At 36.7% G+C, this 842,500-nt stretch overlaps 1 long non-coding RNA gene and 1 pseudogene across 1 annotated transcript; one reads left to right on the top strand and one right to left on the bottom strand.

Moving 5' to 3' along the window:
• Positions 1–134,269: 134,269 nt before the first annotated feature.
• Positions 134,270–724,007, bottom strand: LOC142050161 (uncharacterized). Its single transcript, XR_012657935.1, has 7 exons — positions 723,971–724,007; positions 723,612–723,719; positions 445,644–445,716; positions 388,863–388,970; positions 290,577–290,620; positions 181,001–181,049; positions 134,270–134,306 (listed from the first exon to the last, which is right to left on the bottom strand). It is a non-coding gene; the product is annotated as an uncharacterized LOC142050161 (long non-coding RNA).
• On the top strand, positions 303,396–308,012 carry LOC142050029 (E3 ubiquitin-protein ligase Topors-like; annotated as a pseudogene).
• Positions 724,008–842,500: the final 118,493 nt, after the last annotated feature.

Genomic DNA, 842,500 nt, shown 5'->3' with positions numbered 1-842,500 from the left:
ACCATATTTGCTGAGCACTGTGAGCATGTTAATGATGCTGTCTAGTCCTCAGAGCATTGGTGTACAAGGAAGAGATGTCTGTTTATTCTCTCATACGAGGTACAGATTTCCCTATAGCTGTGCTGATAGCCACAATTCCATTTCTCTACCTGTACTGAAATGTGTCTACCCACCTATTTATCTACCTTAATATATGTAGTAGGCCATCTGCCTGATTTTTGCATACATTGAGAGTAGATATCCTGATTTCATCTGGGATAGAGTTAATTTTCTTCCTAGTAGCTGGTACAGTGCTGTGTTTTGGATTTAGTATGAGAATAATGTTGATAACACACTGATGTTTCAGTTGTTGCTAAGTAGTGCTTACACTAAGTCAAGAAATTTTCAGCTTCTCATGATCTACCAATTGAGAAGGCTGGAGGTGCACAAGAAGCTGGGAGGGAGCACAGCCAGGACAGCTGACCCAAACTGGCCAAAGGGATAGTTCATCTCATTTACTGTCATGCTCAGTATATAAACTAGGTGAGAGCTGGCCGGTGGGCCGCTGCTCAGGAACTGGCTGGGCATTGGTCAGTGGGTGGTGAGGAATTGCATTATGCATCACTTATTTTGTAGATTCTATTGTTATTATTACTACTACTACTACTACTACTAGTTTGTCTTCCTTTTCTGTCCTATTAAACCACCTTTATCTCAAACCATGAATCTTACTTTTTTTCCCCCGATTTTCTCCCCATCCTGCTGTGAGGGGGGAGTGAGTGAATGGCTCTGTGGTATTTAGCTGCCTGCTGGGCTAAACCACAAGAGATGTGAAACACAGAACAGGTCATGTCACAAATTATGAAGTTTAATAAATGCATTGCTTATCTAACCTTAGACAAATGTATAGACAGAATGTCCCAAGTAATAATTAAGCTATAAAGTTGAATGGAAGATATTGGATATTGCCGTACACTCATATCCTTAGGGAGCTGTGTAATACAAGACAAAATGTCTAGTATTTCAAAGTGCAAACACTTAATGATAAACATTCCCCACAGAGATGGCTTATTGCTATTACAAAAAGTCTTTATTATAGGAAGTTCTTTTGTACAAGGAGAAGATGAATTTGGCACTTTAGCATGTTAAACAGCAGTTTCATCAGAGCTGTATGGTTCACAATAGATTAATCTATCCCCTCGGAATATTCATGAATCAATAAGAATGTTCCCTAAGTCCAAGCAATATTACTGCTGTCGACTAAACGAGGTGCTCTACATTCTGATGAACCAGAACTTACTCCTCAGAAATCACTTTTTGCAGGCTTTTTTAAAAAAAAAAAAAAAGGAGGAGTGGGATCTCCATGTTTCATTCATACTATGCTGTATCAGATACTCTGTGTTGTATTATTATTCAAGGGACGCAACACTACTGAAACAAAGTCAGGTATAACATTTGCTTCTACTGTAAAGAAGATCAGGATAAACACTAGGTGTCAGCTTCCAGAGGAGGTTGCCACTAATGCTAATCATATGTAATTCTTTAATTATAGTGGCATATTGAAAAAATAAAGGGTATTATAAATTCTGTCTCTCTGGTGTAGAGTTAGGCTGAGTAGTTTTGTAAATTGTTCATTGATCCCCTACTTTTGTTCTCTAGAAGTCCAGTTTCCTTAAAATTGGCTTTATGCCTACACGACTGAAAGTAATGTATCACATTAACTTTAGCATGTTAATACAATGAAAACTAATTAGAAATACAGCAAATACATGCTAATCCAGATAGCAGCATCTCATTAACAGGGCAAGATACTTCAGTTGTTTGTTGTCCTATGTTCATTTCAGTTCACAATTTTTAATAAGTGTACTTCACTCAGCTCTCCCTTCAGAAATTTATTCTAGTCTGGGTGGAAGCACTGTGATTTATTCCTCCTCTCCCTGACCAGATGAGGAATGAAAACAGGAGCAATACATCAAAAGATCTCCTCTCCTCATACTCAGGGTAAGTCATGATTGCTTCACAATGTGATGAAAATTTCTACTGAACTTTATTGTTACAGCAACATTTCTCTAGTTACACTGCAGTGCTCTAGGTCTATAGAAGGAAAGCTTTGCAAGGTCATAAAAGGTCATTATATTAAGGGGCAGGAATCTTGATTACAGAACCACTTAATGTTGAACATCCAGTGGAGCTGTATTATTCCTTTCACATTGGAACTACATGAAGGAGCACAAATGGCCAAAACTATGCTGAAGTGTTTTGGCAATTTAATTCTACCAAAGGTACTACACGGTTTAAGTGTTTGGCAGGGACCAAGGCAACTCAGTCACATGAACTGCTGAGAACCATGGGAAAAGGGAGGCTGCAGTCAAGGGGAAAGGAGTCTTGCCTTCATTGATGCACCTCTGGCATCTGCAGAATGGTACAGAATATATGGGGAAAGAGATAGCAGATTCTGGTAGGTGAGCTTTCTGGGTAGTCATTCCCATCTGAATTTCAAAACACTCTGCAACAGCAACATAAAGTTCCGGGGAAGGGATTCCAGATAAATGAGTGCTAATTGGAGTGGCCTTCTAGTAGATATTTTACAGAGTTAACCATGGGATTGCCAAGGGACAATGTGAAAGGCAGCTGTTTTTTGACACCATCTGCAAAAATGCCCATCCTACCCAATCCCTGTGCTGCTATTACAGAAGAGTTACAGATTTACAGAGAATAAAACAGTGAAAAACACTGAAATGGAAGTCTCTCCTTCCTGAATCCTGCCTGAAGTGGTTACCCCCTGCTCATGTAAGTGGAGGGGACAATCTGGGTATAAGTGTCTTGATTTGCTATTACTGATCTGCTAAAAGGAAAAGGCAAGCTGAGCAGGAGGTGGAGCTGTTCTGAAGGCTTTCATCTTGTTTCCAGGGAAACCCATTTTTCAGTTATTTGCACGTTCAGCACATCTGGTTCATTTGGACTCTGGCTTTTTGAAAGTGATGAATGTGTCATGGGAAAAATGAATGGAAAAATAATTTAAGGAATTAATGGGATGGAAGGAACATAGAATTCTTTATAAAATGCAGCTATGTTTTCGCTCTCCTCTTTCTCCCTCCTCTTCTTTTTCAAACACAAACTTCTGGATAATATTTGTTCTGCATTTTGCAAGACCTCTGGACAGTCAAAGTAGTCCAGCCCCTTAAATGAAATAATAGATTTTAAAAGTATGTATATCTGTATATTAGTATTAATAACACAAACAATGACGACGGACTGAAGTGGCTACTGCAAAAGGAAATACAGGCTGAAGAGAAATGGAAATTTGAACAATATAAGAATATACTTGTGTATATGTTGACAGAAAATATCCTATTGTTCTCAAAATAAAAACATTTTTATTTTCAGGAGAACAGCTACTCTAAAAGATTGCTGGTAATCTAGATATAAACATCTGAGAAATACAAAATCATCATCTAGTCAAATGGTCTCATATAAGGACTACACAGTTAAGCCAGGTTTGCATTACACAAATTCTGAAGTACCTAGTCTTTTTGTTGTCAATACTGACTTCACTTGACCCAAATCCCATTGAAGTCAATGGGAATTTTCTATTCTACTACAACAGCTTTTGGCTCAGGTGCTTAATGACCTTGTTTCACAGCATAGTACTGAATGCTTTATGCAGTTCTGTTGCTGTGTGTACAGAGCACTGCACAAAGCAAGAGGTACAAAAGACACAGAATTTGAGAATGTTATTTTCCTGTTATGGAAAATGATAAAATAGTTTATGACAAAGGAGGACTGCTAAAGCCTACTATTATTTGATAAAAAGAAAACTTCAATAAAAAGCCTATGGCTATATAGACAGCACAAAGGTTTCAGTAATTCACATATTTAGGACCTTTTTATGGATGCTAAGCCCTCAAATGCATGTTTAGTCTGTTTTTGAAAACCCTGACCTACATGCAGGTGACTAATTCTGAACTCTATTTACATAGTATGACATAAAAAACACAGATATGAAATGCAGACGTCATATGCCTTCTTGTCTAGGAACATTTAAAATCTGAAACCCATAACATTAAGATTCCAGTTATTGTCTGCTATTTGTTTGAAGGATGATGCAGAGTAAAGGAAAGATAAAGCTCCCTATCCTAAAACGTCTGCAGTCTGTAGCAGATTTATCAGCCACAGGGATACAGGCCAATGATAGATGTATGTAAAACCTGCATAAAACTGTGCAGTTATACTCATGCCTGGATTTTCTGATTTTCTTTAATTGGTTTTCATGACTTACCAGGCCTTGAGGAGCATGAACTATACCAGAAAATGCAATAGGAAGAGCTTGAAAGGGATTATTCTATAGAGTACTCTATCAAAATTTTGAAATGTTTGCAAATGAATTAAAAAATCTTATAAGAATAACATTTATTCAGGAAATGAAACTATGGCTTAGTATGTCAAAATATAAATATTAATTTAGTACTCCTTCCTGAAAGTGGTGCAATATTTGGCTGGGTGAAAGGTTTGTTACTCCTTATGCTTCAGCTGAGTAGTGTTTTTTTCAACTGGGTAGTATAACTCTCAATCAATGTATATTGTTCTTTTAATTATAATATATTAATTACTCAAGAGGCTTAGTACTTCACTGATCTCACCCAAGTGTCAGTCAGAGTCTTTCTATTGCCTTAACTGTGTAGCTCACTTTCTTTTTTTATTCAACAGGACCTAAGATCCTTAAATAAAAACGTGGTAGATTTGTACTACTAACCCACAAACAGCATAATGCTGTTAAAATAATGCTTAAGGTGATAGCAAAAAGTTATTTAATACATAAGAGAAGGCGGCCATCTAGGGAATAAGTAACACTACTTGATGAAAAATCTGGAAAAGGAGTACTGGAGAATGATAATACAGTAGAAAAGAAGTTCAGGGAGTTCCTTTTACCAGTCTTTACTTCTGAAAACTTTTTAAAGAATTTTATATTTGCCCAAATCTTTGGGGGGAAAATTATAGACGGATTAGATGAAATAATGGAGTTGGATGCTGGGATCAGATAGCATTCACTTAAGAAACCAGAAGGAACTCAAGCATGAAATTGTCAAGTTCCTGCCTAAGGTCTGCAACCTACATGTGGCAAAAGCCATGATGTCAGAGGATGCTAGATTGTTAAACTCACTTGCATCTGCCAGAATAGCTCTAGAGAGCACCCTGGAAGCTAGAGACAAATGACTCTGACTTCAGCCATTCAAAAGGTCTACAGTAAATAAAAAGGTCATTGAGCATGTGGGTGAATGCAGTCTGCTGGTAAGGAGTCAGCACAATTTCTAAAAAGGGAAAGGCTGCCACATTGACTTGCTGGAGCTCTGGAAAGTTGTTAACAAACACATGGATAAAGGCAACCCAGTGATCATAATACACTTGGATTTTTAAAACCCTTGATTTTTTTGTCACTAATCAAATGTTTTCAGAGAAACTGAATTGTTGCAAGATTGGAGGTACTCTCCCTTTTATAGACTGAAAGCAGTTATGGGATAAGACTCAAAGGGGAGGATTTAGTGGTCACTGCTCAGGGAGGAGAAAAGCCATATGGCAGTCCCTAAGTGTTTGTAGTGGGAATAGTTTTGCTCAGTGTCTTTCAGTGACCTGTAAGCTCCTGGAGGTCATTAGAACTGAGCTGACTTGGGTAGCCAAGTGCCATATTGCCGGTGAGAAAGTCCTCAAGGACCTCACAACATCGAGCGAGAAAGCAAAAAGGTGATAGAATTCAGTGTAGGTATATGTAAAGTTTATAGGGGAAAAATAATCAAATTGTTTTAACTCAGTAGAGATATCTTGGAATTATCATTGACAGCCCTCTGAAATCAATAATTTACTGCATAGTGGCATTCACAAAAGCAAAAAATTGCTCATCACAATTAGAAGGTCAAGACAGAAAAACACAGAGGGTGTCATTTTGATGCTATATAAAATCTTGGTATGCTCTTATTGTAAATACTTTATGCAGCTGTCTTCTCTGCATCTCATGATGGTAAAGTGGACTTTAAAAAGGTACAACACATTAAAATAAGAGAGAGAACAGAGCTTAATAGGAGATGCTAAAAAGGCTGCAGCTCTTCCACTGAATAGGCAAAGGCAGAGACTGGTTATGATTGAACCAAGAGGGTGAAGCATGAGGTAAAGACAGCACTGTTATTTACTAAATACTAGAATCAGGGGGCAAGAAGAGGGGGATATCAGTTGGAAAGAGGAAGAGATCAGTTTTAAACAGATTACTTATGTCTTTATAAAACCAGTAATGAACTTCAGGAATTAGATGCCACAGAAAGTGGCAACATCAGCAGATTCGCAAAATAATAAGACACATTTAAGGCAAATTAGTAAATGGATACTAAAGAGAATAGGCAGGGACATGCCCTCTAACAGCACTAATCCTGTGAGTATAAATGCTGGGGAAGTATGCAAGGCATACATCCTAGGGTGAGAAGCATCCCAGGGTCCTGAGGGAACTAGCAGACAAAGTTGCTAAGCTGCTCTCCATCATAATTGAAAAGTAGTGGCAGTCAGGCAAAGTCCCCAGTGACTGGAAAAAAGGAAACATCACACCCATTTTTAAAAAGGATAAAAAGGAGGACCCTGGGAACTACTGACCAGTCAGCCTCACCTCTGTGCCCAGTAAGATCATGGAACGGATCCTCTTGGAAGAGATGTCAAAACATATGGAAGATAGGGAGGTGATTAGAGACAGCCAGTATGGCTTGACAGACGGCAAATCATGCCTGACTAAGCTGGTTGCCTTCTACAATGGAGTGTCAGTGGACAAAGGAAGAGCAACTGATGTAATCTACCTAGACTTCTGTAAGGCTTTTGACATGGTTCCACACAATATTGCGGTTGCTACATCGGGGACATATGGGTTTGACAGGTGGACTGTTAGATGGATAAGGAACTGGTTGGAAGGACATGTTCAAATAGTTGTAGTCAATGCCTCAATGTCCAAGTGGAAACTGGAAATGAGTGCTGTCCCTCAAGAGTCTAAATGTGGACTACTGCTATTTAGTATCTTCATGAATGACATAGACTGGGATTGAGTGCAGCTTCAGTAACTTTGCGGATGACACCAAGATAGTGGTGCAGTTGATTTAACTGGGGGAAGGGACAATATTCAGAGGGACCTTGACAGGCTTGATCAGTCAGCAATTGAGAACTTTGTGAAGTTCAACAGGCCAAGTGCAAAGTGCTGCACCAAGTTCGGAGTGGGCCTAGAGGAGGGCCAAAAAAATGGCCAGAGGGCTGGACCACCTCTCCTATGAAGAAAGACTGTTAGAGCCAGGGTTGTTCATCCTGGAGAAGAAAAGGTTCCAGGGAGATCTTATTGTGGCTTTTCAGTATATAAAGGGAACTTGTAAGAAAGATGGAGAGGTATTTTTTACCAAGGCCTGTACTGACATTGCAAGGGGCAACAGTTTTAAATGGAAAGAGGATAGGTTTGGATTGGACATAAGGAATACAGTTTTTACAATGAAGGCAGTGAGGCATGGAACAGGTTGTCCAGGGAAGTTGTGGATGCCCCATCATTGGAAGTGTTCAAGGCCAGGTTGGATGGGACTTTGAGCAACCTGAACTAGTGGAAGATGTCCCTGCCCATGGCAGGAGGGCTGGACTAGATGATCTTCAGAGGTCTCTTCCAACCCAAAACATTCTATGATTCTATGATTCTGTGGTTCTATGATTCTATCATTCTATGAATGGAAGGAAGCATCTTCTATTGTCACTACCAGAGAAAAAGTATTGTGCTGGACAGAGCATAGTTCTGTCTGAGTACGGCATTTCTAATGCCTTTATGTAAACTAAGGAGTACTAGCAGACTGACATAAAAGCATGTCCAAAATGGCCAGAATTGGTACAAGAAACAGAAGGAATCAGTTCTGTTGCTAACATATGATTTCATTCTTTGTTATTTTTGAAAAATAAAAAATGAAGAAAACATTAAATATTATCGCGCACAGTATAAATTATTTAATTTTCTATAAGCATAATGGAAATATTTAACACTTTTATTGCCTCAATTTACATTAATTACAAAAGAAAAAGAAACATTATTTTGGCAACTGTTAATTCCCTTAATTTCCTTGGGCCATGGATAGATTTAATAAAAAAGCCTTGCTCATTTTGTGGTTCTTTAATAATTTCCTGTGGAAAACTTATGAATATTTTTGATATGAAGAGCGACTTTTTTGGGGATGCTCTTCTACAGTAGCAAAGAAAAATATTTTCTGATGGATTTATCATACTTTCACAAAACTCTTCAGAAGAAAAAGTTGTCTTAAAAAAAAGAAAGCAAACTGGTCTGAGTAAAAAAAGAATTAGTCTACTAATTTGTATTATGAAAGCTATGAAATAAAGATAAAATAACATCTGTAATAAATTTCTAAAGAGCTTTAGCTTCACTCGTCTTTTAGAATTGTTATATTTATGTAGTGCTATACATGTGATATTGAATAAAACATTAGGCTCAAATGAGACATTGACAAAATGCAATATGATACTGAAATAGCCTAAAAAAATGTGCAAAATTCCAGAATTTTCAATAAGATGAAGATAAATTAGCAATGCAAACACAAAATATAGGGCTTGTGATTGGGCTTATGCTTGCAAAGGTTGGGGTTTTTTTTAATCCTTTTTATAAAGAAGTCTCTTTGATTTTCATTTTCCAAATAATAACAAATTTGAGCATATTTTCCAAAACTCCAGCTAAGCAAAGTATCTTGAATGTGAAAGGATGCATTTTAGGCATAAGAAATTAAAGGTAAATTTAAGTCCATGTTTCCATATGTATATTAATCATACCTAAATATAACTTCGTGGAATACAAAAAGCTAAACAGCATTTCTGCATCTGAAATATGCACTGAAATATGGAACTGTGAAGTAAACGACTCATTTAATTGATAGTGGTTTACTATTATAATCTATTATCTAACTATAATTTTGATGTCAGGGTTTTAAGTATATTTAAGTATATTTCAAGATGTACGAATGTAATATTGATGCAGGGTCAGTTACAGTTTGGATATCTTGCCTTTAGTGAAAAACAAGATAAAATCTCTTGACAAAATCCATTAATGCAGCTTTGAGCTGGGGAATAATGTAGGGTTAGATATCATACAATTTTTTTGGTGGACTTTGCATGTCAACCCTGCAACTCAGGGAAACAGAAACCAGAAGGGTTTGGAATTTAGGCATAGTCCACATGATTCTCATTTCAGAGCAGAAGGTTCCAGTACATGGATGTGGGTTGCTGCTTTATGCTGTCATGGTTGCTCACTTTTTATTCCTTTGGAGTTTGTGTTCTGAGATCAGATTTCAGGAGACAGGATACAGATGAGTATTGGGAAAAGTACCATACAATTATCAGTGAAGTGGAAAAATATATGCTTGCTGTGTGATGATTATTTTTTTTGTTAAATTCATTCTTAAGAGAGAAAAAGCTACTGCAACTGAGCATTTCACAATAAGTTACCTGCCTTTCAAGGAAGGCCATGGCTTTAATACATGATCAAATCCAACTGACAGCAACAAAAATTAACACATTTCTGTAAATCTGAGTCACTGGAACATTATCTTTACTTTTAAGTTTTCAAGATAAAGATAAAATTATTTTTAATTGTATGTGTTTTACAGTTGACAGCAGTTATTGTTGATTTATTTTATGTCATCTGAATCAATTTTTTTATTAGCAAAACTTGCTGTTAGAAGTTAATCTAAAGTCTCCACCAATTTCCCATGTATGCATAAGCCTGCCAAGAATCAATTATGTTGTCAAAATCATGGAACTGGCAAGCAGTATAGATAGGCAAAAGATCCACCCACAGAAAAGTGCAGAGAGAGAAATATACAGATGTGCAAGAGTAAGATGTTTTTAACTAACAGACATTTGAAAAGAAAAGCAATAACCTCCCCACAGCATTTTCATTGCCATGTATCACAGCATTTGCAATATGTTGCCAAGAAATCACTGATATTAAACCTCATGATTAGAAGCTAACCGCCAATTACTCTATTAGATTTTAATGATAGAAAATATGGTCTACTACTTTAAAGATACCTCTATTATGTTTTATGCATGGTCAGTTAGGCCATTTTCCTATGCAATTCAGCTGGAAATTTCAGATAACAGAAGTGTTGATGTACTTATTGGGAGCAAATTTTATCTATATTTTTCTGGTGAAAGTTAGGTGATAATACAGAATGTGTCCTTAAATTTCATGCTTGCAATTACTATAAAAGATGGAATATAAGCACCCAATCTGGCTATTTTTGTATAAGAAGAGCGTTTCCTTTTTGGCTTAAAGGCTCACTAAAACCAAATGTGATAACCAGAGAAAAGTCATTCTCAAGTAATATTGCTCTTTTCTTCAAGGACCAAATATTTATTGATATATTTCAAAGAATCAACCTATTATTCTGTTAATATTGCTGGAAAAGAGATGAGTGCAAAGATGAGAAGAAGTGGTAACAAAGAAGGGAAAGATAAAATACTTGTTTTTAAGAAAGTCTGTAAAAGCTTAAGATTTCCAGCTAAACAAAATCCCCATAAACATTAGAATTCCTGACAGATGCAAAACAAGAATCTACAGTGGCAGTAGCCAGTACTATACAACACTGAACCATGTAATTTACATCTTAGTGAAATTAAACATAGTATAATGGCTTAGCTTCCAGGCAACAATACTATTAAATTTGCTGTAGCAGATTATGACATCATCTGAAACCCCAGGATACACTTTCAAGCCAGCTATTATGCTTGTAATATGTACTGCTTTTCTGGTTAGTTTTTCATTTAATTCATTGCAAGGATTATATTTTTCAATGGCTAAAAATGCCATCCAACAGAATGGCTCTAGAATATCTGTAAGCCAAAGTAATGTCACTTAGGGGACAGAAGTGATGTTATTGCAGGGGGAAACACACAAAGGTCAGTAAATGACTTGATAGGACTTAAACAGTCCTTGTTATACTGGTAATAAGCCTTCTCCTAACTTTTCTTAGCCAAGATATTGTTTATTTCGTATGTTACACATTTTGCCAACACAAGCTTCTCAAATGTCTGTGTTTTTAAATTCCTACTAGTATAAAACTGCTTATTGGTTCTTACTGGAATTAGCAGGAAGGAACAAGATAAATAAGGAGCTCCTGTGCACCAAAGATCTGGTGAGGACCCTAGATGGAAGTGAAAGCATGGCTTTTCCTTCTTGACAGCAACACCACGGTCCCACCTAGGAGGCTTTTCTGTGATCAGGGCACTACCAGTGATTGTCTCAGCTGCTCACTGCTCTGGCCTCTGCTTCTCTGATGATCTGTCAAAAGTAGTTCCACAACATGAATAATATCAAGATGGGTGGGGCAAACTGCTGTAAACTATATAGTCTTGCAGTGACAAGAATAGCTATTAACATTATGTGCCAGGAAAAATTTATATACATGCTTGACTGTACTTATCCAAGAATTCAGTGAACCTACACAAGGATTAATGTGTGTATGTAGAAATTTGAGACAGATTCTCCTCTTAAGGGCAATATTCAGAAATGTCTAAAATCAGCAACATCTAACTCACTGAATTTGGCAGCCCCACCCGCTGGTTTTCTTGACATAAACTGGAAAAAGAAAACATATGTGAAACAAAATGTATACGAAGCACCACAATGTTTCAAAGTTATATAGCTCTCTAGCTCTACAAACAACTGTTTGTATGTCATACGTTTATGTGATCATACTTATATAACTTGTAATATTTATGTGAATCACATAAAATTGATTAAAGTTTTTCTTTATTTTTATGTTTAAAAGTTTAAACTAAACATTGAGCTGATTTATTTTTTATGCATTCATAAAAACTATTCACTTCTGGAAAAGATCAGCTGCCATTAAACCTTAAGTGCTGGGACTTTAAAGTAGCAGTTTTATGCATATTCTAGTAAAGCGGAACAGCAAAAAGGGAGTATGTTGAGACTTCTGATTCACACCTTACAGAAGTAACAAAGTAAACAGTTTAACAAATTTCTATCAGAAAGAGCAATTAAGGTATTTCCTGAGTTCTTTATATTTTTTGGGGGAGACAGGAAAATTAATAAAACAAATATTACTATCTTTGAAATATTACATTACAGTAAATTTATACATATCAAATCCAAGAATTCAAATAATAATTTCTCTTCTGTATTCCTAATTTTATGTGATAAAAGGGATATTTTTGCTTTCAAGAACAGCAAGTTGCAATTGTGTGGTGTGGCTCAGCAGAAACAAAACAACAGTTACAAGCAAGGCTTTCCTTTTATAAAGTAAAGGCTATACTTCCTACATTTAATCATTTTTGCATGTTGATTTCAGTAGCATGCCAGCTGCCACAACGCTTTCCTGAGAGGACTGTTTTTTTGTGAAGTCTGTCAGGGTTACTGGATAGAAAAAGTGGAAAAATTTCTTCATTGATGGCTACGTTAAGGAGGATTGTGTTTCTTAATTTCTAGTGAAAACAAGACATTTCAGCAAGGCCTGTTTTTTTTAAATAATTGCAGTTCACTAATAAGCTGTATAGGTTTATAGTGCATGTCTTTTGTCATAATCATCACTAAATTATTAAAAATATCATGTGAATACTCCACATATGTTAGACACATGAATGTTGCTTACGTATCATGGAGACCAAAGAAGAGCATGCAGCTCTGTTACTCAAAAAAGGTGGAGACTTTCTATTCTCTTTTATTTAATGCAAAAGGTATTTGACAGTGGCCCTTGACAGATCTCAGTGTTGTGCCTAAATAGGCGTCAACCTAGAGGCTAGACATAGATTATAATTTTGGGAATACATAGGTTTTTATTTTGCGTTAACTTTAATAGAAACTATGCTGTCTGTTTTCTCTCCTGAGTATTACCCTGAATCACTGCTTTCTCCAACTGACTGTCTAACTTGACTGTTTGGGATCCAGAGCTTTTTCTATATAGCAACTCTTGATTTGACCTAGGTAGAGTGACTGAGGAAAAAACAAACTTCCTGGACATGGCTTAAAGATCGGCTACAAACTTTCCATGTAATTTCTGACTGGCTGAGCTGTTCCCCAGTAACAGATTAGTATTGATTTTAATGCCAGGAATCTAAAGACCTAGTCTTTATTGCCACTGAACAAGTTTATCAAAAGTTACTTCCTTGTCCTTCCATGCCCTTGGCCAATCCCAGTGCCTTAATTAGTTAGTTAGCTAAATATGGATATACTTTTCCTCCTCAGTGTTCACCTGCCAGAAAAGTATTTTATTGAAATGTGCCCTCTCTTTCACCACTGAGTAAAAAGTATCAGTCATTCAGTCAATAGTCTGCCTTTTGCACGCATAGTATTGTGAAAACAAACATTTAAATTCAGTCATAGATTGATGGCAATTGGTAATCAAACTCGTTAATATGTCTGTGTGTTTTTTTCAAAGTTTCTTGTGACATAAACAAAATATTTTTCTAAGGAACAGAAGTAATTGAGATGCAACCTCTTGTTTTCACATCCTTGCATGCCTGTAATTATGTTACTAATCCATTGGCTTCTAAGGAAAGTAATAATTAAAAGTGAGTTTTCAACTACAATTATCTTCATTTGATATCTCATAGTGATGCTTTTACATCTTGGACTAAGAAAAGTGGCGGAATTCAAGTCCTCTTACTAGAAATAACCAGAAGATGTGCTTTAAGAATGTACTTAACGCAAGAACAGACCAGAGGTGGTCTGAAGTCATTCCCCCTTCAGTGCCTACAGAGTCTTCAGTACCAGTTGTCTCCCTTTGCCAAACCAGTCCTATTGACATGCACTACTGGATTAAAAGATGTAAGCTAAATTGGCCTACTAGAATAAGAAAGGTAATTTGGTCACTCAGTTGAACTGCCTATTTGAAACTGCTCTTAAGGTGTAAGCAATGCAAAGGGGCTGTATGTGTAGTCTCTGAGAAAAGGTCAATGCAGTGCATATTTCCTACAGCTCCTAAGAGCAGCAAGGTATCTTACAGCTCTTGCAGCTGCCACCATTATCTAAGTAGCTGCAGCTGATGCATCCACTCTTGTTCTATGAATTCTTTTACCAGCTAAGTACAGCTTCTGCATAGACAGGAATGTTTATAGATAGAAACAGTGCATGACTCAGAAGAGACGAGCCTTCCTATGAGATTTTTATCTATCATCTGAATAAAAAACAAAGTTAAGCAGATGTAACACAAATAAATCCAGGGATGAATCTGGATTTTACCACTGTTCCATCCTTGTTATTGGTTCTTTTGTGTTTCTGTGATAGTACCGAAGTCCTAGTTCCAAAAGCATATAACAATAAATAAATAGATACAAACACGCCCTCCAACAATAATTATAGATAAATCTAAAACTGTACATGAAGGAGAAAAAATATTTACATTATCTCAGTGTACTGTAGGACACGTAATGCCTTTGCAGCCTTTTGCATAAACAAAGACATAGTCACTGAAAAATGTGTTGAGCAGAGGAGAAACAAATCCATCTAAGAGAGACTGATGGGCAGCTGATTCTTCCTGTTATTGTCTGCAAAGTTGCTTTTAAGCAGGCTTATGAGAGAGGCATTACAGACATCCAAAAGCAGAGAAGTATAAACAGTGAAACCAAAGGCCATAAGCTAAGCCAAATTTTCACCTGACTCTGCCTCCTTTTCTACCTCCCTCACTGCAAGCGATACAATACACCGCTGTCATTTTGCTAATTCTCTGATACTTTTCCTCTTATCCCATTTATTATTTGATAGCCATTGGTATTGAAAGTGATGTTTGCAAAAGCGAGTGAGTTGATTAATAGGTATTTTATACATCTGGTATTTCCTCATAAAAGACTGGTAAACTTATTTCAATTATCATACCACCAACAAGGATGCAATCTGTTCACAATGGCTGTTTACGAATGACTGCTTTGGGTAATGGCTGTTTTCTTAGCATGGGAAATGAAATATAATATTATTAAATGGAGATATGCAGAATGGTGTGTCAACTTATCCATCTTCCTGATGTTTATAGGCTTAATTTTTTATAATGTTTATTTTATTTTATGGGACCAAACGTTAAAGTATCACTTATTTGAAAGGATCTAATTTCTTTTATTTTTGTTTTAATGTCCTTGAATATTACCATCCACAAATTCATGTGCAATCCGTGCAGAAAACCTGTGGTAGGTACTCTATTAATTCTATTTGGACAAACATGTTATAATGAGAGAGATAATGAAGCAAGGTTTTTTTTTTTTAGGAGAGGTATGAAAGTTTTTACCCACAAGGTTAAGTTTGTCTTGTTTGGTGGTTTTCTTTTAACAAACTACCTGTAGAATGTCTTAAAATAATGCTTGATAATCTCAAAACTGCCATGAAAATTCAGTGTAGGTGGGAAAGTGGGAAGTACATGCGTAAGACTGTATGGGTGAAGGGGAAAACATAAATATTGCAAAGATTTTACACTTAAAAATAATTAAAAGTATGTTAGATTAATATCTCAAATAGTGGCAGAAAGTATTGCGTACAAATTCAGCCTCTCACAATTTATTAAAGAACAACTATTTATTTTTGGACATAGGAACAGTTTTCAAACCTACCTATCACACAATATCTTTTTAGGTTTCAGTAAATAATATTTTAAATGCTAAATATATCAGAACACTTTCATAAACCACTTATATGTTTTTCTGTTTCAGATACTCAGCTATTTAAGTCTGTCATATACAGACTTGAATTTCTCTTTGTGGGAAAATGAGAGAAAATCATACCTCTTCAAATCATAAATGGGTACTGAAAATATAATGTCTTATAAAATTTTTAAGAGCTTTAAAAATTAAAGTTTTTAACAGATGACAACTTAGAAGGAAGACAGACATAGAGTTTCCAAGAGTTACCGCATAGGTGCTCCTGCTGAGTGAAAATTCCTTGCTGCCTGCCAATAGAAACGTCAGTACCGCTAAGCCAACAATTTAACAGGGAATGTTTCCTTTATTGCCTTCCCTCATATCCAGAAGACATAGGTTGAGTTGTTCAGTGTCTACTACAATGTATTTTCACCAGCTTAGTATGTAAATCTTGTGTACTACTACTGATATCTCCTTAGATCGGTTGGCAGCTTTGACCTGCACTGTGAAGCAGCTACAGCTCTTTATGGTAAATGTGGCTGTGGTTCTGCCGCTGTTTAGATACCATCTTCTTCCCCCTTGCATAATTGTTCTTGTATTACTTTGTTCTTGTTAGACTTCAGCTTCTCAAAGCAGCTTAATACAGAGCAATGGCTGAGGATTTTTAGTAAGGGACTATAATTCTGGTTACCTAAGATTAAAGAGGTAAATATTTTTTCACAATCTCTGAAGTTACCTCCTCTAAAATTAGGCTACTCTGAAAATCTCACATTGCTCTGAATTTTGCCTCTGAAAACCTAAGTTTTAGTTCTAGTCCTGCAAATGACTGTTTATAGTTGTAACACAGCAGTTTTATGAAGCCTCACAGCCTTCACTAATCCTTACCTGAACTCCAATGACTTCAGCTACAAAGGCTACCTAAAATTATGTATCTTTGCTTATTGGATGAGGCTGAGTCCTTTTGACTGTGGTTTTTGATATTAATTTAATGAGATTTTTAATCTCTACTGCATAGCCAAAGATGCTGGAAGGGCAAAGGGAGGTAAATAGGACCATTTAAAAACAAGCAATGAATAGAATTCATTAAATTTATTGGGTGAAACAATTTAATGAAGAAAAATACTAATTAAATTATTAAAATTTAGATTGCAAGTAGTAATTAAAAAGACAGTTGCTATGCAACCAAAAGGATTTTTGTGACGGAGTGCAAAAATATATTTGTTAAGTATGCTGGTATTTTGCTTTGACCTTTTACAGTCACACACCTGCCCAGACTGTCTGTAAATGTATTTTTGAGAATGATAACATTAAAGATACCTGCAGAATTAAGAAAAAAAATGGCTATTTGAATCAGTTAATGACTTTTATTATGTTTAAAACGTTAAGGGTAAGGAATTAATGAGATAAAAATAAATACATATATATAATTATGTATATAATTCATATGCTGATGTTTCATCAGCTCTAATGGATTAATTTCTATTCCAAACACAGGTCCTGATCCTATAAGACATGGGTACATTAATTTTCGTAATGTAGTGTATGGCCTAACCCTGCCCTGTCCTGAAGGTCTTAAATAACAATTAAATCTCTTACTTGTATCAGAAAACTAAGCAACTGTTGCTCATAATAACTATGGGCAACTTTTACTTATCCTGGAGTACCTGGCGGGAACTTTTGCTTCTCCTGGAATACCTAGACTAAGATGCAGGTTGGTTTCTGCTGGAATTTCCACTGTGTGAAGATCTCTGATGTGGTTATCTGATACTGATATATGGGACAGAGAACGCCAATATGCAGCTAAACAGTGACAGACAAAGAAGTTTGTTAGGGCACATATATATTCTCTGAAGAGACAAAAATTTTGTCCCTTATACTTGTATAGTGCTCCCACATTTTGATAGTCAGAAAATACCGAAATCTTTTGGTCTGCTTTGGACTGTGCTGTGTAAATGGGAGGGAGAACTGGTTTGCTGGACCTGAAGGTCTCTGCCCAGTGGTAAAGACTTTTATTTCTTGAGGTTGTCTACTGTCCATATGACCAAGAAGAACTGAATATTCTTTAATTCCCATTAGTCCTTTATTTAACTATCATGAAACATTGAATACTTTCTTTTGTCAGTAGTTTACTTACTCTGATATCATGACAGGAAAACAAAATGAAACACCAACTGGATCTAACCGATTGACCTCTGACCAATGCTGGACCAATGCTGGACCACCACCACCACCCTGCATCCAGAAGCAAAGGGCTTGCTCTCTGGTAAACCCTGCTCTCTGCATTGCTGCTTACTTCCTATTTTTTGAATTTCCAGTAACAGAGGGAACAACAGTTATTCTTAACCAGAATGGAAGTTTTTCAGATATGAGGTCCTACAGACATTTAATTTGTCATTTTCTTCCTATTTCTTATGACTTTTTTCATTGCCAGACATGAATTTATTTAACTTATGTTTTCCAGCTAGCTGCTCTTCATACAACCACTCAACATAGGTCCTAAAGCCTCATTTCAACTACTGGAGCAGAGGAACTATGCGGTCTAGTGCCAAAGTCTATCAATAAGGTGGAGAGCTTCCTAAAAGGAACTCTGGGAGGTTTATTTGTCATTGGACACACCACTCTGTAATGAGCTGCAAACAGAAAGGCTTGTAAGCATCTATGCACAGTTAGCCTTTTAAGGAGGAAATCTAGCTGGAAGTGCTATTAAAAATAGGTTTCTTCTATTTCTTTCCAGAGATAAACACTGTTACAAGGATTTCATTTTTCAGTAGTACCTTGTAAAGATCTCACCTTTGATTTAAAATTAGTCTTGCTTGGGACCTTCTGAATGAAGTGCAGAATTCATGTTTACGAGATAATACGGAAATAATTTCCTGGATAACAGACTATGCTCTAAAAATATACTGTAGGTTCTATATATATACTAAATACTATTAAGGATACATTACTAAACTAGATGCAGAAAGTGTTTTAAGGGATCAGTCCCATGCTAGAGGAAATTCTATCTGTTGGTATCAAGACAAGTGGTGGTATATAATTTTTTTCAAGAAAGAAACTATGGTAGTGCAGAAATAAATCCTTGGGTTATAAAATAGTAAAAATGTAAAATATGCATGTTTCCTATTTAAAAAAAAAAAAGTAAGAACCAGGGCTTGAGGGTAGACATAAGACTAAAATTACACTAAGTACATAAATTTTACAGAATAACGAAAAAATAATCTTTAGTCCACAGGGATGTAAAATTATAGCTTATCTAAGTGTCCCTGGTTGTCTTCTGGTTAGTGTTTACATCAAAAATAAAGTTTTTTTCAGTATACTAAATCTGTCCCAAACATTTGTCATATTACAGATTGTATATAGATTGTATTTTTTCTGCAAAGATATATACTCACCCTGAAGATGTTGAGCTCCACCACTGAAGTTAAATATTATGAATATTCTTTACCTTTTAATTGAGTTATTGGTAGAGTAAGATTTACTGTAGTCAAATACAGAACTACAAATTATTGCCAAAATACTGAATTTAAAAATTTACTTTTGAAAGGATATATTTAAAAATATATTCTTTTTTCTCCAATGTCACTGCAACAACTGAGCTACCTTACACTAAAATATGGCAGTTAATGGGTGTTTCCAGTTCTGAAAATGAGACATAAACAAAACACAACAAAACACGCTGATTTTTGTTTGTGTGCCCTGATAAACTCAGCTTTATCACAAATCCATGTAGATAAACCAGGTTCAGAACTATCATTAGTCAGAAGTACATTCTTCCCTCTACTTTGGCTTACAGAAAATTATAGAGTTCTGGAAAGACAAGAGTGTGTTCTACTGTCCAGTGAAGTTACAAGTCCCTAAAAACTTACTGTTACCATAAGCCCCAGATCAGACTCGAATATAAATTATAGGAAATATTCAGCATTAGTGGAAAGATAAGCCTTGGACTATGGCATTATGCTTCAGAATTATTTGTAAGCTTAGAAACATAGTTGATTATTTTACATAACATTTTATCCAACACACCACTGACAAAAAGAATGCACAATAGTTTACTATATTGTGGAAAACAGATTTTGTTCTGACTGTAAACCTTCATTGTAAATTGCCATAGTGATTAACTGCTGGATACAAATCATAAGAAGAATCACATTATCAAGCTTTAATACTCTTGGTTTTGTGTAAAATAGTTGGATTATTGGGTAATATAATGAGTTTCCTACCTCAACTTTGTGAATTCCAACTCCTGTTAGAAAAGAGAGAGAGAAAACGATTTTCAGAGAAGGAAGCAGAAAGAAAGACATTTGACTTTGTTTAGCCAATATTTCACAGAAAACAAGTCAACAACTTTGATAAAAACACAAATTATATAAACTAAAAAGTTCCCCTCTTACAAACAGAAAGTAAATAAATTTTTTTTCTACATGTAGTGTCCAGCTCTAAGAAGACTTTGCAATTTATTAAGACATTTCCGATGACACCTTACTATAGAAAGTGAGTTTTTCCCATAGTTGAGAATGAGAGCCAGGGGAATCTGTGATCCAATTTGCAGATAAACAAAGATATTAAAAGATACATGAAAACTGCTGTTCAAACATAGTTCTAAAAAGTCAGTTGCCTGAAGTGTTATCCCCATCTTTAAAATAATTAAAAAATAAAACCAAGCAACATTTTTCCATTAATATGTAGTTCTCTAAGTTTCCTTTACAGTCTTTTTGTCAGCCATCCTGATATCCAGTTCAAAGTTGCTATAAGTTCTGGTATTGTTTTGTACCCTATTGTTGCTGTTACAGTCACTGCACATTAGACACTTTCCAAGCCCTATCAGAAGTCTGGAAAAGTGGTGAGCAAAGGTCAGTAAAGAGAAATTATAAAAGATAATTTTTGATAAATATGCATACAGGTGAAATTTATGTACTATAAACCAGAAACAATTTCAAGAGGTTTCCAGAAGTGTTTAAGTTTGGTTAGCGTTTTTAAATTTCATGAGCTGTGTAGCACAGAAACCACAATCTTGACTTTTGCCATAAGAAAATTATTCTCTCATCTTTAGCTACTTCCTTTAAGAGGAATGAGGGTGAATTCTGGACAGAACAAAAAAAAGTAGGATAGAAAGTAGGATTTAAACTCTTCTCCACTTTTTGATGGTCTCAGACACTACCAATACCAGAATATCCATATCCAGTTACATCTTTAAAACATTCTAAATTAGTTTGTTAACCAAACTGCATTCTTCGGGGATGTTACAGTTTTCTAAAGATTAAGAGTTGATTTAACTCTTTTCATAATGTTTATTTTCAGATGATAAAACTTCAGCAACTGGAATGCTTGATTTGCACATTTTAGGAGGCATTTAGAATATAAAGAAAAAGGAATTGCCTAATATATAACCACAGCTGTTAGTAAATGGCCAGATAAAATCTTTAATCAGAATAAAAACACATCTCATCCGGATTATAGGTTTGGGTTTTTTTGTTTGTTTGTTTGTTTTTGGTTTTTTTTAAATTTTTTGTAATAAATCAACATCTTATACTTGGCAACTCCTTCAAATCTGTATTTTGGACTCTAATCTGCATATATTATCATAATTTTATTTTCTGTAAGATTGTGCCCTGCAGAAATAGTCCTCAGAAGGTTCAGACTTCTGCAGAAAGCCACTTCATATTTAAATTTAAGCAAACCAGATTAAAATTATTTTCTTTCCTATTAATACCACTGCAGATACCAATTAAAAAAAGAACCCTTCTTTTGTATCCTCTTGACAACTCAATCTAACTAGAGGTGCAATAATGTCACAAAAATTCCCAAGAGCTCAAGAAAAGGAGCAAGTTTGTGGAATTAGACTTTGATATTTTTGATGAAACCTGAACTAATCTTGTCATCTTTAAAACTTAGTCTTACCACTTTTATTCAAATTGCTGTTTAGCCTCGATATCATGTTTCCCCTCCAAATAATAGCTCTCCAGAGTATTTTACTGAGTCTTTAGGATTTTTATGCATTTAATTAACTTTTCTATAAATACATCTCATAGTTTGAAAAGCATTCCTTCCCATGAGCCTGAGAAGGTAGGCTTGTTTGAATAGCAAGGCAAACAAGTGATGTAAAATCCTGAAGATGATTTTACTAATTTTGGAATAACTTGCTTTGCAGTGCTCCTCCAGTCTATTTCAAATTCTAATTATAGGATTTGTAGTTTTTTCTTTTTATGGCTGGTAAGATTTTTCTTGTTACTTTGGACTTCAGAATGTGTCAGTTTATGGTTTTTTTTTTTGTCTTTATATCCATAGCCAGTGGGAGTCAGTATCGCAAAATTAATTTGGTAGAATATAGCAGGCACCTCATGCAGATTATAATTCAGTGATGAGTCTGGAGCATAATATGACAGAGTTAGAAACAGTTTAGGAGAAATTACCACCAAAGAAGGAAAGATATTATTTTGTTTGGTATCATCCTGCGTCCTGACACCACTAACCCCTGTATAACAGAAAAATGACACGGTTCCAGAAATATTGCAGATAAGGGGGAAAAAACCCTAAAACCCCCACCCCCCCCCAAGCTAAAGTCAATATGGGTAGGGTGACCTATATTAAAGAAGGTGTCGGTGGAGAGCTCTTGGCAGTGACACTTAACAGGTGTCATACTAGATGCTGTAGGAAGGCACAATCATTATCTGCATATTGCTACACAGCAAGAATTATGGTCACTGGAATATCAAGCAGAGAGTGAAGTACCACATTGAAAAGTTTCCCCTGTAATGTAAGCATATTAAGTATTAAGCTACCATGAGTTAGTATAACTCTTCCCAGTAAGTGAGTGTTCTTTCCTCCCTCCCTCCTCTCTCCAGCACACATTTCAGTCTTGACTTAGCTTGATGCAGACCAGGCCTCACACCTATTTTTTTTCGCTTTGTGTAGAACGCCACTTCAAGCTTACTCAGATCAGACAGAAAACCACAGAAAGAAAAGTACTGAAGTAAGGCTTAATTTCAAGTGAACGTTTGTTTCTTTGCATTTGTCTTCCATATAATGTCTATCTGTTCTCCAATGTTGTGCCATTCTAGCTATTCACAGAACTTTTGTTCTGGTTCATTAAGTTAGTGAAATAACTTCAGAAGAAAACCTGCCTTTCCAAAGCTTTCCAGGCACAATTTTAATATCATACTCGCTCTGTTATTGGAATATTGACTGTCAGAGCTTCATTGCCTACGAGATTCGATTAAGATTCTGGAAATTATTTTTTAAAAAAGGTCGAAATTATATGGGGTTTTAAGTTTTCTACATAGTGGGGTTGTGGATGATCTTATCTTTTATGCTGCCTGCCTTCAGTTCAATCCTAGGATTGCAAAACGAGCAATCTACTCTGGTAATGGACTTCGGAGTTATGAAACAATGTAAAAACTGTGATTAACTAAGGAGCTATAAAAACCTTTGGGCTACCAGTTCTGAATCTTGTACCATCATCTTGTACTCATATTTGACTCCAAGTCTATAGTCTCAGTTTGCTTTCCTGACTTTATGCCTTCAGAGTATATAAGTTCGTGTGACCTTTAATTATCACAATTCCATTGAAATTTAAATAAGTGGATGTCTTTAGCCATATTTGTTCTACACAAGAAATATTGTAGGGTAATTACTCCATCATTATTTCTCTTTATGTAAAGACAATTATATTCTACAAGTAATTGCAATTACCTTTTGTTCCAATTTCTTCTCACCTGGTGCAACTTTTTCATTCCTAAATATTTTTTTCATTATTTTTATTTTTTATATTTATTAATAAATAAATTTCAGTGAGTTGGGGATAGATTGGATTGCAGATTTTAAGACTTTATTCTGATTTTTTTGGCAAGTTAAACATTAAACACTTTTTTGTATTACCCAACTCATAATCTCCATTCATGGAGGCATATCAATAAGGTAATGCAGTGAGTTTAAATCAAATTCTATACTGTGGTTTTTTTATCCAGGTGGGATTCATTAAAGAGGTAATGGAATACATTGGGAGATTTTTAAATATGTTCTAAAAAAATGTGTCACGTGTTATATGTTGCATATTTTATGTTACATGTTTTTAGTTGGTCTTTCTTGCATTATGCCCTTTCAGTCACAGCTCCTAATGGACAGAAGAAATACCACACAACAGATATTAGTATAATGTCAGCACCATACTTTCAGTAGTATGGCAGCTGAACTGTCTTATTTCATTCAAGTGGCTGATAGTCATGCTTGGTTCAGCCTCTCACTTACAAATCTACTTTTCTCTGCAGAAAACGCTATTCTTGATCATAATACCAGTTGTCTTGTCCAGCCTTACTGACTTCATGGGACTAGCATGGATATTTTCTGAGATTGAATGGCTGTTCATTGCATCACAGACAGCAATAACATTCCTTGCTATTAGAGATTCTGAAGAAAGTAATGCTTGTTTAGAAAAAAATAGCTTTTTATTTAAAATTTCACTCTGAAAAAAATATTATATTTTCTAATTTTTAACTCCTGTTTACAAATACATGTGAACATCATTAGCATAAATAAATAAGATTGAAAATAAGCCAATGTTGCTGAGAACTTTAACATAAGAAATGAACGATCAGTATATGGTTAATTAATTTAAAATTAATAATTCCTGATTGTTTTTCCTTTGGTTTTGTGTTTTCTATTCAACTGTAAGAATTATTGGAAAAGTTCAATTTGGTTAACTAAGGAGGTTTCATGTGTAGTCTGACCTTTTTATAACAGGGGAGAATTTCATAATCAGTGATTAAAAAAAGTGAGCTAGAATCCCAATGGTTTTAGTAATATCAACCTGCTATTTTAATATTTAAAAAATCAGATATAAACAACTTCTACATTTGGAGTACTGCCAATATATGAATTATAATATCTAGGTCATTGCATGTTTAAAAGATTATTATCTTCTAACTAGTGTTAAAGCCTTAAACAGACCTTTAAGCTACCAGAGAATCTATGCTGAGACATTTTTGGAATACCATATGTACGTATATTTTGGCTACAGGAAAACAGACAAGGAAAAAATCATAAAGGAATACTTCCAGCAGAAAAGTATAAAGCTTACCTGTTGGTAAGCCATTAAAACTTGATTTTTTCAAGACATTTATTTTCCTTTACTAAATTTAGTACAACTGTTCGTTTTATCTGAGTTTCAGTTACACACTTGCATATTTTTTTTTTAAAGCTAATGACTATTTTAACAGGTTATGTTTCTAAAAGCACTGTTTTAAATCTCAAGACAAATTTGTAAGAGACAAAACATTTGGGGTTAACAACTCAGTCAGTTCAGTTAGCAAAAAAGAACAAGGTACTCTCAGGAACTGAAATGCCAAAGTGGTATCAGGATTCAGAAGGATGCTTGGTTCTCTTATGAAAAGGAGCTAGTGCTCTAAGCAGACCCTGTTTTCCTTGGTGTTTGTAGCAAAGTTCACTGCTTTAAAATTCTAACTGATGCCTTGTACTTTGTGCACAATATGGCAAAGTAGAAAAGAATAGAAAAAAGTTATGATAAGCATTCATTCATCATGCCTTTCTAAAATTCATACCTTTACCTCTCCACAGTAGAAAGCTGTGGTCATCTGTATTAAAAATTTGCTAAAGTTACACAGATGAGATGTATGCACTGAAAAGAGTTATTATGATGGTTGGAATAGCTCTCAGCTGCTTAAGAAGCAGATCTTACCCAGCTTGTTTCATCTAGAAAAGGAAAGCTACAAGGAAATACCACAGCTCCACATAGATTCATCAGGAAGGTAAACAGGAAGACAGAGAAATCATTGAAGATCATGGAGTTTATATGAAAGCACAGATATAAACTAGCCAGTAATAAGCTGCTTCTGGTAAGTGTGACCCTCTGAGCATGGAGTAACTAGAATAACCAGAACAAATGTCTGGAATTTAGCTGGGACAAAACAGTAAGTATACGTTGTTGTAAGGTTGTAATCTTTCCATGGAGTTAGACTACCCATTTATTTTCCTGTACAAATATATAAATAGCTAACTATACTTTGCAATTAAATGAAAGTTAATATAATTTAAAGTAAATAAGTTAAAATAAAGTTAATACAAACATTAGAAGACTTTTACTGCTTATGCTATTCACTGTCTAGCAACAAATGAACCTGTAATAAAGGACAGAGAGACAATATCTGCAGGATTTTTTAGAAAACAGGAATATTTCCAGAGACTTGGATATTGCTTGCATCAAAACTTTGCAAAAACCAGTATGAAGTTTCATTTTAAGAAAGTTTTATTTTTAAAAAATTAAAACTGCTTTTCATAACCCCAGCTGCATTTCATATGATTTTTTTTAATAATAGAGAATTATAACTGAGTTACACATACTGCCATAAAGAAGATAAGAGGTTGACAGTTACATCTGTAAAAATCAGTCATCCAAAATCAGGACAACACAAATTTATGAAAATATGCCTTAAAAAAGGCCTTAAAAAAACTTGCAATAGGAAAATAGAGAGGAGGGGGTTTATTTCTCACAAAACAGGCATGTAGTGCACATACGGCCAGGTACTGGACACAGCTGAAACAACAGCTTATGCACTGGAATATCTTAAAGAATGGGAAAGCAAAATATCAAAAAGAGGAAAATGACATGCTGTCACAGTGTGACAGTAAGTTGAAAACATGTTTGTACATCTGAAAAGGCATCTGAAATACGCATCAGTGAAGAAATAAAAGATTACTATTTTATCTTAATTTCTTCCACTTTTTTAGAAGTATAATGTTGTTGGTATCCCTTAATGGGATCCATGTGGCTCAGTATGTTTGATAAAAATGTAACTAAGAAAAATGTGCTGTGGTTGGTGAAAGTAATTTTCACCTATTTCATGATGGAAATAAAAGGTTAATATAAAGGTGTTGCTTAATAAATGGTCTTGCTTAAAGAGGGTGAAGTTGTAATTTAGAAAAGCCAGCGTATTCCACAGAAAGACAGAAATCTAGTATTTTTTTAAAAATTGGAATCTTCCTTAATGCATTGTAGTAAGTTCTAAGTCCTTTATAAAGCATCCATTTGTACCTTGTCAAGTTGCAAATATATACATTAAAGAGAAAATAGCGAAACATCTTTTTTTTTTTAATTGTATGGACTGTAAGAGTAACTTTTGCTCAGGAAAGCAAAAAATATCAATGAATGAACTCTAAAGACAGGTGTGTATGCATCACATACAAAAGTAGAATGGGCACGTTCTCTTTCTGCAGTATTTGTCAACATATACTTTGTCATTTAACACTTATTAGCCATGTATAAATTCTGGATGGAATCATGGATGAATGCTGTTCACAGCTGAAATTTTGATGCAAAGTTTTGCTGAAAAATCTTCATTATCCTCCATCTTCCATGAGTGACTGAAGTGCAATTTTTGAATGGATCATTTTGCATATTGATGTTATCTTTAAGACATGTCAAAAGGTTCTCATGGAAAGTTCTCTGAGCTACCTAAGAAGCCAGTACCAGGGGGTACTCAGATGAGTGACTGTATAGCAGATGAACAACTCAGAGTTACATTCTTTGCTGGATGATGTAGAGGTTTACTTCTTATGCACAAGTCTCCTAAAAGCAAGAGGATTTATTCAGTCTGTCCAGAGAAGGAGCAGACAAAACCGCTTCTGTGGAAAGAGAAGGACTTCTAGACTTACTGTTGGCCAAGCTTCATTAGCTTCAGTAAGAAGTTGGTGATTATCACTTTAATTTACTTGAACTCAAAAGTTTTGTAGTTTATGAAGCAGGCTGTAATAATTAGCGTTAACTAGGGATCAGAAAAGTAATTTCACTCTATTAAATATATTAACATAATATGATTTTTAGAAAACATTTTTGATGGAATTTGTGCACTACCAGCTTTTATGACATTTTCTATTGGTTTATTACATAATCATAGATTAAAAAGTAAAGTGAATGCAATGCTAATAATTAAGTAAAGATATAATAAACACTTTGCATAAAGTGTAAAGATAACTACAAAGGCACCACTTAATTTTAAATAATAGATAAATAATAAGCATGGGATGTCAGATCTCTATGTATCTCTTTCTTCCTTACTAAGCAATGCATATTTTTGAACATACACTTCATCTTAAGGCATCTAAAATTTCATAGCAAACTACAGTCTCACATTGTTTATTTAGGGATAAATGACTTTATATTCAAGCTAATTTTTTCTTGGCCCTTTGTATGAAAAATACCATTAAAACATCTACGTAACATTTTGCAGAAGATATAGAAAGTGGCATAGAATGTTTTTGCTTTGACTCTCAGAGTGTTATTCAATTACTCAAAACCTGGTCAACAAAGGGGATTATAATTTTAGATGCAGTTTCAGAGAGACCCAGATATATTAAACGGAGTGATGATCCACTCACATGTCTCAGCTGGAGAAGGACAGCCTTCCAAAACTTGTAAATGTCATTTCACGATGTCTATCCATTCTACATCACCTCATTTTGTTGGCTTGAATTGTGACTTATAATGCTTAGGCACATATTGGTAATGCAGAAATAGGTATGGCAGAACAACGTCTGAATTTAACACTGAACTAAAACACACCTAGATGTTTATTTGGGCTCCTCTCATTGATAGTCATCATTTTGATATTCCTGAAAATTGTTCTGAGACGGGTAAACTAAAATTGGAAGGGTTGAAGAGTTTATTCCATAAAACCATTTCTATTTGATCTACACAGATTTTCTTGCTTACACGAGTACACATGATTTTAGAAGTTCAAGTGAGCAATGAAGAAATCACTGCATAGACAAAAGCATCAATAACAAGAAGTTCATTGAATGACACAATGGACAGCATGCCTCCTCTTTTTGAGCTGCTGTGTTTCATCCATAGTGCTTAAAGTCACTGTCATCCTGAGAAGTACTGCTAAGGAAGACAAGAATATTGTGTTACTACTGGATGCCGATACTGATATCTGCCAGCAATCAGTATTTAAAGTTTTATTTTCGTTACTTTTTTCCATGCTTGTATGAGAAATTACTTCATTTTAAGAAAAATAAATGCTTCCTCCTTGATAGCTGTTAACATGGAAAGTTTATCTTAATCACTGTCATAACTAATTCATAACGGAGGTGATGTGAAAAATATAAAGAAAATTTCTGTCATAGAACAATTTTCACTTGTTTTTATGATTTTCAAGATTTCAGGAGTAAAACTCTCTGGCTGAATCTCTTGTGTCATCAAAATTCAGGCTAGAAATATCACAGATGCATTTCCTTCAGAAGACTAAATCTATAGAATTCCTGAAAAACATGAACTTTTACATCAAAAGATGTAAAATCTATTCAGCCTACCACTTTGAAACATCTGGTTTACTAATGCCTTTAAGAACTATGAAATTTTTCAGTTTGAGATCTTACATAAAAGTTGCACATATTAATTCTTTAGAGGTGCAGGACAGAATACAAATGATGATCAACTTTGGCAGTAGCTCTGGTTATTATGTAGTAATATGGTGTCATACTCTTAGTAAGGTGTTTTAAGTAGTACTGCTAAAGAACAATTTGTCAAGATGCCACCAAAACAAAAATCCAGCATAATTTTTCAGCAAATAGGGCATAAAGGACTCTCTTTAAAAGCTTTATTTGTGGTGATAGTTTGCAGTTTTGTACAATAAAAGAAAGCTTTTAAAAGTCTTCAACTATTTTAGAGATAGCAATAACATTTCACTGAAGGCTATGTATCAGAGTGTGGTATTTCTTTCTTATAATCCTCTGAAAGAAGTGTAAAGAACACATCTTTGAAAAAATAATAAGAATTAAAATACTATCTAGTACCTATTAATATTTTTTTTCTTACTATATTGTATAACAAATGAACTCAATGCCCTCTACTCCAAAAGAGGTAGAATTAACCAAAAGAGGAGAGGAAGCACAGATGTGTAGTCAAAGAACATAAGAATATATTATTTGTGTGGAAATGAAATAAAATATATTAAGAAAGAAATAAACGGAGAATTGGAAACTTGTATTTATGAAAGATTATGTAAGTAGTACATAGTGCTCTGTTTTTACCCTGCAAATACAGACATGTTTTATATATTGGCATTAGACTGGTATAGGGTATGAAGGAGAGAAATAATATAAAAGAAACATATCTAGTTTAGTATATTTTGATTAAAAATGGGTTCCAAGTGGATCACAGAAATACAAAACTGGAGAAAAATTGATCAAGTTCTACAGTGCAAGATTTGTCTCACTTGTAAAACCTGACAGGTTTTGAAAGTGCTTAAAGTCTGGCCTGGAAGTGAAGAAAAAACATGTAGAAATATTTTCTAGTCTTTACACCATGTATGTCGGTATTACATAATATCATACATCAATAATAAAAATACTATGCAATGAAAAAGAGATTTTAATCAAGAACTTGATCCAATGTCCATTAAAATAAATGGGATGTTTTCTTCAGTGAATTCAATGTCCATTTGTTTAGGTACTTAAATGTTCGGAAACTATATGCATTTTTTTATTTTGCCCAAGTGTTCCTGTGTCTCTCACTTCTGATGCTGTGAAAATTAATTGTAACTGGAAAGGATAAATCAGCTCACAGGCTGAAGTAACTTGTAAATGTCATTTCAGGATGTCTATCCATTCTACATCACCTCATTTTGTTGGCTTGAATTGTGACTTAAAATGCTTAGTCGCATATTGGTATGCATAGGCTCTAGCGAGCATAACCAAAACACTCTTCCTAGACACTCTGTGTGCTATGCAAATAAGAAACTCTAAGATCTGCCACTTAAGGAGTTCAATATCTGACAGTATTACAAATAATCAGATCAGGAAATGTGTCTCTCTCCAAAAGTTTTTCATTCCCTTCAAAAGAGCTTGGATAGTATCCTAAGGGGGGAAAATTAGTCTTTTTCATGTTTGCGATTTGCTACTTATTTTTTTACAAAGTCATGACACCATGGTGGCAACATTCTTATTTTTGATCATCTATAGCAAGCAGGGTAAGGATTTCAGAGGAAATATATTTTAGCTAAGCCTAGATGAGTTATGGATGCTTAAAAATATGCTAGCTGGCTACAGATTCTTTATGGCTTCTTGAAGTCCAGGAAATGACACTGCAGTATTGAAGTTTTGAAATAAACAAAGAATCCAGGAAAAGGGGTACAGTAAAGATTTTAAAATATTGAATTATTATTAAATATTATATATGAAAATAAATATGAAATGAAATGTGGAATTAAATATTACGTATTAAGTTATTATTAAATTATGGTGTTAAAATATTTGGGTTTATTTTAAAAAGTATGAGGTAAATCAGAATATTGCAGACTAATCCTTTTGACCTTCAAGGAGACTGCAGCGTGTGGCATTCAGGATTGCTGACTGTTGTAGCACAATCTTAAGAGAGCATAGTCTTAGCTCTATTGAAGCAAATGGGAACTTTGCCACTGAATTCAGTGAGGACATGCTTTTACTACAAGTCTATGTAGTTTGGTAATATTTTAGACTAAGAGTTGCAATGTTAAGAAAGTATCTTATAAAATTTATATCTTAATGACATAATATGTCTCTGAGATTATTGTGGTACTTCATGTAACACTGAAATCTTGCTGATGGGGAGATAATAGTGAAGCCTGGATGTACTTCTGGATATCATTTCCTCTCCCCTCCCTCCCTTTTTAAAAATTTTTAAGTGAGAAGATACTTTGAGCATTTAGATAAACTAATCATCTCGTTGTTAAATTTCAGAAAGGATAGTTATTTTGCATATTAATGAAAAATGAGTTTTATAAACTTCTGGGGGACAGGCAATTTTTCTGCTGTTTTTGTTTGGTTCTCTTTCTGGTCATTATCCTTTCAGCAAAGTTCAGTACAACATTTGAACCTCTGAGGAAGATCTTGCATCAGAATTGATCATGCAGTATTTTAAGACTTAAAAGTAAGCTCCTTTCCCTTTCCCTTTCCCTTTCCCTTTCCCTTTCCCTTTCCCTTTCCTTTTCTGGGAAAACCTTACAAGATGATTCCACACATCCTAACTAAAGGCACAAGACTAAAGAAACAATCGTGGCACAGCTGCAGTTTTGGAAGCACTGCTGAGTATTTTTTTTTTTTCTCTTAGGCTATTGTTTCTGCCTGCCTATAAATAAAGATAGAAAACAGACCTTGGGATATGCAGCATTTTTTATCCAGAAGCGTGAAAGTTTACAATGTAGTTCAGTTCAACAACTGATACATACAAAATATCTGTTCTCGAGTATTAGATTAATTCCTGCACATGTGAACTATTGTACTGGGTGATCTGCAAACATCAAGACTGAAAAGGCTGTATCTGACCCAGAGCCATTACAATAGTATAAGACAAAAGACAATGTAGGCAGCCAGATGGAGGGCTCACAAGAATCTGACTATACCGGTAAGCACAGTCATACAGAAATAATAGGACAGTAACTTCTGTCTGCTTTTTTTTGGACAGAATGACAACAAAGAGTTTTCTGTCACTCTAGTAGTTTTCATATTAGTAATATTGCATTTTACATTCTGCTAATTATTATTACTTTCATATTGCAAACAATGCTTACCAGGAACAATTAATTCCCCGAGGAAACATGGGCAACACCATGACAAATGGTGACAATCAAAAGATAGTTTATATAGGCATTAACACAAAATCTAGGACAAGGAATTAAAGACAATATTACCATATCAAAAACAGAAAGGTAATTTATCTAGGCTGTAATTATTCCAGCTAGAATTTGGCCAGATTACTGAAGCTAATTCTTCTGTTCATTAAATTGCCCAGCAAAATTGATAGGGCAAATTAACTGTCAGAAAACTTCTCCAGAAAAAAATGTAAGAAAGAAAAAGACTCTTATGGCAAGGTTGAGAAATGTTCTAGTAGTCCTGGACCTCATGCTCAGAATCAGCTGGCATCCTGATTCATAAATATCCTTCACAGCAGCAACAGCTTCAATGTTCCTTCAGCTTCTCATTAGCAAACTGCCTTGTACTGACAATGATCTACTTTATATCATTCACATTACACAACACATCTTATTCTAATTTTTTCATTTTTTCCTAATGAAAATTAAATTTCAGTGTGCAGGAAAGGGAAACAAAATAACTGGACACCATTTTTCTTCATATTCATTTTTTCATATGATGCATAAGTAAGATGCTTATAAATTTGATAATTTTTATTCAGAATAATTATGGTGTGCTTTTGGAATGAATAATTCAATTTGCTGTGTTAACATAATCCTACAATAACATTGTTCATATACAAAGGTATTATCTTAGTATACTATATGTTAAGAGTCCTTAAGTGTAGGGGTTTATTAGCACTGAGCTGTAAGAAAGATACGTTTTTCTTAATAAAAGGCAAGATCTGTTTCCAGATTTATCTGACAAAGACTGAAGCTTGCCCTTTTATCTACCTGTGCATAAAGTATCAAACTGGACTGTGAGACAGGAGTCATCACAGAGTATATTTCTTTCTCATATTTATGCACTTAGACACATTAATGATGAGCATAGCAAATATAAAATGTGTGTGTGTTGGTATTTTTTTTATTTAATCTTGCATCTGTAATGAAGTACCCCATGCAACGCAACAGGCTTGGGGAGGAGTGGCTGGAGAGCTGCCTGGAAGAAAAAGACCTGGGGGTCCTGGCTTGTACCAGGAATAGCGAGGCCAGCAGGAGCAGGGAGGTGATCGTGCCCCTGTACTCGGCACTGGTGAGGCCGCACCTCGAGTACTGTGTTCAGTTTTGGGCCCCTCACTACAAGAAGGACATTGAGGTGCTGGAGCGTGTCCAGAGAAGGGCAACGAAGCTGGTGAAGGGCCTGGAGAACAAGTCTTATGAGGAGCGGCTGAGGGTACTGGGGTTGTTTAGTCTGGAGAAGAGGAGGCTGAGGGGAGACCTTATCGCTCTCTACAACCACCTGAAAGGAGGTTGTAGCGAGGTGGGAGTCGGTCTCTTCTCCCTAGCAACAAGCGCTAGGATGAGAGGAAACGGCTTCAAGCTGTGCCAGGGGAAGTTTAGGCTGGACATCAGAAGAAAACTTCTTCACTGAAAGGGTAGTCAACATTGGAACAGGCTGGCCAGGGAAGTGGTTGAGTCTCTGTCCCTGGAGGTATTTAAAAGAAGGGTAGATGTGGTGCTTGAGGATATGGTTTAGTGGTGGACTTGGCAGTGGTAGGTTAGTGGTTGGACTTGATGATCTTAAGGTTCTTTTCCAAACTTAACAATTCTATGAGTCTATGAAAGTGTTTCAAATAAATGAAAATCAGACATCCAAGACTTCTAATCTGTGAAGCCTATATTGGAGTTGAACTGACATTTGATTTCTGTAAAGCTATATAAAAAGTGGCCAATCTTCTGGAAACGCCCTTCAGTAAAACTGATTTCCAATTCCAGAAGCACTACCCTTCTTTTTAATGCAATGTAATCTGGGATACTTTTATTTCCTCTCATCTACAATGGCTAATTTAAATCAAGGAGAATTTTGAATTAGTCTCATATAGTGTTGGTCCTTCCTTGTCCTTTCTGCCTTGTGTTGACTCCTTTTCTCCAGCTGAAGATTCCTGAGAAGAGTGAATTAACAAATCCCTAACTGCTTCTAAGTTGCTTGTCTCTGGTGTAATCTAGATAGGGAGAGAAAAAACACAGGTTGTTTTTTTTTTTTTACTTAGGATATTATGTGATCTGTTTATCTAGACTGCATATTGATAGCCAAACTTACTCTAGGCTGCATATAGTTTCTTAAATTCATAGATATTTTATTCCTGGCTCCCCCATTGTTCAATTCATGGAATCTGCTGGAATACACACTTTTTATCTCCCACACTGAACACCCATGTTTTCTTAAATTACAGTACAGAGACACACTCCTTTCACTTGGGTATGCACTAGAATGCCTTGTACAGATCGCCAGAACTCATATATTAGGAAGTTTATAATTCATAAATTTGGATCTCCCAGCTTACATTTAGCTTTTGGCTTGAAATTTGTGCTTAAGTTTCCAATGTTTAAGGACACAGCACTTCAAATAATAATAAAAAAATACCAAAAAACTAACAAGGGTTCCTCTGTAATGTACAAGGTGAAATAGAAATCTCTGAAGGCCTCCAAGGTAAATCTTATTAAGTTTTGGAGTGGGAAAAAAGAAGAAGTAAAAAAAAAAAAAATTAAAACACTTCCATCAGATTCTCATTAAAAATATAAAGGAAGAGTAGTATATAAAATCAACATTCCACTCATATCAAAGTGACCTGTAGTGTATACTGTAGTTAAGAACTCATGGGTACATAAATTAGGTTTATTTACTAAAAAGTAAAGAACAGTAAAAAAAGAACCTATTTGAGTAAACCATGGAAACAGAGAATTTTATACTAGATAACTTGCACCAATGAGAAGCAACTCAGCTCTCCACTAGGTACTGCCAAAGGATACTGTATTTGCTATCATATATCTCTGCCCTGCAACGTAGAAGCCCCTTTGTTTTATGTAACTTCAAGGAATGGAATGTGTGAAATATTAAATGTGGCTGAGTTATTTGGATTAATAAGGAAGCTATGACCATAGCACATGGACAAAAATGCACAGCCCTTGGGAAACAGGAGGTCACTGTTGAATTGTGGGTTTGTTTATCTGCTTAAATAAAATCAATGATTAGAAAATGAGACGAGTTCTCTTCTACAAGTAACATGGAAAACTATTTCTTAGTCCCACTCCCTGATTATTGTCACAATTGGTCCCACTTTCAGTACTGCTTTTTGTTTGAAGGGTTGTAGAGAGAGTGGCATGTATGTTAATAAAATAATCTGAATGTATTAATTTTACTTATATTTATAGTACACTTTCCACCAAAACAAAAACAGGACTGCATAATTCCAGTACACTTAAATGACTATGAAATGATAAGATACTATTGTTTTTATGGCACTGAATTTGCATTCTGGATTTAGTGTGTTCTTAAAATTTTGAAGGAGCAAATTCAACCCTACATTTTCAGTAAATGGCAGCAGAAAGGTGAAAGGCTAATATAAAGGAAATGCAAAGAAGACAATCAGCTTGAGAATCTGTAGCAAATGTAAGGCTGTCCTGTTTTCATTTTCTTTTAGCCGTCTTGCAATGATATCATGCCAATGTGAAAAAAGAGGCATTGTATTATAAAACATGTCAAATTTTGCAAGGACAATGCATCGTATGATGAATGCCTCCACTATATGGTATGCGTGATGAATTTTCTAGCTTATCTACTAATATACTCAAGATACATATGTGGGAGAGTGGCAGAGAGAGGTTTTGTGGTTTGGGGTTGTTTTTTTTTTCCCACTTGTTTTTTTCTGAGTCAGATCTCTGGATTTTCTTTATTCTACGCTAATTATTGTCAAATGCCAAAATATGTTTATATTTGCAACTATGTCTTTCCACAGAATCACCCAGTGCCAAAACTTGTGCACATCCATATTAAAAAACTGATGAAATCTCTACAGCACAAAAATGAAGGCAACTTGGTACAAAAAAGGTTATTATGTGTTTCAAAATGGTGAAGAAAATGAGATACCAAAAATTCATTTAAAGAACAGAAAACCTTTTAATTTAAGACAGTAAAACTTTCATAATCTTCCTGGGAGGAGATAAAGATGATGCTGAATACTGCTGGATGCCTTTTCAGAGGCTAAATGAGCTGGCACATGGCAGCAGACCACGTATGTAGTGGTCACAGCAGTGACTGAAGAAGGACAGAGGTACAGAATGTTTAAAGTCCTAAGGAATACCACCCTATAATTAAGATAACTAGACTGCATTTTTTTATTAGCAAATGAAAATCATGCAAATGCAGGAAAAGTGTTTGAATCATACTTTAAAGATTCTCCCATTCCAGAATTTCAGAAACATGTTATCCAATGGAAGTAAAACTGTACTACTGCTTGTTTACAGTTTCTTAATACTTAGGCTCACTATAGACCAGCGAGATTATGTGATATAAGAGCAATCAGAGGACTAAGTTTCCTTATGCCACGAAGAACTTCAGTCCCTCTAGTAAATATTCAGCTGACAGCGCTATTGTGACAGCATTTGTTCTGGACTGTCTCTGAAACAGTACCGCATGAGCAGATGATGGAATTCACTCTCATGATTCATTGTGAGTCAGAAAAGAGATGGCTGTCCATTTCAGGAGCTGCATTCAAAACAGAAACTTCTTGTGGTTCCTCCAGTCCTTCACAGATTTTTACAGCAAACACTCATGGAGGATTTAGGGGGTGACAGCTCCAAATGATTTAGGAGAGGCCCAAATCTATACAGTGCTTCTAGTGAAGTCTGTTATTATTCCACAGACAGATGTGAAAAGGCTTTCCTTCAGGGGTAGTCTCAAATGGCCAGATAAACTTTTTGAAAGTGAGAATGAGGCACCAGAGATCAAATATTTATTCCCACTGAATTTAATACAAGAAATGCCCACAATATAGATAGCTAAAAGCTGCACTCTGAAAACATCAAGGAAATAAACACATCAGTGCCTTTTTCCTCACTAAAGTGATCATTTTACAAGGACACTTCTTTTCCTCTGAAACATGGAATAATTACACTGACAACCCCCCACCCTCAACCTTGCAAGAGGTATTGTTCATTTTGTGTCTATCAAAGACATGCAAAGGGTTGCCAAAATCGGCAAATTCAGCCAAGAACAATCTCTCAGAGATAATTTAAAGAAAAGGATTACAGAGAATTATTACAATAAAAAGGTGGTGGGATGCTGTTAATAACTGTTCATGTAAACTAAAGATAAAAATATGGTTGCACTTCAATGTATCAAATACACTCAATCTACATTGCTCTTATTTGTTGAACAGAAAAAAGGTAATAAAGATGGAGGAAAAGAGAAGCAGACATAATTTAGAATTTTCTAACTGAGGAACTCTTGTCTTTGACTTTCAAATATGATGAGCTTTGATAGACTTTCTGCACTTCATCCCACCTGCAGTTTCTTGGATTCATGCCTTGATTTGTGTCAACTGACTCACTGACTTTTTATCAAGGTGTTCAAATATACAATGGCTTCATCAACTACCCAAGTTTTCTGTCTTATTATGTGAGGCAGAAAAGCCCACTAACCTGTCACTGAACAGCAGTCACTACTTCTGAGCTCCTGTACTTCTGTGGATGAGGGCGAGGGTGGTGATTGATTTACCACTATTTTAATAGATACTTGACCTGTGAGTCAATACAAATGTTTCTCGCAGTGGTGGCAGAGGGCAAATGATCCCATTCCGTGAACACAATGCACTAATACAGGTGCTCTATTTTTTTCTGATTTCCTGAGAGAGTTGTTAAAATTTTCTGTTGCTCAACATTTACTAATCTTACTAGTAAAGAAATCCCTGGTATTTCAAGTTTAATTTAATATCAGTGAAAAAAATATAATAGCTTAACATCACTCTGTTATTCCTTAAGTAGTATACAGATGAATTTACAACTAAGGAAAACAAAACCATAAACATTACCTGTACATATATATTTCCGGGGGGGTTATTTTTTAGCAAGAAGATGTTAAGTTCATTCAGGAGTATTTTTCACTTTTCAAATGCTTTCTGTTCAAACAACTTAACCTGATTTTAAAAAAATTATAGGTTAAAGCACACAGGTTAAATAAAAATTTAAAAGTATATTGTGTCATTAAAAAAAAGAACAGAAGTAACCAACTTTCTGAAAGAAAAAGATGAACTCTCATGAACCAAGGTGAGGCTGACTGGCCTGTAGTTCCCCAGATACTTCTGCTTGCTGTCTTGGAGACAGGAGGTACTTGTGCTTTCTTCCACTTCTCTGCCAGGTCCAGCAGTTCGTCTGCCCTTGCTGGTTCCTTGATTATCTGTGTCAAGAACCAGTTGGCAATGCACTTCAGAAATCTCCTGGATTAGTTGTACACTGCTCTTTTGCCCCTCCAGCATACATTGGAGTGTGTCAATTATCCCAAGAAGACAAGGGCCTACGAGTAAGGATTCTTCCAGTTGTCTGAAGAAGGCTTCATCTGCTTGTTCTTCCTCATGAAGACAGTTTGTAGCAGACACCTATCACGTTTCCCACTTTGGTCTCCACACCAACTTGGCTGGCCCATCACCCAACCAAAGAAAGACCTCCATAAATCCTGCTGCTTTCCTACATGAAGGGCAATTCTCCCTTCTTACCCTCCCAGTCACTTCTTCCTAAAGAAATTGCATCTATTCATGGCAGCACTTCAGCTGTTGCTTACAAAGTGTTTACATGAGCCCTCACACTTTGCTTGTTAACTCAGTCCACTGTTTCCTCATTGGATTGTTGACCATTCTCTCCCTCCTGTCTTTGTAGTTTGTAGTTTAATGCTCTTTTCCTGATGTTACCCAGCCTGATTACACAGATGCTTTTCCCTGCTTGGTCAGGTGGATCCCTTCTCTTCCAAGCAATCCTCAAAAATGGCCACCTGGTCATAAAAATTAAAACTCTGTTGCCAATACCAAATGTGCAACCAACTTATGACCTCCAAGATCCATTCACTCCTCCCCAAGCCCTTTCCATTCACCAGCAAGACAAGGAGAAACAACTAAGCACCTAGTCCTTCATCCTCATTTCCCGGAGACGTGCAGTCACTCTTTACTAGCTCCTAATATTGCTAGTGTCCACATGGAGAAGAAATGTGGAATAATATTCTATCCAGCTGCCAAGCTGGACAAACCTTTCCAGCCTAACTATGATGTGCTGGACCAAAGCCCTCAGCATGGAGTAGATGTCCCCTGCTAGAAGGCTGAGTCAGCAAAGCAACTTCCATCCCTGCAGCAGGGACTCTTCCACCATCATTTTTTGCCTTATCTTGCCAGTGCTGCCACAGGTGTCAGGCACAGGCAGCTGAGAGGCTTTGTTGTGCAGAAGTCCCTGCCCTTGTATATGTTGGGGCTCCTGCTCTGCATGTCATAGATGCAGGTGGAGCAGGCACCATCACCCTGGTGCCAGAGTTCACAAGCTCCCAGACTTTACTAACCTGGTCACCTCCATTTCCAAGCCTGACAACCACAGGTGCTGCCTGCCCTTCCTTGGCACAGCTGGAGGTTCAGGCATTTGTAGTGCAATGTCTTGAGAGACATTAAATTAATCTCTTTTTTGTTATCCCTTTTGTTGTATAGTCCACTGTCCTCCTCCCACAGCTCCATTAGTCATGTTGCAGATCCTCTACCAATACATGCCTCCTCCTAGTGCCAAGACCATTGCCTGTGGTCCCAGCAAGAGGTCTCAGAGGTCACTGCAGCCCTCACCTGCAGAACTACACCATCCCATGGGAGCTCATGCTGGGTAAAGGCTGGGGACTTTACCTGGCTGGGGACTGCCAGGGACCCTGTACCATGGTACATGCCTACCTTTGCAAAGCACACAAACTCAGTCCTCAGAAGAATTTCTGCCTCCACTTCTGCACAAAATGCTGTCTCTGGGGGCTGCCTCTGTTAGCTGAAGTATTAAACAGTGTAACTTATAGAAGAATTCACTGTTACAAAGCTACATGATGTTGATTAAAGACTCTCCAAAGCTCTCAAAATTTAACTTTACAGAAGTCTGATGTTGTGACTGGAGAGATATTTGGATTCAGGGACAAATCACTGGTGCTAGAAACCACAGGTCTTTAATTTTTCCTTGATTTATAGAAGGACAGTCTTACAGAACGTTGTTGTATTTATCTCTGTATTCAGGTGTTTTGTTGAAAATGCATTTTATTTGGCCTTCTGGAAATTTTGAAAATGTGTTGTGATAGAAAACAGAAAATTAAATTAATGATAAATTAATGTAACTTAATACATTTCAATTCCTGGAAAATGTAGACATCAAAACTATTAATAAACTTGCTTTGCTTTGAAACTTTAGGCTTGTGATTGAAGAAACCAGAAACAAAGACTGCCTAGAAAATATGATTTTAAGGAAAATCAGAAAACAGAAATGAAGCCTTAGAGTAGTCACTGCAGTGATTCATGTAGTCAGGACAACAAATGTCTTACAATGAATACAGAGTCAGTTCCTTCCCACAGGGGTCTTGCTGAAATTAAACTTTAGCCAATCAACAGATCAGTAAGATTTTCTGAAGGTAAATGTATAAAAGTAGGAATTTCATTAAATGCTGAAAGACCTATAAAACCATAGAGGGGAAAACATTCAAATGATGAACTAATTTTGAAAAATACATTCCCAGAAGGTCAAAAACTTTGAAGAAAGGAGCTAAAATAGTCATTATGATTGAATATAAACATATTTGCAACAACAAATTCTAAGGTAGCTATGTATATGCTGTCAGGGACATTCATTAACAGTTGTTGTCTAGTCCTCTGTGCCTAATAGTAAGCAGCCATCATCAACACACCCTTGCTGTTGTCTACAGATCTTGTTTTTCTATGAACATATATCACTATGTAGAAGAAATTCAGTCACAGACAAAAAAAATTTTCAGCTTACATGAACCCAGAGTAAGTAAAGAAATTTTCACAATTTGGCTGGTAACATTTTGCTTGTAGAGCTTCAGAACTGGAAATATACAGAGTTTGTTGAATACTTGGGAGATTACTCAACTCTTGGAAAAATATTCAGTTGCAATAAATGGAAAAGAATAGATGCAAACAACCGAACATTCAAATAGCAAAACTCATATTAAATGTACCTGTAGAAGCGTTACTTTATGCTGATACTTCTTTGGAATACACTACATATTTGTCCTATATAATTAAAAACCAAAACATAACAAACCTCCAAAGATGGAGGCGTGTTTATCAGAAGTAATTTGACTCTACCTGTTTTGGTTTGCATTTCCATTGTTAAAAGAGAGAAAGGAGCTCACATTCCACAAAAAATGAAAGACATGGTAGGGTAAAAAAATGGGTTCTTTCAGAGTGTTTTTATGAAAAATGCTGTGAAAAGAACTGTACAGAACAGTTAGCTGTAAATCAAAATGTGACCAGATTGTGTTAGAAGAACAGATGATGCAACTGGCTTTTAATTTCTGGGGTCTCAGATTTAGTATCCTAAATCATAAATATAGATAAGTTATTTAGTCATATTCTATTATTCACTGTTTTGCCCAAAGTTTATCTGAAGCTATTTAAACCTAAGCGTTGAGATGAGGTATGTGAGCTTGACATTAATAATCACGTGCCATTATTTTTGTGAAGCTATCTAAAACCCTTGAAATCCTGGCCTTAATTTGGGAATGAGTCAGTCTTTCAATTGTTTTAGAACTTCAGTCATAGGTATGTAACTTTTAAGTTCTGGGTACTGTGGTATTGCCAGGTTAAAGATATTACTCCTCCAGCCTTCTGTTGAAGGTATGTTTAAAGATGGAACAGGATACATCTGATAACAATACAATGAGTTTTGTCTGAAGCCTAAAATACTGCCATAACATAGCCATTTTGAGTTTCAGTTGTGTATTGTTTACCTTAATTTAATTTAGTCTTGCTCCGTATTAAGTAGGAGCAAGCTAAATGTTTTTAGTAAAACAACTGCTAGAATTGCATCATTACTGCCAAATAACGCATTTTCAAAGTCTTTTAAGCCAGCATTTATTGAATTTGGTCGTGATACTTAATGTTTATACATATTTCCACTAAGGCATTATTGGCATATTTATGACTTAGGATATCTGAGACTTGTTTTCACTGATCTTACTGTTAGAATTCCCTATTAAGGTCTCCTTATTAAGAAATGGTTGTAACAACTAAGATAAAATGTGAAGACACTGTCTTGAAAGTATTTTACTGCATTTGCAGATTCATCATGTTGCTCTTTTCTAAGATTTGCAACTGAAAAATAGAGTTTATAGTCTAGCCCATAGTCTGTAAACCACATTAACATTCAGGGAAAATATCTTATTTTTCAAATCTAGAAAAGAGCACTTTTGAATTGATGATTTAATTACTTCATCCTCCCACAAATGAAGATATTACTCTTCAGTACAGCTGGTCACAAATGCAACGCAAACCAGCCCTTCCCATGGTACTCCAAGACAAGAATTATGTTTTCACTGAATGTCTCCCTAGCATATCAATGAAATCAAATTTCTTCCTGTGTGTACAATAAACATATTACAAGAAGTAACACAGTATACATAGAACATTTTCTGTGAATATGTTTTTTTTAAAATTCAGTGGAAAATATCTGCTCACAAGCTGCAGTATTAGGGGCATCTGCTGTTATCAAATTTAAACTTGCATTCCATAAGAAACTTAAAAAAACATAGACCGACTTTATAGCAAAGTAACACTGTTTAAACGAATGGTTGGAATCAGAGGGACTGAACCTTAGACAGAGGCAAGACACTACTAAGCAAACTGATTCAAAGAAGGAAAACATTCTGGCTTTGCAAAGAAACAAAAATCTTTCCTGGCTCCTCCTCTGAGTCCCTCCTGAGAAATCACTGCTCTTACCTCTAATCTGGCAAAACAAAATACTAGGTATCATGTTTCCTTTGAGAGGTTGTTGACCTCTGTGTAGGCCACCTGTTTTTAATACTGGTGTAAACATGGCAGGGTTAAGCTTCTCTGAAAAGCAAAATTCCTTCTTACCGAAGAATCTGGGTAAATACCAAAGCAACAAATACAGGCAAAGTGCTGTATCAGGCAGATAAACAAATATCGGCTGAAAATTAAGGTTAGTGCAGTAGCCTAATAGGAAACAAATGTGTCAGTGTTTGGTTAAAGAATTATTGTTATCAATCAGAGCAGACGGTCCTAATTACATATACATCAGTAAAGTGGCTGTTGTTATTCCTTTGACAGCATCTTCCTGTATATTAAATATAGAAAGCACATATGAAACTCAAAGATGAAATAATAAATAAGTCATTTAAAGAAAGTTTTCCATAGAGTAGAATTGTTTACACAATCTATCACAACTCTCCCATTCACTGCAAAGGGAAGAGCTACTATAACAAGTCCCATGCTTTTTTATAGACTGCTTAGCATGCCTTCACTAACACAATCTTCAGCCTTACTGTCTTAGTAATTGTTTGAAGGAGTATCATGCAGGCAGTCAATTAATCTGGAAAAAGTGACAATATTGCACGTTTTCCTTTTTCCATATTAATTAAAAAATCCAAATAATTGGAGTCAAAATTATATGTATATAGAATAAAAAATAATAACACCAAAACTGACAAGAACTTAGCAACCTTTGGTTTTTGAGGTGGAATCTGGAACCTATATAAATTGCTATAAGAGGTATTTCAAACAGAGAAATGGGTTAGACCTCACTAGAGACTGGTGGTTTCAGACGAAGACTGAAGTCTTCTGGGATACATGTCTTACTTGACTAGAGGAGAAAGAGGAGGGGGGAACCTCCAAAGGGGCAAAAAAAAATCTGAATTAAGAAACAAGTAAAAATGAACATGGAGTACAAAAGACAGGTGTTTTCTCTGACACTTCAGAGAAGAAAACTTTCTGCATAACATTTCTAAAAATTATGTTCAAAAGCAAACAAAACAAAGGGTTTGCTTTCAGCTACTAGCTTCAGTTGGACTCACAACTTTTGAATAGAAAGTTATTACTTTATATACTGTCATTGGATCAACTTGAACACCTATTTAAAGACAAAAATCCTCTTAAATCCTGAAATTGATAATTTTTGTTGTGATCCAGTGCTTCATTATATGTGAATCTAGGGTTCTCCGTACTTGGAAAAAAAAAGCAAAGAAAAACCCACCTCAAAATAAAGAAACAACAAAATGTAGACATTACATGCAACCATTATTTAATTTATTTTAAACCCAAGAGTAGTATTTCAGAGAGGGAATTAACACCTACTTGCCAGATGATTACTATTTCTTAGAAAGGACCTGGACAGGCTGGACTGTTGGGCCAAAACCAATGGTATGAGATTCAAGAAGGCCAAGTGCCTGGTCCTGCACTTGGGTCACAACATCATGCAATGCTACAGGCTTGGGGAGGAGTGGCTGGAGAGCTGCCTGGAAGAAAAAGACCTGGGGGTCCTGGCTTGTACCAGGAATAGCGAGGCCAGCAGGAGCAGGGAGGTGATCGTGCCCCTGTACTCGGCACTGGTGAGGCCGCACCTCGAGTACTGTGTTCAGTTTTGGGCCCCTCACTACAAGAAGGACATTGAGGTGCTGGAGCGTGTCCAGAGAAGGGCAACGAAGCTGGTGAAGGGCCTGGAGAACAAGTCTTATGAGGAGCGGCTGAGGGTACTGGGGTTGTTTAGTCTGGAGAAGAGGAGGCTGAGGGGAGACCTTATCGCTCTCTACAACCACCTGAAAGGAGGTTGTAGCGAGGTGGGAGTCGGTCTCTTCTCCCTAGCAACAAGCGCTAGGATGAGAGGAAACGGCTTCAAGCTGTGCCAGGGGAAGTTTAGGCTGGACATCAGAAGAAAACTTCTTCACTGAAAGGGTAGTCAACATTGGAACAGGCTGGCCAGGGAAGTGGTTGAGTCTCTGTCCCTGGAGGTATTTAAAAGAAGGGTAGATGTGGTGCTTGAGGATATGGTTTAGTGGTGGACTTGGCAGTGGTAGGTTAGTGGTTGGACTTGATGATCTTAAGGTTCTTTTCCAAACTTAACAATTCTATGAGTCTATGATTTCTTAGAACCGAATAACTATGCAGCTATTTGCAACTCTTAGTTTTCACAAACCAGAGATTAAACCCCAGCAATTTTTCCTAGGAGAAAAGTCAGGAGAGACACAAGATGATCTAAGATTACTGCTCAAAGGTAATTGCCAATATTATATTCTAGAGTCTTTATTCAGGTCTAGATTCATGAAAGGGTACTGCAACATAGAGAGTAGAATGCCTTTTTGTGTTGTACTAGAAATAGGAAATCTCAGCCAACTAGATTATTTGCCATTTCTTTAATTAATTTAAGACTAAATTAACATTCTTGTAAATAATTTAGTAGTATGACTTTGGTTTACTTTTAAAAGTACTAAAACCATGTCAAGTTATTAGAAATTGCCTGTAGAAATTCTGGTGCAAGTACTAAAGTGCTACTTTACTACTGTAACTACCACTATTTTTACAGATGGGTGTTTTTTTGAACACCAAGTGGCAGGCAAGGGAATACCACAAACCTGAGTATGCCAGAAAATTCTTTGCTGGAGAGCAAATGATGCACCTACATCTAACCATGGGAAAAGACCCCCTGACTCTCTGAAGTATGCCTTCAGGGCAAGAGAGAACCTCTCTCTGACACTTCTTCACAGATATCCTAATTAAGGACAATATCTCTTATCCGCAGAACATTTATGATCATGTTTTGCTACATATTTGGCATAGGTCTCACCATGTAGCAGGCTTACAAATGATGGTGAATTATTTTGGACAATAATGTGCGTTAGTTCTAGAGATTATTGGTTAAAAGTGTATTTCCCTTTACAGAAAAACCAAAGCGTTAGGAAGAACAGTGTGGTCTTGGCTGGCCAACTGAGGTGAACTAATTTGTTATAGAAGTGGTAGAAGATTTCACTTATTAGGAACTCGGCACTGTACTTCTTTGTGTTGAGGAAGTGCAGGTGCTATTTGCTTATATTCTGAAAAGAAGAGAAAGAGAAGGAGAGGAAGAAGAAATGAAGGGAGGACGAAAGGGAGGACAAAAGGGAGGCAGGCAGAAAGTCAGGAAGATTAGTGACCAGAAAACTATTGTAATACACATGTATAAAGGGGATGAATTAAACTGAGGGAGATTTGACTGTATTTTTAACAGATAATATCCTCTGGAATAACCTGTTAGATTTTCAGTCTGACTAGACATCATTAATTGTTTGTTTCCCTTGGTTCTTTTCCTCCATGTTCTGCTCCTACCCCTTTTATTGCTGATGAGAAAACAGATATCCTTCTCATTTTTCAGCCTTTGTACCTACACCACTTTCACTTTCATTCAGGCTGTTGTTCTTCTTCTCTACCTGAATAAAGCTCCTACCTCTTTTCCTATTCCATACATGTACAGCATATCACTGAAGGGAACTGAATAACTGTCACTGAATGACAGGGTCCTGCTATTACAGTCAACTGTGCTATATAAAAACCTCTTAAAAATATCACTGTCTGTTTTACAATCCATTAAATTATTACTTCTACAGAATGCTGTTCTTAAACCACTGATGATTAGAAACCTTCATATTTTCTAGCTTACACATTCTCCATGGAAGACTCATGTCTATGTACTTGCACACTAGCAACTTTTCTGTTGCTATATATATGCATTCTGAATTCAAAATATATATTCTGAAACCAATATTTCTACAGAAACCATCAAGGTTTTTTCCTCAAAGCTAAAGGAGTTAAGTTCTTTGAGTCTCTTTCCTTCAATAAACAGTTTTCCTACATCTTTTAAATTCATCTCTCAACAGCCCTTTCTCTAAAACTGCAACTCTGCCCAGACTTCTAGCTGAACTTCCTACCAGCACCAATGGAATTGCAATTCTCTCCTACTCCTTCCAGTGTAATTTGTGTTTGCCTGTTATTTAGTTGCAACAATCTTGTTGAGATGTTTAACTAATAAGGATGTCTTTTTCTCTTCTATCATTTCTAGTTGATGACACTCTAAAAAGGAAATTCCTGCACCTTTCTTCCCCACAGCTTGTCCAGCATATTACTGTTAGGCAGCTTCTTTTTTTTTTTTTTTTTTTGAATAAGATCATGAGTCCACTCTATACATGACTTAGAACACCAAACAACATCAATCAAGATTTCTCTGCAATTTATATCAGTTAACTGTTTAACCATGACATAATGAACCCTGTTATGTCGTGGCAACCTCTAGCATGGAGATACTAGGGCTTCTCAAGAGAGTATTTCTACTATTGCTGTTGTTTTCTTAAAAAAACAAACCAGCATATTTTCTTCAAGCCACAATATTATTAGTGTCTTCACCTTCCTTCTATCTCAACCTCCAGTACCAGGGACAAAAACATCCTCTGAAGAAAAGCATAGGTTTACAGCCTGAGACAGACACACACAACAGGGGAAAAAAAAATCTATCTGAAGGTTAAAGTCTGGAAAACAGTTGAGCAGAACACAGTATAATAATACAGGCATAAAACCAGGCATCAGGATACTGTAGCAATCACTACAGAATTCTGTACAGATACAGAATTCTGTACAGATACAGAAGCAATCACTCACATATGGCTTTAGACTTCACAGTTCCCTAAAATAAGTTCTGTTCAAGTTGCAAAGAAGATACTTGCAAGTTTGGTACTTAAGTCTGTCCTACTTAGTAAGATGCACTGTTTACAGTTTATTAGTATCTGTTGCTTACAATTTAAAAGTGAACAGTTTGAAAGTGCATGACTTCACATTTCGATTATTTCATTCTTACAAAGCCAGTGAGAAGGACGTTGTATTAGGTTCATAAGGGAGTAATGATCAAAGTGTGATGAAAAATGAAAGCATGTATGGTACTGTGGAAGTACAGGGAACAGTACACCTTTGTGGGGTGTGGGGACCCCATTGCTGTCTTGGGAGGTTTTTTGCTCATGGGAGGTTTTTGTCTGGGGTGGTGTGGAGAAAATGTTGAAGATGAGCAAGCCTTTGTGCTGTTAGCCCTTTCTGATCATGAGTATGGGCACTAGTGATATTCTTGGGTTAACCCTTGGCATGGTAAGAGTCACTGAAGAACTCTAAGGGTGACATAAAGCATAACATACATAGGCACAGGTGGTATCTCCTTGTGTTTTTCAGTGCAAAGAATCCATCTCAAGGCACTTATGCAAATGTTTGTGACTTGGGAGACAGGAAGAATTACAAGCCTGTGTACAGCTGTAGACCTATGATTTCCCTTAGATTACAGAGCTATGGTAAAGACAGATCACATGGCTGGAGTGTGGTGATGGGTGGAAGAGGGCTTTCTAGGAGGGACAGGCAGGAAGAAGAGGACAAGTGGTGCACTAGCCTAGGGACAGAGCTAAATGCTAAGACCAGGGGATGGGTGGTGAATCCATTGAGTGCTTAAGGGTAAGGATCAGAGGACAAATGGTCATGAGAGACACTATAATGGGTGTCTGCTACAGGTCACCTGATGAAGAAGATGTCTTCAGACAACTGAAGGAAGCTGTGTAAAACTATGGCCTTAGCTACTCTAACATCTGTGAGAAGGGCAATGTGACAGGCACAAGTAATACAGATGATTCTGAGCTGACTAGACCAGTCACTCTTATAGATTGTTGTCTATTATCCCATTGTCCCAAGAGCCTCTGTTAAGCTCAATTGTGGGCCTTCAGTTTCTGCCTAAGCCAATGCCTTAGGTATAGAACTGCCAGCTCTTTCTTCTTCTCCATATCCATCTCCATCTTGGATAGGCCTTGAAACCATGCTTTAGAGGTGTTTCCAGCCCTGTCTCTGCCATTCCTTCTTCCTTGACTCCCTGGATGGGTTCTGGACCTGGTTCATCCCTTGCCTCAGGCTGTGAAGGGACCCATTGCCATGACCACCCTACTCAGCTCACTCTGCTGGGGGTGATGTGGGGCTGTGGCTCAAAAGGAGTGCCCTGTTTTGCCTGGGACCATCTCCAACCATTGCCTCATCCTCTACAGAGGGCATCCCTGCTCTTATGGCTGATGGCTCCTGTCATTCATTAACAAAGTGGATTTGTCTAAAAAGAACAAGAGGTGCTAAAGTTTAATATCCTGAGTGAGCCGGAACAGTTAGCATGCACACAGCAAAAGGCTGGTAAGGGTGGGTTTATTCAGCCTGGGGAAAAGAAGACTTTTGGGGGAGCCTTGTTGCTATCCACGAGTACCTGTTGGGAAAGTGTAGAGAAGACAGAGTCAGTCTCTTCTCCAAGATGCACAAAGAAACAGCTAATGAGCAGAAGTTGCAACATGGGATGCTTTGGTAAGATGTTAGGAAAAAAATTTTGCCATCAGAGCAGTTGAACACTGGAAAAAGCTGCACTGAGAGGTTGTAGGGTCTCCATTCTTGGAGGTACTCTACCAAGTGATCCTGAGCTGGGCCTGACAGGGCCTGATATATGCAGACCATCTTTGAGTCAGGGGGTGATCAGATGATCTCCAGAGATATTTCCCAAAATGCATTATTCTATAATTCTTTGATAAAACACATTGAAATTAAACAGTAATTTCTGAATGTCATTATGTCAGAAAATTATTTACCAGCAAAGTATAGTTAAATAAACCTTTCCAAAGTTTAGTGCTGCCTTATTTGAGACTTTTCACTAGCAACTGTACCATTTGGAGTAGTTTTAATATTCATAGTGTTACTTTTCTTACATTGAAAGCTGCAGGTATATATTATAGAATACGATAATAGCTATTTCCCTTTAGAACTAAATTACAGCATCTTATACTGCATTTATACCAAAGATGATTTAGGCCAAGATAAGCACTGTTCAATGAAAATGAAACATTTTTGTTACAAAGTAGGACTATATTTCTATTAGAGGTAAAAGAGATGCATTCAGGTCCTTAATGTCCTGTTTATTTAGTGTTCAGCAACAGTTTTAGTGTATGTCAAGCAATGGTTTTAGAATATGTAAGGTGCTAACACAAAAGTTACCACAAACGCTACTCTTATTTGTATGTAGGGAAAAGCGAGTCTTCTTTAAATGGAACATGCTTGCATGAATGCTGCCTTCCTAACCCCAACTGTAGAACAGACCATTGCATGAAAACTGCCTGCAATAACTAGAAACAGGTAGGCAACCAGATAAATTAAGAAAAAAAAAAAAGGAAATTGCAAGACTCATGTTTTGTGGAGAAGCCAGTGCTGAAGCAAAAACCTAAATTTCAATTAGTTTCCACATGGGTTTTCTTGGCCTAAGAGTTGCCTAGATGAGTGGCTAACATTGACAATTTATATTTACATCCCATTGTAAACCAGTTCAAGATTCATCTGTCATGAATAGAAACCCCAAGTCTAATCTCTTTGCATGTTGTAATAAACATAATTCCATTTAGACAGAATGATTTTATCAGCCTACTATATATATCTTATACCAAACTTATTAGTTGAATTGCATGTTTCTCAGCCTCAGGTCTTACAGTTTTCAGCACAGTTCTGCTGAAACTGTCTGTCTCTGAGCTAATGAAACTTACATGTGTTTACTGTTACTCTATGTGAACCATACAAAAAGAAGAACTGTTATGCGATGAGGTAGTTTTGGTAGGACATATATTTGGCTTCTTGGCAAAGAGTGCAAAGTATTTTTCTTGGCAATGTAGGATGTTGAGTAACTTCAGGATAACACACATCTAATTTAGATCTAAAGAAATTGATTTTGTAAGTCTACCTCATTGATAAATATTAACAAAGGAGGGTTTCATTTAAAAAGTGAAAAATCGGAAATATAAAAATTCAAGAATAAAATAATGTAATTTGACTTAAGACCTGGAAATTTGTATGTGTTAAAGTAAGATTTATATAGGATGTTACAACTTTATTTGCAGTTTCATAAGCTGGTGTTTCTATAGATATTCAACCAAAAGAGTAAACATTAACACCTTACATAATGAACAGGATAATTGTTCACATTCCTCAGTCTGGGAATACTAAAAACATTTGAGGCATTATCTGTTTTTCCCTCATGAGAACCAAAGTCCTGGTTCACTTCTTCTAAACCACAAAATTTCCTAACTTACTTCCCAATTTTAACTACTTCTACACGGAATAAGCCACAGCTTTGAAGGCACTGGCTTGCTTCAGGATCTTTCATCTCAAAGGAATGACCTCTATATATCTCTCAGATAGAGGTTGATCCTTAGGTATAACTAAGTTATGAAAATTTATGTATTCAGTTCTTCAGTCATGTCTTTGTTCTGCTGGTGCTAAGAAGATGCTTATCTTTAAGGAGTCTTTTTCCTGAGACAGATTTGTTTTCACCAAAAAGGTCTTCTTAATTTCTACTGATGAATGTAAGAGAATGCATTCTATGGCATAACTTCAGAGTCTTGTAAATCAAATTAAGGAGAGCATTGGTAGTTGCTGCCTGAGTCCTTCAAATGTCCAAATTCAAAACAAATACAGACATTGAAACCTTATCAGCTCCCAGGCTGAAGTTTTTTGCTTGGTGGCTGCTCTACAAATAGTCCCTCAGTTTTCCTTCCTGGTTGGCCTGATTGGGTCTACATTTGGATACCAGCTGACCTCATTCTGTAGAGGAGTTATAGTCATAATTATGCAGGACAAAGCAGAAGAGAAGTGAGGAAATGAGTAACTGATTTCCCAATATGTTGAATAGTGAGATATCTTATTGCTCTGAAGTTGTCTTTCCAAGAGAACGCTTAACTTTACCTCTACCTTTTCCCCACTTATAAAGCAGTTTCAGACAACAACATAGAAATATTAATTGCATTAAACAAGATAGCAAAGCAATACTTTTATTTAAATGGAGATTTGTTTCAGCCTCCAATTTGCAAGGATTTCTTCCTTACATTGTCTTATTAGTTTGTGGTTAGTTTAAAATAAAGGGTGAAAAAGGCCTTAAGGATGGACGTTCACAGAATGAATTAATTTTCCTTTGAAAGAAAGAAAAAGAAATTATTAGCTATTTACAGTCTCAGATGCTTAAAATTTAGAGATCGATTAGAAAGAAATGAGTAAATAAAAGTCAGACACAAGACCTGTAGATTAAGACTATAACAGAAAAGAAAGATCAATTACAGGTTTTTTTTCTTTTTTTTAACTAACTTTAATAACTATTTGTATTATGCCTGTAGGACACCATTAAATGCTCATAAAGACACAGAAAATCTAAAGCATCTGGAATGTAATATTCTGCTTTGTGAACCACCTCTAGAATATGTGTTCCATTAGCCTTCCACAAGTTATTCTGCACTTAAAAATGAGGTTCCACCTAGGATGTGTGGCATGCCATGAAGGTCACATTATAAAACCAGTGAGAATCAGGTTCTCAGACTTCATGCTCTGGTGCAAAATCTACAGTCTGTGACAAACTGTCTCCTGATCACTCATAAAGGATATTAACATAGATGTCTTGACTTTCCTAGGTACAATTCTAATGATGGATTACAATTCTGCTTGAAAAATATGCATAGTCTGGGATCTCAACTATGCAAAGGTAAGAAGAACAAGCAAAGAAGTTTAACACACATACAAAATATAAAGGTACATGTAAAAGAACTCTCTTGAAATAGCAGGCAGCACGTTCATATTTTTTTATTTGTGAAATATTCTACCTCATACAAAATGTGGGGTTTAATATATCTTAAATTCTGGACAGATATAAGTACTAATTTTGGACAAGCTATTTGTGTTATTGATAAATGAAAAAGGAAATATTACCAACAATATTAGAAGCTTTATATGATTTTGAAAGAAAAATGTCTAAACTGATTTGACTGTATGTAAATCGGTTACCACAAGGGGGTAACTGCTAGAAGTCCTTAGCAATATGAAGTATCAGTATGAAAGCACAGAAATTGTACTGCAGGACTGATAAATAAGTCCTATCTAAGCCTTGAAAGTCTGTTAAGGAGTATTTTTGCCACAAGAAATGCAAAGAAAGAGCCACCACCCAACAGATTAAACTGAAACTGATAAAGCCTGCTATACTCTTGGGAGAAGTAAAACAGGCAAAGCTAATAACCAACAGTTGGCCTAGTAACAAAAGCTTTAAAATAAGGCAGTTATCTATTACAATGAGGACAAAGTAACATAGTGAAGAAATGAGAAATCTGTAAAGGGGAAAAAATATCCCAATACAGAGGAAAAAAGAAATATTCAACATTTTACCAAACAGATTGTAGATGTGGGTAAGAAGGAGTAGGGCTGAGGTAAAACCTTACTAATTCCATGGACAGGGAGGCACTAGTTGACTTCAGTAGCCTTTGAATTATTCTATTATAGAGTGACACCTTGATTACAAATACATTTTTATATTTGCTTTAAAGAGAACTTAGCTGTATATATGTCATGTAGCCTATAATATTTATGTAATTAATTCTTTGAGAAAATATGTTTTCAGAATTACCTGTTCCAAATACTCCTAAACAAGGCACGAACCTAGAAATTCAGTCACAAGGAATTTGAAATTGGTAGCTGTTCTTTTTTTCAGATGTTGTTAACAATTACTGAACGAATCATCAGACCCTGGCTGCTGAAAGATATGGAAACTATTACAATGATGCTTGTTTAATAGAGACACATTGAGTAAGAAATATGATGTGTAAATATGGTGACCATGGTATCAAATCTCATTATTGGTGCATAATCACATACAGATAAAACTTGCTGAAGAATAGTGTCACACATATCCAGATATTTGAGGGGTTTATTAATTCTCTTTTCAACATTGGAACTAATTTATCAGAGAGTGTTAGCTTTTAACTTTAAAAGCAAGTTTTTCTGGTGACTACCTTCCTCCAGGAAGTCTATTTTTAGGAAAAATTGCCAAAAATTATGAAAGGAAGAACTGCCAATGTTTAATAAGCTCATTGTAGGACTTGAAGGCAGGACTTGTAATCTCAGCATCTAAAGTAGTTCCTTTTGTATTGCTGACTGGCCAGCATAACCTGATCAACTGTATATTAAAATTTGGTAATCCCATTTCCTGGATTAAGTTGTATATTAATTTGCCAGTTTAAAAAACAGCTATCACAATGTTTTCAGTGAATGTTAGTATTGTCTGAATCCTTCCCAAGATCTTCTGTTACTCACAGCATACTTTATTTTAGGTCTTTTTATTTAAATATATGTGGAGATTTTCAAGAAAATTGCAATGATGGGTAAATGTATTCAGATTGTGAAAACATCACAATAAAAGAAAATCAAATCACAGAATCACAGAATCACAGGTTGGAAGGCACCTCAGGGATCATCTAGTCCAACCTTTCTGGGAAGAGCACAGTCTAGACAAGATGGCCCAGCACCCTGTCCAGACGACTCTTGAAGTTGTCCAACGTGGCCGAGTCAACCACACAAACCAAAAATATTTCAGAGAAAAAAAAAAAAAAGGTCACTAGAGAGAAACAAAAAGAAAAAAACCAATCAAACAGGAAAAGATGAAGTAGGAAAGTCTGTATGTACAGCACTCAAACACAAAAACCATTATTTTCTTATTTTCTGTAAAGTAGTTTCATGGGTTTTTTTTCTTTATTTTTTCTGTCTCTCCCATAGCCAGCATGCAATTAACCTAAGTCTTTCCTTTATCCTGGCAGTTTTTCCAGGACATTGAAAGCTGTCTTCACTTTAGTCTGTTTGGATTCTTATTTCATTCTCAGTTTACATATGTATGTTCTTCACTATTTCCCCTAATTTCAGTGGTGGAAAGGTTGTTTAACTGAAATGGGCTAGCTTCATATCAGAATTCTCTAAATAAGGTAGAGACTTATAAATATATGGTTGATGGAAAGACAGCGAGAAGAAAGGAGATGTGAGAGGCAGGAGTAGAAGAGGGTAGATATCTAGTTCTTCTTTACAAAGGTGGACAAAAATCAATAGTTGGAATGTCTTTGGTTCTTCCACCTCAAACGTTTGAATTAGGAGAACTATGGTGCCAGAAGGGGCAATAGATGTTATGTTCAGTCACTTCTTCACTGATAAGTCCTACCAGAGAAGTAGCTTTCTCCTTCTTGAATTACGCTTTGTAAGTTCCACGACTTTTCATTTTTTGACTAGCACCTTTTTTTTTTTTTGGTAGAAGAAAACAAAAATATTTCCATAAAGAATGCACTGTAATCACAAGAGTTAGAGGTTCGCTAAAATTCTGCATATGGTCCTGTGAGATCATTTGGAACTAGAAGTTCACGAAGTTTCAGGCTAAAGAGAATTTTGGAGGATCAGAGACTACTTCATCCAGCAACATTTACTGTATAAAGAAAGTAAGGGTGAGCCCACACTGTAAATTTGAGATCACAAGCCAGAATTTGGGAAATTTTGCATCAAAGCATATAATTCTACAGCCTCTGTGAATGTGAGAGGAGAATGCAAAAGAACTTTCATGTATGTATTCTTCCCATAAAATTTTTGGTTATTTTAAAACAAATGCAGGATGAGAAAAAATTGGTTCTACTGTGGAACCACTTTGGTTTAGAGGATCAAAAGTAGCTTTGTACAATACCACCTGTGCAACAGAGAAGAGATATGAGCTAGTTAGGAAGGTAGAATTGCATATATTATCAATTATTAAATTATTTTGTAGCTATTAAATCCACACAGAAAAAAAGTGGAATCAAAACACATTGCTAGTATCTGTATTTTAATTCAAAAAGGACACTGAGTAGATAATGAATAAAGACATGAAAACTTGAATTTGAAAGATAGCCAGAAACTGGATAATGTAATTTCCAGAAGAACTCAAGAAGCATGTAGCTCTTCTAGATCTACTCTGAGCTTATAGTTCCATATTGACTCAGAGGCAAAAGCAGTTCCTGCTAAACTGCTAATACCATTCTCTCTGGCACATTATGTTCCTTGGAGGTCACTGAATGAAGTAATCAGTCTGAAACTGTTTAGCTTCTTAGATTTAACAAGATTAGAACCCATGGTAGTCTGACTGCAGGCCATTAGAGGAGCTAATATAACACACACTGGAGACTTGAGATTAATTTTATACCTGTCATGAGATCTCACCAAAAGTATTCTAAGCATTACTGCAAATAGCTGTACTACAGCTGATTGTTTCCACGAAAGGAAATACAGTTTTGAGATGCTGTGATTCACTGCGCGACCTCTGTTGGTGTGAAATAAAGAAGCATCACCATTGTATATTTACAGAGGAGACATCAAAGAGCAAGTAAAACCACTCCTTTCCTCCTGGACTGCTGGTCAAGGCTTCAGTGAAAATGAAAATTAGTATGTGTAAGAAACATAACCAGAAAATATAAACACATTTTTTAAAGAACTAATATATTAGGTACCCAAACAGCAAAGGTATGTGGGCAGCACATCATCCTACATTTGTTAATTACATGTTCTCTGCATCCTTAATTTACTGATGGAAAGACTTCAGACAGGCATGGGATCAAAATAAAATACTTTTTTTTTCATAATGAAGCCTTCATTTAGCCACATTTTAGAAGAAGTGTGGACAACTGATAAGATATTAAATCACAGAGTCACAGAATCACAGGTTGGAAGGGACCTCAGGGAGCATCTAGTCCAACCTTTCTAGAAAGAGCACAGTCTAGACAAGATAGCTCAGCACCCTGTCTAGTCAAATCTTAAAAAGGTCCAACATGGCAGAGTCAACCACTTCCCTGGGGAGATTATTCCAATGGTTGACCGTCCTCACTGTAAAAAATTTTCCTCTCATGTCCAATGGGAATCTCCCCAAGAGCAACTTGTGTCCATTCCCCCTTGTCCTCTCTGTGTGACTCCATGTAAAAAGGGAATCTCCATCTTCTTTATAGCTACCCCTTAAGTACTGGTACAAGGTGATGAGATCCTTTCTAAGCCTCCTTTTCTCAAGGCTGAACAAACCTCATTGTCCCAGCCTTTCCTCATATGGCAGCTTCCCAGTCCCCTGATCATCTTGGTGGCCCTTCTCTGGACCCCTTCCAGCCTGTCCACATCATTTTTATATAGCGGGGACCAGAACTATACACAGTACTCCAGGTGTGGCCTGACAAGCGCTGAGTAGAGTGGGATAATGACTTCTTTCTCTCTGCTGGTGATGCCCTTTTTGATGCAACCCAGTGTCCTGTTGGCCTTCTTGGCTGCAGCAGCACACTGTTTGCTCATGTTGAGCTTCCTGTCCACCAGGACCCCCAGGTCCCTTTCCACAGAGCTGCTCTCCAGCCAGGTGCATCCCAGTCTGTGCTGTACTCCCGGATTATGTTTTCCCAGGTGGGAAAATGAAAAATAATGACAGTGGACTTAAAGTTATGAGCACAAAAGATTATTTGATTTCACATATCTTTAAAATTTACAATGTAGTCATTTGTACAATGTATACATTAGTTATTTATTAATAAATTTGAAGTTGCTTGCTCTTTTATATAATTATTTAACTTTCAATTAAAATTCATTCTGAAGACTTAGCTAACAACATGCTGTTTTTCTGGCATTTCAAGGATTGTATGATATTACATTTTCTTTGCCCGTTTGGTAGAAAAATTACTTCTTCCCTAAGGTCTGGAAAGTTTCACCATTCATAGGAGCTCAAAATTATTTCATTGAGCTATGTAGATTACAACTTTTGTTTCTGTTCCTTGATATATGCTTTCTATTATGTGTCAACATTTTTAAAGATACAATGGACTATTAATACCACATCAAAAAGTAAGGGGCTGCAAAACTTTTTTTAGACACTCAAAATGCAGATGGAAATAATAATCTCTCTGATGACCTTGCTTTCCAAACACAGAGAAAAGAAGAGCTGAAAACCACATAGAAGCCTGGCATAGAAGAAAAGGAATGATCTACTGAAGTCGTATACCTCATTTACTTCCAAACCTTTGTTTTATACAATGTTTCTATATAGAAGGGAGAGGGTCAACTTCACAGCCAATATGTTAATGGAGAAAATTAATGAAGGCATTGCAAAGCTAGACTGGCCAAGTAGGACTTTACGAAGAACTGTAAAAGCAGATGAAAGAAATTTTTAAAAATATGGTAAAGACATTTTAAAGAGAGGCAAGAAGAAAAGCATAGCAAAATTTTTCTCACACCGAAGAGAATTTCAAGGAGGGAAAGAAGTCAAATGTTAATAAAGGTATAGAATGAAGAAAGGGTAGAATCAATAGAGACAAAGAACAAGAGAATTAACTGGTGAAGAGACTAAAGGTGGAGGTAATAAAATAACATGACAAGAAGAAAAGCTGATTGCAAGAAAGACATAGTGAGAACTTGTGAAAACTATAGTGGACTAATACAACATCAGGAAGAATTCAAAATGGCAAGACTGAAGGGACCAAGTCTGAGGTTGGAATTGGAGGAGAAAAATGGATGAAAAATGAAGGAATTTGTAACAAAACCTGATAGGACAGAAGTTTATAATTTAAAGGCAGAATAGGAAATGTGTCTGGTTTTATATTATTTGATAAAGTCCTCATTATATTTAATTTAGAACAAGTGATTATTCCCAGGCAGATATCCCAGTATTGGACATGACCATGTGGAGGATTTAACATGATGACTCACTGAGCCAGATCTTGCACGCTTTGTTTGTGTAGATGATGGTAATTAAATTTGTTGAATCATTTCACTGATTTAGCTAGTTTCTGGTTTGGGGGATTTTTTCTTTTCAATGGTACAGTGACTCCAATGTTAGAGAAATGCTCCAGCATTGGACATTCTTGAAATAACCCAGTAAAATACAGAAACATACATACAAAATGCATGCCAGCCACTGTACACGGTGTCGGTCTGTGACTTAGTGTATAAAAGGCTCTGTAGTAAGCTATGAACAATGACGTTATCCTTTGAAGCATTTTGTTAGCTGTATATTTCACCTTTTGCATGTGTTTTATGCTTTATCTCGAAAGGAGATACCAATCATGAGTCATTCAAGGATCATTCAATTGTAGTTATTTGTCATAGTAACCGCTCTGATGCAAAAATCAGTCATCAGTTAACTTCTGGTCCTGCTTAAGATATTTGTGCTTAATATATCCTTTAATCTACAGATACACAGATACAGTAGTCTATCAGCATAGATAACATTGGAATCCTACAAAGTTGCATTACATGTTTAATTAGGTAATCATGCTTTTGATTTTCTCTTTAAACATAGCCTGTATTAAAACTCTTAGAAAAAAGTTTCAAACATGTAAGCTGGTATTAATTTTAAGAACATCTATGAATATTAATTTTCCTCTGTTACTGATCTTCTCATCTATCAGCTGTCAGGTGGGCTCAGATCTTGTAAATTTCATATTCAGGAAAAGAATCAGCCTGACAGCAGAGGTATGTGCATTAAAACCAATGCTTATGAGTGCCTGTAAAAAGCTTTGAAATCAAAATTCCTTAGCTCCCTACATACTATCTCAATAAATTTTTAATCTGGTAAAAACTGTAGTAGATTAAGTAGGGATTAATAAATTCAGAAACAAGATCTTATTTTTAATGAGGCATCCAAAAATAGATTGAGAGCATATTAGAAATTCTACTCCATTACCAACAATAAACTGGTCAAAAGGAACTTCATAAAACTTCAAAACCCTGATATATGGCAGTTTGAGGACTGGCTTCTGAAATGAACTAGCAATATGTAAGGTCCAGAGACAGTTGCTAGATGTCGTATCTAAGTAATGGTTATGCTGATAATCTTTGAGGACTATTAAACCCAGAAACATTCAGACAGACTTATTTCATGTTTAAGTGCTGCATTGATGTCAGTGTTCCGTTGGACTCTACAACTCATTCACATATAAAGGGTTTTTTTATGTTTTGTAATAGAATGGTTTCATGAAGGAATCATCTTTTGTGTAGCAACATTGGTGCCTGCTTCCCAGTATTTCTTCTTGAAGCCATTGTTCACAATATATACAAACAGCAAATAAACAAATAATATATAAATAGAAAAACCAGATTAATCCAAATTTTGGAAGCAAACCCAGAAACTGTAAAGTTTGGCTGTTGTTTAATAAGAATTTTTCTCCTGGGATAACTAACATGTATTTTTAAAAGACAAGTAAAGAAAAATAGGAAATATAACTTGTAACGCTTCTAAGCTTACAATTCAAACTGATGATACTGTGTAAACTACAGCCTAACTATGGCTTTTGCTCAACCTATAGAAGAAACAGACAGATATATTAAAAAAATCTGGGTAATTTTTTTGTTTTTTTCTTTGACAAGATGGTGAATAAGAAAGGTGCATAATATAACATGATTAATGGGATGGAATTAAGAGCAAGATAAATATCAGGATAGTAGGCTTTGTTAAATTCTGTTACCAAACAATCTTCTTTTTTTTTTGAGGAGTAAAATAGTTCTGGAATATGAACATCCACATGTATAATTAAGAAAGTATTTATGCAAAACATAACCTGAGTCACAAGGTGTATGCTAGGAAGGATCTCAATCCTGATGTTAAAGCAGTGGACATTTTGACACATCATGTGTCACTTACGTTTTCATTTCTAAATGAAATACAGGAAAGTGAGCCTTTCATTGGCATGTTTATCATGATGATTGCCACATAAAAAATCAAAATTAAAGTTTCAACTCTGATAAATATCTAACTGCTATTTAGGGCAACTCCAATAGAAGAATCAGAACAAGTCATAGCAGGATAGTGTATAGTGTGCTAAGGCCAGCAAGGTTTGAAAGAACCAAAACAGGGTGCAAATTCACTTAAACAAGTGGGATACTGGCAACTCTAAAACAGACCTTTAAAATCTTTTGATGTTGAAGCTTTACTGATTTTTATTTTCTCTGATTTTTGATTGAAATATCCCCCTCTAAGATTATATGAGTGTTTCAAATATCCTTATGAAATTACAAGAAATTTTTGTGCAACAAAATAATGTTTTTCTTGTTTGTTAGGAATGTTCCATGCCTTGGGAAATCATGGTAGAGAGAACTACTATGGAAACGAAAATATATGTTGAAAGTGGTGTAATCAGGAAAGAGAGAGTAAAGTTACAAAAAAAAAATTACCAGCGAGTTGGAGGAAAGGGGAAAATGTTTAAATAGTTCCTATTAATGATGTCAAAGGCCTGGATTCATCAAACATAACTTCAGGTGCTTAAGATTGTAGACTTAAACTACACAATGCAAATCTGGACCACAATTATGAGGAAAGCTCAGAGTTTCAAAACTAGCACTGCTGTGGTCCTTGTAATGTGTAGGAGATAACTGAAAAGATATGAAAATATGCAGGTGACAAACAACTACTTGGGTTCTTCAGTCTTCACTAAGATTTTCAGAAACTCCAGTGATGCAGCTGGGCAACAATGTGACAAATTCTGATCTTGAAGATAATTTTGTGGACACATATTTTATTGTTATGGAAGAAAAATTCTTTCCCAAGTGGAAAGATTGATGAGCTGTGTCACATATAATCAGTCGAATGCTGTATTTTTTATCCTTAAATGCTCTCCAGGAATTTAAATACATTTTTATCATCTTTCTTCCATCCTGAAAAAATTAAGTTGTTAGTTAGAAGGATAACATTAGGATAGCCATAAAAGCTTGTCTATACACTAAAACTGTGCATTACAAAGAAATAAGCATTATAGCACCCTTTCACATTATTTTTGAGCTGTGAGGAAGGTTAATTTGCACACATGAAATGTGCTGTGTTAAAAATCATGATACACTGCATGGGAGAACAGGACTTAATTTTATGTAACAGCTTTTACAATTAAGGCATTCAACATAATAAAAAAGTGAGCTGCTATCTACCAACTACATAGAAAGAGCCATTAGAAATTTTTTCTAGAATCTTAAACTAGCAAGGTTTGTACTGCTTTTTTTTCCCCCCTCAGATATTATTACAAATGGCTTCACACAAAATTAACAAAATTTCCTATATTCATTCTCCATTTGGAGAGTTACAGTTCAGTCCTTTAGTGAAGTATAAGACTTCTCTCATATCGTATTATAAGATTAAGATTAAGCCTGAGTTTATAACATGATAGAAAATTTGAATTTGTAAGTAGGCAGTACAGAAAAAAAGGTCAATCTTTACTGCATCTTGATTGAAAAAGTGTCTTCTTATAACCAGTATTAAACTGGTGTGCTTACCAGGTATGATCAATATTTTTGCCAAAAATGTGTAATTAAGTTTGAATTTCTGTAAGACATCATTTCCCTACAGAGGGAAATAGCATATTTTTATTTTGCAGCTTTCTGTTATCTAAAAATCGTAACATTTGTTCAGGATTTGCGTATGAATTTCCCTTTCTGTTTGGTTCTGGAATGACAACATCTGGTCTTATTCAAAGGGGATTTCCAGACAGACAAGGAATTTAATAGAATATCCCTTATTTTGCACCATATTACTTGCAGGACAGACAAAAACAAAAGAATGGGATAGAAAGCAAATTTACAGTAAATTACAAATTCACAGGAAATATGTTCAAGCTATTGCTCTAAGGGCCCTAGTGTGGACTGCAAGCCTTCCTGCACCTCTTTTTGTGGACCCATCTCCAACACAGACCCTGTCTTAGAACTCAGTGGCTTTAGACATCCAATTTAGGGCAGCTATCCTGAGTATTTGCAGTGCCTTACATCACCTACTGAATTTCAAAATCTGGAGTGGCATTTTCTCCATCAAGGGTATATTGTGTTGAAAAATAAACTGCAGAAATCATAATGACTTTTACGTTACCCTTAACCTGAGACATCATTCTTGGAAACAGAGAATCAACCTAAGTGGAGCTAATATGATGTCAGGAGTCCATGTTATGGTATGATGGCTCCCCAGAGAGATTCCACCATTGCCCAAGTAACACTTTAAAGACAAGGGAGATTGTCAGGGTTTAGCAGAAATAATGACCTATTTTGTATACTTTCTGCAATACTTTCAGTAAAAGAAATCCCAAGAATATAAGGGGAGATATGTGGACTCAGAGGAAGATGGAATTCCAATGAGAAAAAGAAATATGAAGTAATCTATGTAATGAAGTCAATAACTATATGACTTACTGTAATAAACTTGAGACTTCAGAAGAAATAAATTACACTAAAGCAATCACATAATAATTAATAGAAGAGAATTGTATGAGTCATAGGCAGTGTATTACCATAATAATTATAAAAAAGCACTAATCTCATTAAACCAACCTGTAACATGATTATCAGCTCACATGAATTAGTGATATCTGCTTCTCATACAGTAGAAGAAACCACATATGAAAACACTAATTATAAGCAATGCAATGCAAAAAGCATGGGTATTATTATTTTTTCACTGTTTTCAGGTGAAGGGTTTTCCTTTCTTTTAACAAAAGAGTAGGAAAACATCTTTGATTAGTATCTGCAAAGGTATCATCTTAATCGCGTCTACTTGGATCGCCTTAACTTTTTTTAATGTTGCATTCTTTTATTTACATTGAATACCAAACACTTTATCCAATTTTTTTTTGTTTCCTAAAGCCATGTTGCTTAAGCTACTTCTCCGGGGAGCCTTTCTATTGACTATACTACTCACGGCACTGTAGACACCAGACATCTCAGTAATACTCTGTCAAAACAACAAAGTGGAATATACAGGAAGGAAACTCATTTATTAAGTGCTCCAACTAGAAACTGGAGAGGCAGCTATAACCATGGCTAGTTAGCTTCTGTTTTCATCTGTGTTTTCGAGTTATTTATCATTTAGGGCAGCTCAGCGAGATAGATAAAATTTAACATTAGTTGCAACAAAGTGGAAGTCTATGTCCCTAGTGCTGGGAAGAGTCCTTCTGCTGTAAACACCAGATCAAGTACCTATGGGAAAATCTGTATTTGACCTGGAATATTTCAGTACTTTTTGAACTACAAGCTACTCTAGTGTCAAAACTCACAGCTATCACTTTTCAGCAGAATGATTTTGGCAGGAGTAAGATAAAAGTAATCATGGGGTTCCTAATACTGCCTGCTTTATTACCTGTTAAGTAATTAAAAAAAAAAAAAAAGAAGAAAGAAAAAAAGGCTGCTTAGGATCAGATTTTATTCACATTTTCTTAATATTGCCAAAAGTTGATCATTTTTTTTCTCCTTAGTTACAAAAAAGCTTAAGATCTCTGCAAACACAGAGCCAATGGCAATAATGTTAATATTTAAGTTTTGCCTTGTTATTTATAAAGTTAAACCATAAAACATTACGTATATATATGTATCAGATAAAATAATACTCATACTTTCTAGCTTTATTTATTTTTGTGTCTTTTTTTTATAACTCTGAAATGATGCATTTGTATGCAACTGCTGTACAGTAAAAATGATAATAAAAGAAAAAATATTTATGGAAAATATTTATGGAAAATATTTTGTTACTTTTTTACATTCTTGCTTATACCAGGAAAATTATTTTTAATCGTATCTTTAAGATACTACGAAATTGAACTTTTATAATGAATGTCAAGTGGGAAAGCTGCTAGTCTATTTGTGACTCTCATCTGTTTCACTTTTTCAAAACAGTCTGGATGGACAGAAATCCTGTGACCAGCACTGAATATTTTGACAGAAAAATGCTTTCCTGCTTTGAAATACATGTGTCTGTTTCATGTGATCCTTTATTTTTCATAAATATCTTGACATTCATCCTGCAGCGGGATAGCATTATCCAGTGACAACGTTCAATTCCTTTTATCATTAACTCTTAAGTAAAATAATAACTAGGAGTATAAACGTGTAAGAGATTGCAAAAATGCTCTCCTGTATTATATAAATGAACAAATACAAGAGCTGGGATTCATTTTGTCTGTTATCTTTTGCTGTGAAAATATTACACAAAATAAAAAATTAGCTAAAATAAACAAAAACATCACAAATAAGATAAATCTTGTAATATGGCTTTGGGAAAAAAATTAAAATATCTAAGTGAATAAAAAGAAAATCAATTAACTATTTAACTAGACATTGCTTTTATAAGCTCACCTACTATAAAGGCTTGTGACTTTTTAAAATCACATGTTTTTAGAATTATAAGGAAGCCCTTTTTAAAAATGTTCAGTATTATTCAATGTCATTAAGCTAACTTTCTCCAAGTGACCTGCCAAATTCTCCATATTTGTTTGTTCTTTTGTGTAATCAATATCACTAATACTCTCTGTCGGTTAGCTTATGAAACATGCTTCTTAGTGTTTTAGAGATGCACAAAAAGACTGGTTTTATTTCCTGTTAATATTTTCTATTTCTTGTATTTACCCATGAGAAAAAGGATGCAGTGAACATGAACATATCAAAAGGTAATGTTTTATCACTATACACTTAGAGGGTAGAACTTCAAAGCTGAAGTTTTCTATCCTCTTTCAGTGATGATAAAAACCCTAAAGATGAAAAACAACAACAGTAACAAAAACTCAACCAAGCAAATAAACAAAAATAGAAACTGAGAAAAAGGAGCACAACTTTTGTGTGCTCCAAGGCTGAATGAGGTAGATATGCCATAGGAGATGCATGAAACCAACTGATACCACTAGGTGCTAGAGGTAAGGCCTTAAAAAGGACTGTCAAGAAACTACCATCCACATAGCTGCCAATCATTATGAAAACTATTGCTAATTTATCAAGAAGCCTGGGCTCCCTCTTCCTCACATCAACTCAGTAAAGTTCAACATATTATATAAAGTATTTGGAGATTTGCTCAGACGGCCCTTAGCATTCCAATTACTTCATATTTTGTAGTCTTGGACAGGCTGTCTGTTTCATATGCTAGACAAATATAAATTCTGGTATGGTTATGCTTTTGTTAACATTTCTTGCCTTCTCATCAGGTACTCTGACAAAGATCTAACAAAAGATTTAAAATTGTCTCTTGAAAATCTGGCTTATTTGCTCTTTATGCTCTTCATGACATAAGGTCTTTTTCTTGGATTCAGCTGTAGCAAAAAGTCAGAGTTCAAATGGAATAAGAGAGTTGTATGTATAAAGCATATGAAGGTGCTAGAAAATAATTCTCTCTAGAAGGCATTTTAAACTCATTTGAAGCTAAAGGAGTATCAAGAGAATGTATGTAGGGAGAAATTCTGAAGAAAGTTTCCCAGAAGTTGCTTACCCTACAACTGAACTAAATGCAAATAAAAATTCTTAGGTTTGTACTGAAGAAACAGTGAAGAACGTACTAATATTACTAATAAGTTAAAAATATTTTTTTTCTTGTAACTTATTGGCTCTCTAGACTAAGGATTATATACTCATAATATTTTTAATGAATATTGCTTCAAGTGCTTAGTCATCACATCTATATTTTTGGTACCTTACTGAGTGTAAGTATCCACTTCTGCAGGATTTTAGTATTACGTTAAGAAGGGGAGGTGATTTCCCTCATCCAAAACCTTTGTTAGTAAATATTTGTATCTCTACAAGCTTGTATTTGATTAAGATGACACTATTTATAAGTTGTAAAGCAAAACATAGAAAACAGTGCAATTGTATATGACCTTCTTAGTTACTACCCTGAAATGTATATATTATTAAACTGAGATTCATAAAAGAACTAATTGGTTTCTGGGTGTTCTGGTTTCATCTGGGATAGAGTTAATTTTCTTCATAGTAGCTGGTACAGTGCTGTGTTTGGATTTAGTATGAGAATAATGTTGATAACACTGATGTTTCAGTTGTTGCTAAGTAGTGCTTACACTAAGTCAAGAAATTTTCAGCTTCTCATGATCTACCAACTGAGAAGGCCAGAGGTGCACGAGAAGCTGGGAGGGAGCACAGCCAGGACAGCTGACCCAAACTGGCCAAAGGGATAGTTCATCTCATTTACTGTCATGCTCAGTATATAAACTAGGTGAGAGCTGGCCATTGGTCAGTGGATGGTGAGGAATTGCATTGTGCATTGCTTATTTTGTATATTCTATTATTATTATTGTTGTAGTTGTTGTTATTTCCTTTTCTGTCCTATTAAACTGCCTTTATCTCAACCTGTGAATCCTCCTTTTCTTTTCCCTCATTCTCTCCCCCATCCCAATAGGGCAGGGGAGTGAGCAAACATCTGTGTGATGTTTAGCTGCCTGCTGTGTTAATCGAGACACTGGGCAGAAAAGGTGTGTGTGTTTTTTCTTTCTATATCTAACCAGTGTTCCAGCTAAGGAATTGTTGAACAGTCTGTGGAGCAGGAGAAATTAGAACATATTGAAGAGGACTTGTGCATTAAATCACATTCAGTGTTTCTGATTAAACCAGCACCTTTTGAGTCTGGAGTACCAATCATTAATGTCATTAAGCTTTTTGTTCCTTAATTGCATTCTTGTACAGAAGAATCATGGCAAAAAAACCTGAATCAACCCAGAAAAACCCACAATCAAATGTGACTGTGTCCAGGTTCACGATTGCACCTCTGTTAACCTACATGCTGCATGGGCTGGACATACGTAATGCATATCAGAATGTAAAAAAAAAAATCTCCTTCAGCTTTGGTTATGCTTTCATTTGTTATGAGTTTTCTGGAAATTATGAGTTAGTTTTTAATTAACCCGACTAGAAGCAGCTATGATTTCAAATGCTGAATTATGCTTTCTCATTTCCAAGTCAACAGATGTTGACCTTGTAGTGGCAAAATTTCCCTCAGTGATATATAACCTAATCAGCATTACACCTTTCACTTGCATGAAAAGAGCACTATCTAATTAGAGAATATGCTTTTCGAAAATGAAGGTTGAAGGTTAAGATTTCATTTAGGATGCATTAACTTAAATATGCCTTTGGGCTATTCCTATCAGCTGGGCTTTTCATGGATTCTCTTAAAAAGATGTGGAAAGGACACTCGTAAACTAAAACAAAATTGATTCAATGGTATGCATGAATTCATATTCCATTTTTGTAAAAGTGGTGCCTGATTATTTGAAGGTTCAGACTACATCTCCTTTTGAATGTCAGTATTCATCTTCGCAGAACTACTGTATGAACTACTGTATGAATACTGGTTTTGAGATAAACACATTTGTAAAAAGACAGGTATTTCAGGCTTGATCTTGTACAGGGGAAACAGGCATATAGGACTAACCAGTCTGTACCTTTACTCCAGCTAACCCCTGATACACTGCACCTGTATTTTCCAGCATCTCTGTGGCAGCACATCTTCCTCCGATATTCACTGCCACTGGAATCACTCTGTCTCAAAACGAGTTCCAGATATTGTTACAGCTACCACTTTATTTTTTTTTATTTTCACTTTGTATTTTACTTTGTGGAGGAAGACTGCTGCAAGGAAAGACTAGCAATCTTTCTACCTGCAACCAGCTGGAACTCTTCTATGATTAACTTCAAAATCTCCATGACGTCAAGAAGAAAGTAGAATATGTCCTTGTAAACCTACCATGTGAATTAGGAAATCAGGGAGGAGAAGTAAAAGAGTCAATGTGATTGGTCCAGGAAACAAGTATCTGCATTTTATAGAGGGGAAAACTGAGATGTTTGACTGCTAGCTTGCAGCAAATAGACAGAGGTAGAAACAGGAATTTGATTCCATGTGAAATCCTTCATCTTAAACTACTAGCCAACATTTTCTTTTCCTTGCTACCATATAGATTTAAGATTTAGTGAAGCCACTTTAAAGATTCTAATATTAGTGGGATATAGTAATTAAAAAATCGTTAAAATAACAAGCAAAACCACAGCACATTAGAAGAAAGAAAGGTAAACTCTTTTCACAAGTAGAGGCAAGTATATGCTAAAAGTGCCTTGTAAAAATGAAAAAAATCCACTATGTTCCTCTACTGATAAATGTTTTAGATCTCTGCAATTTTCTTTCCTTGAAACAGAACACTTTTAAAAAGAAAATTTATTTCAGCTTTTTAATAGCCAATTTTCTACATGCAGGACTCAGAAAACTATAGAAAAAAAATCAACCGCTATTTTCTAACTGCATCTCAACTCCTTCTGTCTCAAAGCAACGGGGTAAGTTGCAATAGAAGCATCATATGGTGGAAAAGAAAAAAAAAGAATGAGAAAAAAAAAAAAGATGACATGCTTTCTTTTATTTTCTTCAACACAATGAAGATATTTTGAGATTTGTAGTACCAGTTAAAAGATGATTTAAACCAGAGCACTATCCAATGCAGAAACCGAGGTTAGCTTTCTTCCATTTGGTAATAACTGCAGAGAAGAAAAGCTTTTTTTCAGTTTTTGTAAGGTTCTTCTGTATCATCTTTTCCTCTTTAGGTAAGAGTTTTCCTTTAGTCTAGCTGCTATCACAGCATATGTTTCTCGAATGTCAGGATAATGATTCAATCTCTTTACAAATGGGTTGTGTCTCAAGGGGTTGAGTTATTACTATGACTAAAAGAATATGACTACTTTCCTCATAAATTCATAGCAAACTCTATTTTTGAGTCATTAAATAACTGTGATCAGTTTACCACTGAACTTTAGTTTATGTTTGGCAAGAACAGGAGGTCATCTTAACTGAGATTAATATACATCTGAAACAGATTCCTACAAGCCTCTTTGCACAATTTGTGACATTATTCTTGTTTGCTTGAGAACTCTGAGACCAGAAGGCTCCCAGCAGCTGGTCAGAAATTTATTCCATGTCATAAGTGTAACATATCTATAGAACAGTGACATTTATGAACAAAAAGAAAATATGGTCTGGTCTGGTTTGAAACTATAGTATCATTTTAAATTAATACTGTGGTTCTTTCACCTACATAGCTAACATTGACTTCTCTGAGGACAATTTTCAAAAGGCAGTTTGTATGTATCTGGAAGCTTGTATGCCTCATTGGATAGAAAAAACCTGAACTTTTTGGCACTTATTTAAATGATCTGCCAGCTCAGGACTTCTGAGGTGAATAAATACATCTATATGGTATAATGCACTGTTGTGCAGGATATTTCAGGTAACTGAACAAGTCAGCTGTGTGTATGTGTGAATGTATTTAATGTTTGTACATTAATCACATTATGTTTATAAAATAGTTTGAGAAATGATTGCATAAAATTGGCATTGCAAGGTTCCAGGCAGGTTTTACTGACAACATTCTAGATCAAGTTTGCCCAGAAGTGCAAACCTGCATTTTTAATGGGACTATTACCACTGTCACAACTCTGCAGATAGAATTCAGCCTCAAATTTATGGTGTTCATTGCACTCACTTCGGTCCCATAAATGTAAATGAAAATAGAATCAGCTATGGAACTCATCTAGGACAATATTCTATTTTGGTTACAGAAGCATACTTGCTGAAGAGGTACAGGTTCTACAGTGATGAGAAACATCACCCCCCCACCACCCCCAACAACAACAAAAACCCCACAAAACGAAAAAAATAAACAAAACCAAAAGCCAAACACCAAAAAACAACTATGAATACAGGTAGCAAAAAGCTACGCATGCATGATGAAGACAGGCCTCTTTAGGGAACATCCAGAACTGACTTTAGAAACACAAACCCTCTATCAGTTCAATTTTTTCTCTTTCAGAGAAGGAAAAAGCTATCTGCATACAGATCTGACACAGGCACGAAGCATTATGTGTTATTTACATAAAAAATATGGATGTACTCTAGGGGTCAACCATGACATTTTTACATGGAAGAAAATGGATCTTACAAGGATGTGTTGTGTGTCAGCATGTGTCAACATTCTCAGAAAATCATCAACTAACATGCTTTGCTGAATTTCATATTTAAAGGATGTAACTGTCTCTGATGAGATTTGCCTAACATTCTTCATCCTTGCAACTACCTTGCCTTAGAGGAATCACACCTGGCTTCACCTAACACATCAAAATACTCTTGAACAAGCTTTCAGAATGTTCTCTACTAGATAGCGATGAGATGTTCTTACATTTCTCATTAGCCCTCTAGGGTAAGAAAAGTAGTTACTGACGCAACTCATTGTTTTTGCCTAATCAATAATACTCAATGGTAAAAACAAAGCACGATTTCCCCCCTCCCCACCCCCAGAAAAAAAAGCCAGAAAAAAAATTTCTTCCTCCAGTTTTTGAATGTCTTTTCATTTCATATTTCAAAGGTCAAGTAAAATCAATGTCAGGAATATGAGATCCAAAATAAGATTTTATTATTTCATATAATAATTTTCACTAAAGACATTGTATGATTTAAAAATTAATCCTAGCAAGTAAATGAATAAATAACCAAATTAATGTTACATACCATCTTTAACAGTATGATAATACAGTGCTAGTATGAAGGAACCACTGTGTTCCATAGGTCTTCATTAAGCTTAAATTGCTTTAACTCCATTAAAGTTGTAGGACTGAACTTCTGGCTCACAGATTGTTAGGATTGGCAGCACATAGAAGATTTACTGAACTATTCTTCTTGATAACATTCTACAGATAAGAGTTAAGTTCTGCAAAGGATTAGTTCATTCTTATACTACTGTATTAATATATCTTCAGCAAAATTAGAGTGGATCAGACATCAAAAAGCACTCCATTGCCTGCATGGACTGTCAGTAGAGGATGATCCTAACACTGATCTAGAAGAATGTACTATATTCTTTCAGCTAACTAGATCCACTTACTAGAGGATTGAGATAGAAATGTTTTAAGCAGAAAAAGACTATACAGTCAAGCATTTATTAACAATGGATGCATTTTACCAGTGAGGGATTTCACTGAATATTTGATTAACATTAAGCAACATAAAATCTGCTTGGTAGGGATATAAGTCTTCTACATTATAGGGTTACAAATTCTGGCACAAAGCGCAAAAAGAGTACATGAGAAATATTTGCCCAATGACAGCTGCATTTTATGTGTTTCACAAGAAGAATGACAAATTTTAGTTAATACTACTGCTGTACAAATATTTCAGAATTTTAAAGTACTTTTTTACAAATGTACATATTTGAGGCAATTTTTCATGTCAAAATTGCATATTGAAGAAAGTTTTTAAGTGGGAGGTGGGAGCTGTCCTTGACAACGTAACACAAGCTGAAAATGTAAAAGAATAAAACTATTCACAGCAAACATTAACAATTCTATCCAACATTACCAGTAATAGTAATAACAAAGCAGATTTGGAAAGAAAGAAGTCACAATGTTGAAAAGCATTTAGAATGAAACAAACATTAATATTACTATGAAAATCTGGACAAAATAATGTTGGCTCCCTGAACAACTTAATAGTCTGCAGACAGCACTGTCACTAGGCTGCCAAGGGCTTAGAAAGAAATGCTATAATGTCTCAGGTACACTGACTAAAAGAGAGATTATTGCCTATAATGCTACCTAAATAATTTGCAAAGCAATACAAGAGCACAGAGCCAAAGTAATAAGGAATGTTAAGTTTTCACTTTTTCACAACAGTAGGAGAATATAGGATCATACCCCATTACTTCCAGTCTGAATCATATTAATGACTTGAAGAATAAATTGCATCCACCATGGAATAAAACACTTAGTGGTCTATAATAAGGCATCAAGTAGTATTCTTAAATTAGCAGAAAATTCCAGCTGATTATGCAGACTGGGTAAGCTCCCCAGAGAGAGGACAATAGTTGACTTTCAACAATTTTGAGAAGGGAAAGACTTACAGCCCTATGTATCCCAAGGTGTATCATATTTGGTCATCTAAGAATGAATCATCTGTGTCTCAATCATTACATTGGAACTACAAAAAAAACCCAAATGTTCAGATTAGGCAAAAAAAAAAGAAAAATTAGCTGTCAGGCTCTACAAATAACCACTGAGCATGTACAAATTTATTTTTCAGAACTGTAAAAATATTTCTGAAATATTTCAGCAAACAATGAGTAATATCCAGAAACCAGCACGATCCTTCTGTCATATTCCATGCCCCTAATTCCAGGTAATATGTAGTTAGAAAGAGCAAGGTGAGAAACTTGTCCAAAGGTCAAAATTGACCTCTTAAAAATGTTATTTCTTGTGAAATGTTTTTTTTCAGATTATGCTGATTGAAAATCATAGCAGTATAAATATGAAAGAGAATGGCCTAAAGTATGCAAAACAAAAAATAAATTTCTGGTTTTGAAAAGATATCAAAAAGCACAAAGCTGACTGACACAGTGTTTTCAAAATAAATTGTAAATCCAGTGCAACAGCTACTTCTTCAAGACTTAAATTTTCTTGCCAGATATATTTTTTTCTTGCCTGCGTCTTATGCCATTAAATGGTAATAAATTAAATCAGTATTTTTCACGTGGGGAAATTGGAAAAAAAAACAACCAAATCCTTTGTTGATCCTACTCTTTTGAATTTCCATTTAGGAAACATGACATGACTTGCTACTGTAAGCTTACCCCAGCAATAACTAATCATCTGACAGATCTATCATATTTTGAAATTAATATCAATTATTCTCTGTGTACTTCTCACATGGAAGGTCTTGGAAGGTTACTCTAGACACACCTTTCACAACCTTTTGACAAAAGATTTTTACTGTTAATTCTCAATGACATGAGTCTCTGTAGTCAGCATATTTTGGGGTTTTTGTTGTTTATTCTGTTAAATATTGGAGTGAAAATGTATCAGAGTAATATTTGTCTGTTGAGCGTATTCAGCCTCTCACACACATTCATCTTCATCAACCATTTGTTGCAGCAACAGAAGGCCAGATTTAGACCTTTTCTTTTGTTATCCAGATAGATGAACACTTGAGTCCAAACTAACCATGTAACCAAGGCAGGAGAAAGAAGGGAAGGGAAGGGAAGGGAAGGGAAGGGAAGGGAAGGGAAGGGAAGGGAAGGGAAGGGAAGGGAAGGGAAGGGAAGGGAAGGGAAGGGAAGGGAAGGGAAGGGAAGGGAAGGGAAGGGAAGGGAAGGGAAGGGAAGGGAAGGGAAGGGAAGGGAAGGGAAGGGAAGGGAAGGGAAGGGAAGGGAAGGGAAGGGAAGGGAAGGGAAGGGAAGGGAAGGGAAGGGAAGGGAAGGGAAGGGAAGGGAAGGGAAGGGAAGGGAAGGGAAGGGAAGAAGAAAAAACCCTTGCACTAACATTCATGTATACTGCGTTCTTACTAGTGCTTTAGATATTAATTTTCCACCACAAATATGATCTTCTATTCTTTGAAAAAGGACTGAAATTCAACTGCTTATTTGGAGGTGACAATCTTTATTTGAGGTAGAGTAAGATATCATTCCAGTCATGGAATTCATCGATTCATCAGACATCCTTTTTTTTTTCTTTTGTGTGTATGAATAAATTCATTTTCAAATAAGAGTAATTAGTAATTTGTAAGAGACTGCTGGCACCTAATGAATTTTACAATGAAGTTGAAATGCCAGATGTCTTTGGCTGCAGAGGTGGCTTAGATTACTTCTGTGTGCACAGCCACCTAAGTAGCATTGGTACTATGCTGCCAACATAAAAAGCTACAGTATAGTAATTTGCATACGTTATCTGAAGTCAGGGTAAGGTTGGAGCTAACTTTGGAAGAGGCTAGTACACCTTCAGAGGTCAATACCTCACCATAGCTTAGACAAATGGGGAGACAGATGGCTCCTGTGAATGGCCTTAAAGAATACCATTCAGCATTCTGCTGTATTATTATGATTCTCTGCCCTTCTTGCAAAGATCAGACTGTCTCTCAGAATAATAAATGTATAACTGAGGGTGTTTGGAAAGCCATTCTTCCAGCTAGGAAGAATTCACATTTTCATGAATTCTAGGTAATTCTATTATTTTTTATGCATAAAACTGGAAACTAATGCACATCCTTGTTTTTTCTCTAGTTTGTCTTCATTAAAGTGGGGGGAATTTCTTTACTGTTAAAATCACCAATATTTTTTTTTGGTAAATCAATATTTTGGCTCTGGAACATTTATATATTACAGTTAATTAATTCTACCGTAATTAAAATACATGTACAACCTCATATTGTGATCTTAAATATACCAGTCAGATAACTATACACTAAAGTGTTATGAAAAAAAGGACAAATTTGTTAAACATAAAATTCAATCTCTTAGAGATTGAATGAAGTGGTAACTTAGACTCTCATATATTTTATATATAAATCCTGAAAGAAAATTTATTTGTTTCAGATATTTCTATTTAACATAAAAAACATACCTTTCAGACAAATTAATTGTTTGAATGCTTTCTATGTCCAGAATAATCAGCTAAGGACATTGGTCTCTTTACTATTTCATATACAACTTTAGTTTGAAGAGATAAGATATTAGACTTTATTAAATGAGTGACTGCAACATAATATACTTTTAATATCTGTATCACTCACCATCACAGTCTTAAAAATCTATAAAGATTAGGTTCCTGTTACTGTTCAGGCAAAGTGCTTTCAGTTGTACCATTAACATTATGTGCACTTAAAGCTCCATCTTTAAATTAAAAACCTATTTCAGTATTAAGTGTACTAACACTGCACTGTTTTAGTTTAAGTATCATAGTCTCATGTACTACTTAAGAATTGAAAATATATGTATTTTAAAGTACCAGTAAATCCAACAGCATTTTGCAAAACAATTATTTTTTTACTTAGTATATGTTCAGATTTCCCTGATGTTCATGGTTCTTGGTGATACTCAAAATGATCCTTTATTATACTGAAATAACACATAGTGTAACATAACAGCAGAATATTTATAATCTTATTTAATCACAACGTAATAAAATAGCTTTGAACTTTTTGGTTTCACCTTTCAGTAGGACAACTCCATGTACTTTAACAGAAATAGTAATGTTTTATATAGGTGAATTGAACCCATTATTTTGTAACTAAGATTACTATAAAATTGGAAATAGGAGGAAGCCTATATTCAATATAGTAATTTACATATAGGGCTAGATAATAACAGTAGATCAAGAGGTTTCAGGACAGAATAGTGCTGTAAACATTATCTGAATGTATTGAACCACAGGATTGATGTGAAATGGTCTGCTTGTCAAATGGAAGATGAAGCGGCTTGAGATCTGTTCTGTCTGATACCACCTGCCAACTGCCTCAAGGTTTGTTACAGTGAACAGAAATCACAAGAGTACAACAAACCACAGACAAAATCTCTGAGCATTTGTATTCCCAAGTATTATGGTGGTTATTGCACTAGAGTCCTGATACAGGGTGGCAATATGCCATTTGACAATCTCCATATACTGAACAGAAAACAACTGGAATCAGCAGCATGTAGACTGTAACCTGTACACCCAGCTTTTGTGCAATAACACAAAGAGTGCTGCCCAGCGTTAGGTCCATATGCCTGTGGTTCCCTTTAATGTTATTGTCAGGTATGGCAAAGAGAACTGTAAGGACTTCCTTTCGAACATTTTCTGCAATCTTACAACTATCTGCATATTTACAATATGTGGACACTTGAGATTCCCAGAATGTTCAGAAATCACTTGCTGTAGCTGCCCCAGCAACTGCCCTTTAATAATGAAAATCTCCACTGAAATGAAGTTATTGCAGATATTTTACTAGAAGCTTAATTCCTATCTGCCAAATTTCACAAGCATAGACCTAGGAAAACATATCTTAGACCAGTCAAAGTCAGAACAACAAATTCAAAAGTTGACAAGAACCTAGCTATTAAAATTCTTAGATTCTAAAAAAGTACCTTCTAGACTGAAACACAATGCACTAAATACCCTCATGGTAACTGTGGAGAAGATTAAAAAATCCAACATGAGCTAGAATTAATTCAAGCAGGCAGTGGATAAAAGACACGGTTATGAAAGAAAAACTTTCACGACTCTTTCTTAAGTTCTGTCTTGGATTTGTTTCTCAAGGAAGATCAAAGTCAAGACGTAGAAGTAAAATTCACGGTCCCCATGGACAGGACCCACAAATACACTGATTTTATGGGTCACTAGAATTACCTTCCACCCAGTCCTAACAAAAGCTCCAAAGGTCCAGAAGCAGTAATTTCTGGAATCTGTCTTTGAAGTACAGGACCAATCATATTACTGAGTCTCCTTTTTCTAACTCTACTTCCTTCTCCTCAGCAAGTACTTGTTTGAGATGCAGCTAACAGTTGTCAAAATCTGCTTGACAATGAATTCAGTCCCACTCTATCAGATATTATGGGATTATGTGATCAAAAAATACTTCTCAAAGTGTATCTGTTGATCTAACAAAAGATCTTACCTCTGCCAGTAAATCTTACCTCAGAATTATTAACCTGGGCAGACCTTGTTGAAATGTGTTATAACGTAACCTCTGCTCCTTTCAACAACCTGATGCACTGTTTACCTATAGGTCTAATCAACTAGATGTAAGTTACAGAGAAAAGATACGTTATTAGTTTGTGTAATATTTCCATATGTGCAGTTACCAAGTAGAAAATCCTCCCTTAAAAATTGTTTAAGCAGATTATGAGTTTGATTCCTTTTCAGAAGGGAAAAAATGTTTAAACAAAAATTTGATGTTTTACTGCTACATGCTGTTACCCACAATTCAGCAGACAAGGTTTGCAGTAAAGAAAAAACATTTTTTTTCCTAAGAAGATAAGTTACAGTACATATGAAATAAGAAACAAATGTAAGAAAATAAGATACATATGTATGACTTGAAAATATTAGTAGTTGACTCAGAATTTGTTACAGGTATGGCAGATAAGAAGCACCACTTGCCTGTAACTCTACAGCTTCACATCAGATGTTACATAAAACAAAAGAAAAGTTCAGAAACCTGGTGTATGAACCAGTTTTGGTACCCTGTGTCTTTTGCTATGTTGTTTATGTTTATGTATGGGAAATGATGGCACCAGTTTGGAAGCAGAGAACAAGAATGATAAACAGTTTTTTGATGGTCTATTAGTGGCCAGTGAAAAATAGAAACCTTGAAAGCTGGGAAAAGACCTGTTTTTGCTCTAAGAAAAGAAGCAGGGGATAAGCAAGGCAGGAAGACAGTCAAGCACAAAGATAAGGCACCTGCTGTGGCTTTGGAGAATTACATCCCTCCTGTATAACACAGGATCAGGGGCCAGGGGCTGGGGATCATCTAGAAACTCAAATGTCTAATAAAAGGATAAGATTCAAAATTTAGCAGGTGGAAGATGCCTGTACCCAACCCGACTTTCTGACTAACTGATTTGGGCATCTAAGACTATAAAGCAAAGATGGGCAAGGAAGGGCAGGGCAGGGCAGGGCAGGGCAAGGAAGTGAAGGGCAGGGCAAGGAAGGGCAGGGCAGGGCAAGGAAGGACAAGGAAGGACAAGGAAGGACAAGGAAGGGCAAGGAAGGGCAAGGAAGGGAAAGGAAGGGAAAGGAAAAAAGGCGGGATAACAGAAAGCATAAATAGCACAATGTCTTGAGGATGCAATGTGAAGTGTAAAGCAGAAGGACCTGGCAAATCTCAGTTGTGAAACTGAGTTGTGAAACTCAATATTGATGTCGATAACTTCAGCAAATATCTATTTACTGACACAGCTGATGGTAATGAAGAAGAGGAGTTTAAAAGCAAGGTAAGCTGTTCAGTGTGTGGTGCGTTGAACCTATCACTAAAAAATTTCCATGAAAATTCTGGATAGGAAGACACAGGTGTAGAACTGGATGCACAATAAGAAGACAAGATGGACTTCAGAGTCAGTAAGTAAAAGTTAATAGTTGAAACTGTAGGAGGAAATTATATCCTCAAAGGATGCAATGAAGGTCCATAGAAAAAACAATTGGGGAAGAAGAAATGGGCAATCTAAAGATGAAAGATTTGCAGAAGCTGGAAGAATGGTAACTGGAAAACTACAGTAAGTATATTCAGAAAACAACAGTAATTGATAAGTTTAAGGAAGTGAGGCACATGGTATTGACAATGGAGGTAGATTAAGAATGATGAATACATGAAGAAAAAATTAGAAGGAGGCAAATTAACTTTACTCAGAAGAAGCCATCAGGGAATTCTTCCTGACAGTTTCTTTGGGCAAGCAAAAGTCACATTATGCATTGAAGTTCTTGGTTAAGATTTTGTTATCACATATTTATATGGGAGAAAGAAAAAAAGAAAAAATAAAAGGAAGCACCTTTCCGAGTTTCATATGTTTCTTCTATATTCTTGTCTGAATTAGGAGCAGAGCTAGGCAAGCTGGCATGTATCGTCCCCCCATCTTTTATTTTTAATAAACAGTGGGAGAGGAAGATGGATATTATTATTTTCCACGCAATACAAATTATGGGATATTTCAGGTACCTGCATAAAGACTTTCTCCATTGGTTACAGACAGAATTTTTAGGTTTCCATTCCCCTAATTTTTCTTCAAGGACTCTAAAGTACTCATTATCCATTAACTATTCCAAACCTGTGAGAGCTGAAGACAAATTGCAGATAATATTATTGCACACTCTGGAAAAAGTAATACTTTTGAAATGAACTCTTACAAAGGCATCTTAATAAATGAAATTATTTCTTTTCAAAGATGAAAACATTCTCCTCAAAGAAGTATACTGTACCTGAATAAATACAATTTTTGCTCTATGTTGGCCTGGCAGTGCGGGGTCTCAGGGCCTGGCTGGGCTGACCTTGGTTCCTGTCACATTTCAACTTGCCTAACCAGTGTCTAGTGGCCAAGTGATCATTGTTGAACATGTTTGAGCTGCAGCTCTCTGAGTGCTGTACCTGGACAAGGTCTAAGGCTCTCAAAGAGTCCCAGTGTGACCAGCAATGGACCCTTATGTTCATGGAGGCTGGCGAAGATGATCATACACCTTCCAGGATTTAGATGGGAAGCAAAAAGAAGGAATCATGCTGTGACACTGAAATGTATAGAAAGAGATCTGCCCTGTCGGCTTCAAACCTCTCCCAGTGAAGACGTCGAGAGACTTAACAGCTATCCAAAATAACATACTACCCCTCTGTTCACAAGAGTCCGAAGTCTCAACCTTAGGACCTGGGGTGGAATCGAAGGAGTGAGGATAGTGGAGAAAAGGTGACAGGTACTAGCAAGTTTTCTTGAATAACAAGCTTCATTATATTTATGAAGCTTCACTGTATTAATCTGGACTGCAAAGTGTGAGCATTGTTGTAACTGAACTAATAAATACCTATTTTATTTTGATTAGGTTGTTAAGAGCTTAATTGTGCTAGCAATTATTTCCTAGTTCTATATATAGAATACTCTTCTTTTTGGCTGTTATGATACTTCTAATAAAAAAAAAAATTAATGCATTCTTTCTGTGTACTTGCACAAATTAATATCCACTTGGATTCAGACGTATAAGTTTTTTTTGACTGGTGAATAAATATATATAAACTGGTTAAGTTTATTGTATTTTTGGTAGAGTAATTAATCATAATGTTAATGGAATTCAACATTGTTATATGTTAGGCAGCCACCATTATCTCTGTTATCTCTGTTGAAAGTTAAACAGTCATAATAAAATAATCTCAAGGGAAAGTATACTTTTAAACACAGTTTTTCTGCATTAGTTGCACAAACGTGGATTTTGTAATTTAAAGATTTCTAGAAAAGAAGGCTATAATTACAAAATATTACAGGTGATTAGCTTCAAAAAAAATTAAGGAGCATCTTGTATGTTCTTTTCTATTAACTAGAATAATTATCCACCAATACATCATAGAGAAAAATAATTTGGGGAATATACTTGAAGAAATATTGTGAGAATCTAATGGTCTAATTTGAATTTTAAGTACTGAAATTAAGACATAGGTTATCAGAAATATCAGCATACCTGGAAAAATTAACTATTGGTTTGCAGACAGGGAATGAAAGACTAATAGTCTTTCAGTGACATTATTTCATTAAAATAGGTTTAACCCATTAAGTTTCAAAATATTTTTATCCTCTATTGTAGGACTAATTCTACATACGGAATTCTCAGAATATTTACTTTTGCTTTTAAACCACTACTTCAAAATTCTGCCAGCCTCATCAGTTCCTGGCACATGGCTCAATATATTGCTTCAATATGCATTTCAAATCGGGTAAATACAAAAGGCAAATAGTATTCTTTTGCCCAGTTTCTCCTCACAGTAGGCACAATGTACCATCAAATGACCAGCAAATAACTGGAAAAATCTAAATAAAAAATAAAAAAAGCAATACCATATCTATTATGCCTTAAAGCCTGCAGGAATCAGTTTGTTCAACAGCTGATTTCTTCCAAAGAGGTTTTTAGTGCCTTCCCACAAACCAGCATGACCATAGAGCTATACCAGGGTCTTGTACTTTAATTCGTCAGTTCATCCCTCACATCTTACCATGTGGAAAGTGCTTGAAATAAAGCCAAATCGTGTGAAGAAATTATTTTTAAATTATAGTTTGTACAAATTCTCAGATTAAAAATAAAAACTACAAAAATAGCTAAAATCTAAATAACTAGTAAGTATAGCCCCCCCAAATCTAGACAAACCTTCTCACTAAAACACCTGAATTGTCCCTGTATAGGGCTACCTTCTTCAGTGTGGTTATAGCTTGACATTTCAGTATGCTCCTATCCATATGGTATAGTCAAAAGACACTCACTGTGTTGAAACAGGCTTGTCGCACTTCCAGGCTTTTTTGTTGGTGACTCTAACCAACACTGAACTTCAAGGAATTCTGCTTTTTCCTTTGTATCAATTTAAAACAGGAACATAGGACTGGTGGAGAAATTCCTGGATAAATGAGTTTGATCACTTTCTATAGTTGCAACTGTTGTGAACTCTTCTTAACAAACTGCAATCTGTAAATTATTCTGTCTGAAGTCTGCTGGTAAATGTTTTTCTTCTTTCCTGGCTGAATGTGTTCAAGGCCAACGTACATACGTTTGTACTTGGGCAGATGCTGCCCTTTCACTCCTTGTGTGTATTTACTTCCCAGCTTTATTTCTAAGCAGCAGTAATTTAATTTCTCTGACTTAGTTTTGTAAGAATAAATTATTCAGATCTGTTTATTTAAATACATTTTCTAGTCTGAGCTTATTCAAATATAGTTGTTTCCAAATTTATTTTATATTTCTTAAAAAGAACTGAATTTACATGTGAGATTAGTTGGATTCTTGTCAGTGTTTTGAGCATGGCATTAGTATTTCTCTCTCTCTCTACTAAAAATAGTGTCTCATCTGATTAATTATTTCAGGTACTTTGTTTGTTTTCTTCTCAGTCTAGCTTACAAAACCCAAACAGGTAACAACAGTGGCTGCTAGCTCTAAAATGCAAGATCCTGCCCTTTGAACTATTAAATATCACCCATTTGTGTTACTCTGATCCTTATGAGGGTCACATCCTCTAGACAATGTTGTGGACTTCTGGTAGTGTCTCTCAACTCTTAATCAGAAGGGTACTATGTCTTTTGCCAGAGGAACTAATGAGAGTATTAAAGGAGATCATAAACACATCTTTAAATGTCTCTGCTGGATACTTACTTCCAGCTCAATTATTTTGTATTTTAAAACAAACATGTCATTTTCACTGAGAAGTTCCTCAATTGCCTTAGAATTCTTGGATTACTGTCCATCTATTCTGATGTAGCTATCAAAAATGATGCAGTGAAATCAAAATTTCAGTTTAAACTAGTCTTAGGAGAAAGAAGAAAATTAAATTTATGCTATCCAAGAATTAGCAGTCTGGGTTCCCTCAATAAAGACTATCTCTACTTGAAATAAATTTTGGAATACCAGATATTAAAATAAATAAACTAAACTAAACTAAACTAAACTAAAATAAAATAAAATAAAATAAAATACAATAAGCAGCACAGCAATTGGACACAGTGCACAGAGATATGCTTTCTCAGTAAACAGCTTCTGAAGCACTCATCATTCTTGTGCATTGTACTTAATTTCTGTCAAATTGAGTTCTAGCAAAAAATATTGGATTGAAGGGATTTTTTTACACAGGAAATTCTGAGAGTTCAGTGAGCCTACTTCTATTATTTGTATTCTATATTACATTTCTTAACAGTGAACATATATCTAAGGAAGGAACATTTTTCAACCAAATAAATAGATACAGCTCTAGTTGGTGCATTATTTTACAAAGCAAAAAAATGATACTTTAGCTGTGGAAATGGATGGTACCACACACTTTGAGAATGTGTGTAATATGGTCAATGAAAATTTTGTAAAAGGCAACAGAAACCTACTTTTTTTTTTTTAAATTCAGAACAATGACCAAAGTTCCTGTGGGAACAGCTTTTACTAATGATAACTGTACCACATATTCTTACTGGTTAAGAAGTTGTTAATAAATTCTAGTGAAAAATATGGATGGGGAAACTCTAAGATGAAAACATGAAGTATCACAGTGCAGTTGTGCACCAGTAGTAAACCCCACATATATACCCACCACCAATATAATGTACTCAAATACTGAACTAATACACTTACTACTAATAAAAATCAATGACATCTACACTTTATTCTAAGGTTTAAGTGAATAGTTTCTGAATAAATACACACACTCATGTTTTTCTAGTTCTTCCGCATGTGGGATACTCACTCAAAACTCTAGTATTGTGAAGGTAGCACCTGGCTTCTGCAAGCCTTTAGTTGTGGGGATGGGGGGTTGTTTTGCTTGATTGTATAATGGGTTTTTGTTTGTTTGTTTGTTTTTTAATTTAAAAGAAAGTAAAATGTAAAACCAAAGAGGTCAGACTGATCTTTCATGTCTGGGCATTGCCACAAGTGCGTGAGAACCATATGGAAGGTAATAAAGAAATTGGAAAGACTCCTTCCTGTTAAAAAGGAGCATTGACAACACTGTTTGAAAAATACTTTAAACTCAGAAAGGGTTCATATTCTAAAGCAAATTTTATAAGCTATGAGAAAATGATGTATTTTCAACAGTTGTTTCAAAATACGAGAGTGCAAACAATGCTATAAAACCTTACATAGTAGTGGCTTGACCCTACAGAAGTTTTGAAGTATGAAAGCTACTTGTTTGAAAAGACAGTTGCCTACCTTTTGAAGGCATAATGAAAGAGGTTCAAGAAACACACAGGCTTTCTGAGCCATATTTCCGTGAAAACTTGTGAATCCTGTGCACCCAATTTTGTTACCAGAAAAGCTAGAGACAATTGGCATGGACAAGCATACAGGCAAGCATAAGGAAAACTATGAACTGAAAGTGAAATTTCTGAATGGTAATAGAACAATGTGTTATTGTTGCCTATCAGATAAATAGTTGAGCAGTTGCCTAAGTTTCTGTTTGAATGATTTATAAGAAAAACTATTAATCCATTATTAAGCAAAATTGTGCAATATTTCAATACATCCCAACACGTGATGCTTAAGACTACAGTTAGAACAAAAAACCAAAAGAGTTATGGCATGAAAGGTATAGCTACTAATTACTTTCCTTTGCTTTTTAGTTAATGTTGTCCATTAAAAAAAGTATCATAAAAATTCTGGTTCTTACATGGCTTTATACAAGCAGTAAACAACACTCTATCTACTAAGCAATCTTTGAGATATTTGTGTTCTTTAATGCACTTTTCCTCTTTAAAAGCATTTCAGAAACAGAAAGATACATTGTTCAAAACGAAAATTCGGATCCTGCATCATGGAAGAAGACTTGGAAAGTTGTTGTCTTTCTCTGTCTCTAAATAAAATGCTAGTTGGTACATACTCCAAAACTTACCAATTTGGACCATTTCCAACACATAGGCACCAGGGCTAAAGTGGTCCAAGAGCACAGAAAATAAAGGGAACAATATGAAAAAAACTTGGAAAAGACTTGAGAATTTTGCTAATCATTTAAACAATATGACAGTTGTGTTAAATTAGAATGCTTGTACTAGCCAGAACACTGAAGACCTCAACTTCTATAACAACATATGTGGATATTGCTCCATCAAGGAGAGTAAGAGAGTTCTTTGGTTTAATAGTAGTCTTCTGTTGTTAGTACTGTATTTAGTTATCATTTAGGCAAACATTGTTCTCACAACTCTTTAAAAACAAGATGTTATTTTATTATTTTTATAAAACAACATGAGGCAAGCTAGTTGTAGGGCTTATTATAATTTCCTTTTTAAGGGGAGAGATGTCCATTAACAGAGTGCACTACAATATATTAGTGAATGATATATAATCTAATCATATATGCTCTAATAAAACACAAAGATTTTTAATTAAGGAAGCACTTACAAAATGCAAAAATGCATAGTAATAAAGACTGAGGAGGAGATCCAAGCAGCCCTTCTGACAAATACAACTGTTGTACATTTTTAGTGGGAGAAGAAATCTCAATTTACATTATATTTTCCTTCTCAATAGACTAACATTTGTGAAAACAGATTTTAAAAGTGTTTGTCTTGCCTGAAAATTCCAAACGGGGCAGAATCTTTATTTCTCTAGTACAAAAAAGAATGTAGTCCTAGCTTTTCACTTTTTTCCCCCTCCAAGGAGTAGGCAGACAAAAATGAAACGTGGTTTTCACTAATGGCCGATGCTAGCAATCATACCAACAAACAATTCCACGTAGTAATTTCTTATCCAGTCTTATATTTCAAACTAATTATAACAGCATTATGTTGTGTTTTGTTTTCTTTTCTTTTGTTCTAAAATATGCTCTCCATTAATAGGAACAATACTGACAATACTGTCATTGTAATGGGCAAATCTTTAAGAGCACTGATCCATGTCCTACCCAAATGTGCAACATTTATAACAGATCACATAGCTAATGTGAGAAAACCACAATGGTGTTCTTAAAGGAGTTCAAGATGTTAGACCATATGTTCATAGACATGTGATGTGCCTTGTCATGTAGGTCATTCTGTTGCCAGGAATATCGTCATAGCCCAAAGACAATATGAACCAGAACACCTGTGATTGACTAAAAAATATTGAGAGAGACAGAAATATTTTCTAAATCTCTGGCATTTACTAGCAGTTGAAACTCCAAGGATTTTGAACAATGATAAAAATGATCTAGTAGTTGACTTCAGAGAATTGCTTGGAAAGGAATTTAACAGTAGATAACTCTGTATCGGCTGCCTATTTTTATGAACACAAACCTGTCATCTCTGTTCACACTGCTGTTGTCTAAAAATCTATTGCTTATTTTCAGGCTTCCTCATTCAGCTGTGCATGAACAAGCGAGAACATGTGCATAAACATAAGAGAAAAAAATCCATGTCCTGTTTCAGAGTTCCCATTAAGGGTTTTCAATACAAGATTAACAAAAACATTCAACAGAGAATGGAAATTGTAAGAAGTTTCTGTGAAACATTGATCTACATATGTTCCTTCCTCAAAACAAATTTTCTTTTCGCTCTCTTTTTTTCCTCTTTCACTTTAAGATTTAATTCACTTCAGTGAGGAAACATATCCCAAATCTCTTTGAATGTATAACCTTAAAATACTGTAGCATATGTTTTGGGAAAAAAAAGACACAAAAAAGCAAAACCTTAAAACCCACAAAAAACTCTACAGTTGCTGTTGTGAAAGTATATCTAGGAACTGTAGGGATAAAATGAGAACTGAGTTAATTTGGTTAGTGAAACCACTGAATTTCTGTTTTACTTTATTTTATTTACTTTTACCATATTTCTAGGAGAACAAGAATTGTACTAATAAGAAAAATTTTGTCTTGTACTAAGGAAAGAAAGAGATTAGAAACAGATTATCCTAACAGCTTTTACAACAAATACCACAATCCAGTGTAACTAATTAATATTAAAAAAAAAAAAAGGAGAGGAACATAGCCAAATAAAACCAGTTTTAACAGTGTTGTTAGACTGCTCTTTTCAGCTTTTTTGACAGAATTATCACAAACTTTTCTGGGTACGTGCTTTCTTCTCCATGAGGCTACAATTATTCTGTACATATTTACATGTATACACATTTTACTTCTGACTCTGTTGTGAATATTAAGCTAGAACTACCTGTAAAAGGAGAATGCATAGTAACAATGGAATACTGGAAATATACAAGAGTATCTGTGTATCATTTCCAGGAGATTCATCACATTTTTTAAATGCACATTTATGAAGAGAAACTGTTCTGAGAACATTCGGTACCTGTAGCACTATTCCTGATAGTTCCTTTTGCAGATGTCTATCTTTATTTACTTAATATGAGAATATTTATTATTTTTTCATAAATACCTTAAATATGATGGCTTGATATAGTTAAATAATTTTTATAACTTCTGCAAGATACAATGCATAATGAGAGGAAAAGGAAAAATAAAAATATCAGCTTATAAAAAGTAAGCCCAATTTTAATTATTTACTACTATTGTCAGGATGAAGAATATCTCAGTTAGAATAATATTAGGAATCATTATTATAATAAATGAAAATCACATAAAAGCCATTACATATTATTTAAAAACGTACTTTCATTATCACTGAAACATACAGCTGCTTTATACAAATTACTTGATTTTTGAGCCTGCTGTTGTCAGTTCTAATAAATACACTTTTGTCCTAGGAAATAGTCCACCTGTATTTTTAATTGGACCTATGTGAGAATGAGCCAGCTGACAAGGTCACAATGAAAGAAAATCTATGCAGGGAAAGAATATACGTATATGCATAGTACATAGAACAGAAAGTCTGGGAATTTCTAATTCCCACAAAATCAAGATAAAATATTATTTTAAAATAATGGAACAACCATATACATAAGATTTTTTCAAAACTGAATAAAACTTTCTAAAAACTACTGCAGCATGAGTAATCTTCTGTATGTACAAATGAAGATGTTTCTAGTCATTTGCACATTGCCACCTCAGAGAAATATATTCCTGATGCACAGTCACAGTTCAGAAATCTGTTCTTTTTCTCTCAAACAACCTCATGAAGATTATAATTTTTATTGAAAAGGCCAGAGTTTATGCATAAATTAATGACAGAATTGTGGGAAGTTTCATCTACTTAGAGGACAAGAATGACAACAGAATTTGTGACAGTAACTTAACTAGTTATCAATTCACGAGAGGGTTAGATGACTTTACATAGTGATTTTTGACTTCAGGGTCATTTTCTCTGTCATAATGGTTGAACAAGCTGTCTTACTACTCTGACCAATGACTTCTGAGGCTGCTGGTCAAAGTTTGGATTTTGAAGCTTGGATAAGGAACAGTTGCAGTTCCCCCTTTTTCATACATTTGACCTGGCAGAGAGAGCTTTGTGATGTTCAAAAAGGCTCCCCAGGAATCTAGAGGTATTATTTGTATTCAGCAAGAGATATTGTTAGCTACTCAATGTGACAAACCATGGAATTTAATATCTATTGATAATTAAATAAGGCCTTTAAGGCTGTGGGACAGAGATGACTATCTAAGACTATACAAAGGGGACTGTGTTAAACACAGAATTTCTATATTGTCAATGACAGATGAATTTAAAGCTAGCAGTCGTGGTAATACAATGCTTAATAAAATCAAACTTTAACAGTTCTTGGCTGTAAAATAAGTATGAGATCATTAATGTCCATTGGAAAGCCTTGTTTAGATCTAAAAGAAAATTTCTTATAGAAAGAATCTAAGAAGGAGGAAAGCAGTAAACCTGGTAGTCTCTTCTAGAATCATAGAACCACAGAGTCATAGAATGTCCTGAGTTGGAAGGGACCCACAAGGATCATTGAGTCCAACTCCTGTCCCTGCACAGGACAACCCCAGAATTCACACCACATATCTGAGGGTGTTGACCAAATGCTTCTTGGATAGCATCAGGCTTGGTGCTGTGACTGTCTCCCTGAGGAGCCTATTCCAGTGCTCCACCACCCTCTGGGTAAAGAACCATTTCCTAACATCCATCCCAAACCTCCCCTGGCACATCTCCTTGCCATTCCCTCAGGTCCTATCATTGGTCACCAAAGAGAAGAGATCAACACCTGCCCCTCCTCTTCCCCTTTGAGGAAGCTGTAGACTGTGATGAGGTCTCCCCTCAGTCTCCTCTTCTCCAGGCTAAATAAACTAAGGAACTTTAGCCTCTCTTCCTCTCTTCCCCTCTAAACCCTTCAGCTGCTTTGTGGCCCTCCTCTGCACACTGTCCTGTAGCTTTGTGTCCTTAATATACTGTGGCACCCATAACTGCACACAGTACTCGAGGTGAGGCTGCACCAGTGCAGAGTAGAGTAGGACAATCCCCTCTCTCAACCGGCAGCAATACAGTGCTGGATGCACCCCAGGACATGGTTGGCCCTCTTGGCTCCCAAGGCACACTGTTGGCTCATGTTCAACTTGCTGTCAACCAGAACCCCCAGGTCCCTCTCTGCTGAGTTGCTCTCTAGCCTCTCATTCCCTAGTCTGTGTGTACATCCAGGGTTGCCGTGCCCCAGGTGCAAAATCCAGCACTTGTGCTTGTTGGAATTCATACAGCTGGTGATTGCCCAGCTCTGTAATTTTTCTAGATGTCTCTGCAGGCCCTCTCTGCCCTCAAGAGTGTCAACAGCTCCTCCCAATTTTGTGTTATCAGCAACCTTAATTATTATTCCTTCCAGCCCTGCATCCAAATAATTTATGAAGACATTAGAGTACTGGCCTTAAGATGGATCCCTGCAGAACCCCGCTAGTGACTGGCCACCAGCTCAATATAACTTCATTTACTATGACCCTTTAAGCCCGACCCGTCAGCCGATTGCTCACCCACCGCATTATGTGTTTATCCAGCTGTATGCTGGACATTTTGCCCAGGAGGATACTGTGAGAGACAGTATTGAAAGCTTCACTGAAATCCAAAATTATTACATCGACTGGCTTCCCTTAGTCAACTAGATGGGTAACCTTGTCATAGGAAGAAATTAAGATTGTTAGGCAGGACCTTCCCCTCATGAACCTGTGCTGGCTGGGACCAAGGACTCCATTGTCTTTCAGGTGTTTTTCAGTATCTCCCAGAATAATCTTCTCCATAATTTTGCCAGGCACAGAAGTGAGATGGACAGGCCTGTACTTACTGGAGACATCCTGTTGCCCTTCTTGAAGATCAGGACATTTGCTAGTTTCCAGTCAACTGGGACCTCTCCAGATTCCCAAAAGCATTAACAAATCATTGAAAGAGGTCTCGTTATGACATCAGCCAGCTCTTTAAGTACCGTCAGATGAATCTCATCAGGCCCCATCAACTTACAGGGATCCAGCTGGAGGACTAAGTCCTGCACAAGTTCAGTGTTGGTTGGGAGTTTATCACTGTCACAGTCATGGTTCTGTAGCCCAGGGCTCTGTGGGTCCTAGAGTCCATCATCAGTGCTGAAGACTGAGGCAAAGAAAGCGTTAAATGTCTCTGCTTTGTCTATGTCCATGTTTGTGAGGTGACCATGCACATCAAGTAATGGGCTGTTGTTATTTCTGGCCTGCCTTTTGCCATTAATATATTTTAAAAAGCGCTTTTTACTGTCCCTCACAGTACCGGCCAGCTTCTAGTCCAAATGAGCTTTGTCTGCAAAAATTTCCTCCCTGCAGTGGTGAACAGCATGTCTCTAGTTCTCTTATATCTCCTGACCTTGATTCCACTGGCATATACTTTCTTTTTTCACCTTATTTCTAGAAGAAGATCCCTGCTCTGCCAAGCCAGCCTTCTGCCTTGACTGCTTGACTTTCTACATTTTGGACTTGCCTGCTCCTGTGCTCTTAGGAGGTAGTACTCAAAAAGTGACCAGCGCTAATGGACCCCAGCACCTTCAAAATCTTTTTCCCAGGGAACCTTGCTAAGTAGTTCTCTGAGAACCTGAAGCCTGCTCTTCTCATATCCAGAGTTGAGGTCTTACTGGCAATTTTCCTTCTGTTACCATAGATATTAAACTTTTCTGCTTCATGGTCACTGTGACCAAGGCAGTCACCAACTGCAACTTCACCCAAGAGACAGTCTCTGTCACTAAGGAACAAATCAAGGAAGGCACCTTTCCTGTTTGGTTCCCTTAGTACCTGTACCAATAAGTTATTGTCCAGATGGTTTAGGAATCTTCTGGACCTGTTTGTACCAGCTGTGTGATATTCCCAGCTAACATTTGGCAAGTTGAAGTCCCCCATGAGGACAAGGGCAGATGACTTAGAGGCATTCCTAGTTCCTTAAAGAATAACTGATCAGTGTCATCATTCTGGCTGGGTGGCATGTAGTAGACTCCCATGACAACATCCACTTTATTTGTCTGTCCCTTAATCCTTACCCAGAGGTTCTCAATCATACCATTGCCAGCTGCAAGCTCCATGCATTCCAGCTCCTCCATTATATACAATGCCACCCACACCACCTCGCCTGCCCAGCCTATCCCTCCTGAAAAGCCAGTAACCATCCATCATGGCACACTAGTTACAAGACTCATCCCACCAAGTTTCACTTATACCAGTTACATCACATCTCTGGGACTGGGCAAGACTTCCGTCTCCTCTTGCTTGTTCCTCATGCTGTACATATTGGTGTAGAAATGCTTCAAGTGTAGTTCATTGTGCCCATTGCCACTTGGAGAATCTGAAGAATGTCCCTAGCACACAGCTCCTTGAACGTTGGTGTGCCATCCTGTTGCTCACACTGACTAGCCTTGTATTGTTCCTTTCCCCCTTCCAATCTAGTTTAAATCTCTATCCATCAGCCCTGCTAGCTCCTGAGCTAAAACACCTTTCCCCTTCTGAGAAAGTTGCATCCCATTGGATGTCAGTAGACCAGGTGATGAAAAGACCATCCCATGATCAGAAAGAACGAAGTTCTGCCAATGATAATGCATGGTGGGTACAGCCTTTTAGTCCAAGCAGACATTACATTTATTACTTCTACAGGAAAAGTAAAATCTGATTTCCTAGATACAAATGACACTATGAAATAATTGTGACTTCACTCCCCACTTTGCTCCGTTATACTGTGTCGTAGCATAGAGCATCAGAAGCTGGCAACTTAATGACACTTCTCCACTTGGTATTGGCTTTGAAAAAGAATACCACATATCCTAATACATGAAAAAGTGTTTCTGGGTTCCAATGTCCCTTGTTTGCTGGCTCATCACCATGTATATGAGTAATCCAGGTAAAGGTGGCCAAATTTCAGCTCAACGTGGGAATCTGAAATAAAAGTCTAGGAAAGAGACTGAGGCACTGCACACTGTATTGCAGTACTTGCAACTCCCAGTTCATATCAGTTGGCCCTGTGTCTCCAGGCCAGCACTGAAAAGAGGCAAGGCCATTAACAGGCAATGGAAACACCTAGAGAGTGCAACAGACAGAGTGGGAATACTGGTGAACAAAAATCTGGTGTCTGGTAAACTACCAGCTTTAAAAAAATGTCAGACCGCATTCCTGAACCCATGGAGAGGAAGATTTCCCCAAGATATGTGTATGTTGTTTAACCTATTTTGCCCAGTACAGGTAACGAAAATTAATATAAGCAGTCAAGCATGTTAGCATTCTTTTCCATCCATTTTTAGAAGTCCGATATACACCCACAGAACAACTAATTCAGATCAGCCATTTTGTGGGAACAAATAGACGCCATTTTCTCAGAAAGCCAACACTTCCTATCTTTTACCAAGTACATGAGTTTGTGGATGGATGTACAGTATGACCTGAAGGTGAACAGATTGAAGCTGCCAAAGAGTGAGTTATCAAGTCAAGAAGAACTCTGCTAGAAAATCACTCTCCTGTCAAGTCACATGCACTCCCTGCAACTGAATGAAAGAAAGAGCATCAGTTACTCATTTACATAAATCTCGGTCCACGGTTCTACACATAAAGACACCAAAATTTTCTGGACAACTTACAGAGAGCAAGTCAGATCCAGAAATTGCTGCATGTCATTACTGTGAGATTTCAAGCTTTAGAAGCATGTTGTTTTACATAGCCTTAGTTGTGAGGGTCAGAGAAGAAGTTTTAATGAAATATGTTTTTCTTAGAAAAATCTGTCTCCAGTTTTCAGCTATTTTTAGTCTTTATTACAAGTGGTGGTCAATATTCTTCTGCACTGAACATACTTCTCTCTTTCTTATGGTGAATAAGCAGAAAATACTAAAGTGATATTCACACTTTCCAAAAGGCATTAGCTCATATATTGATATGGCCATAGGAACAACATTTCAATTCCTTCATGAAAAAATGAGTGATACTATGAGATTGTATTTTGTCTTCAAGACAAAGGAAAGCAAACAACTCCTTAAAGACAAGGACTAAGGAGAATCTTCATCCTCTATCGGATGTGGGGGGAAGACACAGTGACAATATATGAGGAAAAGGCTGAGGTACTTAACTCATTCTTTCCCTCAGTTTTTAATAGTTCTCAGGGTACCCAGCCCCCTGAACTGGAATACAGGGATGGGGAGCAGAATGAAGCCCCCATAATCCATGGGGAAACAGTTAGCGACCTGCGACACCACTTAGACACTCACAAGTCTATGGGGTTGGATGAAATACACCCGAGGGTACTGAAGGAGCTGGCAGAGGTGTTTACTGAGCCACTTTCAAGCATTTTGTCAGCAGTCCGGGCTGACTGGGTAAGCTCCAGTTAACTGGAGGTTAGCAAATAAGACGTCCATCTACAAGAAGAGCTGAAGGAGGATGTGGAGAACTACAGGCCTGTCAGTCTGGCCTGGGTGCTGGGGAAGGTTATGGAGCAGATCATTTTGAGTGCCATCACAAAGCATGTACAGGACAAGCAGGTGATCAGGCCCAGTCCACATGGGTTTATGAAAGGCAGGTCCTGCTTGACTAACCTGATCTCCTTCTGTGACAAGATGACCTGCTTAGTGGATGAGGGAAAGACTGTGGATGTTGTTTACCTGGACTTTAGTAAAGCCTTTGACACTGCATCCCACAGCATTCTCCTGGAGACACTGGCTGCTGATGGCTTGGATATGCATACTCTTTGCTTGGTAAAAAACTGGCTGGATGGTTGGGCCCAAAGAGTTGTGGTGAATGGAGTTAAATCCAGCTGGCAGCCGGTCACAAGTAGTGTTCCCCAGGGCTCAGTTTTGGGGCCAGTTCTGTTTAATAAGTCTAACAATGATCTGGATGGGAGGACTGAGTGCACTTACAGTAAGTATCCAGACAACAAGTTGGGTGGGAATGTTGGTCTGCTTGGGAAGGTTGAAGACTCTGCAGAAGAACCTGGAACAGGCTGAATAGATGGGCCAAGGTCAGTTTTATGAGATTCAACAAGGCCAGGTGCTCAGTCCTGCAGTTGGGTCATAACAACCCATGTAATTTCTAGGCTTCGGGAAGAATGGTTGCAAACATGCTCAGCAGAAAAGGACCTGTGGGCGCTGGTTGACAGCCACCTGAACATGAGCCAGCAGTGTGCCCAGGTGGTCAACAGCATCCTGGCTTGTATCAGGAATAGTGTGGCCAGCAAGAGTAGGGAGGTGATAGTGCCCCTGCACTCGGCACTGGTGAGGCTGCACCTCAAATACTGTGTTCAGTTTTGGGCCCCTCACTACAAGAAAGACACTGAGGTGCTGTAGCGTGTCCAGAGAAGGGTAACAAAGCTGGTGAAGGGTCTGGGTAACAAGTCGTGTGAGGAGCACCTGAGAGAAGTGGGGCTGTTTAGTCTGGAGAAGAGGAGGCTGAGGGGAGACCTTATTGTTCTCTACAGCCACCTGAAATGAGATTGTAGTGAGGTGGGTGTCAGTCTCTTCTCCCAAGTAACTAGTGATTGGACATGAAGAAATGGCCTCAAGTTGTATCAGGAGAGGTTTAGATGGAGTATAAGGAAAAACTTCTTCACAGAAAGGGTTGTCAAGCATTGGAACAGGGTGCCCAGGGAAGTGGTTGACTCATCACCCCTCAAGGTATTTAAAGTCATGTGGATGTGGCACTTAAAGATATGGTTCAGTGGTAGACTTGGAAATGTTAGGTAAATAGTTCTCAATGATCTTAAGCGTCTTTTCCAAATCAAATAATTATGTTTTTCTATGATTCCGTATCTCTAGGATGTATTTGTAGTGTACCAAAGATGATTAAGTTATTTTTTTATTAGTTAACGAAAATTGTAATTATTATCTTATTTACAGCAGGAGAAAATATTTTGGAAATAAATACCATCTTTATGTGATGTGTATAGTTTATATATAGCTTCAGAACATGCTATATGGGTGTTTGCACTATGGAATACTTTCTATGTAAACATATGAAGGCAATACTTTAGCTTCCTTTTCACTGGAGTGGTTGTGTTGTTTGGGTTTTTGTTTGTTGTTGGTTTTTTTGGTTTTGTTTTTTTTTATTGTGCTTGCTAGTGTGTATTCTCTTCTATTTTCATCATTCTCTGAGTCTATCAAAATATTTGTAGGAGGATCTCTATTCTGAACACACTTTGGTGTTGACTTTGATGTTTGTCCTATGGGTTATTTATTCCTAAGAGCATAGTTATAATTTGCCAATGCAATGGAAGCATTGTCAAGTTTCCTGTTCCCTTGTTTTTGTTCTTTGCTGTGTTGGTGCTGACAGGTTTTTTTTAAGACTTGCTTCAAACCAAGACAGTAGGGGAAAATCCCAGAGAGCTGTGTATGTGTCAGATTGTACAGACTTGGTCCGGCAAAATTAGTTATTTGTGATAATATGTAAGAAGTATAACTGTCTCCCAGCTTGATATAGAGCAAAAGAGTATCTTTTAGAACCAGGAACACAAGTTAAGTTTCAGAAAAGATCACAGTTAGGTTTTTTTAAGGAATAGAACAAACACAGTTTCCATGTGTTCTACTTAAGAAATACAGAAATAAGACAAAATATTATATATATGATATTCATAATATATGAGACCTAATATATACAGTACAATCTTTATATTAATATATTATACCAATACAATTTAATTTTTATATAATCTTTATACTTTATATGCAGCTATGACAAATACATTTCAGTGCTTCTACATTGCTTCTTGTTGTTATCACTCTAACTTTTTAAAAAAATTATGCAAACACAAAATAATCCAACAAAGCTAAAAATAAAAACACCATAATATAATGAAGTTATGAAGTTGTCTAATCCAAGAGATACAAAACATATTAAGAGCTGATTAGAGCAGTAGTTCTGCAATTAAAAAAAAAAAAAGAAGGAAAAAAGTGCCTGGTAGCTAAATTAAAATATTAGATTCTTACAGTTTTACAGTATCTTAACAGATGCACTGTGTTACATGTTCCATTACGTGATATTATAATTTCATCTATTAAAACCAAATAATCATATCTTTTAGGAAGCCTGTAGCTTATAGATTTCAAGTGGAAAATAAAGTTCTAGTTCATTTGTGTAGATAAAACATTAGTTATATAAGAAAGATATTGGCATAATGTGGTGAATATATAGAAGACAAGTTTTTCATGACCAGCATTGAAAACGGCTTTATTGCAGTTAATAAATGGTATGGTAGCATGTTATGTATTCTACATATTTAGACAGCCTCTCCACATTTGGTAGGAAAAAAGTGAAACATGACTGACAGTCTATCATTGTAGGATTACTCAGATTTTAAAAATAGCAAGTGTCTTCAAAAAGCTTCACTGCCCTCAGAGCAATCCCCTGACAGCATACTCATTGAGGAATAAACTTAATTTACAATTTGTCCAGCAGGAATGCTATTGAGGCGGAAAAAATCACATCAACTGGAGTCCCATCAAAATAAAACAAGGTTCTGTTAAACTACAAATATAGTTATGTTTTCCCCTTCTTTACACTCTTCCCACCCACCCTGCATGTATACCCGTGCTATATTTTAACAACGTTACTGTCAAATAACTTCATAAGATTAGGTAAAAAGGAAAAAGTAACAAGGTTCAGTGAGTTTCTTCACTCAAATTCAATAAATACTGGATGTCTTGAAGAAACAGTCAGTTGCTCAGGTAAATTAAGAATTCTCCTAAAGTAGAGGTTAGTGGCACAAATCAATAAATAGAAACATGCATTCTGTCTGTGTGTCAGTAATACAAAATCTATAATTCAGGGAGTATTTGCCTCACAGATTGTAAACCAACAGTAAAGCCACAGAAAAAGGACAATCTGAACACATAAGAATGTTTAACGTGGGATTTTCAGTAGTGGAAAAGTCAGACTACTACATTTTTCTCTTGAAGAGTCCTGAAGGCCCACTAGGTTCAATGAAAATGAGTCTATTTATTCAGATATCTATTTAGTTACCTGAAGTTTAACTTGGCAAAATCTTATCATTACTTTACAAAATGATCAGGGTATAAATGCTTCTTAGCTTCTTAATACTTTCCTTCAGCTTTTCAAATTTGGAAGATGAAACAAAAAATATGCAAAAAACTAATCATGTGCAACTCAGATTTTAATCTATACTAGTGACCAGTAAACCTTTTGTAGATACCACAGTAGTAGGTACATCTACAGCTGAGTAATTTCTGTGAACAAATAAATTATGTACATACATACACATGGTTAAAATGCATGTACACAACTGTATGTATCTTACTGACCCAGTGAGCAAACAAGCAAAACATGGGCTTATATTAACTTGTAAAGAAAACTGGAGACTCCACTTTGAAAATAATAAAAAATAGTTTTAGATAGAAAAGGTTATTGGTCAAGGTCTATGAATGTCATCAGTGCATTAGTCAACAAACTGCTTTCTCTGTCATGTGTACTTTGGGAATTTCTGAATAATGGTTACGGTGCACTAACAACAGTACAGCTCCACTGAACTGCTGATTTACTTTCTCAGAAAGATATTTAAAAAATTATGAATTTTAATAGTAATAATAGTAATAATAATAACTATAACAATAACAACAACCACCACAAAACCAGGTCTGTAATCAGTCCTGTTTCTGAAACAAAGTATTCCCAGAGATTAAGAACATGAACAAAAAAAAAAAATCCACACTTAGTTTGAAAGGCAACAGTAGTGTTATCAGGCACAGTCCATTTGGCAGAGAGTTGCTTGTATTATCTCTTCCACTGGGTTGTCTAATATTACTTTTAAGCTAAATTTCTCTTTCTTTCTAAAATTTCTAATATTTTGGTCTTAGTGTGATCCTCGATTTTTTTTACTTCCATAGTCACTGTGTTTTGCTGTAATATTTTCCTTTAAATTTGAAGTGTTATTTTATCTCCTTGAGTATGATACTATGTCTGCAAAGAATGTAGAAAGACAATCTATCTGTTCTTTAGACTTTCCTTTGGTATTCAGGATAAACTCGACTCTACACAGATTCTGGCATTAGAATTAAAAATCAGCTTGTATAAAATTAAGGAAATAAACTCTCACAGATAAATCACTGTTTGTGCAGAAGGAAAAAGATAACAAAAAATGTTTGTGAAAGAAAAGTAAGGAAAACAAAGATATAATTATTTCTAAGAAACTCTTGATTATTTTTAGAAAAACACAAAGAAAAGTTTGTGACTGAAACAGCGTTTAGTTGTAGGTGTCAAGGTTTTGGTGTTGGGGAATCAAGGAGGTGGCCTCTGTGAGAAGAGAGCAAAGGCTGCTCTGTACCAAACACAGCTAGTTCCAGTCATTTCCAGCCAGAACCACAAAGGATGTGCTACAGGGTGTAGCTGGTCCCATCAGCCACATGTGGCACCTCTTTGAAAATATACTTGAGAAAGGGGGAAAAAAACACTGGACAGACAGAGAAAGGAACAAAAAAACAGAGTGACAAACAACAGAGGAAACACCAAGGCCGGAGGGGAGGGAGGTGTTCCTGGCAGAGCAAGTGGTCCCCTCAAGGGACTGCACCATGTGGAAGACTCAAGCCACCATATAGGAAAAGACAGAGAAGGAAGAGGCAGCAGAGAGAAATTGCTAAATCCTGGCCTTAACCTCTCCTGCACTGCCCAACTAACTGTAAGCAGGTGGGGAAGAGGGGTGCTTGGAGTGAAGCTGGGCCTGCGAGTGAAAATGAGCCTGAAGAGTAGGAAAAGAGTTTTCACTCTGTGTGTGAATGTTTCTTTTTAATTTTGTTCAGGTTTTTTTTTCCCCACAATCCAAATTAGTAACTAAATATTCCCTCACAGCACTCTTCTGAACAAGTTGTCCAGCTGTGAGATAAGCAGATACATGGTGTGCTGTGTGAAGAACTGGCTGAAGGGCAGGAGTCAAAGGGTTGTACTGAAGGAGGCTACATATGCCTGGCAGCCAGCCACTAGTGGTCTTCCTCAGGGATCAATTCTAGGGCCAGTTCTGTTCAATACTTTTATCAATGACCTTGATGCAGGACTTGAATGCACCATTAATGAAGCTGCTGATACCAAGCCGGGTTGTTGTCCCTCTTGAGGACCAAGAGGGCTTGGAGAGGGACCTAGACAGATTGGAGCATTGGACAATCATCAATGGCATGAAATTTAAGAGGAACAAATGCCAGATGATGCACTTGGGATGGAGTAACACTGGACATATAAAGTATAAATTGGGAGGGGAGTGTCTGGAAACTACAGTTCATGTTTTTTTTCCAGATCTGCAAATAACAGTACTCTTCAGTTTCTAGTTAGACACAGTCATCTCCATAGCAGATATACTTGTATTCAGTGGGTCTGCAGAAAGGGATCTGGGGGTGCTCGTTGACAGCAGGCTCCATATGAGCCAGCAGTGTGCTCTGGCAACCAAGAGGGCAAACCACATCCTGGGGTGCATCAAACACAGCATAACCAGCCAGAGAAATGACGTTATTAACCTGCTGTATTTCATGTTGGTACAGCCTCACCTTAAGTCGTATATGCACTTCTGGGACCTACAATTTAAAAAGGATGTGAAGGTCCTTGAATGCATTCAGAGGAGGGTAACAAACCTGGTGAAAGGGTATGTCCTATGAGAAGTGGCTAAGGACCTTGGGTTTGTTTAGTTTGGAGAAAAGGAGGCTGAGGGGTGACCTCATTGCTCTCTACAGCTTCCTGAGGAGGGGAAGTGGAAAAGGAGGTGCTGATCTCTTTTCTCTGGTATCCAGTGACAGGATTTGTGGGAATGGTTCAAAGCTGCATCAGGGGAGGTTTAGGCTGGACATTAAGAAACATTTCCTTACTGAGAGGGTGGTCAAGTACTGGACCAGGCTTCCTAGAGTGGTGGTTGATGCCCAAGCCCGTCAGTGATTAAGAGGTATTTGTACAATGACCTTAATAATTAGCTTTATCTTTTGGTCAGTCCTGACGTGGTCACGCAGTTGGACTAGATGATTGTTGTAGGTTCCTTCCAGCTGGAACTATTATATTTTATTCTGTCTTTATTTTAATTGACAATGAATTAATTTTTCCAAGACAAGTCTGTTTTGTCCATGACAGTAATTGGCAAACAATCTCCCTGTCTTTATATTGACCCACAAGATTTCTCATTTCTTTTCTTTCAGTTTCCTCCCACATCCTGCTGGTGGGGGTGGTAGGGGTGATTGGGTGTGTGGGTGAGAGTTTGGCTGCTAGCTGGGACCAACCCACCACACTGACATTTTGCCTTGTGAACTTGTTTTTTTCCCAGCATAACCAGTAGTTTCACACAACACTTGTAAGGATCACCTCTCACATGTAATAAATGTGCATTATCTGCTAAGGTTTGTGAACTCCCTACAGAGGAAAATGTAAGCTCTTCTTTGTTTGCTTTTTTTTTTGTTGTTGTTCTGTTTTGCTTTGCTTTTTCTCCAAGAAAGTAATGAAAATAAAGTAATGAAAAGCTTTTGTATGCTCAGGAAAACAACAATCCCCTTACTCACCAAACTGTATACATATGTCATAATTTTCCTCTCCATAAGTTTTTAATTCTGCTTGATGAAATATGAAATATTGCTCATTGTAATTATACTATAACATACACACTTGATGAACTATCAGGGCATTACAGAAACAGGGGGACAAAATTGGCCAGACTTCAGCAATTAACTTGTCTCTCTACTTTCACGTCTCTCCTTCCTCTTAGAAAGCAACTTCATATCACCAGTATACAGCAAAAGAAAACTAAAATTTCCACTCACAAAGGTGGCAGCGATGATAAGCACCAGAAGGTAAAAATCCATTTGAAATTCTACTTATGTACTGTTGCTGGACTTTAAAACATTGTAAAGTTATACAGTGTGCAAGGAGATTTTGAATAAAACTTGCGGAGTTTACCGCAATAGAGGGACCTCAAAGACTAAACTCAACCTTTTCAGTTGTTCTCTTTCTTCCTGGGATTTCTAGCAATTAATCTGTATTGTGATCCAAAATTATTACTGAAAGAAAAACAAATCAACACAAAATCCAATTTAAAAATTCAGGGCAAGAGTGAACTGATGCAATATTACAGTTACATTCTAAACTATAACCTCAAAATTATTATTGTAGGTTCAGTCCTGATCTATAAGAGTTTTAAAATACATGTTGTTTACAAGTATACATAATCTTTCATTTTAGAGCTTGATTTTTAAAACAAGCCATAATATACTTCCTGTATGAGCTGGAGCAAACATCTAGGTTGGTCTTTTTGTCCCAACACATCATAGAGAAAAACAAAAATGTTCTTATTAACACTGTGTTACCTTCATGATCTCCAGTTTATTTAAAGCTGCCTGCATGAGTTTAGTGGTGTATTGTCACCTGTTTTCATTTATCCCTATCCTGAGCTCTGGGTCATTATAACTTTGCATTTTAAAGAAAGTAATACAGGAACCATCAAGGCCTTTCCATAGTTTGTTTCCTGTTTTTCACAAACTTATTTTTTCCCTTCAATCAATCCACTTTAAGAAATTCCAAACACACAGGAAATAATCTTGCTGAGGGGAACTATTTAAGAAGGGAAATTTCTGAAAAAAAGAGGTTACCACATAGAAAACAACTATACCTGAAGCTAAAACGCTGCTTAAGGACTGTGTCCTTTCAAAAGCAGCTAGGTACTCTATAGAAGGAAATATGCTTGTCTGGATTTGGATATCATATACATAAATCAACTTTCACTATAGTTGGATCATGTCTATTAGCTCCATCATAGGCCATATACAAGCAAAATGCAGGGTAGATTCTGAAAATACTTACTGATAATTCTGGAAAAAGTGAAAACAGGCAATAGGACAAGTATTAAGACAACTGGAACATTAGAAACTTAATTTGTAAATGCATATAATTTTGAATATCTTATTTTCAAGTACAATCCTAATTTCAACTAGAATATGAAAAATTACAGATATTCTGTTTTTTGCATCATTGATGTCTGACTACTGTGAACTGCAGTGAATGAATACAATCACATATCCATAAATACATTTTTCTTTAAAATATTCATCTATTTTGACAGCTTGGTGTGTTATGAGACCAATAAAGGAATGATGAATAAATATTGATTCGAGTTCCAATAAAAGTTGCAATTTTGAATTTTTTGAGTGGGGAAAAATTTGAAATATTGACAATTTTCAGAATAGCTACTGCTTTCTGCTAATTTCTTCATCTAATAGATCTGAAAGAAACTGCATACATTCTTCTCTTTAAGAAGTCTCGATAGGATATATACACACAATGTTAATTGCTCGTGGAATTACTGAGTTTAATCTTGAAGTCTGACTTTGTGGACTCAGAATGGTATTGATGTTTACTAAATCAATCCATAATTTTCCATTATGTAAAAATCAATCTCAATTTTCCGTGACAACAACAAATTTGTATAAAAGCTAGAGACTTTCCTATAGTGATCAAAGCTTTCATTTTATTGGCTAAAACAAACTAAAATGAGAGGCAGAGGAAGAAATAAAGACCTAAGCAATGATAGATTTCAAGTCTTAAAATGAACAAGAAAATCTTAGTTTCCGGAGAAGAAAGAGTGGTACAAACAAGCTACATTCACAAAGAGATCAAGCCTTTCTCTGGCTTTTAATCACATTTTAGCTTCCTACAGTGAACAAAAAATTAATTTATGAAGGTAAGATATTTTCTCGAAAAAGCTTTAGTTTAACAGCTAGAGCCAGTGTGTTTGGTTAAGTACAATATACTTCATACTTTGTTTTCTCTAAAGCTCATTGTCTTTTATGTTAAAGAAACAGAAGTGAGTCATTTGTGTACATTAATGAGAAGTACCTGGATGCTGCATTGTTTATTCCTTTTATCCCCAAATCTTTTATAGATGTATGTAGGTGTGGCAGTGCAGGCAAACATCAGTTCACAACACTTTGGAGAATATTAATAAATATTTCACTTTGAGTGTATGTGTTAGGAGGAGCTTGAAAGAACACAGGAAAATGTTCTAGAGTTGAAAGCAAGGTTTCTTTGTGTCAGAGGCCATAGATTTTTTTGTAGCATAAGAATCTTACAATCCTAACAGACTACAGCCAAGTAACATAATTCTGTTAGAAAATGTCACTTTTGGTGTATCTTCTAGTGATTTACCTAAAATAACTCACAATTTTTCTGGGGGATTCTTCATTTCCATGAGGCTCCAAATGGTGGTTTGTACTTAACATTTCCTGCTTGCTGCCATGGGGGACTAAATACATTAGTTCAAAACACTATGCATTATCAAGGCAGACACATGTTGGATGAAGTCTATTTTTCAGTGGGCAGAGTTGAAGTTTGGAATTTATACAGCACAACTACATGAGTGGGACAGATTCTGGCATGTCTGTGTTGGTATCAAAAGGATGACACAAGAGCATATGGTTATCAGGATGATTCTCTAAGAGAATTATTACCAAATTCTGTCATTGTGCTGTGTCAATCTCCTGTAATGGATATTTTTTTTCTCTCAGTTTTACCTACCATGATTTTTTTAGCTTTTTCTAGTCTTACTGAAAAATAAGAGTTTCTAATCCTGATGGGTGCAAAAGGAATTTTGATAATGGATCTTGAGGTCATGTAATGGCTGGAAATCTGAAGTACTATGAAAGAATCCTGTATTTTATTAAAAAACGTAGTGCTCTTTCAGTGTTCAGCCTTCTTTTTCATCCTGAGAGTAGGCAACATTATTGAATGACCAGAGATCAAAAACTCTGTGGTGGGCACTTACACCACACAAGGCAAAATCCTAGATTGTTTTCTCCTTCAAAGAATGCTTCTAAGGGCCCTAGATGACTAAGTAGGCCATGAAGGTGTCATAACTTGTTTCTTTTTTTAAAGGGAAAAGTACAGCAGATAATGGGGAACTAAGACATATATCCTGTCTAAAGTTAACTTCAGCTGGAACTAGGGCAGCTATGGGTGACCATGAATGTCACTGTACCAACCTAAAGGAGTGGGGAGATGGTCGTCTAGTAGCTGATTTTCATTGGAAGAGGCTTGGCATTTTATAGCCTCACGCATTTGGTGTGGCTACCTTTCCTTACAATGGAAATGAACACTGAATTAAGAATGGCGAGAGATACAGATCTGCCTTTTTCCCAGGGAATCCAATCTGAGACAGGGAAAGCATTCTCTCAGTAGTGTTTCATATGGCCATGGACTGCCATTACAACTTACATTATGAGAGTTAAGATTGTAGGAGAGTTTATATTGACCCTGAAATGAATAGCATAACCTGAAAATTTGCTGACTGGTCTTTTCCCCCAGTATGTTTTACAGATCCCTTTGTAGATCTTGTCTTCTACTGAATGACTTTTTAAAAGTTCTCACAGCACATTCCCATGGCTCAGCCTAATGGTTGAAAAAGTATTAAGTGCATTTTTGGGTTTGTATTGTTAGGTGTTCTACATAAATTTTATACCATGTGCCCTAGTAAAGAACAGAGATGCTTTAAACCTGAAAAAAAGAGACAGACTTAAAATCCATTTCAGAAGGTGAATTTAACTTGATCTTTTATATTTTCTGTGACCTCGTACTAAAAGAGTACAACCAAAATCACACAGATCAAGTTTAGTTTCAACTTGATTGTTGCTATTCACCCTGAAATCATAGCAGAATTCTTGTCTTCTCAGCCTCATAAACTGTATTCTTGTGTACCAAAACTGTAATATGCATATCTGATGGGAGTGACACCTATCAGGAACAAAACATAAAAAATAGCTACTTTGTCCTTTGATTTTTGTCCCAGAATTCTTATCTGAGTTTTAGTTTATGTCATGCAGATCACAATTAAGTGGATGGTTAATGGAAGATTTGTTTATTAACAAAAACTTAAAGCGAAAGCAAAAGCATAATGAGAACACCAAATCCAATTTATTACTGACCATAGTTAAATGTTAAGTAACTCCCTACAATGATATTTAGATCAATACAACTTAAGAACCTAAAAAATATATGTATTGGGTCAAAATCAGCCAAGTACCCAGACACCCTCTAACCCGTCGGCACAAGAATGTTGTTTTTGAGATCCTTCTCAGATTTCAGTGCTAGAAATCACATGAAAAAGGTAAGAGCCATTTTGCACAGATTGTCAGCAGCACTCTGTGGGTGTTGCTGAATATTTCGTATTTTGCTCTACTCACTGGGAGAGGACTTTTCTTTGTTTCTATATGTTTCTTATTTTACCAGTTTTAATCTCTGTGGAGCTGCAAATGCAACTAGTTCTCAGCACCCAGCTCAGCCTCAGGGTGTCAGGAAACTTTCAGAACTGTGCATGGATGCAGCCTCACTGTGTGTTTTGTGGACTGGAGTATAAGAAGAATGATGTTAATTTCTACTGGGAAGAAAACAGGCTTGCCTTCTTTCTGACAGCCACTGAGGAACTTGGCTACTGAAGAGAACAAGCAGGAGGGGCAAGATTTTACATCTTGGTTGGAGATGTGTAAATCTGACTGAACCTGCAGTATTCCTGAGAGTTGTGAAAGTAAAGATTCTTAGTCTGTGAATTTCCTGAGTGGAATTTGTTACTAAACTGCATTCATAAAAGATATGGTTTTAATTACCATAGCTTTAAATCATCCTTTGTTGTTGAGTCAAAGATGAATACATTGACAACTCAGAGATGCTAAATCTGCTGAACTGTCTTACACATAAATCTGCATTCATATTCCAACCATTTTTTTTAAGCAACTCTGAAGTTTTAAGGAATATCTTATGAAAAGAGAAACGATCTGAAAATGCATTAATGAAAGATTTCAAAATGTTTTCCAAGAAGGGGGGTGGTGATATATAAAGTCATCTGGGAACAGCAACACTCGCATCTCCATTTGTTTATTCTTTTCCAAAGCTCACTTGATTTAGATGCAGCATCCATGCTTATGCTGCTTTTTGCTCATTCACTTGTTCATTCATTATCAACAAGGGGCAGATTCTCCAAAACTGAATATGTAGGACAAGTGCTGAAATTTCTATTGCATGCATTCACTTGGCTGGAAATGTATGCATATGTGCAATATAAAGTTTAATGATCATGCTAAATATTTAAGTGTTAGCAAAGTACACCAACACCTGCCTCCTCCCGTACAGTACTTCATGGCTTACATATTGCAATTCTTGTGTTTCCTAAAGCACTTTTTATAAATACTTTTTGATGACAAAATAAAATTGAGCAATAATCACTTGAGCATCTGAAGTACTTGGCCTTGTTTTTCTTTCATTGGCTTTATGTAATCATTCCTGGTTTACTCTAATGTGACACTAGTAGCAGACCAATTATGTTTCATGATTTTCTCTTTTCAGAGCTACAAGTGTCTTACAATAACGTAACTTTCTTTATATTAGATGAAATATATACACAATACAGAGCACTTCAAACAAGAATTACTAAATGCAAATGTTAATGTATGGATGTAAATTGCAATCAATGACACTACTGTGAATCATGTGCTCTCCCAAACAAGTCCTTTTAATGAAGCTTGATTAAAATATAGTGTTTGCCTGTCTAATCATCTTCAGTTTCTATTCAACACAAGTAGTGTGAAAAATATTGATGATAATATACATTACATCTCTTGCAACATTAATTTGCCATGAGAAGCATTTGTCAAATATCTGCCTAGGTCCATGGAATCGTGGAATAATAAAATAGTTTGGGTTGAAAGGTCACCCAGTCCAACCCCCACGGCAATGAGCAGAGATTTTCTCCAGTCCCTGGAAAAAAAGGTTTTCTTTTTGTTGGAAATCCCCAGGACAACCAGGGTTCAGGCCTAGCCAGCATGGGTTCATGAAAGGCAGGTCCTGCCTGAGCAACTTGATCTCCTTCTATGACCAGGTGACCAACCTAGCGGATGAAGGAAAGACTGTGGATGTTTTCTACCTGGACTTTAGCAAAGCCTTTGACAGTGTCTCCCACAGCATTCTCCTAGAGAAGCTCTCTCTGCTCATGGCTTTGACTATCCTCTGGGTAAAAAACTGGCTGGATGGCTGGTCTCAAAGACTTTTAGTGAACAGAGCTAAATCCAGTTGGCAGCTGGTCACAAGTGGTGGCCCTCAGTAAGTTTGCAGGTGACACCAAACTGACATCTGTAGCTCTTTTCTTGTCCACTTATGTAGTCACGTCATCACAGAAGGCCAATAGGTTGGTCAGGCAAGACCAACTTCGTGAAGCTATGTTGGCTGTCTTGAATCACTTCCCTTTTCTCCATATGCCTTAGCATAGCTTCTAGGAGGATCTGTTCCATAATCTTCCGAGGCACAGAGGTGAGGCTGACAGGTTGGTAGTTCCCAGGGCCTTTCTTTCTACTTGTTTTAAAAATAAGTGCAAAGTTCCCCTTTTACCAGTCAGTAGGGACTTCACCATGACTTTTCAAATATCATGGAGAGTGGCTTGGCAACTACATAAGCCAGTTCCCTCAGGACTCTGGGATGCATCTCATTAGGTCATTCAGATTCTCTTGTCCCTAAGGTCAGTTTCCCAGGGGACCCTAGTGACTAACTCCTTGAGCAGCTGGAATTTTTCAAGCCTTAGCACTTTAAACATTTCTCACATAGGTTGTATCTGAAGGAATCAATATGAAATTTACATCTATGCTAGTGACCTTTCATTCAAGGTAGAAAGAATTATAATAGTTTAAATATATTGATAACAAGGAAATTTATTTGACAGTGATGCATAAGCTATCAAAAGGAGAAATGATTTTTTAAAATCTTTACATTTAAACATATGAACAATAAATATATTATTTAAATAGTTTCAATATGGAGAAAACAATCACATGGAAAAATACAAAAGGCTTGGGAAAATACTATCATCTTTGGAGACCAACATGGCATGCTCATTATTCATTCTTGTTTTGTAGAAGAGGTGTGCACAGTGAGAAGATGGGAAGCTTGAAGCGTGGTAGCCCTAGGCATTAGTGATATACAGCTTAGGTCTTACTAGTTTCTGTGGTGTTACAGAGATGGTCTTTCCTACTACTTTAACTCCTTCCCCATTCCCTGCTCTATTCATTTCACAGTGCCTGGATGTTGTCTAGAAAGGCATGCACTTCTACCATATCCTTTTGTCAGAACTTGTATTGGCTTCTACTTCTGTCTCTCAATCACTTGCACTGTGCACACACATGATGCAAATTAAGTGGTGGGTAAGGACACAGTTATTTAGGAAGATGCTTCTTGAAGCTGCTTACTAAAGGTGGAATTCTAACCCCAGAAAGTCACCCCCTAAATTTTTCTGTCCTGTGATTAATTAATTTTGCAGTGGTAATCTGTTTGTGAGCCCTGTGTTCTAAAAAAAGATCATACTGCTATATTGTCATGCCCTTTCAAAGGCAAACTGTTACTCAAAGAAGTTTATCTGGCAGCCTTAGAATATGAAAAAATATCCTGGGGAAATAGTTAAATGTTGAAATTGTATTATACTAATATGAGTAGGGTTTAAATACATAAATACCTCTGTACAGGTCATCACTGTATATGTTTAACATTAGCAAGTTATGGAAATCTTAAGATGTAAAAACAAGACAGTAAAGTCAGTTAAGAAGAAAAACCATGGTGAAGGATCCTACTTTAATAAAATTTGTCACTGTGCAATAAAAAAAAAGTAGCTGCACACCGTCATTTTTACCTTAGTTGTAATTTGGGGCAGCCATACAGATATTTAAGAAGTTAATTTGACAATGCGAGATCATATCCCTTTATTTCACATTCATAAAATATTTTAAAAGAATTGGACACTGTACCAATGTTAAAATAAAAACACATGTAAATGTTTCTTTTTATCCTCAAGATAGATAAAAGAAATTAGAGCAGCATTGATATGAATGTTTAGGAACCGTATGAGTTTCCTACATTGACCTTCTACACACCTGTAGCAATGCTGGGTTGTAGTTCAAAACTTTATGTTAATGAAACTCTTTCTGTACTCCACAGCTGTCTTGTGCAATAAGGAAAATGAATGTTTTCTAACATGTTTAGAATTCTGCTGTGCTGCTGCTGGTAGCTCCTAATTTTACTAGAGGCACAGCTCCTGAATGCCTCAGCTCATTACAGAGACAAATATCAGTCAGTGACAGGTAACTTTTCATTCTAACATGCTTACGCCACTGATGTCTGTGCTTCAGAGATATTCCATTTTGCACCTGAAATTAGTTTCTGTGTTACAGCTATGAAGTGTGATAAAAAAAAGATACTGTAATTTAGATAAACCCCACTAAATGGCTCAACTGAAACAAAGCTGAAAATGAAGGTATAAATGGCTGAAGTGATTAAGACTGTCAAGTTCTCCTGGGTCCTGTTAGAGAATGAAATAGCTGATGGATTATTATTTATCCCTGAATGTGAGTTTTAGGGATTTAATTAAAGATGTTCTATTATATTTTTCAAAGCCTATTTGAGGCTGTAAATCAAAAACTGCAATAACAGAATGTGCTATTGTTAATGGAGAGATGGATAACTACACACTCCAGAGATGTCCATCTTTTAAACTCTTTAATTTTTCTGTTTGGATTTTTTTTCCTTTATAGAAGTGAAAGAAATGGGCGATTTTAAGAATGTCAGACTTTTCATTAAAATATATATCTTTTCTAGCTTTTTTGAATATAGCTTTCTCACTGACCACTATTGTTACCGTAAAAAACTAAAGTATATAAATGTATCTTAAAATAAAGAGACCCTTATAATACACACATGTTCAATGGTTGCAAATAGGATCACAAAACAGCTATTAATAAAAAAGGATATTTCCTGAAAAACATGAAGTGGTCCCATTAGTGAAGATCTTCAACATAAGTGGAGAATATAAATACATGTGCATCTATGGAACACTTTTCCAAAAGACAGGACCACACTTTCCAGTGGAGTAGAAATAGAAATAAAAGTTCTGACTAAGTTTGCAGATCACAAACAATATTTTTCACAGTGTTTATACATAAAATATTCAGAAAATATAAGGTGGAAGGTAGTTGAAATTCAGTGGCAAACCCTTGCTTTTTAGCTTAGCTAAACTAGGCTAAAAAAAAGACAAACCAACCAGCACCCAGTGCAAATTCTGATGACCTGATTAGAGTCCAGGGGACACCAGGTTTATAACTGCTGTATCAGACATAAAGTTAAACCTTGAAGTGCAGCTCATTCAGTCATCAAAGTGAGAGGAGATGGGGCAGTTTGTCTTTTGTGAGAGGCCTGTAACTAGAAATAAAGGAATAAGACAACACTCTTACCTTTAGGGAATTAGTGTGACAGTGTTCTTTTGTACCAAAGAGAGAGAATAGATTGACTGAGAAAAAATAAACATTATATAGAAGTGTCCCTGAGACCCGCAATGAGGGAGCCTAGTTGAGCCAAGCAGATTTCTGGTGGAAACCAGATAGGTCTATGTCTCCTCCTACAAGTTTTAAGGAGCAAGGAAAGATAGTCCACCCTATGACCTGCAGAATCTTCTTCACTGGCACACACTTTCTTTAATTCCACTAGGACAGTAGTCAAAAGTTGCTTTCCTTTATACATAACAAGAACTTTGGTGGTGGGGTCATTGACTTGGCGGCAAAATGGCTGGAGTATCTCATGAGGCGTAGGGAGATGATCAGGAATTATTCTCCGCCTAATACTTGTTTCTGTTGAACAACTGTCACACCTCCCAAAAGACACAGCAGTGTACAGTGTAGTTGTGCCAAGCCTTTTCAGAAAAATTTAAAGAAGTGTCTATAATACCTGCAAATCTTCCTTTCTTCTTGTCAAGTTGAAGATTAAGTCAGCTACAGTGAATCCCACCTTACATTCTGAGCTGAGAATCTGGTACTAAAAAAAAAAGTTGATGTATTTATTAATTTATTTATTAAAAAGTAGACAGCTTTAAAGAAATGACTGCAGCTGACTGTGGCTTGGCAAAAATGAATTCTGGAAAGAATATATATGGAAATTCCCATGTTTGACACAACCCAAGTATTCCTAAATACTTTGGGCTGAGGAATATGGTGATATAAAGCTTACCAAAGTGAAGGTGTAGAGTAACCCCCACAAAAGAGTTATATTCTGTATTTTACACACCTTTTAAATCCTTAGTTTTCGCTAGAAACAATTTTTTTTTACTTCTGTTTTCTAACCTGTAGAAAACTTTAACCAAGATTCATGTATCTTTGCAATTTAAAAAGCACAGGGGGGAAACTCTGTATGTATCATAAGATGTAAAAAAATATAACCTATGTAGGAATACTTATTTGCCTAAAAGCACAGACTATTTAACAACATACATTGTATTTTACTTTTGCTACCAGTTTTCATAACAAAAACTAACTACGTTGACAAGCTAATGAATAAGACAAAACACAAAGAAACCGCATGAATGTCTTTATCCACCAAAATATCTCAATATGCAAGTAGTGAAGCTTCAATCAGGGACTAATGGCACACTTCAAATTTAAACTCTTCTATGATAGGAACATAATTTTTGTTATTTTGAAGACAAGCTGAGATATACTTGATATAAATCTAATATCATTTTGATTGGAAATCATTTTGATTGGAAAGGTACTCTGTGATGATGACACCATCTGGTTTCTCATTGTAGTTTTAGTACTCATATTTGGTAGAAATTCTAATTGTCCACTCATGTAATAGAAAACAGCATAAAAAATAAAAATAGAAGCTTCCAGATCACCTGAAATATATAAAACTCTATTTAATGTGGATGACTAGTATTACTAGTGCTTGCTGGAAAAAGACACCTATTGGAAAACATTTTGTTTGGGTATTAAAGCAAATACCTGTGTTATTTTATGACAATTACATATGTCCCTCGAGTATTTTTACATAAATATCGTAAGCCCCTTAGTATTACCTTGACTGCTGCAAGGAGCCAAATCTATGAGGAAGTTCAGGTGATGTAAAAAGTAAGCAGCCCCTCAATGAAGCACTGTCCCAGTGATGTGGGGTCCCAGGGCATGGCTGGGATTGCTGTGGCCAGGCTGGTTTACACTGCTTTTGCAAGGATCCAGGGGCCAAGTGGCCATTGATAAAATCGTTGGAGCTCCAGCTACATGAGTGCTGTGTCTGGACAAGTTCTGAGGAACACTGGAAATAAACTACAAAGGCTACTTACATAGCAACTTATATTGTATTATTAATGAGACTCTTCTATGTTAATTTGAACAACAAAATTTGAATAACAAAATTTGAACAGTAACTTAGTGTGAAAATTCTGTTGGTATTCTGTAACTGAACCAATAATAACTGAGTTTTAATTATACTGTTAAAATTTGTTGTTACTTGGTGTTAGTTCAACTCACAGTAAGTTCTTGTCTCATAATATGTGGTGAATTCCCTTCTGCTGGTGACAAGGTTTTGAGTGTAACAGGATGTAGGCATAAGGAGCAGATGGAACTGGAAAGCATGGACACCTGCTGTCTTGAAAAAAGGTGCTGATAAATACTTACCATCGTGGCTCTAAGTGCATTTCTTCTTGCTCCAGGGCTTTGGCTGCCTGGGCCAAGGCCAACTTAAATAATAGTCCAGGCATCTGGCCTTGAAAACAGTTCTTCCAAAACATCACTGCTAACTAGCTGCACTGAGCCCTTGGTCTCCTGGTCCTTTGCTTGGGAATTGCTTTCAAGGGGAGGCTCCTGTCCTTGATACAAGCTAGAAGGAGGTCTTCCATTGCAGCTGTGGCCATGTCTGGCCTTGTCACTGCTCACCCAGAACCTGATGCTGATCCAGGGACTTGACCTCCCATCTGGGGCCTTGACCTACTTTGGCACTGTGGACATGCCTCATGGTTATGGGGCTGGCAGTGACACTGGCCACTGTCTTGGACCAGCTCACCTGGCCTTGACTAGATGTATGGGAGCTCTGCCCTGCCTGCCTCACATCTTGCTGTTCCCTGACACTTAGGTGAAAAAGCAAAACCAGCCAGCAGGAAACTGCTTGCCTTTCCTAATGTAAGTAATAAGAAGCATAGAGCTTGTCAGGCTTTCTGAAAAAATTAGGGTTAATTAAGAGTAAACATGTATATGGACCTTGAATTTGTCTTGACACTGCCTCTGGTTTCTAATTAACTTTGGAATAAATTAATCACCAATTTGTTTTTAGGAAGTTAGGTTAAGCCCTTTGGTAGCCTGGAAGGAAAGCATTTACAGATGCCAAACCCTTGTGATTTTAAAGGCCTGAATGACCTCTGCCACTCTGACATTCATTCTAGCAGCTAAAAAACCATGAAGGGCACTGATTTTGTCCCCCAAAGTGATACTGCTGTGTCGGACAAAATATTCTGAAGTCCAGTGCATACTGTTTATTGAGAATGAGATTATTAGAATTGTTTCCATAACGTGTTATTAGGCCTTCCCTGGGTTTGGCAAACTGATTTACATAGCATGAGCAATGAAACAATGCTGAATGCAGACTACAGTTTAATAAATAAATAAAAAAATCAAGATGTAGTAGTTGCTGTGCAGATGAAATCATTAAACTTTTCCATTTACACTCTCATGAACATCTGGATAAAACCTTGCAATAAATATGAAGAGCAGAAGAGGAAGATTCAGGATATTTTCAGCTAAATTTTGTTGAACTTTCATGAGTATATATTCTGAATACTCCTAAAATGCCCAATAAACTGAAACAAGGTTACTCAAATACTTGATAATATTATTATGAGCAAATAGCTTTAATTCAAACTGAAGCAAGAACAGTTCCAGGGAAGTTTAGCCATTCTATTATGTATGGACCCGCCATGTAGTCACATTAATGCATAGGAGGTTAATGCACAGAGTTGATGGCTTCTAACTTCTCAGAAGACTTTTTGCCTTTCTGGGATTAGGGGACTATGTATCAGGAATTTATGACACATTAATAAACACAGCAAACAAACAAAACACCAAAGACACAGAAAACACTGTGTGCTAGCAAAGAAATACACAGCATGTAGCCAGTATTTCACAACTGGTTATTCATTATCTAGCATAGTGTGAGGCATGTGTCAATGGAAAAAGTAAGTCTGCACAATATTAGGGACTTTATATGCAATCCTACCTTTTTACTTTTCTTTTAAAATTGTGGTGAAGCCAACGTTTTACAAAAAGAGGTCTTAGAGTTGGTAAAAAGAAGATATTGTTGACAGAAAGGGGCACATAACAATCAAAGACATATCAAATCAGATAAAAATCCAAATTGTTTATGCATATAACATTATTTTGTAGGTATATTCCTTTGATCTTCTTTTGAACTTTTATCCTAGAAGTCTGTGTGATACATTCCTAGTCTAAAAAATTTGGTATTTGTTGTTGTTGCTATTGTTCTGGTCATTCTAAAGGGATTGATTTAGTAAAACACTGTTATTTTGATTAGGAAGAAAAACCATAATTAAACATTGGTAAACTTACATGATCACTGATTTCTTCCTATTCATGTTTATCCCTCTATTAATCATCAGTTTCTAGCAGTCATATTAGAACACTAAGATGTGTTTATAAGGAAGGTCTCGCTAACACGAAATTTTTTTTTTTATTTTTTATAATACCATCAAACAAATGTAATTTACGTCACTCAAAACCAGCTTAGCAGTAAGTTGTATCAGGAGCATAAAAACGGCAACTAACTTCTCAAATTAACTATTTAAATGTGCATTATTCTCCTTCAGGTAGAACTCTTGGGAGCACTTAGTACTGACTTAATGCTGTTTCACTGAGCATGAGGGTGCCTCCATGGGAGCAGTGTTAAGGCAGACTTAAGCACTTTTGCAAAGTCTAACCTATAGCTTATTAGAAAATATCTTTCTGAAGCATACAGCAAACCCAATGCTCTATGTAATAGAGAAATGGTTCAAAGACTTTTCAGCCCTAGGGAACTTTTATAATCATCTCATCTGACCTTCTACATACCACCAAAGAATTCAATTTATTACGTCTTGTATCAAGCCATTGTCTTCCAATTAAAGTACAGAAATTTCTTTTGTAGAAGTCCCCCTAGACTAGATGATCCCTGACATCCCGTCCAACCTGTGATTCTGTGATTCTGTGGTCTTGGTTGAAAGGCTAGTTTCTGATACAGTATGCCCCATTCCTTAGTAATCTGTGTCAGGGTACAATTTTGCAACAGGTCTGTTGGTAAGTAAACAGTTTTGATGCAAGTCTTTCTCTGTCAGTTTGGTTCTTTAAACCACAAATTGTGGAACTTTTTTCTGAACATTTTCCATATAAGGTCCCTTTACTAAAGGTAATACTACAAAACTGCTTCCAAAAAATCATATTAGTATTTTGTTTGTTTATAACACACCTTCCATAATATGTAAATAAAACAGTTAGGTATTGTTACATCATTTCAGATAACACTGTTTTAGAAATCTTGGTTGTTTCGAGTGTTACGTAGTTTTACTCCAGATAAAGCATGAGCCAAAAGCCATTATGAAAAAAAATATGAAAAAAGCTGCAAAATTAAATAGAGCTGCTTTTCCTCTCACTGATGAGTAGAGACACTTCTTAAGATGATAGCTAAGTCCTCACTTCTGTTTAAAAACAAATACTAATGATTATCTTTTTTTAAGTCCTAGTATGCATGTGTATATGAAGCATGCATTATTGGAGAATGGAATTTGTACACAGAAATTAAAAAAAAATATATTAAAAATCAGAGTCATTCAAAAGTTACTAGTTCAAAGTCCTTTTCTAAAAATGCCGAGTTTTTCACAATGGCAGCTGCATGAAATTTTGAAATGATGGAAGAGAAATTTGGGTACATCATTAAAAAGCAGAGAGGTGGATGTGTGTTGTATAAGATACAACTCTTTATATGAATATTTAATGCAAATATTGCATGCAGAAATACACTACATAAAACAAGACAGTTGCAAAGTCAGGGAATTGAATTTAAGATTGCCAGTACGTTTCTACTTCAAAGTAAGTTTTGCATGAGAAAGAGTATCCTTTCTTAAACTAACTATAAAATTGGAGAAAAGATAAGGATATAATTTTTATCCAGATATACAAAGGCTTGTTTATTTTTCTAAAAACGTATCAGGCATGAAAAGAGATTGCATGCTTTAAAGGTTTTCTGTTCATTTTCAACTGTTATCGGTCGAGCCTAAGAAAGCTAATATTCAGTATTTTCCAGTATTATTCACTGGCCCTTGTTACTGATAATTATTCAGATTTTGCTCTGAAGGCAGAATTATAACTATACTATGGAATTTTCTGTGGTGTTTTTGTCATAATATCTTAGACCTTTTCTAATATTAAGTAATAGACATTTAGAGTAATCAATGTCACTTTACACAAGGAAAACAGAGGCAGAGAGATTGCAGGCAAAATTATAAAGTATCAGCTTATTTTGTGTGACCAGTTTTTGATGCCCAGGGGTTTATTTTTCATCATAATTAGAGCTGTATAGCTCTTTATAGGCTCAAAGCAGAGCTCTCACCAAACACTGTTGTAGGTGAGATGGCTCACATTTCTGCAGATTATACTGTGTCTTACATTGTCAGCCAAAAGCCAGAGAACACAGAATCAGTGACCCTTTGTGAAAAGTGTAATTAAAAGACATGAGTATGTCACCAAGTGTTATTCAGGACAGATGCATATACATGTGCTGTACCAATGCCAAATTTGGGTTTCACAGGAAACCTTAACTGACTTTTATCAAGTTTTGGGGCTTAATTTTACATGAATGATATATTATAAGTAATACATTTTAGAATGTATTGAACATACCTAAATCTGGGAGAAAACATCTGTGCCTGCCTTGCTTGCCTTTTAATCATGGATATTTTTCCTCTCAAGGCTTTCTAACCCTGAAACATTTTCAGAAGTTTTAGACAGCTGTTCCATGTTTAAATTCAATCTGGTGATAAAAAACCACTTCCTCTTCTTCCAACACAGAGATAATTTTCTTCAGATTTACTCTCAGTTAAGGTCAAGACTCAGCCCTGCATTTTAATATGTACAGATGCTCTTGTTTTGCTCTAGGAAATCAAGAAATCGAACTTTTCTCCCCTAAAGTCCCTGCAAGGCTCTTAGATCATACTGTGTCTGAATTAAAAACTAATAAAATTTATATACATTTTAATTCATGTAGAACTATTTTAAATCATCATTGAAGCTCTTATGTTGCACTCAAATTCCTGTGTAATTGGATCCAAAATAGTCCATTCTTTGCCAAAGTTAGCAATAGTAGTTCCATTCTTGAATTTTTCAGGAAGGTAAGATTCCATGGTAACTAAGGCAAAAAAGAAATCGAGTTTACTGTTTTAAATTTTATTTAAAGATGATATATGATATTTGTACACACTAGATTAGATGAATACTTTGTATAGAAGATTAATAGATTTGATGAGGTGTCACTTCATTGGACAATTTAACTTTTGTGAATTTGGATTGATGTATGTATTTTATTTGCTGAATAACATTCATGAACAATACATGATTGCTATGTTGGTACCTTTGAAACTTCTATTAATTTTCTAGGTATGTAAAAAACCTTGGATATTCTGAAGATAAAACATACTTTAGCTGAGTAAACAAGCATTTCCTAGTGTAAGACAAAAAAAGAAGGAAGTGATGAGATTTCTTTTTTTATTTCTGAGCTTTCTTCCTGATTAAAAAGATACAACTAATTTGTGAATTCTGAATATATCATTACAGAGAAAAAGAGAGGGGATAAAAGAGACAGTAGGGGTATACATGCAGTCACACTGTATCTTCAATAGGCATGCCTTTTACAGGTTGTAGAATAAACATAAATCCATGATTTCACTTCATGCTACCCTGTCTTCCACTGTTTTAAAGTTTTTACTATTTTCTCTTTCATATCCTAGGTATCATTGTCCTACACCATTTTATTTTCAAAAAGCCATAACTATTGAAAAATTACATACATGTCTACAAAATCTCTTCCTATAACACATTTGGTGTATAAATTTTATAGACATAAAGATATATAGGCCAATTAAAAGCAGGAGACACAAGAAAGGTAGGATAGAAGCTGCAAAGTTAGGACACTAAGAGGCAAGAATATCTGCAGAAAACTTGATTAAAAAAAAATATTTGTCCTGCAGATAGTTTTCCTTCCTGTGAACCACCTTATGTTCAAAAGCTCAAGACTCAGGCTTAGAGAACCTTTGTTTATAGCTGAGCATGTCTAAGTTCTCTAAGATATTGAAATATAAGGAAGCCTATCTGATTTGTCAAGTTTCTTATATACAACTCATAATACTAGAAAAAATTGATACTGTCTACATCGTATAAAATAGTAGCAGAAAATCTGGTATGTTGAAATATATCAGGGGAATATATTTAACACGTATTTTTTATATGACAAATTTCAACACAAATAAAATAACTAGTGACAGTTTTCAGAAATTAAATATATGCATATTAATAAACTTCAAAAGCTTATTTTTATATAATTTACAAATAAATCAATTGTCAGCTTTCTAACTTCCTGCTGATATATTGGGAACCAATGGGGAAACACCTGTGAAATGCCTCAAATGAATTAGGGTATGTTTCTCCAAAGAAAGTCAGTAGACCAACTGAAAGCCTTTATAACAATGCATGCAGCATAGGTAACAATCAGGAGGAGCTGGAAGCCATTGTGCAGCTAGAAAGCTATGATCTAATTGTTATCACTGAAATGTGCTGGGAAGAATCGCATAACTGGAACATTGCAATTGATGGCTATAAACTGTTCAGAAAGTACAAGCAAGGAAGAGGGGTGGAAGGGTTGCCCTCTGTGTAAAGGAATGGACTGACTGCACAGAGCTGCAAAACAGAAATGAGCAGGTTCAGATCTTATGGGTAAAAACTGGGGGCCAAGTCAACAAAGGAAACCTCATGGTTGGTGTTTATAACAGGCCACTGACCAAGGGGAGCTCGTTGATGAAGAACTTCATCTACAGCAATTATCATGTTCGTAGGCTCTGATCCTTCTGGGGCACGCCAAACACCCTGACCTCTGCTGGACAGAGCAAGCTGCAAGTAATTGAAGAAGAGTCCTGGAGTGTGTTGAGTATAATTTCTTAATCCAGGTGATAGGCAGCCCAACCAGAGGAAAAGCGTTACAGGACCTGTTGCTCACTAAAACAGAACAACTAACTAGAGATGTCAAGACTAGTGGAATTCAGAGTCTTAAGGGTTACAGGCCTGGCAAAGGTAGAGTCAGGACACCAAATTTTAGGACAGTGAACTTTCAGTGTTTTAAGGAATTACTGAATAGGATTGCCTGGGAAACTGCCCTCAGGGACAAAGGAGCTGAACAGAGCTGGCAGCTTTTTAAGGACATTATCCTTAGAGCACAAGAGCTCTCAGTTCCCACATTTAAGAAATCATGCAAGGAAGGCAGGTGATCATCATGGCTTCAAAAGGACCTCCTGGCCAAACTAAAGTGTAAGAAGGGAATGCACAGGCAGTGGAACCAGGGACAAGTGAAATGGGAAAAACATAGGGATATTGACCAGATGTGTAGGGCTGGAATCAGGAGTGGAATCAGCTAAAGCACAGCTGGAGCTGAATTTGGTAAGAGGTGCAAATAGTAATAAGTAGGGCTTTTCTGGGTATATTGGCCAGAAAAGGAAGGTTAAAGAAAATGTACCACCCTTGGTAAATAAGACACAAAAGCTGGTGACAACCAACATGGAGTTGACTGAGGAGCTCAACAACCTTTTTTCCTCATTTTTCGTCAGTAAACTCTCTTCCCACATCTCCTGAGTCCATGAACCTCAAAGGGGAATGAAGTCCCTCCCATTATAAAAGAAGACCAGGCTCAAGACCACCTGAGGAATCTGAACATGCATAAAGCCACAGGACTCAATGAGATACATCCCAGGGTCCTGAGGGAACTAGCAGACAAAGTTGCTAAGCTGCTCTCCATCATAATTGAAAAGTAGTGGCAGTCAGGCAAAGTCCCCAGTGACTGGAAAAAAGGAAACATCACACCCATTTTTAAAAAGGATAAAAAGGAGGACCCTGGGAACTACTGACCGGTCAGCCTCACCTCTGTGCCCGGTAAGATCATGGAACAGATCCTCTTGGAAGAGATGTCAAAACATATGGAAGATAGGGAGGTGGTCAGAGACAGCCAATATGGCTTCACCAAGGGAAAATCATGCATGACTAATCTAATGGCCTTCTGTGATGGAATGACTGCATCAATGGACAAAGGAAAAGCTACAGATGACAACTACCTTGATTTCTTTAGGACTTTGACAAGGTCCTGCACAACATACCTGTAAATAAATTGGAGATATATGTGTTTGATGAATGGACTGTTAGGTGGGTAAGGAACTGGCTGGATCCAAAGGGTTACAGTTAAGAGCTCAATGTCTAAGTGGAAACCAGTAATGAGTGGTGTCACTCAAGAGTTCATACTGGGATAGAACTCTTTAATATCTTCATCAGTGATGTAGACAGTAGGATTGAGTGCACCCTCAGCAAGTTTGGGGATGACACCAACATGAATGTTACAGCTGATTCACTAGAGAGAGGGGATATCGTCCAGAGGGACCTTAACAGGCTTGAGGAATGAGCCTGTGTGAAACTCATGCGATTCAACAAGGCCAAGTGCCCGGTCCTGCGCCTGGGTTGCAGCAATCCCCAATAGCAATACAGACTGGGTGCTTAATGTTTGAGAACTGTCCTGTGGAGAAGGATTAGGGATACCGGTGGATGGAAAATTGGACACAAACAGATGGCGTGCACTTGCAGACCAGAAAGTAATCATGCCCTGGGCTACATCAAAAGAAGCGTGGCCAGCAGGTCAAGGGAGGTGATTCTGACCCTCTACTCTGCTCTGGTGAGACCCCACCTGCAGTGTTGCATCCAGCTCTGGGGGTCCCAGCACAGGAAAGACATGGACCTGTTGGAGCAGGTCCAGAGGAGTGCCACAAAAATGATCCAAGGGATGGAACACCTCTCCTGCTAAGAAGGGCTGAGATGGTTCGGGTTGTTCAGCCTGTAGAAGAGAAGGTTCCAGGGAAACCTTATTGTGGCCTTACAATACCAGGCTTTGAGTAGCTGCAGCATCTGTTGTGGGGCTTTGAGTGGTCACAGTGTTTGTCACTTTCGTTGTCTTCGTCTTTTTAGATCCAGAGGTCTTCTCTTCCCCTTGGGGGTATTGAATAGCGTTAAACAGAGCTCGATAGGCATGGACCAGGCCCCAGCACATTGAAGAGATTTGTATCTCTCTGGAATTACCTGGGTGACAACATACTCCCTCCAAAAATTCTACTAATTTTTCAGGATTCTGCACTTGTTCAGGGGTGAAGTCCCACAACACTGGCGGTGCCCACCATCTTAGGCATTTGCCCATACTATCCTATATACCCTTCTACCCATAGCTATCGAGCCTTGGGGCAGATCTCTGGATGATATTTTAAAATTCCTTATTAATCTGAGACAGGGCTGAAATGGTCTGCCAAAGCAATATCAAAAGATATATCTTGACTACCGAAGGATGTTCAAGATACTGAAAAATTGTTGCACTGAAGGAGGAGGCATTACAGAAGGCAGTAGCTAAGGTGCCATTCTGTATTTCCTCCACAAAAAACCTCCCAGAGGAGGAGGTATAATTGTTAATTGTCTCCATGAGGTGGTACCCAAAGCACAGCAAAGGCTTCCATGCAAGACCCAAATAACCGATAACACTCAGGGCCAGTGTTGTAATAACAAATCTCCTAGGCAAAACATCTCTAATCACTGCAAAGCACAGCAAACTACAAAAACCAACAGTAATTTTTAACCTGTACTTTACAATCAGCATGGTATAGACTGGACAAACTAATATTGAGAACAGATGAATCAATGCTGTGACCAGCAACTGTTATTATCTCAAACCCTTCACCTTGGGTGCCAAAAAGGACTGTCATTGTTCAGCCTCAGTTGGCAACTAAATCCCCCCACCCCTGTGGGACGGGGGAGAGAATTGGAAGAGCAAAAGCACAAAAAAAACCCAACCTCAAACTACCTGCTGATCAACACTGCCCATCCCCAAGCTGCAATTGCTGCCTCCCTCCTCCAGCCAGCTCTTCCCAGTTGACATACTGGGCATAGTGTTACATGATATGGAATATCCCTTTTGCCATTTTGAATCTGCTCTCTTAGCTGTGCCCCTTCCCCTCCCGGCTTCTTGTGCACCTGGCAGAGCATCAGAAGCTATAAAAATCCTTGACTAATATAAGCACTACCCAGCAACAACCAAAACATCGGTGTGTGTCAACATTGTTTTCATACTGAGTCCAAAGCACAGCACTATGGCAGCTGCAGTGAAGAAAATTAGCTCTATCCCAGCTAAAACCATGACAGGGGCTTATAAGAAAGATGGGGACAAACTTTTTAGCAGGCCAGACAGAAGACAAGACAATGGTTTTAAACTGAAAGAGAGAAGGCTTAGATTGTACATAAGATATTTTTTATGATAAGGGTGGTGAGACACAGGGAACAGGTTGTCCAGAGAAGTTGTAGATGTCCCATCTCTGGATGTGTTCAAGATGAGGTTGGATGGGGCATTGAGGAACCTGGTCTGGTGGAAGATGTCCCTACCCATGGTGGGGGAATTGGACTAGATGATCTTTAATGGTCCCTTCCAACACAAAACATTCTATGATTCTAAATAACCATCATCCCAGATCTAGACCTTTATGTTGTTTTAGAATGCAATCAGTGTGTGTGGAAAACAGACTTAAATGACTTCTGTGACCCAGGAAGATTCAACTATATTGTTATTAGCTAATAAGTAATACTTACTGCTATTTGACCATAGCATTTCAATAGAATTTCACATCTGTCATTTCTTTACACATACCTATATTCATATCTTCCCTCTGTGTTGATGAAAAAACATAATGAATACTTTGAGAAAGATCAATAAACTACAGAATTTTAGAAACAATTTAAATGTGATACTCATGGGGGCCTACAGCTTTTCAGAAAGTATTCAGTTAAATCTCTAATCAGTTTTATAGACACCATCTTCTCTTTTCCTCAAGTTCTGCCAAAATACCATTTCTACTATTCTCTACTTTTCTATTACCTTTCTTTTTCTTTCTACTTTTCTTCTACCTTTCTGTGACTATCAGACTACTCCATTGAGAACTAGGTATTCTGGGTCATAGGATGCCTAAGCCTTGTCCTGCTCCTGGTAGATCAGCACCCACTCTTGAAATTCTGATTGTTTAGTTGTCCAGATAAGAAGATCCTCTAGAAGACATTGTGGCTTCCCTGAACACGTGTCTGGGTTTTCTAACAAAGCAAAAACAACACCCAGAGGAATGTGTATCCACAGAATGCAATTAAGAGATATGGCAGGAACTTATTCTTTCCCACAGTATAGATGTCACAGTTGCTCATGTCTATGTTCCATGAACTTTAACGGTTAGACAAAAAACATCTTTTTTATTAGTCCTATTTTGCAAATACAGAGAAAATTAATATGGGACCAGAACAAACAATTCTTATTAACACGGTGAACTCTCTCACATAATGTCGTTTCAAAGAAAAACTTAATACAAGAAAATAAAAATAAATTCCTAAAGTCTAAACTTAAAAATGGTAATTCATGCACTGATTTTGAACATGTAGGGAATAGACAGGGATCAGCGACCAGAAGATCACGGGATGTGATGGAAAGATAGACTCCTCCCCACAGGAGTGGCAGGAACAGGAAGCACAAGAGCTATATAAGCGTGTGACGCAGCTAAATAAACGGACATTTTGTATCCATCATATTGATGTCTGTGCATCACTGTCCCCAGGGTGGGTAGAGCCCTGTGTCCCGGAGATATGCGGCCCAAGATAAGTTCTCCCGTAGAAGCGTACAGCAACAGAACAGAAGAGCCAAAAAATATTTTCTTATATTGTAAACTTGAAATTCAAATTACAAAGGAGATATCATCACTTTGGTGAGGATGAAATCTCAGGCTGAAGAAAATTACAGTAGAAATTTTGTGGTTTAATTCCAGTAGCATTTCAGGATTCTTTTCATGTCATAGCAATATGGCTACACTGTGAGAACATTATGCTTAGATTAAAAAAAATAAATCAGAGAATTTAACTGCTTAAGGTGGAAAAACTTTGACATTTACATAGTAGAGATGAACATTTTAGAAGGTACATTGAACTTTCTGCTTAGTGTCAAAAGCATGCCTACTTTGTAAGTTTGCTACATGTCTACAATACATTCCAGGTATAATAACCTAATATTTAGATATCGATAGATAAGTATTGAAATTTCAATATTTTTTTTTAGAGAACAGATTTCTAACAGAGTTTTTTAAAAAAAATGGTTTCATATACCCACATATTTAACATTTGTAAAATCTTGCTTGGATCTAATGAAAATGTATTTATAGCAATGTTTATTTAATCCTACCTGTGAACCAATTAATCAGGTTTCCACCCATTTCTTTTACAGGATCTTTTGTGACTACATTGGCACATGTTTTAAGGAAGAAATTTATCATATAGGTATGTATACTGTGATTCATTTGTTTATATGAGGATGACAGTGTTCTTGTCAGAAGTGATTTCACAGGATATTCAGGCAATGGATATTCACAATTAGCATGAATTACATGATAAAACTGCATGTTAGATTACTGGTAACTAAAGTCGTTCAAGTCTTTCTAAACATAGTTCCGATTAGCAAATGCTAAATATGTAGTTAGAAAATAAATTCTGTGTCACATGAAATATCTGAACTATTGCACATAAAGTGCACATACAATTGCACTAGTAATGTAGAAATCTGGCACAGATGGCAGACCACAAAAACATAACATCTCTTTGGAAAGGCTCTCACTAGGATCAGTTACAAGGAAAGATAAGCCAGTAACTCCCTTGCAGTTCTTTAAAGAAAAACAGTAAAGCAAACAAATTGTTTTAATGCATGAACATTCTTCCTTACGAAGTTTCAGTGCAGAGCAAACGTGTTAACTTCCTAAAATAGCAATGCCGTGTTTAAGTGTTCCTTAACTTGTGATAATGGTAATTTGTTATATCAGGTTTGTGTTTTCACTATGGAAAATAATATGTAATGCTACAGCTTACCATCATAGGAAATTCAATAAAGTAAGCTTGCTGTGTGATACATTATACAGTGACCAAAGGACATACTGAACCTATGATGTTACTGAATGTATAGATTAGTGACTAAAATTGATTTTGCTGCTTGTTTGACAGAATATTAAAAAATCAGGATGCATGCATTGCTGTGGATTGAAGTAAATGTGCACAGTATTATTAGGACAACTAACCACAACATACTTTTGGGGATTGTTAATGAAGCAGCGACTCATTTTCCACTATTAAGACTAGATGCAGGAAAAGGATTTCTCCATTTAAACTTTTTGTATTTCCCTGCCTACCTGAAACAAAACTGAAGTAGATGCTTCCTGTAGTGTTATGCTTCACAGTTTTGCTTTTGATCCTTTTCTACCTGCTGCTAGATATGTCTCACAGCTACTGGACACTTAATATCACATACAGCAAATTCAATTTCAAGAACATTGTTGCAGCAACAATGGCTAGCAGAAGAGCAAATGAGAATAGGAAATGCACTTGTTAAACATTTTCGCGCCTTCAAGAGAAAATTTGCTGGTTTCCTTACTGAATTACCCACAAGCCTGCCCCATTATTTATAATATAAATACTATGGCTGTTATTTTTAACTTGGGTCTATGTAATCTACCAAAATTTTAAGGGTCATTGTTATATTTAATATAGGGTCATAACTGAGCCTTAAGTATGAGCCAAAACACTAAGCTGCAGCTCCTGAAACTTATGACCCATAAAAGAGACTAGTTGGATACTAAGGAATATCAGTATAGTGCAGAAAAGAACACCGATTCTATAGTAACAATGCTCCAAAGAAGTCAGAAGTTTCTTCTAAGACAATGAGGCTGTAATTTGTCTTATTGCTGTCATTAATTGGAAGGGCACAATAAGCATAAGGTCAACATGATGAAGAAAATGATGGCAGAAAATTTGTGTAGAACACCTAACTATGTAAACCCAAATATACACTTAAAATTTTCTTAACCATTATGCTGAGCCATAAGACTGTACTTTGATTACTTGTTAATGTCTTTCAGTAGAAGACAAGACCCACAGAGGGATCTGTGCATGGCAGTGAGGAAGACTAGTGCAAATTTCTTGTTTTAGGTTAATGAAAAGGGTTTGGAGGCAGGACAGGGAAAAGATGAACAGAGCACTCTTTAGTATTGGAGAGAAGAAACAGCTAAGACAAGTGTCAGGTTTTAGCACTGAGGACAAAAAAAAAAAAAGAATATATTTAATTTATTAGGAACTCAGAAATAGATTAGAAAGAAAGGCATAAGAAACAACGTTAAGCTACCAGCTCATGATTTTTAGGAGATAAGGCAGAATAGTGAAAAGAATTAGAGAAAAAGGTGAAACAGCTTAACTTAAGGCAGATCTTGTACGTACTCCCAAGATGAAAGATTGTATGTCCTGAAAGAAACTGCAAAGGGCTTCTGTAATGGAAAGCAAAGCAGGAAATAAGACATCAGAGGTGGAAATGATCAGCACAGAAATGATTGCTCAAGATTCAGGGAGGAGAGGTGTGAGAGATAAGACCTGAACAGCAAGGAGAGACCCTACATCATTAAATTGAAAAGACATGAAAGGGAAGCAGCATATCCCAGAAGGAAAATCTCATTGAATATTCAGTGTTGTAATAGGTACACACATGCACTGATAGCTTTTCAGGCCTAGGACAAGTGCAGAGAAGAGAAGAAGGAAGAGGTAAGAATAGTCAAGAAATGCAGACATAATCAGAAAATTATTGAAATGGGTCAAGAGTGAGTAATTTCCAGAGAGATTCAGAGAAGCAGCATAACTTCCAGTGTGTTGAGTGTCATCCTGGAGGACCATTTCATTTATTCTGTTCATGTAAAATAACATTGAAAAATTAACCTGCTGACTTAAATGTTTGTGCAGGCAACTTAATTACCCATTTACTAACTGAACACAGTTAAAAGTTTGACTGTGGAAGGTCAAAACCAGGCCTGTGGAAAAAAAATTCCATTTTTATTTATTTGCACTTAATGTGAAATATCAAAGACACTCTTCCAAAAGAAGGTTTAGGCTTTCTAATATTGGTATGCTACAGGGTGAGTTAATGTTTTATGCAAAGTTAAGGATAACAAGACTACATTGATACCATAATACCATTAATACCTGATAGTAGACCACAAAACTGTAAGAAATCCCCCAGGTCACTGAACCTAATTCACTGCTACTGTAAGGACTTATTTTACATGTTAGTCCTTAATTAATTAGTACACATAATGTACTATGAAATCAAAATTACCAGGTTGCTCACACAGTTCTTATGAATGCACCTCTTTTCTTACAGCACTGTAAAATAATTAAGAATTTCAGCTCTAAGGATCTATGACAGGACCTACACTTAAGAAATTATTTCTGCTGTATTCCTCTATGTAAGTGTATATTTAGGCAAGTTGCCTGTAGAATTTATTTCATTTTTCAGATAAATTCTTGTATAAAGTCTACAAGTCAACCCCTTCACCTAGTCCACCAGGAGGGATAGGGGCAGGAAATAATTGAGACACATGGGCATTACCTGTTTTGTTGATGTAAAATCAGTCAGGTGGCTGAGCTGATGTCTCAAAACATGTTATATTCATAAACTCTAAGTATAAACTATTAGGAAGTACTAAATCTTACAAGTTAAATAATGCAAATGCAAATGCCATCTCTCTGTAAACTCATCAGCAAGTTTAGAACAAACAGAAAGGAACATCATATTTCCATACTTGCAGGATGACTTCAACTACAATTAAATTAGTGGAAGAAATAAGAATGAAGTTTTTAAAAAAATGTCTTTTAGTTATGAAAGTGGATGGACAGATAGATACTTTCTCAGCAGTCATTAATCTAAAAGTTAAAAAGTGAATTTTTACTATCCTAAACTGAGCTAAGGCAAGAAACTGGAAAAACTAAGCATATATTTTGAAAGATTCTGAAATAATATTAAAATAAAGGGTGATTTTTATTTGATAAAAATCATAGAAGTGATAAAAAAATCATAGAAGGTCTGGAAATAAGAAATAATCTTTGAATCAAATTTATTAAAATATTGACAAATAAAAAAAGAAAAGCAGTAGCTAGTCTTTGATTTCAAAGGAGCATAATATTAAAAATTAGGGAAATAGCAAAAAGATGAACAAAGCAGAGGTACAGGTCTCTTTAAATCAAATTCCTAAATCCAAATTACATTGGATGTCAAACTTCTGTGTCTGAAAAAGATGCACCAGGTTCACTATCAATCTAATGAGAGTCGATTATGCCTTTTTTTTTCTATAATGCATAAATTCTTAAAGAAAAGCATTTTTGTCTATTTATATTAATCATCAAAAAAACTTTCCATCATCACTTGCCTATTCTTTGCCCCATGACTTGAGTATGCTTAGTGAAAACTTGTTCCCTATTGAATCAAGTGAATCTAAGTCCTGATTTTTTTCATAGCCGTTATCCACTATCCTATTTTATCTTTCTCCTTGTAGATTTAGATTCTTCCTTATGATCTTATTAGGTGTTAGGTTTTGTCCTGCACTGAATTTCTCAAACATGCTCAAACAAGCTTTGGCATTTGTCTAATTTTGATCCAAGAGATTCAACACCATGTTCATGATAAAAACATGTGAGTTTGAGTGATGCACACATTTTCATCAAGGATAAAGTTTAAAGTTTTCTTATATAGTCACATTAAAATTTTATATTCTCATGGTTGAGCCATCAAAATTTAATTATTTTGAGAAAAATTAATAATAGTAACTGAGATGTGTGAGTTTTATAAAGTATTATTTATTCCCTGTGGTTTTATAAATACAGAGGACAAAAGATTGGTCTTCAGTCATGTGTTTTCTTCAGTAACTGTGAAATCATTCATTGCTTTTAGGTGGACTTCAATTTTCAGAATTTAATGTTGTTAAGCCCTCTTATCATTATACTTTACAGAATTAGGTATTAAATACTAATTTCAAATAAATAACTTCCAACTCAGAAAAATATTAATAATTAAATAAGGTTCTTCTAGAGTAAGATGGAGTTTACAGTCTTATAAAACTGTGATATTTGGAGGCTATAACATTTTCTTATAGAGCTACTTGACATTTGTAGAAAGAGGAGGAAAGGTTAATGGAAAAAAATTTTTAAAGGGAAGCCTAATGGTAGTGAAACATGTTTTGGCCAGGAATTCTTATTATAAAATATTATCACTTTTACAGCTTTGTCTTTATAAAAAAAAAAATCTCCAAGAAAAGCATTAAAGTAACTAACAACCTTGTCTTGTAAGTGGTGAAATGCCCATAGATTAAAGAGTTTGCATGCTGAGCAGATGGGCATAATGATAAGTGAACCGTTAAAATTCAGATTCATATGTGAATTTGACTCTTTTTCTCAAACCTTATAGCACAGCTACAGAGACTGTCCTCAAAGAAATGTGGATCTGTTATATAAGAACCCCATTAAATATCATATTCAGTTGTACTACAAGACTATGTGTGTTTGCATGTATGAAGAATATTTTTCTTTTCTTATTTTTTCAGCATCAAACATTGTGACAATTTTAACTGGTTTGAAGACTCAGGCATAAGGAATAAAGTGTTTAATAAACTAAGTAGAAGGATAATGTTATCAACATAATTTAATAAATAAAAAAGTATGTATCATGAAGTACTAGATATTTTAAAAATACAGCCGTCTTACTAACTTCTAAAAAAATATTATTTTGACAAAGAACATTTAAATTGCATGGTCCTTAAAAATATATTACTATATAGAATTGAAGTTTAGCAATGAATGTATTATATTAAATAAACTTTTCATATTATCCCATTATTTATCAATTAATCCACTAAGTCTTTCAAAGAAACTTTGACTATGCTGACATCTACAACATTTAATCAATAGCTTTGTGACAGAGCTATAAATACCTGTCTAGCAAAAGGGGGAAGGGAGAAGCTATTTGCAGAAACCAAGGATTATGGCACATCTGCAATCACCTACAACGTCAGCATTCATACAGTAAAATGGATGATGATAAAAAACATACACCTGAGGGGAATACATTATCTGAAGCTAACATGAGTGGCATAAAAGCTTCATTACCATGGAAATGGTGCAGAGTACATGACAGCAAAGAAAGTCAATTGAGACAGGTCATTTTAATTTTTATTGATAATATGATCACAGGTGTGCTTTTAATCATTTCACCACTTCAGGTTTCTCATCAACTGTCACTAATAATTTCATATGACAAGCACGGTGCTCTTGTGACATTACAAATACAACCTAGAGTTACTTGCAATGCCTGCTGACTAGCAAGCTGCTCTCTCTATTGTCAGGGCAAAAATCCAGAAAGCCTATTTATTTAGAAAACCAGAGGTCACTCAACCTCTCTATGATGTCCTGGAGCATTTACTTTTTATGCAAAGTTTGGCTGATGTAATCAATGTAGGCAAAAGTTTTGAGTGTTCTCGCAAAGAAACAGCGCCTTTTGGGTGAAAATGAGATGGTAAAGAGGAAAGGCAGGATTCAGAAGGACCACGAAAGATACAGGATTAAAAAGCTCAGATAATTTAGTATCATCAAACTGAAAACCAGGACAATCCTAATCCACAAGACTTCCTGGCTCCCAGAATCTTTGGGCTTTAAATTTCAGAAAATCTTAATTGAAGCTGTTGTATTGGATGCCCCAGTTTAGCTCTAGCAACACTGCAGTGTCTGAGGTCAGTTGGAGGCAAGAATGTATGATTCAGGAAGAAGTATTCACAATAGTGGATAAATACTATATTGTGAGAACACAAGCAAAAAATATTGGTACTGCAAAAGCAATGCATGCTCAGATTCACATACTATTTAGATATTAAATCATACATATGTATGCATAATGATTTTAATCAGAAACTTTACATCTCCATCTTCACCCTGCATACTTGAGTCCTAGAATGAGTTCTACAAAACACTAGTGTAAAAAAGTGTTACTTTGTTGTAATTTTTTTTTCCCAAAATTCATGCTACCATTAAGATACGTATGGATATTTTGAAAACAGATACTATTGGCATCAACAAAATATGAATTTTGTCTGAGCCTACTGATAAAGTCTATCAAACAAGCCATTCCACTATAACATATGTATTAAAATTCAGACCTCATCTAGTGTTAAATTGTTCACTTTAAGGTAGATTTCCAATATAAGATTTTTGACCTTTTTAACTAATTTAATGAGGACTGTATAAACATTAATATTATCATTAATAATAATATTGCAATATTAATCTAGACTATGTTTTTTGCATTAATATGAGTACATTTTTTTGACTAAGGATGGAAGGAAATTTTTTTAAAGCAATTTTGTAAGAAGGAAGGGAAGAGAAGCGAAGGGACTAATTTGGGAAATTTTACAGCCTTATCCAGTCTATATTAAATAGTAATTCTTCATTCAATAAACATACAGAAAACATGATCAAAATTATATTCCTTTCAGCAGATCTTGCCTTGTTGCAAATCTTTAGAGGTTAAGAACCTGGCTTAACATAGAAAAATGCATTTTTGTCTTACGAGAGATTGTCATACTAAAATTTCATGATGAATTTATAATACTGTTTTAGCATGTGAATTACAAGGAAAATTGCAAAAGAGCTCTTAGAAGCCTCAAAAGAATTTCTAATATGAAATGGAGGTCTGCTAGATGAGTGACAATTAGAATAAAATAACTAGTACTCTATTATATAGTAATAAATATAATACCATTTACATTAATAATGTCGCATCGGAGCCACTAATAACCAGGCATAAAATATAGCTTATATTGATAAAAAGAGCTTTGACATGTTAATAATATGCATTCAACTCTGCTTTCCTTAATTCCCTTTATTGTTTTGTCTCATTTGTTTAGAAGTTGCTTTTTGTTGTAAATGCATGTAATCTTCATATTAGCATAGTATAAATCTGATAATTAAATGTAAATGCCATTGTAGTAATCTAAGAAATCCAGAAAGAAAATGACCAGCTTTCCTACTAGTTGCAACTGTTCCTCAGTAACAGATATAATGACGTCAGAGATAACATGTTAGTATAATTTTCCTTTATAATATTTTACTTTAAGATGACAGTTATAAAAATGGGAGCAGTGGGATTTAAACAGTTCCATTTCAGAATATTCAAATATTTTTGATGTGCTGAAAATTATTTCCCATGAGAGAAGGGTGAACAGAAGGAACCTATTCTCTTCTGCTTCCTATTTGCTTAGCACAGGTGTCAACGAAAATAACAACACAGCGAACAGAAGGGATAAAATCTTGGCTTCACTGAAGTAAATGGCAAATCTCCCATTGACTTTAATGGGTCAGGGGTTTTCTAAAACTGTTTTTAAATCACAGTTGCCAGAGTGTGAGACACCACTGAAGATTCTGCTTTCTCCTCTGGTGTGAGATGGCAGATTGGATGTACAAGGTAGTCAGAGCAGAACATTGAACACTGCCGCTTCATGGCAAACTTAATATGCTGTAGAGTGAAGAGTTCTTCCAACCAAAAACAATGCACAATTTGCTTCTTTCATCTGACATTGTCTCATAAATAAAAGATAAGAGGATGATGAATTATAGTTTGTAAACACTAGAGCCATATAATCATCGTTGATTGCTAATAAACTACAGTGAAAACTGATTCATACAAACCAGAAGTTGTACTGCAGCAATAAATATCTAGGAGGGCATTGTACATTAATAACAATTGTTATGCTGGTTCTTTGAATATTAATTCCTATTTGCATAGCTGTTTGCTAGAAACCAATGGGAAAATATTTCTTCAATAGGTTGAAACAGATCAGCCTGTCAACAACTCACTTTTTTGCCATATTTCAAGTTCAAATCACTCCACTTTGCCATGACAAATCACCCTGCTTGACAAATGTAGGCTAAAAGTTAAAATTAAATATATTGTTATAAAATTTTAAAAGCATATGGTATTATCAATTTAAAATAGGTATTACATTAACACTGAGAAACTCTGCCTTTTTCCTTAATATTAATTGCTTTTAGAAAGCTATTTCTCGATTTTAACAAGGTAATTCTAGTGATACTGGTATTAGAAGTTCCATAGAATGGTATAGTTTCTGCCCGGACTGGCAGGTGGATTACGAGTCGTACACGTGGCGGAAGCTCGACAGCGAGAGCCCCGAGTGCAAGACGCTGGTGAAGGAATATTTCTAGTGGGAGGGAGAATTCAAACACGTCGGAAAACCCTTCAACCAGGGCAAGATCTTTAAGTAAAGGTAATATATGAAGGGTAGACAATGAAGGGTAGACAATCTGTAGTGAATGCTATTGTCAAAACTGTTGCAGCACACTTTGCACACCCATAATTACTACAGCTGATCCAAATTCTACAGCAATTACTGTATTAGAATAAATGGGAACATGGAAGCACATCACCTAAGAATCCTCTGGCAGTACAAAGATAAGTACTATTGCTGTGTACAGCTTTGTCTAAACCTTTAAGACAGTCTCCAAGATTCCGTTATGTAAGTAGCAAAAGATCAGCTTTCAGACTCTTTTTTCAATTCCCAACACAATAGTTGCACATTTTTGTGTCTGACTGGAGTTATTTGTGTTTGCCAATATCTTCAAGGCATGGGCAGAAGTAAGGAGATAGGACACAAGACAAGCACAAAAGATGTCCCTCTTCCATACTTGAAGAAAAGATATCCAGCTGATGAAATTAAAAGCTAGAGGGTTGTTATATTTCTCTTACATTTTAAAAAAATTACAAATCCCTGAATACCTTCCCTTTCTCAACTCCAACATTTCATCTTTTCCAGGACCTACCAGTCCAGTGCAATTTACAATGGGTGATGAAAAACCCCAGAGGCACATGTTCCCTTTCTCTTGTATTTGGAACTTTCTTTTTTCCTTGGAGTCTACCCTTGTAGGTTGGCCAGGATGTATAAGTGTAAATCACAGACTATCAAGAATACATGAGACTCAGCTTAAATTCTAGCAATTTTCCATTTGTATATATTAGCCTAAAATTTAATATGACATGTCACAATCAAGCCTATTAGGACCATATGCTTTTCCAAAATCTTGAATGTTACACTTCAATAAAAAAAACAGCTCCCGACTCACCCCCAACCAAGAGACCCCCAAAGGAATGGAGGTTCATTTAACATCTATAATCAGTGTGACTGTTATAGCAAAATAATACCTTGTATTCCCCAGTTTACTTGCAGACCAACAGAACCTGTAATGTAAGAAAAAAAAAAGTCTGCACAATCAGTCATTTAATACAAATATACACACACACACATACAAACAGAATATTCTTCCAGAATTATGTGTGTGTTTCTGATAGTGTAAACATAGGTACAAAAGCAACTGAGCAGTTAAGTATTTCTATCTTCATGTCCTGAAAAACATTCACAACATATAGCAAGTAACATGCTGACATTAAACATATATTGTCAGATTCGGCTAATTACCCAGTCTTTTTAGGCTGGCAGTAAACAGCTTCTGTTTCTGAGAGCTGGTGAATATTTTAGCAGTCAAACTGCTTTGGTTTTCATTTTGTAATATGTTTGAAAATATGACTGTATAATGTAAATATCTTGCGTTGCCCCTATCTTAAAAGGAAAAATAAAAGAATGCCCTCCCCCTAAAAAGGGTAACAACAAAACTTCATGGCTATGAAGCTTATATTTTTTCCTGGCCTAGACAAGCCCTATTCACATACAAAAACCACTCTGCACTAAGTCCTGGGGCACTACAGAAGGAAAAAAGAAGTGAAGATCTTAAAAACCACAGAAAGCCTACCTTTCCTACCCCAAAGAGCTCATGTTCCACTTACATCTTTCAGAAAGTGGGCTTATTTTAATGTTTCTTGATTTGTTGGTTTTTTTTTTCAGATAAAACCATGTGTGAGTTCAGCCTTGTGCTGGTTTTGGCTGAGAAGGGGTTAATTCTCCTCACTGTGGGGGTCGGCTACCTTTCCAGCTTCCCGTGCTCTGCCGCGTGGCGTGGGAGGGGGGGCTGGGAGGGGCAGGGCCATGGTGGGGGCGGCTGACCCCGACTGGCCAATGGCAGGTTCATTCCGTACCACGTGACACCATGACCAGTATATGGAGGGGGGGCAGTGGCAGCGCGGGGGCGTCGCGGCGTCGGGTCGGCGGGCGGCGAGCGGCTGCGGCGCGTGCGGTTTGTTTCGGCGGTTTGTTCCCCCTCTCCCCTCCCTTCCCCGCTCCCCCGGGGCTTTGCGCCTCTCGTTGTTCTCCTTTACATTGCATTTCTACTGTTGTTTCTTTTAATTTTAATTATTAAACTGTTCTTATCCCAACCCACGAGCGTTACCCTTCTGATTCTCTCCCCCATCTACTGGTGGGGGAGTGAGCGAGCGGCTGTGTGGGGCTGAGCTGCCGCTAAACCACGACAGTCATTTTGGCGCCCAACGTGGGGCTCGAGGGTTGGAGATAACAACAGCTGCTGGTCACAGCACCATGTTGTCCTTTTTGCAGTTGGTGTTAAAAATCGGTGTTGGTTGTTTGAGTCTGCTGTGTTCTGCTGTGATTAGTAATGTTTTGCCTACAAGATTTGTTATACAAACACTCGTTTTCAGCTTTATCTGGTATTTGGGGGTTTTGCTGAAACCGTTACTGTACTTCGGATACCACCTTGTTGAGGCAATTAGCAATTATACCTCCTCCTCTGAGAGATTTTATATGGAGGAAATACAGAATACTACCTTTGCAACTTTGTTCTATGATGTCTGTGCCTTCGTTACAACAACGTTTTTGTATCTTGAACATCCTTGGGTGGTTAAGGTGCACTTATTGTTAGTTTTTGGGCATGTTGTTTTGGTTTTGACTAAGCAACTTAAGAATATCACCCAGAAATCTGCCCCGAGGTTTGATAGTTACGAGTGGCAGGGCATGTGGGATAGCATGGGCAAATACCTAGGGCAGTGGGCACCCCCAGTGTTTTGGAGTTTCACCCCCGAACAAGTGCAGAACCCTGAAAAACTAGTAGAATATTTGGAGAAAGTATGTTGTCACGCTGGGAACTCCAGAGAGACACAGATAACTGCAACATGCTGGGGCCTGGCCCATGCATACCGAGCCCTGCTCAACAGTATTCAGTGCCCCCAGGGGGAAAGAGAATGTCTCTGGATTGAAATGCAAAGTGACTGGCACTGTAGACAATCCAGCCCTGACAACAGGCACTGCAGCCACTCAAACCCCCACAACAAGTACCAGAGCTAGCTCAGAAAATAAACCCGTACCAGTATCAGTTGCCCCCATACACAAGACGAAATATTGGAAGCGGACATCAACTCGTTTAGAACAGGATGATGAAGAACCAGGGCCATCGCGGGGAGAGGAGGGAGAAATAATAAATGAAATAGAGACCACCCGATCCCTGTCCTTAAGCGAGTTGCGAGATATGCGAAAAGATTATAGCCGTCGTTCAGGTGAGCACATTGTCACCTGGCTGCTCCGATGCTGGGATAATGGGGCCAGTAGCCTGGAACTAGAGGGAAAAGAAGCCAAACAATTGGGATCCCTTTCTGGGGAAGGGGGCGTTGACAAAGCAATTGGAAAAAAACCACAAGCCCTCAGCCTCTGGAGGCGACTCCTGTCTGGAGTGAAGGAAAGGTATCCCTTTAAAGAAGATGTTACATATCGCCCAGGAAAATGGACAACTATGGAGAAAGGCATCCAGTATCTCAGGGAATTAGCTGTGTTTGAGGTGATTTATGGTGACCTGGATGATCAACGGTCATCCAAAGATCCAGATGAAGCCGAGTGCACACGACCCATGTGGCGAAAGTTTGTACGGAGCGCACCATCTTCGCATGCAAACTCATTGGCAGTGATGTCCTGGAAAGATGACGAGACACCAACGGTGGCAGAGGTGATAGATAGACTCCGGGATTACGACACAAATATCTCTTCCTCGCTTGTCTCTGCTGTGGAGAAACTATCCCAAGAGGTCCAGCAACTCAAAGAAGATCTGTCCTACTCCCCACCTCGACAGAGCAGTGTCTCAGCTGTTAGGAATAAGTGTCCTTTGGCTCAAAGAAGGGGATACACACCACGGGCCACCCTATGGTTCTACCTGCGTGACCACGGAGAGGACATGATGAGGTGGGATGGCAAGCCTACTTCGACCCTACAGGCACGAGTACATGAACTGCAAGGAAGAACAGTCACTCAGGGAGGCTCTTCCAGGAAAGCTGCTGCTGCAGTTTCCAGCGAGCAAGTCCCCAGACAGAGGAGTAGAAGCGCAGATTTTATTTCTAAGTGTAATAGAGGAACTCCTGATTCACATTTACAGGAAGTGAGTTGTGACTGCCATGATCAGGACTAGAGGGGCCCTGCCTCCAGCCGGGTGGAGGAAAGGGATAACCGGGCTTACTGGACTGTGTGGATCCGATGGCCTGGCACGTGCGACCCACAGGAGTATAAAGCTTTAGTGGACACCGGCGCACAGTGCACCTTAATGCCATCAAACTATATAGGGGCAGAACCCATCAGCATTGCTGGAGTGACAGGGGGATCCCAAGAGCTAACTGTATTGGAGGCCGAAGTGAGCCTAACTGGCAATGAGTGGCAGAAGCACCCCATTGTGACTGGCCCAGAGGCTCCGTGTATCCTTGGCATAGACTGCCTCAGGAGAGGGTATTTCAAGGACCCAAAAGGTTACAAGTGGGCTTTTGGTGTAGCTGCCTTGGAGACAGAGGAAACTGAACAGCTGTCTACCTTGCCCGGTCTCTCAAAGGACCCTTCTGTGGTGGGGTTGCTGAAGGTCAAAGAACAACAGGTGCCAATCGCCACCACAACAGTGCACCGGCGGCAATATCGCACCGACAGAGACTCTCTGATCCCCATCCATAAACTCATTCACCAACTGAGGAGCCAAGGAGTCATCAGTAAGACCCACTCACCCTTTAACAGTCCCATATGGCCAGTCTGGAAGTCTAATGGAGAGTGGAGACTAACAGTAGACTATCGTGGCCTGAATGAAGTCACTCCACCGTTGAGTGCTGCTGTGCCAGACATGCTAGAACTTCAATACGAACTGGAGTCAAAGGCGGCCAAGTGGTATGCCACAATTGATATTGCTAATGCATTCTTCTCAATCCCTCTGGCAGCAGAGTGCAGGCCACAGTTTGCTTTCACATGGAGGGGCGTCCAGTACACCTGGAATCGACTGCCCCAGGGGTGGAAACACAGTCCTACCATTTGCCATGGACTGATTCAGACTGTACTGGAACAGGGAGAAGCTCCAGAACACCTTCAATACATTGATGACATCATTGTGTGGGGCAACACAGCAGAAGAAGTTTTTGAGAAAGGTGAGAAAATAGTCCAAATCCTTCTGAAGGCTGGTTTTGCCATAAAACAAAGTAAGGTGAAGGGACCTGCACGAGAAATCCAGTTCTTAGGAATCAAATGGCAAGATGGTCGTCGTCAGATTCCAATGGATGTGATCAACAAAATAGCAGCCATGTCTCCACCAACTAGCAAAAAGGAAACACAAGCTTTCTTGGGCGTTGTGGGTTTTTGGAGAATGCATATTCCAAATTACAGTCTGATCGTGAGCCCTCTCTATCAAGTGACCCGGAAAAAGAATGATTTCAAATGGGGCCCTGAGCAACGACACGCCTTTGAACAGATTAAACGAGAAATAGTCCATGCAGTAGCTCTTGGGCCAGCCCGGGCAGGACAAGATGTAAAAAATGTGCTCTACACCGCAGCCGGGGAGAATGGCCCGACCTGGAGCCTCTGGCAGAGAGCACGTGGGGAGACCTGAGGTCGACCCCTAGGGTTTTGGAGTCGGGGATACAGAGGGTCCGAAGCCCGCTATACTCCAACTGAAAAAGAGATATTGGCAGCATATGAAGGGGTTTGAGCTGCTTCAGAAGTGGTTGGTACTGAAGCACAGTTGCTCCTGGCACCCCGACTGCCAGTGCTGGGCTGGATGTTCAAAGGAAACATCCCCTCTACACACCATGCAACTGATGCTACGTGGAGTAAATGGGTTGCACTGATCACCCAGCAGGCTCGAGTAGGAAACCCCTGTCGCCCAGGAATCTTGGAAGTGATTATGGACTGGCCAGAAGGCAAAGATTTTGGATTATCACCAGAGGAGGAGGTGACACGTGCTGAAGAAGCCCCACTGTATAACAAACTGCCAGAAGATGAGAAGCAATATGCCCTGTTTACTGATGGGTCCTGTCGCCTTGTGGGAAAGCACCGGAGATGGAAGGCTGCTGTATGGAGTCCTACACGACAAGTAGCAGAAACTGCTGAAGGAGAAGGTGAATCGAGCCAGTTTGCAGAGGTAAAGGCCATCCAGCTGGCCTTAGACATTGCTGAACGGGAAAAGTGGCCAGTGCTCTATCTCTATACTGACTCCTGGATGGTGGCAAATGCCTTGTGGGGCTGGCTGCATCAATGGAAGCAAAGCAATTGGCAGCGCAGAGGCAAACCCATCTGGGCTGCCACAGTGTGGCAAGATATTGCTGCCCGGGTAGAGAAACTGGTTGTAAAGGTACGGCATGTGGATGCTCACGTCCCCAAGAGTCGGGCCACTGAAGAACATCGAAACAACCAGCAGGTAGATCAAGCTGCCAAGATTGAAGTGGCTGAGGTGGATCTGGACTGGCAACATAAGGGTGAACTATTTCTAGCTCGGTGGGCCCATGACACCTCAGGCCATCAAGGGAGAGATGCAACATACAGGTGGGCTCGTGATCGAGGGGTGGACTTGACCATGGATATTATTGCACAGGTTATCCACAAACGTGACACACGCGCTGCAATCAAGCAAGCGAAGAGGGTAAAGCCTCTGTGGTATGGGGGACGATGGCTGAAATATAAATATGGGGAGGCCTGGCAAATTGACTATATCACACTCCCACAAACCCGCCAAGGCAAGCGCCATGTGCTTACAATGGTAGAAACAACGACTGGCTGGCTGGAAACATATCCTGTCCCCCACGCCACTGCCCGGAACACTATCCTGGGTCTTGAGAAACAAGTCCTGTGGCGACACGGCACCCCAGAAAGAATTGAGTCAGACAACGGGACTCATTTCCGAAATAGCCTCATAGACACCTGGGCCAAAGAGCACGGCATTGAGTGGGTGTATCACATCCCCTATCACGCACCAGCCTCTGGGAAAATTGAACGGTACAATGGACTGTTAAAAACTACACTGAGAGCAATGGGGGGTGGGACATTCAAGCACTGGGATACACATTTAGCAAAAGCCACGTGGTTAGTCAACACGAGGGGATCTGCCAACCGAGCTGGCCCTGCCCAGTCAGAAATCCTACATACTGTGGAAGGGGATAGAGTCCCTGTAGTGCACACAAAAAGTATGCTGGGCAAAACAGTCTGGGTTCTTCCTGTCTCCGGCAAAGGCAAACCCATTCGTGGGATTGCTTTTGCTCGAGGACCTGGGTGCACTTGGTGGGTGATGCGGGAGGATGGAGAAATCCGATGTGTGCCTCAAGGGGATTTGATTTTGGGTGAAAACAGTCAATGAACTGAATGGCACAATGTGAACTGCTATATAATACTGTGTGTCACCTCTGTGTTGTATCAATGATATCAGAGTACGAGCCTCCCAACCCATGGAAGATCAACTATGAAACAAGCCATGCAGCAGCGATGGAACGATGACTGACTCAGTATGCAGCAACCCAACGCCACACACCATCTCTCCCACCCGGAAAGACTGATACAACAGATGGAGCCCAGAGTCATGGACTGGGTGAACTCAATGGACATTTTAATGGACATTTTACAGGGAAGGTCCATGAACTAAGGGAATGATGTCTGTGTATTATGTTAAAGGATGGGAAGGGGAGGGGTGGTGGTTGGTACGGTTGTATTGCATCATATGGGACCTGGCCATGGTGTAAATGGTATGGAATAAGGGGTGGAGAATGTGCTGGTTTTGGCTGAGAAGGGGTTAATTCTCCTCACTGTGGGGGTCGGCTATCTTTCCAGCTTCCCACGCTCTGCCGCGTGGCGTGGCGGGGGGGCTGGGAGGGGCAGGGCCATGGTGGGGGCGGCTGACCCCGACTGGCCAGTGGCAGGTTCATTCCATACCATGTGACACCATGACCAGTATATGGAGGGGGGGCAGTGGCAGCGCGGAGGCGTCGCGGCGTCGGGTCGGCGGGCGGCGAGCGGCTGCGGCGCGTGCGGTTTGTTTCGGCGGTTTGTTCCCCCTCTCCCCTCCGTTCCCCCCTCCCCCGGGGCTTTGCGCCTCTCGTTGTTCTCCTTTACATTGCATTTCTACTGTTGTTTCTTTTAATTTTAATTATTAAACTGTTCTTATCCCAACCCACGAGCGTTACCCTTCTGATTCTCTCCCCCATCTACCGGTGGGGGAGTGAGCGAGCGGCTGTGTGGGGCTGAGCTGCTGCTAAACCACAACAAGCCTGTGTGTTTATAAATCAAGCTTTCCAAATTTCAGATAAATATGATGATCATAAGAATTCTAAACATAACATTCAAAACTATGTCTTCATATCAGTCCCTTGAAAAGGACTACAGTATTAAATTTCTATTTTTTAATTTTAACAATAATATTTATATAAAAACAAACAAACAAACAAGCAAACAAAAACCCCAACTTTTCTGAACGTGAAATAATAGCACCAGAAATAACGCTCTCACTAATCATGGAAATTGTATTGCCTACAACACAACTCATTATGACCTCAGATTAGTGTTCACATATTTCCTATACAGAAGACCGATTATCATAACCTAAAACCATAAGATGGACCCTGATTTTTTTCTCATTACGAAACATACATAGAATGGATAAAGGCTTTTCAAGATATACAGTGAAATTCAGCAAGAAACTAAAACTGCTATAAAACAAAGTATATGACTTCTACTGATATAAAAATATAAGTGCCGGGGTCTGTCTTAGTACAGTAAATTCAATATATGTGATCCGACATTTGTTTTCCACCTCCCTGTGAAGATGAGGGAAATGTTTCCTAAAACGTATTGTTGTTTAACAAATATACTACAGATACCACATGCACATATACCAAAAAAAAAAAACCAACCACATCTATGAGTTAGACATTGGAAAAGAGAACTATTCTCTAGAACCTTCATTGCAAAAACAGAGCAGTAAATTGAGAGTGTTTAACACTTAATAAATAACATTACCTTGGGAAAAATAATATCTAACCATTGTGAATTTTCAGGCCATTTTAACCTAACAGTATAGTTAGCATCTTTACCAGACTTGCAAGTTTCAAGCAAGAAGACCAAAGAACAAAGAGAAAATGTAAAGACCTTAACGGTGTCACAGGGCCAGGATTCTAGATAAAAACAAGGTTTACAGAGTTAATTATGACTTTCCCATGGACTATGTCCATTGTGTAATTTAGATCTCTTATTCTCCACCTAGACAATAAAAAGACACTTTGTATATAAGGCAAGTCAAATGATTAACAGCAATACAGACAAAATGAACTGCAAAGGTCTATAGCCCTCACAAGCCCTTTGTCCATGGATTGTGTTGGGTGGTTTTGACTCTCAGTTCAGAATTATTTCACTCCTTTAGAGAGCAGGACAGTAAACAAAGTGTTGACTAATCATTAAGAAAGGAAAAACTTCATATAGATAATGATGGGAGAGGTCAACATAGAGAATGCTTGTTTTCAGTGTTGCTTTGTACATTATTTTAAGAATAGTCACATCTCAGTCCTCTAAATTATTAGCTGATACACACTATTTTCATGTGATCGCACATACCTACAATGCATCATCCAAGGAAACTGTGATTTACTGCTCAGAGTCAGTATTTGAATGCATCTTGTCGTGGTTTAACCCCAGCTGGCATGTAAGTACCACACAGCTGCTCACTCAGTCCCCACCATGGTGGAATGGGGGGAGAGTATGTAAAATGTATGCATATGGACAGAGCCAGAAAGATTTTCAATGAGTTTAGTAACCATTTACAGTACACATCCAATAGAGAGAGAATGAGCCATAAATCTCATAATGTGTACTTGTGTTAGTTAATGAAAGTCATTTTCTCATGCAGTTCTGATCAGAAACATACAGGCAGAGAAAATGAAAGTTTCTGGAAAGAAAAAGCCTCATGTAAATGACACTTCACTGAACAGTTGGTGGGAAATCACAACTCCACAACATCTGCTTTAACCCTACAAATAAAATTAATTTAAATTAAGCACATAAATAACTTGCTATTCACATATCAATGAAATCAATAAGAAACAGACTCCTAATCACAACTGCCACTAAGATTTGTTGTGAAAGATAAGAATAAAGAGATAATTGCAATCAGAAAACATGCTGAGTATAAATAAATTACAGTGGACTTTAAAAAGTGTTGAAGTGTTCAGCCAGTTTCCTGTAGCATATAAAAATTTCCCAGAACATAAGGCCACACTATAACTTCCTCTCCTTATCCCTTATCAATGTTCTTCTGAAGTGTGAAACTCAATTCCTTTTTCCTTGCTGACTTTGTTTATAGCTTGAAACAAATGTAGACTTAAACCTACCATCAGCTTCAGATAGAGCCTCTGAAAAAGAAAGCAAACTCTAAAGACTTGTAAGTCTTCTTTTATTCCAAGCTACCATATCATCACTGGTAGTTCTGTCCTAGAGTATGTGTTTTCTTGCAACTTTTCATATTTCTTTGTCTTGCACAGAACTTCCATTTCACTCTTTTGCTCTATTTTTGCTTTTGAAAGAGCTTTCTGCACTTCATAACATCCCTGTTTCTTGTTTCATTTTGTCTTCTTTCCACCCAAAGTCCTCAGTATCAATTCCTTTTAGGTTTTGATACCCCTTTTCTATCTCCCCTCCCCACACTCCTCTCAGTTTTACGCTTCTAGCCTCTAGTTGAAAAAGTTAACACATGTTCTTTTCCTTCCCCAGAGTCACTTTTCCCTTCATTTCCTCTTCTGGTATTTCTCTTTCACTTCTGTGACAGAGTGTGGACTTGTGGTATTCTTAAAGGGTATTGTGTAGTAGAAAGCCATCATGTGTGGAAAAAAAATGGGCAAGATAATAAAATTTCAGGAGATACAACATTATTCTTAACTGATTTCCAGTTTTTCCTTGTCTTCCTCTTGTTCACTACCCTGATTTCATCTTTGGTGAGTAAATGAGTTGCCACTTTTCATCCTGTCGGTCTCTCATCTTACTGCCTATTTTTTTCTCTCTGTGGCCCTTTATCTCCTTCCTGCTCTAGGCAACGTTATCTTTCTTCTGTATTAACCCTCATTTTCCTCTCTTCCACCAAATTATAATCCACATCTTTAGTTTCCTGTATCTCAGAAATTACAAGGCTGTCACTGGTGTTGATTCACTGTTTTACTTAATGGTCATGACTGTCTTTTCTTGAATTTCTTCTCTACCCTGTCCTTCACTAGGATAGCAGTTGAGGGTAACAGAGGAAAGGCAATGACAGAAATTAACCTTTGCCAGTAGTCATCCTTTATTAACAACAGGGAAAGTGAGCAGCCTTCCACTTCCTCCCCAACCCAGCCCAAATTCAGGTTTCCTCAGTTTTCTGTTCTTGTGTGACAGTGATACAGGAGGCTATTTTAAGTATACGGCTTATTCAGAATTGACTATGTCTCAATACCAAGATGACGTTGCACACAGATTGTTCTTTACGCAGCTGAGTACCTTCCCAAAATTATAGGACTCATGGAAATGGTAAACCTTCATTTCAACAAAGTACTTCAGCTGTCCAGAAATTACCTCAAATGTAAATGGTATGTTCTTTATGTACCTTAAATTCTTAAAGCGGTTCAAGGAATTCCGATTCAAAGATAAAACAAGTTAGGTTCCTGTAATCATTTCTGCTTGAAAAGATAGTTACTTGTGACACGAACTACTGGGGTGAAATTCTTCCCTTGATGACTTATTGCTCAGGGACAAAAATTACTTCAGTAGAAAACATGGCTGAGCATCCTAGGGTAAATTTGCTTCCTATTATTTTTGTATTAACTGAAACTGAAGATTACTCTAGGAAAAATACAGTATGTGCAGCACAGAAACTAATTATGTCTGAAAAAGGTGTGAATGGATCAAGAATAAATAAGCAAAGAATTGCACACATATTCAAATAAAGAGCTTAAGCTAACATAAATGTATACATACACAGTTCAACAGTGTAAAACCTATAGCATGTATGCTAGAATAAACCCATACGCTATCATCACCAACAGGGCATCTGCTAAAATCTGTGATGTTCCCAGCAGCTTGCAACATGTTTGCAGATCCTGAAGACCCAATCTCAGATTTAGGAAAGAGACAAGCTGTGACACTGAGTCAAGAAGTGTGAGACAGAGGTAATGAAGAGAAGGAAACACTTTTAGCAGGCTGACTATGCCTCCACAGTTTTGGTGTGAGGGCATGGCCCCTAAATATCACTTAACGCAAATGAACATCTTTCACGATACGACATCATGGACATAAAAATTACCAAAATGTTTTGATTTTCTTTTTCCTCAGAGGAAAAGGTTTGTATTGCAAATTAGAAAAAAATTGTTTATTTATGAATAAAGCCAATACCCTCACGGAGTTCTGTCAACATAAAATGTAAGTATTTGTAAATTGTACCCATATAACTTCTCTAAGCATATGCATAAATGAAGGTACATTACATGTGTTTAACAACTATAGATAGATTCTCTGTTAGCTAAAACATTTCATAATAGGAAAACTCAAACACAATAGGCAGTTCCTCATTAAAAAAACAAAAATGAAACCAACCCCCCAACCCACTCCATTCCCTAACCAAGAACAAATGTGCCCACAAAGTGTAATAAGAGGCTTTCTCAGTGCAGTAAAGAGCAAGTGTATTCCAAAGTTCCTAATATGTTCTGACTCACCACAACTATGTATATATAAAAAACCCTACAGGTGACTTCACTATTGAAAAGAACAAGAGAAGAGAGAGGGAGACAGAGAAATGGAGCAAAATGTAAAATGTGAATGCCACAATAATTTGCTTCATTACATCATCCGAGACAAATTCAGACTCTTACGTGGTACATGTTATCGAAGTAGATGTGATTACCTTTAAATATTGTATTAGCTTGAAAAGTCAAGAAATGTACTAGTAAATTCTTATTTCTGTAGGTCAAAAATTTAAAATTTTACACAAATTCTGTGTTCAGACTTTTCTGGTTAGCTTCAAATACCTTGATTTAACAAATTATTGTTTTTTTAAATAAAGATTCAAGGTAATATGCATAAATATATTGCACAAAGATAGAATACGCATATGTAATATGCTCCAAACATATATTATATATAGATAATGTGCACAACTAAATAACACAGCCTCATTGTCATTTTCTTTTGTTTTACCTTAGTTAAGCTTCAATCAGTGGGAAATGATAGTAAATCACAACTTTTTCTCACTTGGTCCAGAATTTTGATTCCAAGCTCTGCACACCATCACCCTTGAAATAAATTGTTAAAGGAATTGTTTGCAATCAGTTTTAAAGTAAGAAATATCCAGTGATGTGTAAGGAGAGAGACTTTTTCTGCAGAAGTCTCAAAGCACATTCCAGAGAGATGCAGCATTAACAGCAGCATCAGAAGAGATTTTGTTTTGTGGAATTGACAGATCACACATTAAGGAAGCAGGCAAATACATAACAGATAACCATGGGGATTCAAAATTGTCATGAGGTAACATATAATTATGAGATAAATATAAGGTACTACACTCTTTTCTTCAATCAGGAAAGTCTGGCCTACCAAGGGAACTCTCTTTAGGAACCATATATAATCTCTTTATACTAGTATTATTTTGTTGTATACACATGCCCCAAATAGTAGGTCTTAGCATCTACATGGGCCATTATTAGTGTGAGAGGGAGAGTCTTTTCAGACAAGCGTGTCAGTGTAACCCTGCTCTACCAGGCTCCTATGCACAGTGCCCTTCTGATTTGACACTGCAATAGCATTATAAATATCCTTCTGCTGCTGGTGCTCACTAGTAATGAAAAGTCAAATCACTGAGGAATAAAGTTTTTACATCAATTTTCCCATGCTGTATGTCAGTAAACACAAAAGCTTAGTACATTGTGTTGGGTGCAGGTGCCCAGATGTTGGCAGTGAGGGGCTGCAAGGAAGTAGAAGTTCTCCAGCAGCCAGCAGAGAGGAATCCACACAGAAGCAGATTTTCTGGTGTGTGAGGGACCAGTCCTGGAGCAGGGGGAAAGTGTGGGGAGGAAAGACTGTCAGAGAAGAACTGTTATGAACTGACTGCAGCATCCATTCCCCATCCTCCTGTGTTGCTCAGGGGTAGTAGGTAGAGGAGACAAGATTTAGGTTGAGTCTGGGAAGAAGGAGGGAGTGAGGGGGAAGGTGTGTTTAGTTTTGTCTTTGTTCCTCAACATCCCACTCTTTTTTTTAATTGACTATAAGTTAGATTCATTTTCCCCAAGTTTAGTCTGTGCTGCCCTTGTAAGTGACCTCTATTGCCTTTGTCCCAACACATAAGCTTTTCCATCTTAATTTCTCCCCCTGCCCTATTAGGAAGGGGGAATGACAGAGCAGTTGGGTGGGAGTCTGGCAACTGGCCAAGGTGAACCCACCACATACATGTTCAGTGCATGTGGGTGCATGATATGGATTTCACCAATACATTTTCCATAAGAAACAACATATATCAGAACCAGGAGAGCCTGTAAGTTTGAGCTGCCCTCCAAAACTTAAGTTTCCTAAAAGGTCTCATTTCATGCTTAAAATAGCTGTCAGAAAGTGAAAAAGGGATGACACCAGGTTGCAGCTTTCAGTCAGACCATATTTGTGTAAAAACAAAACTATGTCCTTTATAAGACAAAAGCATGTAATTCAAGCTGTAATGAATAAACCATTACCTACTAAAGAAGAGTTATTGAAGAACATCTGCACATATAACTTGCTTTTTGATCCAAAAGGGAATTTTCTCTTACTCCCACACTCCCAAGTCACACACCTTGTGGATGATATTAATATTTTATTCAGGAAACTTAAGAAAGAAAAAGACTAACTGATCATCACTTGGCAGCAAGGTAAGATTAACTTTTTGTGAAGACTAACGTGATTAACCAAGAAGACATTTGCAATTATTTCTGTATTTAATTTGGCCATAGCCACTTTTGAAATCTTTACTGCCAGAAGACTTCCAAAACTTAATGTTGCTTGGGGTCTTGTGTAAAGAAGACACCTCAGGCTTTATATTTGTTGGAAAGCTCACAAAACCGTTAAGAACAAAGCAGACATATAGTGTCTTTTTATGTTGCTTTTTAAATAAAAAATAATAATGATTTTAATATTACTATAGACATAGCTACTTTATTTTCTTCTTGTTCTCACCATCTTATTGCTGAACTGGGTGCGAACACTCTTGTGTAATTACAATGAATGATTACATCCCTAACTATTTACAGGCTTTCTATTTAGGTAGTGGGAAGAAGTACTTACATTAAAAAAAAGAAATCTATAGACCAAGGTACCATTTACCTATAAAAGCAAATCTAAGAAAAAATTAACACTGAATCGTCCTTTATTCATGCTTCATTTTTAATAACATGCTAACACTTTTTTGTGGTGGGAATGCTTTAATCCTCTAACAAAGCTTCTTACACACAAGATGTGTTACAGGTTTACTGTGCTATAGTTTCTAAGACATTTGCTTTTAGATGATCTATTCAACAGATCAGTACTGGTTCCTGACTAAAGCATGGATAATCATATGCTGTGTTTCAGCAAGAAAAATATAGGTCTTACTGACTGGGTTTTTTTTCCTAATGAGCCTAATCATTAACTCAAAATAGAATTCTTTGTTACGTGGGTGTTGTAGAAGTATATGGGAAATTTAATGGGAAATTTGAAGAGAAATTTAAAGCAATGCATGTTTTCTAATGTAAATTAATTGGAGGAAATAAGAAAAAGATCCAGTCACACTGAAGCAGAAATAAAAATAAAAAAGGTATAATGAATTAGTGCCTACCCTATACCCATGTAGGATTACTTCCCCATCAACTTACAGTAAAAGGGAAACCTCTACAATTACTCCTCAGACAATTACTTTGCTAAGTATAAACGTGATCAATGCATAATAGTATTGGTCAAGTAATTTGATCGTTCAAGGCACTACTATAACTGTATTAAATGCTCATTGAAGAGAATCAGGTGCAAATTTTGGGTCTACCTGCCTAAAAATTCAAATGAGGGGATTCTGAGGACAATTTATTTCAAAGCATAGTGAATTTTAGAACAAAAACTGGAGTTTTGAAAAACACATAAGACAATATAGTGATTAAAAATGTTTGAGTGTGATTGTCACTTTAGCAGTATTATACTTTCTTGGAGAAATTCTACTAAGCACTTTGTAGAACTGCCCTTGCAAATGTGCTTTTTAAGGTTGTTGACATAGTCTAGGGCATATGAAATGATAAATTACTATAGATCTGATTGTATTCTCATTATATTGCTTCTTTTAAAAATGGAAATCTAATGATCAGTTTTCTGTATTGTGAAATCTTACAGCATGAAATTACAATTCATTTCTTGCAGAGAGGGTTAGATGTGCATTCATATTAAATACAACGGTATAATTTGACAGATTTTACGCAGTTGCCAGTTGTTATTCAGTCTGTGATATTATAAATTGTAAATCATTATGCCTTAGGATCCTATAGGAAATAATATTGCATATATATCCATAAAATGAGAATTATATTCTAGGATCTGTTTAAGTTATGAACATTCTTTTAAACAGAGTTAAGTTCTGAGACAAACAGCTTAACTTTCAGTGCATGCCAAACATTTACAACAACATTCATTCATGTATGATCACGCAAGCCATAGCTGGGCGCCAAAATTTTTAATGAAAGATATCCATGATTTAAATTTTACTTATTTTACTGTGGACACATCTGGTTATTGTTTTTAAATGTACATAGCCCTTTGGACATCCAGAAGGTTAAAATCACTTTGGTGGGACAGGAATATTAAATCACTAAGGAAACTGGTTTGATACTATTATTCCTTGTTACTTCAGTTATTTGCTTGGTTACTAGCACTACGAACAGGGAATGTAAAACCCCAGAAACTTATTCCTAGATGCAAGGTAACATCATTTTATTTTGTACACCACCCCTCATCAGAAAAATACAGAAGTGTAATGGATGAGGTACAAGTGTAAACCAGCAACTTCCATGGGAGAGAAGCAGAAACTGTGTTTAGAAAAATGCAAGTTCAAAGTAAGCTTACCGACAGTACCTCAGTCACATCTTGGAATTGTGTTTTCCAGTGCTAGTTACGATATCTTCAGTATAATCCTGGATTCACTAAAGCACTTTTGGCAAATAATGTGAAAATTTATATTACAGGTAACATTAAAGAATTTTACCATATGTTGATTATGCACATTCTGGGTGTCCTGGTAGACAGTAAGCTGAACATGAATCCACAGTGCACCCTTGCAGCCATGGTGGGAAACTGTGCCCTGAGTTGCACCAGCAAGATTACAGACAGCATGTTAAGGGATGTGATAATGTTGCTTTCTTAAACACTTCACAGAACTGCAGAGTGGCTGAGGCTAGTTGGCACCTATAGAAATCATCTAGTGCAACTCCCTGTTCAGGACAGGGTTAGTTAAAACAAGTTGTTCAGGGTGTGTTTCAGGCATGTTTTAATACCTATAAAGATCAAGACTCCACAGCCTGTCTGGGCAACGTGTGCCAGTTTTTGACCATCTTCACAGGAAAATATATTTTTCTTTTGTTCAGGTGGAATTTTAAATCTTTCAGGTTTTGCCCGTTGCCTCTCATCGTCTTCACTGGGCACCACTGAGAAAAGTCGGGTGCCATCTTATTTACACACTGCCACTCAGGTATTCATACACATGGATAAGATCTCCCTTGAGATTTCTCTTGTGCAGACTGAATAGTTCTAGCTCTTTCAGCCTCTCTTCATATGTTGAATGGTCCCACCCGTTACTGACTTACTTGTCCACAGGTGGAATATTCCACGCAGTTTTTGTCCTACAGTTTAAGATACTTTGAAAAACCTAGGAGTCCAGCAGCTAATGAAGTGTCTCAGGGATTGGAGAACATGACATCTGAAGACATAGGGTTTGTTCAGCCTGGAGAAGAGGCGTTCCTGATGGGAATCTAACTACAGTCATCCAGGACCTAGAAGGTAGTTACAAAGAAAAAGAAGGTAGTTTCTTCACATAGCTACATGGTGGCAAGGGTTAACAAAGACAAGAAAAATCTCTAAATTGGGAAAGATCTATTACAAAAAGAGTTTTTTAGCTTTGCTGTTGAGAATTATCCTGTGACTTGCATTGTTTTCAAAGTACAGTTATTGCTCTAGTTATTGTATCAGGCATTTTTCCATACAAAATGATCTGAAGATTTACAATCTCAAATAGTGATCTGTTGTTAAGAATAAACCTCAGAAAAGACAGTAGAAGAGTGGAAGGAGATTGGGAAACTTTTCTGGTATGGAACACCAATGAAGTGAGTATTTTTATTGGTTTACATAGATTTTCTTTTGTTTTTATTCATTATTATATGATGGATATATGGACATATCTTTTTTGTGCAACTAAGTCAGCAAACAACTGTTGACATCTACTTTACATTTTTCAGTACTATTCAGAAATACTAACTTGGGTCTTGAAATCAGCAAGATTGCGTTAAGTGGTGCCACGCAAGTTAATAAGTCCTTTTTGTCCATTTTTTGCAAAGTTTGCACAATAAGTCAAAATTTGGTAAAAGTTGTTATACACAGCATATTTAGAGAAAATTATGATTCTATAGATGGGTTTTGATGTCATTAATTTTGGAGAGGATGAAGGCTTTTTTCAGAAGCTGAATTCTTCATATGAAGTTCAGGGGTCTTTTGAATAGACTAGACTAGACTAGACTAGACTAGAATAGAATAGACTAGACTAGACTAGACTAGAATAGAATAGAATAGAATAGAATAGAATAGAATAGAATAGAATGGAGTAGGGCTAATTCAGTTGGCAGAGACCTACAGCAATCATGTAGTCCAACTGCTTGACCAATCCAGGGCTGATCAAAAGTTTAAGCATGCTAAAAGGGACGTTGTCCAAATGCCTTTTAAACACGTAGAGACATGGGACATTCTTGCAGCTTGTAGGAGATAACTTCTTGTCACAAGTACTCAGTGAGCCAACTAGGAAAGCTGCCCTCCTGAACTTGCTATATTTTATGAAGTAAACATATTAATTAATTTACAGTGTCTACAGACTGATTAGCACTTTTAAAGTTTACCCTTCTGCTGACGCTCAGTAAGCCCCATAAAGTGTCAAGATGTGACAAAACTGATACAATTGCAGAAATTTTCAGATTCCAAACTGGGCTAAGATTTAAAGGAGAATTATCTGTATTTTAGAGCTATGGTTTCCACTCATCTGAAAGCCATCACCAGAAAGAATGTGGTGACTCAGATGGAGCCCACACACAGACATGCAGCTGTCCAGGTCTCTGTCTGCAGGGAGTGCCTGGGCCTGCCTCTCATACCAGAGATGACAGCTGGTTTTGGTGGGACCAGCTGGATGATCTACTCTGTCTGGTGGCAGAGCTGAAGGAGGAACTGGAAATATTTTAAGGAGTATCAGGGAGTGTGAGAGGTAGATAGATTGGTGGAGATGTACCCCACCACCCCTGAGGCCAAGGCAGCAGATGGAGGCTCCACAAGAAGCAGAGGGTCCCCTACCCTCTTGCCACCAAGCAGAAGAAGGAAACCTAAGAGATGGAATGGAATGGAAACAGGTCCCTGCTCAGGATGGCAGGCGAATACCCTCCCAGCCTCCCTCACCTTCCCAGCTGCCTGTACACAAAGATATGGGTCTCTGGAACTTGAGGGCCAGGCAAATGAGGATGTAGGTAAAGGTCCATCCAGGAGGCTGCCTAGGGTGAGTTGGTCAGCCCCACGCATTATGTCTGCCTCTGTTAAGAAGAAAAGGAGGGTAATCGTTATAGGCAATTCCCTTGTGAGAGGAACAGAGGGCACAATACGCCGACCAGACCCATTCTGCAGGGAAGTCTGCTGCCTCCCTGGGGACCGGGTCAAAGATGTCACTAGGAAACTCCCTGGTCTGGTACAGCCCTCTGATTACTACCCGCTATTGGTTATGCAAGTGGGCAGAGATGAGGTTGTGGAGAGAAGCCCAAAAATGATCAAAAGGGACTTCAGGGCACTGGAGCGACTGGTTGAAGGATCAGGAGCACAGGTAGTGTTTTCCTCAATCCCATCAGTGGCAGGGAAGAATACTGAATAGAGTGGGAAAACTCATGTGATTAACACATGGCTCAGAGGCTGGTGCCCTCAGTGCAATTTTGTTTTTTTTTGATCATGGGGAGGTTTGCAAGGCACCAGGCCTGCTGGCAGCAGATGGAGTTCACCTATCTCTTGCACATGAGTTGGCAGGGATCATCAAAAGGGATTTAAACTAGGTGCAAAGAGGGAAGGGGATATAACCAGGCTTACTAGAGAGAAGCCTAGGGGTGGCATGCCAAGGTTGGGGGTGAAATCTGTAGCTGAGCTCAAGTGCATCTACACCAATGCACACAGCATGGGCAACAAATAGGAGGAGCCAGAAGCCATTGTGCAGCAGGATAGCTATGACTTAGTTGCCATCACAGAGACGTGGTGGGATGACTCCTATGAATGGAGTGTTGCAATGGATGGCTAGAAGCTCTTCAGAAGGGATAGGCAAGGAAGAAGAGGTAGTGGGACAGCTTTATATGTTAGGGAGTGTTTCAGTTGCGTAGAGCTCAACAATTGTGATGATAAGGTTGAGTGCGTATGGGTAAGGATGAGGGGGAAGACCAACAAGGCAGAAATCCTGCTGGGGGTCTGTTATAAACCACCCCACCTGGATGAAGAGGTAGATGAAACATTCTGCAAGAGGCTGGCGGAAGTCTAACAATCAGTTGCCCTTGTTCTAGTGGGGGACTTAAATTTTCCAGATGTTTGCAGGAAATACAACACAGCAGAGAAGAAACAGTCTAGGAGGTTCCTGGAGTGTGTGGAAGATAACTTCCCGACACAGCTGGTAAATGACCCTACCAGGGGAGGTACCTCGCTTGACCTGCTATTTACAAAAAGAGAAGGACTGGTGGGAGATGTGGTGATTGGAGGCCATCTTAGGCTTAATAACCATGAAATGATTGAGTTCTCAATTCTTGGTGAAGTAAGGAGGGGGGTCAGCAGAACCACTACCATGGACTTCTGGGGGGCAGACTTTGGCCCGTTCAGAGCACTCGTTGGGAGAGTCCCTTGGGAGGAAGTCCTGAAGGGCAAAGGAGTCCAAGAAGGTTGGGCACTCTTCAGGAAGGAATTCTTAAAGGCAGAGGAGCAGCCTGTCCCCAACTGCCATAATACAAACTGGTGGGAAAGATGGCCAGCCTGGCTCAACAGGGATCTTTTGCTGGCACTCAGGAAAAAAAGGAGAGTCTACCGCTTTTGGAAGAAGGGGCAGACAACTCAAGAAGAGTATAGGGATATCATTAGGTCATGCAGAGAGAAAATTAGACAGGCAAAGCCCAGCTAGAACTCAATCTGGCCACTGTTGTAAGAGATAATAAATGTTTTCACTGATACATTAACAACAAAAAGAGAGACAAGGAGAATCTCCATTCTGTTTTGGATGCAGAGGCAACATTGCCACCAAGGATGAGGAAAAGGCTGAGGTACTTAATGCCTTCTTTGCCTCAGTCTTTAACAGTCAGACCAGTTATCCCCAGGGTATTCAGCCCCCTGAGCTGGAAGACAGGGACGGAGAGCAGAACCCCCATATTCCAAGAGCAAGTAGATTATGATCTGCTGAGCCACCTGGACACTCACAGGCCTATGACTTCTGGGCCTGTATGGGATCCACCTGAGAGTACTGAGGGAGCTGGCAGAGGAGGTTGCCAGACATTCTTCATCATTTATCAGCAGTCCTGGTTAACAGGAGAGGTCCCAGTTGAGTAGATGTTTTCCAATGAGACACCTATCTACAAGAAGGTCTAGAAGGAGGATCCAGGGAACTACAGACCTGCTAGCCTAATCTTGGTAGGCGGGGAAGATTGTGAAGTGGTTCATCTTGAGTGAGCTCACCAGATGTACAGGACAACCGGGGGATCAGGCGCAACCAGCACAGCTTCATGAAAGGCAAGTCCTCCTGACCAACCTGATCACATTCTATGACCAGGTGACACATGTAGTGGATGAGAGATGATGTTATCTACCTGGGCTTTAGCAAAGCCTTTGACACTGTTTCCCACAGCATTCTCCTAGAGAAGCTGGTGGCTCATGGCTTAGACAGGTGTACTCTTCATTGGCTAAAACTGGCTGGATGGCTGGACTCAAAGAGTTGTGGTGAATGGAGTTAAATCCAGTTGGTGGACTGTCACAAGCTGTGTTCCCCAGGGTTCAGTTTTGGGGCCAGTCTTGTTTAATATCTTTATCAATGATCTGGACAAGGGGTTCGAGTGCACCCTCAGTAAGTTTCTAGACAACACCAAGTTGGGTGGGAATGTTGATCTGCTTGAAGGTAAGAAGGTTTTACAAAGGGATCTGGACAGGCTGGATCAATGGGCCAAGGCCAATAGTATGAGGTTTAGCAAGGCCAAGTACCAGGTCCTGCACTTGGGTCATAACAACATCATGCAATGCTCTAGGCTTGGGGAAGAGTGGCTGCAAACATGCTCAGCAGAAAAGGACCTGTGGGCGCTGGTTGACAGCTGCCTGAACATGAGCCAGCAGTGTGCCCAGGTGGCCAAGAAGGCCAACAGCATCCTGGCTTGTATCAGGAATAATGTGGCCAGCAAGAGTAGGGAGGTGATAGTGCCCCTGTACTCGGCACTGGTGAGGCTGCACCTCAAATACTGTGTTCAGTTTTGGGCCCCTCACAAGAAAGACACTGAGGTGCTGTAGCATGTCCAGAGAAGGGTAACAAAGCTGGTGAAGGGTCTGGGTAACAAGTCCTGTGAGGAGCACCTGAGAGAAGTGGGGCTGTTTAGTCTGGAGAAGAGGAGGCTGAGGGGAGACCTTCTTGCTCTCTACAGCCACCTGAAATGAGGTGGTAACGAGGTGGGTGTCAGTCTCTTCTTCCAAGTAACTAGCCATAGGACAAGAGGAAATGGTCTCAAATTGCATCAGGGGAGCTTTAGACTGGATACTAGGAAAAATTTATTTACTGAAAGAGTGGTCAGGCATTGGAACAGGCTGCTTAGAGAGGTAATGGAGGCACCATCCCTGCAGGTGTTCAAAAAACACATAGATGTGGCACTTTGGGACATGGTTTAGGAGGCATGGTGGTGTTGGGCTGACAGATGGACTTCATGATCCTAGAGGTCTCTTCCAACCTTAATGATTTTATGATTCATACACAGGAGCCTGATAAATGGATATTCCATTTCTAAGGTTATTATTCATTAGGAAAGAAAATTCCTAAACCAAAACAGGAATTCTAAAAAATAAATTCAGATTTAAATTCAGTTTTTTAGTAATAGACAGAATAAGTAAAAAATATTGTAAACAAATCTGCCCTCTCTGTTTGGTCCTTCCTGAATCAGTCTTTTCATTTGGTCTCTGTTTCCAGGTTATTGGTTTACATTTCCTTCCTAGACTGAACAAATACCAGAAAATCCATTTTGTGTCTGTAGGAATCTCTACTTATTATCAGCTCAATAGCATGACTTCAATCACTGTTCCTCTCAGAGGATGCTAATATTGCTGTTATGGATTCCACCTTTGCTGGATCTTAACACATTTTGCATGCCCTATGCTATTTTCCAGGACATTTTTTCCCTCCTTCCCACAAAATACACATCATTTTGTGAAAGGCACAATCTTCCATACATGCACATGGAGATCCTGAGGAAACTCAGACTAGAAAACACAACATACTAGTGGAAGCAGGGACTGGTGATCCAGTAAGAACACAGAGAAACTGTTCAAGAAACTGCACACAGCAGCAGCCAGCTGGAGGCCAGCTGTCTGGAAAGCAGCTTAACAGAAAAGCCCCCTCTCATCCTGGTGGACAGTAAGTTGACCATGACCCAGCAATACACCTTTGCAGCAAAGAAGCCCAACAGCTTCCTGGCTGTGTTAGGAAGAACATAATGGGCAGGTCAAGGGAGGTGACCCTTCCTCTCTGCTTAGTACAGGTAAGACACATAGCCTGATGTGCGAAGTCCAGAAGATGGACCTAGATACTTCTAGTGGTGCCCAGTGACGGAACAAGAGGCAACAGACCCAAACAGAAAGAAAGGAAATTCAGTTAAATATAAAACATTTTTACTGTGATGGTATCATATCCTGCAATATCACATGTTTCTGAACATCAGGAAACACGTTTTTACAGTGAGGGTGACCAACCACTAGCTCAGGTTGCCCAGAGAGGTTGTGGAGTCTCCATCCCTAGAAATATTCAAACCTGCCTGGACGCAGCCCTAAGCAACCTGTTGTAGCTAACCCTGCGTGAGCAAAGGGTTGGACTAGATGGTCTACAGAGGTGCCAAGCAGCCTCAGACACCCTGTGGTTCTTCTAGGTATTTCCATACATCCCTGAATAAATAACCAGAACAAGACAAATCTGCAGCCTTCCTCCCTGACACTCACTTAATTCCCTTTTACTAAACTATATAATGACCATACATGCCCAGAAAACTGCAATAAAATAAATATACTCTGAATTACAGGTTATATTTACTAAAATAGTTAGATAACTGAGATATTCTGCAAGACAGACATTTAATATTTTACATGTTGTTCATGTTAAAGCTAGAAAGTACTTCAACTGTAATTCCACTTTTAAAATGTTGTAAAAATGATTGTATAAAAATGTTAAGCATAGAGAAAAAGCATTTAAAGTCTAAAGGAAATTGAAAAAAAAACCACCAACACCCCCAAAACCACCCAACCCTCTACCAATAAAAACAAGCTATTGTTCTTTGTATATTCCATCTTCCACCAGCTCCAAGCAAGAAAATACATTTCAATTATAGCCTCTGGATTCTTTTATAGTCTCTTTCTCAATTAGTAAGAATGCAAACAAACAAGGATTCAAATCACTTCTGTTCAGCTGCAGATGTTTATTTCCTGCTACTCTTCCCACAGTCCTCTATTCTGTTTTTCAGTGTATTGTAGAATTTCAGTATTACCTCCCCTTATTTGATCTAATAGCTACTTCGAGCATCCTGAGTGACTGACAACGCGTGCAATGACCTTCAGAGAGAAAAAATACTTTTTTAAAACAAGATTTAATTCAATGCAATTTGTCATGCCCCACTCAGTTTCATTTAGTTTATATATACTTGCAAAGCCTTTGCAGTGTTAATGACTTTATCTGTCTTAGTGCATTCATTGACAATAGGAGCTGCTGTATGCTTTGTGGATCTGCTTTGAGAGAGTCCAGGTGGGATGAGTGACATATATTTAGCAGAAAGTGAGGAAAGGAGAAAGAAAATGTGTATCTTCTATGATTTCTGCCTCTGAAAAAAAACCCTGAAATCTGTCAATTTAGTGAAGACCTTAAATCACGTACAACGACAGTATCTTCAATCTCTCAGTTTTAACAAGGTTTAAACTATTAAAAAAAAAAAGAAGAAAAAGTAAAAATTTTTATTCCAGTTGTGGTACTCTCTGCTTTAACTACTGTTCTAGCCCGAAGTAAAAATGAAACTAGAAACATTCCTTATGTATGCAACTAACTGTAATAATAAGTTTCAATTTCACATGCTTTAACTTGAAGAAATTGTATCTAAAAATTAATTTAATATACCTGTAATCTATGGAGATAAAGGGTTTGCAGATGAATATTTAAAAAATCTTGTAATGTTTCATAAATTCAGCACAGCTACTTGATTCTTTTTGATATCTTTGCTAACACTGTTTTCCAAGAAACAAGAAACAAAAGCCATTCAGTAAGCAAAAAGCAAAGCATATATCTCTAAAAAACAGTAGGGCTATTTACTCATTAGCCAGAAAAGCAAATTTTAGTAACAGAATATGCTTTTCAATAACATAACATCATCAAAATAAAAGGAAGAACAGATATAAATAATACATTGAAACTTACATGTATTAGCTTCACACAGAAACAAAACCTATGCAGCCTAAAACACTACAAGCCTGTGATTTTGTTAACTTCAACTCTATCCAACAACCAGTTCACTGTAACATAAACTCCAAGGTGAGTTTTCCCAGTGCCAGGGCATCTCATGGATCTCTTTCTTCTTGAAAGACAGTCAATCCATACCACTATATACTTCTCATCTATGGCTATTTTTGCATGGCACACTACCCAAAAACAAAGATTTCATCAAGAATTGAGAAATCAACTTCAATGCCATGTGAAGTAACACACATAATACAAGTACTTGTTATTGGTATAAGGCTTGTGGTAGTGGCATATTATTAATAATTGGATGTGTACTGTCTAAGATAAATTCATTCATATTCCACACCTTTTATCCCAGATTTTCTGGATTAGGTGGCTTTTCAATTAACACTATGTTGCAGCAGCAAAGCTTATGAGACAAATTGAATAGCTTGAAATAAAAATTTTAATAACTTAAACCTTATTTATTTTATATTTTTGCTTAATCTTAAAAAGGTCTACAAATGCAAAAGAGGAAAATGAAAAAAAAAAAAGATTAGGTCCTCTGTTCCAAATATGCAGATATTTGAAGCCCATGAAAATAGAAGTAAAATTTTATTTTATACAAAAAGAGGCAGCTAAGCAAATAACCAGAGAGGGAGAACCCATGCCTGCCATAAAATTGCTGTGCAGCTATGAAGTATTTACTTCCAATATGCCTCAGTTTTGGCTGACAAGGAAGGTAGAAAATGACAGGTTAAGTGTCTTCCCTCTGTCATGCTGACTAGAAAACACGTGAGGTTTTTTGTTGCAACAGTTAAGATAGGTGTTTGAGAAGATTAGACAGAAAAAGAACATCAAATGGGTGATATTTAGATTGCCGTGGCAGGCCCAAGGAGACACTAATAGTTGGGAACAGCAGAAGGAAAAAAGTAATCAAACCCATTTTCTGTCAGAGCAGTACAGGCTGGAATTATATAAAAAGTGACTTTAAATATTAAAAGAATTATACTAATTCTTAATCATGGAAGCTGAGAATAACATTCATATACCCATTTTGCATCTAAAACCTCAGTATAAGATACGAACATCCCTCAAATCTTCTAGCTTCTGTGCATACAAGACTCTCAACAATGACTAATCCCACAAAGCCTTTTCCTGCCAAAAGGGATGATAAGCAAACATACAAGGAATCATTTATTAATGAGAAATGCTACTGTAGGCTCTGAATCCTTTTATACTCCTTGAGATGAACAAGGATGAATGTTTGTGCCATCAGTTTGTTGTTTTTTTTTTTTGTTAAATGTCAGGAAACTAGGCCCTGGGAGATGATCAGCCTGTTTGTCTGAGCAGAGTGGTGTGTCAGCACCGCCCCTCCACATCTCCCTGCACAGGAGGGTGCAACATGTGCATGGTGCCTTCATCACCTTGGCAGCCTATTTTAGTCTGCCTCTATATCAGGAGGCTGCCTGCACTCAGTGCTGATAACAAAGCACTATCGCTTTTCAAAGTGACAGGGCACAGTGACATATCAACACCGGAACTTAAATGAAAAGCCCCTTCTAATTTAACCGCTGATCTGCCAAAGCTGTGTCCAAACCTGGCACTCTTGTTTTCAATTAAAACTTTCTTGTAGCTAGAAAAAAAGTTTGGTGTATGCCTTGGCCTTTTTGGGTAACAGTCAAGTCAGGAAGGGGCTGAAAGGCTAGGAAAGAGAGTGGAGTATTTTTCACACTGCTAAATGTTGCATATTTGTTTGTCAGATAGAAATAGCAGAGGATACATTTTCTGAAACCTGTTTTGTAGAGACTGATGGGATTTTTCCTATCAAAATGGGAATTTTCCTCTGAAGTAAGATACACAGTGATTAACATGCTTATGTTGGCAAAAAATCCACTACTCAGTGTTAATTTAAAGCTTGCATCTACAATTATTAATAGCATAATGGAAAAGGGTTAATAAAAATCCTGGTGCATTTGGCACAAGAACAACTGTTTCAGTAGATTTTTAAGTCCATACTGGCAAGTAATCAGTCTGCTTCTAAGTATTTTCTTTCACTTTCACTGATGTCTCAAAGAACTAGACTACAGCACTAGGTTTTTAAACCGTCATTTGCAAAAGAAGAGCATACTGTGCTTCAGAGGATAAAAAGTTGGTATTGCTGTTTTAGAGAACATTTGAAGCAATACCCACATGAAGCTGTTAAAAATTTTGGAAGTAACGTTTCCCTTTGGGCAGACAGCAAATTTTCTGGCAATCTGTCTCTTGGACAACTAATAAGTACAAAGACTGATTTTTTTTTTCTTCTTTTTTTTCAAAGCTGCTTCTACTTCCCTGGTTCTCTTCAACACATTTTTATTTGGAAAGCTGCTTCAGTGGATTGGCTAAATACCAAAATACTGTCTTCCATCTAATCACAAGAGTCATCTTGCCTTTAGTTGATTGATCAAGACTTGGACCTATGAAAAATAAAACATATGGCCTATATCCCAACAAAACTATGTGGATAAATATCAGCTTAGAATTAACAGTGGCTAAGACCAGAGGTTTGGTTTGGTTTTGTTTGTTTGGGTGTGGGATTATTTTTTTTGTTTGGGTTTTTTTTGTTTTAATTTAGGTGACTGTAATGCAGATAAAAATGCAAATATTTTGAAGTTTATAGTTATGCATTTTTAAGTAGCATCAATGTTTCCTAATGAACAAAATAATTCCTACAATGTTTACAAACAAAAGGTAAATAAAAAGAAACTAAAGGTGTATATCTGTGTTTAATAGCTAACTTAATGCAAAAAATATCTCGAGCTCTTAAAACAGCTGAGTAGCTATAAGAGTATGTACAACACACTGTGTACTTTTTCCTCCGAAAATGTTCTTACTTACATCTAATTTTAAAATACAGAAGTAAAAATTATGCAGTTAGTAATTCATGAATTATTTAGAACTCTGTTTCTAATATTCTATGCTAATCCCAATATTATACTTTCATTTCCTTAAAATTCTGTTTGAATATGTAAATTCATGGGTCTTAGCAACAAGATACAATAAAGTTTCATTAATGAATTATTTTGCCCCAACTTTTCAGACAGAAGTTGTATAGGGTTGAGTAGAGACTGCCAATTTTTGAATAATATTTTCATGGTGGATCTATGGTCTTGAGGCAAGTTTTATCAGGCAAGTGTCAAATTCTATGCTCAGCACAACAAGAGGTTCCATATTTGTTAAATCAATTTTAATCTGTTCTCTGGAAGGAAATTTATCTCAGCTATTGTTCTACCTACATGACATAATATAATGTTCTTTGCTTAGGATTATGTCAGAGAGGAAACTGTGGACATATGTAAAAACCTTCATAGACAATATTTTATAAAGTTCTCGCTCCTGGATTCTACTAAATGTTTCTCTTCCCTGTCTTCCCAAGATGTGGTTTAATATTCCTCTGTTTTCTTAGAAAATTAATACAAGTTTATTTAGCAGTGCTTGGAAGTGGCTGTGTTTACTATCAATTTATTAACTATACATATTATTTTTATGTGTGTGCTGGTAAAGTGCAGCTGGTAAAGTGTCGATGGCACATTGATGCTTTAGTTGTTGTTAAGTAGAGGCTCAGTGTCACTAATTAGTGCCTGTACTAGTCAGGGACCTTTCCAGCTTCCCACACTCTGTCATGTGGGCAAGAGGCCAGGATGGGCGGGGCCACAGCCAAGACAGCTGACCCCAACTGGCAAATGGGATATTCCACACCATGTGATGCCATGACCAGTATATTAACTGGGGCAGTTTGTGCACTGGGAGTGGCTGTGGCCTGGGGATTGGAGGTGTTGGGTGGTGACCAGCTGTGTTATGTGCTTTTGGTTTTGGTTGTTCATTTCAAAGTCTGGGCCACCTTGTCTAGACTGTGCTCTTCCTAGAAAGGTTGGACTAGATGATCCCTGAGGTCCCTTCCAACCTGTGATTCTATGATTTCCCCTTCCCCCTCTGCTCCAGGTTTCACCTCTCTCATTATTTTCCTTTTCATTGCATTATTGATGGTGTAGTTGTTATTATGATTATATTTTAATTATTAAACTGTTCTTATCTCAACCCATGAGCTTTCTCACTTTTACCCTTCCGATTCTCTCTCCTATCCCACCAGTGGGGGAGCAAGTGAGTGGCTGTGTGGGGCTGAGTTGCCAGCTGGGACTAAACCTCAACAATGTGTATAAACACATTCACATCCATACATAACTTAGTATAAATAAAGGAAATTTGTTTAAAAACCATTGTTTTAGTATTATATGTGTCAGTTATGTCTATGTAATAATTTTATATGTGATGACAAGGTACATAAGGAAATATCCTAAACTACACTCTATGTTGGCAGAAGGAAAGGAATGTACAAATGACGTTTGAAATTAAACCAGATTCCCCAGATCCTGTGTGTTCTTAGAAGAGGAAACCCTTTGCAATGTGTAAGGAAAGTCATTGAGTTTTCTGACACAAAATCAGTTTATTCAGGTGTATACAGAACTGATAGGGCACTGGAAGATTAGCTCATGTGTGGCTTCACCACATGTACCCTAGCCACCATATTTTTTTAAATCTATGTTGCACAGTGATGAGGACCATAACTGCCCTGTAACAACTTGTCTGGACAGGGTGCTGGGCCATCTTGTCTAGATTGTGGTCTTCCCAGAGAGGTTGGACTAGATGATCCCTGAGGTCCCTTCCAACCTGTGATTCTGTGAACTCTGTTCTAATTAAAAACTGCCCTTAAGCTGTTTTTCTGTGAGCCAGTTAAACTGCCAATGTGGCTAGACCACACTGAGTTGTAGAACAGGAAGAAGCCATGATGATAGAAGTATTAGCTCTACATAATCTTTTGTACTTGGTGTGATGTTAAGCTGAATGTTTTTAGACAGATGGAGGGCCACCTCACTTGGCCTTAGCCATAATAGGCACAGTTTGTAAATTGTGTCTGAGAAGCTGTCTAGGTTTTGTGATCCATTACAGCTTCTGTATTCTGGGAGGGGCAAACTTCTGTGAAAAATCCTAATGACCAGCTGGAGGATAAGCTTCCTAAAAGGGAATATTATTTTTGCTCTCGGCTCTTCAGTGTTAAAAGACAATTTGCCTGATAACTTAAAACTCAATCTTTCCTATATTAAGACAAAAGTCTCTTTAATGCATAGTTTGCCTTGGCTAGTAACTGAATTTTCCATAATCAGTTATAATCAAGCAAAGTGAACCTGTCTGCAACCAGAGTACTCTGCTGTTTCTATTACATCTTCTTATAAAGAAGGAGCTTCAGATATTCGCAAATATGTAAACATGGAGGTGGTGTCTCAAGAGGAAAGTCAATGAGCTCTCTGCAAATCAGATGTTCAGATATTCCATCAGGAGTTATGCCAGATAGTCCTTTCTCAGTGTACAGTTCTTTTCACATACAAGCACAGACAATTTCACTCACATAATTCAAAATCTCTGTGGTAAGTCAGTAGAAAGCAGGAATGGGAAAATATGACGAATGAAATAAGCACTTAAACCAAATATACCTAGAAAAGGGCTAAACCTTTTGAGCTGTCATGGCAATATTCAATTACAGTATAGTGTTTTAGAAGTAGTATCTCAAATGCATGTTTATTGCATAGTTTTAAAAATTATTTCATAACATTAAAAAAGAAAAAATTTCCAAAAAGCAGAAGGGGAAAATACCCACCCTGCGAAATGTTTTTTATTTTAGAAGATAAAAGCATCACGTGGCTTGTTCATTGTGCAATCTTATAAAACTGACAAATGCAGTTTAAAACCATAAAGCCTCCAGCAAGGTGGTACAGCAGATAAAGGTCTAATCAGTCATTTGTGAGATTACAGTTCAAGTCTTATAACTTGTGATCCTATATAAAATGTGCTATTCCTCAGATCCTTCTCAGAATCTTAAGTAACAAAAATTATGTTATACGGTTTAGAGATTAAATTCTCTATAGAGGGTATTGGCTAAGAACCTTGCACCAGAAGCCATAACTCATATGAGGCAAAGAGTGAAAGAATATATATAAAGTCAATGCTTTCATTGTTGAATGTATTTTGGCATACATAAATGGACCTCCCCTGAGAACTTCAGTCTATTGACTGATTCAAAATCCAATACACATATCCATCCTAATTTGAATGATAATGACCCATGGATTTCTTTTGTTTCCAGAACTATTTGTGGTAAAGTGAAAAATTGTTTATTTGGAAGCAGTAAGAATCAACCTGCCTGAAAGGAGGTTATAGCGAGGTGGGTTTCTGTTTCTTTGCCACGGTAACAAGTGACAGAACAAGAGGAAATGGCCTCATGTTGTGCCGGGGAAGATTTAGGTTGGATATTAGGAAAAATGTATTCACTGAAAGGGTTGTGAAGCACTGGAACAGGCTGCCAGGGAAGTGGTGGAGTTACCATCCCTGGCAGTATTTGAAAGATGTGTAGATATGGCTCTTAGGGACATGGTTTAGTGGTGGACTTGGCTGTGTTACGTTAATGATTGAACTAATCTTAAGGGTCTTTTCTAACATAAATGATTCTATTCTATTCTATTCTATTCTATTCTATTCTATTCTATTCTATTCTATTCTATCCTATACCCCTTTTTCAGTTACACACTCTACATGTACAGTCTCAACAGCCAGTAGGTGACTTGCAAAATTCTTAGCAGCTTGTGTTCTACTGAACAACATTCTGAAGATATCCATAATAGTATTTTGAGGCAAAACTCTTTAGGATGTGATTTCTCAGACTCAAGGTTATTTTCATGTAAAATTCCTTAAACCTGTTGATTTATGGATTGTGAATTTGGAATATGACATAAGGTTCAATATGAAACCACAGGTTGTTCTGGAAATTTACTGCACTTCCTAATAAAATTGAAAAATAATTTTTTTACAGCAATCTGGTGGCAGGTGTGCTTTAGTGTTGACAGCTGCATTTCTGACATGGATCACAGAGGAACTGTAGTGTTCTAGCAAGAACATCTGGAACATTTGATCAGATTTCAAGATCTTATTCAGATGGGTTGTCTATTATAATTTCACAGAATAAAGGACAACAATATTATGGTGCAGGGTTCATATTAGAACAAGAATAATTCTTTAAAACACTATCTGTAAAATCCTGTACATGTCTAAGTACAAAAAATATCAGTTAGAACTATTCAGTGAAGTACCACTGGACAAAGATATTTATTTACACTTGTGTAGTGCCCAGAAGTACGTCGCAAGACAGACATTAAGGAAATGTAGAACAACAAAAAACCTTAAAAAATAATCTGTGGCATATGGTATATAATATAGAATGTATATCTTATAGTAGGTAGTTTTCTGAACTGCAGATTTTTATGAAGGCTGGAAGCATCTCTCATCAGAACAGTCACTAAAGTGGTAGGACCTGAATTCCTTGGGGCATCTTTTGTTTTATTTCAGAACAAATTAAATGCCAGATTACACTGAAAGAAATAAATATCAAAAGCATAATCAAATGGTAACATTTGTTACATGATGTGCATTTCACTATCCTTTTTTTAATAAGACCAGGCTTCCCCAGGTGTAGAATTACTATCCACATACACATCGATTTATGCAGATATGTCTAGTTTTTGTGAAATGGATAAGAATAAAACTGGTCATGTGGCAAAGTTGTAACAGCCTGTACTTGAGCAAGGATGAAATCTTTGGCTTACTACCTTAACTGGCCCCAAAGTATCTATCCAGTCAAGCTACTGTCAAGCTTTGAAAGAGTTTTCCTGCTTCACATCAGTAGTCTACAGAAGTTTTTGCTTTGTTTGATTGTATTTCACAAATGAATCAGAGGTAGAAATATGCCCCCACCCCTGACACAGGCAGTCCCTAATGGAGTTCAAATTGTAGCAAGAGTTTATAAGTATCACAGCGTGTCTGCCTTCCTCTCCCTCCTCCTACAGACACAATCTCTTTTGAGCTGCTGCCATCTGTTATTGACCCTACTGCTGTGGAATTACAATGGCACCACTCTCAATGGTAGAAGCATTTATCAGGGTTTCAGCATATTTGCCTTCATTATGCACCTCTCACTTGCCTTACTCATGTTCCAGCTCTGCAAAGCAAAGTCCGATGGTAGTGCTTTCACCTATCTATGAGAGTTAGTCTCAGATTTCAGCCAATTTTGGCACTATATAGCCACCACAGTGGTCTGCACTCCAGAAAACAGAGAATCAGTCTGGAAAAATATCTGCTAAGAAGAAATTATTCATGAAACGATGCCTACAGAAAGTATTGTCTTATCCAATGATAACAACTTCTTCCTGGGCTGCCTCAAAAGAAGCATGGCCAGCAGGTTGAGGGAGGTTATTCTCCCCCTCTGCTCTTGTGAGACCCCATCTGGAGTACTGCATTCAACTCTGGGACTCCCATCATAAGAAGGACCTGTTGGATTGAATCTGCAGGAGGGACATGAAGATGATCCAAGGGCTGGAGCACCTCTCCTGTGAAAACAGACTGAGGGAGATTGTTCAGCCTGGAGAAAGGAAGGCCCTGGGTGGACCTTATGGCAGTCTTCCAGTACCTGAAGGGGGCATACAAAAAAGCTGGAAAAGGACTTTTTACAAGGGCATGAAGTGATAGGACAAGCTTTAAACTGAGAAAGGATAGATTTAGATTAGATCTAAGAAATTCTTTACTATGAGTGTCATGGGGAACGGAACAGGTTGTCCAGGGAAGCTGTGGGTGCTTCATCTCTGGAAGTGTTCAAGGTCATGTTGGATGGGGCTTTGAGTAACCTGGTCTAGTAGAAGGTGTCCCTACCCATGGCAGGGTGGTTGGATTAGATGATCATTAAGGTCCCTTCCAACCCAAACTGCCTTATGATTGATTCTGTGATCACTAACATTCAACAGCATTACACAGAGGGCAAGAAAAGACACTCATAAACATAAGGCAGGAGGGAACATGAAAGAACATTGATGTAAAAATAATGCTGTCTAAATGCATTGTGAATTCTCTCTTTAATGGTGTCCCTTTGAATGAGCCAGGTGTATTCTAGCACCTACGTGGCACCATGAGTCAACAGGGTACTTATGTATAAGACTTGAAATACATGCAAAACTGATGTATATAGTTCTTTTTAAAATGAATTTGATTTAGTACATATTTAAAATAAGTAAAACATTAACAGAGTGAATTAGAACTCTGCCTGAGAAATGTTTACACTTCAGGAATGTATATCTAGAAAACAACAGATTACTGAATGACATGGGATTGCTGAGACTGCTAGGCAAGGGAAGCACCAGCCTGCTAATTCATGGCAATTTCAGTATTACCCTCACTGCAATTTAGCCAGAAATATATAAAATTTTGTAAGCCTTCTGTGGTTATAAAAGTAGCAGAACTCTTCAGTTTATCTCAAATATTTTCTCATCATTGTGGCTCAGCACCTTCTTTTTCTCTGCATGGTGCATGGCATTCTTTCTAAATCATACTTCAGTTCTTGACAGATATTCCTAAAACTTACAAGCAAAAAACCACCAAATGACACAAAAGTCAGAAAACTGGGAAAGGAATACTCTGTTAGATCAAAGTCTTAATTCTCTCCTTTACAGAACTAACTTGTACTGAAATTTAAAATTTAAATGTACAAAAATTATCTGACATTTACTGTACCCTCTACTGTTTCAGCACTACAGATACAGCCAAGAACTGCCTAAACACTGATTTGCCATTCATAGCTAAATGCTGCTGTTTGGACCATTTTCAGCTGTTCCCCACAACAACATTCCTTTTTAATTCGTTATGTCAGTTATACCAGTATTTTTAAGAAAGAAAAAGACACTTTACACATATAAGCAAAAGGGAGTGGAAGAAACATGCTGCTGCATTTACTACATTTCTGCTGTATATGCTTAAAGAACCGAGGAAAGCTAGAGGAGTGAGAAAGGATTACTATTGTTTCTTGGAAAGTGAATGGTAAAAACTACCATGTGTCTTTATGAAGAAATATGTATATTTTGATGTACATATGACAAATATTCAATGATGGTTCACACATCTCAGCAAAGTCCTCATGGTCTGTAACAAGAATGCTGTTTCCGAGCTGAAGGGGTTGTTTTATCATCTTTCACTCTCTGCATGGTCACTTGTACCCAACATGCTTTGTGCACAAGGCACCATGCCAAATCCTGTGCTATCACTCTTCTCTGATCAATACCTGCAGCCTTGTGGCACTTTAGTTGTGACAGAATCAGACAGTAATGCTCAAGAGCTTACTTAATAAGACTTAGATTATTGTGTTGCCTCACCAGTGAATTGCCTCCCAAATCTGCACTTAATATATCTACTAGTATTGCCTTATAAAGCTAGAGTGTCACTCCTGCATCCATATATTGTAATCTGGGCATTATTTTCTCTTCACATTGGCTTGCTAGGCTGAAACAAAGTGAGAGAGTAGTTTCTACTCCAACTAGGAAGGTACAGCGCCAATGTGGCAATCCTTTCATAAGGAAGAGAGCTGCCTGAGAGCAGTAATAATTGATCATCACAGACTGAGCCAGAACACAACTCAAAGTGGTTCATTATCAGTGTCTGTTCTACTTTCTCTACAAATGACTAGATTTCTTTGATTGGAAAGGAAGATGGAAATGGCATGACATAACAGCATCATGGTTTGATATATTTTTGCACAAAGAATTTTTACACAAAGCATTTCTTGGGCATTGCTTTTATTTTGACATTATTATCAAATGGAATACTGGCTCACCTGACCCAAAGAAGAAGAAAAGAAAGTTGCCATAACAGAAACAAGGGGAAAAGTGTACGTTTAGGGTTAGAATGTGGACGGGAGTAGTCTTCTGTTTTATTACTGGGGAAACTTCCGTTCTAGAGAAATGCCACATACTACATTTGTCACAATCTCTATTTACATTTTACTAGTTTTTTCAACACTAATTGGTTCAGAAGTAACTAGGAAAATAAGTCTTATGTCTAATTAAATCTAATAATAATAGGTAAACCTGAACAAATACTCATCCTGGTGATGGTGAAGGAACTCGTTAAGAAGTCGTCTTTGTAGCACACCTGTACTTTCATGTAGGTTCAGTTTCATGGCTTTGGCGGATGGGGAAGGAATATTGAGGCTGAAGGCTCTAGTACCCTCCAGAAACAGCTTCTTGTCTGGGACGTGTCATACCAATGTATGTTTTTTTCAGTTTAAACTCTTTTGTGTTCAGGCAGCAGAAAGGAGGGAAACAGAGGCACAGTAACTTACTACCTTGTCCCAAATTTATTTCAGGTTTTTTTAGTCTTTTTCAGGTTACATGTCCTTCCCAGATGACACAAGTCACAGAGGCTAGCTAAGATCTGCCTTGAATCTCTTCCATGGACAGTTCAGAGTCCTCTACAAACATTAAGAACTGCATGCTTAAATATGTGTTCTTCATCTAGTAGTATTTAGGCACATTTGCCCCACTGTTTCTCTGCCCACAATAAAAACTACAAGATAGTTCCACAAAAACAGAAACACATATTGTGCTCTTCCGAGTTTTGCACATCAAACCGTGAAGAAAAAAGAAATTACTTAAAACATTTCCTAATATTATTTCTGTAAATTTACCAGAAAATTTAATTCAACTGGATGAATACAATTATAATTATTCTTTTTAAATGTAGATGAAAAAGTGTGTCCAACTGTATCTGGAGAAGATGATATTTGTATTCCAAGGTAAAATTCTCCCAGTACAGAATTCTATTTGCCATATTAAATCAACCAGAGGAAAACAGAAATATAAAATACAGTGATGTTAGTGCATAGGTCTTTAAGAGACTAGAAGTAGATTCTATGTTTAAAGTGTCTAGAAATGCAGTGTGGCAGTCAAAAAGAGAGAAAAAAGGGAAAAATATTTAATATTTTAAAGTGGCTTTTCTCTAGAAACTAGGCATAGTTTCAGATATATGGGAAAAGAGAATATAAACCTGAGATTGATGCCTATGGCAAACTATGAAGAAATGTAATTTGGAGGAATGACAAAAAGGAAACATGATAGAAATCAGAAAGGCATGACAAAAATTTATCTAAAGAACTTAGAAGATTAATTAACAAATGACATTGGACATAAGGAAGAAATTTTTTATTATAAAGATGGTGAGGCACTGGAACAGATTGCCCAGAGAAGCTGTCAATGTCCCATCCCTGGAACTGTTGAAGATCACATTGGATGGAGCTTTGAGCAACCTGATCTGGTGAAAGATATCCCTCCCCATGGCAGGGGAGTTGGACTAGATGATCTTTAAAGCTCCCTTCCAACACAAACTATTCTATGATTCTATAGCTGTTTTTTTTTTCCAAAAGATTAAAAAACCTCTGGCAGATTTTGTCAAAGAATTATATCCCAGGATGAAAACCAACATTTTGAACTCAGCCATCAAACTCTGTAGGTGTTTTCTGCAGGTTACTGTAGACAATGTACATCATTGTAACTTTTAGTGTTGTGAACAAGGGAGTGCTATGTACTTTAGACTCAAATTTTCAATCCAAAATTATAGTTTCTGTGCCCAGAAGAGCAATGAAGAAATCATTTCAAGTGGGAAAGTGTCACAGTACTGCCAATTATTCTGTGTCAGTTATGGGTTAGCAGTGGCTGATACTGACAGTAGGCAGATAAAGCCGAAGTATCAGATGGGAATATTGCTGTAGTCCCAAACATATCCCAAAAGCAGTGGCTATGGGAGACTAAGTGATGTGAGAGCCTCACATTGCCTTGGAGCTCTTCCTAGTCTCTCTCTTCTAAACTTCTTTTAAAAGGCAGCAGTACAAACATCAAACTTCCTCCCTAAAGAATATCTGCCTCCACCCAACTCCTGCCAATGATATGAATTTCAGCAAACATTCCCAGATTACTCCAGTCCTCAGTCTTTATGCATTTAGAAAAGTGGTATAGATGGAGGAAGTTATTGCAGCATATCTCCTTATATGGCAGCAGAGTTGATATGAACTGGTACCCTGAAAATAAAGAGAAATCTATTTTTCATGCAGAATTAATGGAAGTACAAATAATGCTCTGAGAATGTTCTAATCTTGTTCTTTTGCAGATATGCCATATCATCCTGAGCCTGAAATTGAAAAAAAAAGGAAAAAACAAGGTAAAGGATAAGTTCATTTTCCTCTATGGTTTTGTCTTAGTTTAAGATTAATTCATTAATAATGAGACTTTACAACCTGAGTTTCATCTGGGGAGGAAGCTTTGGTAAGCTTTCTTCCAAGACATAGTCCCTCACAGAAGTTTCTCTTGAATATGTTAACCACTGCATGTTTTTCATACTATTTAACTCTAAATATTTCAAGAACTGAAGAGAGAAGAGATATATCCAACACAAGAATATCTTCCCAAAGTCCATAAACATACAACAAACTAGGCCTCAAACCCACAAAATTTTGTTCCTATTATGCAATAGCTTTACTTTTTTCTTCATAAAGAACTATTTTGCACAAAGGGATTACCTGATATTTCATTATACAGAGTATAACACCTATGTATAAATTTATTACAATTGTTAGTTTTTTGTATCACTGGGACTGCTCTGCAAAGGAATTAAGTGTTTTTGGAAGAAAGAAAAAAGAGCTAAAGTATGAAACAATATGTTCCTTGTAAAAAATATGTGCTTGTGTCTCTCTGTTTAGAGAAGGCTCAGCTCTACCACCCACTGGAATATTTCCCATGACCTTTCACATATTTCCAGGTACAAAAATAGCCCTATCTGCTCTGGTCTTCATTGTCTGCACTACAACCTGAGTAGAGTTGATGTGTGTTCTACTATTCTGCTGGTTTTCAGAAATACGTTAATTTTATAAACTGAATGCCATCAACTATATAGCTCAACAACCACATATATTTTCTGTGTAGAAAAAAGAATGGCTTGTACTGAAGGAAAGGAAGTGGATCAGAGAACAAGGATACTTAAAATAAAATTCTAGTTTCAAATTCAGAAATGGCAGTTACTGCAGTTTGATATCTACTGATGAGAGAGGCAGTTTATTAATAATCTGTCGTGTAAAGCTGAGATATAGGGTGCTGAATTCCACTCAGCTACACAATGAAATCTCATCTATTTTATTACCTCTAGAATTACCTACTTTCTGTCGGAAGATTTTTGGAGATGCAAATGTGCTTCAAAGTTGTTACTTTGAACCTTACTTGTTCAAGGTTACTTTTTTTCCCCCCCTAACTCCTCACTATCAATAAGATGATCCACCAAAAGCCTAATCTTGATCTCCCAGTATACTCATAGTTCAAGTTCAACAAGTTTCAGTTCAGATACAAACTTTTATAAAGACTGATAGGGTTATCAACAGTCAAAAGGACAAGACACACTACATAAATTACTTTCTTTTGATTTGGCAGGGGGGAAAAAAAAAAAAGAAAATTATATCTTAGAAGTTGCATACACCGGTTCAGATTGTGCATTCAGATGTATTGCAGGAAAAGCCCAATGTAATTTATCAATACACAAACATGACTGAAATGGGAGGAGATGGAAGGAAGAGATTGTACTTGAATTCTAAGAGTATGGAAATCATACAGTTTTCATTTCACATATACATAGAAATATGTTCTAGCAGATATGTGCTTGCTTTCTCTCTAGTTCAGTTTAATATTTAAATAAGGAATTTTATTCAGAACTGCTGGTTGTATTTGACACTTAGCAAAACATGAGAAACTTTACTCGGCCTGTTTAGTAATAAGTCTAAAACTATAAGAATTTAGAGTATTTTCAGATACCTTCATTATACTTTCTCACTTTTCCATTTTAGTGTAATACAGCGAGCTGAGTGGAACCAACAATCTGACTGACTGAAGCTGCAGGTTATTTCAGAAGAAAAATTACCAAAACCTTTACAGCCCAACCACCACTGGGGAAATCACACTGAGCCAGTTGGATCTTTGTCCTGACTTAGAGTCCCAGAGTTTATGTTGTGTTCTTTGATGTGTTTATTAAAATAATTAATTATTTTTAACTGGAGTTGTGGATTAAAATCATTTGACAACTTCCTGTTTGAGACCAACATTGCATGTAGTTATATATTTATTTACACAGTATGTAAGTGATTTTCTCCTAAAAATTCTGAAGTACTCAGCTGGGATCAGATTTTACTGGACTTACTGCCGACATGAATGTAGATTAATGTATTGGCTACATCTTCTTTGAAAATGAGGCTCTAAATATTTTTTCTTACCTCTGTCTATGCAGAAAATCCTGTTTTTGTGGGACCCACCACCCCAGGTGGACTGGAAGAAAGATTGGTTTTCACTACGCCATTTTTCTGTTTCTATTTCTACAGTTTCTTACTGAACATAAAAATTCAGAAAAACTTCCATGGAACATGCACACACAAAAGAACACAACTTTTCCCTGAAGGGCAATGGGATTTTTATCCTGATATTGGACCACAGTTACAAAATATTGAGAAAAAATCCATGCTGGTGACATATTTTCCTATGACAACACCTAAAATAACTTTTGGAGGGCAACATAATTGCATTTGAAATGAAAAAAATAGTTTGCTTCTTATGCTATTTCAGCAACCAGTATTAATCAACTTTGATCTGAACTCTTTACAGTTCCACACATGTTGACAACTCAGGTGACACTTTTCAACCAGAATATTCTTTGACAATGTTTGTTTCCTTCAGAAGCAGAAGCTGCATGAAGATGAAAAGGCAGGACATTATCCTTTGAAGCAGGTGTCCAATAACCTGGCAACAGTCTAAATAACCAGTTTATTTTTTCTTCTATATTTTCAATGTGAATTTTAAATGATCAGATCTCTGATAAACTTGTGCTTTAACAGCTTTTCACTCCTGCAGTGAGTAATGTAACTATTTTCTCTGCTTTCAAGCTGAATATAGAATAATGAGAAAAGAGACAACAAAGAGTGTTTCCGTTATGGTTTCTAATGTCTTAAGCAATAAATTTGATGCTGCATACAGCATTTATAAAGTTCTCCAGAATTTTATTAGGCAAATATCTTCTTCCCCTCCATTTTGCAGGGGAGATGCATAAGCTAATGACTGACTCATTTATTTTATGTTCTTTACAAACACAGTGAAAATAATTCATATAGAAGATATAGATATAAATACCTACATACTTAGAAGCTATAGAATGTGGATCTGGCTGACAAGGACTTCTATGTAAGATCAAGCTCACGAGAATTATATGGAACAGGAGTTCATTTACAGGCCACTGACGTTAATAACAGTCTTTTCACTAGGCTTTGGGAAAGAATTCAAAAGAATAATTCTCAGTTCTTTAAAAACTGAAAAATAGTTCAAATACATGGTTACTATTTTTTTATATATATAAGAACAGGAAAGTAAATAGTTAGCTTTAATAAAAGAGTTCTCAAATTTATCCCTGATGTAATTTTATCAATGACTTCAGTGAGCTTATATGAGTCACTAAATTTCTCTTGCAGCATTACAAAATGGTAGTACAATATCTTTTGGTCCTGGGGAAAAATTCCTTCCTTCAGAGAGCTAACTGACCTCTGCTGAAGCAAATGGAAAACATTTTGCTATGTTGTATTTTAAATAATTCCTGTTTCAGATATTCAGTAATAATATTGGAGGCTGGATGAAAGAAACAGTTTTACTTTTAACTTACAATTTACATTTCCAATTCCACACCCTTTGTAAATGGGAGTAACTCTAAGCTTACATATGCAGATACTGATGTGGCCTTTGAATATAAGGTAATAGCTTCAAACTATTTTTCCCCCTTTCCTATACCCTGACAACAATCAACAATAATTTTGTTTGGTGGCACATCTGTGAATTGTCAACAAAGTTCAAAGATATGTCAGAAAATCAGTCTAAGAACAGTTGCTAATAATCCATTGAGAGTGGTAGCCAGTGTGTCCATTACTAGTATTTCTAGTGTGTCAGGAGAGGCATGTCTGTCATCCATTCAATAGTTTAAATAATGAAGCTGGAGAAATTTATTCCAAAATTAATGCCTGTTTAACAGTATTGCAACATCTTTTCTTCCTTGATTGATTTAATTTATTTTCTAACAAATGTTATGTTCTAGAATTTGCAATTCTGCATGATAGCTCTGCCTTCTGGTTCACAAACCCTGTTTCTTGGTCTGTAAGCAAGTTTCAAGGTGCAATTATTGCTGGCTAAAAAATAGTGAAGTTCCTTATACAGAACAGAATATAATCACCATTGCAAAATCCTGAGGATTGGAATGTGGGTCTCTGGTTTATGTGAGAAGAGATTTACCTCCACTGTATGTTTATCTCCATCCACCCAAAAAATGAGATTCAAGCTGCCTTTTCTTTTAAAGCTGATTTTAACTTCAGGAATAATCATACTCCCAAGAGATACAATGACATTATCAGAGGTACAAAATGCAGAATATCATCAAGATTGTATAGCATCATTCTAATGATAATTTGCCCTAGGCTGTGGCTGTGGTGTAGGACTTTTTAGTCAATACTTTCAGAGTATGCTTACTAAAAAATGATAGTTGTCTTCAGTATAAAAGCAATTTTTTCCAATTCACATTTTATGCAAGTTGATTAACTTTTATTGGGGCTATTGCTTAATAATAAAATTAATTTGGTGAATATATTGTGTTTCAAATAAAAGAAATATTTTTTTTAGGTGACACATTTTAATCTTTCAGAAGGATAGAATATGCTTCAGCAAACGTAACTTTTTTGTGAATGTCACAAAAGTAAAAATAAATAACTAAAAGAACCCCAGATGTCCTTCCTAATTTACATACACCTTTTGTTTTTACTGTGGCATGACCTGCAAAATCTCTAGCCATACTATTTTACATGCTACTGAATCTCCTACGAAGAGTATTATAAGATATTTTTGCTGGATTGGCTTTTTCTGAATTGTTACAGTTATCATGCTTGAAATTTACATCAAAAGAACAAATGGCTAAGCACTTTTGCAGTCCTTTTAAGAAAATATTACCTGTCATGTTGGAAATATAAATATACAGGAGCTTGTATGCCTATCTATAAAGCACATACACACACATAAGGACAGAACAGGATCAAATCTAGAATGCGTTCAGGAAGGTTAATATGCTTTTAAACGCACATACCCACATGTGTTTGCATTTATATCCATCTATCCATATGTAAAAAAATAATTAGAAGTAAAGTTTTCCAAATAGTGTTAAATATAGGTTATAACAGCAAACTTCTGCCAGTGAACATACAAGCATATCCGTAGTCACATACCTGATAATTTGTGCCACAACATTCAGAGGGATTTAGGGAAAATGGCATTTTAAGTTTACTTCCACAAATCCTGTCTTTAAAAATACCCTTCATTATTTTTAAATGGAAAGTGTTTTTTGTTAGTTTGTTTGTTTGTTTGGGTTTTTATTGGTTTTCTAGATCACATCATTTAATACCACAAAAGCTTTAAGAATCATGTCACTTTTGGGATGATGAATTCTGATGGCCCCCCTACAGATTCATGGACAAGAAAATTATTTTCTTGTCAGCTAGTGGAAAAAGGAGTCACAATCTGAACACCAAATAAAACTGATGCCCACACTCCATGTCAAATTCCTTCCTTGACACTGATTTCACTGACAAAACTATCAAAAATGTGAGCAAGGCAACTATGGACAGTTATCAGAATCCATTCATTTGCTTAACATCCTAGGAGTAAAGACACATCCTTCTAACCTGCTGAGGTTGCCTATTACCTTTTACAGACTCATCTTAGATCATCCATAAGATGTCCAGGAAACATTACATTTTTTTTTTTTTTAATTTAACAATTATTTTTAAGGGAATATATTGCACATTTGATTATCTTGTTGGCCTTTTTTTGAGAAATTTGGCCAAGGTCCATCACATGATGCAACAGCTAAATAAAGTATATGTGTGAAACGTTTTAAAAAAATAAAGATCGGAAGTAGGAGAGGACTAGAAAAAATCATAAGAAGAAATGGGTAAGAGAGTAAGAAGGTTAGGGGTTTTTTTCTTGTTAGGAGTGTTTTGGTGGTTTTGTTATTTTTTTTAATTTTTTTATTTTATAGACATACATAAATATTGGATATTAGGGAATGGCATGGACATGACTTTGACATAACATTAGATCAGTTGCTGGTATCAGTTTTTCAATTAAAGATTTATTTTCATACATCAGTTCTGTATCAGTTTGTGAGTTTTTCTTCTGATAAAACCTTCATAAGAATGATTAAATCATTTTTAAGTGAAAGGGGGAGTTGAAAGCATTAATTTATTAAGTACTATTTTTAAAATACATTCATAATTTAATGCAATCTCTTTAAAAAGCATAATAAGATGCTTAAAATTTGTACTACTGTTTTAACAGTGCCAAAGCTGCTTAGATTTGTTAGTGCTCCCTTTTTAAAGTATTCATTACAAATTACTAAATTGGGCACACCACAGGCCTTTGCTTAAACTTCTGTCTCAGCAAAACAGTCCTGTTTATAGTATAGGACCAGATTCCACCCCTGATTCAAATTTTCCAAGGGTTCTTTGATACTTCAGTATCTGCGTGTATCATTCTAAGTCCTGCTTCAGTCATCTGCACCACTTTTATGGAAAGAAATTGCAGGCCAGTAAGACAATGTGAGAGAGTTCACTGACTGATCAGCTACACCTAAAGTATACAAACACCACTGGGGAAAATCCCATGTCCAATTTATATTATTTGCATTTTGTAAATTTATGCAAGGAATTAATTAGACTATTCATCTGTCTACTTTGACTATATTGGAAAGATTATGTTATTGGAAATGAGCCCCCTACCCCAGTAAACCCCTAACAGCTGTAACTTTTAAGTGCTTCAAGTATGCTGCACCTAAGTGATCTAACTTAGGTGGCTAGAGCTTCTTGTTTTTGCTGGATATTCCCATAAAAGTAATTTATTTCTGTCATGTAACATTTGATTTTTTTCTTAACTTACAGAAAAACTTGCTTTACCATAATTTTATTATAATTGTCAATCATTTAATGTGGTTATCTCAGTTGCATCCTATATTTATTAGGAAAAAAAAAGTGCTTTAACATGTTGTTCAAACCCTGGTTCCTCAAACCATGAGATATTAGTTTTGTATACTTCTTTCTTCAAAGCAAAGCTTTATCATACATGATACACAAACACACATACACATCTATGTTTCTGTGTATTTTAGAGACCATCAGTTTGGCAAAACATAATAAAAGAATTAATCACCAGGAATCTTATATTCAGTAATATACCAGTATTATAATGAGAATTCTCTGTCACTTCAGTGTGTTGTTACTAAACACTTTTAGTGTCTCCTCAACCACCAGATAGTAAGAAACTTAACAAGGCAGATATCTATGCAGTTAAGAGTTTTGACAATATTAGGTTGCTTACTACTACAGAATTTCTATGAGTACAGGACCTTTACAGGAATCTGAATAAACCCTGTGTTCCTGTATACACTCCAATATCTAAAAAAAACCAAGATTTTTGAGGTTTTTGGAATTTAAAGCATATTATAGACTTACAATAGATACCTTTATATTACCCACTGCAGGGAAGATTCTACAATGTGAGCCTTTTAAATTGATATTACAAAATTCTGAATTTCAGGCTTTTGCAAGAAACTTCTGAAACAGAAATATGCTTTAAAGCTCAAAGTGTATAACTCATTACAAAAAAAGTGTCCCGGTAAAAGATATCATAATTTTTGCCATGGTGCTTTTTGAACTAGTGCCTTCACACAACGAGTGGGATTACAAAACAAAGCTGACAGATCTGTTCTCTTGGGTTTAGGTTTCCACTGTCTAGGAGCATTGTTTGCTGCCCATGTATGCAGAGTATGACAGCTATTTGTATTATACAAATGAAGTTTCCTCATGAGCTTGATCTCAATTGCATGCTAATCGTATTGTCCCTTCTTATAAAACAAGCACTCGACATTATTGTATTTAATGTTATGAAACAAGCTTAAAACACAGGAGAATACTTTGGTAACCTGTTTAAGCTTGTTTGTCTCAATAGCTTTATTACATTACTTATTAAATTATTTCAGCGACATGCTAAATGTCAACATACTTCATTCAAATGACTTCACATTAAACATAAAATTTCCCCAAAAACTTAGTATATGTAAAAGAGGAAAACTACAGCAAGCACAAGTTTCTATCAATTGTAGTTTTTATTATAACAGCTATTTTTCTTGTATCTCACTCCCCCAAACTGTAACATCAAACTTCTCTTTGTAGGAAACCTTGTTGCTAAAACTCATAACATGATAGTGTTACTGTTAACTGCTGCTTAGCCCTTTTTCATTCCTAAAAGATGGTTTCTCACAAGGGATTTAACATAAAAAAAATGCAGTTTATGTCTGGAGAACCTCTGTCATTTTTACAGATCATTGCCTCTCTGGTTCACATTATCTTTTTCACTTTGAAATTATGTCAGCTGCTGTGTTTGATGACTGTTAACATTAGTCTTAAAATGCAACACAGTCAAGTTACATATATAACATTGAAGTACAGTTATCTCACGGTCTCCTTAGTCAAACTATGCTAAAGCAGACAAACAAACAAACCATGAACAGACTAATTTCTGGTTACACAGTAAGGAAAAAAATCCCTTTTCCTCTACAATCTCTTGAAACAAAAAAAGATTAATTACCAAGTGACATTATCACAGACTGGGTAGGATTTTTTTTTATGCTCCAGGAAACATAGTCATATGCTGGAATACAGTTATTCACAGAACCATCCAAATTCAAGCTAAAGAAATAACAAAAATTATTACTCACCCTGAGCTTGCAGGTTTGGAACTCAGTCAAAAATTCTCTATCCTGAGATCTGAAGAAGACAAAACAAAAGCTTTCTATCACCCCTGACAATAAATAGACATTAGATATACAGCAAAATGAGTAAATGATAGTTCAGCACTGCAAATAATGAACATATGTGTATGGTATAAGAAAATCAATTGGCTTAAACCTTGAATAGTACACTTTAAAGGAAGCATGTTTTATGTCCAAAAAGCAGTGCAATAAAAGCCTAAGCCTTCAAGAGTGTTCAGTCTTCCTCTCCCTACCACCCAACAGCTTTCTGAGGAAAAATTAATTTTAAGCTCTCTCCTGGAACTGAGAATTTGTGAATTTCCATGGAGACAAATAAACTCCAGGGATATCTGGATAGCAGAGGTTCAGACAGTGCACCAGAGCAGTTCAAACTATGACTTGAGAAGTTTATTTGAACATAAATCACTTCTTCAGAAAACAAATTACTTTAATGCTCAGAAGATATTAAAAAAAAAAAACCATCAAACTACATTCTAAGATTTTGGCTGTAAGAGTAGGTAATCAATATGATCAAAATAATAATAAAGGATATACAGTCATGTTTGAAAGGGATCTGAATGCTCTGTGACAGCTGATGAAAGTACATCAGAGTAAAAGCAATAGAGAATCTGGAGGTGGATATTTGTAAATCTGGGGATGCAAAAATAGTATTTCTTCTGTAAAAGCAGAGGAAGAAAATAGATTAGTACAGCAAATCCTCTTTATGAGCATCAAATACAAATGATTCATCATCAAATTAACATTCATTTCATGGACCTGGATGCATTTCTTTATAACTGCTAAGTTGTGTTAAATTTATCAATAGTATAACCATGGTTATTTCATTAATAAGGCTTGAGGTTACATATTAGCTTAATAAGAACAATTTAAAATTGATTTTCCTGCAGCAAATTAGTTTCCAACTCTTTGTCTATGGGCATTTTTCTCTCTCCAGTACAACATTAATGAAGATTAATGCTCAAAATTTTAGATATGGCAAATAAATATTAGAAAATACACAAAATAAAACCATGTCTGAATAAGAGAAAAGAAGGAGGCATAGAAAAAATTATGCATAAACGTTATATTAAATTTATTTTACTTTTATGCTAATGGTAATTAACATATAAAAGAGGAAGATTAAATGCTATAGTGGTAATCTGCATACTTCGGAGGAAGTATGTATGTCTCTGTAATCTTAAGATTATTCAAGACATACTATTAACAGATTATCCTTTCAGTGCTTGCAGTGTTGCCAAATTCTAACAATTTTCCATGGTGTTTGGGTTCGATAAATTAGTTTTGTATTTTGGTTTTTATGGGATTTAGTTTATTTTTTTTTGTTTTCTTTTTTGTTTTTTTGCCTCTTTTTTTCCTTCATGACTCAAGGAATGGCAGATCTTTTTCCAAGGTATTTTAGACATGTTAAAAAAAGAACCTGAAGACAAAAATGTATTTATATTTGGCCTTCCTTCATCTTAAAAATAAAAGTCAAGTTAGTTTTATTTTTAGTTTCTAACAAAGTTTTGAGCTGGAGGTTTAAAAATGAAAATCACATGGGTCCAACAGAACCTTGTCAATGTTTCCTAGTTAAAGACCTCAGAATTTCCACCACAACAATACATTTGGTCTTAGGTGTCTTAAGCTGCTGAGCAGCCTGTTCTGTTACTGCAGAAGTCAACATGCAATATTGCCATTATATTGCAGGGGAAAAAATAAACAAAACCCAAATAAAAACAAAACCCTAAACCCAACAAAGCTTCTACCTTAAGAGTTTAACTTAATCCTATCTGTTGAAATATTTTTTCCCAGGACATTCTTTTGTATTTTGTAATTTTCTTCCCTTTCCTTTTCTTCCTTTAAGAAAGCAGCAATATATGACCACTAAAAGGAGTACCACAGCACAAGTGAAAAAATGCCTCTTAAGCCAAATATACTTTGCAAACCATCTAAATTAATCTATGGTTTACAACACCTTTTTTCTATTTTATTATTTTGAATATTTGTGGGGAAATTATCACAGAATCACAGGTTAGAAGGGACTTCAGGGATCATCTAGTCCAACCATTCTAGGAAGGGCACAGTCTAGACAAGATGGCCCAGCACCCTGTCCAGGCGACTCTTGAAGGTGTCCAACGTGGCCGAGTCAACCACTTCCCCGGGGAGATTATTCCAGTCGTTGACCGTCCTCACTGTGAAAAATTTTCCTCTCATGTCCAATCGGAATCTCCCCAAGAGCAACTTGTGTCCATTCCCCCTTGTCCTCTCTGTGTGACTCCTTGTAAAAAGGGAGTCTCCATCTTCTTTGTGGCTACCCCTTAAGTCCTGGTACAAGGTGATGAGATCCCTTCTAAGCCTCCTTTTCTCAAGGCTGAACAAACCTCATTGTCCCAGCCTTTCCTTGTATGGCAGGCTTCCCAGTCCCCTGATCATCTTGGTGGCCCTTCTCTGGACCCCTTCCAGCCTGTCCACATCCTTTTTGTATAGCGGGGACCAGAACTATACACAGTACTCCAGGTGTGGCCTGACAAGCGCTGAGTAGAGTGGGATAATGACTTCTTTCTCTCTGCTGGCGATGCCCTTTTTGATGCAACCCAGTGTCCTGTTGGCCTTCTTGGCCGCAGCAGCACACTGTTTGCTCATGTTGAGCTTCCCGTCCACCAGGACCCCCGGGTCCCTTTCCACAGAGCTGCTCTCCAGCCAGGTGCATCCCAGTCTGTGCTGCACTCCCGCGTTATGTTTTCCCAGGTGCATGACCTTACTCTTCTCCTTGTGTAACTTCATAAGGTTCTTGCTGGCCCACTCTTCCAGCCTATCCAGATCTTCCCGCAGAGCAGCTCTCCCTTCTGGGGTGTCTACTTCCCTGTGCAATTTGGTGTCACCTGCAAACTTCATCAGGCTACACTTGATCCCGTTATCCAGATCACTTATGACGTTGTTGAATAACATTGGGCCCAATATTGATCCCTGGGGGACCCCACTTGTACACAGGTTGCTGCCTGGAAAAGGAGCTATTTACCACCACCCTTTGGGTGCGGCCTGGCAGCCAGTTCCCCACCCACTGCACCGACCACTTGTCTAGGCCAAAATGCATCAGTTGCTCCGGGAGAAGACTGTGGGGGACTGTATCAAAGGCCTTGGAGAGATCCAGGTAGAAAACGCCTACCACCCACCCCATGTCTACCAGGCAAGTCACTTTGTTGTAGAAGGCCACCAGGTTTGTCAAGCACGATCTGCCTTTAGTGAAGCCATGTTGCCTTTTCCCAGTCACGTGCTTCATTTGACTTGTGATAGCCCTCAGGAGGATTCGTTCCATCTGAATCCTAGGGATTCAGATAAGGCTGATGGGCCTATAGTTACCCGGATCCTCCCTCGAGCTTTTCTTGTAGATGGGGGTAACATTTGCCTTCCTCCAATCCTCTGGGACATCCCCTGTTTTCCACGACTTCTTGAAGATTATGGAGAGTGGCCTCGTAATGATGTCAGCCAGCTCTCTCAACACCCTCGGGTGGATATGCTAGAATATTTTGCTATAGTTTTAATCCATTGAGAAAAAAAAGTTATATAAAATTGAAATTGGGTGCAAGAATTTAAATCTTATTACCTTCCCATCAGAGAGTCAGTCCATTATAGCACCAGTCTAATCCTTACACAGAAAACATCAAGGTGCTTTAAACCAGGATATTGTAGGTTAATAATCCTCAAGCATAATCCTAGTTCTGTTGTGAACAAAAATATTGATCTAGAAAAGTCACAAATTCTTTCTCTGCACAAACTTTCCTGCTCTGCAAAATCATCTTGGGAGTTTCAATTAATCTTTCTCATGTACTTTGAGAGGCTTAGATGAAAAGTTGTATTTTTTAATACTAAGGATTATTTCTATGCATATAAAAATAAAATATCAATAAGATAGTTCATTATATTGTATTGCCAACAAATTAATCATACTTTGGTAGAGAATAGGAACTCTCCATCCTGAAATTAATTTGGTTTTATTTTAAGTAAAAAGTGATTTATTTTAGATATTTGCAAACTCACAGAACTCAGGGTGTTATTCTACATTTAAATGCTTAACCAGTTCCCACATTTGTAGGATGTTTCTTCAACAATTGTCAATTTTTTTAAGGTTTCTTTTCCGTGAGTTTCTTTAAATTTCACAAGACTGTTTTATGCAAACATCACAATTTTAGAAAACAAGCAGGAGGCTATTATCCTGTGAAAATGCTTTATTCTATTGACATCGCTTAATTAGAAATCACTGATAAGAATGATCATTAATTGAATAGGCTACGGATTTTTTGAGCTCCTTTTACAACACCCCATATTTACAGACACCATGGGAACTACGAGGTAGTAAAAACTGCTCTATGATGACTCAGTACTGGACAATATTACTGTACCTTTCCTTCAACAGGTCGGAAAAAAAAGAAGGGATGAAAACTCTGCTCTCAATGGTCTTTTTGCACTTTGACTTTAAATCACTGGTAATAAATCAACATAGGGAACAAGCCCCACTACTATTGTTATGGTAATTACAAAGACAAATTCCAGTATTATCACCTTACTTCTATTAATTCATATTTCCTTGTGCAGAGGTTACACCAATTATCAACAAAAAAGATGTTTGTTTACTCACTGACACTTAAATTCAGTTTGATCAAAAACATTGTCCAAAATCTAATTTCATTCCCATTAGATAGTATCCTTAAATATCCACACCAAAATGAGCATATAATTAAAAATTAAGATATTTCCAAATAGACTGTGAATGGGTTAGGAATTTTTAAAATTTCATTCAAGTGTAATGCATATTTTGGCAGCAATTTCTAGTAAATTTTTCTATGTCTAAAATATTTTGCTACTTTTGGAGAATACAAGATCCTTTCTCAGAGTTTTAGAGAACAAACATAACGTAAAAGAGGTAGGGATAAATTCATAGATTATTCTGTTATCTAGTTCTTCCACAACTGGAAACAGATTCAAGCAAAGCCTACAATAAAAGCAGTAGACGTGCATTTTGTTTAGGACTGCCCTGTCTTTCTAGCTGATAACTGTGCCCCCTTCACTTAAAAATCCCCAGACAGTCCCTGCTTATTCCCAAATGTATATTTGATAGGTTTGATGGCTTTCAGCATTGCACTAATTTTCAAAAAATAGGCATTTCACAACCTTTTTCTGTTCTTGCTGAATCAAAATCATTGTCAATCTGATAAAATTTATTGAAAAGACACAAAAATACCTGCTGAAGAAAACAAAATATTCCATTAAATTTTAGAATCCCTTTTTCGTAATCTCTTGAGGGAATACTCTGGTTTACAGCAGAACACAGTGTTAAGCATTTCAAAACCTAAAAATTCAAAAAGATATCCAATTCAATTATTTTATGGAGATTATCTTCATAATAACCTTCATGAAATTCTTGGCAGGTATTCTATACTTGCATAAAATACCTCTCCTTTTTCTTCTTCATATTAACCTCAATGGAAAAACCCAGCTTTGTTGACAAAACATTACAGTTTGGGCTTCCCTAACAAGGCATAGAGCCCATATTTTACATGACAATACTATAACATGTTTTCTATTAAAGGGTAAATTTTTCTTGCTGTATCCCTTTGGTAATTCCTTTCATTTATGCAGACTGGAAGGACTATATCTGGACCTCAGTGCAGATGCTGTTCATCTAAACTCCAGTTGTCAAGATGCCCGGATACACACCCTAGAGTATGTTCTTATTAACCAGGGTGTGAAACCTCAGTATGCACTTTCCCCTTACATACTTGCTATTAAAAGTAATCTCCAGCGTACAGGGCAGGCAAGGAAGAAACTATGTTACGCTTAAATAAGTCCTGGAATTTGGATGGTTTGTGAAGCAGTAGTGTGGGATCTATTAAAGAATTTATCTGTGCTGTACTGGAACTTGCAGTATTAGGTTGTATTAAATTTTTGTCTTTCTGCACTCTATCCAGTTATTTCTGTTTTGTTTCTGTGCATTTTGTGGTAGTATCCTTGCATTTTTATTGCATAATGTTTATTTTGGATAAACTCTCTAATTTCAAGATCTTTGTAAATTCTAATCCTATCCTCTGGGGAATTTACAATCCTGCCCAGCTGTCTGTCAGCCACAGATTTTCAAAGCTTATGTTTCTTTGCATCATTCAAATATTTTTTTTTTTTTATTTTAAACCCTGAAAAACAACATGGCTTAAACAGACCCATGCAGGACCCCCTAGCTGAAATTATTAATAATAATTCCTTGTTAACTGAAAGCAATTTTTCAAACAGTTGGTGGTTACATCTGATTCATATTTTGGTAGTCTGCTTAAAAGAATGTAATAGCGCACACACCCTACATCCCCCTTAATAAAAATGTAATTAAGTAACTTTTTTTTTCCTTCATGGAAAAAATCACGCTTTAGAAATTCATAAATAAATGTGCCTTATGAAGAAAAAGGCATAAAAAATTTTCAGAAAAAGTAATTCTTCTTTCGTAATTCTTCTCTTCAGCACAATATTGGTAATTTTAAAGTCAAAGTTGGAGGTGGCTTGCCACTTTAGTTATATACCCCTTCATAAATGGTCATCTCTAAAACCTCTACCGTGGGTTAAGAGTATATGTACAGGTACCAGAGTATACATATGTATATATGTATGTACACATATGTAAATATACACTCCTTAATAACGATAGCTTCTTTAAATGCCTATGCTCATGGAATTGATTTTAAATAGAGGACAAATCTAAGTAAACCTGATACAAACCCTTCTGGAGATATTCTATTTCATTTTCAAGGTAAGAATGGTTTATGTCATTTTAGCCTAACATTTTTCATGTTTGACTTAGTTCTTACTGACAATCTGAAATCAGAGGAGCCAGACAGGTTTTCACATGAAAGGGCTGAAGTCCAACAGTATTCAGACAAAAATCTGTTTTGTTTTATACCTCATACTATTGTAGGGGTCATAACATAACAGTTATGTTACCATTTTTCTAACAAGCAGATAAAGCTGAGATTATAAATTTATTAATGTAACATGCAAATTACCTTTACAGGGACTGCACATAAATTCTGATTGACTCATTCATAAACATATTAAATGAAATGACTGTGGGGAGTTGCTTTCTCTCTTTAAAAATTTTGGATATAATTTTATTAGTTAACAAACTACTCACAAATTAAAAACCTGTAGCTGAGAAAGAACTGCTGACACATCCTGAATGGAAAAACTGAACACAACGGTATTATGAACTGGAAGGGAGCTAACATCTGTTACTGAGAGATGCATGCCATGTACTATCACCAACACTTATAAGAGGTTATTATCATGCTATCATTAACACTTATTAGAGAAAAAGCAGCTCTGAAACCACAGAAATGTCTATTATAAGATAAAAGATTAAAATGTTATTAGCAACATTGTCATGTAACATGACTTATTTATGAATCAGGATCTCTCTATCCACTGAGTCATAAAATCAATTACATTTTTGAAAATAAAAATATGCAATTTGAATATTTGATCTAAGCCTTCAGTTTACACGCTAGTCAGATTTTGAAGCTCTTCTTTAGAGTTTCTACCACCCAATTCAAATAAAGGTATTTATTTCAATGTATTTAATGTTTTTGAAGCAAATTTAAAACTTTATTGCCTCTGGGACTGTTTTCTCCTTTCTTTTAATGTCTGAATAACATTTCTGATCTGGTACATTTGCAGGCATAGGTCTGTCTTCTATTTAATCAATTTGTCCACAAAGCAGAAACAAGAATTAATATCAGCATAATGTAGTGAATCTAATAATTGACCATATAAGAAGGCCAGTCTCACATCCTTGACTCTTCAAATCGTGGGCTTTTTCTGTGACTACATTCATATCACAGAAATTTGCATTCATGGCTACTCTGTCTCACAAGTTGTTGCAACAACTAGGAAGTCAATATCTATAAGGAATTTAAAAATCAAAAAATATTCTCCTTAAAACAAGCCTCCAAGACCCCTAGCAAAATGACTTACAGTGTTTGAAAAATCAGTATCTAAAGAAACGTTTAATCAAGTCCTGACAAAACCATCCCACGACATAAACAAGGAGCTAGGCTTCGCATTGATTATGTTCATCTGCCAAATTGACTGATGTCTGCAATATTATGTGTACTCTGATGTTCAGAGTTGCTATCTTATTCATACATCCTAAGGTATGCACAATTTTAGAACTGTAAAACGTGAAAGGGTCAGACAAACATCACCTTCAAAACATCCTCTACAAATCTTAATCAATTTAAAAATAAAAAAAAGACGTTGTCAGAAGACACACCACGAAGACTTGGAAAGATCAACAAAAGAATGAGAGTCTGACTTTTATATCCAAGGCACAAACCAGTGCTGAATAAGTAATATAAACTTATTGGTGAAAATTGTGAAGAACTAGTATAAAACCGAATTGACTCCACAGTTTACAGAGCCCAGTAACACACCATATTTTTACTTCATACTAATAAATGAATAAGACTGCATTCTTCTAAAACAAACAAACAAACAAAAAAAGATTAAAGAAAATTAGCTATGTACACAAAAATATAGAATTTAAAATTTTCAGGAAAACACCTTATTTGCAGTTTCACAGGAGGATGAAGTCATTTGATGGGATGAATCAGGTGTAAGATGCTTAGCCTTTTAAAAGTATTAGTTCACATCATAATGGCTATTTATAAAAGTATATTAATATTGTTTATATCAATAACCCAACTTTGGTGTTTGCACATTACTTTAAGAATAGAACTGAGAATATTCAGGAGTCTCCATTACCTCCTCTGGGGCCTAGTCCAATATGGCACTATAATCCTAGTTAGCCCAGTACGCAACAATGCAATTAGTTGTTTTAGTGGCTTTCAGTGAAAACTGTTCCTACTAAGAAGAAGTGGAAAGAGAGACAACCACAAAAATACTGGAAAATCACATGGTGAAAAGGAGAGTGTCCTTTTTAAAAAATTTAAATTAAAATAACTCAAATTAAACAATGTAGAGCTATGATTTATTCTAAAGATAATGCAATGATGTTCTTTTACACAATACATAACTTTTCAATAGACACTATAACCATCCTATGTTTTGTTGTCATTTGGGTAAGAAAACAAACCACTAATAACAGTGCAAATTCTAAGACTGTGAAAAAAATCAGAATTAATTGCAGGTGTACAAAGCAGATCACTCTTGGAGTGCAGAATTGACAAGATACATCTATTTTATGTTCCCTTTTATTGTACTCTAGGTTACGTCAAGAAACATTTCTTCTGTTAGTTCAGTTTATGGGGGTGTGCTACTGAGTATGAAATAATGTATTTATAAAAATGTTTTTACTGTGAAGTCTTGAAAGTCAATTTGACCAGCTGGAAATTATATTAGAGTCAACATGATTTCAGATTTTAGATACACTAGAATTATTAGAATACAGCATAGCTCTGTTACCAAATATTGACAGGTGCTATGCAGTATTCTTAAAGCAACAATTGAAAATATCTAGCATTACTGCAGGACAGATTTCTTCTTTATTTAACTTTCTAAAGTGTTGTTTGTTTGGTTTTGTTTTAGTGAATGAGACAATTTCTGAAATCACATCATAAAAATGTTAGTTAAAAGGAAAAGAAAAATGGTTCAGAGCCATGGAGTATAATGGTAACTGCTGCCCATTATTCACAGCTGCCAACTTCATTCTTTTTTGGTGCAACTTCCAGTTAAACCAATGTTTCAGAGCTCCCAATGGAAAATAAAAATGCACTTCTAATACAAAGAGGTTAATGATTTGTCTCCTACAATATTCCTTTACAGAATATGTATGTCAAAGGCTAAGGTCCTGGTTCACTTCAAACATGCAAGTATGTGAGAAAACAATTTTGAAGAACTCAGAGTTTACGAACAAGCAGGTCTGTTGTCATTTCACGACTTGCTTTGTTTCAGTTAACAGGGAAAAGTTGCAAATTAAAAATGAGTTAGTTATAAATATGTCTTAGCCTATAATTTTTACTGAAGAGTTACAAATACTGAAAAAACCCAAAGTTTAAGAAGTATTTTGTCTGAAATTTCTTTTTATTTTGGGTTTTTTTTGCATTTTTGTTTTATTGTATTCTTATTTCTTTTGGTGATAATCTACAACATTTGAATAACTACAAAATATTACAGTCAGACAAAAGAAAATGCGCTCTTAAAGTAAAAGCATTTTTTAATACTATGTACTATCCTGGGTACTCTTCCATTGTGATCACCTCAAACACTGATGAGTGCTGAGGAGCTGGTCTTCAGGACTGATGGCTCATAACATTAAGACAACTTCTTGGCATTCTTTTGTCTCAAATCATGGAAGGAGATAAACAATGGTGCACTGTGCCATAAAATGGGGACATACCCTGTAAATGTGACTAACAACAATAACATGTTGGGCATTGCTGTAGATTACGTAACATGTAACATATCACTTTGTTCATTTATGATGATCGCAGAACAGTCTAGATGATTGAAAGTATTTTATCACATGTCCATTAGGACAACTAGAAACTAAAAAAGGTATTTTACGGAGTTGCTGTCAGCAGGGACTTTGAGATTATTCTGTTGATTTGGCGTTTAGAAAATGATTTGGGGTTGTCTAAGTTGCAACATTTCAAAACATGTTTTCATTCAGGAGTGTAGAAACATACCTTTTAGTGGGGTGGCTGGTTTGTGGGAAAAGCATGCAAGAAGCAAGTTCATGACATTATTGTGTTTAACAGAGAAGTGAATGGGTCTTTTGCATTTGTTTGTCAAACAGAACCAGAATGAACAGGCTCACATCTCTGCTGTCTCCAGTTCATAGTTACTTGCTATGAAGTATAACTATAAATCTTACTGGGAAGGACTGGAATTTGGATGTCAGTCATCCCTGATGTATCCCTGTGCCTTTTGATGAGCAAATAAATATTTCACACTCTCTCTGAACAAACATATGTTTCAAAACCCCACAAACTGTTGTGCAGCAGAACTCCTGTCTCATGGATGTCTCTTTCATTTATAATTCATTATTTTTCACAGTGGAAAATTAAACATATCACTATTTGTATCAATAATATATTTCAAGTATGTTATGACAAGAAAGTTTTTTTCCTTTTATCAGGGTCAAAGCCCTAGGTGTTTGTCATCACATGATGAAGCATATTTGGCAACACTGTTAGGTGAAGGAGATTGACTATATCCACCTGGCACTAACTGATTAGATAAATGATATTTGAGTTGGAAAAGAAAGAATCAATAGACAAATTTTTTTTCACATAACCACTGTGAACTTCACACTATTTTAAGACATCTGGGGCAGGAGACCCGTAGATGACAGAAACCCTGGTGAGAGCTGCTAACCAGCCTTTGATGGAAAAAGTCACAGAGACTGGCCCAGAGCCACATGATCAGTGTATGCTGACTACCTAACATGCAAAGTAATAGATAGTAAAACCAATAGTTCTTTAGTGAGGGACACACATCCACAGGTGTCCAACGCTGAGTCAATGTGGAGCCACAGAGCACAGGGCTTGGGCACCCAGCTAGATTAGATGCACCAGTCATTAGTGTGAGTGTCCTGCTCCTGGGACCCTGGTGCTAGGCCTGGCTGGGCCACAACCAATGGGCCCTGGTTTACATGAAGTGTGTGAACTGGCTGTGTAATGGAAATATTAGAAAAGAAACTGGAGTCCTCCAAATGTATGCATCCTGCTTTGGAAATTCACCTCTGATCATGTCACTAACCAGTGCCATTCTGCTCCCACAGCTGAACCACCAACACTCTCCATGACAATATTAGAGACAGATAAAGCAAATAGTAGATTTTTCAGATATGAGTAGTCAGGGTTTTTAATATCTCCAGGGAGGGAGGTTCCACAGCCTCTTTAGGTTACTTGTGCTCAAGTTCAATCACCCTTACGATGAAAAGTCTTTTCTAATATCTAGCTAGAATTTCTTGTGTTACACTTTTTTTTTTTTTTTTTTAATACTATCACTGTGCAGTATTGGGTAGAGACTGACTCTGTCTTTGTGCCCTCCCACCAGGTACATGTACACAGCAATAAGCTGCTCCCCTGCCCCGGCTGTTTCTTCCCAGGATTAACAGACCCAGCTCTGCAGCTTCTTATCAGACTCCCTGTGCTCCAATCCACAACCAATTTGGTGACCTCCCTCAGAGTCTATCCAGTAGGTCAGCTTCTGTCCTGCATGTAAGAACCTCAGGCTGGGGACAGCACACGTATTCTGGATAGCAGAACAGGATCCTTCCCCAAATCTGCTGTCTGCACTCTTGCTCATGCAGGTGCACAAGTAGCTTCTTTGCTGCCTGGGGATGCTGCTGCCTGATGGAAAACCTGGCATCCCTGGGGGCTTGGCACTCCTACTGCTCCAAGCCAGTTGTCCCTGACCTGTTTACTGGAGGGTTTTGTCTATCCCAGGGGCCAGGCTTTATATTTGCTTTTGTTGAATATGTTCTTTAATGCTTTGAGAAATTAAAAAATCAGTACTTAATTTACATAGCAGAATGCACATAAAGAATCATAGAATCATTTAGGTTGGAAAAGACCTTTAATTCCAAACATTAACCTAACATTGCCAAGTTCACTACTAAACCATGTCCCTAAGCACCACATCCAAACATCTTTTAGATACTTTCAGGGATGGTGATTCCATAACCTCTCTGGGAAGCCTGTTCCAATGCCTGACCACTCTTTCAGTAAATAAATTTTTCCTAATATCCAGTCTAAACCTCCCCTGATGCAACTTGAGACCATTTCATCTTGTCCTATGGCTAGTTACTTGGAAGAAGAGACCAACCCCCACCTCATTACAACCTCCTTTCAGACAGATGTAGAGAGCGATAACGTCTCCCCTCAGCCTCTGCTTCTCCAGACTAAATAATCCCAGTTCCCTCAGTTGCTCCTCATAAGACTTGTGCTGTAGACTGTTCACCAGCTTTACTTCCCTTCTTTGTACACATTCCAGTACCTTGATGTCCTTCTTGCAGTGAGGGGCCCAAAAAACCCACAATATTCAAGGTGTAACCTCACCAGTGCCGAGTACAGGGGGACGATCTCTTCCCTTGTCCTGCTGTCCACACTATTCCTGATACAAGTGGCCTTCTTGGCCACCTGGGCACGCTGCTGGCTCATATTTGGCCAGCTGTTGACCAACATTCCCAGGTCCTTTTCTGTTGGGCAGCTTTCTAAACACACTTCTCCAAGTCTGTAGTGCTGCATGGGGTTTTTATGACGTAAATGCAGGACCGAGCACTTGGCCTTGTTGTATCTCATGCAATTGACCTCAGCCCATTGATCCAGCCTGTCTGATCCCTCTGCGGAGCCTTCCTACGCTCAAGAAGATCAACACTCCCACCCAACTTGGTGTTGTCTACAGACTTACTGAGGGCACACTCAATCCCCTCGTCCAGATCATTGATGAAGATATTAAACAGAACTGGCTCTGATAGTGAGCCCTAGGGAACACAGCTGGTGACCGGCTGCCAAGTGGATTTAAATCCATTCACCACAACTCTTTGGGCACAAACATCCAGCCAGTTTTTTACCCAGCAAATGGTGTACCCATTGTTATATTCTTTTAAATAATTATTTAATAATTATTTTATTATTTTTAATAATACTGTAACAGTACTTTCTTCTTTAGGTGTATATGCATATTTATATCTGATCACAAGCCTTATTATTTAAGTAATGTACATTACACCACATAACAATGAGTATTTTATGGGTTGTTAGCTTTTCATAAAATTTACTGACTACCCAACAAAAAGTGATGCCTCTTGGTTTTATGTAATTCACATAATTTACTAACTTTCCACTTTAGAAATCCTTAAATAACAACTTGGATATTTTCCTTTATTGCTTTTGGATGTAACAAGAATAAATGTTAAATTTTTGGCAACAGATAAAGAAAAACAATTGTTATTTTACATATAATTTTTTATGCAGGCCTTCAACTCCTCTGTGGGTCCTGAGAATAGACACTCTGATTTTAATATCTGTATATATTTTACCAGCCTGGGTCTTAAAATTTCAAATTTAGATGCAACCTTTTTTCCAGATAATATGTTCCAAGAGAATGTAAATCTGAAAGCAAGTAGTAGTTGTCACAGAATTAATTCTGCAGTGTTATATCATAAGTGTAAATTAGAAAATCATGGAAAATAAATTTAGATAAAATAAATTTAGATAAAAATAAATTTAGATAAAAAAGTATCATGCACTTTTTTGAGATGTATTCAATACCGACAGCAATTTACATAACAAGTGGCAAATGCTGTGCTTTAGTTTTTTAATGACAAAACACACATAGAAACTAGTGAAATAAATGTCTCTACACTTCACTTACATGATTTAATAATACCTTGACCTGCACTAGAAACTAACAACAAATGCCTGAAAAGTATTTTCCACTATCAATCCCCAAGTTCTGTTGTACCTGTCAATAAAGTAGATGGTAAGAAAGCTTTTATGTGTGTGTGAGGGATTATGTGATTCCTGAGTCACAAAACAAAGACAGAATTCAGAGTTCTTGGGTGCAAGAGGAAGAGAAAGCTACTCTGCAGTTCTTTCTGTAAACTGTATATACAACCTTTTGCTTCCCAGAAAACTTAAAACACTGTTAAAATGCATTTAGGGAAAATTCCCGGAAAGATGGTTCATTGTGTTTTAACCACACCCCTCTTACACACATTCTGCGTCAACTTTGTAGTTATTTTTGGTAGAGATTACATTAAAGAAAGCAAGCTGCTAATGTGAACCATGCTGCTCTAAATCTGATTCTGGTTCACTGTGTGATCTGTCCAGATTACTTAAAATTTGTATGTATCCTACCACAAGCTCAAGAGGAGTTTGCTGTCACTGGGAAAAAGTGTTGTTTTCATTAATACCTCCTATGAAGTCAAGTAATTAAATATCAGTGGGGGACAATCATGCTGGAATCTGACCATGCTTGGAGTTAGCAGTATGTTCTATTTTGAAATGAACATATTTAGTTTTAATTACGATAATAATTTTATTTCTTTGCTGAAGAATAAATCTCCAATTCATTTACTAAATGCTATTGTGATAAGAGGCAATATGGTTCCATGGTTACAGTATTGGAAAGCTGGATTCCTTACTTTGCCACTGATTTATTGTTCAGTATTAGACAAATCATATTTTTGTCTTGAAGTGTCTTCAGTGTTAAACTGGGAATAACACCTGTTCAATGGCTTCCAAGATGAATAGTTGTGAAAAGTTTTCTGTTTATAAACATACAAGAGTTTTTAAATATTACAACTATATTTTGTCCAAGCAGAGAATTTTTTCTTTCCAAGTTCTTTTCATTAGCAGAGAAATCTCAAAAAACAGAGAAAGTTTAAAGAATACTTTTAAATACTTCTATTATTGTAAGCTTTGCAGAGAAAGCACTTACTGAACAGGAAATTACATTTATGTCTATGGAAGACTGTGGAATAATCACTGGAGGGGATTACACCAATCATAATAAAGGTATGTATGACTAGAGTCACTCAAGCTCCACCTGAAAGATAAAAAATAGTATAGAATACGTGAAACGAAAGAGGGTGTTAGGGAAGATACCATTGCATAGCACTCTGACTTCTGGGCCCAGTAGAAGGGCTGAGCCTCTTCCCCAGCCCCCCCAGGATGCCTTTGGATAAGACTGGAAACCTCTATAGAGTCGCTTTAAATCCCTGATGTATCAGAGTTGCTTTGCTTCATATTAGAGTCGCTTCATATTTGTTTAGCATACTTGTAGCCTAGCCCTGTACTCATATCTTTGGTATTTATTTGTGCCTTGTAACCAGCAATCTTATCACCAGTAATCCAAAGAACCTGTGTATCTGTTGCTTTAATAAATTGTACTATTTGCCGTGATTGTTCTCATTGAATGTGACTGGCCTGGGCATCTGCCAAATTAGTTACTAACAACAAATACTCTGATGAGTGGTTACTTCTACAGCCCTTAGAAAATAAACTGTTGACCAAATCTGAGACTAAGACTTAGCTGCACCTAGACTCCTCTTGGAGAAGGAGTTTAGAAAGCAAGGAGGTCCTGTCTGAACCTCATGAATCAACAGTAGGATACCTCCCTAGCCTCTCTTCAGACTCCTACCATTAATGCAACAAAGACTCAGTAGCATTTTTACAAGGGAAAAGTAGACTTTACAGGCTGATACAGATTAGAAATTTGACATCAGAAGTAACACAGTCCTTAGAAAGATGTAACCGTAAGAAGAGGGTGTAGAGTGTGATAGCTTTTTTGTGCAGTTCCTTGTTAATCCACTGTAGTATTTTCATGTTACTGAATGAAAACAAACTCAATCACACAAATTTAGGATGCTTTGTGTCTTCTTAATTAGAGTCAGGTCAGTAAAACCATGTAAAATGACTGAAGAGACTATTGCATGGAGATGACTCAGTGTTACATCAAGCCACAAACATTTATAAAAATAATTAAGTATGTAAGTGATCCAAGTAGAGGAAAGAAAAGATCAAAAATGTAAACATTACATTATACCATCATCCAGGTCAAAAAGTTTCTGCAATACATAGTGTCTAAGCATGCACATTGGTCTTCATGCAAATAGTACGTGTGCAAGTCAAAATAAAAGTAGTTTTCTTATTCTATTTTCATCTACTTGAGTTTAAAAAGTTACCACCTCAAAATTTCTTGTCATAAATATTCTTCATCTTTACATCAATCAGCTGTTTCTCCTGAGTTCACTCCTCAAGGATTCCTTCATGCAACATGTTTTTGGACATTTTAGTTATATACCTGTGGGCTAGCCTATGCTTATTTTAAATCTCAAATTAATATATCTGATCTTTAAACATAACTGTTGTTTCATCATGTTTGTACAACTGATGGGGGTTTCACAGAGTTGTTCTGATTTATTAGTTCTGCTATATATCCTCAGGAATTGCCACAATTGTTACAGATAGCCACCTTCTTTCAAATGCTCTATCAAAGATTCTCTTAACATGGAAGATTTCAGCTGTCTCTTTCTCAAAATCTTAAATTAATCATTTGGCAATTACTGGTTCCAAACTGAAAACTGTATGATTTAAGGCTGTCATTACATGAGGAGATTTTAGTTGCTAGCGTTTAAATACATAGTACGTGTACCTAATGGTTAAATTTCTTACATGGTCTGCCACAGGTTTTTTGTAGGTTTTTTACTACTTTCTTCTGTCTGTTGTGGAGCTCTTGTAGTAAGCCCTCGTTTGAGCTTGTACAACCTAAGTTTATCCTATCTGTCACTTTCCAATTTTCCAGAGTAACTTGTTTGGATTTTAATTTTGATTTTTTTTTCTCTTTTTATTTTTTTTACGAAGGACCTTCATTGTTAGTGTAATTCTGAAAATTGTTATAGACTAACTGATACAAGATGCCTGAAAAGAGAAGCTGAAATACTACATTTTCAGGTTTTTTTCAGGTCTTGCTTATTCCCCTTCCCAATGATGTACCAGCCAAGACTTCTTTTCCTCTCCTATTTTACATGTTGTGAACCAGTCTTTCTTGAGTAGTTGAGAAAACTGCTGGAAAGTTAGTGCTAAGTCTTAGCACCTCTGAAGTAAACCTCAGAACAGCTGAACAAATTTCCAAGGAAAGTAGTCCCAGTGAACTTAAACTTGTCTGGTACTAGAATCGTATAAATATAAATCAGCTATTATAACTCAGCAGTTAAAACTGTAGGTATACGTAGAATCAGTGTCAGGCATGAAAGATAGCTATCTAAGCACTTCTGTTAGGAACATGAAGAATTAGCTGCTTCGTAGTCTTAAACATATATTTTGTGCTTTATTTTAAATAATTTTAGGCACTAGATACATGGAGATATAATAGTTTTAATATATCTTCAGAATGTAGAACAAAACACTCCCCTTTTTTAGTGTACTTCAGATACAGAGCAGTAATATAAATATCAGCACAACATTAAACAATAGTTTCTCTCCTAAAGGTTTCTGTGACTCTCTCTTTGTTCACATTTTGTCTGCAAAACACACAAACAGGCAAGACTGTAAGGTATGTAACAACCACAAAGGAGGGATGAATAAAAGAACAGCAATCACTCTGCTGCTGCCCCCTACCTCACTTTTTCCCTGGAAGTCTTGTCATGGTTTTAGCTGGGATAGAGTTAATTTTCTTCACTGCAGCTGCCATAGTGCTGTGCTTTGGACTCAGTACGAAAACAATGTTGATACACACCAATATTTTGGTGGTTGCTGGGTAGTGCTTGTACTAGTCAAGGACTTTCCCAGTTTCCCATGCTCTGCCGGGTGCACAAGAGCCGGAAGGGGAGGGGGCACAGCTAAGAGAGTGGATTCAAACTGGCCAAAGGGGTATTCCATATCATGTAATGTCTTGCCCAGTGTGCTCACTGGGAGGAGCTGGCCGGGGGAGGGAGGCAGCAATCACAGCTCAGGGATGGGCAGCATCCATTCGTGGGTGGTGAGCGGTTTTATCGTTTCTGTTTCTGTATTTGTCCCCTTTCCCTTTTCCTTTCAATTATATTATCATTATTGTTATTATTATAATCATTATTATTTTAATAATTATTTTATTGCAATCATTAAACTGTTCTTATATCAACCCTCAAGTTTGGGTTTGGTTTCTTTGTGCTTTTGCTCTTCTGATTCTCTCCCACATCCCACAGGGGTGGGGGGAGTGATTTAGTTGCCAACTGAGGCTGAACCACAACAAACTTCTATCTGAATTTCCTCAGTCAGCTTCCTTCTGTCTTACACCCTCCTTCTAAATATTTGTCTCTGGTGTCACATGTATTCCTTACTCACTCAGTCCCAGAGAGGTAGCATGACTCCTGAAGGTGATGTCAAATACAGTTGGTAGGTACTTTATGAATAAAAAATTATGACTAGGAATCACAGGATTGTGTTTTAAATAAAAATTACCTGTAGGTAGGCTCTCACCCAAAAAGTAACACACTCTCTCCCTCTCCTTTGTCTTAGTCTGCTTTAGGAAGTAGAGCTTAAGATGTGAAAATTCAGTGTTTTCCTCATGTAGCTGTTTCACTGTGATCTCTTCCACAATACGAAAGACACTTAGATTTCAACCAAGTGTCCCCATTGTTCCCTGTGATCCAGTGCTTATATCACATGAAACAAATAAAACTATAACTAGATAAACACCCAAACAGAATTATGAAAACACACTGAGGCAGTGGAACTGAGAAGCATGTGTGTGGCACTAGATTGTGTTTTCAGTAGTAAAAAATACTTTCACTAGAAGATCATTTTGCTATGAAGTTTTACAATTATGGTCTACTTCTGTCTTCCATGCAGTATTCTATAAAAAGAGTACTCATTTTTAATGCATTATTTCAGAGATCCCTCATATTTCTTCAGATGTTTGCTATATATTCTGTTTGTATAAAAAGAGGTATGTTATTAGAAAATGATTTATTTTTTTTTGCTGAAGGGAGTCAAAGGTTATAGTTAATACACAGGAATTGTTGCTCTTCTCACCTCATCACATTCATCTCATATATCACTAGTGACTTTTGGCACATTTTTCTCAAAACAGAAAAATGCATCGTGTATGATTGATTTCCAATTCTTTCAGATGATACAGTGACAAATAAGAAACCAAAACAATTTAGTCTGAGGTGTCTGTTAAAGATCATAGGATATAACTTGTTAGAGAACCAGCCCGTTTCCACCCATCTAATACCTAAATTTGTCTTCACACAGTGTTTGTATGAATAGCAAACAATATGGCATAAATGTGCATTAGCAATTAACAAACTAGGGTTCTTCATATTTTTAGTATCATAGCAAACCAATATTGTGCTGTAATTGCAATGTTTATTATTATATGAATGCTCATTATATATGAGCATTCTTTTAATTTGATAAAGTAGAACATGGCTAAAATTTTCAAAAACACCTTGCTGGGAATAATATGGTACAATAAAAGAGTTATTAATTGTTTTCAATATTTTCTAATGTCTTCTCCTTTCTTAAGACACTGTGACTAGCAGCATTTAAATTAATAAGTATCTCATTGCTAATAAGTAAGCATAAAGCACTTTTTACACAACAAAACATATGCAAGGTCTTTCTCCAAGGAGTTGTAATGCTTCTTCACGCTGTAAAAATATATGAATGCATATAAAAATATATGTAAAAATATATGAACTGTCTTCATAGATGCAAAACATGAGTCAGACTGAAATATGTAATGTACATACATTAAACAATGCTTCAAAATATTGGCAGAATCTTCATGTTCATGACATTCAGAATACAGCCTTTTAATAAGCAAAACTAAATTATGAGAGTTCTTAGTTTGACTAACATACACGTCTTAAGTATTCCTAATAAAGTTTCATGGGAAAAAAAATTGAGGGCTTGGCAAGAGGAAGAAGCTACTGCCAGCTCTATCAGATGAGAATTCAAACCCATCCACAAAAGAGCACTTTTGCACATGCGCTAATTATAAAACACTGCCTCTCTGTTTCAGACATTCACAATAGTGAAGAGTGTTATAAACTGGAAAACATCTTCACGAAAGTGTTTGCAAAACAAAAATACAGTTCATAAGAGGAAGCACCTCAGACATCTGGAGCATAAACCCCTTGTCATTATTTGGAAAATTTCACAAATATTTTATGCGATCCAGTTTCTTGCTGAGCTGGCCACAAACATATACTTCATGTCAGTTTAGTAAGGGTGCGTGCAGATGAGTGAAATTGAGTGTATTTCAGTGGAGAGGAAGTGGAGGGAAGAACTAAGGGGAGACAGCTCTTTCCTGTTAGTTCCCTACCCCTTTCATTTCTGAAGGCAGAGCAAAGGAGGACTTACCCAAACAAAACACTGAAGAGCTGAATGGAGGTCATTTATGTAGCTAGCACCCATGGGATCAAAGTGACATGGGGGCCAATGTTCAGCTGTGGACATTACACGTTTTATTTTTATCTAACCATTAATTTGATTAGCCTGATCTAGGTAGGTATTTCCCCTTTCCTTACACCATTGTGTGGATTAAACAATCAGTTCAGCTACCTGTTTTGTGCAGATCCAATTGTCTGATTAATGAAGTTCCAAGTGAATGAATGCAAGACTCAGGAAACTGGAGGAATACCTTCTTCTAAAACGCTTCTTTTAACATTAAGTCTTTTTAAGAGATCAATGTCATACATAGAAAAGGATTGCACATACATACATATATCTTACCCAAACTAAGATTAGAGCTCTAAGTTTGTTTTGAGAAAACCTCTCTTCAGCAATCAAGATACTTTAAAAAATGAAACTTCTGAAATGCTTCCAAATTCATCCACCATGACCTCCAGGAATCTAATCTGGGAATATTCCGAATGCATATATAAGAGCTTAAATTTTGCTTTCTTTATTATTTTTCCACATATAATTTATTTCATATATTTAAGTAGCTTTTCATTTTATAAATGTAAGCTCATATAATGCAAATTATGCTTAAGTTCCACATTCAAACCTTAGAAACTGCAATCATTACTTTTTTGTTCATTGAACTTCAAGTGCAGAGAGTTAAAGAACTCACACACAGAACTCACACTTTTATACTTGCAGCAGATTGTCTCTGGAAGCAGATATTGTGTTTGTGATAGCTTTCCCACTTTCCCCATTTTAACATTTTTGATAAGTGAACATAAAATCTAGTCTTAAGGACTTAGTGCTCACAAGCCATTTCTTAACAACGTCACATACACAAGAGGATAAAACATGACAAATGTCTCAAGCTATTCTTTTTCTTTTTCCCCTGCATGAAACTCCTAGAAACGTGGTTCTTAAAGACTCGGGGCAGGGGGTGAAAATCTAGCTTGTTAGAAAAACGCAGGCAAAGTAAAGAACAAACAGGTGCTATGAAAATATTTTTATGTCAAAAATGTTTAGGAAAGGTTAGACTGTACTTATGTGGTTGTTTTTTTTTTTGTTACTGGACTATATATTCATTAAAATGTATTGAATGCACTATAGATTAAGAGCTCTATGTACTTGATTATGCACAGTCCATCAAGTGATACTTCGACATATGTAATTCAACTTCACAGATATTTATGTGAAGCATCCAGTATTCTCTCATTTGTTAACATCTTCCATTTAATCACGTGTAATTAGGACATGTTGAATTCAGAAATGAACTTACTAATTTACTGTGCACAATAGAGGATGTTCTTCACCACTAGTGGTTCAGTTGTCCCTCCCTCTGATCTTGTGTCCTCTAGCCAATGCAAACCTGTAAAAGCAGCCTTGCAGGGGTTGTGCAGACACAGCTTGTGTGGCAGTCTGCCGCACACACATGCCTTGTCAATTATTTCCAAGAAAAGTAAGGTCCCTGCAGTCCCACCATCACTCTGTGTCTTCATTTGAGATGAAAAGAAATAGATGAAAATGTGGCATAATTCCCCCTTACAGCTTGCACAACTATTTTTGACAGCCAAACACATGATGAGTTAACACCTTCCACCCTCTTCAGAGCTAATACAAGCTACAATTTTTATAAACATACTGAGCTCCCTAAGGATCTTCATATTAAAGTCACATGAGCACAGTATGTGTCACACTCAACTATTTCTTTCTGTGTTTTTAATTCTCAGAGCATTAAATGCAGAAGTAGCTAAACGCATCATCCACTAAAATGAAGTTTATGGAGTTTTTCTGCTATGGAAAGAATCAAGTGATATAGAGATCATGTCTTCACTCTGTGTAACCTATAAATACAGCTCTGTGCAGAAACAGTGTAGAAATAGGTTAGTCTAACTGGATAATCACATAACACCCCAGACAGCCTTACTTTTTTTCCATTTTGTAACCATCTTCTGATACAGGAAAGAATAAAATTTAAAAAACTAAACAAAAAAAAAAAACAACAGAAAGGTCTTGAGTTATACTGTGTTTACTCATAAAGAATTGAAAGTAACACTTTGCATACAAATAGACTGCTGTGAAAGATTAGAGATTTTCTATAGATTATCTGCTTTCCTAGTTACCATATAAAACAAAAAGTTACGAGAAATTTTTTTTTCACAATCAATACGTACACAATATCATTTAAATAATTTTAAAAATATGCTGTGTTAAAAGGAGACCATCATGTGTTCTTAAACTGATATAGCTAAATACACTTGCCTTTTTTTCCAACCTTCCTCCCCTATTTAAAAGTCTCAAAAGAAAGTGATGTCAAATAGCTGAGTTTTGAGAGATTAAAAAATCAGATCAAAATGGATCCTTCAGAGCTCTTGAAGTGCATCTTTCTAACTGAAGACAAGTTTCTATACGATGCATTACAGAATAATGCCCATTACTGAAGGCCAGTTACGCTTCTGGGTGGAAAACCCATTCTAAGAAAAAAAAAAAGTTGTTTAACAGTCCAGAACATTCTTCTGTATTGTAGTCATGCATGGTAAACGACATCAATGATGGAACTATTAAAGTAGATGCTTCTAGCCAGTCAAGTGTCAACATTGTCACCTACACATTTCTCAATTAAGCAGCTACTCTCCTTCGTAAGTTCGCAGTTTTTCAAATAAGAATTGTGAAGTGACTTAGCCAGCTGCCCTATTAAATGCTGCAAGTGATTGCTCTCACATTGTGTTTTAGGTGATTTTCTGATAGTAGCAATTGCTACCTCATAGTAAAAATAGAATGAAAACATGCTTTTAGGTTTTCCACTGTAATACAATCTGATAAATGAGACTATGTCCAAAATTTGAATACAAACCCTCTGCCAGTAACATTATGTCATGGTTTAACCCTAGGAGGCAGCTAAGCCCCACACAGCTGCTCGCTTACTCCCCCACAGTGGGATAAAGAAGACAATGAAAAGTGTAAAAGTAAGAAAACTAATGGGTTGAGGTGAAGACAGTTTAAGAGGTAAAGCTAAAGCTGTGCTTGCAACCAAAGCAAAACAAGGAATTCATTCACTGCTTCCCATGGGCAGGCAGGTGTTCAGCCATCTCCAGGAAAGCAGGCCTCCATCGCACGTGACAGTGACTTGGGAGGACAAAAGACATAATTCTGAATGTCCCCTTCCTTCTTCTTTTCCCCAGGTCTTATTGCTGAGCATGATGTCATGTAGTATGGGATATCCCTTTGGCCAGCTGGGATTAGCTGTCCCAGCTGTGTTATCTCCCAAAATCTTATGCACCCCATTGCTGGCAGGGCAGAGTTGGAAACAGGGAAGGCCTTAATACTGTGTAAGCACCACTCAGCAGTAACTAAAACAAGTGTGTAATCAATCTGTTGTTGATCATACTTGATGCATGTAGATGATATATGTATATGGTGTATACACATGTATACCACATACATGATTCATACATGCAGTCATACTGTTTTCATCACAAATCCAAAACATAGTCACATATGACTGACTATGAAGAAATTTAAATATATCCCAGCCCAAACCAGAACAACTATTAATAAACCTGGAAGATTTTTGGACTGTATAAATAATCAGTAAAGTAGTTATTAAGAATAAGTTATACTACAGTGATACCTTTCATTTATGGCTGTGAATTAGTCTTATAATTAACTTCTATCCAATCAAGTCTTACACCATTTAATTCGAAAGGATTCGAAAAGGATGTTAAGGTACACAAAGGATCTTAATGGAGGAGTTAGCAGGGCTCATTGAAAGAGTTTTAAACTAGATTTGAAGGGGGACATGGATAAAACCAGGCTCACTAGAGTTAAGCCTGGGGGCAGCATACCAATATTTGAGGGACAGCGTGTTAGCAATATCCTTTGGTTTGCCATCTCATTGGAGGTAGGGGATGGAGATCCACACAGCAGTAAGATGCAAGAGTTATTGATGTGTTAGAAACCATCGAAGTGCCTGAGAACAGTCACATAAGAATTAGGGCTTCTCCTCCAAAAAGGGTGGCAGGACCAATAACCCAACTGAAGCGCATCAACGCCAATGCACACAGCATGAGCAACAAACAGGAGGTGTTGGAAACCATTCTGCAGCTTAAAAACTATGATGTAGTTACTATCATGGAAATATAGTGGAATGATTCACACAACTGGAGTGCTGCAATGGATGGGTATATACTTTTCAGAAGAGATAGGCAAGGGAGGAGAGGCGGCGGGAGTTGTGTGTTAAGGAGTGTTTTGACTGTCTAGAGCTTGATGACGGTGACAGTAGCACCAAGTGTTTATGGGTAATAATCAGGAGAAAGACCAACAAGTCAGACATCATGGTGGGAGTCTGTTACAGACCACCCAACCAGGATGAAGAGACAGATGAAATTTTCTATAAGCATCTGGGAGAAGCCTAATGATCGCTAGCCCTTGTTCTCACTGGGGACGTGAACTTACCAGATATCTGCTGGAAATACAATACAGCAGAGAGGAAAGAGCCTGGGAGGTTCCTAGAATATGTGGAAGATAAATTCCTGACATGGTTGGTGAGTGAGCTAACTAGGGAAGGCACCCAGCAACACCTGTTGTTTGTGCACAGAGAAGGACTTGTGGATGATGTGGTGGCTGAGGCTGCCTTGAGCATAGGGATCATGAAATGATAGAGTTTTCTATTCTTGGAGAAGAAAGGAGCCGAGCTAGCAGAACTGCTCCCTTGGACCTCTGGAATGCAGATTTTGGCCTGCTTAGGAGTCTGGTTGATAGAGTCCCTTGGGAGGTGGTGTAGACTAGATAGTCTAGCCAGCTGGACGTTATTCTAGAACATAACTTTAAAGGCACAGGAGCAGGCCATCCCCATGTGCTGAAGGATGAGCCACTGGGGTAGAAGACCAGCCTGGCTGAACAGTGAGCTTTGGTTGGAACTCAGGAAAAAAAAAGAGAGTTTATGAACTGTGGAAGAAGGGGCAGGCAACTCAGGAGAACTACAACGATGTTGTGAGGTTATACAGGGAGAAAACTAGGAGGGCCAAAGCCCAGCTACAAATTAATCTGGCTACTACCATAAAAGACAATAAAAAGTGTTTCCATAAATACATTAGCAACAAAAGGAGGGCTAAGGAGAATCTCCATACTTTATTGGGTGTGAGGGGAAACATGGTGACAAAGGATGAGAAAAAGACTGAGGTACTTAACGCATTCCTTCCCACAATTTTTAATAGTAAGACCAGGTTTTGTCAGGGTACCCAGCTCCCTGCACTGGAAGGCAGAGCTGGGTAGCAGAATGAAGTCCCCATAATCCGTGGGGAAATGGTTAGCGACCTGCGACACCACTTAGACACTCACAAGTCTATGGGGTTGGATGAAATACACCCGAGGGTACTGAAGGAGCTGGTAGAGGTGTTTACTGAGCCACTTTCAAACATTTTGTCAGCAGTCCGGGCTGACTGGGTAAGCTCCAGTTAACTGGAGGTTAGCAAATATGACGTCCATCTACAAGAAGGGCTGAAGGAGGATGTGGAGAACTACAGGCCTGTCAGTCTGGCTTGGGTGCTGGGGAAGGTTATAGAGCAGATCATTTTGAGTGCCATCACAAAACATGTACAGGACAAGCAGGTGATCAGGCCCAGTCCACATGGGTTTATGAAAGGCAGGTCCTGCTTGACTAACCTGATCTCCTTCTGTGACAAGATGACCTGCTTAGTGGATGAGGGAAAGACTGTGGATGTTGTTTACCTGGACTTTAGTAAAGCCTTTGACACTGCATCCCACAGCATTCTCCTGGAGACACTGGCTGCTGATGGCTTGGATATACATACTCTTTGCTTGGTAAAAAACTGGCTGGATGGTTGGGCCCAAAGAGTTGTGGTGAATGGAGTTAGTTAGGTTTAGGATTGGACTTGATGGTCTTCTGGGTATTTACCAACTTAAAGTTCTATGAATGTATCCAGAGAAGGGCAACAAACCTGGTGAAAAGGCTGGAAGGCATGTCCTATGAGGAGTGGCTAAGTACTTTGCATTTGACTAGTTTGGAGAAACGGAGGCTGAGGGGTGACGTCATTACACTCTACAGCTTCCTGAGGAGGGGAAGTGGAGAGGGAGGTGCTGATCTCTTCTTCTTGGTGTCCAGTGACAAGATGCATGGAAATGGTTCAAAGCGGCAGCAGGGGAGATTCAGACTGGATTTTAGAAAGCATTTCTTTACTGAGAGGGTGGTCAAGTACTGGACTAGGCTTCCTAGAGAGGTGGTCAATTCCCCAAACTTGAGAGCATTTAAGAGGTATCTAATAATTAGTTTTATATGTTTAAGAATTAGCTTTAATTCTTGGTCAGTCCTGAAGTGATCAGGCATTTGGAATAGATGAGCATTGCAAGTCCCTTCTATAGTATTCTATTCTGTTGTGAAGAGAAAGCTGAGCTGTTCAGCTCTTGGTTAGTCGTCCTGTTCAGAAAATGCTTCATGTGTCTTGACAGTGTTGCTGGAGTTTTCTAGTTTACGTTTTTCATCTTTTGCTGTGGTGCAGGCATCAGACTGTCACTCAGTGGCCACTGTTGCACATTTTGTCTTGAAGTACCTAACCTGTTCTGTGATTTGATGTCCATAGATCTGTTAAGATTCTTAGTTTTGGTTTTGCCCCACATGCCTTTTTCTTGTATGTTATCAAGTTATCAAGTATTTGTTGTTTTGTGGAGAAAATGACTAGTATTTGTTCTCCCTCCTCACTTTCTCAATTTTTGGGCAAAGTTACTGCACACTTCAAAACAAAATGTGTGGAAGTCTGTTTGGATAGGGTATTTCAGATTCGTGTATTTATTATTCACTCCATTTGATTTGAATATTGAATTACATATCTAAGACTTAACATCACTGTAAGCCATCCTTACCATAAAAAAGTACTTTATCGTGTTCAGATGGAATTCCAATGTCTTTTAACTTGTTAACTTTGCCTTTTGACCTGTCACTGAGCACCACTTAGAAGAGTGTTTCACCTAACCCCTCATCAATGTGTATAAATACTTGAGTTATCTCTCCTCTAGGCTAAACATTCCAGGCTCTCCCAGCCTTTCCTCATATGACAGATACTCCAGTATCTTAATTATCTTTGTGGCCCTTCACTGGACTTTCTCCAATAAGTTCATGTGTCTTTTGTACTGGGGAACCCAGCACTGGACACAGCACTTAGATGTGTCTCACCAGGGCTGAGTGGAGAGGAAAAATCACCTTCTTTGATCTGCAGGCAATACTTTTCCTAGTGCAGCAAAAAAGGTCATCTTTGCCCCAACAGCCCGTATCTGGCTCATGGTGAACTTGGTGTCCACTAGAGCCCCCACATCCTTCTCTACAGAGCTGCTTTCCTGTGGGTGAACCTCCAGCTTATACTGATGCCTAGAGGGCTGGGCTTGGCATTTACCTTAGCTGAACTTTAAAGGTTGCTGTTGGCCTATTTCTCCAGCCTGTCCATGTACCTCTGAATGCCACTCCCATCTGATTTATCAGCCACTCCTCCCCTTTTTGGTATCCTCTACAAACGTTATGAGGGTAGGCTCTGTCCCATAATAAAGGTCATTAATGAAGAAGTTAAATGTCTCAATTTTTGATCGAAGGTAATGAAGATCTCAGAACAAAAGGGGTGAAAGTCTGTTTAGGTAGGGCATTTCAGATTCATGTGTTTATTACGTGTGCTACTTGATTTAGATATTAGAGTGCACATCTACTACAATAACTTTAATATAAATTCAGGTTAAATGTCTAAATATCTGAAAGTATGCATGCAAAAATTCTGTGGTACCTCAAACTCCACTCTACTGTTCTGAAGGTTAATAGATTAATAAATATCTTAGTTATCAAATATGAAAAAGAGATAAATTTTATGAATTAATGTACTCTTGAAAGAGACACCCAAATACAAACAATTTTCATAAAAGTGGTTGTCTCAATAGAAAAATATGAAAATCTAGACTTAGATGATACAGTGTTCTATGACTCAAAACAAATAAAACAAATAGACCAAGCAATCATATTCCAGTTACAGCATCTTTTAGGTTTGTAGAAATCACTATCATACAGCAGAAGCAAGAGCAATTTGTAAAGCTAAACACAGAATAAACCAAGAAATAATTAAAAACATGAAAACTGGTAGGTAAAGTTTGCCCTCCTTACTAATTTAAAAACCTTTAAATTTACAGTATTTTTTCCTTTGAAGTGTTAAATGCATGAACATCTTTTTTTTCTCTCTCTCTCCATATTTTGGGGTCAGAAAAGATCAGAATTATCCAAAACCATGAACGCTTGTTCTGGGAGTATTTCCAAGCAAGTAGACAGCAGAAGTGCTGTTAATCTTACAAGTAGACCATTTTTCATTATAGAAAGTTTTCCTTTCCTATTTTGCTGACTAAAAGTGTTCTCATTAGATAAAAAAATCAAGCTAAATTTTACACCTCTCCCAAAATTATGCAACATTTTTGATGATGGGCTGAGATGTCTTTGTTGTGAGTACTGGCTTTTATTTACTCAATTTATCTACATTACTATACCAATAGTAAATATGTTTAAGTATGGTAGGCTTTTTATCCTGCTGAAAATAAGAGAAAACTTGTTTCTGCTCTATTATCTTAATAGGGAGGCAATAGAATCACACTCTCCATCTTTAAATTATCATCATAACACCATCCTGTGAAGTACATATATCCTTAACGTGCAAAGGCAGTCCTGCAATACAGAGAAATTAAAATAATTTTTTTCCACAGTGGCACTGTCAGAAACTGAACCCAGGCTCCTGGGAATGTGGCAGAGCCTATGCCGACCATCTTTTATATACGTGATCTGAAAGAAAGAGGAAGGAAAGGAGTGTATCTTAGAAAGAGACTTGCAAGCTGTCATCCTAGATGTGTATCTGCCTCACAATAACGAGAGAAAAATTTCCCCACCATCAGCTTGACAGTGATGTTAAAACAAAGCTAGCCCAATATTAATGTTTAATGAGCAACTCTTACATGAAATTTACCTCTTAATAATATTAATGGAAATTAGGAACTCCAGGAACATCAGGTTTAGGGCTTCTTTGTGTTACCAGGTTTTTCTTGTTTTCCTGTATACATATGCTGGAGTGTACTTGCATTTTTGTTTTGATTTGAGGAGGCACACCGTGCTTTGAGAAAATGACAACTCATTAAAAATAAGAAATATTTCACTCTGCAGTAGTCTGATAACTTCTCTGTCATTTCACAGCTCTTTCTCTGAGCTCTATACTCTGATTATGCTGATCCAGAATGACTGTCAACAGGGGAAGGGAATAAGTATTTTGGGATTTGAGCTACCAGCCTTTCTGTTTGAACTTAAATCTGTTGGCAAGGCAACTGGAGGAAAGTTGGAAATTATTTTTGTAAAGAAAACAACAATCATAAGATGGTGGCATATATTTGAATCATATCCATTTCTTTTTGGGTTTTAGCAGGTTGTTGAACCCACAAAGGAAATCACTGCTATAATAGCCTTCATCATGCTGCAGAACAGCAGACTTGTACAACCCAAATGCCCCCATAATTCTTTTTTATCCTTTCCAGCTGTGAGAAGCAGCTTCCCTTAGTCCTTGGCCTGGAGGTCTCTCAGCAGCCATTCACATCCTACAAATCAGAAAGTTAAAGAGATGGCAAAACTTACACTGTTAACCAACTGGCCCAGGAGGTTGAAACAGCATTTAAAACAAGAAGCATCTTCTTGTCCTCCAGGTGCTTTTGTTGTTTTTCAAGCTTTGTGTTGCACAGTTTACCCCATAGATCATAGATCTGCTGGTTGTTTGCTATACACACATGTGTTATCTCAGGTACTCTCAAAAAAAAGTGTTACATTGCTAAGAAGAAATTACAATGGTTTTGGGCTGAAAAGCTAGAGTTTCTTACATGTTTTATGATTTCTTATTTTATGAATAGCGAGGTAACTCTTCTCCCATCCCTACTTTCATCTTCATTCTTAGCACCTCTTATTCCATTCAGGTTTCTGCACAAGGAAAACAATGCGGATTGTTACACTAAATATGACCCCTCTTTCTTAGGCATTTCACAGTCCAGGAGAAACATGAAAGAAAGTTTTGCTGTTCATTCCTGCACATATCATTTTGAAGATTGATAGTTTCCACATCCCTGAAGAGAATGGCTTTTGCATGAGGTTAAAAGAGAAAAATTATCTCTGTAAAGATTACTGTAAACTCACGGACATCCTTGGAAATTGAAATAAAGCCATTGGATTACATCTAGAAGCTCAAGTGGAATAAACAGAGGGCACGGGCCATATTCTGAGAGGTAAAACTGTTAATGGGAAAGGAGATCACTTATGACGTAGATATTTGAAATAGACACTATCAAGGGAAAAAGAATAAAGAATAGTCTATTTTACCACCAATAATAAATGCAATCAGCCAGAGGGTGGCAGGAAATAAAAAACATTTTCTTACTTTAATAAGTAGTCCTTTCAACTGTCCTGAAAGCTTGACTGCTTGCTTTAAGTTTATTCTAATCTTTCTGCCATTGTCATGGCTTTCTAACTCTTCTCACCAGATTAAACCAAAGGAATCTTCCTTAGTAGGAGCAACATCAGATAATTTGGGCATACAATAGATAAGCTTCATTTAAATAATTAATAAAATGAAGGCTTTTCTTCATTTAATTTCACTGGTCAGGTAAGACAATGGTACAAATTATATGTATCTACCTTCACATTTCATTAATCTTAAATTAGGCTACAACATGCCAGTCCACCTGTTGATCTGTGGATAAGGGGAGAACGTTAGATATTTTACAGCTTAAATTTGGCAAGATGTTTGTCACAGTCTCCTATAATATGCTTACAGTCAAGTAGTTGCAATATGGATTAAAAAGGGAAATAAGGGTAGCTGGAAAATTGTCTGGACAGCCAGGCCAAAATAGCTGTGATGAACTCAACTGGAGGTCAGTTAACAATGTTGTATCTCAGTTTTTGATTCTAGAGCAAATATTGTTTAATGTCTTCATCAGCTACATGGATGATGGGAGAGAGTGCACTCTCAGCCAGTTCATGGTGGCAGACTGCACGGAACAGTCAATGCACTGAAGCTATTTATGCATTCAGCTATTCAGAATCATAGGACAGGCTGGAGAAGCAGGCAAACCAGAACTTCGTGAACCTTATCACAAGTGAACACAAAGCATAGACCCTGGGAAGGACAAAGCCATGCACGAGAACATGCTGGGGCCAGCTGCTTAAGACCAGCTCAGTTCAAAGATCTCAGGGCCCTGGAGGATACCAGGTTGACCATGAGGTAGCAGGGCCCCGGACAGCAAAGCCACCCTAGGCTGCACAAGGAAAAGTGCAGACAGCAGGTCTGGGGAAGGACCCTAACTCATTACCTAGGACCTGTGAGATGCACCTGAGTGCTGTCCCCACCCTGACGTTCCCACACGCAGGACAGACACTGATGTACTGGAGCAAGTCCTAGGGAAGCCATGAGGTGGTTGGAGGTTGAAGCAAGGGACATCTGATGAGAGCCTGCTGCAGCTGTGTCTTTTCAGTCTGGGAAGGGACAGCTTTGGTCCTTTTTGGTCCCTTTGGTCTTACTGGTGTCCAGAGATACCTAAAGGCCAAATTGTTCTCAGAGGAGCACAATGGAAAGATGAGAGGAAAGGAACATGGTTTGAACAAAAGTTAGCCTGTCTTGATGGAACGAAAAACTTTTTCACCTTAAAGATGGTTAAATATTGGCTCCAATGTCATGCTTGGAGATATTTAAAAATTTACTGGATGGGCCTTGAAGAACTGCATTCACTGTATCTGCTTTAAGCATATCATTGGACTAGATGACCTCCAGAGGACCCTTTGCTTCTATGTATATGTACTGGTTTCAGCTGAGATGGTTTTAATTTCTTTCATAGCCACTCATATAGTGCTATGTTTTCGATTTGTGACCAAATCAATGCTGATATCATACTGATGTATTGAAGTCAACTATGACAATTGTGACTGCTCTATCGAATGCCTCTGGGTTAAAGTCAAAGGGCTTGTCTCCAAGCAGGACGTCACAGTGGGCAGCTGCTACCGACCTCCTAACCATGATGACAATGCCAACAAAGCAAGCTTCTGTCCAACAGAACCTTGTCATTATGGGTGACTTTAACTACCCAGACATCTGCTGGAAGAACAATATGGCAGCTTGCATGTCATCCACCAAGTTCCTGGAATGCAGAGGGCTGTTTCCTGATACAAATGTTAGATGTGCCAACCAGGAAGGATGCGCTGCTAGACTTGCTATTCACAAACTGAGGAAGCCTGCTTTGTAATATCTCGGTTAGTGATAGCCTTGGCTGCAGTGACCACATTATTGTGGATTTCTGGATCCTGCTGAGTGTGCTGAAGGTCAGCTCTAAGACAAGGATTCTGGATTTTAGAAGAGCAACTTCAGTTCACTCAGGGGTCAGGTGGGGGGAATTCGATGGGATGCTTCCATGGAAGACAAAGGAGCTAGTGAGTGTTGGGAGTTCTTCAAGAACTCTCTATTGGAAGCACAAAACCAATTTATCCTCTACAAAGGAAAGGGAAGTAAGTGGAGCAAGAGGCCCCCATGGCTCAACCATGACCTCATGGGTCCACTCAAATCCAAAAGGGAAGCATACCAGAGATAGAGAATTGGAGGATTATCCATCGAGAACTACAAGGGCATTGCCAGAGTGTGTAGAGACACAGTTAGAAAAGCAAAAGCACAGCTTGAATTGAAACTGGCTGTAGACGTCAAAAATAACAAGAAAGGTTTCTTCAGGTATGTCAACCATAAGCAAAAAAAGAAGGAAAACATAGGCCCACTGTTAAACAGAAAATGAGAGTCAATCACCAACCATGCTGAAAAGGCAGAGGCCCTCAACACTTTCTTCACCTCTGTCTTTACCAGCACTGTTGGGTCCTAGGATTTGGGAACAAAATTGCCGATTGATCCAAACACTGACCCACCATCAGTGAAGGAAGAGTTAGTACATGAATTACTCAGGAGCTTGACCCCTACAGATCGATGGGCCCTGACGCCATCCACCCGCGGGTGTTGAGAGAGCTGGCTGACATCATTACAAGGCCACTCTCCATAATCTTCAAGAAGTCGTGGAAAACAGGGGATGTCCCAGAGGATTGGAGGAAGGCAAATGTTACCCCCATCTACAAGAAAAGCTCGAGGGAGGATCCGGGTAACTATAGGCCCATCAGCCTTATCTGAATCCCTAGGATTCAGATGGAACGAATCCTCCTGAGGGCTACCACAAGTCAAATGAAGCACGTGACTGGGAAAAGGCAACATGGCTTCACTAAAGGCAGATCATGCTTGACAAACCTGGTGGCCTTCTATGACAAAGTGACTTGCCTGGTTGACATGGGGTGGGTGGTAGGCGTTTTCTACCTGGATCTCTCCAAGGCCTTTGATACAGTCCCCCACAGTCTTCTCCCGGAGCAATTGATGCATTTTGGCCTAGACAAGTGGTCAGTGCAGTGGGTGGGTGGTGGTAAATAGCTCCTTTTCCAGGCAGCAACCTGTGTACAAGTGGGGTCCCCCAGGGATCAATATTGGGCCCAATGTTATTCAACATCGTCATAAGTGATCTGGATAACGGGATCAAGTGTAGCCTGATGAAGTTTGCAGGTGACACCAAATTGCACAGGGAAGTAGACACCCCAGAAGGGAGAGCTGCTCTGCGGGAAGATCTGGATAGGCTGGAAGAGTGGGCCAGCAAGAACCTTATGAAGTTACACAAGGAGAAGAGTAAGGTCATGCACCTGGGAAAACATAACGCGGGAGTGCAGCACAGACTGGGATGCACCTGGCTGGAGAGCAGCTCTGTGGAAAGGGACCCGGGGGTCCTGGTGGACGGGAAGCTCAACATGAGCAAACAGTGTGCTGCTGCGGCCAAGAAGGCCAACAGGACACTGGGTTGCATCAAAAAGGGCATCGCCAGCAGAGAGAAAGAAGTCATTATCCCACTCTACTCAGCGCTTGTCAGGCCACACCTGGAGTACTGTGTATAGTTCTGGTCCCCGCTATACAAAAAGGATGTGGACAGGCTGGAAGGGGTCCAGAGAAGGGCCACCAAGATGATCAGGGGACTGGGAAGCCTGCCATACAAGGAAAGGCTGGGACAATGAGGTTTGTTCAGCCTTGAGAAAAGGAGGCTTAGAAGGGATCTCATCACCTTGTACCAGGACTTAAGGGGTAGCCACAAAGAAGATGGAGACTCCCTTTTTACAAGGAGTCACACAGAGAGGACAAGGGGGAATGGACACAAGTTGCTCTTGGGGAGATTCCGATTGGACATGAGAGGAAAATTTTTCACAGTGAGGACGGTCAACGACTGGAATAATCTCCCCAGGGAAGTGGTTGACTCGGCCACGTTGGACACCCTCAAGAGTCGCCTGGACAGGGTGCTGGGCCATCTTGTCTAGACTGTGCCCTTCCTAGAAAGGTTGGACTAGATGATCCCTGAAGTCCCTTCTAACCTGTGGTTCTGGGATTCTGTGATTCTGTGAAATTACCAAAGGGATTTCCTAGAGCATATGATATCGTGCTAAGCAATAAGTGCTAAGGAAAAAAGTGGGTAGAGAAACATTCAGAATTATGGAATTTGTCTTCCCAAGTAACAGCTGCATGTGACGGAACCATGCTTTCCTGGACAATGGCTAAATAGCTGCCTGCTGATGGGAAACAGTGAACAATTCCTTATTTTACTTTGCTTGCAAGCACAGCTTTTGCTTTACCTCTTAAACCGTCTTTACCTAAACCCACGAGTTTTCTCACTTTTATCGTTTTGATTGTTTTCCCCTTCCCACTGTGAGGGAGTGAGTGAGTGACTGTGTGGGGCTTAGCTGCCTACTGGGGTTTGGACACAACAGTATATCATGTTTTGACAATTTTACGATCAGCAAAGTTTCTGCATTTTTAAGGTCTTTTTTCATTTTACAAAATAAAATACATTTTAAAAGACTGAAACTTTTAATCTTTTTTTTACTTTTACAAAAATTAAATTTCACGTAGTTTACATTTTTTGAATGATACACCTTCAGTTTTTAGTCTTTTTAATTCTGAACTATCATTTTGCTCTCACATTCCACCTTCTTTACATTTACAAACTTCTGTACTTTTCTAATGCTCTAATCAGTTTCCCAACTGATTAATATTCAATTTTTAATTTTGTGAAATGTTACCAATACATCAAATAAACTGCAATTTTCATACATTGTAATTATGTTCATTCTCAGAGATTCATAGAATAATTCAGGCTGATGGGAACCTGGTGAGGGATCCAGCCCCAGCCCTTTGCCAGAATAGTCTCAGGTGCGTTGTCAGATAACGCTGCTCAGTGTTTCTGACAGTCAAGGCATAACAGCTCCCAGGCCAGAGACAGCCCAAACTTCCTGGGCCTTGGCTCCATAGCTAGGCTGTCCTTGTAGGAAAAAGGTTTCTCCTTTCCTCCAGCCTAAGCCTCTCATGTTTCAGCTTGTGTCACTGCCTCTCACCTTCCCACTATGCACTACTATGAAGAGCCCATCTGTGTCTCCTCCATTCCTCCTGTTGGTGATGGGGATACTGCTGGTTGCTCTCAAAGCCATCGCTTCTCCCAGTGGAACCAGTCCCAGCACTGCAGCCTCTCCTCAGAGGGCAAGGGCTTCAGCCCCCTCTTGGTGGCTTCTGATGATTTCATTCCAGTTGATCTACACCCAAATCTGGACAACATATCTAGAAATGGTACAGCAAGCGCTGAATAAAGGGTGGTGCCTTGATGCTATATACCAGCTTGCCCTGCCTCAGGTGCTGCTGGCTGCAGAACAGCTGGATCCTGGCTCAGGTCGCTGCCCAGCAAGCCCCAGGGCCATCTCTACAGAACTGCTCCTCGGCCCTGCCAGCCTCAGAGTGCCATTGCTGCAAGGCTCTGGTTTTAGGGCTCAGCCTCTGTCTTTGCTGAATTTCTCAGGGTTACTTGCAGCCCCTTCTTTCTGCCTATCCAGGTCCCCAGAACACAGCCTGGCCCTCAAGCATGTCAGCTGGTCCCCCCTCGGTGTCATGAGGAAACTTAATGAGCATGCTTTCCACCCTCTGCTCCACGTCACTGATAGAGATGTTGAACAGGACAAGTCCCAGGATACACCCTGCACTACAGCACTTGTTTTCAGCCTCCTGGCAGAATACAACCCAGTTAATCATGGCCCTCTGAGCCTGACTGTCCAACTGGTTGTTTACTGGTTGTCCTCACATCCAGACTGTCATCTCCTAACTTGGATACAAGAACGTTGCAGCAGACAGTGTCAGAAGCCTTGGTATAGTTAAAGTAAATGTCATCTGTGTCCACAGATCCAGTCATTTTATCACCAGGGTCAGTCTGGTTAAAAGTCAGAAAAAACCATGTTGACTGTTTCCAATCACTTTCTCCTTCCTGGTTCCAGAAATATGTTCCCAGAGGAATCACTTTGTCATTTTCCTTGGCACCAAAGTGAAGCCAACACCCACCTGTAGTTTCTGCAGTTGTTCCTTTTGAACTTCATAGAAGATGCATGCAACATTTGCCTTCCTGCAGTGGTTGGAGAGCTCCCCCAGTCTCCCTGACTTCTCAAAGATGTCAGAGAATGGCCTTCCAAAGGCACCACCTCAGCTGCAGCTCAACAGATCGAACAGAGCAGTCAAATTGTCTCAAGTAATCCCCAACTCAACCTCATCCACTGCTGGCCATTCTCCTCCTTGAATACCTCTAATTAAGCACAGAGGCTTGGGAGACCTTGCTGGTGAAGACTGAGCAAAGAGAGGAAGAAGGCACAGAGTGCCTCAGCCTTGTCTGTGTGTCCTGTCACTAAATCACCTGTCCCATTCATAATTTTCTTGTTCAGTCCTCTACTGCTTGTGTAGAAACACCTGTTGCCCTTGATGTTTCCATGTCATTTCTGAACCTACTCAGACTTTGATTTTCCTAGCACCAATCCTGCATGCCAGTGTAGTGTTTCTAAACTCCTCTTTTCTAGCCTGTCCCTGCTTCCAGCTCCTGTACGCTGCCTTTTTGCATTGGAGCTCTGGCATGAGTTCCCTGCTCAGCCAAGCTAGCTTCCAGTATGTCTGTGTCTCCCTGTGTACCATGGTGGACTGTTCTCACACTTGGAGATGCTGTCCTTAAAGGTCTGCCTGCTTTCCTGAGCAACTTTGCCTTTCAGTGCAGTCCACCGTGCATGCCCATCCACCAAACCTCTGGATAAGCCAAAATCTGCTCATCTCAGGCCCTACTTTCTTTCCTCTCTTCGCTCAGGATCTTGAACTTTCTGATAATTTGATCGCTACAGCCAATATACCATTGGTTGTCACATCTCCAGCCTGTTCCTCCCTGTGAGGAATAGCAGATCCATCTGCTTGTCATCCCTGTTTGACATATCCAGTGTCTCTTCACAAGGTTATGCCCAATACCCTCCAGAAATCTTGACTGCTTGTGCCCTGTTACTTTGCCCTCTAAGCAGAGGCCAAGGAGCATAAATCCCCCCTAAGAACTAGTGCTTGTGACACAGTCATTTAAAGGAAACTTTGCCCACTTTGCCACCCTGGTGAGTGGTCTATAACACACTCCTGCCACAGCATCATGCTTAGTGGCCTGTCCTTTGGCACTGAAACACAAGCTCATAGCCTGCCTGTTCTCAATCCCATAGATGGGTCTCCACATCCAAGCTGATCCTTCACACCATGGGCAGTCCCTGTTCCTGCCTTCACTGCCCGTTTTTTCTGAAGACATTGTATCTACCCATTATTCACTCCACTTGTGCAGACTGTCCCACCACATCTGCCATTGCAGTATAGCTGTAGTGCTGTTGCTGCATGTGGAGCTCTAGTCTGTCCTTCTTTTTGTCCCAGCCTGAGAGTTTTTTTGTATGAGCACCTGCAGCAGATGTTCCTTTGTCCTTTTTCATCACTCCTGAGGTCTTTGTTCCCACCATCCTGCACTCTTCACCATTCAACTTACCTGAACTTTCCCCAGCTGACTTTGGGTCATAATCTCCCTCCCTGGTCTCAATAGTTTAAAGCTCTTCTCACCACTTCAGCCAGTTTCTTCGCAAATATGCCCTTGCCACATTTTTTCAGGTGAATCCCATCTCACCTCTGCAGTCTTTGATCCTCAGCATGGCTCCCATGGTTGTAAAAGCTTCATCACTACCATCAGCACCTGCTGTCCAAGCAACTATTTACCCACAAGATCTGTGCACTGCTCACCCAACCCTTTCCCCCTCATTGGCAGAACAAAGGGGACACTATCTTTTTTTCACACCCTGTGGCATAAACTGGGTTCTGGTTACAGCAACAGGCCTTGCTCATGTGCAAGTCCCTTCCTGGCACCAGCCAAAAGTCATTGTGCCCCTCTCTTGGAAAGAGCAGGACATAGACAAAACATCAAACACGCTTTTGTTGGGAACAGCTGAAAAGGGTTGTCAGAAATAAATGCTAGAGCTTGCGAGGAGCAACAGCATGCTGTGGTGACTCTTTCTGTTCAGCTGCAGGAAGCCCAAGGTGCCTGGAGGAGTTCCTAGTTGATCCCAGAAGCAGAGCCCAGAGACTGCTGCACAGCTGCTGCATGATTGCATGTGCTAGCTGCACAACAGGAACTGCCTGGTGGCCACACTCCTTGTGGCTACCCAAAACAAAATCATGACGTATGCAGGAAGACTGCTGTCTACCTAAAACACCTCCACTGTGAAATGTAGCCAGCTTCTATGTCTGGAATACTTGTTAGGCGGTAGGTCTTTTTGGATTTTACTAAAACAAGAAAATACTGTAAAGTACAGATGTGATGGAAGTGACTCATGGAACAGAATGACTGTATACTTGCTATTACCAGTAATTTTTTGGGTAGATTGAAGAACAACCAAAAATTCTTCTAATCTCTTCTGCATACAACAATATTAAACATCTAAAATATTAGAAGTTGAAATGTTGCACAAATAAATAGGTACCTTACATTTACAATTCCTTTTTCACTATTAGATATAGTCACATTTTTTCCCATCAAAATTGCTTTCACTGGAAGAAAAACTTACAGAAAAGCACTTCTCACAGGAAATTATTTGTTTAAAGATGATGGCAAATATTTTGAAAGGAAAACCATGTCTATTTTTCCCTGAAAGTTTCATGGTAATTATTTACCTTGATAGAATTGATTTATGAAATCTTTATGTAGTTACATGTAATAAATTAAAACCAAAACAAAAGTAATTAAAACCAGGTGAAACTAACATTTTGAGGGGGAAGAAGTAACTATGAAACTAGCCCTTTGGAATGGCAACAATATTTCATACCAAACACATTATCAAGTTTAATAAGTGATTAACTAGTATAGCTTGAATTCCTGTACTGGCAACCACAACAAACATAGTTTTGCATTCCACCTGCAGTGGTAGTAACCAAAACTGTGCTTGAATGTTCTTTTTTTTAAAAGACAAAAGTATACCTTATCTGTCCAATTTCTTTTTGTGTTTTGGTAACTTTGAAAACAGAGTGTTTTTCTCATATAAGCATAGAGAAAAGTAAAATAATTCATAGTGAGCAACTGTGATTTTTAAAAGCTTGCTAGTAGAACATGATTTGCTGCAGTATTGTAGCTGATACATAAATATGATGGAGCACTCTTTTTGGAATGCTTCTCTTCTCTCCTCATGCATCCCTACCTTCCTTATTTTGTATGTGTGTATACAACTATATATATATATACACACACAAATACATATATATATGTATGTATATAGGGGGAGCAGAGAGGCTAGAGGACAGAGACACATGTAACATCGAAAACAATTAATCACTAACATACTGTAAAGAAACACCAGAGGATGAGCTGGTAATTTTGGTAATTTTAGATGAGAAAAATTTCATCTCAGTGTAAAGAAAATCTGCTTTAGATTGTTGGATTGTTTTAGTAATTTAAAAAATAAATTATGACTTTAGCTTGCTAGAAACAAAGTTGAAATACTTTTTGTGTACTTAAATTTGTGACTGTTCTTTTTTATTATCTATTCTCACCTTCTTTTGCTCTATGAAAACTGAAATATACTTAACAAAGTAGTGACAGCACCATAAAAAGCAATCAATAGAGTAAAATGGTATGACTTTTCCAAAGAGAGGCTAGATTAACAATTTTGTCTGGGATTAGAAAAACAGACATTACATAGGCTTAGATTTGCAAAGAGATGCAACCTGGACAATTTTAGGACAATTTCTGAAGAGGAAATAAAAGGATTAGTATCTCCTTCACTTGGATATTACCAGTAATCATCCCCTTTGAGTTAATTCTAAATGTTTCTGGTATAGGACACCTTGTAACCTGTTGCTGCATTAGTCCACCTGCAGGTACTCTAAACAGCACAGTACCCTGGCTAGTCCAGTCTCTTTCTATTTGCTGAGTGGCAGGACAGAAACTGAAATCCTGACCAGGATGGCAGCACTAGAAGTAAGAAGGTATAAACTTAATTGAAACAACTATTTGAATCCATCACTTCCTCTAAGTTACTTGAGCAGATTAGAACTTCTTTTACTACGTACCCTTCAAACATGTAGTTCTGATGTTCTATAAACTGGAAAAAGTAATTCTTATGCATGTTAAAATGCAGAGATAAATAAGCAATGCATTATCCAGATTTATCTATATAAAGAAACACTTCTTAGATTTAATATTTAATAGCTGTTGTGTAATTATTTCTGCAGACAAACATATCAAAAAGGCTAAGAGGAATGGTCTGTGTGATACTGGCTTTCTGGTTTTGGCTGGGAAAGAGTTAATTTTCTTCACTGTAGCTTGTATAATGTGTTTTGGATTTGGTGTCAGAATAGCGTTGATGGCACATTGATGTTTTAGTTGTTCTTAAGTAGGTGCTAAGTGTTGCTAAACAGTGCTTACACTAGTCAAGGACTTTTCCTGCTTCCCATGCTCTACAACGGGCACAAGAAGCCAGGAGGGGTGTGGGCACAGCCGGGACAGTTGATCCAAACTGGCCAAAGGGGTATTCCACACCATATGATGTCATGTTCAGTATATACAGCTGGGGGAACAAGAAGGAAGGGGGGGACATTCAGAGTGATGGCCTTTGTTTTGCCAAGTAACTGTTGGATTGGACCAACGAAGCACTTGATAGAGCCCTGCTTTCCTGGGGATGGCCGAACACCTGCCTGCTGATGGGAGGTAGCGAATGAATTCCTTGTTTTGCTTTGCTTGTGTGTGCAGCTTTTGCTTTTCCTTTTTATTATATTAGTGTTGTTGTATTATTACTATTACTGTTTTGCTTTACCTAGTCAAATGTTCTTATCTCAACCCACTAGTTTTCTTACTTTTGCTCTTCCAGTTCTTTCCCCCATCCCAGTGGGATGGGGGGAGTGAGTGAGAGGCTGTATGGTGCTCAGTTACTGACTGACTGGGGCTGAACCGTGACAACTGGTACATCTGAATAACATTTTATTTGCTTTTAGAGATAACTAATGCCAGAGGACTGGAAAGCTTAAAAGACTGGCACTTGGATGCACTTTCATTAATGGGTCAATGGTTCAAACAATTTCTTGGCCAAAAAAGTGTGAAATGTATTAGTTGTCAGTCAAGCCAATGAAGAGGTTTCAAGACTTAAAAATAAAAGTTAGTGTGTAAAGTTACAATCACTTCGAAATCTGGGCATTATAAAAGTAACCAAAGTTTTACTATCTTCAAAGATTTTTCCATTGATCCTCCCACTGAAGATGACTGACAGATAATCTGTATGTCACCTTGCACTAATATTTTGAAGGTATCCTTATATGCTTAAGAGATAACAACTGGCTCATTTTCAGATATTCGAAAGTCTTTTAACCAGTCCAGGTTTTAAACATTTTGGGGCAGAGATGTTTATTTGCTTCTGTAATATATGTCACTGAATGCAAAGAATTTATAGTCCATGCCTAGATTAGATTCTGGGAGCTGTGAGAGCACAAATACTCTCCAGTAAATAATAATAGCATTATCATCATCATCATCATCATCATCATCATCATCATCATCATCATCATCATTATTATTATTATTATTCCTTCGGAAATCTAAAATACAGCAGTTTTATGAAACTGTGAGATTCAACATTTTTGTTGAATCCCCAAGAGTATAAATAAATATTATAGATATTTAGGGGGTGACTGAGGTTTTCGCCTGATTTCACTTGTGAGTGAGCCGGATTAACACAGGCAAGTGGACACCTCATCAGAAAAATATGCTAGTATTGTCAAAACAATTAGTTTGATTCTTATCCTGTTTATGCTTAATAATTCAGGTGGAATAATATTGAAGTTGCTAGAGCTATGTGTGGAAATGGAAGAATTCATTTCAGGTAAGTCTCATCATTTATCACTAGAAATGTGAAAAATACAGAATTCTGTAGCAAGACACTTATGAAAAACAGACAGGCAAGAGTAAAGTGCGTGATACTCCATACCTTTAAGAGAATTTAAGTGTAATGTGAAGCGTATCTTACAAGTGATGTAATTTTTTATATAGCAGACACTATTGACAGCCCAGGGTGGCCTGTCATGACATGATGGAAATGCTGTGTGTATAGCCAAGAGTTTTCGGGATAGTACTGTTTTTAAAAAACACTGTTTCTCTCGAGGGCATCGTTAAAATGAGGTTTCAAAAGCCTTTCAGATGTATGTCTCAAAACCATGATCTCACTTGCATGCAGCAATGCTATAAGCAAAATACGGTATGACTTTCTAGAGGGAAGAGAGAGTGGGTGCTGGGGCAGAGCTTCATATTTTTGAATTATTACTGTAATGTCTGCTGTACTCAAGTTTAATTTCACCTGTTTAGTTCTCATTAAACCCATCATTCAGAGCTACTATCTGCCAAGATAAATACATTAATTTTCTGCTTTCCATATTTTGTCACAAGAAGATATATATACTATGAAATGAAATAGTAATTTCAGAGTATGTCTTTGCAGGTAGGTTACTGCAGTCTGCATATATGTCCACAAGCCTAGTCTAGATCAGTTTTTAGAAAGACTATAGAAGTATAAAGAACTTACCCACACCATTGTTTCCTTTTGTCAAGGAAACTTTGTTTATCAATAAATAATTGTATTAGAGGTAAATTTAAAAAAAAAAAATTACTGTAAGCATTTTTAGAATAGTAATGAATTTTACAGGTGACCACTTCTGCTTCCTTGGTTGAGCCTCTAAATTACTATTGCATAAAGACTATTCTGACAAACTGGCTTCCTGTTATATGCTAAGGTTGGGGTTTCTGAAAGGGGATGATCATGTTTTGACTTTCCAGGTGCTAATATCCTCAAGACAAATGTAAGTGGAAATACTTCCCTTACTCTGCAACACAGTGTATATGAAAAACAACAGACTGTTTAAGAGAACATCATTTGCAAAGTACATGCTGTCAGAGATGATAATCTGTCTAAAATATGAAGAAAAGTTTCATAGTTAAAATTTTTGCTTGCACATTCCATGTTGTGAATTAAATAGCATTTATGAAATTACACTAAAGGACATAGCATGAACAGGGTGTGCTATCAGGTGGATCTTTGGAAGAAAACTGAAGGGGTTATTTTGTGGGGTTTTTTTTTCCTCTTTTATTCTTATGCGTTACTACATGATCTAAAAAAGATAAAAAATTTGTTTTTTGTGTTTACATCATCACAGCCGTAATATATGATATTAATAATATATGATCAGATTAAATATCATAATTTGATTTCCACACAGTATAGCTGACTGTGGTCAATATGTACATACACACATTTATTTTTAGTAGACAGAATATTGGAAGTGTTAATAGAACTGCTTATTAGGTTTTGAGGAGACTGAGGGAGAATGGGTTAAACTCTACACTTCCATATCATGGCCTCTGTTTTTCCTGAAAATAGCATATCCTCAGACAGTTGTCTATTCAACCATCTTTTCTGGATACACTTAATAAACGTAACAGAAAGTAGTAGATGAATGAAAATAATTAATAATAATAATAATAATACTTAATAATATTGTGGCTTTGAAACCTCCATCTTTGGAGCTACTCAGAAGTCATCTGCTCTGGCTGACCCTGCTTGAGCAGGGTGGTTGGACAGGATGACCTCCAGAGGTCCCTTTCAACCTCAACCATTCTATGGTCCTGTGAAAAAGTAATAAAAAATTGCCAGTGTAAGGACAGTTGCACAGTCTTATTCACTCGTACATTTACTCTAACTCACAAAAGAGAAATTGTGAGGAAAAAGAGAAGAGGAAGCTAGGTCAGGGGAAAATAATAGAAAATCAGTTAGCAGAATATGTACATTTTTATATTCAATGGACCCTCACAGGTCTTTCATGTGTGAATGTATCCAATATTTTTAAAAAATCTCTCTGTATTTCTGAAATCCACAGTCTGCTGTGGTGATGAACTGATGACATACCACAGGTTACCCTGCAAAACATCTGTGCAATACTGCTAGGCCTTTCTGAAGCACAGTAGTACGAAATGTCCTGAATGTTCACACCCTACAAGAGGTGGTAACTCCTGAAGAAATTTACAAATATGACATTTGATTTACCTCAGATTCCCAAGTGCTTCAGGAAAATGGACTACCATGCTAACTGTCACTAAAGAAGCATTTTTAAAGCTAAGTGTTTTAAGGTGTTGCCATGTGCACTGTCAAAAAGCTGAAAGATTTGTTTGCCTCAGGTCCTTAGAAAAGGTTTAGGCCACAGGAGTTTTGAATATGATTCTATCTGAGACTCAGTGAGGGTTCAGTGATGATGGTGTAGATACATAACTTTTTCCAGGTTGTTAAGATGGCATCAGGAGAGGGGGAGAAGCCAAATGATTTTAATCTATGATTCACATTTCACAAATGTGTCTACAGGACACCTAGTAAGCAGCTGGACAGCTGCCAGATCCCTTTATCAACTGAAAAGTATGAATGGTTATGGCAAAGGTTTTAAGAAACCCATCAAAATTGTATTTGGTAATTCAATCATGATCATCATTCATGATATTTTAATTTTAAATATTTAATGTAAAAAAGTTTGCTTTCATGTTTTGATACAGAAAATGGTTTCATTTCTTTCAGACACATCCTCTCCTTCTTAATTCTAAACTAATATTGTTTTCTTTTTCCAGATGTACCCTTTTTCCTTTTCTGGATACTGTCTCCCCTTCCTCTTTTTCAGACACTGCCTTAAAACACAGGTCTGCAGCTTCATTCTTTTTCTGTATTATCAGTAACTCTGGTAGTCTCTTTCTGAGGGTTTAAACTGTTGAGTTCTCAACAGCTCCATTTGTTTTATTCAGGTCGAAGCTTTTGAAAGGGAAGACAGCTAGTTATGTGTTTTAGTTGATGTAAAAAAAATGTCCATATAGGGTTGTTTCAGCCACCAGGATGTACATGGGAGTCAAAGAGCTCCTACAGACATGGATAATTTCTCAGAAGTCACTTGCTAAAGACTGATAATGTTGTTTGTAAAATATAAAGAATGTTACTCAAGATCCAGAGAAGTTTTTAATAAAATGTGTAAGATCAAGATAACAACATGAGATGACTTCTGATAGTAGTAATGACATATCTTCTGATACTAGTAATGACAGAAGCTATCAACACACAACCTTTTGATTTACTGTATTTTAATGACTCTCTATTTTCATGCTCATGTTCCATTACTTTAGAGATAGTTTCATTTCAGTGATGATTAGAGTTCAAGTTTCAGAGGCACTAAGCAATGACATTTCATACTTGAATTCTGAGGGAAAGAGTGCATCAGAAAAGTCAAACCAGAAAAAAAGGAAAAAAAACTATACACACACACATATATGAAAACTCAGCTGAACTGAATATTTGATCACCAGGATGCTAATTTTAAAAAGATAATTTCAGAGATTATGGCAGCTATTTGCGGAGACTGCCAAATTCTATTGACATTAATAATTCTGTCACTTTTTCTTCCACTTCTTTTTTTTCCAGAGGGGAAAAAAACCCAACAGTTGTTTACACAGACTTACCTCTTCCTCCTTCAGATGTTAAAATTTAAGGACATATGACAACAATTAATTTACAAAATATTACTGTATAAATGCCTTCATAGTCAAAATGAGGAAAGCCCTGCAAACTTAATTTCAGCCAGTTAGATTCTGTCTTCTTCTTTTCTCTCTAATATACATACAGACAATAATAAATGAGGATAAAATATTAACTTTTAGTCATGTGTTCCACAAGATTAATTATTAGTGTGTCTAATGTAGTTTTATTTTCTAGCTCTGTCACAGTCTTGCTATATAAATTTGAACAAGTCCTTTACTTTCCATATCCAAACTTCCTTTTCTGTGGAAAACAGCCAATGCTATCTATCTTAGGTGGACATTAAAATTATTATATTTATGATTGTCACATATCTGACACTCTTCTATATATATTTCCTGATGTTTAGTCCTCCTAGGATCAGTGTGTCTAAAAAATCATAACTTTATAGTTTTTTCCATTAAACTTGTTACTGATGTGTCAAACTAAGTTCTGTAGATCACTACGTACTTTAAAATATTTATTTCCATTTTGTTTGCTTGAATGCCGCCATATGAATTACACCAGCAGGTTGATAGGCAGTATGAATTTCTGTGAGGAAAACTTATCTTTTAGGTTAATATTTTAGTGAGACACTGAATTTGTAAATCTGTTTTTTAAAAGTGTAAGGTTTGTTTGCACAGAATTCTTGTGTTATGAAGAAAATTCTACTTAAAATTTTGGTCAGCTTAGACTCTAAATTAACGCTTTATTTAATTAATTTCATAATTTTTTAAAGTCATTTACTCTCCCCCATTAGCAGAAAAAAAAAAAGCCCAGGTAAAAATAAAAACTAAAAACAGTAGAATCCTACTTGTGAGTATTTTATACATCACTAAATTACATCACTTTCATAAAAGAACTGGGATGAAAGTAACAGGTTTCTAAGCCTATGCTTGAATAGCATACTGAAGTCAACAGAAAACTTTTTAATACATTTAATTCAGTCAGAAGGATACACTCAAGCAATTTTATTTTAGCCATGTGGTTTTTTTTAGTAAGCTTAATATTCTATGCTATATCCAAAAATGATCAAAAAAAAACCCCAAACTTGACAGGAAAGCCATATTCTACTATAATACTTCCCCGTTTATACTTTTCCCAAACATTTTCTGCCCACTCATCTTTCAAAAGCAATTCTAAAAACTTTGTATTTATACCATCTATTTATTTTCAGTAGACCAGCCAGTCTCCTTGGTTCTGTGTAATTACTGAACACCCATTTTTCTACAGCATTTTGCAGACCATCCTTTCTGTGCTCATACACACACACCCACACCCACATTTGCTCAGGTCTCCCTAAGGGCTCTGCTTTCTTTACTTTTTGTGTGCTGTGCCTTTCTTAGCCACCCTATTTTCTCTCCTTTCTCTCTCCAAGCAAATTCAGGAGTAATGTTACAGCAAAGGCAGACAGAAGGAGAGGTCGGAAAGCATGAGGAAGGCGATATACAGCACTCAAGCCAGCCACTGTGGTGACTCTGTGCTGCCAGGACATCATTTGTAAGAATTCCCCACAAACTGTGCAGCTTTTTTGCATATGAGTTTACAAAACAGCTACAGACCTACACATGGATTTCAGTTTTGAAACAATTTTTGAACAGACACCCTTTCTTCTAATCTGACAAGGCTTGGGTATTATATTGAACTGTATTCTTCCTTTTTTGCTTACACTACAAGCTGATACTAAGACAGTGTTTGTTCAGTTTGAGAAGGGTAAGGGGCTAAAGAAATGGGAGGAGAAGCTAAAGGAGGCTTAGCTGGAATTTTGAATATCCAATGTTTTCAGTATAGCTTCAGTAAGTGGTTGAAGTTCAGGCTGACTTAGACCTAAATAGAAAATCTGACTTCATAACAATATAGATCTGCTCAGGGGAGGTTCCAAAATTAATTCACTTTTCTTGTCCGTTGAGGACTTTTTGCTGGCAAGATGTACAGTAACAGCTTGATACCATTCACACCTCATTAACAACAATAGTCACATGGGCTTTTCATCTTCTTATTCTCTGTCCATATACCTGACCCACCCCCTATGAAATAATGAAAAATACATGTGTCATTATGTGTATACAGAATTAAAGCTCTGGATTTGCATCTCAGAAAATGTCAGCATACGGTTTCTCTTTCATTAGTGCTCCCTTAATCAGGTTTCTTCTGCAGAAAATTGTCTCTGCTTCAGCTGTTTGTATTACATATTGTCTAATTAAATTAAGTCAGACAACAGCCCTGGATATAAGGAAGGATGTAATGGTAACTTGATTTTGACACATTAAAATTATGCTGAAGAACCACTCAGAATAGAATCATAGAATCATAGCATGGTTTAGGTTGGAAGGGACCTTTAAATGTCATCCAGTCCAACCCCCCTGCAGTGATCAGGGACATCTTCAACTAGATCAAGTTGCTCAGAGCCCCATCCAACCTGACCTTGAATGCTTCTAGGGATGGGATATCTACCACCTCTCTGGGAAACCTGTTCCAGTGATCTAACAAACATCACATAGAAATGAGAGGTTTCTTGGGAACAAGGTTATAAGCAAAAACATATCTGAAATTTTCAAAGTGATCTAATATTGGTAACACCCACTTGTTCTCAGTTCAGTAGAATGTATAAGTCTAACTTCCTTAATCTCTTCTGTAGACATATAACCTGTATTTAAGTATTGGAGAGATATCTGTATTGTGGCAAGAGTCACATTTCTAACTTTGTACAATATTAAATTAGAGCTACTCCAAAGAAACTTAAATATTAAAACCCCAGGTACTACAAATGTCTTCCAACACTAGTCTGTTGGTGAAAGCAAACGCTGAATTTCTTATAAATTGGTCTCTATTAAGTAGGGTTTGAATACAGAAACTGTTAATACCTAGAATATTAATAAGACAACATAAAAAAAGGTGTTGATTGTGTCCAGCAACATAATTTTGACTTTACACCTGACAAAGTCTGATAAAAAGATTAAGTATTCATGACTTTCAATGTAAAACTGTCTATTAGTAAAGGTAAGGTTAAATATCTTTCACTTCCTAATGAAAGATGGTAGTATTTTTAATTTGGTTTATATATTTTTTTTAAATGCAGTTTTAATTTTTGCCCTACTATTGCCTCCTAAATTGACTGCAATCTTTATTTTTTATCTTGTAAATCTATACATTCAGTGTAATTATTAATGTGGAGAATCTTTGAGAACAACACTGTTCAGTATGAGTTAGGACTATGTAATGAAGCCACTCACAAAAATTTTAGGGAATTAAGAAAAGCTGCAAAGACACCGGATCCAAGATACAGAGCTATCATTTGCAGTCTTGGTAATTTGTATGAATCCTCTACTTTCATGCATCTCAAAAGTCAAAACAGGAAATTCGTAAAAAGTCACCAACTAAGGAGATACTACAGGATTCTGAACAGCTATAAGATACATTTTGCAATGAAAGCTTTAGAGCAAAAGTATCCTCATTATAAGGAAAGAAAAGGCATGAAAATACTATAAAAATGAAGGCTACAAAACAAGGACTTGAATTAAGTTTAGATTGGTTTAAGGTAAAATATTTTTTCTGGAAGAATCAACTGAAACATTTTATGGATATCTTCTTCATTTGTCTATTCATCCTATCAGCCTATTGTGATAAATGTCATAGCAAATTCCACATGCAAAAGGAACCTTTACAATCCAATTCAAAACTTGTGTAGGAATATCTGAAAAATATCTTCTGCATAAGCCTTTTAGACATGCACTTTATTTAGTAGCAGTCATACTTAACATTTTTTTATACCACCAAATCACTGCAACAACATATTTTGTCCTCTTCCCTAGCTAAATGATTTGCAATTTTCTTTACTTCCTCTCACAGAACAATTACCTTACATATAAAATATATTAGTTTTGCGCACCTTTCGGCTCCATCTGCATAAAGAATCAAACTCACACCCTGCACCTAAACTTCAGTCAACTCATCTGTGGCTCATTTCAAGAACAACAGGTGCTGCAATAAGCACTCAACAGGAACTGACAGACTGTGGCTAATTTTGTAGTGTGAAGCACCTGAAGCACTTTAATATGCTTTTCTTCTGTGGGCAGCTGCATTCATAGAAGAATGTCAGTATATAAAAAGATTTCAATAAAACTTAAGTAATGCACTTCTTCAGAAAATCAAACCCATAAATTCTTGGTTTTGTGAATGTCTGCTTTTGTTTGGAGCGCCACTAATGCATCACATCTGACAAAATTATTTTGTTGATGATTCACGAATGCAGATATTATCTTCAATATCAGCATTTAAGGAAATAAATGGAATAATTAATAATTCTTGTAACAATATCTTTCTCTTCAGCACTCCTATTAAGGACTTAGATCAGCAGCAGTCACTCTAGTTTTAGGTGTCCTAAAACCAGAAAGGGGGATTTTTTTAGCTTCTAGTACAAGTTCAAAAATGCCCTGTGGCCCACAATTTATTTTTGGTGAAAACTTACTCTGTCAGTTCAGATTTTCTATAAAAAAAGACAAAAAGTAACACTTTCACTCAAGTGAAAATTATACTGAGCCACTTCAACTTTATGCAGTGTATTGTGTTCTTCTGCAGATAGCGTAAGTTCCATATTCTTTGTTCTGGATGCTCCTTATAATTTGGTTTGGCTAATTCAGTCAAAATGTGGTTCTGCCATTTGGTTCATATCATGTTTGTGATTGCACAGGTCAGACACTAATACTGAGGAAAACAGTATTGCATAGTACAAGAAATTAGCAAAACAAAATTAGCGATCTGATGTGAATATGGTCGGCACTTCTTGACATTTCACACATAATTTGTGGTTTAAGAGGAAATCTCTTATCTGGAACTTTCTCCTCCTAGTAAACATCTCTAACACATCTTGCTGAGCAATGAGCAGACATTTAGCTCTTTGAAATTTGCCTGGAAAAAAGGGTGGGTTGCATGTCATCAACACTTTGCAGTAGTTAAAATGTTTGAGGAAAATAAGTGAGTCCAAGGTTTTATTCCTCCTTTGTAAGCAGTCAGTAGATGAAATCTATGAAAAATATTTCGAGAAGAATGAAACTCTGACTTAAGCAGAGGATTGAACATTATGGCTTTCCTTTTATTTTTATTCTGAACTCCAGGAATATTCAAGTGGTTGGTTTGTATGTTTGCTTGGTGTTTTTTCACACAGAAGTGCTGTTTCCACACAAAGATACTTCCACTTGACATTCCAGCTATAATTGGAACTTGGAGCATCTCTTACAACAGCAATTTGCAAATTAGTTTCTTACATCACAGGTGAATGGTCTAATCACTTGGCTGTATGTAAAAGAGATTGGCAATGATTTATTCTCTAACAGAAAAATATATGAAAGTGGTTATCATTATTATTGCACTTAATGACTGTTTAAACTTTAAATAAATCTGTCACTCTATTGTCATACATGGTAGTGACATCCTCTTCCTAAGTAAAAAGGTTTTGTAATGTTTTAAAATCCCTAAATAGTAGAACTTTAGAAACAAATAATGCAGACTATAAAATATATTGGAATCCTTGTCCCACACAATTTGGAATAAGTTTTAAACTTAATAAGGCTTAAACAATGCCTTTCTGAAACATGAGTTACCTTCATCAGTTTGCATATAAGACAGTCCTGACTGAAGAAATAGATTAAAAATAAGATCTTAAGTTTGAAATATAAAATACTGAGATCAAAGGACTCACATGTTCAAAGGATCCTTTCATGAGTACTAACAGAGTTAGTACTATATAAAGTTCTTTTCCTTCTAGTAAATGTGTTCCCAGGAGAGGCAATTTAAGTCTGTAAAGGTGTTAACATAGAGCCCACGTGTAACACATTGTTCAGCGGTAATGAAGAGGTGGCATAGTCCCTTCACAGGCTTGAGTGGAAGTAAAGGTAACCAGAACATAGAACTGGTCAGGGATGGCCAGACAGAACTGAAGATAAAACATGTAAGGAAACAAACAGACAAAAAAAAGTGATCCTTGTTACATTTTCATTTGGTAGCATATTTATCTTGGATTTTAACAAACTTAATGAAATCTCCCCAGAAATATATCTTGAGTTGTATTTCTGCAACAGCCATACTTCCACCCTTTTGAGTGGCAAAGGTGTTATTTGGCTGCAGCGATATATCTGATATTGGGATTTTTCACCTTTATTAACGAGTGAAGTTTTGTTTCATACCCATCTTCAAATGATGCAAAAGAGAGTTATTTCTCCTGCTATCAGCTCAACAAAAATTTTCTTTGACTGAGCTACAATATTTTAATTACCAGCTTAAAAAATATTGACACTGGGGCAAAAGGAAACCAGATAAGTAACTTAATCTGAATATTAAGGGTTTACATAATCTTTCTCCTTTTGTTATTTTTCTTTGAAATTCAGGTATGGAGTCACATCTCAGCTGCTTCTACTCAAAACAGAAGAAATAATGTAGTGTTTATAAAAACATCATTCTGTTGCTATGAAAATGATTGTGAAACCAGAAATTAAGAATGATAGTGTCAGATAAAAATATTTTTCACACACATAGTTATTATCTGGAGCAGGAATTGGATGGAATATTAGAAAATGTGAAATGTGAATAATATTAGATTTAGTGTCTCTTAAGGCTGAGTTCTTTTCCTAACAATAGTAAAGCCAATATTAAGCATCAGGCATCCAAACTAATTCTAATTTTTATAACTAATACTGTCATAACGTACACAATATCATAGTCTATGCAGCATACTTTATTCTTCTGTGCAATTTAATGAATAATATGGGAAGATAAGGAATTTTCAAAATATAGTAAGACAAGTATATTACTTTCCCAGACTATTTGCAAATCTGGGACTTCCTAAATATTAATTTTGAAACAGATCCAATGTCTAGATAGCCTTCAAAACACTTATTTCCTGAATTTTCCCAATGCATTTTTACTTATTCTAGGACTCCATATACTGGTCCAAAGTTAATTACCAAATGGACTGATACACGCTTGAGAGGAATATAATATTCTTCCCTCTCTGGTAAACCGGCATTGTTTGATTCTGTTCTTTATCATCATAAAAAATAATTCTATTTATCACTTATGAAAACACCACCCCATTTTTGGCATGATTTAATTCTAAGGGGACTTTTTCAATTCTCAACTAAGTTTGAGAGAAGCCAATTTGCTTAAATCCAAGAAAGCAGCGTAAACTCTCTTAAAAGTTGCTTACTTGAAAAATAACGGCAGCATGGTAATGAATGCCTGACTTTTTTGAAAAGACCAGTTTAAACAAAATACCTGCAGCACAAAGGATAGATGTTACTCCTTCAAATAACATGGTTAATATATAATGGGAAGGAGTTGCAGCGCGGTCCCTAAACTAGTCTGTTGATGTTACTGAGAAAGTATAGCTTCTCGAGTTGTTTTTGTTTTATCAAAATCTTGATACTCTTGAGTGTTGGCAAGGAAATATGAGGTAATGAGAATGCTGTGAACATGCCTTTCATCAGCTGAAAATCTTTAATTGTAATTGCAGCATGTAATGGTGTAATTAGTTGTCTAAGTGACAGGATAGTCTTGAATCTTTCCTACTGTTTTGCAAAAAGACCATTTAGTTCCCAGAAACCTTTCTTTAGACTACTTGAGTGGCAGTGAAAGACTACAGGGGTTTTTTAACCCCTAAGTGTCTGAAGTAAAGGAGGGACTTCAACGTACAGATTCTCCAGAAAAACCCTGCGAAGACATGGTGAATTATGTAGATACTTTGTTACCAAAATCTTTCAAAAATTTTGTGAGAAACATTAATTTGAATCAAGAGAGCAACACTGAAAAAGAATATGTAAGGATGTGCACAGGAAGATGGAAAGAGTTGTTTGGAAACCATTCTCTGATACTTAGCAGCAGTCAAGACTGATTAGTCCTGTCATGAACACATGTTCACAAATAAGATCAACACAGAACAGGCTAAAGGAGTATATATTTTTTCTCTTTAAAGAAGCAGTTGAACAGCACAGATTCATTTTACAATGTAGTTTTCTAGTGGGCCCAGTAGCCTCAGTTCATATTTAATTGTAACTGGTTTTCTGCCTCTTGAATTTAAATTTAGGATTCTACTATGGTGGATTTTGGTGTGTTTTAAAAAAAGGATTTATTCTGTATTCCCTAGTTCTCTATTATATTGAACAATAAGCCATCCAGGTGGGACACTCATCAGAACTTCCACCTCCTCATTACTTTGTAATTCCATTGCCCTCTTTCAATGGCTTCTGGGAGGAACTGAAGAGAAGGACGGGGAGCAAACCATGATTTGCAAAAACAAGATCTGTGTCTAATTTGTAGTTGCTGCTGTCTGGTGGCCTCTTTAGGAAACCTCCTGAGAAATCTTCCCTGAGAGCCTGAGAAACATATCTCTGGGGTATCATTCACATGCACGAAATGATGGGCTTTAGAGCAGATATTATAATGATACTTCCATAAACATAGGTTGTTAACATTTACACTTAACAAAAAAAAAAAAAAAAAAAAAAAAAAACAACCCCAAACCTCTGCAAAGAATTAAAAACCTTGAGAAAAAGGAGTCAAGCTCCTGTAAGTAATTTACTGAATGCAGTTTAACATATGAAGCTATGCATGTTACAGCTGTAGAAAAATGTTTAAATAGAACATTTGCTTAATCTTAATTTACTGCAATGTTAAATCAAAGGCAGAATTTTAATGACTGAATAAAAGTTTAACTGGTAGCTCTAGTGCTGTGTTGATACATCTTTCCATTCAGTACCAAATAACTCAGAGCTAATCTTTCACTTGGTATTATAGGTTATAGCAGAGGTAAAAAAAATATTCTTACAGACAAACAAACTGTGAAATATCCAAGTTATGCTAAATTCAGAATGTGTCTTCTTCCTCTAGCCCTCTTTCTCTGTATAAGCAGAATATCAGTACCCATGTCAACATATCTGGGCAGGTACCCGTTTGAAAAACAGCTCTGGAAACAAAGTCTCTTCAACAATGAAGAGCTCAAAAATCTTAGGAAACCATTTTTATTTATTTTAAAGTTTTGTACTTCACACATAGACAAAACTTCCTCCATATTTCGATAGTTTTCTGTTATCTCAATTGGATTAGAAATTAAGAAATAGGTATTCTTAAGATTTGTATTTTTTTAAATAAACATTTTAATCTAACATATTTTTATTTATTTTTTCATTAAATAAATTATGTCTAGAGGATCATACAGTTCAATATTCAAAAAAGTAATTATCATATTTGTGTGTGTGCTGCTAGAAGGGTTTTCTATCAATTGTGCGAAGTCATTAATTTTAACAGATATAGTTGTATATTACAAAGAAATGATTTTTAAGTCTTTCCTTTCAGAGTTTTTTTTCACTTCTTCTAATATAGACTTAGCTTTAAATACTTATTTTTAAGCTACTATTTTGGTTATTGAATATCATAAGGGATAATTACACTTTTTCTCTCTCTCTGGGAAGATTTACTGTAATATTTTGAAATCTTTCACCTCACTAGTTAAGTGCTAATTTTTTCATAGCTTTATAGTGGTACATGGGAAAGGATTTAAGTCTAAATCTCTGCTAAATATTCTGTTTCACCACTCATTCCTGGAAACGTCAGAGTGACAATAGAATTTAGATATTTTAAGGAAGATAAGGCAATTTCTGTGTCAAAGGCTTTTGATACAGAAAGAAGGTACCCTTGGATGACTGCTGTTCTGTTTTAAACATGCAGGCTAGCTGTAAGTCACAATCTCCGATAAATAACAAAAAATTAGTCTTTTGTGTTATAAGTTCAGAAGCTGGCATTTACATATCACTTTTCCAAAACTTGTGATATAGGGACATTTCTTTAAATCTTTAAAAAATCCAGGCCCTTAAGTTGCATAAAACAGAGTACAGAGTAGCTCTGCCTGTTGACTTACCTGTTTCGTCAAAAATATTCAGACCATCATTATATACCTTAGAATTAAGAGGCAAATAAAAAAGTCCAAATTTCCCATGTTTCCCTAATTTCTTTCCCTGATCCTTTACTCATTTTTCTTGTCCTTAAAGAGTTTTTCTTTGGGCATAAGATAAATTGATACCAGGTTATCATTGGTATCACCTAAAAGTCTTAAATACATGCAGCTTCCACTGCATTTCAGGAAATTCTGTAGAAGTTTAGGGAATTGCTATAGCTGGTTTCATACAAAACTGGGAGCTAAACTGTTTTCTAAAACCTGCTCCAGAAAAACCATGTCTCAATCAGCTGCTAGTGCTTCTGTATGGGGTTTGAATGGCAAGGTTTTGGTAGCAGGGGGGTTACAGGGGTGGTTTCTGTGAGAAGATGCCAACAGCTTCCCCTGTGTCCAATAAAGCCAATGCCAGCCAGCCTCAAGACTGGCCTGCCGCTGGCCAAGGCCAAGTCCGTGAGCAAAGGTGGTAGTACCTCTGGGACAATATATTCTCTGACCTTCCTTTTCTGGCTTACACACCTGTAGAAGCCCTTAGTATTCTTTACTTCCTTTGCCAAGTTCCGTTCCAGATGCATCCTGGCCTTCCTGATCCCATCCCTACACAACTGGGCAGCGTCCCTATACTTTTCTCAGGATACCTGCTCCTACTTATAGTGCCTGTGCCTTTTCTTCTTGCCCTTTAGTTTGACTAGCAGGTCTCAACTCATCCACGCCAGTCTCCTACCTTCTTTTCCTGACTTCTCACACCTGGGGATTGAGAGCTTTCACAATCTGTGGAAAGTGTCCTTAAAGATCAGTCAGCTCTGGTCTGCTCCCTTGTCCCTGAGAGCAGTTTCCCAGGGAGTCCTATTGACTAACTCCTTGAACAGCTGGAAGTTTGCTTTCCTAAAATTTGGGGTCCTGACTTTACTCTCCACCTGACCCATGTCCCTCAGGACTGCGAACTCAACCAGTGCATGATCGCTGCATCCCAGGCTGCCTCCAATCCTGACATCACCGATTAGCTCACTTTTGTTGCTACAGGTCCAGTATTGTATCCCCTTCGGTAGGGCTGTCTATTACCTGGCTTAAGAAGCTATCCCCAGTCCTTCTGGAATCTCCATGGATTGCCTACAGCTCACCATACTACTTTCCAGAAGATGTCGGGGTGGTTGAAGTCCCCCAGCAGGACGAGAACCTGCGAGGACAATGCCTCCTGTAGCTGGAGTAAGAAGGCTTTCTCAATAGGGTCCCCTTGATCAGGTGGCCTGTACTAAACACCAGCCACAAAGTTCCCTTTGTTGCCTCTGTCTCTGATTCTTACCCATAAATCTGATGAGCACTCCCTGTTCTCATTTTCACATTGGTTTGGCAAAAAATAAAAAGAAAAAAAATCTAAAAAAGACTCTAAAACATGTCAAATCAATGTCATTTTGACAATTTCTACCAGAAAATATATACTGAATAAAATATTTCCTGTAACAGAAACATCTTCAATAGAAGAGCTGAAGCTGGCAGCCATGTCTTGAGGTTGCTTAGCCTCACTCCTGCTCAAGCAGGGTTGATTACAGCAGGTTGTCCACAGCTGTGCCCAATTGGGTTTTTAGTGTTTCCAAGGATGGAGACTCCACAATCTCTCTGGAAACCTGTTTTATTGCCAAGGGTCAGTAACTCCAAAAAAAGAGGGTGGAGAATCCTTTACAGGTCAAAGAAAAACCTTATCAAATATTTTCCTTGTATGATTTTAAAATTATTTTTTTTTTTGTTCTTCTAATGGTCATTAATTACTGCGCTGTCCTGCACTAAAGCTAGAGTAAAAGTCCATTTATCACAAAACTGGGCTTGATATATCTGAGTGATCAAGTGTTCTGGGCGGGAATAGTTTAGGCGAAAGAACCACAGCTACAACTGTGCATTGGATTACTTTTTCTCTTCCATATTATTGAAAGGATCAAAGGCATTCATGTTATAGATGTTGTAACTTGTTTATTTTTTCCCATGGTCTTGAGAGGACTGTGTTCTGTTTGAATATGAGGAATTTAGGCATTGAATTGAGTGACCTTTTCACATTTCTATATATGGACCAGCCACCTCACCTCCACATGTCATTTTGTACCTTATGTCATACCTGCCAGGTCCATGAAGGTATCTTAGATATCCCAAGAAGACTAAAGAAGTACAAAAGATTTATGACTGAGCAAATGAATTCACATCTCTCCCATATTTTAATTAATTTATGATTCAAGCATAGCTCTAAATCAGATATAGAGAGATATGGACAGTAATGACTTTTGAAAGTTCAAAGCCGCAGCTTTATTGATTTCTGTAGCATAACGTCTACCTGGCAGGCCAGCACAAGCTACTCTCATTTTAGTGGACTTGAGGATTTGAGATGAGGAAAAAAGCTGCATGTTTCTTGTTAGAGAAAGGTAACGTTTAAAAAGATAAACAGCTGTTTTAATTTCAAGCCTTGCTGTTAAATATTTGGGAACTGTTTGAACTTTGAATACTATTTGTATGTAACAAGAAAAGTTTGTTACACAAACAGAAGAAATAAAGCTTTTTTTTTTTAAGGTACAAATCAAAAAGCATATGTGTGGTGGTTGGCTGATTAATGGGCATACGGCTGGCCAGCTAGGTACTGGTTAGAGGTTCTTTGGGAAGATTACCTAACTATAGAACAAGGTACTGTAAATACATGGACAAAAGTGCCTTCCTACAGCCTGGAATTCAGTGTTTGAGTGGATCTATTTAGGATTTACTTTTGCCACCTGTATATTCTTTTCTCTAGCTCTAGGAATCTTCTGATGAAAATACTGAATATCGTTATCTTCCTGATCAACATATCAAATGGCAGCTGTTTGTGCGAGATGCTGACCTTTCCTCATACATTGTGCAGGAAGGAAGGTTAGGTGACCCACCTCCAAACTGTGGATTTTGGAAGGTTTCTGAAGACTAAAACTAAAAATGTAGGTTATTTATTCTGATCTGTCCTTTGGTGCTAAAAAACTTTGTAAATAGTTTATTCTCTGCAGGAAAATTCTGTATTTCCTCATGATTTCTGTAACAGCACTTTTAAAACTCAAATATAAACATGCTACTACTTTTAGCCTTACACTGTTCATATTATCAATATTGAAGTCAGAAACGAAAACTACTTACTTTTATTAAAAATACATAGTGAATTGTGTGTGACTTTCAATTTTCTTTATGCAAAAGAAAAATATAAAATCAGGACACTTATTGAATTACTATCTCAACTACAATTAATTACATTTTATGATGAACTAATCCTGCACATCTGTCTTTGTTACACTTCATAATCACAGCTGAGATTTCATAATGCAATAGAGTATTTATGCCTTTCCAATCTCACAGTGAAGTAGGATGCTTATTATTGCTAATGATTATTCATTTTCTCCCATGTAAAATTACATGGATTAGGATAAAAGATTATATTTAAAAATGGTTTTTTTATCTGTCTGCAGGAAAGATGGATCTACATCTACATCTTATGCCACTGCATTTGTATAATTAGAGAACAGTAACAGTTCAGTCATGGAGCTGATGAAGTACCGTAAACACCCACATAAAAGATGCTATCTATGTTCAGTGTAATTCTTTTTATTGCATTAGTTGATGGTGTAAATTATCTAAACAGGGAGAAAGACTAGCATAACCCATTTCTTTTATGAAGTCCTGATTGAGGAAATCATCATTCTTCAGGAAAAAAAAAGCCTTCTTTCAAAAAAAAGCTAAAGTACTTTCTTAAGACTACAGTCTAGTCTGAGTGAGTTTAAATCTGTATTCTTCTTTGGCATTTACACGTTTCAGCTTCCCAAAACAACTCCTGAGCTACACAAGGTGTTACAACACAAGCCTTGCTAATAAGCTTCTTTTCTCAGGTTCTTTCTGATTCTTTGGTAACATAGTTCATATACTTCCTTCCTCTGGCACCAAAACACAATATACTAACTTCTGCATAGATTATTGGTGGTAAATAACTTGGGTCAAATCATATCTGAGTAACCTGACTGCTGTCTATAATAAAGTGACAGGCTCAATGGGCAGTGGAGGGTGGTGGATACTGTTTGCCTTGACTGTAAAAAGGCCTTTGACATGGACTCCCAGAGAATCCTTATAGTCAGGTTGGTGAGACATGTACTGAATAAATGGACTATGAGGTGGATAGAAAATTGGTTGGATGACTAATTTCAACACAGTATGATAAGCGGTACAAAAGCTAGTTATGAGTGGCATTCTTCTGGGGTCAATACTGGAGCCAAAAGTCTTTATTGATGGCCTGGCAATGGGGCAGAGGGCACCCTCTGCAAGTCTGGAGTTGATAGCTAGCTGAGATGAGTGGTAAATAAACTGGAGTACAAGGTTCCCATTTCAGATGCACAGGATAAACTAGAGGAGCAGGCAGACAGGAAACCCATGATGTTCATCAAAAGCAAACACAAAGCCTGGCATTTGGGACAGGCAAAGCACATTTCTTCCCAGCTCTATTACTTCTTCACTTATCTTTCCACTTCTTCCTTTCACAACAGGTACAAACAAGAACTCAGCTGTCTGACTGTTTTGTAGTTTCCAGGCCAGATATATTATTTTCTCTGTTCTTGTCCTATCTCTTTTTAGCCCTTCTACCATTTTTTTTTCATTTCCCCCCTTTTCTTTCTTTCTTTTGTTTGTTTGTTTATTTATTTTATTCTTTATTTCTCTTTGTTTCTTTCTTTTCCAGCCATGGCTCTTTCTGGCTTCTGCCCAGAAGGCTGACTCCTTCCATCCACTTCCTTCTTCCTTCTCCCTTCTCCGGTATTGCAGAATGCATCAAGTGGATGAGGAATTTTGCTTATGCAATGGTTTTATTTTCCTGTTTCAGTTGTGACATGTTCCTTGCTGAGCAATTCCAGTTTTCTAAATGAATGCAAGCCATCACTTTTCCTTCTTGATTCTGTCCTTATTCTCCTTTTACTTCCATTTCTTCTTCATAAAATACCTGCTTAACTTCTTCCAGGAAGACAAAGGACAAAATATGAAACTACTTTGTTCTTTTCTCAGTGTGGTTTCTTTTTTCCATAAATCTCTCCTTCTTTTCTCATTCCTGTCAAGCCCTTTCTGAGTGATCTCCTTTGATACTATTTATTTTCTCTGCTATCATCTTCTTCTTCTTTTTTTTAAACTAGTTTCTCCATTTCTTTTTGCTCTGTCCTTGCACATGCCTAGTGTTCTCAGACTAAAAAATATCTATCCTTGAACACCTTTTTGCTTTCCACCTAGCATAATCTTTCTTTCAATTTTTTTTCTCTAGTCACTGACAACATGTGAAAATATTCTTAAAGAATCTCTCGTAATATCTTTTAACAGATTTGTATCCAAACCTGAGCAACAGGGTGCCACTCTCATCTTCTTTGACTAATACCATCAGAATAGTCAGACAAATTGTTTTTTCTTTTCTTCCATGACTTTTCTCTTAGTTAATACTTATTTTTGGAAAACTTTATACCCTCAGAGAATTCTCCCCTGTCTCTCTATCCACAGCAGTCCCAAAGTGCTCTCCAACCCTAGTTAAATTATTTTTTTCTATTTGAATTCTAAACTAGATAATTTTACCCAAAAATTTAACTGCCATGTTTAGGTAAAAAGCATATCTTTATTTCCCTATTCCAGCCATCTCTAATCAGGTCCAATTAAATCTTCTAGCCCATAGATACTAATCCTCCCATTATGTTAATCATGGTTAATAGAAACATCTTGACTTTTTGCCTGTATTTGAGCCCTGCAGTTACATATTTTCTCAGGCATTGTGAATACCAGTATTATGCCTATTGATCTTTCCTTGCTCTACATATTCAGGCCATGTCTAATCTTTAAGGTATATGTTCTCCTTTCTATTCATATGCAAATATTTTGATTCAGGCTTTTATCATCTCATATGCTGTACCCTTTATCTTGAGTACTTCCAATGGTTTTTCTTCTCTCTTTTCATCATATCAAATATTAACCTCTTGCCTTCATTTTCAAAATTCCTGACTTCTGATCGTCTCTATGCAGTATCAAGAGTATATTTTCTGCTTCTCACTAGCTCATGATGTTAATCCTCACCATCACGATATTAAATTTTCAAATAAACATCCTCCATATTGTCATTCAAACTTGGGAAGAATTCCTTGTAAACATCTTCAAAGCTATTTCTTTACCTTCTTTTAAATTCCTCATTAAAGCACTACATTTCTCTGATGACTAAATCGACCCATAGAAGTGTTTGTGTTCTTGAAGGCCTGTACTCCATCTAGCATGATGACCACTGTTGTCTGATTGTTTTCATGTGATTTCCAACATGCGTTTATCTATAAGTTGTCCTTTTTGTTTTAGCGTACGTTCTGAAAAACAGTGCCTAACTTTTGGTTCTGTGCTTGCACAAGTCCTACTATCATGGGATTTTAAATCAGTGCTTTCTTTATGATGATCGACAAATATTTGCTAAGCATTCACTGAACAACAGCAAGAAAACACGAGAAGCAGAAAAGTACCAGAGAGTTAATCTTCACTTACTTGTCTATGAGGGACATGATGGAACCCTGCACTGATTCCAAGTATCTAAAGATGTGCAGGTACAGTAAGTGCAGATAAACTGAACTGATTTATATTGGCTCCTTCTAAAATAACTGCTGCAGAGATTTTAAGTTTCAGAGAACATGAGAACTTCTCCTTTGGTGTAGGAAAAGAGCTTAATCAATGTTTTGATAAAGCTTCCTGATTTTATCAGACACTTTTGTGGGATGTTTATCCCTTTGAAAATAGTTTAATAATGTATATTTTTAAAAAACAAGACATCCAGAGTCAACTGATAATGTTTAATCAGCTAAGATTTGGTTTCTTTGGTTTGGGTGGGAAAATTTTGTATTTTCCAACTCATGTATTTCTCTTCCCTATTAAGAAGTGTCTTATTTCAAGAGTCTCAGGGTCAGAGGCATCCATTTCTTATGTTTTTGTATGACTGAACATAATATTAAGTTGTGAATTTAGACTTATGCCATTGTATGTTTATAATGAAAATGCAATTTTAAGGTTGTTGAAGAGTGAAGACTGCAGTCCAAACCTTTTGGCTTTTTTAGGTTCCTGAATTTGAGCAACCAATATAAAACTTAAATGTTCTACTGGAATAATTTCCTCCTTCTCAAAGAAATAAGTATTCCACTTCTCTGTACTTAGGATGTATTGTTCAGAGAACTCTTTGACAAAAAAAGGTCTCACTCTATAAAACCAGCATAACTTAAAATGTAAATAAGAAACTACACACAATGATATCTTTTCTTCTTGAAATAACAATGTATTGTAATTATAAAGGGAAAATTATTATAATGAGCACAAGCACTCATGTAACTTGTCATATTGCTCACTTGATGAATTTGAAATGAAGTGTTTTATTTTCTTCTGATGCATGTATATAGCTTCAACCATACATCAATAGAAGAATAAGCCTTTAGATGTAATGAAACACAAACCAAATTTTATGCAGTGTGTGGGGTGCAGATACGGAATCCTTAAAATGGACTCTGGAATATGATATTTTTTCACCAGACTTTCTTTCTTATAATCAAGCTTTCATCTAATGGAAACTACTTGCTTCCGTAACAGCTGTAAAATTAACTCTGAGGGTGTCATTTTTTTATTGGCTGTCTTGCTCAACTTAGATTCCATTTTGTCTTGCCTTGTCCCTGATCATGCAGAGTGCGCCCATTTATACCCTGTTTTCAAAAAAACATATTTCTCATTAAATTATTCCTCTTTTCTACTCTACTTTTTACTCCCATATTTAAAACCCAAGTATTTTAAAGTACTTCAATTTATTTAGTGTAAAGATAGTCTATTTAAAAGAAATAAAAATAAGATTTTATCTTCCTTGAGAAGACAACTGGTCCCATAGTCTTCCCTCAATGCATGGAAAGCTATATAATATTTTTTTCTTTACAAATATCTGGAGTGCATGAGCTCATGCAGAAAAGTGTATATAATTCAACATGGAGCTGCATATAATTGCTGTTAGCACAGTGCTCTAACTACAGAATCATACATTAAATTACCACTGTCTTGTAGACTCCAAGGCTGAACATAGTTACATTAGCCCCACACTACATTAAAATTTTTCTAAGAATTGTTATCTTAAAAAGCCAGAATAGATTAAAAAAAAATCAACATACGAGAGTGGTATAAAAAGCAAAATGAAGTTAACTCCTTAAATAAAACACACTTTTGTGCACCATATACCCGTACTATAACCCGCATTCCAAGGAGAGCTAAATTAGAAATGGTCATGCCTGTCATTCCATAGTTAGCACTTAATGTCACCAGAGATTTCACTCTTTTAAAGTGTCATAATTTTGTGGAAAAAACCTATGGCTGTTCTGGTATAAAACCTTCCTGTGACCATCAAGTGACTCGGTTTTTTTTCAGTTAAAGAAGTAACTTAACAGAGAAGACAACTCTTGAAGCTATTCTTTCTCCTAATAGATGTCTCATTATTTCAGCAGATTAAGACAGAAATCTGATGCAGTGATGTTAAGAATATTCTTTCTTTTTAGTATCCTGTGTATTGCTGGTTTTTAATTTTAGTGTTTCAGTGATCTTTCTATCATAACAATATTTTCAAAGAGCTATAGTAGTCATAGGTCATCTTGGATTCCTCAGTTTGCGGCAAAGTTCAACAACTAACTACTCTCGGTAGAGCCAAAGGACTAACTAAGATATGTCTTTAACTCCCTCTTCTGACCAGATTTAACTTATTTTAGAAGTGCTAAATAAGGCAAATGAGGTATTTTGTAAATATTTTAGAGATTTACAAAATGTCCTTGGTCTTCAAGGATGCTAAACAGATTATCTTAAATTCCTATGATTGTTTACAACCTTTCCTGACATAGAAGATAAAGTCTTTTTTTTAGCCCTGGAAGAGTTTTAATCTAGTGAGCATGGCAACAGGCTCTTTGAAGCCTCATTTATTAAAGATATAGGGAAAGATATGCTATTTCAGAGGACCAGCAATCAGAATATTCAGAGCTTTTAGAATTAATAACCCCAATGGCATGCAAAAATGAAAAGGGGATGGAAAAAGAGATGTTCCTCTGTGTTATGTGCTTGTAGCATTCTACCCTATTCACGGAGAAGAGGCTCCCGTTACAACATTTACAGTCTTTAAAAGAAGTTCTTCGTAAGCAATTAATATGTCAATATTGATTTTGGAAACTTCCTAGTTTCTTGTCTGGATGTGCTGTGACAGGTTTTTTTTTCTAATCAAAACATCTATGTTACTAATTTTTCAACTGTCAACTGGTTTTATGGACTACTTTTGTAGTATTTCCCAATGCTAGGCTTGGAGTTGCTACTTCTAATACAAAATTTATTTATTCTTTTTCAGAATTATTGTTTAGAATTAGCTTTTTATGTTCAAATATAGCAATCTTTTCACAATGTAGATTTTGAGTGCAATAACTTTTTACACATCTTTCTCAGTTATAAGCATATATACATAGTACAGTCTCTTTTTTTCCTGGCTCTGGAACAGAGGAGATATTTGAGAAATTAATTGGCCAACTCTTTTGTGGTTTTTTTTGTTACTAAGAAGCAAACGTGTCAGATTCTACTTAAAAATAAGCTATAAAACACTTTCAATGACAGTGTTAAATATAATGTATATCGGGTCTATGAATCAAAACAACAGTGTAGGTAACTAATAAATAAGTTGCACCATAGAAAGGAAAAAGAATCAAAAATATAAATATTGTATCTGAATTAATCTAAGCTAAGTAAACAATATTGTGGTAGCATATTTCACCAAATTCCGAGCCCATCCTCCTTCTTCTTCTCTCTGTGTCTTGTTTAAAATAGGCAACAGACCAGCATGAACTGTCAGGGTGTCTTGCCCATAGTGACAGCTCACTATAAGAACTGTACTCTTTTCACTGTCTATCTCCATGAACGTATTGCTGCCTTTTCTATCAACATCCCTTGCAACCTGTACAAGAATATTGCCTGCCCTCTGGGACGAAGAGAGCTTTTTAACTTCACAGGAGTGCAGCACTGAGCACAAGCAATCCATATTTCCCGGCAGGAACCTTTGACTAAGTGATCTTAAGCTTCATATTGCAAGCTTTTAAGGAGATTGCAGATTACCTATTGATGTGCATAGTACCTTGAACTCTGCATATTCAGACAGAGATTGCATAACAAAAGTTAGAGAAGCACATGTGACTGTCCCACTGTATTAAGCTCTCTTAACTAAACTATTAATTAATACAGTTGTGCTACAGAGTTTTGGTGTCCAAGAAAGGAAGAAGTACCTACAAAGGTGGTATATAAGGCTTCCAGCAAAAGACATTAAATTAAAAAAAAAAAAAAAGCGCTTAAATAATTCCCTAGAATTTTTGCTGAATGGAAATTAAGATCTTACTCTGCTAGATTACTACCTTTTCTTCACAAAATCACACTTTCCTCATTGATGCCTGGACTTCAAAATCTCCAACTAATTTTTTGCCTTGTTCCTGATTTTGTTTTTATTCTGTTTCCTCTCTTTAGCCTACTGTCTGTACTAGTTTTGGTGGGACATTATGTAGGGACCGTTAGTGCTAAAGATGAAAACTTCTACCTAATTTTACAACCTGTTTTCAATTGCTATGAAATCAAACAGCATTTTGAATAGAAGGTTTATTTGACTGGTGTCTAGCTAATTGATATTATATGCAAACTTTTTAATTTGCCTCTAATGTAGCCAGAATATTATGAACTTATTACTTCACTTAGAAGTAATGATGAATATGATGAAAATCAAACTAGGGATATAAACTGATATCTCACAAGGCCATTGCCTTGGATAAAACACTTCTTCAGAAAATAATCTCCCAATAACTCATTGTCAGGAGGGAACAGATTTTATGCAACTACAGGCTACAGTATGACTGATTAATTGGTAATACTGTCATGTAGACAGGTAGGTTACAATCCTGAACTTTTTGAAGTATTTTCTTCTCTCTGGCTTTGCCAGTATTGCAGATAACGTAGTACAGATCTATACAGAAATATCTGTCAGTGTCTTACTGTTCAATTTAATCTAACAAGGATTATTAGATAATATGTTGTGGGATTTTTTTCTTGAGTAAATTTTGCTTACAGCAACGAAACAACAAAATATTACATTGCTAAATCATCTTGTGCTGGGGGAGAAAGCAGCTACCCTCCTTCAGACCAAAATAAGAAGGAAGAGATGACTGAAACCAATCAAAGTAAGTATCATAGGTGGAACTGACCAACAGCTCCTTTATCCAAGCTTTGACAGTTTTCAATTTTATAGTATTCATCAGAGAACTGCAGCCTTAACTCCTCCCATAAAGTACCTAATAGAACATTTTTAGTATAAATAAAAGTGATTGATTTCAATAACACTCAACATACTACACATTAAATGGTTTTTTTCTATCTCTTCTCTTCCACATGTTCCTTTTAGAAACAACTCAACCTTTCTAATCTCTTCATTTATGGAAGCATCTCTACACCTAATGTTTAATTCTTTTAAAAGAGAAACTATTATCAAAATTGAATATGAAATAGATATAGATTTCTTTCTCAAAATGATATACATATGGATTAAAGGTATCTGACAAAAATGTTGACATCAGGCAGAGATCTCACAGTCATCAGCCTAGAATTTGTTAAACTGAGGATTCTTTCAATACTTGGATCTCTATCAATTGACTTAAGCAATCCTTGTCAATGTTTTGGAAATTGTGTACATTATAGTATTCCTCAAAACAGATTTTTAATCTTAATCAACATATTGCTTTACTTTCGAACATGACTGTACTGTATTAATTGAAAATCTGTTAACAGGCAAAATAAAATTAATAAACTCTTTCCAAATGCCATCACCTTCCATTTTCCCATGCTGAATTTAATCTGCTGTCATGCTACTAAGCATGCGATGGGCTAATCATTTTGCAATGGCTCTTTCCTCTCTCATCCTTTGTTTAGAAGCATTTTTCAGCTAAGTCACCTCTATTTAAGCATAGTAATTAACTTTTTTTTTTAAGTAAGAATTTTAATGTGCTTTAATCTGAAAACCATTTTTGATGGATTTGCTTCTTTATTTTGGTTTGCATCTGAAAATCAGACCTGCACCCACAGTTTCATACCGATAGGCATAATTCTGTTTTATGTTAGTTCATCTCTAGAAAGTCTGCATGAAAGCAGAACTGCAAATCAACAAAAAACAATAATTCTGATGTGTATTTGTAATAGTACATGGAATTATATTTAACAGTCATTAACACTTCTTGCCCCTGTACACACTTTAAATATTTATTGAAAGTGCAGATACAAGTATTTTGGGTTTTATTTACTAGCCAGTAATCAATGCTTTACTTCACAACACCAAAAAATTTTCCAGCCCTCAAAATCTCTAATGTAAAAATTTTGTTCCAATCCTATATTAACAAAAGAGAAATTAAAGAAGAGTGATGGTCTCAAAATCAAGTTCAGTTAAACCATTTTATATTCTCTCTAAGAAAGCCACAAATTTATTTAAGCAAATACATATTTTCGGACAAAAATATTTACTAAAATATATTAATTGTTTTTAAAGAAGCATATATATTTCATTGGGCAATCTATAATAATTAATAAATTATATAAATTGAAGTGGATAATTTTTCATACCCAACTTTTTTTTTTTTTCAGACAGTATTATAATTTACAGTACTTTCCTTCAAACCAAAAGTTTAGTGGCAATGATGTAATTTCATGATTCATCGATTACCACTGACCACTTTTCTGTAGGTGGTAATAATCAGTCATGATACGATTTGCACAAAACTAGAATTCAAGACATATTTACATAACTATTAAGAAAAATCAAAGCAGACTTTCCTTCATGGTATTTGTAAAACAATTAGTAGAACTGTGTAGTGTGTTAATCCAGTAAAGGAGTTATACATACAAGGCGTTGCAATGACTCCTGTGGGACGTAATCAACCTTTTGGGAGAAAACTACATACTTGTAGGAGCATGTTTTGTTTTGGTTGTTTTTGTTTTTTGTGTTTGGTTTGTTGTTTTTTTTTCCCAGAGAAGACAGGTTTGTAACATTCATCTAAATATAACCCAGTATTATAATCTCTGACAGTTTACTTCAGGAAACAATTTTATTGACCAATTTCATCAAAATTTAGGCAAAATTTAGGCAATTTATTTTACTGGGGAGAGAACTAATCAGTAAAAGACAAAAATGTATTCATAAGGCATAGCCAGGTCACTGGATTACTCGCACATTTTTACTGATAAAACAGAATGTCTTTTTCAAAAAGTCTTGCAGTTCATGTCATGAACTGATTAAAAATAAGAAAAGAAGAAATTTTTAAATTTTCTTTTGTCAGTACTCTGATTAATATGATTAGCTACATGTTTATTTCTGTTAGAACTGGTTTAATATTATCCTGTACTTAAATTACCAATTAGGTTTTCTGGGCTTCTTTTATTTCTTTGGTCTTTTTCTAAAATGTTTTATATATAGTTAGGCAGAAATATAAGTTCTCTTGCTAGAATATTTTATCTTCATAAATATATAAAATACTACTTGTCTTCTGGAAATTTCCAAGTAGGATTTTAAAGGAAATAAGCTGTTTCAATTCTTCTGACTTCATCTAATTATTTGGTAACTCAGCGAAACCTAGGTGGCATGTAAAACTTTGCCACTTGGAAAATATTATAAATTATTAGTGACAGTTTATTCTTTAATGGAGATTTTCTCTTTGTGAGTAGTTGTATTTACAGTATTATTTAGTATGAAAACATGTTTTAGTCCTTTTTTTAATGAGAAACTACAGTTAACAGCTGCAATGCAGTGTTTATCAAAAACAATGACAGTAATGTCTCCATACACTTTCCACTGAGAAGGTGACTGACCACTGTTACAGACCAGTAGTATAAAGGCAGCAAAGAAGTAACTTGTCTTCACCTCAGCTCCTTGGCAATGGTACGTAGCATTGGACCCTGATTATGTGAACTCATAGCTGTGCATAGTATTAAGTGCAAAATGTCCATTAGAGTGAAGATTACTGCCCACTACCCGTGCTTCAAGCCATTGCCTTGCTAAGAAAATGCAAATTTTACCTCTCCTTTCTGCTGTCTATTCATTGTTGTAAATGAGGCTGGAATATTTGAAATAATTTTTGTGTGAAAATAAGATTAAAAATTCTGGATACTGGAGTGAAAAATTATGTAGAATATTACAATTTTGTATCTTACCAAGTAGTAAATTACTTAAATTCTAATAATATTCTGGCAGACTTACAGAATGATAATGCAACCAAAGATGATCTGAATACATTCAATAAGGTGAAAGAGAAACCTACCAAAACCAGTAATATGTACAACTGGAGCTTCCAAAGACCTAATAACTTAAAGTGGAGAAAAAGTGTGAGTGAAGTGATTGGCAAAAATAATTTGTGTAAGAACATATAAGATATAACTGAGGTTGTTTAAGAAAAGTTTACTAGACGGCCTGGTTAGGTATGTCCTCAAAAAGAGAGCACTCCTGATAGTAAACTAGCTCTGTTTGAGAGTATCCTGGAGGTTGTTTGCAAATATACCAGTAACTTAAACTTAGCATAGGGTCTGCAGTTTGTTCATTCTCAGAAATGATGATAGAACTAACAAGTTATCAGCCAGTCTTCATAAAGTACCACATTTTACAAGCAATAAGCACTACCTGAAAAACACTTTTTTTTAAAATTTAAAAAAGGTAGTTTACACATACTTTAATTTAGTGATACTAGCTACATCTCAGCCAGGTTTGTGAAATCAATTATATTTATATTTACCATTTCTTTTTCCAGAGGAAATAAAAACAGATTAAAATCATTTAGTGGCAAGAAGAAAAAAAAAGAGAATAATAACCATAATCATAATCTTAATGATAATAATAGAAGAAAAATACGAAGATGAGAAAGAGGAAGAGCAATAGAACTAGGTAAAATCAATAATTTTAGTTCATTTCCCCATAGACCAAAGAATCAAGGGCTCAAGTATCTACACAGTCAACACTGGGAATTCTCATTAACTGTTTCCCTAAGGATTTCCCACCTAACCCACCTTCTGATGTAATAATACAAAAAGTCTTTACAGCTTTTGTTCCATTACTTTGCAGTAGTCTTTGAAATCTCTTTGCTTCAGAATATCAGTTTGATCACTCAGGGAATGCCATGGACATTGGCTGTATATACAATGAAGATGACATGTAAGTTGTCTTTTAAGCAACTGCTTCTTCTGCACAAAAGAATTGCTTAGAAATTCATATTAAATCTCTAGCTAGTGAACTGGTGATTTGAAAGGCTGAAGTTCTGTAAAGAAAGGAAGAAAACCTCTGCATAATACACAATTTTCTGTATGAAAATTTCAAGTGCAGATTCTCAGCAATAGATGAAAAATTTTTGCTGAAACTTTGGAAGAGGTATAAGGAGATATGAAAAGAGATTTATCCTATTTCAACTTGGATAAAAAATTAGTAAAACTATAATAAATTTTAAAAGTGAGAAACTTAAGGAGAAACTTCTACTAATAGAGCTTAGCTATAGGGTCTGTTACTAACTCTCCCATATACTTTTCAGTTAACAGTACATTTGCATGCACTTGGACAGAAAAGTTTATATTACATTCCCTTTCAAGACTTTCAGGAAGAAAACATGAAAAAAATCCTATATGAACAAATAATTTTCTTCTGAAATATTAATTAATATTTCAATGCTTAAAATCTATGCTAAGGACAGGAAAGAGCTGTCAAGTATATAGGTACTTCTGGGACATTGTCAGTTTTGTTCTATCACCTATAAATATCATTGGTATTTCATAGGTATCTGAACGCAAATTATAATAACTCTCTCCCCAGAACTCATTGAGACACATGTGTTCCATCAGTCTTCCTTAACATGTAATCATGTTATTTCCAATAGAACTTATTCTACAGCAACATAGTTCAAAAGTACCAAAAAAATACTAACACTTTTTCCAGCATAACATCTACTAAAGCAGAAAGGCATAGTCACCTAGACAGTCAGTAAAACAAAAGGGATGAGATGACTAATGCAGATATGGTCTTCTCTATAATATAGTGCACAGAATCAGAAAGTCACAAAGCCACTTCTGAAATGCAGCATGTTAACTTCAAAGTCAGCTCTTGAATATGAGGTTACTGCTTTTGTAAAAGTCAATAAACATTTTTTTTTTAAATTCCAAACAGTACAAAATGTATTCAATCTTTGGACAGACTTTAAACCAGGGAAAATATAGTAAAATCCTGGGAAATAGCAAACGCCACCAGATCCTTGTCTCATTTAAAGAGAGGGAGTCTTCTGGTATGTTAAGAATTCTTCAATTTTATTAATTTGGGCAATCTTTCATCAGAACTACTTTCCTAGTTTAAATGTTGGAAAGCCTGTAAATTTAGTGCCATACAAAATTAAATAGACCAGCTTGTAACATATATCCTACATAGATTTTTTTTAATCTTTTCTCTCCTCTCCTAAGCCATACTAACCATCTGGTCCAAAGTTTTCAGTGGTGTTAAGTGATAAAATCCATGGAGCTTCAAAAGCTCCAATATGGTGTTTTATTCATCAACATAAAAAATCTCTTAAGTACATGGTCATCATATTGAATTCAGGATCAATAAGAAGATTTTTACATCATTTCAACAAGTCTCTAGAAATGCATTGTACTTTGTCCCCTAGAAGCTATCTTTATATCTTCGTGCATTTGGGTGGAATAAAGAACATTAATTTATAAAATATTCTAAGTTACTACAGATAAAATAATTTTGAATAGTAAAACTAGATTAAATTTAACAACATAAGTTTTTTACGTTGCCAAGCTATGTTTATATTCCTGCATCTAAATTTTAGTGCTTCGTAATGTCCTCTTTTTCAGTTCAAGGATGATATAATACTAAGCAATGTTTAGGAGAAGTTGTAGATGTCCGTGAGATCTGTTCTTCATTTCCCTAGGTCTTTACTGCCTGTGCAACCTACCTCTTAAATCGGGTGATTCTGATGAATCTAGGCTTTTACTCTTGGTATTTTACTGCATGTCCTGGAGCCGTACTTACAGGTGTACTGTGCAGTGCCTTTCAAAATATAATAGGTATTTTGTTTCTTGTGGAAAATGTAACTTAAAAAGGCAAAATTTTAAAACTCTCTTTTCTTGTTTTGCTTGTGAAGTAACTCTTGATCATAGCAGTACAATTTGTTTCAATGGAGCAGTGTACTGGAAAAAAGAATCAAAATGTTTTGTGTTAATCTGCATTGTTTTGTACATGAGAGCTTCTCTCGGTGTGCCTTTTTTTACAGAGGTTGAACACCTCAGTCTATTTGATTTTAATAATCCTTTAAATAACAGCTACAAAAATCAGTTCAGAAATAAGTCAGCTTCCATTAAGACAATTTTAGGCAATGGTTCCACAGCTGGTTTGAGGTTTATTTCCTTACAGTTAGGAGGTCTGTTACTGCCATGACTATTTGGTGACTAGGAGCTTACTTGAGTCAAGTTATAATAAAGCTACTAATTTTCAAGTGGAAAGAACATATCCTCAGATGGACATCTATAAATCGTAAGTTCTGTTTTCTTCTCTGCAAAGCAAGATAAATTTTCCTACCATTAGGATCAAGAATCAGACCTCCCTAACTCTGCAAAAAGAGAAATCAATTTCTATACGAAGCCATTTATAAATTACTTAGGAAATCATAGTCTGTGTGAAAATCCTATTCATACGATAGCTACAAATAGTCACACTATGTAATCCTTAATGAATAATGATAGTAATAATAATAATAAAACAATATGGAGTGAGTTGACCACGAGGAAGTAAGGGATACCTGTAGCTTTAATTTCTCCTTTGTACATGTGGTAAGCTTCAAAGCCCAGCTGCCTTTTCCAGCCTCGGTCAAAATTTCCTGTAATTTCAAAAGAGTGTATCTGAAATCTGAACTTGGCTTCTAGTCACTCATGAGATCAGTGACCTTGTCAGGTAGATCAATCTACATTGTTTGTGCTGCACAAATGTATGTGTACACCTGTACATATAAACATGTGTATGTACTTGCAAACATAAAAAAATATATGGAAGTATTATGCATCTGTGTGTACATGCAAACCTCAAAGACCAAATCCTTGTGAATGCTGAACTTCTGCAAAATTTCTTGAATTGTATGGGAACTGTGCAGTTCCTCAGAAGGTAAACAAAACATAATGACTTATATAAGGTTGCATGTTTAAGCAAAATAAGCTAAAAACATGATAATTTACACTATGCATATTTTCACGGAGAGTGAAAAAGAGATAACTGTGAAGCTAGAAATTAGCTTCATCACACCACCTGAAACTACCTGAAATGTAAGAAAGACTAACCTCTGTTTCCTCTGCAGTTGTAACAATACTATTTACTTTTGTGTTCTGATTGGTACAATCAGAGGGCTTAAATTTGTAACATTTATATTTCCTTTTGTTATGCTGCTATTTTCAAATGGTATATGCAGTGGGAATGAGAAGGCAAGGAAGAAACAAATGAAAATTCTCACATAACTTTAACTGCCATGCTGGATAAAAAGAATAAAAAGAAGAATAACTATTTAAAAAGTGTGAGAGGTCATTTGACTTTAAGGGAAGCATGTCATCTTGTACCAAAAGACAATCAGATCTGATCATTACTGTTCTATATTGTCTTTGATTTCACAGGCTATTCCAGTGCTTTACAAACTACCAAATTATATTTTTGCTGTAAAATATGAAAGAATGTTAAGATTTTCATTTTCTACTGACAATAAGTAGAATGCTTGAAAAAGAAGAAAGGTCTCTTCGTAGGTAATTATTGCATAATTAAGCAAAAGCCAGTAAAAGTTGATCTAATATCTTTCTTTTCATACATCAAGAAAATGTGTACATCATGCATAAACAAAGCAGTCTGAATTGTCATAATATTCACTATAATGAACCTAATAAAATAGAAAGATTGCAATATTTATTTTGATAGTATTCCCCTTCATCAGACATATTTGTTCTCAAAGAACTCACAATATCAGTCAAAAGTTACTTAGTACTATATGAACAATTATCCATCCAAGTTAATTAAACCTCATCAAAATAGGTAGAAGCGGTTTTATTTTAAGGAGACCTGATTTCATTCAGAAGTTTTAATCAGATAGAAGGCAGAGCCCCGATAAAAAAAGACTCATTTCCATGGAAAGCAAGAAGTGCTTTTACAATTTATCAACAAAACTAGTTATTAATTATTAAATGTTGAACAATTATCTAGTAAAAGTGATAAAAATCTATTCTATATAAAAATTCTGGTAAAAAAAAGAATAAAGATGATTAGCTGAATTCTGACTGAATTCTGTGTAAAGTCAATAATAATTTGCTGTATAGTTTTCTTTGTTGAGTATCTAAACTTCCATGTAGCAGATCTGTCCACATCATACTTTTTATAGTTACAAAGTAAAGGAGTTAAACAAGTCAGCTGCTGAAATAATTCATACTATGATGGATAAACTTAAACAAGGTTTGGTTTTACTATAATTTTCTCTGTTCACTTTATTTCACAATGTTTAAATATTGTAGATGTCATTGTAGATGTCTCTAGATTGCAAACAAAATAATGATAAGGTGAAAAGTGCCTACTAGTTGAAGTTACAAGAGGGCAAGAACTACACTAGTAAAAATTTTGGTTATCACATATCCTGTAACAAAGGCTACCCAGGAAAGAAATAGACTCTGTTCTGATAGCTTTTAAAATAATTTTATCTGAGAGAAGGTCGTCTTATGAGGTAGTGAGAGACTGCTTCTTCCTCCTTTTCCGTCTTTAACCGCCTTGATGAAATTGATCTTTTCAGTGTTATGCTTTTGCAAGAGAAAGTAACCTTAACAATAAGAAGCTGTATGTCAAGTTTAACAGTTAACAGTTATTTAAAAAGGTGATCATAAGAAGGTTGGCTTCTTTTAGCTGTACTGGCTTTAATGCTGAAAATAATTGGCACACAATAACCAGCAGAGGGAAGCCACTTGGAGGGTGTTAGCTGTACTATAAGGCACAGAGATACTACGACTAGGTTTATAATTTTCAGGTCGAGGTTGCTCATATTCATGTTTATTTGCAGTTATTAGCGTTCTGCACCTTAGGAAAGACGTCACCTTGAACTTTCTTCCTGATGATTACCCATTTTCTCTCCCTGACAATTGACAAGCTTGACAGACTCGTTAAACTACCGAATTTGTAATTTGCAGACCTTCCTCAATAGCACTTGGATAACAGCAAAGAGGTGCTATAATGTGAACCTGGCATGCATTTTAATGCAGTTGTTATCTTAAGCCAACTGCTGGCACAGCAACTAAGTTGTTTTCACCAGTCATGGAGAAAAAAAATGTAACAAGGAGTACCTAGGCTGTGATTCCCATCTCTGTTAAAACTTTTAGCTCCATTTAACTAATAGGTTTATTCTTAGTTTCTCCTATTAAAAAGAGGCAAAATAAAATCTTCAGCCTTATCTTGAAGACTAGCCCCTGGCCTCCATATCTGCAGGTACTTGGTACTTAAAGTAACATGTATGTCATTTCAATAAACAGTTTAAATTAAAATTCATACACCATTCAATCTAATCTTTTTTTCAGCTTACTTGCTATAATCTTCTATAGATTTCAGATAGAAGAAAAGCACTCTGCCTTGAAAATACCATAAGTAATTGCAGCATCTCTATAAAATCCACACTGTGAAGTTTCCTCTGATGCAGCAGTGCTGTAAAGGTTCAGATTTTGAGGGAAAGAGCATTCGTAGTCCAAAGAGAAAACAAGCCATATTGATGGATTGCTTTCTTCTTGTACTATTTTATTTAATATATTATTGAAATACTCTACAGTATACATTTTAATATTGTGATGATCCTAGGATTTTTGATTTCTGAAAAGGAAAAAATGGGTAAAACATGAGGTCCAGTATTAACGCTTTGATATGATCCATATAACACGGCATGTAATTGGACTTTTTCCACCAAAACTGAGAATAACCAACATTCTAAGCAAATTGCAATGTGTAACAGACATGCAGGTGTTGTCTCTGGAACTTATCCACCAGACAGTACTTGGCATGAAAAAGCAAACAAAACAACTAGAAAACTACTAAAAGTAGAGTCAAAGTAACTTCCTACACCCAAGTTTCAGGCAAAGCTCTATCCACGAACACAAATACATGGTATATTTGCTAGCCAACCGTATGCATTCACATATATACTTGGAAGACAGAGGTTAAAAAGTAATAAAAATAACTATTGAAACAAAACAGATGTAGATAAATGAAAAATATCCTTCAGGATCATTAAGTTTTTCCAGTGACCCTCTTTATGTATGTTTTTTATTTGTTTTTATAAGGCACCCTCTAGTTAACTTGAGGCCACAGCTTTTTTTCTTGCCAGAGTTATAGGCTGGAGAACCTGAATGCAGCCTTGACCAGAAGGCCATGTCCGTGTCTGTTTAGTGACAGAAAGGATACAATTATGAAATACCAAACAAATGTTGAAGTTCAAAATGGAAAGAAGGGGATAAAGGGGCATAACTATTCACAAAGATTACCATTTAAAAGCATTAATATTCATATCCATAAGGACAAGTTTCCCATGAATACAAGCCTAGCCTGATCTGCAAGATACAGATGGAGTACTCCAGCTTTTTAGTAATTTCCTTTGGTTATAATGACATATGTTAGTAAGGGCAGAGGTGGTTGACTTTAATGCTGCTGAATCCAGAATATGAACACTTAAAATGACAGAAAGTGTCTCTGCTTTTTAGGTTAATGGGAACATAATAGACCTCAATAAACCTGTTTTCCCCTCCTTCCCATCAGCAAAGGCCAAGCTCCCTAATGCAGCACACGAACAGAGTATTTACCAAGTTAGCAGGAGCTTGACATAACCAAGGTCGGACAGGCTAAAGCTGTCTCTGTTGTGCCAAAAGGCAGCTAGAATATTTATATTTTTAAATTTTTTAAGATTTTGGTTTTTTTTCTGAAATGCTTTACTTTCTCTGTAGGCAAATCTACAGGTAGTTAACCATTGAAATACGATCTATTTTGGTAGTTCTAAAATTCACACAATTTAAAACTGTATCTCACCAGGCAATTCTTAAAAATAATTACTACATTTTTTGTGCAGCTTTATAGCCCTAGTCCCTATAATATGTCTATTTAACAAAAGAAATGTGTGACTGCAACCTTCAGTTCTTGTGTGAGCTCCATCTACCTAACCAAGGCAGATTACGTACATGGTAAGAGGAACTCTAGCACAAAGTAGGACCACAGCCCGCTTTGGCTGGTGAGGATTTTTTCCTTTTGATGGCTGGAACATAATAATGATTTTGTCAGTGTAATTTTCCTGCTGCTTTTATCCATTCCAGGAGGGAAGCAATAAGCATAGTGATGTTGCAGTAACGTCTCTGGTTTGCATTGAAAGCTCACACCTAGGCAACAGCTGTCTGATTGAAGACTAAAGCACAGAATGTACATGTGGGGATTTAGTGCCAATGTAAAGTACTAACAATTGCCTGCCAAAGAATGGCAGTTAGCCTACCTAGCTACAGAAACAGATGACAGTATGTGCAAAAGGTGTATGACTAGCCAATGACTAGTATAGTCCTACAGCAATTTTCAGCTGAGATGCTGGTGGTGAAATTTTAAAATTACTGTTTTCAGAAAACTAACCCTTTCTTAGTATCCCAACCTTCTTTAATTACCATTCTTTCACTGGTAGTAGAGCCATTTGTACATAGTTATGAGTGTTGTTGGAGATCATTTGTTGCAATTCATTTGCCTCAGAGGAAAAATGAACAGCCCTATAAAGATACAGACAGGCTAAGGGTGAGAACTTAATCTGAAAACTAGATGACAATTTTAACTGGTAGGTGAAATAGTTTTACCAGAGTCAATAATTACTTCTCTGAAAATTGATACTTGGTTTTATGGAATGGAAAGGGAAAGGGGAAGGGGAAGAGAGATTTGTTTCATTACTGAGAGGTTTAAAATTTCAGTTTTGTTCTGGATTGGAAGAAAACATTGATATTTTAAAATAAAAAGTGAATAGGCACTCATACTCAGGATAGTGTTTACACAGTTATTATAATACAGAAACATATAAATCCTCTATCATACTTGACTAATGTGCACTTTGGAACTATTATTTCTTTTGGAAAAAATGTAATTCATAAAAAATTGTCAAACCTTTCTGCAGTTCACAGATGAAATTGATAAAAAATTTTGGGCTACCAAAACATGTAATCCCCTTCTTACATTCATATTAATTTTGATTTTATATTTGTATGTATTGGCCGCATCTCTCAATCTCATTTCTACTCCACCTTTGAAAAATAGATTATAATTTTATTATTGGATAGAATACTCTATTTTAAGGAGAATTCATGGATATAACAGACTTTAAGCTTTCTGGTGAAAGATAAATCGAGGTCTCTAATCTTTTTTTTCAAAATTGTAAAGGAATTGTGATACAATGAAACCAGGCATAGAAAAGTCTTAAAGCTAGGTATTTTTTCATCATATCCTAGTGCAGGCCTTTTTGACCAGGCTTTAGAGAGAATTTCTGCTCTTAAACACTCTAGTCCAAAGACAGTGAAAGACTACTCAGATGAATATGGTACTGAATCTGCAACTTTTTCACAAAACTTTTCATTTCAAAAGAAAGAGGCTAAGGTTTTGTTGGTTTTTTTGGTTTTTATTTTAATGAAACCTATGCCTATGTATATATACATGTATGAACTACTTAAAAAGCTTCTGAAATAATCTTGAACCTTTCCAGAGTATTCTAGTTTACTCCACAGAGTGCATCTGGATATATTTTTAATTATTCAATTTTTCTAATCAATTTATTTCACATATTTTTGGAGACTATTGAAGGGGAAGCTTAAATACTGCATGACCAAGTACACATTCTCTGTACGATCCCAGTGTAATTTCCCCCCTTTTAGTTATGTTCTGAGATTTATACCTTTTTATTCTCATGTTCTCATAACACCGTTTCATTATGCTCTGTAACCAGCAAATCAGAATGAAAATCTGAGGAATTAATCTGAAAACATTTATGGAAAGTCTGCAAGATTCAGAGAAGGTACCAGTAACAACAGCTGTAAAAATTTGCTCAGATGTGGAAATCTTTGTGACAGGGATGACTCATGAATTGTCAAAGGTGAGATATTAGAAAACTCTAAAATTTTGAGGGGAAATGCAGGTTTATATAACCAGTGGATTGAAAGAAAGCCATCATGAAATGTTAGAAACTTTTCTAGTTGTAATTTTAGTAACAGTTTAAAGAAGGCCCCATCTACAAGAATGCTGTTTTGACTGAATTTTATTTTCTGTATTTTCTCTTGTGAGCATGTATGAAGTTTGGATTACTTTATTAAAAACTACTTCAATATTCATTAACTTCTCCTCTCTAACTGTAACCTCAGCACAGTATCTGACTTCTTATATCCTATGCATTCTATTTTATGTACTATAAAATCCTGTTGTCATTTTGCAATTTAAAGAAATCCTTTCTTTTAATTCGTATTTGTGCACTGCTGTTCCTCTTGTAATAGTACTGACTTTTATAATCCATGTTCTGTTGTTATCTAGTCTTTCTTCATTATTCATATTATGACTAGAAGAGCTTCTATTAAAAAATAGCATAACTGTATTTTATTGTTCACAAAATCACAGAAGTGACATAACAAAGGGAAGTGAGGCATTTTCCATGTCTTTAAATCTTTGGACCAATATTTTATATATCTTTGGAAGGAATTAATTAATCAAAAAAGGTTACTAAGAGTTAAATAAACTGCATTGTTGTGTTATATAGGGACCAGAATTAAATTAACAAATTATGTAAAAGACCTGTTATTCCCAAAATAATGTCAAACAACCTTATACTAGGAAGTTTTAACAAAATCTTTCTTTTACAGTGAAGAGTAATTTTGTATACTTTTAATCATAGTCATCACTATATGCATAGCATAGTATACTTATTTCATAGATGGTGTAAAATTCTGTATCTCAAAAAACCCCAACTGCAAACAATTATAATTTCTATTTCTAACAAAAAAGGTCATAGAAGCAAGACCTCTATTAGCTAACAGCCATATTTCCTCTACGCTTTGAAATCCAAGGAACAATTAAAGTTGCAGCAGTTACAAACTATCCATTAATTAGAGCTGGAAGCAAGCACCCATGAAATACAGGTGATAACCATAAATCAGAACAATTAGTCTGTCTAAAAAAGCAACATGATCAAATCAGAAGCTCTCTACCAGCTGCTCATTTAATCTTAGGTTGCAGTGTTTTTCTGTTCTGAGGAGACAAATCTGTATGCAATGACGTTGAAATTTTACAGCTATGCACCCCTCAAGGTCATTCCTTGGAAGAAAGTACAGTCTGAGTTCCCACTCCTGCTAAGATTTTTTCATATAATCAGCTTTAAAACTGTCAGTTGTTTCAAAGAAGCATGAATAAAATTAAGAAGAAACACGAATAAAATCAAGACATAGGTAGGGTTTTGTATGTTAGAGTGAACTAAGTTGATACAGTCCACTTTCTGAAATCATTTAAATAGATATCAGTATTCAATGCTATGTTGAAATATAATACAATCATTAGAAAGAATCACAAGTGAGTGCTACAGGTGATACCACATTAATACAAAAGTGGAAGAAAAAAAAAAGAAATCTTATATAGAACTTCGACTCCTATAGTGACATGGAGAGAAATATAAATAGGAAAGGACAAAAACAGAGAGGCAAAGCGACATATGCCGTTTATCTCTTTACCCTAAGTGCTGTGCCTACCATGGAAGGACAATTAGTGGTGTGACTCAGATTCTATTAGCCCATAAATTTTATTAAACATCAGCTCACCCTTATTTCAAAGTGATTCTTTTTTTTTTTCAGGTCTCATAAATAATACAAAATCTTCAAAGAATATATAAATACCTCTCTACTTTCCAGAAAAAAATTCAGGGACAAATAGGAATTTCTTACAAAAAATGACTTGGTCATAGGGACCTTTGGGAAACACATCTATTATTTCAAGACTAAATAAAACGAGGCGTATTTGGATAATGGTTTTGCTAATTATTACTACGTCTAATTCTCTTGCTCCAGTCTCACTGATATCTGTGGATTTCAGAGCAGTTCAGAGAGACAGATGACGAGCAAGCCCCCAGACTATTGCTGTTACAACTCACTCTGATTAATGCTTTCTGTTGCCTCTCATCCTTTGCAAAAGAAAGATGACAGAAGAGAAAAAATTCTGTTACATGGAAGAAACTGGCAGGTTATAAGAAGTTGCTATCCATTAGAGGTGCTCTGAAATAAAACAATAAAAACATAATACTAAGTAATTATTTTTCCCTCTCAGCAGGACTCCATGGAAACAATACTGCAGAATAGCCACTGGCCAGCACACTGCTAAGAGATTATTAGCCAGGGTGACTAGGACCTCTTCCTGAAAGGAGTAAAATCCTAGATGGTGAAATGACCAACTGTAGGTTACTTAAATTATTTAAGCTCAGCAAAGATGTAAATATGTGAAAAGTTCAGTACTGTTTGGAAATAAACAGAAAGAAAATTATTGAGAAAAACTGTGGTCTAATAAACTTTATCGTCTTTGCCCTCTGTCAAAAATGGGATATAATTGCAGCTAAACATGCACCCTTCTACAATCATATTGCAGTCTTCAAATATTAAGCTACGAACAAAATAATCTTCCTTGTTAGTTTCATGAGGTTAACTGTTTCTTTCAGTTATTCTGTTCAAACATTCCAGAATGCCAAATTATTGCTAGTAATGAGATTAGCTTCTGACCCTAAATGAGTAAAACCTGGCAATCATTTTTCAGAAGATGGCAAATACTCAGCTGTGCTTCAGCTAGAAACCACAAATATAAATACAGTCAATACAGTCAAACCAAGAGCAAAATTATACCAACATATGCATTGTTTCAGGTTTGCTGTTTTAATATATCATTTACTAGTATACCATTTGATGTTGCATGCTTTACAAGTATGTCAAAAACAAAAGCTTTTCAATGGAGGCACTTCAAAACCACAGTAATGAAAAGGGGCCTATAAATACAGAAGAGCTATGATGGAGGTGGCAGGAGTGAGAGAATTCTAAATAACAGGTTTCCGTTGCTTCTTTGTTTTGTTTTTTTTTCCTTCTGGGAATCAGCCTGAACATTTAGGTTTTATGCTACAGGGAGCCCTTTATAAAGAGCTGGAAATCCATCTTACATACTCAGCTGTATCTTAGGTCAAGTACTGCTCAGTAAACATTCATAGAATTTTATATGACAGGTAATATTTCATAATGACTCCTTCAGTCCTAAGCTGTCCATTCTTTAGTGCTGAACTACCATAAATGAATTAATATTCAGCTGAAATTTGAAATGTATAATTATCTATTTTATACCAAAATTAATTTAATTATGTGAGGAACTGAGCAGAGAAGCCAAGGTTTGGAATTTCATACTTTAAACTGAACACAAAAATATTATTAGAGTTTACTTCAGAAAAAGAGAAAAATCACTATCCTCGCCCCCCTCCCCCCGTACTAGAATGTACTTCCGTATTAGTATTAATAATCATAGAGATAAATAATGTCATCAGTATGCGTAATGCTATTCAGTAGCTGATTGCTTGTTGTGCCATATAAGTAATAGCTCTCTACACATAGCAATCAGAGGCACAAAGTGATATAATTTGGTACAGTAAACCTCACAATATGTTTTACTTTTCAGGAGGAGGGAACACAATGCAATCTGAGTGCTGTTGCTTGCATAGCACATAGTAACACAATACACTTGATTCTATTAGAACCGCACCTTGTACAGCCATTTACCCCTGAGAAAACTGAAGTAAAAAATGTTGCCAAGACCATAAGTGTAGCTTTTTACACCTACTTTGTAAGATAAATGACTACATCAGATGCAATTGCAGAAAATCAGGTTCATGATTACTTTTCTTTGCAGGACAGTATTGTCAGACGTGAACAGTTACTTAGGGTGTAGTTCCCGGATAGGTTTTATTCCGAGGAGAAACCAGTTTAAGAAGCTCCTTATTGATCCTCTGAAACAGAGCTAGCCTTCTAAATTGAACAAAATCTATTGTTTGTAGGGGAAGGCTTCATTGCTAGCACCATTACATAAATGTAAGAAGGGTTAGAAAAAGGAACTGGTTTTTACTCCAGTCATTTCAACTGTCTGGTTTACAACACAGTCCCACATAAAGCTGTTAGAACAACTGAGGGAGAAGCAAACAAGTGCGAAGACAGCAACTACTAAACAGGAGCAGAAGGAGAAATATTTATACTGACTCCTTAACCAAAATTTATTCTTTGCTTAGCTGCACCATCACTGAAATTGTCCTACTAGAGTCAGCAGAAAAACTCAAGTGTGAAAATGCCCTTGTGAATTAGGAACTAGTATTTTTCCTTGCAGAATCTGTCTAGTCCTTCAAGACATTTGCCTGAGCAAAATGATACTGTGTAAAGTTAGAATCTATTTCTAATGTAATATTTTTGCAAAACAAAGGAGATGTGTCAGACACCCTAAAACAGGATAGTAACAGTCTGTCAGGCTCACCAGGAAATGTAAGGGACATCATTATATAACATTTACAAATAAGGGAACTAGTGGAAAAACATTGATTTTTAATGTTCATAAATGTTATTGTTTTTCTAGCATGCCTCAAACAAAAGGGGAGCACGATTTTTATTATTTATAAGTTTTCACTATAATCTGGGCTAGGAATATAAAACACAGCTGACAAATTCCATGATTAAAAATAAATGCAATTAACATATTTGTTTTAGTATATAAACCAGTGAACAGAATACAGATAAAGTTTTAATCAAATCATTTCTTATATTCTGATCTGAAGGCTTCTAGCTGGGGACATATATCACCTGGAAAAAAAAAAAACAACAAACCAACAAAGCCTACTACTCTAGGGAACACTAAATGAGAGGAGATATTTAAAAAACAGAGAAGTCTTGCAAAAAATCATTTTTCCCCTCTTTCTCCATACATTTTAGTCATTTTTCTAGCACAGATCTTGACTCCATTAATGTAAATTCTGTAATCTTGAAAAATAGGACAGCCTCCATAAAGTTTATTCACTTACAAATGTCCTAATTCAGATAGTCTGTCAAACAGTCAAAACAAAAAGCCCAAACTTTTTCTTATGTACTTCAAAATTTTATGGCTTAATACAATTTAAAATAAAGGTTCTACTCTGACCATTCTCTTTCTTTCCATGATCTGGATCTCTGAATCTCCATGTGAACATGCTCAGTTTTCCAATCCAGTAGAAAACTATTTTAGATAATCTTGAACTGTCTGATTAATGGATCTGATGAATACTAAATCATAGTTCCCATGCAGGGCTCATTTTTCATACTTTTTACACAAAAATATGCATCTACCATAGTTGTAAGAATGGGAAGAGTTAGGCAGAAAAAGATGACCTTGAGAAAGATTTCCAAAGAAATTTCATAACAAAAGGATTTATTTGGTGAATAGTTTTTTCTCCCAGTGGTGAACATACAGTTATTTTTAGACTAATCTCTAATTAACACACAATACTGATTTTAATTTCATTTTTTTAAAATCCAAAACCTCTTTGTACAAGTGAAAAAATTGAAACCCAGCACTATGGCACATACCTCAGAGAAATAATATGGAAATATTTCCAGACTAAGCTCTCTCTGTTTTATTTAAGAATCACATAGTGATGCATTCAAAGAATAAATCTAAAGTTGCAAGGCATTACTGTAAAGATAAGAATGCCATTAGTCACTGTACTGTACTCCATGGGTAATCACTTTCTCTTCAAAGATACAGAGAGTCCAAATCTAGAAAATTATTTCTAAATTAATTATTTCTAAGATCATCATGCAAAATTAACTTCCTGTCCATTTTTTTTCCTACTGCAAAATCTTACAAAATATCAGAAGATTTAATGTTCCTTGGCTTCTCTCACAGTTAACTTCTGTTTCTTAAAAAAGGAGCTAACACTTTCTGTTTCAGTGTTTAAGCCACTTTGCCCTGCTGGGTCATTAAGATGAGGCAACTCAGGTCAATTTTATTGTTCTTTTCTTTTTTCTTTTTTTTTTGAATGAAATTGCTATAGTGAGAAACTCTTTAATAGGATAGTGTTATAAAGTAAATTTTTAAGAGGAGTATCCTTGTCATTTAAATTGTAACAAGCATTTCAAACAAATTCAGTAGTCTTAGGCAATCTCAGAACACTTGCTTCAAAAAATAGATGTCTCAATATTATGCTTTTGTACATGGTTTTCACATACATAAGTACAGGAACGAGCATAAATTAAACACATAGTGGCATGTATATCAAGCCTGACTGACTGACTAAAACACAGTGAAACTGTATTCCAAGTCTTTGATAAAGAACTGAGTCTCCCTGAAGAAAATAGTATATATTGCCACGTATTATTTGTTATTGTATGAATGAAGCTCATTCCTGTGTGGAAATCTGACACAAGACCAACTGTGTGTTACGTGTATTATTAAAATCATTAAAAGACAGAGCAAATGAGAATTAAAACACATAAATATATGTGCCTATACATCTATATATATGGTGTCAGGACATAAATATATATATTAAAAAAAGGCAAAAATAGATTTTGAATTCTTATTTTCTCTTTGGCAAATGGTGCTGCTTGTAATGCAGAAATTTGTCTGCAACACACCCCAACATTAATGTTTTTGAAGAATTTGTGAATCCTTCTTCACCTATCTTTTCCTAGAGGATTTTAGAAGACTTTTTTTTTCCAGGTTTTGTTTTTTTTCTTTCTTATTAAAAATACTGAGAAAATTAAGTTACTATTTAAATAATTTTCTGGTGACAGCATGCTCACTAGAGGTCCTAGGGAATGCCTTTGCCTTTTTATGCCTACTGTCACAGAGGAGAGAAGGAAATAAGTTAATTTAGAATTAGTTTTTTGACTTGTACAAAATGGAGCATCATATACCAAAAGTTCAGAAATTAAGTAAAAGGATAAGTGATATAAGATAGATATAGAACAGTAAAAAACAGGAACAAAACTGGTAAATTACTGTAAAACAAGGAACTTGTAATGAGAAATTTTGATTTATGATCTTCATTTTCCTTTCACATAAGTAAGCTATATTAATACAAACACAAGCTTTGCCTCTGCTTTATTAAGTGATGCATTTCACATTTCATGCCTTTAAAAGATGGGAAAAATGCAACAGGTCATTTACTTAAGGTTAGCACAATGTGAAATTTAAGGAACTTTCAAATAGGTAGAGATAGTGTTATTGCTTCTTCATGATGTTTGACTTTGGCTAGAGTGTTAGATCTGATGTTGAAGATTCTAGCAGAGAAATATAACTATTAGTATTATAAACATGCTGTAATATAGCTTTTACTTTCTGACATTGAGGTAGTCAAATTGATAATTTCAAATCGATTCTATCAGAATAAGTTTCAAACAGATTCTGTCAGAATAAATCCATGTGACTTTTCATTGACTAAGGTCTTGTCTTTGTGCTGACTCTACATAGCCATTCAATTTTTACTTCAAGAATTCAGTTTTATTTGATTGTGCAAAGTATATGCTACATGCATAAAGTGCTCTTTCCAGTAAGAAAGACTGGCTGAAAATTATTTTTTCACTAAGGCACACTAAGCCACTTTTATTCCAGAAAGTGCTGATCTCTTAATACAGTTGGCTGAATAAATTTCCTAAAAGGGTGAAATTAGGCTTGTCTTTGTGCCTATACACTGAGGAGAGCAAGGCAGAGGAGGTCTCTGGCCTTAGATATAAGAGATGCTGGCTGGTGTTAGCCTGGAGAAAACAAGAGAAGAATGAAGATGCTCTCTCACAAACATGCATACAAGTATGCCAAGTTAGCACAATGCAAAGGTTTGTGGCTTTATAGTCTCTTTTTCTTTCTAGGGTAAAAAGGAATGGAAAAAATAAAGCTGTATAAAAGAGGGAAGACACTTAGTCAGGAACCCTGTAAGCAGTCTTACTGTCACTGATCCCCATCAAAATTCAATCAATACCTGAATTCAAAATGTTATTTGTGATGAATGCTGTATAACCATATGTTATTTAAAGACTATTACATTTTGGGGATGTGAGGAAGAGCATGGAATCACCAACTGCCATGTACTAGTGTAGTACGTTCACAAATGTAATGTATGTCTTTATGAAGTTTGTGGTGGTTGTATTTTTGATCAGATATGATGTTTTCTGAAGGAATTATACTCAACTAGTACTGAATGCACTTCCCAGCTGGTAAAAATATCATCCCACTCCAGAAATGAAAGGCATACAGCTTTGACTGAGTTAAAAAAACTTAGTTTTTCAAACTATGTAAAAATAACAAATCTTGCACTGGAAAGGGGAGATATTTTACAAATTCTAACAGATATGTGTTGAGAAAGTAGTTCTGAAATTTTCCATTTGTTCAGTTTCTTATTGTTGAAAAATGTTGATTGTAGACTGAAGTGTTTTCATTTATGTATTCTTCATTTTCTAACTAAGGAGTAAAAAGAAAAATCTTCAGTTGAAAAATGGTGAAATAATAAAGCATTGTTTTTTAAAAATAAAAACTAAGGCAAATTTTGGAACAAAAAGAAATGTTTACAAAAAAATAAATTTAAATGAACCAAAATTGGAATTGGAAATTTATTTACTGCTAAATGATCTTTTTTTGGTGAAACTGACATTCCTATTGACCTCAGTGGTAGTGCTAAGCAGTCAGGAGTCTACATTTCATTGAGATCTTATAGTTATTTACAATTTTAATGTTTTTCACTAATAAAAAGTTTATTTCTGCAAGGTAATTTGAAGCAATATTTGTGAAAGTTCACTTCCACTGGTCAATTCCTCTGTAGTAACATAGAATTGAGTAGCTGACATTTAACTGGCTGCTGAAGTGACCAACTATAAATTTGAGTAAAATACTTTTAAAAGACTAATTTTTTCCCCTTTTATCAGACAAACCTAATTCATAACTGGAAATAGGATTAATTAATGAGCCTATTGTTTTATTTCTGGATTGGAATAGTAAATATATGAAATTGCACTTACAACAACACTTACAGAGACCACAGGGAAACTTTTTTCTAAGAATAAAAAATACGGGTGTAATTTTGTCTCCTCTCTAGTTAATAGAGTAAATGTTTTCATTTCAGCATGACTATTTGATAGAGATTGGAAAAAGTTATAACAAACTATTACTAGGACAGTGTTCTTCCATTTGGGACATAAAGTGGCCATTTTCTTGTGTTAAAGTATCCTTTAGAATCTGCATTTTTATTTTGCAGATTTTATTTTCTTACACTGAAGTCTAATTCCACAATCAGTAGCTCTGTAAGAAAAGAAAATAGTTTCAAGACACTTTATTAGAAAGTGTAAGGACACTGCCTATTAGTAACTCTCTCAGCACTCACAATCTTACCAACAATCAGAAGCCAAAACCACGTCATTCTTTTAGCCTAGATACTTATCAACAGAGCTTGTTGACAAATATATATAACAAGGCCACTAGATTCCTTAAAATATCTTACACCTACTGGGGAATGACTGTGGAACATAGCTAAAAACAACTATGCATTTTATGTCAGCTCTTTGCCCAGACTTTCAACAGTAGTTGCACTGTCTCTAAAGCATCTGGAAATGGTATTTTAATAAGCTAGAAAAAGTAATCTTACCAAATGAGATAATATATTAGAAGAATGGAATTAATAAATCAATGAATGTCTTTTCAGCAGCTGTCACAAACATGACTAATTTTTCAGCTAAGACTGAAGTACCCAAGAATAGCTCTAGAAGACTAAATCCATAGATAAATTTCTCTTTTGAACATGTGACACTGCAATTTTTCTACATTTTTTTCTGTTAACTATAACCAGAATTCATGGAATAACTGCTGTTTTGGGTTTGCAGCAATAATTTAAAGATACACACTCTTGGTGCTGCTGCTGCTGCTGTTGTTATTCTTGTTGACTTTCCTTCCTGTATCAGAATATTAGGTATTTCACCTAAACAGAAACACCTGAATTAGTATTTAAGGAAGTGAATCAACTTTATTCTTTTTCCAGCTCTTTATTATTGTACTGGAAGCTGGCCTTGTCAGTGAATCAGCTTTAGAAACCTTTCATTTGGAGACAAACAAAATCTCAAGTCACCATTCAGCAAATTGAAAAATCTCATAATGTCATTCACTTCTGCTCAATAATAGATGTGTGCCACATGTGGAAATGGACAGTTTCTCAGAATCCTAATTCTTAAGAAGTACATTATAGATGAAATCATGTTCGTACGGATGCATAAACTATTGGAAGCTAATCCTGGCTCTTACCTCATTATTTTGTTGTAGCATCAAAGTTTCTTATATAGAAAGATGTCCCAAGACTTATTTAAACTTTTCTAAATTCTCCTAATATTTTTTTTTAAAATAAAGTTTGGAAGTCTCAAAAAAATCAAACCTTTACAACTACCTTTTTTTTGTAGACCAAAATAAAATATATATCATTGCTCTATTCTTGGCTTATCCTTCTCACACTTAGATTACTTTTCCCTCTCTAAAGGCCAGTCGTCATTGCTGGCGAGACTGAGTAAGAGTCTAAGAAACATGAGGTCACCCAGACATACATCTTTTTCCTGTCTGAAAGAGGCAAAACCCACACACAGATCCCAGAGACTGATGTGCATCTGAATGTCACCTTAAATAATTTCCTGTGAAACAGTGCATGAGGAAGAAGGAACTCGTCTTGATGCTGAATTTTTACTTGCCAGGAACTGCCCTTTGATTGCTCTCTTCTTCAGTTTGAGTTCCTAACTGTCCATATTTTGAACCTAAATATGACAGATTTTATCATAAGATTTGTCAGTTTTATTTTGTTCTGGAAATTTATCGAAAAGCATGAGAATACTTCATTTATGGTTTTACACTGGTTTCAGAAGCAGCAAGGACAGGGGCCAGATGTTTAGTGTGATAGAAAAATGTAGGACAAGAAAAGATATAGGAGAGGGATGAGAAGAGGGATGGGAAGAAAGGGCAAAATATTCCTCATTTTTTTTAATCTGTGAAGTTTTTGCTAAAACTATATTTCTTTAAATATAAATATGCAGTAGGTGGGACTATCCTTTGGAAGTAGAACATCACATTGGCCCTTCATTTGTAGAAGCAATGGTCCTCAGGCTAGGGGTTCTTCAATGACTAAATTCAATGAGAATATTATTTCAGGCCAAAGATCTTCAGGCAAAAAGTGACCATGCATGGTACTTATTATTGCAAAAGAACACCCAAAAAAGGTAGAATCAAAATGGAAAACTCAGAAATCATTGACTAAGATTTGCATGACACACTGTGATGTGGGGATCAGGAATTAGATCATGAGGTCATAGTCCAGGGAGTTACTCTGTGGCCGATAGTCACAGAATCACAGAGTCACAGAATTGTTTATGTTGGAAAAGACCTTTAAGATCACAAAGTCCAACCATAAACCTAACACTGCCAAGTCCACCACTAAATCATGTCCATAAGCACCACATCTACACGTTACATCTACACATTACCTCTTCTCCAGACTAAACAGCCCCAGTTCCCTCAGACACTCCTCACAGGACTTCTTCTCTAGACCCTTCACCAGCTTTGCTGCTTTTCTTTGGACATGCTCCAGAAACTCAATGACACTCTTGTACTGAGTGGCCCAGAACCGAACACAATATTCAAATGTGTGGCCTCACCAGTGCCAAACACAGGGAGACAATCGCTGCCCTACTCCTGCTGGCCACACTATTCCTGATACAAGCCAGGATGCTTTTGGCCACCTGGGCACACTCTTGGCTCATGTTCAGGTGGCTGTCAACCAACGCCCCCAGGTCCTTCTCTGCCAGGCAGCTTTCCAGCCACTTTTACCCAAGCCCAATGTATTGTATGAGGTTGTTATGACCCAAGTGCAGGACCGAGCACTTGGCCTTGTTGAACCCTGTACAATTGTATAAATCCATTGATCCAGCCTGTCCAGATCACTTTGAAGAGCCTTCCTACCCTCAAGCAGATGAACACTCCTGCCCAGCTTGGTGTCTTCTGCAAACTTAGTGTGAGTGCTCTCGATCCCTCCATCCACATAATTGTTAAAAATACTAAACAAGACTGGCCCCCAAAGTGAGGCCTGGGGAACACCACCTGTGACCAGCCACCAAATAGATTTACCTCCATTCACCACAACGTTTTGGACCCAGCCGTCCAGCCAGTTTTTTACCAAGCAAAGAGTATGTATATCCAAGCCATCAGCAGCCAGTGTCTCCAGGAGAATGCTGTGGGATGCAGTGTCAAAGGCTTTACTAAAGTCCAGGTAAACAACATCCACAGTCTTTCCCTCATCCACTAAGCAGGTCATCTTGTCACAGAAGGAGATCAGGTTAGTCAAATAGGACCTGCCTTTCATAAACCCATGTGGACTGGGCCTGATCACCTGCTTGTCCTGTACATGCTTTGTGATGGCACTCAAAATGATCTGCTCCATAACCTTCCCCAGCACCCAGGCCAGACTGACAGGCCTGTAGTTCTCCACATCCTCCTTCAGCTCTTCTTGTAGATGGACGTCATATTTGCTAACCTCCAGTTAACTGGAGCTTACCCAGTCAGCCCGGACTGCTGACAAAATGTTTGAAAGTGGCTCAGTAAACACCTCTGCCAGCTCCTTCAGTACCCTCGGGTGTATTTCATCCAACCCCATAGACTTGTGAGTGTCTAAGTGGTGTCGCAGGTCGCTAACCATTTCCCCACGGATTATGGGGACTTCATTCTGCTACCCAGCTCTGCCTTCCAGTGCAGGGAGCTGGGTACCCTGACAAAACCTGGTCTTACTATTAAAAATTGTGGGAAGGAATGCGTTAAGTACCTCAGTCTTTTTCTCATCCTTTGTCACCATGTTTCCCCTCACACCCAATAAAGTATGGAGATTCTCCTTAGCCCTCCTTTTGTTGCTAATGTATTTATGGAAACATTTTTTATTGTCTTTTATGGTAGTAGCAAGATTAATTTGTAGCTGGGCTTTGGCCCTCCTAGTTTTCTCCCTGTATAACCTCACATCGTCGTTGTAGTTCTCCTGAGTTGCCTGCCCCTTCTTTCACAGTTCATAAACTCTCTTTTTTTTTCCTGAGTTCCAGCCAAAGCTCACTGTTCAGCCAGGCTGGTCTTCTACCCCAGTGGCTCATCTTTCAGCACATGGGGATGGCCTTCCTGATGGCCACTCCCCCTTCCTGAAGAATGTCCAGCCTGGTTAGAACCCTTTGCCCTTCAGGACTGCCTCACAGGGGACTCTGCCCTGCAGACATCCAAGGTAGCAGCAGGCTATACGCATGCCCCCTGTCATGCTATCTATATTGAATTATACAAGAAGAAACAGTGTGTAGCCAGTTAAGACAGTTCTTTGTAATATTCAAGATCTTCCTTACACTGGAATTTCTGCTGACTTGAGATTTCATTATCGTTTGCATCAATCTGACTCAGGCTACTTCTATGTAAGAAAAAGAAAGAAAAATCTACTGCTTGACTAGTGCAAATTGAGGTGCTTAGCAAAAAGCAATTTGATACTCTGCAGCATTTGAAAAAGGCAAGAGTGCACCATGCATCCACAGTAAAGAAAGAACCTCCCATAATAATATTTCTGTAAGTATTTTTATCCATAAAGCATCCCCTCTGAGATTCATAGTGTATGGGAGGTAAGACTTAAAATACATGTCTAAAAATATTTCCTATATTTTATTTTCGAAAGGCTGCATTCCACTGCCACCTGGTAACTAAAACAATCAAAGTGGATATTCTGTGCCAACAGCAATATCATATTAATAGAAATTAAAATGTTAAAATATATTATTTCTAAAGTTTTTACAGAGCATATAATTATTTTAGAATTATCTAGTAACGTCTGTATTGGGGATAACAAAATGCATTGTTATTTTGCTGATTATATATATATTCTTAGATATATATATAATTATGCCAACATATGTATAGTTAGTTTTCCGATTGCTATTTTGCGTGTTATATGTATTATGTATATATAAAATAATATTTCCACTTCTATTGTATAGATACTTATTTATATAAATAGAACTGTATTTTATATAACAACTGTCGGAATAGGAATACATTTTGCATGTGTATGTTCATATATATTTTTATGTGCGTGTATATGTATATATATATTTGGCCAATGCTATTAGTTGAAGAAGGAATGGGGGGCACTATAAGAGTGTACAGCCCAGACAAACAACCAGGTACAGTAGCAAAGTTTCCCTTTAGTTACATGGAAGTAGGCATGAATTATTCAATAATACGTTGGCTTTGCAAGCAACAGATGGGAGAATAAGACTGTTTGCTTTACAAACTCTTACAATGATAAACCATTTCTTTTGGATTGTCAGACACTTCATTTATAAAAGAGGTGGGAACATAGGAAGTGCTTGATATTGTCATCTGTAACACTCCCACAGAAGAGAATATATACTCCCGGGGACCACCAAAAAAAAAAAAAAGAAGGAAAAAAAAAGAAAAAAAAAAGAAAAAAGCTAATGACAAGAGCATCTATTTGTTGAAAAGAAGTTTTGGGTTTAGCTTTTATCTTTTTTCCCTGCAAATAAATCTTCCATTGTCATGGAGGCCACAACTTGTAGCTTCATGAGGACAAAATGAGAAAAAAACTGTTGTGTATTCTGAATTTTTGTACTCCTGTCAGTCTATGCACTTCTATGAAATGAATATCTGCAACAAACATTAATTTAAAGCCTTGTGTAAAAGTTAGATAATGATAAGGCACAGATAGCTATGAAAATTAATTAACTACACTTTGAAAAACCGTTCTGAGACAAAAGAATAGACTCACTGGGCTATAGGACAGTTGTTATAATCCAGATTCCACACAGGGTAAATTCAGTGAAAGGTACAAAAAATCCCAAACCTCTTGTTTATTTCCTATTTCCTGTGACTTATGGCATTTTCCTATTTTTGACCTAGAAAATACAGGACACACAGAAGAGACATAGAAAACTTCATGGTACTATAAATTAATGTACAAAGTAAACTCAAGCTGAGTAAAATATGAGAAATATTACTATTGCATTTAGCTATGTTATTCATCTAGTGAAATTTAACATGCTAATAAATAGAAATGCAAGCCTAGGCAATGCTTCAGTGCCTTAAGCTGCTTTATGCTACATGGATGTCTCCCTTGGAGTGTTATATTCATACTCGAATCTAACTTTCGTATCTGGGCATTCCTGAACTTCAGTATCTTTATCTCCATTTGTCAGCTTAGAGACCAACAAGGCACAAAATCAGAAATAAACACAGACTTTTTCATCACAACACAAACAGGATAGCTGATATTCTGAACTTTATGCACCATGAGTTAAGAATTGGCAGTGCAGCAACATCACTATAATCCTGTTGTGACAGAAGAGCTGAGTCTCAGATCCTCTCTCCTGCTAGATCTGCAAATACAGATGTGTGAAACAGAGGTCAAAATACAACCTAAATTCTATTTCCCTTTACTGAAGATCTAAAACCACTTTTTATTCAAAGGGCAGGATTGGGATCCTTACTGTGTAATTAAGTAGTGTATTATAGATCTACACTTCTTTTCAAAATAGAACAAAGTGAGGATATTCCACATTTCTGTGCTGTGAAATTTCAGAGAGTTTTGAAGCACAGAAGCAGCAGGTGGCAGACATTGAAGCTCTGAAGTGAGGGAGTACGTGAGGCCACAGGCTTCCACTCTGACTCTGATAGAGATCTTGAGAATGATGGAAAAATAAAATTAGCACAACCTTTGAATGACCCAGACTCACAGTGATACCTTTCACCTGCTTTTAATCCATACATTGCTCGACATCTTCACTAGCCTCCTACTGTGTTATTCCTCCAAAGAATCATACTATCTTCAGTCATTAACTTGAACAGAGTTAGACATTTGTTTTTTGGGCTACTTAGGACTGATTGTAATCAACTGAGTAACTGCATTAAGATATGCCCTTTTAAGGCATATCCTCTGGTAATAAAACTAATTTAACAAATTTCTTTTTACCCCTATCTAGAGGTAATTATACCTACCTCTATGACATGATAAATGCCTCCCATCTACTGTGCTGACCCAACTACTCTTGAGACATTGGGTAAACAGGATCACAGAAATTATCCTATTCAGAAGAATGGGGATGTTCCCGCTGTCAGAGCTTTCCCTGCCCTGAACAGCTGCATTAACCATGAACTGAGGGACTTATTCTCACCACAATCTTGGCAGAATCAGGAGACTTTCTGACATTCGAGCAACAAATGTTTTGAGGTGCAAAACCAAATGGCTTCTTCAGGGAAGGAGTGGGGAGATGATACAAGTGTTAATGGGAAAGGCAGAGATAGTTATGTGACAGAAAGAAAGGACAAATAGCAGGGGCTAACAACTTTGCAGTTTCCTTCATTGCAGCTTTTTTGACTTGTTAGTCTGTTAAGTCTTCACTTTCTAACCCATGATGGAAGTAGATACCTGGGTTACACCTGAAATATATCTGGAATCATAACAGTTAACCTGCTGTAGACCTGTTTGTCATTTATAAATACATATACTTATCTGGACCTACTTGGGTGTTGTGCAAGTCACAAGTGAGCTGAGGACTTCATGGGCCCTGACTGTTTTGTATAGGCTCCTATGCATATATAAAGGCATATATAAAAGGTTAACTGCAGTCACATATTTAGGAATTTTACATGCATAAATGAAGTAAAGTCTTTGCCAAAAGCCCAGCAGTTCAGCCGCTGTTCAGGAAGCTGACTGCACTGCAGTTTTCTGCAGTTCCTAGGGCTACTTATTTCAGCTTGAAAATGGGAATAAAACCAAAGAGGAACAAAAATGATGTTTGACATTATAAATGCCTTTGGTATTCAGAGTTTAAGATTTACTCTGATGTTCATTTCCACATCATCCATCACAAACAGACCTCAGAGAGACAGAAGTTAAAAAATCCCAACCCTCTTTGTTGCTTGAGGCTTGGCTCAGTTGGGTTTTTTTTCCTGTTGTTCTTTTTTGTTATTTTCTTTCTCTCAGGTTACTGCAATGCTTCATTCTTAATATTTCACTTACTGAATTTCAGATGAAACAAACTCAATAAAAAAAATCAAAACCCCAAAACCTGGCAGTAAAAATTTCTTCAGGCTCCAACTAGCTAGAAGCAGGAATACCCTGCAGCAACTTCTATGACTGCATGGTGTGTGTAAAACAGGGTTTATATTTCTGTATAAGGAAGGGGAGATCAGAAAGATGCAAGCACTTGTTGCTTATGTTCAGAACTTTTGCATTTGATTTTAGTATGACTTTAAAGTTCTCCTCCTTCCTTCTGTGATTACTGCTTGCTTACAATCACATAAATACAAAGCTACACATTTCTGATTATTTTATTCTGGTAAAAAAACAGAGTCCCAGGAGAGCTAGCCTTCAGTTGTCATAGTATTGGCTGGGGTATAAGAACCCAACAGAAGATGAGACTGAAGTAGATAACACAACACAGTGAACAACACTGTCTCTTTTATCAAGACAATGGAAAATTATTTTAAATATATGATTGTCTTGTGTTTTCCTTGAGAAGGCTTCCTTAAACATAATAGGGACACCTTCTGCAAGAATTTCTGTAATTAAGGTAGTGTACGACCATATTTGCGTGTCCTTTCCTACAGGAAGTAGATCCAATATGAGAGATGAATGACTCATTTTTGGTTTTAGCAGCTTTTTTCCAGCTCCCTTCCAGCTGGTTACTTTATCTTCACTTGTGTCAACTCAATAGCTTTTGTGATTCTTTTTGTGTGTGTGTTTTTGGTTTGGCAGGGGTTTTACCTTTTTGTTTTTTAACTCACCGCAAGATGACTTTAATTTTTTTAAATGCCTAATTAAAAACAAAGACAAAGGAGAGAGGGTGTTTTTTGTGCTCTAAAGATGGGTCATTACAGACTGATACACAAGCAACTGAATCTTTACAGCTGAGGCACAGGAGCTGCTGGTGAGATGAAAGTGGAACACTGGGAAGATTGTATTTTAAAAAATTTATTGTTATCATTTCTCATGTAGAATATCACCATGTAGCTTCCTAATCCAAAAGGTAAGAGTATGCCAAACAGGCTAACAACTGGTGAATTATACAGCTGTCTTGATAGTTCAACTGCAGCAGGTGATTGTTTCTCATCCTCTTTCCTTTTCCCTTTAGATTAATTCTTTACTATGTCTGATGAATACAGGCTGTGTAGGCATTGTAGGAACTTAAATAACTGGTCACCTGTCAAAACAACCAAAATACCACCTCTGCTTTATATACTTTAGGAAAACAGTTACAAAACGTCATTATAATAGCTACCTGGGACAGGAACAAGCTGTTTGTGTCAAACTCCCTATGTGATTGAGGAAATGTGTATTTTACTGCATTATAAACAACTAGAAATATCAGGGTTTTGCTGTGGTTTGGTGTCAAGATTTCTTTTCAGTAAGTGAATATTCTTGCCCCACAGGTAGAAGAGGCTACACCACAGTAGTGCCTCAATAAGCAAGGGCAAATGTATGTGATAAGATCAGTTTGATTGGGGGACAAATAAAAGAAACCTCAGCCCCTTGTGATAGTAGGTGAAGATATGTCAAAACTGATCACATGCTGAACTTCAATAGCAGTGGTTAATGGGATAGCTTCTGACGGCATGCATATTCTTTTTCCATCACCAATGCTTAATACATAAGCACTAACTAGACACATTAACTCTAACTCTGGCATTGCCTCCATGCCAGTACGTGTGTTTGCATGCACAACTGATAGAAAAGAATCTAGGTGGAATAGATCTTTGTAGTTTATTGTTCTTGACTAACATCAAGCTGGAAGTAAGCTGCTGCTTTACATGTAAATGGTCTTTGGACAATTGACCCTCCTCATCTTCCTTCCAGGAGTGTTATTCCGAAGGAGGAAGCAAGGGTTAATCAAAGATACGTCTCCTCTTAGCTTCTGAGTGGCTACTTCTGTGTGTTGGCATAAATGGTTCTAACCCTATAGTGTCTTTGAAGTGAGTCTTCAAACTGACTGATGGGTAAAAAGGGCTCCTGCCTGCTTCCTTCTTAACAGTGTTATTTCTTAGTCACTGAAGTGTCTATCTATTAATTTTGAGTAGGCTTCCTACAAGAAAACTGGGCTAAAAGATTTGGACTACTATCTTCACTACCAAAGAACTTGACCAACAATATGTATGTACTCAAGCTGGGCTAATAAATTATAACCACTAAAATTTATTAAAATTTGTAAAGACAATTGCAAAGCAATTACAAGAATAGGTAATTTTTTAGTTTATTTTTTTATTATTATTATTTTAAAGTGGAACAGCAAGGCTTTTCTCATATCAAAGAAACCTATGAAAATGAAATGGTCTAAACCAAGGTCAATTCTAAAAGTATGTCTGAAAGGCAAGCCACAGGAAGCTCATGACTCCTCCATCTTGCATCTTGTTCTGCTACCCTGACTAAGACTTTTAGATTTAGACTGGATATCTCTCCACTACAATAGGTTGTCCAGTATGAGTGTAAATTAATAACAAACCAGAGAATAAAGAAGTCTAATTTCTAATTCCAAATCAGAGTCAAAAAACTAAGGGAAAAAATGTAAAATATTTAACCTAAGGAAGTAAATTTCTTAGAATCTATGCAACCTATAAGAAACAGAGGTCCTAAATGGTTTAGTACAGGAAGAAATCTAAACTACTGACAATTGTTTGATACATTAGCAGCATTCTGTATGTATTATATATTTTCTGGGAGAACAACTACTTCTGATTTTTTCAGTGTTCACTGCACATAACTTAAGAAACAGGACAAACTGGTACAGCAGCATAGCGACAGAACACAACATATGAAAATAAGACATCAGAAATCTTAGAACACTATTAGAGGTAATATTGTATACAAGTATGATATTTAAGAATAAAATATGTATCTTTTAAGGCAATATTTAAATCCAGACCATACTTTCCATTCTAGACACTCCAGAAAACTTTCTGTCTTCTTGCCTGCTCATGTTTTTAACTTTTGTAGAAACAAAAGGCTTTAATAACTTCTGACAGTCATGTGCAAACACCAAAATGATTAATTGCTCATTTCAATAAAACAGAAGGTTTAAACTTTGTAGTATAAACTATGCAAACATAAAAAGATACAATCTGTCATTTATTTCCTTTGAAACAAATTTATAAAATTGTATTGTAAAAATACTAATGCTGTGTATTTTTTCCTAAATAATATTTAGTCAAATTTGTTTTGTTTTGTTCTTCTGCACAGGCTTAGATAAATATGGTGCTTTGTACTGAAATATTCAACAAAAAATTTGATACATCATGATAAAACTTATTCCTAATACTACAAATTTAATGCAAGTATCTCTTTTTTGTGAAAACTGCCCAGTGTGTTATATTGTCCTTGATATTCAATTCTACTGTATTTTTACCATTAGATCCATTATGAATAAGAAGCAAAATGCTGTGTAGTTTAATGCTACCTCTAACACTTTTCTTTTTATCCCCAGAGTTATTCACATAGTTTGCTTATTATTGTCCTATGAAAATTCTTTATATTCAGACTTTTTGAGAAAATATCACATATTACATCAACTAAAAGATTTCCTTCATTGCTTTGGGAAATCTAATGTTTCAGCTCTTGGGCCTTTGAGTCATTAAGGGAATTTTCATGTTCGATACCCTGCAACAGGTTCAGCCTTGCATAATTCAAAACAATTTCACACCGCTTATGGTAAATGGACATTTTTTGTTCAGAAGTGTTCACTGAGTGAATAATATAATCAACAAAGTCCATTTTCACCTTTTTTATTTTTCATTTTGGCTTAGAACTCTAAAAATTGAATTCTTTTGGATATAAATTTTATGTACTATCCTTCACTCAAACTTAAAGAGCTAAATCAGAAAACATGTAAGAAAGTGTAAATTTCAGGTTAATGTATTGCTGACCTTATAGACAATTCTGCAGAAAAACAGTGGAAAAGAACCCTCTAATGTTCATGTTGAAATAAGTGGACTTATTAAATCTTTCCCAATTTTCCTCTGAATTTGGCCCTGTCTCAGGTTTGTACACCTGAATTCCACCATTATATTTAGCATAAACTTCTGAAAAGTAAATCTGCTAGAACACAGCTATCATTAGAAGAAAAAGAAAAATAAAAGATGAAGACCAGTAAACACCAGACGAGTCAGTGCAATATTAGTTGTAAGAGGGTACGCTTGGAAATATTCTAAAGTGTTTGGAGAAACACCTGGAAAAACACAATTTGATTTAGGATTGCTGCTCAGGCAGGGGAGTTCATGCTTAATTACACAGCATCCTTTGAAAACATTTCTGTTATGACAGATAAGAGAAATTCCCTGGATTCTGTAAAATTACTCTTTTAAAATGCATCTGAAAAGGTTTCATGCAGGAGATGAGTGGTTAACGTAATAATACTGCATGTAGGAAAATGATCAGAAAGAGTATATATTCTAGTATATGTTATATACCCTCTTTCTCTTTGAATTTCCTCACCAATATAAGATTATGTAACATGGGAAAGAGAAAGAAATAAACTATGGATTCTCTTCTACTTAGTCACTTTCACTGTTCTTCATTGTTGAACAGATCAAAAGGGAAGATAATATTTCAGGAGGAACTTACACTCTAAATTGGTGTCAGAAATGGGAAAACTCTCTCTTTGAGTTAAAGAAGAATGTATACCCAAACTGAAGAATATCTTCCATTACATTAGCAGTTTCTATAAGGAAGAGATTTCAATGTTCACATTTCATTACACCATCTCTTATTTACGTATTTTCTAGTGAGCTTCCAGGCAAAAACTCTCTCCTGTATTTATATCTTCAAAGTTTTCTAAGCATCTGTAGACTATAAAAGGAGTAAACCAACACTGTAATAACCGTAATTTCACGTGGGCTTTTGTAGTATAGAGGGAACTGCAGAACTGGGGTTGCCCTATAACGCTGTTCTGAATTAGTACTTAAAATCATGACAATGCAAATTAGGAGTTATTGCTTTTCTAAATTTGTATAATATCTAGCACAATAGCAGTTTATTCTTTAAATATGGGTGTCAATTAGTTTTGGTAGAGAAAACCTCAAAATATGTACCTTTGCATTTGGCCTTATGTTGGTTTTTCTCTCCTCCTTACTTTTAAAGACCTCCACCTTGTCCTTGATGACAGTAAAAATTATAAATTTTTAACAAGATGGCAAGTTTTTTGGGTGAGGTGGGTATTAGTACAACCCTTTAAAATGCAGGAAAGTCATGATGCATCGTTAGTATAGCTAGAATGACAAAACATATTTCATAAAAGTTGAATAGAAATTTAAAAGGAAAACCAAAGCACTTCATGAGAGGCAAATAATGCATTTACATTAAAAATACACTGATTTTTCAATAAAATCAGGTTCTACTAGTAAGTCTGTGAGGAAGTTTTTCAGTTAGGGGTTTTTACTTCCTCTTAGTTCTTTTCAAACTACAGCTCCCTATCTTCACTGTCAGACAACTAGTTCCAGCTGTAGAGCACTGATTAACAATCCACAGTTACCTCTGTGAAAGTGCACTGAGATAAAGCAATGAAAAAACCATTCTGTTTTTCGTACAACTGTATGAAATAGTATCCATCAGGTTAGAAACTCTGGTATCTGTCTACATTTGGAAAAGGATTAAAGAGAGAAATATAAAACAAAAATATACTTTTCTTCCAGTTCTTCTAGATAGTCTTTCAGATTTGTTTTTGGAGAAAGCTAAACAAAACTTGTTAAACTAAAAAAGAATTTGTTTTAAAATTATTATTTACATTGGTAAGAAGTCATTGTGTTGAGTGATCACATAATAATCATATCTGCAGAATGTTTGTTAATATCTGGTTTTTGTTATAATAAGTCAAAAATTCAAAGTTGAAACAACCACTCCACCTTGCTTTGGGAAGAAAGCATCTGAAATATTAAACAACTTTACAGAGGTATAAAAAAGTTTTAGGTTACTTATAAAATTCTTAAATAAGAGTCACCTTTCTTTTTAGTAACCTTTTCTTTTTCTTTTTTTTTTTTCTTTTGTTCATTTGTTTTTGTTTAAAGGTGCCACATAGAGAAACTGTTAACTTTCTGTCTGGCTGTTATCCAAGAGTTTTTAGAATTCTAGGTCACATAACATTTTTTACACAACAATAAAATAAATATTGCTAAGTTGCACATTTCACAACCAACAAAATTTAAAACACACATAGCAAAATGTTGATTAAACCTCAGTTACTCAGTCTAAAAACACATTTCTCTGTATCAGGAAAGATCTAAGAATGAGCTGGAAACCTGTGGGGACCAACTTAAGACATAAATATTTTGACAAAAGTCAAATTTCCAAAAATTTCTTGGAAAACTTTCCAGGTGTTGAATATACGCAAATGTGACAAGTGTTTGTGGAATTTTGCATCTGTGGGTGGTGTGAATCTGATAGTACAAGTTTCTTCACGATTTCCTCACTTTTCTGGTTCTTTCTTATTTCACTTTTCTCCTTTTTCAGAGTCTGCCTCCTTTTTTGTTTTCTTATTCTCCACTAACATGGCTGTATGTGCCAGCAAGCCCTGAGGTTATTTTACCATTTCTTCAGAAATCCCAGCATAACTGCTCACACCCTTTTTCCACCCTTTCCCTCCACTATGCCCAATAAAGGCAAACAAAACTTATAGCCCAGTGCTATCCCTAAGCAACCAAAAATGCTATTGTGAAAACAGATTTTATCACACTGTTTATTTTTCACCTTGGAGTTGTACTCCAGTTTCTTTGGCAGCAATGCTTGCAATCAATGATAACAGTGTTCTTAGGACCCTGAACCAGAAGCAGTCAGAACCTGCACTAGCACAGAGAAATCCACAAGGCACAGTGTTATAGTGGGCTGCTTGGTGAGACTGAGGTAGCTGGAAACTTTAGCAGTGTGGATATTTATGGGACTGAACTGGAGGCCTATAGCTCAGCAGAAAACACATAAAAACCTTGCTGAAAGGACAGGAGTTTTGTTTACTGAGCATTTCTAGTGTAAAAGGCAAACAAGCAAAAAGGTGGACACACTTCCATTCAGCTCTTACAGAAGTCTGAGGAGATTCTTATCAGTTCCAGGAAAACAAAAGTAGGACTCTTTGATGGCCTTCTCTTCATTCATCCCCCAAGAGAGATATAGTAAACCAGAGAGGATGGAAGGAAGATCCTTGGAAACCTTTCCTTTTAGAAACTAGGAAAAAAAGTAAAACGATATATCATCCTGTTTCCCAAAACAGTAGGTATCTTTTGGCAGCCTGAATTCTGTTACTGATGTTTTAAAGATATTTATTTCCATTTTAATTTTACATTGAGCTTACTTTAAGGTATACTATGGAATTAAACATATTCTCTAAATACAAAAAGCACAAAATGAAAGAGAATTTGTAAGCAACTGTCTAATCATCTTCTTTCTGAGCACCATTTTGTTTTAGTTCCTAAATTACCTGTGTTTTGCCCAAATTTACCTACACTAGAAATCTAGACTCCAGAAAGCTGGAACCTACATTTTTCGTCTACATGTGAGGGTTTAAAGAAGCAAAATCTGTTAAGGTCCTCTTCTTCAGATCTTATTTTTCACATTAAAAATTGAATTCTTAACCAATTTTTGTTGCTAAGACTAAATCTTACTAAACACAATATTTTGTCTCCTTATAACACAATAAAGTCTCTGTGGGACTAGATATTGAAAGATGGAAATACTGGGACTAGATATTGAAAGATGGAAATACTGGGAAATACCTGTCTCTGCTTTATTCATTAAAAAAAAAAAAAAAGGAAGAAGAACATATCACAGGTCATGCTTTAGTTTTTTGAATGATTCAAACTACATTTATACCTCTTCCCCTCTTTTTTTCCCTCTTAAAAATTGCAATAGCTTTTAGCTTTATTGGCATTTATCTCCCAAGCGTAAATTCGTAGTGGGTATTATAATGACACAAATAAAAAGGTTTTAATTTCCAAATCCTATTAAAAAGCTGTCTCTAAAAAAAGGAAAAGGGTTTGAAGTTCAAATGAAAGACAATATCTGAATAACACTAATCCCCAGGAGAATGCATGGCACCTGCCAGACATTGTAAAGGTTTAATAAATGTTGTCTTCTGCAAAGTCGACTGCAAACATCATAAGGCCTTTGGTAAATATGTCTACCAGGCTTTTTGTTTGAGCAGAAATATTGAACTTCCTGACATTATGATTATAAGGTAGAGAAGATTATTTCAGATTTTTTTTAAATATTTGATTAGTGGCCTCTCTCTTTTTCCTTGAGATCAAGTTTCAAATCACACACAGAGTTAAGTGTTTGAAAAAAGTCTTCCCTAGAATACAAGGCTGGCGAAGTAATCTACTTAGAAGTAATTTATGAGTGAACATATAGAAACACTGAGGCTGGAAAAGAAGAAAACTAATTTGGCTGCCTGATACACAATATCAGAATGAGCAGGCAAAATCTGCACTGCAGGAAAATAATATTGTTATTTGTATTGCATAATGCAAAATGTTTATCTCTGACAGAGGCAAAATACCACTTTTTGTTTGTTTACAATTATCTGTTGATAATTGTATTAGTACTAATTTGGCTGTAATAAATAAAAAGGATTAAAAATGTTAACAAATTCTATTTAATTAAAGAACACACAATATATGAAATAATAAAAGAATCCAGAAATTTATTAACAGAATATTAGAAAACCTTCTGCTGTGTGCAGAAAGACAGAACTGAAAAATATTTTTAGAGATCTAGATTGGTTTTGTTATAACAAAGAATACCTTTTGTCATTATCATAAGGGGGATAAGCTTTTGAATAGACCAACACTTAGAAAATGTCCTGTGTCCAAAAAATTTGAAACCTGAAGCCATTTAAAACAATCAACAAAATAATTTTAAAATTAAAACTCTTCCTGCTTCCAGACACTATTGCTTAGAAATTTTTCAGTTATATATATTATCTGTTGATCAAGTTTTAATGGAGTTTCATATTAGCCTGACTGATACAGCAAATGTTCAAAGTAGGCGTTAAATATTTGTCATTTGACAGGACAGAGCAGGATCAGTTAAAAACTAAATTTCAGCTCCCCCATTCTTATACTTTTTCAGAAAAAACACATGGTTTTGTTTTTTAAAGAATGTACCATCCTGTTCTCCCGTATTCTAAAGCTGATATTTTTTTTCTTTTTAACCATCCTTGCTAAGTTTAAAGACTGTTTAAAGACTCTTAATTAAAACATTTTTGTTTTGTTAAGGTGCTTTGCATTTAAGCAAGTGCAGTCCAGGATTAACCTGATGGACAACACTTTTGCAAAGATTATCATATGACTTCTGTTGACATAACTTTAGATTAACTCTGTAATCTGAATTTTGTGTTAAAACATGTTCCTTCTTAATAACACCTCTTCTAGCATTAAAGAGTAATCTGCAAATTAATGAACCTATTTTTACCTGCCAGTAGCAGTAGACATGATGCTTAGGGACATGGTTTGGTGGTGGACTTGACACTGTTAGGTTTACAGTTGGACTCTATCATCTTAAGGGTCTTTTCCAACCTAAATGATTCTATAGTTTTATTCTATGATTCTGTGAATGCAACTGTAGAATATATCTGTAATGGGTAAAATGTAGTAAGGCATAGGTATTTTGAATCAAAATATTGGTTTTAGCACATAACACTCACATATCCTTCTAAAACCTAAATGTGTGGTTCAGACTTTGCTTATGAATTATCTCATGTTTGCAACATATTAACTTTAAGGAAAGAAAACTGCATTTTGCCTTCCTCGGCTTGCGTCCTGCCATTAGAACTCTATCTCTGCCTGCCTAGTGAAAATATCTTGAGGCATTATCAGGACAAAACTGTGAATAGTAAAGAATAGCTTCAGAGCAAAAAGGCGTTCCTGAATTGAGTATGATATCAATTTCTCAGTAGGCCTGAAAGCAGCATAACTCCAAAACGGAAGGGTTTATGCCAAATGTCTCTTAGAGTGCCCTGCAAATGTGACTGGAATAATAGTATATTCTCACAAAGCACATCAAAGGAAGGGAAAAATGAAACTCATTAATTGAGGTAATAAAGATTTATGTTCAAGCAGTGAGGTGATGAAAATTAATACCACTCTGCTGAATGGAATGGAACTGTGACAATTGAAATGGATTGAAGATATACCTCAAGTGATTTCAGTGGCTGTAAGAGATTGCTTTTATATTTGGGGAAAGGAAACATGAAATATTCTCCCAGGAGCCAGGCACAGATGATCTACTCCCAGTATTGCTCCTATCTTCCAACCACTGCATCTTTTTTTTGTGTGCAGTGAAACAAGATTAATTTTCCTGGCTAGAGAACCTCCGTTTCTTTAGGGACTGGTGTTAGTCTTTGGTCTAAAATCCAAGTCCTAAAATCACCAAACCAAAGGTAACATTCCAAGTGTGCTTGTGTTCTCTTTCATAACTGCAGGTTAATAGTAACTTTACATTTTCCACTCAAACACACTTTGCAGTATCTTTAACAAATAGAAATTAAGGTTAACATCCGGCATTGTAATGTAACATCATACCACTTGGAAATCAATATTACTTACATTGCACTAATTTTGCTGCTGAAAAACAGGATGACAACTTCTTGACTCAGCAGAGACTTGACATAGCAAAAACTTTGCTAGTCATTCCCTCAGTACCAAGCAGTTAACAGATATTCATTACTGCACAAGCTATGTCATTGAGTCACTGGCATTTGAACCTGCTGCTATTGGGATAAAGTAAAACAATACATAATGTGGATGTGAAAAATGCTTCAGTTTTAAAGCTTATCAAGTACACTATTTGAGAGACATGAACTGTATATTAGCCTTATGTGATTTTTTTTACAATAAAAAGTAACTTTCCAAGCGCTACAGAGAAGATAGACATTCCAGGCACAGATAAAGGAGAAAGCTCAGTGATTAATAGGTATCTAAGCACATAAAAATAATTTTACGTGTGTTCTTTACATTTGGAAGATGTACATCAAAGAAAAGACATCACGGTCTTTATTACTTTGTTTGTAAGAATAGATCATCTTCCTTGGGGTATCTTTTCTAGAGGAACGTTACCTAAAGCAACAAAATCACCTAGGATGTTTCTCTATTCATAAAATTGTAGGATTTCATAAGAAACAGGTGCTTAAATATGTGATACTAATTCCCTAAAACTGTTAATGTTTAAATTCATGTTACTCAGAAGAATGTTACTCAGGCAAAGCTCCTGCTGAAATCAAGGTCAAGTCTGAATAAACAGTGTAGGACTCAGTGGAAGTGGCCTACTATTTTTAAAATTAATGGATAATGGGCTAATTTCATTGAAATTTTAGATACAGTATCCAGGTATTATTATAATTTAAAAAATATCAAGGACAAGGAATTTTTTAACTTACTCTTCTCCAAGGCACATCCTGTTGTTTTGCCTCAGGATAGAGATCTGAAAAGAAAAAGAAAAAAACTTTTAAGCATTTGATATTACTGGTGGTAACAGTCATTGTCAAATAACATGGTTTTATGCATACACAGATTTATGTTTGTTGATAGGAATAGTCAGAAAGAATTGCGACTTAAATGTTGTGATGCTAGGCACATACCCAAAATAAACAATTAGCAATAAAAGTAGAAATGCATTTCTGCAGTTCTCTCTTTCCTCTTTCTAAATGTATCTGATGTTTCTGAATTTTCTTCAAGTCTTACTATGAATTTCAAATCATATCAGAGAACATTTTAAATTTATTTAATTTTAAATTTTCATAATTGAATTTTTAAATTATGTCATAAGTGAAACTCTAAAATAATGCAGAATTCAATATTTGTACTATTGGTCACCATTACCAAATATATACTTTTGCAATTCTTGAAACATTTTTTCAGACTTGAATCAGTTTGCATTTAAATGTCATTTTAATGACATTTAAAGATCAGCTCAGATAAAAACTCTATAATGTAAAGCACTTAAATACACTGTTTGCAAGGCTGCAAAACCCATTCTATTAAATATTATAAGGTGTCTCAGGTTTTATGTGCTTATTTTTGGGAAAGTAAGGCGCAAGTAATAATAATTATGTAATAATAACCAGGGTAGACTACCAACATTCACTTCAATGTTCCTACATCTAAGCCCTTGACATTGTTGCAACAAACCTAGTCGTATGTAGAATTTTGATATGCCATTGCAGACTTCTGCAATATTTCATAACAAAGGATGAAAGCTTGAAAAGATTTATTTGAGAATTGGCACTTTGTTCACAAGTGATTTGACCACGTGTAATATCTATACTAACATTTCTAATGTGCACAACTTAAGATCTCCGTACATTGAAGAAAGAAATGTTCAAAAGCTCTATTCATCAATTTTCCTCACCACTTTTTCTGTTAGTACAGGTATATACACCCCCCTAACATGAAACCTATATATGCAATGTTTGCATAAGTGTTCCAAATGCTTCTATTCAGAAGAAAAGAAGGTTGTTATAAGTGTGAAATTTTAAGGACTGTAAGTCTAAGAATAACAACAGATATTATTACGAGGCCAAATTTACCATACCAGTGCATAAAGATCTTAGGTTTAGCCCTGTAATAATTAGAAATGCTGAATCTTAAATGTCCAAACAGGAAAAGATTGACTGCTTCCAGGAAAGGTATTTCACTTTATGGGTACAGAAGAAGAAACCTTTCTTAAACAATTTGACTGTATAAATAATGAATACTTGAAACTGATCTGGGAGCAGGATTTTTCAAAAGTATTATTGGTAATATGGACAAGAGGGCAGAAAACAGATAAAAGTAAATATTGCAATTAGGACTTATATCAGTAATAACGTATGGTCAGTTCATGACATGACTGACTACACTGCTTGTTACTGCTCTACACATGCAGCTGTTGGCCTAAAGAGTTACTGACCATTCCAGTTCCTCCACCAAAACTCCCAACAAAAGCTAGCAAGAAAACAAACAAACAAAAAATAATGAGATCTAACCAAAGGCTCAAAATGCAAAAATTTATTTCAGTCTATGTTCATGTTAGTTAGGTTTTGAATTAATTTACTTGAGAAGCTGATTTATACTCTTATGAGTTATTCACACTTCTAAACTTTGCAAGGTTAAAGTTCTAACTAGCAGTGACCTTAAAGTAAATTATTACTTTCCTCCTTTTGAACTACAGCTCACCCTTAAGAGCAGTGACTGATCTTGTCACTTGTCAGATTTTGCTGAAATGTTTTAAGAGGGGTTTACGGAACAATATCTATATGGAGGGCATGAGAAAGAATACATCATATTCTGTATGAATTCTTTAACTGAGGTTGGGGGGGGTCGGCATATCTTTGAAGTGAAAGGAAAGGCTACTGAATTTTTTAGGTTCAATGACCCATGCACTTCTTTTAAGTTAAGACTCTAAGGATCAGTGAAACCACACAGGACTATTTCAAAGTGTCTAATTCGTAGCATCTTAAAAAAACAAATTAGGACAAGGGAGGAGTTTCTTTCACCTGACAAGTACCTAACTTCTGGATGCCATTCTCAGGGTAATAAATGTGTAATAGAGTACCAATCACTTATTTTTTAATGCAGACAAACTGGTAACATCCTAGGGTCGCACCTTTCCAAGGTGATGTCTATTTGGCAGCTAAATGACATGTTTCCTCATTAAACTTTTACTCCCTTCTGCCACCCTTCCTAACACATTCCTCAGAATACCAACTTTTTTATTGTGTTGCTTTATCATTTAAAATCAGAGCTATTGGACAATAGTCCTTCCAGATACTAATCGGCCTCCAATAACAGTCCAACCTCCTCTCCTCCACATCAGTTTTCCTAGACCTGAAGATGAATTATGTTTTACTTGAAGGACTAATGTCTACAAGAATTCCAGAAATAGTATCAAGAACAGTGACAGAAACAAACAAATGAAAAGACCTATGCACTGAACCTACACAGAGATCAAAGATGTGTTTTGAGATTTTATTGATAATAATAAGAAAGCAAACAGGTTTTTTGGCAGTAACTGAATGACCTGTGTGATATTTGATCTGTGTGAATTAATTCCTTCTTACCTTTTTTACGTTAGTATCAAATGAAAGCAAGGTCACTGAAGTTGATGTGTTACAAGGATAAAAGTAAGCACAGAAATTACAAGATTTCACACAGAAATGGTAAAGTGACATGGTTTGCTCATAAAAGTCTGATATTTTAAGACAATACCTATTTCAGCAGAGAAATATACATTTCCATTAATATAGTCTCTACCAATGGACAAAAATATTTTAACCTTTTACAGTGCTTTCAAATGGTTTATGGCAACCTCTGATTCATTAATTTAAACCTCACCTGCTTGACTTTTGGGGAGCTTTGTGAATGAAGGCTGAGGGTTACTGTTCACCCACTTCACACCTGAACAGAAGATAATATTTCCATCTGCTTCATTTGCTCAAGCATGGAACTGTGATCGAGCTAATTCATACTTCTGCTGCTTTCATGATGTATGGAATCAGAAAAAAAGGCATAGCAGCTTTGTTCTTCAAAGCTCTCAGTATTTTGGACGATCATTGTATTTGTGGTAAGGAAAAATATTTTCTTTAAATAGCAGACTTGACATGCTCTGAACTCTGAGGCCTAGTCCTCACTTATTGTATGCTCATGATGTTTATAGCAGAAAAGGAAAAAGCTATTCTGGACAGTGTATTGTTGTCCCCAGGCATAGTTTTGTCTGGGTCTGTCTTATGCCTTTTCTTGATCATGCTGTTAAAGCTGCCTAAGCCCTAAGATTTTCGAAAGGTATTTCAATATGTTAAAGATAGATATAGATTTGCCAAAACACTTAATCATCTAACTCTCATCAATGTGATTTCTAAAAGCACCTGTGTAGGTTAGGTGTTCAGGTGCTTTTCCAAGTATGCTAATTCTTTTGAAAATACGGTCTGCAAGCCTTATCTCAGAGTTCAAAATTAAGGCAGTGTTGCCATGGCTATACAGATGTTAATGACATCAACAGCTATTCTGAGATTTATTATGGAGGCATCTTAATCAAGAGCATCTGATCCTTCTTTTGGGACTAGGACTGATGGCAGACTTATGGTCTTAGCTACTGCAGTTCTGATGATGTGTGTGTGAATATTGCTTCCATGGATATAAAGCCACTGAATAAACATTAGCTTTATTTATGGAATGATATTTCTTAATAAATTTGCAGCTGGAGGCCTCTAAACTAGATCTGAGTGTTGTATACTTAGTTGTTCCAACTGTGAAGTGTCAGTCAGTAGTATGAAATATTTACTATCTGAGACAAACAGTGATGAAATGGAAAGAAAAAAATTAATACCAAAATTAAACCTCTCTTGAAAATACACTGAATTACTGTCAAAAGACTTAAAGTATTTAACTTTTAATGTATGAATATTTGCCTCATATTGATTTATTAGGAATTCTAAGCTAAGACAACGTGCAGTGTTTCCATTTGTTAATTGCCTTCAGGGATCTTCTTTGCAAAGGCCAGCTAGCTAGGGGATACCTAATTTGTTGCAACGGCTTGTCAATTATAGGTAAATACACACATTGAAAAAGCAAGAAGTGGTATCAACAGATAAAATAAACACCATATAAAAAAAAATAAACAGAAAAGCATTCTCCAAGACATGGGTCCATAAACACATTATTAATTCACAACAGGGGAAAAAAGGAGGAAAATATATTCAAAATGCTTTCTTGGGATACCATCCAGAAAACCTCATTGTATCACAGTTAACTTTAAATCTGTGTAAGTGACTTTTCTTACATAACACATAACACAGTACACAGGAGACCAAATTTGATTTCTTAAATATTGTCTAGCTGGATGTAGAATTAGGACTGAAATGAATCGCTTCTAGTCACAGCATGTTAATCTCCAAAATCCTCTTCATATGTTACCACTAAATGATAATTTTTAAATATTAATAGATCTTTGGTAGCACAGAAGATGCATGATCTTTTTCTTCCTACTTAACTACCTATTATCTAACACAAATAATTAACATTCAGTCAAAGGTATTACAACTTCAGTTTTGTATCAGAATAAGAAAGGTGGATAAAATACTGGCTGTTCTCCATTTTTACTCTTATAAAAAGAGGAAACCTCTGGGAAGTCTTTGCAATACGCTGAAATAAGTTTATAGGCACAAAAAAATAGCCATGATAGTCTTGATTTTAACTCCAAGGACAGTTTTAATTCCTTGTCTTCTATTTCAGCAACATTGAACAATTGTTCATTGTCTAATTGCAGCATTTCCCATTATTGTCAGGTCCATAAAAAAGTTATTAGTATTTCTATTCACTATGTTCCTTAGTAGAATTTTCCAGAAATTTAATCCTGTTTTGCTATTTCAGCATAACTTTGAGCACATAGGCCTCAAATTTGAGAGTCCAGAGGTGAGTAAGGCCACCGGAACATGCAGATTTGGCCAAAATCACTGAGGTTATTTACTCTTCTTACAGCTTGTGAAGAGTTTCTTAACGATAAAGAGGCAGAAAATGTAAGCAACAGTGAATGTTTCAAGTCCAGAAAAGTTATTCTTAAAGAAATTGTAATTTTTCTTTTTGCATGATCATGCTATACGTGACTCCCATTCTGCTCTTATACATGTGATATAGAAGTATTCTTAATAATTAAACTGATAATGACCTAATAAATGCAATAGCTCTTCATCATATGCACATTACATCATATTCCTAAAAGCATGCCTTAACATTATCCTTTCAAAATCACTGCAGGACTCTGCTACTGCCAAAGAGAGTAGTTATATTAATGCACAGTGACAACAGTGTCAGAATTATGCCCAGACTGATTCATATTAGTTCGTAGAAGAGTATCAGAACCTCTGATACGGGAAGGGGGTCAAAATCTGTGTAAATGGCCTGTATTAGTCACATTTACTAATTAACATTAGTTTTTATTAGTTAGAATTACACCTGTGAGTGATAAAATGGAAAATGTACCATACTATCAGCCTGCAACACTGACATTAATGTGATAGACCACTATGGCATTACATGGATGGAAAGGTAATACTTGTCTTTGATTTCTTTTTAATTTTTACCAAAGAAGGTGTTTTCTGTGTGAGACAAGTAACATAGAATACTAAAGGAGGAATTTTCTACAGATATCATACTAATATATATGCAACTGCTTTATTATTTTTTTTGCTATTAAGTTTATTTTATGTTTTTCCTTTATGTAAACCTACTGTATAGTCTCAGCAAGAACATACACAACACTCTTAGAGAGACCACTGTCCATCCACTCAATAAATTCAAGTTATGTGATTTGTCCTCTACCTTTTGCCATGGTAAACTCATTTATAACTTCTGATATATTGACTCAGCCACCTTCACAGCATCACTTCAAACCTTTAAGCACCTCTGTTTTCAAGTCTTGACCTCAGGTCATCACATGTCTCCAAGAAGATCTGCACAACACACTGACTTTTAGCATAGGACTAGCATCAATATCCCCAGGTACTACCTATTTTAATCTCAGGTTCCATCTCACTTTTAGATCTTCTGGAAGGTGTCCCCAATAAATAGTCAACTCTACCTAAGGGAAGGTTGTTTATTAGTACTAAAACTTAACAGAAAAAAGAATGTGATGGCAATGACCAGTGTGTAAACATTCTAATCTTCCTTTAAGTTTTACCATTTTCTGTACATTTAGAGATATGCCAACTACCTCAAACATTTCTGTTAGTCATGTCCTTTTGTTTATGTCACTGTGTTCTCTCAAAAAAAGCTCACTGAAAGCTTTAATTTCATCCTCCTCTCCTCTGCGCCTTCTTTCCAGAGTCTTAATCATTTAGGTTTTCTGTGTCTCTGCAGTCTCTCAGCTTTAGTAGAACAGCTATGTAACTATTTAATGTCTTAATCTAAATCTTAATCTGAAAGCATGGCCATTTTTTGTAATTGTGTTTGTTATAATGTGGCTTATTTACATTACTGTTTTTCCATTAACCCTGAATAACTTGACAGGAATTATCTCATCAACTAGTTTGGACTTTCTATTTGTAACTCTTCTGGGAAGCTTTTCCCACTCCACAGTTATCTTTCTTGTTCCTAGTTTTAGTGTTATTTCATTCTGAGGAAGCAGCAGTCTCAGTCCTCTAAAGGAAATGGAATTTTCTAGACCATATCTTAGCTGAAAATGCTTTACTTGCTGCTGAACTGCAGATTGAAGGTGATAAGTTTCAAGGGATGCCTTTTCTCAGCCTGAATGAATCTTGACCTATTGTTAATATCAGTGCGATAGGAAGTTTGTATTGTTTGACACAGCATAAATGAAGGTCAGGGAAGAACCCCTTGCAGCTGAAATAAAGGTAATTCTTTAAGTTAATGAATTAAAAAAGAAAATCCATTAAGAAACTTTTTTACTTGAAGGAGCATGCAGCAAAGGACTGACCAAAAAGCTTGCTTCAGCAAGCATACAAGTGACGACACGAGTAAATGGCAAGGGGATAAAAGTGCAGCCAAAATACCCAAACACCACCATGTAATAACATCATGCTGCAAGGAAAGGAGTACTTTCTTACCAATGCTTGCTTTTCACGTTACATCGTTCTGTAAAGCCACTCTTTAAGAGATGTTGTGCTTCTGAACCAGCACACTGACTTTAAGTTCAGGGCTCGTGCAGAACACAACTTATAAGACCCAGAAGGACAACTGCCAAAGGAGGTAAATGATGACACTTCCTGCTGAGTTAGCTTTATTCTGATCCTATAATGTAGTAGACTTTCTTCCAAAGAGGATTTTCTTTTGGTTTGAAACAAATAAGTGGAATTCTAATGATTTACACATTAATGTAGTGCAGTAACAGTCTCATTTTCCCTCTCCCACAACATTAAGAAACAGGAAAAGGCATGTACATTAATCCTAGTGTTTTGGACACTTTCCAGTTTGGATAATTGCATTCTGTCTACTAACAATTCTCCTGCAGTTTCAATTAGATACAACGTTCTTTTTCACTGTCCTGAGCTCTTGTGCAGTACTGCTGTTCACTGTTTAACAGCTGCCACATTTCACTCGGGAGGGGCTTCCATTTCAGTATTTAATGAGATGAACCTTATAACTTTGAGACTTTTAAACTACAATCTGTATCAGAAAAAATAGATGCTGTGGGAAGGTAGAACTTTTCAGAAAAAATTTCAGCTAGATTAGGAAAGAGCCAGATGCCCTGTGTGACAGAAAGATTCAGAGAGTTCCTGAAAATCAGGGTTTCTATCCACCAACATAAGCAGTAGGCTAGGGAATCACAACCACTCCACCTTTCTGCTTTGAGTGTATAGAACTGGGGGTTTTTTTTGTTTGTTTGTTTGTTTTTTTAATTCTGTGCAAAATTGAACACTTCGTGTAGGGAACGCTGGGCATAATTTTAGTCCACAGCTGTCAACATCTCCTACTTTTCTCCTCCTACTGAAAACAAACCAGATGTGCTTTTGAATTCCATTAGAAGAAATAAAGAACTGGGGCAGCTTTATCATATCACAAGTGAATATTCTCTACCTAGATGTAGCTGGAGTGTGACTGTCATAGTTATGTGTTGGTATAAAGGAATCACCCTAGCTAGGAGAAAGGTCTCAGGAGTTTTTGGAAGAGAGTTCAGAGCAAAGAATTGAAAAAGTGCTCGTGTACATTAGTTGGAAACATATTGAAACACTTCAGAAAATCTGGTGTAAAAAATCCATTTGTCCTTATCATTATTTATAGTCCAGCTACGGATAGTTTCTCAGTATGGTGTTTGTAAATTTCACTGCTTAGCTCTCCACACAAATATATGTGGGACCTGAAGCAAGACTTAAGAGTCAGATTCAGTATTCAAAATTTAAATTCAGTCACTGAAAACTGGTAAAACACCCGCGTATTAAAAGCCACTGAGGTAGTCTCCAGTCCACGCTGGGACCCAACTGTCAAACTATATGGGATTCAAGGTTTTCAAATGAGATTAACTCCTGCCTATTGCTCAACAGTGAATGCCCACTAACAGTTGGGACATATTGTGTGCACTCCTGAAGCAGATTTTCCACTTCAGTTTTATCTGGAAGTCATCCAGCTTGCAGACCGAGGACACAAAGTAAACCAAAGCCTGGTAAGTGGAGAGAGTCAGAAGATTCACTTCAAAAGCTTGGTCCAAACCCAAACGCTAACGTTAACACTGTGTTTGTAAAATGCTATTGTAACCCAGTTTACTTGTAAATCTTAAAGTAAACAAAGCCAACTTTACATTTGCAGATAATGAAAATAAAAATGAAACACAAAGGGATGGGATATTCACTTCAAGATCTCATTGCTTGGACAGCTCTGGAAATAACATTTCCAGAATGATGCTGTTTCTCAAATGCTCTGTTGTATATACTCTAAGAACATCTGCAGATGAAGCAAACCATAAAAGTAACTGTGAGTTACTTGTGATGTCAACACATGACACGATGTAGAAAATGCTTATAATACAGCAAAACCCCAATAGCAGATGGAATTTAGAGATACCTACGCGAATTTTGTAGCGAGATAAGGAAAGAATAGGTGTGGTTTTTCTAAAAACCAAATTGTGTTAAAAGAAGCATGACTATATTCAAATCTCTTCTTAGTTTTAATCAGCTACATATCAATACATTTCTCCAGTTTGGTTGATTCTTTTCCCTTTTTTACTTTTTTAGCTCTATACAAAGGAATTATGTGGTACTAACAACATAAACTATCTAAACATAGAATCATAGAATCACAGAATCATTAAGGTTGGAAAAGACCCTGAAGATCATTGAGTCCAACTGCTAACCTATCACTGCCAATATATACATGCAGATATACAGGTAGACATTTCTTGGAGGAGTTTGAGATACACACAGTTTCTGAGTTTATCCATTTGTCTGGCCGGGTCTACCTTGGGTCTTCATAATCAGTATGTAATAAAATCACAAAATCTACTTGTCGTACAACACTAACCACGACTGCTGAAGTAAAATCTTTCTAACAAGGAATTAAATGTTTTGTTATTTTTTTCTCCTTTTCAGATGAAGAAACAGAAAAAATTATATGTGATACAGAAAAACATGTGTCAGAAGAACTGTCTTTCCTGTATTCTTATGTGATACAAGTACTCTTGCATACAAAATATATTTCATAATATGTTCCATAATGTTGAAATCTTATTTCTTTTTGCTAACCACTTCACCTCTCAACAAGATTTGTTAGATCACTGAGTCATGATGAATGATTTTTTACATATTAGGATACTCAGTTCACACTGATGAGCTAACAAATTAAAATGTAATATGAAATTATGACACTGAGAATATTGGGCAGAGCCCTTTTGATGTGGGGAAATAAGTAATAATTAGACCAAGATTTGCCCCTTAATTAAAACATTATCACACTGATAATGCTGAATAAAATGCAGTTTTGAGGAATTCAGAGAAATAACACTAAAAAGACAGAAGCTATTACACATTTTTTGTCCCAAAGCAGCCATATTTCATTACACAGTACTGAAGGTTAGAAAGCAATCAAGCGTGTTTTGCCATCCCTATCTCAGGCTAAGGTAATTATTAGTCTGAGAGTTTCTCTCCCTCTCTCCCCCCACCCCCCCACCCCCCCTTATTTTTTTTAACTGTGCTTACCCAAGAGGAAAATGAACCACAGTACTTATCAGCACAATGCATACATCAATGATACTGAAGGCAACTGACCATGGCTGGAGCCATAGGTTAGCTGCAAATCTATTAGCGATTAAAAAAATATATATATATCTGTGAATCTAGGCTATAGCTGAGTGATAAGTGTGGAAAAGTCACAAAACATGACAATGTAATTTGCATTAATATTGGATCAAAAAGGCTCTTAAAAGGCCAAGTAACAGAGGTGAATATTTATCTGTAAGGGGACCGAAAACAAACTTTCTAAAATAATAATAATGTAAAAAATGCTTCAGCCATGTAGTTATTTGCCGTCAGTCTGAAAAAATATTAATTTTAACAAAAAGCACTTTTTTTTGCACAATAAGGTGATAACTACCAGAAGATTATAAAAAGAATAAAATCGTTAAATTACCCTTAAGATCTCAAGTGGGACAATGATCTTAGACTAAAGCAACAATAACCTTTCAGATTAAAAGTTGAAGACAACACATTAATATTTTAAAAATTTATATTATATTTTTGGATTTTAGTCTTTTTCATTCTGTTTTAAGTTCAATTTGTGCAAACTGGGTTTTAGTGGTTCTAATTTAATTTCCCATCTTCCACAGAAGTCTCCACATATTAAAGGGTATTTTTATTTATTTTATTTTTTACCATTAGCTATTAATACTTTGAAATCTCCTTAAAGTTTCATGAAATTTCATGAATGGTCTATTTCTACACTTACTACAAGATAGTTCTTTTACATATTACATAAAAATTTTCCATCATAAATTTGACTAACTCCCTCTTCTGGTCAAAATAAACTTGAAGAAGGAAGAAGCATCATTTTTTCTGTGGTTATACTTGAAAAAAAAAAACATTTGTTTACCTAGCATTCATGTTTCCAGATGGTCTTTATATTATCCAATATTTTGATTTCAGTCAATGCATGTTTGTGATCTGTATCTTCTATCAAGTCTTCATTTTATCAGTAAAGTTACCTTAAATCATAGTATCCAAGGATTAATACGACAGGTAGAACTGAGACTGACACATTCAACACTTTATTGAGTTCATTGAGGGATCAACTATAAATTCCTGCAAGATAGAAAACACTTGTTTGTATAAAAGCACCTAGGTAAAAGCTGGGTTTCACAAAAAGATTTTGTTTTTGTTAACATGCATATGCACATAGAATGTCATGAGTTGGAAGGGACCCACAAGGATCATTGAGTCCAACCCCTGTCCCTGCACAGGACAACCCCAGAATTCACATCATAAATCTGAGGGTGTTGCTTCTTGGATAGCATCAGGCTTGGTGCTGTGACTGCCTCCCTGGGGAGCCTGTTCCAGTGCTCCACTATCCTCTGGGTAAAGAACCTTTTCCTAATACTCAACCTAAACGTCCCCTGGCCCATGTTCCTGCCGTTCCCTTGGGTCTTGTCACTGGCCACCAGAGAGAAGAGACCAGCACCTGCCCCTTCAATAAGGATATGAAGCTACTGGACAGGGTTTAGAAGAAGCCCACAATCAGGTGAAGAGTTTAGAGGAGAAACTATACGAGGAGTGGCTAAAGTCCTTTGGTTTATTCAGGCTCAAGAAGAGAAGACTGAGTGGAGACCTCATCATGGTCTGCAACTTCCTCACAAGGGGAGAAGGAGGGGCAGGTTTGAGGAGAAATTGCACAAAAACAGAATACACCCTTTTAGATGCACTCATTGCTGAGCACAAATCCATTACTTTTCTGTCCACTCGTGTGTGCCTGTGCCTGTGTGCCTGTGTATGTGTCTAGTGTGTCTGCACAGCACACTTTTTGTCCAGCATTCAGCATGGGGTTTCAAAATGTTTCTGGGCTTCCTGCAAAAGATGGCATAATGACTTCTGTGTAAGTAACTTGGTCGCTTATTTGAAGTGACTTATAATTCCTGTACATAATCTTGATACCTAAAATACCTTTAAAATAGATAGATTTATGGCTAAGCACAGTTGACAGTCTGACTAGATACAACAGCACTGCATACCTGAGGACAGGTGTAGGTATGCCATCCGGCTGTTTCTGCTATAAAACCATTGACTAATTTAGGGTTGAAAGCATCTCTGGAGGTCATTAGGCCAACAATCTCTATGCATGATCCATCAACAGTAGCCAGCACTGTTGGCCCAGTAAAGCAGAGTCAGAGGGTATAAGAACAGTATAGGCCCAGCAGAACTTTGAGACTGGTACTTTAGGTTAAATACTTGTTTTTGTTTTATTCTTAAAGGATGGAACTAACTGTTTTGTATTTTTAATACACGAAGGTTGGTCTGTTTTGGAAACGTGCCTCAGATGACGTTAATCAGAACGTTACTGAACCACTTCAAAACAGTCATTTGAGAATGGGAAGACAGAGCAAGTCCTGCCTGTAGTCTTCGCATATGCCAGCATGATTCAAGTTCCACTTAAAACTTGTAACAATTCAGAGCCTGATTTTAATGTGAAACAGAGATCTGGAATTGCTTGAATAGTTTAGAAATTTGTCATTGTAAGTACAGATCAGGTAAATGTAAGTACACATTATGTACTAGTAACAATTGACCATGGAGCCAGCAGAACTCATAGCTTCCTGTGATGTGACAGGGTAATAAGCTTGGTGTAGGAGCACCCCTAGCATTGTCACGTGTTTGATTCTGACAGTGCTTCCAAAGTCACTAGACTGGACTTTTGTCTGTCCTCTGACCATAATGTGATCATGGATGTGCATGGAAATTACTATGATGTCCCTCTGTTACTTTTCTTCTTCATTTCAAATACAGCTTATTCTGTGGAGATACATGCTGATTCTGTGATACTGTTCAAGCAGTACGGAAGCACCACTGAGCAGTATAGAAACACCACTGAGCAGATGCTACAGCATGCTGACTGCCAGGAGAACTGCCCAGAAGACCCAGTTCTAGCTAGTTTCTCATGTGCCTTATCCCTGAAGAGCTTTGCAGAAAGACTGCAGCAAGGGAACTGCTGCTGAACCTTGAGAGAAAAAGAGGAGAGTGGATAAACAGCATCAGTAGGAAAAGAGGAATGTAGAATTCAAAAGCAAAAAAGGGGTCATTTAGAAGGCAGAAAGAACAAACACGACTGTCAAGGCTGGGCTTCTAAGGGTGGAAAGGGTGTCACTGCTTTGGGGGGCACGAGTTGTCAGATGTTATATTTCTGGCATGTCTACATTTGTAAGGGAAAGGCTGGTTTAAGACTCTTGTGAATACATGATCCTACAGACTCTTACGTACTCCTGAAAAAAGTGGTGCTACAAATGAGGACCTCCACTTAAAAATGGAGGAGAAAAGACAGTTTTGCTCTTGTTAGTGAAGACAGATTAATTACTTCTTTGGATAGAACAGGTTTTCTAGAAACGTAGTTCCTAAGCTGGAGAGTTTTCAGTCCTTCCTTTTCGTGTTAGGATGAAAGCTACACATGACACCTACACTTCTCAAGTGTTCTGCAGAGAAACCAAGCAAAATAATTAGTGTTGTGTTGTCTCTTTCATATTCTTTCAGTGCTGGCTAATGCTGGATTTTTTAACCTTAAAGATGATGGTTATGGGTTTCTTTGTCTAGACTTCAACATTTTTTTCTCTCTAGAAAAGTAATGATCTTTCTTTTTCTTTTGTAGAACATGACTTCATCAGCTAAGGAGTTTGCAGCTGATAGCAACATTTTGCCCTAAGCTAGTACAAGTAAGTTGCACTAGATGCCAGCGAATTGGAGGAGGGCCTCCCAGAGGAGGGCCATGAAGATCATCAGAGGGCTGGAGCACCTCACCTATGATGACAAGCTGGGAGAGTTGGGGTTGTTTAGCCTAGAGAGGAGAAGGCTCTGGGGGACCTTATAGCAGTATTTCAGTACTTAAAGGGGGCCTAAAGGAAAGATGGAGAGGAACTCTTTATCAGGAAATGTAGTGACAGGAAAAGGGGTAATGGTTTTACATTGAAAGATGGTAGATTTAGATTAGCTATTATGAAGAAATTCTTTACTGAACTACACAGGAATGAGTTGCCCAGACAAGTTGTGGATGCCCACTCCCTGGAAGTGTTCAAGGCCAGGTTGGATGGGGCTTTGAGCAACCTGGCCTAGTGGAAGGTATCCCTGCCCATGGCAGGGGATGTTACAGCTAGATGATCTTTAAAGTCCCTTCCCACCTAAACGATCCTATGATTCTATGATTGTTGCGGTTTAACCCTGGCTGGCACTAAGTACCATGCAGCTATTTGCTCAATGCCCTCCAGTGGGATGGGGGAGACAATTGGAAAGGTAGAAGTGATAAAACTTGTGGGTTGAGATAAAGAAAGTTTTAAAAAATAAAGCAAAATCTGCACACACAAGCAAAGCAGAACAAGGAATTCATTCACTAATTCCTATCAAGGTAAGTGTTCAGCCATCTCCAGGAAAGCTCCTCCCTTCCGTATTCTCACAGCTTTTATTGTTGAACATGGTGTCATATGGTATGGGGAATCCCTTTGGTTAGTTGGGGTCACTGTCCCAGCTGTGTCCCCTCCTAACTTCTGCACCCCCAGCCTACTCACTGGCAGGGTTTTCTGAGATGCAGAAAAGGCCTTGAGGCTGTGTAAGCTCTGTTCAGCAATAACTAAAACGTCTTGGTGTTGTTAACACTGTTTTCATCACAAACCCAAAACATAGCATCGTACAAGCTACCATGAAGGAATTTAACTCTCTCTAAGCCAAAACCAGTACTTCTGATGACTCTACACAAGCGTCTCCTGATTCTAAAGCCCCATCTGCTTGGACAGATTTGACAATGTTGGTTATCTCAGCCACTGCTTCCACAGGTTCTGTTTCTGTTTTGTCCAGGAGTGGTCAAAAACCAAAGCAGAATGCCTGCTCTGTAAGCAGTCTTTCTATTCTATTTTCTGCAGAATTTGTCATGAAAATGACTTTAAGGGGTACATATTCAGACCATCAGAAAATGGCTCTTTTGCCAGACCCGATGGCTGGAGATTTCCTCAACATAACAGCCTAACGTGGGAACACCATACTTCACGTGAATTCATCTGTCTTGCTGTATCTCCTTTTAACTTAGAAGCAAATGATCAGCATGACAAATAGAATTCTCCTGCTTCATTGTATGATGAAGACAGCTGTTCTGACTCATCAATTATTACAATGTCTCCATATGAGGCAGATTCTCGAGAACTAGATCACAGTTCATCTGTGATGAAATCCAGGGCCGTCATCTTATACTTCAGGAGAGAAAGCCTGATGCAACAATCAGTTCTCCTCTAGATGTGTCAGAAAGTTCTGGTGAGGACTTTGCTGTGAAAAGAACTGAACAGTAAACTCAGTACAGGCTAATGCTGCCTTAAATGACATTGACTGTTCTTTGGACAATTGTGTTATTATTGGGTATGTTAAGCCATTAGCTGAGAGAACATGAGAACCAGCTGAGCTGTCTTTGGACACTGAAAAGTCAGTCAAAGAAAAGGGAAGACATGAAGAAAGAGCAGCCAACTCAATTTCACAGTTGTAGTGACAGTGAACCAAGCAGAAGTTCTTTGCCATTTTTTTCCCCTATATTCAGAGAACATAGGTAGGTGTAAATGATGCTCATCCCTTGCAGTGAAGAAGAAAGATTATAATAAATGTTAAGTAAAAGATCTGTCTCTGCAGAACTTGATCTGGAGCCCCTCTTCAGGAAGGGACACTATATGCACTCCTTGTAGCCACATACATTTGCAGGAAAGGAAAGTCCACAAGTCCACATTCCTATTCACAGCACAGTCAAGGCAGTAATAGCTGTAGGATAAGGAAGGACCATCGTGGCAAAGGTCAACTTAAAAGGAGATGATCAAGAAACAGAGATAGCACAGACAGGAGCAAAAGAAACAGGATGATGTTGAGAACTCATGACACCAGCACCTCTCAAGACAACCAGAGAGGCTCTATAAGTCATGAAAGCACTAAATCCAGAGAAGTAAGTAGATCATGAGCACATAGCAAGGGCCCTGGCAAAAGAAGATCAAGGAGCATAGGCAGTCATTATTACTATGTGAGAGACAATTGCCAAAGTAAATACCAGGATGGTTCTGCTTTATATAGTTAAAACATGGTTTAAGATGTCTATAAATCCTCATGGAGGAGGAGGACTCAGTCTAATGCTCACAATTCAAGGCAAGCTACTAGTCCAGGATACCGTATACAGTCTTTTACTGGAAAGATAGATCTGCATAGCTGTAGGGGACTCTTATGACAGACCCTATTGTTATTGTGAAAGCTGCAGATCAAGGAGTCAATCAAGCAATAGGTCAAGGACACCCTCTGGAAGTACTGATGGAATTAAAAGTGAAAAGCCTGTTGGAAAAAAAAGTACAGAACTCACCACTTGGACAATGCAGTCAAGGACAGCACAATTCTAGACAAAGGAAATGACCACAAGAAAACTTTATCAAAATTCAGTGACTGCTACAGAAATGACGATAGCCTTTCAGACAATCAAGCAAGTAATGAGACAAAGAGTAAGGAAATGAAAAGAAGAGATTAGAAGTCCGAGTGTGGAGTCATTGTATGAAGGAAAAGTGATACAATGAGGCATTGTAAAAAGAAAAAGGAAAAGATTATGAATAAACAGCAGAAAGATCACACAAGTAACTCAGCACATTCTTTTCCAGTTGTGATTAAAATTGATAATGATAGTGACAAGGAGCTAGAAAGTATTGATGTTGACAGCAGCATTACTTGGACAGGCACAGCTCAGATAAATAAGAAGGAAAATAAGCTCCCTCTTCTTTTCTGGGAACAACAGAATGTGAAGATATTATGAGAGTCAGCAAGGAAACTGGAGTAGCTGCCAAAAATTATGCTTTTACTACCACAAGAAGGGTCTTAGATGGTGACATTACCAATGCTGAAGTTGAGTTTTGAAAAACAGCAGCTGATCAAATTCATGTCATAACAGATACCAGTACTAGCACTCCTCACACAGAAATTATAACTAGCTATGTTCAAGGCACACAGGCTGCGTTCTCCAATCAACAGTCTTCTCTCAAAATTTCCTTTCTAGAGGATCCAGAGGAACCACCGTTGATACTAAGACTGCTAAAGAGATTTGTCAACAGATCCTGTTGGTTTGATTCCCCAGAAGAAAAAGAAAAAAGTATGTTTTCAACAGAGAAATTCTTAAAATTGAAGAGGATAGAGTATTGCTAGCATATAACTTCTAAAGTTTCTCAGAATAGGGTTTGAAAGTTGTGATTTCATAAAGCAATTCTATATTCTCACAGTTCATCCACAGAATATTTCAAAGTTGTGTTTAAAAAAACCCAAAAGAAACAAGAACACAGAAATTGGTCACTTGCTTTCTTTGAGATATGGTTCTCTTCTCCCTTCACTTGTACTTGGGACAACCTTAGAGAGCCAAAATTGTCTCTTTTCCCCAAATGTACAGAACAATGTCGGCTCTAGAACTGACCTGCATTCTTGAGCCTGCTTGCAGCTACACGAGTGTTACCCCTGGCAGCACTTCTCTTTGGTTTACCTGGGGACAGATTTGAATGTTAATTTGTTGGTTTTAATTAGGGCACTCACTAGGGCAATGATTTGGAGCTCACATCCCATTAGCACATTTTGCACCCCATTACTATTCAGGGTGAGAGCACAGACACTTGAGCACAAGGAGGAGGGATCACACACACTCAAGGTCCAGAGGGGAGGGGAGTGCAAACGGAATAACAATCTGCCCATCTTCCTGCAGTTGTCACCCAAGGGGGATAACTAGTCTGGTACAAACCACTTTCACTTTAGTTTGTCTAAGAGTTTTGCTTCTGATTGAAACAGAGGAGCAAAGTTTGCAAAATGCAAGGCAAAATGCTCAAGCAACCCACAACCACATGTACAGCCAGCCTGGTGTGTCAATCCTCAGGTGGCCAGAACGGAGCCCCTGGAGGGCTGGGCTTGCTGAAGCAGGCAATGTCAACATGAGAGATGCTGCCAGTAGTGCTGGGATTTTGTCTTTGGACCACCAGACTGAGCTCCTGCTGGAAGCTCCTGGGCCACCTGGCAAGTTCTCCCCTCTGCTGCAGACGGGCTGTAGTTGTGTGCCCAACTGTCTCAGGCTGAGGCTGTATTTCTGCCAGGGATGTGCAAATCCCTTTTTGGGGGCTGGGGAAGGTGGCAGGACTTTGGCCAGGTCTCACTCATCCCTCCTCCCTGGGGAACTACAAAGACTGCCTCAGGCCATGCAGCAGCACAGACAGCAGTGGTCTAGGAGAACACTACCTCCTTGACAACACTGGCTAGGTATCCACTGCTGAAAGTTTGAGCCTGGGTACCAGAACAGTATTACTCCCCTCTGGGGCTTTCAGTTTTCTGAACAGTTGTTGGTAATCCTGGAGATTCAGCAGCTGTAGAAGGAAAGAAGGTGGCCACAGGAGAGATGTCTGGACAATGGCCACCTTCAGGAATTTTTTTGTGGACACCAAAACAGCCATGGTCATGGAAAGCATATGATGAATGCAATAGGAGAAACCATGATGCTCTGCTTATCAGTGAACAATAACTCCTAGCAGGGACTCATGAAGTGGTGTCTTGGATTGCAATTTCATGTATCAGAGGATGGTTATGAAAGCATGCCACAGGGAAATTTTTTTCAATTGAAGCATTTCATTTCATTATCACTGCTAATGTATACTCCATGTACAAATCTAATCTGAAGGATTACAATCTATTCTGTAGTGCCAGTAGGCACTTCCCAGTTCCTGGATCTAGGGGCACATCTTGCTACTGAATACTGTGAAGGGCCACAAATACTTGTTTCCTCTCTCCTCCCATATCCCTGTTTCCTTTGCTTGGAGAGAACCAGACAGGCAAAAAGGGAGCACACAATACCGACCAATAGGTCCCGCTGCACTAACAACGGTACAGGCTTTGTCTCCTATAAAAAAGGTGAGCTTACTCCTCTAGAGAAATTGTTTTTTTCTTAATTTAATGGGGATGAGATTGGCCAATAATAATAAATGACTGCATATTTTGGAAAATCTGGTATGTTGACCAAGCTGATTCATAGACAATTGCACAGCTTTCTCTGAACATTTAAAGGAATGACCCTAAGAGATAGAAACATGCGGACAAATGTTGTAAAGACTTAATTCCAGGAACTCCACATATTTCTTGTAGATTATGAAACCACTTATCTCTGTTTTTTTGTTTCTGAGGTAATTTTAAATGGAATAGCAACAGACTTGATTTCCTCTAATTTAGGTCTGAGATCTTTGCATATTTGTCTGTTTTCAGGTAAGAGTTTGCTGTTTTCTTTTGGAGGGTGTGTTCAGCCTCTACTCCAGATAGATGGGATGATGAATGCTGAAAATGGCTAAATAGCATCTGAACACCTACACATGTGAGCATAGTCCTTGGTCATCAGTGTTTGGGAGATGAGCTTTAAAATTCACTGGCTTCAATAATAGATGCTATCTTCTCCTTTTGTATATTGAAATTGTGGTCTAAACACATGACGCCTGTAAGCAAGACCTCTTTACTTCCCTCCTGGGGTGGTCATGGACCCCTAGGGCAGTAGATGAGCATACACTTATGAATTTGGAGAGCTAAATAAGGCATTTCATTTACTCTTGATCCCATGAGGAAGAGATCTTTCTCCAGAATCTGAACAAGGGATATTTTTTCACTAACTTTCTCTCAGTGTTGAAAAAAATGGTATCACAAATGTACAAACCTGGGCAGAGCTAGGAAAGTGTTTATTACTGTACTACCTATTGGTATTGTAGTGCAGTGGAAACAGGAAATAACAATAAATACTTTTCTTTTTTAATACCATTCTTCTGAGACTATACTTCTTGGTATCTATTTGCTATTAGAGAAGCCCTATCATGTCAGACCAGAAGCACATCTAGCTAAATACTCTGATTTCAACAGTTGGCAACAGCTGTGACAAAGTTTAGAATATAAAAGCTAAGCATGGAGTATTTCCCTAGTATACTTGCTTAGATTCCAGTCTGCAATATTTAAATATGTGTCAAGCACCTATGTGCAGTAATGAAGTAGAGGTGACAGACATCCCATGGATGAATAAATATTTTAGTGTTTTTTCTGAAGTTGCATTGTAGTACACTAAAATTTAATAAATATTACTGTAAGTACTTGGTATTCTCTCCTAATCCTCTTGGATTGCAGAAATGTATATAAAAACCAATATAGAATAAGGCTTTGAGCTGTATGACAAATATGAGCTCACAGCTAGATATGTAAACTTTTCAAATTAGAAATATGGCCTGACCTTTGAATTAAAACATCTGTTATTGTTGTTTAATTGTTAAACCAGAAAATATTTTCACCATCAGATTATCTGTCCATCAAGCTATTGAACAGGTTGTTTTTCTTTCTGTTTACAATAAAGTACAATATAGCAAGGCTTGTTTACCTATCTGTTTTCATATTACTAATAGTTTTCTGTCCAACAGAGAGTTTGAAAAATTGGGGTGCTAAAAGAAAAACTAACATTATGCAGAAGGATAGACAAATGTAGGGATTGTACGCAATCAATGAGTTTGGTGTTAAAGAACATAGACTTGTTTACTCTAGAGAACGAAAACCAAATTCACCATTGGTTCTTGGCTCACACTACTTCTAGGAGCAGAATGTGGAGAATACACATAATTCATAATAACACAACCCACAACTTCAATAAATTACAATAATTTTTAATTTACTGAAGGTTTCTTATATTTGATACTCACAGTTTTGCCATGTTAGCCATTTATCAAATAATTGTAATACTATGAGGCCCAGAAAGAAACAACTAGTTCGTGGTTCAAAGTTCACATGAAAAATAACTATTGGTTTTTCCTTCCTCCCTGCTTGCCCCCATTTCCTTCCCCACATAACTCAGTAATGGATTTAGGAATTAGTGAGCAGCCAAATAGTATTTTCCATTAAATCAGAACTGTTCCTAACAAATCACATTTTGACACTATTTTTTTTCCCCACTATCCTCTTTTTAAAATATTGTGAAAGATATCCATACTGCAAAATGAATTTAATATATCCAATCCAAAAGGTTCAGAAATGCATTTTGGAGTATTGTGATATTACAATACCAAGACTGCCACAAGAACAAAGAGTTTTGTTTTGTGATATTTCTGTTCTCATTGTTCTGAGATTGTCATGAAGATGGATTCTATACAGTTTCCTGCTTTATTTTTGCAGCCTTTGTTATGAATATGGCCTGATTTTTTGCCAACCTTTGTCACTAGAATGAAAATCAGAATACATTATGAAAACTAAAATGTACTAAGCATTAAAATTCTGTGATAGCTCATTCTTGTGACAGAGAGATCACTGGGAAAGAATGGCACAAAATTAATCAATTATAGTGACAGTCTCACGATTGTAATAAGAATAGAAAGTGGCACTACATTTTGTGCATTTACATAACTGAGGAATGGTTTAAAATTAACTCATTCATATCTGGATATTCAAATCTTTTCCTGGAAATCAAGAACTGCTCTACTTTGACTAATTACCATGAATAGTGAATATACTCTGATATTAAAAAATCTAAAATTTCTACTTATTTTTGAGCCATTCCCCAACATATTAATAGCATCTTTATAATACGTATTTTTCTTTTGTCCCAGAAAGAAAAAAGTTTCACCATCAGCTCCTAATACTTATATAAACACTCCGGAAGTGCAGTAACAAGGAAGGCAAAAATGTTCTTTTGGAATTTCAAGAGATGAGAAGCCCCTGAAATTCTCCTCTTTCCATTCTTTTACCTTACGCTTATTTGTTTTTCAGATTCATTTATTGCTTGTTATTCTGATTAAAAAGAATACATTAAAAAAAAGATTTTTTTTCAGGAATATCAGAAAAAAACCATAAATATAATGGTATTTAGAAAAATTCTCTGTCTAGCTACTGGTTATGAGGTAGAATTATCAAACTCTATCAAAAGCCCAGGCATATAGATCAAGGGCTGAGGTCTCACTGGAGGTTAACTTGATTGCATACCCCACGTAGGCAAGTCTTATGAGGACAAGTTGAGGCAATTGGGGCTGTTTAGTCTGGAGAAGAGACGGCTGAAGGGAGACCTTATTGCTCTCTACAACTACCTGAAAGGAGGTTGTAGTGAGCTGGGTGTTGGTCTCTTTGCCCATATTACTGGCGATAGAACGAGAGGGAACAGCTTCAAGCTGCATCAGGGGAGGTTTAGATTGGATATTGGGAAAAATTTCATTACTGAAAGAGCGGTCAGTCATTGGAACAGGCTGCACAGAGGGGTGGTGGAGTCACCACCCCTGGAGGTATTTAAAAGGTGTTTAGACGTGGCACTTCAGGGCATGGTTTAGGAGACATTGTATTGTTGGTTTGATGGTTGGACTTGATGATCCTAGAGGTCTTTTCCAACCTTAATGATTCCGTGATTCTATGATTTCTGTTGACAGAAAACAACTACAGCATCCTTCAAAAGTCAATGGGAGCTCTAGAAAGCTTAATTCATCGGTGAAACAGTGAAGAGTAGTACCTGGAGTGGTTTTTGCTGTGACTGGCTCCTGGCAAACCCAATACAACTCTGATCATGGGAAATAAAAAAAAAACAAAACAAAAAAAAATTCTGAGAAGCATACAAACTTACAAACTTACTCAGTAATAGATGGAAGCAACATCCAGCTAAGAAGAAACTATCCTGTATGGAGATCGAAAGTCTGTTGGTGTGAGATTTGAAGTTTGTGCAAGGATTTTTTTTTTTGGTAATTTTCTCAGTATCTTGCAATTAGCACTTGCCACAGACAAAATGCAGAAGATGGACCAGCTGATTTGATTCAGATTAGCATGCTTTTCACATCCTTGTAAGCACTATCTTTACTCATACATGTATTAATTTACAGATTATTTTGGACTGGTGATTAAAATGATACACTGTTCTTTTCCCTACCTTTATGTTTATGAAAATCAAAGTAAATAAAATGTTCCTTGATTCCAGTGATCCTGCTGTTTCATTAGATTTGTGACTATGCCACTGGAAAACATTACAGAGCTTTGCTTGTTAGCTGAATATCTAACAAAAAAAACAGTTCTGGAGACTTCTCTCCTACTCTTTGAGTTCTTCCGTCATAGTAGAGTTTCATAGAGCTGAAGGTGGGATTTGTTAAGAAACTAACCTTCTTTATGGGTAAATGTGGTTGTCAGGTTATTACAGTGGTCCATTTTCTCTTCATTAGAGTTGTCTTACAGGGAGGAAATTATATGAAGTAGGGTTTCTAATATAATAAAGCATTCATAACCATTGGGAAATAGATTCCTTTCCTCCTTCCTGCCAGAGTTCACTGCAGAGATACACAAGTAAGGATACAACACTGTTAACAGAAATGTTGGGTCTCAAGGAAATGGGCATAAGGTTATACTTGGGTCATTTTTTTTATAGTTTTGAATTAAGATACAAAAATGAAAAAGGATTTATTGAAATTAGTTTTTTACTGCTGATGATCTTCCATTTGCTATGTGACTTATTAAAAATGTACTAAAAATGATTGATTATAGAGTTTATACAGTTGCCATATAATCATCAAAATGAATCTGAGTTTAATTATTTTAACTTAAGTATTTTTGGCATGCAATTTTCATGTTAGTACTGTTGTTAAATCTATTTTTAATAAATATTGTAGTGACAGTGTCTAAAAAAGACTTTTTCTGTCATTGAAAGAGTGGAATAAAACCAAACGGATCAGGCAAGAATAACCTTCCTCAGTTTGGAACCTGAAAATATTTTGACAGAATGATATCCAACCAAACTGGTAGAATAGCAGAAAAATGTGTTTCAAACTACAAATGGAAGCCAACACCATATACTATGTTTTTCTTCTTTAATATTTTTTATTGTTTTGATATTTAGGAAGTAGGAGAGGGGACTTATTAAAAGGTGTGGTAAATAAGGTGATGGTTCTTAGGCTATATCATTAAAATCTAATTTCAGACAGTGAGAGAAATCCTTCATAATGTAAAATACCAGTAATCATTTAAAGAAATAAATATAGATAATTTCTAACTAGTAAATCTACAATTGTGACAAATCTTGATTTTTTCCAAATTCATTAATTCATTTGATATGCTGGTGTGCTTTCTTTGTGGCTTGGTTACAGATTATTTGATTCCTATGTCTTTATTTTCCTCTACATCTTAGGAAGAAAAATAAAGAAGTTGCGGAAAATGACCTTGTCCTTGACAATGAAAGACTAATGAGAGGTGGTGGGTAATCAGTGTGTTCATCCCAGTAAGACACTATCTTGATAATTCATAATATTAGGAATCAGTCTTGGAAAAGCTTCTTTCTTGGTTTGGTGAGTGAACTTAAATACAAAAGTCACTTACCTACTAACAGGTAAAAATTACGCCAGGTGAATTATTTCGTTGGGGTTTTTAAATCTTTCAGATTTTCATGTCTTCATACATATATCTCATAGCTGATGGCTTCAGGGGGGAATTATCTTCCTTTGACAAATAAAGTTTCCACAAAATCACAGAAGTAATCTTTCATAAACTTGCTTGAAAGAGAAAATTTTTGCCAAAGCAGAAAATGATAGCATTTTAATTTTTTAAAATGTGGTATTTGAATTGTCAGAGGAATAGAGCTAAAGGCTGCACAAATGCCATTGTTGTACCTCAAAAGGAGATAGAGCAATATATTCCATTTGCTTTCTACTTCAAATTAACATAGTGCTAAGCCCTGTACAAGTATGCTTGCATAAACACTTAATTGATTTAGTGTCAAACTTAAAATAGAAAACATATCTAATATTTTTCCATAAATACCAAAACTTATTTATTTGTTTGAAAAATTAAAATGTGATTTGCTATATATCACTGTGTATGAACTGTTGCCTTGTGTGTGATCCCAGGGTAGTTCATTAGATTCTTAAGGATCCACAGAGCTAAACACTTGAGCTTAATTTGCCCATGGGAAATAATATGCTAAACAATAGTATCATCTGATTAAGCCTTCTCAGGCAAAACATGTGCTTGGTGGCCATAACATTTCAAATTAACATCCCACACCAAAATTAAAATTCAGTGTGATTACCTCAGATGATGATAATATGCTCATGATGTTTAGTCCACTCAAGCATAATATGGTATCCTGATCATAAAAGTGAACTACTTGTCAAAACTTCTATTAGATTCAAGATAAGATGTTTTTCACTGTTTTTCACATTTTACACACTTTCAACATACATTAAAGAAAACATAAAAATACCAAAATAATAGAAATCTTCTAAACTTTTAATGCACCTCTTTTAATTCCTTTATTGAGGCTGAGAGCTCTCACTCTGACAGATTAGTAGTTTGTAGAGTTAGATTAATTCCTTGCTAATAACATTCATAATCCTCAAATTTTGGACAGTGAGGAATGGTTCACATATTTGGGACTAATATGATTCAGGTTCACTAAGGATTTTTTGCTGCACAACAGCCTCTGGATCTGCTATTAATTATTCTAAGGCATCTCTCTTTCCTTTTTCCTTGCAGCTAAGTAATGTTTTTTCCCTATTGATGTTGCTGGGAGAAATTTGTGCCACTCTTGATCTTTGGATTTCACTCTCTAGAACACTAATAAAGAACTCATAGTTACTCCACCAGAAATCTGGCTGAATTCATCCCTCAAGGGAGAGGTACCTTTGTGTCCCCCATCCTGAAGCAATGAAACTAGGGCCTAGCAAATATGCGTTACTAATTCGCAACTAGGAAGGCTCCTTAAAGGTTGCCTTAGACAAAAATGTGCATGCTGTTAGACTGTTTCCTTGAATCCAGTCTGGGATTGAAAGTAGAATAGAAGACCTTCACTGCAAAAACCAGTAACAGACCACTGTTACAATACTGGAAATGGTATAGTAGTTCTTGGGAATGTAGAGGCCTCCCTTGCAGACGATTCAAAAATTGTTTCATGACAGGTGGTGTCAGGAAGACCCTGAGTGGGCAATGGAAATTGTCTATTCCCTTATACATAGTTGAAAGTTAAGGATCACTGAGGTTTCTTAAAAATGTATTCTGCAGAAACTAGGACTTAAAAGTAGAGGGTAGAGAATTAAAAAAAAAATGTAAATTAGCTACTGATCACTGAATAGCCTGGGAATATCTTAACTTTGCCATACTAAGAAGATAAGAATAAAAACCCAAATGATTACACAGTCTTATTGGTGGCTGGCAGGCAGGGTACTCAGGACTGAAGAATATGAATATGAATATGAAGAATATGAAGAATATCTAAGAAATTTATTGGATTTGCACAGGGCTAGTTCTATGTTGAAATACTGTATTTTGGTAGATGAACACAGATTCACTGTTAACAGATTACTAAATTATTCAGTATAAGTTTGTTTCTGTCTTCTTAATTGCGGAGGCATGCAGAAAAGACAGCAGAGTCTGAAAGTAAGCATCCTTTTTCTGAAAAGGACGGAAATAACCTGAGATCATTAATCAAACAAACGCACACTTCTTATCCCTGTACCTCTCTTTACCACAGTGATTCTCTTGTTTCTTTTTTTTTGTGTTTGTTTGTTTTGATTTGTTTTGTTTCATTTTGTTTTAAACAAGACTCCCTGACAGTGTGATAACAAGAACAGATATGGTTCAGTTCATGACCTTGTGCTTCACCAATTTCTTACACAGTCTAAGGACAACCAATGGCATGAAATCCAGGCTGGAAAGGCTGAAGAGGCTCCCTACAACAGAATTCTGCTTGTCCAAATCACATTACCCAAGAAAAGGGATTTCTTTCATCACCACTGTGCTGAGGAGACAAGAGAAGAAAGTGAAAGATCCTGGGAACCTTTCTGCTACATTACTTTTGTCAAGGCACACCTGCCACCTAATATCACCCCTGTTTTCCCAGATATGCTTGCATCCAAAACATGTGGTGCTGGAAAACAAGTCTTCTGCAGTTTACTTATATACTTGTAAGTATGGGGAAAGGAAGAATCCACTTCCAAACATTGTTTTCATTTAAATTTTGCTGACTTTGGAGAGGACAATGTCAACAGAGTACCTAGGAGTGCACAGAGAGAGAACTGAGCTTATAAAGTTGAGTTTCCAAGAGACTAAGCCCCAAAGATCCCCAAAACCAGGCAAAAGAAAACAGCATTATTCACTGCACTTCAATTGTCTTGTGAACCCTCTCAAGAAAACTCAGTTTTCTTTTTCCTTCTTTTTTTCCTATACATTTCTTTTTCATAATGACACTTGTCTCATCCTTTATTCTAGAGGTAGTACAGTTTCTCAGTGGGAAAAATGAGCTTCTACAAAATGTGTTAAAAAGATCAGACAGAAAATAGTAGTCCCAAAAGAAACAGAGCAGAGAAATGAGGAAAGACAAAACATGGTGCAAAAGATATAGGAGAAGGTAGCAAGAAATGAGAAGTAAAATCTAAAGGAACATGAACAAAAAATGACTGAGACATATCTATGTTTGGGTTTTTTCCCCTCATTTCCTTTTCATATTATTATCATCATCATCATCATCATCATCATTATAATTATCATTATTATCATTATTACTATTTTAATTATTAAACTCTTATTCTCTCAACCCAATAGTTTTCTTGCTTTTGCTCTTTCGATTCTGCCCCCATCCTACATGGGTGGGGGGAGTGAGTGAGCGGCTGCGTGGTGTTTAGTTCCGAATGGGGCTGGATAGATGGGCCTAGGTTTAACAAGGCCAAGTGCCAAGTCATGCATTTTGGTCACAACAACCCCATGCAACACTACAGGTTTGAGGAAGAGTGGCTGGAAAGCTGCCCAGAGGAGAAGGACCTGGGGGTGCTGGTTGACAGCCAGCTGAAGGTAGAATTATCAAACTCTATCAAAAGCCCAGGCATATAGATCAAGGGCTGAGGTCTCACTGGAGGTTAACTTGATTGCATACCCCACGTAGGCAAGTCTTATGAGGACAAGTTGAGGCAATTGGGGCTGTTTAGTCTGGAGAAGAGACGGCTGAAGGGAGACCTTATTGCTCTCTACAACTACCTGAAAGGAGGTTGTAGTGAGCTGGGTGTTGGTCTCTTTGCCCATATTACTGGCGATAGAACGAGAGGGAACAGCTTCAAGCTGCATCAGGGGAGGTTTAGATTGGATATTGGGAAAAATTTCATTACTGAAAGAGTGGTCAGTCATTGGAACAGGCTGCACAGAGGGGTGGTGGAGTCACCACCCCTGGAGGTATTTAAAAGGTGTTTAGACGTGGCACTTCAGGGCATGGTTTAGGAGACATTGTATTGTTGGTTTGATGGTTGGACTTGATGATCCTAGAGGTCTTTTCCAACCTTAATGATTCCATGATTCTATGAAGAAAATAAAATGAGTCAAGATAGAGGCAGGGAGACCACTTGTCAATAACTGTTATGGACAAAACAGGCTTTATTTGGCAAAACAAATTTTATTTATTGACCATTAAAATAGATCCAGGTACTGAGAAACAAAGACAAACTTAAAAAAAAACCACCTTTCCCCTTCTCTCAGGCTCAATTTCACCCTTCATTCCTGACTCCTCCAGTTGCCCCAGGCAACATGTCCGGGGTAGGGTGTGTGGGGCATGTGGTCAGGACACAGCCATTCTCTCTGCTGCAGCTTCCTCCTCACTCTTTTCCCCTCTTCCAGTGTGTGCTTCAATCCATGGCTGCAGGGAAATATCTGCTACAGCACCAGGAGCACCTCCTCCCTCTCCTTGTCTTCACTCTCATATATCCCATTATTTTTCCCTCCTCTGACTGTCCAGAATCTTTGCCCTTTTTTGAACATGTTTTTCTTGAGACACCACGATCTTTTTTGAGCGGCTCAGCTGTGTCCTTTTGTGGGTCTATTGGAGGTAGCTGGAACCAGCTGTGTCCAGCACAGGACAGCCCCCAGCCTCTTTTCACAGAGACCACCCCTGCAGCATCCACTGCCAGCACCTGGGCACCTGTGTGGGGTGTACAGCTGTTCATCACTGAGCAAAGTGGAGGTTGCAAGTGGTCTTGCAGAACGAGGAGCAGCTTAAGGGCTGCAGGAGGCAGATTCATTCCAGCTTTGGGTTGACAAGGTTCAGGGCCATAGGCTATTTATGGCCTGGCAACGCAGACCTCCAGGACCTCTTCCTTCAGGGATGCTAACCAGGGAGGCTGCCACCTGCTTCTACTTGTAATTCGTAGGGATCAAGACGTAACTGCCCTTGTGAAGTGGCAAAAAACTCAGTACAAACCTAACAGCAGCATCGTCTGCTTTTAAACATTTAATTCAGACACCTAAAGCACTGAGTAGCTTATGCACCACTACATTGCTGGTGAATTATAGACCTCTTCTTCTTTCTATTGAATTTATTTTGCATCAGTTCTATCTAACCCTAAGCGGCCAAAAGGGCAGGTTTTTTGGGTTTTTGTTGTTTGGTTGGGTTTTTAAATCTGATTTTTACAAAATTTTTTTGTTGTTTGCTGGTTGTTTTACTGATACCTAAATACTTCCTGAAATGTTATGCTTACCACTTAGTGTGTGAAACAAATAATTATTATTTATGAAGAAAACACCAGTATTCTATAGGTGAAACTTATGATTAACCATTTCTAACTCTTTTTCATTTAATACTTGTCAGAAAGATGAAAATTTATCACTGATACCTCTAAGAGCTTAAGGCAACCTTTATACAGCCTTGGGAAAATGCAATTTTAACAATTTTTTCACTGGAAGCATACATAATTTTTTGTTTCTGTGGGGTTTTTTTTGTTTGTTTGTTTGTTCTTGTTTTTTTTTTTTTAAGGAAACCACACAGTTACTTTGCTTGCAAACAGCTATAGCTTTATATTACCAATCAGAAAAAAGACACGAATAGAAATTCTGAGGAAGATACATATTAATTTTAAAACTTTTGTGGCTTGCTATTCTGCAGGCCTTTATGTATAACTTTAGATAACATATATAGTTATATAAATTATATATAATATAAATTTATCAAATGCACAGAAAAGTGCTTAAATTCAGAAAACTGTCATTATGAATGTAGGTCATTTTTATTTGCTTTTTGTAGCTTTGTGATTTTTATAAATCAATTGTGCAAGAAAAGTGCTAATCCAAAGGATTAAATGCAAAAATTTGCCGCAAATCTGAGACTGGAACTAGGCTTTAAGCATGACAATTTGACTTAAAATAGCAAAGCCAGTGATTATCAGCAATGTGTTGTAAAGAATGGGAAACAACGCTTTTAATTCTGAACATTGACTGGTCCTCTTTATGTTTTTCTCTTCACTTATTTTAATTTTCTAGGAATTGGCCCTCTAGTTACAACTCAAAACCAACAGATTTGTTTGTGTTGAAATTCTCTGCACTTTGCAGGATGTGCCTTTATAGTAAATATTTTTAGAAGGAAAATTAGCTCTGAAAAGTCTTCATACGAACACGTGATCTGTATGAAAATCGCACATTTGGTATTGATCCAAATTTTTCACTATCCATCTGCACATTCAGAATTGAGTCAGAATGTCCAACTGCTTTCTATATGTGTACTTTCACTGCAGAAATGAGATCAAACCTATTGAAAACATCTGAGAACAGCCATTGATCTCTCATCCATCTGCATTTTGGTGATACACTTCATATCTTTTGAGGATTCTTTCTGAGAAGCTTTTGGGATGATTCACACTTGAAGCCAGTGAAGAATCCACCAAACATTCCCACATCTGTTTTGTCTAACCTTTAGTGTTTTACAGAGAAAGATGCTAAGGGGACATAGGAGGAGGGAAGCAGAGGGAGGCTATGAATTTACAACTTCATTTTGTTTGAAAGTGGTTATTTTTTGAATTGTTTTCATTTATGGGTGTATATATGTAGGTATATGCACATAAACATAATTGCTCTCCTAATGCTTTAAAGAAATGGTATTTCTCTAAGAAAAGAATAAACTTCCCTTAAGGCATGTGTATAAGCCAGGTAACATATTCATAACTAAGCATCTCATCCTGCCTCTGATTTATATTTTGTAGACTGCATATTTAACATATTTTTACATATTTCCTGTGTAGCTTGCCAGAATCTTTCTTTGCTTGAAGTCAGGTATTAGCAAAAAGATTTAACTCCTAGGAATTTCTGTCTTCTTATTTTAGGTATATATATTTAAAGAAAAAAAGAAAAAAAAAAAAAAAACAAAAAGAGAAAAAAAAAACCCTGAACACCAAAACTGTTACTCTGTTACTTTTCTGATACCTTGGAAATGAGCCTAGGAATTACAATTCCCTTTTTTCCACTTCGATTAAAAATAGTTGCCACACTGCCACCTTATGGCTAATATAGATTTTAAAAGTAAAAACATGTCTCCCACCAAGCTTGTTTTTTGATACTTTGGCCTTTCATGTGGTTTCTGCTTGTAAATAAAGAATTAAACTTTAAACCCTCCTGAGAAACAACTTAACCTTCAGTTTAAGCTGAAACTTTGCTACATGACTGGTTTTGCCTCTCAAATTGTAAGAACACAATACAAGGCAGTGCACACAGGAGGCTTAACGTTGCGCAGGGAACACCTAATGTCATTGTTACAATGATGTGAAACTGTATGAAGGACTTTAATCAACATGTGCTTTCCATGTGTGGTTCAAGTCTATACACATTACATTATGCAAATAATGAAAAAGCTAAATGGAATACAAAGCCATTGAATATGCTACACTTTTTTCTTTCCAGTACATCACTGTAGCAGTGAGAAATGAAACTGTGGCACACACTTAACAATTGCATATGCAGGACAGAAAATTCTTTTAATTAAATTAAATACAAAGACAATGGTGATACAATATACTTTGTAGTAGAATGTGTGGTTCTAAATACAGTCAAATTTCTCAAATGTGTGCAAAATGTCTCAAGGTAAAATTATGCATCACTCTCCTTATTTAAACAATCCAAAATGACAAAATGCCTGGTAAAGTCAAAAAGGGGAAGTAAATACTTTACCTTTATCAAATGTATTAAGAAATACATCAGATCATCCCTAAGCAAAATAATAATAAACTCACCCTGATTATCCAATCTTTTTGTTCTTTAAATCTTACAAACAAAGTTCTTGTAAATAAGTTCTCAGAAATAAAAAGATTCCTTCTGAAAGAGCAAGAATTGACAAGTGACAGAAGCAGACACTGAACAAGGAGAGTATTTATAGGAATTATTTTGCCACAAATATCATGTTTGATAAAAAAAAGCACCTAAGTGTTGCCTATTTATTTTTTTTGTAGTTGCTATTTTTATGTGGAAAAGTTTTGTTTTTAAGAGCCTACGAAAATAGAATCCAAGAATATGTCGGTGGCCTTCATGAATCACAGTATTACAATTAATTTAAAAAAAAAAAAAAAAACCAAAACCAAAAAGTAATTCTTATTTTCAAATAGTATCAAAGTATGCTTGATCATTAAATCAGTATAACTGAACTGGATGACTTCATCCTACTGTTTATGTGACTGAAAACCTTTTTATCAGGCATCATATGTGATTTTTCACAATTGCTTATCTGAAATTCATTGTCATACAATATTATCCAACATTTGCTTAACTTGTATTCTTTTGGAAGCATCTGTGCCAGCAAATGCACTTGCTGAAATAGTGTTTAAGAATGTTCAAAACGATTTTTAATAGACTTCAGATCATGTAGTAGTTAATTTGGTTTGCTGGTTTTTTTTTTTTCCTTTTTCCTTCAGTATTCATCCAGATGTAGTCAAAAGTGCATAAGCATGCAGAAAAATGGTAGTAGCAAAAAGATCCTTTTCCTCTGATTGTTATTAAAAAAACAAACAAACAAACAAACAAAAAACCCACATGAAGATAAAAGATGGGATTCTTTGTGAAGAAAGTCAGTTCAAGATACTACTAAGGGAGAAAACAGAGGAAACATCCTCCAAGCAAATCGGTACTAGACAAAACAGTATGAATACAACTGTATGAGAGAAAATTCCCCTGGCAACAAGATGAATCTTATACCCCCCCAATCTGATTGATATAATAAATGGAGTCTAGCTGAGAAAACCTACTTTAAATAGTTGTATAGAGCTAGAAAATTCACTCACATGGATTATGTCTGGAATGTTTAAATCAAATGGTTTTTTTTCTAAAAGGGAATTATGAATATATTTCCTACCAGAGGATTGTCTAAACCATGCATAAAGCATAATCCTATAGTAGCACTGAATAATCTAGTGTGTTTATATTCTAAAGATAAGGACTATTATTGTTTTGTTTGCATAATATCAGAAACAATAAATAACACAGCTATTTAATTCTAAAGAAAAGTCAATGAATTTAATCAAACTGCTTTTTTGTGCTAAGTTCAATTGAAGTGATAATTTGAGTGTTTATTTTGATTTTCGCATATTTATGGGACATCAGATTATATTTATATAGCTGAAAGAAAACTCAGTTAATGAACTAAATCTCTTAAGAAAAATTGGTGGAAAACAGTCCATGACAAAACCAAACAGGCTATATTTGTAGTCCAAGCAAACTCAGCTCTTTTTTGGCAGTCTGTACAAAATTACCTCCAAACACCATAGTTACTACTCGCAGTTGCTCTCCAAGACCCAAAATGTATCTTGCTGTGTGTTTATATAGCATAGTTTGTTCTTTTGCATAAAACCTGCTTATTTCAAGTGCCCAAACTATTGTGTACTTTGTGTAGAAGTGTATTAACTATTTCTTTTGGAATTAGTCTTCAGTATGCAGACCTCTGTGTTCTTCTATGTGTCCCATTCAGTTCTTGGAATAAGCTGAAAATTATTAATTTACCTGATTATCCCATTATTTTACATTGATGATCTTATATCATATCAGCTTCTCACCAAAAATTAATCTATGTTTCTCAAACTGCAATATGGTTAAATACTACTGCCTTTCACACTTTGCAAATGGAGAACAAATTCTAACAGGTTTCAATGCAAGAATATTTACTAGTTTGGAAAATTCAGCATAAAAGGTGGAGAACATGATTTTTTAAGTGCATGTAGAAATGCATACATGATTTCCTTTGCAGTAAAATACCTCTAGGTCTTTAGTGTATCAATACAGATGTCAAGACACAATAAAAAATGAAAAGGGGCAAGACTTTTCTCTGTGCTGTGTGAAGCTTCAAATCACTCACCAGGAGTTTTAGGTGAGGTACCCAGAAAACAAATGACGTGTACTACACATCCCCACTAACACAGCAAAACAGAGTATCATTTCACTATTATGGTATATAAACTGTATAGATGGTTTATAAAAAATGTAGTCAAAAATATAGATCTCAAGAGAAAGGAGCTTGTACAATGATGTGCCTAATACTGAAGTTCAAACCAACAGTGAAGTGGTACTCTTGTATGCAGCTTACATGGACAGAACCTGAGAAAATTTTGGTCTAGTTTCCCTACAGTGCATTGGCTTATGTGGCAAAAAAGTCTGTTTCCCACTAAAGTGTTCCACAATCTAATTTTTTGATTTTGACCTAATAAATATATACTTTCAAGGTGGAACTTTATTATGAGAAGTACCCTGGAAAAATGTGATCAAATGATTCAATGTTTCTACTGTCAATTATTAATAGACGACACTTTCTCAGTGCTCCAAAGGATAACTTTCCAGATAGTTAAACTCTGAAGCTCAGCATGGCCTCAGAAGAAAACCAAACCAAACCAAACCAAACCAAACCAAACCAAACCAAACCAAACCAAACCAAACCAAACCAAACCAAACCAAACATATATACACACACACACACAAATAAATACCAAACATCACTTTTGCTTATTTGTAAGAATCCTGCCTTTTGCAGTTTGGTTGCATTCACCACTGTTGTATGTTACACTAAATCCATTGCCTTCACCCAACCAATTAATCCACCATTTATTGGGTTATTTTAGGTTCCTTTCATTTTACTAGATTTTTAAAAGGATGTAGCAATTTTCTCTATTAATATGTACCACATTAATTAACAAGCACAAAAAAATTAATTACTTTGTCTTCTATCAGTTTTAATGGGTTTGGACTAAAGTACTCCTGTCCTGGAAAAATGATTCAGTAATATTATTTCACTAAATTAATTGCTAGACAAACAGATGAATGGACCTCCACACAAATATGGTCAATAAATTCAAAGATCTATGCAGTGAGTGGGTTAAATTTAAGAGTTACTCTTAAAGTACCACTGCATTTTGGAAAATATCATGACATTTGCATGGAGGAATGTATTTGTGGAAGCCTAATCTCAGTAGTACAAGTTAAAATAATAGTGAAACAGAGGTGTCACTAAACACAGCAATGCCTTCCTTGAATCCTCAGGCTTCTGACACATCCTGTTACTATTCCATTGTTACTGCTGCTACACCTGTTATTCAGCTTAATGTGCGTATGTTAACAACTGTACACCTTTACTATCTTTTCTTTGTAGCCACTGAAACTATTTCAGCTGTTCGTAGGAGTTTTTGATTTGTTAAGGAGTAGGGTTTTAAAAGTTGCACTTCAGAATGAACCAGGAGTCAGCAAAGACTGCAAGAGCTCTGATTTCACATTTCCCCTGAGAAAGGTCGGTATATAGGCAGGCAGTTTCTCAAAGAAAGGCCCCACATATAAGGAAATCAGTAAAGTAATTAATTTAGAAAATGGTATAAAGCATGGAACACAGAAAAAAAAGATTACATTAAAAAGGAAAAATCTAAATGACATCAAAACAACATGTCTTTCTTAGTAACAGGACTTCTTAACTGTTTTTTAATCTCCATATGTACTTTTAAGTGTTTGCAATAATCCAATTACTTTATTTTTGCTTTATGCCTGTACTATGAAATGAAAGTTGCATGACAGAGATCACTCTTGGAAGAAAAAAGAAAGAAATCCAGTGTACAATGGTTTCAATGCTACAGCTAGGTAATTGAGAGATTTACAACTGGCCTCATAACTAATTATTTCCACTTTATAGCAACATATCTGAACTTGATGTGGAAGAGAGAAAATAGGATCGTGAGTCACAAGATGATAATTAGAAACAGAAAAAGCAATAGGAAGTTTCATTTCTCTGCATCCGGAACAATCAAAAGGGAACAAGGGCCCTTCAGCTGAGGGTTATTAATTTGTATGTACTATATTTGAAGTTTTAATATGGAAGCTGTAAATAAGCAAATTACCAGCTGTCAGAAAAATTTTCGCTATTAATTTAAAACAATGTCCTTTAGGCAAGCTAGCACTTTGTTAGCCTGCAGGCTAGTTTTACAATAGAAAATTGCATAAATAAACAGTTAATTTATTTCAAAGTTCATTTTCCATGATTGTGCTAATATGAAAATAAACTTTTATATCCCAAGTGCTGTGTTTATGAGAATGAACAACATGATGATTGACCTCCCTGTATGATACATGATTAAACAGATTCTTGTTATTCTGTTTGTCCCCTTTCTTTCTTTAAAGGTGACTTTTATATTGTAAAATTTGGTTAGAACACATGTGCCTTGCAAAGGTCAAACTCTAAAGCTTTTTATCATGAATCTGAGGGAGATAAAAGCTGCTCTGTGATTTATGTTTGTGTACTGTACAAGATGTCAACTATGAGAAGTAACCTTGGTCAATTCCTCAAACAAAACTGTCTCAGAGATACCTTTAGTGGCTGAAACCACAGTTTGTCCTCTGTAACTCATAAAAGCTTCTGCTAAATATGTTTTACCTAACACTGCCCAGAAAAGAAACACACTGTAAATGCACCTGCTTACATTATACCCTTTTGACCATGTCTACAGGTGCAAAGGAGAGCAGAGAGAAGCCACCGCTGCTAGCAGCTATTAAGGTCCTACATCTATGTAGGGAAATGCTGCACTGCACAGAGACCTAAGGCAGGTCATAAAAAGCAGGATTTTGTGCACTATTAATTATTACTATACTGTCACATTTTGTCTAGAATTCAGATAACATCCAGGAGAATAAAAAAGTCTTGTATTTCCGCCAAGTACAAGCTTATAAAAATGAATCTTTATACAATAATGCAAAAGCTACAATTCACATATTATTTTTTCCTTGTTCACATCATCCCATGACCTGTCTGGGAAAAATGAAAATAAGAGAAAAAATATATATAAAAGAATAAACGTTGTATGAACAGAAATGCCATAAGCTTATCATGTTAATGATCTATAATTCTAATGAACCAGCACTGCCATACCTTAAAAGACAGCCAGAAAATATAAATAAGAAAGAGTTAAAGTAGTCCAAAGAAGTTTCTTTTAAACCCAAATGCAGGTCTTTGACTTTACATTCATAATGTGAGGGTTTTTAATATGACAACAATTATATTCCTTATTTACGTGACAGTGGATATTTTCATTTTCCAGAAAAAAAAAAAAATCATTTAATGTATCTCTTTTGGCTCCTTTTACAAACATTAATATTCCAGTATTGGTCAAGGTGTTAGCAATATAATGATTACTGTTTTAATGAGGGTGTACCAGGTGCTTCAAGACTGTAGACTCATCCAGGACATACTAGACATCTCTGGAATCTGCAGCCATTGCTCAGCTTCCAGACAGTCAGTAAAATACTGAGCTTTTCTTTACCAAAAGCCCAGCTACTTCTAAGTGTGGGAAGGGTGTTTGGCTGAGATGCAGATAACCTAAAAGTTACAGGTCTGAGAATGGGTAATTAACTGAAAGACCACAGCTTAAGCAGAAAGCAAGTTGGAAGGGGTGCAGGAAGACAAAGTTTGACAAAGCTTAAAGCAATCTCCACTTTCATACTTCTCTTCAACCAAACTTCATGAGCCATAACTTCACTGGAATTGTATTTTCTGGGAGGTTGTACTCATACTGGTCATTGGGCTTACACTGTGTATCCTTGCTCTTTTGGAGAAGCAGTAGTACAAAGGGGAAAACGCTGATTTGTACTCTGAATTTTTTCATCAATCCTTCTATGAAGTCAGTTATCAGCAAATAAATAGTTTGCACATAAAGCACTGTAATTACAATCTCCCCAAAACAAATTTGCACTGTATATAAAGGTCAGTACATGAAATAGAAATGCTTGTTCCTCTGCCACATGTTGTTTGTAGTACAGTGTCATATTTTGACAAATATAATATTTATTTCAGTATTAATGCAATAAAATACACCCACCAATGTTTATCTGTCCTTTTAAGTAATTTTCACACCATTTCTTATCTGAACAATGTTTGGAAATATATATGGCTCTGGAGAGTTTATGAACTGCTGTTTATAAAAAAAGTTATATATGCATATTTTCTACTGATGCAAAAAACAACAAAGAAACTAAAAGAGCTTTATGAAAAAGAGTTTTAGGCAAACTGATTTCTACAACATATCTCTCAGTAAAACAAACATTAATAACATTTTATTTCTGGTGCTTTTACCTGATTATAGTATTTATTTACAGTACAAAAATCATAAATCTTACTGATCTCTGCATATAAAATTGTGGTAAACAAAAACATGCAGCCAAATAAGTTAAGTCAGGGCTTATCCAGAGGCTATTAAGCATTTATAATAAACTATGTGAAAGATTTACAAAGCCACAGGCTTATCTGGGACTAATGTGAAATGCAGCTCTCTCCACTGGGTTTAATGCAGAATCATGTGATGTTCTCAAAGGGTAAACTCAAAGCTTGCTTGTAAACCATATCTTAAAAACACATAGTTTTACATTTTGGGAGAAGGACCATGGAATAATGCTTCACATTAACTGTAACTGTCTCTCACTACTCCAACTAAATTACACAGAATTATTTAACCCTTACTCCATTAGTAATATGAAATTCACAAGACCTAAAAAGCTTTCAGAATTGCAATTACTGTATAATTATATATCTACGTATATAAAATCTGAATTAATTTCCTGCATTTTGATGAACCCACAAATATTACCCGTTTCAGTTATTTTACAGCATGTTTTGCGTTGCTATCTCACTTACAGACAACATACAGTAACAAGGATTTAATTTTTACATTAATTATTCTTTTAAAAGAAATTCAGTAGTAGAAGATTAAAACGCAACCCTTCAAAATCACACCAGATTGACATAAATAATTACTTACAGGACAGTACCATAATCAAACCATATCAACCAATTGGCACACATAGATTCCAATAGATTTCTGTCTCCACTAGTGGATCATAGATTTAAAAAAAATTTACTACTTCTTTGACAAAGTTAGGTATATTGGAAAAAAAAACAAATAAGGATTATGGGGGAAAATTTCCTCACTGGTATCTACAATTAGAGTTTAAACAGAGCAGTCTTTCAAATTTTATTTTTATTTTTCCTCTCCCTCTAGAAAGATGTTTACATGCAAAGAAAGATAGGGAGCAGGAACCCTTTTCACAAATCATCCAGAAAAATTTCTTCAGGGAGAAATTATACAATGTTGCTGTTCCTCATGCAAAAGCCTTTGAGTGTTCTAATTCCTATCAGAAAAGCAAAGCTAATATAGTAAAGAAAAAAAGTAAAAATTTTTGTTACATGAGAAAGATGTAATTTCCAATACACATAAGGAACTAGCCTTTTTGAAGAACTATGCATAAGCCTCCCACAAAATCTACATTTTTATTTGAAGATTTATTTAGTGTCTTGTGGAGATGTATTGTGGTCATTTGTGGAGATGGATTTTTATCAACATGTTTTAGTATTGATTTACAAGCATTGGGAGAAGAATATTGAGAAAGGCTACTTCAGAGAGTGATGTCATGCAGAATTAAAACACAGGGAAAAGATTTTAGAGAAAAATTGCTGAAAGTTCACAGGAACAGAGTGCTGTTTAAATGTAGCACTGCAATGGTAAACCCAGCATTGCCCACCTGAGAAAATCAGCTTTCACTGGAGCCCAAATCAACAAAAACACCACCAGGACTCAGTGGTGAGGATCTCATCAGTGATTCTAGAGGCACAGTTCAGACCAGCTCTTCAACTTTAATTTCAGGTGGTAACAACAGCAGAAGCAAACAACATCAAAGGCAAGATAAAAGACATACATTGGTTGTACTGATCAGGTGATTTATACATTGGTTGTGTTAACTGGCAAGTTTCTGTGGAAAAATACCAGACTATTCCATGTATTTCGTTGCTACAGCAATAGCATTGCTTCAGAAATTCCACAGTGTAGTATAACAATAGCCATTTTATGAGGACAATTCACTTTTATTCCTTGGATAATCATTATTGGGTGAAGCTTTGTAATGCCAACATAAACTAACCATTCCACATTGGGTATCTAAGAAATTGAATAGAAACTTCTATGTGTAGAATACCTTTGTCCTTGGCAGAGAAGGCAACTTAGTCTACAAATGAGAAAAAGAGGATTCTAGCATTTTCAGCCAATGCCTAAAAAGTTCAGAGGTTTTCATCTGAAATGGTATGTTATGTTATGTTATGTTAATTAAAGTTTTGAAAAAAATCCTAAACAAACAGCTATGTTATAGCACAGTAAAGCACAAATATACCAGGTACAGAGGACAGACATAGCAGTGATAGGACAGTACTGACCAAGATTAATATTCACCATAAGAGAGAATAGAATTCAGCTGAAAGGCAAAACTAGATAAAAAAAGCCAGGAAGATCCAACTAGATAGATTGTAAATGCCTAGGTATTATTACTACATTCATTACTTATGTAATGAATGATTACTTATTTACTGATTTTACTTATTTATGGATTTATATTACTTATGTAATGATAGCTGTTATACATATCATTACTACAATTACATGCAAATTGAGACAATGGTTATCAACATTGCACTGTCTTGAACAGCTGAATCAGCTGTTACCATGAAATACTGAACAACCTGACCTTAAATTAAAAGAAAATTTTCCTAAGCATCGAAAACCTGAGAAGGAATTAAAATTCTTTCCAGTATGAAGACAAAACTGTAGAAGACAGAATCTGAGAATTCATAAACAAAAGTCTGTATTTTGACAGCTCTGTATATGAGATGCATGTCGTTAATGCTTTTTTTTGTCATCTGTCTATTGATAAATAAGAAGAATGTGAATGGCACTTCTTCTACTAAACCTGTAGAGAAGCTGAGACAATAAAAATAGCATAGCTATACACCAGCATGCATATAGCTAGAAAAATAATGGTAAGTATGGCAGGCAGGGGACAAATAAGTCATACCAATCACAGCAACTTACACCTCTTAAGTTAAGAAGCCCCTAAAGGTAAATGCCCTAGCTGAGGTTCAGCCTGATGGGGGAGCAGAAGCAAGAGGTTAACATAATGTTACAACCACTTCAAGGGTGGTCAGGTGTCCTGGAGGTGACTTTTAGTTAGAGTTTTTTGGACTGCATGCTGAATGTATCCCCATGGGAGTTCCCCAGTAGTTGATTAACATGAATGCTTTATCAGTGTCCTTGGTGTAGATGGTACAATTTGCCTGCTAAGGGGAAGGGGGAATTCTGCAGATATAGTCAGAAGGAAAATTGATGTCATGACAGTGCTGTGATGTGTGAAAATAGCAAAGAGCATAACATAATAAAACTAATAAAAATAAAATATGTTTAATACAGTGCATGCTGGAATTCAGAAGGAGCATGAACACACCAGTAATTACAATAGCCATTCTTCAAAACTCATTCTTCAAGATTTAGCTTTTCAAATACTTGACTATTTTCTTTTTGCAAGCTATGCGCTCCAGGCTCCTTTATGCTTCTCAATCCTGATATAAAACAAACTGAACACATTATAAGCATACATAGAAATGTATACTACAGTTCTGTTTCAAGTATTTTTTTTTCTGTGAAGCTGGTGCATAATCTTATTTTCCTTTTCTATACTTACTTTATAAATCACATTTTTAGTGATTTTTCAGGAAGGGGTCACTTAGTACAGCTTTGCTGCTGTTGGTCTAAACATGCAAAAAGAAAAGATCAACCAACCGAACAAACATCATCAACATGCATTCTTCTTAATTTGCAAAATTATACAGTTTATTTAGGGTTTTTTTTTTTCCTTCTTGAACACCATCTGCAGTATTTCAACCATGTAAAATGCTTTTTAGTGCCATAGGGGGACTTACATAGTTTGCGTTGAGGTTTCCTGAGAGTAGTACAAATGGTTTGTTATGACATGTTTGACCAAGTTAACTCTTACTATATCATAAGACTACCATCAAACACAAAAAATCTCTAATATTACTGTAGTTTGGGTGAAGTTGAAGGAAAAAAAAAACCCTGAGTTTAAAAAAAACCCAACCCACACATTTGGACTAATACACCTATCAAAAAAACCTTAATACCAAATAAATCAGTGCACATTGAGACCTTGTCTACCTGTAGGAGTTACTGTACAATAAGATAGGATATGAATTTATTGGACACAGGTTAACCTCCCAGGCAGAATTGTCCTCAGAGCAGAGTTAATCAGACTAATTATGGTAAAATTAAGCATCTACCTGAATTTCTCTGTAGTCAGCATGCTTACTTGTCTTTCATGATAAGCTTTTGTGAATTATCTTACACTTTTTAAAGGACAAGCACAATCTTTTGGAGTATTCATAGGAATTAGCTGGCAGACACTGATGTGCTACATGCTACTAAGGGAATTTTTTTCATCTGGCAAAGACATTACTTTCCATGAATTTCTTCTTATCTCTTGAGGGATGCCAACTTTCAAGAAAATATTCCTATCTATTTAAACAAGATAGCCTGATATTCTGACAACAGCTTTGGACTATCATAGCAGGCTAAGAGGTTACATGTTAAACAGACATTGTCCTGTATCATAATATGGTGAAAAATAGAGATAAATGTGTATCATCATCTTGAAATGGAAGGGATTAAACTATGAGTTAAACAGAGAATAGGGATAATAATTAATTACAAAAAATCTCCTGTGACTAAACTGAGTGATTAGTATGACGCGTCTCTCAAAGGCAAGCAAGGGTGATCCTGTACCAAAAAAAGAGCCTTTTATTGGCTATCCAAAAGTTCTGCATCATGCTCATCAGGATTACGCTTAATTATCAAGAGTTTTTAATGCTTTTTAAAATATTAGTGCTTGTTACATATGTCAAGTAGAACTATTTGTTGGTAGTGGCAACAGTTCTGTTACTGTCTTTGGTATTGATACTTTGGTATTGAAACATGACTAGAACAGGACATACAGAGAAGTTGTTCAATATGAAAACTTCATATTTCTTAGTTGTTTTGCTTTCTTTTTTCCAGGATTTTGTTGAAGTATATCCTTCAGCTGAACCTAGGAGAACTAAAACCAATCTCTTGCCTTAATAAAATACTACCCTCCACTTACAAGATCAGAATTTTCTTAACCCAAATCTTAAAAAGTAAGTTTTTCATTGAGGGCTAGAGTCAATGTAAGCTGCTGTTTACATTTGTATTGTTTGATGATATCCATGGTGTAGGAGGTGTTTCTCAAAGCACACAGAAGATATTAAAGAATCTCACTGAATTTGCTAAGAAACAATCTAAAGATTGATCAATAACCCTGGTTTTCTGGGTTAAGAAAAACTCGTATACAACATAGTTTTAGGATTTTGTCATGGAAAACACCTGACCTTTCTTTTTCTTTAATCCTACCTTCTCCCTTCCTTCTTACAGACTTAATCATCAAGTAATTAAATTATGTAAAAGTAAGCTGGGCAACAAATCATTTTCTTTATAACCTAACTATATTCACATTGATCAAAAGTGAGACTTTTCAAAGTTTTAGTGCAAATTCTTAGAAAATGAGCAAGAGATACAAGAGCTGGTATTAGACACTTAGGGCTGGCCTTAAAAATAGGTTCTTCAGTTTCAACCCAAGCAGGAACATTTATCCTCACCTTCTTCAGTTCAGTAAACATCCTATATTGAGATATACGTGCATGTCCCTCTTCCTCCATCAGATAACCTGTTCTGGAAAGAAAGTTCTTTCCCAACATGTACTATTAAATATCATGTGCTCCCACAGAAGGTTTCAGATTTCATAATTACAAAATTCACTCTGCAATCCATCAAGACCCTAGATGATAATGATACATAGTTTGTATTTTCTGAAAGTTCTAGATGTAAAATTCTACATTAAGTTAAGCACTGGCCAAATCAGCTGGCATATTCTTTTCTGAGAATTAGGTAAATGCTTTCCAGTTTATCTCCGATGGCTTTCTTCCACTGTCTGCAGCTATGAATGCACAGAGAATTTCCAAGCTGCTGTCTCACAGGATGCATGTGTTCTGATAAAAATACCATCTTGAAATTAATATTATAGGCAGAGACTGATGATGAACTGCATTTATAAAACAAAAAATTATTTCTGCCTACTTTATATTTCTGAAAATTCAGTAAGGCAGCAATTAAAGTTTTATTTGTTTATTTACTCAAAATCAAAACTTCCTGAGAAGATTTATTTCAAGGCAAATATTCATGCTACCACAAGGGCATCAAAGAATACACCTGGCTGCATGCAGTGCAATTGTATTCATGCTGTACACAGTCACTAACACAAAGTCTAATACATGGAAATTGTTTTATGTAATCCAGTTTTAACTTTAACCAAGAATTTATGACTTAAATCTGTCCCAAAGCTGAATGAACTGGCCCAACACTACATAATTTTTTCAGTCATCTTTAATCAAAGTCATTGATAGGCTGTAAGTAAGATGAGAAGATCGCAACCATTAAAATGGGTTGAAGAAGGACATAGGGAACTGCGTGTGTCATTTTGAGCACACAACAAAGTCTTTGGAGAAAAAAAATGTTTTAGAGTTTTCTCTTCTAAATAAATACTTTGGTATTTAATCTGTATGCTCTGCATGGTCATTCTGAAATTCATAGATATTACTAATCTTTTAGTTATAGTTTCTTTTCTTTTTTTCCATTGCCTTTGAACAGCACAAATCAATCAGGTTTGAGGTCCTAAGACAAAAATATTAGAGGCACAGTTCTGTAATATTACCCATAATGGATTGTTTCAGAAAACATATTTCTAGTATCACAAACTTAGCCACAATTTTTCTAATTTTTGTGTTTAAAGCACCAGATCTTCCAACTGATCTGAGTAATAGAGGATGAATTTTCACTGGTCACCTTTGCTTCTAGCTGCATATTAAATGATACAATATTTCTTACTGCTTTTCAATTAAACTTGTTCTGTAAAGGCATGAAGAATGCTCCTGTGACAATATGTTGCAGTTAGAGATCATCTGTGTGTCTGCTTTGTTGGAATCCATAGCACAGGCTGTAACATCAATCGAGAAAGATGAGCTTTTGTCCAAGAGGGAGCGACAAGAAAATTAAATATGTCCTAATTATCACATTTTAAATAAAAAATACAGGCAGAGGTCTAAAAACTCTGTAACTTAAACTGTCAAAAGACACAGGACAGACTTTCAGGAGCCTGGTTTTATACCAGACTGCAGTATTTCATCAAAATCATTATTATCATGATCCCTAATGACCACCTTCAAGGAAAATGTGAAAGGCATGCCTTCTCAATTCTTATTCCTTTCCAGTTGAGCAGAACTTTTCACTGTTACATCTGTTGGTTTTCTTTTTTTTTTTTTTCTACAGAGGCTTTGCTTTAAAGAAATGCTTTCATTCTTAGGTCTAATACTAGAGTCAATGCCATCTATTCCATTCCATGTTATTCTAGAAATTATGCTTCTCTTATTTTGTGGGCACATATTTTCTCCAATTTTTTTTTCCAATTATTATGTTCTTAATTTTTCATTTATTTACTTAAGTCAGCTCAGAATTACCCATACATGTTCACAGAAATGTGATAGAATATTATTTATAACAGAAACACAAAATTTGGAAATTCATTTTACTAGACAGAGTTACCAGCACAAGTTTTTTCTTTTTCATTTTTCACGTTTCACCTCTGTGTCTTACAATGAGTGTGAGCCACATTTGGACTGCTGTAGATTTTTGTGAGGAATCTTGAGTTATAGGGGAGGGGAGCTGAGTAAGGTATATGAAATTCAAGTTTCCATTCAGGTCTGTCTGTGGCAATAGGTTTGGAAGGAATTAAGTAGCTAAACCAACTTATACACTCTTAGGAGTAAGAAACTATATATTTATTCTAGCAGTTATTTTGATTATACTGGATTTCTTAAATGAGTTTACCTTTCCTCTCACTTATTTTTAGTATTAGTGCCCATTAAGAACACGTTCAAGTACAATTACTGCCACTTGTCCTATTTTAGCAACATCACCATCATTTTACATTCATTAACTGTGACATTTACTATCTAACAAATCAAGGACGGCCAGGACAACAGAAAGGCCAGTAACATAGCTGTGGCACCACAGAACTAATTGTGGACTTCAAAACCTTTGAAATTGAGGAAATATTCAGTGGAGAGCCAATGACAATCCCTTTGCTGCATCAGCTCTGCTGTTAGAAGTGTTCAAGACCAATTTTGAAATGACTGTGCGATAGCTGTAATGGTTGACCAGACATAAAAAGGATAAAATTGCTGACCTGCAGACCGGCTGTCTAAATGACTTCAGACTGGTTTTGGCTGAGGTAGAGTTAATTTTCTTCACTAGTGTAGTGCTATGTTTTGTATTTAGGATGAGAACAATCTTGATAATGCACTCATGTTTTAGTTCTTGCTGAGCAGTGCTTATACTAAGTCAAGGACTTTTCAGCTTCTTACACTGCCCTGCCAGTGAGAAGGCTGGAGGTGCACAAGAAGCTGGGAGGGGACACAACCAGGACATCTGACCCAAACTGGCCAGAGGGATATTGCACACCATATGACATCATGCTGAGCAAAAAAAATTAGGAGGAATTGGCTGGGTGTGGCATGGCTGCTGCTTGGGAACTAGCTGGACATTGGTCAGTGGGTGGTGAGCAATTGCATTGCATATCATTTATTTTGTATACTCTTGTGTTGTTATTATTATTTTCCCTTCCTTTTCTGCCTGATTAAATTGTCTTTATCTCAGCCCAAGAGTTTTCCCTTTTTTTCAAATTCTTTCCCCCATGCCACTGTGTGGAGAATGAGCAAAAGGCTGTGTGGTGTTTAGCTGCCTGTCAGGTTAAATGACAACAATCAGTTATTTGCTTTTGTGTTTAAAGGGTAGGGACAAAGCTATACTGTTAAACATTTGTTGGCGATTTAATCAGGGTATCTGAGATCCCTCCCATCATGTGACAGTTAAGGCCATAACCCTGAAAGTGCTTGGAATACAGTCTTTCCACCAACACAGCAAACTACTGTCCAGACAGTTAAGATGATGTTACCTTAGTAGGAACATAACCCTGGCAGCCCTGCTATCCTTAGTTGGTTCTAGCTGAATGCAGATGACCTGATACAAGTATTTATGTGGTTATTAAACACTACTGTGCTCTCTATTGTAAGTGTTCTAGCTCCAGAAACACTGCATTGCATGCAAAATTGTAGCAAACCAAACATGATGTGTTTGTGTTACAAAGTTAACTATACAAAAGTTAGCAAATACTCAAAGTTGTTCTCTTCATTATACAGATTGTAGAGAGAGATCTAAGGATAAATTATATTTTCTGACACATCAGGTCAAGCTGATAGTAATTGGGTATCAGGCTGAAGTATGAAAAGACCACAGAAAAAAATATATGTAAAATTTGAGGCTGTGGAACATATCTTCAGACAAATTAAATTCAATAGGAAATGAAATTCAGCATCTCTCAGTCAATGCTACACAGAACACAGTGTCAATCCCATATTATCACATTGAATGAATTGACCCAGTTCTTCAAAAATTAACTCTTACTTCAGCTGGAACAAAACATATTTAATTACCTTGTGATATGGATTATAAAGGTAACCACATAATGTTCTTTCAGTACTGTATTATCTGTGTCACCAGTGACCGCAATTATTGAGAAATAGAGGAACTCACAGGGAATGAGTGACCATAAGAAGTGAATAGTTTGTGCTGACAGGACACACAAATATCTTCAAAATTTTCTGAGAAATCAACGTAGTGTCATAGTAAGAACAATAAAAAACCCCAAAACATAAATGAGCTATTAAGAGTAGACAAAGAAAGAAAAAGGAAGGAAAAAAGAAAGCAAAAAACCACATCTATTTTTAATTCTTCTATATTAAAACTTTTATTAATTTAATACTTCTGTATTAAAAGTGGGGTATTTTTGTAACATGCTATCTTTTACATGTAAATGTTCTATACTTTTTCTTTAAGAAAAAATATTTTATTTTCTTTAAAAGCTTGGAGTTTTTCTGTGACATTTATCTTGCAAGGTAAGAGCATATGAATACTAAAATCCAGGAATCTGTAAGTTGTCATTAGTTATAGCAATCATAGTCATATTTGTTAGTCAGATGTAATTACTAGCTTGTCTCAGCTGAAAAGATAGACATGGACTGAGAAGCAGTGCTCAGTGTTGGTAGATATCCTAAGGTCTGCCTCCCTGGGCACAAGCCTTACCTAGAAACTTGTGCAGCCTTGCTCCAGGCAGGTTTTGGGGTGTCAGTCAAAAAAAGGTCAACCCCCAGAACAAGTGTGCATGGTCCATTTGTGTGGACACACAAAGGTGGGCCAAAGCCTAAAAAACAGGGGCACAAGTGCTGGACTTTGTATTATATTGCAGTGTTACACTCTCAGAAGCTTAAGTGTTTGCCTTGAGTATACTTCACTGCGTGTAAGGTTTTCAGATCGAGTCAAAAGGACAATAGAGGTGAAGTATGAAAGTTACCAGCTTTATTACTCAGTGGGAAAGGCTTGTGGCCACCATTGCTTTCTTCCAGATACCAAACACCCTGACTATTTCTGGCTGGATATAGTGTAAAGGGCACCAGTTAATTTCCTAAGACAAATTTTTTTTCCATGGCTCAGTGTCCCTGGTGACATCAAAGGTTGTTTCTTACATTTGTTCCCGCAATTAGGTGTCTTTTGTCGCTGTTATCCTTTCATGTGAATTCAAAGTCAATGAAATCTTCTCCCCTTTATGAAAGTGTGCTAAGAAGTTCCATTACAGACACTAAATAAATGTACAGAGACTATCTAGCACTCAATACCATTTCACCTTAAACTCTGTGTTGCCTGTAATATAGCTTTCTGTTAATGGACTATTTGAAAAAGCAAGTTTTGTTAAGAACACTGTATATGGAAATACAGGACTTAGAAAGTGATGATCCTTCTACTTTGTGAAGAAAAAAGTAAGGAGAAATTTAAACTGTTTACAAGCACTTTAGGTATTATTGCCCTAAATCCTGCAGCTGTTTTCTGCTATGCAGTCTGATGCAAGGCAGAGCTAGAGAATTCCGAGTAAGCTCCCCAACCCATTAATTTATTAGTATGAGATCTAGCTCCCCAGAAAAATCTCTACTAATGCTAACATGGAGACAGCTAGCTCAGTTCAAAAATAAATTACAATAAATGCAACACAGAAAAAAATGCATTACAATAGAAGGAAGAACCTCATGTATGTATTTCCTCAGTGTTTTCTTCATTTTTTCTTGTCATTCTTACTTTCTCACATAGTTTAGATGAGGGATAGAGATGTTATCTGTAACATTCGTGGCTGAGAAAACCAATGATATTTGTTAAAACCTTAGCAACAGTGCAAACACTTTTACAGTTTTTACTACTGATAGCTCAACATTACTGAATTTTCTTCTAGTACCCTGTTTCTTAATTCTCTGATGAATATGGACATCACTCCCTTTTTAAAAAAATTATAGGCATTTTGCAATAAATGTTAGGCCCTTACAAGTTCTCATTGAATTATCAGTTTTTCATAAAAATAGAGCAATGCTAATACTTTCCAAAAATTTCAAGACCAATATTTTTTTGAGGTTACACAAGTCCTAAATCCAAATGTTCAAAAACATAGTCAATCTTGGAAACTCCGAATTATTTCTATAAGGTTTGGCTTGCATTGCAGTAATGATCTTAGAACCATAGAATCATAGAATCATTTAGGTTGGAAAAGACCCTTAAGATCACCAAGTCCAAGGAAACATAACACTGCAAGTCCACCACTAAACCATATCCCTAAGCACCACATGTACTCATCTTTCAAATACCTCCAGGGAATGTGACTCAGCCACTTCCCTGGGCAGCCTGGTTCTGTGCTTGACAACCCTTTTGGTGAAGACATTTTTCCTAATACCCAATCTAAACCTCCCCTGGCACAACTTGAGGTATTTGCTTTTGTCTTATGGCTTGTTACTTGGAAGAAGAAACCAACACCTACCTCACTACAACTTCCTTTCAGGTAGTTGTAGAGAGTGATATGGTCTCCCTTCAGCATCCTTTTCACTAAGAGGACACTACAATTCTATTTTAAGCTTTTAAAAATTATTGAAGTAAATGCGATATCATAAATCACTCCTGATGTGAAAATACTTCTTAAACCACCCACATGTCTTCAGCAGCAGGGTAAATATGAGATCACTGCATTTCATATAACTTATTGCAATATATATTCTATCTTCTAAGCATAGTTATTAGTTTTGGGGGAAAAATCTTAAATCTCTTTATAGATGTCATATTCATAGTCATGCCTAATATTCCTTACATAAGTATCATGTATTTACAAATATAACAAGAAAATAAAATGCACAAAAATAACATAAGGATGTTACAGAAATCAACCAAATGCAAGACTCCTAAGCATTACTATTCACAGATTTCTGAAAGAAACCCACTGAGAAACAAAAGTAAAGTTAGTTGTTTCTAGGAATACTTGCTCGAAGAGTAATTAAAAAAAAAACAACACATTGTGTTGTGTTAATTAGGAAATAAATTGAAGCTTCAAGCATGGATTTACTAGTTAGCTGAAAGAACAGAGTTTCCTTTGCCTTCCTTTCACTGTCAACTGCAGTATAAACCCCAGCACCAGACAAGGCAACTGTGAAGACACAGTGCAAACCCTATTCCCCTTGACAAACAGCAAATAACTTCATGCACAAATACTGATGGAAGCATTTTAAAATGTTCAGCTAATTGTAGATTGTATTTAATTCAGTGATTCAGGAAATGAGAAAGATCAATAATGAGGGTGAAGGCTGATGATATTGAATAATACTTTGCTTGTTTTGTGTTTTTTTTTCTCAGAACATAGCTGAGCTGACTATGTTTTAAATTTGTAATACTTGCTTACAAATATGAAGAATTCTCTGTAATCCATTAAATAAACAAATATAAAAGTAATGCCTAATCAGAAGTGACTTTGTTTTGTCTGAAAAAAAAGTATTATCAGGTATAACAAACTACATCATCTGAACCAGCTTTAAAGAAGAAACTTATGTGCTCTGATAGTATCCAAAAGTGTCCCCAGCCGAAAAGGATGTGCCAACAAACAGGCACAAACTTCTCTACAAAGAAGCAGTCAAACAACCATAAAACCAGTCAAATGGAGGATGCTATCTGCAGTATGTAAAACTCATATTGTTCTGAAAGTTGTGGAAAACCTCTGATCACCACTAACATATGGCAAGTACCCGCAAGCACTGAGCATCAGTGATTCTCTTCAATGTTTTTTCAAGTATGGAAACAGTATAAAACATTCATGGATTTTCATACATATTTATAAACAGGTTATCTACTTTTCACAGTAGTAAGTTAGACTACAAAGGTAAAAATAAACTTCACAGTACTTTCCTCTCTTCTGCAGTCTTTTCCAAATGAAAATACGACTGAAAACTCTACTGTCAAGCTCACTGATGTGCACCAATATGTAAAAAGCATGTTATTGCTTAAGTATACTAAGCTTTTTCATTAATTGTAGAATGCACATTTCAGTGTCCTGACTTTACACATGTCCAAGATGCTGAAGTCATGCAAGAAAAAAAAAAAAACAAAAAGGAAGTAAAGGTCAGGGAGAGAAAGATAGGTATACTGCAGGGAGAAACAGTGCCATAGCTGATGCCAACCCCTTCTCTTTGGGATTGCTGTGCTTCCTTGATATGCTATAAAATAGTGTAATCACAAAAATAATATTACCAAATATTTGTAGGTATCTGCTCATTTCAAATCTGTAAATGAAAGCTATTATTTACATTACTTTTCTGGGTCCTTTCTCATGACAGACATTATTTCATGCACATAAGAACAATGGTTATTATTATTGCAGTCCATTTCTGTGGTTGGGTATCATTTTAAGCAGATGCTATTTAGTGCTGAAACAGCTATTAAAGGCAGCCATGCATGTAAGTGTTTCTGTGGATCGATTAGTGAAAACTGCTCACTCTACTGATGACTCTGTGACCTTTACCGTGAACTTTTTCTCTTTCGCCTGTCACACTAGTGTTTCAGTCACTTTCTAGACCATGCTGAGATCCTAGATTTCACCAGTCAGCTGAACTTGATCTCTGGTACCTCACCTTTGCTGCTGCTGTTTAACTGGCACCTACACAGGGTAGTGTTTCTAGAAAAATAAAAACCAAAAACCAACAGACAGTACATTTACATCTCGACCTATTGCCAAATTGCAATACACAGAAAGGTGATATAAGCTACCTGGACAAAAAATTTTTGGCTGAATAGATTACAGAGTCACTAATTATCACATCTGATTTCTTATAGGTTTTCAAAATGTACCCATAATACCTAACAGCATTTTATTTAAAGAAGCATGAGGTCAGCGCAGAGCTGTTTGCTTCTAGGAGAGGCACAACACCATTTTTTCAGTAGCAGAGGAACAGATTACAGATTTTTTCCTATGTAAATTGAGTGAATATAACTATCAAAGTTATAAAGTGCTTTTTAAGGTTCCAGAATGCACACATAGAAACATAGAAATGTAGAATCCAGAATGGAATATTCTCCAGACTAAACAACCCCTGTTCCCTCAGACACTCCTCCTAAGACTTGTGCTCTAGACCCTTCACCAGCTTCATTGCCCTTCTTCGGACATGCTCATCTTTCTTGTACTGAGGGGCCCAAAACTAAACATAATATTCAAGGTGTAGCCTCACCAGTGATGAGTAGAGGGGGACCATCTTTTCCCTTGTCCTGCTGGCCACACTATTCCTGATACAAGCCAGGATGCTGTTGGCCTTCTTGGCCACCTGAGCACACTGCTGGTTCGTGTTCAGCTGGCTGTCAGCCAACACTCCCAGGTCCTTTTCTGCTGGGTAGCTTTATAGTCATCCTTCCCCAAGCCTGTAGTGTTGTGTTAAAGGAAAAGCTGGTGCCTGAGCATTTGTACATCATTGGGGAGTCCCACACAAACCACCTGAGACTTTAACTGCTAGGACCCAAGTCCCTTTGTAGTGGACAACACCACTGAGCTGACAGGTATTCCTTTTTGACTCATTTACACACACACACTCACTCTTGGGCACTTCATCTCCCTTCAGGCTTAACCCTAGGTTTCCCTGAAGCAGAGTGTGCCACACAATATATGCCAGATGAATATATTGAGTGGTACAGCAGAAAAATCAGCTTGAGCTGGACGATTCTGGAGAGGGACCTCAAACAAAGAAATCCCATGACAATTATACTCTTACAATCTAAGTTCCCCTGCCCTAGCATGATGGTTTGATCCAATAGTAATATTTGGGACTGGAGTCTTCTTGTTCCTTATTGGATCTTTTCTCTGTCACCAGATGGGACATTCTTTTTTCTTACCTTAATGGATACAGCTTCTGCTGATGGTTGTGGCTAACTTCTCTTTCTGGTTTGCATCAGTTTCAGGGCCTTCCTTCATGTAGCTAAGTAAAAGTTCAGTATACAGTCAGCTACCTAGGTGAAAGTTCACAGCTTGCAGCCTAAGGCTTTAGCAAGCCTTGCTACTAATGCTATATATTGGATTCCATTTGAGCTAGACTTCTGAAACAGTTGCATGGGGTTGTTGTGACCCAAATGCGGGACTTGGCACTTGGCATGTTGAACCTCATACAATTGGCCTCGGACCATCAATCCAGCCTGTCCAGATCCCTCTGCAGAGCCTTCCTACCCTGTCATGGATTTAGTGGGATAAAGTTAATTTTCTTCACTGCAGCTGGTATAGTGCTTGCTTTGGACTTAGTATAAAAACAATGTTGATAACACACCGATGTTTTGGTTGTTGCTGGGTAGCGCTTGTACTAGTCCATGACTTTTCTAGCTTCTGATGCTCTGCCAGGTGCACAAGAAGCCAGGAGGGGAGGGGGCACAGAAAAGAGAGCTGATTCAAACTGGCTAAAGGGATATTCCATATCATGTAATGTCATGCCCAGTATGTTCACTGGGAGGAGCTGGACAGGGGAGGGAGGCAGCAACCGTGGCTCAGGGACCGGCAGTGTCAGTCGCCGGGTGGTGAGCAGTTGTATCGTTTGTGGTTTCGGGTTTTAATTGGTTTTCCTTTTTCTTTTTTATTATATTATCATTACTGTTATTATTATGATAATCAATACTTTTATATTTATTATTTTATTTTAATTATTAAGCTGTTCTTATCTCAACCCACAAATTTGGAGTTTTTTGTGCTTTGCTCTTTCGATTCTCTCCCCCATCCCACAGGGGCGGGGGCAGTGAGCAAGCAGCTGTGTGGTGTTTAGTTGCCGACTGGGGCTGAATCATGACAGTCCTTTTTGGCGCTCAACATGGGGCTCGAAGGGTTGAGGTAATAACAGTTGCTTGTCACAGTATAGAGTCTGTTCTCAGTATTTATCCAATCTGCACCGTGTTCTTGCTGTGTCTGTTAAAGATAGTGTTGGTTTTTGTGGAGTGCTGTGCTCTGCAGTGATTAGTGATGTTTTGCCTGGGAGAGCTGTTTTTAAAACATAGGCCTTGAGTTTTATTTGGTATTTGAAGTTTATATTGAAGCCGTTACTGTACGTTGGGTACCACCTCATGGAGACAATTAGCAATTATACCTCCTCCTCTGAGAGGATTTTCATGGAGGAAATACAGAATGGCACCTTAGCTACCACCTTCTATAATGCCTCCTTCAGTGTAACAACTTTTCAGTATCTTGAACATCCTTCGGTATTCAAGGTGTATCTTTTGATATTGCTTTGGCAGACCATTTCAGCCCTGTCTAAGATTAATAAGGAATTTAAAAATATCATCCAGAGATCTTCCCCAAGGCTTGATAGCTATGGGTGGCAGGGTATGTGGATAGTACGGGCAAATGCCTAAGAAGGTGGGCACCCCTAGTGTTGTGGGACTTCACCCCTGAAAAAGTGCAGAATCCTGAAAAATTAGTAGAATTTTTGGAGGGAGTATGTTGTCACCCTAGCAATGCCAAAGAGATACAAATTACTGTAATGTGCTGGGGCCTGGCCCATGCCTTTCGAGCCCTGTTTAAAACTATTCAGTACCCCCAAGGGAAAGAGGAGGCTTCTGGATCTAAAAAGACAAAGAAAAGGAAAGTGAGAAACACTGCAGCTACAGAGACGATGGAGAAGCAGGGCCATCACAAGGAGAGAAGGAGGAAGAGGAAGAACTCGTAAAAGAAAAGGAAACTACCCAATCCCTATTCTTGAGTGAGCTGCGAGAGATGCGAAAAGATTTCGGCCATCATTCAGGCGAGCACATTGTAACTTTGTTGCTCTGATGCTGGGATAATGGGGCCAGTAGCCTGGAAGGAAGTCAAACAACTGGGATCTCTTTCTAGGGAAGGGGGCATTGACAAAGCAATTGGAAAAGGAACACAAGCCCTCAGCCTCTGGAGGTGACTCCTTTCTGGTGTGAGAGAAAAGCATCCCTTCAAGGAAGATATTGTATATCGCCTAGGAAAATGGATGACCATGGAGAAAGGTATCCAGTACCTGAGGGAACTATCTGTGCTTGAGGTGATTTATAAAGACCTAGATGATCAACAGTCATCCGAAGATCCAGACAAAGCCCAGCGCACACGACTTGTGGCGGAAGTTTGTACGGAGCACACCATTGATACATGGAAACTCATTGGAAGTAATGTCCTGGAAAGATGACAAGGCACCAGTGCTGGTGGAGGTGATTGATGGACTCCGGGATTATGAAGCAAATCTCTCTTCCTCCCTTGTCTTGGCTGTGAAGAAACTGTTCCAGGAGTTCCAGTGATTCAGAGAAGATATGTCCTACTCCTCACCAGTATGGACCAGTACCTCAGCCATTAAGAGTAAGCGTCCCTTTGCTCAAGAGAGCGGATACACACCACGGGGCACCCTGTGGTTTTGCCTGTGTGACCATGGAGAGGACATGAGCAAGTGGGATGGAAAACCTACCTCGACCCTAGAGGCACAGGTACATGAGCTGCAAAGGAAAACAATCACTCAGGGAGGTTCTTCCAGGAAAGTTGCTGCTCCAGTTTCCAGTGAGCAATTCCCCAGATAGAGGAATAGAAGCACTGATTGTGTTTCTGATCCTAATAGAGACGCTTGTGATTAGTATTTACGAGAAGTGAGTAGTGAATACAATGATCAGGAATAGAGGGGTCCTGCTTCCAGACAGGTGGACGAAAGGGACAACTGGGTTTACTGGACTGTGGATTAGATGACCTGGCACATCTGACCCACAGGAGAATAAAGCTTTAGTGGACACTGGTGCACAGTGCACCCTAATGCCATCAAGATATATAAGGGCAGAACCCATCAGTATTGCTGGAGTGACAGGGGGATCCCAAGAGCTAACTGTATTGGAGGCCGAAGTGAGCCTAACTGGCAATGAGTGGCAGAAGCACCCCATTGTGACTGGCCCAGAGGCTCCGTGCATCCTTGGCATAGACTGCCTCAGGAGAGGGTATTTCAAAGACCCAAAAGGGTACAGGTGGGCTTTTGGTGTAGCTGCCTTGGAGGTGGAGGAAATTAAACAGCTGTCTACCTTGCCTGGCCTCTGAAGCACCCTTCTGTGGTGGGGTTGTTGAAGGTCAAAGAACAACAGGTGCCAATCACCACCACAATAGTGCACCAGCAGCAATATCATACCAACTGAGACTCCCTGATTCCCATCCATGAGCTTACTCGTTGACTGGAGAGACAAGGAGTGATGAGTAAGACCCGCTCACCCTTTAACAGTCCCATATGGCCAGTCCGGAAGTCTAATGGAGAGTGGAGACTAACAGAAGACTATCGTGGCGTGAACGAAGACACTCCACCACTGAGTGCTGCAGTGCCGGACATGCTAGAAATTCAATACGAACTGGAGTCAAAGGCAGCCAAGTGGTATGCCACAACTTAAATTGCCAATATATTTTTCTCCATCACTTTGGCAGCAGAGTGCAGGCCACAGTTTGCTTTTACCTGGAGGGGCATCCAGTACACCTAGAATCAACTGCCCCAGGGGTGGAAACACAGTCCTACCATTTGCCATGGACTGATTCATAATGCATTGGAACAAGGTGGAGCTCCCGAACACCTGCAATACATTGATGACATCATTGTGTGGGGCAATACAGCAGAAGAGGTTTTTGAGAAGGGGAAGAAAATAGTCCAAATCCTTCTGAAAGCTGGTTTTGCCATAAAATTAAGTGAAGGGACCTGCACAGGAGATCCAGTTCTTAGGAATAAAATGGCAAGATGGAACGTCGTAAGATCCTAGTGGAGGTAATGAACAAAATAACAACCATGTCTCCACCAACTAGCAAAAAGGAAACACAAGCATTTTTAGGGGTTGTGGGTTTTGGGAGAATGCATATTCCAGATTACAGTCTGCTTATATGCCCTCTCTGTCAAATGACCCAGAAGAGGAATGATTTCAAATGGGGTCCTGAGCAAGAACAGGCCTTTGACCAGATTAAACAGGAGATAGTTCATGCAGTAGCTCTTGGGCCAGTCCAGACAGGACAATATGTAAAAAATGTGCTCTACACCACAGCTGGGGAGAATGGCCCTACCTGGAGCCTCTGGCAGAAAGTGCCAGGGGAGACTCGAGGTCGACCCCTAGGGTTTTGGAGTGGTGGATACAGAGGGTCCGAAGCCTGTTATACTCCAACTGAAAAAGAGATATTGGCAGCATATGAAGGGGTTTGAGCTGCTTCAGAAGTGGTTGGTACTGAGGCACAGTTGCTCCTGGCACCCCAACTGCCAGTGCTGGGCTGGATGTTCAAAGGAAACGGCCCCTCTACACATCACACAACTGATGCTACATGGAGTAAATGGGCTGCACTGATCACCTAATGGGCTTGAGTAGGAAATCCCAGTTGCCCAGGAATCTTGGAAGTGATCATGGTCTGGCCAGAAGGCAAAGACTTTGGAATATCACCAGAGGAGGAGGTGACACGTGCTGAAGAAGCCCCACTCTATAACAAACTGTCAGAAAATGAGAAGCAATATGCCCTGTTCACTGATGGGTCCTGTCGCCTTCTGGGAAAGCACCGGAGATGGAAGGCTGCTGTATGGAGTCCTACACGACAAGTGGCAGAAACTGCTGAAGGAGAAGGTGAATCGAGTCAATTTGCAGAGGTAAAGTCCATCCAGCTGGCCTTAGACATCACTGAATGGGAAAAGTGGCCAGTGCTCTATCTCTATACTGACTCCTGGATGGTGGCAAATGCCCTGTGGGGCTGGTTACAGCAGTGGAAGCAGAGAAACTGGCAGCGCAGAGGCAAATCCATCTGGGCTGCCACATTGTGGCAAGATATTGGTGCCCAGGTAGAGAACCTGGTTGTGAAAGTCCGTCATGTGGATGCTCACGTCCCCAAGAGTTGGGCCACTGAAGAACATCAAAACAACCAGCAGGTGGATCAGGCTGCTAAGACTGAAGTGGCTGAGGTGGATCTGGACTGGCAGCATAAGGGTGAATTATTTCTAGCTCGGTGGGCCCATGACACCTCAGGCCACCAAGGGAGAGATGCAACATACAGATGGGCTTGTGATCGAGGGGGGGACTTGACCATGGATGCTATTGCACAGGTTATCCATGAATGTGAAACATGCACTGCAATCAATCAAGCGAAGCAGTTAAAGCCTGTGTGGTATGGGGGACGATGGCTGAAATATAAATACGGGGAGGCCTGGAAAATTGACTATATCACACTCCCACAAACCCGCCAAGGCAAGGGCTGTGTGCTTACAATGGTGGAAGGAATGACCAGCTGGCTGGAAACATATCTTGTGCCTTATGCCACCACCCAGAACACTATCCTGGGCCTGGAAAAACAACTCTTTTGGTGACATGGCACCCCAGAGAGAATTGAGTCAGACAATGGGACTCATTTCTGAAACAACCTCATAGACACCTGGGCCAAAGAGCATGGCATTGAGTGCGTGTATCACATCCCTGTCATACACCAGCCTCTGGGAAAATGAACGGTACAATAGACTATTAAAGACTACACTGAGAGCAATGAGGGGTGGAACATTCAAACACTGGGATACACATTTAGCAAAAGCCACCTGGTTAGTCAACACGAGGGGATCTGCCAACCGAGTTGGCCCTGCCCAGTCAGAACCCTTACGTACTGTGGAAGGGGATAGAGTCCCTGTAGTGCACATAAAAAATATGTTGGAGAAAACAGTCAACAGTCTGGGTTATTCCTGCCTCAGGCAAAGGTAAACCCATTCATGGGATTACTTTTGCTCGAGGACCTGGGTGCATTTGGTGGGTGATGCAGGAGGATGGAGGGAGTCTGGTGTGTACCTCAAGTGGATTTGTTTTTGGGTGAAAAGAGCCAATGAACTGAATGGTATGCTGTTAATTGCTATATAATGTTGTATGTCATCACTACTACGGTTGCTATATGCTGTATCAATGGTATGATGGTGGGAATCTCCCAAATTAATAAAAAAAAGAACTCTAATTGAACCAAGCAAAGTGCAGCGGTGATGGAACAAGGACTGACTTCAGCATGCAACAATCCAACACTGTCTCTCTGAAAGACTTGTATAATAGGTGGAACCCAAAGTCATGGACTAAATGACCTCAATGGACATTTCACAGACATTTTACAGGGGTGGTCCATAGACCAGGGGAATGACAAATAAAATCTGTATATTCTATTAAAGGATGAGAAGGCAGGTAGGGATTATTGAAATTGTATCGGATAGTGTTGGACCCGAGCATGACATAAATGATATGGAATAAGGGGTGGATACAAAACCCATGACATCAAAATGGCTGGAACAGATCAACTCTCCCACACAACTTGCTGTCATCTGCAAACTTACTGAGGGTGCACTCAATCCCCTCATCATATTGGCTTTTGCTCTCATCCCTTCCTTTAATAAAACAAGATAAGTGTTATAATATAAAATATCCTGCATGTTGAAATGCTGTTTTTTTCCAAGCAAAAGGAAGAATAGATGTGTCATTTATATACTGAGATGTATAATTTAAGCTCTGATTCTGCATACTGACTTTGTCTGATAACTTTCCTGTGTTAAAGAATCCTATTGCTGGACTGGGTTGTATAGTAAGAATTTAAAGAAGGCCTTTTCCTTTGTATACACACTATTCTCAACAAAATCAGAGATGCTATGTGAGAAACACAGAATTAGGTTGTACTGTTTCTCACTCCTAGTTACAAGAAGCGGGAATTGTTATCCGAGGTGACTGCTGGATCAGTCCTCAACGAACACAAGAAAACAATGTATAACATAACATAAAATAACACAAAATAACATGAAATAACAAAATAAAAAGGTTTTGTTTTTAGTACTTAACCTCTTCCAGTAAAAACTCTGTCTAGGTAGAAACTCTGTCTGGGTTGTCTTGAAGAAAAACTTGCAGAAGATAGGTCACAGACAAAATTAAGCAGAATAATTCAGGTAGTAATGGGGAAGCCATGTTGAAATCTATTATGTTTTAAATACTGTGTGAGGTCTTCATTATCGTTTTACTCTGATGTCTGTTCTCTTTCTTTGGTCAAAACAATATTTATAATGTGACTATTATCCTGCATTTAAAAGAAAATTAAATTAACACACTTTGTCAAGTAGATGAAATGCAAAACCAGGATGAAAACAAGTCACTCCTATATATATTTATAGTTTTTCCTTTCTCCAAGAACTTTATTCTTCTATTGATGTGTGTTAGTTCACTAGTCCTGTTAATGTGTCTGTGTAAAACACCAGAAAGTTTAAATGTATGCTATCACATATCATAGTACCACTAAGATGGGACCTCTGACCTTGATTTTGAGATTAGATTTAATTAAGTAGGTTTTAACTCTATATTTTCCTTTTCCACATGTCTATTTTGATTCTTATGGAAGTAATACTGCTATTGTCTTGATACTACACTTAAAAGTTCCATTGACAGTCATCATTGGATGTAGCAATTAAAAACTGTCCTTGGCTTTGCTAAGTTTTACTTCTCTGAAAACTAGCATCTGCCTTCTGAAGCAGTCCAGTAACATAAATGCCTGCAATAAGTCCTCTAATCATCTAAGGATCAAGTGTAATCCACAAGCTCCTTTGTTTCAACCCTCTACAGACTGGTTATTTTTTCAATCCTACAATTTGACCAGTCTGTTTTAGTGTAATTTCACTGGCATTGCTGTGGAAGTCTGTGGCTGTCTGTCATTTGGAACTGCCTGCCTGCAAGATGCCATATCACCTCTTTTGAAATCTCTTCAGAAAAAGTGTTTTCTGCCTCAGATATATCTTTGAATCCCTTTAGCCTTCAGTTAGCGTTGAGCACTCATAGAATTTCTGAAGATGCAGTTTGTAAGTAAAAGCTTATGTAAAATAAAGTAGAATTGAACCTGTTACAATTATGCATCTCATGTTGGATTTTTTTACTTATTTCCAATCCATAACACTTTGGAAAAATTATTTAATATCACAGCAATAACTCTAATAAATAAAGGAATAGGAAGACTGAAAGTCTGTATCAAAGCAGGATGACTGTACTATTATATGCAGTGTCAACCTCTGCTTTCTAGTAGAAACAGAAGCTAATTGGTCATACTTGAAAGGTGCTTTCCATCATCAATACAGAGGTAATAATTTTGCTATTTTCTAAAATTCTTTCAGTAGCAGTATAAATAATTTTACATAATTATTTAAAGCAAAGTGTAGTGTCAGAAATTTCTAAATTGTCAAGATATAAGAGCAGTTATGAATAAGTGTTATTAATTTCACACTACTGACACTCTCTCAAAACTACTATACACATGGAAAATGTTCTTGCACATAACATTGGATCCTCAAAAAATAACTGTACAAAAAGATTGATATTTTTCTGCTTCTTAGTGAATAGAAACATTTGCCACTTCTTGATATTTTATGAAATGTATAAAAAAATTCTAAATTTTAAACAGTTAAAATTTTTCTCAGTTTTTTCTTTTCTCCCAGTGCTATGTAGTAGCTTTGTATAGTAGCTATTGCAGAGCCCTGTGACACCTGTGAAGTTTAAATGCAATAATCAGAATAAAATAAATTAACTTGCCTTGAAGTGAAGTGTAAGTTTCCTCAGGTGGCACAACTAAAACCAGTACAGTATTTCATAATACAGTTATGACACAGGCAGACCCAATTTTCCATTAGGACCAGATCAGCAAAGGAGAAAATAAATAGTATTAAATGGATTTCAGTGGTAATAAATTTTATATTGTAGGACTCTGTCCTTGAAATGAGGTCTTATCGGTGACTGAAGAATCTCAAAATCTCTCTCACTGTACTTTGATGGGATTTATGTACTGCACCTGATTTGAGACCTTGGGAATCGAGAACCCAAGTGGTTAATGGGGCAGAGTGGGGAAGGGCAGGAGTGAAGAAAGTGGAAGTTTTCCATTTGCAGGTCTAGTGTATTTTATAAATATTGCAGTTTTTATTGAATTGCTCAGGGATTCTTATCCTCCACTCTCCTTACACCACTAACATTAGTAAATGAAAACTAAAAAATGAGTGGTATTATTTCAGCTTTCAACTCGCTTCCACAGTACTGCAAGCTACACCTTTAAAGAAGGGTGGATTCCACACACTTGCCTTTTTACTAATATGGAAAAAAATAAAAGAAACATTATAGCACTCCAAACTGGCTGATGGATGTGGTAGTTTTCTATGTAATGGAATACTTATTTGTCATCTGGCTGTGTGGTAAGTGAGTATAAGTAGTACCTCACTCCTAAAATGACTGATGGGAACCTAAAAGGTCTGTTTGTCACACTTTGTCTGCTACAGATGAAATAGATAAGAGGCTTATGGCTCAGTCGTTTGCCTACAAAGACAGGTTCATGTTTCCATCAGAATATGTGTACTCTAAGAAAAAAGAAAAGAATCCACAGCTGCTCATTTTCTTTTTAAAGAACATTGAAGAATTACATAAAAGTAGCTAGATGATGTTATTGGCAAAAGCAAGAACTACTTTATTTTCCATTTCTTTTTTTGTGTTGAGAGCTGCAAGAAAAACTGAAACAGAATAAGAGTATATTATATCAAACTATGTCTTAACTTGAAATTATTCCACAGATGATACATCTTGCAATTAAGGCAACATTCCAACATTTTGAAGTTGTTAATTTGGTTGTGCTTTTTTTTTCTTTTCTTTTTTTTTTTTTTAACATGGTAATTGCAAAGTAGCACAAAGTTTGTCACATAGTGCTGAACATGAAATAGAAAGGTCATCCATGTATCTATGGAAAAATGAAAGAAACAAAGAAACAACAATACAAGAAAATACAGTAATATAAGCTAGATTTTTAAAAAAATGTAATTGCATGATCACTGTCTTGAACATTTGTTCTAATTTCACTCTCCTTAAGATCAGAGAAACTGGTCATCTTTTTCTGTATTATATAGAATTTTGAAACTGCATATTAGATTTTAAGTCATTTAGCATAGAGAAGATATATATACACTTCTTCAATTTCATGTTTTCAAAAAATGAAATTTAAAGCATAATTTATTTCTGTTTTTAAATCAAAAGGGTATATTGAAGTTCAGCAACTATAGGCTTTTTCTGTGTTCAGATGGTGAGATCCTGATCTTTGAATGCTACTCATCTCTTACTTTTTACCTTATGCAGGAAAACAAAACTAACAATTCCACCCCTCTGTAGATCACTAATAGTTAAATTTCCTTTTTGCTTACTGAAAGTGATAAATTTTATGTTAAATAAAAGCAAGGTATGTGGGTCTACAATATTAACTTTAAAGAAGTATTTTTATTTTCCACATTTTTCCAGTGCCTTCCAAAAAGCAAAAACATATTTCTGTTTTTAATAATTCAAACAGTGAATCAAATGAAATCTCTACAACTGAGTTTTGCAATACATATATATAGAATAAAATCTGATATCTCCTGATTGTGGGTATTTTGCTACCTCTGAGTTTCTTCTGAGGATAAAGGTGAAGCTATACATTTGCTGCTTTCCACACTGTTTTCCACATTTCTGCTTCAAAATAGCCAATGAGTAAAAATTATAAGAACAAGGATGAGGAAAAACTTTCATTAATAGTAGGACAGCACTCAGACCCTCCAAAAAGTCACCCATGAAAGGGATGCTCTGAAGGCAGAGCATAATTTTTCTAAGAAAAATACGGTACATGTAAGACAATCATATGCTTCTTTTAATCAGAGCAATAAGAGCTTTCAGTCTAGGACTTAATATTTTAGGAACTTTTTCAGAATACCTACATTAATGTAAATATTTGTTCCATAAATTTAATCAATAGGAAGTCCAGGTTAGCTTTGTGTTTTGGTTTAGATTCAGGGGTGGTTTTAACACTCATATCTGCAAAAAGTTTGTTCACAATGAGGATCAGCTCATGCCTTTACCAAACTGAACAATCGGTTCAGCTGAATCAGTGTGCAGTGAGTGTAGACAGCACTCCAATGATTTTACAGTAAAGGCAAACATTATGACAGGTTGTTGAAAAAAAATGTCCTGCTTCGAGAAGTATGCATGTTTACCATCATATCACAAGAAACATCCTTCATTAATTTAAAGGTAAACTTTTGCCCTTTCCATAATTCTTTCATGATATTAAAATCTCATCACAAGAGTGTCCATACTCTGTGTTTAATTTATCACAGTGACATCTGGCACAGAGCTTCCTGATAACATCTCCCCACCTGGCACAAAGAGTTCAATAACAGCACACAATTATCAATACTTTTATTCTTTATTCTTCTTCCACCTGTTCACCTGTGAGGGAGCAAAAGAAATTTATTTGGCTGCATGAATTGCACATACATGCTTGTACGCATAACCCTATTTTCTAAGAAGCACCATCTGAAATAGAGTACTTCCTTTCTCCTTTGTCTCTGACTAGTAATAGTCTGCACAGGGTGGGAAATAGGAAGGGGGAGTATGTAGGCAGGCTATGAGAAGAAAGAAAATTACCATTTCTTCCATATGTATGTACAAATAGATTGGTTTGGGAAAAGCACAGTCTACATCTCTAGCTTGTATTATCTTTCTGTACCACTATTCTGTGATGGACATCTTCATTTAGGGCCACTCAATGACAGCTGACAGTGGGTCAATACAACAGTGTGATTTAAGCCCTAAGAATGACATCACATGTGCATGTATGTGACAGACAGTGTTATCAGGGGAAAAAAAAAAATGTACGTGCCAGGATCTAAGCAGATCCACAGGCTTCTTTGTCTCTTTCTGCTACTGTCCTGTTCCAGCGGTTCTGGACCTAAAATCAAAACAGAAACTCTTGAATTTGCAATTGAAAAAAAATATATATTTATTTCACAGAATCACAGAGTGACAGGGGATGGAAGGGACCTCTGGAGATCATCTTGTCCAACTCCCCTGCTTGAGCAGGCACACCTAGAGCAAGGGGCACAGGAAGACTTTTGATTTCTGAAAACATTCATTAGTTAAAGAATAAAAAATAAAAATATTTTTTGTTTGGAAAGTTCATTTCTGATCTTTCCTACTACAACCAGAATGGGTTTTATTAAAAATAAAAAGCACCTTAAAAGAGGCATGATTGGTCAATATTTGAAGACAAAATTCCTAAATTTTTACAGCTTTCATGACGTGATTTATTTCTAGTGTCTAAATTTAACCTCCACTAGAATTTGTTCTTTATCTAGCTAGTATTTAATCTCCAAAGCTTAATGATGAGGCTGTATTCAAAAGCAACCACAACAAGGGATAGTTAAAACCAGTTATTATTTCCTTTTGATTCTCATTGAGACAAAAGAAAAAAAAAAAGTGTGCCCCAATGCTGTGCATCAGACTTCATAGGACAGCCTGATGCTTTATGATATTTTATGTAATCAGTGAAGAAAAACATTACCCAAAACCAACAATGTTATTTGGCTAAGTTTGTTCCTCTGCTTTGTGTTATAGAAACTGACAGATGTACTGCATTCAGCATGAAGCTGCATTGTACACTGATATCCATTATATTTTCAAATTGTAATAAAACAAGTTGTAGCAACAACTGTGAGCATACAAATTTTGGTTGTCTCCCTGGAATCGAATAATACAAAATATTATTAGCTAACAGTACATATGAATATCCCTTAAGAAGATTTAATGATAGAAATATACTAGAACATAGAAAAAATAAATTGTAGTAAGACAAAGGCATTTTTTTAAATATTGTAGGACACAAATGGAGTACTGTAGGCATATGCAGATAATACAGTTGATTAACTTTAGCTGCTTTACCAGTGTTGATGAAAAAACTAAAAATCACAGAAACTATCTGAATTTTTCCATTAATTTTATATCTATCATGATTAAGATCTTCAAAAGTCACTAGTTCAGAGCTTCAAGGTGATGAATATCCAATAACCTTTGAGAAGAGTTTCTTTACAGCATTCAAGTTTGGTCAAAGTCTTTGAATATTGATTAGGGTTTTTTTAAGGTTTTTTTTCATTGAACTGGAAGAATTATTTCTGTTAATGCAGTTTCCTAATGTATAGCCAGGTTTCAAAGAAAGAACCTATCCCTTACCCTTTTACATTACCAAAATATTTTAGTTTTCCTCTTCCAGAAGATAGTTTTCCTTAGAGGGTGCTATTTTATAGTTTAAAGTCTGTTTGCTCACTTTTTCTTCCTGCATATAGCACAACAAAAGTTTAGAGACTAGCTTAGCACTACTGCCTGCACAGTTTTGAACATTATACCATTTTCTTTAAGACCAACAGCTGATAATTATTCTCAACAGTCTACCTGCAATTTTGGACAGCCAAAATACAGCAAATTCTAACAAAAAAATACCGCAGACTCCACACTAGCCTTTAATGTATTCATAGCTCTGGGTTTCCATACCACCACTTTTAAACCTCTCAGATATGTTGTCCTGGTTTCAGCTGGAATAGAGTTTAATTTCTTCATAGCAGCTAGTACGGGGCTGTGTTTTGGATTTGTGCTGAAAACAGTGGTGATAACACATAACACACAGATGTTTTAGTTGTTGCTAAGAAGCGCTTACACTGGTCATGGACTTTTTCAGCTCCCCATGCTCTGCTGGGTGCACAAGAAACTGGGAGGGGACACAGCCGGGACAGCTGACCCCAACTGACCAAAGGGATATTCCATACCATATGACCTCATGTTCAGCATATAGAGCTGGGGGAAGAAGAAAAAAGTGGGGGACGTTTGGAGTGATGGCATTTTTCTTTCCAAGTAACTGTTACGTGTGATGGAGCCCTGCTTTCTGGGGGATGGCTGAACACCTGCCTAACCATGGGAATTAGCAAATAAATTCCTTTTTTTTTGCTTTGCTTCTTCACACAGCTTTTGCTTTACCTGTTAAATTGCCTTTGCCTCAACCCATGAGTTGCCTCACTTTTACTCTTCCAATTCTCTCCCTTGTCCCACCAGGGGAGAGTAAGTGAGCGTCTGCGTGGTCCTTGGTTGTAGACTGGGGCTAAACCATGACATATGTTTGTACAGTCTGCCTGACATACCCATCATTTCCTTAAGTGCTTATTGTCCGGCAGCCAAACAGGAAGAAGGCTGGATATATTTTGACTTTGGCAGACTATTGTTTAAGTAGAGCCTACATCACTTGCTTATTACATTGGGTCACTCACTAGTCTGTCCAAGACAGCAAAGGCTATATCTGATCTTCTACGACACCTTCTCTCTTGATTAGGGTCAGAGACAAGATAATTTCTGACCTCTCTTTGTCACTAAGCTATCTGAGCTACCTGAGATTAACTTCCAGACTAGGCTGAACAGAATCCAGCTGATCTTCCTCCAATTAACTCAAGCACACAGATGAAAATACCTTTATGAGTTGATGTGAGCAACAACGAAGATGGTCTGGTTAGAAAGGGGAAATTACTGAATAGAATAAATTATCTGCTGAAAAACACTGACAGAGGAAGGCCTGCCAGACTTAAACTGCAAGGCTGGGGACTAGGCCTGTGAACCAGAAACATCCTTGAAAAGTGCAGCTGCCCTCTTTGAAATGCAGGGTACCTAGAAGCTGAGACACCACCAATGAGCACAAAACCAAGGGACTGTAATGGCAACTTAATGTCTGGGAAGGTGGAAAACTACCTGGAAAAATATATATATATAAAATTGCTCTGAAAAAACAGAAAACATCATCATCTATTGGATGATACAGGTGAAAAATAGAAATTAACAGTATCTATTTTTTGCTCGAAGTAGAATATCCTACACTGTCTTATATCTCTGTTATAAAAAGAAGTTATTTTTCACTCAGACTGGAGCCTCTCTCTCTCTCTGAGAACTTCCTGGTCTAATTCCATAGGAACCTTCTACAAGATCTTGGACTTTGACTTGATATTCTGTTTCACGTATCATTTTTGAACTGATACTCTGCCTCTTATTGGTTTGGTCCCCCTCTGGGGTTGGTTTGTCCTTCCCCTTTTTTAGATTGTTTGGCTTCTTCTGAAATCTGTCTAATTCACTTCATATTTATATTATATAAATAATATCTATTTGCTATATAAAACTAGTGAAAATGGGTTTAGGAACAAGAACTTGATACGGCACCCACTGTCATGTAAAAGCCTATGTCAGACTTTTGAAATTTCTTGTTTTCAAGAAGAGGCTAGACACATCCAGGGTATCTACTCAGAGTGACGCTTTTGTTTGTGCTAAATTCTGAACCTGCTCTGGCAATTTGAAGTGTCCGTACATGAATAAAAGTAGTGATTAATAGTACCTTATTCAACTTTTCCTTGCCGCATGTATTTATGTGAATGTCTATCATGGTTCCCTCTGTTATCTTTTTTTTAGCTTGAATGGTGTAATGTTTTATTCTCTCATTGGTTCCTATAGAAACGCCTTTGATCACCCTCTCTCCTTTTTCTAGATTTTTCATACATAGAGCAGGGAAGGGACAGAATTACATGCAATATGATAGTGACCAGATACAACATCAGGTATTTAAATTGCAAAACTGTATTTTCCTTCTGTCCTTTTTTACTTCCAAATAAAGGACAATGTTTGATTTGTCTTTGTCTCTTTGCCTGTGATTGGAAGCACTGGAACAGACAAAGCTGATTCCAAGTGCTCTCTTGTGTGTAGCTACAGCTAGCTGTCTTCTCAGTAATCATAATCCTAATATATAATTCAACCAGGTGGTCTGATCTGGCAAGCTAACTTTCAATTCGACTACATTTGAATATTTATTTTATTAAAACCTGTTTTCAGCAGGACTGAACAGACAATACATTAATTTAAGCATTTTTTATTTATTCACAAATTTACCAGACTATAAATAATTTGAGCATTCTCAATGTTGAGTGTTGTAGATGTTCTTATTTTTGCTAATAACTTTCCAAAAGCCCACTGAGAGCTCCATTAGAACTTGGTGTCATTCAATATGGCCTTTTCAGCTACATATCTCACAGCTATCACACTGACAAAACATGCTGTTCAGGGGCTTTAATTCTGTGAGACACTGAATACCCTTCATTTAGCACCTGCCAGGTTCAAGTGGCTGTGTATGTAAGAGGGAGACTGCTTAACTACCAAACCTTTCAGATGTATTCTGTTGTGAGATGCTTTGATTTTCATTTTCTGAGAAGAATAATACTATGTTAAAATACTGGTTTAATTAAAACAGAACCACCACATTTTCAGAAACCTGGCAATACAGTGGAATCCGATTATTCCACTGAATATGCTGCTGCATTCACTTGAAGTCTATTAATGATTATCTTCTAAATGGCTGAAGACTCTAACCAACAGTCAGTAAATGCATCTTAAAAAAAAAAAAAAGTGGATATGCATGCAGCATGAAGAAGAAAAAACAATGAATTCAAGATTCGTGTGAGTTAGCAGGAATGACACTACTTTATAGTTATATTTTTACTGAAACTTTGTTCGTTTGTAACATCTGCCTGGAACAGATTGGTTCTCTAAAGGACAGAGGGAGGAAAGTATCTTTTCTTTATTTTGTTCTATTTAATTAGAGATTTTTCTGTGGCCACCATGAATTCTGAAAAACAGTAATTTTGTATGTTGTTAAATGATTCCGCAGTTCACCCCAGTGGAGGAAAAATATACACATAGGCCAGACACTATAATAAACTTTTGGAAAAAAGAAAACAGATATAAAACAATGTTTCCAATGTTTCCATTTTAACGTAGCAAAAGAATGTATTGTATTTTGAGTATTCTGTGTCAAACTTTCAGTAGTATGATCAAAGTACTAAGTTCTGTATAGCCTTCCCATCCATAATCAACCTCTTGCTCCTATATTTACAAAGGTGAAGATAAAGTTTACATGGGCTCTGTTTGAATACACGTTATGCCTCTCCAACAACTTAGATAAAAGAAATGTGTGCTCCAGAAAAGAAAGTGCTCTACCTAAACATATTCCTCAAGTTTAGTGTCTTCATAAGGAGGAGTTCTTTGAAAAGATGCTTCTATTTCCAGACGTCTTTGTCCTTTTCACATTATAGCTGAACCTACATGCAGTGATCTACCTCTATCTTCACATATTCAAGCACCTGAGAATATATTGGTAAGGGAGGATTAGTCCAGACATCTTTTTATAGGAACCTCAATACTGTTTTTTTAAGACACAGAATAATGATAGGAAAAGAAGCTGAATCCACAGGTGATTTAGGTCATTATTAAACAGGTTTCAAAAACCCTGTCCTAATCACATTTTAAGGATGGATGATCTTGAAGCTGTTAGCTGAACACACTGATACATTTACCAAATCTACTACTCTTATCTTTTTAAGTCAGTCTTTATTGTGCTCAGATACCCAGTACTATTATCTACAAATGGGTAATAATAAAAATAATGTATTCCACTACACATTTAATAGAAATCACAGTTAAGAAATTATAAAGACAATTGCTATTATTTTGTTTTCTTCTGTCAGAATCCACAATGGGGCTTTCTTTTTAATGTACAATAAAATTCTTTTAATAGGACCATCATGGAATTTTTCAAATAATATAAATTTTTATTATCATTTCTATGATAATTTTGAAATTCAGGATTGATACCTCCCTGCTTCAATGTATCCTGTATATTTGTTTTATTAGTGTTTGAGTACTCATACAGTCCACAGAAATGTCTTGAAGAAGAATTAAGGTATTTTAAGTTAGCAAGACACTGAACATTTAGCTTGTCCCTCAGAAACAGCTGTAGAATGCCTGTCATCAGCTTAATTTACCACAATTTTCCATTTTCAACACAAAGACAAGGGAAATAGTGATTACTCAAAACTGTTCTGAAGTTTGGAAAGTTGATGTAATTCCTAAATCATAGTTTAGGGCAAAGTTACACAACAAATGCAGTTCAACACATTGTTCTGCAATTTGTCATTAGGATATTAACACATAAATCCAGACCATATATCAATATAGTTCTGAGCAGACATTCTTGTTTGAGTCCACCAAATCCATTTTATATACAACTTAAGTTGGCCCCTGCAGCACTTAATGAAGCAGTGATCTTAGTCACACCATGCTATGTCATGTAAGATGGCTGCTGAACCTTTTTCAAGATGACAGAAAGAGTCTACACCAACCTAAAAGTTTTCTTTCTGTTTGTTGGCTTTTCAGTGCTGCAAAAATGTGTAACGCTGTAAGACATAATAAATAATAATATGCTAAAGCACGAGGAATTTGCCAAAGTCAAAGATAACTAACTCCTAATCCTTTAAAAGTCTTTTATTATAGTCAACCTTACTGGATATGTATTTAGAAAAAAAAAATTACAAAACCTTATGGATTGAATAAAAAGTCTATGGTTTAAAATCCACATTTGTAAGGAGAATTTGAAGAAACAAACATAAAAACAAATCATACAGTGGTGTATGTTTGGAATAATAAAGTAAGTGCAGCAACATGCTATGACAAAGATCAACAGTATTAATCCAAAACAGTTTTGACATAATTTTTTCTAACAGAATATTCAAGTCATTACAGATGGGTTTCAGCATCTTATTAACTACAGTCTAGTGTATGCACAAACAAAAACAGTGACTAAGTGTATGCAATCAAGTTCCATTTTTAAAAGTGGCAAAGAAACAGTGGACAGATTGTAAAATGTGCTTGGGTACCTAACAATGCAGTTTTCGTACAGACTTTTAAAATGTCTCAATACCTAACCAAAAGGGTTCATACTGTGATAGAGATTTATTAACCATTGTGGTATCTGCTTGTGCCATGATGATCTGGAGGAAGTCTAAACCCTAGGCACATGTGAAAAATACAACCATATAAGTAAATAGAAACAATTTTTTAAATTACTACTTTCTTTTCTCTTTCCTTCCTGTTCCCTCTAAAATATTTTTTTAATTTCTTTTGGTAACATAGATAAAGCAATGTGTCATTTAACACAGTAAATCACATCTGATTGGCAGAATCCAATGCAAGGAATGAATTAACACAGCTACACTGAAGAAAAATTGCTTATGAATTTGGACACTAAATTAATGAAATTTTAAAATAAAAATGATATCTGAATATAAATGTTCAGTAAATAATTCAATAGAGTCAGTTAAAGTGTCTGCTGACTGACTCACAGACATAATCACAGCTGCAAGGCTGGTCACAGGATGATTTCTTTACAAATCATAATTCACAAATATTTTCCAACAGTCTGCATACTGTACCTAACTTTTCAAAATAAAATTCTGTGGGCTGCCTTTAGAAAAAAAATACCACCACGTATAAATTTGATATATAAATACCTAAATAAGTATATTCTGTATATCCAATCTAAGCATTTAGTAGCTGTGTTTCAGCCCAGTTCAGCTTTTTCGTTTTGATTTTCCCTAAGCAATATTAAGCAAAATCTTTCTGACAGCACAATGTATTTGCTACTATATTACAAGATGTAACTGTTGCAACATAGATAGAAAAGAAATACTAAGTCAGCAATGCAGTCTGAAATGTGGAGATTATGAAATCAAAAATTTCACGCTAACAGTGACATTTCCTAGTAGTGTGTGCAGGAAAATAGTACAAATGAGGGAAAAGATTAACTGAACATCAAACCTGCATATGTATTCTGGCTTTATACAATTGAATTATAATTCAATTTTATTAATAACATACCATGTTTAAGTCTCTTATCTTTGTTTTTTTCTTCCTGAAACATTTTGAAACTTCAAAGATATTTAGTGTCCAAATAAATAAGAATAATTAGCACTGAATCCTGTGTAATTATCTACACTTTTTTGTGTTTTCAGAAGACAATGCAATTGTAGAAGGTCTCCCCCCTCAGAAAATGACAAATTCTGCTGTTCTCTATGCCACAGCTGGGGAAAAAAAGGAAGGAGTGGCAGAGAGAAACAGCTACGTACTGACCATGTGTTGGCTTTTAGACATACGGCTTATTGTTAATATTGGTTTGCCTCCCCCTTCCTCACTCCCCACCTGACCCCCGCCGCCCAAAGATAGGCACACTGACTTCATTTTAAGACCTTCAGTGCTCTGAATGTCTAAAATTCAGGCCATGTTATTTAGCTAAGTAGAGATTCAGTGAAGTATTTTATTGTAAACATCCAAAATAGAATACAGACTTAATACCTTTGAAATATAATATCTTGTATCCAAAATGTAAAATTTGTGGGTTTTTTTTATATCAGGAAGGTCTGGGCAGGACAGATTTGTCAATATTAGGATCTGTTTAGTAGATATAGGTTAAAGAATATTCTTCCACAGCTTAAAAGCTATGAAACTAACATGGATGTGCACAGGAAAATTATGCCAGCTTAAAAACAATATTCTGGATTTCTACACAAATTTACTCCTGTGGAAAGTAATTCAGTTTAGGTTTATTCCCTGTAGTTCTTTAAAGTCACAATTAAAATTTAAAAGTTAAAATTTAAAATATTCAGTGCTTCCAAAAGTAACAAAATTTAAATCCTCCTGAATTAAGTATTGTTCTTGATTTATTTTTTTTCTGAACGTCTCAAGGTTTTTGCTTCCTGGAACCGATTCTTGTGTTTTCATCTTACAGTATGTACAATCACATGACAGTTTCGCATCAGTACACGCATTATAAAGGGACTTCGATATATGCCTAATGCTTTACCAATTTTCAGTCACACTTTTGCATGTATTCTCTAACTATTATTATAAATTGGAAATAATATCTATCAAAATTTCACTTTTCATTATCATTTATCATATACAATTACAATTTTTCAAATTATTTAGATACCGAGGTGAAAATAAGTCAGTTTTCAAAATCCAGCTATCTTCCAATTCAGACACTAAATAGGATCAGTTCAAGGAAGAGCTTTGAGATGGATAAAGGTGGAAATAGAAAATAAGTAATTTCTCTTGGTGTTATTATATACAAATCATAAGAAACGGGGCTAATAGTAAATCAAATTAGTCTCAAAATTACTGCAAACCCATTGTTCAGCTGATGTCAAGATAAAACAATTTGTAAGCATGATAACATTTCAGAATCATAGAAAGTGCTGAGTTGGAAGGGACCCATGCGGTTCATCGAGTCCAACTCCTGTCCCTGCACAGGACAACCCCAAATTCACACCATGAATCTGAGGGCATTGACCAAGTGCTTCTTGAATAGCATCATCCTTGGTGCCATGACTACCTTCCTGGTGAACCTGTTCTAGCTCTCCACCACTCTCTGGGTGAAGAACCTTTTCCTAATACCCAACTTAAACCTCCCCCAGCACATCTTCCTGTCATTCCCTTGGGTCCTGTCATTGGCCACCAGAGAGAAGAGATCAGCACCTGCCCCTCCTCTTCCCTTTTATAAGGAACCTGTAGACCATGATGAGGTCTCCCCTCAGTCTTCTCTTTTCCAGGCTGAATAAACCAAGTGACTTCAGCGGCTCCTCATACAGCTTCCCCACTAAACCCTTCACCCACTTCGTGGCCCTTCTCTGGACACTCTCTAGTAGCTTTGTATCCTTAATATACTGTGGCACCTAAAAATGCACATAGTACTCAAGGTGAGGCCACACCAGTGCAGAGTAGAGCAGGACAATCCCCTCCCCAGTGCTGCAATGCAGGGCTTGATGCACCCCAGGACACAGTTGGCCCTATTGGTTGCCAGGGCACACTGTTGGCTTATGTTCAACTTGCCATCAACCAGAACCCCCAGGTCCCTTTCTGTGGAGCTGCTCTCAAGCCTGTCACTCCCCAGTCTTTATGTACAGCTTGTCTAACTGGCTGCCCATCAAATTAACAAGGTATTAACCTAGTGGTCAGTATTATATTTACATCTAATCTGGTAAATATCAAAATGAAAGTACAGATGCTTTGGAACTGTAAATAATTGGAAAGGAAAATTATTACCTGCATTTAATAGATGGAGACTCCCTTTGAAAGAGATGGAAAATAACTTGCCTATGTCAGTTGGCAGTCCAGTCTCCATAACAGGAATTAAAACCTGTCTCAGGTAAGTTGCTATTCTGTAAATTACACAGTCAACACAATACTGAACTACTAGAGGAGAAAGGCCTATTCTGACAGCAATTTTTACATAGTGGTAACAATATTTTTCCTCTTTAGCTTTCTTTCAGAAATAAACAGCAGACCCAAATGCAAAGTTCAGCTTCTGCTTTTACAGACTTTAATAGTTTTTGATTGCTGATGCACGTACTTTATTCATTATAAATTGAAAAAGGGAGACAGATTTCTACCTGAAGAAGCATGTCTGTCAAATGTGTGGTTAGCATGGTGTTTTTCATAAAATTCTGCTATGGATGGCTAACATGCTGATTAATGGATTTTAAGGACGAGTTTGCAGTTTTGAAGGATAAATAGTCTTTCCAATTTAGCAACCAAAAAATTGTAGATTTTTTTCCTCCTGCAAATGTATGCACATTTATTTAGACTTGGTATATTAATAAATGACAACTGCTACAGAAAGTAGTCTAGCATTAAATTAAATACATTTCATGACCTGCTCACTCAAAATGCATTATCTATCAATATATTATGCATGCAAATATAATGACACTACGTAAATGGCAGTCTGAAAGTCCCATGCAAAAACGAAAAGCCTGTTTGATAAATTAAAATAACCTTGAATTATTCATCTAAAAATTACAGTTTGATAATATCATAGTATTATGTAATTGTTGTAGCACTTAAAAGTCTTTTATTTAAAGAAAAAAAAGAACAAGGGGTGCCTGACTATCCATCAGAAATTATCAACAAAAGATAATTAGGATATTTTAGTGCAGGTTATAGGACCAATAACCGAAAATAAGTCTGGAAGGGACTCTTTAAGACACTTCTTGCCCTAGGACAGTTATAATTATGTAATCCCTGCTTTGAAAATCTTTTTGCTACAGGTCTTAAATTATGAAGTTTCTGCAACCTGTACAATATATGCTTACCATTGAAGCTATATTTATTTTCTAACTGAAACCTCACATATGATCTCATTACTTCTTCTAGTCACCATTTTTAGTAAAAATCAGCTTATTCTTTTCGGAGCGGGCTACCAGGTTTTTGGAGAGTCTTATCAGTTCTTATCCAGCACTTCTCTAGGATAACATAACTCCAGGTATTTCAATCTGTTCTCATTGATTAAGTTTTCAGGAGTTTTGTGGAGTTCTAAACTTCTTACTTGTGTTTTTCTAGGCTTTCCAAACATCTCTACCTTTCCCTAGAGTTCAGTTTCCAGAGGTTATGTCAGTACTTCATCTATGAAGAGAACTATTCCTTACTATGTATTTCTGGAACTCTTTATTCCTAAATCTAATTTTCTAAAAATGTATTTTTGCTAAAGGACAACATTATATAGGTTAAGTCCAACATTTGCTACGGTACTTGAATCCTGTGTTAAAAGTTACTAAAGCTACTAAAACCTCTCCAAGTATGGTGAAACACATGAAAGCACTTTTTTTTTCCCCCTAATTGTTGGTTAATTGTAGAAGATTTTTTGATCTATGGCAAGAAACTTCACAGTGAATACTACCTCATATCTGTTTCGACAGTAAGCCATCATAAAGAGGTTTCTTTCAGTAAGGTTACCCAAAAATTTTTTTATCTTTGTAACGAAACTTTCACTTAGACCACCATGCTTCCCAGTTTAGCTTATGAAATACCATACAGGAAAATAACAAAATCCTTAGTACAGTGATGATACTGACATATACCTTTTTCTTCCTCTAAAAGTTTTGTTAGTCTACTTTAGAACTGTTTGACATGTTATGCTTACAATAAATTCAAGTTGGCTGTTTTTCTTCTACTTGTTTTCCTCCAGGTGTGCTAATACCGTGTATTCTATTTTCTGTCCCAGTGTTTTTCTGAAAACTGAAGTTACTGTGGCATGTCTATAATTCTTCAACTGATCCTTCTAAAAGCCTGAAAATATATTCATCAATTTTCAGTCTTCTGGAACATCATCTGTTCTCTACATGTTCTCAAAGATAAGTGTTAATGGATGCACGAATGTGACAGATATTTGAAAATGCCTATTTTTTCCAAGTAGTCTCCAACTGTCCCCTTCCCATTGTACCCTGAGGTCTTATACATGCTTATTTCATGCAGCTATCCCTGTGGAGGACTTTTAGGAGCACAAAGGTAGTGAATGATTCTACTCTCTCATCATTGTGTGTTAACAGCTTTGCTCTTCCATTGACTATTAATTAATATTGTTCTTACTTTTCCTCTTACTATAAATGCATTTACAGTTTATTTAATTGCTTTTAAATTATTAATATAAATTTAAGCCTGATTAATCTGATACCTAGTTTTGATTTACCAAATCCCACAAATGAAGAGCCTGAAAACTTTGAATAACTGTATTGACAGAAAATAATTTTTAAAAATCTAATAATAAATTATGTCTTATTAAGAGAACATTTCAAGACTGAGGAAGCAATGGCAGCTTGAAAGGTATTTTAATTTCAAGGAACTCCGCATCAGGCACTGAAAATAAGCCTGCTGAGAGACCATAGTAGATGCGTTGCAAACAATTACTTTCCAGAATTTACTGCCTTACTGCTGGAAAATACTTTCTTCTTGCACACTTCCCCTAAACTGGAAATCACCTCTCCTCACCACTAAGAACAATTCAGTACTTTGTTCTCTTTTAGACTAGGAACAAACAAAGTGTTTGGGAACACAAAGTAGGAAGCTTGCAGATATAGAAAATCATCATTCTTACTGGGAGAGCATAGGTAATTCTTAAGCATAACAGATGATACTTCATACTTTTCCATAGATGGAAAAACATCATCATTTGAAAATATTAGCCAATACAATAAAACGCACATGCACTGACAAAACCTTACATTTTCCTGGAAAAGAAGTAGTAGCTCAAATTTCATTTTCATGCCAGTTACACACTTTACTACAATAAACATCAAATAATCTTCTTCTTTCCCTCCCCCCAATACAACAAAAAAAATCATAAGGAAATTAATTTTAATAATATTTTATAATATTATATTCCTATATATTTAGGTATTTTTCTAGTAATGTAAATATAGAAATTTGTTTATTTTCATGTTAAAAAAGTATGCAGAGTCATAATAATGCTTTTATTAAATAGTTGGGATCTTTTTTTAACACAAATAAACACAAAAGTTACTGTTTTGCATCTTTTCTGTAACTACAATTCTGTATTCGGTGCTATGTAGAAAATGAGGCAATCAGGTTTCAGTTAATTAAAAGTGTGTTAAAAAACAATAACAATTTTTTTCTAGTATTATCATGAAGAAAAAGTGAATTTTTTTCTATATAAACCTTTTATAAACATGTTCCAAGCTACATGTCGACTTCATTATTTCCTAGGGTATTAACATCTTACAATAATGTCATTACAAATCAAATTTAAATGAATTTTTAAGTATCCTAGATAGGAGTTAGAATACATTCTGTTCTATGCATCTGTACTTTTGGTCATGCATCAAGTCAACTTTATTGAACTAGCACACACTGATTATTTCAACACAGAAAATAAAATCACTTGATGTTTTCTAGGACATTTAATAATAGAGTGTGTAAAAAGAGGACCAAGACAAATGACCAGTTAATGACCTGAGGCCTCAGCAATGTATCTTCAATGTTGTGGACAAAGCTAATAAAACAATATGCTAATGCAAATCAATCATGATGTATGTAGGCTTCAAACTAGAACCCAAAGGTAGAGGTTGAATGACAGTCTTTAGCACTAGCTCAATATAAACAGGCCAGTTTTTCAGTTGAAAATATGATACTTCACACTGAAGTGACACAGGCTTTAACAGTGTGTACAGTAGTAGCTCAACATTTACAGAAGTAAATAGAAACATGAATGGAAAAAATCTGGATGTGATTTTGTATTTCTATGTTAATTGATGTGTCTAACACTTCTTATCAAAGGAGGAGCAAGGATCAGCTAGAGTTTGTAAAGTCAGAACTGCTTAGAATCATTTGGTCATCGTTCAGAACTGTCAGGTACCACTATCCTTGTAACTTTTTTAACATTCAGGTTTTTCTTCCTTCCTCTGTAATGTATTAATATTTTTAGTATTTTGATATTACAGGATAAAAAATCCTATCAGTCTACATTCTTATTACTACACTAATGAACTAGGCTTTAAAGTCCTAAAATATGCACATAAGTGACTTTTAAAGTACTGTTTCTTCCCCAGACACTTCAAATTAATTTGGAAATACAGGAATATTTTTTTTTCCTGATACTTCAGTATATCATTTTTAAAAAAATAACATTTGAGTGGGAAAATGTCAAATAAAAATCCCATTAATATGCTAAACCTTAGACCCAGTCATATCTTTTAATTAAATCACATAGAAAAAGCTGATCTGAACTTAGTTAACTTTGAGGTACCACAGAAGTGCTCCCCTTGATTAAGCAGAAGATCAAAGAAAGAATGAAACTATACTGGCTGGTAAGTTACTTAAAAGCTGTTTTGATTAAAGAATGTTAGGTAATATTCAATTTAATTCTGTTAGAGGCAGCACCCTACTGATAATAAAGCTGGGAGACACAGTTAGCATGTCTTCTATAAGTTGCACCTACATGCAATTAATTTTATGCAGCTCTGGACACAGATTTACACTACAGAGACTTTGGGGAAAAAGCTAACCTTAATTTTAAATTTATGCATAACAAGAAGCTTTTATTTAAAGAAGAAAAGCAAAGAGGGACAGGAAAAACACATAAGAAACAAAAGGCCTTCAAATTATAAATACTTCCCACAGGTATGTTATTAGAAAGCAGATCTCCATTATCTTTAACTTGGTTTTATCCCCAAGGTTATCTGGTTGTTGACTATTTTCTCTGAAGCAAAAACCAGGTCCCCACTCAAGACTGAAATTCATTTAACAAGACAAAATACTTGCACCAGGCACTGACCACTAAGATTTTCTATAGTGAATAGATGTTTAAATGTAAGCATCATATTTTTATTCAGATTTCACTTCAAAAGTATTTTAAGACTTCTGTAAGGAGAAACTGTTTCTTTAGAACTACTGACAGAGCTAAAAAAATAAAAAGCTTTCTTGAATGGTAGATGTAAACCTGTTTTATCCTTTCATGTCCTTGCTTGTACCATCTGAAAAGGCATTTGCATGATCACTCCAGGCCAAAGGATACCAGTTAATATTTAGGATTCCACTCCATAGAGAGGTGAGGGACCCTTCAATTCTCTTTTTTTCATTCTGTTGTCCAGGTTGAACATCACTACATCTCTGTGTCACAGCCTGGCTCTACATTCCTAGAAATAAATGACTTTTGATAAGAGCAGGGACTTCACAACAGTCTGAAAAGTGACACCAGTCACTCCTCTTAAACCATTTCCTGATAACCTTCTAGAAACAGAGCAGACATTGACGCAGCTGAGTCTGCTTCATTTAGTCATGGCTCAAGAGAGTTTCTCCACCTATCCTTACTTCACTGGTGTACACAAGAGAAAGGCAAGATGACATCCTCTTTAAGGATGTAGTCAAAAAATGTGTACTGCTGGTGGATTGGAGATGCTCAGATCCTCCTGGCTGTGAAAACACTGATTATTGGCATATTGAACGCATGCTTTAGAACTTCTTGCTTTAGAACTCAAGTCTCTTGACTTAGGTGGCTGACATATGGGACACTCATATCCTCCCTGGCTTGTTTCACAGGTGGGAATGCAAAGACTATTATACACCTTGGCACATGCTTGCTTCAGATTCAGTTCAGACATCATATTGGCTAGCTCTTCAGTCAGAGTACCTCATATGATAAATGCTCTTCAGACTGAGTGAAGTTATCATAATGTGTTACCGGTACACTTTTGATTATCCTACCATCTGATTGCACCGTAGCAATCACAAATCTGTCCACGTCTGTCTGTTAGAGCACTGGGCACACCCTAGTCTCATTGTGAAGAATCCCTTCAACGTTTGGAGACCAAGTCATCCTTTCCACACACTTGTTTAGAATCTACCATGTGGCCCCATGCATTTCCTGACTATCTACGAACCATGCAAAAATCACTCTAAAAAAATTGAAGTTTATATCTATTAACATAGTGCAGGTCTTGCGTGTATCAGTGGTACAATGAATTATACTGTGAGTATTATCTTTTATTGCTTTGCTCAATATCCAAGCAAATTTGCCTACATAGCACGTAAACTAAGATTCTTAATATAAGCAAGGGTAGCTGTTGTGGTTTAGCCCCAGTCAGCAACTAAGCACCATGTAGCCGCTCGCTCACTCCCCCCACTCTTGTACAATGGAGGAGAGAATTGGAAAGGCAAAAGCAAGAAAACTCAAGGGTTTGGATAAGAACAGTTTAATAATTAAAATAAAGCAGTAATAGTATAGTAATAGTAATAATAATATAATGAAGAGGAAAATGACATGAGGGAGAGGTGAAAAATGTTTCATGACTGAGACCACTTCTCTTAATTTCATAAGGATTGATTCTTTACCAAAGAATAAATTAATAATCATTCATATTGCTATAAATTTTATTTAGTCTTTCAACACCATACTTCCTATTTACTTCACCTTGTTTTACAAAAGAATATCAGTTGTCCTAGAACATCTACTAGAGTGGAAATTTCCACCTTGGGAAACTACTGTATCTTTAATAACTGCTATAAGAACTGTACTGTGGTACATTGACATGAAAATTGTTTACTTTTTTTCAACTGGTTTATTTCTCAGAATCTACTTGGCTTTTGCCTTTTTTATTTCTGTATTGACCACTAAAATATAATTGATCTTCTGCCTCAAAATTCCTGCTGTTTCATGAGCTCTGTTACGATTCAACATAATCTATTTCCTACTGATGTTGGAAAACATAATAAGGTCACAGCAGGGAAGCTTTAGCTTCATTAAAGCACATTATTATAAAAAATAAAATGATCTAGGGTAAATTGGTTTTGTCCTTGTGGTACAGTTTGCCTATATCCACATTAATCTGAGCATATAAAGCAGCACTAAGTTTTTTAGCCCTATTACAGTGCAAATGAGTCTCCTTATCTTTCATTTCACCATGGGAACCTCTAGTGGCAGATGGAGATGTCAATACTTCATGCTCCAGGTGATATCTAACTTTGTTGGGTAAAAAAATGTTAAATGTTCCTGCAAGAACCTAAAAAACCACCAACCAATAAAAATGTTTGTTTCTGTCTCTAAATTGTTTTGAAGAGTTTGCCTGTGTCCAGCAAATGTACATGCTAGAATTATTTAAATGAAATGAGCAAGTAAGGAAAGGAATTTAAATTTTGACCCTCTCAGACTTTCATTTATCATGGAAACCCATAATAGAAGGACTGTGCATAAAGATTTAAGATAGAGAATCAGTGATTGTTCTATTAATCAAGTTTAACTGATACTAAAATCTGACAGAACAAATTACAAGTTGCAGGCAGGAAGGCTTATCAATTCATTACTACTTTCAAGGTTCTCCCTTCTCTCTTTCTCTTTGCCTTCAGCTGCTGGCAAAGGATAGGCTTTTGCAGTTCAATTTTTCAGTTTATTTTAGACTGCTTTTAATTAAATTTGATGGCCTGCTTCTGCACCAGTGAAGTTATTGGAGTTGCAAAGCACTTTGCTGTTATAATGATGGCTCCCTTGATGTCTGTTCATTACTAACTGCTTTTCAAAAGTGCTTCTCTCAACTCTCATTTTATAAATATTTAAGTAACTGTGAATTTCTATAACTTAAATATCTGGGCTCTAGCGATATGAATTCTATTGCCTATTTAATAGGTTTTACATAGTAATATGATTTTTAAATAAAGTTATAGATTATAATGTTAATTGGGAAATTGTTGTCCCTAAATCATGCTACTTCTAAGTGTCAGCACAAATTGTAGTCATATTTCAAAGCAGCAGTAATCAATGAATTAGTCAGTAGTTTGTGAACTATTGCTTATGTGGCTATATTTTTCACACATCTTAATTATGCAGAGCAACAGACAAATAAGTAAATAATACCAAACAAAACTGAGCACTTCTGATCTTTGCACTACAAGCGATATTACTTGGATTAACCCTAATGCCTTCTGAAACAAATTTCCATTTTTAACACAAAGCTACCAGGAAAAACAAGGTCCAGCAAAAGAAAGGAAAGAGTTTTTTAATTACTAGCACTTTGACTAATGTGAGAAAAGACAGTGCTTGCAGTTAAGTCTGGAGAAGAATTTAAGAGCCCTAAAATGTTTCAACAGGCAAGACTTAGTTTGTAAAAGCTTTCTCTTTGCTGTGTAATTGGTCAGCTACTTGCCCCATCTCCCAGAGGCAGGGAGCCTTAAAGGAATATAATATTCCTCTAAACATTAAAGAAGAGAACTTGCACATCCTTTCTCATGTTGACAAGTGCTTTGTTCTGCAATGAGTCACACTGGCTTCAGTGAAAATTCTCAGAGGAGGGTTGCATTTAGTATGAGTAATACATGTAAAATGTGGCACAGCACTACTCAGTAGTGAATGTATTTTGCCTTTTGAATACAGAAGAAATGAGAATAAGAGGTAGTTTGCCATGTGGATCTGGAAGCTTAGAATTATTTTAGAACATTCTGTTCTTAGAAAACAGTAATTTTAAATTGTAAACTGGCTAACTCTTTGGCAGAAGGTGTACCTTCCTAATTACTTTTGCATTGCATAGGATTACAGGTTCCAAAGCTTATGCAAGGAATTAGAACCTCTTTTTTTTCTTCCATATGGGCTGCTCTCTGCTCATATTTATACCATCTCCCATTTAAGGGATTACCTGCTGCTGCAAGTTCCTCACCTAACTTTATTACTCATTTAAAATAACACCTTATTTTCTGTGCCTTTAATAAAACAAAACAGTAAATACACCTGAAAGGAGGAAACTCTTATTAGTTAGACCTATGCTTTACATGATCAAAGTATGTGTGTATACTCTTTTGCCTTCGACAATAATTTTGATGGAGCCTTTCTATATAAACACACTTAAAAATAATTTAAAATTCTTAAATAATAATAAAAAAGGTGCATTTAATTCCTCTACAGACATTCAAAAATCAAATGGCCAAAGTTTGGTAAAGATTAATAAGATTAGTTGTTTGTTACCTGAAGGAAGTCTACACTGGATGTGTTCACATAACAACTGAAAATGAAAGACACAGTGATTCTCCTGCATGACAATTGAAAAAGGTAGTAATATCGTTACCCACTGCCAAGTGCAGCAAAGAAACCACTCTTCTATGAATGCTATGAATGTAACACAGCCAGATATATCCATATTAGATTTAATAGTGACAGCTATGGTAAATGTGGCCTTAAAGACCTTTGTCCAGTTTAATAATCCACGTATACCTCTAATGTCCTTTTCTTTCTACATATTCAGGACTATGGAATAAGTTTCAAATGAGTCTGTTGTCCTCTGTTCTTTCACCTTTTCCTAAATCTTAATATTCGCTGACATATTACATAGGCAAAAGCTGTGACACCCTTAATTTACTCATGTTTCATAGTTTCGTATTTTCAATAATGGTAACAAAGCCCCTTCGTTTTCTCAGCAGGTGGTATCCCATCTGTCACACACAAATCCTCCAGAAATGTCATACTGTTGCAGGAAATCTGTCCATTATGATCCAGCTGTCCATTACCACAGGAAGAGTGCCAGTTTTCTGTCCCCAGTGATTCTCCCAACTTCTACAAGAACTACCCTAAACATTTCAAAGAAAATATAAACAAACTGGGGAAATTCCTGTACATTAGTTACAGCTGGCTAGGACTGCTTCTCTTCTAAGCTCAATCATATTTTAGAGGAAGAATAATCTTGTCTAGCTGTCCCCTATTAAAAAGGCAAATTTACATTTGAAGTAACAATTGCAAAGTTTCCAAAGAATCAGTGAATCTTCTTAATTATTTCATTAATTTTTTTGTGTGAAGAGCTGCTATCTTTCCAGCTAACAGTGCACAAGGTTTCTGGTCAGACAGGAGAGGGACATTCTTAGTAGATAGAGTTTAAGCTGAACCTCCATGCTCGGTGGTTCCAGGCAATGTGTCCTTTGCAGCCCTGAGGAGCATAAGGTAGTAGCTTTAGTGAACAGAGAAAACTGTAATTTCAGTCTGAAGGGTTGGTTACAGACAGTGGAACCAAAATGTATGAATGAAGATGTAATCTATGAATCTATTATGCAATCACCACCCCTCAATTTCCTCTTTGCTGGACAATGTGAGTCCCCACATTTGGAATTTGAAGTAAATACCTGTATATCCATTTAAGAACTATACTGCTGTCTGCCACAAACTAAAAGTTCAGTTTGCATGAGACCTCTCAGTGGTGATGGCATAGGTCAACACTGAACTGATCTGTCCTAAAAGACCTGAGTTTCATGGTGAAACCTGAAAGCGATCAGGTCTAAATGGTTTCATACAGACTTCAGAAAGGACATCCAAAGACAGACAAAACAAAACAGATGCATTAGCTGCCCTCTTAGAATATTGCTGAGCTTTTAACAACCTGACTAAATGTGTTGAGACTTGAGAGGGATCAGGTGTTATATTTACTGTTAATATGCTTTGAAGCAGTGAATGTTTAAATGTGATTTTTGCTGTAGTAAGCAACGATGTGTTTGTGTGCATGTAGGCTGCTTGCCAATCTAACTGACACTATTTGAATACTAATGATTTATTAGAGAACAATAAGTCAGATTAAAATTGCTTTAAAAAATAAATAGAATATCAAACTACAATGGTTTGGGAGTTTTTAAGACCAGCCTGAGATAAAACATAGGGAGAGTTGTCCTTGTACAATGTTTACTTGCTTGTTTGATTTGTAATATTAACAATGAACTCAGAAGTTCTTTCCTATGAAGTACTGCAATGACTCCTCAGGAAAGGAAGCTAAGTATACTTTTCTTCAGAAGGAATTCAACCAGCAGGTAGGCTTCTATGGATAATATATTTATTTATATATGAAAATAAGAATCAATACCAAAAAGGAAAGAAAGAATAAATCTCAAAGTCTTAAGAGAGTGTCAATTTTAGGTTTCATTATTTATTTATTTAAATTGTGGGGTCAAAAGTAGCTGTAGAAAGATGAGGTACAGAGACAAGAATGTTTTATCTTATTTTCTGTTCAAAAAAATTCAAGTCATTTTATTACAAGTGACATGTATTCTATTCCAGCATATTTACATGAAAGCAATTTTTGTGACTGCAGTTACATTCAAAGTAAATTAATTAGCAACTGCTTCTGATTAAATATTTGCCTCTGATTTGGGATAACACCCATTACAGAAATGTTACAGGAGTGTATGTAAAATATAAAACACAATCACAGATTCAGGGTTCTTCAGAGATAAAAGTCACTCCCTTCCACAGTAAATATGGGTAAGTTGACAAAGCAAAGCTTTAAAAAATTCTTTAAATGAGTTCATTTTGTTATTTGTAACAGTTCTGATATTTTTAAGGCTCACATGTAAGCAACTAATGGAAGAAATAGTACTCATTTAATGAATAGCTAACATTTTATGATTGATAGAATTTTGTTACTAACTCCTCCTCTACATTATCTACAAACCAGACAGAGAACACTGGCAGCATAAAGACCATTTCTTTCTCAGTTCTGATATTAATGCTGTATTAGTCTTTAGTAACTAGGACAAGACTTACTCCTCTCGACACTGTGGTAAATAAGAGTTCTGCTATTGCTAGTAGCAGGTCACAGGCTTTCTGCTCATTTTGCAGGCTTTCTGAACTGGTTTGTCAGTCTTACTTTGAAACTGCCTTGACCTGCCTGAAGCTGTATTTTAACTTGTTTAGATATAATTTTTCCTCATGACTACCTGGATATGCCTGACTTGTTCTAATTTGAGGTTTTTCTTTTGGGTATTTTTTTTTTGTTTGGGTTTTTGCCATGTTTAATTATAATTTTAAATAGGTAGTGGTAACAAGCAGGTGTTCTGTATAGAAATGTCTATGGCTTTAAAGTAATGATTTGCTCAAGAAGACTTTCTGGGTACGAAAGCAGAGGCCTTAGCAATGGGTACGTGATGGAGTATAGAGGAGCACAGGCAGTAAATGACAAGAAAAGAGGCCCGGTGTGGTACTGGAGACCCTACAGTTATGAACAACTCACCAATGTTCAGTTAAAGAAGTGCAGATGTGTACAAATCATGAGTTGCAAAGACCCTAAAGAACATATGCTCAACATACGGATAGCACACTCTGTATAGTCAGTTCAGACGTAATATGGACTAGCAGGCCAATGAAGAAATAGCGAAGTCTAAATTGTTTTAGAAAATGCAAAAATGATGACAAGTAACTCCTAGATTGAGTAGGAAGAAACCTTCAACCACTGCATCATATTTATTCCACCAAGGGAGTCAAGATGCTGGCTGCTCACCATACTTTTCTGCCTACTCCTGACCGAAATCACCAATCTTAGAACTTACAGGAACAGTGAATAAGAAAAGGGGTAGATATTACAAGTGTGTGCATAGCAGTGTTAACTGATTTATCATTATGGAGGACTCTCCTCTAAAGATCTTTTTTTATTTACTCTCTGTGCTGGTTTTGGCTGAGAAGGGGTTAATTCTCTTCACTGCAGTGCCAGTGGTGGTCAGGGACCTTTCCAGCTTCCCATGCTCTGCCATGTGGGCAAGGCTGGGAGGGGCAGGGCCACAGCCAGGGCAGCTGGCCCCAACTGGCCAATGGGATGTTCATTCTGTACAATGTGACGCCGTGACCAGTATATTAATGGGGCCAGTTAGTGCACCGGGGGGAGTTACAGCTCGGTGACTGGTGGTGTCAGGTTGGCGGGCAGTGAGTGGCTGCGTCATGTGCAGTTTCTTTTGGTGGTTCATTCCCCTTCCCCCACCCCCACCCCACCCTGGGTTTTGCACCTCTCATTGTTTTCCTTTCCATTGCATTTTTGTTCTTGTTGTTTTATTTTAATTATTAAACTTTTCTTATCTCAACACATGAGATTCTCTCCCCTGTCTCACTGGTGGGGGAGTGAGCAAGCGGCTGTGTGGGGCTGAGTTGCTGGCTAAACCACAAGACTCTCTAAGATAGGATAGGATAGCATAGCATAGCATAGACTATTTCAGTTGGAAGGGCCCTACAATGATCACCTAGTCCAATTGCCTGATCAGTTCAGGGCTGAATAAAAGTTAAAGCATATTGTTAGGGGCATTGTCCAAATATGTCTTAATCACTGACAGGCTTGGGGCATCAACCACCTCTCTAGGAAGCCTGTTCCAGGGTTTGACCACTCTCTCACTAAAGAAATGCCTTCCTAAAGCCCAGTCTAAATCTCCATGGTACAGCTCTTAACCATTCCCATGCCATGTGTCCTACCACAGGATACCAGGGAGAAGAGATCAGCACCTCCCTCTCCACTTCCCCTCCTCAGGAAGCTGTAGAGAACAATGAGGTCACCCCTCAGCCTCCTCTTCTCCAAACTAGACAAGCCCAAAGACCTTTGCCACTCCACATAGCACATGCCTTCCAGCCCTTTCACCAGGTTTGTTACCCTCCTCTGGACACATCTGAGGACCTTAACATCCTTCTTAGAGTGTGGGGCCCAAAACTGTACACAGTTATCAAGGTGAGGCCGCATTGACACTAAATCATTTGGCTGGTTTGAGGTACCCCAAGATGCAGTTTGCTTTCTTGGCTGCCAGAGCACACGGCTGACTTGTCTTGAGCCTGCTGCCAATGAGCACCCTCAGATCCCTTTCTGCAGGGCTGCTCTCCAGCCACTCTCCCCGATTTAGACTTGTGCCCAGGGTTTCTCTGTCCCAGGTGCTCAATCTGGCTTTTTGACTTGTTAAATTTCATCCCATTAATTAGTACCCAATGCTCCAGTCTTTTCAGATCCCTCTGCAAGGCCTCTTGGCCCTCCAGAGAGTCAACAGCACCTCCCACTTTGGTATCATCAGTAAACTTGCTTTCTTTCTTTCTGTGTAATAATTAGTTCTGGACTAATGATATTATTTTGTTTAGACTGTCAGTATTTCAGTTATACTAACTCTAAGTTATTGGCTTTACATATGAACTGTGTTACCTTTTCATCCTTAATATTTTTAGTGTGTATCGTTGTCACCTTAGAACACAGGCATAAAGACTGCATAGTCACACATAGTAGCAGTTGGATATCAGGGTATCCTTCATTCAGATAACTCTAAGAAGTTTTTACAGAGAACTTGTTACATATATATAACATGTATGTGTTATATACATAATTATGCCAGTCTGTACAATATTGCAAAGAAAGTATATCACATTTCAATAAATCATTTCTAAAGGTTTTTTCTTTTTCTCTTTATAAATACAGAAGTTGATATGTGAATAGAAAGTAGTGATCTTGGACTATTTGTTTTCTGTATTACAGACAGCCCTTCACAGTAGACTGCTTCATTTTTGAGACTCTAACCTAGGATTTGGGAAAGCATCTCGCTATCTTCCCATATATTCGCTCTATAACATTGGGGAAAATAATTGCTCTTTCTGTGCCTCAATTTTGCATTTGCATAAAAAGAATAGTAGTCCCATACCACAGGACTTATGAAAATAGATGTTGTCGTGCTCATATATGTTTGGTAATGATACCAGTATGCTAGAAAATATTATTATATTAACATACCATTGCTCTTTGGTCTGCTTTTAGATTGACTCATTTATTTAGTAGTTTGTACGTCTGTCACACTTACAGTATAGTTACTATTAACTTCTCAACTTATAAATACACAGAAGTACTTAAAATTCTATCTATATAGATGTTCTGGCTTCAAACACTTTCAAGAATATGTTATTTACATAAACAGGCTACTATTCAGAAGATTCTTTAAAAGTTATTTAACATGCTGTCAAGCCTCAATTTTAATATATTAACAGAACTTAGTTTAAGAGCTGCAGACAGGATTTTCATAATGCTTAATCGCAGTCAGTTTGCTGTTTTGTCTATATATAACTTTAAAACTTGTTACTGATGACCAGAGTAGTGCCCTGCAGAGAACATAAGTTACAGATCTAAAACCAGCAACAGCAGCTATTGCCCATACTCACTACCTGCCTATTCAAAGGGTTAGAACATCCAGAGACAGAAGGGTTAAGTTTCTTTCTTGCCCTTGTTTACAACCTTAATCAATCCAGAGAGAAGTCGTCAGTGCACACATGGTTTCTCTTTTCCTGTCTAAGGGAACTGTCAGATCAGTGTGTCTCTAAATTCTGATATCTTATCTGACACACATAAATGGAATAATTATAAAGGATTATAAGATTAAGAGACAAATCATAACCACTTCTACCTTGTTGAATTTTGCCATCACACAGGACTTCAGGAAAGCTGCAAAAATATTAACCTTGACCTTCAGTATGTACTAAAATCAGGGATAATCAGCTGATAATCAGATAAGTGCTCTCTGGGGAAAGAAGACCTCATCCAATGGGGCTACTAAAAGCTTGAGAAAATCTGATCCTGATGTTACCCAGACACAAAGCTTTCTTAGAGATGAAAGCTGAAGCTGTGGAGCAGGGATCAAGATAAACGGGTTCCATTCCTGGCTTAACACTAGACTTCTAGTGTTGAATGTTCACTTAGCTGTGGCTTTGTTCCAAAATTTATAATAAATACAGTAGTGTTTCCTTCCCTTGCCTTTTACTTGCTATCACTTGACAAAGATGGCCAGGAAAGACACCAGCACACAAACATTGTGGTGTCAGGGTATTCTAAACTGCTGTAACAGTAATCGTTCTTGGGTTTATATCATTAATTTTACTGGGATTTATTTGTTGTCATTGAGATTTCAAGTGTTAACCTAAATTGACTAATATCCACAGATTTTATTTTTAATCTAAAATAATCTTTTGTTTCAACTCTTTGCTCACTGGAAGCACTTGTGAAATATATAACTTAACACACTCACTGTTCATCTGATTTTTTGTATCGCAGGGGATATGAATGGTTTCCAAATATTAAACAATTTACCCCACCCTCTCTATTTGTTCTGTAAAAGTTTTACACCACATGCCACGGAAATACCTGGGAACCATAAGGTATGTACTTAATATATACCAATGTAAAGATGAATCTGGGGTGCATTTAGCTTCAGCGTGTAACATTATACAGCATGTCCACATTCCAGTCTAAATTTCTGACCCTTTCGCTTACTTTTCATACTTTTCCTCAATAAGGTAACCGTGACATTCAGAATAAAAAGAGGTCAATATGTTACAGTCAAGAGCTGACTCTAAACAAATTAACTCACTCTATTCCTCTTTCAGTGGGTAAATTCCATAATAATAATCTGGGCTGAATCTCTGAAAAGCACAGGGAACAGACACTGGTAGACAGATTCTCATGGACATGCACTTCTTGAATAAAGGTCAAGCCTCTGAACATATATTCTTTTGGTGTTTTATTTAGTGTTCAGTGTCACAAAACTAGAGAATTATTGAATCTATAGAGAAAACCTCTGAATGTCATCTAGCCCAACCCCTCTCTGCAAAGCACATCCAATTACAGCATGTTGCTCCGGACAATGTCTGGTCAGGTTTTGAGTATTTTCAAGAATGGAGGTTCCACAATCTCTCTGGGCAACCTGCCTACCATCACAGTAATCTTTTTTCATTATTTCTAATAAAAATTTTCTGGTTTCCATCCTGTGTTTGTTGCCTCTTGTCTCCTTCCTCTGTGCACCTCTGGGAAGAGTCTGGCTCTGCTTCTTCTACGTCCTATGATCAAGTAGCTGTATGTACCAGTAAGTCCTCTCCTCCCCCACAAAACTGTCCCTTTTCCAGGCTTAGTAAGCCCAGCCCCGAAAGCCTATCCTTGGATGCCCTGTCCTCCATCCTTATACCACAATGGTCAGGACTATCTCCATTACGTTGACATCTGTTCTTATACTGGGGTGCTCAAAGCTGTGCACAGCATGCCAGATCTCTCATGTACCTATCTCACAGGTACTGAACAGGAGTGCAGGATCATTTCCCCAGACCTGCTGGCTGCACCCTTGCTAATGCAGTCCAGGATGTGGGAGTGCTATGCCTGGGTATACTGCTGCCTTGGGGCCAGCCTAGTGTCCCCCAGAACTCCCTGGGCCATTAGCACAGAGCTGTTCCCCAGCTCGTCAGCCTCAGTTTCTACTGTTACCTCCCAGATGAAGGACTTTGCATTCACCTTCATGGAGTTCCTGTCAGATAATTTCTCTAAGCAGCAGCCCTGCCCTCTAGCAGACTGACTGCTCCATGAACATTTTGTGTCATCTGCAAGCATGATGAGAATGAAATCTGTACCATCATTCAGGCCATTAATGAAGAATGTTAAACAGTACTGGTCCTGGTATTGGTCCCTGAAAGAAACTGCTGCTTTCTGGTCACTGGTGGAGCTTTGTACTATAGATCACAACACAGTAAACCCAGAAGTCCAAGCATTTTCAAGCCACATTGTTGACTACTTATCTGGTTCATATATCACCAACCTGGCAATAAAGATACTATGAAGACTGTGTCAAAGGATTTTCTGAAGTCAGGGTGATCAAGTATACACAACTTTGCCTTCTTCTAATTATGGCTATCACATTGCATAGGCATGATTTGCATCGACCTAGGTTTTCCTGAACTTGTTAAATATTGTGCCTGTGATCTAGACCAACCTCTGTATTACTGTTTACACAGCAGCTATTTAAAAAACAAGATGCTACTTACCTGCCTTACATAATTACTGTAATATTTCTAAATTTACAATTTCACTTTGAAATAAACAATAAAACTATTGTGACTATGACCTCAAAGGGATGTGCACACCACTCACATTCCACACCACAACGCTGAAGTCTGGTTTCTTCCATCACTATGCTTATTAACTCTGATAATTTCATATTATCTTTTCCCACTTCAGAAATATTGGTCATCTGATATGCCACATAAATACACCTCTTTGATTGGAAGTAATTTCTCAATTTGTAAAGTGCTAAACAAGTGTCAATCAGCTAATCATTTTGAACATGCCCACTGCCTATGACTCTCTCCTTCTAATGTGAAACTTTTTGACAAAGGATTCTTCCTTTTTCAGACATTACTGGGATATTTCTTTAGCTTAGCACATTGCATAGAACATAGCAAAGTGTTCAGCACTGTTGAGCAGAAGCTTGAAATTGCTTGTATGCCACTAGCTTAGGTAGCTTCTTTGACCTTGAGATGAGTTTATGAGACACAAAATGTTAACATGATGTTTTAAACAGAATGGATGAAACATCCATTAAAATTTAGTGTTGATACAGAAATACTGGTGCTAGCTTCATCTTGCATGTGATTGAGAAAATAGGCAACCTCCAATATATCCCCACATTGTTTCTGCTTAATATCCAAGTAGAACCTCTTTTCTACTTGAGAATTAGAACCACTCTTGATTTCTTTGTCAGACCTCATAACATTGAGATAGCAGGTAAACAACTATAAAAAGTGTTTTGCTTTAAATAGACCATAAGACCATGAATTTAAAAGAATATTCTTCCACAAACTGTTGCCAGTAGCAAACCTTTCCAGGTTTAGTAATTTAGGGTTGCCTTGTAAAACTGTAAAGACTGTTAATTTGGGCCAGAAAACAGGAGAAAATTAATTGTCTCTAGTAGTTCACTTTTAACATAAACCACCCCTGACGTATTCACATGCAGCCACAAAAGGTTAACAAAACTGAGTAAGTTGGCAACTGGAAAATCTATGTGTATTAAGCAAGCCTACGATTGTCCAGGATACCTAGGCAATAGTCACAGACATCCTTTTGAATCTCAGGAGGGCTAACAAGGTAATTATTTTCCAGCCTGAGACGTCCTGGCTGAGATTTCCGCTCTCTAGGTACATATCCCATTCATGATTGGCTGCTGGCGAAGATATTAAAAAAATAAAATAAATTGGGAGGTTTATTGTTAACACTTAGGAGCTATTCTAGACTTCATGAAGAAATCAAGACACCTTTACTGCATCCTGTGTATAAACAGGATCTTCTGGAACAAGATGGTTCTCGCTACCCCTGTGTTTTAGGATACTACTTCCTGTCAGTTCATCCCAAGAAACCTGATAACTTTTATCCATTTTTTAGCTGTTTCTGTCTCCTAAAGGTTGCTTATCTCAAAAGCCTTTCATTAAACATCAGGAGTGGTGGCAAATGGAGCATTTAACTGTAGAAGCACTACTGTTAGAAGATAATTCAAAGACCTTTTCCCTTCCTAATTTCTCCTAGGATGCCATAGAAAGTCATATCAAAATTAAGATTTGGTAAGACTCAAGGTATCACAGAATCACAGAATGGTAGGGGTTGGGACATCTCAAGATCATCTTGTCCAACCCCCATGCTTGAGCAGGTACACCTAGAGCAGGGGGCACAAGGCCGCGTCCAGGTGGGTTTTGAATGTCTCCAGGGAAGGAGACTCCACAACATCCCTGGGCAGCCTGTGCCACTGCTCTGTCACCTGCACAGTAAAGAAGTTTTTCCTCATATTCAGGTGGAACTTCCTGTGTTCCAGCTTGTGCCCAGTGCCCGTTGTGCTGTCTTTGGGCACCACAAAACAGAGTCTGGTCCCATCCTCTTGACACCCACCCTATTTATAAGTATTGACAAGATCCCCCCTCAGTCTTCTTTTCTCCAGGCTAAACAAACCCACAAACCCAGGTCTCTCAGCATTCCCTCATAAAGGAGATACTCCTGTCCCCTGACCATCTTGGTAGCTCTCCACTGGACTTGCTCAAGCAGTTCCCTGTTTTTCTTGAACTGGGGAGCCCAAAACTGGACACAGCACTCCAAATGTGGTCTCACTAGGGCAGAGTAGATGGGGAGGATAACCTCCCTTGACCTGCTGGCCACACTCCTTTTAATGCAACCCAGGATACCGTTGGCCTTCTTGGCCACAAGGGCACGGTGCTGGCTCATGGTCAGTTTGCTGTCCACCAGCACTCCCAAGGTCCTTCTCAACAGAGCCCCTTTCCAGTAGTTCAGCCCCCAGCCTGTACTGGTGCATGGGATTGTTCCTTCCCAGGTGCAGGACCCTACACTTGTTTTTGTTGAATTTCATGAAGTTCCCCTCAGCTCAGCTCTCCTGCCTGTCCCGGTCTCACTGAATGGCAGCACAGCCTTCCGGTGCGCCAGCCGCTCCTCCCAGCCTGGTATCATCAGTGAACTTGTTGTGGGGACACTCTGTCCCTTTGTCCAGGTCATTGATGGATATGTTGAACAGGACTGGACCCAGCACAGACCCCTGGGGAACACCGTTAGTTATAGGCCTCCAACTAGGAGGACTCTGCGCCATTGATCACGACCCTCTGAGCTCTGCTGATCAGCCAGTTCTCAATCCACCTCACTGTCCACTCATCCAACCCACAGTTTTGTTAGCTTACCTATGAGGGTGTTGTGGGAGACAGCATGAAAAGCCTTACTGAAGTCAAGGTAAACAACATCCCCTGCTCTCCCTTCATCAACCCAGCCAGTCAGTAGAAGTAGAAGGCTATCAGGTTGGTCAAGCATGATCTTCCCTTTGTGAATCCTTGTTGACTACTCTTTTTATTGTATATTCTCTTTATTGCACCCAAACTTTACAGTTACTCCTGTTTTGTCTAAAATGTCACAAGTCTCTCTATAGAAGATGGGATCTTGCTTATATTCCTTCCTTCACCAGCAATTGGATAATAACAAAGAACACTTCTTCTCAAAGTCTTGGGTTTTTTTTTTAGTTAGAGGCTTCTTCTTTATCAATAACCACTAACAAACTCCCTTTAGGCCACAGGCTTTTTTACTTACGAAAAGTAATAGCGTTTTGGAGAAAATAAGCTGCCTATAATTAATAGATGGGTTTCCTAAATGCAGCTGTCAATCACTGAATTGCTGAAGGAGAGGTCTCATTCTTCCATAAATTTTTGAGTCACACATCACTCATAGAAAGTAAAATTGCTAGTTGAAAGCTTTAAGAGAGAAATAACTGTTCACATAAACATTTTTCTCAGTTTGAATCAAGAATATGCTACATTAAGTTCCTTTCCCCTCTATGCCTGATCTAAATATAGCTCTTAAAGTAGATTAACACATTTTATTCAATACATTTGAGAACCTGTGAAGAGTCCTAGTTCTTTTATTTTATGTAGCAAATATGGTATATGAGTCATACCCTAACTTAATTTGGCTAGCTGTGGGCATAGAAGACAAAGCATCCATACAACTTTATGAGCATTTCTAATAATCAGTAAAGCAATTGGTGATCCAAGACTAACACAGCTACTGAGAGGGATTTGGCAGCTCTATTAAACCGTGTCTATGTCAATAGCTCTAAAAATAAACATTTTTAGCAATTTCCAAACTGTCAAGTATTTTAATAATGTAAGCTAAGTGTTTATTTTGCAGTGACATTAGCATGTTTTCGGAGAGGAATATTTTTACAATATTATATCTTGTCTGTCTTTTTGATACATGAATGCCTTTTATTGATACTCCACCCTTACTGCCTCTTTTTCTTTCTTCTTTTTCTTCCTCTCTCACTTTTCTCCTCTTCCCAGGCTAGTATCCTCCAGGTCTCTTAGCAGGTGTTCTGAGAGGAAAATAGACTTTCACTGAGAAATTATACTGTGTCATATACTGTGAGTAAAAAGCAGATCTGACAAACTGAAAACCACTCTACCTTTACCTTCTTCATGAGCTCCTATTAGCTATAGAAAAGGAGACATTTTTGACATTTACCAGGAAAAAATAGCAGGGAAAATAGAATATTCTAAGTTGAACTGAGATACCAGAGTCCATGAATAATTAAAAACTAAGATTACAAGGATGAGAGGTATGCTTTAATACATCTGGTGCCTTCCATGTGTTTCCATTAAGACATTATCTGCAGATTTTTTTTATATGTGTATATAATTCCTGTACTTTGTGGCTTTAGCACTGCTGTCACCTTAGCCTCTAGCATGTGAAGGATAATTGTAGAACTCCCTCAGAGAACATCTTTGGACAGCCAAGGCTTCTGACTGTCTTCATCCAAAATCGTCTCCCATGTTTTCTTCCAAGAGAAATGCAATAAGAAGGAAGGTCCATTTAATTAGCACCCAAATAATATTCCTCACATTTTTTTTCACTGGTTTATCTTTTACATCAGATTGCTATTTATCTATATTTTGATCATTTAATATATGCATATATATTAATTTTTTATATTTATGTTTTATAATAATTTGTCATTGAGTGAGTGCTTTCAACTGTCTAGAAAGGAAGAGGAATCAGAAAGTGATGCCATTAATTTTGCAAAATAACATTATGTGTGAATGTGTGAAGAGACGAAGTTACATACTGATTTAAAGATGTGTTTAAATGAAAAATTGAATTCCACAACATGGGAAACCAAAGTGCTCTACAGTGTCTTAGAAACTGCATTTTTAATTTATATTTGTTGATAGAAATCAGCAGGCTTTGTAAATTTAGTGTGAAATGAACTTCTGAATGCATGAAACTTCACTTACTTGGAGTTGAGGCTGATCAGCTCTTCCACAGCTGGTGCCAACATTCTGTCAGTCAAATTCTTAAATAGGTTGTAAAGGGCCAGGAAAGCAGTTGCTTTTTACTCCCACCTGGAACAAAATATTGTGTCAATTACTTTTTTTCCACAGTCTTCCAAGTGCAATAAGACATTCATTACATTATCTTTGCCTGTCGCATTAAGGGTTCATCAGAACCCTCATATAAAGGATGGAAGCATAAACTATTACACTTTCTGAATTTCTCCTTGAATGTGTGATACAACATGTGTATAAATAAATTCTCTAAATAATACTTTATTTTGCTATAAAAAATTCTTATAAAATTTACTGTTATATTAATTTGTAACTGTTAAATTTAAATAAAATATTTATTCATAGAAGGCAGGCATTTCTAAGTATTGGTACTGAAGAAAGTAAAATCAGAATGTCTGGCAGTAGAAAATAAAAGTGTTTTAGAGGAAAGTAATTCAATATAGGTATACAACTAACAAAGATTCACATTTATTTTTATCTTAGAGTACTATTTACTTTTTCCAAATTTCTTCACCTTATAATGGACTATAGTCATCAAAATTATGCAAACTATCTTTAAAACAGAATGTTAATGAAAATATGTCTCAATTTTGAATTGCTTTCTATGACTTTTGAAATGTCATGAAGATAAAAAGAAGTCCCAACTGACTAAAAGAGTGACAAATATTTTATTCATCTACAAAAACAGACAAAAGGGAAGATTCAGAATCCCATGGTCTAATAAATTTCACTTTAGCACCTGGGAAAAATTAAAGAACAGGACCTAGTGAAAGCTATTTGAGGCACAATTATGGCAAGCAGTGGCAGTGTGGCAGCAGGCAGGTGTGTGGCAGCAGGCAGGTGTGTGGAAGCATGGAGGACTACCTGGTAAAAATCAGTGTCCTCTGCCTTTCTTGAGCTTCTAGCACCTTGTAGAACCAATGCAGCCACACCAACAGAACTCCTTTCCAAGCATGTGACCACCCAGATTTCCAGCTGCGTGAAGTGGGAACAAATGTTACTGGAGGTGGAGAGTGATTGCAAGCAAGCCTGTGGGACATGTGACCAGATAGATGAGCTGCTCTGTTTGGTGGCTGAGCTGCAAGAGAAGGTGGGCAGACTGAGTAGTATTCAAGAGTCTGAGAAAGAGATTGATCAATGGAGCTGTACTCTGCTATCTCTGATGCGTGCAAGCCAACTCAGCATGACCACTATGGAAGCAGGTCCAGGATCCATTCTGGGCCAGGAAGAAGGCAGTGTTAAAAGGGATCAGGAGGGATGGAAGAATGTTACAGCCCAGACCCATATAATAAACCCCGCCTTATTCTCTAAGATACTCTTACAGAATAGGTACAGTGGATGAAACACATAATGAGATAGAGGGGGAACATATGCAAGCAGTCTTGCCAAGGTCAGACAGACCAACCCCTCACAACAAAACCTGCATTAAGACCAGCGCCGAGAAGAAACAATAGCAAGTCATGGTCATTGGTCATTCACTCTTCTACACACTGGAAGTGCCTGTTTGCAGACTAGACCTTCTCTAAAGGGAATTTTGCTGCATTTCTGAGTCTCAGTTTAGGGATGTCACCACAAGACTGAAAATCTTAGTACAACCTTCAGACTATTATACATTCCTGCTCTTTCACGTGGGTACTAATGATGTTACAACAAAAAGCCTGAGGTCAATCAAAAGAGATTTCAGAGCCCTGGGAAGAATGCTAAAAATTTCAGGAGCACAGGCAGTGTTTTCCTTGATTGTCCCAGTAATGGAGGGAGACTTTAGCAGAAATAGGCAATCCCAGTATATAAATACCCTGCTCCAAGACTGGTGTCTCCACCAAAACTTTTGAGCTTTTTAACCATGGAAGAAGACAGAAGGTATGCCGGGGCCTGACGGGATCCACCTGTCCCAATAGGGAAAATGCATCTTTGGGTGTAAGCTGGTGGGACTCTTTGAGAGACCTTTAAACTAGAATTGATTGGGAAGGGGATACCGATAGGATTGCAGTAAGTAAGACAAAGCTTGGCATTGGCATCACCTGAGGGTGGCAAAGCAAGTAGGAACACTTACACTGCTCCTGGGGACATGGAGGGCTCAGGAGCATATCTGAAATGCTTGTAAACCAATGCACACAGGATGGGAAAAAAACAGGATGAACTGGAAGCATTGGTTAGTACCCAGAACTATGATATCATTGGTATTAGTGAGACTTGGTGGAATGAGTCCCACAGTTGGAGTGCTGGGCTGGAGAGCTACAGGCTGTTTAGGAGGGATAGGCAGGGCAGGTGAGGTGGAGGTGTCACACTATATATAACAGAAAGGTTGGATTGTACAGCCCTTACAGTTAGTGATGATGTGGTTAAGAGACTCTGAGAAGTAATGGGATGGAAAACAAAGGAGATATTGTAGTAGGCGTCTACTACCAATCACCCAGCCAGGACATAAGCAGTGATGAATTATTCTACAGACCATTAGGAGAAATTTCTGGATCAGTAGCCCTTGTCCTTATATGAGATTTCAACTTACCAGACATTAACTGAGAATATCATACTGCTGTGATGATCAGGTCCTGGAAATTCTTGAAGTTTGTAGGAGATAACTTCTTGTCACAAGAGTTCAGTGAGCCAACTAGGAAAGATGGTCTCTTAGACTTGGTATTTGTGAATAGAGAAGGACTTGTGAGAGGCGGTAGGTGGCTGTCTTGGCCACAGTGATCATGAAATGTTTGAGTTCAAAATTCTCAGTGTAATGAGAAAAAAGGACAGCAGAGTTGTTACCTTGAATTTCAGGAAAGCAAACTTTCAAATATTCAGGCAGCTATTTATCAGAGTACCCTGGGAATCTGCTTCTGAGGGCTTAGGACTCCATGAGTGCTAGTCAGTCTTTAAGAACCACCTTTTAGAAGCACAGAAGGAGGAAATTTCACTGTGTTTTAAGTCAAGCAAGCAGGGCAGAAGACCATCTTGGCTGAACAGAAAAATCCTTGTGGAGCTCAAAGAAAAAAGAAATTTTATGATCTCTGGAAGCAAGGTCAGACTGCACAGGAAGAATAGAGCTGTGGTTCATATATGCAGGGAGAGAACAAGATAGGCCAAAGATCAATCAGTGTTGAAATTGGCCAATGTTGTGTCAGTACACAAGGAGGGCTTTTTAAGGTACTTTAGTAGCAAGAGGAGGTCTAAAGGAAACATTGGACTAATGCTTGTTGAAGATGGTTATCTGACTAAGAGAGTCAAAGGAAAAGCAGAGGCATCCAATTGGTTTTTTTGCCTCAGTGTCATGGTTTTAGCTGGGATAGAGTTAATTTTCTTCACTGTAGCTGGTATAGTGCTGTGTTTTGGACTTAGTATGAAAATAATGATGATAACACACTGACGTTTTAGTTGTTGCTGAGTAGTGCTTGTCCTAGTCAAGGACTTTTCTAGCTCCCCATTCCCTGTCAGGTGCACAAGAAGCCGGGAGGGGAGGGGACAGAGCCAAGAGAGCTGATCCAAACTGGCCAAAGGGATATTCCGTATCATATGACATCATGCCCAGTACATTAACTGGGGGGAGTTGGCCAGGGAAGGCAGCGATTGCAGCTCAGGGACCAGCAGTGTCTGTCGACAGGTGTGAGTGGTTGTATCAATTGTGGGGGGTTTCACCTCTTTTTCCAGGCTTCATTTCTCTCTCTCATTAGTTTCCTTTGTATTAGATTATTATTATTATTATTATTATTAGTAGTAGTAGTAGTAGTAGTAGTAGTAGTATCATCAATACCATTATTACTATTACTATTTCATTTTGATTATTAAACTGTTCTTATCTCAGCCCATGAGTTTTCTTGCTTTTGCCCTTCTGATTCTGTTCCCCATCCCACAGGGGTGGGGGGATTGACTGAGTGGCTGTGTGGTGTTTAGTTGCCAACTGGGGCTGAACCATGACACTCAGTCTTTAATAATACTGACAAACCTTTGGCTCTCAAGTCCTCTAAGTCAGAGGACCATAGGTGTGGAACAGTGACTTTCCACTTGTGGACATGAAGTTGTAAGGGACCAGCTGTATCAGCTGAATGTTCACAAGTACATAGGGCTGATGGGATTAATCCCAGAGTAGTGAAGGAGCTAGCAGATGTTATGGCAGATCTACGAAAGATCTTGGGATTCTGGGGAGGTCCCTGCTATCTGGAAGCTAGTCAATGTTATCCAATATACAAGAAAGGTGTGAAGGAAGATAGGGAACTACAGATCTGTTAGTCTAACCTCAGTCCCTGGGAAAACTAATGAGAAGATCAAACTGGGTACTCTTGAAAAACATTTAAAGTAAACACAATCATCACGTGCAGTCAACATAGGTTCACAAAGGTAAAGTCCTCTTTAACTAATACGGTATCCTTCTATGGTAAGGTCACCTGCCTAGTGGATGAAGGGAAGGTGGTGGATATAGTTTTGCTGGATTTCAGTAGGGCTTTGGATACTGTCCTTTAAAGCATCCTTCTGGACAAGGTGAGATGAGTGGGTACATGATGTGCTGGATGAAGAAGTGGCTGAAGGGCAGAACTCAGAGGGATGTAGTGAATGGGGCTACATCTGGCTGGTGACCCATCACCAGTGGAATTCCGTAGGGTTCAATTCTAGGGCCAGATCTCTTAAATATATTTGTCAATAATCTGGATGCAGGTGTTGAATGCGCCATTAACAAGTTTACTGATGATACCAAAGTGGGAGGTGCTGTTGACTCTCTGGAGGGCCAAGAGGCCTTGCAGAGGGATCTGAAAAGACTGGAGCATTGGGTACTAATTAATGGGATGAAATTTAACAAGTCAAAAAGCCAGATTGAGCACCTGGGACAGAGAAACCCTGGGCACAAGTCTAAATCGGGGAGAGTGGCTGGAGAGCAGCCCTGCAGAAAGGGATCTGAGGGTGCTCATTGGCAGCAGGCTCAAGACAAGTCAGCCGTGTGCTCTGGCAGCCAAGAAAGCAAACTGCATCTTGGGGTACCTCAAACCAGCCAAACGATTTAGTGTCAATGCGGCCTCACCTTGATAACTGTGTACAGTTTTGGGCCCCACACTCTAAGAAGGATGTTAAGGTCCTCAGATGTGTCCAGAGGAGGGTAACAAACCTGGTGAAAGGGCTGGAAGGCATGTGCTATGTGGAGTGGCAAAGGTCTTTGGGCTTGTCTAGTTTGGAGAAGAGGAGGCTGAGGGGTGACCTCATTGTTCTCTACAGCTTCCTGAGGAGGGGAAGTGGAGAGGGAGGTGCTGATCTCTTCTCCCTGGTATCCTGTGGTAGGACACATGGCATGGGAATGGTTAAGAGCTGTACCATGGAGATTTAGACTGGGCTTTAGGAAGGCATTTCTTTAGTGAGAGAGTGGTCAAACCCTGGAACAGGCTTCCTAGAGAGGTGGTTGATGCCCCAAGCCTGTCAGTGATTAAGACATATTTGGACAATGCCCCTAACAATATGCTTTAACTTTTATTCAGCCCTGAACTGATCAGGCAATTGGACTAGGTGATCATTGTAGGGCCCTTCCAACTGAAATAGTCTATGCTATGCTACTATAGAAGTAGAATACCAATACTTTACCAACTGTAAACTGCTCTTGACTAAACTGATCGCTTTCCACTATAACAATACATTTTATGGATGAAGTGAAAGTTATGAAATCCATGTATTTTCTCAAGCATCACAATAAAAGTTAATAACATTAAAAATGGAATACCAAACTGTCAATTTCTTAATTATCTGTTCCTGTTATATATACTGAGATTCACAGCCTCCATACCATTGTATATGGAGAGTGTCAGAAAGGATAGAGACATGTATCAAGATATGCATACATGGAAGAGACAGTGGGAAAAAATAGTCTTTCATCATTTCTATAACATTAAAATATTCAATAATTTTATTATGTCTTCTTGGCCACAAGATACATCTGTTGTTCAAACTAAAAGAACACCAAACAAACATGATGAGAAATCATCATCATATTACAGCTCTCAGCTGTATTACAACACAAGGAATGGATTTCTATAGAGAGCAAAATTTTTCACAAACTCTCTGCCTTCTGCCTTAAAACAACTTTAAAGTGAGCTTGTATGCTATGCTAGCACTGTGGACAGGACACAGCTGACTTATAAAAGTTTCAGACCTTTATCCATCAACATTCCATGCCATATAGGGTATACAGGTTATGAATCAATGATCAGTTATAGTAAGGCCAGACAAGAAGAAAGACTTATAGTAGATAGTTAGTCCCTTAATGCTGTATACAAATATTGGTTAGAGAGGCACTGCGCATCTGATAAATTTGTGACCTTTCATTTACAGCATAACTATCTAGGAGAACTAAACTATGTTTCGTACTAATGTTATTTTATGTATTGATGTTATTTCCCTGAAGTTAAATGGCATATCTTTTTTTCCTCAGAAAAAAATAAATGTGATCTAAACACTGAGAAGCTTCAATAACATGTCTCCTGTCCTCTAGCTGGTCAAAGAATTCTGTCATTATAAAGTTAAAGTAATTCTTTAAAATTAATATGATGTAATATCCTAACAACTGAAAGCTCTTTCTACTTTGTTCTAATTCTAACATAAAGAACCAAATTCCTTATCTTAGACACAGGAACTTTATATAATTCCCTGGAATACAAAGTCTGCATTATTCCATGAACACTCTGTAGACGCAGATTTGCACAATTAGCAAATTTGCTCTCTCAGAAGCCATTTTGTACTCTTTCCTTCACTACAAGCTTTAGTGGAAGTTACTTGTACACCTAAATCCCCTTACAGACAGACAAATTTAATTTGACCATGAATAGCTATCTAGAACAGAACTGATATAGAACTTTTTTCCCACTGTTGCAACATTTTTAAGTTTAAAAACTTCTTTTCCATGGGGTGCATTCTGAAAGTATCTGAAGACTTTATCAGAAACCCAACAATATTTCCAAAAGAAGAGAAGAGGCAAATCTAAGCGTGTCTTGCTGATATATTTAGATTGGAAAGACAAATAGGTGGAATGTAGAGAGAGAATTAAATCTCTCCAAAGTGCTTCAACCATAAACTCCCTTTGTTGCATATGCCCTCACAAGCTGCATTTTGCAACTAATTAATATTTTCTTATGAGAAATTATTCTAATGGTAAATTTCCAAGCAGATCTAGCCTGGAATTCCCCAAGGCAGAGGTGCACAGGAGACATATGACAATTAACTAAATACTGAATCATCAGCAGAGGCTAAGGGGCAGAAATGTCTTCTCTGTTATTACTTCTAACTTGAAATTGGAAAACAAATATGTGCAGCAGCTACACCATGACATTTTTCTCCCATGCTAAGATTGCTGTAGAGAAACAAACTGGGTGCACATTTTCCATTCCAGTGAAGCAAGTAACCCCCTTCTCTCAGCATCTCTTTTTCTTTGTAAATTCTTATGTTTTCCTTCAGTGTATTTTATCTTTTCCTATGCCCTTTCTTGGCTTCTGTCCTCTTGTTTCCTAGAACTTAGTTGCCCTTTCCCTTAGCCTTCAACTCTGCACATTTCTGTCTCAGCAAATGTATGAACACTTTCACTGCCTTCTTGCCAATCAGACCAGCAATTTGTTTTTCTCTTTTCTGATAGGGATGCAGTTGGCCCAAAGTTATTTTTGCCTCTATTTTGCACTTGTTATCAGTTGGGAACAGAAGGAAACATCACTTTGGCTCCTGAATGAAAGCAGCAGATAAGCATGAAGCTTTGGGCTGTCTGCTACTTCTGTTAGCCACTACAGGAGCACTGTGCATTATTGTCTCTCTCTTCTATTATGTATGCTGAAATTCCCTGCCAGGAGGGCTAAAACATTTACATTTTCTCAGAAAACAGGCCAAGAAAGCCAAATGCCAATATATAGTTGACAATATTAGAAAAAGGTTAAGCTTCAGCATTGACATTTACATATATGCTTCTAGTCACAATGAATTCCAATGTATTAAATTCAGACTTATGATACTGCTGCACAAAGGCACAAGTTAGACACTAAAGGAAGGCTTGTGGGGAGAAGTAATATCTCTTATTAGATCTGCTGATAGAACCGGAAAAAATTACAAGATGTTGGCACAGAAGTCCTTGTTCAGGTCAAAAGAATATAGGGAAGAAAAATTCAGGTATGCTAGATGTCACATAGGACACTGATATTCATGGAATCACAGAATGGTAGGGGTTGGGACATCTCAAGATCATCTTGTCCAACCCCCATGCTTGAGCAGGTACACCTAGAGCAGGGGGCACAAGGCCGCGTCCAGGTGGGTTTTGAATGTCTCCAGGGAAGGAGACTCCACAACATCCCTGGGCAGCCTGTGCCACTGCTCTGTCACCTGCACAGTAAAGAAGTTTTTCCTCATATTCAGGTGGAACTTCCTGTGTTCCAGCTTGTGCCCAGTGCCCGTTGTGCTGTCTTTGGGCACCACAAAACAGAGTCTGGTCCCATCCTCTTGACACCCACCCTATTTATAAGTATTGACAAGATCCCCCCTCAGTCTTCTTTTCTCCAGGCTAAACAAACCCACAAACCCAGGTCTCTCAGCATTCCCTCATAAAGGAGATACTCCTGTCCCCTGACCATCTTGGTAGCTCTCCACTGGACTTGCTCAAGCAGTTCCCTGTTTTTCTTGAACTGGGGAGCCCAAAACTGGACACAGCACTCCAAATGTGGTCTCACTAGGGCAGAGTAGATGGGGAGGATAACCTCCCTTGACCTGCTGGCCACACTCCTTTTAATGCAACCCAGGATACCGTTGGCCTTCTTGGCCACAAGGGCACGGTGCTGGCTCATGGTCAGTTTGCTGTCCACCAGCACTCCCAAGGTCCTTCTCAACAGAGCCCCTTTCCAGTAGTTCAGCCCCCAGCCTGTACTGGTGCATGGGATTGTTCCTTCCCAGGTGCAGGACCCTACACTTGTTTTTGTTGAATTTCATGAAGTTCCCCTCAGCTCAGCTCTCCTGCCTGTCCCGGTCTCACTGAATGGCAGCACAGCCTTCCGGTGCGCCAGCCGCTCCTCCCAGCCTGGTATCATCAGTGAACTTGTTGTGGGGACACTCTGTCCCTTTGTCCAGGTCATTGATGGATATGTTGAACAGGACTGGACCCAGCACAGACCCCTGGGGAACACCGCTAGTTATAGGCCTCCAACTAGGAGGACTCTGCGCCATTGATCACAACCCTCTGAGCTCTGCTGATCAGCCAGTTCTCAATCCACCTCACTGTCCACTCATCCAACCCACAGTTTTGTTAGCTTACCTATGAGGGTGTTGTGGGAGACAGCATGAAAAGCCTTACTGAAGTCAAGGTAAACAACATCCCCTGCTCTCCCTTCATCAACCCAGTCAGTAGTCCCATCCTAGAAGGCTGTCAGGTTGATCAAGCATGATCTCCCCTTGGTTGACCGATGTTGACTACTTCTGATAGCCTTCTTGTCCTCTACATGCCTGGAGATGACCTCCAGAATGAACTGCTCCATCACCTCTCCAAGGATGGAGGTGAGGGTGACTGGCCTATAATTTCACTGGTTGTCTTCTTACCCTTTTTGAAGACTGGAGTGACATTTACTGTCCTCCAGTCTTTGGACACCTCTCCTGTCCTCCACGACATTTCAAAGCTGATGGAACTGGCTTAGTGAGAGCATCCGGCAGCGCCCTCAGCACTCGCAGGTGCATCCCATCAGGGCCCATGGATTTGCATGGATCCAGTTTGCCTAAATGATCTTTAACCCAATCCTCCTCAACGAAGGGGAAGTCTTCCTTTCTCCAGATTTTCTCTCTCACCTCTGGGGGCTGGGGTGCCGTCAGGCCATCCTTAGCAGTAAATACCAAAGCAAAGAAGGCATTCAGTAACTGCCTTCTCTGCATCCTGCATCACCAGGGCCCCTTCATTTTTCAGCAGTGGGCTTGCTGTATCCCCAGTCTTCCTTTTACTGCTGAGGTATTTAAAGAAGCCCTTCTTGTTATCTTTGACATGCATTGCCAGGTTAAGTTCCAAGTGGGCCTTGGCTTTCCTCGTTGCATCTCTGCATACCCTGACAAGGTTCTGATATTCCTCTCAAGTGACCAGTCCCTTTTTCCACATACTATAAATGTCCTTCTTCATGTGAGTTTCTCTAGAAGCTCTTTGCTCATCTAGGCAGGTGTCCTGGCTCCTCTGCCTCACTTCTTCCTCCTGGAGATGCACCGATCTTGAGCTTGGAGGAAGTGGTCCTTGAATACTGCCAGCTGTCTTGAAACGCCCTGCCTTCTAGAGCCCTAGCTCATGGGATTCCTCCAAGCAGGTCTTTGAAGAGGCCATAGTTCTGAAGTCCAGAGTTGTAATCCTACTTGCTGCCCTGCTTCTACCACGCAGGATCCTGAACTCCGTCATCTCATGGTCCCTCAGCAAAGGCTACCCCCAACCCTCACATCCTCAACCATACCTTCTTTGTTTGTTAATATAAGGTCCAGCAGCACATCTTGCCTCATTGGCTCCTCCACCACCTGTGTGGTATTATAGCTTGTTTGAAAATTACTTACTAAAATCATAAGAGAGAATCTGAAATCCTGCCCCAGCCATCACAAATGTTTTTTGTACACCTGTGATCATTTCCAACTAAGGAATATTTACATGATACTCATGACTTCTGAGGATGGGTAAATACTTCCCAAGTTCTTCTTAGTAGTATAAATTAAATTAAAAAGAAATTTATTTGTAAAAATGACATTATTCTTTCAGCTTCTATAAATAGTGGCAATAACACAGAGTTCAATAAGCCTTTGCTGAATTCTTTGGACAAAAAGGGGAGCTATATGTGGTGCTGATGTCCTCCCTTCAAAAACATGAAATCTGTTTTCTACTTCCCTCCGTTCACACATGTGGAATACGATCCTACATTATAGAGTTTGTCTGTTTTAACAACTCTTTCACATTTACAGTTACAAGACTTCATTTACTCTGCATCTTTTACCTGTGTTTGTTATCTCCAGATATGTTTATGTGGAGGCATTTTCTCTTCTCTTTTATTACACAAAGGCAAACAATATCAAATTAATAGAACAAATATTGTCAAATTAATAAAACAAATAATATGAACACACATCTAATCTGTAGTTACTATCACTGAAAGTGATGCCCTTTAAGAGCAATTTTTTCTTTCCCAGTGGCAGAATATTTATTACTTTTTATGTATTTGAGAGCTTCATTTCTCTCTTTAGTTAAAAGTATCAAAACATTTGCCATTGGAACATTTCCTACAGATGCAGTAATACAAATTAAAAACAAAAGAAGACACAAAAAAACTAGGAGAGAAGATAAAAAGGAAAAGCATGCTCTCAGATGAAGCTTTTTAGTTCTTACAGTTTTGTGTAGATTAAGTTTACAAGTTTTTATCAATAAAGTAACTCACCACAAGCACGGCACTGAATAATTACAGAAGTAAGAAAAATATTAAAATACACTTCATTTCTGTCAAGACTTGAGCATCATGGTCCTGTTCCTAAGTGTACAAAATACCTTTTTAGCTGACAATGAAAAAAAAAGAAAAGAGAACTTCACACATATAAACGTCTCTTATTATCTTTATATGTAACATGAATTTTAAAATTTTTTTGATAACATCGGCATAAGATATTTGCATTACAGAACATGGTAATCTATGACAGGCTTTTCTATTGCTTCTTTTTATTACCATCCACTGTCCCTTTATAAAAATTTGTTTTATCAGCAAAAAGTCATATATCATGTTCTCTGTTCTCTTTGTGGAAAAATATCATAAGGAATCTCTTTTGCTGTAACATGTCTTCAAGACAACGTGAGATTATTAGACTCCTGCTGCCCCCAAAGATGTAAGCCCTGTATGCTACTGCCTATTTTATTGACCTCTCAAAACAAATTTTCCAAGCTTTCCTGATCTAACAAGAAGGTTCTCATCAACAGCAATAGCTTTTAGATAAGATCACAAGTCCTCAGCCCAAAGGAAATGCCATGCTTAAAATTGGAAGAAACTTGACAAAAAGATGAGATTTCTGCCAGGGCAATGTGGAGAGAGCAAATGTCTCACTCATCCTCACAGACAGCAAAATGTTAATATAGATATTGATATTGTCTTCAGAACTTAAAGTGACTAAGATCCTCACATTCTGCTTCATGCCAGAAAAAAAATGGCTTTCTTAAATAAAAATAAAAGCAAAGGTAACTTTTAAAGCCATTTGTGGAATTGTAAGAGCTGATTTTTGAGCACATCTTATTTCTCTGCCCATTCTCAAGTTTTAATAGTTTATTTACTGCTTGAAATCATAATCAACTAGTATTTTATAAAGATGTTGATAATGTTTTCAACGTTTTTGTCACAGCAGTGCAAAAAAGGTCGTAATTACAAAATTTCTCTGCCTGGTTTATTTTTTAAGGTCCTGTTTGCATAATCCATTTAAGTTCTTTCAAACTCTATGGAGTAACTTTACTTTGGATATAGTTTATCTAATTCAAATTTAGTCAGTGTGATTGTTTGTTTTACTTTGTTTAGTTTTTCTGAGTAGATGGAAGATGAATTAAAGTTTATAATGGGAATCTGGTAAATTTTTGCAGTGAAGAAACCCTTCATTCTATAAACTAGTATGGGGAACTATTTTGGGTTTATGTGGCAAGACTAGAGGAGGAAGGGAGCTTCAGGGATGGTTTCTGTGAGAACAGGGTCTTCCACCACATGAGACAGAGGCAGTTCCTGCCAGGTCCAAAACAGAGCCACCACAGGACACAGCTGAGATCATCAGTGAAGATGATGGTGCTTCTGTGATAACATATTTAAGAAATGGCAAAATATATTGTGTATCAGCTGTGAGAGAGAGGATTGAGATAAACATGGAAGAAACACAGACACCAAGGTCAGTGGAGAAGGAGGAGGAGGAGGAGAAGCTGGAGCTGCTCCAGGCACTGCTGCAGAGGTGCCTCTGCAGCCCAGGGAGAAGACCATGGTGAAGCAAGCTGTCCCCCTGCAGTCCATGAAGGACCACATTGGAGCAGGTATTCATACTGTAGGCCATGGGGGACCCCATACCACAATAGGAAGACATGCCCTAAAGGAAGCTGCAGGTTGTGGACAGCCCACACAGGAGCCTGTGGAGAGAAGCCCATATGGGAGCAGGATTTCTGGCAGGACCTGCAGCCCATGGGGGACTCATGCTGTAGCAGCCTGTTCCTGAAGGGCTGTACCCTGTAGAAAGGACCCATGTTGGCACAGTTCTGGAAGGACTGCAGCCATGGAAAGGACCCACACTGGAGCATTTCATGAAGGACTGTATACCATGGGAAGGATCTCATGCAGGAGCAGGGGAAAAGTGTGGGAAGGAAGGAGAGGCAGAGATTAAGTTTTATAAACTGACCATAACCCTCATTTCCCATGAAGGTGGTAGAAGACACAAGAATGAACTAAAGCCTGGGAAGAAGGCTGGGGTGGTTTTTTTTTCTCACTATCCTACTTTATTTTTATTTGGCAATAAATGAAATTATTTTTCTCCAAGTCAAGTCTGTTTTGCTTGTTGACAGTAATTGGTGAGTGATCTCCCTGTCTTCATCTCAACACATGAGCTTTTCCATTGTATTTTTCCCCCTGTTCTGTTAGGAGGGAGGGTGAAAGAGTGGCTTGGTGGGCATCTGGAAGTCAGCCAAGGTTAACTCGCCAGAGAAACATCTAATTTTTACAACAGAAAATATGACAGTTACCTTGTTCTTTAAGAAAAAGAGGTAAATGGGGAACATTAGGAAAAGTGAAGTACTTAGATTTCCTTGAGGTTCATTATGTTCTTATATAACTACAGCTGTAAATTAATTTATTTATTCAACCTCACATTTACAGTGTCCTTTAAGAAGGTACAGGTTTTCCACATTGTTTCTTTTTATCCTAAATGGATAATCATAGTCAGGACATTGTTGGGTTATTTCTTTTACATCATTTTAACCAGGTGCTTTTCCAATGTGGTATAGTTCTGTCCCCATAAATAGTGTAGAGACATTAACAGATGGCAAGTTTTCCACCTTATTTTCTCCCCCTCTCCTGTTAAGGAGCAGGAGTGAGAAAGCAGCTGGGTGGGCAGCTGGCAGCTCTCCAAGGTCAAACACCACAGCTGCCAGCCTTCTGACCTGAGTGCTGCAACAGTTGAAAACTTCACTTTCTTAGAGGCCATAGGTATAATGATTGTATGCATTTTTCCTTGATAGGTCATGGTATCAAGGGAGGACTGCATTTGCTCCCCTACTTCAGGTTTTTAATAGTGGTAGGATTTTATTATCTGAAATATACCCAGATAATCCAAACAAAGCTCAGCTCAGTTTTGACACTTCTTGTCAAGAAGTGACTTATTCTGCCTATGAAATTTAGATGCTGAAAAATAATTTTTACATTATGACACTTCAGGAGCTCCATCCACTCATTTTGCTGAAGAGAAAATTAAGAAGTTGGCAAAAATCTTCCAAACTACCCATCAGACTGAGCAGAGAGACTTTCCTACTTGAATAAAAATCTGGTGATGAGCATAACCTTGAACTTGTCAGCAGATACACTTTTTAATAGTCTTTGTATCTATCTTTTCTTTCAGTCTAAAGTTACAGCTAGCTTCTGATTCTTCAGAGGAAAGGATAAAAAATATATCTAACCAATTGCTCATCAAGACAATGTACTCCTTCACTTTGCTGATGACTGGCTAAAGCTCTGAAGCATGAAATTTGATTTTGTTACTAGTTTAATGTATAGATGCAAGTACAAAGAACATTAAAATATCAATGCATTAAATTTTGTTTCCCCCAGTAGTCTTGAAAGATGATGATGAAAATGGGGAATCAGAGATTAAAAGATTTCAAGGTCCAAATGAACAAAAGCAGTCCTATATCCATTAGAACCATGCACACAGGATATAAAATTTTCAGGGGTGAAGTATACCTTTGAAATAGTTGTGTTATCAAATAATTGCAAGTTGCACTACCCTGACAATATTTAGATATCTCACAACTAGAACATTTATTTCTAATTCCAATACTATACTGTCTAAAAGTGGGCTCTCAATAACTGGATTTTTGTCACCATTTTTGTCTTCAAAGTTAAACAGCTGTCCTCTCCATTCTGTTATGGTTGTGTACATACACATATATATTCATGTAGAATTGATCCCTCAATATTCTCTCTGATTAAACTAGACAACTTAATCTTCAGAGGTCTTGCATTTTAAGGCTGGCTTGATTCTATTTTCAGAATGAAAGCTCTTTTTCCATCCCTGGCAAACATTTCCATCCTTAAACCTCATGGCTGAGTGAATAATCATCATTCATGTATGCTGCAGTTTGGTACAGAGTCATTTCTTAAATAAATTGTCCTAATTTTTAATATATAGACATGTAAAAGTTAAAGTATATGGCAGAAAAATCTCTGAAAAGAGTGGAAACGACTTGGGCAGCTATTAAAAGAAAATACAATTTTACTTCATTTTGGTTCTACAGACCCTTATTGCTGTGATCATTATGGTGACTAAATTGCTTATAATTACTTCTGAGGGTAAGAAAAAGCAAATCCAGCAATTTCTTTAGCAGTTTTATGCTGTAACCCAAGGGCCAACTACATGGTTTATAAGCAACAAACTCTACAAAGGGTACAGTAGGTAAGATAGCTACAGAGATCACAGGTCCTTTCAAATGAAAGGGGGGAAAAAAGGAAAAAAAAAGATAAATATTACTGCATATATAGTCTCAGCATACTGCCAAATTCCTATTTAGATGACACTTATTTACTAATGTGAGAAAGCTTTTTTAAAGATGATGTTCATTACATATAAACAAAATACATGTCAGTTCATTACAGAAGTGGAAAATAAATGATAATGCACCTGGAGGAACTGGCTATCCAAATTGTCTTCTTATATGTTGGCATGTAATATCATGACATCAGGCAAGGGTAGCTGGCAAGGAATTCTCAGATAAAATGGACTGTCACTGTAAAACTTTTTCTATCACAGAGCCATAGTATCATAAATAATTTAGGTTTGAAGGGAATCTGGGAGTCGTTCTTCCAGTCCAGTTCTCTAGTCAAAGCAGAGACAGTTTAGATTGGAGTGCATGTTGTTTGTCTAGTCAAGTTCTGAATGGAGACGATTCAAACAAGGAACTCCAGAGATACCAGAAAAGCCTTGGATTTAGTAAGGTTCCCTTAGTAAGGATCTTACTAGAAGCCATTACCTACCCTGTAAATCCTAGCAACCACAGCTTAACAAGGGAGACCGAGACACTACCAAACTTCAATTCGTTGATTTCAAATTTTGAAATCAGAATTTTCCTCTGTTTAAAGTAGAGAGTTTCTACATCTTCGCCTTTGATTTTACAATGGAATTATCTGCCATCCCTCCAAATTCCCTGTGCAACCCATGCTGCTTGTTGGAAAGAGAATCACAATGTTGTCTGTTTTTTCTGCTGCCAAATACAACACATACAGATATGTTATTCTTTTTCTTCTGCATCCTCATGTATCTGAAAAAAAGTATATATGAGTACATGGTTCTTTTGAGCGATATGTACATTCCAATCAGGAAGGAATGGAAATTAAGGAGTAATAAGATTTAAAAAAAAAAAAAAAGGCTATATGTTGCCACATGGGAATACTGTTATTTAAAAGTTTTGGCCTAAGAAGGCAGCCAGATATTGACAGAGAAGGATGCAATAACTGTAAGCCAAGTAAGATGATTAAAAAATTCATCTCAGTAAAAATCTCTGCTGACTCTTTGTGACATCTTTTTTCCTACTTAATGATTTGGTTTAGTCTCAAAATGCAGTCAGCAGATGCACATACCCAAATATTCTAACAGATAATATTATCTCAAGTTTGGCTAGATGAGTTTAAGCTGGATGCTTTAGACGATCAATATTTTTTGATATTTTATGACCTAAATGAAGAGGTAGTATATCAAATATGGCAAAATTTTGGAAATTTAAGTTATGATGGTGATATAAAACATCAGGGCTTGACCTGATGGAACTCACAGAGCTGCAGCTGCAGCATGTTTGGCAATCATCACTTGATCTCTAGATATTTGTTAAAACAAGGTAAAATCAGCCTGGGTTAAGGCAAGTCCAGCCAGGTCCTGAAACTCTGTACTGTCAGGTTGTTGTAAAACATTCTGTCAACCAACAGCAGCAAAAATGGTATTTACTAGGCTTTGGGATCTGAAGAAACATGCTTCAGGCTTTAGAAGTTCTAAACTTTTCATTTATGTGTTTTGGTTTATTTGGCCTCAAACAGTTAATGTGTTTGGATTTTCTGGGCTTTCTCATGGATTGTGCTTAAAATTTTATGTGAAATTCAGGAACTGTGCTTCTGAAAACGTATGCTGAGATAATCTTAATGACTAACCTTAGTGAATGTCAGGGTGAGAACCCCAGGTTTTTTTTCAGCAAGGATAACACTTATTCAAAACTTTTCTCACACTTCTGAATGTATTGTTCATCATCCACATACTATTCATCCTAGCCAATTCGGTACAGTCTGCTTGCTGTTATCTTCAGTTCACGAAGTGTACTCCTGAAATACGCCAGTGAAATCTGGCCAGATGTATCAGGTGTGCTTTAACTTCTCATTTGTTTGGCCAAATATTATGATAGGTCTACTCAGAAGAAAAGGAAGATATGTTACCAGGAAAGAAATTTATTACCGATACATTCAGATTTGATTTCAGGAATCCTTAAATGTGCATAAATAGTACCTGGTTAAAGAATGATTGTGCTATTAAAACAACTTGTTGAATCCCCGCATAAAGAGTTGCATAAATCAGTTTTCAAAAATCATGTAGGTGGAACTAATTTTTAAGTTTCATACATCACTGGTTATTTTTTTACAGCTCCAACAACAATACATAAAACCAAATAAAAGGTCTGAATTTTAAAAATTTAAGGTTGTCTTCCTTATCTTTCCCTCTGAAGCAGATCTATTTTAACAACAGGTATGGCTGGAAAAATTCTAATTTATCCAGTCTTAGGCATAATGGCCTCTGGCTGATTTCTTGCATTCTTTGGTATCAAATATCCTACTGCCACTGGCTTTGTGAACGAATCCAGGAATCTACAGTGGCTATTGGCAACACATACAAAGACTGTCAAAAGCTACAGTTCTATGTATTAGGAATCAGTATAGCTGCTGTCTGTTTTCAAGAACCAGGAAATGGTGAATGGATTACCCATGCACAAGCCACATAGAAACTGTGATCTGGTGTAATACCTGTTCAAATAAATTTTATTTGCTCTCTTATCAGGGAACTGAAAAATATACTTATGTTTCATGTAGCCCTTGATAATTATGCTAATATGTCAAGTTTTGCCTGGAATATAAAAGATACGCTGGAAAGGACAAGAAAAGAGCATTTCCTTCTAAACCAAAAAGTATTAATATAATACATGAAGAGCAGCTTTACTCAAGTGCCACTATTGTCCTTGTCAATAACAAATTTTTGATAAAGTTGTTTCAGTCATCCTGGGCTGTGTTTCACCCTGGGCCCACTCACAAGGCCCAGTCCTGACATCCACCTGCAGGTTGCCATCACATCCTGGCTCAGCCTGTCCTCATCCCCACAGAAGTGCCTGATGTCCTACTCTGAGGCTACCCCTGACTGTCCCCCCAGCCTGCTATGGTCCCTGGCTGGGGCAGCAGGATCACCTCTGGCTGAGGTCCTGCCCTACCAGCCCCTAGGGAGTCGCCACCACTTCTGGCCCCAAGGGACCTCCTATCCCACAAGGCACACTGAAAGTTATAATGGAACTTTAGGTCACAGGAACATGAGATAGATCACATTCAACATCTTTCTTATCTGGATGATAAAGTGAAGTTGTTTAGCGTAGTGGAGAGAAGGCTCAGGGCAGATCCCATCAATGTATATAAATATCTGAAGGGAGGGTGAAAAGAAGATGGATGGGCTTTTTTCAGTGGTGCCCACTGACAACACCAGAGGCAATGGGCACAAACTGTAACACAGGAGGGTCATCTAGAATGTAAGAAAAACCTTTTTCAGTGTGGGGATGACCAAACACTGGAAAAGGTTGTCCAGAGTGGTTGTAGGATCTCCATTCTTGGAGATTATCAAAAGCCATCTGACATAGGCCTTGTCAACCTGCTCTAGGTGTCTCTACTGGAACAAGGGGTTTGGACTAGATGACCTCCAGAAGTCCCTTCCAACTTCAACCTTTCTGTATGGCTGCCTGCTGAATCTTGACTATGCAGCAACAGTTTTGGATGTCATACCTCCCCTTCATTGTTTTGCTTTCTTCTGTCCTAAAGGAAGAATTCGTTTTCAACTTTATGGTTCTCCTAATACGACAGATGTAACAGACCATTTTCAAAATCTTCTTTGTGGCTTCAGTTTGGAATAAGCCAATAAAAAGTAGTTGAAACCATTTACGTAGCAAGGGCAGAACTTGCTCTGATGCAGACTGAATTCCCTACACTAGATGAAGAGCCACAAACACCACATGCTTCATATTGTTTTCAGGTGCTGCTCCCTGTTCAGGAGCATACAATAAGAAGCCTGGAGATATTTTCTAGGTTTGGTCTGGAAGATGGGAGATTAGCTTCTTAGAACACATGGAGTCTTCATAATCTGCTTTGTGTGAGACTGACATTTCCTAAGTGAGACTGAACAAAAAAGAGATAGAAACCTGTTGTTGGCCATAATACATTTTAGTCAACAGATAATATAGTATTAGATTTTATAAGCTTGCAGGCACTTGGCTATTAGTATTCTGCACTAAATCTAGTTTTCTATCAAAAGCAATTCTTCAGAAGTATTTTCAATGCATAATCCCATTATTAGTGTTATCATGGCTATGCTATCACAGATATTTGCATTTGAACTTGCAGCAAAAAGAATATAAGAAGTCAAATAACTCCACTAAATGAAGAAAATATAACAGAAACAGTTTAAAGATATGCAATATTTCTCCTCATCCATTTTGCCTCTGGTAATTTAATTAATAAAAAAGCTGAATGTTGTTTCAATGAATTCAGGCACTTCTCACTTACAATAATATATTCTTAGTAATCTAGGTAGCAGATATATAAATTTATAATCTTTTTATTCCATTTCCTTAATGTAGAATGTTGGTGTAAATCCAGTATCAAGTTGTAATGTATTTGAACATCATGCTTATCTATTGCAGATTCTTTCTGCTTTCATAATCATAAACCAAAAAAGTAAGTGCACTGTTATGACTATACTCAGATTTTCAGCAAAGCCTGGACTGTGTTGCAGCAAATCAGATCTTAGAAAGCACACTTACCCTAGGCTTTCCTACAATGTATAAAACCTATGACTTACACAATCCAAAACTCAGTGTTCTGTGTTGTACATAAAGTTCTTAAACTGTTTCATTTCTGAACACATTAAATTACAAGTAATAAAGAGATCAAACATGATTTTTTTTTCCTAAAGCAATTCAAATGCAATTCTTCTTGTTAGGTACAGTTCAAATCTGCTTCACTACATAAAATTAAAGAATCAAATATTCCTCAAGGTCTTAGTGTCAAAGCAATTTATACTCAACAAATAAGGGATTTGCTCAAAATTTCATCATAAATCAGAATTCCCATGCAATTTCCTTCTTCTCACTGTTATAAAGCTATTGTCAGATCGCTGCAACATACCTACAGAATTGTACCATTGAAATGAAAGCAGAGTTAGCTGGGACTTTTCAAACCTAATCATATAGTTATATTTTCAGAATCTCACTTACAGCATTCAGAATGCCGGCATGCAAAATGATTAAACTAAGGGACGGTAGGGAGGGCAGAAGGGAAGAAAACCAAAGGAAACCAAACAAAATAAAACCCACCACACCTCAGCCAACATATTTCTCAGTATTTTCTCATTTCTTACTTCAGTTCCATTCATCTCATCAATGAGGCTATTTATTTATATAACTTTTCCAGACTTTCTTACAGCTTTTAATCATCTGTCACCAAACCACAGTTTTACTTTTGCACTTCTGTTTTGCCAAAATAAACATATTTGTGATTTCTTTCTAAATCTAGTATTTTATTTCCTCATGAGGCAAGAAAATGTCTGCACATGTCAAACAGGTTATAGGGGAATACTGTCAACAGGTCTTTTATTCCAGCTGTCATAGGAAAACAGTGCAATGATCGTAATCAATAGTATTTCTTAGCTTTTTGTTGTTATTATTATTGTTTCCAAGACACATGTTTTTTTTAAGAAACTACTACATGTGCAATAACCTTTTTTTTTCCTTGGAGGTTTCATTATGACAGCTAGGTCAAGTTGAAACTGTAGTCCAGTATACATGAATTCTGCCAGGTTTAGTATATGGCCACAGGCTCTATACTGACTTTACAGTGCAGGGTCTTGGGACCTTGCTGTACCTCCCGGAGCCTGTACTCGTTTTAGCTTGCTTTAACAAGTGTCTAGTGCCCAAGTGACCTTTGTCAGAAACCTGTATTTCCAAGAGCTGATGAAGTTTACAAAAGTAACTGGTTGGTCCAAGCACAATGCAGTGCTGACTGTGAGCTAGTATTGCTACAAAGCACTGTGGAAAGCCACACAAGCATACCAGAGAGCTAGTTCGGGTGCCTCACATGATTCAATTTTGTCTTATTTGAGTTTTGACCATCTTTAATAACGTGATGCACATTTACAGTAGATTTCCTTCATTTGAGTCTCAAGTTATCTCCAGCTCCAACAGTATAATACTGTTTCAGTCACATACCTACACTTATTTTGTTCTAGAATACTTGCCTTCAAAAAGGATCAGTGAGGAAATCTTTTATAGTGCAAGTCTTTATTTAAGACTGATATGATTAAGTTTCATTTAATGAGTGATGTTTCCTTGAGACATATTTGGGCCTGTGCTCTCAAATTCTTGGTAAAATAAGTCACTAAAAGTCTCAAAAAACAAGCCCCTCCAGATAAACACTCCCTTCTGAAACAGAATTTCAAAGACGGGTTAAAATACAGGACTGAACCAGAACCTAAATTACAGAAACTTATGTGGTAACAGGATCAATATAGCAGTTTCTAAAGGAATACAGTAACACATTGCAAAACACCATAGCAACAATAGTCCATGTTTAAGAAGTAATTCATCAACAGAATGAAAATATGAAGATAATTACCCAGTCCTTGGGGCAGACAGATGTCAAGCAAAAAAACAATGTTCCCTGTTGTTTCCCCTACTACCAATTCTAACTGGACTTCAGCTATTTGAGATCAGAAACTACTGTCATCCACTGAAATTAGGCCAAGAAGGATGGAAAATCATCCGTTTCCACCAGCTTGAAGGAACGAATTAAGTTGTTCTTGTGAATTCTACTTACCTGTAAGAAACTGCAATTGTACTACCTTCCTCACAGCACTGTTAAATTCCCAGTATGAAGCCAAGTTCATTGCATGTTTTGTATGCAAATAGGTTTGCTAAATGTTAACCTAGACTTTGAATTAAGATGTTAGAGAGGAGCAAGGTCTGGCTGCTCACCACGGGGACAGTGCCAGGAACCAAGGGTGAATGCAGAGGAATCAGGGTAATGCCATCTGCTGACAAGGAGCCAGGACACTGAGACAGCAAGTCAGGATCAGGTTCAGGCCCAGAGACAGTGGCCAGGGACAGTCTCGTTGCAGTGATAGCTCATAAGGGTACTGGAGCAAGGTAGGTGAGACCAGGCCAGAAAGCTCTGTCCATGGGTCCAGGCTGGGTCAGGAATGGAGCAGTCTTAGTCTTGGCATAGATGCAGCTTCTGAGCAGTGGCAACATGGCTCAGGCAGGGGCTGCAGGGGCAGCCTTTGCTAAGAAGCAGCTCCACAGGGAAGGAGGGCAGCCCAAGCTTCTGGATTCTCATCCAAGGTGAAGGTAACCTTTGACTAAATGCCTTCACTCAGCCCACTGAAACTGTAGGAAGGGGGCTGTGGTCAGGATCCTGACAGAAGGGGCAAGAAGAAAATGCCATGTGTCAGTTATTTCCAGTAAAAACCGTGGATTTTTTGATTTCTCCTAGCTTAGGAGAAATCTCAATGGAATGTTGTTAACTAGTTACTGTTCAAGATTATTTTAAGAACTGAGTTTATCTATGGGATTGTGACTCTTGAAATTGAAAAATGTGTAATACATAGATTAATAATTATTAAGAATTCTTTGTATAGATAAATATATTAAAATATTTTCTCTTCACTAATGCACATAATTATAAATAATTATTAATATTATAAAAATAATTAATAATATGATACTTATATTAATTATTTTTATATATGATTATATATACTATTAATTATATAAATGATTATAGAATTAAATTATATATTATATATTTAATATACAAACTATTATTTATATTAATAATAATAAAAAACTAAGGAATGTAATTTGTGCCAATGGATTATTAATACTTATTCCTGGTATTTTAAACCAACAGCTCCCTCTGTCATCTTGAGAAGTACTGTATAGTTTTTCCATGCTTATCCATGCAGTATTATCCTGATTCTGCAAAAATTCATTGACATGTTCAGTTTCCCAGTGTAGAAGGTGATGTCCATGATTTTAATCTATAAAATTTAATTTAAGATACAAAATTAAAAAGAACTACATACAAATACATATCTATATGTTTATAGGAAAAGTACATTTGAAATCTGGCCATTTGTTTATTAGTTTTCATATCCTTTAAATACTTTTTCCTGTATCCACTATTAGCCTAACTTATGATATCAGGAATATTTTGCTCTTTTTTCCTTCTATTGCCCTATTTCAAAATTCTGTTTATGCCAGTGGGATTTTTTTTTTGACACAGAGTCAAAATTAAGAGCATTGTTTTAAGCTTATTTTAAGATTTTCAGCAACGTCTTCAAAATATTAAGAACTTGCAGATGATTTTGACCAGTAGATTTCATTTTTTTACTGTGTTGCCTATGTTATAGGTTTATATTTCATACTGAGGTTCTGTATAAAGACCTATATTAGGTGCTTCTATTATATGAGACAGGATGCCTTAAAATCCACAAAAAGGTGCTTTAGAATGACCTGAGATTTTTTTCTTTCCAAAACTTATTTGGATATACTGTTGTAAAATGTTATGCCATTTCTAAATATTGCCTAAACAAATGAGAGCTGTATCTGTAGCTGACATCTATGGTCCTGTCATGACATTCTAGAAACTAGTTTATGTGCTTTAGTATACGGATAGTTGAGTGCTCTGTGGAATACCATAATAATGTAAAGAAACTGGATTCAAAGATCATCCTACACTCTAGAAAAGGTGGTTATAGGTTGGAAAAGACCGAGCACAGATGGATGTAAGGCTATAAGTCTACAGTGCCACAGACTTTAAATAAGTTAGTAGCTGAGTAATTGCCTTGTGATAACTGCAGAAAACTGTAAATGACCACAGGGTGCAAGTATGGAATCACATTCATTATGTGATTAGTATTTTTCCACAAGCAACATTTTTAGCTGAATTATTAAAGGGCAGTCAAAGATAAAATGTAGGAAGAGTCTGAAGGGACTGATATATGGGGAGGCTGCAAGGAGAATTTATCACTGCTAGTGATATACAAAGCTGGTGCACGAACAAATAGGAGACTCAGTAATAACGGCTGTCAATACAACATTTTCTCCCAATAATAAATTCAATAGGGGAAAAAAAAGTTAAACTCTGACAGTACAAACTGATTTTGCATCTTTCAGCCTCAAGAAGATCCATGTCTCTCTTAGGAGGCACAGCCGAAATCTATTTCTAGGCATTTTGGGAATGTTACCATTCTATAAGCTCGTGATCTATAAGAAAACCTTAGTGCTGGGAAAAGCAGATAATCTTCTGGGTTAGAGAAAGGATATTTTTCTCTGAAACAGGTAAACAAAATGATAAGCTAGAACGGCCAAAAGAAGTAGATGGGAAAATACAAAGAACTAGTATTATATTTAGTAATTAAAGTAGTATGCCAGCCAATCTCTGTACGGAAATAACTTTATCTTTGCCACTAATTCACACTGTTACGAATGAAAAGTATGTTACTAACTGACAAATTTCAGTCCAGGAAGAGAACTGTTCTACTCCACCCTGTCATGTAATCACAGGCCAGTTTAGGACACTCATACTTCATTTCTGTTTTCCACAGCTTGCTTAGATATCTGAGGAATGTCATTGACCCTTCCCAGCATGGACTGCCATAACAAATAGCATTGGCTCAGCGAGCTCTTTTGATCTCTAAAGCACAAATTTTGATCCAAATTGCACTAGTGATTTGGGGCTTGGGTTCAGTATAATAAAATATATAACAACAAAGTTAGGAGTTTGACTCTTGGTATAAATTACCCCGCAATTATAGATCTTTTCTAACACGTTCACTCTTATCAGTGGTGCCCATCACGTTCTGTAGGAAACAAATGGTCAGAGTTCACTAGGTTTGCCTTTTTGTTTGAATGAATTAGGTATCAGCATGTTCTTATCTAGGATTAGGAGAAAAAATAAAACCCCAAACAAATTCCTATATACTGAGACCATGATTATTTATTACATGTATTGGAAAATGTCATCTTCACTGGGAGCTACTGTAATCTATGGAAATTTATTGTTACCTATATTAAGATAATTTTCTTGGTTAGAATCATGATGTGCTTTACTGATTCAAATAACTTTCAGTTGATTTTAAAATGAATCAGTTTCATATGTAAATATTTTTTAATCTCTTGCTTCTCTTCTGAGGTCTGCAAGTAACTAAATATTCAATAAAATCCTCTAGCTGATTAGGATTTCAATTTTTTAAAACATAGTAGTCTTATTTCTCAGTTTCCTAAATAGAGTAAACACTAAACTCTTTTTCTAAGGAATATGAAAGGAGCACAACAGCATGCTGCAGCAAAACTTAAATCGTCTTCCATAACCCAGACATTTTGGAATGAAAAAAACTTGGATACACACGAATCTCTACGAAGTGCAGAGCCCTCAAGTGTAATGCCCCTGTAACAGTAATGCTGCTAGAAGAAGAAATGGACTGGAGTATAAATTCTAAGGAAATAAAACTGGAAAAATGTAGGAGTGACTAACAAGGAGGTATCGGAAATAAAAGAAGTAGGAACTGTTTGAAGATGGTGACATTAGAGTTTAAACGAACCTTGGCTGCCATACAAGCTTGTGTATGTACTCTTAAAAGTGAAGACACAGCTTTTTCTGTATGCAGTGTGACAACTTCCTTTCACTGGGAAAAAAATGGGGGAGAGAAAATAAAAACCAGTAGCCAACAAAGTGGAGACTTGGAACAACATTCCTGAAAGTTTGTTTGGCCTGGCTTTGTTCTGTCTTGGAAGATGATGAAAATAAGTAAGTGCCTAAAACCTCAAATTAGACTTGAATGGCCTGGAGAACATTGTATTTACCTTGTAAGTGAAAGAGATTAACTTGTGTTGTGGTTTAGCCGGCAACTCAGCCCCACAGAGCCGCTTGCTCACTTCCTCACTGGCAGCATATGGGAGAGAATCAGAAGGTAAAGCTCACGAGTTGAGATAAAACAGTTTAATAATTAAAATAAAACAATAATAAAAACAACAACAATAATAATGCAATGAAAAGGAGAATAATGACAGAGGGACCAAAGCTGAGGTGGTGGGGGAAGGGGGAATGAATAACTAAAACAAACCGCACATGATGCAGCCGCTCACCACCCACTAACCCGAACCCACCAGTCCCTGAGCCACAACCACCGCGACACACCAACTGCCCCTGTTAATGTACTGGTCATGGCATCACATGGTACGGAATGAACATCCCATTGGCCAGTTGGGGTCAGCTGTCTCGTCTGTGGCCTCTTGCCCTCATGGCAGGCGGCAGAGCATGGGAAGCTGGAAAGGTCCCTGACTAGTACAGGCTACAGTGATGAGAATTAAATCTTTCCCAGCCAAAACCAGCACAACTTGAAATAACAAAAAAGAAGTACTCATTTATAAATTAAAAATATATATCTTCTCTTCAAGAAGAGCTGTGTATGATGACATTCAGCATCATCACAGTACTCTGAATGATGCCAAGCAGGACACTACTTTTTCCCAGGTTTTGATGAAAAGCTGAATTCCTAATAATGGTTTGCAAACAAAAAATCAAATTTTGGGTAAGGTTTAAATGAACCATTTTAATGTCAGTTCTTGAAAAAAGATTTATAAGAAACTTCATTATTTTGAAAATGGCACATAAATAGCTTAAGCATGAAATGTAGTCTTCAGAAGCCAAAAAGTTAGAACTAGACTTTAATTTATGAAAAAATTAATTTAAATCATTTGATATTTCTCATTTTCCCAAAGAATACTCTTAAAGAAACACACTGAAATAGCCATTCTTGTAAAGTATCAGCTTTGGCAATAGGGGATTTTTTATCAGAATAATTCATTGGAAGAGACTGTAGCTAATGTAGCGCCACAGCCATATTTTCTTATGAAAGGGGCTGACTTCTCAGCATGATAGTTGCCTATCTTGGAGTCCACAACATTCTTTCTATGTAGCAGAAATACCTGAAGCAGAATAACTTTACATACTGTAATTCCTCTTGAGAATTGGATAGTTGTTTAAATAAATCTCATTATTTAACTGGGGTGGGGGTTGGGTAACTTCTTGGACAAGATGGAAGATCAAAATCAGAAACTTTCAAGGAAAAGTCTATTAAAAAATTATATGAAATGACTTGTTATCATGCCCAAAAACTACATAAGCAAGGAAGATGCAGAGTACATATTAAACAAAGGAAAAAATACTCATCTGCACACTTTCCTGTTGGAGAATCCTTGGAGACAGCTATGATACATTTCAGTGTTTCCTACAAACATGCTCAGTTGCCTAGTCTGCCATCATCTGTGTGGGCTGCCTTCCAGATAAGAACATGTGGGAAAGCACAGTGTCTAAGCTTTGTGTTAGTCAGGGAGGTTAGCCAGAAGTCTGAAACTGATAACTGGGAGCAGGACCAACAAATTCTTGGCATTTGAAATGTGGTTAGGTTTTGGGGGAACTAAGCCAAGGGAATCTTCATAGGACTCCTAGGAAAAATCTACTGAATGTGTTCTAAATAATGCTCTCACTGTACTATTGAGATATGGTAAGCACTGGTGAATTCAGCAGTCCTTATCTTGGTGCAACCCCTATGGACTTCTATGAAAGTTTTATCCAATGAAAAATGTAGATTAATTTCTTACTTCTATTCTGAATGTAACATACAGGGTGAGGATGTCTTCCTGTAAAGGTTTGTTGATAATGCCTTTCTCTTTTTTAGAAAGAATTTTGAATGTCATAGTTATTGCAGTGAAAAGAATGCAGGCAGAATTTCCTTTTTAAAATTACAAGGACACTATTGTCTAAAACATAAACTCTTTTACCTTCTGTACCACATAGTTTCTGTACTTTACTTAAGTATTACTGTTACCATAAACCCAGTCTCAGAATTGACTTGAAAATGTAGAATTAGGAAAAAAGTTATGTTAGCACAAATAGACCTCCTTATTTCCAGCTTTTATTGTTGTTTTTTTCCATAATATACTATACTATGAAGACAGTCCTATTAACATCAAAAAGGTACTAGCAGTACTGCGGAATTTTCACAGCAAAGAAAAACGTGAAGGATTTAGTGCTGTACTGTTACACACAAAAAAGAGAAGATAATTGAGAGAAGCCTAAAATAATAAGCAACAGTTGCTAAAATATAAATTTTAAATATTTCTGGGAATATTAAAGCAAAAATATTAAAGTGTTAAAAGTAGTGTTCTTATTTCAAAAAAATGATACATTTTTCTCATCAGTAGTAGAAGACATAGTGTGGTATTCTGAACAGTCAAAACAAGGGGTATCATTCAACTGACTGTGTGAAAGAAAAATAGGTCTTTCCTATAAGAATCCTGCCCTTCAGTCTACTTACTCAAAAGCTTTTGCCTCTTTCACTCTCTGTCATCTTTATTTATGCTCTTTCAGAAGATATTTTCCTTTACAGGAAGTCCAGCTTCACCAGCAACCTCCTCAGGGATATCCTCTGATACAGAGGACACTGTATGTGTTGTCATTGCTTTATGTCATTCACTTCTATATCTCTAAAAGAGGTCCAGTAGCTATATGGCCAGAATAACCTGCTTTTGCTAAAGGGCTTAATATCTAAGAAACTACTCTGTTGCTCTGTTACTGACTCAGAAGCTGCAGCAGAACCCACCTGAACTTTTCATAGACATATACAGGAGAAGATGGTACAGCCTCCTTATATCTCTTCATATCCCTTAATAAACACTGATTGTCCAGGATAGGAACAGTTAATATAGACAAAAACTTGTCTATTCAAACTGTAAATCTTAGTGAACCTGCATAATTCTAAATTTACACAACATTCCCAGATCCTGAGATAAAAATTGCTTTTTTATTAATTTTATTAATAATTTTTCATATGCTATAAAAAAACTACTACCAATAAAGTAAAAAGAATGGTCTTACAAGATAGCATAGAGTTCGGAGGAAATTACTTTTAACATGTATTTCTGGTTCAGCCAAAATGCCTGACATGTGACAGTTCCTGAAGAAATTATTACTCCATAAAATTTATTACTACAAATTAATTACATTTTCCAGATTACTTTTTAATACTGATAATGATAAATCAATTTCTACCTACTTTGCGAAGAGGCTTAAAAGTCAAAATTTCTTTTTAACAAAATTTCTAAAAATATTTTTTATAATCTTAATTTTATGTTATTACTTTTTTAATCTATATATGACAGTAGATTTTAGAGTCAAAAAGCAAGCATGGAAAACTAAATGAGACATTTTATTTTAAATTAAAATGGTCTATTAAACCCAAAGCACAGCATGGGACAGAAAATAAGAAAAATGTTTTTAAATTCTTTCAAATCATGTGGAAATTAAAGTTTACTACTTTCATTTAATCCAGTGAATGATGAAATAAATTAATTATACAACTCCCTATATATCATACTGTCAAGGGTAAATTCTACAATGACTGGGAAAGAGAAGGAGAAGTAAAGATATAGGGAATCCCCTCCCTTAAAGCTTAGAAATAGTGCAGGAAATAACCCTGATTTTACTGTGTGTGCCAGAAGCTGGAAGGAAATAAAATATGATGTAACATTTACTCTGATAGGAGAAACAGAGATGAGTATTCTTGCTTTCTAACCCTTCCACACAGAACAGAGCAATGCTGCAGAAAGGCACTAAAATCCAGTTACACCTATTTAGCATGGTGTTAAATAAATTATCACCAAAAAAAACCCCAAACCCCAATCCCTTATCAGTATCTTTTCCCAATAGAGTTGCTAATGTACAGTTCATGATCTTGCCAGTAGTCACAATGATCACCTGGCATAAGAAAGAATTTTCCCATCAGCTTGGGGTGCTGCAATAATGGAACTGCTGCAGTAAAGGAAAGCACCTTTTTCTCTTTAAAATACTCAGATGTTTCCCCCATCAAAACAAAAAAAAGAAAAAGAAGAAAGAAAGTGGACACTAGTTACTCCAAGAACAAAAGCAGCTATGCTTTTCTTTTTTTTTTTCCTTTCTTTCTTTGTGTTTGGTTTTGTTGTTGTTTTTTTTAATAATTATTAGTGCTGTAAAACTGGTGATTCAGCTCATCAATGCTGTAAATGGGCCAACGATCATGTAGTTTTAAGACATTTTTAAGGGTGAACTGATTAATTTTTGATCCTTCCCAACAGGAAGGGAGGAAATGCAAGGAGAACATCATCCTTTAAGAAGACTTGACACTGTTTATCCTGCTTGCCTAGTACTAACTCAAGCTTTTTGAACTTGAGTTCATGTCCTGAATCCTTCATACGTTCCAGTTCAAATCCCTTTTTAGGCAACAGCTTCCAACAAGCAAACTTACAGGTAGACCTAGCAGTAGCAATAGAAACCCCTACCACATGAATCCAAGGTTATCTCTAGAAGAGGTTCTACTGGCAATTTGCTTCCGCTGCAAAACACCTCCCTAAGCAGAAGTAACAGTAATAAGTTTCTTCAGTGACATCTTCAGCAACAGTCTTGACAACCACCCGGTCATTACAGTTGGCTTATCAACAGAAATGATGACGAGAAAGATCTATTCGTTCACTCATCACTGACATGAAGGTATGTTGAAATTACAGCAAAACATCTTGAAGGGAGGAGAATAAACCTGAATGTTTCCAGTTAACTACAGGAATTAAAGTAGACACTTTCATTTGGAAAGATTGTAGTGGCAAAGAGAATAAAGGAATGTACCTGTACGGACTTACTGGATGTCAAACAAGAGTCATCACTAAATTGAACATGTCCCTTAGCTTGTCTCCTGAAGCAATATAGTATGATGTGTGGTAGTGCATTCAAGGTCAGCTGTATGTTGTAATCTTTATCAACTGAAAACAGCAGGTTGAGGTGATTATCAGTGTATGCTAATTCATGTATCTTTAAATATGACTGGTATGGGTGATCTATAGAAAATAGATTTATTTTAAATGCGTAAGATGCCAAACGTTGCCAAAGTCTTCATGTATAAAAGTACTTCACGTGCAGTGGAGCTACCAAGTTCAAACATATTCAGAATACACAAAAAAGAACTATCAGTTTTGTAGCTTGCTGTCTTAAATTAGTCTTGACATTTTACTCTAAACAGCTCTAACTTCCCGTATCAAACACTACACTGCTTTAATCATACCACTACTATAAACAATTTAGTAAATCTTTAACATTTGGTTCCATGTCCTTTTTCATGCATGTATTATTTAGATCTGTACCAGTTCATGAAATAAATCTTGTCTTCCCTGTAGAATCTTTCTTTAATGTACTGATTACTAAGTGGTAGATAACTGCTCCACTGGAATTCATTTTTCAGTTTTTCACAGTAAATGTTATTTACTATAATATGTAATGAAATCCAGCAATGCAGCTCTGGGGTACCATTACACTGACAGATATGCACTAACAGCATTTTCATTATAGAAGCGTCAACACTTCATTTCTTGCAAGAAACATCAACAGCAAAAAACAATCACCTACTTTCACCAGCTTTTCTTTGAATTTTGAAAATATCTCTCCTTATAATATATTTGCTGTTCTTAATAACATTTTTTATATTTTTACAAATAAAGCTTGACTGGTTTTTTCAGTAGCTACAGATAACTTCTACAGTGTGCTCTAGGGAGAAGAAACAATTAGATTTCACTTTATGTGTTTAAAACAACATGAAAATATAGGCTGCAGAATGAATAATGGATCATGAAACATTTATGAAGTTATTTAACATTGATCTTCCTGCAAAATCTTTTTAATGCAAATATGTTTAATCTTTTTTTCCACTAACAATGTCAGAAAGTAAATCTTAGGTGAGTACTGCTATTACACATTCCTACTCTATAATCTTTATTCAATCACTAAGTTCAAAAATCACTGACCCTGCAAAGATGCAGGTCAGCTTCTTTCCTGAGAGCAGTTGATAAAAAAATTCAATTATGTTAGAGATAAGAGTCTACATTTTTCAAGCTACATTAATAGGGCCATGAAGAACACATTTCTAAGGGTTAGAAAATGTAATTTCTGAGTCTGACAGTCATAAATATGGAACTGTTTGTGCCTATATCCTAAAAAGGTTCATCTGTTTTCTAGGAACACTGATCTTCATTTGAACAATGAGCAATTGGAATCTAGAAACAACCACACAGCAAAGTAGTTTGCAAAAGTAGACATTTGCTTTTCCAAAGTTGCCTCATCAAGGTTTAGAGCTTATATATTTTTTCTGTGAGAGGACACTTGCAGTTATTAGCAAATGCACATATGCTTTCACTGCATCCCCTGGCCACTCAAGCAGAAAAAAGCCCATAAGAGGTACATATGGAGATTAACTTTGTGAAAAGCTATTATATTTCTATAGAACTTATTATGTACAATTACTTTAGGAATCATACTTTTTTAATATTTACTTCATGCAGAAAGAAATGCAGCCAACTCTGGGGTGACGGCTAGCAATTGCCTTTACCATTAGGAAGTAGTACTACATAGTATTAGGGATAGGAAAAAAATTTTAAAAACCCTCATTATATTGAAAATACTGTGGGAATTCACAGAGGAAAAACATGTAAGTGGTTTCTTGAGATTTAAACAAAATCCTTTATTAATTCATTCTTAATTAATTTCTTTTACCTTAAAAAGTAACCCAAGAGATTACATTTTTTCCTTTTTGTTTGGTTTTGGTTTGGTCTGGGTTGAGTTTTTTCTGAGGTAAAAGAATGCTTAGGTGGAACTTCCTGTGTTCCAGCTTGTGCCCAGTGCCCCTTGTCCTGTCATTGGACACCACTGAAATGAGTCTGTAAAGAATCATCCTCTTGACAACCAGTCTTCGGATATATAAAAGCATTGATAAGATCCCCCCTCAGTCTTCTCTTCTCCAGGCTGAACAAATCCAGGTCTCCCAGCCTTTCCTCATAAGGGATATGCTCCAGCCCCCTGATCATCTTGGCAGCTCTCTGCTGGACTTGCTCTAGCTGTTCCCTGTCCTTCTTATGCCGGGGGGCCCAGAACTGGACACAGTACTCCAGATGTGGCCTCACTAGGGCAGAGTAGAGCTTCCCACCAAGGAATCAAGGAAAGTATTTTTTGAACTTTCAATAGGTAGGTGAACAGTTGTGTAATGCACAAATTGACTTCTTTTTGGAAGGAAATTTCTCCTAGTCCTACAAAAGTGTAACTTCAGAAATGCTCTGCATTGTACCTGAAGTTGGTACCTCATTTTTCTTTTAGCATTGTACAATGATATTTTAATTCTTTCTAGCCAGTGTATCCAATGAAGCAAGTAATTTTTTCTTTTTAGTCTGTCAGTTTAGTCTCTTAAGCAGAATTTGTGATTATCAGAGAGAGATTCGCCTTTGCCTGCTTGCTTTTTGTTCTTCCTTTACCACTACACTGAAAATCAAGAAAAACATATGTATATACAAGATACGAAGACAAAATGTCTGACAGGGTAGAAAAGATGGGAAAAGAATAAAAATTTTTGGTGAATCTGTGCCTCCAGCTTTCAGGGAAAAAGTATATTATGTGACCTCAGTGTAAAACAATTCTGCGCCAATGAAGATGACAGGAAAGGCATCACTCCGGAATTACTGAGTCATATTCTCCCTTATTTCAGACAGGATCATGTCTCCTGTGTCTTTTTCATTTCTGTTTCCCATTCTCACTCCTGATAAGAGCTGACAATGTTTCACCCCTCTCTTTTCTATTTTATACTCTATGCTGTGGAGAAATTCTCTGTCATACAGAGGTACATGCTTAATATTTTCTCCTATTCTGTTATATTTAGATCTCTCCTTCCTCAGTATTTCTCTGCTTGAAGAAGAAATTTATTTCCTTCCCTTCCTTCCAGCCCTTTTGGTATGAATTTGATAACCGGGAATCAAGTAGACAGTTTACCTGAACTAAAAGAATAAGAGAAGGAAGAATACATGGGAATTCTGAAAATATTTGTACGTTGTTTGAGTCACAATATTTATTCTGACATATATTGTTATATTTCTATATGTGGAATTGTAGATGTAGCTGTCAATCAAAGTCTTCAAATGGCAAATAGAAATTACTGTTGATACTAGAAAGCACAGATATCTTAAACCAGTCTTTTTACAGTAGTATACATTCTTATGTACGACACTGACATTTCTGCAACTATTGGGCATTGAGGAGTTGCATCTTGTCAAGCTAAAGTTCATATCTTGTTGAAAAGTAAGTATTTCTGTTCTGCTGTTCCCTTAAGACTAGATTCCAGTAACTCCATGGAAGTGCTTTAGTTATAGATATATATTTTTAAATCTTGTCCTTAATATCTACATTATTTGTTCATAAACTGGCCCCAAATATCAGATGAGTCAATTCTTTCTAGTGTAATCTGATCATTTAGTGATGTTATCTTATGCAACCTAATTTTTTAAGAAATCAGATACTTATTTGAAAATAACCAAACTAAGCAACCTTACCTATGATTTTATTGCATAATATTTCTATATTTTTGTGAGGAAAAACCACAGATTTGATAAGGGATCTGTGGAGAAAAATGAGCTTCTACCCATGTTTCAGAAGTGTTCCTCCAGGTGTTAGTGATTATGTAAAATATGTTCATACCCAAGCAGACTGCTTTTTACAATAAAGATCATTACCTGTGTTTACTGTGTTACAACTTCTGGAAGGTTTGAAGACAGCTAATGAACCTTTAAAGTTTCATAAAGTCTGTCTCAATAGTAAGGAAGAGATAGAATATTAATTTATGCACCTGAATTCCCATCTTTGAAAAATTAAACCAGAAAACTAGTGGGAAGAGCGTACTATGAGATTTTTGCACTGGATGTTTCTGGATATTTCTTTTTTGAAGGTTCTTCTCTTCTCAGACTTAGCTATGATAGAAAGCTAAGTTGAACCTAAAAATTGAATATCACAAAAGCTTTTCTAGCACAAAGAAATAAAATAATAATAATAATAGTAAAAAAACCCACCCTATACAGTTTTAAAATAAAAGTCAAAGGCACATTCATATATTATATGAGCAGGCGTACACACAGATTATTAAAGGCATTATTGTATTATTATATTGAAGGCAGATTTCAGACCTAAAGTTTTGTAATTAACCAGGTTCAGTTTTAGACTTTGTGTTCAGAATGTCCTCCATCAGTTGCAGGTGTTCATTTAAAGCAATTTACTTTATGCTTGAAAAAATAGTTAGAACAATATTCCCTTCCCTTCCCTTCCCCCTTCCCTTCCCTGCCCTCTGCCCTCTGCCCTCTTCCCTCGTCCCTCTTCCCTTTTCCCTTTTCCCTTTTCCCTTTTCCCTTTTCCCTTTTCCCTCTTGCCTTTTTCCTTTCCTTTCTCAACAGAAGCAGTTACATAAAATATAATATTGGTAAATTCAATCAGTGTACTAGTCATAGGAGAATTCACAGAAAATTTACCTATCACAGATTCACTAGATCTGTGTGAATTTGTTTTCAGAAAGAACATCTTTCAGGCACTATTGAAGGCTTGCGAACTGTTACTATTCTTACCACACTTATATGTGTAAAAAAAGAAAATGGCCCTGTTGTACTTCATACTTTGTTACAGTTTGCCTGTCCTCTTAAACTAAGCAGCAAATATTTCAAAGAAGTTAATTTGAAGGAAACTGCAAGTCCTTTATTAAATTATTTGTGGATACATTACAAGAAAATATTGGTCATATTCTTTTAATCTTCTAACTCGGTTGTCCTATGGGACATAAATTGCTTTCAGAGATACTTGTTCTGCAAAACATTAACTCAATTTTTAGGCTTATGTTAGCACTTTTTAAAGAATACAGGTAATTAAGAAAATTATTTGTATGTTTCCCCTTGAAGCTCAGAAAAAAACAGTGTTAAAAAGTTGACTAATTGTTAAATTTTCTTTTGTGATATTGTATGAATGAAAAAACATAGTTTTATTGTTGAACGCAACTTAATAATCAATTATATATCACTGACACAGACTTATTTTGTAAAACTACACAAGGTTCTGGCCTGTACATTGTTCTGAAACTCTGGCATGGAAGCAGCCTTTCCAAAATCAGTGTCTTTTCTAAAGCAATGGAAACTTATTTTGCATTTTAACTGAACTTGCTATAAATTGACATCAAAGCATGCAAAAATAAATCCAAGCAAATCCAAGTAATCTTAAAATGCAATTCACTAAAGATCTATTAAATGTTCTGTAACTTAAATATTTACAAGGCTTACAAATATAATTACAAACTTAAATATTATACATTGTTTGATAATTTGAGAATTTTCTGATTCCAATTTTTCATATTCTGAAATTGATTTGTGTGAAAGCCTAGTTTGATTTTGACAAGAATATCAGCCACCAGAGGAGCAACTACAGTTTTTATCCTGCACAAAATGGAACATACGTATATTCAGATTTAGCTATCTTGCTTTCCTGCAAGAAACTAAAACAAGAGGATGAGATGCTCAGAATAAGATTTTTGGGTTGTTGTTTTTTTGTTTGGTTAGTTGGTTTTTGGTTTGTTTTTGTTTTTTAATATGGCTACTTGCTTGCAACAACACCATGCATCTCATTTTGAAGCCCTTTTGCACCACAGAGTGGCGATCACTTAAATAATGGCACCCTACAATTTTCTAAAAGTTACGTATTCATACTTGTGTCGCTGTGCACGCAAACTGAGAACTCCTGTTAAGGAAAAAAAGAAAAAAAAGGGCAAAGTTTATTGACATAGAGCTACATCAGGATCTGACCAAGAACCTGTTCAGTGCACTGCATTGTACAGTCACAGCACATTGGCCCATACAAATTTCACAGTATAAACAGGCACAGTTCACAGTATAAACTCTCCTCTCTGCTCCTGACTATATTACTATAATGTCCTCTCAAACCCAATCAATATGATGTTTTGTCATTGCTAGTGCATGTTATGCAGAATTCATGCATCAAGGTTATTATTGTTATACAGAGCTGTATCATCAAGATGGACAAATAAAGGCTTGAAAATGTCTCATCTTCTATTGGACTACTATATTCTCTATAACCAAAACTGATTTCTACTAATTGTTCATAATTATTGATGTCCCACGTGGGGTGACAATACCTTTTAACACCAGCTAGGAATCAGAAGTTTAATTTTGTGGAAAAATAAACAGGTTTGACTTCAAATTTTTCTATGTGAGTATTAAAAAGTTAAAAAGCAAAAAAAAGAGATAAGTAATTCTGTTCATGCACAAGGAAGAAAGAAATATCCAACAAAACAAATAAAAAGCCCAATCTTAGGGGAGTACCATCCTTTTCAAGAATAACAGTTTGCCCAGTTGTTAGAATAGTCATATAAGGCACCAGAGACATCTTTTGCTTACATAGAGTATGCCCAGCATTTGCCCTAACCACAGATTGATGAGGGAAAAAAAACCCACAGACCAATCACTCATGTATTGTTGGAGTAGTTCTGTTTCATATTCTAACACATTAGGACAGAGAGAAATTGGCACTAGGCCTTGTATTAGTAACAGTGGAGTTTTGAATCTATATCCCTTGGGAGGAGGGACTGTGAGAACCCCAGTGCTTTGCAATTTCAGGCATCTCTCAGTCTGAAAAGCATTTTTATAAAAAATTTTGTTGCCACCCAACACAGGAAAATGTTTCATGTTTTTAATTTTTATTAATTTCATCTTTTATTTTTATTTTTATTTTTATGGTTTTGTTTGGTTGGGTTTTTTTAAATAAAAATAAATACTGCAGAAGGTTTTGCCCCTACGTCTTAGAATTTTATCTGGTACACAGCATCAAGATCGACAACATTAAGATCCAAGAAGTACAGAAGTAAAAATAAATGGCATTCTACATTTTGTTACAGGATCAACAGAGACCTGCTGATATTTCAGCTAGAGAACTTATAGACATAATGACCTCAATTAATTTTAACCAATCAGAAGCTGGAAACATTAATATGAAGAACTCCAGCTTCTACAGAATAAATGCATCTCTGTACTTGAGCTATACTAATTATTGCTACTTTTTTTGAGTTGAAAAATCCTGAAGCCCTAGGATCCACCACTTCTTAGCATCCCTACTGCTTTGATAATTTTTGCTTTCCCTTTCATATCTTCTGTCCTTCTCAACTGCAAAAAGGAAATGTGTCATTACCAGTTTTCCTGCATATGTACGGAAATCACAGTAACTGTTGGAGAGGCACATATGCAAAAAGAAGATACAGCAAATAACTAGGATGGTATTTACACACATAGCAGCAGCATAATTCATTTTTAAAAATGCCGATTAGCTGAGAGAAATTTAATCAATACCTTCTGCTCATTCGTGATAGTCAAAGACACAGTCTGCATTAGCGTGTAATTCAAAAGAACTGGATAATTTCATAGTACAGTGAGGAAAACTGACTTGGCATAGTTGACTTATTAACACCAGCTATGCTCCTGCTGTCACTTTTAATTCTCTGTAAACACTTGTGTCTAACATCCACTACTTCCAGAGACAATTCACACTGTGTGAATGATGGGGGTCATTCAGGAACTTAGCATACAATTTCTTGTTTAGTATCTGAAAACTTAAAGGATGAAACCTATTGAGCAAAATGACAACTTTGAATATGGGTTTGTAAAATAAAGATTTATCTCCAGCTATAATATAGACAGCTATGTTTCTATGAAATAAAAATACATGTATAACTACTTTTTTTTCCAGCTTAAGCATATTTGAATTGTACTTACTTGTCTTCCCTGCACACAATATATATAGCTAAGCAGTGCCCAATACTTCTTATCAGAAACATTTTGTGGCATTTTCCTTATTTTTTTTTATAAAATAAATAAAATTAAATAACATTCTTCCTGGCAACGATGTGTTTTTTTTAAAAAAATATACATTCTTAAATTGGGTTTTATACATCAGGTAAGGCCCAGAAAAAAGTAAACCAGCCATACAGTGAAAAAGAAGTTACTTTTTCTTAATGGTGTTTATTGATGTCAGTAATGATATCTGTTTAATAGCAAAACAAAACATGCTTTTATGATTATGACCTCGTTCTCCAACATAATTCATCAGTTTACATCACAGTAAACCTGTTCAAATCAATGGATTTTTTCCAGGATAGAAATAAAGATGAACATTGAAAAACAAAGCCTACCATAGCAGGATTTATAACTTCTCTGTGTCTGTCTGTGTGTCAGAGAGGGAGAGAGAGGGTAAGATTTTGATAGATATCATCAGTTAAGTTTTACAATTCATCATTTTTCTGGTCTCAACCTGATTTCATTAAGTGAAAATATAAAATCTGTAAGAAACTATGAAAGTAAATTACTCTAAACCAGCCATATTGCACTGGGTTAGTCTGTTATACATTCCTGTAACTATCTGTAAGAGCTGAAAAATGGAACACATACACACAAACACACAAACACACACACACACACAATCATCAGTGATAAAAAAAAGCAGCTGTAACTTTGGATATATGATGCTTGTTTCAGATACAGTTCAAGTCACAACAGGGGGATAGTTCTTAGGCAAAGAATAAAGGGGACTCTCTGGGGAAAGAGTTTTAATGCAAGATGAACAACTGTTCTTAAGCTATAAATTAGGGCACTCCCAGCACATACTCTCTACAAACTTACAGCTTACTTGGTGTATCTGACAAGGGTAACATCTTCAGCTAGAACAAACGGTATGTACCACTTCTTCAGATATCTTTGGATATTGTTATGTGTTAATATGTCCCCGAAACTTTATTCTAATCTGAATATTGACTGAGATATTTGCCAAAAGAAAAGTTTAAGGGGACACAATGTCTGAAAAGATGGTGTGGCTTTCTCTTTAGGAACAATTGCAAAATATAACTGTAGCACTAAAGAGAAGGATCCCTTCAAACAACCAGTCTCTGTTCTGAGGAGACACATGTGACATGTTCTCAGAAAGCACTCCACTACTCCTAAGATATAATTATCAACAACAAGCTGAGACCAACAATCATCGCTTCTGAAACTGAGTTTACTAGAGTGAAACAATCCACACAGCCCAGAAGCTGTCAGTAACAGACCTTACTAATACTAGGAGAAACCTTACCTGGACAGATTTCAGTGAAATTAATTATTTGCTTCTATGCAACACATATATGAAATGTGCTGTGTTAAAAGTGATAGAAGTCATGCATACAATATGGACATATGGAGGGATTTAAATGTCTTTGGTCCACCCCATATTTTAATGTCTGGGAGTTTAGCCAAATGTAATTTTGAGGCAGCTGCCAAATCAGTGGGAAAATATAACAATCAAACCTAGATAATTAGCAGTGCCCATCTTTGAGCAAGTCAAGATTTACCAACTACTGCAATCAATTTAAGGGTCAGGAGCTTCTTGTCCCGAAGGTAGCATCTTTTCACTGGACTGAGAACAGGTGCTGTTCTAAGCAATTTTAATTTGATTCATTTCTTACAGTACATTATGTTGTACTGTGCTTAGGCTTTGTTGTCTGTGCCTTGTACATTACCTGGCAAGCTTATGTATATGGATGTCAGATTTAAGTGTTCTATAAATATGAGATATTTATCATTTAGTTCTTTATATTCAACTATAAGACTGTATTATACCTTGGTTTGTTTTTCCTGGTAAGTAGCAGAAGAAAAAAGGATACTAGGAAGGCGGTTGGCACTTTACACCTATGAAAAACTCAAGCATCATTCAACTTTCTTTTAACACTAATGTTATGATGATGTCTATTTTCTTTTCCACTTCCCCTGTACATTAGTGCCTCTTCTTTCATGACATTTAGCATTTGGAACTTCTTATTAAATTAAGGGGATTTTTTTTCCTTTAGTTGTAAGGTGTCTCAATCTCTCCCTTTAAATTCTTAAGGAAATCCTGTTCTGATCTTGATCAACCTTTCAAAAATATTATCTGATCACTAGTATGAAAGACCTAAAAATCTTCTCATGATATTTCACATGGTAATTTTGTATGTGTGTCCCACTTGAGAATAAACTCTCCCCCACCTAAGATCAGCCCAGAAAAGAATATAAAAGGATGAAAGTAGATTACTGGTTTCCATAAAGAATATGACTCTCTCTTATATTGTTCACTGTGTCTTTCCAAGCAAAGAACCTTCTAGGCAGTTAGCTCAACTTACTGTGTCTTTTTAAAAATCATTCTTTTTAAACGATTGTTGCCTCAACAGCTTACTTCTGTGCAGGTCCATATACTTGAGAAAGAGGCAAACTTCTCAAAAATTTCCAAATTTCTTTTTGATTGTGGTATCCTTGACACTAATCAATTTTTAAATGTCTATTACAGTTTACTTTCAAGTGAAGTGTCCAGGACAGCTGACCCTGACCCATGCAGGAACACTAAAAGGAAACAAGTGATAGTAGTTGGTCACGCCCTGATGTGGGAGATGGAGGCATTCAGTGCTGACCTGACCTGTTGTCTGGGGAAGGTAGCTCCTTGATGGGGGCTTAGATCTAGGATGTTGTGGAGAGAGAGTCAAAGCTTGCCTGACCATCTGACTATTAGCCCCTGCTGTTCTTCCATGTTGGAACCAATAGTACTACAAGGGACAACCTGGAGGATAACAGACGTGAGTACAAGGCTCTGGGAGCAATAGTCAGGGCACTGGGACCCAGGTGTTGTTATCCTGGGTCCTGTGGGTGAGAGGAATAGGGTATAAGAGGAAGGCATATAGTAAGGAATATGATAAATGTGCTTCCAATTTAAAAAGCTCCAGTTCAAAATGTTTTTATCTTGAAGTTCAGAAAACATAGTTTTTATACAACACTGATGAGTGGGCAAAAATAAGTTACAAATTACTATTCTGAAGTTGGCTTTCTATGGTTAATGTGCATTCTCAGGGAAAAAAAATAGTGGTAACAAAGACGGATGATATATTGCTTGAAAACAGTCTGTTAAAAATGAAATCTAGATAATACTACATAGGAGAAACAATACAGACTAGGTTTAGTTTCATTTCTGGTTTGGTTTGGTTTGGTTTGGTTTGGTTGAGGACAAACTGATCAGTGATAGTATTTCAAGTTGTTAGCTTTGATTTTACATCCTGAAGGCAAGAAGTTAACTTCACTAAGAGGCATGTAATTGCAAAAAATTTCTTGTTTGAGTTAAGTATTCTTAACTTGTTTCCAAATTTCTTGTTCTTGGGAGTGAAAGAATTATTATATGCCATGTGTTTCATGTACTAAAACTGTGGTGAACTTCGTGTTTCCCAGTTTGCCCTTCTGGAACTATTTTACATGAGATAGGAGGTTAATTTATAACATCATACAAATGTCTATTATAATATACATCGTAATTTACATCAAGCAGAAAACTAAAGTGAGAACAACACACGCAAATTGGGCTCAAGGTAGCACACCTTTTTATGTAACTTCATCAAAAACCAGAACTCCCACAACTTTAAAGAAGATTTCCTAATTGAGCTTTATAAACTTTTTCCCTTCCCAAGCATGAACATATTAAGTGTGCTGCAAATGCTGGATATAAACCAGTCTTTTCTCCCCATAGATCTTTTGCTCCCCCAATAAATGATCTAAAACTAGGGTAACATTGGGATAGGGCTGAGATTTATATGGAATGATGGTAGCACTGTCTGAATGAAATAGGGTTGTTCTAGTTTCAGCTGGGATAGAGTTAATTTTTTCTAGTAGCTGGTATCGTGCTGTGTTTTGGGTTTAGTGTGAGAATAATATTGACAACACACTAATGATTTAGTTGTTGCTGGGTAGTGCTTATAAGAGTCAAGGACTTTTCTAGCTTCCCATGCTCTGCCAGGTGCACAAGAAGCTGGGAGGGGAGGGGACAGAGCCAAGGCAGCTGATCCAAACTGGCCAAAGGTATATTCCATATCATATGACATCACGCCCAGTATATTAACTGGGGGAAGTTTGCTGGGGGAGCAGAAATCGCGGCTTGGGGACTGGTGGTGTTGGTCGGCAGGTGGTGAGCTGTTGCATCCCTTGTTTGGTTTTGATATTTTTTTTCTTCCCCCCTCCCTGGGTTTCACCTCTTTCTCTCTCTCTCATCATTTTCCTTTACATTATATTATCAGTATTAGCATTAGTACTAGTATTAGTAAAAATAGTAATTTTAATTACTATTTTAAATTTAGTAAATTTAGTAATTAAAATTATTAAACTGTTCTTATCTTATCCCATAAGTTTTCTTATTTTTGCCCTTCTGATTCTCTCCCCCATCCCACAGGGGTAGGGGGAGTGAGCAAGCGGCTGCGTGGTGCTTAGTTGCTGACCGGGGCTAAACCACAACAGAGCTTTTATGCCACCCAACGTGGGGCACAAAGGGTTTGAGATAACAGTTGCTGGTCACAGCACTGGCTCATCTATTTTCTATATTAGTTTATCTGATCTGCATCATGCTCTTTTCTTTTGCTATACATATTAAAGATTCTTGTTGGTTTTTGTAGTTTGCTGGGATCTGCAGTGTTTAGAGATATTTTGCCTGAGAGATTTGTTATTAAAACTCTGGCCTTGAGCTTTATTGGTTATTTGGTTTTGCCTGGAAGCCATTACTGTACTTCTGTTACCACCTCATGGAGACAATTAGGAATTATACCTCCTCCTCTGAGAGGTTTTTTATAGAGAAAATAGAGAATGGCACCTTTGCTATGTTCTTCTATGTGTCCTCCTTCATTACAATAATTTTTCAGTATCTTGAACATCCTTGGGTAGTTAAGATACATCTGTTGGTATTTCTTTGGCAGATTGCTTCAGTTTTGTCTAAGGTTAATAAGCAATTTAAGAACATCATCTAGAGATCTGTCCTAAGGCTCGATAGTTATGAGTGGCAGGGTATATGGGAGAGTATGGGCAAATACCTAAGATGGTGGGCACTCCCAGTGTCTTGGGACTTCACCACAAACAAGTGCAGAATCATGAAAAACTAGGAGAATATTTGGAGAAAGTATGTTGTTACCCTGGGAACTCCAGAAAGACACAGATAACTGCAATGTGCTGGGGCCTGGCCCATACATACCGAGCCCTTTTCAACACTTTTCAGCACTCTCAAGGGGAAGAGAAGGTCTCTGGATCTAACAACAAAATGACAGGCACTGCAGCTACTCAAACCCCCGTGACAGGCACTGCAGAGAACCAACCCGTGCTGGTATCAGTCACCCCATAGACAAGAAGAAATCTTGGAAGTGAAAGTCAACTAATTTAAATAGAGATGATGGAAGAACAGGGCCATCACAAGGAGAGGAGGACGAAGAGGAAGAACTCATAAACGAGATGGAAACCACTTGATCGTTATCCTTGAGTGACCTGCAAGATATCTGACAAGATTTCAGCCATCATCTAGGTGAAACCATTGTCACCTTGCTGCTCTGATGCTGGGATAACAGGGCCAGTAGCCTGCAGTTAGAGGGGAAGGAAGCCAAACAACTGGAGTCCCTTTCTAGGGAAGGGGACATTGACAAAGTGATTAGAAAAAGAGCACAAGCCCTCAGCCTCTAGACGTGACTCCTTTCTAGTGTGACAGAAAGGTATCCCTTCAAGGAAGATGTTATATATCGCCCAGAAATATGGACCACCATAGAGAAAGGTATCTAGCACCTGCAGGAATTAGCTTTGCTGGAGGTCATTTGTGGTGACCTGGACAATGAACAGCCATCCAAACATCCTGATGATGCCCACTGCACATGAACCACGTGGCAGAAGTTTGTACAGAGCATACCATCATCGCAGGTAGACTCATTGGCAGTACTGGCCTGGAAAGATGAAGAAGCACCAATGGTGCAGGATGCAATTGACAGATTCCGGGACTGTGAAGCAAGTATCTCTTCCTGCCTCATCATGCTGTGGAGAAACTGTCCCAGGAGGTCCAGCAATTCAAAGAAGATATGTCCTGCTCACCACCTCTATGGACCAGTATCTCAGCCATTAGCAATAAGCGTTCCTTTGCTCAAGAGAGATGATACACACCACAGGTCACCTTATGGTTTTACCTGCATGACCATGGAGCGGACATGAGGAATTGGGATGGAAAATCTACCTCGACCCTAGAGGCATGTGTTGCAAGGAAAATCAGTCACTCAGGGGTGTTCTTCCAGGAAAGTTGCTGCTCTGGTTTCCAGTGAGCAGATCCCCAGACGGGATCTTGCTGCATTGTGGCAAGATATTGCTGCCCGGGTAGAGAACCTGGTTGTAAAGGTATGTCATGTGGATGCTCACATCCCTAAGAGTTGAGCCACTGAGAAACATCAAAACTATCAGCAGGTGGATCAGGCTTCTAAGACTGAAGTGGCTCAGGTGGGTCTGGACTGGCAATGAACTGAATGGTATGATAATTAATGTTTTTTTTCCCAGTAGAGAGAAAAATGAGTCAGAAACATGAACAATGATCACTTACATATGTGAAAGACGGATATATGTAGAGAGAGATATAGTCACAGAAATGTCCAAGTGAAAAAATCAAGCAAAATGCATGATAACCTTCACTATAGCAATTGGATATATACTTAAGAAGAAGATATAAAATTAATGTAATTATTTTAACCTTCCAGTGTGTTTCTGGCAGGAAAAATAAATCACTGATTTTGAAAGACACAATTTATTCCCATCCTGACAATCTCAGTTCAGCTACGTAGATTTAAAATTCCATATGTCCCTTTTGCGTCACTTAATTGTCTCATGGGAGTATAAGTAATATCTTTGTGGTTGTTTTAACAATATTCCTCTCTTGAACCAATTCTAAGACATCACAATTCAGCTAAGAGTTTCCAGTTTCCAAAGCATGTGAAAGATGCTTCAGCTCATGAATACGCTCATTAGCAAAATAAAAGGTATTCTAAGAAGTGTTTCCCCTTTCTTTATCTTCCTCTACAACTCCACGGTTTGTAGTAGAAAGTATACACTTCAGTAGTAATCCTTTTGTAATGTGGATTTGGGGCACAGATATTTCTATCAATGGTGATTTTTTAAACACTCAGATCCATTTATCATTAATTAATCACATGTAACAATCAAACTAAGTTGTTTCAGTTTTACACAACTCAAGATACCATTTTGATCCCTTTTTCGTTTCTGAGCTAGCTGCATTCTGAACGCTGATGATTGATCCACAGATACACAGCCAGCATATTTTCACTATCTCCTGATACATGCGCATTAGCTGGAACAACAGCTATAGCTCTGAATAGGCTTCTGGTCTACTGCTGGATGTTGGGAGATCATGTACAAATTTGCCAAGTCTCGCACCAGCAACTCTTTTAGTCGAAGGAACAGAGCAGAAAAATAGCTGTAATCGCTATTGCTCTAAATATTTCTATTTTCTATAGCTGTATACCTAAAGGAAACAGAAGATTCTATTACCCTGGTATGAAGTATGAAGGTGTGAAGTATAAAGATTGTCACTGAGAATTTATTTTCTTCCTTTCAAGTTATTTATGCTTTTATTTAAAGCTGAAGAGACTTTTATATTATGAACACCAACACTTATAAGAATAATGCTATTAATGCATCATATATTGCTTTAGTTTATTTCTTTTGCAAATTAATGTTTTTAAGGTTTTTCTGCAAAAAAATTCAAAGTATGTCATAAATATTAATTTTTTGTAATATTTCTTCTTGTAGGAAATAGTACATTCGAATATTTTTCACATTGAAAATTGGAGTAAATAGCTGCTCAAGACTATCTTGGCAGGTGTCATCATCCATTCCCACTGAAATTAAAAGGCTTCCCATCAAAGTCTGTGTGGAATCAGTCACAGAAAAATAAGCTGCTTATCTACTTTATACAAACTCCATTGGTCTAAGTAAAAGCATTCTTCAAAAGGATCTACTTCCATTTAGAAACTTGCGTATATCAAATAAACTCAAATGTTTTATCCCTGTCCACAGTTTACTTAAATTTTGAATTCTGAGTTTCATTCAAAACCCACGCTTATTTTAATTCATATAATACCAGACAAAACCCACAAATGTGTCCATTGCAATGAGTCTGAATGTGAGAGTGCAGATTCTCAACTTTGTACAAGATTAAAACTTACTTTTGAATTGTGCTTCTCTCACATAAACTAAATCAAGTTAGAAACCCACAGCTGCTTATTTATATTTTCAAAAGAAGCCTTGAACATCTATCCACTAGTAAAGATTAACAAGAAGGGATAAAATTTTCTTTTTTTCAATCCCAAATCAAAATGTTTCTAGCTTTCTATAAGAAAAAGAATTGCAAGCAATCACTTTCCTAAGTAAGCCTAATTTGCAGCTACAATATGGGAAAGAACAACGCTTACAGAATAGGAAAAAAGCAACCTGAACACTTGCACTTAAGAGTTTGGCAGCGCTAGTGCTGCAGATAGGTGAAGATATCATTTCTGTCTAAAATGGAAATAAAATAAATTACAACTACTCAGAATAAGAATTAAAACTAAAATTCCAGTTATATAATGGAATAATACATATATCATATTCAAATTCAAGTCCTGTGATCTCTCAGTGTTGTATTATGTAAGTACATGGTGGCATTAATGTGCCAGTTACTTCTATTCCCTTTCAGATACCTATTAATCAAACAAATGTTGCATTTTATACAAGAAAATCTGAATAAGCATTTTCTTCTACTAAAAGGAAGGTTTTATAATGGAAAATGTGGCCAAGGGTAAGCAAAATAGACAGGAACACGTATGCCTGTTAAAGCAATATGAATGCCTGCCTTCCTTAAAAATGCCACAGAATTACACTGTTCTTCACTTTAATAAACATCTGTAGTGGACTCTGAAGCTGTTTTTGCTAATATGAGTTAAACTACTGTCCTGGAGTAATTAGAAAACAAATATTTCCCTATTTGTGAAGAAGCAGGGGAGGTGAAAATTGTTTTGGCAGCACTTGTTGATTCCACAGCACTCTTTTTCTTTCTTCTCTAACAGCTATTCATAAGAGTTGAATAAGATATGATTTTTTTTTTAGAGCATATGAGTTTTCCATGAAGTATTTTAGTAGACATATGATCAATTTCTCATGTGCAATACAGTGAAGTAAAGAAAGCATTTTAACTGCAGATGAATGATCATAACAACCATGTATGATATGTACCAGCCTAACCTCTGGTGCTTAGTTTTTTCCCTTATAATCTCTGGATGGGTATTGGTTTCTCCCTCTTTTTCACTATTTTTTACTATTTTTTACCAACTTTTGTTGTTTTCATTAAAAACCTCATTCCCTCTTAAAGCAGTACTCTCTGACAAAATACTTCATTTAAAAAGCAACTGTGACAACATTAAATTACCTACTTCTGCAGCTACTCAGTTTAGGCCCCTTTCTGACTTCCATAACAGTTGTTATTCCATTACAGTTGTTAGAAGAGCTGAATTAGGGACCATGAACAGCCGAGTTTTGTGGAATTGTTGGCAAATATTATTTTCAACAGGCATTGATCATAGATCAACTAAAAGCTTAATGTAGCTGTATAAATTACTGCTTCATCCTACCTTAGTCTTAAGATCTCTTGGGTTTGGGTTTTTTTAATCATTTGCACTTTAATTCATTACAAAGTTCATACACACACTGTAATTTTGGAAATATAATTCCCTTTTAAATGACTGAACTTCAAAAGCTACTGCTGTTATTATGATAAATTTACTTATTACTGTGCATCAAGCCTTATCTCCTGTAGTTCATGAACATCCCAATATACAGCTCACAAAAAAAAAAATTGGGTTTGTACTCACAGAGGAAAAAGAAAAACTTTCTGACTGTAGTTAGCATGCCTGGAAATAGGCATTTATAATGAAAATACTTCTAGAGCCTATCTGTAGTTGTGCTGCAACCTGGACAATGTTAGCAGGAGCATTATGCATGGGAGACACACACCCTTATGCTCTAGAATACCCACAAACTAGCAAGGCATTTTCTATAATTTACGTTTATGAGCTTCAATTTCAAATTAATTTTACGGACTTAATGGTTTGGGAAATTATTATGGGAAACAATAATTCAGAGTTGACCTTTTCTGATCTACCTGTTATTTGATTGGTTTAGCTAGCAATGTCTTTAATTGAATTTGTCAGTAACAAAAATATGTGTGCTAACAGCTGCTGACTTACATTTTACAATTATTGTTATTACCTCAGAGAAATATTTAAGCAGGCAAAGAAAGAGTGGGAGTAAAACAAAGTCACCTACAATAGCACAAAGTGAATACCTCAGTTGAGAAGTTGTAATATTCACTGTTTCTTTAAAAATACATTTCTGATTTAGCAGAAGTTGCAACACATTTTTTTCATTTCAATGATGTGGGTAAATAATGACTAAATACTGAGTTATTTCCTTAGCCAGAGCCCCACAGTATCATCAGAAAAATTGCTTGAAAATTCAGGTTCAAATTCTGTAAAGACTGGCTGCTATTCACCAGCCCAAAAAAGCTCCAGACAAATACAGTCATGTTCTTTGTGCACAGGCTCATTCTTTGTGCAATGCACTGTAGGAATAATGTCTATTTTTTTTTTTTTAAAGAGATACTCTAAAACTCTCTAACTGAAATAGCATTAAACAACCAGAGTGCTGAATTTATGTAGAAAAACATTATATAAAAAATGAAATTCAGTGCCAAATGATTCTGTTCTCATTTCTTAATATTAAAAAAAAAAGAAACAAAATAGTTTTGCACTGATTTTGTGAGGAGGGAATTCTTGGGTTTTGTTTGCTTGTTTGTTTATTTTTAAAGTACCTTAGTATCATTAATTCATATGGCAAAGAGAGGAATCAAAATGTGTCACTTTTCTAGTCTTAAATAATTTTTTGAGAATAAGCAGCTGTTTTTTTTCAAACATACTATTTCTTTCACCTTATCTCACAAAACTTTTTGTAGTTCTTTTAATGGTGATCTGCCTAATTTCTTGTCATAGAACTAAAGGAAAAAGTTCACATGTTCTACATAATTAAAAAAAAACAACTCCAAAAACCTCTTTGAGGAAAGCTTGTCGCTTCTTATTAACCTAGTTATCCCATGTGAAATGATCTCTAATTCCAATTTACACACCAAAATGAATTCAGGATCAGGCCTTCTGATTTTCTAGATATGATACTTTTTCCTGTTGTCATTACTAGAGCTCTTAAATTTGGAACTTAATTAATAATTTAAATCTGGTTATTGAGACATAAAAGCACTGTATAGTATTAGGAACATCAAATGCTGATTATGTTTGGATAATGTGGGATTTATCAGAGGCACAAAAAAATCTAAGTACCAGCCAGACTACTTTCAAGGAAGTATCTTAATGGTTATACTAGTCTATAGGAATGAATTATACAAAGTGAGAAGGAATTAACAACAAAGATTTTAGAGCAGAAATAGAGATCCAAAGTATTGATCTTCTCTAATGTTTCTGAAATTACAAATCTTGTATTTTGCTTAATACTTGCAATAAATTAGATAAACAAATTTCAGCGGGGTGGGGGAGGAGGAAGCGATTGTATTCCAGTTTTAGAACTGTCATCAGCCTTGCTAACACTTCTGATATGCAATTTCTTCTAATTTAAGTAGAAAACATTCTAATACAGGGACATAGGATTATATGCTAGTGCCTATAAAAAAAAATGTTTATGTATCAAAAAGAGATTTTGCTGTAAGTATCCAAGACATTTGCTTTTTTCCTCTTTCTAACTAGTGGACAAATAAGTGTGAAGATAAACACTTTCAATAAATTACTTTTGCCAAGTACTTGATATTATTCTTCACCTAAGAAGCGGTAAACCCAGACAAATCCCCTATTCACCTTTTATGCTATCTAGTAGAATGCCAGGATGGTATCCTCAGGGGTTTCAGATGTATTTTAGCAGCTCTGTAACAGTTACTTGACTAGTTTTAAGCATGGAAAAAGGCTTTTCATACTTAGAAGCTGTCATCCATATTACTGTAAGAGATCAAAAATGCAAACATGAATCAGCCAAAATAAAGAAACTAAATATAGTTATTTATAACGTCAAAGGATATTGAAAGCATAAAACAAGCAGACAAAGAAAAGTAAAGGATTTTTGCCTTTTTGGAATGTTGACTGTTAAATCAATGGTTAAAATATTAAGTATGGCTTTTTCAAATGGGACTTCAGAAAAAGGTCAAACCTGAGGTAACCTTTTAATCCATACTTGCTAAGTCACTCAACATTAGCGCTCACTTTAATGAAAGAATAAATAAAATATATGGTAGCCTTAGATGTGTTTTGTGTGGTTTATAAAACAGAAAGTTGGTTAAATTTATCAGACTCCCTAATACAAAGAGAGAAGAAATAATACACAGTATTCTGCATTATAAAATTTCAGAACTGTATATGCTACAGTACTCTAATACTTAAATCTATAAAACAAAGTCCAAGCTTAAGAACTGCGGTAACACTGAACATAGTTTTCATATTTTTCTGTTATGGAACAGCTGCCTCTAAAGTCCATATATGCATGTAGAACACAATCAGTCTAAATGATTATTTAGTAACATTTTTCTTTTGAAATTATGTTAATTGTCTTCCATTATCTGACCAGGAAATAATAAAAAAGGAACATGAGTTAAAGTAACTGCATGGCCTTGGTCACTAGCCAAGAGTGGGTACCTCAAGAGTTGCAGTCCTTTGAAGAATGAAGAGAACAATATTGAGCATTTCAGAAGTAGTGGAAGTGCAGTTGAATTCAAAAAGGAAACAATAAATGAAAAAAAATCACTCTGGATGCCCAGTCTTCAGAAGTCTTATATCGTATATCATAACTTGCATAATGTACAACAGATCGTCAATCCCTGCCTGTCTATTCTGGAGAAACTATCATCATCCTAGGTCACATGGTAATGAAATAGTCTTAGTTTTACACATAAAGTCTACTTTTACCAAGGTCAACTGTACTATTCTGTAAAAAGGTAATACATTATCAGTTATTAAAATTATATATACACATATATATCCATGGTAATTGTCTTGATTTAGAAGGTTGCTAATTCTACACCTAGTTACATGTAATCAATCCTACTTTCAGACAATTGAATAAATATTGCTGAGATAAGAATTAGACTACAGATATGAAAACACTGAAACCAGAATAAAAACCATTCAAATTTACCAAGAAAAATTATTTTTGCAGGTTATTATTTCATTTTCAAATATTTCTAAAGTATGCTTTTCTCTACCAAGAATGAGCTGAGGAAAAATAGGTATTTTGCAATAAAGTTTTGGTCAATTCTGCACAACACATCACGACTCAGATAAAAAGGTGCTCTCTGTGAATAATGAATTACTTTTTACCCCTCACCAGTCAATAAGGTCTCTCAAAACTGTACAAGGTCTTAAAATGGCCTCTGTGAAATAAAAAATAATTTTCTTTAAATGATCCCAACACTTAGGAAAACTGGTGAATACATTAACTTATTTTTGAACATGTGATTATAAGATACACGTAAGATATTTATAGGAGAACATTGACATGTATGTATAACAACAGGTTACACTAAAAGTGTTCCTTAAAAAGTTGTCGTTCTCAACACCTTCATTTACAATAAGAGAGAAAATACTACAAATATGCCTCAATTAGCTTATAGAACCTGTGTTGCATGAGTTCAGAATTACCTGGTTATGAAAGGTAAAATATACTTGTAGAGAAGCAACATTTTCTTTCTTTCAGATTATATTATAACCTTCTTGGTTTTGTAACTCTACAGATTACCTTTTGTGACTCATGGTCACCACACGGTTACTGAGAAATACTGAATTGTATTACATACTTCCTTCCAATTCTATTTGTTTTGTGCTGAATATTTGGGAGAAATACCCATATTTATTTAGAAAAAAAATACAGATTAAGAATGATTTCCATTTTATTTTACTGAAAATCATTTGTAATAGATCATTAAGAAGGATAACCTCTGATTCTCTAAACAGATGTGTTTTCAAAATACCTAACTGTTCCATGAAGATTTGCTTGATTCAGGTTTCTATCCACAAAATGACAGCACTCCAGAAGAATTAAGTTACCTGAAACATCTTTAATTTTGGGGACAAAAATCACCAAAATTTTCTGCAGTTCCATTAAGGCTGCTTTTCTAATCACTATTGCTTTAGTAGGAATGACTTGACTTATGCTATTCTCATTTTCAGTAAGAATATTTTTAAGAACAATATAGATTTTATCAAAACAAGGAGGTTCTTTTTCTCCCTAATTTTAAGCTTGATTAAGTGGTAAAGTGAGTTTTGTGCTGATGGTAAATGGCTGGAATTTTTTATACACAACTGCAGTGCTGTGTGGGTGGGGGCAGGGGGAAAGAAGTTGACTTTTTAACAGGGTGCCTCATCAATTTTAAGCCAAAAGACCTGCTTTTTGACTTGAGGTACAGTTGACTCTGCATAGACATCTGGGCTTTGACCCTTCTGTTGTGACTGCAAGAAGTGAAATATTGTCATAACATGCAATTGTTTTGTAAACTAGTTCTTTATCCTCGGCATTTGAACTCTCTCCACCATCACATTTCAGGGTGCCAAATAACTGTCAAGTTGAAAGAATGTTCAAGCTCAACCAGTCTAAACTGGCTTCAAAAATATGACCTAGAGGTTAAATCTTTAATATTCTAATTTTAGCTTGCCAAGCTATTGAACTGACAGTCACTGCTAAGAATTTTAATACATTAAATACTCATGTATTGTTATTAATAACGTGAAGTTGATAAAAAAACTCCAATATTTTCCTCTTTAATCTCTATGATCACAAAAAATAAAATATTGCATCGTATTTGCCTATATCTACATTTTCTGTCTTTTTCATAAAACAAAATAAATTAATTCTAAATAATGAAAACCTATACTCTCCTCTTGGATGTATCTTAGTTATCATTGAATGTGCTGCAGGCATATCCCTGTTCATCCAAGTTTACACATGGAATCTCAGACATAGTGGAGTCTGATGGATACGCTTTATATTTCTGCAGTATCAAAATTTCACCCTTAAGAACTGCACGTTGATATTTTCAGGGCTGAAACCGTGCTTACCAAGCAGAGAAAAACAAAGCACTGAATTTCTGGTTAAAAGAAATTGATACAAAACAGAAGCAACCTCTATTCAACTTTGAATGGGCTTTTAAAATTATTTTCATTGTATATCTGACATAGATCCAGAATTACAAAAATTATATAAATCTTAAATAATTCAAACTTTGGTATAAATTGGGCCTTATTTTTTTTTCTTTCATTCTTTATTTCCCATTGGTTTTTCATTGCTATTGATTCCTTCAAGGAAACTTTTTACATTTGGTAAAATGATAGAATTTCAGCCTAGGAAAAGAAAATACCTTTATTCAAGATCTGCAGTCTTAAAAGATTAGCAACAATCTAAGTGTAGTGAATCAGGTCTTCTTTAACAGTGAAATATCAATATAAATACTGGCTTCATATTTAATTAAAAAAAAAGGCACTACTGCAAGAGAAGGCAGAAATAAATTAGATTTGTATTTATTAGATTTTACTTTAAGAATGTGAATTTATTCTGGGAACATGTTTATTAATTTGGGTAAAATATATTACTGCATGGAAACTACTTCTACTTTTACAATAAAAATAACCAAGGCAAGGAGATAATTTGATTACTTCCAATAAAAGTATTTTATATTTTAGCTAACTAAATTAAGTAAAAGGAAGACCAAATGACATGACTTAGATTGCACTTTAATCTGTTACTGATTGCAAAGGCAAGGAAAAAAATCCTTCAAAAGGAAACTTTGTATTGAAATGAAATTTTGTTGTTAGTATTCACTCCAATAGACACTGCTTGTGTGAAATCACTTCTGTTTTTAGACCAATATGTAGTAGGTGACATTATACTTCAGTGATATTACAAAAAAAAAAAGCCCCTCAGAAGACTGATCAGAACAAATAGCTGCCTGGTTTAAAAAGTAACAGACTCTGGACTGGGTGATCTTTATATATTAAAGTCAGAAATAATTTATCCTGTATACTTTGTAAATCCTTCCTTTATCAACAAGAATAGAACAAAGCAAAGAATAAGAATCTATGCTATGTCAGTGGTCCTAACTCTGCAACTGATGTACATCATATAATGACCATTTCTGTGTCCATAGAAAATGAAATAGCATACAACTTTATTCTTCCCAGTACCTAGTACTTTGAAAGGTTTTCTTGTACTCATTAGATTCTGGAACATTAATCTTTTCCATAGAACTAGGATGTATAACTGTAGTTGTAAAACCATTCTTCTAGTTTTATTAATGGATGGATAGAAATATGGGAAAATACCACAAAATGGTGTCTAGCTTAACAAAAGTCACATGATTTCTTACTGAAAGATGAAGATTTGTATTTCTTAGCACTCAAGCTCCAGCAGTAATGTAAACTTTCAGTTTATAACAAAGAAAAAGAAAAAGAAAAAAAACACGAGCATCACGTATTAAGGCAGACTGGACAAGCAGCTGGAGGTCAGAAATACTGAGAGCCACCAGTCATGATTCTGTGAACTGTGACTTACAGTCATCGGACCCTTCCTTATTTAGAACTGTTCTAACACCTAGAAATATGTGACTATCACTTCCATTTTCTCCACTCAGGATCTAAAAGTTAAAATTAAAACTAAACTTATTTAAGATACAAATTCCTAGCAGGGACTTTTTTAATATAACAGTTACCAGAGTGTTGCTAAGATCAACAGAAGTCATGATGTAATTTATTAGAGCTTTGTAAAAGTTGCTCATCCAGGGAACATTGACAGGACACAGTGACCTCTTAAATCTATCAGCTCTCCTTGTAGTCAGGAAAAGAAAACCCTTTACAGATTTGTCATACTGAGGTGGGTAGGGGGAAGCAAAATTCTTAAAAGACTGTCAAATAGTCGACAAACAGATCACTGGAATTTGAAAGCTGACAGTATCAAACGTTGCTGCGTGACTCATGCTCTACCAAAAAACCTAGAATATTCACCCAGATTTCTAGATATATACAAACCTAGAATTTCTGGAAAATAGGGACTGAACATGTATGAATCAACTGGTCTATTCATATGATAAAAAGTTGATCTGTAAATACAGAACAAATCTGATACTGCTGTGATTCAGACTTCCTACATATTAAATTAATCATAGACTTACAATTTTGGGAATTTGCCAAGAGCAAGAGAGACAGGAAGACATTTCTCAAGTTTTGTCACACAGACACAGCACTGAAGGATATTGTTTTAGCAGTTAAATCTGAAATGACAGTTTAGCTGATCAAAGCAACAGAGCTACACCAACTTACCACCTCGCCACAATGTCCTCACAGCACAGGCAATGACTGGAGGATTGAAAGCGTAAGACTCTCCCAGATTTCCCTGAAAGAGAAAATAAACCATGTTTTATTTGCATTTCTACAGTAACACCAATAAATTCTGAATGGTTCAAGAAAAAGAAAATATTACTGCACTGATGATAAATTCTGCAAACTGCTATCATTGAAAGGCAGCAAAACAAAGTGGAATTTCTAGAGTAACTCTGATGTAAAACATTCTAGATCATAAAAAAGCATTTATTAAATTATTTGAATCAGATATTTTCTGATTAAAGTGTTCATGAAACAACAATTGTATTTTCAACCATATTGTCTTAATTATAAACAGTTTCTTGCTGTGTCACTTTGCTAGATGAAATCTTTTTCAATGTACTATATTTAGTGCAAAAATGTAGTTTCAAAACTGAACTTATGCTATTAGCTCATTAAGTGCACCAGAGGTATTACCAAACCTGCAGTACTTGCACAGGCAGTACGTTAATCAGTTAATTACCTTAACAGTTTGTAAAAACAGAACTGTAGCCTTACCAATCTGTTCATGTATCACAAACGAGTATCAATTTCTACCATATCGATGTCTGCTCTAACTCACTTGTTTAACTCTTTCTCACTAGAAGTCAGGCTTACAGAGGTTCTATAAACTACCCAGGTCAAAACTGATGAGTGTCAAGTACACACAGAATGCAGTAATCATCTTTACAGCATATATTTGAATGTCATGCTAGGAAGATACAATTAAAAAGCACTTTTCCTTTCAGTTGTCTAGATCTTCATACGTTGCTTTTGGATGGGTTTAGTTATCCCCTAGCTCTACCCTGGTCTGATTTCATAGCATTTGTGGCTTGGGAGGAAAATATAATTGCTTTTGTAACAATAACATTTCTATCATTCAAAGATACTCCTTTCTAAACTGACTTTTTTCTTTCGTTTCTTCATCTTATTCACACCTCCTTTTTCTGCTTTTGTGGAATGCATCGGCCTGTTGACCCTTCAGGCAAAGAGCCTGTTTTGCCTGCCAAACACTCTTAAGTTATTTCATATAATGGTCTACCTTTTCTTCCATATTAAAAGATTGTTTGTAGGGGAAAACAAACAAACAAACAAACAAACAAACAAACAAACAAACAAACAAACCCAAACCCCAACTCTTTTCTCATTATTGTATTAAGGAGGAAATTTCTCCTTTCTGGTGGGGCTGAGGTTGGTATTTTCATGCTGTATTAATTTGTTTATTGCTTCACCTGTGCTATTATCATAGGACCTCTTCTCTACAATACAGTGCTTTTGTCCTTTCCCCCTTCTTGTTTTCTAGCTCTAAGTTACCTCATCTTTTCAAGTATCCATCTTTCCCTTCTTGAATATATGTACCTTAATACTTGTCATATACCCCCCTTGCCACTGTCTTCCATAAATATCTAATTGTTCAAGTTTTTCACTCTTCTGACTTTTATTGAATAATAGCAGGCTTATCCTGACCAGAGATACTCTACTTCCCTACTCATTCTTCTTGTAATATCCTCTATGGGCCTTGATATCGTTTCCACTTTCAGTACTTCCTTTTCCATTCTTTTGTGTCTGGAATACATGGTCCACTTAAAAAAAAGCAACAACAAAAGCAACAGGTTTTGGTCTTTATGCTTCTAGTCTGCAGGTCTTTTAGACTTTATCCTTCCAGACTCCTCTCATTGTTCTTAAAATACCCTCCCAATAATATAACTGGAATATATATTGTGACAGTAAGAATGAGGTAATAACGCAGATGCACCATCAGCTTTTTAGTCTTTTGATCCCCTTTTCTGTGCAGTGGACATTCAGCACACTTTCTAACTGTAAATAGTGTCCAAGAAGAAGTTAATTTCTCACTACTGAAAAATTAACCTTGAACTAACAAACAATAACAAAAAAAAGAAACATTTTCTGTTACCCCAAAATACAGTAAGCATAACTGCCACTGCCAAGTATTTTCTACTCTCAGTAGAAGTACTTTCTGTCATTTGACTATGTTTGTTCTCTGCAATGCTTTTCATATTCAAGGATGATACCCTGCAAGCTCAAGAACAGTCCATCCCAACAAGCAGGAAGACAGGCAAAAAACGTCAGGGGGCCTGCATGGATGAACAAGATGTTGTTGGCAAAGCTCAAGATGTGAAAAGGGAGCATATGAAAGGTGGAAACAGGGACAGGTAACCTGGGAGGAACACAGAGACACTGTCTAAACATGGAAAGATGCAGGAAAGAAAATCAAAGCCCAGGAACAGAATCTAGTTAGGGATGACAAAGGCAACAAGAAAGGCCTCTGTAAGTATATCAGCCTGTAAAGGATGACTAGGGAAAATGTGGACCCACTGCTGAATGTGACAGAGGCCCTGGTGAAATAAGACATGGAATAGGCTGAGATGCTGAATGCTTTATTTGCCTTGGCCTTAACTAGTAAGGAAACCCTTCAGCAGTCCCAGAGACCAGGGGTGACGTTTGGTGCTACAGGCCCATCCGGCCTTGCCTCCATACCTGGGAAGGTGGTGGAACAGCTAAACCTGGAAACCATTTCCAGGCAATTGACTGGTGGACTCACCAAGGGGAACTCATGCTTGACCAACCTGGTAATCGTCTGTGGTGAAATAACAGGATTGGTAGATGAGGGGAGAGCAATGTATATTGCCTACCTAGACTTCCATGTGGCTTTTGATACTGTCTAGAGTAACACCCTTACAGAGATGATGATGAAGTATGGGCTGGATGTGCAGACAGTGAGGTCAATTGGAAACAGGCTAAATGGCTGAGTTCAGAGCATTTTGATCAGCAATACAAAGTCTCCTTGGAGGTCAGTAACTAGCTGTGTGCCCTGGGAGTCAATACTAGGTAATACTATGTTCAGTGCTCCCATTAATGATCTAGAGGATGGTGTAGAGTGTAGCCCACTGACACATTTTGTGGATGACACAGAACTGGGAGGAGTAGCTGATACACCAGAGAGTTGTGCTGCCACCCAGAGGGACCTCAGTACACCGAAGAAATGGGTTGATGGGAACCCCATGAAGTTTAACATGCAGAAGTGGAAAGCAGCTTTGCACAAATGGCCCTGGGGTTCCTCATAGACACCAAGCTGAACATGAACCAGCAATGTACATTTGTCACAAAGGCCAAAATCTTCCTGGGCAGTAGGAAAAGTGTTGCCAGCAGGTCAAAGGAGGCAAGCCTTCCTTTTTATTCAGCACTGGCCACACCTGGAGTAGTGTCCAATTCTGGGCTCCCCAGTACAAAAGATATATGGACATGCTGGAAAGAAACAATAAAGTGCTATGAAGATATTGAAGGGACTGGACTCTCTCTCCAACAAGAAAAGGCTGAGAGAGCTCAGACTATTCAGCCTGCAGAAGAGAAGGCTCAAGGGGAAACTCATCAAGGTATATAAATACCTTAAGGGATGTTGCAAAGAAGATGGAGCTAAACTCCTTTGGTGTCCAATGACAGGACAGGAGGCAATGGGAACAAGGAAACACAGAAGGGTCTGTCTGAACATCAGGAAACAGCTTTTTACTGTGAGGGCGACTGAACACTGGAGCAGTTTGCCCAGAAAAGGCTGTAGCATCTCCATCCTTAGAAATATTAAAAAGCCATCTGGACATGGTCATGGGCAACCTGCTCTAAGTAGCCCTGCTTGAGCAGGGAGGTCGGTCCAGATCCAACCTCAATGATTCTGTGATTCTGTGATATTTTATTCATGGCACTTAGCATTTCTGTTTTTTCCATCCACCTAGGCAGTCTGTGATTCATAACCTTCCACCTTTTTCTGTATCTCATTGGTGACATTCAGAAGCCACAATATTCCTAATGATTCACGAAAAAATAAAAGGGAAGTAAATAGCAGTAAATGGCAAATAATGATCAAGAGTGTTTTGCCCTAAAAGCTCTCTTCCCTTAAATTTTAGGGGAACTATTTTTGTCATAATACAATAGCAGTTTCAGAGAAAATGTTTTTTGAAATGCACTGCACATGCACCACACAGAAAGCTGTTGAAAATAAGCAGATAGACATTTTTTTTCCTTAAAAATCATAATTGTATTGAGACTTACTGACATTAAAGGAAATTATGAAGTTGGAGCAAAGCTGTTTGGTTCTTGAGATTCTTTTTTTATGAGGGAAAGCACAGCTAAGAGATACCGAAGAAAGGCTATTTCCTGAAATAGGAAATAGTTCAAGAAAATGTCATCAAGTGTGAATGGAATGTCTTTAAAATGGTCTTTTTTTGTTGGATTTAAATTTAGGCATGATCATGGATTTAGGCATTTGTGATCTCTAAGTACCCAAGCATGTAGAGACATAAGAATCTCATCACCAAGATTTCTGAATATTCATGGAAAGTACAATATATCCTTAATCCAAACCCCACTGAAATCAACAGGAATATTCCAATGACCTGATTAGGCTCTGGCTTGGCATTCCAGACTAAAAACTTAATGAAGTCCATGAAAGACGACCCAGAGTATCACTATAAACTATGAACTCTCAATTATATCCAAGCTAATCACAACTTAATGAAACAAAAAATATTTTTGCTAATTTGGGGGTTTTAAAATCTGATTTATCTCCTTTCCCAACATCAAAATAAATTATGAGGTCAAACTAAATCTGGATTTTTCAGTGGAAAATCTCACCCAGATCTACTACAAAACAGAAAATAAATGAGACTACACAGAAATTCTACATGTGCAAAGTAGAAGTACTAGTACTCTAAAGGAATATGGACTGGAAAGCTTCTGAACATGTACAACTTCTTTTGCAAAGTATATAAAAGAATATAAAGGTCCCTTTTCTACTGTTTACAGTCTAAGGAAGTGAAAGTGGCAAAGTAGAAATATACAGCTGCCTAATAGTCAATTTTCCAGCTACTCTTCAAAGTTAACATTTGCTACCAAATATTAATTTCTTACTATCATATACCCTCAGATCAAATCAAAACAAATCCAGGCAGAGAGATTTGCAGAAGGACCATGGACATAAAGGTAAGGATTCTATAGCATCTGGCTGGTGCTATTTTCAAGCCATCAGCTCCCGGCACCACTGTAGAGATGTAGCAGCCATGTCACATCAGCAGCAGCTGGTGGTCGCCTATGTCACCACGCAGTTGGTGACATGGCCAGCTCAGGATGGGTGTCTCCTGGTTGCCAGGAAGACCTGGGACTTCCTGAGGCTGGCAGAACCCTAGGCAGGGGTGACTTATGGTGACCAAAGGTGGCTGCTCCCATTGTTTGTTGATACTGTCCTGTTTTTCACAGCCTCAGGCCCAGACAGGGACACAACTAGAACATGATGCACTACCATCCCCTCCTTCCTCAGCCAGAGATTTCTGCAGCTTTCTACAAAGCCATTGACTTAAGGACAAGTACACAAAGCCCCAGTCTGCACCATACCACTGTCATACAGACAGATGGAAGCTACTGACAGCCATGCACAAGGGGAGCTCTGTGACACCCGCCTTCTCTGTCTGAAACCTACCTTGAAATAAAGTTTCTGTTTTATGAACCCATTGGCTGGTTCTTCTGGTTTGTATGAGGCTTTTTTGGGAAAACTTTTGGCCTTTCCTTATGTAACAAGAGTGTACATCTTTATTTCCTGTTCTTACAGGAAATAGTATTGTGCATAAGTCTTGATTAATCCTATTTATTGATTTTTCTCTTACAAGTTTAATACTTTTTCCAGTGAACTACAATTTGGAAAAAAAATTTATGAAGATTTTAATTTTAAGACACATGCTTAGTTATGCTAACTTTCTATAAAAGTAGGAAAAGCTAAAACACCAGTGTTTCTATATGGAATTCTAAAACACTTATGTTTATGCAAAACATTTGAACTTCATAACATGTACCTATTCATACATAGCTTCCTCATAAAAAATTTTATTCACTTTTATTTTGCACAGGAATAACAGGTATATGAACTCCTTCTCCTTATGCTGTAACAAAATGAAATGCATATGAATATGCATTTGGTGGTTCATTTCCAAAATTAATATTTTTTTCAAAGCAGCCAAATTATTTTTCTTTTAACAAATAATTAATTTTTGTTTTAATATTTAAAGATAGTTCTATATAAAATTGAATTTGCTTTCAGTATGGTAATTTTCTACATGAAGACACATTTTCTGCGTTTTCTGTATGAAGACACAATTCTTCATCAGAACTGTATTGTCTTAACTCTAATAGCATGGGTCAGATTTCTCCCTAATTCTGATTTTAAAAGTTTACAGTCATCAGAAATTACAGTGTTAGTTACGGATTACAAATAAGAAACCAAGTACTTCCAAATATCAAAAGAATGAAGTTCTGAACCTTCTCCAGGACACGAAAAGAGGTGTTAAAAGCCATTATTTTTCAACTAGTTGTTGGTTTTTTTTAAACTGGAGAGTCTAAAGGTAAAGAGATAGACTCAGCATCAAGGACTTTCAGTGTATTTGTTGCAGTGTGGTTACATTTAAGAATATGAAGTACCTTGAGGTATGAAAAATTTATTACATTTTCCAAAGATGACTCCAGTCTTATTCTGTGGTCCTAAATGTAGCTAACAATTTCATAGTAGTGCCAAGTGTCTTATAAGTCTATATGGATCCAGGAAAGATACTTTTCTGATCTTAGGTGACTAGAGTGCATTGCAATCCAAACCCAGACAAAACAAAATCCAACCTCTTAAGCCTTTCTTGAAAGCTACAGATACTTCATTTTTGAAACTTTACCATCTCCTACTTTAAGCTTTTAAGAAACAACCAAAATATTTCAGATTTTTTATTACTAGTGGAGACCAAAAAAGTAAACTGGAAATATCTCAACTTCAGCTCTGAAAGGTGCCAAGTATTTCTGAAGTACTGATTCTCTGTGCTGCTGCCTCTCACCTCCTGAGGAAGAACCCATCATTCTGAACTGGTATCTGAGTTTGCAGATATTTTTTTCCTTGTTAAAAGTAAAGAAATATAAAATAGTATAAACTGCAAGGGAAGCATATTGGTGCATTTGGAACATTTATTTAATATGAACTTGCAATGCCTGCAAATGTGGTGAAACAAGGTTGTATATGACAATGGACTGAGTCAATCATTTTGAAGTCAGAAGCATTTCAATATCTGCTATATTTTCTATAGTTGCACTGGGAGCAGAATGATAATATGGGAAATAATATGGGATATATGTTGTCAGTGCTGGAGGCTGAATGACAATGTTCAAATGACTGCCTTGAACACATTTTTTGTTACATTTTAATGTTGCTGTGTGTATGGCAGATTTCTTAGACTGACACTATACACCAGTTAATATTTCCTTAATGTATATAAAAACATCAATTAACTTTCTTTTACTTAAGTTGCTTAATTAGTCATCACATCATAGAAATGCTGATGTAGCAATAGGAACTTACAATGTATGTCCTGAAAAACTGGTGCACTGCCCTTTGTTCCTTTTTATAAACACATGCAAATTTAACATTTTTTGTGAATTAATCCACTCTTTTACCAGTACCCTTTGTTACTCTGCTCTATGTATTTTAGCTGTTTGTATTGAGTTTGCGTGCTCCAAGTACATGGGCTTTCATCACTTGAAAATCATTAACCTGTCCTGTTCACCACTACTGAAGGACTTTCATCATGTTCAGTATAATTTTCCTTTCTGTTATTATTGCTATTTTTCTTCAAGTATTCTTAAAAAAACCCAGTATTTCCAACCAAAAGAAGTAAAACTAATACGTAAAATATATTCTAAATGTTCTGTTTACTAAGCATAAGTACTGCCTACTTTAAATAATTTATTGTCATTTTCTTGAGAAGTAATGAACTTGTTCTGTGTACATTTAAAAGATAGAGGAAAAATAAAAAAAAAAACTGAGAGAAAAGAGTGTTATAGGGCTGAGTCCTAAAAAGAGAAATCGGAAGGAATAAGATAAGGATGAACCATTGCAAAGTTGTGGTAGTGGGACAGAAGTTTGGTAAGACTAATTTTTTCCCATTTTGGAAGCTTGTGTGCCTTTCACCTCACTCCCCACCCCCCACACTCTGGTTTTATCTACCTACCTTTCCATGGCTCTTTTCTATTCTTTCTCAATTTCTTTTAATAATTTCACTGTTAGGGCTCATTTAATTCTCAATTCAGTATCATTAAGGATATCAGCATATCAGCATAGCTATGAGTCTAAATCACAGATGACAAAGCCTCAAGAATCACACAGCTGAATATCATAGGGTAGCTCTGGAAAGTCCTCTATTTGTTTCCCTAAACTTGCAGACACAGAAAAAGCTCCACTACTTATTAAGTGGCCACTGTTTATTTAAAAGAAAAAGAAAATTAAAAAAAAAAAAAAAGAAAATCCTTCCCAGGAAGAGAATGGAGGATTACAGTGCTATAAATATGAAGAGGACGATATTGCAACATACCCCCAAAGGATCAAGAGGCTGGTTCTTGCTTCAGAAGAAAATGACTTACAAAATGCTTGTGTTATTTTTTACAAAAACACTCTCTCCCCCAAAAAACCTCTTGTGTCTCTAGAATATATTTTTCATGCCTCTCAGTATAAAATATATAAAACAGAATGTCACAGCCACCAGACTTTGTTTCTAAGTCCGTGTAACACAGTGTTACAGGATCTGGAGAGAAAAGACATGACCATGCCAAATAGCTGCCAGCAGATTTTGGAGACAGACTCTGTGTGTGACCATGGCCAGGCCTCTTTCAGGTTTGTCACTGGTAAATGGGGATGACAGTCTTCTGCTACGTCACTGACATGCTATGTAAATAAATGAATTGAAGAATACTGTGAAAGCATCTGAATCTATATGAATGAATGTCACTCATTTCAATTTGACCTCATTAGGCTAATTCTCTTGCAGTGGTCCTTTAGTCTTCTTCATAATGACTCTTGTAATGAAATTATGGAAATTGACATTTACTGTATTTCATGCTTTAGGTATGCAAAACTAAGAGTTACCAGAGAAAAGAGAGTATGCCCTCCTGTCATGTTATTTTGTCCTCTCCACTGTCACTCCCCTGACACACAACCAATGAGTCTGGAGAACTCAGCACTGATACTTAAAAAACAAGGGTCTCATTTTCTGCAAGTTTACCTCTTTGATGGTAATGATAGTCTGATGAATGTCACCTCAGCAAAGGGAAAAGGGTAGAAGCACATGATTTGGGACTTTTCTTTGTATGGTAACTAGACTATGGATTGTTTTTTCCACAGTGCCAAAAAGCATTCTTGGGTATTTGGAAGTCATGGCAAGGGACAAACAAGAGAGCTCTTTAACAACTGAACAGCCCATCAGGACAAATGAGATTGTAGCCAAGCCAAATTTCTTCCAAGGGAATCTCTTTAAATAGTGTGGTTGTGCACATGGATATGGCACAGGATAGCGGATGAAGTCCTAGATGGACTCAGGATTCATGAACAAGTAACCACTTGCATGTTACAGAAAAGGAAGACACACCTACACCCCCTCTAAAAAGTAGTGACAAGAAAAGACATCAAGTAAATCTGACTCATAGCCAACATAGTACAAACAACCATCATGCTGAGATATCCTAGATCTGAGTGACTTAATTTAGATGCTGGAAACTGTTTAACTGCATCAACGTAACACTGTCCGTAACATTAGCTATCTTCAGATTTAGACTATAAAAAGTACGTAAAAAACCTCTAAAGATGGAAGCACGGAAAAAAATGAGAATACTGGTTTCATTACAAGCAGGGTAAGGGAACCAGGAGTTCTTCTCCAGCGTGGAGGTGCTTAGTCTGAATTAGAATAAGTGTCAGAGGGAAGGTTGAACACTTCTATCATTTCAATCAAAAAAATGATTAAAGGTAAGAAAGACTGTCTAAAAAGTTCATATATGTAACTAGAATTCTCCCTTCATAGTGATTTTTTTCCCCCCATAGAAGTGAACAATATCATTATTATTCAGAAAATTTATTTGACAAAGAGATTGTAATGTCAAAAGTTGCCTGCTTATCAAGAGCGATTTTTTTATAGCTGATACAATGCTGGCCATCAACAATATCTCATAATCATTCTCAAGATGTGTGTGAGTACACAGAGGGTGTTTACTGGCGTCTTTAGAAAGATTCTGAACTTCAAAAAGTGAGATGCAAAATAAAGAGTGTGAAAAATATCTATTTCCCAAATTAAGTTTACAGGGCAATATTCCTTACCTAATCATTTGCTTTTATTCAAGGAAAAACAGCAGGAGATGTGTCTTTGGCTCTAAAAAGTAAGGTCCAAGAGGAGGAAAAATATCCATCCCTCAAATTAAAGCATGTATGTGTGAATAGTTATATAAAAATCAGGAATTTTAACATAGGGCAAATCTGAGGCCTAATTTAGCTTAATCTGTTTTCGCAGAAAACAAGAATGCAAAGTTCTGCAGAAACACTAGATAAGCCATGGAGCAAGAAATTTGGTCTAAAGTGGCTAGAGAGTATTTCCCAATTCTAGAAAGGAGATCATAATGTACATGTGCCAGGATACTGAAACAGGATGATTTATGGTTTTGTATCTAATGTGTTTTATATGAATAAAAGATATTTTGCCCTGAAGTATGTTCCTCTGAATACCTTCCTGGTCCAACATTCATGGTCAATCCAGGCCATTCAAGGTCACCGGTGTAATAGTCCAGAAAGCTGGCCGCAGATGTTGAAGCTAAGAGTTGTATTTGCATTTGAAGATGTAGGGTCAGCGTATTAGGACCTCTCACTTGCCTAATCTCATTTTCATTAACAGATTGAAACACAGTCTATCTGCTAGGGTATGACACAAGCAGGCATCCTTCCAGGAATGACTTTACAGCCAAGTAAATCAGTGTTTCTCCTCCTCATTATCAATAGTCATTCTCAGTAGTATTGCTATTTAGAGGCAGCACGATGAAGAATAATATCAAGAAACATGGCATTGTCCCAGTGGGAATGTAGTAGCACAGGAAGCAAAATAGAGGGGTTTCAGTCTGCTGTTTGGTACATTTAAGCTCTGGTAAACAGGTCTCTGTGGAGAGATAAAGTGAAAATGTGTTTAACCCTTTTTCACCTATTAGAATGGCATCAGAGTTGTTTTACCTTGCATTTGACTAAGTTTGCCTATTTCTATACCAGTGCTGTAAAAAGAACTCATAAATCATGAGAAGAAAAAGTAGTAGGGCAGAGTGTTCTGCCCTCCTATATTAATATAAGTGTATTAGTATTAATATATAAGTTAGTATTTGTTTTTCACGAGATAGAAGTTCCTGGCAGACTTATCATGGGCTGCTGTTAAAGCAGCAGCCAGGGCTGACCCAGCATGTCAAAGCCTGGGACAGCCCCCAAAGCCTGGCCAGGTGAGAGCCCCTGCCCCTGCTCAGGGCCACTGAGGTCCAGGCAGAGCCTTCCCCACCTCCTGCTGCCCCTGACAGGCCCAGGCCACACTGTCCTGCCCATCCCCTTGCTGCACTGCTGCGGGATGGGCTCAGCTCCCCTAGTCCCTTGGCTCATTCCCCTCTGGGTAGCTGCACCCCACAGGGAGGGCTCTGCCCAGCCTGGTGTGTCCCCAGCTCCCAGCTTGTCCACTCGGGGTTGGCTCTACTCCTACAGCACCTTCCTGAGCCCCAAGCTGCAGGTAGAGGCCAGGCCCTAGGGCCAAGCCATGGTGGATAGGCCTCACGGCTGTGCCTGAGGCTGCCCCCCACCCCCTGCAGCTGCGTGCCATGCCATGGGAATCCTGCCATGGGGCCAGGACTCATAGCAGTGCTAGTGGCCACAGTTAGACCCCACGGGGCCTTGCCCCACAGCTGTGCCAGTGTTTTTCCCCTGTGACTACCCAGGTGCAGTGAGGCCTGGCTGAGGGTCTGGGGCTGTGCCCACAGATACCACTGAGCTGAAAGTCATGAGTCTCATCTTTCTCCCTGGTCCCTGCCAGCAAGAAGCTCTGGGCTGACCTTTCTGCCTCTACCTGGCCATGTCTGGGCCTCCTCTTGCCCCTGTGCTTCACCTTAGCCCCATATCCCTGCCCTGACTTTGTGACTTTGTCACAGCCCCCTGCTCCTTCCCAGGCCCTAGACCCTGATCCAAAACAGAACAAATCAAATCTGAAAGTGTTGTTCATTCTTTGTTGAGATGAAAGAAGTATTTCCTCCTTGCCAAAGATTTTAGTTGCTAGATCCCTTAGAAAATGTTGAATTTTCTGAGGTGTTAGAAGTTTGATTGTGGCCTTGCCTTTGCAGTAGATAATCTACCATAGGTTTTTTGTTCAGCTATTTCTGGTATTTGGAAAAATATAATGTTGCAGAGGGAGAGGTTTTTTTGTCAACTTGTGTCTTAATTGTTCTATTATCAAAGCACTATGGAATTAATTCTCATATTAACTTCACATTTTTACAGAGCCTCTAGATTAATATACTGTCTAATCTGTAAATTTCTGTTGACACATTTTTTTCTTACAGTAGCAGGCACAGAAGACATCACAGCAAAACCATCTTTTTAATGTGAGCTAACTCGTGCCTTGGAGGTGACTGCAGGAGTGAAAATACCCTATATTTGCAACAAAGCTAAAAGCTATTCTTTTATAAAACCCACCAATCCTCTTAGTTTAATTAAGAATTCGGTAAGTGAAATTCACATACAAATTGCCTTCTGTTACTCCCCTGCTTTTTTTTTTTATTTTAAAGTAATTTGTTTCTATGGCTTTCTAATTCTGCTCTCTTATTGGCTTCTTTGTAAATCTAAAGAATGCAAATAATATTCAACAGCATTTGGCATTTATGAAAATAGCATATTACCAGATAGTAATTGTTCAACAGTTCCTATTAAAAAAATAAGGAAAATCATTTACTAATGGATCAAATGCTACAAAACAGGCATTGTTATGCTGAAAAGTAATAAAAAAAGATGGTGGAGGACAGGAACTGCAAACCAAACCCTGAAAATTTTGCAATTATTTCTTCTGGTCATACATCAAGAATGAGTTACAAAATGCACCCTGGAGCAGGACTGCAGTAAACCTTTCCCTTTGTACTATGATTCTACTTTTTCTGAAAGCCAAGAACTATGGTCTAAATAAAACATCTGACATATTATGGAAAATGTCAAATATGTATATATCCAGAAAGATATGTTTTGTAGAAAAAGTGTATATATATTGAATGAACTACTGTTATAAAATACAGTGCATTTTTCAATAATTCAAATATATGAATGGAACACTCTTGATGAGTGTTAGAAAACGGCGATCCCCGCTTTTAGTCCTTTGAAGCCATCATGTAGTCCAGTACTGCCTGAGTGAAGCCGAAGTTCCCAAGAACAGGCTTACAAATGAAAAGCCAAAGTGTTCTTCTAATTATTCCCATCTTCTCACATCATCTTAAAACAGAATCATGTCTCTTTAACACTTTTGGAATATAACACATTTCTACAGGCAGTGGATACAGGTGACCTTAGCTATAAGCAAAAGAGCCAGGAATCTTCCAAAGTCTTCTGAACAGATATGGCAAGAAAAACATTATTTTCTTTATGGAAATAAAAAATAATTAATAATAACAACAATGATAATAATAAACCACAAAAAAACAGCTAGCAATTAAGCAGTAAGGTTCATGTCACAGAAAGACATAAAGTTAGAAAAGATTATTCTGTGATTTCCAGTACCCTTTTAGTGATTTATTTCCCCTGGTGCATCCATTCTGCATACAACATAGATAAGAAATTGTCTGTCATCAAGTAACTGAAAGCTCTTTCATCGCACTTTTATACAAACCTGTGTTTTGCAGTGTAAGTCCCTTAATCATATTTGGTAAAAAGATACAATGCCCTTTCACACCGGAAGCAAGATAAAAAGCCTTCAGCAGATAAAATACTTTTTAGTATTAACTGTCGTGTTGAAATCTGGATTAGAGTTGCATTGCTTTAAAGTAAGCACAACTTCTATCTCTCATATTTGTCACTAAAGAAACTCAGAATAAGTTAGGATTCTCTTAGATTTCTGTTTCATTTACTTACAAGTTCTTTAAATATCAAGTAACTAGGAAATTGGTGGCAGTGACAGCATTATATATATAACCCCTTGATTATATATATATTTTTGATCATTCTTCTTATGTATGACATTAATTTAATTGTGGTCAGCTGTATCTGGATCCTAAAAAGGCTTATTCATGTATTAGGATATAGTTGGACAAGGAGTTTCACTGCAGAGGGATTATTTGCATGATGAAGTTAAGTCTATGCATAGTTGAATAAGCTGTAGAATAGAGCCATAGGCAATTGCTATCTCAGTAGCTGCACTGATTTTTAAACAGGAAGAGAAACGAAGTCACTATAAAACTTTTATTTTAAGGCAGACTTAAAATAAAATCAGTCCATTATTTTTAGGAAGCTGCAGCATACACTGAATTTGAGTTAATGGGTATCTTTCTGTATATTCTACTTGACAGTATCCCTTGAACAGGAAGATATTGTGATTGTGATCTTTTGTGACTAGAAAAGAATGTCTGAGCAAGACTCTCCTTTAGGGAGACTGTCTGTATCCTGTCCAATGCCACTTATACTACAAATGTGTCAAATAAGCAGAATAGCTAGGAATGACAAGTCTACTGCAAGGAAATCCTTACAGTTACTGAGTAAAAGCCAGACCAGTTTCAGGTTCCCGCAGCTGCAAAGTTAACTGAAGCAGTGCAGTCCTGTCACCTAAATGCAGATTTAACTACAACTTCAACCCACATTCTTTTATCTGAATTATCAATATGGAGAACTAATTATGATGTAGGAGTTAGGTGCTTCTTGTCTTGGCTAGTTTCAAATGACCTAGTGACAACTGTTGTGCTTGGTCTTCTTCAAAATTAAAACTAAAAAAAGAATAGCCTGTCTAAGGAATTCAGCCATCAGTTGGAAAAAAAAAAAAAATTCTGCTTAGGATGATTACAAATTTTTAGCCATAGCTGGGGTAGGTGGAGAGTTACTGCCATCTGCTGGAACGATTAATTTCCTGATTCAATTTTAGAGTAAACAAAAGTGGTTTGTTTGGGGTTTTTTTTATGAGTAAAGTAATGGACGACTAAAACCCTTACCATTGCTGAAATTCAGGGCGTAACATTGTGTAAGAATCTAGATGCTCATTCTAATGGAATCAAGATCATAAAATTATGAAAAATATGGACCTAAATCCTCATGCAATCCAATCTCTGGGGGACTAGGTAACAAAATCAGGTTGATAAATATGAACTAGAGGGCATAAAACCTCCCAAAAGTGGGAGACGAGAAGGTACAAAGGGAGCAGGAGCTTAAAGGCAAAGACATCCCTGTGGAAAACCATTTTTAAATCAATATTAAAAAATCATAAAGTTCAAAACTAGTGTTTCACTCATGAATAAATGTAAAAATATTATTTTAGGAAAAAAACCCAAATATTTTAAAAAGGCATATGTTATAGACAGGTAGCAGGCACCTCACAGCAAACACCCAGCTTTTGGTAAGAGTTGGTAGCTCCAGAAAAGAAAAACAACCAAACAACAACAACAACAAATAATCCAGAACACACACTAATTTTGTCCTCCTGCTAGGAAACCTCTGTTTAGGTCACAAAGTACACATCAGTAATTAGCACTGCAAAGTTATGTTGATGCTGAATATAGAGTAAGCAGTAATATGTAGCTTACACAGCTTTGGACATTTTTTAAGAGTTTTTCTGTCTTCATTCTCTGTTTCAATGATGTCTTCATTCTCTGTTTCAGCTATGTATAGTCCCAAATCCAGATAACACTGAGTACTCCTTTCCAGCTAGAGGCCTTTAAATGTCAGTTTTATATTAGCCTGCTGAAGATTTCAAGACAGCCAAGTCAGATGTTGAACGGTTCAGACTGAACTGTGATGTGGACATCAGTACTCAGTCTCACACTTTTGCAAGTCTAAACCAGAATGCCTATAGGCATATATATTCTACCAAGAAAGAGAATTTGTCATGGTTATTCTCTATTTGCTGTCCTGAAGCCTGCAGAACTCTATTGTCATTACATTAACCTATTTTCAGTTGCTTAGAAATTAATGAAGCTGGGAAGAAATTGCAGGGAAGGAGTGGAAATGGGACCAGCTAGGATGAGGAAATCAAGCCAGCTGAACCACTTAGAAATATTAAGATGGCATAAAGAGGTGCAGTGAGTGTAATGGTTGGCTAGCTAAAGAAGGAAGAATATAAATACACAGTTGAGGGGTGTGGTGAGAAGGAACTATGATTACATAGTGAAACGATTGATTGGTTTCAGGTCTCATGCCTGAAATATTTGATGTACAAGAAAACTTGCACCAAATTGTATCATAATTCAAACTGCATGGTGAAGCATTTATTTCCTCCTGGGCTGGGGTTTACATTTCGTGCCATTTATATCTCATCACATTGACCATTTTTAAGCTGCAAATAGCAGTTTTTAAATTCAGCACACTGGAATTTCAATCTCAGTGATTATTTATGGATCCCTAGCTTTAACATTGTCTTTAGATCCAGTGTTCATTACCCTGGTGCCAACAGCTTTAAAGTGACCAACACAGATGAGGTGTGCTAGAAGATCTCTTTTTAAATGCACACAGAGGCACACCTCCTCCCATTTTGTCAATTTATTCTGATGAACAAGAGCAATATGTTTTCCTTCTGCATGATCTGGGTTCTGGAAAGTAAAAAATTTGCAATTATTTTTTGATGCTTGGCAGCTTCTAGTGTACTGAACATATATATAGCATATTCTTATGCCTCTACAAGGCCACACTAGCTTTTTCTAGGTGTTGTTTGGATAATTGCAGAAAAAAGCTTTTCTCAAAAAGTGAGATGCAACTTAATGGGAAGAAATGTAGGATGATACTGCTCAAGGAGTTTACAAGCTACATGAAGCAACTACACTGATGTCAGTGTGATGCTGTGCTTGGGCTAGCTGGAGAGAAAGACATGAAAAGCAGAGATAACCTGTATCAAGGGATCATAAGAAGTTGTGTGAGAAATGAGGCAAAGAAACCTGTGTGTAACCTTTAAGATCAAAATTCCGACATTCAAGATAAGTCATTAACCTTAATTGTAACCAGATTTTTCTGAAGTCTCGAAGACCTAAGAAGTCAGAGTTGCACTCAGATTCAAAACATCCACAGCCAAATCTTATACAGACCTTTTCTCTAGAAATGTTAAATGATCAACAGCATTTGAAAAACAACTTCTCTGTAATTTTATGTAACATTGAAGTGAACCTGTGACACATTTTGCAAGAAATTGAGAAGCTCACAGAATCAGTCCTGACAAAGTCAGTTCTTGTAAATAAGCATGAAGGCAGGTTCAACCTATTATAGTACAAATAACTTGTCACTTTGTAAAATAATTTTCAAGTCCTGTGTTCAATCTATTCTGCAAAATGCCCAGACCTGTTAGAAGCCATACATGCATTAGAAAAAGAAACAAACAAACAAAAAAATAGCATTCCTGTCTGCTAATGAAATGGATGTGTTTTTCTTAAATAAATTAAAAAAAATAAGAAAAAAATATTTTACTCTCATGACCTGTTTCTTCCCCTAAAGGAGATGCACCTCTAAACAGCATATCTTTCACTGTCCCTTGTTTCTTAATAAAGTAGAAGCAGTGTTTTGTAATACTTGCCTCTGTAAAGTACTTCCCTCAGCTTACACTCAGATTTTCTATACACTCTGATCTTAACCATCTTCTTTCAATACTTACTGACGAGAACAAGGCAAACTTGTTGACTTGCTAAAGCCACTAGTCTGTGCTGTTGCATAGGAAATCTGTATTATAGGCAGTTTCTTAAAAATACAGTTATATTCCTTTTTATATGTTTTGTACTGTTAAATAATACCTAATAAATATTTTGGGTCTCAATTAAGTTTTAGCTTTTATTTTCCCAGCATGTGGTATATCATGACAATCTTGAATTAGAAAGTGTATGATATTCAAAGTATCAAATATGGCTTAGTTCTACTTTGATCTTTTACTAGAAATAAAAAATTGTATTAGGCTAACTGAAGTACTAAATCTTAATCTTTAAAGACCTACAATTAAAATAACAATTAAAATATGCAATGGGAAGAATAATTTTTTTCTAATATAGATGTTAATATAGAAGAAAGGAAAAAAAAGTGAGCAACCTCTAAAAGAATGAATTTGTTTGAGAATATTATATGCAGTCTACACTTAAATAGTCTTTGTAGACTACTTAATGATGATGGATAAGGATTAAGCTAAAGCTTCAAAGGGTTTTAATGTTATTTGGAAATTACCTTCCACTATAATACCAATGTTTTCAGGGGCAGGGGAAAAAGAAGTCCCTAAAGGACATGCCTAGTACATTTTAATGGGATGAACCTTACCCCAGAGGTAAAAACATTATTGATAACCTTATAATACTAATATATGGGTAAGAGATTTTTTTCCTTGCCTTTTCAAAAACTTTAAACTGATTCTTGCTGCATTATAACAACAGATTTATATTGGAGACTATAGAATATTTTTGTTACTGTGACTTTTGGCTTTACTCTCTTTTTTTCTCCATATGGACTTATATTATCTGTACTAGAAAATAAGGTCCATTAAAACATTATAAATGTGGAATAAAGTTTCTTCTTCCCATTTAAAAACATGAAATTTACATTCTACCATAAGGTAAAACCTTTGCTAATGTCACCTGTAAGCAACTTCACAGAAGGGATGGCCTGCAGCTGTTTTCCATTATTATCTTCTCCACTCAATCAGCAGATAAAGGTAATTGTTTCTTGATGCAATGGATTTTATGTCTCCAATATTTATACTTTATAAACATTTCCACTTCCCCTGTAAGCTACCTTTGCCTGTGAATAATATAATTTTTAGAGTATAGGAGAAACATTTTTTATGTTTTAATGTTTAGTTTTAAAAGGATCAAACGTAAACTAGCCTTTAAGATATTAAACCCAGCAAATATGTGTGCTGATCCGATACATGCTAATACACCAAGACAATTAGACTTTTATGTCACATTAACATTTTGATTCCTGTGACACAGAAGCATAATATCATAGGAAGTCTATAATCCTGGACTGTCTATCTGGTTAGATTTTATACACTGTACAATTCTAATATTTTTTTCCAGAACTAGAGCCCTTCTTGGCACACAGAAACTTGCCTCTAGCACTTTAATAAGATCAAATTACAGGCAACCAATCTGAAGCATTTTACAGGTAATATGCAGATCAAATATTCATGAATATGTGTAATTCAGTTTTAAATATCCATGGACAGTTTGTTTCCATGGATGTTTTGCTACCCATACATTGTTGAATGTGTCATGAGCCAGAGAAGTGTTTAATCATTGTATAGCAGCAATGTGATTTTTGAGTGTCAGTGCAAACTCAACTTGTGTGTACTTTAGATACTACCAGCTATTTATCAACCTTACTGACACACTACATATACAGGAAGTACATATCAATTCCAAAAAATCTAAAATTAAGCCATCTATAAATTTTATTATGTGCTTAATTCTGCATGATAATTACAGTTACCATTCACAGGACTGAATTTCAAACATATTTTTTATAAAAAACAAGCATTATACGCTTTAAGGTTTTGACTGATACAGAGAGTCTAATGGAGAAGTCAAAAGCACAACTCCCAACCGATCACTTGCCCTGCATAAATTTTATGGCAGGAATTCCCACAGTCTCTGTATATCCCATTTCCAATTCTGGACATCAAAAAGGAATGTTAATGCATGGGGAGGTTTAGCTACATGAGTCCCATTAACTTTAAATGTGTCATGCTGGAAATATTCTCTCTCTGCTTTGAATTCACTCATATATGCTCTAGTCACACCCATGTGGAAGACTCAACTCCCAGGTTTGCAAGGCAGCATTCAGAGCCCTTTATCACTACAAATTCTATTGAAATAAATTGGATTTCTGATCCGTAATCCTGGCATAGTGATGTGAACACAGGTGTGTTATTAAAAATTTAGAGTATATTTCTCTACTTTTAAAAAAGTATTCTCAGAATTAAAGAGTTAAAAGTGGATATTGCATTGATTAGAATGCTATTTGGTCTCATTTAGATAATTTAATTGTTAACTTTTTCAAGATTTAGTCGTAAGCATGACAAGGAATAAACATGTTGTAGTTCCCTATGAGGAAAGTCAAGTCCACCACTGGCGTGAACCTGTAATGGGGCAAAAAGGTAAAAAAAAAGTTTCAGATTATGAAGGGAGAAGGCCAGGTCTGCACACTGCAGTCTAAAAAAGCTAATACATTTTGATGTCTTGGATCAAGCATTCTGACTTGCTTAGTATCAAAATTAAACTGTCTACATTAATGAAGTTAGTCCTGGGGAGAGTCTATTTACCTTCACTTTCATGTGCACATGATCATTCGCTTACAGAAATATGTACTCTGGGGTTATGGAAAAATGGCAAATTCATGGTAAGAAGATGTCCGTTAATTCTTCATCACCAAGGAACCAATTTTATTTTATTTTTGTCAAATATGCAAACTCTACCATATGGGTTTTGCATGCCAAGGTTTTGGTAGTGGGAGGGCTACAGGGGTGGCTTCTGTGAGAAGCTGCTAGAAGTTTCCCCTGTGTCCGCCAGAGCCAATGCCAACCAACTCCAAGACCAACCCTATGCTGGACAAGGCTGAGCCCATCAGTGATGGTGGTAGCGCCTCTGGGATAACATATTCAAGAAGGGGAAAAAAATGCTGTGTGAAAGCAGTTGGAGAGACAGGAGTGAGAATGGGTGAGAGAGAAAACTCTGCAGACACCAAGGTCAGTGAAGAAGGATAGGGAAGAGGTGCTCCAGGCACCAGAGGAGAGATGCCCTTACAGCCCCTGGTGAAGACCATGGTGAGGCAGGCTGTCCCCCTGCAGCCCATGGAGGTCCATGGTGGAGCAGATATCCACCTGCAGCCCAGGGAGGACTCCACGTGGGAGCAGGTGGCGGTCCCCTGAAGAAAGCTGTGACTCTGTGGGGGACCGTGCACAGGAGCAGGTTCCTGGTAAGACCTGTGACCCCACAAAGAGAGGAGCCAACGCTGGAGCACGTTTGGTGACAGAACTTGTGACCCCCGTGGGGGACCCACGCTGGAGCAGTCTGTTCCTGAAGGACTGCACCCTGTGTGAGGGACCCAGGCTGGAGCAGTTAATGAAGATCTGCAGCCTATGGGAAGGACTCATGTTGGAGAATTTCAGGGAGAACTGCCTCCTGTGGGAGGGATCCCATGCTGGAGCAGGGGAAGAGCGTGAGGACTCCCTTCCCTGAGGAAGAAGGAGCAGCAGAGGCAACTTGTGATGAACTGACCACAACCTCCATTCCTGTCCTCCTGCACCGCTCCGGGGGAGTAGGTAGAGAATTCGGGAGTAAAGTTAAGCCCCGCGGAAGAAGGGAGGGGTGGGTGGAAGGTGTTTTAAAGATTTGGTTTTATTTCTCATTATCCTACTCTGATTTGATTGTTAAGAAATCAAACTAATTTCCCCAAGCTGAGTCTGTTTTGCCTGTGACAGTAGCTGTTGCATGTTCTCTCCCTGTCCTTATCTCAGTCCCTGAGCTGTCATTCTATATTCTCCTGCTGTCCTGCTGAGAAGGTGGAGTGATAGAGTGGCTTGGTGGGCATCTGGCATCCAGCCAAGGTCAATCCACCACACTATACATACAGCCACCCTTTTTAAAGGGCTTAGATGTTAGTTTAATACCCTTTTAGAAGGGCTTAAACACTGGAGTTTTAACAACTGTAATTTAATAGGAAACTCATAAGGTGTGAAGTTACTGGATTTCTAAGGACTCAGCACACTGAGGGTTTAGACCCCTCAGTTTCATCTGAATTAAATGACAGGATAAGGCTTTTAACTCTGTAGGAGGTCAGGACCTACAGTGTTGTAGTGGAGCAAAGTAAGAACTGGTTATAAGAACACCAATATTGTTTGCCTTGTTAATCTCTGTAATCCTAAACAAGACTAAATACAGATGTGTGCTTCTAAGTAATCTACTGTATGATAATGAAGTATCACATGCTAAATATGCCAAAAACACAGACAGTTTTTACCCAAGCAGGTTTTACCAGTTACAGGTTTGCTAAATGCTGGTCATGCTTTAAGTCATGTGACAGTTATGTACATGTCAGCTATATGAGGCAGTAGAATCTATTATTTTAAGACAATAGTCTTAATTTAAGATATATGTCTGTGACAAAGGTCAAAATTCATGTAGAGGCAGCCTACAACATTGTCCATGGTATAATTATATGAATCAAAATGTAACAGAGAGAATATGAATATATATATACTGCATTAATTTTCATGAATTTTCTCAACATTATAACAAATTAGTTTCCTGCACTCTGTTCATGTAAGAGTGAGACTGACAGGCATTTGGCATACTCCTTGAATGAAGATTAGCAACGTTACATTTTAATTGCACTTCTTAGCCATCATACTGTTTAGAAACCAAAAAGCATATTCAGAGGGCCAGTAAGCAACCCTGCATCAGCTGAATTTCCCCGATTCAAGCAATCAAGAATCATGAAATTCAAGTAATTTCTCTGTCTGTCCATGGCCTCTCTCCCACTGCACAGACAGAGGCACGGTCTTAAGAAATTTACATTGTATTTTATTGAAAGAGACCATAATATTACTTTTAACAAGTTCTTTGCTTCTGACTTTTGACCTTCAAGGCTCATGACTAGCAATGAGAAGTAATAAAATCCATAATGCAGTGGCATAATAAGATGACCTGACACTATCCCGATTTTTCTATCACCAGGTACCACACCGTGTAAGCTGCTGCCTTTGAGAATTGAATTTTTCAGTCTAAAACTAACCTGCTTATTTTCCTAGGTATCATATTTTGTTATTACTGAACTGCTCCTTTTGGATCAAATCCATCATAGGTAGCCCTGCACACATGTATGCTTTGTGTATCCCACTGCTATTTTCCAGCTCTTGACGGCTACTTGCTAAGGTTTAGCAGTTTTTTTCAATATATTCATAATTTGTTGTGCATCTTTCACAATGCTCCAAGAGCAGGGAACAGAAAAAAAAAATTCTGGCCATGAGTCTGAACATGTGTAGTTTATTATGGTACTCTGTCCTCAAGTCTCATTAAGCGAAAAGAAATCCTCCATCTCCACTGAACCTCCCACTCCACTAACCTTAGTTTTATCTCCTTGTTTCTTTAAAAAAATTAAGATGAGAGAGTAGTTTTTTAGTTATTATTCAGATATGAGAGAGGCATTAAAATTGTTTCTGCAAAGTAACAGATTTTACATGGTTTCTCAAACACCATAGGTGTAATATTTGTTTAAACAGCAATCACAGTATAACCCAGAAAAGAAAACAAAAGCTATAGGGAGAACCACTGCGATAGGTAATTGATGAAAAAAAATCAAATTGGTAAAAGACAGAAATGGCGATAAGATACTGGCCTCAGTGACAAAAGGCAAAACTACTATATGTTTTGCTAAGACCAAGATTCCAACTTTTGCCTTTTGCTGCTAGGAAGGTTTCCCCAAAGGAGGATTGGCGTAACCCTGTTATCAGGAGTTAGAATGGACAAACCCAGTTTTATGACTAAAGTCCTAGAGCTAGGAGACTTTTGTGTCATTGCAGTTGTTCAGCATGTCAGTTTATCTTGGGTATATCAGGAGATGAGGAAAATGCATCCTTCCAACTGTGGCTGTGTCTGTACAGGGAAACAGCTCCCTGCCCAGCCCCTGGAACAGGTGCAAAACAGCAGTTGCACAGTTGGCAGTAATATAATATCTACATCTTGTTTGTTATTTCAGCTCTGTGCAGCATAATAAATTATGTCAATGTTACAATGTGCTATACTTTTTTCTTTTTGCTTTTTTCTTTTTTTATTTTTTTTTTTTTTAATGAAACATTGCTCTCAATTTTCTGCACAGGTTAAGTAAAATTTGGACTAAGAAAGATCCTCAGCAGATAGAAACTGACCTTGCACTTGCAGCAATTAAACTCTGCTGTGGATTGGGTTCCTACAGGGTAGATCAAGATTAAAATCTTCCTTTATCATTAGTGTTCTTTTCTGTTATAGTTGTGTGCACAGTGTAGGCCTGATACAGCACTGAATGCTGAAGGCTTGGTAACAGAATTGGAGTCTGGTGGTTAATAACTTCTAAATCTCCTGCAATATCAATTCCTTTTCCTCTCCGTGACTCCTTTTTATCCATTTGTTCTAGCTTCTTAAGCTATTGTTTTAACTGATTTCCTTCTTTTAATCAGGAGGTAGTGAAGAATACTTGCCCTTTCTTACTAATATGTGTGATGTGCCCAGAATACGCAAGACCTGGTAAGAAATCTACAAAGATTACTTTGTTGATAGAGTGAATATCCAGCACATACACCACGGCCAAAGAATGCTTAATATAAAATCATATGCTTTGTGAAGGGAACAATGGAAGAACACAAACAGCCATGATCATTTATTTTCCTACTTAACAGTCTCAGAATTATAAAATACTTTTGGCTGGATGGGACTTTGGGAGGTCTCTAGCCCTACTCCTGTTCATAGCAAGGTCGATCCTTAATTCAGGCAAGGTTGTTCAGGGCTTTGTCCAGTTGGGTCTTGAAAACCTCCAAGGCTGGAAATAGTACACCACCTCTGGGAAACCTGGTCTACTCTTGGGCTGTCCTCCTGGAGAAAAGGCTTCTCCTTATCTCCAGCCTGCACCTCTCATGTTTCAGGTTCTGCCACTGCCTTTCAACCTCCCACCATACACGGCTGTGAAGAGCCCAGCTGCACCTCCTCCATCCCCTCCCAGTGGTGCTGGGGATGCTGTTGCATGTCCCTGAAGCCATGCTTTCTCCCAGCTGAATGAGCCCCAGTCCCATAGGCTCTCCTTGGAGAGCAAGGGCTCTATGCCCCATTATCCCAGTGGCATCCCCTAAACCCACTCCAGTTTGTCTGTGTCCTTCCCATATTTGAAGGTCAAAACTACATGCAGTATCCAGATGTGGTCTAATGAATGAGTAGAAGAAGATAATCCCTCCCCATGAAATCTTAGCTCTGCCCCCATTCATAAAGCCCAGTATGCAGTTGTTCTTTGCTGCTGGGGTACACTGCTGACTTCATATTATTGTATTAAGCCATAATTTCAAAATATGCACAGATGTGTTAATCGAACTTTTCTATTGCATTCTTTTTTTCCTGAAAACATGTAAGTCAGTCTTTGTGTTACACTGAGGAATTTTATTCACTTTTCTGCACTGTCAATGACACTGCAATTTTCTTTCCCTATGTCAAGGGACACCATATTACTTCTGCATCACAAACTCCATAATCCTTCACTACATGTTAAGTCATAGTGATTTTTACTCTTCTATATCAGTTGTAGTATTTCACTTTTATCTACTTCACTGTTACAAAATCATCCCCTTTTCCCACGTAAGAACATTACGGGTACCCTGAACTATTTTCCAGTTACTTGCAAATTACAAAGTCATGCCATGATAACTACTTCACTTCCTTTGTTATTTTTAATATCAGTAGTGATTATCGTACAAAACCCCAATCTTTTCACGTTAAGGTCATATGCCTCTCAATAAAATGATCAAAATCTATAGCAATCTTGAGGAGAACAGCATGCAAACTAAAAAAATGTAAAAATACCCCAAAACATTGCTGTATAAATGTGAAGATTCACTATAACAATGTGTAAGGTCATTGTGTTATGTTATAAGTTGTAAAAAACACAACAAAATTTAAATAAATTCTGGAGAAGAGTTAGCATGTACTTTATATTTGTCCACAGGAGAAATGTAGCCAATGTCTACTTTTCACAGAAATCAGATATAACTATATTTTTTAAAAATCATATAAAAATGGAAACTTTGATTATTTAGGATCTGGCATTTATTTCAGCGAAGGTTCTGCCTAAACATTTATGAATTTTACAAGGATATTCACATAACTGGCACAGTATCCAAGTTACATCACAGAGATAATACTAATATTTACCATACCATCCTTAATTCTGATAGCTGAAACACTGGTTCCTAAGCACACTTTGAACAATCACTGTAGAGCAAAATGTTTCACCACATCATAGGTTCCAATGCTTTTTGTTCTCTTTTGAAGAAAGACATGAAAACATGACCGTATATCAGATGTATCATAAACTTCTCTTTAGCTGTCACTTACAAAGTTTGATAATATTGCTTTAAATTCACATATAATCTTTGAAACTAGTACAGGATCTTTGTCAAGAGAATTTGCACAGTTCTATTCTTCTTTCCCTTCTATTTGGTTTACTCAAAAAGTTGGTTTACCTTAAAATTTATATAGATTCATCATTGTGGAACACAATGCTATATCTCAAAGAACTTCTCAATTACCCCATAGATTCTCCTGAAAATGACACTGAAATGTAAGCAAGCTGGCACCACAGACATCCTGAAATGGAGATGTATGAGTGAAAGCATTCTCATTAAATACTGGACAGACTCTGTGCATTTCAGAACTATCAGAGGACATTCATGACTTTATTAAGTACAAGGGAAGAAAAACCCCAAACATTAGACTGACACTCATGCTGTGAAAGTGTTTCAAGTGTGAGTAGACAAGACATCAGCACTGAACATGAACATGCTTATTGCTTTATTACATAGTACTGTCTCTCCTATTTTTAGCACTCATAACATTTTCATTTATACATCAAATCATCTGTATCTGCTATGAAGCTACTCTGAGCTGTATGTGTGAAAATATTCTGTCTATTTTTCTTAGGCTTATGGACTCTGTGTGTGAAGAAAATTCTTTGGGGAATGCCTATTTTCAGAAAATTGTCTAGCTGTTTGAAAGATACAAGTGCACTGAGCCTTGGGACAATAAGATAAGTAGAAAAATGTGATTCCATCAAAAAGTTATTGAAGAAAAGGTTAGTTCTTATGTCCTTAGTTGTTTAACAATCCCTTTGATCCAGTACGTTGCTATGAGGGCACAAGAGTCTGTCCATGCAGATTATATTTTAGAAGTCCTAAAAAACTGTCAAGAAGCTTTAAGAAGTTCATTTCTACAGTCTTCACTTAAGCAAAACCAGCACTGAAATTGACTACAGGATGTGGATCTAAGAATTTAGTGGTTTTACTATTATTCTTGTTTAGCCCAAAATTTTTTTAAAAAATAATTTGGATTAACAAATATTTACTAATGGTAGAGATACTTAAAGGAAAAGTAATTAAAACATGTGTGATACTGCAAAATACCATTAATTTCAGAAGAAGCAGGGAAAAGTCCTTCTTCATTCAAGATTTATGAGTCATAGAATCATAGCACAATAGAATCATTAAAGTTGGAAAAGACCTCTAAAGTCATCAAGTCCAACCATTAACCCAGCACCACCATGCCTCCTAAACCATGTCCTGAGTGCCATGTCTATATACTTTTGGAACACCTCCAGGGATGTTGACTCAAAAAAAGCACATTTTACCATCAAGAGAGTTAGAGTTTTAAAAAAATAATGGAAATTATTAATGAAACATGCAATGTTCTTGCAATATTAGAGGTGGTCTGGAGAAGTTTTTCCAGGCAGAACTAGCTGTTAATTTCTCAGTGTGTTGTCAAGTGTTCATAAAGTGACGTACAGAATTTCACAAGAGAATAAAACAACACGTAAGGTCAAATTGTGCCACTTTGTGGATCCACTCTCATAAGTGCGAAATTTTTGCATGTGTCTTCAGTACATGAGAGCAGTGTAAATGACATAAGCTTTTTTTTTTTGTCTTCGAGAATATATACAGACATGTTGACTGATTTGCTTATGGATGAACTTTTATTTTGGCACATTCTACAACCTAAAAGCGTTTGATGGTTTAGGAACCTGTATCATCATTTCTTCAGTGATCACATAGATTTCTGATATTTTTCATTGATTTAATCATGCTGTTGTTCACTATATTAAAAAAAAATCCTGGTAATTTATTTCTACTGTTAAACTATTAAAATGGGTGGAAGAAGGAAAGCTCACCCAGACAGTCATAATTTCATTTAGAATAATAAAAGAGTGGAGATATTTTCTGTTTTGCTTTAACTAGGTATCAGAAGAGGAGGTGATGGCATACTCAGCAGCTAACCTACTCACTAATATTCCAGATGTTTCAACTCAAAAATAAAGTGTCATTACAGTATCACACCTTTAAAAAGAACAGTCATCCCCATCATCATAAAGGACAGGTATTGCAGGAATAGAAAATCCCATCTGGGGTCCCAGAGAAAGTAGAATGAGAAAGGAGACCCAACTTCATACTTCCAGCATTACTTCAGGAACTGACTGACATTGAAATGCCAGAGTTAATTATTCAAGAATGGAAAATTTGAAGGTGTACCATCTGTGTGAACACTTAACCCTTTAGCTACCAAATAAATAAATCTTTTCTAAATAGCCAGAAGACTTACAATTTTCCTTTCTGTCTTGTTAAATCTTGATGTTTATCAGACTGGCTGATGTTACCAGGCATTCACAGAAAACAGTAAAAAACTATAGGCATGCTGCCTCATTATAGACTCTCCTCCTTTGTCCTGAACCACCTAAGCATTTTGTTACCACCAGCAGATTTTAGATAAATATCTTGTGGGCTACCACTTTAAAAAAAATATCAGTTTTACTAGTAGTTAGGTTTTTGACATCTGTCTAACAACAGATAAAATGCCCAAATCTATTCTCACGTACCTGCTGTTGTGCAGTATTCTAATAACCTAAATCTTCACAACCCTTACTAAGGTCTGCCTGGATTTTTAATGTATTTTTCCCAATGATTCCTATCAAAACATAGATATCATTGAGCGAATATTGTTTAATTTCTACAGTTCATGGGAAAATATTAGTACATTTACTAGAAAGGTTGTTAAAAAGGGATACAAAAATCCCAACACTCTAATCAGATGTAACAGATCATTTGACAGGTCAGTTTTGGATTAGAATAAAGTTATTCTTATTTGTTCTTTTCAAGGTTTCTGACCTTTTTTGATTTTTATATGGTAAATAGGATTGTGCTTCCTCTCAGCATGACTCTATGCATTTGAGTGGACAGACCTTTCTTGGTTTTACTTGCACAAGTAGTTAAGAATAGCAGCTACTTTGTTTATAGCCCACTGACATCTTTGTACCTAAAGTGAGAACACTTGGGTCAGAAACCTTCAGTAAAACCTCTATGAATCAGTGGTTGAAGACTCCCATAGAAGAATTTCCAAATGAGCTAATTCCTCTTTCCAGGGCATCAGTGGAAAGTTATTGCTTTTGAAGATTTCATAACTGTTTATTTCCTTTTCTTCTCTTATCTGAACATCAGATGTTTCCTGAACTTGAAACAACCCAAGCTGCTCAATCTCCCTAGCAAGTCACTGAAGAGATTCAAAGCTTTCCATGTTGAAAGGCTTACTTTCTGTCTTTCCTGTATCCCAGGAAAAAGAGCCTGTAGATCAACACATTGTCTAAAATGTCTAACAGAATTTTCACAATGCGTAGATATATTTGCTGAATTTCCTGGGAGTTTTTGGGTTGGGATTTTTCCCTACTATGCTTTGTGGTACTCAGTACAAGAGAATCTTCTTCTGCTACCATTTATAATCCAGACTGCACACACAATAGTATAGGTAACATGCCTTTAGTTCAAATCACAGCACTCAGCAGTCCTACTGTTCCTACAGAAACAGGCAGATATACAGAATGTTTTCTATATATATTCATCCAATACTCATTTAATGCTTTGCAAAGATGCACACCTTCAGCAGCTCTATGATTAGAGTATTTCCATAACTGTTAAACCCCACTATACTTACTGTACTTTAGGCAATTATGGTGGCACAAGACAATTTGTGGCAATTTTCTATAGGTCGCCCCTCCCATATCTTTAGTTGATTCAGGATTATATTGGAATATACAAGACAAAATATTGATAATCCCTTGGGTGGACACATTTCACACATTCTTAATAAGACTGTATAACTTCTATGAGTGTACTCTTTCATGAGACCTTGAAATGAAAAAAAACATTTCACAGCAGAAGCTCCTCCATTTTTCCACGTTCATCAGGACCTCATCTCCCTATATGCCTCCTTTGCAAGGTAACAAAAGGCAGCCACACCAAGTTAACAGAGTTGCTAAGGAGTATCCGGTTTGGGAGGAGTGAAGGAGGAGGTGGGGAACGGAGTTATAAAACCATTTGTGCCTGCCCCTGGCCTCTGACCCGATAAATCCAGGAGAGACACAACTAATGTGTAGAAACATTAGGTTTGGAAAAGCTTATTTGCTTTCTTGGTTTGCTCCATATCTATAGGATTTCCTGATTTAGCAGACATGCTCAGGGAACTTTGATGAACAGAATTAGAAAAGATATCTGTTCCTGCTAAGACCATTAGAACAGACTGTATGCATCTAGGAAGAGCTGAATAGATTTAAAAGCTGAGAATAACTTTAGCAACATTTTGACACATTACTTTCAGCAATAAAAACAGTGAAGTGAAAATTAACCTATTTATAATTCTATTCAGGTATAATAGTCTTATTTCATTTAAATCAGAGGAAACTACATAAAATCAGATAATATAGGAAGTCAGGTACAATGTTAACTGCAGAATCTAATGTGACTCCATATCACTTAATAGGATTTGATTCACCTTTATTTGCATAAAAGACCACTCACTTGAGTTCTGCTTATAAAAACTTATGCACTGGTAAAGACTGGTAAGTAACAATAAATTCCTTTGTGATAAAAAAAAAAAAAAAAAAAGGCAAAATTGCTCAACAACTAGTAGTCTGAATGCAGAGGTGGAAACAAAAGTCATAGTATGCATCACATTCTCCAGGCTTACATGACAGTTTTGATTTAGTTTGAAATTCTGACTTCACTGAACTGTTATCAAAAGTCTCCCTTGATCTAATTCTGAAAAAAAATATTGTATTTCTGTTAGTTTACAACAACAGTCACATTTTAAAAATGTACAGCTATAACTAAGCGGAGAATCAATCCTGCTGTCTGCATGAACATGTACAAATGATTCAACAAAAACATATAATGCCAACAGGAACAGTGGGACACTTTTCCCACCTTTAGTGCATAGGTATTTGGAGAGCAATTCTATACCCTTTAATTTATGCAGGGTGACTAGCTGAAATCAAAAGAATTTATAGGGAGCAAATAATTTACAGCAGTAAACCTCATTTATTGATAAATGTTTCACTGAGTTTAAAATTAGATTATAAAGTACTACCACTTTCAAACCTAAACTTCTTGCAAAATTAGATGCTTGAGTGGCAGCAACTTTATTTTTTATATCATGCTATAATATGAAAACAAAAAAAAATCAAAAACTCAAAGGAGAGTAATTCACAGAAAATGCAAATGTATTTCTACTATCCTTAAACAAAAACCTTTGGAAAAAGGTTGAGCTGAAATTCTGCATACCAGTCTTTTTATGTGCCTATGTAAAAAAATATAATTTAAAACTCCATCTACTATGCAAAGAAAAAAAGTAACTTTTTCCCTTGAAGCTTCTTTGAAACAAGAGACTAAGATAACTAAATTAAATTCTGTCCCTATTCCTAAGACGTTTTTTTCCACTAAGAACTACTCAGCTTCATCCTAGATCTTTCTTGTCTCTCTTTCTCTCTGGAGAGTCATAAGCATCTAATTTATGGCTAGGTGAGGTAACAAGATGTTGGACCTATGTCTACCTGGAATCGACTCATGCATTTCTCCCCAGAATCTGAAGTGTAGATAAATCTCATAAACACTGACAAACTTAGTTCTTCATAATAATGGAGCAAAGTAATTTCAGGGAAATGTATCTAATTTCCCTGAAGACTATTGACCTAGCAGTCATGAAAACAATATACTGGGAACATCAAGATCCAATTTAACATCTCTTCAACAGGCTGAGTATTGGTGCATAATTTTAATGTGAACAAAAGAACAGGGTTAAATGGATACAGTTGGTGGGGGGTGTTTTCATCTGAGTTAGTGTTTAAATATGATCTGGGTAATCAAAGATTTCTCTACCTGGAAGACTCCATAATCTAATTCATGATAAAATGAGATGTAACATTGTACCTCATATAGAATTACTAGCTTGACTGAATAGGAAGCAAGCACCAATCTAAAAATGCATTATCTTTAGTACTTTACAGCATGGTGAATTCCTTCACTGTGTTGATATAAAAAACATCTATAGCTAGACAAAAAAAAAAAAACCCCAAACCAAAGAAATCCCCAAATTTTTTTCATAGTTTCTTTTTTCTTAATATAACATGTTCTGCTTTTTTAACTTGTTTATGCTACTGATAGTTTCACAAAATAATTTATTTGTGAATGATCAGCTTATCATACCTTATGTTTCCATAGCTTGATGCTGACAATGTTTTATTCTGCTAATGAGCAGCAAAGCCAGAAGAACCTATGTCTGATCTCTAGGCCGATTTGAAAACCGTTGATGCAGCTAGCATTGATATAACCAAATTTGTACCCTGTATTTTTTAAGTTCAGCACTCCTTTTAACACTAGTTAAAACTAAATTAACATCAGATAAATCATTCTAGGTTATAATAACTACAGTTCTGTTCCCTGAACCAAAATAAGTTTCTCTTTTCAAGATTTTTAATGTTTTTATGACTGATTTTAAAATTGAAATTCTCTAGACCTCTGGGTATATGAAGAGAATAATCAAATGTCCTAATTCAACTAATAGTTAATGAACTTATATGTAACCTGCTGTTGTTAAAAAAAAAAAATTTAATCATTATAACACAAAAATACTTCCAAATAATTGTAATTTTAGAAACATAAATGGAATCCTTTATGTTCTTGAATAAAAAATATTCAAAGACTAACAGGTAGGCATTCCATTTGGACATAAATGAGTTTCATTGGAAGAGGAGGTCAAAGATTATACTAATGTTTAGCAGTTAAGTTCTGGGGACTTAAAATTCAAATGTTATTCACTTATCTTCCATAAGAAATTATATAAAATCCTTCCACTTCAATTTTAACTCCTTGTCCCATGCGTTGAGATGTTTTCAAAAGGGGTTATCCCATATTGGATGAATAGTTTCTTAATTAAATATTTGTTTAGCTGCCAGCTGTCAGCTGTGGTTACCCACCTTCAGGATTTATACTGAGGTTACTGTCCATACAAGAAACATTCTGTCTGGTAATGTTATAACACTACCAACATTAAAGATATCACACTCATAAAGCATGGAATCACAGAACAGTTAAGGCTGGAAGAGAGCTCTGGAGTTATCTTGTGTAACCTCCCTGCTCAAGCACGGTCATCTACAAAAAGTTGCCAAGGACGTTTTGCCCCATCCTCCAGGTCATTCATGGAGGTATTGAACAGGGTCAGACCCAGTATTGCCCCCTGGTGTACACCACTAGTTACCAGCCTCCAAGCAGATTTCATTCCACTCACCACCATCCTCTGGTCTTGTCGATTCAGACGATTTTCAATCCACCTCACTGCCCACCTCCAGCCCACTTATCAACAGGTTGTCTATGGGGATGTCATAGAAGAGTGTGACCACTACTCCCTGCTCCTGACTCCTGGTAATAGTGCTGTCATCATTCTGCCAAGGATTCCTAAAAGAACCTGTTTGTCCCCTTAGGGTTGGGTGACAGAGACCGTGTCAAAAGCCATACTGAAGCCTATGTAGACAATATCCACTGCTCCACCCTCATCTACCAAGGCTATCATTTCACTGTAGGGGTTTATCAGGTTGGTCAAGCATAAGCACACCTTGGTGAATCCATGCTGACTGCTCCTGGTGATATTCCTGTTGGTAAATTGCCTGGAAATTGCTTCCAGGATTAGATGCTTTGTCACCTTCTGAGGGATGGAGGTGAGGCCTGACAGGCCTCCTATAGTTCCCTGGGTCCTCCTTTTAGCCTTCCTTGAACATGGGATTGCCATTTGCTTTCCTACAATCCTTAGGCACCTGTCCTAGTCACCATGATCTTCTGAAGATAATCAAGAGTGGCTTTGCATTGATGTCAGGCAGCTCCTTCAGCACTCATGGGTGCAACTCACCAAGGCTCATGGGCTTATGCATGTTCAGGTTGCTTAAGTATTCCCTAGCCTGATTCTTTTCCACCAGTGGTACGCCTTCCCTACTCCAGATGTTGTCCAGGTTTCAGATATCTGGGATTTCTGAAGGCCAATTTTCCTAGTCAAGACAAAAGGAAAAGAAGGCTTTCAGTACCTCAGCCTATTCCATGTCCTGTTTCACCAAGGTCCCCACTTCATTCAGCAGTGGGACCATGTTTTCCCTGGTCATCCTTTGCTGTTGATGTACTTATAGCCCTTCTTCTTTCCTTTGACATCCCTCACTAGATTCTATTCCTGGGCTTTGATTTTCCTTCCTGAACCTCTCCATGCTTAGGCAATGTGTCTTGTCTGTATTCCTCCCAGGTTACCTGTCCCTTTTTCTACCTTTCATATACTCCCTTTTTACATCTTGAGCTTTGCCAACAACATCTTGTTCATCCATGCAGGCTCCCTGACATTTTTTGCCTGTCTTCCTGCTTGTTGGGATGACTGTTCTTGAGCTTGCAGGACATGTCCCTTGAACATCAACCATTTTTCTTGGGGTATTCTTCTAACTAAAGCTTTATTCAATGTGATTATTTCAAGCACAGTCTTGAAGAAGCCAATGCCTGCTTTATTGAAGTCCAGGGTTGTTATCTTGCTTTTTCCCCTATGTTTTCATCTCAGGATCCTGAACTCCACTATCTCATGGTAATGGCAACCAAGGCTGCCTTTGGCCTTCACATTCCCAACACGACCTTCCTTGTGCATGATTATGAGGCCCAGCAGAGCACCTCCTCACTTTGGTCACTTGGTCACTTGGATCAGGAAGTTGTCACTGAAGCTTTTTAGGAACATCATGGGTTGTTCATGTCCTGCTGTACTGTCCCTGTTCCAGCAGATATTGGGGTGGTTCAAGTCCTGCATAAGGACCAGGGCCTGTGAATGTGAGGCTGCTTTCAACTGCATGAAGAAGGCATCATCTACTTGTTCTTCCTGATCAACTGGTCTACAGTAGACACACACTATTATGTAACCCGCACTGGTCTGCTCTTCAATCCTTACCCAAAATCTCTCAGCTGGTTGACCATCCATCCCCAAGCAGAGCTCCATACATTTCAGTTGCTCTCTCACATAAAGGGTAACTCTACCTCCTTGTCTGCCTTCTCTGTCCTTCCTAAAAAACCTGTATCCATCCACTGCAGCACTCCAATCATGTGAGCCATTCCACTGAATCACCATGATTCCAGCCAGATCAAAGTCCTGCAACTCTACACAGATGGCTAATTTCCCATGTTTTTTTCCCATGCTGCATGCATTGATGTACAGGCACCTCAGAGAGGCACCCCAGCATGCTGATTTCCCAGAAAGTGCTTAGTGGGGTAAAATATATTATGGGATTTTGTACAGTGTTTTAAAAGTAAGTCATGACATACACATTATGTTTCAGACAATTTTGCAAAGTTCTTTTGAAATAAACAGAATTTTAATTGGATTTACATAAAACATAGGAACTGATTATCATTATTTCCAGATCACTTCAAAATTTCCTATTGTATTCGTATTTAACTTTCAGAAAGAATACAAATTCTATATGTGAGCCAAAAAGAGCTGCCTTTTACCAGCAAAGTTCTAGTATTTACTAAATCAACATATTAGTGGTCCCAATTTACGTTCAAATAGATAAACTTCATTACTTATTTTTAATAAACATTGATTCCAACTTTTCTTTTTGATCCCCATGAGTCAGACAGCAATGTTATTTGTATAATGAACATTATATTCCAAATTACTTTTGTCTTATGAACTTACGTCTTTCCACTTTCTGTGAAAAACATACATTAGTTACTCCTCATTAAACAGCAACAATGAAGCCTAAGCTCTGGATACAAGCTACCTATAGTTCTTATACGAGCAAAACTTCCACTTAGGCTAGGAGAGTTTTGCTTACAGACTGAAGGTCAAAATCTTATAAGCAGCAGAAGGAATGATTTCTGTCCGCTTGGATCTTGGAGGTAACAATTATACCTGCCAACACTTCTTGGATTTTTTTGCAGAGCAAGCTGTGAGTGTGTTCTGGAAGTAATAAGACACTCCTGTCTCAAATTGTGAGTACTGAACTGGAGGCATAGCTGAAGTGAGATAAAACGTAACTTTAATAAGTTTTTGTCAAATGTAAATACTTCTGTGAAACAGCAACAGTCAGATTTTCATAGTCAGTTTCACATGAAATGTACTAGGGCAACATTAATTTGGACCAACTTTTATCTTCAGCAAAAGGTACTTCACCACATAGAGGCCTATCCTATGGTTTGATATTTATTTTTCTGCTATCTTGTCAGACTAACTAGTTCAAACTCTTTCTAGAATTTAAACAAGCGAGCAGCAGAGTGATTAAGAATTGAGAGCTGATTACAATAAACCGGGTGGTGAGGTGAACACATCAGAAAGGAGAGCGATATGCAGAGACCTGGAAAGGCTAGCAAGAACTGTGTGAAGTTTAACAAAGACAAATGCAAAGTCCTGGGATGACAGAACCAAAGTATCCTGTACAGACTAGGAAATCTGTGGCTGGGGAGACGCGTTATTGAAAGGGAGCTGGGAGCCTTGGTGGACAACGAGTTGAACAGTAATCAGCAGTGAACCACAATGAAGGCAAACTGGATCCTGGGCTACATCTCCTGGAGCATTACTATAGAGATAGACATATGATCATCCCACTCTACTCAGCACTTGTCAGGCTGTGCCTGGAGTACTCTGTCCAGTTGTGGTGCCCACAGTTCAAGAAAGATGCAGGCAGACTGCAGAGGGTCCAAAGGAGAGCCACAGAAATGATCTGGAGAATCTGCCCTGTGAGGAAGCCTGAAGGAGTTAGGTCTTTTCTCCCTGGAGAAAAGAAGGCTCGGGGGGTCCTCGTCACTGTATTCCAATACATAAAAGGCAGCAACAAAAAGGACAGAGACTCCTTCTTCATGAGGAGTCACATGGAGAAGAAAAGGGGCAACAGGTTCAAGTTGGACTGTGAGAAGTTTTATTGCAACACAATAAAGACATTTTTTTACAATGAGAACAATCAGTTACTGGAACCACCTCCCCAGGGATGTGGTAGAGTCCCTATCACTGGTGGTTTTCAACATGCAACTGGACAAGATGTTAGATTATCTCTCTTTCCCATAAAAGGTTGGACCAGACAAACTTTTGAGGTCCCTTCCAAACTGGGCTGTTCTGTGATTCTGTGAATTTCTTAAAAATTAGAATTATGTAAAATCTAGCATCTAATAGATTATGATATTTACCACTTGTTAGGGAACAAATGAAAAAAGGATATTTATTCTCCAGTTTAAGTTACCATTTGCAAATCAGTTTACTGTGTAACATATGGTGTACTCCATTGCAAGTGGAATGTACATAAAACAGGACTGTTTAATTCCCAGTTACCTGCAGTGAAGTGATATATGTTGCAGGCTAACTGTGCTGTGTAACTGACTCAGTGCATTGGTCAGATAAAGCTTATTGGTTCAGCTACAGCTTAGTACTCAGGCTTAGTGTTAAGCAAACATGCAGAGCATGAACATCCCAACATGGAGTCCAAGCTAATAGTTCCTCTATGATTCAGAACCCTGCAGGCAAGAAGATACCCAAATGGATCGGAAAAAGCCAGAAGAATATGTCAGTTCTATCACTGAAATGACCTGATAATTCCTGAGCTGACTCTTGTACCGTACTCCACACATTTGCTATAATATCAGGATTCTCCTCTCCCCTCTTTATTTTTTTCTCCATTATTCAGGCCATGAGATTCTGTTTGACTTCAGTGAAAGGAGTTTACAATATTTCATACTAAATCAGAAACAAATCAATCAATTCAGAGAAAATCTTAATTTGTCTTCTATGATAGGTTGAATGTTCCAAGATACAAAGATACCTTAATCTAATTTTCAGTTTCTGATATTAGTCACTCTTGTCCCATTATAAGAGATACAACCTATGATCATGTTCGGTTTATAAAAAAAAACAGTTTTCATAGCTGATTTCTCAACAGGAACTGCAGTAGGAAATTAAAATAATGGCTCTTACAGCAGCAGACTGCTGTGATGATAGTAAGCTAATTTCCAAGGCTTAGGATTTAAAAAAAAAAATACATTTGGCAACTAGCAGTGAAAGCTTTTAAGCCAGTTCCACTTCACTGAAAAGTGTTGCAATTTTTACCATGGATTCATAATCATGGACTTCTTCATACAAAGGAGAATTAGCAATCCTGACCGATTTTTCATTACAAAAAACTGTCAGGTTTTTTAAATGCTATGCTTTAGTTCTGTATTCATTTCAGTGCTGAACACAGAACAGTTTATACATTCAAATATTCCCATAATAAATAACAAGAAGGACTAGTAACATTTTTGAGCAAATTGCTACATAGTTTATTTGGTGTGTGCACAGGCATCCGCATATCATATATAATCTGAGATACTGTAATTATCATCAGGCAGATAGTCGAATTGATTTCAAGGCTTACACCAAAAGTTAAGGATGATCTTAAGGTTATAGTAAAGATCAGACTTACTAAAGATCCCTGGTATTAAGTTCTGCCGCTCAGCTCCTTGCAGCAATCCAGAACATTACTGAGCAGTCAGCCCACATTTCACACATTAAGTCAACCTCATACCTGCAGTAAGACTTCCTATGACACCATTACCTGCATATATTTGGAACTCTGGTGCACATAAAATGCTTATTGATGGGAAGTCAGCTCCCATTTCCTATTTCCTGACTTTCAACTCATTTCCCCCCTTAGTGGTAGCTGAAGGAAATTCCTTAAAATTGGACATTCAGTTCTGGTTAGGAATATCTAAGATTAACCCTAAATTTCAGTATATTGCTCAGCTGCAGTCAATGGTTTTGAGGGTTTGCTTTTAGCAACTGCCTGCACTTATAAATACATTTGGTGCTAGAATGTGTCAAGCCAGATCTTCTGTATATTGTAAGTTTCAGACCTTCTATTAAAATTTCCTTAATGTGGAGAAACATTATGTTCTGTTACGCTTCTGCAGTTGAATTGCAGTTCTGATGTCTGAAGTACTGATTCACCCCACACTTAACGCCACAAAAAAAGTACTCCAAATATGAAACATGTTTTATTAAAACCCTGCAGAAATGTGCTGGTGTCTTAAATTGACTCCTCTTCCCCTCAAGCTGAGGATCAAAAAATACTGGTCTATCTTCAGTTACCAATGTTCACCCCAAATTTTTATAATTTTCAATTTATTAAAATTGATTAGCGGTTTCTCATTCTTACTTGTATGCTGAAATCATAGTATACCTCAGACATAACTGTAATTCATATATAAATAAGGGATGTAGTTGACAATAGATTAGCTTGATTTTGGATATTGGGCCACAGGTGTTATGCAACTTGACTACTAAGAAGCATATTTGAATGAAACTTTTATTTTTAAACAGGATATGCATTAGTTTATTAATGGCATACACAATGATGGCACCCAACATAGAAATTAGATTATGATTTAGTTCCTTCTGGTTAAGGCTACGGTAATGGGAACAGAATCAATAGAAACTGGTTAGTAGGAGATCATGTTTCCCCACTAATAGATGTCTAAGTAAGTGCTTGCATACAAAAGTGAAAATTGTGACGATTAATCTGAAATTCTTATTGGCACCTTTTCCAGTCATTTACAACAAATTACCTACATGTCTAAACTACCCCTTCATATCAAATGATGCAAACCTGTAGAACAATATAAGCCAATGTTAAATATAACCACTTGAAGTCTTTATGTACCTCACAGCTACTATTCATGAAAATATTTCCAGAGGATATAAAAAATTGTGTTATCTTCCCCAATTTATGTGACTAGTTTGCTCTCAGAAAAAGGATATTCAGGTATTCTTCTGAAAACTTGCTATAATCTGTCAATAGATGCTGCAGCCTCAGGTTTCCTTTGATGAGATACTCTTTGTAAGGGGAAAATAAACTGTTAACAAAAATAAAATTCAGAAAGCATTGGTACAGATAAGTAAAGAAGGGGTCATTGTGTAAAATTTGAAGAATTTAGTAATAAGTACCATGGAAATTATATCAGTTTTATTATCTTCACTATTAAATTTGAATTTGAAAAACAAAAAAAAAAAAGGAAGAAAGGGGAGAGTCAATACTCTGGTAGGTCTTGCTGAAAAGCTGGTTGAAGTGGAATATGTACGAACTCCTACTGACTATGATTGCTAATGTCAAAGCCAATTGAACATTCTGGAACAATACCAAAACCAAATGGAGAAATAAATTAGGAGAAAAAAACCCCAAGAACTGGAACAAAACGGCTTAGGCCTGCAATGATCTTTGGGTCATAGATTCAGTCCCCTAGAATCAAAAGCAACCACAAAATAAAATAACTCAGAAAATGATTGTCATCTTAGCACAAAGCTGGGTTTTAGATTGTACTACATTTTATTAGAATGCTGTTCTAGAATTTTATCAAGCTTCTTTTTGTTTCTAGGCAAAATCTACTAATGGACAATATTTTTGTTCTTCACTAACAATATCCTATTGTTTAAATACCTTCCTTCTCCATTTAATATCTATCTGCACCTCACTCTTTCTTTCTAGTCCTCCACTTTCTCTCCTCCAATCCTAGGAAGAAATTGTCCCCTTTCAGTTTTCATTTTATACTGCTAACTAGGTAAGACTTTCTGTTTTCTCTTTTTAAATAAGCAAAGCTAACAGTCTTTGTCTGTATCCATTCTATTTTGAAATCTTAATTTTTAGTAGCATGTACATTTAATTTTCATAGAAATTTTCCTAACAGACTGTGGTTTCCTAGGGAGGGATACTACGGATTCCTAGGGATACTCAGTAATTCAGCAGCCAATATGAAGTATTTTATCAATTATTTTATCTGGTTTATTTTATAAGATACCAGAATATTCTTATATTGATATGATTATTTACTATTCTGTCGATGAGTTTTTAGTTTAGAGTAAAGAGTAATTACCTCGTAAACTACTTTTTATGCAATGTCTGATTTAAATTACTATTTTTCATTATTATTTCGATAAATATATTTTACATTTCAATGCTGTTATTAGGCATAATTGATATTAATGCTTTCTTGGAGGCATTTTCACAGAACATAAATATTATTTGACACAGTTATTTTTTTATGAACCAAGCACTAAGGAATAGAAAGTGTAAAAATCAATCTACCCGCCTACCAAACACAGCTACCACTGAACAGAGCTATTAGTGGCTTGACTTAATGAAAGCAAATTGCCAAAGACAGTCTGAAAGTCTGTTTTTCATGCAGAGTTCCCTTTCATGCTATGCACCATGCTGAAACATAACTGAAGATGACAAAATTATTTGAATTTGGAATGAGAGATTTAGAACAGAACAGAATAGAATTGGAAGGGACTTCCAACAATCATCAGTTGAACTGCCTGACCACTTCAGGGCTGACCAAAAGTTAAAGCAAATTATTAAGGGCATTGTACAAATACCTCTTAAACATCAACAGGCTTGGGGCACCAATCACCTCTCTAGGAAGCCTGTTCCAGGGTTTGACCACCTTTTTGCTAAAGAAATGCCTTCTCATATTCAGCCTGAACCTCCCCTGATGCAGCTTTGAACCACTCCCATCCGTCCTGTCACAGGATACCAGGGAGAAGAGCTCAGCACCTCCCTCTCCACTTCCCCTCCTCAGGAAGCTGTAGAGAAAAATGAGGTCACCCCTCAGCCTCCTCTTCTCCAAACTAGGCAAACCCAAAGTAGTCATTGTGAAATGCATGAGAGTTGCTATACTTGACTTTGTTGCACTGCATATTTTTTCCTCCATAACCTCTTTGATATGGTTTATTTCAAAGAGTGTAGAAGTTGAATAACTTCAATGGGAGAATCTTAGCCACTGGCTTGCTGAAAGTATTTCTTTAAACTCAGTATTCGGTATCTTTTTCATTAGTATATTCGGAAATAAACATTTTAAATAATGTGTTATTCTAAAATGTCTCTTTCTAGTACCTTAGGTGAGAAGTGAAAGTACAAAAAGGCATAATTCAGTAGAACTGCTTGACAAAATTACTACCATTCTGGTCATATGGACAAGAATAGCTTTATAATTACTTTAAAAGGAAAAGAAAAGCTTTGTAATAAGACCATAGACCAACCTCCTGCCCCGACAAAGACAGCCAGAGCAAGCGCCTGACATTCAATCAAATGGCATCAGGCAGAGCGAGGTTCTGCCTTTAGATCTCCTATTTTGCTAATCACTAGGCTTTATTAGAGACTTGACCTCAATGCTGTTTCTTTTTTTTCTGCCCAATATACTTGAGTTTCAACAGAATTAAACTTAAAAATATTCAAGCTGGATTTATTGGGCAATATTGTTCTGTTAAGCAATACAAAAGTTAGCCTCATTCTCTTCACAATTTGGTCTCCCAAAAATGCTCGAAGAGTCTTGCTTATGTGGCAAAAGTCCTGAAAACTCAAAAGTTTCCTTCACGAAGGAAACTCACCCTCCAGAGAGCTCTTTTTATAGGATACAGGAACCATAAAATCAGACCCAACATTGAAATGTGCGTTTAAAGCAGAAAAAATTAATCCTGTTAAGAACAGCTCATAATTAGGTTAAAAACACCACATGCTTTGAAGACCCTTATAACTGATTTAACCTTTAAAAAACAGCACTGATTTATCTCTCCACCATCACATTTTAATAATGAATCTCTCCCATAAAGATGCATCTTTTTAAAATGACACAAAGGGCCATACTGTGCTTACCTTACATGACTACCACCATTGATTTAATGACATTACTTACAGAAATAAAATGAATAGGACTGCTGTTTCCATATATAAATGCTGAGTATTTATTTTTTAGAACTAGAACTGGCTTAAGATGCACTAAATGATGGAAAAAATATATATATATTCAAAGGAACAGTACTGACCTACTATCTGCACTGTTCTCAAGCTATTTTCAGCACCTTCTGCACATTTACGTTTTATAAGCAGGAAAGGAACATTTCTCCACATTGCTTTATACAAAATAGGGGCTGACTTTGGTTTCTGTCTGTCTAGAAGCATGCTTCACTGAATAAAACTTCAAAGTCCAAACATTCACAGCCTATCTTTTGGCTTGTGGCAAGGACATGACTTAGGTCAAACTCTTATACTATCAGTGCTTTTTGGGGGGGCTTGTTAGTAAGGAACTATCAAGAACATATTTTTCAAAAAACAAGGTTAGAGGCATTTCATCCACTTGTAAAACTCAGAAATCCACACACAAGCCTTACACACACACATATACATCAGCTATGTGCAAATCTGTACTCAGCAGAAGCAGCAGGTTATTTTTTTCTGAGTAATAATATTTAGATATTCCTTCTGAAATTTTGCATAAATTCAAATTAATTCCTATGAAAAAATTGTTGTAGTGAAGAATGTATCTTTCAGACAGCAATGTGAATGGACTAAAATTCACTCTGATAATCACTGTAATCAGAGAAGTCCTAATGAAGTCAAAGATAACCCCACACAGCACAGCAAAGGAATAGAAGAAGCTACGAAGTATCACAGCAGCACGTGATTACCTTCAATCGAGGTGTTGATGAATTTTTTATCAACTAACACAAATCCTAGATCTAAATAGCATGATACAAAGAATAGCCCTAGAGCTGATCCAGGATGAAATTCTGAATAATATTTAAAACAAAAGCAAACTAGCAACATAAATCCAAGAAATGAAACAATGAAGTGTACAAAGAAAGCAAAGAAAACTGACTTATCCAGTCATTGAAAACCCACAGTAATAAAGACTCCAATGTATTTAAAAGTAGGTCATAATACACAAAAAGAGAAAAAGAAAATGAAAAACCCAGTACTAGAAAACTTAGACATAGATAATTAAGAAAAGTGCAAACCCTCCTTCACTTGATAATCATATTTGTAACTGTGACACCAGTCAAAGATAGCTAAAATACATTATGGAGCTTAGTTGAATATTAGAATGTAACTAATTAAAGTAAAATCAAAAGACTAAAAAGAGCTAAGAAAGATAAAATAATATTAATTTTCATACCATATATATAAAGCAAGTGGAATGATGATACAAAACTTGGGTAGACATTGTATCAGAATGAAAAATACAACCAGACTTCTGTACACTGCTTTAAAGTCAGATTGGTATGGTGAAGAAGAAAATGAACCTTGAAATATGTTCATTGCAAGATGACCTCACTTTATTATACTTTTTACATCTGAAGTATGTTTAAGTTTCTTTTGCAATCCTGAGGAGTCAAAACATAATTTAAATAAAGGTATTAATTAAGCATCATTCTCACCTACTTATTTCCAAAGTCAGGTGTGACATTCAGAATCTTACAGGGCCTATCCATAAGCTTCTCCTACCCCTATTTATCTCTGACCCTCAAATTGCAATCACACGGACAAAATATTTGCCAAAGGTCTGTACACCTGATATGATTCCATGTAGCCAAAGCTTTGTGTTCTGGAATGATGACACAAAATCTGAGAGAAGGGATGCATGAGTAGCCATTTTCCTGGTAAAAATCTTTCAATATCTCAAAGCCAGTTCAACAGTACAACAAATCAGTGATTCCTTGACAGAACTATTGGATGCAGGAAAAAGGAACTATTTATATATATTCAGCTTATTATGCACAGTTCACATAATGTTATAAAAGGTAAAGGAAATAAAATGTGTATTTCAGAAGAAAATTAATTTCTAATGGTGGTAACATAAAATCAACATCAATAAAGACCTGCAGTGAGTCTCCAGTTATTGGTGTCCTATCTTCCCCCTTTGGACACTGAACTATTACAAGACAACAAATCAGCTGAAATAATTTTACTTGCCTCTACAAGCAAAGGATTGATATCTTCTAAATCAGGCAACAATGCGAGACGAAGTGGTCTGAACAATTACCACTGAGAAGAAATGCATTTACGTTGCAAATCTTACATGAAACACAATATTCCTATCGATTATACAATTCTGAAATACAAGGTGTACACACTTTCTCTCCCTTAACAAGGAAAGGAGATATCTGTAGATTTTCCAAAGATGAAAGAGAACTCAGGAAGATGCAGACAGTTCAAAAAGAAAAAGATAAGATAGGTATTTAAAGAATACTTGACATAGTGTCAAAATAAAGACAGATATGAAATAAGGAGGTACAAAATAAGATTATGGAATTGTTACCAAAGCAATAAAAAATTAAGATGAGAGGTTATTAAAAAAAGCACACAGGCTGTTCATAGAAAAAGGAAAAAAGGTGCTGCATTCTGCCTCTAAACTCAAAATGCAGAGAAAAAGTGATGGGCAATTTGTCCTCATACTGCAGCCCAGTTTGAAATCTCTGTGGGAAAAGACCATTTCATAGAGACCTCCTACTCATTCAGGATTTTCGATCTGTTATTTTAGTCTTAGTTTTTAAATTTTCTTAATCCAAATAATTATCATCTGGAATATTATTTTTTAAAATTTATCTTTGTATTTAGAATTATTCCCTTTTTGTCATACTTGTCGCAGATACATCAGTCTTTATTTTTCTCCAAAATTACTATAAGTATTCATATTGCACAGTTTTAAGAATGTCTAATATCCTGCCAATTGCAGCTGGGGAATGACAGTGACATGCACTTTTTTTTTTAAATTAAAAAGGAAACCTTGTCAGGTTATTATTCTAGTGACATGGAAAACCCAGTCTTGTTAAAGCCATCTTTCATACCAGAGATAATGCTGGAAAACCATATGCATCTTTTTTTAGTTAAAAGGTAATACAAATGCAGAAACAGATCTTTTTTCAGATCTGTACTTTTCACAATTTTGTATGTGTTTTCCTTACTGCCCACCATAAGCGCAAGTTATTACAGAAAAGTAGATGGATATGAGGAAAACCTTTATTTACAAGTAATTGCTAGTGAAAATCCTGCAAAAAAAGGGCGCTTTTTTTTTTTTTAATATCCTGTTCTGCTCCCTCAGAGCTGTGAAGAGAGGCTGTAATTTGGCAGCAAATAACCTGCAAAGAGCTGCATTTTTCAGTGAGGAGTTCCATGTTAAAGTGCATGTCACAGTCAGGTCTTCCATATATGGCTGGGTGTACAACAGAAGCAAAAGTCTGTCAGGCACTGGGAGACAGGTTAGCAAAGTAAATCCAATCTATCCAAACTTGTAGCAACAGAAGATGTGTTAAACATACCCCAAGACGCATGACTTTGAGGACTTTTGCAGTAGGTAGAACAGGTTGAACTTGGAATAACTGTAAGAACAGTCAGCTAAAATTAGGTCTGTAGCACCTATTAGGTAACTTCTCATCAGTCAGTGCTATTCATATGATAATCTGTAGGTGCAGAGAAATTATACTCAGAAATAAAGGAGGAGGAGGAAAACATATACGTTCCTTCCGTGTTTAAACCAGAACTGAAGAATGGTGGGGAGGAAAATTTCTGGATGCCAGAAAATTAAGCTCAAATTATTGTGCAAAAATATTGTACTGTTCTATGTCAGCAGTCCAATGGTCATCTAATAAGGACAAGGGTAATTGGCCACCACCTGGTTCACATGAATAATCCTATTCATTTCAGTAGAATGACGTGCATGAATAAGCCAATTATAATTTTGCTTTTACTAAGCATTCACATATCTTCCCTTTTGAGTCTTGTAATATTTTTTGAAGCTTTTAAAAATTTGTCCACAATTACTCCTTTTCTATATTATCTCACAGTCCATATTCTCTGCCTTCAGAATACCTGTATCTTTTTCTTTAAGCTATGTTAATAATCGCTGATAAAAGGAATGCCATACCCTGAATAATGCATGCATGAATAACATGACAGTAAAGTTATTAATCTAGAATAACTAAAAATGTGATATTACTGCTTAGGATAACACACTTTTGTTGTTAAATACGTCAGTTTTGTGTCCTACCATTATGACTCAGTCAGTTTAAAATACATAAAATCTTGCTGTTATTTTACTTATATAGATTCTGTAATTTTCTTCTTATTGATTCTAGCAATGCTTATTCAAGTTGTAACAGAAATTATTTCTTTTGTTTAAAAATATTAATGTAGTACATAATTTATTCAAAAACATCATCTTTCTTCAGTCTCCAGATGACTTTCCCCAAATTTTTTAAAAATGTCCTGTAAGGCATATAATATAAAAATAGGACTCTCATGGTGTTCTACATTACATATACAGTTATGCCAAATGATTTTATCGGAAATATTATTACAATAACTACCAAAGAGAAAATATTACCCACTTACAGTAAAGTGTTACCAACTCTTCATTTAATATTACAAAATTGCATTGTTATATCTGCAATTTAAAATTTACCTTATTACATTCTTGAACTAGATTGACAACACTGTGAAGATGAAGATATGTGCGGTGCTTCACAGTGAAGGAAGAAGATCACTGCAATTGTCTCATTTTTAAAGCTTGATATCTCTGCTCTTGTTTGCAGGCTTGTTAGCCCCGGTATGCAGGAAACCAGAAAATTCTGAATCAGGGCAAAGAAAGACTGTGCTTGGTGAAAAAGGTGGGAAGGTTTCTCATATGCCAAACCTCTCCTATTATGTGAAGACTTTGCTAGGCACACAGACTAACTGCCACAATCCTACATTGTTACTAATTTTATTCAGAGACTATTATACAGTACTAAATTACATTAACATGATTGCAAGCTTAAAGCCTGATTTATTATAAACATATTATTAAGATTACATTGCCTTTTCTTTTTTTTTTTTGCAGTGTATCAGCATTTATTTTGTGTGAGTGGGGGCATTCATTTGTAGGCATTAGGAATAATTTACTGGAAGTCAGAACTTCACAGCAGAACCTTCTTCTTTTACAATTCTTCTCTGAAAAGAACAGAAAAAGTATTCATAATGAAGTGCTGTGCCGGCTAGTGTTTTGGGCTCTGGAATTAAAAATCTAAACCAGTCCTCCATAGCAGAGGTATCTTATGATCTTGCGTGGACAGGTAACAAATAGCTAAGTACCCAGGACACGGAAGATTCTTAAACAGTTAGGTTTAAGACAGGTTGCACCTGTCCTTAAGGTAAAACAAGACTATCACTTCACTGTTGTATTTTCTAAACAGTGCTTAGCATCATTCAATCCATTTGTGTTCATATGAACACATACATAGCTAATCACTAACTGAAAATGAAAATCCTGAGTCCACTGAAGTTAACAGGCATTTCTGACATCAGCTTTAGCAGACCTAGGGTTTTACCTAAAAAGAACAAGTCCTTTAGCTGAAAAGAGAAAAAACAAGGGTGGGAAAGACTGTGTTAGGGTATTCCAGAGGCTTTTGCTTACACAACATGAACTTCCCAAGTGATGTGTTAATATTCTGAGATACCTTGTAAACTTTGCATAGTAATTGTATTGTTCAGTTTAGGTTATACATTAGGTATGAATAAGAAATCAAGCAGTAAATATTTTTATCCCTTTTTCCTTACACAATTTTGAAAATGACAAAGGGACAAGAAACTTTTCCAAATAACTAAGAATAAATAACAGAATCTATAGTACAAAAAGAAGCCTGAAGATATCCTTTCTGTTTCAAAATGTAATACAACGTATATGGCCTCAGAGATGGAATTTGGCCATCATAATATTAGTGTATATTAAAAACATATGATAGCACAGAAAAATAGTTGCTATTTTTATGCTTATTTTATTAAAGGCTCACTATGGGATTTTCTTTAGAAATATGCCCAGCAGTCCTGTGTATGCTAAACAGAGGTGAGTTGTCAAACAGACAAAGAATCAGAAGCAATAGACTTACTGTTACACAATTTGTTAATGAGATTTATGAATCTCAAATACACATTATACCCTTCCCCTTCAATGTCTAAATGAACCAGTATAAGAAAATTATATTCTGAACTTATTCTAGATAGCTCTCACAATTCACATCTTTCTTCACATTTGTACTACATTTAATTATGTTACAAGTGTGTCACACCACACACGATGTTTTAAAAAGAAAGTCAGGAAAACCTTAAAATAAAGGTTTACATGGGATATGTTTTATAAACTACCACATAGAAACCAAACAGCCATATTTGCTTTTAGAAAACAAAGCCTTTTTCCTGTCATTATTCTTCCTCCTTTCCAGTAGCCCAAGACAGCTTCTCTCTTTTTCATTTATCCTTCCTACCAGTTTCACTTCCCTCTACACTGAAAAATCTGCAAAGGAAATTAGCAAATCACTACCAGTACTGCAACTAATCACAGGAAATAATATTAATAATGTTGTATATTTCCCCCTACTTTTAAAAAATAAATTAAGATAACAAAGTTTTAACTACTACTTAAAAATACAGAAACATTGTATAAGCCCTATATATATCATTTTATTATCTATATTTTATATATTATAGCCATATTATGACCCATAATACTTAAAACTATGCCTGTGAAAGCACTATTCTCCTTTAAAAGTCTTCTGCACCACTGACCTTCCTGGGATTAGTTATTTATATAGAAATATAAAAATTCTGTCTATATATAGAACAAAATATGAGATCTTTATATAGTCAGTTGAGACTTCAGAAGGTGATTGAAAGCACTTTAATTCCCAAACAGCCTGTCTCTATTGACTATATAGGAAGCATGGATTCATAAACTGGCTGCCTGGATTACTGCCAGAAGAAGCAGTCCTCAGTTCATTTTACTGACACCTGTTTGTGTGACCGTGGGTCAAATGAATCCACCTGGAGAACAAATCCAGCCAGGAAACTAAAACAGTTAAAAACAAAGGGTCCTTCAGTGGCAATGTCTCCTTAGCCACCTGTCTACTGGCAGGGTTAAATGCCTATGTTAGATGCTAACACTGGACCACTGAGACCACATACACATTACCAACTAGGCCAAAAAGCTCTGATCTGTAGAGAGAAACACTTGGTATGGAAGTTCTAGGATTCACACTAGATGCATTTCAGGTATTTCGTTTGTCTGTTTTCACTCTGGATTAAGTACAGTTCTGGTGTCTGCCTTCTAGCATAGTATCATGTGGAAAGAATCCAGTTTGTGCTTTCTAGTGCAGCCTAATTCAAAGTGACCTAAACTGATTGGGAGATTTGGTCAGAAAGTGTGATCAGAAGAAAAATGCTAACATTGACATAATCTTAACTCCTTTAATCTGTAATTGAGCCGATTACCTGTATTTGCCAAAAAGCTAAGAACTACTAGTGTTCCTACTAGCTAGTTACTAGTGTTACTAACTACTGGTTAAGTACTATCACTATTAACAGTGTAAAGACTTTTTGGACACACCCACTGAATATATTCAGTCTTAAGATGATTTAACACAGATGTAATTTTCAAATATTTTAAAATTGAAGGCCCAAAGGTAATAGAAAAGTAAATTAAAGCATCCTTTTTCTAGATAAAGAATCACAGTAGCATGTCCATAAGATAAGAATTTTTGTGGTTTACTGTAAGTTTTTCCATTAAATCAAAAAGTTAAAGTATTATTTCAGCTCATTTTATTAACCACAAAAGATTTTGAGTGTTTTCACTACTAAAGGAAAAACAAATAATTTTAAAATGGAAAGTAATTTTGACTGAAATACACAAATCATTCATTTTTGTGTCAAAACAAAATATTTCACTTGATTATTAGACTTGTGTTTGCACAAACTGGGAAATGAATTCAGGAGATGTTTTATTCAGACACCTTTTTTTTTTCAGCAGAAATAGAATACAGTTTCAAGACCCATAAAAGGTTAAAAAAAACAATCAAACAAACATATATACACTAATTAACACGTTAACAGATTACAATAATCCTGGAACATGATAAAGTAAAAACAGTCATATGAAAAGCCTCTTGTTTACATAAAGAATGAGTTAGGTAGAAATCTATTTGGAAAATGAAACAACATAAAGAATGAGGCACTATACCTGTCTATTCTTTTGTTTCTTAGATTCCTCTCAATCCATGTTATTAATGCAGTTTGCTGGCTAAACTGCTTATTGGCCTAACTTGGGCAGTCAGCAAATAAAAAAGCAAAAAAGGCTTAGAATAAAATTGCTTCCTCAGCTGCTTATTCTGAAGATCCTTTATGTCTTTAACAATAGCAATATTCCATGCAATAATATGAAAACCAACACATTTCATCTTAAAAAGCCAACAGATTTCATCTTAAAAAGAGGTAGTCATCTCTGAGAATAATTCTTTTAATGACTTAGGGCATCAGTCACCCATTGATTGTAGTGTAAAATAGTAAGAAAAAGGAGTGGCTCACGTCACCAATAAACAGCTATGCAATAGTTTTGGCACATGCCAAAGAAACACCAACACTACTGAAAAGCTGTTATTTGGTATGTGAGGCACTAAAAACAGATCATTAAGGAATGAATAATCTGACAGGCCTTGTATAAATAACTAAAACCATCTGTAAGCTGGAAAATACATACACAGCCTGAAATTTTCAAAGTTGTCTGTGAGATTTTAGCAGGAGCTAGGTATCCAGCCTTCATAGGCAGCTTTGAAAAATTTCACTTCTTGCTTTTCCTGGCTTTTCTATTTTTTTAAGGAGGGAGAAATAACAACTGTCTTACCATACCTGTTTTGTACCTTTGATACAAATGGGGATAAGGTAGCTTTCTTGTACAAATGTTTTAACTCCCATACAGTTATCTTCAGCAGGAAAGGGAGACTGTTGATGTCTGCTTTATGAAACAGAATGTATGTGATGTAAAAAGAAAATGTACAATGTGGTAAATACAATTCTCTTATAGGAAGCAATGTTGTGTACTACTGCTCATTTGGTCAAAATACCAATAAAAGCACTTCTATTTCCTGTGTGCTGTGGAGGTGTTCTCAAGTCATGCATAGTTTTAAAATCCAATAAGTAAATCAAAAAGCAAAGCACAGGAAATTAATACAGAGTACAGTTCAGTCAAAGGACAGCTTTGGACAGCAGTTTTTATATGAACTGACCAAGGCCAGATTCTTAGATCCAATAAATTAAATTATCTTAGTCTTTATCACATTTGCCATCAAGGAAATTTTCCTTTACTAATATCAGTCAAGTCAGTCTTAACACTGTTTGTGGTCTATGCCAACAGATCAAAGACACTTTTTTAACAGTTCTGTTCTCACTCATTACATGCAAATCAAGGAACTAATTTGATCCTATCTAACCGTATCTTATCTAATTATCAGTTTAACCTGGCAATCACATGGCAGACTTGGATTCCCTAGGAAGCAGGGAAGAATATAACCTGCCAAAAAGATCTGAGAATAAAAAAAGCAGACTCTAAATTCTGAAGGAAAAGTTCTGTGCCAGGAAGACAGTAACTGGCATAAGTCATGCTTTTCAGCAGATGACCTTCTTAACTCTGGGGTGAGAAACAGAAGAAAGAATCTATCTACAGGGAAAGGCACAGGCTTCTCCCATCTCAGGGAAGAACCTTAGAAGTCTTGGAAGACTGTGAATAAACCTAAAATATCTTATTTTTCCTGAGGAAATGGACACTAAAAACATGAAAACAATCATTTAATTCTGTCAATATCTGTTCATTTTTTGAAATCTCATTTAAACTGAGAAGGTATCCTTTTTTATAATCCTTTGTGAGCCTCATTATTTCCACACTCAACTTTCCCAAAATAGCTGAGGTATCAGCCCAGAGTGCCTTGCAGATTTAAGCACTAGTGAAGAATTTGTTAAAGCTATTTAATAAAGCTTTAGATATCTAGATCTAGATACAGATAGAGAAGAAGATGTTTTTGTCATCGGGCACAACAGCTATTGAGTGAAAATTCCCACTGGACTAACAAAAGACTTGCCTTGAGCAAAAGCAGCAACAGAATCAGAAAAAACTGTTGTCCATCTCAGTCAAGAAAAACTTAAGATCATTAGATACAGTTTTCAAACACGGCAAACTTAGTTACTTCTGAAAATCTTACTGGGATCGTGTTCAAATTCTAGAATAATAGAACTAATTTATATTAGGAGGTATTAAAAGTTTGTGTGGAAGATTTTGGTAGTGGGAGGGCTACAGGGGTGGCTTCTGTGAGAAGCTGCTAGAAGTTTCCCCTGTGTCCGCCAGAGCCAATGCCAACCAACTCCAAGACCAACCCTATGCTGGACAAGGCTGAGCCCATCAGTGATGGTGGTAGCGCCTCTGGGATAACATATTCAAGAAGGGGAAAAAAATGCTGTGTGAAAGCAGTTGGAGAGACAGGAGTGAGAATGGGTGAGAGAGAAAACTCTGCAGACACCAAGGTCAGTGAAGAAGGATAGGGAAGAGGTGCTCCAGGCACCAGAGGAGAGATGCCCTTACAGCCCCTGGTGAAGACCATGGTGAGGCAGGCTGTCCCCCTGCAGCCCATGGAGGTCCATGGTGGAGCAGATATCCACCTGCAGCCCAGGGAGGACTCCACGTGGGAGCAGGTGGCGGTCCCCTGAAGAAAGCTGTGACTCTGTGGGGGACCGTGCACAGGAGCAGGTTCCTGGTAAGACCTGTGACCCCACAAAGAGAGGAGCCAACGCTGGAGCACGTTTGGTGACAGAACTTGTGACCCCCGTGGGGGACCCACGCTGGAGCAGTCTGTTCCTGAAGGACTGCACCCTGTGTGAGGGACCCAGGCTGGAGCAGTTAATGAAGATCTGCAGCCTGTGGGAAGGACTCATGTTGGAGAATTTCAGGGAGAACTGCCTCCTGTGGGAGGGATCCCATGCTAGAGCAGGGGAAGAGCGTGAGGACTCCCTTCCCTGAGGAAGAAGGAGCAGCAGAGGCAACTTGTGATGAACTGACCACAACCTCCATTCCTGTCCTCCTGCACCGCTCCGGGGGAGTAGGTAGAGAATTCGGGAGTAAAGTTAAGCCCCGCGGAAGAAGGGAGGGGTGGGTGGAAGGTGTTTTAAAGATTTGGTTTTATTTCTCATTATCCTACTCTGATTTGATTGTTAAGAAATCAAACTAATTTCCCCAAGCTGAGTCTGTTTTGCTCATTACAGTAATTTCTGAGTGATCTCCCTGTCCTCATCTTGACCCACGAGCCTTTTGTTATATTTTCTCTCCTCTGTTCGGCTGAGGAGGGGAGTGACAAAGCAGCCTTGGTGGGCATCTGGCATCTAGGAATGGACAACCCACCTCAGGTGTGTGTACACTGAAAACATGCACAGAATTGTGCATACTAATAATGGAAACACCAAAGGTACAATGGAGTAACCACCATTAGACAAAACGACTGTCCTCAAAATCCAAGGCATATAGTAGGGTAGCAGACAGTAGTAGAACTGTGAACTAATAAAATGGTACAATATGCTTACGTCACTAACATGAACTGTCCTGTGTTAGAGGGAATGTGTGGGTGGGGTGTGCTACCACTCATGCACTGCTTAGTTATTACATTCAAAGTAATTTCTTGTTAGTTATGTCTGTTAACCAAGAATCCCATTTGACTCCAATTATTTGAAGTTTATGGAAGTAGTGCATTCTTCTAAGCTCCAGAATCACTAAGCACACTCCTTCACAGGCATATATTTTAAGGAGTGTGACCAGAAAATTATTCTGTTTTTTATTTCTAAATTAAATATTTAGCTCTCTACCCAGACCAGAGATTTGTATCATTTTAACATACTGAAATGCTGTCTTAAGTAGAAAGAATTTGTGAATAAAGTTCATATTCACAAAATGAAAAAAAAATCTTTAATGGTAGTGAAGTAGAAAGATACTAAGTAAATTGGGTATGTAGCTACTACCATGTGCTGAAAAATAAAGAAAATTAAATCAGTACAGGAAAATGTTTCTTTCACAGACCAAGCATAATAAAATTTCAAAACACAGCTATAACTTCATTATTTAACGTATCATACGGTGCAGTTATACATTTAATTAATGTAATATTTTTGTAATTAACTATTTTTCAATTTGTATTGAAATCACGTGTATCTTTAATTCAGTGTATCACACAAGTATACACTTATTTATCCCACATAACCTACCAACAAAAACATATGAAATCCAACTCTAATTAAAGAAATTTTTCAAAAGTACCAGCTCACATAAAACATCTTGCTAATACCACAAGATTCTTTCCTGTTATGGTTTCTAACAAATTAAGTTTGTACATCATGTGTGTTTAGTGTGTGTGTTAATTACAGAAATAATTGTATCCTATTAATAAAGGATGGGTAATCTCTGTTTTAATGCAACATTTGCTCATCAATGATTGCTTTTCATTGTAGTTTTTAGATGTCTTTGATGTCATGGCTGCTATCTCTTATTACAATGCATTGTGTATAAATGCATGCTCACTGCTGCTGTGGTTTTCTGTTTTAACCATTTTCAGTATTACGTGAATATGCACTTGTATAATACATTTTGCTCACAATTAACCTATGCTGGGAAAGAGACAGAAGTTCCAATATGACACTATCGTATTTCTTAGTGCAAGATTTCCTTCATCATGTAATTAAGATTCTTTTTCCTGTTCAATACTATTCAAAGTTTTCCATGAGTAAATTGAAATGCCAATTTTTCCTGCATCTAGGAGCACAAAACAGAAATATGAAAATAAGTTGGGTTATGTATTTATTTAAATTTCAACCACACTTTTCTGAACTGAGTCTTTAGTCAAACAGCTTGTAAACAACGTCATTGCACCAAATTGTTTATATTTGTTGATAACATGAAACTAATCCAAACCTGCTTCAAAACAGCTGTGTAACACTCCAGAATAATCCTAGCTCTTGATAATTTTGTAGTTTCATTGCAAGAGTATTTTCCAAATCACATTATCACACTATCATCCAGCAAATAGTGATCCACACATGCATTCTGTCCATTTTGGGACCACTACATTCCAAACAGATGTTCCACTTTGTTTTTAAAGGAACAAAGAAGGTAAAGCAAGTGTACTTAGAAATAGCTAAGTGACTCATCTTCAACTTTAGCACCAGTTTTAAGGTACCAAACTCCCATTCTCTCAATCTGATGTGGGAATAACTTTAGAATCAGACCAGTGTACTAGGTTTGTAAATTAATTCATTTGCATGTAATCCTTGTAAATGAAAATGTGCCTATCATACTGCTTAGCTGTGCACTGAGACGTTGAAAGATTAGTGTCCTAAATGAACGTATAAACCCAAGTGTTTTTCAATTAATTTTTGTAATATTTTACTACTAACTACCAAATAATAAGAAACGACTAGAATTTATAAATACATTAACTAAACAGACAACAGATGGTATTATTTGTCAGAGGGCTGCAGTTATCTCTTGGGTTTACAAAGCTCCTGTGATTGTTTTCCAGATGTTTTTCATCATTTTAAGATTTGTCCAACTTCTGGGAAATAATTTTATATGTAAAATAAAGACATGATAAAAGCATGTAACTTATATAACATTTATGATAGACAGCACTGATATACAAAATAGGTAATTATTAAGTACCAAGTTACTTAATGTTCATAAGAATTCGATACAAACAATTACATAGGGAACTCTGCTCAGGAATACACCCTCCTCTGGTAAGTTGCTATTATCTGAAATTTGTAAATTATTAAGATAAAATTTTTCCAGATATATTTTTTTTAGTGTTACTGAGTAATTTTCTTATATTAAACAAACACACAGACACACCCCTGCCCCACTTCTTAATCTTTAAATGAACCAATATAATATCAGCCTATTCTGTTTTGTGAAGGCTCATTCTAATGGTATATCACCAATTCTCCAAAAGCCAAAATAAGAGCACTAATGGGGTCTAACCAGTTTCCACTGAATATAAGGGGATTCATTCCAATATTTCCTCTCTTGGTTAGTCCTTTCCTTCTCTGTCTAGACAGTGGACTCACACAATTTGTCATTCTTATAGGGAAATGTCACTGCTATCTAGATGCCTCAGCAGAATAAAATAATAATATGTAGCTTTTGTTATCTTTTGGTCTCAAAGCATTTTCCAAATAAGCACAAACAAATACTTACATACATATATAGAAAATCCACACAAAAACTTTTCTGCAGGAATAGAATAATGCTTATTACTTTGTCAGGAGAAAAAAGACATAACTGAAACTGTGTGTTTAATTATGTATTTGTCTTACTAGTGAACAGAGAGTTAGATTCTGATTTTCTCATGCTTAGATAATGCTACTTGACTCCAGAAAGGATTGCTAGGATTACCTTCTTTTTTGTGAGAACAGGTTTCAGATTCTGAAGTTGAACTGAGTGCTGAGACAGTGTTCAATATTGTCTAGTTCTCAAAAGACCATTTAGCCAGCTGAAATTCTTCTGGTTTTATACATGACCAAAATTTTTGTTACAAGGTATTCAATCTGTGAGGAAGATCTGATATGTATGTTTACAAGCAGGAATCTACCTTTCTGTATTGGTGTGCATATTGGTTGATTCGTGCATTCACTGGTTTTTATCTTTGATGGCAGTTGTTCTCCCTTTGTTTTGTACAAATTCTTTTTCATAAGAACACTAATACTGAAAATACCTATAACAGCATTAAATTAATTAATGATTTTATTAATTCAGCTAGTCATCAGGTACAATTGATCAATTGTGCTTACCATTCTGCTCTATTTTTGCTAAATGCAGCTTCTCCGGAATTTAAATTATGAGGAAAAAGTGGCTGACTAATCTGAATTTCTCAATTTATTCATGTTCAATAAAAAGCTATTCATCAGCTTAAACTCAGCTGTGAGTTCAAATCAAATTTAAACCACCTGGGAATAAACAAAATTGCTCTTCTTCCCTAGCACGTCAGCAGTGGATAAAAATAACAAGCACATTTCCTAGGAGCTCAAGATTCTGAAACCTTTGTTTCCACCAACAGATTTTACTGAAATGGTTTAACGATTAGAAAGAAGCACCCTGGGTGCATTTTAAATACAATATTTTGATCCATGATTAAAGAGAACAGAAAGAAAAAATAGTGGTAAAATCTTATTTGGATGTTATAAATAGGCTTTTTCTTTTCACTAGTGTCGGTATTAATCAAACATTGATTGTAAGCAAATTTTAGATTATATTGTCACACTTGCTTCAATCTTTTTCAGTATCTTCATCATCTTATATCTTTGCATTTACAGACCATATCCAAAAACTTTCTACTGGAGAAACAAGACTATTGAAGTTATTGAAGAAGCCAGTTGGAGCGTGAGGCCTTGGCTATAACATATACATTTAAAAATAATGTTTAGCTAGCTAGCTAAATTAAATACTGTTTTGCCTGAGTTCTGTTTAAAACCTCAGGAAAATGTTCCAGTTAATCTTAAGGGCTCTGCAATTGGGATAGCCAACTGTCAGGACCCTTTCAGGAGTTAAGCGGTTTATGCTCAAAGTCACCTCTGACATAGTGCAATGCTCTAAAGTGGATTCTGGCTGCTGGGAAATTGCTATGTGTGAAGGAGGTTGGAGGCTCTCCTCCACCACTTGGGAGCTGCTTTCAAGCTCAGACACTTATTCTTGGGCCTTGCCTAAGCAACACTGCAGCTGTGCCTGATCATGTGCTCTGTGAATCTGGATGCTGACCTGCTGACTTGCCTTTGAGGTTTGACCTAATCCATCATTACAGAATTGATTGGCAACCCCTGGTCTCTGCTACTGCCATCAGACCTGCTTTGCTCTTCTTGTTTGGATGTCATGGGACTCTGCCCTTGGCCTTACAGGCATTGTCCTTCTGTCACCAGTTGCTCCTGGCTTGCCTTCCTTTCCGTAGCAGCCATTCTTGCTGCTCACTCACAACAGCTTATATATTGTAGATCATTAAATTATGATTAATGTATTTTGAAATGAAGTATGGTAATTATGAGATTTCTTTCTGGCACAGAGGGGGAATGTGTGCAGTGAGTCATTCCATCTCATCTGTTATAAATAACTGATTTTGTATCCTTCACAATAGGCAATGGGTCATAACTAGTAGCCTCCACCTAAGCTGTTAGCACATGAACTGCTACTAAACATGGATGAACTGCAGGAGACTCTCCTATGTGACCACACTCCTCCTTACATGACCATGGTGTCATGTAATATCTTTTCTTATCTGGAAGGCTGTATCTGGCTCAGAGTTCTAGTTAAATAGCATTTTTCTTTGCTGTGTAGTCATACTCTTTTATCAGAAATACAATACGCTGCACTGTATAGCAAAAGATGAACCAACAATTGTGGCAGCTGTAGCCCCTGTCTCAAACAGAGCAATGATTTAAGAAAGGAGCAGGCTGTAATAGCATGTACCACTAAGAAGATTATACAAAAGATGGTATGAAATGAAGACAACTTCCTTTATATTTTTACATTTTATAAAATTCTCCTGCTTGGAAACTCTTTGAACAAAAGATGACACCTGTGATATTAGTGAGATAAAGAGAGATTTCTGATGGTGTTCATATTACTGCAGCTCTTAAGGATCCTAGTGAAGATCTCAAATCAATAATCACTAAGTAAATGCTCAGAGATACAGACTCTTATACCGGAAGAATGAAAGACAGGAAGGGAAAGAGCAGCAGAGAAAAATGCAGCAACCTGTCATTTAACTATCAGGTAAATGGCAGAGCTAGGATCAGAATCCATGTGATGTTAAGTATAGCTCATCAACAATTTAGATAAAACATTTTCTTTCATCCAGAAATGCTCAGTGTCACTGAAAATGAAATCTTTTTCAGAGACAGAAGTTTCACAGATAGTGAACTGGAAAAAATCTCTGACAGATTCATGGTACTATTGTAGTCAAAGAAAGAGAGCCATATACCGATTGTGGACGTGAGATAGTTTAGTCACTAATGCCCTGCTCACTTCTAAGATAGGTTCTTGCATTTGCTCCAGGTTTACGAGCAACCTGAATTTTGCTTTCCTGTATTTCAGTCGTTGTTTAAAGTCTCCTGTAAGCAAAGATTTTCTGAAATATCGCAGTGAATTATGTTTATGAGAAATTGCATAGGGAGATATGGTATATTTTGCTAATTAAAAATGTAACACCAAATGACAGTAACACTTATTCAAGTTAGTAGTAAGTACTTCTACTTGAGTAAATAGCAGGAACTTTGGAATAGAATCACATCAGTTTTGTCAATGTAAGAAATCAAGTAACAAAAACATGCATAGCATTAATAATGTCTGCATATGCATATATATAGATGCATCAGTGTCATTTTAATGACTGAACTTGGAAGAATTTTTAGCATCTAATTTATGCTACACTATTTATTCTGCTTATTTACTTGAGTGTTTTTATGACAAATTTAAATAGAAACCTAAATATTTATTAACCTCTGTAAATTATCTCAATCATAATCTTAAAAGGAGCTAATTCTTTATGATATTTAACTGTCCTAAGCTCAGGAATTTAGAAAAAAATAATTTTAGAAATGGGGTTTTTTTTAAGCTGACGAATAACCATTTTTTTCATCTATCTGCAAAGGAATAGCTAACACCTGTGTGGTTTTTCATTGGAGTTTTACATAATTTTGAAGTTAAACCTGCTACTTTTATATCTGACTTTGATGTAAATTAAATCAACAATAAAAAACCTCTTAGGTTTCTCCTGAATTACTGAAGTTATGGTCATATGTGCATTTAATATTGAAAAGTGGATTTACTAGACAGTACACACTGGATCAGCACCAACCTTCTTCCCAGTGAAAACCAAATTGAAGAATCACTGTATCATCTATCAGCTATTTTCTCCTCTCCTCTTTGGCTAAGAAGGAGAAATAAAAGGCAAGAAGGTAACACATTTAGGAACATTTACAGAGAGGTTTGGTGATTCACTGGAAGGTATGATTTATTTCCTAGTAGAAAGGAACTGAGGGAGCTTCACTGCAAGGAGACTTTTCAAGGACAATATTAAGATACTTCTGGTGGCATTCAATCTATTTGATCAAATGGTTACTCCCATGTGACTGCTTGATCTTGAAAATGCTTTTGCTTTGGTCAAATGGTGAGAAGTATTCTCAGTTATACAGGTAATTTCCTTATGGAGGTTATTTTCTGTTATGTTTCCGCAGTATATCTGTCTTGATAAGTAATGGAGTACTGGAGTTACAAGAGTTAATGAATGAAATACTGAGTTACCTTCTGACTACATTTTTTATACATACTAAAAATCGTTTTGGTTTTCTTAATAAGTAGCTAGCATGCAATAAGCATGACTTCAAAGGCTTTCAAATTGGGTCTCCTTCTTGCCCTGCTCTTTACTCTTTTGTGGAAAAATACTGCCAACTCATATTTGACTTACAGCCTGGTTTATTTTTCCTTTGAATACATCTGTTTATAGGTTAAGACATGCCTTGAGAGAACCACTGGGCTGCACAGCATTTTCCTAGTTTCACAGGCAGCTCTATCCTGTCTCTATCTTCAACAGGTATGACTAAAAATCATTCCATTTACAGTTTTGGATTTTATAAATACACCATACTTCAGCAGGTGAGCAGATATATTTCCCTCAAATCCATCATTCTGAAAATACATCTACCAATTACGTCAAAACCTAATATTCAACTGCATTACATCATGTCCCCTAAATGAGATGTCATAAAGCAGAAATAGCCTGAAACAGAAATGTGGAATTCAGCCATCTTAGTAATAGATGCATTAAAAATATAGAATTCATTAAAAATGTATAGTAGTGAGAGCTTAAATATTTACAATAATAAATTTGTCTTGCTCCAATTTTTATATAATTATCTATGTGTTTGCTGCTTCTGTGGATGAGTATTCATAAAGAACACCAAGTGCAACCATATAGTTTTTCTCTCTAACGATAATAGTTATGTATTGATCTCTTTGTAAAAGCAACTTAATACTTTAAGCAAAAGTTTATTTATTTGTTTAAATCACAAATGCACATCAATGTTTCAGTTTATGAACTTCTTAATAGAAATTAATGAGAATATTGTTGTTTAAAAAAGTGAAAAAAAATGCTTCTACTTCAATTATCTCTTCCATTATTTAATGGAAATATGTTACTGTCAGGGAGGAGCAAGCATGGCTGCTCCCTGAAGACAGACAATGGAATAGGTATTTCTGATCCCCAATCACCTAATCTGAACAAGTCAAGGTAATCGGCTATGTCATTCTGACTCTGCCTCAGAGCAGCAAGGTGCCCTGTGTATGTTCTTCTTTTGGAGTAAAAGGTGGGTGTAGACTAAAGTTCTTTTCTGTTACGTGCTGCACTGCAGAGATAGGGGTCCCTTAATTTCCTTTTCTCCAAAACCTCTGTAGCTGACTTAGAGCCATGAAAGAGCCAAGAGGATGGCGTTCCTTTGGCACACATGAAAGAAAGGAATTTGGAGGAAGATGCTGAAAGAATCAAGTGAACTGTGGATGTTCACTCTAGACGCTGTCAGTTAGGAAACCTTCCTAGCACAACCTTTAAAGGAATACATATTTTTAAGCAGGTGGATTGCTTCCTAATCCTGGCTGTAACATGTACACTATATGCTTTCTGTCTATACAGTGACAGAGAAAATAAAAACAAAAAATTCTACAAATCAATGTGTTGTTAAAGAAAATTTGATTGGGATCGATATTATATCCAGATGGAGAAATTTCCTTCCACCCCACCCACAGGGAATATATGACATCATTTGCTGGTTCCAGAAATCTTAAAATCAAAATAGGGCTTTAGATCAGGGAATTTATTAGTTAGGGAAAGTTTTATCTTGCTACCTACTGTCAGTTTTAGTGTAGTTGTTTGGAAAAGACAGGGGAATGAAGTATTCTACATATATTGTAATGTCTGTTACTGGTACTATCACATGCTGTTCTGTTTATATCCTGTTGTACAAGTCTACTGTGACCTACTGATAAGTAATTATATTTGCTTTTTACCTGCAGTGCATTTGATTACTAAGCTTCTTTTTAGCATCTTTTGTAGATTAAAACATGAATTTTCATCTGAATTTTGTGTTTTGTGTAACTATAAATAGCAGCATGTAAAACCTTCATGCCAGAAAGTGGGAGCTAAAGAATAAAAAAAAATTACTACTGAATATCACTCCAATGGATACTTCTAAACTAAGAATAAAAATGTCTACTTTCAATAAAATAGGTGTATTTCAACTTAACTTTAAAGGGTAAACTCCCTTAAGCTTCACCAATCTACATTCATAATATATTCAACAGAATATACCCATATAGTTGATCCAATGTTCATTACACAGGCAAAGCATACGCTTAATGAAATGACTGGGCTATTTTATAACACTGCTCACACAGGAAGATTACTTAATTTATTATTTAGCACAGCTCCTGCTGTGATATATTTTAAATATAAGATTGCAATGATCATTCACTGCTGCCTCTGAGGATGCTTCTCTGTTAACTACAATGCATTCTAGTAAGGAGACAGAGTTGATAAAAAGAAAATAAAAGACCTGATCATTTTTCCCTGACTGATATGTCTCCAAAAACCTTGAAGCCTTATGTGTGCTTCCATATTCATTCTCCTTTCATTGAATATTCTACACTTTAGATTCTAAGCCATGCACACAATGTAGTACAGAAGTATATTTGTTGCATGTTTTTAATCATATACTTGACTATGACTTGTAAAATACAGTGTCTTTCAAAATAAAGCAGAATACTACCTTTAAGGTATAATGGGCTTTCACACTTAACATGGGTTTACTGTGTATTTACTAATAGATACACACATTTGTCTTTTGTACTCTGACTACCTCAATCAGTCCCAGCAGACCTTCCTACTTTTCTCTGCCTGTTGGAAGCTTCCTTGCTGTAGTAATAATCCTTTGGTTATTTTGTTTGTTGGGCTGTGTGGTGAACGAATCAAGGCATTGATTTGGATTAAGAACAATCTCACAAAAAGAAGGGAGGAAAGGCTAAGCTGCTTCATCTGATGCTGCTACTGAAAGAAATGCTTTACATGCCTAAATTAATTAACCTGGTTAGTGTCAATCTGATGCACATTTTCTTTTTTCAGTTGAGGACAGCTGAATAAAACACCTGTTGATTCCTGGAATAGCAGAAAACAGTGAAGCCTAGCAGAGCTAATGAACCATGGACAGATAAGCCACTGTAAACAGCTTCATTCAGAGGTGAAATGGAAATAAATGTACAAATGAAAAAGAAAGAAAACATCTTCTGCACAGTAATGTAAAGCATAAAAAGCACATTATTTTTAATACAGCTTTATGATGCCTTTTTATGCTGACTACCAAATCTGTCAAAAGGACCCATAAAACTAAAGTACAAACTGCTTGTTATTTTTCCAACTGTTTCTTGGAAATTAAACTTGTTGCAAACTGCAGTTTCATTGGATATTCCTGCACTGGTGTAAAATAACATTAAACAAAGATTTTTATCTCTGAAGAAAATAAGGAATGGTAATATTTTTCAATGGTGTGTCTCCTGGTAATTTTTGCTATTGTTCCTTTCCCTGGGACGATGGCTTCATGGTTTGTTTAAACCCCGCTATGAGTAGTTTGCTGCTGAAAGAAGTGGTCTTAGCCTATGTTGCCCTGTGCACTACTTATTTGTTACCATTTCTGCCTTAGTTTCTGAGCAGCAAGTTTATCTGACTGAAACCTTCTTTTGCTGTTGTTACTATTACCAGGAGCAGGGCCATAGTTGGAATGTAGAGTGGAACTGTAAATATAGAGTAGTAGCTTCAACTGTTGTTTATGATAGCTTCCAGAACAAGAACAGCTAAAACTCAAAACAAAAATTTGCATGAAATTAGACTTCATATATATACACACACACAAATACATATATATTTTCTATGCAGATGTTTACATACATGTATGTTTGTAGAAGTATACCTATTCAGCTTAGACTACATTAACTGGATTTAAGCTTTTGTCAATATTTACCAAATTTTATCGTAAAAATAATACAGATGCACAACCTTCAAAACATCAAAACTTCATGACTAGCAGATCTAAAGGAAAAGTTTAATTACAGCATGATTATATATAGCTCTGACCAATATGAAATTCCATCAAACAAACAAAAGCTAAAAAAGATTAAAAGCTTCAAGGGTTCAAAGCTTCAGAAGTGTTTAATTTAGCATAAGTAACATTTTTTACACATTGCCCTAAATCTTAAAAACCAGTGAGAAGATCTTAATCTGTGGACAATCAGGGAGGTTGAAACCAACTAATCTGAGAGTCATCTTCTGTATATTTAATCTGAGGTCATGGAGAACAGGGGATGTCCCAGAGGACTGGACGAAGGCAAATGTTATCCCTATCAACAAGAAGGGCTCGAGGGAGGATCTGGGTAACTATAGGCCCATCAGCCTTACCTCAATCCCTGGGAAAGTTATGGAATGAATCCTCCTGGGGGCCATCGCAAGTCAAATGAAGCATGTGATTGGTAAAAGCCAACATGCTTTCACTAAAGGCAGATCGTGCTTGACAAACCTGGTGGCCTTCTATGACAAAGTGACTTGCCTGGTTGACATGGGGTGGGCCTTGGACATTGTCTATCTGGACTTCTCCAAGGCCTTTGATACCATCCCCCACAGTCTCCTTCTGGAGAAATTAATGCGTTATGGCCTAGACAAGTGGTCTGTGCAGTGAGTGCGGAACTGGCAGACAGGCTGCAACCCAAAGTGGGGTGATAAATAGCTCCTTTTCCAAGTGGCAACCTGTCACTAGTGGAGTCCCCCAGGGATCGATATTGGGCCCAATGTTATTCAATATCTTTATAAGTGATCTGGATAACGGCATCAAGTGTAGCCTGATGAAGTTTGCTGATGACACCAAATTGCACAGGGAAGTAGACACTCCAGAAGGGAGAGCTGCTTTGCAGGAATTTCTGGATAGGCTGGAAGAGTGGGTTAACAAGAACCTTCTGAAGTTCAACAAGGAGAAGAGTAAGGTCATGCACCTGGGAAAACATAATGCGGGAGTGCAGCACAGACTGGGATGCACCTGGCTGGAGAGCAGCTCTGTGGAAAGGGACCCGGGGGTCCTGGTGGACGGGAAGCTCAACATGAGCAAACAGTGTGCTGCTGTGGCCAAGAAGGCCAACAGGATGCTTGGTTGCATCAAAAAGGGCATCATCAGCAGAGATAATGAAGTCATTATCCCGCTCTACTCAGCACTTGTCAGGCCACACCTGGAGTACTGTGTGCAGTTCTGGTCCCCTCTGTACAAAAAGGATGTGGACAGGCTGGAAGGGGTCCAGAGAAGGGCCACCAAGATGATCAGGGGACTGGGAAGCCTGCCATATGAGGAAAGGTTGGGACAATGAGGTTTGTTTAGCCTTGAGAAAAGGGGGCTTAGAGGGGATCTCATCACCATGTACCAGTACTTAAGGGGTAGCTACAAAGAAGACTCCCTTTTTACAAGGAGTCACATGGAGAGGACCAGGGGGAATGGACACGAGTTGCTCTTGGGGAGATTCTGATTGGACACCAGAGGGAAATTTTTCACAGTGAGGACGGTCAACGACTGGAATAATCTCCCCAGGGAAGTGGTTGACTCGGCCACGTTGGACACCTTCAAGAGTCGTCTGGACAGAGTGTTGGGCCATCTTGTCTAGACTGTGGTCTTCCTGGAAAGGTTGGACTAGATGCTCCCTGAGGTGCCTTCCAACATGCGATTCTGTGATTCTGTGACATACTTTGAGATTTCCAGTTTATTTCTTTTTCCTAAAAGATTCCTCATTTTAGTTTCTGCTTGTATTTACCTTTGGTATTCCCCATTCTGCTCAAGACGGAATTCTAAATGACTGAACATACTCCTGGAATATTCTTAATTAAAACTTAAGACAGGTTAATACATTGGTTTACTCTTCCACACCTCAGCTGATACATAAAAAAACCCTTTATTTGCTTTGTAATTTTTTCAAATTATCACATCAGGTAATCTATACTGCTTGTGTCTCACCATCTCAAAAATCTCCAGCTATTTTCTTAACTTTACAAGTGTGGTACAATAGTCAACCAACACTCTTGAAGCATCTATCATTTTAAGTCTTACTTTTGTGTATTTCAGAAACAGAGTGATGAAGTCACATTTAGTATTTTAGGTCTTGTTACTGAGGTACAAAAGATACAATGTAAATTCAGCAGAGTAGTCAAAGAAAAACTACCAGTGAATCCATATTTATGAAATACAATATTAATCGGGGTCACAAAGTTGTAGATGAGTAGTTGGGATTTTACTCCATTTATAGCAGGCACCTATATTATTGTTGGGCATTATTTCTTTGATGTCTGTTGTAAATTGTTGTTTCCTGGACATTCATACTTCCACCACCTCAAGCTAGATTAATCATTATTATTCTAACTAACCAACTTATTAACTTAACTAACCAAGTGATTCAAACTAAAAATCACTACCCCTACGTATGCACCATTTCAGAAATGTCATACAAGCTTTTCCACAGTTTTTCAGATGTAACAGCTGCTGCTGAACAACTTATCAAGCAGTGTTTAACAGGGAATTATTAGATTCTTAATAGAGTCAAATTGAAAAATAATAATTAATGTATAAATATGAAAGAGAATTTGCAATGGCCACATATTGTATAGAATCTGTGACTTTCTTAAGCAAAATAGAATGCATTAGTGTCAGTCAGACAATTTCAATTTCAGATTCAAATCTGGAATTCTAAAAAAGAAAATTTAACCAGACCTATATGTATATGTGTATGCACTCGTGCATATGTATGCCTAAGTATTCACATATATATTCATACAACGGGATTGTAAAATGTATTTTTGTATCTATAACTAATCATTAAAAATTACTTTGAAATAGTATGTCAACCTAAACTACATTCTGTAATGACATCCTTGATTTTGTCTTCTCTGATGAAAAGCAGAATGAATATTTACATTATAACAAAAAAGCTATTTACAAGTATTTCCAACATACCAGAAACTTATAAGCAGCATTATTATACACAAGTGATTTCAGAATATATATCTACCAACCTCCGCTTTATGGCATTATGTCATCAAAATAAAGTGTAATTATTTTATCTTTCTTATGAGAAAAGCTAATTCGGAGTTAAACATTTCCATACAAATGTGGCAACTAGTGGTCTTTGATGGTCTGGGAGATAATAATGGGTAGGTTTGAACAATAGTAATGAACTAGGGTTTGGTTTCCTTTACCTTAAAAGCAACAGTAAACCATAACTTACTTGTGAAAGGTAGTCGTGCATATAAACTGGCTTTGTAAGAGAGCAGAAATCACTTAACTACAGCTGTAAATGACACTAAATTATAGCTGGACACACCAACCATGGTTTCTGCTTGATATATTGAGTAGGTAGAGTTGAAAGGAGATTCTAATCATTCAGTATCATTAACGACATGCAAAATAATACAACAGAGCAAATGTGGAGTGATATCCTCTCTAGCACTGATAGTTATGACAATCAGGTGTCTGTTACCAGTCTGTAATTCACTCAGAGGACTTTTAACTTTCATTTTCAGGTTAATGCATTACTACTGTCTTTTATGCTTGGTCAGGTCAGCTCAGGAAAATACTGCTGAGGGAAGACCTTACCACTCTACAACTACCTGAACGGAGGGTGTAGTGAAATGGATGTCAGTCTCTTTCCCATGTAACAAGCGATAGGACAAGAGGAAATGGCCTCAAGTTGTGCCAGGGGAGGTTTAGATTGGATATTAGAAAAACTTTATCCACCAAAAGGGTTGTCAAGCACCGGAACAGGCTGCCAGTCGAGTGCTTGAGTCACCATCCCTGGAGGTGTTTAAAAGATGTATAGATGCGGTGCTTAGGGACATGGTTTAGTGGTGGGCTTGGCAGTGCTAGGTTAACAGCTGGACTTGTTGATCTTAAGGATCTCTTCCAACTTAAATGATTCTATGATTCTATGATCCTTGAAAAATAGGAAGGTTCATACTTACACAGGAAAAATATTAAAATGATAAATACAGAGAAAATTTGGGTAAAATACCTGGGTAGTTGAGACAGGTAGATATAAGAAGAGATAACGTTTCTGAGGAGAAATAAATTAGACAACAATGGTATGCTACAAGATATATATACCTAGAAAACTTGTCTTCTGAAACCTCTCAGCAGTTAAGGAATCTAGCTAGGTTACTTCTTGAAAGAGCGGTATTTTTCATGAACAGTGATGAGGTTATCTCAAAATTCCATTTACTTTTTGCTCTGCTTTATAACTGAACATCAGAAAAAGTGAGTTAGGTGGTTAGTTATTGCATTACTTTATGCTTAATTGTGCAGTGTGTAATTAGAACACTTTAAGGATACTTTCTGTGTATTTTAAATAATGAAAGCTTCTTAACTGTATTTTTATTATTTTTCTGTTAATTTGCATACATAGACCAGATTTTGACACTTCTGTTCAAACTTAGCAGTGACCAACTGATATTCTTACAGAATACAGTATAATAAACAAAAGAAAGAATGCTTCAATAAAGTTTGCAGTATATATTTAAGATTCTTCCTGAGCTCCAATTGCTTTATCCTATTCAGATTCTTCAGAAAGTTTTAATAAAATGTCAAAAGAATTTCTAAGGAAGCACAGAAAACACCTGATCACATTACTATAATACTTGTAATTTGGTTTAACAGGAAGTAAACTGTGCGATAGATGAAAATCAAGGTAATTCTTACACAGAACATCTATCTTCTAACAGCTTACGCTGGTAAACCAAGTTAATGCTAACACAAATTTCTTTATTCTTTATTCTTTATTCTTTATTCTTTATTCTTTATTCTTTATTCTTTATTCTTTATTCTTTGTTCTTTATTCTTTTTTAATGTCATTTCTCCAGAAAAGCAGATTTTCTGTTCATAAATAACACCTTAGTTCAAAATCATCAAGTGCCATAAAAGCACAAATAGGAACTGCTGAACTGCAAGATCATTAATTATTCTACAAAAATGTGATTTCTTTAAATATAAGATAATCTGTCTTCCAGACAATAAGCATTGCCACAAGGTACACAGAACTGATTTATCAGGAAAATTTGTTTTCTGGGGAAGGTGATGGGTGTAATGAGGGATAAGATTTAAAGAAGACTTCAATTAATGCAATTAAATAATTACCCCTTAACCATCAGCCATGTAAATTAAAACTCATACGTATTAGCATCCTTCATAAACTAAGAAGATAAGACGGGACAAGGGAAATAAGAAATACTAATACAATTTCATAATAGGTAACCTTATCAAGTTTACATACCTGTTCAAAAAGGAGTACTCTTCTTGCAGTGTATATTTTCAGAAGACACAGTGACCATGCAACAGGTTCCCAGAACTATTAACCAGATCTTGCAATGTTGACAGGCATTCTGAAGATTTTTTCAGGCTACCTCACAATTTTCCTCCTGATAAGTCTCTGTACAAGGTTTGACTAGCAGTTAAGGAGCTGTTGCAGCATCAGCTGCCACAAGATACCATAGGTTTATGTAGTTTTGTGAATACCCATGAAAACTGATCAATGCTATTGCAACTAGGTCAATTTCTGGTACAATGTGGGACATGAAGTGTGGGTTTAAAATTCTCTAAGGCAAAAACAGGTATCACAGCCCAACTCTTATTTCTTCCAAGACAATATGTCAATCATGAGACTATCAGGTAGAGGTATTTTAACGTTATTCTCAACCAAATTCTTCACAGGGACTGTCTCAGATTATGTTCCTGGAAGGCAGCTGGCAGATTAAGCTCTAGCAGTGGAACAGATGAGGAAATATTTACTTGGACAGTTTTTATGAGATCTTGGGTATAGAGTAAATGTCCATGTGCTCGGTGCAGATGCAGATACAGTATTTTGCAGAAACACTTGAGCACTTGCTTAGCATGAAACATGTAGGAAACTTATGGAGTCCATTTGCAAAACTCAGGTGCTATGGCCTTTAAAAATATGCAGGTCTCATTTGCAGCTCAGTAGGACTTTTGAGGATTTACATTTTGGATTTGGGCTTCTGTTGTGGTCAGTGGGACTGAATTTCTGTATATCTAGCACAGAAAGTCAGATTCTCATGTATCCAAGATAACAAGTTGCATCTTGTTAGGTGAATCAGAAGCAATCCATCTGAATGTGTACAGAATTTATCAATGTTTGACAATGACAAAATCCTCTATATTAAAGTAACATTTCTTCTGACCATCTCTCAAATGAAAGGAAAATAACTTTTACCAGAATATTATGTACTTCTATAGGGACCTGATGTCATATGCCTAAACCAATGTTAAGAGATTTGCCATGAATTTCCAGACCATGTACATGTACATTACAGATGACAAAGCACTATTTTTATAAAGTTTTATAAATAATACTAAAAAAAGCAAAAAAAAAGGCCCGTTCTACCAAGAAAATAGAACACAGAGATAAAATACTTTTGTCCAGGATTTCACAGCAGGTATATAGTTAAATTATCATATTATTTAGAACACTGAAACCTTTTTTCTAACATGACAAATGAGCTCTGATTTCTGAGTTATTAAAATGAACAAAACGAACAAAAATAATGTTTCATATTTGTAAAGATTAAAAAGATTAAAACAGATGCATATTAAATACCACTCACACATAAAGCCAGTCCAGTGGGAAAGACTCTCCAGTGCATGTAGTAGGCTAAATTTGTCATGAACCCTAAACTGGTTTCTCTGCTGTAGAACAGCCCATTCCCAGTTGAGCTGAAACATGATTTCTCAGTTGAACTGGCATTTCTTCTTTATTACTTGATTAATTTCACAAATAATTTATCAAGCTTTATTTTCATTACATTTAATATGAATTTTATTGAAAAAATGTGGGTTTGTTTCCTTTATAAAAGAACACAACAGCATTTACTTGACCTTTTACTTGCTAACTGCAGTATGTATAATGATTATCTGTTGGAGACAAATGGCATCTATTGGGTGGTATATTTTATTCCTCACTAGTTTACTAGTTCATAAGTCAAAACTGTAACACTACAGGGTTTACCCTAGAAGTTAGTGGCATTTTGGTTACAAGAAAGAAACTTAGCAGTGAGTATTTCAGGTATCTCAGACTTGGAGTATGCAGTGTGATAATTGCTATTCATTGTAAAGTATTTTTAGAAATATTGTTTCATTGTGGAACAGAAAATACCTTATTCCACAGCATAGTAGTGTGTAGCTATGTCAGGTTTCTTGATGCTGGCCTTTATCAAACACATTTTTACAGTACAGGTAATTTTATATATATATATATATTTTAATAACCTAAGTTCTGGAACAGTGGCCCGCTTAAAGGCCCACACTTCAGAGAACAATGGGCCACAACAGTGCAACTCCCAGCTCTCTTATAGCAGAATAAACTACCCCTGTTCTGAAATGTGATGAAATTGAAGATCTGCAATATTCCTGGATTAATTTAAACAAATCTTCAAAACAGCCTGTAATTGATCTCCTTCTCTTTTTAGACTGGAGTTCAAAACTATGTAAAGATATTCTGTGGACAGTGTATTTCCCATAAAGTATCAAAAAGGCTTATAAAAATTTATTTCATGAAGGTGACAAATGTACATTATACAATGGACATTTGTAGAGGTAATATTTCAATTAGGTTAAATTGCCATGAAATGAGTAACTCACTGCTGTTTTCATCTCTTTTGAATATGAGGGTACCAATTCTGCAGTCAATCTGACATATTACGCTTTACCTGTACATCATCTAGGTCCAACAATTCCTGTTCATGGGACAGGCTTCGGAGAGAATTTCACTCGATTTTAAACCCAAAGGGTCCAGTGTTTTAAAAGTAGTCAGAAGGCTATAAATTTTTGTCAGAAGGAATTTCAGTTTCAGTAAAAAAAATGAAGTCAGCTCTCTTATTTTAATGAAGAAGAACTGTGCCTAGTTTAACCCATACCAGAATGCAAGTCTGTGATTTGCACTGCAAAAAGAGGGGAGGGAAATTATACTTTAGTTTCAGTTATGTTAGTGATTTCTGGATTTTGTTTGATGCTTAAAAATGGCAAACATTTCTGCTTCATGTGAAACTCATCTTCCAAAGTACAGGCAGTCAAATGAAATCAGATTTCAAAATCAGCAGTGATCCATAATTAACTACTACCTGTTGTAAGTTTCCAAAAATCAGCATAAACTTAAAGGGAATTTAGCCTGTAGTGGATAATTGATTTTTTTTTTATGGCTAAAGGAGCTTTCTAGTTTGTACAGGTGGAGTTGAATTACTTAGGAAAATTTAAAGGAAGCTATGAAAGATGTATTATAAGAACATGCTTAGGCCAAAACAGAATTTATATTTTGTTCCTACCTCTTATGGGTTTTGTATGTACCTCTTAATGCAACAATAATCTAATTTCTCTTCCTTTATGCTCAGAGGCTAAGGTTTTTCACCAGTTAGACAAAAAATATACTAGAAGTGAACTCTGCCAAAAGAAAAAGAAGTATTGTGGTACCATTTTTCCTTCTTCCTTTTACTTGCCTTTAATAATTAAAAGTATTGAAAATCGCTAGTCTTGCAGGCATTTCTACTGAAGTCAACAGAAATGCTCACGTTTGCAAACTATTTTGAGAGGATTTTTGATTGTTTTACAAAAAAAGAAAAAGATGATGCATATCTGAAATGTGAATCTGTCAATGTTTGTTTGACATATTGATACTAAAAAGGATGAAAAACTGCAACTTTTCAATCAGGATTTTATTTAGGAATATAAATTTGTTGAGCTTTTACCTCTATCACTAGCTTTTGTAATTGGTATAGGTTCACAGATGGTCTTTAGCTGAATACAATACTTGGGAACATTTTGGTAGTCCAAATATTATCTAATAAGCATATCTCATTAGTTAAAACTCTTGTTTCAGTAGCTGGCATTCAAACAAAACACATTTTGAATGGATCTTTTAATTGGATTTTAAATTCATTGATTAAGCTGGAGGGCATAATCTGATCTAACATTTTAATCATACATTATTTCAATTAAAAAGAAACAAGAGACAGAATTTATAACATTATAACATTATGAATTATAAAGTGTGGGGTGGGGGTGAGTTGGAGGATCCAGAGAGCAAATAAGACCTTTACAGGAGTCTAAGTATAGACTTATACATATGTATATATGTCACATACATACATACATACATACATACATACATACATACTTTTATATATATGTATAAACAAATATAGACGGACCAATACAAGGAGTCAAAAAATTCAACAGGAGCTAAGAAAAGGCAGGTATTTCCAAGAAAGGTAAGAGTTTTAACTGTGAGAATCAACAAGGCTATAGAGGACGGTTAAAAAAGATATTTAGTAGGTATTTCAGACTAATGGTACCTGAGAGAGAGAGAGTTGCAGCAACAACACAGCAGCAGACTGAAAAGCATGAGGAGTTCAAGAGGGAGTTAAGGTAATACAGGATGAAAGGAACAATGATTGCTTGAGGAGGTGGGTTGGAAGGAGTTCAGAGAACAACTGATACCTGAAGGATTAGCATTACAAGCATCGTGGTGAGGTGAGAGTGGCAGGATACCATTGAGGAGATTAGAAAGAAGGATGAGAAATTACTTCGCATAGGAAATACATTGGAAATTCAGGCATACAGGCTACAGAACAAACAAAACCTCAGCTACAATTAAATGATCTTTTTGGACATTTTGTTTACTTTATTGGTTTTTTGTTTGTTTGCTTTTAACAAGACAACTGTTCTCAAAAGTGGCCATGTCCCTTTTGTCAGGCTACCTGGATAGAGGCTAATCTCCACAGACATATAGGAGTGGATGAGCAATGTTGTCAGCAGAGGGAGGACTGGACAAAATACAGGATCCCTAGTCATACACCCAGAGCCAGAGCAGCCTCTGGCCTGGGTGTCCCAGGTGATCCCAGGAGGCTGGGCAGCTAATTGGACAGCTGGGACACCCCACCCCCCCCCGGGACCATGCCCCTGCACTGGCAGGACTGTGGCCAAGGATGTTGCATATATATATACGTACACCATCCAATATATATATACACACTATATATATATTTATGTGTTTATACATTTTCCACTAATGGCCTTTCATTCTAACAGTGCTTACTGTCTGATCCAAATAATGTAAATTGCTTCATAGTAAGTGTCTAGGACTCTTGTCTGGAGTGATAACTTAGGAACTAAACAGCAACTAACAACTGTTTTCATCAGAATAGCATCAATCTAACAGCTCAAGAGGCTTTTTATACTAAAAAGATGCTGAGACAGTTGATGCTGATTTCACATTACATTCTCAAAGTGTTAGCAGCAACATTTCACAGGGTTTTCTCTGAAATGTGAAAGACTCAGCAAGCCCACTGAAGAGCTTTCCTTCTGCTTGCCCACCACATGAGGACTGCCAAAATTCTTCATGCTGGAGTGAGCCACCTAACTAACCACAGACAATTCTCTACCAAACAAATGGAAAATATCTCACAGATTAAACTATTGAATTGGTTTTGCAAAGGAACAAGGGCTGGGCTTGTGAACTTGCTAAATTTCTGAGACAAATAACCAAGGATAAGCCAATACTGAGAAGAATAACATTAAATTACATTTCTATGACCATGAAAAAACCCAACCAATTCTATATATCTTCTTTGTATCTATTGTGTACATACATGTATACACACATATTTTAGTTTTACTTTTGTATCTACCTATATTTATCATATGCTATATATTATAAATATTACATGTAAAATACATATATTTAAATATACATATGATTATCTATGTATGTAAACAAATATTCTTAGCTAGTCAAACTCGTGTTTTGCCCTCCTTACACTCACCTGTCACAGAGCTTCTTAACAGTAAGGTGTTAAATGAAGAGAATTGTAAAAAAGAGGATGATTGGAAAGCTGAGAGATCAATACTTTCAATACTTGGCATCAAGGGATAACTCTAGTGTCTCAGTAAATCTACCAAGAAGTAGCTTTGCAGGTGGACAGGATTCTACCATAAAAATGTCTTATTCATTCATCAGCTTACTTAAAGTCAGGGAAAAAGAACACTAGTCCACTGCTGAAAAGAGTTATTTGTGAAAATAATGATGTCAATTATCATTTTAAAGTCACACCTGAAATACTTAAGGTAGGTGGAGATTTAGTGACATAAGCTTTTAACATAAATACTTTAAAAAAATCTTCAGAAAAGAAAAAGGCCTTTCGGAGTGCAATATGGACACAGAGAAATGAGAAAACACAATGCATTATTTTTTCAAGTAAATTAACATTCCTGAATTTCACTTCCAATATGAGGATCAGAAATTGTTTCCATACGTTTCTATTAATTTTCAATCTGAATACTCAAATCTTGATGAAATACTAGGATCCTGATCTATCAAAGTTTGAAAATTCCAGTTCTTTTTTTAATCTTTTTTCAATAAACAATCAGACTGCCTTTATCAAACTGAATCTTTACCTTCTCGATTTAAACCAGAACCTGTGTTATTCTAATCCCTTGCTGAAATATTGTAACAGGGTGATACAGACACATTTATTCTATATGGATTTTTAAAAAAATCTAGACACTCTAGAAAAAAATAGACATGAAAAATATTTAAAAACAAGTGGCCAAAATCCACTGCCTCTGGAGTGCTTTTTCCTGTTCATGCTAACAGAGTGGTGAAATAAAATATAAAGCTGGTTAATTTGGTTGCTGGGTGATTTTCCTAACTTCAGGGAATTATTGTAATTTGGAAAAAGAAATAGCAAAGAATTCTAAGTGGAGGGAGATAATAGATGTAGCAAGGAAGACAAGTTGGTATCAGAACGTAACATAATGTGGAATGTAGTTGTCATTTCTATAATACATAAATGAAGTGTGACTGGAAACCAGAGTCAGGATGGTAAAAACAAACAAGCCAACCAATCCTGAGAGACTTGAGCTATGTTGGATGAAGGAAATTGATTGACATAGTACAATTCAGTATGTAACATAGCTACATGATTACATTAAAAATTCCATGTTGTGTGGTCCACAGGAACTGACAGAGCACTTGTACAGGAGTCTTTTTTATATTAGTTGTCAGTGTAGTCTTGTCCAATAGGTTTTTGGTATAATTTTAGTGGACTGCAGTACCTTCTGCAATCTCAGTAGCTGACTGGTTTTCAATCATTAAAAGCTAAGCACTTGCTTTAACTGTGTATACTACAAATCACTGCTGTATAACAATACTGAAAAGAAAAGCCAAAAGCATCAAATATAATTTTAAAAACCTGATACAGTTTGCTTCCTAGATACACCATCTTAGCTTCCAAATGAAAGATAAAATAAAATCCATAGCATTTAAAAAGAAAAAAGTATGCTTATGTTGCAATGTAAACATAAATTTTGGATGAGTTAATTTTACATCTAGGTTATTTATTAAGACACAAAAACTTGGTTCCATTTTAAGAAATAGATGCTTGCAACTGGAACTTTTAAAACAGCATGTTATTAATTTGACTGACAGTTCACTCAGGTGCTTCAGGATTTTTTGTATTATACATATTCAACTTACTATGGAGTAGTTCATACTTGTTCAAAGGCCTTAAGAAGGGCAAAAAGCCCTGTCAATTTTATTCCCTTCATGTCTAAAGAAATTGTGATCAGCATAAAAATAAAACTAATTCCCATCATTTCTGAAAAATATCTGTTAGTGAGATCTTCATCTTTTTCCAAAGCACAACAGCTTTCTGTACCCAAAGTTTGTATAAACTGAACTCAATTGTAATTTTACCTCTCAGGGGAACCTGCTTGCTATTTGGCAGGTCTTTGATTTGCGATTCTTTGATTTGTTATCCTCTTATCTGTTTCATAATTCACACTACCTTTCCCTTCCTTAGCAACAAATATTTTATCTCAATGGCAGGCCATGCTGAAAATGAAAATAACTGAAAAAGTGTACTTTTTGTTCCTCCTAATTTTTCTCCCTAGCACTTTTATGCTCATTTCAATTCTGGATGGCTAGTACTCAGGTAACGTCAGTCTATATGCCTTTGGCACATCACAGTATTATAAAATTTGGTACTTAGAGTTGTCCCACTATAGATAATTTTGAACTTTCCATGTGATTTCCACATTGTTTCCTAAGGGTATGTAAATAGCAGGATTGCGTGTTACATCTTGGAAGCTTGGCAAGGTTATTGAAGTTTGCTGGATATTTTGTAAAACGTGCTCAGGTATCAGACGGGATGCAAATAAACCACCTAATTTTCTTTTTCTCTCTCTCTCTCAGTTGAAAACTTTAGGAAAGTGCTAACATTCATACACACTTTTTACTATCTTCTCATGTGAATCAGAACAAAAAGCCTGTTTAAACATAAATATATTTTTCCAAAATGTTCCTTTATCATAGCAGCAAGAACAATTAATGCAACTGAATAATTTAGTCCTTGCTGTCATGGAATGGGGAGGGCAATAGGTGGTCCTTGCAGAAATGCCAGACTTTTTTTACTATTTTCTGCTTATGCTTTTTTTTTTTTTTTTTTACAGCAATGCAGCCTGCTAAAGCCAAAAATCCTCAACTCATTGCATGGAAGTTAGTAAGAAGCTTGTCCACATGAGCTATTCCAAAACCAATAACAGACCTGGAAAAGAATTTAACAAGGAAACATAAAAGTGAAGATTGTTACATTCTGCTGTCCATCCTAGGAGCCATCTAATTCTCAACAATTCATTTGACAGAATTTCTTCAACAGAATTTCTTCAACACGGATGCACATATTTTCTTTTCTCCTCCTTTCACTCCCTAAATAACAATATACAAGCCTAAACCTAGATGCAAGCTTAAATTAATTTTTAAGTAAGATAAGAATAAGCTTTTTATGTTTGAACTCATTGTTCCCCAACTACTTACCTTGTTATGCACATCATGCAAATTATTATTCTCATTTTCCCTAACAATGTGGTAAGAATTGCCTTTGACACCTAGTGAATCAGTATGATATTCCTAGCAATGGCTCCAGAAGCAAAAACAATGCTTCTGGTATAGTACTATAACAGAATGGTTTTGTTAATTCATTTAGGAAACAAGAAAGATCAGGAAATAGATGAGTTCTGTGACATTTTGAAAACAAGTGTTCTACCTATTGCTGCTTCAAACCGGATTCCATAAATCTCAGGAAAAAATCCCTGAATCTTACATGATATTACAGCTTCAAGGCAAAAAAAACAAAAAAAACAACCCACTAAAAAAAAAGAACGCCCAGATTTCTAAAGGCCAAGCTTTCAACAATATTAAAAATAGTTTTGTATGTGTTAATATGTTATAGTTCCATCTTTAATTAGTTAAGTATGGATTAACGCTAGGGTAATAACACACTCAATTGCTAGAGAAGTTTTAAAATCACAAATTCTGTAATTTCTTCCAGGGGGGAAACCATGAGAAATACAGTACAATATATTGTTACTGAACGTTATGATTCTTGGTAACATGGATAAATTTAAACTAATAAGAGAAAGCTATCAAGATTGAACTTGTGCTGGAAAATACCATATATGTGTGGGTGAAATCTATATGGCATGGCACAGGCACCCATGCATTAAAGCTTTAGCATTATGATAAGAAAGAAATGGAGACTATCACAAGGATCTGTATAATCACCAGGGTGAGGTACTGGTTACTGACCCTTTTCCTTCATAAACGTTATATTATTAATGTTCTTTGCTTGTATCCACACATCTACAGAGCAAATACATGCATAAATAGACCCTCAGTAGTTACTAATCATTAGCTTATATATAAATCCTCTTGCTCCTCGATAGCCAGAAACCAAATATATATACATTATGTTCCTTGTTTCTGAAGAGAAATAAATTAGCTTGTAAAATGTTATGAATTATGTCAGAATAGTTAGAAAGGTAACATGCACATATTTTTATTTTTTGATCTGCTGGAATACCATAAAATACCTAAATAACAGTACAGCTTTCTGTTAACACAGCTGATCTGTCTGCATATTTAAAACATGAAACCATATCTTTTATTTCTTGAACAGAGCTCTACATTTCAATGTATCTGTGTTTTTCATATTCACAGTAATAATTTTTCAAGTGAGGGAGGAAGCATCATGTCAAAAATGGAAAAAATGAAATTTAGGCATTTTATTCTGTATCCTGTGTAGATACAAGAATTTAACAGATGCTTATTAATTAAGTGTAGGAAGGTGACGACAAGGCACAATGGCCCATTGCACCAGCTGTGAAGACTGCACATGGCTTTCCCCCTGCCATAAGTCCATTTTCATATTACCGAGCAAACATTCCAAGTGTCAGAAAAGGTGTAAAAAGATAATGATAGTGAGAAATGAGAGTCATTTCATCATTGCTGAAACTTCAAAAACTTTTACATGTTTTATATTGCAATCACACTTCTAGGTGAGAGAGAAAAAAAGAAAGAAATTTAAGAAGTTTTATAGCTATTCCAGTAACCTTATATCAGTCCTCCTTTTGTAGACACTGAATAACTAAGATTTTTATGGACTTGCATTGCAAACAGTATGCCACCATGATAGACCACACAGTTTTAAGTTTGAAGGACACATGTACTGTCTCCACAAGACAGCCATAGTAGAAGTGAGCATTTGAAAATTTAGATAGGGTGAAAACCAAAAATATTAAAAAAGAAAACATCTCCATCAGCTTGAGTAGGTTTGTTTCCTTCTCTCCTCCAGTACAAAGTGAATGTACACTTTGGTCAAACATACTGTGATTTTAGGAAATCATGAAAGTATTATGATCCAGGTGCAGTCATTAAAGAGAGAAAATAAAAGGAAAAAAAGGTAATTATCTCTAAAACTTGAAGTAGAACAATAGTTACTGTTAACCAAGCAGTTACAGGCAAGGTTACACTTCAAGATTTTGAAGCCTGGCATATGCAAAACCTTTTGACAAGTCTAGTCTTATCATTCTATTGACTATAACTGTTACAGAAATAAAAAGAAGGTGAGACAACACTTGACCACTACAGGAAAATATGATATGTATCATCAGAGTCAGGTACTCACAAAAATTTTTTTAAGACTATTCCTATTATAATCTGATTATTTTTGTGAAGTCAGTATGCTATATAGGGTTTGACACTTCTCCTTCCAGAATTTTCAGACATTAAATATTCTTCATTAGAAAGTTGGCTTTATTTAAACATTTCCATTAACTGCAGTTAAAATTAAGGTTGCATAGCAGAGCAAAAGTAGATTGAATGACTTCTAAAAATTCCTTCTGCATCCAGTACTACCACAAAATACCCTATTATGTAAGAAAACTTTGAATAAAAGTACATGAATAATATCACAAAATGTCTTATGTGGTGTTACCTAATTTACTACTTAGCTCAGTTGCTTAGCTATTTTTTCTTCAGAAATTTTAAAAGGCTCATTAAGCTAGCTTTGTGTAATTTTATTGGGTTTGGACATTTAACCAAATGAGCTTGAATTCCACTTTACATGACCAATGGAATTTGCTTTAACTGCCACTCTCTGAAGAAAATAAAAATTCCAATTAAGTAATCATTTGGACTATTAGAGACTCCTAAATGTATATAGGGTTTTGGTAAGCAATTATTATTTATGCAATTTCTTAGAAGTAAGCACAACATATATTAATTAGAAAAGGCTAACATTTTCTTTCTAAGTAAAAGGTCAATTAACACACCTCCAAACATGCATTTTCAGCTTCTCTGAAACAGTATTTGCAAATTCAGATCAAATCGGCCAAACAAGTGTATTAAAAGTAGATTTGGTAAGAAGTGGTCGAGGGGTAGCCTCGACTTTTTTAGCTTGCTACTTGATATGTACAAATTTTGTACATGGCAGACTTAGATTCAGTTATCTTCCTTGACTATTGTAACCACACCTACAATGTCTAATAGGAAGTATTTACCCTTCAGGTATCTTTAAGGCTCACTGTTATGAACTGATCACACCAATTTAAAAAAGGGATCTAGTGTTAGCTTGTATGGGGACTAAGACTAAGGTTTTCCAAGTTAATCATCTCAGGTAAATAATTTACTAACCATGTTACTGAACGATACAAAATCATTAAAGAAAATATATATCCAGTGCAAACAACTGCAACAGTTGTATGGAGTGAGACTGTGGTCAAAATGCCCAGGTTGATGTCACACTGAAGCGATGAAATCCGATTTTCCCAACCCTGTGCTACAAAGCTTTGACATATTTTGTGATGGAGTACTTTTAGTCTTTTCAGTTCAGTAAGCTTCATTTTGCATAAAATGTTTATTGATATAAACTAGAAAACATCAAATCATAAGTTTAAGAGTATGGTTTCTCAGAATATCCAGTAAGATGTTCGCCTTAGTTGTAGGTTCAAACCACCTGAAGTAGAGGAATATCACACTGTTTTCTTTGGGAAAGAGGTGGAGGAGCATAAAACATCCACAAAGAGACAGGAAAAAACAGGGAAAAAATTTCTATTCCTGCTCCCCTTGTTGAAGGACTTTCAGCCCTCACCACCATGACTTCCATGGCTAAGAACATCCCAGGCACTCTAGCCTTCCCTGCAAGAGGAATCACATCAGATCTGTGGCACTATCTATGCACAGCTAATTCAGAATAAAATTCTTAAGAGATGATTGTTTTACATATGTAGTGCTAAGGATTGGAACTGGCCTGAAACTGGTCAGTGCTAACCACTCCCCTCACAGTAACTTCTCATTGCTAGATATACATATATGGATACATATACTTAAATTCACTAACATATGCAGAAGTATACGTACACATTTACATATACACACATATACACATATATGTATGTGACTGTACATATATGTATATATATTCAGTTCCAATGAGAGATAAATCAAATTTTTTTCCCAGTTCATCTCTTCGGATGGACTTTTAAATATATTGACATAGGTTAGCAACAAAGAATATGGTAATATTCTGTCCACATCTTTGCTCATATAGAAACTTTTGCATAACACCAAGCACAGGGATCCTGACATTGCACAGTGAGCTTTTTTACTTTCTATTCCCCCTGCATCCCAATTAGGTTTTGTTGTTTTTTACAGAGAAGTTGACAACTTGACAACTTGGGGATTAATATTTGAACAAAAATACAGTGCCAACCTCAATATTTTTTTCCACTCTTTTCCCTCTCAGAGAAAGACTGAAATAAAAGGAATCGTTTGAGTAATTTGACAACATAGCTCCTTCAGGAGTCATAAAGTCAGTGACTAACCTAATAATGTGGAGTACAAGAATTATGAAATTAATTCATTTTTGTTCTTTCTGATTCTGATAAACAAAGTTAATTACTTTTTTTTTTATATATAGTGTTGAGAAGATCAGTAATCAAAAAGAAACTTCGACGATTCTCCAAAGAGAGAAAGGAAAAGAGTAGCTTAATTTTGCTGAAAATCAGTGAGTAAAAACTTAATAGTAAGGTCACTCAAATGTGAAAAAGCACTATGATACCCCACTTAAGTATCCTACAGTTCTACTGTTATGATATGAAATACTTTATATTGTCTGCTTTTTAAGTCAGTCCTTTTTATGAAAGTCTATCCATTAAATTGCCAATCTCACATTTTTGGTAGCTTACTTTATCTGCCTTACAAAGAGTGAATGATTGGATGACACAGATGATTAAGGTATACCATCAGATGTGAATGATAAAGCTATTTATCTCCACTGTTCTCTTAGGAACACAATAAGGTTATTATTTAAATTTAAAATGAAACATAAGCCTCCCAAACCCTTTTCTAATAATACTCTCCACAAGACTATTTTGAAACCTCTTGATAAAATGTTTAGCTGAAAAAAAAATATTTGCTGAAGTGACAGTGATATCAAAGACAAACATTTAGAACTGTACTTGCCATAACACCTTGTGAATTTATTAGAAAGGCAGGATAGAAAAAATTCTAGTACCTCATTTTGTAGTTGCGTACACTAGATGGCACTGATAAAGTATTGTTCAATTCACTGATCATCTTGAAGTGTTTTTCTATTATTGATGAATGCTTTATTTCAGGATTTAAAAAAGAAATTAAATAAGATAACAACATTGTTTTGTCACAAATAAAAGTAAAAAGGAAAAGTAAAGGAGGAAAAGGAAATAATTTGGAATTGTCCCAGCATATTTTATACAGCTAGTAGTCCCTGAAGATTGATTCCAGCTTCCACTGGCACTTCCACAGTCACACTACACACACTGTGAGAGACTTGGCACTGCCTGTTCTGAACAGGAGTAGCCTAAATTAACACAAAACTATGAAAACTAAGGAGTTTTTGCCTCAGCAGTGTGTGGTTTACCTTAGGAGAGGGTGGTGTTTAGGAGGAGTGATTTCCCTTCCAGTCCATTAGCTTGATCAACTCAGCAAAGCTTTGTGCCATTCTCAGACACACTGGATCCAGGAAGCAGCTGTTACCCACATGCAAGGAGTGCATATCTCACTTTGTGCTCCCTCCTAGGGTTTCACAAAGGTTATCCATAAGTACAGATAACATATCTGTAAGTCTTATCTCTGCTAATGCTGGGAGAGAGACAGGTTCTTCTGGAGGGTGGTATCAGAGGAGGAACCCCAGCTGAGTGCTCTGAGCTGCCCTGCAGTGGAGCTTTGCAGCCCCATGTTCAGCAGAAAGAGTCTGGAAAGGCTAATCTCATACACCTAAAATTGGTCTCTGTGACTACTCCCCAAAGTACTCATTTTTGTATATACTCAACATAACCGTCACAAATAATTCCATTTAAAGAAGATGATCTGCAAGAATCTGTAAGAGTGCTGCTAACTATATACATAACTGTTTGAAAGTCATTCCTTGTTGCATGTGGTTATCATCTTATTTACTAAGCACAATACGATGCATTGATATATTTTTTTGTAGGACATTGTGGTAATCAATGTTTTCTTTAGAAATGTATATTTTATACAGTAACAGAAAATATGACCTGATCCCTAATCCTTGAGGGGAAAAAAGGTAATGACATATTTGTGGTCTGCTGTCCCGTATGCTTGTTTGTACTCATTTTATCATAAATAATGAGTCATATTTCAGAAACTGTGGGGCAAGCAAGCAGTTATGCTATGGTTTATCTATATAGCTTTTAATTAAAGAAGAAAAAAATCAGCTGAGCTGTAACTTTCAAAGATGCATCTATAAACGCTATTTTCAGAAAGAACCTGATTAAATATTCTCTCTAGCTACACAGAACCTGTTTTACACGTACAGCACCTCTCTTAAGGTCAGGTTGATATGTAATGATAACTAATTGTATTTGAAATGATGAAATATATTGGCTAAGTGTCATTCTTGAAATTATACGATCAAAATGTGTTTGTGACAAAATATGGGCTATATTGGATCAGTAGTTGCACTAAAGGAAGGCTGGTCTAAAATTCTCACTCGTGAAACCTAATTCAAGAACAGAATGCTCTAACACACACTTTGAAGCCTTCACCCTGTCCTTTGTTCTTTTTAGCTTTCAGTACTGGCTAACTGTAACCCTTGTGGTTGAAGAACACCAAAAGACAAAAAAAAAAAAAAAAAAGAAATATATATATTATTAAAGAAAACAAAGTGATTGTTGTGATGTCTCCTCTTTTTAACTCACACACCAGCCTATATCTCTGTTTATATAGACTTTTGGGATACAAAACACATTCTGTCAGAAGCTTTGGTATAAGCTAAGAATAGTATTTCAAAGTTTTCATTTTTAATCCCTTGGCCTTCTGTAACTTAAGCAGATGCTTTAATATTATCTGGTTAAATACACAAAACAGAAGAATTCTTGTACTCAGTGCTGCACTTGAGAAAGTTTGTACAATGAATTAGACTCGTTTCTTTTTCAGCTTTGGGCATCTGGGCTCATTCACGTCCTGGTTTAAGTCACTAGTTAAAATAAATGTCATGTTCCCATTCTCCTTCTCAACCCTCTACTGGAAAATGATTGACAGCACCTGCTCTGGGAAGCACAGAAGAGCAATATGGAATTATGTAAAGATAGCTATACTCACAGTAAAATAATAATAATAAAAAAAATTTATATATTTATTATTATATGCAATGTGCAAAATTTCTAGGGATGTATCTAGGAAATCCATTTCCACAGAAGCACACAGATGGAATATATCCGAGGGAAGACAATTATTCTTTGAATTCCTTTACAAGGGGCAATAGCATTCATTTCATATAGTAGCCCTGCCCTATGTGCTTAAAAGAACAGTTATTCTACGCCAAACTAGAACATAAAAAAAGAGTAGTTCTTGTATGTACATGCTTAAAATGTAAAAAGAAAAATAAATCAATAAAATAAAATGCATTTCAATACTAGAGCCCTTTGCAGATTTTCACCTATTATTCTTTTGGTCTGATCCAATACTACAGACCTGACAAGCCTCCATCAGTTTTGGCTAGCTGATATACAAATCAGCTTGGTGAAATGCTTCGGCAATTGCAGGCTTATCCCATGACTATAATATAGCCTGGAAAAAATTACCTTGTCCTAAAACATGGGATGTTTTAAAAATGTTAGTTGCTTTGTTGAAACGCATTTAAACTAAAGAGAAAAGAATTAGAATTATTTAGCATTCTGAGGAAAATATTCTGTCATACTGCAGGCTCTCGTACTTTATTTTCTAATCAAGTTAAGAGTGCTAAAATTGGTTCAGTTTTAGTTGTCTTCTTTTTTTTTCTTTCTTCACTGCCTTCTACCTGAAGTATACACTCAAGCCTCATAACATATTTGCACTTACAGCTTGTTTATGACATTAACAGGTTTATGATTTTGCTTTACTGGTCATAAATTGACCCAGGAGTGAAAAAATGACTGAAAAATTAAGCCATTCTCCTTGGTCCGATGCCTTGAGCTTCTCTGATATCTTTGTACACAGTACCGAAACAAACTTATCAGTCCTTCAAGCACTTCAAATAGTGCATCAGAAACTAGGTCACTTTGAGATGAGCAGCACAAAGAAAATATGGCCATCGGGAAGTGTTTTATATATTTTGTTCATGAGTCAGAGTGCTAATTTGTCCTGTCATATTTCTAGGACAACCACAGAAGCAAATATATGTACCACCCAAGGACATGAGAGATTGGAAAGAAGGACGGCTGAACTGGCAATGAATAGAAAAATAATAAAATTAAAAACATAAGCAAGCAGTAAAAGAAACAAATTATTTAGCATTATATAATGTCACATCTTGTAATATGTCTATTTCAGTGTGAATAATGAATGCTTCAATAACTAGTACAGGCAGATATTCCATTACTATGAGAGTCATTTTACCACTTGCAAAAATGAAGCAAAGAGATTGAATCCACAAAAGGAGTCACCACCAGGGCTACAACTAAAACAAAGGAAACTTCTGAGAGAACCCATGAAAGACCACTTCTCCCTATTCAGTTTTAATTACTGGTTTTACATACTGTTTGCGGTATTTTTCTTTTGTCTGCTGAGGTTTGGGACTCTGCTCACAAACAAACTTCAGCATTCAGACCTCATTCTGATGTACTATATGAAGGTTTAACATTCAGTCATACAAACTGCAAGTATTATCCTCTGTCCCACATTCTGTAAGAAAGAACTGATTAATAGTCTAGTATTGACTGGAATGGATAAAATTGAAGGTGACAGGATATCCCAGATTCAAAGCAGTTCATGTTCATTACAGTTGTGCATATTTTTTGTGGAAGGATACACCAACTAGTGTAAGCATATTTTATATTAGGCAGCCAAAAAACTCCTGAAATTGGTAAGGAAAAAATATTAGAAATATTTAGACTTTTTGCATATTATTCAAAGATGAAAGAGAAAAGTTGATCCACAGAGCTATCTGATGTTTTTTCAGTGATCTTAATATGTCATATGCTATATCTTAGTATGCTAAGATATATTTCTTCTCCCACTTTGGACACTACTATCATTATTTCAGCCAACTGATAGTAAATTTTATTGCAAAATATATTCAGCTCTATTTACTAATTTTAAGGCATTCATTTATTTATGGGAAGTCTAATTTTTAATAAGCACATAGGTAAGAGGACTTCAGTAATATCCTTTTTAGAGACATCAAACTCTGGGCAGTAATATTGCATCTTCATATCTTTTATAGTTCTAGGGTCAAAGAAACAAACCCTGTGTGGATTCATAAGAAAAGCAAATGCAAATTCAAAGATATGGAAACTATAAAGCTTGTACAACTTTCAAAAGCATACAAATAATTTGATGACACATTTTACATTGCCTTTAAACAAAATAGCAAGTAACCAGAACTACACAATAAACCAGCATGTTTATGCTCTGTTAAGAATTCATTCATCACTGCAAAGTGATTTTTTTAAAAAGAAAATATATTATATTAGTTTTGTTCAATTAAGCTTATAATTGTATTAAATTCTAGTGCATTGTACGATGCCATCACATTTGATGTCTGTTCTGCACCTAGGGTAAAAGGGTTAGGTGAGCAAGAGAGAGAAGTGATGCAGGGTTCTCTCTGGATCTCAGCAAGAAAGGCCCAACAACAAATTGCTAATAAAATATGTGCTTTAACAAGACTGAATAAAAGGAATATAGATAAGAGAGTAAGTCTTATGTCTCCTTAAATTTTGGGAGCCCTGTATTGGTGCAGCATCGGATGGATGCCGGATAGGCTTCTCTGGATCCATCTGTGTATGATGCTGTACCAATGTAGGGTCCATTTTGCTGCACCAAATATAAGTTAATTAAATGTTTTAAGTAATCAGTCGTCACAAATTGGAAAATAACTCTAAGAACTCAACTGAACTTAGTGAAAATTACATTAATTCTTTAAGATAAAACTACTGACCTCTGAAGTATTTTTCATAATTCGGTTTTATGGAAGGAAAAGAAACTGAGGATTTGTTCTTAAGGTTTAGCTGCTAGTTAGCACAGCAATGGTTATCAATAGCTCTTCCTGGAGAAATGGACATAACAAATGTCATAATCTGGTTAAACATGGGTCTTTCATACTGTTCACTTGAGCCTTTGGTGTTCCTCGAATACTTACAACAATATCATCAAGCATCAAATGCTGATTAATTCCAAGGCAGGTTTACAGTTTGTAAAACTAATTTGATACCTTTGATAATTGATAAAGATTTTCACGAGAAACGCGAAGTTTCATACTGATATCCATTTTTTTCCCTCAGAAGAGGATCGCATAACTTTAACTCTGTATGATAAAAATTAGACTTAATGTGATCTAGTGTATTTAGTCTTCATGCATTTTTACATTCTGCTATTAAATTTATTCTATCGTTTGCCAAAGATTTATAAAAATAAGAAAAGAAGGAAATAAAATCTTACTCAGAAAAGGTTGTATATACATAAGAAGTAGAAAAGTTACTTAAACATAGTATAGTTTATTTCAGTTATATTCCATCTCATACTGGCAGTAATTTTGAGACAAAGAATGGTTAAGAATTCTGTAACTGGAATGTTAAGTTTAGCACAGCTCTACTTGCATTTAGGCATAAGTGCTTAAAAAACTCCTGCATGTCTAGAACACTAGTTTTGAGATTCTCAGAAGACAGGAGCCAATAACTTGAATTAATAAATTATGAACTAGAAACAGAATTGATTTTTCAAAGTCTTAAGTGCTTAAGGAACTTAAGACATTTTTCAGTACAGTATATAGGCACACAAAGGTACATTTTCAGAAATGTCTAGAAATGCAGATATATTTCAAAATATTGTCCTGCTTATTTGCTACTGTTAACTCAATTATTTTGGGAAATTTAACCTCAAAGATATATATGAAAATTCAAAAATTTTATTAAACTGAGATGGTATGCAAACATGGCATTTTATAGATAACTAAGAACATCCACCCCCCACCCCTGAGAAGCTGTTTTGAATCATTACTGCATACATACAAACAGAAAAAGAGCTATCTACAAATTATTATTTTGGAAAACAATCTAAAAACCTGCCATTGAAATAGCACTATTTAAATGCAGTAATACGTAATGAGATCTTTAACTAACAAAGTTTAATTGAAAAAATTCATAAGGATTTGCATTAAAACCACAAAGTTGCATATTGATGTCCACTTTTTCCCCTCAGAATAGGATAGCATAGCTTTAACCCTGCATGATAAAAATTGGATTTACCATGATATATACTTATTCTTCATGCATTTTTACATTCTCCAATTGAATTAATTCTATCAATTTTCTTATCTAACTTAAATTTTGTTTTGATTAATGAAAGCTGCGAATTAATAGCAATTTCTGCTTTCATTTAAGTAGTTGAAAATTCAGTGAAGTTGAAATATGCCGGTGAAGCCTGGCATAGCTATCTGATTGAACTACTTAACTAACATATTTTATAGCACATCTATTATGTTATTTCCATGCCCCTCTTGTGGATTTTTTTAAATTTTAACATGTTAATAAACTTAAATTTTAAAGACCATGAAATATTAAATATTCCAGGTTATTTTAAGACACAAAAGTCACATGCATTTTGCTTTAACTGGAGGTTATTAGCTTGGAGTGAAAGACTACCAAATTACAGAGCTCATCAGTTTAAACTGTTATTCACAAAACCAGAATTGTTATTTACAGCTGAGACTGAAACTGTGAGAAATGTCTCATGGCTTTCAGGTTGTAAAGGTGTAAATTACTTACCCTAGCAGTACACAAAACAGAAAAGAAGGGTTTTAATTTTACTAAGACTTACGTCAGTAAGATCCTTTGAAACTGGCAACAAAGCTTGAAAATAAGGGAGGCAGAGAACTTTTTTTGCCCTCTCTGTTTTTAAAAATATTTATGTTCTTCACACTTTTTTATTCTTTAAAAATTATGTCAATCCAAGGCATTTTAAATTTAGTTTGTATTATTTTCATATTTGATTTACAAGAGACTGTACTCGTCATAGATAAGAAACATTAATACATTTTGTTGTTATTGATAAAGCAGCAAAACAATCTGAAAAAACACCAGATTAAAACAGGCTGAGATACTGAACACCAGTCTTTACCAGACCTTGACACCAGGTGAAAAGCGTGGATCAAGGCTGACTTACACTTGAGAACTGAAGGAAAGCAAATACCTCTAACTTCAAAAGGGGCAGAAAGGGATCCAGGGGACTACAGGCCCATCAGGCCTCACCTCCACCCCTGGGAAGATGATAGAACAACTAATCCTGGGAACCATTTCCAGGCATGAGAACAACAAAAAAGGTGACCAGGAGTAGTAGATATGGATTGACAAAGACAAAGTCATGCTTGACAACCCTGATAACCTCATACAATGAAATGACAAGTTCCATAGATGAGGGGAGAGAAGTAGATATTGTTTACCTTGACTTAAGTAAGGATTCTGATGCCTTCTCCCGTAAGATCCTCATAGAGGAGATGATGCAGTATGGACTGGATGAGCAGACAGTGATATGGACTGAGAACTAGCTGAACCAGGCTCAGACAACAACAAAGTGTAGGACAGTAAACAGCAGCATACCCAGGCATCAATATTGCGTCCAATCATGTTCAATATCTTTATTAATGACTTGGATAATGAGGCAGAGTGTAGCCTTAAAATGTTTGCTGATGATACAAGACTGGGAGGAGTGGCTGATATGCCAGGGGGTTGTGCAGCCCCATCCAGAGGGACCTCAGGAGACTGTCAAATTGTGTTGACAGCAACCTCACACAGTTCAGCAAAGGAATTGCAAAGTCCCAGACCTAAGGAAGAATAACGTCAGGCATATGGGGTCTAGGCTGGGCATTACTTATCTTGGAAACAGCTTTGCAGAGAAGGCTATGGGGGTGTTCAAGTTGCACATGGAACCAGCAATGTGTCCACGCCACAAAGAAGGCCAACAGCCTCCTAGATTGCATTAGGTGGAGCGTTGCCAGCAGGTCAAGGCAGGTTGTCCTTCCCTTCTACTCAGCACTGGTGAGGACACACCTGGAGTAGTGTGTCGCATTTTGGGGCTCCCCAGTACAAGAAAGAGATGGAACTACTGGAGTGAGTTAAACAAAGGGTCACAAATATAATCTAGGGACTGTAGAAACTCCCCTATGGGGAAAGGCTGAGACAACAGGGACTGTTCAGCCTCAAGAAGGGAAGACTCAGGGTGATGTCTTCAATGTGTGCAAATATCTGAAGGGATGGTGTAAAGAAAATAGAGCCAGTCCCTTTCCAGCAGTTCCCAGTGACAGGACAAGAGGCAATGGGCACAAACTGAAACACAAGAACTTCCATCTGGACATCAGAAAATACTTTTTCACTGTGAAGGTGACCAGGCACTTGCACAGGTTGCCCAGAGGGTTGTGAATTCCTCCTCCTTGGAGATATTCGGAAGCTGTTTGCACATGGTCCTGGCCACCTTCTTGTAGGTTGACCCTGCTTAAGCAAGGAAGTTGTACAAGATGAACTCCGAAGACCCCTCCAACCTTTTGTTTCTGTGATTCTGTGGTTCTGTGATTTTGTGAAATGCTATTTAAGATTTTAATAGTTACAATAAATTGGTCGTCAACATTTGCTCTATATGCCATGAGAACCTTGACCAATTTTCCCATGTTGAAGCTCAGTATATTACTAAGTAGCTAATACAAGGGATACAAATAATATATATTAGTATCAAAATATATCTCAGTTCTCCCAGTCACTAAAGGGTTGTATTTGTTGTTACTTCTATCAGATATTAGTGGTTAATAAAGTGTGTTTAGCACTGTGTAATTTTCTGATTATTTTCTTTTACTTTGAAGTATTTGTGGCAGGTTCAGTGCTAACTGTTGAAATCATAAGAATGAAACAGGGTTTGCTATCATGCAAAATAAGAGCCATTATCACCTATCAACATTAAAATCCTTTTGCTGCCACCTCCCAAATCTCTTTTCCATACATTGCCTCCATATCAGTCTTAAAAAGATCCTGTTTCTAACTCAGTGTATCTTTAAGAGAAATCTCAACATTTGATATCATGACAAAACACTCTTGTAGTGTCAAGGTAATTGGCAATTCTTCAAACAAGGGGTTACTGTTTCTGGACAAAAGCTAGTTTGAACATGTAATATTAGAATAGGCTTTCTTGGGGAAAACATGAGTAAGACATACAATGAATAAGGGCAGGAAACAATATAGAGTAAGAAAAAATTTATTTGTTCTGTAAACCTCTAAAAATGTTAGATGTTGGTAGTTGTATTATATGTACTTTTCTTTTTTACTATATTTCCATCCATGTACACAGAAATTGTTATTAAAAAGTGTATAAAGTAGTTTATTTCAGCATTCAAGTTACAGAATTTACTTTAACACAATCAGTTAAACAATATCAGGGTAGATGATTAAAAAATAAACAAGATTTAAATTGCACCCTGCTGACCAATAAATACGCTTGTTCGGATGAAATTATTAGAAAAAAATGAAGTTAATTTCAAAGTTGGAACTATTATCCAGAATTCAGTCCTGAAGATTAAAAATTAAAAAAAAAAGATTACCTGATTTCAGCTCTCAGGATAATTCACTGTGAGAAATGTCTGACCAGTTATTGTAAAGAGGTGGCAAGTCATAACTAGATAAATGCCACAGAGGATGTCTATGTTTGCCGATGATGTCAAATGTCTCTGATGGAAGAGAAAAGAAACTTTAGACTACAATTTAAACTAATAAAAATATTTTAATGACTAAACCCATTTAAAACTGCATATTTTTTAGGTTAAAATCATAGAATCTTCTGGAGAGATTCTAAGAACATCTTGTCATCTTCCAAACATCATTTTAAAAATATTATTTTTCTAAAAGAACAATCATTCTGAAATACTGTTTTGAAACAATGAGCTTTAATCATCAAACTCAGGGCCACTGTAAAAGGTATTTTAGACCAGAACAAAATATACTTTGTGCCTCTTTTGTCCAGTTCAAGACCTGCAGTAATTCTGAGCATTTTGTTCCCAAAAAATTATGCCCTTAAAACCTATTATCAGAAAGGACTTAAGCTATATGCTAAGGGAAAAGTACTTTTCCTGAAAGTCCCTTGTGGGCTTTTTTTGTTTCAGCCTGCAAAACCAGAATTTTGTTAATAGGTGACAAAACCAGGAAAACATTCCATTCATTCAAAATTACACTAAGTTTTTATAAAGTGTTAAAGAAGTCAGCCTTGTACTTAAAGTCATCTTTTTACTTCTGAATTTTGCAAAAAAAAGATTTGATTCTTCCACCTTAGCTTATCTGGTGTTTCCCACAATAAATGCTTACGTGTATTTCTGCATAAATCAGAAAAAAGAGATGGATATGTCACTTATGTTTACAGGAACATAGAACTACGCAAAACCAGCTTGCTGCCTCATTAGGGCGTTACAGACTATCAAAAATGTTATGGAAATGGAGCTCTGCACATAGTTTTGGAGAAAGAGCAGTGGCTTCTAACATACTTTACACCCTTAAATCAAGAAAAAGAAATATTGATTGATTTTGCTGCTATTATGCATGGCCCAGTATCTCATAAATCCCCTTAAACTAGAGGGCAAGCAGAAGAGCAAATGAGACAGTTCATATTTATGAAAACTATTTCATACTCTAAGGTGACTTGAGCAACATACTTCAGGTATTGCCCAGAGTTTAAAAAGAAAAAAAAAAGGCACCAAAAAACCCTAACATGATTGTTCAAACCTTTACCTGAGTTTTCACTAGTGTCTTGGCTATTTTGAAAATCCTTTGAAGGATACTCTGTTAAGAATATGTATCTGGCCGACAATTTATTCAAAGAACAAGTAAAGCACAATATTCTGTAAAAGATTTTCACAAACTGCTAATAATACAAAAGATTTTATCAGATCTTTGAACAGTACATTGACATATAAAAAGATTTTTGTCAAGTAGGGACAAACTCGGTGTTTTCTAGGCATTGTAGGTGAGACACATTTTGAAAGAGAAATATTCAGTCACCACTTCTTAAAAAGTGTTTCCATCCAGGATTCTATCCTTCTAAATATGCATTTATACTGAACCGCTAAACAAAAGAACAGTGGAAGTCTACTATAAATAGAGCAATAAAGGCTTTAACTTTGAATTTGTCTTATTTCTTATGTAACACCTAAAGCACTTCTAAACAACATTTGTTTTATACACCATTATAAATTTTCTAAAATTTGTTTAACTGTTAGTTGGTTAAACAGTAGATCAACTTACTTTCAATTTACTTTTTGGATCAAGATCAGGCCCAGTGGAGAGTGGCATGAATACTAATTATTCCTCTATCAGCAATTACAACAGTAAAAAGGAAATACATTTTAACAGCCTCAGCAGATTTCTTACCACAGTTTCTGTGATAAAATAATACCCATAGACAATTTGAAAGTTTTATACAAAGGCCCGAGTGCCTTTTTCAAATAAAAAAAAAAAAAAGCAATCTTATAATGGTTCTTTTGAGATCATTAAAAATGATACATTATTATGTATATTCATTTACCATGTATACCTACCACGTAATTTATAAGCCCTGCAGCCAGATTAGCCCTGTCCTGACCACTGATAAGCACATATCAGTTTAAAGAAATGGGTGTGAATTTCTCTCTTCCAAGAAAATTTCTCTGTATGAATCAAACTGCTTTAAAAAGCTTGTTGATTGCACTTAATTCAGGTGTTTTGCATATGGATAATGTAGGACTAATTAGAACTAATGCTCAAAAATGCATACCCCCAAAAAAGCAGTTAGATATGCCGATATTGGTTGCTGTAAAAATAATAATCACACATTTTTAGTTGGATTTATAAACCAACATATGTATTGGCTATCACAAACATTCTTGTAATTAGGAAACAGTGACAACAAAGACAAAACCAAAGACAGGTTACTTTCAATAGTTCTGTATCCCTGTAATTCATCACATACTTATGCATTTTAGGAATGTAATGTTCATACTTTTTAACAACAAGTCTTACTCTTTTACCACAGAAGTACACATAAAGAACTCTTAATATGATATAATACTGGCTATATTGCAAACACATCAATATTATATTACTTACTACCTGGTTAAAATTAATCTTTCTTGTCTTTCAGAAGCTTTATTTGTGGATTATTTCTAATTGCATTAGCTTCAACAGACAATGGATCATATCCATACAGGTTCACACAAAGATTTATTTCCAGGTTCATGCTCTCACGTTCTCATAAACCCACTGTGATGTAAAAAAGACATACAATAAAGAAAAATCATTCACTGATATTCTCTAACAAGCCCACATACAAATAAGACATTTACCATACTACAAGGAAAGGCTTCAGATAAATTTCAGAAACTGTATTTTCTCATTTTACAGGAAATGAACATTAAGATGCCCAAAATATCAGATCATCTTTAGCAATTGAAGAATGTTAAGGAAGTTGCCCTGCACCATTTCACCGATATCTCCCAAGTTACAAGCTCAAAGAAGAAAAAAAAGAAAAAACCCAGCTGATTTCCAGCTCATGTTTATTTGGATAACTATATTTTCAAGACAGAAAAATTTTTTACAATCATTATAAAGAAAAGGGAAGCAGTGATGAAGGTGCCGCAGCGGCCTCATGCGATGACAACCAGGAGACCCATCACCTCAAGGGTTTGCATGGCTATAGTGAGTCCTCGTGCACCCCTCCAGGGAAACCTGTTTGCTCAAGTACCTTTCTGAAATGCCTGTACACCAATGCACGCAGCATGGGGAATAAACAGGAGGAACTAGAGGTCTGTGTGCAGTCACAGGGCCATGATATCATTGCAGTCACTGAGACATGGTGGGGTAGCTCGAATGACTGGAATGTGGTCATGGATGGCTACAGGATTTCAGGAAAGACAGACCAGCAAGGCGAGGTGGGGGAGTTGCTCTTTATGTGAGGGAGCAACTGGAATGCGTCGAGCTCTGCCCAGGAGCGGAAGGAGAACAAATTGAGAGCTTGTGGGTAAAAATTAAGGGACAACCAAATATGGGCGATACTGTTGTGGACATTTGCTATAGGCCACCTGATCAAGAAGAGGAAGATGATGAAGCCTTCTACAGACAGCTGGAAGTAGCCTCACAATCGCAGGCCCTGGTCCTCATGGGGGACTTCAACCACCCTGCTATTTGCTGGAAAAGCAACACGGTGAGGCACACATAATCCAGGTGGTTCCTACAGAGCATTAAGGACAATATTTTGTTGCAAATGGTAGAGCAGCCAGCAAGGCAAGATGTGCTGCTGGACCTTATATTAACAAACAAAGAAGGCATGGTTGAGGATGTGAGAGTTGGGGGTAGCCTTTGCTGAGGGACCATGAGATGACGGAGTTCAGGATCCTGTGTGGTAGAAGCAGGGCAACAAGTAGGATTACAACTCTGGACTTCAGAACTATGGCCTCTTCAAAGACCTGCTTGGAGGAATCCCATGAGCTAGGGCTCTAGAAGGCAGGGCGTTTCAAGACAGCTGGCAGTATTCAAGGACCACTTCCTCCAAGCTCAAGACCGGTGCATCTCCAGGAGGAAGAAGTGAGGCAGAGGAGCCAGGACACCTGCCTAGATGAGCAAAGAGCTTCTAGAGAAACTCACATGAAGAAGGACATTTATAGTATGAGCAAAAAGGAAGTGACCACTTGGGAGGAATATAGGAATGTTGTCAGGGTGTGCAGAGATGCAACGAGGAAGGCCAAGGCCCACTTGGAACTTAACCTGGCAAGGGATGTCAAGGATAACAAGAAGGGCTTCTTTAAATACATCAGCAGTAAAAGGAAGATTGGGGATACAGTGAGCCTGCTGCTGAAAAATGAAGAGGCCCTGGTGATGCAGGATGCAGGGAAGGCAGAGTTACTGAAGCCTTCTTTGCTTTGGTATTTACTGCTAAGGATGGCCTGACGGCACCCCAGCCCCCAGAGGTGAGAGAGAAAATCTGGAGAAAGGAAGACTTCCCCTTTGTTGAGAAGGATTGGGTCAGAGATCATCTAGGCAAACTGGATCCTTGCAAATCCATGGGCCCTGATGGGATGCACCTGCGAGTGCTGAAGGAGCTGGCGGATGCTCTAAGCCAGTTCCATCATCCTTGAAAGGTCGTGGAGGACAGGAGAGGTGTCCAAGGCCTGGAGGACAGTAAATGTCACTCCAGTCTTCAAAAAGGGCAAGAAGACAACCAGTGAAACTATAGGCCAGTCAGCCTCACCTCCATCCCTGGAGAGGTGATGGAACAGTTCATTCTGGAGGTCATCTCCAGGCATTTAGAGGAAAAGAAGGTTATCAGAAACAGTCAGCATGGATTCATGGATTCACCAAGGGGAGATCATGCTTGACCAACCTGATAGCCTTCTGTGATGGTGTGACTGGCTGGGTCGATGAAGGGAGAGCAGGGGATGTTGTTTATCTTGACTTCAGTAAGGCATTCGACACTGTCTCCCATAGCATCCTCACAGGCATGCTAAGGAAGTGTGGGTTGGATGAGTGGACAGTGAGGTGGATAGACAACTGGCTCAACAACAGAACTCAGAGGGTCATGATCAATGGGGCAGAGTCTGGTTGGAGGCCCGTAACTAGTGGTGTTCCCCAGGGTTCTGTGCTGAGTCCAGTCCTGTTCAACATATAGGTCAATGACCTGGACAAAGGGACAGAGTGTAACCTCAGCAAGCTCGCTGATGATACCAAGCTGGGAGGAGTGGCTGATATGCCAGAAAGCTGTGCTGCCATCCAATGAGACCTGGACAGGCAGGAGAGCTGGGCTGAGGGGAACTTAATGAAATTCAACAAAAACAAGTGTAGGGTCCTGCACCTGGGGAGGAACAACCCCATGCACCAGTACAGGCTGGGGGCTGAACTACTGGAAAGGGGCTCTGTTGAGAAGGACCTTGGAGTGCTGGCGGACAGCAAGCTGACCCTGACCCAGCACTGTGCCCTTGTGGCCAAGAAGGCCAACTGTATCCTGGGCTGCATTAAAAGGAGTGTGGCCAGCAGGTCAAGGGAGGTTATCCTCCCCCTCTGCTCTGCCCTAGTGAGGCCACATCTGGAGTAGTGGGCAGAGTTCTGGGCCCCCCAGTTCAAGAAAGACAGGGAAATACTGGAGAGAATCCAGCAGAGAGCTACCAAGATGGTCAGGAAAGGCTGAGAGACTTGGGTTTGTTCAGCCTGGAGAAGAGAAGACTGAAGGAGGATTTTATCAATGCTTACAAATATCTGAAAGGTGAGTGTCAAGAGGATGGGGCCAGACTCTTTTCAGTGGTGTCCAATGACAGGACAAGGGGCAATGGGCACAAGTTGGAACACAGGAAGTTCCACCTCAATATGAGGAAAAACTTCTTTACTGTGAGGGTGAATGAGCACTGAAACAGGCTGCCCAGAGAGGTTGGGCAGTGTCCTCCTCTGGAAATATGCACAACCTGTCTGGGCTCAGTCCTGTGCCCCCTGCTCTAGCTGTACCTACTCAAGCAGGGGGGTTGGACGAGATGATCTCCAGAGGTCCCTTCCAACCCTACCATTCTGTGATTCTGTGATTCTGTGAAATAAGTTAGGAATTTCTACTGCAGTGGAGGATATGATGAGTATTGTAGCAATAGCCTAAAGTTAGTCTTTCAGTCAGAAGTTCATTACTGTTTAATGGTATTCCCTAGACTAGAAACATGGAAAAGCCTATAAACAGACACAGTAATGATATACAATGGGCTTACAATTGGATGATTTAAACATTTTAGCACTTGAAGAAAGATTAAGAGCTACATAATTTTCACTGCTGAAACTAAACAGTAAAACTAATACACTTTGGTTTTTAAACAACCTCTTTCAACAAGTCTTGACATATCTCAGAAAGATAGATGTTAAATGTAAAGCTAGTCAATATACTAACCTTTGTTGAGAAAACAACAGAATTTTATGCACTGCACCATTTTATCCAAAGTGATTGTTATGTATCTCATTCCATTAGCTGGGTTTGCTTATTCGGGGACTAACGTTGTTACTTTTAAGTAACAAAATAATCATTGTAGAAGCTCAGATACTTAAGGTCCCCCTGGCCGTATGCCTACTGGCAGTATTGACGAGAGATCCAAAAGTTTTAATAATAAGGTAACTTCCTACCTCAGTAGAGCTATAAAATTTGTAATAATTGCTATTTGTCTAATTTGGTAAAGAAAGATTGGAACATTAAATATTATTCTGGGTAAATACACAGAGCTTATATTTCTGGGGAGGAAAGAAAAGTAAACAAACATGAAGGAATCAAAATCTGCAAAACTTATAAATGCCTTTAACTCTCCGGAGCAATAATTTTGAATTGCTCATTAATATAGCCAATCAACCATATTTATATTTTTCCCTTAAACAAAAGAGAAACCTATCTAGTCAAGAACCAAAGGAATGCAAGAAAGAATAAACCGTTTTCTGTTTTCACTAAAATGTTTTACCAAATGGCTGCAATTTTCTTTCTCCTGGTGTCTATATTGTGAATGCAGGACCACAAACTGACATGAATAAGTTGACTAGTATAAAATTAGCATAAAATGCTCTCTTATTTATACGTTTAGACCATGTTTTATGTCAGCATTGTAAAGTCTCATTGTACAGACAATCCATTTTGGAGAAAGGGTGATAGGATTAGTAGCACAGAAACTGGGCAGACAATTCCCAGTGATTAATCCTCTCCCTTCTATCTTACATTATTTTAACCTCTTTATTTTTAGTCTAGCAACCAGTGGATCTGCATCAAATTTTTCTGTGTGTTTACTCAGTACTACTTCTGCTTGAAGATAAGCAAAATTCATGATAAGTGTTTGTAGAGTTTACTGGATTCTTTATTCTCTTAAGGAAAAGTGTAGAAATTAAAGAGGCATAAGATTAAGAATTTTAAGAAAGTGTTGCAGGTTTCCATCTTGTCAGAGGCGTAATTTCTAACTGACAAAGACACTGGCTAGTTTTCAATCACAATTTATTTTTTGTGAAATTCTTATGTGTTTACAGTTTCAGAAGGCTTTTTTGTCTTTTAATTCCCTCTATCCAAAGCCACAGAGAAACAGTCATATTAGGTATAAAGCTGTCACACATTAATATGTTTTTACACTCTGCCTCTTAGCCTATGAGTTTGGACTTCCCAGCCCATAGGGAAAAACAGGGTTTTGGGCATAGTGAGAATTTCTTGTTGCTAGATTGCAAGCCAAGTTTGAGAAAAGGTTTTAAATAGCTTCAAGGAATCAGAAAAGCATTTAAAATTAAAATAAAAAAAAATCTGAGTGAAACTAATAGCATCTGCACTAAAAAACATAACCCTCAAATCAAAGATGTCAACATATTTCAGCATTTGAAATCTTTAAGTCTTACGTACTGTGGCAATAGCTAGAATCCATCACCAGAGTAGATGGATCTGATGTTGTAGAAATTAAACTTACATAGTATATTTCCTTTTACTCCACCCTGGGAATTGCTATTAACATTAATCGGAGCTGTGTGCACAGATCAGAGTGAGAAGAGACCCCATCCTGCAGATAATAGCATGTTCAGACATGAAGGGGAGGAGAAGGAAATCCCTTCTAATAACGTTAGGAGCTCCTCATTACAAATTGGAAATTACAGACCAGATGTTTTTAATTGATTTTCCAGACTGGGTGTAAACTCAGAACAGGAGCAGCATTCACACTAGGAAGGACACAGATTTTAAAAGGTTATCACTCATATTTCAAGCAATGGTCTGAATGCCATTTTAGAAAAGAACAAAGATGACAATGTTTATATAGGTCCTTTAATTCCAGATAATGTCTCTCCAGGATTTTTTTTTGGTTTGGTGATGGTTTTTGAGGGGAGAATGAAGACAGGTTTTTTAAATCACTTTTCTCCTCCTTCCTTGCCTTGTTAACACAGGATAGGGATATGCTAGAGCTCTCCTAAGTGCCTGTTGCTTTGCTTTTCTGTTTCGTTTCTGCATAGCTACGTCCTTTTCCTTTCTTTATGTTACATACTTCAGTTTCAGAAGTTCAGCCAACATCTTCTAATTACTTATATCCTCAGTTACTTTTTCACGTGTTTCCTTCCTAAAAGCAGACATGTATGTCAATGAGGAAGCCGTATTAAGTTCATCTCTGTTTTCTTAGCAACAGTTAGTGGGTATAAGGTAAGGATGATCATGTAGTCAACTTTTGCCTTAGTAAACTTTTCCTTTCTGTCCTCCAGAGGCCATTATGGATTCACTTTCCTCTCTTTCCCTGAGTAGTCTGAGAACCAGTCCTTCATAACTCTTTCCTTCCAAAAAGCAAAATCTGCAAATGGGCTGACAACAAAACACAACAGAAACACAGGCTTTGATTGAGCAGTATGATATAGTGTAACACTAATTGCTTTGCACTGACAGAAACTATTAAAGCATATGGTCCCTTCAAAGAATTGAAGTATATTATTGTATATGTTTGTAATGAAACGGAGGCTTTCTATCAATACCTGAGAGAAGAAGTAGCACTGTAATGCTCCAAAATTAAATGCCTTGTCTCTGAACTCATAATTTCAACTTGCTTCTACCCTGGTCTAATGTCTACCCCAGGAAGTTGTCAGAAGAAAGGAGAACCAATGTGGTTTGTAAACAATTAGGGCTCCCCAAACAGATATACAATTTTGTTTCGGGTTTTGGTTTGGGTTTTTTTTTTGGGGGGGGGGTGGTGGTACTGTTTGTTTGGTTTTTGTTTGTCTGTTGGTTGTTGATGTGTTTTTTTTTTTTCCTTTCTGTTCTTTTCAATTTTATTTTCTATAAAGCTATAAACCGTTCTTCATCTGTATGCAGGGAAAGAGAGATCATAAACATATAGAGAATAGGTTCACTGATCCTCTGCATACATGGCAGATATGCTATTTTTCTCTGGTATGGTAAAATATAGAAGAAAAAAAGACAAGTTCCCAAGTATTAGCATATTTTTTCTTGTTTACTGGATCATGGCTTGTTGAATAAGCATGAAATCACCTCTGGTTTTGCAGTGCTCTTCACTAAATCTAAACTCTAATCTGCTGTACTGTCGACACTGACACACATGTACTGTAAGAAAGTCTGTAAACTATTTAACAATCTATAATAAATGTTATACCATACATATATATATATGTATATACCATATATACCATACATATATATATATATGGACTTCCACAGTGACAAAAGGACTACTTGAGGTAATGTATATTACTGTACGTTTCACCAGAAAGGTGAATAGTGCACTCTGGAGAGGCCCGTGTCAGTCTTTGCCATCCAAAGTTAGATAAAAGCAACAAGAAACTGAAAGTATTTTTTTTTTAAATTGCTGTGCAGCTCCTGAGCATGGTACATATCAACAAAGGGTAATATTACATAAATCGTCTGTGCAGATGAACTAGGAACAAAGTCCTCTAGTAAAGAAAGCTCCCTATTTTTTTTATTTATATATTTACCCTAGAAGAAGCTTTATTGGTATTGACTAAAAATCTTCAATCATGCATACCTTAAAAAAGCAAAAAGTTATGAATTGTTCCTGTTTTGTTCCAGCACAACCTAAATCAGTGGAATAATACAGCTACATAGTGAATTCTAAACATGTTTTTTCTCTTTCCTTTATTTTACTTGTCCCTGTCATTTTATCAGAATGACAGTCAAATTGCAACATATTTTTTAACAGACTTTATTTCCCTATAAGTCTAAAAATGGATGGTTTATTGAAAAGCGCTATCCAAGATATGTGCAACACAATGCATCAATAGCTATTCAAAATGCATATAAAATGTGGAAGTTAATTTACATTAGTAAGGATACAGATAAAGTATTCTTTGGACACAAACATATTGAAAGTTTCAATCCCTGTGTAGTATTAAGTAAAACTATGAAAGAAAAAAGTATTTTCCTTGGTCCTCAAAATCACGATTGAGAAAATGAAATGGTTGGTTAGAAACAAAGTTATACTTTCAGTAATTTTTTCTATTTAAACCTAAAAATCCTAAACCTTTATTACTTAATCCACATGATGTTCCTACATGTAACTGATCTCAGAGCATAAAGATTTTCTGTACTTGTATGAGTGTGTGGAAATACTATGACAAAGAGAGGTTACTTTCAAAATTTCTTCTTTAACAAAGGTCCTTGAGAGAACAGCAAATTCATCCAAGTTCTATGAGAAGAAACTAAGATATTTAAAATAATAATTTTTTAATTATTCTAGGACTTTAAGAAAAAAAAATGATCTTTATAGAACATTAAAGATATAGTCAGTATAAATAAATGGAAAAAAAAATCTTTTATCTCAGTTAATGAGGTCTACAAATTTCAAACCTTCTTTCACTGCTTCCCTAAAGGTGCACGAAAAACTTTTTATGGGAAACACACTAAACCAAAACAGTTGGCCTGATATCCCATAAGTATTCTAGCACAGAAAAGAAGTCTACTTTTAAAGGATTAGATGAGAAGTTACACAGTCAGTACATAGCAAATGTAATCTCTTTTATACGTAAATCCTGACTAGATTTTTTTTTAGATCTGAGAAAATCATGTGTGCTGAGAAATCTTTATACTGTGGTATATTTTCACATTGCATATATCATGCTAGGTGTTTGAAAATAGTAGCTGATATAGTGAAAACATTGAGCATGCCTGTCTCAATATCAAAGCAATTCTTAACTCTACATCGAGAATGTGCTGCATGATATCTGCTTTTTCTTTCAGTCTTTCAGAGACAAATGTTTTCACCCTTGTTCCCCAGTGATTTTTTTTTATTACTATTTTAGAGTAACCCTAAAATATAATTTTCTCAACATATTCTACATATATGGACTTCAGGAGAAATTATTTGACTCTCAAAAAAACTAACAGTAAAGAACAAAATGAAGTGGTAGCATTCAGAACATATTTTTGTAGGAAAAAAATAAGAATGGCTGTATTAGGACAGTGGCTTACAAGTGAAAAACAGAGACGGGATTAATCTCTTGGAAGAGTTCTAACTGCTTCTTCTGTTCTATATAGATTACCTTTGAAAACAAGACTAGACCTAGCAAAATGCTTAAGTTTCCAAAAGTCACTGATAATTTCACAAAATAAACACAGAAACCATTTCTAGTCACTCATACTCAGCCTTCCTCTGCAGATGTTCTGTAGGACAAATAGTCTTTGTCATACGGAAAAGAAACAAAGTTAAAACATTTAGCTTCTTGCCAAATACTGTGAATGCTTCTATGCAGGGACATGAGCTGATCTTGGCATGCTCATTTAGGTCAGGTTAAAAACAAAGCGAATGGTAACATCAGAGGAGTGGACCTAGTCATGAGGAAGAATTACAGTGTTTACCTTCCTGGATGTTTTTCTTTGACTGTTAAGCTCTCCTCCAGCTTTTAGCTTTGTTTATTTACTAAATTGCAATCCTAGAAGTTGCTGACTTGTTTGTTTGTTTTCTTTTTACAGAAGTTTCTCCTACCTGAATGCAGTGCTTCACCTGAAGGTATCTCAGTAGCTGAATAAAATTCCTAATACAACTCAGCCAGGGAGTAAGTTAGAGTGACAGAAGTATGAGGCAGAGTATCTCCATTTTCTACTTTGTGCTGAATAATGTTAAAATTATATAAACACAACAGCTACAAGTTTTCCTAAATAAATATAGAACAAATAAGTAATACTTAAAACAGAACTAGCATTTATGAAAACATTTTTAACATAAATGAATATATTGAAGAACATATTGAAATATATGCTTTTATGGAGAAAGTGCTGAAGATTACATTAAAAAACCTAAAAGATTTGTTCATGATAACTAGGAAATTAAAGAATTTAGTCAAGATAAGGGAAGTTTGACTCACTAGTTATAATTTGTTATAAAAAATAATATAATTGATCTGTTCATTTGGTATTTGGCTGCTCTGAGTCTAGATTATTTTGAAGGTCTGACCTGAATTTAGATAAAAGGAGGAAAAGGTTTGTGCTAAATTTATTTTCAGTAGATCTGTTTTTAGGATTTATCCTTCTCATAGACCACCCTACTTTCAGGACACCTTAGCTTTAATTTGAGGAGAAAATGGGGGAAAAAAATGCCTGAAAGGAGTTAAAAGTATAAAAATTTTGTTTGTCTCGAGTATCCTGTTCTTGCCACCCCTAGACAAATTACTTTACTAGACAATTCTGTATTCTAGAATAAGATGAAGTATGAAAAAGTAAATGTATCTGAAGATCCTGTAAACTCAACCACAGAGCATGTAGTGGTTAAAATTTGACTGGACTTTAAAAAACAAAACTATTCACTCATTGTCTGTCATTATGCTATCATTTTGCCCCTACTATTACTATTTAAACTGTTACATTAAATAGCAGAGGAAGTATGCTTTTCCTGCTACACACACAAAAAACCTAGACTTCATGCTTCAAGTAAAACCATGCATTCTGTCATAACAGTGGAAGAGAAGAGATGTGTTCATAGATTGCACCTTGCAGAGAAAGACAGACAAAGGTCAATTACTTGTTGACGTATGTACAATCTCTAAATCAGGTATACTTGCCTTTTTCTCTACTTTTTTTTTTTTCCAGTGACAAGTACTCAGATGAAATACTATAACTAATAACCAATCGTGTGAATGCTATCTGGCTTGATTCTGGCACCTACGTTGATCTGATTATTATATACTACAAAAACATAAGGGATAATCAGTCTGTGATAATCACCATACAGAGAATGAGATAGTGTAACATCAGTTACTACAGAGGGTATCACATAACAGAAGGCTTATACTTCCTGCAAAATTAGAAGGTTGTCTGACTGCCAAGCATTGTTGCAGGTGCATTGCCTGGCACAGGGATTGCTTTCATGACTCAGCAATGCACAAAGATGATTTTTAATGAAAAACTGTCAACTTGCTCTGACCACAACTGCACAATGGAAATTTATCCACACCCTGAACTTTAGTAGATACTACATGGTATAGGCATAGGAGCAATGGATCTCCATATTGTAAAACATACAGAATGCCTTACAGGCATCCTGTCAAAGTTGCTTTTTTTTTTTTCTATTTGCAATTAAATTAAGTAACAACTGTATCATGTAGCATTTATCAGTATCTCGACACCAGAATTCTGAATGGTGAAAAAGTTGATTACCAATCTATTAGAAGTATAGCCACAAAGCACTGTATCATTTGAAGTAGAAATGAAAATGTAATTTAAAAAATTTGCAAAACACAAACTCAAAAAAACCAACATAAACACTGATATTCTCTAATTTCTAATCTCTTGAACAATCTGTTCAAAATTGGAGTAAAAATATTATGATTACTATATTACTAATGTTTAGAGTGGGTGTTATTCTACCGGGTCTACTGATTTCATTTTATGACATTATAAATAATGCTTACACTAACGTTTGTAAGAACATTTTTTCAATAACTTCCACATATTCCTTCAGGACCCACAGTGGCACACAAACCATTGCCTCCTACAAAGTTACATGGTCTGTGGTTCTGAATAAATGCTATTTTTCTTTTACCTGTGCATAAACGTCTAATTCCTTGTTCTCTCACAGGGCTGTTAGCCAAACATGAAATTAGGTCAGCCTAAAATAATTCTGTGTGGTAAGGTAGGGGTGGAGATTATTTGATATTTTTGACAAAAGCAAAAATTATGTTTCTTATAGTTAATAAACTGCTGGCATTTGTGTGCAGCTCAACTGTTCAAAGGACTTAATTATGCAGTCTTCACTGACTCTGATGCTGGCAAATATTTCAAGGCAGAATGGCAGGTAGAAATGGAAATTAAAACAGGGGCATATATCTACAGTCTTTGCTTGTGGCAATACCAAAAATGCTGATGTTCTGCAAGAACTGATTACCCCAGTTTGCTCCAATAACCACTGCTAAACTGTTAAAGAGCACATTGCCTATCAGTAAGTATTTGTACATACTAATTGTAAAGACATCTAGCTTATTCTGATATTTCTGACAGAAAGTTTAGGGATACCACCAGTGTCATACTGTTGGCTATTGGATCACTGTCCAAACAAGAATCAAAACTGAAAATGTTACAGTGGTTAATCCTTGCCACGTAATAAGAGGACGTCAGCTTTATATACCTGACCCCAATGCTGCATTCTGTATATATATCATACTATCTTCAAATAAATATTAACAACTTTGGACTCTTGTTGACTGTCTGGGTATTTGTAAGCAACAAATACTATTTCATTAATTTAGTATTTCTTTAGCTAAAATATTAACTAAGGGAAATTGCACTTAATAAAAAACATTATTAATGGTCACTATGAATTGTATTCTAGTTGCCCTTTTATGTATTTCAGTATCTATTTAGAATCAAATGTATTTCTGTAAGTATTTAAAATCAAATCGTGCAAAGATAGTTCTGTAGTATCACTTGTCATTCAGCATTAGAATTAAAAGCCCTTGAAATGTGAAAATGAAGATCCATGGAAAATGCAAAATGTAATTTCACAGCTTCTAAGGGTTTGGAAAATTTGAAAAAAATCCCATGCGCAGGACCCTTGACTGTTTTTCCTAATTTAATCTAAAGCCTAAATTTTTTATTCTTTCTCTGTTTCAGTCTGAATATTGTTTGAAATGAAGAACATTCAAAGAAATGTAAAAGTATATATGTCCTTTTGATGAGTCTTAGCTGTGTTCAGCCACAAAGTTACAGTATCAGCAGTATCAAAATAATAAGCACACATATGATGGTTTCTGCGCATAGCCGTATCCCATGATAACTGTTTTCATGAAACAGTTGAGTAAATGGGTGGAGGGGAGGGTGGGTGAAGATAACACACAATACGGATTAATAGAAGAATACACAAACACACACGCATATACTCTAAACAAATCTTATTTCAAACTGTAGTTAATATATACTGCCTTTGGATAAGGGAACACAAAGATATGTAGGTTTTGGAATCAAGTGGAAATCCTAGAATCAAAATTAAGGAGAAGAAAAAAGTGATGGACTGGAATTTGTTTTGTACTGGAAAGTCTTGACACCTAAGGATGAACGTTAAAATAACTACCTGCCTAAAAATACAAAGAACAGTAAGAGAGATTAAGAAAAACAAGTAAGTAAAAATCACATAAATCATTCAAAGCAAACAGCACTCTTTTGTGGTGAGGGGAAAAAGGTGAAGATTTGAAAATTATAATTATTAAAATCCTTCTTCTGCAAACATGATTTATTTTAAAACTCTAAATCCGCTGAGTGAATTGGAAGTGGACATTTATCTAAAACACAAAATTAGTATAGATGTACCTACTTTTTCCACTGACTGCTACTTCTATAAAAGCAAATTAGTCACCCTAAATATGTGTATATTTTCCTTAGCTTCAAGAGCACAGTAAAATTGAAAACTATAACTAGAATAAATTAATTTATATGTTGTAGATGTTACATTAAAAGTCCCCCCAAAAGGATGCTGAGATCGCAGTGTCAAGCACTTTGAAAATAATGCTGAATAAGAAATGGATCTCTGCTGCTCATCAAGCTTTAATGATGAGTTATCAATTAATTTGGTGCAAACAACAGACCCTTAAGACTATACTAAAATAAACAACTAGGGAAATTCATCAGGAGTACAGAAACTGAAATGAAAGTCTTAATCACTCTTTTAAAACCTACAATACCTCATCTACTGATCTTGGGATAATTTGATTACAGGGGCATCCCACCTCTGCTCAGTTCATGTAATAAATTTAAGCCTGACTCTGACATCTTGAGTTTTCATCTACTATGGTATTACATGTGGTGTCCTTGCATGCTTGCACACAGCTCCTTACTCTTTGACACTCAGTCTCTACTGTTTCTCCTGCTCTGTGAATGACGGGAAGGAGCCAACAGAATACAAATGACAGTCTGCTGAATATCTCGGTTGAAATACACTTGTTCTGGACAGGCTGTTCATAAATTTCTTGCTAAATAGCAAAAAATTTCTATTAAGAATTTTTAGTTTTATTTTTATTAAGAATTTCTAATTTTTATTCAGCAAAAAGCATTAGAGCACTATAAGAACATTCTTTGTTTTTTTACTTAGCTAATAATATTAAGTAACTGACCTACTTTTTGTCATGAACTTGAAAAAACAGCTCTGTCCAGGTTGTTTAAATCTCATGAAGCTTTAGCATAGCTATAAATAACAGAAAGTATCATCCATAGTCTTATCAATATAAGCCAGAACTGCCGAATGAAACCAAGTTGGTAGATAAAAGCTGCCTTTGGTAAAACAAACCAAAACACAACAACCAAACCAAACCAAAACCAGAAAAAAGTGGGAAAATAGAACACAGGAAAAAAATATTGTAGAGGAGTTAAAATAACAGAAAGGGTAGAAAAGAGGTGAATAAGACTGAAATACACAAATAATTACTTTAATTACAGTTACAGAAAATGACTTCTTGCAGTGTAAAGAATGCAGTTCTCACCATGAAAGAAATCTCATAATGTACAGAAAAGATGTCTCAAAAGTTTCCTCCCTCTAAAATGCTCTGCATATTATCAAAGAAATAAAGATAGGATTTCTGCAGTAACTATAATCAGAGCACTTATCTCCTAGTATCTTCTTTCTTTATATAGCTTTTCTAACTGGGACCCTCATGAGACAAGAGTCATTCATTGTATAAATTATACAGTATCTGCAATTTTAGATGTTAGTAAGAGGAAAAGCTCTTGAGAAGGTTCTTAAGATAATTCTTAAGTTCAACAGAAGTGGTAAAAGGTGGTAGAGTGGTAAAATATGTTCAAATAATTATCACAGAAAGCATCCTTAAGGCTAATCACTTTTTATATGGCTAAGACATTTGTAAGCCATCTGTTAAGTGCAAGAGTAATAGCCTGCTTTCCCAGTTTGTAGCAGCAGTAACTCTATGAGCCTGAATACAAAAAACATAGGGAAACCTCACAAAATGCTAAAGCTAAATAAACTGCATGAAATATCAGTGCTTGTAATATAGCAGTGTCCCTCATACTATGCTAGCCACAGTTCTAGTAGAAAACATTTCATTCCATCATCTACTGCTGAAAATGGGCAAATGAAATATGAAATCTATAATACCTTGACTTTCATTGTTAAGACATACACAGTTCATAAGATGAGCCCAGCAGGAATAGCACATATCAAAATATTTCCACAGAAATTTGGGCAAAAAGAATAAAGAATCTGAACTAAGTTTAGCAAACACATTATGTTCTCACTGAAAGAAACAACAATAAGTTAAATTGTGATTGACTCGTTTGGGAATGCAAAACTGGGTTGGAGAGCAGTAAGCAAAAATAACCCGTCTACAGCCGAATTCTACATTTCCTTTCTCTTAGGAAAAAAAATCAAAACAAAAAATATGGGCACTGAATCAGTTGTGTTGTGTACATTTAAATCTCAGCAGTCCCTCATGCTTTGGGAGCAGGAAATGTACTCTTCTAGTGACTGGCAGCGAAAGGATTTAAGTGGCTCTTCCAATGTTGCATGTACATTCATCTTTAGAAGAAAGACAAAAGTGATCTGATGAAGGTACATAATAAACATATCCCAGTCATTGTTCCATGGCTGCACAGTGTGACCACCTCACAGCTCTGCTATTGATTAGCCACAATTGGTTAAATTTTGTTGTCTAGGATAGGTAAAGTAAATTAATGCCTTTATTTTATACGATCGAAAAACAAGTGTTCTTGGACTATGTGTGACACCTGTGATGGCACAAAATCAGTCAAAAGAAAAAGCAGCATAAAGCAGAGCAAAGTATTTCTTTGTGCTCTTCTGATAGCTGAAATCTCATAGGTCTTTGTATTACAGCTTGCATGGTAATATTATTCACCCCTTTACAGATCTTGAATTCAGGGATGCACTTACCTGACTGCACAAGAAAAGATCGGAAGCACTTTCTTCCTATCTGTTCCAAATATCCGCTTGATTGTCAAGACTTCTACAGTAAAGTGTCTGGCTTTTTCTGCCTCTCTTTCTCCAGCAGAGTAATAGACAAGGAAAATCAGAGATCTGAATCCTGTTAAGTGCCCTAACCTTTATGCGGGTTCTTTTAGAACTGGGCTGTTAAGAACCATTTTGAGGAGCAAAAATATGCACTGTTATCCAAACGAATTAGTTCAGTTGTGCTAGTTCTCACTTGGTTGTAGTGCAACCAGATGACAAGGTTGTAAATGTGTTAACTTGTGTCATACAAAGTGTTGAAGAGCTTTTCAGTCCCAAATGAGCTAACAAAACAGATTTTTGCCAAAATTTTACCCAAAGTATGGAACATAACAATAGAAAAATTCCCAGTACATTAATATTTGCCTGAACAAGGGCTCACTGTTCAAATATATACATGTAGACTACCCTAGGAAAATTATCTGCAAGTGACAACAAACTGAGTGGGGAAGTAGACACTCCAGAAGGGAGAGCTGCTTTGCAGGAATTTCTGGATAGGCTGGAAGAGTGGGTTAACAAGAACCTTCTGAAGTTCAGCAAGGAGAAGAGTAAGGTCATGCACCTGGGAAAACATAATGCGGGAGTGCAGCACAGACTGGGATGCACCTGGCTGGAGAGCAGCTCTGTGGAAAGGGACCCGGGGGTCCTGGTGGACGGGAAGCTCAACATGAGCAAACAGTGGGCTGCTGCGGCCAAGAAGGCCAACAGGATGCTTGGTTGCATCAAAAAGGGCATCACCAGCAGAGAGAAAGAAGTCATTATCCTGCTCTACTCAGCGCTTGTCAGGCCACACCTGGAGTACTGTGTGCAGTTCTGGTCCCCTCTGTACAAAAAGGATGTGGACAGGCTGGAAGGGGTCCAGAGAAGGGCCACCAAGATGATCAGGGGACTGGGAAGCCTGCCATATGAGGAAAGGTTGGGACAATGAGGTTTGTTTAGCCTTGAGAAAAGGGGGCTTAGAGGGGATCTCATCACCATGTACCAGTACTTAAGGGGTAGCTACAAAGAAGACTCCCTTTTTACAAGGAGTCACATGGAGAGGACCAGGGGGAATGGACACAAGTTGCTCTTGGGGAGATTCTGATTGGACACCAGAGGGAAATTTTTCACAGTGAGGACAGTCAACCATTGGAATAATCTCCCCAAGGAAGTGGTTGACTCGGCCACATTGGACACCTTCAAGAGTCATCTGGACAGGGTGCTGCGCCATCTCGTCTAGACTGTGGTCTTCCTGGAAAGGTTGGACTAGATGATCCCTGAGGTGCCTTCCAACCTGGGATTCTGGGATTCTGTGATATTCAATGTATAATGTATAATAATTGGCTGCAGTGACCATGAGAGGGTGGAGTTCGGGATCCTGTGTGGTAGAAGCAGGGCAAAAAGTAGGATTACAACCCTGAACTTCAGGAGAGCTAACTCTGGCCTCTTCAAAGACCTGCTTGGAGGAATCCCCTGGGCTAGGGGTTTAGAAGGCAGGGGGACTCAAGACAGCTGGCAGTATTCAAGGACCACTTCCTCCAAGCTCCATCTGGAGTAGTGGGCCCAGTTCTGGGCCCCCCAGTTCAAGAAAGACAGGGAAATACTGGAGAGAATCCAGCAGAGAGCTACCAAGATTATCAGGGGGCTGCATCATCGCCCTTATGAGAAAAGGCTGAGAGACTTGGGTTTGTTCAGCCTGGAGAAGAGAAGACTGAAGGAGGATTTTATCAGTGCTTACAAATACCTGAAAGGTGAGTGTCAAGAGGATGGGGCCAGACTCTTTTCAGTGGTGTCCAATGACAGGACAAGGGGCAGTGGGCACAAGTTGGAACACAGGAAGTTCCACCTCAATATGAGGAAAAACTTCTTTACTGTGAGGGTGAATGAGCACTGAAACAGGCTGCCCAGAGAGGTTGGGCAGTGTCCTCCTCTGGAAATATGCACAACCTGTCTGGGCTCAGTCCTGTGCCCCCTGCTCTAGCTGTACCTACTCAAGCAGGGGGGTTGGACGAGATGATCTCCAGAGGTCCCTTCCAACCACTACCATTCTGTGATTCTTTGAGAATAAGAACCTAAACATGTAGGCAGCTTTCAGAATTGCTCACAGATTTCTCAGTGGGAAAAGACTGGCTAAGATTCTAGCACTCACTAAGAAATGCTGACATCAGGGTGTAAAAGCCTATGTTTATGAGCTACATTCCCACTTTTCATCTTTTATAAAATAAATAAGCATATCGCAATGTTATTTCATAAAGTGATGAGTAAAATACAACAGGTAATGTAAGGGACAATTTAAGCCATAAATTCTTGTATGCCTGTGTATGCAAAATCTCAGCATCAATAAAGAAATGCAGAATCAGTATTAAAATATGTTCAGGGAAGGTAGCAGGTAGAACCTAAACCAGTTATATTGAAAGGTGAAACAATGACAAATAAATTACTAACCCAATTTCCTTTGTTTCAGAAACAACAGCTTTGACTCTTCTCAAGGGAAATAATCTGGTACTTATTGTTTATAACAATATATTTAGCAGGCTGTTTGTTTTATCCTCCATATTTCAGTTAATGTCAAGAGTTGTTTGCGAAAGAAAAAAAGTTGTTGTCAAATTTGCAGATACACATCAAGATTTAGTAAAGACGCCCTGCCTGAAATAAGTAAATGAGGTCTTTAATCTCAAATACCCTCTTCATGCTATGCCTCCAGTCATGAAAGTGCCTGAATGCATGATTATAGAAGAGACAGTCTATTGCTCACTATTCATAGTAATCCCATTCATTAGATAATTTAGGGTCCTAATTTTTCACTATTAAATTTTGAACAATTATTTTGGATGAAGAGCAATAAATAAAGAGGAACTATTTTTTGAGTAAATTGTTAGAAAAGACTCAAACCAAAAGAATGATCACCAGTGGCCACACTTGCATTATTCTTCTGAATAGAGGATCTAAAGAAACCTGGTCTTGTATCTGTTTATTTCTCAACAAGTATGCATCTGTTGTGACCTCCATCTCAGAAGCATGCTGTAATATTTTCTGGTACTCAATCTTACAACACCTGTCACAATTGTAGCCTCCTGTCACACTTCCGAGACCATACAAGGAGGGAGGTGGATAGCAGGAGGCTGTGGAGAGTCTGGGCAAGAAGCATCCAGGACTGTGCCAGGTTGCTTTGTTGGCCAGATGTACTGCTCTTCTTGTATCCACCAAATAGACGGCTGCAGAAATTTCTGAAGGAGCTAGCATTGCAAACCTCTCCCCTGCTCATTCCACCACACCTTAGGAACCTGTCGTAAACTAATACTGGAGGAATCTAATTTTCTGCTGTATTTGGTTGAAATCGTCATAGCTTGAAACTTATTGGTGGCCAGGGGGATCGGGAGAACAAAATAAATATGTAAGATTCCTTTCTTCCGCAAATTGAGTCAAAGAGTCTCAAGGAATGATAAGAAACTCTTTAAAGCTATCGAAGTAATGGCTCTCCCAAGTGAAATACATGTCACTCTATAAGGTCACGTATGGCTATTGAACTACTTTAACTGTACTGTTATGGTAATTAAGTGCTGAACATGTGAGACAACTGCCCCTTGAGCATGGTCAGTTTCACACCTTAAAGAGAAGACCTGCTATATATAAAGACATGTAAAATAAACCAGTTAATTATTGAAACATATAGGGTCCATGAATCTTTTCTTCTTGTCATGACCACAGTTATCTGATACAAATAATATAAAATTATACTTTATTTCATAACAATATTATTGAATTTAATAGGTTTGCCTTTAATTACTTGGATAAATGAATCTTTTTCCTTTTTTTACAGTACTGGCCAGAGAAATACTAATATATATTAATCTAAACCAAAAATAATTGGTTGAGATACCTTTCAAAGATAGAAATAGATTGTGGTGCATTACATTTCCATTAAAGACAGAATGGGAACAATGTGATGTATTTTAAGTTCTGAACATATATAGCTGAGTTAAAGTTGTGAGTTGTAATTGAGGCAAATACAATTCCTGAGGTTGTATTTCAAAACAGAATTTTAAGGAGAATGAAACGAATTTCAATATATGTATTTAGTTTTCTATTATTTTGCTGGTGAGTTTAGGAGACAGTGCAGCACAGGTGGTGTAACTTCTTTCCTTCTGATACAACATGTGAAAATTGAACAAGGAAATTCACTTACATGAGACACAGCCTATTGTTTGATCTTAAATTCATTGGGGAATAGCTATCATATACTTTAAACTGACTGTTCATATATTTTCACATAAACATAAAAAAACTGACTTTTCATAATAAAATGCTTCTCTTTGAAGAAAAGAAATGAAAATAAAAAGGTGGTTTAAAAATTGTTTTCTCTATACTAAAGTCTAGTGGAACCAGCTCGTTTCTGTGCAGTCAGACAGGATCACCCCACTAGTTTTTATCCTAAAATTCCTAACTAAACTAATGTATGATATAGGGAGTGAATTTCTGTAGTACTTTTATGAAGCAGTACAAACCAACTATAGAATAAGTAAGAATTAGGCCAACCTCTATTTATAGACAGTTTTCTTTGGGAGTCTGCTTTTTACCCTTTCAGCATCTCCTTCACACCATTCCAATTTCAGCTGAACAGCTAAAGATCTGTGATTTTTTTTCTTCAAGTTTATATATTTTATTCTTGTGACATTTGCAAGAATTAATTACTGATGACAGCTTTCTCATCTCTTGGCATAATAAAACTATCAGGAAAGAATGTTTCAACTTACAGGTACTATAACTTTAGCAAAATGAGGAGAAAACAGACTTGTCCTCATCACTAGTTACCAAAATATATTTTTGTTTATCTCTATATCTTTAGAAAACAGAAAGTAGTTTTTCATTTGACAGCTGAATAGCAATAAAGGCTAAGAATTACATTCCAAACATGACTTCTCCTACCTCTGCATACTAATCTCCGTGAAATTTACCTTTGCTATGTTGGCTAAACAAAAGATTACATTTTGTAAAGATATTCACAAATCAGACTTATATATCTGTTCTGTGGAAATAAATATTATTTCACTGTCTTCGTAAAAAAAATAATCAAACAGTACAAAATAAAACAAAACAAAAAAAACCCAGACATTCATAGAACTTGAGACAAATTTGATGAAAATTTGGTAAATGTATATTACAAAAAGGAAAAAAAAAAGGGGGTGAGGAATAAAGAGGAAAAAAGCAGTTCTAGAAAGCCTGTGACAACTGTTTATGGCTAAATTTCAGAAAGTTTTCTCTAGAGTTTACATCAGTTTTAGAAGAATTTCAGCCATAAATGATCCTCCCAGAACTACAGATCAATGCGGAATGCAACCTGCAAATTTTAGTGAGGGTCCTATAAAGGAGTTCTAAATCCAGACTTCTTCAAGGGAGCACGGCACCTTATGGGAAAGCTTTCTCCTCAATTTGTTCATTCTCAGAGGTAAAGTTCTATAGTTGATTTATCAAAAAATCTAGGTGGAAATATTCACATGCTACAAAGGTGGTCCTGTGTTCTGCCAGTGCTGGGTCATTGATTTGACAGGCAGAAGACCAAAATTATGAATTTTACATATAAAGGATAACTAAAACCTACAAAAAATGGCCCAAAAGCAAAAAGCAATTAGGCTATGCATTAACATGGATATTCTGTCTACATTTGAAATGTTCCCTTTAAGGTCAAAATAAAGCTATTTATATGAATGTAAAAAGTGAAATAATATAACTGTTCTATACAAACCCTCAAACAGAAATCTTTGCTTATCATTTTTACTGCTTTGGCTGTTACAGATTTTTAGAGCCTAAGGTAAAAAAAAAACCAAACATTTGTCTGGATTATAACAAGACAAAAAAGAGAAAGCAAATTTTCTCAAGAGTAAACACTGCAACTGCTGGAAATTATAGCTAATTTTACCAGTCTGGAATAAAACAAACTAAAAAAGAAAAAGGGAAATGACAGGAATTCAGTCGAAAAAGAACGCTGGCAAATTAAGCAAAGTAATCTGCTTCCCATTCCAATAATTATTCGATACTCTCTTGATTAACAATTGCATGCTGATGTATGTAATTTTAGAACCTAATATGAAGCTCATACACTCTGGAAGACATTCCACAGCAAAATTTATATGGCTTCCACTATGTGCAATTTCACCATTACTTTATACATTGAAAACATAACAAAAGCTGATTAAATAGGTTTACTCCTAAGGAGGAGCTTTTACATGTCACTGATGAAAAGATATGTACTGTAAAAAGTGCTTGAATCAACAGGACATGTGATACTAACTGCTACTTAAGATCCTGAAGAATATAGCTCCTAATTTCCAGGCTTTTGTAATGACTCTTACACCATTATTTCTATATAAAATTCAAAACTTATCTTAAGATACATCAACACTTCAAAACATTACATGTCAATGAATAGACCTCTAGAAATTTAAAAAATTTTGTCCAAAAATTTACCCAAATTTGTCAGTGCAACCTTCCCATTCCTCAAGAAAATAAAACATTAATTTTTTTCATTATTTCATCGAAGATAGATCTCTAGAGACATGTTTTGGGATGCTTTACTAATTAAGTTTTGCGCCTGGAAATTCAAGATATGGAGAAGGGGGATGAGAATAAATATTTTGCAGATGCCTTGAAAAAAAACCCTCAGACCGTATTTTGTTTTTGTGCAATTTCTTTTGGACAAGCCTGATGGATTGTCTCATACCAAGTCAGGCATGCCAATATTTGCCTTGTCATATAGAGTTTACTGCTGCAGATCAGATTATAGCTTTTAAAGGATCAAATGCTGTCAGATGGTATAGATGAACATTTCATCAAAAGCAGTTGTTTAGGAAATCCTGATAGAGGCAGAGTGATTTGAAATTTAAAAGATGCACATTGCTCCAACTACCATGCTCTAGTGGTGCAGAATGTAACATAACTATAACGTCAGAAAACATTTCTTCTTCAGGTTTTCACTACTTTGATTCACATGGAATATCAATGGATAAACTTATCATTGCTGAATCCTTTCACCCTGCACAGCAGCCCTGCCACTGCAGGCAGTGAAATTCTGTAATCTGTTGCCATAAGAAGTTGTGTACGCAGATAGGATCAGCAGGTTTAACAAGATGGGAAATTCATGGACAATCTGTAAGTAGATGCTAAACAGAATAGGCAGAGATATTCCTCTAACAACTCTCATGAAATCCTGTGGCTGTTACGGCAGTAACAAGGTGTATGGACTGCAGATATTATCAGGCGTTATCTTCCTCAGATCTTCTTTTGCCACAGTCAGAGACTGAGCTTGGTCAGATAGAGGTGGGTCAGACAAAGTAGAAACTTTATTGAGTTTATAATAATTAAGTTTATAATGTAAAGCCAAGATCTGTCCCAAAATGTCAAATGAAATATTTAATAGTGATCATACCTCTTCCACTACTAAGAGACTCAGAGCGGATGGCAAGTAACATCAGAGCCCACTTTTGTACAAGGAAAAAATAAGTATGGGCGGAAGGACTGAGTGAGGGAGGGAAGAATATGTAAGAAAGCACTTGCAAAAGTGGAGACATATCCATTTCTTCTCTTTTCTGGGCTGGGGCTGACTGACCCAGCTCATTAGCTCTGTCCACCGTGTCACCACCTTGCATATGTTTGTGATTGTGTCTTTCCCTTTTCAGCTGTCCTGCATTCCTACCTTCTATTGTACTTAGTGGATCTAACAAAGTGGGTTTCACTAGTTACTTATAAGGCATTGGTAAGTTTTCCTTTTGGACTAAATGAGTCCTGTGGATATATTACTTCGCTTACAATTTAAGCTTTGTAAAGTTATTTCCATTATACTGAAGTTTAGCACTGCCCTATCAGATTAGAAATGGCATTGTTGCAGCTTATGGCTAGATTTCAACGCAGATGAAAGAATAAAAAGATCAGCTCCCAGAGAGATACAGACTCTTCTGAACCATTGGCTTATGTAGAAGGGGAGAGCAAAGATAACTCCTTTTTTGCTTTTATCCCTTTCCCTCACCAATTCACAGAGGAAAAGAAATAGTCAGGGATGAAGGACTAAGTCAAAAAATTCAGGTGTAAATTGTAAACCTTTATAACTGTTACTGGAGCAAGTTCAAAAGCCTGTTGTAAATGAATGCTGATGATGTCTAGTATTTCCATAAGTGAAGTTGCTGCCTCCCTTTGAAAACTGACTTTGGACTAGATAGCAACATATATAACAAGCACCCACATATGTCCAGATCTTACTGTGGGATGTGAGCTCTATGCACTGATATTTAACAAAGCAATATTCTCAGTGTTGCAGATCATTTCCATATGCTATTTTTGTTTGCTGACCTTCCATTGATTTTTTTTTTAATGTGCTAGCTTTTTTTTCTTTGCTTTCTAACTGAATTAGGACAAGCAGCAAATAGAGGTTTCTGCTTGATTTTGTTTTCCAAGTTGTATTTATGTATTAAAAACTATTGCAATAAAACAATTTGTAACACTTTTCACATTTAAGGCTAATGCAACTAATTTAAAATAAAGTGTACAAAATAATTTTATGTATGCCAAAAGAATGGCATTTACTGAAAAATACAGTTTTAGTCTAGATTACACTGCTTAGCTGTTGCCAAATTAAATATCAGAAAATAAAAGGGAACAGAGACTGGTTTTTAATTAGATGAAATTTTCCAATACAGGAAGAAGCTTTCTTCCTTGCACAAAGATTTTATGCTCAGACATAACTAGCAAATTTCACATAGTCAAAAAAATCTCCAAAATGTTTAATTTTTGAGAGACTAATAAAACAATGCTGATTCAATCTACCAGGGTCACATAGGCACAACTGAATCCACTGGTTCAAATCAATGCCAGCATTTTTGTCGAAGTTAACGAATGACAATATTTGCGACATTTTATAGGAATTAAATACCATGGCTCAGTTACTGTAAACTGCAGCTAAGAAGTAGGCCACTGAGAAAAAAATAGCTTTAAAGGGGGAGTGTAGAGATGAAGTCTCTTAAAGAGTGTTTCATTTAACATGTATTTCTCTTTCCTTACAATAGTTGAAGGGTAAATCTGATGTAATCCCAACTGGATTTTAGACTTCACAAATTGACAAAATTTAGTTTCAGCTACTCACAAGCCATACATATGCAACAAGCTTGGCTTTTTATATTTTCATTGTGCTGTCCTTTCATGACATTGTGCATTAAAATGAGTGCAGCTGTCACAGCAAAACCAAGCTCCCTTAAATCTTAAAAACCACATTCAGCAATAGAGTAAACCACAGTGACAATTTCAGGAAAATTCAGATAGAAAAATAATGAAGTTTTTTTTCTGTTAACATGATTAATGGACTAAATCTTTTAATCAAGAAAAATGGTGTTTGAATAGCTTGGCCTGTATTTTCATAAGGTGACCATTTTATTTTGTGGTCAGAATAAAAATACTAAGATTTATTAGATGCTTACACCCTCTTTCTCTACATATTTCCAAGCATTTCATCAAGTGTAACATCAAATGAATCAAATGAAGGTATTTCCACATCTTCAATGAGGGGATTTTCCCACCGCTAATAGATTTTGCCAACAGAAAAGTATTACCAATGTTGAGCTTAAATTTGTAATTTGCAGTGTCGAATCATATTACCGGTAATTAAAATTTAAGTAATTGCAAAGCTCTCCTCACTACTCTCCTCATTCTTTAATCATCACACCTTGAAATGCTTGAAAAATGACACCACCATTCATTCAGATGCCTTCCAGCTAAATCACATTAATTTTCAATCTTACCAGAAAGAAGTTTTTCCCTCCCCCCCATACTTTGTCATTATATTAATTTATTATTCTATTTTGACATAATTCTGGTGTTGCTTCAGATTAAAAAACAAACAAAAAAGCAAACTACCCTCTGAAAAAATTTGCGGGGCCCTCTTGTAGGGCCCTCTTTGCTTGTAAGTTACTCTCACAGTAAGAAAGAGTTCTTTATGCAGTTTTTGGCACTTCTCCTTCCATTTTATCTTCTCCCCATCTTAATCTAGTAACATGATTTTAAAAGTGTTGTAATCTATCTTGAACTGTCCACATAGGTTTCTATACACAGACCTGCCTAAGAGAATTTGTAGCTCTGTAGCTTCTGAGGTATATTAAAATATATTTTGTTAGTCATTAGGTCAACATCTGAAAAAAAAAATCCAGAAATATATGGAAGCCATCTTTACTCATTCTTAAAACCCTTTTCTTCTGTCAGTTGTTTCATTTCACTATTATGGTACAAATAATTCCCTTTACTATGTATGTCATGTGAGCTTAACTTAGTCTTTGATAAAGTGACTGATACAAATATAAAAACATACAAACAGTGAAATTTAAAAAAACTAAATCTGTAGAGATAACCATAATTTTTTTCTTGGCAGAGGAAAAACAAAAACAAACAAACCTAAATCTGCAATTGTCAAATACTCAAACACAAGTAACAATGATTCTACAAAACCTACACTGAAAATTCAGAACATCCATTCTCACAAAAACTTAATTTCAGTTTTCTCCATAGTCAAACTGCTAATATGCAAGTCCAGAAGGCAACAGAAAGATGTTACCAAAGTAGTTGATCTGTTTCTTTAACAAAAAATTCCAGGGGAGTTTTTAATGTGGTAAAGCAATAGGTTCAGAGAATAGGAAACTCATAAACAACAGCTAGAAAATACTTGAATATTTTTTACTGTATAGATGTGCAGGTTGAATAATAAAGACACTTTTGTAAATCACAAGGGAGAATTGTAGGGATTAATGGATTAATCTCCCATCTGTACCAAAATGTAGATGAAAGACATTAGTCTGATAAAACACCAAACACACACATTCCCCTTCCCCCAAATCACACTAAAACAATTTAATAGCATCTTAGATTAAAGTAATTTTCAGTAATTAATAAAACACACAAAATAACTTGCATACAGAACAACTGATATGAAGGCAAGCATCCAACCGTTGGCTATGTAAAACAATCCAAGTGACCATTTTATGGTTGTGTTTTCCATTTACTTAACTATAGTCAGTTTTGTTATATCTAGTTTTAGTCTGGATAATGGGACCATAATTATACTTTTGTAGTTTTCTTCTATTCCTTCTTCACCCCCAACCTAAATCTAACAACAAAGAAACTTTAATACCAGACTGAAAATACAAGGATGACAAGTGCTAAAATAAGATGTTAATAATGAACTAATGTTAGTAAGACACTTCAGATGACACAATCTCTAGAAGGCTGTTAAATCACTCCTCTTCCTCATGTTGCTTAACCATAAGAATAAGAGATGCACTGGGAAATATTTAAGAAAACATAAATTTTCCTCATCTAAGAAAAGACACTAAAACCAAAACTGTACATTGTCTGATTCTTTCTGTAATATTTAACCAGATAACAGTCATCTCATCTGTCTTTTTTTTTTCATTTTTATATCATTTCCATTATAAACATGCAAGCATTAGCAAACTGCAACATTTTAAACATTATGAAACCTGAGGTCACAAATATGACAAGATATAAACAGAAAATATCTATATATAAGAAGCAAGCAGACATTAATTCACTTGATAGAAGCTTGCAAAAAGTATCACAAAGCTAGATCCCAGGCATAAAAATAGGATGACAGTGAACAAAACTCTCATTACAACACAACTCTTTGAGTCTTGCAAGCTAATAATGCTTATGACCCTTTGCCATCTATCTCATTCTTTGCAATTCAATAACTACTATGTCAAGCTTTTTTTCTTCATTTTAAATATTTTATTACTTAAGAGATATTGTATCACAAGTGGGAGATGTGATTGAATATACGCTAAGATTTAAATCAGTTTTTGCCTTATGAAATGTACAATTTAATATTTTGAAGCTCACAGGGGTTGATGGTGAAAGACCTGTTACTTAGTAGAGAAGTTTATTTGCCACACACATTTTGGTGAGGTCTCCCTGACAACAGAACAGACAGTATGTTCACTGAATTTCTTTGTTACCATTGTTGAGAAATGATGAAACAACACAGCTACATTTGTAAATTCATTTAAATTGCATGCATGTTTGAAATACCCGTTAGTCAAGGATAAACACTTTTTTTTTAAAACCACAAAACTGTATGGGGCCTTAAGGCTCTACAGACTCACTTGTTCTGTAGGAAATCAGAGTAAATTAGGAATGAATCTGCAAAGAATGTCTCCCTCATGAATAATGTAAGAATTTAAATGAAAATTTGGTACATGGCAAAAAAATAAATACATAGATGGACATACATACAATACAAGTGTCAGTTTTAGAGGTTCCCTAGGGAAGTGAGATGAACAACATTTAAACAGAGGAAATAGGAAGCAACAGATAGTGAAAAACTGGATGAAAAGCTGCAGAAAGAGTGAGTAATCCCACAATGCAACTGCTTTTCATGACACTTCAGTTCCCTATAATAAATATTCTCATGGATGACTGCATGGCCCATCAGTGAAGACAACTAGACTGGCACTGCAAAATTTCATCTGGTCCTTCAGTTCCCTGTGTTCAGCACACTGTGTTCCCTCATTACGTACTTCACTACCATAGAAAGAAGCATCCTATTGGAAAACTCTGCTATGAAGCCAATTTTCCCTTTGCCAATAAGAATTATGAACAGTACTCTGCTGTTCAGGGGATTTGGTAGCCACAGAGTAAAAAGGTACACTGGGGGAAAGTGATGAAAATGAGAACAATTAACAAGTGATAGCTAGTAAGAGTGAAAAAAAAAGCACACCTTGAAGAAACAATAATGTGCAAATGAAGGAATTGAGAAAAGAGAGGGAAAGAAGAAAAAAAATCATTGAAATTTCTCTTGAATGATCTTCCAAATGAGCTGCCTTGATATCTCCAAGTCTAAGGCAGACCTTCTTTCTCTTTTGGGGTGAACAGAAAATTTTCAGATATTCTTCCGTGGCATTTCTTCTGCGAATTATATGAGCAGCACCTTGTACATACAGTATCACAGTTACTAAGATAGCCTAGGTCACTGAGTCTTCTAGAATTAATTCAATAGAATTCTTTGCTTTATTTTTGTTGATAACATCCATGCCCTACAAACGAATGGCTTCTAGATGCAACGTCTGACTACATAGTCATCCATCTGTATGAGCTAATTATATGATACAAATTACTGACAGCATTCTTTGATTTACTGTACAGACATACAGAACCCAAATGGTTAATGTTCATTATGACATGTTAATTTAATGCTACAGAAGTAGTCCAGAGACTGTCCTTTAGCAAGCTCTGAATACCACTGGAGAAGACACTTAAAAAAAATAAATGACCTTGCATGTACTGCAAGGTAAAGATGACCATGGAAGAGAATGAATAATGTTTCCTGGCACCAATAATTCCACCTCCTGAGAGTTTACTCATACTTGTTGTGAAAGTAACTATCTGATTTACAGTCAGACTGTCACAACATTTGCAAATTTCATTTTTATCTCCATTCCTTTCTAACACACCATAGATATCCTTGGACATATCAGAACATTTAATCGTTCTGTTAGATAACCATTTTGTGATAGTTTTATGCAGCTGTGTGTTTATATGACTACATTTTTACATAACATGACAGTAAATGTATTGAAAGAAAATGTGTAACACACAAACTTAAGGTCAAAAGACAAGTGCCTGAAACAAGCAATTGAGTAAGTTCATGTTCCACTCATCATCCTTAGTATTTCATGGTAGTATCATAGCAGTGAAGATTTTTTTTATTAACTGCTGAGTTTATATTCCTGATGTGGTAAATATTTAATACCATTATAATTCACAACAGTGACAAGTATTTGTTTCAACTGAAGTACTATATAAAATGCCAGTTTAAACCATCAAATTATATGTTTTCATTTTTCCCAATCAATTATCTTTTTAGCCCTAAAAAATAAGTGAAATATGTACCACACTGAAGCAAAATATTTAAATTTTCTTCAGTATACAAAAGCCATTTTAGGGATACAGATGGAATATATCCTTTGTTGTCAAAATAACGCTCTCTAGCAAAGGAATTTTTGTACTGTAGATTAGTAGGGAGAGATTCCCTTTAATTCCCCACCCCTTCTCACTGATTGAAATTCCCCATCAATACATTCCTTTAATGTCTCCTTGAACATATTCTCTCTGAACACTAGATGTGTGCGCTCTTCTGTGGAAAATCTCAGGTTTAAACCTGTTTTTTCTAGGGGAATATATGTACCCTTACTCAAATAATTTGGAAAAAAAAATCCATGTCTAATGGATCTCTTTTTCAGGTGAAATTATAGAAGAGTTTTACATCTTTATATATAAAGGGAACTATTCAAATGAGTTGGTGATAAAAAGACATCTTAGTTTGTTATAAAACTTAGCATACAGCATATAACCAGCAGTGTCATTCATTACAAATACTTTCTGGTTAATAACTTTTGGAAATAAGTTGAAAGAGATTATGCATAAAAGCCCCATTCTAAGGCTTACTGTGTTGGATGCTGGTCTAATATTTAATTATAGAAAAAAATCCACTTAAAATTTCAGCAGGACACATATAGCATTGCATTTATCATATTAGAAAGGATGTTTGCCATATAAAGGAGTCAGTTATTTTGGGTAACGCAGAAAAGGAGCATTAAGTTCCTTGAATATTAATGATTGATAAAAAAATCTTAGAATTAAGCTACAGTGAAGTAGTGCATTATACAATCACTATATATGAAAATCTGAAGTATTAAAGAGTGTTATGGTAGCATTCAAACATTCACAAATTAGAATGCCACTATTGCCTATCAGATAGCATACACATTCAATATAATAGAGTCATAGAATCATTAGGGTTGGATAAAACCTCTAAGATTATTAAGTCCACCTGTCAATCCAGCAATACCATGCCTCCTAAACGATATCCTAAAGTGCCACTTCTACATATGTTTTTGAACACGTCCAGGGACGGTGAGTCCACCACCTCTCCGGGCAGCCTGTTCCAGTGACTGACCACTCTTTCGGTAAAGAATTTCTTCCTAATCTCCAATCTAAACCTCCCCTGATGCAACTTGAGGCCATTTTCTCTTGTCCTATCACTAGTTACCTGGGAGAAGAGACTGACCTCCACCTCACTATAACCTCCTTTCAGGTAGTTGTAGAGAGCAATAATGTCTCCCCTCAGCCTCCTTTTCTTCAGACTAAACAATCCCAGTTCCCTCAGCTGCTCCTCATAAGACTTGTTCTCCTGACCCTTCACCAGCTTTGTTGCCCTTCTCTGGACACGCTCCAGCAACTCGATGTCCCTCTTGTAGTGAGGGGCCCAAAACTGAACACAGTCTTTGAGGTGCAGCCTCGCTAGTGTCCAGTACAGGGGCGTCGAGCCTACTCCTGCTGGCCACACTATTCCTGATACAAGCCAGGCTGCCATTGGCCTTCTTGACCACCTGGTCACACTGCTGGCTCACGTTCAGCCGGCTGTCAACCAGCACCCCCAGGTCCTTTTCTGCTGGGCAGCTTTGTAGCCACTCTTCCCCAAGCCTAGAGCATTGCATGGGGTTGTTGTGACTGAAGTGCACGACCCGGCACTTGGCCTTGTTAAACCTCATACAGTTGACCCCGGCCCATTGATCCAGCCTGTCCAGGTCCCTCTGCAGAGCCTTCCTACCCTTGAGCAGATCATACTGCTGCCCAACTTGGTGTTATCTGCAAACTTACTGAGGGTGCACTCAATCCCCTCACCCAGGTCATTGATAAAGATATTAAACAAGACGGGCTCCAAAACTGAGCCCTGGGGAACATCGCTTGTGACCAGCCACCAACTCTTGGTCATGATTTAGCTCTGTTCTGTGTCTTGATTTAGCTCCGTTCACCACAACTCTCTGGGCTCGGCCATCCAGCAAGTTTTTACCCAGCAAAGAGTACACCTGTCTCAGCCATGAGCCGCCAGCTTCTCTAGGAGGATGCTGTGTGAGATAGTGTCAAAGGCTTTGCTAAAGTCCAGGTAGGCAACATCCATAGCCTGTCCCTTGTCCACTAGGTGGGTCACCTGGTCATAGAAGGAGATCAGGTTGGTCAGGCAGGACCTGCCTTTCATGAAGCCATGCTGGCTGGGCCTGATCTCCTAGTTGCCATGCACGTGCCTGGTGAGTGCACTGAAGACGAACCGCTCCGTATTCTTCCCCCGTACTGAGGTCAGGCTGACTGGCCTGTATTTCCCTGGATCCTCCTTCCAGCCCTTCTTGTAAATGGGCATCACATTGGCAAGCCTCCAGTCATCTGGGACCTTTCCTGTTAAGCAGAATTGTTGATAAATGACAGAGAGTGGCTTGGCGAGCTCCTCCGCCAGCTCTCTTAGTACCTTCAGGTGGATTCCACCCAGCCCCATAGGCTTGTGTGTGTCCAGGTGGCTCAGCAGGTCAGAACCTGCTTTCTCCTGGATTATGTGGGGATTATTCTGCTTTCTGTCCCTTCCTGTAGCTAAGGATGCTGAATGCCCTCTGGATAACTTGTCTCTGGCTTACTGTTAAATACTGAGGCAAAGAAGGCATTAAGTACCTCATCCTTTTCCTCATCCATGGTGACAATGTTCCCTTTCGTGACCAATACAGGATGGAGAGTCTCCTTGGTTCTCTTTTTGCTGCTGATGTTTTTGTAGAAATAATTTTATATACATATATTATACACTATGTATTTGTACCGCTCCCTTGTCTTCAGCTCCATGTCCTGGTTTTCTTAACCCTGTCCTCTCCTTGTCTTCTGTTCCTGCAAAATAATTTCTTTCCCAAATCCACAACTTTTTTAATTAGCTGGGTGAAAGAAAAGGGAATAAGCAAGAAAGATGGCTCCCAGCTTTTCCTTACAATTTTTACAGAAGGTTTTGCCTTGGTACTAGGCTTGGTGGCTGGGGTCCACTTTACTCTCCAAGACTACAGTTTTCAGTTCAGGTACCTAGTAATTTCACTGACTTCTGGTTCATTCTCAAAGGCACAGCAAAAAAATGCATGCTGCCAGTATTACTTTGCCTTTAAAGTATCATTGCTCAGTGGAATAGCTATTTGAACATGTTAGCATCAGAAAAAGTCTGAATTATTGTGGAGGGAAGGTTGGGAAGGTTCATATAAATTTAGTAACAATTTTGGAAGGCAGTGGGGGGAAACACTGAGTTTCCACCTTCAATGATGCTACACAACATACTGAATAATACAAGTACAGATGGGAAAACTTGCCAGACTTACAAGCTTGCTAAGGCAGAAATATAGCCTAGAAACAATTTTCCGGAAAGGGTTACAGAGTTTGGCAAGAATGTGAATACATCATGGAAGGAAAGGGATACTTGCAAGTTTGGTACAATGGACCTACAGAGATAGTTTTAAAGTAGAAGCAACTTTGAATGAGCAATTTCCCTGGTGTGTCCAGCTATCTGGCAATGAGAAAGCTGCTGAATATCAGTATCAATAAAAAGAAAAGTGCTTCAAATCACACACTTTCCTCTCCAGTTGATTCATTTCTCCAACTCCTAAACTGTCATTAGAGAGTAGGCAACCTCTGCCACATTTACACTCTCTTTCATGTGTTGTGAAACAGAAATAGCAACATTTCTTCACTGGGGAACCCAAGCCATTAGTAGCTGCACATATAGTGATATCTGCTAATGGAATGTAGTATGGCAATACAAAGTGTTGTTATAATGGCAAACACATTACAGTCTTCACACTTAAGAGCACTTTTGTATGTGTACTTTAGACAGACAATTTTGAAAACTGGTCCTTTGTGTCTACTAGTGAACTGTGTTTATGATTTAACAAAACTGGCAGAGCAAAATCTACCTAAGTTTAATAAGTCACAAAATGCACTTATGAAACTGGAGTCAAATATTTGCTACAACTTTGTCTCGTCTTCCAAATACTTTATTCCATTTCCTACTTTGTTCCAGTTTTCTAATAGAGCTTTAAGTGTCATAGACAAAATCACCAATTTTTATAATCATATAGAATAACTGGTTCTGTGGCAGTAAATATATGTTATGCATTTCTATGAGTCAACATTTCAGGGAAGGGAGGAGTCAATTCCACAGACAAATTTGGCATGCTTTATCTTGCCAACAAGAACTAAATTTGTTTGCTCAGTAACGGGGAAGAAGAAAGAAAAAAAAGCTTGGTTAAAAAAAAAAATAAAATTGGTAAAAGTTACATGTGCAATCCATAGTAAAAATATGTCAGGAAAAGGACTAAGACCAAAGTAAAATAACGCTTTTTCAAAGGAGGTAAGCCCAAAAATGATTTCACCTAAGTAAGAAAACAATCATCACTGTGCAATTTGGATGCAAGGGCATCTTCACCGTTAACTTAAAGATGAAGATGTAATTAAAAGTTCAGGTGTTTTTCTCGTATTGGGAAACAGAGCTTTCTATTCAAAAGGTGGCAAGAAACGGTTACTGAAATTTTTGTCATAGCAATATTACCACCTGAAACCCCTCTACAGGTGAGCACAGTAATAACAAACAATTTTCAAACAATAAATTGGTTTGAAGACAACATTATCTTGGAATGATTTATGGCCACATATTACCTGAGCTACTATATAGTTAATAGCTGTGGACACTTACTGTATTTTGCACTTATCACTGACTTAGACTATTTATAGCTGAAGATGTAATAGTAATTTTGCTCAACAAATGTTATTTCCTAGGTGGTTCAGCCTAACCTGATGAATCAAGTTGTCGTCTTCTCAAAACACTACACAGTTAAACTTCTGGGACACAGTGCACTGCATATTGTTGGTTCCACTTCATGCATGTTTCTTCTGGATATTCAGATTCTTTCTGGGGTAGTATTAAATTCACCGCCATAATCATCCCTAAGTGCACTGAAGTAAGTAGCAAAAAAGGCATGATAAAAGAGTATTGGCATATCCCTATCTTGCAAGTAATTGCTTCTTTGGACAAAAGGTATCTATGTTCATGCATGATTACTTAGGTTTGTAGAAAGATTACTCAGTAAGTTCTTAATTATCTTACCTGAAACAATGAAAAGGACATACAGGAAACTTTTGTAAACCCTAATTATGCATTCTTGTTCAACGGGAAACAAAAGACAAAAACCTCCAAATAGCACTGATTAAAAATTTACTTCAACAATCTATTTTGAATTTCCAACTTCCATCTAATCTCAAAAAAAAAAAACAAACCAAAAAACAAACCATTAAAGGACTGGAATCACAGATCACAGGTTGGAAGGCATCTCAGGGATCATCTAGTCCAACCTTTCCAGGAAGACCACAGTCTAGACAAGATGGCCTAGCACCCTGTCCAGACGACACTTGAAGGTATCCAACATGGCCGAGTCAACCACTTCCCTGGGAAGATTATTCCAATGGTTGACTGTCCTCACTGTGAAAAATTTCCCTCTGGTGTCCAATCAGAATCTCCCCAAGAGCAACTTGTGTCCATTCCCCCTGGTCCTCTCCATGTGACTCCTTGTAAAAAGGGAGTCTCCACCTTCTTTGTAGCTACCCCTTAAGTACTGGTACATGGTGATGAGATCCCCTCTAAGCCCCCTTTTCTCAAGGCTAAACAAACCTCATTGTCCCAACCTTTCCTCATATGGCAGGCTTCCCAGTCCCCTGATAATCTTGGTGGCCCTTCTCTGGACCCCTTCCAGCCTGTCCACATCCTTTTTGTACAGAGGGGACCAGAACTGTACACAGAAACAAAACCAGAAAAAAATCCCAGTCCTCTGGCATGGACTTAACAGTATAACAAGACAACAGGACAAGAGAAAAAAGTTTTGCAGTTTTCATGGTAATATCCTGGTATATTTTATTATCAAAAACTGTTTTCCCGCTCCTTCGGACACGTATTTCTGCATCACTTTATTCTTAAGTTTTGGTTCCAGCTCTTTCATTGCTGCACTCTGAAAATTTAGAAATTACTTAATCTTTAAACCATTTACTTTTCTGTCAAGTGTTCCCTGCATTACAGTATCTATCTAAACTTTTTAAGATTGTACCCAATTTATATGTAACATTTTCATGAAAATTATAGCAAATATTCCAAGTACAGTAATAGAAGTCTGTAGTTCATGTCTTTGAATACTTTATGCCACATTTGTCCTTCAGATGTTGGTAAGTGTTCTCCAAATCACAAATAAATAATTTGATGAATTTCTAAGCTGAAGAAACATAGTTTTGGAGAGTTGAATTTTCTATACGATATTGAATGTGGGCACTACCACACCTAGTATTTTCACCCTCAGAGCTACTGTAATCATGATGTAGCTTCACAGACTACAGGCACACTTCAGTCCAAGTATCTTCTATAAAAATGTTATCCAGCTTTGAGACCCCACCTTGGCTGCTTGACTTTACCAGAAATTTTCACCATCTATATAAATTTCACAACTGTATAAAACAATCTATCAAAACCATAGAATATTCATATTAAATTAAGTATTTCAAAGTGTTCCACAGTCTGATATGGCTTGTATTGATTTAGTGTGTAAAACTAATCCCTGATTAAAAGAAAAAAGGTGTACAGATATACTTGTACATTGGGTAAAAAAAATATATTTGTAAATATTTACCCCATTGCATTTTCTCTAGCAATGATGTTTTGATGCCATTGCTTTGCCTGCTGCATAACAGCATTTTAAACATATTAGTCAAGAGCCATTTACATTGGAGGAACCAGTTTCTGGCACATAATTAAAATCCAGATCAGGAAAAAGATAATGTTCAATGTATAGCTTAGGGACATGGGTTAGTGGTGGACTTGGTAGTGTTAGGGTAACAGTTGGACTCAAAGATCGTAAGGGTCTTTTCCAATCTACATAATTCTATGATTCTGTGTTTCTAACAGTTCAGTGCCACCCTATTGCATTTGTAGCATATGGATTATTTCTGGAAATATCCTACTGAAGGTTAAGAAGTGTTTGTGTTTAAATTTTTTTTTACTTTTTGGTAAAGCATGCTATTTTTCCCAAGAAATCCTACTCACTCAATTTCTCCTGGAACACTACGTAAAAGAAATAATATAAGATTATTTAATATAGATATTTTTCAGAATCTCTCCAAGATTCAAAGACTATATAAATAACCATTATATCACATTAGAGTGGGGTAGCATGTGAACAGGATTATTTTAATATAGATAATTAGGTCTCACTCACTATTGCTTAACTCAACAGCACCTACTACTAAAAAGTCCACTGCAGCTAGCTCAGGGGACTCTGAAAAATCCCACCCTCTATTTGTGGCTTAACCTTGCTCATTTATTAATTGCTTTTCCAGCTGTTTCCTCCTCCAAAAACTTATTCTTTCATTAAGGATCTAAGTTCCAAGCATCTAGCTTTGTATAGTAACAGAATCTAGAAAAATGATTATATAGTTTTTGCCAGTGTCTCAGGTCTGTAGAAGGTCCCTGGTTTAGAATCAGCAAAGGAAATCTGGAGCACCAAGAAGAAACATTCACACTACGTAAGACTTTTTGTATAAAAAGAGATGTGACAGAGTGAAAAGGCCACACTTTTTAACTAAATGAGCTGGAGTACACAGTTCATTTCCACAGAATAGCCAGCAGCTTCCAGCGAAAAATAAAACCAACTAGTGTATATGAAAGCAAAGCAGGGCTATGTAACACCACCAATATCTATAAAAATTCCATATTTGGAGTAAATTCAGTTCCCACCTACAGTATTATGAAAAATAATTGCATTTGAAATCCAGCCTTCAAAGCAACATTGGAGCCAGGTTAAAGTTCCCAGCACAAGCAAAATAGCTAAAAATAAGGAATTTAACATCCTAGTTTTCAGGCAAGAGTAAAGTTCTAGAGTCAAAAACTGTTTTTAAAAAAGTCATGACATTCTCATAAATAGTATACTATCAGAGTCAACACTTAAGTTAAAGTTGAAAAATAAAGCAAAGCTGAGTGAAGTCCCTGAATTGAATTAAAATACTGCACATAATTCTGTCTTTAAAATGATGACTCCTTTAAAATAATATACTATACCAATGCTTTGTGTACCTCCTTACTTGGGCTTAGCTTGAAGATTCTAACCAGCACAGTGGTGACTGTCCACTTAAAATATGTCAACAAAAGCAGGGCTGAAATAAAGGGTAAAAATCAGTCCATTCAGCTTGTTTGGAAGACAAAAAAGAATACATATTCCTGTAAGTACAGTATGCAAACTTGAGAACACAACAGAAGTCTTAGAGGAATTCCATAGAAAAATGATACTATTCTGAACTGCCCTGCTAGTAATAGCCATTTCAGTCCAGACATAATTGTCAAAATTGGACATTGTAAATGAAAGGAAATTATTTGGAAAGCAGATATTAGGTTTAAAAAATCAATTTTTATTCCTTAAATTTAATATTTTGCTGATCACCACACAAAAGCTGCCAGATCTCTGTGGAATTACAAACAGGTTCAAAATTCACTTGTCTAGACATTCAGAGAGAACAGATTGGTAAGCACACTCTAAGAAAATAGTTACAGGACTTTTGGTGGGCCTGTAAATCTCTCCTCATTAGCTTTCAGAGCACCGTGCTACTGTAAAGAATGTGCATATGTGCTATCCATTAATTTAATCTTTTGGTTATTTCCTTCAGAAAGCAACTCTTTCAAGCCATATACGTTTCTGATACTTCTCTTTGTTGGAGTCTTGCTCTTTTAGAGAAGGGCAAACATGACAGCTCATGAAAGAACTAGATATATTTACAGTCTTTTCCAGCCCTCCTACTAAGATAGTGAAATATCTACTTATAAGATTAAAATAGCCCCAAAAAAAGACATTTTGGAATAGGGAAGAATTGAGTTCAGGTATATTCATATCCTGAAATACAGCCAAGCAAAATAACCCTACAGCCAGCCACAACTCCACTGAGAATGCAGAATTGATAAAGATACTATGCTTTCAGACAACGTTTTCTGCACTTTGCACACTGAAGCTGACAAAGCCCTGGAATGTTTCAGTATGAGTAGTGCCATAACTTCTAGACATGAACTATATTTTAGAAATTTAAGTCCCAAATTAATTTTCTTGGTACAAAAGCTATTGGTTAGTTTAATCTCACCCGCACTGCTGTATTCTGAACATGACTGAGGAACAGGAGTTATTATTATAGCACTCAGACTACATGCTGGAATTCCATTTCCTTACTACCTAATTAAATGTGAACCTATTTGACAGTACTTTTGAAATTAATATCAGAGTCTGTGGATTTTACAGAACTGACAAATATTGCTGTTGGATCAGAGATGTCAGTCTCAGGGGAAAAAAAAAATATAAAAACCCCAAACCAACCACACAAAACCTTTTCCAAGCTTCTGAAATCAAGCATAAACACAACACACATCCACCGAGAACTGCCGGTGATGAACTTCACTGATGGAATGGTCTTGGAAAACTAAGAATACTGATGACAGTGGAGTCTAGATAACTGTAGAAGAATTTCACTGCAAAGAGAACTTGCCCGCTGAGATAATTGGTCCTCTAGACAGGATTCGTAGGACTACCAGGTATCTGTTTATAACCAAATAGCTGTTTTGAAAAGGTCTTTGAAACCATGTTTCTACCCTAAGAGGGCTGAAAGCAAACAAATGAGCCAGGAACTGCAGTGGAAAGAATCCTAAATGAGCTTAAACAAACACACACCCCTATGTTTTCTGTTAGCAAATCGCATATACAGGCCAGATTAACCTATTTTAAGATTTTTTTAATGAGAATATTGTCTTACAGTGAACTTCTAATATTTTCAGTTTGCAACTTTACATTTCAAAGACTGGTGAGTCACACTAATAGTCACACTGTATCACATTCTTGCTTGAGACCAAAAAAAACCCAACCCAAAACCTGTTACTTTTTAGTAGAACATCATGTATTTCTAAAAGTACAGCTGAAATGTATACTCTATAATTTACAATATATGACAGTAATAACTGAAGGATGTTTGCTAGTCATGGTGTCCATTGGTCAGTTATATGCTATGTATTTCATACCCTTATTGGAAAGATACCTTATCAAAGGCAAAAAGCACTTCTTTTCACTCAGAATTTGCTGCTCAAGTAATTCCTGCACCTTAAATTACTGCTGAAAGTACTTGTCCCTATTTATGAAGTGATCATTAACACCTACTGGGACACAGAAGATTTTTTAATTACCGTAAACATTATTATCAAAATTCCTACAGGAATTAATGTTTTTGGTTATCTGGTCACTGCAAACAGTAGTACAATTAAGTAAGATGCCATCAGTCCAACTTAATTGCTGAAGTCTCTCCACTCCCATCTACTAGTTTCCTGGAATCAATATACCTTAATGAGTCTCTCATTATTCTTTGATAGCTTTTTTATTTTCTTTTACAACTCTTTAGAAAGCCTGTTGCCTTACCCTGGTAGCACATGGCTTGTGAAAATAGATTCTTCCAGCAATTAAGTATTTTAGCATCTAGCGTCCCATTTAGCATCCCAGTTTCTGAATTTATGCTCTTTCTAACTTCAGGTTGGAGGGGAATGTAACAGATTTCCATCCTGAAGAACACAAACTAGAAATGTGTATCATTAAAATATGAACCATGAAATAATAATACAAGACAGACATAATTTTAATATCTGCCTATTAACTGCCTCCAGCTTACCTCTGTACCCTCATTTCTTACACACACAATCAGTTGTACCTCATTTGTGTTACCTCATTCAGATCAGAATAAGAAAATTTTTCTGAATCCACAGTACAAAATTATCATAATTTCTGCAATTTGTGCCCCAAAAATATTTCCACCTTCTGGAATACTCTAAACATGCTTCACAGAAACCTAAAGGGAACACGACAAATTAAAGATACTGTTTGCCTGATAGATTCAATGGCTCTGTTTCATTGTAATTTAATCCTGAATTCATGATGGATTAATTAAATTCTAGAGCACAGAGTTAGCAGACTCTTAGTGCATTACAGATGAATTTTATTTTTTAAATGCTGTCTTGTGCACTGTTTGGTACATTCGGATGCAAAAATCCATCCTCAGAATGCTTAGGAAAATACATTTCACTTGAACCAACTCAGTGTCTTAAATTAATTTCTCAACATAATAGTGGCTCTGCTTTTCAGCTGGAGTGTGGTATATATCCTCTTATGACAGCACTAAAAGGTTATTCCATCTCTTCCCCAGTCAGAACTGTATTCATCAGTAGTCCCAAAATACAGGAATTAGCTGAAAAGTAGTACGTGCAAGTATGCTTTTGTTAGGCCAAAGTCTGCATTTTGTGTGGGCATGGACTTGGTCAGTTCCAGAAGAGGTAGGAGATTACACAGAGAAAGTGTTTGTACTGTGATTTAACTTGTCCTGTGGTATTTTTAAAGGATTAGGGAAAGGAAGTGGAAAGAAGCCGTCCAAGAGTGCTGGTGATACAAATAGAGGGTAAAAAAAAAAAAAAGAAACAATTAAGAAGACTCTCACAATGACCCAATATTGTACTAGTAATGGAGTGAAAAAATGCTAAATGGAATTCACTGTCAGTACACAGCAAAAAAGTATATGGGAAAAGACAGTGCAAGAATACATACACAGTCATGGATTTTATGTGGTGTACGTAATCACACAAGGATGATTTGAGCAACAGTTTCTTAAAGTGTGTTCAGGGTTCAGCGATGGCAGACCAAATGGAAGACAATTTTATAGTATCCTCTACCTTGAATACTGCAATAGTTCTGGTGTGTCCCGCTACTGAACACAAAACTACAGATAAAAAGGTGGCAAATGTAATCAGAGGTACAAAACAACTTCTGAGTAAGCAGAGATTCTTTGTCACAGCCATCATACAAAATTCCCTTTGAGATTTCTGCTATTATTCATTTTCGAAAATAGAAAATAGAAGGGTGATGTGACAAAATGGAATTAACTTATGAGTAGCAAGGAGAGGTAAAAAAGGAAATAATTACTGACTATGGTTTGTTACTCAAGAGTGGAAGGTGCTCAATAAAGTTATGAACCAGTACAGCAACAAAAGGAAGGACCTTTTCCATAGTATGAGTAATGCAATTGTGGACTTCTTTGCCTTAGGATACTGGAAAAGCATAAAACAATTCAGGTAAGGAATATATAGATGTAGGTGCTGCAACAACCATTAAATATGATGCTGTAGATGAAACTGATCTTTACGAAGTCCTCACATTGCTTACTATCTGGAACAGTGTATCACTCCATACTTGTCTTATTTCTTGTATTCTTTTACCTAAGTATCTTTTACTTCCAAAAGTGAAAGATAGGGTCCTAGCATAAATGTACTTAAGACCTGTTGAGGATTCACCATTTCCATGCTCACTACTATTGGCCCTACACAGAATAAAGGAATTTGAAATAGGAAGCTGAGAGAATCTGATTTAGGCCTTAGACAAATGTGTGTGCTCATATAACCTAGAAAATGTGAGAAAGGAGTTATTAACCTAAGCAAAATGAGGATTTTAGGGCTGTTACACTATGTTAAGTTTGCTGGAAAAAAAAAAAAATCATACCGTCAGGTGTTTCAAATATCCAAACAGAGCCAACTCCTGCTGTGCTCCAGTCATCTGGAAATGGAACAGAATAACTACTGTTTCACTATATTTTTGTGAGACTTTCTACTCTTCATAAATTCTCTCAAGAGAATTTAAGGGGGTCTAATTTAATTTTTTAAAAAAATATTAAAAGCAAACAGTTGAGTAACAGTAAAAAAATGGCACCGGACTTCTCAGACAACTTAGACGGGCCTTCCTAAATCTTGGGTTTTTCTGACAAATTATCTTCCATTTCTTCCTTGCAGTAAAAAAAAAAACAATGCTGTCCAAGACATATCACAATGAGGACAAAAACTACCTAATGGCTCTACGCTTTGTAATGCTTTGTATGCTATTGTTCTATTTCCTGCCGACACTGCACTTTAAATGCTCTAATGATACAATTGTTCTTGAAAACTGCAGAGAAACAGACACCACAAACAGCTAATTGGTGCCTCTGATGAAGCTAGAAACACATCTTGAACTTTGCTGTTGTTGTTGTTAAAAAGTGAGTAAGAAGGATTTGTTGCTATTAGGCCATATCAAATGCTCAGTAGCTGGCAAGATTTAACTCCTGCTCATTTAATTAATGTATGTAATATACCTGTCACTTATCAAGTATCCTGCATAGTTATTGCACTATAGTTACTGTTACATATCACCCATTTTTGTATGCCCTGAGGGCATCTTGGTTTAGGGATTCTGCACAATTTTTTGCCAAGTTTATTCTCAGGTTCATTGCCATTCAAAATGTATCACAAGAAAATACAGCTCTGTTATCAAAGTCCTTTTCCTCTTTGCTAGTTTTGTGTTTTCCCAGCTGCTTGCTTCCACATGAAAATGGGTATATAATCACCTTCTGCAGCTGTGCAGCCTGTTTGATTCTTGCCACCTCTCCCAGGTTTCTTTCATAAATGTAATGAAAATAATTCAATTTGTGTTATCACTGTGGTACTATCATCCCACTCATTTACTGTCCACTATATATTTATACATAACTATAAACCTAACTTTTCTCCTTTCCTTTCTCTTAGTAGCTTTACTAAAAATAAATGCATGTAGTCACTTAATACTGAGCTCTTATTTCCAGCTGTGAGCCTGTAGAATTTAATACAATATTTTTCCTTTATTTCATTATATTATGTATAATTTCTCCAAGGTTCAGCCAATCCTTGCTATTGTCTATCTGTACTCCTCCATTCTCTCTACCCCTCATAAGTTTCCCATGCATAAAAAGAGGGGACTATTTCCACTTTTACAAGTTTCCTAGTTCTGTATGTGCTCTCTTACTGTTACAGCCCCCTTCAAAATAACGTTCTGATTTTTGAACAAAGAACTAGCATTTTGACACCTTGGTTAAAGAGTTACTGGTATAGCCCAAAAGTTTCAATTTCCATTAGGAGATTACAGAGAGATGAAGCTGTGCAAATATCCTATTGCTACCTTGATGTAGCCTATTATCATATAAAGCATAAGAGAATATACAACACGTAGATGATCTGAGTAAGTTTGATTCCAGACAGATAAATTTTTTTTAATCTAATCTTTTTTTAGAAATTACTTGAAAACCCTATTATGTCTTTTCATTAAAAATGCATGCTTTTAAATCACAGGTGATTTAATTAACTCTACATTTGCTTAAGAATGCATAACATTGCTTTAAGTATCTGGAGGTATATCAAAAAAAAGTATGCAAGCAAGGATTCAGTTTTTAAAGTACTTAAAAAAAAATTCTAACAGAATATGCTATTGTGTATCTTGATGTCAAAATATCCACTTCGCACAGAACAGTTCTATTTAGAGTCTTCAAAATTTATCAAATGAGGCCAGAATTCTTTCTGCCCTAATATTACGACTTTTGTAGAGTGAACAGGAATGCACCCCAGGGAAGAAAGATGTTAGATACAATGTCTGGTTCTTTGATGGTCGTCCTGACCTATCAGGGAGAAAGTAGTCTTCCACATCTTTATTTTATTACTTTTTTTTATGGACTTAATAAAGAACAAGTATTCTGTCCTGGGGAGATATTTAATGGCCTATCTCACTTCAAGAAATGTACCTGATACCTCCTTGGGATGAAGAAGATTCGAGAGATAAAAGACAAAAAACTAGCATTAACTGGAACCTGGAGTTATTCCTGGGACTAATGGAAATGTTTCATGACAACTTTTTGAAGGTAAGTGATAGAAAGGGCTGTACACATGAAAGATGCACCCATGGGGGGAAATTAGGGTGACATTCCCCCATTATGAAGCTGCCTAAAGAGGTCAGTAACATTGTTTTATCACTCAAGAATGGCTGCTTTACATAGTTTGAAAATTTGTGCTTTCACCTACCTTCTGATCTTTTTATCACAAGCAAAGCATGACACAAGGATCTCTCTTTTCCTCAGAGGGTTTATGCAAACCTTTCACATTTTGGCAAGTGCAAGTGCAGGAAAGTGTATGAGAAAGCCCAACTCTAAATATGACATGTTAAAAGAAAATTACAGAGTTTAGATATGCAACTTTTCTGTCATGGGTGCATTTTTAAGTAATCATTATTTGTGAGTTTCAGGTAGGAAACATTATTTCTACTTTAAAAAGCAAGTGAAATCTCCTTCCTATAATATGTAAATGAAATTTCCTGCACAGGAAAAGTGGAACAGATATTAGAATCAAGGTATGAGGAAAAACAATATAGCTAAAGCATATCAGAATTCATGCGTTTTGGTCCTGTCATTATTTCCGTTTCTTCAGGATTTTTGTGATGCAGTTAAAAGATTTATTTTCAGAAGGGAGTCCATAATGCTAGAAACTATACTTGATGCTAACAACAGATTTTCCCATTTCAGTAATGCCATCTATTGCATCAAAGAGAAATCCTTAGTAAAATAAAAGTAGCCATGTCTCAGATAAATATACACAGCTGCTTACATACACATACATTCGTACAGATATATATGAATGTATATATATGTACATAAACAGAAATACATCACAAGAAAAAACATATATTGCTGCTGAAGAAAAAATAATTTTTCTCATAAACACCTTGAACAATGTTAAAAGTCTTTCAGTACAAACTCAAAAAAAGGGTGTTTTACCTGGCTAGATAGTCAGGTGCTTAGGTTGCTAACCACACTAACACTGGGAAACATTCACACTTTTTAATCTACAGAAGATATACAGAATTCTCAGTTTTTCAAATTTTCAGTACAGGCAAAATGTTTAGGGCAGCACAGCAACATCCTTCCAACTATTGTAATTATCTTTCGTATTAAAATCTCATGGAGTCCAACACAATACAATAGTGTTACACAGAGGCAAATGACGATACCTTCCTTTATCTCACTGAATGTCATATACATTTTCATGCTTCTGTTAAGAATTATATTTCATTTGACTGCTACTAAGTTTGTACAATATCTTCCACAGAAAGTTGAAATTTTACATCACCTATGGAGACAAAACAGGCAAACCTATCTTTGTAAAACAGACATTTATTTTGCAAGAAGACATATTTCACTAGTGAAATATGCAACCTCTGTCACTCTAAAAATATTTCAGTATTTGACTTCTACTTTTATGACATTTAAATATGAAATTTAAAATATCACTTGTTGACCTCAACATAATAAAGACACGAGCATTAACCATTTCAACACAAAATGCTAATATGAAGATCATCATTGCTTATTGTATAGTATTGTGTTATATTGCATTCAATTTTATGACATGATATGATTATGTTTATGATACTGTTGGAGAGATAAATGCTGCCATAATTACCTATCCAGTCACTGTAAAGCCAGTTTCTACATTATCTTCTGAAAATCTGTTTGGGAAACAATCAGTGTCATAAGACTACCAGGTACCAGTAGTTCATTCTCCACATAAGAAAAAAAGGATAGTACTGAGGAAATTAGCATATTCAACAGTAACTACTGTCTATGTATTATCAGTCTCTCTAATGGGTTTAAAGGAAGATCTTAAGAAAAACAGCTATTAAAAAGGCACTAGCAAATCATCCTAATTACTTTTTGAAGCCATAAATACAGAAACAGATTTAGATATTTCATATAAACCTATAAAATTTATATTGACATATATTTTATAATTTAAAATATTTATATTTCTATTTTATAGATATTATACATTTATGAAATTACAAGATAATAATGCCAGCTTACAGTGATTAAATTGTCTGAAATATTGAATCTTGGACTGAAGAAAGCAGTATGTTTTTCATTTTATGTCTGACTGTATGTATGTACTAGTCTAAAATATATGGTATATACAAAATGCAGATACAGTAAATTGTGGTTGGATCAATTCATTAATTAATTTTTGGAGATTAAAAACTTTGAGAAAAATATAAATTTCATGCCTAAGTTTTGTGTTTATAAATTTCCATTCAGTTATCCATCATACGTTGAAAAACATATAGGATAAAACAACTCCAGCACTTTCACTCCTTTGCAGGGCTAAAATCCAAGCAGGTCCAGAAATGATCAGCTGTAAATTTTTCTAGATATTTTAACTCATTATGTACAAATTTTTACTAAAATAATACATTTTTTCTAAGGTTTTTTGTGTTAGTGTTTTATTTGTTGGTTTGTTTTTTGTGTATGTGTGTTTTGGGTGTTGTGTTTTGTTTTGTTTTGTTTTGTTTTTTCAATAATATGATGCCTTTTGGTCAACACAAATGCATAGGATATGGATCACACAATAAGTTTTTGTTGCAGTGTCCCATAAAATTAATCCTGCAAACATAAATGACTGTCTGAAAAATAAATGAGGCAGCAACCCTTAGCAGGGCATCAGCGATAGAATAGACTTTTTAGTTGGAAGTGACTTACAACAATCATCTAGTCCAACTGCCTGACTGCTTCCTGAGTAGCAATATATGTTTTTTTCTTGTGATGTATTTCTGTTTATGTAGATATATATGCAGTCACAGTGCATCACAGACTACACAGAACCCCAACCTATGAGCTCAATTCACATGGGAGAAGAGAAAATATCCGGAGTTGCCAACACCCTAACAGACCTGCCCTGTTTTTCTTCCAACAGAAAAAAGCAGATGTTGGCAAAGTGGAGAAAGGTTTTGCAGAAAACAATACCTCTTCTACCTCCCTACAACCACTGAAGAAAATTACATAGACTCTGTGTTTTGGTCCTGTCATTATTTCCGTTTCTTCAGGATTTTTAAGATGCAATTAAAAGATTTATTTTCAGAAGGGAGTCCATAATGCTAGAAACTATACTTGATGCTAACAATAGATTTTCCCATTTCAGTAATGCTGTTACACAGACTTATAATGCTGACTCTGTCTTTCACGGTGTTTACCATGACACCATACCTTTTGCATAGCTGCAAAGGTCTGAATGATCTTTTAGGAACACTTCCAAAGCAAGAAAAAGCTATTTTTCCCACATACCATTAAATGTTCATGACAATTTTCAATCTTTTCTTGAAAGCATCCTTACTTGGTCATGGGTGAATTTGCCAGTGGAATTAACAGGGTTCCATCACTAATATAACCCCTTGTGTGTGAAGCATACATGTAACAATGTAAAGGTGGGATAACTGTGGTATAAAAGCAATCTGGCAGCAGAGAACACCTAAGTTTGATTACTTGATTACATATCCCAGAAAAAGTTCATAGATATCCCAAATATAAGCAAATAAAAAACTTTTCAAGAGAATGACCTTCTTAAGCCATAATAAAGTGCGTGCCTGTCCTTCACCAAAGACCATGAAAAGAAACCCCTACATAACCATGTCCTTTGGACCATCTCAAAATATGCAAGGCAAAAATATTCCTTACTCTTGACCATTAAGTGTTAGTTACTAGGAATTTGTTTAGTTACTTGAAGAAATTAGTATCTCTTCTTTCTAAATTGCAAAATTATCCTTAACCAGTCTTTGGTAATTTTACAGTTCATAACTTTATTGTCACCAATGAAAATTATTTAACATCTGACTGAAAAATTTGGTTGACATCACATTTGCTTTTTCATGAATTATGTGTTCAGAAAATGGCCTTCTCAATCATAATTCTTCTTAAAAAAACCAAGCAAGCAAACAAACAAACAAACAAAACCTCCACCAGCATACCTTCTGTAAAATAAAAGGAGTGGCACACAAAAAAAGAATAATGAAAGCCTATGACCAATCTCACAGAGAACTTAAGTTGCTCTAGCAGATCAGGCAGTTGGCTGATCGAAAGTTATGTGTGGTGGTAGCTGACTTCACGTCTTGATTCCAACAAAGAAACTGTAGAGCACTGAGAGGAAAAAATATCTTCAAAACAAAATATTTTCTCTGAGCAACAAGTTCCATGAAAAATACAGTTTAAAAAGTAAATTACAAACACTTGGTGTCCATATTTAGTATATGTAAGTACTCCTTCCCTTTCCTCCCAAGTGAGGGGGACTTTCTCATGTCTTCCTCGTCATCAGACAGGCCCTCCAAAAGGCCTTTCATAGGACATAAGCAAAAAAACTACACTAGCAGATAATAATAAACAGCAGAGCATCAGCAAAACTTTTAAAACACTTTCAAAATAAAATTTACACTCTCACATGTAATAAAATAGTTGTATGAATATAAGGGTGCATCACTCCTATTTGCCTTCTACTCCCTTCTTGTCTCAAATAAGATATTAAACACTTTCTAAATTGATTTAACTTTTTAACCAAACGCTAATGGGGAGATGACCCAAATGCTCGGAAATGCTTTAAAAGTTCTACAGTCATCAAGGTCTTTTTTCAGTAAGTAAACCAAGAAAAAAACAATTAACCAATCAACCAAAAATAATAACAAAGCAAAAGCTGAATATCAGGTAGAGCATAATCTGGAAAAAAAAAACCAAAATCAGAGGACCCCCTCCCAAATTTTCACAGCAAGTTGGATATTTTAGACTCATGTAACTATCTTAGCCAGACTTGAGCATCCATGTGGAGAAACACAAGACCTGACATGCAGGAAGAAAGCCAGAGGTCTGGAGGAGAGGAAAGAAAGGACTCTCATCTTCCACCGGAGAAATGACAGAGCAATATCAAAATTCTTGGTGTCAGTTTGCCACCAATAATGAATGAAATAAACAATGGTGCTAAATGAATGACACAATAGATGCTAGAAGTAAGTTTCAAATAAAACTTTACACAGTCTGTAGAAATGTATATGAAGGAAGTAGATGGCAGAATTTAGAAGCTGAAATAAAAGTGAATAATGTTGCATAAGCAATAAGGAATTGGTTCATCCAAGCAAAACTTCTGCTGATATAAAAGAGTTAGAAAAAAATGAGTACATTACATTTATATCTAGTTTATATTTCAGCTGTAGAACTGCAGAAGATGCCACAGAACTGAACACACAGATTAACTGCACCTTGTTTCCTTAAATTCACTCGTTGTTAAGGACTATTAACTATTGCACTATGCCTAGACTTCCTAATGGATGAAATTACTCTTATGACTAGTTTTTTTCATGCTTTACTGTTTGCAAATTTTAACGTAACAAAACTTAACAAAACTTCTTAAAGCACAGATTTTGCCTGTGAAATGCTGTGCTTGCTTTAGGTACTCCGTAAACAAATGTATAATGACCCATGACATATAGTAAATTCTTGTACCTTTAATTTACTACAGAGGACTGGCATCACTTTTACTGCTCTGATTCAGTGACACTAAAACGGCTTTATTATAAGATAGTGCCTAACGACGCAACAAGTGTTTTATATGAATTTAGCAAATATCTTAAGAAGATTTGTTCTGTTTCTCCCCTTTATCAATTAGTCTTACCAAGATTCCTATATTAGTTTTTACTGTCTTCATTGTGATTACATTTTCCTGTAAAAAGATTATTCAAAGAAAAAAAAAAAAGCTCTATTTCACCATACTTTTATTTATGTTCCTGAAGTGTTCTTTTTATAAAAATCAATTAATCTGAATACATTCACAATAAAACATGCATTTTGTTTTATGGCCACCTTATTGATAGGATTCTATTGCACAACACTCTGCCCTTTAAAAAAGGAGCTATGATGAAAGAGATATGGTCAGCCTAAGCAGGGAGATAAAAGGAAGGTGAATTCTCTTTATAGCATCTTTGAAATATGTACCTTTTCTAAATCAGAAAATTACACAAAAATCTTCACCCACCTCTTAAAATATATGAATTAGAACTGATCAAAAACATTTATAGAAGTTTTCTGCCAAATATTGTCAAAATCCACCTCTTTTAGAGGAATATATTGAGTGTAATTACCTTTTCCCTTAAGTATGATGATCCTAAATATTTCACTGATTTGTATTTTTTTTTACTTGATTAACATTATTTTATCAACTCTAACAAACATATTTTTACCTACCAGCAAATGAATAGTATATTAAAATATACAACTGCTACAGTTATTAAGTGATGGAAGATTTCATGTATCTAGCATATAACAGTATTTTTGGGTTTTTTTATGTTTTATAATATTTATGTTTTGATTCAGAAAAATGCTGTGCCAAATTCACATCCAGTCCAGTCTATCATGCTTTTTAATAGAATTCTCATTATTTGAATGTTCTTGATTCTGTAGAAAAAAAATCCTAAGCAAAAGTTAAAAAGGGAAGTGCCAGATGACTGGAGGCTTGCCAATGTGATGCCCATTTACAAGAAGGGCTGGAAGGAGGATCCAGGGAAATACAGGCCAGTCAGCCTGACCTCAGTACGGGGGAAGAATACGGAGCGGTTCGTCTTCAGTGCACTCACCAGGCACGTGCATGGCAACTAGGAGATCAGGCCCAGCCAGCATGGCTTCATGAAAGGCAGGTCCTGCCTGACCAACCTGATCTCCTTCTATGACCAGGTGACCCACCTAGTGGACAAGGGACAGGCTATGGATGTTGCCTACCTGGACTTTAGCAAAGCCTTTGACACTATCTCACACAGCATCCTCCTAGAGAAGCTGGCGGCTCATGGCTGAGACAGGTGTACTCTTTGCTGGGTAAAAACTTGCTGGATGGCCGAGCCCAGAGAGTTGTGGTGAACGGAGCTAAATCAAGACACAGAACAGAGCTAAATCATGACCAAGAGTTGGTGGCTGGTCACAAGCGATGTTCCCCAGGGCTCAGTTTTGGAGCCCGTCTTGTTTAATATCTTTATCAATGACCTGGGTGAGGGGATTGAGTGCACCCTCAGTAAGTTTGCAGATAACACCAAGTTGGGCAGCAGTATGATCTGCTCAAGGGTAGGAAGGCTCTGCAGAGGGACCTGGACAGGCTGGATCAATGGGCCGGGGTCAACTGTATGAGGTTTAACAAGGCCAAGTGCCGGGTCGTGCACTTCAGTCACAACAACCCCATGCAATGCTCTAGGCTTGGGGAAGAGTGGCTACAAAGCTGCCCAGCAGAAAAGGACCTGGGGGTGCTGGTTGACAGCCGGCTGAACGTGAGCCAGCAGTGTGACCAGGTGGTCAAGAAGGCCAATGGCAGCCTGGCTTGTATCAGGAATAGTGTGGCCAGCAGGAGTAGGCTTGACGCCCATGTACTGGACACTAGCGAGGCTGCACCTCAAAGACTGTGTTCAGTTTTGGGCCCCTCACTACAAGAGGGACATCGAGTTGCTGGAGCGTGTCCAGAGAAGGGCAACAAAGCTGGTGAAGGGTCAGGAGAACAAGTCTTATGAGGAGCAGCTGAGGGAACTGGGATTGTTTAGTCTGAAGAAAAGGAGGCTGAGGGGAGACATTATTGCTCTCTACAACTACCTGAAAGGAGGTTATAGTGAGGTGGAGGTCTGTCTCTTCTCCCAGGTAACTAGTGATAGGACAAGAGAAAATGGCCTCAAGTTGCATCAGGGGAGGTTTAGATTGGAGATTAGGAAGAAATTCTTTACCGAAAGAGTGGTCAGTCACTGGAACAGGCTGCCCGGAGAGGTGGTGGACTCACCGTCCCTGGACGTGTTCAAAAACATATGTAGAAGTGGCACTTTAGGATATCGTTTAGGAGGCATGGTATTGCTGGGTTGACAGGTGGACTTAATAATCTTAGAGGTTTTATCCAACCTTAATGATTCTATGATTCTATGATTTTGTGAAAGACTTTGTTCCACAAAAGACCAGGAACAACTGTAATATTTCAGAATTGATATATATAGAATACAGAATTACACAATTTACAAATAAGAAAAAAGAAAAATAGCACTGAACACTGCATCAACTGGAGAACTTAGAGGATCATTTCAAAAAAGTAAGAAAAGACCTAGAATTCATTCTACAAAAAGTGCCTGCTAAAGATGTGATGCCTTAAAACTATCAATGAAAATATAAAGGAGAATCACATTAATCTGCAGTCCTATTTTCATGTTAATAATTACATTCAAATGTAAGTAAAATACAGGATTAAAATGCGATTAAGATTACCATAAGCAAATTTCATATGCACAGATATCATTGAAACTACTCTGAGAAGCAACCCTTGAAAACCTAGAGATAAACACTGTCTATTCTTCCCCCTGTCAGAAAACAACTCAGGTCACCCAGTGATGAATGTAAATATAGCCTTTAACAAACTTTTCAAATGTTTAATACTCAGCAGAAAGTCAGAATTTCTGTGTAGGACATGGGACCTAGTCTATAGTTTTGTGTGCTTTCTAAACTACTCCAGTAAAGCAAAAAGTCATTATGAGTATTTCAATTCTTTGAAGAGGTGGAATTAAAGCAATTAAAAAAAAAGAAAAAAAAAAGTGAAATATACTCAGTCCCAGAGATCAAATATATTTTTTTCACCTAGAAATGCTGAGATAGTTGGATTTGGATTTTGTTTTTCATACAAGCATACAAGTGTAAGCATTTTGTCCCAAAAATGATTCCATATAGTTTTGGTACAATAAAAGACAATAGCAGATACACTGTTCTCAAGGACCACTGGTGCACAAACTTTGGGACTTTTTCTTCTAAAATCAGTATTAGCTCTTTATCAGCCATGGGGTATTTGAATTACACTGTTGGAGGTTCTTTTAGCCTTATATCCATCACCAAAAAGAAATGAAGTGCAGAAGGTTTGACATCAGGTTTTTATCTTTTTATCTTTTTTTTTTTTTTTTAACAATTATTTATTATGGGATTTGCACCTTCCATATGCACTTTCAGAGATTTCAGAGGTTTCAGAAAGAAACTGGTCTTCAGAGATGCTCCAGTCAATCCTATGGATTTCATTATGATCATTTCACTGCAAAGGACAAAGACATCCTTTAATATGCATGGCACTTACATCTGTGATGAAGCCTTATTTTTACCATTCATTTTTCTTCCAAAGGTCTAACACTTCGTTGCAAAGTATTAAATTGCTTCTGCTAATAAACAAAGGTTTCTTGCTGAGTCCAGGGAGAAGATCCTGAAGTCTACCCTGGTTTGACTGGTGGTGCTAAATTAATCTTCACTATAAATAATTTCTGACAGATAATTTCATTGATTTTATGTGAACATTTCATGGACACTGAATTTGGAATTTTTACACTTGCATATGAATGCCTTGCATCATTTAATCAGGGAATATAGCATCATGTGATTTGCATGACTAATCAAAACAGTATGAATATCCATGACTAGTTCATGTACTATTTAATATTTTGAGTTTTATGCACTTGATGCTTGGTCTTCTCATACATAATATAACAGGCAAGGAAGTTCATCACGTAAGTGATACAAAGGTAAGCGAATAACACATTTTAAATTAATAATTTTAAAGTAACTCCATAAAGCTTATGGGAACATTAACACTATGTTGTGGACCTCAAAGACCTTGCACTATATTAAACATATAATGAAGTAAATTTATAGGAAGTGATTGCTGTGTCTTTTCCTATTCCTTCCAGACAATTTCACTTTTGCTATGAGCATCTGGATACAATGAAGGCAAGATACTACATGAGTTAACAGCCAGTATACATACTTTTTGCTGACAGATATGCAAAATTAATGTTATAGCAGGTTTTTTTGTCCTCTAGTTATGTATGCTTCTCCCATTCCAAAACAAACAAACAAAAAACCAAGTACAGTTGGTCTATTTCATGCACGGTAATAAAGCTCAATCTGCCTGTTCAAGAGTCTGCTTTCTTTTTTACCTGGTCACACATCCAGCAAAACTAGAAATCCTTTATTTTTCAGAAATCTATTTTCTCATTTTGATGCTTTACCAAACTCTACTCTACTGCCTTTGCTGCCATTCATTTCACCTTTACTCTCCTGGGATATCTTAAAGTATTGACTTCAGATGAAATAATAAGGACTGCAACCTGCACAACATATGTGTATGGACCACCAGTATTTGAGTTTCTGTAGATTGTTCTAATTTTTTGACACATATTTCTACAATACCACTCAAATTCAAATTTAGCTACAGTCTCAAGATAAAAATATTTACAATTAATATTATTGTTTGCTGCTATTAATTAATGAAGGCAGAAGGAACATGACAGTAGTTGGGTATCGGCAATTCTAATATCAGCTTAACTATAAATTTTACCAGATTTTAAATGCAAAAGAATTAAATGAAAATAAATTATAACTTGCAGAAACTAAGATATGTGCCTTAGAGCATGAAACAGTGACAAAGTTTACAGTCATGTAAAGAGGCCATTCAACACCTTAAATTTACATGCTCACACAGGTTTTCAACTACATAAACTTTTACATAAATTGCACATAACCATACAAAACAGTCAGTAATTTTTACCTCTCGTAACCTAAGAAAACCTTGGAACTGAAAAATTGTCCATTTGTCTGTTTTATTAAACAAGTTATTTTTAAAAACTTGTACCAAAAGAAAATATCTTTCTTCCTAACTGCTGTCAAAGAAATCTCAAAAATCTCTGTCTTATAATTTAAAATAAATGGGCATATTATATTGAAGTAGTTTTGTAGAGTAATTAAATGTCTTTAACATAAATTAACTGTATAACTTATTTGCATAAACGGTGCTGTTAAGCAATTTCAGTGTACTCCAGGGACAGACACATGGTTATTTCATAAAAATCTTAATGTGCTCAATACACACGGATAAGGCTTGTAATATTAATGCTATTATCATGCCCCAGACTATGATATAGCTGAGACTAATTCAGTTGAGGGTAGCTCTACAAATTGTACCAAGTCTTAAGTGTAATATAAATGTGACATGATAATAGCGGTTCAGAGAATAAGTATCAAAATGGAAGCCCTGATTCCTTGCTCCAAATTCTCCCTTTATCTTTAAAATGTGTGAAAAATATTTCACCTTCTTTCCTAGAATTAAGAACTTATTTTTGTCTATAAAAGGGCTTTCCATTCATTTTACGCCACCTACATGCTCAAAAGAACCATCACTAAGTCTCTGGCATTGTTCTGTCATCTTCAAGGCTAAATGGAGAGTAAGTGTGGCTTAAAAATAAACCACGTTCTCAATACTCTGACTCAAAAAGCATATAATTCTTGGCTAAAAAAGTATGAATTTTAGAATGTGCTACTTGGGATAACTGAGTATATTTTCAAATACTAGAAGCTTTCAGCCTACCAACGGTACCACTGGAAATAAAATTAACATTAGTTGATTCCAATTCAGTTGATTCTTGATCCGTAGCAAAACATTTCTCTGGTAATTCATGGACAGGCAGGAGTTTGTTCCATTGTTTTTGGAACAAATATTAATTTCTCATATACTAGCACACTGTAAATTTTTTTCCTTTCAATATTTTCAAAATAAGCTGTTCAATCTAAACAAGAACTAGTTAGATAACTACATCTGCTTCTTCTCACTCAGTATCCCTTGACATTTTTTACCCATCCAGATTCTTACCCATCTTTGTATACCTACATGAATTTCTTTTTCAAGATGGCTTTAGTTTATACTTCCCAACTCCAATTCACATTATAATAAGATTAGCTCAGAGAGTATTCGATGTTGGTTGGAAATATTCATTACATTTGTATTTGTGCGATTAGAAAGTCCTGTGAATAAACAGACTATTAGTCTTAATTATGGACTACTAATCTGTGTCAAAACCAAATTACTGACTCATGAACAAATAAGGTTCTCTTTTGGGAAAAAAAAATTTGCAGTACTGTTCTTGTAGGTCTAGGCTGTCTCTGTCATCAGCACTGAAATAATAATGTCATTTCTGTTCATCTTAATAGTGTTAAAATCTTGAATTAGGTTTATTAGATTTAAAAACCCCAACCTTTTGAAATTATTACCACAACAGGGGTAGTAACAATAAAAACATAGTTCTTTAGTGTAAGAACAGATGGAAGAAGATTATTATGGCATAGTAAGCTTTCAGAAATGTACTTGAGATAAATTCACTAACAGCACACAGCAACTTTTATTTAAATTGTCACAAAAACTGCAAGATGAGTGTAGCAGAAAACTTCATATATATTGGTTTTATCTAATTAATGTGTAGTGTCTTAGAACCAGAAAACTGTTTTTCTGATGAACAAATTCTATCTTTAAATTGCAACCACCCAGAATACCCAGTGCATTCCTGCTGACTGGGACCATCCTGTTGGACCTTTAGCAAGAAGCAGTCCAGGTGTAATGTTCCTCTTTTTCTCTCATGGCTCATGGCTCATTAATATTTTCTCTGTGCTAACCAATGGACAGTTATGATGTCTACAGAATTGAGGAAGTGTGGTAGAGAGGAAGAATTTTCCAAATTAATCAAATAATAATCCTGTTTAGTGAACACTTCATAGTACCATCCATTAAAAACTGCAGTTCTGTCCCCGCATTTTGCAGCTTTTCTGTTTCTCGGTTAAAATTGTGCATGGCTATGGTCTTCTGTGGTGGGGCCTACTGTTCCAGGAACATAAATTATCTGTTTCAGGAGGTGATAAAGAATCAAAGTTTTTCTTGGGATTCTGGGTGGCTTTTAGGAATGATCTAGTGGTACGTTTCATTTTCCTAGCATTTTATCCTTACCACACACACACACACAAAAAAAAAAAAAATTCTGATTCCACAATGTAATGCTTATTTATATTTTTCAAACTGTTAACAGCAGCCACACAAGATAAGAAAACTTCAGCAAGGGAAAAATGCCTAGGCACATGCTGAAGGCATATATAACAGCAAAAAAAAACCCAACAAAAAACAACAAACCCAAAACAATAGTTACAAAGGAAATTATATTTTCCACTGTTCATTTTGTTTATTCTTTCCAAGTTTTGTTTAAGCCTGTAACTGTCACAATTTCATAACCGCATAGGCCTACTGAATCTATTGCAACTCACTCTAGATGTACCATATAACATAAGCAAATGCAGACAAATAAATTGCAAATTATCCGTCCAGCGTTGAATGAAAATAAAAGGGGCAATGTTAATGTATAAATGCCAGATATTTCTCAATGATTTATTCAACCTGTGTCCAAGTACAGAAAAAAATGCTTATTGAACTCAAGATATGAAAACCTTGGATATCTCAATTTCATTCAAAAAGTTTCAAATAACTATTCAGTTCTAACTTTTTTTTCTCTATGTTTATTTAATATTAGGCCAGATGCTTGCATGATTTGAAGACAACAAAATTCTTAAGTTTGCTTTAAGTTTAGTCTGTTCCACTTATACTCCTCTGTGTCTCCTCTTCTATGAAATTCAATTGTTTTCTATTGCAGCCTATAGTTAAATATTCTAGCATCATCCTTAATCTACCTGAAAGATCCATTTCTTCAGTTCAGTTTAGAAAATATGTGGTTACCTACAAGTAATAAGTTAATACTGTAGTGTGACTAATTATCGATTAATAAAAATAAGTCTCAACTGTAGTTTGCTATGAAAGGTCTACAAAGATGAATTAAGTAGCTGGCAGGACTGTAAGAAATTGTCTAAACAAAACATGATCAAAGTCTGTACAAAACTTGATTTAGAAATTAAAAGAAAGCTTGAACAATTTTCTTCTCATCCTCCTTCCTGCTTGCACACTTTTCTCTTTTTCATATGACAGAAATGCTTCAAAAGATGTACTTCAGCTTTGGAGTTAATTCTGAAGAGTCTACCTCAAAGTATACAAGTGGAAACTTCACTCATGTAAGTGATTACCCTGTTAGTCTGAAGTTGTGAGTTGTTACTACTCTGTCTATTCAAACATATGTCTGGATGATGACATTTCCCCATTGTTTTATATTAAATTTTTTAGCAATTGATTTTTTCAGGATTGAACATCAACTCAATCCAGAACAATACGAAAGAATAATTTTTCCTTAGTTGATGGAAATCAGCAGTGGTAGTAACCCATTATCTATGGAGTCATGTGCAATTACAATGTTCCTTTCTCCAGCAAAGGGACAGTTTGGTTATTTGATGCAATGATAAGAAAAATCTCATGTATGAAAGCTAGATTATGTGTCTTATAAGTAATTTGTGTTTTGAAGATGAAAAGTCCATAATAAGTTTGTCTTAATATGTTTGTTCAGTGTCTGTGCACAGGCTAGCCAAAACTGTCCTATACAATATCACACACATTCACTCGCTATGCAAAAACTTGTATCAAGGAAAAATTCTGTTCTAAAATTTAGTTATTCTTTAAGCCTTTCTGGTTTACCATGTAAGAATATAATTTGTATTTGCTCTGATCTCGCTTTACCATTTTCATCATCTGCCCATCTATGTATCAATAGTGGCCCCCTTTCTCTCACTGATGCAAATGCTGAACATTTGAGCGTTCTCACAGAGGAAGCAAAATACAAGGCCAGCAGTTCCTACTGTGCATCACCTTCACTTCCTAAGATAACATACAGTGATAGTCATTAAGGTAACATAGACTATATTACTATCTGAGAAATACTGACACAAGATGCAGCAATACATAGAAAGCCCTTTTACTTTTTCATTAATGTATCAAATTAATCAGTCCTTGAGGAAAAATGACAATTTTATCTTTATGAAGTGTAAATTAGTTTTAAGGAAATTTTTTGAAGGATGTTGAAATAGCTTAAACATAAAAGGCAGATTAGAGGCTATTAAAAAAAAGTAAATACTGTAAATTATATAGTCGTGAATAGGCAGGTAGCACTGTTACTGAGTACTACTTAAACACAGCCTTCATAAGAACAATTTTGTGATCACTGGTTATCAATGTATGTCTACCAGGAGATTTAAAAAGCCATGACTGTTTCAGATATTTCTAACCTTTATACATAGGCATGACAATAAACCTCAGTGGGGCGGGTATCTTATCCTTAAAGTAAGCTTAATGTTATGTTGTACTGCATCTGTCACAGGAAAATAGGTCTTTCTATACCTCTTAGAGAAACATGAAACTCAGTATTTTAGAATGCTTAACAGTGGTTTCACATCAGCTGTTCAGCTGACAAGTGTACAGACACTATCTTCTTCAAAATTCGGTATCATGCTAGAATAGCTACTCCACTGGCAGCTTGTTAGGCTTAGTAGGATACTATCTTAAATATGAAATGTCTTGCAAATAAATATGCTAACAATGGTTGGCATATTACAGCCAATGATAAAATCAACTGCCTTGAAAAAACCCAGCCAAACAAAACAGCACACTTCTGCAAAGCCCACAAACTTCCAGTTCACCCTCTCAAGGACATCCAGTAAGCTATAAAGCAATCTAAAGCATTCCACCCTACAGATTTCACAGTTGTCTTCATTCTCTGCTTTTCAAAGATTAAAAATCTTTATGTCATGTGTAACACAGAACCCTGACTCTGTATAAAATAGATTTAATTAAAAACAGCTGTTTTCGGTTTCCATGCAAATCTGAAACTTCATCTTATTCACTGTTTTTCCCATACCTTAATTGTCAGAAATATTCAATGCCTTGTAATGATATGGGCTAGTTTTGCCCTTACCATTTCTCCCGTATGAAGGTTATATTGAATTCTAGCTCTCCCTTTACTAGCATAGACTTCAAAATTCCTCTGGTACCCCTGTTCCCTCAATGTGCTCTATCCTTAGGGGTTAAAATCAACATAAAATACTCAGTAACAGGACTCTTAGAGAAACACGGTACAAAAATTAACCAGTCATGCATCACTGACAAATTTTCCTTTGACAATCTCACCTGGTTGAGAAGGTATCTTTAACACAGAAAGGCCCTCACACCAGTGAAACTACCTGTAGCTGTAACTGTAGCTAAGTATAGCTGTAGCTATGGGCTTTTTGGTGGATGAGGAATTGGCTGGGTGGCCATATGAAGAGCATAGTCGTCAATAGCTCAATGTCCAGATAGAGATCGGTGATGAGTGGTGTCCCTCAGTGGTCTGCATTGGGACCAAAACTGTTTAATATCTTCATCAATGACACAGGCAGTGGGATTGAGTGCATCCTCAGCAGGTTTGCAAGTGACACTATGCTGAGTGGTGCAGTTAACATGCTTGAGGGATAGGATGCCATTCAGAGGGACCTGGACAAGCTTCAGAAGTGGGCCCAAGTGAACTTCATGAGGTTCAACAAGGCCAAGTACAAGGTCCTGCATCTGGCTCAGGGCAACCTCCAGTATCTATACAGGCTGGGGGATGAAGGGGTCGAAAGCAGCCGTGCAAAGAAGGCCTTGGGGGTGCTGGTGGATGAAAACCTGGCCATTGAGCCAGACATGTGAGCTCACAGCCCAGAAAGCCAACTGTATCCTGGGTTGCATCAAAAGAAGTGTGGCCAGCAGGTCAAGGGAGGTGATTCTGCTCCTCTACTCCACTCTAGTGAGACCCCACCTGGAATACTGTGTCCAGCTCTGGAGTCCTTAGCCCAGGAAAGACCTGTTGGATCGGGTCCAGAGGAGTGTCACAGAAATGATCCAAGGGATGGAACACCTCTCCAAGCTGTTTCCTTATTCCAGCTATGAGGAAAGGCTGAGAGAGTTGGGGCTGTTCAGCCTCAAGAAAGGAAGGCCCCAGGGACACCTACTGTCGTCTTTGAACACTGAAAGGGCATAGAAGAAAGATGGGGACAAATTTTTTAGTAGGGCCTGTAGAGACAGGAGAAGGGGTAATGGTTTTAAATTGAAACAGGATAGATTCAGACAACATACAAGGAAGAAATTTTTTACAATGAGGATGGTGAAACACTAGAACAGGTTGCCCAGAGAAGTGGTACATGGACCAACCCTGGAAACATTCAAGATCAGGTAAGACGGAGCTCTGAGCATCCTGATCTAGTTGAAGATGACCCTGCTCATTGCAGGGCTGTTGAACAAGATGACCTTTAAAGCTCCCTTCCAACTGAAACTACTCTATGATTCTATGATAATGCAACACCCTTTTGAAGCTCTGCAGTAGCATCTCAACTTGCACAGGTTTTTATGGAGCCTGTATTAAGCTGAGCTCTACTCCTCTGAAGACAGTAGGAACTGAAAGACCACACACATATTGCTCTTCCTTTTTTGTTAAATATTCTGCTTGAATAACCAACCTCTCCTCATTCTCCATGGTGTAGAAGGAACTCTCTACAAGTTCCTGTGGTCAAAGTAGAAGAGCAAATAGTAGGACAGCACAAAATTCAACACCAACCAGTCCAAAGAGAACTGAGGCAGGACAAAGTTAGCTGGTTTTATTTCTTTAAAAAGAACCTAGGAATTTTAGGCCTGAAAGGCTGATTTGGATATCCAGATACTAAATCCAATTATTAATAAGCAGAATTATTACTAACAGTTCAAGGAATATAATGAGATATACAAGAATTAATAACATCACATTTATCACCTTCTTGATAGGCTATCTGGCCTATTGCATAACTAAAAATAAAAAAATAAATTCATTATTCGGATGATAAAGTTTGACTTCAGCAAGACTTTATGAATTGTTCCATATGGCAACTACTTCAATAACAGATAAATTAAATCCCTATGAAGGAAAGTGAAAAACAAGCTAAAAAGCAAAATCCTAGGTTTTGTTCACTTCTATGGACATCTTAACTTTAGTTAAAAAATGTAGGAGGTACTGAAATCAGATATTTGAGTACAGTCTCTGAAAATATCATGACCATAATATACTGGGGGAAAGGTTGTAATCCCACCAAAATGAGTGCAAAGACACGAATCAAAAGTACTATATTTAGCAAGAAGTCAGAAGCAAATTGGAAGATCAACAATTACATTGCAGCTCTATGAAAAAATTTGTTATAGTGGATCACAGTCTGAATGCCTCACTACTCAAAATGTCAAATTACTTTCTGACAGTGTCCTCCAGCAAGTGTCCTTTATGTGAAAAACAGACAATATCTATTCGACGTTGTTCTGTACTGGAAAAAAAATCATACAAAATTTTTCCTGTATCATTTTTTAAGAAAGAGTTTTCAAATAAAAACAGAGCAGGGCTGAATGATAGGGGGTATGGAATATCTAGCCTCTTAGTATAGGCTAAAGGAACTGATTTTGTGTAATCTGGAAGCTAAAGGACCAGGCAGTGCTCGGTAGTTCATTGTCCTTCACACACAGATCAGTTAATGCCATTCTACTTCTGAAAGACAAAATAAGAAGAAAATTTCTTACATTTTCAATAAAATTATTATTTTGCCTTAGAACTAGGAAGTTTATTTCATAAAGACTATGAAGCACCTGAGTAGACTTTCAAAAGACATTTTTAAAATATAGATAAGCAATACATGTCTGAATTAGAATCCTAGTACAATTACATTGCTACCCTGCAGAAGCATGGATTCAAGGAAATACTCTCTAAAAAGCAATACACTTTTATGGTCATGACATAGCATTTGGGTGTTCTTTTAATTTATCCTCCAATAAGCCAGCATCTTCTAGGAAAAGAAACCAGTGGATTTTTTTCCCCACAGTTTTCCAGCAATTAGAAAGCAATGAAGAACGTTGTTGTAGGATTATGTATAAGCTTACATAATTTACATACAAAGTTCTGAATTAATAAACTAATTTAATGAACTTTTGATTTCTAAGGAGAAAGACATTTAGTTCTATGTATTTATCTGAGAACAGTTTGTGTGCAAGATGTGAAAAATCCAGCAATTCCATCACTGTGGAAAAATTTCTCCAAAGTATTTTCCCTGCCAATAATTGCAGTTAGAGCCAGCAGAATTCCATTTAACAAGGCACTAAGCCTAATTCAGTCACTGAAATATCACAGGTTTTGCCCATTCTAAGAAAAGGCAAGGATCTCTTCTCAAGTGCTATGGTTCTGAAAATAGAAGCAGATTCTGAATAATGATGAACATTAGCATTCTCAATTATGTTTGAGAAGTAAAACGAGAACCTCTAGAAATCCATTCTATGCAAAACAGTTTAGAGATATCAAAAGATACTACTCCAGCCAGAAAGAATTTATTTGCAATTACATTCTGTGCTAGTTCTGAGACAGAACAACAACAAAAAGGTATGCAGGTATTATATATGCAAACATATTAATAACCATGAATATCTTCTCCTATTCTGGAAGTTATAAATCATAAGTTAGTAGACTATGTCTATAGCGTACCCAAATTTTACAGCATAGTATGCAATATTGCAGTATGGTATACTACAACATAATACCCATTTACCTAGTTAACTGAAAAAGAAACTTCTAATTCATTCCTAGGTGGAGGAATACAAAATTCCAATTTATGAACTAACATCTTCTCCTTGCAATTGTAGCCTTAACCAGTAATGATGCTACCAGAAAGCTACAGAGAAATTAATCATTAATGAAGTTTGCAAAGAAATAATTTCTTCCTTATCCTTCTGACAATAAAACATCAACTGTATTGCTTACACTAGAGTAAATTTAAAATTTAAATAAGAACATGAAGATGTAAATTCTCACTTTCTGATATTGGCCATTTAATCACAGAGCTGTTTTAAAATAATTTATTAGAAATGGTATGAATTGTAAGGCTTGCTTCCTGTTGCTGTGCCTTAAAGACTATGGGCTCGATATGTCCGAATTTCAGTCAGACTAACCTTATCTTCTACAGGTACACGTTTGAGATTTGTAAACAATGTAAGGAGCATAGCCTCAAAAGTTAGTTCTTGGAGGAGACAATGAAGTCCATGTAGGATTTCTCTCTTGAAGAGATAGTCTGACAAATAATACGTACAACTCAGAATTTCACAAAACAGCACTAAGCATGTAATACATTAACGAAATGGTTGTAGTTACAATGCAGATAAGATCATTACTATTCAGCCTAAAGCACTGGTATTTATGATTAGTTTGGAAGTTCCACTTAGCAGGCAAATCTCAAATGAAGGAAACCAGTAGCACTTGTTTGACAGAGTTAATGAAAAGTAATAAAGCAAGATTCTTAAAATCCTGTCAACCTACCCCTGAAAATAAAAAATGCTGCATTTCAGTTGCTGCAGGTTTAGTGTTAAAACAGCTGAGCAAGAAGGGGTTCTTTACTCTGATCTTAGTGAATACAGAAAATAAAATATTTAAGATTCACAAAGAAGTACATTAATATGCTAATTTTCTTCTTTGTCTTTAGCTCCTTAGAGTACATGAAAAAATAGCAACTATCTTGGGTGTATCACCTTTGAATCCCAGGAAAAGATATATAGCAGAGTTGAATTAACTGTACTGGGGCCGAAAAGAAAGTCCAACAATTACATTGTTAAAAAACAGAATGAAAAATTCTCCTCAGCTACTCTCACTTGAAACCTCTTGTTGCTGAGAAAAGAACATTCCTTTCCTATTCAAACCTTCGCTACTTCTGGATCTGCTCATTGTAGGGATTTCATTTTTCCTGTGTGGTGTACAAACAAGTTGTTTTTTCATGGTACTAAATGAACAGAGTTAGTGAACTTATCTGGATGTTAATTTCTGTAATACTTTAAAGGTTGCTTTCTTTTCAAACACTTTTACTTCCCTCCCCCCCAAAAAGGTTTTTGTAGTTTACCTGAAAAGAGAGATTCCATTTAAATAAAAAAGTTTTAAAAAACAAATTCAACTGAAATTAAAATAATTTTAAGCTAAAAATAAGCTTTTGATTATACAAGCATTTATTATGACACAAAAAAGTCTTATACAGATATGCATTGAAGAAATCTGGTCAGGTCAAACCCATAGAAATACTTCTGTAATTAAGAAAATAGTGTTTTAGTAGGGTTTGATATAGACAAAAATTTTGAAAGTTGCCATTAAGTTGGAGTTCATACATCATTTCCCCTTTCTTTGGTATCAGGCAATTGGTACAAAGACACGTTAAAGCTAAACAGCATCTCATAGCAACAGTACAGTTTACATGTACATTGCAGTGCGCTTCAGAAAAAAATCAAACAGGTGAACTTTTACTGTACACATTAAACACACTACATCTTGCAATGTGAAAGAGTAGATCACAAACTAAGCTGAACTCTAGCTATATAATTTATAAGATAACTTTGTAGGTCTTGAAGGTTTGCATTCATGAACAGGAATTTTTTGTAAACACCACTGAAGTTCAAAACTAGCAATTATATACGACCCTTTCAGAAAGGATAGATTTAAAAAAAAAAAAAAAGGATAAATTAAATCACACACACACACTTCTCTTTGTTACTACCAGGAGTAGAAACAGCCTGCTAACACCCTGGGGTACAAATTGTTTACTAATTGTTGGTATTGTTACATTCAAATGTAATATTATGTTTTGGTACATAAGTAAGTTATAAACAATTTGAAGTACTAAAAGGCTCATTCCACACTGCTTTTTAAAGTAATTTATTATCTCCCTTGTGCAACTCAGCCTGTTAAAGAGAAGCTTTTAGAAATACAAGTTTTTTTCCTTTGTCTTTATTCTAGCTCTTGTGACATGAATAGTTTATTCAGCAAAATATTGCTTGACCTATGTCACTGTTACTTGATAACTTAAGAACATGATGTAAGATAAACTTCTTGGAAAGTCAGACAATTAAGTTAATTAGATTCACAAGGATCACTGTTCTTTATCAATTACCCCAGAATATGGTATATAAATAGACTTTTCTATTCACTAATCCCTGATGTCATGTTTGATTCCTCTTATTCTTAAGAAATAACAAAATAAAATAAATAAAATAAAATAAATCCAGTTATGCACTAAATTTGAATTCAGGGAGTTACATTTAAGCTCATATTTTAGAGTCAGCTAAGTGTACACCAGTATATATTTCTAAAATATTTAAGGAACTTTTTATACAAATAATATAAGACATACATGGAAATTAGAGAACTTCAACAACATTTGCATACTACATGTTTGTTCTGTAGTCAACAGGACAAAAGAACCTTTCTGGAAAGCTTTTTATAATCACATGACTAAGGCAAAAACAACTTACTCTTGATGTTCTCGGTTATCTTAATTGCTTCAAGAGTTACTACACTTGCACCTTGTTCTCCTTTTACTGTACACATTCAGTTATCACTATCCTTTCATCTCACTATTTCAGGATAATAACAGAGTAAAGAAGCTGTGCTACACTTAACACCATCTTCTTCATCCTTCACAACTCAATGCCAAAGAGCAAATGCCAATGTTCTTTGACCTTCATACTAGTAGTTCAGTCTTTGGGGCACTAAAAGCAATTTTATTCATGTTGGCATAGTAAAATATGACATAATCCTTTGTGCCATTCCCCAAAAACCTGCTCAACACCAACAGCAGACAATGAAGAGGTTTTCCATAAGAAGTTTTCCAGTTTACTTGTGTCTCAGGGTAAAGTTCTGTTTAACCACTGCAATGCACATATATATTTCAAACATTCCTCGTGAGAGGTTTTACTTGTCAAGGCCATGCCTTTACAATTACTTCAAACAGATCCCATTTATAGCAAATCTACTGCTCTACAAATGCATTCTTTTATGTACATTAGCATTAACAAAAAAAGAAAAAAAAAAAAAGAGCGGTCTCAAAGAAATGCAGTTACAGAAATGCAATCCTGCCTTTCTACAGATTACATTCTCTGAAATACACCTGGACATCTGTAAAACAAAAGGTTATTCTAATATTCTACAGAAATGATATTCTGACATCTTAAAAGGTCAGTATAAGAACTTGTTGAGCATACATAAGCTATTTTATTTGTGTTTAAATTGTACAACACTGGGATACATTTGCATTTATTTGTAATTGTGCATTGTTTGAGCAGCTCCAGTTACACTGTGAGAACTAAGAAGTACTGTGTAGCTCTACATAATAACTGAAATTTAGTCTAGATTCTTAAGGTATTAAAAGTCTTTTCAGAAACATATACAGTGTATGATTAACATCTGAGTTTGTTCCTCCTATAACTAAAAGTTTCTATAGGAACTAACTCATGAGTTTACTTTGCCTGTTAACATAGCACGTTAAGTGCTATATAAAGGTGATCTCATAATATTGGCCCTTTTCCCCCCATTTAGTCATATAGCTGTTATTTCAAACCCCATTTTTCGAAGTCACATCCAAATATCATGAGCATTTCTGGCAGCCATTGACTCATGAGACAAGAGAAAACAGTTTGAAAAATAAAAGAGTAGTTGATTTCTTATAAATATCTTGAATACTAATTAGTATGACATAATCTTCTACAGAATATAAGCCTGCCAGCTAATTTTCCTTTTTAACAGTTTTCCTGTTAAATTTATGTAGATATGTTTAACAGAGGAACACATTTGAGATCTGTAATAAAATGGGAATATAAGGTGACCTAATTTGATAACAATAAAATAAACATTAATTCTTCCCATATCCTTTCCAGCAGTACAGTACAAAAATATAAGTTAACATACTTTAGAAATATTTGGTGATATTTACTTTACAAGCACAGCTCTTACATCATTGCTATTTATTTTCTTGGGAGTCATGAAAGAAAAATGTACAGTTATAGGTCTGGAACAGAATAATTTAAAAAATTTTAAAAATTGTAACCAAAACAGCATTTCATGAGTCTTCTTTTTCAGCATTAAGAATAAATATTTTTCCTGGTACTCTTACAAGCATAAATATAAAAAATCTCAGCAACAATTCTTATGTTTTTCTCAACAGAGTTTCTTTTTTATCATATGTGCGACACTTAGCCCCAAGTCTTCACTAGTGAGGACACATTGAAAGTTTTCTGGAGCTAAATTCACTGTATTTTAAATTGTTTAAGCTAAAACTTATAGGACGCATTGCATAACAATATTTATCATCTCCCCAAAACAACTTATCACATATTTCAAATAAATAAACCAAACCAATGAAAGATAAGATTGGTATCTAGAATTTTGTTACTGCATTTTGACTATTAGATACATTTGTGAGAAAGGCGAGTCTAGCTGTAATGTACTGTCATAGCACAAGACAGTGCTTCTGCATTTCTTTGGATTGTACCTTAGGATTGTAGATTTTTGGTTGGTTTTATTTTTCTCCAGTTTTAGACTCTGTTATATACCAAAAGTCAGATGGAATAATGAACAGCTACAAGCAATAATAATGTTAGAAAAGTTACACATTAAGCTTTCCCCCTCTTAAGGATGCCAAAAGAAATATTATCATAGAATAGGATATGAGAGAGAGAATCTGTTAGATATAACTGATTATTATTCATTTTTCTCAGACGGCACAAAGCTGTATCTCATTTTCCGCTATACTACCCTAAAGGCCTCCTTCTAATCAATTCACACTAAAAGCAGAAGCAAAAAGATTTTTTCAAAGGAAATTGAAATTAAGGCCTAATTTATGAGTCTTATCAAAAGAAGTAGAAACTAACCCTCAGTAAATAGAGACTATGGTCCATACTTATAAACACAAAGATTAATTTTATTTATCATAAAAGGAAGGAATACTGAAAACTTATACTTAAGACCTTGATCTGATGCTTTTAATCTCCTATGGATTAGTTCTCACACCTACTCTAACAAGTGTCTGTCTGCAAACAGGACATGCATTGAGATGAATAGCTGCAACATGTTCAATCTGTCTTCATATCCTAGAAACCCCTGGAAAGAGCACTGCACTCTGTAAAGAGCAAAAAGTAACTGCAGTGGAAGTCCACTCAAAAAAACTTTTCGAGACAAGAATATAAGCTCTTTTTATTACCTAGGCAATGACAGCGTCTGTAACAACTAGAAAAAAAAGAAGGCTTATATTCAGCACAGGCTGTGTCCTCTTATATGTAAATTCTGAACCAGTGGAACCAATGCTCAAGTCCTTACTTAACTTAAAGGGTAAAAGACTTAGTTTTGCTCCTCCATCCCTTTTATTGTTTTTTGAATAAAGTATATTAAAAAATGACATGCGCACAGTATGCGTTTGCAACGTATTTTAAAAATAATTGTTCTTTGGCCATCTTGGGCATGTGATAAACTAGACACCTCTTACTGTTTGAAGGTATGCATATTGCAGCTGGGGAATAGGGGTGAGGAAGAAAGGAGAGAGATTTACTTTGAGTTGTAATTTCAAATAATTCTAAAGCATACGCTACAAACATAACAATAAAATAAACTGGTTTTTATATTTAAGATGTAAAAGTTCTGAGTTTAACATAAAATTGTATTTCAGCGACATTTATCAGAGTTCCATTAAACACAGCAAATTTGTAGGTAAATTCAGTATCAATGGGTGCATACATAGTCTGTCGAAACTGTATTATCAGGCCACTCCAGCATACAGGGGAGTAAAGCTGAAATCTGGCAAGTGAAATGCCATTTTATGAAGAGATTAGTCTGATAAATACAAGTGGCAGACAAGAGCCATTTGGGTGGTTTCTGGTTTGATGCATATGTATGTCTTACTTTTCTTTAAGGAATTTAGGTTAAAAAAGCAAATTATTTTCCTTACTGAACATGTGTTTTTCCTGAAGTGAAAGGGTTCACATCAGCCTCCTTCACACAACTAAAAATTTTAGTTTACTATAGTATACAGAAGATTTATGAATATCATCTTTCTCCACGTATCCTAAAACATATATGAAATGCACAGCAATGCACTGCTTTCCTATATACTCCTCTAATGGGACAGATATGCCCTTCCATATTTAGGGACAAATATTGACCTGTTAAATTTATTAATCTTCTGTGGTAGAATGCTTAGCGTTAACTGACTTTCAAAGAAGCATTTATATATCGCCTGAGAAGGGATTCCATGACTCCTTGGAGAAATCTAAGAGTAAAATTTCCGTTAGTATCTCACACTTCCCAAAAATCATACTACAACACACACTGAACTGCAAAGTCACTAGGGGAAGAGAGTGTTTAAGAAATTATTTCTGTCCTTCAGGGCGGATAACACACAGTATTTTTGTATAGTATCTGTCTTGACAATTGAAATAAATTGACACTATATATTATTTTTCAGTGTAATTTATTCCATCAAACAAAGTAGATTTGGCTCAAAATGTTCATCTCCAGAGTGCCTAAAGGGGACAGTTACAACTTTTCCGCCAAACCAGTTTATGCCGTGCTCAAATATTAACAAATTTCCAATGACAGCATATGCTTAAAAACTCCAAATTAAAACACTGTATGCATTACTTCTAAAGAGATTTATCAAGTAATTGATTTTGACTGCCTGCATTCTTTTCCTTTTTTATTCTGCTTCCTTGATTATCCTCTTATTAAGTTTTCTGCAGATGTGCTTTGTGCCAAAAGGGTGAACCGTAATTACAGTAAAGTTTTCTAAAAACATAATTTCATAAGCTGTCAGAGAAATAACTTTGATGTGATGAACAGATTCATATCATTTCAAACAGTTTTGAAGAGCTGTTCTCATTTAGGCCATCTTAGATAGCATTGCTAAAAAATAAAGTGTGTTTCTAGAAATCAAATTCAAAGTTAGGTGTTATTGCTTATTAACTACCAGAAAAAAAAGAATTTGAGTAATAATTTACAGAATCCCATGAGATGTGTCACTTGGCTGCCTATTTATAGACTAACAGGAGCCTTACACATGCGTTCAACATAACCGTATATAGTGCTTAGCATTATGAATTTGCACTTGGAGAAGGTGCAAAGTTCATGTCCTCTAAGATTATGGGTGCTCATAAAAATAACCAAGAATGTGTTCCTCTGCCCTGCTTCTTCCATCAATAACTTTATAAATTAACCACTTCCTACCAGTTTTCCATCCTAATGGTACTTAGTTTTTCTGGAACAGTATATTTTTTCTCTAACAATAAGAGAGAGGTCATGCACTGTTCCCCTGTTCACTGTCAATATCTCCTTCAACAGAGGCTATACAAGGCATGGCAGTAACAATACTTTTTCATAAACAATTGCTGAGTACTAGGAAAAGATGTCAAGTACTTTTCCATGAAAACTTAATCCCAGATTGTTATGGCAACAGAAATTCAGGAGCTAAACATATTACCTTTTTTAAGAAGATGTGGGTTTTAGGCATCCTCAAATTGGTGAGTTGATGATATCACCTTTGGATGCCATTATTGTAAAAAAGAGAACTAGAAGGCCTTCATTTAATATGCACCAGTTCTGGTAATATGGCTTGTACACACTTCCTTCTTCATCTTTTTTAGAATCATAGAATCATTTGGGTTTGAAAAGACCTCTAGGATCATCAAGTCCAACTGTCAACCCAACACCATTATGCTTCCTAAACCATATCACTAAGTGCCACGTCTACACATATTCTGAATGCCTAAGGGATGGTGACTCTACCACCTCTCTGGGCAGCCTGTTCCAATGCCTGACCGCTCTTTCAGTAAAGAAATTTTTCCTAATCTCCATTCTAAACCTCCCCTGATACATCTTAAAGCCATTATTTCATAGGAAGAGGAATTTGTTTTCATTCCTTTAAGCACCTCTGTGCAATTTTGACTGCAGATACAAGATAAACAGGTATATGATTGCATTTAAAGATTATAAAATACTTCACACACTCGCATGTCTTCTGTGAGAAGGTATGTTGTTTCTAGAAAAGCTATTGTTACTTCTATTATGTGACCATAAAATGCTAACTTTTTCATACACTTAAGAGCCTGTGGTACTAAAAGCCTTTGATATCTTAGACTTAGCTTCTGGAAGACAACAAGGGAAAAAGCCTGACCGATTTGTATCAGTGAACTGCAACAGATGAGGAGAAGACTGAGGTACTCAACAACTTTTTTGCCTCAGTCTTCACTAGTAACATTTTTCCTCAACCATTCTGAGTCGATGGCCCACAAGATGGGGACCAGGTGGGGTAAAGCCCCTCCTGCTGTAAGGGAAGATCAGGTTCATGACTACCTGAGGAACATGGATATACACAAGTCTATGAGACCTGATGAGCTGCATCCCATAGTCCTGAGGCAATTGGCTGATGTAGTCACTAAGCCACTCTCCCTGATACTTGAAAAGTCTTGGCAGTCAGGTGAAGTCCCCAGTGACTGGAAAAAGGGAAACATTGTGCCCATCTTTAAAAAGGGTAGAAAGGAGGGCCCAGGGAACTACCATCCTGTCAGCCTCACCTCTGTGCCTGGGAAGATCATGGAACAGGACCTCCTAGAAACTATGCTAAGGCACATGGAGAACAGGGAGGTTATCCGAGGCAGCCAGCATGGCTTCACTAAGGACAAGTCCTCCCTGATCAACCTAGTGGCCTTCTATGATGGAGTGACTACACCAGTGGACAAGAGAAGAGCTATGGATGTCATATGTCTGGGCTTCTGTAAGGCCTTTGACATGGTCCCCCACACCATCCTTCTCCCTAAACTGGAGAGATACATATTTGATGGTGGGCTGCTCGGTGGATAAGGAACTGCCTGGATAGTCATATCCAGAGGGTAGCGGTCAATGGCTTGATGTCCAGATGAAGACCTGTGACAAGTGGTGTCCCTCAGCAGTCCGTACTGGGACCAGTACTATTTAATATCTTCACCAATGACATAGGCAGTGGGATCAAGCGCACCCTCAGCAAGCCTGCAGATGACACCAAGCTGAGTGGTGCAGTTGGCACACCAGAAGGATGGGATGTCATCCAGAGAGACCTAGACAAGCTGGAGAGGTGGGCCTGTGAGAACCTCATGAGGTTCAACAAGGCCAAGTACAAGGTCCTGCATCTGGGTCAGGGCAACCCCCAATATCAATACAGGCTGGGGGATGAAGAGATTGAGAGCGGCCCTGCAGAGAAGGACTTAGGGGTACTGGTGGATGAAAAGCTGGACATGAGCCAACAATGTCCACTTGCAGCCGAGAACGCCAACTGTATCCTGGGCTGCAACAAAGGAAGCATGGCCAGCAGGTCAAGGGAGGTGATTCTGCCCCTGTTCTCTGTTCTGGTGAGACCCCACCTGGAATATTTTGTCCAGCTCTGGAGCCCCCAATATAGAAAGGAAATGGACTTCTAGGAGCAGGTCCAGAGGAGGGGCACAAAAATGATCCAAGGGCTGGAGCACCTCTTCTACAAGGACAGGCTGAAAGAGTAGGGGCTGTTCAACCTGGAGAAGAGAAGGCTGTGGGGAGACCTTATTGTGGCCTTCCAGTACTTAAAGGGAGACTATAGGAAAGATGGGGGCAACCTCTTTGGCAAGGTCTGTTGTGACAGAACAAGGGGTGATGGTTTTAAACTAAAGTAGGGTAGATTGGGACTGGATATAGGTCAAAAAACGTTTGCTATGAGGGTGGTAAAACACTGGAACAGGTTTCCCAGAGAGGTGGTAGATGCCCTATCCCTGGAAACATTCAATATCAGGTTGGACAGGGCTCTGAGCAACCTGATCCTGTTGAAGATGTCCCTGCTCACTGCAGGGGGGTTGGACTAGATGAACCTCTAAAGGTGTCTTCCAACTTAAACCATTCTATGATTCTATGATTCATTCTATGATTCTATGAACTATGATGTCTTTTTTTTATTTGGTCTCTTCAGGAAATTGTTATCTCTTTCAGACTCTACAGAACAGAAAAGTAGGACAACATGTTACCAATAAAAGTTGCCGTGTAAGAGTATCCAAGACTTCCCCAAATAAAAGTCAGCTACCAGTATGCTAATTGCACCACAGCATTTTATCATGTTTAGATGAACTTCTGTGACAGAAGAGGATCGCTGGTGAAACTAACTTCCTGACTTTCAAAAGACCTGGTTCCCATTTAAACCTTTGTGCATTATCTCTGGACCATTAATCTCTCCGTCTAGTCCATCACCTCTTTATCACCAATGTGGTGTAACTAAAGAGGAAACTTTTTTGGAGGAGTCGCTGTTCATGACAGTCTCAGTAAGTCACTGAGAGTGAGTGATGAAACCATGGCATCATACATGGTGACTAATGAAGCTATTAACAAGTGTATCAAAACCAATATATAAACCATAAAAAAGTGGCAGACTGGGAGACATGAGTGTGGAATCTCCTATCTAAACGAACTGAAAGTGTTTTCTATTTACTACCTACGCTGTGTCAGTGAATTCACAGGAAGGTATATTGGTTTTGGTTTTGGTAAAGAACTAGGACCTTTACTTACCCTAATAAACTGGAAGACTTTTTTTGATGCCTTTTTTTCTCAATACTAATCTTAGACCAGATCCCATTCTTTCTTATAAAAATGCTGCAGATTGTAGCACAGGATTATCAGACAAATGGAAATGCACAAAAAGAATGATTTTTCATCTAATAGGCAGCAACTGAATTAATTCAGCTTAGTATTTTGAGGATATATACCATACCTCTTGGAAAACTTACAGTCTCTCTCTACACCACACAAAGTTTCCTTAAAAAGGAAAAGATACCTACAGACATTAAATATCTTAATAACTGAAAAATGTTCTAATTTTTCTAAATAAATAATTCTACAGAATGTGGAACATTAGAAAGTCACAGACCATTCTGTAAATATAAAAATGTATGGTTGTGCTATATAATACCCAGAAACTGTACTGTGTTACAACCTGTGAATAGATATGTTGGCATAGGTCATCATCATCTAATGAGTACCTTTTGCATCTCACTTTCAACTTTATCTGGCACCTCACTGTAACCTAGAACTCTAGTTTTTGCTGTTGGTTGTCTTCTATGATTCATTACCATCACTAAAATGAATCATATATTTTTCAGGTGTGCCTAGAATTTTCCAGCTTCTTTCCTGGTCCCCAAGAAATCCCAGACAAGTATTACACAGCCCATTATAGTTTCTCAATGCTATATTTTGATTCCTTCACTCTGAGTTACACCCTTCTCCCTCGGGTTGCTCAGTAGCAATCCCTTCAAGAGAACTACAAATAAACCAGATATAACTGACATCTGCAAATCCAGGCATACAATTTCAGTCCCTCTTAAACTACACTTCAGGAATGTTAGGTAGGAAAAATCACTCCCCTGGGCCCAGTACAAAGAGAGGGGCAGTCTATCATCTTTTCCATCTTTGCTCTTTCCAGTACAGAACTTGAGCCAGAACTTTCCTAACTCTGAGCAGAGAATCCATGATACTCCCTGAGGCCAACCTGATAATTACAGTCATTCAGTAAACATCAGGTGTACTCAGGAATTCAAATTCCACTCGATGGTCCCTATTAGGCCTCTCTCTCTGACAGAATAAATTCCATGCATTCGATGAGTAAATTTTGTTTCAAAACTGCTACTGTGAAACATATTGCTTACAATGAACTGGATCTTCTTTAAAAAGGTCAAGTCTGCATTGGCAAAACTTAAGTTTATCTACAAAACCATAAGTGATTGTTTTCCCTAAAACACCACTTGACAAGTAAAACACATATTCCATTATCTAGGATAATCCCTGCCAACTGTTTGAGGCTGTGTGCGTATTTCACATCAGGGAAAATGAAAAAAAACCAAACCAAACCAAACCCAAAACAAAAACAAAAACAAACCAGAAAACAGAAAACAAGAAAAACAAAACAAAGCAAAAAAAAAAAGAAAACCACAACCCCCCACCCTGTCAAACCCAGTCCCCCCCAAATCCTCTATCAATTCTTTCAAAAAGTCTATTTGTGAAATATAGCATGGGTCCTGAATATTGAAATTGAAGTTCACTACATAATGAACAGATCCTGTGAAAAATCATGAACAGAAGAAAAGAAAGCTTGTGTTGAATATTTTTACTAGCATTTCAAATACAGAATAAACCAGCCCAGTTAGGCATGTGAAATCTTAGTACGTCTTCACAACCTGCTAAGAAGACTCAGTCTTTTAAACACCTACACTCACTTGCAATTGTAATATGCAGTGTTTTCCACTGTATTCAGAAGTTAGCTATTTCTCTGTACAGTTCCAAAATTAATGCTATCCTAGTATTGCAGTCAAGCTACCTAAGCTTGCGTGGACTGCTAATGGCATGGATTCTCATTAACATCAGTGGAACTATGAACTAGTGAAAAAGGCTGACCATCCAGAGTTGATGCTGCCAAAATTACTTTTTTTTTAAAATAATGAAGACCTCCAAACTCAACATCATATTTTTAAGTAATGCCCTGATTTCTTTTCAAAGCCAAAAATATTAGCCTTATTTCTAATAGATTTTCATTAAAATATTTTCAGCAAAACTTCATTTCAACAAACTAAACCATATTTGCTCTTTTTTTTTTTCCATAGCTGTGATTACAGCTAAGAAATGGAGCAGCACCAAATAAAGTGTTTGCTATTGTATTAACTTTTTCCAAATACATAAATTAATTTAATAATGAATATTCCATGAAAGTCAATATTCTGATATTGAGGCAGAATTAAAAATTATTGATGATAAGTTTAAATGGAATTCCCTACCTTTCCCTCATGAGTATATGAAACAAAACAAAAAAGAGTGATTTAGGTTGAGAAGGTAATGAGATACCATTGTGTTGAAAAACCAACATTCTCAGGAGGTTGAAAAAATATTCAAAAACAGGTTGACTAATTAATTTCATATTAACTCAATAATTTAAATTTTCCGTAACAGTTAGATGCAGATCACTAAGAGTGTTTTAATAAGATCAACGTCTTCAGCAGTTTCAGTTTCAGTGGCACAAAAGCTATTTTTGAGAACCCATGCGTGACAGAATATCATGAGCATTTTGTTTGATTTAAAAGAAAATAGTATGTATATCAAATTATGCCAAATATGGCTGACATTCTCCAAGTAGCTATCACCAAAAAGGCTAAATAAAAAGCAGTATTTTATAAATCAAATATTCCTGCTTTTTACAATAATAATTATCTGACATATGAAATAAAAATAAGATATTATTGCCCTTTATTTTTGTAAATAACAGAATGCCAGAGAGCTGTTTTCTTCCTGGGTACCAGTGGATATAAAGTTACATTTCATATGTAGTACCTAAACCAATTGAGGCTAAGAGGGTTACACAACTCCTGAGCACTTGCTGGTTTTTGAGCTATTACAAATCATAGAAGGTAATGTACAAGATAAAAAACAAAAACACTGTTTGATTTAGCTGTGGCCCTAGTTGTTAAACATCATTATAATTTTTTGAGAGAGTGCAGAGATTTTGACAGCACTGATAGAGTAACATATATCATCTTTATTTAAAATTTTATAATTAAATTAAAACTGCACTTAACTTGATTATTCTGGGATACCCAAAACAATATTAATCAGCCTAGTTAAGACCAATCATCCCATATCTCTTATCTTTTTTAACATTTTAATTACGAGGCATGTGACTAAGATAGAAATCCACTTTTTCCTCTTGAAAATCAGTGGTCTGACTGGCTTATTTTAACTTTGCTTGACATACACTTCAGTTAACACAGCTAAGTAAGTTATGGTGGATTTGAAATCACACAAAATAAAAGTAATGTATAGCAGAGCCTCTAGCAGATACTCTGTGAGACTGTTGGCATAGTCAAAATTTCAGTTTTCATCTGTAACTTAAGGAAAACAGTAGCTTTCTAAAACTTGCAGATCTGTATTAGGAAATGAAACCTTGACAGTAATACATAGTTGTTTCATTTATTCCTTAAATGTTAAATTGGTAGAATCATAGCATAGTTCAGGATAGAAGAGACCTCTGGTGGTCATGTAGTCTGACTCCCTCCTTGCAGCACAGTAAATTAGACCTGGTAGCTCAGGTTCTGTCAAGTCAAATAATTAGTAGATATTCTTATATCTCCACCAACAGTTCCACAACTTCTTGACTACCTGCCCCTATGTTTGTTCAGTACATCGCAAAAGCTTCTTCCCTACACACAGCGAGAACTTTCTTGGTTGCAACTTGTGACTATTTCCCTTGGCCTTTTGCTGTATAGCTGTAAGAAGCTGGCTGTGTCTTCTCTACACTTTCCCATTATGAAGACCGCAATAAGATCTTCCCAAAACCTTCTCCTCCCCAGGAACTAAGTTCCCTCAGCCTTTGTTTGTACACCATATGCTCCAGTCCCTTATCATCTTTGTAATACTTAACTGGACCCACTCAAGTATGTCCACATGTGTCTTGCACTGGGGAGCCCAGAACTGGACACAGCACTCCAGGTAGAGTCTCACTCACTCACTCATACAGAGTCTCACTGCCCGAAGGGTGCAGTGCTGGCTCTTGTTTAGCTTTTGTCCACCAGGACCCCAGCATTTACTCTGCCAAGTTGCCTTCCAGCTGGTGAGCCCCAAGTCCGTACCTGTGTGGGAGCTTTACTAATCTACAGGTGCAGGGCTTGGCATTTTCCTTTGTTGAATTTCATGAGGAACCTGTTTTCCCATTTCTCTGGCTTTTCCACATTCCTCTAAATTGTTATTTAGCTCTGCCTTTGAGCATATTAACCACTTTCCCCAAACTGGTGTTGACACCAAATTTGAGGTTGACCACAAACTTGTTTAGAGTCCATTTACTTCATGTCATTCCAGTTGTTAATGAAAACATTGAACATTACTTATAGTCCTCTATCCACTCTAGTTTTCACCAATTTGACCATAAGAGACCACGCAAAAAGTCTTGTGTGTAAATGAGATCCACCTCTCTCCCCTTAAAGATTCAAACCAGTCATCTCACCCCAGCAGGCAACGCATTCAGATGGGTATATTTTGCCCTTAGTAAATCCCTACCAGCTTCTTCCAATTCATCTTGTTCTTCATGTGCTTGGAAATGTTTTCCAGGAGGATTTGCTCCACAGCTTTCTTGGGGCTTGATGTGAGGCTGAATTCCCTGTAGCTCCATGGGTCTTCCTCCTTGTTTCTGAAGATGGCTATGACATTAGGTTTTGTCCAATTACCAGGAACCAACAGGAAATCAGCTCATCCACCAAAAAAAGCTGAGTATTAAAACTTAAGTGTAATTAGAAAATCTCTGTTACCAATAATCTGATCCATTTAAACATTTGGTCATAACTCTAATCAGAACAAGTTTTGACTGTTTATTCTATATATGAAAACCTATCTGAATAGTAATGTTCAAGTTTTCCTCTGCTTCAGATAGCACCTTTGCTCACTCTGAAGGAAAATGAAGGGACAAATATCTTTGATAAACCACACCCTTACCTACTGTTTTTACTATTAATATGATCTCATTGGATGAATTCTTGGCATCTGCGCATGACACTTTCAGCAGCTTTAAAATGGCAATAGCATGGGGCAACACAGAAGCAGATTCTTGGGAAAAAAGGTGTATTCTGTTAAAACAAATAGAAAGCATATAATCAAAATGCTTCCAAATAGACATTTAAGCATTGCTTTACTTGCATGTCAATGAACCAGTTCACAAACTTGTTCTTCTCATCTGTTGACACTGTATTTCCATGAGAAAACAATCAGAAGGAAAAAAAAAAAGTGTAGTTGCCTTGGATCCTTCACTAAGAAAACATAAAGAAACCTAATTCCAGCATAAAGGAAGTAACAGGCTGAAGTTTTGCTCCCTGAAAACTATGCCTTCTTGCCACTACTTTCTTCACCACCTAGACTTAAAGCTATAGCAGTTTTTCAGTATTGGATCTGAGACCTGTTGCTCATTAGCATAAGGGAACTGAAAAGATGCTTCAGTTTATCTTCAGCTCTTGTGTCTATATGGAGTTTTCCATATAGTGCTTGTCAATATTTAGACCAGATGAATGTCTTCTTTGTCTCCTTTTGTGGTCTTTTCTGTTCAACTCTTCTATTTACAGGCCATTCACCACCTTCTTTTCCTCTTGCTGAAATTGTTCAGCAGATGCCAGATTTCTCAGAAGTACCACCCAGACATTTCAAATGGTCTTCACTGTCACACTATAATACTATCACACTATAATATAATAATCATTAGCATATCTAGTACGCCAAAGTGGTATAATTTGTTGATAGTTTGAAATGTACCAGAAAACCCTAACATTTCTGGACTAGAAAATATTTCTCTGAAGAACTTCCTCAGTGAGTCAAACAATGTTTCTCTTTATGTTCAGTGCACAGTCTCATTTAATGAAGGATAGCTATTGCTGAAATTAAACTTCTAGAAAGGTGAATGCGACAACAATATGAGCTAAGTAAACAAGGCTTAGCAACTGCTAACATGTCATGGTTATCTAACATATTACTTTAAGATGAACTTCATTTCCCATCTCATTCACGAGGTTTCATTACAACTGTGGTTTGCTTCATGTACAATGGAGGATAGAGATTAAATGAATACATTGGTAAAGGTAATTAAAACTTGCTGTCATAATGCTCAAAAGTAATAATTAAAGGACAAGAGTTTAACTAATAATAGTCTGCAAAAGAACTATAAAATAGTTATAATAGAAAAAAATGAAAGAGCAGAATGTCTTTTTTAATCTTTCGTTTCTGGCTAATGAAGATTCCTTCTAAGTTGTGCCTAACTGATACAGTTAAGAGCAAATATACTAGAAAATCATAACCTAAAATTTATCTTCTGCTTCCTTTCTTTAAATAACCAAATGCTTCCATCTCCCTGTCTTCAACAATGACATGATCCCAAAAGGACTTTCCCAGTTCCAAGTGAGAACTACATCCTAAATCTGGATGCATTTGTTCATGAAATACCTTCTTGCCACCCTTAGTTTGCAGTAATGCAGATCTGTCACCTTTCAGGACATGAGGCAAAGCCTGCATTTTAGAAAGGATGCTGAGGAAAACGATATCACCTAAGGGGGGTTGGTTCATGGGAAGTGTGATTTTTTTGTTATTGCTATTGTTGCACTTGCCCTGTATGGTTTTAAGTTACTCTTTTTTGTTGGGTTGTTAAAGGCTATTTTTTTCATTATTTAAACAGGTGTTTAAGCATATGCAAATAAATTATCAAAAATAATCAGAATTTAAATATCACATTTGTTTATAACCTTAATACATGCTCCATGAATACAATTATTCTTAGAGTAATTAGAGAACTTGCAATATAAAACAGAAGAGCATTTTGGGAACCATGAACATGTGTAAATATAAGGTAGAAGAGACTGAAGTTATTTGTTCTGTTTATCGGAGAAGAATCAATACCTTATCATAAAGAAAGTCTCATTAAAATATTACACATATAGAAAGAACTATTGGTTCAAAATTACCTGTGTTTCCCATGAACAAAAAACAAGCAAACATCATGAAGTTCAACAAGGAGACATACAAAGTCTTTCACCTGGGGAGGAACAAGCCCAGGAACCAACACATTCTCAGGTTCACCCAGCTGGGAAGCAACTTCACAGAAAACGCCCTGGGGGTTTTGGTGGCTAGCAAGTTGAATATGAGCCAGCAATGTGCCCTTGCTGCAAAGAAGGCTGATGGGACCCTAGGATGCATTAGGCAAAGTATTGTCATTAAGTTGACAGGCATGATCCTTCCCCTCTACTCAGCACTGATGAGGTCACACCTAGAGTACTGTGTCCTGTTCTGGGCTTGCCAGTACAAGAGAGATATGAAGCTACTGAAGCAAGTCAAGCAAAGGGCCACTAAGATGGTGAAGGGACTGGACCATCTCTCCCCTGAGGAAAGGCTGAGAAAGCTGGCGCTGTTTAGCCTGGAGAATAGAAGGCTCAGAGGGTGATCTTATCAACGTATATAAATACTTAGAGGGAAGTTGTAAAGAAAACAGAGCCAGGCTGTTTTCAGTGGTGCCCAGTGACAGGACAAGAGGCAATGGGCACAGGCTGAAACACAGCAGGTTCCCTTTGGACATCAGAAAACTCTTATGGTGACGGAGCACTACCACAGGTTGTGCAGAGATGTTGTGGAGTCTCTATCCTTGGAGATATTCAAAAGCTGCCTGGACACGGTACTGGGCAATCGGCTATAGGTGACCCTGCTTGAGCAAGGGACCAAAGACCTCCAGAGGTCTCTTCCAGGCTCAGCCATTCTGCAATTCTATGAAAGAAACAAAAGTTCCTTCTGCCTTCCCTGATTTGAATTGCTGCCTGATGGATTTTCATATTCTCTGGACAGAGATTTTAAGAGAACAACAGTAAAGTTTTCAATACATTTTTGGAAATTCTCGCCCTGTTTTACAGTGAATTTTAATTTAAATCATTAGAAAGTCTTAAGTGAAAGCTGGCTTTCAAATCCCATAGTGTTGCTATGGGAGAAAGCAAATGCATTTCCCCCGATAATGCAAAAATTCTCAGAGCCCAGTGCTAACAGTACAATATGGACAAAACCTCAGTTTCTGAAGCACAGTCAGGCCTCTTGCCAGTTGAAATTCACAAATCCATAGATGCTTATATATGAGAGAGGGGGCGGGGGAGGGAGGGACAGAGAAAGACAGAGAGACACAGAGACAGAGAGAGTTACAAAGAGAGACAGAGAGATGGTGACAGAGAGGCATACAGAGGGAGAGAAAAGGGTTAGGTATTAGAATTAACACATAACAGGAAATAGAGTATATTAGACTATAAAGAATTAAATTTGGGCTACCTCTTGAATGTGGTTGGGGTATGACAAGTTACGATCAAGGTTGCCTGAAAGATAACGAATTTGCCAGGAATGCGTTTTTATGCATTTATCTCCTCTACTTCAATGAATAAGCTTTTTATATAACACTTATTATTATTTTCAATGTTTTCCTTAGAAATTAAAATAATATTCTACTAAAAATAAATATATTTCTTAGAGACCTAAATTCATTCAACACCTATAAAAAACTAAAACAAACCCCCTATATCTCAACGATTTATTTTTAAAGAAAAAAGAATAAGGGAAAAAGATCTATTACTGCTTGAAGTGGAGATCTGTTTTTGTAAATATTCTTGACAGTTCACTATATTATAAGCTACCTTAAATGATGAACATCATTGAGAAACAAAGCGTGAATTAAACACAGATTTCCAGTGTGTACAATCCCAGTGTTACAGAAAGACAAAGACATTTCAACTTGTCCTTTTCTGCATTGTAAAAATGATAGTTTTAGCACAGCAACATGATCTGAAAACTATGATTAAGTCTTTCAGGATATGCAATAGATATGTCATTATTATATATTACTGTTTTTAAGAACTAACAGACAGACTTATTTAGACAGCTACATCAGCAAATGCACCCAAACCCACTACTAAAGTATTAATATCACTTAAAACAGTAAAAAGAAAATTCTATTAGCATTTTCTTTTGGAATACTAATAATGGCTGCTGTTTTTTGAATAACCTTAAACAGGAATTTACCCCATTCTATACTGAATGTTGCAGTTTTTCATTTGATTATTGAAAGCCCTGTGAATCCTACACTGTCCTAGCTGAATATAATTCATATTAGTTTAATAACTTGTTTTATAGTGTTGACAAAATATAATTTACTAGTTGTATCTTCTGTGCAGTGCTTTCACTGTTAATGCACTTCAGAAAAAAAAAAACCATACTCTTTAAAGACCTGTGTTAGTTCATATGGCTGCAGCTACTTCTATGCTCAATAACAGAAAATAAGCAAAAACTCAGAAAAGAAAAAGAACTGTGGCTGATAAAGCATGCATTTTTAAACTAGATTTTTAAGATACCATTTCTGCATAGTTACTATCAATCTTAATGTTAGGAGAAAGTATTCTTTGAATTAACAGGCACAGCATCACTCATTCATTAGAAAAATACAATAAGAACACAGCACCATGCTCCTAAAAGAAATATCACAAAAAGCTAAGAATAACAGCTATAAATGCAGCTTACATTCATTTAATCCTAATTATAACAGCACTTTCCTCTCTTTGCTATTTGAATATTCAGAGCTACTGTTAATTTGCCAGGAGCAGTTTTCATTTTCCACATATCTTCAGGACTCAATTAAATTATTCTAGATACATTCTTAGAGTTTTAAAACATTTACACTCTGAATATATAGTTTTACTTATTCATGCAGTTTGAGACATTCATTAACGACATATTCTAAAGGAGAAAAGAAGAGATGATTAAGTAATAGGGTTGTTTTTCACTCAAATTAGGAGACAACGTAGAATATGGTGCATTAGCTATTTTACACAGCTTTTATTACAGAATATGTGAAAAGAGCATAATAATGGTATGTTTGCAAGCTTTCAAGTCTTTTACCAGCCGAAGCATTATAACTAGTATTACCAACTCACATTCAAAAGCAAATAGTATATAATTAGCACTTACATCTTCAGAACCCTGTATAATCATTAAATAATTAATACCTACAATATATGTCAGCAAACCTCTGCTGTACTGTAGGTACAATGTGTTCACTCAATACAAAACCAATCTCAGGTTTAGGAATTTATAACATGTCTTGTATTTCCCTCCCATACTGACGTGCATTTCACCTTTCTTGAAAGACAAATTACCCAATCACAGCTAGCCCACACCTCTGGAGATCGCCCAGTCAACCCTAGTGCAGAGGAGGGTCAGACACAGAAGATTGCCCAGAAGGGTTTGGATAATTCCTGAGGCTGCTAGCCCCATTACTGAGTAACAATTCAAGTTTCTGGCTCCATCTTCTTTACTGCACCCCATCACTTTACTGTACCCAGGTATTCAAACACATAGATAAGATCCCCCTGAGCCTTCCATTCTCCAAGCTAAACATCCCCAGGTCTCTCAGACTCCACCCAGATGTCAGATGATCTAGTCCCTTGATCATCCTTGTGGCCCTTCACTATAATTACTTCAGGGTATCTGTGTTTCTCGTTTCTACTGGGGAGCGCAGTGCTGGATCCAGCACTCCAGATGTGTCTCATCAGTGCTGAAAAGAGAAGAAAGATGACCTGTTGCAGGTGGTGCTCTGCCTAACTCTGCCCAGGAAGCTGTCGGTTGCCTTTGCCACAACGGTGTACTGCTGGCTTATGGTTAACCTGGTGTCCATTAGAACCCTCAAGACCCTCAAGATCTTTTCTGCAAAGCTGCTTTCCAGCTTGTCATCTCCCAGCCTGTGCTGCTGCATGGGGTTATTTGTCCCCAGGAGAAGGACTTGGTACTTCCTCTTCTTGAACATCACTACATTATTGTCAGCCTGTTTCTCCAGTTCACCAAGGTCACTCTGAAGGGTAATATACTCATATGGCATACAAGCCTCTCCTATCAGTTTGGCAGGTACTGCAAACTTGCTGAGTGTCATGTTTTAGCTGGGATAGAGTTACTTTTCTTCACTGTGGCTGGTATAGTGCTGTGTTTTGGACTTAGTATGAGAATAATGTTGATAACACAATGATGTTTTAATTGTTGCTAGGTAGTGCTTACACTAGTCAAGGACTTTTCCAGCTCCCCATGCTCTGCTGGGTGCACAAGTAGCTGGGAGGGGAGGTGACACAGCCAAGACAGCTGATCCAAAGCGGTCAAAGGGATATTCCATAGCATATAATGTCATGCTTAGTATAATAATGGGGGGAAGTTGGCCAGAGGAAGCAGAGACTGCGGCTCAGGGACTGGCGTTGTCAGTTGGTGGATGGTGAGTAGTTGCATCACTTCTTGTTTAGTTTTCTCCCTCCTCACAAAGTTTCACCTCTCTCTTTCTCTCTTGTTATTTTAATTTTCATTATATTATTATTACTGTTATTAATAATACTATTACTGTTTACTTATTATACTGTTTTTATCTCAACCCACTAGTTTTCTTACTTTTGCTCTTCTGATTCCCTCCCCCATCCCACAGGGGTGGGGACAGTGAGCGAGCAGCTGCGTGGTATTTAGTTGCTGACTGGAGCTAAACCACAACAGTCCTTTTTGACACCCAACATGGGGCACAAAGGGTTTGAGATAATAACTGTTCCTGGTCACAGCATTGATTCATCTGTTCTCAATATTAGTTTGTCCAATCTCACCATGCTGATTGTAAAGTACATGTTAAAAATTGCTGTTGGGTTTTGTAGTTTGCTGTGCTCTGCAGTGATTAGAGATGTTTTGCCTAAGAGATTTGTTATTAAAACATTGGACTTGAGCTTTATCGGTTATTTGAGTTTTGCATGGAAACCATTACTGTACTTTGAGTACCACCTCATGGAGACAATTAGCAATTATACCTCCCCCTCTGAGAGGTTTTTTATAGAGGAAATACAGAATGGCACCTTAGCTTCCATCTTATATAATGTCTCCTCCTTCATTACAACTTTTCAGTATATTGAACATCCTTGGGCAGTTAAGATACATCTGTTGGCATCTCTTTGGCAGACTGTTTTGGTTTTGTCTAAGGTTAATAAGCAACTTAACAATATTACTCAGAGAGCTGCCCCAAGGCTCAATAGCTATGTGTGGAAGGGTATGTGGCACAGTATGGGCAAATGCCTAAGACGGTGGGCACCCTCAATGTTTTGGGACTTCACCCCTGAACAAGTGCAGAATTCTGAAAAATTAGTAGAATATTTGGGGGAAGTATGTTGTCACCCAGGCAATTCCAGAGAGATAAAAGTCATTGCAATGTGCTGGGGCCTGGCCCATGCCTACCAAACCCTGTTTAACACTATTCAGTACCCCCAAGGGGAATAGAAGGCCTCTGGATCTAAAAGACAAAGAAAAGGAACGCAAAAAGCACTGTAGCCACTCAAACCCCACTGACAGGAGCTGAAGCTGAATCAAAGAATCAAACCATGCCAGTATCCATCACCCCTATACACAAGAAGAAATCCTGGCAGTGAAAGCCAACTAGTTTAGAAAGAGATGATGGAAGAACAGGACCAGCAAGAGGATAGGAGGAGGAAGAGGAAGAACTCATAAACAAGATGAAGACCACCTGACCACTATCGTTGAGAGAGTTGCAAGATATGCGAAAAGATTTTGGCTGTCATTCAGGTGAGCCCATTGTCACCTGGCTGCTCCAATGCTGGGATAACAGGGCCAGTAGCCTGCAGTTAGAGGGTAAAGAAGCCAAACAACTGGGGTCCCTTTCTAGGGAAGGGGGCATTGACAAAGCAATTGGAAAAGGGGCACAAGCCCTCAGCCTCTGGATGTGACTCCTGTCCAGTGAGAAAGAAAGGTATCCCTTCAAGGAAGATGTTATATATTACCCAGGAAAATGGACGACCATGGAGAATGGTATACAGTATTTGAGGGAATTAGCCACGCTTGAGGTGATTTATGGATAGGCAACAGTCACACAAAGGTCCAGATGAAGTCCAGTGCACACGACCCATGTCCAGAATGTTGTACAGAGTACACCATCGTTGCATGCAAACTCTTTGGCAGTACTTGCCTGGAAAGATGAAGAGGCATCAACAGTGGGGGATGTGATTGATAAACTCTGGGATTACAAAGCAAGTATTTCTTCCTCCCTCATCTCAGCTGTGGAGAAACTGTCCCAGGAGGTCCAGCAATTCAAAGAAGATATGTCCTACTCCCCACCTCTACAGACCAGTATCTCAGCCATTAGGAGTAAGCATCCCTTTGCTCAAGAGAGATGATACACACCACAGTTCACCCTATGGTTTTTCCTGCATGACCATGGAAAGGGCATGAGAAAATGGGATGGAAAATCTACCTTAGCCCTAGAGGCATGGGTACATGAATTGCAAGGAAAAACAAATCATGCAAAGGGGTTCTTCCAAGAAAGCCGCTGCTCCAATTTCCAGTGAGCAGGTCCCCAGACAGAGGAGTAGAAGCGCTGGTTTTATTTCTGATCTTAATAGAGAGACTCTTGATTCACATTTACAGGAAGTGAGTTGCGAATGCCATGCTCAAGACAAGAGGGGCCCTGCCTCCAGACAGGTGGAGGAAAGGGATATTCTGGTTTACTGGACTGTGTGGATCTGATGGCCTGGTGCATCTGACCCACAGGAGTATAAAGCTTTAGTGGACACTGGTGCACAGTGCACCCTAATGCCATCAAGATATATAAGGGCAGAACCCATCAGCATTGCTGGAGTGACAGGGGGATCCCAAGAGCTAACTGTATTGGAGGCCGAAGTGAGCCTAACCAGGAATGAGTGGCAAAAGCACCCCATTGTGACTGGCCCAGAGGCTCCGTGCATCCTTGGCATAGACTGCCTCAGGAGAGGGTACTTCAAGGACCGAAAAGGGTACAGGTGGGCTTTTGGTATAGATGCCTTGGAGACGGAGGAAATTAAACAGCTGTCTACCTTTCCCAGTCTCCTGAAGGACCCTTCTGTTGTGGGGTTGCCGAAGGTCAAAGAACAACAGGTGCTGATCACCACCACAACAGTGCACCGGTGGCAATATCGCACCAACAAAGACTCCCTGATTCCCACCCATGAGCTCATTCATCGACTGGAGAGCCAACGAGTGACGAGTAAGAACTGCTCAACTGTTAACTCTTTTAGTTGTTGCTAGGTAGTGCTTACACTAGTCAAGGAGTTTTCCAGCTTCCCATGCTCTGCTGGGTGCACAGGAAGCCATGAGAGGAGGGGGCATAGCTAAGAGAGGTGATCCAAACCGGCCAAAGGAATATTCAATATCATATGATGTCATGCCCAGTATATTAACTAGCTGAGTTGGCTGGGGGAAGCGGCAATTGCAGGTCAGGGAATGGCAGTGTTGGTCGGTGTGTGGTGACCAGCTGCATCCCTTGTTGTTTGGGGTATTTTTTCCTCCTTCTGAGGTTTCACAGCTCAGGCTTCCTAGAGAGGTGGTGGCTGCCTCAAACCTGTCAGTGTTTAAGAGGCATTTGAACAATGCCCTTAATAATTTGCTTTAACTTTTGGTCAGCCCTGAATTTTAAATCACAGAATCACAGAATCACAGGTTGGAAGGCACCTCAGGGATCATCTAGTCCAACCTTTCCAGGAAGAGCAGAGTCTAAACAAGATGGCCCAGCACCCTGTCCAGGCGACTCTTGAAGGTGTCCAACATGGCCGAGTCAACCACTTCCCTGGGGAGATTATTCCAATGGTTGACTGTCCTCGCTGTGAAAAATTTCCCTCTGGTGTCCAATCAGAATCTCCCCAAGAGCAACTTGTGTCCATTCCCCCTGGTCCTCTCCATGTGACTCCTTGTAAAAAGGGAGTCTCTATCTTCTTTGTAGCTACCCCTTAAGTACTGGTACATGGTGATGAGATCCCCTCTAAGCCCCCTTTTCTCAAGGCTGAACAAACCTAGTTCTCCCAGCCTATCCTCATACGGCAGGCTTCCCAATCCTTTGATCATCTTGGTGACCCTTCTCTGGGCCCCTTCCAGCCTGTCCACATCCTTTTTGTATAGCGGGGACCAGAACTGTACACAGTACTCCAGGTGTGGCCTGACAAGCGCTGAGTAGAGTGGGATAATTACTTCTTTCTCTCTGCTGGCGATGCCCTTTTTGATGCAACCCAGCATCCTGTTGGCCTTCTTGGCTGCAGAATTGATTGCCTGAATTGATCAGGCAATTGTTTTGTTTTGTTTGATTGTTGTATAGGTGACACTTTGCTCAGCACCTTGCAGAGCTTATCCTTAGCAAGGCAATAATAACAACTTACTGATGCCATCATTTCGAAGTATTGAAGCACAAGACTATATTTTTGAGGATTAAAACTCCTTGTAGCTGGGATTCATTCAAGTACAGGAATTCATAGCAAAGCCCTTTGAGTACTTCATTGAATCATTGAATCATAGAATGGTTTGGGTTGGAAGAGACCTTAAAGATCATCTAGTTGCAATCCCTCTGCCATTGGCAGCAACATCTTCCACTAGACGAGGGTGCTCAAAGCCCCATCCATCCTGGCCTTGAATATTTCCAGTGATGGGACATCCACAGCTTCTCTGGGCAACCTGTTCTAGTCTCTCGCAACCCTCATTGTAAATTTCTTTATATCTAATCTAAATCTACACTCTTTCAGTTTAAAGTCATTACCCTTTGTCCTACCACTACATGCCTTTGTAAAAAGTCCCTCTCCAGCTTTTTTGTAGGCCCCCTTCAGATACCAGAAGGCTTCTATAAGGTCTCCTGAAGCCTTCTCCAGGCTGAACAACCCCAACTCTCTCAGCCTGCCTTCACAGGAGAGGTCCTCCTGCCCCTGACCATTCTCATGGCCCTTAATTTTCGTGTTCAGAATATGCTTGAGAATCTTGGCAGCTCACTGAAGAACAGGCTCCAGTTACAATTATAACATCTCCACCTACTTACAGCTCTCTGGGCCATTTGTGCCAAGGGGCGGTACTTGGCATAGGTCTGAATTTTGCTTTCCCAAAAACATAATGGTTTGTCAATTTAAAGTCCTGGTGATTATTTTCCATTTAAGGAGTTTTGTTGTGCATTTTTTTTCTGAAATACTGTCATTTATTTATTTGTTTGTTTGTTTATTTATTCATATTAATTTATATATATTAATTCTGACCAAAAGATACCCATATCAGACTAAAATACAGCCTAGCAGCAGCATGTTCACAGCTAAACAGCTAGATTTCAAATATAATGTTTCATATAGCATATGTTAATATTTCATGCTTCCCCATTTGTATCCTTTTTTATGGATAGAAAATACAAAGTAGGTCTACAACTAATTAAATACCATAATAGTTGATTATCTCTAATTAATAATAACAAGGAATGAATGATACCTCTAGAGCCTTGGATGCTTTTCTGTGACTGTTACAATTGATTTTAATTGTTCCATTTAAAAATTAATTTCCTGTCCTCATGATTATCTTCTTTGAAATACTTATGAATAGGACCCAGCTAACAGCTATTTTGAATTATTTCTCTGAAGATGGTGTGAAATTTTTTGTATCACTAAATTGCCTCTGAAGAACTTTCCCTTGTTTTTAATAAAACGTCATTTTTACATTTACTTTCTGACATATTTAATATCCATTTATCGTGTTTTCAAGTAATACAGACAGTATGTAGGTAGTTGTTTATTCTAATCTATGTAGGCTACAATGACTGTTAATGCACTCTTACAAAATGACTCTTTGCAACATCCACATTCTGTTTAAAGGGCTGAACAGGATGCAGCCAAGCCAGTTACGACGTGGCTGTCTCAGCCACATTACAGCAGTTTGAAAGATGCTCTAATTTATATCAGCTGGTGTAGCCTCTGAGTAGTTGTGTGCCTGCTGCAATAAAAACACTCCAACCACTTTTTATTGCCCTTTGCTTCAGCATCTTATTTCACCGGGCTTCTTAGGAAGGAGATAAAGGAGACAATTCTTTACACTTCGTGTTGCCAGGTATCTTTTCTTTGCCGTAACAACCACTCATCCCTAGGTAGGACATCAGAAAATCAGTAGCAAGAAAAAGCTGCTATTTGTGTAAAAGTCGTACATTGCAGGGGCAGGGCTGGGGAGCAGACAATCTACCTTTAATTCTATCAAAAAACAAAACCCACCACACCCCAGCCCCCCAAAAAGAGAAAACAAACAAACAAATGAGCAACAGAAACCCAGATTAATTACAGAGAGTTTAAAGTAGATTGCACCAGATCCTCAACAGCAGAGGAGAGAGAAGCTGAGAGAAAACATTGCGATATACCCTTTTTAACTGAGTGTGACTTGCAGTGCTACCTGAATTTAGGACATATTTCAGCTTCATCAAGTTCGCAACTCAGTGTGAAATGCTAACAGTAACACTGTACCAACAGATCAGCCCATACATCCTACACATAACTCAGGCATTTGGGGCATATTCTGACTTGAACACTTCATAGATGTAACAAAATTTGTTTTCTTGAATTTGAAAGACAGTTTCTCTTTGTTTCAGCATTTTCTTTCACTGGCCTTCAAAGGAAGCAACTGAAAGAGACAGCTCCTTTTACTATACTGATGCTGCTGGAAAGTTAGTTTGTTTACTCACATGTGAGGATAAATGCCACTTGATAAACATGTTCTTACATTTGTAACTGGGAACCATGTTTAATACTTTTGTTTTCTACAATGTGAAAAAAAATTATTGAAAACTAGGAAATGTGTATTAAAAATTAAAATATTTTATTTATTGTTGTTAGAATAAGTAAGGTTTATTAAACCGATATTGGAGGTATTTTTCTCCAGTTATTTCCAGAGGAATACCACAAGAATTAGAGTAAGACAAAGAAGTTGATTATGGGGTTTGGTTTGGTTTGTTTTTTTTTCAAATAAATGAAAAGGTCTCTGTAAGTGTGTATTACGGAGTATGAAAATGTGTTTATATTCACACACTTAACATGATAAGAAGAAAAACAAAAACTTAAACGTGTCTTACATTTTAAAGATATTTAAAATGCACTGCCCAATTAATAGCATGTAGTGACTATTTAAGCCCATTCTTTTATTTTCATTTACTTCTGATTTTTATCTGTTTTGTGGTTCCAATATACGGGAAGGATGAATGTATAAAAGATTAATTTTTGTTCCAGGAATATAAAAGATTATAGATTATAAAGACATAGAAAGATAAAACTGATACTTCATAACTGCACAAGTCTAAGGAAAAATACAAATATGTTTTGTTTTCCTTTACTTCCACAGAAGTCTCTGCGAGCAGTTTTCTTTGGGAATGAAAAGTAAGACTGGGGGCTTTGGGGACTTTGCGCACACAGAACCAGATTTGTTTGTGACCGTAGTTGCAAAAGAGACACGATTTGCATGTAATCCAGTCACCCTTTTGTCTAGGGCCGAAGCTGGAAGTATAGTGTTAATCCATAAAGTACTGGATTTTACCCTCCAAGTTATATGTCTATACAGTCTTTTTCCAAAATACATTACTTTATTCTCCTTGCATTCCATCACTCCAAAGCAGAAGTTATTTCCCATCCAGAAGAAGTATGACTGTTAGGATGATAGTATGCTCAGACTAAAATACCTTGCTGAGAAATTGGGCTTATTAACGTTAACAGAGTACAACACTAAAATGGTCAGCTTTTGCATCCATGAAATCTCTACGCTTCTCAGGTACTGAACTGCTTGCTTACTAGAGTACTCACCCCCACTTATCTAAATTACTTTATTACAGATGGTTTCAGACTACTTCCCAATCTTGAATAAATTCATTTTAACACACTTCTATGACATAAAGCAATGCTATGTGATATAACCCAAGTTATATACTGTGGTGCAGTGGTACTCAAGCTCACTGTGTCCAAGCCAGCCTTTGAACTAGAAGTAGTGAGCTGCCTCACTACAGCTCTAAGCTTGATTGAATTAGTCGTGGCTATTACTTCTCAAATGCAGCTATACTGCGTTTGGGACCCAGGCGTGTATTGCTATATGGTTTTCTGTTGAGTCACGTAGACATTAAAACCCTATCAGACCTTGACAGAACTCCTTTATTTGTGCTCTATTAGCGCTCTGGAGCTGCCCCAAGACACACATGTAAGAAAGGAAGTTAAGCACAGAAACATTGTGTTGTCACAACTAGTCTCTAAGCACTCTTGAGAGGACAAAAATGAAACAAAACCCATATACCTACATTAAGCATTTATAAGTGCCACTGATAGTGGTACCCCTCAGTATGAATAAGAAAAAAATATCAGATTCGTAGATAAAATTAATAACAAAATGGAGGTACCTAACTTAAGTTTCCCTTAGGTATATAAGCATTTGGGAGGAGTTATGAAGCTGATGGAGAAGGAAAAAGGTATTAAATGCTGAACTCCTGAACTTGGATTTCTTCCTCCAATGAGCAAATGTTACGACTTTTTCACTGTTCATTTTAGTCTCTGCCTTCACTGCATTAAACCAAAAGATGTCAGTGAAGAAGCCTGAGTATCAGTACTGTAGCCAAGTGAATTATCTTCTTTTTTGTTCTCCCAGTTTATGAAAGCTGACTCCAAAACTGAAGCCACAAACTAAGATGACTATTTTATTCTTCATTCTGCCTCCAGATGTGTTTGCACTTTGGCTGTTTTCCGCTTGTAGATAAACTCTTATTGTTGCTTTATTGCTTATTAGTCAGCTCAATCAATATCAATGGTAATTAGAGAAAAAAAAAGGCATTAAAAAGCAAGTGCATCACTTAGATTGTCCCTCTTGGTGAGGTCCATATGCCTCACTTTGGAACGCCAGCTCTGGAATTTCATCCATATTGTATACTTTCCATGATGTAAGAATTAATGCCTGTTGTACGGCTTATGCATTGGAGTAGTCATATCAATATAACGATGAATATACCATGTCATCCACTTCTGGGGCTAGTGTAAGAGAGAACTCTGTGGTCTTACATTAAGTATTGCTACTATATACAGAAAATATAACTTTCTTTTATGTGTTGACCATTTCAGTGTCACAGGTGATACAATGTATTTCACTTATTCATAGGTCATAATTAATTACAGCCAAATTTACTGATAGACCTAATTACTGATAGCATTATTTCATACCGACATTGCTATAGCATTCGTTTCCAAGCATGTAGAAATCCAGAGAAGTTTCAAAGCTAACAAATTCAAGTAAGGCTTTCCTAATTTTTCAAATACATGTCCTTAGAATAATGCAAACAAATAGCTACGTAATATTGTTTTCATGACATATTAACCATGACAACACAGACTTTTACTTTTTAAAAATAGAGAGGTAAATGTGCATGAATACACCACCAGCACCATGGAAGCAGGTTCCTCTCCCTAACCCTCTTCCCAAAATTCATCATAGATACCTGATAAATTGGATGACTAGAGCAAATAGGACTCAGTGTTCGTTAAGTGTAAAAGAATTCCAAACTATGGATGATCTTTGTGTCTGATAAGGAGAATTAATTCCATGCTATACCTAACATTTTTACTCTCTTACTGAAATGACAGCTAAAAAATCAAAAATCTCATAATTTTCTAATTATAAGATGGCTTTTAAATAAACATTTGTCATGAGCAATTTTTAATTTTTTATTTTTAAAGGAAAGGTTATTCTTCTTATATTTAGTTCATATTCTTCAATATATATCCATATAAAATAAGGAATGCAGCATGGTCTGTTATGCAAGAAAAAGTTAGTATAGGCAAAATTTACTTGGCTGTACTGTACATGTAACTTGATTAATAATATTTTTAAGTGAAAATTCACTAAAAGTGCGTATTCATCTGAAAAAGACCCCATATGTTAGTTCTTTATTATAACAAAAGTGTAATGGATGAGCATAACAAAACATTTATGAGGCTATACAGAGTCACATTGTGCTTAAGGGTAGACAGAAAGTGATTTTCCTGTCCTGGGGAGTTTTTGATTTTGAAACTTCCATACTCCTTTAGAAGAAGAGAAAAACAACACTTCAATAACTTTTGTTATCCAAAATTCTTAAAATTAATAAATTCTGTGGATACATCTTTCTCAATTTATTTTCATTTTTTAAATTGAATATTTTATTTTATTTTTTTTAAAGGAAGGAATTTACATTACCAACTCCACAAAATATGTTGAAAGGGACACATGCATTTTTAAAGAAAATAATGAACTGAAATAGAAAAAAGCTTCAGAAGAAGGCACACCTAAACATATAGGCTGCATTATGATATTTCAGGCCTTTAACTATTAGCAACATAGTTTAGTGAAATGGCACTGAATTTGATTACAAAATGACATCAAGTACTTTGACATCAAAATCACACAAGCCCACTTACTACTTCAGCAGCAATATCATATGGACCAGAGAATTTTTCAGCATCATATTTATTTAATTATAAGAAATCTTTTAGATGAGAAACTATCTGTTTCAGGAGACAGAGACACTGCTGAAAGACACACAGATGTGCTGTACAGTTATGAGAGTGCATTTTAGTCACTGAAAAAAACAGTTTTCAGAAATGACTCACAACAGGGTAATCCAGCAAAACTTCAAGTAATTTAAAATATACATTACCCTAACTAATAATAAAACAGGGTCAAATCTTGATGACAGGTTTGCCATTTCTCTTTTACGCAGCTTTTATATACTGCAGCAAAACATTTTTAAAAGCTTCATGATATTTCAAAGATACCTAAAATAGACACAACAGCTAAACTGTGAGCATTACCGTAACATTTTATGCAAGGTTACTATTCATGTGTGAATATACTACATAACTCAAAAAAACCTTTAGTCTTAGAGCTTGAACACGGTATGAATTTGCTCATGTATCATATAAAAATAACTATTTAATGTAGTTGAATGTCATCATTAGAAGGAGATTACTGAATTTGAAACATTTTATAACTGGAATATTCTGCTAATATATTTTCATTCTTATTCAAGACATAGCTGAAAAAAGATGCTACCTGAACATGTAATTCCCAGATTGATTAGGATAGCATTTTTGTTGAAAGTAATTAGGACCAAATTAAGTGGTTTTTACGTCTACAAAGCTGTATAGCTAATAACTTCATTTGTTATTTTACCTCATATGATGCTGCATTCCTGATTTAAAAATTTCCTATTTTGACTAGATTTCTATGTGGTAAAAATCAACAGACTTACTTAAGTAAAGCACATTCAAAAAGTAACTTCAGAAATATCAGTGGACTTAAGTTATTTGCACATCTTGTCAAAACTGCATTTATATCATTATTTGTCACTGGAATGGAATTCATCAAAATCAACTTATAATTTTTACTTTCTGTACATACAGTAGGAGATTCATTTGCCTCCTCTGAACAATTATGCTGTGTAGTTTTCTACATGTCTAAGTGTATGTTCAGTATATTTCCTTGCAAATCCCGTATGTCTCTTTTGAAAAAGTGACAACTAGCCTATAAATACATATTTCCATCAAGTCATTCACATCAAATATTAACAGATTACTGATGGTAGTATGTTAACCTTCGCTGTCTGTATTGCTTGGGCATTTTCCCTATTGCATATACAAACTTCCTATGTTCTCGTATTTAATCACTGTTGCCAGTAAGATACAGCTCCCTTTAGGTGACAATTTACAGTTCATACACTTTGTTAAAATGGAATCACAACCTTCACAGCAATGTAGTTTGCAACAGTCTTGAAAGTAAGACTAACAAAATAAGTTATTCTTTGGTTTGGATGGCCTTAATAAAAGCAGAAAGCATTACAAACTAACTCTGAAGAGAAACTTCTTTGTTTCTAAATTTTTGGGGTTTTTGTTTTGGTCTCTTTCGTGGTGTTCTTTCTTTTTTTTCTTTTTCACACTTCTCTGTGTTTACATATAAAATGGGGTAATATACAATAAATACAATCCAGTAAAGAACTCGCATACGTTCAATAAGGCCTGTAATTCTGGGCTTGTTCTGTTTGTTCTTATTAATGAAGTTTTGAAATATTTGGCTTACTTGTGTAGGAATAAAGGTTCAAAATTGAAAGGTGCAGAAGACACACTGGGAAGACACAACAGGAGCAGGAGACAGTCAGCATCTTCCAGGCTTACACTTCTAACATAATTGTTGTTGATTACAGCATATAAAAACAAATCTGTTGTTGGCTTTCCCAAAGCAATTAATTATTATCAGCATTCTCAATAAATCATTCATGGCAACACTAGCAAGAAAATACGGTGCAGAACCAAAGGAACAAATCAATTCACAAACTTCCCTTCCATCATTAAGCGGAGCTAATTGCTAGGAAATTAAACTTTTAACTTCTTGTGTAAATCAAAAGTCTCCCACTGTAACTTTGTGGCCTGGAAAGGCTCCTGCGTATTAGTGCAAGTCTCTGTCTTCCCTGCAGAGGCAGGTAACTCCCCCCTCCAATTTGCCTGAATATCTGTCCCCCTGTGTCTTCCCTGCATCAGTCAATATGGATGAAGGTCCACACTGATGCTGTCAAAACTAACGCTTCTCATTTTTTATTAAGGTGGATCACCAGATCTTCTGCACTATTGGGCATTAATAATTCATTTATTTCACCACTGTGTTTCTGACACTGTCCAGGAAGAAACACTTTGGGAGAAGATGAATACAGTAGCTGACAATGTTAGCTCTTAGTAGTTATCTCATGTCTTAAGGCCTCAGATAACTTTTTACTTAACTCCTTCCCATCCTCCAAAAAGCAGCAGTCTATAGCAATTGTATAAGATTAAAATAGCTGCTCAGTCTGTGCTAACTTGTCGGTCTTTCAGTAATCAGTCCCATGGATTAATTACTTCCTCTTTTAAAAACAGTATTTCACTTAACTATTTTGCATGCCCTCTTTCAAGTCTGCTAGCATGAAAAAGCCTGAACAGTAAGCGCCGACCTACCTTCTCTTTACTATTAATTGGTTTCTAAACTTAAAGCTTTCATTTCTTTCTGAGCCAGCTGTCTTTTAAACCTTTCTATACTTCTGTTAATTTCTTGTCAACTCGAACATCCAATTATTGCTAATTTTCATCTCTGGTTACCAGAAAAGGACACAAGTATTTCAGCCCATTCACCTTTGATATCCCAACAGGAAATGTAATGTGATTCTGATTTTTGCCTTCTGCATTTTCTCAATAGCAAGATTATTTACTAAAGCACTGAAATTTCAATTTTAATTTAAAGTTCATGCTTAGAAAATCCATTATTCAGCTTAGTTTTGTTAATTACCTTTGCTTATTCTGTTGCTTTAATCCAAATTTGCAAGGAATATACAACTGAAAAATAAATTTTATGCTTCACCCCAAAACTATGCCAATGTGTACTTCAGTCGTACTTTACATAATATCTTTGGAACGACCCATCTCTTCCTATGTGCTTTCCTCTATGATTAACGATGCTGTCACTGAAGCGGGTTTAGAAGAACAACACTTCTCCGTCTGTTTCAAGACAAAAGTTACACAACCTCCATGCCAGCACAATATTTGTAGTAGCTTTAACTATTTACAGCCAAAATCTCTACTTATCATTCTTTATTAACAAGCATTTCTATATTCTCAGCAGTAGGTCACAGTGAGGACAAACATACAGGAGTCAAACCCTAAATAAGAATTTGAATGTGACAAAGAAATGAGAAGCATATTTAACAGATGTCTGCTTTATAAATCCTAAACAAAAATATACAGGAAACTTCTTAGTAAGAGCTTAAGGCCATAATGAATCAATCATAGCAGTTTTAATTATCAGTTGCTATTTTCATTTATACCTATATCAAACAAATATTCATGAAACAGCAAGTGGGGTTAAGTGCTCAAGAGGACTGAGAGTGAAAAGATTTCTCAAAGAAGGTCAAACCATTTCTCCTTCAGAAAGTCATTACGATGAAATTTAATTTAATTTGGTAATATTAAACTATATATAAAATCACATAGGAGAAAATTTGGGAAATTCTGAGATGCAACAAGAATTTAGGACATATATTTGAAGGAAATTTTCTATTACTGTAGGAGAAATTTATCCATCCAGCTTTTTCATTATGAACTGTTTGTGACCCCATTTAAGGAAGATTTTGCAAGAGATACTATCTTAGTCATGATGAATTTGATTCAAGTGACAGTTGGTATACACTGCAGTGACTTTAGCTTCGCTGTTGAAAGAAGCTAGCTTTCGAGATTTACAGCCAAAGATTGAATCTAGCAGTTCACCATAAACTCAATTTATCATCAGACATTACCTTATCAGATAGTTCCACACGGTACAAAAAATACATGGAAGGTTGCATTAATTCTTTGGTGTATGCAGCTCGATTTTAATGATATATGGCTTCAACATGAACATTTCACCATGGACTGATTTTATTACCTACAGTTCATATGAAGATATGCCTGTAACTCTTACAAAAGACAGAAACAGCATCCTAAAGCAGTTTTAACTATGATGTTTCTTGCCTAATACAGCAACTTTATTTCCCTGTCTCATTAATTCAAAGACAAGTTTGCATTATAATAAAAAGTGATGGAATATTACATATGATTAAAAAATTTTCATGGAACTTTATTGATTTAGCTAGATTACTAATCAAACACAGTACCAGAAATCTCTGATATTTGAATAGTCTAGACAGGAGACATCTATGGTGCAAGGATGGCCCGTCTCATTAACACACCCCTTGTATTTGGGTAAAGCCATAAGTAAAACTGTAGACCAGCCTTTCAAGCTCTTTCAGTATTCTAAGTCTCTGTGATTTGTTTCAATTTCACAGGTTGCTCCTAACAAATGAGCTAAGCTGTTTCCATTGTATACAGCAAATAAGGAACTTACAGAAACAGCAAAGATGTGTGGGTCTGGGATCCCATCTGATAGTACTATAAGGTACTTTGACCTGTCAAGTCCCAACAAGTCCACACTCAGATTTCAGATCACATAACAGGTCTTGAAAGAAAACTCATTCAGATATTTACTTATACTATAAAAATTCAGTAAAATATTTTTTTCTAGAATATTTACAGACTGATCTATTAAAATAGATACGAAATTTGCTTTTCTTACTATTATAAATTTACCTGTTGATTATAAAGGGTGTCCACAGCTAATAAATGTTGGAGATTCTTCATAGTTTAATATGCCACTGTATATATTTAGTTTTTTACAGTCTCCAATTCCCAATGAAAACTTGGTGGCAGGAACTGAGTATTCAGGAATCTTTCATGAACACCAGGGACACCTCCAAGTGTTCTGAAGCAAGAATCCATGCTAGGTGTTTTTGTTTGGTTGGTTTTGTTTTTTTTTGTTTTAATGGCAGCTGTAAGACAGAAACAAAAAGGGTATTGACCTAAAATCTAAGAAAAGAGATTCTTTAGTTTATGCATATTGAAAGGTTAAAGAACAAGTACCCCACAAGCCTTTCCAAAGCTTAGGATACAAACTGATAATGAAAACTTAAATAAATATTCAGGCAAAACCCTTGCTGTGTATAATGATTTAAAATAAACAAACAGAAAAACTAAGATATTATTTTTTTATTTTGATTTCAATGTCTTAAGCTTCAGGATTGAACTAAAGAAATCAAGATTCAGAAATTATGTGATGCATTCATAGCATTCTCATTTAAATTAAACAATTTCAAACTTTAAAAATTTTTCAGGTTTTGTTTTATAGACATGCATCAAAACTAAAATACTACAGTAATTTCATAATCAGTAACTTTGTGGCAAAATATGTTCTATCAAAAAACTATGATTGGTATCACCTACTTAAAGGAATTTAAATCAAGCAGGAGAAGGATATAATAAAACCTGCACTTCAGAAATTATGTACAAGAGTGAGATTATGCTATTTTCTGGAATACAAACAAACAAAATACCTACTAGAAAAGCAGACGGGCTGGTAAATTGCTGATATGCAAAATGGCTCTAAGTTTTAGAGAAACCTCAAATCATTAGGCATTAAAATGTCACTGATCTTCAATGGAATTTGGGTGCTTCTATAAAAATGCCATCCCAAACTCTCTGGCCATTAAGCTTCTATTTCAAGCCATCTTCTTCAATATAAAATATTTTTGATTACCCTCATATTTTCCATAAATCTTTTCTGCCTAAGTGTTAAAAAACTTGCAAATCTCATCTGATTGTTTGCTAGGAAAGAGCATGACTGAAGACTATTGCTCCAGTTATAAACTTTTACTGAACTAGGTAATAGCACTATTTTTCCTAATTTTAAAAAGTTCTCAACAGTAAAGCCTACCATGTAAGAGTATTCATCCAAGCAGAAAGAACATACATGTTGGGTTTTTTTCTCCAGGTACTACATAAAATTTTCCCTAATGATCAAAATGGCAATATTGCCACAAAGCACTCTGTTTCCAAAATATGTATGTATCCTCTGTGATATTGAGACCATACGGTGTTTCATAGATCATAATTATCTGTGAACAATGGAACTCACAGATACTACAGACCATTATTTCACTCAGTACTAAAAATATATTTGACATACAGTGCTCACGTTAAGTGTGCCTATTATGTCTCTGTTAATATACTCAGAATTAGGGCCCTGTAACCACGTAAAGTGTTTCACAATATAGATAAATGAGGTGCCTGCACCAAAGGGATTTTAGAAGGAAGAAGAGTGAAATAAATATGATGAAAATTAAAAGCCAATACTTGCAGGCAAATATATTTTGCAAAATATGTTGTGTTTGAATCACACCAGAGATGTTTAGCAATTTTCTCTCTTCTAAGAATGAAAGTGTGAAAATGAAAGGACAATTTTCAGAAGACTTTAATGTTGAGCAACATAATTTGAATGAAGGTTATTTTCTCTTTCCCCTCACTCCCGCAAGCTTCTTACGATCAGAAAAAACTGTCTACCACTGTACTACTTTTTGACTGTTCAGGTAAGTGTAGTATGCAGAAGCTATCTCTATATCTATATTACAGCATGCTTATTTCAAGAAATCCCATTGTATCAGTTGCTAAAACACTAATCATTAGAGTAGTCTATTATTTGTGTTACGAGATCAGTTGGTTAAAAGCAGAAGTACATTGATTATTAAGAAAAAGAGTCTGATTTGTTTATCTATCAATTATTTCCTATCCTCTCTCCTTGCTTATGACTCCCTAAATAATACCTTTTCAGGCCTTCATATAACCTTCCTGCTCTAGAACTACTAATGCAAATATCCAAAAGTATAATTATACAGCACTGAGATTGTAAAATAATATGAAAGAACACAAGTAAGATACTGAGAGTAGTTTTAGGAACCAGAGCACAGGAAAGGAACTCACCATTTCACATCCTTTATGTTGCTTTTAGGACACAAGTCATAGCAAAGCAGGGCAAATATTAGTTTTCCCAAATTGGCAATTAAATGATTTGATGGATGGTCCTATGGCTGAAGAATTACACTGGGATTCATGATCATGAGTTCAATTCCTGTTTGTGTCACATTTTACTTTGATAGGAAAATTAAACCTATTTGTAAAAAATTCCTCCTATGGATTCTATTTGGAATATTTAGGTTGTTATTTCTTCAGGCACTGACAGATACTGAATTGGAACCCATCTTTCCTCTCACATAAAATAATAAAAAACCCCAGTAATTTTGTTTAGTTTGTAGACTTACAAGCTCAAAATAATAATAGTTGGTTAAAACACACTAATATTCACTACTACTTTCTCTCATATATAGCAGTATGCACTGGCCAGGATAGCAGCATTAAAGCACAATGCAAATCTAAGTATATAAACAAAACCCCCCATTAAATATCAGCTTTACAATAAATAAATCAAGCATGCTCAGACTCCTTATACAGAGGTTATAAAAAAGCATGGACATTCTCCCCACAACATTGCCAATATGAAGAGACAATATAAATCATGTGAGAATTACAGAGTTACGGTTTAGAATAAACTTAGAATCTTTGCACAATACACTTCATTTCTGTTGGCTCCAGAAAACCTCTGAGCTCCACTTATTGTTATCTTCAGAGAATACGGACAGACTGCAAGATCTGTCAAAGAAATTTCCTTTCCTTTCTTACATGAAAAAGTGTTGTCTGATTTTTTTATTTTATTTCTTTACTTTCAGCCCTCCCAAGGCTGCAAATTGCTCACCTCTAGGTTACATTCAAATTCTTCCACCATCAAGGGAAAAATGAGAAGCATGAAGCTTTCTCCTACTCCTTGTCTTGAGTCAAGGAAAGGCAGTATCTCATCTTCCTCCATATGGGTGAGAGAAACCAGGGGCAAAGTTACACTTTAGTAATGGCTTTTAAAGGGCAACAGGGGAGACCAGAGGGAAAGCAGCTTATCTGTCCCTGCTTCTCTTGGATCACCAAAATAAGAATATCTCTCATGGTTGCTTTGACTCTCAGCAATGAGGCAAAGGGAAATGGAGGAATTTTACACATTTCTCAGGTACCTTCTTACCTTCTATTTTGTGAACTGGAAATGTGGTATAGGTTTCTCTAGTTATTGGTGACTACCAGAACAACTTACAAAGTGCAACTGATATTAGAACAATTAATTCTTCTTTGCACACATACAAGTTTTTCTGGGGTCTTATTTGGTTTTGTGCCCAAGTCTTACCTCACTGTTTTTCATGAAACCTATGATGTGGAGACATTTACTAGGCTTAGTTAACCTAAATCTCAAAATGGTTTAACTGTGTGTCTGTAATATATAATAGTACAACACCACAGTACTTTCAGATTTCAGAATCTAGTTAATCCACCCATAATGTCACTTCCTCTGCTGGCAATATTATCTTTTTAATAGTAGTCAGCTGTTTTAAAATCATATCATCAATGAAGAAGTGTTCCCAGGAAAATTTGATTGGTTTAATAGGATTTATTTGCAGTAGATGAAGACAACTTTTGAAGGCACAAAGCCCTACATAGATCACTGATGATTTCAGAGGGCAAGTATACAGGGATGCCATCAGCAATAGAGGAAACACTTTTCTTAGACTAGTATATCTAATTTCAAGCACTGACAAGACTATTTTCTTCCCAAGCCAGATGAGTGCATGAGAAGTAAAGGGCAGAATATATACAAGCCTGTAATACTATCTGTCTAAGGTCTGCAGCTACTGTATTTTTCTTTCACATGAAGCCCATAAATTTCCAAAGCTGTCTACAGTAATAGCTGTCTTACACTTTAAAGATGCAATGGATGTCTCAAACTTTGGATGACAGACCATTTACAAAAATTGCTCTTAGTGATATAATACAACTACTCTGGAAACTTAGAGGCATTTGTCTGGAAAAGCCAATCCATTTCTGACGATTTTTGACACTCTAATATGTAAAAGTTTTTTAAAAAAAAAGTGGGGGGAGGGAAGAAATAAAGAAATCAGGTGAAAAGTAAAGGTTTCAAGGTTCCATTTAAGGAAGGAAACCAGGGCCATATACTCCCAGATAAAGTTTTTCAATTTCACAGGAGGGCTAGAATGTGAAAGTTGCTTGTTTAGCCAACAAAAGATTATCATCCAGTTTGAACAGTTACATTTGCTTAGAACAATGTCCTAATGAAAATATAACTTTCTTAGGAACCCACAAAACTTTGAAAAAAATCTCTAAATTTTCAGCTTACTTCTCAATTTGAAGCTTGCAGAGTACTAGCATGAAAGTGTACAGTTGCCAAACACATTCTTCATGCTATTGAATTAAACTAACACTTCTGTAACGAGTTTATGAATTAAATACACTCACATGTAAAGAAGATTCAAGTAGGTTTCAACTCTTTACATGACCTTCATTGTCATAATGGGACCATTGACTATTTTGTTTCATCTGCAATGAATAGAACTTAGTGTTGCCATTCCCAAGGCAAGTAATCAAATATTTTGGCCTTTTAAAATATACAGATATTTCATAATTCTGTCTCTTTTAAGTTTATGTTTCTCATAAAAAACTGGTAAGGACATATTTGGATTTCTAAAAAGGCAAAAAAAAAATAATTGTAACAGCATGAATTCTCAGGATCAATAGCATTATCTCTGTGGAAATGAAACAGGCATTTCAAACTACTGGTGGAAACTTTCCCAGTTCTATGAAACATAGTGACAAGATAATAATTCAGTGAAATAGCCACTGTTGTAGTTGCAATGGGATGTACAATATTCACCACCTGAAATATCTTGTAATGAATCTTAGCCTGTCAATCTCATTTTCCTGCTTCCAATGAATGACAGTTAACTAACATTTCTTTCCCAAATTAAATATTTTCATTTCCAGAAGAAAGATTTAAAAAAAAAAAAAAATTAAAATTGTGAAGAAGGAAAATTTTGTGAGAGTTATTACATGACTGTTACATTGTCAACGATTTCTAGGAAGACATTTATATTTATGACTGTACTGGTTTTGGCTGGGATGGTTACATTTCTCCATAGTAGCTTGTATGGGACTGTGATTTGGATTTGTGCTTAAAATGGTGTTGATAAGACAGGCGAGTTTTCATTACGGCTGAGCAGTGCTTACACCGTCATGGTCTTTTGTGCCTCTTACACTGCCCTGCCAGCAAGTAGGTTCAAGGTGCACAAAAAGCTGAGAAGGGACTCACCTGGGACAGCTGATCCCAACAGACCAAAGGCATATCCCAAAACATATGACAACATGCTTGCAGTAAAACTGAGGAGGAGTTGGTGGGGGGTCCACTGCTCAGGGACTGACTGGCTGTTGGTCAGCTGGTGGTGAGCAATTGTTTTCATTTGCATCACTTGCCTTTCTTGGTGTTTGTTTTCCACCCCCCACCCCCACCCCTTCCTGGCATTTAAAAAAAAAATTATTATTTCTTTTTAATTGCCAAACTGCTTTTATCTCAACCCAGAAGTTTCTTTCTCACTTTTACCATTCCAATTCTTCCACCATCCCACTGCACAGTGGGGACTGAGCGAGTGGCCGTGTGTTGCTTGGTTGCTGGAGAGGGTTAAACCATGACAATGCCCTAGTTTAAAAGTGAGAAGCAGGAACGTTTCACACCTACAAAAATTAAAGAACTTCAATGTTTTCTAGGATTTGAAGATGTAATATATAAAACCTAAGAAACTATTTTCCAGTCTGCAGAGTAGAAAGCTCTCTAGGTTCCAGATAACAATATATAAGAGTTCCCAGTGCATTCTGAAAGTTTATCAATGGAAGTAATTATAAAAGCAAATCAGTAACAACATCCTTATGTTTGTTCCAAGGGTATCTTCAAAAACAAATGTGATAACTAGGGTTTAAACTGTTGCAGTTTTGCCAGACCATCCAGAAAGAGATTGATGACCCACCGAGAGTTTCACAGAATTGAAAGTATGACATACATGCCAGCCTGTCACATCTACTGAAAAACTCCTGCAGAGGTTTTAAATGGATACTTTTGATTCTTTTTATAAATTTTATACCTCTTATTAATTGCATATTCAAGATAAGAGTGAAAAAGAAGCATTTGGTTTAGCTTCAAGAGAGCCTTAGCATTTTTACATTACTTTGACGAAGTAGTTTGCAACCAGGATTCATGAAGAGTATTTTTTGTTGTTGAAAAAAAAAATCCTTTTATGTTATATAATGAAATAGTGGAGTAAGTGGGAGGTGACAGATAGTGATTTCAATTGATAATGTCATGTGGAAGCCCAAGAGAATAGAAATTTCAATAAATTACTGTGGGACATTTAATACTAATTTGCTTCATAAATATTAAAAGTAAGTTTAGCTCCAATACAACCTATTAACATGAATGCACTCCTTCTATGACTAAAAATGTTCATATGAAAGATTCTCAATTTAATAGCTGCTTAAAATAATTTCCATTAAGACTGTAACCAAAACCTACTCTAACTGTTTAATTAACTACAGAAGCAGTCAATTAAAAACATGAAATTAAAGAGTTACCCTCTCCTATAACTGTGATCCTGTTTTTATAAGCTACATTATGTAGTTAATGATTTTAATCTGCTCTTGCTCTAGCCATGACATTTATAAAGTATACTTGAGATCACATGCAATGCATATTAATTAGTAGTACTCAGTTATTGTTTGATCTTAGTTGTCCAAATTAACTTAAAAATATAACTTTTTAATTATAATGGACTTATTTTCCATGGTTTATCATTTATTGTACAGAAACAAGTTTTGCTAAGCAGGCACATAATTTATTTGTAATTCTGTTTGTTGTACTTTATTCTCTGGCCTCAAAAACAGTGTTTAAAAAAAAAACAACAACTATCAACAAACCTGAATTTCTTGCTAGGATATGCTGTCATAGCAAAAAATAAATACACTTCCTGAAAAGTGTCTTTTTAGAAAATTAAGTTTTTGTTCAAATTACTGAACTTCTTAAAAAAATAATTCATGTGTGGGTCTGTCTTTTAGCCAGAAGCAAAAGAACAGAAGAAAAGTTTAATCACTTATTGTTTTTCAGATACAATGGTGGCAAAGAAATCTACAAAAATCAAGATCTTTTTAAACTAAATCATAGCATTGGAATGGTATGCCTAATAAATCTGTGAGAAGTGTTGTCTGGAGGCTTATTATTGGGAAAGGACTAGAAGTACATATCACTATTGGTCAGCAATGTGCTTTAACCCCTCTATAAACACTGGACCTAAAATTTAAATTTTTAAATCCTTAAATGTTTTAATTACTTTTCAGTACTTTAAATCTTTAAGATCAAGTACTACTGTTGATCTTTAATTCTTTAATCCTTAATTGACTAGCTCTGTCATGTCTCTTGGACAGTTTCACTTCAGTGAGGATGGCAAAATTCCCAGGAGCCAACCTTTTTCCAACGAAGAATTAACAGCAGGGCAATTTCTCAGCACCAGAGAGCCTCAGCAGCTCATGCCACTTTCCCAGAAAGCATAACCTGGGACTAGTCCATGAAGCTCTCAGTTAAAAGAGGCTTATTCCATATTTTCCCAAAAGCCAAGCATTAGCTGAAACGAGGATTTTTTTTGATGGATCACTTCTTATATTAGGCAGAGGTCAAAGGAAATATATCAAATACAAAAGTAAATAATGTAAACATAAACAGGTCAGCTGCTGGACTTATGAAGACACTATAAATGAAAAATATAAATTACAGGCATTTGCAGTAAGAAGTTCTGAGTAGTGACTCATTAATGGCCTTCAACAATAGTTTTGTGGGAATATGATAACATAATCAGCTCTGTCTGCGCACACAAAATGACAACTAATGACCCAGATATATTATTCTATTTTACACGTTTATTTTTAATATAAAACACCTAAACAATGGAACACAGGGAGTTCTATCTTGCTGACAAAGCTTTCAATAGCATGGTTGAATGACAGATTTTTTTTTTAAGTGAAAACCAAGATATTTGGGATTTAAACTGGATTTAGGTTCACCACCAGTCAATTAAAGTTCTTGTATCCTGTTGTAAGAGTCCTGAACAATTCTGTCTTGCTTTGGGGAGTTCAAAAAGCATTGGTTTTCACAGGAGACACAGAGGGGCTCCTCACATAATGTCAGGAAAATGACAGTGGCTCACAATACAGTATCAGTGCTTTCACGTAGTTGTAGCTTCCACATCAATATTCTATGTGTAAACTATAAAAATGCTTAGTGATGATGCTATTTCTATGGCTATGAATCAAATATTAACTTAAAATAGTGCAAAAGTCTTATATGGAATAGAAGATTGCAAGCACAGGTACTACATGTGCTTTAATATATTTTTAATAAGTAAGTCAGTCTTCCATTAGTTTAATTACAATTTTACACCCTCCTGATTAGAAAGCTAGTTTAATGACTTTTTCCACATTTTGAGCTGTGAATTGTGGTCATATTAAGATTCTGTAAAGACAAATAAAGCATAAACCTGAAGAACGTCTTTTAGGCAGAGTAAAGGAAGAGTTGCCAGGTTTAACCTGTAAAGCCAAAACAAAACAAAAAGCCAGACAGCAAACAATTGTACTTTTGCATAAATCATACTTAGCATAAGAGTAATGTTATCATTATTAAACTGTGCAATTCCACAATGAAAAAAAAATCAAAGAGATATTGTATAAATCAGTCTACAGTTATATTTAAAACAATAGATTAAGTATGTCTGTCTTTTGTATAGGTTATTAACACTGTTATGTTAAAATGATGCAGCCCACTGAAGTGATTACCTGATGTGTGTGAAGAAGATGATCTTTTAATTGTTATCGGGAATCTAATTTACCACTGGGTATAAAATGAACACCTTAGCAGAGCAGTTATTATAATGAAACAGCATGTCAGATACCCCTCTAGAAAACAATGTTTTGATATCATAAATGACAGCTACAAATATTCTCAACAGACGGAAAAAAAAGACACAGGCCCAGTTTCACCAGAAGTGGCAACTTCGAACACCCTATTGAAGTTATAAATGATAAAATGAGGTGAAGACAAGATTGCTTCTGTAAATAAAATACATGCCTCACAAATTTGATAGACTTCTCTGAAAAGTTCAATAAAAACATAGATAAGAGAGAGATCCAGTCAATACAGCCTGTTTGGGTTTCTGAGAATTATTCAGCAAGGCCTTTAACAAGTCTTGGAGAAAGAAAGATGTCATTTAAAAGGATGGAATTCCCTTATATAAATAACCAACCAGTTAAGGAAGAGGAGACATAAAAAAAGAATATATTATAATTGTTAACAGTTGCCATGGATGACTCTGCTGGTGCTGTTCTGTTTAATAATATCACAAATGACTTACAAAAATGGGTGAACTGCCCAGTAATGACATTTAATGATTGTATTCAAATATACAAGTACTAAATTTGAAGCATAAGTTGCACACGAGCCTTAAGTGACTGACTGATAAAAAAAGCCAGGAAATGGAATTCAACATACATAAATATAAAGCCACACACATGGGGAAAAAAAAAATACATTTGTACAATGAACTAACTACTAACACACAGAAAATTTCTATTAAAATACCAGCTCATTGTTCCGTAGTCATCAAGAATGCAGACTGAATGGTAAGAATTACTAGGGAAGGAAGACTGAACAAATTACACAACATACATAAGTTACCATATACACCCTTCTGAACTAATGTTCAATTTCCATTGCATCCATCTCAAGGAGAGTGTAATTGGTCTCAAAAAGGTACAAAGATTGATAACAAAGATACATAGTGAAGTGAAATGGATTCTGTACAAGAAACAAGTAGAACAGGACTTGAAAAGTAAGACCACCTAGCAGGGAGGGATATTATGCAGATTAAACGCTACATGTAACACTGAAAATTAAGAAGGAAAAAGTTCTCTGTCTAGAAGAAGAAGGCTTCAGATAAAGAGATCTGTTAGGTGAAGAAACTGAGCTACAGATAGAAAAAAGGTCAGTGGATATTGTCAAGAAGTGCCAGTAAAAGCCTAGATTTTCCTCATGGTCTTTCCCAGATAACAATACCGGATACTGTCTTCACTGATTTTACTGGAAGTAAGGTCCCAGCCTGATCATACCAAAACCTCACAGCTCTCCATCAAAAGGGAGTAAGACACTAAGGGAAATAAAACTGGATAAATTAAATTAGTCTGGGAACTACTAACGAAGGGAGGAAGTATAACAGAGTGAAGAAACGAGCCTGGGTCTGAGGGCTTTTCTATGGTTGACCAGATATGGTTTTGTTAGCAAAGCAATTCTATCGTATCTTCAACATTCTACAGAATTTGAGTTCATGTCTGTTTTGTGTATTTGTTATAACTGAGGGGTGAATGGCTACTTTGTGGACAGAACTACCCAGTCAAGCAGTATGCACTATCTTCCAACATGAACAGCAGGACCTTAGTTAAAAAAAAACAGCAATGGAAACCTGAAAATCTTAAAGCTCTTTTTGAAAGAGCAGAACTCCCAGAAACGTTATAAAAAAGTTCTCTCATTTTCAAAGAAGAAGAAAAAAAATCTTATATAACTGCTCTTATTTTTCAGAAAACACTCCAAAAACAATGTTCCTGCTACCCATTCCAACAGTCTTTCCCCAGTGACAAAAGAAATTAGCTAATTTGGGCATGGACATTTTTCTTAATTTCTTTCATGACACTTCTGTTTTTCTTCTTCCTTTTTGTTCAGTGTTTTTAATATTTAGAAGAATGAACAAATGTGCTCCATACTATTACTATCTGAGTGAATATATACAGGACACTTAGATAAGTAGTCGGGTAGCTTCACCTCTGCTAAATGGCAGTGCTGTAGCTCTGTCTGTGCTCTTATCTTTCTCAGCAAAACCTTTCACCAGCTCTTTTACATTCTGTCAAGTGCCTTTGGATTCAATAACTCTGTATTTTATGATGAAAAAAAAAAACAACATCACCAAAAAAGACCTTCAGATTCTACTTGCAGAGAACACAAGAACAACTGCAATGACCATCAACTGTGCAGTCAAAGAAAAAGCTAATAATTCTGTCTTCAGAATAGGGTTTAACAAGCTTGCAGAAAATACAGCAGGGGGTGCATTCTTTGAATAACAAATTAAAAGCATATCAAACAACTGCTCATTAAGGAAGTACTGCCAATTCCATGAATCAAATGAGGCAGGATCTTACAGAAAAAAACATGTATAATTAGACAATTAAATGACAACATAGTGCACACAAGCAAGACCAAATTAAAATATTGCAGGGAGTCCCTTGTTTTGTTTTGTTTTTAATTTTCTGAATTGCCTGCTTAATCTTTTGATCCTAACAGTATTGTCTAAAGATAGACTTGCTTGTTCTTTTTAGCATACTATAATCTTTGCACCATTTTCTATTAACCAGCATTTACAAGTTAGCTCAACTACACTAGAGAAAAATGCAGAGAAAAACACATTTACCATAGGTAGCTTTAGCAACCAAGAAAGTCCTGAATTAGTGGGACCTCTAACCCTCAACCAACTGAATCTATGGGCAGGACAGAACAGAGTTATGTACTGCCATGCTGCACGCTGTGGAACACCTGAGAGACCTACACTGGTCTCAGAGCTATGACATAGACCTGTGGGAGACCCAGGTCTTTCTGCTGTGGCAGCACATTCTTAAGTCCTCTACAACAACCTATTTACTTACATTCAAACAATAAAATTCAGCTGTGCCTGTACAAAGCTAAATCCCTGTATCCATATTCCCGCTTAACAATCAGGAATGCACTGTGTTGGTCAGTAGACACCATAAGCATCTGCTATTTAAGTCTGTTGATGTGCTATCTTTCTTTATGGCAAACTCACAATCATTAGTCCCTCCTTCATACTTCCTTCTGCATATGTTTTTCTTACATTGCAGTTTGGCCTCTCAAAGGTGGTATATGTAGCAAGTACTGTTCTGGAAAGGGACAACACTTACTGTTTGCTGAATAGCATAACATTGTCATAAAACCTGATAAAAGCACCACAGGCAAAGAAAAGAAAACCAGCTGTCCAGTGGAAATAAAGTGCATTTATTTTTTATTTTGAAAATCTAATTTTCAGCTCAAGATCTTGCCTACACTTCATTTTCTACAAAGCATATACACAGGGACTGGAAATGCCTATCTGGTTACTTTCTTCTCTTGGATTAATAGCTACCAGCTCAACATCTGTAAGCAGAACCAAGTGTTTAAGAAAAAGCAGCATATCCATCTGGTTTTACATTTGGATCTACCACTAACTTAAAATTCCTAAGCAAAATTAAATAATCTATGAACTGCTGTCGCTAGGGACATAAAACAAAACCAAAACCAAACAAAACCTTGAGAACAATAGTACTTCTAAAATTTACTGTGAGATCTATGAATCAAAGTTGTCATTAATACCAGTGCAAAATGCATTAATATTCAAGATAATCTCTTTCTATACTTTTCTAAATTATGGCTATTTTGGTATTCACTAGAGACACCACTATACAGATATACAGTCTACTCCAAACCCACTGTAAACAGCGTCATTGAAGGTGGGACAAGTTTTCCATGAAAAGCCACAATTGTGGATTCATATTCTTTCAGGAAACTTAACTCACACCTGTGTCATGAGAGCGTTCTGAAACTTTGAAACATCCAGATGATCTTCACTATATAGCCTTAAGAAACTTCCCAAACTGTCTTTTAAGTTTTTTACTGGTTTTGTGCCACAGCCACTTGGACAAGGTCTCTCACATTATTAGTTCAGTGCCTGTATACTTTGAATCATCACAGCGAGCAGTCTTCTTCCCCTACAACAGTATAATCCTCTCCTAGTGCCTGCAGGATGTCATATGCAATATTTGGGTTCAGTTTTAATGCTACAGCATGCACTGCACTCCTCTCTCTCCTTTACATATTTATTCTCAGTCCCTCAGGAATGCTGAATACATCTAGTTTGAGACTGAACTGACAGTTTCCCACTACCCTCTGCAAACCAGCCATGTCTCCAAACAGAAGAAGTGCATGAAGGCAGACAGCAGAGAGGCTCTGAATCTAAGGCAGTGCTCAGGACAGAAACTGGAGTTACTGCAGTTTCCCAGGCTGAGGAAACAGACTGCCAACTATTTCTCTGAAAGATTGCTAAGCTCAGCATCACTAAATATATACAGGTTATGTAGCTTTCTGGTCGTTTCTATGCGTGGATGTGTTTAAATATTGAATTACAACTTCTGTGATCAGAAAGCTGTAATATTATGAACTTTTTGTGTTAAACAAAATTAGGTTAATATGATCTTCTCATTCTATTCTACTTTTTTTTCCCCCCAATTATATATGATTTCAAGGATAAAAATCTGCACATTTGCAGTGAGAAATTAAATTTTAAATCCAGGGCAGGTTCATGAAGAGTACTCTAAATAGGAACATGTAGGGACCAGCATTATCTTTATCTGACAGTTGAGAGTCATCTGAAGTCAAAATTATGGAGTATTACTTTTCACTGATTGTTCATCAGCATAAGGTCTGGAGTTTATACAATGACTCCCCCTGCCTGAAATAGTACAGTATGAATGATCTGCCAGGCTTTCTAAGTCAAGCCATTTTCTTATGCTGATTTCTGTCACAGAGATGACACAGTTGGTCTGAAGTACCAACATTATAATTTTGTTCCTCAGGTGGAGAAATACCAGTAATCTCTTTCTCCCTAGTTACTAATTCATGCACATCCTCCGACAGGTAAAAAATGGGAATTTACTACATCATGGGAGCCTTCATTCACTCTCTATAGGTAACCTAAAGCAGAACTGGACACTGAATGGCTATTTAGGATATCTCAGTTTTAAAAATGTAAGTGCCCATGATTTAACCAAACTTTTTTTTTTTTATTGCATAGTATCTCTCCTTAAATTCTGACAGGGCAATTAATTAGATAACTTTGTTTGATTTACCTCATTTTCAAATACAACCACATTGTTCAAAAACTGTGTTACAGAGTAATACAGTCTTCTGTAACCACAGAGCATCCAACACAAATTACTGGCTCCACTGTTTATACTTTTAACACAAAAACCACTGAAAAAAATGTGTACTTCATTAGTATTAAAGGTCACAGAGATTATATGCTATCAAGGTAATGAATTTCTGATTTTTCTACCCAGTCTACCTGTAAGTACATTCATTATACAGAAGGGAAACAAAACTTGCTCCAGGTGCACATGACTAGCTCATTTAGCCTTTCTCAACTGTCTTTACCCACCTTCCCCTTCAGCTTACATCACTTTTCTAGCTGCAGACAGTTTAGATCACAGACACTTCACAGTCACATGATTTTAAGTTTCCCTATGATGACTGTAGGTTTTAGACACTAAGCCCACTTAGGCATACTCTATTTTAGTCTGAACATTTCGTAGCTCGGCATAAATTTGTATACCAGCTGCCGCCTTATAATTAACACATTGGGATTTGGGAGCTGTAGATTTTTCTGGTTACAAACTTTCCATCAAACCGACATCTGTGATTTATGCTTCCAACTTGCTTTCAATACATTTACATAATCTGTTCAATATAAGGAGAGATCATAAACTCTCCATACATATTTAGAAATAGATTCCACAGAGAGAGTTAAAACCAAATCAAGGAATGGTTTCAGCTTCTCTTTTACAGTGATAGTTATAACATCTATAATCAAACCTTCACAGAACAAAAATAAATTTTAGAATCATAGATTCATTCAGGTTGAAAAAGACCCTTAAAACCACTAGGTCCAACCAGAAACCTAGGACTGCCAAGTCCACCACTAAACCATGTCCCTAAGCACCACATCTATGTCTCTTAAACACCTCCAGGGATGGTGACTCAACCACTCCCTGGGCAGCCTGTTACAATGCTTGACAACCCTTTTGGTGAAGAAATCATTCTTAATATCCAATCTAAACTTGCCCTGACACAACTTAAGGACATTTCCTCTCATCCTACCACCTGCTACTTGGGAGAAGAGACCAACACTCACCTCACTACAACCTCCTTTCAGGTAGTTGTAGAGAGCAATAGAGTCTCCCCTCAGTCTCCTTTTCTCCAGATTAAACAGCCCCAGCTCCCTCAGCTGCTCCTCATCAGACTTGTTCTCTAGTTTTGTTGTTATTCTTCAGACATGCTCCAGCACATCAATGCCTTTCTTGCAGTGAGAGGCCCAAAACTGAACACAGTCTTTGTATTCGGCAGTGGTGAGGCTGCACCTCAAAGGGGCTCGATCACTTCCCTACTCCTGCTGGCCACACTATTCCTGATTCAAGCCAGGATGCTGTTGGCCTTCTTGACCACCTGGCCACACTGCTGGCTCATGTTCAGCTGGCTGTCAACCAAGATCCCTCTGGTCCTTTTCTGCTGGGCAGCTTTGCAGCCACTCTTCCCCAAGCCTGTAGCGTTGCATGAGGTTGTTCTCTGACCAAAGTGCATAACTTAGTCTTATTGAATCTCATACAGTTGGCCTTGGCCTTTCGATCCAGTCTGTCCAGATCCCTCTGTAGAGCTTTCCTACCCTCAAGCAGATCAACACTCCTGCCCAACTTGGTGTCATCTGCAAGCTTACTGAGGGTGCACTTAATCCCCTTATCCAGATCATTGATAAAAATACTAAACAGAACTGGCCCCAGTACTAAGCCCTGGAGAAAGTTTTGTTTCCTCCCTAGGAAGAAGGAGAAAAAAACCCTTACTATTTGCTTGGGAAATACTGTACATGAAAAAGGAGCTTCAGAAACTGAAATTTATAACCTTTCTCTGACACTTGAACATTGCTTGTTATTTTGGAACTCCCCATTTTGGTTAGCAGCATTTCAGGAGCTAGGCTCCATTTCAAGAAGACTGGTAAAGCAGAGCACACCTGTGCATGGATCTGCAGTATGAACTTCATACTGACCTCAGAGTCGTGGTTCTTTCCTCTAGCCCACACAACTGCTGTTGGCATTTGGGCAGTTTCAGTGTCTTCTGCCTGGAGGATACACGTACTACTTTCCCAAAACACTTGCCAGGGCCATCCAGTAAATCAAACTGATCATGTTAAGGGGAAAGGTTGTTTGGTGCTCTGAAGCATTTCAGGAAGTAGAGAAGAGCAGGAATTGCTCAGGAAGGTAAGATAGCCTGAGGCTCTTTCCCTTCTCTCTTTCCCCTTCTTTCTCTCCTGGTATATGCAGGAACAGCAGCAGACTTACTGCCCCTGAGCCCCACATGGGACTCCTCAAAAAAAGTCGGTTTCTTCCTATGCTCCCCGAATCACTGCTAATTAATCAGCACTCCACTTTCTGCCCTGGACTCAACTGATTAAATCTGAACAGCCACAACATATTTGTCTGAGTACCTTAAAGTATATGTTACAATATTAGGGTTTATTCTATCTGGTGAACATTTCCATTAAGGGATGAACCCCACTGGCTACTGACGAGGTGCCTTTACATCTTAACTCTGTACTACCTGCAATACCTTAGAAATTTTCTCTAGATGTTTTAGGAAAGAATCAAATATTAGAATAACATTACTGTATTAATGGGGACTGCAGACTATTAAAAATTAACACTGTTGTAGGCAATATGAGAAAATTTTAAATATTATGATGAAAAGTGTGCATACATGGCTATCGAATTATTGGAAATTAATACTTTCACAATCATAAGCAGATTGCCTTTAATTAAAATAAAATAATTTATTAAAAAACCACACAGAAAAAAAGGGAAAGGAAGAATATTGAAGATGCTTTTAGGTTCTGCTCCAAGCCAAATAATTCAGTAAAAAACACAAATAAACTGAATCAGTTACATGAGATAAGAAATATGAAGGAATAACATTGGTTTTCACTCTGAACACCATTGTAAAATCACCCTTCAATATGCCTTTTCAAAATATATTTTGATTAAAGTTTCCCAGCTACCTAACAGAATACTTTACTCTGAGCATTACGTATGCACCTAAAATCCCCATAACTACAAGTTATTTTTATTTTTTTCTGGAGAAGCTGGGCAGTGAATTATTAAAAAAATGAAAAAGAAAACCCAGAATAACTCTTTTTCTAATGTCTTTGTTTATTAATTTTGTATCTAGCAGTTTCATCAGGAAAATAAGTCATGGAGTGTATATATAGATGCATACATTAAAAAGTGTATATGTATTTGCCCCACTCAAACATGTACCTAGTTTCTAACTTGACATGGAAAGCAGAAAGATACTTTTCTCTTTTTGTAACACCAGAGGTCAATATTTATTTACATTTGTAATAGCAGGTTGCTATCCTAATGTAATGACAGGTGAACTACAAACCAGATTTATATTTTTGGATAACCTTAATTCACAGGGAGTATTCTGACTAATACCATAAAGGAAAACAACATTAATGTGAAGACAAGTCACTTCTAATAGGAAAATTACAAACCACTTGCTACAGCTAAAATCCAATACCTTTAAGAAAGACTGGTTACACAGATATTAATATACATTTTTATTCATTAAAAGTCAAAGGTAGTATCCTGCTACAATCTCCTTAGAAAAATATTGTGGCAGATCAGGACCTTACTGTTCATAACCACCACCATGAATAGAGCCTTTAAGAAATTCTGTTACAGAGTCACAGCATGGTGTTCACTTGGAGAACTGAAATTCAGAAGACATACAAAGGGAGAGAGAGGCATGGCTCTTTGGGAGGTGTGTTGCTAGGGCAAAGCTACTGACACCCCCCAGAACCTTCTCTCCATGAGAAGGACAGAGAAAGGCGGGGGTTGCTGTGTCAGAGCTTGAGATATAAACCCGTGGAGAAAGGAAAAAGGACACCAATATAAAATGCTCTGTACTCCAGGCCCTGTTGTGCTTGTTATCTTTAAGCTCCAATACTTTCCATCTATGACAATTACCTAGCACTTGCAGTTTTTTCTTTCCCTCTGACTGATGTAAAACAGAATTCTGAGAAGTCAGCAGAAGTTTGATCAGCAACCTTTCTGAGTTTGTTCTCCAGTGCTCAGAATCCATATTGTCTGATGGCTCATGCATAGTTTTTCTTAATTTAACACTATCTAGTGAAGTCTCCGGCCAAAGTAACAGCTAGTTTAAGAACACTGGAATTCTGTGTAGCTTTTTTTTGACATTTAGACTTTTTTTTGGACTTGGCAGTGTTAGGTTTATGGTTGGACTCGATAATCTTAAGAGTCTCTCCCAACCTAAATGATTCTGTGATTCTATGATCTTTTGCTACAATCAACATAGACTAAAAATATACTAAGAATCAGCAAGCAATACAGGCCAGCTACTTTCCTTGCTCCATTAGTTAATATCTAGGCTTTTTTTAATAATAGCTTCACATTAAAGGATTATTTGAAAGCATGTCCATGACCTCAGTTATTGGAAATGTGGCAAGTGTGGTGCCTTGCTACCTAAATCCTTTGTAATTTAGGCTACCCAGCTGAGATTCACTGCATTGCTGCAATTACTGTATAACTGCTTTGTGAATTTCATCTTCTTTGGTACTGCTGAAGATAACATTTTGCAACAACTGATTTTTCCATTATGGAAAATTTTGCCGTTACAAATACAGAAAAATAAAGTGCATAAAACATGGAAATATGTGCTTCATTTCCTTTTTGATGCAGAAAAAATAGCTAAGCAATACAGTCCAATATATGATCTATTCTACTAAAATAGAACAAAAAAAAGAAGTTACACCAGTATTAAAAATGTTTTCTTAGAGTGAAATAAATTCTGAAAATAAAAGCAGTGAGTGAAGTGAAAGGAAATGAGAAATGACTGCATGGTTGTTTAAAGCTCTTTCAACAAATAATTACCTCTTCTCCCAATTAAAGCAAGTAGTACAGCATAAAGCCAGATAAAATATCCAGAATATCTACGTAAGGTTCAAAATAAGCATAGGGGGATTCAGAAAAATAGTAGCCTGCAGTCTATGAAACTAAAAATGAAGCAGAATTTTAACTTACTCTCATCAGACATCAGAAATGTCATACTGTTAATGAAATATTACTAAACTGATATTAAATTTAAGATTAAGGAGGGGAAAAAAGGCAACAAAACAACCACTCAAACAACAAAAAAACCCAAACAAGAAAAGTCATCTTGATATTTTTGATACGTTTGAATAAGTCTTGGGTAGCACAGTGTCCCTGTTTCTGGGGCATTATACAGACTTCTGTGGACAATTCTACTGCCTAGAATTCTACAAGACTGAGATTATGAAGAAGAGAAGACACAGGTTAGGAAAAGTCAACATTCCTTATTCAGATGTTTGCTTGGGTAGCAAGGTGGTGAGGGTTGGCTGACATTACACACTTCAGATATTCGATCTTCAGCTGCAACATTATTTATTTGTATTTTATCTGTTTCTAGGAACTCTGAAGGAGTCATGTCTATGTTCTCGTGTTTATTGCTTTGGTTTCAGTTGTATGGGGTTAAAAGCTGTGTGGCCAAAAAGCCTTTTGAAAACTCAATACAATTAAAGCGAACCAGCTAGCTCTGATTTTGAAAGTGCTAAATGTGTTTGGGGAAGCATCTTCATAAATATGTGTCAAAGCTGTTTGCCCACTTTCAGATGTCGCCAGTTTCCACATTTCTATGCCATACTGCCTGCAGACCTGGAAAATCCTCCCACACTGAAATCCACGCATGTACATCTAAAGCTGTAGACATGGAAATTTTGCCTTGCCCTGGTTTTCAGAACCTAATGTTGCTCAGAGACCACTGAGATCACTCATGAAAGCACCATGGCTTGCTGTTATAACCACCAGTAAAAAAGGATATACTTCAGATTATTCATCTCCAATTTACAGTTAAAACAAATACAGGAAGGATTAGCTCTGAGTTTGCTTCTGAAAAAGCACAGTGACGTGACTGGTGAAGGCAGCTTATTATTTTTTCATGGGAAGGCACTGTAATCCAGGGGAAAAAAAGAAGGATAAAAGCATTTATGTCATGTTTTCACAGAATCACAGAATCACAGAATCACAGAATGGTAGGGGTTGGAAGGGATCTCTGGAGATCATCTTGTCCAACACCACTGTTTGAGCAGGTACACCTAGAGCAAGGGGGCACAGGAACGCGTCCAGGCGGGTTTTAAATGTCTCCAGGGAAGCAGACTCCACAATCTCCCTGGGCAGCCTGTTCCACTGCGATGTCACCCTCAGAGTAAAGAAGTTTTTCCTCATATTGAGGTGGAACTTCCTGTGTTCCAGCTTGTGCCCATTGCCCCTTGTCCTGTCATTGGACACCACTGAAAAGAGTCTGGCCCCATCCTCTTGACACTCACCCTTCAGATATTTATAAGCATTGATAAGATCCTCCTTCAGTCTTCTTTTCTCCAGGCTGAACAAACCCAGGTCTCTCAGCCTTTCCCCATATGGCAGATACTCCTGTCCCCATAACATCTTGGTAGCTCTCCACTGGATTCTCTCCAGTAGTTCCCTGTCTTTCTTGAACTGGGGGGCCCAGAACTCTGCCCACTACTCCAAATGTGGCCTCACTAGGGCAGAGTAGAGGGGGAGGATAACCTCCCTCGATCTGCTGACCACACTCCTTTTAGTGCACCCCAGGATACTGTTGGCCTTCTTGGCCACAGGGGCACGGTGCTGGCTCAGGGTCAGCTTGCTGTCCACCAGCACTCCAAGGTCCTTCTCAACAGAGCTGCTGTCCAGTAGTTGAGCCCCCAACCTGGTGCATGGGGTTATTCCTCCCCAGGTGCAGGACCCTACACTTGTTTTTGTTGAATTTCAGGAGGTTCCCCTTGGCCCAGCTCTCCAGTCTGTCCAGGTCTCGTTGGATGGCAGCACAGCCTTCTGGCATATCAGCTACTCCTCTCAGCTTGGTATCATCAGTGAACTTGCTGAGGCTACACTCTGTCCCACCATCCAGGTCATTGATGAATATATTAAACAGACTGGACCAAGCACAGAACCCTGGGGAACACCACTAGTTACCAGCCTCCATCCAGACTCTGCCCCATTGATCACGACCCTCTGAGTTGAGCCAGTTGTCTATCCACCTCACTGTCCACTCATCCAACCCACACTTCCTTAGCATGCCTGTGAGGATGCTATGGGAGACAGTGTCGAATGCCTTACCGAAGTCAAGATAAACAACATCCCCTGCTCTCTCTTCGTCGACCCAGCCAGTCATACCATCATAGAAGGCTATCAGGTTGGTCAAACATGATCTCTCCTTGGTGAATCCATGTTGACTATTTCTGATAACCTTCTTTTCCTGTAAATGCCTGGAGATGACCTCCAGGATGAACTGCTCCATCACCTTTCCATGGATGGAGGTGAGGCTGACTGGCCTATAGTTCCCCAGGTCCACCTTCTTGCGCTTTTTGAAGACTGGAGTGACATTTACTGTACTCCAGGCCTTGGACACCTCTCCTGTCCTCCATGACCTTCCAAAGATTATGGAGAGTGGCTCAGCAAGAACATCTGCCAGCTCCCTCAGCACTCGCAGGTGCATCCCACCAGGGCCCATGGATTTGCAAGGATCCAGTTTGCCTAAATGATCTCTGACCCAATCCTTCTCAACAAAGGGGAAGTTTTCCTTTGTCCCAATTTGTCCTCTCTTCTCTGGGGGCTGAGATGCTTGAGGGCCATCCTTAGCAGTAAAGACAAAAGCAAAGAAGGCATTCAGTAACTGCCTTCTCTGCATCCTGCATCACCAGGGCCTCTTCATTTTCCAGCAACGGTCTCACTGTATCCCCAGTCTTCCTTTTACTGCTGATGTATTTAAAGAAGCCCTTCTTGTTATCTTTGACATGCATTGCCAGATTTAGTTCCAAGTGGGTCTTGGCCTTCCTCGTCGCATCTCTGCACACCCTGACAACATTCCTATATTCCTCCCAAGTGGCCACTCCCTTTTTCCTCATACTGTGAACCTCCTTCTTCCATTTGAGTTTCTCTAGAAGCTCTTTGCTCATCTATGCAGGTGTCCTGGCTCCTCTGCCTCACTTCTTCCTCCTGGAGATGCACCGATCTTGAGCTTGGAGGAAGTGGTCCTTGAATACTGTCCAGCTCTCTTGGACCTCCCTGCCTTCTAGAGCCCTAGCCCATGGGATTCCTCCAAGCAGGTCTTTGAAGAGACCAAAGTTGACCCTCTTGAAGTCCAAGGTTGTAACCCGACTCATAGCCCTGCTTCTACCTCACAGTATCCTAAACTCGACCATCTCATGGTCAGTGCAGCCAAGGCTACCCCCAACTCTCACATCCTCAACACATCCCTCCCTTGTTTCTTAGGATAAGGTCACGCAGTACATCTCACCTCATTCTCCTCCACCAGTTGCATCAAAATATTGTCCTTAATGCTCTGTAGGAACCACCTGGATTATGTGTGCCTCACCGTGTTGCTTTTCCAGCAAATAGCAGGGTGGTTGAAGTCCCCCATGAGGACCAGGGCCTGCAATTGTGAGGCTACTTCCAGCTGTCTGTAGAGGGCTTCATCATCTTCCTCTTCCTGATCAGGTGGCCTATAGCAAATGTCCACAACAGTATCGCCCATATGTGGCTGTCCCTTAATTTTTACCCACAAGCTCTCAATTTGTTCTCCTTCCACTCCTGGGCAGAGCTCGATGCATTCCAGTTGCTCCCTCACATAAAGAACAACTCCCCCACCTCGCCTTGCTGGTCTGTCTTTCCTGAAAAGCCTGTAGCCATCCATGACCACATTCCAGTCATTTGAGCTGTCCCACCATGTCTCTGTGACTGCAATCAGATCATGGCCCTGCACACAGACCTCTAGTTTCTCCTGTTTATTCCCCATGCTGTGTGCATTGGTGTACAGGCATTTCAGAAAGGTGCTTGAGCAAACCTCTCGTGACTCCCTGTCAGGTTGGCAGATGGGTGCCTCAGTGCCTTTTAACAGGGAGTCACCCACTACGAGCACTCATCTCTTCTTTTTGCAGTACCTACTCTGTGCTGCTGGTACAGCTGCACCTTGCAGACCTTGCTCGTGGGTGTCTGCAGTAGCTAAAGCTACAAATCTGTTACTGGTGGTGATACTGGGAGGTGGGGGTTGAGGCAGAGCCCTGCTTTTGCGGGTCACCAGGGTCCAAGGTACCTCCTCCTTCTCAATGTTGTCTGCTATAGGGGCGTGGTTCTGTGGCTGCCTATCTATCTCTGCCTCAGTTATACTAATATTAATATTAATCAGCCTTCTAACTGCCTCCTGCAACTCAGCCACCTGGCGCAGCAGATCATCAACCTGTGCACACCTTGTGTAGGTACTTACCTTCTCACCAGGCGAGGGGTTGAGGCACACGTTGCAACCTACCGTCTGTACTGAAGCCTCCAGATCCGTCTGGGTGGATGCATCAGACCTCTCTGGGGTTTTCACCATAACAACACTGGTATTCGCTCCGCGGCGAGTGCTCACCATCCCGGCAGAGAACTAGATCTAGAGAGCTTCCCAGGCTGTGGGGCTACAAGTGGGATGCAGCACCCTCCCTGCTTGCCCTGCCTGTGCAAACTGCTGCGCAATGCCCTGTTTGCTGCGCTCCTGGTCACTCGCGCTCTGAGGGGCCATTTAAATCTCCCGCGGTTGCTCGTTGCAACACCCAGGCTGCATCAGCCTCGCTCGTGAGAGCTGCCAGGCCGCTCTGTGCTCCCTCAGGCTTCCCTGGCTCTGGGAACCCCCTTGTCTGCCCCAATCTAGCACCCGGCTGCGGAACTCACCATTGTTCCTGCTGCATTTCTTGCCGACGAACGATCTGGGTTTGATATAATTCACATTTCTCTTTTTTTTTAAACTGATTTTTACAGTGATTATTCTTTTGCAAGTAAGTACAAAGTAAAGCCTTAAATAGCTAACAAACCCGACAGATTAAGCTATGCACACTCACACAAACAGGTGCTCACAAACACAGATCCTACACAGCTCAGTGTCCCTTACCACACCTGTCAATTCACACCTTAAAGAACTGAGAGTTGACTAAATAAGGGCTGATTACTCCCAGACTTCAAGAAAAAATGATTGCTCCAGAGTAAAGCTTCTGATGTTACAGAAAAAAACGGTTGCCTGATTGGGTGTAATCACACATACTTTTGGAGGGGCTACACAAGTAGTATTAACTACTAACTGGTGTTTGTAGAGGCCACCAAGAATAATTTTGTATCTTTATTTGATTTTGTAGTACAATTAATAAGGATTTCTTTAGCTGTGAATACAGGACTATATAAAGGGGCTTGTAAGAAAGATGGAGGGAGATTTTTTACCGGGATCTGTAGTGACAGGACAAGGGGCAATGGTTTTATACTGAGAAAGGGTAGGTTTAGATTGGACGTAAGGAAGAAATTCTTTACATTGAGGGTGGTGAGACACTGGAACAGGTTTTCCAGAGAAGTTCTGGATGCCCCATCCCTCGAAATGTTCAAGGCCAGGGTCACTGGACTTTGGGTAACCTGATCTGGTGAAAAGTCTCGCTGCCCACAGCAGGTGGGGTGGACTAGATGATCTCCCGAGGTCCCTTCCAACCCAAACCATTCCATGATTCTAAGATAATACACCCACATACAGCTATAGAATATTTAGAATTACACAAAATAATTTTGAACTTTTGTAGTTATCTAAGCTGGATTGACTCCTTAAGAATCCAGGAGTACTCTATGCAATAAATCCACATAATACGTTTTTCTCACATAACGGCCTGAATACACAAGGATCTAAACTGATACAGAGCTGCCTTATATGTGGAGAAAAAGAAAATACACACAAAATGCACCTTCTGAGAGCAGCATTAATAGCGTTCGGATGCAGTGAGTCGCAAATGTGTTTTCAACTTTCGTAGAATTTACTACTTAGGCAATGACCAAAGATAAAGTTATTTTACTCTGTAAAAATAAATGTCAACACAGAACAAAAATTTCTTGGGGAAAAATGTGGAAACTAGGAAGATGAAAATTAGGTCAGCCAGCACAATGTTTTTCAGACATTCTTTCTATTGAGATACATCCTATTGGGCCACACAATTCCTACAGTGATGTAACCATTTCAACTGGTAAAATATAGTAAGAGATAACTAAAAAATATATCTTACATACAGTTGTGATCACATCTGTGGATGCTTGGCAGGGAATAAAATGAGTAAAACATAAGTAGTGCTCATATCTGAAACAACTACTTACAAGAGAGAAGAAATTAATCACTTGTAAAAATGAGGATTTCCTTTCAAGTTTTCTGAAGAAGGAAGGTCGATGGCCTAGTGACCATGTGTCACACGGTGAAATTGACTTCAATGACTGCTTCCTTACAAGTTCCGCTGGTCTGTGGACTGACACCAAATCAAGGTATGATTAGGAAACCAGCGTGTGTCTCTCCGTTAATTGATTGTGAATAGACACATATGTGTTTATGTATGCACAGGAGTAGCACAGATTTTTTCTAGTATGCTGGAGATGAAGCAGAAAATTTCTCCTCTAATTAAATAAGTGATTTTCCCAGCAGTTTGCAGAACAACTATAGCCAACTAATAGTTTCTTACATGAGTGCCTGACAAGATTGAAAGGTCACATACTCCAGACCAAGGATCTCTTCACTTTTAAAATTACCCTTTTGCCCTAGGACATGGTTTTCTGTGGTATGTACAAAAGGTTTAAGACTTCCATGCTCAAAATGCAGTATTTTAATTAAATAGTTAGATAAAAAACTTGCAAGAAACATAAATCTGTATGAGCCTGCTCAGAATTTTGGATCTTTATTTTGGAATTCTGTTGCTGCTTGGACTCCGATACCATGGCCGGCTCTTTGTTCCTGGTTCATTTTTTGTGTACTAGGCCTTACTCATTGTGTATAGAAAAAGCAATATCTGCAATCATGGGATACTTCTCTAACTAGTTCCATTAGAACAAAAAATAGATTTGTAAGCATTTATTCCAGACTATGCACCATTAGGGTTTTTTGTTTGCTTGGTTTTTGTTTGTTTGTTTGTTTGTTTGTTTTCTCTGGGGGAGAGAAGAAACAGAAACTGTGAAACAATGTCCTTTTGGACACCTGATATAAGCACGACACTGCAGACTGTGCTTTAAAGTGGAACATACATCCTGCCCTTCTGTTAGCAATGTGAAATTAATTTATATGGAATTCCAAAGTATATCTTAGTTGCTAAACCTTTTGAATTGTTTGCACTGTTTTTTTCTCTTTTACCTTTGAAAGTGTTGAAGTTAGTATTTCATCTATGTTCTAAAATATTTTCCCTCTTTAGTGTCTCAACCATTCATTCATTGACAAATCTTATTGATAATCAGCACAAAACTGGATTGCATTTTTTCCACACAAGTGCAGCTTGTAAAAACCAAGATAAAAAGAAAAAAATTCAAACATCCTTCCAATCCAACTGAAAAGCAGAGTTTTTGACTGAAGGTCCAAAATGCAATGTGCAGTCCCAAGCAACAATGCAGCTTGGACAGTGACTGGTGAGTTAACATCTCGGCAGACATCAGGGGACGCCAGGTTGGCCATGAGGCAATGGGTGGCCCCTGGGCAGCAATGAAGCCTCCTGTGTCTGGGGCTACATGAGCAGAGTGCAACCAGAAGGTCCAGAGAGGGTTCCTGCCCCACTACCGGGGACCCATGAGATGCACTTCAGTGTTGTGCCCAAACTGGGGCTCTCCCAAACTGGGACAGACACTGATGTACTAGTGCAAGTCCCATAGAGGTGACCGAGGTGATTGGAAATTGGAGCACTGATTATCCAAGGAGAGGCTCTGGGAGCTGGGTCTGTTCAGCCTGGGAAGGGATGGCTTTGGGGGATCTTACTGGCATCCACAGATACCTGATAGAAAAGAAAATATGGAGGCAGACTTTTGTCAGAGATTCACAGTTACAGGATGACAGGCAACAGTTAAAAGTTAAAATAAAACAGTTCTGATTAAAGTTTCATATTTTTTTTACTGTGAGGGTGGTGAAGCACTGGGCAGGCTCCCCAAAGAGGTTGAGAACCCCATACTTGGAGATACTCAAAACTTTACCAACGAAGTAATGTGCAACCCAGCCTAACTGAGCTACTTTGGCCTAGATGACTTCCAGAGGTCACTGCCAACCTAAATTATTGTATATATTTCCTATGTACACATTTTTCAGCATTAAGAGCAGTTCTTATGTTCCTTACTGTACAAGTAATTTCCAACCTTTTGTTATAGGTCATGATCAAGAACACGTGTTAATTCCTCTGTATCCATAATGCTATTTATTAGTTGCGTTGTATTTTAAAGGTACATCTGTTTACCCATAAATAGAAACAAAATTATTTATATACTGATATAATGTAGAATTTATACCCAGTGAAGCAAATTAAATAGTTCCGTGACAGTCCTGATTATGCATGAATGAATGAAGTAATCCAATTAAATTATTTATCAAGTGTTTGCAAAGTGAATGATTTAGTTTGACTACATAGCCTTCATTTTTTTAAAATTTGTAACCAAGTAATGAAAACATGAAAAACTCTATTTAGAATTGATAAAGAAATAGTCTACATTTTAGACTACTAATGTTCTCCATAGCATTGACAGAGATAACCAGCTACAGAAAAGCAACTGGGAGATCTGTCAGTATTCAGAAAAAACACCCAGGAATCTCAACTGAGTTCAAGTTAAAGAGGACCACAGGTGATATCATAATCTAATTTTCCATTGTACTGTGCATTTTTACACCTGCTGAATAGAATAATAATGATTCTCTGCCAAATCAAAATGGCAATGTTTTATATCTGCTTTGCATGAGGATGAAAAGATTCAAGAGAATGGAAGAGGTACAGAAGAGATTTAGGGACAATTTAAAAAGTTGTATGATGTAGGCCAAAATAGCCCAGTTAAATAAGATGAGAGTTAATGGTTGTAAAGGAAAAATACATAATAAAGAAGCAACTTAGTGAAATGCCATTCATCCATAGTATACTAGTTTATGCAGACAGAAATTGAATCTATACTTTTAAAATATTTTTTTATGCTTTAAGTTATGACCATAAATTACATCACATCATGAACAACAAGTCTAGGGTCTTCTTTTTTCAGTAAATATTCCCTCCCAGTGAGAAACACCTTATCATGAACAATTAACAAAATCCAATGTAGTTCATCAAAATCTTGCTGTAAGGTAAAGAAAGAGGGAAAAAATGGTTTGTTACTTAATGAAATAGAGATAGAATTAGTATTGGTAGTGTTATATACAATATATAAACTTGTATTCCTCACTGAATGAGGCATTACAACGAAACAACTGTATCACCTCTCATGGATCATGCTGTAATTGCTAGTTTACCACTGCGCATTAACAACTGGGTTTACTTCATTAACACCTGCCTTTCCTGCCAGGGTTTTCCAGAAATCATGGATGTTTTCTGCTTGCTATAATGTATTAGGTATCAATGACAAATCAGCTGTCCCAAGCACCACTTAGCCTCTTAGCTCAGCAACTCTGTGACTGTTCCTACTTCAACCCTTCTTTTTCTCAGTCATGCACTGCAGTCATAATGAAGTCATCCATCCTCCTGACAACAGAGACGACCTTAACCCTTTGATACAAGTGTCAACTACACAGTCTTTAAATCCAGGAAAGGTAGAATTGCTAAGAAAAACATTTAATGCTACAAAAGGCATATTTTTTGTCAGGTAGACAGACTTGCATGCATGTACGAGCACGCGCCATACATACAAACACTTGTATATCTACTATAATTTGTTTGTAAACAGCATCTGATAACACTACATAATAAAGGGCAGGGAGGGGGGACAGGCGGTTTAAGCATAAGTCAGGCACAGCTGCCTTCAGAAGGCCATCATATAAGGGCTCCAGCAAGACCTTTCAGTCGTGCTTCTAAGTACATACTGTGCAATGCCAAGAGAAAAAGGATGGTAAAATGTTAGCATTTAAAATGGACAAAAGCTCCCATTTTTCCACCCAGAGGGCAGGTACTTTAGTTTTTCCAAGTAAAATAACTCAGGGCTCAGTCGATTACAAAAATAAGCATACATTTTTTTCTTCCATTACTGCATGCATTCTACAAGAAGACAGCAAGATGACCAAAGTCAGGGTCCATTTTCCCTCTGAGGTACTATTATAACAAACTTTCTTTGGGGTTAGTATGTGTACGTGGATATAGTGGAAATATCTTTCATAAGTTTTTCTTATGAACCAGAAAGTAGATGAAAAAGCAGTTGTAAAATGTGTTAAATTGAGAAAGTTAGTGACAGAGCTGGACAACAGAAGACAATCCTGGAATACTTTTTTTTGGTCTGAAGCTCGAACAAGATTTTAATGTGCATTTACATTACACAAGCAATAAGAATGGTGTCTCATTTTACCGGATACCATACAAGTATGGCATGAGATTGAATGTTTCCCCACCATTGCCACAATCTTACAATGCTAACAGACAATCTAACACCACAGATTCAAGGGGTGTTTGATTTCATTGCAAGGCAGTGTTTCCACATCTGAGTTTAAGTACCTTACATCACAGAAATTTATGTGAAATTGGCAGCTGAAGCAAGGTCTCCTGATTGCCCATCCAGTGCCTCAGCAACATGACAATTGTTTTCTTTGTCTAACTAATTGCCAACATTTTCCTGGTCTCACTGCAAAACAAACTGTTTAGATTTACATTTATGCTATCTTCATTTAATCTAAATAACCAGCTTCCACTCTGAGTATTGTGACCCCTCCTTTTTTATGTACTGGTGTGTTCTTGGAGGATTTTAGCACAGCTTTTGATTTCATTTAATTTTACCTCAATCTCCCTAGGGAGAAAGAAGTAGTACTGTTAATCTCAATTTCTTGAAGACAGCAATCCCCTTATTCCTACGTTCTTTATTCCTGAGAAGAGGCATATCCTTTGTTTACAATTGATTTAACAGTGAAAATATTTAAGTATCATTTCTTTGTAGTAGCTAGTAAATAATAGTTATTACTAACAAATGTGTATTACCTTTCTAGGCACCTTTTCCAATTTATTTAAACCCATAAAGGTAATCTACTTCATAGTAACTACTGAAAAGTGTATTCATTACTTTCATCTACACTTAAAAAAAACCATGTCAAAATTCCATGCCTGGAAAAGAGGAACAAATTTCAGTCTACAATGTTTTCATGGCAGATTAAAATTCTTGGGTCTGGTCCCTAAAGGTTTTTATTAAGCAAGACCTTTAATGTGCTCAACAAAAGTTCAGGTTTTGTAACAGCTCTTCATTAAAGTTGAGTTCAAAGCAGCCAGCCTCATGCCTTATTACCAGAAAATGCTGGTCAGGGAGCTTTGGGTTTAACACCATGTTATCAAAAACAGTCAGGATTAAGCCATGGGATATCCCCATAATTACTTTACCTACAATAAACCTAGGCTTAATTGGAGAAATAGCCTGTCAGGCTTCCAATTTTTATAATGTAGCTACTCAAGTATCAGGAAAAGTTGATCCCATTCTCCATTTTCTCCCCATTGTCCTTTAACAAGGACCACCATTTGTAGCTAAGGACTTCATACTGATGCTAAAGGTAGATTCTGAACTGATCAATTAAAAAAGCTTATTTCCAGGCGTCCATTAGATTCCCATGTGATTTGCTGCTTCCCCAGTGGTGTGAGAACCTGGTATTATTTAAAATAAATTAAGCATACTTTTTTATGTGAAAGTGCTGAGTGACTTGAGACGTAATCAGCAAAGTAAGGAATAATCATTTCGGGAAACTCCTTCAAGATTTTGACATAATATCGCAGGACTGTAAGGCATATTGAGCTGATTAAAAGATCGGAGATTATGTATAGAAAATCACAATAGCTTTTAGATTTGGGGTACACATATAATACTTTTGTTTGTTTTAAATTGTAGATGTCATACCTCACTTATTTGGCTTTTCATTTATTAACATGATGGATTTTCAAAGGAAAGGTCAACTTCAAGAAAAAAAAAGGTCAGTGTGTATTTTCCTAATAATCAAAAAACCTTCTGAGCCTTATGAAGAGAGGAGAAAACACCGTGACTGCAACAGTGAATTTTGTGGGAAATGAATGGTACACACACTTCAAAATTTCATAGTTCTGTTCTAAACTGAAAACTCAGTGTTATGGAGACATAGCAAAAATGTCCTATCCCTCTTAAGTAGCAAACCTTTATTTTCTTACTGTAATAACATAACGTGAATTATAACAATAGTGCAGACCAAAGAAATGAAAAAGCATTAATATAATCAAAACCTCTCTAGGGGCTACTGTCATTACCCATTAAAAGGTAACTGACAAGTTCTTCTTAATTTGCTATTAATCTTCCACATGTCCCCCACAGTTTAACACGGCAACATTTTATTTAATTAGTATGCTCATTATAACTGTTTGTCATAGTGGTTTGTTTAGTTGACACAAGTTGTCTAACACTGAATGTACAGATGGCAGAGTACCAGTGTCTAGTCTCAGAGGAACTATTTGACCACTGCAGTAAAAGAGCAATAAACAAAATAACAACATTGCAGCCCACTCCAGTTTATGTAGGCAGTCAGCCTTTTATCGCTGTAAAACCTTGAAATGGATGTATGAGTGCTGCTGCTATAAACAAAGAGTTGTTTACAGCTTTGGGATGGCAGATACCAGTGGCCTAGAAGCTTCAGCAGCCTGAATGTCAGAAACTGACTAATGTGGAGAAACATACTGTGGCTGGTTTTATAGAGAATATGTTTTATAAACCTCAAGGGACAATTTATCACAAATTCATCCACTCTGCTGCAGATTGCTGCCTTAATGTAGAGCGCTGGATTTCAGTCCACATATCAGCTCAGGAAAAGAAGGGAGGGGAATCAAAGGGTACTAGTTTCTCTTCACTTAATCATGATAATTCTTGAATTTCTTCATAGAAAACGTATTTTAAATGCCTATTTTGTCATTTGTACATAGAAAATATCCTGTGATTTATGGGTAGTTTATAAGAAAAAGTCAAACCTAGTTGCTGTTATATCCTTTTTCAATCCATCCTATTTATTTGCATGTGGTTGTTGAAACTGCATGTATGACATTTAAGAACAACAGAAAAAACATGCGACTAATAGGCTGACAAAAATGCATCTGTACTCTCATATCAGAAAAAAGTATTTCAAGAGCAGAGAAAGAAAAGGGATTCTGCACACACAGGCTTTTTTATTGCCTTGTTAAATCTCAGTGTCAGAGGCCAATAAGTAGTCACCGTTTTCCTCCCTCCCTTGACAATAATGAGATGGGTGGCAACTATTACATTTACCATTAAGTTTCCTTTACCTTTTCTCTTTGCACAATATGTGACACATAATTCAGATTGGCAATGTGAAGTCAGGTGCTAAGCATTGCATGGAAACTTTACAGTTACATTTGGGACTAAAACCTGGTTTCTTTCCACTAATACATATTTCATACCAATGTAACTCCACAGAATTACACAAAAATTATATGACGGAAAACATAAGACAAGAAAAAAGATCTAACACTAATGTCACTTAAGTCTTGCTTCCAAAGTAACATTTTCAAAAGCCCTTAGGGCAAGATCCAAATCTGCAAAACATTTCTTTCATTACTATATTGATACTCTAAACCTTGAATTTTATGTGGAAAGTTACTCCAGCTCTTGGTTTTTTGTTTTTTTTTTTTTTTTTTTGAAAGCTTCTGTTAAAATATTTTGTACAAGTGGCACAAATTCAATAGCATAACTTCCTAACTTCCTTCACTTTACATACTTTGCTGGAAAAGTTACACAGCTGTTTGCACTCTTCCAAATTTGTAGCTGAGGGATTATTTCAGCATTGCTTCCAAGGGAATTTGAATTTTCAGTCATGGTTTAGGCTGGTAAACCATGTATAGGCTCACTGTATCCACATGCTTGCCCAGCACTTCTCAAGCCTTTGCCTATTTCTGAGTCTTTGCCTCTCTGAATCTGAGACTTTGGCTTTCCCAAATAGAGGAAAATTATGTTCTCATTATCAGCAAGATTTTGGAGACAACTCTAAACAAAATTGGATTGGCTGAATCATGTTGGTATATTTTTCATAACAGAATATAAGATTAACTTCTATAAGATGACCACGTGGGCTTTGTTCACCATATTAGGCATTAAGAGAAATCTACGAAGGGATATACTTGCAGGTAACTTCTGTACAGGTTTGATACGTTACTCCTACTTAAAATCTCAGTGAGGCTTAACAGGAGATTTTGAGACTGAATAACTGTGGAATGAAAACTTTAGTGAGATATTGAATTATTTCACTCTGGATGCCCAGGAAGAATAGAAAACAGAGAGGACAGTCAGTCTCTCTAAATTCAATGTTGACAATACAGATGATGAGATGAAATATAGTATAAAATGCATCAGAGTATATGATTCTTAGAACACTTAAAAGCTGGGGAGGAAAAAAAAAACCAAAACTTTCATGGGATTCTATCACACATCAAAATTATAATTTGTATTAGATAGTCATAAAAATATTTTAACACATATTCTATTCTCTCTTTAGAAGGTATATTTCATGGTCAAAAATAAAAGCTCCAAAATAGGGAAAGTAAGAAACATAGAATAAGCCCCCAAATAAAGGAAATTTTAATTCAAAATAACAGCCAAGCATAAAGCTGAACTTCCATTTTAATGAAAAAGAGATTTTGAGAAAAAACATTGATTTTGGAGTAAAGGAGATCTAGCCAAGGGCAATGTTAATTTGATATATAAATCACGAGTCAGTCTATATCTTACTTATTAGAGATATATATATATAGATACTAATAATAACCCTGAGAAATACACTATGTGCCAAACTCCACATTTCATTATCTTTAGAGAACCATATCATATATCAGTTTAGGGCTTTTCTGTATTTAAGAAGAAGGAATATATTCCCTTGATCATACTATGTTCCTTATACTATATTTTGAGTTAATAATGACTTTATGACTTAGCCACATTTTTGAAGTCTCTCACTTTTTCTTTCGTTCTAAGTAAATCTAACACTAACAGGAAAATGTGAATGATAGCCTAGAAAACGTTTTCTCAGCAATAACAGGACATTCAACACCAGTACAAGGTCTCTCTCATTTTCTGCTTGGGCAGTGTTGACCTCAACATCAGTAAACAGATCTTCAAAGCTGACACACCAGTGGTGCTCAAAGAGCTGGTTTGAACTTTTCAGCTGAAGGCTAAAATAAGAACAAGCATCAGCCCCACTGGCAAAAGGAACGCAGGTGGACTGATAAAAATTACTGCTAACAAGACACCACCTTGATATGATGCCAAGTAATGCATACTCATGAGACAATGCCTGGAGAAATGTACATCCAAGGTACTGGATGGGAGTAAGGGCATTTCTGCATTCCTCCAAGCCACTTTATCTTTATTTTGGAAACCTGTCACCATGCTCTGTGCCATCCCAAGAAGGAAACCTAGAACTCGTCTGTTCCTGCTTTCATTGGTCAACCACATAACATATCTAAAAATGTTGGAAGAAGAAAGCTGGTAATGTTTTTCTGACTTCAAGGGCAAAGGCACGGATACCACCCAGAAAGTGTTCTTCAGCTTGAGACATGCACAGAAGTGCCAGGTTCTGCCAGGCACTTTCTTATGGTGTGCAGCTTCTCTCCGTTAAAGGAAAAATGTTCATAAAAATGAGAAACTGTGAATAGTGACGCATCCTGGCCAGGTGTATTTCTGCTGACCAGCCACCTCACACAATGTGTAATGACGCACAAGGCAGATTTTTCCTCAGAGTTTGCAATTCATTGGACAGAGAGAATGTCCTCTCTATGACTAAGGACAGTCTGGTCTGGCACCAGCTGTGTATCTCTGAGCATATGGGGGGCTGGGGGGGTTTGAAAAAAAAAGGAGTAATTTGCAAGAAGGCTTTCTTGGAAGCATGTGATTACTCAGCAGTAGCATGGGACAACAGGATAGGGAAACAACTTCCCTTGAAAACAGTAGGAGTATAGTTCTGTGCTGCAGATGTAGACATGGATCTCTCTGCCGATAAAGCAGTAAGAAAAAAGAAACTGCCAACCCTCTGTTACTTTTATACCCCAGAGAACTACCCTAACAGAGATACAATAATTGTCCTGTCTTCCATAAGTGATGCATTTGTGACCATAAAGCATGTACTGGGCCCACATTTTCTGTTCCTCAAAACCTGTTCATATAATCCAGACTTCAACAGATAAATACTCTATATTTAACCCAAATACTTTCTTCTTCATCCTACCAAATATCACGTGAACTTGATACTCCAGTTCACTGGTAAATGGCCTGTGAAGCAGTATTACGCAAGGATTTTTTTCACCTCCTTTTGTTTTCCCAAAAATGAAATACTGGGAATAATAAGACCAGAGTCTTGACATCAGTACTAAGGGCTTGTGAAGTCCCACTATCCACTCTCCCACTCTCCACTGCCACCACCTTGAACAAGACAAGGAGCTAGTTTTTACCAGTTAAACAACTGAAGAGCAGTGACTGCACACTCTGATGGGAAACCGAAAGCCGATTGAAAATGAGACCTGGACAGGCTGGAGAGCTGGGCCAAGGGGAACCTCCTGAAATTCAACAAAAACAAGTGCAGGGTCCTGCACCTGGGGAGGAATAACCCCATGCACCAGGTTGGGGGCTCAACTACTGGACAGCAGCTCTGTTGAGAAGGACCTTGGAGTGCTGGTGGACAGCAAGCTGACCCTGAGCCAGCACCGTGCCCCTGTGGCCAAGAAGGCCAACAGTATCGTGGGGTGCACTAAAAGGAGTGTGGTCAACAGATCGAGGGAGGTTATCCTCCCCCTCTACTCTGCCCTAGTGAGGCCACATTTGGAGTAGTGGGCAGAGTTCTGGGCCCCCCAGCTCAAGAAAGACAGGGAACTACTGGAGAGAATCCAGTGGAGAGCTACCAAGATGTTATGGGGACAGGAGTATCTGCCATATGGGGAAAGGCTGAGAGACCTGGGTTTGTTCAGCCTGGAGAAAAGAAGACTGAAGGAGGATCTTATCAATGCTTATAAATATCTGAAGGGTGAGTGTCAAGAGGATGGGGCCAGACTCTTTTCAGTGGTGTCCAATGACAGGACAAGGGGCAATGGGCACAAGCTGGAACACAGGAAGTTCCACCTCAATATGAGGAAAAACTTCTTTACTCTGAGGGTGACAGAGCAGGGGCACAGGCTGCCCAGGGAGATTGTGGAGTCTGCTTCCCTGGAGACATTTAAAACCCGCCTGGACGCGTTCCTGTGCCCCCTTGCTCTAACTGTGCCTGCTCAAGCAGGGGGGTTGGACAAGATGATCTCTAGAGGTCCTTTCCAACCCCTACCATTCTTTGATTCTGTGGAAAAGAAAAAAAACAGGGTTCAGAGAAATTAGTTTGGATGACCACTGTAGCATGCTACCCAACTTAAGACGGAACAATAAGCAAGGTCCTAGGCAGGTTTTGAAGTTAGAGGTCAGAAGACTATCTCATCATATTTAGCTAGTGGGGTCATGATACCTTCAACTGCTTTGTTGCCTGACCCCTGTGCTGATCACCAACATGTCCATTACACCTGGGAGAGCAAGATCTTTTATTCTGAGTTGAATACAAGCATGAAACTCAAATTACAGAATTTTCAAAGGTCACAGGCTCTTAGGCAAGTCTTTCAAGATGATTTAGATTGATAGACTTTTTTCACAGGAAGAATTCATGGCCTTAAGACACTTTGATGCATGCTCATATATTGTTGGCTACATTATGTTGGGTTTACCTTTAGTCAGCCTCCTCTAAAGTAACATTAGAGCATATATTCGACCCCTCTTTTTTTCTCCACCTTTGGTTTCATGGCCAAGACAGACAGATTTAATCCTGATTTATTACGAATTTTCTATCTTAAATTCACTATTTCTTCTCCTCTAAGGAAATCAACTCGCATTCTTTTAACTCAGCTCACGGTTTTCTTTTCATTCACAAACCAGACTAAAAGATTTGCCAATGTCATGGTCCACCTCAAGTCTCTCATTTTCCCCTGTACTTCCATACTCAGATCTTTTAATTTCGCAGAAAGTCCCCACCAGTTTTTTCCTGTGTCTAGCTGTCAAGACTTTCCCATTCATTCTTTTTTGTCTTTCTTGGCAAATAACAGGAAGGATCTCTCACTATTTCCCGTGCTCCTTTAGCTTCTGTTAAGCCTCATAGAGGAAAAAACCATAAACCTATTTATTTATATGTATGTCAAACCAGTTAAAAAGAACAGTAAGTTCACTGGCTGAAAGCAAAATATGGCTGGATTAGCTTTCCATTCTTGAAAAGCCTAGTGACTTCATTTACTTTTTTTGCAACTGAAATGAAATAAATCAGCTGTGTAGTCTCCCACCAACATTAGTAGATCCTTTCTCACATCACAAAAGCACTACACAATTTGGCACTGTTCTGAATGATTGGCAGCTTCTACTCAGGAGAGGCCAAGGAATAAAATGCCAGGGAAAGAATTGCCAAGGGCTTTGCAGGTCAGTGCTTTGGCAGAACTATATGGGAAAGCTTGTTTCGCTCTTGGGAAATGCTATAAGTTGCTTATATTCATGAAAAATAGAGTGCCACTAAATTTAAAAAAAAAAAAAAAAAAAAAAAAAAAAAAAAAAAAAAAGGCGACAGGATACTCATTGACCAAAGTTGATGGGAGAAGAAAAGAGAAGTATTCTGACTCCATTCCCCCTACCTCTTCCAAAATATAGCTTCATAATGGGGAAAATATTCCCGTTGCTGAAATGCTAATGTGTTGGCTGCATAATTTTCTGACCTTTTTTATCAGGAAATGACATTTAAAGTAACACGTCAGCAGATGTATTAAGTACAGCCTCAGACAACAGTAGTATTACACCATTACTTCAGCTGCGACTGTGGAAATGCTCTAATCATAAAATGACAAATTCCTAAATTCCAATTAGTGACATTAGGTAGGAAGAAAACAACAGGGATAAGGACAATTAATATTTCGTATACTTGAAATGTACTTGGAAACAGAAATGCTGTGGCTATCTTGGGTTTCTGATTCTGACACTGACCAGTTATTTGTATGATAGGAAGGTAATTTACATGTCATTTTTTACTATCTGTATTGCTAGAACAGTAATACTTCTCTCTCTGAAGCATGTCCATTGACAGAAAGCAGGGCAACAACAATAATGTGAACAACGGGTAAGAACTTCCACCTATTTTAAAGGGCTTATGATCAGTTTGAGTACCCAGTACCACAGATTTGTGGATGTGTTCATCTTTGGTTCACGTGTCCCTCAGATATGTGTAGCCATACAGCCCAATAAGTATGTTTTTGCCATTGTTGCTGTAAGAAGTCCACATACTTTCTGTTAAACTAAAAACACAAACCTCAGGATTTGTTACACTTTCTCTAAACTTGTTTTGGACTGCCTTGACCTCTGTTTTAGCTCGCTTAGCAGTGACAGCAATTGTCTAACCACCAGATGACTATTAAACACTTTGTTTTAGCTTTTGCTGAGCTTAGTACAGCTATATTATGTAACTCCAATTATTATTTATGTATCTCTAACTAATAAAGAGTAATAACAAGCAGGATTCTGCATTGGATGAACTGTCACCCTAAAATAAAAATGTAGTGTGGAAGAATACAGGCATGGACGGATAGCAGAGGCTTTGGAAGTACAGGTGCAGGATGATATGGGAGCACCCAGGCTATAAGCAATGCACAAATAGTCAGTCAGCAGGCATTAAACAAATGCAATCTTGTGAGCCAGATAAAAACAGTTTTAGAGACTACAAAGTCCACAAAAGTGCATATCCAGCTTAAGAAAAACACATCAAATATAGTCAATCGTTCACATATTGCAAATGCAAGAATTGCAGATCCATACAGAAAGAGAAAGTTAGTGGATTGCAAGACCAAACATGTATAAATTACCAAGCGGATACAAGAGTAAGAAGACAAAATCCCCAAGTTAGTATCATGCTTCTTCCACTCGAGAACATGTCATGCTGACAGTTTACTGTACTCTTTGCACCCCAAGATTGAAATCATTGACCTTAGTACCTAGAAGCAGTGGAGAAATTATCATGACAGCCAAGGTACCATGAAGTTTGTTTTTATTAGTTGTGACTGCACAATTAATGCAAATGAGCTGCAATAATCAGATAATCTGAACATTATGTGTCAATATTACTTAACAATTAAAAATAGTTCTTCATTAGAATGCTAAGATTTAACAAATCTAATAATAAATTAATGGTTTTCCTTGGCCTACCACAAGTAGTAATCCACTAGTTGGTAAAGAATGCAGACAACCTACCAAACGATTTGGATGGAATATATTGGTAGCAATTGGGGAGTTGTAGATAGCAGCCTGCACCACTATAATTTGCAGAAACATACTGAAAATTGGGGTAAGAGAATTTTACACACCTAGAACACCGTTTCTAATTAATGCAGCTGATGTTATACTTAAAACTCATTATATCTATTTGAAATATGAGCTAAAAATATAGATAGATATATAAAGACTATGGTGGAATATTCTAAGAGAATGTTGATTTGGTGTGTCACCATCTTAGAACATGCTAGAGATCATGCTACACATACTCTTTCTTTGGCACAATTAAGATCTCATATAGGAACCCAAGTGAAAAAAAAAAAAAAAAAAAAGGATACAAAACAAAACATCACCATGCAAAAACTTAGCATCAGATTCATTCAACCAACAACAGGTGGCAGCATTTGTAGGGGGTTCAGGAGGTGGAAGCAGGGGTGGCTAGTCCTAGGAGAAAAAATAATTTATAGGAACAGTATCTTGGTAATAGGGAATAGTGGAAGAACACATATCAAAGAAAAATTTGGCAACTATGAAGAAATAATTAAGTTTTAAAAACCTTTTTAAAGCCATTTCCAGTTGCCTGTGCTAAAGCAATCTGAAATCTTTCATAAAGTGGAAATATCTTCCTTTCTTTCTTATCTATCTTAAATACATATATATAATCTATCTTTCTAGAAGATTCTAGTTTTATTTCAAAAGCAGTTATTAATTTGTAAATTATCATATCCTAATATCACCTTAAAATTCAACAGTCTTCTCTGATGCTTTTTTAATACTGAAAGACTAGCATATAATACTTCTGATCTACATAAACCAGTGTAAACTATACTTGCTGATATAATGACAAAATTTGCTTTATAAACACAGATGCTCTGTACTAAGAATAACATCCTACTTCCAATCCCTTGTAACCCTGCATCAGCTTATACTGTATTATAAAATGGCATGAATTTTTTATTAGTTCACTGAAAGGATATGAAATACACTTTTATACTTACTCCCCAGTCATTGCTTTGCTTTAATTGCTATGTAACGATTTAAAGAAAAGCGAACCACATAAATCTTGAGGTTTGGGGTTTGGGGTTTTTTTAGTTGAAGGAAGTATACTGTATATTAAAATGCTGTTTGCTAGACAGTGACCCTCAGTAGAATAGATAGGAGTACAATATAAAAGCATTGACTTTCTGAAGGGTAAAATCTCTGATCATGAACTCACTGAAGTCAATGCAAGCTGTCCCAGTAACTGCAGTCACAGCAGTTCTACCCCCACTAACTCCCTGCAGTAGAACCAGATTAAATAATATATGGCGACATTTGTATGAGCATCCTTTTTCATTTCATGTAAGCCTATAATAAACAAAATCCAATCAATGACATACACCTGTCTGCAGAAAGAATTTTAAAGAAATCAAAGGGAGACATGAGTTCCTGCAGATTTACAACAGTATAATTGGTAGAAGAATTTATTCCACATTGTCCATAATGTGTATTTGCCTGCCATATGGGTTTTGTGCTATTTAGCAATCACAAGCAGACTCTGTAAATGTCTCTCTGTAGGGTCTGCAGAAGAAACTGTATTATATATTTTCACCATACATTTCTAACAGTCTAAGAATAAAAACAAAAACAAAGCAAAAAATACCAGGCAAGTTACTGTATCATTTCTGATACTGATATTGATTAAAAAAGAAAAATAGAAATCCTTTCAAAACCAAAGTAGAAAAATACATAGTTGCAAAGACGTACTGTTAAATAGCTTATAAATTTACTACTTGTAATGTAAAGTCCTTTAAGTTTCTTTGGAGTACCCTACTCAAAAAAAAAAAACCCAACATTTTGGGTGATGATGACTTAAATCTCTTCCAATCAAAGGGCTGAGCATTCCACTTTTGTGAATTATACTGCAACTGAAGGAAAAAAAAAAATCACCATTCTGCCTAGGAAATCCAATGTTAACAAGCAGAGTATGACCTCTTCCCACTCCCAGAAACTCATCATACAAGACCATGATGCTGTATTTCCCAATTTTTCATAGATCTGGTATTATACTTTTATGGAAGGAATTTTTCTAGTTGTACAATGCAAAGAGGGGAGGAATCCTGAAGTATAAGATATATCTTTCTAAAAATATTATAATACTGAAAGACTAAAAAGCTTAGCCACTCATGCCATATACAAAATGTAGAGCAGAATTGAAAAAAACATTCAGAGAAGAATTAGAAAGACCCTCTACTCATGCATTTCAATGAGTGTTAATGATGGGTGGGGAGAATCCTTTTAGATTATACTAGATTGAAACAAACAAAGAGATCACTACATCCTACTATCCACTAAATTCATCCAAGGTGTCAGAATTACTGAAAGGAGGTCTTCTAAGAATTGGACATTTTTCTACAAATTACAGAATTAAAAGGAAATAAATGATTCATTAGGTTAGGAAGTAAATAAGTAGGTAAGTTCTCAGTTACTGAGTGTGCTGTACATACTGGATAAGGAAGTGTTTTGGTTCTTCTTTTAAGACAGTTCTGTCCCTACCTACCTCTCTCAGTCACAGGTGCCCTACTGATGTCCTGACATCCCACTGCACTTTATGTCTGAGAGTATAGCTAAAAATATAAACATTGTAATTGCCATATTTATTTTGGAGCATTTACAAAAACAGGTCTATGTATTTTATGCACTACTGGGCATTTGCCAATGTTTGAAACAATACATTTCAACATGATTAGAGAATGTCTGCAGGGGATAAGAAGGCAAAACAGCTCCCTAGAATAATGCAAGTGATCAGTTTTTATATAGTAAGATCTCTCTCTTTCCTACCACCTGGATCAAGAAATTTTATCTTCTTCAACCAGTTAACAGACACTTCAACATACAGGTGAAAACATATTTTCAAACTTACCATGAGTTCCTGATAATCAAGATATTTTCCCTTGGTAACAGCCATAAAGATCACTCAGATTTTGAATAAAATCCTGTGCTGTAATGGGAGAAAATGTTGCACAAAAGCTCTTTTGTTTTGTTGTTTGTTTGTTTGCTTTTCTGTCAGCCTTTGAGGAGATAGGAGCTAGCAGCCTCTAGTTGGCTACAGAAAAAAAATAAGTTGCAAAAACGGCATTATTTTCAGCTAAGGAACATAAGAAAGGGAAAATGGAAAATGGAAAAGGCAAAGGGAAAAGGGGAAAGGAGAAAGGGAAAAGGGGAAAGGGAAAAGGGAAATGGGAAAAGGCAAATGGAAAATGGGAAAAGGGAAAAGGGAAAAGGGAAAAGGGAAAAGGGAAATGGAAAATGGGAAATGGAAAGTGGGAAATGGAAAATGGGAAAAGGGGAAAGGGAAAAGGGAAATGGGAAAAGGGAAATGGGAAAAGGCAAAGGGAAAAGGCAACAGCAAAGAGGCATTACTCTCTAAACTTTGATTCAGTGATGTAACACTGCTTGATGAAAAAGGATAGTACTATCCTTTCTATTTTACAGGTATTGAATTGTCCACAAATAGTGAATGCAGATATTCTCAAAAGGCTCAGGCATAGTTGGTACCCGGTGTTCATTGTCCAAGTCTATGTAATGGGTTTGTATGGCAGTGACAGTGATCCAAATACACTTATCTGGATATTAAGACCTTTCTTGAACCCCTAAACCACAACAGAATGAAAATTCTTATCTAAGGTATTACAGTTACATGCACTGTACTCTGTGTAGCCTATTTATTTTGTCTTAGACTGTTTGCAAAATGTTTCCCTAGACAGAGATGTACTTATCCTGTGAAAAGTCTGATCAGTCTATCAGTCTATCTGATTACATTTCTGAACAAGTAGAGTTTAAGGGTAGTGTAGGAATTCTTTGCCTTTTTTTAATCCATGTTATCATCTATTTTCATAGTAGTTTTCTCAGAGTATAAGCCTTTCTTTTTGGCACAGACTAATATAACAGTCTTCCAGACTTTCAGACCGCAATAAAAATAAATATTAATAGTTCTGTGCACACCTTTAGTAAAACTTCTATACAGTTTCAGTTTTTTTACATCAGGGGCAATGAAAATAATGCAATATTTCCATTGATAAGCAAGATCAAGAACGGCATTTTGTTTTGTTTAATTCTAAGCAAACTAAGACCAAGCAAAAGATTACAGATGACCACTTTGCCCTCAATGAGTGTGAGCATATCAAGAAAGAAAACTTGAATACTATTCATTTTCCAAGTACAATATTACCCAAGCCACCTTTAAAGACAAGTTGTACACAGAAGGCAATTTAAGAAATTGATAAGAGATCAATGAGATATTTCAGCTCCAAATTCAAAAGTAAGATTTGTCTCAAGAGCAACTTGGTTTCCCACATGATGACAGGTTCATTCAAATCTACATTCCAATAAGACTATAACATAAACATACCCTAACTCCTACAGCAGATGATTCAGACTTCCAACGTGAGCGCCCTTCTTTTTCTGAAGTTTCTCTCCCTTACAAAACTGTAAGAAAATAATGCAAACAGGACATACAAAAGACAGCTCTTGTCCTATATCTTAGCTGTAACCACACACTTTGACGTTTGAGTTGTTTAGAATAAATGCAAACTAAGCATCCCCCATTAGTTGTACCAACATCTCTTGCTTTTATTCACCAGAGATTCATGTCCTACCAGATGCATTTTTATATCTCCTTCACAACTAAATAAATAAATGTATGTCTTTGTTTTTGTTACCCTTAATGCCAGGTCTTCCTCCTGGAGATTTGTTCTTTATTTTCCATTTTTGTCCTACTGAAACTTTTTGAAGTAGACAGCATACCTGATCAGTACTCCACCCACCACAGAATTATATAAATACTTCATAACAATATTACAGTCTTGAACCACAAAATCTGCCCATATTTTGAAACTATTAATAATACTTGGTATTTGCACTTGCCCTTGACATTGTTTTCCTGTAATGGTGAATTCTGTCTGTAGAATTCAGGACAACAAATCCTCTCTTTCTCTAACAATGATGAAATACCTCCTATGGATAATGATTCTGAAAAATCTCATGGACACCACCAAACTTTCTTAATATAAAGAATCCAGAATTGTGTTGCAATTATGGTAAACATATTCTTAGAATTTCTAGCTTGGCTTGAATTTTGTGTTTTGTTTCCAGGCATGAGATTTTGCATTACCAAAAGCAAGACTTTTTCTAAATTTTTCTAAAATTTCAGTCTTATTTGTACATTGCATTTCAAAGGACGTAACCAAACAAGAAAGTGCAAATGCTACTAGTCTGCCTTACTGTTGATGTAGGACATATTTTTCCTTCATCACATCTGTTCCAGTTACTAAAACTCTTCAGAATCTCTAAGTAACAGTTAAGGACTATATATAGCTTGGGCTGGGTATGATCCCTATTTCTTCCTAAGACATATGTTGTGGTTTAACCCTGGCCAGCAACTAAGCACCACACAGCTGCTCACTCACTCTCCCCCAGCTGGAAAGTGGAAGCATCAGAAGGGTAAAAGTGAGAAAACTTGTGAGTTGAGACAAAGACAGTTTAATAATTAAAAAAAAAAAAAAAAAGGAGAAAAAAAAACCACACACAACAAAGACAGAAGAAAACAAAATCCAAGAAAAACAGGTGATGCAAAAATTAAACAACTGCTCATGACCAACCTTCCAATGCCCAGCCAGTCCCCAAGCATCGCCAACCCCCACCAACCTCCAACCCTCCCCCAGTTTTATTGCTGAGCATGATGTCATATGTTATGGGATTTCCCTTCGGCCAGTTGGGGTCAGCTGTCCTGGCTGTGTCCCCTCCCAGCTTCTTGTGCACCTCCATTCTACTTACTGTCAGGGCAGTGTGAGCAGCAGCAAAGTCCTTGATCAGTGTGAGCACTGCTCAGCAATAACCAAAACATCCCCCATGTTATTTATAAATGTTTTCATCACAAATCGAAAACACAGCCCCATACAAGCTGCTGTGGAGGAATTTAACTCCATCCCAGCCAAAACCAGTACAAGATTCTAGAATACTATCTGGTCATTTGTACCTACCCATTTTATGACAAGGATGTAGGATTTATTTGACAAATAGCATTGATAGTCTGCAGTTTTGAAAAGTGCCAATGCAACATTATTCTTCTGAACTCATGATCTTTATAGGACAATCATATTACTTTTGTCTCTAGTACTAAGTGTACGTCACAGACCAGGAGGCAAGTTATTTCTAATTTGAAAGAGGAGTACTGAGCCTAAATTCTTGGTGAAAAATTGCAGAAAGTATAAAGGGACAAAGTGATTCAGCACAGTCCTCAAGAAAACATTGCTTCCAGCTTGAAATATAAGTACTGAATGAAGTTGAAACAACAACTGCAATTCAGACTTACTAGAACACTATTATAGAACAGTCACCCCTTATTTCCATGGGAGATAAATGCAATCAGCTGGGTGTAATAGACTGAGACATCCATCAACCAAGCCTACACATAGAATCAATGATGAGTTTTATTTTTTCAGCACAGATACTGGTAGAACGTAGTACCATTAAAAGAAATTGTCAACATTTTTCAGGATTGACAAAAAAAGCAGCAATTTTTTATGAATTTCTGCATGCTTTGGAGATTTTTTTTCAACAGAGCAGATACAGCATCTTAAAATATTACTCTAATACCAAAACAGAAAAATTTTCATAATAGCTTTTCTTAGTCACAATGCTTGTAAATTTATTGAAGAACTGTAGCACCCTGAGGCACTCAAGAGTAAATGATAACTGAGTTTGGAGAAGTCTAATGTTCCTGTGAGGGATGAGCTTGGAGTTATGAAGAGGACACATTTATAGGCATGTCTTACAAAATACGTCTTTGGCAAAAGCAGGTTTCTGTGATATATGTTCTTTCTCAAATTGCGTGATTGCCTTGGTTCTTGTTTACATTTACGCTTTTCTGTTCCTTCTTTTTTTTTTCTTTAGCCTACACACAGTGTAAATAAAGGTTGATATGAAAATACACAGTCAACTATATAGTGACATTGAAACAATTATATCATTAAACATATGAATGCTATTAAACGTTTTGAAAAGGATTCAGTAGGACTCGGGGATACAGAAGATGACTCTCCCTCCAGTGCCATCCTGTTTCTTCAGACATCCAAGACATGATGGTAGACCCCACAGCTGAAAGCTGCTGTGTGGATGTGCACTCCTGTAAAGCTAGCACAGTGCTGTCCACACCTAGTTCTGTCCCCACAGACTCTCACTACTTCTAGCTGTGTGCCCAATGTGCTCTACACCTACTCTTTCAGCGAAAAGAATAAGGGCAGGCCAAAGAAAAAGGGAAAGAGCAAGGGAAGGAGAAGGCAAGCAGAAAGGAAGGGAAGCAGGAGCAGAAGGACAACAGGAAGAGAAACAGGAAGGAAGGGCAGGAGTGTCAGAGCCCTGCATGCATCCTAGTCCTGCTGGGACTTGGCTCTTGTGCTCAGGGACAGCGATTATGCAGGTATCCAGCTCTGTGCAGACAGCCTCAATGGGGCATGCCCCCTATCCATTTAGAACCTGCTTTTAAGCACAGGCTAGTCCCCTTGTCCTCACGCGAGCCTGCAGCCCTGCCTGTGCCTGGTCACACGTCCCACTGGGACTTTGATCCTGACTCACAGGCCTGGCTTCCTGGCTTGATCTTGGACTTGCCCCATTACCATGGCCTGCTGCTGACCCCAGCCACCATGACAGGCCTGTTCCCTTCACCTGGCTCAGGTATCATGGGATACCACCCTTGTCTGTGCCCTGCTCTGATGCTCATCTCCCAAATCCTCTTTTCTCACAGACCACTATCTGCCCTTGCCCTCATTCCCAGTTTTAGTCCTTCCCCAATGCAGGTATAACTGATAGGCTTAAGGGTACAGAAAGGGAAAAAAATATTCAAAGGCATACAAGCCTGGTTAGCATACAGTATCATACAAAACTGTTATAGTAAATATAGCAATGACATTGATACAGCTTACAGCACTTGCATTCAGAACTACATTATCATAGTATCCTAGTGATGCCTGTCACTGGGCTACCAAAAAAGGAAAATAAGAACTGCATCATGTTTTATTTATCTTACTCTTTCCCCTTCTAGATCAGAATAGTATACTGAATAAGGAGAAAAAAGAAGTGATTCAGAAATGAACATGCAGTTGATTCAAAATGCCAAGCACCATATGTATTAATAAAATATATATAGCTTTAGATAAGACAACCAGTTACAGTATAATAAGCACATAAAAATGAATTGTTGAACAGGTGCAGTGAAAGGAAACATCAATTATAAAGTCAATTGGAAGGTCAAGATATCAATTAAATGGTTAATGAGCTATTTCTGGAAAAATCGAAGACAACTGCATTATACAGAATCTCTTCAGAATATGAGCTAGAAAACAGTTCACAAAGATGAAGAAGCAAAAGGGTGAACATGTACGAATTCTGAAAATCACAGTCAGTCATAGTATTGTTTGCTTTTTATGTAAGCTGCAGCTTAACTGGCAACTATACTGTATCATAAACGTCAGCAATTACAGACAGCTAGCCGTTTCTGGCATATAACAGACAGAAAGATACAAAACCAACCCTAAAGCAATTAGTCCCTCTGTGGTGAGAATCCTAATATGGCATTAAGCCACATTACCTCCTATGCCTTCTTTGTCATGATCTCCAGGACAGTGGACGTAAGTATGAGAAAAAGGAAAACCAAGTTCTTTACTACAGTACTAGGTAAAGACCAGGTAAAGACAGTTTTTGCTTTGCTTCTGCGAAACTTTCAGGTAATTGGTTGAACTTTTTGCACCAAAACCTGGAAATAATTCAGCTATCCATTCACCTAGATGCGTTTTTTACACTGCAGCCTGCAGTTCCCCAGTTGTGTTTAGTTAACTCTCCAAACACTTTAACATGCAGTTGTTTCTTCTTGAAAAGTATGATGGGATGATTAGTGACTGAAGAGAAACTTCATCAGGATAGAGCATGCTGTGTTCTATGAATTTTCAAGAACAGCAATATTCAATCAGACTAAGATGGGTGAAGATTGCAGCTAGCACAGTATCCACACTCTAGCAATATCCGTATCTCAACTTCAAGCCTTTTTCCTGAGTAGTAATGACGCACTGAATCCACCACTTAATACGTGAAACTATTATCATCACTGTTACGCTTCAGTCCATATTTGATGGTGCTGAATTTCACCTGCCTTATTACTGCACAGTCACTCAATTTTGTAAAGTTCTTCTGTTATTTTTCACAGTCACCCCTCGCGCTTTATACTATCAGCAAACTTTCTCACCTCACTGGGTCAATCTTTTTTTCTGTAGTTTTTATAAATGAATATGTTAAAAGGTACCAGAACACATACTTGCAGAACTACCGTGGTGGATTTGCACACTGCAAGAACTTATCCTTTATGCTGTGAATTATTTATCTGTACCAGACCTTCCTTTTTACTCCACAGATACTGAAATTCCTTAAAAAGCCCTTTTGGGAATACAGGTAGTCTACAGCAACTTCCTTATATACTCCCTGACTCCTTCAAAACACTCAAAAGGAATTTAAAGTGAGACTTCTCTTTAAAACAAGCTTATTCATTTTCAGGTAGATTATATTTATCCCACGTTCAAGAATGAGATCCTTCACAACAACGGTCAGTCCTTTGCCCAGTAGATATCTCAGGCATACAGATCCATAGGTTTCTCCCGGGAACATCTTTCTGAAGAGTGGTAGCACACTTCCCGTCTCACAATTCTCAAGTACCTAGGAAGTTTTACATGCCCTTATTAGCAATTAAGTTGTTTCAGCCCTATGCTAGAATTCTTAAGTGCATACCATCCTACCCCAGTGACCTACTGTTGTTTATACCATTTCTTTAATAGCATCAGCATTGGTATGACAACACATATGTTACATCTGTTTGTACTGTTACATCTTCACTGTTCCTTGCAGCAGCCTTCAGTTGGTCTTTAAAGGTCTTTATCTAAGTCCATATGTTGTCAATGAGACAACAGAGCAGTCTCCACTATACTCCCAAAGGATCTTTTTTGAGTTTTAAGACCTTCTTTGATTCCAAGGCTCTGTTTTTGGAAAGAGCAAGCCTGTAGGTAGTTTCTTGCCATTACTATATTAAGTCTCTTGAAATTTATCGTACCAGATGTCTTACCCTTCCACAGATTCACTCTTCTTTGATCTCTTATAGCATCCTCTTCAGTTAATCCTTTCATGTTAAATATGGCACAATACTTACTTATTAGAATAATTCAACCTGTCAAGAGTTTAAGATCAAAATGTACCCCGAAGAACAGGACTCATTGTCTAACTATAGGTATCTATAGGATCCACATTGCTAGTCTCTGTAGGCTCCCTTTAGTTGGAAACAAATACATACTTCAGAAGTGCCAATTTTCTGACCAGTTTCAGACATTTCCTCATATGAATCAGATACAAATCATTATATAGAAGATACTATTTCTCTACACTACAAAGGAACTGCTATAGACTAAGGGTAGCAATGCAGAAACATGTCATACCCAACAGAGGCTATTGCACTTTGTTTGCCGTTTGCTAGGTTATTTGCTTTGTGTTACAGCACAAGCTACAGACTTTGCTCAAAAGGGAGATGGCTCTTTACTTTCACTGAAGACAAGACTAATAAGAAATAGTTTATTTTAGTGTTGACCTCACAGTTTCATTAGCTAATTTACTCTATTAATTTGGTAGGTTGATAATTTTAAGATACTGGCTTATTTATTGAATCCTAATTCTGACTTTAATTTGACCATTGTGAAGTTCTGTCTACCAGTCTAGTAAGTTAGTATAAGTTAGCTCACACATACACTTGCTCCTTTTAAAAGAAATCCAAACAAGCTATACATAGCTAATTTTTATTCCATCAAATTGTACAGTGACTCAGAAAATCAGGATATAAAAACATCCAGTAATAAACTCACAAGCCTTTTGACTCCACTTGCAAACTAATACTTAGATAAAAGATCTTGGCAGATGTTCTAGCCCACTTCACAGTGACAAACAAAAATCCATCAAGAACAAAGTGAGTTCACCAAAGTACAAAAAGTACAGTTGTTTTCTGATTGCTGAGCAAAAAAGAGTAACTCTTAAAATAATTAATTAAAAAAACATCAAAGTGTGTTATTCAGCCATTCGATTATCCATGATCCTACTATGGATGATTATGCATTTTAATGCTCTTTACAGTCATACTTCAGATTTGAGATCTTTGACTTTAACACCACTTTATCAATTACATTAATTAAAGCTTGTGCTGATAGGGTCTCCTTAGAAACACATAATCTTGAAGTTTTTTTGTAGGAATACAAAAGCCCTCCATGACAAGCAGAGACGAGTAATGCATTAAACACATCTGTATGATTTGCATAGTTGAGAGACTTCATTTTACTGAGTCTCACCATGATTTAAATCCACAAATACAAGGTTTTCTTAAAAATCACTAGTTTTACTATGTCTACACAGTAGACAGATTCCTTTATTTGTTGTACAAATAAGAAGAGGCTTAAAATCAAATTTCTGTGCCTGAGGTTGCTTTTTGTTTTCTTTTTTGTTTGCACGGTTTATTTTACTAATTATTTTTGCATATGTGTTATTAGGCAGCTTTTTTGAAGAACAAAGAACAGATGGAAAGTTAGATTTAGAAAAGAAACATTTTAACCATATAAAATATTACAATCATTATAAAAACTGCTTTAATCCCCAGTCGTTTTAAGGATTGGAATGGTACTCCTCCCTTGGAGGCAGAATTTGCCTGGTGCCATTCACCTTCAAAGCTAACTAATTTCAAAGGTAAAAAAGTAAATACAAATGTCTGCAGAGACCGATCCTCCTCAAGAGCTCAGTTGAATTTCAGAAATTTTATGTGGTAATGCTCCTGTCTGCCACATTTCTACATATTTAGTTCACTTGAAGTCTGTCTTTCACACAACTTCACGTGACTTCACAGTTCTAATAGTTCTTATTCTCATTGGCAGAACAGTTATTTTGTGGTCCATAGGAAAGAAATGGAGAAAAGACCCCAGTTGCTGTACCTGGCTCTTTCACAGAAAGCACTGATATTCCACACATATTTTTATGTCCCAGATAAGAGATGGCTGTATGAAATGCTGTTCCACATATGTGCCATCTTTCTTATCTGTTCTATGAGGAACCTTTTGTGTTCATCTCTGATAGCTGTTCAAAAACCCCAAATTTTCATAGGCTTTAACAGTTTCTAACAAAAGCCAGTAAACAACAGCAAAGTATTAGTACTTCTCCAAGTCCTAGTACTAGGAAATGGCTGTTTTTCTAACAGAAGCTGTAGAGAAGATACATATTCAACAATAGCCAATCTCTGGCTTACTCTGTTCTTATTTTGTCCACATTGTTTCTCTGATAAGGAGACACAAAAAAAAAAAAAGCTAGAATGACAAGTTTTGGGTTTGTTTTGTGGTTTTATTTAATATTAAAAAACAGAAAACTACATTACAAATCTAAAGAAATATTTGAAGGAAAATAACTGCACTATCACAGTACCTTTATTTCTGATCCATACAGTACAAGCTGCCACTTTACTGAAAACGTTTGGACATTACCACCAACAGCGATAGTTTTCATGACAAGTCAATGAATCAACATTTGCTAAGCTGCCACTTTCCTCTCAGAATTTAAGCTTGCAGTCATTTTCTTTCCTACATCTGAAGACAACCAGAAAACTCTGAACACGTGCAAATTGATGACAGAAGAAAAAAACAGAAACAGCTGAAAGTTACATACTGCTACTGGTTAACACTATTTATACCACACACAGGAAGAGAACTGCCCAACTTCCTACTAGAGGCAATTTTTGGGGGGTATCATGAGGAGTTGGTGGATGGGACAGAACATATTGATTTTATCCAAGCAGAACTGTAAATCAAAGAAAACTGAAATCTCGGGATGCATTTAAGCTTAATCTAGGACAAGAAAATACTTCAGGATACCAAGAGGCATTCAAACTCTACCATCTCAATATTCCCTTACTGCAAATGAGGGATCCCATTAGGTCACATCAACCCTGGTGATAGGTGGGATAAGAAGACATTACTAGTTATTGCACCTAATGCACTGAGTACACTGAGTTCCTGTTACACTGACTGCACTCTGATCACACTTCTGAATTTTTTTATTTTCCCCTTAAGGGATGATCACATAACTTTCAAAAACTAGGTTTAAATTCTGACTACTGTGCCTGTGAAGTGAACAAATCTACAAAGAGCACAGCTGAAAAAGTCCATCAAAATCCATACGAGCACAGTTTGTATTTATACAGTGTCTTCTACAGCTTTTCACTGTGTAAAGCTTGGGATTCCTAATTGCCATATAATTTCTTCTTAAATTCCTCTACTTTCAAGTAAGTACTCTAGAAAAAAAGAAAGAGTGGTGGTGGCACATGCTTTACAGTTACATGGCAGCAACATTTTTATATATTACTGAAGAACATAAAAAAATAATTTAACAGAATACATTTAATAAAGTTGTTATATCTAATAAACTAGTAAGGAACTGACAGAAAAGTGGTATGAATTGCAGTTCCAGCAACAATCTCTTGTTTGCTCGTATTTAACTATGTGAGTCAGTTTTTTAGCAGGTATTTTATAAGTAAGAATTACCTGAAATAGAAAAATAAAAGTTATAATATGCTAAAGGTATGTACCTAAGAACAGATGTTCAGTTAAACTTTGATGGACACAAATACACTTTGGTCTTAATAAATGAGTTTTTTCTGTTGTGAGCAACCCAGGAAAAGAAGTTAGAAATGTAAAAAATGACACTGTAATAGAACACAAAAAGGTCTTTGTATGCACAAATGAAAACGTATTTGCAGAAAGAAGTAACTAGTTCAAATATATTATTGAAATATTTCAGTTACATTACCTACATGACTTTTTTTGCATTTTGAAGTAACGTATTTTTAGGTTTATTAATACTCTCTTTTTGTACATAGCTATTTTCAGTGACACTAGTATAACAAATTATTTAGGATGTAATCATTTTGTCACTAGAAACAAAATTTCTTGAAGCTTTTAAAGGAATTCAATCCATAGTGTTTGTTAGGTCAATCGTCATTATGTTTCCAAGAGGTAAAGTATGAGACAAATAAGGACTTGATTTTTGTTTCTCAGCAATGTAAGATCTTCAAGTGTGAAATTCTCCATTATTTCCCAACAGTTTTGCCATGCTTGTTGTCAAATTCACACTGAAATGTGCCACAGAGGTTGAAAGACTCAGTGCATATATCAGGAACATAACTGAAGTATGCTGAAGACTGCTGTTCTGAGACATTAAATACAGGTGCTAAAATGCACATCACAGTGTTTTCCTGCAAATAAATCATAGAATCAAAAGTACTGCTTATAAAAGTAAGTCTCTCATAGCTATGTACTTTTATAATACCACCGTACAGCACTATACAAATCAGAAATCCTAGATAAATTAGCTCTAGACTGTTTTCTAGTGTGGTTTGATGCTGATGTTCATCGTGGGTCTCTCACAAGGTATTTCAGCTAACTTTACATATCTAAGAAACAGCATGACATGAGTATAAATCTGTTCTTTGGATTCACCAATGTGGAACCTTCTAAACAAAGTACTAATCACCTGTGGTTTTCTAATCTGTCCCAGCACAGTCGTTACTCCCTACAATTAATTGTTTAGCAGTTATCAGTGAGAACTCAGCAGATATTCTTCTTAACATTTATAATTTACCTCTGAACACAATGCTCTGTATCCACAGAGTAGCTACAGAGCTGCTCTTTTACTCACTTCATTAGAAAGTTAGGCACTCTATATGCAGTATCATATTAACCCTTTTCTCATTTTGAAATAATAACTTACAATAGAAAACAGTGGCATGAAGCTCACTAGATTTAAAAAAAAAGGGTCATTGCCTAATCTCTGGCTAACACTCATCTTGCATTCATTCAGGTGTTTGTCACCTCTCAGAACATGGTCCACAACTGCTTACTCTTTGACCACTATCTTGAGGTGGCACCTATAGGCCCTTAGCGACATTAGTATATCCAAATATTTAATATTGTATCAACAGCTGGATTCTTGAATTAGTGTCTTTTTTCCATCTAAATTAAATTTATTGTTTCAACTTCCAAGATATTTCCCTACCTCATCTTTTTTTCTTAAATAACTAAACAACACTACAGAGAAGCAGAATTTTTGTAGATTGAATTAACACATAATAATTCATAACTATTGAATGAGCAATATTTCAGACATGTTATATCTTAAATAAATTTAAACCATTAAAAAAAACCCACCGAATAGAATTATGCTTATAAATCAAAACTAGAGAGTAAGGTAACAGAGAACTTATTGAGGTGAATAATTCCCAAATTCTCTAGACATTATGAGTCTGGAGATCTGTGTAATCTGGCAGGTGCAGAAAGACTGGCCATTTCATTATCAGAAATGGTAAAATACTTAAGATGGGATGACCTTTCGGAAGATCCATATTTTCTGTGATTCTGTAGAGATATTTACTCAGTCCCAAATAAACCCTCAGCTGTGCATAGCTCTAACACCTCCTCAACTCACACTGAAGTCAAGGAACTTCATGTTTGCAAGCCAGGAGCTCAGTATTTGCCTGAACAGCATTCTTGTGGAGAACTTAGCACAGGAAATGTTATACCAAGTGTCTTAACATTTTCAACTAAGCACATTTCAGCAGTAGTAACATCGTGTGGTTGACACGTCTGAGGGACAGGATGCCATGCAGAAGGACCTGAACAAGCTCAAGAAGTGGGCCCACTTCAACTTCATGAGATTCAACAAGGCCAAGTGCAAGGTTCTACACCTGGATCAGGGCAACCCCCTGTATCAAGCCAGGCTGGGGGAGAAGGACTTGGGGTACCGGTGGATGAAAAACTGGACATGAGCTTGCAATGTTCACTCACAGCCCAGAAAGCCAACCTTATCCTGGGCTGCATCAAAAGAAGTGTGGCCGGCAGGCCAGAGGAGGTCATTCAGCTCCTCTACTCCGCTCTCATGAGACCCCACCTGGAGTACTGTGTCCAGCTCTGGAGTCCTCAGCACAAGAAAGACATGGGCCTTTCAGGGTGGGTCCAGAGGAGGGCCACAAAAACGATCAGAGGGATGGAACAGCTCTCCTATGAAGACAGGCTGAAAGAGTTGGGGTTATTCAGCCTCAAAAAGAGAAGGCTCTGCAAAGACCTTATTGCAGCCTCTCAATACTTAAAGGGGACTTATGAGAAAGAAGGGGACAGTCTTTTTAGTAAGGCCTGTAGCAATAGGAGAAGGGGTAATGGTTTTAAACTAAAAGAGGGTAGATTCAGAGTAGATATAAGGAAGAAATTTTTTACAAGTTTACAATGAGGGTAGTGAAACACTGAACAGGTTGCCCAGAAAGGTGGTAAACACCTCATCCTTCGAAACAGTCAAGGTCAGGTTGGACAGGGCTCTGAGCAATCTGACCTAGTTAAAGATATTTGCGTTCATTGCAGGGGGTATTGGATGAGATGACCTTTAAAAGTCCCTTTGAACCGAAAGCATTCTATGATTCTGATTCCATACCACAGCAGTAACAATTAAATTATGCAATATGTGAATATTCTAACTAATAAATGAGTATACTAACAGTGAAAGGGGACAGTGGAGGGAATCACAATGGCTTATCATTATGTAATATTAATTTTTGTCTACTGATACAACTATGACTATTATTATTAATAGGGATTGGCATTACAATATGGAAGCTATTGCCACCCATCCAAAGATGATGTTACTGGTTTAAAGAGCTTACCTATTTATTGAAATTAGTCCTAGTTATAAATGTATCTTAACAAACCAGTTTGCATCTTCTCCTGCCAAAGTCTGCTCCAGAGAAAATTTTTTAGAGAACTTCTGCGTGGCTCATTCATAGAGACCATCACGTCCTCTAGGAGTGCAGAACCAGCCCCATGCAACTGCTAGACCTTCAGCTGCATACCTTTTCCACCATCTCTTAGCAGAGAAGCTACAGTAAGTTGTAAATTTGGAAATAGCCATCTCCAGCAGACTACTTTTGAGGTCAGAAAAACAAACACCATGTTTGGTTTTGTTTGTGTTTTCAATAAAACACAGCCATACATTATGCAGGTAGAAGTCTGTGAAGCAGGGGAAGGATGACGTATATTTCTTGCATCTCCCACCTTAACCTATTTGCTTACTGAAGCAACTAATAAATCAGAAGATTCACTGTGGGCAGATAGTTGTGGTGGGACACATATTTAGTAGTTCATGGAAAATGATCTACCTTTCCATGTGAAGGGAGAAATCCTACACAGAAAGTTTCTAAAATGCATGGTCCTCCCTCTGAAGACGTTGATTTATATAGATTACTTCTGATTTATAATAAAGATAATACTTTTTCCCGGAAATTTGAACCACAAAAAAAATCTGTTCTGGCTGTATTGCTCACAGCACATGTACATTACATTCTTTTGTCATAACAAACATAAGTAAGACTTCATCACCTCTGGCAAAAATCACCATTCAGTATGCTCCTCTTATTGTCCGTTTTCCCTTCTCTGCTGAGGAGGTCAGCTGCTCAGTTAGCCTGTCACACCTGAGCTTGCACAGAATCTGGACAACCACTGCAAAATATTCTGTACAAATGAGATATTGGTTTCTAAATAGGCCTCTTCCCTGGTGTCTTAATACTCTAAACAGATTCTGACTTTAATGTGTAGCATAAAAGAAGACGCAATCTTAGTTAGTCTTTGGAGGTTGCTAACTAATGGGTTTTTTTTCTATGTATTACACAAAAGAGATTTGGGAGGCTTCTTTTTAGTACATGTTGTTAAATGACAAAATATCTGGAAGATGTTAATTAATACACACACACACAATAAACTATATTGGGGTCTCTACTTGCAGACTGAAATAAATCTGTTAAAAAAATTAAATTTAAAGAAGGTCAGAAAATTATTCCTTAAAAGTTAGTCACAAGAGATGCTATCAACTACTATAATTATCAAGAATATGCATTCTTTTAAACCTACACAAGTGTAGTAATGAGCTTTCTATATTTGGTCCTTCAAAGAAATGCAATGTTTTGAGCTACCAGTAATGACTTGTTTGGGTTTTCTTTATTTGCCATAATAAATAAATAAATTTAGGTGTGGTCATATTATATTTTGCCAAAGCAAAGCAATGCTTTTCAGTTTGACCATCAGAAATCAAAGTTCCAGAAAGAAAAGTAGTTTAGTTACAATTTTTAGAGTCTGTGTGTATACATAAGCTATAAACACCTATTTCCCAAACATATAATGTGCACATATATTATATAAACATATGCACACATTTCTTTCACATAAACATAATGGGTGTGTAGAAATATGTATAAATCCTCTCCCAGAAAATACAGCTACTACCTAGATGGCCAGAGAAGTTGTGAAAACGTAAAGCAACTTAGCTGCTGAATGATGCTTACTCTTAGCTTTCAAGGATCTTCCTAAATAAATTAATCTTATTCATGTGTACAACTTATGACTCATCCATTTTAAATATTAAAAAATATAATTATGTCTATCTTAGAACTTGAATGCATTTGTTTGAAAGATAGATAAGTCCACCATTGTCTAACTTTTATTCTGATTACTATAGATTTTTGTACCTATAAATTCTGTATAAACAAATTATTGCATGAAATAGAAAACAGTTTTATGAATGTTTCTCGTACTTTAAAACAGTGAACCCAAAATTCCCTGATTTTTTTAATAAGCTTTAAATCTGTAATTGCCATGTGTGTCAGTTTGTGTTTGCTATATCTGTCTGCCAGCAAGAGACAGTGACCACTTACAGTGATTACAAAGTACACCAAATGTAGTATATATGTCACTTCTCCACAAGAGCTTGTTGGCAGCTTTGATCGACTTCTTTTTGATTACACCACAATCACCTCATTCCACTTTAGCTACTCTCACTCTCACTCTCTCTCCAGGGGTTCAGATGTCATTGCTGTATACCTTAGCAGATGAATCAGTTTTCCTTCTGTTAAATCCTCTTCCTGGGAAGATGAATCTACTCATTGATTTTGACCAAAGACTGGTTTTTAAAAAGGGTAGAAGAGACTTCTGACCTTTCAAATGATCAGATTAAGGTGGTTATTTTCACATTATTAAGTAATCAGGGAAGAAATACGTTAAGCAAGAGTTTAGTTCACAGGCTGCTTTGCTGGCTTCTAAAAACTGTTGTGCACTGACAGCTAACCTAGATTCCATTTCTTCCTTTTCCTCTGAACCACAAGGGAAGCTAAAATGCATTTCACATTGCATTTTGCCTAAAGGCTCTCAGTAAAATTTAATTTTCTTACTGCATTGATTTTTCCATTATAAGTTGTAACAGTCTAATGATATCTCATAAGAATTTTTACTGTCGAGAAAAAAGGATGTGAATGATTTAGCAATAGTAACTGCAAGTGCTAGAGGATTTATTCTTATTTTCTTAAGAAACTTCCATATGTATTTTTGATGGGCAGTTGTTGAAAAAGTCTATGCCATATCACCATCCATTGGGTGGTCTGAAGATAGTTCTTTAGTCTGTTTCTTACAGGCACTATCTGAACCAGTTTCCTCAAAACTTCTTCCTCCACTGCTAAATTCTAAAAATCAAAATAAAGCTTTTTAATTTTGGAGCTGAAAAGGGTGCTTAAAAATTAATGGATCACATGGAAACAATGCAATTAGGAGACCCAAGAAACACAACCATTTCTGTCTTGCAGGCTACATTACACTCCCTGCAGACTGACATCCTTATTATCCCAAGTACTTCAAGTTTGCCATGTTTTTTCTTTATTCTGGACAAAGAATACATCAGAGAAATATGACATGTTCTCTGGAAAAAGAAAAGTTGCAGTCTGACTCTTTTCTTCAAAACAATTGTATCATCTCAAAGCTGTAGAAATCATGTCTGAAAACAACTGGTATGATAGACTACGAAACATAAAGGCAGTGCCAGAGCAAGTACAGCAGAGGATTGCAAGTCCCTGTGTTCCACAACTACAAGAGATATTATTACTTATTTCACTTTGTCAAGGATTTGATAGATAGACAGAGATGCAAAAACGTACAAATGTACAATATATTACAAAGTTGAACAGAGTAAAACCTGGTGTCTGTTTTTCTTGACTTGATTGGTATCTTCCTGCAGCTTTTCTACAAATTTGCAGAAAGCTGGAAGAGTGGCCAGTTTCCTGTTTTCTGTATTTTTCTTTCACAGTTAGTGTTCATAAAAGTTACAAGATGGGCTTTATTACAGCTGTTGGAAGCAAATTAAAGCACATCTCACATCTAGTCAAGTCATCTGGGTTCTTCAGGGGCACATTTTCCTATTTTTTTTTAATCTTGGTAAATAAATTGAGCTGAAGAACAGACCTTACAGAAAAACAGATCTGAAGTGCCCCCACTACAATTCCTGCGAAGCACCTTAGCAACTTTATACACTCAGTCAGTTGCAGGATTTTTCAGCTTTGGTCATCACCCCTGTTGTTTGCTTATTTTTTCCTGGAAAAAGCATTGGTATTTTTTTTCCTAATATGTTTTCATGTAGAAAGCAGGTATTTTTCATAATACAATCACAATTTTCTGAGAAAATACGATTTTCATGGTAAATGCTTGACCAGCACTGATTATACATCACAACTGGAACAAAAATTCTATCAAGTGTACTAAAACACTTATTTAATTGAAGCTTAGCTAAACTTCTGTAGTGCTTGGCACTAGCCAGTCTTACCTGTCATAAAAGTAAATGACACGTAGCATCTTAATTTCTGGTTTTTGCAACTACAGGATTTTAAACACAAGCAGTTGCCATAAAGTCATCCAGTGAATGTAATATCATAATTAGACAGAATCTGTTCACTATCCTATGTTAAGAATGGGCCTAACAAAATTTTTTTATACTTCATTGGACTGACAAGTCTTGTTTGGAAAAGAGAGCTAGATATGACCATGACTTTATTATAGAAAAGATGCATCAAGGTTAGGTTCTTTATGGCTCAAATACTGTGGAAATACGTCTGAAACAATAATTTAGATGATAGATTTTGCATGCTTCCATGATCTGTGGATTTTTTTTTCAACCGCCACTATCTCTGCTGTGCAGTAAAACTGCACATCAATACACCTATTCCATCGGTGAAGCTAATGTGACATTCCAGACTTTCTTTTTAACACTATAAGAGCTTTAGCCTCTCTCTAAATAACAGGCATGCCAATATATTAAAGGGGGGAAAACACTCACCCCTTCTTGGCTGGTACCACTTCAAGTGTAAGAATCAACCCCGTATTTTTTAAAATGAAATGCGCCACTTTAAATTTAGCCCAAATTTAATCATTTTCTACTTCTGCCTCCACTGGTGTTTAGATTCATTCTGTTGTTGATGCAGAACAGACTTTGTGCTAACAATAGACATCTTGAGAGAGTGGGGAGAGTCTCACTTCTCCCTTCCACTTGAAACTAGCTTCTAGGACAAAAACAAACCAGTGTGTTAGCTCCTAACACAAGGGAAGAATCCCTGTCAACAGAGTCTCACCACAAGCAACAACACTAAAACCCACCAGCTGCAACGCAACACTCCTACCTCTTCAGCTCTCCCATCAATACGCAGAAAATTAGTTCTTCTCAAATGCGACGTTATCTCACAGACCTCAGGACATTCATACTGCCTGTAACCAAAGGCCAGACTGGGACAGAGTCAGACCCTTCAATATTCAGTAGTTGCCATTCTCTCAAAACCTATCAATAAAAGTGGAGGAAAAAAACAAAAAGGTAGTCGGGGTGGGGGGGGGGAGCTCACAGTTTTGCCTTAATGCTGGCAATGAGAAGCAAGTCTGAGATTTGAGGCTGTTTAAACAGTCAGTCATCTCAGTGAAGATTATGTAGCAGGTTATGGTCCTTAAACCTGGGAAGAGACATCACCTCCTCTTATCCACACAGCACTTCTAAGGTCAGGCACAATGTACCTGAATAAGGAAGAAAACTTTGCTAGCAAGTAAGTAATATTTATGCTGTCATACTACTCTTCCTTCCAAAATAAGAAGTGGAGCCAGGGAGATGGGGGGGACAGGGTGCAGGGGCGAGAAGCAAAGATTATCAGCTACCAAACTGAATTAAAAGGAAAAAAAAAAAAATTAATTTCCTGAGAGATTATACTTAAGTACCCATAACAAAAAAGGATGAACTCTAAGGAACCAAACATACTACACAAATGTAACTTTTATAGCTAAACATCCTAATAACTATAAACAGAGCTGGGGTTAAGATTTTACCATGTATTTGGTTTTAATGATCTGTTGCAGCTGAGAAATCAATAGTTTGAAGACAATGACAGAAATTTTTTCTTGCAAATATCTAATTTGCTGCTAGAGAATTTCAAACATTAAGGCGAGCCCAATCTGATTTATAGGATAAGGCATGGAGAGATATATATGTAATACTGTTACATCATATTAATTGTATACTATTACGTATGTATTTTAAGTGTTAACAGTATACTGATATGTTATATTTTATAATTTTATAGGAGTTATATTAAAAGTATACAATATAGGAAAAAACTAATAATAACTTCCTTCTAAGTGTCCATAGTTTATCTACCTGATAAAATAATAATAATCTGAAAGCTACAAGTAGGTATAGGATTATTCATTTTAAAAGGAAAAAAAAAAATTACAGGGCTTCCAGATAAAGTCATGCAGCTTTTCTGCACACCATACCACTCCTCTGTGACTTGCTCAAATATCCAATTCTAGTTATTCAGGTTCATGAAAGTTTTTTGAAGGACACTGATGAACAAACTATAAGCCATTGATTTAGTTAATGTGTCAGAAAAAGCACTAAAAAATTAAGATGTGGTTCTTTACAAACTGATCTCTCTTAAACTATAATTTAAAAAAAAGTCTTTAAATTGTTAACTAATTTCAGATATGGTAAAATTCATGTCTTAAAATGAAGAAACTCGGGATTGCATTAGATGCATCATTAAAAAATCAGAATTAGAATTCTGCTATCTTTATATACAGAAGTTAAGTCCAGTTTCTTAAGGTGTTTTGAAATGTGTTTAAGACTATAAAAAAATTGCTGTGTTCACACATGGAAGTGCTGAACACAGAAATATCTAGTGGGGTTTTACTAGGGTCATCTCTGCTAAGACTTCTGCTGGTTTTTAATTTTTACAAATGACCTAGATTGTTAAATTTGCTGATATATAAAAGTCAGAGGAAAACTGCATACTTTGCAAGTAGTAAGTCAAGTTTAAATTAATTCTGATTTTCTCTGTAACTAGGTTGACTGAAATTTAATGTTGACAAATGTAAAGCAATAAAAGCTGAATATAAAAATAAACATGAACATTTTATGGATTTGTACCAAAACAAGAAATCTGCTCCCTCCTCCAAGAAAGATAGAAAGATGGTGAATATTTTAATGTTATTTTGTTATATATAATACTTACTTTGATATTATTATATTATTATATAGAACACCTTAAATATGTCAAAGCAAGATAAGGAAGCAATTTAAAATTATTTAGAATTGCAGGTTGCAAAAGTGTCATGTTGCAAATTCATCACCAAGCTCTTCTTTGAATACCCTGTGACCTTTTCACCATAACATTAAAAATATTTTTCACACATTCATTACAGAAAAACTAGTCTAATTTTATAGATGAGACTTTGAAATAAATCTGAAAAATAAACAAATTAAAATCTCTAAAGCTTTGTATAAGGATAAGGATAAGTGATTTGGCACACCGAATTTATTAATCAAACTGCCTAATTTAAGAAATGTTATTAGGGGAGGGGGTTGGGGAGGGGAAGTAGTCTGAGTAAGACTTTAAATTATGAGCATAACCTATGAAGGACTGGAAAAATATCATCATCCTGGATTATTTTTTCTCCTCCTTTTGCCAAGAGGGAGGTGCGGGGAATCTCAAACATAGACCAGCTTCTTGCTTGTTATATTTCTTATCAAACAACAAACTTTGTATGGAGATTACATGATCCTTTGCTTTGTTTTCAGTATGTTCTTTCTCATTCATGTCAGGTAGGCACAGATAAAAACTGGAAAAAATGGTGGTATTAAAAAAAAAAAAAAACAAACCAGCCTTTGTGTTGCCTCTTAGAAACCTCTAGAATTTCAGGGACTGGGCTGCAGCCTCGACAGGTAGATTTGGCTTTGCTTACCACGTCACACATTCCTGGTTTAGACAGTTTGCTTAACCTAGCTTTCTACCATTTTGGAAACATCTTTTTAGGGATTTAAGGTAATTGTATTCCACAAACAGAAGTCACAGACAACAACAAATTTCACATGTGCTGGACGTAAAATGTTCTTAAGTCTTTGATCTTTTGCTACAGTACTCTTAAGGACTTGAAGCAAGCCTGCTGTCATACAGATTACAGAATCCTCTGGCTGTGGCAGGACCCCAATTCTTCTGTACCAGGGGAAAAATACATAACTAACAATGCAGATGAGAAAAATATTCACCTAATGAAATACATATTTCACTGCTTTTCTTTGTAAGACAACAGCAAAAAACTGAAATTATTACATACCTGACAGGGTTTGTCACGACATGCAGATAAGGGCAGGGGGTCCACTTGCACATATACAACTGCTCTTCCACGCACATGCACGACACACACACATGCACAATGTCAGGAATGTTACTGTGTTAAATTAACCTCTTTTCTTCACATATCTCATTCTTCTGAGCCACTCTTCTTTGGAAAGAACTGTCAACAGGGACTTCATTTCAACTCTCCTTTTCCCATTTAATTTGTGGCATTTTAGAATCAAGGTAAATGTAAAGAATTCATTACTATGAAATATGTCCTGTTAACAGAAAGCCACTGCACACTTAAGACCGCTGGCTCTATTCCTCATCAGTCTTCCATTCTATTTTGGTTCCACTCACATTTGCATGGTAATAGTTTCATAAGAAATGTTTACCTCCAACACAACAAGTTGCTGAAATTCTACAGTGAACATCATTTTGCATTCTATACTAGCAAGACAGAAAGAAAGCTGTTACTTGACAGTGCAAATATGTTTGCTTGCTTTTTTTCCTTTTTTTAACTTATTTTACCCATTTCCATTCTGCTAGCAAACATGTTTCTGATATTTTCCTAAATGTCTACATACACAAGAACAAAGGGAAAATTAATTCAGACATGCTCTGAAAAAAAACCATGTGCATCATATGTAACAAGGTTACATTTAGTTCTTCATTTCAGAAAAAATAACACATTCCAACTGAAGTTAACAAAGCATACAGTTTGTTACACATGACATGATTCTCTTGGATGAAAGGAGTAACATGAATGTATCATTAGGAACTCTAAAATTGCAACTCTTTTATTCTCAGCACTTTGACCAGGAATCAATACTGTAGTTGAGGGTCATTAAGTCAAAAGTAATCTCAGATGTCATTTTCAACTGAAGATAAGTACATTAAGATCATTATCTTTTGGCTCCCATTTTAGCAGTTGAACCCCACTCCTGAATACCAAGCATTCTTTAAAAAAAAAAAAAAAAAACAAACCACCACACACACAACCTTTTTCCAGTTGAACTTGTGTTACCTCCTTCCCCCTCCCACCCCCCAAAAAAAACCAAACCATACCACTCTTTTCTTTTACAAACAAGTGATTTGTATCAGTAATACTGTATGTTGTATTACTTCACCTTTTCTTTTTTAATTGGCTGCACAAGCATCTGTAAATATGAGTAAGCCATAAAGATTTGCATACAGAATCCTGCCACTGTCCCCTGTGTTTGAGATGGCTGCCATTTAAAACTGTTCATTTTGAGGATAACATAACACAAGACTATTATTTGAGACTGAAAAATTCTTTCCAATCAGAGAATATTTTTAACTTGACAGACATTTATTATAAACTGCTGTTTTTCTCAAGCCATTTGCTATCCAATTGAATTTCACTGATTAACAGCATAAATTGAATAAACAGCTTACAATTTTCTGAGCTTCAGCCATTTAACTGACTGAATGACTGAATGGAAGACAAGGTCACACCGCTGCCACAGTTATTCATATAATGAGGTATCAGGAATGCTCCATCAACTCAAAAGTCTTGGAAAGTAACAATATGCTTGGGATACAATAGGTTGGTGTCCCCATATTGATAGATAAACTTCATTTTGAAGAACAATTTCAACATCACCAAATTAAAAGAAATAAGCTATTTCCTTACTTTACCATTTGCACTTCAAAGAGGTAAAGATATAAAGATTTTACTTCTACGTTGTGTAGATTTCTCTTTCAATGTCTCAGAACAGCTTGGCTTAATTACTTAAATAATACTGGTTTTCATAATTTATATTTCAAACCATATGTCAACCTCAACAGGCAAAAAATTACCAATTTAATCATGTTCTCCACTTCTCATCATATATTTTTCAAAAGTTATCTTTGAAAGCCAGCATAGGAACTTCAACTTAAACTAAAATCTTAATTAACACCTTAATTCCTATATAGAAGTTAACTGAATCTGGGTTCCTAAACTACAAGCCAATGTAACTGCTAATTATAAATTAATGGGTAAGACTTGAATACTTTTAATAGATGAGTGATTTTTCAAAGTTCAATAACTTCTACATGTCTACAATATACTTTGGTGTCTTACAGGAATAACTAGCAGCTGAAAAAGAGGATCTGCACCTTAAATTGAATTGCAAACCAATTGAATTGCTGTTGGTTTGCATGACACTGGCTCGTGACCATGTAACAAGAATTCACTAGTAAACAAAGAATAAATATTTCAATTAAAGTAACTGGCATTTAGCATCATTTGCTCTATTTTGACATTAAAAAAAAATCAATGTCATTTCTCAGTCTCCCTAATCATCATTCCAACACATTTCCAAGAATCTAATTATAATGCAGAATCATTGAAGGTTTTTCATCAGCATGACCTGGGACTTGGTACTCATTTCTGCTGAGTACAAAGCCCAAGGGCTCCTGAGATCATGCTGATTCCAGAGTCTCTCTATTTGAAGAGCAGCGAGCATGCTTTGTGACGTAGGTCCAGGAACTGCATAAACTGCCCTATCCCACCAGAAAAAAAAAACCAACACGTTTCTCCTCAAATCACTTTTCTAGACAGGAAATTGATACTGGAGGACCCATTAGTAAGCCACCTACTTATCACTGAAATTTTGTAGGAGGAACTGTTATCCTATTCAAACATTATAAGAGGTTTCTAGTAGCAATTTCCATAAAGTTATCCTCTTTCTATGGCCACCCTAAAATTGAGCTGAGGAGAAAGTCTTCAAGGAAGACTTTATTCCCCTTCAGTGGTAGCTCCTATCATTTTCTGTCAATCCTCCGTGGTTGTTTTGCAAGTTGAACAGAATGATTTAATATATTTAATTGTACACCTGAAATCTAGCTCCTTTCCCTATAAGACATTTCTGATGCATATTTACATTACATTTATACAAGGTTTGTATGGCTTTACGAGCACATTTTCTTATTTAACTGGAACAGATTTTCCCTTGTCTATATTCTCCCCTGCTCCTACCTACAGGCAGTAAATGGACTGGATAAAGATCCAAACCTAAAAGTACCTATGTAGGTATTTGTTATTACTCCTTATTATTCTTGGGGGTTTTTTTTTGGGGGGGACGGGGTGGGGACTGTACTCTAGTACTTTGAGTTCAGATATTCTCATGCAGCTCTATTTGTAGTACCAAAACAATAATACCCAAATGCAGCGAGGACAGAGTATGTGGAAGCTTCTTTGTGCAGCCTCTTCCAGTTCTGATCCAGATCACAATAACCTTGCTCTTGCACTTCTGAGACTTTTCAGACTTTATATATAACTTTAAAAAAAAACAACCATAAATTAAGTCATATTTTATGGCAGTTTAATAATAATTACAGATTTCCAGTTGCATGGATGACATAGTTCCAGTGGACAAAGCTGAGGTCTCTGATTCATGACCTGTATAATGTACAGTATATTGTACTAGCACTTCTTTTGAAAGAAGAAACAAATACTAAATAAATCTTGGGCCAGTTGAACCTTGCTGCTGAATATAACACTAGCTTCCCTACACATGCAAACCTTTGAGAACATGTATACATACCCATATTGAATTCTATGGTAGCTGAAGCATGTATTTTCAGATTAAAATATTTTATATTAAAGTATTTCTCTTACTGTTCAAATAGCTTTAAATGAACTAGTAAGTAATGACATCTTAATTTTTCATCATAAAATGTTTTGAATGGCTATTTCTGCAGTAGGTAGTAGATTTTGCTGTTTCTGTTTACATGCTTGATAGCCCATGCACCATATACTCTTGTGAAGAGGAAACTACTCTCTCAAACTGTAAACTTTGACTACTCACGTTTTCTAGCTGGTGATGAACTTGTATAGAAGAAGCACATGAAAAAGTATTCTTGCTAGCAATGTATTAACAATGCCAGCTGGTCCCGAGTGCCCTATGATTAATGTAGAGGCTATTATCCTGCAAGATTCATATTTAGATGTACAATAGTAGCTTATGACCTGAGTATTGCTGGCTCTTCTCATTTTATTTATCATCTCTGCTTGCCACTGCAACTATTTGACTAATGTAACACAATGAAATTAATTAGTTCACACTGCTATATTTAATAATGATGTGCATGTTTCTAGTGCATGCATGTTTTAATTACCACTTTTTGAAATCTTTCCAATGATTACGTAGCAGCAAGGGGGAAGAGGAGCAAGCTATGTGTCAGTCTTTCCTGGGAAACATATATAAAAATCATGTTATAGCCTTCTCCAAACCAAAAAAGATTACTACTGTTCACCATGAGAATATATAAATTATATTATTTTAAGTACTAATTGATCATTTAAACTTACTGGAAAGGCTTGTATAGTTTCAGTTTGGAATATGCATCACTGGATTTATGGAGTTTTCCTCTGTATTTTCAATAATTCTAACACTCTAATAATGAGAATGTTGTTTTCAAACAACAGTGAGTGACAAGGACAATTACATCTCACTTCAGAAGTTACTCTAAAACTGAAAAATAGCTTGTTTAACACTCCAATTTAATATTTTTGGGGAAAATATTCTGTTTCTCCATTAATTTACTCACGGTGTGTATTACAATAACTTCCTTTTTCAATGTGGTTTTGGGAATAAGATTTGCCTGTAGCTACTGGGATATAACAACCACATTAATTTGTATGTTATGATCAATCTAGAGTTTAAAATGCATTGAAGATTTTGTAAGAGGGAGAAGAAAAAGCTTACTTGAACTACCTTGTAAAAAAGATGAGACACAGACTTGATCCTGATCCAAGGGGGGAGGGAAAAAATTGTATCCTTTCCTTCAGGTTCCCGTCCACTGCCTTCCTTGTGAAATGTTTAGTGATGGAAGGCACAAAGTGATACTTGTTAGGAGCAGTTTAACAGCCTAGCACTGCCACACTCTCCTTGAGTGGATATCTTTGCTTCATAAAACTGCCCAATCTGGTACTCCCTACTACTCCTGTTTTCTTATTTACAATTTAAAATACACAGTAGTTCCTCTGTGGCCAAGTAAAGGGCTATAGGGATTAAGAGAGACGTTCAGGGAAACAGAATCCAATTAACACTTCAGCTACTGTTCCACTAACGTCTGAACATATCTGTCATACTTTAATTTTTTTTTTTTTTTGCTATAACAAGGAATAGACATCTATAAAACTGTTTAAACACCTTGTTTTCAGATTTTACCAGTTCTCATTCTTACAGGGCTTCACTGGATAAAAATCAAATTACACTGATATGTCATCTTTTTCTACTTAGTTATTACAATGGGAAAGTGTTTTACAAATGGAAAAAAAACTATGAGAGGAATTTCTGTATAAGTGTGTTGAGAGAAAAAGGGTTACACTCACTACAAATATGCACTGTGGAAAAAATAATAGGCACACACACACTGTCTTAATTCTTTACCTGGTTTGCTCTTCTCGAAGTTGAAGAGAGGAAAACTCTCTGAGCTACTTCCCAGCTCGTTACCAACTTTGACTGAAGGCAAGATAAACCAACTGGACAAGATAGCCTTCACAAATGCTCACCAAGCTATGCTTCCTTTTACCTGACTAGTAACAGACAGCTTTAGTCAAATGATCATCATATTTCAAAATTTCCCCAGGAAGAAGGCATTTTCAACTATGTCCTGAGCACAGGCTCTGGGGCCATTACACACCACTGGGGCTGTCACCGTGGAACAGGGCATAGGCTTGCCCCCAAGATATGATTGCTTTAGGAGAAACAAATGCATGTTTTTAGGTTAGCTCCAGTTTCTCTGACTACTTGTTTCTGACCACTACAGAAGCTTCTGTAGCTTTCATCCTGTAAAGACAGACAGCAGAAAGGGATGGACTTGCATGATCAACCTACTTTTTTCCATAGAAAATTCTTCCTGAGTGCAGAGGGAATGTACGCCTCTGTCCTCATCTTAAGCCAAGCAGTACAGTGATTCTTGTTCCTCTCCTCCATTCATCCTCTGCTGCTATAAACAATGGTTAAAAAAACTTTCTGTCCAAGTGCATGCAGTATTAACTAACTCAGACATTTAGCTTTTTTTAAATCAACAGCATAACAACGTACTTTTAGGTAGCACTATTAAGAACATATTCCCAATACAATAGGTTTTATAACTGTACCATTTTCTACTTTAAGAAAGTGTATAGATGGTGTTCAAGCCTCATACCACCAAGAATTATTGCTATTTCTTCCTGTCAAGGAAATTCAAAGGTACTAATAGAAAGCGTTGGCTAAGGAGAAGATGAAGGCAATACTGTACTTTGCCGTAACTTAAAATGTCCATTTAGCAATTCAAAATTAATACAGACATAATTAGACAGTACAATCACTAAACATTCTTGTATGTGTACCAACACATACTCTCCCTCCCTCCTCCCCCCCCCCCCCCCCAAAAAAAAAAAAATTAAAACCCACCACATTGCACCAGAAAATAAGTAGAACTGAAGCTGCAACCAGTAACACAATACTTCGTGCTCAAAGAAACTTTGGTAAAACAACTTCAGATCACATAACAACCTTTTGGAAAGTACTGTATCTGCTTACGTGAGAACTGATTTGAAAAATCGTATTTTTAGTTAATGGTGAGATTTAGCTGCTATATATAAGAAGGAAGGTTATTACCACAGAAAAGTCACTGCAAATATTATTCTGCAAGGTAACCTTCCCATCTTAGTTCCCTCTTAACACTGCTAGAAAAACAGCTTAAGAACAAAGACAAAAAAGAAGCATTACATTGTTCACCCTGTTCCGATATTTTCTCCTTGACTACAAAGCAAGAAAAAAACATCTACTTCCTCTGAACTTTACAATGTGGTCTCACTCTCACACAATAATAAGGCATCACCATAAATATTATTATCATAATTATTAGTCATCCTCTTTATTATCCCCAAGTTCCATCTGGATCACAACTTTTATATGATTCAGACATAAATGACAACAAATGATACTGTACTACTTTTAGAGACATAGAGTAAGATTAAGTTATGAAAATCTCAACGTGGCATAATTTATTTTATGTATGTTTTGTTTCCCCAAGTTAGTAAAATGTAGACAGCCAGCGAAGCACCATGAACAGATGTTACAGTTTGCATGAGCTGGGATACCATCTTACAAGGATGGAATATTGCTTAGGGGCATATATATTAATAATATTAAATGAAGCGATACAGACTAAGGTTTTCTTGGATCCTTTTTTCTGCTCATGAAACCACTCTATTCTTTGTGATTATTAGGACAACCTTTAAAGATCACTTCATCTTCTGTTTATGGAAAATGTTTCTGGCTCACAATCAAGATATATTCTCTTGCCTTTCTAAAACCTTGATAGATAGGTTTTAGAAAGAGACCTACATCTATAAGAGGAGTCTCTCATGCATGCTATTCCCAGTACCCCTTATCAAGCAGGCCACTTAGAATGTCTTTTCCAAAAATCATTTAATGAACATAATAGCCAAATAACTTCAGTAAATGTATATGCAAGTACCTCAAACTTTTTGTCCAAAACAAATTATGTTAAAAGTTAAATCCAGATAGAATTATTACCATCAGATTTATCATATCAGCTATGCTTATACTCCAAAATCAATAGCCCTGACCTCAGAAGAAAATATTACTGCCAGTAATCTTTACTGGTTGCATAATGGTCAAGATGTCAATAATACAAAAACAGCAAACACACCTCACCTCAGCATAATTATATTACTCATATCCTTAGGTCTATCTTCCCTTTCCAAGAAACAGAAAAAGGTGACCTACCAAAGCAGCAAATAAGAAAAAGGCAGTGTGACATTACACAGTTCAGCACCTTTGCAGTGCCCCCATGCCTTGTCTCAGAGACACCAGAATGGTGTCAGACCACAAAAGCATACAAGTTGATTCTATGGATGGAGTATAGTTAGTAGCATAAGCTTTCAGACTCCACCAATCTGTATGTCATCTATGAAAAGGGGGAGAAACTGAAAAGAAAACAAACAAACAAAAGAACAACAGATAAGCTTGTTTCAGAAGATGATGACCAGGATGATGTCACTTCCAACACATCCAGATGCATATATGCATGATAAGATTTCTAGGATGTCTCCAAAATATAATTAATCTAATTATGCTGATAGTTAAGCACAAGTGTTGATTAAGGGAGCTCTGTTAGCTTCAGATATAATTAGCATAACATGAAAAAATCCTTGCCTTTGGGAAAGGCAAGGAGGAAAGGCAAAGTTCTAGTTACATCAGAATATAGACATGCACAATTCATAATCCTAAACACAGATAGATGTGCAATTGTATATGTTCTTGGTTTTCTGAAATACCTGTGTGGGACTGGCAGATATGGTACAAGAGAACAGTAGCCTGGGGCTGAGCAGAGACCAGAATAACAGGACTCCTTTCATTTCTGGGGATTTCTTCCATTCCCATTATTTACCCGTCTTCTACCTTCACTTTCCTTCCTCCTCATGTACCTTCTAACAATCCTTTTTTTTTTTTTCAAATATACATGAAATATACAATTTTTCTTTACAAAACTTTTTTAAGTAACCAAGAAATGCTGAAATAACTGTCACAATTCATGCCTTCTTTAATTTGTTCAGCATCAATGACTAATAAAATCAACAGAACACTGAACAGATAGGAATATTCATGGGCTTCCTCTTCCCTCCCCATTAAGTTCTCAAGCCAGCCAACACCTGTCAGAGTAGGGGCAGGGCAAGAAAAAGATTTAATCTGTATAACTGTACTTGAGTGTTGCCCAAAGATATCGATACACCTAACTCACCCCAACATTTGGAAATGTCTACTTTATTAATTCTGTAACTCTGTAACTATTCTGTAACTATTATTTCTTCATCTCTCACCCTACATTAGGAAACATCTGATATTTATATAAGCTCGTTCCCGTTTGTATTATTTCTAGGAAAAACAAAGTAAGGACGCTGAGAACATTACCCTACTTAATAATGAATTCTTACCCAAGGAAAAAGGGTCACTATTCTCAGGACCAGCAAGAATGAACAGAAATCCTGAGTGTTACGAGGTAATTTCAAAATAATCAGACACTTTAACCATGTTCCAGCCTTTTGCAGAGAAACCTTTTGAAAAAGGGGAAGACAGGGAATGGTGGGAAAGGCTGGCCTCCCTACTGAAAAAAAAGAAAAAGAGATGATTCTGAGGACAAATACTTGTGGATACATTGGATACTTTCTGATTTACGATCTGATATAGAATATGATAGTGCAAACATCCAGGGATTCCATTTCCACACCTATAGAAACCTCTGAAAACCTACAGTGGCTGAGGAAAAACAGGTGCTGCAAGACAACTCACTACTGTTGTGCCAAATACAAAAATCACTTTTCTCTAATAATGCTAGAATAGAAAACAAAAACCCTATAGGGGATTCTCAAAGAAAAGAGATTTTAAAATTGGAGAAATCATGCATTCTGATTAGGTTGGCAGGGCATCACAATCTATATGGAAGCTATTCAAGAAATTATTCAATTCTAGAATATTTTTTAATTACAGGTTGCACAAAAAAAACACACATCCTGAACTGACTGTATTCTACCCAGTGGCCTTCCGTACCTAATATGACTTTTGTGCTACTTTGCATCCTTTCTCATACTTTCATCAGTACAGAAAATAGAAAACAAACTGCACAGGAAGCCCATTGCACTTTCTTCTAAAAATGCAAAAGAAAGTAATCTGACCCTGCTTTCAAATTATTTCTTGCTTGTTCCAAATAACACCTATTGTATGCTGCTGACCCAGTTCTCACTGAATAAATTAATTTTGCAGAAGACAACATCACGGATATAGGGAGTATGGTTAACAGCATTTCTTTATCCAGGTTTGGTGACCTATGTATCTTTTGGCTGCTCTTGAAGTTTGCAGTCTATTGTATGCTTCCTAGCTGAGGCATTTGACAAAAGAATCTCCAACCTCACTATCTGATCTTAGCTTCACGGAATTGTCAGAGGACACTGGGTTCACAGAGAAAAAGAAGAGTCAAATCAACCATATAGCCCATTTCAAAGCTTATGCTCTGCAAAAACAATCCAATGCATTTATGCAGCTTTTCCAGTATAGCTGCCCAGCATTGTTAAAACAAAAAAACAAAAAAAAAAGATTAGGACGTAAGTTGTGTGAAAAAGCTATTACTGTATCTTTTATTCGTATGGAGAAAGGACAATTTCACAGAATAACTGTGTTTAAAACTTAAGAAGTGGCTAAATTATCCAAAGGAGAACATAGGTTATCACTATATTAAAGCATGAGGGTTTGGGGGTTTTTGTTTGTTTTGGGGTTTTTTGTGGGGTTTTTTTGTGTTTTTGTTTTTGTGTTTTTTTCTTTTTTTTTAAGTACTCCAGTTGGTATGTTAAAGATGCCAGACCAAATCTACTAATGTCAAATTTGAAATTACTGTCACGCTTTGCTGGGCAGACTTCCATTTGTGAAGGAATACCAATAATTAATATAACCCTTTATTAGAAATATTTCTTTGAACAGTAGGCACACAAATCATATTACAGGTTGCATGTAATAAATTATCTGAAATTCACTTTTATTATTTATCCATATCACCAGATTTGCAAAGTATTACAGAAATATAAAAAAGTTAACTAAATTTCCTTTAAAGAGAACTTTTTGTATACACCTCAAATACTTCTACTAACATATGTAGGATATTTCAGTAATAATGACTCAATGTTGATCAAGCCTCTCCCAGCACATTACCCCCACTGCAGGTATTTTACAGGTCTCAGAAGATGTTTTAGGTCTGACTTCTTACAATATGAACATTAATAGCCTAGCTATACTGACAGTTAAGGAGTTGGTTCACACTAATAATGCATGAGCATGATAACAGTTTTCTGTTGTGGTCAAAACCCACAATAATTAACAGACAAAAAACCACACACTTCTTTAAGGAAAACCTAGATGAAGAAAAGTATCAACTGTAATTTCATGATACTGTTATGACTTCTGATGAAGACAGCACTCCTTATGGTTTTCTGGCTCTCTTAAGAAGTATGAGGATGCCATCTGGCAACCTCATAGTTGCAATAAGAAAAGGAAATCAACTCAGGCAGACATGGACAGCTCATATGGATTCTCCTCTTTGAACCCTTTCTATTGAGTACTGATGTTGCTATTGAGCTTTGCCTAACACTACGTCACAGCACATTCCTTTCAGTGTAAAAGAAAATCTTTCAAGATTGAGTCAATGCACTATCCTGTAGGATTTTTTCTGTAACTTTTAAATTGATGTGATGGGTACCCTTATGTCCTTCCACCCAAATGGACATCAACTCAGACATCATTTTGGCTTATCTTTTGTTATTGCTAGCAATCCTGTAAATACCCAAGTAAGAGTTACATCGTTGCTCTCCCTTATTCTTATAGGCAGGTATTGAAAGTATGTTGTGCTTCATCAGAAGTTTCATCAGACGTTAAGGTTAAAATTAAGTCTTCCAGTGTAGATTTAAAAATTGTTCTGTAAATGTTCATATTTAACTCCTGTTTGGAAAAAAAAAAAAGCAAAATCTTTATACTTTAAATTAATATGATATGTTCAATCTAGTTACAATGTGGAGGACTACTTTTTTGCTAAAGACAGAAAAAAACAATTTTGGCTATAAGAGTGAGGAGAGTGAGGAGAATACAGAGCTGAACATGAACTACTTTAGATGCTGTCCTATGTACTACAAGGCCTGCTGAGACTCTGTGTCTTGCACCACAAGAAAGGATACATTTTAAGAGCGTAGGAGAGAGAGAGAATGCGTCAAAGCTAGAGAAAAGTTACTTTGCCTGACATACTCCCACATTGACTGTTAAACTGCTGCATGAGAGTCTAAAAATCACTTTACTTCCAGACTAGAGTAGTTGCAATTGTTCTTATGCAGTCACTTCTGCTGCAGTAACCTTAGGAACTACAGCTCCCGAATGACTGGCTGGTGTACACTTCCAACCTGCTGCCACCAGAGGACCTTTATTCAGGTTGCTCACCTTAAATTAATCATCATAAAGCAATTGTTCTGTCACCTGTAAGAAGCTCTCCAGCCAAGAATTTTCCTGAGCTCTCTGGAAATATGAGTTTACCTTATTCACTGTTTTAGTAATAACTAGAGCATCTAAATAGTCCCACATGCCATTAAACCATGAGTCCTCATGTTTACAGATTAGCCAGTCACCTACCCTTGCTGAGTTTTCTCCCCACCCATCTTTCCACTGTGAAAAAAAAGCATAAGCATTTAACATTTCACTGCTGGGTAGTCTTACACTTACTTTGCAAATTAACTAGGTTATCTAAAACCAAATTAAGAGCAGCAGGTTGGAGAAAGAGTAATTTCTTGATGGCCATTGTGTACAGCTCTTATTTTTCAAATTCAAGAGGAGAGCAGAATGCACCATATGCACCAAAATGTCCACCTTACCTTTTGAAACATCCTGAAACCTACTGAAGAATTCAGCTTAAACACCCCTCCAGCTTTTCATTAGATGAGACTTAAGCGTGGACTGACTGCCGTAGAGAACATTTTTCTACACCCAGTGTTTAGAGAAAGCAGAGGACTGGGGCTATAGTATCTATCTATCTATCCTTTAACTGGTAAGTGCTTGAGCTTATGCTGCTTATAGCTGGAACAAATTCTTCACAGCATTCTTAGGAAAATTCATCAGACTATTCAGAGCCTTCTTTATATTGCAAACATACACATCAAGAAATCTCCTTCTTCAAATACATCTCTAAAACCTTACTTTTACATTTCAGCACAATGGAAGTGCATAATCTGGGAAGTGTAATAGTATTTCAAACAACTTTAAAGGCATTTAAAAGCATGCCTGCATTCAGCATAAATTTAAAACATATTAGTATTTTCATAAACTTTACAGTACAGCTGACAGGAATTTTACAAAATTCGTTTTATAAACCGGATTCTGCAGTCTTCACTTGGTTAAAATCTTATTCAACTAGATCTTAAGCTTATGCATTCACAAAAAAATCCACTTTTTAGAAGTAGTTACGAAGTTGACAGAATGTAAAAAATGAGATTTCTCACACAATAGTTTCCACTTAATAAAGCATATTTAATAGAATAGAAATATGAGAGAAATAGGACTGTTTCTGCAACTATTGACAACAAATGAGAATAGATGCATAATTCAATCCTCATATTGACCATAAAAGTAGTAATTCCTCCGCAATTTTCCATTTATTGTTAGCTTTTCTGTTACTGTTTTATACTGAATCTTATTAAAGAAGCTACTAGAAGAGATATACCGAAAATCAGACAGCATCTAATAGCATTAAGAATCCTAAAAACCCTCCCATTATGCATTTCTTTTGCCTAATCTTCTGTGCACATTTCTTTGTCTTAGTCTGTACTATTAAGCACATGTAATTCTTGTTTTGAGAATCAATTCACCCATGCCTACTGCTTATTTCCTATTGGAATTTTAAATCCATCTGTTTGCTACTCAACATTTTTTATCACAATCAAATATGTCCAAAAAATTATAGACCAGATGCACTCCTTGTCAATACTTTGTGACCCCATTGTCATTGTTCTGTTATCACTGTGACATAAAACCCCTTGTTAACTTTATCAGAGTTTCTGTTAGGATTACAGATGCAAAACTGCAAGGTGGAAAGTCTAGAGAAAGGACGGATAACATAAAAGCTCTTTAAGAAACTTCTAGTACTAATGACCTTATAACATCTCTGCGGCAAAAAAAAAAAAATCCAAAACCACATAAACAGGTGTTCTCCAGTCCAAATACTTTTGAATCTGAGATATTTCTATGGCCTTTTTTTCTTTTTTTTTTTTTTTTTTCCAAGAATGCCCTGAATGTTTCCTTCTCCCCAGCTGGTTTCCCTGGAATCCCTGTAGCTACTAATGAAGGGAAAAAGTCTACTTTTCTTGAGTACAGGTATCAAAATCCAACCCTAAATTACAGAACATCTGCATAAATGCCACTCTTAAATTTCTATTTGCTGCCAAGAACATTTGCTGCTTACAAGGTCTTCAACGTGATACTAAATCAGTTAAGTTTACTCTAAACATGTGGGATTCAGGTACCACCCTGTTTTCACACTAAACAAGCTTTGGACTGATGAGAAATATCAGTAACCTTTCCCAAAATGCTGAACTGGCCTATTTTCCAATTTAGCCAATTATATCTTAAGTTTCTCCAACTTGTTATAGTACTTGGAACCTGTATAATTAGCATTCATACACATAAAAGTTATTAATGCTGTAAAAGTTATTAAAATAAGACACATAAAACAAGCTGATCAAAACAGCTGTGTATTATTTGATGCTTACCATAGCCACCATTTCAAAATAGTTCGTACTATCAAACATCATGTTTGTGTACTGTCAGTTTCTTCAGGAAAGATACACATAACAAAAAATCAGTAGCCTCTCATAATTTCTCCATCACAGTTTATCACCACAAAGTTTGGTAGTACATTGGTATACTATGTGATTAATACTAATATATACAATGCTATTTGACTTTTATCTACTGCAAACTAATACAGGTATGCAGGATTTTATTAGTAAAAATTCCTACAATAAGCACACATTAGAGGAATTATCATTCATTCCCTGCATACTGCTTATATATTTCATCAGGCCATTATCTGATCTGAATAACAAGAAAAATTTCATAGTAAAACACATTACTGCTGACACATGCAACTTAGATGTTCTATCAACTTTATATTTTCACAGCAAGAGGTCTTTTTTAAGTCCTCCGTTGTTCTTCTGAATTAGATTGACCTGATTTGACATTTTCCTATATCAACAATTATGATCAAGATTGTGCACATATATATGATCAAATATAATATGTAACATACTTAACTGCCAGGATCTGACTCAGGTCATTTCCCACAGTAGCAAGTAGTAATTACAGCAAAAGTGGAGTATAGTATCTATATGAAAAATGTGTTGATACAATTGCCGGGACATAGCCTAGATTTAAAGATAATCCAAAAGACAAATAATGAAGATCATGCTCCAAACTAAGAGTCACTAAGTATGCTGTGATTCAACCTAAACAATGTAGTTCCTATCAGATTAGTCAAATATATTTTAATTTTTCTTTTATTATAAAAATAGACATTTTGTTGGGCATCCAACAATGCATCTGCATGTTTGGGACCATCTAGCAGAACAGAAAGCTTAACCTAATAAACTTCTCTGTATGCAGTCTCAAAACAGTTTATGTAAATAATCTGGATATATTATTTTAATGCTCTGTCCACAGGGATTACAACACAGGAATGAGCCATGTCAAATGTTACCTACTGGGGAAAAGAAAAAAAAAAAAAAAGGAAAAGGAAAAAAGCTTTGTTTTTAACTCAAAGATAAATTCATAGTACCAGAACAGTAACAGTAGGGTTCCTTACTAAGCTAGCTAATGTGTTATTCTTTTATTTCAAGTTCACAAGTTAATTGGGCATTTTTTCCTGTCATAAACGTTACTGTCAGTTACCCAAAGACTACTGTGATGCAATATGAAAGTCACCCTGATTCAGTACCTCAGAACTTGTAGCCTATGCTTTGTAATTATTCCTAGCTTTAAGATCATGAATACCTGAAAGCAACTCTGAATGTCATCCTTCTGCTACTGCAGATTTAGCCATTCCTGCTTGTGTCACACCAATTTCCTACATAAATTTTGTGTAATTACGTTTACTGTTGTGACATAAACTAATTTCCTTAATTCAGAAGGAAAATAATTTAATTTGACCCTAATAAACTTTCACTCCTGGAGAAATTTTAGTTGTGAATTATTTTGAATTACACCTGAAAATGCAACATTAATTTCACATTCAGATGTTTAATAAAATGCACTTGTAAATGCGTGTTTAACAGCTTCTAATGACACAAGTTAATTCTGATTAGGTGAACAGTAAAAATGTAATGCGTAAGAGATTTGAGTTGTATAGTTTATTTCCAGTACCCATTTATTATTATGAATTTGTACTGTAAAATAATCGAAATTTGTCAAGAATTTGTAAAGAGGTAAGTTTATTTTATTAAAATTCAAATCCATAACGTCCCTACAATAGATACAATAACACATTGAAGAATTTAAATCCAAGTCCATTTGGCAAGAATAGAGAAAAAATGCTGAAATGCTATTGATTCTTTCCAGTACATTCAAAACACCTGACTCAACTCTATTTCTACTGACATAACACAAAGGTTTTATTTAGATATTAGCAAACACGAGCAAATATTGTCATTGACATACTTTTCATCCTTGTTTCTTCCTTCTACCTAGGAAACAGTTAACCCTCAACTACTAGTACTAGCTGTTTCCTCTCCACCTATCTCTACCAGACATGCAGCAAATGTCGATGGGTTCACTGTCCCAAGAGAAATAATGGCTGTGAAAGTTCTCCTCTCCAGTTGCAGATGTATTTTGCGCTAAAGAGCGCCTAACAGTAGACTCTTCATGTCATACCTTTATTTGATCTTTTACCTTCTGTCAACTCTACAGCTCAGCCAGCAAACCTCAATCCTACTGATCATGAAGCCCTCTTAAATGAATTTCTCTTTTTGTTTCTTCTAGATCTTTTGCACCTATTTAAAAAAGTGCCATCAGTACTTTTGATTATGTCCTGTAAAAGCACTTTGAAAGCAAAACTGTTGTCTGGAACTGTCATCCTCATTAGAAGAAATAATACACATACATTTTATACATATAAAACTTCATGAAAAATCTGACAACTTCAGAGATGTGGACTAAAAATGCTTATAACTAAATGCAGACAAAGCCACTCTTAGTATCTATAATCTATGCACATTTTACATTAAACTGAATGCCCTGTCACCTGGCATTACTTAGCAGGTCACACCATGCTGTAGACCCCTCCTGAGGGAGCGCCTCTTTGTTTAGATTTTTTCTGTAATCTACCACATACCTGTACTCCGACTAAGGTAGACGTTACACAATACTTGACACACTGTTTCTTTACACAGTTATTCACCTGCTATTTTATTAGCTTGTAAAAGAGGAACAAACCACTTCATGCACTTTTTCCACTCAAAACAGTTCAAGTTACCACAGCCAAGTTCCTCTCTGACCAGAGCAGAGTGACTTAGAAGTAGAAATACACACACATACACACACGTATAAACAAAGGGGGGGGTGTGTGTATGCTCAGAACAGGTTTGGAGGAGCAGAAGAATATAGGGACTGAAACAAAGCACAGAGTATTTACTTACTAATGCAGTCCGCTCGGACCTCTTTGGAAACCTGAAGGAGTCTCCGCTTTCCCGTCCTGCCAGTCAGGCGCCGCGCTGTGCCCCTAGTCCACACAGGCCCGAAAGGAACTGCAAAGAGAGAGAAGCACATGCCACATCAGGCAGTTCTGTTTTGGTGGGATCCAGCGCCGCTGCCGCTAGCTCCTTGGGGGGATCCCTGCTTTCAGAGCACACTCCTGCAAAAGAGTCATCCTTCCAAAGATTTTTTTTTTTAAACCAGTGATTTTTTTATAAAGAAAAAAAAAGCCCGCCCGAGGCTCCTGCACCCTAAAATTTGCTGTGGGGTGGGGGAGCTGCCGGGGAGGGGAGAGGGAAGGTACCTGCAACTCTCTCCGATGAGGCCGGCAGAGAGAGCGGGAGGGAGGAAGAGGGAGGGAGAAAGAGGGAGGAGAGAGGGAGCGAGCGCGGAGCGGGGAGGAGGGGTGTGGGGTGTGCGTGTGTGCGCGCCTGCGGGCGGGGGGCGGCGGGGCGGCTCTGGCTGGGGGCGCGGCGGCTGCCGGCTCTCCCCGCCCGGCACCGCCGGATGCAACGGGCGGCCCGGGGGGGACGGTGAGGGCCGGGCCGGTCCCCGCGGAGCCCCCCCCGCCCCCGCCGCCGCTCAGCCCGCTCACCTGCATTTCCTTAACGAGCCACTTGATGGCCGGCAGCAGCGGCGGCCCCCCGACCACCGCCGCAACTTCGGCAGCCGCGGAGCCCCGCCGCCCCGGAGCTGAGGATGGGGAGGGAGGTGCCGGCCGCAGAGTGCCGCTCCGGGCAGGGACGGCGCCGGCTGCCGCCCACCGAACTTTCCGCCCGGCGGCGGCTGACGGGGGGGTGGGGAGCGGGCGGGGAAGGAGCGGCGTGGGGATGCGCCGAGCCCCGCGTGTCCGCGCCGCAGCCGCGCAGCGAGGCCGGTGGCGGGGCGCGCTCCGCCGGCCGCCCCCCCCCGCCCGGCGCGCCGCCTCCTCCCCCCGCGCTCCCCGGCGTGTGCGAGCGGAGCGAGCCAGCTCCTCGCTATTAATAATAATAAGCCCTATCCCCACCTTCCTCCTCTCCCTGGGAAAACAATTAATAATGCATTAAAATAATGCACCTTTAAAGCCACTGGCTAGCAATAATAAAATAATATTACCACCACTTAAGAGAGCGCTGCCGTGGATGTGGTGGCGAGGCACGTTTTCCTATCATTCACACCCAAGTGTGAGCCCAAATTACGCTTCTGGTATTCATAAGTCCCTTTCCCCTACCGGAGCAACTATCATTACCACCATCAAAGAGAAAGTCTCTCTTCAAACCCGAGTGGAGGCACTGACTCCCCGGGTGGCTGCTGTGGCTGGGCTGCAAGCAGGGCACCCCCCCTTCCGTTCGCCCCAAACCAATCTCATCGCTTCTCCTCCTCTTTTGCTTATACCAGTGGGTTAAGCATTGCGTTTGGCCCTTTTACTGTTTTCCCTTCCGTTCCTCCCCTGACGATAGTTTGTGTGTTTTAAATAAAGATTTCATTCTGCCAACCCGCAGGAAGCTTTTAACAAGATGCAGCTGAGCGTGTCGATATCTTATATCTTTTTACTGCTGCTCCGGCTTGTACATCAACTCCAAACTCATTTCTTTTCTTCTCCGCCTGATACTGTAGCATCTCAGAGACGGCGGCGGCAGCAGCAGAGCGCTGCTCCCGGGAGGCACTTTTACTTTGCCCCCAAAGTATCTCCCGGCAATGAGAGCCGCCAGAGCCCCTCCCCCCCACTCCACCCCCCGGCACGGCAAAATGCTGGGGTAATTGCTGTAAGATTTCAGCTTCCACCGATAACACTACACAGTCTGAGAGCAGACGGGGTGAAGAGGGTGGGTATTTTCTTTTTCTTTAGAATACAGTTTTGTAAGTGCGCTATTTTTAATTAAGATTTTTTCCAGAAATAGGTCCCACCGAGATTTAATTTACGAAGGTATTTCTGACGCTAGTCAATACTGTCTTTCAAGAGGAACATTTGCAATCATATCCTCCCCACAACGACGCGCGAATGCTCTTCACAGACCTTAAACCGTTCATGAAAGACTGAAAAAGGGATTCTGTTGTTGTTGTTTTTCTGTGTTGTGGGGTTTGGGTTTGATGGTGGGGGGGGGTTGTTGTTTTGTGTTTGTTTTCTTTTTTTTTAATTTTCACTTCATCTGCATTAAAATAAAACTTTGTTCAGCATGCCGGCTACCTCCTACTGATTTCTGTTTATTAAGAGGTGCTATTTTTTTCCTTTTTTCCTACCGGGGTGTTTTGAATCAAGGTGATTTCTTTCCAGGATACGTGTTTCCCAACCCCTAGTCATGCAATTCTTGCCCGCCGGTCCCCCTGCTACCCCGCGACTCCTAAGACGTAACCACCACTCACGCTAAGGCTCAAGCACCAGGTTGAACCAAAGGAGAGGCACCGCTCGGGCCTAAGGCTCTCCGGAAGCTCAGGCAGTCGGAGGGGCCTCTGGCGAGGGCTGCGAGGTGACACATCCCCCCGGCGGCGGAGGGAGCTTGACCGGGGACGCCCCCGCGCCCCGCAGGGAGGCGGAGCGGAGCGGAGCGGAGCGGGGCGCCCCCCCCACCCGGCCCGGCCCGACGCCGAGCGCGGCAGGACGCAGCAGGGGCGCCTCGGTGCTGGCGGGGCTGCGCGGCCGCGGAGGTCCCGGCTCGCCCCGTGGCCACCGCACGGTAGCGGGCCGGGGGAAGCGCTCAGCCTCCGCCCCGGGAAAGGGACAGGTAGGAGCGCGCAACCCTAAAAGTGACAGAAGGCGCATCGTCCACTTGCAGGTATTACTTCAGCTGCGAGGTTTACCCGGCACAAGTCAAAGCACTGCCCTTAGAAGCATACGGGCGATGGAGAAATCCCCATACGCACCTGGTACTGAGCGTCGCCGTTTTCTCTTTCAGGTTCACTACAACTCAATTTAACCTAGTTTGAAGCATGACGATTCAGAGTTCGGGGGGAAAAAAAAGGAAAAATTAAAAAAAAAAACAAAGGGAAGAAAAAAAAAGAATGGAAAAATATTTCCCTCACCTTTAAAAAAAGAAAAAAGGAGGCTAAAAATTGTGCTATGGTAGAGTGCACCTTCATTGAGACTGGGCAACAGAGCCAGTTAAATATTTCCTCCCAGTGATGTCTTCCCCTTTGGTAGACCATTTGTGAATATCGCTTTAAATTATGAATAAATATGGCATCACTAATGTTTGTAAAGCTGGTTTTATCTGTACAGTAAAACATTGCTAAATGCAGTGGAAAATTAAGTATTCTAACATCTTAACACTCATTGACAAAATAGAATTATACATCTTTCATTCCTATGTTCCTTTTGATCTTCAGTCTTTCCCTTTATCTTTTCAACTTAGGTTTTTCCAGCTTACTATGTCTTATTCCTACATTTCACTGCAAATTTCTTCACAGGAGTAAATTCTACAGTTTTGTAATATATTGATTTATATAAACTTTTATGAGTACCAAAGTTTTGTGCAGTGTAGTATGTTAAAAGATCACTTAGCCATAACTTACGTGAAGCCTGAATGAAGCACCCATTCTGCATCCTGAGCATTACACTATGCTTTTTACAGTTTGTGAAGGCTGGGGTCAATTTAACATTAAAAAGTTTTGCAAAGTTGGTGACATGAAAGCAACTGGGAGAAAATCACAAAGAAGTAAACAAGAAATAAAAACAAAATGTTCCAAATATTAATTTAGAAATAAAAATATATCAGAACTAAGAAAATCTCCAAGTTGCAGTGTCTGCCAGATCTTACAACACCTATAACCTGAAATAACTAAGTCTAACATAGAGGCAGCACTGCACCTATATCCAACTAAGATACAGTAGGAAAGGTGATTTGCATATCTGCTTTTTTAGGAATTAGTTGTAGTACTAACTATGCTGTTTTATACACGACCAGCACTTCTGTTTGGGCATAATCTATTACTTTTTTGCAACACACCCATGAAAAGTATGGCTGAGGTTGGGCATTTTAAAAATAATGACACTGAGCTTGTGCAAAAGAAAATGCAAGCCTAGGAAAAATGCAAAGCCAACAGCTTTAAGATGCAAAATACCACCTTATTTTACTTCTACCTTTAGGTGTCTGTGGGCACACATGCTTCTTTTTTTCAGCCAACTTCAATACTCAGACTTCTTTTTGTGGACTATCATCAGCAAAGCAAAGCAGCAGACATTTTCGTATGTAGCATATTTATAACCACAATGAACAACTGAATCAACCCATCCCAACATAAAAGTTATGAGAGAAGAGGAATAGAAGATAACATGATAACATGGGAAAGAACACAGCAAGAAAGCCTTTCTGAAACTCCTCGAGTGTTTGTTTGTAGGGCAGAGTCCAACACCTCCTGCAAGAAACTGAGAAGATGACTCGGCAATTTGTAACCACCTGGAAGGCAAAAAAGACCATTCCTGCAAACACCAGGTGCCCGCAAGCAGCTCTGAAACCCTGATATCCTCACATAATTAATCTGTGTGATGCAGCCTCATCAGCACAAGCTGCCCATAGCTGTACCTTCCTTATTCACACTGGTCAGAGCTGAACATTTTATTCTAAGGAAGAAGGAAAACATTCAAATGAAAAATTACACAGTACCAGTATTAATATATTTTCTGAAGGATCATGTCTTAAAGCAGACAGTGAAAAGGTGACAGGGAAAAGATGGTATGCATTTCTTCTCACTATGTGTAAAACAAATACACATTGTTCAAAGTCTGTGTCTGTACACTACACATACTCCAAAGATGAGAGAAATTAAGAAAGAATTGCATGCAAATACATAAATTAATTTCCTTACAAAATGAGAGAAATTGATTTTTGAGAAAGTGTTTCCTACCTGCAGATCACAAGGTGCCTAGAAATTTACTTGTTGAAATAATCTTTCATTTTCAAGTTGCTGAAGTGGTGTTCCTTTGCCTACAAGGGACTAGGTATGCACCCAAGAGCCAAATGTCTCATGGTTTATAATGGGAATTTTTCCTGGGAAAGGACTGTAGCTCAGGGAGCATGGCAGAATGTATTACTGAGAAAAAATAGAATTTTATTATAGGACAGTCGTATTTATATATTAACTACATTCATTTTTAGGATAACAACTACATCAAATCTCCTAGTGCATGTACTTTAAAATAGTTTGGTAATACCACCTGTATCTGGGTATTTTTTTGTTAAAAAAGTTTAAAAAGCTAAATAAATGTTTCAAACTAAGGTGTTATACAAGATGTTCTTAAGTGTCTTCTTTATTTTGATCAAGTGACTAAATGGGCCTTTGGATCTCCATTATTGAGAAAGTATTTTTTCCTGTATGACTGAATGCCATAATTTTTCTTCATTATTCCTGACCTTTTATGTGTTAACAGTCTCACACTGCACGAAAGAATTGCATCTATTTTTAGTAACATCAGGTAGAAATCCTGAACATTTAAACTGTAGAGCCTGGGTCAGAGTGTTTAGATCTGACAGAGTAAAGCTATTTCCCACTGTGGCCCTCTCCCTAAACCTCTATTTAGACACCTATATTTGAATTCATATAACTGCTGTCTCTTTTTATTTCATTAAAGCAACAAGCATTAGCTAAGGAACAAAAGTCTTCACTGTGATTCTACTGAACATGCTTAGCTCTGGCTAGGTACCTGTTTAATTTTAGCCAAGAAGACAAAAAAAGGGAAAACCAGCTTCATATCTTTGGGTCAAGGTAGATTTCTAACTGTTAGAGGTCCACCTGAGAATGAATATGGTGGACTGTGTGTCCAACATCAATCTATGTTCGCATTGTTATTCCTTTCACTGAAACAGCTGGTGTTAGATTTGAAAGCTTGTCTGACCAGATCACATGTCTGACCAGTACACCAATACCAACATTCATGTAGGCCTTGAAAAATTCCAGAGATTTCAGTGTGCATTGAAACATGCATTGAAGTCTTATCACATTGTAGTCCGTTATGGATTTAGATTCTGGTCTGCAGTACTGAAAAGAAAGCAAGATTTTGCCATTTAATTTAGTAAGAACAGTATTGATCTCCAAATGAGTAACCTCATCTCTGCTTTTAAGCAGAGGACCTGGTAAGAGCTTCACAAGTGTTTCATTAATCCACCGATATTTTGGTTGAGTTTCTTACACACTTGGAGTACAGATTGGAAATAACTGAAGATTTGTGAAATGAAAGGAAAAAACAATGCTGTTCTCACCTTAAAGCCTCTTTTTTCACTAATTCCTACAAGACATGCCTTGAGCAGCATATGTATTATATCCTTAACTAAAAAGAAGTGAACTGTTAAAAATAAAGTAAAACTATGAAGATGAGAGAATAAGGTGATACTTCTGAGAAAAAAAGGATGACTGATGGCAGAACTCCTTAAGGCAGACACAAAATATCGTAGATCTTTTTGTGGTCTTTTAATAATGACCTTCATCTCTATTATATTAATGGTTTGAAGACAGAAAAGTCTTCAGTTATGTCCCTGGCAGAATGTAGGTCAGATAAGCATGTTATTTTTAATTCGTGGACTAATGTAATACATGCTGAATCTTTTATACATCAAATCCTGTCTTCATGAACCATAAAGTCTCTTCCTCCTTCTTGGCTTACCCATCTGATTACTTTTACCTTTTCATTTTAGGGTTTAATGGGTATCTCTTTAATTCCTCAATGAATTAAAACCAAAAGCTTTATGCCATTGCAATCAATAGACCAAGCCTATGCATCTTAAAATGTTCTGTATATAGCTTGTTAAAATACTTTTTAAATACAAATTAAGTGAAAAATAAAATCTTCAGAGAAAATAATTATTTTAAAGAACCAAAGCAATGTTTGTCAGAAGGGTTTCATGGTGTCTGGAAAACAGGAATGCTTATTCTGTATAATTCAATTTTTGATGAAAAGCTAATTTATTCTCGTTTTTTTCCTAAGGTCCAATTAGGTTTCAATAGCCTATTTAAATTAAGATTTATCCCCACTTTGGTGTTTTCTATTACCTCTCACAACTATAATTGGAGGCAGGACTGTTTATTATCCTCTTGCCTGTATTACACCTTTCATTGCAGAAATATGTGGGTATCTGCAGATAGGACACTATTTGCAAATTGTAACGTACTTCAGGTACAAGCTGTACATAGTATTTAAATTCAAAGTTCTCAGTTTCCACTGAAACTCCAGACTCATAACTCATAATATTCTCAGCAAGTTTTCAATTTAATGCTATAGAGTATCAGCTAAACTATTCATAGAAAAGGGTATATAATATGAAAAGGAATTGAAAAGTTATGATGTTCTTGGAGTCATCCCTTCAGATGTGGAGAAGTAAATGTGCTGATCAGGGGTTGGTCAGCCTGTACTTCCCTAACATAACTTAAAGACCAAAAGAGACTTATGGCATTTCCAAAACTTATCCACACAAACTACAAAATCTGCTATGAATTATTGCATTGATCTGTAGAAAACTAACTACAAGTAGGAATCATCTCACATTTCTTCTAAATCTAGATCACCAGTAAAGTTACTAGCAAAAATTTGACCCTTATAATGTGTATTTTTGAACATGACCAAGAACTGTGAGATGCAGAAGATAGGAAATATCAGAGGAAGGAAGAAAGGAAAAGAAAGATGAAAAAAGAAAAAAGAAAGGTTAAGAAAGAAAAAAAGGGGGAAAGTAGTGCATGTACCCACAGGTTAATATAACAGCCATTTCTTGTTTATGGAAATCACCTTCCTACAAACCCCTTTCCATGATTCAGCAGTCTAGGAGTCTATGATTTGCAATACTAGATCTATCAGCAGTGAAGGGAAATTTGGGTCAAAGTGAAACTTTATTGTAGAGACGATAGATGAGAGGAATTGCATAGCCTGGGTCTGAACGATCAGTATTTTCAGCAATTTGCTATGACATTAGGTAAGTGATGCAGTTTCGCACAGCTATATAGTGTCAGTACTGGTGTTGGCAAGCATAATGACAGTGAAGCAACATTAAAGCCTATGGATGAACAAAATTAAATCTAAAGTGACACTGCTGTTGGGAAAATATTGCCTGAGAAAGCAATATTTTAAGATGTGATGCAGACTTTGCATACTCAATAGTCACTTCGAAGTTTTATAGGAAAAATACTATAATGATGTGCCAAAGAAAAAATATTTTAAAAACATTTTAAAGTTAAAATTCATTAAGTGTTCCAGAAGATGAAAATGCCTACTTTTCTGAACAAAGTTCTACACTAAAATTTCCTACCAACAATTCTTTCTATAAGTATAATTTCAGACAAACACTAACACTCATCCAAAAGGTAAAACTTACAATCAGGAAATAACTTACCCAACCATTGCAATATTTTTCTTGATTACTTAGGATAAAATATTTCTAAAACTATAGATTCATAAACGCTGACTGTGAGAATAGAAAAAGTTGAAATTTAAACTACTGTAAACAGAGAACTCTTCCTGCTTTTGATATGCAGCACTGGATACACCACAAGGAAACTGGTGCATAGGCCATGTCAGCATCTTACAGATTTTATTGCTTTTACATATTATCAACACAACACATTAATCCCATAAAACACATAAAACCCATATCATCCAAAACCACCCACAGAACATCAGATAGAGTCTATTTTCTGTCTGTGATATATCATAACAAAATAAATAAATATGTTGTTATAAGGTTGCTTACACATTTCAAGTGACATTGATAAACTGAGATATGATATTTTGTTTTTGTCTTTCAACAGCTGGATTTAGAATAATGTACTATCCAGAAATTCCAAAATACTTCATCAGATTCCAAATAAGTGACAAATAAATTTGATGCCTCTGTGACAAAAATTATAAGTATAAAAAGCAAACTGAAGCTCAAAAGAGCAAGAGGGAAAATCAAGCATTTCTGCTTTCATTTCCACTAAAGTTCTACTTGCATTTACCACTAGAAAAATCTTCCCTTTACACACTCTCTTGGACTGTTGCACTTATTTAGAATGTCTCCTACAAATGTTTGTACAATGCCCAACACAATGACTCTAAGGAGGCAGTGCAAGTGTACAAACAACCTTTAACCTAGGAATTGTGATTAGAACCATAAATTGCAGAGATAGACAATGCTCTCCATGTTCTACCAGATTACAACACCTAAATTTACCTTACTAAATTGCATGATGAAGAACCTAGTAAGTGTCTGTTCCAGTACTGCTCTACATGTAATAGAGGGTAAGAGACTCCACAGTGTTATACAGCAAAATTCACAAATGCAGTGAAACCACTAGACTGCAACTAAACCACCAGATTCTCAGCCATTCATTTTGTCTTAAACTTTAAGGTACAATAAAGACAAAGGTTGGTTTTTCTTTTAAGTCCCTAATTATGGCCTCCTCTACACTAGCTTCATTAGTGCTAGACCAGATGTACAGTAGTGTTATGAGCTCGGCATCAGGCCCATGAGTATTTCCAGAAGAGGCTCCCCAATAACATAATCTGATCTTCAGCAGTCCAAGTCCTAAAAGAAGAAACGTTTTCTTTAAATTATATCATGAGAGTAAAGTACAATAAAATGGCTGCTTAAAAGAAACCAGAATCTCGAGACTACTTAATGACCAGCTTGTTCAATTATGAAGAATCAATAGCAAATAAAACCCTTCCAATTCCAGCTACCTAATGTTATTAAAATAAATTAAGTTTTGAAAAGCTTACAGTGTGGAAGAAGTTTAATCTAGTATTGTAGAGTCCTGGGAGCCGAGTCTTAAATACTCCTAATATAACACTGAAGATGTGGTGACCGAGGAGCTGTTTCTTTTGGTAGCTTATGTAATAATGAATACCTTCTCCCATTATGATCCATTATTTAGATCGCCATTAAAAACTTCAGCTCAGACTCTTCTTATTGCCTCAGGTAAGTAATAGAACACTTGGCACAGCCCCAGAGAAGTTATCCCCATCCAGTATGGCCAGGACAAGACTCTTTGCCCTTCTCAGGCTGGCGCTGGGACTACGAGGCCCATGGCATCTGTGCACTCTAGCTCAGCTAAAGTGAAAAGAAAAACATAACCTCTGATATTGCCCACATGCAGTTGCAGAGTATGTAAACATAATAATTTATTACAGCAACTCAAAGTAAAGAAATGATGATGATTACAAAACAGAAGTGCTTTGCACTTTTCAACAGTATATAGAAAACCAGTAGAATCACCTTTCAAAGAACGTGAATTTTCAGCTGGAGCTCACAGAAAGCTGTTAGTCCCCCAGAATAATGGTGAAGGGTAGCAAAAAAATTACCATGCCCATATCTTGCAGGTAGTTGTTTTGTAGATAATACAAATCTTACAAATCTGGGTACTTTCTGCATTTTCACAGAACTATGCCAGCCTAATTCAGGAATCAAGCACATGTTTTGGGGATTCAAGTGTTCTGTTCTTTCAGGATGTCCTGTATGTTGTTTGCTGATATCTCCCAGTTGTGAATTAACTAGTTAGCTTACTCCTAAATTCTTGTACAGTGAAGCGATGTGTGTAAGTATGTTCTCCTATAATGACTTCTCACTGGGGCTGTTAGCCACTGACTGAACAATATGCAACATAAAATGCAAAATATTTGCCAGGAGTTGTTTCTCTAATCTTTTCAAGAAGTTCAATAACATTGGATTCCAGGCCTTCTGGAATGCCAATAACTTCATTCACCTTCATCATATTCACCTTTCTGTTCATTTGGCATTGAAAAGATTTAGCTTCATATATCAATATAGTCCCCATGGCATCTTGGGCTGATAATATATCTTCCAACTTTTTGGCTCTCAAATCAATTTGGAAAATCCCATTACCTATAACTTCAATCCTCTTATTTATGCTTGAAACTGCTTCTTGAAAACTGTCTAACCTTTATTAAGAACATCTGTCTTTGCTGTCAGCTTTTGTTTGGGTCCCATGATCTCTGTTCTCACAGTGGAAAGCGTACAAGTGGACGCAAGGATGACAACATGGGAGCACTGACCATTATTCAGCGACCTTAGTTTCAGAATTGAGGCTAAAGATCTAGCTTTGATTCTGTGAAGCATTTAAACTCCAGAAACGTTAGTACAGGGTTTAAAACTAGTCTAGCTGGTCCTTAAAACAAATCATAATTATCTGCTTGAAGCTTTGTATATTAGATGCATTAAATTATTTGTACAAGTTAGATTAAACCACTGGTCTTTTTTATGGTAAAGGTTTGTTGTTTTGGTTTGTTTTGTTTTTTTAATATGTCCACAAAACGTAAACAATAAAAAAATACGGTAAGTGCTTAACTGTCTCCTCTTCTGGATGCCCTTTGACCTCATCATAAGTTCAATTGTTAGGAGAGTACAAGTGTAACCATCTACTAGAAACACAAGCAATCAAGATTTCTGGAGGGTGAATCAGGTACTGGATCATCCAGCCAAGGGTGGCACACAGCTGGATCCGCTCACAGCTTTATTAATACAGAAAAACCTGCTGGATATGTGACAATCAGTGGTTGTCTTGGATGTAGTAGAGACATTCAGGATCCAGTTCAGGAAGGGTAGGCTTTAGGGTCAAATCGACTTTAAGAGCAAATTTCAGCATATTCAGGGAATTGGTATAGACGATACCAGGGAAGGCAGCTCTGAGAGGCAAAACAGGTCAGGAAAACTGGCTAATCTGACGCAAGAATAGTCCATCTCAGGAAAACAGGTAGATGTATCAACAGACAAGCTTGGCTAACCAGGAAACTCATGCCAGAACTTCAATGCAGAAAAGGAGGATACAGGAAGTGGCTCACTTTGGCAGCTGGGAAAATCATAGAATGAGTCCACTTGGCTCAGAGGGTAGGGGATAATGGAGGCTGGTAACAAGATGGGTACTTCAGGGATGTGTCCTGGGAGGTATCACAGAATCACAGAATCACAGGTAGTGTACTAAATCTCTGTCAGGGACCTGGAGAAAGTGATAGAGAACACCTGCTTGGGAGAAGGCTGGAGCATCCTCATCTTACCCCATGACTGAGCCTGCTCTGGGCAGGTGCCTCCCCAGTTACCTGCTGGTCTGCATTTTCCTTTGACCTCTAATGAACTTCACTTTAACCAAAAATTTTGTGTCAAATACAAGAAAAGGAGGAGAGTAAGAAATCTGGAACATGGAAATACATTTACTTTTTGACTTAATTCTGATAATAACATACAATACAAGCCAGAGTAATTACAAATTCAAACAGACCTCTAGAATTATGCTCAACTATTTGCTAAAAGGAAAAAGAAAACATCTCTTCCCTACCAGATGATATCTTAATGCACATAAACAAATAGAGTGATAATATTTTCTTTTATTATTTTAGCTTAATTAAGTTCAGTATTGGAGTTAACACTGTATTGAAATACATAAACCTTAAAAAAATGTTCTTGCACTACTGGAGGACAAGTTGTTTACACAGAAAAGCATTATTTCTCAAAACACAAATATATGAAAATGCATATGCTGCAGAAATATTTTGTTCTAGAGTAACCAAAAAAAATTGATCAATAGGTGTTCTGTTATTTAATAAGTGTAAAGACATCCTTGCAATACAGAACTACAAAACTAATAATGTTTTTATTTTATTAAAATGTGTTAGGATTAACATGAACTATCTATTAAATAAATAAAAAATTTAGTCTGTTTTGTTAACTTTTAGTTTTTGAACTTTTGCGTATTTGACAGATAACACCTCCAAAAACAAACAAATAAAAAATTTAAAAGCAACCTTATATTGTTAGCCTAAACTAATAATTTTTAAAATTTTCAGGTAAAAAAAGAACATATACAAATACTTCATAGCATGAAAATTTACTTTTTGTTACACAAGTAAAAGGTCATAATATTTTTTTAGTCTCTTCTTAGAAATTCTAATGTTTTACTTACATTACATTACATGGGAGGAAGTTGTATTTGCTCTTGCTGGGAAGAGAAACACCAGCAGCTATGGATGATACTTCTGCAAAACATTTCTTACACAGTCACATTTTAATCACAGGATTCGGACATTTTCTTATATACTTCTTATTGTTAACAAAAATCTTATCTCACACACTGCCTCTTTACTCAGAAATACCATGTCTGTAAGACCACACCTTATTTCTTTAAACTTTCAAATGTACTCTAACCTTAGTAGAGTTTGAGAACTTTTGAGACTCTGCAGTTTATTTAGTGAGTTAGAAGTTGACTCAAGAGCCTAATCTTCAAGGCTGATTGTTTAATGTCTCTGCCAAGCAAAAAACTTTCTTGGGGTCTTTCAAACAAGGAATATCTGATTGCTTTTGAAGCTCCATTCAGATAGGAATCTTCACTCAAACTACCTACCAGTAAAGAATTCCTGTTTGTCATCATTGAGTTCTTCTGTGTAAAATGTCTTTAAAATCTTGATCTCAAATTGGTTTGGGAGAGGGGAGAACTCTCTATTTCTATCTGTCAATTTACACTTAAAAGTAAAGATAAGCTCATTGCCTCCCAAACATCCCCTCTGGCAATGAAAGCTCAGCAGCCCAAATTGCAATCTCACTAGAATGTGGCAATCTCCTTCGGTTTATGCTATCACGGCTGCATTGAAACAGATGACTAGGGTGCTTTTCAGTGTTCCTGAACATTTATTCTTAGAGATTTATCCTACTGAAACTCAGCAGGGCTGTGCATGTGTACATCATACCTAGCCTCTGACAATGTACTCTACTGGTGATGCACAAACCCAATACTATTTATATCATTTTATCTCAAGTATTGTTGCTCTGTAATACTGCTAGAAGTAAAAAGAGACATTTGTTTTTGTCACAAAATCATATACTCATAAGGTAATGATTTTCTGTTTATATGCTTACTTAATCAGAGCCCAGAGCAGCTGGACAGTTACTGTGCTGCCTAGAAGCTACCAGCACATGAATAGGAAAGTCTCAGCAATAGTAAAGGAGTTAATCTGAACACACATTAAGAACGTACATAATAAGCAAGAGTTTGTCATATGCATAGTTTCCTTAACAGCGAGGCCACACTTCCGGGTCTCTGGGCCTGCTGACACGCAGGATATTTTCTACTTGCTTCAGAACTGGCAGATGATTATAATGGTGCTTATGATGTTGTCTGAAATCCTGGAGTACATGCAGCTCAGTCCTTATGAAATACCTATATTCAGCTGCTCCATATTTTTCAAACACAGCATAATTCCCTGCAGGCTTGTAGTGTTCCTGCCAGCCAAAATGAGTGCCACAGACATTCTGCCCCCAAACTCCTTACATACCCTTTTACTTTTAACCCAAAAACAACAAAAAAGAATAGTTCTATTCAGTTATTAACAACAATGGAAACTCTTCTTCACAGCAGGAACCACAACTTTCTGTCCCGTATGATGAATGCCTCCCTTTTTCTTGGGGGCCTGCCTACCTCTCTGTCTTCCTCTGCTGAGATGTCCCTACCGCAGAACCATTCACCACTCATAACACTCTCCATTCTTTTTAGGCAGCAAGACTTTGTAATCCTGTCCTTAGGGTACTAGGACTCTAAGCTGATTCCTAACATTGTGCCTTGTTTTCTGGTTTTGTTTGTCTGCTTGTTTGTTGCCTTATGGAGTGTAGGTAGCCACCCTCTTGGGCTTTAGAGGGCCTACAAGCTCAGAGGAGGGAGTATTTTTTTGGTGGATGTGAGCAATGCAGACTTGATATTTCACTACAAGCACTGCACCTCTCTAGGCCCAGGGAATGCCATTGTTCATGAAACATTCATGCTCTTTGTAAATATTTCCAGTTGTGTCTTCATCTGTCTAATTATGATGTCAAGATCCATGGATCCTCCAACAGGGACTTAAGTAGAGAGGGTAATGGAACCTTATAAATAAAATAAGTATTAATTACTACCCTGGTCATCTTTCATCTTTTGTCTCTCTCGCCCAGCCCCTTTGGCTGTATGCCTGATTGTTTTTTGGAGTGTCTGAACAGGTGTTTCAGAACCTGTATTTTCTACTAAAAACAAATCTAAATAAACCTTGTACTTTTTTCAATTGTGAAAAAGAAAGTTAAAAGAAAAGCAAACCAACCAAACAAAAAAATCAAAGACAAATTGAAATATCATCTCTTAAATGTCATTATTACTTATATTGTAGAAAGAAAATTTCAGTATTGATATAAAAAGCTTTATATACTATTAATCCATTTAAATTCCTCTTACATTATTATATCACTATTTATAGAAAACATAGTTTTGATTTTTTCCTACATTTAGGGTGGACTTGCATATTACCGTGTTATTTGTGCTATTGATGTTACTATATAATTTCCATGTAACCTGTAGAATACAGTAATGTATATGACTATGTTTTAATTGCTTATTTAATTTAATTAAATGTACTAAGTAATCCAGGAAATTCTGAGAAATTTTTTGCATTTTGTCAATACACAAGATCTCCAAATGTCAACAGAGATACTATGACCTCCTGAGGGAAGTTCTTTTCTGTACTTATAAGTTTATATTCCTTGTATGTGATGCTATTTTGTGCTTACAAAGCCTATTGGAATCCACAAAATTTAGGCACTCCTTCATGATCCTGTTGTATAACAGAAAACCAATGATCATATGGCTTTCATACAGATTGTGACATTACTAGATGCTGCACTGAACCATTCTAAAAAATAAGGGTCCATTCTGGATGCAGAATTCTTCTTTCCTGAATTAGTGAGTCTGTCTGAATATCCTGAAGCTGTATCTTGGGATGATGATCTCTGCAAAATAAATCAATACTCCTGCTTTAAAGATTGCAATACCAAATAAATTAAATAGCTTAGTGTTTGTCAGTTTGGTTCAAATTATCATCAGGTAAAACCAAATGAAACTTCTTCCAGAAATTAAACTCCTCAACAAAATTGCTGAGACTTTTAAGAAATTTGTAAATTATGCCAGTTTGTGAGTAAGCATTGTGAGTAAAAATAGACTATCTAATAGCGCCCAAGATTTTTATAAATATGGGTACCTAGTTTTGGGCATCAGAGGACCTTCTCACCTACAGAGAGGGCACTATCATAGTTAGCAGTTTGGTTTGGGTGTTTTTTGTTGAGTGCTAAAGTCCAAATGAGAAATTCAGAATCATACTAAACTGTACGTGCTGGGCAATTTGAAAATCTGTTAATATTTATTTCCTTCTCTTGATATAAAAGCCATGTAAGGGAGATCATGCTGTGTCAGTGATTGCAGATTCATTTCTATGTACAGATGTTACATGGCTCCTGGTTATCCCCCTTGAGGTGCTTCACTAGTCATGTCATCTTTGACTCTGGTGCTTCCATAGAACACTACCCACAATACACTGTATTTGAGCTAAAGCTTTGTCAACAAGATAGATCTAGTCTTCCCACCAGTCTGCCTGCAAAATTCTTGATACAAACTTGATACAAAGATAATGGATCCTTGATATTAAAAACATTGAGATCAACAAAATAAATAAAATTTCAGTTGATCACCCAAGGTCTAAACTGTATGCATGACAGAGACAGCTCTGATCTCCTTATTTCTGGTTTTGTGACTCTACTGCGAAACGTTCCTTCTCCTTTTCCCAATGCTTTTCCTCATTGTTGAAATTTTTAAATTATTAGGAAGTTTAGAGAAACACATTGTTGCTGACTTCCCACACCTTCCATGAACTAAAACAAAAACACATTTTAATTAGAATATTTGATTTAATTGGTGCTATGAATATCTAGTTGTGTTTGGCAATGAATCACAAATTAACATAATCTTTTTTTAGAACTTCACCACAGGTTTTCTGTTGTTATTTTTTAAACCCACAAATTTTCCATTCCTCCCACTGCCTGCCCCCACATATGGTCTCTTAAGATTCTAAAATTATACAAGTCTCCCTGACATGTATTACAACCCAGCTGTATTTAAACAGTTATACCTTCTACTGACTGTTGTTTTATATTATTCTGTGATTCTTCTTCCCACCCACTTTTTTTTTTTCAAAAATGTCTTATAATGCATTGTCTATTCACATCTGAGGAGAATGCTGTCTTGTCAGAAAGACGGCTTGATAGGTATCGTACCCCTCAAGGAGTCAAACTTAAAAATGTTAACTATCTAGATGTTGTCACCAAATCAGCCCTCTGAATTTATTCCAAATCTGTGCTTTCAAATTACATCATTTTCCATTTTATTTTCTGTGCTACACATGCAACAATAAGCACACTAACCAATTTCCTTCTCCTTTATTTCAGAATACTATTTGTTATTGGTTGGACCAATAGAACACCCTCAGAAATGTAATCTTAACAAAAGAGATGGAAAAAATACCCTACAGTTAGAAAGAAAACCCTGACAGGAGGTAGAAATTTTTTTCTAATTATATATGCAGTGTCAAAAAAGCACTGCTAGCACTTTACCACCACAGTGTTCATGCAGTCACATGTCAGAGCAAGTGTCGGTTTTAATGAATTTACAATTAACATGCAATTTTACTATTCTAACTCGTGCTGATATTAGTAATTTTAATTGTGTAAGTTTTAAATATAATACTAGGTTACTGTCAAGGAGATGAAGCCCAACCTCACCCGAATGTAGAAAGATTTATAATCCCAATTAACATTTGAAATATATAGGGATAAACTTACAAAATGTGAAGTGTCAGTTACTAAAATCTGTGATCTGTTTCCCTAGATCTCATGATGGCATTTCTATAGCATATTGCCAGAGGCAATATGTCTATGAGTCAATTATATATCAACATTTATTTTTTAGTGACTCCCTTAGAGGACTAAGGAATTAACTATCTAGATACATATGTAGCCTTATCACCATTAGAATCAAAGTGCCTCTGGAGTATTTAAAAATAGAAAAAACAGCAAACATCCTCCTTCTTCTTCTTTCCCATTCTTACCCTGTAACAGATATAGTTTAATTAATTGGGGCAGGGGTTTGTTTGGTTTTTGGTTTTTGGTTTGTTTGTTGGTTTGGTTTGGTTTTCTTTGAGGGGGGAGGGAGAAGGGTGTGATGTGCATAGATCTATGGTAGATAGAAAGGCTCTATGCATATCTTCTAGTGAAAATACCTTATCGGGGAAAGCTAAATAAAAACATGTTTTATATTTAGCTCTGAAAAATGCAAAGCCTGTGGGAATTCTCAGTATCTGTGGGAGTGAGTGCTATAGGCTAGGTCCCAGTCCTGTGAAATTTCTGTCTTCTTCACTCAAAAGTCTCCCTAAATTGATCAATGATGGCATGATTCTGTTGGGAGACACCTGTATCAAAGGCCAAAGTGGAAGTAAGGTATATGATTACTCTGGGACCTAACAACCAAAGTCATGATGCAGTCTGGATCTCATAGTAGAAAATTTGAATATTCAGAGGGGAAAAAATGCTGAGAAACAAGAAGACTATGTAGTCATAATGGTACTTGCTACTAGCAGGTGTCTGGATTTCTCTTTGTGAATCAGCTAGAAATTTTAAAAGATATGGGTGTAGGTGGGTTGGTTTGGGGGTTTTGGTTGGTTTGTTGGTTGGTTTTTACCTGATGATTTTGAAATAATGGAGAATGAATATTGGAAACATAAAGCTTGTCCTGGTGATGAGTATGGGAAATACACAGACTGTTGACTGACCATGTATAAAGGAATAATTTTTGTCTCTAAAATGATGCCAATTTACAATACCATTGAGAAGTCCCCAACAGGCTATCTGAAACACACATTATTATGAGAGAAAGATGCTAGAAGAAAGCTCTTCCAAGGAGGCATTCTCTCTGGAATATCATCCTCTTTTTTTATCTCCTGTCAGCTCTGTTTAACAGTTTTCCTTTGATGCAGCAGTGCCAGATACACACTAGGAAGGCAGGAGGTGGATATAAAGGAGATCCAAATACAGGTGCTCTGTTGCTTGCTGCTGCCATTTTGCTGTTAGGCAATAAGCACTTCACTATCCCTTCCAAACTAATTGCTGTACAATAAACATTAATTCCATTACTATTAGGAATTATGCTGTGCCAGAATTATAGAAAATATTTAACCATATATTCACAGTCATAATATACTAGCATAATGATATATCATATTCTACACAAGATACTCTGATACTGTACTAAATAAACACTAATACTTATATAGCAGCATGTATTAAATTACAAGTCAAAATGTAAGTGCAATACATCTGATATTTCAGCTGTTATTTTATTGCGCAACTTATTGATAGAAAATGCAATGCCAATTCTCTGAGTAACACAAAGCTCATGTATGATATGCACTTCTTTGGAAATGCAACTTTTAATTATCTTATTATGAGGGACATACTGGTCACCTTAATGGCAATTACCATCTTCCAAACTTTCTTTAGTATAAAGTTTCTGCCTTCACAACATGGAATGATAACAATGAACAGTGGGCATGGGTAGGAAAAAAAGAAACCACGTTGCTAAAACTTGCAAATAATCCATCAGGGAATAAAAACAAAGTCTGTTCATCATAGTCAGCTTACATATTCAAGGTCTCCTCCTTGGTATGCTGATAACCCAGCTTAAAGCCTGAAAACCGTCCCACAATTTATTACTGAATATCTGCAGGCTTCCTAAAAAAGCCTTCTCATCCTAGAGATAAATGGAAAAGCAGAGTCAAAACCAAAGCATTATATATCAGCATTGTGTTTCCACATAAGTTGGAAACCTCCAGCAGTTGCTGCTGAAAACTACTGTATGTTTTCATATGAAAACCAGTTTGTTGTCATAAATGCTCTGTGGATGTTGCATGGCCCTTCCAGATTGGTGCAATTAGGATATTGCAAAACCTGCATAATAGCTAAAGGGTTATAATCAAAAGTAATCTTTCATCCCACATCTCTCAAGCCTGTGAAGATTGAGGCAGGGATTGGGAGAACGAACTCCCTTTTTGTATGAGAAAATCAGGTTTGAGACCATCTGAGGAACCTGAACATACACAAGTCCATGGGACCCAACAAGATGCATCCAAGGGTCCTGAGGGAACTGGCTGATGTAGTTGCCAAGCCATTCTCCATAATATTTGAATAGTCATGGAAGTTGGGTAAAGTCCCCAGTGACTGGAAAAAGGATAATGTCTCCCCCATTTTTAAAAAGGCAAAAAGAAAGACCCTTGGAGCTACCAACTAGTCAGCCTCTCTTCTTACCTGTGCCTGGTATGATCATGAAAAATATCTTCCTGGAGGACATGTCAAAGTATATGGATGACAGGGAGGTGATTAGAGAGAGTCAACATGGCTTCACAGAGGGCAAATTGTGCCTGACTATTCCAGTGGCCTTCTACAATGGAGTGACTGCATTTGTGGATATAGGAAAAGCAACTGATGTCGTCCATCTTGATTCCTGCAGGGCCTTTGACATGGTCCCACACAACATCCTTGTCTCTAAATTGGTGAGATATGTGTTTGATGGATGGACTATTCAATGGATAAGGAATTGTCCGGATGGCCATGTGCAAAGAGTTACAGTCAATGGCTCAATGTCCAAATGGAGATCAGTAACAAGTGGTGTCCCTCAGGGGTCTGTATTGGGACCAGTACTGTTCAGCAATTTTATTAATGATAGAGACAATGGGATTGAGTGCACCCTCAGCAGCTTTGCAGGTGACACCAAGCTGAGTGGTGCAGTTTGTACACATGAAGGAAGGGATGCCATGCAGAGGGACCTTGACAGGACTGGGAAGTGTGCCCATGCAAACCTCATGAAATTCAACAAGGCCAAGGGCTTGAGTACCTTGCCAATCAAAAAAATTAGGGTGAGTTGAGGTTGTTCAGCTTGAAGAAGAGAAGCTGCAGAAAAACCTTATTGTGGTCTTTCAGTATAATTAAGGGGGTTTATAAGACAGATAAGAAAGACTTTTTACCAGGGTTTGTAGTGACACAACAAGGAGCAATCATTTTAAACAGAAAGACAGTAGATTTAAATTGGATGTAATGAAGAAGTTTTTTTAGAATAAGGGTGGTTAGACACTAAAACAGGTTCCCCAGAGAAACCATGAATGGCCCATCTCTGGAACTGTTCAAGGTCAGGTTGGATGGGACTTTGGGCAACCTGATCTGGTCAAAGATGTCCCTGCCCATGGAAGGGCGGGTGAACTAGATAATTTAATTGTCCCTTCCAACCCAAAACATTCCATTGTTCCACAAATAATACCCACGTGCTGACTGAGTGGGTAATTCCAACTAATATTTTTCATTGTACATAATGGAGTATGTAAGAAACTGTGAAGTATTTGTAGAAACAGGTTATGGATGATAGGGTCTAGTAGCAGCTGATGTATACATGGTGATAGTAGCCAGATCACAGGAGCTAAAGATTAATTTGTGATAATAGTTACAATCCCTGATGGTAGTAGTAACATCCTTGCATGTGCAGGCAGTCCCATTCTGACTGGAGCTGTGAAGATGTAGAGAAAATTTAATAATTTTATATTATTTAGGGACTGCTCTAAGTGTGTACATTGGGCAGAATTGCCCTAGGATGTTGAATAGTGCTGTAAAATCTTCAGACTCCTCCCCAAGTCCACAACATATCTGGCAGCACACCTTGTAACACTGCAGCAAAATATATCTTCTTTCAATAACTGGTTATGTATTTATATGGCTTTAATACATAAAGCAAAACACGATTCATTTATACAGTGAATCCCTGTTCTCCACTTCGGGAAATTTAATTCCCCCTCATTTTTGTTTTTCTACATTATTAATAGCAACTGATATTTTTCACATAAAGTTGTATAAAATCCACTTTTGACTTTGCTATATTTGATAAAATGACATTTTTACTCTAGCAAAATTTCAAGTAAAAGTAGCTATATAATAATGGCGATTTTAGATTTATGTGTTTATTTACTTATTTTGGCCAAGACGTTCTGTGCTGACCCTCTTCCGCACGTGGCGTGGGCACAGATAATGAAGCATCCTGCAGGAAAACTGTATAACTTCTACCTTAGAATAAAAGCCAACCACATAAGCTAAAAACCAAACATTCACCACCGAAAGCTGTATTGAAATTTTGGCTGAAATCCAGGAAAAATAAGTCTTCACCACTAGTGCATAAAGTTTTATATGACAAATTGCCATTTCTGAGGAAGCTGAAAAAATTGAATGAGTTGAATCTGAAGGTGTTTTAAATTTTGTAACTAATAGTTCATACAGCTCTAATATAAATCTGGGCCACTCCATTATAGTTGCATGCATTCTTGTGTAACTGCAGACAACTTGTCTCACAGTGTTTATGAAATAATCAGTATCCATGTTTTTTTCTCTACTCTCTAGGTCTCCACAGGACATGTTGTCTAACACAAACCATGTTTTACTGAAGACGATCTTCATCAGTCTTATTTAATATGAAATAAAATGTGTCCCTACTTTCCCAATCCTACAGCATCTTTTCCCCTCTATACTGATGGCTATATACTGTTGGTACAGAGTATGGCCGTTTATTAAGGAGCATTAGTGTCAGCTGATCTGACTCTCTGTGTCTATTACCTAGCCAGTACAATATAGCATTCATAGTACAAGTACCTAACTGCCAACTCTTGTTCATGGAGAACACCTTTTTTGGGCATGTTAAAGATAAATTGCCTAATCAAAGGACAGGCTGCCAAAGAGACACCCTAAACAGCCAGATTTATCACTGTAGGCTGATTTAGAAGGAATATAACAAACAAGAGAGACGCAATACCAGGAAACTTTTGCATTCAAAATGAGCATCCCCACTTCTGCCCCTAGTGAGCTTCAGCATGATTGGGTTATAACGTAGGAATAAATAAAGTCATGGCTTTTGCATATATTTCTACAAGATTTGTGTTTTGTTAGTGTAAGGATACGGATTATTTTGACAACATCACAGTTTCAGGTGTAACAAAGGTGAATTCATGGTCCTATACAGAGGGATGTCCTCAATCATCAGGGCATTTTTGAATGCCCTTGTCATCTTTGTAAAGCAGATAGGTGTATTTTGTTTTGCGCTTTGTACTGCTCTAGTAAATCACTGATGATTGATTGGAGGAAGCAGCCATGGAAAACTCGAGCCAATAAAACTACAGACAGACAGAGAATGCATCCTCCTTGACCATTGTTTTCACATGTCACCACCTTGCCTTTTCAATAGCATATATTTGAATGTTAACTTCATCAATCAAATGCCATCTTACTTGAAAAAGGATACCTTGCTAAGTACAATAATTGGAATTTTGGAATTCCTTAAAAATATCATACTAAATGATGACATTGCATTTTCTGATAATATTCTGTACTGTTACAAGTTCAGAACTTCTCTTCACACAGTATTGAAACACAACAAAAAATAACAGCCTTAGTACTCAGGTTTTGAAGAGATACCTTTTACATGTACAAATATTGTTTTTTCTTTATTTTTGATTGAACAAGTACTATAAGAGTGGACATTATAAATGACTCACTGTTGCCTTAAAACAAACAACTGCATAAAACTTTCATATGGACCTGGGCCTATTATCATCAATATGAAATTACAATATGTATGCTTTTTTTTTTTGCTGGAACTGACCCAAGTTCTGTTTAGTTTAGCATCTTGTTTCTAAGAATATTTAGTGCCATCAGCCACAGAAGATGCAAGATATCTAACTACAGGTTAGCTTGGTCACCTGCCCTTTTTGCCCCAGAAAAACTCATCTAATGACCAGCAGTGTTACAGACTGAACCTGTATGTATCGCACTGCTCTATTTTTGGTGTCTCAAATCCTAAGGAAGTGAACAAAAGTGACGAGAACTTTATATATTGTACTCAACTTACTTGGCTTATTGTTCTTTCTTCCTAAAGATAAAAAGCAAATTATTGTTTCAGGGTTAAAATTTATTGTACATGTGATATGGATGAGCTCTCAGAATTTAGTGAACTGCGTGCAGTTTTCCACTCAGAATCCTTTCCTTAGACCTCCTCCAAAGTCTATTCCAGCTCCTACATCAATCTTCTATTCTCACTAAATAAAAGAAAAAAAAGATTCTTCCTCCAAGGAAGAAACTGTAGAAAAACAAATTGCAAAACTTCCTGAATATGTACATAATAGGAACAACAGTAGTTGTTTTGCCAACATGCCTTAGTTAAAGCATTATTGCTCCCAAAGGATTAAAGTTGTGAACGACATTAAAGAAGAATGTTGGCAACTCGCTGAAATCTGTCATTGTCCTGTATAACCAGTCTTCTAGACAGTTTGTAGAGTTTTGCCAAATTAAAAAGTTTGTCTCACAAATATATAACAAATATTTGGAAATATCATGCAGTATAGCATTACAGTTTTCCCAGACCAGATACTTTATTATATGATTTGCTCCCAGGTACTGTTTTTTTGCTTGTTTATTTTGCTATTTTAAACCTGAAACTTTCTTATTTTGTTTCCCTTGTAAAATTAAAAGAAGCATTGTGTGCATAGCAGTGATGTTGATCCTGGAGACACTGCAGTTCCAATCAAATAAGAAACAAAGGTAATGCCACTGAAAATGAAATAGGAAGCACTTTTGCCTACCTTACCTATCATATGAGAAAATCAAGTTTGAGACCATCTGAGGAACCTGAACATACACAAGTCCATGGGACCCAACAAGATGCATCCAAGGGTCCTGAGGGAACTGGCTGATGTAGTTGCCAAGCCATTCTCCATAATATTTGAATAGTCATGGAAGTTGGGTAAAGTCCCCAGTGACTGGAAAAAGGATAATGTCTCCCCCATTTTTAAAAAGGCAAAAAGAAAGACCCTTGGAGCTACCAATTAGTCAGCCTCTCCTCTTACCTGTGCCTGGTATGATCATGAAAAATATCTTCCTGGAGGACATGTCAAAGTATATGGATGACAGGGAGGTGATTAGAGAGAGTCAACATGGCTTCACAGAGGGCAAATTGTGCATGACATCTTTCCAAGTTCCTTTTGCCCTCTGTTCCAGATATTTCCAAACCCATGTGACAGAAGATACCAAACAAAATAGCAAGCATCTGTGTTGTCTCTTCAGGAAAAAAATTCTGAGTTTAAACAAAATAATCATGGAGTTACTATGCTGGAAACTCTGGTGGTAAAAGAATATGGATGGAACCATAAAAACTATGTTTTTCTAAAATCACCAAGATATTTCATGCAGTCTAAGCTCTTCAAAAGTATCTTTGCTATGAAAAACAAAACAAAACAAAACAAAACAAAACAAAACAAAACAAAACAAAACAAAACAAAACAAAACACCCCAACCAAACAAAAAAAAAAACCATGAACAAAACCCTCATAATACTGTATAGCATGGTTTAGTACACGCTGTCTGCTCCTATGTACATGGGAAGCACTCTTTTGTCAGTATGAAAGCATTCTGGTAAAACAACCCCTTACAATGATAGTTCTGTCAGTATACGTAGGTGCTTTTGTTTAGCAGAATTTAAGACTTTATGAACAACTTAAAAAATTACAGTGGCAGGGAAAGATGAAGGCACTTATTACAGTATCACTTATTCAGAGGTAACAGCAAATGAAAACACTTTCTTCAGTAGTAACTGTGGAGTTCAAAGTTAGGGAAATATTTAGGAAAGGCTTAAGTGTCATGGGTTGGGAAATGGGAGGAAAAATGAAGCAGAACTCATTAAGAGTTTTTGACACAGAAAGATCTTTAGTAAACTAAACACTTCATGTTGTTCTTTGAAAACTGATTCAATAGTATACTATAATGCAACACACTTAAGCATCTTTTTTTTGGTCGTAACAACTTTAAAATTAATTATTCCAATATAAGACTATCTTCCATCAATACACCCACATTAGGGGTTCCATAGATTGGAGGATGCAGTCACTGAATTTAATACATATGGCTGATTTACAGGACATTTGTGTAATGATCTTCCAGAGTTTACCAGAGACCATCTAGAAACTGCACAGTTTATAAATTGAAACAAATATGAAATTAAAAACAAACAAACAAACCCCAAGTCCCCAAACCAGATACACCATGTTTAACAAAGATACACTGTAATAAATAATTTCCTTTAGTAAAGCAACAGTAAAGAAATAAAAACCAGTAAATATTTTTGAGATAGCTACTTTTCTAACTAAAAAGAAAACCCATGGTTTCATTTCTCAAAGAACACTGAAATTTTTCCATTATTTTAAAAAATCAGGTGATTGGCTTTCATCTTTCTATATCTCCACCTGGGCACTGTTAACAAGATGGGGGACATTAGCCCAACAGATTATTTTTAAACTTCAGTAGCCTGAAGCTGATTGCTATCAGCTGTCACATATTGCCAGTTTTTTTTCTTATTCTCTTTAAATGGGCTTCTGTGGCATTATCTATCTTATTAGTATAGTAGATTAGTTTGTGAGCATTCACTTCACATTCTTTAATAATCAGTCTATGATATACATATATAAAAGAATAAAACATCAATAAATGTAAATAAGTGAATCGTTTAATGATTATAGTCTGGCCAATGCTAACACATTTCTTTGGAAAGAACCTTGATTTCTCCTAGTCCAGAGTAATTGAATTTTCTGGAGGTGTTTTCCAGTTTTAATTTAGGAAATGTCCTGAAGTTCTCAGGTACAATTTTTCCTCATCAATGTTTCCCAGGGACTAGGGAAATCAGTGTTTCCAGAAAGAGCTGAGAAGTCCTGATCAGCATTTTGCAGCAATTCATGTATGTGTTCACTGCACACAAAATTACTTTAGGCAGACCATAGCTATTCCTATTCCTTTACCCTCCGTCTGTATTTTATGCTTCCAGATGTGAAGACAAATGGATGCAGAAACACCAAACCAACTCTTTTTTTTTTTTTAATAGAAGAGATTCATTAAATGCAACATTAACAGATAAAATGATGTATTATAATATTCTGTATCTTGAGAGAGGGTGAAGGAATCTACTTGTGTGTGCTTTGATCATCTTCCTGTTGTCTTCCATCACATCCAAAAACTATCTAAAATGTCATTTCAGCTATGTTTCTGAGTGCAGCCCAAGCATCATATAGCACTCCTGCTAAGATTAAAAAAACAAAACAAAGCAAAACAAAAACCAAAAAAACCCCAAAGACCAACCAAAACCCACAAGACAGATAATTCAATTTCTAATCCAAGGGGAATAGGCCCCTTGAAATTTTTATCACCAGAATTATAAAAATTAAAAAGGAAAAAAGAATATAACAAAGATAAAATCTGCAATTCTGTGTTCTTCTCCTCTGGGAGAATTTAGCAATATCAGAACTTCTATTTATTTTTAGGAGAAAAGAATAAGAAGTTTACCATTACATTACTGAAAACACTTGAAAATTAAACTGAAATTATAACAATGCCAATTAGACATAAATATAAATATAAAGATAGTTTGTACTAACAATTTTTTGAAGAATTTATAGCTTTCTTAGAAAATATTATGGCCTTTTAAATTTTTTTTTTTTAAAGTAAAATTACCAATGCCTAAAAATCAGTTTTCATTTAAAATCTCCCACCTTTCCCACACATAAATGAAATGTCTGTAGTTTCTAATCCTTTCTTTCCTTTTCAATTGTTTTTTTTTTCAACTTTCCAGCTCCTAATTTGCAGCTCTTCAAAGTTCATATGCATGAGAAATGTTGAAAATAACAAAACAAAAAAACAATTTAAACACAAACCAGTATGACTATTTATTTTTTTTATTTGAAAGACAAAAATAGCATAGCAGATAAAAATGAAGCATAAAATAATCAGAGAATCACAGGTTGGAAGGGACCTGAGGGATCATCTAGTCCAACCTTTCCAGGAAGAGCACAGTCTAGACAAGATGGCCCAGCACCCTGTCCAGCCAAATCTTAAACGGGTCCAATGTGGCTGAGTCAACCACTTCCCTGGGGAGAAGTGCTTAATATTTTTTTAAAAGAGCTACTCCCCCAGTATTTTACAATAATAGAAACAAAACTTCATGAAAAACTTTTGAGCAAAAATGTTTTATATAAATAACAGATTATACCTAGTTGCCTACATCGCTTCCTATGGTTTAAGAAAGTCCTGGCTGCAGGTTTTTGGAAGACCTCAGATCAGAACATGACCACAAACAAGGGCTGCCAAGCTCATTTTCAGTTGCCTACAGCTAATCCATGTCCTTTACCATAGCCTTCCTTCTTACTTTCTTGTTTTTTTTCCTTTTTTAAAAATTTTTCTATAATTTAGGATGTGTCTAGTAGCATAGATCTTGCTTTTTTATACATATTTTTTTGTTTGTTTGTTTGCCTTTCTCTGGTATAGATGTGTAACAATCAGCTATTAACTACTTACCCCACCCCAAGGCATTTTTTATTCCAGAAGTAGGGTGTTTGTGAACCCACTTCTGTCCCTTAAACAGCACAGAACTGACTTTGACCTTGAGCTCCACATCACTATTCTCAACAGAAGCGTATCATGTTGTACTGAAAAAAGAACAACCAGCTTTTTAACCTACAGACATTTTTTTCACATTAATTGATCTTTCAAGTCTAAGGCATCACAGATTCAAACAAGAGGAATAAGTAAGAACCCCAGATAGGATACCTTCTCTTTCTCTGATTTTGGACACTGTTGAATTCTTACCCCTTACTATTAGTGAATTTAATCAAGATAGATATGCAATATTACACAAACTGAGAAAATACAGGGTTTATCACCACTAATTATGTAACTTTCAAAGTAAAACAAGGGATACCATTTCTCAAGTTCTGTTATCAACATCATTAGTTTCCACAAATTCTGCTTTCCTCTCCAGCTGTATTTTCATATATATTTTTGGTATAGTGGCTGCTAGCATGTGTTTATGACTGTTACAGCTTGAGGAGACAAGATACTTTCCCACCGGATGGAGATGGAGAGAAGGTGCAGAGAAATCTGCCTTCTTATATTTAACTTCTCGTCCTAGAGGAAAATGTCCAGGGGAAATGGTGGTGAGAAGTAAGGTGATGCCCCAGATGGGTAGAAAGTTAACAGCAATTTCATTTTCAGTCTGCTCTTCTATCACTGTCAGCAACACAGCAACTTGCCCCCCTGGTTTGTTCAGAAAAGCAGTTCAAAATGACTATATAGCCAATTGCATCTTTACTGTTGAGTATGCCTGGAATGCAGATGCTCCCTCTACGAACTCCTGTTCCCAAATAAAGAGCACAGAGAGTCAAACTGACAGGGTTCCAATGAGCTCAGACTCTGTTGCTTCTTAACTCTACTGGCTGGAATTCAGAGATCCTGACTTAACAATGTAGATAAGACTGAGAGGATAGAGGATAATCCTCCCTGTCTTTACCTTCTGTTACTCAGTTTTGTACTAGCTGATAACAATCTGCCTTTATAGCAAATACAGCTGTTAGAGGAATATTGCTGCAGGTGAACACTAATTTTTTAATATCACCAGGATAGTGAAGAGAGAGAAAATGGTATTTAAAAGGACACTCCTTACTTACTGATCCCTTAAACTTGCATGTAAAGAATTTAGTTTAATACTGTCATTTTGGATGTGGGAGAAAAAAAAAAGGAATGAGGTAATTTCCTCCTATCTTACTGTAACAAAATTGGCAGGCAAGTTACATGATTACTCAGGGATTGTTTTTCCTGTAGCTGTTTGAAACCCACACAAATGCCTTACTGCATATATGAATGAGATAAGGATGGTATTTACTTACTTTGAAACCTTGCCACTGATGTGTTATTTTCAGTTCATAATCAAACACATCTTCATGCATAATCTAGTGCTGATCATTTCAATCTATACTCCTAATAATCTTCTTTACGTAAATTTAATTATTAAAAGTCTAGTAAATAAAACTGATGACCTACTGTAGTGTTTGGTGTTTGAATCTGGTGGCCTCATGCCTCTAATAATTGCCTAGAAATTCCTTCTTCTTTTTCTACCTCTCAGGAAACAGCTTTTTGGAACAGTTGTTCTGAGTTGTCTTGCAAGGGCATCTGAAATCTAACATGATAAAAACAATTAATGAACTGCTTTCCACCTAAAGGCAAGGTAATTTTTTTCCATCTTAGAATTCAAAACAGATAAAGGAATCACATTTTATGATATCTGTTCCATGGGCAGCACCTTACGTTATGTCTCCTTCATCTAATATGTACTCATATATGTAATTATTTATACACATGTATGAACACGAGTTTGCAATGTTATAGCAATGTGTTGTAGACACTTCTACATTCTTTATTTAATACATTTGCTTTTCTTTATTTAAATGCTTTTGAAGATAACCAAGACATAATTTTATTACGACTAACAACTACTCTTAAAGAAAATACATCTCAAGATTATTAATTGTTCTGATTCAGGAAAACTGCTGAGGAAGAGTTGCACTTTGAAATGATGGTTAAATTCCAGGTACCTATCTCAGATGGTCGTCAAATCTGTACCAGAGATGCAGGGAATCCTATTAATATCTGTAACCAAAATCTGTGATTTGTCTACTCTTCTTCTTTTACCTATGCCTGCTTATCAAATTTAGGTTTTGCACAGTGTGGAAATACTATTTGCAAAATTTAATTTTGTTAAATTCATGAGAATAATGATTTACAGAAAGGAACTTACAATGATCATTGCAAGCTAAATTCAAGGACTGGCTCTGAAGGCACAATAACAATAAAAGGGCTAGAAATCAGATGGAAAATGGAAGAACAGAAAAATATGACACAACATCCCAAAAACTGATAACAGAAAAATTGGCAGGTTTGTTGAGGAGAATGGCAACAGATAGCATCTTTAAAGAAATCAAAAAAATGAAAGTTCTTCTGAACAGCATGGCACAAGGAGTCTAGCAGGGCTTCCTGAGTAAACAAGGAAAGCAAGAAATCAAGCTTCACCTTTCTGAATCTCTGTTTGCTGTTTTTTTAATGCTCCACTTGTGCTTGTCCTATAAACACAACGTGCCATAACAGGATATTACATCTGTGTACAACATTAACACAAAAACAGAAGAGAGAGAGTATGAAGGGATATGTGGGATATACAATGAGCTACTGACCTCCATTAAATTTATTCAAAGTATTTGTGGCAGATGGAATTCACTAGCAGATAAATAATCTGATTGGATTGAGGTTTCATGCTGCTATATGATCATGAACAGAAATGCTAAGTTTATTGGTTCAGATGCCTACTTTCATGAAATATAGACACAACCTCATGATTACAGCATATCCCTAGTAATTCTGGTGTGTACGATCTTTCAGTACAATTAAAGCAGTCTGTATGGTACTCTGTAGAGGAAATAAATCCTGAAAGTAAAATTGAAGTATAGAGCTTGAATCTGCATGGACAGACATGCTTCAATGTGCTTTTGTGATGCTGAGTTTCAGATTGCATAGGCATTTAACAACTGCATAATGAAGAACGCTATTCAAAGGATTACGCTCCTCATTCATTGATGCCGCCAGAACACAGATCTGGTCCTAAGATCACCAGAATCATAAGCACGTTTCTATTGCAGAAATTTAATCCTCAAGTAATTTACCTCTGGTATGACTGCTGTCATTACTCTCTGTTTTTGGAATTCAAATAATGGAAATCAGAGTGATATTGGTTACGGGGGGGAAGGTTTTGGTGTTTTAGATTATGATAACCCATTTTGTCAAAAGAGATCACATGTCAGGCACTCCTATAGACTTTGTAGGATTATTTGTGCCACTGATATGTTATGTTTAACAATTCTGAATTCTTTTGAGCCTGGAATAGAGAGACTACATAAAGGATACAAAAGTATGTACCCCGGGCCATTTTCCACCAAGGAAAAACTAAGAATGTAAAACTGATGTAATGGTGTAGTTAAAAGAAAAAACAACACCCCAACCCCCAAAACCTATCACTCTTCCCAACCCAAAGTTACTTTCATTTTAATAGTTATTTAGTTTACAAATAAATGACTGCAAAAAAAATTTCATCAGAAGTGTGATCAAATTTATAAAGTGGAACTTGCAACAGAATGTACTAAAACAGCAAAGGCAAGCAAATTTTATGAAGAAATCAAAATAGCCAAGGTACGTAAAGGATGAAGATAGAAGAAGTGACATTTGGTGTACTGCAACCTTAAAGGTTGCCATGACTAGGATACTTCATAAGTACAAGAAAACTAAAACTCTACATGGGTCTGAAAAATGGAAAAAAGGTTAATGAAAGAAGTGGAATGTAGAGAGGTATTGCATTTGAGAATAAAATTACTACATCCTATGATTTAGAGAACGAATGTCTAAATTTTCACATACAGGGCTTTCTTTTTTAATTCAAATTTGTCAGAATAGAATGCTTTTAAAGAAATTGTCAACTTCTTTTGATAAAATAACTGTTATATTGAATAAGTGTTTCACTTTGCTCCTTTCCTTTTGTTAAAAAAACACTTCTTCAGATAGTTTTTTTTTCTGGAAACTGTCAAGTTTTCTACATGCTTGCCCTATACATTTGTATGCAGACATCATTTTGCATATAAATGCCACTTGTTCTTGTCTTTGTCAGTCTAGTTTTTAATTCTGTGCATTCAGTTACTTAACAGAGTAACAGAGACTTGTAGTTTTCTTTCCTTAGTCCTTTAATGCACACCCAGTGGTCTTTCTACAATATTTGACTACCCCACACAGGTCCTAAGTACTTTTCTAGCCATTTAACTGGTAAAAAACACATTATGTCTAGTTACTGGCTAGATTTATTTAATTTCTCCTCAGATTATTCCTTAGTCTAAAGACTAAGTTCTAAAGCATAGATAAACAGAATAACAGATAGTCTGACTTATGATTCATTGGAATAGTGCGTAACATAGTTGAACAATAATGGCCAATATGTTTAGAAATCATCATAATTTTCTCAATTAGAAAGGATAACTGTAATTCAATCTCCTGCAAAAGGGTACAGAATCTGTTTTAAACTCTCATCTGAGGATTAGTAATAGTGCAGCCATAGACTTCTGGATGTTCAGATCCAGTAAATCATATGTGATATGGCACTTCAATGCATAAATTACCTAATCATATAACAATAGTTTTTCAGTAGTATGAGATGGTATTGTTTGTACATACAGACTACTGCCAAGCCATGCTGTCTGCCAGGGGAATAGGACTTTTGTCTTTTTATCTGAGGTTGCATGAGCTAGTGGGTGACCATACAAGCAGGAGGGATGTCCAAAAGATCCCAGGTATTCCATCCTTGTGAAAGCCCCTTTTACCCACAGTGGGCTATGTTTAGTTTGACAGACAACATACAGTGTAGGCAGCACATATGGAAACAGCTGAGGCCAGGCTTGTCACCTGCCTCATCACATGATTTTACTCACAATCTTTTTGTTCACAAGAAGGATGAGAACTGATGGTGTAAGTTTATGATATAACTTTTAGGAATTTAATGGTGAACGGAGAGCTTTAACATGGGAAAGGAAATTTTGCTAGTGATCTGTGCAGAGCTCATCTCATATTTCACATGTTAGATGATCAACATGAGAGAGCCACCAAGTATTGACCAGAAGACTGCCCTCATTATTTGCAAACTGCAGATCTATCATTCACCTTTCTGATTCTACTGCATCTGCGATTAGAAAGGTGACTGTTTTCTGTAAGATTTAAGAAATATCCAGTATGCATAAAATTCTCAGCTCATGGTATGCTAGGTGGTTGGTACACAGCTGGTAGTTAAGGGGTTTCCTTGCGTCAGAGTTCACAATGTTACTGTTACTTTCTTGACAAGGATTCATTCTTCATTAAGGGATGAATAAATTTTTCTGCTGCATAGCTGTGGTAGATTTGACTTTGGCTGTCTGCCAGACCCCTACCCAGCCACTTTGTCACTCCCCCTTCTCAACAGGACAAGGGAGAAAATGAGGTGGAAAAGCTCATAGATTGACAGGGAGATCAGTCGCCAATTACCATCACAAGCAAAACAGACTCAACTTGGGGAAGATTATTTTAACTTGTTGCCAGTTAAAAATAGAGTAGGATGGTGAAGAAAAGACAAAACTAAAAATTTGTCCTCCCACCTTATTCTCTGAAGGGCTCAGCTGTACCCTGTGGTGGGTCCGTTGGAGCTGTCTGGAACCAGCTACATCCAGCATGGGACAGCCCTAGGCCCCTCCTCACAAAGGCCACCACTGCAGCCCCCTCCTCTGCTACCACACCTTGCCACATAAACCAAATACTTTAGCAAGTCCATGGTGTGTGACACCAGATTTTACAGGGTAGGCTAATGCCTTATAAGCTGACCAGATATTATTTTATGCCTCAGTCATTAGGACCACAGTTCACAGTCTGCATCCATGTATTTTCTAACTTTTATAAAGCCTCATTTTTTGTCAGATCTTCTTCAGTTTTTCAAATAGCAGCATAACTTTGGAATATATCTCTGGATAACTGAAGGGTTGAGGTCCCTCATCTCAGGCTAGAGGCCTATTGTTAAGACACTTCCTTGTTAAGATACTGTTTTCCTGCTGCACCCTCTGCAATGTAGGATCAGATTGGAATAGGACGGCAGTGTGACTCCCAGACTACACCAGTGGCAGCAGCATCAGCTGGAGTTTACTCAGATGCCTGCAAGAGCTGAGAGCACCAAATCATGAGATGTGCTTTGGCAAGGCACTTTACACAAACTTTTGATATCAGGTCCTGTAACTTGCTGTAGTCTGTGCACAGAAAGCAGGAATAAACCACATCATTTTACTACTTTTACCTTTTTCTGTGATTGCCCATTTTAGACCAGGCCTTGAACAAGTGCAGTGTAGCTGTCAGGGGTTTCCCTGCTACTGAGGTAAGTCCAGAATCTTTTCTTATATATTTTCCATAATGGTACATGAAACCAGTGCACAAACCTGTTGCGCAAATGATCCTGAAACAGATATACATGCACAAAGCTTTACTCAGATGGATCATTGTCAATGACACATCAGTCCTAAGTGTGAATATTACTTCTGAAAGGAAAGTGAAAGGGATAAGTTTCCCAATAACAAGGCAGGAAAAGCACTGATGCAAAATCTTCCCTGTGCATCCCTTCCAGAGTAGAAGGTGGTGAAGCTGAAGGTGATGAGACTGTTGACTTTTTCCACACTTTTTCCTAGTACTGCATGATCTTCATTGGGACCCGCTCACTTGGGTTGCTCCTGCTTATGATAGTGTGGATTACAGTATACTTAGTCGTGAGCATTATGTGCTGATTGACTGCTAAGGTCTTCTACGTATGTGTTATTAATTACTTCTTACTGCATATTTAAATCACTACTGTGTTGTTATTCACAAAGTTTATAGTTTCTCTAATATTAACTAAAGCCCACAAAATAGGACATAAGAAAAGAGAAGGAGCAAAGGGGTGATTCTCACATCAGTGACATTTACGTTGTATGAGAACCCAGCAGTGACAGAACTGGGGTGTGCAAGTCTAAGTAAAACAGCATGAAAAGAACATGGGAGAAGAACTGGACAGGAGCTTTGGGAAACACTGTCACAGCAGCTTGGGTAAAAAGTTACAGAGCTGCAGAGGAAAGGCAGGCTGAAGATTTGCAAACAGAAAGGCCCTTAGTGCTACAGAAGTTAAAGTATTTAAGGTTCTGCTGGGAACACTGGGAAGTACAGGTGGGCCCAGGTATGGATGCAGACAGGTAGGTTTAGGTCTGAGAAAAAAAGCCCTTTGCAAGGCAGGGAGTTCAAGGCAAAATTCTATGGGTGGGAAACACTAACTGGCAAGTACTGAAAAGTGAATAGTCATAGTAGTACAGAGCTTCTATACTTGAAGGTAAGCAGTGACAGGCTGGGCAATGAACTAAGAGAATAATGGTTAGGAATGGATCAAAATGGTATGAGAAAATGCCCTGACATCTTAATGATGGGAGACCTAAAAGAAATATCCAACTTTTACATTTAATAGGACAATAAGTATATAGTCTGCTCAGACTGTTTTCATAAGGGTGAATGTGACTTCTCTCAGAAAACTACCTAGTATATGTGCACCAATAGTTGCAGACTACATAATTTTTCCTCAAAAAATCTTAGTATATTGATCCTTTTAAGTTCTCATCATTTCAGTAGATGTTTCTTATGATCTTTCAATATGTTAAATGACTCCAGTAGTCCTCTGGGCTTTTTTCTGAAGCTTTACATGGTGCTTTACTCCTAAACTGTACAAACAAAGGTGCACTTTTACATTTATTATATATATTAAGGACAGATCTTATAGTCTATATGTATAAATAAACTGTGCCAAAAATGAGTATCATAGTGGCATTCCATAGTCTATTGAATGGTAACTTATGACACATAAAAGTTTTTTCAGCGCACAGCCACCATTAAAGCACAATGTTGTTATTGGAGATGTATGACGCAAGCAGGTTTTGCGGCGATAAAATATCTTTTATTTCCTCAGGAAGCATACGTTTAGAAATTCCTTTCCTGTGAAGATTTCCAACCTGCAGATCCAGCAATACAGTGCATGAAAATGTGCCTGCCTGAACCCCTATGACTTAATTGAGACTCTGTTTGGGAGTACAGATCTTTTTGCATTGCTTTTCTTTTGAAGGTCAAAGGTGAAACAATGCACAAATAGTATAAACACTGTAAACACTAAGGAGATTTTTATGGCATTGCATGGCAGGAAGCACATCAGGAAGTGCAATAAAATACTAGGCTGGCTTGTGGTGTTGACTCATTAGTCCTGAGAGTGAAAATATTTTTATTACTCTTGACAACTATTTTCTTCACTTTCACTTGCACCACTCTGGAGCAAGTATGTGGATAAGTACACAGAAACTGTAGGAGATGCAAAACTTCTCCCAACATATGAGGAAGCTGGGAAACTGCTATTTGTACTTCACTGTTCATAAAACAAGATAGAGTTTGAGAGATGGAAGCAACAAAGGGAAAAATTTATCATCCATGATGGCTGTTGGCATAATTCCTGAAATCACACCAGATTTCTGCAGGGTAAGAAAACTGGTCAAAGGAGATTAATTCCTTAAAGATGACCGTGAAGCTTCTTCTGAGTGTCTACAGAGAAACTCAGCTAAGAGCAGATCACTCTTGTCAAGAGAGAGAAGCAAAAAGACATGAAGCCACATTTCAACACTGGTTTTTTTGATGCCATGGAGCCAAAATCATCATACTGAGATTTGAAACATAATTAATTCCTCTCATTCTTGAATGCTGCACAACCTCTTCTCCTTTGTCTCATTGATCTTGTTATTACATTTATACATTACAATTCACTTGAAATGTTTCATATTTAACTTGAGCATCTAAACCAACCTCAGTTCTTTTTAACATGTTTGTATATTCACACATTAAATTATTTTTGGTTTATTTTCACATATGAACTATCTTAAGTTAACTTGATAACTTCAAATATTTCTTCAGAAATTTTTTCAAGTTAAAGCTTGATCATATCTGCAAGTGATCAAACAGCAAAGAAAAAAGTGTTGTGACAGGAAAATATAAAAAGTTACCATCCTTTCAAAGTCTTCCAACACAGTTCAGATAGCAGGACACATGCCACAGCATAAGAAATAATAGATATGCATTTTTCTAATTAGAAACTGTAGAGAATAAAGCAAAAAAAAATTACCGTTGCAATACCAATCTGGAAAAGAAACAGGCAGTATTACTCCAAAACCTGGGAAAATAGTCACATCACAAAGGTCAGTCAATATAAATATGGTCTTGCAAATTAGGGAATAAAAAAAGACATGAACTGCAAGAAAACATCGTATGAGGCTATAAGAAAACATACTAGCATTATTCACTTACAGTTCTGTATTTATAAGGTTCTGTCTTGTTTGATTCAGGATTAATGCAAAGGGATTAAGACTGTCTTTCCCCATATCTGCAGCCCCAGAGGATCTTTCCAGACAGGTTCTGCAATTTAGCTGATGACCTTACTTGTCAGAACACTAATTTTGAGAACAATCATCTATGGAGAAAGGAGTATTTCATGTCCTCTGGCCAGATTTGCCTCTAAAATACAAAAATTTTGAGAAGATAATGCTCATTAAGAAAAGAAAATATAAAATTCAGCATATATTTCAGACATAAGAGTCGATCACTGAATTTCAGCACAGGGTTATTCACAGGATGGTAAACCTCAAGAAGGATTATTTTTATTGTAGGGATGTCTTGGAGGGTTTGATCAGATTCAATTGTGTGTGCTGAGATCTGCTTATGGGTGAAAAGTGTTTGGTAAATTGAATAACGCAATACAGAGTCTTACATCACTACTAGGTCAATGGCTCTGATCTTGCTTTGGCTGGTAATGACTGAAAATGTTTTAATAAGGGTGCTCCACAGCAATTCATGTGAAAAAAGCTAGTACTGTCAGTTCTGCTCCTTGAAGACAGAAATCTGTGTTAAAACAAAGCCACCTTCACAATTTCTCTTAGCTGTCATCCTTGCCAGTAATTTCAGCAGTGAAACAGAGGCCTGCGTGGACATAGGGACTGAACTATCTCAGAACTAGTATCTTTGGATCTTGGTTGGTGCACATTGGTGGGGGAGGCCTGTGGTGGTATCTTGGAGGTTAATTAGTCTTGTGTCAAAACAGTAGCTAGTGCAAAACACTAATGCTCTTTTATGAGGCGGAAGAAGGGAAAATATCGCTAATTTACATGCATATTTTAATGTGTGAATTTTTCATTCACTTAACTATTAAAGCTATGTATGATCATGCCACATGGAAACAGTTTTCATCACAGAAGCCATCAATAAGTGACTGCACTTAGTACAGAGGAGGTCATAATTATATGTATGCCAGATGATGAGTTTCTAAAGGCAATTTGAGATGCTGGAATTTAATATTAAATAGCATTTGAGAGACATAAATATCTTTGTTACTAGTCCCTGAGGATCGAAAACAAGTATGCGTTCAATAGCAACAGCATTTGGTAAACTGTCAGGATGTCTTTGATACTAGCACTGTTACTTGTGTTCAAGATAGTGATGGTGCTTGTGCCTTGACCTTCTGCCTCAGGGAACCATTCTTTCTTAGGATTACTGTTCCATGTCTACAAGACCTTCAGGGTGGAAGCAATGGCTATAGCATTCTTGTTAATGCAGTCAGTCTTACTTCATAACCTCACGACTTTTTCTGATTTGTTGGTTGAGAACTAGAGTATCATTAAACATTGTATCCCTTTGGTGTTTTCTCACTCTAGATTTGTAAAAATGATTGCCTTCCAACATCTGCAAAGCACTGTTGCCTGAAGTGTTAAAAACTGCATGGCACATAACAAATTGTGGCATGTAGTTGTGTCACCTCAAGTCACTAACCCACTGAATTTCATGCACTAAGTAGACTTGCACCGTGCTAGGACTTTAAATATGAAGCTTCCAGCAAAAAGTCTAAGAGCATTGCTGTTGACATTCCCCTGAGTCAGAAGTGAACTGAGGCTTTACAGAGCATTATGGTAGGAAAGGCGCTGTCTTTTTGAACAGCATATGAAACTGACTTTTTGCTTATCTGTGACAAGGAAGAATTCCTTGGAGCTCTTCACCAAAAAGGTGACATCAATCGTGTTGTCCCAACCAAGTATAGAATGGGAATTTCCCCTCTGCTTTCCTGAGCTATGACTGAACTATCCAACACAATAATTTCTACTTTGTATTGCATTGTACTCTGCTCTGAATACAATTAAACAGTTGCCTTTTTTCAGTCTAGAGGTATGTGGTAATAAATTCCAAATAAATTCCTAAGAGTTAAGAAGAGATAATTACATGGCCCTTGCTTAATTAAAAAAAAAAATCATTACTTAATAAACAGATTTTAGGTATTTAGAAAGGTGACAATTACATGAAATAAACTGTTTATTGAAGTGGCATATAATGCTACAGAAAACTCCTCGCTCAATGGATTTGACACTCATGCAAGGACAGGCTTTTCAACAGGAAGAGAACTGAGAAGCAAGGCAATGGTGAGAGATATATAAGTAGTAATAATAGTGTGATACTCAGTTTCAGCACAGAGAGGTTGCTTTCTGTCAGCCTTTTAATCAGAAATTCCATTTTCTTTTGCACTGTTACAACACAAAGTTAGGCTCTGTTTCAGAAAACAGTGAGGATGGGGATGGTGTCTTCCCTCTTTCTCTTTCCAGTTATCCAATATAAATATATACAAAAGCAGGTTGCTTTGTGTAATTTTCAAAGAATACCTTATACTGCATTTCTAGCTATCATTGGCACTACTTAATCTGTCTTAAATGACCTCAACTGTTAGATGAAACAGCTTGCAAGCAGTCTTGTGCATTATCAGTTCTCTTGTTTTAATGAAGATCATGAGGTTTCATTTTATATAGTAACCTTACACATACAAATCCTTTAGAAGCAGTTCTCTATCAAGTCAAACCATCAATGCATGGACCACTGCTCAGATAAAAAAATCCCGATCCCTGTTAATCCATTCTCAGCTTGGTATTGGATCCATCTGAGGCTGGGGAGACGGCTTGCTTGTGTATCATTTACAAAAGCTCCATAAACCATCTTAAGAAAAAACAAAACAAAACAGAACAGAAATCAAACCAAAGTGCCTTTTCACCTCTTTTTCTCATATAATTAAGATATATTATTTATCTTTTAATTTATTTTACAAAGTAATCTCATTTTCTTAAGAAAAGAGTGTTCAAATCTTGAACCAGAAGCCTCCCTGACAGTTACCTTTACTTCAGGGAGAACCTGAGGCTACTGCTGTTTCCTATTTAGTAAATGTCAAGCATTTTAAGATTCACCCAACTCAATGAAGACTTTGCAAAGCCATTTTGTTCTGGTACTTTTTTTTTCCATTAAGTGATATACTTAGCAGGACAATCTGGTTTTCTAGGAAAAAGAAATGCAGCATGATTTTATATCAGGTATAAAACATCTAGGTCCCTTATTTATCAAATATACATGGAAAACCAAGCAGTATTCACACCAGTGAATAATATTTTTTTTATCTATAAAAATGAACACAAACGAACAGGTGCTAAAAAACAATTTTGTAACTCTTTTTTTCAAAAAGGACTTATAGGTGGTAAGGAATTCTTCATATCACATAAAGCTATAATCCATCAGTGTTGTTAATTTTTTTTTTAGTTCTGCACAGAAGAAATAAAAAAAAAAATCACTCAACCTGTCAGTATATGTATATTCCATGCAGATATTTCTATTGCTACTTTTTTTTGTCCTGCTTGTATGTATTTCTCCTGTGCTATTTTTTCTTTTAGAACTCTTCATTTGTATAATTTTTATTATTATACTCCAAATGATTAGTCAACAGAATTCTCTTACAAGATCCATATTTACATTAATATCCATGTAGCAAACTTAATTGAGCAACAGAAGAGCTGTTATTCCATTATTGATGTCTTTGCTGCATCACGAAGGCAGCAATTTAGCACTAATCTATAAATAGAAAAATACAGTGGATGGAACTGGATGGTCTTGTGTTTTTAATATTCCCTTCAGGGTAAAGTATGACATAACCTAATTACAGTGGTAGAGATTTTACTGCAGGGAAAACTGTTGTTATTCCATTTGACAATCAAGTAATTATCTTCTCTACTGGATGTTTTACTGGCTGTTACTAATTAAGTCATCCACAAGAATTTATTTAAAATTTAGGAAATGGTGCTATTCTTATAAAAACTTCTTCTGCAATAATGCCAATAATTTTCACAAAACCATTTTTTTGGGGGCAGTTTTTTAACTGTTGCCTGTCAGAGTGCTTACTTAAGCAGAAAACAGGCGTTATTTCTGACTACATCCCTGTTCCTTGTTTCAGGGCATGGACTCAGCCTGCAGTCCCTTCATTCTCCTTGGGGCCATAGGGCTTCTGCTGAGTGGAAGTTCTTAAAAACTGTAACAAAAGTGATGACAGAGCTATATAAGTAGCAGGGATAGTGGGGAGATAATGGGACTCAAAATTTCATGTAATTGTCCAGGTGTATGAGGGAAGGGGAAGGGAGGTAGCACAGTATCTTTCCTTATGAGAGGATCTGCAAGCAACCCTGTCCTGACCCTTGTTTAGGAGTTCAAACTGTGTAATTGCATACTCCATCCTCAGCTAAAATATTTATTTTTTTTCTTTTCAGTTTTTGCCTATATGAATATAAGATTTGTACATTCTTTCATGATTATTATATAATCTGTAGGAAAAGCCAACCATCTGATTTTATGAAAAAGTATAATAGGCCAAATCTCTCAGTATTCTTCCTAAAATGCAGGACTTCCTGCTCACTATCTTAACTTTATTTGAACTGCTTATTGTGAGTTAATAAATAAAAACAGTGGACTATAATTTTAATTTATGTTATCAACACTGTCCTCACCCATAATGTCCTATTGTCCCCAAGAATAGTGTCACCTTGCAGAGAATAATTCTTAAAGTATTACATCAAGTTCAATATCACCAATAATAGAATTTGCCATTTGTTTTCCTGTACTGGTATCCTGAAACTCTACTGGTACAAAATTAGTAAGAATCTTTATAAATCATCAGCTGTATCTTAGGTAAAATTATCTCCATATTTAAATATATTTTAATACACATTTCTTAATTTTATTTTTCCTTAAGAGTATTTTCTGAACTACCTTCTCTGTGATCACATTGATAGAAATATAAATCATCAAACTCTTCATTGTATAGAATAGAAGAAAAAAATTAAAAAAAATAAAAAGAAACATTATAATATTTGAAACTTAATGTACCTGAAGCATTTCTGCACCTATTTTCTCAGTGTCAGAGAGCTAAAGAAAAGAAACATGATTCCTTGAAAGTAAACACTGGAAAGGGGTCTACTAAATTCCTGAGACATTTCCACAGAAGCTATACATTATTTGTCATCTATAAGCGCTACGTATGCACATGGCATGTAGATGCATTTTGTTGTACAAATATAAACCACTTTAAACCATATGGAATAATGTAATCACATATTCACACTTTAGGCATTTTCCGTTATTGTAGCAAAATCTACACTACATCTTGTAGAAAGTTGTCTAACACTAGGTGTGTTTAAAGTTGTAGGTAGTGACTATTTCTCATTTTATCACTGTTCTGTTTAAATATAGTCAACACAAATTATACCTAGGCTGAGTCTGCAGTATTTGGAGCACTTAAGCGTACCATTCCTTTGATAGTTAGATTACACTTGTCTTGCTACTTCAGTGTAAATGTAATTTGAGGGTCTTGTTGCTTGTTTCTTTTAAGTGTTGTGTCTTGAAGATGAAAATATGCCATGCTGGCTTGTTGGTTCTACTTGAAAAAGACATAGAACTGTCACTGCCAAGAAAGAAGAAAATGTTTCATCATCCCCATTAAACTCTAAGGGTTTAAGAGATCTGCTGTGTTTACAAAGTTTCAAGTACTTCTTTTTCAGCAACTATGTACAACTTCAAAGGAAGAATAATACTGGATCCTATTTTAAAAGAAATAATATAGCATTGGAAAATTTTTGTGTGAAACCATAGAGATTTTTCTCAGACACAATAGAATCTTTTTAAATCTCATATTAACAAGAAAAAGGTAAATTCGCCATCTACAAAAGAAGTGGTGAAAAGAAATGTATTATGATTCAGTTTCTTCTTACAAACAAACAAGCTTTACCTTCCTCAACTTTTTAAAAGATAGCTTTGAACTTTGTACACAGGAGAGAATCTGGGAAGATACTAGAAAGCAAGCCTCCACTCAAAGGCCTATCAAGTTAAACCAGAGATGCTCATGTCAGACTGCTGCTGCTGCTGCTGAATCTGTAGCTGGTGAATGTATTTATTTCATGCATGCATTATGTTCTTTCATCAAAAATAATATAAAAGCAACACAAAACCTCTTATTCATGCTGTATTGTATAATTCACTAGCGAAAAGAAGTTTCAGAACAGCTCCCATTAGTATCACTTTATTTAAGATCTGTTTCTATTCAAAACCATAAATATGACTGTATGTGGAGTAGTTTAGTAACCAGTTGAATCTCATTTTTATTCCCCCACTAACATGTTTGTGGATATAAAAATGACACCAATTAACTTTGGTAGTAGGCTGGAATACAAATTTTCCACTACAGACCGGGTAGACAGAACCCTTATTATGGAAGATAACAGACCCTGTAAAAAAATTCTAAGGTAAAAATCCATTTAACTTTGTGGGAAAACTAAAGTTGTTTTAACCCTTGCATTGAGATCCCAAGTACTCTTTGTTATTATAACAAAGCTAAGCTAATACCAAATAACGGCTAGAATATGCCTATTTGTGCTGGAATGGTGAGAGTTGATTTCAGTGTAAGTATCCGGATGGAAAATTGTCCATTAATTGTCAAAATTGTCCATTACTCCCTTAAAGAAGTCCTTTTCGCATGGAACGTGTTGCGATCATCCAGTGTGAGGACTTGGTATAGCAGTGGTAATCATCCCAAGTGCAGCAAATTCAGCTCCCTAATCAATTTGTACTAAGTCCTGTAAGTAGTTGTCATTTCAGACACTGCGTAGGACTGAACCTTCAACTCAAAAGCTGAAAACAGAAGCCTTTCCTGCTAAACTGGAAAAGGCAGCTGAGAACAGTAACAAAATTATTTTCTCAGTAGTAGATTATTTTATGGGTAAGATTAATGGCTCACAAACCACGTGTGTGTAATCACACATTCAGAAGAAGTGAAAATTTGGGGTGGTGACAGGGGAACAGCAACAGAAGATAATGAGTTGTTCCAACCCTTTCGCTACCATACCATGATACTGTCAGGCAGTGTTATACTACAAATATTTATATCTCTAATTCATTAGGAAAATTTATGTAAGTTAAGGTCTTTTTAATCTAACCAAAATCTGCTAAAATGAGCTACATTATCTTGATGTCATATGTATTTAAATTATATATAAAATATTCTGGAAATCAGTGGTATTGTCTATTTATTTATCTATTTATCTTCCAGTATATAAAATGGACAACACTGAATCTAGTGACATCATGCTCAAGCAAACACATCTGTAAGGGGAGGCCTAACATTAATTACTTCTAACATATTAGTTTATCGCTCATGGAACATTTTTTTAGTGATAACTATTATACTAAATTTGTACGATAAAGCTGTTTCAATGAAATATAAGATGTGTATTATATGTCAAAGGTATTCTAGCCTTATTTTGCAAGAGTAAGGAGTTTTTAGATGAAAAGAGATTGTGTTTCCCACTGCTAATGGGATCTCAAGAGCTAACTGTATTGGAGGCCAAAGTGAGCCTAACCGGGAATGAGTGGCAGAAGCACCCCATTGTGACTGGCCCAGAGGCTCCGTGCATCCTTGGCATAGACTGCCTCAGGAGAGGGTATTTCAAGGACCCAAAAGGGTACAAGTGGGCTTTTGGTGTAGCTGCCTCGGAGGCGGAGTAAATTAAACAGCTGTCTACTTTGCCTGGTCTCTCGAAGGACCCTTCTGTTGTGGGGTTGCCGAGAGTCAAAGAACTACAGGTGCTGATCACCACCACAACAGTGCATCCGTGGCAATATCACACCAACCAAGGCTCCCTGATTCCCACCAATGAGCTCATTCATTGACTGGAGAGCCAAGGAGTGATGAGTGAAAACTGTTTGCCCTTTAGCAGTCCTTTATGGCCAGTGCGGAAGTCTAATGGAGAGTGGAGGCTAGCAGTAGACTATTGTGGCCTTGATGAAGTCACTCTGCACTGAGTGCTTCTGTGCCAGACATGCCAGAACTTCAATATGAACTGTAGTCAAAGGCAGCCAAGTGGTATGCCAAAACTGATACACCTAATGTGTTTTTCTCCATCCCTTTGGCAGCAGAGTGCAGGCCAGAGTTTTCTTTCACTTGGAGGGGCATCCAGTACACCTGGCATTGACTGCCCCAGAGGTGGAAACACAGCCCTACCATTTGCCATGGACTGATTCAGACTGTACTGGAACAGGGTGGAACTCCCTAACACCTACAATACATTGATGACATCATCATGTGGGGCAACACAGCAGAAGTTGTCTTTGAGAAAGGGAAGAAAATAGTCCAAATCCTTCTGAAAGCTGGTTTCACCATAAAACAAAGTACGGCCAAAGGACTCACACAGGACATCCAGTTTTTAGGAATAAAATGGCAAGATGGAACATCATAAGATCCTAGTGGAGGTGATGAACAAAGTAACGGCCACGTCTCCACCAACTAGCAAAAAGGAAACTCAAGTTTTCTTGGGTGTTGTGGGTTTTTGGAGAATGCATATTCCAGATTATAGTCTGATGGTAAGCCCTCTCTATCAAGTGATCTGGAAGAAGAATGGTTTCAAATGGGGCCCTGAGCAACAGCAAGCCTTTGAACAGATTAAACAGGACATAGTTCATGCAGTAGCCCTTGGGCCAGTCCAGGCAGGACAAGGTGTAAAGAATGTGCTCTGCACCACAGCTGGGGAGAATAGCCCTACCTGGAGCCTCTGGCAGAAAGTGCCAGGGGAGACTCTAGGTCGACCCCTAGGGTTTTGGAGTCATGGACACAGAGGGTCTGAAGACCCCTATACTCCAGCTGAAAAGGAGATATTGGCAGCATATGAAGGGATCCGAGCTGCTTTAGAAGTTGTTGGTACTGAATCACAGCTGCTCCTGTCACCCCAACTGGTGGTGTTGGGCTGGACCTTCAAATGGACAGTCCCCTCTACACTGTACTGATCACCCAATGGGCTCAAGTAGGAATCCCCAGTCGCTCAGCAATCTTGGAGGTGATAACGGACTGGCCAGAAGGCAAAGATTTTGGAATATCACCAGAGGAGGAGGTGACATGTGCTGAATAAGCCCCACTGCCAGAAAGAGAAGCAATATGCCCTATTCACTGATGGGTCCTGTCATCTTGTGGGAAAGAATCTGAGATGGAAGGCTGCTGAAAATGCCCCGTGGGGCTGGCTGCAGAAATGGAAGCAGAGCATCTGGCAGCAGAGAGGCAAACTCATCTGGTCTGCCACACTATGGCAAGATATTTCTGCCTGAGTAGGGAACCTGGTTATAAAGGTACGTCATGTGGATGCTCACGTCCCCAGGAGTCGGGCCACTGAAGAACATCAAAACAACCAGCATGTGGATCAGGCTGCTAAGACTGAAGTGGCTTGGTTGGGTCTGGACTTGCAACGTAAGGGTGAATTATTATAGCTCAGTGGGCCTTGCCACCTCAGGCCATCAAGGAAGAGATGCAACTTACATGGTTGTGATCAAGGGGTGAACTTGATGATGGACACTATTGCACAGGTTACCCATGAATGTAAAACATGTGCTGCAATCAAGCAATCCAAGCAGTTAAAGCCTTTGTGGTATGAGGGACGATGGCTGAAGTATAAATATGGGCAGGCCTGGCAGATTGATTATATCACACTCCCACAAACCAGTCAAGGCAAGCACGGTGTGCTTACAATGGTGGAAACAACCACTGGATGGCTGAAAACATATCCTGTCCCCCATGCCACTGCCCGGAACACTATCCTGGGCCTAGAAAAACAAGTCTTATGGCGACATGGCACCCCAGAGAGAATTGAGTCAGACAACGGGACTCATTTCTGAAAGAACCTCATGGACACCTAGGCCAAAGAGCACAGCATTGAGTGGGTGTATCACATCCCCTGTCATACAACAGCCATCAGGAAAAACAAATGATGCAATGGACTGTTAAAGACGACACTGAGAGCAATGGGAGGTGGGATATTTAAGCATTAGGATATGCTTTTAGCAGAAGCCACATGATTAGTTAACACTAGAGGATCTGCCAATCGAGCTGGCCCTGCCCAATGAAAGTTTTTAGATCTTGTAAAGGGGAAAAAATTACCTGTAGTGCATGTAAAAATATGCTGGGGAAAACATTCTGGGTTATTCCTCTCTCAGACAAAAGCAAACCCTTTTGTAGAACTGCGTTTGCTCAAGGACCTGGGTGCACTTGGTGATGATGCGGAAAGATGGAGGAAACTGGTGTGTGCCTCAAAAGGAATCGATTTTGGGTGAAAACAGTCAATGAACTGAACAGTATGATGTTAATTGTTATATAATATTGTATGTAATCTCTTCTGTAGTTGCTATATGCCATATGAAAGGTATCACACTAGGAATCTTCAAAATTAATGGAGAATGAACTTTGATTAAACCAAGAAAAGAGCAGCGGTGATGGAACAAGGAGTACAGTAATCCAGCACCACACCCACCATGTATTCTGCCCTGGAAGGTTGGTACAATATACGGAGGCCAAAGTCATAGACTAAATTAACTCAATGGACATTTTGTGGACATTTTTGGACCCTCTACAGACATTTTACAGGAGTGGTCCCTAGACTAAGAGGGTGATAAATGATATGTGTGTATTTGATCAAAGGATGGCAGGTGCTGGGTGGTTGTTGAGGTTTTATTGGATAGTGTGGGACCTGAGCATAATATAAATGGTATGGAATAAGGGGTGGACACTGCCATTGTTTTAGCTGGAATGGAGGTAATTTTCTACATTGTAGCTGGTATAGTGCTGTGTTTTGGACTTAGTATGAGAATAATGTTGATAACACACTGAGGTTTGAGTTGCTGCTAAGTAATGTTTGTCATAGTCAAGGGTTTTTCCAGTTCCTCATGCTCTGCTGGGTGCACAAGAAGCCGGGAGGGGAGGGGATGGGGAAGAGCCAAGACAGCTGATCTAAAGTGGCCAATGGATATTCATATCATATGACGTCATGCTCATTATAGTAACTGGAGGGAGTTGGCCGGGGAAAGCAGCAATTGTAGTTCGGGGACTGGTGGTATCGGTTGGTGGGTGTTGAGTGATTGCACCACTTGTTGCTTTTTTGTTCCCTACTCCCCTCCCTGGGTTTCGCCTCTCTCTCTCTCAGTATTTTCCTTTCCATTATTATTGTTACTATCACTATCACTATCACTATCACTATCACTATTACTATTACTACCACTACTACTACTTTAATTTAATTATTATACTGTTCTTATCTCAACACATGAGTTTTCTTACTGTTGCTCTTCTGATTCTCTCCCCCATCCCACAGTGGTGGGGGGAGTGAGCAAGTGGCTGTGTAGTGCTTAGTTACTAACTGGGGCTAAACCACAACAGATTTTTAAAAATTAGAGAAGCAAACATGAAGAGATGAAATATTTCTGACTGCTACTGAGCAATAACCTAGTACTTCAAGGTCAGACAAGGTCAGTGGCACTGTATGGTTATCTTTATTATTGATCTATTAATACAAAAGCAACCCTGACCTTAGATCTCTCTCTGAAAACTAGGAGACACTTTTTTCCAAAGATGGATTGAAGTTTAGACATTTCACTCTGATGTTAGATTAAAGATATCTGAATGGCTTAGGTATACTGAAAACTTTGTTAAAAGAAAGAGATTCTAGATGCCAGTGAAGTCAAAGTGGCAGGAGCCGCTCTAGTCCGCTAGTGAAAAATGACCTGTGATGAAAGCGGGAACTAGTCATTCCTTTTATAAAGGTATTCAGGGTATAATTTTAATACTTATTCCCAGAGTTGCTACTGTATACTGCCCCCAAGTCTATTACTACAGATGACAAGTGATGTTCACAAATTACTCATATTTTTTTCTCCATTTCTTTGCTGAAAAATATTTCATTGCTGTTTTTCCTGTTAAGACTAAAATTTTTAAGTAGCTCTAAAGAAGCATATTTGTAAATTAATGCACTCTCTGGGTATGGGGAAAAAGCCTAAAAATAAAAAGTATCATCCTCAAAACAAAAAATATTTACCTGTAAAGTGTTGCTTCCCTGATCTGAAAATCCCTCAGAAAGCCATGGAGTTTACCTTCATTCTCATTTTAAACATACAAAATCTTCAACAGCTTCAAAATAAAAGACAATAAAATTGAATTTATATTATCAAATAAAATTTTATCCTTCTTGCATTTTTGCTTTTCAAGGATAAACATAACTTTCAGCCCTGTTCATCCTAGTTCAGCACGGCACTGCCTCTGATGCACCTAATGATGTATGGAGACAACCTGGATTCAGTGGCTTCCTCTGCTGCAAATCTTAAGAAAAAAAATCAGGAACTGACTGTCTCATGATGCCAAAGACTGCCAAACTCCAGAACCAGGGTGTAGCCTGGGGAACCTTTTACAGGTTAGTAGGGTTGTTGCACACCTGTCCCAGTCCTGGTGATTCCCAGAGAGATAAAAGACTAGCACTAATCCTGAGTCCCAGATTTATTTACATGAGGCCCATAATCTTTTCCAGTTTAAAATGTGTGCATTTTAAAACTGAACAGTAGTACCTTCTCCCTTTACCTGCCTTGCCTACTTATCCCCATGTATTTTGACATGGTTGTATGGTGCTTCATACAACAGGATTCCTAATTGGTTTCAATGGGGATACGAAGACATAGTGCAGTGGAGCAACACAGAAATACACAAGCTATCAAGATAAACCTCCCTCCCCATAGCCACAGATGCTTGGTCATGTACATGGGTGAAAGTCAGAACACTGCTTTCTGGGCCTGCTACCAAATTAACGAGACCTAAACGAAGACAGAGCCTATTAGCTTGAGCTGCGAGCTGAATTAATAGGGCCACATTTCTAGTTTGAATAATGGGCAGAAACAAGCTACTTCAGTATTTGGTGGCCAATAATTTAAGAAAACTCTGCACTGCATGAAGCAGACATATCCGGAACATTTCCATAACAGAAGTGCTAAAAGCATTACGTAATCAACTAAGCTTAAGATACGCACTTTTTACTCACAACCCTAAGATAACACTTTCCCCTAGATATTTTCTTTTAACTGTTTCAACTTATTTCTGGGAAGAATATCAGTCATCTTGTCAAAATCACTAGATTTTCTTTTTGGAAAGGTTCATCCATCTGCTTATCTGAGAAATACAACTCAGAGAAAGGTAAGTATCATACCAAAACCTGTATCACCGTTAACGTAATATTTTTAAAAGTACATTTATTTCTATCTACATGTTTTCTAGTGAGACAAAATTCTGTTTAGAAGTTAAAGCCACTTTAAAATAAATATTTGTTTCAGTGTTCTTCCGCCACTTGTTGTGGGATCTTCTTGTACCAGATAATTTTTTTGCCCTGATATGTAAGAAATCATGGAAGCCTGTTTTTAAACTATTTAAACCATTTGACTAACATTAGCATATTTTGTTTTGTTTTGCTTTGTTTTGTTTTGTTTTGTTTTGTTTTGACACGGGACTTACTGTCTTTAAGCCTCAAATGACTTTGCATTTTGTTTGGTACTTTCTCCCACTTTCATGTAAAAATCATGTAATGCCCTAATTTTTTATTAATTTTTAAAATAAGGACTGAAACAGAAAACCTGGTATGTTAAAGAGAAAAAAAACTATTAGAATGACTAGATGGCCATTATTCTTTTAAACATTGTCATTATTTGATTGAATCTTTCCTTTTTTCATACACATGCAAGCTCTCCTCCCTTAACATTTTTCATAATGCACTCTTGATTATATGGCTAAGTTATAAGAAACAGAGGCACTCTTACAACATGAAAGGTTACAACAATTAGAAGATTTTCAGAGGTTTACTGAAAACAGAAGTTTGTTTCCTTTCTACTATCTGTGAAAGTATGCAAAATCATGTGGAAACGTGTACAGTAAATTTGAGTAGAACTTATTTTATAGTGACCTTACATCAGTGCAACTTATTTTGTCCAGTTGGGTTTTTTTCCTACCTATTTATTAGCATGATATAAAGAATGTGTTCCACTTTTTGGGTTTCATTATGTAAGACAAAGCTTGCATCTTCTGATTTCTATTAATAAAAATTGTCTATTCAGCACAGTAGGAGTAATAAAAATTTATGTTATAAATAGAACTGTCTTATGATGTAAGTAGAACTGTCTTGTTATTTTCTAAGAAATATGTTTCGAGCAAAAAGTGGTGACTGACCTAATTGCCGTGCTTATATCCATTTTACTTTTATTCTTTATGCAAGTGAAACTAGCACTAAAAAGGATAGATTACTTTGAAAGTCTCAGGCCTCAAGACCAAGTCCACTGTTTCCATGAGTTAGTAAAAGACAAAACTTTTCAAAGTTTAAAAACGTTTCTCAAAACAGAATTCTAGTTTTCCAGACAGGTATAATTTTTAGGTTTTCTGCAGATAGCAAAAGCTGAAGCAAGCTAGGTGTAATTTCTTCCATTTCACTAGTTAGGAGACTGCTTCTAATTCATGATACAAACATCCTATACTATGTTAAAAGCATTTTGTTTCCTCAGTCCCAAACTCCTGCTAGATCTTTCTTGGGATTTGGTATTTATAAATTTTTGCTATAGCCTTCCCCCATAGAAGAATTACTTACTGCCATCCTCCCTTTTACCTTTCATAGTGTACTAAGAGATTACTATAGTCAGTAAGAACACACAAATGGTACTGGATACTTGGACCTGACCAAACAGAGTATTGACTTTTTTCCCCCCCTCCAGCTACACATACAGGACAAGGGTCAGACATTTCTAATGAATCAGCTGATGGAAAAAAAAACTTTCTGTACCAACAAATTTCATGGGCAAGTCTGATTAAAAAAACAATTTTTCCAAATTTTGCACAATTAAGTTTTGCAACATGAAAAGAATATTCCTATTTCTAAACGGTTAAAATGAATACCACAAAGCTTAAGATACTTAATCTTTTTTTTTTTTAAATTAAGCCCCTAAACTGACTAAAGTACAAGTTCCCAAACAGGTCAATATGTAAGGAATACATCATACTCAGAACTTGTTACATTATTCATGTCAGCAAGTTAAGAGCAAAAACTCTACCTTGTTTTTAAAGATCCTGGTGGATTACCAGCAGAAAGGCTGGTATAGGTGTATAGATTCTCAGTGAATGAGCAGTACCACAAAGCTGAAGTTGTTAGTAATTTAATCTGACCTCTTCCCCTCAAGAACATAACGTTAAGAGCAAAAAGACAGCAGTGGTGTGTAAATAGATCCAATCAATAAGACTCATGGTTTTAGGCAGTTTAGCCATAAAAAATGTGAACAGCAGGTCAAAAGGTACTAAATCCAGTTTCCAACAAATCGGCTCAATTTTATAACAAAACTTTCCAATTCATAATGTTACAGAAAAAATATTTACATTACTTGGTCAACAATAAATGATGTGGAGACAGAAAATCTTAAATTCAAAGAAACAATATATATCTGTACTTCTGTTGGATCAAAGCATGAAAACTAACCAAGGTTCTGAGTATACCCTTCTGCCTTGCAATTCACCTTGATTGTCACTAACAATTTACTTTTTCAGTTATTCTATCCTGGCAAAGTTTCTGTCGTACTTTGTGTAAAAATTAATGAAGAATCTGGTCTTCCTGGCAAGGTAAGATCTAATTACTCTGATGACACCAGGAAGAATTTCTTTATGTAGTAATGGAGCAAGTAGTGCAAAAGAATAACAGAAACAGCTGGATCTTCCCTCTCTTTTTCTCTTCAACATCCACAGGAAGTCCTAGAAATGGACATAATTCAAAACACACTGCCAAGAATGTATTTTCAAACAAAGGTGAATTCCATATAGTTATGTTAATACTGTGACATTTCACAAGATATCTTTGTACAGGTCGGCAACTATTTCAGATGATATATAGATATACAGATAAGAGACTAGTTTAAGTAAATTTGTTCTCTTGTTTAATTTAAAAGACATTACACATATATGTATGCATACAGTGTTGCGTAAGATTTTTTTTTCCTTTACATGCCTAGTACTTACCAGATGGTTTTGCTTAATGTGAATAAAGAAAGAAATAGTACTTGCTTTTATTAAGCCCTTCAAAAATACTGAAAAATATTACAGGAAACAAGACCAAAGCTATGTTTTAATTGCAAATACTAGGGAGAGGTTTTAGATTTCTTTCTCCGTATGCAGTGATAGGATGTTTGTAATATGGACTGTGACTGCCACCACTGTATCAATTCTTTAATGATATATTTAACAGTGATCTCACATATGGCACTGTAGAACCCAGAAGCCCACATAAAAGAAGTGAGAAACGTTAGGTCTTTACATGTAGCTAAGCATCTTATGAAAAAATAATTCCATATTTTGTGTGACAATCCAGTGCTGAGGGGAACAGATGCTTTGTATTTTCCAGACTCTACATGCCTCTAAGTTACATCATGCTGTAATAATGTATCCAAAACCCCATGGAGCAAACATTTTTTTCTACTGCATTCAGGTTCTACAGTCAATCAAGCTCTACACAATCTCATGGTGAGTCCAGAATACAAGACAATCTTGCATCCGGAAAGCAAAGCCTAGATTTCACTGTGTTTTTCATGCCAAAATATGAGTACTAATATATAAAAATAACAGTTTTGTGGCAAAAGGACATTAAAGCTTCTCAAAAGGATACTAAAGCAAAATAAATTGGATTGTAGCATCTCTTTTGAGCTCTAGAATCAAAGAAAGCTTTGCTACCTTCTTGATTGTTTTTAAATTCTTGTTCTGAGAAGACTAAAAAAAAAAAAAATCCAAAAAGTGTATAGCAGTTGCAGTACCTAAACTTAGTTATGCTCTTGAGCACTGATCAACTTCAAAAGTTACCCCAAACTCCATTCCTCTGGACATATATAACTTCACCAAAACATAGAAATGGACCATTCAAATATTCATAGTTTTGACCTTACCTACAAAACACCCAATGCTATTTATGTTAAAACTAAAATGTTTTAGTTTAAAATTATGAGGCAGAACTTGTAGTAAAGGTAACAACAAACCTACCAGCAGGTTTCACAGAATCATAGAATCATTAAGGTTGAAAAAGACCTCTAGGATCATCAAGTCCAACCACCAACCCAACGCCACTGTGCCTCCTAAACCATGTCACAAAGTGACCTGTCTACACATTTTTTGAACACCTCCAGGGATGGAGACTCCACCACCTCTCTGGGCAGCCTGTTCCAATGCCTGACCACTCTTTCAGGAAATAATTTTTTCCTAATCTCCAATCTAAACCTCCCCTGATGCAGCTTGAGGCCATTTCCTCTTGTCCTAGCACTGGTTACTAGGGAGAAGAGACCAACACCCACCTCACTACAGCCTCCTTTCAGGTAGTTGTAGAAAGCAATAATGTCTCCCCTCAGCCTCCTCCAGACTAAACAACCCCAGCTCCCTCATCTACTCCTCATAAGACTTGCTCTCTAGACCCTTCACCAGCTTCATTGCCCTTCTCTGGGCATGCTCCAGCAACCCAAAGTCCTTCTTGCAGTGAGGGGCCCAAAACTGCACCTAGTACTCAAAATGCAGCCTCACCAGTGCTGAGTACAGGGGCACGATCACCTCCCTGGTCCTGCTGGCCACACTTTTCCTGATACAAGCCAGGATGCTGTTGGCCTTCTTGGCCACCTGGGCACGCTGCTGGCTCATGTTCAGGTGGCTGTTAACCAGCACCCCCAAGTCCTTTTCTGCTGGGCAGCTTTTCAGCCACTTTTCCCCAAGCCTGTAGCGTTGCATGATGTTGTTGTGACCAAAGTGCACGACCCAGCACTTGGCCTTGTTGAACCTCATATAGTTGACCTCGGCCCATCAATCCAGCCTGTCCAGGTCCCTCTGTAGGGCCTTCCTGCCCTCCAACAGATCAACACTCCCACCCATCTTGGTGTCATCTGCAAGCTTACTGAGGGTGCACTCAATCCCCTTTAATTTTCAGAGTCCTATGATCACTGATAATTATGACAATTCTTGATTATAGCGTCTGCTGAATCAGCTCTCAAGTGCAACATCTTATAAAAGTGCAGATTACTGTTACTTACTGAGCCTCATGGAAGACAAGAAGGGTGGCGAGTCACTCTTTTAATGCCTTATTTGAAGAAAGAAGAAACACCCAAAAACAAAATTAAGGGAGTGGTGGGCGGAACCTAAAAACAAAACCCAAGAGAAACTGAGTTGCTCTTAAATGGGTTAATTAACTGCCCTTAAGCCCTTATTTTATTTCTGTCCCATTTGTCTGTGTTAGTCTTTTAATTATCAAGAGTTATCTAAGCCTTTCATACAGTATTTTTAAGCTCTCAAAGAGCTCTGCCAAGCTGTATCATGCACCTTTTCCTTAAGCAAAGATAAATAGCTCTTATAACAGACCTGTTAGTCCTGCTAATTAGTTTGCAGTTGATGCTTTTGACACTCTCTCTCCTGCCTAAACAGTTGTAAAAGATGTCGTCAGATTTTCCTCCTGCATTGTAACGTACTTTCCATCTGCATGGCTACTGGCCCAAACCAAAGTAAAACACCTATATCATTCTTTGAACATTTTTGAAGTACTGAGGGAACAAGATGAAAGGTGAGCACATCTACATGCAGGCTGCTCTGCTCTAAGCTAAGGCATATGACTATCATAATGAGAAATACGTCTTGGACAGGCTTGTGAAATTTAAACTCCAAAAAGTTAGGGTAAGAATCTGTGGAACCCAGTGGGGAAGTAATTTTCTTTACCTTTCATACCTTTTAATTAGGCTGAGAAAATCTTTAAAGGTATATATACAGAGTGGGAGTAATGTGCTAAACAGAAAAACGAGCATTACTCTAGCTGCTGTGCAATGCATGTCCATGCTTGTAACTAAAAGCTGTAACTTACATTCAATCCAAATACTTAGGTATCTGTGTCATCATTTTGTCAGGGTCAAGATGACAGTGTTTCTGCCCAAGACAATTTGAACTGTTCAAATCAGATTGTCTGTGACAATGCACAAAACAGCAGAAAGATAAACCAGGAGATAGTTGTGAACTGACATAGTTCCACTGAAGCCAGATTTATGCTAAGGTATACTAGTCAAAGTTCTTGCTTTACACTTTGGTTTTGAAAAAGGAAAAACTAATATAAATAATGTAAAAATTGGTGGCACGAACAACAAAAGAACAAGGTAAGAAGGACACTGGTTGTAAGAAAAATGTCTTCATGGGTTTACATTTCCATGTGCATTCTCAACCCTAAACTAATTTTCATAAATAAATATAACTGGCTATGGAGTTTATTCGGACGAAGCATATCTTGCAAAAGAATTTCAGAGAACATGGAACAAAATCCAGAAAACTTTGTATGCAAGCAGAAGGGAAAAGAAGACAGCAGTGTTTAATAAGCCACATTATCTTAATACTGTATTTTCTCTAACTCCATCTTTCCATACACATGCTAAACAGAGGCTGTACTCAAACTCCGATACCCAGAATTACATAAAAAAGGGTTTAATCTTAATAATAGTAATAATTTCACAAAACTTTAAACATATTCTTAAAGTTCTCTGTAGCTTCTGAAGCTCTGTGGATTTGAGTACACCAGGAAGAATGATCAGGTTAATTTACAATTCATGGGAGAAGTTTTAGAGGAAAACCAAGAAAGTTACTCTGACAGCTTTCTTTTTCCTAAACTTCTTAGAAAAAGCACAGTTTTGCTGATTGTTCTCTTTTCAATCCTTTGTTGCCTAAACTCCTCACATATGTATACGGATATTTCAGTCATTTGTCTGTCCTCAATGAAACATCAATCTAATCAGATATCAATAAGGAGAACAGTCTTTCGGGCTCTATCTCCTCAATGTAGCTAATAACTTCATACGTTATTGTCATACCAAAACTGCCTAATTACTTCTTTCCCAGAATAAAAAATTCTACCTTACTTTGCCATCCTTGACATAATAATCTACTTTGCCCCTCTCAAAACAACTTGTCTTCTAGTACACCATTTCTGAGACAAGCAGGGTTGGAATTGCACGATACGCAAGAGATGAACAAAACATAGAGGTGTACAGTGACATGCTGATATTATCCATTTTAGTGCCTATATCCTGAAAACTACTTCTTGAATTATTCTAAAGTTTACCTTAACACAGAGTAATTTCTGAGGTATTCAGTCTTCATACACTCAAATTGGAGTATGGTGGTATCATCTGTGTTGTAATAATGACAAAAATAAAGGAATATTTATCACAGACTTTTTCAGCCTTCTACTCATGTTTTTGCTAGTAGCCACTAGCAGACAGCATGCAATTCTGCAGCATAGATCCACTTCCCTGATCACATAGATCTGCTTTTGGCACACATGACTTTTAAGTGTTTTTCCACCTCTGTGTTCTTCCTTCCTTTAGTATGACCTATATGTCCCCTTTCATTTCTACATTAACCCTTAGGTTTTGGTCATACTGATAATTTCTTCCTCTTTTGCTAGAACTATATTCTTTTATGTTCCCTCATTATACCGTATAATGGATTTTAGTATACTTGATTCTATTCTCTGGTCTAGAAAGTTAAAGTATTTTATTTTGTTGCTAGACTTTTTCCACTGGTCAGTGATTTATACTGCTACTTCCCTGTACACATTAGTTCCTAAGTACTTAATTCAATCTACTTCTAGGTCCTATGGACCCTGCATCCTGTTAAACAAACTATATTTTTTCCAGTAGCTCTTTAAATCTCCATTCCTAGCATCTCCATCATAACTTACCAGAGGCACACAAAGTTAATGTTTCAGTGACATGTTCTGTGTCCAGAGACATTTGCTGCCTCTTTTCCTTTCAAGGCCACAGTGTTTTCTCAAAAATATTCACTGGCTTTTTCCATACCTTGCTGGAAGGAAGGACAAAAATCATATAGGTGATGTTACACTTAATGTATCCTCTCTGCTACCCATCTTTTTTTGGCCCTCTCTAATACCTTGAGATTGACTGATGGACTTCTTGCTTAAATGAGATCTGGCACCAAATAGAGGGCTGACTGGGAAGCTGTGTGCCAAAGAAGATCAAAGGCAAATAGTCCCTAACAATTCCACTTGGTGGGTCTCCTATCTCCCGACATGACATGGTCCACAGACAGAAGCTGACAACTTGCATGCAGAGTAAAAAAAAGTAAAAAACCATATCCATCAAGAAAAAAGGATTCATCTGTTTCTTCTCTGAGGCAAATCCTGTTTGCTGACAGATTTGTTCTTATCTATGTTTTCTGTCTCCTCTGAAGTATAATTTATCAATTAAGATGAAAAGTTGTGAAATACAAGATGCTGCAATGATGCTACATTTTATTTTCTACCCACATTCTTCTAAACCAAAAATTAACAGATTCTTGCAAGGTTACTTCTGGTCTACATAATTCAGAATTCTCACAAAAATGTTCTGCAATACACAAAATCTCGGTAGATCCCTGAGTAGGTTATTGCGGTTTTAGGAACACATGGCCAAGTTCAGAAGCATTAACCACCCTACTGACCTCAGGAGTACAGATGAAAAATTCAAAACAGGGAAAAACTGAGAGTGTCCATAACAGTAGGTTAGTTTCCTTAAAATTAGCTATTGTATGATTTAGGCTATTTTCTATCATTGATGAGGTAATAGATTTATGTTTCCCATAAGAGACCATCTGACCCCAAGGCTTAGCATTTCTGGAGGGTGATTTTGGCCAAAGGTTACCATTTAGTCTTCTCAGACTTGAGAAGATCTCAGGACTTGAGACCCTTTCTTTTACAGTCTTTCATGTACCTTTTGGCAAAGTCCTCAGAATCTGGAGCCCTGTTCTACTGGGTGAAGAGATAATACAACTATCTTTGTCCCTCTGGTTCTATGTCTTTGTACTTGTAAGTATTTTATGGTGATATATAAAAAGAAGAGGGAGAGGGAGAGGGAGAGGGAGAGGGAGAGGAGAGGAGAGGAGAGGAGAGGAGAGGAGAGGAGAGGAGAGGGGAGGAGAGGAGAGGAGAGGAGAGGAGAGGAGAGGAGAGGAGAGGAGAGGAGAGGAGAGGAGAGGAGAGGAGAGGAGAGGAGAGGAGAGGAGAGGAGAGGGGAGGGGAGGGGAGGGGAGGGGAGGGGAGGAGAGGGGAGGGGAGGGGAGGAGAGGGAAGGGGAGGGGAGGGGAGGGAATGGAATTTAATAATTTGAAAATTACACAATTCCAGCAAAGTTATATTAGAAGTGTTAACATCGAATGGACAAAAATAAAGTCCAGGATAACATTACTGGTAATAGGAAAAATTAGTGAACATGAGGAAAAATCAGATTTAGACAGAAAGGCATAAATGTTATATTTGGTCTTAATTTTGCACCAATAATTTACTAAGATACTTGTTGTTGACCAAGTTTTTCCAAATTGGCAGTTTTCCTCACTTTTTTTATGGACCCAAATGTGATCAGTCTTTGCTGGACTCACATAACCTGTTACCACATAGAGAATATAAAAGTGCCATTTTACTTCACAAAGTTAAATGTCATGGATTCAAACTGTTCTTTCAGTTTTCATTGGTAAACATAAATTACCGCTAATACAGTGTTATAGTTAAATTTCTAAATAACAAATGTCTTTGAGAAGTATTACTACAAGAAGGGGCTTTTTGACGCCTGATATAATTTATCGTACAAATATTTTCAAGTGCTGACTGCTTTCAAGACTAATTTTTGGATGTAAAAATAAATGACTGAGTTCAAGCACTTAAATCATTCAGTTGTAATTACAATCAAATAGACATTTGTACATACATAGTTTCGGGTGCAACATTGCAGCATCTCTCAACTGGCACAGTGAAAAATGCTTCAATATGCAAAAGCAGATGAGATATAAAATGAAGAATATATCCAAGTGGAAGTTTTTCTATTTGAGTTCTTTTTAATATTCACTGAATTTTTCTTCTACTATAACTAAGATAGCAAAAACACCCTTAGAAGTATTTGGAATCTAAATATTAAAAATGAATGCGCATACACAACACAGCCTCTACCAAATTAATGCATATGAGTCTTGCACATGTATAGGAATAATGTACATTAAACTTATAGTGTTCATTGTTTTGTTTTATAATTCAAGGCTCTGAAGAATAGCTTTATCATGAATGTTATGTGACTTTGGAAGCCATAATTAACATTTTCAGACCCTAACAAGGAAACAAAACTAACATATTCATTATTTTTTCCACAAGAAACACTAAGTAGCATAATAAAATATTTTACATGATAAGGAATTTTACAGACTACAGTTTATACTGTCCATCAGTTAGAAAGAGTTTTGGGATGCTTGACCTTCTGAGTTTGCTGTTGCTTTTTGGTAATGGAAACATACATTTTTATTTTATTTTTTTTGGATTTGATTAATAATCAAAATGACTTTTCATTTCAGAGAGGAGGTTTGCTCTTTTGTTTAAATGAATTTTAGAAAATCATTATTAAAGCACCATACAAAGGCTAGATTGTCTTTTTGATGCAGAGTTCTGTTCTAAACACATGCAGTCAAGTAAATCTAAACTTTAAGATTAAATAAGTTGTATTCACAAGAAGTAGAACCGACTGGTCATTTTTATGAGGCTTATAGTAAATCTGTTATAAAGTATAAGATCAAAATTAACTAAGTATATAAGAGTTAAAATACCACCAACATGAAAAGCATAAATTAATAAGCAATGCAGACTTTCTTTTTATGCTCAATTCATATATACCACAGTAAGACTCATCAAGACATTTGCCTTTTTCTAATACATTTACATCTGTATGCAGTTGACTCCCCAAAATTTGTGCACTTTATGAAAGGTGGCATTTACTAGGCCATGGAAAAGGTATGTTTTAATCATGACAGAACTATGTGTCAGTTTTAACTTCAGATTATTTTATTTGAAGACAAATAGTATTTTTTTGTTTAATACAACATTGAGGAATCCAAGAGAAATTATTAGAGTGAAACAGTTTTATCTTCTGCTGAAGATCTAAGCTGTTTCATCTTTTTCAAAACAAATATTTTGCATTGCACTGATAGTTTTCTAGCACTGGGAAACCATTAACCAGTGACAATATTCTACTGCATTGACATCATCTCTTAAATAAATATCAAAGCACAAAAATATTCTTTTTAATTTTATGATAGATTTTCTGACATGGATCCCAGGGTTCTGCTTTTGTAGTTTGTAACTTATAAACCTTACCAATCACTTTTCCTTATGGCATGATTTCAGTGTTATGTGCTGACTATACCTTTCTTTTAGATATATTTTAGTGACGGGATAGGATGTTCATGATAAAAGAATACTTTGATTAAATGCTCTCATCACTGCCATGTTGAAAATAGAAAAGGTCTTCAGAAGCAAGTGATAAAGAGAAAGGAAAAGAAAAATATTTTAAATGGGGGGTGATGGGGTAAAGGGAGGGAAAAAAAAGGAGAAGGTTTCAGCCTATTTACTGTTACAGTCAAAGTATATGGTTTTATCTGGAGAAAAAGTATAAAAGTAATCACTCAGTTTTAATCAGGTTATTCAAAGAAAACAGCTGCAGCTATAAATTGCCATTTAGCCTGAATATGGGATACTGAATTTCCTATGAACTTTATTGCTGGAAGGCCAGATATGAAGAAGCCTTTCCTCATTTTTCTGCCACTTGGAATAAAGAATCAAGAGATGCTTATGTGCAACTCGTGCAACTCTGGCAGTTGGATTAGATGACCTTTAAAGGTCCCTTCCAACCCAAACTATTCTATGACTCTATGATTCTATAAACTATTCTATGTCTTGAACCAGTTAAAATACTTAAGAAGTGTAATGTTTTATGCACTCCTCTCCACAGGCAATCTGAGGAAAGGGCTTTGACAAGAGTAGAGGGAAGAAAGCTAAACAGCACATATGCACTTGGCATAACCACAGCCCCTGATAGTCTTTGAGCCTTTTTGGGAGTCTGAGCAATTTAACCAGAATCACCATGAATTCAAACACTCACAAAACACACTTCTAAAACCAGTACGCTAATGGTTGCACCCTTCACATTTCTGCTTTCTGCTTTTCTAGTTGGAAGTAATGAATACAGGAACACATGATGACTTTGAATCTCACATTGACCCAGACTATCTCATAGCCATGATTATCAGCTGGGAAGAAGGACATGAATGCACAGATTTACCCCTGGTTCTTTATGTTCCCTTCATTGTAAAGGTGGTGCTAATGAGCTCCCAGAAAGTTTTCTGTCCTGCCTCTCCCCCTTACTACTACTTCTGTCTCTCCCTCTCATTTAACATGTTACACAGAAATTATGTATCATAGAATCGTAGAATTGTTAAGGTCAGAAGAGACCCTTAAGATCGAGTCCAATTGCTAACCTATCACTGACAAGTCCACCACTAAACCATATCCTCAAGCACCATGTCTACCCTTCTTTTAAATATCTCCAGGGATGGAGACTCCACCACCTCTCTGGGCAGCCTGTTCCAATGCCTGACCACTCTTTCAGGAAATAATTTTTTCCTAATCTCCAATCTAAACCTCCCCTGATGCAGCTTGAGGCCATTTCCTCTTGTCCTAGCACTGGTTACTAGGGAGAAGAGACCAACACCCACCTCACTACAGCCTCCTTTCAGGTAGTTGTAGAAAGCAATAATGTCTCCCCTCAGCCTCCTCCAGACTAAACAACCCCAGCTCCCTCATCTACTCCTCATAAGACTTGCTCTCTAGACCCTTCACCAGCTTCATTGCCCTTCTCTGGGCATGCTCCAGCAACCCAAAGTCCTTCTTGCAGTGAGGGGCCCAAAACTGCACCTAGTACTCAAAATGCAGCCTCACCAGTGCTGAGTACAGGGGCACGATCACCTCCCTGGTCCTGCTGGCCACACTTTTCCTGATACAAGCCAGGATGCTGTTGGCCTTCTTGGCCACCTGGGCACGCTGCTGGCTCATGTTCAGGTGGCTGTTAACCAGCACCCCCAAGTCCTTTTCTGCTGGGCAGCTTTTCAGCCACTTTTCCCCAAGCCTGTAGCGTTGCATGATGTTGTTGTGACCAAAGTGCACGACCCAGCACTTGGCCTTGTTGAACCTCATATAGTTGACCTCGGCCCATCAATCCAGCCTGTCCAGGTCCCTCTGTAGGGCCTTCCTGCCCTCCAACAGATCAACACTCCCACCCATCTTGGTGTCATCTGCAAGCTTACTGAGGGTGCACTCAGTCCCCTCATCCAGATCATCAGTGAAGGTATTGAACAGGACCGGCCCCAACACTGAGCCCTGGGGAACACCACTTGTGACCGGCTGCCAATGAATTTGACTCCATTCACTACTACTCTCTGGGCTCGGCCGTCTGGCCAGTGTTTAAGCCAGCGCAGAGCGCACTCATCCAAGCCGTGAGCAGCCAGCTTCTGCAGGAGAATGCTGTGGGAGACAGTGTCAAAGGCCTTACTAAAGTCCAAGTAGACAACATCCACAGTCTTTCCCTCATCTACTAAGCAGGTCACCTTATAATAGAAGGAGACCATTTTAGTGAGGTAGGACCTCCCTTTCATAAACCCATGTTGGCTGAGCCTGATCCCCTGCTCTAATCCATCTTATTAGTGTAACTAAATTAATAACTGTTCATATCACCGAGAGTGGTAGTGTGTAATTTATATAGATCATTAGTAACCACTGAAACTGTTAAGAAAAGAGATCATTAATTCTCTAATACCAAGTCATACAGGGAGGGTGCTGTAAAATGCAAATAATCGGAAGATCTTTGCAAATTATATCCTGTTCATATGTTTTAGAATCTGCTGTACATGTTCAAGTGTCCTGAAATGTACTCATTTTCTGGGTTCTGACATTTGAATTTATTCATTTTCATTGTATTAAAAATAGCATAATATCCACAAAAGAACAAGGACGGTAGATAAAAGTGCAGTGAGACTCTTTAATTAATGTTAGGCTAACCTTGGGAAAAGTAAGAAATGCCAGTTTTCTCCGTGCACTACCAAGATGAGACTGATTTTATTCTCCAGATCCAGAGACAAGCAATTATGATTGTTTCTTAGGAACAGGGAAATTTATAAAAAAATGGGCCTTCTTCCATCAGCATCTGTGAAACATGAGCTGATATGAATTTCTGTGACACTCATAGTAATAAAAGTCCTGATCCTAAATCCATAGAAATCAATATTGGGATTGATTCAGGCACTACCTGTCAGCTTGCATCATTGTAAAAGTTATCTCAGTTGCCCTGTTTTCACCAAAGGAAGATTTCTAAGTCATAGGATACAAACATGGAGTAGCTGGCTAAGTGATAGGATACCAATACTTCATTTTTGCCAGTTTACCAATACTTTATTTATTTGTGTGTGGAAAAAGATTCCTTTTAACATCAGTAAATGCTACATTTTTTTGCTTTCCTTTTTTTTCTTAAGTACTCTTTCCTTTGTATAACAATGACAAAAAAATATGATAGCAATTGCTTTAAGATAGTTGGAATTGGCTCACATTTAACCATCTTACTTTTCTGTTTTTTTACATAATTTTAGTACCCCAATCTTATTTTCATTAGATGCATGCAAAGTACCTTTGACTGGACTGGGCTACTGAGTCTTTATGAGACATTCGTTACTTAGCTAATTTTATCATCACAATTAGAACCTGACCTTTTCTATAAAACTCAAGAAGATGGACATCAGATCTTGACTATTGTCTGCTCAAAATCATTTTCATAACAGACTGTATACGGATCTTTGTCATATTCTTTCTACTGATGCTGTAGCAATTTTTATTATCTGTAATTTACACTGCAGTGGCATAAGGACAGTATTGTTTTCCATGGTGTAAAACAGAGAGATGCTATTAATTAGCGGGGGAAAGATAACATTAGGACAGGAATCCTTGGTGGCTTCAGTGGCCAAAAATTTCTCAGTAACAGGTTGGAATATGCCCACTGCTATGCAGTAGCTGATGCTTTTAACTCGCTGCTATTCAGGTATGTTCAGTTCTGTGCTGCTAGGGATAAAAACTGTTATTCAAGTAACATTTTGAACTCATGTATCAAGGCACTCTCTGAAATCTGTTATTCATATCCATTTGCATCTCTAGTGTCTATTGCTGCATATGGGATCTTAAAATTACAGCTGCAGAATGACCGTCTGAAACTGAAGAAAAATTCACTGCTTGGTAATTATTATTTCTTTGGAAGTTTTAACAGATTCCTCATCAACTTCTCTTAAATCATTTGTAAAATATTGAACACAATGGTAAAAACTAAGTTACCTTTTAGTCTGTAAGAAAACTGTTATGAGTCACAGGCAACATTAACCTATGTTATCCTAATATGCTACATATAATTAGTGTTAATCTTCAAGCATTTAAACCATTACAAACTGCTCAAACTGTGTAGTCATAACCACCTATTAATCTGTAAAGGCTGCTGCCAGCAGGGAAATTGTTGTAAACTCAACTGAAACCCTCGAGATAGGATGACTGAAAAATTCAGCAGACTACCCCATCATTAGAGAAAAGAATCTTATTTCTGAGAAAAGGGAAAGAATATAAGAGCTGAAATGATATTTGACTGTCACCATGCTCCGGTAAGAGTTTGAGTAAAGTTGCCTGGTAAGTCAAGCAGAGTATAACCATGACTATCAATTTCTTCTATACAGAAGCAGATCCAAAATTTGTTGGCTAAAATAGGTGCTAAATTTACTGTCTGGTCTTTCTTAGAAATGGTGTTTTTGAGAGCAGGTTAGGTATTGTACAGGGGAGAGGTACTGGGACTGTTGTTCTGCTTCAGACAAGGAACTTGCAAAATTCTAAAGCTGGAAATATTCTACATGGGCTGTAGAAAAATCTGAAGTAAAATAGAGAGGTACAGTAGTTCTTAATGAAGGCAGAAGACAGATTAATTGATACTCTGGCTTTCTGAAGAGGTGCCAAACTAGGATGAACGCAAAAGAAGAAGACAAAGAGATAAATTAATATGTATATATACGAACAAACAAAACCACAGAAAACACTTTTCACCGAGAACAACCTTTTCTCATCAGGTGTAAATTGCTTCAGTGAGTTACACAATGCAGTTACAGTCACAACAGGGAAGCAAGGAAGTTTTTCTTGGCATCTCTGTTTCTTTGATCTGGTCTATTTTAGCAATAAAGTACAGCTGGCTAATTTCTGTTCCTGTTGTCCCTGCTAAGTGTGGCAAAACTGAGAAATCTAGCCTGTACTAGTTCATCTGTCACCCCAAAAATGGTTAATTTATATTACAGTTGCAGTACTCTTAATAATAAAACTTAAGTATCATATCCTATTTCAATATTCTAAACATTAAACTGAGGACGATTTATAACCTTTTGTTTACAAATCAATCAATGTGATTAAAAAAAAGGTAAAGATATAATGGCTATGATATATTCCTTAATTTATCTCTTCTCCTGAATCTGAATTCAGCCTACCTTAATAACTACCTTCTGGGACCTGGTTTGCAGGCCTTTTTTCACAAGCACAGCTCCCACATTAACCACCAGAAATAATAGATGGATGGACTACCAACAGTAACATTTTTTGTTTGTTGGGTATTTTTTGTTTGGTTGTTTGTTTTTTGGTTTTTTTTTGGTGACAAGTTACATGATCCCACAATAATTCAGTTGTAACTTTGTGGAGATATTCTCATTTCTGTGGTTTCTGACTTACGAATCATCTTCTAAAAAATAACAACAAAGAACCTATGGAAGTTTTCAGTGCAGCCTGTATAGGCCTGCATCTGCTAGCTGGTCCACTGCATAAATTGACAAGGCCAGTATTTTAAACAGGCCAGTGTTTTAAGCAGGAAGAAAAATAAATCAGCTGGTGTTTTATTGTACAGCCTTAGGACACTAATTCTGTTTATGGTTGTTTATCACACACTAATGGCCAGAATGTAAGACTTAAAAATATGCAAAAAGAGAATGCAAAACATGGAATTAATTGCAGGAGAGGCAGGCATATTATGCTGGATTCATTCAAATCCATGGAGGCATAGCTCCAAGCCAATGCTGACACAACATCAGATGTTAAGGAAGTCGATTCACAACAGTTATTTTAGGTAAGTGTGTGTGCTGGTTTTGGCTGGGGTAGAATTGATCTTCTTCAGAGTAGCTCATATGGGGCTACGTTTCGGATTTTTGCTGAAAACACTGTTAACACAGGGATGATTTAGTTACTGCTGAGAAGTGCTTTCACAGAGTCAAGGCTGTTTCTGCTTCTCACGCCACTCCACCAGTGAGTAGGAGGTGGACACAAGAAGCTGGGAGGGAACACAGCAAGGACAGCTGACCTCAACTGACCAAAGGGATATTCCATACTATATGATGTCATGCTCATCATATAAACTGGGGGAAGAAGAAGGAAGGGGGGGACATTCACAGTTATGGACTTTTGTCTTCCCAAGTAACCATTATGTGTGATGGAGCCCTGCCTTCCTGGGGATGGCTGAACACCTGCCTGCCCATGGGAAGTAGTGACTGAATTCCTTGTTTTGCTTTGCTTGCATGTGCAGCTTTTGCTTTACCTATTAAACCGACTTTTCCTCAAATCATGAGTTTTCTCACCTTTACTCTTCTGATTCTCTTCCCCTTCCCAGTGTGGTGGAGTGAGTGAGAAGCTGTGTGGTGCTTAGTTGCTGGCTGGGGTCAAACCATGACAGAGTGTTAAAGATAATCTCAATAATCTAAATTAGGAATAAAACCTCTGAATATCACCGGAGAAGTGTATTGCAGTACCATTAGAACAGAATGTTTCAGTTAACTGCCTGTGGTGTAAAATGTGAAATCTTTTATTGTGCTAAATGTTGTTTTGCTTGAGGAAATTATTAAAAAGTGCCTGTCAGAACAAATTATAGGTATTAAGTACCATTGAATTCTAGGGCATAAAATATATGAATATATAATATACCTGTGTTATATATTTACATTTAATATGTAAATATTACATATTACGGAACAGAATTGGTCATCATCCTTCTCCTTTAAAGTCTGTAAACATATTTGTCCTGTTGTACACCTGCTGCTTTTCAGGCATTGTATCAGAAATTTTTTTCACATCACACTTTGTCTAAACAACTCTGCATCACCTAGTTTTTCTGAATAAGACTTTCAAAGATAATGTACTAAGAACTCTAGTCCCATAAACATACACATATGTACTGAATCTAATTACTAGGAATAATTATGAATAGCTCCATTGGCTGATCATGGAAATCTGCAGAACTGGGACAATGGATTGCAAGTTTATGAGTAGCTTCAGCTCTGCAGTGCAGCACATAGCCCTTGTAAAGGACTCTAAGCAGAAGAATGTGTTAACTTACAACATAAAACATAATCTTTGTTTTGGTATATGTGTTGTAAGATCTTCAATGTACTAAGGTACAGATACCTGAAAGTATCTGTACTTACTAACTTTTTCCTTCTTACTTACACAACTAATTTTCTTCTGATTTCATAGTTTGGTTAGGGCTCAACAGTAATATAATATAATACAGATATTCAAAGTAATTTTACACTGTGTTCTATCATGCACAGTAAATTAAAATATTCCATTAACTAAATAAATTTGTGGTGCCATAAATCAAAGCACGCTAAGTAAATCACGGTTAGTGAAAACAAAAACGTAATTCCATCACAGTGATTAAGCAGAGACTAGAAATAGTAAGATTTATCATATTTAATGGGCAGAGTATGATTATGAAACATGCAGTTTTGGGGTTCAGGTTTCTCTGAGCTTGATTTTCTTTTTCTGAATTGCATGTATAGGGTTTTTTTGTAATTTTCATGCTACCTCAATGTATTATCATAATTCAGGTAGACCTTTTTAAGCCTGTATTTTTGCAGATTTATCACAAAGCAGGGTATTGTATAACACTGAAAGCAGATAACAGCGTAATAGAATCATATTCATGTCATGGAAATGAAAGAAGACCATTTTTAACAAGTAATGTTTACATTGAGTATATTGTCCCCATACTCTAGTCAGGACCTACTGTATGTTCTATAAAACAAACAACACTACAGGCAGATAAGGGAACACACCATATAATAAGTTTGTGAAACAAAACAATACCCCATGTGGAACTTTTCTGCGTTTGTTTAAACTTGTGGAGATGACAGCCCATTGCACTCGACAGAGCAGCATATTGATATGTCTTGCAGAACCATTTTAGGTCGTTGTACAGATGTTGCTATTGAAGGTATATTAGTAATATAAAGCTCATCCAAATAAACAAGCCAAATTGAAAATTGTAGTTGGACCCAACAGTAATCTTATTCATTGAAGTATTTTAAATTTAATTTAAATTAGGATATATAAACATGCAAATGGGTTAAAAAGTTCTTTCTGTAATTTTTTGTTATTTTTTTCTGTACAAAAACTTTCTCTCAAAGAGGACTGAGGAATACTGGAGGGTTGAGTTATACCCATTGCATTGCAAAAATCGGAATTATGACATGTTGACATATTAAATTGTGACATCCAATGCTTTTGTTCTCAAACTTTATAAAACGGAACAGGCAGGAAATCTGATTGTTTCACAGGTTGGCTTCAGTCAGTCTCAGGAGTCATGTATTAAAATTTTGGTTTGAAATGTACAGAAGGACATTACTTGTAAGGTTTCTGAGTTGTCTAATTGAAATCTACTTCAGGTAAGCATTTTGTCATAATCTTAATTTTTAGATTCTTTTAAGTTGCTACAAGCTCTTATGACATTAGCCATAGTCATCTGCTTAAAATAGTGAGATGTGTGTTTCAAGATACTCCTGAGAAGTTTTAGGGCTGTTTTTCCTCATTGTCTTCTGTATTTCCTTCATATTCTATTTGTCTCATATGTGTACCCTGCTAGCACAGCTGGGAATGTCCAATCTTTCTTTTTTTAGAAGCTGTTTTCACTAGCTTAGAATTGTACCTAACTTTAATTATTAAAACTAAACTATTGATTGTCAGGTACCAGCCTTATAGAAAATTATATACAGTCAACAAAATCCTGCCATTTTTTAGAGCAGGATTAGGGGAAGCAACCTTGCTTTCTCTACATTATTGTTAACATTTAGTTAATAAATTTAAATACCATTAGGTTTAAGACTTGAAATTTGGCATATGGAGAGGAAGTTGCTTTTCGGTAGTTCCCCTCTGTGAAAAATCTGTTGACATTTGTAAATTATAAGACTCTCAGTACTCTGTTTGCAAATATCCATTAGAAATTTGTCATGGATGCACAGCTGAATTCTCCAGAAAAAAAAAAAACAACCCACAACAACAAACCAATCTACCATGAACATACCTTATTAACTTCCAGAACCAATGTGTGAGCATCATTTCTGCTAGATGACTAAGAATTCTTCCCTGTAAGGCAGTAATTAAGTGAACTTCTCCTCTCCCAAGTTCTAATTCTGTCAGCCAGGAGAAACTGACACATCAGGTGCAGGAATGCAGAAATGCAAACTGCTCTCCTAAAAAATTCCCAAAGGCTTTTGCCTGGCTTATAGTCACATGAGGGAAAAGAGAAAGCCACCTGGCTGCAATACAGAAGGGTGATGAGCTGGCCTTGGCATGGTAGTGCCAAAAGGAGCTGGGACACTATGAGTGAGGGAATAAGAGGACACATTTTATGAAGAAAAGCTGGTAACCATGCAAATTCACAGCATCACAGAACTGCTGAAGCTGGAAGACACCTCTAGTTATATTCCAGGGATTACATAACCTCTATATGTATATATCTTTATATATATACATATATATATATATAAAGAGATATATATATCTTTATAATAATGTATAAATTTCATAAAATCCTTTTTAATCTTCAAGGCCCTTTGCTGGACTTGCTCAAAGACGTCCACTTCTCTCTTGTCCTGGGGAGGCCAGAGTCGGACACAGCACCTGGATGTGTCTTACCACTGCTGAGGAGAAGGCAAGCATCACCTCACTTAACCTGCTGGCAACGCTCTGCCTAATGCAACCCATGAAGCTCTTGGCCCTATTTGCCACAAGGATGCTTTTCTGCCTAGCAGTCAACTCAGTGTCCATCAGGACCTCTCCCTACTCTTTTCTGCTAATCTGCCTTCCAGACACTTCCTCCTCAATTTGTGCTGGTGCAGGAGTTATTCCTCCCCATGCGCAGGAAAAGGACTGTGAGACAGAAACACGGACTCACAAAAGTTAACATTTCTCTACCTTCAGGAACAGCTGCAAAACTTGCTGACAATCGTCTGCATATGATCTGCATATGACTGACTGACAAAGAAGGTGTTAATCCAGCATCTCGAACAGTGATAACTATTTTTTTAATGTGATAAAAAAAGGCACTTTCTCCTTGAAGTGTACAATTACTACAAAACCTTATAATTTGTATATATAAGATCTAAACTTTGGTTCATGCTTCAGCTGAAATGTACAAGTTTGAAACCATAAGTGATTTACGCGCACAAAAAGGTGCAAACATAACACTCTCAAAGTTTTTATCTAATTACTATGTCATTAGGTGAGTTGAAACTTAAGCCTTATCAGTTTCTCTGCTCCCTCATTTTCTAAACGTTCTGTCTGTTCTCTTTTCACATTCACCAGTGTGTCTTTTCCCTGGCTTTCCCTTCAATCTTCATAGTTGAATTGATATTTCAAGAAAGTTGGAATTAGAAGGAAAATGACAAGGAAAATAGTCTACAATTTTCAAATACAGACCTCTGCATGATTTAGAGAAAGTAACTAGGTAGTGTATTCCTCAAACTGCAAAAGGGGCTCGCAAGGCAAGAAAGCTTATGGCATCCTTCAGTGACACAATTCAGACTTTCACATCCTCATTTTCCATACAGTGTTAAAAAAATATATTAAGAAAAAAGAGAAATTGTGTGATAAACTGTGAATAGTCTTTACAGTCAGTGCTTGCAGGAATGTTTCTTAAGGTTTTTGCAGACAGGACTTGCAACTACAAGTAGTGAGAGTTGCTATGAGAGAGCTAGAGTATCATCCTTTAGCCATTAACAAATCCATTAGTAATCCATCGCTCAGCTTCTGTCAGATGTCAATTTTGGAACAAGCGTGATTGGAATAAATCTAAGGGATAAAATTAATAAAGTAAAGAAACCTCAAAAAGAAATGACATTTTTTCGATCTTCTTTAGATCTTTTCAGGACGCAACACAGATGGTTGTATTGGGTCAGGTGGCAAGGTTTTGGCAGGACAGTGAGGATTGCGGGCGGTCTCTAAGAAAAGGAACCAGGATCTGCCCTTGTGTTGGACAGGACTGGTTACAGCCAGTTTCAAAGTAGACCCACCACCACCGGCCAAAACTGAGCTCATCAGCAACACTTGTGGCATCTCTGTGATAGCATATTTAATGAACGATAATAATTACTGCATGGCAGTTATGAGAGAAGGAAGTGGGAAAAATGTGAGAGAAACAACCCTCGAGACATGAATGTCAGTTAAAAAGTAGTGGTAGGAGGTGCTGCAGGTGCTGAGATTCCCCTGCAGCCCATGGAGAAGACCATGGTGAAGCAGGGTGTCCACATGTAGCCCATGGAGAACCAAGCTGGAGCAGATATCCACACTGGACATCTGTGGATATCTGTGTGGAGGACCCCAAACCACAGAAGATGGATATGTACTGAAGGAAGCTGCAGACTGTGGAGATGCCATGCAGGAGCAAGCTCCTAGCAAGAGCTGCAGCCCATGGAGCATGTTAACCAAAGTTAACATCTTTGACAGCTATGCTGAAGATTATCTACATAAATTCTGCTAATCCTCCATTGATATCCTTGAATGCTTTGGATATGTATGCAAAGTATGTCTAGGCCTTATATAGACCTTATACATGAGCTTTCAGTTTCAAGCTTCCTGCAAACATATTAAAAGAATATTTTCCATTTTTCTTGTATTGCTGTGCAGTTGGTAGATAGAATAGATAAGGAAAGGCCAACCAAAAGTCCAGGTGCAGTAGCTTCTTCAATGAGGAATAACGTTCTACCTGTCAGTTTATGGTTGGGAGTCTTCTAGATTACTGGCTAGGAAGGATTACTTATAGGTAAAATATACTGACCCATAAAAGCATTTCATACTGAACATTTAGAGAAAAAACATTTTGCACAACTGAGCATTGCACAGCAGTGAAACCTGAATGTATTATCTATGGACTAAAAGTTCAGCCACCACACAAAAAGGTAGTAGCTTCATATTATTTTGCTTTTAACTGGTAAAAATTCTGTACAAGTGTAGATCCTTCAGTTCAAGCTGATGAAGTAATGTGAAATAATAATATTTTTTTAAAAAGAAAAAAAAATCCCCCAATACAACAGCAGAGGTGGTGTATGTGAGGCAGAGTTGTTATTTTCTCTGAATTGGAAATGATAGCAACAAAACAGCAGAAAGAGCGCTCTCTCGGAGCCTGAACAATGTCACAGTTTAATTCAGCTAAGGCAGTCCCAAGCTGATTATCTTTCTGTTTAGGATACTGCAAGCTTTGGACTCAATATAGCTATCACTTAAGATGTGGCATGGAGATAGTCTGGCTAGAAACTATTATGTGAATGGAAATTCCCATCTGTCTGAAGTAGTTTTAATTGCACTGTAAGCCATTGAAACAGCAGAAAAAAAAACCACTGAAACAACAAAGTACTCTTTCAAAGCTTAAGGGGAGGAGATTGATGATGGAAACTATTGCACCACTAAAAGGAGATCTGGAAGACTTTAAATGCCACATGAACAGGGAGTTGCAGAAAAACAGAGTAAGTCTTTATTTGCAGCACTGATGGGAAATCAAGGTAAAATGCTAGCAAGGATAAATAACTGTTCAGGAGAGAAGAGCAAAAATGAGTTGTAATTAAATATCATACAGGGTTTGAGTTAACTGAAGAGACTACATTTACACAAAAGTATGTAAGGATGGGAAAAAAGATTAGAGGACTGTCTGATATTTTGATAGCTCAAATATTCCAACGGCGTCCCAGAAAAATTAGAAATGTCTATGCTTTTCTTGAGTAACTCTCATGCAAATATAAAAAAATGGTCATCTTCCTTGGCACGAAACTCAGGCTCAACTTCCAAAAATAGCTCATTGATGTTCCAGGTGTGTACTGTCCAATATTTTCAAAGGCTGCTGGCCAAAAATAAAGAACAAGATATTTCACAGATTAACTTGTTGATCTGGTGGCAAACAATAAAATCTAGTAAATCTTGAAAAATCTTTGTCTTCTTAAGAGTTCAATACTGTGCCTTGGTATGTGTACGTAATACACATAAATATAACGATATAGAATAATCACCACCACCATAGCCATCACCAGGTAGTCAACATAATAGATTTTACAACAACACTAGAGTCAGCTGTGTCTGTGGGATGCAGATTCAAGATAAGTCTGCTTGCAAAGATCTACATAGTCTCCTTGGAGATTGTCTTGAGCCCAGCAGGTTTTATCTGTAGTAGACTGAGATCTCAACATTTTGAGAGACCTTGCTGGTGCTTTGGAAAATACCAGAAAAAAAAAATAATGAAGGCCTAATCAGAGACTCAAGAGAAGGCCTACTTAGTTTCATCCAGTCAAATAAAATATGAAATGTCATAATATAATATAGTTATTCATCTGGGGGAGTGGGAAACCACCCCCTGAAACACCTATTCTTTCTGAACTTAAGCCAGAAGATTAATTAGCCACAAGTGGCTTCATCTTCTGTAGTGGCTTAATCTTCTGTACTGGTTTCATGAGGTTAGGACTGCCTGATTTAGCCTCTTCAATCAGGAAGAGTCACAGTTAGGCTTTTTTTAGAATGCTAGTGGTACCCTAGTGTGGTAAAGAAAGAAAGGTCCTCCAGCTTCATTTATTAGTGTTGTTAAACTGCAGCTGGAAAAATATACATTATAACAAGAGCAAATCAAAAGAAATGAAACAGTAATTCACTGATTCTCAGGTACCTATATGTATCACTTACTAAGAGGAACTCTACAGTGGATTTATTTTGGGTTTTTATGCCTATGTGCCTTTATAACTGCACTGCTGAGGAAGTTATCATGATCTGGTAGATAATTTGAAGGGTGCAAATAGGAAATATATTCTTAGTGTGCAAGAAAGGGGCATAATATACCTTGAAGTTCACAGCTGTGTTGAATAGCTGCTGTTTATCAAGAGGGTGCTGTACACATATCAACACATCTTGGTAAATGAAGTCAGCTAGACATTTTCTGCTCCTGAAGAAAAAGAACGTGAAGAAGTGACTGTTTTTCAAGGAGTTTTTTTTTTGCATCTAAATAAAATAAAAATATTTTTACATCAAAATTCACATCAAAGTTACCTTTGTTTCAGCATGTATAATCAGAACCACCCTTTTCTTCAAGGAAGATAAAGTGGATTAATTCTATCCATTCAATAGCTTTTTTCAGGTGGAATTATCCAAAACCTGTGGAAAAGAATATAATTTCTGTCATTATTAAATAGTATGAATAACAGAGATTAAATTCTGTGCGCAGCTGCTTTGGAATAAGCTAACAGAGTTCAGCTGAGGAACTAAAAAAGAAGAGAGTTTATGAGAGTTAGATTTTTTGGGGTTGGTGCAAATAAAGCAGATTGAACAAACAATGAAACACAAAAAATACATAGTTAAAAATATGGTAATAAAATAGTGGAGATATTAAAATTAATAGATAGTGAAATGATTTCTTAAAGGAAGTGATGAGAACCTTGTCATATATGATCCCAGTGTAGGTGGTTAAATTCAAGTAGTCCAAAGCATTGTTCAGCAGAAATATTTCCTTCCTAGGAAGTTAAAACAGATCTTTTCCATCCTTAATCTTTCTGACTTTCAAATTAGGTATTAACTGGAGATCTTTAGGTTATGGGATAAAAAAATTTGGTCCTGTATAAGGAGCACAGAGAGGCAGAGAGAAACAATGATGGGTCAGATAATGCTACCATGCCCATGAAGAACCCCAGAGCCTCCATGGTGGGGGGTGTCAATAGCCCAGATGCTACCCCCGGAGTTTATCTGGCCCCTCCCCTGGGGGTCCCTGACTTCTCTCTGATCTCCATTTCTGTTTCCTGAGCAAGGGACCCTGCCCCATGTGTGTGTGGAGGGGCAGGGCATGGCTGTGGGAGGGGATCGTGTGTCAGGGTCCATATGCCCATTGTGGCAGCCACTGGAGCCAGCACAGGTGTGTGTGCTGGTGTGTGATTACCAGTGAATATGCAACCCCATCAGATGGGGAACAGGGTGAGCGGTGAGGATGAAGCGCCCAGAGGGGTTGGCTCCCAAAGGAACCGGGGTCCAAACGTAATGCTGGCGGGACCATGGGGATGGGGGTCAACTGAGATACCTGTGGTGGTTGTGGCAGGAGGTGGTTGTGTGCACATGTGTGTGCATGTGTGTGTGACAGGAGGATCCAGAGGAACATACTGGACAGTCTGTGTGTGTAATCCCACCTGCCAGGGGATTCACATTCATGCATATGTGTGTGTTTGTGTATGTTCAAGGAGCTCTACGCCAGTGGCAAGGATGATGTCATAAGTCTTACCTGTATCTGTGAGAGTGCTCTGTTTTCCATCTGTGTGGATCTGTGTGGCCCGCTGTGTCTATGTGCATATATGCATATTGTATATGTGTGTTTGTGTATGCATTACTGCAACTACATACTCAGCCTCACCAGCTTTTCCCCTCAACCAGGTGGGATTGGAGGCATGGAGCTGTGGCAGCCTTGTCATTGTCAGGCTGCCAGATTTGGCAACCACTAACAGAACTGCAGGTTTCAACCTACTCTTCAAAAATTCTGAGATACGGGTAATGATTTTGGAGCTTTGTTAGGCCACATTTTCAGACTTAAGATGTATAATGACAATGTTTAATCTTTAATAGAAAAATAATTGCTAAAGCTGGTGAAGCAGCAAAATAAAACTTTTATCTTCCTCTGCTACCTCCAAAACATTAAGTGTCAGGGAATAGTAATCTGTGGAAACAAAACAAGTAGATCATTGATAACACCTTCCCCAGAACTCAAAGGGAAAATGAAGTACTGTCACACCCTTTCTGCCTCCCTTCTCATGTTGTCTTTCTTGTTCTCATTGTCACTTTCTTCCCCACAGCCCAAGTCTTCTTTAGTTTAGCTTACATAAAATACAGCTCTGACCTTCCCAAGCACACAGTGACAATTTGAAAAATGGATCCATTTTGTTCAAATGAAGTATCTGATCACAAAATCCTTAGTGAAGCAAAACTCCGATTGAAGTCAATGTGCAAGAGCAGTGGAGTGACCACTGAAATCAATGAAACCTTGTTTTGGCATGAGCTATGAAGCTACAGTTAGATTTTCCCCACCTATCCCACTAAGAACCCACCTTTTTCAGATTTCAAGATGATTGACTGCTGTTCACAATAATGCTTCTGCAATATCATGTTCATGAGGGACCAGCAGCACAGCACAAATCAAAATAAGAATAAAAGGAATAATGGTTGCCAGCTTGGAAAAAAATTCAGAAAATTTTAGACGTGAGAAAATTGTTAATTTCACTTGTAAATCTCATGACAAAAGAGTGACATTTCTTGACTATTATTTGAAGTAATGTAAATTGTGTATACTGACCATTCCTTTTCTTGATTGTAGTATAGATTACTATAACCAGAGGGCAAAGCAAGTGCAAAGTTTTGTGCCCTTTTCCTGCCCCTCAACATACCAGTACCTCTCTTACTTGATTTACTCCTACAGAATGCTTCAGAAATATAGCAGCAGTCTCTGCGATATTTTCTCTCTTATATGCCTTTTAATCTGTTAGTGCTAGACAGGAGTGTTTCAATTTGAGAGGTGTTTAACTAAAAAAAAAAACCAAAAAAATAATATCAGGATTTACAAAGATGAAAATCCAGTTTTCTTGTTTTAAGAGTGGCAGGACGAGACACAAAAGCAACCTAAAGAAGCAGCTGAAGCTTTGTTTGTCTTTGCAGAACAGGATTTTAATTTCAGGAAGAATTTGCTCTGTGATTGAGTGGCAATTAAATTCAGTAAGATCTGTTGGGCTTGGGTTAAAAAAAAAGGCTTAATTAATTACACAAACAACGGATGGTCCTGTCAAATAGGCAAGTAAGTTCATTGATCTTAAAGTAAAGCTGAAAACAAATGAAGAATTGACAAAATAATACACATATTACAGTGGAAAGGCCATTAGAGATAGGCAATAATTATGAAAAGGCAGTAGATATTGTAAAGAAGGCAAAGATCTCTCTGTGGTCACAGTCATTAGAACACTGTATTAAAAGAAAAAGACACTTTCAGACACCCACATATTACTATAGTTGGAGGAAGTCAGCCTCAGCTCTGTGCCTGGAAAGATCATGGAATAGATGCTCCTGGAGGACATGTCAAGGCATGTGGATGACAGGGAGGTGATTAGAGAGAGTCAACATGGCTTCACAGAGGGCAAATTGTGCTTCATATCCGGTGGCCTTCTACAATGGAGTAACTGAGTTGGTAGATAAGGAAAGAGCAACTGATGTCGTCCTTCTTGATTTCCGCAGGGCCTTTGACATGGTCCCACACAACATCCTTGTCTCTAAATTGGTGAGATATGTGTTTGATGGATGGACTGTTCAATGGATAAGGAATTGTCCGGATGGCCATGTGCAAAGAGTTACAGTCAATGGCTCAATGTCCAAATGGAGATCAGTAAAAAGTGGTGTCCCTCAGGGGTCTGTATTGGGACCAGTACTGTTCAGCACTTTTATTAATGATAGAGACAATGCGATTGAGTGCACCCTCCGCAGCTTTGCAGGTGACACCAAGCTGAGTGGTGCAGTTTGTACACATGAAGGAAGGGATGCCGTGCAGAGGGACCTTGACAGGACTGGGAAGTGTGCCCATGCAAACCTCATGAAATTCAACAAGGCCAAGTACAAGGTCCTGCATATGGGTCAGGGCAGCACCCAATACCAATGCAGACTGGGAGATGGATGGGTTCAGACCAGCCCTGTGGAGAAGGACTTCAGGATAGTGGTGGATGAAAAACTGGACATGAGCTGGCGATGTGTACTTGCAGCTCAGAAAGGCAATTGTATGCTGAGCTACATAAAAGAAAAACCATGGGTAGCAGATTAAGGAAGGTAATTCTGCTCCTCCAGTTTATTATCATGAGACCCTGCCTGGAATACTGCATCCAGCTCTGGGGTCCCCAGTACAAGACAGACATAGACCTGTTGGAGCATGTCCAGAGAAGGGCCACAAAAATGATCCAAGGGCTGGAACACCTCTCTGTGAAGAAAGGCTGTGAGAGCTGGGGTTATTCAGCCTCGAGAAAAGAAGGCTCCAGGGACATGTTATTGCAGCTTTTCAGTACTTAAAGGGGGCCTATAAGAAAGATGGAGAGAGACCGGGACCTGTAGTGACAGGAGAAGGGACAACATTTTTAAACTAAAGGGTAGTAGATTTAGATAGGCCCTAAGGATGAAATTTTTACTAGTGAGAGTGGTGAAACACAGGAACTGGTTGCTTGGAGAAGTTGTGGATGTCCCGTCATTGGAAGTGTTCAAGGTCGGGTTGGGTGTGGCTGGGAGCAAGCTGGTCTAGTGAAAGATGTTGCTGTCCATGGCAAAAGGGTTGGACTAGATGATCTTTAAAGATCACTTCAAACCCAAACCATCCTATGATTCCATGATTCTACATTACTATGATTCTATGTGGCACAAAGTACATTGAAATTTAAATATTTTCTTGCTGTTTCACTAAAGGTGCTAGTACACATGAGGAAGATAGACAAAAGGCAAAACAAAACAAAACTATATTTGTATTTCGTCCTCTTTATTGCACTTACATGGTAGCTGATTTTATTCAAGTGAAGCAAGACCACTGCCTGCTCCTTCAAACTTTTGAATTCTGCCTGGTAAGAATCCTTCCCCAAGGAAAACTGATGTCATGGAACACTTTATTTGCCTAAATGGAGATACTTTAGACCATTTTTAGCGTTTGGGTTTTTTTCCAGTGACTTTTTGTAGTGTCAGATCCAGTTTTTTTTACTGCTTGAGACTATGAAACACATTGCTGACTGGGATGTGCTGAAAGTAAAATTTAAAAGGAGTTAAAATGTGAATTTTTCGTCTACTAGTGCATGGATGACTCAAACCTTAAGTCCATCAGACTACATGCCACATAATGTGATTTATACCCACAATGCTAGATAGTTGCAAAAAATAATGCAGTTATCACAGGGTCACAAGACAATTCAGGCTGACAGGGACCTGGAGAAATCTCTAGTCCCAGACCATGCCCAACGTGGGCTGAGTGGTGGGCTCAGAGAGAGCTGCTCAGGCTTAACCCAGTCAGGGTGTAAAACTCCTCAGATGTTTTGGGGATGGCCCAACCTCCCTGGGCTCCAGCTCCACAGCTGGGCTGCCTGCATGGGGAAAAGGCTTCTTTTTTTTTCCAGCCTGAGCCTCCCATGATTCAACTTGTGCTACACCTCTTGCCTTCCCACCACACTGTGAAGACCCCAGCTGTATCTTCTCCATCCCCTCCCATCACTGCTGGGAATACTGTTGGGTGCCCCAGAAGCCATTCCTTCTCCTGGTTAAACCAGCCCCAGTCTCCCAGTATCTCCTCACAGGACAAGGTCTCCAACCCCACAGGTTTATATGTGTTTCATACATTGTGGATCTTCTGTATATTCTACATGTCTACCAAGTTCTTCAGGCTTCCTTGGGTGAAACATGCTATTTCTTAAGCCAAACTGTCTTTTGAGGTAGGAAATAAACTCAAGCAGGCTTTTAGTTTTCAAGCCCTTTGGACATAAGACTATGGTTGAGAAAATGCCCAGCACAAACAGCATGCTACCCAAGATGAGCAATAACTACCTCTGCAAAGGTTTACTTAGACCCTGCTTTAGGTGGCTCATTGTGCACTGCTTGGTACTGTTTAAAATGATATTAAAGTCTAAAGTGAATTTTTGTAACATGTGGAAGAAAGGCCCATGGTCTTGAAAGCAGGACTTTGTAAGAATTCATTCTACACAGAGCTATAAGAAAAACAGCTTCACTGGTCAAAATTATTTGGGATCAAATGGAATATTTAGTTTGATTTGAAACTAAATCACTCTCCTTTGGATACATATTTAGAAACTCTGGTTTAAAAATTAAATGTAGCTTAAATTCAAAACATTTTGGATGAAACACCTGGAGTTTTCACTTGATTATAAACTCCATTTTTATAAAGAAAGTTATTTGTCTGAACAGGTGTTTGCAACCCTAATGTGCATGTCCTGGTGTTAACATTTTGTAAAGATGAATGCTAATTTCTGCAATTTTTGTGTTATTTAAATGTCTTTTAAGTGTAATATTTCTTTTATTACAAAACAATTGCAGTTAGGATTTCATTTAAATGCAATATCAGTAAAAGGTCTGATAGGAAGTCAAACTTTCTCTGACAGTGATTTAAAGGTTTGTTCTCTTCCATAGAAAGACTGCAATTTTTGATCCTTGGATAGGAAGACACTTCAGTATATCTTTAAGCATAAAAGTATTCCCAGCAACTTCAAGATGAGTGTTATTTTCTCCCTCAAGGACAAACAGAGACCTAAATGACTTTACTGGTTCAGAATCTAAATAGAGCCACTTAAACTTGTTCTATCATATATTAAAACAAACCCCAGAATTTTATTATTTGCAAAATACTCAAGTACTGTGGGCAGAAGCTGGCAAAAAAGAGATCATAAGCCCCCAAATAACTTCTTCTTTCCTAAGAATACTAAATTACAATGTAGCACATTGGAGACATCACATTTACAGTAAGTAAACCAAACCTGCACCAGTATTACTAATTTCTGACTCTTTTAGTCAGAAGGAGACTCACTGAGGCACTCTGTTATGCATTATAAACACAGTATTTAGCAACTTAGAAATTTTAAGGAAAAGTAATTTCATATCTCTTAACAGAAATTATATTAGACTTATATCTCCTAATTAAATAATAGATTTTCTTTTAAATTATATTTTAAAAATCTATAATTATGGTTTCATGGACCATACACAAAATAGCCTTTGTTGTACCTTTCTAATTAATTTCTTTTATTAAATGAAGTTCAAAGTAGCTCCCCCCGTTCCTTTTGTCTCCTGTTGATCTTTGAGGAATAATTTATATGCAGGTGATCACACTATGCTAAATTATATAGATCCTTTTACAGTGCCTCATGAATTATGTGGTGCCTGTTTATGTTATTTTAATAAGTATTTTACATTCTATCCATTCATCCAGAAATTTCCTTGCTATTTTATTATTAAAGGAAGGGGTGGATGAGGAAAGATTACCTTTAATACTTTCATTTTTAGGGGGGAAAAAAGTCAGTTTAAAAAAAAATTGCAGAAGAGTTGTGAAAAACAAGTGATTAGGCACAAGAAATACTAAATAACTCTTTATTCCTCTGGATTCCTTTATTTTTCTTTGCATTTAGTGAAACATATAAGTGTCAATACAGAGAAGCAGCGTACAACATGATTGTTGTTTTGACCTCCTTTGACAAAAAAGTTGACTGCTTTCTACTTTAGACTGTATATCAGGCATTCTGAGTGTATCTGTCACCCTCAAACGAACATGTGTCTGCACTGAGATTCTTAAATACAAAGAACCATGTGCACATGTGTATACCTCTCTATCTTCAAGCTAATTACTATGGAGTCTAAACCGACATATTAATAAAAAGACTTTGCAAAGATGAGAATTACAGGGATTGTTGAAATAAGCCATTGATTTTTCCTGGTTTTCAGGGTAGAAACTTGTTCCAAATGTGGGAAGAAGTTTAACAGAAGAAACAGAACAGGAGAGGAGAGAAATAGACGGTAAAATAGTGCATGAATTGAGAGGAAGAAGCTGAAACTAAGATAAAGAAGAAAGTGTGTTTTAAAACCTTGAGGGTAAAATTGAAGTTTTGAGGTTGATACACATGTGTATACATATTCAATGATGAAATTCATCTGCTTAACTAGAAATGTTGGAAGGGCAAAAGATGAAAAGAATAGCAAGGCTTAAAAAAAGGGAGATGTTTCAGTTATTTAGGAAATAATTTCAAACTTCTCAGTACAAAACACTTAGTATGCAAACACACACTTCATCAGCGTATGTCTTTTTGCAGGTCCATCTACCAGTGAAAAATATCTACAAAGGAAATGTGACACATACGGTGGTCACATAAATTATTTCTATCCATTTGCATTCCCGGTAGACAACTTTTTTCCATCAGTGTTCTTTTCCCATGAAATAAATATGTAAATATTAAAAAAAAAAAAAAAGAAAAGAAAAAATCCAAACCAAAGCAAAACACTTGCTTTTTGTGGTAAGACACAGCAGAAACTGGTAATAATGCTGTTCTTAGAGGCTTATGAGTTCAGTGAAGGGGATCCTTACTGTGAGATGTGAATATGAAATCACATTTTGGAGACATTTTTAAGACATGGTTTCTTTAAAACCAAGTTGAAAAGCCTTTAAACTGGAGTTATATAGGAAAGGCTATTTGTTTATTGAATATGGACTTAACTATACTTTTTTTAACATCTAGTAGGTAGTAACTGAAAACTGTTTTTAAAACAAACGAACAAACAAGCAAACAAAACCCCCATTAATTTCACTAAAATGTGTACATAAAGCTTTACCCAGAAGCAATATAAAAGATAAAGTACAATGTACTTCCTGAATTCATTACCAGTCCACACTGATGGGAAGACCAAGAGCCCTGAGGTCTTGCAGGAGTCTATGTTTACAGCGTAGATCTGTGCAGTACTACTGCCAAATCATTAAGCCACCTTCAAACAGAAGTTCTAGCTGAGACAGGTGTTAACACAGTGGGTAATGAGGAGAAAAGAGGGAGTGTTGGATGCTGTAAAAGACAAATACTTTACAACTCAAATTATGAGCGGACTACTACAGACCTCCCTACAGCTGAGCAAGGCTGACGCCAGCCATTGATTTAATGCTTGCACACACCAACCCTCACTAATTCAAAGAAGCAAGGTCATTTTAATTCACTTTGTCTGTTTTTTCTATTAAAGCAGCAAATTCTCCCAGGAAGTCTAAAAGAATGTTAAATATTGTGGTTACATATTAGCCTTTCTGCAACAATTGCAGGACAGATTTCTTAACAGAACAGGTGTTACACACAAGTCGTTTGACTTATGAAGCCATTGACATAATTACAAAATTGATTAAGTAAGGATTTGTCAATAACACACTAAGTCATGAAAATAGATTTTTCATTTTTGTGAGGTAAACTAGTCTTTAGAATCAAAGATCCTTCTGTTTGTCATTCTGTTAAACATTTGCTTAAGAATATAGGTGGATAAATTTGATTTTTCAAAAAAAGAGAGACTAATGGTACTGACAGGACTCAGGTTTCACTGTGCTTTCCTGTCCAAAACATTTCCATTCTTATTAAGGCCCCCAACTTCCTCCCCAGATATGATATAGCAATCCATTGATATATTGAGTCTATATATACCTAAGTTACTACCTGGGAATGTGAGTAGGACTAAATGGAGGGCAACTTTTAAAAAAACTGGAAGGTGTGCTCAAAACAAAATTTCTATTTTCCTATTTTATGGTATGAAATCATCAGCAAGGGGAGAAGCAGCACACCATAAGTTCTGTTTTCTAAATTGTGATGTAGCACTAAAAGGCAACATGATAGGAATTAATCATGCACTGGTGGAATGATGGAGTGCCTGACATAAGAGCACTTTTTAATCTCAAAAATGTCTATGATACATGTTCTGATCGTCTCCAGATGTGTTTAATAGCATTGTATTATGCCCCTAAAGGGGTGGATTTGTCTGCTGGGCCTATATCCACATGAGGATCACAGAAGGCTACAAAACTAATTTACATTTGGAATCCACACAGAATTTTAACACTGAATTAAAAGGCAAAAAGGGAAAGACTAATTCAGTAGATTTCTTTACCTCCTGCCTCCTTATCTAGTATTTTACCTTTAGAAACCTAACAAAGAAAGGTAGTAAGGATCTTAAACAGGATGAAAGGTATTTGGAGTGAATTATTACAGTATTTTTGTTGTGGTTTAGCCAGCAACTCAGCCCCACACAGCCACTCACTCACTCCTCCACCGGCGGGACAGGGGAGAGAATCAGAAGGGTAAAGCTTGGGGGTTGAGATAAAACAGTTTAATAATTAAAATAAAACAATAACAACAACAGCAACAATAATGTAATGAAAGCAGTGAGAGAGGAGTGAAACCCGGCGGGGGGGGAATGAACAACCAATACCAACAGCATGTAATGCTTCACCCACCAAGTGCATCCAGGTCCTTGAGCAAAAGCAATCCCACGAATGGGTGCCTTTGCCTGAGGCAGGAATAACCCAGACCATGTTCCCCAACATATTTTTTATGTGCACTACAGGGACTCTATCCCCTTCCACAGTATGTAAGATTTCTGACTGGGCAGGGCCAGCTCGATTAGCAGATCCCCTAGTGTTGACTAAAGCTTTATACTCCTGTGGGTCAGATGTGCCAGGCCTTTGGGTTCACACAGTTCAGTAAGCCCGGTTACCCCTTTCCTCTGCCTGTCTGGAGGCAGGGACCCTCTAGTCCCGATCATGGCATTTGCAACCCACTTCCTGTAAATGTGAATCAAGAGTCTCTCTATTAAGCACAGAAGTAAACTCAGCACTTCTACTCCTCTATCTGGGGAAACTGGAAATTCACTGGAAACTCACTGGAAACTGGAGCAGCAACTTTCCTGGAAGAACCACCCTGAGTGACTGGTTTTCCTTGCAACTCATGCCTCTAGGGTCGAGGTAGATTTTCCATCCCACTTCCTCCTGTCCTCTCCGTGGTCATGCAGTTAAAACCATAGGGTGAACCATGGTGTGTATCTGCTTTCTTGAGCAAAGGCACGCTTAGTCTTAACAGCTGAGATACTGGTCCATACTGGTGGGGAGTGCTGCTGGAACTCCTGGGACAGTTTCTCCACAGCCAAGGTGAGGGAGGAAGAGAAATTTGCTTTGTAATCCCAGAGTTTATCAATCATCTCCGCCACCATTGGTGCCTCGTCGCCTCTCCAGGACATTACTGCCAATGAGTTTCCATGCATCCATGATGCGCTCTGTACAATCTTCTGCCACATGGGTTGTGTGCACTGGGCTTCATCTCACTCTTTGGATGACTGTTTCGTCCAGGACCCCATAAACCACCTCAAGCACGGCTAGTTCACTCAGGTACTGGATATCTTTCTCCGTGGTTGTCCATTTTCCTAGGCAAAATGTAACATCTTCTTTAAAGGGACACCTTTCCTTCACTCCAGACAGGAGTTGTGTCCAGAGGCTGAGGGCTTGTGTGCCTTTTCCAATTGCTTTGTCAGTGCCCCCTTCCTCAGAAAGGGGTCCCAGTTGTTTGGCCTCCTTCCCCTGTAATTCCAGGCTACTGGCCCCATTATCCCAGCGTCGGAGCAGACAGGTGACAATGGACTCACCTGAATGACATCTGAAATCTTTTTGTATATCCTGCAACTCTCTTAAGGATAGGGATCAGGTGGTCTCCGATTCTTGTACAAGTTCTTCCTCTTCCTCCTCCTTTCCTCATGATGACCCTGCTCTTCCATCTTCTCTTTCCAAATGAGTTGTCTTTCTCTTCCAAGATTTCTTCTTGTGTATAGTGGTGACTGATACTGGCATGGGTTGATTCTCTGATAAAGCTCCAGTGCCTACCCCGGGGTTTGAGTAGCTACAGTGCTTGTCCTGGGGGTTTTAGTTTGAGTGCCTGTCACTTTGTCTTTCAATCCAGAGACCTTCTTTTCCTGTTGGGGCTCGATAAGCATGGGCCAAGCCCAAGCACATTGCAGTAATTTGTATCTCTCTGTCACTGCCAGGGTAACAACATTCTTCCTCCAAATATTCTACTAGTTTTTCAGGATTCTGCACTTGTTCAGAGGTGAAACTCCAAAACACAGAGTGCCCCCTGCCCTAGGTATTTGCCCACACTCTCCCACATGCCCTGCCACTCATAACTATCAAGCCTTGAGGCAGATTTCTGGATGATGTTCTGACTACTACAGGCACTACTGCAAAGAGAATTAACTCTTTCCTAGCCAAAACCAGCACATATCTGGGGCTGATCCTGCTCTTCTTTACAGAAATTTATTATCCATGAAACCACAGATAATTAGAAATTCAGTTTGTTGCGTGGTTGTAAGTGGTAGCAGGAACTGAATCATGGAACAAGGAATGTGAGGCTACCTTCAAAGGCAGTAATATGGAACTGCATACATACCAACCACATGTCATGCTTTGGCTTCAGTGCCACAAATACAGTCAACGTTCCTCTTTCTCCAGGCTTGGGAGTGCAATGGCTCACGTTGTTTCCAAATCAGTGCATATGGTTTAGTTTTAAACTGTATTTATAAGTCTGTAATGTGGGTTTTTTTGTTTTGTTTTGGTTTGGTTTTTTTAATGTAGGAAAACACAGTTAGGACCTGTCCCAGAGAATTATCATTTGTAGAGAAGAGCAGCTCCAATACAAAGTAGGTAGAGGGGAATTACTTGAACTGTTAGAGGAGAGGACAAAAGATACATCCCATGAAAACATATCAACAACCTTTGCGTCCACAACAATACAGAGAAAAAAGAATTGTCAAGAAGACCCATCGGCCTAGCTCAGACACTTGCTTGTTTTGGCTGGCAACAGGAGACTAACATGAGTTTTTTAGCTATATATTTGTATTATCTGCATGTGAAAATCATGTCCGTGTAGAAAGGGATCTGAAGACTTTTTGAGATTTTTTTTTTTATTATTCCAGCTGCAAAATTCAAGTTTTATATGTTGAGTTTTCTAGGCTGTAATACACAGACTGCTTCTGATATATTAAGGAAGACCAGGAACAGTAACTAGCATGGCACCACCAGGCAAAATAAAAGTTGCATATGGAAAAACATGTAAGTTTTAAAGAGGGACCTTGGAAGTGGGGTCCACAAAGGCATTTGTAAGACGACACTAATAATGTTTACAAGACTTTCTCAGATGATGTAGTTGCTAATAATTGCTACTTGCTGATCACACTAGTTAAGAAGATTATTAAGACAGATAAACTTAACTCTTCCCAAGGAAGGAGGTATATGGAGACTTCCACCCCAAACCCGACTCTGCTCCCCAAACTAATTTTTGAAACCTGAAGTTTGGATACCATGGACTCACATAGATGCGGAAATCGGTACAAGGAGAATTCTGCATGAGAATTTTGAAGGAAGCACTTGTAAACTTCAGCAATCACTGTGTGATAGGAAATTCAATATCCAATTACCAACAATTTCAGCAATTTTTAAACCAAACAAAACAGACCACTATGAAATTATCTGCAGATAACACACATCTGATATTAACCTATAGCACATTTCTAGAAAAGTCTTTTCACAGTATGTCTTTTGGCTATCACAAACTTTTTACTTCCTGTCTTGCAGAGCTAGTGGTCTGACTGTCCTTATATTTCTTCAGTATAACACACTTAGGCTTCAGTCTTGACAGGATGCCAGTATAGTGTAAATAATTGAATGTAAGAATGATAAATGGTGGAAGCTGAAATACCTAAGTGAAAAACGTCAAGCCAGTACATGCCTTTTCCTGCTTATTTTCCATAAAAAATTACTGGCACCACCTATCTTCACCATTTCAAGCCACATCTTTGCGAGTTTGATAGAAACCACATACAGATCAAGTACAATTAGGAAACACACTGTACAGTTATTCAGTGACCCACAGTTAGACTACGGATAATAAATCCTTTTTTTCTTCTTGAAAAACACAGATAACAATATTTCTTTTTAAATTGTTGAGTCAGTGAATACTTGTGGCATTTCTGAGAGCAGACTTCTGCAAAAGCCTTTTTTCAGCATTAAGCTATCGTAATCAAAGCCCAAGAATGCTGGTATAATGTATGTATTCCTATGGTCCTTCTTTATTGATTAACATGTTAAAACCTTCCCAGTTCTGATTCTATGAACATATTTATAGAATCATTTCTTATTAGTAAGATATTTCATATGTTGGCATTTCTGATTTTATCCTTACATGTTAATGCTCCTGGTTGATATAACTGCACTGGAGGTATCACTATGCTGACAGAAGCAGATTTTGGACAGCAGAAATGGATTAATATCACTCCATAAATATCTGATAGGTCATACGAGAAATAAAGAATAGCTTAGGACAGGCTGTGATCTATTTAAGAAACCTTGCTTATAGCCTCAGATTTTAGAATTCCCTATTTTAAGTGTTACTGTTAAATTTTACAATGAGTAGTACTTTATCAGTAGTAACTGGTAAAGAGCTAATAAGCTTCTAGAATAACTGGCAACCTAACCTCCAACTTCAGGGTATGTTTTGTCCTTTGCATTTTGTAACAGCAATAGACAATAAAAAGAGAAAATAGTTCTGCATTAGTACGTTCTGTCACTCAGTGTTTATAAATGCTCTTTCTTACCTGCTACTTGAGATTGGCAACATGGCACTTACAGGTTGGGGAGACTCACAGTAACCTCATTATCCCTTTCATCTCAATAAAAATCCTGTGTAGTACAGAACTTTACTCTCACTTCATAGTCTTCCAATGATACTGTCAGAAACATGCCTTAGTTATAAACTAGAGTATTCTGGAAAGATATATTAAAAAAAATCTTTAATTCCAATTTAAAGTGAAGCAGTTCTTACAGACTGTGCACTACTGACTTAGACAATGTAATTACAGACTGCCTTCCCCACTGTCTTTATTTCTTTGTTATACTTAATATTTTAAATGCAGGGTTTTTTCATGGTTTTATTTAACTCCTGTGGAATATTATTGTTCTCATACAAATAAATAGTAAAATAATTATCCAGAGCTGTGTAATGAAATCAATAAAAGCATTGGGAAAAAAAGAGAAAAAGATAGAAGAACAATGCTATGTTTTAACTAGCAATGCCCAAACCACATAAATGAGAATTGCTAATATTCTGAAATGTCGTTTAAATATATTTATTATTCCCACATGTTTGTAAATAAATACGACAGTTCTTTCAAATACTAATATAGGCCTTGTATAGTCTACTGTTTTTAATTTACAGGTATGATTAGGATTATGGAAGACAAATACTTGCTTGATGTTATTTTCTTAAACCGTCCCATCAGCTTTAAGGAGAATATAGTATGTAATAAAATTAATCCTTGTATCTGAAGATTAGAGCAAACTTTTTTTAAAATATTAAATCATACCCTTTGTAGTGTTTTAATTTCTTTTAAGACAAGACGTAGAAGCAAAGGGGACAAAATACCTCTCTTTGATAAGCAAGTGTATTTGAAAAAAATATACTTACAGAGCCTGCCCAGATTCTTGTTTTCAGATTTTCAGTCTACTTTGAGGAGGACCCTTCACTAAATCCAAGACAAGCAAACTATCAAGGAAGAGTAAGGCACAGAAGATGGTCTTTACCCAATTACAGCTAGACTATCTGTTCACAGATAATGTAGAATGGAAAGCACCCATTGTGCTCAAGGGTGGTCTCTAGTGCAATGTATTCAGTGCTTGGTGTACTGAAAATGTCCTTTCATTTATGTGTGTGTAAATACAACATTTAACACTTTGTCTGCAGTAGCTTTAAAACTCATTTGACTATGGCCAAAATACAGATGTAATACTCCATTGCTACAAAGATATAGTAGAATTTAAAGTTTCCCTTCCTGGCAGTGGTAGTTTGTGCCCATATGGTTCTTTCAGTCACATAGAAATAAGACATAGAGGAAAGAGTTCCAGAAAAAGAAAAAAGGTGGTTTGGTCCATTTCAGTCTCATGAGTGCAATCTGTTTTTTTCTCCTGTTCAGTTTAAGAGCTTGCTTTCTGAATATCAGCAAATATTTTATTCTCATTATGCTAGAAGTATTTTTTCTTTTTTTTTTTCTTTTTCTTAGTATGTCAAGTAATAACATCAATTTCTTCCACATTTTCTGCACGCTTAAAAACTTCACCTTTTGAAGTATCTCTTCTACAGAGTGATAATGTGCTAGTAAAACATAAGCCTGTGTGAATAAACATACAAGCTCACACATGCAGAGATATGTTACTGCAGGTTTAGTGATCTGCACTGAAGATAAGTTTGTGAAAAGTTTGTGTTTACATCAGTAACCAATAAGACTCTTACATAGACTTTTTCCATTGTTCTCAAGTTGCATAGTTCTGTGAAAAAAAACTTTGATACCTCATGCCCTTAAATGCAGTCACACAGGTAACCTGAGTCAGCATGAGAGTTCTGTTTTCCCAGCTGCACATTTTCCCAAATTTAAAGTACTGTACCTCATGTATGGACTTCAGCAGCATAGTGAGATTCTCTGATATAACTTTTGAGGGTATACAGGAACAAAAATCAATTAAATTGCTGTAGGTTACCAGTGTCATACGTATGTGTCACCTACATAAAAACAAAATTTACAATGAATCTCATCTAGAAATAATTAGCAACCTAACAGTTTCCGTAGAATATCAACATCTCAAATCTATAGCATGTTTCCACTGGGAATCACAAGTTGGCCATTTTTCTAGTTTCATCAAAAAACTTGTCTGCACACCTTCTATCAGTTAAGGCTTAATATACTAAGAACTACAGTGACATGACCAGCACCAATCCCTCTGGCACTGTCTTTAATAACTTTTATATTTCTACGGTGCTGACATCTCCATCAGCCCAGAACATTCTTTTCCTTTCTCCTTGTGTCTTGGTTGTGTACGTTGTCTTGTTTCAGTTGGCAACAGAAAAAGAAAACATGCACCCATGGACGTGAAAATGGGCCACTTTTTTTCTTTGGGATTTAGTATTGTTTTAGCACACTAATTTGTTTTCCCCTGCCAGTGTCTGAAAGCACTAGAAAGTACCTTCTCTACTAAAATCCTACACACATATACTTTTAAATATAAAGTACACTGATTAATATGATTTGTTTTTTGGAGAATGCTTTGTCACTCCATATGTATCTGCTCCGCAATAGGCATCACTTCATAGAAGCCCTGTAAGTAACAATAAGGTTTTGGAGTCGGGCAAAAGATTCAGACTAGCATTTTACCTTTTGTTTGGGTGAATGAGAAAGTTAAAGACAATTAGCATTGAAAGGTAATTACCTTACCTATACAATTATTGATCTGACAGTCCTATCTTTTAGGACCATGCCTCATATTTAAAATGAAATATTTTGTCCAGCACCTACAAGCAATCCGTTAATGTAAATTATCTACAATACATTAGTCGTGCAAACTTTCCATGAGAAGATATGTACTTTGGTTATTTTCCCTGAAGAAAAGAAATTTTTTTTTTTTTATATGAAATGAAAAATCCAGAAAGGCAAGAGATTAATAAAGATTAAAAGTAATAGAAACCTTCTAGAAAACGGTTATCCTCCAAATGAAAAGTTGTTTAGTATTTATATTATTACACAGGCTTATCCATATTCTCTTGTTGGTTCTTTTCTGTGGCATCTGATTGTCTAACAGCCACTGGTGGATTCTAACTTTTTAATTATACTTTGTGGTAAAGAATCACCGTTTCCATTTCACAGAAGGAAAAATGAAACCACAAAATGAACTAGACCTCCTAGATTTTTATAAGGGTTTTCCCTGCTTTTACTCCAACATTTTAAACATTTTTTTCAAGAGACTAGCCTATATGAAAGGAAAGACTCAAACCCAGGACTCTCTCCTTCTTTCACCTGTAGATGAAACTTGCCTTAGTCAAAATCATGTCCAATTTATGGGACGTGGTGAGGTTTAGGTAGAAAATAAGCACTGTGTTGTCCAGCTCTAGCAAGATGAATTTGGGACAAGCAAAGAAGCTGAACTCCAGAAACCAAAAAGGACTTTAAGATTGGTAATGGAATCTCCCAGTTCTCAAGTGTTGTACATACTGTCCTTCTAGCTAAAGATTTTCTTCCTAATGGAAAACCTAGATTTTGCTGGAAAAAGGACAGAAATCATTCAGATAATAGAACTTCTGAACTAGTCAATGACTATCACTCTGTTTATTTAATTTTAAATTTATAGATTAGTACTTTCATACATATTCATATTTTCACATGATTATTTATAAATATAATATTTACATTTTTACTTTTTTCCTCAAGATTTAAAATCATTATTATGTTAATCTCTTACAATGGTTGTACTTTATTCATATCAAGAAAAATTATTAATACCTTCAGGAGAATTTCTGCAAATATAAATTAACTATATTCAGATTACAAGTAACTGTTGTTAGTGAACATTGATAAAGAATCAGCAATTGCTAGTAATCTGTCTCATGAAATGGCTAAGGAAATGTTCTCTGTTGTTACTTCAGTTAAACATGTCTACAATTTATGCACAATATAGTCCAAACGAGAATAAAACCTAGCTGTCCAGCATCTGAGAATATTTATAGCATATTATTAATGATGAACCTAATGCCAAACAAGCAGAGCATGACGGCAAAGTGCTGATGGGAGGCTTCAGGTTGTAACAAGTACTTTAGGGCACCTGGCTATGAGTATAAAGGTTTAGAGCTCCATCTGTGCTCTGGAATCCTACTGCAAGCTGCTTACCCACTCAGAAATATATATGTATCATTTAATCCAGGCTAGAAAGTTAAAAGTAACTAGATGTGATACTAGTCACATCATGGTCTGAGTGCTGCTTGCTACAGATACAGGTGTGTCTTCAGTAGACTTGTTCAAGTACTCCATAAGGCGATTATGTGTTATACCTTGCATGAAGAACACAGACATCTTTTCAGGTTTTTACTTCCACCTTGAGGCCTTATAGAGCTACCATACTGAAATACATGGCTATAGTTGTCTCCCTATTGTCTGTAATTACCCTTATTTCAAGAAAGATCAGGTTGGATTTCGTATCAGAAAGAAGCAAACTGATGTTGATATATAATTGAACATGATTAAATTGCTAAAATCAAAATTCCCAAATAAATGATTACTGTACAGCATATAAGTCTATTAAAAATCACTAACATTTGGAGAATAAAAGCCTGTAATAACTGGAGACATTTTTATATTGTTTGAAATCAACAAAAACAAAGAAAGTTTATTTTATCACCATGCTGAGGAAGATTTTAGTGAAACATAATCCTGTGTTTTGATAATATAATTAAAGGCAGATAGCAGTAAACCTTTAAATTCCAAACCGCTGGTTATACCACATTCAGATGCCCATTTTCTTTCCCTGAAAAACTATAAATGCTTTTGTGGTTGAATTTAAATTCTATTTGCTTTTTTTTTTTTTAATGAAAAAAAATGGGGGAAAATCACAGTAAAATGTTCTGTTGATAAAAGGTAGGTGAAATATGTGTGTTGAAAAAAAAATTAAAAATGGTGTCAGTTTCTGAGAAAGCACATCAATGTGTTTTTTATACATAGTACTTCCTACTTTTGTTACAAGATTTGCATAGACATTTCACACTAATCGATAGTGGAGTATTGATCTAAATGATAATTTGACCTCCCATCAATAAGGAGTATATTTTGGAACCTATAGTTCTGTAAGCCCACAGATTTATTTTTGTTATGCTATCATAAAATGTGGAGTCAAGTATTATTATCTGTAACCCTTGTGCTTTATATCATTACTATTAAATAAGAAGAGGGTTCTCTAAAAATAAACATTACAGAATGCAACCTAAATATGCCATCAAGAAACTGTGCCCTAGAGAAGATCTTCAAAGCTCTGTCTGTGTATAATCAAGCTCTGTGTCCCAGGCATCGAAGCTTCCTATTAACATTCTTGGACAGAAAAAGAAAGTTAACAGTTCATTCTCCTTTACATACTACAGTATTCTCCTTAACTGTTTTGTAAATGAAAGCATTTTAAAAACAATTTCCACAATGGATTTATTTGTCAAGCATTTTTGTCAACATTGGTTGACTCATGATCCATGTGATACACAGCCCCCATAAATAATATAAGTTATGCCTCTAGCTCACTGTAATTGCACTGAAAATTGACTCTGCTGTGGCTGTATATGCTATTGCATTGATAATAGAGCAACTCACAACACTTTTATTCTAGGCAGAGCACTTGGGCGGGGGGGGAGGGGTGGTGGGGAAGAGGAAAGAAAAAGTATGTGGAAACAGACACACTCAAACAGGGACTGAGTAATTCACCAGAGGCTGAGGAAGGAAATGGGACAGAATCATGAACAGAATGGAAGTCTGCTGACTCCCACTACCTCCCGCTAAACACTACAACATGATGCCTCACATTTTTGAGGGATGAGACAGTGCAAGCTATCTTAGTGAGAAATAGTACAAACTAGGATATTATTCCTTTACCCCCTATTGTTTAATTAGAAATTGTTTATTCATAATGCATCAAAACCAGGAGATAAATCTTTAATGGAAAGGAGTATTAAAAAATACCGAAATGTTTTTAAGGTATTGTAAACCTCCCTTGTTTGTTAACTTTCCTGAAAGTCTTCTCCTGAACAGTTAAGTGATATCTGTTTGGTTCAGGGGATTACCTCTATGCCTGTAAAACAACTCTTAGCACCACTATAAGGAATTACCTAATGCAATAGAAGAATATATATATCAAAGTCTCAAAGTCTTCAGAAAAAATGGGTGCTCATTAGTTTAGTTAATACTGAGGAAAGGGGCACAGAAATAAATTTAGAGAAGAGGAGAAAAAGCAAAGAAAGACAGATGCATGAGGAGGAAACAGAGACCTTAACCAAAACAAATGAAAGAGAAGGAAAAAGCAAGGAGACTGAAAGACAACCAGACAAAGGGAGAAGTATGAGAAGTGACAAACAGCATCAGCATCAAGAAAAAAAATGTGATGTGAAAAATAACTTGAGAACAAGGTAAGGTTACTTAATATGTAGTCATAAACTTTTCAACTTGCTGCTGTTTCATGGCATGATACAAATTTACTTTATACCACACATTTATAGCATTGCTTAATAATACTTGCACAACACAAATAATGGTTACGTATAGCCACTGTAGGAGACAATTCTCAGCCCCATACTACCAACACTTTTTAGTCAGCAGCTTATTTAGAACCTGGCATCAAACTGATATGTGATTTTTTGTGGTCTAGTTAGAAAACTCGGTTATTGAATAAAAGATCACCAAAATTTCCACTGAAAACAATGACTACTGAGTAAAGACAAATCAGTTTTCATTGAAGGTGGCCTTAAGTTATGAAGTGTAGGAGAACATATATTTCATAACATAATTCTACAGCAAACCAGCCTCATGAGTAAAGAATACCCCCAAATCAGAAGTCTTTCCATTGACAAGTTACAGAATACTGCTGTGACAACTTAAGTCAGAACTATTTCATTTCTTTATTTCCTTCTTTCCAGTATATCTCTATAGTACTTGTTAGTAACTAACATTTACAGATCTTTCTCTCTCCTAGTACAGCCAGAGGCAAAACAGCAGGAGGGAAAGCTTCCCTTGAGAGCATAGTCCAGCAAAAACCATCACAGACAGGTAGAACTCAGACCTTGTGAACTTTGTGCCACTTAGCAGTACTATGCATCATTTCTCTTCACCTTTTGTATGGTGAGCTCTCTGGCTTTATTAGTTGCAGTTAATAGGTGTGCCACTCTTAAAACAGTGGAGCTATAGGAACTCTTTGAAATTTCCTAGACAACATCTGCAGTACTGTAAATGGAGACTAACAGCTGATTTCTTTGCTTTGTTTTCATGAAGTTTTATGAAAAATAAATTTGAAAAGAAAACCCCAATCATTAAATCAGACTAATTAAAAAAAAAGAAAAGGAAAGAAAAGAAGAAAAAAAATATTATTGCCTGTGGTACTTCTTAAGAATTTCTCAGCCTGAAACCAGATCAACAAAACTGAGTTGCCTGGCATTCCTATCTGCCAGCACTAAACAGATTTAAACACATTTGGAAGCAATAAGCATAAGATGGGAACATCTGTCCAAACTGCCCTCAAACCCTGTCTGAGTCTTAGAAGTTCCTCTACTGCTAAATCATTTTTCATTTTGACTCTGCTTTCCAGGAAGGCAGCCCTGGAACAGGATCTAACAAGCTACTTCCTTAACACCTCTGAGCTACAGCTTGTTGATTACAATGGTCTATAGCCTCATCCTTTTTCCTTCCTCCTTCCCACACAATCTTTAAAATAACCCTAGGAAAAAGCTAAAGGAAGCTGAATGGCTGCAGTGCTGTCCGAGGGAGACATGAACCCTAAACCTGGAAGAGGCTTAGAAGGACTAAATTTTCATTGCAGCTCAGATGAATAAAATAATTACTGTAACAATGTCTAGAATTGAACCTTGAAGCTGCTGTTACTTCCTTGCGTATTCCATTATAGTTAATTCTCTTGTTCTGGAGAGACGATGTCAGAGACACCTCAGCAACTTTCCTTTTTGGAAGTTCCCATTTCTGCCATGAGTTTGTCTTGAAAGGAAAGAATGCATGTAGATAAAGAGGGTGACACTGCAACCTTTGCCAACAGTGTGAGCAGGGGCAGAAGGATGACATACAAAAATGTAACATCGTTAATTTAAATTTGAAATTTTCAAAGCTAGCTCATCCATAGTACCAGCTCTAAAAGCAGAAACTGAAGACCGCAAAACATAGGCCTAAAGCTGCACTTCCAAATGTGTTTAAATTCTTACTTACTTTGCACATTTCTCCATTTCCAAATATGTGTTTCTATATATCATTCAGATTGGCTCTAAGATGTTAAATACTGAAAGTCAGGTAAAATTATGTTACAAAAAACAATAACAAAAATAATTTCTGCTTAGATACACCTTGTTTTCCCTATATTTCTGTTTATTAGTTAGTATTCTAGTCTCCTGTATTTGGAAGAGTTTGAAAATATATCAAATCAAAGCACAAGAACAACAGAATAAAATGTTGACTGTCAAGATGTAAACAAATAAGTAGATTTAGTTTTATAACAGTTTCCATATTATGAATATCTGAGAGTTTCTTTAAATGTGGTTCAGCCAGGCTTCTATGGGCAGAAGATGGTACAGGCACACAAAAATTTTCTGTAACAGTCAGAAGGCCATGAAAGAAATCCTGAAATGGCACTATTGATCCTGAATACTTCACAAAGATGAAGAAATGTATTTTGCTTAAACCCCAAACTACCATTGTTTCTCACTGGTGACAAATGCAGGCAGCATAAACAGACCCTTATGTCTGCATTACACTCTTATCCATAATTTAGAATATGGGGACACTAGAAGTCTTCCCCACTTGTCCAGTAACATCAAATAAGGGTCTGAGATAATGAGTAGTTTGCAGAATCAGGCTACTAAATGTTTTCATAGTTAAGTCAACCGTCAAAGCCACGTGCTGAACGTAAAATTTGTTTCTTTTTTGTGAGGCCTCACTCTGCCCTCAGTCTCAGTTTTATTTTCATTCATGGATAAACTATCTGCATTGAATAAATGTGTGATAAATATCTCAAGAAAAGAGCGTGCCAGTCTTTTAAGAGCCCAAGCACCACCATTTCCATGGCTGTAATTCACTTCCAGGTGTCATGAGACAGATTTCCAGAAACCTGTTTTGGTAGGAAGCTTCTGGATGAGAATTTGAGAACACAGCTGTTGTTGCTGTCAGCCCAGCTGCCTGCTCTTGCATATACTCCCATGAACCACAGGAGGCTCACAAGTGTAGGTTTTGCAGCCAATGATCCACAGACAGATTGTTGGCATTTTTACAGCTACAGGCAGAGGGACCACATGTAGAGCTACAACAAAGGTTATAGTTATTTAGGCATACAAAGGATTTTCAGACCTGTACAAGAATCTAAGCAGAATCTCCCTGCTCTTTACTTTATGCCAAAGTACATTTCCTCACTAGACACAAAATATATAGAGCTCAGACAGACTCTGATCCCTACAACCCCTAGCTTCCTCCTGCATCTTTTCCAGAGCACTATTGTTTAGACATTGACAACACATCATATGTTGTCATATGAACATATGTTTAGTTTCATTCTTCTTATAGAAGAATGAAAGCCCAAAGTTATATTGCACAGATCCGGTTAAAAAGAGAAGAGCAATACCCTGTGTTAAAGCCACTCGTAATCATATAAGACATTTTCTTTTTCTATTGGGATGTGATACTTATGCTTAGGAACCAAGAGATTAAGTTCTGTTATCTCCAGAACATATATGCCATAGTCACTGAAAACGGGTCACCTATCTTTACAGCTTAGGTGAAATCCTGGTAAATGACAGGGTTTATAGAGATGACAAAACTGCTACTAACTTACTGTGGACTGACGTTTTGCCTTCGACTCTAGACTGGAGCATCATTACTACTGAGGAGCAATAAAGATGCTTGAATCCGAAGATGATTGAAAGTCAAAATACTAAATATTTTGATTAAATAAACTCCTTAGAAAAATCATTAACATGTTTGAACTCTGCAGTGAAGGGTCAGGGAAACCTATTGATGCACTTGATCTGCAGTTTGTCTTCATTTCAAATGTAATTTAATTACCAACAGTAATATTCTTAGAAAGAATTAATCTTGAAGTATTAGCATGCAGATATCAATCCTACTCTAACTTTATGTTTAGAGAACCTAGAGAAAGTGCTCTTATTTCACTGATATTTTCATAGTCTTGGTCCTGACACTTTCAGAATCTTTCTTGCTATACTTTGTAATACCAGACTGTAGCAGCAACAGGAGAAAAGTATATGAAATCAGGCTCACACTCAGATATTGATTAGTGTCTTAGTTATCCATCAAGGATTTAGCATGCTGACTGATAGAAAATGAGATGCAATTGCTTGATATTGATTGTAATAGGCTTTGCATCAACTTGTAATACCAGAGGGATGTGGGGTTTTTGGTCAAAATAGTAAGTTATGGCTTTGTCTGGACAGTATGACATGTCTCCCTCCATTACTGATGGGTTTTTTTAAAAGCATATGTTTATAATACAGCTTTAAAAAAGTATAGTAATTTTACCATATTAATACAAATGTTTATTAGGTAATTTTCTGCTCTTTTCCATATGTTTTGATTAGTTTCAGACTGCATACATTTAATTTAGCACATTTACTAATAATTTTAGTACCTCAGGTTAGAGTTTTATGTGTGTGTATGTGCATACATCGTGTATATATTATGCTTACCTATGTGTGATTTTATATGTGCTTACAACTACTGTACATTATATACACATTGTAATTCAGTAACACATACATACATTTTCAGTCCTGTTTATTATAGACATACCAGTAAATAATTGAAAAAACAAGAAAATGCAGATTGATCAGTCAATCTCCCTGTCAGAGAACTACAACAAATAAAATACAGACATATATGAAATGAAAATGAAGACAGAAAATGTTAAAGAAAAGGTTAAATAAAAGTATTGCCCAAACATTTAAACCCCTTCCTCATCAAGTCTATACTAGACCATTTTTCAAAATGTGCGTTAATCTATCTCCTTAGAGAAAAGCTCTTGCATGTGTGTTGCAATTAATCAGTTAAGATCTATGAAGAGCAAGAGATCTAAGTTACACCAACTGTAATAGATTTTCTCATGTTTTTAAATGGTATCAAATGTTGTAAGTAATGTAAAAAAGTTTTTACATATTCTGTTTGTCCTACAGTTAGTTCCAATACCTAATATCAAAGTCCTTTACAGAATATTCTCTGCATTTCTGCAAAGTATATTCTGTAGCATGCCAACAACTCTTAGACAGGATTTATGTCAGCCACACCATTTAATCAAGGAGAGCTGCAGGCAAGAGTATTTGTGCTGACATAAATACCACAAAGATTTTATTATGATGTGATTCAAGGAAATGTGCTTTCAAATCTATTTTAAGCTTAAAATGTAAACTTTAATTAGAAATAAAACCACATGAAAAGATTAATTTCAAATGTATGCATATACCTATGCACGTATGTGCATGTCTATACAGTTTACCAGGAAAGTTTGTGCACAAAATTTGTAAGTCTATGTCCTGATTTCAGCTGGGATAGAGTTAATTTATGTGGCTATGCTTTGGACTTGTGCTAAAAACTGTGTTGATAATGTGGAGGAGGACTTTTTCGGCTTTCAATTGTCTGCCAGGTGCACAAGAAAATGGGAGGAGATACAGCTGGGACAGCTGACCAAAGGATATTCCACACCATACGACATCATGCTCAGCATATAAAGCCGGGGGAAAAAAGAAGGAAGTGGGGGATATTTGGACAGATTGTGTTTGTCTTCCCAAGTAACCATTATGTATGATGGAGCCCTGCTTTCCTGGACATGGCTGAACACCTGCCTGCCCGTGGGAAGTAGTGAATGAATTATTTTGCTTGCGTGAGCAGCTTTTGCTTTACCTATTAAACTGTCTTTATCTCAACCCGTGAGTTTTCTCACGTTTCTGATTCTCTACCCCATCCCACTGTGAGAAAGTGAGTGAGTGGTTGTGTGGTGCTTGCTTGCTGGCTGGGGCTAAACCATGACAGTCTATATTGATGCTAAAATACTGACTCACAGTTTGCCTGTAGATAAGCTACAGTATCCAGACTACACAGACTTCATATACCTCAGTTCCCTCATCTGTAGAAGTCTTACCTTCCTTATGAAGTGTTGTAAAGTTGATTAAGCACTTGCGACCTTCAGATAAATTTAAGCATCATTAAAAGACAAATATTTACAGCTGCGAGGCACATACTTTTTCTCTAGCTAACAGAGTACTATCAGAATTAAGTTAATAATGTAACAGTAAAAATATGTTTATTATAATTCTGTTCAGGTAGATTTAAAGTGAAACAGTTTTTCCACAAGTGGAGGTGAAGTATATTTCAAAGCAGTTAGTCCACAGTGAATGGCATAAAAAGGATTACATATCTTAAGACCTGAAAAAGAAATAACGTTTGCAACAAGCACCCTCCAAGGCAAAGACCTCTTTTTAATGAATGTGAGTGGAAATGATACTCAGTAGATCGCTTTTTCCATAATTTTCAGCTTCTATATTTTACACTGTGCAACTAATTTGTAACCAGTCAGGACTGCTGTTTGAGACAAAAATAGGGCAGGTATGCTGCTGGTCTATTCTAATGTACCAATGTCTACATTCTTATGAAATGATGAAAGTGAAGAAAAACTTTAAGATACTTTGAAACGTGACTTACGTTGATCAAAATGTAACTAGTGAGTCAATTAAATTATTCACGAGGAGAACAAAATGGATGGAAGCTATTTTGACATAACCACTGCTATGACTTTGAAACACAAGCTGGGTATACTAACAGTAATAGTCACATTTTTCTTAACATCACTGGCAGCAGTAGCATGTCTGCCTAACTGCATGCCAAATATCCAAACCGAACCGCACAACCACACAGAAATTAGTGAAGCGACCAGAATACTCTTCCTCATCCTTTGACTGCCAACATCATTACATTTTCTTTCTGAAAGACCTCAGGTATTTTTATAGGATTTTGATTGATAATTTTTTTTTCCCAGCTGCTACTCAGAATAGTAAGACAAACACCCTTTTAAATGCACATGGTTTAATCAAACCTAGGTGTAAAATTTCTTAGTAAATCATAAACTAATTTGTCAGATTTTATTTTTTTGTCACTACTCCCAATTAAAATGCTTTTTAAAGTTCCTTTTCTAGAAACTTACTAGGTGAGATATTCCAAATTAATCTTATTAATCCTACCCCTCATGGATGGCATGGCCACAGGGATAATACATCAAATACTGAAAAAAGGTCTGTATTCTAAAGCTGTTCAGTGACATATGATTAGCCAAATTAGACCACAGTCTTGCATTTTATGTGAAAGAGAGATCCTTCCATTATGTCAGAGACAAAAAGTAGAAAATGTGTGTGATTTATCCAACTGAACTACTTCTGTCTTCAGAATAGACAGAATCTGTAAGTTTACAAGGGTTGCAGAACGTGATCTGGCAGCTGTTGAGTCTGAGCGTTCTTGGATTCAAATGTTTGTTCTGAAGTAATCCAGTGACAGCTATGTGGAGAAAGACCGTGGTCAACCTTATCTGAATAGCACAGGTCAGATGTTACTGTTTAACACAGTTCAAAACGGGGAAAACTCTTGTCTTGTAAAGATGGGTAATTTCTGTAATAGTTGTTCCAGACTACAAAGGAGTCTATGTTTTGGTTGCTCAGAAATTAGTTTAGCAAATATTTAAACAGGAAGTATACCACCAACTTTTTCAAACTGTATAAATCTACTGGCCTTACTGTCTTTTTCTACTAAGGAAAGAAGAACCATTTCCTGTTTTGTGATAGGTAAGCAGACCTCTTGCCATCTCCAGAAACACTGACCAATTCCTTACATCTGTCTCTTTAGCCTTATTAAACTATTTTTAGCACTATGTTACTCTCCTTCCTTGATTTTCTTCTAGAACCAATAGATAAAAATAATAAGAAATGAATGCCTACCTTTTTCAGAAAGTGGCCTCTCTACCACTGAGGAGAGCCTGATTGTTAGAACTCTACCTGATTCTACTTGACTCTTTCTAAGAGAGTATACTGCTTTCAGTTTCTCCTCTGAAAGAAAGCTGTTCCTCTTTTTACAAATCATACACTATTACTGAGGTCAAGAGAAAGAAAAGACATGAAGAAATATCGATAAGCTAGAGCATTTATATGGAAAATTTGGAATTCAGACTGCCCAAACCAATCAGGAAAAGGAAGATGCTCCTCTGTTCCAGCTGAAAACCCGGTTCATGGAGAACACCCCTTGCTCACAGACTCGTAAACAGCACTCCCCTTCATTGAAACACAGTACAGTTAATTACGGCAACGCATAGTATAATCAATGGTCTCTGCCTGTGAATTTAGGTATTTTCAGAGCCTCATTTTTTCCTTGATCTCCATAAATTCCTTTCCAAATACTTTGCAATTTTGTATTAATTATTTTTCAACTTATGCCAGCTCTTTGTCACTATCTCACATAAATACTGCAATATCTCCACTCCACAAACAAACTCAACTTTAGTTTTTTGCAGATTTTTCAGCCATTCATACTTAGATTTAGGACCCTGGATTTTATGGAGTTATTCAGGGTTTAGTTATTTCAAAACCCCTTTGTCATAAAAGAAGATTGGGGTTGAATAAACAAGGATGCCAAGCTTCTGTTACCTCTTGCTAAGGTGCTACGCTTGGAATAATTTGGTACTAATTTTCTTGTGCATCAGATGAGCTACATTACAAAATGATTAGCAGCATCTATTTAAATCATTCTTACATTTATGTTTCCAGAATAAGCAACTTTGTCAAGGCTGGGGAGTAGACTTTAGGTGAGAACTATACTTTTTCCATATTTGTGCATATATTTTCTGAATATTTTCAAATTTCAAATGAAATATACTCTTTCTTTCACCTGTGTTATTGAAAAAAGCTGTGTATGTATAATTCTATCTGTATTTTTTTTCCTCTTATGAAGAAAGAAGAGGAAAGGGAATATCCACCACTAAAACACCCTGAAAATTGCAGATTAAGAAAAATGTGTTTTGGTTTGTTTTGTTTCCAGGTATACATTTATTTGTATGCATTTTGTTGAAAAATTCTAAGTGAAGTTGGAGAGAAAACTGTTGAATATGAAAATTTTCTAAAAAGATATTATATTTATACTCTGCATATAAAAATATAGATATATAGCCAAGAAATTTCTAAGTGCCATGGTGGATGGTAGATTGGGAGAGGATTAGAATGTGCATTTCCTGCCTAACACTCACATCAGACACAAAAATATTAAAATATTCCAGCGGTCTTCTGAAAGGTTAAGCAAACAGAGGCCTGCATGCCGTGTGATCATTAAAAATCCATTGGCATTCCTTACAAGACTAAGGAAGGTTGGATCTGGAAAAAGTCCAATTTAGTTAATTGCATTCTGTTCACATAAGTTTCTCCTTCACTCTCATGTTTTGGGGTTTTTTTTGTTTGTTTGTTGTTGTTATTTTGTACATTGATTTTACTTATTTTTTTTCTTTTTAAAGACTGGCTCATGTGCAAAGTGTACTTAAATAGTCACCATTCCATTCTCCATAGAAATTACCTCAAGGATTAATATTTTCTGGAAATCTTTCCAACTAAACATATTGTTGAAATGTAATATATTTCTCTTTAAGTGAAAAATGAATGAGGTATCTCAGCCAAGCAGAAAGAAAGACAATGAGTGAGGTCATTTAATTAGGCTGTAATTTTATTAACTCATCTGGGAATTTCACATCAATAAATCATACAGCCTAGTTAGTTATTTCTCTTCCTATAATTTCACCTGGTGAGAGCTGCTATCAGCCTTTGTCAAGACCCCACTGACATTCTACTCTTACAAAGGTTAAAGACACAGAGACAGATTTAGTCCTTCCTCTACTGTTTCTGGTTTTGATTTCTGCTCATTGGGTTTCATTCTCTCTTTTTGTTAAAGATTTGTTTTCCTCCAAGCCTATTATGAAGGTAAATCCATCAGAGAAATGGACAAATTCTGCCTACAGTTCAGTGTCAGCAGTGAATACCTATCACTGGCTAATAACTGAAACCCACCAAGCCCTTGCAAAATATCTGAGAGGAAAGATTCCCTCCTAGCCTCCAGAAAGTCTGCTGGCAAAGCTGGGTCCTGCTTTGATGCCAGTAATCAATCGACAACACTGAATATCCTGGCTAGGAGTTTGTCTTTACTCCTCCAAGGATTTCAAAATGGGTAATGGACTTTAACCTTGGCAGTTAACCTCTTTATCTGTTGTCCTGTCTGTCTCATCTCTCACTCTTGCTAATATGAAGACGTTCAGAAAGGAGCTTCAAAGGCCAGAGTTTTTCCTTTTCTCATCAGAAGATGTTTCGTAAATATGCTACTTTCAATATCATTGTGCTCCATGGAATTATAATGGATTTGCAGCTAAAAGCATAAGTTCATCTCCCTGAAATCACAAATACTTATATATTTCATAGCATGAACCATCCCAATAAGAATATAAATATGAGCTGTGATTCTTAGCTTTCTTTTGAGTTCACTTTTAATAAATAACTGTGTATCGATATAGATTTCACAGCAGCCTGAGTATAAAGCGTAGGCAAATCCCCTAAACTCACCAAGGGGAAAGTCCTGGTTTAAACAGTAAAACACTAGTAACGTGATGTCCTTTTACAACTCTATTTTGAAAAGAAGGCAAAGTGGCTATTTTCTATACGGGCAAATAAATCAATCAATGCTCTCAGGCTACAGAAAAAACTAGCTACTGTTGAGTTCGGATGTAAGGTACACATACAGATCAGCATATACAAGGCTGAATGGATGGAGACAGTCAGGAACACTTCTAGGTTTAACCAGCAGCTATGAGGAACTTTTCTGTATCATCATTCAAGGGATGGACTATCCAAGCCCTTTCTCTCTGAACCAGAGAAATATGTTTACACTATTTGCACTCCCACTAAAATATTGGTAGCCTCTGCATATTATCTGAGAGTGGAGAAAAGACCATCTAGTAGGTATTCAGACCCAAGCCCGTGACAATGTAAGATCATCCAGGCATAGGTTCAGACTGGATTAGCGCACCTGCTGCCAGAGGCCCTTAAAACAATAGCATATTTCTGCAAGTATCTATATAAAAAGCAGTGATGGAATGATAGGAGAGCTGCTTACTAAGACAATATATTCAAATAACCAGGCTGCTGGCACTATTCCCTTGAGTGCACATTTTATGTTACGTAATATACCTAGTTTCCCAAGGAAATGAGATATGTGTATTCATAGCATTTGTCTGTCTTTCTGTTTACCCATGTCTTATGACAGCTTTCTAACGTGTTCATTTCAGTCTTATATGTTGAAGGGATACAAGGTTTAAAATGTCAGGTGCTTACATGCTTCACAAAAAATCAGGTATAGGAATCTGACCCTATTAGCATCTCCCTGGAGGAAAAGGCTGAAGTATGAGTTTAGGCTTTATTAAACATAAAAGAATCCATGAAGCAACTCATGACAGTTGCTCATGAGACAATTCGATAGCAAATAACAATAACAAAATTGATTCTGCTCCTCCCACAACTAATTTTTTTTTTAAAGATAATTACGCCCTTGTGTGTTTCTCCATCTCTAGTTTGCAGAACTGACGAGGTAAGAGTATTCTATCAGGCATAAACATTGTCTATTTATGTTTCTGGTACAAGCCTATAGTGAAAAATGACACTATTGCTTATTGTTTATATTAGAATACAGAGTCCTTGCAAATATGCGAAGTTGTTTAACAAGAACTCTTTTTGCCAATTTTCACATATATGACTATCTATGCAAATCCATGCTGGTCATTCAATTATTTTTTTTCCAAAAGAAACACCCTTACGTTGTGCATTATTTTAGGACTCCGAAATGTTTTGGCGAAGATAGCACTGGTTACTCGCCATATCAGAAAGAATATCATAAGTACTCACACTTGACATTTTCATGCTTTCACTTTTCTTATATCATAAAGGACAGGTTCATTGTAAAACATTTGAGGATTGTAGTATAAAATATATTAACGGTGCTGTAAATCTTAGCCTTATTAACAAACACTGCTCTTGTTAACGGCAGCTGAATAACACCAAGATAAAAGAAGAACAGAATAGAGGTCCTAATAGCCTAATTAACCAAACCCATGGAAAACTGAAGGAGATGACTCATAGCACAGTCACTTTACACCTGATACCCTGTTTGCACGTTAGCATTGTAAGTGAAAGTCAGTTATGGAAGTATTTATGTTCATTGTAATCATCCATACTCAAAGAATTCAGGACCAGGACAGTAACAGTAGACTTTTTTCTTCTAAATTAATGGTATTTAAACACCTCAATTTTTGCAATATATTTGTACAAGTAGCCTCTGATTTATCCTTTATGAAGATCTACAAAGTAGATTTTAAAAGAATCCCTTGGGAGGAGCTTGAGGTCCTTACTTTCCTCTAAACCCAGTGAGTACTGAATGCCACTGGATTTACTGGCAGTTTACAGGACTGGGAGGCTGCTCTTTCCTTCAGGACATTTCTGGACCATGAATTTATACATAAAGGTAATATGACAGAGAACAGTTCTTTCACATGATTTCACACGAAGCCGGTTTGTGTAATTTCCTGAAAGGAAGTTATGTCTGAGATAGGAAAAACCATATCACTCAGACTTCTCATATCAATTGCACTTTATTGTAAACATATCACTCAGAATTCTCATATCAATCACACTTTATTGTATGTTTTGCATTAGAAAACTTTTCTAATAAACTCAAGAAGTGAAATATTTCCACTAGGTGCTTTGTAACATTATAAGAAGAAATCTTCGAAATGACATAATTTTAAATGAAACACATTAAATAATAGGAAAAAAACATACAAAGTTTTAGGATGAAAATGTTGTTCTTGTAAAAAGTCCTTCACTTTTGACTTTTCATAAACCTGTTTCTGAACAGCCAAGCTAATTATTTTCAGCATCTCTGGAATTCTTCTTTTGTCTCATCATATGAAAAATGGAGAGATGGACAAGTTAAAATAGCGTTAATCAACTTTACATCATCCACACTATCTACTTTAACTATTTTAGAGCACAGCTATCTGCTTTTATTTCCCTCTAGGTCATGTTCTGATCTCAGTAAAGACTATTTCAAAGAGAACCGAACTAGACGCCCTCTATTTTTTTTCAAGAAACAACGACAGACAGAAAACCAAACCCAAACAAAACAAAAACAACTAAACAGCAAATAAACAAAAAAACCCAAATAAAAAACCAAATAGGGGTTAAATCTTAAAGAGGCATTTGGTTTTTATAATCATTTAATTATGTGTCTCTTTTATTTTTGGTATTCCAGTAAGAGTTCATTATCTGTGGGTAAGCTGTCCATGTGTAAGCTAATCAAAATTATAGCTGTGCTATTTTCAAGGCAAAATTTACATCTCTTAGTGAAGTGTTAAAAGGATTAAGTCTCAAGACCAGAATACACTTGGGATTCTGTCATACAGAAGGGAAAAGGTATTCTGATATTTTTCTGAAACTCAGCAAATGTTTAATATTTTTCTGATAGTGTAATTTATGCAAAATTTCCTTTGCTTGAAACAAGGAAATGAACAAAACATTAAGATCAGAGTTCTGTTAATTGTTTATGATTCATTTAACATGTGTGACTGCACTGTATGTAAGCCAAATTTTTCTCTCATTTAAGACATTATTATCTTAATGAATCCCACTGATTTGAACAGAATTATTATAGAATTATATTTATGTAACAGCACATGACTTGCCCCAGTCTTATCAATGGCGTTATGATAACCATTTAAAATATAATCTGTACTTGTCTTGGCTGGGGAAAAATATCCACTATTGAAGCCAGATCATACTAAATCCACCCACACCTGTTAAGAATCTCTCCTTCTTATCGTCTATCTAACCATGTGACTTCAAATTTTTGCAAATGTAGCTTAGGCAAAGGCAGGTTTCCACTCAGCAGGACATCTGCTTGATGCTTTCTCAAGGGTATCATTTTTCCATTGTGTGGTAAAACCTTCTCTTCTTTTCTAAAAATACTCAAGTACCAGGAAATGACAAAGCACACCTTAGAAGCCTCAGTGCAGAAATTCTTCATTTCATATCAGATCTCACATCCTTTCCTGTGAAATTATTTTCTTGACCTCTATGATTTTGTCTTGTTAGTCAGCAGTGCATATCTTTGTACTGCACAAATGAATTCAGCCAATGCATTTTAATGCTTGCAAAATCTGTCCTGAAACAGAAAGCATTTTTTTTCTTTTCAGAATGAACAAGGATCAAAACTCTAACCTCAGAATAACTTATGACAGAAAATGTATTTAGTTCTGCTCAACAGCCAAAGGTATGAAATAAATGTATTAAAAGGACAGCAAAAAGTATGTCTTTTTATCAACAGATATATTCTATGCACATTGTATGCACATTGTATGGGTTTTTTTTGCATTTAACATTCCACTGACATTTTTCTAGCTGTAGTGTTTTGAACCATTTACCCTCTCCAGTTTTTCTAATTATATCCATCAAATGTGATGCATGTTTAATTGGATTTTAATAGGATGGTAACTCCTTGTTTAGCAGCAAGTTTAATAGGAATGTAATTTATTGTTGATAAAGTATGAGGCACCAGATCCAGCTACTGAACAGGTAGTAGAATTGCATTTAAAATCTATGTCCTGAATGGCATTTGTGTTTAGAAGGTAGATACACCTAAATCAAAGTAAAGGATAGCTTTGTACATGCATAGGAAAAGCAAGAAGCTGGTATTCAAGTGTTCAATAGGTTCTATGGCAAGAGTTTTGTGTAATTTTCACATTAATTACATAGGGGACACCGAATTTCAAAATACCTTCATGCCAGCTATTCTGAGAAAGAGTATAAGCCATTGAGAAACATATCTTGTGATATATGTTTAAACCCAGTTGACCAAAGAAAAACATTTGTTAAAACAGCCATCATAAATATAATTGATTGATGGACAGAACTTTTAAATGGTAGCAAAGAGGTAATCAGCTATGCTGTCATTGCTTTGTATAACATTATAACTATGCCTAATGTTTCTGAGATATCAGTTAGAATGAGAATGCATCTTCACCAAAACATCACAAGGGTTGAAAAAATGCAAGCAGAATGTGCAGCCAAAAGCCACACCACACACACACAAAACCTCCAAACCATGAAGGGAACCAAAAAAGAGGAAATAAGAGAGAAAGATGACTACAAAACTGAAGTTATAGGTCAGACTTACACAAAAAATCAGGACAGATCTAAGCATGTATTGGAAATATCCTAAACCTCAGACCAAACCAGGCACATGAGGTGATTTGCATTCAAGAGAGCACAACTCCAAGTGCATTTGAAATCCTTTGATTGATGAAGCTGTTAAAAAGACAATGTAAGCAACTGGGGTTCTTTTCTGCACTTAATGGGCAAATTTAAGAAATATATTCAAATGAATCTGAACTGAATATTTTTTTCTTTCTACACTCAAGTAAATGAGAAATAAAAATAATAAAAAAAAAGAGTTCCGTTTTTATAGGAAGAAAAAATTTACATGGCTTGGAATTGAGTGATTAATGTTGGGCATTTATAGGAAGAGCAAAGCAACTTAAATTCTCTTTCTGTCCAAACATTCAGTGGTGAAGTTCATTCGCCTTCAGTATAAGAGACTGAGATTCAATACCTTTTTCTCACTTTGGAGAACTACCCAGTCATCAAACTACAATATTTTTCTGGAATATCCAGAATATCATCTTTTTTTTCTCTTTACACTGGGACAAGGAAGAATACCTGGTTGCTTCACGTGTAGTGTAGCCTTACTACAGAGTTAATTGTGCCACTCAACATGGTGACTCTTCCAGTGTAATAAGTGGAACTGATCCAAAGAGAAACCATTGAGTTACTTTATAGTCCCCTTTAGTCTAATTACCATGTCATTTGAGAATTTCTGACTCATAAATTATTTTCCTAACACATTTCTGTCTGGGTTCAGATCCTAGATCTCTTGGTGGAGACAAGCCATTCTGATGTTAGCTGCTAAGCCAATAGATAACAGGTTTATAGAAATGCTTCATACTTTTAAAGTCTGAAAATAACTAAAAAATTCAGAATTGACAGAAAGCACATTTGTAGTGGGTGATACAATTAAAAGGAATGACAATTTCCTCTAGAAAATTCTCAAAATCTAAGGATTGTATTTTGCTTCTTAAATACCTTAATTTTAGAATTTCCTAGGAAACTGAATAACTTGATTACTTTGACTTTGAATTGAACGAAAATCTAATATCAGAAGAACAGCACTTTCAGTGAACCAAGTAAAAAATAGGTCTCTAGCAATTGTGAATGAGATTCTTTGTACAAGACATATTTGGTTGCAATTTTCAAAAGTACTCAAGGGCACTGGAGAACTGATTTCTGCAAGCACACTTGAACATGTTGTTTTAATATTTTTGAGGGAAAAAATATATTCTTTATACCTTCAGGCATACAAGAAAACACAGAGTTGGTAAAATCTTTGCCATCAGCATATCATGCCAAGACTTTGTTTTGGTCAAATAAATAAAAGAAAAGAAAAGCCTATCAATCCTACTTCAATCATGCTTTAGCTTATGTTAACACTGAAAACTTCCCAGGTTTTCACATTTACATTTACAGGGCTTCCACCACAACTTTTGGAATATATATATAGTATGAAATACCAGCAAACCTTGGCTATTAGCTGGTGGTTGAATTTAAAACAGTTTTCAGTTGTGATTTCATATGAGATTAGAACCACACATTCGTTCATGTGATTACTTTTCACTAGCTTATGTCACTAACCTAGCAGTTAGAGTAGGAGACTTTTTCAGTGTGGAACACTAGCTTACAATTAAACTTGTGCATTAATGTTGCACTCAGCTGCCCTCTTGAAGAAATACCTTGCGTTTGTGGAAACCATTCTTGGCAACTTGCTACTCCTGACATCTTTTAAAACGCTTAGCGTGAAATGCACATTCTCAGGCTTTTTTTCCTGTAGAAAGTTTTGTTTGTTCCTCTCAAATAAGACCTGTATAGTGCTTTCAGTGTAAATTATCAGCATTTATGAAGCTGAAACTGCCTCACTGTTTCTCTGGATTTGAAAGCAAAGGTCTTAGGTATCCCTTAATAACTGGAGAATCTAGAAATCACTGTTGGAGAATGCAGAATAGTCTTCCATTCCTTTTATGAGTCCTTTTCATAAAAATTTATACACCAGCCAGCTCTTAAAATGTGTTCCTTCATTTCTAAGACCACAATTGCAAGGACACCTCAACTATTGCATCAAAATTAGTACTATTACTACAGTTAAAAGCATGCTAAATATGAATTAAAGCCCAAAATAAGGACATCGTCTCAGACAGTGACTGCATGCTATTAGCAACATCAGAAATATAGATGAACTTTTCTGAAAGACACTGGGAAAAAAACCCACCACTTACAGCACATTCTTTTTTCAGCAACATGCTCAATTAATTTCTGGAGAGACAGAAAGTTGTCTTCTTTCCACTGACTGTGTTGGCTGAAATTCATTTCATCGGCACAAAGCTGACATTGCTAGTCATTATGTGGATCAAGAGAATACAACTTGGCAACAGCAAAATTCACTCTTCAGTCTCCACGTGCTGCTTGGATTCAAGGCTGTAGCCTTCAGTGCCATCTGGAAAGGATGTCAGAGCTATATTCTCTGTTCTCAAACTGCATATTAAATCACGAATATAGATCCTAGTCCCGACCTTTTGTAAGTGAGCTCAGCTGTATATACATCAGACACCAAGGCCAGATCACTCTATTCCTAACCTCAGGTTGTGTAATAAAGTCCTCTTTTTCAGAATAGATGAGGACCAACATTTACTCAGCCTGAAGGGATCAACCTCCTAACGTCCTGATAACTGTCACCACAATATAATTGTTTTTCATTGTTTTCTTAAAATTGTTATATCAGTTGCTTGTATAACCATTCACTTCAGAGTTCAGAGGTTTACATAAAATGAATAACACTATTTCAAACCAAAAATACACTGAGTAATAACTATGGTGTTTTTTCCCTTTGAGGCTAGCTGAAAATTGAGTACGTAATTGTAGGAATCAGAACTAGAGAGAATTTCTCCAGTTTTCCAAGTTAATTGCACAAAGTAAATATGTTACATGTTAAAAACCAACCTTCTTTCTTCCTCTCCCCTATATCTTCCTTTCATCTTCTTAGGTTTTCAAAAGGAACAAACTTATCTTTCCTCTCTTAACCCTAGCAGGCATATCTGCACTCTAAAGATAAGTGTACAGGTATATAGGTACATAGGTAGGTAGGTAAATTAGATAGATAGATAGATAGATAGATAGATAGATAGATAGATAGATAGATAGATAGATAGATAGATAGATGGATGGATGGATGGATGGATGGATGGAATAAAGTGGATTTTATGCCTAATATATGAAATAGATCAATCAATCTGTCTATTTACCTAGATATTGGTAAAATATATTTACGCATGCATACTATTTCTTAAATTGTTTTAGGGAGTAAGAAGGAAATTAAAGTAGCATATTCAAGCGGTGTTTTTATACAAGAAAAATGCAGTTTAGAAAGACTATTTCAAATAAGAGTTCTGAGCATAAACATACCAAGACCTTCATAAAGACTGACAAAGGAGTTTGTCTCAAGTGATTTAATAGGCTATATTTTTCAAGACAGTTTTTCAGAGACAACTAAATGGAAAAATAGTGCAACAAAAAAAATAATGACACCCCACCCCAAACTTCCTCCTTGCAAACCCAAAATAAAACAAATAAAACAACAAAAAAACCCAACAAGGTTTTGTCTCATCATGGCACTGGAAATAGAAAAATTACTTCTAAATGACTGCAATGTATAAACTTCTTAGATCGCAAAAAGTAATGCTGATATTGAAGGGAGTGACTTGGTGCAGACTTGTCCTATGCCTGTGTCACAAAAATACTAGCTTTGTCACTACAGTTAGCACTGAATCACCACCTTATTCCCCCTTGAAACTGAAGACAGAAGGAAAGATAAATCTCCTTGTAATTCTTAATCTGACCCATGTAGAGAGAAATGGAGAATATACGTACAAATGGCTTGTTTACCACCTTAAACAAAAGCCAGCTATAACAATTGTCTCTGCTAAAAATAGCTAGGGATGGCAGGTACAGATCAGATTGGAAGATGCAGTCTCCAGAAGGGAAGCAGACTGAGCTAAGAAATATCAAGCAAGGCCTCTCCTTCACCCTTTTCTCTGCTTTCAGTCTCTCCTACATGCATGTGGGAAAGGGAGAGCATACAAATACAGATCCTTAGGAAAGATAGAAGAACACTAGTACATCTTTTCTTTAAACAAGGAGAGGTGGGGAAAGTACATACATTAGTTAGGGACAGTTCCATGTCAGAATAATAAGATATATTCTGCGAGGCTTTGCAGGAACTTTGCTAAATCTGTTATTATGTAATATTTCTATATAGCGAACTAGAGAGTTAAAAGAAGTGTATGCTTAGCACATTTACCTAGGACTTGAAGTTCATAAGGACACCAGAAAACTTGGAAAACAAAATTAAAATTACATTAACAGGAAATGATAAGAGAAAGGAGAAATAAAGGGAAAGGAAACACATATTGGAAATATAACCAAAAGCAGTGTAACATTCACAAAGAAAAGGACAGGTGTCTAAATTTAAACAGACAGCCAGGTCCAGCTACAACTTGTTAGATTTGTAGTGTGTCAGAACAGAGGAATGTGAATTCAGCAAAGTTAGTCTGTTGAAGCAGGTCAAACCTTGTAATGAATGTGCATTCTAGAAGTATAAAATAAAAAACATATGAAGTAAAACTTTCTATTTTGCCTCCATAAGCTGAGGCACTGAGTCTAATTGTGGAAGTTGCTTTTCTTTAGTTATATTTTCTGATTATTTTTCTCTTCTATGCTGAGTTCTCCCATCTGCTATGGGAAAACAATTTAGAAACTTGGGGAGACATCTTTTTGTATGGCTTTAGATGTGAAGGAGGCTGCTGCATGGAGGAAACAGTATTTTTTATGTCCAGCATATGTGAGAGGAAACAGTACTACAGCAGCAAGACATGGGCAGAACACCAAAATAAAGAAAAGTTTCTGGCGGTAAAGATAGCAAAAGAAATTTATTGCAGATGCTAAGGAAACTCCATGTATGACTTTAAGAGTAGTTAATATAAACATATGTCACCAATGAAAGAAGTATAGCTGATCCTGCTTTGGGACACACAAATGTACTCAGTCCTTTTCAAAGTTTCTTTCTTAGATATTCCTCCATACTGCTGCTTTTTTTTTTTTTTTTTTCCCCTAGGGCTTATCTTTAGCTCAAAAATAAGAGAGAAAGAAATTCTTTTACAAAGGCAAATACAACTACCCTACTGCTCACCTAATGGTGTTTGATTGCTGCATGCTTTCCGTAAGTTATTTTAAATCATTGTTGCAGAGGATGGCAGGACAACTTAATGACACAGGTGGTTCTGTTTTCTGGTACATAACTGTAGTAACAGTCCCCTGTATGTCATCTCTGATTATTCTGCAGTTTTACCTAAATGTCATATTTCTATAATACATGTGTCATCCTCATTGTCATAACTGGAAATAAAAGACAAAGTTTAATACAGGGATGGTCATACATTCTTCCATCAATCACATAAAATCTCCATATGTATTTCCATCCAAAGTATCTTTCTCTTTTTAATTAGACAAAAGTTCTTCTCTAATACACGTTCATATTAAAGAGTTATATTGTTATCTCAAAATTACATATAAGAATCCTAATGCATGGTTCTAAATTCGAAGTCTGATTACACTGTTTTTGAATAGATGTTGTAGAGGTAATTTTCAGTAGATGAAATTGCAAAACAGACTTATATTAGAATAATTTACTTTCACATACCAGTCTTCTGGTGGATTGTAAATATTTTTGGATGTCTGTTCATTTATGTCAGGCAGAGAAAGGAGAAAAAGAAAAAAATGAATACGAAAGTTGTCAGCCGGAAGTTATATTTTGCTCTTGTCTCATTACCACTTACATGTAAAAAGATTTTTGGAGAAAATTCCTTCAGAGATTTTTCAGTTATAAGGTGATATTTTTATTTTTTCTTGACTATCATTTAAAAGGAGCACAGTAATTAACTCGTCTAATGCCAAAAGTTGAACCTGGAAACTTTAGATATAGTATATAATACATTCTCAATAGGGAATATGTGCTTTGTTAATTTTGTAGAGAAGAAGAGAAGAAACTGCAGGCATTAAAACAGGGAAATTGCAAACATTAATGTAATACTGTACTTCCCTGATTTCATTACTTAATATAGAATAGGTCTCTGATTCAATTTCTCAAGTATCAAAGATTCATATTGGCAGCTCTGCACAAACATGCAACAGCTGAAGAGAACAGAGATGTCTTTGTAAAAGCTCGTCACTTTGATATGGGTACACAATAAAAAGTTATACCATGTAACACACACCTTCAGAATTATGCAGAAGTTATGTTAGATATCATTCTCTTCATTTCTGTCAAAAGACCAAACACTAGGCAATTTTAAACTGTGTAAAAAATTCAGAATGTAGAATATGTTAAGGTAGAATATTAGAAAATGAAAGAAGTGCAATAGTTTATTTTGTATCAACATAATTTTCTGACTACTTTGGGAAGCAGCCTGATGTCACTTCATGCTGTTCTAACAGCAAGTAGAATTTGACTGTAGAATGTTATAAGAAATTCCTATGTTCTTCACGAACATGAATGAACCAACAGAGTATTAACAAGAGAAACACCCACAGATGCTTCCCTTTTCATTGGCAGGCAATGTCCCAGATAAATGTCAAAGGCCAAGGAGTATGTTCTTGTGAGAAATCTAGAATATTTTTTGCATATTTAAACAAAGATGGTTGTTCCTTACAAAAGAAAGCAGAAAGAACACTCTAAAGACAAAGTAAACTTTCTAAAAATGCAGTATCTTAACTTTTTTTAAAAAGAAAAAAAGATAGCAAGCCAATAGTTTCAGGCAGCATTCAAGAGTGAAAGGACTATATCATCATTCACCTCTGTGTGAGCTACTTTCATTTTAAAAAATGCAGGCACTAACAACACTGAAGGAGACTGAAGATGTTACAGTACTGAGTGTATAAATGTGCCTTGAGACAGCCATATGTATGTTTCTTTCAAGGACGATTCTCTTTCTTTGGAAGATTTCCTTGGTACAGTCCTTCTCTTTATTACTTTAAAACCATAGTTTCAAACATGCTTCTAATATAGGCGTTTTGGGGTTGTTGGTTTGTTTGTTTTTGTTTGTATAACAATCAGAAATGCAGCCCTCAGAAAGAATGCATCCCAGGTTCTACCTTGAGTTTAGTAAAGACTCAGGTTAAAACTTGGGATGAGAGACAATGGAGGGATCAATGGCCACAGTATGAGACACAAGTAGCCTAGACTTGATCAATAATATTTATATGATATTCTTCACTGTCGTATGTGCCTTAGTAAATAGGAACTTCCAGAAACTGGGGACACATTCAAGGTGAAAGAAGGAGAAAAGTTTGTTTCCTAGATCCATTCTTTTTTTAAAGAGGGTCTAGTGGGAGGGAAAAAAAACCAAAAATCATGAGGTTTTGCTTTCACAAAGAAAAGAAAAATTCACAAAAATATTTATTTCCTGAATCAGACTTCCTTTCAAAATTTCAAACTCAGATGCATGTCGTCTGATTGGATGGATCTCTGTGTACAAAGTTACAAAATTTACATAAAGCATAATTAATAAGCAGTTCCTTCTCTACAAATGAATTCAAAAAAATCAAA

Source organism: Phalacrocorax aristotelis, chromosome Z (genome assembly GCF_949628215.1).
Source record: "Phalacrocorax aristotelis chromosome Z, bGulAri2.1, whole genome shotgun sequence".
In the NCBI taxonomy this organism is placed as follows: Eukaryota; Metazoa; Chordata; class Aves; order Suliformes; family Phalacrocoracidae; genus Phalacrocorax; species Phalacrocorax aristotelis.
The sequence above is the reverse complement of the archived record's forward strand: the minus strand, read 5'-3'. Positions and strand labels throughout refer to the sequence as shown.